Genomic DNA, 1,045,272 nt, shown 5'->3' with positions numbered 1-1,045,272 from the left:
TTTGATTTAATTATGCAAATGCAGGCGCATATGTATATGTATGTACAGTGATATATTTGTATGTGTGCGTTCATATTTAATTTTCTGCGCCTAAAGTCATGCAATGGAAACGTAAGTGTGAGAGCAGCATTAATTTGTTGTGGATAATGTTTGAAAATGTACTTGCATACTTGAATGCATGTATGTGTGTATGCCCTGCAGGTATAACTGAATAATTCTATGGGCAAAGCATTCTACAACTCGAGAAATCTATTCCTTAAAGCGTGAAGCTGTCTTCGATTGGGTAGACTTTGAAGGTTTGCGAATTACGTAAATAATTGGTATAAATTGAATAACAGTAAAGTCAGTCGAACAAAAACTGGTATAAATGTCAACGACTGGCATAATCATATAGCGTTAGAACAATAACAGCTCAATTGGGTAGCCTTGTTTTAACACACATCAAATTGTTGGTATGGTTCAAAATTTTACGAGTAGGGATACGGCGAATCGAAGATGTCTATGTTAATAATATATCAGCACGGTGTTAAAAAAGTCATAGTGCAGAAAATACACTGGTCTACAGTAGTTTTGTTGCCCTAGATATGAGTATAAGATCGATTTTGGATATATTTGTGCTCTCATTTCATGACACTATCAATGGTTTTGTAAGGTTTGCTCTCGTTTATTTTAAAATCTTTATTTTAATTTTACATTAAAAAATCAGAAAACATGAAACAGTTATATTTATAATATCAGTTTTATTTTGTCAAATAAGGATCCATTGAAGTAAACAGGGAGGAAAATGTCGAAAAAATTTGTTATATCTCAGTTAAACGCTTTTTATGCGCTTTTCTTTTATAGTTTTTCAGTTGACAATGTGTTTTCTAAAGATCAGCAATAATCTGCCACAATAAGTCGAACCCATCAACCATAACACATTTCTTTCGTCGCTTTTAGATCTTAGTGGAACCGCTCTCTCTCTCTCTCTGTTCTCACTTTGACCAATTGCTATATACATATCATTCCCAAATTGATCACGTATTAAATGCCTGAGTTCATTTTGAAAAAATAACTTCGACGTAGATGTTTCACCGTTCTTTTGACTTCCACTAATGGATTGTAATGATTTCTGGAAATTTGGCGGCATCATGTTTCTGAGGGCATGCGAACTACTTTAGAAACGCAAAGGAAGATTTTCAGACTATAGATTTATTTTTATTAAACCTTAAAACCTTCCGCATAAATTTTCGCATATTTTCGGTAGAAAGCCTGCAAGTGGGGATCACGTGATGTTTTTATGCGCGGAAAAATGGTGAAGAACCTGCGTCATGACTGGAAAAATAAATTTTGAAAATATCATAAAAACAAGAGCACATTCAGTATTTTCATGAATAAATTCGTAATCTGGATACTTGAAACCATCAAAATTTTCGATGACTACAGGGCAACAAAAAAAATATATTTTTTTGTAGAGCCATGTAATTAACTGATGGGTTCTACAAAGGTCGAAATTTTGGGATATGAAAGTCTTCTCACTGGTTTCGAGGCGGTGATCACGCTGAGATAGCTGAATATGGATCCCTCGCGTTGTCTGACATTTCCTGAAGTTAGAATCTTTAATGCCAGCCACTTAAGTTTAAAAAACCAAAGCCCGAAGGTAGTGCGCTTATTAAAAAGTCTTTAAAAATGAATCCCTGCTTCTGATAGAGCACATTTTACAATATACATTGCTTACATATGAATATGTTTCGAATATGTATCGAATATTTTCCCGTTAGTATACAAAAGTATGAGGAAAACTTACTACTGAAATCGAATTTTAAAAATTCTCTTGTTGGATTACTGAGGTATGCCCTTTTCCCTGCCCCCATACACTCATATACTTATAATAGGTTCGTACAAGAGCTTGGGTGTATATGACATCACAGCGAATAGTTTGTATTTTCATTATTTTCGTAATTGTTGTCGCCACCATGAAATTGACTGGCTGGACAGACTGGCAGGAGGTTAATATTCTTAATATTATGCATCAGCCATAAACAATTCGAAATGATTCACAATTTAATTGACCAGATCTCAGCAAAATAATGAAATTTTTGTCTATAAATATACATATATACATATACAGATACATACATATGTTTACAAATATGTACACGAGTACATAGACACATGGCTGAGAACAAAATAGAAAAATATGACAAAAATATATTAGTGTGTGTATACTGGGTTACATAGCATTGTGCGTGACTATAAATTTCTGTGTCATTGGTTCAAATCGCGCGAAAATCAAAATTTAAAATTATTGAAATAATCTTTTAATAGCGATCGTTCTTCGGTAGATCAAACTTTCAAATGTATTTCTAACAAAATATGCAACTTCTAGAACCCTCAATGAAACAGAAAAATAAGTTGCACATCTGAAATAAGGTATGTGTTCATAATGCGACTATTAACAAAATCAAAAGGTCATAGTGAGGTTTTTAAGCGAAAAATCCAGGCAATATTGTAACCAGGTCTTATCAATATGGAAAAAAATTGTGTAGATTCGGGCAGCGCAGAGGAAAAGATCCGGGTCAAATTTGATCGAATGGTAAAGTCGTGTCCGGCTTACATGTCTACCTAAAGCCGATTGTAACTCGTACAGTTTTTATCAATAGACTTTTGTTTTTGATATAAAAAAATTAATGCAAGTTCACGACCGTACAGTGGATGGTCTATCCATTTGATGCTTTGATCGATCAATAATTCTTTAATCAAGACCATCTTCATTTTTAGTTTATGAATTTGACAAAATAACTATATCTATAAACAATAGTGCTGAACTATTCTAACATATTTAAAATAAAGAGAATGCAAGAGATATTTTAACGGCTCAAAGACTCGTACTTAAGGTTAAAAACTACATACCGGACGACCTAACCAAGGTAGCCGATCATCCAGAGGATATAAGAATACCAAGTCCTTTAAAAAAAAAAACATAGCCTTTTTTAGTTAAAGACTAACTTAAGGGATACATCTAGTGTGATAACCTAAAAAATAATATTTCTGCGTATTAAAAAAAACGACCATATCAATGGTCTTAAAAGGGTATATACAAACATATATGTACATATTTTAAGTATACACATTACAATTTTTGAAAAAAAAATTAATTACTCTTCTTTACATCTCGGACGGCCATAAAAAACGGTCCTACACTGTGATTCCGGCCATCTGCGCAGATGAAGCCTAAAAAACTTCTGTACTAGAAGATATTGACAAAATGGTGGTGGTTTAAAAACAAGTTGCATTTTACACAAACCTTTGGTCGCTTTGGGTCCTCCGCAATTTAGATCAGCTCAAAAACCCGGTAGGTCATTGCAAGGAGGACTATAAGTATATATAAAACATGCAGGAAATTTAATAGTGATCGGATCATTTGTCTTCATGTAATTAGACAAGACAACTTGAAAAAATATAGTTTTGAGACAAATGCGTTTAAAGATAAACTGATGGCGCTGACTGAACTGAGCGGCTACACTTCAGAACGCTGTAACCCAAAAATTTTTTGAATTATCGTTTTAAAATTTTTGTACGTAATTTCTAAAGGTATTATCTAATATGGAAGAAGCGATTTTTTTTATTTCAACTATGTGAAGCATTTAAATCAAATTGCATATCTCAATGTAATCTCTGCAGCTTAAGGGCTTGCAGAACTCAAATTATCTTTCATGAAGTAAGTACTCAAGGGATTGCACGTAACATGCGCGTTTTATGCAGCTGAAGTGTGTATTTATATACTATATTTTTTTTTTGGAAATCGAGTTTAATTATATTTTTATACTATATATGTATCAAATAGTGTTTTGGATGCGATAATAAAGGTTGCGGCTTTCATCAACCAACAATTGCTATGCAAATATAAGTATATTATATTTTAATTTGATTATCTGCACTTTCATACCACACACACACACTCACGCAACGGTACATACATACATATGTACAAGTATGTAAATACACATGCATAAAAACTTTTGATTGATTCGTAGAATAAATTTTCACAAATTAACTCAGTGAGAATATTCGACCCACACACACACACACACATACAAACATACATACAGAACTCGCACAAAAATGTTTCCAAAATGAAAGCGAAAGCAAATATACTTATACATATTAACATATGCGATTTTGTCATGTGCCTGTTTTTAAGCTGTGACGAAGTGACCGACTATGACAGCGACAGTGATACTATTCCTTGAGATCTCTTCAAGGTCGCTGCTGTGCGGGTTTATTCGCTTAGACGTGCATTTAGCCGTTGCAAATGCTAACAACGAAAACGCACGTATTTACATACATACATTTGTAAAGAAATGTGTTTAAGTAAACGCTATGCCACCTACACCTGTTGTTTGAAAAATCGTTTTCGAAATGATATTTTTAAAGTATTTTTTTTATGACTCTCTTTTTTTACGCTCATTCTGGTTATACGTTTACAAGTGCACACACTTACTATGTATATATATAATATTATAATATGAAGAAGATGTGTATGTTGATGGTTGTGTAAGCAGCTATTTTCAATTTTATTATGTTTAATTTGAATTTTTCTTTTTCACAATTAATTGTGGCATTATTTGAATTGTTTTGAGAAGCACTTAATATACAATAGCGATGAAAAGAAAAGCATAATATATGCAAAACATATTTACCAAAACAACAAAGCAGTTTTCAAAGAAGTTTTTAATTTCAAAACCAATTTCATTCAAGGTATGTAATACTACGTGGTCTGTCCGTAGAGCGCGTCACAAAGAAAAATCCATATATCCTATCTTAGAGTATTAACCTTAACTTTAATACTGTAAAAGTTTCATGACATTACATTCGATCGTTCTCAAGGAATTGGTCTCAAAGTGGCGCTACCTCTCCATATTTGTTTACAATGGAAAAATTACGAATTTATTGGTCTGAATTGGCCCCTGGAGGGAAGAGTTAGTGCAAATTTGCCACAGCGATTCCAACTTTACGTGATACGACCGAACTATTCGCTCACCCACCGTGGGCCTCACTTTTGGCACCCAGCGGCTGTTATCTAGATTCGTTGGAAAAAATATGAAAAAACTTCCACTATCGAACCGGTATCGAATTGTTGGAGGACCGTTACAAAAAATGCATTATCCTAGTTGGGGATTATGGCGAGCAAAAAATGTACATATATTTTCATAGCAAAAACGTTGTTTCATTGTTAGACCAAATACTTTTCAGCGCTTAACTTAAGTACTTTTAGTATAGACTTGCTGTATATATGGTAGTTTTTTTAACTTGATTTAAACAAAAACAAGACAATTTCTTTGGTTTCTTAATATATAAATACATTAATAATAATCCGCAGCTATTAGAGCAGTTCCCCATATTTTCGCATTATTCACGTGATATGGATGATAGAAGTTAAACAAATAGCGTACTTGATATCTTGCCTCAAATTGTCTATGGGAGTATGGTCTGAAGATTTTATTGTATTGACTCTCTGGCAGTTATATTCTTCTGACTTCTCTTCCAACTCCCATCCCGTTACTCTGTTTCAAGGATCATATTATTTGTTATCGTTGTTGTAAAAAGCAGGAAAATTTCCTAAACTAATTTTGAGGAATGCTTTTGAGCTCACAGGCCTCCAAACGGATATACATAAATCCAGCTTAGTTCAAGTTACGAAGAACCGACTGCCGCGAGAACGAAAGCGTCTCCCTCAAGACGCTTTTGTCCAATATATAAATTTGAAAAGGCTTTATTATGTCATGTTTCGATAACTCAGATAAAAATATCGCCCTAATAAGATTTTCCCTAAATCAAATTTTTTTCCAAAGTAATAGTCGTTTTAATGTCGAGCCAATCGGTCGGTTGAGTTTACTTCAAAGTTTAAGCGCATTTTTTTCCGAAACTAATTTTTTTTGATGACATCGTCATGATATTTCTAGTTCTAAACAGTCAATTTACTTAGATTCGGCATGAATATTCCAGAAATATCTCTACTTGTAGTTAAAAACTAAAAACTTCTAATTTTTGTAATAAACACAAACGAGAGACTTAAAAATTAAGCAATAAATCGACCTTTATTATAAGTACTGCAATAATATATAGTAAGCTTATATGCGGTGCGAAATTAATTCGATGAGATTTTCAAAACTTGCTCCTTTTGAAAATAGTTTAAAATAGAAGTAGTTAGTTCTCTTTTTGAGACTCTCAGACTACACAGCATGACAGAAATGGAAATTGTAATAATTTCTTCTCATTCTTTGCTTAAAGTGCTTTTGATAGAAAAATATTTAGCGCGTGGCGTCAAGAGCCATAAACTGTAAAACTTTGAAAAGCCTTTCTCTTCCTTCGTACATGACGCCACGAACTAACATATTTTTTGTTAAACACTCTCTAAAAAGTAATCTAATCTATCATTTTTGTTTGGGACAATTTTATATATAACATGTGATTGTTCTTACTGCTACTATTTCAAACACAGATGTATCATTATACATATATAAATATGTATAATGCATATATTGTTGAAAAAAGCAAACAAATTTTGGCAAACTTATTTTAAATAGTTATACCATACATACAAGCTTGTGTATTGTACATTTGCATGAATCCTATCAAATTACCTAATGCACAGACTCGTACAATATCGAAAGGTTTATGCCAATAAAGATGTACGGAAATTTATTTAATATTTATAGGTAGGTATGTATTCCAGTTCAACAAAATAATAATAAAGCGTGAGCTTGTGGCTTCCAGAAGACACGACTGCATTCCATTTGGGACATCAATAAGCCACCGCCATTTCATAAGCATTTCTCTGACTCATTGCGCATTTAGAGTAAACAAATTATAGAAAATATATACTCGTATAGTATGTTATTGTGTTTTTCTTTAAATTAAAAAAAAATATGTTGTGCTATATTTAAATATATGATCATCATTAACATTTGTCACTGGGAACCAATTCATATAAATGCCTAGATACATACATATGTATACACGAATGGATACATTGCTGCCAATATTTCCATAAAAAAATATGTAGCTAACTTTGATTTGATTTTCAAAAAATGTGTGGGTTCATCTAGATTTTCATGATCAATTTTTTCCATTCATTAATTTTTCTAAATTCGCTAAGGTCATGATGCACGATTTTGTTTACAAACAAAATTCGTTATTTTAGAATGACCAATTAACTTGCTATATATGTACATATGTATGTATATAGTAGACAATATATTGCCAGGCAGCTTAGTGAGTGCCGCAAGGAGACAATCAAATAAATTCGCTTAGTATATCAAATATTTTTTTCTACATTTTTACTGAGTCTCATATACTCGTACATATTTTATAAATATCAATACATACATATGTATGTGCGAGTTTGTATGTAATAAAAATTGCGAATGATCTACAAATGTGACGTCACATCCTACCGCAGACATTCCTCTCTCGCCCACTATTTGGGTAGCTTCACTTGATCTCATCTGTCAAAAAATATATTTGTCATTCAATTCAAATTTACTAACTGATTTATATGTATACATATGTATATGTATTTAGCAAAATTTTCGATTTTACCAGAACTTTGCGATTGATTCCATTTACGTATGTAAATACACCATAGTAACCTCCTATAGACTAGGTTGTCTTAAAATATAACTGCTTATGTTTTTGATTTTGCATTTCCTTAACAGGCCAACTGCGTCTACCGGTTACTCCTACACCTCTTCGAGCGTAGTTACATTAAATGAGTAGAAACTGTAAATGTTTTTACTAAAGTGAGTCAAGTTCAAAATTTCCATCACTGAGTGGATACATTATTTGGAGTGGAAATTATCTGCGCACAAAATGAGTGGCAGATACTTGTGTCAGTATTTACGAGTAGATTTTCAGGGTGGCAGTGAATTTATTCTAAAAAAATGCTTTGAATTAGAACCCATTTCAAAGACAATAATTGTCAAAATTATATATCTTTAGACATTTTCGTATCGTTATAAAATTTTTTTTTTAAAATTTACTAATCGTTCGGAGATAGCTTACAATCGGTAGATCCCTCATATGTAGTGATATAATGAAGGCACACACCATATATGTATAAGAAGTAAAGAGGTATTCTGATGAGATCGATATCGTCGCACTAAACACCAATATTTAAACCCTGCATAGGGTATATTTAGTTTGCCACGAAGTTTATAACATCCAAAGGAAACGTCAGAGACCCTATATAATGTATATATAATTGATCAGAGTGACGAGCTGAGCCCATTTAGCGATGTCGGCCGAACTACACCTTCAGTGTTTGAAATATCGATCCGAAATTTTGCGCTCTTTCCTCCTTAGAAAGCTGCTCATTTGTCGGAAGCGCTAATATTGGAGAACTGTGGCGTATAACTGCCATACAAATAATAAAAATTAAGTCCTTGTAAGGAAAACGGTTTCATTTGACTAGGTACCTTCACAAAGTTTGGCATAGATTATTGTTCAAGACAACGGTACAATTTCCAAAGATATTATTCAGATTGAACCACTCAAGCATATAGCTGTAATATAAACTGAACGATGAAAATGAAGTCCTTGTATGAAAAACATTTTTAATGGATTAGGTATCTTTACGAAATTTTACATAAATTATTGTTTAAGGCAACAGTACACTTTTCGAACAAGTTGTTCAAATCAGACCTATATATCATATAGCTGTTATACAAACTTAGCGATTAGAAACAAGTTTTTGTACGTGAAGGGTGCAACCAAAGCTTTTGTTCGTTTTTTTTTTTCTAAATTGAGTAAGGAATTATGGCATATAGGTATGGTGGTGAATGAGAAACACGTAATACAGCTACGGCGAATTCTCTTCTTGACCCATATGCACCAAAAAGTAAAATTGAACGTAGCTCACTATTGGCAAATCTTGTCACTTTATAATGAATATACGATTAGAAAGCAAGAAAGCCATTCTTAATTTCATTATTACCAATATTTTGAAAAAATAACCACTGGGGAAATTGAACATTCTTCTGTTCGTTAGGATGGGCTTTAATGTTGCTTCTTTATGCCCCTACTTCTTGGTGAGGATTCTAAGGTGTTTTAAGAAATAAAAAATGTTGGAAATTCGAAAACATATAAAAATATTTATCCCTTTTTTTAATTGTGGTATCACTACTTAGTTTGAAGATATGTAAATATTTAGCGAAAATAATTAATATGTGGATAATATTTTGTTATTTATGCTTAATCAGTTTTTGCATGATAATATTATAACTTTTATTGTTGATAAATATAAATGTACTAATTATTTTGTTGAATTTCAAACTTCAACTCTAATAATTACATTGAAAACAATAAAATACTAATAAACTATTTCTCCTAACCCGAAATGCAACCCTACCATTTGAGTGTGAATTCACGCTGTCTCTCACTTTCTCAAAACAATTTTGAGTGCATTTCGTAAAGTATCTTCACATGCGCAACCACAAGCAACTGCAGCGTACGCCAACAAATAAAAATCAGTGAATGAGTGAGATACAAATTAGTCTCAAAGCAGCAATCCAAGTGATAGCTTTACAGTTGTGCGGAGCGAAAAATCATTTTGTGCTAAAAACAAATACTAAGAGAGCAGAAGAAAAGTTGTCAAGTGTGAAAGCAGACAAGAAAAAAGAAACAACAAAAATAAAGCAAAACACAAATTGTTTCGGCAAATAATAATTTTTCGTGTAGAAATCAATAAATTTGTGTTAAACAATCAAAAATAACATGGCCGATGCTAACAAGAGGAATATCCCCATCAAATTGGGCGATTTCAGCATTCTCGATACAGAATTCTCAAGCATTCGTGAGCGTTTCGATGCGGAAATGCGCAAAATGGAAGATGAGATGAACAAGTTCCGGCATGAGTTGATGTCGCGCGAGGCAAACTTCTTCGAGTCCAGCAGGTGTGTACAAATAAATATACCTAAAAGTAAAGCTCTTGTAGAATTGTGTAAGAAAAAGACATAGCTCAAAAAGGGATGTTTCTTCTCATCGATAAAACTGCGCAAAAAGTGGCGCTTTAAAAGAAAAAATCTGTTTTTATGTACGAGTATAAAAAAAAAGGTTTTCTGCGCGCCCAAAAGGAAGTGTGTTGAGTGCGCCATTTGCGACGCTGTGCATTTGATCTGCTTACAGAAATAAATAGCAGCATAATGGAGCTAAATATAGTAATTAGTATTAAAAGCGTATGCATAACGGCTACTTTGGTGTTTTCTGCAATTTGATACGTCGGCATTAGAAGTCATTATGGGCGCTTTATTCTTTATTTTATTGTTTTTTTTGTGTGTCTTTATTTCATTAACTTAGTGGCATAAAGAATATACATACATTTGTATATACATCATCATAATGTTTGCTTCGAAACCAACTTCTTGCTACTTCTAAATCTTCGCAATGCTTTGTCACCGCGAAGTTGCCATATAAAACGCCGCATGCTCAAGTTTCACACTTTCCCACATTGCAAGCAGTGTTTGGGGTTAAAAAAGCGGTTACTAGGTAAAGTACATAGGATTCTATGAGCGTTAATTATGTTCTTAGAAGCCGATGTGCTCTGGAACCTGATAGTTTTTGTGGATTTTAGACAATACAGTTAGAGTTACAGTTAGAATTACCAATCTTTTGATACTTTGTTAATTTGTGAAAAAAGAGTATTAAAATATTCTCAATAAATTTTTAAATATGGTAAAAGAGAAGCTGATAATTATTTTTAAATACCAAAAATTTTATTAGCTAGTTTGAGAGATTTCTTTTATAAAAAAGGTTCATTAAAATATTTTTAAAAAAATACCTTATTTTGCAGTGTATGGAAGCATATATTTGTAGAATAGGATAGTTTTAGTGCCTATATACATTCCTTCATACTTTAAATTATATATAAATGAAATTTAGATTTTTTAGCTCATTAATAAGTGCTCTTAGAGCATATATTTATTGATTAGGAGCTACATGGGTTTCCTGGAGTAAAAAACGGCATATTTTCAATAATTTTCTTTCATGTAAAAAACTAAATATTTTATTCAAAATTTTTATTATTAAAAAGATACATATTTTGCAAAAATTTTGTGAAATTTTCAAAGGAAAATATTTAAAATTCGGCCATTACGACGTCATTTCCGACAGACAGCAGCACTTCTTACAGGTTCATCCAAAGTAAAAGGAAAAAACTACGTGTTTTAATTAAGACCATAAACTAGGTATTGGACGAAGAAAACAACAAAAAAGTAAAAATTATATTTTGGCAAACGTTTTTACAAAAAAATACAAATTTTCGACGATATTTTTTTTATGTAGTTTTAATTAAAAAAACCTTCGTTCAGGACCTTGTAAATTATATCTCGAATACCTACGAAAAAATCATTAAAATCGGTTTAGTAGTTCGCGAGAAATCTTGAAAACCGACTTTGAAAAGACATTTTCGAGAAAAACGCGTTTAATGTTTTAAGTGACTATATCGAGCGCTCAAACTTTCTAGACTCTACCTCTAAACCTAATACTCGGATCAACTTGAGAAAATAGGAAAATATTTTAGAGATGTTATAAAATTAAATAAGACAATAAAAAATGTTATTTTTTTTAAGACGTGAAATCCATGTAATCCTTAATACAAAAAAAAATCGATTTTTTGAAACGTATTCGGGTAAAAGTTTTTCATAATATTTTGTGATCATATATGAAAGCAGTGGTATAGAAAACCCAAGAAATTGATTTTGTGAAAAATTTTCTAGAAATATTTAAGTTGACTTATTTTCTATATATTATATTTTCAAGAAACCCTTTAAAGATTTACTTGAAAACAATTCAATTTTTGACTCACTATAACAGGTAAAAAGTCAAATGTCTCCAATAATTACAAATTATATGAATTAAAAAAAATAAAAAATATTTATTTGAATAAAAGAAATAATAATAGTCAATAATAACAAAAAGTTATCAGAGTTTTAATTCAATTGCGCCACTGTAGTCTTCTCACGTCTGACTGATTTTCTATAACAACGACCTCCTACTTGGCGGCACGACATAACATCGCGAGAAGAGCAGAAAAATAGAAGAATCACAAATGCATTATATACAAATATATAAATATATGCGTATATACGTTTCATATACCGCATAGTGCAAAGTTACCAACGCGCTTTCCGCACTTAAGTGCTACAATTTTCCTCAACCCCAACCAACGCGGCTAGAACTGGGCAAAGTAGCAAAGTTACTAGCCCACAGCTAAGACATATAGGCACACACATAAAAATAGAAATATAAACATACATACAAGTATATGTGTATATATACCGTATGTATTAACTAAGCTAGCGAAAAATTACCGCTTGAAGACTTTCTGTCAACATCCGATTATGGCTGGAAGCAACAATGGAAAAGTTGATAAAGTTTGCCACGCTAATAACTTCATTAAAGCGGTTTGGTTAATTGCAAAGGAATGAAGGGTGCAAAAACCGCAGAAGTTTCTTTTTTTACTTATATGTATGTATGTACAAAAGAACCTGGATATGCTCTTAGCTGACAATGTTTAACTGAAGTTGGCTCCCAGCAACAAATAGTGAAAACTCATACTTCTTGGTCTAACTTATTTCTTCTTTTAGGTGTATTATGTCTTTTACTCTGCTTACTTGTCTCTATCTATTTATAAAATACATTATCATCTGCAGCGATAAAAAAAAGGTTGATCACGAAGCGAGAAAAATTAAAACATGCCGCAGAATCGTTACAGCGACACAAGAATGAAATGGTTAGTGACAGACAAACGACGACCACGGAAATCCAAAGAGAATACAAGCATTTAGCATGTTTTTTTTATGTTAAATACCATCTATATACTCGTAGATAGATACATATCTATACTAGTACGTATACTTTTGTTCTTTTTTCTTATTTTAATGTATTTTTTGTACGTACGTTTGGAGAAATGGATACTTGAAATCTTATTTTTAGCTTGCGAGTATGTAGATTTTTATGAGATTTCTTTTTGGCTAAAGCTTTGAGATATTTTGTTATGTTTGTACTTCTAAATGGGGAAAAGCGATTAGAAATAATAAGTTTACAATTTTTATTAAATTCCTGCTGTAATTTGCGGTGTGTGTCCCAAAAAAAGAGTAACACGTCGATGTGTTGACAAATATTTCTTTTTACGCGTTTATCTTGGAAATAAGCTACCAGCACTGGACTGTGCAATCAGTCCTTAATAATTATATCTAAATTGCAATAAAATTGATCTTCTCTTCATTAATTGCCTCCTTCGATTCAACAAATCCTGCAGCGTGGCGAATCGAACAAACAACTGGTATAATTGACATAGACTGTCATAATCAAATAGGTAAAGATTAGCAAGCAGTTCTACCATTATAATGCGGTATTGTTACACTATTTCTCTCTCTCTCTCTTTACTATTGTTACATTCACATGTAAATTTGTGCACAAGAGAGTCGAGGTTCTTTTTTATTCTCTTCCAAATCTACCGCTTTTCAAGTGCAAGAATCGTTATCTTTAAAATTTACCAGATATTTTTTTTTCTTAATTTTTTTTTTTATTAAAAACTACGTGCTAGTATAAAAAATGTAGAACAATGACAAAATGAACACGTCAAGTCAGAATACAGTACGTCTTTCACTAACTCCGATAGCTTCTTAACTGATTAGATTAGATAACTGTCAGAATTATATATAACAGAATACAAACATATAAGTGTTAATTTTTATTCTGTTATTGTTTACGAAAGTACGTGTAGAGAGTCTGCAGAAGCTCACCTGCTTTATCAGGTGTAATGACCCCGCTGATGACTAGCGCATGCTACGTTTTCAACATATTTATGTATATTATATGTAAATGTGGGAAAAGTACAATAAAAAGAGTGCCTAATCACCGTTCGTTATTAATTTGCTCATTATGGCCATTATTGTGCGCTTCCAGTCAAAGCTTTTCTATTGACAGTTGAACGAAAAATAAGCCAGAAAGAGTATTTATATACTATTTTCAAGACATTACGAAATTAAAGTTGTACATATGTATATACCATAGAAATATGTTCATATGTAAATTTATATCTAACTCGGAATCCTCGTTGCCAAGTGTTAATGATTTATTTACACATCAGTGTGAATAACAATTTAGTAAAGTAAACAATGCATGTAATATTAATGCCAATGAAGAGTAAATATACATGCAGGCATAATTTTGTAAATTTCAAAATCTTCGAAAGTATAGTGTTCTTTTCAATATAATGAGGTTTTGCCAGACTTTTATATGAAATATACATTTTTCGTTTCATTTTAATACTAAAATAAACAAATGCCGTTAAGCTGCATGTAGCAGGCAAATCCAGCGTAGGTGTATGTTAGCTGGCGTATTTAAATAACAGCTGTCGATGAACAATTCACAGCTATAATAAGCTTATGGTATGTATAAAATGTAATAGCGCACAGGTAAACCCTGTAGGAAACTGCAAATATTGGAAAGATTGCAAAGCGATGGCAATCAGTGCTTTTAGAAAATTTGTTTTCGCTCACTTTTGACCATTCACTAGATTGTTGGACATTTTCGACGTCTTACTCAGTAAGAGATGTGTTTGATGAATAAAGGGTAATCAGTTATCTTGTCAAGCCTCTCTTTTGCGTACTCTACTGGACACGATTCATACCCAAAACAATAACCAAAATATGTTTAGTTGCTCTATAAGAGATGTTGAGAACTTCTGTCAGATCTCTGTTGCCAACACGACGATTTTCAAGCATTGTTTCTTTAAATTTTTTGATGCTATCGTCATTGACTGAGGTGATTGGACAACTCGCATGAAGCAAGTTTCGATGACTTTACGACCTTCACTGAATCTACTTAAAAAGTTGTGTGCGTGATAAAGTAGACTCCCCAAAATACTTCTTCAATGATTATGTAGCCGTGATTCCTCGTTAAATTTTCTTCCATGGCAAAAATCGCTAGAAAAACTTATTGCCTCGTAAACAACCAGCTGCCAATCACATACTTGTTTATACGAGTATATGGAGATCAAATTTCATACGACTTTAAAAAGTACTATATTCCAGTACAGTATATTTCCTACAGGTTACTACCTGTTTATAAGCATGTACCTATGTATGTAGATATATGCTCACCCGCTGTGATGTAATGCCACAGCCACACTTTTTCAATTTTTTTCATAGCGACGCTAATTACTCCGATGATATAATTGATTATCTATTTAGTTATTTTCATACAGGTGATGTTTAGTTTCAAGCATGAACAATTTGTAAGCGCTATAATCACCCAAAGTTATTCTAGCACGCAAGATAATAGGCATACTTATATAAATGTACGTATACTGTATATACATATATATAAAAGTAAATTTTCGCGTATTTTATTATGCAGATTTATTATCGTTTAGTTGGCAATTTAACTTTAATTGCCGTCAGTCTAAACATAGCGGGTATACCCATACTGAGCCAAGTGCAGCCGCGTAATTTCCGGTGAAATTGCTCACATTCGACCATTTGATTTAATTACATGCACATACCAATATTTGTTGGCTTCACTGAAGGCAGGCCTGGCAAAAGTTTAGCAAAGTTTGGCAGGATTTGAAGTGAAATACTCAAAATATATATACATATCTACATGGGGCGTATGTACACGTTTGTTTCTATGTGTGTGTATCTATGAGTTTGTGTGTATTGTGGGTATCCTTGCATGCTAAATTTCACCTAACGCCGATTGCGTGCACTATGACCAGCAATAAATTTTAAACAAGCTTCAGTTTACACTGGCTTACCTTACTCTGGGTGCATACCCTCTTATATGTATGTGTGTATATGTATAATAGTATATACGAACTATTTTTAAACTGCTTTTAGTGTTACCCCACCCACTTCCATTTCGTATGCAAAGCACACTGAGTGAACAACTCTTTAATGCATAGCTTTAGTAAGCGGCTCTTTCTTGATAGACTTGATAGAGGCAAGGCCGTAGGTGCGGGCAATCCTAAGCTGTTGTGTAATACAATTCATACATATATATATGTAAGATATTTTTGGTAGAATATAGTAAGCATTTTGTGCTAAATAAACTACAAAAGTAATAAATTAGAGACTGCATCAAAATTACTTTTAAAAGTACAAGTATTACTACTTAGCCCTAGAACAGTACTGAATAGATTGTATGCTTACAGATCGCTTATCATGTGTATATCCACAAACCATATTTTTATACGCTTTAAGTATTGGCATAAAATGTCCATACATATCTGAAATTATTCTGTCTGTGCCGTCTGTCGACATGTAGAATCGATTCTGTTTGCTTTGGATAAACAAAATTGACCCAAATTTTGACGTGAACACATAAACAGTTCAGAAGGTTTAGACAATCGCAATTGTTTACACCCACTGCAGTGGAGACTGCCAAAGTACACATATACGTAAAAACTATTATCCATCTACTTAGAATTATACATGACGTCATAATAATTTTTTACAAGGCCTCATTAGCAGGGCGCTTAGATTTGTTTAGATAGGCATCTTATAATTTGATAGATATAAAAGTGAGGTTATGTGAGAGCACAAACAAATGTGGTGTTTTAATAATGAGGTTCTATGTCATGTGTTATGAGTGAAGTTCGAATAAAATGCTGGATACTACTTTGTGTGCCTTGAATACACGTTGAAGTCTAAAATATGAAAAGTTGTAAGAGGAGTGTTTGTTTTTTATACCCTGAACAGGGTATATTAAGTTTGCCACGTAGTTTGTAACACCCAGAAGGAAAAGTCGGACACCCAATAAAATATATGAGATGAGCCATGTCCGTCCGTTGGTGTATTCGCTCAAATTACTCCTTCGTTTTTGAAAGATTACGACAGATCACTGCCTTTCTTAATATTCCTTTATCAACATCGTTAACTTTCAATATTTTTTTTGCCTTTTCTCGGATCCCTGTCTGTCCTATATTTACAATGTGCTTTTTTTTTAGCGAAAAAGCTTCTCAAGAGTCTCTTCTTAGTCTGAGAGTGTTAATTGCGCTTGACTCAAATCCCTATGTCACTTTTCTCTCTTATTTTTAACACAAATATATAATTCCAACGCATAGATAATTCCCTCACATACATATGTACATAGGTATGTTTATAAATATCTAAAATACCGTTATATTCAACTCTCTGCTCTTCATCAATATCATAATCAATATAAAATTGCGATTTTTAGAACTTACGTGGAAGCACTCCACGACCGCCATATTTCTTAGCGAATAAACACTTGCTTAATAAAGCAACAATTGTCCAAATAACTTATGGACTAAGTACATGTAAGTCATACTTGTATATATATTTCCAGGAATTTATTTGATTAAAAGAAATTTAAATTAAAATATTTCCAGCGAATTTATAAAATTCCTATTTTTATTTATGTTTGATTTCTATAAGCTCAATCAAAAGCCAGCAAATGCTTTAATTAAATTGCCGAAGCCTAATCTAGATCTTCCACAGCAAATGTACGCCTGAATCACGCGTGACGCATCGAAGCGCCACGTGGCAAACAGGATGGGTCATAGGTCAGCAAGACACGGCAGTGGCACATTGTTCAATAGAATTCTTTTTACAAATTAAACCACCCGCTTTTCTTCATGCCTAACTGTATATTTGTGGCACAACAGGAGCTGAGCTGATGACTCATTTGAAACTTTGCTCGAATTGCAGCGCTCTCTGTTGTGACCACGTAGAAGAAGAAGCATGTGAAGTGAACGAATAACTGGCTGTATGCCTGTGCGTGTCCAGTATGTGGGTATATATGTCAAGGTTATATTGCATCGTTACTCTACAAAGTACTTGTGTATGTATATACGTATTAGTTATGTACTTACATACATACATAAGCATGTGGTTGTTTATGAATTAGCTGACTTGCTGCGATATGTCACTTGTCACTTGTGATTTGTTGAAGGTGTTCTGTTTTTGCTTAAAATCATGGCATGTTTTAAATATGCATAGACATACCTACACATATGTACGTATTTAGTCTCGGAGTATATATTATATATGTACATATGTATGTATATGTATATTTTTTTGTAAGATAAAAAATTCTTCGGACAGTTATTTTCATAATTTGCTTTAAAAAGCTTATCTAAAAATCAGAACCAAATTTCTAAGCAAATATTTAACTCAAAAAATTTAGATTTTTTTATAAATATTATTAAAGAATTAGAGGGGAAAAAGAACTATTGATTGCAATTGCAAAAATAACAAAAAAAAATATCAGTGATTTATTTATCACACATATTGCAAAAAGCATATATCTGCATGATTAGCCCACTCGCTTTGAAAAGTATTCAACGTGAAATTGTTACAACAAAATTGAATTTCAATATTTTCTTTATAACCATAAATCCAATAGAAATCCCTCATAGATGCACTTTCATTTCAAATTAAAAATTTTTTCACATTCGTCACAGCTAATAAAAAGCCAATGACAAGCTAGCGTATCTACGTTAATCACTTTGGCGTGCAACCATCGCTAATGGAAGCTGTGCATGCATGCAAACACACACCTAAGCATGTGTGTATGTGTGTGTGGGTGAAACTGTTGCGAAAACCGCTAGCCATATTTGCCGTAATGCAATTTGCAATTCGTTCGCGCACACAATACTCATACGCCCGCGCGTACCCATTTGATTTACGAGCCCGAAAATTCAATGATATTTGCATAAATAAATAAATATTATACATATACACATATATATACATATGTACATACGTGCATGCTGTGACTGTAACGGCGAATTAGGTAAAGAGAAATTGAGCACAACGCATTAACTCATAGATCAGACAGTGGCTAAAAATAGCATGCGTTGTCATCATTGTTAAATTCGCATTTTTTCAAATCGAATTGTAGCTAATACGGAATGCATAATTATATGTATATAGGTACATATATATGTACAAACAAACACACAGACATCTGTATATATTTGAAAATGTCATCTGATCAAATTTGACCCGGACTGACAAATTATTGTTTTCACGTAATTTGATACAACTTTTTATCATCAGCTGGTCCAATCAAATACTCGTGTTCATGAAAAAGTAGACTCTTCAAGAAAAATAATGGACCAGTCCTGTTCAAATTTGATCAGGGAATATCTCACTTGCATATTTCGTTTTTACTTTTGTTGTTTGCCAATGCTAAGCTTTTTCTGCCGCAAATTGAATGCAAGTGCGCCAGCAACAACAACAATAACAACAACCAATTGACAAGTAGCCTCCATTAACTGTATGAACAGCCAATTCAGTTCAAGTTTTGTTGAAATTAAAGTGTCAACAATGAATCCCAACAACAAACAATAACAAATGCAATTTATTTACAATTTAATGTATTTACTTGCATGGCATTTGAATAAATGCATATACTCGTACATACATATGTGCAACAACATGTTAATTTCACATTTATTAACTGAAATCATGCAAATCGTATTCCACATCCATAATTGTAAACATATTTCTATACATATGAATATAGCAAGTATTGCTTCCAAACAGTTAAGCATTTAAACACCATAAATAGCGTTATGCCTTTGTACTTCCAATCGAGTGTTTTGCTCATTCATTTACTTACTCATTCATGCAGGCATTGCCTAATTCAGTGTTAACTACACGTACCTACATATATTTGTGTATGTATGTATGTATGCATGTGCATTTCGATCATTACGAACAATTATGAGCAAACGTGCTTGCATACATAAATACTTGTCTGTCTGTCTGAAGTTACTTATTTACATACATAAATACATCTGTGTACATATATGCAAATAATTTTGAATGAAGTCATAATGAGCAAATAGCTCTAATGGAAACACGTTCGTGAGCTAAAGCTGCTCTGAATTGCGATTTGATCAGCAGTTAAGCTACAGATTGAAAATTATGAAAACAATTTTTTTAGTGTAGAATGTAATTACTGTAAGGCTCACGAGGGTCAAATATATCGGAAGAAGCTCAAAACCCCAGCAAAAGAATAAGAAATTAAAATGTAGAGGAGGCAATACTTTTCGATTGAATATAATGGATTCTGAAGTCAAAGATATAACCATATAAGGATCAAATGTACTGAGCCTATCTGCTTAGGCGGCTAATATTCATATCAAAAAATTAAGCTTGATAGCTATATGTGAGAACTTAAGTTCTCCAGCTTTGGTCTCACAAAAACAGTATTGTTAAAAAAAAAGAGTTGATATCACAACTTTCCAAAAAGAGAAGAAGAAAAGGTCTCTGAAATATGGGTAAGGCAAAATAGTTTAGTCCCAAATTTAGTCTTACGCTATGGCTTGGAGTAGTAGGATAGTTTCCAGTTATAACTCTTATTACTGAAGAAATCTATGCTTTACTGAGTGTAAAGAGCTTAATATACCGCCTATATTGTATCTGAAACCTACCACCCAGAGCTGACAAGTTGCCCTTATAATCTAGATTGACCCTTGCGCAACTTCGTTTTGGATATTATAGCAGGTTAAACTCCTACCTATCCAAAATTAAGTCCCACATACTAAATATAAATATGTTCTGCGTGCAATGAATCCGCGCATAATTGTAACCACTTTTTGGCATGCGTTATGAATCCCACTCATCTAAGGCTCCTCCTTTGGTCCGATCCCGTCGAAACAGCTCTTTTCCTGGACCTCCCGTTAGATGATTTTGATGACAACTAATGGCAGGCTCTAGATAACCGCTACAAAAACAACCACCAATAAATGTCAAGCTTAGAGAAGCTTCTCTAAATATAGCTCTACAGATTAAAAAGAATTTATAGCAAGTATTATTAGATCCTCTCTTGTTCTGATTTTTCATATTCGTATAGATTTTTTATTCGCAATGGGCATACTTGCACTTAAAGTCTGTATGATTATTTTTATAAAACCGCACATAATCTTTTTATAAGTACTATCTGTTTTTTATGTCAGTTAGAAGTCGCAAAAAATAAGATCTTAAACTTTTAAGGTTAGGTTCTTTAATGTGATATTTCTAATATCCATAAATTTTCGTATTCCTCTTACAAATCTGCTCAGCTCAGTCATAAATGACAAAAAACGGCATTATAATTACGAGTGTATGTAAAGACCAACTGTTTAACGAAAGCTACGAACTGTTCCGTTGCCAATCAATTTGTTATCGGTAATTAATTGCCGCTGGGTTGAGAACCTTAGCCTGTGCGATTGATTTAACTGTGACGACAACGATGATATTTCACAATACTGTTATCTTTACTAATTATGCGGCTCCAAACAAGAATTTAAGTGTCCAAATCTCCATAAAAGGTGGCATGTTAAATATTTATAGTTTCTGAGTTTGCTTCGCTGAGATTAAAAACTGGAGAGTAGTGAAGGAAAATCACTCTCCACCAATACAAACAACCAACTATCGTTAAATTAATTTATAATAATAATAACAATAAAATCGATATCGTACTTATCTTTAAGGCACCTATAAATACTCATACATACATATATAAATATTTGCAAAATTTAATATTTACACGTCAGTGATGAGATCATATAGATAAACGCTTAATGATCCACTGTATGAAAATGTAAATAAATATAAGTGACAAAAGGGAATAGAAAAACAAGTTTCATTCAAAAAACAACAATTCATACAGACATACATACATATGTACATGTATGTATATACATACGTAGCCACATACCTGCATACAATTTCGAAAATACAAAGTCTATACGAGCTTGCAAATCTGTATATTTGTATGAATAAACACTTGTTTGTAAGTATGGGTGAGTGCCTAAAAGTATAAAAAAGTTCATTCATTGATTAAAAGTGGAGCGCAGGGTCGAACCCAAATATTAGCAGCGATAAAATCGAACAGTGGCGCGCATTTAAATACTTCCGTATTGGCATGAGTGGAGTGAAGGGTAGGAGAGATTGGTTCTTAAAAGAATAATACATAAGTATGTATGTATACATGTATATCTGATACAGAAAATGTAAAAAAAATTAAAAAATCCGCCACAAAAACTACTTTTCATGCTTTTTGGAATATTTTCTTCTACTATTGCTATAAATCTTTCACTTGACATGCTAATGGCATTTTCCAATTAAATTAATAACAGCATTTTCGCACTATTTGAAAGTGATTATTGGCAAAAAAACACATGCTGATAAATATGTGCACACATATGTACACCAACTACTTTTATAGGTCTGTTTGTTGTAACCGCGTGGCACAATAATGTTCAACTCAGAATAAATTTTCCGGTAGATCGTATACCATATAGCACACACTGGCAAATCTAAAATGTGTTAATATAAACTCCATTCAGTTTGTTTTTAGTGGTTTGAGAGATTAAGCGCTTATTTTTTAGGAAACCTCTTTTTAGGAAACCTAAACTCCGAGAAAGTAGCAGAGTTCCATGTTATCATGTTTTTTTGTTAACTTAGTTAGTGTTCTTTTGCTACTTGCTTACGGAAGAATGTGGTTATTAATAGAGGTATCTAAACTTAATCGATAAAAGTATCCAACGAGTGTCAACAGATTGACAGTTAAGGAGTAACAGGCTTTAATGGGTTAGTCAAGCAAACATTACGTCACGCCAACATTTTTGAAACTCTAAAATATTCTGTGGAAACCACCTAGAAACCCGGAGTGAAACTCTGATTAATTTTCATAACAGGTCAGAAATGTGTTCAACGAAATGTATGCACTTATCTTAGCTGCCGAGGTTTGACCGCTGTTAGGGTTAAAACATCTGTTGAGATGTATCTGTAGAGACTATTAGAAAAGTACACCAAGTACATGTAACTGTCACTATAGAGTTTTACCTAATGAGCAAATATGTTAATAATGATGCTTGAAAGAAAAGTTCAGAGATTATATCATGTATCATCATCAGATGTTTGGTAAAGAATTTTACGATTCTTAAAAAGATAGTTCGTACAAATGAAGATTTATTTAAAGAAATCAGTTTGAACTCAAATTTATAGAAAGATAAAAATAATCCGAAAAATGTTAATAACAATGGAGGACCGATTAGAAAAACTCACCTAGTGTCAACCAGGTGCTCAAATCCCTCGGTTATGATGACAGGCTGGCGTAGTACGAACTGCATCGAAGATATTCAGCGTGCTTTGGTTCGTTTTGTGAACGCTACTAACTTTTATGGGACGAAAATATACAAAGCCACATGACATATTCATTGAAACCAACTACATAATTCTAAAGTAATTCATTAGCCTACTGGGAACTAACTCAGGTATGAAATAGTATAGACGCAAGAGCACATACACAACGTATAATATATTATATTTGTATTCAAGTTATATATAATATTCTTATATTGCCACTGCATGTCGCAAAAGCGGCAGTTCGCGCTACGACAATACCAACAATAACAGCAATATATACATACCGGCAAGGCAAGAAAGTTTATTATTTGAATTTATATTTAAACTAAAAATGCGATGACATCATCGTCGAAAGAGTAGAGCAGAGCAAGAAAAGAATTTCAAAGCGGGAGAGCGTAAATAACTGAGAACGTGTACACACAGCTACAATTATATGAGTTTCTTTGTATTTACCTTTAGGTTTGTATATTCAAAAAAAAAAAATATGAAAACGCCACTGGCTATTGCGTAAAGTATCGAAAGCCAGAACCAACAATAACTGAGAAATAAAATAAATAATTACACAAAGCACAACAGAAACAACAATAAATTTTATTGCTTTTGAAGTTCAATACAACAAAGTACAATGAAATGTAAAAAACAGATGGGCAGTTGAGTTCTAGAATAAAAAAAATCGGAAAACCGCTATGCTACCTAAATAAGCTTTATTAAAAATAATAAATTGGTATAGTAGTCAGTAGAGTGAACACATCATTTGGGATACTTAACATACACCGCTGCCGACCGCCAACTCGACTTAGCTGCTGACAGCATTGAGTGCCCTTCTAGAGCTGATTGAGTGAGTTTTTGGCACCGCGCATAATGAGCGTAAGCGTACGGCATCTGGTGGGCCACGGAAACGTTTAGACTTTTGTTCCGCATGATTCGCTGTGGTCGCTGACGATGTTAGGAAACATGACGGCACCGCTGTGACTGCTACGAATTACCAACGCACCATCAGACCCGGACGCCCATGTTGAATGAGTTGGTAACCAAGAATTTGTAGAGCACCCACACATATCCAATTAAAACTTACACGCATATACATATACATACATATATACAGTTACATTCTTAGCACGTTAATACCAACAAGTGATTATATGTAGGTGTTTCAGGTGTTTAGATTTTATGCGTGTGCTAGTTATTGTGGGCCTGTGCTCAAAGATAGAAATTTTGGTATAAAAGGTGGTCATTGTAGCATTTGTTTTATACGTCCATACATAAGTATTAATGGTTACTTAGGAATTCCGATTAAATTCAAATTACTGTAATTTTTTATGTGTGGAGATTGAGAGCTTTTGGAAGTTTGAAGTTTTTTTTGGAATGCTAAAGTAAGTATAATTCTTTAGTAATTAGAATGAATAAAAATATAGCAAATTACTTCGAAAGTGCTAAGCTAACTATGAGGTTGGTTGCCTGTTTACATTACGAAAAGAATTAGTCAAAATACTGCGTTATACCATGCGATCAAATTTGAACCGGACTGACAAAAAACTTAAATTTTCATGTATTTTAATACAATACATACAAGAATATAGTCAATACAAGCGTACCAACGCTTAATACATTTTTCCATAAGCTGTAGCTGGAACGGCCTTAAGTGCAGCAGCTGCTAAATATTAATTGACATATAGAGATTAAACTTCACACGAACATAAAAAGCGTGTACCAATCTTGAAAAAAATATATATTGATTCGGTTTGCGAGCGCCGTTCAAATGGACCAGTCCGAGTCATATTTGATCCGATAGTTATATATACATTATATATACCTTACAGAAGTTGTTACTTCCTACAATTGTTTCTCAAACCCCACAGTAATTATTTTATTTCATTTGACATTTAGATTCAAACACTAAAAATTATGTCTCCTTCATTGACTGAAATTAAATACATAAATAATTATACCTACATTCTCAAAGAAATCATAAAAAAGTATTTATTACCACCTCATAAATATGTAACTAAAGCAACTATATTTTACTTTCCAAGTATTTCTGCAGTCGCCTCTTTATTCGTGAATATAAGTACTTTCCTACAGCTCTTTCTCTCTATCTGCATCAATTGCGGAGGAAGTGAATGTCTGAACGTGCCGCAAACTGCAGACAAAGTCACAAAAAATTACTACCAACGACTAGATTCTGCAATAATTCAGTAATCACCACAGATATAACAAATTAACTGCGCTATCAAATCGAGCAAAAAATTCCAGAAAAAAATGCAAATACTCGTACATAGTCGGAAAGCATGAAAGTATGTCAGTACCGTTACTCACTTCTTTCGCATAGTACCATCTGTATTCGGCATACACCGTTATGGTTGTTCGTTTGCTATTATTTTGCACAACTGTTGCATCTTTGATTAGAAAGGAATGCTTGTCTACTCCCACGCCGACTTGCTGCAGGCTGGCAGACTGTCGTCTGTCGACTGGTTTATCGTTCTTTTTATGAAATTTACATTTGTTTGCTTTCTTGTAATTCAAATGCTGAGTAGAGTGGTAAATGTGTAGTGATGATATTTCAATTGGATGGCAAGTCGCTTTTCTTTCACATTTCTACTAAGGAGAGTGTATTCTAGGCGCTGTTATGAGGAAGAGGAAGCCAGTTATTAACCACCGTTATTGTGCATTAATACATATGTACATACTACTGATTTATATATATTTTTTTGTGTTTGCGTACAGTACTTTCTATCACAGAAAGCAACTCAACATATAATTGGTGTGACTCATTTTCTCAGTGCTGACGTTTGCTATGCCGACTCTCTTGCTCAAATCTGTCAGCTGTCATTTCAAATATGACATTTCTAAAGTGCTTAAAACATTTTTTTACGCAAATTCTAATTAAATTATTTTTTTAACGCTTATATACAGTCAAATGAAGCTGTATTAAATGCATTTAACTAGTTTGTTTTTCCTCTTCAAGTCTTGAAATATTTTTTGTGTGTGCTCCAATTGCGTTTCCCTGTTATTTTTACACATAGTATGTATGTGCCTGAGATGACATACAAAAGTTATGCAAATTATTTTTAATTTCAATTGTATTTAAGTAGTCAGTAGATACAGCAATACACTGAGAAGTGTACACATACTCATACTCTTCCATTATGACTTAATCGCTTACAGAGCGTGACCAACAAATTTGTTTGAAAAATGCCATAAACGTGGCATATGGCATTATTTCGTAATAGGTACTAAACATCAAAAATTAGTATGCCACTTCAGTGTCTACAACAAGTGAATTTAATGCTTGACCTTTTTATTAATACTTATAAAACTATTCTGTTGAAAAGAGAGCAAACTACTGTCATGGAAAAGGGTAAAAAATTATAAAAGCTTCGCTTGGCAGGAAATATATACTTATATATTTTTTTAACTTTTTTTCTGTTTTTGTAAGAAAAAAAATTATTGTGTTCTATACATTTTTTTATTACTCCATAAACTTTACATTTTGGCAAAAAAGGTTACCCATTCCGTCATAAATTAAAAACTCTACACCTGTTTTCCTTCCTACTTTTACTAACGCTTGGTGAGCAATTAGCTCGTTCCCGCTCCAGCATGTGATTATCTACGAGTATGTATAGTTTTGATAAATTATACTAAAAAACTTAATGTGATAGTGCTAGAAACCAGTTGAAAATTAATTATATAATGTGTATGACTTCAGTTGTTTACTTCTGCGCCATTACTGACAAGTTTGTTCTATGAAAGACATGAACTAATTTTGTAATAATCATAATGTGTTGCTTGGCAATTACAACAACAGATAAAGCTCACGAATTGTAACAGAAGGTGCTAAGTTTTATATCTCTTTCGACAAATTCATTAAGAATAAACTTTGGCCTAATTGCACAAGCTATAATGTTTCTAAGCAATTATACTTGCTTTGTAGAATTATTTTTACAAGTTCACCCAAAACTAAATGAGTATCATTTTGGTAATCAGCTAAACGAGAGTGCTGATGGCGGAGCATTTATTATTATTATTATTTGTTTTAAATAACTTCCTAAGATAAATTTGATGGAGGATGGATTGCTGACAAGTAGGTGGCTAGAAAACAGGTTTGTAAAAGATAAGGCTATGATTTTTTACAAATTAGAGACCTATTGATTGGCTAAAAAGTTTTCTTAAACACATACTAATCTTTTGGCACATTGTGCAATATTTTTAGCTTGTTTGTTAGTTGGCAACACTGTTGGAAAATGTGTTTGTAATAAAGTCTCTATTAATTCTTCTCGAAGACTTATTTTGGCTCATAATTGTGCTCATTTTTATATTTTTCGATGACTGAGAAGCGATCGAAAAATGTCGAAATTTAGGACTTACTGAATCTTTTTGAAGATTCAAAGTTTCTAAACTATTCTCAATTTTCTTCTTTTCCCTTCATATCTTCGAATATTGTAATTTTAGTTCCTTATGAAGTTTATTCAAAGTGAAATAAAGTCATTAAACTCCCCAAGATAATACCCAATTTAATAACAATCGGTCAAGTTATTTTATAGTCTTTAGGTTGGTCTCAGCATAAGATTCTAAGAACATCAGGAAAATTAGTAGCCTCTCTACACAGACATTACCATTTAATTACAACTTCATTCTACTAGCTTTTTCTGTATTCTGTCTCGGTTCTATTGTTTCGGTGGAAGGATTGAGGGTTATTATATATTCTTTCAATATTTTAAGTTTTACGCAATTTAGTGTTACGTTTTGTCTTAAAACGTCATAAGTAGCCGATATGCAAAAGCCCAATACATATATTTAGTGTAATATATAATTTTTTCATTTATATACATATTTACTATTTAGTGGCATTTTTGAAAAAAAAAAAACTGGCAAATTAAAAAATGTTCCTTCTGAATTTGATTAAATGATTACAGTTTATCACTGCGGGATATCATACAATTTCAATTTTAATTTATATTATACAATTTACATATATGTATATATATTTATATAAGATTATTAAAAACACTACGTTCAATTATGTACAGACATACATAAGTATATTAACATACCAAATAACATTTTCTTTCTCTCTCTTCCTCTCTGCTCTTTTACATGCTTACAAAAATAAAAAACTGGAACTACAAACTGGCAAAAAAAAAATCTGCTACAATTCATTAAAAATAAAAATTAAAAAAATTAAAATAAAATTACTTGAACTGCCGCTTATTAATGCTTCTTTTATACAAAATTTACAAAAAAAAAAAAAATTCAAAACAGTTCTACTAAAAAGACCACAACAAAAACCAGCAGCAGCAGGTACATACCAGCAATATTTTGGCTATTTTTGTACCATATGTGTTTTTTGTTTTTGTTTTAATTTGCTAATCGAAAGTCACAATTTGCATGCGCACTTTACTCAAGGCGTTCCCATTGCTGCGAATATTTTCAGCATGAAACATTTTTGTATATTAAAATAATAAAAAATGTGTTATCTCAGAAATATTTATGCACATCAAGAAAATATAATTCAATAATTCATTTTGACACTCAAATATTTCCATCAAAATCTCGCGAGCATTTGTATGCTAATGTGTATTTTACCGATGCGAACATTTAGATGCCGACTGCGAAATTGATGTCAAGCACCTTTCCTGTTATGCAAATTTTCCACAAGCGTGGAATATATATACAATACAATATACACTTTGAACAAACACACATACATTTATAAATGTATATATAGTATTTAGCGCACATCACTGTTCCACAAAATCATAAAAATGGCATTAATATTCAAAAATATAATATTTAGTTTTCAATACTTTGTTTTCTAAAACTCAAAAATTGTTATTGTTGCACAATAGAAATTTTACTAAATTTTTCTTTTAAAATTCAATTGCTTTGCAAAAAAAATATTATAATTTCTAGAAAATTCCGCTTTTACTGTATCTAAAAATCTAGAAAGTTCTGCTTTCAATTTCATAGATTTCCATTTGCTTCAAAGTAGTGACATTTCTTTTGCACAACAATAAAATACAAATTTGGCATTAATAAGGCGTCTAACAAAATTTTGGCACAATTGCCAAATTCTACTGAGGCAAATCGTTTATTGTCTTTTTGACAAGAAAAAATTAAGAAAACCGAAATATGAAATAGCAGTGAAAAATAAGAAACCGGTGGATTGTGGAAGTATAAAAGAAACTTGAAAACGTAAAACTATATTTAGATAATTAAAAAATAATAATTTGATTAAATTATATAAATAAAAAAAGAAAATACTAAAATTTAATAGAATAAATCAAAATCTTAAGATAGAAAAGTAAAAATATAAATTCAAGAGAATTTGTACTTTACTTTTTTGAATTTAAAACTTAATGTTGAACACGAAATACTATTAAAAAAAAAAACAAATTATAATAAATAAAATTACAAAAGAAAAAATATTTATAAATAATATAAAAATTAAATGGATAACAATCAAGGAAAAAATTACAAAAAAAAATAACAATTTTAAATTAATTGATTTTTAAAAAATATTTAATATTATTATATAAAATTTAATATAAATTAAAAAAAAACAACAAAAAATAAAATAGAAGAAATAAAATTTTAAATTAAAGAAAATAAAAACAAAACCTGTTATGACCAGCAAAAAAATCTAAAATCTAAAAAAACTATTATTGATCGAAATCACATTTGATAAATAAAATTTAAAATTAAATTAAGAAAGAATAATAGAAGCTGATGTAAAAAATAATATAATAAAAAATTAAAAGGTCACTTAAATTAGAATTAGAAAGAATTTTTTTTTACAAGATAAAAATAAAGAACTTAAAAACTTGAATTTTTGACATACATTTTGAGGTTATGTGAAAAGGGTGTTAATACAAAAGTGTTAGATTTTTTTATTACCTACACCTTTGTCAAATAACTTTTTCGATAGGATTCGCCGGAAATTGAGTTAAACCGTGTTTGACCTTCAAAAATTCATTCCTTCCTCTTCCCGGCTTAAGATCACCTCTTAATTATTTTTTCTTTAATTTTTGATATTTTATCTTTCGTTTCCAATGGGTTTCAACCTGCATTTTTGTTTACTTTTTACCATTTTCAAAGGCTTCTGCACTGTTCTAAATATGAGATTGAACAAGAAAAATATTCCAAAAATAAGAGGATTTATTTAATATGAATTAATTATTAAAAAAATTTAAAAAAGAAAAAACAAATAAATTAAAATTTTAATCAAAATATGTAGCAAAAATTATCGAATCGATTTTTTTAAACCAGAGTGCAGATATAACATACAATATTAGAAAAAGGTATTAGTAAATAAATATGTCATATAATTATATAAAATATATAAAATAATAATATTATATAAAATAATAAAGTTATATAAAATAATAGATTTTTTAATATAATAAAATAAAATCATGAAAAACACAATTTTAACCTTAATTCCATGAAATTTTTTTGTCAAATATAATAAATTTTCCTTAATACAAAAATTTCCTAAAATTAATAACAATGCAAAAAGATTTAATCTTCATAAATGCATGAGCTAAATATTTTTGTATTTATGATTATGGTACATTTTATACACATAAAAGCATACTGCAACCATTTAATTAAAATTTATGAATATTTCGCCAATATTTCATATTTACAACAAATTAACTGTCACATATCATTTATTGTATTCTAAGAACTATATCAAAGCCATTTGTATGCTTATATATATTAATTATTAATACATAACTGTGCATACACATCAGCATGATTGTGATTTTTAGAAAAGAAAAATCACGTTAATTAATTCTAAAAATAGTGAAGAGAAATATGTTTACATTTGACTGCAAGCGAACGAATGCTTGGCAACAGCTGCCATAGAAATGAGAACATTTGAAAAAACAATGAGAAAAATGGGGAAAAAACAAAATATCTATAACATTGCGTTAAAATGAAACAAAATTATAGAAAAAACGAATATAAAATGCTTATAAAATAATATTCAGAAATACATATAAATTATCACTGATGCATTTAATCTTTCGTGCCTTCAATGGGCCGCACTCTGAACATTTATGGTTCAAATAGTATATGAAATATTCATATCAAACTCTCATACTTCCGCTCTCGCACCTTACTATCACTAACTGTATTTGGACTTTAGTTGTGTGCATATTGACGCTTAGCGCCAATACCGTGGGGGTCCAACCCCTCCCAGCACATATACACATATGCACTGAGGCGCTATTTTTGGCTCTTACAGAAGAATGTACTTAGTATACTCGTATGCTACTTCGTTGTTGCATGCAACAAATGTTGGGCAGCTGTGTCAATGTGAAATGTATACAACAGCGCATAATGCACTAAATATGTAAACTATTTACAAGCGCCCCAATGCAAGCCATCGATGATCTAAGGTAAACAAATTGAAATGTCAATAAGGCGCCGATATATGGACGCGTATATATCAGTTTCATACGTGCTTTGGCTTCTAGCTCCCATCGGTGCAGTACGGCATCAATTTGTACTTTATGCATGCCCTGCGAAAAATTCAACTTAAGAACAGAACGAGAAATTCAACTTAAGCGAGAAATTCAACTTAAGATCACAAATTTTCGTCAAGTGTGTAAAATTGTTATTGTTCCTACCGAAATATGATACTAAGTCGTCTTAGAAAAATATTAGGTTTAAACATGTTTTTTAGATGTTTTGTTGATTGCATAGAGTGGCGACAGTTTAGACGGCTGTAATTCGAAAAATATTCATATACCTTACCAACCTTTCATATTTTGGAATAAATATTTATCCTTGGTTTCTTTTGATAGTTTTTTACATACTTTGTTCAATATTTAACAACTTGGTAAACTCGAGACTGAGGACGACCGAAAGTTTCAAAATTCATAAATTCTAAATTTAGGCTTCTTGATAGCTTTAAAAAACATATTTCATTGAAATACTAAACTGTTCTATTTTATAAGGAATTCCAATCGTCGTATGCTGCTGAAAATATTTTTTTGGTTTAGTTTTTCTCTTGAGTGCAAAGAAATGTCATCTGATTTGCTTCGATTTCGCTAAAGGGTACTACTTCACTCCCTCTGCGATTGTTGACAGTTGTTTGCGTTACTAAACAACAGTACTTTACCTCTCCCAACGATGCTGTTAATATTGGGGAACATGTGTTTTTCATCAATACGCGACAATGGCTCATTGAACCACAACGCGACGCGTAAATGTCACTGCCATAGCGGCAATCAATGCATGTACATACATATGTAAATGCATACATACATACAGACTGTATACTTAGCTACATGTGTAGAACAAACGGCGTTTTATTGCACGTGCTGCCGGAAACGGAAGTGCACACAGTCGACAGTCAACAAGTCAACGCATTTGGGGGTGTTTGCTTTATTGATTTCTGTTTTAGTTTACAACTCAGGCGATCGGGTACGACACAACTGCAAATGGAGCAGCAAATCGCAGCTATAAATGTTTAGGAAATCTTCGAATCTGTTGTCAGTATTAAATAGTAAACGAAGTGCTGCAGAGTGTTGGCATCAACATTTTAGCGAAAATTTTAAATTGTATGAAATTTTAAATTTTGTTTTTTTATTAAATTATATAAAATATAGTTTAAAAGATACACACACACACAGTTACAAACAAACATTGTGATTAACTATGCATTCCTACACGCGCACCTACGAAACACACACACGCACGCACTCCACTAGGTAAACGAATAAAAGTAGTAAAATACAAAAAAATAAAAAAATTTAAATTTTCGTGTTGAAATGCCAAGATTGTTAATAAAAAGAGTCACTAAATTGTTTGAGAGCAAATTTAAAAAAATATTTTATATAATATATCGTACGTGCATGTGTTCATATTTGTGAAAAAAGTGTAAATTATTATTTGATTTAATTTTTTTTATTTTTGCAACTAAATACACCATATTTTACATTTGTATCCTTATCCCCTACTTATTTAATAAAAATCGTGTGTAAATTATTATTTTTAATTTTTATTTAATTATTCATGTTTGTAAATGTATATTTTCTATAATTGAACTAATATTATCTCACTTTTATTTTTTCAGCGCACAAAACTCGCTCTCCCGACCAGCCCCCAGACCGAACATCGACTTCGCCACTTCACCCTTGATTCAGGTAATTGATTTTTTTTTGCTATTAAATATCAAAAATAGTTTCTAACCAATTTGCGCACACAAACTGCAGGAGATATTGCATTATTGCTTCCATTTGTTTGAGAAATCTAAATTTCATGTAATTTTGTAAAAATCTTAAAACACTAAAAATTATTTTAAAACAAATAAAAAAATAAAAAATTTGAAAAATATGACCTACAAAGTAATTAAAATAAATTTTATATACAAAAAAATTTAAAAAATAATTTTAATAATAAAAAATAATAACCTATTAATTTTCAATATTTCTTAACTATCCCACTTTAATGCCATAACTTGCAAGGATTTTCTAACCAAACAATATTATGTGCTTGGAACCCGGTTAAGTGCGGTAATTGAATTGTTAATTTACAGTTTTTATGGCTTTTTGACAACGAGATAAAAAAAAATAAAATAAAACAAACAGAAATTAAAATTGATTTCAAAAATCAATAAAATTACCTTAATTTGTTTAATAGAATTAAATTAATTAATATTTTCAAAAATACAAAATAATCGGAAATATTATAATTTCTTGTTTTTTAGGAAAAATTAAAAACACATTTAGAAAAAAAAAATCTTTAAAAACACATATTAGTTCAACACTTTGGCTTAAAATATAATACTTGCAAACAACAACAAAAACTTTTCTTTTGATTTATTTTAATATAAATTTTGTTAATAATATATAAATTTTTTAAGCTTTAGAGGGTACTAGGGGGCCCTATTGTAACAGCATAAAAAAAGCGATTTTTGGAAATTAAGTAAAGTAACAAAAAAAAACTAAAGTATCAATTGTTTTGAAATTTTAAGCATATATTGGCACATATTTTAAGAAAACACAGTAAAGTTTCAAAAGAAAAAAATTAAAACTGACTAAAAACAGGGTCCTCTACTGCTGCAGCGGCTCCGGGTTTCTACGTGGATGAAACCTAAAAAAAAACTGCTTTCCGAAAGACATTGTCCATGCAATGACCTATGATTGAAAAAGAAATCAAAAAGTGACAAAATGGAGGCGTTTTCTAAAAAAAGTTGAGTTTTTGGCCTGCCAAAATTCGATTTTTGATCAGATAAAAAAAACGTAGGTCATTGTAGGGAGAACTGTATACACAGAATGCTTCTAGTAATCACTCAAGCAATTTTAAAAAATTTAGTTTTGAAAAAAGGCGTTTAATTCAATTTAAAATTTTTGAATGTTATTCTAAAGCTATAACCTATTCAAATATGAAAAAAATCGATTTGTTTATTTTTTTTTTTAAGTTCACACTAGAAACATACAAACATTTTTTCATCTCACCGTATTTTTCAAGCGACAACTATTTTAAGATTCCTTAAAAAATAAAACAAAATTTTCTCTATTTTTGTAATAATTAAAAGACAGCAAAAGCTAAAACTTTTAATAAATGTAGTCAAAATTAACTTTAAGGGGTCATTTGTGGTTATTCGATAAGAAAAGCACAAAAAAGAAAAATCGGTATTTAAAATATATAGATTTTTTATATACTGCTTTTCTTCTTTAAAGTTTTAAAATCTTTCAATTTTCACTTAAATTAATTGTTTTTAGTCCACTTATGCTCTCTTGATCGTAGCACCCAGCTAACGTCACCCTAAATGTAGGCAATGTTTTAATTTTGTTAACAATAAAATAATGAAATGAAAGCTTTAACTAAGGAAACTCCAACATAATTTTCTAATAAATAAATTACTACCAAAAAATTAACAAAAGTGATAATTTACGATCATGAATTCGAATCTAACCTAAAATTCTTTTTTTTGTAAATTTATTTACTAAGCATTACTATGCTATAAACTGTTTTTTAGCTTACTAGATAGTTATTGTACAATACAAACCACCGACCGCGCACTAGCATAAATAAAAATAAAAAATTGTGTAATTTTTGACGCGTTCGAAATTTTCTTTAGCGCTAACAAGCTGTGCTCTGCTCCTACTCATGCAGCGTGTGTGCTAAGTAAAACTAAGTTAGCAATTTTTACACGAAAAACAAATATTTATTTAACTAAATTGTATTTTGTGCTTTGTTTTTGTTTCCGTAGGACGATGGCGATAGCAAAGTGTTGAGGTTGCGTTTCGATGTAAACCAATACGCCCCCGAAGAAATCGTTGTCAAGACTGTGGATCAGAAATTGATGGTAAGTGACATTGAAAAAGCAGTCAAAATGAACAAACAAAAGAAAAACACACACTCGCACGCAGATCGAATATTTTAGTGACACAAAAATATATAATCAACATATATGTAGTGGCAATAAAAAAAAAGAAATAAAAAAACAAAATTTACATAATAAATTTACACAAATGGCGCATAGCAAACGCTTAGCTGATAAGTTGTTGACACTTGAAACAACAAACAAAAAAACATATAAAGAAAAAATCAAATAAAATTTAAAAACTAAAAAAATACAAATATGAATATTCAAAAAAAATTTTTTAATATATATGTATGTACATATTATGTACTATTTCGCATATTTAAAAACTTTTTCACATTTTTAACGTCTTCGTCAAAACCTCGCCACTGACAGCTCGTCAAAACCATTATTATTTGTATGTACATACATACTTGTATGTATGTGTGCATTTGGCTCTGCTTTGTTTCGTCTTCACTTTACCTATCTCTAAGCTACACATAAACACGCACATACATTCTCGTACTAATTTCTAGCAAATCCCATATGTTTTTCAATATTTTACTGTTGCTTGCTGTTTGCAGCCTCATTTGAACGCCTGTGTTCGAGAATATATTTTTGGAAAATGACTCATGGCCATGTCGCCGTTATGTCGAAACTAAACACACACATACGTACAAACGTCGATTTTTTTGTGTTTCACATAAGCCAGCCAGATCAGTGGCGGCAACAGCATGCGATCGCTAGGAATTTTCTAATTTTCAAGATTTTTCTCGAATTATTTAAAACTTATTTGTGCACCTAAATCATTGGATCCTCTTCTAATGACGGCATTTCTGGCTTGAGTTTGTTGTTTATTGTATGTTTTCTTGATTTTAATTTTTTTTTTTTAGATTTGCAAATTTTCTGTCATTTCTGCTCGCATATTTTGTTTTAAATATAACCATGTGTGTGTATATGTTTTTGTATGTACGAGGAGTATGTATGTATGAAAATGTGCACATGTTGACTTGAGCACCTTTAATCTGCTAATGGCCAGCGGTAGCCATTAGGCAACAGCATATCACACCTCAGTTGCTGCGTGAAAAAGTAAACTTTTTTTTCGAAAATAACAAAGTCTCGGTTTTTGCATATCATCACAGCAATTTATTTTACGGTTATGTATGTACATTCAGAAATATATGCAAAAATATATGTGCATTTACAGGTTGGTAGAAAAGTTTCTGCTCTCGAAATGAAAAAATACCGTTTTTGGTATGAAATAAATTTATTCAATATAATCTCCTTTAACTTCAATACACTTATTCCAATCATCCTCCAATAATTTTATGCCATCCCTATAATGACTTTCCGGAAGCTCTGCAAAATTCCCGTCTTCGGCTGTAATAGCTTCTTAATTCGACGAAAAACGCTTTCCACGAAGGAACTGTTTCAGGTTTCTGAAGAGGTAGTTAGTCGCTGGGAGCCAAATCTGGTGAATACGATGGATGCTTAAGCAATTCGTACTTTAATTCGTTGAATTTTTTTAATGTTAAAACTCCTCTGTAAGACAATGCTGTCTTGATGAAAAATGATATTTTTGTGTTGAAAACCAAGTCTTTTCTCACGCATTTTTTCATCCAGCTGTTTCAAAAGACTGCAATACTATTCAGAGTTGATTGTTTTATCTTTCTGCCGATAATCGATCAACAAAATTCCTTTTGCATCCCAAGAAACTGATGCCATAACCTTCTTTGTTGATCGTTGTGATTTCACCTGCTTTGGAGCTGAACAACCATTTAGTCCACTGTAGATGTTCTTGTTTCAATTAGGGTCATGGTGGTAGATCCAAGTCTCATTCATAGTAATAAAACGACACAAGAAATCGGTTTTATTCTGCTTAATACGCTCAAAATTATGCAGAGAAATTTGTTTTCGATCCAGTCTTTGTAGAAATTGAAATTTCCAAACAGTTTTTTCATACATATTATGAACTTGCTAAAATGATTTCTGGTGTGCTTGCGGTTTTTGGTCATTCTTCGCGTGGATTGTCTTCAAGCCTAGTACGATCTAAAAAAAAAAAATTGGAGCTATTAGTGCTATTTCTACTACTCAATTTTCAACAAACCTGTATACATATGTATGTATGTAACTACAAGTATACGAAATCATACTGAGCGCACATGATATTTCACAGAAGTTTATCTGTAAAATTAAGCTAATAAAATACGGTATTTAAATACATACAATTTTAGCGCATACAAGTATGTATTTACATTTAGCAAATTCGCTAAATTTATGTGAATATATTAATGGGTATGCTTGTGTGTATCAGCAAAACTTCTGAAGCCCATTGCCTACAATAATTTTTATACACAATTATATAAACATACATATATACATATGTATGTATGTACATGTTACTTTGTATATACATACATAGATATGTGAGCGTATATTTTTATTTTTTAATATATTTCATTTAATAAGACATATTTTAGGTTAGAAATACCCAAATAAATATATAATAAAATTTATAATATATATTTATAATATTATTAGGGGAATGTTTTCTAATGCAACAACAAGTACAATATATTCAAAAAACATATTTCCAAAAATTTTAAATTTTTTGAAAGCTTTATAAGGGGTTTATAGTTGTAGATATTATTTTTCTGCCACTTTTAAACGAAGACTTGATATACATACCCATTGGTATATTTCCGAAACCTCATTGTAAATCAGGGAACAGAAATAGAGAGTGGAGTATAAAGAAAAATCAAACTAAAATGCACAGGGTTTTTAGAAAAAATGCAGTTCAAAAATTCACAAAATATAACCGTTACTAGAGAAACTCTTATCAAAATAGGATGCTGATGTTGTAGCAGGATTCGAGTTTTATCAAACATTTTAAAAATTAAACAAAAAAAAAATTATAACAATAATAAAAATATTAGTAATAGTAAAATCATTTTTTTTTTAAATAAGGTTCAATATGTTATCAGCTTCCATAGCTTTGCGAGTTAAATTTGGCACTAAACAAGTAATTCACAATTTTTTTTAAATTAATTAAAATATTTTTGAATTTTTCTATTATTTAATTTTGTTTATTTATAATAACTGTATTATATACAATTTAATTGTATTTGTTTGTAATTGCTTTTTTTTGTTTTTTGGTTTACTAAATTTTAGTATAACATTTAATTTAGCTTCAGTTCTTTATTGCTTTTTTTCCAATTTTTTTTATCTTTTTATGTAAATTTTTTCTGTTAACAAATCGAATTTCCTTATAATTTTACCTTTGCCCCGGCAGTAAGCAAATTTCGCCTAAAAATACACACTCACATTTACATATATATACTTTTTGTTGTTATTGCATTTGCTAAAACGCCTCTGCGTGCGCTAAATAACAAGTAACGGCAAATTTTGTGACGCTGTGTCGCTTCACTTCATTAAATCATGGCAAAGTGAGTGTTGAAATTCTGCTTGTTAAAAATTATGAAGGCGAAAAGCAATACACACACATATATGTACATACTCGTTTATGTATATGTGCATGCAAGCAACGACTGCATAGTCAAAATGCACACTTCAGATTCAAATGAATCATATGCCATAAAAGTAGTCGGACACAGGCCCACACGCTTTTATGTGCTACTCTACATAAAATTCAACCTCTGCAAAAGATCGTGAACAAATATTACAGACGTACATAGTAAAGACATAAATATTGACAAAATAAAAATAGGCAATAAGTCACTTCTAATGCTGAAACTTTCACCGATAATTTTTATTTATTTTTTTTTTTTTTTGTTTTCTTGCTTCACACAGGTGCACGCCAAACACGAAGAGAAATCGGACACAAAGAGCGTCTACAGGGAGTACAATCGCGAGTTCCTCTTGCCAAAGGGCGTCAATCCCGAGTCCATACGCTCGTCGCTCAGCAAGGATGGCGTGTTGACCGTGGAAGCGCCACTGCCCGCCATCACCGCCGGCGAAACCATGATTCCCATTGCACATAAGTAAATTAATCCAGAAACAACAGCAACAACAACGAAATTATTAGCAACAACTGCCGCCAGCAAGCAAACAAGAACAATAACAACAACAACAACTAGCAGCAAAGCGGATACAACAGTTGTCAATTAGAGGTCCGAAGGTGCAGCTAAAACGCAACAGCAAAATCGCTGCAACAAATTATTCTTTTTGGACATTAATTTTAACTACTTAAAAGAAAGAAAAAAACAATATTAATTAATATTCTTATGATTAATTATTTTCGCTAATTTTTTACGTTATTTCGACTTTGTTTATTTGATTCTACGCAAGTGTGCTGGAATTCGTAAAAATTTATATTGCAGATCTTATATAATGTATTAAAACGGATGTTGGAAAGGAAAAAATGAAGTGAAAAACCAAACATTTTTTGTATTTAAATTGATATTAAATTACACTATGAAACACATACATATGTTTATTGAGTTTTATTTTAATGAGCTTTTTCTTTTATTTGTATTGAAAATTGGGCTATATTTCCGATTAGGTTACTTATCTGATTTGTTTTCAAATTTACGCAGAGATTCCTTATGTGATAAAAAACACTTTTTCATGTATCTTTTTGGTGGACATTTTTTTCAAAAATAGTGAAAATTAAAACAAATAAAATTTGTATAAAAAAAAAACCTAAAAATTTCCTATATAAATAAATAAGAAATTCAAAATAAGTTAAAAAACAATTCTATTCAATCGCCTATGATCCCTTTTTTGGTAATTTAAAAAAAAAAATTCAAAAAAATTTATGTATGTATATATTTTTTTTAAATTTTCTTGCCGACCCAAAAAAAAGATGCAACTTTTTTAATTTCCGCCAATAAAGACACATGGGACCTTTTGACCTTAACCAATTGACCTAATGAACGTCTGCGTGAATTTTGCAGCATATCAGAGGATGACCTAATCGGAAGCATAACCAAAAATTGTTTGAATTTACTTTTGTTTACTTGAGTTACGGTTTATTATAGTTTCATTCTTCTCATTTCCCTCTTTTTTGTTCGTTCTTTAAATGCATTCGCTATAATTTCTGCGTATTTGAAGGTTATGCGTAAGAGTAACATTGCAAAATCCGTATTAACGGATAAATACTATTTCCACCAAACAAAAGTGCTTTATTTAATCCACTGCAAAAAATAAAGATAACAATAAAAGAGAATAATATTTTAAATACTGTATTAAAAGTAGCATTAAATCAAATATAAAAAGAAATACTATCCTATATCGAAAATAAATGTGAAATAAACTTCAACAGTATGTTCGTTAAGAAGAACTTTGTTTATTGTAAAATCACCATTGTCTAATAATCTTAAATTATGAGGTTATATGCACCAAGTCAGAACAAAACGCGTTTATTATATTATATATAATATTAATATATTTTTTTATATGGTCATATTTATAACCATGTTTATATGGCTGTAAAAATCGGGGAGCCCCGTATTTGATTTTCTCAATGTTTATTAGAATTGCTTGTTCTGTTAGCTGAATAATTGGGTGTTATATAGATTAGTAATATTAAAATTTAAAGTTGGTGCTTGTTTTTTATTACATAGAGGCAATTGTGGATGCGCAGTGGCTTCGCTGTTGAAATAATAAATCCAATTATTCGTGTTGACAGATATTTATTAGTAAATGCATGAACACGCACCAGTAGAGTTTAAATAATGAAATCTCCTTCACAATATCATCTAAATATTATGTTTTCAGTACACTCAATTTTGCAATTTTCTTTTTACAAAAATATACATATGTATAGTAACTACAAAACTTAATCTACCCTCCCGCTTTGAGCTGATTACTAGGCTACCCTTTAGGATTCATTCTACGAGCTCAATTACACCACTTTCACTTGACTAACATCGCGTTTCTCAATCATACGCATTTGCTTCTTCTTCAAACGTTTCAATTTAGATGGATTCTTAATTATCTGCACAACTTCAGCTCGCCGCTCATTGGCCAACCGGCGTTCAGCATTTTCCACACGTCTTTGATTCTTTTGCACGGCCGCTTCCTTGCGCTGCTCTTTTATATCCTTCGATAATTCCTTTATATGCCTCAGTTCATTACGCAGCTCCATTTTCTTTTCGAATGATAAACGCTTTGTAGACTTCTTAATAGTTGCAAACCTGTTGGCAAATGTATTCGTTTCCGTAAATTATTTTAATATTGTGCAAATTACCCTGAAACTTACTTTTGCTTTGGTGTTTTCCATGGACGTCCAGACTTGGGTAAACCGCGTATTGGGTTGTTTTCAGTGGATTTCTTTTTTGTTGGCTTCTTCACCGCCGATTGTTTCTTAACTTTTGTTGGCTCAGAAGCTGGTTCATTTGTGGGAACATTCTCATTGGTTTCTTTATTTTCTACGGGCTTGTCCGTCTTTTGCTCGATTTCTTCGGTTGTCACGTCTTGATTTTCCTCGGTCATGTTGCTAATTTGAAAATTATTTTCTTGAATTTAATTAAATACGTACACACGTGTTATTATTTTTTATTAGAAGTTTGACATTTCTTCATTCCACTAGTAATCTGGCAGTAGAATTAAGATCCACAAAATATTTAAGGTTGCATTTTTTGTATTTGACTAGAAACTGATACAATTGTAAACTTAACTGCAAATATCGATACAATAAATTTATCGGTAAATTTTTTAAATGAGCACCTATCCAATTTCTTTTTTTTTAGTTTTTGAACGAGTTTAAATTATATACACTTTCACATGCACTGTTAAGTTTTGCTTTTATTTCACTCGTTTTGAAACTTTCACTTTTGTATATTTGAATCTTACCGATTATTTTAGTCATAAATGAATACATTTAAATATTAGGGTTTAGCAATTGTGAATTATTGCTTTAAGCCACACAAGCAGTGTTTATTTACATAATATTGAACATGGCTTTTTGCACTTGTTTCTGCTCGTATATTGTAAAAATAGATAAACGCATATCTTTTGAATTTCTTCGATTCAAATGAAGATGTACACAGATAATTAGGTAACTTGTGCTAACTACCATTATAACGGTTGGCGGCATTATTGAGGTTAAGAACAATGAAAATACCAATATATAAATATCAAATTTTACGAACTAGACAAAAATATTAAAAGGTACAAATGACTATATCAAATTATATATTACATTTACACTTCATTACGATTCCAACCACTTCAATGAATTATTTTCATGATCAAGTAATTATTCAACGTTTCCCTTGGATTGGTAGCAATTTTTGTTTAGTTTTACAGAAACTTAGGTATAGTATCACAATGTCTCAATAATTTTCAAGCATCATTCTCTTTTTGGTTTGATATTAACAAGGCCTCATTGTGCTTCTCCACATTGTAGTGATAAAAGAATGCCTTGCTGTATTCAAAAGTTGAAATCATTATGGCACAAGCTGGCGCCACTTTTAATAAACGTGGCCATAGACCCGCAAATAAACCTTTTAGGCCATTTAAGCGATAAATAGACCATAGCCGCTGTCTTACATTCATATTGGAGACATAAGCGGCTGGTTTGTCTAAAAAAATCGAAAAGAAGTAAGTACTGTTAAATAAAAGTTAAATTAAATTTATTTTCTTACCTGTGAAAAGAACCCTTTCGCCAAATTCAATTTGTTCATGTGTTTTGACAACATCGAATGGTGTTGTAATGGTCGCCGCCAACTGCAATTATTTTTTACAAAAAAAAAAAAAATAAAAAAATAAATAAGATAAGATATCATAGATGAGATATTATAAACAATGGTTTTTTCAAAATGCTGGTTCGTTATCGAGAAGTAACACTGAACATTTTAATTCGTTCAATAGTTTTGATGTTAAATTGTGCAATACTAAAGCACTTTTATATTATTAGAAATAACACTACTCAGTTTAACTTACCGAGCCAGAGATAGCACCTGCCATAAAGCTAAAACCAAATGTTGGCTCTTGTACACCGAACATGCTTTTAATATTCTCATAGCAAGTCCAATATATACCAGAAAAGGGCACGTCACGCAGAATTGTTGGTGGCAAACCACGAAACAAGCCGAAGAAACCCTGCGTTTTCATAACCACACGCACAGTGGAGACAATTTCGTCGTAGCTCATTTTTTGTGACTGCATTTTTGTGCGAATCAGCTCTAACGGACTAACAAAAGTGACCGCACAAACACGCGCCGACACTCCACTGAGCATTGGTATATGGAAAGGTATCTCTCGACCGCGTGGCGAGCCCTTTACCTCGGCTAAATATTTGTAGTGGAATTCGAGCGCATGTTGTTTGAACTGTTCATAGGCGACGAAATAAACAATTGTTGATGGTAGCGCTGATACAAGTGTGGGACTTAGGCCAGACCACAGCGAACCAACACCTTCGTGTCGTGCAATTTTAACAAATGCATCCTATGTGAAAAAACATACATATGTTAATTGTAGTTATTATAAACGCATTCGATTGTATGTATGTGTGTCTTCAATGAAATATTTTTACATACAATTGTGCCATTCAAACGCTTTTCAGGTTTAAGTTGATTGGGCATATTCGGATCACATGGACAAAGGTGATCCATTAAACCATTGCAATAGAGGAAACACTTATTTGTAGCGGTTTGTTGTGCTTGCAGGCGCGTTTTTACCACGTCTAATGGCGTCACTGCAAAAGTTATAAAATATTAGCAAACATCGTATTTATGTATGAATAAACTAAATTAATACTTACTAAAACATGCTGTAATGAGTGCACCTGTGCAGGCAGAGACTACTTGCTGTAAAGGTCGTATGCGAAATTTAGGGTCTTCCAATAGAAGATTTGTTGTCTTAGGCACGACTTCCGACTTCATATTCAAATTACTCAACGTTGACTTTACACAATTGTAGGGCACTGATAAACCGGCGCAAAAAAAAATTTAAATTATGATGAAATACAAATGTTAAAATAGCCGCCGCCACTCGCGATAATTAGTGTGCACGATACTTTAATTGCATTTCGCTGCTTTATTTGCTATCCATATAGTTTTTCAACAGATTCGTAAAAAAAACAAAAGTTACCTCGCAAATTTTGAGGAAAAATACCTCAATTCATTTTGACACAATTATTTCATAGACATTTGATGATAAGAAATAATCCAATTGGTAGGGATGCATTGCATAAGAGCAGTGTGGGTATTTTTCCATGATGCATACAATTTTTGAGAGAGGTCGCGTATTATAGCATACTGTCAATTATATTTTAATTGTTATTAAATATTATTATTGAAAATAAAAATAAAATATAATGAATTCACTATGTTCTGATATGATTTTAAATGTTTTATTTTACTTCTGTGTTTAACCTTCATACTACAATTTTCCAATTGGAATATATCAAACATAGCAACCCTAATTGTATTTTGTTTTGTTTTTATTAGCCCTTCCTCCGTTCACAATTTCTTTTGTGTATTGAATGATAAATTGAAAGAAGTGTTGTTACAAAATTACTTGAATTCAACAAAATTTATTTATATAGATAAAAATATATTTTCATAAAAACAAATAAACATTTAAAAGGTGTGAGTGTGTCTTTGAGTGCTTCTAAAACGTTTGTTCGTTACGTGAATGAGCCTGGGGGAGCACACATTTCTGTTTTTGACACCAACATTATGGACGATTCGGTAGATTTTGGTGGTGATGGGGACAAAAACAGCAAAGACCATAAACGAAACACAACAACAACAAAAATGGAGGAAGGTGAAGAGCATAGTCAGGATTCAAGTGTTGTATGTTGAAGTGATAACTAAATTTAACAACTCTTATTATATTGATTTATTTTTCTGTAACTATAGATGAACAACTCGCAAAGTGTCTTGGAAAAGATAGCCAATCTGTATGCCGAACAATTGATGTCCGACATAATTTTAGTGGTAGGCAATGAACAATATCCCGCACATCGTGTTATACTCTGCGCCAGTAGTGAAGTGTTTCAGGTGATGCTCATGAATCCGCAATGGAATGAGTGTCGCAAACATGTTATCGAATTAGTTGAGGAACCCTGTTGTACGGCTGTTTTCCCACAGTTCTTAAAATACTTGTATGTTGGTCAAATAAAAATTTCACTGCAGACGGTGATGCCAATGCTAGCTTTAGCTGACAAATACAATGTCAAGGTGAGTAATGGAAGAGTATGCGTTGCATGCATCAATCGCAACTTACATCAATCATATATTTTACAGGACCTTGTAGAGCTTTGTGTTGATTACATGATGAAACACATCGCTAAGGCAGCCACACAAGGTTACCTCGTCTCTTGGCTGCAATACACAATTGCTTTTAGTCCCTACCATAAAGAACTCACCGAAACATTGAAGCGATTTTTGAAATGGAATTTAGAAATGGTGAGCGAATCAAAAGACTTTGTAGAATTGGACGCGGCAATTATGGTGCTGCTGCTGCAACAGAACGACATTGTGGTCACCAGCGAGTACCAGCTCTTTGGCATATTGCAACGTTGGCTCTTGCACCGCAAAGAAGTCTACGACAATGATGAGACGCTCACCTTGGAAGAGAAAAGTACCGCATTCTTGCAGCTGGTAGAGCAGACAGTGGTGCATATACGATTTGCAATGATGACGCCGCGTGAACTGGCGCATCTGCTGCTGTTCCCTCTGCTGGAGTTTCACAAAGAGTATATTGTGCAACGCATGGCAATAGGCGAGTGATGTTGTTATTTACATTAACTAAAATAAAATATTTTATTGACGTGCATTATTTCACGTATTTGCAGGTATGAGCTATCAGTCGGGGCAGGAAGACCGTGTACGTGAGGTGCGTTATTCATCTGAGGGCATGCTGCAATTTACACCACGTCTCTATTCCAATGATACTTGGAGCGTTAGCATACATGTGAAAGAGTTCGATCAAATCGAAAAATATACAAATTACGTGACGTGCTTCTTTTCGCAACGCAACATTGCCGAAACTGAAGATGGTGAGTATTTAATGGTCTCTCTTTATTTTGTATGCACTGTTCGGTATATATTAACCGTCCGAAACGTTGGGGACCTTATAAAAAATATATATAAATGATCAGAGCCACGAAATTAGCCGATTTGCCATGTCTGTAAGTCCGTCTGTCTGTATATAAGTGAACTAATCCCTTAGTTTTTGAGATATCGATCTGAAAATTTCCAAAAAAAACCATTAAAATCAAGTTCTTGCATGGAAAGCTTTTTTATTTGTGAACGGTATTATTGCTTCGGTGCAGCCGAAGTTAACATTTTTTCTTGTATTGTTTAAGCTACTTCTATCTTTCATTTGTTTCAGATCACACAATAACTTGGGAGATTGAATTCTTTCCGCGCGGTGTTAAATACAACAAAGCGAAAATTATTTGGGGTGAAGATGTACCGGAATTTTCGTTGAAAACTGTACGCCTGCGCGTCACTTGCAAATACCCCCAACTTGATGAGGAGCGTTTTAAGGTAATATTGCCTGCGCATATATGTACATATATCTAATGTAACAATATTAATATTCTGCTTTTTGCATTTTTCTATACCTTTAGGTTGCTGTGCTGATCACTGGTGTACAAAATAAAATCGATCATATTCTCACCGTACACGAACGTACCGAGTATTTTTCGAATAAGGTGCGCGTGTTGAATGTGGACAACCTAATACCCTACGATGAGTTGGCGTTGTCTTCCATTAAGCTGAGCCCCCACCTAATTGGTGGCGAGCGCAACAATTTGTCAATACAAGTCATTATAGCGCCCATGGGTCCATACACGTGCCGTGATGCGCCGCCATTTGATTTTAAGTGAAATGCAAAGCACTTTAGTTGTAAGATTGTAAACACCGTTGTGTGCGCTGTGTGTGACTATGTTGTATAAACATTTGTAGGTTAGTTGAACGTAATTAAAATTGGAAATATGTATGTACTATATTTGAAAAAAAAAAAATTAATTATGTTTGCTTTCCTTTTTCATTTAAGGCGAACATTAATTGTTTTCGTCTCGTTTTTATTTTGCCCATAAAAAAAAGTCATTTGACGTGCTAAGCAGCAATAAAAATTAAAAACAGTTGTGTAAATGGTGAAAAAGGTTTTTTAATTCAATAAACTATATTTGCACTGTGTTTCTTTAATGCCAGTCATGGTCAGGGTTGAACGCTCTCAAATTTTGTATGAGTGTTTTTCTAGTTTACCCTTTGTTTTATATATTTTTTATTTTATTTTTTCGGAAGCTGAATTAAAACAGTCTGCGTAAACATATTGATTATTGGTGATTATTGACTATTATTGTTCGATTTAACTTCCGGGCTCGTTCAGCTTGAATAGGAATTTTGTGCAAACAGATAGTGCCACCAGTAAGTGAGACAGAGTGTACTAGACAAATAAGTTCTACTAAAACAAGGAAAACAGTTTAAATTCGACTGCACCGAAGCTATACTACTACTAATTACTAACTACTAAATAAATAGAAGTTTTCCATACAACGACTTGATTTTGATCGGTTATTTTGTAAGGCAGCTATATGCTATAGTGGTCTGATCTAAATAATTTGTTCGGAGATTGTAACGTTGCTTTAAACAATAATCCCGTCACCACGACAGTCGGGTCTACGTAGCCGGAAAGGTTCCGGATCTACAATAAAAGACCCTGGAGATTTTCGTGAAGATATAATTTCAAATAAAAGAGCTTTTCATCAAGAGCTTACTTTTGATCGTTCAGTTTGAATAGCAGCTGTATTCTAGAGCGGTCCGATATCGGCGGTTCCGACAAATAAGCAGGCTAAGTTCGGATGTAACCGAACATTTTATACTCTCGCAAAGTCAAATGGTATGGTTGAGATTTCGTTATATATTATAATAATTAGAAGTAGAACAGTTCCTACTTCTAAGCCTCAGTTATTTACATTCATAGTGAAATTAATTAGAGCAATTTGTAAACTAAGTTTTCTCAAATTATGAGAAATTATATTAGCTATATGAGGGCTATAGGAAGTATTGATCCGATTCAACCCAGTTTTGACAACATTTTGAAAAACATACTATTATCGAGAGTTTCATTTATTTATTTTATTATATGAATTTCAATTATATATCTTACACATTGACCGATATTTTCGGTGAAAAGTCGACTATAGGCAGTGGGGTCCACATATTCAGTACCTAAGGGATGGAACAGTTTTGGTTCGATTTAGACAATTTTTGCTATACTTCAAAGGCACAAATTTTTACCCCGATACAATCATTGTTGCTTGATTTGTGAAAGAATCAGATGGAATTCAAAATGGTGTTACATAGGAAATAGGCGTGGTTGTAATTCAATTTCGTCCATTTCTGTATTATAACATAGAAATATGAGAAAAATGTTATGTACTGAATTTTGTTGAAATCGGTTAAGCAGATCTCAAGATATTGGGTTTTACCTAAAAGTGGGCGGAGCTTAGTTATGGCAATTTATTTGTTTTTGATTAATGGCGTTTTGTGGGCGGGACAGTGGCCCGATTACGCCCATCTGCTATACCAACCGTCTTACGGTACCAAGTAATATTTGTAACAAGTTTCATAAAGATATCTCAATTTTTACTCAAGTTACAGCTTGCACAGACGGACGGACGGCCAGAGAGTATAAAAAATATCTGATAAACTGCTACGCCTTTAATTAGCTGCACATTCGCTGCGAAAACAATTATTCAAGTAATGAAGCTAAAACTACTAATACTACTACTAAACTTTACATAGAAATAGAAAAAAAATGTATGACACGTGTATAACGATTCATAGTTATCGCTTCAAATACAAAAAAAAAAAAACTATTGTATACAGTTTTATTTACTTTTTTATGAGTGAGATTAAATACACTTTTATGGAAACATATTGCTGTAAGGTATTACAGAATTCGGATGAATGGAAACGAATGAAATGACTCTCCACTCTTTATTAATAAACGGTCATGAATTATGATTCGTTACCATGTCAGTCGAGTATTCGTAATTGGCTGGGATCCATGCTAAGGACCGTTCTAACGACAGACGTGTCCACATAACCTAAACGAACCCGGATTTTTTGTATCGGATCAAAGACTGGAAACTTGGCGGCATTTCTCAAAATTGTTTGGGAAATAGTTTTAGCCACTACAAAAACAACAACATTTACCCGATTTTTTATTTCAAGAAAAGATTGAACAGCGTGAGAATGACAATGGTTTTTATGCCTCATCAACTGTACTTAACTACGAAAATTACCCCTCAATCATAGCAAACACTTGCTTGGAGCGGAACTTTTTCCACGGGGCGATGAAACAACGCTTGTTAAAATGCCACGATTTTCGATTCTTTACCTTACCTGCTTATTACTATTTAGAGTATGGTTTTAAACCTTACGACATAAATTTGGCCAACATCTCAGTGCTCAATAACAACTATATGTTTTGCTATGTAAACAGCGTAATGGATCCATTCCCAAGTTAGCAATCAGAATGAACCCAGATTTAAATTCCACCAAGAATTGCTATCACCACTACAATTACAAAACTACTAAGAGAATATCATAAAATGTTAGAGGATAATCAATAATTTTTTACTTATCTGTTTTAATATGAACTCAACTTAGAAGAGAATCTGGTACTATATGTTTGCAAACTGAATAGATTTCAAACGGGTTTTAACAATTCCCGAATTCTCAGAATCGTTCAGAACATGAAATTATTTTCTTCTTCTCGTCCAACAAAATTTATTCTATATAAAGTATACTGCATACCTATATTGTTATTATATACTCGTATGCTTAAGTGCTTATAAGTAGAGGATGTTGCTGAGAAATCGAAAAGTGACTACTGTTATATTTGTATATCTCTTATCTATCACTTGCTTTCGCACACTTCAGTGTTTATCTTCGAAACGTTAAGATATATGTAGTTTTATGGTCCACAAAAATACAACGGTAATCTTGGCAGATGTTGTTGATGCTGTGCTGTTTGTCACACCCATACTAAATGTACTTATCTCAGAAGATTTATGTTGGTGATTATTTTGGTAAAAAGTGTAGATTAAGCTTATTTTATATATTTAAGTTTTGTTGCAAAATTTCCGTTAGATCATACATGGGGTGGATACATTTTATGTTTAGTAAAATATTTCTAAATCAATACAGAAATTAATAACATGAAATATACATATTAGAAAAAGTCAAGTATGTAATTTATAAATTCTTATCTTTCTATTTATTAGTCTTTGCTTTGTAAGTCTTACTTTACTTTAGCGATACTTTAGACCCGATCAGTATATCGAGGAAAGAGTTAATATTATATGTGGATAATAAAAGGTTGCACACTTAAGTACCTCATGTGGATTAAAAAGAAAGGAAGTTTTAACGATTTTCCTATAAATTGTAGCTTCGTCATATATCGACTATAATTTTCTAGGATATTTTAATTATTTATAGTGGTATGAGCTCAAGAACTTTTATAGGTAAAAACTGAGTTAAGTGGTTATATTCACTTGCAAGCCAGGAAAAGCGGGCTTTTTCGTGATTTGTTTTTTCTCTTTGAAGCGGAATTACATTTAATAAATTCTTTAATAATCAGGGATGGGATGACATATATATCTAAGAAGGTAGTGTGAAACTTCCAAGTCGGAGAAAGTTTCTTCACCGATTCTGAAAACAGCGTTTCGAGAAAAACACGTTTAAAGTTTTTGGAGCCGGTTGTACTAAGTTAAAAAACAAAAAAAATTCGGAGAATATTCTGAAATATATGTACATTTAATATATATACAAAAGAAGTAGATTTTTTAGTTCATTCACTTAAACTTCATCATTAATATGTCACATCCTTTATAAGATGATACATTTTTGTTTATTTTATTGGCTCACCATTGTATTTCAAAATCTTATGAAATACTGTTTTTGCTTTTAACTCAAGTCATACACACCCTTCTATCTCAAAAAAAAAAAAAAAAGAAACAAAGAAAAAGAAGATTTTTGATCCAAAATGTCGTCCAGTAGAGTTCGCAAAATAGACAGCGTAACTGAGAACCCTACATTCATCAAATGCATCATTAATGGTGTCGAGAACTTGGCTTTTGAATATGACGTCGAAATTATTCAATAATCTAGTGTATAGCCCTGAAAAAATTACTCAAACCGAAAAACCAAAATTCACTGAAGGCACTTTAGGCCTCCTTAGCCCAGGCTTAAACAAGTGTATGGCTCAAGAGCCTATTTTGAAGGCGATAATAAAGATTTGTATTAAAATACGCGAAAGTATAATTTTTTTTGCCAGTCCGGGTCAAATTTGATCAGAAAGTAAACGATTGTTTATAAAACTACAAATTTTCTGGTGATTGAGACCAAGAAAGGTCTCAGTTCTTAATTCTGTTGACTGGCTGAGGTAGTCAAACATCCAGATAAGATAATGAGTCGGAACCTCCAATTTAAGGCAATGGATGCACCGTTTCATTGCTCGACTATGGAGAAGTTAAAATATCAATTGCGCGGCTTAAACAGTACAAGACCTTATGCAACAAATCTTAGAAAATACTCAAAGCGAAATAGATCGACATCCTTCCAACAGTTTGCGGAATTCACTTCCGATAACACAGCAGAAATTTAGACTATGTGTGATGCATCACAATTTCAATCAAAGTAAAGAATGATTCTTTTGTAACAACGTTTAATTTCAATTAGGATTAAATTTGAAGAAATAGTGGTGGATTCTCAACTTTTACGATAATATTCAGACTTTTGTGGATCTTCATGTATTTTCAGGTGATCGGTTGCTGGTTACATCCTTGTTGTAACAGCTAAAATATTCTTTAAGTAGTTTTGGGCTGTTTGGCTGCATAAAATATCGTCTGTTCACTTACAGATCCACGAGTATAAATTTATTTTTTTTTACCGGAAAATAAAAACAAAACAAGAAAAAACGTTAACTTCGATTGACCCAAAGCTATAATACCCTTCACAGGTTCAAGTTTTCTTACAAGAACTTGATTTTGATCGGCTAGTTCGGAGATTGCACCATTGCCTTTTACAATATAGTCTATGCCAAATTTTCAGAAGATATGGCAGCCAAATGCTATAGTGGTTCCAACAAGTGAGCAGATTCTTGTGAAGAAAAGTACGTGTGCAATATCGCAAAAACTTATGGACTAGTTTGCTTATATACAGACGAGCTGACAGACGGACATGGCTAAATTGACTCAGCTCGTCATGCTTATCATTTATATAATATATAAATTTTATAGGGTTTTCGACGTTTCATTATGGGTGTTACAAAACTTTGTGGCAAACTTTATATACCCTGTTCAGGGTACATCAATAAACAATTAATTTATTATTTGATTTTCAGTCATTGTTAGTCATTTATACCATACATTCAGGTTATGAAGCGATTTTTTAAACTCAACAGTTTTAATCCGCTCTCATTAATTTGTTGAAGTGTTTAGTAATGTGGCTTATTAAAATAAATTAAGTATGTGCGTATTTCACGAATATTTAAAAAATTCTAAAAGAACAGATCAAAGGTTAGGGTAGTTTAAAAATTTTATTTTAATTAAAAACTAGAAAAAATAAAGAAATTAAAAAAAACCGAACTATTTTCAGCTCGCAATTTCTATATGGGATCATATTTGGTTCAATTGTGCACCCGTTTTCCCTCAGAGTCAGCTTTATCTCGTTATGTAAACACCGAATGTTGATCTCAACCGCGTAGACTCTATAAAGTATATAGATAAATACTCAGCGTGTCGAACTAGTACCTCCGTTTTTGAGATATCGATTTGAAATTTTGGACACGTACTTTTCTACGCAAGCAAATGCTAATTTGTTGGAACCGCTGCTATCGAATTACTATTAGCGTATAGCTGCTATGCAAACTGAACGATCAAAATTAAGTCCTTAAATCGAAAACTGTTTTAATTGACAAGGTAAATTCACTAAATTTGACAAAAATTATTGTTCAAGACAAGGCTACAATCCTCAAACATATTGTTCGAATCAGGCTACTATAGCATATAATTGCCATACAAACCAACTAGATACCCTTTTATGTTATAAGAAATTTCCTTGTGAAGGTTAAAGTTTATATCTAAAAATTAAACTCTTGTAGTCATATTTCTTTACAACATAATTTTATGATTTTCTATTGAAAAACAATTTCAAACATACCCTACCACGCCACTGTGCACTTACCATACATATGAAAGTATGTATACGAGTGTACTGTGTGGCGGTGGCGTATGAGTAACACAAATCATACCAGTAGCGGCGGATGCAGATAGCAACTGCGAGCTGGTGAAGCGATCTAGTGTGCAAACAGACACACAAACATAAATATGCTTAGAATAAATTACGCATATTTTAGATATATATATACATATTTCATAAAGCGACATGCATTTGGCCTAAATATATACAATTATAGGGATGTATTTTGACATATTTACACAAGTGCGTTTAAATAAATAAAAAAAAGTTGAAGTTCAAGGAATGCCTTAATCCTTTTCTAAGCGAAATGATAATGAAGAAATATTACAATCTTGTGCCCTTATCATTGCCATATGAGATGAATGTGTGTACTTACATAAATATATTCGCTATATTATTACAAACAGAATTAAATGTCAAGAAGTCTATGTATGTATATATAGATTATATATATGTATGTATTAAAAAACCCTTTATGTGCTCATATGTGTGTATGTATGTGCATTTATTGTTGCTCACTTTTATCAGTTGTGTTAACAAGTTCTGCGCACAAATTAGTCGCTTAGAATCTATATTGTGTGTGTATGTATGAACGCATTTACTTTTGTGTGTTTATATGCATGGGTGTTTGTGTGTGCCTGTAAATACCTGATAGCTGTGTAAGCAAAAGTTTATGTGGGAAAATAAGCTTTGTCATATCATCGCTATGTTTATCATTTCGACATTAAAATGCAGTGTCAGGAGATCGCCGCTTTCAGTTGACGTGCGAAGCGTGAGGCGACTTTAACGGGTTATCCAACTAAAAGTGATGCTAATTATTTGGCACAGGCTAAACAGTTAAAGTAACAGTAAGCGTTTGTGTATGTGTGTGTGTGTGCAAGTGAAAAAGTGCAAAATAATAATTTTTTAATTAAAAAATTTGATTAAAAATAATTAAAAATTAGTTTAATTTAATTTAGTTAAATTAAAATTTCTAACTAATTAATTTAATTAAATAATTTAAAAAGTTAATATTAATTAATAATTAAAATTAATTAGTTATAAATTTTAATTAACATTTCATAACTGCTACCTGCTACTGCTACCTACAGTTGTTTTATAGTTGCAGCGTTGCTAATTTTGTGTTTGTAATTTTAATAAATTATTAATTTTCATAATTAATTATAGTTTCTTTAATATTTAATTCGAGCAAGAAATAGCTCACTGATTGAGCTAAAATAAGTGTGTGATTTGTGAAGAGACCGCAAATAACATAAAACTAAATAATAATAATTACGAAAAATAAAAAAAAAATAAAAAATGGATAATCCAGCTTTTATAAAGGACTTGGAAACCGATATTGGTGAGTTCACAATATTTGAATTAATGTAGAAACTCATAGTCAAAATAATTTTGTACTATTTTCAAATTAAAGAACAGATATATGACCAGATTAATAAATGTTGAGCATAAATGATATCATTTAGATTTTAAACATAGCTTAGAACTTCGATTCATTAATCAATGTTGCTCTGTATGTGCGTCTGTCTGTCTATACAGGTTGAATGAAAATTTTCTGCGCTCGAAATGAAAGAATACCGTTTTTGGTATGAAATATATTTCTTTATGCAATATAATCTCCCTTAACTTTAATACACTTATTCCAATGATCTTCCAAAAATTTTATGCCATCCCTATAGTGACTAGAAGCTCTGCAAAATTCCCGTCCCCGGCTGTAATAGCTTCTTTATTCGACGAAAAACGCTTTCTACGTAAGAATTGTTTCAGGTTTCTGAAGAGGTAGTAGTCGCTGGGATCCAAATCTGGTGAATACGGTGGATGCTCAAGCAATTCGTACTTTAATTCGTTGAATTTTTTTAATGTTAAAACACCTCTGTGAGACAATGCTGTCTTGATTAAAAATTATTTTTTGGTGTTGAAAACCAAGTTTTTTCTCACGCATTTTTTCATCCAGCTGATCCAAAAGGCTGCAATAATATTCCGGGTTGATTTTTTTATTTTTCTGCAGATATTCAATTAACAAAATTCCTTTTACATCCCAAAAAACTGATGCCATAACCTTCTTTGCTGATCGTTGTAACTTCACCTGCTTTAGAGCTGAACAACCTGCTTCAGTTAACTGCAAACGAGATCCAAGTCTCATCCATAGTTATAAAACGACACAAGAAATCGGTTTTATTCTGCTTAAAACGCGTCAAATTATGCTGAGAAACTTGTTTTCGATCCAGTTTAATTGTTACCGTGTGTGGCACTAACTTTCCAAACAGCTTTTTCATATGAAATTCTCCATTTAAAATATGAAGTACTCGTTCGTTAGCAGTTTCACGCTTAGTCAAACTTAGATCTCCACTAACAATATTATGAACTTGCTCAATGATTTCCGGTGTGCTTGCGGTTTTTGGCCATCTTTTGGGTGGATCGTCTTCAAGCCTAATACAACCACGTTTAAACTCACCAGCCAGGTCAAGACTCATTACACACATTTAACAATTGAGCGATATTCTATTATATCCATATTAAAAAAATATTTTGACACGTCAACTTGAAATGACTTGCAAACAAAAAAATAACTGTCAGAATGACTTGTAACTTTGCATGTGTGCTCACGACAGATGTACCAACTTGAGAAAACAAAATAGTAGTGCTATTTCTTGGTGAGAGCAGACACTTCACAACCAACCTGTATATATGTTTGCGAACTAGTCCCTCAGTTTTTGAGATATCCATCTGAAATTTGGCACATGTCCTTTTTTCTCCAAAAAGCTGCTCATTTGTCGGAACCGCCGATATCGGACCACTATAGCATATATCTGTCCTACAAACTGATCGATCAAAAACAATTTCGCACAGTTATGAAAATAATTTTAGCTTGAAGCAAGGATTAAAAAATCAAATCAGAAACAAATTAAAGGAATATATAAATAATCACATAAATTATAAATATTTAATCTAATTACCTACATTTAAGTATGGTACTTATCATGTATGCGCTTTTCTATGAAAAAGTTAAAAATAAGATAACAATAGAGTCGAAATTTATTTACTTAAAAATAATACTTAAAAGCACGTTTGTAATTAAACTATCAAGTGAAGAGCTGCTTGAGTGCTGCAAAGTAGACAGTCATAAACAATGTAAATAATTGAGTGGTTGTTGTTAAGGGACAGTACAGGATATTAAAGAATAAAAAAGAAACACAAGTGATAGTTGTAGTTAGAACTAGCACTTTCCAACTTAGATTAGCGAATGTGAAATTCTACGAAATTTGAAATAAACACTGTCATTATTCAAATACTTTTGCTGCGAATCATGGTTACATATACCCGGAACATTTTTTTTTTATGGACACCCACACACAATTATATAACGGTATCATTAAAAAACGTTGTTCCGCTATTTGCTTGAATTTGTTAGTGCAATGATTACAGGTTGTTTTATTAGTATTTAACTGTTATCTTTGCCTCTGAAAGTTCACGATAAAAATCTTCAAAGCTTTCATCATTTCTTTTCTATAAGTACATGTGTGTATGTATGTACTTATCTACGTATGTGTCATAAAATTATTTTGTTTAAAATATATTTATTTTTATACTAAGAAAGATTATAAACTCACATAGGGGGAGTGCAGAAATTATTTGTGAATTGTGAAATTGACAGGCTTACTTGCACAAATGCATTCACAAGTTATTTGCGCAATAGGAACACATTAGCTGTACATGCAGCAAAATAATTACCGTCTGATCAAATATGACTCGGACTGGACCATCTAAACTGCTTTGTGTGAAGTTTTATCTTCATATGTCAATTAATGTGTGTTTGACAGTTGTTTGTTTACGAAGCGAAAGATATGTCTTTGTCAAAGTTTTTATTGCATGGCCATTTTAAGGCGTCTAATTAAAGCAATTCTTCGTAAACGACCGGATTTGTGAGCAGATGTGAACTTTTCACCACAGTAATAAAAGGCAATCGCTGAACGCATTAAACGCCATCCATAAAATTTTGAATACAATAGCTTAAGAGAAAAATAGCTTGACTAAGTTCTATAAGTTCCAATATAATCTAAAAAAGGCAGATTTTAAAAATCGATTTAAAGCAGAAAATTATACCGAAATGAACATTTAAAACAGTTGGTAAGAATATAAGGTTATATTTAAAAAAAAAACAAAAAATCTTTAAACCCGTTCTAATTAAGAAGTCCAATGGAAGCTTCTATTGACTTAGTTAAAACAAAATATTGCCATGTGTGTTGCCGTCTTATCGGATATGATTATAGTCCTTCTGAATAATTTTCGCAGCATACAAATATTATTTATAAATTTTCTGCTCTAACAGAATTATGTTGTTTTTTGGATGAGAATTTTTCTGAAGTCTAAACTAAACTTTATCGTATCGTTTATATTTTTATTAGTATATACCTTAATTGTAGTTGCCTGACCAAGTTTCCTTTTATATTTGTGAGCACCACATTCTCATGCAATATATGTATGTATGTATATAGCGACCTACAAGAACTGCGAACTATATATGTAGTAATGGTCCAACCTGTTCAACGACTATATGGAAATTTATTCGAAAACCCTCGGATCTTTTTCAAAACCATAGAGTTCTAAACTACGACCTTTGATATAGATTAAACAAAGCTATATTTAAGAAAGAGTTTAAACAATTAGTGACAAAAAAATTTCCTTATATATGATATATGTACCTCAAAATTAGTCCTTAGTAGCCTTAGTCATTCTTTATCTGGAATTCAGCATTATATAGAAGAGCTACAATATTTAAAATTTTATTTCTCTTTGTTTTTCTATTGAGTTCACCTTACCTTTGCACCACCACTGTGAAGAGAGATCTATGTGGTTTTCATCAGTTTTACTCCGAAAAAATATACAATAGTTTTATATTGCACACTAGATATTATTTATAGTAGATTTATCAGATCTAAAGTGTTATAAACGGTAGTGAAATCCAAGCTTTTTTAGCTACAACTATGTTATTGACTAAACATCTGATCTATAAAATAAATGTTAGTTTTTTCACTACCTTAATTTTGGCTAAAAAATCATGTTGTTACATAGGTATAAAACCGTGACTTCCATTATCTATTAATGACAAATTTAAAATTGAACAAGTAAAACGTCTGGGTTGATATCTAAATAAAATGGAGTATATTTCTACTGGTTTAAAAGCTTTTCACTTAAACTAAATTCATCTTTAGGTTAAGCTTAACAATAAAAAAATCTTTTTTATTAATATTTATAAATGTAAAATGCTGAAATTAAGGTGAAAAGTTTTCAATAATGCACTTACCGCTAATAAATTTTTTTTTTTTTGAAATTCAGTTTTATGAGGAAAAATATATGAACTTTTGAAACAATATGCCAATATATTATTTTTTTTTTCACCGAGTGTCCCAGTTTTGAGTAAATGCTCACATATGGAATTAAATGAAAACAGACACACAAACTATCGTGGTTGCTGAAAACTAAAAAAGAAAGAAAAATGTATATTTAATAAACAAAAAATCAGAACGAGAAAGAAATATAAAAATATATGGTGTTAAAAATAAGAAATATTTAATGAAATGAAAATATGAAAATCAAAGAAAAAATAATGTAAGGTAAGTAAATATTAAATGAAATCAAAAAATGTCTGAATATAAAATAAAAAAATTTAATAAAATTAATTAATAAATATGGAATAAAAAAATGTAATAAAACGAAATAAAATATGTAGAATAAAAAATTAACAAATAAATATAGATTACAAAAATATAAAAAATTAACAAATAAATATAGATTACAAAAATCTAATAGAACTAATAAATAAGTATAGAATAAACAAATAAAAATCATAAACCAATACTCAGTTACATTGCTTTTGTTTCAAAGCATTTTATATAACCCACTCATAGCTTCTCTTACCACTTGGCTTTCATTCAGTTTAGACTTTGTCGCCTTCTCAACTTGCCATTATGACTTAACAAAAATAAAAGTCTCTTTTGTTTATTACAGTTTTTTATTTTTTATTTCACATTTTTCATTCAACTTAGTTTTAATTATTGTTTATTTATTTATTTCGCCTTTGCAAGTAAGTATATAATATTATTTACGTCGACGTGCTACAGACACAGCAGTAGTAGTAGTCTTCTTATCTTTATTATCATTTCAAATCTTTTATTTGTCAACTGCAAGTCACTGATGTCAAAGTAAAGGCTTTCATTTGCAGTTCACAAAATCGCTTCCCAAAATACCTACACATACATACACAGAGTGTAATTTCAAATATATGCTGAATCATATGAATACTTTTGGCTGGACCTAGTCGATTGCTTTCAATTTAAAAAAAAATGTTTTTCATGTGCTTTGCCCTTTGCTGCTGTATTTCTCCAAATATTCTTTTAGTGCTTGCATTTTTTTGCGTTCCCTCTCTACTTTGGCCACTTTGACTTTTAAGCCTTTGTTGAAGGCCGGCTTCACTATCTCTCTAATTCAACAATACATACATACATTTTGATATACATACATATATAAGTGCTATGTTATTTAATTTTTCGTTTTTGGTTTTTGTTGTTGTTTTTTATTTTTTTCATTTCTTTTGTTTTGGTTTTTGTTATTATTGTTGTTTTTTTCTTTTCTTTTTTATTGTTGGTGGTGATTTTGTGATTAAATTCTTCACTAGTAAATGCGCGCGTGTGTGTGAAAGTGGTGGTGAACATGGCGATTGAAAAAGTGGCTAAGTGATTCAGTAAGTGAGTGTGTGTGTGTGACTAGTGGCGTTGGTGAAGGCGAAGTGTGTGAAAAGTTGATAGCGAGTGGTGGTGGTGGTGCCATTGGTGTTGAAGAATAAATGCGTTTTCCTGCCTTATCGTGTCTTTTCATGCGTTTATATGCGTTTTCATGCGTTTTTATGCGTTTTAATGCGTTTTAATGCGCTTCTATGCGAACATGTATTTTTATGCTGCCGAAATGTGCTACGAACCATATGACCAGTTATATAAAGTGGTGTAGTGTGAGTTTGGTGTATAGGCGGGAAGGTTTATTTATTTAATTTTTTTCCGATTATATTATATATATATAAACATACAATACGAGTATAAACAGTACATACAGACGATTACAAGTGTATTGGTTGTTGGGTATACGGATATATAAGATTTTTTGTTGCTATTTTGTTGTTATATTTTTTAGATATTTTATTATTCAGGTTTTTTTTTGTTTTTGGTTTTTATCGCTAATCGCTACACATTCAAAAATTTGCTATATATGCTCTAGTTTGTTTGTTGTTTCCTCTTTGTTTATTTGCTTATTGTTTTCTGTTTTTCCATAGTTAAGTGTTGTTGTTGTATCCGCAGTCGCAGTAGAAATGCGCTTTGCAAGCTTTTACTGCTGCTGCTGCAATCACTGCTTTTTTGGGGGCGGCAATAATGGCAGTATTTTTATTGTTGTTGTTTTTTTGTTGTAATTGTTGTTTACCTATGATATGAGCCAATTATGACATAGTTTGCGGTTTTCCCTACCAAATACCATACATTCTTTATTGCCTTACGTTTGACTTCCCTTTGCAAGCCCTCAAACTGCCTTTCGCTAAAGTAAAATTTTGAGATCAACCTAACCTCACTCTGTCTCACATATCTTTCATTTCTCTCAGCTCAACAATTTTTGGAATTCCTCCTTCCAACTGCATCCTTTATTTTTCGAATATAAGCTCACCGGTCAGCAGCGGATTCATGTAGGTTTGCGTCTCGTAACCCGCCCGCTTGCGCGCTCCACCGCTGCCGCCCCTGCGTTCGGTATGTGTGTAATATAATGGACGTTTGTCTTCGCGCGAATTCAACACCAACGGTATGGGCAGCTGGGTGTAGGGCTCTTGCACCACAGACAATATGGGCGGATTCATGGGCGGCGACTCCACAACAAATGGTTCGGGCTCGTAATCGTTGTTGCTGTTATTATTGTTGTCCGCATTGTTGTTACCGTTAGCCGCAATGGCGTTGGACTTTCGATGATTTTTACGCGATGTATGTCGATGGTGATTGTTGTTGTTGTAGTGTTTGCGATGCGATTTACGTTTGGTATGTCCGTTAGTCGCACTAGCCGCAGCCAATGCTGCCGACGATGATGATGCGGAAACCGCTGTGGCTAGCGCTGATGCGGGTGCCAGCACAGGTATGGGCGCTTGCGCAGTATCCAATATCGGTATACGTGGTTCGAGATTATTCACTATGGCTTGTGATGGATCCAGCAGGAAGGTGCCATTTGTTGGTGTTATAGGTTTACGTAACGGATCATTGGGATTCGCTTGTATTATTGTCGCTGTGGCGAAGATTTCTTGAAATTTGTTGGCGGCAGCCAGTTGTTGTAGATGAAGATGTTGTTTTTGTAGAAATTGTTGTCGCTGCTGTTGCAACTGATTGAGTATGCGATATTGTTCAAGTATGTGTTTGTAGAATTGTTCGGCGGTGACTTCTGATGAATTGAGTAGGCGTATAGCGATTTTCTCTGGTATCACAATTTTGTCTAAATGTTAAGAAAATATTAATGATTTAAATAAAAAAAAATTAGTAAATATGTATTTTATACTTGAATATTAATTGAATTAATTTTTGTAAAGGTTTTAATTTATTGTTATGTAATCGACCATATCTCAATATGAATTTATACTTTGGCGTCTGTAGTTTTGTAATTTCCCTCCACTACAAAATAATATAATAATTAATAATATTTTTTATGAAAAACTATTAAAATAACTACCATACCATATTAAAACATATTGGCTGAGCTTCCTTCAATGTCAACTACAATCTGATCAAATTTAACTCGGACTGGTTAATACAAGTATAAACTGCGCACGAAAACTTAATAGAAATTTTTTATTTTTTTGAGAAACCATATCTTCGTATGAATTTTGATCTCCATATGTCAATTAGTATGTGTTCAGCAGCTGTTGGCAGATGATCTCAACATCTCTCATGGACCGACTCATCACATTTAATTTGATGACCTGAATCATCAAAATTATTTTTACTGGTGAATCGCGCTCCAAAAATGAGCCACAACCGAAAAATTAGTATTAAAATACGCCAAAATGTAGTTATTTTTGTTAGTCTGGGTCAAATTTGATCATGGCGGTATGGTGTAGTAAGATCAAATCTAAACTCAATTGTTTTTTTTTTTTATTTCATCGATAATTAGACTTTATATCAAAAATTATGCTATGGTGTCTTCATAGGTTCTTATTTACGAACCGATTCTTTAGGAAAGAGCTTAAAAAAATATATTATATTATATTATGAGATGAGAATAAAATACTTGTCGATACATATATATGTCCGAGAAAACCGTATATAGAAGTTTCTTAAATATCAAAAAATGCATATGTCATGAGAAGAAAATTACTATATTCTCATGGCATATGCATTTTTTCAGATCAGAAGATAATAATTTTTTTCTCAAGGCATATGCTTTTTTTATATGGAAAAAGCTCCCATACTCCCAAAATTCTGCTACTTCTACTTTATTTTAGAAAAACTCTCAACCCTCGGGTCTATGTAACCCGAATGTACACGGATTTTTATTCAGCTAAGGTTTAATAGCTTGACAGTGTTCTTAAAATTATTTGGACAATATTTGCTGCCGCTACAATACATGTATACTCTTAAAAGATCATATGAGTTAAAAGCATAAAAATTATTTATAAAATCTTTAAGCTGACTATTTCTTTTAAGATTTCTGGTCGATTTCAGTCCATCGCCTTTTACAAGTCTTTGTTTCTATCAATAATATATTTCCAGCGAATGACTATAACAATTTAGATGCCTAAGCCACTGAGCTATATTTTTTATTCAAAAATTGTATATGTATGTATCGATTTTAAAGCTTAATACATATATATTTTCTTAGTAACTTCGTATCGCTTTCATCTTCTTCGTCGTGTTTTTTTTTGGTAATCTATAGATACAAAGTTTCAAAGCTTAAATGTATCTACTGCAATATAGTATAAGTAGAGAATGATAGCTATATTGCGAAACCATCTCTAATTGAAGAAAACTTTTTCTCGATACTCCGATTACAAGTGAAAAAATTTTTAAGAACATGTGACAAGTGATATAAGTGGTCTTCAGCTCTAGCAGAGCTTTTAAAACAGCTTCACAACTTCGCATTTGATCACTGTTTATGAACAATTCAGCAGTAAACTAGCTAATCATGATATAAATGAGCTCTTTAATGTGTCCTTTAAGAAGTAAAACATATCAGGTGATATGTGTGAAATGTGGACCGCAAACATGGCAGTTGAGTCCACGTGATGCAAACAGAAATGGATTTATATCCGCTTAAGTTTGGTTACCTTGTCCATTACAAATGATATAACAAAACAAGAGGCTGCATTTCTGGTCCAGGCAACGAAGGAATGATGAAAAAGAAATGAACTACTGGTCAATTTAATGAACCGCTTTTAAATGTAAGAGAGAATTTGGAAGGTTGTCTGTTGGAAGTCATTAAAGTAAAATACTTTCTTAATAAATATTAACGAGTAGCTTTGACTGAGTTTTGGAACCAGAATCACACAAATGATAATCATATACTCAACCCATACATCTTAAATACTCCGAATAATAGCATAAAACTATGTTAAACATTATTTCCGCATGCAATAATATGCTGTTGATAATAAATATGCAAGAAAATCAGAAATGCTTAAGCAATTGTAGAAATACGAAAATAAAACGCGCGCTCCTCAGTCTCAGTCTACCACGACTTCTTTCATCAATTTCCACCACTCTTGATATCCTTTAATGACAGCTTCAACAATGTTCTTTTTTATTTGCGTAAGTTTATAAATAAGTACTATATAAGTATGTGTGTGTGTATGTGAGTTTGTATGCATGCCAGCGTGATTGCTTTTGTTCTTGTGATTTTGCCTGTACATGGTCATAACCTTGTCGCCGGCAATAGACGGTTGTGTTTGTGATGACTGCACTGCTCTTATTGCTTTTGTTGTTGTTGCTGTTATTATTGTAGTTGTAGTTGTAGTTGTTGTTATAGCTGTCGTGCCTGCCACCTTGAAAATGCCAAGTGGAAATTATGCCAAATAACAAGTTTGTTTTGCTCCCCATTTTTGTTGGCCTGCCAGTTGTCGCCGCCGCCGCCTGTGCTCCACTTATTTATTTATAGAGTACGCATATATAATTATGTACACATATATATGTATATATAAATGTGTGTGTATATGTAGGTGAGCCCATGACTCGGCTTGTACTTCATTCATATTTGTTGTTGTTGTTGCAGCCCACTTAATATTGAAAATATTAGAGCAATGCAAATTTTGCAATTAAAAACGAACAACAACAAACACAAATACATAGTTCGCATGCAGTAAGCGAATATGAAGTAAGCGAAGTGGAATAAAAAAGTCAGTGCACGACAGAAAATATCGGAGTTGTTATGTAAGTGTGATGGTCGCTGAAATTTGAAACGAGCGAATGGGCAGTAAATGGACAGCGGCGAATAAGTTACGGACTCTTGATGGTGAGTGAACGTTTACTCGGATTTTGACCTGTCAAAGTGGCGAACACATACACAAACATACTTACAAACAGAAAAGCTTAAAACTAGCGGTTCATGTATGTGTGCGTGTGTGTGTGTGTGAATGAAGGCATGTATGTCACGAGCAACGCTGCACGAGTACACGCCCACCGGCCTCCAAGCGTGTGCGCACACATATACACTCTCCTAAATATATATATGTATATACTCACACACATATATAATTATATTTGTATGTATATACATATAATCACTGCATGTATATTTCGTGTTCGTGTTCGCGCTGCACTGCCTGCTCCTAACGCCAACCACTAACCTACCTCAATGCCCACTTTGGCGCGCCCCATTGCCATACTGTAACAACAATAACAACCCACTTTAGAATATTGCCACCCCATTGACCTAATTTTTCGGTGTAAAGCGAATTTGCAGCGCTGCAACCGCAAAACGCGAACAAATGCAAACAACAACAACAATAATGCGCAAATGCAAACACACAGACAGACACATATACTCAAAGGCACATAACAATAATAATGATATCGCTAAGGTTTGCGCACAAGAATGGTAACAATGTGCAACAACACCAACAATAACAACAATAGCAGCAATAATAATCGCGTAAACTAGGCGTTGCACTTGTTAGCTACTCGTCGCTATTATAACATCTCTCTACTTCACACATACCCAGACACACACTCACGTAAATGCAAAAAATATTCTTGTCTACATAACTATCGCTCATTTTCTATCCTATCTGGCATCCTTTGCACAGCACGGCTGTGCCCGTTTATTGTCACGCATGAATGGTTCACTAGCTGACTGTTTGGCTGGAATATGCCTTGTGGCCTAGAATTTCAACAGCTGCCACAAGTGGAGGAATTTCAATTCATAATACAACCAAAGTGGAAGCACAATACTACCAACCAACAACAACAACAGCACCAACAGTAAGCAGTGGCAATAGCGGCAACTACTTTTTCATTAATCGCACGCTTTTCTCCGCTTCCATTCCATTCCATTCTGCGGCTGTGCGCTTTTATTCTACTTTCATTCTGATTTACTTTTTTCATTTTTGTTTCTGTTTCTTGTTTCTTGTTGTTTTATTTCGGCCCAGCTTTTGTTCTGTAACTCTTTCTTTCACTTTTTACCGCACGTACTAATTTGCAAAGGCTTTGTTTTGCATTTTGTTTTGTTTGTTGTGTCCCTTTTAATTTTTTGGGTACGAGCGCCAGGGCAACCGTAGCCAGTTCACTCACGTACGTAACGACTAATTTGCACAGGGTTCAAAAGGTGACATTTGATGGGGTAAAATACTAACAATAGAAAGTGAAATTGTTCAGCATGAAGTGAAGAGGGGAGAGTTTTAAAGATAAAAGGGTGGTTTCAATTGGTTTGGGACAATTTGTTGTAACACATTTCAGAGATAAATGTTTTTGAGGGAGAATATGTTTAATTTTATATAGTGTTGTTGTAAAGTATTAAAAGACACCAACGGTGGAATAAGACGTTATTTCCTAACCATATATTATCCTTAAATTGTAGATGTCAATACTTTTATGATTACAGGTTTTATTGTCAATAAAATATTTATCGAGGAATTGTCAATGTGTTCCTCTTTATCTATGGTTCCAACTTGGCTTGAAAAATAATCGTTTTCAACTAGAATTTGCTACTGAAAATAAACTTTGCTGAAAAGTATTAATTTTCAATTAGCTTGTTGAACTGGTCTGGCTCGAAAAAAGTTCAACTTAACTAAACATTTTATGCTTGAGTTGTTGTTGTTGCAAAAAATTACATTTCTCAAATCTATTATTAGATTCCTGATTGGCCCGACTGCCGTAGACAGGGTTCAATAATGAGTTATACTTATAGTAGATCCACTTATAGGTTAGGCGTAAAGGTAATCTCTCAGTGTAAGGTGGCCAAGTGTTCTGTGAAGCAATCAAAAAAAAAAACGTGACTTAAATAGAACTAATCCGAAAAATACTAACCTGGGCTCAAAAATGCTATTTTACAACCATAATTTGGTACTGAAAATGAACTAACCCCAAAAGTATTAATTTGCAATTAGCATTACCGAACTGGAGTAGCTCAAAAAAGGTCCAATCTTAAAAACCATTTTAGTAATGAGTTTTTGTTATTGTGTTAGTGGCAGAAAATATTCCCAAATAGTTTTGGGGAGAGCTGTCGAGTTGATAGTGCGGGAGTCCGTTCGGGTTACGTAAACCCGACTGTCATGGAAATTATTCATTAAGGGGTCTACAACCTTCACGGTTTTGAAATATTCAAGTTTTTTTGCATATTTGTAATGTAAACTATGTAGCAATATACCCTATAAAAGATTTGTTCGAAAGCACTCAAGGCCGCGTTTAGGGCGGAGTTTAAAAAAAAAAAAATTATTGCTTTTTTCCTATATCCAAGTACATATAAATGAAACAAAAAAAATTGTGCAAAAATCAGGTGTAAATACAGCCGAAATTTGAGCGCGATTTTACTCTAATGATTTAATGGTAGTAAGGTATAAAATATATATATTTTTATATATATTTTTTTATCCATAATACTGATTTCCAAATTTGAATCATAATTAACAACTACCATTTAGTGTGAAACTTTTTCACCGAAATACTTCAATTGCTACCTTTTGTTAGACGGAGATAAGGAAAAAAAACCGAATTGTTTTGGTTGCGGTGGGATTAGTGAATTTTACTGCTGAGTATATTATACCTATATGGGTTCAAATACAAACAGTGAAATTCCATAAAGGTGTATAGAGGTTAGAAAAGTTGGAATTTTATGTATGGTTGTGAGCTAGAATGAGCTAACTAGTTGACCGAAACATTTAAAAACTGCAAGAAGTAGATCTCCAAGGGATCATATCTAATTGATAGAGATCAGCATAACACTAGATATTGTAAGTGTCCTTCAAACGACTTTAGTAAAACATTATAGAAAAAAAAAGAAAATTCCAATTATAACCAACTAAAAAAGCTCAGGAAATCCGCACGTAATACCATTTACCTCACATAAACATTTTGTTTAAATGATCACTGTAAAAATTATGAAGTATTAAAATATGAAGTGTAGGAATTAAAGTTAAATTTTTTCATCAAAGATTTCTAAACTATTTTTATTGGCGTAGATCGCTTTCGTAATCGCTAAATATATAATTTGTATTATCATACTGGGAGAATATTCTCAGTATTCCATTTGATACACGTGTTTATCACTTTCGATGTAGATCTTTTGAATTTCAATCAAATTGAGATTACAGTAAAATAATTTCTAACATTCAAACCCTTTAATACATAAGAAAAAAAAATGTTTTCCACCAAATTATGCAACATTAGACCACTGTGCGACCGACTTCTTATTACTTACACGTTTCAGTCGCGTAAATGAAATGCTTTGTAAGCAAATCATGTTATAACCGAAATGCATACACGCAACCGACAACCGCTCTACACATCCCACCTACCCTGCGCATCCGCAGACCGCACTCATGCATAGCAAATTACAAAATAGAGTTTCACAAAGTGTTGCGGATGAATTGTGTGTTATAAATTTCCACTGGCTTACCACATTGGTTGCCCTTAGTGACAAAGGGTCTAATGGTTGGATCCCAAATAAAGATGTAGTACAACGACAACATAATCGCCGCCAACGAGACACATAGTACATACACTGCCACGGTTAGGATGCGTATGACTTTGCGATTTTTGCCTGGTGGCTGATAACACCGGCTTATCGTCTCCGTCGGCGGGAGTTTCACTTTCTCCTCCAGCGAACTGACTTTCGAACTCATCGCACTGCCGCTGCCGCCACCACCGCCGCTGCCGCCGCCGTGCTCCTCCAGTTTTGTGGCTTTGCGACGCGACTTAGCGCGACTTTACGAACGAGAACGGATAAGTTTTTCCGACACCCAACCAAAGCCTAGCTGTTGTTCTGGTTTAGTTGCTCCGCTATATACTTATTCGTATTTCTTTGCGTGTCTGTGTGGGTGTGGTCGTTTACGCGAATTTGTTTGTGTGTTTTGTGCTCTTCGATATGCGTTTATTAACTTTGTATGTGTGTGTGTAATTTGTTGCGGCGTATGTGTATGTGTGTGTGCGTGTTTCTTGAAGGATTAGAAGTAGTCGTTGTTTGATTTGAAATTGCTCCTTGCTGCGTTTATTACTAGCGCTGTTGTTGCTATTGTTCTTGTTATTGCTATCGTCGTTTGCCAGCTCTTGGTTCAGCTGCTGGCGTGTTTTCTGTTGTTTTTGTCGTCACAAAAGTTTCCGCTGTTATTAGTTTTCGCTGCTAAAGTTGTTGTAAAGTGTTCCGATGTGTAAAACTACTGCAATTAATTGCTATTTATCCTCTATCGCTCCGCTATGCTCTTCTTATCTGCTTTGCATTTGTTTTTGTTGTTATTTTTCGCTCGTAATGCTTTTGATATGTTGTAAGTCTCGTTGAAATGCAATTGTGTCGATTGTTCAGTTTTGATGTGTGTGGATATACATAAAGTATCGTTCGAGTTCTTCTAAAAATACAGGGTGATTAGGTGAGTAATGCTTCTTCAACCGTGGTTGGTTAAAATTTTGAATTTATATAATTTTGTTAACTTGCTTTTATGGTTATGCACATTTTTTGAGTTTTTATTTTTAAAGAGGTTTTAAATTTTTTTCCTTGTCATATAATTTCTATTTATTGAAGTTTAGAATTAAAAAGTTAAAAAGATAAGATTTGGAGTACAAAAAAAATTTTAAAAGATTTTAAAAATTTTTAAATAAAAATCGTTTATAATTTTATGCATGGTACTACTTTTTTGTATGTAATGGTTCACAATTTTTTTAAAATTTTATTACATATTACAAAACTACTTATGCGAGTTTTTTATTAATTAAGATTAAGAATTAAAGAAATCAAAAAATATAATATGAGTACAAAAACAAGGTTTTAATTTTATTAAAAATATTAACTTTGTATTAAAATCTTGAAAATAAAATTCTTGAAATAAAATATTGTAAAGAAAATATTATTAATGTTACAATTTAAAAAAAAAAAAGTTACATAAGCGATTTTAATAAAAAGATTTTATGTTCATACATATTTTCATTACTAAATACATAACAGAACTTACTATATACATATATGAAAAATGTATGAAAAAAAATAAATAATAAATATAAAAAATAATAACTAAAAAAATAATAGTATTATTAATAATAGTGTTATTATTTTTTGTAGTGATATTATTTTATTTACTAATTTTTTATTTTAGTTCTAATTTTTTAAATTTATCATAATTAATCAATTTATTATAATTAAAATTATCAACTAATTAATTTTTATTTTTATTCTATTTGGCTTTAAATAATTTTAATTTTATATTTAATTATTAAATAATATATTAGCAGTTAATAATTATTTTTATTATAGTTATTTATGTTTTTAGTTTAATTATTATTATTTTCTTTTAATATCAGTTTATTAGTTTTTTGAGAAATACCGAATAATATTAAAATTAAATGTAATTTGGCGTTTTATAGAAAGTTTTATTTATGAATTTTTTTTTATTTAATACATTTAGAGACGTAATAAGTATTTGCTGTTAAAGAATTAAATTTATGAATATTTTTTTTATACAATTTATATATTGGTTATATATTTGATTATATGTTGTATTGAATCAATTAATAAGGACCTTTTTTGTTTGCTTTCATTTAAAAAATGATTATTACTTTTATTTTAGTAATTTTTGTTTTGATCTATTAATTATTATTTTCTTTAAATATAGTACTATTATTTTTTTGTTTTTTTGTTAAAGCATGGCACAATATTGAGCGTCTAATTAATAGTTATATTTATGGAAATATTATTAAATATTTGCTGCTAAAAGATCATTTTTTTTAACGAGTTTCTACTGTTATTTATTTGATTGATATTTTTAAAATGTGGTTTTAATTTTGAATAAATTGTTAATATGAGCATATACATATATATTTATATTATATGCCCTTGTTTTTGATTGCCAATTAGTGAAATACCTTCAGCTATTTCTACAGTAAAATGCTGAAAAAGATTCTCGATTCTCAGAAATTTATTAAAATTTTAAAACTTTTTTTTAACTATAGTTTCTACAAAAATTTTACAATAAAATATATTTATTTTTATAAAAAAATGGGATTGACTATAAACTTAATTCATATATAACTTTTTTTAATCGGCTTTATTTCCATGAACTATTTTGCTTAAAAAGTTTATTCAGCGTATAATTTTAATTTCATCAATATTAGGTCGTTATGATTACAAATTAGTTACGAATACGCCCTGGTTCACATACCAAACGATCTTGTTAAAGTATAAAGTTACGTATACGCGCCCCACATTTTTTGAAATTATAGGAATAAATATTTTCTCGATTGCGTTATCCACGATATTATACTGAATTTTTGTTTATAAAAAATCAATTCAATTTTTATTTATACACTAAATATTTTTTAATCAAAATAATTATGAAATTTTATAAATGTTCAAATTGTATATGCTAATTTCCAGTCAAATAATTAAATTGAACGTTTGTAACCGAAACAGCCAATCTATAATATTATTTACCTACAAATATAACCTCTACAAACACTACTTATTCTGTTAACAATATTTTATTTATTATTTTGTAATTAATATCTTGCTATCTATGGCAGACAAAACGTGTTTTAAAAAAGAAATTGTTTACTAAATGCTGCTTGTATTGTAAAATTGTTCTAGTTATCTAAATATTATTGTAAATATTTTTCGATATTTTTATTTCACTAAATAGGAGCTTTTGTTTCATTTTTATTTCACACTGACATTATATGCAACTTTTTTGTATTATGGTGAATAATTTATTTTGACTGAAATTTTAGTGGTTAAGCAACATCAATTTAAAATAACTTTTCTACTACTCTTCTACTCTTGATCTTTAATTTAACCCAATTTGACACAAACCAGCATTATTTGTGCATAATTTCGCTGAAATATTAACAACCGATTTTTAAAAAAAGTTTGAAAATTTTTATTATCTTTATAATGGGGATTCTCTACCCTTTGCGTCTAAAAAAAAGCAAAAAAAAAAAAATTAAATAATGGTTTTAAATTTTTTTATAAATTTATTTTTTTTTAATCACTTTAAAACTTGTTATATATTTTTATAGTAATACAAAAATGATGTAGGGCGTATACGTAACTTCATATTTGAGTGAGCATTTAATAATAAAAATTTTTTCACCGTCGATTTAGAGTGTTATATTACATTGATTAGAGTTTTTAATTACTTTGAGCATAATGAATCTGAAATTTACACTTTTTAATAATTTTATCGTTAATAATTATAATTCGGTTATTATTATTTAAGCTTCCCATATATTTATAACATTCAATTTTAATTTATTTTCTATGTTTTTATTCATTATATTTTATTTATTTATCACCCATAGTGATAACGCAAATATTTAATTATTCCAATAGTTAATTGTGCATAGCCAAGTCCTCAATATATTTGAAATATATAGATATTATTGTCAGCTTGCACACTTACACTCAAATCACCACTTCTTATACCTTTATGACAACGTGTTGTTTGATGTCGATTTCGAATTTACATTACACGCTAAGGTTATTATTTATTGTCGCTCCATTTCGGTGTTTCATATGTTGTGTTTAAAGTTTTTGCGCTGCTGTCAATGTTCTTTTGTGTTACATATACACTCATAGATGTATGTATGTGTGTTTTTATGCATAAATTTTCGCTTATTATGTTTGTCTTATTAATATATGTTGTATGTGTGTATATGTGCGTGCCATTTTTATGCGTTTAATTCCATAAGTAAAGAGGTTTGTGTGTGCGTGTGTCTTGTGCTACGTTTCGTTGTGCGTTCCAATATTCGATAATATCAATGTGTGTAGTTTTTCAGTTTTTCATTCACACATTCAATGCTGCTTCTTCTTCGATTTTATTATTTTTTGGATTTTGTTTTTGTTTTTGCGTAATAAAATTTATTTAAAAAAAATCATTCAAAAATTTTAATCCGTTTTTGGTTGCCGAAATTTTTTGGTATGTGCTCTCCGACGCGACAACAAACTGCAACTGAACTCAACTCAACCGAACAGAATCAAACTGAACTGATTCCTCCATCGTTTCGTATGCCACGATGAATCTCACAAACGCAACAGACTCGCCTCTTCACCGCTGTACGCCGCGTGTAGCCACCCATTTGGCCCCCTCTCTCCTTTCGCAATCGGCTTGTGCTTAGCCACCCGAAGGAGGCGTTCGCCAGCGCTCGTTTCCTTATGCCCGCTATGTCACGGCACAGCGTTGCACTCCAGCCGAAGGCGTTTTATCGTCGTGTGGCAGTGTTTTTGTTTTTGTTTGTGTCTTCATATTTGGCTGTATTTTATGTGTTTTGGTTTTTCCTTTTTTTTGTTTTTTTGCCTGCGAAGTGCACTTGTGTCGCTGGTGGGTGAGTGTAGGGCACAAGTCAGTCGGCCAGCTGTTACAGGAGTCACAGCAACACTTCCTTCGTCGACTCCATCGTCACCTACGCCACATTCACCTTCACACCACATTCACATACGATTTTACACGTACATTGTAAGTTTGTATGAGTTTGTGTGTGGCTTGTAACTTTTCTGTGCTCTGTTCCTACTGCGCTGCTCGATTACATTGTGGCTTCCGAGATATATACGCTCCTCTTCTTCTGTTTCTTCTTCTTCTTCTGCTATTCTGTGGCTGTCGATTCCACTTGACTGGGGCGGATAAAGAACCAAAACAAACGTGCAACAGAATGCGAGAACAACGGAACATAAAAGCGACAAACGAATGAACTCCATTCAGCAAACACAGTTGCATCTTTATATACATATGTACATATATGTGTATGTGTGTATTTATGTGTGTGTGCTTCTATGTTGCATATAAAAATTGATTGGAAATGGAAAGTGCATGGCAATCGCTCGATATGTGAGCGCTAGGCGATGTAGGGCGGGGTGACACTAACAACAATTACAACAACAACCAACAAAATGTGTGTGAATGCATTCACTTTCCCACTGTGCGGCGAGCTTGTACATGTATATTTTATTGTTGAAGTACATCATAGCTTCATAGCTGTGGAGCACTTATGCAAGCGAAGTATGTTATTCAATCATTTCGGAAATATTCTGGAAATTTTTTAATTGGGAAAGTTTCGAGCAGCTTAAGCGACACTTAAGAAAATTGCAGGAGTTTCAATTGAAAAGGTTTCACGTGAAATAACCGGCTTATTGACAATAGAGCAGCTGTTAAGTAAAGTAAACGCGTTTGTGTATTGTGGGCGCTTGCCGTTATTTACCGAAGAAGCATAGAAAAATTGCAAGTAATGAATAAAACAAGTTCAAGGCATAGAAAAATTATGAAGCGACTAGCGCGACTTTTATATTTTAAATTTTTTATGACCTCAATTTTGAAAAGAAGTAAAATTATTCAACTGCAACGAAATTGTGTTACGAAACGTCATTCTGTCAAGAACGCTAGGCTACCATAGTGAAACCAGAAAAGATTGAATATTTTTGAATATTTTTCAGTGTAACAATTAAAAAGATTTAAAATAAAAAAACGGTGTAATGTTGCCACCAGTTCAAAATCAAAATTTTTGAAAAAAAAAAAAATATTTGATAAAGAAATACTATAAAGATTAAATAAAATTTATGTTAAACAATTTTTTTGGAGAAGGTTGCCACCTGATTAAATTTTTTGTTTTATTAATTTTAAAACAAAAATATATTTGATAAAGAAATACTATAAAGGTTCAATAAAATTTATGATAAACCATTTTTTTTGGAGAGGATTGACACCTGACTAAATTTTTTGTTTTATTAATTTAATATACATAGGTATGTAATATAATTCAAAAAAGTTTCTGTTGGATGTATTTTTACGCAGCGTTGCCATATATTTGATATTTGTAAACTTGAAACCAAAATTAATCATAATATAAATAAATACAAGGGATTCAAGAACATTCACGTGTAAAATTTTTTGCAGAGGTTGCCACCTGTTATATATTTTTTATATTAAATTATTATAATGTACAGTATAAATAAAATATTGCAACGCGGGCGGATTAAATAAGATTTCTGTTGGAAATATTTGTGCACAGCATTGCCATATGTATGTATAATTGTAAATATAAAATATACATATTTACATTCAAGAGGTTCAGAAACTATTTACGTAAAATTTTTTTTTACAAAGAATTTTCACTTAATTATTTTGTTTCTATTGAATGGTTAAAATATATAAATTAAGTAATGTAAGTAAATACAACGAAAGTGTATTAAATTGAAATGTTTTGAAAAAGCACGTACTTAAATATGGTTTTTGAAAAGGATAGCCAACTGTTAAAAAAAATTAATTCCATTAAATAGATCATAGAATTATTATAACAAGGTTTTTAAACAACATATTTTGGGACCAATTATTTGTAAGGTTGTCACTCCTTAAAAAATATTTTCCACAAATTGATGAACTAAATTCATTATTACAAGAGAGCTGTTAGTAGGTTGAAGACCTTAAAAAATATTTTTTGTTCGCTTTACTCCATAAAACAATATGAGTTTCCAAGTAAGTAGTTTTAAGGCAGCCTTCTGACCGAAAAATTTCCAAAAGGGTTGCCATGTGTTTAAAAAATTAGTTCAATCAAACTGGTAAAAAAATTATGAATTTCTACAACTGTTTAAGTAGACTAAAGTTAAAAGTATTTCTGTGTAGTGTTGCCACCTTATTAACGCAAACAAATATTAAAAGTATTTAAAAAAATTTAATATTAAATAGGTTTAGAAAAGAAGTTTCTGTCAAACATATTTTTGTGAAAGGTTGCACCTATTCGAAAAAATTCTTCAAAGGAATGAGTAAAACTATGTAGATATTAGAATATCGATATCTAAGTATAAGAAATTATATTTTGTGCCTAGAAATGGAATGAGATAAAGTAGACTTTTGACGAATTGAGGTTATGATGTTTTCTTCAAAAAATATCTGTAAGGTTTTAATTTTGCTAAAATACACCACTATATATATACATTTTATTTCGCTTACTTAGAAATTGTAGCAAATGAAGGCGAGAGTACTCATTATTCTTTGAACAAGGTATATTAAGTTTACCACGAAGTTTGTAACATCTAGAGGGAAATGTTGAAGATTCTTAAAATTTTATATATAAATAATGGTCATTGTTCTTTTGTCTAGTGAATTATTCCCTCTTTTATTGAGGTATCAAATTTACGTTGGTTTAGTTGCATATGTATATACAAACAATAGTTGTTATAAGAAATGCACCTGTGAGGGTATTATAGCTTTGGTGCAGTCGAATATAAGGTGTTTTCTTGTTTTACATTTAAAGAAGTAAGTTTAAAGTACTAAACTAAAGATTATTTTATGGATATAATGCGCTTTTAAATTTCAAGTCACAAAGCTAAAAATGTTCGTCATTATACTCCCATTTAGTTTTTGCTTCGGTGGTATTGCCATAGTGAAACCATATTACCATTATTAATTAATCAATCAGTCATGGCGCAATAGATTTTTATATCACTCATTAAATTTCCACGACGAATGCTGGAATATTTTGCTATTTTTTTTTAATTCTTCCATACACTAGCCACACCGGATATTGCAATGAAATGCTTCCGTTGTGGCCAGCGAAATATTTTCTGCACTGTTTTTATACATTTTTAGCTCAATTCGACTTTTGCAATCACTCAAAAATTCACATGGCATTTACACATTTTTGTTGCCGGTCATACACAGTTCAATATATGCGCTAAAAATAAAATTCGACATAAACAAATTGGTGGGGCGTTAATAATTTGATTTGCACATTTCATTTGACTGAAGCGTAGCATAAAGAATATGAAACAAAATAGAAAGCAATAATAAAAATGAAAAATCAGAGCAAAGCGTTGCTGAATGCGAGTTTTGCATTTCATTGCAGTTTTCGAAAATATGCAAAAATTGTTGTTGTTTTTGCATCGTGTATTTATTTGGTTGCTGCAATGCGTGAACTGCTGTGATCAGCGATATTTTTTGCGCGTCAGTAAAGTGATGTGCATGAAATTAATTGATTTATTTTTGAAAAAAAAAATTAAATACCTTAAATGGTTATTTTATTTAATATCTCAACGCGATTGCAATATTTCATAATCAGACGGTGAAATGTAACTGATTTTTTATTTGAATATATATAATATTTAAATATATTTCTATCTATGCCGATTGGTGGCTTATAAAAAAAAAAAGAAAAGAGAGTTCCTTTATGTAAAATATAAGATCATATTACTTTGCTATGTAAGAAATTATAGTTCATTCGCATTGAGCGAAGATACTTGATCACCAAATGATCAGCTTTACAATCACTTACATATATTGTTTTAATTAGTAAAAATCAAATTATTTTATTTTTTAATAAAATAAAAAATATTTCTCTCTAATAAGAGCTCAAAAGCCGAGCATAGAGCCCCAGAGAAAGTTTTTATGGGTTATATTCACAAAACTTCTAAGCAAAAATGATCGCGATCGTCATTTTCAAAAATTAATTTGATTTTCCGTTGTTGAAGACCCATTGAAGACTTATTTTAGACACATAAGTTGTGTTCTATTGAAACTAAAGAAACAAATGGACTGATGTTTCCTCCATCAAAGTCAATCATTCAGGAATATGGTGCTACAAATCATACAGCTCTTGAAATCTTCATTTTATTGGTTTGGAATCCTGGTAATCGTATCATATCAAGATCATGTGATTTGACTTCGCCATGGCATACGCCATAAATCAGCTTAGTCTGAACTATTGGCAAATAATTGTGCAAAATATGGCAGCCAAATGACGATATGTCTTAAGTTCTTTTAAAGATAAATCTCATAATATCTATAAAATAATAAAGCTGAAGTATTGTCGGGGTTTCCTAAAAACATTCTTCATTTCCTTTTCTAATGGAAACATCCACAAACATTCATATATTAACTAATATTTTTGGTTTAATCCGATTTTCGAGTCCTTGACAGTTTTATTTAGTTAACTAATAAAAGCTTTAAGGCGTAAGATTAATTAAACTTCAAGCAAACAGCATATACTTACAAACAGACGCCCATACTTGTTTATGAAATCCTAAGCAAATGCTAATGCGTGGAAATTCAGACCTAAATAAACAGTTTGCATATTTTGGGGTTAATTCTAATAAAGGCGTGTTCTAATTCAAAAAGGGTAAGCAAAATACTCAGAAAACATCCGAATGTATGTTTTAGCCGAAAAGTGATTAGAAGCTTTGTCATGGCAGCCATAATTTACTAAAGTGTGTTACTTTAGTATATGGATTAATGAATATTACATATATGTAATGTACATTAATGAATAATATATATATTACATAGATGAAAAGATTATTGACCGAAAGCAATAAACGAAGGGAAACTTGATTTGATTCAAAATTTCAAATGTATTTTTACATATGCTTTGAGAAGGTTTGTCAGCCGTTTTTTGTACTCAAAATGGTTAACGACGTTGTTCGAAAGTATCATTTTGGCAAAACTATTGAAATGGGAAAAAATCTGCATTTATACAAATTTTTACAGTTGAGGACACTATTTGTTATTATAGTTGCAAAAAAAATTAAAACGATGTTACATGAAAGTATACAATCAATCAAACGAAATTGAAAAAGTCAACATTTTCATGCATAATGCAAACAATTTGGGATAATGTCAGCTGGAAGTATTTGAGTTGTGAGAGAAGAATCGTAACAGGCAAATAAAGAAGCTGAACGATGACTTTTGTTTGAGTTATTTGGCAAGCATCTCTGTCATAACCTCTAATATAATTTTATAACATTTCTAATATCCTATAATTTGATTAAAAGTTTTCCGGCGTCCGGCGAAAACTAACTATAATAGATTGAGTCGATCCATAAGAGTTTTAAAAATCATTTTCTAGATTTCTATTTCCTTCATTTCATACAATGTCCAAAGGCTTATTTAATTTAATTAATAAAATAATTTCAGCAATTTAACACTTAACTGTTCTCAAATAATTAAACTATTGTGTGATTAAGTAATTGTCCAATTGGTAATTAATTACAATTAAATTGATGTAAAAATCCCATTAGAATGCCTCTGAAGTGTGTTCAAGGGGAGAAAAGAAATAAAATCAAGCCACAAAATCAAAAAAAAAAATGTTTCTTTTTTTTAAATTTACCAGGTTTTTTTCTGTACATAACCAAAATATAATCAGAACTTTTGCACATCACATTAAAAAATACACAACAACATAAAAAAAAATAGTTTTTATTTTTTAAACTCTTCATAAAACGTCCGCTACTACTGTAATGATTGGGGCCTGGGCTCAAAACAAAAAATATAATAAATATTATTGTATAAGTCTGTAAGGTATTGCATATACCATGAAAAAATAAAATAAAATTTAACAAAATGACAGACTTTGAAAAAAATATATATCGATTTTTTTCAAAAACGGGACTTGCCTATAATAAAAACTTTCATAAAATCATAAAACGTGTACGAAATAATTAGAAAAAAATTAAGCTGCAGCTTATTTGACAAAACCGCATTTAAAGATAAACTGATTGAGGATATTGAGCTGAGCAGCTACACTTAAGAAGACTGTAGTTCCAAGAATATTAGGAATAATATACTTATTTAAAATTTTAGTATGTTATTTTTAAAAGTATAGATCATCAAAATATGTAAAAAAAAACTTTTTTCGAAAATAAGTCAGAAAGTTAGAAAAATCCGTTTTTGTGATTTTTTAAGACGAATTTTATCTAATAAATAAATAAAAAAATTACTGGAAAAATTTATAATCGGTGTTTAGTTTTGAAAAATTTTGTTTACACTAAATCCCGTAACCGATCTCCAGGAAGTCCTTCTAAAAACAATGTTTGGCAGTGAGAAATATTTTTCTGCTTAAAATTGCTTCAAATCGAAAAACCAAAAACAAAATATTACTACAGATAAATATAGGTAATGATCGAAGGACTATAAAACATTTTGACTTTTGACAAAGTGCTGAATTACTCGAAAACGTAGTTTAAAAATCGAATTGGTGATCATACTCCTTTAATATATATGAAAAAGTTATGTGAACATTTTAAGTCGATCGGCCCAGCCGTTTGGGAGAAATCCTTACTGAATCTGAAAGCAGCTTTTCGAGAAAAACATGTTCAAAGTTTTGACAGCCAATTACACTAAGTTAATAAATTCTTACAAATATGTTTACATATTTGTCGAATCAACTTTAAAATTTTGAAAAATATTCTCAAAAACGCGATATATATGCACAAAATTTGATGATTTCAAATTCCCTTGATGTCACTCTCTGCATTAAATTTTAATTAAATTTTCGAAGCTGGTTTAGACAGTTTATCGATAAATATACAGTCCTTATCAGCATAATTTATATCTTGAACGCCAAACTATAACTACGGTCAAGAAAATCTCTAACTTCGTGTATGACAGCTGTCAAAGAGACACTAAATAGCAAACGTTGCCATATTCACAATAAATTGTACACACGACACACCCTGTATTTACACAACAGTGAATATTAATTAGTTTACGTGCTAATAATAACTAAATATTAGCAAATTATGCAAACACATATATGTATAATAAATATTTAACAACAGCTATTAATCTACTTAGTGCCATAATATATCCCGTTAGCATCCTACATACATATATTTATTAGGCTCAACCAAAATCCAATTACGGTAAATAATTGTTCCAATTAAAAAGCCTGTTAGGGCCAACCAAACATATATAATGATGATTTACAATACTTGGTGGAAAGTGGATAATGAAGGAAATATTGTGCCAAATTTGCTGCTGATTTTAATTACAAACACATACACACGCACATATACATATGTACAGAAGTAGTGCAGCTAACAGTGCATGCTGGTGTACACTTGTTTATCCATGATATGCCCTATTTGTTTCCCCATTTAAACTCTTTGCAAACACACACACACATACATATACTATATATGTGTATATACATATGAAAGCGCTTGTGTATTTTGAGGTTTGTCGGCACATATTTTTAAGCCAAGTTATTTCGGTGCTGAAATTCCTTTTGAATGGCTATTGCAAACAAAAATATACAAATACAAATATAGGCGTATAAATGCACCGTTATGTATGTGCAATGTGTGCCTTACCTGCAATCAAATGCAGATAACGGCACACAGACAGACAGACTGACAAATAGTCGATTGCTTTGCAATTTTTATGCTGTCGTTGTTGTTGTAGCTGTTTTTATTGCTATTATTGTTGTTATTGTTACTTTTGTTGCTGTCACAGCTGTTTTCTGCAACCTATTTGTGTGCCACTCACACCAGCGTTGCAACACCAATACATGTATACAGTCGTTTATGTGAAAGTTCACCTTATAAACACACACTCGCATATATGTGTGCAGCTGGCAAGCCCACTTTAGCGCCGCCAAGGGTTAACACATGCCATGCACCAGCTCTTACTCACAACCCATTTGCAAGCAACTACCACTTAGTACTTAAATGTATAAGTGCACCACATACATACGTATATATATATATATACGTACATGTGCTATATGTGAGCTGATGCAGTGGTGTGTAAGGCTGAAGTGTTGTTGCATAAAGGTGGCTAAAATTGGTAGAGGAAGCGCTTAAGCGTTGAAGGTGGCGCCAAGTTCTCGGGGATGGCAAAGTTGTTGAGGAAATTTCTGTTAACGGTGGGCTGTTGCAGCAACTACTAGTAATTGTTGCTGTTGGTATTGTTGTTGTTGTTGTTGTTATAAAGGAAGCACACAGCTTGTTTGTGTAACATGCGCCGTCCATATGGTGGTGTTAGTGTGGACTTTCGCTTAAATCGAATTTATGGCAGGGGTTAATAAACTGCAACTGGGTCACTAGGACGGCATGCAATTTCGAACAACAACAACAACAATAACAACAAAAAATAACAACAACAAAAATAACAAATACAGCAAATGCACCAAAAACATATATTTCATTGTAAGAATAACAAATACAACAACAACAATTGCAACAACAACAACAGCACCTGTAACAACAACAACAATAAAAACAAGTTCTACAGCGCAATAATAACAAATAAAATAACAGCAACAACAACATCAAAATACGCCGATTGCATGCTCGGGCCGCAGGCAACTGAGTAATAGCAAGCAAAGTGGACTCGTACAAGCAGGCAAGTAAACAAGCGAGCAAATAAGCTAGTCAGCGCGTTGATATAATCAAGACAGACGGACAGCGTTGACTATAATTCTTTATATACTTATGTAAGTACATATATATGTATATGCAGTTATGTACTTTTGGGCCCACTAAGCCAACATTTAGTTAAGACTCTCCGCGCGGTAGCAGCAGTGTTTAGCATGTCGGCCTGTTATTTTGTGGCCTGGTGCTTTGTAGGTGTGTGTGTGTGGCGCATTGAACATTGAATGTCTTGCCACAGAAATAGCATTGAAATGTGACCAACTGACAGCGCGACCATGCACGTACTTTCGCTCACTCACGCGCTGAGTTGCTCGTTCACGCTCTCACTCATTCACACACACCCACACTCATTTGGCTCGTACGCCAGGCCAGTAGCGCGGCGGTCTGTCCGACAGTCGATTATAACCTCAATCACAGTGGATTTAGTTGTGCGCCTGCGAAAATGTGCGGGTTTGAGAACAACAGCGCCTGAAAGTATGCTACGCGGTGAAAAGAAAACACAAAAAGCAACCAGGTGTGCGTGCGTGTGTGTGTGTAGACGCATTCGAAGGTGTTGAACGTTGAGAAATTTGTTTGGTGCAAATTAACTTTGAGCTCTTCATTTTGGCCTCCAAAACCGGTGGAAACCCAGAGGAGGAGGAGAGCGACGTTACCAAGCCGTAGGTAATGTAAATTGGTTTTATGCGCAAAAACAAAAACAAGAAAACACGAACAGCGTGTGACGCTATGAGAAGCTTTCACAAATATGCAAAATGGCCAACGACATTTAAGCGGGTGTAAGCGCGCATTAAAGGTGAACCGATGCGCAACTGAACACGTACCGAAGTGGGGGCTGTGTGTGTGCATATAAATTTTCGCTGCATTTTTGAGTGAAAATTTGTATATAGACACTTGAATGTGTTTTTATATAGAAATGTATATAGTACAAGCGTTCTTAGGAGCTTATAAATATATGATATATAAATTTTTTGGATAACCATCGAATAAACTCGGAAAAATTCGTGGGTGAGGATATAACTAATGGAATATACATATGTATGAATCTAAAGTTTTTGGCTTGACGAATATATAATTTTAAAGTATTCCATACCATTTTGTTGATTGCAAGAATAACTTACAAATGTGAACCCATTCAACTTATTCTATATTGTACATATACAAAACTAACCGCCGGATGGCGCTACTATCGCAAAAGATTTGATATCGTGTAGTAAATTCTCATAGATGGCTACTATCAAAATTTGGGCCGAAACGGATTTGTTGGTCTGTTTTGATCATGCGCGGAAGCGAGGGCGTCCGTGAATTTAAAAAAAAATTGAAAAAATAACAGTATCGGTCAGTGATTCTACTCTTGTTCTTAGAAGGAAAATCGCGTAGTGAAATCAAAGCACTTAGATGCAATGGCTGGGGCTCTTCTCCTTCAAAATATACTTGTAATTTTAACGAATATTAATGGGGTGCACGACGGTTTTTTACGAACCACATTCAAGTGCCCCCAAAACAGCTACCAAGGAGAAAAAAAATTCATGATCTCGTTTAGGCAGACCATCGAAAATTCGTACATTATCATGACTGAGACAGTAGGTACCTTAAATGACCGTGCGGGATATATCCCGCGTGACTGTAATAATGGGTATGAGTAAGCCATCAGTACAATGAGTGCTGCGCTGGGTCCCTCCCGACACCAAGCTCAACTGAAGATCACATCACAGCAGTGTTTGACGCAGTTTAACGCCGCAATACGAAGTAGTTCCTACGCTATTTTGTTACCGTCAACGAAACATGGATCCAGCGGTACTCACGTGAGGAACACCAAGGAACAGTCAAAATAGAGGTCTGCACTCGGCGAACCTGCTCCGAAGAATGCATAGACTGTCCAATCGGTCAAAAAGGTGAGCCTCGGCGAAATATAGATAGATCCACTGGTATACACCACAGACCAAGACACAGTCAATATAGTGGACTAAACCTGGCAAACCTGCTCTTAAGTAAATGTATATGGACATTTTTTAGAAAGACTCAGATTAAAGGTTGAAATTGGTTTTGCTGGCAAACAGAATTATTTTTATATAGAATTTTTCTTCGTAAAATTAACGTAACGACAGTTTTCGTGTTCATCACAATTATTACTCATACTTTTACAATATGCTTGGATTTTTTCAATATACATATATAATTGTTTGACCTAAATCGCTTCCTTCACAAAAACGTTTTTACATTTTTTATGCTCCAATAATTATAAGAGATTATATCTGAAATATATTTTTAATCTTCTTAAATTGTCAAATATAATATGTTTTATAAATGCACACACACACAAACATCCACCCATACATACAAAGTCCTTCAAATTTTTACAACCGCCCCTACATTCGCAAATCCGTTTATTCGCTTGCTGGCTCGCTCCGCGTGTAGTGCATTGCTTGCACTTTAAGATTTATTGAGCTGCACCGTTTAAATGATAAATGTCTTTTTGCTGTATTTGAAGTTTCCGAAAGTATGTGGGTTAGCACATGATTTTGTCTCACCCCTTCCCTCTCTAATAAGTTTTATATGCTCATGCTGCATACTTATTTTTTCCTATTGCCACCAATAAAATGTTCAACTGTCGGTGATAAGTTTATTGCACTCGCTGCTACAAGCGCACAAACACTCTCATACATACTCGTGGTAGTCCATTGTCGATTGTCGTTGTCGATTTTTGACTTCGATGGTACATTCAATGGTGATTTTGTTTTTGCATGTTCGTTTGACAATCGCTAGGGCGTGTCCTTTGACTCTTTAAGCTCAGGAATGTGGAACAAATTTTTTGATTTATAACTAGATATACTGCCATGGTAACGGCCGAGTGCTGTGTGGTGGTGTAGTCGTGATATACATAGGTGCGGAGCGCAGGTTGGGTTGTAGGTGAATTAATAAGCCAATAAATGCATTGAATTTGTTTGAAAACTATTGGAATTGCTAAGTTAAGAGGTTCAGAGTTGGAAAATATTATTTCATATTAATTTGAGTTTTAATTTTCTGGTAAATTTAAATTCTGCCAGTCAATAATTGTTTCAAATTTGTATTTGTTGCACAAAGAAGATTTTTCGAAATTAACTTCAGTGCGCCTAAATGTAGGCAAATTTTCATATAGTATATTGAATATACACTTTTGATTGACGGCAGATCTAATCAGAAACCCGGTAGATAAAAATTAAATAAATATATTGTAGTTTTTATACTCTCTTTTATAAGCCTTTAAGAATTTTTTATGCTAATTATTTTGTCCCTACTGTGCATAAATGACATAAATAAGGTTGCATACATTTAGGATTCAGACCGAGGGCTATGAAATTACAGTTTGATAACTTCTTTTGTTATTGGAATAGTGCTTGAATAACTAAGTAATATGTATTATATTATGCCTATATTTAGGTGTTAGAGAAATGAAAGGTTTTAGAGAGAACTTAAAAGAGAAAATTGAGAAAAAATTGTTAGTGTATTATGCTGAACTTATGTAACTTATTTTTCGATAATATTATTATTGTTAGTTTATATTATATTATATTATTTTTAATAGTATTAAATTGTGATGTACTTGTATATTTGTAGACTTCTTAACAATAGCTCAAAACTGTTTGGTGTCTATAGAGAGACTAAACTTTAATTTCCAAAAATGTGATCTTAAAGCATTAAAATTTGTATCAGATCTTAATTTCACCTCATAATCTTTTTCGAAAAAAGGAATCTGCAAATGAGTCGCTACATTTAAACTTAAACACTTAACATAAACTTAAGAGAATTTAATGTGGAAAATTTTCAACCTAACCAAATATAAACAATTATGATAAAATAATTCTTAAGTTCTTCCACCAACTAAATTTGCTCACGGATGCCTATATGTATGCTAAATAAAAGTGGTTCGACGAAGTCATTGCGTTTATAATTGAATTAGTTTTCTTTGTTAAATGTTTAAGCCAAGACATTTGTTAAATGTTGACTAACTAAGTGCGATACTGGCGCCATCGATTGCCAATATTTTAGACACAAAGAAAAGAGCTCAAGAGAGTTATGCACACACAATCGACTGCTCTCACACCAACACTTCACAGGTATGCACACAGCCACATACACGGTCATAAGTGTACAAGGGTGTATTTAATCCATATCGATTTAGCTTTGCAAGGTTTCCTCGTGAATGAACGAAGTGTGCGCTGGAAAATTGTGTTAGCAGGTTAGGTGCGAGGCAAATCAAATCAAATCAAACCACCGCCGAGCAGTAGCTAAAGCATGCCTCAGTTGGCTGATAAGCTTAGTTAAGGTAGAGTAAATCGTATACTCGTATGGAAATTTTAAAGCAGCAGCACGTTTCAATGGAACGCCGTAAACTTGGTTTAGCGTTACGGTTTTGCATGGTGATATAACGACACATGTCTGTGATTTGTTGGCAGCTGCTAAATAACTGTGCTTGCTTAAAATCCGCTGTGTAGTGTGGATGGTGCGAAAAAGGGTAGTAATTAGAATTGATTTAAATAGGAATTTGAAGGTGCTTGGGACTAATTGATTTAAGCTATGTGCACATTACAATGTATTAAAAAAGGCATAGACTTTCATGTTTCACGAAAATAAAATTAAAAAAGTTTAAAGAACTTTTTGAGGTATTCTTTTCATAAAAAGCTTGTAATATATTACGATTTTTCTAATATCTAATATTTGAGCAAAGAAAAAAACTTCATTTTACAATTCGGAATACATCTTTTAATGATTTTATGCTGTAGTTTAATTGTTTCTGGCACAAATAAGATTTAATTAAAAAAAATTTAATTTGCAAGGTATGTATGTAAAAGAAAGTAAGTAGAATTAGAAGAGGGCGCAGTAGGAATATACATACAATAATTAGCATTTTGTATTGTTTTTTTTTTAAATATCTATTACGTTGCAACTTTCAATAGAAGCACACCCCTTTTTAAGAATTTCAATACAAAAAACTACGGTATCAATTGTTTTATATTTTAAGAAATTTTAAATAAATATCTAGATATAGAATAGTAAAAATTTTGAATTTTGAAATTAAATATTTTTAAAGTTATGCGCGATTTGCGATGGCGTTAAGCAAAGTTTCCTCACTGCTGCAGTGATTTTTGCTTTCTCCGTGGATGAAATCTAAAACAGTTTCTCTGATTCCAAACTGTTCTCTACTATAAGATATCATCCGTACAATGAGCTACGGTTGAAAACAATTAAATACATTGACAAAAGAGTGAAATTTCTCCCATAATTGGAGTAATTTTTGGCTCGACGAAATTCGGTTTTGGTCAGATAAAATACTGGTAGGGCATTAAATGGCAAACTAAGCAGAACATACATATATAAAAAATTTGATAGTAATCCCCGAATAAGCATTGCAGCAAATTCGAAAAGTGTTAAAAAGCGCATTTAAAGATAGACGGATTGCCTCAAATGACAATTGACTATTAACGGCAACACTTTAGAAGGATGTAACTAAAAAAAACGTGAATATATATAACTACTGCTATATAAAGGTATGCAATAATAAAAATTTTGATTTTTTCGAAATTTCAGACTTCTTAACTATGGTGGAGTAAAAGTCCACAAAATTGCGTATTTTCCGGAATAGACCTTTTTAAATATTATATAAGTTTTTGGTATTTTTAGAAAGTCACAACAATATAAATAATAAATATAAAATTTAAGGGTTTTAAGGTACATAACGGGTCTTTTTTAGAGGTGTGGCTTCCAATGTGGCAATACTCTTTTCGGAGTTGGTCTTTTTGAAAATTGTTATTTGATTCATATTCAGTTTGGTTTGCCATTTTATAATGAACAGACTGATTTCGCTAAACGTTCGGTGAATGGACCCAAAACGAGATGGCCACCGACCACAATTTTTACAAGTAAATTTTGTTCAGTGATGAAGTTCACTTTTGGTTGAATGCGTACGTTAATATGAAAAATTGTCACATTTGGAGTGCCGCTAATCCGCAAGCCATTCTTGACACGCCGTTACATTCTCAAAAAGTCACTGCTTGGTTGCTTTATGGGCAGAGGGAATCTTTGGACCATATTTATTTAAAAATTAAGCCGGCCATAATGTTAGAGACAATGGGGAACGCTATAAAACCATGATTAATGACTTTTACGCCTAAAGTGGAAGATGTTGATGAGTCGCGTTATTGCTGACATACAGCCCCAATTGTTGCAAATAGTGATCGAAAATTGGGCCTCTCCGCTGAAATTTATTCGAGCCAGCCGCGGCGGTTACTTGCCTGAAATCAATTATAAATATAAAATGGCAAAACTTTATCTTTATAATAAAGTAAAATTCTTGGCTATAATATATTCGTTTTATTTCTCCTTGAAAAAATTGTTCAAAAAAACGCCCTTTATTTAAGAATTCTTAGAATAAAAACTATATATATTAACCAGGATTGTCATTCTAATAATGATAAATTCAAGGGTTATAGACATTAGAATTATATACATATAAAAAATCGTATTTTATTACAAATCAGATCGGCAACTACTAAGCCTACCTTCGCTGGGTACATCACATTAAGTAACTTTGAGGTGAGTAAACCTTTCTAATTGACTAGAGAAATTTTGAAAACCTCATCTCAGTGAAATTCGCTTCACATTTAACAATGTGCTGAAATAAGCGATAGTTTGCATTCTGATTCCTAAAAGCAAGTTTTGATAAGTTTTCAAACTGTTTGAAAAACTGTTGGAGGCAAAAAAATTTTATTGAAATTTACGAAATGTCATTGTATGATCAAAATGTGACAGTTTGTGTTGGCATTTACACTAAATAAATTATCTGACAAAAAACTAGTGAATGAGATTTTAATGGTTACTGCAACAAAAATTCCCTAGAAGTTTGATGTAAAGAAAAGTGACAGTGACTGTCTACCCAAAAAGTAGGGCAAACGTGGTAAAAAGAGTTCATTTTGCTGTGGCTAATGAAAGCGTTCGCTTGTTTGAAATGTGGTGTTTTGATGTTAAATTATACAAAAGTATCTGAGCTAAAAAATCGTATTTTTCCAAAGTTATTCCCTGTCTACTTACTGACATAAAAGCTGAAGTGCTTAGTATTTATTAAGAAATTTGTTTATATATTTGTAAATACCCGTATGCGTTTTATAAATATTAAAAAATATGGAGTATTCGGAACCACATTTTGGATATGCTAAATTTTGGCTTTTCTGTTTACAATCGGTATTATATCTGTTTGACTCACCATATTTCTAATTCCAACTGTGTATGGTCCACTTTTATATTGTATAACATTTGGGTATTTTGGGTGTACTGAAGCAGTTACAGTTTTTAGAATATACTTTTATTCAATTACATTGAATATAATGTTTTTTTTTTAATCACACGCACACTCACAATAATGACTTGCTAACACTTTATTGTATACCGTTATGAATTTATCCATATCCTGGTGGCTTCTTCATTATCATACTCTTATGTAACGGTGGCATACGTGAATCCCAAAAGAAGATATGATAGATTGATAGAACAAAACCCACACTGCACAGACCACATATATAAATCAGCACCATTACATAGCGAATGCAACGCTCCGAAAAAGTCGGTTTATGTGCCAATATCTCTTCAACTTCGTGCAAACGATACGACGGCAAGTGACCGGTGGATATCCTGACAGTGGTTGGGCGTGAGCCTCTTGATTCTGACGGTGTGTTAATTGCAGCGGGTTCTGCGGCGGACTCCGCTGCAGCGGTGCCCTGATCGCCGTCGTCATTATTATTATTTACACTCGTTTCAATTATATTGACAATTTTCGCTAGATTTTCCGCCATTATTCGCGCGACGTCAATGAGCAATCTGCGATGTGGTTGCTCTGATCGGCGGAATTTAAATGTGATTCGAAATGAAAATCAAATCAAAATCGCTTTTATATATGGCACATATGTATGTAAGTCACATAGTTGTAAATTAATTGATGAGTGCGAATAAGTGAAAAAGCGGCGGCACACGTTTGTGGTAGAACTGTCAAAAAGTTAATGGCAATATAGAGCCACATGACAGGAAATACTGAGAAATTAACACAGAGCCACCAGACACCAGGCCAAAATGAGCAGGCTGAGTCGGTTCAACACGTCATATGTGGGTACCCAGCTAGAGCTCTGTGTGCTTGGGATTTAGTGAAACGAAAAATAGGATTAAGTCATGTGTATTGCTTTGTCAACTTTTTGATTTCGTTTTTTGCCTTTTTGATGGCGCTGAATTTCGCTTTAATGGCGTTAATTAATCCGTCGCCCAAGAGTAGTGACTATGCGAGTGAGTAAGCGCCGTGCTGTCGATGACAGGCAGTCAAAGCAAAGAGGGTGCCACGTATGGTCAGTGGGTGTAAAGTGTGTGCAACAAATTTTGAAATAAAGTGTCAGAGTTGCATGTCATTGCAGGTTGTGAGTATGAACCAGCAATTCTGAATGATATAAACAACAAATCGAATATAGGGTGCTAGCGAACATCGCTAGTTTCGCATGCACGGTGGCTTAAGTTTTTTTTATCACTCAATCGCATTCCTCTCGCATGATCATGTCATACCTCGAGTAACAAAAAAAAAAAAAACTTTATAAAATGAGGTACATTGGAGATCAGCTTTGGCTCAACAGTCTCTTTATTCTTTATTACAAAAAACTATCGTTTTTTGGTGAAATTTTTTAAGTGTATTCTAGAAGAGCCATCTCAATAAAACGGTGGATCCGGATGTTTGAGTGTATATCAAACAACTTCATACAACTTGATCTGAATATTCGTGTGCCAAAGTCATTGAGAGAAGAGATAAGATAAGTTGCATGCTATAGTTTTGGAATATAGATAAATAGAAATGGTTTATGACTATATTGAAACATTATTGTCAAATCATTGAGGTAACAGACGCGTAACATTATTCGGCGATATATTGGAATAGTTTTTGTAAAGAAGTTTCTTAGAAGAAAAGGTTTTCAGAAAGCAAATTTTCTTGGCTAAGCTTCAAATATTACTTAAATTAGGTTGTGAAAGTCTTTTAATTGATAAATATTATATAAATAGAAATTCTAATTTAGAACACATTCTGTCAAAAAATATTTTAGATTCTAAAAAAATCATCGATATTTTAAAATTGTATTCAAAATTAACCCGAATATTGGAATTGTATTAATTTCTGACTTGTAATGAAGGTTAAAGTGATAACTCTGCAGGGCGTATGAGTAACAAAACATAATACGAGGTGTGTCCAAAGGAAAAAATGAATTTTGAATTTTAATTTTTTTGAAAATTGCTTATTTATTCATCAATATATATTTTGTCCCCTTCAAAGTAATCCACCTCGGATATAATACACTTGTGCCAACGCTTTTTCGAATCCTCGGAGCTATTCAGAAATGCGCTTTTCGGTGTGGCCTTCAGCTCTTTCTTTGATTCTGACTTGATCGCATCAGTTGTGGCAAAACGCTTTCCTTTCATAGATTTCTTCAGTTTTGGGAATAGGAAAAAGTCGCAGAGAGCCAAGTCTGGTGAATACAGTGGTTGAGCCATGATTACGGTTTTGTTTTTGGCCAAAAAATCACGAATAAGCATTGATGTGTGGGCCGGTGCATTATCGTGATGCAGAAGAAACTTCGCTGTCATACCTTTCATGCCCAAAACATTCGAGAAAATTGAATAACATAAGCCGATTGATATACTAACATCCTCTGTAACTTCTCTAATAGTGATTCCACGATTTTCAAGAACGATTTTTTTTTACTGTTTCGATGTTTTCTTTGCTTGTTGATGTGGTCGCAGCTCCAGGATGCTCAACGTCATCAACATCTTTCCGGCCTTCTGTAAAGCGCTTGTACCACTTATAAACACTTTTTTGAATCAAAGTGGACTCAACATTTCAAGTGCCTTGGAGCACATTTTTAAGACAAAATTTAATACATATTCTTTGATCCATTCCTTTCAAAGTCCAAAATCGAAGAGGAGACAAAAACGTGTCTAACTATTTCTGTTGGCAAAATCAAAATACTAATCGAAATTAGCTACTAATGCAAGCACATGAGAAACATATATGTCCGACTATAACAAAAATAAAATATCGATAATCGAATGTACACAGCCCGCGAAAAATCAAAATTCACCTTTTCCTTTGAACACACCTCGTATAATCATCCTACAGTCATATTGTTTAGGAATTAGATTTCAAGTGACCCAAAATGATCCCAGATTTAAATTTTGTGCTATAACTATGACTAATGCAATTAAGTATCGAAATAAATTAACAAGATAAGGATAAGAGGGATTTTTCTTCAAAAAATTTGGGAACAACTTCAAACTAAAATTTTCAATATGAACCAATACATCAAGGTCCACCAGTCACGACCATATGCTTGAACCCTACTAATAATATAATCGTCTTTCTTTTTTATTGCGAGCAAAATATTTGAGTAGACTTTTAAAGTCGAAAGAAAAAGGAACACTTACCTTTTCGTTGACTTTTTGAAAAAAATTAAAATCTTCATTAGCGTCCGATAATTGAAGATCTACCGCAACAACAGTTTTACTTATAAATATGCGCTTGGTAACATTTGTTGTTGAAGTTTATTAAAATATTTTTTCTTTTTAATATTTTGAGTTTTTTAAAATTTCTTGCGGATATTTTAAATGATTTCACTTAGCGTGGGAAGATTTCCCAGATATTTATTTGTTTCTTGGCTGATTTTCTGAAAAATACCTCAAGATTTGTTCGAAAGCATATCTCTAAACTATTCCAGTTAGAGAATTTTATTTTTGATATTGCCGTCTTGCTTTTAATGTATTAGGATAAAGCGCAGGATTTCTCTAAGAATAACTCTGTTATGAAATACATACGTAAAATTGAAAGTGTATATATGCGTTAAAAAAAATAAGGAATCAACTGATGCCTTTAAGGCGGAAAAGGTTAATTTATGCGAAATGAAGCATGCGTTTGTGAATTTTTTGTGACGACACAGTTAAAATGTCTTTATTAAAGTCAATGATACATAAAAGCATGACATTCGAGGAATATTATTATTATTATATACAATTTTTACGACGAAATATTAAAAAATACGGCAATACCAGCAATTATTCGAACGAGTCTTGGAAAAAAAGAATTGTGGGTCCCTTCATTTTTTGGTGATGTATCATCCGAAATCAAAAATCGTTATACAATAGTTTTTTCCAGGTCATGCCGAGAACAATTTTTGAAATTTCAATTCAAATTTTTTAGAACATTTTAAAGAAAAAACGCGATTTTTTTCGAAAAATCGGTAAATTTTTTATCGTTCAATAAAAATTATTAACAACTTTGATAAAAAATTTTCCGATGTTACTTTGTAAATTATGTACAGAAATCGCGTTCAAATTTCAAAAGGATCGGTGCAGTAGTTTTAAAGTAATGAGACTTTAAAAATGTGAGTTGTGAGCAAAACGCTTTGAATTTTGGAAATCTGATGTAAAACGTTTATAAAACAAGTTTAAAAATAGTTCTGTATTTTTTTGCTAAATATTAGTACATGAAAAATCAGCTGATGTTAAGAAAATAATATTATGAGGAGTGGTTTGATTCAAAGAGGTTACATAATTAATACATAGTTTCTGAACGTGTCCACGGGAACAATTAAAAGTATGTAGATTTTTTAAAAGAATTATTTATAAATAAATATTTACAAAATTTTAATATATAAGTGATTCAAAATTTCACTTCTATTTTCATTTCAATGAACTGAAACTGGAATTTTCTTACGTATCCTTAAAACAAAAAACAGTGTTGCCATACTTACCAAGGTTGTCTACTGGGATATTACACTTAACATTAGAAACTCTCCATTCGTAATTCGTTTCAATTATATACTCCCCCCACACATATAGCACTCCTTAGCCCACGTGATGCGCATGTTTGTACTCCGGCAGCGGTGGCATACTCGAATCCCAAATAAACAAATAGTACATGGCTAATGTCATGCCTAAGCCACTTATGCCCGCGATGTATATAAACAAGGAGATTAGTCGGAAGGTTTTTGTTTCCAAGAAACTGTCAGATTTCGGCACACTGATTTCTTCATCTTTATTATCGCCGTTGGCGGCAGCAGCAGGTGCGAGTAAAGACATTTTCGTAATTAATTACAATCGAATTAGAGAAAGTAAGCAGAGTAAGAGAAGAAGCAGCAGAGGACAAACAAGCGCAGAAGACTTTTTATAAAACTTTCCTATGCGATAAGACTTCGTATGTGTTGTTTTTGCGTTTTTCTGGGTTTTGGTATGACCGTCTTCTAACCACTCGCGTCGACGGCAATTCTAAGTCTCAAGTGTAACTAAAATGACTCGCAAGAAAATTTGTTGTACGAGGCTTTTCTTTCGTCCCAATGTCTGCCACTTTGGCTGTTGCGGAGTAAATATGGGTGTTAGTATGTATGTACTTGTATGTCTATATGGTTATTTCTGCGGTTCGGTCTACTAATTGTTTATTGTCATTACATAGTACTTGTAAGTATTGGCGCGGTTTCGGTCTCTTCAAAATGGCATTTCACTATCTACACTTGCTCTTATGCCTGTATGTATGTATGTTAGCGCAAATGTATAGTTATGCCACTTAGTTATGTATGTGTGCGAGTGTTTGGTATGTTACAACGGTTTCGCATATTTAACTTATGCATTTCGTTTCTTATTCTTTTGCACACTTCGCTGGTTTCGAGGCGCTAATTAGTTGCAGACGTTCTCACATACATACATATAGGAGTATATGTACTTAGATGCCCTGTAGGAAAATTTTGCGATAAAGTAAATTTCATTGAGTTTCTATAAACACATATTTCATTATACAAGGAAGAATTTAGGTACGAACGACGTAGCCAGAGTTATGATCATTACAAAGTTATCCGAAAGGCGAACTGATTTGCGGTTAGCTATAACAACTCAATAACATTTGAATAAATTCAAATTTATTTAAGACTAATGTAGTAATAAACAAAAAATGTCTAAACGATAAAAAAAAAAATTATTCGAGATAAAAGCTGTTTTATTGAAGGAAGTCTGTGGAAAAATCTTTTATATTTTTTGCATATGTAAAGCCTAAGGCGTGCTTGGGTAACAGTCGGAATCTGATAATAATATAAAAGAGGTCTCGCCAGAGAGAACAATTGATCAAAATTGACCCGGACTGATAGGCTTCTTTTGAGCATTAACTCTTAATCGAAGGTTCATGCACCTTTGTTGGGATGGCTTTCACTGCCTTTAGCGAACTTAGATTTTTCCGTGTTTGCCTAATCTTTGGATCACCATTTGCTAGATTGTTGGATAGTTTCGACATCGTTCATTAACCCACGTATCGCCATCAGTAATGCTGCGTTGGATGAAAGTAAGAGGCTTCAGCTACGTTGTCAAGCATCTCTTTTGAGAAGTCTACTCGACGTATTAGCAAAAGATTCAAGTCTTTTGGTACGAGTCTAACATTACCCCGCTTCATACCCAAAGCATTAACTAAAATGTGTTGATTATATGCATAAGTGATGTTGAAAAACTCGACTGTCTCTCTGATGCCAACACGAAACACTATTTCTTAAACGTTTTCGATGTTATCGTCATTAACAGAGGTGGATGGACGACTCGCATGCTTTGTACCATTCAAATTCTTGTGTTGCTGATAAAGTAGCCTCCCAAAAACAATTCTCCAATATTTTCAACGATTTCATAGCCATGATGGAAAGTCAAAACTTCGAGCCAAAGTAAATTTTACACAAACATAAAAAAGGTTGCACAACTGGTCTACCTATGAATGCTCCCACTTAACGTTTTCCTACAGGTATCTTCAATACATAAATATGTCAATATGGTGTAGCACTGTAGTATTTGCTCGTGTTCTCTTGGCTCCACAAGCAAATAATAGAAATTCGTACAAATTTACCCATATTATATATTTAGTTTGTGCCCAGCTGTCGCTAAATTTCATTTTATTACCATCGTGTGCGGTGAGTTGAATGGCACAGTCAAAAGATTCATAAGAAAACATAAGTGCAAAATCATACTTAGAAGGTTTCTCATTTAATTTATGGCAAAATATATCAGCGGCCAATATTACATGTAACTAATGGCTCGTATAATTTAATGTCGCCTATGTTTTTATTAGCAATTAATGTGATTTCCGAATAATATTATTAGTTTTAGCAAATGAGTGCCAACTTAGAAGCAGCGCTACAAGTTTATATAATACTTAAATAAAATTTGCTGTGTCTGCTATTGCGCCCAGAAATGAAGTTATACGACTTCGATTTGATGTAACGGCACTTTTTTCTTTAAAAGTGGTTCTAAATGGTTTTAAATGGAAGGTACTGGTTTAATATAGTTGTAAGTAAAATTATTTTGTATTTTAGTTTATTCTTGGTATGATTGCTGGGGAAACGATTGGATCAGTGGGGCGCAAGTCTTTATATCGATAATGCTATGAAAAATATGTGCAGTCGCATATTGACCAAAATGGTATAAAGTCAACTGAAAGGAAAGAGATTTTCAAATTCAATACATCGGGGCTAGCGGAAAGTATATTAGGATTCCGACTATTTTGTTGTCTTAATTTTGAACTTATCTGTATTATATCAATTAAATTTAAAACTTCTGTGGTTATTCTTTCGAGAGTTATTCCAAATTTAGGTCTAAGAATATAGTCAGTATAGGGAAGAAATAAGTGAGCCATCGTCCGTAGTATGGAAATACTACAATATATAGCTCTAACTGGATGATCACGTCCACTTTTCAAGAAAACTAAAAAATGACTGAATTATAGCATTCTACCAAAATTTGGTAATATCAACTTGTTATTCGTATTATTTTGATATATCGGTCTCGGTTCGTTATGTGAATGAAACTATTATACACTTTGCAACATGTTGCGGGTGTACAACTGAGACAAGATTTTCTCAGTAAAATAGAGACTAAACAACTAGAAGCTTACACTTTGGCTACACATTTAGCAGAGTTCTATTCTAAGCTGACTCCGAATACATAGGCTGAAAAAAGCAGTATAATCCTACAACTAAATCCTTTATTGGTACTTATTCGATAGGTTTTTAAAAACGTCGAATCTGATTAACAAGTAAAAGGGCACAAATATTTGGCGGAACCTTTGGTTTTGAATTTATCTGTTGTTGTAGCGGCAGAAAACATTTTCGTACCAAAACTTGTTAAGGTCGGATAAAGAACCGAATCCGCTCCGGTCATGTAGATGTCGTGGGGACGGTAATATATTTCACAATGGATTGAAGTCTAACTTTGCGCGGTAAATCTAACGGCACCATAGAATAATCTAAGCAGTACTCAGCTTAAAGTTTTAGACAAAAATTGTTTTCTACAGAAATTTATTATAAGAAGGTTCTGGCTTCCTTTTACCGTAAACAGCTGTTTGACAGCTTAACCGAATAGAGCTGCCCTATCGCAAACTTCATATCGAGAAGTTTCCACATTGAACTACATGGATAGCGGTTATTCAAAATGGCACAGTAATACTTTCTTCACCTGTCTTACCTTTACGATCCTTAAATCCTCTTAAGTATACGACTGAACTTTTTGCACTGGTTTGCCGTCTATAGATATTGGAAACTTCAAATGTATATCCGGCATAGTTGAGTCGAAGAAAAGCAAGTAGTACAGCGACAAAATCATGCCTAGGCCACTTATACCACCGAGATATAAAAATAAAGAAAACCAGCGAAATACTTTCGTATCGTAGAAACTGGGAGCTGATGCATTATCTTCGGACTCAACCTGATCGTTTGCGTAAGCGCCTGAAGCCGCGTTATTCATTATAACTACAAATATCGCGTACTAATGTCCCAACGAAAAAATGAGCAACAGCTTTTAACTAGAAACATTTTAAATTTCATATGCAAAATTTTAGCATAAATTAAATTGTAATGAAGACACTTTGATTGACAAATATCTGTTGATTCTTTTTATGCCCATTTCAGACAGCAAAAAGCATGACAAATCACAAGTGGTCTCACACACCTTCGAGGAAGCGCTGGAATTGACACATGTCGGTCGTTTCCATTATACGTTGATGCTAATTTGCGGTATTTGCTTCATGGCAGTGATGGCTGAAACGATGGGCATCAGTATGGTAATGCCTATGATAAAATGCGATCTGGCAGCGACACAAGCCGAGCAGGGCTTACTCGCATCGGCGGGTTACTTCGGCGTTGTGATGAGTTCGCATATAATGGGCTTTCTGGCGGACACATGCGGACGTGTACGAACGCTGCGCTACTCGTTAGTTTTAGCTGCCGCAGCGACAATCATCTCGGCCTTCTCCGTCAACACTTGGATGTTGATCGCATTCCGTTTCCTGAATGGCTTCTTCATTTCGGGCTGTCAGGCATGTGTCTTCAGCTTATGCGGCGAGTATCATAGCAATAGAACCCGTGTACGCCATGTAACGCTCTTGTCGATATTTTTGCCATTTGCGCTAATATTTTTACCTGGTAAGTGGAGTGTGCGGAATTGAGTTAAATTTGTAGTTCAAAAATTTGAATTTCTTTTGCAGCCTTGGCTATTTTTATTCTGCCAATGAAACTGGATTTCGTCATATTGGGCTTGAAATTCGCTTCGTGGCGTGCCTTCTTTCTCGTCAACACAGTGTTATCTATTGCGGGCTTGATAGGCCTTGCCACATTATCCGAAACACCGAAGTTCTTGTTGGTGCATGGCAATCACGATGCCTCTCTAAATATACTGCGTCGTATTTATGCTAAAAATACAGGCGATAAAGCAGATAATTTTCCAGTGAAGAGTATTGCTCTGCAGACAGGTGGCACTGATCTGTCAAATGTGCATGGCGTTAAGGATGCGCTGAAAATTATCTGGATTCAGACAATACCGCTATTTTATAAAGAACGCATTTTGCATACATTTAATATATGCTTTTCACTCTTTTCGGTTTACGGCATATCTCAGGGATTGTTCATGTGGTGAGTAATATATATAATATGTATGTATGCTTTAGGGTTTCGAGTTTTCCATACTACAAGTACATTTCATATTTTCAAAACAAAGTAAAAAGTATTGTTAGATCGATTGAGAGTAAACTAGAATTCCCATATTGGAATGAAATAAGAAACCTACACATATCTACTCTAGAAATATATCCACTCTTTTCGACTTTTGCTGCAATTTCGACAATAGAGCCTTCGAAGAAGTATTGAATAAAATGTAAAACCTTATTAATTGAAGCCATGCTCTGGTATCCACAGGTTAGGGTTAGATTAGGTTAGTTGGTTAGCATCAAGATAGATGAAAAAAACTGTAATTGGATATCAGCTTTCGGCATAACGCCCTGAACCTAGCACAAACCTGCTTAGGCGGATGTTTAAAAGTATGACAGAAGCAGCATGCGACTGCACAGCTGCTGGTAGTTGACCAACGCTTGCTGAGTTTGTCTGAGGCCTACTAGTACAGATGTGAATCACAAGAAGCTGACGGAGCTCCTAGCTGTTCCTTATACCAACGGCATATACGATGAAATTAAAGCTTTGTAAACTGCTGACGACTGAGCACTGCTAAAGCATCATTGTGGTAGGAAAAGTTTAGTGGATCTGTTATTTTGAAATAACTATGTATTTTATAGCGACTTAAAGCAGTTTTAAAGATTTTTAGTTACCTTCAAATACGAAACTGCTATACCAATATTTTAACAGGCATTTTTTTTTTAAAGAAAGCACATACTATAATATATTCAACTTATAATTATATTTTTCTCATTGTATATTTAGGTTCCCTACAGTGCTCAATGAGCTAATTGCCAAAAATGGTCAAGATCTCAAGGTATGCAGTGTAATTGGTGGCATGGAAATGACAACAACGGCGGCGAGCAGTGACTGCAGCGACGTCTTGGACACTTTTATGTTCGAAGTGCTGATGATGATTGGTGTCTTTTTTACTGTTGTTTTTCTCATATTCGCCTACACCATCGATATAGTAGGCAAGGTCAATTTGTTAAGTGAGTGTTCTCAATTAGATACATAATTATTTTTTAAGAAATAAATTTAATTTTTTTTCATTTACCTAAGTGATTTGGCTGGTGGTTTCTTGCGTTTGTGCGACTGTCCTACATTGGATCTCGGATTTTGCCGCCGCAGTGGTCGTTTTAACACTACTAATGAGCATTGGCAATTGCGGTGGAATCCTTGCCACCATTTCGATTGAGTTCTATCCGACACAGATCAATGCTATGGGTATGTGTTTCGCCATGATGATTGGACGTCTGGGTTCCGTAGCCAGTGGCAATATCTTTGGCATGATGATATTTAGTTATTGCGACATTTTATTTTGGGCTATTACGGCACATATTGTGGTGTTAGTCGCATTAGCCACCGTATTGCCGGAGCGGAAACGCGAGCGCGTGGTGAGCAATAATATAGCAAAATGATGGGGTGAGATTAAATACATATCTGAGCTTTAACTACGTCCATTTCCGCTGCAGTATTAATAAAATAGTTGCGATCATATTTTGAGCGGAAGTATAACTTAAAACCAAAAGTTAATCGAGAGAATCACCGAATTGTACAAATCCTGATAACTTTAGTTGAAATATGTTTCAAATAGAAATATTTGTACATACTCGTACATGCATATGGATATATATAAATATGTATTGATATATGTATAATACCCATATACGAGTACATATATAAAAATCGCCCTAAGGACCGACATGATTATGTTAATGCCAGTGTCATTGTTCCTATTATATTTTAGTATTAATAAATTTGTAGTTTTTCTTTTCAATTATGTACATACAAATAAATATAGTTTTAAAAATATTTGAAATTTTCTGATTACAAAATGACGACAACGTGAGTAACATTTCACTAAATTTGTTTAAGTGTTAAGCTTTATGTACTAATGACTTAAGCGATTAAGAGAGATTGAGAACATAAATTTGGTGTCAGGCTAATTGTTGAAGATATCGATAAAATAATAGAAATCGTCATGGACCGGATTTTCATTAGTGAAAACCAAGTCAAGGTCAAACCAAGATTGGCGGGCAGGAAGGTTTCGGTAGAATGGCAGTTCTTTACTCGAACCTGTACTGTATAATTGGATCGTCTGAAGTAAGCAATCATCCAGGGGTGGTCAGCTTGGGCCAATAGGAAAGGAATTGTGTTCCAGCAGGACAATGCCAGGCCATACACATCGAAAGGTATCCACTCACATTTGAAAGCTTGGTTGGAAGGTATATCTGTTCATGTCAATTGCGAATAATTTTGCAGATGAAAAGTTCGCCTCAAGAGAAGCTTGTGAAACAAGACTGCCCCAGGCTTTTGCCAATGCGGAAGAGGGTTTCGATGAGAGTGGCATTTTGAAACTATCCTCAAAATGACTTAGTGCATGTTTCACAAAAATCGAGATATTTTAGCTATGCTAAATAAAACCTTCGATTTAGTGCGGAAATAATTGATTTCTCTTTTGATCAGGGAAGTGTCTAAATATATGTTGTAAAACTGTCTAATATATTAAGTTGCCATTAAGAATACATGAATATATTCTTTCATTAAAATATCTCTGTGAAATATATAAAAGTAACCGTAAGCGTGGGTATCGTTCAGTATATAGAGGTTAATAGTATGGAAAGGCCTCAGTGATAGAGAGAATTCTTGCTAAAAAAAATAAGACGTAATCGTCAATGGTGAGATCTATTTTGAAAGCACAGTTTTATCCTATCACAAAAAGGACATCGAGAAGTTTGGAGAGCTCTATGATAGGTAGACCACACTCTATATCAGCCATATTGAATAAAAAACAAATTTTGAAAAAAAATTTTTTTTATCTATACGAAGTTTTCAGTCCTTGTGATATTCATGGTATGGTAAGCCTGTACCTAACCCACATGTTCTTTTGATGGTCACCATACTAATCGTTTACCGTAAGCACAGCTGTGAAAGGAGCCAAAACCGTCAGGAACTAGAATACACATACCAGGTTACAATAGGTCTATTTCTATAACAATTAAAGTACGTTTACTTTGGGCATAAAATACTATTTTTAAATATGTATTTTATTACACACAATTTTTTGTAACTAATTTGAATTCTGCTTTTAGGGGCATCTTGTTTTCCAACACAAATTGGGCGTACAATTGAAAAATTTGGTCGTATCTTTTTAAGAATTCATAATAGCAAACATATATATGTTACATACATTATGTACGTCAAGAGTTTCAATTTAAACAGCAAGTTTTCAAAATACTCTAACCAAATAATTATTCATAAAAACCAAAAAATAAATTCTAGTTTATGACTTAACGTGAATGTAAAATTATGATATTATATTGGATTAGAAAGGAGAAATAATTTTTTAACAAACGCATATACAGGGTTTCCAATAAGAGTGATATGATATAAAAAAAAACACACTTTTATTGGTTAAGGAAATTCAAATGTTTCTTATTTAATGTGAAGAATATAGAATTAAGATCTGAATATAAGATCATTCAAATGGCCTCCACAACTTCAGGAACGAATTTGATGAACCTAATTTACGAGTACTTGAAGTACATGAACAGCACGTTCAATATTCTAGAGCTTAAAGAGAGTCTGGTTTATTGCTAAAGACCAATGACTTCACATAACCCCACAAGAAGTAGTCTAATGGTGTTAAGTCACAAGTTCATGGATGCCGTTCAATGTCACAAGTTCTTAAAATTATCGAATCTCCAAACTTTTCTCGCAGTAATTCGGTTGTTGCACTTGCCGTGTAGCACGTTGGCCCGTCTTGTTGGAACCAGATACAGTCAAGGTCAACTTCTTCCAATTGCAGCCATAAAAAGTTGTTTATCATCGATCTATACTACCTCTCCATTGACAGTAACGGCGTCACCAGCTTTATTTCGAAAGAAGTACGGACCGATGATTCCACCTGACCAAAAATCACACCAAACTGTCAATTGAGGTGAACGTAATGGTTGTTCATGAATAATTTGTGGATTTTGTTTATTCACCGCATACTCAGCGTCTATCCAGCATAGAATTTGTCGAACTTATGATAAATAAAATCAAATCCGAAGTAAATTAACCGTTGAACAGTATTCAAAAATATAATACCGCTAGGGCGCCATCTGTCATTAATAGCGAGTGCATACAAATACACATATAAGCAACATGGATTGAGTGATGTGAAGAGTCGCATACAATGTTTGACGGACACCACGACCATCATTTGATGGCAGTCCAAACGACAATTGTATAGTTGTCACTGTGCAAGCCAAGGCACGCTGCAAATCATGCCGCGCGCTGAGTTATCTCGCCAAACGACAGACACCAAATATAGCAATACAAGAAGCGCTAGCTGCCAGCAGCCAGAGGCAGCAGCAGCGGTCATTGCACGCAACTGCCATCTTCGACATGCCAAAAGCGGCGCATGGGGCCAGCGACCAAACAGCGCGCTGCACCGCGCCACAGCGCGTCAACTTGCCCATAGGAAATAGTTGAAATGGCAATGTAGAATTGAAGAAATGTCACTTGCCTAGAATTGTAACCGCGTTTTGTGCCGTTTTTTGTGTGTGTGTGTTTTTTTTTGTGCGCGCTTGTGTTTCGGATTGCCATAAATACGGCTGCCGCAGCACTGTTAGCAAATGTATGCACTTAAATGGACAAAAAGCATTCCAGGCAAAGTGCCAGGCCAGGTAAAGTGCGGCTGCCTGTGAATGTGATGTGCGCTGTGCGGCTATAATCGTGGCACACGCATTTACGCACATACATAAATGAATACACGTTCGTGGCATATTTAAGAACTCTGTGTGCTGCCAATAGCATTTACAGCCATTTCTAGCTTATTGGTACGAGTACATAATATGTGATCACTGCACTTCACGTGCGCAGGTTTACCTTTTGATTGAGCTGTGCGCTGATAGACGCATAGATGGATCCATGTTGTGTTGGTTTGGCTTGCTTGTGGCGATACACGCACACGCACACACGCAAGCGCGCATTGCTGTACTTAAATAAATACGATTGAGTAGATATTTTCCTACGCATTTGCTGTTTACTCGTGCGCTGTTTACTAATGTTGCACTTAAATGTTGCACGCACTGTGTGGCACTGAATGGAATGTGAATATGACTGAAGACGACATAATATGCTGCATGTGCGTCGCATCTGAGGCGCAAGTGTAGTGATGCGGCAATAGAGCGATGCTTACATGCCTCTAAACACGCATATATATATATATATATGTATTTACATATATGTACATATGAATTCATACCTGAGGCGGGGCAAATATTGTCATCTAACGGTTTAAGCGAGATACACGTTTACATTCAGCACGGTGAAAGAAAAACATATAATGACAACAAGGCATCCATAAATACATTTTAATCATTACTATTATTATATAAGTGCTTGTATAATGCCTTTAGCGATAGCAATATATAATAAGTGCATGCATAAGAAGTTCGAAGGAAGCAGTTACTACATATACTAGGTCATAGTCATGACTACCTGTTAGCTATTGCTCCCATAAAGTGTGCGCAACAGGTGGTGCAATAAATAAAATCCGGTTAAAAATCACAAAAACAATTAAAACTTTAATTTAGCTTAGTTGAATTATAATTTTATTTTTTAATTTAAACATTTTCTCGTTTAAACAATTGTAATTTATTATACTCTTACACCTAACGGTTGTTTGTATCACCTTAAACCTATCGAGATAAATATAGCTTAATATAATAATATATATATATAAATGATCAGGATGGCGACACAAGTTGAAATCCGTATGTCTGTCTGCCCGTCTATCCGTCTGTCTGTGCAAGTGGTAACTTGAGTAAAAATTGAGATATCGTAAGGAAACTGTTTCTCTTTGTTACACATGTTTCTTGGTCGAATCGGCAGGACGAGTTCGTAGATGGGCGGAATCGGATTACTGCCACGTCCACAAAGCGCCATTTATCAAAAACCTATAAATTGTCATAACTAAGTCGGAAATGAAGATACAATACAAAACTGTAATTTGTTACAAATCGCAATAACGAGGGGCACCTGTAAATTGATATTTTTTGAAAAGTGGGCGTAGCCCCACCCCTTAATAGGTTTAATGTATATATCCCCCAAACCATTAAAGCTATATCACTCAAATTTTCACGGATGATAACCACGTTCAATCTTCATATAACTCTTCCTAATAATAGTATATCTGTATGTTAAAAATGTGTGAATCGTGTCAATATTTCCCTTAGCCCACATATACCTAATAGATAGTGTTTTGAACTTCCGGCTGACTTTATACCCCATATATCGGTCAATATGTGAGTTATCTTATTTAAATTCAGTGAGTGCGTTTTTCACCCGACGATGCATCTATGAGCCTAAAATCTGGTGAAAACTTGCCCTGGCCCCCATATAATTGATATCATGAATTTCAAACGTCCGGTTGCCCTTTCTCCTTAAATATTGGTGATGGTATGTGAGGTACAGTAATTAAACTCAGAAAGCATATTTTTCTGTTAGGAATATATAGTAATGCTAAAAAGATCTAAACTCGAATCAATGCTACCCCTAGCTCGCATATATCTTATATATATTTTTTCAAACCTTCGGTTAATTCAACAAGCCCAGACTATTATCTGCACCCAATATACTGTGTATAGTGATTACCGACTTCCACTGACTTTAAGCTTTTTAGGTTGGCCAAAATAGGTGATATTTTAATGAAAGTAAGTGGACAAGTTTTCTTTACAATTATAAAATTATTTTAATGGTTTAGCGCTGAATAAACCTCAAAACCCTAATATAATGAATTATAAAATTTAGTCTCTTCGGTTGAGTTTATATCATATATAAATTTTAATGTAATTTTATCTCATGCGAAGTAAAATATAACACTAAAACTAAGTGACTCTTTGAAATTCAATACAAATTAATAAAATGTTGAATTCTTTTGCGATATGTTTTAAAATAAAATTTTGCTAATACCTGTTTTTTCCCGGCTTTGATCCTTGCAAGTTGCAGGAGTATGAAATGTTTAGTTACACCAGAACCTTCCTAATTTTTTATCGATTTGTTTTGCGGGCTATTTGACATAAAGCGTTATTAGTGTGGCTTACAGTAACTTGAAATATTCATCTTGACCAAAAAATGGAATTAAATCGCTAACATTTTCGCGCGATTACTTTTTACACCTTTCGACGTGGATTAATTCAGCAACAGTGCATCGATAAACGCATCGATTTGATGAAACATCCACCATATAGTCCTGACCATAGAGTCCTGATTAGCATCGAATGACTTTCTTTTGTTCCCGTAAGTAAAAAATTAACTAAGCGGTCAATGTTTTTCGAGACCTAAAGAGGCGGTTGATGCGTTCAGAACACTGTAATGTTCTAGAGACACCTCAATCAAAATGGCAAAAGTGCTTTGACAAAATGCATGCAAAAGTGTATAGATCTTAATAGATAATAATTTGAAATGCAGTAAAGCAATTTGCGATGGCTAATATTTATTTTGGTTTTCCAATTCCGAAATATAAAAGACAAGCTTCGTAGAATAAATTTAGATATAGTGCATATATTAAGACCGATAAGATTTGAGCTAAGTAACTATTCGAAATAAACTAACTAACGACTTTTTTCACAGAAATGTGGAAAATTACTGTTTCCTAGCTTCACTGCCTTAAAGTTCTCCCAGATCATCTAATATCAAGAGATAAAGACGAAGGAACACCTATTCATTGCATTAAATCATCCAAATGGCGAAGGTCTTGTTTCAACGATTATTGTATTAACCTAGGTCATATGATATAGATAACATTTTCAAATCCGAGTTTCTACTGTTAGTTAAAGTACATCTCAAGTTTTAATATCTTAATTTAATATTTTTGCTTCATCAGCCAAGAGATAACTAGTAACCGCAACAAAATTTATTAATATAGATAAGAACATTGAATATTATACGATCGATTTACTCATTTGCTAACATAATTCTACGTATCCTTCGGATCTGGTCTTCAGCCACATTTTTGTACTCAGGCGTCAGGACTAAAGCTTGCTGGAAAAAAATTGAGTGACTATGAGAAGCTAAACTCGAGGCTGAGACAGTATTTTGATAGGCCAAAAAGCAATCGTCGCACAAAAGGGGTATAGCAACGTTGAAAGACCATCATAATCGGTATATAAATCTCGTTGCGATGGCTGAATTTTTCAACCTACCTGAAAATTTTAGATATAAACAAATAATTAAATTTGTGCCACATAACGCATTTCAAAACACCACCACAAGTTCATTAAACACTTAGCCCGAAATCAGAATGATGCCACGAAGGCGTCTGAGTGGCAATCAAATATTATTGGTAGAGCTGGTCGACAAACGGGGTGCAAACCAACAAAACAATCACTCAAGCTGATCCACAAGACAGGTAATTTCTACTAGCAGCAGTTAACACTTTGGATCTATTCATCGGTGACGACGTTGCCGATCACAGCAATTGCATTGCTATTTACCACTTGTGTTCGAAAAGTATTGACATTTTAGTGAAAGAAAAAAATATTACACAAGCTGCAATCGACATCAGTCTGTCAGGCGCAGACGACACAATGCTCATCATCATTGTCGCCAACTTCGTGATTATGATCAAATAAATGTTGCGCCGGCAAATGTTTATACAATCTAATTCCATTTGAAACGTAAATAGGTCTACAATGTGATCGTCTTAAGAACGACAACAAGACAAAACTAAACTAATAGCTAACAACAACGGCGTCGGCTGGTACATACGAGTGCCGCCACCAACCGCTCGAGTCGTCTGCAATCGTTCAGTGAGTGCTATTGCTCCGTTAAGCTGTTGATCTCCGTTCGATGCGTGTCTGTCTTATTGGACGTTCTTCCTTGACAACGGCTACTGCTGCTGTTGCTCATATACACTCTGGTAGTTGGCTGCCGCCTGCTGCTGTTGACATTATCAACTACTTAGCTGGCGGTTTGGTTGTAGTTGTTGTTTTCTATTAGATTGTTTGCACAAATAGTCGGTATTTAGTTTTGTAGTCCATTTAGTTGCATGCTGCATGCTGCACGTTGCACGCTACCCGTTGCTTGTCCACATTGCGCTATGTACAAGTTTGTTCGTCCATATTTGTTGAATATTTATGGCGAACGTAGCTTTAGTGCCATACTTAGTTTCGAATTTTCAGAATTTTACGCTTTTCACGTTTTAGAACACGGATGTGCCACAAGCAATAAAATGCCATTTTTGTTCTTGCAACATTGCAACTGTTGCTGTCAGCATTCCCAGTTTGAAGTAGATTTTTATCTAATTATCGATTATAGAGTTATATTTGAGTGTAGTTAGAGGTTCTGTATAAATTATTTTGTGGAAAGCAATCAGAACTTTGTTATCTTTAGGACTTGTGGCAAGATTTCGATAAATTTAACTAATACCATTTGATCACATTTGACCCGGACTGATTCATTTAACCTGCGCGCTCAAACCGAATTGATTAATTTTTTGGTTCCAAGATTGATACAACCTTTTTATTATGCTCTTGTGAAATTTGATCTCTATATGTCAATTATTTTTTGTTTCATGGAAAAATTTTTTTAAACTCTAACCTAGCTAAGGACTCTACATTCATCAAACGCATCGTTACTAGAAGCGAGACGTGAGTTTATGATTATGATGTCAAAACTGTCCAACAATTTAACGAATGGCGTTTCAAACGTAAGGCGACCAACCTATTCACCAGATTTGGTTCCCTGTGACTATTTTCTGCTTTCGAAATTGAAAAAAAAACGCTTCAGATCGTATTTCGTTTTATCCTCCTTGATCCGCAGACTTACTTGCTTTGCTAATTTTCAAGAGAAAGGGATAGTAACAGCTGGGTTGCTTAGACTGATCATAAAGTACATTTATTAGAAATTGTCAGGTGCGGTATATCATATAAAATATTTCATTTGAAAGTTTTGGTCCTATGGTATTACTTTCTCAGGTATTAAAGTAAAAATTTGGTTTACCGAGGTTTTAACTAACTCAGCTCGGGAAAAGCTTAATTTTTTTTGCACTAGCGGTGTTAGTGGTGATACCAAATACAGATTAGTTCGTAATGAGAAAGTTGATTAATATATTATCTTCAATTTTCTTAGAAAAGAACGGAACACATGAGTTTATACAGGCCATATTCAGTCTTCTCTCTTCTTAGCGTTTTCAATCGCAGCTATGATAATTGGTTTAAGAAAGTCAATGAATCTAAATAAATACGAACAGTGAAAAAATTTTGATTCCTCTCAAATTAACGAGTTTCGTGAATGAATTGAAAGAGAACCGAGAGTCTGCTCTAATTGAAATTCCCTGTAAGCCAGGCACTTACGATTCACTTCAAACTTTTTTGCATATGTGAAAACTGCGGATTCTTTATAGCGGAATCACCTTACTTGATGCTACTGTGTACAACTTCAACATACCAAAACGATGGCTGCTTTCGAAGATGGTACAAAAATAAAATTCTTGGACATTCTAAATAAGTTGAGGGAGCAGAATAGCCAAAGCTATAAGCTTCGAGACAACTTGAATCTGAAATAAAACAAACAGTTCTAATCGCCACAGAAATTTTAATTATGTGGCGAGTTACATTTGGTGGGAATATTACTGAAGCTGCAATCAAAATCTATAATCCAGGAAAGTCTGAAAACGTCAACTTTATATTCAACATCAACAAATAGCACTATAAGTTCAATGAGGGCAGAATGAGACATTAAGATGTGGTTTACTATGAGAAGGGATCGAACGGACGATGTATTAAGTAATTGAAGTGTTTTCCTTTCATAACAGCAATATTGCATCAATGTCAACCTACACCTTCTTTCCCTTTATATAAAGAATGAGGCCTGTTTAATTTCGTTGCGGAACCTGTCTAACAGCGAGGCTTAGGTTAACATATAGATGCCAAACTTACAGAACTCTGTACAGAATCAACTCAACTGAAGATCTCAAAGAACATTTTGCTAGGCTTCAGTATTTTTTAAGCAAATGTAACTCTTTAAATATTTAGAAAAACAAGTAGTTTTAGAAATATTGCCAAGTGGCAAACAATTTAGTCACTTTTTCGGACACGAACACATGTTCAAATCAGATAACAAGAACACGCTAAAAAAAATAGTATTCTATTAATAGCTGATATTAATAGCCCCGCTTAGTAAACCGCAACGAAATCACTATAAAATTGTACGCACTTAAATTAAAGTACAGTAAGCACATCGCTGCCACACTTCAACCGGCACACGCCAAAACATTTTTATCCGAAGCATTAAGCGATCAACAACGGGAATCATAAAGTGATAAAATTCATAGATGTTAATTAACGCAACGCACGAATTCATCAAGCGCAAACCGCATGGCAACAGTAGCAGGGCAACGGCGCTGGCAGCGACCCAAGGCGACAAGTGAAGAGAGGGTTAAGCCGCAAAGTGAAATGAAAACATAAATTCTTTAGTGAAAACAAAAGAACAAAAAAAAAACTAAAAATATTTCAAAAAAGAAAAAATAAGAAATTTTTTTTTAACTTATTTGCTTCGCACATGTGAAGTATTTGGGTTTTGGTGCGGCAGCTTTGGCCCATAAACGTACGTGCCTCAAAAATCATTGGCAACAGCAAACAGCAGCGCCATAAACATGTTACAGTTAGCGTGGCAATCGTAAAAAGTCGGGCGTCTCGAAAATGGCAATAAAAGAATCAGAACAAACATATTTGCAGATGCACAGCGGCGCGGTTAGCGTCGAATGTGATTGCTACTTGTGAATGTGAGCTTCTGCTGCGGCGTCTTTTTTCACATCACCTACTTCTTTCTTACTTTTTGTGTATTGTTTTTGCTAAGCGCATGCGTGTGCGCGTGTGAGGAAGTTGGCAGGTAATAAATGAAAATTTAGTGGTAAATCGGCAACAACAAGTGGGCAAAACAGCGAAAATCGAAAAGTATGTATGTACTTGTATTACAAGGCAATTGATGAGGTGTTGAAAAACCAAAGACTCAGGACACGAACTTGTGTGGCGCGTGTGAGCGAGAGAGAGAGAGAGTGAGAAAGAGCAAGTGAGTGCGTGCGCGCAAGCGCATGTGAAACAAGTTCATAAAGCAGATGCTTAAAGTTATGTGAGTGTGTTTGCGCAACCGCCGCTTTTGAGTGCTTGAGTAAGCGAGTAGTGAATGCGTGTTTGAATGAGCGATTATTTTGGGTGCGCAGTGCTGCACGTTTTAATAATAATGATGGACTTGGTATTTGTTTAAGATGCGCTAGAAGTAGCATTTTGCAACAAAGTATAGGCTAAGGTGTCTGCTATTATAATAAAAAATGGGATTACTAACGGTGTGAAGCATTAGAATCATCAATTTTCAAGTAAAGGCCATGTTGTGGTTCTTTAGTTCCTAAACACATTATACAAATATACACCAAATTTATTTTCATTAAAATATCGTACATAGTGAGCCAATAAACCGTTTAAAAACGACTGGGCGGTCGGAAATGACTATATAATATATAAGAGGGCTAGGATAAGTATTAACCTGATTGCAACTATTTTCGACGCAGGGGCAGACAATTATCATAGAAAGACGCTGTCTGAATTTAATTAAGAAATCTCACATATTAACTGATATATGGGGTTTAAAGTCAGGCGGAAGTTTGAAAATTTTTATACTAGGTTTATAGAGGCTAGTGTACCAAAAGCACATTATTATCAAGAAAAGATGTTCTATGATTTTCATTAATATATCTAAAAGACTTGTATAAAGTCAGACAAAGGCAATAGGGTCCACATATTCGGTATTCGAGCAGTTTGAAAGGTATCACCCAATTGCCATAATTTTTAAACGTAAAATGGCATACTTTGAAGCCACTATTTCTGTGAAGTTTTATTCCGATAACTACATGATATTCGATTTATAAACTGTAAAATGAAGGAATCAGATGTAAATTAATCCGATCCGTCTAATTTCGCTCATTTGCCCATTGGTGGAATAATCTTATTTCGCATAAGATTGGTAAAAAAATGTTACGCATAAAATATGGTTGGCGGTGCGACACCCACTGTTTAATTTTGAAACCGGCTCTTGTGAGGCTTATTCGTGTTATGTAGAATGTGAAATTTAATGCTTCTGACGTATTTATTTAGCGAGTTATTGTACTTTTGATAGTTTTCAACATGACCCTTATATGCGGGAGTGGGCGGGGTTATCCCCCGATTTTTACTCATTTTAGCATAATCAAAGGTGGTTTTAAAAAAAATATGCCCGAGAACTTTATTTATTTGTGAGATGTATACATTAAATTATTGGGAGGCGGAGCTAGGCCCACTTTTACGTTTTTAAACGTTTTCACCCCACATATGTCCCTTTCCGCTGCGATTCCCTGTACCAAATTTTGGTATTTATATCTTAATGTGTGGCTTAGTTATATCACTTTATAAATTTTGACTTAACAGCATTTTGAATGGTTGCACCATGTTGAGTACTAAATAGTTGAAGGTACTGTAGCATATTTGAAGTTACTCTGCTTACAGTTAAGAAAGTCACTGTCTTATCAAACAGTCCACGTACAAACGTTATCTTCCATACATAATTTATGCGTAGTCAAAAATTTACATATGTATTAGTGCGTTAAGTACCAATGAGTGATTGTTTTGTTGTGCTGAAAAATAAATAGAATACTGGGGCGCTGCATAGCATATAAAATACGCTGGCTTACGGCCCAAAACAGTATTGTGTTGTTATTGTATTAAGTATAAATATGCAAAATTAATAGAACGCATGCGCAACTACAAGTTTGCGATTATATGGTGTGTTCATTTGAGTTTCAAAAAAGCAATGGAGTATGCGCAATTGAGCCGCAGAGATACTTGGCTTTATATTAAAATGCGGAATGTTTCTTAAAATCGCAGTGCGAAGTACATGTTTAGGGCAACACTCGTATCAGTAAATATTTGATTGAGTAGAGATGAAAGTTGGTTAAAATACTGCCAACTTATCATAGATATTATATAAGAAATTAATAATTAAAACAAAAAAAATATTTAGAATCGCATTAAAAAATAATTTTTGTCACGGTTAATCCCCTCCATGGCTGTGATGCAGATTTAAGTTTCGTTTTTAATTTTGGAGAAAAAGAATAAAAGAGTGATAAAGAAAAGAATAAGAGAGTAATAAAAAAAGCTTGGGTGCTCTTTACGGTGACTTTTCTCCTTCGAAAGCATGAAGGATATCGTGAGAAAATCTCGTTGACGTCATATTGGCAGTCTGCACATTGATAGTGCTTCAGATAGTTGAGACAGGAAGCGTCTTAAAAGTCCGCATAGGTCCTGTCTAAATATTGGGCATAACAACGCTGTCGTTGGGATGGGTGTGTCCGGTCAACAAGTGTAACCTTGAGTTGAAGCATTGTATTAATCATGTACTGAGCTAAAAGGAGACTACGTTGAGAAATGAATGAGGTATTTCCAAACATTTCGTATTTCCTTTGTAGGCTAAGTACATATGTATATATATAAATGATCATCGTGACGAGCTGCGTCGCTTTAACCATTACCGTCTGCCTGTTTGTATATACGCCAACTAGTCGTTCAGTTTTCGATATATAGTTCCGAAATTTTGAACATTCCGAGAAATTGCTATTAGTCGGAATCGCCGATATTAGACCACTAAAGCATATAGCTGAAATACAAACTGAAATATCGATATCAAATTTTAGCAGGGAAAACTTTTTTATATGCAAAGGATATTACAGCTTCGGCGCAACGAGGTTAACAGGGTTCTTTTTTTTTATTTCTTATTTTTATCATCGAAATTATTATTAGCACTATGATGCGAGTACTTTTGATTTATATTTCTCTGTTTCCCAATTTTGTTTAAAAAATTTAGTATGTTGCGACTTTAAGGGGTAATCTGAACTTTGACCTTGGATTACACGCCTTAATTGTCTCCATCTAGAACACAAATGTGTACTATATGATATTTCTATTGTAACTAAGCAATATCAACGAAATATTGAAGTTAAAGAAATCTAGTGTAAAAATATTATATATGGATAATATATATAATACTACTCGCACAATTGATTTCGAAAGATTAAAGAAATTTTGGTTTAATTGACTGGATAATTCTTTACCTAGTACTCCTATAATGGAACAATACCCGCTTGAGTGGATTAAAGTGAGAGTATTTAAATCAAAAATCCCACCACAAACCATAAACCGTAATCCCTAAAATATATACAATTTAAATATCTTAACTTTACAACCGAAAAATCGAAATATGTTTCATGCACAATACAACGGCACTTATTTATCAACCACTTGCCACAGATATGGACAGATATGCCTGTAAACTCTACCATTTCTAAATACTTCATCTGAAAATCTTGTACAAACAAGCGTTCAAACGACAGCTGCGCTGGTTGGTAGATAAACAAATAAATGTCCAAGCACTCAAGTGCCTTCCGACTGCCGACTCCTGACTGCTAACTGTTAACTGTTGAGTGCTGTTAAAACGGAAAGCTAAGCAACAATCCGCTAACTTGCAGCTACTTTTGCAAATTTACTTTTGCTGCTTGGACTAAGGCAATGTGTAAGTACATAAATAGAAGCACGTTCCTCGCAAATATATTTGTGTCGGTATATATTGGCCCCTCAAGGGCGGTGTGGACGTTAGAGTTGACTAGACAAACGAAAAGTGAACACACACAGATTGCAGTGGTGTAAGTTGGCGAGTTTAGTGCGTTTGCAGCTGTCGCCGCTGATAACGACAATTGTCACCACCACTCACAAGTTCCCAGCTTCTATGCATCTACTCTCTAAATGGGCCGAACATTTTAGTGGCAGCCAGTGTCTTATGTGTTTGCTTTTGCAACAACCGATTGCCATTTCAGCTTTTCGCAAAGTTTGTACAATACTTTCAGTACAAACTGTGCGCCGCTGCTGTCATTTACTGGAGACGACGCAGAAAACGTTTACACATTGATAAGACCTCAGTACGGTCTGCTAGTGTGTGTGTGTGTTGCGGAAGTTGTTTGAAGCTTATTTGTGTAAGTTTCAGACCGGATACTAGGGTGTTGCTTTAGGCCAGGTTTGGAAGTAGAGAATTTCATTATTCGGAAGTAAAGTTGTGTTTCTTGGCACTTCATCTGGGGATCTCATTCCGAAAGATCCACCGTTTGGCTGATCCTTTTTCTGTGTGGTATTTAAATATTTTGTTTAAAACTAATGATTCGTATTAAAACCCTTTTAGGCAATCTTCTGGTAGCTGTGGGTGGTAGCTTTCATCAAGTGGAGGTAATGTTTTACCTGTTTCTTGAACCATTTTCAAAAATGTATTTTGTTTTACTTCTACATTTATCTTAAAACCCCTATATTCGATCTAATTCCTCATATTTGGCAGCAGAGAAAATTAACTAAATGCTTATTCTTTCATAATTTTTTAAATTTCTTCAGGGTAGTAAAAATATTGATAGCGACTTAAAAATGAGCTCTGCTGGATTAGATACTTATTTGACCGCTTTAGGATCTCTTCATTCGACTTAAAGCCTTTGGTAAAGACTAGAGGACTGAATCTGAAAAGTAACTCTTTCTGACTGACTGACTAAATCGTTAAGAATTTTTATGAAGGGTTAAACCAAATGTGAATTCTTTAGATAAAGTCTATTCATTAAAATTGTCTTTATTCGCATCGTATTAACATTAGCGATCAAACAACAATTTCCATCTGCTTAAAACTACAACATAATTCTATAAATACTTTTTCCCAAAAACTTTTTTGTGTGGATCCCTATAGTATTAATCAGAGTTCAACTTTTCACTTAACCTTAAATTATAATACATGTCAACTTCAATTTATACTTACTTGTCGAACCACCCTCACGTAAATAGCCATGCTTTTCGTCTATAAACCTTCTTCACAGCAGGCGGTCCGAATAAGTTCAACTGCAAACTAACTTTTCATTCTGTTTGTATTTTGTCTTAGCATCTATCATTTTGTCTTTTCAGTGCGCACCACTTCCACTTGTCGTTCGGCTACGCCGTTCATCTCTTTAACTGTTTGCCATACCGTCTGCAGATTTTCACGTTCCACTGACCAACCAAGCTGGGCCAGTACGCTCGCAACTCGCTCCTGTGTCGGCACTAGTAAACGCATTAAGAGCTCTCCGGAGACTTTGTCGAGATGCGTTGATATGCAAATTAGCTTCATTCATTCAACTAACTCCGAATGCGGAAATATACAAAGTACTTGGACTTTTATTTGCGCATTCGCACATTCGATTCAAGATTTGCAGACGCTGGCGGGTTTGGTGCCGATCACCGCGAGTGATGTGGGTAGTGCGAGAAGTTGTTTAAATTCTAATCAAATTATTAGAAATTCGCAGTTAGAGAAACTTATTTATTCGTATTTATTTATTTATTAAAGGAAATACAATTATAAATAATTGTATTAACTATAAAATATAACAGCATTAGCTACACATATTTTATAAAGACGTGACAGACGTTGTTCATTTAATAAAAACTATATTTGCTAATAAATATATGAACAAGGCCCGTTCTCTTTTCATTTGCCATATTCCATTCGTTGATTTCTTCTCATTAGAAAGAGAAATATAACTTGAATGTTATCTGATGAGTTCAAGCTCAATATGTTAAGCCCCATACTCTGCTAAACCTCTAATTATTTCTTGACAGTTGGTTAATCGAAGTTATATGGTAGGTCGAGAAAATAATAACCGTAAGCTACCACACTTCAGCCAGAAAGTTTACCCAGATAGTTACGGTTACCGAAAATAGACCTTATATGGTATATAATTTTTTATGAACTTCTAAGAATAGACTTCATTAGAATACTGATCAATCCCTTGCTTTCTTCTCTCTCTATTCTCTCTCTATATCTGTATGCTCGAGTACTCTAAATATATTTTCCTCTAGAGGTCCACAAACTCCGAGATTAACACACAGCTTTGGTTGGCGAGTTTTTACTGAAGAATCCAGCTCCTTAGTCTGCTTTACCCGAGTTGGATGTAAGAATGTTCGAAACTATTGTTATATATCAAGCACTGTAGAAATGAAGGCTTTTTCTGTTAGTTGACGCCCTTAGATAGGTAATGACGAGTGAAACAACTTCCCATCGGCGTCCCGAAAAGGATGGTTGGAAGGGTACAACTGTTTAGCAGATAAAGTGCTTGTTAACGTATAATGTAGAAATAGCTTTGAAAATATGTGTGTATGGAGTCCGAATATGTAGATTGCAAGTGGGGACTTCTCAGCTAATCATATAGTTAACTTGGCTTGTGAATAACTCTCATTGTGGCGGCTACTTGTATAGTGAAATCGTTGATTAACGCATCTTGATGACATACCATAATCTCGGTTTTATTCAATTGAACCCTGCCGATCATGGGGTTTGAAAAAGTATAGAGATCCGAACCATGAACGTTGGGCGTTAATTAAACTTCTTCTCCTCTACAAAAACGCAGACATTCCTTGAAATATTTTGATGAATATAATCAGAGAAATTAAATATGTATCAACATGCTTAACATGTTGCTCGTCTTACAAAAGCGGAGAGTTTTACACAGGAGTTCTAGTATCTGATTAAAGTCTTCCAACTATTCTATTAGGTCTCTATTAGGAGTTAGAATTCAAGGTTTTGAAGATTCTTTGAAATATTAATCGAATCCAGACTTTTCCATATAAACTGAGTTCATATAAGCTTTGAGCAAATTGGATTTATAAACAAATTTTTTAGATATATGTTCGTGTAAAGTTTGACGTCCATTAGTTTGTGTTTTGGACGTGAAAAATATGTCTGGCGATTCTTATCACAGAAAAAAAATTTAAATAATGAGTTTGCTTGGAATTTTGTGTTTCTAATAGGATTACGACTTCGGAATCATTAAAAATGTTGCAGAATTGTTTTCGGGAGTCTATTAGCATAAAGTTAAGGAAACAGTGCTTCAAAATCGTCGTGTTGGCATGAGAGAGGTAGCAGAGGATCGCAACATATCTTATGGATTGAATCCAGACATTTTGGTTAATGTTCTGGGAGCGTGTCGGCACTGAGGACTTCATTTGATGCATCATTACTGGTTGCGAGACGTGGGTTTATGAATACGATGTCGCACAACAACAATTTGAAATTTGTTGAAGGCACTGAAGGCCATCCCAGCCGAGGCTTATTACAAGTGTATAAAAAAGTTAAGCGTTGTCATACTTGTAATGGCTCAAAAAGGTCCTATTTGTCAAGATGTAGTTTTTTGTCAGTGCGCGTAACATTTTATCTGACATATAATTATAGTAGATAGAAATCAAAATACAAGAGTTTTAACATGTTTTGTTGTTCCAATGTAAGTTCTTTTTAGAGCTAGTGCTACTTTATATTCGAAACTTTTCCTTTCGGAGTACAGATGAAGCTTAAGGAAAATTTATATAGAGAGGTTTTTTTCAATATTCTTACAAAGCAGTTAAAAATTATTATTAATTTTTTTATGCATATGTAGCTTGAAACATTCTACAATTAAGATTAATCATTTCTGATAGCCGACGAAACTGCAGACAAAACTGAAAGAATTGCTCACAAAAAGTGATCTCAAGCAACAGTATGCTTATCGATATGTATGCGACACGGACCGGTCGTCTGGTAGGTATTCTCACAATTGCAACATACTCGTATAGCCGAATCACAATCTCTGCGCCGCGATTGCAGTTCTCAGTTCCCAGCGCGAATAAGTGAATAATTACATGAATTAGCAGCGAAAGGCATGGGATGGCGCAATGGTGAAATGCCAAACTGCACAGCAGTGCGAACGACGACACGACGGCCAAAGGCATCGGATGTTGAGTGTAATAAACAGAAAGCAGCAACAACAAACGAAAGAATAAATAATACAATCGAGAAACAACAAAAATCGCAGTCTCAACAAGTGAAGCAACAAACGGAATGCACTGACCTGTCTCCTTCAAACATTATTTAATCGCGCGGCAAACAAAAAAGATCAGAGCTCGCCCGCCACCGTACGGGCCCAAGCCATGGCACATTACAAACCACGCGTCTTACCCAACGTTGGGCGATTATACAACAACAAACAGTACAGTGAATAAAAAACAACAATAAGTCTTGGTGATGATGATACTGGCCGGTTAGGCTGGGAAGCTGCTCGATACCGGTCGGTGCAGCAACGGTGGTGCAGTTGCTGATTTTAGGTGGGGATGGGAGAAAGGCCAAGAATTCGATCGCGGTCGATGTCGAACGATCAATTCCGAGAAATGAAAAGCAAACGTCTGCCGTCGTATAGCGTCTACTGTGCCAGCCAACAGCCACCGACCGTCTTAGCCGTTATCGTCAACAACACCACTTCGAAACCACCACCACCACCGATATCTACCATCATCACCTTCGCCTTGGCTTGTCGGCCGGAACTGTAAAGGAAAATAAGAGAACAAGTATGCGGCAAGTACTACGCAGTTATGCAGGTATGCTCGTGGAAAAAGAAGAAATCGCGTGGTTGTTGCGTGAAAATGCAGATACCGGTGCGGGATGGTGGGCAGGCGCAGGCTGCAAACATTAGCTGGGCCAGTTGTACGGAAATTCATACGGTTAATAGTGTTGTTAACATAGCGGTTAGCAAGGTGCATTCAGAGAAGTGAGCATGCAATGTTGTCATGGAGCGCGCTTGGATCTGCATTGCTGAGCCGAGTGAGCATATACGCGAGAGCGCGTAAAGAGCGTAGACTAAAGTTGTTTACAAATTTATGAAGTCAGTAGATATCTAATTGGCGAGCGACGGCACGAACTACTTTCCAGTGGACATGAATTAACAGCGACAAGACCGTTATTGCAGAGCTGGGTCAAATCGAATATGAAGTGGACCGGCATTGAAAGATAAGTGGACAGTTCTTAGAGAGCAAGAGAGGATACTGGAAGCTTTATGTATAGAATTAACACTGTTTGCAACGAATTCGCTACTGAATGGAGGCAGTTTTGAATAAGTGACAATGGTAAATGAGTGAAAGAGAGACATTGGTGATGAGTTTGAGATACTTTCGACTGGGAGTGTGTATGATCGCTAACTCATTGAGTAATTCCTTTAATGAAAATGAGGTTGAGTAATTGTTAACTTAGAAAGTAAGGCTTATAATGACAACGACGGCCTTGAGTGATATACCAAGCTCATAATGGTCAATAAATTTGTATACTTAATATTTAATATGTACTATATTCCTGTTAGCTTTTATTTGATTATCCTAATTTACAGAAAAATCCTAGATATTGAAGGACAAAATTTGAGAGAAATTGGGGAATTTAAAGCGTATGTAAGTTTGGGCTCCAACTTCGTTATATTACTATACTTTGGTTCTCCTATAGCTTCCTAAAAATGTGTGATATTTTATAAAATAGGTAGCACAAATGAGGGAGAAGTACAAGGAAACAGAGACTATGAGTTAGTTGTATGAAGTGGCGTTGGCTTAAAACTGAATTAGGCGGGTAAAATGATTGTTAGGCCCAAAAGCTTTCGAGTTTAAGCTCTCGTTTTTAGTGAGCTTTTCTGCTTTGCCGTCAAGCGAACAGTATCATAAGTGAAAATAAAAAATTATACTAACGGTAAAAATTACTAATAATTATTACAGATATCCCATATAACTTCAAAACTCAAATTGGCTACACTCCCCAAAACATGGTAATTTTTCTCACTGAAGCGCTTCTGTCTGAAAAATATGACAGTCTCCGCGTGAGTCAGTTGTATGAAATAAATGTCGAGAGCTCGAAAGCTTCAGAGCCTATATCGTATATAACCTTAAAAATATTCTAATGATCTGTCCGTTAGCTTAAAGCTAAATTAGGCTTGTAAAATTATTGCCAGATCTAAAAGCTTTTAAGAGCTTAAAAGGCTTCTCGTGTTCGGGGAACTTTTCTGCTTTGCCGTAAAGCGGACAGTATTAGAAGTGAGAATAGAAGAATAATCTAATGATGCAAATTTACATATATTCTATATAATTTCAAAATTCAAACTGGCTATACTCCCAAAATAATGGTAATTTTTCTCACTGAAGCGACTCTGTCAAAAAACCAGCAATGATAATCACCATATGAGTTAAATGTCGAAAGCTCTAGAGCTTTACCGTTTATTTATAATCTTAAAAAGCGTCTGATAATCTGTGCTTCTTTCTAAGCTGACTTAAAGCTTGGTTTGACGAGTGAAATGTCTGTTACAAACAAAAGCTTTCGAGGCATTAAGAAGCTACTGGTGTTCGGTGAGCTTTTCTGTGTTAGCTTAAATCTGGCAGCTTCATAAGTTAGGGGAGAAGAATATTCTTACTAAAGAAATTTACAGATATTCCGTATTACAATTGACTACATATTTAAGGAACCTGATTTTCAATATTTACAAATTCATCCTAATATTATTCCTTTCATTTTATTTTGACTACGAATTTCGAATGTCTGCCATTATTTATTAAAGAATAAATTGTTGGCTATTTATTACAACCAGTTCCTCGTGCAATTCATATTTCTGCACTTGTTGGCGAATTCTTTGCACAGACGCAGCAAAAAACAAAGCGCAAATAAAAGAAAAGCTAGCTAGCTAGTTGTCATTAGTGGAGCACCGCAGCTGCGCATTTTTCACTGCAGCGAAAAACAATAACAATTGCAACAACACACGGCACGAGATCATGCCAAAGCAGGGAAAAGTTGTCAATCGAGACTTTTTGCTTTCAGCTATTCGCAGCGTAGCGTGTTGAGCGTTGCAGATCATCTCAACGGACTTCATTTACTCAGCGTGCCATGCAACACGCTCGCCATAGTCGCGCACACATGTACGACGCGTCGTGGTATGGCTCATCTCAGCCAGCCACTTGCATTTTGGCATCGATTTGTCTTTCGTAGCGGCTTGTTTGCTTGTCAGGTTGGCGGTTTGGCTGCTTGGCTGCTTGGTTGGTCGCCTTGATCTTGGCCTGGTGTTAGCTTGCCTCGTTTCGTCCGTCATTGATACCCGCTTAACTGTTTCGCCATTTTTCCTGACATTCCGAATCCGGTTAAATATGAACGAACGGCCGAACGGACTTGATTCGTCCACATCAACTTACTATTCAACTTAATTGAATTGTGGATTAGGCTGCTGCTGAGCTGTAGAGCTGCAGCTGCGGCTGCTGGGGCCGCCGTTACCGTTGCGGCTATTCATACGGTATATAGTGTGCCGCCAAACAAGTGCGCATGTGTGTGAACCAGTTTTTGCCGTTTTCTTTTTTATACATACATTTTATTTAATTTTATTGTTTTTATAATTTTTTTTTTTTTTGGTTTGTTGCTTATAACTCTCTGCAGAGTTTTAATTTAATCTCCTTTGACGAGTTGTATGTCAAATGCGAAAAGCACCAAGGAGTTAGACTGAATGTGAACAGGATTTGTGAAATGGCAATCATATGTGTATAATGCACTTTCCACACATCATATCTAGATGTGTACGAGTATATATTATTGTCTAGCTTGAAAACTGGAAGTCGCGCGTCTGATTGAGACATGCCATCATATTTGACCCGGACTGGCCAAAAAAAAAAAATTCACGTATTTTAGACAAATTTTTATTATCGCTTTCAAAATAGTTTCCTTTCATCTAATTTTCAATACATCTGTTTTAAGCTTACAGCGCCTATAGCGAGTGATTTCTAATGGCTTCAATGGACTCAGGGAGCGTTTCCAGATTTTTTAGTTTCGAAAACAGAAAAGTCACAGGAAGACAAATCTGACGAAGGAAGTCACAGGTGACTGAGCGATGACTCTTGTATGGTGTTTGGACAAAAAGTCAGTCACAACCATGCTAGGATGTGACGGCGTATTATCGTAGATACAATAACTCAAAGCGGCCAAGTAGTATTCCTTATTGACCGTTTGACTCCTTGAAACTAATTCATGGTAAACAACAGACGGTAATCAAAGAAGACGTTGAATTTCACCTTAATTTTTGACCGACCTTAACATGGTGTTTTCAGTTTCGCAATTTATAGATCCAGGTCTCGTCAATAGTATTGAAGCGTTTAACGAGTGTAGGGTATTCAGCTGCGTTTGTGAAGCATCTCTTTTCCGACCTTTAAACGCAACAGATTCTGGTCTATTGGTACGAGTCTAGTATTGAAACGCATCTTATCTGTGCACACCTCTTTAAAGTTGGTCTAGAGGAAATTTGAATATGTGTCTCTTTTGAAAATGCTGAGTGATCTACTCTGACTCTCTTTTAATAGATCTGAATGTCATTCTTAATAGACATTAGACATAGTTTAGGCGGGAAAATGATCCGATAAAGGGCTTTCACAGTCACAACGAAGTGAATTCAAACCTATCTTTATATAAAAAATAATATGTATCAGCTACGTCTAACCATTTGTAGTCCGGAAGTTGGAGACAACAGATTATACAATGAGTTTATTTTGTAAGTATGACCTTAAGGTTAAGGTGAAGTTTACTTCTAATTGCTAATTAGGAGGCTATAAATGTCCGTCAGTCTGTAGGTCTATACGCGAACGAGTCCTTCAGTTTGTGAGATTTTGATCTGAAAATTTTCACACCTTCTTTTTTTTCTAAGAAGCCTCTCATTTATCGGACTACAATAGGATATAGCTGCCATACAAACTGATCGATCAAAGTCAAGTCCCTGTATATAAAACTATTTTATTTTACAATATATCTTCACGAAATTGGACATAGATTATTATCGGAGATAACGCTAGAATCTCCGAAGAAATTATTTAGATCAGACCATGGCTGCCGTTTAACTGAATGATCAGAACCAAGACAAATAACTTGTTATACTATTTTGTGCTATAATAAATGAACTATTGAAGGGTATTAGCATTGATGCAGCCGAAGTTAGGGAGTTTTTTATGGTTGAATGTCATTAACGTGTATTTTATTGAGCCTCCTTACATTTTTATATAGAAGCGAAAATAAAAAGTTTAAACACATTATGACAAAAATATAGGTGAACAGTATAAAAATCTCTAATTATTAAAGTAAATATTTCAAATAAATACCATAGTATATCCTGAATTAAAACCCATTTAAAGTAAGAATTCAATATTAATATGAATATTTAATTTCTTACAACAAAACTTCACATGTATGGTACACTAAAAAGTTGTGAACACTCACACCAACAAATCGCAATAAGGTTAATAAACGGCATATCAACAAATCGCCATTAAATTGCATTTTGTCTCTATCGTGTCGCTGGCAATCAATAAATTAAACAACCTGTATCAATGCCATGCAACGTAACAGCAAAGAAAAGTAACAACAAGGTCAGCCGAAGCAATGGCAGGAACAACAGCAGCGCTGTAATTTAACAGCACACAGTAGCAGTATGCTAATCAGCGCCCGCTGTTATGGCTCTCTTACACCTGCCATTCCATTGGAAGCTGCTGGCTCTTGCTGACCGACTGACGTTGAGTGAAAGCAGAAGCACCACGAAACCGTTGTATGTACAGCACATTCTCCAGTTCAAATGGCAGCTGCTGCGCCAACCGCTCAGCAAGATCATTTCTACTAAACAAATGCGAGAATGAGCTTACGAGAGGATGAAGAGGCAGTCACAGCAGCAGCTGGAACTGCTAGACGACAAGCTGCGTCAGTCTAACGAAAGAAAGTAACGCTTTGGATCGCGTATTTCGCGTTCGTCATTCGTTGCGTGCACACGTGTTCTCGGCTGCGTCTCGCTAATAACCGTTATTGTCACAACAAGTGTGTTACCACACTAACTGATATACAGCTGCTGAATCTGGCAGTATTTTGGTAGACACTGGACGAACAAGTGCAGTTAGTGTTTGCAGACATAAAAAGAAACAACAGCAACAATAAGATAAAAAATAAAAGAAATAATACTTAAATAGTAAAAAAGTAAGTGTTGAAGAGCAAGTGGTGCTGAACGCACGAGCAACCGACCAACTGAGTGGTCAACCATTCAGAAAACACAGAAAGAATAATCAAACAGTCACAGAGCCAACACTCCGGCGCTCCACTTCTTGTGCTGGCGAAAGACTGCTGGCTGTTGACTCGTTGGCGCATAACTGTTTTTTTTTTCGTTGTGGTGTATGTGTGTCTGGTGTTGTTGTGCAGACTAAGAGCAAAAAATAGCGAATTAAAAGAAAAAATATTAATAATAAAAAAAACAAGTTGAAAAAAAATATTAAAAAAAAAAAATTAAAAGATGTAAAAATATTAATGTTAGGTTGAAAGAATCGCATAAAAAAAAGAAAAACCATAACAACAAACTAATAGTGAAGTTTATCGCCACAAAACATTCAAACATTTACAATCTCGGTGATAAACACCAACCAGCAAAAAAACCGCAAAATCGCCAACACCATCTCGGTGAGTCAACGAAGCAACTCTGCGTTCGAGCCTATCCTGTGTTGCTGTGCGCTGTGCCGTCAAGTGTGTTTTAATAAGGTGCGAATTACAACTGAGTTTTTATCACTTAATTTTTATTATTTTAAAGCAACAACAAAAACAACAATTAGAACAGAGTTTGCATAAAATTCAGCATGTAGCTTCGTTGAGCACAGAACGCGCTGTTTGCTAAATGTAAAAGTGTAAAATGCTAAAAGTAAATAGTCAAAATAACAATAACAATAACATTTATAGCAATAACTGCACAAAGCATGAAACTCATCTTGTGGTGCAAAGTATAAAGCAGTAAAAAAGAAAGCAGCACATTGCGCTCATGCATGTGAGCGTGTGTTTGTTTGTTGGTTTTTGTTGTTGTGTTGCGTTCTACGCGCTGACCGATATTTTGTGCTTCTACTTTGTGCACATCAATGGAGAGTTTAATGATCGATAATTGCGATTCAGTGCTAGTATATTTGACACACAGACATAAGTATGGTATATTTATTTATATTTAGCGCAACGGGGGTCCAACGGCTTTATTTAATTAATGCTGAGTAGGTTTTTTTTTCAATAATTACTATAAGCCCGCTAATCACTTTCGTAGCAAGTTATTAGAAACATGAGAAAAATTATCTTTTATTTTCCACCAAAACCAATAAATGTTGGAATGATATCCAATAATAGTTAATTGATTATAGATATTTGAGTTTTTTCCAAATAAAAGTAGCAAACTTTAAACGGTTTAATTAACTTGGTCTGAAACATGGCCAAACAATTTTTTTCGTAAGACCATTTTAATTAAAAAGAAAGTTTTTTGGATTTGATGAAATTGAGTATATGAGATTATGAGATATGAGAATTGTGAAATATATCACAATTGTATCATCCCAAAATTATTCTTCTATCGTCCTAAAATATTTTAATTTTTTGATGTTAAAATTTTTAAAAGTTTTTTTTTCATCAAAAATGTTTGGGCAAAATTTCGAATTCTAATAAAAAGAATTGAAAATCGATTTCACAATTTTAAACTTTAATATGAGCATCGATGATTTTAGACAAATGTAAGTTTTTAATATTATATATACGATTATGTATGTATATGGTATCCTAGATATTTTAATTCTTTTTCAATTTATTTTTAATTCAAGTATTTGACTTTTTGCACATAAATTTCTAACTTCTATGAGAGCAGGAAACTTGTATATTTTATGGAAAAAGTTATTTGAGACTAACTCATTTAGGGGTTAATTTTTTAACTCAGTGTAATCGGTGCCCGAAATTTTAAACGAGTTTTTTTCGGAATCTTGGAGTTGATAAGGAAAATTTCTACGAGAGGGCCGGACTGATCGATTTTTCACACGACCTTTTTAGATATATTTGACAGCCAATGATCTAAGATGTAAGATTTTTGATAAAAATTTCGATTTTTTGATTCTGGACAGTCATTTTCTGGACAAAAATCTTAAAATTTTGAATTTTAGTACTTCGATCATTCATTTAAAATAATAATATTTTTTTTTTGTTCTTTGAATTTGAGATAATTTTAAGGAGAAAAAGCTTCCTCAAAGCTCAACACCTTATTTTGTCGGTCCTTATGGATTTTGACTACAGAATCAAAGTAATGCAAAATATTTCAAAATGAATTGCCGTTTATTAAAGTACTTTTAATTCTGTAAATGCGCATTTTGATTTATTTATTAGATATGCAATATAAGAACTCTTCAAAAAAACTTCAAATTCTTGCAAGTAGATAATAATTGAGATAATCTTAATTCTAAAGTCTTAGTATAAAAACAAAATATATAAAGGTATTAGAAAAAATATTTAAAGCGGTAATTTGAGATACCCTAAGCATGCAACGCTTAGTAAATTTCTACAATGACACATAGCAAAATATTGATTTACACACAGCTATAGCAACGCTGCACTACGAAAATACTAGTGGACCCCTATCTCCAATACTTGTACTATTAAAATTAATTTAGAATTGAAATGTACACATACGTGAATTAATATATATCTATACAAAATGAGGCGTAGGCCTAAGTAGCGAGTTTCCTTAGTTTCCTAGTCTGTCTGTAAATTTATGTACAGGCCACACTTACAAAAAAAAAAGATGGGAAAACATTTATTTTTACTTTTAAATTTTATTAAAAATAAGGACAATGATTATTAATTGGAAATAGTATTTAAATAAGTCTACAAGCCACAAAATCTTCTTTGATTTGCTTAAGACTTTTACATTAAAAATATTTCATTATTTTTCAACTTAAAAGACTTCTGCCTAGTATATCTAGCCATTTTTTAATTTGAGACAATTTTTTTAGAAAAGTATTTATTAACGAATCGGAAGCTAGGTTACACTAGATATCCTTGAGGATCTTTATTCACCCAGCTTCGGTGCACATTTGTTAAATTATTTATATTAATTTTTAACTAAGCGAAATCGATCATTTTCCTAGGAATTTTTTTGGTAATCAATTGCCAATTTAATTCAGGAATTCAAATAAAGAAACGCCATATATTTTGTACAAGAAAATAATTGACAATTCAATGACAATGACATAATATATTCTATCCAATATATCCATTTTTAGATTTCATTTGTGTTTAATTTTATTTTGATTTTTTCATTAATGCTTAATTCATCTATTGAAAAGAGAAAAATCCTGATGGAATTTGAAATGCTGCTATTAGGAGTTCCATTAAGCTCAAACAGTTATATAAGCATGTCACGATAATATTATGTACCAAATTTAATTCAAATGCATCTACTGAGTTAAAAAGTTTTAACTAAAAGTAAGCGGTGCAATGCCTACGTCTAATTGTTTCGAAGATAACCATTGTATAAAGTATTGCCGTACGTTTAAAAAAATTTTACAACAAAATGTATTCATATATTTTTCATCAACACGGCTCCGTTTGCATATCTCCACCCGTTTAGGACAATTTTCAATGACCCGGTGCCACATTTCGGCTATATATTATATATATACAATATTTCGGTATATATAATATACCCCAGAGAAAATAATCTAGAGGTGTTAAATCGCATGATCTTGGCGAACATTTGACTGGGTCATTTATCAAAATTAACGAGTCGCAATGATGCCGTTTCCTAAACCACACAAGATTTGACTCACCCCAGTAGCGACAATTTTATGTATCGACGAAGCCATTAAGCCAGTAATGGGCCTCATCTGAGAAGTTGACTTTTCGATGAACGTTGTTCAACGTTGTTCTTACGAGAACGTGAATTTGCGCAATAATCTTGGATAATTTCCAAGCATTGTACCAAAGTGAACAAATCTTACTGAACACACTGACAAAATTTGACACAAAGCCGTAAATAAACATGGCCGTCACGAGCTGTCAAAATCACGTCATCCCTATTGGTAAACGCTGTATGTACCTACAAACATACAGTAATTGAAATACCGCCAATCATTTCATTTCATTTCTTCTTTCTTTCACTAAGAATACCAACTAAAGGCAACTGTCACCAATTGGTTTGATGACAATTTTATGCTTTCTAATTTCTAGCACAATTAGTTGTTACCTGTATGTCACAACAACAATAAATACAAGTTGGGAAAAAAGTCGCAAGCATAACAGGCGAGAAAAATTAAAGAAATTCCGCTGATTTTTGGTTGTAAATTTGCAGCTTCGTTGTTGTGCTTTTTCATTTTCCAATTTACCCTTGACAAATTTTTGGCAATGTCATTAATGGACAAGTAATAAATAAAAAAAGAAAACAAGTAATAAAAAATGTCTTCTACAAATCGAATGCTTTAGTTATTTTTGGAAGTGTTTCAAAGCTAATGAAGTTATTTTTACTATTTGGAAATAGTATAAACAATTAAAATATTGTGCTTTTAAAATGTTATTAAATTTTTTTAAATTATTATTAAAAAGACTAGCAATTCAGGTTATATTTGTAAAAACTTTTGAAATATAATGTCGTTGTGTGTGTTAGTGATCTTCAATATTTTTTAATACTAGAAATAACCGCTTCGAACTATTATTTGCTACGGCACACCGTTTTGAAATTTGATAACTTTGTGGATTACTTGCATTTACCATTACAATTAAAGTTATATTTGACTTTTATGACGCTTAAGCGGCATGTCGAAGCCCTTTCCATATGTTGACAGCTAAAATATTTAATTTTAATTTTTTTTTTTAAGAAAAGCTGTATATACTATAGATTAAATTTGTTAGATTATTTCCTTATGGCTTCTTTAACTTTACGAAGTTAAAATATCGGAATAAAGTGTTTTCAATCTTTTTTCGTTTGCCCCCACACTAAATTTTTATATTTTGGTTATAAACATTCGAAGGACTATTTATCTTAAAATATCAAATAAGTAATATATAATCATTAAAATTCCTTCTTTTCGTAAAAGCTTTCTGAGCTCAAAATGAGCAAAAATTGACAAATGCTAGCACTCGCTAACGTGACGTAATTTGCAGCAATGTTTTCGCTTGGAGGAAAAATAAACTATTTTTATGTAGACATTCACAAATTTCGAAGCAACCAGGGATTAGGAAATATAGAATTAGTGTATTAATTTACGTTAAAAAATTTGAAACCATTTTCAACTGTTTTTAAGTTCCTCATTTTTTAAACTATAGTAACATATCTTGAGTATCGTTAAACGGCTTTCTAAATAAGTTCTTCGAAATAAAGTACATATAGTATGTATGAAAACCTAACTTTTATATCTGAACATAGCCCTGACATTAGACAGAGTCACGGCGTAATAGAAAACAGGTCTCATATAAAATTTCATTAAAGCATTCAAAATTTTAATTAATTAAGATACAAAAAAACTTTAAATTTTTTAGCATTGTTTTTGTTCTGAGTTTTCTGAAACCCAGATTCATTTTCCGCATATACTAGCTGTTTAAAATTCATGTAAATTATATTGCGAGATAAAAAGTCTCTGGAAATTAAAAAATGTGGCTTTATATACATTTTTGAAATTTTTACCGCTGCCAACCACCTGCTGCAGCGCCAGTAAATTTCTCCCATGCTTTACAATTCAACAATTTGCTATATTATTGTACTTTTACAGTTCTGTGTGTCTTTTACGATGTCTGTCCAACTGCCGGTCCGCCAATCATGTCTGATTGTGTCTTGTGTTGTTCTGGTTTCACGACTCAAAGCTGCTAAATAGCCAATACATGTGTTCAGATCTTCTGTAACATACATATCTATGTACATAAATATATAGAGTGTATATATTTTATATGTGTGTATGTGTAAGTGCATATATGACATTTTCCCAACCTTTCTAACTTAACTATTAATACTTTTATTAGCATTACCGTTATTTTTACGGCTTATTTATTTTCCTCAACATAGTGTTAGAGAGACATACATACCATACATATATATTTATTTTTGTGCAAGTGTGTTAATGTTAGCAAATATTATCTCTAATATTGAAAGTATTTGTGCTACAAGTGCAAAAGATATAATATCCAGATAAGTAAATATGATTATAAGTAACAGCATATTCACAAGTAACTGATAGTAGTTAAACATGTGTTTATACATATACACATATGGTGTATATGTATGCATGTGTATATTATTTTATTTATGTGTTTAAAAATTTACCTTATTTTCTTTGCCACAACACTGTCATTTCTGCCTCATTTCAGCGCATTAAAAGTTTCTCACTTTTTTCTAGCGCGCAAATTTCGAATTTTACTCGCTTGACTTGCTGCGCATGCGCGCACGTTCACTTGTTATTTATTCATTTATCCATAAGAATGTGTGTGTTTGTTGCTTGCTGCACGTTTGCATTGCACATTGCTTGTGTTGCTATAATTTTATTTTTCAAAGCTTAAAAGCCATTCGCGCTTCATTTTTTCTCCACTCTTACCCACCATTTATTTGTTCTTATTGTGGTTTTTGTGTTAGCTATTTACTGTTGCTGTATGCAGCTATTTTCTCCCATCCATCAGCTTGGCGAGTGTAGCATAACATTTATAACTAACGCCATATTTCTGCTGCTTTTTTTGCTTCTAAGCATATATTTTCTGTATGTGTCTACATATGTATATATATTTATGTATGTATGTATGAAAAATATATATAAGTATATATATATATATGTGTGTGTGTGCATTTTAACGTTCTACCTCAGTCACAGCGACGTCTGTCATTGACGTTATGTTTTTTGCCATGCAGCCACCTCTACTATTCATGCCATTGATCCACTGATCCATATTTCTCGGTGGCAGACGCGAGCTCGCAGGCGCTAATTAATAATACATATTATGGCTGTGTGCGCTGCACTTTTTTTTATCGGTCTGGTGGTTGCACGCCGCTAACCGAGTTGTAGCCAAGCTGTGCGAACCGCGTTAATAGCGTTAAGAGAAAAAGCGAGTAGCCAAGTAGCTCGTTTGGCGTGCGGATAGACAAGCTGCGCCGAATTTCCCCTTCAGTTGCTTAAATGTGGCAAGCTACTATTATTTTATTTTCGCTTCATGCTATGGTTATTATTTTTTCAATTTACGAGTGGGTTTTTTGATATACGCTGAGCGCCCATTAGTTGGCGCAAACTAAATCACATTTCATATTAAATTTACAGTTACCTGGAAAAAATTATTAAAATATATAAGTGGAAATTTTTAAAGCCAGGCAAAATAATGAAATAGAATATTAATTAGTTAAATTTTAAGAAAAAAACAATTAACTATTTTTTAATAAAATCCATTTTTTTTTTAATTTTTTAAACTTAAAATTTTAATTTTTTTTTAAATAAATTTCAAAAATATATGTAATCAGTATAATAAGATAAGCGTTTTCTTTGCCATTTCTACATCTTTTATAGAAATCAACATTCAATACATAAACATATTGCTTGCAAGGATTTTTGGGCTTGTTGCTGTTAAGCGATTTGGATTAATTGATTTACAGTGTTTCTGAGGTGAGTACGAAAAAACATTCATAAATGTATTAAACATTTCTAAATTGAATCTAAAACAAGTAAAATTAATAGAGAGTAAAATCAAGCTTCAGTCGAACCTTTTTTTCTGTTGCAAATTAAGCTTTCTTCTGATCAAAGCAGTTAATGGTATTCTCAAAAAAAATTAATCTTCAATATTAAGTAAAAAATTTAAGAAATAATTGGACGAATAAGTTTGGGATTTAAGAGAGTTTTTCCACTTCTATTGTATCCTACTAATGAATATGAAACTCTCTTATAAATAAGCCAATGCTATTTAGGAAGCGAATTTATCATGTAGCGCCTTAAATAAAAATATTTAAAATATTTTTTTACAGTTTATAAATGATACTTTAACACGACATAAACAATACAGGCCTCCACTAATAAACCATATTTTTAGTAACGGTGATAAATCAGCGTTACAACTTGGCAATATTATTTGTGGTTAGCGATATATTATATTATTTTAAGGCTTGCGAAAGTTTATACGATAGCTGTTTGATAAAACATTTAGTAAACTATAAAATGGTGACTCGTAACAGACCCCTTCGATTCTTATTAAAAAAGTTCATGTGAAAGCAAAAATAAAGCTAAGCTTAATATTAAGGAGTAGGTGGCTACCATGAAAGGAGTATAACCGCATTATTTATACCATTTATTTGATAATATTATCTGTCTTCGGCAATTTGAAGTAGTTGAGTGGTAAGAAATATACGGCGATTAAAAGTATTATTACCTAGAAAATTATCCTTGGAATAATCTACGGCGAAAAATCAATGTAAAATTAACAAGTAAGTAAGGGCTAAGTGTAGGTGTAACCGAAGATTTCATAATCTTGCAACTTGCAAGGATCAAATCCGGGGAAATTGCTTCAATTAATTCATTTTATAAATGTATAACTCATACACTGACCAACATATTCAGTATAGGGTTTGTTAGAATAACGAAAATCATTATATGTGGTATATGAGGGTTTGGGTAATTTATAGACCAATATCACATATTTTCGACATTAAACTATAGTATGTCCAATATTATCCGTTCAGTTAATTTTGTTAAGATATCTTACATTTTGAAAGATATATACAGTATAAAACCAATCGGAAGTTTGAAAATCTTATATTTGACATATGAGAGATATATGGGGGTTAGCGCAAGTTTTCACCTGATTTTATTCATTTTAGGCAGAGAGATGTATCGTTAGCAAAAAAACACGCTCACTCCATTTAATTAAGATAACTCACATATTGACCGGAATTTGCGGTATAAAGCAGCCGGAAGTTCGAAAATGTTTCTATTAGATTTATGGGGACTAAGGGAATTATTGTTCCGATTCAACCCATTTTTGGCACACGCACATATTAATATTAGATAAAGATTCTCTCCGAATTTCTATAATGTAACTCATAGATCGACCGATATTTTCAATAAAAAATTCGCAATAGGAACCATATATTCGTCACCTGAGGCCTAGAACAGTTTTGGATAATTGTTGGTTTAAAGCGTCAGTATTCGTGAAAAGTTTTATCTTGATACATTAATTTTTGCTTAATTTGTATACTGGAAATCGAAAAATCAAATTTATAAAGGGTGTCTTGAGAAGTAAGCGTGGTTGTAGTTCGATATCGTTCCTTTTCACACTGCGGTATAAAAATATCAGTATAATGCCACTCACCGAATTTGGGTGCCAAGATTCATTACGATATCTCAATTTTTACTGAAGTTACAGCTTGTACAAACAGACGAACGAACGAGCGGACGAACAGATATTCGGAATTCAACTCGCCTCGTCATCCTGACTATTTATATATATATAACGAGATATAGATTAGTTTTAGGTGATACAAACAACCGTTAGGTGAACAAAACTATTATACTCTGTGTCAACATGTTGCAGGAGTATAAAACCTGATTGAGATGTCAATTAAAAAATTTTGTATGATATCTTTAAAGGTTATACATATCAAAATATGGAGAATTTCACACTAAGTGTGTCGCTTGAAAAACATATCATTATTGAGAAATTTTGCCCTTTACATCTAAAAAAATCTTCCTCAAATAGTTAATGATTTCTCCAACGACCCTATCACATAGACGCGATGCCATTGGGGTAAGCATAATAACTGCATTCACGCAGCGCGGTAATGGAACTAAAGGCGATGCCATAAAATCGCTATACATATGACCACTTTTATGCTTTTAGTTAAGAAAATGGCTTTTACGATCCATGAAAATCAAACTTAAGAGTTATTATCGAATATCGACGCGAGTGTGTTGAAGCTAAATTTTCCGCTTAAAATATGTTACGATATACTAAGTGGTGGCAAGCAAGCGAGAAGTATCGCAAAAGAAAGAATACCGAAATATTTTCGCTCTCCTTTATAATTTTTTTACTAAAATTTTATTAATTAACAGGTGAACCACACAAATGTAGGCAAGTGGAAATCAATGGAAAAAATATCAGCAAAAATCGCATAAAAACGCTTTCATTGTTGTTATTGTTGGCTTCAAAAGGCGAACTCGTGTAACGGTGCAGATTAAATAGAAATAAAAGTCGCTTGTAGAAGTGGTAAATTGAATTGAATATCACCATTGATTGGCACACAATAGTTCTCGTAGAAATCGTTAAGACAAGATGAGAAAGAAAGACAGAAGGCAATGCAACAAAAACAGCAACAATAACAATGTAAAGCACATCGTCTGCGGAAAGAGAAAATGAAAAGGTCGTTGGGGGTTTTGATTGATTTGTGGTCCGCAAAAATTTCACACACCTTAATGCGTACAGGTAGATTTTTGCGGCTTAATGTGTAGGTTGTTGTTGTTGATTATTTATTTGTTTGCCTCGCTACTCAACAAGTCACGCATGCGCAACGCAGCACTTGACAAGAATTCGGTTTTGTGTGTGCGTTCGCGTGTAAACGATAATTTATGGTGTTGTCGGGAATATTACTGGGTAGAATTGATTCGTTGTGGCTGCTTAAAGAATTTATTGGGTCAGCAAAAAAAATCGTATTTTTTATTGTTTTAACATTTTGCTTTTAGCGTAATTTGGTTGACTTGTAGACTTGACTGATTGAATGCTGCGAATAATATTGATTTCTAGAATTCATTAAACTGACTGTAGGGAAAGCTTCTGTAGATAGATGTATGTATACAGATGTATGTATTTATTTAGAAATTATTAACTATTTTTAGCTATTTTACGAGCGGAATGTAAAACTATGTTAAAATGAAGTGTTTCTAATGAAAGAAGCTTGTTAGAAATACTTTTATCAAAACTGTTTTCTAAGATCAGCAATTTTTGGAGAGCCCCACAAAAGGGGTACAAACAATTTCTATCTACATAAATATAATTTATTGTCCAATTCATTCTCTAAAAAAAATTATAGAATAACACAATAAAATAATTGAGATTTAAAAAAAAAGAGTATAAAAAGATGTATTGATTTTGAGCGGTCAGTTTATGTATGTGCTATAAGGGTACGATCTAAACAATTTCTTCAAATATTGTGGCATGCCTTTGATAATAATCCATGCCAAATTTCCTAAAGATATCGAGTAAAATCAAAAAGTTTTTTATATAATAACTATATTTTGATTATTCAGTTTGTATGGCAGCTATATGCTATATTAGTCCGATATCGGTGGTTCCGACAAATGAGCAGCTCCCTGGGGAGAAAAAGGCAGTTCAATATTTCACCAAGAGTGACTAGTTTACGCATATACTGACGTACGGACACACAGACATGGCTATATCGACTCAGCTTGTCGCGGTGATCATTCATGTATAAGTATGTCCTTTATAGGATATCGTTATCTTTTGTGTGTTACAAACTTCGTGGCAAACTTAATATACCCTGTTAAGGGTATAAAAATTCGTATAGGAAAGATAGGTAGTAATTTTAAGTTATCAAATTTTTTCTTAATATAAGGATAAAGTTTAAAAGAGTACAACAAAGTATGTAGTAAAGGTGACCTCTTCACTCATGACCAAGAAACGATACTGTTATATATTAATTAAATAAAATTTCAAAACTTGAGATTGGATTCTAAGTCACAGTATTATTAACCTAGAGAAAATATTTTTTCCGATAACTTCATACAACTTTTAATCGAAATAAGTCCCTCAAAAAGAATATAAGAAGAAAAGTAAGAAATTTTTTGAGATTCGAGTACATTTTTTATGCGAGAGTATTGTAATTATATATCTGAAATCAGGTAAATTGATCGCTGCACAACTTAAAGTACGTTATATTTTTAAAGAAACCTCAAATAAAGGAAATGATTCAATTGGCAATACAAAATTTATAACAGCTTCTAGCTAGGGCTAGGTTTTTTCAACGGTGCCGATTTTTTCATGGCTAGAAAACGTCATGCTTCACTCTATTTCTATAATTTTTGTTCATTTTAGAGCTTTTATAAAACTCAGGTGAAGTATATTCAGCTTTGACTTTAGGCTTTGCTCCAAACCGTTGATTTTAGCGTTCCAAAGTCATCGGAGAAGAATATTTACTATAAATTTGAAACCGTAAAACTATTACTATTATATCTGATTTGGTATAGATAGTTTCTCTATGGAAGAATTTTGGCTTTTCAAACACTGTATAGTATATTTTTATTTCATTTTTTGGGCTAATTTAAATAATTTAAATAATTTAAAACTAATTTTTGGCTAACTTTCAAAATTTTGATTTTTAAAAAGCACATTTAAATCAATCACAAACTGTCACAAAATAATTTATATGTTAGCTTATAATTTGTATAACATTATTACGTAACAAACACAAATTGCATTCCATAAAATACTAAGATTTTCCACTTTTACTTTTTGGCTTAGTTTTTACCTTCATTTTACTTTTCGTGAATAATCCATCACTCAATAGAGACTAAAACAAAAATTGTTTAAAAACAGATGATTAGCCAATTGAATACCATATCGCTAAAATACCGTTGTCAGATTAAGCATTTTTGTATGACAACTTGATTTCTTTGTTTTGATTGAATATGCAAATTCCGGTAACGGTGTTGACAAGTAAAAGTAGCGCTCTCAGAGAATCGGTATGTAAATAGCAGCTTAACATAAGCTGCACTGCCACACAATGGAAATGAATAATTTATACAGAATTTAAAGCATTCGAGCTAGAAAGAAGTTATCATATTTCATTACAGGTGAATGTGAATGTGAGTGTTTGTGTGTGAATTTGAAACAGTCTGTAAGCCAAAATCGATGAATGAAATTTGTAGATGTATATGTGTACGTAGCTAACTGTAACGCTTTCTTCGGCGTTATATTAGTATCGCTAACTAAAATAGTTCGATAAAGTAAAAAAAAAATATTATATATCCGTGAATTAATAATTTACACTAATGAGGCCATTAATTCCCCTAAACTGGTTGCCGTAATAAATCTGGATTTTTAGCATGATTTTGAATGCATATTTTGTTGTAAATATATTTTACACGAGTGTTAAGAAATCGTTGAGCTAATGACTTCTTAATCAAACTTTAAGCAGTATTGATTCATTAATCTTGTTTATAAATTATCGTGAGAATTTATTTACAATGGAAGTCTAAGTAGTTTTTAAGATCAACTGTATTTTATAGAGTTGCTATTGGATGAACTTCGCGGTTAGTTAATTTCACATATTTTTATATTTCGACTATATCAATGAGTTATCAGTAAAATATTTACTGATATAGAGGAATCCTGAGTTTAATTTGTGTAAAGATTGATATTCTTTATATAACATTTGCTTAAGAGGGTCCTAGAATACCTTTGGTCATTGGCAATTCATAAAAAAATGAGTGATAATTTTCGTAGCCACATCTAAGTTCAGTTTGCCGCGAAGCTTATAACACTCAAAAGGAAACATCGGAGAGCCTACAAAAAATAACTATAAATAAAGGACAGACAGATCCGTCTGTATATACACCTAGTCTCTCAGTTTTTGCGATATTAATATGAAATTTCGCACACGTCTTTTTCTAGCCAAGAAGCTTGAATCGAAACCGCCGATATCGGACCACTTTAGCATATAGCTACCATACAATTTAAACGATCAGAGTCAAGGGCTTATATGGAATACTTTTTCATTTGACGAGATATCTTCAAGAAATTTTATATAAAATATAGAGAAACAAATTGCAGTAACAATAAATTTATTCAGAAATCTAATTTAATATTATTATAAATATAGTTTAGTTTTCATGAATATTTTACATTTTTAAAACAAAAATACAGAAAAGTATTTATTATCAGGGAAAACAAAAAAAACAAATTTCACTCTCAACTTAAAAGAATAACAATTTTAATTAATAAAATTTATTAATGTTACATATTTCCCGCTATTTATGTATTTCCTATGTAAATAGAAAAATATAAATATTTTTTGCATATGCGCACCCAAGACTAACCTCTGCGTACGAACGAAATTGTCGCGAAAAAGTAAGGCTAAAGAATTTCAACTATTTGCAAGCAAATAAACGAAAAATAAGGCGTACAACAACAACAAGCAACCAACCAAATACAAACAAGCTTTTGCTGAAAAATGACCGGTTCATGCTGAGGCAGCGGCTGCACAATAAATATTTGACCAAAGTGCATACAAACATATATAAAGGAAAACAAAAGACTTAAGCAACGAACTTGCGGCGGAAATTATGTACTAGTATATATAGATGTGTGTGTATGTATACGCATGCAGTTGAACAATTGAACGCGTAGCAATGTTGCAACAGAGGCGTTGGAAGCCAGAAATGAGAATAAAAAAAACATGAAAAATATACAGAAATGCATAAAATAACGGCAAAATATTGAGAGGCAGCCGAAAATTGCGAAACTGCCAAACAATAAAAAGAGTAATGCGGAGGAAGCAGCGAAATAGGTGGAAATGCATTTTTAAATACATGTAAACGTATGTGTATGTGTAAACTCGATGCTGCCTTGGTCACTCAGACGTCATCTAAGCGGTAGTGGTCTCTACGACACAGCCTGTTCTATGCGACTTGCAAGACGCACGCATTTTTAGCGTTAGTTCTTTGCGACATTCCACACTTCCTGCGATATTTGTCTGCAACTTTGTTATCGGCGTTGTTGTTTTTGTTTTCTTTTTTGTTTGCAATTTATTTTTCTTGACTTTTGACTGCATATTTTATTACACTTTGCCTCATGCCTGTGCGTTAGCATGCAGTTTGGTTTACTTGTGGCATGCTTTTTATACCCTGAACAGGGTATATGTATTAATTTAGTTTATAAGCAAACTAGTCCCTCAGTTTTCGAGATATCGATCTGAAATTTTGCACATATTCTTTTCTCCATAACAAGCTGCGCAATTACCGGAACCGCCGATATCCGATCACTTAAGCATACAGCTGCTATACAAACCGAACGATCAAAATCAAAGTTCTTGTCAGGAAAGCCTTTTTCATTTATGAGATATCTTCAGTAAATTTGGCATGGATTATTGCCAAAGGTAAAGCTACAATATCGGAACAAATCGTTCAGATCGGACCACTATAGCATACAGCTGCCATACAAACTGAACGATCAAAATCAAGCTAAATTTATTTTTATACTATTTTATGCTATAAGAAATCCACCTGTGCAGGGTATTTTTTTATGTTTTAACTCTTTTTTCACTTATTTCTTGTTGTATTCATATGTATAAGCGTGTGTGTATGTGTTTTAAGGCCTTATTTTGTTCACCACACATCAGCTGCAGGCAAACAGGACGCGCAGGCGCAACGTAGTTTGCTAAATATTAGCTTTGCTTTTGCTATTTTTTGCTTAGTTTCTTGTTCTGTTTTTACAACATGAAAATCCTGCCATCGCGTCGTTAATATTTAACACATTTAATGGCTCATTTAGCTCAAGCCAAATCAAGGCGCAGGCGCAGCCAAACCAAAACAGTTCAAGCCAAATGGAGTTGCTTGCTGCTTTGGTGCCGTTCTCGCGCACATTTGCCGCAGTTTAGACTGAATTCACCTGGTTTGGACACGTATTTGCGTTAATCATTTAACAATTCTAGAAATTCAGCAAATTAACTGTTCACTAATACCATAACTAATTTATGTGCCGACTTACAAGTGGCCAGCCAGTCGGACAGCTAACCAAGCAACTGGCTAAGCAAACATGGAGACGACACACAGACAGTCGGTGAGACAGAAGAACGGACAGCTGCAATTGCATTTGCTGCTTACTTTGGCCATTATTATGGCTTAAATATGGTTCAGGTGCCATTCAATCGTTTTGAGCGTATTTAGTGCGCAACTCGCCACACACTTATATACACGTATATGTCTGTATGTATGAATATATTCTTATATATATACATATATATTATATATATCTGTGCAGCTTCAACGCTTTCTTTATTTTGTGCTCTTAATTCAGCGGCGTTCGTGTTGTCCAAAACTCACAGCTTCTAGGCGCTTGTATGCATGTTTGTATGTATATATATATATATATATATATGTTTATGTGTATGTGTATGTGTGCGTGTGTTTAAGTAGTTGCAACGCCGATTTATGCTGGTAATTATAAGCGCATTGCGCGTATCTCATTGATGTTGATGAGTTGTGGAAAATGCTGCCTTCGCCGTGCCAGCGTACGCTGTACATGGTGGCTCCAAAGAATGCTGTTTGTTGCATGTCGTCGCTAACAGAACTAGTCTGCACTCCGGGATTTTCAACCTAATTACATTTATGGCAGCTGCAGTACTTCCTATTGCTTCTTAGGTTTGTTTTTTATTAATTTTTTTAATAGTTTGTTATTAATTATCTTATTTTTAAGCCCTTTTATTTGGTTATTAATAATACCAGCAGCTGCTATACGGTGCTTAGAGATAAATTGATTAGTTCTTAATATTTTCAGGTCATTTTATAGAGGCAATTATTTGTTCACTTTTCAAGTTCATTTATTAAAATAAGTTGATACAAAAACTAATAGGTATGACATAGGTAATCGCAGAGTATGTTTCACAGTTTCGTTTGTTGATAAATAAAAGTCTAACCAGCGTTAGGAAAATTGTTGAAAACATGAAATTGTCTGCAATTAAGCCATTGCCAAGTGTAGCAAAATGAAAATGGATTACTTCAAAGATTAGAAAATTAATTCAGATTATGAAAAGCATTTGATTAAAATAAAATACTTTGTTTAAGTCAAAGCGCGAGTTTAACTTATATTCTCGACATTTCTCCAAAGCCCGTGGCTAATCGCACTCATTCTTTGAATTTCTTGCAGCACAAGCCCTCTTATTAATAAAAAAAAAAAATTATGACTGCCCCTGAAAAAGTCAGTAGCATCACCGCCCACTTCCCTATAATGATGGACTAATATTTGTCTTTGATTAAATTCATCCCACTATCTACATATTTAACCTTTAGCATAGAGCAATAAATAAAATGTGAGAATTCCTCTCCTTATTTTTGTGCTATTAAAACTAGTCACGATGAGGGATATCTTAAGCGGAACACCGATGTGAAATTTTTAAGAATAGATTTTCTTATATAAAGCATATACATACCTTTAAAAATAACATACTAAAATCGATATATCAAATAGCTTTTGGATTATAGCCTTCTAAAGTGTAGCCGTTTTGGTTAAGAAATTAAAAAAAAAATCGTTTTTTTTGCACATTTTTGTAGTATAGCCCTTTAAGAATATGTCACTTAAAAGATTTTTTAAAAGTTCAATTATTTTCGGAGTTACAGCTCATTTTGTGATGCGCCGACAAAATCGACTGGCTGCTTGCGCGAGCTTTAAATTCGTTTTTCTCTAAACTATTTTCCGAGAGAATTTTTGAAAAAAAATGTATATTTTTAAAAATTTTCTAACGGCAAAAAACAAGGAAATAACGAAATATATTTTTTAAACAGTCGCCATTTTGTGAAAACATTTTTTTCCAAAATCTTCTACTATACTGCTATAACTACGTCTACCGTACTGCTATAACTACGTCTTTCCACATCAAGGTATAATATACATGATTTGTACTTTTTAAATATCAATAAGAAACATATAAAAAAATTTATGGCAAAAATATTTGTTGTTGTTTTTTTATCGGGTCCGAAAAAGAGCCAAAAATTCTGGCTTCCAAAACAGAATACTCTTTTAATCAGCTCCATCAGTTTATTTGCATTTTCCTCAAAAGTACATTTTTCAAATTTTTTTAATGGTTATTTGGAGATAGTTTTTCATACAATGACCTGATCAAATCGAATTTTAACATGTTACAATTTTCGAAAGTACGTAATATTCGGTCCTACACTAAACAAAATTATTCGTTACTTCCTCTAATAAAATTAGGCGCAAATGTATAAATATGACGTTAAACTTTCGAACATTTTCAAAACAGTTAGTTTTATTACAGTAACATATTTAGTTAACAAAATTATAAGTTAACAAATATTCTCAATAGTATATTTAAATTTTTCTGGATCTACTCTTTATTTTTTCCATAGTATGTTTCTACAAGAAACAGTATTGTCTCGGAGTGTACGGTTGGTAATATTCAATCGCTTTCATCTAGCCCATCTGAACCAAGGTGTGTTTCGTCATAACTTACTTGGCTCTCCTTGGCTTCTACAACATCAAGTTGCCTCGTTTGGCTCCGAAAAACATCATTTACAACCAACACAGCATTTTTCAGAATAACACGCAAAATAATCATAGCGAGCATGTTGACTTGAGCTGGCTCCGACTGCCTCGCGATATCTCGCTCATAACTAACGGGATAACAAGCATTGCTTTGTTGTTAATTCAGTAGCAATATAATAAATATTTTTTGTCTTTCTGAGAACTATGTTATTGTAATTTTTATTGATGTTGTTGTCATGTTCCGGAACTAAATTTCTTGGGTACCCCTGATCTAAACCATTTTGTAACCTAAAGTATTGTTGTATTTTAAGTTTTATGGGTGTTATCATTTTATGGGTTATCGTCCAAATTTGACACCGGCTCCTATAAAGCCGAAGAGATGTTCAATGTGAGCTGTAATATATTAATTTAAGCTTTAAGCTAACTTATTTAACAAATCTATATTAATTTCATAATTTTTCCAACGATTTTTTCATACAAAACAAATTGAGGCAATTACTGCAGTCACTCAATCACACAAAAAAATAAAAACAGATTTTAACTTCTCAACGGCATTTCCTTCGTTGAACACAACTGCCTCATTATTTACAAAACGCACTGTGAATGTGGTCAAGCAGCTCAATAAATTATAGACGATTTAATGGCTTAACAACATAATTTCAGACAACGCATACTTCCAAGGCAAAATCACACAACAGGAAGGAAATAGCCGCCATCAGATGCCGCAAATGCCTTGACGGAAAGAAATGTTAATATGTCAGTGAGAATAAAATAAATCAGCGCCAACAACCAAAAACAAAATGAGCAGAAAGCACAAAAAAAAAAATAAAACCAATAATCTTCTAAACGTTGCTGGAGTAGTCAGTCGAGCAGCGAGGCAGCCGGTCAACTCGCTGACTTGTCATTATTCTTCGCTCACCTAGCCGCCAGCCGCAGAAGAGTAAAAAATAGCTGTAATCGGCGTTCGATATATTGCATGCTTGGCTATTTGCACACCAGCACCCGGCTACGTAGAACATACCAAATAAATTCCAACATGTCAATTCGTGGCGGTGAAATTTAGCAAAACTCAGCGGCGTCAGATCGGCAACGGGACGCAGCTTAGTTGCATTGTGGTGAGCAACGAAAATTGCTTAACTTAGCTGCGGTGGCAGGCAGCTGCAGCCATTGCTGCTTAGGTAGACTCATCAGTATGAGCGCTTCCCCAGTGCTTAGAGTGGCCAGCTAAATTTTTGGTGATAATGTGATGTTAGCTTTAACATCAGATTAAGACAAGTAAAACTGCAGTTCGGAAATATTTAGGTCTAATATCGAAATTTATGATATAATGAGAATGAGTGAGGGTGTTTCCGAAAAATATTTTTTGTGTACCACAGCTGTGAGTATAATACGAAGAACTCATTTCAAAAATTTATTTTTATGCTATAATTTTTTAAACCAAAAAAAAATGTTTAATAATAGTAAGATGAAATCCATTAGAAAAGGAAGAGAATATAATAAGAATTAAAAGAAAAGGAAGGCGTTTAATGGGAAGGAAGGCGCAACTTTTGTTGTAATACTTTTTTCACATAACCTCAAAATCTTTGTTAAAATTTTTAATATTCCTGTTTTTTGTTTTCTCTTTTTTTTCTTTTACAAAAATGTTTTTTTTGTTCTTTCACAAAATATTGAGCAAATTATTGGTTATGCCAAATATACTACACCTTATTTTTTAATTTAAAATATTCATTTTTCCCTTATTTTGACTTTGGAAAGGATTCTAATTTTCAATCGATAAATTTCACGCTAAAATATCTCCTTTTTTATAAAACTTCTCGAATAGAAATTATGAACCTACAATCTCTTGGCTATCTTTTAAAAAGTATAAATTATAAAAAAATACTTAATACTGCTATTTCTAATTTTAATAACATCTGAGGTTACTCATACGCATTGTGGCACATTCACAGTGTGGCTCAGCAAAATGGTAATTTTCCATCATGCGAAATTCCTCTTCAGGTTTTTTTTTCTAATATTTTTCGTTCGTCAAATTGGCTGCTAACTTGGCACATTCCTTTCTTCAACCCCACATCCATGCTCTCTCTGTTAAGACAGCAAAGAATGCGAGGCATTTTCAGTGCTGTCTGCTAGCTGCGGCGCGTCCAGCTTGACGGTTGAGATGCTTACATGTGGTCAACCACAAAAAAAAAATGAATAAAACTGCAACCAAAATCACTGCAAAAGCAGCCTTAAGCATTACTAAAGCGCAAAGAAGCGAGTGCCTACCGTTTGTTGGCGTCTTAAATGTCTCCGCACTTGTATTTATACGAAAATTCGCAAATATATGCCCGTATGCGCCTTTGTTGCAATTTCTCATTCACTGACATGCCCCTCTGCTTCATACTTTATTCCCCTTACCAACTTCGATGATTTCGCGCCCGCATGAATGATTTGTGCTTGCGGCGCATGCGCTCGACCGCATCTTCCACTTTTTCTCCTATTATCTTCTTCTTCCTGAAGTAGCTCATTGTTTGGTATTTCTTCTGTATTCTTCTATTGCTTTGGCATTCTTTCTTCGTTTTTTTTTTTGGTACGTTTTACGTTCTTTTTTTGCGGCTACTGCCCATCGCATGTGGCCTCAAACCCGGCTGTCTTTCAATTTGCGCAAATTTATTTTGTGTGTGTGCGGTCGGTTTTGCCAGTTCGGCTGTTTATTGAATTTGCTGATTAAGATGGATTGCAGACGTCAACATATTTTAAGCCGCACATTTTTAACCATTATATTTATATGTGAATTTTGACGAGAAAAGAATGTGTAAATGCTAGAGAAAACCATAAATCATTGCATAGTTGGGAGGCGATTTTGTGGTCATGGCCGAAGTTGAAGTTATTGCTAGCATCAATTATTTTTTATTAATAGCGTTTAATAAATAATCCGCATATTTGCATGACATCCCTAAGTTGTAGTATGAAATTTGGCGCAATCGGACTGCAACCACGTCCAGTTTTCACCGGTTTAATAAATTCTTTTAGTTTTTTTCAATAAATAAAGCAAGGCTTAGCGCATACCCCCAGTTTGCCTTTATGCCATATATCGGTATATGTGAATCTAGTACACTATATTAGCAGTATTATGACCACCACTGAAGCAAGCTCGTCTAAGGTTGAATCCGGAGAAAATGGATTTGCTTGTAGAATGGATCTGCATGAAGACTTCCTGCGATAAATTGGATACAACTTTCTCGCAAGGGCCGCACCAAATATTTACACATTAGTCTTACATATTTAGTCTTAGGCAGCAAACTGCTGTGGGTACACAATGTGGAGGAAAGACTAAGAAAGATCTTTCGATGATAGTTTCTAATACGCCAGCAGCCAATTCCAGAATTAACATCTACGTGGACAGCCAATCAGCAATCTAAGCAATACCCTCGTTTCACATATCTACCTGAAGTGACTTGGGGAGCCACTATCTTATATCGAGATTGCCAAGAGTGGTGCACGGCTGTCTCCCTAATACATGGTCGACATTGATAAACCCATGCACTATCTATACGATCTAAATAGGAGCATGGCAAGCGATGAAAAGATCAACCGGGGTGCAAAAGTCATGTGTAAAGCGGTGGATCAGTAATATACAAAGCTCCTACTGGCACTCGATAGAAGGACCTGTAAGAATATGATTGGATTACTTACTGTTCAGAGTCTGGTGGCGGCACATGACTGTAGAATGGGGCTGACATATCAAAATGACTGAAGGAAATGTCAAGAGCAAGGCACTTGTCCCGTATAAGCAGGGCAACGTTACAAGCATTATACATACATTATACGCTACATCAAGCGCAGGCATACTAAAGGACTCTATCTGGTATCGCTAAGGACCAAGACTGGTCTATGCATTGCTTATTAGCTTAATGAACAGTCTTTTAATATGAGAATAACCATCCTTGATCAGTACGTTAATGAATCGAACATACTACTGGTATAAATTTAAGAGACTAATAAATATAAATAAATAAAGATTATACATATAGTGGTATAACCGATTTGAGTGAGGTATCTACATAATGTCTTATGATGAAATCAAGTGAACAAATTTTTTATTGCTTTCACATGCAATTTATTTTAACCACAGCAGATCTCAAATATAGCAAGTTGATAAATCGAATCGTGGCGAATCGAACATGTCCCTAGATTCAATAAAAGAGTCAATGACATTGCAGCTAATGAGAATTTGAGAAATTCCCAACGAATAGATTTTACACGTGACAAATTGTTTAGATTCGCATCTTTTAATTTACACTTTTACTTTCACAGCGCATTTTCTCATATAACTGACTTGAGTGATATACTAACAAGTGTATATACTAACAAGTGTATATATGTCTATGTATGCATGAGTATGAAGCGATGTTGTGCAATTACAAAGTCGTCTCGTGGCGGCACGTTAAAATGCCGATTTTTTGTTGTTTTCTTATGCAAAATTGCAAATTAAATAGATGAGTACGTGGCTGGGCATGTCAGGTTAAAATAATTCGACGAATATAATACATTATGTATAGAAATATATGTAAATGCATGTGTTTGTGTAAATTAAAAACTAACTAACAAAGAACATTCAGTAATCAAATTTTTTACACTGAAATCTTTCCCTCTCTAATTAATTTTCTTGTTAAAATGTTTGCTGATATTCAATCAATATATCATTTAATTTATATAAAAACCAAATTGTAAACTTTTGCTTTTATTTACTAAAAAAAATTTCATTCCATTTATTTTTAATAATACAGCCAACATGGCATTCACTTTATCAATAACAACAACAAAACCAGCACTTAATATATACAATAAAGAAATACTCTCACTCATACAAAAAATCGCACACTTGCATCACAACTGATATGCATCGCGCCTCATTTACTTGGCCATGACTGTCGGTCGATTGCTTGCAGCTGTCAGCATTTCATTGATAGCGTTTTTTAATTATTTAAATTTTATGTCATTCGTGGTTGTTACTGCTGTTGTTGTTTTCGTTGACTATATATATTTTTTTAATTCACATACATTTGATTGTGCGGTTCAATATACCACTCCAACATAAAAGTGAATAACAAGTCAGCAATTTACTTTCTTTGGACGCAATTTAAATAAAAATTACAACATTTTTGATTTGAGTGTATTTTTTGAAGTCAATAGCAGATAAACTAACAATTTTATATTGATGTATACTCTAACTGGGTATTTAAATAATAATCTTCATATATACGTATAATACGTGACAGTTATATTTTTTTTAATATTGAATGAACATTTTTTTCGACGGCATAGGATTTAGACAGTTTAAATTTAATTCAATACCTAAAAATGTAACACATAACTTCAAATTTTATCTGCATCACAATGAAACGCTACGGAATGTCTGCTGTCTGCGTACATTATATGTACAGATGTGAAAAAGGAAAGCTTGCCGTGGTTATTTAAAAACTATGAAATTTATAATAACGCCTTTGTGAATAACTGGAACCTTTATTTGTTGCACTACAACAACTCTAAACAATTTTTCACATTAAACTAGGCCTGGAAAATTAACTATAAAACCATTCTAAAGTGGAAAATTTTTAAATATATTAAAGAACACTCTGGAAAATTTTACCTAATTCTCTTATATCTTGGAGAGCAAGAAACGCCGGATCATTGTGATTAAAAGACCGCCTCATATCAACAAAGCGCCCGAGATACTTCAGCCTTAATCTAACAAAAGTTGGACAGTGAAAGTTGTATCGCTTGAGACCCAATAAGGCAGTGTTCAGTGAGAACTCCTATCATAGTGGTGAGATGCTAAGAGTAAGAGATTGAATAGATCTCTTACGCTTCACTTTGATCCATTAAAATATCACTGTTGCACAGATGTTGTTTCTTAACCAATATTTACTGAGCTCACAAAAGATTCATAGAGCCAGTGCTAAATTGCAACAGGTCACCGACCAGCCCCAACCCAGTCTGATTAGATTGGGGTTAAAATGCCTTTTGTTGCGAACTCATTAGCTTTGCAGGTTCCTGCGATTCCGCTATGAGCATGCAACCGAACCAGTCTGATATCGAAGTAACTTGATGCTATTGAGGTCAGACACTCCTTGACTAAACTTGAGCGCGAGGTCAGCGAGGCAACTAGTGTAGTTCTGCTGCCGAGTTTAATGCTTTTTACTTCGAAGCGGTACTTCTACCGCTATCTTAATTGTAGCCACTTCTGCTTGAAAAATACTACAGTGGTCTGGTATTTTGAAACTGAAGTTCAGAAAGATCTCTTTACAGAAAACTCTCGTTCCAACCTTCCTCCACCTACATATACCTGGTTGGCATGTACGCAGAGCAGAAACCACATGTAATAAGTTTTCGTTTTCAAATTATATTTAAATGTGTGAATTCGGTTTTTAGAACAATATTATTATTTTATTTCGAAATCACACCATAATATGATTCGATTTCTGCAACAGACAAATTTGATTTTCAAACCGAATCACTTGATTGGTGTGTGAAAGGAAAATACAGAACATGGCTGATTATGTTTATAATTTTTTTTTTTCAAAATTTTCTAATTAAAAACATTGAAACAAAAAAATCCATTATAAGGCAATGAGAATGGCAGGAGGATATAGAATAATTGCAAAACTGTCAACGTAATTGTAAACATATAGATTAATATTTTTGCTCCTGACGTCACAGATATTTGGATGTTAAACTGATGTATAAATTCGTTTTTTATCAATAAATTAACGAGTAAGTCGTTTTTTTTCAGAAATATATATTCTGAATTTAACCACAATTGATCGAAAAGCCAAAAATTTTCAAGAATCTTAATAAAAATATTTACTTAATGTAGATAATTCGTTACCTATATCCACATGTGAAATAAAAAAATAGATTTTGTATTAGCATACATATCGAATACACTTATGTATATATGAAAATTATCTCAGAAAATTTTAAGTTGATCGGAAAAATATTTTTAGTCAGGTCAGGTAATGATTGAGGAATAAGATTTTTGATAATTTCGATTACTTCAGCCACTCTAAAGTGGAAATTTTTTCACAAAAAAATACTTACATTGGTAAGCCACCATTTTTCAAAAATAAAAATTTTGACTTTTTCTTCGATCATTACCTGTGATATACCAAGTAATACTATTTTTTTTGTTTTGGTTTTTGTATTTGAGATAATTTTAAGCAGAAAAAACTCTTATTCAAAATTTTTCAAAATGAATCGCCGATAATTAAAGTGCAATAAGTTCTGTATATTAACATTTTTTTAAAATTATTTTTACTAAATAAAATGACTCCTCCAAATAAAATTCACAAAAAACGCGTTTTTTCTGACAATAATTTAACCAAATTTTTTAAATACCTTTCCAACAAATTATTTCCGATTTAATAAATTAACATTTCACCACAATTACAATGCATGTATATAAATATGAAACCCATAGAGAAAAATTAGTAAATTGGTATTATAATAATATGACGATATGAGCATCATTAAATTGAAAAATAGCAAAACGAACAAACGGAAACCAATGAAAATGATGTTGAACAAATAATAAAGACGCCAAAAGCGAGCGCCACTGCCAAACGAAATGAATGAATGAATGGAATGAGAAACGAAGAAAAAAAGTAAAAAGAAAGAAAGAAGGCGCTGAACAGTTGTAATGACGTTGGCTGGAAGATTTTACACACTTAAGTACATGCTTACATGCTGCATATATGAATATACGGAGAATGTAAAAATGAAATGTAAGCTGAAAAGCAAACAAAAAAATAATAAAAATCTTGTAAATATTTTCAAAAAGAAGCGCGTAGACATGAAAGTGAACGCGGAAGTGGCGTAGTAACTGCTTATTTACAACAACTACATGAGTATAAAAGAAGAAGAGATATGCATGTGTGTGTGTATTCACATAAGTATGACAAAGTGTCATCGCTATGAGTGGCAAATTCGCAGCACACTAACGGCACTTGCTAATGGCAAACGGTTAGAGAATTTATTGTATGTCAAACAAAGAATTTGTGCTTTATTTCATTTTAAACAGGTATTTGGCAGACGTTTCGGTGGCGTGGAAAATGAAAGACAAATATTTGATAACTTTCACGAGTTTTTATGAGAAAATAATTTCTTCACTCAATATTTTATGACACATTTTAGAAATGATGGAATTCTGTGTTGATGTGTAGTAGAAGTAGTGGAAATTTGAAAATTTTACTTCATAGTTTTTGAAAATAGCACGGATATATTCAAGTGAGTACGATAAATATAAGGTCTAATAAAAAGAAGCAAAATTAGAATAATACGATTAAGGTCAAATATTGGCATTTTGAACAAGTTTCACAAGCTTCTCTTGAGGCAACAGCAAAATAAATAAATTTCGAAGGTTTGCTATATAATATTCGGTAAGACCCGAGCTTATTTCTTTCTTTCTTTTTACTAAAATTTTAATTAGTTTCTCTGAACTGAACATTTTATATTATCGCGTTTGTATTAGTTGGAAATTTAAAAGCCGTTAAAATAAGATCCGAGAAGCTAATTGATAGATATTTATATTTTAAGTGAAATTTTTCGAACTTCTTAAGAGTTTAGCTAGTTTAGTATTTGAAATAAGATCAATTACTTTTTTAACGCTTTTTTTGACAGTAAATTTTTCAAATCAGGCGGTCCTTTTTCTACAAGCTCACCATTTTGAAAATTATATGTAAAATTGTAAGAAATAAATACGGTTCCTTTTCCCTTACTCCCAGAACAAATTGCCAAACTTGGGCCTGTTTTGAGGGCTATTGACTGGCTTAACCCCTCAAGTACATACATACATGCATACATATTGAACATTCATATTTGACTTAAACTCTTTATACTCTGAACAGGATATATTAAGCTTGCCAGGAATTTTGTAACACCCAGAAGGAAATATACATATATAAATCATCAGCATAACGGGCTGAGTTGATTTAGCCATGTCCGTCTGTCTCTCTGTATTCACGGGAGCTACTTCCGCAGTCTTTGAGACATCGATCTAAAATATTTTATACATCCCTTTCTCCTCAATTTGTAGGAACCATCGGACCATTATATCATATAGCTGTCACTCAACTGATCGGTCAAAATCAATTACTTGTAAAGAAAACTTTTATATTTGATAAGGTATCTTCACGAAATTCGGCACAATTTACTGTTTAAGACTACAGTATAATCTCCGAATAAATTATTTAGATCGGACCACTATAGCATATAGCTGCGAAACAATCTGAGCCATCAAAATGAAGTTCTTGTATGGAAAACTTTTTTATTTGACGTATCTTCACGAAATTCGATATAGATTGTTATCTAATATAACGGTAAAATTTTCGAAAAAATTGTTCAGATTGGACCGCTTTAGCATGTAGCTGCCATACAAACTGACCGATTAAATTCAATTCCTTGCACGAAAAACCTTTTCATTTGACGCTATAACTTCACGAAATTTAGTATAGATTACTCTTCAAGGTAACGGAACAATCTCCGAAAAAATTGTGCAAATCGGACTATTATACCATATAAACTATAATGGTATAAGGCTGCCTTAAAAACTGACCGATCAAAATCGAGTTCTGGTATAAAAACTTTTTTTTTGTGAAGAATATTATAGCTGCAATGCAGCCTGAGTTAACGTTGTTTTTGTTTTTCCATATATTTAGAACTTCCATTAGTATTTGTATAGAAGTGCATATAAATTAAATTAAATTGCTTATAATTAACAAAAAAAACAAGCAAATAAAAAAAACAATTTTAATAGTTGACATACTTGAATAAAAAAAATTATAAAACCAAAAATAAAAGCGCATAATAGAAAAGTTGGGAAACTAGTTCGGCTTAAAATAGCAGAAAGAAGAAAGTAAACTGTACGCTTCAATGCTAACGGCAATGGCAATGCCAACAACTTTATAATTTTCCATATCATTTACAAGCACTTAAGCAAGTGCGCACACACGCTGCCGCGAATCCACCAATGTATATAGTTATTTAAGTATTCAACAACAACAACAACTTTGCTTTCCACCCACCAACCCTCGACCATCAGCCAACGCTGACCACTTGCCATTGATGGATCCACTTACCTACAAACATGTACAAGTATACACACACACCCCTTAGACGCCTGATAATTATCAGACTCATGGGCGCAATGTATGATTTTGATTTCTACAGCGATGACGCATGCGCAGAGTTTGGGAAGTGTAATGCCTGTCTTCATTAACCGTTACTAATAACACGATGCAGTGCCAATCGATACGTATCGGCGACGCGACTGGCAAGCAAACATACATAACATAGCACAGCACCACATAGCATAGCATCGCATATACATATGTATGTACATGCAGTTCCGTTACGTTTTAAATGCATTTGAAAATTGCATGTAAGACTAAAAGTATGATTTTAATTTCTGTGTTTCTGTGCCAGCGTTTAGCGGCTGTATTGTGTGTTGCAGCGTGTTGTGACGGTTCAGCGCCGTTCGATTCGAAAGTGGTTTCGATTTTATGTATTTTATGTGCAAACATCTTTCTTTTCTTCTTTCTCGCGATCAGTTGTAGCAACACCTGTTGTTGTTGTGGTTTTATAAAACGCAGTTAATTTGCGATTGCGGTATACGATTGAAAGCGCGGGCAGTTATTTTGATTCGAATTCCGTTGCTCTTGCGCTTAACGATTTCTGTGCAGTTTTCAAGCGTTTTTTTTTTGTGTTTTTATTACATTTTCTTGCGTCGCCTGCTCATCTATCAAAATTGTTGAATGTTGCCAGTCTTTGTTGTTGTTGTTTTGGTTGTTGCTGCGCGTTTTAAATCTTTTTGTTTTTGTTATCTTATATTTATCTCTAATACAGTTGCAAGTACCGCTAATTTGCGGTTATTTTTATTTAACGAAAATCCTCTTGATTTTCCATTTTATTTTTAAAAGAAAAAGTGAAAAGTGAAAACGCATATTTACCACTTTGTTTATAATGGATTTGACGCTGGTTGACCGGCTTCCACTTGCCACAATGCGGCGCAGCGAAAGAAGCAGCCATAAAATTGGCACAAAGCGCAGTTTCTTGCAACGTTGGTTAAATAGTGCGTTTCTACTTGCATTTTGCATACTAAATCAAACTCGAACTAGTTTTACCGTTAGTTTTTGGCGATTTTGAATGAAGTGGGTTTTGATTTCGTTTGGGTCTTTTTGGACTCAGCCAAAGTTGCTAAGATGGATACCACTGGTCAAGAAGAGGAAAATCTGACAACAAATTCTATTCGATTACTTTTCAGAATTCGAAATTTTTTTAGCACGATTTGCGGACTAACTGGGCTTTTCGGTTTTAGAAAGGTAAACCACTTCGAAAATATTTTTAGATTCTTAAACAAATAAGAAAAATCTTTAATTTAAGATATAGTGAGTGATATGCATCTATAAATAGATTATAACCTAGTCATAATATACTCCATAATATGAGCATTGACAATGGCAACATTCTATGAGACCACTTTTAGGCAGCTGGGCAAATTGGAACGTTTGGAACAAACAGCTTGAGAAAAATTTAACGGTATTTGGTACTTTGTAGCCAATTCGAAGCACAAAAAGATCGTGGCGCCGTTGTGGACTTATCTATACTTTCTGAGATGGTCATAAAGCGTATAAATCCGTCTTATTCAGAAAATGATTTCTCGAATGTCATTTTTTTCATCTCGAGGCTTGCGATCTGCATTCATATGAATATATTGACTTACTTGTTTTTTTTATATTTGTAACTTAAAACAAGAAAGCAGATATTATGTACACCTGTTGATTTTTTTCCAGTCCCTACTCAATAAAAAACATACATATATGCGTATATTTATACATGTTCGCATTGCAAATATTTATTTCGTAGGAGTTAAAATTCATTTGTCAAGCTTCGAATTCTGTCAGCAAAAACTTAGCAGCACACCTGTATAATTAAAATAGATATATATGACCATATATATATGAATATTTATAATATATATATATATTTGTTTTTTTTTTGTCAGCTGGTTGACTTTTTACAATTTTCACAACGACCACGCATTTGGGTCACATCACGTTGATCGGCAGCTGACACGTCGTGTCTTACAAGTGACATAATAAATATAAAACATTATAGAGAAAATTTAAGTTCAAATGAATTATTAGAAATTTCACCAATCTACGCACAGGTATAAAGTTTGCAGAGAAAAAATATTCCGAAGCCGACACCATAAATAAAATTTGAGGCAGATTGACAAAAAAAAACACTTTCACGTAATTTTATACAAATATTTATTATCGCCTTCAAAATATGATCCTTTAACGCCAATACAAGCATGACAACGCCTAATCCTATTTTCCACACACTTTTTGTAAGCCTCGACTGGGATGGCCTTCAGTTCCTTCAGCGAGTTTTTCAGACTCGGCTGATTTTTGGATTTTCGGTGCGCCATTCGCTACATTTTTGGGCAGTTTCAACGTCATAGTCATAAACCCACGACTCGTCACCAGTAATGAAGCGTTAATTTATAATTGTGGGGTCCTCCGCTACGTTGTCAAGCATCTCTTTTGTGACCTTCACTCGACGTCGTTTTTGCCAAAGATTCAAGTTTTTTGGCACGAGTCTATCAGTGACATACCCAAAACATTATCCAAAATATGTTAAATAGATCTATAAGAGATGTTGACATATTCCGCTGTTGTCATCAAAGCGACGTCATTAACAGAGGTGAATGGACAACTCGCAAAAGGCAAAAAGCCTAGTATTCTCTGTAAGATAACTGTTGAGCAGTGTACATTCTATACTGGAACTAATTTTTTTGCAACAAAAATTGTTGACCGACTTTGTGGGCACTACCTCACTGGGGTATGAAAATGCTTATCAAAAAATTTATTTTTAGGGAAGGAGTGGTTCAGAGACAAAGGCTCTTGAGCCAGCAATATTTTTTTTTTTTGGTTCATATACATGCATACATACTTGTATATCATATATTATACTTACTAAGTAAAATAAGCAATAAAATTTTATCAATAATATTATTCGTGAAATTGCTGTGATATCGTTCAATATTAAGAGATATTTTTTTACCTCAGCTCTCTTTAGATACTTGTGTCAAAAACCCAAATGCGCTTGTTACCCCAAGGCCTACAATCACTAAGACAACTTTATTTTAGTACAAAATCCGTAATCTCTTCCAAGGCATTGACTTTAGAGATATTAGCAACAATATTGCAACTAGTACACACTATAATTGGGCTTATACAGGGTCATTTACAAGCATACTTGCCTTTCCTCACACTAAAAACACGAAAAAACGTTAACTTTGGTTGCATTGAAGCAATAATACCCTTCACAAATACAAAGGTCCCTTACAAGAACTTTATTCTGAACGTTCAATTTCTATGGCAGCTATGTGATATAGTGATCTGATCTGACCAATTTCTGCGGAGAATGATTTGTTGCCTTAAGCGATAACTTATGCGTAATTTCGTGAATATTCTTTGTCAAATGAAAGAGTTTTCTATACAAACACTTGATTCCGATTATTCTGTTTGTATGGCAGCTATATGCTATAATGGTCTGATATCGGCCATTCCGACAAATGAGCAGCTTCCTTGTGAGAAAAGGACAGATGCAAAATTTCAGATCGATAGCTTAAAAACTGAGGGACTAGTTTGTATATATACAGACAGACGGACAGACGAACAGACGGACGGACATGGCTATTTAACATTAGTTAATATAATAATAATAAAATACTATAATACTATATTAATATTATATCGATTATAAAATGAATTCCATTTAGTTCTGTTTTGAAAATCCTCATATTGAATATTAAGTTATTTTTAGTTTAAGGGTTCCCTACATTGGCTAATGGATTTCGTAAAAGGCAAAAAAGTGAACTCTTAATACCGTTTGAATTTTTACAATAAAAACATTTTTTTACGTGGTAGCATCGAAGTCCCCGAACTACCAAATGATAGTCATGAACTAAACCCACTATATAATATGTTTTTCAATCATTTCTAACAAATGGCTGGGCCAAATCTGTCATCACATGTCACCACATGTCCAAACTGTCAAACACTATTTACAATCATAAGAAACCTTGATATACAAATTTGCTATTAAACACACCCTAATATTTATAAAATAGGTAATATACATATTCTATTTACAAAAATAAGCGGATTTCCTAAAGTTTAAACCTTATATTCTCACTTGAACCCTCTGTGATTTGGCACTCAAATCCAACTACCCGCTCTAATTAAAACAAAAGTAAAAAATTAACAAAAAATATTTAAAATACACATTCTCACTGAAACACCCTGTAATTACGGTACGTGCAGATTGAAATTTAAACCCCCAATTTGTAGCAGAAAGTTCGCACAAGCACACAAAACATTGCACAAAAACAATGCGCCCGAAGCGCACTTGTTGCCGACGCCACGTTTTTGAGTCAGCGCCTGACAACACACAGCGCCTCCAAACAAAAGCAAAATCACGGCAATAATTTCAAAGTGTGTACAAAATTTTACACACATAATATTTTGTGGCCGTATCCTTACCACTTTTCACTTGAGCATGCATTTTTTTCGTATTTTTTTTTTCTTGACAACCTCGTCATCATTTAAGAATTGTTATGACGATCGTGGCAGTGATCGCTGATCGCATACTAATAAAGGAAATGTTGCTGATGCACATATTCAACTTAGCCGGCAATGCTATGCATTTACTCTAGAAATATACAAACTCCTCGTACAACATTCTATAGCCTTTTACAGGCTGATAGCGCAACGCGCCATTAAGCGATCTCCCGGCTGGCTTTGTGCGGCGCATTTATGACTTTACAAATTGTTTCGGTTATGGGTCACGAATTATTTTTCGTTTAAATTTCCGTTTTTCACCCTCTCTGTTCATTCTTGGTTGCATCTTGCGAACGCTGTGAATGGCGTTGGCGCACTTTAGCCATATTCCATATTTTTTCCCAACCCGTTACCAGGGCCAGGCGTATGGCCTAATACGAGTATTATGAGTGAGCTTTTAAAATTCTTATTGCCTTTGCGCACATGTACCAGGCAAACGATCGCATTCGCGTGCACGCTTTGTTTGTACAGAAATTTGTTTTTGGGTTATTGGCGCTATTCAAAGTTGATCTCCGCTGATCTTTGGCTACCTTCCAGTCATACACATTTTACGCTATTTGTTGTTGTTTATGTGTTTTTCATTTCTTTGTACCTTGACTTGAGTTTCAATGTTCTCTTTTTCTTTTCCATTTTTTGTGTTTACAAATTTCTTGTTGCCGCTGCCCGTTTGTATCGTTTTGGTTTACGGGCCGCCTTTCATTGAACAAGAGTTTTCTTTCTGCCTTTGTATGAAAGAGTGTGTGTGTTTGCTGATCTGTTATTTGTTCGATTACTGATTGCTGCTACAAATTTAATGAATTGCCCTTGAGGTGATCGGTGTACTGAGAACGGTGAAGTTAGTCAATGTTAAAAGTCCTTACATTTGTTGTTCTTGGCTATGGATCGAGTTCGCGTAAGGGTTTCGTGAGCAATTTAACATATAGAAAATGTTAAAATTCAGGCTCAATAGAATTGATATCTCTATAACTATGGAAAACATATGAAATTTGTACAGATACTCCATCGGTAGATATGGCTCATATTGAACTATAATTTTTGGCTTGTAAGAAGAGCTAGAGCTGAAAAGGTCAAATGATCTTCGAGCGCAAGCAGTGGAGTTAGACCTTAAAAAGATCCGTTTATAAATTTCATAGCTGTCAAACGATTTCTTCGTAAGATATAATATATAATATAAGTATAGAGATTTTGGTATTTGGAAAAAAAATTGATAAAAACGGGTTTAACTATTTTTTTTTTTTTTGTTTGAAAAGAAGAACGTTGCTGATACCAGAAATAGGCTAATTTGGGCTCTAGGCCAGGTGAAACGAATATTCGTAAGTCGTTGACTAAATTTATAGACCATTTGAGCACTGAAGGCTAAGAACGAAGTGGATGTCCAATAGATGCTCTTACAGATAAAAAAACAAAAAGAATCAAAAAAAATCCACAAAATAACGAATTGATATTCTAACTATCTCAAAAACGGAAAGACAAGCAGCTATCATATACCAACGTTTCAGAAAGAAAAAAGTGCTATTTCATCAAGACAATACAACATGTCACAAATCAATGTAAGCAATGGCAAACTATTACTCCAACTGTATTCTCCAGACCCGATGCCGAAACGAACGCTTTCCAATCTCAGATCGCAAAAGAAAAATTGCTGGAAAACATTTTTTCAACAGAAATTAGAGAGGTAATCGCCGAAACTGAGATTTGTTCTACAAAAATCAAAAAGTTGGAAGATCGGTCCAATCGGTGTATCGCTATAGTTGGAAACTATGATATAAAGTTTTCAGCCTGCTTTGTATATTCAAGTAGAAAAACACAAAACGCAAATAGGGAATAGAATGTTCCAGCGAATTATCGATAAATATTTGTGGTTTTCAAGGGATAGAATGCTCTAGCTATATTTTTTATCATTATTTTTATATATTATTTTATATCATTTCAAGATAGGGTCAAACATTTTTTTAAATTATTTATTTTTGAAAGAAAGTTTCGTATATGTCTCCCTAATACCAAGTATAATATATTGATTGTGATTATTAGTCAAACAAGACGACAGATACATTATAAAACGTCTTATAAATACGATACGAGCCAATGGAAACATTTGATTTGATGAGTATGTATTTGCAAAAAAATCATATTTCAATTTCGATTTCCTTTCTTTCGGAAAATTCTAAAATGTTTCTATAAAATATATATTTTTCTGTAAAGTAAGACAATGTACTCAAGATCGCGCTAATTTTTAACAATTTTTTTTCTCAGTAGATGGTATACTTTTCCTATACGATTTAAATATTATATCAAAAATCGATCTTTCATTTTATTCTCGGAAAATTTTAGTTTGATTCGAGAAAGACTTTCAGAGAGATGAGCGTATTTGTAAGAATGTTTTTACTTCGTGTAATCGGCTTTCAAACTTTAAATTCGTTTTTCTCGAAATGCTATTTTCAAGGGCGGTGAGTAAATTTTCTTCAAAACGGTTGGAACGATCAACTTGGAATTTTAACTCGACTCTCTAGATATATTTATCAGGTAATGATCGATCGAAAGAGATTTTTGATAATACATTTTTTCATTAAAAATATTTTTTTTTGGAAAGTAAAAAATCAAATTTTTTACTACATATTCGATCATTACCTGTATTAATCCATAGTTTAAATCCATTTTTTTGCTTTTTGAATTTGGGATAATTTTAAGCATAAAAATCTTTCTCAACGCCCGACACCCTTTTTGAAGGTTTCCGGAGATCGGTTAGGAGATCAAGAGAATGCAAAATTTTTCTAAACTAATTAACGATTTTTAAAGTCCATTAAATTTTGTAAGCATATAGCTGCCATACAAACTGAACAATCGGAGTCAAGTACTTGTATGAGAAACTTTTTTATTTGACGTAAAGTCAATAATGCAATCTCCGAAGAAATTGTATAGATCGGATGACTATAGCATATAGTTGCCATATTAACTGAGCGATCGGAGTAAAGTGCTTATTGCGAACTAACAATAAATAATTGCCTCTGCTTATGGTACTATACACATATTTTTTAATATCTCAGCTTCGGAATCGAGAAAGTGGATAATTATAATTTTAATTTCTGGCGCAGTCGGTAGACTTCACCGCTTTGAATGCAGTTTAAGTAAATACCCTTTTCAATGTGCCTCTATTTAAGCAATTTCAATCAACTAGGTTAAACTTTGCCACAGAAATACACAAAGCTTAACCACACCAACAAAAAACTCCTTTTAATAAAATTCCATACAAACAAAGCTGTTCTGCACTATTTTGTAACCAACGCTTCGCTAATGAAAAGCTTTCCCTTGAGACAGCTCAAATCAGCAACAAACCACCCACTAATTAAAAACAAATCTAGCGAAAAAATTAGGCTGCTAATTAGCTAATAACGACCGCTTGACCACGGGGGCGTATGAGCTTACCTTTCCTACCACTACCACACACATACACATGCACATAAACTGAATTTATTTACAAGTTTCAGCAGCTGACAGCATTTTAATTGTGCTTATCAATTCAAAGTCACGCTGCCGACTACAAAAGCTACTTACAACCACACACACACACGCAACGCTGGCTTGCCGATTTCTGCCAGTGTTGGCAACACTGCGTGCGGCCTTGATTACTTAATTAAATGCCAACAATCACGGCGCATTAAGTAGCTGAGTGGCGGTGGAGTAAGCCACAATTACCAGCATGAATGCATTAATAACAGCAACAAAAGCAGAGAGGAAAAAATTAAATAGACAAAAACAATAACAATAACAACCACAACCAACGCCTACAGCAGCACATTGCCGGCATGGGTGCTGGCAACGGCTGCCAGCTAATGCTAGTAACAACAACAACAACAATAACACTTTATCAACAATGCTGAAATTGTTGCTGTTGCTTTGTTGGCGCAAGCACCACATGCACAACAAAGCGTATCAACTTTAATCAATCAGCAACATAATACGGTGAGCCACATGCTGCCAACAACAACAACAAACATGCATAGGTATAGAGCAGAGCGTCAAATAACAATTGCTGCCACGAGGCGTTGTTGCAACTCATGCACACATACGCAGACAGGCAGTGGATAACAGAGCAGAACGGTGTACGAAAATCTATGTGCACTGGGGAGCACTAACGTTCGTCTGCATTTATCTATGCATGTATATATATGTATATATATGTGTGTGTGTGTTTGCACATTGCGTGGGTAACTGGATATCGCCTGGCAGCCGCAACGATCACCATTGTTGCCAACAATAAATTATGCCACAACAAGCTAGCAATTGCAGCGATTTCACAGTACTTACAGCCGGCAGCAACAACAACAATAGCAGCAAAGACCACTGGAGCAGCAAATATATGTGGCAAGCAGGCAACAACAAAAATTGTGGCAGTGAATATATATGTGGCAAGCATGCAACCATAATGCCGCCAATTGCAACTAGTTGCCGTGTGGCATGTGGTATGCGGCAAGTGGCAAGCGACTGTGAAATGCGAGCGACGCGACGCGCTGCGGCCATAAAAAGTTCAAAGCAGTCAAAATGTAACGCAAACGCGAACGTCAACATTGGCACTTAGAATGCGGCTGCCAGACACACACAAACTTAGATACTTTAAAAAACAAAAACTAAAAAAACAAGTCCAAGCACCGAAGCTATAATACCTTTCACAAATAAAAAAGTTTTACTTACAAGAATTTCATTTGGATCGTTCAGTTGGTATGGCAGTTATATGCTATCACTATAGTGGTCTGATCTAAAAATTTTTTTTGGATATTTTACTGTTATCATAAATAATAATCCATACCCAATTTCCTGAAGATATCTTGTCAAATAAAAAGGTTTTCCATACAAGAACTTGATTTTAATCGGTCTGTTTGTATCACAGCTATATGCTATAGTAGCCCGATCTCAACCATTTCTTCAAAAGTTATACCAATACCTTGGATAATAATCCATGTCGAATTTCGGGAGGATATCTTGTCAAATAAAAAGGTTTTCTATACAATAACTTGATTTTTATCGGTCGGTTTCTATGGCAGATATATCTTATTGTGGTGAGCTGTCGGCGATTCCGACAAAAAATCATATTCTTGAGGAGAAAAGAACATGTGCAAAATTTGTGATCGATATCTCAAAAACTGTGACAGACAGACAGACGAATATGGCTAAATCGACTCAGTTCCTCAAGTTAATCATTTATATATATATATATATTTTAGAGGGTCTCCGGCGTGTCCTTCTGGGTTTCTTTGCCACAAACATCGTGGCAAACTTAATACACCCTGTTCAGGGTATAAAATTATAAAGGCTTAAGACAGACGTAAAGGCAGTGACCGAGACCCTCGCCTGGAGTGTGTGCCGCATGTTTGGCCGCATGACTATACTTTTACACACACACACATACATAGATGTGTATATTAATGCGTGCATAGGTTCGCCACATATTATTATTGTTGTTGTTTTAGTTGTTGTAGTTTGGTTTTGAATTTGTTGCTTGCGCTGCTGGCAATAGTGGCATGCAACAACAAGCTATTTAGCTGTATTACTCCGCAACGTTCAACTGCAGTGCAGCGTATTTAACTGTAATGTGAATATGTATGTGAGTGTGTGTGACATGCGCTTATATGCGCTTATAGCTGTGGAAAATTTAAGTGCATCGCTTTAAATTGTATATCAAATTTAACATATTCATTTGCCTAGTGAATGTGGCATGTCGCATGTGCGCCCAACTCACAAGCACACCCACACATAAGCACACTAAAATTAAGCCTCACTCCCGCTCAGTCGCCACTGTTGTTTCGTCACACTGCACACGTCTGCTCGCATTCGCATAATCACTAGTTGGTAACCCCAACTGTTTGGCTGCCACTGTTGCTACAACAACAACAACAGCAACTCCTATTTAACTTAACTTCTCATTCACTTTGCCTCACTTTACGTCAAAGTGGGTTAAGATCATTAAAATTCGTTGCAATTTCAAGTATGCCGTGTTGTTGTACAAAAACACTATTTTGTTGTTGCTTTAAGTAGCTGTGCTGGTTAGTAGGTGAATACTGCAACAATGAAAAGTCAACGCGAGGGGGGCAAGAACGGTCTTCGCCAGGAGTGAGCGCTCTCAAGTATGCACTCATTAAACTCAATGAGAATTCTCTGCCTGCTGCCTGCTGCCGGCAACTTACTCCGCTGTCAGTTTGGCAAATTAGCAGTATAATAGTCGCATCTTAAAGCCACTTGCATAAATGCGACTAAATAATTGCAAGTCTACGAGTGTGTTTGTGTGTTAACATGCAACGTCAAGTGCATTTCTGTAATTTTTCGGAGCAAGTGTAGATATAGTCAAGCTCAAATATTTCATAATTGCCGTAAGGTAAGTCAAGCCGAATTTATAAGGAAGCAGGAAATTCAGATGTTTGCAGAGTAAGTGCCTAATAGCCTTGGCGAATAAACAATACAACTGCTGAAGCGTGCTCTTTCCGAGATCTCTCACTTGGAAATAGACAACAGTAATCTGTTGTATATGATAATTTGAAAAGTTTGCCTTAAAGTGTGCATCTCAACGCCAAATCCCAAAGCTGTACACGAAAATTTCAAGCCCATATATACAGTGTTAATTTAATGAAAGGAGTTAGAATGTGGAAGCTAGAAGGCATTTGATCGCTCTCTTTCCCAAGGCTGAATAGTCAATAGATGCTTTATGGAGTTTTTTTCAAGACGTGACTGGAGATAAAATAATCAGGGGTCATAAGCGTAGGCGTAAATCATCGTATCTGTCGTTTTCGTTTATCAAACTCGGTATTTTCGAAGAGAGAATACTGAGGGCAGAAAAGGAAGATATGGCCCTACTGAATAATTATCATACGGATACTACAGTAATAACATTAATGTTTGTTAAATAATGTAGTATGGTATTAGGCTCACTGACGACCGCGTCATTATCACAGCGACAAGCTGGGCATGGAACGAGCTAATGAGTTGGATAAGGTCAGATATTTCTTATTAAATTCGTTAAAGCTTGCAGAATGTAAGGAACAATTAGGAGAGAACTTAACTTGAATTAGAACAACTAGCTCAAAACAGATGGATAGATGGATTGACAATAACAAGTCTTTGGCTTCTAAGAAGTATGCTTAAACATACAGACAAGTCGTAAGATGAAGAAAATAACGGAAGCCTAAAATTGCCATCCAGAAAATGCAGAAGAACACACCAAGTAATTTCAACGATGAATTGTTTTAGTAGAAAGCTCTAGCAATATGAGAGAAATTTATGTAAACACAATTAAGTGTAAAAATCAGAGCAAACTTTCTAACAATCTTTTAATCGGTTAAGAATCATATAAATTATGTGAATATTTATTTCTTTAACCAAAAATAGACCTTTTTGAAGTTTTTTCTTATAAGTTAGACATATTTTAGTGTACAAATATGTAAATATGTACAATACATAAAGGCAAAAGTCGTTGTTGAAAATTAATAATATATATATGATATACTTGTACTATAATATATGCATACACATAAATATGATTTAAAAAGACTTCTTGAAGAGGCTTCTGTTGACGAGTTTTTATACTAAATCATCTTCCTTCTTCTCATTTTCAGATTCATTGACATTGCGCACAGCTCCAAAATGTGGAGCCCTCAAAAAGGTCCTACACGATTGTGGGACCTTAGATTTAGTCATATATTTATATTACATTTAATGGTGAGTAAAGTAAATATCTCATAAAAATGTACATTTCATTTATTATACTATATATGTACATATTACCGTTATTATTTCTTATAGTCATTTTTTTTTTATAAATCAAGTTTTTCTACTAAATATAATGATGCGTTCACATTTGTTAAGCTCAGTAATGGAAATTGCGAATGAGTTGGTTGGCAGTTTATACTCTGAACAAGGAATATTAAATTTGCCACAAGAAGGGCACGTAGGAGAACCATTAAAAATATATACATATACATATATATACAAGTATGTATGTATGTATATGATCAGCGTGACGAGCTGAGTCGGTTTAGTCATCCGTACGTTCGTCCGTTTGTCTGTCTGTCCGTATATACGTAAAATAGTCCTTCCATTTTTGATGTATCGATCTGCAATTTTCCGCACGTCTTTTTATCTTCAAAAAGCTGTGCAATTGTCGGAACCACCGACATTGGACCACTATAACATATAGCTGCCATACAAACTGACCAATCAAAATTCAATCCTCGTATGGAAAACTTCTTTATTTGACAAGATATCTTCATAAAATTTGGCATTTATTATAATCTAAGGCAACGGCACAATCTCCGAAGAAATTGTTCAGATCGCAACACTAAAGCATATGGCTGCCATACAAACTAACCGATCAAAATCAAGTTCTTGTATGGAAACTTTTTTATTTGTGAGGGGCATTTTAAAAAATTTTATAATGAAAAGTTTTTGTTAAAGCACTTCAAAATTGTTGCTGAAGAAAGGGCTCTGCAAAATTATATATCTTTGTGCAAAAACTACAATTATAACATATGTAGATATTTGGTTTATGCCAACTACCGAGTAGGTAACACATCCGTAAGTTATTTTCGCAAGTGACTTTGTCATGAAAAAGTATTTGCATATTTGATCTAGTTCAAACTTAATATTATACAAATTATTATTCATTATATAATTATTTATATGGCAGGGATTAATAACATAAGTTATGCCTATTTTCCAAGCATTTTAATATGTACTCTTTTTATATTTCACAATAAAAATTTTCAAGTGTTTTTCGAGATCGTTCCAGATAAAGTTTACAACAATTTCGAATGGTCTTGACTAACTAACGTAGTTTTCCATTTCACATGTAATCTTAACAAAGTGCTCTCAATTGAAGCATACCCAGTAGTTACAGCTAAGTAACAAAAATGTTTTCCTCTAAAGCATTTTTTAATCAGCTAATGGCTACATGCACTCACTCATATTCTTAATATCTACGTTACGGTGCCGACTTGAATATGTATACGGTTTTAATACTAATCCAGAGCTGCAGTACCTAAGCAGCTTAAACACCTGTTCCGTTTCATATTTCTTTATCTTTTAATTGTGATAATCAATGAAGTTAAGCGTATTTTTCTTTCATTTTCCATGTGCTTAACAAGACTATATGGTGTTTAATTATAATCTTACTTATGAATAAATCTTTCTAACGTATCCACTTACATAGCTGTACTACTTCCTTTAACTTCTAACAAGCACTTCCTGATAAAATGCGGCTCTTATCTCTTCCATTGCTTTATATTTTCAATAAATTAGCAAAAAAAAACAAAAACAGCAAGTCAACTCGATAATTTTGTTTGAAGTGAACCGTTATTAAGCAATTTGAATTGTAATGTTGTAATATAGAGCGTTTTTTGCTTTTTTTATGCGTAGTCACATAAAAACATATATACGAGTCTCGTAAGAACGCAAACTTGAGCTTGAGAAACAGCCGGAAAGGAACAGGAAAAAAGTGCAGCACAACTAATTGGCAGACATGCTGGCTCCACTTAGTCTTCGCGCAACAATTTTATGGTAATAAGTTCTGGTGGAATTCCGCAAACAAACAGGCACAGCGTGACAACAACACAAACACACGCCATCGAGTGATATGCCTATATGCATGTCGATATAATATATATATATATATATGCAGAATTCTTGTAGTGGTATAAATAAAGTCTGCAAAAATATGGCAACAACACAACATAATCACGAGCTATTGCTACTTTTACTACAAAAGCACACACATAGATACACGCCAAGGCGCACAACTAAAAAGTTGCCGTTGCGAAAGTCGCCAGCCAGTTGCATGCAACTCCGGCCACTCTTCAAGTTCAATTAAGCTAAGGCTGTTGAAAATCCAGCAAATGATTGGCTTAATTCAGCCACCGCTCACCGGCGCTGCCACTGCTACTGATTGCCGCCACCACTAGCTGCCACATGTGTGCGTGTGTGTGTGTGTTTGCGTCTGATTTTATTGCTGTTGTTGTCTATGCGGTTGCTGGTGAATTGTAAGCACAGTGCGACAGGAATTGAGACTGGCGGCGCATGTGACAGCCACAGCCTTACGCACACAGGCCGACTAAATGCTTGCCACATTGGCTGCTTGGTTGCTTCGGCTGCCTATGAGCAATGTCTCCGCACTCCACTCTCCCCTGCTTATATGGAAATGAATGCACGTAGGTGCTGGTATGCGTGCTGCTACACATCCAGTATTTCCGGCTGCCAACATTTAAGTTGACATGAAATTGGCCAACATGCAAAGTGGCCAAGGCAAGTGTGTCGGGTATGTTAATTTGGCAATTTCATTATTTAGTTGCTCATTCGCGCTCTCTCGCTCGACGACGCTTTGCTACTTTTTGTGCTATTTTGTGCTGCAACTTGTTGTTGTTTGTTTTTGTGGCGATTGTTGTTGTGCGCATATGCATGTTGCAGCAGCTGTTGCCTGTTGTGTTGTCCGCATACCATTTGCCATATGTGGATTTATTGCGGCTGCGTGTGTGCTCGTGTATGGCGACGACAGTGCGCGGTGCAGCAACGAAAGGCGAAAGGCAAAACGTGGAGTACCGCAGATGGCAAAATATCCTCAGCTATTATGCACATTTTGCTTGGTTTGCTTATTTGTTTGTGGTTCTTCCTTTCAAAAGTTGTTGGATTCTTCAAAAGGAATTTAATTTGACAGCAAATTTATATAATTAAATCAAAATCGGCTGCCTTAATGAGAGGCACGAAATAATATAAAGATATAAAGAGGTAATTGCGAGTGTATGGCAACTCTAAAAATTCTATAACGAAAGTTGAATTTTTAAATTTTTTCTTGTTTGAAATAGAAAACATTTGTTTAGAGCAATTAACTTATGCTCATTTTAAGAATACCCTTTGTCGACTCGCTAAATGCGCTAATCTTCTCATCCAGGTTGTCTAGATACGATTATGGCTATAGTCTAAATATCAAGAATAAATGATCATATTCTTATCAGATTTGTTTTAAACGAAGAATTCTACTACCTTCAGAGAAGTTGTCTAAACGTTGCTTATTTAATTAAGAGACAACTGAAGTTGTGGCTTTCAAGAAGAAATAAAACTTTTATAATTTTATGTATTGGCAAGAACTTAGCTTTATTATAAAGATAAATGTTTGCATTCGATCGAGTGACCGCCGCTGTGGCTGAGTCGAATAAACTCCAGCCGAGGGACCCATTTTCAACCACTTGTGGGCGGCTTTATTAAAAACAAAAAAAAACAAGACGAACCAATGATTCCCTCTACCCATAAAGCACACTAAACAGTGAATCATCACTCCGATTTGGTTCATTAACGTACCAATTCAACCAAAAGTGAGCTTCATCGCTGATCAAAATTTTCTTTTTTTTAAACCATTATTTTGGTAATAAATTTGCACGATTTGCAAACATTGTTCCACAGTAAGTCTATTTATTATGAAATGACAAATCAAACTGAATTAAATCATATAACATTGACAGCTGCGAAAAAAAATATTGCCTCATCGAAATCCACAGGTCTAAAAAAATAATACCCGTTAAATAAAATAGGCTAGTCTCATCGTATGCTAGTACAATCAATAAATAGGTATTTTAGGCGCAGTTCTTAGATGATAATCAGCAATAGTATTTGTTTTTATCGTACTATAACAATAGATCTACTAAAACGAAATCCCATTTAAGTTTAGCTCCTGGGCAATCGACATAGGGCATACAGTAGAGTCGGACTCTACGATTTCTATTATTATAGCGATATTTTCGAAAATTAGATATAAAAGTATCCGAAAGTAATCGACGAAACCAAAATTGCGCGTGATTGGCATTTACATACATTACAACATTATCAGGACTATTGAAACATTCACGTTTTCAGCTTCCTGATCAGCCGTGCTCAAACTGTCTGATAAGTTTTTTTTTGGTACAAAATATAGTCTTTCTAATGCCAAAGCGCGATATACGATATAAGTTTATTCTGTTTTGCATCACAATAATGCACCATCCCACACATCAATGCTTATTCGTGATTTTGGCCAAAAACAAAACCGTAATCATGAATCAACCACCGTATTCACCAGATTTGGCTTCCTGCTACTTTTTCCTATTCCCGAAACTGAAGAAATCTATGAAAGGAAAGCGTTTTGCCACAACTGATGCGATCAAGTTAGAATCAAAGAAAGAGCTGATGGCCACACCGAAAAGCGCATCTCAGAAGTGCTTCGAGGATTGGAAAAAGCGTTGGCACAGGTGTATTATATCCGATGGGTATTACTTTCAAGGAGACAAAATAGATATTGGTGAATAAATAAGTACTTTTAAAAAAAATTCAAAACTCATCTTTTCCTTTGAACACATCTCGTAGATTACTAAATCTACAATATTTCATGGTAAATAATGGATGTCTTTTTACTAGGCCAATTAAAATTGAAAGTGCAATTGTAGAATAATTGTCAACCATTTATTAGGCAATTCTTAATATTATAATGACTGACAAATAATAAATATTTCAGGCTTACAATCTTCAACAATCTTCAACAAGCACAAATGAGCAATTTGTAATTGCTACATACATACTATTAATTGATGTTATTCAATACTTATGTTTACAAATACAAGCTCTTTATTTTTCAGCAAATATTCTGCATATGTATGATGTACTTCTAGATATTTGTCTAAGTTAAACATATGTACATATGAAATATTGAAATATTAACATAATCTTTACTTTTAGGCAATGAACATTTTGGCCGAAGGAAAATATGTGTAAATTTCCTTTTACGTATTGGTTTTTCTTTCTCTTATAAAAGTTGATGATATTGTTGTAGTTGCTGTAGCAGCATAAAATAAATACCAAGAAATGAGGACAGTCCTGTGCTGAATATAAATATGATTTAACTTGGAAGTTCGAGATGGACACAGTTCATTGGGTAGATGCCAAGTTCATGTAATCTTGTCATATAAATATGACGACCTGTTTCCTTCGACTTTAAGTTAATCAAATTGCGTATTATATATACAATCAGACTTAAAAAACTAAATTTTCAAGTATTTTAATAGAAACTTTTTTTATAGCTTTCAAAATAGGCGCTTTTTGGAAAGTACGAGCATGGCAACGTTTAACTTGCTATAAGCCTCGGCTAGGATGGATTTCCGTGCATTCTGCGAATTTTGTTTTTTTTCGATATTCATAAACAGATGTCTCGTCAGCAGTAATTATGCGTTTGATAAATGTTGGGTTCTCAGCTACGTTGTCAAGCATCTCTTCTCTACCCGACCGCATTTTTGCAAAAGATTCGGATATTTTAGTACCAATCTATCATTGCCTCGCTTTATATGCAAAACATTAACCAAAATGTGTTGAGTCGATACACAAGAGTTGTTGAAATTCCCTGCTATTTCCCTGATGTCAACACGATGATTTTCATGCATTGTTTCTTTAACCTTTTCGATGTTATTATCGATTAACAAAGATGGATGGACGACTTGCATTAGGCTCGATGACTTCACGATGAAAACCAGAGTGCCTTGGTTAGTGTTTTAGGCATGTGAACAGTCGCTATCCCAGAAGAATGGAGCAGTAAGAGTTGATTTAATACCTTAAGATAAGATTTGAAGGGTGTCAAAATATTTTCCGAGATAGCTTTGAATGTATCTCTTAATACTTTTTCAAAACTGAGCTAGACACATCTCGAAATTGTCTTTTTAGTAGGTACATAGGTTAGAAACCCAAATTTAGTAGAAACTGTATTCCAGCGTTACTGTCTGCTCAAAGATAGGAATCCAAAGTTTGGACTATTTTAAAAGAGATAAAAAATTTCTAATTTGGAAAGCTAGATTTTTTTCTTCTTTGCTACTGCTTGAACAATTCCAAGAATTTGATTCAAAGAAAAGAGTTTACAGTAAAAATTAGACTATGATTTCTAGCAACCCATCGACTAATTGAAATCACTCTTCACACTGCTGCTGCCACTTAAAATTGCAAAAATAGTAGACTGTAAAATATTTATAATCTGTGAGCGGCAATACAAAGTACGAGTGCCAAGCCGACATTGCAGAGGTTATCTGCGATCTTTTGGACTATCTGACATGAAAATTGCATTTGCAATTATAAATGAATTAAACAAGCACATACTCTATGCGGCATGCAGTCAGCCTCATGCCAAAGTGTATCAAGGTGTATTGAAGAGCGACGAGTAGTAGACGAGTAGTAAGTAGCGAGTTGTTAGTGCGCGCGCAAAAAAAAACAGAAGCAGTAGAAACTCAGAAGTAAGTCAAGAAGCTGCTAAGAGCGAACTGCATACAAGCGAAGAAAAAACCGAGTAACTTTTTTCCAAACCATTTTCCCCCATTTTCCTGTCCAAGATTTTTCTCATTTATTTGCTTGCAGATTTTCTTTTTTTTTTTTGCTGCTTTGCAAACGTGTACTTTTACACGCGCATAATATTATTTTAATTTATAATCAGGCAGCAAAAATGTTGCATTGAGCGCGTTGCAAGCGGTAGGTAGCACGCGAAATTGGGTCAAGACACAGTTGCCACATTCACTAAGAATCGCACGCGCACTCACACATACACACTGGCTCACTCACTTACTCACTAATTCATTCATTCACTCGCACGGCAGTCAGTTAACACTCATTCATGCGCGGCGCGGCACTCTGGCGGCCCAGGCGCGGCAACCCGCGTGGCCGTCCGACGCGCCGCCAACCGCGGCGAATACAGCGCGAACTTAAGCTGACACAAAGACAATGCGGGCGCGTCTAAATGCCTGAATGTTGGTATGCTGGAATGCCAGTGGGTTGAGTATTCCCGAGGCAACTCTGCGCGTGTCATACACACATATGGCTATGTATGTGTGTGTCTTGGCTTACCGCGCCGGCAGTCGTGCGAATAATATTAATTAAAATTATACAAACATATTTTTTGCTGTTGTTGCTTTTGTGATTTTTTTTGCAGCATTAACATATATTTAAATGATGTTACTTACCCTCCTATCAACAACCGCCTATTTATTTACGTACACCTGCTTTGATGTCTTACATTTAATATTATTTTTTTTTGTTCGCCATCTCCTTTCAGTTTAGTTTAGTCTTAGCTGGTAATGAATTGTGGCCCATGGAACGGCCGGAGGGAATGCCAAACATAGTCTCTTTAGAAGTGATGTGCGGTAAGGATCATATGGATGTACATTTGACATTTTCTCATCCATTCGAGGGCATCGTCAGCTCAAAAGGTACTCATTTAATTTTTGTTTTTTATTTTTTGCTTGTAATACCTTGTAATTTTTTTATTTTTTAATTATTAACTGACATCCATTAATTATATTCGCCACAGGACAACACAGCGACCCGCGTTGCGTTTATGTGCCGCCGTCGACGGGCAAAACGTTCTTCTCATTTCGGATATCATACTCACGCTGCGGCACGAAGCCAGACTTACATGGACAATTTTATGAGAACACGGTGAGTTGCGGTTACGAAAAAGGTGGATTGAAAAAAAATAACCACATAAAAAATACAAAATGACAAGTGAAGACATAATGCAATCATATTAAAACCTTGATTCATTATATAGCTCTCGAGGGAATTTGATACAAATTTTAAATTTAGGCAAAGTTTTTTCCATTATACAATTAGCGAATGTTAGTTATACCGCACGACGGTTGGCAACCAAGTTCTTCCTATATGTTTTATAAAGTTTTTTACTTGTTCTCGACTCGAGGGAATATGAACGAGCTCTACTTTTTTTATTCGTTTCGTAAGATTACTCCGAAAGAAACCAACCTAGTGCCGCTAAGTCCCTCTGCACTTAACCTTTTGAACTCAAAAACGGACTCTCTCTTGTTCTCCTCGCATTAGTTGATACCACAATGACTGAGAAAATCAGAGATTGAGGACGTTTGAAGAGTGGAGCCAGTCCAATTCACCGCCAGAACATAACTCGGTCTATCTTCATATAAAGGAACTTTGATCACTCACGCCGTTGTGACTCTTCACTTGTACACTAGATTCTCTCTATAGTCGACACTACTTAACCTGTATCGATATATATTTGTATTCGCTCAAGGACTTTCATCCCAGCAACATATTGATGCATCAGGGAGCTTGCATATGCGATAGTCTCCGGGTCTCAGTTTTCTCTCTACGCCCCTGACAAAGATACATCGTTTTCTGTGGTGCCCTTCTTTTTTAGAAATTTGACAAAATTGATTTTCTCTGAACTATTATAAGCAAATAGTAGATTGATTTTACCAAAAAACTTAACTACGTCTTTAAAACGTTTGATGTAAATTTTGACCAATTTTTAATAGAGATAATATTAACTTTCTAGGTTCCAGTTCACAACCCTAGTTATTAGACCATCTGCAAGAAAGCTCTACTTATTTAAACTCACCTTAACAATGGACTGAGTTCGAATAGTCCTTTCCCAGATTATCGTTATTAGAAGACTCCCATAACTAAGCTTCTCATAAAGGTAGTAATAAATGTGACTGTTTGGTTTATGAAGGTTTATAGCGGTTTTCAAAAGCGAATAATATCTGGAAACACTCCATCCATCTAGCCAGTATCACTTAGCAATTGAAAAGGAAGAAGAAGAAAATATTTGTTGCTAACACTTAATTCTGAATAGCTAGCGAATACTATCAAAAATTGTAAATGAAGTATTTTCCTAAACAAGGCCATACTAAAATCGAATTCGAATTTGTTTAATTTCTCAACTGCAACAACATATTTACTTGTTCAATAACAGGTGGTTGTGCAATATGACAAGGATTTACTGGAAGTTTGGGATGAAGCGAAACGTTTACGCTGTGAATGGTTCAATGACTACGAGAAGACCGCATCGAAACCACCAATGGTCATAGCCGATTTGGATGTAATACAATTGGACTTCCGCGGTGAGTTGAAATGAATTGATTTCTTTTTTTTTTCTTTAAAAGCTAAAGTATGTTTAGTGTTATAAGAAGCTATTGCACGACTTTTCATTTATTCAACTTCTATCTATTTCGTATAGGCGATAATGTTGACTGTTGGATGGAGATACAGCATGGTAAAGGTCCGTGGGCGCCGCCAGTGAGCGGTATTGTGCCGTTAGGTTCTACACTTACACTTGTGGTTGCCATCAATGATTATCGCGGTAAGTAGTTATACAAGCATATTGAATTTGTAAGTTATGGGAGTTATGAGTTGCGCATCTATGCCAATATATTTATACAGGGTAGGTCGAAAGCTCAAACATTTTAATCAAACATTATTGAGATAAGCGATACGGGTAACAGTTGTGCACAAAAATGTAAAAATATAAAAGTATTTTTTCAAACTTGTGAGAAATATAAGTGATCTTGTGAATCACTATGGTACATTTCTGTACCCACTTACAACAAGTTTTCAAATATTTGTTCTTTTGAATCACGCAATATAGGGTTTCGTGTCTTCTTCCATTCCATTTCCATTCAGATGGACCACCGTGTGTTAAACGCGTCATCGGCAACCACAATATGAAGATCGTATTTCGTTTACACTGTTATCTTCTTATTAACATGTTTTTCTTTAGTCACTGCTTTAAAAAACTTGGATTTGCCACTTCAAAGTTAGTGGCGCCCCGAGCTGTCTATAATTAATGAGTGAATTTCACGGTACTTTTATGTGGTTTTCTGCAAATAACCCAGGTATTAAGATGTTTATGTTAGAAGTGAAAGAGAGTTAAATGTGGATCAAGTTTCAGACAAGAAGAGTATAAATATTATATTTCTACAATTGGATATTGACATTTCAAATTAAATTAAATTAAGGAATAGCTTAGATCAAATAATTTTGTCACTAAACAGCATGATTAAGAAAACTTCAAGAGCAAAATTTTAACAGAATAATTCCTTTGAGTGAAAAGATAAAAAGTAAACCAAAAAAATTAAATATTTTTTTTATTTCCTAAACGGGAAATCTGGAGGGCCAACAACGTCAGTATAATAGGAACTGAAATCCCTGCCCCTGGCTTCCGTAAACCGGTGGCCTTGGACGGTTTTGTCCAACGCTTGTTGGAGGTACCGGACGATTTACAGTGTTACTCTGAGTTTTTGGCGGCTGAGAAAATGGTACAGTGGAGGATAACTGTGGTGTTGGTGATGCTGGAAGCTGTATGCTCGTAGACAGATTTTGCGACAGTGATGGCTGAGGCAGTTTTACAGTAGGCGATAATTGAAGGGAGGATGGAAGCTGGACATTCGTTGTTGGAATTTGTCGAGGTGGTTGAGGAAATTTAATCGTGGAAGATAATTCTGGGGCCGGTCGATACTGGAGGTTTGCAGTGAGGTTTTGTGGTGGCGGCCGAGGAAATTTAATGGCTGAAGATAATTCCGGGAATGGTGGAGGCTGGACGTTCGCAGTGGGTTTTTGTGGTGGCGGCTGAGGAAGTTTAACGGTAGAAGATAATTCCGGGGAAGGTGGAGGCTGGACGTTCGCAGTGGGGTTTTGTGGTGGCGGTTGAGGAAATTTAATGGTTGAATATAATTCCGGGAACGGTGGAGGCTGGACGTTCGCAGTTGGTTTTTGTGGTGGCGGCTGAGGAAGTTTAACGGTAGAAGATAATTCCGGGGACGGTGGAGGCTGGACGTTCGCTGTGGGGTTTTGTGGTGGCGGTTGAGGAAATTTAATGGTTGAATATAATTCCGGGAATGGTGGAGGCTGGACGTTCGCAGTGGGTTTTTGTGGTGGCGGCTGAGGAAGTTTAACGGTAGAAGATAATTCCGGGGACGGTGGAGGCTGGACGTTCGCAGTGGGGTTTTGTGGTGGCGGCTGAGGAAGTTTAACGGTAGAAGATAATTCCGGGGACGGTGGAGGCTGGACGTTCGCAGTGGGGTTTTGTGGTGGCGGTTGAGGAAATTTAATGGTTGAATATAATTCCGGGAACGGTGGAGGCTGGACGTTCGCAGTTGGTTTTTGTGGTGGCGGCTGAGGAAGTTTAACGGTAGAAGATAATTCCGGGAACGGTGGAGGCTGGACGTTCGCAGTGGGGTTTTGTGGTGGCGGCTGAGGAAGTTTAATGGTAGAAGACAATTGAGATGACGTTGGATCCTGGATATTCGCTGTTGGATATTGTGGTGGGGCAAAAGCATTTATATTAGACGGATTTTGTGGTTGCGGTTGATTATTTACAGTTGTAATTGGATTTTCAAGCAGTGATTGTGGAAAATTTATAACCGAAATCGGATTTAGTTGTTGCGGTTGAAGATTCATAGATTCCGAAAACGAATTTTGTGAATTTTCAACGTCTAGGTTGGAACTGCTTAGATTATTTTCGTTGGGTAAAGCAGGTTTAAGCACTTCATTGCTGGCTGAAACTGAGAACTGCGGTCGTATAAAATCCAAATATGATGTTAGAATTCCATTCTGATTTTCAGTTGGAAATATCTTATTTCCATATTGTGCTTGTAGAAACGAGTACCAATCATTTCTATCATCAAATTCCTTTCCGTTCAATTTAGAAGCATATTCCTTTAAAGCCGTGTATGTTGATAAAGCTCCATAATTCAAATTTTCACCACTTAATTCATTCACATTGAATATCGAACATTCTGCCCAGCAGACGCTTATTATAAACAACACGACAAACTTCATCTCACCCTACACCGGTTGGCGGTTAAGCTAAGAGTTACTTACCTAACTGGCAATGATTGGTCTTATAAATAGCGATTGGTAGCTGCTCAAGTTTATGTTGACAGATAATTGTTTGTGTTATCAGTAACAGTAGCAGTACGAGACAAGTTCAAATTTACATAGTTAGTGTTTTGTCTGCTGAACCTAAAGGCAATGCTAATTTCCGGTGATAAGATATGCGGCATGCCGAAATTTGATTTGTTTTTCGAGTTCGTTAGACTTGTTGTGCAAAAAAGATATACGTTACACGAGCATTAAGGTGAAAGAATTGGAAAGTCGTAAGAAAAAACTAATTTCAGGTGCAACGACAAATTTCTTAAGAAATTTCGAATTGTTTTCGACACTAAAAGTAATTATCTTCGTTAAATACTGATCAAGTTCGTCACTTTGAAAATTATATTCTCAAAAATATTTAAAATAAATTAAATTTTCCACGAATATCAACCGCATTTAAGGTTTATTTTCGACATTCGGTTATGAGTGTGGCAATTGTGTAAACCGTGACTAGTCCCCTTAAAATAAGTTCAAAGTTCTTTACACTTGTGGTACTTCGGGACGAAAGGAGATTGTTGTCATCTCTGTATTCCGCCTTTTTTCTAATTTTATGATCGGTTTCCCGGCAAATAGATATATTTTTTTCGATTCCACTCGATCCTATACCTTCCTTACCAACTTCATGGTATTTTCTATTTTATTAGAAATTAAACTTATCTCGATGATATGTTTGTTTCTTTTATGCTTTGGTCTATTACGAATATTTTATATGGTATAGTTCATCATTCCATGGTGAGCGTGATTATATCTTTTGTTAAGTTAGGTTGTAAAATCATCCCATCATCACCACATACTCTTAGTGCCCTAGTAATTTTCGAAGCGTCAGTTTAGTGTATAATAGCGAGACTTTTAATTACTGTGCTTTTTATGAATTCCTAAGAAAGCCATTAAACTGGAGTCAATAATTTTCGAAGCAAAAAAAAATTATAAACATATTTGAAAAGGTAGATAAAATAACAAAAATTAAGGAACAATAGTTTACAAGCGATCTAAGGTCAGGAAGAGGTAGGAGAAGGCAGGTCTGAGTTCCTAAAACGGTTTATCTCTTTCCAGGAAAACTAAGAATCCTATGGAAAAAAGTAAAATAGCAAAGTTGGAGTTAATAAGATCTTCAGTTTCTATGTCAATACATTTTCCAGATAACCTCAAAATTTATGTGAGAAACTCAAGTAACCAAGTTTTTGATCCTTAATTTTTATTTAAAGTCAAGGAACCTGGAGTAAGATTAGAAATCACTCTTACGATATGTGGTATTGAAAATAGTCCTGACCCGGTGGGAAGAAAATATTCATTACAAATTTAAAAATTACTTAAGTGCTTGCAAAAATAGTTATTCTAAGATCAATTTTCTCTCTACTTCTTCTACACATTAAGATAGCATACATTTTACTTCACTTAACAATTATACGAGAACAGAGAACTGTTAATAACTTCAGTTCTCCACCATCACGTAATACTCTATTCTTCCTTTTGAGTTTAACTAATGTCTCATTTTTCTCCTCCACCGCTTTGTTTAGGCGAATTCGATATGCGTGTCAAGTCGTGCGTCGCTTCCGATGGTTCCGGTCATGTTATCAATCTTTCCGATGAATTTGGCTGCGTTTTGCGTCCGAAGATGATCTCACGCTTTTTGAAGGCACGTGCGCCCGATGAGCGTGCCACCGTCATAACATATGCCTTCTTCCACGCCTTTAAATTCCCCGACGCGTTGAGTGTACACATCAAATGCAAAGTGGAAATCTGCCGCCACGGTTGTCTGGATCATTGTCAGCTCACAGGCAGCGTTAACGAGCGTAAAGATGTGCTCATGAACGATCCGCCGGGCAATCAGAATGAGCTCAGCCAAGAGAGTATAGGGCACGGTGGCTTGCATGGTGGACAGCAACCAGCGCTAGGCGGTATGCCTTTAGGTGGTGTTGGCGGCGGTGGTTTAGGTGGCGTTGGTGGAGGCGCGGGTGTTGCTATGGGTGGCGATGGTACCGGCGATCATGATATTTTCTACGATGACATTATACACAACCGTAAACAGCTTTCGTCAATTAATAGTGGCATAGCTAACATATTGGATCAATTTAATATGCACGAAAAGAATGCTAACCTATCGCCGCGACCCGTACATGAAGAACCCGAAGATTCGGATCTCGACTCGTTATTCGGCGAAGATGAGTTGGCCGAATTGGATGAGGCGCAATATATGGAATTGAAAAAGAGCGGTAAATTTCCGCATGGACCACGACAATTTGAAGCACAGAAACGTATGGGTGTGCCCATGGCCGGACCACGTTCGCTAGAGCCCAAAACTAATAACGATGCACCACATCCAATTTATCGCCCACAAACGGAAGCATTAAAACTCACGCGCGAAGATCATATTGATCTCGATGCAAGCGAAGAATTGTTGAAACAAAAAGCAAATAAAACCGCTGACAACGACGAACACGAAAAATCCACACGCCGTCGTCGCCGATCGATCGTGATTGCCGATCGTAAGGTGCGTAGCGCAGATGTTGGCGTTAGCGGTCTCTACGATGTAATCTCCGAAGCTGATCTTGCCTTCTCGCCAGACTCCAAACAGGAAGCGGTCACTGTATTCCAGGGTAAAATAAGTGAAGAGGTCGTCTATGGCATCTGCATGCCGGTGCCTGGCTTCAGCATACTGTTCATTGTCGTCATTTCGGCTACCATTGTTTCGGCATTAATCGCCGGCTCGCTGCTCTATCGCTATCAATTGCAAAAGGAGGCGCTCGAGAAGCAAACGCCAATGCCGGCGCCTGGTACTTTCGCCTCATGGATGACTTTACGTCTCTTCCGCATGCGTCACATGCAAGAGCAACAACAGCGACAGCAAATCGGTGGCGCTGTGGCAGCTGCGAGTGCGGTTGCGCATGACACGGTGCAGTAGAAGTGGAAGTGGATGGGTGGAGGTGTTCGGTAGAGCGGAAGTAGTTAAATGAAGTGTGCTTCAACATCTATATTTTGAAAAATCAATAAAAATTCTATAAAATATTTAAATTAAGCTTCCTGTACGCGCTGTGTGCGCTGATGACAATAGCTGGTATCGATGTGTCAACGACTGAAAGCACACACACAATGAGAACTTTTCAAAAGCTCAAAATAAAATAGCAATTTTTTAGCTCTATTTATTGGTACTTTTCCTATTTTCTTTTTACACATGTAGTTGAAGAAGAAGTTAATGTGTTTAAAGCACATTTTCGGGCAGCACTGCAATAGCAAATCACTAAACTACCACAAGCCAACATTTACACACATACCAACAATATTTATACAGCCCCATTAGTGACTATATCTTTATATTGCCTAACACACACTGTGTTTGTTTTTAACGAAATTTCAAATAAAAATAAAATAAAAATCGGTGCTTTTAGGTGCATTTACTTACTAGTGAATTTAACTAAAATATTTAATTTATTTGATATTTTTATTATTTTAAAACATTAGATAACTTAATGTCATATAATTTATTTATTTATCTTTTAGCCAAAACTATCCACTTCATAATATTTATGTTCATAAATGGATTTTGTAAAAGTTCATTTTTCAGATTTTCAATTAAAATTATTTCATTTCCATATCTTCGCCTTTAATTTAAGCTTATTACTTATTTTGCAAGTCGGCAACTTAAGACAATTTTATGGAATATTTTTATTATTTGATTCAAATTCAAAATCTTACTTTAGCAACGAAAATGAAGAGTGTGAATTGAAAAGTCAAAATTGCGTTTGTTTTTGCATTTTGTTTTGTTTTTGGTTTTTATAAATCGACACTAATGAATGTTCAACACAAACGAAAATTTAAATTTATACTTAAGTCAGTTTATATTATTTATTTAAAATTATTGTAGTTGTAATTGAATACTATGATTATGGCGAGAATGGACAAATTAATTAAATTAAGTAATAAATAAAAAAAATAATAATAAAATAAATATAAAATTATAATGCATTTTTAATTGAGACGAAAAGGACGCCCATGACACTGTTCTGGTAAAAAATTTTTCAACAAAGTTATTTTTTATAGTCTTTCAATGAAATGAAAAAATTTATAACTTTTTATTGTTAACTATTAAGGGTTAAAAAGTTGGACCAGATACCAATATCGAAGCCCATTACTTTAAATTATTTAATAAATTTTCAAGAAATATCACTGCTGCTTTAAATCAGAGTTCGAATTCACATAGATTACAAATGAAGTACTTTTTTATTTTAAATTAACTTCATTGTTAGATCATAAGACGAAAAATTAGCAGAGTATATTTCCTTGCAAATGTCTTTACAATATTATGGATATTGAGATTTACGCACATATATTTTCAGATTAAATCATATCAAATACCGTTTGGGATTTTATACCCTGAATAGGGTTTATTCAAATTGCCACGAAATTTGTAACACCCAGAAGGAAATGTCGGAGACACAGTACTTAAGTAAGCACTGAAAAGCTCGAGCATTCTATAAAAAATTTATAGAAGCACTTCAAAATCATTTCTTGACAACACATTTGCCAAATACAAATTCCTCATAACCGGACACCTAGCGTCGCAGTGTTTTTGTCCGTCTAAGAGAGCTTTCCACATATGCGGGTGTGGCATAAACGTGTGTTTCCAATGTATCCTTAAAGTCAGAAGGTGCAACTCAGCACTATATTTCTACTGAACTAATAAATGCGAGGCAATGTCAGCCAGTAGTGAATGATTGACAATTATTCCTTTAGTTTCTGTTGAGCTACCATCAACCAGACGGAGCCAACGCAAGTCAATTTGTTTGCTGTGATCATTTTGCGTATTGTTCTTAAAAAAAAAACTATCTCAAAATAGCACACATTTGTAAGAATCTAAAAAAGCGGGGACTATAAATTGTACGTAATTTTCTTGGCACATTTTATGAAATCTTGTGCGTTCATCAGAGATAATTTTGTAAAATAACACTAAACACACACTCCCCGCACACACTTTTTTCACAATTTTTATAGAACACTTCCTAAACTATTGATTACTTCATAAAACACTTTTTATCAAAAACTAATTTTAATGAAATTCACGATTTAATTATCCGGCACTTCAACGTAGCTTATTCTCGCTCAATAAAAGACACTGGCACGCAACGATTAATATGGCGGCGGACATCTGATTACCCACAGAGTTGCAGTCATGATGCTGGCATATATTTAATTGTATGAACTAAATTTTGAGTAAAAAAGTAATATTTAATAATATATAATATAAATATGTATATGTACAGTTACTGACAATGAAATAGAATAAACATTTTATGCACATCCGTGTTTGAAAGTTGTTGTCGTGTATAAGAAGTTTATTTCAGCATTATTCGGACGTCGAACGCAATCTTTTCCAACGCTACCGACCATATTTATTTTATATTCATCGGGCCAAAAACGTTTATAATTATTTTAATATATATAATTTAAATATTGAATTTAATTGAATTGAAATATGCACATTTAGGTAAACGACCAAGCTCGGACTAATTTGTTTCTTTATTTCTAAATTTAATAAAATTTATTTGAAGCACACTAATTGTAAAAAATTCCACTGTGGTAGATTTTTTAGGAAATTTTATGCTTTACAAGAAAACACGATGTTAAAATTTGTATATGGAAAACTTTGAATACTCCCCCACACCATTGTAATAATAAGCAAAAAAAAAAATTTCCCTGCAGGGGTATTTTTTTTCTGTATATACATACACAGGTTTATTTAAACCAATAAATTCGAAAGGTAAAATTTTGGCTCACCCTAATATGAACATATATACATATGTGTATTCACTTGTAGATATTTTTTCTGTGTAAATTTTATTCACTAAATAAAATTATATATAAATAAAAAACTAAATACTTGATTCAATATTGTTGTGGTTAATTTATTAAAAATAATAATATAAATATTTGTAGATGTATGTACAGATTTTTTTCCATATTTTATTGCCCCTACTTCACACTACCGCAACCCTGACTTTGTTTGTCAAACTTCCGGTGACATTTCAATTGCTTTGTATTTGTTTCCTCTTCCTTATGTGCAAATTCGTGTAGCTCGCCAACAGTGGAAATTGAAAATTTGAATTATAATGACAATATTATTGGAATATATGTGTTTTAGTAATAAATCAAAAGCTCAGTGGGTATCATATTGAAATAAGTTGAAAGAAGTGTGATTTGAAATGCCGCAATCAGCGCAGTTGGCTTTGCAATGGAAAATAGTGGTCATTGAATAAACTTGACTTGTCGACAAGGATGTGAATGCAAAAAGTCATTCCAGTTTGGTGCAGATTTACATACTCACGTAGTTTTTATGATTAAAATCATAACAAGTTCTAAATCATTTAGGGTTGCAAATAAACATTTTAAATTATATGTATGTATATATACACGCGTGTGTACATATAATACAAAAAACTCACCTGATTTATGCCCAAAAGTATGTCTCATTTTTCAAATTAAATTCCACATATTTTCTGCATTAACGACAAATTTATTTTATATGGATAAGCCAGGGTTTTTACCTGTTTGCTTCAACTAGATTTTCTTTCACTTTCACTGTTTTATCCACATCCAATAACAATGATCGCTCAAATCTTAAAGGTTAAGATTTTTCACAGAATACTCAATAGAAATTGCTTTTACAATATAATTCACATTTTCAATTTCCACTGTTGACAAGCAACAATAATTTGAACATAAGGAAGAGGAAACAGGCACAAAGAAATATAGAAATGTCAGCGGAAATTTGACAAACAAAGTCAGGGTTGCTGTTGTACATGGAATATTTAAAATTCAGTATAATAAAATAGCATTTTTTATACTCTCGCAACCTGTTGCTACAGAGTATAATAGTTTTGTTCACCTAACGGTTGTTTGTATCACCTAAAACTAATCGAGTTAGATATAGGGTTATATATATATAAATGATCAGGATGAAGAGACGAGTTGAAATCCGGGTGACTGTCTGTCCGTCCGTCCGTCCGTCCGTCTGTCCGTCCGTGCAAGCTCTAACTTGAGTAAAAATTGAGATATCTTTATGAAACTTGGTAGACATGTTTCTTGGTACCGTGAGACGGTTGGTATTGCAGATGGGCGTAATCGGACCACTGCCACGCCCACAAAACGCCATTAATCAAAAACAAATAACTTGCCATAACTAAGCTCCGAAATAAGATACAAGACTGTTATTTGGTACACAGGATCACATTAGGGAGGGGCATCTGCAGTTAAAACTTTTTTTTAAAAAGTGGGCGTGGTCCCGGCTCTAATAGGTTTAATGTGCATATCTCCTAAACCGCTAATGCTATAATAACAAAATTCACTAGAAGCAAATGTTTTTAGCACTTCTATTGACGGTGTGAAAATAGTTGAAATCGGGTGGCAACTCCGCCCACTCCCCATATAACGGTACTGTTAAAAACTACTAAAAGCGCGATAAATCAAGCACTAAACACGCCAGAGACATTAAATTTTATCTCTGAGATGGTATAAATTGGCTTTATAGGAACCGCGTTCAAAATTACTACAACCACGCTTACTTCCCATGTAACACCATTTTCAATTCCATCTGATTCTTTCACTTTCCACTATGCAAATCAGGTAACAATGATTATATCGGGGTAAAACTTTGCGTGAATAATGCAATTAAAGTATGCCACCTTGCGGCCAAAAATTGTCTAAATCGAACCAAAACTGTTCAAACCCCTAAGTACTAAATATGTGGACCCCAGTGCCTATAGTTGACCTTCTACCGAAAATATCAGTCAATCCACAAAGAAATCTCAAACGAATATACCATTTGACTTTGCGAGAGTATAAAATGTTCGGTTACATCCGAACTTAGCCCTTCCTTACTTGTTCATAATTAAAAACAAATAAATTGAAATTGGTATTCTTAATTATTAAATTTACAAATACATATTTAAATTCTTCCGAGCTTGAGGGGTCCGATAAATGTAAAAAATTTACATCTAATCAAATTCAGTATTAAAGTATTTTAATTAAATTATTTGCTTTAAATATTTTTACTATTTTACTTCACAAATAGTTCATAGTGCTAACTAATATTATGCAATAATAGTGCAACTCTGTGATTAATCATATGTCCGGCGCCATACTAATCATCTTCCGACAGTTCCTTGTATTCGTGCGCGAGAATAACCTGCTTTGAAGAGCCGAGTAATTAAATCGTAAATTTCTCTGTAAAAAATTGTGTAAATAAAATGTTTTATAGTGAAATCGAAAATTTAAGTTTGGTTTTATAAAAATCAAAGAAAAATTTTGTAGAAGAAGTGTGTGTTTAGTGTTATTTTACAAAATTAAAACTTCGCCGAAGCAAGTAGAAGAACAGCTAACAGGAGTAAGTGAGAGGAAGAACTGTTTTACCCACATGCGATAATGTAGTAATGCATTTCAAGATGAAAGCTGATGTATACTTTTAGGCCAAACGGAGGTGAGCTCATATTATTTTTTACAAGCTTATAACTGTATTATCTACACATTATAAATATGCGTAATGTACATATTATATGTACATCATATTATAAATATCTAATATGTATTATTAAAATATTTAAATTTTTCATTTTATTAAAATAGTTAAATGAATGAATGGCATATAAATAATATTATTATTTATTTGTAAAGGGTATTATAGCCTCGCTGCAACCGAAGTTACCGTTTTTTTTCCTGTTTGTACCATCAGAAAGTAGAGATCTCAACGAACATAAAGCTTACTGACATTTAAAAAAAATCTGATATATTGACTCGAGAATTTTTGATTGAAAATTAGGGTTCAACATTAAGTCAAAATAAGGAGAAAACCCAATAGTTTTAAATAAAGGTATGTTTACACCAAATTTCGTTTAAAAAAAGATTTTTTGTAAAAGATAAAAATAAAAAACCAAAAACTTGGTTGTTTTAATTTTCAGATAAATTTTGAGGTTATGTGAAAATATTTTAAATCTTACATACATAAATACTTACACATTAAAATCAGCACGTAGCGCTCTTCGAACTAAAATCATTCCTAAACTTCAGAAAATGAGATAACAAATAAAACTTCTAAAAAACTTAATTTTTTCGTTTTTTTTTTTGTACTAAATTTATTGCAACAAATAAAACAAATTCGACATATTTTTATACGGAAAATATTTATTAAATTTTCTGTCAAGAATACAAATAAATATGCATGTATGTAAATAAATAAAAAATATTTATGATAAACATTGTACATTCAATATTTCAGAAGCATTATCTCGTATTAATAAATAAATAATAAATTATCAATTAAATAAGTTAATAAATATTTTAACATAAATTTAACTAGTTGCTGATAATTAACGTTTGCAAAAGGTGTTCAGTCGAAGAAATAACAAGAAAATTATTAGAAAGTATTTTTTTAGTTTTAAAATAAGCATTATATATATAAATTAATAATTGTTTTTTTTTTATTTTATAATTAAGTCTATTTTTATATCCGTTATTTATTTTTTATTTTTTATAATATTTTTAATACTTACAACTAATGAACGCACTTAAAATATTTAGTGACTAATTCAAGCTTGCTTTTAAACTTTAATTACATTATTTAATAACTTTGTTTTGTTTTTTGTTGTGTGGTTACTATTTCTTATTTTGTTTTCTTTAATTTAACGGTATTTTATTTATATATTTTTTCTTTTTTCTATATAAAAGTCTATAAAAACAATATAGTAGGCAAAGTAAAGCATTATATAAAAGAGGTAAATGATGTTGTACGAGTACCAAGTACAAAGCAGAAATTTTATAAAAAACTGCACCAAAGGCATTTAGCTGAATTAATTTTTTGCATTCATCGGCATGACACAATCAAAAAAATATGTTTCTACATTAAAAAATATAAATATATATAACATTTTCATATTTCGTAACAGTGCTGAATAGCTGAATTAAGAAAAAATAATCGAACTCTATTATATACCATTGGGCTAAAACAGACGTTGAAAAGTAACCAAATAAAAACTATTTCAATTGACAATTGTAGTCTGCGTAGCTGAATGTGCTGAATTTGTTGCAGCTGAACCTTATGCAAAATTTTTTGGCTGAATGTGTTTTTTAGCTATGTAAATATTTTAAGAAATTATTTTTTTAAACTATATATGCGCCGAATAACTGAAAATTTAGGCTAAACTTATTTATATATAATTTGTATGCTGTTCTATTGATTAAGAATGAGCTGAATTCAATTTAGCAACGCTAATTACATAAATAGTGTAGCGTTATTTACATCTTTTATGTTTAATATGCAATATAAATTTTAAAGCGCTGAATTTGTCTATATATATATGGTAATGTCTTGCTGAATTCAATCAAATTAACGGTAGTCACGCTGAATTACTATTCTGACAATTAGCCGTAATTTTTAACACATATACCATATATGCTACTATCAATCTATGGATAGAAAATGATAACTAACATTCTAATACACCATGAGCATGATGTTTAATTAATTAAAAGTGAGCTGAATTAGATTTAATAGTGATCATGTTTGCATGTTTAAAATGCGCTGAATACATTTCAAGGCGCTGAATTTGTCTATATATATTTTAGTGTCTTGCTGAATTCATTAAAATTTACGTTAGTCGAGCTGAATTTCAATTCAAACAATTAACCATAATTTTGAACATATATACCATTTATTCTACTACCGATTTATAGATAGCACTACTACAGAGCATATGCTTGGCGTATTATGAATCAATATAGCCTTTGTACAAAGGTCGCTTGGATGCATTTGAACTTTGAATATGGCTTAGCACCGGATTTTGTTTATTGTACATATCTTTATGTTCTTCAACTCAATACATTACTTAAGAATTGCTAAAAACTAAACTTCATTTCTATATTTCTTATAAACACTAAAATTGTACGCGCTAGACTGCCACCAATACAGAAGGCCCAAACAGACTCGAAAGGCTCGTCGAAATATTATCAATTTTAACAACAAATATTCGGATTCGTTACTTTTGAAACGTCGAATAACTCCATTAAACTTTGTAAAAGCGTTGAAAAATAAATATGTATGTAGTTAAAAACTAAAATTACATTACCCTATGTGTTATTTGTTGTGGTCCGAAGACCACATTTGCATATCTTAACTAACAAACTGCCCCAGAGGCCTTTGCAAACGAAAGAAGACTGTTGTGAATGTGTTGTATAAAGCCCAGTCGATGCAGCGCACATTCAGTTCGCATCGGATCGGAACTAAATATAGCGATGCTGTTCGCGCGCATTAGTAAGTGTATGTGTGTGATAAAGACACCTCGTTATGCCGAGTCCAATTCGTATTTCATTATGTTCGCCTGTATTTTTTTCACCGTTTGTCGTTCATGTATGCGTTCGTGACTTCGTCAAAGTACCTTGACTGATACTTGGTGGTCCTGGTATTTGTATGACGGGCATAGCGCCAGCTAATTGTGGGTTCGTATAAGCCACAGCACGCTCTTTCTCCGAATGAGCAAAGGAGGAGAACGGCCGCAAACGTACATAGAGTACGGCTGATATTAGACAGGAAGTTACGAGTATACCTAGTAGTATAATCAATGTGATCGCGAAACCAGGCGTCGTCATACAAATTAGACCATCTTCGCGTGCTGGAAAGACCATGGTTTGTGGTGCGGCCGCGGTTGTGCCATTCGCCTGATCGTCAATGGCAAAGGTGAGATCACCCGAAGAGACGACCTTAATGATACGATTCAGACCTACTTCTGGTTCGGAATCGACGGCACGTGTACGACGTTGTACACGTCGCTCGTCACGCCGCTTGCCGATGCCACTGCTTACATGATAAGTGTCGACGTGCAATTGTGGCGGTGGTGGGCCATATTGTGACTCTGGTCCGACTTGTAGATGATGCACTTCTTGCAGATTGGGCTCTGAACATTGATCGGGACATTGATAGCGACAGATTTGTATTGTGCACTGGAAGTGTACCTCCATGGAGTCGGGGAATTTGAATGCTTGGAAGTGTGCGTAGGAGAGCACAGACGCTGATGCGCCGAAATTCTTAATTTTTGTAAAGCGCGACATTAATTTCGGTCGTGTGACACAACCACGTTGGTCGACCAATTGTATAGGGGCACGTTTGCCATCGTGAGCCACACAATTTCGCACAAGCATATCGAATTTGGAATCGTCATCCTTGATAGCCAACACCATAGTCATAGTTTGTCCGATCTTCACCAAACCAGAAACCTCTGAGGCCCATGGTCCTTTACCAACTTGAATCTGCATCCAACAGCCTACATTATCGCCAGCAAAATCTGCGCGCACCACATCCAACATATCCACGGGGAATGGCCGGAAGGTCACGCTTTTCTCATACTGATCGTGCCATGTGCAACGTAGCTTACGCGCTTGATCCCACACCTCCTGCACTTGTGGATCGTATTGTATGACAATAATATTCTCGAAGTAGGTACCCGAACCAGATTCATGTCCATAACCGTACAAACCATTTTCAGTATTTCCAGATGTACCGCACTCATGCAGACCAATATCGAAAGTGGCCGAAGTGCGTCCTAATCCCGAGGGCAAATGCACGCAATTCATATTACTGTAGTGTCCTTTTGAGAAGACAATGCCATAGAATGGTTTATCGAATTTCACAAATACTTTCATGCCGTTCTTCTCGCACTTTACATCCAGTGAGATTATTTTCGGCATGTCCTGCACGGGCGACGACCAGATCTCGTTATTGCTTGAGGCGCCAACGCTCAAATCGGGCAGCACTTGTTGCGCATGCACTTGCTGTGGTGGCGGCCGTTGTGGTGGTAGTGGCGGCGGTGGGCCTTGGTAGGCCAACTGTGCTGGTGGTGGCGGTGGGCCGAAAGGTTGTCCCAGGCTGAGTGGAATGCTCTGATGATTGCCTAAAGTTGCAGTTAAATGAATATTTCAATATTGTTTTTTTTTTTTACTGAGATCATAACCGAACTTACTTCGTGCTGGTCCTGGTCCTGGTTGTTGTTGTTGAATGTTGTGCTGATATAGCACTTTTGGCGGTTGCTGTGGCTCCGATTCCGATTCCAGCGCCACCTGATCCACCTCGTTGTCATGCTCGGATATTTCCTCTGTGCCAGTGATGGCTTTGACTACGTCCACATCATCTGCAAGCGTGATCTACAATGTTTCAAATATTAAAAGAAATCAGTGACCAGATTGTTGAAAGTAGAAAAAAATATCTCTATTTAAATATACGTTTGTATCTGCAATGCTTATAAAGATTACAAGTATTTAGTTCAAGCTCTCAAAAATAAATTTAGGTATTCCATTTATATTCAGTGTCTCAGGCGGCTGAAATGTTTAGAAGATTTTAGGCGTGACTTGAAATACTAAACCTTTAAATATATTATTCGAAAAAAGAAAAAAAATTTAAAGATTTATTATTTTCGCTCCACACAATATCAACAGGGTTGGAAGGTCATTGACAAATACTTCCAAGAAAAAATTCTTCTAATGAGAGCTAGAACTGCTTGGCTTGTCACAAGGTAAAAAACAGAAAACATTTTAAACGAACATGAGAAAGCATTACGAGTAAGAGAGTGAACACTACAAGTATATCTCAGAAAATTGGGGTAGGAAAGGAGATTTTTATATTTTTATCACATAATTTTCATCTAAAGTGTTTTTTTTTTTTGGAATAACTTTTGGGAGTTAAACTTTCTATGATATATTTATGTGTTTAAAGAGTCGCTTGTAATTTCTTCTGCGAATATTTATTTACGACTTCTACTGATTCATGACGCGTGACTCGAACAGAGAGAGAGAAGAAAAAATCACATGGCGTCCATTTCGGTCTTTAAAGTATCTGGGCTCTGACTTTTAGTCTTAATCTCCTTATTTGTCTTAATCTTCCCATTTGTATATAGAATACTATATACTCATACAATAGTATTTAGTGGTGTACACTCACTCTATATCAGAGCAGGATCATCCCCGGCAGTCAAAGGAAATATCTGAGAGTAAGAACCTTTAAACATTTGGAGCCCTATTTTTGTTAGTACGCCCAAAAACTTGGAAGACAATAGGTGGTTATCCGATAAAAATAATGCTTCTAGAAGCTTTTCCTCATCTCTGAAACATTTTATCCCGGCTTTGGAACCCAAAGTCGCCAATTTGAATCGATAACCTATATATATTGTTTACTATTATTTTTAAAAGTATCTCACCAACACGTCGTCCTCTCAATAATACCGTTTAAGAGCTTTGGTATTTACTACCCGCAAGATGCCTGCTAGCCGAACATGTAAAACACATACCATTTAACAAAAAATACCTACAGATGCAATATCCGCTTGCCATATCTGTTATGTCTCTCTGTTTATATCAATTCCTACATAGAGAACTTGTCAATATCAAATCAGACCAATCAACCATAATTATGCGTAAGCATTCACAATTAAGAGATCCGCAATGAATCCAACGGATTTCAAATGATCCAATTACCAAGTGCGCGCATTCACTGAAGACGCGCCTAATTGCATAAGACCATAATAGGTTGCTCCAATCACATACTGCGAAGCACAAATGTAGTGTCAATTAACGGGAGAACTTCAATTGTGGCACGCAAAGAAAAAGTGTACCATTTTCGCTTTTTCCCCACAATCACTTCCAGTAAACAATGATGGCACCTGTTCTCGTAGATGCACCAAGGCGGCTGAGACAGTTCCATAACGGGCCATACTAAAGAATGAGTTCAAGGCTAGAAAACGTGTCAGTGATTTGTGATATTTTTAGATAAAAAAAGTGCTATTGCTAGCCACTAACACATATATATATCTTCTATATATATATTCTATATATATATTCATTTACAGCTCTACATTTCTGTGTAAATCTATATCTGGCTTGGGTGTCCACTTTTTAAGGTTTTGTTTACTTTTTATCTACTAGCTTTTGCTATGCAATTTCTTTTACTGGCCATGGACTTGACGGTTTCCCGAGCCGCAAAGTTGTTGGTAGAATTTCTTCTGCTTGTATTGCGACAATTCATCAGCAAGACAAACCAGTTGATGATGCGATATTGTTGGTTATTGCTGATGAGCAGCAATCCGTCATCATCAACAACCACCAACGATTGCATGCTGCATATAGTGTGTACGTATACACTTAGAGAAATGCATTTATAACAATATGAGAGTAAGTTTCTATCTATGTATTTATAAAGCAACTGAAATATCACCTAACCATATAAGGTAGGAAGCTGCGACATTTTTATAGAAAAACACAAAAACAAGAAAAAAAATTAACTTCAGTTGCACCAAAGCTATAATACCCTTCACAAATAAAAAGTTTCCACACAAGCACTTGATTTTGATCGGTCAGTTTGTATGGCAGCTACATGCTATGGTTGTCCGATATCGGCGGTTTCGACAAATGAGCAGTTTCTTAGGATGAAAACGACGTGTGCAAAATTTCAGATCGCTATCTCAAAAACTGAGGGACTAAGCTTAGTTAGAGAGGTAGATGGGCATGGCTAAATCGACTCAGCTCGTCACGCTGATCATTTATATATGTATTTACATATATTTTTTAAGGTGTCGGATAGTTCATTCTTCTTCCTTCCTTCGTTCAGGGTATAAAAATAAATGCCAGTAGATACATATATAAATATATATGTATATATACTTGTATATATGACTGAGCATCACGGAAAACGCCGGCACTGTGGCAAGCGTGTAAGTAAGCGCAGACTAGCGGTATAAACTACCAGAGCTATCATGTTATAGATTTCTTTGTCAGCACATGCGTGCACAAGTGCATTCGCTCACATACACTCACACACACACACACTGACAAACATTGCCAACAGGGAAAAGCGCCGTTTTCCATGAATGACTGCTGTGCCGGCAGCCAAACACTTATACCGTTTGTAGCTTGTTTACTGTGAAAATCAAACAGACACACACTTACATACACTTCACTTATATATGTGAGTTCCTAGAGACGACATGAATTTCTTTACGCATGCGCGTTAAACACGACATCAACGCATCACTCGCGCATCGAACATAAATGCGACGAAGCACACATTCATTTGTTGTTGCCGGATGGTCGGTACTAGGCTTATTTGGTTTTGGCAGTGAGTGTTCGATGGAAAATTAGATAGTTTGCAGAAGTGTTGTTGCTATTGTTGATTGCTTTCTATTGACAATAAAAAATACGACTGACAACTTTGACAATGACAGCTTCGAGCTACATACATACTTGTGCTACTAACACTTGGCCAAATACGCACTGCAAATATTGTAAAAACAGAAACATATGCACTTTCCTCAATGACAAATGAAAACGGTACTGTAAGAGGTTAACTTTAGGTACCTGAAGAACTCAAAATACTTGAAATTATAGAAACATGTAGGCCACATCTTGACCTCTTGATGTTCGACATAGATATACTGGCGGTTGTTATTGGTTTGTAACGTTAGGTTAGCTTAGGTTTTGTGGTTAATTCTCATTGATCGGGACAATTACAGTCATGTTCTCTGTTATGCAGGCACTACCTGCCGACAGAAAAACCTTGATATTTTCGCTAACAGGTTGTTCCAACAGTTGGTGAAAGAAGTGAGATCTAACGTAAACTTGGTCCGGCAGTAATGAAATGAAGATATGAGTTTCCAGTTTGTCATCTTTCAAAGGACTTCGACGGTGGTTATAAACACAGGAAATGAATGCAGGAAGCTCCCTAGGCCTTTTACTATTCATAGGAGCTCGCGACGGTGCAAATACCTGCATCTCCAACGATTTATATTTCCCAACGATTCCGTCATTATCAAGTAGCAACTGATACATCCTTATGTGTTTAAAACAGCATTTCGAAGCGAATTTGCGACACAAAAGGTCGCAAAAGCTATCTTCGATTCACAAGTAGTCAATAAGTTTGCACTTTCCTTACTACTCCAATGCTATTTCCAATACAGTGCAGATATATTTCTACTTTTTCTCTGACCCCCACAGCTACCGGGTTTGTATACTATTAAAAACGTCGCTTAGCACTATTGCACTTTGACACAATTGATATAACTGATCAAAGAATATTTCTCTTCACTCCACATGAGACTTTCATAATATATTATATAATATCTTACACACCTCTGCCTTAGGTCTCAGATTATTTAAAGAAAAATATACCAATTTCAGTTTGTCAAACTACTTGTATATGGCATAATAATTAGAACTCATGTCTTCACGATTTGCAGGAAAAGCATAGTCATCCTAGCTTACGTCTAATTTAAGAGAGAGTTCTAATTCTAATGGGAGAGACTTAAAGATAAATTTATGATGTGCTTTTTAAATTATTAGCCTAAGCTAACTTAATTCAACCTTACATTTTTTTAACTCTATAAAAACAACACATTTTTTGAGAAAATGAACACGTATTGCTAGAAGTTTTTTCATATCGGAAATGTTCTTAAAAACTTCAACCTTAAATAACAAATAGAAAAAATGTTAGCTTCGGTACCACCGTAGTATATGGTGTAATACACTTCACAAATAAAAAAGTTGTACATACAAGACCTTCATTTTGATCGATAGACATGGCTAAATCGACTGGGCTCGTTACGCTGATCATTTATAGATAAATTTTAAAGGGTCTCCGACGTTTCCTTCTGGGTGTTACAAACTTTGCGGCAACCTTTATATACCCTATTCAGGGTATCTCGCTCTCTAACCAAGCATTATTTCTCCATTCATGAACTCAAGCGTTAAATTAGTAATTACGTAGCATAGAAATATCTTTTGTTTGACTGTTCAATACAAATTCCTTCAAAACTCTCTCAAATTTTTTGCTGTTGCTTTTTCTCCTCTCCAACTATCCAGTATTCAGTTCAGTTTTCTTGATGATTGCCTTAGACTTACCACAGCCATAAATCAAGTTAATATACGGCAGTGATAACAACAACAACAAGTGATTAACCTTAGCAAAATCAAACAGAGAATGCAAATTAAAGTTCAACCACAACAACAAAAAATGATAATTTTCCAATTCGGTAGAAACTCATGACTGCCTCACCAAATAGTATAACTGTATATTTTAGTATTTTGTGTGTTTCTTATTATTTTTCGGTAATGCGAAAACGAAGTGTAATTACAAACAAGTCGCGGAGAAAAATTATCGTCAAGCAAGAAATTGACCTAGTTTCGGCAAACGAAAGTCAAGAAGCGCGGTCAAGTTGGGCAAACCGAAGCGGGGTGAGAAGAGCACGAAAGAAGAAGAAAAATAGTTTCGCATTTTTAATTGAATGAGCAAAAATTTCGTTTCCAGTTCAGGTGAGCACCTTGCTGCCATTAATACACAAACCACAACAACAACTATGTCTGTATTTGTGTGTGTGTGTGTGTGTAGGCATGCGCACAAGTATTACGCTTTTATCACTTTTAACGACTCTACAAAAATGTTAATTAACTACAATTCAATGATGATTTCGGCGAAAACGCGCGGCAAATCAAATTGAATGAAAGCAAAAACAACAGCAATAATACAACTAAGTACTCGAGTGCAAAGTAGTCGAACGGCAATGCGGCAATAACAAACAGCGCTACCAAGTGAACCATGAGAATAAAATTGACTGTAACAACAAAAACAAAAAGCAATTGAATTGTAATGAAAACGAAATGCCACACCACACGCGCGCACCCGCGGCACTGACGGCGCGTCGCAGTCGACAAGGAAACGGCCTATTTGCAACCTGTTCGCCGCCACACACAAATTCGCCCAATAAAAAAAAAAACAATAAAAGAGATGAACAGCCGAATTGGAAAAATGCAAACTTAGTGAATTTTTTTCACTGAAAGTCAAGGCGCTGTGCGACGCGTGGCGTGAAGCTGGTGTTGCTGGCGTAGAGCGGCTGCGCCACGCAGACTGGCCATTCGTTGATTGGATTTCTGAATGGCTTGGCGCGTTGGAACGCAATGCGTCTACATTTATTGCGTGCGCTTACAACAACAAAATGTTGAATGTGGCTGCCGGCATGCTGAAATGGGGCAATTGCCTTTTTCTGTTATTGTTGCCATCGACGACTATCAGGCGATTTTAGCTTGTTGAGCAGAAAAAAAACAACTAGCTATTGCCTTAACAGCTTACTCGGCGGCGCTGAGCGCGTAATATTATGCATTGGTGCCGTTGGCGATGAAGCGGCAAAGAGTGTCGCCGCGAATGCGAACGCGGATGCGTTGCATACATACAGCCGGTGAGTACGAGCTGCCAACGTGGTAGAAACGCACAAATCAGCGTAGAAAGGTTGTGCGCCTAAAACAAAAAAACAACAAGGTGAAAAACGCGCGTAGAAAGCAAAACAGTAGTAAAAATCGCCAATGAATGATCGACGCACGGCAACGGCATTTAACATATAAATTTGGCATTTTAGAATCACTTTGGGCGAACCTGTTCGCCATGGCCGCTTTTCACCTTCGCAAACGCATGCAGACAGTCTCACTTTTGCGCGCTATTTCTCTTTCATTTTTTTCTAGTTTTTTTACGAGAAAACTCAAGCGCCTTTGCGGCAGGATTGCAATCTCAATGAGAAATGAGGAATTCGTTAGGTCGAAGATGTCTATTGGCGCTGGTGGTGCTGCTGGTGGGGGCACGTTGCCCAAAATGTCGCTTATGTTCGTACTATGTAGGTATATTGGCATTTTTGTAATTTCGTTTTTTATCCGCCTTGTGGCTGCGTACACATTTTCGGCTGTGTCCATCATTGATTTTATTTGTGGCGGTGAAAGTTGTTTACTTTTCTCAGTTAGTTGCCTGATTTCAGGGAAATGATTGCTATCGCAATTTGTGTGTATGCGTGTGCGTTTGCTAATGTGTGCGTGTGATTGCGTTTGTGCGGAAAAGGAAATCTCGATCCAGTTATGAAGGATAAAATGCACCATATATCATTGGGTTTCAGCCTGATGAAAGCTATATAAATCGATTCCGCCGTTAAGCCTTACGTCTGACTAACTAATATTTTCAGTTATCATTAGCATAAACCCTTCTTGGTTATCTAGAGAATTTTCAATACTCACCCTTTTCTTATTACTTTGACCTTAAAGCTATTTGTTGAGAGTTCCGTTTAACGATTGTGTGTATTCTTAACCATTTCGAATTCATCACGTCTAAGAAATTTTCAAGTTTTAAGAGTACTAGAAATCGATGGCTTGATACCCTAAATACGATAATATGGCTGTTTCTTCGTTACGGGATTGGATATATAAAAAAAGGTCCGAGCGTATCAAGCAGGTTGAGCGTTGCTTTGATGAAACTTATGGATTGAACGAAAGGAAGTGCGTCGATATACTCGGTTTGCTTTAGGTAGCTGAAAAACCAAATTCAAACCAGAGGAATTTCGCGGAAGTCACGAAGTTTGAAAGCTATTGCAAGGTCAACATTTGTCTTAATCTCAAGTTCAACTCCGCTACGGACTGTTGACTTTTAAAACTATTTTTTACTTGAGATGCCATAGAAAAGACCGCGCGGGTACCAAATTCAAGTTCAAATTAAGTCAATAATTTTATAATAATAATTGTTGGGCAGAAGTTTAACAAAAATTAAATCAAATCCCAGAAGATAAATGAAATAATTTTTCCAAATCTCACCGTTCTAAAATAAATGTTGACTACATAGTTGTTTGTTGCTTCCAAGTCACCAATTTTTAAGAAACCTCAATCGAAGTGCGAATATTTTGAAAACCCAAAAAAAAAATTGTTTTCAATTATATCTTTCAAATCTTCCGTAAAATTTAGGGTGTGCCCACAAAGAAACAACTATAAATGTTTATTGGTTAGTTCTAAGCTGGGAACACTTTAGACATAAGTAGTTATATACGAGTAGTTAAAATAATTCCAGAACGCAGGATCAGTTAGATATATTGTAATTCCAATTGTGAAGAAAGAGAGAGCATAGTAGGTTAGAAAAAGATACACAGTTAACCCTAATACTATTGAGGAAATCCACATATCCCCATCATAAAATACATAGGTGATACTTAGACAGGGTTCTTTTCACCCCTTTATAGGGTGGTAGTTAGTATTTATATAGATAGATAGATATATATTATATAAATTAAAAAAGCATACTACACTTTTAAATCCATATCTCGAATAGTTTTGAGTTACAACCTACTAAAGGTAGCTGCTCATTTCAATCGGCTCTAATAGTTTCTCTTTAAACGCGACTTTTTTGAAACTACATTTTTCAAACCTTCTTGAGTGATAACTTATTCTGGTATAGAATTTTGTTTTGGTTCATCCACGGAAAAGGATATATTTCCTAAAATATATATAAATATGCTCTTGAAAAATCTTTTTATAGGCTGTCACACTAGGTGTGCACCTTAATAACTGTACCCAAGCATCTACAAATTTATTTTTTAAAAACCTAAATAATTTTAAAATTGCAAAATTGCGTTGATAATGAAGAAATTTTGGTGTTCTGAATGGCTTTATCGAGCAAAAACGGAAACCTTTGAAATTCATTCGTCGAATATCCCCAAAATGCATGGCACAAATGGTGTGAGAAAATTATTTTTAAGATTCTATCATAGTCTATTTGTTTTTTGTTGAAGTTAAAGTGCATAATCTTGAAGTGCAATGATCCTTTCGAGACAAAAACTCTTACAAATATCTGCATACGCCTTTTTACAATTTAAAGAAGTCAACTTGTCTTTTTCCTTTCTGCTAAACTAAAAACTATAAAAAAAACTGAGCACATAATTTCCCACACATCAGCGCAGGCCACCTTATAATGGAGCGAAATTTTTCTCCTTTCCACCAATGTCACTCATACGCCAGCGCCTTGATGCGCCTATCAAGCGTAGCATCGCACTGAAATGTGAAATGAACTCATTTCGCTTGAACTGCAACATTTAAGCACAAAGCGACAGTACGAGCAACAACAGCAACGGGTTGAGGCGTGCAGAATTCGTGATGTATTTAACCGTTAAATCAGACATTTTGACATTTACCTGCAGCTTACATTACTTGCTGCTGGCGAAAAGCCCTTACGCGACCAAAGGAACCCGCCGCCTACTGCCGCTGCTGACATTGTCGCTCTGGCTGTTGTTGCTGTCGATTCATCGCAATTAAGGCAGATTTCACTTTTCATATTCATGCACCAAGCAGAAGGCAAAACGGCAGCGCGCTGAAAACGAAAATTTCACGAATGATGCGCTGAAGGTACAAGCAACAACCACACACTCAAGAGCAAGACTCGTGCCTAGCAAACAATCAATAAGCACTCTTCCTTTCCAGTGTACTTACCTCGACGAGCCGCGCTATTCTCTGGGCAGTGTCATTATTATTTTCGCTTTTCCTTACATGCATTGTTTTTGTAACTGTTGGGGAAGTTACTGTTGGTTGATGCAGGTCTCAAGCGCTAATACGCGAAGCAAAAAGCATATATTCGCAGGCTGCACGGCTATGCGGCTGCCAAGTTGTCAGACAACGAAAGCGCCGCACTTAACCACGCCGCACTGCATCATTGTATCACGTTCTTGGCGCATATTTATGCACTTTCTCCTGATTCTGGATACCACACACACATATATATATATATACATCCGCGATGCGCACACACACACACACAGAGTGTCTTTGTGAAGCTGCAGCGACCACTGCAACCGCGGCCGTTGCCGTTGCCGCGTGTCATCTTCGATATGACTGACTTTCGGCACTTGGCCGTCTGCTGCGCTGGTTTGCTAACCTGCCTGGAATGTACTTACTCACTCACTCAACGCTCGGGCTAAATATGCACAGACGATTTTTACCTCGTTTTGCATTTCCATTTCTTTTTTTCTATATATATATTTATGCCATTTATTCACAATTTTTATCTCCTGCCGCGCTGCGCATTGGAGGTCAGCAACGCGCCGCATTTTTGTGGCTGCTAGCTGGATTCCAGCGTCATCATTATCATCATGAATACCACCAGCAACATCAGCAGCAATGGCATCATCATCATCGTCAAGACCACCGTCATTATCTCCACATACATAACCGTCTGTTAGCCAAAAGCATAATGGCGAAAACAACAACAAAACAAATCGAAAATCGTGTTGTTTTTCGCATTCAAGTTGCCACTGCCACTGCGAACCAGTAGGAAGACAACGCACCAAACCAAACTAAAGCAGCCAAAGCTAACGACTTCAAATGACGCCGTCGCCTTGTCTGTGGTTTGGTTGCGCCGCAGCTGTTGCCGCTGGCCGCGAGCTGGTTGCATTTCGCTGCTTCACTTTTTCCTGTATTTGAATATGCAAATCATTTGTTGGTTATTTTTATCGTTTTTTTATGTCTTTGTTGTTGGTTTTGTTGTTTTCGGTTTGTTGTTAGTTTGTTGCCTGCAAGCACGAGCATTTCTCATCAATTTTTATTGACATCACTTTTCCAGCATTTTTTCACTCTTGCTCTTCGACACAAATTTTCGGTTGTAATTTGTTTATTTGTTTTTTTTTCGGCTGTTTGTTGTTTTGGCTGCTTTCATTGCGCCAGTTTTGCGCAAATAACCTGTATATTGGCTGCATTAACCCGACTCGCAAATCTGGTAATAATAATGAACTTCAAAAATTACAAACGGAGAAAATTCTTGACACTGCAGAGACTAACACTTGCTTGGGCTGGACTTGATTGCGAAAATTGGGACTTTGAATATTCATTGAATTTTTTAAGAAGAACTAAGTTGGAGTAGTTTCAATATTAAAGTGGCGGAATCGTCAGAATAAACAAAAATATATACAGCATGAATAATTATTTTCTCCCTTTTCACTATAATTTAAAAAAATACATAATTACAACCGATTTGGTTAAAAATTTGTAGCGGCTGCAGAGCTTAACCATTGGAAAGTTGGTAGATGTATTAGATGCCTATCCACAGCTCATAGAAAGGTGTAAAATGAAATCACGACTACGGACTCATTTCAAATGTTGCAGAAGTATTATGAGGAGTCTACTCTATCACGAGCAAGTTCATAATATATATTATTAGTGAAGATCCAAGTTTGACTTAGAGCGAAATTACTAATACCATAGGAATCTCAAACGAACGAGTTAACAATTCAACAAAAACTGGATCGAAAACAAATTTCTCAGAATGATTTGGAGCATTTTAAGTAGAATAAAACCGATTCCTGCGTCGTTTAATAACTATGGATGAGACTTGAATTTACCACCATGATCCTAAATTGAGAGAAGAACGTTTAAACTGGACTAAAGCTGGTTGTTCAGCTCTAAAGCAGGTGAAGTCACCATGATCAACAAAGAAGGTTATGACATCAGTTTTTTGGGATGTCAAAGGAATTTTATTGATTGATTATCTGCAGTAAAATAAAAAAAATCAACTCGGAATATGCAGCCTTTTGGATCAGCTGAATGAAAAAATGCGTGAGAAAAGACCTGGTTTTCAGCACAAAAAAAAAACATTTTTCATCAAGACAATACACCTGCTCACAAATTTGTTTTAACAATGACGACGAATTCAACGAATTAAAGTACGAATTGCTTGAGCATCCACCGTATTCACCAGATTTGGCTTCCAGCGACTTGTACCTCTTCAGAAACCGGAAACAATTCCTTCGTGAAAAGCGTTTTTCGTCGAATAAAGAAAGTATTACAGCTGTAGCCGGGTATTTTGCAGAGCTTCCGGAAAGTCATTATAGGGATGGCATGAAATTATTGGAGGATCATTGGAATAAGTGTGTTGAAGTTAAGGGAGATTTTATTGAACAAAAAAATATATTTCGTACCAAAAACAGTAATTTTTCATGTTGAGCGCAGAAACTTTTCAACCAACCTGTATTTCACTCTATCTCCACGCTATCGTGAGAAAACTATCAAATAGCTCACGATGAGCCGATGTTTTTCCGAAGGAAAATCTGCTTATATACTGTGATTTCAAGATTGTGAAAATATTCATTTTCTCAAGTGACATTTATTAAGCAACAGTGATTATACCATAAACTTAGTCGGTATTTTCAGCAGAGTTTCGGTATATTAAGAGTTTTCACTATTTGTTCAACTGATAAAAACTCCTTACATACCTGATTTAAAATAATACTAGTAATGAAGCGATCATAGTTTCAGTTATATGCGGCGAGATCTTATCGAACATTATAGGTGGTTTTGATGCCTCCTAGAAAATGCTAATGTGTACTTGAATATTCTCAATTACTTAAAAACTTGATGTAGCTTGCTACTAACCATTCAGTAGAAGAATAATACACCAGTTAATATAACATTGCATTTCCCATTTTCAGACTGCGACGAAATAACATTTCTGAGCTAGACTGGACAGGATTAGATGAAGTTTCGAGCTTGATTTGTGTCCAAGTTATATGGATCTAACCCAGTCCCAAAAATAACCTCAATTATTTACTTTTTTACATTTTTTGCATAGATCAAAAACAACGAATTTTTTTTTGTGGCTTGGTGCTCTGAAAAATAGGTTTTATGTTACAATTGAGAGCTCTTACTCGGAGAGATTTTTCTGGAGGTGTCTAAGAACCTATTTTTCATAGTATCAAGCTAAAACAGAAAAATCGTTCGACCCACCCTAATACATATATACCTACTAAAAAGGTTGTACAAAATAAAGAGCTTTTTATTCCCACGCTCGTATAAACGAATTAAAAACTGTCACATTGCTTTAATGTGAAAAATAAACACATATATGTATGTAAGTACAGCTCTCTTAGCAGCAGTATTTGGCAAAAAAATTTTCCCATCCGAAAAACACTTTCTCACACACTCACTCATTTTTTACAATAAACGATGGCAAGCCCATTGGCCGAGGCTTTGACATGCATTTACGGTTAGGCGTAGTAAAATGACAAATACACAAAAAAATGAACAATTTGACAATAAAAGCAATCACTTAGCAATACAATATTTTTACGCTCACTAATATTATTCCCACCACAATCGGCATCAACTACCTACACAAACACAGACACATACACGTGGATTAACCAGCGCTTAGATCCAAAGCTGCGCTGACAGTTAGATTGATTGAATGTCAATCCGCTTGACTGACTGCGCATGCCTGACTGACCGGCAAAGGTGGATATGATTACTGCATACCTTTTGCATTTTATTTTATTTTTTGTTGCTGGTTTTTTCTTCGCACTTACCTGCAGTGAAAGGCAAACCATAACAGTCAATAAAATCGTTTTGATCCGCATCTTTCTCATTTTGTTGGCGTTGTTGTTGTGTTGCTACTGTTTTGGATTTCCTTCAGCTTCGTACGTGACTGTTGTTGTGTCGTAGTTTTTGTTGTTTGCTGTTGTTGTTTGTTATCGTCGATATATGATAGCTTTTATTGTCTGTTGACGTTTATGTTACTCTTTGTTGTTGTTGGTGTCGTGTTTGTAGCGTAAAAACTGTGAAAGAAAAATGAAAGTAAAAGAATATAAATACAATGCATGCAATCATCGATAGATATAATATCTTTATTTTTCATAATTGTGGGAACAAATAATTATTTGCCAGTGTTTTAATTGGCGTTTAATGAAGTGTTGTTGCAAATGAATGACAATAGTGTTGCAATTGTATATATATTGTTACAATTTGAGAATAAAAAAAATAGTTTCATGAAAGTGATTACAATAAAAAGGCGGCAGTATGAGGTCAGCAGGTTTATGGAAATTTTTTTATGGGTGTCTCATAAACTTTCTGCTGTAGCGAATTTGTTGTATAATCTTTATTTTTTTAAGAAAACACTTCAACTTCGTCTATACCGCAGCTTTAATAACCTTCACAAATAAAAAAGTTTCCATACAAGGACTTAATTTTGATCAGTTGTATGGCAATTGTAGCCTATAGTGATCCGATAACAGCAGTTCCGACAAATGAGCTGCTTCTTGAAGAGAAAAGGTCGTGAGCCAAATTTCAGATCGGTATCCCAAAAATTATGGTACTATATCTATATATCGATAGACAGACAGACATAGCCGAATCGACTCAGCTCGCACGCGGATCATTTATATACAAGTACATATATATATGTATTTTTTTTAAATTAGACCAATAACAAGTGTATGCAAAATTGGCTTAATCATCAGTAGAGATAATCGTTTGCTATACTTGCTTGACTATAAAAACTTCTGCTAAAAAGAAATTTGTTTTAATTGATTTGTATTGGATTGGTTAGTATCATACGGAGATTCATTTCAATCAACTATGTAGCTCTATTTGGTTCTGTAAGTTTTGACTACACAATGCTTCTCTTTAGGAGGTACTAACTAGCCATGCAATTTCTTCATATGTCACAGCCTCGTTCGATTGAGTTCCATTTAACAAGAAAAGAGAACCAATTAAAAGTAATACAGAATTTTCCGTCATTTTATCCTGCCTTTGCAAAGAATTCAAAACACAAGCTTTATTTGTCGCTCAAAGCAGGCATAAATACCCCTATATAATAACAATACGCCCCTTCTGAAAAAAAAAGTTGTATAGTGGTTTGTAGAAAGAAGTACCATCTGATTAAATTTGACCCTGACTGACAAAAAAAACTACCATTTTATGTATTTTAATACAAGTCTTCATTATCGCCTTCAAAGTAGTCACCTGAGCCAATACACCATGAGCATGCCACCTCTTAATCCAACTTTCCATAAACTCAGCTCGACGTTGTTTATGTAAAAGATTTAGGTCTTTTGGTATGAGTCTAGGCATTGACACGGGTTATACCCAAAATACTATATAAAATGTGTTCAGTCGATTCACAATAGATATTGAGGCCCTCTGCTAACCCTCTGATGCCAACAATCGATTTTCAAGCACTGTTTCTTTAAATTTTTCGATGTTATCGTCATTAACAGAGAAGGGAGGTGGATGTACGACTCGCATGAGGCAAGTTTTCGATGACTTCCCGACGTGTACTGAATAGATGAATGAAGGATTGCTTCTTCAAAAAAACAAATTTAAACAATTACCAAAATATTTAGCCGATAGTTAATTTGTGTATACATATACATAGCATATACGGCAACGCCAGCTTTCTTCAGGACCCCAGGTAAAAATTTACAAAATTCGATCAAAAAATAATTTTCCCAGACAAAAGTAATTTTCTAAACGCATCGAAGAAAGCTGTTTATTCAAAAAATGTTAAAAACGCCTTAGGGACTAAGCAAACCAAACAAAATTAGACAAAACTTAAAAAATTCAAACCACAAATAAGCAACAATACAACACATAAGAAGAAGCAACTGCTGACCGCAAAATTTCGTTAATGCTATTTTAAGCTCCAGCAATAAAAGTGTAAGTGCAAAAGTCACTTTCCTCAGTGCAGCAGCAAAAATAAAACGAAACAAAAGTAATAATAATAATAACAAGCGATACAACAGCTAGAAATTACGCACATTCGCGCCCACTTAATGCACACTTGCCACGCAAAACACTCCACTAACGCGCACTAATACCCCCGATGATTGAATAAAAATCGGCTATTGTCTTCATACAATAACACATCGCCTGATGAATGACGGTCTGTAATTCAAAAAAATACAGGCAGTCCAAGCAGGCGAGATAAATGGCAGTAAAGAAATGATATAAGTAGCGCATAAGAGGCAACAATTTCGCGCGCACACAATTCTATTGAAAGCGAAAACGCGTGTGAATGTGCGAATGAAGGCGAAAAAGTGAGATCGTTTTCAACAAACTACAACAACCGTTAGTCGTATAATACATACACACAATACGCGCGTAAAGAAATGTGCAAACAAGCCGCTCACAAGCCGCTCACCGCTAGCCGCGCACTGCTGGCTAGCTAACCGCCTTCATTGCCGCGCGAAAATTCTTGTTTGGGTGCGCAAGCGTGCTCTGTGAGAAGCGCTGCTTTGCGCCAGCGTATGGAAGACCAATACAAAATCAACAACAATACCACATAGTGTATTTGATGATAATGGCGGTCGTAAAAAATATGAAAATCTCTGTGGTGTGGTGGGTGCGCGTCAGAGACAAGCGCTCACAAGTGTGTGTAAAGTGTTGAAATAGAAAATTTTTCTTTATAACTCGGTGTTTGATCATAATTAACAATGCGTTGTGTGCGCGTGTGCAGTCAGCAACAACAATGGCAACAACAACTGCTGCATTATTTGAATGCTTAGTTTAGAAATTCCGTTGCGCCGCAATCGCTCTCAAGTGAAAAGTGTTAATTGGCTTTTAATATATGCAGACGCTAATAAATAGATATGTACTTACGAAGCGTGTGTACATAAATGTGTGCACAATGAAAAGTGGGTCAAAATGCTTTACATCTGTATATGTAAATGTTGGAAAATATCCAAGAACGCAGCACAGTCATAAAACTATTAAAGCTCCAATGCACGCAGAAAAAGGAAAAGTGTTAACAAGCAACTAATCAAGCATTATGTGTTATTAAGAAAATTTGCTTGATAGTAAAAGCCTGAGTTTATTTTAAATAAGTAATAAAAACTCGATTAAGTATTTTGTAATAAAAGTTAATGGATTTGTCATCACAAACATGCAGACAAAACAAAAGACTTAAGCAACGAACTCAAAATAAAATGTTTCCTCTACAAAAAAATACAAAATTAATAAGTTCCGAGGAACAATGCTTTAGAAATTACCGCTTTGATTGCTTATGAAAAATAAGAGTTCCTAAATACACCTTGCAATAATACCAATGTGTGACGTGTTGGAAATAACGATGCAAGGGTAAGCCGGTATTTGCTACAAAACTCTTACTTGGACATACTTTTTCAAGCGAAATGAGTCATTAAGAATTGATATTGATTGATGTTAGGTCAGTCCGAGAATTGACTGACCATCCAGATCACCAAATTTTACTTCTCCTGACTTTTTTTGGAAGAGTTATTTTAAAGTAAAGCGTACGCGCAGTGAGATCAAAGAGCATTTAGATGCTATATATGGTATTTCCTTTCGTTCGATGACGACCAAATTCGTTTGAAGAGGTTTAATATAATCGCACGTAGGTTTTTGATGACATACATTCAGCTGCTTCGAAAGTGGCTACCATAGTGTCTCTCTCCGAAGGAGTTTCTCCGATATTTTGTGAACATCTGCGAAACAGTAATCCACTGGTGCACACCAAATTCCGAGGAACAGTCGAAACAGTGAACCTCAATGGACAAACCTATCAAGAAGAAGGCGAAGACTGTCCTACGGGTCGGAAAGGTGATGGCCACCGTTTTTTCAGATTAACAGGGTTTGATCTATATTGAATACCTGGAGACGGACAAAAATATCACAGGGCCATACTAAGCCGAATAACACAAAATATGCTGAATTGGAGAAAAATCCAATTGGCTAAGCAAAAATAGCTATCATTATGGACAGTCTCACGCCTCCGTTTCGGCTAAATTGATCAAATTTGGCTACAAACTACTGCGACGTCCTTTTTTTGTCTTTTTATACCCTGAACAGGGTATATTAAGTTTTCCACGAAGTTTGTAACACCAAGAAGGACACGTCGGAAACCCTATAAAATATATACATAAATGGTCAGCATGATGAGCTGAGTTGATTTAGCCATGTCCGCCTGTCCGTCTGTCCGTCTGTATATACACGAACTAGTCTCTCAGTTTTTGAGATATCGATCTTAAATTTAGCGCATAACCTTTTCTCACCAGGAAGCTGTTCATCTGTCGGAATGGCTGACATCGGACCACTACAGCATATAGCTGCCATTCAAACTGAGCAATCGGAATCCAGATCTTGTATGGAAAACTTTTTCATTTGACGAGATATCTTCACGTAATTTGGAACGGATCATTATCTGAGGTAATAATAGAATCTTCAAAGAAATTGTACAGATCGAATCCCTATATCATATTGCTGTTATACAAGCTGAACGATCGGAATCGAGCTCTTCTAAGGAACATTTTGTATTTGTGAAGGGTGTTATACAAGGTGCGTTCCAAAGTAAACAGTAAAAAAATAACAAAGCAAACTCTAGTGGCGCCATCTATATGTCGACTACTGCGTTAGAATCTGCTATCCTTTATCGACTTCCAGTAAAAATTTCATTTCATCTATTGGAAGTGAAGTTATTGCGTTTTAAAATTGGTAAAAATTTTACCGAAACGTTTCAATTGATGAAACAAGTTTATGGCGATGATTGCCTATCCCGTAGCAGAGTGCACGAGTGGTTTCAACGTTTTCAAAGTGGTCGTGGGGACATAAATGTGCCGAAACCTAAAAAATTGCGCCTGGAGAAGTCAAAAGTGAAGGCAATGCTGATTTGTTTTTATGATTCCTAGGGTATTGTCCACAAAGAATTTGTTCCACCCGCCAAAACGTTAATGCGGTATTCTACCTTGGAGTTTTGAAGCGTTTGGTGCGCCATATTCGACGTGTTCGGCCCGAATATCGTTGGCGTGTGTTGCACGATAATGCGCCGTCTCATCGATCGACGCTTGTGGCCATTTGTTTGTCTTTTTTTTTAAAGTCCTGTTTACTTTGGAACGCACCTTGCACCGAAGCTTTCATTAAAATTTTATTTTTCGTATGCATTTTCGTATAATGTAAGTATATTCTAAATTTACTTTCGAAGAAAAACCTATTCTAATTCGCATGGTCTCCTAGATACAGTTATACAGATACGTTATACTTATTAAAGATGAAAATTTTCATTTATTTTTTGATAAATAAGATTAATTGCCTAAAAAGTCTATTTAAAAACCGAATGGTTATTCCTTGTCTAACAACACAACAAAACTCAATCAATTAAATATCAATAAACGGATGTACAGTCGCTTTCAGTTAAATGGTGACATTTTTACTTCTTTTACGAGGTGCTAATGGATTTGAAACATAAACCAATCGAAGATATCACTAAACGCTTCACGTTCAAGATGCAGACGCAATTCATTTACACTTAAATATTTATATAAGATTATGTGCAAACGTATGCAGAGGCATGTCGGCAAATAAAATGATGAAAGTATATAAAAAAAAAAGTAAACGAAATGAAAACGTTGAAAAATTAGTGACAGCGTGGAAACGGGTAAAGTCAGGCAAAATCAATGAATGAAAAGGAAAGAAACCTATGCTGAGAGCATTGCACTTAAGCGCATTTCGATTATAATAATTAAATGCTGCTGATACGTGCAGTTAGTGTCGAGTTGTGTGTATACAAATTATCTGTTGTTGCTGTTGCTGAGCTGTTGTCACAATTGTTACGCTTTGGTAAGCCATAGAAATTTCCAACATTTCTCGCATGATATGCTAGAGTGTTATTTTAATTGCGTGCATATTTGATTGAAAAGCGTTTGAGTTACATAAATACATATACACATATGTACACATAACTCATATATACTTTTGTGTGTTTATGCAGGTGCATTAGTAGATTGAAATACGTAACTATTAAATTAAAATATTTTCATTCAAAAATATCTCACGATTGAAATTATTTCAAGCTTTTAATGATATACTCACTCTAGGGCTTCCAAAGTGCAGCACTAGCAAGATTAAGGGATTATTTTTCAGATTTTGGGATAGAAAAATGTTTCAATTTGCTAAGCAATTCGTAACTTAGTTGTAATCTTCTGTGGAAACTTAGGTCAGAGACTTTTACGTAAAATAAAAGAGAACGAGGTTTTGCTGAAATCAGTATTTCAAAAGGGCTAATAAATATGAATATTATAAATATATATATATAATATATATATATATATATATACTTTTATAGCAAAATTAATCCATTATTTTTACATTAAATTGAGAGTAATTTCATAATGCCATTTTTCTAGGAACTCTGGTTCATATTGGCAAACATCTAGGACAGTCTCAGGCAGTTTTCACAAGCTCCTGGAGCTTCTGGCAGGTCACTACCGATGAATATGGCCTGGCGTTCTTCAGATAGAACATAAGGGGAGCAGGTCATAGTAGATGATCCCCTGCCAATTCCAAAAACATATAACAAAACCTTTCTGTTCATCATTCCTGGCGGTTCTTGTTTTTTCCTGAGGTTTTTTGCGTTAACTTATGTGCTACCCGTACATCGAGCTGCTGTTTGTAACCAGCCTTATTTAAATGGCTCTAAATGGTTTTTTGTGTAATCTTTACCTCTCAGGTAATTTAAATAGTGCTTACATAAAGGTCAGACTCGACGATTTCCATAATTTTATCGATATTTTCTATACCGGATAAGGTATCATACTTAATTGACATAAGACCTTAGAATATACTGTACAAGCAGAGAATACCAAAACTAAGAAATTGGTGTAGAAACTGATAGATAAAGAGGTCATCAAAAGTTTAGTGAAAAATCAGACGAACTAGCTTTACATAACTACTTACTTTACTAGTAACATAATCAGCCCCGACAATTACCGGAACTTTATACTTTTATTTGTCTGACTTGAAGGAGGTTTTAGCTAAACGGTCCACAAAACTACTTTGGTGAGTGCTGCCAGAAAACAATTACCCCTCAGGCTTCACCTATCAGCTGATTGTAGAATATGCGCTAATATGCGTTTTACGAATTAAATAGTTAGACAACGTATTCTGAATTAGAGTTTGCATATATCGAAAAATATAATTTTTGGTGATATATCAATTGTCTGCCATATCAAGATTCAGAAAGTTTTAGGAAAATCGTCAATTTAGTCAAATTTTGGAATAGAGTTGCCACTCATCTAAAAAAATTTTGATTAATTACGAGTGGCAAATAAAAAAATCTAAAATCAAAAATCAAGAAAACTTTAATAGAATCTTAATTTTAACAATGCTTGGAATAGAGCTGCCAACATGTTCATTTATGAGAAAAATTAAAAAAAACATGAATAGGTTACTTCACTAGCGTTAAGTTAGAAATTTGTTAGAAGGTTCTACCACAAAAACGACTTTTTTCTGGATATTGGACCAAACCAATTTCGAGAGATTGATTCATAAGTACAGTAATTTTTCCATTCTTCGAATTTATCCCGTAAAATTGAAAAATTTACCTTCGAAGTTAGATAAGGCTTATTGAAAAACATTATTATTAATTACAAGTTTAAGTATACATACAATCCAGGTTTGCTGATATGGAGAAATTCGCAAAATTATTTGGGCCTCCCATTAAACTTCAAACCCGGACTGTAAAAGTAGAATTTCTAACTAACAAAATTTATTTCAGAAAATTGTGGCTTTGCATTTCATTTTACTTCTGAAAACTTTTCTTCCATTATTTCACCTCATCACATCTCTTTAATTAGCACCTGCAACTTTCGTTACATTACACCTTTTGCCACCAGCACTTTACCACCTGCACAGCCGAACAAATAACCCGAGCAAGACAGAGAATTCTAAATGACACCAATTAAATTCGCCTGCAATCGGTTAATTGTGAAATTTGTGGCATTTCAATTAAGTGTAGCACTCAATTAGCAAAGCACCAACACCATTCAAATAATGCAAGCTCACTTTCAAAGCATCTTCGGCAAAGATCAAGTGAATAAAACAAGCTGGCGGAATGTATAAATTGACATAAAAGCGATGAGAAGAGAAAGAGGGCGCACGTAATGGCGAGCAATTAACAAAAATAAATATAAAAAACATAATTTTACACACGAATGCTTAAAAAGTTTTCGAGACAACTCTTGTGCGTCTATTAACGCAGCCGACACTTAACCTCAACAAAGTGGCAAGGTGATGGTATTCTAAACTTATAAGCACTTAAGTGAATCTGTAAGTACTCATATTTGTACATGTGTATGTCTAAAAAGTAAATATGAAAAAAAATCATAAAAATACCGTTGGAAAAAGAGAAATGAAAGCTGCAGCCAAAGCGTCTAACTAAACACCAGTGGGAATGTAAGAGTACACGCATGCGCATACGTCAATTATATATACATATATCTCGCAGCAGTGTTGAACTTAATAATTTGATAGGTATTTGTTATGGTTAAATGATTACAGCTGAAAGTGCATTTCTCCACTGCAATAACTAAATAATATATATGTGTATACACGTGTATATATGTATATATATCTGTCAAATGCTTGGCTAATATTATATATTGTCTCTGCTTTGAAGCGTGACATTGGACGTTGGCCGACAGTTGAACTTAGAAATATAAGTACATTTGGAAAGTTTTGAAATATCACTCAAATACTTCAGTGAAAAAAACAAAAAAAAATATTTTTAAAAATTGTTAAGATTTTGTTTGCCAATCGAATCAATTTAACTAAAAGAACTGTTGATGAAACTGGAGAATTATATATATCGTTCAAAAAATTACAGCCTGAGAGGATAAGGCCAAAACTTATTCTGTAATATTAGACTAAAACCAACTTAAATAGCACTGAAGCTATAATACCCTTCAACGATACATTTCTTATAGCATAAAAGCGTATAAAATGATCTGTATCTTGATTTTGATCGATCAGTTTGTATTGCAGCTATATCCTATAGTGGTTCGATATCGATGATTTCGACAATTTCAGATTGATATCTCAAAAACTGAAAGACTTGTTCGTGTATATACCGACAGAAAATTTACGCCGTTTGTCACGCTGATCATTTATATACTATATGTATAAACTTTGTAGGGTCTTCGAAGTTTCCCTCTGAGTGTTACAGAGTTCATATACCTTGTGTAGGTCAAAAACAATACTTCAAAGATCAATACGCACAGTTTTGCTATAAATAGATAAATTTCCAAATTGCAATACAATGCTAAACTCGTACCGAAATACCTGAATCTTTAAAAAAAAAGTACATCGAGTAAAGGTCGCAAAACAGATGCTTGACAACGGGTCCGGATCATATTTGATCAGATAGTAGACAGAGAGATAATTTGATTTCAACATGAACCTAAACAACTTATTGTTTAAACACTGAAGTCAAGCTTAGCTCAGCTCAGAAGTCAAGGAAAACACCCAGATAAAAATTTACGTCTTCATTTGGTTTCCCAACCGAAGCAATTTTATATCTTACTTTTTGGGTGTGAACAATTATGCACTAAATTATAGAGATTTGAGAGAAAAGTGGTTAGGTTGTCAAAAACGATAATTTCCAACCATTGATTACACAAATTTAAAAGTAATTCTGCTTTCTGGACCAACCGATATCAATGTAAAAGTCACCCTTGAGACCGAATACACAATTTTCTTACTATCTGTTTTCGTGTTATCAGTTTGCAATGTGGGAAAAGATCAATCAAAAATATGTTAATTATCTTTCTAATGTCTAACCGAAAGAAACAATTGTTGTATTCAATTGTAGCTGATTCGACCAAGTTTCCTCGAAATTCTACGAAAGATAGACAAAAGCAAAATCGCAACATGGGATGATAAGTTCAAAACCAATATGAAGGTACATCGAACATTCGAAAGAGATCTAAAAACAAGTACTATAAAATTTTCTATAGTCCTATAAGAATCAAATTATCCAAAATATAACTGTACAAGCAAACATTTGATTACTTCCGGATGTCTAAAAAGTTCTCTTTCAATTGAACTAGTAATAACTAAAAGAGGTAAGTATCTGTAGAGTCAAACTCTAATTTGCCCATCAAGCAAGCAAACGTAGTATGAATGGACCATAGAACATCTCCTATGCATATACAAGACCTTGTAGGTGTCTCGGAGGCTGCAGGAACACAGGCTGATTGAGATGGGACATAATAGAGTGAGGGGGACTTTATCCACGGTAGTTTCACAATGGGCCTTCTAAGGGCGTAATTGCGTCGTCAGACACCTATTCTACTTACCTACCTAAGGCAGAGAAAGATATTTACTTTTAGAATAGAACTGAAGTTCTTTTTAGGTTAGGAACTGGACCCATGAAGAATAATAGTCCGCTTATAGGTATCATTCAGCTTGTGACATTAGCCTGGATATTATTAGTAAAGTTGAAGGTCCGCTGAAAGTTGCTAAAGCCGCTTAAAAATTTAGAATGGATTTTTTGAGGAGTATTTTCAATACAAAATTGACTTAGAGGTTTGCCATTGCTTACATTGATAGTCGACTAGGTAGTTTAGGAATTGAACCAAGGTTCGCGCAGTAGTTGCTCGCACCTCTAACCACTACACAAAATCTATAGGGAAATTATTTTAAGCACAAGCATTACTCATTCCCAACATTATATAACCATAAATCTTCAACACTTATAACCTCAAATGAACTCTTAATTGCTAATTGTCGTAATGATTAATTGGCATTTACAAGGGACACGATTTCGGTTTTAGCTACAAAATTACCTTAACTTATTTGCATAAACATAAAAAGATGTTTCCAGCGAACTGTGGAAGCTCGCCTAGAATTTCACTTTCAGTGGGCCTGGCGACAACTCGAAGATGAAAGGTAAAAGCATTCAACTCTGCTATTATTCCTACACAAAGGCTTAACTTTAAATGCTTATTTTATGAATGCGTAAAATATATTGGTGTGTGTGTGTAGTATGAAAGCCATGAGATAACTCACTCACCTGCAATCAAAAACTGAAGCGAATTCGATTAGCTTTGCTTGGCAATTTGTTCAGTGGTTAATAGAAAAACGCCTACACGCGCATACGCCAAAGCTTAGTTCAGGCTATAAAAAGCGAAACAGCGAACAAGAACAAAAAACAAACAGTGAATTGCGCAGACGTCGCAGGCGTTGATGGCAACAACTGGCTGCAGGCGAACGTCGGACCAGCGATTAAAATGTCTTGCACGCTCGTTGGTTTTGCGCTCGCCCAGCGACTGTGAAAATTTCTGATTACCGGCGTTGTGGCGACTGCTGGCCAATTTATTCACACGCTTCAATTTGATTGGTACCACAACGCTTTTTTACGGTTGTTGTGATTGTTGTTGTTGGTGTGCGCGTGACACATAAATATATATTTGGGCAGCTGGGAGAGGAGCGGAGCGGAGCTGTTGTAAGGTCTCCACGGACGTTGGCAACCGGAGAAGCGCAAATTTGAGGTTGTAAAAAGCCGCTACAACAACAATTTTGAATTATTATTGTTGTAAAGTGTTGACCGCAACTTTGCTGGCACTGCGCGAGTGTTGGCCGTGTGATATGAGCTATGCTATTTCCTGCTGCTCCCTGGCCTTTTGTTTTTGTTGTTGTTGCTGCTGCTGCTGCTGGGAATTCCTTAAGTGAAAATCGCAAAGAAGCGCATAGGCCGCGTTGTTAAAAAAACTTTTTTGTTGTTGTTATTTTTTTTTTTAATTTTTCATTCGTTTCGTTGCTTGTCGGCTCAAGCTGCTTGCAGTTGTTATTATTATTAGTTGTTTTTGTGATTGCGCATAGTTTATCTTTGTTTTAGTTAAATTGTTCTTTTTTCTTTTGCGATTTTTTTCGCTCTGTCTTTTTGTTTTATTTATTTTTCAATTTGCTACTTGGCGGCTGCAAGTGGGTCACACATATACAGCTCACAAATACACACATACACAAAGCCATGCACACTCACTAACTAGTTACCTTGAGTCTAAATACTTGCCACATGCAACAACAAACGGCATGCAGACCAGACGTCGTCTTCTCCTCGTCGTGGTCGCGCAACAGGTGTAAAAGAGTGTAAAGAAATGGCGAAAAAGGCAGAAATTGACAGAATGGAAATGGCAAAAAAATGCAGTTCTTCTTCTATTTCGTTTGTTTTTGACTTTGCAACTAATAAAATATTATTTGCAATTGTTTTTGTATTGGAAATAGTTGTAAAGCGATAGAAGATGAGCACAGGAAGCGATAGTTGTTGTGAAGTTAAAGTTGCTGAGATGCGAAGTTGTAGTAGCTGAGGCAGCAGCGTTAGCTACAGAAGATGAAAGAACGAAATGAGTCCAATTGTTTAATGATAAAATAAAGTGATATTGATGCAATAAGTGTAAAAATGTTTTGTTAGCAAATATATTATATAATATAATTATATATGAAATTATTATTATTTTTTTTTTATTTGATAATTAAGTTTGCTTTTATTTAATGATTACAATTCAGTTAACTGAAATTTTTGAAAATTATTTATTTGTTAATTAATAGCACTTCGTTAAGCAAAATTATTAATTTTTAAGTATGTTTTTATACCAAAATTTAATTTATTTAGTTTAATGGAATAATTTCATTCATAACCTACTTTAATAAATTAATAATTATTTATAAAATATTTAAATAATTAATTAGAACTTTAAATTTTGGAAATTTATAATTTTTTATTCCCTGAACAAGGCATATTAAGTTTGCGACGAAGTTCGGAAGGAGCGTCGGACCCTTTATGACATATACAAGTATATAGAAGTTATCCACATGACGAGCTAAGTCGAGTTAGTCATGTCCGCTTGCAAATTTTTGATATATTGATCCAAAATTTTGCACACATTTTCTCTGAACGATCAGTGTTAAGTTCTTGTATGAAAAACTTTTTTATTTGACCAGATATCTTCATGATGGTACATTTGGTATGGATTATTGTCAGAAACGATATAACCTCCGATTAAATTTTTCATATCGGAGCACTATAATATATAGCTGTCATACAAACTGACCGATCAAAATTTAGTGCTTGTATTGAAACTTTTTTATAAAGGGTATTAGCTTCAATGCAATCGAAGTTAACATTTTTTTCTTGTTTTTAATTGTGTTGATTATTTAAAAAGAAATAATATTTATAAAATGATATGAACGAATATGTTTTATATATTATAATACTATATCATATTATATTCAAATTATATATATTGAAGAAGTATTTATTTTGCACCTTTTATGAACAAATATTTTTGTTTAAATTGCTTTTTTTTAAATTATTATTAGGAAGTTAAAAAATGTATAAATTATTATTTATTTTATTTTTATTTTATATTTTTCCATATATGTTAAATTTTTGTTTTTTTCCATTATGTAAATATATAATTTAAAATTTAATTGATATTTTCTTTGTACTATTTTCTTTATCTCTTCATAGGCTTTCAAAATTTCTTTAAATAAATTATATTTTTTTGTTTAAAAAAATATTTTTATTATTCAATTTATTAGTTTTAAGGTTGAGTTACGTTCAATGATATTAATATGTTATTATTTACTGTTATTAATTAATATCAAAATCGAATTTAGTAAAAATATTTTTTTAATGCTTGTTTAGCTACGTTATTTGTATCCTTTTATATTCCTTTTTTTTTGTTAAATTTTGAATATTTTATAAATTTAACTAATCGTAGTCGACAGTGATAAACAATTACTTAACATTTTGGTAAATTCCATTATTAACTATTTTATTTATGTTACAATTACACAATTACCCGAATTTAATGTTATAATTGTTTTTTATTTTAAACAACATTTTTCTCATTTATAATTTTAAAAATATTTAATTTTTTTTTATTATTTAATATTGTTTTATTAAAATTTAAAACTATAATTTCAATTATATTTATTTTTTCTTATTGTAAAAGTTATATTAATATTATTTCTGCTTTTAAATTTTATTAAAAAAAAATTAAATATTTATTTGTTAGAAAAAAAAGAAAAACTTTTTTTTACCTTAAAAAAATTAATGTTAATTATATTTATTTTTTTGTAAATGTTAGTAAGTTATATACATCTTAATGATGCTTTTTAATTTGATACAAAAATTATTTTTCCATTTTCCTTTAAGAATAAATAATTTTAAGAAAATCGAATAAAATAATTATTACTTTCTGCATTTGAAAATTATAAAAAAATATGTATTATATTACTTAATCAAATGTATATTTTATTTTAACCTTTGGTGTTATTTTTTATAATTATTAATTTGAACATATATTTTTTTAGTTTTAGTACTTTGTGTTTTTGTTTTTATTATTATTTAAAAAAAAAATTAATTATTAATATATATAATAGTTTTTCTTTTATTTTATTACATGTTTAGAATAATTTAATTAATTAATTTCTTATATTATACTATATTAATTTTCTCTTTCAAAATATGGGACAAATAAAATATGAGGTATTTATCAGAAACAGAATTCTGATTAGTTAAAAAAAAATCAGATGAAGTAAAAATTCGAATAGAGTTTTTTTATAATTAATTATATTTTTATTTCATTTAAGTTTTTTTTTAATTTGTTTAACTTATTAGTTTTTCAAATTCATTGTAATTATTATATTTTTTACCATTTTATATTTATTTTTTTTTAATTTTAATTAATATTATTTAGTTTCTCATACATATATATTTTTTTATTGCTCAACTTTCACGAACGCCTTAAAATCTTAAATTGCCAACTTTTAGCATGCACTGTATGTCCTTAAATATGTAAGTAATTAACATAAATTTCAAGTCACAAAAGTTTAACACCTTTTTCAAATCACTTTTTGCTTGCGCCGACAGTTAATATATATAACATTATCCTTGCACTTTCAACGAATCGTGTTTCGCCGAACTAAACAATATGTCATTATATTATTTTGCTAAGAAGTAATCGCTTTTTCATTTATACACATTAACCGCAGCTTCAGATATTTCAAAATTATTTATAATAGTTTAAACGTTTTCGAAAATGCTCGTTATTTTCTCAAGTGTTGGTTAAGAATTCGAAATGCTTTTACGCGACGTCGTTTTTGAGCGCGTCTGATCGTGGTCGTGGGTAACCGCAGAATGGTAAATGCACCTGCTTTCACATAGCGAAACACTTCGCATGTGCGCTTGCGCACCGCAACAGCAGCCATACAGACACACACACACCAACATGCAGACGTGCAGCCGAACAGCAGCAGCAATAACGGTGGCGGCGAAGTTTCTTCGTTCATTGACGATCGCTTTGTCGCTGATGCTGCTGTTCAAGCTGCTTGCTGCCAATATGTGTGGTGTTGCCACTTCTGCGCGGCTTGTTTTTGTTGTTGGCTGGGCTGTTGGCACCCTGCCTTCTACCACCACCACCGGCAAATCATCAACAATTATTATTGTATTTGTTATTGTTTTGGCTGCCGTTGTTACAGCGCTGCACTCAGTGCTGAGGCGGCAACCGGCAGTTTAAGTATCCATCCGTCTGGCTTGCGCTGCTTGTTGTTTTTGTAGACTCTTGGTTTGTTTTTGTTGCCTAATTTGCAGTTGTAGCTTACTTTACTTTTGCTGCATTACAATATAAAATATATTGCGCTCTTGTGGTTGGCGTTTGGTTGGCAAGTCTCCTTAACTGGCTGCTCATAGTCAACACTCAAATTATTGGTTTTGTGAACTTGGCACTTAATAAACACTCCCAATGTTTATTTACAATGTTTTAGGTGTTTAGTGCTTTATGCTACCATTTTCCTATCTCATCTAGTTTTTCACTTTTCCTTCGTTTACTCGTTATTGTCAGAGGTGTTTGTTTTTGTTTTATTTTGTGGAGGTGTGGATTTAGTTAATCAGTTTCTGGGCTCACTAGCCGCTCTAAGCAGTGATTTCCTCAAGCAGCTCTTGTTGAACTTACACAAACAGAATTATCGTTTGCTCTTGAGAAAACTGCCGTTATTTTAAAGTGTCAAGGTATATATGGTTTAGGTATGGTACATTTATATTAAGCCTATCCTTGTAGGAGAAATCTATGTGAAGCTTCGTGACTGCAACAGGTGGGTGGGAGACCGGAACTTACGAAACCATCTTAGCGTAAAAATATTATATATCTCTGCTTCTCTCTCTAGTATTCAATGAATAAAAGTGAAAGTCCAGGATTTAGCAGGAGAATGAAAGTCGAAGAGCAATTGAACCACTTTTTCTTCATCCCTGCTGAACTCTCAATTTGTATGTTCTTTACCTGAAAACCACCTATAAATTTTCACTTATTTTTGTAACCTCGAAAAGACGACGGAGTAAGCATCTGCTTTCACTCGACACTCCCCTTCTGAAGTCATATCCAGAAGTCTAGAGTTATCCATAACTATCGCTGCTTAAATTTTTTCGGTCTAGCATACTCTGACTAGATGGCCTAGTTCACTCTAGTTTAATAATCTGATAAACTTCAATAGCTATAGCAATAGCCGTTAGATATTTAATAATAAAATCAATTCTATATTCAGACCCTTCAAAAGGTACTAATGCTTACATAATCAAATCTATAAATGTATGTGGTTTTAGATGATTTTCTAAATAAAAATATATTTAAGTATTCCTCAATGACCATTCACAACTGTTCTACCATCTGATAAAATTCGAGCCGATTTTATTGTCGCCTTCAATATAGGCTCCTGAGCCAATACAAGCGTGCCAACGGTTAATCTATTGCATTTTCCACACACTTGTTATAAGCATCGGTTGGGATTGCCTTCAGTGCCTTCAGCAAATTTTTTGGTTTCTCCGGTTTCGGCTTATTTTTGAAGCGTCGTTCGCTAGATTGTTGGACAGTTTCGACATCATATTCATAAACCCTCGTCTTGTCAGGAGTAATGATGCGTTCGATGAATGTAGGATTCTCAACTACATTGTCCAGCTTCTCTTTTGCCGACTCTACTCGCCGTCTTTATACCCAAAACATTAACCAAAATGTATTGGGTCTTTCTATAAGAGATATTGCGATCATCTGCTTTCTTTTAGATACCAGCACGATGACTTTTACATGCATTGTTTCTTTAACTTTTTCGATTAATAACGATTATTAAAAGAGGTTGAAATTCGCATGAGGCAAGTTTTCGGTGACTTCACGACCTTCAACAAATGCTTTGTGGCACTCAGACACTTGGGTTCGTGATAAAGTTTGCAACATTTTAAATGATTCCATATGACATAAAATTTCAAGCAAATTTTGTTATTAAGTTTTTTCATGTTAAAAATCGCAAACTTGTCTCCTCGTACACAAAAAGCTGCCAAGCACAGACTAATTGGCATTGAGGGATCAAACACGACATTAAAAAAGTTGTACCAATCTGGGGAAATTAGCTTCAGTCCGAGTCAAACTTTATCAGGTGGTACATCATTCCTCAATGAACAGTTATCTGTACTGAAATTCCAAAGTGTTTTAAAAAAAGTAGAATATTACCTAAAATGTTTTTAGATTTTGGTCTGCCTTGGCGGCTACACTTTAAAGGGTTGTAACTCAAAAACTATTTGAGATATCGATTTAAAAATTTAGTATATTATTTTTAAAAATATAAACTACTATACCACTACTATAAACTATAAACCACGAAAAAAATATTTACTTTAAATTTCAAACTTGGTGTGCCCTTAAATTTTCTCGACTTCTGCCCCCGTGATACCGAATTCACTGAGATGTCGGGAACTTCAGTTTCATTTATCTGCTCTTTATTGCAGAAATAATATATTATATATGCTCTTAATTAATTTTATTTACGTTATACGAGTCCCCCTGTATACTGACTATATTGCAAATAATTTGGCACGGATAATATTGAAGATCTAACATAAACAATATTATGTAAATTGATTATAAATATTACCGTTAAGAGAGTTACAAGTAATTTTAAGTAAGACAAAGGCTATTGTGGCGTTAAGCCGTTATATCTACAAATATTGCATATGTGTATGTGCATATTAAACAAATATTTCCCATTAAGCTAAGTAAAACTATTAAACAATAATTAGTTTTAGGAGTCAAAATACGCTGCGGTATTTTAAGCTTAGTTTTTTTTATATATGTATATTTTTAAGGTATTTATGAGTCTGCAGCTATTATTTAAATTTGGAAAATAAATTTTGGTATTTACATATATAAATGTATGTAAGTATGTTGCTTTAGCAGCGTTGCCATATATCGCACCATCTGCTAACGGTCAGCAGTACCAACCTCAAATCAAACTTCAATGTTTTCTAGCCAGACGAAGAACTCCTTCGTCCAAATTTAAAAGTTTCGCCAAATGTGACACATTTTATTCCGTTTACCATCTGTCGCTTTTCCCTGCAGCTAAACATGCTGTAAGAGATTTCCAAGAGCAGTGACTCACCGAGGACATGACATCGTCTCTGCCGTGCTCTTCGAAAACTATCCGCTCTTTGGGTGACAGACCGCCCAGGAAACTAAACTTGCTACTTGCCTCTGGGGTGCTCCTTCCTGCATTAGGTTTGTATCTGTTGGTGTTTGGGTTTGGTTTTTTTTTAACTTCCCGCTAAGAAAATGGAAAATTTTCTAAAAATCGGGAAGATATTGGTTTCACCCCATTTTGCAAAAATCGAGTTCTCAACCGATCTCGACGTTCTGAGGGTCGAGGAAGCGGAACCCATGACGCGGTAAAGCCTTTGTTAGTTTCCAAGACTGCTCAGTTTTGGGAAGGTTGCGTTGGAATGCAGCCGAATTTTCCTTCTAGCTTCAATGCACATAGAGTCGCATAACACACTTAGGAGGTGTCTTCGTGCCCACTATCACGTCTATTGCAATCAGTTTGAGAACTGCCTTGCTGCTCCCTTAAACCGTTTGAAAAATACGGGATTGCGTTGTGATTAAAACCTATGCAACGTGATAAGGTGCGTGTCTTCACAGAGGACCTGCCGGTTTCTGAAGATGAGACCCCGAAGATGTAATGACTCCAACTGTATGACTCACATTCGTGATAGTTTTCGAAGCCTTTTTACAGAACAGGTCCACTGCTTCAAGCAGCTTTTAAAGGAGCTGAACGTTTTCGGGCAGCTTATGAAGACTGCGTTTCCGATCGCATCAGAGCGAGCACATAAATTTTTTCAATTCCGTCTATACTTGTACTTATATACATACTTATATGTGTTACTGGACACCGACATAAAGTTTACCCACAGTATAATAAGTGCCTGCTTACATTCCATTATGCAGTAAGGTCGCCTTAACGCAGGCATCGCCCTTCCGCTTAAAAATTCACTAATGGCTTGTAGATTTACTGCACAAAGTAAAACTCTATTCACTTGTCGCCTTCTCTTAACCTGACAATCGCCAGTGCTACCGCTAACTGTATTTTCGATTTACTCTGCTCTGGAGAGAAAAAATATTTGTGCTTTTTTCTTAAAGAGGTCAGTTTTTCTCAGTCGCATTGCCAATCTAGTCCGAGATCAGCAATTAGTAGTAGTCCAGTATAATGCTGTAGTGTCAGTGCCTGAGCAAAATGACTCAAATCTTTGATCTGGTTTCTTGTAAGCGCTGCATCATATTTTACTTAAATATTGATTGTCCAAATGTCGAGACATCAAAAGTCAATGAGGTCAAGGTGCTTGTCTGAAGCATTTTTGCTATAGTTGCAAATGGTTGCTATAAACCCGATATTAACTGATTAAGTGGACTCTACACCCGCAACCCAGACATTTGCAAAAACAACTCTGCAATCGATTAATGCAAAATACTCCACAATTAATGTTTAAACAGTGCATCATTTATTCATACCCCATATTTTCTGAAAACGGTACTCTATACATTTGCAATAAATGCGTTGTAAAGCAAACACAATAACATAAAGTGCACGCCAATATTAAGCAATAAAAGCAAATAAATACATAAATACAACAATAATCAATGATTGCTCACACTCGCATACACACACATATATATAAATATGTATTTATTAATTGGTGTGAGTATTGTAAAATAACAATAAAAACATAGTATGCATACACAAATTAATATCGATCAGATTTCATTCATGCAATTTGCTGTGATTTTTATTGCGTGTCCCACTTTTCCATAAAATATTTGCAAAACGCTTTTCCACATTTAGTAGAAGACTTTTCATCCGACTCGCGCCGCGGTCCTCGCGCCCGCACCAGCATCCTCGTGTGCATGTAGAGGCTGACGATGGTAGCAGTAGTAGCGGAGATAGTGTTGTTATTGTTTTATTGCTGCTGGTGATGCCTGATGCCAATAACCATTTAGTTGTGCATTTGTTGTTGTTGCAATTTTTTATTTATGCACCAAGGCAACGCCGCAACAACAACTGACGACTTTTTTACAATGCAACACTATCACAACAAAAAAACAAAAAGCAACAACAGTATATTTGCCAGCCAAACAGACGGTCGGACCAGCTTGCTTGTTGGCCAATCCGAGGACAAAAATAGTGGTAGACAAAACTGAATTGATCCAGCGCTTCAGTGTATGTGTGTGCAAGTGTGCGCATGTGTGTGTGTGTTGATGTGCCGCTATACCGGACCAAAGCCTCGACCGGACCACTAGTGCACTGCCGAGCCTTATTGGCTTACAAACGCGCACACTCATGTCCAGCAAACGGCCGGGTCTCGGTCTAGGTTGCATCGATTTCATCGCCATTCAAGTCACTTTGTGCTCTGCGCTTTTAAAGTTTGTTCCTGTTTGCTAAAAATGGCTGAGCCTGTTCGAAATTGGAGTAATTTCGCGTCGTCGGCAACAATGTTTTACCGAGATTGCTTGCGTTTGTGCGTTGTTATTGTTGTTGTTGCAATTGCTATCGCCAATGCTGAGCTAGCTGAGGCTTACAAATGCCTTCCTGTGTTGTGCTGCAGCACAGTTATTGTTGGTGTTGTTGTTTTTATTCACCAGTTAAGTAACACAAACATTGATGATCACTTTGTCGTTGGTCGGTCGTAAGTCTAGCTGGAGTCGCTAGACTGATATATGCTGTGATTAAGATGCACTGCTCTCGAAATTTAGGCATGTGTGTGTATCCGTATGTCTGTCTCTGTGTGTGTTTATGTGTGTGCGTTTTACGTATAGGATGCAGCGTGCTTCGCAGGAGTCGTCGTAGCCTCTCCACCGTGCCAGACATGCTCATTTGTTTCCTTAATTGGAATTTGCGCTAATACAAAGCAGCCACCATTACCGGCTTGTGCAACGAACAGTGATTAAAGTTCGGTTCATTGTGAAAATTAGAAATGTGTTGGCGTATTGCAGGATTATTGATTAATTTTTAGGACAGTATTTACTATTTTGAACTTCTGTGTTTAGGGTGACTTCTAGTCTCCATAATTAAATAAAGTTCCAGTTTTGCTCCACATAATAAAGTAGACTCGATTTGGCTATTTGAATCGAGTGCCAGTATTATTATGCATGTCTACCCAGACTTTAAAACGAAATAAAAGTTATTCTATCCCTAGAATGATTCTGGAAATCTGAAATATAAATAATAAGTATAATTTTAGCAAACATTAGGAGCGAGTTTAGCGTCCTAAGCAAACAGCTGCCAAACACATTTGAATGCTTATGTTTAGAAAATAAAAATTAATTCAGGTTTTCCGTGCGCAGTTTATTTGCCCCAGTCCGGGTCAAATTTGATCTTGAATGTAAAACCCTACAATCCATGAGATACTTACGCGATCGAAAAGCGTCGTCATATCCTAAAAAGCAAACAAACTAGGCTCATGAATTTTTATATAAGTTCCTTAGGTCAGAAATCTGTACTATAGTTAGGGATTTCTCTTCGATTGGGATTTAAGCCAAGAATTCAACTCTGATGATATCTTTTTAAATGTGAAAGCTATGACACAAAATAAAACGGCTTAATGGCAAATGTTACTAATGACAAACCTCCAGCTTTAAAAGGGAAGCTCAGAAATTAAAATCGTATTTGATGTGTTAGCTTACAAGAGTACAGATAAGTTATTGATATTAGACGAACGATCCGAGTACCTATACCCTCTGATCAAATTTGACCCGGACTGTTCATTAAAACTGCGTGCACAAACTGTTCTTACCTTAATTGTGTTCTTTATATCAGAAGCATTTTGGAGAGTATGCTTTCACACAAGTATTTGGGATTTTGGGAGAATTCAGTGAAGGTCGTGAAGTGTTCGAAAATTTGAATCATGCGAGTCGCGTATTCACCTGTGTTAATGACGATAACATCGAAAAAGTTAAAAAACAAAAATGCTTGGAAATCGACAAGTTGGCATGAGAGGTAGCTCTTCAATTCGAATGGAACCGGCTCTGACGGTTGCAAGAATCTTCTTAAATGTGAAAGATATACCACAGGATTAAACCGTGAGACTAAGCAACGGAATCGCTTAATGTTACATTAGCCAAGCTATATTATTAAGTTACAATAACCGTAAACAAACCACTGTGCCGACGCCACCGACATGGAATTGTGAAATTAATTTGTGGAAATTAGCATTAACCGGTCAGGCGGCTGGTCGGTTGTAAATACGCGATTACTTCGAGGTGAGCAATGGGGACAAAAGAAAACTGTATGGCTGTCCAGACACCAGCTAGAAAAGTATTTTGTATATACATACATATATTTTGTGATATTTCCGCTTCTGTCTCAAATATTAATATGAATGCATACATACTTACTTGTTGACTTAAGTATGTCTAAAGAAAGGGAAAGGACAAAAAACAGTTGGAGGCGCAAGAGATTATAAATAATTCGCTATATGTAAGAAAAACGTATGTTATTGCTTTGATTATAATAATAATTTTTAATAAAAAAAAATATTAATTTAATTCGCAAATTTACGATTCATACAAGACTTGAGCGTGAACGCTTAAAATAAGAAAGCATTGTATGTGACACACACACGCTTGGCTGTTTGCTGATGTCACGTCAATCGTAAATTCCTTACACATGCGCTCATAATAAAAGTACAAGATTTATGTACTTCCATTTACATATGAGTATAATATAGACGAATGATAAAAATAGCTAAAGAGTGGGCCAGCAGCCAGCGGCCATCGACCAATACTCACTATAGCTGAAGTAAACAGCGCAAAAAATTTCACTTCTTTACGTTATAACAACACATATAAGCATACAAACTAATGGCGCGTATGCGCTTGTTTACCATGCCAACGACTAACGGTCAACGCTGTTTGCCAAAGACCATCATCACGACGCGGTCATTAGATATTCAAATTAAAAATTCTCAACGTGTCCTTTCAATTTCTAAAAATATGTCATTTTCCAATATTTATGAATAGAGTAAGTCGCTGGTAGCATGCGCATGCGCGAGCACAATTTCCATATGAACGCAACGCGCATCATAAAACAGCTGTAAGATGCGACGCAGAGCAGTTTACATTCCCATACAACGCAAATGCTCCCATATATGTACATACATACATGTGTAACTGCGCATGCGCACAAATGCATACTGGTTAGCTTCACCATCATAGCTGCTGAATAGTCTAAGTCGTCTGCAAGCGCATGCGCTTAAGCGCAGACACGCTCATCATCTTCATCACCACCACCACCACCGGTGGTTGTTGGTATGGCGGTAAGTATTTGCTTGCAAACGCAACCGCGCGCGGTGACGGACACAGCAATGCGGCAGCTCGCCAGCCAACAAGCTGATACGGGTATGTGTATCTCGTTACTTTCACCGCGCCATGACGTGAATTTCGGTGCGTCGTCATCCAATATGCGTCGCCTGGACGTCGTATCGCTGCGTCGTTGGTTTGTAGAATTTGTGGGATTTCGGGAGGTGGTAGCATCACAATGTCGCATTCGTTTTCCATGGCCTCTACGCGTATGCCATAATTTACGAGCACATTTAAACGACGCTAACACGACATATTCGCCAAATAGATGCGAGAAACTCGTTTGCTTTAGCCAAATAAACAGACCAATTGGCATTATGATATACGCACTCCATATCCATATTTTGTTGCATATGCACATTTTTGATTCTAAACATCAAAATGTTTGCATTGGGTGTTAAATGTGGCTTGCAATTCCGGCATGCAACTGGGAAAATGATAAACAAAATACTAAAGCGTCTTTCTAAATTTCTTACCGATGTAGTATGTTATAGTCTTGCAGACAGAGAGTCTTGTATAGACAGAGAGTTCCCACAGCGCCTGTTAGTTTTTGATCAGAAGTGTTATTGTCAGAAAAGAAAGTTTGGCATCGCCTTTGGTGTGATAAGTGAATAGTATTGGCGTTTTATATTCACCAAACTGTCACAGCTTCCATAAATCGAATAACAGTGAAAAGTCATTCCGTTAAATATAGCGAAATAATACTGATTTGTTCTTTGTACGTAATAGAATGAAGTGCTTTCAAGAAATAGCATATAAAACATTATTGATTATTGATTATAATGAGTATTGATCCATATCGGTAATAAAGTGAATAAACACCTCATATTTAATCACATCATTACCTCATATAGTATTCTGAATAATGTACAATATATATAAGAATATGTGCATACATCCGAAGAGAGGGTGCTTATGATATTATAAAGAAAAAGTCTACAAAAAGTTTACGCTTTAGATAGAATGATGAGCTGCACGAACTATGACTTTATGTCAGTATATTTTAGCGAGTAAAAGCACTGAGAATGGGCTGCCTAGGACACCTTCTACGTATCAACTTAGGCACTCGGACTGAGGAAGTGTTAACAGCTTGCGACCCTATGGTAGTAGAGTAAAAAAATAATTTGCTACCAAGAATAACAATAATATCTCAGAAAACAGAAAACTGAATCAAAAAACACGAAAAAACGTTAACTTCGGTTGCACCAAAGCTATAATGCCCTTCATAAATACAAAAGACACCTTTCAAGAGTTTGATTTTGATCGCTCAGTTTTATGCCAAATTTTGTAAAATTTGGTAAAGATATCTCGTCAAATGACAAAGTTTTCGATACAAGCAATTGATTCCGATCATTCAGTTTGTATCACAGCTATAAGATATATTAATTCGTTTAAAAAATTTCTCCATTGCCGTAGACAATAAACCATGCCAAATTTCTTGATGATATCTCGTCAAAAAAAACAGTTTTTCATACATCAGTTTGTATACCAGTTATATGCCATCGACGGTTCCGAAAAACGAGCAGCTTCTTCGAGAGTTGTGCAAGATTTCAGATCGATAACTCCAAAACTAAGGAACTAGTTCGCATATATACATACAGACAGACGAACATGGCTAATCGACTCAGCTCGTCACGCTGATCATTTATATGCATATTTTATAGGACCTTCGACGTTTCATTTTGGTTGTTACAACTGCGTGGCAAACTTAATATACCCTGTTCAGGGTATTATAATTAGAAGTAAAATAGTGACAGATTGCATCCAAACTATGGAAACAGTTTACAGGTGGAAAGCAAAGCACACAATTTGTTTACTCGTCCTTCAAATATAATATAGTTACCAGATTTTATCCGGACTTTAATTTTAAAACTCGATGCATAACAATAGAAATAATATTGCGTACACTACGACATAAACGAAACGAACTGGCATACCCAGTAATTATAAACAAAATCTTCCCTTCGTCCTTTCATGACGTCATAAATCAATGTACTTTTCTGTCAAAACACTAGAAAAAGTAGGAAGAGACGAAGCTGTCGTAATCTATATTTCTATAATTTTTGAGTATATATTTTTTAAATTCCCACAATTTGGTGCTAAATTTCTTTTTTCAATTTATATCTGTTCGTCCATGTTATAAGTAAGTAAGAAGAGTAAAAGCTGAAATATCTTGGTACACGTGTTCGTATGTGATTTGGTGCAAGCCATACTACGTGGTTTTAATATTTTCAAAAAGTAGACATGACTTCTGTTGGATTTTATATATCATACTACCTTATAAAGCATTTGAACGTGTCAGCCAAAACAGTGAAGACGTTATAATTTATCGCCTAATTGTAAAATATCAAAATCGGAAGTGGGATATTAGACCTTTATATAAAATCGTTCAAATGAACTATAGGCTTGAAATCTCCTTTAGATGAAAATTCACGTTACACAACCGCCATTTTGAGCATCATCTCTTTGCTTGATATTAAAATAGATAACTTCAGTTGCCATTAAGATATCGAAACTAAGCTTAGCAAATGTAACACTTGCGAAACTTGAAACTGATCAGATAATTTTTAAATTTTGAAATGAATAAATAACTTTGCTAGTGGAAAATTCACCTCAAGAGAAGCTTGAATGCTAAGGAGATACACGAAAGAGCAAGGTATCAGAAATGTGAATTGCGTTTTATACTAAAGTTATTTAGAATTTCAAAGACTTCATAATTAATTATATATATATAGAGCAATTTATATGCCTGAATTACCATACATGTATAAATCCATACGTACTTAGTACCCGACATACTTATATACATATGCACATTCATACAAACGTATATCACTTTCTCATTGAGTGAAATTGATGCTACGTTATTTCTTTGTAATTTCCCATAAAACACGAAGAGTATAAATAGTAATTATAGTATATAGAGAGCCTCACACCCGCATGCGTCAGTCAGTTAGTACGTTTGTATGTTAAGTTCCGGGTTATAAAAAAAAATCACACAGCAGTCATTCCAACGGCATTATTTGCATTCCATAATTCTTCCGACAAATAAATGCACAAAGCAGTTGGTTTTTTTCAAATATTTGACATTGAAATTAAAATAATTCATTGTAAGAACACACACACACACACACACATTCATATATATACTCGTTATATATAAAACATATGTGAGTGTGTGTGTGTAAAGGTGTGCGCATATGCGTCTTTGCTCCCCACATTTCTATTTTCTAATGAAATATTTAGGCCACTCTCATAATTTATAAGTTTATTTTTCATTACATTGACACTCCATCAGCGACATCGGTTGCAGCTTGGCTTGCCGTCGTTTGTCATACCTGCCGCCGCGCGGTGACAAGTACAGAAGCGTAGCAACTTTATAAAGCAGCAATATTTGTATGTTTGTATGTGTGTGTTTATGTGTGTGTGTGTGTGTGGTAACATCAGACATTAGTGGCACAAGCGGAGTACCACGTTATCATTGCATTCGTTTGTGCTTAAGTGTGTACAACCTTCAGCAAATAGTGTGGCATCATCGCTGCCGGCAACATCATCATCACCAACGGCACCGGCAGCGGCGGTCTCATCAATGTCGGCACAGGTGCAGCTAATGTGCCGGTAAATAGTTTTTTAGATTTTCTACTTCCACTATTGTGGCGCGTTGTTTGTATATACTGGGCCACCTTGTCTGCCGGCTCATCATGCAACGTAAAAACAATAAGGAAATGTCACAAGAACTTACTGCTGTCTTGACAAAGTGTAAATACCGATGGAGCGTACCACCTACAAATTCACTCGCGTTCTGCATTTTTGATGAGAAAAGGCATGGTTTATTGATTTGATATGGAATTTGTAAAGAGAAACTCTACTTCATGTGCACTAGGCATGAAAAAGGAAAAATATTTGATCAGAGTTGCTACCAAAAATATTGCTTTTACTTAGATAAATTATTGGATAAAATTTTTTTTTATTTTAATGGCATGTACAGAAGTACGACAAAATTTTCAGCTGTATACATTACTTACTTTGTCTGTAGCAGCCGCTAAGGTTAGACTGTTTATTTGAGCTTAGCAATTTTTGTTTGTTAAAAGAAATCGATCGAGGAATTTTTTCGTGAATTCTGGGCTTTAAAAAAATACTACAATGCAACGATGCCTCAACTCCCATATTCGCCAGACATGTCTCCGTGTGAATTTTTTCTATCTTCCAAAATAAAGAGAACCTTAAGGTCGTCGTTTTACAACATACATAGATGAAAATCGCTGAAACAGCCAAAGGCTATGCCAAAAATCGAGTGGCATATGTGCAGAATATCGAACGGGCGCTATCTTGAAGGCAACAACTTTAATTTAGACTAATATAATAAATAAATATTTTTTTCGAGAAAAGGAACCCGTTATTTTTTGAGCACACCTCGTAGATTACTGAATATAGTAAGCTGAAGCTTAAGGATCACCTTTGCGACCTGCTAATAGGAGAATATGAATAACACAAAACACCAACTCAAGAGAATGAGATAAATTTTTCATTAGACGACCTTGAAGAAGTTCGAGTAGGAATAATGAAGCTAGAGTACTCCAAAGGGCCGATCACCGATTACACCGCGATCACCGATAGAACCGGGCGAACGGGTTGACTATAATGGCGTGAAGTTAATTCAGATTAAAGTGAAATATCTTCAGAGGGGAACTCTGCAATATGATCAGTTATAACTGTAAATTGGTTATTATTATGGTTTTAGGCTGCTCGGAAGAGAGTAGATTTTATGCAGTAATGTCTTAATTTTGTATCATCCCAAATTTAGTAATTAAATTAAGCAGCACCATCAGCTCAATTAGATTTCGAGACTCTTGCTGATGATAACTACAAGTATATCACTGATCTTAACAACCGCATTAGAACTTACGTGTGCCACTTTGGGCTCCGTAACTTATGAGACACAAGGTCTTCAGTAGAGAAAAGTATTATTAGCAGTATGAACTGATTGCAGATCACTCATTCAATAACTTTTTAATGCAGTACCACGTGATAGTAAAGAATCTAAAAGGAGAGCTCTTCTACGTGGGAAAAATTTAGTGGAATAAGGTCTATGGAGCTATGCAAATTATGCATGCATGCCTCGAATGAAGTTACGATTTCAGCCAGAAGAGTTCAGACATTTTCAGCAAGCGATAACTCATGGAAATAAATAAGAAACTTGGTTTAAAAACTCAATAAAGATAAGTTTGGAAGTAATCGGGTCCATATACTTAAAGTTAAGATCCTCTGTTTTTAGATATCATTGTGAAGTTTCGTATACGTCTTGTCTTTCCAAGAAGATACTAATTTGTCGAAAACGCCGATATCGGACCACTATAGAATATAGCTGCCATACAAACTGGTCGATTAAAATTAAGTTCTTGTATGAAAAACTGATATCCCAAGCAATGACGTCCTAAACTTTTTTCGGTTAACGTTTAGGCGTGATATACTTTCAGGGGTTGTATACACAATGGATATAATATTTCTATCCATTACTCGGAAGACTGCCAACTGATCAAATTTCTTTTCCTTTAATACTCAAAACATAAAACAATAATGCTTCAATAACAAAAAATATGTCTATCCTCTTTAAAAATTGAAGTATAGAGTTTACACTCTTTTAATGTTGAAACACTGACAATTCCATTTTCAAATCAAAAACATTTGTACAATTAGCTCTTATGACTGAATGATTAATTACAAAAGAAAATGATTGTATTTCTTTTCGCTTTACTCAGCAAATTTTTTAATTAAGTTCTAAAAATTAATACAACTTTCTCGATATACCTCCTTTTCGCTATTGCAGGGAATGGATTATACAGCATTGTTGTAATCCTTTAATTCTTCCAACCAACACCCACTGCCATTACTCTAATTAAAGACATTTGTTCCATAATACAACAAGAGCCAACGAGCAACAACAATGTGTATGCTAGAGCGAAACAAAAAGAAGTGAGAGAAAGAAGCTAAGTGAGTACGGATTTAAAATATTAGTACATTAAAAGAATTTATTCACCAAGAATTTGATGCAAGGAGAAAAGCGAATATATATTTTTTTTTGTTTCTTACAAAACAAATTAAAAGCGGAATTAAATGCAGAGAAAATGGGTTAAGGCGATGAAGAAACCGGCCGGCAGCTTCGCTTTTCTTTGGCCAAACTCAATATGGTAGTAAATACAAACAAACATCATATACTTGTATATAGTTAATGTAGATAAATATCTTAAGTGTGTATAGTTGGCATTAATGTAGTGCAATGAGAAAATGTTGCCAACACTCTTACAAAAGTACACACACATACACAGGCGGAAAAAGAAATGTACACAAGCTTAACAACAACTGGCGACCAAGTATTCCCATATTTGGCAGAAGAGACGAATGAAAGGCCAAAGAAATGATTTGTAGGACCAATGCAACAAAGTGCAACAATAACAAAAACAAACTACTACAAATATGTCAGAAATGCAGCGAAGCATTCAACAATGTTGCAGGAGTACATACATAAATATATACATACCTCAAATATATAGTATACATATATATGTGTGTTTGCATTTATACTTGCTTACACAAAATCAAATATTAACAGCAACAACAATAGTAAACACTTTCTGCTTTAAAGTACACATACATCAATTCGAAAATTCCTACAGAGTGTAGTCCAAAGTCAGGGTGGTAAAGTGGGGAACTTTTTAAATAACTGTAGTAGGTTGTTGAAATATATTAGTTTATAGCAATTTTTTAACGTAAGAATAGGTTATAAAAATACTTTTTTTTAATGAAATATAAAATTGAAAAAATTTATTTGCTCACTATATATTTGTTTTGTGGTATTTGTTATTTATTTGTTGTTATCCAATCAAAACTCAGCTTCTCGAGACTGTGAAATATTTTTAATCCCTATGAAATTATTGTAACTCTGAAGGCAGTGAATTTCGAGGTTCGAGATTTTTGTTTTGAACTAGCGATTTGCTTAGTAAGATTTGAATAACCTTCAAACATCTGATCAAAAATTACCCAGACTGACAAAAAAAATTTCAAATTTCAATTATACAAATCTTTATTATCGCCTTCAAAACAGGTTCCTTTTGAGTGCCCACAAATCCGATCGTTTACGACAAATTGCGTCACGACTAAAACGGCCAAGTGTATTTCTTATTGATCGTTTAACTCTCTGGAAGGAATTCATGGTGAACCACACCACGGTAATCGTAAACGATGAGCTTCACCATTATTCTTGACCGACTTTGATGTTATTTTTTCAGTTTCGCCTTATGTTTGGAATGCTATTCACTAGATTGTTGGACGTTCGAAGTCATCTTCATAAGACCATGTCTCGTCACCAGTAGTGTTGCGTTTTATGAATGTTCTCACACACACAATGTCAAGCATCTCTTTTCAATACTCTATTCGCCGTCGTTTTTACAAAAGATTCAGATCTTTTAGTACAAGTTTAGCATTGACACCCTTCATACCCAAAACATTAACCAAAATGTGTTGAGTCGAGCCATAAGCGTTTTTGAGATCCTCTGGTCTCTCTTTCTGATGCCAACACGACGATTTTCAATCAATGTTTTTTAACTTGATCGATGCTATAGTCCTTAACAGCGGTGTATGGATGACTCTCGTTCATCACTGAATACTTTGTGCCACTCAAACACTGAAACAGACAGCTACGAAACATACCATAATTGACATTTGGTGATCAATCTTCATACGAATATAAAAAAGAGTTGTACCAATCTAGAAAAGAAATATTTGCCGATTAAGTTTCTGCGCGCAGTTTAAATGGATCGGTCCTAGTCAAATCTGATCAGTTGGTGCACTTCGTGCTTAGATGTGACCCAATAAGACATTAGAACTAATCTGTGAATTACCTTTTGAAGTACGTCAAGTTTATTTTTAAGTTCACGTTCTAATTCGTCTCAAATTTCAACCAAAAAATGGAACTATAAACTATCGTTTAGATTATTAATTAAATAAAGCCCACTATATATTATATGTATATTTCGAAATCGTCGAAAACCATGGTTCAAAGCTTTCGCAACAAAGTTCCTAAATATTCTATCAGAAATAAAAAAAAAAACTCATCCGAAGTTTGCAAAGGCTCGTCGTGTTAATTAAAAATCTTGCTGGATATACACTGAATGTCTATATTTTGATAAAGAACTATATATCCAAGTTATCTGATTGAGTAATGGACTAAAAATACCTATTAATTGCAAAAGGGCCAGTCTTTGTACCTTTTCCCCTGCATTCTCAAAAAAAAAATCCCAATCCTGTTACAGTTTATATCGAGAAAGTACTCATTATCTTGCAACACACCTTGTACTAGTATTTACATATCTATATAAGAGCATGATTGCATATACATATGTATGTATGAACCTACTCAATTGCAGCACATTCACCCACTTGCATCTTCCCCGCCAGTTGTCAAAAAGATTACTGCTACTCCTTCACACACTTCCGCACCCTCGTCTGCTGCTTGGTGCTGCTCATTCATCTGAGTTTCTTTCATTTGTTAGCGCAGTCTTATACGAGTATATAGATACCCACAAATACTCGTATATTTCTGTTGCATCGCGTGCTGTTATTTAATCAATTTAACACAAATTCATTCGCATTCATCAGCAGTTTTTCAGTTCTTCCCACCGCTTCATATCTTGTTTTTACGCTCATTCTAGTTTTTTGCTTACTTTTTATTTTTGTGTTGGTGTTTTTTGTTGTCTTTTTCGCACAGCCCTTTCGCATTATTCATATGCAATAATTATGATTTCAACGCTGACCAAGTGTAGTTGCAACTTGCCGCGGCAATCAATGCAACATACAAGTAAGTATGCGGCAAGTATCGTTAAATGTGAAACAAGTAATTTTTTGTATTTTTTTCGTTTTTTTTTTCTTTTTTTTGTGAAAGAATTCGAGAAATATGTCGTTGACATTTGCGTCTGCAACTGGTGAAAGGGTGAAAGGCAACCCAATTCGCACATTATTATTTTTTCAGGTTGAGATTCTTGTAGTCAGCTGGAGCTGGTATTTCTGGCTGTTCCAGTAATTATTTCACTTTCTTCACAATTAATAAAGGGCACTGCGGGACTTTTGATTTTTGGCATTTCTTGCGATTACTTTTCATTGACAGTTATGCATACTCGTATGCATACGTTTAATAATATAAATTGCATATGGGAGCTACTAATAAAGTTGTGAAGTTTCTCTTGGGAAAAGGAGAGATTAACAGTCAGTCGTGATCTTCTGAATTAGAGAAAGAAATCTGAAAGTGCATAAGATGATTAGCATGACAGAATGTTCGAAACACAAACTCACATTTTACACATTTTCCAATTGCTTAAATTTTTCAGATGTCCTAAACAAAGCTTAGCGGCATTTGAGGTCGAGGATATTTCATGCGATTTTTATATAAATAGTAAACATTTTTTTATATAACATATGTGCATTTCATTTTATTCAAAAAATTATATATTTATATTTTTTAGAATAACGTATTTATTTCTCTGTGGGCGGCTTGTTTCAGACAAGTATCCCAGAGTTGCTAGACCTTATTCACGGCTTTTGGCTCTATCTCACGAAGGAACTGCTTGATATTAACTTTATGGACCGAAAGGTCCTTCTAGGTGCAACAAAAGAATCATCAGTTTTTGAGATTTGTACACGTCCTATTCTCCCAAAGAAGCTGCTTATTTGTCGGCACTGCTATAACATATAGCTGCCATACAAACTGATCGATCAAAATCCAATCTTTGTATGAAAAACTTTTTTATTTGACGAAATATCTTCACAAAATTAGGCACGGATTATTATCTAAGGCAACAGAAATATTCTATTAAACTGATCGATCAAAATCCAGTTCCATACAACGACTTCACGAAATTGAGCACGGATTATTACTTAAGACAATGGTGCAATCTCCAAAGAAATCGTTAAAATTAGACTACTATGGTATATAGCTGCCATTCAAATTTACCTATCAAAATCAAGATAAAGATCTCTTTATACCCGTTTATGTCATTAAAAATGCACCTGAGATGGGTATTAAAGCTTCGGTGTAGCTGAAGATAACGTTTTCTCTTGTTTTTTTGTTAAGATATAATTCTTCAGAATTACATATATATTTTTTAAGCAGAATTAGGAGAATCCTAGTTTTTATAATTTTACATTGTTTTTAGAAAAAACAAAAAGTAAGTAGAATTGATAACATGCCTACCGAGTGTCACCATAATTCCCTGCTCAATATCTAAATATGCCGACTCAGGGAAAATATTAACTGATTATATATCAAGAGAAATAATCTAACATAATTTGCCAAATATATTTCTCGTAATAGCCTATATAGAAGTAATACATCAACAAAGTAACCAAAACTAATATCATCGATATGTATGCTCTTGAAGAACCTATTGACCTTTATATGTATGCAGTATAAATTCCACCAGAGAGATGGAAAATATTAGATGTACACACTTTATAAGGTTTAAGACTAGGAATTTATTCGGTAAAAAAATTGCAGCCAAATTTTGTTGAGATATCTCTTAAGCAAGCTGATTCATAAAATATAATACTAAGAGGATTTTTTGTATTGGGGATTTTGTGTTTAGGTATTATATTGTTAGGGGTTTCGAGCCTCTCTTACCAAAGTTATATGGAATTATTGTTTCTTAATCGAGTTTTAGAATCAAATAAGCGATCGAAAATATTATTCTAGTAAATTACATGAAAAATGACAAACGTCAGTGTTAGGCAAACAAAAAAATTGACATTCTAGGAATCAAGCTGGGTTGGGTTGAGAAGTAAGCTTTTACCTCTTAACCTTTTTTGGATCTGCACAAAAATAGAGCGTAATCAATTCTGTTTAACGCGTTGACAGCTTCTTACTCATACTTTCAAAGTTTATAGACCTTAAATGGTATTTAACTGCTTAAGCTGTTATTGAGTTCACTAGTCGACAACAGAGCTTGATTTAGCTCCGCCAGCATAGATGATAGCATGAAAAACGTTTAACACATATTCGATTTCCATTAATGAGTAACGAAGAGTGTAGTTAGTGGATAATAAAAAGAATTTAGAAAACAAAAGCTTTATGTCTGGAGTCATTTTCAGCGCACAAGTTTCCCTAACATAAATTTTTTTCCGCCTAATTAATTTTCTTCCGGCTTCTAAGCATGTAATGCCGCTACGCTACGTTGCCTCGTAGTTATTTCCAATACATGGACCCGCGAGGTTTGGTGTCTCACTCGCCCAGCAAGCGCAACGCAACGCGCTTCTGTAATGCCGTTGAACAACACGAGCGCTGTTTGTCTGTATGTATGGGTGTGTGTGCGCCGCTGATGCTTTTGACGCATTTAAATTCCATGTTTACAAAATACACCGAAAACACCGCTGTGAATGAGTGATGCTTTTTACGATTTTATGACTTCTGCTCCGAGTGATTGCTGCAGCTGTCACTTTTCAATTTCTAATTTTTTTACGATACACAACAACAACAACGGCCCGAAGCATCAATCAAAGCTCAAATAGAAAACGAAAATGAAATCGAAAATCGAAAAACTTTATTTGCGCTGTTCCGCGCGGGTGTGCGCCGAATTGAGGTTACTTGCTCATGTATTTGCACGTTCGTATATGTGTTTGTGCGCGCGAGAAAGAGGAGAGTGCTGTTGTGCATTCGTATTAGCAACCGCGGTCATGACAGCACCAAACGCTGAATTGATTTTTTTTTCATTATAGTTGTTGTTGCTTGGTTGTAGCAATTACTTTTTCTCCTGTACATAAATATTATGACTATTGTGTCGCGTTGCCGCGCGTCGCACACACTAACGCTATCCGGTACGCAACGCGCTACTACGCAACCGCTTATTAGCTGTCACCGGCGTTTGCACCAAAGTCTATTTGTCATCTTACAACAAAGTTGTTGCGCTGCTGACTATTGATTTGTATTTCATAGTTATTGTTATTATCGTCATATTTTATGCTGCGCGTCGTGTCGCGTCGCGCCAAGTTGTGTTTGCGCATAACGCGTTCTACCCGCGCACGCCACACTGAGCAGCACGGCGCGCGCATAAGTCATGCACACATACACAGCGCAGACACAACATTCAATTCCGGCTATACTTATGACTTTGTTTGACAGGTGCAGCCACCTTTGAGAGGCGCGCGCGCACCCGCCACATGCGGTTTCGGCCGGCGTTTTAGCATCTTCATCTGTGAACGATGTGTCGCTTTTGAAGGCGTTTCGTCGCGCCAATTGACACATTCGCTAAAAAGCATTTGACACGCACATGGAAGAAAGTGCTTAGGCACACGCCTTCGAATTGCAAGTGAAATTGGAAATATTTGTAAATTCCAACATACATATAGACTCCTGAAAGATTAAATTGCGCGTTGGCTGTTATCGTAATGATGCGGGTGTAGGTAAGTCTCGGTGAGTGCACTGTCAAAAATGCTGAAAACGTGCTGCGGCGGGTGTGGCTGGACCGCAGTGATGTCAAATACGCGTCGAAACATTCATTTTTCAACCTCTTAGAGTTTCTATTTGTCAAAATTGTTTTTGTTGTAGTTGTTGCCTACGTTTTATTGTTATTTGATATTGTTGTTGCTGTTAATGCCAATCCTCAACATGTGTGCACATAAATTATTTAATTTGCGTGACACTTATACAAACAACACATTTGCAACAATGTCTCGCAATCGATCAACTATTGTCATAACTAATTGTCACAGTCAATGAAATTGACATTTATGCTTAAACATTTGCAAATCAATTTTGTAGGCTGGATGAATTAATTAACAATATGATTCATCCCTCTCTAAGCTATTAGACTTCATTAAGAAAGATACTAGCTTACTCACCACACGTCTGATCCTCGTCAAAGAGATTTATATGCAGTCATCTATATCATCATTATTGAAGTTTCCGTAGTTCAGTAGCGAAAAGTTACCTTTATCCTTATCAGACAACTTCACCAGTTTTTTAATAAATTCAAGCTAAGGTTTGATAAACGTACAAAATTAGTATAGAGACCAAGAGATTGAGTTGTTTATGGCGCCGCTGAACAACAATGTGGATTAAATTTCAAAATGACACAAAACACTATAGTTCGAAACTATATTACTGCTGCAGATCAGGCATAAGGCAATAAAACGAATGAATGAGGGTTCTCATTTAACCACGGGAACAGCTTTTACCACTGAAGTCTCTAATTTTCACCTTAGTGTTTAGATATAAAAGTTTATTGTCGTATAGAAGATGTAACACAGCTGGGTGTCAGTATAAACCCACACTAATTGGTAATAAATACTTGTACTTGTGTACTTATAAGAAGACCTTTTAATAAAAATGTGTAGAGCTCATGTAGGATATAGTGCATATCAAGCTCAACTATGACAAATTATTTACATATATAAGATATAATTAAAGGAAATCAATTATTTTTCCAATAGACGGCTTTAGTGATCTGTATCTCGCGTTGCATGACTGCGATCGCTATTACACTGTATAGCGTTATAGAGATAATATTCCGTACTAAAATAACTTCTCAGACAATTTTGTGATTACTTGACTCAATATTGTTTGAGCAGTCATTAAAGACGGACAACAGGGCCACACGGAGAAACTACGTCCAATTTTAAATAATTTTCTTCGATTAAGGAGGAAACGACTGAAGAAGCGGCTGAAAAATGAAATAGTATTTATGCTCCCGATAGTACCGTTTCCATTCCCATAGACCGAGTTCCCAACTGCGAATCGCAATCGATCAATTTCTGAATCGCAAAGAGTCATCAATAATGATCTGCTTCCTTACGGTCACACTCTTAATTCGGACCTGTACTGTCAAACTTTCACCGTCCGAAGGAAGCCCAGGAGCGATCCGCTTTGGTCTGAACCTAGCACCTAGTGATTACTACCTGGTCTTGTCTATGGTGATTAATTTTGCTGGTGAAAAATTAGCCTCCAGAGAAACTTGTGAAAATCGGCTGTGCCAGTATTTTTGCTAATATAGACGACGATTTCTATTAAAGTGGCGTTAAGAAATTGTTTTCAAAATGGCAAAAAGTAATGGACTTTTTTATTAAATTTTATTTGAAGCTAATTTTTATATAAATCTATTTTACTTCATTTGCAAAATGGATATCTACTGCTTGCTATATCTTGGTATGTATTGTACATAGGTACATACATACATACATAGTAAATAAACCATAAAGATCACATGATGTTCACATTAATCGCAGAAAGTGAATTTCATGCACCTTAAATATTTACATAATTGATTGGCTGTCCAAATTAGCTATTCAGCAGAAAAAAAAATAGCATTTGCGCTCAAGTGTCAATGGGCCCATTGGCATTTTAGATTTGGAGATAAGCAGGTAAAAGCACACGTGTACATATGTGTGTGTGTATTTAAGATGAGCCCTCACGGCTGCGCTACAATTTCTCCCAATTTTCAAATGAAGCTAAGTGGACGGACGTGTAGAGATTTTATTTGTATATCTTTTATATTGCTTTGCCTATTTTCTATTTCTTTCTTTCTGCCTTATTTTACAAATTTTTTGTTGTGTTCTGGCAAGTAGATTTAGGTTATGTATGTATGTGCCTTTATTTACAAAAAATAACTTTTGCCATTATTTACATGTCTCATTGTTATTATTTGTTGTTATTTCAACTGCTGACAACAAACACTTTTCACTCATGAGAAAGTGGGTGTAGTTACGCATTTAACACGCAAAACCAACAATCACTTGCGCGCCAATAGACAAATACTTCACTTGACGCTGGCAACTTCATCTCTGACAGCTGCGTAAATATATACATACATATATATGTACATACATATATACATACATTGTACTACTAGCATTCAAAAGATGCGCCGCATGCGAATCGCGCGCTTGCTCAAATAACAGATAGTGTACAACAACACTACAATGGGTGTACAGAGACACTAGCATACACACACATATTGCAGACGCAAGGTGTTTGGCTACATTTAGAATGACGTCGTTGTTGTGGCTGCAATGGTTATTCTTATTGTTTCTGGTGTTGTTGTGGTTGTTAGTAAATGTTAACTTTTTGTTGCTGCTGTTAGTCGTTTGCCGCCTGTTAGCACTGTGTACATTGCCTCGACTATTTGTTATTGGTTTCTACATCAAACATATGTATATATAAAGCATACTCGAATACATTCATATGTACATACATATAGCCAAGATATATTGCCGGCTTAAATAAGAAAGCAGTGTTTGGGACGCTGCATCTCGACTTGTAAATTGCAAATTTAAATATATTTTTTCACATTCCAACATTTGTTATTATTTCCACAGATATACATACATATATGTAATAATTATATATAAGTATTAGGTAAGGGTGTCCGTTATTTTTTTATTTTTCAAACGCCCCCAGGAGTTTCAGTTCTTGCCCAAAAAATATCAAACTTAAAAAAAGGAGAAAAAGGGCAAGACCTCCACGCCGTTGGAAAGATAAGTTGGAGAGCGACGTGATTTCGCTTGGTATTAGGAGCTATCATTGATTCGGCTATAATCACGTAATTGACATAGGCACCTAATGTAGTAGTACTGATATATTTAACATGGAATTTTTTGATATTTTGAAACAAATTTTTATCTCCACAGAAAAAACAAAACATAAATTTGAAAAAAAAATGATATTCTAGTACAAAATTGCCTACGTAGCCTCACCGGGCGTAGCCACCGTTTACGCTATTGTAAAAGTTCAATAATAGCGCCAGCTCTCCACCTAATCTTTCCAACGGAGTGGATGTTTTTCCCTTCCTCTGCTTCCATCAGCGGGTATTGAATCGAACAATTTAAAAGCTGGAGTGCTTTTATTTATTCGAACTATATGACTAAGCCAGCGTAGCCGCTTTCTTTTCATTCGTTGAAATATGTCAATGTCGTCGTATAACTCGTACAACTCATCGCTCTTTGTCTGCGGTATTCGCCATCTCCTATGTTCAAAGGACCATAAATCTTTCGCAAAACGTTTCTCTCGAAAACTCCTTATGCCATCTCATCGGGTGTGGATATTGCAGGATACGAATAATTAGCGATTTAAAGAGTTTTGTTTTGGTTCGTGGAGAGAGCTCTTTACTTTTCAATTACATACTCATAATTACATACTCCCAAGTATCACCTGTTTTCAAGAGTAGTTCTGTGTTGGATTTCAATGCTGACATTGTTGGTGTTGTTAATGCTGGTTTCTAGATAGATGAAATTATCTGCAACTTTATAGTTATGACTGTCTACAGATCGTTGGAGCCAAGACGAGAATGCGCTGACTGTTTATATGACAGGAGATAATAGTTTCACTGGTATTCCGCAGATTGGAGAAGTGTTCCCTCCATAATAATAAATATATGGGTAAAGTAAAATGATTTACATACGGTTTAAATTAAAAATAAAAAGGTTCTTTACTTTTAGTCCTTTTTTTTTTGCCAAAAAAAAATATATTTACATACGGTTTAAATTAAAAATAAAAAGGTTCTTTACTTTTAGTCCTTTTTTTTTTGCCAAAAAAAAACAACTTAAGAGACTTCGGACACCCTAATGTGTTTATACTTTATATATTTTCAGCATCTACACATGAAACTTCTTATGTTGCGATAAGTACTTATTGGCTGTCAAGCGATGAGTTCGCTTTTAAGTTACAACAGCATTAACAACAACTTAAAATAATGCAACAACAACAATAGTGTCAGCAACAAACCAATAGAAAGAGGCACAAAGCAATTACAACAATGCCGGCAAAAGCTTTAGAAAATTACAATTGTGTGCTGCGAATGAAAAAAAAAAATACCGTTAAATTGATTGTTTGCAGGTTTTATTTAAAATGCGGCTCCTACAAACACATCCACACATACATATGTATATCTTTACTGATAAACAGTTATATTACATTTTCAATTATTACTGCGGCATTAAATACCCGGTAGAATTTTCTACCTTCGTTTATAATTTATTTGCTAATGAAATAGCCTTGTTCAGATGACCTTAACGAAATTACTTGAATAAATAAATTTCGAGTATATTTCTCTTTTTTTTATAATTAGCTAAGAATTTTTTATTGATTTTATATTTTAATACTTCGCTAATGTAGTTCAGAAAAGTGAAATTCTACTAAAATATTTCAAATTAATAACACTTTTCTCACTTTCGTTCAAATGTTTGCAATGTAACACTTTCGATTATGTTGCCGTTATGTATTGTTAAAGAAGTGCGAATTTACTGCTTCTATGTATACTGTTGAGGCCCCATGCTCCAGTGGAAGTTGCAGAACTGGTGATAATGCTATTGGTTAACAATGTAATTGAGTTACTAAGTCACAGGCTAGAAATTTGGTCGTTAATAAATAAATTTAATAATAAAAAATATTTTTAGTAGCAGCCGACTTTTCTCCAAGTACAATTTTGAAATTTCACATAAAAAGTCTAGCTACTATTCAAAATAGATTTGACACTTGTATATTCATCCATTGCTATTCTACGGCATTAGTGACATAACACTTATCTTATTTGCTAATGTGACGTCAGCTTAGCAGTTTGATAATAAGTTTTGGAAGTAAAATTTCCCCCAAAAAAATCGTAACCTGATATAATTTATGTTAGAACTCCTATAAACACATAGAAAAACCTTCAATGCACTAACAACGATGCTAGAAAACATTGGAACCACTTTAGTTGTATCGGAACGTATGTATAATATATTGGCGCCCAATAAATTCTATCAATGGTCACTTTGTACGACGTAATATATAAGTTTGTAAATTGTTATCTTGAGGTTTTTTGTTCAGTATTTGTATTTTAAACACTTTTTGTGATATAGACCAATATCTAATTTTACATGATTTACAGAATTTGTATACCCTTGTAACATGTTGCTACAGAGTATTATAGTTTTGTTCACCTAACGTTTGTTTGTATCACCTATAATTAATCGAGATAGATATAGAGTTATATACATATATATAAATGATCAGGATGATGAGACAAGTTGAAATCTGGGTCCGTCCTCTGTCCGTCTGTCCGTGCAAGCGTTACCAAAAAAAGCCAAAGTTGTCAACATATCTTATTGTTATCTTTACCTTCATCCCAGACCTCTTCAGATAGAAAGTATTTTCACCAATAGCCATCATAACTATAACTATAATTAGTATGTAAAGAACTTAGTAAACCACATCGAAGCTTGAGGAAAAAATTTATTATTTTCCATTAATTTTACTTCCCAAACTTTTACAATACATGGCAATGATCTGACCAGTGGGCCATAAAATCGTATCAGCGTATATTGATATCGGTTTCATTGACTGCTTCTGACTGGTAGTACACATATCACCATTTATGCGCATATATACGCACACATGCATACATACAATACATATATCTATATATGAGAGAGTGTGTTGCATTGAGATGGTTTAAAGTGCGTGTGCGCCCATTAGCTTCAAGTTCATGGCGAAATCGCAGCGGCAATGCGTTCGCCAATTGGCATTTCAGAGTACCGCAACTACCGTCAACAAATACCAACAATGTGTGTAAAGTGTTTCCCTAATTCGTCTGCACCTCATCCACACATGAGCACTGAACTACAATAAGAAGTATAGCAACAACAGCAACGAGGATAAATGTAGACTAGTCGGTGCATATACCAATACATACATACACATACTTGTATGTATATGCAACGGCAGACTTACCCACATTGCAGGCGACGTAAAAGTTGTCTCGGTTGCACGCCAAAACCTGTCATCATGTCACTGCTGCACCAATAGCAGTCGCAACGACAACGACAGCAATTGCCGCAAATGTGGCAGCGCCAAAGCGTTTTCTTTCTTTCCTTCATTGCGTATGTGCATTTACGCATGCGCCAACAACGTCGCGTCTTTCGTCTGCCGTATTGCCTTTATCGCATGGCTGGTCGTGCGCACAGGTTGGATCGGTTTGATTTGGTTTGGTTTGCTTTTGATTTTTACCTTTTACAGGTGCTGGCTGCTCGTAATATGGGTTAGGAGGTCTCAAGCATTTTGTATTGTTTTCTTTGGTATACCTACTTACCGGCCTGCATAGTTAGTTGGTGTCTCACGCGACTTTGAAACGCTGACCGCTGATTGGAGCTTTCGATTAGAGTAATAAGAGAAATATACGGATTGATCCGGTCTGATCTACGAACTTGTTTTAAATATTCTGTACGGTGGAGTGCAATGATTTTCCCTTTCGCGCAGCTTGGTATGTAGGCTATTGAAGGTACGCCCAGACACTTCCTTTCGTTTGCCTTATGACGGTCTGCAAAGCTCCCGTCAATCCGACTTCCTTTGAATTGAAATTTCGCTTTTACTCAAAGATAGCCTACCTACAGATACGTTGGCCTCACAAAACCAAGACTAAAAAAGTCAATTCCTTACTTTTTACCCGAATAAAACAATGGTTGTGCAAACATTAAGGAAAAGTTGTTGTTGTTGTTGCAGCGGCAGAAAACATTTCCAAAATAATTTTGAGCAAGCTGCCGAGTTGACAATCCTTGGCCGGATAGAAATCCATGTCCGTTCCGTTCACGTAGAATTGACTATTGCTAGGAGAAGTATTTGCCAACGTTCACTTCTGATGTGTTCGTGGAAGTAATGATTGATTGGTTTAGAAATCAACGGTATCCTAAAATAATAGGTTTGGCAGAGCGCTAATACGTAAAACCGACAGCATTCTAAGATCAAGAAAACTCTTTCTCAGCAGTCTAAACGTATTAAACTGCCTGATGCCTTCAATGTTTGTGAATATTGACGAATCGGGATATCTGCGATTAAGTTTTTTACAGTCGCTTCCTACTTAAGAGATAGAATTCAAGGATGCATAATCTTAAATTACACAAGACTTCAACCTCCAAGACCTCCAACCCTATTTTCAATCTGCTATACACATTACTGTTAATAAAACCATCACATATCATAAAATAAGGAGGTCTTCTAGGAAGTGACCGAAAGCACAGGAGTTACTGGAATCATACGTTTACTCTGAGAATTCATACGCTGTACTCCAACCGAAGCGTTCGTAAGACGCTCTATTGAAAAAGAGTTTCACCACATCAAAAAACCATAAAAAAGCCTATCCTAATAGTTATTGTCTTCATCGAAATCTATAGCGTATTAGTGATCATTTGAGCTAAAACTTATATTTTAATATCTGGTTCTCACGGAAATATAATATCACGACCAATGCAATTCCCGACCCTGCTTAACCACTTCCAATTTGCGTATGCTCTTTATATGTCCGCGTAGCTGGTGCTAGAATGTAAGTGTAAGTTTTGGCAACATAAATTACAGCGCACAGCCAATTTTCCCTCTCCCCTGCCTTTAGCCTCCAACGGCAGATGAATGTCATTGCCTGTTGCCGCAGCAGCCACCAACTCCACCACCAAGATAGACGGAAGACGTTGGCATATTGGCTGCCCGGAAGGTACTGCACAACATGTTTCGCTGGTTGCTGTGGAGTGGAGAAAGTGTCTCTGTCTCGCCAACGTTAGTTAAGCGACGCGCCGCGAAACGCGCGAGGCAAATCACCAGCCCGTTCTGCAAACGCGCATCGTAAAGAATAAAAATATGCAGTCTGCGAAAGATTGTTACATGGACGCGTATGCGAAAAACTCTTCCTGCAAAAAAGAAAAGAGCAGCAAACGAGAAGAAGTAGATGGTTATATTTATTTATTTTTCTCACTTTTATCAGATAACTTGGCGAGTTTATGCTTCTACTGCTGCTGCTGCCGCCGCCGCCACGGCACATGTGAAAGTAATGAGTTTGAAGCTCAATTTCATTGCAGCCCAGACATCCTGACGGGCGTGCGGCGGACAGGTGGGCTTTTGGATGTACGCCACAATTCTGGGAGGTTTCGAAAGTCAACAATCAGGTTATGTGCGTTGCGTTGATGAATTTTTGGAATTCTCTCCACTTTTTGATGTGTTTTTGTGTGAGTGCGTGTGTGTGTGGCTTTCGATTCTGCAATCTGCAATCATTTCCGATATCGCTTTCCAAAAGATCGTAAAAAACAACAACACAATTATGCAAAATATTTCGACCTTAAGGCGAATTTTTTAAGTGATAGCTTCAAGATTGTGGAAATGATTATTTTTGGCAATCGCTGCCCATTCATGCTTGTCTCAATTATATGCACATATTTTGATGAAGAAAGTGATTTGACCGTTATTTGGATGGTAGGCGTGGCTTAAGTCAGATTTCCTTTTTTGAATCGATCGAAGAATTTTTATTAAATTTATGAAGATATCTCAATTGAAGTTGAGTTTCTTTTTCGATTTGTAATGTGACTTCTGTTGGCGGCCGATTCATATTTCAAGTGCCAGAGAATGTAAAAAGTTGTGTCGGCACATGAAGTCCCATATACAAAACTTAACTGCCTCTGAATCTTAAGAATTCAAAACTTAGGTAAAATGTTCCTTAAAATTTAGGTATCTTGGGGTATCATGAATAACAGGTTATCTGGAAAATATACAAATATTGAAAAACGTGTAAATATTAGCATGCATTATTACGTTGGAGCCTTAGATTCCTTAGGATTATTGGGTTCGAGACCCGAAATTTAAGATGGATGCATAAATACCTCCCGGCGTCACTATCGATGTTTGTAGCCTGATGTTGTCCTGATAGAACACAATTCGTCTCCTTTTATCCAAAGCTGGTTGCCCCTGTGCGTTTGCTTCCTTCCAACGGTCCAACTGTTGACGATACAGGTCCGAATCAAGAGTTTGACCGTAGTGGAGTAGCTCATGATTTCCTGACAATTTCACCAAACACACATCTAAACTTCCCTGAACGTAAATCCTGGCTTTGCCACCGTGTGCGCTGTTTCACCACTATTCGCTTGACGTTGTCGTAAGTGACACAATTTTCATCATCAGCAACCGTTTGCTTCAGAAATGGATCGATCTTGTTGTAATACGAAACAGTACTTACATAATGGTTGGACTGAGTAATTTCCATTATTTTATTGGTATTTTCGATAATTGGTTTTCTAGAGCCTGCTGACTGGTAAGGAAACAAACGAAACCGAAATGATTGGCTGGACCGTAAACACTGTTAACACTTTCAGGCACCTAGCTTGATTTTCCGCCTTTATCGACGAAAAACTTCAAATTATGGCGTATTTTCTTTTTGTTGCTACAGTTTCCGAACTTATTGTTCAGGTCTGACCACTATAGCTTATAGCTGCCAGCTAAACTCACCGATCAAAATCAGAATAAAGATCTTTTTCTATCCTTTTATGCTATAAAAAATGCAGCTGTGAAGGGTATTATAGTTTCGGTGCAACCGAAGTCAATATTTTGTCTTGTTTTATCTTTCTTTCCATTGGTAATTGATCGTATGTTTCATTTTTTGATACTTACCTCTGACTTCAGCAAAACCAATACTGGACTTAAAAAACAACAATTTTATGAAAAGAACGTCAGCATTCAAAAATAACAAGTGATAGCAATTACTTAAAGCGTACACCTGTTAAAGTCCTCGAGCTTTCATTTTCGCTCATGACCCAATTATATAGAATTTAATGCCTATAAATACATTAAATAAAATATTTGAGAAAGTTTTTGTTTTTACATAAATTATGCACACCATTCATGATGCAAAGTTAATTACATTAAAATTGTCATTCGGACAGACGCACTGATCGCTTCATATTAAATCGCCTGAGTTTGTGTTTGACTCATTTGAAAATGTTGTTGTTGCTGTTTTTTTAAGCTGAAAGTTATGCAGAAAAGTAAAATTTAATCCTGACAATTGAAATGCGTAATTTTCTGCAATTAGAAAGTGAAAGAATTTCAGACCATGCCAAGCAGCAGCGTTGCAGCCACAACAGCTGCAACACCAGCAACAACGGCGAGCACAACAACAACCATAAAGCGCCGCTGCCAAACAGTGGTCACAAAGGAAGAAAGGATGAAAGGGGCAGACTAATTAAGATTTTATCAACAGCAGCCACACTCTATTGGCAACAAGCGCATCAACATAATACCTGACGGCGTTACAGCAACAGCAGCAATAATAATGCAACAGTAGCAATAATAAGGCAACAACAGCAATAATAAGCCAACAACAGCAATAATAAGGCAACAACAACAAGGTGACAATTTGACGACGCTGCCGCTTAAGTAGACGGATGAGCGAAGAGCATTCGTCGGCCAGCTGGATAAACGGCTGAGATGAATGGTGAAGTGAGCCTCATCGGTTGACAGCCCCCCGAGCTTTTGCTAGTTAGATGTGGCTGTGTCGCAACGCTGCGGCTTTGACTTGTCACATTGCTGCCGTGATGGGAATTAAGTTAAATGCAATTTTCCAGCAAAACGAAGAAGCGCAATAATAACATAAAAACAATAACAATTTTACAAATAATAAATAAATGAAAGAAATACATACACACGCATACACACATATGCACATAGCAATAATAACAAAGCGCTGACAATACGAATGACAATCAATGCGAATCACTTAGCCACACACATATATACACACATAGATATGGCGTTGACAACGGCGAGTGACAGTTGCACGCACTTCAAAAGCCAAAACGGATTAAACATATATGTGTGTATATATATGTAAGTATGCAATTGAACTTTCGAATCCGTTTTCTCAACAATTCAACTTAAATGAAAAGTGCAATTTGAAAATGTTCCAACACAATGAATAAGCACACAAGTCAACTAACGAAGAAAACGTACAATTGACCGAAGGCGAGAGTGAGTGTTATCTGCAAAAGTGACAGTACATAAAAACACAAGAAACTCCTCCCGAAATAATCACACCAATTCAATTGTTGATCGTTGTTGCCGCAGGATCATTCATTATACAAAAATGTTAAGTTTTTCAGCTGTCAGGACTATACATACTAACAATATAAACTTTTTTAAAATTACGAACATATATCTATTATCGTATACAATATACCTTACCATTCCTTCGAAACGTTCTGATACATATTATCAGTTATTACATATTATCATCGAAAAGAAGAAAAAGACGTCATGATCGCATATATAAATTTGACTGACTGTACAAAGCGCAGCAGCCGTTAAACTTTCATTTTTCTCTGTGAATTAACCTAATACTTTTAGAACGGTTTTCTCGGCACCTTTTGCTGGTCTATAGCTGTTCGAATTTCTCGGCAGTCAGTCCGTGAGATATCAATTACATTTTCATCGTTTGTAGATCTAGTTTCAATGTCTTCTAAATACATTTCACTAAACTATAAAATTCAACAAGTCAAAGCGGCAGTCTCGCCATAAATCTGTTATTAGTACATAATTCTCTTCATGAATTCATATTACCCTGAACGATAGTTATTTGCTACAGGAGTTTACCTTAATCTTCTTAGCACAATATAGTCAGTATATCAGGCTTTTCACAAAGTCTTATCTCGTTTCATTTAACTTCGTTAAAACTATCATAACATACTCGAATTGCTTTCACCCGCAGTGTAATAAATTTATCGAATATCGCTTAATTACTTTAGGTGGTTAATATCAATCCCAGTCGCTAGGTTCGCCAAAGGTATGTCTATCGAGTCAGAAGTTCTGGTTGTTGACGTACCAAGCTCATTTGAGATCCATAGGTCTAGCGCCAGATCGCAAGAGGACATCAGTAAACCGACTCGCTTCCAATGGGATGAAATTGTGATAAGGGTTCTCTCCCTAGCAAGCTCATCAACTTTGCAGTTATCGCCGATTTCGCTATGACCGGGCACGCATACAAGTCTAATATGGAAGAAGCTTGATGCTATTACTAACGAGGTAATGCACTCTTTAACTAGTTTTGAGCATACAATCAGCGAGTTCAAAGCCAGTAATCTCTGAAGGAAGCTGCACTTCAAAGCAGTACATCTACTACAACCATGATGGCGGCCAGCTCCGCTTGAACACATCACACCTCTTCTCCAACGACTTCGCCCCGCCCACAAATCCCTAGCAGTTGTGTAAACAAAGAAGGACTCGCTAGGAGAAGGTTCCGCGATGCAGGAATCTAGGTTTTAAGGAATGTAATCGAAATACACTGACAGTTTGTTAGGTCTTTTTCTTGGTGGTCTTTCTGTCGGATGTGGCCATTTAGCGACACTTTGAAAATCTATCGTTTTCGAATTCAATCGAGCCCAAATGAAGTTGCTCTCATACCAGAAACTCTACCCCAAGTTTGAACTCCTCTAAATGTGGACGTTGCGAAGCTGAATTTGCTTCATAGCCTAAGTCCGGAGATAGTAATGTGAATAAACCTATTTAAAATAAATTTAATTACAAAATTGTTGTGGTTCTGAATTTCCAACCAATTAATCACTGCAGCTCAGATATTCGCGCGGTTTTAAACATAATATATATGTATGTATGTAGATGCATCTTCTTGTACAAGCTTTTAGGGGAAGTCGTCGTCTCTTAATATTAACTAAATAAAGAAAGAAAAAGTGTTAAAACTCTAAAAAAAGATTTTAGTTTTCCATTTTATTGCATATTTAGGTATGTCTTTATATATAACTATACACTATACCTACAAGTACATATTATACATTGTATGCCGCCAGATTTTCGCACACATACTTATTAAAATGGAAAATAGAAAATGGAAATTTGCCTAGCTAAATCGGTGTAATCAAGTGTCTTACGAATAGCTGACGGCTGCATATTCGATTGCGAAGTGTTAGAGATGTTTCACAGCGACCAATTCGGAATGCTTCGGATGACCTGCAATCAGCGATTTTCCTGTCTGTAATGCTTGAGCGGGTGCGGTGGAGCAGCGCAGTGGAGGCTAAGTGCGTGACGATATCTAAAAATATTGAAGTTGAAGGCAACGGCAAAATTCTTAATTAGAAAAATCGCAACAGCGGAAGCGTTACACGCAGCACATTGACAGTCTAATGCGTGGAACCCCTTTTGAATTATGGAAAACTGTGAAAAATTTCGTGCTGCATAGTGAACTTTTTTGAAATAAATTCTAGTCGAGAGCCATCTCATGTACAATCGTACCCGCCTATCCTAGTATTCATTGAACTCTAGTTGTATTCCTCTGTCAACAGTAATAAAAAAATAAGCTCGATTCGGTCACTTACGACAACGTCAAGCGAATATGGTCCTGGTCGTATCGCGGTGAACTGGCGCAAGCGGTAGTTAAGTAAGATAAAGTTGAAAGTTTTTTTATGTGTTTGGTGGGATTGACAGGGAATCATATATTGTACTATGAACTGCTCTTCCACAGTCAAACTCTTAATTCGGATCTACAGCAATTGGAAAATAGGAGAGAAATTGTGTTCTATCAAGACAACGCCAACTCCTGGTAACTAGCCAGAAGCTCCGTGAGCTTGGTTGGGAAGTTCTTATGCATCTTCCTTATAGTCCGTACCCTGCAACAAGTGATTACTATCTGTCTTGTCCATGGCAAATGACTTTTCTGGTAAAAATTCGCCTCAAAAGAAGCTTGTGAAAATCGACTACCTCAGCTTTTTTCCAATAGAGAGGAAGGTTTCTCTGAAAATGACATTACAAAATTACGAAATGCCAACAATTCATCAAACAAAAATATACTTGTACTTATTTGACCTAAATCAGAACATTCTAGCTTTGGTAAATACTTATTGCATGTATTTGAAATTAACACAGAACTTGTCAATTGGCCAACTTGACCTTGATCATGTGATCTGAATACTTTCTAATATCTACCTTTCAACTAAAATTCCATTTCCAAACTTTTTCCAAGTTTAAGCGTAGAATTTATCATGTTGATGGGAGTTTCGAGCGCAGATTTTTTTTAATCTTCTTGAACCTACCAATCCTGTCATTTTGAAATCAGTTTTGTGGGTTTTGAGGGTACCGATCTTTGATCCATATATGATGCAATCGAAATACGAATCAATCCTATTTTCAATTCTGTTAGAATCCTAATAATCATTTGGCTTGAATAAGTATAGCGCCAGAGTCAAACGAAAAGAGGCATTAAATTAATTAATATCTTCCATGATCTACTATTCGAAGACAACCAATGAGCATTCAAAACATCATCTAGATAAATACGTAGAGTTGTAATAAACTTGTCACTCTAATAATCAGGCGTTTTCATCTATTCTTGCATTACTGTGCCTTCTCAGCATTCCGCTGCAGTCAAATGACATGTGAATGAGAAGCCGCTGCGTTTTTATGACGTGAGATAAGAAAATGTAAGCACCGGCAGTCAAGTCATGCAATGCCAGACCAGGCCAGACCAATGCAATCGCAATACCAGAGCACAACCGCTGCCGCGCCGCCGAGCTGGCTGATCGCACACTTCACGCACTTCCTTGACGCCCCACAAATCCAAGCGAAAATTATAAGATATACGCACATGCATACAAATATGTATGTATGTAGGTATATAGAGGAGTGGAAGCGCCACTCGGCGTGCTCTGACTTTGCTCAATTTCACAAAATCAAAATTTCATACACATTCATAACTATATTTATATGTATGTATACATGTTTGAGAACTAGCTCATGAGTATGTGATTTATATTCTATGCACGAGCGAAAATATTTCAAAAATTGCTCAATGATTATGTTTCAAGTGATAGTCGTCATATATGAAACAGAACCAGAATGAGTATGATTAAAAGCGAACGAATAAGTGTATATGTATGTGTGCTAAGTACATTGAAAATTAAAAATAATAATAAATTTTATTATTATTGCGCGTTTGATGTTTCATCGCTGCTGTCAAGACAAAACAAATATATGTGTAATTAAAAAAAATAATCAAATAAAAAATACACACTTAAATACATATGTAAAACAAGTATTAGTTATTTTGCATATATTTGTAAGTGTATACCCTGTAGGAAAAACTTGTATTCAAACAAACCTTTGAGCTCTATATGAGTGATATTGAATCGCTGGCTTATCAGCAAACTCAAAACATTTATAAGTGAAACCACATAAATTTATAATTTTGCAGACTTTTTTCTTTCAAGGTATAATTGCCGATATAAATAATCTAATGTATTAATGCTCTACCCAATTGCACTCGGAAAAATTGTTTACGTTGTTTATTCCTCGAAGGTGATTTTCTTAGCATTGTGAAACATTTATGATGAAGGTTTTTTATACTATCTATAGATTTATTGCTATATATAATCAGTCTTTCTTATTCAATGTTGGCACCCAACTTTCAGATGCAAATCGCTATTAAAGTTAAGAATTTCATACTCTTTTATGCATTAGCAGGGTTTTTTTAGGACTTTTCTTGAAAATGTATGATTTAACAGCACTTATGGCTGTAGACTGTGCTGCTTGAAGCATCAATTCAGGGATGGATTTTTGAAGTTTTAGACATTCAGATTTTAGAATTTGTGACGTTTAGAATTATGGAGACGTAAGAGTTAGTTTGTACTTATTTAAGCATTTAGGCAAAATCATATTAAAATCACCAATAAAATATAAGAAATAATATATAGAATACCTGCAGGTTGCAGGCTGAAGCTAAACTCTCACGCTGGATATTTTATAAATTTTTTTTATATATAATATTTTGTTATTTAAAAGATCTCTTAAGCCTACAGAAAAGCATGTTAAATTTTTAGTAACTCACGCCCGACTGATAGAGTTAGTTAAAATTTTGATAACTTTAGCAGTCCTTGTGATCTTTGTGCCCTGTGAAAAAGTCTTGGCTTGTACTAGTTCAGAAAAAACTGTTAATAGAAAACGTATTATATTTACAGTTAATTGATGCAACCATATTTTCCGATACTCATATTACCTTGCAAGTTAGAAAAAACGCGTATTTCATGATAATTTTTTTTTATGTACATTTGCAGAATATAATATACTTAAATAGTAGGCGATGCATTTTGAAAAAATTTGGATTCCCTTGATCACGTAGTCCATCTTCAGGAGCCAAAAGTTGGTGTCTGGCGATGAGTAAGATTTTCCCAAAAAGACTTTGTGAAAAAAAATGTATACTTCATAGTGGGTTCAAAATCGATCCTTCGATTATTACCGACACTATATTTAAAAAAGTTGTGTGAAAATTTGTATACGATCGCTTCAACCGATCGGCTTCACAGATTTTGAAAACAGCGTTTCGAGAAAAAACTAGTTTAAAGTATTGGGAGCCGATTACACTAAGTTTAACACTTTTTAGAAATACGCATATATCTATTCGGAGAATATTTTCAAATACATCTACATTCGAATAAACAAAAAAATTTATTTTTGGAATTTCACAAAAATATATAACTCCTTAATGACGAAATCTTTGATTCAATCGAGGAAAAGTCGAGCATATGTATACTAATCAACCTCAGTCAAAGTTTTAGTAAGACTAAGTCCTGATTGTTGATTAACTACCAAAACGAATTTTTATTTTTTTCAAGGCGACTATACCACCCTAAGTCGTACATCGCAATCGATTGGACCAATGAATTAGAGACTAAAATTTTAACGCGGTCTCGCTAAAATCACAATTAATTTTCTTCTAGACCAGCTAGGTATTAGATATCTTCCGAAAACACTTTCGGTGATAAAATTAATTTATTAAAAAATTCACCAATAAATGTTCCTATAGGGACACTTTAAAAATAACAACAACAATATACGCAGAAGCGACAATCGCTTTAGCAGGCCATCAACACAAATTACAATAAATACACAGCAGCATCGAAAGGCGGGTGTTCTTATCCGCAATTTTATTTCATTTTACTTTTTTGTTATTACTTTTTTTAATTGCTATTTTTTTTTCTTCATATGTACTTACATATGTACATTTGTATTTTACGCTCCACAATCGTTGCTACCATTTACAAATCGCTGGAGCTACGCAATAACAATCGCAGCCAGTTAGCGCGTCGCTGCCGATCGGGAATGGCGTAAAATATTTTTGTTGTAAAAAATACAAAATGTCAAAATAGTTATTTGCTTTTTTTTTTGTTTTTAAATTGAGTTGTTCAAAATTTGCAATTTCACCAACAGTTGGTGTTCTATGCACGTTCGTCGAGGCAAAGCGAATCTACAATACAATAGTATTTTGTATGGAACGAAGTAACCAACGACTGGAGCAAGAAAGTGAAATAACCAATATTTTTTATGCAGAAAAATTAAATAAAAATAAATTATATCAAAAACACACAAAAAGTAAAAATGTCAACTTGGCGAGCTGCAACATTGTCCTTTTTCTTGATCGCTTTGTTGAGTTTTGAATTCGTCTCACCTTGGATGAATTTCAACAGTTATGTGTCGAAGAAGCGCACCGATTTAAAAAAGCGTTGTCCGAATGTGAGTTTGTTATACAGTTACTATAGTGATATCAGCTACGTGGGTGTAGGTGTGTGTGTGTATGTGCAGTTTTGTTTTTAACGGAAACTGTGAGCAAAAAATATACATATATTATCAGTATTTCCTGGGGTATGCGAAGCATGCATGAATATTTTTACTCTCAAACTCAAACTTTATGTATATGTGTGTTGAGATATGCATGCATAATTTTATAAAAAGTATATTAATTACTCTAATTATTTATCAATTGTAGACAAAACTAATAGTGTTGTAATATATTTCAATAGAAATTAATGAGTTTTAACGGTGAAAATATGTTAAAGTAAGCATATGCATTCAAATACATGATTCATATGTTCAATTCAAAATTTTTCATGCGCTAAAATAATTTTCAATAAATTTGGGTAAACAGCGGTCAACATCTCTATAAATGATTTAATTTTTACTAACTGTACTTCAGTTGAAATTGGTTCACACCAATGATGTAATAATTGTTTCGTTAACTGCGCGCTTATATGAAGTTAGGCTATGAACAGAGTGTAATGATACACAGAGCAATGTTACACCGAAAGAAACCAATTTGCATCTGTAATGTAAAATGTACAAAATATAGAAAAAACGAAAAAGAAAAAAAATATATATGCTATAGTGGTCCGATATCGGCGGTATCGACAGATGAGCAGCTTCATGGGGAGAAAAAAACGTATGCAAAATTTCACATGGATATCTCGAAAACAAACTTAGTATACTCTCTGTAGCTTAAAAATATTAATCTACAGCAATACCAGGATTGATCATCGAAGCAAACCCACACAAATAGCACATGATATTCAATAGTAGTAAATCCATACCCATCTTCTCAGCTTTTAAAACAAGAAAAAGTCACAAATTACCGAAATTAAGCACTTGAGTATAAACATTAATTAGCTAGCATATGAAAACTGAGCGCCAACGTTTTTGTCAATTCGCCATAGCGCCCCTTTTTGGAAAATATTTGAAATACGAACTTACGTGGCACGTCATCTTATTTTTTGAACTCAGCTCCGTACACCACACGCCATATGATATATCGGGATTACATCGATTATTGTGGTGTTCAAACTTTTCGGTACCTTTTTTTTAGAGTACGATTTGTCCTTAGCTTCAAAACATGCCTCTGGAATAAAATAGTAGCTCTTTGTTCTTCTTGAAATGTGAAGAACAATCCACAATTTCTTCCTTCAAACGTTCCAGTAACGCTTTATAAACGCGGCTGTTGATGGTTTTTCCATATAGTCGTTGGAAATTTGTCCATACGCATCCAAAAGATAGGCGCCATAACCTTGACAACTGACCGTTGCATCTTCGCATGCCTTGAAATCCGTTGACATAAGAACTGTAGTAGGAGTGCTGACAGGTCACTGTCTAATTGGTAGACATGTCAGCAGTCTGGGAACACCATAATATTACTATTGTAAAAGCTTTCAAGAGATAGAAGAAGAAGAGACTATAGAACATCTTATATGCGAATGCAAGACTTTGTATAGGAAGATAATCGCAACTATCGGTTGAGGTTTTTTTTGACGATATGACGGAGATTGCACAAATAAAACTTTTTGTATAGATCAACTTCATCAGGAGCACAGGTTGGTTCAGAGAGGACATACTAGAGTCAGGCGATTTTAGTCCCGGTGCCCCCACAATGTGCCTCCTAAAGGCTTAGGTGCATCGTCAGACATCCACTCTACCTACCTATATAACATTAAAATTATTAAAAAATATTATTTTAAAATACATATTGTATATCGGAGCAAAATCTAGATAGCGAAAAATCACATGCCAATCATATCTTCAGTACTAAATATATCTGTGGATATGGATCGAATATAGGAAGTGCATATCTAATGTATAAGGAAGTCAAATCTAAGTAATATAAGGAACACTTGTCGAATTTAGGTGACCTCAACCTGCCATTACCCGAATTATTCTGTAATTTTTAAGAGAATTGGAAACAAAGTGAGACTGACTGTTCATCTGATGCAAAATATTCTACTGTTCTGACAAACACACAAGAACATAAATAAAGGTTGTAACAATCCAATCAGAATTTGTTTACAGATAATTTTTACGCGTGCAGTTTAAATAGACATATCCGAGTCAAATTTGATCTTGAGTGCATGTATGTAAAACCAAATCAATTTTGCTTACATTCACTCAAAAGTCTTAAAAACGAAATGGATGTATTTCCTATAATTAATACTCGTAATTAATAGCAATTAAATAACAATAAATATAAAGGTTTCATTCCATTGGGGACTAGGTCCCACCAAAAACAAATAATTTTTAGCATAACTATAAAATCTTACGCTACTATAGCCTAATATAGCTTTTATATATATTATATGAGTTCGCTAATTCAAAATTCATCACATCAATCATAAGATTGGTGCCAAATGGAACATTCAATTAAAGTATGCAAATTTTCGCTGCATTTTCGATTTTGTTCTAAATAATTTACATTCCATATGAAACACTCCTTCCATACAAATTTGCCAAAGTATCGATTTGTGTGTGTTTTGGTGGATATTTGTGGTGTTCACCTCTGAGTTATTGCACGCTCTTTTCCTTTTGCAAACTAACTAGATCACAGCGACGTGCAACGCTGGCGATTGTCGATCGCGCATCATTTGCCGGGCGAGAGATGCCGCTAGCAATATATAATATAATAGATGTATATGTGTAGGTACATATATGCATATGTGTGTGTGTGTGTGTGCGAGTGCGATGTCAAGCGGGCACTGAAACAGAAAATAGCAATTCCAAATAATTCCAAATATACACTTTCTTTTCTGCACTTGGCAGTACGCCCAAACATGCCACACACATAATCCCCTCCCCTTGCGCTAAAGCAGCGCGCCGCGTACTAATCTGGATGGATGGACGCGTCACCTCAACCAAACTCAAACACACACACAGCCACATATATAAGTATGTGTGGATGAATTGCTGATGTGGCTGCTGTTGTGACCGCATGCGCTCGCATTCTAAATACCTTTTGCTTGAGCGACAGCTACTAAAACAACAACAACTATATTAACAACAGCCGTGTAATGCAAAAAAATAGAAAATTTTAATGTAAATACGTTTTTCATCAAATGGAATCTCATCAATATGCGGCACACGCGACACTGCACATTTATCAGAATGACGGAAAAGAAACGATCGCGCGCAGACGAGTAAATCGCTGCTGCCTACCGCCACCACCTTGGTCAATCCAAGCCAAGCGCCAGCATTTAGTATGCATGTGTGAGTAGGTGTGTTTGTGTGCCTAGAGTAAGCGCACGGCAGGCAATGAGCGTGCGCACATGCGTTGGGCGACGTAGTGTTTTGGCCGCGCCAAAAATCAATCACACTTTCTAAGTGGCCAAGTCTGAGCGCGCGACGCTCTCAAGAAAGAGCCAAATTCATGGCCAACTAAAAGTAGATTTTTTGCTTCTGTTGACAGAATGCCATCGCGTTTGCGCATTCGAAATGTGATCCATTTAGTTGAATTCCTTTTTCTGTTGTTGTTGCTCTCATCAACTTGTCTAGTTTAAGATTCTAGTGGGCGTTGGATAATTGCCATTTTTAATGTTCATGAGTGAAATGCTGTGAAAGAAAAAGTAATTTAATATGGATAAAACGGGAGACAGTCAATTCCCTTGATACTTTTGCTTTTAGACGAATTTTTAATTGAACAGTAGTCACCTAAATACCAACGACTTAAATTTATTCGTCATAATATACTACAGTATTTAGCAAAAGAATTAAGTATGTACTTAAATACTCTTTGCCATTATACACATTTGAAGCGCTAGCTTTTCCATCGTTATATGTATATGTATTATCTTGTAGTGGGTAATAGATCTTGAATTCTATCATACTTGCTTGGGTCTCACCATGCCACGAGTTGTAGAAACGTTGGTGCGTAACTTAAGTAAATATAATCCAGACTTCAAAACGCAAGATCTTTAAAAAAGTTGCAATATTTTGAAACCTTTTGAAAGTTTTTACCGTTATTCTATTCAATTATTGCGGCCTTTCTCTCGCTTTCATAGAATACATACACCTTACTTCCTGTTCCAACACGCTGAAGCGGTACCTCGAGTAAAAGCATGAGCAGAACATATTGTGCTACACCACGTCCACCACTCCTTGTACAATTTTTTGCGACACAATTTATCCGACAGGGTTACGAACAAACTTAAAATGTAATTATCTTTTTGGGGTTAGAATGTTCTTGCATTACTAGGTGCGTCCATAACTCCAGATTTGCCATGAGTGTCTTGTGTTTAAAGTGCTTTCCATCTACCGAACGTCAGTATTCGAGGACGGATTCTGTCTCTATCTTTTTGGGATACTATATTTCTGCCTGTACAATAGGCCTCGCAAGATCTGGTTCGCGGTGTCTATATTTCAAGTAACACCTATGGTAATGATGGAAAATTTTAAGTAATCGGCATCAAATAAGAGAATCTCATTCGAGAAGGTATCATTTTCTTAGAAAACGATTTTGTATGTGCTATGCTATGTTCAGAACGTTATGTATCTGTTCTCCCGTTAAACCGAAATAACTTCGCTAACACGAAAAGGGAAAACCCAATTAGCTGAACAATAATATGATACAAATATCGAAATATATACATATAAAGATTTCATCTCATGATACACGCGCTTTATTTCCCAATGTCAATGTGCTTATGTCTCAGTTTTTTTTTTTGCAGGTTCGCGCTATACGAAATTTTGATCTGGAATCGATGATGGGATTTTGGTATGTTGTCCAGTATTATGCATCGACGGAAGAGTTGCCAGAATATGCCTGCATGCAAAGCGATTTTACATTCTCCGCCGAAGATCAACATGTAAGTACCCACTACTCATACCATATACCTATGTACATATGGATTTCACAGATCTTCACCTTTGCCTTTTTAAAATTACCACACACCGGTATGAAATGAGCGTTGAGATAGAAATGGGTTGGTAGACACCATTTGTTATGAACGAGCCTTAATTTTTTTTCTGTTTGGTTGGCATGACATCTGTCAAACATATTCAATAACCTTGTAGTCATTGAACAAACAACATTTAAAAAACCGACATATGGTGATCATGCTCTATCAGAAGCAACATTCAAAAGATGGTTTCAATGGTTCAGAGATAATGATTTGGATGTGAGAAATGAAGATTGTGGAAGATCACCAAAAAAGTTTGAAAACGCCGAACTGCAAACAATATTGAGTGAAGATGATACTTAGAGTCAAAAGCAAATGGCAGCCAAACAATTACAAACCGTTTGAAAGCTATGGGAATGAAAGACAAATTGAAAGAAATTGGGTTCTGTGTTTGATGTGTTTAGAAGGATGTGATATATCATGAGCCACTAAAACCTGGTGAAACTGTTAATACTAATCGCTACAGACAACAATTGATCAATTTGATCATAAATGCATTGATCGAAAAATGACCAGAATGGGCCAGAAGACACAGCAAAGTAGTTTTGTTACACGACAATGCAACTGCACACAAAGCCACATCGGTTCAGGATATAATCAAAGTACTTGGCTGGGAACTGCTAGCTCACCCGCTGTATTCTCCAGACTTGGCCCCTTCCGATTACCATTTGTTTTCATCGATGAGACACGCATTGACTGAGCAGCACTTCGATTCCTACGCAGAAATCGAAAATTGGGTGTCTGATTGGTTTGCTTCAAAGAACGAGCATTGGCATTGTACACACAAATTGCCTGAAAGGTAGTATAAATGTGTAAAAAACAATGGTCAATACTTTGAATAATGTTTTCTTTTTACTTTCCAATTCAAATTAGTAGTTCATATTCACAAAAATGCGCTCACTTCATACCGGTAGTTCGTTCTTTAAATATTTCAGTAAACCGCGACTATTTTCGTAAACATCTTTTAGAGATTAAACTTCTTATGGTAAATATATTCACACATATACAAGAATACGCATACAGAGAGAATGAAATAGTTTAATTTCTATAGCGCCAAAATAGATAGTGATCGGCCTTCATATGGGCGAAATTAGTTCAAGTACGAACCAAACTATGTATGTAGCATTTGTTGTTAAGTAAAAGTGCTTATAGCTTGATCTAGACATACATATGTACATATACACTTTGATGTATATGTAATATATATATATATATATGAGTAAATGTTTATACTTAAAACACAACGTACGCAGTCCGGGTCAAATTTGATCATCTGACTTCTGAGCAGAAATTCGTATAAATAAAGGCATATAGTTAATTTATTTCGAATTTCTAATTATTTTCGCTTATTTAAATACTAAATATTATATCAGTCTTCTAAGACATAAATATTTTTTTATAATTTATTATAATTTTAAATTTTTCTTTTAGATAACCATGAATTTTAGTTACATTTTCGCCGAAGATCCATTGCGTGAGAAATTACAGGGAAATATTACCTGGTTCATACCGGATTTCGAAACACCAGCGCATTGGATGCACACAGAGGATATTTGTAAGCAAAACTATTAAAAAACTTTAAAATATATAATAATAGTAAATAGTATTCTCTTTAGCTTAGAACACAGTGAAATTCTTGTGTTATTAATTACTTTCATCATTACAGTGAAAAAATATACAAGTATATACCATCGTTCACAAACCGAATCGATAAAAATTGTTTTCTAGATTGCTACAACCTTTGTTTACGACGCGAAAAGTTTGTCTGGCAATTTTTACCTTGAAAAAAAAACGTTGAAAATGTTGCCGAAGTGTTTTGTCGAGTCTATGTTAGTTTATCACGAACGCAAGTATTTACAAGTGGCACAGAGCACTCGGTGAAGCTCATAAAGTCATGAAAAAGTTAAAGAAACAGTGCTTGAAAATCGTCGGGTTGTCCTCAGAAAGATAGCAAAGGACCTCAACATCTGTTTTGGATCAACTCAACACATTTTTTTTAATTTGGGTTTACAGCAAAAGACAGCAAAATAGACTATATAATAATTACTGGTGACGGGATGTGTTTTTATGAATACCACGTCGAAACTGAAAAATCTAGCAAATAGCAATCCAAAAATGAACCGAAGCCGAAAAATCAAAATACGTTGAAGGCACTGAAGTCCATCCCAACCGAGGCTTATAACAATTGTTTGAGAAATTGAAGATTTGTGAAACTGTATTTATTTATTTATTTATTTTTTTTGATTAGATGATATTTTTAAATCAGGTTCCACTGATTTTTTTATTTATTAATTATTTCTATCAGAACAGTGAAAAAACAAATAAATGTTTGTTTTCATCTAAGAAATTACGGTGACTTCCCTAAAAGGTGCCAGTAAAAATATATATATCAAGGTTATGAACAATTTTCGTATTCGTTATGTGATTTAATGTTTTTTATCTTTTAATATCACGTGCAATTAATATTTATTACTTTTTCTACAAAATTTATCATTGTTTTCTTCTACAGATGAGGGCATCTACAACACTTACGTCATCGATACGGACTACAAATCGTGGAGCCTAATAATGCATTGTGCGGAAAAGAAAAATTCACCGCGTTACTTATCAGCCTTGTTATTGTCGCGAGAGCCGCAACTAGGCGATAATGTCGTAAACTTCTTGAGGTATTTTTACTTATGCATTATTCATATATATAATAATATTTTGTATAAATAGTAGATAATATTTTACCGCAAAATCAGGGTATTTCTGTCATAATATGACATAATATACAGTTATATGAACTTGTAAAAATTCTTAAATCCATTAACTGTTTAATTTTTTAGGGAAAAGCTACCACGCTACGACATTGACCTGTCGTTTATGTTCCCGATTAATCAGACGTGCCACAATTTAATGGAATCCGTTAATGACGATCCTCTTGCTTACATACTTAACGAAGAAAAGGAGGAAAAGGAGTTGACGAATAAGACCAAATTTATTTTGAAAACATGAGCCAATCTCAAAAAGAAAATGTGAATAATACTAAAGATATACGTAGACATAAAAGTATTCAATAAATATTATAATTAATTTAGTATTCAAATTTTTTGTAAATGAAATAGAACCAAAATATAGGCACATAACATATTAAGTTTTATAAATATGACGGATAAATGCTGAGATGGTATAATATGTATCTGAAGTATAGCTGCAAAAATTATTTAAGCACAAGACCTCTGTTCTTGTTTCAACGATCGTCCTTCTTAGATATATTTGTCAATTTGTCAGGGATTGATCGATAGAAATAAATTTTTAATATAATATAATTAAAATTTCAAATTTGTTAGCCATTTTGTCAAAAATCAGAATTTTTACTAGTCCTTCGATCATTATCTGTATGCATCTACAGTTTTTTGGTTTTTGGATTTTATATAATTTTAAACAGAAATTTCTTCCTAACCGTCAGACACCTGTTTACGGAGGTCCCCCAGCAGGTTGGCTACGCGGTTAAGCGAATTATTAAAGTACATTAATATAATGTAAATGTAAATTTGTTTTAATTTACTTATTAGAAATATACTGCTTTAACAAAAAAAAATTTAAATTCACAAAAAATTATTGTTTTATGACTAGGAATGTTTTGGCATAATTTATGCACATTTTTTTTTTTTTATTTAATTTTCCACTATTTTTCAATATAATTCTCACACTACCAAAATTCCTCAATTATCAAAATAATCTATTAGATATTCTCTCGAAAATGGCAATACCGTCAAAGTGGTGAATAAGGAACGGGAAAAATAAAAATGGCTCCGATACATAAAAGCAGTAAACCTCGCCAAAAATAATTTTCATTTTAAATCAATTTAAAATCAGTTTACGTGAATATATCTACGTCGAAAAGTTAGAAGAGATTGCATGAAAATATTGACAAGTGTTTTGCGGGCGAAAAATACATGTATTGTTTGTTTTAAAGTGATGTAAATTTCGTATGCTCTCACCGTCTGCCCCACAAAGAAAAGCACGTAAAGGTACGATGGCACAGTGAACACGAATGTGAAAGCAAATCGAAAATATTAGTAAATTTTTGTGCAACTGTTGATTATTTATTGTACAAATTGAATTTCGTTGACGAAAAATTTATTGCAAATGCAATGTGAATATATAGATGAGTGCGAAAGGGCATTTTTGAACGGCTCTATGGTTTTATTGCTTTCGCTCGAGTGCATTGATTGGGTGGCTGGAGAGAAAAAAGGGGTAGTGATTTTGGATGAGGAGAAAATCTTATTGGGGGGAGCTATTGAAATCGCGCCGAAAGGAAACTACATAAAATTACAACAAAAACACATTTGACGTTTTGTGTTGTGTTTACTGGATGTCGAGGTGAAAATAAAAACAATTAAATTGTGGTGAACTGTAACGCGGCTATCATGCGCCGCCTGCATAAATATAAAAGAAAACAAAAACAAAAAACCTGTTTAAACTTTATTGAACTTTAAAAACATGCATAATTATATAAAGAACCATGCACATGAATAATGAGTTCAGTGATTTTTTTCATAAAAAAAGCGGAGTGTATTGTAACTTGTTTCAACTCTTGAATTTTAGAAAAAAAAGCAAGCTATGTAAATTATGTACACAATCTAATGAAGACGGCGAACAAAAATTAACAAATACGAGTATCTTTTAAAAAAATAAATGAAAAGTAAATTCAAGTCGTTCCAAAACTTCCAAATTCAAATGCAAACCAATAAAACCCATATTTACAAGTATTAATTAAATTTTTACATTATCCAAATAACGTCACCATCTGGAGCACGATAATTGATTAATTAAACAAGAACATAATGTCTCGTTGGGGCAAAAATATTGTTGTCCCCATGGACGTACTTTGCAAAGGTGAGGAAAGTACCAATCGTCCAACTGTGGCCCGCTCCGTCGGTACGGTTGGTAAATGGGGCAAAATCGGGTTTACGTCTACCCGTACCTATGCTTTAGCTGCACTATCACCAGCCGTAGCAGCGGCGGCTGCCGCTGCGGCTGCAGCAGCGAGTCCTGCTCAAAGTCCAGCATCATTGCTTGACGATGACATGTCACCATCGGTACCAGAACCCCCAAAGCCTAAGAAATTTTTTAAATCACGTAATTCCGCGCCGCCTGAGGTGATTGCACAAATCATACAGAATATGCCTAGAACACCAGCTTCGCCTGTACGTGAAAGTTATTCAGCTGGAACATCTAATGCTGGTTCGATCGGTACTCCAGTACGTGAACCAATCAAAATGAAATTACCAAAAGCAAATTCTGGGGAGCGTAAGAAGAAATCACCGAAGAAAGTTATTGCAAAGCAAACGACAGCGGAAGATGATGATAATGCTACTGGAGATGCTTCTACGTTAGGTGTGAATAAGTCGGTTAGCGAATCTAAGCAAAAAAAGAAGAAAGAGGAGAAAAAGCTGAAGCCCGAAGCACCGCCTTCACGTGTTATTGCCCGGGCGCGTAAAGTGGTTAATTATTGTGAGGATGATGAAGATGAGCGCATACCGACACCACTAAAAGATATCATATTTCCTAAAAATAAACCTGCTCAATCAGATGAAACTGAGGTACCTAACGCAGAGGATAGTATAAAAAGTGGTGCAACTATTGAGCCAGATCTACCGCCTCCGGCAACACCCACACCAACAGCTGTAACTGTTAGTGCGACATTAATTGGAAGCGTAGCAACAACTACGACGACAGTCGCAACCGCTTACACTCCGAAAACCCCTGAACATCCACCAATAGTGCTGAGAATTTCTAAGGTAAATTGTTTATAAAATATATAATAAATTTTATTTGCCACAATACAACCTGCCTTCAATAAATATACATATTTAATATTATCTGTGTTTGAAATAAAGATATTTCTAAGTGCTTTAAGTAAATATTTTGTTTTTACCATTCTTCTGCATTTTATACGCTTTCTAACGAACTCGTGAAAATTAATTTGTCCTCAAACCCCCTCCCCCTGTTTTTTAGTAGAATGGTAGAATTCTTAACTCACCACGATTCACAATAGATGATGTTCTAATTCTCTTGACAAAACAACACTAAAATAAAACAAAAAAAAGGTACTCAAAGGGAACTTAAGAAAAACAACCACAAAAGCAAACGCGAAAGAAGTGTAACAACAAAAGATGTAAAAAACGCGCGCATTTTTTGTCGCAGCGTTAGTGCTCTAGTAACCGAAAACTGAAAAGTGGTGTGAATAATTATTTCGATTTATTTTAAATATAAATAATTTCTATATGATATGTAAAATATTTTTATTTTTATAAATAATTTTTTTATATAAAATTTTCCAATTTTATAAAGTGCAAGAAGTAAAAAATTAAATAATTTTTTATTTTAGGGTACCTCTCGTTTGGTGAGTACTGATAGTGAAGAGCAACCTATTACAAATAACATCTCATCTCCACATCAACACTACGATACCGAGCCATCAAAATCTCGCAAAGCCTCTACAGAAGAAGTTCCTTCCGCACAACCTACGCCGGTATATAGTACGCCAAAGATCATTGTAAAACCACTGCGACCGCCATCTCCGGATCCAGTGTTGCCGCCGCCTACCCTACCCGCTCCTCAAACTGCACACGTATCACATCAAAATTCTGAAGATCCATCCGAAATTAATTACTCAACAGTGAAAATTTCACCGGATAAACCGCCTAAAGAACGTTTAAAACTCATAATTAAAACAGACGTGATACGCAACGCCATAAAAGCCGCCGAGGCAGCTAAAGCCGCTGCAGCAGCACAAAAAGCAGCCGCCGCCGCAGAATCAGGTAGTACGTCTGGAGGTGAACGAGAAAAGAAACAGAAAAGTAAAAAGCATAAACATTTGAAACTCACCGCTTTAAAGCAAGCAAATAGTGCCGCAACAGGCAGTGAATTTAAGACGCCTTCTCCGCATCTAGCATTTAGTGCACACATTGAACAACAACATCAACAGCCAACGTCAATAGGACGCACAGTGATTTCTCCGCCTGCTCTGTCGGAACGTGATTTTGATTCGCAATCCTCGGTTCTGGGCAGCATTTCGTCTAAAGGTAACAGTACGCCACAGCTATTGGCGCAGGCGGTGCACGAAGAGAGTTGTGTGATACATAGTCGCGGTTCTAGTGTTATAACCAGCGATTTGGAAACGAGTCAGCATTCCTCATTGGTAGCCCCACCATCCGATATAGAGTCACGGTTAGAATCTATGATGATGGACGGTGAAGTGAGTCAACGAGCAACGAATTTGGTAGAAGAGCCACTACAGGAAGATATATTAGCTGTACTGCGCGGCGACGAAAGCCTTCATTCCGTAGCTGCAGCTAATACTGAGTCTGATAAACCCAAAGTGAACGGTGTAGCGGAGCCGATGGATGTTCCAGAAATGGAAACAGCTACAGAGTTGCAAAGAGAAGAAAACGAAGAACAAAGTACAACTAAACGTCGTGTCACACGAGGCCGAGGTCGAGGTGCGAGAGCAAACTATGCGGAAGGTGAGGATGAAAGCAGTCAATCTCCACAAAAAACTCAAGCAGCCACAACAACCAGAACACGAGGGCGTAAACCAGCTGCTGCCGTGGCAACTACTGTCGTCGCGGAAGAAACTACTAAACGTCCAACAAGAGGACGACCAAAAAAGGTAGCTGTTGTAACTGAGGAGCATATAACATCACCTGCAGATAACAACACATCTCCTGAAAAAGGTGTCTTGGAATCGCTCAGCTTACCTCCAGCAGAGGTAGCAATACAGCAAACCAATGATAGTATTGAAACGCCAGCAATCGCTACGGCACCCGTCACACGTCGTGGACGCCAACCTCGTAACATTAGCAACAATAACAATGTAAATAATAACAATAATAATATTAATAAAATTGCCGCCAATTTATCAGCGAAGGCTGGTGCCGCCGAAGAGGCAGCAGCGGCAGCAACCAAAAGTGGCGCCGCGAGTACATCACCCCTAACGGGTAGTACGCCACCAGCGCCGCGTAGTTATGGCAGAAAACGTAAGAATCAACAAGTTACCCAAGTACTACAGCCATCGGCCGAGGAACTCGAGGAACAACAGCATGGCACGCCCGCGAAATTGGCCAATATAGATTACCACGACTCGGCCACATCAAATGATTTGAACACGTGCATTTCACCACAGTCCGCGCAACTGCAAACCGCCTCATTGACACCAACACTGGAGTTACATGACAACAACTCCAATTCCAATTCACTTACCCGTCCAGCAAGTGCAACACCGTCATCGCCACCACGGCGTGACTACAAAGTCAAAGACAAATTCAAACGTACACTAACACTAGACAATCAAGTTAATTGTAATGCAGTCGTCGAATCGCCAACAGCTGGGCTCTTGGCCGAACATGTAGTGTACGGCGTCTGCAATGACGTGTCTACCGGTGCAAATGGCGAGGAAGAACAACAGCGTGGTTCTGTGAAGCTTGTGATCTCCAAGAAGAAAGGCAGTATATTTAAGAGTCGGGCGCTTGTGCCACCCGATCAGACAGAGCAATCAGCCGCTTCTAAACGTCATCTATACAAACATAGTTGGGATGCTGAAGCGAACGGTAGTACCACGAACAATGCGAACGCATCACCACTGCAAAAGAATGAAACGCTTGTGCCGCCTGCGGCCACACGTACAGCGGCCGATGCAATTTTCGATGACTTCAGCGAGGATCTAAGTCCAAGCGCCATATCGCGTGATAATAGTCCAGCTATTGGCAAACTCACACGTGTAACGAAAGCTAACAATGCGCTAATACGCTCCAACAGCCCCTACGATATGGATATAGATGCGCCGAGCGACACCGTAACGAGTGTGAAAATCGATCGAAAAGCTAAAGGCTTTTACACCGTTGTGCGCAATGTGAAGACGGCGCATCAAATACAGGAAATTGGTGAATATCAAGAAATGGATGATGATGTCGAATATATATTGGATGCACTTCAATCGCATAATCCGACGCCAACACGCTGCTTATCAGCTCTCCAACTGGCGTCCAAGTGCATGATACCAACGTTCCGTATGCACGTGCGCGCACATGGCGTGGTCACCAAGTTTTTCAAGGTAAGCTATAAATGAAATAAATAAAAATGCTTTTATACCTTGAACAGGGTATATTAAGTTGGCAAAAAATTTTGATGGAACGATCAGCGTAGTGAGCTGAGTCAAATAAACTATGTTCGTCTGTATTTACGTAAATTAGTCCTTCAGTTTTTGAAGAAGCTAGTCATTTGTCGGAACTGCCGATGTCGGACGACTATAGCATATAGCTGGCATATAAAATGAACGTTCAAAATTAAGTCTTTATATGAAAAACTTTTTTATTTGACTTCACGATATTTTGCACGAATTATTGTCCAAGTAAACGTTGCAGTCGTCAAATATATTGTTCAGATCGGACCACTTAAGCATATACATAGATAGATAGATAGATTATAATAGAGGTATGCACTGCGACCTATAGTCTATTGTGCCCTCCCCTAAGTCACAATGACTCACCTAGCCCCAGCACATTGAACTCCAATATACTGGCTATACATAGCTGCCATATAAACTGATCGATCAAAATCAAATTCTTGTATGGAAACTTAACTTTTATTTGTGAAGGGTATAATAGCTTCTTGTTTTTAAATATTACTGGCATAACTATATATAAAATGTGTTAATTTGCATATTCATACTCAAAAGTTTTTTTTTTTTTTAATCATCTCTTCACCAGGCGCTTTCTGATGCAAATCTAGATCAGAGCCTAGGTCTCTGTACATCTGCAATTATGTTTATACTCTCACAAGAGGGTCTAAATATGGATCTCGATCGCGACTCGCTGGAATTAATGATGAACTTGCTCGAGTCGGAAATTGTAGCAGCACCTTCGGATCGCGCCAACTACGAACGCAATCGTCAAAAAGTGCGTGAACTTTGTGAGGAAATAAAATCGCAAGGCAAGGCGGCTCACCTCAATGTAGACACACTCACTGTCGGCACATTGGCCATGGAAACGCTACTATCGTTGACCTCAAAACGTGCCGGTGATTGGTTTAAGGAAGAGCTACGCTCACTTGGCGGTCTCGAACATATCATCAAAACGATTTCCGACAATTGTCGCCCTGTAATCGATTGCAATAATGGCGCTACACATATTCAATGGACGCAATCACTACTCGACAATATGCAAACGGTCGAGCGTTGCATGCGTGTGCTGGAGAATGTAACGCAATTGAATGAGGAGAATCAACGATATGTGTTGACCTATGGTCAAGGCGAGACGGTTCATACATTATGCTCATTATTTACGCTATGCGATCGTGAGATAATGCGTCATGTTGCCGAGACAACCGAGCATTCTGCCAAAGATAGTCCAGGTGTGGTAATGCGCGAACTCCTATTCCCACTCCTCAAAGTGCTCATCAATTTAACGCACACATTCAATCCGACAAAAGCACTGGGTGCTGAATTGTTGGGCCAACGTAATGCTTTAATCGAGACCAGCTTTCGTCTGTTGCTGCAGGCACCCAACTACATTCCTGAACGTTGTGTTTTTGAGCTGAGTATTCTGGTGAGTAAAGGCTTTGCGTAGCACACTAAGTGGAAAATTTTATATTTTTGTTGTATATCCACAGGTGCTGCTGTTGCTTATCAACCTTACCATGTATACGATACCTAATCGCGTGGCGATAATGCGAGTTTATGCGCCACCCGAATACAGCAGTCATCAACAAAACAAGGTGACTGCCGTGCAAGCTGTGATGGAGTATTTCTATAGATGCGAGGAATTGGCCAGGTAATTAATGCCTGTTTTTCTATACTTAGCATCATGTATACTAATTTCCTTGATATATATATATATATATAGATTGGTCGAAAAGAATACAGATGCCATTTTGGATAGTACCGATAAAAATAAAAAGAAACAGGAGGAGGTTGATGAAACTGTAAATAACTGTAAGTATAATGCGTATTTATATTATAAGAATATTATATTAAACGGTTGCGTATAATACATAAAAAAATAATTGAATTAACATTTGAATTAAAAAAAGTATATTTTGTAATCCCGAAAATCTGAATTAAATACGGGATTGAAAAACAAAAGAAAAAACTTTAAATTCCAATTACTGGATTTAATTTAAGTTTTATTTTATTTATTTTTAATTTTGAATCTCAAATACAGAATTGAAAAAAGTTTTAAATCCAAGCTTATTAAAAATTAAAGAAATAAATTATTTTAGAATTTTAATTTTTTCACGTTTGCATACTTCCTATTCTATCATTTTGAACTAAAGCTCGCACAGAGCCTCACCTTCAATACCTTAGAGAGTTAAAAATTTATATTTTAGCAATTTTTAATCCAAGATGTTTAGGAAGAAAAATTAAATTTTAAACTCTTACTATGAAATTAAAATTTAATTTTTTTTGTTTCAATTCTTAATCCCAACCCCTTTAGTTCTGATTTTGGGATTAAAAAAATTTTTCAAGACTTAATTCCGATTTGGGGATTAAAAATTTAAAATAATTTTTTTTAAAAAAAAATTGAAAATTAATTTTTTTTATCTACAAATTGAAAATAATTTTTTTTTTTTTAATTGAAAATTAATTTTTTTATATACAAATTGAAAATTAATTTTATTTTTTAAATAGAAAATTAATTTCTTTTTTTAAATTGAAAATTAATTTCTTTTATAAATTTATAAAAATTGAAAATTAATAATTTTGTTTATTTTAAATTGAAAATTAATTTTTTTTTGTTTATTATAAATTGAAAATGAATTTTTTTTTTTAATGTAAAACAATTTTTATTTGTTAAAAAATTTAATTTATTGTTAATTTTTTTTTTTTGTGATTAAAAAATTTTTTTTTTATTAAAAAGTGAAAATAAATTTTTTTTTTATTAGAAATTGAAAATTAATTTTTTTTTATGTACAAATTGAATGTTAATTTTTTTTTTAATTGAAAAGTAATTTTTTTTATATCCAAATTGAAAATTAATTTTTTTAAATTGAAAATTAATTTCTTTTATAAATTTATAAAAATTGAAAATTAATATTTTTTTTTTTTTTAAACTGAAAATTAATTTTTTTTGTTTATTATAAATTGAAAATAAATTTTTTTTTTTTTTAATTTAAAATTAATTTTTATTTGTTAAAAATTTTAATTTATTGTTATTTTTTTTGTGATTAAAAAAATTTTTTTTTTATTAAAAAGTGAAAATTAATGTTTGTTTTTTTTAATTTTTTTGTTGATTATAAAGTGAAAGTTTAATTTTTAACAAAAAATCTAATTTTCCATCCCAACATCTTAGCGTAAAAACTATTTGGGTTTAAAAATTTAGATTTTCTAATTTTTAACTGAAAATTTTTGAATAAAAAAATTCGCAACTCTGTTATTGAAAGATTATTCAATAAACAAATTTTAATCGACAATTGTAATTTATAGTGCTGAAAAACTCCGGCCATCACATGGAGCACACCATCAAGGGTAGTTATGCTGCTCTGCTAATTGGCCACATAATCACTGATAATGAGGAATACGAAACGCTAGTGCGTAGACATTTACGTGGAAATGGCTTCAAAGAAATTATTAGTGTACTGGAGAAATACTATACATTTATGGATCTGACTTGTGTAAGTACATGCATATTGCTGTTACACTTATATGTATTTGATTCATTTCATTGCCGTCATTTAACATTTTTCTCTTAATTTTTCAACATCATTTCGAATAGTCGGATGCTTCAGCAGTGGCGCATATAAAGTCGACAAAGACACTAATTGATTACTTCAAGAAACGGGATTTAGTGTACGAAATGAACGAATCCGATGACTGTGCGCTTCCCCTAAACTTAGAAACACATCACGCTTCAACGTCGGCTACCAGCGCAAATGCTGGTATGGACATTATCGGCAATGGCGATAGTCCGACAATGACAGCGACACGTAGCGGCGGCACACAACGCGTCTACAAAAGCTACAGTCAAAGATAATCACTAGACAAATTTGTTTTATATACCACAAAAGTTGTTGTAGTATCAGTTTGCTGCAAATTCGTTTTTCTGCTAAAATTTGCACTTTGTGCAAAATATGCTAAAACTTAAAATTTCAACACAATATTTCAAATTATTAGTTACAATTGGTTTATTTTTACCTTATAGCGTTAAAATTGATCTTTTTTAATATAAATAGTTTTACTACGCTCTAGAATTTGTCTAAATTAAAAGTATAATTTTAAAAGTTTTACTGCACAATCATTTTAATTAAACTTATTTGTTTTTTAAATAATGCATATTTTTCGTATATATTATAATATATTTCTAATTACAACAGTTATATGATTGTATGTATATGTATTTTAAGTAGTCTATAAGTTAAACTAAAAGTCAAGCTTGTATCTTCAAATTATTATTTTTTCACATTTCTAACGACTATTATAATTTACTTATAGTAAGTATTACATTTATACTCATTTATGTGCAAAGATAAGCTTTTGCTTTATATACATACATATGTTACGTATAAGAAAGACACGAACAAAATGTTATAGCTAACACTGATTGGATATATATTTACAAATATAAATAAGTGTCTACCGTTCTAAAAACAAACACACAAAAAAAAACATAAAAAGTAACTGTATTTGTAATTCTAATTGTAATTGTATTTTTAAGCAATATTATTATTATTATCTATTTCACTGTAAATAACTTAGAAATTGGATATTTCTGATTTTACTTTTACGCTAGAACGCACCGCATGTATGCGCGTGTAAATGTGTGAGTTATAGTACATACAAATAGACGGTTAGCGTTTGTTTTGTTGAAACATTCGTACTTGTAGTTTAAATTATGTTGCGCAACCTAATACGTATATATATGTATGTTGTATGTTTGTGCGAAAATCGTGTGAAAATTTTTAATGTTGTAATGTTGGCAAAAAAGAAAAAATAATAACAAAAAACAAAAACACACTAAACTAAATCACAAAAAAAGAAAGCAAAACATTGAATTGATTGATAATGTGCGTGGATTACAAAAGTGTGAAAATGTGCGTTGGGCGCAACAATTTAGGCTACAAAATGAAAACGAACGAAATTGGATATTTAGATTACAAAAAAAATATTTAATATATACATATATATATATAAATATATATAATGATATAAAACACAAATGAGCTAAATGTACTAAAAAAAGAGAAAATTCACACAAAACTAGTATTTAGAGATGGCAAAAAATTCGAAAAAATTAATTTCATAACTCATAAAACACAAATGCATACATTTTTGGAACAAAACATACATACAATATATATATACATATATAAATATATTTATTTTGTGTTTGAAATTTGGCATTAAAATTTGCAACTGAAAGTGAAATAAATAAGATTGTTTATTTAAAAAAAAAAACTTTGTTTTAAGCGCCGGCATTTTAACGTAAAGGAAATTGTGCTGAATGACGTGTTGGAGAAGATTTGTAGTGAGGTAATACTACTTATACCCTTCACAAATACAAGTATTTATATGACAGCTATATGCTATATGCTATAGTGGTCCGATCTGAAAGATGTCGTTCGGAGATGTCACCGTTACCTTGGGCAATAATGCAATGCTAAATTTCGTGAGAATATTTCGTCAAATGAAAAAGTTTTCCATACAAACACTTCATTCTGATCGTTCAGTTTGCATGGCAGCTATGTGCTATAGTGGTCCGATATCGACGGTTCCGACAAATGCGAAGTGTGCAAAGTTTCAGATCAATATCGCAAAAACTGAGGAACTAGTTGGGGTTTTTACCCTGCTAATGCTTTTTAACTAGACATCATTCCTTAAAATTATTTGAGGATTAATTTCTGCCCCTATAACAACAATAATATCATACGCGCACTACCTCTGCATAATTTTTATTTTAATTTATACATACAAAATTTAAAAACTTAATTATTAAACAAATTAAGTACTCCACATGTGGCAACCACACGCCATTGGTGAAAATCAGCTGTGCGCCTTGGCATTTCATAACCAAAAAGGAACAAGTGCACGCGAATTACAAAACTTACCGCTTTACAATTTTTTATAAAAGTTATATGAAAAATACAAGTAGAAATAAAATATACTTAAAATCCTTAGCATAAAACACAGCAATATTGAAAATGGTAGATGCGGGACAAAATGCTTCGATCGATAACTTGGATAAGGATCAAATGAAAACAGTGAGTTTGCATAATGCATAAGCAGTCTATATACAAAAGTACATGTATTTCTTAATAAAACAAAATGAAATATCGTTTTCAAATTACAGTTCTCAGATTTTCTGATGTCCTATAATAAATTGTCGGAAATGTGTTTCACAGATTGCGTGCGCGACTTTACTACGCGTGTGGTCAAAGACAATGAGGTAATAAAGAAATTCACCGGCGCGAATGAGATGTTTGTTTACTTGCCATAATTTGATTTTTCTATGTAATTGCTAGGAGCGCTGTGCACTCAATTGTATGGAGAAGTACCTGAAGATGAACCAACGTATTTCACAGCGTTTCCAAGAGTTCCAAATGATTGCCAATGAAAATGCCATAGCGATGGCACAAAAAAGTGGCAAACTTTAACGTGTGTTTAGAGTGTTGCAATGCAACGCAACGATTCATTGATGTTGAGCACAGTGAAATTGTGTAGAATATTTAGCCAGAGCTATAAGCATTTCCTCTGAAGCGTACATTTGTGCATTTGTTAACTTCACAACCATTGTTTAATAAAAGGTAATTCTCTACTATTTTTCGAGTTTTAAAATATTAGTGCAACAAAAAATTTAACTTGCAAGTAGTATATTCAAAAAGAAGTTTTTTGTCGTGATGAAATTTTACATCTTGATGAAAACGCAAAATATATTTTATTAAGTGGATCAAATATTTTATATGTAACGCTTACCTTACTCGATGTTACATTTCTAGTTATTGAATATCAATATACGAAATAAAATGTATAAATGTGATTATTTAAAGTGAAAAACAAAAGAAATGTTAAGCGTGGCTAAAAATATGTTTTTTTACTTTGCAAGAAATATCTTGATAGTATTGAACTACAATTTTGCGTAATAAAAGAAGCTCTTGAAACAGTAAACGTCTACCCCTAGGACAATGTAAAGAGTCGTGTGTCTGAAAGTACTTAATTCAAGAACATCAGCAATCAGTAAATTTTTTCCAACTTATCTCGCAACCAAGACAATTAAAAGGTATATTTTTACACTCTTTTAAGCACCGCTTACCAACCGTCTACCTCGGTAACAAAATATTGAATAAAAAATAGCTTTGCTTGCGACGATGTACGCCGGAGTTCACTGCCCTGATAAGCGGGCGCATGGTTTTTAAACTGCTTATTTGGCATTTTTATTTTCTTAATATTTCATATATAATAATATAAAAGATTTAAATTACTATTCGAAATCTTAAGAGAATGCGCAGTGCTCACATATATATTTAATATCTTAAGAATAATGATAATATTAGGATACAGACAAGTTGCGAACGCGAAGAACTTAACATAAGGGAAAAAAACACAGAATTTTTTTTTTAGAAAATTTAAAAATATGTGCGATATTTCATATGTATTCTTAATGCACTTAAAATAATAAATAAAATAAAATATCAATATTTTACGGTATTGTGATCAATTGACGATGTAATTACTAACTTAATTCACAAGTAACTTTTGGTAACTGCTGAATACTAAAGAAAAGTACTACTAACTAAGAATGCTTTCACTTTGCAGAACTGCCTTAGCAGCTGACTCGATGTAGATTTCGTACGATGATAAATGAATGAAAATTCACTAATAATGTTTTTTTTTTTTCAATGAATTGAGCCGCTTTCACCCTGAAAACCCTCTGTCTCGCTTATCAATGCGTACTCTAAAATCACACGTCCTTCCTTGTATCTAAAATAGGAAATACAAATAAATAGTTGAATTCAGTTTTCAAATATTTCAACTTACTTTTGTGCATCTTCAGTGGCGTATTCATACATCCAGCCTAATTTGGCATCGCAGCTCTTGCACATTACATCGCGTACCATATGTCGACCCGTAAGCATAACCCGCTCTTGGACATTGCTAAATGTCAGGTTAACCACACGCTTAAAAAGATACGCACGACCTGCGAAACAAATAAGTAAACAATAATGTAGTCAGTTGTGATAAGTAATCAGTGCAAGCAATCTCAATCTGACGCCAAACGCAATTGCCACAACTCGTATGTGTGGTAATTCGCCATCATAAAAATAATTTCATAGTTTAACTCACCCGTTGCGCCTGTAAACCGAGTGCTTATCAATTGACTACGATTGGTAAGATTTGTCTGGCACTGTGCGCAGTTGAACAGTTTCGAGCCGCCAATATGCTCGAGGAAAACACGGCCCATATTTAGTTTATGTTAGACGTTTTATTTTATTTGTATTTTTTTTATATTACAATTGTTTTCTGTGAGTTTTATTATTTGTTTGTTTAACCTCACAATAATTGTCAAATATTTTATTTTCTTCAGACAAATTCACGAGTTTAATCGTCTAAATACGGTTGGTGCCACAAATAACAGTATTGAAATAGTATTCGTTTCACAAGTTGTACTGCTTAATGCTGTTGAGAAACATTGAAAAATTGTGCCATATTAGGAAAAAAAGAATGAAATGACAAAATTTTATTCTTTGTTAGCAAATTTGAAAATTTCTCTTTTTTATATGCTCACTTGCTTAGGCATTTTACTCTATTTCAGCATATATTTACCAATACTTTTTGTACCGTTTATCGCGTGACTTTGATTAATTTCTACTACGTTTCAATTTATATTCGTCTTTCCCGATATTTTTTCTTTCTCTGTCGTAATTTTCAAGTGCATTTGCAATTTATTTTGACTCTTTCTATTCTCTTGTTTAGACAATAAATGAACGGTAAATATTTTTGAAGTTAGCTGCAATTGAGTCAAGAGTTGCCGGTAGAAGGTGATTTTGTAATTGAAACATTGAAAAGAAAAAACTTCTATTCTTTCAAGCTATTTTTCATTACTACGCCATTGGAACGTATTGTTTAATTCTTGTTGTATTATGCAAATATTTACAAGATTTAAAGCTGTACATTTAAGACATGTACGGTACCTTAAAGTTTAATATGGCTAACACATAGCATACTGTACCTGAAATTGTACACACAACTTGCAACCCTGCATACGTAATTGGAAATTCACATTGACAGATAATCAAGTACAACAAACTTAAATTTTTGTTCTTTCTTTCCGGAATAGGATTTTGTGAGGTGTGCTTGTTCTCGACTTCGAGCTAAGGCCAAATTTTTAAATAAAAATCTAATTTTTTGGCGACTTGCACCAATATTAATAATTTAAATACTTTATAACCATGTCTACAAAAGCTGAACTTGCTTGCGTTTACGCTGCTCTCGTTTTGGTTGATGATGATATTGCTGTTACTGTGAGTATAACTACTGATTGCACAAAAGTGCGCAAAACTATAATTGAAATCTAAAAATATTACAAGAATCCTTGTAGATTTTTCATGTTTGCTGTTTTGCACTTGTGCGAAAATACCAATTCATTTAAGAATGTACTTATATTTTGTTTATTTTTCAGGGCGAGAAAATCTCAACCATCTTGAAGGCCGCCAATGTTGAAGTTGAACCTTACTGGCCCGGTTTGTTCGCCAAGGCTTTGGAAGGTATCAACGTCAAGGACTTGATCACCAACATTGGATCCGGAGTCGGTGCTGCTGCCCCAGCTGGTGGTGCTGCCGCTGCTGGTGGAGATGCTGCTCCAGCTGAGGCCAAAAAGGAAGAGAAGAAGAAGGAGGAAGAACCAGAGGAATCCGACGATGACATGGGCTTCGGTCTCTTCGATTAAGTCTAAACGTTTTATAGTTTTTATTAAAACTTTTAATGTGTCCTATTGACGAAGTATAAAAGAAATTTTGTATACTACGTATACAAAACGTGATACAATTGTCTACTTATTCACGATATGGTTTATGATCCAACTAATCTGTGTGCAGTTAGAAAACGTAATCGGAACGCTTTTATGTAGGATGTAACGTAAAGTTTTTTTGTAATTGGATGTGTGCAGTGCAAAATGTGTTAATTCCAATCATTTAATGTAAGTGCATGTGTTATGAGAAGGATTTTCGACCTGCGCGAAAAATTTGCACAATATTATGCTACATAAAAAGCTGATACCGAATTTAATGTATTTGTATGGTTTTGTAATGGTTTCAGCTATGCTCTATGAGTTCGCCGCATTATTATGAGTTAGGTACATTTAAAGTAAAATATGAATTATGTAAAAAAGCTTTTTGACAATAACGACGACAGCGAAATGATTTAGATCGTAAATTATACCATTCTTAACCATAAAAGGATTTTTATCCTTTCTGCACAAACAGCAGCGAAAAGGATTTTGACGCGATTGAATTATGAACATCCCGATTTTGGACCGACCAGGGTTATTTTTTTGATGCGCGACCGAAGGCCGCCACTGCAGAAAGGAGTTTGACGCGATTGAATTATGAACACCCCAGTTTTGGACCGACCAGGGTTATTTTTTTGAAGAGCGGCCGAAGGCCGCCAGTGCAGAGAGTAGTTTGACGCGATTGAAAAAAAATAGAAATATTGAAAAAATTCACTTTCCGCTCACGGATTTGTAATCTACGCGTAAAAATAAGAATATTTAAAAAAAAATTATAAATTTTGAGGCCTCCTTAGTTGGGGGACCTAAACTATACATTTACCACGATTTTTATAAATATTGCTACAGGTAATTGTTGCTTAAGATAAGGTAATGGTGTCAATAAGTCAAGACTGGACACTCAACTTTTTATAGGAGTTTAATTGTTTTCTATGCAGTTGTGCTCTGGTATCAAAAAACTATAATCATACAATAAATTGGCAGCAGGTAAGTTTTATTGCAGCTATTAGTTCAATAACGATAAGAGTGCAATATTCAAACTATAATGCGCGAATAACGCTTGAAATAAGTTTCAGTTAAACTTCGATAGCCTTATAGAGCGGAATTCTTATTTAAAATTCATTAAAATGCGTGTGCGTACAAGAATTTGGGTATTTTATATCTTTAAACAAATATTTTTATGAGTAGAAACGATAATTTAGTGGAAGATATTTTCTATTTCGGATGTCTGTAGACTACAATAGCCTGTGTACTACAATAGCAGTGTAGTAGTATAGTGGAACATACGAATGCTTTAAATTTTACATAATATTTATTGTTACTAAATTGTTCGCGTTCGCTTTAAGTAACGATAACGGAAGCAAATTTAGATCCGCTCAAAAAACAGTAAATAACCTTACCGCAACTAAGTGGATAATGTATAATTCCGGTAAAACAACATATTTGTTTCAAAAAATTCCTATATACTTTAATTCATTCTCCTATAAATTAATATAATGATAGTTGTGTAATGCCTAATCAAAGTCGTAAAATCAGTTATCATGTATGTACATACATATGTACAAATGTAAAGTTCTCTAAAGTAGTTGATTGGATAAGACGAAAAAGATATATGTGTGGTTGTGTTTATGCTTCAACCATGAATTCTGTAATTATTGTTTAGTGCAGACAATATTATTTTGAAACTTTTTAAGCCTCTTAAAACTGTTTGTAAGTACGGAAAACCATTCAATTAATAGATTCTTCGTCAATTCAAATAGTGTATCCTCTAAATTTGATATATTAAAGTAGTGTTTCTATATTAATATAATATTTTTTGGTTTTACAAGAAAATAAAATTAGCAATAGGTTTTTATTTCAAAAATAGATTTTGCCGCTAAATGACAACAGAGAACGTATATCATAATATAATCAGAGAACGTATATCTCTGATATGATATATACGTTCTCTGGTGTAAAAAAAAAAAAAAACAAAATGAAGTAGAAACTACTGTACGAAACGAAAATAACAACTACGCTATTGTGAATGCCAGATTAAAATTTTGATTTGATGTATATATTTTATATATTTTTATTTATTATTATTTAAATTATAAAGTATTTATCACATCTATTTTCTATTTTAACTACAGGCTAAACTGTTTTCTCATATTATGCTATGGTGCTTTTCAACGGCTGTAAGTATTATATATAAAACGAATTAAAATTAATTATAAATATTATTATTTTAATAGGTACACGAAATGTTTACTATTTTTTATCTCATTTAATAATTAGTACTATTTAATAATTTACTCTAATTCGCCACAAGAGTATTTCATATTTCGTAGTGTGCGAACGTTGTGTTTGAATAAATTTTTAGTGTCATAATAAATTGTAAAAAAAAAATCATTTGTTTTGTAAAATCTTTCGTTCAAATTAACTGATTTTGGAAACTTTAAAACAATAACCAGACTAACAATGACTTCACATCTTTGTCATTGCCAGCTAAGCGTGGAGCCCATTGTGCTTGTGCACGGCGGTGCCGGTTCCATCACGGATGCTCAATTGCCTGTGGCATTACATGGAGTCAAAACGGCAGCACGCGTCGGCTTCGAGACACTCAAATGTGGCGGTAGTGTGTTGGATGCCGTGCAGCAAGCGGTGCGTTCAATGGAAATCAATCCACAATTCAATGCTGGCTATGGTTCGGTGCTCACTTGGGAGGGCAAAGTGGAAATGGATGCCGCCATCATGAACGGTGTGGATTTGGATGCGGGTTGTGTTTCCGTAGCACGCGACATTTATCATCCTATCGATTTGGCACGTCGTGTTATGGAGAAGACACGACACAAGTTTCTTTCGGGCGAAGGTGCAATGCTTTTCGCAGAGGAAGAGAATTTCGAAATTCTACCCGAGGGCGCTTTGGTCACGAATAAGTCACAGAAGGCACTTGAAGACTACAAGAACAGTTTGAATGCAACGACAAAAAAATTGTGCAATACCGATTTGAATATTGGATGCCCTTGTGATATACAAGGTGTGCTGTCGTATTCTGTTCTCAATAATTTCCTCAAAGAATACGGTTCACAGGGCACAGTCGGTGCTGTTGCCATTGATGAATTGGGCAATTTGGCTGCCGCTACTTCCACGGGTGGCATAACAGGTAAAATGCCCGGACGTGTTGGTGACTCACCATTATTAGGGGCTGGCACATATGCTGATAACGAAGTGGGCGCCATATCGGCTACAGGTCATGGTGAGACTATTATGCGTTACAATGTCGCCTCGCGTATTTTGGCTTATATTAAATATGAAAATATGACCGCTGAAGAGGCGTCAGCGAAAGTCTTGAAGGACATGAGGCAACGTTTCGAGCAGACAGCCGGCGTAATAAGTCTCGATAGGGAGGGCAATGTGGGCATCAACTTTACAACGGCACGCATGACTTGGGCCTATCAACGCGGCGAAGAGCTACATTACGGTGCGGATCCGAATGAAGATAATGTTGACATAGTAGGCGAACCGCGCCTAAGCGCTTTGGATTTGTGTGTTTAATTAAGGCTTTTTACTGTTGCTGGAGTAAGATAAGTTGTCTGGTATTATTGTTATAAGCAAAATTTAAAGCAATATAATTCTAAATTTTTATGTATGTAGCAGCAGAGAACTTAAAAGAATGAGTAGTTCTCTGGTAGCAGCTAGTGTTTTCATTTTCTTTAAGGGTAGGTGTTGTGTATTTTGTAATTCATATGGCAGCATCATTGTTTTTCATGGCATACTTTCGGGCGCATTTTTTTCGGGTGTAGCAATATATAGTACAGTGCCACGAAAACTGTGCTCGATTTTGTGACTGCCTGCTTTGCTTTATGGGCGCCCGGTGGAATTGGGGAAAAAATGAATTTGGCTCTGCCGCACAATTTCGCAGCCGCTGCTCGCTGTCGCTGCTTACGCTAATATTTGCATGTAAAATGAAGGAACGCCGTTTTTTGTCGTTTTAAACGTAATTTAATGAAAAATCGAATGTATTTTCAAGGATTTCATTAAAATATGTATAATAAATAGTAAATTAAATTAATATTTATTACTAAAAAATAAGCTTACCGCATATCGCTTAATTCGTAGCGAAACTAATAAATACACGCTTGTTTTACAATGTGTTTTGAATCAATTTCATTTGTTTTATTATTTTCATTATTTATACATACTATTTTTCAATTATAATTATTTATTACATGCTTGCATACAAATTATCAGCCACACGTACAAATACATAAATTATCTACACCTATGTATATACTATATACATACTTAAATGTACATATGTATTGTATTTATAATGCAGTCATATTACATATTAAGTGTACGCATAGTTTTTGTTTTAGTCTCATCCCATGCTAATTAGTTTTTCAATGAATATAAGTGTTATGAAATCAATGCCTTGCGATGATTTTGTGTTTACAATTTAGCTGTGATCAAGCAAAGTTATGAAATACGTTTGAATATATGTATGTATATATATAAATTTGTATGTATGTATATATACACTGCAGTTCTTGTCCATAGTCAAAATTTTCCAAAATTCATACAGCCGTTTGTCAATTTTTTTTTCGATGCAAAATTTAATTAGTACATTAACAATTGAAAACATTTTTTACATGCACTTTTCATTTGTTTTGTTTGTTAGTTTAATTTTTAATTTAATTCGTAGTAGTTTAATTTTAAAATTTAATTTTAGTTTTTAGTTTTTTACTTTTAAATTTAATTTTGTTAATTTTGCATTGTATAATACATACCATAGACAAAAAATAAAAAATAATTTTTATTTGTTTTAATTATTTTACAGTTTCTCATTTTATATTGGTTTAGCAATTTTTTTACATTTAAAATTTTTTTTAATATTCTGATTCAAATTAAATTAAATTTTGACTTTTTGCGTTATTTTTTAGTTTATTATATTTTGTTTTATTTTTTTTTAATATTTGTGTATTCTTTGTTACTATTTTTTTTCATTTAAAATACGTTACCTATGTTTGTTACTTTTTATTTTTACTTTTTTGACTACTTTATAAATTTTGTTTAATTTTTTTTTTATTATTTTTAATTAATTATTACTGTAATTTTTTGCGTTCTTTTTTATTTTTTGTTTTTATCAGATTTTATTAATTTTATTTCTTTTTTTTTAATTATTTGTTATTATATATATTAATTTATGTTGCATTAATAACTTTTTTTTTTACTTTTTATTTTTATTTTTTGCTATTTTATGAATTTAGTTTCATGTTTATTGTTTTAAATTGTTGTAATTTTTTGCTTAAGTTTTTTATTTTGTTATTATACTTTATACATATTTTTTAATTTGTTCAATTAATTTTTCTTTATTTATTATTTATTTGAATTTATATTACATTATGCATGTGTTTACTTTTCATTACCATTATTATTGTTGTTTTGCTATTTTATACATTTTTTTTATTTGGCTAATATTTTTAAAATTATTTTTTATTATTTTTCCTTATTTATTTCATATTATATTATATTTATTTTTTGCTATTTTCAAAATTTTGTTTAATTTTTTATTTAATATTTATTTATTGTGTGTTTTTTGTGTTATATTTATATGAAGTATTATATTCTATGAATTCCGCTTATTGTTTTATATTATTTATTTTAATTTATATTGTATTATGCAGGTTAATTTTTTGCTTTATATTCTTATTGTGTTTTTGCTATTTTTTAAATTTTTGGCTATTATTTGTAATATTCTTTTTTATTATTTTTAATATTATTTATTTTTTAATTATTTTTAATATTATTTTTGTATTATTATATTACATTATTATTTATTTTTTACCATTTTAAAAATTTTGTTTCATTTTTTATTTATTTTTTAATTATTGTGAGTTTTTTGTGTTTTATTTTTATGTTGTTATTATTATTATTTTTTTATATTATTTATTTTAATTTATATTACATTATGCATATTTATTGGATACTTTTTATTATTAATATATTTTTTTTCATTACATATTCACATCGAGTAAATAAAAGACATTTTTAAGCAAACTAAAAATATTTCAAATTTAATTTAATGCTTCAAATTTGGCTTCGCACAAGTTCGGCTGCAAAAAATAGAAGTTAAAATAAATTTTCAATTTCACAAATTTCTAAAAATTCATTACAAATTTTTCTTTGAAAAGAAGTCATCACACAAATAATGTTAAATTCCATTTTCTTTGCCAACTTCAAAAATTCCTGGACTAATTATTGCTACTGCCTGTTTAACATTCCATAGCGCACCCTGCCGCACTTAGCACTAACCAAATGCTTAATGTAATGATTAGTTTTTGTATATTTCTTTTGAATTTTCACTTCAAAATTGTTGCTGCATTTATTCTTCATTAATTTTTTCGTTTGCAATTATGCATATGGGCGTACACTATTTATACATATAAGAATATAATTCCTTAAACGCTATAATTCATATACATGTTTTTTTATATTCTTAATATAGTATACTTAGCTATGTTTTAGTTAATTTTTTAAATTACACTAATAAATTATAAACTAAATTTGTTAATATATAATATTTTTTCGACAACTTTACCTTTAAGGTTTTTACAGTTCTTCTCTCCGTTTTCTAATGTTTAATTGTTAGCTTTAGCTTATTATTTAAATGCCACTAGTTAGTTGAGAAGAATTTCTAATAGTAAGAATATGTTCTTTTTTTACAGATTTACTTGCATTTTATTGCGGTTTTATGTTGCTTGGTTTTGTATTTCTTTTCTTTGTTTACATGCATACCGAAATTTATAATATAATAGTAATAGATGGCGTGTGTGTTTAGTTGATTTTGGATTGTGATTATTTTTTAGTAATATTTTTTCGTTTTTTTTTAATTTAATTTATTTCCAACAGCATAACACATATACACAATTCATATATATATATCAGTTCTTACCACATTCGCACGAGTTCCTTTCGATTTACTCAAAATTTTTGTAATTTTAATTTTTTTTAATATTTCATAATAAATTGTGGAAATTTCGCTTGTTTGAAAAGTAGTTTACACACAAATGTATGAATAAAAAGAATTTTGTATATGTATTGGACTTGTAAATAAGTGAGTAGAACTCAAGATTACTCAAAACAGGCTGCGGTTGAACCAAAGAAAACACAGCAAAAATGTTTTTTTAAAAATTCTCAATGCTTTGAGCAACTTACTAACACTATTTTAAGTTTAACAAGCGTGCTTTATAGAATTCAGCTGTCAATTCGCAATTATTTTTTTTTTTTGCTGGCAACTCGCAATAAATTTTCAAACAGTATTTTACGCCGTACAATGCAACAGCTGTTTGTTAGCCAAAAAATTTCATTAATTAAAAATAATTATATATAAATTTGTGAAACAATTTTTTTTGTTAAAAAGTGATTGCGCATAAAATATGTTAAAAGCGAGTTTTATAGCCACACAATCCAGCCGCAACTACAACGCTTATGAACAGAGGGATAAACAAAAAAAAATTCAAATTTAGGTCGAAAAGAAAACTGGAAAGTGTTTTCTACTAATTATACGTACATATATATGTACAAAGAAAGTATGCAATCCCTATTCGCTTCATTAATTTAAACATCAATATGATGTAACTAAGGTGAATGCAAACTTTAATTTTTCACAAAACTCTCGTGGAGCCGCCGCATTTGGTTTTTAAATATTAGCAAATTTAATGTTTTTTTATTTCTTTTCTTACTTTTTATGCGCACTTTCCTGCTTTCAAATATCATATATACTTATTAGCGCTTCTCAACCGTACTACTGCCGCTGTTGTGGACTGTATACTAAATGGCCGGCAGATAACAATGTGGAAGGCAATCATACCATGGTAAAATGGCGTTTACCCTCACTGGGATGGACTAAGGGAGTTTTTCTTTACTTTACAGCTATTGTTGTTGTCGTCAATATATGTATGCTGAGCATGCGGTAATTTACAATTTATAATAATAAACAAAAATATTTGATAAATTACACTTTGCAACAAATCACAAGTTTTTACCAAACAGTGTTCGCTTTGAGATTATACTGCTTCAATTTCAGAATTAGTTTAATGTTTTTATGACATATTTTAGGCATTAAAGGAGCGAAGCATGTTTCAGAATTTAAAAATTTTATATTTTTAAATAATTTTTTATATATTGATTTGACGCTTTGAGTATGCATTTAAAAATTTTGAAATACATTTTTTTTTTATAATACGTAGACATGAACTCTAGCATCCATGTGAACCGTTATAGAATGGTTCGCACGACAATCGGGTCTACGTAACCGTAACCGACACGGACCCAGATTTTATGCAGCCAAGTATTGTCAACTCGGCAGCATTATTCCAAACTACTACAGGTATGTTTTGATATTTTTTGTCAGGTAATGACAAAAGAAATAAGATTTTGTGAATAATTTCGATTTTTTAAGCCACTCTGAAGCGTAAATTCTTGCACAAAAATACCTATTTTTTTAGGGGGCCGCCATTTTGTTAATAGGCAAAATTTTGACTAGTTCTTTGATCATCATCTGTATACCAAACATTTTTTTTTTGGTATTTGGACTTTAGCTAATTTTAAGCAGAAAAATTTTGCTCACCGTCACACTTTTCGGATATCGGCGACAGGAACAAAGGAATACAAAATTATTAAAAATGAATCGCCGATTATTAAAGTACATGAAATTATGTAATTTTTGTTTTTTTAACTACCTATTAAACAAAATATCTCTTAAGAGATACCGGGCTAAGTTTCGTTTGGTAATTAGGGGATCGTCGTATATAACTTTATAAAGCTGTAATTAGGCTAGATTTAAAATGAAGTAATAGGAATTAAGCTCTTGAAAACATTCATACAATTTTTAATTTACTCTTCATAAATTTTTTTGAGAATTTTGGAATTTCCATAAAGTATTGCACTTATTTTACATTTGCTATTAGGTTAAAACTTTTTTGCTTGGCCACACCACCACTTTTCAACTGCCGCCACATCAAATAAGTATAATCTCCTGCGCACAACTGTTTGGCATTGCTTTTGTTGTTGCGGCAACAATATTACATTTGTTGCAGTTGTTGTTACTGCACTTAGTGATTACAACAATTAATTAAATTATATTTAATGTAATTTGCATGATTACACATGTATATTGTATGTATGTGGTCTTCAATAAATATTTTTAAAAGCGGTTTAACAATTCATACACATTTAAAACTTTTACAATTAAACATTGAGAGAGAATTTAATTCACAAATCCCTTTTCAATGGCGAAACTTATAAATGTGACGTGTGTAAGTAAACATTAACGCGTGTACATACACACATATTTATAGATTTTTACAACTATTATGATAAAGTATATATATATGTATGTATTAGGGTGTTCATTATTTCACCAGTTGATTATTTTTTTGCAAACGCCCCTTTAAGTTTTAGTTTTTGCCCCAAACTATTTTACTTTTTCTAAATAATTTATATGGAATTTTAGGTACTTTTGCAATTAAGTTTTTAAATTCAAAGAAAATTAACCAACAACTTTAAACGAATGACATTTTATTATAAAATTCCGCTCTACAAAAAAGGTCTTAATAGTTGTTCCATTAAAACATTGCTTTAAAAGTTATACGCAGTTAAAGTTATGCAACAAATGTACTGTATTCATATAGTACACCATGTCGTATGAGCAACATAGAATGTGTAAATCACTTGTATGCATGCTCATGTCATTTGATGTATAATTTAAGTGCGTTTAACTTTTAAAAGAACGTTTCTATGGAAAAAACCAATAACCAATTTTTTTGTAGAGCGGAAAATTTTGTATTAGAACAGTAATTTTTAAAGTGGTACATTTACTTGCATAATGTAAAATATCAAAAAATCGCTTGCTAGATATGTAGATGAGAAAAGAAATATGATTTAGACACGCTTTAAATTTCAAATAAACAGCTTGTTTACATTAGATCGTTTTTTAAGGTTAAAAATAAAACTTTAGGAGGCGTTTGCAAAAAAAATAAAAATTAACGTGAGAAATAATGTACACCCTAATGTATATGTATGTAGTAATCATAGGAGGTGTATCTTAGGTTGTATACATATTTACATTTGGCGATACGGAACTGTGTTAGCGTATAGTTGCGTTTGGTAGCAGTGTATATACGTTTGTATGTATGTGTGTGTATGTGTAGAGAAATATAATATAATACATATGTATAAATGACTCGGTATTAAAATCGGTTCGGGGTTTGGTAAAACGAAAAACGTAAAGAAAATAACTGTAATGTGCTATATTATAACTAAATATTAGCTTGCTGGCTGGCAATATAGCCTACACAGCGCGGCGTCCATCCCGAGTCCATTTTAGAAGAATGTGGAGAACTTGCGTCTGTTAGGCGTATTCGCCGCCATAACTGGCACTGATGCGTACGCCGATGGCTCGGCGGCGCTAGCCACAACGCTTGCGCCCTTTTTGCGCGCATACGCTGCAGCCGTTGCCGAGATGGTCACCGAGGCGGGTGGCACGACAACCGGCACAACCACGGGTTATACGGAAATCTCGTAATTCATATCGTAGACGCTCGCGCGCTCCGGTGTGGGTGTGGTGGTGCGTGCGCCGCCCACCAAATGCTGTGCACCCGGTCCGCCAACGGCTGATGCCGGCATATTGCCGACACCGCGACCCTGTTGCTGTTGCTGCTGCTGCTGTTCGAGCGTTTGCATCTCCATCGAATCGGTCATTTCGAGTGCGCGCACAAATGACATGGGACGCGTGGGTGTTTGTTTTCGCTTCACTTGCGGCGATGGCTGTGTTTGCAGTTGTGTGACGATGCCGGCACCACCGCTTACACCAACGCCAACGCCCGGCCCACTGGGATTGGGTGGAAAGACGGCCACGCCGCCGCGCAATTGCGGCTGATAACCGCCGACAGTCGAGTTCGTTAGCGCCTGTGATGTGTGCACGTAGTTATTTGGCTGTGAGGCGACGGCATTACCGACACCGTAACGCATCATATAGGTTGGCGCGTTGGTCGAGGACGATGTGGCTGGCATGGTTGTGGGGCTGGTTGGATTAGAGCGATATTGCTGTTGTTGCGAAGCTGGTACATATTCGCCTGGCTGATGCATGCGCGAATGCGTCATGATCAATGGATGCGACTGCCCACTGCCACCGACTGTGATGTACTGTGCGTGATGTATGCTATTGCCCATTGTGCCGCCAGCACTGCTGCTGATGCCCATGGAAGAGGGTGGCATGCCGCCACCGCCGCTAGCGCTGCCGCTACTGCTACTGAAACCGGGCGATGTGTCCTTCCACATGTACACGCCGCGCTGTGGACTTCCGGCCAATTCGCGTATATTGTCCACGGTGTTGTTAGAGCGCGCATACGAAAGCTCGCTCGCGCCCTGGCGTACCAGCTCACCTTCGGAGAGGAAACGGCGTTGTGGGCTGCCGCCGTAGGTCTGCGAAGCCAACACCTGTTGCTGGTGATGTGTTAGCGGAACTGGCAATGCGATATAACGGAGAAGAAGAGAAAACAGAAAATGTCAGTATAAAATAAAATCTGCATTAAACTCCACTTAAAAAACTACTTGTGAATTTTCGGGGAAAAGGAGTGAGAAGAGAATGAGTTCAAAAGGAAGTTAATATTAGGAGTTAAAATATATGGTATACAAAAAAAAATAAAACAAAATATAAATTTTTGCCTCAACACAGTAATGAAGTTAGAGAAGCTATGGGTTTCCATATCGGGGCTCATAGATATTTTTATATATATATATATCAGTTGTACTATCAACAACAGAGATTACAAAAACCAGCAACATTAGTAATTAGCCTCACCGCTAGATGGCGCTACAATCGCAGGAGATATAAAATCTCGAAGAGTTCTGTCCAAATTGCAGCGGAATCAGTCACGTAGTTTTGTTTCGACATCGTGTAGAAGTGGGCATGTTTCAGAAATGTAGAATATTGAAAAGAGAATGAGCAATATCGGTCGGCGATTCGATTAATTGAAATCAAAGAACGCTCGAAAGCTGTACTATGCGGTGACTCTACTTCTCGCTTATAAAAATTGGCTCAACGAAAAATCCACACCAGAGATCAACGAACAGTCGAAACAGAGGACCTCATCCGGCGAACCTGCTGCAAAGACAGGTCAATCGCTTTGTGGGGTCCATGAATAAGTTGAAGACGATTACAGGGCTATACTTAGCCGAATTGTGGACCGATTCGACTCCAAACATCATTAAAATTGAAGAAAATTATAGGTTTTAGTTAGCCTTTATTTTGGATTCAACGATAATCCCGAGACCACAGTCAACCGTTCCTGCTCTTCAAATTGTGAAGCTTCATGAAAGCTCGACATTTCAATTTCTCAAATCGAACATAAGATATATTGAAAAGCTTGAAGAGGTCAGCATTAGAAATGTCGCTGAACTAAAATTAAGTATTTTAGCTATTGGACGGAAAGTAGAAATCGGTGGAAAAATACTCTTTTTTATTTTTAACAAACTTTTCGTACATTCTAAAACCTTTCACTCCTTTTCACCGCATACAAACAGAAACCAACAAATTCTACAAAGGTAAACACGCGATACATACGGTTCAACATTGACTTTTATATGTACTTCTAATCGTATCTATCTATAGTATCTTGTATCTTCATTTCGTCTTTTCGGATTTTTGGATGATTTGGTTTTCGATTTGGGTGTCTTAGTCTTAAAGGCGCTGGCCAAGGCTAGCAATTTCTTACGTTTCTTCTTACCATCGTGCAATGATCGCTTGCGACCACTTTGTTTCTCACCTTGTTGCTGTTGCTGCTGCTGTTGTTGTTGTTGTTGATGCTGTTGCATCATGGCACGTTGTTGTTGTTGCAACAGCATTTGCTGCTGCTGTTGTATGGTAGGCGGTTGTGGATGCTGCGGCGGTAAGCCGGTCGTATACTCGTAATAGGTCTGCGACGGCTGCTGTTGCTGTGTATTTAGACCAATAAAATCGGGTCGTCTTGGTTGGGTAGGCGTGCCAGGATTGGATCTTTGCCGAAAAGAAGGTAGTCGAAGTGAAATAGAAAGAATATTGTTAATTATTTTGTTTATTTTGTTCGTTTTGTGTAAATTTGCGACGAACATATATCGTTCATATAGCGATGATTTACAACAACAAGCATTAAAATTCACGGCAATTCAGGTTATGTATTAACAACAGTTGATTAGTTGAGGAAATCATAAATATGAATGCATGTACTTATGTATTTGTACGAGCATGTTTGTATGTATAAGGCGAAGTTTGAGTGGATTTTGATTCACAAAAAAAAAAAAAATTAAATGTAAGAATTAAGTTATCGTTACGCAAAACGCACAACAAGCTCAGATAGTTGCGATGGATTAAAGAAATACATGACATATGGAGTTTATTAAGACACGCACATAACGGTTAAACACACATAGAGAATAGAGAAGATGCTACAATTAATACAGTAACTGTAAATGTGCTGTTATTATTGTATGTACGAAGTTATCGCCATGAAATCGCAGTAAACAACGGCATTTAATAAATTACATATTGTATTAGTTAATCATAAGTCTAATTACAGCAATAATGCACTTTGCTCGAGTGCCGACACAAATACTTTTTGTTACAGTAATGATTACACTACACTTGTTAGCAAACTAAGTTTATGAAAATGAGCATTTCGATTTCGACAACAACATATCTTTAAATCACATGCACGATCGGCTGCAGAAACACTTAAAAAAATCGAAGTCAGAGAATGTTCTAAGATACGTTTTCAACTCTTGCTATGAGAACACAATAATTGCGTTCACCTAACGGTTGTTTGAAAAACTAAACGAGATGAATATTTGGTCATACGAATACACAATATCAAAACGAAGAATCGAAGCGATTTCGTGATGATGTTGTAACAGTTAATTAATCCCCGTTTGGTTGGTAAGGTTCAAGTTGGTTGTCATCGAAGTCATGTAACGAGCGGCGCAGAAAACAATAGATGAGTGGGCGATGTCTATGTGTCCGGTCGTCTGTACATGCTACAGATAACCTACGCAAAATATGTGTATTATTTTTGATAACCTTGGGTAAGTAAGAATGGCATATAAGTGAAATTGGACTACTGTTCTCATAAAAATATATCGGAAAATATAAAATGTGATAAAAAAAATATATATATTAGAAATTATGGGGTGAAGTATGGCAAAACTTCAAACTTCTAAGGCATCACGGTATTTTTCAAAGTAAGCTTGGGTTGTATGTATGTAATGGAATCTTAGTGTCAATTTTCACTGGTTTCCAGAAGTCTGATCAACTTGAAACTTTGCAGACGTGTCAAGGACCCATGACAATGCAATAATTTGATAACAGTTTCCAATTATTTTAAAGGTTGGCGTAACCCCGCCCTCTAAATGGTTTAATGTATATATCTTCCAAACCGCTAAAGCTAACTCAACCAAATTTTCTGAGAGGAGGTCCTTTTAGCACTTTTTTATACGCTGTGAAAATGGGCAAACTCAGATAATAACCACGCCCACTCCCCATATAACAGTTATGTTAAAATATACTAAAAGTGCGATAACTGACGAAATAAATCGCCATAAGCATTAAATTTCACAAACCAGATGGTAGGGAAGTGCTTTATAGGATGTGGTTTAAAAATTCCTTTGAAGCGTGTTTTTTTAGTTTTTTTAAACTATAATTTATTTCATTAAGAGTTCTAATGGTTTTTCAAAAGCGATTGCAATCGGTGTATATCTAGCCTTCATACACTGAATTCTCCTTCCATCCGCTTGTTCTCGAAACTTTCCTCTTATATAAACTTCCATCTTGCACTAAAAATGAACGAAGTTGGTGAATACGTTCTGCTAAAACTACACCTTAAACGACCTTAAAAACATCATGCCATTGGTTAGGTTCTGCCGAATTTACATTGGACCCCAAGTGGTCGATAGACATAACGGTTGCACTTTTGCAGCGAATGTGAATTTGAAATTAATAATACTTTAAATTACTTGTGACACAATCATTCTTTATCTCCGAATTCGGATCGACATCTTTTTCGATGATTGTGTATGAGTCTTCCGAACTCTAGTTCGACAGTTAACCGACTAAATAACCGTGAAGCTGATGAACTCCATTACAAAATAATAATGGGCACCAGATAAACAAAAGAAAAGCTTCGAGCGTATTTCAGTCACGAAAGAACTTCGCATAAAATCTATCAGCTGTTCGAAGGCGCTTTTAAACACTTGGGAACCTCACATTAGGTCGCTTAACTATACATAGGATACATGAGATATATATATGTATATAAACTATTCTAAACGTCATACAAAGATTTATTATCCTCGGCATCAGCATTTTTAATTAGATACATCGGCTGGCAGCTTTATTTAACCCGACAATGATGCACGGCCAGATCGATCGCAAAGTTATGTTTTACGTTTTAAAAAATAAATAATAAAAATGTTGCGCTTTTTAGAGAAATAAACGTATTTTATTTTCATTAAAGTATGTTTGTAAGAAATTGGATGATATTCGAAAAGGTCTAAAAGTAAGGAGTAATGGACAAAGCCATTTAATCCTTGTAAATGTATATATCGCAATATAGTGGTGAGATATTCTTGCTCTTTAGTTCTCTGCATTGTATTTAGCGATTCAATAGCTTTTGTATGAAAACAATTATGCTGTTAGGCGCCTGTGTGAGTAGGCAACGTAAGGTGCTGTGCAACACTGAACTCAGACCGTATAGCAGCGAACAGGTGCCTACTAAGGGCAGCAGTAAAAGTTTGGTACGTAAGCCGTAACGTGACGTATCATCGAAATTGCACAACTCCCATATGCTAACGTTCGGCGCGAGAAACATGTAGCGCAGATGCAATACCTGCCCCATAAACCAGGCGCAGTAAGCTTGAGAGTATTGCAATATCTTCGAGAGCGCTATGGTGAACAGCAACCCCACAAGCATAATGAAATTGATTTCAGACTCTTGTGGCCAATTGCCCTTCGTAGTAACACGCCTAAAACGTGTTTCGCTTGTTGTACCTTTTATCGGCGTGCTGGCGATCGTATCCAGCAGCATGGTAGAGCTTTTCTTCGTCAACAGCGCCGATTCCGTTGACATGCCCTCGTAGTAAGACTCATCGTTAAAGGAGCGCGAAGAGTTTTTCGAGATAGTATCAGTGCGTGACGATGTCTTGTAATGTACATCCGCATTACGTTCTGAATTCAATATGTCTGTGTCGTTGCTATCGCTTTCGTCTGGTGAAATCTTCGGCGTGTGATTCGTTTGCAACGCGACGCGTTTCGTGATATTCTTCCAATGTTTATTGCCATTTAGTAAGCAAGGCCGCATGGGGGTTAAGGTGTCCGAGCTTTTGGAATTGTTTATAACGCTGTCATTTCGATTGACTGTCTCGGCGTTGCCACCATTATAAAATCCGATGCCATTTTTACTCATTAAACTATTCATTATATGGTTGAGATCCGCTTGTGCTTTGCGATTATCACGATTATCGGTCAGATTACGTCGATCGTTGTAGCTTGGCGCATAACCGTTATGCGCATCGCTGCTTTGATGATTTCTTTCGTTCGGATGCAATTTGCCGCCGCCAAATTTCATTTGCAAATTTAGACTTTCCGAGGTGTAGGGTTTATGTTGCGTTTGCATGCCAATTTCTTCACAAGTTTTGAGCGTGTGTTCGTCGTAGATGACAGCGTTGTTATTATGTCGGTTAGTCTCACTTAGACGCGGCATAATACGCAGATATGCAAGCTAGAAATTTACTTGAATCTATCAACTTGTTTTAGAAACTTTTCGTTAATTTTTTCATTTATATCAAAATTTATGAAATATATACAAAAGGGAAGTGTGTTGAAATCAAAAAAAAAAAAGAACAAATTATCGTCAAAGCAAAGTGGGAGTTTACAGACAAAACTCGACATACTAAAGTTGAAAATATTTAGACACTTGATTGCTTCAGACAACTGATTCAGGGTCATACCTAAAGAGTAAGATATCTCTTTGAGAGGTATAGACATGTCCCCTCTCTCTAGTAAATTAGTTCCTTACAATAGGCTGTCGCTAGCTAGTTCCGGGCTGACTGATATTTCAAATTTGAAAGATTTTAAAATTAATTTTTTTTTAAATAAGACACTTGTAGTCGCAAGTTTTGGTATTTTGAAAAAATGAATAAAAATCAATTGTGTCTGTTATTATTTCTTGAGGCAAAAAATACTCCGTGTCTCCTTCATTTTTCTCCGGAGTCTAATTGGCAGCCATCCGAGTAATCTGCACTCAATCGAACCGATTCAAAAATGTGGAAAGGCGCAAAACGGCATCTATATTTGGGGAAGCGCATTGAAACGATTGAAGGATGGAATCCCGGAAATACGGCTTGACTTGAGGAAATGAAATGGATGATTTATAACACAATTCCTCTCCTATTACCCAAAGTTGGACGCTTCTGGGCGATTGCTTCCTTCAGATGGTTTAATTGTTGACAAGTTTGGCCGTAGGAGAGCAGCTCATAGTAGATGGTTTCCTGTCAATTTCACCATACACATAACAAAACCTCTGGACTGTCAATCCTGGATTAAACACCGCTTGCGTCGGTTCACCGCGTTTTGTAGGTGTCGTCGTTAGTGGCCTACTTTAGCGCCTCGGCAAACGAAATCGTTTATACATGACGGTTTTACTCGACAATTTCCATTGTTTTATCGATATTTTCGATAATTGCGCATCTAGAGCGTGATGCATCTTTGATATAATTTTTAGCCGCCTGTAAAATATGGCGTATTTTCTCTTTGCTGGTGTCCACTTTAGGCGCGTGCTCAAAAAATACTGAGTTAAGCAATGACAAAATTGTCTTAAGAAGTTGTTTTTGTACGAAATCTTATATTTCCAACTGCACTTATAAAGATGCGGAGAGATAGATTACTAAAACCATCTATTGGAAAAATAGTGATTTTTTTTTTTAAATGCCTTACATGGTATTTGGCGAAATTCTTTTTCTCGCAAATTTGAAGTGTGCGTGCGACGGATAGAACCTCCAACCAAGTTTTAAACCGACTTTGAACAACTGATGTATTTTTTATGAAGCTATTATAAATATCTGGATTGGTATCGAAAATGACCGGTTTGTAGTTAAGAATTTTGCCTTCGCCGAGCGCATTGAACCCACGATCCAAATACTCAACGCACAATAACTATAGCAGCCGGATTTAAAGACAGTTTCTTGAAGAAACCCAAGAAATACCACGGTAAGCTCCTATTAAATTTTTATGAATACAAGCAAACGCTTTCCGATTCTGACTGCACTGGCCAACTACAAAACCCGTTAGATAAGACACTAAAAACAAATAAAAACCATATTAGAATTTCCTATTACACTTAGTAAGAAGGATACTTCCAATATGTGGGACCAGAAATATTCTAAATTAGATTCTGTGTTTTTACATAGGTGAAAAAATGGTATTGTTCGAATCAAATCTACAGCACACCATAGTGATATGAGCGGCACTGTAGGAGTAAGAGTGGAAGGAATAAATATGTGAAGTAACTATTAGCGTTGCCACAACCGTGAAGACTTACAGGCGATGACGATTACGCAAGATATAGACGTTAGACAGTGGAAATAGTGTTAAAAAAAAAAACTGAAGTGAATGAGTACCTTTTCGATTGTATGAGTCCAAACGTTTTTAGCAAAACAATGGTAATGTGTAAAGCGCAAACATAAAATGACTTAACGAAATTATTATAGTTTTGTCGTTTTGATGGCATATAAAACTCAATCATATATTAGATGAAAGAAAAAAGTATATAACAATTCGTTGCATAAGGAAAACGAAACTTAACAAACGAAAAACTCACCTCCAATGAATATAGCAACAGAGTAGTAGTGGTAGTGGTGGTAGAAGATTTGGACGGAAACTGTACGACGGAAACAAACGAACGAACGAACGAACGAGCGAGCGAACGTACGAACGAACGAACGACTTTGACTTTGTTTGCTAAACAACGTAAGGCTTAAACTAAGCTTCGCTGAGCAGAAATTGAAGTTGAGGCTGAAGCTGAGCTTGGACTTGAGATACAGTTGGAGCTTGTGGTGGTGAATGCGTGTACGTGTATGTGAGTGCACAAGCGCGGTCAAAGTTGGGAAGCAATTCAAGTTGCAAGTTGACGTTCAAGTCGGAGCTCGATAGGATGGAGATGGTGGTTGGTTGATTGGTTGGTGAACGTGATGGTCGTGGCGGTTGTTGTTGTATTGATAGTAGTAGTAGTAGTAGTAGTTGTTGTTGTATATAGTAGGATTAGTTGGTTTGGAAAAAGTTCACACATATATACAGAGATGTCAGAAGTCGATTTAAAACATTTGGTTGTCGTTTATTTTCAATAAACATATTCAACTAAAATTTAATTCACTTCTAATTCTATAAATTGTTTGTCGGTAGCAGTTTACTTTAAGCTTAGCAGTTCAAATTCTGATCTATTTTTGAGTATTGACTAGCGAAAAAAAGAATAAAAAAGAAGAGAAAATAGATGTAGTAAGAAACAAAACAAAAAAACAACAACACATATATAAAAAAAATTTCTTGAAAAGCTCGGGCACATATTCGACTAAAATAACGGTGTTTTTGAAATACTTTTCTTCTTAGTGTATGCACACTTTGTCTAAATTTGTTGTAAATTTTTGTTTGCTCCAAAATCAAAGTTTTATATTATTTGTAATGTATATTTTTTGAAGCTTTTTGCTTACTAAAACAATGTTTCAATGCATAAATATTATTTACAAAGCAACTAAATGCTTGCGTTAAGCGACATAAAGCATTCCTTTTTACTTTATGTACAATTCACACGCTTTATTTTTCTTATAGTGTTTTTTTTTTTTCATAATTTAGTTTCGTTTAAAAGCTGGCGCCTGCAACACTCATGAGCAGCATAATGCAGTTGTTTTTTTTTTAATTCGAAATCATCAAAAATCGTGCCTTAGTAAAATGTTGACTGAAATCTACTAAATGATTGTATAAAAAGGGAAATTGCATTTATTTCAAACGAAAAATTATTATTTATCAATATCGAAAGACTTCTTTTCCAGTTGAACACTATTAGCGGTAATTTTTGTGGTGATTATATTAGTTGAATTTTATTTTAACAATTATAATGTCGTCCACTAAATAATGATTGATGAACCGAGTTCATAATTTGCAAAATGCATTGACGATCACATAATCGATCCTCTACCTTCGATTTTACTATACATCACGCCATAATATAATATTGTATATATATATATATATATGTATGTACATATATATGTTGTAATAACGTACAAATCTTACTAAAACTAGTTAAAACTGTGAAGAAATAAAAATTCGGTTAGGGCGGGAAGGCTTTGCAGTAAAAAATTTAACTTCTGAAAACATCAATTTAATTCAGAGTGTTAATTTAAGGAATTAGGTCTGTCTAGGATTTCCGAAAAAATTGGAAATAGTTTTTCACATATACTTGGTCTTGAAGCCATTTTTCTATTGGCAGAATAGTGAACAACAATTCCCTGTTCAACCCGTTGTAGTATCGAATCGTTCGAGTCAATCAGCATCAGCACATGGAGCTTTAAGCCGTTTTTCTTAAAATTGTATTTTCAAATCGGTAGCTTTAACTTAATATTATCTAATTAACTACATACGATTCTTTGTATGATTGCCAGTTTTTTATAAGCAATTTACGTTTTTTTGGTCAAAAATTCTACCGTTGTTTACAAGTTCGTTATTTTCCGAAATTTCGATTTAAAAGTTCATAAGCAAGAGTTGCTAGCATCAGCTACGCCGTTGTGGCTCTCTTGAATAAGGTTATTCCAAAGATTGGCCTTAAAGCTAACATTTTGTATAAAAATTTTTTTAAAAAACCAAACTTCGCTGAAGGCATCCCAGCTGAGACTTATAACAAGTATGTGGAAAATAAGATTATACGTTGTTATTTTTGTATTGGCTCAGGAGTATATTTGGAAGGCGATAACAAATATTTGTATTAAAATACGTGAAAATGAAATCTTTTTGTTAGTCAAAAGTCAGCTTCTGTTCAAATTTGATTGGATTATATTAATATAATATATTAACTTTAGCTCTATAAATATTTGTTTATTAATTGCGCAGTTCTGATAATCTCTGTTATTCAAATATCCGAATATTTGGATTTTTCGTGTTGGTTTCTAGATAATAAAATCAAATAGAATTTCTAGTCCTGAGCAAGCTGATTCTTTGAAAATATTACTAGTCGAAACTCGTCTCTCTCATTTCTCAGTTATGCTCTTAAATAAGTATTTTATGAAGTTTAGTAAGAAATGCTAAATCCCTGGTATTATTGTTATCTTAAAAAAATTGAGAGATTTTAGAGATCACGTTACCAATCGAACGACACTTTGCTAGTATAACTAGAATATAATTAGAAAAATAATTCGCTTTACAACTTTTTAGTTCATTCTTCATTTGAAATAAATGCAAATTCTGAAAATGTGTGACGAAAAAAGTGCGCTGGCAACAGAAACACTCATTCTTTTTAACAATTTTTGTTTCTTTGTTATTTACCGATTTTGCATTTCACATTGGCATAAATTAAGAGTTGCTAATTCCAGCTATGTCCATCTTCAATGCAAAAAAAGTATACAAAAATAAATAAAATTATATGCACAAAATAGAAGCGTAGATTAGAGAAACATTTCAATACAAAATTTTGAGGCATAGAAGTAAAAGCGGAGAAGTTAAACATTTTCTAAAGGCTGGGTATAAATTTGTGGTTATTTATTTAAAATTCAATTAATTGGCTCACACATTGTCAAGGCGTTAAAAAAAAATGTTTTGCGGTTAAATATATAGTAAGCATTTTCGGGTAGGAAGTTACAGAGAGTAGATATTTAGGTACATTTTTAACATTTTGCCTATACATACATACATATGTATAGATTGAAAGGTAATAATAACTATAACAATTTATAATAATTGTAATTACAGCGCTTAAAAGTAGAGCGCAGCGAAGCAGCTCGAAAACACTTGCTTTGCAATTGCATAATTTTCGAGTGGTTTTATGCCGATTTTTGCATTTGCAAAAGCACTTATGCACTCATACTCGCACACATGCGCTTACAGCGTAACTATTGACAAAAACAATTGAAACACTCACCTTCTAACGGGACTTGCCATCACCAGTGGTGTCGCCACACCCAACGGTTTAATTCGTTGCTGCATTGTGGGCGTTGCAGTTGTCCCACTGCGTTGTTGTTGCTGTGCGCCCTGATTGCTCGGATGAGCAGGATGATCGGGCGATAATGGATCGGCGGGATTATAGCCACGTTGTGGCTCCAAACCGCTATACAAATAAATAAATATTTATATGAATTAAGAGGAAATAATTGAAGGTACATAAAACAATATAAAGAAATATGTGGTAACTCACCGCTGGCGCGCTAGTGGACTGTGTCGCGGATGATACATGCGCATGTGGCGTGGTGAATCGCCACCACCACCAGCACCGCCGCCACCTCCACTAGCGTTAGGCAACATGCCCGCACCGGTCGCTATGCCGCCGTTATTTAAATTGCTCACGCCTGCCTCCACTTGGGGCAGGTAGAAATTTGTCGAATTGTGTCGTTGCAGTGGCGGTGTGGGCTCACAATCTTGACTCTGCGATGCTTGCGGCTCCATATCGGTGTCTGAACATTCACGTCCAGGCGACAGCTAAACGGCGAGGGGGGAAGGAGCGCAGAAAGGCGCGGTGTTAGGTAATAATTGGAATCGTAAGTAAAATAGAATGTACAAAAGCTAAACACTAATTTTAATTGAAATTGCATGAAAACCAAGGAAACAAAAAAAAAATCATTATGAAAGCGGCTGTTCGAGGTGAAATAATTAACATAAATTATGTATGTATGTAGGCATGTAAATAATGGTAACGAGTATGATGAATTCAATTGACGTTTTCATGTATGGTTTGTGAAATGGTATGAATTTGTTGTTGTTGGTATGCCAAGGAGCGGCAAACTGATGAGCGAATTTAGGGATATAATTAAAAAACTTTCGTGGATTAACTCGTTTAACACAAGGGTAAACAGAATCTGTTAATTGTATTGCAATGGCATTTATTTGTTTTTATGAATTTTACAGAAATTATTTGAACTTCCACAATATAGATGGTTTGACGTATTCGGAATAGACCACAACCATTTCTGTAAGGTGAAGGGAGACATTTTATGAGAGCTAGAACTTGGACTCCGGTAATAACTTTTAAAATAATTTACAAATTATTTATTTTTGATCACAGCAAATCATTCTTAATGGAGCTACAATCATTGCTGCTTTTTAGAATGTTAACACATAACTGAAATTAAGGTCGACTAAATACGTAATCATGATTATGAGATTTCAAAAATATCATGAGAGAAAAAAAACTATTAATAGTAAATTTGAGCATTTTAAAGTAAATGCTGATATAATCTAGCTTCTTCTTAAGAACTTTGATTCGACATTCTCTCTACTATTATTGTGCTGAGACTTAAAGGTGTCTGACTCTTCAAGTTTCGAGGCGTATCTAAACGGCTGAGGATTTTGTTAGCAGCTTTTCACGTCAAAATGTGTAGATTTAAAATTGGGTACTGTGAGGTCAATACTATTGTTACCACCTATAGCCAGTTAAGCTACCGCAGGATAGACTAAATAAGAAAAACACTTAACTTCGGTTGCACCAAGCTATAATACCTTCACAGTTGCATTTCTTATAGCATAAAAGGGTACAAAAGGATCTTCATATTGATTTTGATCGGTCAGTTTGTATGGCAGCTATATGCTTTACTGGTCGGAGATTGTAGCATTGCCTTGAACAATAACCTAAGCAAAATTTCGTGAAGATATCTTGTTAAATAAAAAAGTTTTCCATACAAGTACTTAATTTTGACCGATGATATTGTAAGGGCAGCTATATCCGACAGTGGTCTAAAATCCACGATTTCGGGCAGCTTCTTGAGGAGAAAAAGACGTTTGCAAAATTTCAAACCTGTATCTCAAATTACTGCGCGTATATACAGATGGACGGACAGATAGTCAGACGGAAATGGCTACATGGACTCCGCTCGTCATGCTGATCACATACATATATATGTATATTATAGGATCTCCGATGTTTCCTTGTGGGTGCTACAAACTTCGTGGTAAATTAACAATACCCTGTTTAGGACATAAAAGAGCGACATTTGGTTAATATTAAGTGTTCGTCATGGGGAAGTAGGATAGACTCTAATCAAATTGCAGTATTTTGCACATTTATGGCATTTGAATTCTAAACAGTTTAATTTTCATATAAATCCTAAAAAAATTTCTTCTAATAGCAACATTATTCATGAATGTATGTATGTATGTAAATAGGTATACAACAATAAAGTATTTTAGTTAAAACGTAACACAATGGTTGTACAAAATATGATAATGAAAACGGTATTTGTTAAAAATCCTAAATAACTATATATGGTATTTAAAACATTGTACAAAGAAATAAGTGACAATGCTTCAACTATTTATATTAATGAAAACTTTACGAATCGTATACGAGTAAAAAATCGCTCAAATTACCAACAAACGAATTAAGTAGAATATATTGTAGAGTTTGCAAAACGCAATTGAAATCTTAATAAAGGAACGAATGACATGAAGAGTAGGTATTTTTATTTTTTCATTAAAGAGAAATCTGTTTAAAAAAGTTATCGCACGAACAAATACAAGTATATGTATATGAACAATAATAATATGGTTTTTCGCAAAAAAATATTGAAAAAAAATGAATTAATAAATAGATTTTTTTTTACCTTTTTCGGTGCTTGCATTTAGTGTAGAGTTTTGTTTTGCTTTTTTTTTTTTTGATACGGACCAATTTGAATATAGAGCTTTTCTAACTAACAAAATAGCATACCATTACGAGATAGTGCATTCAATCAATATTAGGCAAACTACTATAGTTCTGTAGTAAAGAGTTCAAAAAGAGTTTTAGTAAAAAAAAAAAAATGTTTGGTTATTTTATTAATGGGCTTCCGCGTTGAAATGTGATTTTTTACTATTCTGCTCTTTCATAAACTTGAAATCACTTTTAAAAGATGTAGTAACAAGAAATTCATACTTTTTCTAAGAGATGGCTTTAGTAATTTGTATCGCGTTACAGAGTTAAGATTTCCATTTAAAGAAAAATTTTGGAGAGTTTTGTGATCGCTTGACTCAGTATTATTTGAGCACGCTTTAAAAATGAATACCAGCAAAGCGAAACTGCGCCATATTTTACAGTTTTTTTTTCGATAACGGCAAGCCGGGGGGCTGAAAATGTGAATAGTGTTTATGGCCCTGATAACAGCCAAATTACCCGCAGTTTTGGTTTCGTCGATCCCATTACGCTTGATGGCAAAGATGCGAAAATATCGATAAAATAATGGACTCTTTATTGGGACCCGTACTGTCAAGTATCGAACCGAAGAAAGCTTGGTTGGTAGGTTCTAATGCATCCACTTTATAGTTTGGACCTGGCGTCAAGTGATATCTGTTCCTGGCTCTAGCGAATAGTTTTGCTGGTGAAAAGTTCGCCTCAAGAGAAAATTGTGGAAATCGATTGTCCCAGTGTTTTGTCAATAGAGACGGACGACAGTTTTTATTAGAGAGGCATTATGAAATTAACTTCAAAATGGCAACAAGTTACGAACAAATTGGTGCATATTGGACATAGATCTTTCTAACTCTGCTAAATAAAACTTTAAATTTAAAGCAAAAATAATAACAAATATATAATAACTGTTCTTGGTTTGCCATACTTTGGAGAGTAGCGATTTGAACTAGCTACTGGTATAAATCAAACTGACTGTATAACGAAATAGCAAAACAAACTGTCAGATGTTTATACCGCTCTCTTGTGTTAAATTTAACTTGTCAATTTTATTGCAAATGAAGATGAGGATTTCTCAGAAAAGAGGAAAGTACTCTAGCAAAACTGTCATAGAATTGAGCTGTGGAAGACGGCCTGCAGACTTTTGACTACAGAACTACATATATGAAAATAGTTTGCCGAATAATTAGTTGCGGTAAATAGTAGCATACTAAATACATACATTTATTGTAGAGCAGAAAATATAACTAAACTGCACATGCAAAAAAGAAAAAAACAACTTCAAAATTAGAGAAGTGTAAAAATATCAAAATAATGAAAAACTTAGGGATTTTTTAAACTTTCCAAAAGATATGTGCATAAGCTATTGTTTAATTCGTTGCAGCAATGCAGAAATTTAAAATTAACGAGCATTCGGCAGTGAAGATTTCAATTTGCTAGAAATGGAAAGGGATTTGAGGTTTGCTACGTTTCAAGCATATGCTGCTATTTTTAGATTTAGACTTCTAACTTTATTTATACTATATAAAATATAATATAAATATATTAACCTACAGAAAAATGCTTAGTTTAAACTTGTATATTCATTTACGAATGTAAATATACTATTAGAATAGCCCCTAGTCTAGAAAAATTTTTTTTTTATATTATCAAAGTTTAACTACTCAAGAATATGTCTACAAAAGATTTTTCAAAATTCAAATTATTTTCGGAGATAAAGGTATTTTGTTGACCTGGCATCAAAACTGATACGGCCGGAACTGAAACGTTAAAGCATTTTTCACGAAACTGTCTTTTTCAAAACGATGCACACGAATTCTCAGGTTCTACTGAACTGATTTACCTTATAAACTTGTCTATGACAGGTGCACTTCTTATAGGATAAAAAGTTATAAAAAAAAGACTTTTAACTTGATTTTGATTGGTCAGTTTGCTGACCAGCAGCTATATGCTGTAGTGGTGCTGTCTAAACACTTTTTTCGAAGAAGCTGTCCTGGACAATCTCATCTATGCTAAATTTCGTGAAGATAATTTCTTAAATAAAAAAAGTTTTTCTTACAAGAACTTAATTTAGATCGATTAGTGTGTATGGTAGCTATATGCTATAGTGGTTCAATATCGGCAATTCAGACAAAAGTACAGCTTCTTGGAAAGAAAAGGACGTGTATAAAATTTCAGATCGATACCTCAACAACCGAGTGACTATAGCCTGTTCAGAGTATAAAAAAAATTTTAAGAGCATAATACATTGCTAACATTCATAGAAAGCCGAAATGCATATTTAAAATATAAAAAAAAAATATATATATATACAAAATACCTGCATACATAAATTATATATAGATACAGTTTCGTTACAGCGATTCCCTCTTTTTCAATGATCTGCATACAAAAGCAAATATTTAAAAATTGTGCAAGCAATAATTTATGTAATAAGCTGTTAGTGCCGAATTATAAGTTAGAAAATGCTTCAATTAAATTTTAAACTTAAATTAAATAAATTATATATTTGTATATTCGAAAAAAAAACATTGTCTCGTAGTCAGGCGGGCAGGCAGTGACAACACTATCAAACTAATATAAATGCAATCACCAATTAGTGCAAAGTGAAAAGAATAGCATAGAAAATACGAAACTATAGGTCAAATATTCAATTATTGCACTCGCAGTACATACATATGTACAAAAAAAAAAGAAGTAATAACAAATTGGAAGGCATTAGAATTAATGGAATCAAAATATGCTACTCGTATGTGGGAATCACGTCATTCCATACTAAAACAGGCAATTAAGAAAAATTCAATGCAGCTACACGCTATTAAATATGTAGGTACTGGAGACAACCACCATTTCTATGTGTGTGTGTGTGTGTGGAAGTGCATACATATAAATGTGTGTGTTTGTGTAATGGAAACTAAACACCCAAGTATTGTTGAAAAAATTATGAAACTAAATAAAATAATTGACAAAAAGGCATACGTGTACATACATAAGTACGAGCACTTTATCGTACATGAATACAAACAACAACACAACGAGTACATAGTACATATAAGAAGGAAAAAAAGTAAGTTTAATAGTTTGCTTAGTTTTTTTGTTTTTTTACAAAAGATAGTTTCGCAACGATTCGCAACAATAACCAGCAATAATCAATTTACCCACCTTACTATAAAGCGTTGTGCTGCCCGACCGTTGATTATAACCATTGCCCTGGTCCGTATAAGTCTTTACCTGAGTGTGTCGATTGTCCCTATCGTAATAGTTTTTCAGCGTTTCGCGTGGTGAACGCGGCACATTGCCAGGTGTGTTGTTGCCCCGCATACTGCTGCCCTGTTGATTCGTGCGCCGTTCGGTGGTGATAACACTAATACCCTGACCATCCTTGTGTGAGCGACGAGCGGCATACTTTTCTGGCTTAAGAAGACTGTTTAAAACGATTTGTTGGTGTCAGCATTTCATCCAATGGCATTAACACAGCGGCAGCAATGTTCCAGCAATCGTTTGCGCGGTATATAATTTATTTCAATTACGCAACGGAAGTTAATAAAAGAAAGAAATATTATTTATTAATGCCGATTCATGCTGTACATTAGATGCATTATAAATATGTACCTTGGATATTGTGGTCCACACTGGGTGTAACAGCAATTATGCCAGCAGCCACGTGAGAATGGATTGTATCCACCTTTGAATTTGCCGGTGACCTGTTCGTTTGTTGTGCGCCCACGTGATACGAGCACCATATGAAAACCGGTAAGCCCGAAAATCGGAATCGCTAGGATTATAACTATAGCCATCAACACCATACTATATTTGTGGCAAAGATTTGCAGTTAAGGAAAATTTTATATATTTGGAAACTGATACGATATCGAATTTGACGTTAACATCAGTTTAGATGTTACATTATGTTAATATAATAATGTCTAAATATATAGACAATTATAGGTACATAAATAATATTTAAAAAAAACAAGTAAAATCGATAACGGCAGCACCGCAGTCCTTCAGAATGCGTTCAATATAGCACAAAAGGGTATAAAAAGAACTTTATCCTGATTTATATCGGTCAATTTGTATGGCAATTATATGCTATAGTGGCCCGATCCAAACAAAATCCATGGAGATTTTAGCGTTCTCATATACAATAATCTAGGCCTAATTTCGTGAAGATGTCTTTTCAAATAAAAAATGTTCCCATATAAGAGCTTGATTTTGATTGTATGTCAGCTATATACTTGTACTATAGTGATCCGATATCGGTGTTTCCGACAAACGAGCCACAAAGTACGTGTGCACACTTTCAGATCGATATCTCAAAAACTGAGAGACTAGTTCGCGTATATACCAACAGACGAAAATGGATAAATCGACTGAGCCCGGCGCTTTCTTCTGGGTGTTACAAACATTGAGACACACTTAATATACCCTACTCATTGTACAAAAAAAAAAGGATTAAATAATATAAAATTGCTTAAGGTAGTAGTTTGGTAACCTGGGTTCAATAAATCGAAAATTTTTTTTTGCTTAATTTGAAAGTACAATGTCTTGAGAATATACTGGGTAAATTCAGACAGAAACTCGAAATATTTCCGGAGTTATAACGAGTTTCCTAGAGCGCCTCGGAGTCCAACCTTTACGGTTGTCGAACTTTAAACGCGTTTTTCTTAAAACATTGTTTCTCTGGTCTGTGGCCCGGTCAGAATGACCTATAGATTGAGAAAAATCAAGAATATTTAATTTCATATAACATCAAGAACCAAAATCACCCGGGGCACCCAAGTACTTTTTTTTTGAAGTTCCAACTTCGAGTGACAATAATAATAGTAATAAACTAAAAAAATTAATAAATTCAATCGTTATTTTAAGTTTTAGAATCCATTTGAATATGGGTAAGGCTTGAAATTCCCGATTCAAAATTCCTAAAATAAAATCCACACTTTCAGTACTGGTGCTTCAATAAATAAACTTGGTCGGTCAAAATTTCTCTCGCGTCGAACTTCTTCCTACAGTTTGCAAATTTTTGTTATGCTGGGGATTGATATTTTGGGGGATTCGGGACCTTCTTACTGAATATTAAAACCTTTGGGGTTTTGGTAAAATGTGCTCGGCGAAGCTCTGTCTAAAATTTCCAATCAACTCTTCAGTATACCTAATATGTTTGGCTTGTCATGGCGTTGAAAGTTTTTAAATATATTTGATTAACTTTTTACACTTTCAAAAGGATACGCTACTATGGGCGATGTTTCCCTGATGTTTGGCGTTATCTTCAATATATAAAATAAGCATAATGAAAATATGCTCAGCATGTGTATGGACAGTGAAACCAAAAAGAAGAAGAAGAAACGATAATTGCGACGTCCAATGCAATTGTTCACCCAAGGGCAATGATGATCGAATGTCTATAATAAAAATCCGAATAAAAATGATTGTAAACATTTAATATGAGCATATAATAAAATAAACATTTGCTACTTACCTCTATGCAATGATTGCATACGGAACAGTGTGAACAGCGTGGCGGGCGATAGAATTTACAAGTCACACACCATTTCATCTTGACGGTGATGCCATTGATTTCGGCATTTTTATAAAGTGGTGCACGAAATTCCTCCTCCCGGTCCTCATCTGGCGATGCTGTTCGTATAAGTATGTGTGGAGTTAAGCGAATGGTTACAAAGTAGAGGAAAAAAAAAAATGTTAAGTAAATGTCATTGCATAGAAATGTACCTTTTGGTATGACACCGGGGTCCATGAATGTCGCTAATGAGAAATTGGCCAAAACGAAAAATGTGATGACACCCTGATATGCCGGTACCCATGGATGGCTTTTCAAATAGTATTGGCAGCTGCAATGAAATGGAAATGACAAGAACATAAGTATCACCAATAAATATAAGCCAAATAAACGGACCTAGTGTAGATGGCATATAAAATTATGTAAACGGAAATGAGATGGGAAGTCGTAAGTACGGCTATAAGTAGCTGCCTGAACGTAAAGGAAGGAAATACATTCGTTGCTACACTTTATGTGCGATATACATTTTTGCTAAAGAAAAAGTTTAAATGCGATATCCGCTTTTAAATTTATATCTCCTATATACTTTGTATATTATATATATATTGTAAATGTATATATAAATATGTATGAGTGTGTGTATGAGAGACCTCTAGTAGTAGGCTTGCGAGGCAGTCATTGGTGCCGGCGATGATTTGCAGTCGCAAACTTAGCTAAGCATACGCTCCGAGTCAACTCGTAATGAAGGATGTAGGACAAAGGGCAAGACGGTTCACTCTGTGGACAGTCAAATGCGCAAACCAACCAGCACTTTTGTACATTTTAAATTAATGTGAGCTCAGGCGTAGACATAAAAGTGGGGTAGGCAGGCATGCGGTTTGAGTTATGCGGCATTACTACGAGGCTTATGCCTTATTTATATATATCTTCACTGTTTTCATTTCATTTTCACAACAAATAAACATAAAAAAGAAATTGTCGCATAGAATACATAAATACATAAATACATACATACTTACATATATATATATATATATATATACAAGTATATCATGTATTTAGTAGTGGCAAGGATGCTGATTCAAAATCACACAACAGCCAATATATAGTTAGTTAGGTGAGTAGGTTAGCTAGCTATCGGTATTTATATAAGCAGTATCCCTTGCTGGATTACAAATCCGTTTACTAACGGATATGCTTGCTTTATATAACCTTTGTGCCATATAGTACACAATACATACAGACATAGTATTGCTGCTTTTAGTGTGCTCATAAAAGCAAAAGCTCTCATTCACTCGCCGACTCGCAATTTGTATGAACAAGCATATGTAGTATATTCGTAGGCTTTTAGCCATAATCGTATCTATGTATGGATTCCACATGTTAGCTGGTACAAGCTAAAAATTATAGATCACCTCAAGCAATTCAATATATGTACATATGTATGTATGTATGTGTGGCTGGCTTTATGAATGCATTGCATTTGGCAAAAATTTCATTGAAATCTATGATGAATAACTTCGTTGTTTATTTTGTCTAAATAAAGAACTGAGCTTTTTCATTCATTCAACGGTCTCATGTTCAGAGAGATGACTGAACTGTTGACTGACTATTCCTTGCATATTTTTAATTATTTAAAATTTCTCGTCGGTTCAGTTTGGAAATTTGACAAATTTAAATTTAATTACGAGCAGAACAAACTTTCTAATAAGTAGTAAAGCGAACATACACAAAAAGTTTAAAAATATTAAACGATATACGAGATATTGCTTTCACTCAACTATAAAGTCAATAAGAAGAATATTTATATATATTTAGTATATGGTTCTTACTGATTTTTGGAAACAATCTAATATTATGTTTAAGAAGAGCTGATTTTGTTATGATGAATAAAAGTCTCTTGATTGATGTGATATTCAAAAAATAACAATGTTATACTTTTTATAAGGGGATTTATCTTCAGAGAAATTTACTATCGAGTAGTACATTCTCGTAGCGCGCCACTCACAGAATTTTACTGGAAAAATACCAATATCAATCGGTGATTCAATTATTGTTTTTGGAAGCAAATGACGCAGTGAAATCAAAGAGCGCTTGGATGAAGTATACGGCGACTCTTCTCCTTTGATGGCCAGCTTGGTTTAACGAGGTGCAATGTGCTGACGTCGATTTTTGATGATCACGCCCGGTTGCTCTGAAAACGGCTGCCATGGAGGATAATGGCACAGAAGTTCACGTTCTCGTATTGGCAGACCGTCGATTGAACGTGTGCGAGATAGTTGAGTAGACATTTTTAAAGTATGCTTGGGTCATATCTTGTATAAAATATAAAGCATAAGAAAGCTGTCGCCGCGATTAGATACAATTCTTAGATTTTAGCTGCTTCAAATAAAAGCTCAATATTTGTAAAACAATTAATGCTCTATAGTAATAAAATATCAAGGATGAACACATTGACTTTAAGCTAAGGAATTGTAGATGAGGAAATCTGAAAATTTCCAATTTGCATTGTCGCACATGAAGTGTCACACAATATTACTAGATAGCAATTTGTCATTTAGAATAAACAAAATGAGTGAAAATTCAAAACTTTCCGTTGATTTTTTTTACCGTTTCCGTTTAGCTTTTCATTGAATTTAATAGAAAATGTAAATTTTCATCGGTAGAGCAGTTTGTTTGCCTATCGCTTTTGTTATTTTATGTTAATCAAATGCTAAGCTGATTTATGATAACCTCGTTATTTCTAAATATTTTACAACAACACCGCCCCAACATACATACACGTCTATATACATACACACATTCATCCTACATACATAATTCACGAGCTGGAGACGCGCATAATGCAGTTGTCGAATTGAAAAGTAAACATTTCGAGGCGAATTTCGTATGCGAATTGAATTTGAAGAGCTCCGCAAACAATTTGTCGGCTCTTTTCTATTTTGTTTCTATTTTTTATGCATTAGTAAAGAAAAAATGAATAACAGCTAAACAAAAAAAAAACATTTTTTAATCGCATTTGCAACGCCTGTGGAATTTTAAAAAGTCCCACAACGGGCCACACCCTAAGGGAACTGAGGAGTCAGGCAATTACAAATGAATTCCGACGAATATGACAGCAGCTAGGGTAGGAAGTCATGTGATAAGGCGGTGTACATCCATAAGTATATATACAATATATACATATATAGGTATGTATGTATGTGATTGTGTGGCAATTGATTCGTTATTCACCAAAAATCAAGTAGCGTGTCTATTAAATATTCATATCTCAAGTCAAAATTAACTTAATTTTGTGTTAATTAACTTCGTAAACAAACAGTAGCTTAAAAAATTAATCCAGTGATGTGCTTTGCTCATAGGCACATAGATCTGAAAATATTAGATATGTTCTGTCCGATTAAGATGAGGAACTCAGATTAGTAAAACAACAAATGAAAAATGTTGTTGAAAATATGTGGCTTAAATTTTTTTTAACCCCTTCACTACCATGGGGATTATGTATCCCCGGTGATGGTGAAGATAGCGATATAGGTATAAGGCTTATTTTGTTCTCTCGATTTTTGTTGACTGAAGAGATTGAACGCATCATAATGGCCCCAATTTCAAGAAATTCTACTGAGCTACAAATATTTAAGTGCCTATTTTCAGAATCGTTGTTAATTTTCCTTGTACAGTGCACAAATAAACGAATGGCTCTCCTAAAAGTAAAAGGAAGCCATAATATAACACACACTTATATAACAGAAATAAAAATTGTGTTGGGAATTTCACTTATAATAGACTTCCTGAGATCTGATTACTGGTCTCAAAATGAATCCATGGGAAACGAGTTTGCAAAAAGGGCTATTGCACAAAATCGTTATCAAAATTTAATGTCAAAACTTTATTTTAATTTTCATGAGCAACCGCAATGGGCATCTAAACTTTAATACAAGTATATAGAGGAGATTGTCAATTATGTCAAATATACGTTTAACAAAACTCCGAGTGATAGCTCATGTCAGAGCTTTGATGAATCGATGGCTAAATTCAAAGGGAGGTCATCGCTAAAGCAATATCTTCCGTAGAAGCCGATTAAACGTGGCCTCAAAGTTTGGAAAAGATGTGATTCCAAAAGTGGATACACTTATGACTTCAATATTTACACTGGTAAAGATAATTCCCCAGCCCCATGTGGAACTTTGGGAGAGAGGGTCCCTTACTAACTTTTATAAATAAAATATAAAGCACAGAGTTAACAATATAACATGTTTTTTTATTTTTGAAATACTAGATTTTTAAATTTTTTTTGTCTTACTAGACATTATATATATCCAAAAAAAAAACAAAAAAAAATGTCAAGAGGCAATGACGATAACATCGAAAAAGTTATAAAAAGCAAACATTGACATTAGAGAGACAACAGATGATTTCAACATCTCTTATGGATCGACTCAAGCCATTTCGTTTTGTTTAGGTATGACTAAACCCCAAAAACCTGAATATTTTGCAAAACGACGTCGAGTACAGATCGCAAAAGCGATGTTGAATCACAGAACTGGGGAGCATCAAACGCATCATCACTGGTAACAATACGTGGGTTTTTGAATATGACGTTGAAAATGTTCAACCATCCAATGAAAGGTGCTCCAAAAATGAAACGAAACCGAAAAAACAAAAATTTCGCAGAAGGCACTGAAGGCCATCCGAGCCAAGGCATATAACAAGTGTATGGAAAATTGAATTAAGCGTTGGCATCAGGAGTCTATTTTGAAAGCGATAATAAATATTCATATTAAAATAAGGGAAACAGTATTTTTTTCTTGTCAGTCCTCTAACATTCACACAATAAGGCAATAAGTCAGTAAGTTAGAGATCATAGTAATGGGTGTAGTCCAATGGGTTTATAATTTCGCCCTATGATTTAAGTGCAAATTTAAATTCTCCACTCGGTTCTGGCATTCTAGTATCATGACATAATGGCGCAAAAATCTTTCGCGATAGTAAACATTAGGGCATGGCGGGTAATATTTCCATGTAGTATATTTATGTAACGTATATGTATGTAAGCTGTCTCAAGTGCACGTGTTATTATTTCCGACTCAAACGTTTAATATCTCAAGTACAGGTGTCTTTACTTAACTATTTGTGCCGCATTGAGAGTGGGAGGACCGGCGTGGGCCATTCCTACAGCACTCGAGCAGTTGTGTATGTGGTTATCTAGCTGTTTACTTGGTTAAAACACGAAGGTAAATGAACTATTGCTGCTTGAAGCTCAATAAATATTTATACTATTCATTACATTAGAAACTAGAAGCTATTGTGAACTTGGTTTATAACCAAATATCTAGCAGTGGGTTGATGAAAAATTGTTGACCTACAACGATAACTAATGTAACACCCACTTAATTATTACACAGTTATTTTTATCTTATATAAATATACACAAAGAGATATATATACTATATGGGCATTTTCCATATTCGTATACTCTTTTACTTTAGTGAGTTGGCACCTAAAATGACTTAAGTCGTGATGTGAGTGGTAAATCCACCTTTGTCAATGACGTTAACATCGAAAAAGTTATAAAAAACAAACATTGACATTAGAGCGGATGATTTCAGCAGATGATTTCAGCATCTCTTATGGATCGACTCAACCCATTTTGTTTAATGTTTAATGAATATGCCGTTGAAACTGTTCAACCATTCAATGAAAGGCGCTCCAAAAATGAGACGAATCCGAAAAAACAAAAATTTCGCAGAAGGCACTGAAGGCCATCCCAGCCAAGGCATATAACAAGTATATGGAAAATTGAATTAAGCGTTGGCAACAGGAGTCTATTTTGAAAGGGATAATAAAGATTCATATTAAAATAAGTGAAACAGTATTTTTTTCTTGTCAGTCCCGCTTAAATTTCATACCTCTAACATCCACCCAATAAGGCAATAAGTCAATAAGTTAGAGATCATAGTAATGGGTGTAGTCCAATGGGTTTCTAATTTCGACTTATGATTTAAGTGCAAATTTAAATTCTCCACTCGGTTCTGGCATTCTAGTATCATGACATAATGGCGCAAAAATCTTTCGCGATAGTAAACATTAGGGCATGGCGGGTAATATTTCCATGTAGTATATTTATGTAACGTATATGTATGTAAGCTGTCTCAAGTGCACGTGTTATTATTTCCGACTCAAACGTTTAATGTCTCAAGTACAGGTGTCTTTACTTAACTATTTGTGCCGCATTGAAAGTGGGAGGACCGGCGTGGGCCATTCCTACAGTACTCGAACAGTTGTGTATGTGGTTATCTAGCTGTTTACTTGGTTAAAATACGAGGGTAAACGAACTATTGCTGCTTGAAGCTCAATAAATATTTATACTATTCATTACATTAGAAACTAGAAGCTATTGTGAACTTGGTTTATAACCAAATATCTAGCAGTGGGTTGTTGAAAAATTGTTGACCTACAACGATAACTAATGTAACACCCACTTAATTATTACACAGTTATTTTTATCTTATATAAATATACACAAAGAGATATATATACTATATGGGCATTTTCCTTGTAATGATAATTCTTAATAATTGCTTGCAAAAAGAGGAGGTTGTAATTATAGCTAGTTATGACAATTATTCATAAATACCTATACTGATACACATTTATGAAATGTACATATGTATATGTGTGATAACAACCCTGGTAGGATAACCGAATGAAAAAGTTCCTTCAATTAATTAAAACTTTGAAACTTCAGGCGACAACGGTCTCTTCCGTGGTAAAAGGCTCCCTAGGAGAAAATTCCTTTGGAAAAGAGAAAACAAATGAAACGAAGAGGCGTGTAACGCTAAATATGCAAGGAGGTGGGCATGATGGAAGCATTTATATCGTAGCGGCAAAACTGTTCGACGATGTTTAAGCTGCTGAGCGGCAGACGATGACAACCAGAAATTAACCTGGTCAACCGTCGGAGCGGGCGGTGAATCGGCGTACTGGAACAAAAATTGACTGTTGGGTCATCAACACCCTGAAAAAAGTTCTAATTCGCTTTAACTTTCCATTTTTTTCTTCTGTTTTTTTTTTGGCATTTCACCAGCATTTACTCAGTCGAATTGTCACGAAATTGTCAAATAATGTTATGGATCTGTGAAGTTTTCCAATTAGCAGCATGAGCAATTATCGCCTGAATTCTTTAATACGGTATTCGTGTAATTGCTAAAATGTTTTGGATGTATTTTTAATTAACGTTAAGCTTTTGAATATCTGGATTTTTTAATTATTGGTATACAGTATTTTATGTGGCGGCTATATACCGGCTTTTGTGTGTGTGTACACTGACCGCTGAGTATGTTCGGTGAAAATATGTTATAACTGTCATAAAAGCTTTCAAAAAGCATATTTAATCTTATACAGGGTGAAGATAAATTCCATTAATATTTGCAGTATGTTCAGAATTTCACGGAGCGAAGCTGTTACTGAAATGCTTACGCTCTGGTAACAACATATTCAATACAAGCAAGGAAGAACTTAGTTCTGGTGTAACTAAACCTTTTATACTCAATTTCCAAGGATCGAAAACGGGGAAATATCATCAGGTTTGGCATAGCTTTATATTAAAAATAGCTCATATACTCACTTAGCTTCACGATTGACTTCGTGTTCCGAGATTTTTATATTGAAATCAATAAGATAAGTCTCCAACCCAAAGGGGTTAAAATGAGTAAATCAGGAAAAGGTCAACTATAGAATCGGAAATCATTACATTAAGGATATTTTCAGCACTAAACCACTTTAAAGTATACAGCGTCTACCAATAGGGATGACGTGATTTTTACAGCTCGCGGCAGTCATGTCAAATTCTGTCAGTGTATTCAGCAAGTTTGGCCATTTCATAATGTCAAATTTCACTTTGGTATAACGTTTGGAAATTGTCCAAGATTATTACGCAAACTCACATTCTTCAGTGGCTACTGTAACGCGAAGCACAGTCGTCATAATGCTCCTTCTGTGCGAGCTATTCAACGCATAATAGCAAAATTCGAAAATGATTATAATCTTTACGAAAGTGTGCCATATTCCCATCAAAGAAAAGCTCATAGTGAAGGAAATATCGCTGCTGTTCAGGCCAGTGTTGAGGCCAATCAGTCGGTTTAACGTCGTTCTGTACAGTTGGGTTTCTCTCCGATGGAAACACATAAAATTGGGTTGGCACAAGAACTGAAGCCGATAGACAATTTAAAGCGCCGTAGCTTTGGCGATTGGGCGCTGGAAACGATTTTCATCGAAAAATCATCTTGTCAGCTAAGACCCATGGCTTAATGGCTTCGTCAATAAACAAAATTTTCACTATTGAGGTGAGTCAAATCAACGTGTGGTTCAGGAAACACAATTGCATCCCCAAAAATCATCGGGGCTTATTTTTTTCGAAATGAGGCAGAAAATGTCGTTACCATCAATAGCGATCGTTATAACACGGTGTTGACCGAATTTCTTCCCAAAATTGATGTGGACGATCTCTATTTCTAACAAGACGGTGCGCCGCTTTATGTTTCACGTCTAAACATGGACATATTGCGCGCAAAGTTTGGCGACTCGTTAATTTAGAGAAATGGTTCAGCCAAATGATCGCCAAGAGTCGATACCCTCTATCAAGTAATAGTTTTGTATCCTAATTCTCGGCTTGGTTATAACAACTCATAGACTCTCGATTAACGACATTTTTTGGGTGTGGCAATCCGATTTTGCCTATCTGCAATACCAACCTGTTCAGAGTGTTAAGGAACACGAGTACCAGGTTTCATCAAGATATCTCAGTTTTTACCCAAGTTAATGTTTGCACGGACAAATGGACGGATAGAAGGGCGGAAAGACAGACAGATATTCGGTAGTCAACTCTTCTCATTATCCTCATCATTTGGATATATGTAAATTTATAACTCTATATCTATCTCGATTAGGTTAAGATGCATTTGGTGGATGAAAGAGACTCTCCAGGCCAATCTAGGTCAACGTACTTTATTCTGTTACGATATTTTAGCAAATGTTAGGTATATGTAGTTATTGACCATTGAAAAATTACTTCATAAGATACAGGTGTTGCAATCCTATATCCGAAATCCAATAGTTACTTTTAAAAAGCATTATTAAGGAAGGCTTTTGATTCACTATATGCAATAATGTCAGCTGCTGATTATCGTAGTCATATTCAATAGTTTAAGTCGTTAAATCTCTACTCTTGAAATGTCTAGAATCATAGAAAACAGAAGTCAGTTCTGACGAACCAGGTCAAGACCTTGACAGTAAAGAACTTTCCGCTGTCGATGTCCATGTTTCATGACTTCCCCGATTTTATTGAGTGAGACGGTTACAATAATTTAGATAATTTTCCATAATGATTAATCATATAAGTAAATATAAATTATAGGTGCAAAAGTTAAGTAAGGAGTTATATATAAATGAATTACTCTAGGTTGCCCATTGGAAAGCTTTTAGAATGGGAATAAATGAAATTAAAAAGTTTCAGATAACTAAAAATGTTGTTAGTAACCGATGAGGAATCAGATAATGACCATAACACGTATACAAAAATGATAAAACATTTTAACAGAGACCGATGTTATTCTACCGAACAATGACACGCAGAAGTATGAACTTCTCAAATAATACGATTAGCGTTTTCAATTTCATAATACCAGTCCGCATTTTATTTGTAAACACTGTTTCTCACAGAAAATTAAAGCAAAAATAAATTATTTTTTGGCGTCAAACATCAAACTAGGGGCGGTAAAGGGCGTCAGTAATTGTTTTAAGTAACAACTAGTTTCAACAACAGCTTACAGCTCGAAATTGCGTCGCAACATTTTCGTTTTTTTTTGTTTTTATTTTTTTCACATTTGTTAACTACTTCTTAGGGCTTTATGAACGTGGGTTGCGTGAAAAACTTCAACTGGAAAATTAGCTTTGCAAATGACATTTTCAGCGAACCAGACGTAACATAGGAACGCATAGTAAATATTATAGTATGAGTGCATTAATTCACAGAGTAAACTTTAAAACATAAATAGAAACAAAAAAAAAAAAATTAATTATGCTTAAACACATCATACACATAATTAAGTAGAATGAAAAATAAAAGGAATAAAAAAAATATTGTTGTGAAATTTTGCAAACAGTTACTTTAACCACATACATATGTAACAACATGAACGAATAGGCGTTGTGTGGTCGACAAGTTGACAGGGAAATGGTTTTTTTTGGGTCGCTTGATATTACATTACATTTGTAATCGTGCGCTGCGTGAGGCATAGGTGACACGAACATATTTCGTAAGCATAATTACGACAATAAAGCATATAAATTTTTGTAGTTTGGGTCGAATTAAGCAAATGCAATAAATTTGTGGTGTGTAATGGTTTACAATTTAAAAATTATATACATTTAAGTATATATTTATATATAGTTTATAGTGATTTAATTACATGATATAATTTACTATAATTATTTAGAGAATATAATGAAAACATAGACAAATCAAATAGCACACATTTTTTAATAAACCGATTTATTCATGAATAATTTGACTTTATGTGCCCCAAATATTACTTCAAGTAGAACAAAAAATTAATATATTATACATGTATATGGTCAGCCTAAACAAAAATTCTTATAATCAATGATTAAGGTGCGAATTTGATCCAGATAAGACCATTTCAATGAACATACTATTTTTATACCCTGAACAGGGTATATTAAGTTTGCCACGAAGTTTGTAACACAAGAAGAAAACGTCGGAGACCCTATAAAATATATACATAAATGATCTGAGTTGATTTAGCCATGTTCGTCCGTCTGCGTGTATACCTATATACAAACTAGTCCCTCAGTTTTTAAGCTATCGATCTGAAATTTTGCGCCCGTCCTTTTCTCACTAAGAAGCGGCTTATTTGTCGGAATGGCCGATATCGGTCCACTAAAGCATATAGCTGCCATACAAACTGAAAAATCAGAATCAAGTACTTGTATGAGAAACTTTTTTATTTGACGAAGTATCTTCACGAAATTACGCATGAGTTATTGTCTAAGGCAACAATATATTCTCCCGCAAAAATTGTTCAGATTAGATCACTATATCATATAGCTGCCATACAAATTGAACGATCGGAATCAAGTTCTGTGAAGGGTATTATAGCTTCGGTGCAACTGAAGTTAACGTTTTTTCCTGATTTTTAACAGATTACTATCTTGGATCATGAAAATTGATTAGATTATCAGCATTTGAATAACTCATTGTAAAGATTAGATTAAATTTTAATTGATAATTTATAGTAGTTAACGTGAAAAGTGCTCATTTTATACACTGAACAGGGTATATTAGGTCACGAAGTTTTTAACACCCAAAAGGAAACATCGAAGACGGTATAAAATATATACATATATTATATATAAATGATCGGAAGGGCAAGCTTGCGTCGATTTACCCATATTCGTCTGTCGTCCGCGCGTCTGTATATACGAGATATCAATCTGAAATTTGTATGAGTGAGGATATAGCTGTAATATAAACTGATCGATCAAAATAAAGTCGCCTTATAAAATGTCCGATCCCAGTCAATTTGTATGTTCTATCGGTGTAATAATATATTTTAAAGCTTTTTGAGCTACGCCCTCATCATCGCCTACGCGTTCAATAACTTATAAGGTCGAAAGTTGGAATGGTACTTTATATCTAGTGCTGTATAGTCGGGAATCTATTCGGCTGAGATAATATAATTTTCTTGCGAGATAATGCTATTTAATAATGAAGGATTGTATATACAGCTTAAATGTTAAGTTACAATATATGTATCTTTTAGCTTTACACATTTTCTAGAAGGTCTCTTCATTACTTTTTTTTGGTTAAATTTAGTATAACTGCAAAATAAAAAATATTTGTAGTTATTTGAAAGTTGAGCTTTTTTGAAAATATTTGTTATCAACGGAGCTGACGCAAGGCTTGAAACAATTACGTCGTTTCGAAAAATTATCACGCCTTTTTCAAGATATTAGATCCTCTCTTGTTTATTGTAGAGATTCTTTGAATATTGATTAACAACTGGAGTCATTAATAAATTTACATTTATATATCCATATGCGAACTGTAAAGGACATCCTTGTAACATATAACAAAACGATGAAACAAACGAACAACGAAAATCGAAGAATCAAGCGCGTCTGGGGCAAATGTTGCAATATTGGACCCATAACGCCGATAAAAGTATTATTGTATTATTTGTAATTTTACAGATATTTGTTGACCCACCCACGGCTATGTGCTCGTATGTTTGCATGTAACTCAAAATTTAATAATCTCGTGTTGCTCGCATATATGTATGTATGTATGCATGTACATTTGTGTATTACAAATGCATGCTTTGCGTATCAGCTTCACTGACTTTTTCACAGCATACAGTAAGACGATGCCACAAAGGCAATAAAGTCAACTGGCAACGTTGTTACACCATACCACACCGGCAACAACCACCGACACACCAAACAGTGAGTTGCGACCCAGCAACTGCTGTTGCTGCCACTGACTCTTGAGAAAGTTCGCCAACTCAAAGCATTCTATGCTGCCTCCAACTGAGGCTGGGAAGTGGCACAAACAAGCTCAAGCAGCATCACTTTCTTTCTCTATTTTGCTGGCTGCATGCGCTCGCCTTCTTGCCGGCTGCTTCTTTGCGAGCGTAATTGCGGAGCTTGTGTTGCATACGCGCTTTAAAGATTGTTGACACCATGTCTAGCAGTTTGTTCGGGCAAACAATTTCATTTTGCTGACAATAACAACGTCAATTAAAGACAAAAGGCAAAGGCAGCAAGCACAGCAGCCACAACAACAGCGATAGTTGGTACAAATTCGCTGGAATAAAACAATGGCAAGTTGTAATAAAAAGTGACTGACAGCAGGCGCTGCGACAACATGCCATAGTTATGCACACGAACATATATGCACTCACACATGCAGATAAAAAAAAAAGTGTTATAAATGGCACAACGGCATATGTTGCTCCAGCTGCCGCAGTGGCATGCTCTCCTTGCCGTTGCTCGTGGCACAAAAAAGTCAATTGACGAACTGTCTCGCTGTCAGCACCGGCCAGGTTAGGTTGTGAAAACCTGTCCCTTCATGCCATGGCCATAAAATTGTAAGTGGGCCATCAGCATCATCAACGGCAGTTTGTTACTCGCTTGGCTGGTCGGTTATGTTAGCAGTTTAACTAGATGCTTGGCACGCGAGCTCTTCCTGCGCGCGTGGAGAAATGCGCCACTTTGCCTGTTTAAGCGAATAAATAAGCTGTTGTCGTTTTGTTGGCTGCTTTCACATTTATAAATGCAGCAAATGACAAATATAAGTAAAGTTAAATAAAACGAACGCTTAAATTAATTCGTGTAAATAATTATAATTCGTATTTACAAAGCGGTTTATGAAAATAAATGGCAAACTTTGTTTATATTTCGATTTAGAAATAATTACTATTCAGTTATTGGATTTAGATTGCAATAGCTGGGCTTCAATTAAATATTTTAAATGTTCCATAAATATTTTGTGCAGTTAGGTGTCACAGGAGGAGTAATTGAATTCTGTGCGCCCAAACAGCATTATCTTTTGCGTTTTAAAAAGCAATTGTGGAACTGAACAGAGGTTTTATGACTTCCAGGGAACAACTATCATCTTCAATGTTCATTTCTTTAATGTGAGTGGTCTCGAAAAAGGGCGAAAAAGTGTTGTTGTGGCAGCCAAAATTTTCCCTATACTTAAGATGAGCTGTTGTCGAGACAGTTCATGGGCAGATGTGAATCAGGAACCATTTCAGTTACGAAGATTAAACTGTCTTACGAACAAAGACTCCCGTAATCCAACTAGAACGATCTAGCGATAGAAATATCTCTGCTCAAATATTTAACGCTGCTGAGACTACAGTAAAAAACTCGGTGTTGAAATTCACCAGAAATACCGAGGTTGGATGACTTGCTATAGAAAAAAAGAAACGTTACTTTTACTTTATAGTGCCGCCAAATTTTTTTATCTACAAGATTATTATTCTTGTTTTGAAAATGCCAATCGTACTACAATAAACGCATTCGATCGAAGGAAGGGCGGACCGATAAGTACTTAGCCTCTTCGCCCGATTGCGCCACTATCACAAGGTAAATTTATATCATGTGGTACATTCTCGGCTACTGTCAGAAAAATGCAAAAAAAAAAGAAAAAACAACATCGCTCAATGATTCGAATCTACTTTTTTGAACTGAAATCGGACAGGGATATGAAAAAACGCTTATACTCCTGTATACAGTGACTTCTCTACTTCGATGTCGACCATCAAAAATGTATTTAATGAGATTTAACGTGGTCGGACATCGTTGCCACGCCCATGTGCTCCGAAAAAAGATACAGAGAATAACGTGACCTCGGTAGTCTACGAATGAAGGTTTGCGAGATAGGTGAGGCAGTTGGCATCTCAAATCAAGGCATGATTATATAATATAATGTATGGAGTATTGCGGACAGAAAATTTGCTGGAGCGTTGGATGCCGCGTCTGCTCACTCGGGATAACAAATGCGACCCTGAAACTACTTTACAGCAGGGTTTGACATTGTTTCTGCGCATTCTGAAGAAGATTTGTGTTGTTTCGTAACTATCGACAAAACCTGGATCCACTGGTATACACCACAGACCAAGAAACAATTGAAACAATGAACCTCACTCATCTATATTTGCAGACCTTCAGAAAACATATTACTTAGACGGATTTAAAGGCCGAAGTTGAAGTTGAGTGTATTAAACTAAAAGGAGGCTATGATGAGAGATAAATTGATATTTTTTTTATCAATATTTTGGTTTTTGTCTACGGTTGATCGGATTGCTCACGTATGATCAATAATGAAATAAAGTTTTGGCAATAATGTCTTTTAAAGGAGATTATCTAGCTAAAATGCAGACCAGATTCAATCAATATTGGAAATTTTACTACATTTGGTGAAAAAAAGTGTTCTTCCACCTTTACTCTTTAAGAAACACCATATAAATACGATTCCCTCTTATTAGACATATTAACGATATTACTACGACGTATACTCGAGGCACTAAACGAAGCTGGGTCTCTCAAAAGTTTCCGTGAACTACTTTAATCAAATCTTTGGTTAGCATTTTTTTTTTAATAAAAAATGGCATAATAAAACAGAAATAACAGAAAATACTCTTTTTTGGACGCATCTACCTAGCTGAGATCAAACAGTTCGCACCGACTCCATTAAGCGCATCGATCAAAGGGTATAGAGACAATCAATCACAGACACAGATACTTAAGAACGACAATACTTAAATGTCCACACTTTCAGAGCCGAGAATAATATCAGAAGTATTTTCCAATCAAACACCTCGTTAAGAAAGTAATTACTATATACTCTTACTGCTATTCAGAGAATTAACACTAAAGGCAAAGCATCAATTTCAACCGAAGCACTAATCTTTGTATATATTTCATTACAGGCTGGTGCCTGAGCATGAAGCAGCAAAAGCGAATGCAGCGACTCTGAAATACACACCAGCAATGAGCAACTAAGTGGGTCACAAGCCATATTGGTTGTCATCTCGCACAACTTGTATAAAAATAATAGTGTTGAATACTTCTAGAAGTGCTGGCTTAAACATTGCGCGCCGCGGTCGAGTCCAACGGAGAAGGCGAAGCTGAAACAGCACTTACGAGATGTCTGCAAATAAGTGCATGCGATCAAATAAATTTAAACACTCATACGCACATGTATCCTTATACCATAACGGTATGTATGCCATAATATATGGTACGACATAATAATACCAGCCACCAAACTCCGGGTGCCTGAGAAATCTTTGAGCCACCAAATAGAGTTGATTATAGTGTTGCGAATAGCAAAAAGACGCGCTGTGTGTGTGTGTGTGTGTTCCATGGTTGTCACTGTCACTCCTTTGCTATTCAGTTGCCAAACATTGTTATCCTATTTGTCAGCGACGTGCATTTAGGTTAGGTTGAGCGGCAACTTAGCGCCGGCAGTCAGTAGCTAGCTTGCAGCTCATTCTAATCGTTTTTAGCGCCGTCATTGTCGTCAGCTGCGGCTTTCCGCCCGCTGTGTGCATTGTAGTTGAGATTTTGAATCGCTCACGGTTATTCGTTGCACTTAAGGCATTGTCATGTGTCACTGTGTCGTGCATAGCCGAGTGTATATATGTGTGTGTATGTAACTATGGCAAGTGAACGCTGAAGTGGTGAATATATGGAGCGAGGAGCGGTGTATGTGCATCACAAGTAGCTCCTTGAGTATACCATGCTTGAACAGCTGATTATGGCGGGCATAATCTTAACTTAAGAGGCGAGAATTTATGTGTATGCACACACACACGCACACACACAGGCACTAACATCTTGTCAAAATTGTGCGCTCGGCATGATATCGAGAGATACCAGCGGAAAATTCACACCTGGGCTTCATTGAATTAGTGACAATGCCAGCAGCAGATGCGCAAAAAGCCGTAAGAAGGCACAATTTGTAATTTAAAACATCAGCAGGGGCGCGGCAACCATGACATAAGAGTATGGGAAGTGATTTGGAGTTCGTATTCAGCAAGCCGGTGCGATATCAAGTACTTTGCTCCACTTTGAGTGTATTTGTTAGTGAAGGTGCGCAAATTCGGTGAATTTTCAAATCATCATAGCTGTGAACTCGGTGAAGTGATAGCAGTATTTCGGTTGTTGTATGTGTGGCATCCATCTGAATATATTCACAGATCTTTGTATGTATATTGAAATTCTCGTAAAATATTCAACATTTGTAATTGTGAAAACCACAAGTCTTCTTCTGGTAATTGCTATCTGTAAGGAATGCTTAATTTGTTGGAGGAGCTCTCTTAATAGAATTAGAATTTGTATTTTTTTGGAATTTGACTATTATTTTATTTCATTGTAAGTGTAATGCCGCACTTTTCCAAGTAAAGTGGTACTAAATGGATAAATGTAAGTAATTTGTGAGAACTTCAAGGCAATTGCTTAACGTTCAGAAAATAATTTAAAATAGTTTGCATTAATGTTCCAGTATGAAGCTCCTAAAAATACACATTTTCTAGTAGAAAATCTGACTTTAAACGAGGAAAATGTTATGACGATGACGATGTTATGAATGCTTGCTCTATCAGTCGATAAGAATTAATGAGAGGATAATTATTATTTAAATGGTATTTTAGTTCAGTACTGATCTATTATTTGGGAAAATTTTGAGCACTTACTATGTTTCAAAGTAAATAGTATACTTTATCGGTAAGTTAAAACTGATTTTATGTCAAAATATATGTAGCTCTAATTGAGAAATTTAAATACAATAAGTACACTGGAGGACCTAAATAATTGCGCAATTAGAATTAAATTGACATATGGTAAATATCTCAATGCAAATCTGCGAAGTGTTTCATGGAAGGTAAAAATCCTACTGAAAAAACTTTTCATACAGTACAAGTATTATGATGGCTTGACTCGGTAATGTTTAAGCAAGCGTCAAATTAGGTACTGAAATTGTAACAGCCAATAACGCGAAATTTTGGTTTCGTTGATTCTGCTCCGGTAGTTTTGATGTTAAAGATGGACATTCAATTGCCGAAAATATCGATAGCAAGGTAGTCTAAGTTTGAGTGTAACCGAATATTTTATACTAACGCAACTTGCAAAGATCAAAGCCGGGGAAAATTCTTACCAAATTTCATTATATATGACAGGTTGACTGATATTTTTGGTAAAAAGTTTGCAATAGGAACTGGCGTACACATATTCAGTATCACGGGACTTCGAACAGTTGTAGTCCGATTTTGACAATTTTTGGTCAATAAGTGACACACCTTAAACGCATTATTCGTCCAAAGTATTATACCAAATTTGGTTGAAATTGGTCGAGTAAGTCCGGAGATATGTGATTTCACCTGAGGAGCGCCCGTCGTCCAATTTTGATACCGGCACCTATAAGACTTCATTTACCATTCCAAAATAAAAAATAAAAAATTTAAACATTTTTAGTAGATTTTAACAAAACCGTTATATGGGTTTTGCTTGATTTGAATTCAGTGGTTTGGGAGTTATGTATCGCGGGCTGAGCACACTTTTTGATAATTTTAAACCCCTCCTTAATGTGATTCATTTTTACCAAATAAAAATATGACTTTTTGGGAAGCTTAGTTATCGCACTTTATACGTTTTCGATTAATTACATTTTGAGGGCGTGTCAATGGTCCGATCTGCCTTTTAGCAAAAAAAAAATCTAGATATCTCTTAGCAATAAATCCAAATTTAACCAGTTCCAAAAGTAATTTATTTTGAAAGAGATAAAACTCTGTTGTACACATCAGACTGGCGACCAAATATTTAGCAAAAGCTGGATATGAATAACCACAACCGGTAAAAACAATGATTTAATAGATGTTTTTCTACAAGACTAAAAGCATTTAAATCCTTTCACTTCTAGAACAGATTAACTACACTACTATTTGAAGAAGGTAATTAAAGTGAAAGCATTGAAATGCAAATAAAAACTATTGAAGCATTTTATTACAATCAAAAAGGTAAACAAAACCATATTAAAAAGTAAAACAATGAAATCTGAGAACGAACAAATAAACGCCCAAGTAAATCGAATATAATGCGCAAATGTTGAAGGAAATTCAAAAATTGAAGTGCCAAGTGAAAAATGAAAATTTATCGGCATATTTTTGGAGTACACTTCTATGAAAATATAGCCAAAGAGAAATTGGGAGCATACGCAATAATGAAAGCCCCCAAGCAAACACAAGAGCACACCGAAAGCAGCTAGGATTATGGCGAAAGTTTGAAGTGAAAGCGTCAAGGGATTGCGAAACCTAATCTGACTTAACAAAAAACTTGGGGTACACATTGCAAAGCCGGTGCCACGCAGCGAAATATATATGCAGTAGATGAAATTAAATTTTTTCTTGGTAAATTATACTCCAAAGGAATGGCAGTTATGTAGTCTGTTGGATAGAAAGCTGAATTGGGACAGAAAAATAGCAGTACGTGTATTAAAAAAGAGTCAACAAAGATAGGCAAGCGCGTGTGTTGAAATGTTTGAATATGCACAATGTATCTATATTATGTGCCAGAAAATATACTGAATGGTTGTAACGGCATATATGCGCAGGAGTGATTGATTGAAGAGTTTAAAGCAGCGCTGTTCGAGTTTTTGGGTGTGTTGGTGGGTGGAAATGAGGTTGGTAATCCAGCCACAGTCACAAGATAATACAAAGGGGTCGCACACCAACCTCACTAGCAATGCAACGATTTGGGCGTTCCGTTGAAGCGTGCTCTAAACATTTCGATGCGTTAACGCTGTGCTCAAAAATATGAAAATAATGTTGTGGAGTGTGTGTACAAAGTAAGCATAAAATGTTTAAAGTCATTACGGACTCTGCGCTATACAGCTCATCTATTTTTACTTCATACTGTTTCAAAAAAAAAAAAAAGACAATGTAGAGAGTTGACTTCAACCAGATTTTAATTTAATGATGGAATTAAATACATAGTACTCAAAGAAGGAATATTGTAAGCACGCAATTAGCAGCAATGCTATTACTTTTTAACTTTTTTGTGAGTATTATTAAAGTTTCAATAACTTTTAGTTTTACAATGAGAGACGCAACTCACAACCTTGGGGATACAAATTTAAATATCCAAACTAGACAGCTTGCTTAATTACAAAAAACTGATGAATTGTACAATCTAAGCAATTAGTAAGAAATACATATCAATAGACTGATGATGATAGATAGATTTAGGGTATATTATTTTCTAGAGGTTTAGCTGTCTAAACATATGTCAAAATTAATACATATTATTAATTTCTGCTTTGTGAGCACTTAAAGAAGCTAGAGTACCTTGTTTGGAGTGCGAATATTCTTGGAAATGCTCTCCAGGCTCTGCTGGGTCCAGAAAAATTTAATTTCTGGTATGGTTTGCATGCTGAAGGTATTATTGGTTCCTACCTTGGTGAGCGCAAAAAATCGAATGGTTCCAGTAGAGCGGTTCAACAAGTCATATAGCGTACGACCGAATCATATGTCACTAAAAATTCGTACCAATGAAGTTATTTGAAATGGGACAATAAATGTACCACTTATTAATGCCAGGTTCTTTTACACTAATAGGTTACTTTTTGGAGGGATACCTCCTGGTGCAAAGTTAGCCAAACTGGATGGTCTAAGGCTTAGTCTTGGTGTCCATATATCAGTGAAGTCAAAATATGTACCATTTCATTAATTTTTCTAGGTTTTATTGATAGAACATATACGTCTGATTAAGCGTTTAAGTATTTTTATACCCTGAACAGGGTATATTAAGTTGCCACGAAGTTTGTAACCCCCAGAAGGAAACGTCGGAGACCCTATAAAATATATATATATAAATGATCAGCATGATGAGCTAAGTTGATTTAGCCATGTCTGTCTGTCCGTCCGTCCGTCTGTATATATGCAAGCTAGTCCCTAGAAGCTGCTCATTTGTCGCAACGGCCGATATTGGACCACTATAGCTTATAGCTGCCATACAAACTGAACAATCGGAAGCAAGTCCTTGTATGGGAAACTTTTTTATTTGAAGTAATATCTTCACGAAATTTGGCATGAGTTATTTTCTAAGGTAACAATGTAATTCCCGAAGAAACTGTTTTGATCGGATGGCTATAGCATATAGCTGCCATACAAACTGAACGATCGGAATCAAGTGCTTGTATGGAAAACTCTTTCATTTGACGAGGTATCTTCCCGAAATTTGGCATGGATTATTATTTAAGGCAACAATGAAACGAAGGGTATTATAGCTTCGGTGCAATCGAAGTTAACGTTTTTTCTTGTTTTTCCTATATAAAGACAAGTGAAATTCAATTCAAGAGGCTAATTCAGGCTATATCCAATCAAATGTGTCGCTAACATTACATTTTGGTCGACGAAAACCAGTGAGCAGCGAATATCCGATAAGGAAGCTTAGAAAATAAAAATGGAAATGATTCACTTAACTGAGCAATGCGTACTTAATTTGTCGGTCAAATACTTTTCATTTGGGCCGGTTCGACGGAGGAGATATGAGCAGAAGCAAGAGCACTATTTTTTCCTCAAATGGGGACATTTTTCTACTAATCGGAGTCGAATTCGGCATAATAGAACTTTGTGTCCCTTCTTTGGCGCTTATACAGGTAGAACACATATCCTGAAACTCAAAAAACGGAGCTTTCCACTGTTTCAACTATTCTTTGATTGCTGGCTGTTCTGCTCTTCAACCCTTGATTTAATAGTGATCAGACTTTGTATAAGCTCAGAGTATTCCATATTACTTTTTTGTATACTGATGAGACTTGCAAAGTACTAATTAAATTATAACTGTCGGCGTACTGATTAGCGTTATTATCACCATTAATTTACATTTCAAATGTAGTATTATATTAAAAGATGAAATTGATTAAAGTTTATAAATAAATGTTGCTAATATACACACATAAATATGTATATATACACTTGAGCACAATCACACGGTTGACTGTAAGCGAACATATACATACACATATGTATGTATGTACATAAAGAAGTACTTAATGTGTGACTACCTCTTCGACAGTCATCACTTGGGACAGGCGATATGGAGCGTAAACCTATCAAGAGCAATGCCCCATAAAAAGCGCCACTCCGCCAATGTAGAACAACAAACAAATCCACAAACATATATGGATGTATGTGTGTGTGATTCACATGTAGCCGCTATGCGTCAGAGAACGCTTACTAATTAACACGTTAACACTCAATCGCACATCATAAATCATGTATGCCCGCATACTAGCGCAACAATAAACCGGCGTATGTGTGCATGTGTGTGTGTGTGTATATATAAAATATTAACAGCAACAATTGCAATAGTAACATAGAGGAGCGGCAGCAATAAGCGGAAGCAAATTGATCCAGCAGCAGCAGCGAAAGCGCAAGAGAACAATTCAATTTTCTCAATAAAAAAAAGGCAACAACTAAAACAACAAGAAAAAGGATGTGCAAGTCTATAAGTTAGTGGCTGTGTGTGGGTTTTTCCGCAATATTTAGGTGGTTAATCGTTAAATGCACCACAAGCATATCATCGCCACCCCAACAAAAACCGGCACAACAACAGCAAATACTCGTATAGCGGAAATAGGAAAAAGCAAGCAAGTGTGCTTTTAAATAAAAATGTGTTTGCGAATGTTATACTAATATTGTATGGCTGTGTATGTGTATGTTTGTAGGTGTATGCTTGCGCTTATATGCTTCGGAATTTAATCATGAAGCGAGTGAAAAGCTCCTGCTTTGGATTTTGTGGCACTGGTATATACTACCCGGATTTTCTTTATGGCAATTCAGAACTGTGTGCATACAGTGAAGAAAACATTAGTAGCAGCATAGTATGCTTCGCATTCTGCGGTTGGGCAAGTGCACATTGCCCCAGAGGCGCAGACGCAGGCAAGTCTTCGCAGCTTCGATAGTTGAAGACCTATCGAAGTCTGCGATGCCCAAACCACCGTTTCATATGTAACGATAGGCCTCACGATCATGGTATACAACCGCCTGATGATACTTGGCTTAGAGTCCCAAGATCTGCCGGCCAGGCGTCTGCACACCATAACTGTCTTTGTGGCTTAAGACAGTGTTAACTCCACATGCCTATTCCACCGTAGGGTGGTAATATGAGACCTGTAAGTATTTAACTTCATTAGATACCTCTAACTCTCTGCCACCAAGAGTTAGAGTCCCTAAACCAGTAAGAGATCTCTAGTAAACGTAAGACATGATACTGCTCGAAACGAAAGGATTACTTAAATTATTTCTGCGTGGAAAGAAGTATTTCTCCACCAAAGAAATAAGCCCAACACAATTGTGCATGTGTTACAGGACATTTTGAGCAAATGGTGTGCTTGTTCGATTTGCTACTCTCCAAAGTTGTCCGAAGCGAAAACTGCCAATATCAACATTCTCTTGTTTACGAATATCCATAACATAATATTTTCAAAAATATGGGTTTATCCTCCAGTAATTTCCAAATTTATTTGGTGCCAATCAAAACTTGAATTTTAAGTTCAAATTCTGAATGGAATATCTACTTGTGTAATTGTTGTTAGCGGCAATTATGACGCTAGATGAAGAGCATGAGAGATTTATATACATTTTATCTAAAATCCAATTTTTTTGAGGTTTAAATTCAAATATATATTTCCTAACAAAAATATATGTCAAAGTCTAAAAATTTCTCTTTCTAATCCCAATATTTAATCATACGTTACTATTTTAAAATGCCATTGCTCTACTCACTACTGTAAGAAAGATTTCTCATATAACAACGCGAAAGTTAATAGCGGTAATATGAAGACGGCAAGTGCCAGCTTGTGAAATTGCTTTATAAAAGTTTTTTTTTGTTTGAAAACGAAATGAATTTGAGTTGAATGCAGTTTATTGTGCGTGTTTTTTATTGACTCTTTTCATTTTTAAGTTTATAGAGTTAAATTCGCATAACTAAACGAATACTTACTGTTAAGTGGCAGCAAAGGATTAAGATATACGAGAATAAATGGATCAAATCTTCGCGTAATCTTTATAGCATAGCAGCACTAAATGAAACCATACACTTATCTTTCATTAATTATTTATTGAAAATAGCTACTTCTTTTTGATAGAAATTGTAATCAGACCAAAATTTTAACAGGTAGTAAAATCGCAATCCGAAACCAAAAAAAAATGCACATAAAATATTAAGGACACTCCTCATTATCAACATAAATGATTACGAACAAGAAAAACCGGAACAGGAGTCGAAATTCGAATTACCGCTGTATAGGCCGAATTGAAAGTATGTGTGTTATAAATATAATTATTTATATAATTTCCTTTTTTCAAGCAAAAACAAGAAAAAACGTTAACATCACAAATAATAAATATTCCATACAAGAACTTGATTTTGATTGGTCAGTTTGTATGGCAGCGGTCTGAACAAAATATTCTAAACTTTTAGTGATGTTTTAAACAATCATGCCAAATTTCGTGAAGATATCTCGCTAAATAAAAAAAAAGTTTTCCATAAAAGGACTCGATTTTAATCGATCAGTTTGTATGACAGATATATGTCATAGTGGTCCGATATCGGCAGTTCTGACAAACGAGCAGTTTCTTGGAGAGAAAAGGATGTGTACAAGTTTTCAGATCGATATCTCAAAAACTAAGGAACTAGTTCGCGGATATACAGACAGATAGATGGGTTTCCGACGTTCGTTTAGGCTTCGTGGAAAAATTAATATACCCTGTTCAGGGTATAATGAGGAGACTCTGCACTTACTGAGCCACGAAGGCTTAAAACTAAAAATCTAGCTTTGAAGAGTAGGAAAAAAATTATCTCTCTCACTTGGATGTCTAACCGATATTACGTCACATTGTATCTTTCTTTCTTCTTTTTTTTCACAGTTTAAAACAAGGTCAAGCAAGCTATCAACTCAAGGGGGCGATTATCACAGATTATCATGCTCTATAGCTTTGTTGCTTCTCTCACATTTTATGAGAACAAGAGAGCAAACTTAGCAAAAAAGAAGTAGTGAGTAGAAAAGGCTATATTCGGTATTTTTGGGATCGTCTGGCGAAGATTGTCTTTATATTAAGTTAAATACATCACTAGTGACCGGGGACCTACACTAAATTAAGTAAAAAGTACCAATAGTGAGCAGAAAGTTAAATTCAGAATGACAAGGCTAGCGATTGCTTTTGAATTGTCTTCTGAGAGGTTAATTTTACATAGTTAATAGTCATAAGCTTCATTACTCTAAAATCTTAAAATCACCAATTTTTGAGACGTTGTTGAAAAATGATTTGTTCTTGTAGTGTTTAACCAACCATTAAGGAACTGACGTAAGCAAATTTGCTGTATATCCAAATAATATTGCATGGAATTCCAGAGGAAGAAGCGATGATTGAGCAAATACTCTCATATATATGTAGTATTTAGATTATATGAGTATATACATATATAAGTATATTCAAGATGGGAAACTACCAACAAAAGCTGTAACAGAGCAATGTGTGACTGTATTTAAGGCAAACAAATGCCCGCATTGCCAAATAGGCCACAAAAATGCAGGCTTCCACTTCACATCCCTGCAGACGCCGTACTACAATATATACCAAAAGTATATGGGTATATAAGCATTAAAGTCTATATGCATGGGGCATTTGCGTAAAATCTGCTGCCTGACTGACGGATTCACACGTTGGCTTTCATCAAATAGAATAAATTAAAAGTGCGATAAGTGGAAAATGCAAATTTTAATACCTATCGGCACTCGATAAGCAGCGACCGAGCAGGGGCAGCAGTTAAAGCCATTCCACAAGCGATTATAAACGCCTATACGTATATGTATATTTCTATGTATATATGTATATGCATATATATATATATATATATTTATATATAAGTGGATGACTGTGGAGCGTTTGTTTGATTGTTCATTCAATCAAGTGGTTAAATGATCGCACGCTCGATGACTGTTAGCTGCGTTGCTTGCAAGCCGTCCGCTGCTGCTCACTCGCCCATTTACTCGTGTTGCGTGCGTGAGTGAGTGTATATGTTTGGTATTAACTTTCATTCAATTAAATAAATATTTCAGTGCGCGCATGTACATATGTATGTATGTGTAAATATAATTTTTTAAATTATACTTTTCTTTCAATTTTGTTTACTTCGCTGAAAATTTTCGCTTTTTTGTTTTTAGTGTTATACTCGGTTTTATTGTTTATTGCTAATAAATTTATATATTTTTAGAGCATATGTTTGATTCACTGAACATAGGTTCCGAATGCAGTAATATTTTTACTATAGAAGACTTGAACGATTTAGTACTTTTGGTTAATCCCGATGACGCAAAATTGCATGGCACAGTGTCATGTCGCAGGGTAAAAGTGTTGACAAATTTAAATTTTATAAAAAAGTAAAACAAGGAGGGTCTTCATGCGCAAATAGCTAGATATCCAAGCAATGTGTAAAGAAATGTTGCATATGACAAAAAATATGCCTTATTTCGTTAAGATATCTTACTTAATATGAATAGTAATACACGATTTTGTCATTTTTGGTGATGCTTAATTTATCAATTGAAGAATGTAAAAAATTTATCATATTTAAAATGCCGTGGTTATATTTTGTATCTTTTAGTCTATTTTTTTAATTGACCTCTGATATACCATTTGGTCAAATCTGGCCCGGACTGGTTCATACAAACTACGCGTGCTAACTGAACCGATTTCGATCCATTTTTTCCCTAATTTGTTCTTGTAAAATTTAAGCTCCATATGTCAATTAGTGTGCGTTTGACAACTGTTAGTTCAGACATTGCTTGAAATTTGGTGTACCCAAAGGAATCACGGTTATGGAATCATTTAAAATGTGGCAGAAGTGTTTTGGGGAGTTCATATTATTATTTGAGTGACTCGAAGCATTCAGTAAAAGTCGTGATGTCATCATGGTAAAAACGAAAAAGTTAAAGAAACTGTGCTTGAACATCGTCGAGTTGATATCACATAGATAACAGAGGATCTCAATATCTTTTTTGGATCGATTCAACACATTTTGGTTAATGTTTTGGGTATGAAGCGTGTCTATGAAAGACTCGTATCAAAAGACCTGAGGTCGCAAAAGAGATGCTCGACAACGTAGCTGAGAACCCTACATTCATCAAATGTATTATTACTGGTGACGAGACGGGGGTTTATAATTATGATGTCTAAACTATCCAACCATCTAGAGAAATTATACGAAAGGGAAAAAAAGCAAAATTCGTTGAAGTCACATAAGACCATATAACAAGTATAGGAAAGTGAGGAGCCTATTTGGAAGGCGATAATTGATTTGTATTAACACTAGAACTACAAAGATTTACCATATACAAGTACCTATTTCAAAAAGGTCTCTCTTTCTCTCTGAAAATTAGAAGCGTAAGAACAAAGTAATCTATAATATTATTCTATACACAAATTTAATAAAAATCATGACATTATCGTAAAATATTAAGTAGGAATAAAGAGGAAATGGTGTAAATAAATGATGCAACTGGTAATTTTGACCGGTTCGTAGCTCTAGTGTTAAAATACATAGTTTTTTGTTAGTCCGCGCCATATTTCATTATTGAGTTTTTTTTACACAAGTTGATCCCTCAATGGTTTTATTATTAGAAGAAAAATATCATTCTAAAGTTATAATGGTAACAAGAATCAGTATTAGAAGCATCAATTTGTATGTTCACTAAATTTTACCAAATGTTTATCACTGAGGTATGACGGTTGGAATTGGATGGTCAGATATTGAGCAAACTAAGTTTATAGTATATTTTTGATAAGATAATTAAAAAAAAAAAGTATCGATAAGTAGCAGAAAAATAAATTAAGACATATTTATTCTCTCACTAATGTTTCGTGGAAATACATACATATGTGGTTATTTCTTTAGAAACCTTGTCGATCTAGGCCTGGTTTAGATTTAAAGCCTCACAGTCTTCCTTATTCAGTTTGAATGAAATGCAATAACTTACAATGTTGCTCGGCACTTGCAGATTTCAAGAGAAATTGAATTTGTAGCAGTACGATAACTGCCATTTGTATGCTTTCTATTTTTGCGCACTGCTCTCTTGTCAAAAAATTTACATGTAAACTCAACAACAAAGTTCTCGAGTTTTATTGATAAAAGAGAGTATGAGCATACCCCATTAAAGTGGTATAACCACTACTTTCAATGCTACCAAACTTTTGTTTTACAAATTTTATAGCAGTTTTACTATTGTGAATGGCTTATAAAACCAACTCCACTCAAAATTTGAAAATATAAAAATTTTTTTTATTGATTTCAAAACTTAAACTGTAAATAAAGTTTTAATTTTATAAAAAACTTAAGCCACTAATTTGAGAGGTTCTTACATAAAAGAAAAAAGTGCAACACAGAGAGAACCTGATAGCACTGGGTTGAATACCAAGTGCTGCCAATTTGTTTCAACAATTGGTATTGTTGGTTCGATTCACTACTCTCCAACGCTTGACGTATGGAAGACAGCTTATTGCAGTATTTTTTTTGTTTTGAGCGGTTTAAATGAATATTATGAAATATGAGTTCCTAAGTAGTATATCTGAATTTTGCACCAATCAATTTCTGACTCACATGAAAAGCGCTCTTTTAAAAGACATTAAAAGAAGAAAGAAAAAATCTAAGCAAATTATACCGATACGTCATGGTCCACTTATTTTATTGTTGTTGCCGATGGTCTAGATTCACATGATAAGCACCGTATACAAACGAAATTCTAAGTGCACATATGTACGTATGTATGTGCTCGCGACTAAATTATCAGCTTACATGCATACCTACTTAAACATGTCTGTAATCAGACTAAATTAATTTATTTTTGCACTGCTTGTATTTATTTAATACAAATGAATGACTACACTTTAGGTACATAAGCATTATATATAAATATATATATATATATATATATGTACGACTACAAAAATTCTTTTAAGCGCACCCAGTCTGTTGCTAATCGACTGTTGGCGTCGGTGGCGCTCTATGAGTAATATCGCCATTATATTTTTAGCAAAAAGAACTATAGACATACATAAAATAAGAAAATAAAAGCGAATCATGAAAATCCGAACTGTTAACAAACCGAAACAAAAGAAAACAGCAAAACCAATTCATGTCGTAAAAAAATAAACTTGTTGAACTGTCGCTGCCAACGCGAGCAACATTTTTCATTGGTTTGTCGTTAGTATTCTATATCAGACCATTAAAGTGACATTTGCAGTGACGTCGGAAAAACATTTATGTCATGTGTAGAGCAGCATAGCATTGAAATACATAAATTTATATGCAATGTCATAAATATTTCTACAAAAACTAACGCATATAAATTTTTATCACAACGTGTTTCCAACTTTTCTTGTCGATAGCATAATTTTTAAATAAGTACCATGAATATTTGTGGTATTGAACTTAGACACATAGGGGTGGTTGTGAACAACACAATCGCATGGTATTAAAATAACTTGGAAATATTGCACTAAGCACTGGAACTTGATTGCGGAGTGGTTAATGGAAAGTAAAGGGTCGTCTTCAGAGCAGCTGATTTCACAGCAGTGAGCAAATGATTCGACCTTCGTTGAGAATTTATGGCACCGATATTCTTTCGTAAATAATAATACTCTATACATTTCCTAGAGAATTTTCAATTTTTTCTAGCAAATAAATATTTTGAAGACATGGATAAATGGATGATATTGAAAAATATTATGCTAAAAACAAGGACAGAGTTTATTTAATCTCTGACATATTTATTTACGATAATCTCTTATATTTCTGAAGAGAAAAATTTGTGTGCTTTTTTGATACATCTTCACATTAAAATGTGCCCTACTTCAGCACCAGTGCATTTTAAAAGGTTCCTGAGTTAAGAAAAGTACAGAAACGAACATTTTACTACACTCAAATGTGATGGAGTGGTTAGAGGATATAGTCTCCGACCAAAGTGTCTTTATAATAAATAAATTAAATCTTTTTTATAAATAAATTAGCCTTCTTCCATCAAATAAGTACTGTCAGCCGGTTGAAACTAATAACTTGTTGAACTCTATATCTGAACAAAGTAGGGCGTATAACATTCTAAAGATTTTCTACGATTTCTTGAACTGAATGGTTGTATCATCAGTTTTTTTAGTACAGTAGATCTGAAAACTTTAACTAAAAATAACTCAAAACTCTAAATGATGCCGTTAATAAAAAAAGAAGAAAAACGTTCACTTCGATTGCACCAAAGCTATAATACCCTTCACAAACAAATTCCATACAAGAACTTGATTTTGATCGGTCACTTTATATGGCACTATATATTGTACTTTAGTGGTCCGATCTGAAAAATTTTCGGAGACTCTACCGTTGTCATAGAAAATTATTTATGCCAAATAAAAAAAATTTCCATAAAAGCATTTGATTTCAATCGTTCAGGTCGTTGGCAGCTTTATGCTGATCACTTATAGACACATATATTTTATAGGGTTTCAGGTATTTCCTTCTGGTTTTTGGTTTTTTCCTCTTATACATTATACATATCATGATGACCCCAGTTTATTGTAACAAACTGAACCGCCTCTGACTTTGCCACCATTTTAAGTACATGTTCACGCAAATTTGCAGACACTTCTATCCATCTATCTGAACACACAAATTCATGCAATTATTTATCCATTCAATTTAAATATAATGTGTAAAATAAATGTGGGTTGCGTTGACGAACGTTAAGCGCGCAGAAAAAGAAAAATGCGCACAAAACTCTGCAAACTTTTCTCCAATCAGCATATTTTGTTGTGTTGACATGTTGATTCGATTTGAAGATAAGATGAATTTCAATGAGTATTTCAATACCCGTTCATTTTTGATTTATGCATGTGCATGACAATGTTTTTCCCTTCCAAAAGAATGGTAGCTGTAGGGATTTAACGCAATTTATTTGGGGCTCGAATTTGAATGTCACCAACGACCCAGACGAAAATTAGAATATGTTCCTTTTTTGTTCTGAATATTATTTATCTATTTTATTTCATTCCTTAAGGCTGTTTTTATAAACTCATTAATTGTATGTGAGCCAGATGCGTGAGAACGTAAAACTGTCCCTTTAATGGATGATGCTTTGGCCCATGTCCTTTGATATCTTTGTATTGCGAATACATATTACAAAGAACTGCGTAAAAGGTCTAAATTGTCTAATTTGCATTTCATTTTCATTTCTTCAAAGAAGCTGCTTTCAGCAACACGCTTGAGTATCACAAATTGTTATGTTTTCTCGTTTTTCCGTACAAAATGTTGACTTTTTATGTAACGGTATGTTTTATACAAAGACCCCCCTAGATATCGGTTAAATTATGATATCTTCATTGATGTTTTAATTAAAATGGTTTCATATGAAAAGTAGGCGTTCTTGTAGTTTGTAATACAAGAATGTTAAGAGAAGGTTATGTACATGAGATTTTACTTAACAGTTGGTGGCGCCACTCAATTGACCAATTTTCATTCCGATTATTTTTCAAGCCTCCAATACTATAAATCTTCGTGACTATATTCAATGCGTCTGACATTTTTCGTTATTCAGTTATGACTTTTTTAGTATGTAGTGTACAACATAAAATTTGTATGGGGGATGGGCGAGGCTATTATCCAATTTCACATATCGCCAATTTCCAAAATATACCAAAAAATGGTAGAGAGTGGTGTTTCCTGGTCCGGCAGATATCGTTTTAGTAGTTTTAAATATGCATATTAAACTTTTTGGAGAGCGAGACCATGTCCAATTTTTAAAACCTGCAAACAACAGATGCCTGTTGAGGAGACACTCTGAACTAAATTAAACTTCCGTTCCCACGACAGTCGGGTCTACGTAACCTGAACGGACCCGGGTTTATTCCGGCCAAGGACTGTCAACTCGGCAGAATTCTGCCGCTACAACAACAACAACAACTAAATTAAACTTAGTTAGATACATTTTTGTAATATAATTAGTTATAGCACTTTATAATTTTTCAACCAACGCCATTATGTGGGTGTGGCAATGGCCCGATTTTGCACATCTGCATTACCAAACATTTCAAAGTCGGAAAAAACAGTAACAAGACTTCTCATTATAACTCAAAACTCAAGTAATTACTTGCACCGACAAATGGTCGGACAAAAAGGCAGATTGCGGTATTATATGAGTAGGAATACGTGTATTAGTGTTGGGAGTACATGACTGTTTTTAAGAACCTTATAAGCATCTACACGTATGCAAAATAATACCAACTAATTATTGAATTACTAGAGTTCTAACTGGACACTGTCCTATTGGCACTCACAAAATGAAGCTTAAGATTACGGAGGACTCAACCTATCAAAGTTGCATGAAGGAAGATGAGATTAAAACATCTAAACTCTTTTTGGGCCACTGTCCAGCTTTCAGCAGACTAAGGTTGAAGCATATCGGTTGTCATACCATCTACGAACCAAGCAAATTGGCTGTAATTGATATTAGCCGCCGTTATAAATTTGTGACAGCGTCTCTAGCTGTCTAAGTGGGATATTTGTGGCCCCACTAATATGAACCTGTTTACCTAACCTAACCCGACCTATTGAATTGGATTAGTACAATTACTAAAATTTTCATTTTTTATATGGCATAACCTTATCTTGCCTGGGAAATAAATTCGATATATATTTAAAAGGTAAAGGACTGTCAATCTAGCAATAAAAGTAAAAAAGTTTCACGAATATTATTTGCAATAATTTGTACGCAGAATTCTTACTTACTATGAATAAAAGGTATGTAATATACATTTTTATTTTATCTGAGATCCATGTCACTTACCTGAAAAGAGAAGAAAAATATTTGTTCAATTTTTTATGCACAAATATATTGAAAATATATACATCAAGTATGTATAAGGAATTAAATAACATTTGACCCCGTTTTTACTTTGACAACCCAGAAAAAAATCACGTAAAAAATTCCTTTTTTTACATTAAACTGCTACTTCAAATGTATTTGAAACAAAAAAAAATGTTCGCTCAAAAAATGTGAGAGCAACACAATATATGTACGTGTATATATAAAAAAAATGCACAGATACATATTAAAGGTCAATAAATAATGCTTTTTATCTTGGAAACATCATTAATATTGATGCGCATCCAATTTGTTATAAATAAACGAGAGTCAAGCCATAAAATATGCATCACATATGTACATACGTACATACATGGTTTTTACATTATACGGCTTTTTCTTCGCTCATGTGTTATTTAGGTTCTATAATACATTTAAAATTTTTTGGCAGATAGGCGTTTAATGTTCGTTTTCCATGCTTCTATCTGCAAATTATAAAACAGAAGTGAGTTTTTGCAGAGAAATGGTAATTGTTGGTTTTCAGAGTACTTATGGGGTAAATGCGATTCCTCTTCTAACGCAACTAAGTAACAAAATTTTTCATTCAGAAATGCAAAATGCCTTGCAAAAAATAAATATTATTTTTTTTGAGATTATATAAGCAATTTAAAAATGTATTACTGAATATCCCATAATATAGCATGAACACAAAGTTTTTTTATGTTTGCTTCGTCATAACACATTTCTTTGATCTGAGAGCACAACAAAAATGTTGCTTTGATTACTGTTATGGAATTAATCCAACAATTCGTTTTATCTTGATCGAGAAGTATAGAGAAACGGGTGCGACAAAGAATTAATCTCATCATAGATGAAGGCATACCGAAAACATATCTGATCAAATTTGATCCGGACTGGTCCATTTAAACTACGCGCGTAAACTGAATCGATAATAAAAGTCGTAAAGTCATCGAAAACTTGCCACATGCGAGCCGTCCATCCAGCACTGTTAATGATGATAAGATCGAAAAATTTAAAGAAACAGTGGTTGCAAATCGTCGAGTTGGAATCAAAGCGATATCCTCTGCTATGGTATGTATCGACTCAACAAATTTTGTTAATCTTTTGGGTATGAAGAGTGTTAATGTGAGAAGGTCATTCCTGCCGAAGCTATGGATTAAGCGTTGGCTTGCTTGTATTAACTCAGGAACTCATTTTGAATGCGATAATAAATATTTGTGTTTACATATATATGAAAACGTAGTTTTTTTTGTCAGTCCAAATCAAATTTGGTCATATGATATACAGACAGACAGACGGGCGAAAATTCTCTAGCGACACGCTGTATATGAGAATCGAGTACTTACTATTTGCAGAATCACTACTAGGCAAAACTAAATTTTTTCTTTCATTGCAATTTTTGCGCAATTTACGAAAGGAAATAAAAAGCTTAAGCGCCGACTTGCCACCATCTCATATTTAGTGAATTACAGCATACTCGGTAAAGAAAAAATGGCGAGTGCCATATAATTTATGCAAAACGTGCACGACCACTTGAAATGATATTAAGAGCTGTGCGAGGCATAAGAAGCATATAAATATGGGTGGGCGGAAAAATTAAATTAATTTCACTTTACGTACAATTCTACGCGTATGCGTGAAAATCTAGGTAAGTACGTGAGTGCAAACCAATTTTCGACAAAATTAATGAATACGTACTTGTATGTATATATGTATTTATAACATAATATATGCACACAGCGAAAACTGAAAAAATCGTAAACCAAATTATCTTAATGAATTAAATCAAAGAATTACGCACAAGCTGCTGCATTTGTTGTTGTTTTCGCTGGTGACGTTAATGACGTTTTGGGTGACAGAAGGTTGTGAGAGGTCGCCTAAGTACGACGGCTAACAAGGTCATAATGAAATAATGTTGACATCAAGCGTGTAAATGAATGGGCAAGTGGAGAGGCAAATTTTCGCATATACAAAAATATATACATACTTGTACACATGTATGCACATACATACTATATTTTTATGTATTTATGTAATATATGTGCGCAATATGAAATAATGTGCCAAACAAAAAAAAAAAAGAACGAATAAACATAAACAAAAACAAATGTTAACAATGACAACAACAAAGTCAACAATAATAACAACAACAACACTAGCAACATAAGGTAAATAATTCAGTAAGTACTTAAGTAGATTACAATGCGTTGCTAATGAAAAATCAACACACACACACACGAGCACACTATATTTCTGATATGTATATACATATGAGTATGTAAAACCACTGAAAATCTTTTGGAAAAAGCCATGAAAATTGTGCTAACGACACACCAACACACACTATCGAATTGCAGCCTCACAATTCCATAAGCATGTATACCACATATGTATATACATATATATACATACATATATATACGAGTATATGCGTTGTTGTAGTTATTATGGACCACAACAAATATATATTAATGTTATATATACATAAATGTATATGTTTCTATAAGTGTTCCAAAATGTTATTACTATGTATGCACGTTAAATATATACAACTGATTTATATCTATCTATTTATGTACATAGTAAAAATAGCCAACGTGTTGTCGAGTAGACATGTGGTTGTACAAATTTATACCACTTGTAAGCATTTGCCGCAATATGGACGTACGTGTGCTCTACAGTGTTACATTTACTAGAAAACGAAACATTACCGTCAAACTATGTATATAAATAAATAAAGAAAAACAATTGATGGCTTCTCTATTTCAAGATGTTCAAATAGTTTATAACATATACAAGGTGCGTTCCAAACTAAACAGGACTTTTAAAAAAAAGACAGAACAAATGGTTTTATCCGCAAAATCAATTAATTTTATTCAAAATAGTCTACTTCTGCTTTAATACAGCTTTTTGCAGAAGTCGCACGGTGCCATATCAAGTGAACACGGGGAGTGGTTGATTGTTAAAATGTGATTTTTAGTCAAATAATCGGCCACAAGCGTCGATCGATGACACCATCCATCTTCGCGATATTCGAGCCGAACACGTCCAATACGGCGCACCAAACGCTTCAAACTCCAAGGTGACTTCTCCAGGCGCGATTTGTTGGTTTTCGGCTCATTTCTCATTTATGTCCTCACGACCACTTTGAAAACGTTGAAACCACTCGTGCACTCTGCTACGGGATAGGCAATCACCGCCATAAACTTGCTTCATCAATTGAAACGTTTCGGTAAAGTTTTACCAATTTAAAAAACAAAATTTAATGTTGGCGCTTTGTTTGAAGCTCATTTTCGCACCGATGACAAAAACATACTGGCACTTAAAACGCAATAACTTCACTTCCAATAGATGAAATGTCATGAAATTTTTACTGGAAGTCGATAATGGATAGCAGATTCTAACGCACTAGTCGACATATAGATGGCGCCACTATAGTTTACTTTGTTACTTGTTTACTGTTTACTTTGGAATGCACCTTGTATAGGACAACCTTGGGAAAATGATTAATATATCATCTGCTTTCCTTAACAAATCATCCCAATATTTATATACACAATCAAGTCCATAAAATATTTTATTATACAGTAATGGTCGGATCAAGGTTACCATATAGATCTATGAACAAATTCAAGTAAGCAAATTGAATAAGTAGATAATTAGTTAAGAGGGAAATTTATTTATTTTACTTTTTATACAAAATAACGCATTTTCAATATGAATGCGGAAAAAACTATGTTGGTGCGAGGTAGCGTATGAGTAACATTTTTTATACTCTCAAAACTTGTTGCTCTTCGTCAAGAAAAATTTAAAAATAAACACTTTGAAATACTGAAAATGAGCAGAATAACAACAAGAATTAATTTTTTGTGGAACTTGAGAAAATATTAATTTACCTAGAAAACTTTCATAATCGCTTACTTCGAGCATTTGAGAAGTATTATATTATATTACAAACGGACAATAGCATAAAAAGGTATAAAAAATCTAAATATATCTTATGGCAGCTATATGCTATAGTGGTCCGACCTGAAAAATATGCTCGGAGATTGTAGCAATGTCTGAGGAAATATAATATATGCCAAATTTTGTGAAGATACCTTGTCAAATAAAAAAGTTTTCCATACAAGGACTTGAGCTGAATCAGTCAGTATTTATGGTAGCTACATGCTATATTTGTCGGATATCGGCGGTTCCGACAAACGAGCAGTTTCTTGATGAGAAAAAGACATATGCAAAATTTGTGGTCGATATCTCAAAAACTGAGAGACGAGAGACTAGTTCACGTATACACAGACGGACAGATAGACGGACATGGCTAAATCGACGCAGCTCGTCACGCTGATTAGTTATATTATATATATATATTTTTTTTTATAGGGTCTTTAACGTTTCCTTTTGGGTGTTACAAATATCGTGGTTAACTTAAGATAGCCTGTCCAAAGTATAAATATCGTAGAAAAACTTAAACATTTATAGTACGTCGACGTTCTTTCAACAACTTTAATGAATTGCATTTTTTTACCACTAAAGTTTTAATTCTGACCACTTTACAAGTAATAATTTTTGATTACCAATTCCTATTATGAAATGAAATTTCAATTGGTAGTCTACTTTTCGTCTACAGTGAGCGGATACGAACGTTTGGCGTGTTTTAGCAGGAATGTGTCCGAATATGTTGGAAAAAGTTGTGTAAAAGTAGACCAAGCAGTTGCTGTGGCCACATGCCCAAAATTATGTTTAAACACTAAATATCAAGAAATTTGCTAACTAATGAGCGCAATAGTAAGCTTTTAAGCAACATTTATGCTATGTTTAATAAATAGGATTTCAATATGCTCGATTTCAAAATTCGAAGTCAAACGTTTAGGCTAACTTCGGAAAACGGGGAAATTACTTTTTTTACTTATGACTAAATATTTCTCAAACAAAAATTAGTTTGGTCTAATACATAGCCGAGTGTCGTATTTAGTATTATAACTCAAGACTACTGAATCGATTTCGATCTCTAATTCATTGAACCAGTTTCTACCTGCAAAGCAGAATAACTAATAAAGTATCAGAAGGAATAAAATATAATATTGAAAATTGTCTTTTAGAAATTTAGATAGATTTTCTTGTTAGAAATACCTATAAAGGTTAATTATTTCATTTTCAAATATGTAAACGAGGATGTTTTAAAATACCCCATTTATGTATGTATATTATTTTCAAAATATTCGATATTTTATCGACTTTTTTTATACCGTTATGTATCTGTAGCTTTTTAACAGCACATGCAATCTAAATTCTCTCAAAAGTGTTACAAACTACTTCAAATTAAACTTTTTTCGACAGGAATGTATTTCAATTAGTTTTAGTAGCACTGAGACCCACACGAAAACTCACGCATACTCGTACATAATATGTAAACATGACTAAGCATAGGAGACAGGCGTATTTTTTTTTTCTCAGGCAAAAGGTGAAAAACTCACCAACGCGATTGCGTCAGTATGGCACCAATTTACCAAAACAAATGTGCGATTAGAATTTGGCAATTGCATTAGGTACTCATGAGTATTCATATTTTCAATTCGACACACAGCTATACGAACGCACATACTTGTATAGTATGTCTGTAGGCAAGAACATGGCTTCACAGCACTCATCATTAAAGGCAAACAGACCGAAGGGGGCAACGCATTTCGCGCCTCCGCTCATAAAGATTAAACGAAAAAAAAGAACATACGAATTGTCAATATGTACAGCCTTTGTAGTGAATTGCTACAACAGCAGGTAATAACAACAAACACGGGCAGAAAATAGGCCGCAAACATTGGAAATGAAATAGAAATGGAAATGGTGATGTAGAAAGAATACGATGTGTGTTTGATAGGCGTGAAAGTGGGTCGTGTAGAGATAGGTGTAAGGTGTGATGATGACTGCTTGCGCATACACCCACACCCACTCAACCACATACACACACACACATCGCTAAGCAGACGCCCACCCACACACCTACACATCGCCTGCCCTGTTGGCTGGCATTGGCGGTTGGGTTTTCGGTTGGTTGTTGGTTTGGCGCGCGTTGCGGCATTTGCTTTCCGCTAAATGGAATTTATGTAATCTTTGCCAAGAGTATTCGATTTGCCACTGCGTTAGCAAAACAAGCTGTCTGCGCTGCTGGCGGCAGCTGCCGTTCCAATGCTTTCATCAGGTGTCGGCTGGCACAATACACACACACACGCACACACCCATACACTTGCATGTATATGTATGTATGTGCGCATGTGTGTTTAGAAAAATGTGGAAAATAAATACTGAAAATGTGAGGAAAGAACTTAAAAAGCATTTGAGAGGTAAAAAAGTAAATAATCTAAAACAAATGTTGCAGCCCTTTGACACCTGCCTTTTGGCTCGCGGGTTGCCTGCCTGACTGACTAGCTGGCTGCCTGGCAGCAGCAGCTTAGCTAAATTCGCTTCGTTGTAAGTAGTGCGGGCGCACCACAGCGAGGATTTACTACTGAAAAGCACTCAAAATGTGATAATCACGTGTGAGTAAGACGCACTAACAGTGCTTACCAATAATAGCACCAAGAAAATAATGAGAAAATAGAAGGAGCGAAGAAAAATAATTTTTTTGTTTGCTTTGTGGTAAAGTTAAGCTGGTTGTTAAAAGTTCTCAGTATTAACATGTATTTTTAATTATGGGATCTTTTTAGTATTTATAATGTTGCAATATAAAGGGAATGGGGAAAATAGGGCAAAAAAGAAAAAATGGAATATACAAAACTAAAAACTTTTACGAAATAGACACACTATGGCATATAAATTAATGTGAAATAAATACATATATGAGTTTAGTGAAAGTTTAACTAAATGCCTTTTTACCGATTTTTATCGTCAATATAATTCCACTCTGTATCACACCTGTAACACATATGAAAATTCTGCTTCACATTCTCGATTTTTAATTCAAATATATTATATTTTAATCTCATCTTCTCCAAATTGAAGCACCTTTTCAGTTCAAAAAATGAGAATGACTACTGGTAAGTAAAAATTTCGCAATAACTTTTAGTCTTTCCCCGGTTTGAAGTCAAACCATAACGTGTAGTGTTCTGCTACTCAGCGCAGTACTACAAGTATATCGTTCAAAAGACCCTGCAGTGAAACAAAAATTTCTCAGAAAAATACCAGCTTGTAACCACTGAGAAAAGTGGGAATACAACTTTTTCAAAAAGTTTGCAATCAATCAATATAAATATTTTTTTTAGACATGTGGTTTTCAAGAAGAAATAAAACGCATATAACTTAATGTTATGGTCAAGAATTAAACTTCATTATAAAGATAAGTGTTTACGGTTTATGTTTTAAAAACGATTTCGGGGTAGTGACCGCCGTGGCTTGTTGGAATATATTCCAGCCGATAGGCACAATTTTCGTCCCTTTTTGTAGCTGGTGGCCATATGTCAGCAATAGCGCGCCAAATATTCTTTTCTAAGATGTCAATCGTCTCGAGTTTATCTGCGTAGACAAGCGATTTGAAATACTCACAAAAAATAATACAGTGGGGTTAAATCACATGATCTGGGAGGCCACGCTACAATACCCCGACGTGTGATAATGCACTCACCAAAATTTTGCTTTAATAAATTTATTGTTTCGTTTAAAGGTCATCCACATCAACATCCTCCCATTCATAGCGTTCCCCATTGATTGTAACACTATGGCCGACTTCAATTTTGATGAGATATGGATCAATGATTCCCTCTGCCCACAGAACACAGCAAATATTGCCTTTTTAAGGATGAATGGCTTGTGAATTATCATCACTCCAAATGCGACAAATCAATAAACTAAATTAACATATTCATTTAACCAAGCGTGAGCTTCATCGCTACACAAAATTTTCTTGTGAAAACAGGGATGGGTGGCTATCTCATTTTGGCCCATTCACCAAACGTGCCACGCATTTGATGGTCAATCGGCTTCAATTCTTGCACGAGTTTGACTTTGTAAGTCCGCAAACCAAAATCTTTCCGCTTAATTTTTCATAAACTGGATGGGCACAGCTCCAATTGTTGCTTGGATACTCTACTCCACAGCAGCAATAACATTTTCGATGCGCCCTGTACGGCGTCTGTGAGTATGCGCATTATCCACTAGCATAAACGTGGTGCGAAACCGATCCATTGTTGCTCAAATTACCGACTCTACTCGGCGATTATGTGGACCGAATATTGTATAAATTTGCACGATTTGTAAACGTTGCCCCGGAGTAAGTCTTTTCATGATGACATGACAATCAAACTAAGTATAAATCAACTAACAGCTGTAAAAAAAACCAACTCCGAAAAGAATACTTGTATTGCCTCATTGAAAACCACACGTTTAAAAAAACACCCGTTATGTATATAAAAACAAATAATTAATTTGCATTTAAAATAACCTTTGGACATTAAACCACACATTATAATCGCACGAAAAATATGAATGCCTTTGAGCTTAATGCACATAATTCTACGAAAAATTTTGGATAAAGTTTTTCAGATTTTGTTCTCTTTATACAGATTTAATTAGTTTGTCATAAAAATAATTAAAAATTTTTTCGTTCAAAATATAAATATTAAAGGTTTTATTTTAAAAGCACCCCTTTTCAAGTAAATATTATAATAATTTTTGTGCCTGTAGTTCTGATTTATGACTTTCGTGGTTTAGAATTTTTAATCTGAAATTATAAATAGTGTGATACAACGACCCAAAAATTTCAGAACTACAAAATTTTATCTGCAGCGATGAATTTTATACCGCATGATTTAAGGTTTATTTATGTAACTTGCGCAATATCGTAAATTGTTTTTACTATATCACTGTAGAAAATATTTCGCAAACATATATTTAGCTTTTTTTATTTGAAAAGACTAAATACTGAGGGAAAGTAGGCTGAAAAATGCTGTAAATACAATGTATGTACGTCTTGTAAGGTAAACAAAGCGAGGTTATATCGCCATCAAATAGTTTACTTTAATGCATTTGTGGGCTTGCTAGGAAAATAATACAAACGATGTTCAGAAAAAAAATAATTGATGCAATTCAATAGAAACATTTTTAAAATAACTGTAGAGTCCATCATATCATAAAAATAAAGAAAGTAAAAAAAAAACAAATCTATTTTTGAGTCCATAACAAAATTTTTGACTTTATTTCTTTTGGTATTTAAATGCAATTTTTCACCACTATTTTTGTAATAACGTTAATGAGAACTCTGGAAATCGGTTTATCAGATTGTCTTCTGATGCTTTACCACGGTTTTAGGGTTCAATTTTTGCAGAATTTTCTAACACCTAGCTGATTGGATAATAAAACAAAGGTAACGAGCTTTAAGGAACTTTCTGAGCCAAGGTGGATCGTTGTAGTTGATAATTTAAGAATTTAGAAAAAATCGCTTTGTAAAATCAGAAAATTAACAAGCCATGGACTTGAGATTAACGTCACATTATTCAGTTAATTACGTACGATTTTTTGTTATTATTGCAACTTTTTTTTATAAACAATTTGCCGTTAATTTTTTCGATCAAAAATGTAATATTTTTTGACAAGTCCGCCATTATGCGAAAATGTATGTAAATCTATAAGGATATGGTTTGGTTTACCAGCAAGTTTTATATAGATTATGATCTCGTTTTTTTTAATTTGTAACAGACTGGTGGAAGGTGATTCCGATGATTATAAATGTCAAATAAATTCAAATAAATTATTAATAAAGCTGAAAAAAGAGAAAATCGATTTCTTTTCCTGATTCCCGAATGAATTACCAAAGTTAGACTTTCTTTGACGGCACTAGAGGGTCCCAGTCCCTTACAAATTTCATTAGATTATTTATTAATGATTTTTTTCGCGCAGCGATTCCAAAGTGCATATATGGTTAGTTACTTTTAGGGGATTATATCCACTTGTGAAATTCAAAAAATCTTGTTTTTTTTATACATACATATATATATCGAATGTACATATAAATATTTAAAAATATTCACCGACAATTTGAAGTTTATCCGACAAATAGTTACGGAGATTCGAACGTATATGTAAGAGTTTGTTAACTTAGCATAATCGGCTGCAAAAACTTTTAATGCCTTTTTCACGAAACACCGTTTTCAGAGTCGGTAAGCAAAATTTCTCCGAAATGACTGAACCGATAGACCTGAAATTTTCAAACGACCTTCTCAGATATATTTGCCCGGCAATGATCAAAGGAATACGATTTTGACAATAATTTCGATTTTTTAAGCTACCTACCCTGAGGTGGAAATTTTTGCACATCAAACAACCACGTTTTTTTTTGGGAAGCCAACATTTTATCAAATTTTGACTAGTGCCTATTCTGTATTCCTCTATACTGTTAATAACTTTTTTTTTTGGTTTTTGGATATGAGATAATTTTAAGTAGAAAAATCTTTCTCATCGCCACACAACTATTGTCGGCGGTCCTCATGGAGATCGACTACGGGATCACAAATCAAATTTCACATAAAAACGCGCACAACATTGCCAATAACCATTGACTATTACAAATTTCCTTAACCTATTACTTTAACACCTCTGTCAATGTTGACATCGAAAAGTGCTTGACGTAAATCGGTCATTATTTGGACGTACAATTTTAATTACAAATACCTTACAGGGCGTTATCGAGGAGCAAAAAGAAATATAGAATCAAGTAATACGCCCCCATGGGCATTTACAGCACATAAAATGCACACACACACACACACACATACACATGTACATTAACAAAATAAACAACATAAATTCCTGCAACACACAGAATATGGAGAAACAAACAAGTGAGCAAGCGAGCAAACGCACGCAATTCTGCAAAGCGTTTTCATTTTAAAGTGAAGAAAAAAAGGGGAAAATGAAAAATAAAAAAAGATGAAATAAATGTGTGCTAAAAAAAACACACACACGTATGTATGTGGATAAATTTTCACAAATGGAAATGTAAGCAGAAGCACAAACAAAGCGACGAATGGGCGAGCACGCTGATGCCGGTGTTGTCGGTGGTGCTGGTGGTCGGAGTAGAGAAATGCGGTGATTTAAAGCGAGGCGGCGCTGATGTAGTGGACGCACGGATTTTCGCCTATTGCCACTGCTGGCGGTCAGTTAGATTTCGCTTATTGGAGCAAGCTTTAGAATGCTCTGCTGTGCTGATGTTGGGATCTCGTTTGGCTCTGTCGTTGCGTACTCGAGTGGACTATAAATAAAAAAAATAGCCACCTTACGCAGTTACATTTCAGCTCGCTTGTTCTATTTTCATTTCATTGTGCTTTTTGCTTTTGTATTTTTGGGAAGTACATATATATATTTTTTTTTGTAATTTCTTTGTGTCTTCGCGCAATTTAATGGTTCTCTTGATTTTGGAATATTTCCAGTAGTTAAAATTGTGTTTTTCAACAGGCGTACACTGGTGCATAGCTTGGAACACACACGCTGGCCAGCAAAGTGTTAATGAACGCCGAACGAAGGAACGAGAAGGGAATGAAGACAGTAGTGCGAGCGGAAGCAGCCAAGCAGTGGTGAAGAGCACTAGTTGACCGGTGGCAAGTTCATATTTTATACCACTTGCAGCACGTTTGTGTGACTATGTGTGTGCATCAACGTTTTTTGGCTGGTGCGCAGGCAATTTGGCACAACTTAATGGACGCCAATGGTGTTTTAAAGCATGTGCGCATACACACACAGAAAACATCTATGTATGTGTGTATATGCGCCTGAATTTGTGGCAGCAACTTGGTTTGCACGTGTGGCATGAACAAATTAAGCGTCGCTTGCCTGGTCCCAACAGACTTTTGGCTACCAAAAAGTTGGGCACAATGCTGCAAATATAAAATAAATACGCTGAGGCATATCAGAAATGCACGGAACTACTCATAGTGTATTTATGTATGCTTGCCGCTATACCCTGAGCAAAGTATATTAAGTTTTTCATGCAGAAAAAACCTATAAAGTAATAAACATATAAATGATCAGTGTGACGAGTTGAGTCGATGTGCCATATCCGTCTGTCTGTTCGTCTGTCGGTATGTATATAAGCGAATTAGTCTCACAGTTTTTGAGTTATTGATTCGAAATTTAGCACACGTTCTTTCCTACGTTCATGAACCTACTTATTTGTCGCAATCGCCGATATCGGGTCACTATATCATATAGCTGTCATATGAACTGAATGATCAAAATCAAGTTTTTGTATGGAAACATTTTATAATTAACAAGATATTTTTACGAAATTTGGCATGGATAATTGCCCAAGACAACGGTACAATTCTTGAAAGAAAAATTTCCAATCGGATCACTATAGCATATGCATAGCTGCCATACAAACTGACCGATCAAAATCAAGTTCTTGTTTGGAAAACTATTTCATTTGGTAAGAAATCTGCACGAAATTTATCATGGATTATTGGCAAAAGGCAACGATATATTCTCCTAAGAAATAGTTAATATCGGACCACTATAACCTCATATGAAGTTGTTGTATGGAAAACTTTTTTTTTTTTTGATAAGATATCTTCACGAAATTTGTCAAGGATTGTAGTACAAGCCAACGTTGTAAAATTTGAACATATTGTTCAGATCGGACCACTATAGCATATAGCTGCCATACAAACTGATCGATTCGGTGGCCGGTTAGGTTTAGAGAGTTAGGTCTACATACCGCTTATATACTTCCCTCCAAGAAAGGCACCTGTAATTAAAATTGAAAAAATTCGAAACCAGAAAAAAACGTTTACTTTGGCTGCAGCAAAGCTATAATAGCTGCAGCCAAAGTAAACGTTTTTTACTGGTTTCGAATTTTTTCAATTTTAATTTATTTAGTATATTTCCACTGACAAAGTTGCGCAGCTAAATGAGCAAGAACTTACGAACTCGACTGTGAGTTATTATTTTTGCTTTTTTTTTTTTTCGTTGTATGAACCCTATAATTGGGAGTCACGCTCGCACCAAGCGCAAAAAAGCAGCAAATGTGAGGATGTGGCTGCTTGGGCATAAAAATTTACGGCATTTGCTTGCAGTTGTGAAGATTCAGTGGAAATGTAGATGTGTATGTGTATGCGAATTGGTTTGCATGTGTGCACGTGACGTTCAGCACCGCATATGAGCTAAAAAAAAAAAATTAATTACGAATAAATACGCTTTTTTGTTGTTTTTGTATTTTCTACTTTTTCGGTATTGCAAAGCTCTAAAACTTAATGAATTCATTTGCATGCGTGTCGCCTGTTATAGTTGTGGCGATGTTTAGCGGCAACGATACAATACGCCTGCCACAATGCAGCGTGACGACAATTGCTACGTCAACAGCTGTTCCAACTAGTGCAATCTGCCATTACTGCAACTACTACAGCCACTACAACAGCAGCAAATTAATAATTATACTGAATGTGCAACGGCGACGACGACGCAATGTGGCGTGACACAGCTCCGCATATAAACTTTCAAGAGCCCGTGAAATTGTGTAGCAAGATAGCATAAACATCTAAATATCTCTGTAAATTACGTTTTATAAATTTGATGTGGCAGCTATTTTAGTGCTTAGTGAACTTTGTGTAGACCCTAAAGGGGGGTTTGTACCGATTCGTCTGTTTATTAGGTTTTGAAAACACATATATCTTATATGGGAGATTTAAAATATACCAAGTTGGTTTTTATATCAAATTTTGGCCTGGAGTAATTAAAAGAGATACATTTCTCAGATTTAGGGATGAAGTCATATGTCTCAATATTTCTTGTGAGACATATTTAAGGCAATCTAGAATTTCAAAAAAAAAAAAATATCGAAATTTTTCCGATTTAGGCAAAATGTCTTATCTCAGTCTAAAAACAACAATCGAAATTTTGTTTGCAATAAAGTACATTTTATACAGTCAAATATATTCATGTGGTAGAACAGTGAAAATAAAAAATCCATATCCATAATTGTCGAAGCGCTTGGGTCAGTTAGCAACAGCACCTTAAAATTCAAGCGCGTTTATCTTGAAACTTTCGCTCTCAAATCAGGCGACGGAGGTACTCGGATATTATCGCGCGTATTCACTTTAACATTATCTCATAATATATTATACAATTATTGATTATTATTTATCGGTTAAAAATTTAACCCTTTACAAGTACGCCACTTTGCGAAAAATATAAGTATAACTAAAAACTTATGAAACTTTTCTAGCAAGCCTAGTATATTTTTAATACCATTTTTTATTTTACTTCGAAAAGCGAGAGCTCACTTAATCAGTGCCGCACGTCGAAGCGATAAAGATTATTTCGAAGAACGGCACAGTAGCCGCCATTTTGTATCAAAATCTTAATAAAAAAATGTATTACGCTCTAATACATTTTGTATAAAAAAATTTACTTTATTTTTCCTTACATGGTAAATTGTCAAAGTTGGCTTTGTTTAGTCTCCTAGGTGAAAATATGTATGTGAATGTGCCGCCAGATTAGTAACAAAATACCTGAGTTTTTACATGCAAAATAAAAATAAATATTTTTCCAAGAAAATTCATTTTACAATATCCGTGGTTTATATTATCTATATAATGCGCTACTTGTTAAATCTTAAAAACACTGACCTACTTAGAAATCGCCCGAAATAAATGAGTTTATAACCTTAGGTGCGGTTTATTTACCATAAGATAAGATACAGAACAAAACTAATAGGATATAAACATAACAAATATTATATATGACTCTAACTGGCCTTAGATCATCACTAACCGAGGAAACTCTTCCACTGATTGTTATTTCGAAACAAGGTGCCACAGATATTTCCGTTCTTAAGTTTAATTAAAAATACCCATGTATTTAAAATAAGAAAATCAGTTTCAGATCGGGTTAAAAAATAATGCTAGGGGTCAAATGGGGAATTACTTCAAAGATATTCTACGAAATGATTTAAATGTCGCAAAAACTGACAGTATATGTCACTCATACTGCGCCTTGCAAAATTTCGCATTCTCTAGGCATATCGATACTTTGGATTTCAAAGAAAAATAAATAAATTTTTTTAAATTCAAATAATATGCTCGATGGAGAGATATTTTCCATTAAGTGTCATACCTTAAAAAAAAATTGAAATCACTCAGAAATCAGATGTCATCAATCTACTTAGTAAAGCTTGCAGAAATAGAAATATAATAACATACTATCCAAATATTTTTGAGATAAGTACGAAAAGTGAGCAAGTAATCATGGTTACGATGCGGTAGTTTTATCACAATTATTATATCTATATATGCACATAAAAACTATGTGTCACGTTATTTGTCTGGGGCAAACTTCTAAACTCTGGAACCGATTTTAGTAAAAATTTAGCACACTGTGTCCAGTTTGATCCAACTCAAAAGACAGCATTGTTTATATTTCAATTACAAGGTGTTTCCCAAAAATAAGCGAACTTTAAATCATACAACCGATGATAGATGTTAAAGGTACGGTTATTTCAATAGAAGAAAAATCGCAACTGCTCCGGTTGTACAATGAGCAAATATAAAATTTTGTGTTTAGATAAAAAAAAAACAAACAAATGTATGAGACATACGAACCTATGAACAAGTTTACGGTGCTGGTTGTGTGAGTCGTATTTAAGATTACAAGTATACGTGGTTTACAGGATTTTAAAATGGTCGTGAAGATTTAAATGACGCCCAAAAGCCAGAAGCTAATAATCGCGCCAATTTGGTAGAAAAGTGCGTGTAATTATTGATATCGACGCAAATTTTTTCTACGAGAATATTGGATGTGGGATTAAATACGAATAAAAACACTATTTGTACAATTTTAACAAAATATTTGGGTTAAAGGAAGGTCTGAGCGCGTTTTGTTCCACATGAATAAAAAGAGGGATTTCTCAGAGGTTTACACAGTTTTGCGTGTTCACAATGCAAGTTTTGTGAATTGTTTTCGCCACGCATTCACAATAATGGAACTATCTGTAGGTCAGCTAACCACAAGTAGGTGAAAACGGTTCTGTCAGTTACAGCTATCAACCAGTTAAGTTACAAGCGGTTAAGGATAAACTAACCCAGACATTGAGAAAACGGTCCTTAGTAACCGATTTAAATATCTCAGTAATACACAAATTAGTTCCAAATGTAATTTTATACATTCTATTTAGACTGCTCTACAAAGGTTTCATAAGAGACATAAATTTTGAATACGAAAAAGCATAAACCAAGTACGATTACAATGTCTAATTGGATATTAACCGCTTTGAAAGTGCAATATCCCAGTGGAAGTGCACAAATTAGTTTGAACAAGAGAACACATATGTATGTGTGTAAGTATGGGTAAACGCGTGTGAAACCTAATACCATTTTCAAGGTTACTTTCCACTCAAAATTTGGCGTATGTACTGATGTTAGCAAGTTGATGAATTTTTCACATATGTGAGTACATGCAACATAAATTTTGAGGCAAGTAATGCGCACTTCATAAAATATATACATATATATGTATGTATGTGTGTCATGTGTATCCTTTTGCAGTTGATTGCGTTGAGCAGAAAGTTTGCGGTGCACACATGACCGTTAGTTGTTGCCACCGCGAAAATTTAGCACAATGCCACATTTTTGGAAACTTTTTGCGGCAAAGTGGTTGAAGTTGCCATGTGTGCCAACCACCCACACACATCAACAAATCTGTATGTCATATATGTATTTATGTATGTATGCATATGTGAGCTTGAGCACTAAGTGCTCCATGAGCTGATTGCCAGTAGCGTATAAAACACTCAAGTGCAGTTTATTTGAAATTTGCCGCGTTTTGCTCGTCATAGTTCAGTTCAACTGAAACCAAAAACAACAGCAAAAACGCACACACTCATAACATTGTTAGCATCTCGTTTTCCGGCGTATACTCAGCAAGCAGTCAATCCACTAAGGTATGACCTTCAGCACTGCGGCTGCGGCTGCGGCTGGTGCTGCTGCTCTGCTTGGCTTGACTGGCGTAGCTAGCGAACACGCTTGGTGCAAAGTTTTTTCATTCCTCCTCTCTGAGTCTTGCATTAGCTGCTATTTTTTTTTTTTTGCGCATTCAAGTTTTGTAGTAGTTAACGCTTTGTTCAAGTTTAATTTAATTTAATCCCATTTCATTGTGATTACATCTCGAATCAACCTCAACACTCTTAAGCCTCCCACATCATACATACATACATACAAGTTCATACAAATATATTAGCGATTTCGATTAGTTAATTTTCACTTTCCTTAACTTTGGGTCTCTCTTGCATTGTTTAGCACAAACACCATCACATTTCATACATACAAACGCGCGGTTTTCGGCCAGATAAAGTTTATGCCACACATTTGGCGCAACTGCGGAACGGTTGGTCTAAAGAGGCACACAATAATTACATAATGGAACACCTAAAAAGTTCTTGTTCTTCTTGCCATCACCACTTTGATAAATTAATTATTTATATAAAATGGTAGTTCTGTTGTACATTGTATTTACAGCTGTGTTCATGTAAATAGTAGTGCTGGAGCGTTCTAACTATAAAACAAACAAAAAATCAAGTTAAAAATACAAACTACGAATTCAATAACATTTTAAAGTAATTTTTAGCTATTTCTACGTATAAACAGAGTTTTATTATTTTATTATATGTATTGGTACTTTTTGCAAACAAGATTTATTTAAACAAAAAAACTTTAAAGTCAGTCTGTTTACAAAAATAGTAGTGCCTATTTTGTTGAAGGAAAAACAGAAAAAAAATCACTTAACAATCAAAACTTTACATAGTAAATCTTTTCGATTGACTAACAATTGGTTGTACAACTTTTATTTTTTAATAAATTCAGGCATCGATGTTTCATAGATTCTATTAGATCCTGACAACCCTTCATGGGGATTTAAACATACGGCCTTTTGGCAACTAGCTAAAGTTGTGTACTACTTGATGGATTTGCTGTTGCAACAACTTGTTTAACATCTTCTCATAAGCTTGCGCTTGGATTCAGGTCCAGTGACTGGACCATGATGCCATTGATCAAATGTGTAGGACCGACACCAAAAAGCAAAGCAAGCCATACGATAATGCTTAGATCAAGATGTTTTAAAGTTTTGTAAGTGTACCTGGAATGATATTATGTGCTTGGTAGTGGACGGACATACCTTCTGGACCTTGTTCCTTTTTTTGCTTTCATCACTCCACAGCACGTTCCGTTATTTTGTAGACGGTCAAATAAAATTTTATTTTGCGAACTTTATTCTTGCAGCCACATGTTTTTTTTTTTTTAAAGAGGTATTTTCCGCGGACCCTTTATATTTAAACTGTTTTCAAATAATTTCCTACGATTTGTTGGTAGGCTTAAATAATTTTTTATCATTTTTGAAGATGCCTAGGGTTTGTTTTTTACATATCGTATAATCTGTCTGTCCTCTAATATGAATTTTTTACATTTCCCATATAATTTTTCGCTTTATCCCTCTATAGCTTCCTGTATGTTCTGTCTTGTTTCCTTAGCTTCACTACCAATTCACGCTACTTGATAGAACAATGTCTTCTTCTATACCCACGAAAAATGAAAAAGCACTGGGATTTCAATAAACTTTCATCAGAAAATTGTTGCATTACTTAAATACACTTACTTATCGCACTTACTTGACACATCTTTAAATAGAAGAAGCTGTTGCACTACTATTTTCATGAACACAACGGTATGTAGATATTATATGTATTTACCTAAGGAGATAGTTCGCTAAAGCATACGAATAATAAATATACTAGATAAAGATAAAGCATTCGCCTGACTTTGAAGAGTGACGAATCGAACAAGCAACTGTTATAAATAATATAGACTGCCATAATCCAATAGAGATGAAAGAGAAAGTGATTTATATCAGCTTAACAAAATTATGGGGCACAGCTTATGTAAAATTTTTAAGAAATCCTTTTCATATTTCGATAGATTATACCTTAAGAAACAACATAAATTTTTGACAACTTTCTAAAGTGTAGCCGTTCAGTTCAATCAATTATATCAGTTTAGCTTCAGAGGCGTTTTTTTTTTTCAAAACTACAAACTATAGAGACAAATCGATGATGGCTTCTTAATATTTTAGATATCAAGAAACAGTGTCTAACATGGAAATTTGGAAAACTTTTTGAACTACGTGGTTAATTAAGGACTAGTACATATAGATTTCCGCATTCGTAATGAAGAAGAAGCATTGAACTGACTAGAAAGGATATTATGTCGACGAAATTTCCATATGACTGATTGATGGCACAAAATTTTGATGATACAGCTTTTCCAGATTGGTTTCGCGGGTTGCCGTCTGTGCTGGCAGTGGATTATAGAAAAAATCAACCAAAATCTAAAAAAAAAAACACAGAAACGGTTAACGAATACAGCGACAATATGCCATTTCTCACATTTGACCCGAAGCAAAACACTTTTTCTTTTTTTTTAACTATTAATATTGCCTTCAAACAAGTTTCGTTTGAATCAATAAAAGATCGCTAATGATTAATTAATTTTTCTTTAAACTTATTACATGCCTAAGTTGAGATGGTGATCTCAGCTACGAATATCATCATCGCCGAAGCGAACATTTGATTTTTTGCGATAATTCCTACTCGACGAATTTTGAAATTACCAAAAAGTTTACGATATCATGACCTTGTGATTTTCTGAGGTCAAGCAAACAAGTTTCTTCTATAAAGAAAGTCTAATCTTTTGAGTCGTTTTATGCATTACAACAACTTTGGAAACATTTTATACTCTTTTTGTAGGATAAATGAATCATGTTTGACTCTTAATTAAACATTAGCTTCTGATTTAGCCCGAGCAGCTCTCGCAGCGTTTTCTAGTACAGGCTTGACCAAAGGATGTACGCAATCATTAAAATTGTTACATTTCACCAGCTACTTCATAAAAAACCAAAAGTCCGCCTTTTTAAATATACGTTCGACTTAGTCGGCAGAAAAATCTGCGATATTATCAAGTTACCCTCGTGCACAAACACACGTGCAAAAGAAAGTAAATATCAGTCTTTCTCAATAATTTTGCTTACATATGTTACTCTCAATATTTATTTACTATAATGTACTTGTGGTCACTTATAACAAGCCGTACGAAAATTTATTGCTTGGGCATACAAATTGGTGCTACCAACAACAAGTGTTATTTATCAGAAACCCTGCTCGCTTTCCGCCTGACTCGCTGCTGCAATTGCTGTCATTATTGCCATTTCGATGAGTGCCGCTCTAGAGTTGCCAATAATCGTCGTCGGGCACTTTGTCATCGACACTGAGCTAACAAATCTCGCGCCACCATAATCGTATAGCAATCATATTAATCACTACTTTGCTGTTGGTTTTGTTGTTGTACAAAAATTATTTTTGCTTGTTCTTTTGAATTAGTAATTGAGTGTTCAAATACAGACGATTAAATTACCCAACTGATGGACGGCAACAAATAACGGACTGACATTCAATTTTGACAATTACTTTTTACTCGCGAATTGTAAAAAGAATAGTAGAAACGTGAAATAAGACAAAAACATTCGTAAAAGCATTTCCGTTTTTCTAGCAATTTGAAAGTGATGAATTCAATCATTTTGTTGAGTTTCATTTGAATCACAGAACAGCGGCACTGAACGCTTAATGGAATCTTGTTAATACTGATTACAACGCTGATGCCATCAAAGTTAATAAAAAAGTGGCAATCTTCATACAAAAGTATAATATATACATATGTATCTATGTGTTTGTGAGACTAAAGCAAGTTTTTGTTTATTAAAATTAACTTCTCATCACCGGATGCTTAACAGATATCTCATTAGCGTTAACTACATGTATAAATATACATATATATATGTACTTCCCTTTAGTCAATTCTAACGAGATTTTAATTCATTATGTTTTCTTTTCTTTTAGGCGGAAAGTCTAATTGTTTAAGTACAAAATAAATAAGTCCTTGGGCAATTCATAAGCCAACAATAAACATGCGTCACTGAGAACCTGTCAGTTTACAGAGTGTTACTTGTCAGAGTATTAATCTTCCAGTCGTTATGAACGAAACTCTTAGTGATCATATAAAAAAAATGTTAGCATAAGTCCGAGAACAGTTTCACTTATGATAAAGTGTTACATAGGTTCTGGGTCTCGCAGAACTAGTCGGTTGAATATGTGATCTGAATACGGTAGAACATGGCATCGAAGGGCCCGGGTCTCAGAAATCTAGTAGGTAGAACATGAGATCGAAGGTTCCGCGTCCCGTTGATCAAGTCGGTAGAAATGAGACTTAACTTCAAGCTAATATAATTAAAGTTTACAAATTACGAAAATAATATTCACAAACCTATGGAGTGTGCTTCCAGATACTATACGTCAATAAAAGAGAAAGTTTGGAGGCACTGTCGATAATAAGAGTCTTGAGAACAATTACAAGTTTGGAAACTTATACAAGTTGGTCACATATTCCATATATTTGTACAAGAAGCAGCAGAACGACATAATCTCCATCTTGAGTAAAGTGTATGTTATAACGGTCCTCCTAGACCGAGTTTCTTCTTTTTTCAGTGAGCCACTTTTTGAGTTTTAGAAAGAGGAAAAAAAGAATACCCGTGCGGTCAGAACTAGTTCATAGCGTAACTTCTCCAATTTATCGATTAATTATGAGGCGCAAAGTTGATCGATGTTCAAAAAACCATCCGGCATCCATCGCTCACAAGGCTTTTTCACTTGTTAACAATGCGAATGATATGATCTACGTGATTTTTGGATTTGCCAATGACATTAATTAAGTCTGCCGATTTCATTTTACGGCGACCTAACGAAATTTTACGAATTTTCGCGATGTTACCGAATGTTGCTGGTGTTACCGAATTTTGCGGTCTTACTGAATAGGGTGCATTGAGTTCCGCACAAACATATACTGGTTGGTTGTTGAATTAAGCCATTAATTTTGCCTTCAGGAAGAATGTTTTATCAAAACACGGCACTTTTTGTAAACAAAAACACCACAGTTAGCGTTATTCCGAGCCCAATAACTAGAGGGTGATGGGTATAAAATATCATAAATCTTTGCAGTGTAGACATACTTGGTTTGTGGCGCGATCTCGAGGTTAAGCCAAACACTTTTCAGCCTCTGTAGTCTGTATAATTTTGAGGAATGTTGCCGAATTCGCAGTCCTCGGTCGGAAAAAAATCCGAGTACATTCCTCTTAAGTGGACCAGACTGCCGTAGAAATGACTTCATGGCATTTCAGTTATAGTTCCTAGTAATACTGATATCGTGATTCTAAAATTTGATCCTTAAGCCTATTTTTTATTCCAAATAAATTAGATAAATAATATTCTAGACATTTAAAGTCAATGAACATTAAAACAGCAGGGTTGCCAGCAGTTTGCAAAAAAATAACAGTAGTTTACAGCTATTTCCAATTCAAACTTACCACACTGTCTACTACTACTTCTAAAAAATTCAGCTTAGCTCAGCCGACCGAACTTCTTATACCCAAGGGGGGATGAGTATACGTTCATGCAGAGCTTTAATTGTCGCCTTTACATTCGAATCGGTATTGAACGACGCCGAGGCCAGGGTCAAAAATCACTAGCGCACAAGCACACAAACACACACGCATGGGCGTGTGTATGCATGAATGGCAACGAGTATTGTGTTACGTCTATCACAAAGTCAGCTGCCATTTGGCTAAGGTGACATTGAAATGCGCAAAGCAACAACAAAACCAACAATGGCAAATGCAAAAACGGCGAGTAGTAAAAGCGGCATGAATGATAGAATGAAACGAAAGTGCGGAGAATTGAATGGAAAGATGACCAGTTGATGGTCATGTCATCAGCAAATAACAGCACAGCAACAAACACGATAGCAGAAACCAGTGAAAAGCCAAGGCAGGCAGGCAGGCAGGCAAGTGGAGCGGAAGTACGGCTGTAGCGGTGGTGTGCTGTTGCAAGTGCGTCTTAAACTCCGCAACTGGGCTGCAGCATAGTGTCACAGTGAGTCAAAAGTAATGGCATTTTGTGACACGTAAACTGACGAACGGAACTACCGGCGTGCACACACACTCAAATAGGTTTGGCAGCTTTTTATTCAGTGCTTTTGGAGCAACAACCAGTTGGCGTTGGTAATGCTGCACACACGTCCAGTGTTAATTCCTGTTGTCATATGACTCGCTGCCCTTTCATGCTTTCGTCCGCCGTCGACGAAGTTCGGTTGGCAAGCACTGTGTGGCAGTTCGTTGAGAGACACTTTTTGTGATAAAACTCGTTGACATATGCAAGCACGCATGAGCTCGGCGCTCCGCACAGCAAATGAAAAGGCATACAATTTTCATTTAATACCACACAATTGGCTTTCAGGCTTTGTTGCTGGGCGCAAATGTGTCCACATACATACATACATGCATACTTACATACATACATTTATTTAGTTTGGCAATTTTCGCGTTCTGCTCACTCGACAGCCGAGTAAGCATGCAATGCCACCGTATTTTGTGGGATATGTTTTATTTGCTATTCATTTTTTATTTGTTTTAGGTAGATTTTTTTTCCATCGGTTACAATACCATCACTGTTGTTTTAATTGTTTTATGACATACTCTTGGCGTTCAGTACTAATTTTTTACTGTCGTATTGTATATCTGCTCACTGGTTTAGTCATCGGTTCGGGTGCTGGCTGCCCGTGTAATTGCGACAAGAGAAGTGTAGGAACGTTTTCGATGCGGTCATTGTAGCAAAATGAAATCAAACGACCAAAAACGATACTAAATTCTTATCAGTATTGGCAAATTAGCCTTTACCTTGGATTATATGAATGTGTGCTATGGAACAGTAGTAGTATTAGTCATTTTACAGTTGTATATGCAATTTCGATAAGATATACATATGTAACTGGGTTTAGCCTTTCTTTGGTTATTCTTTAGATTTCTGTGATGAAATAGACATACAAGTATGTAAGGGAGTATTCAAAACGGTCTTAAAAAAATCATATAGCATTAGAAAACTATTTTATTTTTGATTGGAAAAGCTTAGTTAAATTCATGAATTGAATATATATATTTTATTGAGTCTATAACAATATTCGTGCGGTTTGCCACGAATTGGCGTATTTTAGTAATTATTCCATTGTTGCAATATTCCGAACATGCGTTGAAAATCTACTGTCCTTATGCGTCTTTTTCAGTATATGTTATTCATTTGAAGCGTAAACAATAATTTTTTTCTTTTCACTCAAATATGTCGAGTTTCGTGCCTGAAAAAATTTGATTTCGCGAGCAGTTCTTCATTACTTTCATATTAACTTTATGGTGAACATGCGCAGCGTAGCGAACGTGCCAGAAGTCATTCGCACGATTTGCTGATTTTGGCTTGATAGACGAAGATTGTTCCGGGCGGCTAAAAACGTTTAAATATGAGGCACAGGAAGCATTACTCGATGAAGATTGTTGTCAAACACAAGAAGAGCTCGCTCTTTGGGAGCCATTCAGGCAGCCATTACGGAATTTGCGATTGCGAGGTAATAACTATTTATTATAACAATGCCAAGTCTTATGTTGCAAGACTGGTTAAAAACTACTACTATTTGGAAAACATCGGCTGGGGGGTTTTGCCTCAACCGCCTTATTGATCAAAACTTGCACCTCCTGATTATCATTTCTTACGGTCGATGCAGAACGCCACTTGAATACGGTTCACAAGATTCAAAAGGTATCAAAAATTAGCTTGAATCATTCTTTGCCGCTAAGTCGAGGCGGTTCTTTAGGATGGAATCCACAAATTGCCAGAAAGATGGGAAAATGTCAGGCTATATAGTCACTTAAAACTTTAAACTGATTTTTTTCGAAACCATGTTATCAAAATCCGTTGTCAAGATTTCGCGCGAACTACTCAACTAATCTTAATGAAATTTTACACAGGTCTTTGAGACATAATTTACAAGGTCTTGAACAAAGTTTTTTTTTCAATTACTACAATTAAAAGAAATGTGGCGAAATTTTCCCCCAAATTTTAAATTTTTTTTGCGAAAACGTCTGCCAAAACTACAATTTTTACTTTCGTCAAATACCTACTTTGTGGTCTTAATTAAAACATTCTTTTTTTTTTCTTTTTCTTTCAGATGATCCTGTAAGAAGTTCAGTTGTCAACGCGAAGGCACACCTTTTCTGAGATACTGCCGGAAATAACGTCGTAATGACCTCGTTTTGAATATTTTCCTATGAAAATTTCACAAAATCTTTGTAAAATATGTATGTAAATATTAGAGCTTTTGGTATTCGACTATTTGACTGACCGGATTAAGCGGATAGGGCATTATTCAAATAGTCATAAGTCGTCCACTATTCGATTAACCGTTCATTTTCGACTATCCGGTTAACCGTTCGTGGTGGACTATTCGAACAGTAAGCGTTTATTCATTTTCTTATTCGAATAGCCGTTTTACTGAGAGTATTATTCGGTTAATATTTATACAAACGGTTACAAACCGGTTATTCGAATATTTTTAAGAGCCGTAGTACATAAGTATATTTGGAATATTAAACTGTTTTAATGAAATATTTAATTTTTTAAATGAAAAAAAAAAATTATTGAAAACAGGCTGTTTTTTGCGCAAGTAACCCCTTAACTAAACGTTCATATTTGAAAAAAAATCAAAACCGCATGAATATGGTTATAGACCTAATATTAAAATATGTAAATACAAAAAAAAATGTGGCATGCCTTACTGGATATTTTGGCAGTTTAGCAAGCTTTTCAACAAGTAAAAATACTTACATAAGTATTTAGGTAATATTCAAGGCTCATCAAATTTCGAAATTTGATACAATTGCTAATTCTTTATTGATCTTTGACAGACATAAAAACTTTTTTCGAAAAAATCAGCGAAAAATAAAATTTTAACACCGGAAAATAAATTTTTATCGAACGACAAGCATGTAAGCCAATTTGATCTAGCCGAATCCGTAAATAGTAATAATATACATACATACATATGTACCTTTTTGTGTATTTATGTATATTTTAAATTGCTTTTTCATAGCCCTTTCAGTTATGTCAATATTTTCAATTCCAATATTTATTTAGTATAATTAATAATAATTATTGCACTTGCCACTTCTGTTTGTCGATTCGATTTGCATACATACACACATATATACACATACATACTTTAAACATCTGCGCTTTGTTTGCAATTTGCCATTTTCTCTGTAATTGATTTTTCAGATGTTATTACATTTGTTATTGTTTCTCAATGTTATTGTAACTGCTGTAGTCACTTCTGTTATTGTTACAGTTACTGTTTTCTGTTCTATGGGCGTATTTATATATATACTCGTCTGTGTGTTTATAGATAGTACAAATGCTTTAGCCATGGTTTCGATTTCCATTATTTCCTCAATAAATAAATAAATATGTATGTATGTATGGATTGTGCTCAGTTTGTGGCAATGTGTTGTCGGGCAGTTTGTTAGCTGATTCACTATCTAACATTTCAACCGACTAGGCATACATCCATACACACAGGTTGGTTGAAAAGTTTGTTGGCCTCACCAAGAAATAGCATCATAATTAGCATTTATGAAGTGTTGAATTTCGGGCTGGTGAATTTAAATGTGGTCGTACTAGGCTTAAAGGCGATCCACTCGAAGGAACCGCCAAAAACCGCAACCACACTAGAAATCATTGAGCAAGTTCATATTATTGTTAGTCAAGATCCAAGTTTGACTAAGCATGAAATTGCTAATACCATCTCAGACGAACGAGTACTTCATATTTTACATGAAGAATTACATATAAAAAAGCTGTTTGGAGAGTTAGTGCCGCACACGTTAACAATCCAATTAAAACTGGATCGAAAAGAAATTTCTCAGCATAATTTGGAGCGTTTTAAGCAGAATAAAAGCGATCTCTTGCGTCGTTTTATAACTATGGATGAGACTTGGATCTACCATCATGATCCTAAATTGAAACAAGAACGTTTACAGTGGACTGAAGCTGGTTGTTCATCTCCAAAGCAGGTGAATGCACAACGATCAGTAAAGGAGGTTATGGCATCAGTTTTTTGCGATGCAAAAGGAATTTTGTTGATCGATTATCGGCAGAAAAATAAAACAATTAACTCTGAATAGTATTGCAGCCTTTTGAAACAGCTGGATGAAAAAATTCGTGTGAAAAGACCTGGTTTGCAGCACAAAAAAGTCATACTGCATCAAAACAATGCACCTGCTCACAAAGGTATTTTAACAATGACAAAATTCAACGAATTACAGTACGAATTGCTTAAGCATCCATCGTATTCACCAGATTTGGCTCCCAGCGACTACTACCTCTTCAGAAACCTGAAACAATTCCTACGTAGAAAGCGTTTTTCGTCGAATGAAGAACTATTACAGCCGAGGACGGGAATTTTGCAGAGCTTCCGGAAAGTCACTATAGGGATGGCATAAAATTTTTGGTAGATCATTGGAATAAGTGTATTAAAGTTAAGGGAGATTATATTGAATAATAAATATAAAGGAGAATATATTAAATAATAAATATATTTCGTACCAAAAATTTTACTTTTTCATGTTGAGCGCAGAAACTTTTCAACCAGCCTGTACATATGTACATGGTGTTGGGCAAAATACAAAATGAGGAAAATTGCTAAAAACATCCTTTTTTGTTTGTGGTTATTATTGCTGTTGACATTTTCGCAAAATTGTTTTATTTTTCATTTTGTTTTGTCATTTTTTTTGTAGTTTATAAACACGACTGTTGCTCTCATATTTTGCCACTGTTGCTATAACAAAGCAGTCAACAATTAACATAGTTGTTGTCATGTTATCGTTTGTCTTGCTTAACAATGGTTAATGGATAAAAAAATACACCAACACACACACACAAACATACTTTGAATATATGTAATCATGTATTTTTTATATTGTCGTGCATTTTACTTTTGTTGTTGTCATTTTTTTTTTTGCGCCGTTGACACATAAATTTATTGTCTTTTTACTTATTTTTGCCACTTTGCCCCACTGTTGGCTTCATAATTACATACCATATATAAATTTGCACTTATCCGGATAATAATCAGCATGAGTCGATATAATTAAATGTTTTACTATTTAACATACACAAAGTGGATCAGAGTGAATCAGTTCTACCTGCAAACATACATATATGTATGCACGGGTGAGTAAATGAAAAAAGTATTATATTTTCAATGTTACATACAAGTATTTATGTGCTACTAAGTGGACAGGTGCTGCTCTAACATCTGAAGCACGTACTTAACTGAGTAGTAACAAAATAACTGATGATAATAAAATTTAATATTATTTTTTTTGCTTCCCAAATAATTATAATAGACAGGGTTGTTTAACAAATATTATATAAATTCATACAGGTTGGTGGAAAAGTTTCTGCGCTCGAAAAATACCATTTTTGGTACGAAATATCTTTATTATTTAATATATTCTCCTTTATATTTATTATTCAATATAATCTCCCTTAACTTTAATACACTTATTCCAATGATCTTCCAAAAATTTTTTGCCATTCCTATAGTGACTTTCCTGAAGCTCTGCAAAATTGCCGTCCCCGCCTGCAATAGCTTCTTTATTCGACGAAAAACGCTTTCTACGTAGGAATTGTTTCAGGTTTCTGAAGAGGTAGTAGTCGCTGGGAGCCAAATCTGGTGAATACGATGGATGCTGAAGCAATTCGTACTTTAATTCGTTGAATTTTTTAATGTTAAAACACCTCTGTGAGACAATGCTGTCTTGATGAAAAATGATTTTTTTGTGTTGAGAACCAAGTCTTTTCTCACGCATTTTTTCATCCAGCTGTTTCAAAAGACTGCAATACTATTCAGAGTTGATTGTTTTATCTTTCTGTCGATAATCGATCAACAAAATTCCTTTTGCATCGCAAAAAACTGATGCCATAACCTCCTTTGCTGATCGTTGTGACTCCACCTGCTTTGGAGCTGAACAACCAACTTCAGACCACTGTAAACGTTCTTGTTTCAATTTTGGATCATGATGGTAGATCCAAGTCTCATCCATAGTTATAAAACGACGCAAGAGATCGGTTTTATTCTGCTTAAAACGCTCCAAACTATGCAGAGATATTTGTTTTCGATCCCGATTTTGTTGGATTGTTAATGTGTGCGGCACTAACTCTCCATGTAAAATATGAAGTACTCGTACGTCTGAGATGCCTATGGCATTAGCAATTTCATGCTTAGTCAAACTTGGATCTTCACTAACAATATTATGAACTTGCTCAATGATTTCTGGTGTGGTTGCGGTTTTTGGTCGTCCAAAATTCAACATTGCTTTTTAAGGTGAGGACAGGACTTTTTATACACTTCTATCAATTGTTCATAAATTTGCTTTGTTTTTAAACCTTGCCAAACATAGAATCTAATCACTGTGCGATTTAAATTAATTGACAGAATGACTTGTAACTTTGCATGTGTTCTCACGACAGATGTACCAACTTGAGAAAAACGATATTTGGAGCTAATAGTGATATTTCTTGATGAGAGCAGAAACTTTTCAACCGACCTGTATATGGTATATGGAACTTCAGCCGGGTTTTTATATCTTATAAGCAGTTTATTGGTGAGAAATCAGCTTTTTGGGGACGTGTTTAAAATTTCAGATCAATATCTGAAAAACTGAGAGATTAGCTTGCGTATATACAGACAAACGGACATGGCTAAATCGAGTCAGCTCGTCACGTAGGAGTCAGCTCGTCACGTAGGAGTTTAAGTGGGGAAAACAAATTTAGAAATCTCCGAAACTATTTAATGAAAGTTTTATATTAGAACAACAATAATAAGCGGTAATCAAAATTATTAATAAATAAAATTATCAATAAATAAACAACAGAACTCAAAGATAAGCAGTTTTTGATGACTAATAATATGGGAAATTATACCGAAATGAGGTGAAATAAAAATATTGAAGGGTGTCCGAGAAAGTAATAATATGTTTATATTTTCTCCGATATTATATATATCCAAAAAGCGTATATAAATAAAAATGCAACAAAAGAGCGTGCAATACGCGAAATAGTTGGGAAAATTATGTCAGAACTAGCAAAAAGCAAGAAAATGAAAAAGATCAAAAGTAAACATATGTATGTATGTGAGCTTGTGCTAGTTCAAAAATGCGGTTCCCGAGAAACTGCATACAAGTATACATATACATATATATAAAATAATAAAACAAAACATGCGTGAAAAATACCCTGGCAAAAGCAATGTTACAATAAACCCGTGATAATGACTTCATGCAATGTCTAGCTAAGCGAGATAAAAAATAGTAGCAAGTTGAGTATTTTTAGTTACTATTGTAGTGAAACTATGCTATCATTCCTACGTACATATGTTGGTATGTATATGTGAATGTATATAGAAATAAATGATTGTGGTTGGGTGGCTATTAATCATAGCTAAAATAGTTTAAGATTTCAGACGGAATTTTTCTAATGCAACTGCTGATAGGTTAAGCATTACGTATATATGAGTATTTACATACATATATATATACTTATATATAATATATATACAGATATTTATATATACATATACTTATGTATGCGTGTTGTATTAAAACAATAGAAAAAAACGGTTGCACAGAAGCTATAATATCTTTCACAAGTACTAAAGATTTCAAACAAGAACTTGATTTGGATCGGTCATTTTATATGACAGTTATATCTTATAGTGTTCTGATCGCAACAATTTCTTAGCAGATTGTACCATTACCTTGAAAAATAAACTGAGCCAAATTTCATAAAAATATATCAACCAATAAAAAAGTGTTTTATACAAAGGCCTGATTTTGATCTAACAGTTTTTATGGTAGCTATATGTTATAGTATTCTGATCGCAACAATTTTTTCGGAGATTCTTTCGCTGCCTTGGAAATTAATTCATGCCAAATATTGTGATTATACATATCTAGTTAAATAAAAAAGTTTTCCACACCCAAGGCATAATTTTGATAGTTCAGTTTGTATGTTCAGGGTATAAAGATTTATGTATAATAAAAAAAATTTTTTTTAGAAAGGGAAGCCTTAACTTTTGACAGCAATTTTTTTGCATTTTGAAGATTATTATCAAAAGTAAACTAAAGCCATATATGTACATACATGCATATAGTCAAAATATGAATAAAGAATAAATATGCTTATGTAAATGAAAATGTTTTATGACATTTGAAAACTTTAGGAATTGAGTGCCATACAAATATTACTTAAGAAATTCTGCAAAATTAATTTAGCGCATATAACGGTTTCTCAATGCACATACTCCATAACGCAATTTTCCACATACGGCCATTAGCCGGATGCCAAAGTAAGCTGCTCCACTCCTTTTGTGCCTTTTATGGACAAGCATAAGCAGACAGACACGCAGACTGTGTGTCTCATTGCACGCTAGAACGCGCAGACGTGGCCTGATGCAGCAGTTGAGCAAATATAGAAATGTGAAAGCAAAAAGTGCGTACTGCACTTGATGATATACGATCTCTTATACCGATTCACATTTTGGCATTTACTACAGTCGTCATACCACTTTAGTTGCACCAGACACTGGCAGTCTTTTTTTTTGTATGTATTATTTTTTTTTTTTTTTTTAATTTCTATTGATGATTGCAAAGACGACATTTTGGCTGCGCCAAAATAACGAGACCTCAAGCAAAATCAAGTACATACATAGACACACATTTATTTTACGAGTATATGCCGCCATACAGTTTTATTTACTATGCGGAGTGTTGACTACAAATGATAATGAAAAGACAGACAAACTTTTACAAATAAAATTTTTCTTTCTTTGTTCACAAGACGATGTAAATATTTGATATAATGCCTATTTACCATGTGTATGTATTATAATATATGTACATATATATATTTGATTGCTGTGTTATGGTTATAGTATCGGTGTAGCATTAAACCTAGAATGAAAGTACGAGCATTTACTCAATTATAGACATATGCATAGATACATACTTATGTACTTTATAATTATGTATAGAGCAGATATTTTATGTAGCAACACCAACAGCTCGACGCCCATTAGCAATTTTTGTATTTACCTAACTTAATTAGTTTAATATCCAAATTTTTACTATGTAAATATGCAATACTTATCGGCACAAATATTTTTGTATAATTAAATTTATTAATAGACATGAAAATATATCGATTAAGTACACCACTGAGTGGATTAGAATTGTACTTGTGCTGAAGAATTATAATTATTACACAAGAAAAACGGCATTTCAGCTATATGCTATAGTGCTCGGATCAGGAAGTTTTTTTCGGACATAGAAGCGTTGCCTTGACAAGAATCTATGCCAAATTTCGTTAAGATTTCATATTACATTAAAAAAAATGTTGATACAAAAAATAAATTTGATTGTTCCGTTTGTATGGAAGCTATTTGCTAAAGTTGTCCAATATCGACGCTTCCGACAAATAAGTAGCTTCTTTGGAAGAACAGGACAAAATTTCAGAGCGATATCTCAAAAATTGAGGGGCTAAGCCGCGTATATACAGACAGACGGACATGGCTAAATCGACACAGCTATACCTAACATATATTTTATAGGTATAAAAAGAATTGCATTTGGGAAATACGAGCCTTTTTGTTTACAAAAGTTGTTTATTGTATTTTTCGTACCTAAAAAATTATCTTTTTGTATTCGATTCGATTAAGTGATGTAATTATTATTCATAATTTATATAAGAAATTATAAGAATTATATGTAATGAATATTTATAACTTATATATGAACACATAATAATTGAATATAGCTATATACTTACGGATAGAAAAAGAAGAGGAACGTCGTGGATAACAGTAGAATCCAGGCAAATGTAGCAGGAATGTAGCGAGTCTTCATGTCGCATTTGGGCATTCTGTTACTAAACTAATAGAATTATTTTTTTTTCCACTTGATGACAACGGATTTTTTACACAAACAAACGTTGAAATTATAGAGGAGTTATGAGGTAACAGCTGTTGATTTTAAGTAAAGCGGCAATTGTTGCATTAGAAAAATTGGAAGCGCAAAATAAATATATGAATATACGGTTGTAAAAACACTTTAGTTACAGCAACAAAGATAAAAGTTCGCTTTCTAATATGATTTCAACAGATGATGTTTAAATTATGACAGAAAAATTTGTAGATGAGTTAATATATAGGAGAGAAAATTTCATTTAGGAAGATCTGCATATACACTTTCCAATATATTTATTTCTAGATCAATTAATATTTGAAATTTGTTTAATTTTTTTATAAAAAGGTTTATGTTTGTACACATTTACTAACCGTATTAGAAAATTTTGTATATTTTTTATTTACACAAACTTTTTTCGACTAAACCGGATTGCACTTCACCCCGCCGTTTGCAATATTAGCATACCACTTTGTTGTCCGACGCGCACCGCACGGCTATTTAACAATTCTCATACGTCAATCGCTGGTTGTCGCCTTTTTTGTATTTTTTATTTTTTGCCTGACTTTTTGTGTATTATATATTTAAAGCTTTTATTTTGTATTTCAATTCAGCTTTTTAAATTCTACACTTTCCACTACTTTCGCTTTAACTACACATAACACTTTAAGCAATTTGCCATTGCCGCACATTGCCCTTGCGAAACATGGCAAATGATGCACTTCCAATTTTCATTTTTTTTCGCTTCGCTTATTGAATTTTCCAACTATTTAACTTATGTCTTTGCCTGCCATTGTCTAACTATGCACTTGAACCGTATAAAATGGCAACGATTCTTAAGATATAAAACTATAAAAACATATTTGTTGGAATTTCACATTGCTGGATATACTCTTTCTCCTTGAAAATGACCACGGACGACGAGTCTCCTTCACGTATATACGCTAGGCAACCAACAGCGAGTTTTTCTTCAACCGTGTCGCTATACCTTGCAGCTGAATGCGCTATTAGAAATTCTAAAATTACACCGCCGCATAGACCAAAGCTTTTTTCTTACAATTTTTTAATTATTACACACAATATGAGCGTTATTATTAATATATATAAAATTGTTCGCGTTTTTCGTACAATTTATTTATTAATTTAAAGAATTTTCACAACGCTCCATATTCACACGCATTCGCTCGATCGCTCGTTTTCGTACAATTTCTTCAAATCTCAAATTTGTTTGCCACTCCGGTTGTAGAGCTGCAATTTGCCGTATGTACAAAATATTCAACGAATCGTCAAATAGAACGAGTGAAAAGGAACTCATAATAGCTGTATTCACTATCCAATTGGATAAACATTTTTTTTTCTAATATGTTATAACCATACCTAAATGTTAAATGAATTCATAGATAAGATATAAATAACCAATATATTTTTTTATATAAAAGGCTTATTAACGGAGGAAGTACTTTTTAATTTAATGTGTTCAACTTTAGAAATTATAAACAGTATACTTGTTTTAACATTATTAATTATAAAATATTTTTACATTGCAATTTTTCAAGTTAAAATATTTAAACAATTAGAAAATCACAAATCTTGTGACATTTAAGTCAAACGCAACCACTCTGCTTCGTTGAGTTTTGACAGCAATACAACATATTGATTTTTTGTTTTGTTTAAGGTCTCTATATATAAAAGTGAAATTAATTCTCAAAACACTGAAAATTCTCAAGAAAACTTAATATTATAGAAGTTCTTTGAATTTCTTTATCAATATTTAATATTCTCCCTTCCAATACGAATTTAAATATACAATATTTATGTTAAAACAGCATACTTTACTTATTCGCTTACATCTGTTTACTACAATAAATATTTGTGTACAGGCGTCTTAACGGCATGGTCAGCTGTCATATGGTGGTACTCGGCATTTAGCGGCCATTTTCGACGAATCTTCGTTTTCTGTTTACATCGTTGAAGTTAAAGCAGTAAATTTCGAAAAACTTGCAATTTAATTACCAAAAAATTAGCAAATTATCTTAAATACTGTATAAAATAGTGGAAAATGTCGCGTAGTGTTCGAGCGGAAACTCGTAGCCGAGCTAAAGATGACATCAAACGTGTTATGAATGCAGTGGAAAAAGTGAGACATTGGTAAGATGGCCTCCACCAGCTAATAGTAAAATGTGCCAATTATTTTTGAAACTAAATTTGAAATTATAGGGAAAAGAAATGGGTTACAATTGGCGATACGACTATGAAAATTTACAAATGGGTGCCCATATCGAATTCAGAAAAGAAAAAAGTGAGCAGCGTTAATAAGAGTGATAAGGAGAATTCACAGAAAGGCACGCCAACACCACCTCAAATAACGCCCTACGCCGGTCTGACTGCGGAAGATTCGAACACCTGTGAGTCGAAGCACACAAACTGATGAGTTCAAATGTTTGCATTCGAATTGATTTTCTTAACTTCAATAAATTAATAATTACATATAATAATTATACTATTAGACATTAAAAAACAATTTTTTCACTGTTTCGCAGGTTTTTCTATGGTGAGCGATTCCCAAGGTGCCACAGAATTTGTTTCTAGCATGCCATTTTCTGAGGATTCCAACTCACAAGGCAGTGAAGGCCCGGTGAAAAGACTAAAAACTAGTGATTAATTATAATATACACTGTAACTAAACATGTTCGTATCGCATCCGCTGCAAAACGCAATCAGTCACACTCGAAAATCAAGCAATTTTCAAGAATTGAAATTAATTTATGTTATTGAAGGAAAAACTAAAAAAAAAAAAAAAAAAAAAATAGAAAAAATTAACTCCCATGGATATTTTGTACTCTGCGGTGTAGTATTGTATTTGTGTAAATTAAATAACGCATACAAATACTTTCTACTACGCTGAGCTACTGCTGCTAACTAATTAATTTTAAGCAATTTATTATATTAAATAATTTAATTTACTTACATATGTATATGAAATGTGCGCCTAGCTTAGTCATCATTACTGTAGTATTAAGTGGAATCCTTCTCCAAAATTTGTAATTTATATAAAAAAAATACACTTTCTCTGTGCAAGTGTTATGGAGAAGGAGTGTGTGCACACGGAGAACTCGTAACAATCGTATTAATAGTGTTGATTATGATGAAGACATTTTCATTGTATTGTATTTTATTTTATTTTATTTTTTTTCTTAGTTAATGGTAGTGTGCGAGCAGACAATTGCATTAAAGGTCCGCATTAAATAAAAATACTATAAAAATATACCTACAAAAATAAAATATCACGCAATGGCGGTGATCGTGCACATTGTACGGTTAACGCAATGAGGCTGTCTGAAGGCACGTACGTAACTTAAAACCTGCATATTTCGAGTCTCCGTCAATTGAATAAAATCAATATTAATTTATTAAAGTTTGTATTAAAGATTACATATTTGCTCTAAGAAAAAAAAGACGTTTTAATTTTATATTTTCTTGGAAAAATATAGGTAATCAAGGTAATTACAGTACAGTAGTTAACATTCTCGGATTTATAGCCAAGTTTGAAAACTTTCAATTCAAAATTTTTTAATTATAAAATTATATTTTGTTAACTCTAAAACAATTTCTTTTTTAATTCCTAATTATATGATTGGAAAGTAAATTTTTAATCCCGCATTTGGGGTTAAATCTTTTTTCAATCCGGTATTTGATATGAAAAATTTAAAAATTGTTTATAGTAAAGATATTCCAGTTTACAAAAGAAATTTTTAGTAAAAATATTAATTCAATTATTTTTTAAAGCTTTATTCGCAACACTGTTTATAGTCGATGGAAAAAATAGTGTTTTTGTAAAAATCTATCGAATATGGTAGAGTAGGCGTTGAAAAAGCAAGTAGTCTGCATATTTTGTAATGTCCAGTGTCCAGTCGTGCAACCCCAAGTCGTCCCAACCTTAACTAATTCCACCTTAAAGTTTCAAAAACCAAAGTTTTTCCATTTATATATATTTTTTTATTCAATACTTTCAAACCTTGTATACAAAACGTTGTAAACTGTTCTAAACCACAAAAATTGCTATTTTATTTTATTAATATTAGACAATTTTGAAATATTAAGTGCTATTCATGCCACCAATAAGCAAAGCCAATTGAAATTAAAAGTACCAACACTTTTTATGCAATTTAATTTTTGGTTTTCTCAATCAAAATTTGGCAAATTTACAATACAAATATGTTTGGAATATATTTTCAGTTTTCCAATATTTTACTTTTAAAACTTTAGCTGCAACAATGTAAAAATTAACAATCCATTAACTAATTTATTTTTTACGCATCTATATATGTATGTATGTATATTTTTTATGAATAATTTTCCTGCCTTTAATTTAGTCTAAGCGCTTACTAATTACTTTTTATTATAAAAATGTTGAAAATAACACAATAAAACAATCGCAAATCGTCCAAAACACACAACGCCATCAAATAGTAATTTTGGTGCAACGCCTCAACATTCCACTTCGTATTTCTTGTATATCACTTGGCTGCCCTATTTCGCCGCAAAATACAGTTTACTTGTATTTCTTCATGAAATCGGCGTGGAAGGTTTGGAATTTGTCCAACATGATTTTCAGCTTGTCGGTTTGTGGCAGAATTGTGGTACGGAAGTGATATGTGCCCTCCTTTTGGCCGAAACCGCTGCCGGAAACAATGCAAATGCCTGCAAGATTTTATAAAAAAAAAAAAAAATTGAAAAATTAAAATTTATTAGAATTACGCAAAATAGGTGCGTCCACTAACCGGTTGATTCCAGCAATTCAAATGCATAGAAAGTGTCGGGTGGCATGTTCTTCGCCTTAGCTGCCGCTATAGCCTTTGGTGGTATAGCGATTTGTGGGAAAGCGTACATAGCGCCTTGCACCACATTCACCTTGAAGCCTTCGAAGCTGTTGAATGTTTTGTACACCAATTCGGCGCGCTCTTTAAGAGCATTCAAAACAGCGGTCTTCTCAGCAATATATTGCTCGTATGAGGGCTCACCCTTCTCTGGTGGGTAAACCTATAAAAACGATGTTATCCATATACATATACATACATAATTTACATATAATAAATAACTGTAAGTTTCAAAAACTCTTACTCACCAAAGCGCTCACCGCCACCTGACCGGCAGTGGTGCTGCACAACGACGCCGTTATTGATTTCGTAAGCATAGCTTGAACTTGTGGGCACATATTTAACACCTCCATGTAACCACCACGTATGCCACATTCACCCAGATAACCCTTCGATGTGGACAAGAAGCTGCACAATTCCATTTCTCTGTATGGTGAACCCATTTCGTAGGCTACGCTCTTGAAGGAGTAAAACTTCGAGTTGGGATCATAAATATTCGCCTGATACACTTCATCGGCCAGCAACAGCAGTTTGTGTTTATGTGCGAATTTGATAACATCAATGATATTTTCACGTGTCAACACCTGACCGGTGGGATTGCCCGGATTGATGACAACCAGCGCACGTGGTTCGCTCGTCTTACGTGCTTCATTGTAGGCGCGTTCCAGTTCGGACACCTCCAAACTCCAGTTTTGCTCCTCATTCAAATAGTAACCGTTGCGATGCATAGCGTATTCGGAAATGGTGGCAGAGTAAAGTGGATATTGTGGTATGGGCACCATCACGCCGGGACGTTTACCGCCAACCTTAGCGCTGCAAAAATATATAAAATAAGTTTTCTATGTTGTAAAGGAAAGTGAAAATGCTTACCGCACAAGCGACAGTATGCTCTTGATACCCGGTGTAGCACCAGCAGTCAGGTAAATGTTCTCCCAGTTGGATGGAATGCCATCACGCTTCTCAATGAAGTTAGCCACTTGACGGCGTATCACTTCGATGCCAGCCGAATCGGTGTAAGAGCCGACTGATTGACCTTGGCAGCCGTCCAAGATGATGCGGGCGCGCTTCTTCACATCCTCGGGGTAGTCGGGCGAGTCGAAGAGACTTGTGTCCAATGTAAGCGCTAGCAGCTGTGCGTAGAAATTAGAATGATTTATTAAGTTATTACCGATTTTGTAGGAAAGTGGAAATTTGGTCAACAGTTCTTAAATTCTTTTCTGCATGCTCACCTGTCTCAGGAACGTAATAGGCTTTTGTCCCATAGCATGACAATCACCAATGTTGGCGCGAATTACTTGATCAAAAGGTTTCTTCACACCCTGAAAATAAAAACACAATATATTTAGAAATGTCTTAATAATAATTTAAAAAAAAAAACTATTATATAAATTTTAAAAATAAATTATTTTGTTTTTACCCAAAAAAAGACACTTAAAAGTAGGCCGAAATACAAAAGAGTTCAGAAAAACTTTTTGGAATAATACTTATAATACTTATAAATTTGTTGTGATTGTGGTCGCGTTCTTGTAAACATAACCAAAAGTTCCAAAAATGAATGTTAAATGGTCGAACGAAGTAAGTCCGGTTGAGTTTTTTAGCAGTCAATGGAGTCTGGTTTCTCATAATGCGTATGCAGTTTGTCGCTTAAGTCTTCTGTTTCAGATAATTTTTGAGGGGCACACCATTAAAAAATTTTGTTTTTTTTTCGTAGGTTATAACTTTAAATATAACATACTAAAATTTTAATTCGAAATTATTTGAGAGAGTTTTTGAGTTACAGGCTTCTAAAGTGTCGCCGCTCAGTTCAATTAGCTCCATCAGTTTAGCTTTAAACTCGTTCTCAAAACTATGTATTTCAAATTGGCTTGAGTGATTGCTCAATGATGCAAATTTTTTGATTTTACCCGAAATCTCCTTTTTTGTGTAGATATCAATTCTCGGAGCCAACGAACTAGTTCCGAATTGGTTAAGATCAAATGCATATATCGCCATTATCAGCGCATACTTCCAAAATATCTCACTAAATTTTTCTGATCACATAGGTATGTTTTCTAAAATAATTCTTTATTAACTCCTTCAGAGTAGGGTTATTAGAGGGCATTATAAGCATGCTAATGTTTAAACGAATTTTCCAGGTGAACTTTATGTTTTTAGAGAGCTTCGCTTTTAGATATAAACTGACAGTGATTGGTGGCTGACCGCTGACTTTTGTTTGATATTCGTTGGAAAGATTTTGTGATCCTTATGTGATGTTCTTTTGCTAAAACACCCACCAAAAACGCTAGCAAAACTATTTTCGATAAATGCTTTAATATACTTGGCCATTGGGCTTTTTCAACAATTTAAACCAATAAAATAAAATGAAAGTCAGCAGATAGAGTAGTAAATGAAAATAAGAAATTATAAATTATTAATTTCGAATCAGTTCAGTCAATTTGTCTTTCTATTTACATAAATGAGCTGGAGTTTCCAGCAAATAAAACCTATTAGCCACGTGCTGCCGGTCATTTTACTAAATAGAGGGTGAACCACCTTGAATGTTGGTATGTAAATACCGAAAATTTTTTAAAGATCAAATGATGTATTTTTTAAAAGAAAAAATGATGTATTTTTCAAATGAAAAAATCAATCAAGTGACCGCCTTTATCCGTCATAGTGAAGCGTGACTTTATTTTTACGCTTGCCATTACTCGATTGAGCGTTTCTGGTGCTATACATATGTTAACGATGATTTTGCAATAAATGTTTGTCCTGAACTACTCAATGTTTCGAGCATTGTTGGTGTAGTTTGTGCTTTTCAAATAAACCCGCTAAAAGAGTGGGTCATGTTTGGAGATCAACTAACATATCTTGGACATCGGTCCTACAGCGAATTGTTTTTTTTTGCATAAACTTACATAATGTTACATTGTGTATGGTCTTGTCGTACACAGTAACTGCTTCAATCAGTAATTTTTTGGTCATATAATCACGTTTCTGTATATTGGACTTTCTGTTTCCCAAGTAGGGCTATTCCAGACTAAAATTATACCGAATTGTGTTTCCCAAAATATGTCTAACCCATTAAAAAACGGTTAGTTAAAGTCGATATTAATCTATATTTACTAATGGACATAAAAGATGGCGCACCTTGTGTTACATATACATACATATTTCTCTTTCCATAAATATTAAAATTTAAAATTGGTTTCGTAATAAATCAATAATACTGTTAATCGCTAGTGTACCCATATTTTTTTTAAAAATCCCGTTAGATTATAACACAGCGAGAATATCTATTTATTAGTGTCCAAAAACTAAAAGCCGAAATTTTTACTCACTATCACTTCGCGATAAGCGCTGCCTGATTAAACACCGTCAAAGAAAATGGAAAATAAATATTTATTGCGAAAGTGCAATCATCAAATTTTTGATTTTTGTTATTTTAATTTTTATTAGAAGTACTTAACTGTATGCTTTGCGATTGTCATATCAACATTTTGAATAACAAAGTTTAAAATGGAAAGCTTCAATTAGGTAGTATGTATCATGTTATATATCATGTATGATGTTTTCTCAATCACAATCTCATACAATTCATTTTCAAAAATGATTACGAAAATAATTTACAATTAAATCATCTTACTCTACATATATTGGAAAAAAATTTTATAGTTCAAATCAGGAAATTGAGCAAAAAAAAAACACACTAAGAAGTAATATTTCGTTTCGTGCCTCTATATTGAGTGGCAATTGTCCTCATTCAAAATATTTTTTATGTTTATAACTAGTTAAGTTTTTTATTTCGTTTATAATATATGATATATTGTACTCAGCACAATCTCTCTAAGTGAGTTAAGGCGTGAATGTTAGAAACACTAGAAATTTCACAGCACCATGTGAATGAAATTAATATCAGACATATCTATTAAAACCGCAAAGCAATGTTATTGTATAATAACAAATATACTAATATATACAATATAAATAACGTTATGTACATATAATATATTTGTTACATATATATATTTTTATATTTATTCAATCTATTAAGAGTGCAGTAGGTGGAAAGAGATAAAATTTCAGAAAGTTACAAAACTCACATTCAAATGACCTGTTCAATATATATGATGGATTGTTTGGAAAAATTACTTGTCAATTCAGTATTTGATACTTGCCTTACATATATTTAATTTGTTTTTTATTTTATTTTAATATATAATCGAATTATCGAATATTTCGATAAGGTATTATATGTATAAAAAAGAGAAATCCATAATCCAAGTCTGAATTTTCAACTGTGAAATTACTGCCGAATCGCAATAAAATCGATTCAATTCACTTACGACGACTTCAAGCGAAAATGGCCGTTGTCGAAATGCGGTGAGCAGGCAGAAGTGGTCATGCCAGAATTGGACTCTCAAAGGTAGCAATCGCCCGACAGCGGTCAGCTTTGGCCATTAGAAGAGGAATTGTATTCTATCAGGACAACGCCTGACTACACACATCGATAGTGGCTCACCAGACGCTTCGGGAGCTTGCGTGGGAGGTTCTGTCTGTGGCGAATAATCGATGGAAAAAATTCGCCTAAAGAGAAGCTTGTGAAAATCGACTAACACAGTTTTTTGCTAATAAGGACGATAGTTTCTAGGAGAGTGACATTATAAAATTACCTTTAAAAATGGCAACAAGTTACCGAATAAAAAAGAAAAAAAAAATTACTAAAAACTTGAATTTAATGTCAAACTAATGTATTTCTTTTTGATAGACCATATATTATGAAATCAGCAGAAGTAGTCCACCTAAAAATGTTTGAAAATGTAATACTCGTAATGATCCTAAAATTAAACAATATTACTTTAAATAGAAAATTTTGGAATTAACCACTTGATAACATTGTGTTTTTTTGGTTTAATAATCAACTATTTTGTTGGCTAGATATTAGAAAAATACTTAAAATTATCTATCTCTTAGTAACAGTGATTCAGTTTAATGAAACCCAAGCCGCCTTTCATCTCTAACCGAGTGCTTTCTGTGTTGAAACCTATGTAGATTAATATATGAGTACACCAGATAGTATATATTGTAGTATACTCTAATGCTACTTGTATATTGACTTCAACATCAGTTGATAAGAAAACTACTCGCAACACATTTTCACAAATTTTTTTAATTTATTATGAAATGTCTGGCCGATTGTGACCAAGTAGCGCTATACTTGTAAATGTATTCAATAAGTAAGTGTTTGCCAATCGAATTTCTTTATCAGCACTTATCAGTATGTTTTGATAAAATTAGCAGTTGCTGAGGCGTGTCGTTCTATGACAATCGAATAATGTGTCAGTGGTGATATGGTGCTATGAAATAAAAGGCCAAATCTAGATTAGAGGGAGAGTACTTATACATACATGTATGTATGTATGTATATAGAGTACTTTTTCATCAATTATATGGTAAAAATGTAAAATTACTAAGCTAATGTCGGGAGTATTTGTTATATACTAGTACGTACGTATGTATGTATTTATGTACATATGTATGTGTGCTTATAAAACCTTAATGAGTTTTACATATCTTTAGAAATTACGCAAAGATCGTTAAAAAATAATTATTACTATTTTTGTAAAAATATGTTAAGAATTATACATACATAAGAGTATGTACATCAAATTTATAATACAACAACAACTATGTAGTTTATGTATTATATCATATTATGTATATATGAGTATATAGTTACCACCGTACTCTTGCTCATAGCATTTTATTTGCTTAATTAGTATTTAATATGCTTATGACTTTATGATGTCTGATATTGTTTTTTATCAGCGAAAATATTTCTACGCATATATGTACTCGTACATATATACACACATATCTGAAATTTATCCCATCATGTGTTGGCTTTGTGACATTTTAATTATGTGGTTATATGACAGCAAACGATCACGCCAGTATTTAAGACACCACCACCAACAACAACAAATTGTTTAGGTATGCTATAAACTTGTATACATATATACGATATTGCATTATATATATTATTTATTGACTGCCTGGCTATCCAATTTGTTGTCACGACCACTCTTTCGGAAGCTTTATTGGTTCAGAATTGATGGGCGTGCATACAAAGGGACATACCATACATACATACATATGTAGTATATACAGAAAGTTTATTCTTAATTTTATAATATACTTGTACATAAATTAGGAATAGGTTATGTTATATTAGTTAATCTAAACTGTTCGATGAGTTTTCATTTGAATATATGTACATGAATGTATACTCGAATGCCGGTCTTTTGACAGCTGTCATTCAAGATATTGAAAATAAAGAAACCGTCGCATTTTCAACGTATTAAAAACCTATTAGAAAGCTTTGAATGAAATTAGATCTTTAATTTTTTACGGAAAACAGCACAAACAATAAATATGAAAGAATAGTTTCATATATATATCGAAGACTCACAAACCCCTGAAAGTAAAAAATTTAATTTTTCCATGGAATTTTTCCTACGATGCTATAAATTAGTTCTTGATACTTAAACTAATTATTCTACTTGCAGATATACAAACAAACATTCGTATAAGTTCACTGAAAGCCGCTAAAAGGTGTTATTAGCAATCCAAACTATGAACATTAAGGCAGAAGGTGCGGGTACATGGTAAACTATAAACTATGAGTAGAAAATAGTTTTTGTGAAACGAAGTGAGTATTTTATTTAAAATGAGAGTGTAAATAGAGCTTTCATAAGAAAAACGTTGGACTATAAATATATGAAAATCGGGGTGTTAAGATCTTTTCTTTCCAAGAAACTGAAAATATCAATCAACATTTTGTTCACATATGTAAATATATTTAAACTTTATGATTTGAATTAAAATAAATCGAAAACCTTGAAAAATAATTGACGCCCTCTAATTTTGACCTCTAAAGAGTCATTGAAACCGTGTTCAGAAGTAAAAAGAGTAATTGTTTTCTTTTAAAATTATTGAAACATTTACTTGTATAGAATCTTTTGAGATTACAGAAAACTGCGCTTAATACGCTAACTCTGGTAACATCGTAATGACGCATTCAAACATTTTAATTGGCCGTAACAATTAAGATATTTATTGATACAATTTATAAAGTATTTGAACATTTTTTGCCTGCTTTTGCATATTTCGAGAGTCCATTACTTTAAATATAACAAACTTAAATTTTTAATCGATATCTCAAATAGTTTTTGAGTTACAGTGTAAAGTGTGGTCGCTCAATTGACACCATCAGTTTAACTTTAAACGCATTTTTCTCAAAAATATATTTTTCAAGTCAATTACTTCACTCGCAAACAAATCATAACATCGTCTTGATTTTTTTCAGCTTTTTTTGTATATTATATATTTATAGAAACATGTGTACTAAGCTTTATAAAGATATCTCAATTTTTACTCAAGTTACAGCTTGCACATACGGACGGACGGACAGACAGTCACTCGGATTTCAACTCGGCTTTATTCCAGACTAAAATTATACCGAATTGTGTTTTCCAAAATATGTTTAACCCACTAAAAAACGGTTAGTTAAAGTCGATGTTAATCAATATTTACAAATGGACATAAAAGATGGCGCACCCTGTATTACATATACATACATATTTCTCGTTCCATAAATATTAACATTTAAATGTGGTTTCGTTTAAAATCGATAATACTGTTAATCGCTAGTGTACCCATATTTTTGTTTAAAATACCTAGATTATAACACAGCGAGAAGATTTATTTATTAGTGTCCAAAAACTAAAAGAGCCGAAATTTTTATTCACTATCATTTCGCGATAAGCGCTGCCTGATTAAACACCGTCACTCGGATTTCAACTCGGCTCTTCATCCTGATCATTTATATATACATAACCCTATATCTAACTCGCTTAGTTTTAGGTGATACAAACAACCGTTAGGTGAACAAAACTATTATACTCTGTAGCAACAAGTTGCGAGAGTATAAAAAACGTACAGCAGAAGGGTGGAGAAAATGGATTCAGAAGAACTATGTAGATGTATAAAAGAGAATTAGTCCTTCAGTCATGTATAAGTATGTATATCATATGGTCAGGATGAAATTATGTGCATCGAAAGCCATAATACGACTAAATCATTAAATACATATATGTATATATACGAGAAAATATATACAAACATACATACAAACATATGAGTAAAGAAGCGATAATTTTATACATAGAATTTTTACAAGAAAGGTGCAGCGCAGTTGCAAGGGCACTGGAATAGCTTCAGCTAATTGCACTTGGAACGCTTGTACGTCGATGGCCTTTTCATCTAAACAAACCCACTTTATGTATGTACATATTTGAGTGCATGAATTAGTGGGCTATAGAAATTTTCCACTTGGCCACCTTGAAACGAGAACACTCCTTGCAATTGTAAGTAAAATATTTCGCTCCGAATGATTTGTCATCAATGAAAAGTCGCGTTTGCCGGCAAGTGTGGTGTTAAAATATCACGAAAAATCTATGTACTTATCTTTCAGTATGTACTGTTGTTGTATAAGCACACCCATAGCTTGCATTAGCGCAGGTTAGTCCATATTTATATATGTAAATGTGCGCTCTTGAGAGGAGTGGATGAAATTGGCGTCATCAGTTGAAGTGTGATAAAGGGACGAGGTAAATAACCCCACATGCAACGTTTGTCTAAGACGACATGACGCATAAAGTTGTTGCTTTTGTTTGCTTTTCGTCTTTTTGTTGTTTTGCTGTTAGCTTCTGCGCATGTTGGCAACAAACATATGTAAAAGTAGATATGTACAGATATGATTAAATGAATGTGCATACATATTTACATTGAAGACGTAGTATTTATGTAAATGTTATGGCACAATAAGTTAATGGTTGGTCAAATTGTGGCATGATGGTGAGACATTCGATGTAAGCTTTAATAAAAGCAATATAAACACATGTCGAATAAGTGGTTGCAATAATGGGCGCCCACAATGTTGTGGGGTCAAGAAATCAATGATTTTTTTTATAGTCCTCTCTTAATGTGATTTCTGTGGTGGATTTTGAATTATTATTTTTTTTGTTTTTTTTTCTACGGATTAGTATTTTGGGACTTCAATTTTTTGAATAAAATTAATAAATAAATATATATGCGAAACTATGCTTAATTTCTTCTTAACCTCAAAACTAATTTCGGCTGCACCGAAACTATAATACCCTTCACTGGTGAATTTGACAGGTGAATATTTCTTGTTAACTAAAAAAGTTTTCCATACAAGGACTGGATTTTGATCGGTCAGTTTGTATCGCAGAGTTATGCTTTAATGGACCGGTACCGGCGTTTCCGACTAAGCAGCGCCAGCTTGTTGGGAAGAAAAGAACGAGTGCAATATTTCAGATCGATATTTCATAAAATCAAGGAATAGTGCACGTATATACAGACGGACATGTTTAAATCGAATCAGCTTGTCACGCTGAGAACTTATATAAAATATATATACTTTGCAGGTTCTCCGATGTGTTTTACTGGGTGTTACAAACTTCGGCGCAAATTTAATATACCCTGTTCAAAGTATAAAAATATAAAGTTATCCAATCTCCCTAGCAAAGCAACAAACTCGTGAATGCCCTGATTCAAGCATGACATGCTGCATCAATTTGTGACAATATTGTTTTTTCTTATTCTTTTATATGTAAATAGGATGTACATATGTATGAACGCTTATATGGGTAATTCGTATTTACTGTTATTGCATTTCAATGTCACGATAATTTTAAAAGTTCAATTTGGCATCACATGATGGGGATTTGGTGTGTAATGAACCCTTTGGATTATGTGACTATATCAAGCACAAATATATATACATACATAAGAAATTTGTAATATATGGTAAGTAAAAAACTAAAATTTTGCTATGAAAGAAATCGGAAAAAAAGCTTGTGGGGTAATACCTGCCCTAAGACACTACATAATTTATATGCCCCTTTGGTTTTAACATTTTATTGATTTTTTTGTACTTTTTACTGTTACTTTGAAAAACAAGCTGCTTTGTAGTTAACTTGATTCACTCGCCACCATACATTTTTTGCAAATTCAAGATTAATGACCGGCAATAAACACAAAATTAGCAAGTAGTGAAATGCAAATGAGTTTTGGCAAAGAAAAGAATAGTAATAAGGTGAACTAATGTAAACATGACGTATTCGTCAATGTGATTACATGAGGTAATGCCATTTGAAAGCATTTTCAGCCACATAAGCTGCCAGTAAATGTCTACTATTAAATATATGTGCATAACTATAACTTTATTTGTATGTGTGTGTGTAGGTAAATGCATTAAAGTATATTAAATGCCTGCACATTTATATAATTATTTGTGGAATCTATTTTTAAACCTAGGGGTTATATGTTAAGGTATTATGAACTGGTTTAGCAAATGACACATACATAAGTATACTCGTATAATCAGCATAACGGGTCATGTCTCTATACAAGTCATGCTAGCTGGATTGTTCTCTATGACTTCTCACCTTTAGATACTTGTCAGAAGTAAGAACGTTAAGCAGGATATCCGAAAATATAGTGACTATATATAAAACGTGGTTGTATATAAAGTGAGTAAATATTAGAGTAAAGTATTCACGAAGTGTTCTACAAAAAGAAATTTTATATGATTCATAAAGAATCTCTCACTGTGAAAAATGTGCTAGGAGTTAAAAAACTATTAAACTTTTTATCAAAAAAGCGTATAAAAAGATCTTTTTCTTGATTTTGATTGGCCATTTTGTATGACAGCTATATGTTATAGTGAACCGATTTAAACCATATCTGAATTCTAATAATGAAATGCTACTATAAACGCTAATATTAAAGCACTACCTTGAACAACATAACATTTCGTAAAGATAATTTCTCAAATAAAAAAGTTTTCCATACAGCAACTTGATTTTGATCGATCAGTTTGTGTGGCAGTTATAACCTATAGTGGTCCGATATCGGCGGTTTCCACAAAAGAACAACTTCTTGGGAAGAAAAAGACATGTGCAAATTTTTAGATCGATATCTCGAAAATAATTCTCATATATATAGACGGTCAGACAAACGCACATGGTAAAATCGACTGAGCTCGTGACACTGACGTCTCCTTTAGGGCATTACAAATTCTGTTACATTACTCTGCTCAAGGTATAAAGTGATGATTATCATAAGGGCTATGCCGGATCCTGCTCCTTAGGGTGCCACATTCTTATAACCACAAAGTTTCCTTTAATGCTATGGTGCCTTATATGTCATTATAATAATTGTTGAATATTTTTAAATATTCTATAACAAAAATATTGAGTTCGTGCTGAAATTCAGTTCTCCTTACTATATTTCTTCTACATACAATTTACAATAATGACCATAGCTGCCTTGTCTTTAAGTGAAAATCAATTTTCTATTCAGACTAAGCAAAGGAAGAACTCAATGCGAGCGTGCCACTTGTCCTTGCCTGCGCATATGACCATTAAGGCATCAGTATATATTACCATTTACTATACATATATAAATATACATGTACAACAATAAATTTGTGTAATACTCTAGTAAACAGACGGTCATGCTTCGGCTGAAGACGGCTTTTGCGTTTTAATATTTTGTTTTCTTACAACAATCACGAGCTTGTGGGTGTATTAATAATAAAAATAATTAATTTTTCATGACTAAATGTACATATTCATGTAAATGTATGTATACGTATGTAAGTGCCACTCAAATTTCAATTATAAAAACAAATATCAAACGAGGCGGTTATTACTTTTTTTTTGTACCCATAAGGAAAATGAATAGCGTAACTGTAAAATTGCTTATTGTTGCATAAACTTTTTACTCTGAGTAGAATTTCATGATGTTTTGCTTATTTAAAAATATATATTTTTTTAATCGAAAAATATTGTTTTAGGACAAAGCATAAGACTTGAAAGGGATTTTCCGCACTGGTCAAAAGTCACAATACATTTACTAAAAATCGTATTTGATTGCAAATTTGCCAACGAATTTCACATTCGAAGTTCGAATGCAACGCCTAAAACCGGCCGGCCAGAATTTCAGCATTAGTGCGGATCAGTTGTCGATCTCGAACTAAATATTTACTATCATCTATTAGTATCTACAAAAATTAGTAATTGCATGTGAAAAGCTTCTAAATAAGCTAATAAACAAGTAGCAGCAAGGCAGTAATACAATTACAATACAATCTGTAAATATTTCTATAAATACATATGTATGTACAATATATTTCGCGAGTTCGCTTATAATTTTACAGGGCATCACGTACATATTTGTACACCATAAATTTATACTCGTAGCGCTCAAACGTAAACACACATAGATCCAGCACCTGACGCACATATAAGTCTAGCAAAGCTAACTGGCCTTTGATTAGAATCAAGTGGGCTCTAATAAAATGCAATGCCGCAACTCGCAAATTGGTAAATATGTAAGTATGCCGGTAAACTTGTTGGTGGGTAGATAAATGACGGTGATCCCCTTTCGCCGAGTGGCAAATGCATCCGCTTTTCGTTTTATGTGATAAATTGTTAAATTAGTTTTCGTTGTGTTGCGCTATTTTCACATTGGTTTGCGAATACATTTATCTTTCCGCTCTCTCCATGCAAACATACATATATATATATACATATCTACATATTCTAAGCAAATATTTAGACATGTTTGTTTGCGTTTGGTTTGGAATGAATATTTTGTTTTCTCGAATGATAGCTGACTTTGTATAAAGGCAACAATATAAATATTATATATGGATGTATAAGACAGCGGTATGAGCGTGTAAAGGAATATAAATTTATGGTATATTAAAGATATATATACATTAGGGTAAGTAAAAACAACGATTTCTTTTCGCTTGGTGAACAAGTTCTTAGACCTATTTACGAAAACCTTTCCAAGTATGAGCTCTTAATTGTAACGGAAAGGTCCTGCGCCTTATAGTTTTCTATTTTTTTTTTTTATCAGATAGAAAAAATACATATTTTGCAATTTAAAATGATTTTTTTTTCATTGAGTTTTAAAAGTTATAAGAAAAAAATTGCTTTTAAATAATCAAACTATAAACGTAAATATATGTTAAACGGTTAGGTTACAAAAAAATCATATGTAACGTTTTTGTAAAACATACAATTTCAAGAACTTATTTTACAGAGTACCAAGCGAAAAAAAAAACGTTTTTTTTGTCACACCCTAATATATATATGTATATACTTTTATACCAGCTACTTATTTTTATTAGCATGCACTTAAATACGTATTCAAATATTTTCAAAGCGTGTTCGAATTTATTAACAATTCTTATAAATTTATATACGAAATTATCAAAGAAATACGAAAGCAGAAGTATATTGAACTTTAGTAAACTAGAGGTGAACTTTTTGTTTCATAAACGCTGTTTGAATTGAATTTTCTTTGTAAACTAGTGTAATTGCATTTACTTACGTCTCTACTTGAACAGCGCCATTAGATAATATGCATATACGAATACGAATTAATAAATAGTAGAGTACAATTGTCAAAAGTAATGAGCGAAACCTCTTGAAAACCAGTTTGCGCCTTACCATATATTAGGGTATGTACACATGGCGTAGAGGATAAAAAATACTAATTTTTATTTTACACTTTTTATGCACAAAACAAAATGCACAAAATATCAGGTGAAAGTAACAGAAAAATTTAAAATAGCCGTTAGTTAGTAGTTTTGAACTAATATATCTCTAATATGCATTCTAGTTTTAAAATTAATTTGCTTTAACAGGAAGATTTTTAGTCTTGAATGCTTACAAAAGAAGATTTACATATTTATAAGAGCACTATTCATTCTTGAAAATTGCTATAAAGTTTTGACTTTACATAAGGTACGGGAAAATAATTTAACGCACTTTTTTTTAGTAAAATTCCTATGGTTATTGTAAAGCTCCTATCACAAACCGTTCGTATATTAGCACATGACTCATTAATTTTTTTGAAATTACTTTAATATTTTTGATTAGTCCAACCCCAAAAGCTAAGCTCTCAATTTTATGCATCGATTATTTCAATTTGCTGACTTTTTTTCGCCGGCTGACTTAATGAACTGAGTTTTGTGCAAATGAAATGCTCATTGAATAACTAATTAGTATATAACTTAGAATTGTTTGTTTTTTGTTATACTTGTATATAAATTTAAGTCACATGTTTTTCATTTTGCCTTCTGTTATTATTCATTAACAATCTAATAAGATTATTGGGCGGATTTCGCTCACAGCAGTAAAATTTTCTAAATTATTTTAATAAAAATTTAGAAGAGCCGAACAAATCTAAAGCTCAATTTGTCCTTTAAATGTATACATTTTCATAATTATTTTTATATTCCTTTGTTTTGGTCGTTTCGCAAAAAAAAAATTATTTATAAAAAAATAACAATTGCTTTACGTGTAATAATTAAAGTTGGTTGTAAATGCTAAATACCGCCATTCTAAGGACTATTACATTTTTATTTCTAATATTTCTATTATATTATTGTACCAATTCTGATAAAAACTACCAGTTTTGAGATATCTAAAAATATTTATAATTTTTTAGTTTGAAATATCATAAAACTTTCTATTTTTCTTCTGTTTATTATATATTTCAAAATTAGGTTAAAGTTAAAAAAAAAATCATAAACTTAAAATGTTTTAATAGCAGTTAAAAAACAGCTGATCTTAAAGCCTACCATCCTAATGTTTTGGCAGGACACTTATGCCAATTGGAATAATGACATTCGTGTATAAACAAAGGGATTGATTAAAAGTGAGTGTCAGAGAGAAAATTAGCTAGAAATAAACTATATAAAGCTGTGAGCACAATTATTGTTGAAAGCCAGTGTTTTAAATAGTAAAAGTTGTGAATGAGAATTTTTAGAGTTTTTCGACGCTTAATTCGTCTTCTTATACATACAACTTAGAGTCGGCACTTACCTGCTGCAACTCCTTCTCAATGTGTCCAGCACGTATGACTAGTGGACCACGCACAGCGTACTCCAACTCAATGAATTGTGGATTTATGTTGTCCAGCGACAGACATTTGTCCGACGCGGCGGCATTATGCGACGATGACGAGGACATTTCGCGTTTGGCGTTTATGAAAGCTGCTGCCGAGAGTCTACAACTACGGCTGGTATTCGCCTGCGCGATGTTCGCTAGCGAAGCACTAAATTAAACGTAAGAAATGAAGTAAAGTAAGTCTTTACAAAATCTGCAATTCACTAATTTCTAATTATCAATTTTCTAAAAGCAAATAAACAAGCGTTTGTTGCATGCGCGATGCGATTTGTACACTTCCACTATGTTTGTCAAATGTTTTGCGAAAAATGATGGATTACAACGACAACGACGGCGACTGTGGCCTACAACGACACAACTCTTCCAACGCGTCTCGAGCGACTGTGTATTATATGTGCACAAATAACCAAAAGTAGGCAAATCAAATGCGACGCGTTGGCTGCTATGTACGAGCGTTTTCGAGTGGAGAGCGGTAAAGAAAGTGTGTACAGTAAACGACAAATAGCAGCGAATTAAAGTGGTGAGATAAAGCGTAAGTAATATTAATGCGATTTTATAAATTCACATATTTACTGCATGTAAATTTGTATGACTGAATTGACTGATACGAAACGCAACGCGTTGACAAACAGAAACGTCAAAGTGAACTGCGAACTACAATTTCAACTAGGGTTGCTTACTTCCAATGGCGATAGACGGCAGTACTGATGCGATTCATGTTATCGGCTTTGTTTTTGTTGTGCCTCTTCCTGTTTGATTTTGTTTTGGTATCGATGTTAAAGTTCGCTTTCCTGGTGTTTGTGTGTGTGTATTGGTTGATGGTTGATGGTTGGTATTGGTGCTGTTAACTTTTTTATGGCGCTGGAAGTTGTTGTTAGTATGAGTTGCTAAAAAATAAACAGAGAATATACGATAAAGTAAGAAGAAGAATTAGTGAGAGAGAGAGAGAGAGAGAGAAACCAGGTGATATATAAGTGGTAGTGAGCGTGTATATAATAATAACGCTAATTTTCGTTTTGTTTTTGTATACACAATTTTGCTTGTAACTTGACATTTAACTTTTGTGTTTTCTGCAAACGCCCAACCAACAATGGAAGCGCAATGCGAATATGGCGTTTGGCGGAAATGGCAAAAAATCGACACCGTACACACCGTACATATTACAGAAGTGACAATTTGTTTACGTTGAGCTTTTAGCTGAGTCACGCACCCGCTTCAACTAACGGAAGCTGCGACTGTTTTTAGAGCGTGGTGCTGTTAGGAGAGCATTTTTGTTGTCTTCTCATTCTCAGCTTTTTTGGCAGACGGTCAAGTACGCAGAGAATGTAAAATATATATCATCTACATTCTCTGAAGTACGTACCTCTACAAATTAAAGTCTAAAAAAGTCATATATACATATGCCTATGGTTCATGTCAAAATATATATACTGTATAAATTTATTTTTAAGCAGCAATTAGCTTAACGGCTGCAAGCTAAACAAAAAGAAATTTGCGTATATTTTGGGTTTAAGAAACATTCATAAAATTCACATATTTTGGCAAAACGGTGAACGGGGTTAAAAATGTTTAAAAAAGAGGCATTTATGTATATACATATGTATGTATATATGGTATACATATACAATAAATGGTAATTATATTACTTAATATATCATTTTTGAATTTTGTGTGAGTTTGAAAAAAATAGGCAAAATTTTGTTAAAATTTAATTTAAAAAATAAAAAGTAATATTCCTTAGGGTCCATTGTGAAATCAAAAAACAAACGATCTGATGATCTAATCAAAGGCCGATCAACATTTTGGGTCAAATTCAAGTTTTTTTTTAAACTCACTTCAATATTTTGTATATTTTTTGATTTTGTTTCGATCGTAGGTTATTGTACGGACCATTCCTTCTAGTAAAGAATATTGTTTTATATGTTTCATCCACGCAGAAGGACGGCATTACTGCGGAAGGGGAGGACCTTTCTTTAACGCCATCGGATATTGTGTGTAACTCAAATATATATATATAAAATAAAATCAAGTTTGAAACAACTATATAGCAGTGTTTTTTTTTTTTTTTCTTAAAAATCGCCTTTTTTAAGTTGTCACATTAGCTGTGACCCTTAAGCACCAAATTTTGATTCCTTGACATTATATAACCAGAAGACATTGAATATATTTATTCATGCCTCAGAATAACTAAAAATGTTCCTACTAATTGAAGTCAGCTAAAGCTATTTTAAATAATTTTTATTATTGAAAATTTGTCACAAAGAAAACAGCTGATAAAACAATAGCTTTTTGCTATTTTCACAAATATAAAAACTATCTAAGATATAAAATACACTTTTTATAAAAATTTGAACAAATCTCTGAGTATGACATTGAAGCGCTTTCCCCAAATGCTTAAGTGTCTCTTTCCTATAAGTACATAAATATTAAACATTTTTGTAGTGATTTTACAAATAATTTTCTTGTGGGGTATTTCTCTGAGTAACTAATACAATACACACCTACAAAAGCGCACCACTCAATATCAATCAATATTTGTCTACTACTAACAGATTTTACACTTGACTTTTGAGTGCTCTTCACCTGTTTATTTAGCATAAAAATTAGTAGCGTTGTAGCAGTATTGGGCTCTGAGTTGATAACCCGCACTTATATTTACTTATACAGACGGATATACATATATAATACATGAATATTTGAACTATATGTTTAAATATAATTAGTTTTTGTGTAAGTAGATTATGTTTCTATGAATATTGATCTCTCATCATTAATTTTAATTCTTTCTATTTTTTCACACTAATAAAAGTATGTCTTCAATGTTACACTGATAAAAGTATGTCTTCAATGTTACAAAGCGTAGAAAGAAAAGAATATTACAAAACATTTCAGTTAATCTTTAAAAAAAATGCCTTACAAAATGGGTACAAAGCTGAAGCTGAAGTGTATTTTTGAAGGCAACTGATAAGACTCTTTCACGCAATGTAGGTGGAGGTTTAGGTTAAGCTTATAAAAATTTAATGATGTATGATTAGAAATGTTCATAAAGATTTTTCTCTATTAAATTTATAAATATTCTCAAACGACTTTGCATCAAATTATATATATACATTAAGACCAGAAAGTTTCCGGAAATTGTAAATAAAACGAAAATATTTTAATCTTCATCAATTCTTATTTTGTGGCCTTCAAAATATGCTCCTTCTGAAGCGATACACATTTGCTACCTCTTTTTCCAATCATCGAAACATTCGTTGTAGGCGCTTTCCGGAATCGCCTTCAGTTCCCTCTGCGAATTTTCTTTTACAGCCGCAATCAAGTCGAGTTGAGAACGGGTTCCACGGAGTGGTAACTTGAGTTTTGGAAACAAAAAAAAAAAAGGCACATGGGGCCAAATCCGGTGAATACGGTGGCTGATCGATGGAATTGAACGAGTTTTTGGTCTTAAAATCGTTCGCAACTACAGCTCGGTGCGATGGCGCATAATCGTCATGAAAAATCCATGAATTGTTAACCCACAATTCCAGCCGTTTACGACGGATGTTACTGCGTAAACGCCTCAAAACGCTTAAATAATATAATTTATTGACCGTATGTCCCGTTGGAACGAATTCATAATGAACCAAACCGCGAATATCGAAAAAAAAAAACAATTTCCGGAAATTTTCTGGTCCTAATGTACATACATACGCGTAATTAAATAAAATATTATATATAATTATTGAACAGTCTGACGCGAATCTTGCAAATAAACTGTACTTTGAACCTTTAAAATCGGTAGAGTCGTCTAAAGAAATCGCGGAATAATTTACAAATGATTATATTGCGAATTAAAGCAATATTTTCTATTATATACAAGTATAAACTTCACACAAGTGCTTGCAATGGATTTAAAAAATTGATGTTCTTTTCTAAAACCAATTTATGTAAAAGGCGTGCCTTTAGAAACAAAATCTTTCATAAGCGTCAATGCAATGCAAAATGCGTTAGATATACTAAATTTTACGCCCGAGATGGTCCAAAAGAGTTTCATAGGGGCCGGTATCAAAATTGAACAGTGAATGTGGCACCGCCCACCTTTGGGGAAATTCTATACTTTATAGTTATTGGAATAAATCCTTGCACAAAAAGTCCCTCTAAACTAAGCCATCTCACGTCCAAAAATTATAAAAATTGGACCAGTCCATCTTTCAAGTCTGCCAGATACCAAATATATGAACCTCAGTGTTTATAGCTGATTTTTGATTAAAATTTCGGTAAGTCTCTGAGACATATTTTATAATATAGCGTGAATATTTTCCCTAACTCCTTAATATAACGATATTCAAATTTCCGGGAGATACCCTAAAGAAATTAAATCAACGTATAATACTGGATATACTATTACCTTACAAGTATATTAATTTTCGTTATACTAGCAGACTTTATGCCGACATATGCGCGGTTAGCGTGTGATTTATATTATATTTTAATGAAATTAAGTGGATAGGTTTTCCTAAAAATAATGAGGTTAAACGCTGAATATGAATGAAATTGGTCTAGACCTTGGACAAAACCTCATATTCCTAATATAATGATTCTCGATCCACTGCTTGATGTTTTCCTCATATACCCAATAACTTAAATTTAGCCTCTTTGGTTGAGTTTATATCAAATAAATCTCATTGAGTTAATGAGATTGATTTTATTATAAATATTTCGGACACGAAGTCTATAACTTATAATATACAGAAGTTAATAAGTTATCAAATTTTATTGTAAATCATTCATGTTGAACATTTAAGCTAAATTTTTTATTAATAAGTTTTGTCAACTCCTAAAAATATCCTTTCGGCTTTTCCTTGGAAATTGCGAGTGTATAAAATGTTCGGCTACACCCAAACTTAGCTTTTTCTTACTTGTTCGGTACGTTTTTAATAAAGGTTTAACGGTATGATTTAGGATTCTCTACGCCCGTAATCATTTGAAACTGAGTTGTTCTGAGATAGTGAGCGTGTAAGCGTTAGCATATTTATGACACAAATAATAATTACATATACATACATTCATATTGTGACACAGTGAACTTTACGGTGCTTAAGTAAAAAGTTCAACTTTATGTTGAAAGTAGATGGAAAAAAATTAAATAATCGAAATACTGCAGTGAGTATTAAAAATGTGCTTCGAAAACGCTAGATTAGTTTTAATTTTTTTTTTTTTTTAAGTTTATTGCTCCATTTTTTTCTCGCTACTTTATGAGCCCTCATATCTTTGAAGCAAGCTAGATTCGCTATCATTATTTATATGTACATATACTTATATTATATTTACGCTAGCTTCTGGCTTTGTTTCTGTATATACATATAATGTTTATTTGCATTAGAAATCTACAAAAGTACAACAAATTAAAGAAATCGCCCCACGCGGTTCGCATTGCATGACAAAAAACAACACTTGACTACACAACATGTTTGTATGTACTTGTATGTGTGTAGCAACTGGCATATTTAGTATGCTCATATGCACATTTATGCTAATTAATTGGAGTAATTATTAAATATTTACTGTACAATAAATTAATTATATATATAAATATATATTTTTACCTGCTTGCCGCTGATTTTTGTATGAAAAGCGTAAACAATTTAAATCTTTTCCTAAACTTCATTTTATATTTTATTAAAATGCCAAAACAATTTCAGCAAATGCTACGTTGCAGCACTTTTTTGAAAATAAACAACAAATTTTAAATGTCTAGTTGCGGTTATCAACGTGGCTAACAATGTACGCATGTAAATTAAAAAATGTTAAGCCATAAGTTTTTGAGTATTTATTAGGCATTAATAAATATGAAAAAAATTCGAAAAGTAGGCGCATACATACCTATAAACATTTATTGATATATGTATATATCGGCCATCTCTCGATATGTAAACACCGAATAACTTTAACGCTGACATTTGCTAACGGGTTCGGCTTGACAAGCCTTAGAAATCTCAATTCAGTACTAATTTAAAAATAAATCGCTTCGAACCGTTAAAATGCAATGAAATATTGACGCTTTACATCGAAAATAGTTGTTCAGAGTACCATTACTCGCTATTTGGCGGCATTAATAAGCAAAATAATCAAATTGGAGAAGAGAAATGTTTTTGGAGATCCATAAACCGCTGACACATGACTAAAAAGTGATTATTTGTGTTGTCATTTCCGCTTAAATCATCATCATCATTGGGTTATAATTGTTCAAAGAAAACAATTGATCGAAATCGATATGTTTGTATGAATTTTGTTAATTTAATTTTAGCTTGGAAAAATTATTAAGGGTTATGTGTTTCAATAAGAAGGGAGGAATTAAATTATGCGACTTTTACAACGGAAATTCCTTAACCGTTGGTTGTCAAAAAGAGATCACATTGATTGGCCACCTAGCTCAATAAATTTGACTCACTCTGAGTTCTTTTTTTGAGGTTCTTTAAAAATTAAAACGTAACTCAAAAATCCTTAATCTATTAACATGCTCATGATTGATGATTTACTTTTTAAATCATTAAATTACTATATTATGTGTAGTAAAAAGAAATCCATTATTTTTGCATGAAATTGAATGCTTTATTACTTTTCGTATCCAGCCTTATTCAAATGGTTCCAAACGGTTTTTTGTGCAATGTTTATGTTCTGCAAAGTTTTTTTTAGTACGAAATATCATCTTTTTAACGCCATTCAGCCGAACCCGATTGGACTTAAACAACGCGAGATAACAGATAAATAATGCCATCTATTGGAAAAATAATGGATTAATTTTTACTACACCTAATATAATTATACCCTGAACAGGCTATATTAAGATTACCAGGAAGTTTGTAACACCCAGCAGGAAACGTCGGAGATTCTATAAAGTATAGATATTTATGAATGATCAGCGTGTCGAGCTGAGACGACTTAGTCTGTCTTTCCGTCTAAACTCTTACTTTTTTAAACATCGATCTGAAATTTTGCACACGCTTTCTTCTCTCTTCTCTTCAAGAATCCTCTCTTTTGTCGGGTCCACCGATATCGAACAACTAATAGATATAGCTGTCATTCAAACTGATCGTTTCAAATCAAGTTGCTTTATGGAAAACTTTACATTATTTGATGAAATATAATATATTCACGATATTTGGCATGGATTATTACTCAAGGCAACAGTATAATCTCCGTACAAATCGTTGAGATCGAACCACTATAACATATCGTTGCCATTCAAACTGACCAATTGAAATCAAGCACTAGTAAAGCAACTTTTTTATTTGTAAAGGGTATTGTAGCTTCGATACAAGCGAAGTTAATGTTTTTTCTAGCTTCTAATACAACTTTTACTTATCGACATAAGATATGCCGCACCCTGTATGCACATATAATATATCACTGGATATGCAAAACTTTATTATATTATAAAGCAAACTCACAAGCCTTTATACTTCACGCCCTTAAATTCACAAATTGTCAACTGTTTTGAGATCTCAAGTTTATTAGCACAGCACTTTTAAGCACTCATTCTATGCTAATATCATAAAGAATAGCGCTGAAAGGTAATAAGTTGCGCAACATGTGCCGAAAAATAGCGAATATATCATGAAAAGAGATGGAAGAATTTAAAAAATAAAGAATTAGGTAGAAGCGAAGAATCTGCAAACGTGTACGTACATATATACATACATACATTCTTATATATGTATATTCGTTTTCACTCTCTAAATTGTTTACTTTTTTAGCTATTTTCAACACAAATTATTATTTTATTATTTATACATTGTCGAGTGCCTACAAGCAATTAAGACAACAATAATTAGCAAAGAATCAACAAAAATTCTTAACAAGAATACTTAGAAATGCCAAAAGCCGGCAAACGTTACATTCCGACGCTGCGAAAATGAAAATTCGAAGGCAAGCCAATTCAATGGCAATGCGCATTCGTCGGTGTGTTTGTGTCACTATTCGTCGGCATAGACGGACACTCAAGCTGCGCATTGCAACCGTGAATTGCTGGCAAAGTGGCAAATGGGTGCTGCACAGAAGTGGGTCAAATGCAGCTTACATTGGCAGTTTTTTTTGTTTTTGCTTTCTTCTATTAACTAAACAGAAGTATAGCTATTTCTTAGGCAAAGAACGAAAAAAAAAAAAAAATTGACTCGCCACTTCTGTTTCAGATTTTCGGCGTGCAAAATATTTACTTGATTTATTTTAACGCTTTTTATTTTCTTCTATTATTATTTACGTGTTAATTGGCTCACATTACTGCTTACTATTTTCACAATATTTGCTTTTCACTTCTTTATTAATGCATTTTTGCTATTTTTGTGTGAGAAGTCGCTGCGTAATTCTATCGGCGTTTATTTAATTAATAGAAATATTTATTTTTGATTTTGCTGTGATTTGCACAAACAATTAACTCTCTTTTTATATAAATTGTGTATAAAAGGCGTAAATTTTTTTGTCGATTAAGTACCCACCACGCACTACAAACGCTCCAGCTAGACTGTTGAGTAAGTGGTCACTCAGGTCTGTAGTCGCCTCAAATTAGGTGACTTCGCGCTCTCACAACTTTGTATGGTGTGGGGTGGCATACAAAAAGCTTTGCGAAAACGAGCGCTAGTGAGTTCACTAAAAAACAGCATATGGCTGCGTGAGCTTAAGGGAGAGTTTTGTTGGAATGCAACCAAAAATATTTCTTTAATATATGAGTATCACGTATGTGTGAGCTTGTGTGTGCAGTGTACAATGAACTGAACTGTCAAACGCATCTCTAGAAATTGTTTACAAACAAATATAAATAGCTGAAAATGCATGGACTTTGAGGTGTTGTGTAAATTTTACTCAAAAATATATAAAAAAGTGTTGACTAACATAAACTAAACTTTTGTGTAATAATTACCTATACTGAAATAATTATTTGACAGTTTTATTTTCAGTTGAAACTATATAAAAAAAAACGCTAACCTCGGCAATTCCGAAGCTTCACAGGTATATTTCTTAAAGCTTAAAAAGGTATAAAAAGATCTTTATATTGATTTCGATCGGATGTTGTTGTTGTTGTAGCGGCAGAATTCTATCGAGTTCACAGTCCTTGGCCGGAAAAAGATCCGAGTCCTTTCCGATTACGTACATCCGACTTTGTATATGTGTGGCCTTAACCTCGCACCTTGACAGGCAATTTTAGATTGTCGGTATTATTATTGCCAAGCGGAAAAGTAAATTGGCTGAATTTCGCGATTAGTTGCTATTTTGACTCGGACTCTTAATATTTTTAATTTTAATATTTTATTTTATGTTACCATGTCTTTCAACAGATACAAGTATGTATGTATATTCCATATCTTTCATTGTAAAAAATATTGAATCAATATTGAACAAGCGTCTTTCTATTTTTTTTTAATTTATCATAAGAATATATAATACATTTCAAAGCATCAAGTGCGCTCAGCGATTGGTAAAAATATTGCCTCTATGAAATTATCTAGACAACAACTATTGCTTGTGGCCACAACAAGGTAATTGATACAAAATGCTTACTACTCGCCAGGTCAACTATCGGTTAGTTTCCGCGCTAATTTTTTCAATGTATTGGAGTTTCGGCAGTCATTACTTGCTTCCGGAAATGTGAAAAAGTGAGGCCACATTCTTTGACATTAGTTTATATCCGCTACTTAAAAATAGGCAACACTTACGAAGACATTTTTTGGTTTTCTAGAGTTTACTACATTGCATTTCAAACTGTTACACAGCAAGAAAAAGCTGTGTTTAGACACGTTAACTTTTGTTACGGCAGCTCGAACTTTTCAGATCGCTGTAAAAATATTAGAGATTCATTAAAAATATTGTAATTAAGTACAATTTCCAATGAATGTGGAAACATAAAAATTATTCTAAATTTATTGTACTATACCCATAATATATATAATAACTATTTACATACATAGGTATATGTGCATATATTCATATATACATACACATGATAAATTCGGCCCGGATTAAATTGGCCTAAACGGTTTGCTCGAGTTGCCAATACTATAACACATATGAGCGATATTGAGCAACACCAGTTTTATAAACACAGTTGATATTAAGAGAAAAGTTACTTAAAAATCTCTATGACATTAGAAAAACGAAAAATACGAATTTTATAGTGGTAATAAATTAAAACACCATAAAAATATATATTATATTTTAACTTATTATTAAATAAATGTACATTTTTATTTATAAGAAAAAAAATTCGTTTTTTTTATAAACTACGGTAAGTATTTTTGATTGCATTGTGGGAATACATTCATCCTGTGATCTGTGAATGCCGCTTAAATGCAGGAAACACCTTTTCTAATTGCATATTTTCAGGCGCATCGAAACTTAGCGGAATTAACTCAGTTTGAAGCCATGTGTGTCAAACAGTTTGGTGAATTTTTGCTGGCAGTAGTTGCAGAGCTGCAACACTAATTCAGTGGCGCTCTAACTGTGCGCAAACACGCGGTTGCTTGCTGCTTATATGCAGTTTATGGGTGGCTGGTGGAATTGGGGAAAAAGTGAGTTGGCTGGTCGCGTTCTCGCAGCCGCTGCTGGCGTCGCTGCTGCTACAGTGCAAATGCACCGTGCCTGGGTAAATTATGCTGATTTCGGCTAAAATTGTTGGAATTTAATGAAATAAAATGGAAATTAAATTATTAAAATAATATTTAATATTATTAAAATAATATTTAATTATTTTTAAATAAATATATAAAGAAAAAAATTTTGAAATAATAAATTTATAAAATTCGAAAATCAACGTTGAAAGTTTAAAATTTTTGCGTAAAATTGTTGGATTTTGACGAAATAAAAAACCGAAATAAATTATAAAAATAATATATAGCTGTTTTTAAATAAATAAATATAGAAAAAGTTGGTAAATAATTAATATATTGCAGTTTTGAAAATTGGAAAATTAAATAAAAAAAATTTATATTAACTAATTAAATAAAAAATGAAAATAATTTGCCATTTCGGGTCGCGTGGTACTTACAGCTTACATTTTCGTTTGAAAATAAATAAACCAATTTTTTTTAAATATTTTTTTTTATTATTTCAACAAATTATCCTTTTTTATTTAATATTTATTTCTCTTTACTAGTATTAAATTATGCTAACATTCTTAAATGAAAGGAAGCACAGATTTGTAATACAATCGCCATTGATTTCATTTTCACTTTTCAACGCATTTTATGTATATTTTTGCATTTTTATTTCGATTTAAACTATAGAAAAGCTAAGCTTTTTTTAATAGAACAGAAAAGTTTTTTTTTTATTGCAAATGAGGAAATGTTGTATGCTTTAGTAACTGTTATTTCGCTATGTGTGTATTTTCACGAATTTTTCTATAAAACTGTAAAGCTTACTGCTGGACAGAGATGGCAAAAAACAAGTGCTGTTTGAGTTTATAAAAAAAATATTGTTTTATATTACTTAAAGGAAAATTGTTTGTAGTTAATTTTATAAAAAAAAATTAAAAAAATGTTTTTTTTCTTTTTGTGTTTTTAATATTAAAATGACGTTTTCAAACTTCGGTTTTTGGAATGTGGTGTTGAATTGCAAAATTATATAACAATTATTTTTTAAGACTAAAGAATGGAAAAGTAATGTTAAATATTTTTTCTTTCTTCTAAAGAATTTTTGACAAATAGCAGTTTTCAAATTTCGTTTGTTGGAATGCTGTATTGAGTTGGAAAATTATTATTTTTTTAACACAAAGGAATGGAAAAGTAATTTAATTTTTTTTGTTAATTTTTTACTTATTTGTAAATAAATTTTGAAAAATAATTTAGCAGAATTTCGAAAACTAGCATAACGGCAATTTCGTAAGTTATTGTAGTTTTAAGAAAAAATGTGTTTTAACATTTGCTTTCAAAAAAAAAAAAAATTAAAAAAAAATAAAATTTACACAGCGTTATATTCCCGTTACATGCGCACTTCCTGCTTACTTTTACTTTAAACCTTTTTTTCAACTTTGTTTGTTTATTTTACTCTCTTCGCTTATCTATGCCAACTTGTTTTTCATCGTGTGAATAATATGTAAATAATAATAATAGTAATAATAATAAAAAAGTATATAACGTACATACATATACATAAAAATATATTTATCAATATTAATAATAGTTAATTAATAAGGTTGCATGATTTATTTCTTCTTCTGCTCTGTTGCAGTATGTTAAATAAAACATTGTTTTTAGTAACAATAGAGTAAAATGTGTGTGGTGTTGCCGGGTTTTCGCTGCTTGCAGTTGCGTTTGCAATTAAATTCTTTTATGTTTTTAATTATTTACTCATTTACCCTAATCTAAAACATTTTAAAATATGTATATAAAAAGTTTTTTAATTTTTCTTTAATTTTTTTTTTTTAGATTGCTTTGCTTGCTTTCGCGAGTTTTTTGTTACTTTTACATTTTTACTATTTTTGTTGCTATTTTTCGCTTTATTTTACTTAGTTTTTAATATTTATTTTTGTTTTTTGTTTTTGCTTCACCTGCCTAATATAGAAAAATATATATGGAAATATACTTTAAACACTCTCATTGCACATTTATATATACTACTACGCGTTCTTAGTACATATACATTTATGGAAATTTTTTTTTTAAATTAAATTAATTATTATTATTTTTTAGTTTTTTGTTTCGTTTGCATTACACTTTAGCTAGTATTATGTTGTTGCTTTATTTTGTTTTTGTTTTTTAATACAAATTAGCTTTTTTCATATACTTTTCAAATGTAATTTTTCGTAGTATATATTTGTTTTTGTTTTTGCTTTTGTTTTTGTAGTGATATTGTCATTTAGCAATCAGAAAAATATATACTCGTTAATATGTAGATGTACATATGTATATATATATTTTTTTATTTTTATATATATATAAGTATATTTCTATACGATATCCTCAACACTAAGCAAAATGTGATGTGTTGTTGTTTTTGTTTGCATTTATTTTTCAAAACAGTAAAATAACTGTGTGTTTAAGATACATAAATATACATAAATCTATGTACATATATATGTATCGTGAAATGTTTGCTTTGGAATGCATAGTATTACATTGTGTCTGCCTGTGTGTGTGTGTGTGTGTGGCTATGTGTTCAAAAAAAGAAAAACATATGGGGCCTAACAAGTGTACTAAACAAGTTTTCAGATTTTTTTCACGCAAATACATACATACATATGCATATGTATATAAATACATATATATTATATATTATATGCGCTGCGCTTTAACATCTACATACATATATTGTTTTGCTTTCTTTTTTTTTTTTTGTTTTTTATAATTTAACTTAATATTTAATAATTGCATCAGTAGTAATCGCTTGTCACTTGTTCTACTTTCTTCACTGCGTACTTACATCGCTTTCACAAAGCTTTCAAAGCTTTCGCCAGCAGCTTTAACTGTTTCTAGTGCATATACACATAACATACATACATACAGATAAATTTGTATTATATGGCGCAATTCGCACGAAAAAGGATATGTTTAGCTAACGGTGTTTCACATTTTTATTTATTTTTTTTTTCAATTATATTCTTCAATTTGTCAATTGTCTTCCACGCGAACGCGTGTCACGTTGTAAATTCTTAAAAAGCAGTTGTTGTTGTATTATTGAGTTTTGTAAGCAAACGGCGTTTAAAAATTTCGAAAAAATTCGCTTCGTCTTCTACTAGTTACAAATATATATTATGCATGCTTCTTCTTCTTTGTGTTTCACTTTTGTTTTTTTTTTTCTAATAGTTAATTTTACAGTTACATACATATAACTGCAATAATTTCTTTACAATTTACAAGCGCAGTTGCCGTGCGTTTTGTGTTGCTTTTAAAGCGTTGTGTAGATTTCGGCGTGTTGTTTTTGTTTGCATTTCGCGCGCGTTTTTGTTTTTGTTGTTGTTTGTATACAGTAATTTGAATATGTACTTGTTACATTTGTTTTGTGATTGTTGTTGTTATTTTTACATATGTAGTGTTGCTGTTGTTGTTGTTTTTCTAGCTGTTGCTGTTGTTTTAGTTGTTGTTGTTTCATTTCGTTCTATATAACTTTATATCAGCATTCAGACTTATCCTCTTCAACAAGATATTGCGTATCCTTGCCGGTGTCCGCCGACGGATCCAGTTCTCTGGTACGCAACTGTAATTGCGGTGATGATTTGTGTGTTATGCTGCTGGGCGCTAATATGGCCGAGACGGGCTCGGTGAATGGACCAACCGATTTGGTTTTGGAGGGATCATGTGGCACTTCGTAAATACCTGTAAGGAATCAATATGTACAGTTATGTAAGTTTGTTGTTCCATATTTTAACTGGGGTCTTTTAAAGTGGGGTCAGGTATTCGGTTTTCAGGAACCATTCTAAGTAGGAGTGCTATCCTATAAAAGTTTTAAAATAATTGGATATTAAGAAGTTAATGGGGACACGACAAGGTCTGCGTCCAATCCCTGAAGCGTATTCTAGGTCTGTGGGCATATAGCTGAATAGGAAATGAGTTGAATCTCTCTCTCTCTCTCTTTCTCTCTCTCAGACGAAAAAATACGAGAGCTATATAATCTAATAAAGCTTAGAAGAGAACAAAGAGCCAAAAAGTAAAACTATCTGAAAATCCATCAATCAAGACTATACAACAAAAGATCTTAATTTATCAGGAAAGTCAGCGAAACTGCTACGAATCCTAATAATTCCTTAAACAAAATTTGGAGTACGCAATTAATGTCGACAGAGTTTCCCTAATCTAATATTCAACTAAATAATTTGGGGCGGATACATATAACCTCTTCTTCTGCTTTAATTAGCCGCTATTGGGTTTCGGCCGTCCAGGCGCCTTTGCTATACGCTTGACTTTTCCAATCTTTTACACAAAGTTTCTTTCAGGCTTCTTATACTTGGTTACTCCATCGGAGACACGTCGTTTACCAACGACTTTCGCTCAAGTCTCATCATCCATTATCAAATCATCTTACTTACTGATATCAATCATATTATTCGACCATGAGAACTCATCAATATTTCCTTTTAATTTGAAGCACGATCCGAACTAAATTACATTCCCACAAACGCTTCCCCCGTCATTAACTATAAAATATGTGTTTGCTATTTACCTGTTCCATTACTCAGGCTCGGATCTGTGTTGGTGCCGGACTGCACGGCATCGTACATGGGATTCGAGAAGTCGCGCGTTTTTGCCGTATTCACAGTCTGTAGATTGTAACCCTCAATGGGTGCTACATCGTTGGACGGACCCGCCGTGGCGCCACCCGGAAAATCTGGTGCGTTGAACTCAACATTCGTGCCATGGCGGAAGGTGACACTTTGCGACGACGTTAATGTGGGCAAACGCGCCAATTTGCCGCTGAAAGTGGAAAACACACTTTAATTTGTATAAAGTAAATAGCACAAGAACAAAAACACAAACTCTATACTTACAATGGCTTCTTCCGTATGACATACCACGCACCGCCTGCCGTCAGTAATACCAACAATATCACCATTATCGGCACCACAACAGCCGTGACATTTGCGCCGCCGTGCCCGAATGCGCCCGCCATGCTGCGATCGCAATGCTCACCCTTAAAGTCGGGTTGACATTCGCAGTATAAATCACCACGCTCATCTTCGCGGCAGAGACCGCCATTCTGGCACGGGCAAATGCGCGGCGATGGACGCGGTCGCTCAGCTGCAGCATCACAGATCACTTCGGCAGTGCTGCGATGCGATGGCAATGGACCGGAATTATCCGGACAAGCGCAACGATGACCGCCAGGTACGAGCAGGCACAAATGTGAACAACTTGAATCATAACAAGGATTACGTAAGGATGTGTTGTAGCGTTGTTCATGATAGATCTTAATGCCGGACGGATTGACGAGATTGCGATGTACGGTGACTTGTACGCCACGACCGAATTTATCCTGACGTATAACTTCGCCGGAGTCACGTGTCACCCAATATATGGTGGATTCGAACACATCCAAAGAGATGGGATGACGTAGCTGATCACCCTTCACTATCAACTTGCGGTACGAGCCATCGGGACGCATTGATTCGATGGTGTTCAATTTGGTGTCTACCCAGTAAATGGTATGATCTTGTGAGTAGTCGATAGTTAGGCCCGTAGGATGACGTATGCGATCGGTCATGAGCGGACGACGTTTCGAGCCATCCATCCAAGAGACCTCAATCTTTGGCGCAGAACCAGCATCAGCCCAATAGATACGACCCAATTGTGGATTCACCACAATGGAGGTTGGCACTTCAAGACCTGCGTTAACTATTGAACGTCTATAGCGACCATCTGTTTTAGCGACCATAACGCGTCCACGTGGTTTCGAACCAGTGCGATCTACCTCAGTCCAGTAAAGATTCGATGCCAGCCAGTCGACGGCAACAGCTGTTGGTTTAGAGCCACCCTTCATATTGAGATCTTGCGCGAAACCGATTTTCGCCTGTCCATCCAGAGCATTCACCATGTACGAACGTTTGATTGTCTTGTCATAGCTATCAGCCCAGAAGACTATCTGCTGTTGTGCGTCATAATCCAAAGCTTCAATACGTTTCTCCGCTGCGATTACATTGAATTCTTCACGTTTCTGCAAATCCAAGGCACGTATTTCTGGTCCATTAGCAAATACTAGCACAATATCTTCTTTTTCAGCTCGGCAAACACCAGATTGACTATCAACCAAGCGGAAACCTTCGCGACACGAGCATGAGTAAGTGCCATTGAGATTCTGACATTTGTGTGAGCAAGTATGCTGTCGGGTAACACACTCATCCACATCCAAGCAGCGTTTCTTATTCTCTGCCGAGATTATATAGCCCGGATAACATGCACAGATGTAGCCGCCGTCGGTCAGATTGTGGCAGTGATGTTCGCAACCGCCTCGTGTCAACTCGGAGCATGTGTTTGTGTGATGGCAACCCAACTCATCAGAAGCATCACCACAATCATCCGAGTAATCACAAACTTGCGCGCGCTCCACACAATTCTTATTGGCGCATTGGTATTGTGTATACAGGTCACATGGTTTCTGCTTGTTGGCGCACAGTGTCATATTATTTTCGTCGGAACCATCACCACAATTGTCGATACCATCACAAATTTGATAACGTGCCACACAACGGTGATTGGCGCATTGGAAGCGACGCAGCGTATCGCAATTGAAATCGGTGCAAACCTTGACATCCTCATCAGAGCCATCACCACAATCGTCAGTGCCATCGCAGAGATCCGAGGGTGAAACACAAAGATTATTATTACATTGGAAGCGTGATTCGGGACAGTAACGGCCACCGGGGAATCGCGGTGGACAGTCAATTTCGTCAGACATATCGCGACAATCACGATCACCATCGCAACGGAAGTACGAGGCAATACAGTGACCAGACATACACTGGAATGTGCCGTTCTTGCACTTATAGCCCTCACAGTTCATCTCATCCGAGTTGTCACCACAATCGTCCTCATGATCGCACTGCCAACGCGACGATATACACTTGCCATTGGCGCAGTGGAATTCCGACTCGGAGCATTCGCGATATTTACCCTTGCAAATGGCGTCATTCTCATCACTACCATCGCCGCAATCGTCTGAGAAGTCACACATCCATTGTCTAGAGAAAAGTAGATGAAATAAGTGAGTTAATATTAGCAATTACAGTAAGCACTAGTTACGGTGTTTTTGTCTTACTTTGGTATACAGCGATTATTGGCGCACTTGAAGTCCGTTTCGCTTGAGCATTTCGGACAATTCTCCGGCAACTCATCGCTATTATCACGACAATCGTCTTTGCCATCGCAGAACAGCCATTTTGGAATGCAGCGGTAGTTCGATTGACCAGGACAGCGTTGCCAGCCAGTGGTACAGTTACGTTGGCGGCACATATACGCCGGCTCATCAGAGTCATCACCGCAATCATTGTCGAAGTCGCACATCCACAGTTTCGGTATGCAGCGGCCGTTCTTGCAACTGAACTCTGTTTCCGGGTCGCAAGCGCGTTTGTCTGTGGAAAAACCAAATAAAAAAATTGTGAGTTATTTTAATTTAAGCAAAATTCACTGCAAGTTAAACTTACGACACACAGCCGGATCTTCGTCGCTGCCATCCTTACAGTCAGCATCGCCATCACAACGCCAGCTGTCCAGTATGCAACGTCCGCTCGATTTACATTTAAAGTCCGATTCGGGGCAGGGTAGATCGCAGTTTTGTTCATCGCTACCATCGCCGCAATCGTCGGTGCCATCGCAAATCGTCGCTGAGGGTGTGCAATTGGTGTTCTTACATTGGAATGTGCCAGCGCGGCAGTGACGTGTCGGACAAGTTGTGGGTTCATCAGAACCATCCTTACAATCCTTTTCGCCGTCACACTTCCAGAACCAGGGTATACATTTCTCATCGTTACCACCACAGCGGTGCTGACCGGCGGTGCAGTTGGCTATGCATGTTTTACTGTCGCGTGCCAAATAGAATTGATTGGGACAGGCACACTTGTAGCTCGGCGCACCTTCCTCGATGTAGCCCTCTATATTAAAGTATGTGGACTCTGGTGGTGGTGCAATTAGACACAGATGTGAGCAACCGCCATTATCTTTGCCGCAGGGATTCGTGTAAGGCAATTGTCGCAGCGGATGGTTGATATGTATATCGTATGGACGATGTGTTGTGTTGCGTAGCACGGTGTAATTTTGACCAGTGAATTTATTGGCGCGCATAATGCCCTTCAAATTCCAATCGGTCCAGTAGAGATAGTCGTCGAAGAGTGAGAGTGCGAAAATGTGTGGCACCTTTACGCCCGATAATACTATATGACGATGACGACCTTCCAAGTCTGTATAGGCAATGTAATCCAAATGAGCGTCCGCCCAGTAAATGCGATCGGTGAAGTAATCGAGCGTCAAAGCGTTTGGCCAAGCAATATCATCGTCCCAGGTGAGTATGCGCGTAAAGTTCGAGCCATCCATGCCCATTTTAGCAATGTAAGCTTGCAGATGCCACGATGTGAAATACAGATAGCCAATACCGGGGTGTACGACAAGCGCGCGTGGATCGATCACTCCACTGCGGAGTGTCTTACGTTTTGTGCCATCCAATTCCGAGACGTCCAAATTTTTCGAATGCCTGTCCAGCCAATAGAGTTTGCGACCGACCCAATCGACAGCAATGCCTTCTAAGCCGTGTGAATCGTGACGTATTATAGCTTCACGTTCAGGTTTCTCTTCGTCATCGCGGCCGTACTTAGAGCGGAAAATAGTTTTGGCGGTCACATCACAGAAATACATATATTGCTCTTGTATATCAAAGTCCAGAGCGACGACATTCATCAAATCCTGATGCATGAGATTATACTGCTTGCCATCGAGCGACATATTGCGTACATAGTATTTGTTGGTAAAGACCAGCCAAGGTGTTTCGGTGTCCTTACGTTTGCACGTATGCTCGTCCGTTTGACGTTCGTAGTAACGTTCGTCACATTTGCAGTAATAGCCGCCAGGTGTATTCGAACAGTGTTGTGAGCAAGCGCCGGGCAACTCCAGACATTCATCGATATCAGCGCAGGCCTTGCCGTCGGGCATGAGTCTATAAAGTTGGGCGTAATATTTTTTTATTGCGTGAAAATAATGCTTTTTAAGTGTCTCTTAGTATAACTTACTTGTAGCCTTGGTTACAGTCACAGTAGTAGCCAGTTAGTGTGTCCACGCACTTGTGTCCGCACTGGTGTATTTCCACCTTCGCACACTCGTCCACATTGCAATGCGCCGGCTCATCCGATTCGTCGCTGCAGTCGGGTACTTTGTTACAAACCAAATGATAGTCAATACATTGGCCATTCGTGCAAGTGAATTGACCGTTCGGACATGTTGTGTTCTCTTTCTTACAGCCCACTTCATCAGAGTGATCACCACAATCGTCTTCGCCATCGCAACGATACTGATTGCGTATGCACTTGAAGTTTTGGCATGTGAACTCTTGCTCCGAGCAACTCTTGTATTTGGAACTACAGAACTTGCCCTCATCAGAGCCATCGCCGCAGTCGTTGTCATGATCACAAGTCCAGCCCTAAGCGTAGTTAGAAAAAAAATATATAATGATTTGTTGTTGAAATATATGAATTGTAGAGCTCCGGGCCTTACCTTATTGATGCAACGGCCGTTGTCGCAAGTGAACATGTCCTCGCCGCAAGGCTGTTGTGTCGCGCAGAAATGCAGCGTGGTATTCTCGTCTGCGCCATCTACACAATCCGGATCGCCGTCACATATCCATTTCTTTGGTATACACTGAGCACGTCCCCAAGCCTTATTCTCCAGGCAAGTGAATTCTGTTTCTTCATCACATTTGCGGTCATCTAGAAGAAACATACAAGTGGGTTAAAAGATGTTCATTGTAAACTATAAAATCTGCGCAACTTACTGCATTGGTGTCTGCTGTCCTCATCACTGTTGTCCAGACAATCGTTATCGCCATCGCATATATATATTCTCGGTATACAGTTGCCGTTATCACAGGTGAAGAGATCGCCGAAGCAAGTGCGTCCCTCTGATTTGCAATACTCTGGTGGTTCATCGGCACCATCACCACAATCGTCGTCGCCATCACAATACCAAGTGGCCGGTATGCAGCGGTGATTCGGGCAACGGAAGCTGTTGGTCGGGCAAGTGCGTTGACCGCAGTGTAGCGGATCCTCATCTGAGTTATCCCCGCAGTCGTTGTCGCCATCGCACAGCCAGTATGGTTCCACACAGATATTAGTCTTTTCGCATTTGAGATGATTCGGTGGGCAAGTCGTATTTTGCGGACAACGTTCGTGTGTTTCGTCTGAAGTTGTATTGTCTTTGCAATCGTTAACGCCATTACAAACTTGTGTCATGGGTATACAACGACCATTACCGCAAGTGAATTCACCATCAACGCAAGGCGGGTAAGTACAATCGATCTCATCTGAACCATCCTTGCAGTCGTTCTCATGATCGCATTTCCACGACTTGAAGATACAGCGTCCATTGTTGCAACGGAATTCGGTGGGTGAGCACGAATGGTAGGCGCAGTAGTTTGGATCCTCATCGGAGTTGTCGCCACAATCGTCATCACCATCGCAAGACCACATACGTGAGATACACTTGCCATTCTGACAATAGAATTTGCTTGCCTCGCAAGTGTTGTTGCGCGGCGCACACATGCGTCCTTCGTTCACTACCTTCGAGTTGTGGTCACACTTGCATTCTGCTTTACCGTTCGGCGCTGGATGACAGCTTTGCGCGCAGCCACCATTCTTGATAAGACATGGGTTAACCGAGCATTTTTGTCGCTCAGCGCTGTAGACCCGTATATCACGTGGTGAGTCTTCCAAACGTTTCACCATCTCTACGACATTGGCGCCAGTGTGCTTCTCAGCGCGATACACGCCGCGTAACTGTAAATCTGTCCAATAGATATAATTGCGGAACACGGTTATAGCGAAAGGATATATTGTGGCATCCACGAGCAGTTCACGGTTCTTGCCATCCAAATCGGATCGCTCGATCTTCTCGCGTACGGCATCGGTCCAATAAAGTTTACGTTCTTCATAATCAATTGCGAGACCACTGGGCTGTGAGAGTTCTTTGTCAACAATAGCGCGTTTTAACGAGCCAGCCATTGTGGTGCGGAAGATTTTACCCGATGTACCGAAACGACCCCAATCGGTGAAGTATAGTGTGCCGTTGCATGGATCTAACACAATAGCACGTGGTCGTTCAACACGCGCTATCATAACCAAATCAGTGCCATCCAAGTTCATGGCATAAATTGAGTTATTCGAGCTGTCAGTCCAGTAAATCTTCTTTTGTGTCCAATCGTAGGCGATACCTTCCGGATTAATGCCTCTACTCAGCACCACATTAACATCATTGCTGTTCGGATTGTCAGCCTTGGTGTAGGCAATCTTGGCCCATGGACGGATTTGTGTGAATAACATGTGATTATCTGCGAAGTCAAAGTCGAGACCGACCACGTTGGTGAGATTGGTCATTGGTGTGAATGGCACTTGTGTGGAATGTGGATCCAAGTTGACGGCGCGTATTTCGGTGCGTGTTGCGAAAACGAGATATTCATTCACCACCTCACATTTGCGTTCGTCATCTGCAAGTTTACCGGTGGCACAATCGCAACGGTAATGCGCGCGTGAAGGTGTTGTTTGATCAGGCGGAAAACTGAAGCAAAGTTGATCGCAACCGCCATTGCCGAGACGTGCACATGGATTGCCCTCATCCTGTGGCTGATTGTTGATATTATAAATGGCGATGTCACGTAACTTTTGTAAATTGGTGCGCACACGTACCGGTGTCGATTCGTTGCCGGATAATTTGGAAGCCTTATATACGGAGTTCAAATTGCGATCCACCCAGTAAACATCACCAAGATGTATAGCTATACCCATTGGGTTGGCTAAATTGCGACGAATGACCTTACGATTTCCGCCCGAAAACGAAATCTTTTGGATGGTATCCAATTTTGAGTCCACCCAATAGACATCGTGCGTTAGCATATCGATTGTCAAATCACGAGGATTCGATATGCCAGATGTTACCAAAGGCGTCCAGTTAGATCCATCTAAGAACGCTTTACCAATGCGTGGGTGTTGACCATAATCAATCCAGTAGAGTAGACGTTTTATTGGATTAACAGCAAGTTCACGCGGGGCATCAGTTGTCGTCTTCACCAACACTTTTCGATTACTGCCATCCAACCAACAGACTTCTACATAATTCTCATGGGGATAAATATTCGTAAAGTACATATTGCCTGCAACCCAATCAATGGTCAGACCACGTATGCCATTGCTGCCAATGCCATCCTTAACGATATGTTGAAGTTCGGTGCCGTTTGGACGACGTCGGAAAATGCCATTCCAGGTACCGCGGTTGTATTCAGCCCAGTAGATCCATTGTTCGCGGAAGAGCACATCAACATGTAAAATATGATGGCCAGGTCCACTAATTGGTACCATCGCCTCAGAGCTATCTGTCAAACTGTAGCCACGTGTTACGTCAAGTTGCGATACGACGGCAAAGGTCTTATATGCCACACAATTAATATCGTTATCCTTGCGATAACCTACACCACAGGCACAGGTGCGTGATGAAACACCATCCGGTATGCAGAGATGCTCACAACCACCGTTGTTCATTTGACAAGGATGTTGCATCATGGGGCGCTTTTTGAAGATGATCATGCTCCGCAAATCGGGTTCGTTGTCAACAATTACTTTAGGATTATCACCACGTGGCAAGTCAATGCGTACGATTTTCTCATAAATTGGATCGAGATAGTAGAGTCTTGAATCTAAAATTCCCAAACTTCTCGGACGCGAAATAGCATCCTCCTCCGATACCAATACGCGATGATCCAAACCGTCATAGTCCATGACACAGATTAATGGCGGATATTGTGTACTATAGTAAACTAATTTCTTATCGACATCCAAAGCTATACTCTCGGGTTGGTCGATTTCTGATTTAAGCACCATGGGATTGTTGCCATTCATATTGACACGTCCAATCTTCACAAGCACACCATAACCACCCTCATCTATCCAGAATAGTTTGCCATCGTTGGGATCTAGCACCATTTGTTTGGGTTTCGAAACGGATGTCTGATTGCCGTCATTGGCGAGAATGATTGTGCGATATTTGATTTTTCCATCCACGCGTACCGCTTCAATATTGCTGGCAATACGGTTACCCATATACAGATTACGGCCCAGCCAGTCGAAAGCGATGGTATAGGGGGAGCCTACAATGCCCGTATCGGCGCCAAGGAATTGTGTCTTGTTGCCACCACCGTAAGGTGTGGAGAATATCGTGCAATTTTCATCGTCACCTTCGCGTCCTTGCACCCAATATAGCGTTTCACCTTTGCGATCGAAGTCCAATCCAGTGCTGCTTTCAATGCCAATAACTGGTGCGAGCGAGCCAGCACGCGCATCACCGCCGTTCAATGGTATATCGACAATTTGTGTGCCTTTTACAACAACCAAGAACGGATTTTCTTCCTCGACGCAACGACCCTCGCTCATTAGACGATAACCTGGCTTACACTTGCAGGAGAAGCCTTCCTGTGCACTTGGACTCAACAAACAGAGATGTTGGCAATTAGATTTCTCACATGGATTTGGATGGATGGGCTGTAGGGAGGGATGGTGTACGTGTATGGAGAGTGGTTGACTGATTAGATGCGAGACAACTGTTTGATTTTTGCCACGGAATTTATTGGCCGATAGCACACGGTTCAGTTGACGATCTGTCCAGTAAAGTGTGTCTTCGAAGAGTGAGAGCGAGTGTGGATGTAATAGGTAATGGCTGTTGGATAAAACTTGTTGCCGACCCGTGCCGTTATAATAACAGAAATCAATGAAATCTAATTTAGAGTCAGCGAAGTACACACGTTTGGTGGCAATGTCCAAAGTGAGACCGTTAGGCCAATAGATTTTCGTATTTATAATTGTTTCACGCATTGTGCCATCCATACCGACGCGTTCAATGCGTGGATTCTCACCCCAATCGGTCCAGAAGATGAAACGTGCTTCGGGGCTTGGATCGAGACACATACCACGCGGTTGTGTGATATTTTCGCGTACCAAAACCAAACGATTCGAACCATTTTCTGCAGATACTTCAATCGTATTCAATTTACTGTCCAACCAGTAGAGATTACGTGCAACCCAATCATAGGCCAAACCTTCGACCAAGTCCAAACCGGTGTTGATGATCTCTTGTGGTTCTTGACCACGGTCCAAACGTGAGATCTTCTTCAGTTTCATATCGCTCCAGAATATTGTGCCCGTGTGCATATTTGAGGCAGTCGCCACTACATTTTCCACAATTATTGGTACACGTTCCAAACCTTGCTCTTTCAAATCCGCAACGAGTATCGAATGACGATTGGATATAATTAGGAATGCAGCAGAGTGATTAACAGCCTTGCAGGTATGCTTGTTCGGCTCCAATAAATAACCATCGGTACATGAGCAGAAGTAAGAACCCTTCGTATTTGTACATTGTTGTGAACAAAGTCCTGGCGGATCGCATTCATTCATATCGACGCATGTATAACCATCTTCACCGATCTCCGAGCCTGGTGGACAAACGCAAGTGGCACCCAACGGTGTCTTCTGGCAGCCATTTGAGCAAAGACCAGCTTGATGCGTACATTCGGCCAAATCGCAACCTTCACCTTCATCCGCGGCATTTGGACAATCGGGCGTGCCATCACACACTGAGGTCATATTGACACAACGTTCGCTAACATCCGGACATTTCCATTGACCGTAGGGACACTTGAATGGCGGCGGTACGCAGGCATGCAGTGAGCTCTCATCAGAACCATCACCGCAATCATCTTTGCCATCACAAATATAGGCCTTGAATACACAATTGGAGTTGTTACATTTAAAGAAGTTCTGTGCGCAAGTGATCTGTCCGCAATCTTCTTCGTCAGACTGATCGGAGCAGTCGTTGGAGCCATCGCAATGCCAAGCAATCGGTATACAGAAGCCAGAGGACTTGCAGCGGAAGTGTTTTTCCAAATTACACTGATTGGGACCCATCGACGGACAATCCAGCTCATCACTGCCATCATTACAATCCGGTATGCCATCACATTTGTACGATTCCTCAACACACTGTCGCAGATCGGCACATTTGAATTGATTTGCCAAACAAGTAATCGGCGGGCAGTCCTTCTCATCCTGTTTGTCAAAGCAATCATCATCGCCGTCGCAAACCCAACTCTGCGGAATGCAGTGACCTGTGCGCGGACAGGTAAACTGGAAGTAAGCGCAAGTTTTCTCCGCACAGAAGTCACCCTCATCCGAGCCATCGCCGCAATCGTTTTCGCTATCACATTTCCACATGTTCGGTATGCAGCGGCCATTGTCGCAGGCAAATTGTGCAGTGCCGCAAGTGACGTTACCGCATTCGAACTCGTCGGAGTTGTCACCACAATCGTTCTCCTGATCGCAACGGAAGTTAAGTGGTATACAACGGCCAGACTTGCACTGGAATTCATTGGAGCCGCAAGTCGGTTCTGTTGATTAGAAAGAAAAAAGAAAATACGGTTAAAAAGAATTATTGATACTATAGAAGTATTTGACTCACTAGTGCAATTTTGCTCCTCATCACTGTTATCCAAGCAATCGTCATCGCCGTCGCACACCCATGATTTGGGTATACAGCGTTGGTTGTTACAGGTAAAGTCCCACGTATTAGGACAGGGTTGTACTGGTGGCTCTGCATTGGGGTCGGAGATACAAGAGCGTTGATCTTCGGCCAAACGTTCGCCGTATGGGCATGAACAACGCGTCTGCAAGGACGGTAAAATGGTGTCGTTCCTTGGTATGGCAAAGCAAAACTTTTCACAACCGCCATTGTTTACATGACAAGGATGTATATCGGTTATGGTTTGCACCTCGTGGCTGTAAACTTTCACGCCATACAGCCGATTAGTTTGTGGTTCGCGCACCATCATTTCCTCTTGTTCGCCAGTAAGTTTGTGCAGACGTATAATGGCATCCAAACGCCAATCGGTAATGTACATCCAATCGTTGTGTATGACAATCGAGAACGGATGACGCACCAAGCGCGAGTTAACCGTTTTAATGTCGGTACCATCGAGATTGGAATGCTGCACATGATCTAATAAAGCATCACACCAGTAAACGCGATCCTCTTTGAAGTCGATCGACAGACCATTAGGCCATCCAAGTGTAACATTCTTGAAGACAAGCAAATCGGTACCGTCAGTGTTTGCGCGCGTAATATTTGCGGGGCGATCCCACTCGGAGAAAAAGATAAAACCTCTGTTGGGATGCACAACGATGGCGCGGGGACGTTTGAGGTTTTTCAACAGCGTACGTCGATAGGTCACGTTGCGCGTAGAGAGCACATTCAGCGTTCCTTTGCGTGAGTCGATATAGTAGAGATTCTTTGAAGCCCAATCCACTGCCAAGCCCTCAACACCCTCGTTCTGTGAGGCAAGCACAATTTCACGTCCTGTGCCATTGCGGTGTACTCGGTAGATTACATCCTGCAATACATCTGAGTAGTAGATGAACTCATCGCGTGAATCGTAATCCAATCCCACGAAGCGTGCACGTCGCGACACCACCGGTAATATGGCATCGCTGAAACCCTCAATAACGGGTTCCAGAACTTTACCTTTGATGAAGCGCTGCTGTGAGTACATCAAGAACTCACGTACTATTTTACAATTCTTCAAGTCTGTCTGCAGCTGATAACCTGTATGGCAGGCACAACGATAACCCAAACCGGTGGGTGCACCCTTAACCGCCGTTACAATACACATGTGGTTACAACCGCCATTGTTGTTGCCACAAGGGTTCGAAACACGTGGCTGACTTAACGCATGCACAGCCACAATACCCTTGGGTTCGCGTATATCTTTCGCTTTGTAGGTAACTTGTATCGATGTTGGGCCCGCATATTTGTCTACGGACATAATACCTTGCTTGGTGGCATCCGTCCAGTAGATACGATTTTCAAAGAGTGCCAAACGTGATGGGCTCGGCACCTGTTGTCCGCGCAGCACCATAATACGGTTTTCACCTTCATAGTTCACGGTTTCTATATAGTCCAGCAGTGAGTCGCACCAGTAAACGCGCTTTGCAATAATATCCACAGTTACACCAGACGCTTTGTACGCTGCTTCGGAGACAATGGAACGTGCATGTGTACCATCCATATGTGCGCGCAACACTTGACCACCATCTGCGACGAACATGAGACCCGATGTTGGATCCAATGCCAAATCGGCAGGACTGGTCAGATTTGAGCCCAACACAACGGCATGCCAATGACCGCTCAATTCGAAAACATCAATTTTTTGACCAATCAAATCGGCCACGTAGATCTTGTCGCCCACCCAATCGACGGCCAGCGCGACGGGTGCCCATGTGCCGGGCAGTGTGAGATCTAGCGGCGAGATAGCACCGTTGAACACATCCAGTGGTATGGATTGCACTTTACGTGTCTTAATGTCAGACCAATACAAGGTGTTCCGCTGATAATGGAAGGCCACACCGGAGGCCGCTGTAGCATTGGCCAGCACGCGTGGATCGCCACCATGCGCTGACATGCGCACAATAGCACGATCATGTGCGATGATTAGCTGCATTGTTCTTGGGTCTGGCACAATACATTTCGTGCCATTGAATAAACTATAACCTTGGGTACACTGACAAGTAAATGAGCCATCCGTATTCGTACACAACTGATCACAATAGCCCCATTCAGCGCATTCGTCACGATCCATGCAAGTACGGTTATCAGCGGCGATGGACTGACCATTCGGACAGTAGCAGGCGCCACCCGTTAGCGAAGGTCCACAACGGTACTCGCAACTGAGCGCGGGACACGATGCGGTAGCTGAGTGGGTTAATATTAGCAAAAAAAAAAGAGTGAATAAGTAATTGATGGAAAAGCTGTCAAAATGTAAAAGAAAATATCGAGTTTTTGGCAAACTTACAGCAAGCGGTCTCCTCATCACTGCCATCTTCGCAATCACGATTGCCATCGCACAGTTGTGATTTCAATATGCACTTGGGCGTGCCTTTTGGGCCACCGCGCGGACAAAGGAACTTGTTATCAGGACATGCGATTGCCGTGCAATTGGCCTCATCACTTTCGTCAGCACAATCGTGATATCCGTCACAATAGAAGTTCGATGGTATGCACAAGGCATTCGTGCAACGAAATTGCCCATGATGGCAGGGTGGAAAGTCTGGAAAAGAGAATAGTAAAACGAGAATGAATGAATGCAAATGCGTATGATGGCTGAATGATGTTGGCGCCTGGATGAAAGCGAGTTGAATTGATGAAAAATTTCTGGCACACACTTAAGCTGCAACGAATGAAATGGACAAAGAGGGAAAGAAAACTCAAAAAATGAGGTAATTAGTTGATTGTTCCCTTAGAGATGTGAAGTTATGTTTTGTGGGATGTTGATCTATAGAGTTACACTTTTAAAAATGGAATTCGGGACACCGAAGCTGAATAATGATTATTCTATGAAGGGAATGGCAACCTAACCGCTGTAGAATTTTAGAAAGAGTCCAAAATTGAGCTATCAATTTTTGATTGACAAGGTATAGCTAGGTTCTTCGCCTTTTATAGAGGTCTCTCAATAGATGGGAGGAATTTTGGTTGCCATAGTCTATAATTAAAGTCGCATCTCAGATCAAGAAAATGCGATTTTTATGTTGTGGTAAGGAACATGTTAACTATTGAGTATTATTTGTGAAACTCAGTCATTTATGTTCGAAACTACAAAGAAAAAAGGAAAGCATGTTCGGGATCACCATAAAAAATTAGTTTGGATTTTTCGGTATGGAGGTACTAAAGAAATGTACTACATTGAGACAGGTGATATTAGGCGACAAAGATAAAAAATATTTTTGCGGCAACCAAAAAAATTAATTCCGGATTATCGGGATTGAGTGCTTAAAGCCTTAAATGTTAGATGGAATCGAAATGAAAAAAAAAAAATATATATATACCAATATATTATATAATATTATGAGGCTTTGCGACTAAAACAAAAAAATCTCGGGTTTCAGCAAATGGTGCCGAAAATTCGAGATTCAGTGGTTATAAAATGCGCTAAAGCGGAATAGTGTGTGAAAAGAAAGTGATTTGTTGGTTGAAGAGGTTGGTTGTTTGCTAGTTGAAATCGAATAGAAATAGGAAGAAATTTGACGAGACTAGGATCAATAGTTGCACACACGAAGCTGCAATTTAAAGCGCTTCAAACGTAGCGCTGACTTTCAGTTAACGTAAAACCCTGAGACGCCATTGGCTCTTGGCCATTTTGAATGAAGTTCATTGGACGCCATTGAAGCGTTTGACTAACAGCTTGTTATCATTTGCAGACCACTAGGCTGGTTTGAAAAAAAAAGCTAACAGGGAAACTTCAGCACTTTTGTTCCAATTCACAAAAGTTTTGTTTTTGTAACGGTAAACACTTGAAGTATACCAACTCTTTGACAACACGCTTCAAATGCACGAGCATGCATGATCTGAAGTGCACTAGCGTCTGTAGTATCTGTTGGCTGTGTTTGCGATGATGATGATGATGATGACGTTGATTTTACGATTGAATACTTACTGCAGCCTTGTTCATCAGATTTGTCACCGCAATCGTCTTTGTGATTACACTTGAGCGAAGCATCAATACACTTCTGCCCATTGGCACAGCGAAACTGATCTAAACGACACGAGATGCCGGTGCAACCCTCCTCATCACGTCCATTACGACAATCCAGATAGCCATCGCAACGCTTCTCCTTCGGCACACATGGACCAGCGAGCCGACTACCATCGGAGGGTGCCAAACCGCCGGGTGCATTGCAGAATACATCGCTCGATTGACATTTTCTGTAAGCTGTTGTTGAGTGGACGCACAAGCAACGGGATGTGGGGGCGCACAATAGTTGCGGACGACATTCGTAATGGTGATGGTGTTGTCGTTGTTGATGTTGTTTTTGTTGTTGTATGGTGAGTGTTGAGTGTTAGCGACGTCGGAAAATTTGTATTGACAGCCAGCACAAAGACATAGAGACGCAGCCAAGCAAAGCGGAAGTGCAAAGCATTACACAGAGAAATTGGAAACGGAGATGTATTGACCAGCGCCCATTTCGCGTTCGTTTCGTGCCGTTAGAGAAGTGAGTGTGAGTATGCGTGCATTCGAACGGCATCAATAGCGTAATGTAGTTGTCAGTATCGGCGGTTGCCCACACGAATACACACACACACACACGTGCGTATTGTTGGTGGTGAAATAGCGTGGACAGGCGGATTTTGTAGGCAACAAAACGGAAAATTGCAGCATCGTTAAAGGCGACAGAGCGGCAAGCAAGTCGGCGGCAGCGTTGTTGACAGTCATCGCAACAGGCGCAACCACAATGGCATGCAATAGAGCAGCAACACACGTGTTCGGTGCGGCAAAGGCGAAGCGTTGGTTTACACAAACGTTGATTGAAAAGCATGGAAAGAAAAAATTGTGAAAAAGAGAAAAAAAAGTACAAAGAATTAGTAAATCGAATTGAATTTTTTCAAGCGTGAAAATTCTATGCGTTGACATACATACAAACATATTTCTAAACACATACATATACAAGAGCTCAAGCAATATAAGTCCAGCTGGAAAAACAGTTAGGAAGCTTTAAAAATTGCAATGGCTGTGTAATCGGAACAAATTTCAGTTCCAGCATCCGTTTTTGTGCTATATGCGCCTACATATTATGTTGTTATTATTGTTGTTAACTGTTTGTGAATTTATCTAAAAAACTATTTTTTATACCCTGAACAGGATATATTAAATGTGTCACGAAGTTTACAACACCCAGAAGGAAAAGTCGTAGTATATATACAAAAGATCAGCGTGACGAGTTGAGTCCGTGTGTCTGTCCGTCAATCGGTCTGTATATATATGCAATTTAGTTCTTAAGTTTTTGAGATGTGATTCTGAAATTTCGCACATGTTATTTTCTCCTGAAGAAACTGCTCATTTGTCGGAATCGCCGATATCGGGCCACTATTGGGTATGGCTACCATATAAACGAATCGATCAAAATTAAGTCCTTGTATGGTTAACTTTTGTATTTGACAAGCTATCTTCACGAAATTTGGCATGGATTATTGTTCAAAACAGCTGTGTAAACTCCGAAGAAATTGCTCAGATCAGACAACTATATCACATAGCTGTCATTCAAGTTGACAGGTTAAAATTAAATTCTTGTATGTAATATTTTGTATTTATGAAGGGTATACTAGCTTCGTTGCAGCCGAATTTAAAGTTTTTCTTGTAATTTCTTGTGTTTGTGTTTATTGCTTTGCACACCAGTTGTCATTGTTTTACCAATGGTCGGTTATGAAAGAGAAAATTGGAAATTAAAAAGAATAAGTGAAATGGGAAAATGAAGAAATCAGTATAATTGCCCTTTTCAAATGCAAAATAAAAAGAAATAGCCCTTTGTTGTCATTTACTAGCTTTTATGGGAAAACTGTTTTTCTTTTTTTGCTTTTCTGCATTCTTCTTAGACTTGGTCATGCGTTTTTATACTGATAGTATTCGCTTTTTACTTGTTGCATGATTGTTTGTGTTGCCTTTTGGCAAGCGGCAAATATGCAGGAAGCAATTCTTCGCTTCATATTCCGTTTACTGTTCGAAAAAGTAAAATGGAATTTACTACATATATTTGAGTTCGAAGGTCTTTCGTATATATATAGCATACATAAAATTCTTCCAGATAGAAGATTTCATATATGTATATGACAGATCGTCTGGACCAGAAGGATTTAGTAAACGCAAATGTGCTTACTGACAAATGCTTGTTAAGCACGGGTGAGGTTCATATGTAGATCCAGAATGCGAAAGAACGGGGAACACTGGCTCGTACCGTATGATAGAATTTTGGTAAGAGTGCCTTTTCTTGCAAGCTTATTGGTTTTGCGATTTTCAAGGTTTCCACTGTGACCAGGCATCCGAACAAGTCTACTATGGAAGTAGCTTAATGCTATTACTAATGAGGCCATAAACTCTTTGACAAGCTTTAAGCGTACTGTAAGCGAACTATGGGCCTGTATTGTGGTTCTGCTTATAGAGTCCATGCACAACTCCCTGAAAAACATAAATATATATATAATCATAACCGGTATACATAATAATAACCAGCCCCCTCAGTTAAGATCTTCTTAAAAGTTTTTGCGAGAATTTTACTTGAGTGGGTAAAAGTCTTCGAGAAAGTAAAGAAGTATGGTTAGTTTTGAGCATGACATTACAAACCAATGATGACTGAACTTTAGTTACTAAACCAGATACTACTTGTAGATACCATCCATTAAGAATTCTAAGCAAAGTTTAAGAAAAAAATTTTGTTGCGAAACCAACTTTTTCACGTCATATTTGAAACGAATAAGTTTTGCGAAATATTCAATAGACAAAAGGAGCGGTTATTTGTTAGATACTATTAAGATCCAAACAATATAATCAAAACAGTTCGTGACAAATATATCTGATAGACCCTGGTAAAAGAAAATTACAATCTGTAAAAATTCTTAGTTGGAGAATAATTCTTTTATTATATACCTATATCTATATTTCTTTACTCACTTTGAGAGTTTTATTGCACATTCTTTAGAATATTTGTGTCCTTAACTGCTGATTTCAAATCAACTCTTGCCTCAAAAACTCCTTTGCAGTTATGATACAATTTACCGTTCTATTATTGCAACATTAAATAGCACAGTAGTATTGTCACAACAGTTAGGTCTTACGATGAGTAAACAGAATTTTATATTAAAAATTTAACAAGCGTGTAGATACAGAACATCACAATCAGAGTGAAACCTTCAATAAAGACATCGTTAAGACAGACAAAGATAACGAAACAAAAGCAAATAAATTATGTCGAAACTCAGTGGGGTAGGCTTGATAAATAACACCTTCTGTACGGTTCTGTAATTTTATCACTGACGTGGCCATCATAAAGTGCTGAAATAAATGAATGGCCAATGGCTGAATAAGTGCGCAAAAGGCATCGAGTAGTGTGCTGTGCTGTGCTGAGCAGAACAGTGAGTGTCAGTTTGTGAATAACTGAACAAAGAAAGGAGTGGCACTTCAACTCATCATTTTCGCTATAACTCAGATGGAAATTCTCTTATTTATGTAAGCTCAGTTGAGTATTTAAGGTTGAATGATGAGAGTGTGATGTCGTAAAAGCGAACTATACTTGTATAGCTCAAAGTACGAATGATATTAACACTTTTTTCATAGGACTGTGAAGATTTTTATTAATTTGTGGTGACGTCTCATTCTGATTCATCTCATTACTAAAATGTATCACCAACTTAAGTTAGTCATTTTTAACAAGTTGACATCTTGATAGTACAAATGTACCATAGAAGTGGTAATTGTAATTGGAAGTGTTCCATTAGCTACAAAAATAATTTATCTTCTTCAAAAAATTTGTTTTATTTTTTTAGGTTAAAATAGGGACAATAGTTCTGAAAGGTTATATTTTTAAGATCTTAAAGTCGAAGATGTTGTGTTATTAAAACAGAGGTCGTTATTGTGGACCGTTCATCAGTTAAACCTTGCAACACGAAGGCAACTACGGCTTGATTACGCATAAAAATATTATGAAAGGCTTTACTTTTGTCGGGTGATAAAGATGCGGGTAATCGAACTAAAACAACAAACACCATTAACTTCAGCTTCATCGTAGCTTTAATACCCTTCACTAGTGCATTTATCATATCATAAAAGGGTATACAAAATCTTTATTTTGATAAGTCAGTTTGTATGGCAGCTATATGCTATAGTGGTCCGATTTGAAAAAATATTGGATATTATAGGCTTGTCCTAAAAAAAAAGCAATGCCAAATTTTGTAAAGAAGTCTTGTCAAATAAAAAAGTTTTTCATACAAGGACTTCATTCATTTATGATGCTAAATTAGTCCGTTATCGGTGATTCCGACAAATGAGCAGCTCCTAAGGGAGAAAAGGACGTGTGCGAAATTTCAGCATCTTAAAAACTGAGAAACTAGTATATACAGATGGACGGACGAACAGACGGACATGGCTAGCTAAATCGACTTAACTCGCCACGCTGGTTATAGGGATTCCGACGTTTCTTTCTGGGTATTACAAACATCGTGATAGTGATTAATAATAAATTATAAGCCATCTTTAAAAGAGTATAAAAAACATACCTAATAATTTGGAAACAAATATTGTGGGGGACAAGCTTTTAATGGAAAATGCTCTTTAGAAAAACTGTAAGGCCAACCGTTGAAAAAAAGCTTAAATTATTATCCGAATAATATAGACAGAGTATAATTGAACTTTGTGTCTCAACGATATTTAGAGTTGAGGTTCTTGCTGAAATCCTTAAAAGAATTGTCTGCAAAACACAAATTATTGAAATTTGTACCATAATACAACTACTTGTGAACTATATGTGTGACCTGACTAAAATTTTTTTTTGGTCTACCAATTTTTGTAAATTCTGAAAATCAATATTTTAAATATACAGTCACATTATGTATATACATATATATGTCGTATAGGATAACAAGACTACTATATGTATTTCGAGCCTATTGCATTACCGTACCGTTACTACTGTACCAGAGTAATATACATATGAGTATCAACACTTTTACATAAATACATACATACGCGTATGTATGACAACTCATTCACATTGTATTGTAAACAAGTTTCATACGGTACATGGCATTGTATGCAGCCGCCGGTCAAGCTATAAATTATGTATGTTATTTTATTTTATTTCACAGTTATACGTGTAATATATAAATGTATAGGACGCATTATTTATATAGGTACACACCTATATATATGTATATATATTTATATATATTTCCACTTGTACACGAATGTCATCGATCGTTTGCCACTTATCATTTTCGTTTTTCGCCACGTTGTCGTATTGGAAAAAAGTTTGAAAAGGATAATACCGGATATTGCAACGGAGCTGTTGTACAATACGTGCGCTTGGCTACAAAGCACGAGCTTACATATTTTACAGCTATAAGCATATATATACTTACCTACATATTATATATATATATATATATTTGTCACGTGTTGTATTTACAAAACAGAAAAAAAAACTTGTGTACTTTGTAATATTTATAATATCTACCTTCAGGAGCTTTGCATGAAAGCACAAAGGCATACAAGTCGATATTACTTTTGAAGTTTAAATTTGCTTTTATTTCTTGACGGCTTTCCATTCGCTGCCAATCATCTTAAGTACTCTAGAGGCAGTTACCCATATTGGTCTTTAACGCGATTGATTGCCAACGCATTTGAGTGATTTTAATATATGCATTATGGATTGCTGCGCATTACAGTTTTTGCACGACTTTAACATATTCACTGGATAAGCAGTTGTGAGGAAATTACTCCTCGGATTGCGTGTTTGTCCGATACTTAAGATGATGTAATCGACCGGAAAAGTAAGTAAGATAGAAAAAAGTAAGTTCCAAATTATTATTAAATCGGTACTTCAACAAATTATTATTTGAATTGTGGTTGCTTGAGAGCCCTTTTTCCAAAAACACTTTTTGCTAGGTTTTTCTTAATATGAAACACACAGTGAACTTTGTTTTTGGTTTCGATTCATTTTTGGAGCGCCATTCGCTAGATTGTTGGACAGTTTCGACGTCATATTCATAAAACCACATCGTGTTTGATAAATTGAGGGTCTTGAGCTGCGTCAAGCATCTCTTTCGCGACCACTACTCGACGCCCATTCAACAATAATCCTTTTTATACCCAAAACAATAAACAAAATATGTTCGAGTCGATCTACAAGAGATATTGAGATGCTCTGCTATCTCTCTGATGCCAACGCGATGATTTTCAAGCATTTTTTCTTTAACTTTGTCGTTTTTATCGTCACTAACAGAGGACAGAAGAAGGCTCGCGCATTTAGGACTTATGTAGCCCCGAAGCAAAATCATATGAAAACCATAAATGTTTCAAATCTCTTAGATTTTATAAGATCTTCATGACTTGATGAAGTAGTATGAAAAGAGTTAGAGAGCACAATAGACCAATGGTCGCAATGCACAACATCTATCTATCTATCTATCAAACAGAGGAGAATGGACGAATCGCTGAGGCAAGTTTTCGTCGATTTCACGACCTTCACTGAATGCTTTTAACTTTTTTTCCATACTAAATAGCGCCAGACATACTTTTCGCGTCGTAAATAAGCAGCTATCAAATACACACCATACTGACATATGGAGATCAAACGTTACACGCACATAAAAAAAGGTTGTACGAATCTAGCGAAAAATAACTTATCGATCTAGTTTGTGCGCAGTTTAATGGACCGTTCCGAGTAAAATTTTATCATTGGTAAATATCCATACACGTGTTTATAATAATCCCTCTCTCTCTCTCGCTCAAAGTTTGCACATACAAAATACAGCACTCCTTACTACTAAACGACTCTCTGTAATTAGCAAAGAAACAATATAACCTTGTACTTTTAATGAATTAAACCCTATAACTTAATAGTCTTAATCTTCTAACTTGCGCTAAAGCTAAATTTTATAATTGAATTTTCAACTAATGAAATAAAAAACGCTGTTAATATTGAGACAAAGGAAGTACACACACATGCATTTACAAATTCTACTAAAGACTGCATATTAAATAAAATATTTATAAAGGAAAATGTGGCAAAGCGTCGGATAACGTCATAAAAGTTTACTTAAGAAGTGAGTCAGAAGTTCTTATGTGCAAGCTGCACTTTTATATATTATACTTGTATGTATGTGTGTGTGCCGTATATACATATCTACTAGGGAGGATTGCGCTTTGCAGAGTTTAAAGTAAATGCTACTACAAAAACTCTTTCCTATTTATATGTAGTATCTACATAGGTACACACACACAAATACTCTAATTGAAAAATCCCTGTAATTGCAGCAATCAACTTTGCTACTTTGAAAACTATAGAATAAAGAATGATTAGCAAAAAAGGAAGAACGAGTATATGACACTAATAATTTCAAGTAACAATATGAAACAAAAGCTACAAGATACGCTATATGTATGCAGAGCTGATTTTTCCTATTAATTTTAAGCAAAGCAGACAGCATTGTATATTGTGGCAGTATATGCATATTAGGGTGGATAGTGTCTAGGAGCAAGAACATTTTTATAACAGTTTTGGTTTTTTAACTTAAATTTTTATTACCAAACTTCAATTATAAGAGTCGAGATTGTCACAGATAAATTTCATCTAGAAAAGAAGCTCATTATATTCCACGAATACTTTAATTCGGAACGGATTTATTTTCTGAAGCTTATTTTTACCGTAAATGTTAGTGGACGCCAATAACTATATTATAGCAAATAACTTGGGCCGATTCATTTGACTTTTAAAGCACACCCTAACGTTCATGTCTGTTAGTAAAACTAAAAATTCTTAGCTTCAACAGTATAATTACCGTCAATGAATATGAAACACAACGGATGAACGAACAAGTTGAAAGGATAATAGTTTTGCAAACACTGTGTTGTTCATACAAATTAGCAGACATAGTAGCTGCTTGTAGCTTAGTTGGCATTAGCATGCACATAGTAAAATTAAAACTGTGGAAGATACATATAATGGAAGAGTAAAGGAAAATTCTATAACAATTCTTTTTAAACTCTAACAACAAGGGAATATGTGCTAACAATAGCGGTAATAATTAAGTTAAAGAAAAAAGCAATAACACAAAGGAATCTAAGTATATACAGGTCGCTTTAAAGTGAGGTTATGTGCTTGTAATAAAGCCAATTATTTTCATTATTATGTTTTGGGCGGAAAAGAGACGTGTACGTATATATCAATATACTATAAGAAGTAACTTTGGAAAATTAGGGAAAATCGAAAAAATGCGCAACAAAAAAAACAAATTGTTAAGCAAACGCATTTTTTGTTTTCTTAACATGAGGGACTTTTGACATATCTAAATTAAAAAGCCTTCATATTATAATCTACGAAATTTTCGATTTGCTGCAATTATTTTCAATCTTCCATTTTTTCTAAGAATTTTTTTAGATTAAAGCCATTAACGAAGTAAAAAACAAACCCTTAAGGGTTTACGAGTATATCCATTTGCGAATTTCAAAAAATCAATTTTTTTGTTTTTTATATGTTTTAAATGTACATATATCTAAGAATATTTTTCGAAAATTTGAACTTGATCCGACAAATAGTTTCGGAAATATGAGCGTATTTGTACATATTTTTTAATTTTGCCAAATTGGCTCTCAAAATTTTAAATTCGTTTTTCTCGAAACGCTGTTTTCAGAGTTCGTGATGAAAATTTCTTCGAAACGGCTAGACTTACGTGATCATATTTTTCCCGGAAAAATCCGGGGCGGTTTTTTTTAATCATCGAGTTTTTCCATATTATAATTCGCTGAAAATCGCAACATATAATAGATGAGAGAGCAACACAATTTTATTTGATTCATTATTTTTTTTTTTTAATTCCTAAGCCAGAGACGGCCGGTACGATTAACTCTGAATCCGGACTGTCCCGGCCAAACCGCGACGAATGATCAGCTAATGCTAAACCGATCGGTTGGAAATTTTCGTACGACATTCTTAGATATATTTGTTACGTAATGATCGAAGGAATAAGATTTTTGATAATAATTTGGATTTTTTAAGCTAGTTTGAATTGTAAACTTTCTTAAAAAAAAAACGACTTTTTTTTGTAAAGGTCGTAATTTTGTCAAAAGTCAGAATTTCGACTAGTCCTACAATCATTACTTGTATTCCTCTATAGTTAAAATAAAATTTTTGGGCTTTTGGGTGTGAGATAATTTTAAGTAGAAAAATCGTTCTCAACGCCAGACACGTTTTTTTTTTGGAGGCGCTCCTAGGGATCGGCTATGGGTTCAAGAGAATCAAAAATTTTACCAAATGAATCACCCATTTTTAACTACTTTAAATTCTGTAAATGTAGATTACACAGCAAAAGAACACTCCAATTCTGCCTTATGTTAAGGAGTTTAACTAGTAACACAGAGTTTTTGCTTGTTGATATTTGAGAGGGTCAATGATAGAGAGAGAGAGAGAGCGAATGGAAGAAAGATGGCGAGATACAGATAGAGACAGAGAGATATAGAAAGAGAGAGAGAGATAAAGAGAGAAAAAGCGATAGAAAGAGAGAGAAAGAAAAATAGAGATAGCTCAGAGCCCAATTTATGACTTTTGATTAACAATCTAGACTAAATTTTGAATATCGACGGCACAATCTATAATTTGGGTGATCTCTCATTTAAAATATATGAAAAAGTTTGAAATGCACAAAACTATAAGTAAAAAGTAAAGAGTACGTAGAAGTTAGTGATTGAATAAATAATCCATTTTTGGAGTATTTATAGACGATATTTAGAAGCACAGGCGAGTATACTTGCACATTATTGTACTTAGTTGGAGACACCCTATTAAAAGGAATACAGTCATGTAAGGCAAGATATATAGGAAGCAAAAGTTCCCTACAAACAAGCGGTTCGGTGTTGAACGTACGGGGATGATTTGATTTGGACCACAAATATCAGTTTTCTGACAACCTAGTGAAGTATGTTCAAATTTTCATCGAAAAATGCTCGACAAAAAAGTAAAATTATTCATCGAATTGATTAGTATATAATGTCACAGGATACTGCTGCTCATAGTGATGGTAAGTACAGGGTAATCTTCGGTTTTATTAAAAAAATAACCAATCTTACAGAACTAAACAAGTTCTCAATTATTATACGATTCTTCAAAAGTAAAAAAAAAATTTTAGTTGAAAAAACTCATCCGCTGGGGAAGTAAAGAACACAGTTTCAGGATATGATCAGACAATATGGAGTAATTTAATAAGAAAACATTTTGATTTTATCAAAGTACATTCCTTTCAGCTGCAACTTTCATATTTTTAAAATAATACATATACTAGGGATTTCGACACCGGTATTCGTAACAAGATTATTAAGAAATAAACTCACAACAATATTAAACAACCCACACTCTTACCTTTTTCACTTTCATAATTCTTGTAGATTATTATTGAATCAGCGCTTATTTAAAAACGCTTACCTGCATCAACAAAAAAAAACAGTAAAAGCAAAAAAAGCCTTCGTGCATTTGGCCACCGCTAAGTAACAAAAGAAACTTTTCTCCTAAAAGTTATAACAATTAACAAAAAGTTAAGCAAGTTTACTTGCCGCCGGCACAAAAAAGGAAATAACAACAACTAAGCAAGAAAATTAAATTGTAAACATAATTAAATCAAGGACTAGGGCCCACTGTGATTAAAGCCACAGCATTTGCTACGCAAACTTAGCTAACGCCTGCGTTTGCATTAAGTAAGAGCGAAAGAAGAAGTTCATTAGTGTTACGGAAGTGAGCATTTCAAGTGTCTTCCGGTTTTTTACGACTTCCCTAACGCGATTTACTACCCGCTGATACCCTGGATATGCACATAATTACATATAAAGAGTAAGAGAGAGTGAGAGAGAGAGAAAGTGAAATGCCGCGCATTAAATGTTTTGCCGCGTTTATAACACACATACATATAAATTTACTAATTTAGATATGAGCGAAGGACAAAGTTGATGGGCTAAGCGACTAAGATACTAACGATTTAATGGTTGGGCGCATAAAGAACTAAGAACTATCACAAGTGCCGGCAGGCATAATTAAATTTTCCGAGTGGTCACCTGGCAGTTAAAGTGGAGCCCTTAGCAGAATGCAATTTAGGACTGTTTGATGAGAAGGCTGGGCGGGCGGTGTTAAAGTATTGAAAAAGTATTAAGTAAGGCAGCAATAACATTTGCTTTTGTGGTGGTAAACAAAATAGTTAGTAAGCGCAGGCTTGTGGTTAAGGCGAGAAAGTTTACACTGGTGCTTTAGCAGTTAGCAGGCTCTTGTTGCACAGCTGCACATTCTCTCAAGCAGTGGTTTACTGGATCTTTTTTATACCCTGAACAGTGCATATTTAGCTTGCCACGAATATTGGCAAGATAACGAAAGGGAAAAGTGGGAGACCCTATAGACCGTCTGTATATAAGCTAAGTAGCTGCTCATTTGCCGGAACTGCCGATATCGGACCACTATAAGATATAGCTACCATCTAAACTGAACGATTGATATCAAGTTCTAGTATGTAAACTTTATTATCTGTGAAGGGTATGAACCATCTAAAGTTTTTGAAACTACAACTTTTTCAGCATAAAAACTCATTTAACTGCATTATGCATCGCATTAACTTGGTAAATCGTTTTCTTATTATCATTTTTAATAATTTCCTGCTGCAACTTTTAAGGCAAGCAAAAAATTTTTATCAATCAAATAAAGAAAGAAGCATAGTAGAATGGCGAAAAAATACTAGTAAAAATGCGGAACTAAGAAATCTTGCAAAACCGGTAGCCAGGGTTCCCTTAGCAACTATCAGCCATATTTTCGAATTAATTTCCACAGCAGTGAATTGAGGTGTGCCAACAAAAAGTAATTTGCAAAATATTTTCCAAGCAATTTTCTTTGTAAAGTCTATTATAGTTTTTCCCCCATTACTTCTACTTTTCTCCCTCTCTACGCTTACTCTTTATAGACTTGGCGTTAACGAATTTTTCATAATTTTGCACGACAAGTGGCTTTTTGCAAGCTTGAATGCTTGTCGCGCTTGTAAGCTGTCATTAAATTTATGTTTCACGTTGAATCTGCTCACATGCGGTGCATTAATAAACGCTTTGCCTCCCTCCACCTCTGGGCCTCTTTACGTTTGCACTTCATAAGCATTTACTTTGACACTCTTAACGGTAACCTTGTTGCTTGCTTTACACTCATTTACCTATGTCACTACGTTGCTCTCATGTTTGCTCAAGTGTATTGCAGTAGTTGACTGCAAAAATTTTGTCCAGCTTGAGTAGACGGCGTTTTATAAAGCAAAAAATTGAAAATATAAACAAGAGGAGATTACGTGATACTTGAAACATTATGATTTTTAAAAAAATTATGACAGCTCTTTTATCATAATTTGATGGATAAAATGAGCTTGCTGATTATATATTCGATGCTTTGTAGACCATAAAACAGGTAGTGTTTGAAGATCCTGAGATAGATTTAAACATAGTTTCCTTGTAATTGTTGTTTTTTTAAATTAATGGATTACAGGTAATAGATAAAGTAAGCTGGTAAGATGAGAGTAGCAAATATTAAAAAGGCTTAGTGTTCATGCGTAGTAAACGAGTAGCTCCAGGGACCATAATTTTTTATGTTCTTCACTATAATATATATTTTATTTGTACAGCGATCGTTTGATATTAGTTCTTTGTTGCTGAGAGATAATAAGTGTCTCTATTTTAAATTCTGGTATTTAAAGACCTAATGCCCAATCCATATTGAATTTTAGGTGAAATTTGCTTTGAACCTCTTTTACGGTCTTGGATAGGTTTGTAGTTTTGAAAATTCTTTGCTGATCTGAGAATGATACCATAATGAATATTATATTTTTCACTCTTAGAAACTATGCTGATCGAGGTTCGATATAAATATCAGTATGCTCTCTTTTTTTTGTTAGGTAAAGTCAAAATTTCTGAAGATCGACACGGAGGTAAGTCAAGTATGTCATGTAAAATATATCCTAATCAGTTTTGCTAAATATATTGGTAGTCGTTTGTCTAAGCCATCCTTTCTTTTGTGTTATAAATCTAGAACTAAGCGAACGTGTGTGCTTTATGCTCTCTACAAACGAAGTTTTCATAACAAGATATCAATCTACAGACAATACCGATACATTTCTACTTCGAGCACTAACTTACATATGAGAACTCGGTAGGTGCTGATCAACAACCAGAGCTTGTGAGGAGCTTCACGGCTCGCACTCGAACCTCAAGCTTAGCTGGGCTGAGTGTGTTAAAAAAGAGGTAATGAAAGGATCCTGCGGGGTTGGCTACTCCTAACATTTTTTTCTTTTTTTAATAAATCTGAGAAGTGAGATAAATTTATCTCGATTTCTCTCTCAAAGCAGCGAATCCTTTCTCAACATAACGACACACTGCTGATCGAGAAAGCTAAGAAGTGTGAATATAACACAAATGCAATTTTTTGTGTTCATTGGGTAAAGATTATAATACATACATACATACACATGTTGGCTAAGGTGTAGCTACTAGTATGTAAATAAAGCATAAATATTATAGGCAGGCTCGTGCGTGTGATTTCGTGTTGCATGCTTGTCGGTTGTTGACGAAAATACTTTATGGCATGAAATTTTTAAAAGGTTATTGCCACGTTGCCAACTTACTGTGGCAGACATGCTTTCAAGCCGAGCTATGAGCGTACATAAATGAGTAAATACTCACACACACACATACATATACATATATACATATGAAAGCACACACATTTATCTTCTGATTGTTTATTGCCGCTGCATGTGCAACATGTTTGCTGTAGTTAGTTGCAGCAGGCGACATTTCTGTGCGCCATATAATTGCATGCAATACAACGAAGTTTGACTGGTGTGGCAAGTGGGGGAATGCATGTATGTAGGTGTGTGTGTATGTGTAGGCAGGATATGTAAATGCATGTAGGTGCCGTTATACATATATGAGTGTATTTGTGTGCATAGTTGTTTACACAATTGTTGTTGATATTTGTTGTTGATTTACTGTTGCCCGGCTTCCCATTTCTGCCACAGCTGTCTGCCACATGCACACATATATCAACATAACTGTCTCTGTCTCTGTTCACTTGTCGCTGTGCATTTGTTGTTATTGCTGTTATTGGCAACTATCTGTGCAACCGAACTTATCAGCAACACTAAAGGTAAACACAAGCAATCCGTTGTAAAGCACCGTTAAGTTGCCGTACCAAGTTGCCGGATATTTGGCTTGTCTTGTCTTGTCTATTTGGCTGAGCCCGAATAGTTCATCAACGAGCAAAAGTTTATTTATTCAACTCATCAAAAAGCAATTCGTCGTCTGGACGTCTGAGCGGGCCACTCAGCTAGTAGTGTGGCTATACAGCAGTTGTGGGTGTGTGTGGGACTGTAAGTGCAAGTTTGTGTCAATGTGCACTTGCTCTTGCACTTTCTTTATTACCATTTGCAGTTATGTATGGTTCTGTGTAGCATTTACTACTGCCAATCTACAGAGAGTCTTCCACAGTCTGTCTGTGCTTTGGGAATAAATTTGTTTGATTGCTTTGTGAGCATTTAACATTTATGTCTGGGCGAAAAAAAAGAAAGGAGAAGGCTAAGAAATATAAGCAAAAAAATAAGAATTTTCTGTTTGAAGTTTTTCCATTGAGTAACGTTAGAGCAAAGTCCGGTTGAAACATTTAAACTAATGTTTGCACATACAAATATTTATTGCATATACGAAAAGTAGTAAAGTTCTTTGGTATTTGATGCCACTAAACTATGTCGGCTTGTGACCCAAGTTTTAAAAGTTTTAAATGAAGTAAAGCGCATGCGGGTTAACTGCTTTAAGTGTATATTTATGTATACAAATATATATGTCACTGTGTAGCCAATCGATGCTTAGTAAAATATTAAGGATGTTTAACGGTACATATGCTATAGACTTGTATGTAGGCTAGTTGTGGAAAATGAAAGGCACGCTGTTGAAATTTTATTTATTTGAAGCGACTTAAATTTATAAATTCTATATATTTTAGGATAATATTATGTGTTAATATCTGTGGACTTATTAAAGTCCGCTCAGACATATTTGCCTCAAAAAATGAATTTAAATATTTTTATTTTATACTTAGTTTACTTTAATGATGGAGAATTACTCAATCTCTGCATCTCTGCATCTGCATTTATAGAAGTTTTGTGGGTAATAGTTCAATAGTTAGAATAAGCTATGAATAGGAAAAAGCATTAACTTCGATTGTATCGAGGCTATAATACCCTTCATAAATACAAAAGGTTCCATAGAAGAATTTGATTCCGATTATTCAGCTTGTAAGGCAGCTATAGATATGTTATAGTGATTCGATATGAACAATTTTTTGGAAGATTACATTATTGTCTTTTATAATGATCCGCTAGAAATTTTGCGAAGATATCTCGTCAAACGAAAAATTTTTCCATACAAAAACTTAATTCCGATTGTTCAGTTTGTATGGTAGCTATATGCTATAGTCGTCCATTCCGAAAATTATGCCGAACACAACAGATAAAAACTTAAATCAGAATTCTGACTGTTTCGAGTTATTGTATTTGCACTACCGAAACAAAGTACAGTTTTTTTTTAGGTTAGGAAGAAGATAATAATATGATTTGCTACCATGAGCTTTAAAGTTTTCTTTAAAGAATTGAAATTTATTTCCAAATATGTTGGAAGAACGCTTTGCTTATTTCCAGGTAAGTTAAATTCTATAATGTATTGCTAAAAAAGGTAGCCATCATGTAGTTTGAATATTTTTTTTCTATTCGTGTGAAGTTTGATCTCCAGTGTGTGTTTTTGGTAGCTGTTTGTTTACGACGTGAAACGTTTGTCTGGCGATTTTTACCATGGAAAAAATTTAATAACGAGTTTGCTTGAAATTTTGTGTTTCCAATGGAATCACGGCTATGGAATCGTTGAAAATGTTGCAGAAATGTTTTTGGTAGTTTACTTTATCATGAACACGATTTGAGTGGCACAATGAATGTAGTGAAGGTCGTGAAGACATCGAAAACATGCCTCATGAGAGTCGTCCAACCACCAGTTAAAGGAACAGTGCTTGAAAATCATCCTGTGCATTAGAGAGATAGCAGAAAAACGAAATATCTCTTATATTTGTAGATCGACTCAACACATTTTGGTTGATGGTTTGGGTATGACTCGTACCAAGAGAACTGTATCTTTTGCAAAACAGACGTCGTGTAAAGGTCGCATTAGAGATGGTTGACAACGTAGCGGAGGATTCTACATTCACCAAATGCATTGTTACTGGTGACGAGACATGGGTTTATGATTATGACGTTCAAACTGTTCAATAATCCAGCGAATGGGGTACCAAAAAAGAGCCAAAACCACACAAAAACCAAAATTCGCTGAAGGCACTGAAAACCATCCCAGCCGCGGCTTACAATTGTATTGAAATTTGTATTAAGCGTTGGCATGCTGGTATTGGCTCAGGAGCTTATTTTGAAGGCTGCAATAAAGATTTGTATTAAAATATGTTAAAATGTAGTTTTTTGGGGCAGTCCGGGTCACTTTTGACATAATTCTGAGCACACCAACGGATACCGATGAGTTTACTTTAAATGTTGATGGCAGAGATCTTCTGATAAGCTGTAGGTACTAAAGAGTATTGGTCATAAAGTCGGTATTGAACCTATATATTGTCTTTTCAGAATTAGTTCAAAATAATCGCTTTAAGTAAATATTATTTCCAAATAATTCTTTAAAGATATCAGAATTTAACTTAAACTTTATTGACTAATTTCTTTGGTCTCAAGATTTTTCTCCGTCCTCCAGCTTTATTAAAATGTAACAGCATGCTGAAGCAATTTTCTCTTAATGAAAGCAATAAAAAGGACAAATTTAGAATTCAAATTAAACTTTGCAGCCTATAACGCTTTAGGAAATTTATCAACTTTACCTGCGCCAATAGATTATAGTCTTACAGTTATCATGACAGTTTCATTAAAAACACAAGAATTCATTATCATTTAAACAAAACTTCTTTGACTGTAACAATTAAGTGAAATTTAAATTTATAGCAACGATACGCCAACACTGTTTATTAGTTTGTGTTGGTAGATGGTGTTTGGGGGGTATGTGGTTAACTGTAGTTGAGCCCGCACGAATGTGTCAGGCCGAGTAAACAATTCACACCTGCTAAACCTTTGTTGGTTTAATAATTTCTTGTCTAATCCCAACAAAGCGGGTTACCAACACACACACACATTTATAGATACATATGTACTTGCATATATGTAGGTACTTTTCGCTGTTAAGCGAGTGGCAACTAGTAACAAGATACAAGCAAATAGCTATACATACGAAAATATATACTTACATATAGATGCAAATAAATGACGCACAAACACAAACAATACACAAATGTATATATACATGTATATACGTATATTTATATGAATATATGTATGTAAGTATATGTTTGTCTGTAAGCGAAAACCATTTAAAGGCCATTTGGTTGTCACTGTCTACTTGTGATTGCTTGCCATCGGCGTTTATCACTGTTTACCTATCTGCATGTATTTGCCCATTCGCTCGGTTTGCTTGCTTGGTTGTCGGCTTGCGCAAACAATGAGATGGGCATGCAAACAATCCGGCAGTCTGGCAAGGCAGGCTGACAGCCGGCGATTGACAAAGGTAAGCAAGGATGTGCGATGTGAATAATTGTATATGTTTCGTAAAGGCATGCATTTGTAAGCGGTTTCCCTTTAATTTTATAACATTAAATTCCGAGATGTTTAAAAGAAATGATCTTATTGCAATTGAACTAGGGTTGAGAAACGAGCAACTGTATTGTATTTCAAAAACATATAAAGTGCTGTATATGTTGGTTTAGTGATTTATTTAAATTAGAGTCCCGTAATATCGGTATTTAGATTTCGGGATCGCGAAATTTTTAACTCGCTTTGCAACAGGATTAGCTTAAAACATTAAAGGAAATGAGCTTATTAAAATTCAACTAAGCTTGTGAAAATGTATTTCATATAGTAATTTATTTTAAGAAATTGCTAAGCCGAAAAATTTTGTTTTGCAAAGCTTTTAAATTTTTCAAATTTTGTAGTCTAATATCATAAATCGGGATCCCGAAATTTCGGGATTAATTTTTCGGGATTCCGATTTTAAATTTAAATCTACTTTTATTAAAAAAAGCTTCCGAAAAATTAAACGAATTAAATCTCTGTCATACAAAGCCAGCATACACTTATACATACGAGTACATATAGCGTATCTAATTTCTGCGCTCTGTTGGCAAGCTATGGTTTAACCCTCCAAGTGCACATATGTATATACATATTATTCAAACGTCTTATAAATGCCTACCGAATTTACATTCGTTAAATTGTTTCACTTCTCTTATCACTCTGTTGACAATATGTCCTTGGCTATGGCAGCTAACCGAATGCTGCTTCGATCGCTCAAGCGAAATGAGACAGGCGACACACATTTACATTCCTAAATACAAGTATGTATGCACTCGTATGTGTGTATGAGCGAGTAAATATTTTTGTCTGGTATAGAGCACAGATGTACATACATACAAAAGCTCTAAACGCACACCTACATTTACTTATATACATACTCGTATATACACTCACGTTTATAAGTGCATACATATAGGTGTCTATTTCTATTAAATTACGTTTATGTATGTACATATACTATATATGCAAGCGCCTGCTTGCTATGATTTACATTTGTATCCGCCTCAAATTTTTTCCTAATTTACGCTGAAAAATGTAAACACGTGGCTTTTCATCAAAGCTCACGCAGTTTGTTTAGGCTTTCAACATTTTTGTGCATGTATGAGTGAGTGCTTAGCTGCAAATGTTTGTTATTGCTCAGCAAATTTATGACTCTCAACAAGATTTTACCCCAAGGCTATATCTAATTTGAATTGAGACGAAGTGAAAGTGTATTGCAAGAGCTAAGCCGTTGTATAAAAGGTACTTAAGTTGTTGTATTATATTAAAGCAACAAAGAATTCATTTGAAAATCTATAGTAATTTTATATGATAAAAGGGTTTAAAAAGTCTTTATATTAATTATGATTAGTCAATTTGTATAGCAGCTATACGCTATAGTGATCCTATCTGAACAATATGTTTGGAGACTGCCGCCTTGCCTTGGACAATGCTTTCATGAATAAGAAAGTTTTCCAAGAACATGAGTTTTATTGTTCAGTATGGTATGTCAATTATATGCTATAGTGGTGCGATATCGGCGGTTCCGATAAATCAGCAGCTTTTTGAAGAGAAAAGGGCATATGCAAAATTTCGGATCGATGTCTCAAAAATTGAGGGAGCAGTTCGCGTATATACAGCCAGACGGACAGACTGACATGGTTCATTCATATATATACTTTATAGGGTCTCCAACGTTTCCTTCAGGGCGTTACAAACTTCATGGCAACTTAATACCTTGTTCAGGATATAAAAGTGGTTATTGAAAGACAATCAGCTTAAAACAGGCAAGCAGTGTAAAGAAAAACTATTTCACATTTCATTTTCGAGGCACTCAAAAGTGAAGATAAATTACATGCGCTTTTAACTTTACGTAACTGATAGGATTATAAACCTTTTAACCACTTTGATTTATGAATTCAAACAAAAATTATCACAAGCAGAATAGATAAATCAAAGTAGTTATGATATCCCTTTTTTCCCAGCTAATAGATTTTAAAAGCTTTGAAATAAAATTTCGAAATCTGCATTTAAATTGATTAATGTCAAAGGGCGTATACGTAATCTAATTACACGCTGCCTTTATAGGGTTGGTAGGTGGCGTATACGTAACTCTTACTTTGTATGACTGGAGGCAATGTGGTGTGAAAATAATTTAATTTTGAATGTGTAAAGTGCTTTTACCATTATGCACTTTTACGTAGCTAAATTGTAGCATGCGAAAATATAAATATGGAGTTCAAAGGAAATACTTTTTATTTTTGCATTTAATTTATTTTTAACGCTCTTAGGTTGCAAGGGATATATAGTGAATAGTAGTTTTTGGTGCTGTCATTTTAATGTATGCAAAATGTTGCTATTAAAATAATTTGATTAATCGTGAAAGGGTGTAAAAAAGTTGATAAAAATGTGACAGTTGCCTACGATGTTGAGGATTTACGCAATTTATTGTTGCTGCTGAAAAAATTGCGATTTATTTTTCTTTTGCTTTGTTTTTATAAGCATTTGAGCAAAACAATTTTTCATTTATTTTTAAAATGCATACATTTTTACTGAGGAATAATTGTACGTATGTAGCGGTGGCGTATACGTAACCTTATGTTGATTTGAATCAAATTCATATATGACATGGCGTATGCGTAACTTTTTAAGTGCAATTACACCATTGAATGAATTTAGTCGTAAATAAGCTCGTAGTTAATATATGCTTTTTTAGAGCTTTATGAAAAAAAGGAAACGTTAACTTCGGTTGCACCGAAGCTAGAATAGCTTTCAGAAATAAAAGAGTTTCCATACATCAAATTGATTTTGATTCCTCAGTTTGTATGGCAGCTATGTGCTATAGTGGTCCGATCTGAACAAATTGTTTGGCGATTATTTCGTTACTTTGCACAATCATCTCTGCCAAATTTAGTCAAGATATCTTGTCAAATAAATTTGTTTTCCATACAAGGACCTAATTTTGATGGATAAGTTTATATAGCAGCTATATGCTATAGTAGTCCGATCTGAACATTTTATTCAAAGGATATACAGTTATCTTAGACAATAATTTGTGGCAATTTTCATGAAGATATCTTATACAATTAAAAAGTTTTTCATACAAGAACTATATATCAATCGTTCAGTTAATATATGTATATACCGTATTAAGAATATAAAAAGTAAATTTTTCTTATTATGTTGCATCAAAAACGAAATAATAAATTAAAAAGTAAATTGTTTATGATTTCCCTAAAAACCTTCCATGAAAAATAATTTCCACAAAAAAGTTTAAAAATGAAAAGTATGCAATTTATAAAACAAAACAGTCAAACAAAAAATCACAACTTCTTTCTAATATCATTCAGTTCACTATTGTTTAATTCAACTGTATTTTACCACACACATATATCTGCATAATCGCTTTTGGTTTTTACACCAAAAGTGAGAGGTTTTTATTTATGTGAAGTGCTCATTTGGAATGCAGTCAAAAGAACTTGCGTCCTAAGTCTCGTCTCACAACTTTGCAAGAAATTTTCATTTACAAAACTTCGCCGTTTTGCCATGGAACGTCACCCCAGCGGCAAAAGTTGCATAGTCGCAGCGTCTTTTGTGTGCTCGTTGTGCGTTTTGAGCAACAAACACAAATATTGCGCTTAACAACAGTTTTGCGCAAACCATTTGTTTTGCGCATTCAGCATTCAGCGAGTAAATAATGAAAAGTAGAATAACAATACAAAATAAGCACGAAAACAATATGCAGCGAAAGAATTCGAAAAGTAAAGTAATAGAAAAAAATTTTGAAATGAAAAAAAAAAAATACAATAAATATTTTGCCGAAGTGCCGCTTCGCCTTCGCAGTTATTTGCATAATACGAAATAAGTTGAGGAACGAAAACATGCTGAGTTTTGAAATTTTGAAATAATACATATTTGCATAGTCAGACTTTTGACAAACTGAACTGAAAGAAAAATATTTCATAAATGTATATATGTTTGTGTATATGTATGTGAACGCATAAATTATTAATAATTCGTATATAAATTTCTCTTCAATGAATCTTCTACTCACTGCACTGCGACTCGTCCGATTTGTCCTCGCAATCATCGGTCATATCACAACGAAAATGCGGTGGTATGCAGTAGGTCTTATTGAATACATATTGACCGCAACTGATTTGACCCGCCTCACACTCAGGTGGCGCTGAAAATAAAAGTTAGACCTATTTATTTAAGGAAACAAAATTAAAATTATAAAAAAGGAAAATTATTAAATTAAAATAATCATAAAATAGTTTAAAAAAAATAAATTAAAAAAAATAATAATTTTGCATTATAAAATTAAAATATTTATACTTAAAATAATCTTTTTTATATGAGAAGTTTAATATGGATTTATGGGGACGTGGAAAATACAATAAGACTTGATCTAAGATTCTTGATCTTGTACCGAAAATCAGATGTCGGCGGCTGTAATCTATTCAAAATGGCAAATCTACTATTGACCAGATATTAACCAAGCGCCAAATGTGGAAAAACACCTGTGAGAAGATAATCCACACACATCACTTCTTCGTCGATTTTAAAGCCGCCTTTGGTAACACGCAAAAGAGCGGTCTCTATGCCACTTAGTCGGAATTTGTAATCCCCGAAAAACTAATACGGTTGCGTGAACTGACTGACTGAGCAACAGCAAAAGCTCCAGCGGGAACGTTATGGACCTTTCCAAGCCGTTTGATATCAAGCGCAGTTTCAGACAAGGAGACTCCCATCGTGTGACTTCTTTAATCTATTGCTGCAGAAAATAATACGAGCTTCATAGCTAAAAAGTGAAGGTATAATCTTCTATAAGAGTATCCAACTGCTGCCGTACGGCGATGCTATTGATACCATTGGCCTCAACGACTGCTCCGTTAGTTTTGCTTTTTCCAGACTGGATATCTTCTGTCATCAAACAAACATTAGCGATTTGGCTCACATGTCACTGTTGACAGTCAGCCCTGAAATCGAACGCAGAATCACTCTTACCAACAGGTGCTAATTTAGAGTAAATTCGACGAACAAAGATCAAACTGTACAAGTCTCTCATCATTCCCGTCCTGCTATATGGTGCGGAGACAATGGCAGCATTTAATGAATCGGCGTTGGAAGTGTTCGAGAGAAAGGTTTTGCGGAAGGTTTATGGTCTTTTGCGCATTGACAACGGCAAATACCACAGTCATGGAACGATGAGATGTACAAGATATATGGCGACACGGATATAGTTCAGCGAATTAAGGAACAACAGTAAATTAAATAAAAAAACATTTAATTTAAATTAAAAACAGTGGCAATTGAATGCACTTAATTTAAATTTAGAAAATTTGCATTCATTAATTATTAAATTTTAAATCCAAATTTCTTGAATTTAACAAATTTAATTTTAATTAACTTTTAATTTTAAATCCAAATTTTTTGAGCTAAAAAATTAAGTGAATTAAAATCAACAATCCAAAATTTTTCAATGAGAAAATTCGCAACGCCGAATGCACGAGTTTTCTTGTTTTTTTTTATTGTACTACTTACGACACGATTGTTGCTCATCTTCGCCGCCTTCGCAATCCTTTTGATAATTGCACACCCACAACGATGTTATGCACTTGCCATCGTTGCAGCGAAAAAATCCTCTGGGACATGGCACATTAAATGCTGAAACAGACCCGCTGCTGCCGTCGCGGGCACCGAAACTCACTGAAAGTGGAGAAGAAAGCAAAAATTGTGTTAGAAGTAATTAAGTTTAAGATTGTTCGGAAGGTTTAGTATACTTCAACATGGGAAAAATTAAAGAAATATTAAAAAAATTTAAATTTAAAAAGGTTTTTTTAATGTTAACATTACAATTTTTATAAATAGAGCTGAAAAAAATGAATTGTGATTAATATATGCAATTAGTTGATTTTTTCTGCTGGATTAACATGTATTTCCGAGTTCCGGTTCTGGTAACTTTCAATTCAATCCAATAAAAAAAAAAAACAAATAGGAGATATAATCCCGATCTCTCTTATTGCAATTGTAGTGAGCACCCTTGACCGTTTCTGCGCTTTCGGCTTTCGGTCGTGTCAAATACTCCGGCTTTGTTGTTGCAAATATTTGTTAAGACATTCACTTTATTGTCGCTCCTCTGTGTCCATTCAACGCTTATTTACGCAGCTATAAATTCACTGCAACATTTATGCGCTTCCAGATATGACGAGTATGACCCCATTTATGGCGCGCTACGAAGTCACTCTTTCACCATTCTCTTGCCCCCTTTACCTCCCTTTACCTTTGCCCGCTTGCATGCTTTGCACCCATTTAGCACAACTATTTGTCACAATGCATTTTCCTATAACTGTATGTAAGTATGTATGTATGTATGTATGTATGTATATATTGGGCACCACAATAATGCTCCGCTTGGCTGCTGTGTCGGCGACCTTCCAAGGACGAGTCAGCATAAACAACGGGACAATAACTATGACTTTACTTGCTTCAAAAGGAAAATATTTAAAAAAATTCTTTCACTGTGCGGACTTGATATCGCATTGCGTTACGCATTGTTGTTATTTTATGCTGTGTAAAAGCTTTTGGCATTGTTGTTGTTCGCTTGTGTTGCTGTTAAAAGCATTTTCAGTTTTTCTGCAGCGGACGAGCGCAAATTTAAAGGCGGAATGGTAACAAAATATACCGTTATAAATATATCTACGCATTCACGCACTTAGTAACGGTATTTATATAGACATATAAATATATTTATGTGTGTGTGTGCCAAAGTGCGTTCGTATATTTTATGATTACAGGGTAGCATTCTGCAACGGAAGTTGAAATGGGACCAAAGGGCTGTAATAAAGAAATACAATAACAACAACAACAACTCCACAAAGAAATGTAAATAAGAAAGCAACGATAGTGTAAAAGCTTACGCTCCAGCACTTTAGTCTTAAATTTGAAGCTGCGTCGAACGCTTGTTGCCTATCAGCACTAACCCTCCAGCCCTCCACCACCCGACCCTCCTAACCCTTTTTACACGTTTTTTAAGGCGCGAGTAGACTATGCGAAAGGCCAAGGCCTCTGCGTATCTGCCGGGCTTTACTTTTCATCTCATTTTCACTTGACATTACAATCAGTTTAGCTTAAATTGTTATTGCTTATGTTGCTCGCATTGCATTGTTATTGTTTGTTCGTTTTATTTACACTTTCTCACTTTTGACCGAGCACATACAAATTGTTGACTTTCTTGTGCTAATCTTCTGTAACAGCAAAGCCGGCAATTTAATGCTGGCAAAGCTTTCTAACGCTGCAACCTGGCTACTTGATTTTGAGCAATTTTGACGAATAACGGGAAATTGAATGACTAATGGCGTTAGAAGTGATCAGAGTGTGTGAAAATGTATTGTATAGCGGAATCGTTAGTTGAAAGTGATGAAAGTACAAAGTGAAAATAAGTTAAATTAGAGGGCAGTGTGAAAAGCTGTACACTTTTGAGAAAGTATATATTTATGTCGCTTTGGCAACACTCAGTTTATTGGCTCAATTTAACTTTTTAAGATTTTTTTCAGCATTTTTTTACTTTCCTTCGAAAAAAGTTGGATTTATAAAACCGTAAAAAAATTGATTTAGGACTGCTGCAGTCTAGTACTTTGAAACACGTGTTGGACACAGCCAAAGAGCGACGGGGAGAGTTTGGGGACAATTTCTCATGGGCCCAGAGATCGCCAAGTGAGCCAGTGATCTGAAGCAATCTTTTGTGGATTTTCCTCCAACAATTCACTACAATTATCTCCGGGCTCCAGTTTTCTCTCTACAACCTTGGTTGGACATGAACATTTTCGCTTCCGATAATTCTAAACTTTAGTCATATTCTCTTTGCCATTCTTCTAGTCGCTAACTTGAAGCGCGGTTCTCTTGTCAACTATTTGTTAAAGCAGCGATGAAGTTAGGGAGTTGACATGAGAGTGTATGAAGATACTTTATTCAAATAGTAAAACTGTTTTTTTTAAAGTTACCGAGTTTTTTTTTACAGATTTTAGACCAGTTTTATCATTGTGAATATCTCAAATTACAAGTTACTCGAAAAAATAAATGTTTAAAGATTTGTGCCCTACATTTTACAAATATAAATTATTTTAAATAATATATAATAATTTTCGAGAAACGTAAAGCAAAATAAAGCATGAATAAAATATTATGCGCATTGCCAGTTTGCACGAACAGCTGTATGAGGGTGTTCGATTCGCTAATCTCTATCATTAATATTTTATTAATATTTTTCGAATGTATAGAAGCAACTACAGGCTCCGTCGGCTTACAATATGAACTTTTTCCTCAGGAAAAAACGTTTGAGCTTCTATATAAAGCATATACGAGTATATAGAAACGATAAGCGAGACGAGCTGAGACAATTTAGTTATGTCCGTCTGTCGGTCCGTTTATATGTCTGCATATATGCCAACTAATACCTCAGTTTTTGAGATATAGATCTGAAATTTTACACACGTATATTTTTCCCAAAGAAGCTACCTATTTGTCGGAACTGTCGATATCGGACAACTATAGCTTATAACCGACTTACAAACTGAACGATTAAAATCAAGTTTTTGTATAGAAAACTTTTGTATTGAACGAGATATCTTCACGAAATTTTGCATTACTTATTGTTTAAGGCAACGGTGCAATCTTCGAAGCAAATGTTCAGTTCGGAGCATATAGTTGTCCTTGTCCTTGTATGAAAAACTTATTTATTTGACAAGCTATCTGCATGAAATTTGGCATGGATTATTTTGAAAGACAATGCTAGAATCTGCGAATATATTGTACAGAACGGACAACTGAACTGTCATAGAAACTGAACAATCGGAATCAAGTTCTTGTATGGAATCACGATAGCATATTGCTGTCATACAAGCTGAACGATCGGAATCAAGTTTATCTAGGGAAAATTTTGTATTTGTGAAGGGTATTATAGCTTCGGAGCAACCGAAGTTAACGTTTTTTCTTCTTCTGTTTTGAACTGCACCTGTGATGGGTGTTTTATCTTCAGTGAAGTCGAAGTTAACATTTGTTTGTTTAATTTTCCTTAAAGTCGAAGTTAACATTTGTTTGTTTAATTTTCCTTAAATCTTTCAAACTGGTCGATATCCCTCGGTCGAAGTTTATTATTCTAAGCTCGCATAAACCAGAAAGTATCCTATTGATAAATGGATATTGAAGAATAAATTGTGTAGTTTGAAGTTTCCACTGAGGAAATTAGAGATTTAGCTTACTAAGCAATGTTTCAAAAAAAAATTTTCCCCCCTTCCAGACTTTCGATGGCTTGTTTGGTATATGATTCTCTAAGTTATATTAATCTACCCAAAATTCTTTTTGTTTTTCTTCTGAGCAAACTAAACAATAAAGCGAAAAAATCTACAAATAAGCAAGTTTCCTATTGTTTTTATTCTAAAACTCAAACACTAAATGCAAATAATTTTTAGATTAGTTGAAAGAAATAATTTTGAATATTTTGAATTTCATTTTGTTGAATGTGAAAATTTATTATACCAAGCTATCTAACAGGGGAGAATGACTTATTCCCTACCGTGGTTTTTACAAAATTTATGATTTATATCAAATAAATGTCACACTATAATTATATTATATTACATAACAAAAAATTATTGTATACATATATTTTTATTAATGTGAGCAGTGCAAGCCAACAGAATATATGTTGTGTCAACAATCGGAAAATATAAAGGCGAACAGCCATTCATAATAACAATAAATTGTGGCAAATGAGCCTTTAGCACGCACACAATCACATTTCCTCGCAGCAAATAAATATGACCAATGTTGTTTATCTCACACGATTTATTCAATCAATCCATTACTGCAAACATATATGGTACTTAAGAGTATTCACTACATATCTAATACTAGTACAAACTCACACTTCCTGTTTTTGTTTACTAAATGAAGTTGTGTGTGTGTGTTGGCACGCGCCATTTGCACTGTGTATTGTAGAAAGGCCCTCAAGGATATAATAATTAATTTGCACTGTTGCTCAGCGAGTTACTCTAACAACAGCCGGGCACGAATGCCATATTTCTAGGAGTACGTTTGTCCACGTATGGCTCAGTGAAAAGTGGTTGATTCTTATTCCACTAGTCATACTTGTCATCATAGATACTCAGTGGGGGAAACGCAATGCTTGGCTTTCAAATATTTGCCGTGGTTAGCATGAAATGTGGTCGCACTATTCTGTAGTGGTGAGAGAAGGAATGTCAACTGGTAACAATAAAGTAGCGCTCTCACGCAATTAGCCCAACAGGGTTAACCAAAGTAAGCAGACGATTTAATTATTGGTATTCCCTTATTGACTTTGGGTGTTAATTATTTTGACGCACATACCATGAATATATATGTGATATATATATTTATGTAGCTTTCATAATACTTTAACAAATCTTGACTTTATGAATGAGATTTTGACATAAGTATATATCACTCAACTGTATTTTGAACATTAGTTTAAGCATTTCGAGACGAAAATTATTAGAATTACATTATAATTCTCTGCGTTGTGCTATAATGGTGCTTAATGAACTACCATAAAATAATTTAACTTTTATTCCTAATCAATATTTTCCTTTTAGCAGTCCAGGGTAATTTATATATATTTCGTCTCTGGAACAAATAGTACTTAGTGATGGAATTTTTCTGATTGGGAATTGTTCGTCTATACCTTTCAAGTGTATAGAAAATTCAATTAAGCATCAGCTTGCTTTCCAACAATAAATATTTTTATTAAAATATGCGAAAATATAGTTTTTTTGTCAGTCTGGGTCTAATTTGATCAGTTAGTATTTTATTCTTCAACTAACTTTAAAAGTCAGTACTATTTTAATATATTTTTTATGACTTTGAATATGATAAATTTTAGCCACTTACTCACATTTTTACACCCAAAAATATCGTATTTATGACGTTGAGGTATGGTAAAATTGCGTTTACAATTTGTATTCTTCTAGCAAAATCAGTTACAGTAGAATATCATAAACGTACGAGATATTTATCAGGGTTATAAAGCAAGTATAAGATTTGAACCAAGTTTGTCTAACAATACCGAACGAAATATAAAAAAAAAAATTACTTGATATGTGAGCACTATAGGGTTAACCGTTTTGAACTGCACAATCTTTTTCGAAATATTTTAATAATGAGTCTTTAAGTTGAAAGTTTAGGGTCGCAGTAAACTAGTATATGTTAAGAACTGTATTTATATTATTCTACTATTACTTTTTTCAAGCGATATGACAACTACCATCTATAAAATACCTGAACCATCTCGCGCAATTCGATAAGTGGGTGTCAGCGTTGCAGTTTCAGTATCATAGCCGCATGGCACATAATAGCGAACAAACAATAAATGCAAGTAACAACAAAAGAAGAGTTTAAAAAGGCTCATAGCGCTCAACTACAAAAAAAAAAAGACAAACTAAATACTTGAGAGAATAAAAACTGAAGTGCGCTCGAATACAAATAGAAATAAACTCATGTGAATGAGTGCGCAAAAAATGCATTTCAACGCTGGCTAAACGAACAACGGAAACGAAGTAGAGAATGAAGTAAAATAAAATAGATGGAAAGTGTTAGAGCTCATATGGATTTGTAAGGGCAAGCATGTGTGCATTGACTCCGTATTTTAGCCACTACACTATTATTGTTGTTGGCAGTACTTGTTAGCTATATGCGTGGGTATTTATGTCCTTGTGCCACACCCCATCAATGGCGGAAGTACACAACTTTAAACTGTTTACTTGGAAAAGGATGACCGTGATCTGAAATAAAAATGTGTGTGTGCTTTTTTATATGTGTGTATATTGCGAGATAAAATATCATAGCTTGAAGACAAAATTGAAGGCAATTATCTTTACTAGGTCGTTGGTCAACGAAAGTGTTTGTTAAGAGTTTTAAGGGACTTTAAATATATTTTAAATATTTTTCGAAAAATTTTGATTATGAAAATATTGTTCTCAGTTTGGGCATTTATACGTATTTGTATGCTTTTCGATAAATTGGTTAAATATGACACCTTAATAAAATGATTTATTCCTTGTGGCCATGTCCTCTTTGTATCAGTAATTACCGTAAAATGTTTATTGTTTACAATAATTGTCAGTTTCTACGCTCACAGTATAAATTTCATTCGACTTCATTACCAATTCTCATCAGGTTTATGAAATTATTGAGATATTAAGTAAGATTCTCTTTGCTCTGAAAATATTTGTTTTTTTTTTTTAAGTAAAATAATCGTGGCCAACTGCTAAGAAAGAAATACAAGCTCATATATAGAGAGATTCCCTGCCAACCCCAGCAAAAACATAGAAAAACCTTCCGGACCGCCAACCCTTGTGTGGAAACCGTTTGCACCGTAAGTGACACTATTCATAGCCAGCTTTAGAATCGCTTCAAAAATGAATATTTGTCTCGAGTCAGCAACGATTTGTAGTTGAAAATTCGGTTTATAAGTCAAGCAATCACAAACTCATCCCGATCGCTTTTATACAATACAAGATACAGATACTAAAGACATCTAATGAAAGATAATGAATTTATTTTTACTAAATTTATAAAAGCATATTTTTTAAGCATCCGTTCCACCGATGCTTCTACATAATGTATTGTATGCCAGTGCTTATTACGACCTTCCGAATGCAATTATTTGTGGATTCGCACAGTGAATTCTGGAAACTGCCACGCTTTTGTCAAAAGTCTACCCCCTTTGTTGGCAAGCATAAATTCATTTTATGCATCATTCATAGTTTTTAAAGCCATTTCTTCCCCAGTATCAATAATATCAACGCCTTGCATTGGGCACCATGCACACCCCCTCGCATAAAAGCCGATTTTCATCGAGCTTGTCATAACCCTTCTACCAGCCGCTTATCAATTGCATTGCAGTGTCACTTTGTATGGAACGCCGGTCGAGTGCTATTTTCCATTTGGTAATGTTGGGCTTTCATGCCACTGCTCATTCACGGACAATGCATTGACCAAAAACGTTTATTGCATTTTTGTGCATATTCTCTGCTGATGCCAAAGACTCTTGGGCGGCGCCAGCTGACCAGTGCCTCGCATGATGCGCTTCAATACGAAGCTCTGGTGTACAGTAAATCGAAAGGTTGCATGAAACACATAACCATCTCCTGGTGCCACCGCAAAAAGATCAAAGACTGCGGCAAATACATTTTTCGTCCCCCAGACCCTACGGCAGCTGATATTGTTTGCTGCTTTTTGAGTAATGCTGCCATTTGTAGAATTCTCTTTCACCTTCACAAATTCACAAATAAAAGGTATCGCCTTTTGATTTCATCCTTCATATTGCTTATTAACTTTTTCGCTTTCATCTTAATCTTTCTTTCTTCTCTGATGAGTAAATTCCATTATAACTTTTATTTCATTTCTCTCCTGTGTGGCGTGAGCTTAAAGTCTCTGCTTTTTACTTTCCATTTGCACGGAATTTCTTTAACTGATAAACGCTTTGGCCACTGGAATATTAAAGAAAAAACAAAAACTCCAGAAAAAAACTTGCCTTCCGTTTAGCGCGCCAAGGAATCCAAATAATGCTGTGCCATTATACTTTCAATTTTATTGCATTTATGTAAATTTTTCCGGCACCGAGCCAATATGAATATAAAGGAGACATATGCGATAAAGGGCGTCATTGGATAAGAAAAATATTGTTTTCTTGTTTTTTGGTATGGATTGCGTTGGCTGTGATAAGGAACCATTTTTAAGTTAGGGAATAAGTTAAGTTAAGTTATGTTGAGTTAAGTATTAAGTTTTGTGAAGTTAAGTTAAGTATTGAGTTAAGTTAAGTAAAGTAAAGTATTAAATGCTGTTATGTTAAGGGAAGTATTAAGTTAAGTTATGTTCAGTTAATTTTAAGTTAAGTTAAGTATTAAGTTACGTGAATTTATGTTAAGTTAAGTTTAAGTTAAAGTTAAGTTAAGTATTACGTTAAGTTAAGTTTGTTATTTTGACACTTCTTAAATATTTCACTAAAAAAAAGGCTCTATGACAGCCAGCACCATGATGAGAGCTAAGCTTGGTCTAGGTGCAAAGGGTAGCACTAGCACTGGAGCTGCAGCTAAGCTTAGCTCCAGAAAAGCAACTATGTACATCAGCGGCAGCCGGAACTAAAACGAATAACCAGAGTCTTGCTACAAAATAGGTAGTGAGGTTGCTATTTTTCCATCTGCCAATGAATGTCCGATCTTTAAGATCGTTGACTCAGCTTAAACATATGGTATGGTATATGGAGCTTCGGGTTGCCTACCTGCTCAGAAGAACTGCAATCGCCAACCAATGAGGAGTTTACAAAGGAGCTCCAGGTATATATTGTTTGTGCGAAAGCAGTTTTGCCCAACTTTAAATTTGTACCACCAACAGCAGCGGCAAAGAAACAAAAAGAAAAGGCTAAGCCGTCAGCCAAAAGACCGTTAACGAAGGGTGTAATGCCTACAAACCCGTTAGCTGATGTGGCCCGGAAACGTACTATCATTGACGTCCTGGATGAAAGAGATTCCGAAGGGAAAATTTCCAGAGCCCAATGGAAATCACTGACAAACGCGAAGTTGAAAATGCCACTAAGTAATCCGAGTCTGTTTCCGTCATGCATAGATAATTGTTTTTTGTGCTCATTCATACTCTCCGAAAATTTAAAGTTTGATTGGCAAATAGTTTCAGAGATATGAGCGTATTTGTAAGAATTTTTTATCTTCGTAGTTTTTCTCGGAACACTATTTTCAGAGACGTTGAGGAAGATTTCTCCAAAATGGCTGGGACGATCGACTTGAAATTCTCAAAAGACCTCCTTACATATACATACTTCTCAAACTTGTCGATAATTATTTCGATTGCTTAAAACACTCTGAAGTTTAAATTTTTGCAAAAATTTCTACTTTTCTTTGGAAAGCCGCTGGTTTGTCAAAAATCAAAACCTGGACTACTCCTTCGATCATTACCTGTATTACAAAATTTATAGCTGTATTAAAATTTTTTAGTTCTTGAATTTGAGATTAGCTTAGGATGTTTTTAATGGCACTTGGACAGCTTATAACGCCGGTATACGTAGAACTCCTATACAATTGACCATAAAGACCCTCATCACAAATTTGTTGAGGCGCCTAATGTGAGATTCGATTGTGTCGCCCCGTTCGTCGAAAGTATGACTGCCGAGATTATTTTAAGTAGAAAAATCTTCCTCACTGCCAGACACCTCTTGTTCGGAAATTTTTCTGCGAATCGGCTACAGGACATTCTGAATCGCCGACGTAAATATGTAGTTTTATTTTTATATATATAATACCTCCTCAAAAACAAAACTACATTTAAAGAAAGTTTTTTTTCTGACTTACAAGTGCATATAAACCATTAATTTAAATTAATTCAATTAGTAGCGATTAGTTGCATAATTATATTTTTGTCTGGACGTGACATTATTATTTATTATTCAAGTGCACTAGTGATTTTTAAGCAACAGAAAAATATTAGAAATGTATACGAATATTTAATTGCCGAAAATGTTGAGTTGAAACACCAGTGCCGGGCATATTGCTAAATAAACTGTTTAAATAGTAAATAAATAATAATAATTGTCAGCAACTAAAGCGTGCCAGTTAAATTACTGTAATTGATTGGCAATATTGTGGTCTTAAAGCTTATGGCAAATCTTCAATTCGTTTGTGTAATTTATTTCCAATTAATTGAACATTAAAGCGACGACATTAAAGATATTAAAAATTAACCTGCACAAATGAGAATGCTTACGGCAAAATAAACATGGTGTCTAAATAAATGGGATTATTGGAAATTAATAGACTGCACACGCATAAATATTTGCTTTGTGGAATGTCAATGTGTAAATACGTGAGTATATGCAAGTATGTGTGAGTATCGTTATATGAGCATACATATACATATATTTAACGCGCCCAAAAATATTTTACTACTAAAATTTATGTCATGTTTTATGAGTGTGTGTGTGAAATTATGTGTAAGCAAATACTTATACACACACATGTGCAAAAATAATCATAGTAAATATTTATGAGCATCATAAATTATTAAATCACAGCGAAGCGCGAATTATTAATGCCATCAAAGTAAATAAATTATGACAATTCGAGTAAAACACGAAGGGTTATGCGGCGCAGGTGCCGGCAGCAAAGCCTTAAAAGCCGCAGAAGTATGTGGGTATTTATGTAAATATAACGGTCAAAGTGCAAATACACGTCAAAAATACTTTAATTGTTACGATAATGTTTACACCAACACATGTATTGTACTTATAACTATATGTATGTTTGTGTATGTGTCAACAATGATTTTAATGTGGTCATATTAATATTAAACGCTTGTGACAAGCCTTTCTGGGTTTATGGCCAATTTGATTAAACGAAAATTTATTAGTTTGACACTGCCAATTAAGTGAAAAAACAGCGAGAGGCGGAGAGATTGAGGGGAAAACAACATTTGTGGTAAAGAAGTGCATATGAAATATACCCAAGGGCTGAGCATATGTATATTTATGTATTCTGATAAGAGTATATGTATGTATATTAGGGTGTCCGTTATTTCCTAAGTCAACTTTTTTTTGCAAACGCCGCCTGAAATTAAATTTTTTACCTTTATTATTCCCTGAATACGGGCTATTTAGCTAGCTACGAAGATTGTAATTAATAATCCTGACGAGCTGAGTTGATTTAACCATGTCTGTCTGCCCGTATAGACTCGATCTAGTCCCTAAGTTTTAAAGATATCGCTCTGAAATTTTGCACACGTCCATTTCTCTTTAAAAGCTTTTTATTTCTCGAAAGCACCAACATCATTATATTTGAAGTTTCCTTTCCTTTTTCTTTCAGTTTAAACCTCTCCTACATCACTTTACTCCTTCCAGATATTTAATATGGGATTTTTGGTAATACATTTTTTATCCTCATAGCACATAGTCGTATAACTCTGAGAGTATAATATTCCAATATAAAATCTAGACTCTACAAAAATGGTGTTAATGATTTGTTTTCTTGAAAAATTGTTTTAAAAGTTATACGCAGTTAAAATAATGCATCAAATGTACTGAGCATTCATACAAGTACCTAATAAATTCTCTGTTGCTCATACGACATGGTGTACTGTATGCATGCGGAGCACATGGTGTATAAATTTATCTGCGTATAACTTTGAAAGGAGTGGTTTTATGAAAAAGTTGTTTAAGAGCTTTTATGTAGAGCTCAAAATTTTGGCTTAGAAAAAATAAATTTGCATTTTTCAAAGTTTTAAGTTTATTTGTTTAATGCAAAATGTTAAAAAAAAAGTGGTTTTATACAAGGGAAAAAGAAAATGATTTAGGCACGGTTTAAATTGAAGGAAAAGAGTTTGCTTACGTTGGATCCTTTTATGTCAAGGCAAAAACTAAAACTTCAGCTGGTGTCTATAGATAGAAATAACGGGCATCCTAATGCATATATGTAATTACGAAGTACCATACATACATACATTTATATATATGTATTTACATATATGTATCTCTGTGCGCCAATACTCATCTGTGCCAGCCAATTAATTACATACTTTATTAATTAATTAATAATTTGTGAAATTACTCCATTGTGTGTTGCAAAGGAATAATTAAATGACAATGTGCGCACATTCACAGTGCAATTGACGCCTGAAACTATGCAACAAACACATGCACACATGCAAGCAAATGGCTTTAAAAACGCTTGCATTGGTATCTGTGCCGCTGGCATACTTCTCATCTCCAATCAGACACGTTCGGCTTGTCAAAGCCAACCCGGGCGCACGGCCAACCATTTAGCGCCATTTGCATGCGTAACGCTCGTTGCCAGGCTAATTATGCTCCAAACCGCAGAACAGCGGTCGCAGCAGCAACAGGGCAGCAGCAGCGCCAGCTAAATTATGCAATGTGTAAGAGTTGAGAAAGAAAACGTTTGCAAAAAGACAATTAACGACGATAAACTCAGCTTTATATTTGTGCATCTGTATGTATGACTGTGTGTGGGTGTGTGTGGGTGTGCATGCATTTGTGGGTATATGTGTCTGCTCTGGTTCATAGTTACAATGACTATGCAAATTTATATATGCCTCAGGGGTACACAGTTGATTTGTAGTTTGGTCTGCAGTTGGAAAAATGATTTATTTGTCATATTTTCTGATAGTGTTTTAACAGTCACAGGCACATTTATGTATGCATATGCATATCTATTGACACTAAGGACAATAAAGATGAATGTTAATTGCACATGCAAACATACATATCTACTTATACATACACATATATTTATGTCGTAGGGTAAATGCAAAGCAAATGCGGGTAGTGAGGCGAAAAATCAATTATTTGAAAAAGTATAAACGTAGTTATGTATATACATATATGCGTGTAATATAAGGAATTCATATATAAATAAACTTTGATACAAGTTTAATTTGTACGAATTTTAGTTTCGTAAAAAAATTATTATTTTAACAAAATTAAAGGTTGGGTCAGTTAAAAAAATTATTAAAAAAATATATTTATTTTACTAATACGTTTTCACTCAAAAATTAAAAAATGAATATTTTTAATATAACTAAATATTTATTTTCACTTAAATTTTTTTTTTATTATTTTATTAAATGTGGGATGATATGTTATTTTCATTTTTGATATTGAGCATTTCTATAAAAAAAATCTCAAATGTAAACTTTTTTTAGTAAGTTGTGGGTTTAATTTTCGATTAAGTTTTTAGTTGAAAGTCATTTGAGTAAAAATTTGTTTTAAATGGGTTATTAATGCCAAGTATTCATTAAAAAATAGTTAAGCTAAATATATGGGTGAATGTGTACATGTCTTTGAAAGTTACATATTATATAATGTAAAATATTTATAAAAAAATATTTATAAACATACTATATATATAATATGATTTATACTAAATAAATTAATATGTGTTTTGTTTTAATATTGCACTTCTCAAAATTTTATTGCGATTTCAGCAAATTAAATCATTTTTATTCTATCTATTAACGAGTAATATTACCAGTATTGTAGAAGGCAGAGAATAAAAAAATTTAAATATTCAACTCCTGCATGAATATAGGTAGTACTGAGACTACTACTGTTTATCAGCATTATCATCTCAAGTTTCATGCCCTCAAAGTTAATTTTATAAATTATTTTAGTTTTTTATCCATTCATCATAAAAAAAAAGTAATGTAAAAGATTGTTTTTTTGTGAAACTATCTTTAATTCAAATAGATATTTTATTAGAGTTCTCATTAAATTTTTCCATGGTGGAAACATTTTGAGATCCCCCAAATTGTATTAAGAGGCATAGTCTGAAATTTTGAAAAAATCGATTTTTTTTTTAATTCAATAATATTCCAAAATTTCAAATCGATATCTTAAATAGGATTTGAGTTACAGCCATTTAAAGGGTAACTTTCGTGTAGTGTTTGATGGTATGTTTTGCTTGGTTTCGAAGAGTTTTGATCAAAAATTTTATTTAATATCATTTAATGTTTTGTTGAAGTTTTCCAGAAGTTTCGGGCATATTTCGCTAGTTGAGTTTTTTGCGAAAGAGCTTAGGTTCGTTTAGGAGATTTATCGCGCGAGGCTATTGAATGCTATATATACTTTTGGTTTGGTTACGATTTTGAAACATAACCTCTTCGTTCCAATGAAAGAGCGATATAAGCCTCGATGCAGGAATTTTAGTGCTTGAGGCTCTAAAAAATGTTGGCGGAAGTATTGTATATTATATCTCAAGTGGTTTACTTTGTGGTGCAAATCTGATTATTAGTAAACATATATTTTATATTGAACCCACATAATTTTCACGAACAAACACCTCAAAGAGGCCGACGGCTAAGCGTTTATTAAAAGTTGGAATCACACACAATTGTCCTCATGTTCTATAGTAATACCTATGTACCTACAAATATATAATTATATATATATCTTTATATCCAACACCAGTTGACACATTTTATTACAGAAAAGCGAGTTGAGATTAACCCACAAGCACACACTTGCACTGATAAAAGTAATTACATCCGTCCGTGCCACAGCAATGAAGCCAACAGAGAGTGAGAGAGAGAGAGAATGAGAGAGTGAGACAATGAAAAGTAAAAAGCAAATAGTAAAATTACGCACAGCATTAGCGTGGCAACACTGGCCATTCTAAAGAGGTTATTATGTGACCCAAGGGATAGATTTATGCCTCGCAATGAATGAAGTGCCTACTAAGTTGCTGGCTGACGGCTGGCTGCTCTTGCAGCAAGCAAGGATAACACAGCCAACCATAACATATACATTCACACACATATATACTTATGCACGTGAAAAGTGTGCTAGCGTTTTGCTTTTCATGATTTGCTTTTGTTGCCACTTTCTTTGCCACACATTAAGGAGAGCAGCGAGTTAAGCGTGCGCCGCGCTGTGGCAGCTACCATTGTGTAGTTGTATGAATAACTGTAACAAGCATGTTGGGCTGTGAATTGCCGCTGTGAATTTTCACCGCTTCAGTTGCCATAATTCTTGCTGAATTGCCGTTGTTTTGGCGCCTAAGCGCTTTCGCACAGACTAAGTGTTGAATAGGTGTATAGGTGTATGGGTGTGTGTGTGTTTGTGCGCCTATATTTATGTTTGTGTGGCATTTAACACAATTTGTTAGTTCACTTCATTTTCATGCTTCAGTTTTGTGGCTTGCAACACAGTGAAAAGTGAAAATAACATGAAGGCGAGCACACCCATGTTATTATTGTTGTTTTTGTTGTGTAATGTGCGGCTGGTTTTTGGCGACCACAACTTTCGTCACTGTTGTTATTGTTATTGCAAGCAATATATTTGTGGAACACGCTTGCACACACGCACACGCCAGCGCACAATAATTTCGTTTACCGTTAGCGCCGCTGGTTGGTAGTGGCTCTAATGTTGTGCATTTTGTCTATTACACGGTTGTTATAATGAACTGAAGCGCCACTTTACGCAATGTGTTTTTATGGACGATTATTTAAAGCGGCGCTGCGCTCGACTCGGCTTCGCTGGTGTTGAATGCTGCGAGGGAATAGCGACAGATGGAAGATAAAACGCTAAATGCACATGCGGTATTTATTCTCCGTACTACATACACTTATGTGCGCGTTAATACGCGTAATTCCGTTATGCTGAAGTGTGTCGTTAGCGATATTTTGTGGCAACATTTTGAGCGCCAACCACAAGCATTATTTGGGGACACTCCAAATTCATTGCAATAAAAGTTTTAATACTACATGCGAAATCCAAATTAGTGTTATCCTTAGTACACATATTTTATTTTTTAGAGTTGCCACCTAATTTTATAAAATCGTAATGGGTAAGTTTAAATTGTACAATCCAGCGTGAATGCAAACTGCAAAAGTTTTAAAAGTGTTGAATTAAAAATGGACAGGGTTGCCACCTTAACTGAATTATTAAATAATTATTAATCTAAAAATTTATGTGCAGAGTACTGTTTATAAAATTATTCAAAATAAATAATATAAAATATATAAAAGGGTGGAGCGAAAATAAAATCTTTTTTTTGCTTAAGATGGGGGTAAAATCTGTATATCATAAAATAGAAAAATATAATAAAAAAAATTTTTTTTAACACCTAGGCTCAGTTTTAAAGTAAATTTTCGAGTTAAAATTTTTATTTCGTAAAAACTTTTTAATAAGTGTTTTAGAAGTTGTGGATAGTCTTCTTTTTGGCCAATTAAAATTTATCAACTTAACAAAATTTTTTGTGGTCATTATTGAAGTTTTAAAAAAAGTCTTAAATGACCAAAGGCTTTCCTTAAGCGCTAAAATAAATTTTGAGTCGAAAACTGTCAAATTTATATAAACCTGAAGAGTGCTGCCTCTAGGTGTTAAAAAATTTTTTTTTGTCCAAAAATTTTCTTTTTTTAAAATCTACAGATTTTACCCCCAGACTAAGCAAAAAATAATAATTTTTTTTTCGCTCCACCCTAATATACTTTTAATAAATATAAAATTCTTTTTTGTCCAAAAATTTTCTTTTTTTAAAATCTACAGATTTTACCCCCAGACTAAGCAAAAAATAATAATTTTTTTTCGCTCCACCCTAATATACATTTAATAAATCTAAAATTCTTTGTATGGCATTGCCATCTGAATTTTTATAATTGCTTTCTGATTTAGCTTAAAAATTACAATTCAACGTGCCTGCAAACCGAAAAGGCTTTGAAAGTGTTGAATTAAGATGCAAATATGAACAGGGTTGCCACATATATTGAATTACTAAAAAGGTTATATGTATATAAACTTAAAAATTAAATTAATTTAATATTTGTATGATGTGAGTTCTGTCCAGAAAATTATTATAACTACCATAGAATTTATGGCGTTACCATTTGATTAAAAAAAAAATAATTTAAATAATTTATAATTTGTATAACAAGTAGAAAAACCAAATTCCAGTATTCTCTTAGGTTCACTCATGTATTATATATTATATATGTACATATGTATATTTACATTTCACAGCGTTGCCATCTTTACTGAATTTCTAAATATATACTAACTTCAAAAATAAATTTTGTTAATCCCATCGTTGCCATCTGATTTGAAAAATTTTTTTTTTTAATATTATTTATAAAATAAAGTATCGTAGTCCTGAATCGAAGATTAAATTTTTATTTTTGGATTGCATTGGATTTGGAGTTTGAACTATTTTCTGAGTTGTCATATCATCTACTATTTGAAAGTTAGACATGACAAGAAGCTCCAAAAGTGCTTTATTGGTTAATCTAGAAAATTTTCTACCTACGTTAAGTCTTCTAGGAGTTTTATCAATTTTACGTAATGCCAGTTCTCAAGTAATCGAAAGTTGTATACCTTTCAAGGTTAGTACAACGATCAGAATTTTTGTTTATGATACTTTGCGTTCACCAAGGGGTTAATGCTCCGATCTAGAGGTTTCGAAGTAAATGTTGGCAAATTAGATAGAAACTCATAGAGTTTTTATTAGCCTAATTACTAATTAGCCAAAATATGTTTGGGTTTTGTCGACGCAAAATCCGCGAAACAATTCTTGAACTTATTGTATTATAGGGTGATATTGAAATATCAATTATCGCCATGTTGGTACGATTTTCATATCACTGACTTTAAATTTCCAAACAATTATTTATATTATTGAGATTAGTAGCCAAATTTTGACTATAAAATATTTCATTGTCATAATGTAAAGATAATATATTGCTCTCTTATTAATTAATTATTGAAAGCAAATGATAAAATATATAACTTTACACACAAATAACAAAAAGAATTATAAATAATAAAATAAAACAAGTAAGGAAGGGCTAAGTTCGGATGTAACCGAACATTTTATACTCTCGCAAGGTCAAATGGTAGATTTCTTTGTGGATTGACTGATATTTTCGGTAGAAGGTCAACTATAGGCACTGGGGTCCACATATTTAGTACTTAGGGGTTTGAACAGTTTTGGTTCGATTTAGACAATTTTTGGCCGCAAGGTGGCATACTTTAATTGCATTATTAACGCAAAGTTTTACCCCGATATAATCATTTTTACCTGATTTGCATAGTGGAATGTGAAAGAATCAGATGGAATTGAAAATGGTGTTACATGGGAAGTAAGCGTGGTTGTAGTCCGATTTCGCCCATTTTCGCACTATGACATAGAAACATGAAAAGAACGTTATGCACCGAATTTGGTTGAAATCGGTTGAGCAGATCTCAAGATATGGGTTTTCACCTAAAAGTGGGCTGTGCCACGCCCACTGTCTAATTTTGAACGCGGTTCCTATAAAGTCATCTTATACCATCTCAGAGATAAAATTTAATGTCTCTGGCGTGTTTAGTGCTTGATTTATCGCGCTTTTAGTAGTTTTTAACAGTACCGTTATATGGGGAGTGTTCGGAGTTGCCACCCGATTTCAACTATTTTCACACCGTCAATAGAAGTGCTGAAAACATTTGCTTCCAGTGAATTTTGTTATTATAGCATTAGCGGTTTAGGAGATATGCACATTAAACCTATTAGAGGCGGGACCACGCCCACTTTTTAAAAAAAAATTTTAACTGCAGATGCCCCTCCCTAATGTGATCCTGTGTACCAAATAACAGTCTTGTATCTTATTGCGGAGCTTAGTTATGGCAAGTTATTTGTTTTTGATTAATGGCGTTTTGTGGGCGTGGCAGTGGTCCGATTACGCCCATCTGCAATACCAACCGTCTCACGGTACCATGAAACATGTCTACCAAGTTTCATAAAGATATCTCAATTTTTACTCAAGTTAGAGCTTGCACGGACGGACGGACGGACAGACGGACGGACGGACAGACAGTCACCCGGATTTCAACTCGTCTCTTCATCCTGATCATTTATATATACATAACCCTATATCTAACTCGATTAATTTTAGGTGATACAAACAACCGTTAGGTGAACCAAACTATTATACTCTGTAGCAACAGGTTGCGAGAGTATAAAAATGCAATTAATACCACGAAAAATAATTTACTTTTTGCATAATGCGATTTATACACCTGTTCAATATGAAATTTTACTTTATTACACGTACACACATCTTGCAAATTGCACTTAAAAATAATCAATTTTTTAAATTGAATTAATCTTAATGTACTCAATTTAAATCCACTAAAAAGCGCACTCAATCGAAAAGCGAATATGTAATGGATCAAAAGTTGACATGAAAAATAAAATCGAAAGCAGCAGCGCACTGCTCGAGAAAAACTTTAAAATTCATTATTTTATTTGTCGCAGTACGACGATTGCTATCATTATCCAGCGTAGAATTCAGACAACTTAACCGGCTTGCACATATTATATATGGATTTAATGCTATATTTGCGCTTTTTCATGTGCCAAATGTGCACATACACATGAAATTGTACATAAGCACACATACATATATACATATGCATATAAATATATATTTCTCCTATTTTTTTTTTATAAATATGTATACATATATATATGTGTATGTGTGTAAGCTAGCTGTTAAGCGCACGCTGCATGACTGGCAGCTTGCTTGGTCTGTGGCATGCACAAAGTGAATATTTTACATAATGCTTAAAAGCTTTCCACAGCTTTTGGAATTTTCTTTTTCGGCATTGCCTCTTCTCTTTTATTTCTTATTATTGCTTTTTCCATGCACTGGCAATTGCACGCGCCCGTAATGCTTTACTGCCTGCTCGCTTGCTTGCTTGGCTAGCTGTATGCCCGGCTACACAACGCAGCTTAACTGGTACACCGTGGCGTATGAGTGACATTAATGTGTGAGAGTGTTTGACGGAGTGCGCTGCATTTGCGTAGTATTTGCGTCATCAAAAATATATTAAAAGACGTTCATTTTGGTGCAGTTTTTATTTCCAACTACTAAGTAAACTACCGTTGTATAAGGTGTGGAATTGCAGGCAGCTGGCTGTATGTGTATTTGAATTTTCCCAAAGCGACGTCTAATAATCTATAGCAAACACATACATGTGTTGTTACCTGCAAAATTTACAGTTAATCCCTCAGCTATCCATAAATGGCATGCTGTGCTTAAATGTTGCAATTGCAATTAAAAAGAAATTTATAAAGCTTTAAAGTGCTAGTGCAAGCATATCGCTTGATCACCATCGCACACAGCTTCTGTCCACACTTTTTCATTACATATGTACACACACGTTTTTATGGGACTCATTTGTGTATGTCTCATGCCACAACTCAATTAACCGCGCCAAAATGGCTTACCATGTTGAAGCATACACTTATATTGGACTGCTTGTGTTGGCGTGTGTGTTATTGGTGGGCGTGACATGGCGTATCAGCTGCGTTAAGCATAAAGATAGTTTGTCATCTGCCACATCAACAGCGCCCTAATGGCATTTCCTGTACGTGTGCGTTGCTCTTTTTTATTTAGTTAAACATATATAAAACTAAATATGTATAATTATACCCTGAACGTAGAAAAAAATTTTTTCAGAGGTGTTCTTGATTATCTTACAATAGCTAGTTTGTATTAGACTCTCAAAAAAATTCTGGATTTCAGTGAATATGTGTAGTTTAATACGAAAATAATTGCAAAACAATTCGTAAAATCTGCCTTAGTTTTGTAAAAAATTTTCAAAATAAGAATGGTAATTATTAAAAAGTTGGCAACCCTTCCCAAATACTCTTTAATAATCTTTTATAGTCTCTTATAGTTTTGATATAAACAGATATATAAAAAATAATTTCCTGTTTTAATACCTGCATTAAAAAATGTTACAAAGTTGGCAACTCTATTAAGAAAATCCATATTAAAAACCTTATTTTTAATGTCGCTTTCGTAATTTTAATGTCTCATGTTTATTTAACTAAATAATAAAATTTTTATTGCAAATTTGATGGACTTTGTAGTAGACAGTTGGCAACCCTAGCCAAATACTCTTTAAAAATCTTTTATAGAGTCTTTTTGTGGCTTGGATATACACATATGTGTAAATAATTTTCTCTTTTTATAGAACTTTACCAAATTTTGTTAAAAGTTGGCAACCCTAATAAAGAAATCCATATTAGAAATCTCATATTTAGGTTCCATGTTACAAATTTCAAAATACATCAGCTTGATTTAAATAACACATTAATTGCTATTAAACTCTTAATACGTAAAATAGGTGGCAACTCTGCCCTTCCTTCAGATATACATACATATGTGTATATGTATATATTTGTATATGCATTCGCTTAACCATATTTAACTGTAGCTGCTTAAAGAATTGACAACCCTATCGTATATTTTCTCAATTTAGTCAGCGTTAGCCTAAGTTTGTACTGTATTGTATACTAATTAAATTCTATTTCGTAAATTTGATATCATTTCAATTTCTCTTTGCCAACAAAATTGCAATATTATATTTTTATGCGTTCTGTTAATTGCAAATATTTGTAAGCTGGTAACCTTATCTACAGAATTTTTTGTTGGCTGTAATATTATAGTATTAGCCCATTATAAAAGTTTGGAAAACTGGTATTTTTCTGCATAGGTGGCAACATCATATTTATAGATTCCGATATACAAACCGATAGAAGTTAATTCTAGAGAACAAAGCGGTTTTATTGGTTTAGTGGTGCTCCATTTTCTACAATTTCAAAAATATGTACCTGAAAAAAAAAAATAAAAATGTATTAGTATTTTGTAAAATTGTCAAGTAACTATATATAAGATTTTCTAATTAAAATGTTATGATGTAACCAACATTATTAATAAAACATTTATCGATAAGCTAGAGTTAACTTTAATCTAAACGTAGGTATAGAAAATATTTTTTTTTGACTGTAAAGATCAAATTATTCTAACTTGCTCACGAAGACCCTCATTGCATAGTTTTATTTAAAAAAATTCGAAATTTTTTTTTTTTAATTTATTACTTGTTCACGAAGACCATCACTGCATTTGATATCAGGGCCAGGAGCGGACTAGTTAAGACATTAGTTATTTGCAGTTTTTAAATTTCCCTCAAAGCTACGGCTACAAAAGTAGTATGATATTGAGATTTGCAAAACAATCTTTTCAATAGCCTGTGATATATTGGTTTGAGAATTAGTCCAAAAGTATTAAGAAAATTATTGAAACTTTAAGTACGAAAATTTAGTGAAGGAAATGGAAAATTACATGTTAATTAACACTATATTCGTCACCGGTTTCATAAAGATATAGATAGAGAGTTTTTATAGAACCACCAACCAAATTATGTTACATAGAAATAGAAATTTTTTAACTTTTGGAGTTGTATATAGTTTTGGTATTCTATTAAAAATGTCTAGTTATGTTAATCATACGATCGAAAGTTCAAGTCCCAGCCGATGAAATATTTTCAATTATAAAGTTAGATTTTTGTAGGGCCGAACTTTTTGAAGGACATAAAAAAATGTAGCGCAATCTATCAGCCGATCGGAGGTTGCTAAGGGCATGCAACTCTTTCCATTCCGCAGATAACTTGAGAATATCACCCCAGCTAGGAGGAAAGACTCTCTAGTAAAATTCTCACATCTCAACAAATTTTTAAAGCTTAATTAAATTCAGAACCGCCTTCCCCCAGCAACGCCGTCACTGTGCGATAACCACAAAGTTGCCAGTGTATATACACATGAAAGTATTATTATCGTACGTGCAGGTTTTAGCGATATACTCTGTAGAGTTGACCAGACAGGCGTTCGCTTTGCTTCGTTGCACATACGAATGAGCTGTGTTTTGCTAACGAACTGACAGGCAGGCAGAAGGTGGCAGGCCATTGAAATGACCACTGAGACACTGCTTGTGGGAGTTGCTACTGCCATTGCTGATACCATCGATCTTCATCTTCCTCACAGCACACCCACGCATCAATTGCCAATAAATTCAATAATGCACGTAGGCATTCGCAGCAGTAATTATACAAGTATTTATTTAAATTGCGTATTTGTTCATATTAAATGGATGACGAATTTCGCATATGTATTGCATGATTTGTATGTGTGCGTGTGTGTGTGTGGCTTTTGTGCTCAATGTGCCATTTGTAGTTCATATTATGGCGTTTCGCATTTATTTATGAATATTAATTCTTACCATAAATATGAAAAATACATAAAAATACATACGCAGAAACAAAAATAATGTCACTACTAAAATTAATTATAAAAAATACACAGAAGAAAACATAAATATTTTGTTTCGTGAAAAATGTGAAGTTGGAAAAAAAATCACATACATACATAACGCACACACACACAGACACACACTCATACATAGGGAAGCATTTGCATGCAGCAAAGGTAATAAAATGCTTGGTTCGCTGCACTCTACTTTTTATATAACTGCAAGCTCACATACATACATACATACATATACATATAAAAGTAAGCGCTTTGCCTCCGAGTGTGCGTATGCGCCGTTGTATTGCTGGCGTGTTTATATTTGTGGGAACTTTGCCATATTTTCACAAATTTACTTTTATTAAATTTATGCATTTCGCAATCAACTTTTGTTTGTTTTTGCTTTTGTTGTTTCTGTGTTTTTTGTCGCCGAAAATTTTGCATTTTTGCTGACATTCAGCTCATAGGCAAAAGCGGTTCGGTAATGCTTGGTTGACGTTGTTTAAATATTTTAAGGCATAAATGTTGATTTTCGTATGGAGAAATGTTCTTTGTTTATGGCAAATGGCTTGTCGCTTTGCACAAATGTATTTAACTGGCGCAGTGTTCGGTTTTTCTTTATTAATTTACGTGCAACCATCTACGCAGCTGGCGAAGTTCGTATATGTTATTCACAAAATATGGCATTTTCATTGATAATTAAACATTTAAGTAAACGCTTGAATAAATTGCGGTAAATTAATTCTTTTTCGCATATTTAATTTTGTATGAGAATGTTTTTATTTCAATTGAGAATATACATTTTTTACTTAGGCTGATTTTATGATATGTAAAGGTAAGGGTGTTTGACACTGAAATACAATTTACAGCTTTATTTTGCTTCGGACATATAATTTCATGCGCAAATTTTCCTCTTTCTAATTTTCCAAGGCTTCTCTAACCTTAAAAAAAGGTAACAATATTGATTAAAAATAGAAATTTTTTTTGTTTATAAGACTTTGATATGTCTTTTAGTTTATCTATCGCATTTTTATTTGCTGCCTGCAACAGGGAGCACATATAATATGTATATAGATTCCTTAAACAGCAAAAATTCAGAAAAATTCCAAATCTGGCATTCAAGATTTCGGATTGATGTTTTCCGGTTCTGCTTCGCTGGCAAATCACCTACTTGTGCTTTTTGTTGATGGTTTTAAATACTTGTTGTAAAATCAGAAAGGCTTAGAGATTTGGCATTGAAGTCGTAATAATTGTAATTCAATCAGCTTTCTTTGATTTACATGAATATCACTGTTGCTAAGCTACATACGTTCACAACTCGGATGATTTCGGCAAGAATATCAACCCTGAGCTCGTCAATGCTACGAGAATTGCTGACTTATACAATATTTTACTTATCAAAAATCTTAAAAATAATTCAAGAGATTAAAATTGGGACATCAAACCTTATTTAACGCAAATTCACTTTTCTTTTTAATTTAGTATAAAAACTGTCTCCTCATAAATTTGAGAAGTCTTTAAAGCTTTTAAAAGACTACTTTAGAATCCACATTAAGTAATGTGGCGTATCAAACAAACAACTGGTATAAGCCTAACCGACTGCTAATTAAATTAAGGTAGAATAAAAAGAGATTAGAACGCGGTTAATGAGGTCCGTTTGTGGATTCGGGGTAATCTGATAGTGCCAAGTTGTAGGATACCGGAACGGTGACAGGTTGCATATGGTGAAATGCCTTTAGATAAAGGAGTCGGCTGCGAATACCAATAAACAGTCCAGAATAGCGTTCAGCAATAAGGGGGGAAATTAAATGATTTATATTTATGACATTTTCGAGTTTCATTTTCTGAATATAGTTTATGTTTTCTAAATCACTGCCACTACAAAAACACCCAACCAATATAAGCTTCGAATCTATTTCGAATAAAATCGAAAATTATGAAAGTTCACTTAAATTTTGTATTTTTTGTATACGAACATATGTAAGTTCGGCTATGACGAGGGTCTACAGCAAATAAATAAGTGAATGCACAAATCCCATAGCAAATACTATCAATATGAAAAGCTCATAGGTACTTTTTATCTGCACATTTTGTCGGGAAATGTAAAAAATTTACTACCATTTTTCATTTGGCTGAGTTTTATGAGCTTAAAGGCGAAAAAAGCTAAAAAATAATATGTTTATTACGTTTTTTGCACATTTTCTAACATATTTCCACCGGCTTTACTACCACTATGATTGATTAATCAAAGAATTTATCAATTCTCGCTCATCCTCAGCTGGCAGACAGCAGACAGAACAAATTTGAGCATAAAAATATTACAAAATACCAAAAAAAAAAATATATATCAAAAAAGTTACAAGCGTCGATTTTTATATACAGTAAGGGATTTATATACGTGTGCGTGTGTGTATCGGATTCTTATTGCTGACGTTTGTGTCAATTTGTACTACATTTTGTTGCCGTTTCATTACTCTTTACTGGCAATGTATAATTTATTGAGGCATGTTTTGAATAATGGGCATAAACATATCAAATAAATTGTGACTGGGGCTTTTGGCCAATCTAAGAAGGGCACAAAAAATATTTAAAAAGAAATACAAAAATGCCACAAGAGAAAATATAGACAATGCTGCCAGACTGACCAGCTGTCGGTGAGAAAAAATGTGACATCTATAGTTATTTGGAGGTTTGTGTAACTTTGTCAAGCATTGAGGTTGTACTAATAGTTGATTATAGTTAATGTTAGATCTACCCAGAGAGTGAGGCTATTTTTTAAAGCTTTAAATTTATTTTTTTTAAAGTATGTAGAACTTGGAAAAATACTTCCTGACATTTTCTGTGATCCAACAGAGCTTAAGGGGTTATAAATTAAAAAAAAAATGTCGGTAATGATCGATGGAATGAGATTTTTAAAGTGTAAATTTGTTCATAAAAAACGAGTTTTTTGTTTGGGAAGTCGTCATTTTGTCAAAAAATTAAATTTTGACTATTACTTCGATCATTACATGTACTCATCTATTGTTATAATAAATTTTTATTGATTTTGGACTTGTGTTAAGTTGGAGCAGAAAAATACGCACACTTTGTTGCAGAGGCGCTCCTGAAGAACGATTACGGAATAAAGGGAATCCAAGACTTTTTAAATTTTACCGCAGATTATTAAAGTACATGAAATTCTTCAAAAAAAAAATGCATAAAAATATTTTTTTGACTTGAAAGTAGATATAACCACTTGAGAAGCCTTCTTGTAAGGTTTTCTAATCCCAAAGTTCCAATGCTTGTACTAAAAACTAACAGCTTTACAGAGCCCCTAACTGAAAATGAAGAAATTTTTTTGGTTTCAATTCTTCTCAAATTACAACAAGCCATTTATATTCATACGACAGCCAATTTGTTTGTCTCATCTACGCGCGTGAGCTACTCAATACTTGTATGGGAAATATGTGCACTTATCAGTTACAAGCAAGCGTCTATAGAATATTAAATCAAATATAATATTAGTGATTGTGCGATGAGTATGTGAGTCCAATAAAAAAAAAAATCCAAAACGAGCCGAGAAATCGGCAGCGCCAATAAGCAGTAAAACGTGTGCGGATAATGTTGCATTTTGAAAGCTTATAAGAAATTTACATATTGTGTAATATTATATAAGTCCCACACGCAAAGCAAAAAGTCACAGATCAACACATGCCCACAAATACGCAAACATACAAAGCTGTGTATATACACAAACGAACATGCAAACATTTATCTGTAACTGTATTATTTTAGCATGTCTTCATTTTTATCGTCGCTCTACCAACTGCCGTTGTTGCTGTTGTTGCAACAGCTGTTGCTCTCCCTTCCCCCATTAGTTGTTCACAAAACGGGTTGGTTCTTTTATGTCCTGCCTTTGTCGCAACGGCTTTTTAATAAAAACATATTTCCGTTTAATTTTGCATATAAATTTGCTTATTTCCTCTCTTCGCCCTTACTATATATCTAATAGGAGCAAAACAAATTTCCGAAATAAAATTTTAATGCTAGTCGCGTTTTAGCCAACTTTATTCGATTGTATTTATTATATGTGGTCGTTACATATGAATATTGTGTTTTATACATATATATTCATGTATGGGATACAATCATACCCTCTAAGAAATGAACGTCAGAATTAGTCGTCAAAAACTGACAGTTAAGTAACAGAAATTTTTTTTCAGTTGAGCTTTATAATAAATAATAAAGGCATACCTTATTAAAGTGATATAATTTTTGAATATTTTATCTCTTAGATTATGCCAGTTTATTGGATTTAAGCCAGTGGTTTGTCCGATACGAAACTCGCTAAGTTATCACCAGTGATGTTTACCTCACTAACATTTTATCTTGTTCTCTTATTTCTTATTTCTTTAGTTGTTTTCTAGAGATAAATGCAACATTATTACAATCTGTAGTATATAGTCATGCGTTCTGCTTCGAGTAACATAATTTTCATACCCAGAATAGGGTATATTATATTTGCCACAAAGTTTGTAGTACACAGAAATAAACAAATACCCTATAATGTATATAGGTACAAGTACGCAAATGTACAGCGTGACGAGCGTGTCAATTTCGCAATGTCCGTCTGTATATACGCGAACTAGTCTGTCAGTTTATCAGATATTGATTTGAAGTTTTTCATACATACTTTCCTTATCAAGAAGCTGGTAATAAGTCGGAACCAGCGATTTCGGACAATTATGTATAGCATATAGCTGTCATACAAACTAATCGATCGAGTTTCAAGTTCAAGTCTTTTATTTGACAAGGTATCTTCACAAAAATTATCCTAGGTAAGGCTATAATATCCGAGCATATTATTTAGATATAACGATCCGTTCAGCAACGGAAGAGTGCTCCGAAAAAAAGAGAAACTGAACTCATTTTAAGACTACAATATTTGAGTGTGTCCAGCTTCTTCCAGATAGCGCATTTCCTACAGGCTATTAAAATATATGTACTTATATGTATGTTTTATAGGTATAATAATATTTGCAGACATTGGCACGTTGAAATTATATTCGACAAAATACTATATTTATATAAAGAATTTATATTGAATAATATTTTTTTGATTCAATTAGATAGAAGTTCGTTTGTGTGCTAATTGTGCGGCAAACGAGCTGTGTTGAGCGTCAAAAGAGTATTTCCGAAAGGAAGAAAAAAAATTAGCAAATAAAACTCTTATTACGGCGGCAGTGGTCCATGAAATGCTTTTTGTTCTACACATAACGGTAGTCGGCGGCGGAGAAAAAAATTGTAAAAGTGCCGTTAGCATATATTGCTAAGGGTTCGAGAGAGCAAAAAACGTGTACAAACATATGAGTACTTATACAATACATTCATACACTTATATATAAAATTGCAAAAGTGAAGGCGGATGGCATAAATGAAATGCAAATTTGGTAGTCAATTGGCCGTGATGATATGTGCCATAAAAACAACAGAAAGGCAGCACCGAGCTGCGGCGCGTGTGTGTAAGTGTACACAGACACACATGCATAGTACATACGCATACATACACATGCATACCCTAACATATTTATACAACTATATAAATTATATATATGTGCTTTATTGCTTTGTGCTTTTTGTAAGAACTGAGTTTTTCAAATCATTTTATCTCTTTTCTTTTGTTATCTTTATTTCACTGTTTACGTTTTTTTTCCAATGGAATGTTTCCTTTATTATGCTTACATCAAAAAGTCGTGCTTCGCCTTGCCATTTGCTTTCGTCCACGTACTTAAAATTTATTCAATAAAATACATTACATAGTACGAAGGTTGTTTCAAGGATACTTTTTACATGCAATGTTAAGCTGGTGCTATTTTTTTACGTAAATATACGTACGTAAGTGTATGCATATCCATTTCCGAAAGAACTTAATCTGTATTTGCATTTTTTTTTCTAATAAAAATTTTATAAACGTAATTAAGTTCGAGTAAACGTAGGAGTACTAATCATTTTTCAAGTTCCGCATAATTGATATGGGTTGAAGAGTTAACCACTAAAATTAGAAAAAACTTAATAAATAAAAAATTTTTGCTAATTCTTGTATTTATATATGTATGTCTAACCAGTACAATATGTACTATATTCGCTCAAAATTTATTACGTTATCTTACTAATTCGTAGGTTGCTGTCGTAATTGATTTTGGTAAAACTAGTTTGCTACTAGTTTTTTATTAACCAATTCGTTACGACAGTGTTATATTTAATTTGGAAATATTTTCTTATGAAAGCTTGTTTTGTTCCTTTTTGAAGCTTTTTATGAGCTTTTACACAAAGTGTTTATAACATCAACGGTAACAACCTTTAACCCTGAAAGTTTTTATTTAAATTTACATGTGTCGGAAAATGGTCTACATATATTGTATATGTATATAATATCACAAGAATTTAAATTAGTGAAATTTTGTACAAAATTAGTTAAAAAAGCTTGGCGTTTCCTAAGACAAATGTAAAAATTATTTGTCATTGACTGTTAGACGACCAATATCAGAACCAATTGATTTGGCTGGCAATTCAATTTCTTTCTGTTGTAAATAGAAAATGATGGGTTAGTTCAGTACTAGTTATGAACTAGTTTTGTTACGAACTAGTTTCCAACTTAGTTGTTTTTAACTAGTTAACAACGCGTTTGCTTTACAAAACGACTACAAAAGTTGATGATAGAATTTTTAGAGCTAGTTTGTATATAGTTCTTTATAAATTTGTTTGAGCGGGTTTCTTATAATTTTGTTTTCAAAATAGGTGGTTAAACAAAATATCAACAGTTTTTCAACAATTTTTATATTAATTGGCTAATTTTTTTTATTAATCGACATTAAGCTTTTGTAACTGCTTTCAAAAAATTTGATAGCAAAGTCAAAAGATCGTTAAAGGGGCAGACCTACCTCAAAAAAACGGTTTGGGAATCAAAAAAAAAAAAATAAAATAAAAATAAAAAAATACTGTATTAATTATTTTAAAATTTTAATAGTACATTTATACATATTTTCAAAATTGACACTAAGACCTTTGAAGAAAACGATTAAATATTTTTCGAGTTATACGCGATCAGATCAATTGTTTCCGAGTAGTTACAGGAGCAAATTCGAAAAATATGGTTTTGAGAAAAATGCCTCTGAAGATTTAAAACTTTGGTAGGTTATTTTTAAAATGTATAACCTTACAAAATATGAGATTTTTTTATTTCGCGTTAGGTGTGTCCCTTAAAGTCAAACCTTTAGTTTATTATTAACTAGTTGGGTAATTGGTGTTTTATCTTTCAGTATTTATTACTTACCAACTACTAGTTATATGCTTGCTTTTACTGAGTAATTTCCAACTGGTTTGTTTGGGAGTATTTTATAACTAGTTTATAATGAACCAGCTTTCAACTACTTATTTACGTACCAGTTCACAGCTCGACTTAATTGACATATTAAAAGTGCTCGAAGGAACACTCACTGAATATCAGAACTACTACTCAGAAACCTTCCACACGGTTTCTGTCGCTTGGTAGCTCTACATATTCAAATACACTCTGATTCATCAACATTATAACATTCATATTGTTTTCATGCTAACTTCATTTGCATGCATTACAGCGTTTGTGTTGAGTACGTCTTACATTTTTGTGGAAATTCGCCTATCAATTTGGCATATTAAATAGGCCAAATTGTAAAATATAAAAGTCTCGAAAAAATGTTCTATGAAAAAACAAGCGTAATTTGGTGCCAGCGTGCACTGAGCCTTCCATATCATGCCACTATACTATCAGCTTCAATAGGAACTTCAGCCATATATACATGGGTATGATTGTGTGCCACTCGGCGGCAATCAAATTTTTGTTATACCCACTTAATTTTTATTTTTATTTGCGTATTATTATTGTTGTTGTTTATGATTTTAAATGATGTCGCAAACAATGAGACGTGACAAAACTGTAAATACACGAAATCCTTACCAAATCCTATAGCTAACATATCTACACACACACTCTCCCGCCCACACACTTTCTCACCCACATACCTACACATTCTCCAATATGGCTGCGCAACAAGCGAGCGCCCGTGAATCGAACGGGCGATTGCCGGCAGCTTACAATCAGCGCCGGGAGAATAACAGTTAGAAAGTTGAAAAACATTTTAAAAAAATGCTGTTTTTATTGTGTTCAGAATGTGCAACAATAGAGCGCAAAAATATTTATGAAACGAAAACACGCTCACTCAACACTCCCGGTGTAACTTTTGTGCCGTTAGCATGCAGGTATGCATTTTTTATTTTGATTGCGCCGCTCGCGTGCATTCAATTGTAAACAAACAATGCTGGTTAGAATATTTAAAAACCATTTTACTTTGTTTTGTGTAAAAAATACTTTAAAATAAAAATAAATTTTGTAATAAATCAAATTGAAAATAAAATACATATTTTTTAGGCCGCATTACATGTATGAAAGGTGTATTTTATTGCAAGTAAGCGGCTTAAGTTAAGTAAACTCGAATAATGACAGAAGAATTAAAAGAAAAAAAATATATATATATATATGTGTATATATTCAAACCGCTGCATTTCTTTGTGTGCTTTAGACCAATGTTGCAGGATTACGAAATGGCAAAAAAATTGAAAAAATTTAGCCCATTTATTATCTATTATTCAATAGATAGTTTCAATAGATTTTGCATATGCGAATATGCTCCACATACACATATATACATATGTATGGAGTTCATTATTCATCAGCTTTTTGGAAGCATTGTGGAGCTTAATTGAGCTTTCGTCGTGCAAAGTCGCAGCAGGTCAACCAATGGCTTTAAAATGTATAAAATAATTGAAGAATACATTTAAAATATGAATAAATTATGTATACGCAGATACTATATATACACATGTTTTACATGAAAAGTCTGCATTTATGATTTAGATGGAAAATAATATTTACTATGCTTTCGAAAAAAATCAAGTATAAAAAAGCGATTAATATTTGAAACCCGAATTTAATTTTCGGTATTTCATTTTGTTAGAAATCAAACGCAGAGCTGTATAAGCATCAAGACATATATTCATGTGAATAAATGAAATAAAACATTTTGAATGAGTATTTACTTTCAAAAGGCCATTTAGTCGAATAAAAAGCGCTCTGATTAATTAAAAAGTTAATAGAGAATGCTTTAAGAAGAAATTTAAAACGAGCTTCTTAAGTCTAAAGCAGAATAGCGACCAAAAAGCTTTTAAATGAATAATTTATAGTAAATTGTTTCAGATAAAATCTTGAAAATTTTATAAAACAAATAAAAAAATTAAATCGACAATTATCAAAAATATCGAAAATCGATTCTTATATCTAAATTTATATTTCCTCTAATGATCAGCTAGAAAATTTTATTTGCAATTACCGCTGTGTTTGTATGGTATGTTATATGGTAATTCGGAGAGCTTTCCCAATTGTAAAGTTTCGAAAAAGCTCTGAACGACAGTTGCTACTCTGATTAATCGAACGGTAAATAGAAGAGTTATAAAAGCATTATTAAGCCAAAAATTTTCAGAAAGTTTATAAGAGAAAGCTTCATAAGTTCATAGGTGATCAGCGACCAAAAAGGTTTAAATTTATAATAGTGAATAGTTTCAAGCAAACTCCTGAACTTTTTTTAAGACAAGTAAAGAAAACAAAAGACAGAAAGCAAAAATTATCGAAAATATCACAAAATTGGTTATTGAATAGTCTAAAATTTTTAATTCATGTAATAATCGATTAGTAAATTTTATTTGAAATTGCCGACTATCACCATTAATTTGGAAAGCACCTATAATTTGCGCATTTTCGATGACTCTGAGAGCTTTTCCGATTAGAAATGTCGGTAAAGCTCTGAATGAAATTATGTTGTAAATAGTTTTCCTTACAATAATCGATTAGTTTGCCATTGTCGTTGTGTGTGTATGATTGCATTTAAAGAGTATTAATTTTTGAGAAAGTTTAAAAGGAGTTTCCATTGTTTGCGTATTTTTGTTGAATCTGAGATCTTTTAGGATTATAAAGTTTTCTAAAAGCTCTGAATGAAATTATGTTGTAAATTGAATTAATTTTGCTTCTTATAAATTATTAGTAAATCTGTTAAATTATCTGGCATTCACATAATTTTTTTCTTTTGCCACTTTTTAAGATCTTTTTATAACTATGAGAGCTTTTAAGCTTTGTCAAGTTTGAAAGAGCTTTACACTAAATTATTTTGCATTCAAAAATAAAAAATAAACTCAGACTGGTGAATAGAAAAATTTAATAATTCAAACAAATCTAGTTGAAAAGCGTGGATTGAACTTGATAACAATTTTTCAATATTTAAAGGTCTGCTAAAAATAATATTGAACAAGCTGGAACGGACTTCCAAGAAAGAAGGATAGTGTCTTATGAGTTAAAAAAACGAGGCTTTTAACCGATTGAGAATAACTCTTTTAATTTTTTATCTAGTATGTTCCTAGGGTAGTCTGTCTCAATAACTGAGTGCTAGCACATATTTACAATTTTTTTTAAGTATTTCAGAATAAAGGAGAAGAAAATAGATTTGAAAGTAATAATAAATATTCAATTATCCTTAAAATATTTCAGAGTAAGTCCGGTATTTGAGGTCGAATCGCATATGCTTTCCCTCACAAATACCTTTTTTAGGAGAGAAATAATTCGAAAAGTGTTTATGCTTAGTTCTCGTTACTTTCGGATGTGATGTTTTTCCATTTTAAGGGCGACTTAATAAAATATAATGACAATATCGAACTACAAATCCACTCACTACTAAATGGTTCAAGTAAACCAAGTTCTGAACATGTACGAAGCTCCACCTACAAAACTTAATGTGAAATAATTTATTTATCTTGACATTTTTTATAATTTAATGACTCGCCAGAGACAAACTGATCGCTGGTCACAAAATCATGAACTTCTAGAAGCTTATTAAAAAAACTAAGTTTTTACAGCTTTATTACATACAAATCTCTCATGTTGCATTATGTAATTATAAAATACTGAAATGCAAATAAAAACCGACAGTAATGCCAGATTAAATATACAGCCATAAAAATATATTTGTTTTTATTTCAAAGTGCTTAAAAATTGGCCATAAAAGTGCAAAGCTCTGCTTATCGGACAATTGCCGCGCTAACGCTGCAAAAACGACAGTAAAACGTACGCACTTTCGCATACGTCACGGCCGCACGGGCATTGGAGCGGCAAGCATATCATTATTGTCATTAATGTCTCATTGCGCACACAATTCAGCGCCACAGAGAAGTAATAAAAATTATTGGATTTACTGCTTTATTCGGCCACAGAACTTGCAACCTTGTATTAAAACGGTAATAAAAGTTACAAAACTCAGAAAGAAATCATAAAAGTAATGGTTAGAAGAAACAAGAGCGCATAACTTTTTCTAAAATCGCCTAAAATGTGGAAAAATTCCATTTGGCAGATACATTGTTATGCTTGACAGTAAGTGGAAGCTGTCGTAGAAGGTGTGGATGAGTTGCCGGTCGAGCGCGAATTTACCCAACCGTGCTGCGGCGACAATCAAACTAAATGTTCGGCAACAAAACGTAGTTTAATGCTGTGCTCAACACCAGGAAATGACAAGCAGCTGAGAGCTCTGCGCGCCCCACAAACTGCTGCCAGCGCGATGTAATAAAGTAGCATCAAAATGGTAAGAATATGTAGTACGATTTTGTTGCCACAAATGGCATAAGACACGCGCTACACAGCGCCGCCAAGACGTTTTTACTGTCGTCGGTGCACTGAAGCGCAACATACGCTACATGGAGAAGCGGAAGAGGAAGCAGCAGACGAAGTGGCATGAAGTATGAAAATTTCTCGGAAATGTCCTGCACGAACGCACAGTAACATTCGTGTGAGTTTGAGTGTGTTTATTATGGGTGTGCAGTTATCCTAACACCGTTACTAAACTCTCTCTATGATCTCCTAGTTGCACGCCCGCTTGGCTGTCGCCCTTGTCAGTCACTCAGGGATACCGCCGCTCCATTTTTATGCCATCTCACATCCTCGGCTCCTCAACTCGCTTCATATCGCTTGTCAGCCTAAGTGTTTAGTATGCAACTGCTTCGACTCAAGATTGCCATCTTAAAGGATTTATTGTATTTTAACTGTTGAAATTGTGGCACACACACACATACACAGACGGCCATTTATATAACGTTTCATGCCCAGCGCTCGTCATTTCTTTCTGCGACCATCAGGTTCTGTCGTTATCCACCCATTTGCGAAGCGAGAGTCCGCAATCTGTAGTAGAAGCTTTAGTGCCTGCGTCTTTGTGCTGCCAGTGTTAGTAGCAGCAGCTGCTGTAACAGTTAAGTAGCGTGTGATAGGTAAATGTAAATGGATTTTACACCTAAGTAAGCTTTCTTCAGAATTTTAAGCATACATTTTGTGATTCGATGACAATGTTGATTGCGAACAATGACCTTCGGTGCAATGTGCAATGCCAATTTTCTTGGCGAGGTTGAAGGTGGAAGGAGTCTATGAACTCGATTTTTAAATCACTAACTATTGTATTCTTTTAGATTTGGATTTGCAGATTTATCGCAGCGGCATATAACGTCCTGTAGGACAGTTAATAGCTAGCAGTACATCTTTTTGATAATAAATACCAGAAATTCGTTAACAGCTTTATTTGATTAAAAGATTAAAATTCGTCTTCGGTTTCATCTGATTTGCCCATATCTAAACTGATACGAAAATAGAACTCTATGGTTTGAGATCGGTAAAATAAGACCATTTTAATTTTGCAACTAACTGAGGCTTCACTCTGTTTAGTTGCATGATGTTTCAACTTTATTTTTCATTTCCCTTTTATTTTTCTTTATTTGTAATACGTCCTCTCGCTGTAGGTAACCGTATCCTCCTTGATACTGCTTTCACAACCTTTTATTTTTTGAAATCAGTGAGCGCTTCAATCATATATTTAAAGAAAAGTTTTCCTCAGTGAATTATTATAGACCCAATTCTTAACATAAACTATGAAAACACGATTGAATTTTATCTTTTAAGATCACAAAACACTTTTTAATAGTTTATTGAATTAAGAGGTGTTTAATAAGGAACTTGTTTTAGTTTCTATCAAAGGCTAATAAAATACGTTTAATTCATTGTAGACTCAAATTGGGTCAAAAACTCGAGTAGATTGGTTTTTTAAGGGTTAAGCATTAAACACGGAGTTTACTATACATAAAAATATTCTTTGACATGGCCCTAAAAGTTTCTATAAATGTGTTTTTTTTGCAAATTTAATTGACGCTGTGCTATAAACTCGAGTTTAGTATCGTATTTGGTGTTAATCATTAAACACGGAGTTTAACATATAAAAAAAAATTCTAAATTGACTTGACTCTCAAAGATTCCACATATGAGATTTATTTTCAAGTGAACTCAAGCTGTACCATAAACTCGATTTGGCTAGACTCTCAAATAATCATGGTGGTTTTTATTTAAATTGGGCTCACGTTGTTCCACAAATTCGAGTTTATTATCGTATTTTTTGTTAAGCGTTAAACACAAAGTATAACATACCACAAATTCGCTAGTGATTTGGCTCTTCAAGAACCTTTAAATGCAGTTTATTTCAACGTGAGCCCACGCTGTACCACAAAATCGAGTATACTGTCGCAATTAGTGTCAAGCATTAAACTTGGAGTATACTATATAAACAATTTTCTTCAACTTGTCCTAAACACTAAAATTTGGTGGTTATGGTGATGCTTAAAACTGAATTTGAACGCAATCTTAAAAACGTTAGCTAGACTGTCGACTCCTTTTTTTGCTTTCTGAACACACTTGAAAGTGGTTCGTAATCTCGAAAAATTTAACTTGAGTTTTGTGTGATACAACATTAAAATACCTTTATATAGAAAATATGCTCGTAAGTAGTTCGAAGCATTGTCTGGCTTATGTAAGAATTATATTGTATAACGGTTGAAATTGAGAAATAATGTATAACAACCAAAGCGAAAATGAACAAAAAATTTTCTAAAAATCTAAACATTACTACTAACCCCATGTGAATCCATATACCGTTCAATAAACTGCACACAAACATTCCCACACAAGCACACAACTTACAGACTCTCCACGAAGCAAATTCTTCGTCGTACGCAATAACATAATTCCTGATTTTAGTGCGTAATAAAATTTAATAATTTTCTTAACTCGAGCAAATCTGCAGACAAGCATGGATACAATTAAATTTATGCAAATAGTTTTCCGCAGTTTCACTGCACTCGCACACAACTACATGCAAAGCCTTACATACATAAGTTCACCAACGCAAAAATAATATATATCTTGTGTGTGTGGCGGTGTGTGCGTGTGGGTGACTTTAAAAAGTCGACACCAATAATATCATTTACTACAATCCTTATGAATATTAAATAAATACGAGCAACACATGCCGCACACCACGACAGCTTGCCGGCGACGAAATAAAACTTTCATAAACCTTTAAATATGAACACTAATGATTCCATTTTGAGGCTGCTGACAGTGAGATGCCAACAAAGCCACTGTAACAGAAATTTCAACCACATATGCATGAGTCTGTACATATAGTACACATATACAGTTACTGGTATAATGGATATGCGTGTAAGTAAGTGCTGTATGTACGCATGCAGGCACGAGGGGAGTGGATAAGAACTTTTGAAACTTTTAAGGTTCTCTGTGATAAAACAGTGGGAAACATTAATTCGGCTGCACGAAGTATAAGCACCCTTCAAAGAGCTTAAAAAAATCTTTATCTTGATTTTGATTGTACTGCTTAAATGGCAGTTGTTATAGTGATCCTATCTATCGATTTGTTAGGGAATTGTAGCGTTGCCGTGGAAAATAAACTATGTAAAATTTCGTGAAGATATCTATTAAAAAAAAAAAACTTTCCATACAAAAACTTTACTGTGATAGATCGGTTTTTATGACAGCTATATCCTATACTGCGAAGCATTTGCCGCATTTGCAAAGGCTGTTCGCGGACAGTTTAGAGATCGATAGGCTAGATCAAGCATGATTCCGACATAAGGGTGGAGTCCAACAGATCAATGTTTTCTTCGAAATATTGCTCGAGACTCTTGTGCTCGGTAGAATAACTTTTGTATGGCGAAGAGTATAAATTGAAACGAGTTAGCCGACCGCTTGTCTAGACTGTGATGATGTGGGTCAAGGTAGAATATAATAGACCAAAGATCGCATCTACATTTATCTATCTATCCATCGTAATAGGGCTTTACTTCGACCACCGTGAGAACCCATATTTCTGCCATAATTTTGTCGGATATCTGAATATATTACGAGAGAATAATATCGAACGAATAAAAATGAATAAAAGCACGAAATTTAAGATGAAAGGATTTCAAGCGTTTGTGAATCACTGCTTCAAAATAGTTTGGATTCACGCAGAATAGTAATACAGACCAGATTTTTGATCGCTTCGGAAGAGAAAATGTTCGAAAATGCTAAATTGGTGAACGGTTGGTGCGAAGTTGACGGATTATAATGAATGACGAACGTAATGTATCAAAGTAACAACTTATGAGAAACGAGTTTTTCTCCAAAAAATAGTTATCGAAAAAGTTCCCAACCTTACGAACCGCTCTCGTTTGCGTGTACTGCATGTTTCCAGTAATTTCCTTGTCGCTGACGCTGCGCGAACATAAAAATGAACAGGAGCAGCAACGACAGCAGTTGTTGTTGCGGTTGTGGCATGACCATAAAAGTGCAGCTTTAAGGCGCATATTACGGTTTATAGTCAAGGCAAAGGCTGGAGGCAGAGTGAGATACGGCAGATAATGATAGAGAGAAAAAGCGAGACAAGGAGTTAGGCTGGCGCGAGCGTGTAAAAATCGCTGAGAAAAATAATTTTCCGCAAGCGGATATCACATTGAAAATAATATTGAAATATAAAGCGAACAAAAACAAAAAAAAAAATAAAAAATTAACAAAAGGAGAAAAAATCAGGGAAATGATAGCGACAGCGGTGATAAAGTATCATCAGTGCCGAATGCGGAAGACAGCGCTGTCGGCTGCTGTGGCAGCTCGTAGCATGCAACTGCACTATAGTAATATCCGACGGACGCACTCACACACCAATGGACATGAGCATAAAGTCCACTTTAAGCGCAGTTGCAAGCACAGACGATCGCCTTGGCTACGAAGCAATTTCGTTGTACGCGCGTATTGCTTGCCGCGCTGTGTTACACAATCGCCGCTGGGCCATGTTTAAGTGAAAAGTAATGCCAACCAATTACGTTTAATTTTGAGCGCCACGTCTGGCATTGAAGTAACACAAGCAGCCACCAACCCGGTTGGGTCACCGTCAAGCGCCGCCATTTGCCATCAACCATCTTTACAATGTGGCACGTTGCAGCATTACTGTGTGAGTCATTCATGTAACTTCAATGCAAGTGCACTACAACAAAATACGATGCCTGCAGGTAAAATGGCAACGCCACCATCGCACACACACGCACATATATATTTTTTTATTGGTTGCATAAAAGTGCGCCCTAGCGTGTTTCGCGCACACACACACACACACCCAGCCATATTAATAGTCACACCCGCGTGTGTGTTGTGAGAAAAAAAATTCCCGCTGATTTGTATGCATTTGTAGGTTTTTGCATCGTCGCGTCGCTGCCACGTCACTGCTTCTGAATCGGTAAAGAAGTACTGACTCCGAGCGACGACATATTAAGAAAATATGTGGCACGAGTACAATAATGCCATAGCTGCAACACATTCACCTCCGTGTGGCACGCTGACATACACAAATGCAAATGAGAGCATATTTAAATGTTTATATTTTCATCTTATTTCATGGCATACACCGTTGCAGAGTTCTACCTGAGTTGGATAGTGAATAGTCGAGCAATTTGCGGTTACTGCGTTCAAGCCAGGAATATTGTTAGGATATAATAAAAAAAAAAGATTGCAAAAATGTTAATGTTGATTATATGTATTTCAGCGGAAGCTTTAAATTTTTACATGAATTTACAATGTTTCTGGAAAATGTTTTTCAAAGCATGTTTTGAGAATAGTCCACAAAATCGATTAAAAATTATCGAAGAAAACAACCTTTTATTCAAATTAAAAAGAATAATATATTTATTATTATAATGAGAAAAAAGTTTACTTCGGTTGCACAGAACTATAAGTATATACCATACATAAACAAAAAAGTACCCATACAAGAGCTTGATATGGCAGCTACACATAGCTATACTGATCTTCACAATTTGTTTGGAGATTCTAGCATTGTCTTTGACATTAATACACCTGCGAATATATCTTGTCAAATGAAAAATTTTTCTATACTAGGATTTGTATGGTTGCTATACGTTATAGTGGTATGGTGTTTACGACAAATTAGTAATGTATTGGTGTGAAAACAATGTGTGTAAAATTCCAGATCGATACTGAGGGAGCTGCTCGCATATATACAGACAGCCGGATATGGATAAATAAACTTAGCTCGTCATGCTGATCATTTATATGGTATATACATATTATAGGGTCTACGACAAATTTAATATACAATTTTCAAAATATAAAAATTAATGTATTCATCATATTTTTGTTAGCCAATATATTTATTTGAAGGAATGGCTTATTTAAGTATTTGAAGTTACTGAAGTGAAATTGTATGGTCTCTCGGGTCGTAGATAGTAAAAATGTTTGAAATTTCCAACTTATTTTTTTATTTTTATAAAGCTCAAAGCTGCCTCAAGGTTTATGAGTTATAGTTACAAGCTTTTTACCTTATTGATTATTTTTCAATAAGTCTGTTTTGAGAATCGATTACTGAAGACTTCAATTATTAGAATATATTTCTTTTCATTGCTTTATATATGATTCCAAGCTTATTGAAATTCTCTTATTTATATGATTATAGCTTTTCCCTGCTTATAGGCGACCCCCAGCGGTAGGAGCTTTACAATAAGATTCAATGCGAAGCTTAATTTGTTGAAAGCCACACACAGTTTAATCAAATGCAAACAGATCTTTTATTCTTAAAATAAAAAAAATTTTTGGCAGCTTTAAGTTTTTATAAGCTCAAAGCGTTTTACTGTATATAGCTTTCGAGTATATACAAATTTGATTTCACAGATTCATTAGATTTGATATTCAATTCATACATATTATTTTTCATAATTTGAACTTAATCAAAATCCAATTTACCATTATTATTGTGAAAGTATAACTGATGCACTCTGTATACTCCCTAAAGGGCGAATTCATGGCAGATAACTACGAGTATAACTCAATGAAAATGACTATGAAAGCACTGAGTATAGGAAACCACAACAAAAACTGTAGTAGTTCCCTCACCTTGGGCAAGTTCTATCGAAAAGCGTCACTTGCGATAAAATGGAACAGTCAGAACTTTGATACTTTCCTCGGCTGTTAAGAGCTCGCCGTAGACACACGCAGAGCTGTAGAGTTGCTCGAAATTAGTTTTAGTCAGTAGTTCAATTAGTTCTGTCGGGGATGTTTTTAGTTTGAATTCTCTTGACCAGACTCTCTTTAAATTTTTATATATCCTTTATGTTTTTAGTACTTAAACTTATATGATCAGAAATCCCGAACATACTCAATCCCGATGTTAGTTACGTCCCGCTTAATGCGATCAACTAGCGGTATTTCGATAGCTAGTCTTCCGTGAGTACTTAAAATGTTATTCATAACAAATTTCGACTCCGCGACTATAGCAGTAGAATATAGTTTCGGTTGTCAAGAATACCAATATTGAACTTAGTTACATTAAATTTCAATCTTAATTTTCCACATACATATTTTAATGAGCACGCTTTAAACATACCCACAACATGAACAGTAACATTTACAACAACAACAATTTCACCAAAATCAACCGACTTAATATGTTGCATATTTGGGTGTTCATATGCAAACACATAATAATTGCTGCCAATATTTTGCGATGGATTAATTACTTGTCATTGGCAGCCATCAACGCCAACGGTTTGAACATTAACAACAGCAAGTAATTCGAAATATGCATTGAGTATGTTGCATAAATGAATATATTGATAAATATTTTATGCAAAAACACACAAGCGCACATGCTATATATCTGCTGTAAATGTGTGCGTATTATGTATATAAATATATATTTACATATTTATCGAGCACATTCAATTTGATATACAAGTATAAAGCGGCAATTTACATGCAGCAACCATATAATTTTATTACGCTGTCAACACAAGTGCTAACGCCAAGGTAAGTGCGGGGAGCGGAAGTTTCTACCGTTTTGTGGAGGTGTGCCGAGTTGAAGGGTAACGACATATACTGATGAGTAGCACGTATTATCCATTTTAATGGGCAACGCCAAAGTCTAACATTAATCAATGCGAAATTTATTTGTGCGCCTATTTTACTGCATAATTTAAGGCGTGCTTGCGCGCGCACCCCACACGGGTGAGCATACACAAACATATTACCATAAAATCACACACAAATGTCGTGCTGCTGGCGCTCCCCCATTGCTCACACCGCAGCACTCATCAAATGCCATCAACATTAATAACAGTGAAGGCATCATCAACGTCAACAGCATGACACATGGTGCGGTAGCGTCTAGTAGGAGTTCGATGATGCCGGTTATCAACCATTCGACATCTGTAATAATGTATATATGTCGCTGAAAACGGCAGCGGAAATAATAATAAATTTGCCACCATTTGTGGAGAGGGCAACAAACCGATATTTTGCTGGTGTTACCATATAGTGGATGAATGAATTGTGTAAGGGTTAAAGCTTCAATATTTAGTTTCGGATTTTTAATCTTTAATCATTAATATTTTATTCCTCGTATTTCATCTTTGATCCTAAATATTTATTTTTAATCAATAATCTCTAATATTTATTCGTAAGTTTTTAATTTTTAATCTTTATTTTTAATTTCTTATCGCTAACTTTTATTTTTTATTTTTTTTTAATCTTTTATATTAGCTTCCTAGTCTTAGATCTTTAATCTACAATCTCTAAATATTAATCTTTATTATATAGTCCTTAACCTTTAATATTTAATATTTAGAACTTAATCTATAATCTTTACTATCAGATCTTAAATATTCAACATTTAAGACTTAGTCTTTAGTTTTTAATCTTTAATCTCTACCTTCTCTGCCTTTCTTCTTCAACCCCATTCTGCATTTTAAATTTTTAATCTTAATCTTTAAAATGTTACACTTTAGTTTAGTCTTTAATCTGTTATATTTAATCTTTAATATTTAGTAGTTAATATTTAACTTTTAGAATTGAATCTTTTGTTTTTTAGTCTTTAATTTTTGTCTTTAGTTTTTGTTATTTATTCATTAATCCCCAGTATTTAATCCTTAATATTTAATTTAAAGTACAAGCTCATAAAATGTTATTTAGACTTTATTAATGTATATTATTATATAATATAAAATATATATTTATATTAAAGCTTTAAAGTTCTGCTTTTGATGCTCATTTTATTTCAATCACGGTTGCATATTTTTAGTAAACATTTTAGTGTTTGATATTTAATCATAAGTCTTTAATGTTTAAACTTTAGTCTTTGAATTTTGTTATTTAATCTTAACGTTTTATTTATTAATCTTAAATCGCTAATCACTAATCTTTTATCTTATATCTCTAATCTTTAATATTCTAAATTTAATCTTTAATATTTAATTTTTGATTTTTAATTTTTCATCTTTAATCTTTAATTTATAATCTTAAATCAATAATCTTTAATTTTTAATCTTTATTTTTTTCAATCTTTAAACTTTAAATAAATTTTAAACTGTAACTTTCAGCCTTTGATGCCTAATTTATTTTCTTTAAGGGTTACATATTTTTAGCTCACACTGTAAAATTCCGATTTCCCAAATTCTCGCCATGCTTCACCGCAATGCGCTGCATTAAAACGTCGTATTTCCTAAACTGAAATCTGTTATACCCTCTCGGCACCCGCACTACTTCATCCATATCTCATGCCACGCCACATGCTAGGCAACTCATGCGCCTTGCCGCTTTGTTGCATGCAAATTAATGACGCACAGTTAATTGCAACAGTTTTTTTTTTGCTGGCTCGTCATTCCAATCTGACGTGTGCGTTGCGCGCCGCTCCTCTTCATTACAGCATGCGCTTCGTTGGACACTTTCAATAGAGCGGACGGATTTAGTGCTGGCGGAAGTGGACGTCAGCGAAGTGGAGCGTTACATATGTATGTACGCTCGTGCCGGCATGTGTTGCGTGCGTGCGTATGTGTGTGCGCACACGCGGCAGCTAACGAAAGTCGGTACGCTCGCGTGAGCATTAATTTTGTCAACTTCCGTTGTGGCGTTGCAAACATTTCATTTCCTATTTGCACATTTTTGCATTTGCCTATTTTGCCAATTTCACTGATTTGTTTTTGTTACTGTTGTTGTTGTAATTTCGGAATTTTGAAAATATGAAAATTATTGCGAAATTAGCATTTTCAGCGTAGCCACTCAAAGCCCCATCAGTAGCGCTGCTAACTAATACCAAAAACAAAAACTGTTACTCGCAGCAAGCAAGTACCGTTAGTGGGATTGAATTTGTGGCATTGGCGTGTATGCATGTACTTATATGTGTATGCGGTTGCATGCGTACCAGCTAGTTGGCTCAATGCGCTCATTCCATATATTTGCGCAATTATTGGTTGCAACACTGAGGTTGCGGCAAGTACGAATATTACTCTGCTTCGTTGGCGAGTAGATGAGTGGCAGGCATTGAGAGACCTTACTACTTGAGCTAAAGCTCGCTCTGTTGTTGTGCCGTTATAATCAACAGCTACAGTAAATGTAACGGTTGTCTAACAACAACAAAAACAATTCTAGCCAATTTCGCCCATTTTTCAACTTCTCGCTCGAGAAAGTCGGCTGCCGTTGCAATTTTAGGTAGCGTTCCTATGACGTAAGTGAGAGTTTATGAGGCTCATAGTTGCTGCAACGTTTCACTCATGTTCGAATATGTGTGTGTGTATGGGTAGTTGTGATTGTTTTTTGGCCCATTTCATTGATTTGTTTGCAGCCTCGTTTATTTATGCATTTGTATGCGATTTGTTGTTGGAAGTCTTACCAAGCTTGCTTGTGGCGTCATTTATCACTGCTGTTGTTGCAGCTGTTCGTAATAGGCTTGCCACATTTCTCTTTTTTCACGAAAGCTGCACTGGTTTGATGGTTTTAACGGTAGTAAATCGTGTCGTAACAGATTGACGTAGTCTTAATAGAGCGACTGTTGTTTGGGCTTCGTATTCTTAATCGGTTTACCGATCTTGCTTTGTCGCAGTTTTCGTTCGAGTCTAAGTTTCACACTCATTTCTTACAAAAGTGTGACAAAGTGTTAACAAATTGTTGACGGAAGAATCCATATGTAAAAGAGCCAGTATATAGGTTCTCCAGCTTATAACCAACAAATGAAGCAAAAAGCTGGAAAAGCTCATCAGACTTTCTCATTTCTGAAATACCTATAGACTCGAAACTTAAAAAATATTTAGCCTAAAAAAAAAGTGAAATTTTTTTTTAAACTATAGCATCCATAAACTTAGTTAGAAAATTTATTCGATCAGTTTGGAACTCGCTACTTAGTACTTCTGTGTTAAGTCCCACTTTATCCGAAAAGTTCAATGTCCGATAAAGTTTTGAAAATTTGAACGAAAAGCATTGTTGTAACGACATTAAACGTTCCACAATTCGTTTTCGAGAAGGCTTCCCTGATGGCTGTCTCTGAGCAGGTTCTATTTACCCGATTTTCTCGGAAATGGCTGAGCTTTCGCCAATATGGTTTTTACCACCAAGTGGTTTTTATCGCCGAAGAGTTTTAATGTGCCGTAGAATTTACGGAGACCGAGTGTTATCTTGGGTTATCTCTAGACAGCATAAATTGTCAGTGAATGTCAATAAACACTTTTAAATTTTTTCAAAAGTAAAGCTCTGATTATTGGAAATTTGTTTTAATAGAGAAAATAAAAATGATGAACCTTAATCAACTTTTAATCTCAAATAACAAATTGCTGCTATTAGGAAAGATTGAGATGCCTCTACATTATTGATTGGTATCTAAGGTAATGGGAAATGAACCTGGTTTTGGTAAGTCAATCTTCACTTGCAAAAACCAGGTCTTGTCTTACTATAAAATACAACGGACGTTTGATAAAACCTCAGTTGTATTCTTTACCAACAGTAAGTGCAGAATATCGCATGATAATCGGACTTAAGAACTTAGGTTAAATCCCAACAAATGACAGATTATGAAACTGGGAAAACATTTTAATCTGAAGGCAGCCACTTCTTGGAGGACACGTCCAACTTTCGAAATTTCAGGAAAAAGTTTTTTAGGCGGTCCTCTACCTACACGGTTTGAAGAATTGAATTTATTTTGGCATATTTATAATGTAGATATAACTAAAGAGATGTTCTATAGAGGGTTTGATAGCAAGCATGTTGGCTTACGAGATATTGAGCCCCCATTTTAAATATTTAAAAAAAAGCTTGTTTGGGGCTGTTGATGGGTATTGTAGCTTTGGTGCAACCGAAGTTAATTAGTTTGCTTGTGTTTGCAATCCATCGTCAAAAATAGGCCCGGAATTTTAATGCGAATGTAGACGTCCTCCTTAATTGTACTAAATATTCATAGGCGGCTCTAAGCTTGTAAGATGCTTCCGTATATCTGACCAATTTGAGAGTTGTTTTTATTAGGTTAAGTTGTACTATGTAAAATTAGAGCGGAAATGAAGACATTTAGAGTATATTGCGCGCAGCGCCATCTGTTATTTTGCAGTAACACGATTTGTATACAATTAAATTGAGAAAAATAACTTTAAGGTAACAAAATTTAGGAAATTTTACATTTCATCAGTCCATCGACTCCTTAAAGAACATAAAGGCAAACACATTAATGTCTTATCCTCTTCATATTCACACCTCGCACTAACTGCTGCTGAAAATGTATTGACATGTATAGCTATCAAGTGAACATTGAAAATGAGTTCGGTCCTTTTGGGAGCCCAAGCTCATTTATGCTAGCGATATTCATGAGCAGTAGACTTTCACAAACTCGAACCACTATTACACCTAACGCCCTTGTGTAGGCAATACTATTGAAAGTTTTAGTTCGAAACTGCTGTCAAATTGCAAATACTCACACAAACACACACACGTTTACGTGCATGTAAAATCGGTTTAATGCCGCTGAAGCATGATATCTTGTGGTGCAGTGTGTGGTGCTGAGCGATGTTGGGCTTGATAAGAGCATAAGTGAATTGGAATATCCATCCTTACGTAACCACAGCCATGAGTGTATATATTTATTGATAATACACACGCAGCCGGAAAGTGTAGTTTTATGTGGCTATGGATATATGGATTTTATGTGAAAGTGTGATCGCTTCCGGTGACTGCGGTCGATGTTAACTTGGTCATTATGTATATATAAGTATATATAGTAAGCAAGGAAGAGAGTGTATTGTATGGGGCAATGATAGTTTCAAGGCTATACAGCCTAAAAGCACGCAACGGATGTGAAAGTGCAGAAAAAAGTGTACACAAATGCAGAAATTGGCAGTCGAAATTGGCAAAGTGCTCGCTGGTGAAGTAAAGTCCCCGGTAGTAGTGAGTGTATGTGTGTGCTAGTATACCACCGCAGAAGCATGATTTTGGGCTGTGGCACACCAACGTTGGCTGTACATCGATTTCCGCTTCCGTTGTGCACGTTACAGTAATATGTAAGTAATCCTATCTACGCTTATGTAAGTTTATATTATGTATTAACAAATTTGATTTATGTCTCTGCGGAGTGCGTGCGCGTTCAGACATTTGCCTTTGCTCTCAGTTCCAACCAGACGTTCACACACTTGAGAAAAGGGCGCCACAATATAGTTAGATTTGTTTATACATTCTGTTTGGTCATAAGTTTGTGGCTTCCTTTGTACTCAAGCGTTAGAAAAAATAGACAAATTCAGCGGATATTCTGCACTTTTCTAGGAAAATAGATTTCTAATGATACCACGATGACTGCATGCAAAATCTCTACTGTTTCATGTTTTTTTAGTTGGTGAAATTGAAATTTTAATGCTAAGATATTCTCATTTCTGGCACCGCCACTCTATTCGACCACAAATATGAGATTACAAGAGCTCAACCCAGTGAGTGATATATTTTTTATTCATTTGTTCTGAAGACTAATAAAAATCGAGCTATAAATGTTAGATATCTAGTTAACTATATCTATTATCTACCATATATGGCTACCCAGGTAACATATTCAATAAACTAGCCTGCAAGAGCTAGATCTAAAGATCCAGCTTTTGAGGGCAGTTGATAACTTTTGAGAAGTGAGCTGTTTGCTTTTCCCTACTTCTTAAGGCGTATATTCCTACCATAACTAGAATTTTTAAGCCTTTGGAGGCGTCTACTGTAGGGAACTATCCTTCAATACCAGCTTAAGGTTTTCTACCTATTGCAGCGTTTTTCAAGCAAGGTTGCCGCCATCAAGGTAGTAGTTGATCTACTGCTCCGGCCCGCAGTCTCTTTTATTAAATTGACTAAGCACTACCATGATAGAGCGGCATTACCAGCCTTGAACTCAATGATTGTGCGATTGAGAAATGCCTAATATCATCATAAACGGCTAGGCCGGAGTGATCCGGCAACTATTAGCACCTATGCGGTCACAAGGTCCGTCTGGCCCAAAGTAAATCGCCAGAGCACTAGCGAGTTCTTCGCTCTCAGCGAGTTTGAGCTTCCCCTTATTGTAGGGATTATAACTGGACATTAACTTATTAGTGTCTACACGGTATAGTTAAAAATCTTACTGGATGTCGATTGCCTAAGCTGCTAGGAAAAAGACGAGGTAGAAAGATCTCAACATTGCTCTGCATCAACAAGATCAAGGCTAAAACACCTTGGATACCACATCGTTAGACATCCAGCTTAGCTGGCCGGAATAGAAATGAAAAACCCAAGTAGATTTCTAATAGATTCCGAGCGCTTTGTCGATATCTAAAATCTAATTACTGGAACTCTCTTTCTGGCGTCACAAAGAACTGAACATAATCGCTCTAAGTGCGATCTTCTTTTGGGATCAGCCATTTAACCTAACGTAACCTCAGTACCTTCTGGTGTTAATTTATGCGAGAACCTAACTTTTATAAGCAGAGTTATGGAATATTTCATAGGTGGTGTTAGCATGAGCACGAGACGTAAGTAGTGTTAACTTTGTGGTTATGTTTGAGCAGGACCGAATTTATTAAGAACATTTTGCTTTGGTTCAGAGCAAATATATTGTTTTAGGAATAATTGAAATTATTTACAAAGAAAGAAGTAATGTCGTCTCAGCGAATCAGCTAAGCTGCTGTGAGAAGAGAAGATGTTTTATAGAACTGTTAGAAACTAAGAGTTACTTATGTAGAAAGGAAATCATAATCTTGTTGTAATAAAATGGTTTCCATCTTCAAAAGTTGCAACTTCAAGTGGCATAAAGGCATAAAACGTTGTCATATTAACGTTTGGTTTCAGATATTTATATAAAAACAAAAACAAAAAACGGTAACTTCGGTTGCACACGAGCTAGAATACCCTTCATACAAGCAATTTATTCAAAGTTTGTAGCGTTTCCTTGGAAAATATTGTGCGGCTGTATCCGACGTTTCCTTCTAGATGTTACAAACGTCATGACCCTGTTAGGGTCTGAACGAATTTTGTACAGTGAACATGTATATTATAAAAATTGCTACAAGTGGTTCGAGGCTTAGTTATAATTTCAGAAAACTGCCAAAATAAAGAAAAAGCTACTATCTTAGTTGTCTTAGACGATCGGCATACATGAAAAAACTCCAGTTGTATTTCCAAAAAATAAAAGAAGGTTTTTCGTAATGGTTTTTTTATGGGGCGAAGACGTCAGATTTGTACTGTGATCCACCATATGTGGTATATTCCCATCTTATGTACCATAAATTGGAAAAAGGGTCGTTAATATTTAGAAATAGAAGAGTTGTTTACCTCATTCGACCTCAAGCCGTTTTATTATTTCCCTATTTTATAATTGCGCTTATTTTGGAACGCACTTTCAATAAATATCTACTATCCGATGAACCAACAAATGCGTTTAGATACCTGCCAACAGTTCATTGAACAATTTCGCCACACAAACGGGTTTGTATACTTGTATTTATGTTTGTTTCAATCTATGTGTATGTGTGTATGCATATGAATAACTGAATATTCAAAGCGGCAGCCTGAAAACCCGTTCAAATTAAATTTCCAACAAGCGTGCACCATTACACTCGCAACAAAACCAAAGACACCTATGTGAGCTGACGACGCCGAAACAGCAGTTACACAATACCCCAGTCAACGATGCGCCTGTGTGCGTGAGAGCACAAACATTTCACGCCATTCTACACAAACATTTTGCACGCTTTACTTTCGCTTACTTGCCACCGCGTGCGATTCGGTGCAACGCAGCACACTTTATTACGCTTTGCTGCAGCAAATAAATCTTGTGCTGCGTTCCACGTTGAACGCCCGTCTCGCTCGGCAATATTTCGGCTGCGTTTGCCCTCATCGAGGGCACGCCGTTATTTAGGGTCGCCGGCTGCTCATTCAATTTTAGCAATTTAGCGTGCCACGCGGTGTGTAGCAAGTGTGTTAGGGGGTAGGGGGACGGGTGTAGCACCACGTGTGGCAAGTGCGCTAGTGTGTATGTGTGTGTTTATGCGCAAGCGTTGCAATGTGGCACATATTTTACAGCGATTTTTTGCTGTCATTGTTGCTGTTGTTGTTGCAGCGTTTGACCGAGCATTTAGCTGAAGGACAGCAACAAATTTCGAGGCGTAGACAGATATTTTAGTTGCAATTCGATTTCGTTATCGTGCGCTTCTGCCAAAAACTGCTATTACCGTTATTGCTGTGCGGTTAATGTGCACGCGTGTGTGTGTGTGTGTGCATGCGTGCATTATAAACAAAGCACAACAAAAACAATGGCATTACAATAAAGCGCCGTTATTCAAATAAATGAGTTTTGCACCAACTGTTTATGAATGCGTTGATGCAAGTAGAGTCTCGCACACACACGCACAAACACTTACTAGCGGAAAGGCGCCTATAAGCTTTTCACATATTGTTAAGCGCCACATAATGCGTATTGCTGCATATTTCGTTGTTGCATTTCGGCTTTAAATTCACAAAATATAAACAATGCGGCAACCATAATGTGGTAAAATTTGCGGCGGCCATTCATTAATTGCATCATTGCCTCAAGTGGTCATTCAGTCAATGAAGTTTACCAATACGGGGTCATACATACATACATGCCGAGATATTTAAAATTGTTGTTATTTGCTCACAAAAATTTTAATTTCCTCTACTACTTTTCCTGTTTACTTTGTGTAGTTTGGTTTTGCAACGGTATGCTCGTGTTCCATATTTTTCCGAAAATTTAAATTTTGTTTACCTTAAACTTTATAGTTTTACTAGTTTAATTTTGGTAAATTATTTAGCAGCAAACTTTTTGTGTTTATTTACCTGAAATGAGAAGGAGAGAAAGAAAATTAATTAACTTATTGATTGCGAGAGTAAATGTAAGGGAAATATATATCCATAAAATTGTCTTAAGTATAATCATAAATATGTATAGGGCACATGTATATTGGGGTGCCCATTATTTTCTAAGTGGATTTTTTAATTTAAGCGTCCCCTGAAGTTTAAGTTTTTACCCTACAAAAAGGATCCAACATAAACAAGGTTTTTTTATCATTTTAAACCGTGCCGAAATCATATTTGTGTTTCTTTGCATTTAACGTGGGATTGAACCATTGCATAACATTTTTTATCTCCAAAGCAAATATACTCACAATTTTTAAAAAATTCCGCTTCATAAAAAAAGATTTTAATGACTTTTTTTAAAAAAAAAAATTCTTTTCAAAAGTTATATGCAATAAAATTATGAATTAAATGTAGTGAGCAGTCATACAAGTGCGCTAGAAATTTTGGGTTGCTCATACGACATGGTGTACTGTACGAGTATGCATGCTGAATACCCTTGATGTACGAATATAACTTTAATTGCTTTTAACTTCTAAAGCAGTGGTTTACTGGAAAATATCATGAAGACCTTTTTTGTAGAGCGAAATTGTTATAGATTAGAAACAAACCCGATGCATTTCTGAATCGGATGTTTACTGGTGACGAAAAGTGAGTCACTTACGACAACGTCAAGCGAAAACGGTGGTCAAGACAGGATTAATAAATCGGCAGGTTTTCCTATGTGTTTGGTGGCATTGGCTAGAAATAATTTACTATGAGTAGCTCCTTACAGACAAAATCTTAATTCGGATGTTTACTAACAACAATTGCACCGTCTGAAGAAAGCAATCGCCCAAACGGGACCAGTTTTGGTCAATAGGAGCGGAGTTGTGTTTCAGCAAGAAACACACATCGATATTGACTCTCCAGAAGCTCCGAGAGCTTGGTTGTTAGGTTCTTATTCATTTCCTAGTGTGAACCTGACACCAAGTGATTACTGTCTGATGATTCTGGCTTTATCGAATTATTTTGGCGATGAAAAATTTTCCTCAAGAGAAATTTATGAATATCGACTGTCCCAAATTTTTGTCAATATGTTTCTGTGAGGGTGACATTATGAAATTACCTTCAAAATTGTTAGTTTGTTGCACATTCTAACGACTTATATAAAACCTTCAATTTAATGCAAAAATTATTTGGAGCAATATATCAAGAGTCCACTTTGTAATTTTTTACAATTTTTTTTAACCTCCCGCTAAGAAAATGGAAAATTTTCTAAAAATCGGGAAGATATTGGTTTCACCCCATTTTGCAAAAATCGAGTTCTCAACAGATCTCGACGTTCTGAGGGTCGAGGAAGCTTCCCCGAACATTTCTACGATGATGTCCGTATGTCTGTATGTATGTGTGGATGTATGTGTGTGTGTGTGGATGTATGTGACCCTCTTATAACTATTAAACTGCTCAAACCGATTTGAATAAACTAAACGGTATTCCAAAGGGTTTCATTGCACTTGAATTTCGTGTAAGTTTGGACCCAATCGGACCAGTAGATTTCGAGAAATCTCAAAAATAAAAATTTTGAAAAATCGTTTTTTCGAATTTTTTCCAAACGACTTGACCGATCGACACCAAAAACTAATCAGTTCTAAACCTTGAAGAAACACATCGTTTGCCGCAAACCGGGTCGAAATCGGTTGATTTACTTGCTAGATATCGAAAACGAAAAATTTCGAAGAGCTCAAAAGCAGTGAAAAAAGCGAAATTTGAACGTTAGCGTATGAAATTAGAGGGAAGTTGCAGAGATGGCCCTTGCGGCCAACCGTTTTCCACATTTTTTAACTTAAAAATGATGTAATTTTACCTCACAGATCTCACATATAACGGTAATCTCAAATGGATTCCAAATAATGATAAAATTTAGTGCTCAAAAAATTATCTATGGTTTTTGGTTTAATACTTAGTTCCTATTAGCAACCTGAGTAAACAAATATGGCACAATAATCTGTTCTTTTGCAGAAATTAATAGTGTATATACTTACGTATATAGTATCTACAAATATGTAAAATGTCTTAATAAAAGTAAGTAACCTTAGTACCGGAAAATATAATTACTACGGTTCATATCTAATCCTAGCAAAAAACCTCGTACTTAATGTAAGTATAAAATAAAGAGTATATAGTTATCTTACTAAGATTTGTTTATCTTAAAGTGATCAAGCCCTGAAAATAGTTGATGTTTTTCTCAACTTTATCCTAGACCTCTTAAACGCAAGTTAAACCTGTATATGAGAATGTTAATTATTACCAATTAATACTATCAAATTGTGCTTTGGAGCCAGAACTACAGTGATTTGTAATTTTTTGGTTGGCCTCCGCAGATGCCAATTAGAAATGTGTTATATAAATGAAAGAAATTAAGTATTTATAACAGGTTAGGTTAATTTATACTAGCTGGCTGTCATGCCATACATAAGGAAATCAACAGATACTTTGTAATGCCATAATGTAATTAGGGGACTTTTTCAAATTGGTTCATTTACAATATTTTAATAATTTTTGGTATTCATAAACTGTGAGAAAATACTTGAAATTCGATTTGAGTTAATATAAACTCAATATATATGTATATAGGTCCAAATATCTGTAGTTAGGCGACTTTTTCAAATCGATTAATTTTCTAGAGAATAACACGAACGTTAATGGAAATGTTTTAGGGCTTAAGAGGCTCGAATCGAGATAATAAACCCGGTTAACTATCCTGGCGACCTTTCACCAAGTGAACACTTTAAGCATAAGCCATTGTAATTCTTAAATCTCCTCTAAGTACAGTTAAAATAAAGCACTTATTTTTATTGCATACCAAATCGGCATTAAGGCATTAGGGATTAGATTTTAAGCTTTCGCAGAAAATAAACCAAAAAATGGGAAAAAGAATAAATGAAAACATTAGAAACAGAGGAAGCCACAAGAATGGTAAACGTAAAAACCAAATTTAAATTAAGTACTTTGAGGAAAAATTTGCATGCAATCTAAAGAATGAGATGCGCTCCGAGTTGCGGTAGGACGAAATATACATACATACAAGTATACACACATACATGGGTATATACTCGAATCTGCATGTGTTGCATGCAACGACTTGTTTAACTTGCTTGCTGCTTAACGCCACATGCAAAGCACAGTGAGATACAACTACAACAAAGACAAGAACTACACGGACTTAGACAGAGATTTGCTTGCGTAAGACTGGAAGTTGTAGCAAGATGGAGGAGGGAGGGAGAGAGGTAGACATATGTGCATTAGAAACCATGCAGTTTATCTAACTGCTCGACCAAGCAATGCCGGTTGCGGTAAGTTGTGTCGTATTAGTAGCAGCTCAGGGGAATAAGGTTACAAAAGCGAGGAGTAAAATGCGAGAAAAAACACCGAATGCCAAGTACACCAACGAGCAACACAGACTTTTGCGCTGAGAAACTACTATTGTAGGCGACAGTAGCACTTCATTGAGGACCCCAAGCTTGAACTGATATGCTTCGAAGGAGTGACGTTGGGCGGTCGACAAGTGTGGCATGGTGGCATGGTGGCAAGGTGATGTGGAGTGGTGTGAAAAGACGAATGCTCTGTGGTTGCATGTAAATTTCACAAATGCAAGTGCTTACTTTTCTCTGGCAATTTTAGAAGCTAACTGAGCATAACTGGAAATGGTAGTGAATAGTGGGTGCGCCTAAAGGTATATTTAAATGACTTGCTGTGAAGTAACTGTAGTGTTAGGTATATTTTAGGTATAAATCAAAGAAAATAAATGCATACGTCAAATCGATAGGAGGTTTATATACTTGGTTAATACTGTTATGAATGTTTAGAGTGAATGCAATCTGTAGCTGGACTAAATATTTAAGGCACTTATGAGGCATGCATAATTTAAGGGCAGTGATTTCAGGAAATCCAGGAAATCTGCATTAGATGAAGCATACAGTTGGATTGATTGCGTGACTCGTATGTTGCAAATAGTTGAGGAAAACCTTGTAGGTTAAATACCACATGAGCAAATTTGATTCTCACTGCGAAAATACTATAATTGTTTGCATTTTAATACAAATCTTTACTATCGTTTAAAAAATAGACTCCTGAGCAAATACAAACATGCTTGTAAATTCTTATTTTTTCGGTTTAGTCTCAGTTGTAAAGCACCATTCGCTAGATTATTGATTAGTCTTGACATTATATTCATAACAACCTATGTCTGGTCTGATACTGGGGAAGGTAAAGATTAAAAATTGTAACGAAAACTAAAATTCAAGAAAACTCGTTCTCCAATTTTTTTTCATGGTAAAAATCGCCAGACAAACTTTTCGTGCCATAAAAAAATCGAAAATATATCATTATTTTCCAACTCCTAGAAGGTATCGTGGATATAATCGATACTTTTTAGGACTATAGCCGTTAGGACCCTTTAAACGGTGGGATAGCCCCGCCAATGAAATTTATTTCTCCGAAACCTTAAACCGAAATTTGGTGTTCTTCGATCTTTCTACACACATCTAGGTTTAAACGGTGTACCCGAAATTCTACCAAGTGAAAAGGAGCATACGACATAAGGCTCACAACAAAATTTACCTTTGGATAGACCTGGAGGCACGATAGAGCCATGTAATATAGTATGTATATATATATTGGTACTTTTCTCTTTATGTAATAGACTTATGGTGTCCTTGGAAATGACACTAGAGTTGTAAGATTTGCTAATGGTTATAGGTCAATGTGAAATTTTCCAGGGGTTAATGTGAAATAACTAGTTCTTAATTTAGTAATTAAAGAACTGTCAAAATGAATTTAGAGGACGAAAGTTGAGTGGTAGATAGCGTGAAAGACTTCGTATAATATTTCCTATAAAATACTATTGAATCCATATTTCAAGCTCATCTTTGTCTAAAAGCAATAAATTCGCTACTAGAACCCCTTTCAAATACATTTGTATATATGTATTTACATACAGATTAAATATAAATATCGGTGTGGTATGAATCTGATTAAGAGCTTTTAAAGCAGCATATAGATTTTCTTCGAAATTACTAACATTGGTTGTAGTGATGGTGGGCATGTTTGTTGTTTTCGTCACTTCAGCGCCAACATCATGACTGGCATATGAAATGCTGCCATGAAGCCAAACAAACATATGTGTCTGTGTGCAAGCTTGAAACTTCGCCTGCTGGTGCAACGTTGAACAACATCAAGCATATTAACCATAACGGCATCTATGACGTGAACAATAACTGCAGCATGAACATTAACAAAAATGATGGCAGACAGGAAATAAGAAAATATGAAATAAGTGCAAGCGAAGTAAACGAGCGAAGAATAGCAATGCCAAGCAGGATGTGCAACATGATGCATCAATGTGACGGAGGTGGGCAGGACAAGGCGCACGTGTCTAATGTACGTATATATGGTATATACTTGTATGTGCTTGCCATTGTTATTGTTGTTGTCTTATTGCAGGCACTCGTATAAGCAATTCATTTATTTTTATATGCTGCACAAGTGTCTGTTGTAAATATGTATATGTATTCGTATACCTAAGTATGTAAATATGTATGGAAGTTGTTGTGAATTGTTTTCCCGTTATGTGTTGTAGTTTTTTGCATTGTTTGCATTTTATTTTTAGTTATTTTTTATAGTATTTTTTCTACTTTAAACTTTTTTCCAATTTTAACTTGTGTCTCTTGCTTCTTTTTTCCCAACTTTCCCAGCTCCCTTTTTTCCGCTTCGTGCTTCATAAATTTGAAAAATATTACCCCAAATCCCGCCTGACAGACAACTCACAAGTGCATCATTATTTTGCGCACGCAAACGTTACACGCTCGCGTTCGCGCCGCCGCTGCAGCTGCACTTGGTTTCGTCAATCCTCTTCAAATCAAAACGATTGTTCGCAATCTGCGTGGAAAGTGCAAGTAATATTTTAGCAGCGACGATATGCCCGCACCGAAGGCAATGTGTGGTGAAAAGATGGTGGCAAAGTGCTCACATATGTTTTTTGTTCAAGCAACGAACAGTAAATGCAATAACATCTAATGAATGTTGCAAGTAGATGCACATATACTCATGCACGTGTGTAAGTATGCATAGATTTTCTTTGATTGCTGCATTTTGAAATGTTGTTATTCTTTCGCCAAATTAATCACTGGCAACGCACAAGATTCTTAAATGCAACAAACACTTGAAGTACATACTAGTGGTAACAATTTTGTTGGGTTGTACGATTTGTTACTCAGACGTGGATTTATATTAGGGTGGAGCGAAATTTTTTTTTTTTGTGCTTAGCCTGAGAGTAAAATTTATAGATTATAAAAAAATAAAATTTTTTCCAAAAACATTTTTTTAACATGTAGAGGCTCACTCACTTTTAAAGTAAATTTTGGACAAAAAAATTACCGAATTTGACGGTTTTTGACTCAAAATTTATTTTAACGCTTAAGAAAAGCATGTTGTCGATTAAGACCAATAATAACTCCAAAATTTTTTTTTAAGTTGATAACTTTTAATTGGCCAGAAAGAGGACACAGCTTCTAAAACACTTATCAAACATTTTTTTCGAAATAAAATTTTAACTCAAAATTTACTTTAAAAGTGAGATGTTAAAATATTTTTTCTTTTTTCCAAAAATTTTCTTTTTTTATAATCTAAAAATTTTACACTCAGGCTAAGCAAAAAAAAATTTTTTTTCGCTCCACACTAACTTATATGCTCTTAAGTAATTATATTAATGCTTAGTAATTTATTACTTATTGATATCTATTACTTTGCAATTACAATATTATATTTAAGAATATTTACGCATTAGTAATTGGTTGTAATTAGGTAGTAATTTTTAATCAACTGACTGGGTATTGTTGATAAATTAGTTATGTAATTGATAATTAGTTAATATTGGACTAAAAAATATTAGAAAAATGTTAGTATTAGCAATCGGTAATTGGTAATTAGTATTCAGTAATTAGTAATGAACAGTTGTTATGTGTAATATTTCATATGTAAGAGGTAAAAAGTAACAAATAGGTAAGGGTATTTCGTAATCTGTAGAGCTACCCCTCAGCTAAATGTGAAAGAGAATTATCCAGTTATAATTACTAATTGATATTTCATGATTGTTGAATAAGTAAGCAGTAATAAATACTTCTAATTAAAATTTTGCGGCTAAAAATTTACAGAGTACTACAAAACAAGCGTAGAAAACCATTTCATAGCATCATATGTTAATGTAATGGTAATGGTAATGGTATTGTAATGATAATGCTCAAAATGTAAACTATCAGAAACCAGCAACAATCCTAAAGGAGTCATTTATAATTTTCAATCATAATCAATTGTGTACTGGTAATTAATATGTAATCGCATATGTTTTCTAACCATCATACTTGAAAAATAAAAACAGCGCTAGTGCTGACATGGTATAAGTAGAAATGAAATATATAAGTGTATATAAGAGTATCAAATATTTAAGCCTGCATAAATGATCGAAATAATGATTATCGCCAAGAGTAATAATAATTTTGGTAATTGTAATGGTAATGTTTGTGATATATTTATATTTTTAACAGAGCTGTTTTTGAGTTTAAGCAATTTACAAATGCTAGTTGAAAAAATCGAAAAAAAATTGAAAATATATAATAAATAAAAGCACCACTTATTGTAAGCTCAGATCTAAGCTGGTAGAAAGTAGAAATCTCTATTTTTTATATTTTGATTTATAATACTTGTATTTACAGTAATACATTTTCAACCACAGAGAAATTTCATTTTCGGTTACATTTAGTGGAAACTACATTCGTGCTAGCATATGCAAATTCCAAATTTTAATGCAACTCCTGACAGTAATTTCGACCTCAAATAGAACGATGTGTAAAATAGTGAAAAGCGATTGAAATAGAAGGATAGCGGAGTCACGTGTGCATAAATTTATCGGTTTTCTACGAAAACATCGCTCTGCTGGTTTTTGCGATGTCAGACAGTGGCACCAAAAATTGAGGTAAATTGAGGAAATAGAAAATTCTGCGAATATGCTAAAAGAATCAATGTTTTTTTTGCACACACCTCAACATTGCCTTTGTGAGGTTTTTTATCTGATTGTTATTCCTTTGAATCAAATAGTGAAGAAATAATATCGAATGTAGCGTAGTGGAGAGCGCTTAACCTTCATTTGAATTGATTTGCATGTATTACATGTGCATTTGAGGACTGTTCGATAAGTACTTGAGCAATTTTTTAGTTTAAAATATATGTAAAATTTTAAAATATATGTTACATTAAAAATATGTAAGAATTAGAAATTAATGATTGTTCGGCCGTTATAGGAAAATTCTTAGAAAGCAAGTTCACTTTTTATTTTAGTTTTGACTTTTAGTCAACTTTATAACACAATTTCGATACTGTGAGCTTTTATAGTTATTGTATGACATATTCGATCCAACAATTCTCGGCTCGTTGAATATATTTAAGTTATATTTTCTTTTGAATAAATTACAACAATAAAGTTAAGCAGAATATTTAACTAAAAGGGATGCCCACATAATCTCATTAAGCAAGAAAATATTTTTTTTTTTTTATTTATTTAACGATTCATATTTTATTATGTAAGTCTTTTCGATTTATACCAGTTAAATGTTCGATTCATCACTCTCTTAAGTTTCAAAAATTCGAGATAGCTATAATATATTTAGCATGGTGAAAACTCATTTGAAACTGATTAAAACAGAGGATTAATTTCAAAAACTTTACTTTTATAAAAAAAAAAAACGACTCGGCTAAAGCTGTGAGATAAAAGACATTAATATTTAGTTTTTAGAAAACCTAAGTATATTTTAATTTTATTGAATTTATAAAATACGACATTTTATATACCTCATTAAACCCGGAAAATCGCTTATTATTAAACACACATAATACTATTTTATTATACCATTCTATTCAACTTATACCAGTTGTATGATCTTTTCGCCACTCTCTTAAGATGCCAAAATTGCTGTTAGCTAAGAGTTATGCTGGTTTTGGAGTAAACGTCTCTGATATTCGTTGAAATTGCGGGTGAATTTTAATCCTTTTGGTTGTCTACAACCAAAAAATACCCGCCTAAAAGTTTTTCAACGAAGATTTAATTTCAAGGAAACTTAGATCTATTTTATTTTTATAGAATCTATGCAATACGACTTTTAATATATTCGTATATTTGTACAAAAATTTCAATTATATTTTTGCTAATTAATCGAGTAAAATGCATTTTACCGCTTGAATTCGAAGAGTATATAATGCAAATGAAAATTTTTCCAAACATTTATGCATCTTTAATATGCACATACATATGTAAGTACACCTGTAAGCTTAATATTTATTTATTTTCCGTTTCGTTGTCAATTTCAATGACAAGCTTTCTACCCAGTTTAGTTGCTTCGTTGCACAAACAAGATATGTGTGTACCGCTATGTCGAAGGATTGGCAATGAAAGGAAAGCAAAATGTCAGGTAATGCACAGAAAACCATGAAAAAAGATTCAGTAATGGTCACATACGTAAATTGAGCTCGATTGTAGTGACTTTTAGACAACATAACAAGAACAACGGCAATAAAAATAAAGTACGAAGAACTGTGGAAAAAATAAACAGAATTGGAGCAGATATTTTTGTGGGTGGAGAATGTTGAGTACACCAAAATAGATAGCAAGTCTGAAAAATTCTACGAATGCAGTTAATGGAATTGGCAAATGTTAAGCTGTGTTTCTAATTTTGACAAAAAAAAATAAATAACAAAAATGGAAAAATATTCGAGCAGCATATCTTACATATTTTTTCATTTACTAAGAATTTGTTTTTCAATCATTTTTTAGAATTTCTTCCATTTACCAAAAATTGGTTTTTTTTTAAATATTTTGTTAGAAATTTAGTTTTTTTTTCTACACTGACAAGATGCGTATTACTCACAAGAGATTATCTTTCTTGTTTTCTGAATTATTTTGCGCCATTTTCCTTACCTAACTTTTTAATAGGTAATTTCCACATTTTTTTCTTCTTTATATAATTATAAGGTCATTTGGTCAAAATTTAGTAGAATTTTCACTTCTGCTTCGTAACATCACTGCAAATATAATGACCCGCGCTCACCCCTCTTAAAAGCACATATATCTCAATTTATTTGCGTGTTCTTTTCAAGCACCAAGCACTTAAATGCTTAACACAAAATGCTACACAGGCAATTTTGCAGATTATATCACAATGTACTTGGGTACTTGATAACTAAGTCAACTTGATTTATTGGGCAATAACGCTCACTTCATGTGCGTTTCATTAACACTTGCAAATGCTTGGCTGTAGTGGTGGCAAATAGAATTAATCTCGAATAAGCGTAAAACACGCGAATACTGTGGCAATAATAATAATAGTGTCAGGCACAACAATAAAAACAACAACAACAACAGCAATGTTGAATATAACAATGTAATAAAATCGCAAATGCCAGCATTTAATTATTGCCGCAATTCATATTCTCACTACGATTTTATCACAAAAGAACATTACAACCCCAAAGCGAATGTGGCAATTATAGTGACAAAGGTGAAAATGTGGCAGGGGGTTAAAAAGGGAAAACTAAATGACACACTTAACGCTTGCCACAAAAGCACATGGAAATACAATGACGGATATGACGATGCAAATAAAGGCTAATGTGGGAGCAAACGGCCTGATTACCGTACAGACATACTAGATTACAATTATATTATATGTATAGCATATTTCGCTTTAAATAGTTGATCTGAAAGCTCATTTAAAATTTTTTCCAATTTATTTATTCAAATTAATTGACAATTGCAAAAATATTTTCTTTGTATATATAAAAAAAAAAGTCTGGCAACACCTTTATTTTTTTTATATTTCATTGACTATTTTCGACTTATGTTACTTATTTAAGCTTCCATTTTAAAAATATTTAATCATTAATGGACTTGTATTTTGAAACATGACTATGTGGTTGCCAGCAATTACTATCAATATTCTGAAATAACGCTTATGGATTATAATTATTCAGAAATTTAAAAGGCTCTATTAAAAAACATGACAACTCTTTTAAATATTATTGTGTTAAATTTATGTACATCAGATAAGGTTTCAGATAAGCTGACTCCGTATCGAGCTAAGTAGAAAATGTACACCTTATAAAATAGCTTACATCTGCTGCTGTTAGTTCTGATTTTTCCACACGAAACAAGAAAGTGAAGCGTATGGGTCTGCTAGTGAACAAGGGCAAAACGAAATATCTCCTGTTATTTAACAAACAGTCACCACATTTACGAGTTGGCAGCTAAGCCACGGTTACCATAATTTGAAACCATAAATAATTTCGGCTATCTGGGCACCAGCATTAACATCAACAAACGTTGTTATCCGAAAAATTTAACGAAGAATCGCTCTTGCGATAAGGTGCTACTTTAGATTGAGTGGGCAATTGAAAAGTAAAGTTCTTACTCGACGAACAAGAACAAAACTCTACAAGTCTCTTAGAAAGATTTTTCGGAAGATTTGCGCATTGGCAATGGGGAATACCGCAGTCGATGGAACAATGGGCTCTATAAGATATACGGCGACATTGATATAGTTCAGCGAATGAAGGTCATGTTGTTCAGATGGATGAGAAACCTCCAGCTTTGAAATTATTCGATGCAGTATTCGCAGTTGGAAGCAGAGGAAGAGGAAGACCGCCACGGTGTGGGAAAGATCAGGAGGAGAAGGACATAGCACCACTTGGTATCTCCAATTGGCGTCAAATATTTCTTTTGAGCTCAATCTTAATTTATCCCTAAGTTCAATAAAAGCACTGAAAAATCTATTCATCAATTTTGCCTTTTAAATTGCGTGTTGCACCACGGAATAAAAAGGAAAGTTGTTGTCAATTTTCATCAGTGCGAAGTATGATCTTTTTGAAAATCTCTAATTTTTTTAATATCAAACACACGACTTTTAGTGGTAATAAACATACATTTTTTAAGAAAGCATTTTTTATGTTCCAATTCTGAAGTATTTAATTTTACAGTATATTGAATACTGCGCTAGATTTATAATATACATTCAAAACCCATTTTTATAGCAGCATTATACGAAAATATATTAAAGAGACTAGTTTTTAAATTATTATTTTAAAATATTTTTAACGGAAGTTTGTGTACTTAGCGAGCTTTCGATAAAATAAAAGTCGGTCGTCGACGCAAATAAATATATTTTTTTATAAAAAATTCTAGTTTATAAAAAGTTACCTGTTTTGTTGGCAAAATAAATTTCATAAAATTATAGGTGGCAACTCCATAAAATTTAGTTGCTAGAAAAATGTTTAATAAATAGAAAAAAATTTTCTTAACATAAAATGAGCAGCACTTTCAGTTTTGGTTATCTTGTGAAGAATTTTCCTTTGTTTTCATTTGAGTTATATACACATAAACAAATGTACGAGTATGCATTGTATATAAAGTTATGGAAATCTGTGCATGTATTTGTTAAATTACGCTGCACACTCGGCCGTCATCATTTTCGACATTCATTCGCATTTTACCTTTAATTAATGGTGACAGTTAAATTAACTGTAAGTGTGTTTGTAAGAGAAAGAGCTTTTGCATGTGGCAGTTGCAGACCACAGGCGGCGTGCAAAAATATAAAAACTGAAAAGCTCAAAAATATGAATTTTATGTGCACTTATGTGACGGCGAAGGCGAGTGCATTAAGAAAAGCTATAAAATTGTGATTTATACACATGACAAACGAAACTCAAGGGGATATTTGCTATCATTGGCAATGACTTAAAAATGCAACAGGAGGAGTTATTTGAGAGCATTGAATTCATATGAATTACAGAAAAATATGAATGAATGTATAATTACTATATGCTGAAAGATAGATTCTCAAAATCAGTATGTAAAAAGATTTTTAAAACATTTTGAAAATATTATATTTATTTTTGAAATTCGAAATACTTTCAGCACACAAATTATACTTTTTCTAAACGATTTAAAAAGAACAAAAATATTCACAAGGAATTTCGCATGTAATTAAACAGTCCACTCATAAAAGTCTATGTATATTAAGGTGGGCCGAAAATCGATCGGAAATTTAATTCTCTTCAAAAAAGGTCGTATAGTAAAATTACGTAAAGTTGATAGCTTCTGAGATAATTGCGATTTTCCTCTAAAAAATGAGATTTTTCAGTATGGTATTAATTTTTGTAGATGAAAAATGTATTTGGTCTTATTATTTTCATAGGAAATTCTATTTTCTACTGCATAAATGTAAAAACAATTTTTCTAGAGTTGATTGTTACTGAAATAACGACCATTTCGCTATAAGGTAAGAAAAAAATTTTCCAAAAACTTTTAACTTTAACTGGATTTGGTAAGCCTAAGATGTCGACCGAAAATTTTTTTTTTTAAAATATTTGTTTTTTCTTGAAAATATTTTTTTTTTAACAAAGAAAAATATTTTCGGTATTAATAATGAAAATTCTAAAAAAATGGATTTTCGGCCCACTCTAATGTATATACCAGTATATTTGTACTCGTACATGCGTTCCATCGGTCGATTTCACAATTGCCTGCCGGTTTGCCACAAGGAAGAATAAGCTTTATCAGCTGGCAACGCTGTGCGAGTACATAAATACAAAAACATTCATAATGAAGGGAGCTTTTTTTAAAGCTAAAAGAAAAAAAAATCAACAACAACTTGGAATCACAGATTACTCACATACCACAAAGGCATTCAACTGGTTCATTGCCAGCATTGTAATGATATTTCACCCTTATTCACTCCATTATCCATACACACAGCCACTCATAATGCAGTTGCATTCCAGTGCTGCAAGTGATGAGCACTGCAAAAGCAACAGTCAAAGCGAAGTGAAAATCTGTGCTTACTACACTTTATATACCGGCTAGGAAATGCTACGTCCTGCGCCAGCACATATCGCATGCACTTTGCATAATACATTCTGAAGTCGTCCGTCATTCGCTTCTCATCAACAGCCATTGCGACCTTATGCCGGTTGGCGTAAATATCATTATCATTAACAACAACACAGCTGTCATGGCGTCTTTGTCCTTAATACTGCTGTGACCATTGTTTGAGGACGCTACATAATCGGAGGCGAGTATGTCTTCGACTACACATATCTACCTATATATGTATATAGACATACATACTTGTACATCGCAGATATTCACACATACCTACACATATACAAACATACACACCAATATTCACACACACATTTATACTCATAGGCACTTGTTGCCATCCATCTAGCCATTGTCCGCAATTACCTTACTTGCAGATCACGTATACGCACTGACGTCCCCATTTCGCCGGCGCTCTCTCTTACCAATGTCAGTTGGCTTTACGTGTGTGTTGATCTAGCGCTGCTGAATGGTATTAATGTCCTCTGCTTGTTACATTGCTTGACCAACGGGTGTTTATTAATGTGATGAGATACGTAGACATTTCGCACACACTTACACACATGCTTTGTCGTGCTGATATTTCTGCCTTCATGTGCATTACAGCGTTGCCACTTATACGCATTTAATAAGATTTTGAAATGGCCTGGAAAATGATCTGCAATAATTTGGCATTATGTAATGCTCATAATCTGTGTCTGCATCAAGTGTGCCCCGTCATTTAGGCATTTCGCAGCATGCGTTTAGGCGCGCATGCAAATAATACCACTAGTGCTAATGACTTCCGTAATTCAGATTTATGAGTAGTGTTACGGCGGAATGCAGAGGGAGTAAAAATTATGCATTGTAAGAAATGTGAACAGGAATGTGATGGATATAACGGTTGGTTTGAGTTGGTTCCGAATTTAGGTGAAGGTTGTGTGGTGGGATGAAAAATATAGTAATACAATTTTTTTGGTTTAAAAGAATATTTATGCTCCGAACAAGGTATATAAGTTTTCTACGAAGTTTCTAATACCTAGAAGGAAATGTTGGAGGTTCTAAATAAAATATGCATGACTGATTAGCGTGACGAGCTGAGCCGGCTCTGCCATGTTCGTCTGTTTGTCTGTATATACGCGAACTAGTCTTTCAGTTTTGAGATATCGCTCTGAAATTTTGTACACCCACTTTTCTAGACAAGAAGAAGATCGGAAACAAGTTTTTGTATGGGAAACTTTTTTATTTGACGAGTTATCTTTGCAAAACCTAAAACTTGGCACACATTATTATTTGAAGCAATGGTATAACCTTCGAAGAAATTCTTTAGTTCGGATTACTATAGCATATAGCTGCCATATAAACTGACCGCTCAAAATTGTGTCCTTGCATGGGAAATTTTTTTATTTGTGAAGGTGATTCGGTGAAACCGATAAGCTTGCGAAATTAAAAAGTGTGTTTTGTAAAAAATTGCTGCCACTGAATATTATAAATCAAAATATCTTGCTAATGTTGCCACCTGTTTAAAAAAGAAAACGATATCGCTGCAGCTCTCAAAATATTTATTACCAATCTGCTTTTGTGACCATTTTTTTATAGAGACTTAGCGATTTCAGCGAGATTTTATTAATAAAAAAGTAACTTTTTGCCACAAATATGAGTAAAATTTTTTTTCTGTGTTTAAGAATAATTGTCAAGTATTCACAATGAGGAGTATAAGAAAATTTAAGATTTTTTGAAAAAAAATGTGACTTGATATCTGTCAATATACATTGCTGAACTGCCACATTGCAGGTGAGGTTGCGCTTGGGTTTGAGGAATGTGTTGGTACAATTTTGTTCATGATTATGCATCTGTTTGAATTGTAAGTAACAAATTGTTTCATAAACTTGAGTTTGTACCATAATTTGCAATCTGTTAGATTAAAATAAAATAATAATGATAATTGTTATATTTGAATATTTTAATTTTTTTTGTATTATTCAAAGGAAAAGCTTTGATGCAAAATGAAAAATATTGTTGTTCAGTTCAACTTTTGTAGCAAATAAAGATATTTGGAGCGTACTTATTTAACATTTGAGTTGCAAATTTTATATTTTCAATCAAAAATGTTATTTATGGTTAAAGGGACTTTATCACAAATTACTAATTTATTTTCACAAATGTTGAGCAATATTAAAAGCCAAGTGCTTGTATTTGCAAATAGTCATCAGATATTCCGCAGCTAAATCAAAATTAAAAGCGTTCTTTCTAAAAACTCAGATTATATATGTAAACTAAAATGTTTATGAGCCTACATAGATGGAACTACTGCTAAATGTATAAAGTAAAGTAAATTTATTTTCTTTTCGTAAAACGACAACACATTTTTGTTGTGTCATCAATTTGTTGACAAAATATTGTGGATTTGTAAGAGCACTTGGAAAGCAAAATATAAATATAAAGCTATCTTGAAAGCATGAAAGCTGATTTTAGATACATATATACAAATATATATATATATATACACAAAATATTATTTACTTATGACAACAACAGATATATTTATGACTTCATTTTGTGTTGATTTGAAGCCTAAAAGCCTCTGCATTACAATGTGACAGCAATATTTGCTTACAAATTTTATGAAATGGAGCTTTGGCAAATAAAGTAGCAGTTAATGTAGGAAAGTAAATTTGTATGAGAGTGCAAAATAACTAAAATACATACTAAAAACATCGATTTGACAAGCTGTAGTATTTGGTAGGATATATGCAAACCAGCAAACGTGCAATTAAAGCCATAGGAATTTATTAGAAGAAATAAAGCTATAAATAAATGTATGTGGTTTGTTAAAAGTACCTGCATTAATTGCTGCTCAGCGCACAAACCTATTTTCAATGCAAATTGCAAAGTGCACCATGTCGTATGAGCAACCAAAATCCTTAGTGTCACTTAAAAATTCTCAATTTATTTGCACATCATTTGTAAACATAACAATAACTATTCGAGCACAGTTATAGCCATTTTTACTACACACTCACTCTATCGCGCTTCCTATCTCACTTTACGTCTGTCTCACTCCCTCTAGTAGGTCAACTTTGCTGTGTTGGTTGCATTTGTATTGTTTTTATGTTATTGTGCGCCAGAGATTTTACAAATTCTACAGGCAATTTAATTCTAATGACCCCAATAATGCAGTCAGCTGCCAACAACTATCAGCCAACAGCCGCCAACAACCAACTAGTGGCAAGAGGACTGCGCACAGCAACGAAAAATAAGCAAAATGCTGTTGTTGCCAGCAGAATTTAAATTAAAGCAATAACAAATGTAGGCTAACACATACCAATATGGACACAACAATAGCAATAACAATCGCTTGCTATCGAGTTGGTTATACATGCAGACATACATGCACATAGAATTTGTGGCATCAACAGCGCACATCAAGCGTGCCATCAAGTAGCGACCGAATGGCACTTATGACGATTACACCGCTTCCATCGCTACTTTAATGTACTGTTATGGCATTGAGGGCAATAAAACGCGGCAGGAGCACTGTAGGTGATAGTATTTTAAGCAGTTAAGTGTAATTTGTGGCAGAGTGTCTAGTTGATAGTTTGTGGCGGAAGGCTGTCCAATGACAGACGTGTAATAATCATAGTGAAGTGGTTGTGTGAAATTAATGTATTTTTGTATGACTAAGTGGAGGTAAATTTTTATATTTCTATGTAACACGGATTTTTGCACATTCAAGCTAATACGATTAGTGAAATTCCGAAGCTAAAATGTGCGGTTTGAAGTGTGGAGTAAAGTGCAGTTAAGTGCGAAAAAATATTGTAAATTCTTTTCATGAGTTTTTGATAATTCGCATCGATTCTTCTACAACTTATATAGTTCTAATTAGACTGGAATTTGCATTTTTTTAAGCGGCAATCGTGTATTTGTTCTTTACTCTTCAATTAATGGAAATGAAAATCGGGGCTATTAGTCAGTTTTGAAAGTACGTGTACTTTACGAACAGTTGCAGATTCTTTTTTGATATGAAACTCTGTATTAAGTCGAAAGTGGTTTCTTTTCTTATATGGCTTGTTGCACCATCTTGCTTAAACTATTTAGTGCTCGGAAGATTAGTATTTGTATGGGGAAAAGTTATTGGTCAGTAGAATATAAGCTTTTCAGCATATATTAAAAAGAAGTATAAACAAATCCTGGAAAGTAACTTTTTTGACTAATTTAGTAAGGAATACAGTAATTTAGTAAGGAAGCGTGTTGGGATTAGAGAAAAAGCAGAGTATCTAATCATCTCTTATGAATCAACTCAACACATTTTGGTTAATGTTTTGGACAAGAAGCGTCTCAATGCTAGACCTGACACATTTGCAAATCCTACGTCGAGTAGAGGTTGTAAGCTTGACAATGTCGCGGAGGATCTTTCGTTCATCAAACGCATCATAACTATAAGCATGATTTGCCATTGAATCTCAATAAATGTAAGGCGATGTGCTTTTCCCGTAGATCTGTGCTCTTCCTCTTCCTCTTCTTATGTAATAAAACACCATATTCTAGAGCAAGTTTTAAACTATGTTGATTTGGGAGTTAATATGGACCCTAAGCTTAATTTCAGTCTTCATATTGATACCATGGTCTTGAAAGAAAAAGCTGTCCTCAGTTTTGTTAAACGTTGGTCTAAAGAATTTAGAGATCCGTATATTACTAAAACACTTTATACAACTTTGGTTAGACCTATATTGGAATATGGCTCTGTGGTATGGAACCCTTGCTACCAAATCCATTCTGACAAGTTAGAGTCGGTTCAAAAACAATTTTTACTTTTCGCCTTAGCGCATTTCCGATGGGATGCTAGGGTAAGTCTACCTCCATACACTAGTCGTTTAAAACTTATTAATCTACCTACACTTTCTAGTCGTAAAGTCTGAAATTAAATTTAATATCCCGGTTTGCCTTTCGAGGCAGTTTAGACCTTTACTGCTAAAATCCTGTAGATCAAATTTTGAACTAAACGAGCCATTCCGCCGTATATGTCATGATTTTAATTCTCATTCCAGCACATTTGACTTATCTGACTCACTTTTCAAATTTAAATAGACTTTATTGTTTTCTCTTAATAAATGAAAATGTAACAATTTATTATATTGTAACTTTAGATCTTAGCTGTTGAAATTTTTGTTTTTTGTAGCTGAGCAATTTTAGATCTCAACACTTAATAAACTCTCTTGCCTTTTCTGACTCGGCTAATTCCGAACGTATGCGGATTGCGCCCCTCGCGTCGGTTGGGTGGGAGGAGGGTAATCGTTGGGTTATTATATTTTATTATTATATAACTAGTGACGAGACGCGGGTTTATGAAATGACCACGAAACTGTTAAAAATCTCGCGAATAAGGCTGTTATAATGAGCCTAAATCTGTAAAACACTTCAAAGTTGGTGAAAAATTCAGTTGATGCTCATCGTTTTCTATAATTATCGCGATGGGGTTTAACATGAAATCGTTTCACAGGGTCAAGCGGTCAATTAAGAATACTACTTGATCCTTTTGCGGCATCTACGTGAAGAAATTCAGCCAAAAATCGTAAATGACCGAATTTGTGAGCGGAAAATTCATGGATTTTCTACCAAACTATAGCATGAATGTGATTGACTTTTTCCGTATTCCTAAGCCTATGCGCCAGATTAGGCTTCCTGTGTTATTTTTCTGTTGTCGAAACAAATACAAATACTTCAGTTTGGTATACCTCGTGACTTATAGTTTGGTTCAGGTAATATGTATTCAATAAGAAATTTGTTGAATAAATACATATGTTATTATATTTTGTTTTCATACATTGAACTTTAAAGCCTTAATGGTACATTGCATAGCAGTTAAAATTTTATAGAAGAAAAATTTAGTAATTTTTCATTCAGAAATAAATTGCCGTTAAAGGTAACATATAAATTCTTAAACAATTAAAAAGTTAACACAATAAAAATGCTAGATCGCTCACTACTAACACACTACATGCTTCCATGGCATTTTTAACTCATAAACATTTCAAAAAAGTGTTTAAAGGCATAAATAAAGGGCAAAAGAGTCGCTGCAGTGCAAGTGCTAGCGAAAATAAACACAACAAAAATGCATAAAATAGCACTTAAATAACAATAAAAAGCACAAAAACAAAAGGCAACGTGAGCTGCAAAGCAAAAAGCGAAAAAAAAAAAGATTTTGAAAGACTAAAGCAATTGTTTTTGAGTTTGAATGAACGCAGTGTGTGGCAAGCAGGCGAGTGGTATGATTTAAGCAGACATTGTGCGTTGCGGCGTAAGGGACTCAGTTTTTCATGCAAATGGCAAATAAAGAAAAATAAAATGAAAAACTTGAAAAAAAAAATTTAGTTATGAAAAAATTTTTTAACTTTTTAAAATCGTGCAAAAATAATAAAAAGTATTATTCAACAGCCAAAAAGTTGAAGTACGATGTTTTAAAAAAATTGCGTCACAAGCATTTATGCGTGCGACATGAGCTATGCGAATTGTTTGCCGCCTTTTCAAACATACAAGGGTGCGCCACAGCGTATGAGTGATATTATTTTGCCATCGCTACACAGTTGACGGCAAACAAAAAGGCGCAAGTGTGCGTGTGGCAGACGTGTCACAGAAACAATGAGCGCAAATTGCTAACAATATTCGGCAAGATAAGAGAAAATTAAAAAAAAAAAATTAAAAATTAAAAAACAACACTAACACAACACCAACAAAATGAAGTAGCCCGGCTCGTATGCTGGTTGCTGACAAAAATGATGAATTTGTGCTGATGATTTTTGGCAGTCACAATTGCAGACACATTCGCTTTAACTATGCTGCTATGGCTGCTATGCTCATTACATACATTACTCTATAGTTGTTGGTGTCGTTTCTATTTTTGTTGTTGTTTTTGTTACTTTTATTATTGTTGTTGCTTTTGCTGCTACCGCTGTCACTGTCACCAACATTAACAACAGCAGTGACATTTTTGAACAATGTACTCTTGCACTTCGTTAAATCGCTTTTGTTTGCACAGCCTACATTTAGGCGCACTCGGACGGACAGCATAAAATCAGTAGCAGCAAGTTTTATTGCTATTGTTTTGTAGTTTGCGCCTTCCATTCCTTCATTTCTGCTGATTTGCGTACTGTTTTTTACTCTCCACTTAGTTTTGTTGCTACTGCTGCCGTGTTTGTTGTTGCTTTTTATTCAAGTACGCCGCTGTGGCAGTGGCGCATGCAATTGTTGTTGATGATATTGTCACTCAGATGTCAAATGTTTGAAATGTTATTGCAGCGAGCGATGATAGTGATTGGCGTGTCAGCGCAGCTGCCAGCAACGACAATGGCATCAGCAGAAAAAGTTGAAGAAAAAAAAACGGAAAACAATTTCTATCACAAAAAAAAAAAACAATATAAAGAAAAAAATGCGAAAGAAACAATTTTACCGTCATCCTTATTGTCATCAACACCCCAAATTGTTATTTCACCCATTTTTATCCTGTGTTTTGTTTCTGATTTTTTTTTCACAAAAGAAGTTACTAAAAAAAACTATAGCAACAATTTGCACCATCATAAAAACAGTTGTTCCTCCGTATCAACGCCAAGTTCGACTAAAGGCATATATATAAATACATATATATTCATACACACACATTTTCATACTCTCAGCAGGGCAACTACTTCAATGCCCCAATTTTATTTCGTTTTCGCCTAGGTGACTTTAATGTCGTTTTGGCGTCCTCTGCCGCTTGAAATGGCAAACTTTACACCAACTCTATATTCCACAGTTGCTATTTCTTCCATTTGCAGCTTTGCATTTCGGTGTTTCACTTTATTGAAAACAATAAAACTTGCGTCGTTATTGCTCGGCTGCTTGACTCTAATGTGCTTGCTCTGCGCATTTTACGCTCTAGTTTAAATAATGCTCTAAGAAATGAAATAAACAAGGCACTTAAAACGTAAGCATATTTGTTTACTAACAAGCTTAAGCGTGGCGAATTTTTATTGCGTCAAATATTTGAATTTTTAAGGAGTTGAAAAAAAAAACAATTCCTGCTATATTGATAGGCAATTTAAAAGCAAAGCAAGAAATAATAGGATTCGTTCAGCATATATAAGCTTTTCGGATTATATTTAATATAATTAAATGTTGCGAATATAGTTGCCACCAAAACAAATAAATAAAATAAATAAAAAATGAGAAAATGTTACAAAATAGTAATAAGCGTTTAAAAATCCAGCCGGAAAGTATTAGGTAGTTCTTTATTCAAGCATATCACTTTCGGAATAGAGTTGCCATATATATTTTAAAGTACTTGGCACATATCGAAAATAGTAGAATTAAAAATCTAACATATTTGGTACTAAACTAAAGATATTTAAAAAAGTACACAAAGCTTAGGAATTTTTTTGAAATAAATATTTTTAAGCAGAGTTGCCACCTTTCGAAAATTGGGAAACTAATAATACTGAAGAACATGTGCTAAAAGTGTATAGTTGTATAATGATTTAGTACAAGTTTTCAAACATTCTTTAAGTTTTGCATGGTTTGTAGTAGAGTTGCCATGTTTGGATAAAAGAAAACTTGTACATACTCGAAAATGTGTGTTGCCGTTTAAGAAAGCATTCAGGGATGCATTCGTCTTATATACGGTCTGAAATGTATACAAGGTTTTGAGTACTGTGCCACATTTCGATTAAAGTGAAATTGTGAAAAATTTAAAAACGGCAACCAAGCATACAAAGCTTTAGAACGACTGTGGGACCATATTAGAGAAGTTTAAAATATGGAAACGTTTTAAAGTAGAGTTGACACTAGTCGAAATATGCAAAATTATACATATTGAAAAACGTGATTAAACTTTTTGACGTTTGAGAAAGTAGTCGGAAGGATTTTAATTTAGAACTTTTTTAGAGCTCAGTTGCCATATTTGAGAAAATACGAAAAAATAACGTATACATACGATAACGTAATCACATACGAGCTTTTAGAGCAACTGCAGAAAGTAATAGAGACGGTTTAACATTTGAGATATGCCTGTATGTGATTTGAGATATAAAGGGTTTTCCAATAAGAGTTATATGATTTACAAAAAAAAAGAAGAAAATTAGATTAATTGTTAAGAATATTCTAATGTTTTTGATTTAATGTGAAGTACATCCGTACAATTGAGTTTTGAATATAACATCATTCAAATGGCCTTCATGATTTTTTTGCAGGAACGAATTCGATGAACCCAATTTCCAAGTATTTTTTCCACTAAATCCAGTCGTATGTCATGCATAGCACTTTCAATGTTGACTTCTTAAGCTTGAAGAGAGTCTGGTTTATTGCTAAAGACCAGTGACTTCAAGTAACAGTAATATTTTGTCAAAGACCCATCATATTTGAATATCAGAAGGAGTTAATACATGGCACAACTGTGCCATATTTCGAGTGAGGGTTTTAAGAGGCACACCTAGTGCCACAGCCTAAAATATGACAATTGTTATGAAATTAAAAAAGAAAAACTCATTTTTTTTAAATTTGAGAGGTATATTATTATGTATTTTTTGAATAGAAAGTAAAATTTTTGACGAAAAAAATTTGATATTTTTCGACCTAAAAAAAAATTCTCTACTAAGTTAGAAGACATTGTCCGTACAATGTTTACAATCGAAAAAATTTAGTTTTATCGAAAATTCTGGTCGTTCTGGTTTTTAGATTGCTAAAACTCGATTTTTGAGATCAGGTCAGTTCACAAAACCAGTAGTTTTAGTTAGCTTCCCTTCATCTTTAAACGCCTTTCTCTCGAAACTACATTTTTGAAATTTGCTTGAGTGATTACTCAGCTACATTTTGTAGAAGATGTAATTCCAGTATAATATTTTCAAGATTATAACCTGTTAAAATATGCAAAAATATATAATTTTTTAATTCAGACTATGCCACATCTATAATAAAAGGTATATATATATGGCTATATATGATTTTTCGGATTTTTTTAACGCATTTTGGAATTCATACCTCTCTAGCAACTTTGTACGTGCTACCACATGGAGAAAGAAATTGCATTACTTACACTTAATGCGAGTATTTTTTGCTAAAGTATATTTTCATATTTTGTATATAAAATGATAATTAATCCATCTCACTTACTTATTTTTCGTTTGTATTAAGAGATCTTTAACGGTTAACCAAATATTCTAGGAAGCATTATATGAAAGATTATTACCTGTAAAGAGAAGAAGACATATTGTTTTATGTAAATTTGTTAGTTTTTTGCGAACATTACTCATGTAGTATATAATCACCTAAAATGAAAAATAACGTAACATGACTTTTCATAATTTAACGGAAAAAGGAAAAAACGATGTAAAACAGGTACTACTCATGTTCAATTTCGGTTATCACTAGGTTATGTCTGCTATCACAAGCTTAAAATTATGTACATACACACATGTGTGTAAAAAATTATTTGGTGAATCGTATTCAATAAAACACTTTATACCGAATTTTCTGATGATACGCTATTTTTCATTTGAAGTTAAAATATGCAGTACTTTTAATCCTATATTAAAAAATTTCAGCCGAATGATATAGTCTCTTTCAAAAATCTCTTTCAAATGTTGCATTTTAAGAGAGATTTAGTTGCTAAGGTTGAAAAAATTAAATTTTTTTTTTAAATCTGTTTGGTTTTGAAGGTTGGTTAGGTATATCATCATCATACTCATCATTTAGTCATACTGAAAACTGGTCGTAGTTCATTTGCGGTTTAAGATAAAATTCCAATTAAAACTTTTTGGAAAATAGAATGAATTTCAAAATTCGCAGCGAGATACGACAAGAACGATACAAATATGACGACACGAACACACAAGCTACAATGTTGCGCAACAACAGATTTCACTTCACAATTTTGAACAACGAAATGAAATTGTGATATTCGCAATACCAATTAACTGTCACAAAACTAGAAAACTCAATCAAATTTCGATTCACAAACGAATGCACAGCGGAAATGTCGAATGCAGCAGAACACAGGCGCATGCAGCGATTCCTAGCGCCCCAATAAAAGCAAAATAGCTCACATGTACGAGAGGCGGATGAACAAGCGCAGCGACAAAAACAAGGGCCAGGGCAAAGCAACAACAAATAACAAAACATTAACGGTGGTAACATCGATCAATTTGGCCTTTGGTACTTACTGCACAGTTGACCAGTAAGCGCTTAGGTCAAGTGGACTGCAAAAAGAAAAAAAAAAACAGGGACAACAAGAGGATTGTTTGATTTGAGAGGGAGGTGGAGTGGTAGAGTGATAGGGAGGTAGTATGTTATGCAGGAGATCACCGGGACGAACTCAATTGTCATCTATCATATTTTCGATTGAGTTTGGCAAAACATCTGTTCAAATGAAATGACACAAAACGTGAATGCGGACAACTACAAGCGCACAAAGCTTGTTAGGAACTCTATTGTCACCCATGTGAGTGTGTGGGTGTATATGCCATTGCAGTGTATTGCATTTGTTTCGGGTTAGCAGCGGGCGGTGCAGTTGGTGGCTTGGCTGGCAGTGCAATTTGCTCGACTATTATTGCCGGACAATAAAATGGAAATTGTTGGAGCGCAAGGTTGTGCACTAACACATACAGCTATGCGATACAGAGTTTTACATATGTGCATGTGTGTATGTATGAGTGCGTTGAAACCGCAATGCCAGCGAAATTTATGGTCTAAATATCGGTGTTTTGGAACACTTTCGGCGTGGAGTGATGGCCAGCGCAAAGTGTGGGTGCGCCAAGTTCTCTTCGTGAGCGCGTAAATGCGGGCAGGCGGCGGTGGAGCCATAGGCAAGTATTGCAAAAGGTTTGCATACCGTTATAATACAATTTTTGATACTGATTTTTTAAATTACCACGCGTTGTTAATACTGACTTATGACATAAAAGATTTTAAATCATTTCGTTTCTATTAGGCGAGTGAAATATTAAATGTTTTTGGCAGCATGTTTTAACACAAGTATTCGTGAATATGCTTAAAAGAAGCTAGAAGTAAACTTATGTCGGCAAAAAGCACAAGAATGGCTCCATTTATAAGTGCTTTGAGTACTTGCTATTGGAAGCATCCAACATTTGATAGCCAAATGACAATTGAGGTTGATAGTTGGGTTTTAGATGGCTCTGCGCCAAATTAGCATGGTCGGAGTTATACATAAAACAAAAATATGTTAGTCAAAGTGCAGTTGACAATATGTGCTGGCAAAAAATTGATATGTGTGAAAAAACTCCTCTGAAAGGTATCCCAAAATGAAGTAATATAACGGTAAACGAAGTGAAGTGGAATCAACGATATCAGTGAAACGATATGACACTAAAATGGATTTTAGAACGATTTACTTCTTTTATGGTTCAAAGGAATATGTCATAAGTCTTCCTGATTCAAATTTAAAGCCGATTTAGAATTCAAAACAGTTCGGAAAAATTCAAATATTGAACAATCAATATCGTAATTTACAAAGCTTCTAATAACAATAATCCATATTAAGAGTACTCAACTTGCAAGTCAGAAAAAACTCGAATTTTGTGATCTTTTTTCGAAGATACTTTTTATTTAACAAAAGACTATGAAATATACATTCACAGAATATAATGTAGTCTAACAATCGGCATTTCAATCTGAAAAATTTTGTATTTCTTTGAGCTACGGGATCTATCCCCATTAGGACTTTCGAAAAAGTGTCTGGCGGTGAGAACGATTTTTATGCTTAAAATTAAATATCTAAAATCCAAAAAGCTGGAAAAAAATTATCATGAACGAACACATAAATTATCGAAGAATTATTAAAAATTTTGATTTTTACCAAGATAGCAGCCTCCAAAAAAAATTGTTTTTGAAAAATTTTACACTTCAAAGGGGCTTAAAAATCGAATTTGATATCAAAAATCTGATTCCTTCGAATATTATTCGAAAAATGTATCTGAGGAAGTCGTGAGAAATATTCAAGTTGATATACTTAGCTGTTTCGCGAAACTTTCTTCACCGACTCGACCGAAAACTCGTATAAAGTTTTGGGAGCTGATTACACTATATTGAAAAATTCTTACAAATATGCTTATATATCCACAAGCATTCGCAGGAACATATTCTCAGATATATGTACATTCGATAGATATGCAAAAAAAGGAGAAATGGATTTTTTTTTAATTCACAAATAGATATAACTCTTAATATAAATAATAATAGAGAAAGAAATATGGATAGATTTCTGTCACTAAATTCTTTAACCAAGTTCCAAAATGATATTCACTGACTTAAAGATTCTAAAAAGTCACGTCTTGGTTTGTGTTGGCGAATAAAAAATCATAGAAACCTAAAAGAATTCATTAAACATGATAAAGTAGTTGAAATTACACATATTAAACCCACAAGAGGCTAGAAATATAAGCTCTTTCAAATTTTCGAAATATGCCTATAAATACATAAATTTGGCTACAGTTTTGATGCCCACCAACTTGCTTGTGGTTAAGGGATACAAATGAATGAAGTTGGCATTCATCATATACAAGTAAGCTCAGCCAAAATCACAGAAATAATACACAACACACAAACTTTCATTTGACCAAATATATTGAGACTCAAATATTTTAAATATGTATGTAAGCGCTTTAAGCGCATTTGACCAGTGCTTGCGCGAACACCCCCATCACTGCCGCCGAAGCTGCCACACTTAGTCAACTCTCAATTGACCACTCACGGCTCCACGCCATTGAGTGCTGTCAGTGCCAATGCTCATCAGGGCATTCGTATTCAAACTTCAGTGGCAGCAATAGCAACAGCGCGAATGGAAACAACAACAACGATGACGATGAGCGGCCAAAGTGCTTGAGGTCCCTTTGCATGTGCATCAATGTCGCGTTGCTTCAACGCTTCCACATTTCAACATTTCGACCACACCTCACTTGCTGGTCGCCCACTAAACAACTCACCGTCTGCCCGCTCTGCACTTCTTTCCACTCTTTGCGTATGTTTTTCAGCTTTCTGTTTTACTCATCATTCACTGCGCACGCGTCCTGCCCTTTGTGCGCTGTTGAAATGAATTTATGGCTTTGGCTTTTAGTTTCGATTTGTATGCCGCGGACGTTGTGCCAGTACGACTATCAAACAACAACAACAACTACAGCGTACCACCCGCAAATTTACATATGTAGAATATCAGTTGTTGTTGTTGTTGTTGCGACAGCTGCTACTGTATCTGCTGTCACACATTTGAGCGCGTTGTATGTTTGCTGTTGTTGTAACTGCTAATACTATTTTTGTTGTGGTTCGTTGAACCATAGTTCAGCCGCTTGTTTCGCTCGCTGCAGCGTTATTCTAAATTTACTACTTTTTGTATTTCCCATTTTTCAGCAACGATTTGTACATTCTTCCATCGTTGCAACTTTTTGAAGAGTGAAGCGCAGTCTTTTGTTTTCTTTTTCGCAGTTGCCAGTTCTTTTATGTCTTATTTTATACGTGAATTTACATTTTTTCTTACACTTACTTTGTTGTTTTTGTTTTTGCTGGAACGTTTCATGCTTCGCATATTTCGCTTAAAATGTTTTGACAGCGCTCAAGCGGGGTCGCGCTGGTGGAGTTAAACCAAGCGTTCGTATGTATATACTTTCAGGGTATATACTTGTATATGGGTGTGTGCTTACTCTATATACTTGTATGTATGTGTTTCTGTAGCGGTCCGTGGCGCGCTCTTTTACGTTACTTTCTGTGCTAAACTTTGATTTACGCGGCTTTGTGTTTTTGCTTTGATTGAATGTGTTCACTCACTGTGTTTGACATTGGTGGCACACAGAGACAAGTCTACGGTCCACTGCACCCATATGTGGAGAGCACACATGTATATGTACATATGTGTATGTGTGGCTTCCTCTTGAAAAAATCGCCGCCACTTATTGCTATTGCTTAGACATTGTCGCGTGCTTGGCTTGCTAGGCTAGCCAGACCAAAAGCGAAGGCAACTAGTCAAACATTTGGACAGTCAGTCAACTTGGCTTTTGTTTCAACAAAGCGATGAGTTGGTAGACCGCGCCGTCAGCTAAGCTGACATTTACTCGACGCTTAAGTTCATTAGTCTTTGAGGCCTGCTATGCTAGTCAGCTGCGCAAATACAAATGTATTTGATCACCTATGCTTGCTTCTATGTATGTGTGTTTGAGTAGCTGTAGCGAATTGAAATAGCTGGTTGTTTGTTTGCTTGGTGTTATTTTAACTTATAAATTTTTTTTTTTAATTTTTGTTTTGATTGTTCCATTAGTTCAGAAGCTTAAGGCATATATCCGCGTATAGTTTACAAGAATCCATGAAAAAATAAACAAACAAACTTGGTAAAGAAATATTGATAAAAGTTGCGAAAAACTCAGATTTTAGTGATAACCCTTCATCTTCATATCTTCAGGCAGTGTAGATAGAGAAAAGTAAAAAGAAAGAAATCGTTACATCTCACTCGGACTTCCTTTCAATGTTTGAAAATGCAGAAGCTTTACGAAAAATCTTCGATATTATTTTTCGAAGGCTTTAGGGGAGTATATATTAGCTAATTTTTCTAATAATTCCTGTGAGTCTCGGCAGACATATTTTAGTAAAGATCACTAACTCATAATCTTAAATTGTTGAAAGTTTGAAAGCTCTTCATTATTGAGAGAAAAGAGGAAGAATCCAATTCAGGATACAATTATAACATTGTTATAATATTAAAATAACTAAAGAATTTAACAAATTCAAGCGAGACTAAATTAATTTATTTAATAGCATAACATGAAAAGTCTTAAAATTAAAGAAGAGATGGGAAGTGAATAACATATTATATTTTATATGCCACATGTATAGAAAATAATTATAAGAAGATAATTTAAGAAAAACATATTCTACTCACTCCCCATACCACATACTGCTACATAAATTTGTAAAATAATATTCAAAATATTTTCACCCCAAAAAGTGTGTTAGTCAAATTTCGCAAATCTATTTAACGCCAAATTATATGCATATATTTCTTTAAAAAATAAGCGCTATTTTATATAAGCATAAAATAAGAAAAATATTGTAAACATAGAAAGCAAGTTTCATAATCCGCCCCGGTAGTATTATCGGCATTTACATCTACCCCTCTTATTATAAATATCATTCTCACCCGCTGTTTAAGCGAGCACGCTTTCACTCCATAAATTCAGCTGCACTATTGTGCATTTACTTGCGAAAAACATTTTACATACAGACCGTGGCTTATATAAATTTATAGAAGTGTATATACATATGCACCTTCTCCTTGCATAACCTAAATTAAAAATGCTATATGAACATACGCAAGCAGTAAAAAAACAGCTGAAAATCAATAATGTGGCATAACATTTATTCAAGCTCATTTTCCTTCGAAAAATTAAAATATTTTCTACAAAATTATAAAATGAAAGCGCTATTCATATAGAGACGTGTTGGGTAATGTTCAATATTTACTGTGCACATGTAAGTATTGCCATTTTGTGCATGGTTGCATACTGTGTGGTGCGATGACTTTGAAAGTTACTATTTGAATTGGAGGTTACGCTTTTAGATTAGAATTTGTGTAATGAAAAATTTCTCTTTATGTGTAGTAATGAACTGATTTTTCTTGTTTTTAAGAAATTTAAATTTTTACTAGGAACAATTGAATAATAGTACATACACCTAATTTAAGTTTTAAGGGGTTATATCCACTTTTGAATTTTGAAAACTTAAATGTACATATTTATATTCAAAAATATTCTATATTAAAAAGAAAAAAAAATCATAAAACGCATTTTTTCTGACTTGCAAGTGGATAGAACCGCTTAAGAATATATATTTTTTTTTGATTCTGAACATACTGTTCTGATATATTTATTTATAAAAATAGAATTATAAAGTGCACGCAATAATTTTTACTCAATAACAACATTCGTAACAAAATTTATTTATTTATGCGCCTATGTGTATATTGTTATTGAATATAGAACTAAATTTTCGCGCCTAAAGGTATGCTATAATTTGTATTAAAGCTCAATTTATTATATGTAATAAACACAGAACGGGTGTTTAAGGCGTATTAGTCGTGTTAAAGTAAGCGTAAAATTTTTTTATTGTTAAGCGCCCTAACATATGCTAAAATATTCAAAGATCATGCCAGTTTTCACTTTGTATTAAGCAAAGTTCTCAAGCAAAAAACTTATCTTCACCAACTGCCTGTCTTTAATAATGATTTTATTTAAAGTGAGTCGCTGTTGTTAGCGAAATTTTATTAATTGTTGGCGTAAGATATCTTATTATCAACAAAGTATACTTCAAAATTTTGAATAAGACATATTTTAGTAAAGATCGCTAACTCATAATCTTAAATACTAAACAAATTTGCCCTAATTCAAAAACACTTAAACAAGATTTTATAGCCGAAAGAGAAAATGAAAAATATAATTTGCATAAATTCACTTGCACATTTCAAATATCTATAACTCAAAATTTTCACACAAAAACACGCCTTTTTCAATTGAATTGCTGCATCTGCGCCCAACAGCGGCAAGTCAGCAACTGTAGAGCCATTTAAATGGGGAAGTATACAAAATGCCGCCTAGAAGTATGCAATAACTTACGACAAATAGCTTTAATATTTCACAAAATGATAAAAGACCGACAAGCTGGTATGCAAAATAACATAAAATGCAGAAGTAAATATGTATGAGTGTATGGGTATAAATGTATATATGTTTATGGCAAAATGTAGGCTTGTGTATATCACGCGTAAACGCGTCGCTCTGATTAATGACACGCCGTCATAAGGCTGTGGTGATTTATTTTCATAACAACATTTAAATTGCTACAGCCTTTAGGTCCATAGGCTAAACTTGCCGCTTGCTATATAAGTGTGTGTATAAATTCTCGCTTTTTCCGCTTTCCCAAACGCCTCTGGGAACGCCTTTGGGAACCGTTGGTGACGAGTATGTTGAAGTAATAATGGTACTTTCTAGCAATAAAATATCGAAAACAACAAAAATGTAAAGGTAACTGCGCCTTCAAGAAAATTGCTCAAGCTTAAGTGTCAGCGCGATTTTTTATCTAACCACTTTTCGAGGCAGAAGATTTTTCTAACATCATTAATGGCAAACTTGAACTCATTTCAATTTCAATCACATCTACATGGCGCACGCTCTCCGCACTTCTGCCGAATTCGGCCATTTGCAAGTGCCAATTACCCGTGGGAGTACCGTTAGGCAGCCATCATAAAGTTCAGTGCAACAATGAGCCGCTTGAATACCAATTGTGACAGGTAATGATGACAGTTGGCAGCAATCACAACGACGGCGGCAACAACAACATCATAGACCACAACAACAGTAAGCAGCTCATAAAATTGCGCAATTCAATTGAATTACCTGCTTTCCATTTCGTTGAGGAGCAACTAGAACACCGCTATAAATTGGCGTCGGAGCGCCTAAAAGCGCACTAAACACATTGCTACATTTGCGAACGAGCACGAGATTATTTGCGTAAATGGCAGAACAAGCAGCATGCGAATGTATAAATGTCGTACAACAACAAAGGCTGCAACAAATAAAAGGGCAATAAAGTGCCATAAAATGTAAAACGTAGAAAGTAATGTGCCTAAAATGTCACATTTTACAAAGTAAATCGAGTGAACATTTTTCGGTGAAGTAGCGAAAAAACGAAGTAAATTGCGCGCGAACAAGCAGCAGCGCTAAGTAAGAACACGCAAGTAAGATAAGTGTGCGGCGGTGAAGCGCGAACTACGCAAAGCAAAGCGAGTGAGAATTGTAATGGAAACAAAGCGAGAAGGTATGTAGAATATGGACAGAAAGAAGTGGAAAGAAAGTGGAATATTAAAAATCGTCTACCCTGAGTGGTAGCTTGAGGCCCGAGTTCAACTGCAGCTATCACTGTAAGAACACAACAGGGCGGGCGCAGCGCTGAGCATTGCGTTTAAAATGAAATTTTCCAATTTTTTCCCAACGCGCCTAAATGTATGTTTGATAGCGGAGAAGTGAAGGTTGTTCATTTTAATTTTTTTGTGTGCTTTCGGTGAAGGACACACTTTTGTATTTTCGCGAGATATCTACATAATCGGATACATACAAATATATACATACAATTATATACATACTTATCCATATACATATATACTCGTATTATACGTATCTAAACTCAGGAATTTTTTTTTTGTAAATTTAACGGTTTTTTATGAGCGTGTCGGCCCTTTGCGCCACGTCATTGTTACATCCGCACACATAAACACCCCTTCACCAAAGGCATATTTATCGCAAATGTGTTATGAATTTGTGGAAATGTCAGCGCTTGTAAAAAAAAAAATGAAAAGAAAATATATTAAAATTAGAAAAAATAAAAAAAAAAACGTAGTACAAAGAGAAAATCGCAAGTATCTTGCCAAGCCATTGCAAAATGTGGGCGCCCATGAATATGGCAGGCGCAAGCTGCCTCGCCCGGGCTGTCTGTCGTTCTGACTACCTGCCTGGTTGCCTGGCTGGCAGCTTGGCTGGCTTAATATGTCGACATTAATGTCAGGTATATTTTATTTAATGGCTCAATTTCGCATCAAGGAGGCGGAATATAAAGCGACTCGAACGCTTCCGTGTACCTATACCAGTATAGAGTGTGGAACCGGCTACTGCGCCTGAAAGCGCACTATGTATTTTCTTCATACTTATAAGTCCATTTGCTGAGACTTGTATATGTATATATGGGTGGGTGTATGTGCTTGTGTGCATTCAGGTGGTAAATGTTTGTGGCAGTGTCGTGCGTCAGCTGGCCATATTTACGAGCCGCCGCCGAGTATGGCTTTGTGTATTAACTTTTAAGAATCAGCGAATACAAAAGGCAGGCGAATCAACAACGAATTTTACGATCAACGCCGTGGCAATATTAAAAAGATATTAAAGCTTTATGCTTTACATATAGCTTTATGTTTGGAAGAGCAATAGTGAATTGAGTGCATGTGACAGGCACGTGAAGCGAATTTCGATTAAAAGATTATATCAAAGAGGAAATGTATTGAAATAGAATTGCAGTTAAAATTAAAATTGAAATTTTTTAAAACAAATTACATTAAAATTAAATAAAAATAAATAATTAAAGTAAACTTAAATTTAAATTAGAGTTAAAATTAAAATTGGAAAATAAAAATAAAAATTAAAACTTTTATTAAAGTAAACTACAATTCCAATTAAAACTAAAAAAATTAAAATTAAAATTAAAATTAAAATTAAAATTAAAATTAAAATTAAAATTAAAATTAAAAATTAAAAATTAAAATTGAAATGAAAATTAAAATTAACATTAAAATAAAAAAAAAATTAAAATTAAAATTAAAAATTAAAAAAAAAAATGAAAATTAAAATTAAAATTAAAAAAAAAAATGAAAATGAAAATTAAAATTGAAATGAAAATAAAAATGTAAATTAAATTAAAAACTAAAATTAAATTATATTATATAAATTAATTACAATTGAAATCAAAATGAAAATTAAAATAAAAAATAAATTAAGTTCCAATTACAATTGAAATGAAAATTCAAATTTAAAGTTAAATTAAAATTAAAACTAAAATTAAAATTACAATTAAAGTTAAAAGTTAAATTAAAGTTGAAATAGAAATTAAAATAATAATAATAAGAAAAATTAAATTAAATAAAGTTACAATTGTAATTGAAATGAAAATAAAAACTTAAAAAACAATTAAAATTAAAATTAATATTAAAATTATAAATAAAATTAAAATTAAAATTAAAATTAAAATTAAAATTATGAATAAAATTAAAATTAAAATTAAAATTAAATTTAAATTATTGAAATGAGCGTTAAAACTATTGTAGAAACTTAAACTAAATGAAAATTTATGTACTAAATTCGTTTGTACTGAATGTTTGTAGAAAAAAAATATAACGCTATTTTCTGGAATTTAGTAACTATTAAATTAAACTAATTAATTAATCATTCCTAAAATTAATCATATATTAAAAAAATCTCTCCATAATTTGCCTATCTTTGAAGCATACGTTCAGCAAAATTAGCTGAAATAACACAAACTAAATGCAAAACTTTGTTTCAAAGCATCAAAATTCGACTTTAATTAATTGCAAATATTGTAAAACTCAACTCAACTCAACTAGCCTCCGCCGCTGCTTACCGTGCAACATAAACACAAAGCGAAAACTTGCCACCACACTTTACTTTGCCTTGCTGCATCAAGCATACTTTTTGGCGTTTGCCAAAAATTACAATGAAAGCGGTAATGCTCAACACAAGCGCCACGCATAGTTGCATGTAATTGTAATTGTATTAGTGAACTGAAGTTAGGCAATTAATGCGAGATAGAGAATTTAACTTTTAATTTCACTCAATTAGAAGAGGAAGAGCGCATTAAAAGAAATAAAAAAATTAAATAAAAGATAAAAAAAAATTAAAAAAAATTAAACCGAGAGATAGAGTGGTGCAAAAGTAGCAAATGCGAATGAGCGTGATCGCTTATGCACTTGTGAGGGAGCAAGCATGTGGACTTACATGCATTATCAGCCATCAAATTTCCACACACACATGCAAACAGACATGTGCCTGTGTAGTGGTAGTTTCAACTACAGTTCACTGGCAATCGAAAAGTTTAATTTTTCATTAGTTTCGCTGAGTTTTTCGTCCTTTGCTTTGGCGTTGCTGAAGTTATTCGCTCTGCAAACATTTTTTTGCTTTTTTTCATTTGCTGCATTTGTTTAACTCAGAATACGATTAAAATGAAATTTTTCAACTAAATTAGAATTTTTTCTGTTCAAGCACTTAAAATGTGTTAGTGAGTTTGTTGTGTGGATAAAGAGCGATAATATGTGTGTGTGTGTGTGTGTCTATGGAGCAATTGTCATTGTAGGGCAACAGTTGAGTCACTTTTAATCACATCAGCCGATAAAGTTTCAATTATTTGATTCGTTTGAAGTTCATTTCCGTTTTAATCGTGTTATCTTTTTTCGTTTTTTTTTTGCGTTTGTTTTATCAGTTGTTAGATAGCACTTGACTTATATGCTCACATTTATTTTTAGTGAGCGCTTCAGTGAGTGATGTGTTGGAGTGACATTGTACTTGTGTAAAGTTAAGTAAGCATGTTATGCCACCACTATTCTCTATATTACATTGTGTTGCATAGCCACAGGCGCTAAAGCAAGCGCTGTTTTAAAGAAAGCTTTGAATGTGTGATATAAATGGATTTTATGTTGTATGTTTGTTATACAGTTAATAAAAATACTAACTGGTTATAGCTAAGAGCTATGTAATAAAAATATTTTTTTTTAAGTTTGGAGTTTTTATGACTAAAAGCAAGAAACAAATTTAAGAAAATAAGTATGTAAATTTAAATATTGTTAGTTTTATTTTTTTTCTTATTTATGAACGAAATATTTTTAAAATTATGAAATGTATTCCGTTTTGCCTACATTTAGGAGTACTTCATTCGGCCAAAAAAATATTTCAAAATATTACGAACCAAATTATATGAAGCTCAGACCTTAAATGAAAGATATTTTGGGATTAAAATGTGACTAAAGTAAAAAGTTTTTTTTTGAAATATTTTGTTTGATTTTTGTGTAACATTTTTTAATTTTTTTTGGGCTTGTGTCAAAAAGTATATTTAGGTTTTTCAGCGCGGAAAGTATTCGAAATAAATTTCAGGCCCATGTCTTCCAAAAATAAAAATGTTTATACTATGCTTATAAATTTTACGCTCTAATTCTGAAAAGACTGGAAAGAAGACAGGGATGCGGCATGAAGCATTTTAATTAACTTATATACCTGTTATATAACTTATCTTAAGCTTACCCGTCTCTTTTAAAAAATCCATTTTAATTAAAGCAAAACCGAAATTTATAACGATCAATATTATCTGATGACCCCGACTGATGCATTTAAACCAAAACGGATTGAAACGAAAATTGAATCTAGATTGGTACAACTTTTTTATGTTGGCGAGAAGTATGATATCAATATGGCAATTAGTCTGCCTTTGGCAGATATTTGTTAAGACACGAAGAGTTTGTCTTTAGCTATTTTTACCATGAAAAAGAAATGAAATAAACAACAAGTTTGCTGGAAATTTCGCACTTTCAATGGTCGCATGGTTATGGAATCGTTGAAAATGTTGCAAGAGTTTTTAATGAGTCTACTTTATCACAAACACTAGTATTTGAGTGACAGAAAGCATTCAATGAAAGCCGTGAATTAATCGAAAAAAAAGAAATACCTTAAAGTGGAAACAGAAACAATCGCTTTACGGATAACTAGTACTAAAAAGGTATGTTCCAAAAACTGTTCTAAAAACTACCAGTGCTTTTAGGATGAGTCACAGTGAATCCAAGAGAAAAGCAGTGAAAACACTTTTGAGGTGAGTGTAAAAAAATGCACTAAATTCATGGAGAATCAATTCATATTATATTATTTCAATATTTTTCTTTTCATCAGAGCTTCTTTTCCCTATAGTCCAAATGTAGATAGCCCTAGCTTATAAAGAAATATATATGCGCCAACCTATACTAGAAGCAAATTTTCATTGGTTTTAACCAATCCATTCATGAAGATTACAGTCAGAACCAACCACGAAGCAGTAATACCAAGGAGCAAAAAGTAACTGATTTTAAAGCGATATAACTTGACTAAATTAAATCACCCTCTGAAAACAATATACAATTGGATACACATAATTCTAAATATATTTATGTGAAGTAAAAATATCAGAAAAAGTGAAGATAACTGTTCTAATAAAAAACAGAGTGCAAATAAAAGGTCATCAATCAATTGATTTGATCTCTTGTACGCAAAGACTAAACACTATAGCATTAATTTCTGTCACAAAGGACAAGCTGTTAAGTGGAAAACTTTAAAATAAATTTTATAAAAAAAAACATGGTTTTTATGCGTTCAATTATACACCCGAACAATATCTAATCAGCATTTAATTTGCCTAAGCGCCTAAAAGCATGCTAAAAATAAATATTGTATTCCTATAAAGCTCCTCACGCATACACCACACTTAGCCAATACATCGATACCGCCTAACGGCTTTTGTACACAATTAATCACTCGTTTAATCACAAACAAAACTTTTTTTTTTTACTTCACTGGAGAAAAGGGATCAGCACTCACTTGCAGCCAACTTTCACAGTGCGAGGGGTAGGTGATAAGTAAACAACTTTCTTCGAGTTGTTGTTGCTGTGGTTGGCGGAATGCCTACTTGAGCATTGGTTTTTAATTAAATTGGCAAACAAACAGCAAATCGTGAAATTTGAAATCTAATCACCAACGATAGCTGCTGGCCTTTCCAGACGATTGCGTGGGCATAACCTACTTTAAGGTGCACAAGCTTACACTTGTAAATACCTAGGATGTAGGAGCAGCGTTCTAGTGCACATTGCAGTTCAATTTCGCCAAACTGTTGCCAAAGACGTGTGAAAAAGAGGTGAGGAGAGCGCAAAAAGGGTTACAGGTTCGGCGAGTTGTGGGGTAGCGCTTAAGGCAAGCACCTTGGAAAATAGCGGCTATAAAGCAAAAAATGACTGTTGACTGTAATAGGACACGGCGAAAGCAGCGAGAATGAGTGTGAAAATGAAAACGAAATGAACTTTTTAAAGTTTCAATTTCAGCAAGCGGACGAAAGTAATAAGAAGTAGATTTAGCAGAAATGGAGAAAGAACAACAAAGAACTGCTCTGGTCAATTGTTTTCAAGTGATCTGAGAGAGAGAGAGAAAAAGTAACCGCACCCACTTACTTAAACTGCTTGCCACCTGCCACAAATTGTTGCAACCGAGCATGGTGGTCAAGTGTAGTAGCTTTTATGCGACGCTTTCAAAGAAATTGGTACAAAGCGAGTGACAGCGGCGGGAGCTGAAGAAAAGGTTTGAGTTCAAAGAAAAAGCGAACGCGCGTAAAATGTCTGCAAACGACAGAAAGCCAAATGGAAAAGTATATATACTTTAATGTACCTCTATGTGTGGCATAACGAAAGCTGTGCGAAAATTAAGTGCTAACGCTTTAATAAATTAAAAGCAGCCATACGTGGCACGAAAAAATTAAATGAGAAGAGGAAAATAGAAATAGGATAGCAAACAAATCGAATAATTATTTTTTTTATTTTTTTTTTTATTTTATTTGTTGTAATTTTTTCTTTTGCAAAAGCCAGCAAAGCCAATACGATCAGACGACTAACTAACTAGATTGGCTAAAAAGCGTGAATGAAGTGTGGAAAAAGAAAATTGAGTGCTCCGCACTTTGAAGCGCACTTCACAATGTTGAAGCGCTGCGTAGAAAGTATATCAAAGCACATTCAATAGAGCAGCGTTGGAGTATACTAGTATAAGTGAGCGAATTTAATTTTACACTTCAATGCTTGAGAAGAGTGCCAAGCAAATGCAGGTGAGTTTGAGATAACCGCACATGATTGTATGTGTGTGTGTGTGTAAATTAATGTATTTGCAAACATACAGGTATTGTGTGCATATTATAGGAGCACTGGATTATTTGAGTATGTACATATGTATATGTACCTATTCTTGTATAGTATAGATGTATGTTATGTATATACTGTGTGTGTAAATGATTAAAATTGGTTTCTTATTCTTCGCTTTGTGGCAGAGGTCGGTTGGTGAGTGAGTGACGGGCGAGATAATTAAAAATGTTTACTTTTATTTTTATTGTTGTATTAGTATTTTCTTCTTATGTATTAATGTGGTATGATGCAAGGAGTCATTTCATTTCATGCTGAGAAGCTTTCAAAACGCAGAGTTATTTTCAGTTTATGTTATGTTTATGTTTATGTTGAATTATTAATTTTTTTGCTACGATTTAGTGAATATAATAAAAATATGAATTAAATATTTTTCTCAATTACTCGTTTGTGATATTTTTTTTCTTAGCACTGTTTATTTGTTTAGTACACACAGGTTATCAACTTTTTGGAAAAAAAGATCTATATACACATGGAGAGGCGGACAATGGCTAAAGCGACTCAGCTCAGCTGATCAGTTATATATATATATATTTTAAAGAATCTTCGACGTTTCCTTCAGGGTGTTACAAAAATCGTGTCAAAATTAAGACTTCAAAGTCAAAATTATATGAGTTTCATACTCAATATATATTCGTTTCTAAAATCACTACCTGAAAGTACGATGAGCGGTGTCTCATTTACGAAAAATCATATGATGAAATTTATAACAGAGAATTATTTCATAAATTTTGGAATGGCATTTATATTTTCAAGTCTGCTTTTTCGAATTTTATATTTTTTGGAAATAAATCAAAACTTTATTCTTCTTCAGTTTCATTTAATTAATTTTCAGATATGGCAATATAGTTTGAAAATAAACTGTTAATACATTTATTCATTTATGTATTATAAGATAAAACGAGACTAAGTAACATTTACATTTTCCCACCACAAACAAAGCAAACTCAATTAAGTACTTGACAACGGGTTTTGATCACTCTTTGGCATTAAACCTTTAATGCTTGAATAAACAACCGCCATGAATAAGATATTTGACGTGCGCAAACGCCAGCTGTGAGCAGTAATTCGCACAAAAGACGAAGCAGCTACTTAATGCCAAAACGAGGCCACTCAAAAGCGGCACTCCTGTCTGGCCCATTCCCCCCTAACGCTCCCTTCGGCTGCGAAAGTTATAGACAGCCAACTGTTCGCTGTTGTCTGCATGTTCAATAAGCATCAAGCCACCTCTCACACCCACACACAGAGACACTCATGTAAATGCATAATTCACACACATGTCTGCGCGTTTGCTGGGTTATTGAGTGTAAATTTTTGGTTGCCTGGGGTTTTCGTCTTGGCTTGGCTTGTTGATGAAAATTTATGAGCTTTGCATTATTTTAAACACTTTCCATCTGCCACCACGCAGGCGAACGCACACAACTCCACATATGCAATTGTATGTGAGTGTGTGTGTGATGCTTGCGGCGCATAAATATGTGTGTCTGTCTGCTGTATGAAGATTTCCCAAGACCCTGCACTTAGTTAGTGCACAATGCAAACCAAGCGTTTTCGCTGGCAAAGGACTCCAGAGATTCCGGTCGTTATTAACTTGACGCCACGCTTGAAAATAAGGGCAGGGATCGACATTGCATACGGCTTTGGTTTGACTTGCAATGGCTGGCTTCACTTGCTGTTGTTTTATTTCCGTGTGTCTTTAGGTGTGGGCATCAACCATGCTGCAAAATTGAAAGTGCTTTGTTGGAAGTTTTGTGTGAGAAACGGTTAAATTAAGAGCAAAATGGTCGCCGTTGTAATTTGTAATGGTGGCCGTCAAACACACATAGCTATACATAAAAACAAATGCACGCAAACCTATATATATACACACACACACACAATTTATATATATGCTATATTTGCAATTAAAGCATTGTGCTGCATTAGACTATCGTTTAGCGCCTAAATATATGCTACCGGAACCAGTCAGCGCAAGAATAATGACCAACTCCTTAGAATGATAAATGTACCTTTTCTATCAGCGTCTAAAGCCAAAGACAATGGCTACGAGGGACCGTGCTTTTAGTCTTCTCGAAGAAGAATGCAAGAAATTAGTGTGCGGTCAGCGCGGAAGTTTGTGAAACTGAAGACATTTTAGCGCACATTATTTTACTTAAGCACACCTGACTCCTTTTTTGGCAAGGCATTTTAATTTTGCAGCATATCTCTTTTGTTTAATTTTTTTCAGACTTTTGCCATTTATTCCTCCTTTATTTAAGTTACTAAATACTTGTCGCGACATTTTTACAAGTAGTTGGATTTTTTTCATTCACTGTCGTAAGGCTGATTAATACTTTATCGTTGGTTTAAGAAGCTATTTATTAATTGCAGGTATTTGGTTAGGAAACTAAGTTTGGTAAAGTGAAATTTACGTTCCTAAAAGTGGTAAGGTGACCAGAAATAATATATATTTCTATTGCTTTTGAGTTCTTGATATTTTGGGTATATAAGGGCATTATTGTAAGTATAGTGACTCATGTCTTTATAAGTGCCTCCGCAATTCGATATTAGAAAGTCGATACATATACATTAGGGTGGGTAAAAAAAAAGACGAATGAAAAAGACGAATGTTTTTTTTTTCGCTTGGTACTCTGAAAAATTGGTTGATACTTAATTGTACCAAAAATTCTCCGCTTTACATTTGTCTATTTTTTTCTTATTAACAGATAGAAAAATTCATATTACGCTTCACACTATTTAAAAAAATATTGAAAAAAGATTTTTTCGTAAACCCAACCGTTTTAAAGATATTAACGGTTGAAATTCGACCATTTTAATGCAAGTTTTTTTTCTTTTGAGTTTTATAACTCATTTGTTTTAAATCGGAAAGCTCACAGTTTCGTAGAAAGTTTGGTGTTGCTGTTGTAGCGGCAGAAAACAAATTTAATGTAATTTAAAGGAATGCTGCCGAGTTGACAGTTCTTGGTGGGACAAAAATTTGAGTCCGTTCCGACTTCTTCGACGCGACCATTCTGGGAACGAACAAATTTTTTTCATGTCTACACTTCATATACATATACATATAAGTCTTCTTTAATTGATCCGACTAGACTAGCAAGGCATATTATTAAGCGTTGAAATCTAGGCAAGTTGAGAGATTAATGACGCTCACCAGCTGACTAAATTACTCTTTTCACATCTACTCTGACACTACTCAGCTCCCATGGGGAAATGAGCGTTAATAGACCATAGAAATATCTCAACACATACAAGTACATAATAATAATAGCAAGAAAAGTATGACGTAAGTTCGAACAAATAAAAAACAAATAACGCGCTACCATATCAATTCCTATGTCAATATGTATTGAAAAGTGTGGTGAATGCCAAGTAAATGGCCTTTTGAGATTTGTGTCTATTGTTTTGGCGAAACTGGTAAATGGCCACAAACACATACACTAACACAAGCGGGCACACAAACTCCCACATTGGAGATTGTTCGGCGCTGGACTTGCATACACCAACTTTTAACGATCTGCTGGTGAATAGGTTATAATTTTCCTTTCGAACGCATTCTACAACGCTTATCTAAACCAACAACACTTTGCCGTCCAGTTGTTCGACGCTGTTTTGCTTCAATATTAACCACTACATTTTGTGCCATGAAATCATGCAGTTTGTTAGTATGTATGTGTTGTTTTTGTTGCTTTTATGCTAGCGTTTGATTCTGCTTATATTTATTATACCCTGAATAGGGCATTGAGTTTGCTACGAAGTTTTTAATACACAAGAGGCAACGTAGGAGACTCTATAAAATATATATACAATTGCCTGTATATATGTGAACAAGTGTCTCAGTTTTTGAGATATCGAGAAGCTGCTCATTTGTCGGTACCGCCGATATCGGACTACTATAGCTGTCATACAAACTGATCGTTCAAAATCTAGTTTTTGTATGCTAAACATTTTTGTTACAGAAGTTATGCTCACGAAATTCGACACAGTTTATCATCTAAGACCGCACTATAATCTGCGAAGATATTGTTCATATCGCACCACTGTAGCATATAGCTGCCATACAAACTGACTGCTCGAAATCAAGATTAATATCTTTATTTACGCTTTTTTGGTATAAGAAATGCAACTTTGAAGGGTATTATAGCTTCGGTGCAGCCGAAGTTAGCAACTTTTTTTCTTGTGTTTTTTGTTTTTTTTTTTTTGGGTTGATATTTTATTTTTCGAGTTTTATTTGGTTTTTGATTTTTCATTTCAATTTACTTTCAGCTAAAGTCTGCGTGATGCTCTTGTGAAGTGTTATTTTTGTTTTTGTTGTGGTTTTGTTGTTAATTTATGTGTGGTTGTTATTATTTTCTGGTGGTTTGTTGTGTCTGCTTGCGAAAACGCTGACATTTAATGAAATTGTTTAATCAGCTTGGATTACATTTTCCTTTTCGTTGAAGGCCAAACAAGAAAATGTGGCGCTGAGTTCTTTGTTTGCTTTTGTTGTTGCTTTTTTACCACTTTATGAAGTAGACTAAATTAAATAGGTGAGCGAGTACGAAAGAATATATAAGTATGTATGGTGTGTGGTACAACGTCTGCTGGTGGCAGAAATTAAGTGCGCTGAAGTGGTTGTCGAGTAGAAAGTAGAACTCGAGCTTATTTGCGAGACTGGTGGATTTTTCAAGGTGATGGAGAGTCATTTTATATGAAAGTATATGTATACATTTGTTTAGATGTATTTATGAGTAATAGTATGTATGTAAATAATGCTCTTATATGTATTTATGATTATAACTATGTGTGTTTTAGACACATTTCCGTTATGAGGCAGGCGATTATAATATTAAATGTGAGCTTTTCACAGCATTTCACACATACTAACGCATACATATAGATACATGAATACTTATGTATGTATACATATACTCGTATAGTAACCAGAGTAATTTTTAGTTATATCTATATGTATTCACGTTTATTTCCGTAGCTTAATAGTATATTGCGTGTCGCATAGCCTGGCTTAAGCCGATAATGCTGTCGCTGTATAATTAATAAACATAATTAACGGTAGTTATCAAAACAAATCCTATGGTTATGGTTGCCATGCTAATAATTATAATTATTATAGTCATCGCACGGCAGCGTCTGCATTCATTTGAGCGCCGAGGGCCATTTGCAATTTGCGGCGGCATTATGTAGTGGAAATGTGCGACGTATTAGACACACACCTGCATACTTAAATATTTGATTTGCGACTCACGAAAATTATATATAGTAATTTTTCAGTGGTTGGCAAATAATACTCATCAACAAAATTTTACTTTTTTGCTCCATTTATATTTCAATTAAAGAAGCTTTAGTTCAACATTTCTCTTATAATTTGCAGTTCAAAGGTAAATAGATTGTTCGAACTAGTAAAGAAATGTTTCCTTATGATGGATTAAATTTATAAACTGTTTGGAATATTGCAAATATCTCTCGAGGGCTGACAGTTGTTAGTTTGTTTGTTATATATTGAAAACACTCAGAGACTTTAAGCATTCACCAAAAAAAAAAACCTAAAAATCATCTGCAGGATATTCTGGCTCAAAAAGACCAATGGAGTGAAAGAATATGTTCTTCTGTACTACTGCATCAAATAAAGCGCATAAAATGGAAGACTTCAGATAGCAGTACGAGGATGTTACTGGATTGAAATCATCAAGGAAGCAGAAGCCGTGACTGACCTAAATAAACATGGATGCTACGCGAATTAGCTGATGCAACTATAACATTATAGAGCGCAAACACCACAGTCCTCAATCATTTGAGATAGCAGAACCTTATAGAACTCCTATGCGACAAAGAGAATTAACAAATAAAAGGAAAAATTTATTGAAAATGAGAAGAAAAAAATGTACTGAAAACTGTGCGCGAACTACGAATCGGAGGATTGACATTGAGTATATTTGACACTTACGCCACTCATAGTGTGTTTCAAATATATATTTTTCACGCGTGTACAAAAAATAGCAAACATGAAAGTTTCTAACGATATATAAGCTTTATCGAATACTATGCTTAAGATTCAAACCATCATAGAAAGATCTTGCCAAAAAAGCCAAGATTTATTTGTCTTCAAAACTAATTTTTAGCAATCTAATCTTAAAATAATTAAAAATTCGACTCATTGAGCAATTTATTAGGGGTTCATATATAAAGTTAATGAAAAGATCTGCCAATAAATAATTGCAGAACAAAAGAGCACAAAGTTAAGAGTCGTTCATAAGATTTCTGTAGATAGTTAGAGATCAAAACCACAGTGAATTATCTCTCTGAGAGCCACTGTTATCAAAATTAACAGTTGGAGAATGCCCAGAAACAAATTGCTCCTGAATGCATTATCGAGTTTTCTTAAAAAAAATAAATATTTTTGTTTAGAGAAACTAGAAATTTTACATTTGCTGATTTAAAAAAAAAATGTTCCTTGCAGTCTGGTGTAACTGGAAATCAAGCAAATAATCGACAAACTTTGGCTGTCATTCATGTCTATAATAATTAAGCCACACTTATGCACTTATCGAGTTTTAGTTGTATGACTATATACTCATATGTATTGAGCACGAAACTAGTCGACATAATATTATTATAATTATAAGTGGGTTTAATAAGAAAATTCATTTCGTTACGCTATTTAACGCACAAGTCGTAACTTTCTTTTTCGGCTCTCTTGAGTCCTACGAAAAAGTTAATGCGACTGAAGCTTTAATGCAATTAATATCGATGGAACACGCAAAAAGTCAGCAAGATATTCGGACAGCTGGGAATTAAACTAATCAATATAAGTAAATACACACATATATACATACACAAATACATATATGTGCCAATGGAAGTTTGCTATTAATGAGTGGCGGAAATATGCTTCACTCGTGAGCAATAAAATATAGTTGTGGGGAAGAGAAATGTGAAAAGTGAAGAAAAGGCAAAATCTATATGTTAGCCAAAAATTGATGTGGCAGATGAGCAATAATTAATTTTGGCCAAATATTGAAGATTTCTACTTTCTTATTTAATTTTCTTGGTGAGTTTTTTAAAGCTGACTTCCCGAGTGCATAATTTATGAAATTACTAATATTCGAAAAGTTTGGCTTAATCCTGATTTATAAAGCGTGAGTTATTAATAGTTAAAGGAACCCAATAAATGTATGCACAGTTCTATTTCAGTAATTTCGTTGCATTTTTATGTTCAGTTTTAATTTTTTGCAACCAGCTTTGAAGGAAACTGGTTTGAGAGAAAATCAAATGGAATTCTAAGAGAGAGAGCTATAAACTCTCTTGTGCGTCTTTAAAACAGGATAGCGATTACGAATACTGCACTATATAGTAATCTCTACTATAATTTTACAAACTCGCTAGCAATATATACTTTAGTACTTAGCTTCGAAGTCAATTCCAGACAAAATTATTTCGAGTACTCGAGAATGTAGAAAATGACTTAGAAATACGGTAAAGTACTTAGAATGCGAATAAAATATAAAATATAAGTATCATCCCAAAATATATATTCTAAGAGAGATAATTATCGCTTTGGCAAATCAGTCATGGAGTATTTGACTCAAGCTCATCATGCTGATCATTTATATATTATATTATATATATTTTATAGGGTCTCCGACGTTTCCTGCTGGATGTTACAAACTTCGTGCCAAACTTAAAATACGTTGTTCAGGGTATAAAAATTAAAAAAAATTTAGAAGGCAGCTAAGAATTACCTAAATTTGGGACCTATAACTATTGCAAAATTTTAATATTTTAAAAAAGTTAATAAATTTGCAATTTATTGCGCAATAAAATTCAGTTTATGTGCAGCCACGTTTATATAATGAATTTTTAATGCATTAAATGCGAATAAAGTGAGCATTGAGCATTGAGTGCTAGTGAAAAGAGTGCCACTGCTATTGAGTACTAACGCCGTTGAAAATATCACACGAACAACAACAAAGAGGCACTGCAACACTATTTAACGAAATTGTAACAAATATTGCGCAAAGCAAATGGAAATGCCGAGGTAGCAGCTAAAAGCCGTGTGTCAGCGCCGAAAAAGCTGCCAGGCTTTTATATTCACATATATGTGGGATTTTATGTACATACAGTTATGTGCTGCCAACAAACAATTTGAAGCATCATTGCATGCACTTTGATCCTCTACCTCATTCAAATGTAACAAATATCGACAGCGCAGATATATTTACGTATTTGTTAAGCTTTTTGAACGACGAGACTCAGACCAGTGTATTTGCAACAGTTGAAAAGGCGAAAAAGTGCACATTTGGCAGCGAATACTCGCCCGTGCAGCGCAGCCTCTTCACCGTGCAACTGATTTTGCAGTGCATCGGCACATCAGCGCAGCTTGCGACACTAGCAACACAACTGCGTGCATTATGTATACACATATTTGTATGTGTATGTGTGTGTGTGTGTCTGTGTGCATGTAGCGCTATCAATTTGCCTTTATTTTGTGTGCAAATATTTTCAGTTCATGCAAATATCAACTGACTCGCTGGCCTTTGCCGTTTGACTGCCTGCTGCCACATGGTTGCAATGGCAAAATCAGCAATCAACTGCGAGTTGTGGCATGCACAATGATCCAGTTGCACACATACACATATGCACAAGCATCATTCAGTGCCGTTGGCCATTTGACAGTTCGAAGTGCAACAGCCGGCAGTCATATTTATATATGAATTTCGCTTTATTTGCGCATTTATATGCATTAATTATGTGTGAGGGAAAGAGCAGCAGAGCGTGTGTATAATTGTATATATTTTCCATTCACAGTTCTATTTGTTGGTCATGCTCGTTAGCTGCATTTTAATTGATATTTAATTTAAATATTCGTCGGAATTGGTAACAGAGCGGAAATTGCAAGTGCTCGTTGCGAAAATATACAACAGAACTAATTTTTAAAGTTAATTCAATAGAAAATTATTGTTGAAAGCGACAATAATAATATAAATTTATTCAGACAAGCCTATATATACGGCAAACCGATCTTTTTCTGGGTATAGGTTCAAACAAGACATCGACCGTCGTCTTCCTCTCATTTCATCGGTGTATAACATTGTTCGGACAAGCTTATCGAGGCCAAATGTAATGCTATAGTTGTCTGGGCGAAATCTCAAAAACTTATGGACTAGTTCGTATATAAAAATGAACAAACAGCTACTGAAGTTAGGTCCAAGTGAAACATATCCAAATTGCTACCACTTTGGACTCCAAATGGGTTACATCAACTAAACTGATAATTCAACAGCTTTAAAAAGTATCAAATACTTATTTGATGAGCTTTTTTTTTTAGTTCTACATTCATTTCTGCAAAACTTTATATGTTCCAGTTATGGTCAGCCTAGCAAAATATATTTTACCTATGTTTAGCATCCGATCAAATTTGACCCCATTTCGATCAATGTTTTTAGTATGCAACGGGTCAAAAGAAATGCTGAATAACGAAGCTGAGGACCTAACATGCATGAAATACATGAATACTGGTGAGGAGACCTGGGTTTATGAATATCACGTCGAAACTATCCAACAATCTAGTAAATGACCCTTCAAAATCCCAAATTCACTAAAGACGCACTCCCTCAGCCCTATATAACAAGTGGATGGAAAATTGGATTATGAGTTGGCGTATTGGTATTGACTCAAAAGCCTACTTCGACGGCGATAATAAAGACTTTATAAAAACATGTTAAAATATAGTTTTAGTTTTTGTTTGAGTCAAATTTGATAAGATGGTATTTCCTTAACTTAGTCTACTCGTTTGATAAGAAGAAATTTTTCTTCTTAGCAGAGCGCTAAACAACTTTAACACGTTGAAATTGTAATCAGATGAAAGGATATTATAGCAAACAACCACTTTAAATTTTGTACATCACAATAAAATTGATTGATGATACGGTGCGTCTCTTTCGAGTTCGCTCTTTGCAAGTCATGAAAACTATTAATAAATTAATTTGAAGGCCTCAGTTTCGGCATAATTGAGCGTAAAAGCTGCAAACATAATCAACTAATTTTTGCTTGGAATTTAATTTAGTTTTAAGTCTCTGTCAGAAACCATTTAAACTTCACCGCAGTAATTTTGAGACTAACCTGGCGCTCGCAATCAATCTGATTGGCAGCGTGTATTTTGACAGCTGTACATTGCTAATGTCGTGGCACATAAATCGGCCATGAAGTATTTTTGACACAGCTCTCTGAAGTATAAAAGCGTTAATTTTCATTTTCTATCGTTTGATAACAATTTTATACAACTTTTCGCGAAGGCACACACGCACACAGACTCCCTCTCTACTCCCATTGGCACTTAGCACTATATATAATATAAAAGCAAAGAATGTTAAAGAATATATTCTTTTTTAAATTTTAATGTCTGGCAGTTCTTTTTCTGATAAAAGAGTATATAAATAGAAGTATGATTCAACAACCAAAAATGTGTTCTTTAAATAATTTAAATTTATTTACTTCTCACTTTCATCTAAACCAACTTCTTAAGCTTAGAAACATTTCATTTACCCAAATTGCCAACGAGCAATTATTGTTGACAACTGCTGACAAAGCAATGCCTTAAGACTCGTTTAACATTTAATGGCGGTGACAAAAACGTTTGCGTTCGCCTCGACGCCAGTGACAGTGTCACGGCAACTCAAGAAATACCTAGACACACAGAAATGTGTGCGGGTTGAAACAAGAGGTAGGGCGGAAGAAATGCTTCTAGGCAGCTAAACCAATGACCGACTGGTTGACTGCCAGCTGAGTGATCTGCTCATCCAAATCACAGCACAACGTAACAAACCTTTCGGGCAAATGATGGTGTATTTATTCGCTTTTAGTAAGTTGAAATTTGGCAAGTGCCTGCGTAGAAACTTCGGTATCCCGAAAAGTATGCTCTGGCAATGTGAAAAGCGTTCAAACTAGTAATCCTTGCTGTGTTTCAATGGCAAATAGCGCTCGTTTGTTGGAAAAACTTGACAACAAATTTTGCTGAGTGAATGAAGTAGCAAATGGAAAATTGCACAAGAAAGTTAATCTAAACTGTTGGTGAATAGAAATAGAAAAATCAAGAATAACAATTTAGATAGAATTTATTTCTTGGAAAAATTAGTGGGTATCACTAAAAAATTACAGTTAGGCTACAAATTAAAGTTAAAAAGAAATTTAAAAGGTAATTTTAGATACCGTTAACTTCAAAAAAAAATTTTTATATATTGTATATATATATATAGAACAAATTTCAGTTAAAATTCTGTTTTCATTTTAGTTAGGAGTATTTCAACGTCTGGCAGTTCTTATTATTAAACGTTGCCTACAATTAGGCTGTTTATGACATATACTTATATTGGCATGTATAAGAAATATGCCATCAGTTATTCCTTTCCCTTCAAACGTCTATGTTTTGATACAGAGTATTTTTGAAGTAGACTCTGAAGATCACAAAAATGTTAAAAATTTCTATCTGACACTATTTCAGTCTCGAAACGTACTCCTGGAAGTTGTCTAAAGTCTTAAAATTTCGATATACAGTAAGTCCTATAATATGTATTCTGTTACAGTAGCAAATAATATCAGTGAAATTTTCCTTAAAAAAAAAGTTAATCAGAAATTTAGAAAAAAACCTTGCCTACTATTAGGCGCTTTATTGGCAAGGTTTTATAATAGCAGAGACACGCACCAAGCAAAATAATAAAAAAATAATCGATTGACATTGAGTTTTCTAGTAAAACCTTTTGATTAAATTTGTTTTTTAAAAAGAAGGCTTTCCGGATTTTTATAAACATCACTAGTAGAAAGGTTTTACAGCTTTGGGCCAAATATTGTGACAAAAATATGTATCTATAATATACATATACTATACCTAAAATTCATTACATATATTTTCTAAAGTTTGTGCACCTTTAAAAAAGTTTAAGATTAGTGTACTAGTTTTTATAGCAGTATATCTTATATTCACTCATGCTTCTTTGTTAGCCCTTGCAGCTACATATGTAAAAGTTTTGCTATTTAAGTTTGGCACAGTTTTTTACTTGCGAGAGTTTGGGAGTAGAAATGTTTTTTTATACTCTTTGGCACCTTAAAAGTTGCACAACAAGCTTTTTTATATCGAAAATAGAAAAAAATAGTTACAAAAAAAATTGAAACTTAGTTGCACGAATTACTAAAAATTGCCAGAAAAAAATTATGACTTTATATTTTTGCGTTTACAAAAGTCTTTTTAGCACTATGTCTTTACTGCAGCTGCCCTTTGACTTGTGCGGGCAAAGTGGGTCAAGCTAGCCAGTTATAAAACACTTTTAATAGCCTTGTCGGTACTTTCTCGTACCTTCTGTCGACTTCTTTCTTTCTTCGTCGGCAGATTTATTGACGTCCATCAACTTATTATGTGTTTGCGTTAAGTCTCTGTATGCGGTATGCCGTCGCATCTCATCTTCTTTGACGACTGCTTTGCTGCCTTAGACAGCACTTAAGCGCACACACACACACACACACATATATATATATGTACTCATCGCCTTCGGCATGGCTGACTAAACGTTTTGGCTAACCGCATTTTGGTGCGTGCTAAAGCTTCACAAAGTCCCACCAAAGTCGAATTGGCGCTTATGCTTGAGTGGCTATTTTCTCTTGAATAAGTTTCCTTTTGCTCATTATTTCATTTCTGCGTTCTTTTATTTTACTTTCTCGGTTTTTTCAGTTATTTTTCAATTTTTGTTTCTCTTACTTTTCGTCGTTTTAGTGCTGCCTTTTGTGGCACGGTGTTAGACTAAATATAAATGGCAAACTTTTAATCAGCTTCATTTTGTGGACGGATTTGCTTTTCTAAAGGTTTTTTGCGTTTTAATTTCTATTTTTTGCCACTTAAGCGCTTGATGACCGCCGCCCAGCTTGGCTCGCGGCAACCGTCGTCATTTAGCCGTTATTTAAGTGATTTGCGGCTCAAAAAAAAAGTACTAACTTTTAAATTAACTTTTGAGCTGCTTAGTTACTTTGCATTAATTGACTGGGCTTAGCGGTATATTTGCGTATAATAAATGCAGAAAAAAATTACTAAAATCGGCTGGTTATCATTTTGATAAAAACTGGCGAGTGAAATTGAAATGAGAGCGGATATAAGAAGAAGATAAGCCCTATAGTCGTATTAGAGATTCAATCTACTGTCTATGATTTTTTGAGTAAATTATACCAGTATATGCTGTAATAATTTTGTCTAATCTTAGTTAGAAAACTACAAAAAGCTGTTTAAATATCTGACATATATGACACATTAGAGTTCTGGTGAAAAATGCATAAGTGTCTAATATTTAGATAAGTCAGTTGGAGGAAAAAACACTGTCTTCAATTAGGTGCTTTAAATGACTACATTGCAATGTTAGCGAAGACACATACCTTTTGAAAAATAGGTTTTCTATACAGATGTCTTTTTCGAAATCTGTGAAGGAATGATCGGTTATGCGAAAAATAGTAGGGCGTTACAAGTAAACTAACGAAAAGTGCTAGCATGCATTTTGTATAAAAACCGGGCACGTATTCTGTAAAAATCCTTGCCTACAATTAGGCGTTTCACAGAATACCTCAAAAAAAGCGGTAAATTAGCAGAGCTAAGGGCCATATCGGAAAATAATGTTTCTAACGGTTAACTGTTGGATTTTTTTAAAATAAATTTAGTTTGAGTTGCATTTTCATTATAAAGTTGGGTCTTTTGTCACATATTGTGTTCAGAGCACTTGCTAACCTAATAAAAGATACATAATTCAAGTGAATTGTTAGTCGTGGAGGTAAATAGTGCGAAAAACGAATATTTTTCCTAGGTGAATCTGCCAGAAAAAATATATTATTCATAATTCTATTGTATTTGCTTGAGTTTGATCTTTTGATGATATGTCAATTAGTATGTGCTTGGTTTGTTTACGACGCGAAAAGTTTTTTTAACGATTTTTCCTTGGGAAAAATAAATTTACCAATGGATTTGCTTGAAATTTTGTATTTCCAATAAAATTGCGGCTACAGAATTATTGAAAAATATTTCAGAAGTCTTTAGGAGAGTCTGCTTTATCGCAAACACAAATATTTGCAAATATTGCAATTATACAAGAACTTACTCATGCGAGTTGTCCATCCACCTCTATTAATGAAGATAGCATCGTAAAAGTTAAAGAAACAGTGCTTGAAAATTATCGTGCTGGTATCAGATTGATAACAGGGGGTCTCAACATATCTCATGGAATGCATCAACACATTTCCGTTAGTGTTTTGTGTATGCAGAGTGTCAATGACAGAGTTGTAACAAAAGGCTTAAATCTGTTGCAAAACGACGTCGAGTAGAGAAGCTTGAGAACGCAGCTAACAACTCCACATTCAAAAAACACATTATTACTCATGGCGAGTCATAGTTTTATGAATATAACGTCGAGACTCTCCAGCAATCTAGCGAATGGCGCTACAAAACTGAGCCAATACCAAAATAACAAAAATTCGCTGAAAGCGTCCGAACCGAAGTTTATAAAAATGTATGGAAAGTTGAATTAAACGTTGGCATGCTTGTATTGGCTCAAAAGTAGCCTTTTCGTAATTTGTATAAAAATACGTGAAAAAATTTTTTATCTGTCCGATTTAAAGTTTGAAAGTTTTCGCAATTTCAAATAATATCCTTCTTTGTTTTAATACAGCTTAAGTGTAATAGAACGAGTCTTAGTATGAAAAACGTTTATTAGAAATCAAATAAAGATTTTCGGTTAGCATATCGACATTGATTGATTTTATTTCCGAGAAATTTTAAAATTTCAACGAATCCAACGTAAAAAAGGTTAGTTTAATAACTGCAGCATAGCCAATAGCAATATAGGCGGTTTAGGAAATCTCATGGTAACAAATATTTACTATACTATTTTCAATTCAGTGAAATTTCTTTCTCAAACAGCCAATTGAAATTTCACAAAACTTACCAAAGAAATATCACATCAATAAACATCAATTCGGAAGACTTTTCAAATAGTAGTGCAAAGAATATTTACCTGTAAAGAGAGAGAGAAAAAAATGCATTAATTTTATTGCGAAGCAGAAATTAATTGCTTTTACGGCATTTGATAAGCAAAAGTAATAACTGTTTTTTGCATAGCTGTATATCAAAAAACAAAAAAGAGTTGAAAACAGCGCTGCAAGTAGCAGAAGTTATCAAGTGCGCGGTATTCTGAAAGAATGCAATGATAATTAAAGTATAGTGAAATTTTTTAAAAAGTTTTGCAAAAAATTTTACCATTCAAAAAAGTTCTTAGGCGAAGAAAATAAGAGAGTAGAAGTGCAGAAAAAGTTCCCAGGCACTCAATTACTTTATGCACCCCAGCATCACACCCTGAAGGCGACTTTTCTCCCGCTAAGCCATTTTTTCATATCTTGCAACAAACGTTTAGTGGTGTTGCTGGCAACTTGATTACAAAATCGAAATGGAACTCATACAAATGGCATTGCAAATAAACTCGACGGCAAGTTTTAGTTTCCTCGGCGTTTGGTGGAGCAATGAGAAAGAGTGCATCGAGAAACTTGGCTGGCTTTTTGTGGCTGCTGGGCAACCGTAGTTACTGCTATTGCTGTTTTTGGTGTTGTTGTTACCTTTTTAATTTACAACAAGCCTTGAAATCGAAGTTCAATTTCATTTGCGAGTTACGATTCACGAATAACGGCAACACTATGTACAAATATATTGAAAATGTAGTACACAAAAAAACATATACACATACATATACGTATGCCCAAAATATATCTACATTTTCACTTTATTATGAGGAAAGAGCTGCTGGTACCCACTTGATGCTTGAAACACTGAGCTTGCGGTACTATCCATTGGCAGGTAGTAAATAGTGAGCGGAACTTCCGTTTAAATTAAAAGCATATTTCCGTATTCAATTGGCAAGAGGACATTGCTGCTCGTGCACTGCATATTACGTTACGATTATTTTGTTTCAATACTTGGGCTGTGGCCAGTGTGTGTATGCGTGTGAAAAGTATGCAGCCAATCAGCAGTGAGCCACCGGAGTGTGAGAACCTATTTCCCCGACTCCGCTATACCGCTTTCTATTTACGTACATATAACGTCTCACCATCAACACCCTGGCACTTCTCGCTACCAGCAGAAATTCAATTAAAAGGCTTTATTGGCTCGGCAAAATGGTCATGCCGAGCACGTACTCACTTACAATAATACCTTAGTGCATTTAGTTGTTGTGGGACAGTTGTAAGAATTAGGTAAGTGTGAAAGCTTTTAAGCTCTCTCGAGTCTGCAGAAAAATTGTGTAAGTGTGCGTAATAAATTGGAAATTGCTTGTAGTATAAAGAGGTACACATTGCAATTAACAAATCGATTGAGAAGGAAATTTATTTGGTGAAAATTAAATTGCAGAAAATGCTTGAATTGCCGAAATCTAGTTAGATGTTAGATGATTGCCGAAAATGTAGTTTATATTTGCGTTTAAAGCTTTAGAATGCGCCAAAAGATTTACCGTGTTTAAATTTTATAAATAAAGTTTTATATATGTATTAAATTTGTTATATTTTATATGTGAATAAAAATAGCTATACTACTTTAAGGCATTTTATTGGTTCGCCGGTAGGTGGCGCTGTAGTCTATATGTTACTAAAAGTTGGTAGTTAAGCTTCAATTTGTTTGGAAATCACGGTACTCGAACAATTTATACTTATTTCTTTATAAAATATATAACTGTATTAACAAATTTCTTCTATAAAACTTTAAAATTAAATATGGCAAACAAAACTACTTAACATAAGTACTTTACAAAATCTTTGGTGCTGGCAATAGAACTGAGTATAACCTATGTTTGTACAGTGAAGTGTTAACCTGCTCAAATATAACATTTCACATATAACGAGAGTGTGAGACATGTTGCTGTCTCTTCAACAGCTCCAGCTCATTGGTAAAAACTTAAATGTAAGTTTCAGGCTCATAGCAGCAAAGTGGGTGAAAATTGTATATAGACTATGCGGTGGTTATTGACAGAGACATTTGCTCAAATTTTATGAATTTCCTCTTCTCAGTCCCATTTGTTGATTATTTTGTAAACTTTGAGCAGAATCTACTCAAAGTATGTAAATTCTTAAGGCTGTGGGGATTTGAGGCTGATTCCGCGTAATTTTACTATTTAAAGGCAATTATAGATTAAGTTGTGATATAGTTTCTTACTCCCATTAGTTTTGAATATGTTTTTATGACGTTTTAACGTTGTTGGGGTAAATATACTACCTTAAAGGATTATACTTATGAATTTGAAAAAATTTATTTTTTTTTTTACATATATTGTATATTGAATGCACATATATTTAACACAGTATTTTCGTCGAAAATTTTATACAATTTTGAGGTATTGACGGAAGGATTTCGATTTTTGATAATAATTTCGACTTTTTAAGTCACTCTGAATGTAGATATTTTCACAAATAAGTTCCGGATTTGGTGTCATTTTATTAAAAATCAAAATTACGACAAGTAATTCGATCATTACTTTTTTTTCGGATTTGAGGTAAATTTAAGCAGAAAAATTTTCCTTTACCGCCAAACACTACTTTTTTCGAGGTTAGTCGGGAGTGGGGGTTCGCCTACGGATTCAAAGGAATACAAAATTATTCAAAATGAATCACCAATTATTAAGGTGTATTATATTTTGTAAATGTACATTATTTTAATTTTTTTACTAAATAAAATTCACAAAAAACGTGTTTGAAAACAAATAAGCAGGTAAAAATTTTATGAAGGCTATGCTAAGTTTTTGGTACAGCCATTTCCTGATACTGCAGCCTGCTATAAGTAGCAGGAGCTTAAGTTTAGTGACAAAGAATTTTGGCATTTACAGAAAAATTAAAAATTAAGCTACGATCGAGCTTTAGATTAGTGTTTAGCTGTTATTTTAGTAAATATACTGTACTAACACCATCTCCTGCTGTTGTAAATAACATCATATCTTTTTCAACTTTAATATTTTACTTAGCTGCCGAGTATTATCTCGAAAGTTCTCTCTAAAATTCGGCAAACGAATATTGCATTACATTTTTCATTTTGATTTGCACACCAAATCAAGGCAAGTAATCGAAACGTCATTAATTTCGTTGAAATTCACATGCGAGTGCTGGAATTTTTATTACCGAGAGGCAAAATCAAGTTTTGCCTATTGCAACAAGCAGCTCGTGCGGCATACACTATACTGGAAGCGTATGTATGTGTGTGTATGTATGTATTAGCATACTTGCATACACGCACAAAAGCAATGAGATTTGCACTCAAATTTCGAAATAACAACAAAGCAAATGTGCGCACATTTTGCATGTGTTTATTGGTGTTTCATGCAACATACCAGTAGATGTGAAATCATCAGCACAAAGTAGGCAAGTAGGCGCATAGGCATACAGGCAACAATTGCTACAAACATTTTGGCTATAAGCGCTTCGCTGTGTGCTTTTTGTGTTTCAATGGTGTATTTGTTGTTGTAATTTTTGGTCATTACACTGCAGTGACGAGAGAGTAGTATAATAAACGCAGAAGCGCGTACTAGAGCCATGGACAGAGCTTGCGATAGAGCATATATACATACAAACACACATACATGCATACATGATAACTGAAATCACCAATAATGGCGAACGCAAATCAGCAGCGGTAACGTTAAGCATAGCGCCGCTGATTTGTGTGCGCCAAAGCATATTTTTGCATGCGCGCGACGATAGCTGGCTGACTAATCAAATAAGCTAAGCATGCAAGCGGGTGCGCGCGTATGTGTATGTATGTGTATGCATTGCTGATGTCCCTTATGATAATTGCCAGGGGAAGTGGTGCGCACAAGGGAGGCATAGTGTCAGTCAACAAAGCAGCTGACGCCATCAGCGTTTGTGATTGTTGTCGAAACTGTCGTTGCTGCTGTTACTCATCATCCTACTCAGCAAGCAGCAGCAAACAACAATAGAGGAAAACTTCAGAAAGGCCTTGTTGTTGTTGCCTTGACAAGCGTTCGCGAGCATCACATTTCGCTAGTCGAGAATTCACCAAACCAACTGTTACAACTGAAGCGCGCTTAGTGGCGGCGGTGCAGAGTTGGCGGTGGCGTATGAGTAACATTTTCCTGTCAAGAGCATGCAGGCATGTATGTGAGTGTGCTATTGTAGTGAAGGGGGATCAGCTGCACCAAATTTATTTTCAATTTCATTCACGTTGTAAGCAAAAGTGGTGCCCGCAACGTTGCTATTGTTGTTGCTATTTACGAGTTTACGTTTCGGATTTATGTTGTAAATATGTTTGCTTTTGGTTGATGCACGCACGCTGGCATTGTTGTTGCTCAACAACGCAACAAACAAATACACCCTCACACACACACATGCTAGCGCAGGCGTCAGGCAACGGTATCATAAACGTGCTGAAATTGCGGCAACTCTACGGGGACTTGTCAAAAAGCGCTCGAGTGTGAAATACCGTTCGCCGCCATTGTTGCCAGCGCGCTCGTAAGGTGCGCGTCAGTGAGCTGAATTTACAAAGCGTTGAAAAGCCAGCAAAGCCATGTGGCGGATTTGTTCCGTTCGCGTCAAGTTGCCGCTGTACGTGTAGGGGAATTATGTTACATAAAAAAATGTAAAGAAAATTTTAGAATTTCGGTGAAGAAGATGTTTGGATTTCGGTGGAAATTGTGGTTGGTGTTAAGGTTAATCGATAACTGTGGAAATCTAAAAATAATATGAAGTTCAAGCATAGGGAAAAAATTTATGTTTTACCCTAAAAGAGGAGAGTTTAGGTGAGGAACTCTAATGGGTTCAAGTAGGCATTTCAAGAAAGAGGTAACAAGACGAATTTTATGAACCAAAAACTGTTCAAGAACCTACAGATTGTGCGCTCAAAAAGATGACAATACTTTAAGGTACCTTATTTAAAAAGATGACGGAAAAAATATGGTAATAGCAGAAGGATTATTACGACAGCTGGAAGCAAGACGGATTTTTGGAACCAAACCCTGTTCAATAATCAACAGATTATACTGTTCAAAAGATGGCAATAGTTTTAGGTATCTTATTCTAATGACATCAGACAAATTAAGTCAACACCGAAATTTTCCCGAATGATTGCCTTTATTTTTCAAGGATGGATCGAAGGAAGGTAAGAGGTGGAGTCTTCTGTAGAGAACTCTTCATATCACAGTAGTGTCTTTCAAGTGGAGGTGGTTGACATCAAGGTAGCAATTGCCATCAAGGTACGGCTTCAAAGTCCTTCAGAGAGCTGTGCATTCACTACGAGAGCAGAGGGGCTATACTGGCTTTGAGCTCGCTAACTGTACGCTCAGAGATAGTCAAGAAGTACATAACCTCATTAACAATAGCAACAAGCTTCTTCCATATTAGATTTGTATGCCATCGCTAGAAACTGCAAAGCCGACGAGCTGCTTAGGGAAGGCACCCTTTCCTAAATTGCATACGATTGTAATCGAGTCGGTTCTCTGATGTCTTCATGCGGTCTGGCGTTAGACCTTTGGACCTGAGCTCAGCAGGCGCTGATCAACGAACAGAACTTGTGTGACTGCGATATTCTTCTGGCCCAGAGTGAACCGTAAAAGGTCTTCTGAACTATTTACTCTTAGCAAAGTCAATTTCGCCAGAACTGTAGGTGTTGTGACTGGACACGGTCCAATAGGCTCACAAGCGCTGCACCTAAATATTTAGTCGCAAGCTTAAGCAAATTACCGACATTCCCAGTTGTCCAAGTAAGACTCATCGCTACTTTCGCGCATGGATCAAACATCTGACCTAACCTAACCCAGCCTAACTGAGTTTGTTAAAGCTATCTACCTACTTTAATATTCACGAAACTACTAAATATTTTAGGGAAAAAGTGGCATCCTCTGTCTGTTGCGACTGTTTTGCGACGAATAGAAAAACAATCGACTCCAATTTATCTTCTCGAGAACATGCATTGTTTAAAACACGTATATTTGGTTTAATGCGACGTCGTGACCACAATTCGGCTAGTGTTTCAAATCCGAAGTGCTTCGAGTGTTACTTACTATTTATTTTCATATCCACCTATACACTTAGGGTTTTTCTGAAGTGAAAAAGGGAAAGTTGAATTGTGGGAATCCAACGAGCTTCTAATTACGTTTCTTATCTCTCGGAATGAGATCCTGATGATGGACTGTAGACCTCATGTATAAGAATTTTCAGCGTTGATTGAGTACTTGCAGAATACCATATAATTTTTGAGTATGAATTTTCCAGCGATCCCCATTCTCTGTAATATTTGGTCTAATCAAAAGCGTTCCAGCTCAGTTCACCTGACTTTCATGGGAACCGATTTCAAGCTTTTATTTGTGGTTATTTAAGATATTTTCAAAGCCCCCAGACCTTCGTGAAGCTAATTTATAATTTAATTACTCTATATTTTGCAATAAATTATATAATATCTTTACTTTGTAGAACTACTTCCAGCGCCAAAAATTCTTTTCCTACGCTATAACGATTTCTATACGCCAGCATTGGCTTTTGTGTGTTCAATCTTCGATTACACCTCAAGGCACGCCTGTCGAGCAGCTGCCAAAACGATTTTGGCTTCATTTTTCAAATTATGCTTATTGAAAAGCTGCTGCGCTTTTGCCCCCAACGCGATTCTCTCGTATTGCAAGTGCAGCTGGTGAAAGAAATATTTGTGTGGCTGCTATGGCGATAAGAATAATATGCAAATGTAAAGAATTTCGCGTCGGTTATGAGAAGTCTTTGTCAGCAGCTTTTATTCAGCGGCGTTGAAAAAGGCGGAGAAGAGGTGGGGGGAACGAAAAATCAATGATGGCATTATTTTAAGTATTACAAATGGTTTCAGAAATTTTGATTGTCATCGCTAAAATTGATTTTTTTATTTATTTATATATTGTGTATGTACGTATATATACTTAACATAAATATGCATAAAAACAAACACATACTACATATACATATGTATTTCTTGTTATAGCTTTAAGTTAACAAAGTTGGCGAAAATCTAATTAAATTTAATATTTGTAATGAAAAGTCGGAAACTACTATAAATATCATAACACACACACACCCATACACATGTAGATAAGTAAATATATATGAATGTACGCGTTCTAAGGGAGGCGTATAAACACTCCGGAGTCTTGATTGCCTTTTTGCAGGCGTGTAGGCATGTTGCCTTCAGGGGCTTACCGCATGTGCTTCACATGTTTTGCTAAGCACTCTGCGGTCTTATACCAACTGTAGCGCACTAGACGAGCCAACAACTGCAACAAAAACCACAACTTAAGCAATAAAGTTGTACAACAAACATTAAAGGGTAAGTAAAATAATAAAAGCAGCAATGTTGACGCCTCGACCACCAACACAAAAGCCAGTGAGATTGCTGCCAAATGCTGTGCGCATGGAGAAAGGGAATAAAAGCAACAAAAACAACAGTAAAAGTATACTATAGAGCAAAGCTATTGTTTTAGTTAGGAATGCACTCACCTACAATGAAGATACCTATATATAAATTTAAGTGTGTGTAAAAATTTAGATGCGCGAATGTTTGTGTGTGTGTGTGTGTGTATGTGTTCTCTGTGGATTGCGTTGCGGCAATTGTTAATAAATGTTTTTGGCATGTAAAAGGCATTTAAATTGAAATAGTTGTAAAACATTTGTTGTGGAGGCGGTTGGAGCTACACATACACATACATACGAATAAATATATACAAATACATATACAAAAAAAAATATATATATATACAATCACATACATACATACACCAAGCAAGAAAAAACGTTAATTTCAGCGGCACCGAAGCCATAATACACTTCGGTTTGTATGACAGCTATATGCTATAGTGGTCCGATCTGAGCAATTTCTTCAGAAATTGTAATGTTGCCTTGGTCAACAATCTATGTCGAATTTCGTAAAGATGGCTTTTCATTTAAAAAAGTTTTCCATACAGTGACTTGAGCTTGATCGGTCAGTTTGTATGGCAACTAAATGCTATAGTGTTCCGATATCGGCGGTTCTGACAAATGAGCAGCTGCTTGGGGAGAAAAGAATATGCGAAAAATTTCGGATCGATAACTCAAAAACTGTAGTTCGCGTAAATATAGACAGACAGACAGACAGACAGAAAGCCATGGTTAAATCAACTGATCATTTATATATATCCCTTTTGGGTATTACAGAAAACGGTGCAAACTTAATGCACCCTGTTCAGGGTATAAAAACCTAAAATAATACATACACACATACACAAATAGCACAAGCTGTTATCACAAGAACAATTGGCCATTTAAGCAAACATTTACGCCAAAACACAAAGTGTGGGAGAGGAATGAGAGCTCACACAGCGCTGCAAGCCAAAACCTTAAAAATACAGTTATGTATATTATCTCACTTGCGAAATTCATTTTAATTTGCGCATATTTGCAAATTTTCACAGCAGCGAACTTTTAACTCTTCATTTACTCCATAATTGATTGGCAATTGTAATTGTTAGTTTAAATTTGCATTTGTTGCTGTTGCTTTTTCAATATAATATTTACAGTATTAGTGCAATTTTGCTCTACTCATACAAAATAAATATTTTGCATTTTCTGCAATACTTTAGAAATCGATTAAAATTATTTTGTTGCTGTTATTGTTGTGACTGTTAGGTTTGAAATTTTTCGGAAATAACAAATTTTCGCATATTCGCACAATTAAGTGCCTCGTTGTAAGCGCAAAAAAGCGACATTAGTTAATTTAACTGTGCAACCGCTGCAACTAATTTTTGTGGCAGCTAAATATTTTGCAAGCTTGTGGCACCGCAATTTTACCGCAAAAATTTCACGCCACAATTTTTTGTTATTTTTTTTTGGTGTGTTTGTTGTGCAGAATCCGCAGATGTTCAGCATATTTGTTGTTGGCAACAGTTTGTCTGCACAGAAGTGGTGGCTTTTTTTAAATACATGTGTGTGTGTGAGTGTATTATAACCATTCAAAGAGATATGCGTTAATATTTTTCGCTATTTTAAGCAGTTAATATAATTATGAGGTCGTTTTTCAAACTTTTGTAAGTAATTAAAATGGAATGTAGCAAAAATATGTTGTGGAAGCTTAACTTTGAAACCAACGCAATTTGTTTATCGCCTTTTCATTTGGCCGCGCGTTCTAACATTACGAACATGTGTTCGAAAGCTAGTGTCCTTGTGTGTCTTTTTCAGTATATATCATTTATTTAAAGCGAAAACCACAAAATTTTGTTCACTGAAAAATGTCAAATTTTCTGCGAAACCAGATAAAAACCACGTTTATTTGTCATATAACACAATTTTACATTCCATCTGATTCTTTAGCTTTGCAGCATACAAATCAAGAACCAATCAATTTATCCGCATTAAACTTTGCACAAATAGTAACTTCAAGGTACTTCATCTAACGCCCAAAATTATCGAAATCGGGCTACAACGTTTCAAGAATCCAGACACAAAATATGTGGACACCAGTGCGTATGGCTGACTTTTTGCCAAATATATCGGTCAATCTGTGAGGTATGTGATTAAAATTTGGGGAAAATGTTTTTTTGATAATAATATACCCTTGTGTCAAAAATGGGTTAAATCGCATCAATAATTCGTTAAACCCCCATATACCTTATATAAAGATTTTGGAAGTTTCATTTAACTTTATACCACACTTTGTCGGCCAATGTGCGAGTTATTTTAATGAAATTGAGAGAGTGTGTTTTTCTAATAATAGTTTATCTCTGTGCCTAAAATCAATAGAGTCGGGTGAAACTTGCCTTAGCCCCCTAATACCTGATATTCATGATTTTGAAACGACCGGCTGACTTTCTTCATATACAAGCATATGTTTATATTTATAAAATTGCTTGAAAATATAATTTCAAGTATATCTGAGCAATCTCAAAAATTAATGCGATGAGCCCTTCCATTTCTCTGCCCACAATATAGCCTATATAATTATTTGCGACTTTCCATCTTACTTCAGACCATTTAGGTTGGTCCAACTGTATGATATTTTAATGAAATTATGTGGACACGATTTTCAGATGTTATAGAATTATATTATATATATTAAATTGGTCTTGATCTAAGCCTCATATCCCTAATATAGTGAATTTCGATATTTAGGTAAACGTTTCCCACATCAACTCAATATATTAAATTCAGCCTCTTCGGTTGAGTTTATATCAGATATATCTCATTTGAGTTATAAAACTAAGTGAGTCTATGACCTTCAATATAAGTTAATAATATACCAAATTTGATTGTAATTCATTCAGGATTTTGTCGAACAATGAACTTGAACCCTTCGCTACATTTTTTAATATTACCAACACCTGAAGTTATTTTGCCGGCCTTGATCCTTGCAAGTTGCAACAGTATAATATAATATGTTCGGTTACACCCGAACTTAGGCCTTCCTTACTTGTGCTTCATCACTTTAATATGAAAAAAACCTTAGCCAAAAGTCATCGTATTTTGATGGAAGTTTATGCTGAACATGCTCTAGCTGATTGAACGTGCCAACAAACAGTAGCATGTACGAAGTTGTAATTTTAGCCAAAAGACGACGAATCTTCTGGGCGGGTAAAAAAGTTTGAATATGGGAAACTGGAAGCTTGATGAAGATTGCAGACAAACAAACGCAGAATTCGCAGCATTTTTGGTAGTCATTCAAGCAGCCACTTTAAAATGTTTAAAAGCAGTCGGATATACGTTCACAACAAGGAAAATGGATGCTATCTAAATTGAAGCCAAGAGACTTTGAAATATGATTTTGTATATCAGAAATGTTGCTTGACCGCTGCAAAATGTAGTCGTTTTGCAACGGATTGTAACTGGTGATGAAAAATGCATCCATTACGGCAACTCTAAGCGCAAAATGTTATAATCAACGGCAAAGCCGAATATTCAAGTTTTAAGTCAGTTGAAAACTCAGAAACCGTATATAAGATAGTGGTAGTATTGATCCGATTTTATCCATTTTTATCAACAGGAATTATTGCTACGAAAAAAAGATGTGCTCTGACTTTGATTAAGATACCACATATATTATGCGATATATATGGTAAATTCGGCCGGAAGATTGAAAATATTAGGTGTATGGGGCTCGGAGAAGTATTGACCCAATTATAACTAACACAAAAGCAGACAATTATCATAGAAAAACGCTTTCTAAATTGCCACTATCATAACTTGCATATTGACCGCTAACCGGAAGTTATTTATATATATTATTTATTATATTAGATATATGGAAGATACTGGAAATATGGCACAGTGTTCATAAAGAGTGACGTTTCCTTAATTTCTTTACTATAACTCAAGTATTGACCGACATTTTCGGTATTAATTCAGAAATAGCCACTGAGGTTTTATTATTCGGTACCTGGTTCTTGAAGTTTTATTTTTTTAGCCTTCTAATTTAAATTTTTATAATTTGGATTTTTAAAATTATGCACTCAAACTATACATTACTAAACTTGTTAGCGAAATTAACTTCCCTGATAATGAGATAAGGATTTTGAGAACAAAGTAAAAGTAAGAGTATTTCTAAGAAAAACCAGCGAGCTAAACAAAAGCAATTTAAATCGCTCTGCAAAGCAAGGAATAATACTTAGTTTGCAAGATACTTGTATATGCAAACATACACACAAATATAAATATATATACGAAACAAGTGACAAATTAATCAAATTTCAATTAACTTAGATTTACTGGCATTTCTTTGTTTTTGCCAAAGCTCTTGTTCTCAAGAGAGAAGTTCCGAGAACCACTCATGACATATTATGGCAATACGTTGCGAACACACGCATACACACCAATATTTAACGAGACATAAGTGCACATTAACGCAAATTGCTTTTTGATTCAAATGATTACTAAGTCGGCAATTATCTTGCAATACTTGTGATTACTTCATTGTTTGCCAACAAAATGCTGTTGTTGTTGTTGCCTTCGTAGTCATGGCAAACATATATAATAATGATATTACGAAAATAATGAATAAGTCTGCAGATTAAGCAGCTGAGACTGACGAATGAGAGATGCCAACAGCATGCAAAGAGAAACACAAAAACTTTAAGCAAAAGTAAAACAAGAAAGGCAGCAACAAAACTGAAGAGGCAGCAGCAGCAGCAGCAGCAGCATATAATTTGCATGCAACTCGCAATTATCTACGCCAAAATAATTACCGACATTTTTCCACGTCGTCAGCCAAACGAAACCAAAAGGCAAAAAACACAAAAACAGCAAATACAACAACAACGATGAAACGACGAAACAACAACGCAAATGAAACTGAAAATGTAAACGAGAGGAAGCGCTGCCAAGAAATAGGACGGAAAGCGGAAATGTGTACAATAAGATTTAGTGGGAGGGGCACGTAATCCAGCGATGACAAACAGCGAAGCAGAAGAGACATAGAAGTACCTAACGGTAGTTGGTAGTTAGTAGTTAGTGGCAGCGCGCAATAAAGAGAAAAAATGAGCTCGAACTACCAAGCAGTAACAGTTCAGTTGAGCTAAATTTATCAAAAGGGTTGGAACGAAACTGGAAGTAAATCAAGCAACTGCAGACGGATAAATTCGTTTTGCTCAAGTGATTCGGTTGCAAGCAAAATGGAAATTTCAAAAGCAGAACTAATCATTTTTGTGTATCCAGGAGAGAGTAAATGAATGTGGCATCTTTATATACACATACATACATACATACAGGTAGTTGTACCTGCTAGTGGACAGGTGGTTGCGAGCATGTCATATTTGGCTTGTACGAAACATATATGTCATTGAGGTAGGCTTTTGCTTTGTGTACAAAAAGCAAGTTAAGATTTTTCTTTAAGATTATAGATATGCATGAAATGAATTCTTTGGTGTAGTAGTGTAGATAATAAAATTTGTTGGTGTTATTTGACTTATAGACAAGCAGCAGGCAATATTGCTTATACTAGCAGTGGTGGGTCGATTCGAGAGAAGGTAAAGGAAAATTGGGGAACAAAAATACTTTTTGAGTTGAGTTAAAGAAACTTAACCGTAGATCTTATTTTTAAAAACTCTTTATTAGCATCTGCTATTATCAGTTTATTTTCAGTAATATATTTTTTCAAAGCTCATAATTTGGTATACAACCATATTGCTTGAAAAAGGCTAAGTTATAGGGAATAAAGATATGAATATCAAAAAATGAAAAAATAATAAATTGGATATACATATGCAACCGGTATCAAGGGATTTTTCCTATACATATATAGGTACCTTAGAGTGTTTACTGTCATACTAATATTTACTTAAAACATGAAAAAATGTTAACTTTGACTGTACCGAAGTTTAAATAACCTTTACAGGTAAAAAGGTACCTAAAAGCATAAAAGGGTAAAAAAATGGCTTTATCTTGATTTTGATCGGTCGGTTTGCTACGCTGTTTCGATCTAAACAATATATTTGTAAATTGTATCGATGCTTTGGATAATAATCTTTGCCAAATTTCGTAAAGATACTTGTCAAATAAAAGAGGTTTCGCTACATGGATATTGTGCGATCAGTTTGTATGGCATCCTATAGGGATTCAATCTGAAAAATATTCGCGAAATTATTATCGTTGCCTAAGATAGTGTTTTACGTCGAATTTCGTGAATATATCTTGTTAAATATAAAAGTTTTCCATACAAGGACTAGATTTTGTTTGATCAGTTTGTTTGGCAGCTATATGCTATGGTGGTCCGATCTGTACGATTTATTCGGAGATTGCATGAATATATTGGATAATAATACAGGTATGTGCAAAATTTCGTGAAGATACTTTTTTCAAATAAAAGAGTTTTCTAGGCAAAGATATGATTTTGATCGGTAAATTTGTTTGGCAGCTATAAGCTTAGTGATCCGATCTGAAAATTACTTAATTAAAAATTAAAAAAATAATGGATGCCGAATTTCGACTCAGGTCGTCACCCTGATCATTTATATATATACTTTAATGGGGTCACTGAATTTTAAGGCAACCTGTTAGGGATATAGAAAAGTTTTTAATTAGAAAATTATTTATCTCCCAAATTTTAAATTGTTTATTTACAAATATACTTCTAAATTTAAAAATATTTATTCAATTGAACTGCCATTTATTTTGCCTTCGCTTATATCAACCAATAAAAAAGCAAATAATTCTGTAATCTAAATGGCTCATCACTGACCTCTGTGAATAATTTTTGGTCCAACTGAAAGCCAAGGCACTCAGTTGTGTCTGCAGCATCGTCTAAAGAGCAAGAATGCGAACAAAAGTCATGAGAGCTACCATGAAGAGGCTGTCTGCGTAATCTGCCGGCGTTTGCGGCACGTCTCGTTGGTGTCTCTTGCTTTTGTTGGCGGTAACCATATATGCAGCATAACTTCGGCAAGCCGAAAACTATGTGCCACGCTCTATAGATATGAAGCATGTATGTATGGTTGTCTTGGTGTGTGTATGTGCATTTCACTTAAAAAATTACACAATCTTCCCTGGCAATTATCTTTTTCGGTTGCGGTGCAGTTGCCAAGCAAATATGCAGATAGTTGCTGGCATTAAATGCGGCTCGAGCCGACGGGCAATGAACGGGATACACACATACATATGTACATACATATCGCAGGCTGACTGGCTGACTGACTTGTTGGCTGCCACTTGCCGTTACTGTTGTGGCATGTTTACACATTGCTGCCAAAACAGAAAAAAAAAAGAAGAAGAAGCAGAAGCAGGGAGCATTGCATAGCAGTTATGCTGTTGCCGCTGCCATTGTTATGCTTGCATTGCATTGTTGTGGTTGTTGTAGTTGCTGCGCACACTATGGTTTGCTATTTTTGCTGCTGCTGCTGAGTTGGATGGTGTTGTTAATGTTGATCGTGCTGTTACAATTTGCAGGCGCACCCTTTGTTGCATGCACTAATGTTGCAACAGCACTGGCGACGGCAGAGGTCAGTGTGTGTGCAGTGGAGTGCATTAGTGCAGTGCAGGCGGAGGCAGAACGAACAAGTTGTTGTTTGTGTTGTTGTAGCGCCTTATTTATGCCAAACAACAGCACTATGGCACTATATACATGCGTGTGTGTGTGTATGTGTTGGCTATCTTGCGCCAGCAATAAAATATGCACAGCATCGGTTGTTGTTTATGTTGCTAATAATGTTGTTGTTATTGCACACATCATTATGCAGGCAAACAAATAAACAAACGAGCAACAAACGCAAACAATGCCAAACAACAAATACAATATACATATGTATGTATGTACAAGTGTATGTGTGTGTGTATGTGTGTGAGAAAAGCCAAGCAATAAGCGCAACTCTTCACCACAAGCAAAAGGCCACATAGCCGCAACACAGCACACAAATCATCCGGCGGTGCAACCAAATGTTGCTCTGCTGTAAATTATGATTGCTATGTTCTACAGAGCGATGGCAGCAACAGCCTTTGCGCTCGCCTAGCCCAAAATATTTGCCTTCTTTAGCGCCAAAGTGGGATATTTTCTTTGTACCCTCTGCTCTTCCGCCGCCTTTATTGCTTATGGCGTAATGTTTTAATTTATTGTTGTTGTTGTATGTTTGTGTGTTGTTTCATTGTTTTTTTTTCGTTATTATTTTATCTTGTTGTTAAATTTGCGGCTAAATGTCGACAGTGTTAGGAAATTATTTCAGTCACTTGCCTAGGCAACGCTGACAGCTCTCTTGCTTGTGGTCATATTAATTATTTGCAACATCTGTTTTTAGGGTTGCCTTCTTTGTGAGAAACTTTACTTGATAGGCACTAAAGACATCAATAAATGTGCACAAGTGTTAAGGCACAAGAAACAAAAAGGGATGAATGGCACGATATAGCAATATCCAACAACACACGCTGTCACTTGTCTTTTTGGCAGTAGACATGGCGTATGAGCGACATTAAAGCGTACAAGGCGATAAAGACATTCAATTCTGTTGGCGGGTTGGCTGTGTTGGCGGCAAAAAGGCATTGGAAGTGGCAATATAATAAAATTTGTTATCCATATGCACATTAGCACATATGCAAATAATAAATGGCATATTTGCAGATGGCTTAGTATTAGACGGCTGTATTGGGTTGTCCGGCCCTTTGTCAAGCTTTTTTTTTTATATTTAATGAAAGGGAAAACAGCCGCTTAAGTAACACAATGACGCGTGCTAATGACGGTTGTCTGTGGTCCACATGACACAACTTCATTCATTACTAAGAGTTTAATGGCATGGAAGGGACGCAGAAGTATGGTAACTCTTTATACAAGAATTGAGTTTACGGTAAGAAAAACTAAGCGCTTTAAAACATTTGACAAACCAATTTTGGGTTCTTCGTACCATACTTGAGTTTTCGAAATACAGTAGTGACTTTTCAGCTGCTCAAATTTTTTTATACTCTCTATGATGAAAAACAAAGGACCAAATAAGTGAAAATGATGGAATTTTAATAACATTTTAGCAGTAATGATGGAACGCTCAGAGGTTGACCGATATTTTCGACAAAAAGTCAGCAATGTGCACTGAGGTTTAAAATATGTGTGCAATAATTTCCTACAAATAGATATGTATATACATATATAGAACAAATAAATATAGGCTGAAAAGCAAAAATGCGTAGAAGCCGTTGTCTACATTTCGGCGTAAGATTAAATAAGCGCGAAGAAGGATAGCACCAATTATAAGGAAAATATTCAAAATCAAGACGTAATAACTACTGTTTTATGGATTTTAATATTATAAGATCTCTGAATGATAATGATATAGGTTTACTCCTGAGGTCAAAAATTAAAATGCCAAAAAGTATTAAACATAAAATTTTATTTCATAAACACTTCTAGTAGTAGTACTACTTCTGCGGGAGCAGTCCGCATACTTGCGGATTAACCGAGTCATGAAAGGCAACATACTTTTTTTAACGCGAGATCTAAAATTGCTCAGCTAAAAGATAAATCAAATGTGCAGGTATGCGAAATAATGTCACGACTTATGTGACGGATATATAACCGCATATCCTTTAGTTCAGAAGAACTGCAAAATGTTCCATTCAAGAATATTATATCAATCATTACCTTACGACTAGTTACAGTAGGTCCGTGTGTCCACCTCTCAGTCTAGTCCCTCAGTTTTCGCGATATCGATTATATCGATCGATATGAAATTTTGCACACGTCAGTTTCTCCCCAAGAAGCTGCTCATTTGAAGGCATCAATAATGTCGGATAACTATAGCATATAGCTGTCATACAAACTGAACGATCGGAATCAGGTGCTTGTTGGGAACGCTTTTTCATTTGACAAGATATCTTTACGAAATTTGACATGGGTTATTTTCTAAGGCAATAGTGTAATCTCTGAAGAAATCGTTTAAGTCGGGCAACTATAGAATATAAGTGCCATACAAACTGAACGATCATAATCAAATTCTTGTAAGGAATGGTTTGTATGGGTGAAGGGTGTTATAGCTTCGGTGCAATCAAATTTAAAGTTTTTTCTTGATTTTTTACAAAATTAAAAAGCGAAGTGAAAAAATAAAAATAATCAAAATACTTTTATATAAAATTAGATGGCAACGGTGAAGATTTTTTTTTACACAACGATGGCAAAATAATTTTCTTCTCGTGAACGATTTCTGAAGTAACTATCAGTCTCTTTCAAGCTTTTACATATGATTTAGAATTCTTCTGCATTATTTCATCATATATTTCCATATGTATTATAATTGGGTTCTAGGACATAGTGATATCCCTGCTAACTGCGAACCAGATGAACTAGCCAAAACAGGCACCACCCTACAATTCGACTCCGAAAATGAGGGATTTTTTATGTCTCTGGCTTGTCTTCTACGTGTAAATATTTAATCGACGGAATAACCAATTTTAACCAAAAATTTAATTTTATTTCGGGTGAGTATGAGTAGTTTACATTTTATGTCCTTTTTTCCTTCTCCTGTGAACCTACGAAAAACGATGTTATGTTATTTTCGACTTTAGGTAACGATAATTGATTTTCATAGCTTAAGCTGGGGATGGGGCCATAGTAGAGTTAGAGAGAAGTAATAACAAATAATGAAAAAGGACAATGAAAGGCTATAATCTTAATCAAAATATGTTTTCTCACTTTTATGATGTTTGTATGCATCACTTTTGATGTTACACACCACTATACTTTTACCTTTAGTTCTCCCAAAGACAAACGCCACTTAATCCTCCCAACATACCTCAAATATTACGCCACAACCCAAATACCAATGTTAACCAAATGCCAAATATTTATTCACTTGCAGATAAGCAAACAAAGTTTTACAATGATTTTAAATTAAATTCTAGTACTTGTTATCCGATACTAATTGGCAGGATGAATTGCATACCAAGTACAAGAACAAAAACAAGAACACGAGAAAGAAAGGATATAAGGCTTAGTGTGCACATAAGCCAATATTGCTAATAATCTGCATGTAACAAAAGCAATTTAACAAGTCAATAAACCCGAAAAGTTTGCGAACAAACGATTTGAAGATGTTGAAAGTCAAAAAGGCAAACAATAAATACTCTTGGCTATAACTATGTATGTGTGTGTGTGCGTGTAAATAAAGAGAAGCAGTGATATGCAAATAAAATGTCACCAATACAAGAGAGTATGTAAAAGAAATTAAAATACGACATGAAATATATTTTAGCAGCATATAAAAAAAGCGATGGCCGCAAGCAATTTAACTATTTGCTATGCAACTATGCTTTGCCAGCGAACAAAAATATTTGAAATTTTTATGCCATTTTATTTTTATATTTCTATTTCTATTTCATTTTCATTTTTATTATATTTTATTTTATCTTTTATATTTCTATTTTACTTAATTCCCTTTTTCTATTGCGAACAAAGAGCACAAAACTTTTGTCATGTAAGTCAGCAAAAGTGGCTTTGTAAAGGAAGCCACACATACACGGGCACTCTAACACACACGGCAATAAAGTAAAACTATGCGGGTGTGTAGTGGTAACTATACATATATATAGGTATATATATACATATATATATATGTGTGTGTGTGTGTTATATAAGCATTTGACTAGTCTATTCTAGTAGAACAAGTATTTAAAAGCAAATTGTTGTAGGCGGAAATGGTTTTGTTCCACACAAGAGTAGGAATATATATATATATACATATGTATATGTGTGTGTGAGCAGCAGTTTGTAGCGTTTTGCGCCTGAACATGGTAGCAGCTATGCTGTAGACAACTGCCAAGTTATAAGCCAACAAAACTTTGCTGCGTGTGATTCACCATTCATCTAACGGAGAAGAGCAGCGGCCGGCGTGGGTGGAGCAACGAGCAGCTGCAAGGCAGGCATGTCGGCATGTTGCGTTGCAAGCATTACTTGACAAGCTAGCTTGAGTTGAATAAAGTGAAATATTTATAAATAAAGGCATGAATAGAATTGATAGCCAGTTTGAGCGTTTACAATTTTGCTATTTTTCGCATTTTCTTTATCAATTTGAGTTTGTTTTGGTTTTTTTTTTTTCTAACTGCACTTGTTAGAATGGGCAGTGCGCTGTTGAGAAACAGATGAAAGCTGATAAGCAGGACAAAATGTGTTGCTGAAGCTTATGATTTCTACAATATTTTTGTTGTAAAATTTGACATTTTAAATAGGTCTTCATTATTAAGAGTTGGAATCTGAATGTGTTTATTTTTTGCATCATTTACAATACCATTTGGTATTATATAATATCAAGAACAAAGTATAGCAGTTGTTTTAGATTCAAATAGTGATTATCTGAACTCTTCACATTAATATCAATCGGACATTATAATATGAAAAGGAAAGAAGCGGTTTAAAACACCAATATTACATATATCAGATAATAATGGAAACATGTGGTATAGAAGAAGATCACTATAGTATACAGCTGCCATACGAACTGAACGTTCGAAATAAAGTGTTTGTATGAAAAATTTTTTTTTTTTTGACAATATATATTTAGGAAATATGGCGTGGGTTATTATTCAAGGCAACTGTGCAATCACCAGCTGCTATACAAACTGATTGATCAAAATTCAAGTTCTTTGAAGGAATAATTTTTCCTTGATTAATTTTATTTCTGTGCCAAATGTACACTTTGAGTGTAGCTTCTCAATGGGATTGTTAGATAAATTTGCAATATCAAATTTTTTGAAATATTTAAAAATTTTAGTATATTTTTCAATGACTGCCAGTCACTCTCTGTCTGCCAGTCATTTTCCTACAAGGTATTCATTTTTTTGAGGCATAGAATTTCCCACGGGCATAGCTTTAAAAGTAAACATAATTATTTTCAGTATAATTTGCCAAATTACCACCAAATATTCACAAAACTCACTTAAATATTTCGCGTCAAACATCCTTGAATGATGAAACACATTTCAGCTTAGTAGAATTGTCTTATTTAAAATGGGAAAAGGAGAGGAGATTCTACAAGTTCTCTAGCATTTAGAAAATGGTATAGGGTACTTGTCGAAGCTTTAGTGGTTCCAACAACCAATTTTTTTGGCCTTGTTGAGGTAAATCATTCCTGCCTTTTTGATTTCTATGTCAGTATGAATTGTTTTGATGCTAAAAGGTCCAAACAGGATAGCGCAGTAATGCTCAGGAAACAGTTTCTTCTTGGGGTAAAATTTTGGTAAATACATAAGAGATTTACTTGTCAATTGAATCTTAAGGTCAAATAATTTGACCTCGTAAGCCTATTTTTTTGTAAAGGCAACGTAAAGTTAAATTCTCTGTTTATGAGCCAGCTGCAATTGATCAGTAGGAGGCCAAGATTCAGCGTAATATTGGTAATATAAGATGGAGTATGCTGAAGAAAGTGAAAGTTTTTAAATATAATCTTCTCTTCCGAAATTCTTGTAAGACACTAAATTACACTACATTTTGAAACAAATAAATCTAAACATTTTGGGCATATCATGAGTTTTTCCGATTTTTTTTAAATTATATTTTAAATATCTTAAAATATACCTCTTCTATGCATAAATAATATAAAGGGTAAAAAAATCGATTATTTTTTTCATAACATTTGAACGGTAAGGTGTACGAAAAAATAAAATTTTTGCACAGAATTCAATTTTCTACAAATATTAAAGACGAAATATTTATTTTCATATACTGAGGTATGAATATTTCTTTCCGATAATAAGAAAAAAGAGAAAACTGAAAAGAAAGATTTTTTTATGAGGTGGCTTATCAATCAAATTTCCATGCATAAAGTAAAAAAAGAATGCAGTCGATTTTTATTGAACCACCCTAATAAATAACTTTATATTTTCTTACAACTTATACATCAACTTTTGACTTGTACTTGGCTTAAAACTGCTGAATAGATTAATTATTAGAAAGACAATACAAGTTTTTCTAAAAATTTTTTTTTAAAATTCACAATAAAAATTTTGTATGCATGCAATTTAAACAATTCGACTGTATTTGCATATCTTTGGCTGTCGCTTTGTGGGTGTGCCAAAAGAAAAAAAGGCTTTTTATTAAATGATCCGAGTCAAACTAATATCCATGCCAACATAATTAACTGCAATAAACTCAAATATGACACAATTCCAGAAAGTCAACCCATCTTCGCAGAGAGCAAATATTTTTGTACTAATACAAGCGCTTTGCCGTTACATGCAAACACAAGCGCAAGTATACCATATGTGTGTGCGTATGCAAGAGTGGCTGTCATTCGTAAAACTTTGCAAAGTAATTTAACTAAAATCATTGCCAACTGATTTAGAGGCAGCAAAGAGCAGAACTATGTAGATTGACATAAGCAACAACAGCAACACATATAATTGACATAAAAACGTTACAAAAAAACTTTGCAAAAACAAAATAATAATAACTAGAAAATGAGACAAAAATAATATGTGGCATAACGAAGGGCTTTCGCGGGTGAGGAGCACCAAAAAATTGCATGAAATAAACGCAAAAAGTAAATTAGTACAAAAAACTCGCAAGCAGAGGAAAATTGGAATGAAATTGCAGCGCAACAATTACGTTGTTGCGTCCGCTTGTCCGTGTGTATGTGTTGTGACGCGCTGTAGCAAATGAAAAAAGGCGTGTATGTGTGTGTGAAAAAATGTTGCTGAAATTGGCATTGAAGTTGGCTGCGCATACAAGCTTGTTTGCAATGCAAAAACTTTGCCAATTTCGAATGAGCGAGGAATTTCAGCGCAAAGCTGTGTGCGTGTGTGCGCGGAAATTTTTTGTAACGCTAATATGCTTACAAGTGCTTGTATCTGTATGTGTGTGCCTGCTCCTGCCAACTGCTAAGTATTTGCATGCGTTCTCTCCACAGTCTGTTTGACTTGCATAATCAACATATGTTGGCAGGAGGGATCGCGGTGCGTGTGTGTTGCTGACAGCCGCTCAGTACGACGCTAATTAACAGTGGAGCAAACACAACAGACAACATGTTAAAAAAATGCGCTTCAAATGTGTGCCATAAATAGCTAATAAGCAAATGTGTAAGCTGGCAGGCAGTTGGAGTGCCGCCAGGGAAGCAAATGAAGGAAGGAAGGACGGCTGTAAACGGAAGGATGTGCTAAATTAGGAAATAAGAAAATGAAGCTGGTAAATTGGCAGTAAAGTGATTACGAAAAAGTAGCAGACTTTATGTGTGGATAAAATGAAAATTATTCGTTGGATGAATTTTTGATGAGAGAAAGAATTTGTTGCTTCCGAGATATGACGGAATTGGAGTGGTTGTCTGTTGTATTGGAAGATTTTATCTTTTCTATGTAATAAAAATATAATGTTACTAATACCTTTTGACATTTAGGTCAGTATATGACATAAGTTTTGATAGGGCTAGTAAAGAGTTAGTGTCCAATTATTTTGGCTAACGAACTTTTGTGAAATTTTTTTCCATATCAATAAAAATGTGAGATTGTATTATAATAATGCTTCATTTTGTGCGTCATACTCGTGAAAAGAGAGATCACTACTTATTTAAGTAGATCTAATAAATATTAAACCTGAAATATTTATAATACAAATATAGCTACTACACATAGAGGTAGGGAGTAAAGGATTGTCCTATCATATTATATTTTCGTAGCGGGATCCTGACACTAGTCCAGAATTATGTTCAGTATTAGTAACCAGGCGATAGTTGGAGTGTATGATGGGTTTTTCGGAAAAAAATATATAAATATTTGTTTGGAGGTTGCATTTTTTTTTTTTGAACAAGAAAAAACCTTGATTTCGTTTGCACCACAGCTATAATATATTTTAAAAATACAAAAAGTTCCTTAAATGAAGTTGATTTTGAACGATCAATATGTATGGCAGCTACATGCTATAGTGGTCCGATCTCAATAATTTTGCTTTGCGAAATAATACATGCCAAGTTTCGTGAAGATATCTCGACACATAAAGTTTACAATACAAGGACCTGATTTCGATCGTTCAGTTTATAAGACTATAGTGATTCAATATCGGCGGTTCCAACAAGTGAGCAGCTCGTCACGCTGATCCTATACTTGTATGTACTAGTGTATACTTTATTGGGTATTCGAATTTTCCTGACAGTGTACAAAAAATATACTGGACACCGCAGCTAACGTTACCGTCAAGGAGAAGATTGCTCCGGCGCATCCTTTAAGCACGAACTTTATAACAAATCTGAGAGCGGAGCATAATAAAGCTTGACTTTTAGCCTTTTTCTAGCATCATTTTTTAGTCTTTCTCTAGAAAGAATCCAAGTTGCCAGGCAATTTTCATATTCTCTCTAAAAGGAAAAGCGAATATTTCTGAGAAGTATACTAACACCCAAGTCACTTAACTGATATGTCTTTATGCCCTTTTTTTCTAAGAAAATCTAAAAATTCAATTTAAAATGGATAGAAGAGCTAAAAATTCGCATAAAATAAAATGTTCACTATATCATATAGTATATATATAGTACTCCATATAAACCAAAACTTCAAAAGTCAACTTTACTGCCGGAACGAACTATAATATGAGTACTATAATTAAAAATTCAATTTTAGTTAACTTTACAAATTTTATTATTAACTTAATGTTTCCCTCACAAAAAAAAAATAAATAAATAAAATAAAAGGCTTGCCAATTACTTATCAATTACTTAAGCAAATTATTTGTGCGAAAATTTCCCTATAATGAACCCATTTTACCACTCAAAGTTAGTAAGCATTATTCTCCTTCACTTATTATTCGCAATTTGAATTTTGCTTTTCTAAATAAACGTAAACTTACCACAACATTGACTCTGAAAAAAACTTTGTAGACATTCCATCTTCAAGAATTGACTTTCCTAATGCGCACAAAAACAAAATACTAGCGTCTGGTAGGTACCCGATACCCGCGCGGTACAAGCAAAGTTTCTGTTTACAACCGACCAACAAGTTTTTACAACCATTGAGCGCCCGTAAAAAGTGCTCGGCGGCCAGCATAGCGAAATAGAAAAAAGCAAGGTAATAAAAATAAAAATTAGCTCTTAGAAAAACTCCGACACTTCAGGGGAACTGCAGCGAAAGTCAACACAGCAACTTGACGCAAGTCAAATTAAGTCCAATCAAATCAAGCGCAAAGCCTCAAGTAGTCGGCCACGAAATGAGCAAAATGAGAATATACAAGTAAAACCAAAATGAAAAAAAAAAAACACAAAAAAAATACACCAAACTCAATGTGGGTTTGTTGTTGTTGTTGCTTTGTTGTTTTTATATTTGCCTTAACGGTCTCTTGTTAAATATGCCGCTTGGCTGCCCCGGCGATTCCGTCCACCGGCTTATTTGTTGGCCGCTGGCAGCAATTATATATTTTTCCTTTCATTTCGTCTAATTTCCGTTAGCTGTTATTAAAGTGAGTCTGAGAGCCTGTGTGTAGCGTTGCTTTGGAGTCTCATTGGCGCGCTGCACTTCCGCCTGGCCTGTTAATGCTACTTAGTTTCTGCTTAACTACTAGCTGCTTGCCAACTTTTGTTTAGTTTGCTATTTTTACAATTTTTTATTTTGCATTTTTTTGCATTTTTTTACTTTAACTATTTTTGGTCAATTTGGATATCAAGTTTTTCCCAGCATTGTTTTTTTTGGTGTTTTTTTGGTTGTTTGTTTTTTGTTTGTTTAAGAAAGGAGGCATGAAATTAAAATTAGTGTGGGGAAATTGAACCTCTAATGGTGCACCGTTTTTTCCTTATTGTGTTGCAGAGAGAAAACGAGTATCAAATGTAATGTGAGAAGTTTTGTATTATTAGAACCTCGATTATATATATAATAATACAACTTTAGAAGAATATTCTTTAAAAGCGTTTAGAACTCACCTCTCGGCATGGAATATCAAAAATCAGAGCGTTATTAATTTATGAACAATTTTTCTTTCAAAAAGTGAGAACTGATTTACTAAAAAATATTCATTCATTCTCCTTATACATTTGATTTTTTTTCTTAGTTTAAAGTTTATTTACTTTAATTTTATTTTATTTTCAGCTAAGTTTTCTTTTTTATTTGATTTTACTTGCTTTTTATATTTTATTTTATTTAAAATAATTTATTTAATGTAATTTAATTTCAATTCAATTTAATTATATATTATATAATAAAACTAAATATTATATATTTTTTACTTTATTTTAATTTAATAATTATATTTAATTGTAATAAAATTATTTAATATTGCTGTATTTTTTTTATTTAGTTTTATTTTCTATTTTATTTTTTTTAGTTTTATTATCATTTATTTTATATTACTTTTAATTTTAATTTTATATTAATTTAATTTTTAATTTTAATATTAATTTTAATTTTAATTTTAATTTTAATTTTAATTTTGATTTTAATATTAATTTTAATTTTAATTTTAATTTTAATTTTAATTTTAACTTTAATTTTAATTTTAATTTTAATTTTAATTTTATTTATTTTTATAATTAATTTTAATTTTAATATTAATTTTAATTTTAATCTTAACTTTAATTTTAATTTTATTTATAATTATAATTTAAATTTAAATATTAATTGTAATTCTTTATGTATTATTTTTATTTTTTATTTTAATTTTCGTTTTTATTTAATTTAATTATTTACATTTGCATTTAAATTGCACTTTGTTTTATTTGTAAACTTTTGATTTCATTTAAACCGATTTCTCGGCGAAAGTCTCACTTGCCTTATTTGTCTGCAATTATTTATTGATTTGCCTACTTCTGCTGCTATGCATAAAATTCCATTTTGCATATATTTTAAGCAGCGAAAACGGCTTCACATGCAAATCGCTTGCTGCGCGTAATGCAATTCGTGAAATTAGCGTTGCGCATACGCCATGGAGACCCAATTTTGAAAAGTGGTTCACAAGTAGTTGGCTGACGCGCCGGTTGCCGCAACCGACATTACCACCATTAATTTTGCGCTACATCGACTCGCCGTCATTATCGCTGCAATCAGCAGTTGCTGTAGAAACGACAACAACAACATTTGCAATACTGGCAGCGCTAACAAAATTAATAATCAGAGCAGCAACTAAAAGCAGCAGCAGCGCCAGCATCCAACAGCATCCAACAGCATCAGCCAGCAACAACCGCACACTCACCTCTCTGCAACAGCAACAGACACACTTGCACTGCCACATATTGCCAGCGTTGTTGTTGTAGCGTTGGTATTATTAGCTTTGCCAGCTTTTTCATGCTTCCTTGCTACGTGCGCTCGTCTAACCTCACTTACGCGAGTACACACGTACGCCAGTATGCGTGTATTTGTGTGTTTGCCTTAAGTACTTCATGCAATTAACCCAATTGTTGCACTTGCAATGAAATTATTGTTGTGAGCCGCCAACACCAGCGGTGCCGAATGCCAGGAATGCTCTGACGGCATTTCCGCGCCAAAAACCGAAGAAGCAATTGCAAGGCAAAAACAAGAAAAAAAAAAGCAAAATTGCAAAACAACAACAGCAACAACAGCGAAAATATAAACAGAAATTGCCAGCATAACTACAAGCAAACAAAGTTGCCAGCCAGCAGCAAGCAAAAGTGGCAATCTTAATGAAATGAAAACAAGCGAAAGCGCAGACGTGCAACAACGCCACAGACAAAGGGCAAAGTTGAGGGGCAGGCAGGCTGGGTGCAGCATTGACGCACAGCAGCTGAAGCAAATAAAAGCTGAAAAGTGTGCAACACATAACAACTTTAGTTGAATGGAGTTGAGATGTTGTTGCGCAAAAATGTTGCGGTTTTGGGGTAAAAAGTGGCATGCAACAACAACAACAACATCGGCAACAACAGTAATAACAGCTAACGCAGCAATCATAACAGCCAACTAGCATAAAAATGTAGCGAAATATTTCGGCTGCCTTCGCCAACGTCGCTGCTGCCACCCGTGGCGCCTGCCACATGCCACTTGCCGCGCACCGCTCACCACTGCTGTGTTGTTGCGGTTGCTGCAGCCGCTGTTTGCCTTGGTAAACACTAATGCTGGCATCTCCACACAAATGTGTGTGTTTGGCTGCTTGTGTGCGCGCGTGTGTGTTTTTGAGGATTTCTATGTTGCCACATGCAATCTGTGTGCCACAATCTTACACTCTTGTAACTTCCCCAGCGCGGCAGCCTGACAGCATACGCTGCGATTTCATTGTTACAAAGTGTAATCGAAACTGCTAACTAACACACACACACACACATACAGCTGTATGTGTATTTGTGGTAGTCACACGCTCGCATGCCTTTGCAGGCGCAATGTGGCTAATTACTTTCGAAAGCCAAGTTATTAGCGTGATTACGGAACGAAATGCATTGCAACCGCACTGCGACAACGGCATTAAAGACTACAACAACAACAACAACAGCAACAAAAACCATGTGCACTGTGTAGATATCGAAGTAACAGCCGAAACAACGCCAGCTGCAACAACATGAGCAACAACAACAACAACGCTCACTTAAATAAAAGCGGAAGTGACAGCTAGTTAAGGGAAATGTTCGCAGCATACAAAGCAACACGCCCGTACAATGTGCAAAATATTTGCAGCGCCAGCCTTTTGTTGTGTAACTGTAGTTGTTTGGTTCAATTTATTATATTTTACCCACTTACGAAATACTATATGTGAGAAAGTTGGCATTTTATTTTCTGTTGTAGCCATGAGTCCATTACAATAATTAAATTAATTGTGGTTGGCACTTAATTACTTGTCGTAGTAATTAAAATATGTAATCGGGAATTTCAGCATTACTTAAAAATTTCTTTTAACCATATAAGTAAGATATCACATAGTTCAGCTATAAAATAATAAATAAAGATCAAAGTATGATATATATTTAATAAAGCGCACTTGGACTTTAAATATAATAAAATTTAATTTTGAGACAGCTTAAATTTCAATTGTCATATAAAAAGTATTTACATATGTATGTAAGTCAACCGAAATGACTCCGATATGGTATTTTGAGACATGTGATTCTCAAGAAGAAATAAAACGCATATAAATAGTTTAATGTTATGGCAAAGACTTTATCTTTATTATAAAGATAAGGGTTTGTCATTAAGTTTTCAAAATACTTTGGTGCAAGTGACCGCCGCGACCTGGCTCGAATAAATTCCACCAGAGAGGCTCAATTTTCGACTACATTTTGGAGTAAATGGGGACGTATGTCAGCAATAACTCGCGAATATTATTTTTCGAAGCGTTAATCGTCTCGAACTTGTCTGTGTGGACAAGCAATTTCACATAAATCCACAAAAAATAGTTAATCGGTGTTTAATCACACGATCTTAGAGGACAAGCCACAGGCCCAGGACGCGTGATAATGCGTTCAACAAAAGTTTTTATTCGACTTCATGTTTTAAGAAATATGGATCAGTCATTCTCGCTGCCCACAGAATCTCTCTGCCATCTCGTCTTGGGTCCATTCACTGAATTTGCGACGCACTTAATGGTCATTCGGCTTCAATTCTTGCACGAGTTTGATGTTGTAAATGTAATTCATTTGGATTTTTGAGACAGAAAAAATGTCGTCTAAAAAGTATATGCATAAAAAGCTTTTGAACTATTACCAAACATTTGTGTAAGAAAAATACCAATTTACATTTTTCTGTCAAAAAGCTTTTGATGTTTTCTACCAACAGATCGAAATTGGCTTAGACTGTTCCATTTAACCAAATCGATAAAATTTTTGTTCTATACTTTGGCATAGTCTTTTTTTATATATACTTATGAAGTGTGATCCGATTGGTATGTGTTTGGCAGCAGTTTATGTATCGTCTATTCATCTCTGTTAATGACGATATCGAAAAAGCAACGGGAACAGTGCTTAAAATCATCGTGTTGGTATCAGAGCGATAGCAGCGACATCTCTTATGTAGCGACTCAACACATTTTGCGTACCAAAATACCTCAATCATTTGCAAAACCCACGTCGAGTTTTAGTCGCAAAATATATGCTTGGCAACCTACCTGAGGAGCCAACATTTATTAAACGTATCATTACAGGTGACGAGACGTGGGTTTATGAATATGACGTCGAAACTTTTCTACAATCTAGTGAATGGCGCTTCAAAATTGAATGGAAACTATAAAAAGCCAAAATTCGCTGAAGGCACTGAAGGCCAACCCAGTCGACGTTTAAACGTTAAATAAATGTATGGAAAATTTAATTAATCGTTAGCATACTTATTTTGCCTCAAAAGCAGCTTATTTTGAAGGCCATATTAAATATTTCAAATAAAATACGCGAAAAATAAGTTTTTTTCTTTGATTTTTTTAGTGTTTGATCAGTTGATATAATATGTAGGAATAGAAGTTACCGAATGGTTGGAAAATAGCACCGTTATTTGCGATTTCTCTACAAGAAAAATTAATAATTTAAAAAATAAATTTCAATGTTGTTTCAGAAAATGGATCGAAGAGGAAAACATCGAGTCACATGACAAACATCGGGTGATATTTGAAAAGGCTTTGGGGAATTTCGAATTCGACAAAAATTAAAATTTTAAAAAATTATGTTATATTTAGATACATGGATAGATAAAAGATACTTGAACCCTAAAACTAAAATTAAGCAGAATGATAAAGCTTCTGGTTAAGTTTCAGGCAATGAGATATATTCGCAATATTCGAAAATACAGTCTACTATAGTCTACTAAAACTGTATATAGTATCTTTGTATATTCCTCTACAACAAAGTTCCAGAATTTGGAATCTTCATAAAAATAGTATGAGTAGTTCACTTGTAAGTGTTAAGACTCCATTTGAGCTGAATCAAATGCATTTTTATATAGTTTTTTTGTTTATATATTAAGGATAAGTTGGAAATTATAATGAAATCTCGAATTATTTGTTGGAATATCTAGATTATTTTGAACTCGTTTTAAACTTCTATGTGAAACGTGGTTTGCCAACTGCTTATCGTTCAAACCGAAAGTATGTACTACATTTTTTCTCGACACAACCTAGAGTTGAGTACTGATATAAATGCAAAATAAAAAAAAAACTGTATTTATATATATACATACTTTATTTTAAACCAGATATTTTCTCAAACTGAGTAAATTTTATTTCTTTGAAAATAGAAAATACACAGACTACCAAGCCATAAAATTCCAAATATCAATTTATTAATTCAAATTATCGTTCTAGGGAATCATTTTAAGTCTTCTATTTAATTTCATTCTCTTAATTATTTGTGAAATTTTAATTTTACTTAAAATACATTATACTGAACATGCTTATCTTTGCACTTTTAAATGTATATTTATGGTTTCTCTGCACAAAATAAAAGCGATCTAATCAAATGAAAACATACTACATTCCCTCAGCAAGGTTATTATGCATATACTCGCATTAATTTAATTGAAATATTTGGAAAAGCAAAATGTTGCTGATTATCACTTTTAGCAATGCGGCAGCAATATATTTTTATATGTGTGTCTATGTTTATGTGCATGTGTGTATCTATGTGTGCAGCAATGAATTTTACATTTCGACGAATAGAAGTGTAGAAAATTAATTATTTGGTAACCGAACAATAGGAATCTGAATCTGATATGCATATATGGCAATAGAATGTGAAAACATATTAGTTTAAAGCTTGATGAAATTAATGCAAGGAATGGTAATATAGAATAGAAAGGTAAAATCAGTCAAATTTGTTCAAAATGGGGAAAAAATTTAATATTTGAACAAGTAGAAAATATAATAAATGGTCATGAGGGTAGCAAAAGGTTAAAAATATACAACTGAGAGATATTTTTTAAAATTTATGTAAAATGTATGGCTTTTCTACAGATAAGTTCTAAGATAAGAAATTGAATAGAAATATTAAAATAATTAAAACATAGTCCATTTGAAAATTTTTCAACACGATTTGAAAGCGCACATGGCTTTCTTCTGTCCATTTTGATAATTATTATATAATTTTTACACTATAATTACAATACACACACTTTTGAAACAGACTTGCGTACAAAATATGTAAAACAAATAAAAGTATATTATTGATGAGCAAGGCAGCGAACTATGAAAAATCGGTGTGTGTCTCCACTAAATAACGCCTAAATGTAGGCAGCGTTTTTTCATATATTTTCTTATTCGACTTAACTATCAACTATGGTGCATGTATTCGATAGATTTTAGATATATTTCTTTCAAAACGTGTTATTCGAAAATCTCAAAACAATATCTATTTTTAAAAAAAAGTAAAAGCTAAAATTTTAAAAAATTAGGAGAAAAATTAACTAAGTGTATAGCTATGTTAATAATACTAATTGTATTTAATACAAATCGAAATAATTTTAAAAGAGTGTCGATTGGAATGATACACTTTAAGCATAAAAAAAAAGGTTATACATATATAAAAAAGATATTAAAAAATGTGTTATGAACTTTACTGGTCCTTCATAAAGAACTTTAGACAGATAAAAATGGTTTAAGCATTAAGTCTAAGTGGGCATTTTTATGGATTTTCAAGGTGCTACAGGTATACTACTTTTATACAGACAATATTGAGGAACTAGACTTTACTGAAGAGATTTCGAGAACTAAAATATTATTAAGGTGACAACTATTTGCAAGAAAAATATTATATTTTCATACTTATGGTGTTAATGGAACCTATATTTTATACAACGCCTCAACCTACTACATAGCAACAGCGCAACTTTAGTACTATATATTTAAATGATGAAATATACCTCTTTCCTTTATTATAATTCATCTCCATGCAAGTAAGTCAGCTTATTTGCACCTTCTAACGGGTAATCTAATAAACATGTAATAAATAAGAAGAATATACTTGGAAAGAGCATTTTTTACAGCCAGCTTTGCGAAGTTGTTAACTGCTTCCAGCAACTGATAGCGGTATATGTAGGTAAGTATGTCTGCATATTACCTCACGGGCGCACTTTTTCATGTTTCGCCATTATAAATGTATGCCAGCATGTGCATAAGTTAGAGCGATCGCATTGCTCTGCCCGCGTTGGCACACTTTAAAATGCATTAAAGGATTTACCACGCCGTCAAAAGTTTTATGAACAGGATATACCTCCTTTGTTTCAACATACATTTCATACTTTTACAATATTACAATTCTTGTTCGTGTAACGTTACGTTGAGCTGTTGTCGGGCGGTGGTGATACGCGCACAAGTGTGAGGGAACAACCTATATATATATAGGTATTACATACACACATTTACAGTGATTCACGTAAACTTTCCGTCAAGTATGAGCATGTTGCACTTTTTAAGCCGCTTTTGTTGCAGCAATTGCCTTAACGTGTGTCGACCGAAAGTTTTGTGTAAGCGCGTCGGCTACACGCGTCCTTGCCTCGCGCTTTTCATTCGCGCTCAGCATTTTTATTTAGTGTTGGAAGCCGTATTATTACGTTAAAGCTTGTTATAAGTTACTTTCTGTTGTTTTGGTTTTCGCTTTTTCCTATAAAATGGAGCACATTTTTTTGTTGATTTTTTACAAATTTTTAAAAAATTTTTTGTGTGTACTTAAAAGATAGCAATACATACATATGTATGTTAAGATTATTGCAACTTTAGTTACTACAAATCGGTAGAAAAAATGTACTGAAATTGATTTTTTTACTCAAATATTTTTAAATAATTTGAAAGTCATAAGTAAAACAGATATAATACTGTACATTGAATCTCTTCTTCTACCTCTATTTTTCTTAGTCATATATTCTACATCGACTTTCATATTTGCTTGCTTTATAAATTTTTTATTTTGGATTTTACAACGATGTTTAGATATTTATTTCTCTACTGTATACCATATAAAAACATTAAATATCAAAAATATTCTCGACTTTGGACGAAAAGAAATATTAAAGAAGTTTCTAAAAAGCATAGCATAGATGTCATTAGAAAACTGTTTTGTACAAGAACTCTATTCTTTATCAACTGTAGGAACTCTTTATTATTTATAATTAGTTATTTAAACTTATAAGCACTCACTCTGAAACAAGAGCACTATTCTTCAGTACAAGATTGACATAGGTTTCCTTAGATAATATACACATCTATACATGCACACATATAAGAACACACTAAACCACATAATATTGGCGTTTGCGTGTATTGACTAAAAAGAAACAAAAAAGTGAAAAAAGAGCAAATAACATACTTGCTAGCTAATTGGAATTTAATGTTCATCATACGCCATGACAAACACCCACATGTGGTTTACATAAGTGTATGCAGTGGAACTGTCATAAGTGTGCGTGGAATTTTAGTCCTCAGTATTCTGCATTTGCGTATTGATATAGTATTTGCATCAATGAGCATAAGTTGATTTAGCAACTTAATGGAATTTCTATGTTATGTCATATTTGTCTATGTCACAAATACCACTGGATGTATTACAAGTATTGTGTTGTGAAAGGTTATTTGCCACATAGAGAGAGATACAATGTTATCAAATGCCACATAAATAAAGGAATCTGAGTTAGAATTTACTAGTTAATGAGAAATTATTTAAATATTTGATGGCTGATGTTGATTGCATTTTATAGAGTTGCCAACTGACTTCAAATAAATAAAAAAATTAACTTTAAAAACATAAACAACAAATCGAAAGCTGATGAAAATTTTTAAATGGAATGAAAATTTTAAATTATAATATTTTTACATGATTTATAATGAATCGAATGTAGTTTAGATTGTACTAGTTAATGGGCAATTATATAAATATTTTAAGAGTTAAGATGATTTTACTTTACAGAGTCGCAAAATACTTTAAATAGAAATAAAAAAAATATATAAAAGAAGTCGAAATTCAACAATTGAATGCTAATAAAAAATTTTAAATGATTTCAAAATCGTAAATTTATATCGAAGATTTATAAAGGTTGCCACCCTTGTTGAATTTCTAAATAGATATGCATATAAATATTGAACAAAAAAATTTATTTTAGAAAAGCATGCTATTTAGTATTGACTTTCAAAATTATAAATTTAGATCTAAGATGGATAAGGGTGTTGCCACATTTGCTCTATTTCGGATTGGATTTCTAATTATTTACAGAATAATAAAATACAGTTTTGGAAAGAGTGCAAGGTAAATACGGTACTTATATTAAATATTTTACTTTACGAAGTTGCCATCTGATTTGAATTAAAACAAAATATTAATTTCTAATACTTATATTCTTAAAATGACGTTTTGACATGTATTTTTTATTTATGAATTAATTTATGTTTTTTAATAATGAGAGCACCCTCGAGAGATTTGAAGAGAATTTTAGTTTATGTAGAGAGCGAATCTGTAAAATATTTAAGAAAAATATTTTCGAACCGTAATAATTCTCGAAGGCACAATAGTAGTAAGGAAATTTTCTTTACCCGCACAAGAGTACAAAACTATAATTTTTAAATACACACATTTTTATATATGTATATACAAGTGAATATAATATATTGCAAAACTATATTTAAATGCTCAAAAACGCTTTCGTACATTTACGCCGCCCTTGGCACACTTTTAGTTACAGTAACTTTTTGTTGGCATCACTTTATGCCGGATATTACCAGCTTAGCATTACAAGTGCGCGTAAACGGATTTCGCAATTACGAAGCTAAAGCCGGATTAAGTTTACAATTTCTTTTTACTCGTCGCAAATTTGTAACACCTGTGTCTGGCAGACTTTCTTTCATGCCGGTCGACCATCACACCAACTGACTAAGCAGCCAAGTCATATGAGTTATTAATTCAATATCACATTTTTTGCCAAAGCATGCTTTTAGGAGCTATAACTGCTCGTTTACTTGCTGCTAAGATGGTAAGTTTCCGAAGGTAAATAGTCGTCTATGGAATGTGAGTGTACATGTGTTTGTGTAGCAGCTGTGTTAAACTTAGCTGAGCTGAACGCACATGCACTGACGAATAGCGGGTATTGGGGTACCACATGTGGTTGGGTATGCGCATGAAAATTACTGTAAGCGTTGCCGTCGGTATCCACTTGAAAATTAATTTTATTTCTCATATTTTTAATATCAACGTAATGGCTCAAGCACAATATGTAACATAGTTTCAGGCGCTCAGGTGTATATTTTGAGTGTTTTTTACACTTTAAAGCGTAAAGAAATTTTGGGAAAAGTTTTGGCTGCTCATGACTGGTAATACGAGGGGGATGTGTGTGAATTTAAGCTGATATATATGTATACGTAGCACTATAATGGCAAATACACACGAGTCTAGTGGCAAGTTGCAAGTAAAAGTATGCACATAAGTAGTGGTTCGTTGGTAAAGCGTTGAAAGACTTACTTTTTAATGTTGCTTTTGTTATTAAACTTTAATGGTTGTGTGCAGTTTTCTTCAGTTCGCCACGTTGCCAGAGCAAAAGTAGCAGAAAAATAGAAATTTCAACTTCAATGAAGCAATAAAGCCCGCATGTGAGCACTCGACATACTCACACCCACACACATATAGATGAGTACCCGCATAACGGTATACTATATGTACATACATACATACATTTGTAATTGAACAAGTTTGCTTCATTTTTTCTACTTCAATGGCTGTTTGTTGAACTTTTCGAAAAATATTTAACTTTGACTTTGTATGCGTTGGCACACACGCACACATACGCTCATAAACAAACGTCCATAGATACTGAAGTAAATTCCTGCTTAAAAAGTGCGCATGTGTGTGCTGCTTTTGTGAGGTCGTAAAAGTGGAAAAACTATACTTTGAACTCGGCTCATCGTGTTGCGCATGCAAGACTTGCTAGCCAAGCAGAGAAGAACGTTATTTGATGAATTGTACGTTGGAACGGTAAAGGTCACGAAGGTCAGGGTGGGCAGGCGAAACGTGGCGGTAGGGCCAGAAGTTAAGCAGACTTTAATTTTGCGCTTAAACTAACATAATTCTTGTTCAGAGTTTCTGTAGGAAATATATTAAAACGGAAATTGCTAAAGGGATTAAAAATACAAGGAAAAATGTAAGCTTCGGCTGCAACGAAGCTATAATAACCTTTATAAATTCAAGAGATTTCTTATAAGTACAATATTTTGTTTGTTGAGTTTGTATGGCTCCTATATGCTATATTGATCCGATTTGCACAATTCCTTCAGAAATTACATCATTGTCTTAGAAAATAATTTACCGCAAATTTCTTGAAGATATCTCTTCAAATCAAAAAGTTTTATTACAAGTACTGTAGTTTGATCGTTCAGGTGTTGCAAACTTCGTGACAAATTTTATACACCCTGTTCAGGGTATAACAATCGCTCAACGATAAGAGCAGAAAGTTTATAGAAATCTCATAAGTGAGCGCAACGAAGTTTTACGCCTCCTCATATTTCTAAAAAAATAAATTTGCTATATAAAAGCACCTCCTTACACAAATACCCGCACTTCCCGCAAGCGCCGGATATTTTAAGGGGTCCTTTGAGCTCATTCAAGTGTCAATAAGTGATAAGCAGGCAAGCGTGGCCAAGTAAAGTAATAAAATGTTATTGTCCGCAATTAAACTCATAGAGTGAAATTTAAACTTTTCAGCAAGCCCACAAAATTGCCGTTAGATAATACGCACATTGGTTCAGATAACTGTACAAATTTCCCATATGAACACTTCCACAATTATATAAATACGTAGGTGTGTGTGTGTGTGTGTGTATGTATGTGTATTTAAGGAAACTGATTACTTATGGATATGCTCAAAGTTTTGCCCTTAGTCATTCAATATATGACTTCATAAGACTGTTTTGCTCATGAAATTTTATCCCTGAAGAGAAGGAAAGTTTCTCGCCACAATCAGCAGAAGAAATCAGAACACACACATAGATGAGCGATACTATTGTTTTATTTGTAAAACTTTAAGGTTATTTGTGAGCTGCATAGTTTTCTTGAAATTAAATATCTTGGCAGAGGGTTGATGCCGAAATTTGTTTTGTAAGCTTGACCGACTTTCTACTAAATTTACTGATTTGCTAGAGGTAAAATTAAATTATGCTTAAGCTGGTACTTCTATTAATTTCGTTCAATTTAAACAAATATTTTGTAAAAATATTCATTGCATTTTGTTGAAATGTATTTATTTTTCATTTATTAATTTATTCATTGTTAGCCTCAATGTAGGCTATGATTATTGTACAGTGTAAATTTTAATAAAATTCTTAACAATACGAAAATTTAATTTAGTTGAGTCTTATGGAGGATTTAGTAAAATTTATATACCTTGAGTTTTTCTAAATAATGAACATTTATAAAAATTGAATAAGCGACATTTATATAATTACGAGTATTTATACTACAGCGATATCTTTAAAAACCCAAACTATATTTTTTGCAGTCTTAAATATTTAAAATTTTATATCATTTTCAAAAGTAACAAAAAGAACTTCTGATCCTCGAAGATAGCGTTAAAAATGTAAACGGAACAAATTATCAGACCTATACATATTACTGTTTTGTTACAATATATTTTGTGATTATGCTTGACTCAGCAGAATTTTAAAAAATTGTCCGCCTACTTTTAAGGATCATTCTAACAGAGCAGACTAATAAGCTTTGCATTAAAATATATTGAGCAATATTTTTTCGCCTGTTGGGCCTAAAATTATTTAAAAAATTCTATTTGTTTTTTGTTTTTTATTTTTTTCTAAATTTTATTTTTACTACCTGCTTTGCTTTTCTCAATATTTATCTTTTAATATAGGTATATATGTAAGGACTACTATTTCACTAATGGTTGTGAAGATATTCCTTAAATAAAAGTGATACCTCTGGCTATTAGTATTAGGGCAGCTGATCAATGGATAACCTATTTCTGAATTATTAAGGGTTATAGAAATTAGATATTAAAAAAGTTATTAAATCCGAAAATTATAAAACAATATCTCATGGACTAGGATCTTTTCATGAATTTTTGTGTTGAATAGTCTCAATCGACAGACATATCCAAGATTATCAATAATCTGTAAATTTTTCCACAAATTCGGTATCTGACCTCTAGTATTTTGTAAATAGCATATTAGCAGTATTTTAAAGTCGAGTTTAAACAAAAACTAAGAGTTTGATCAAAAATCAATTACTGAAGCCGACTTTACTTCACTGTCTTGGTGAGAGAATAAATTAATATTAAGATTTCAGTTTATGACTTCGAGTCATTTTGTTAGTTTCAGTTGTGTGATACAAACCAATCGTGGTTAAAAACAAGAGCTTAACAGTATTAAAAGATCCGCAAAATAGCCTGATGGAAAAGACATTAATTTAACTATAAATTTAGTCATATTAAAAGAGTTGTCAAAATTGGTGTATACCAGCAAATTAAAATTTATTTCGTCTATAATTATATTCGTTTTAGTCTTAAAAATAAAAGTGCGCCAAAATGTATACTACAATGTATTGCTACGGCAAATGAAATATTTCGAAATTTCAGGAGCATAAAATTAACTATAAGAAGGAATAAGAATTAGTTCCGAAAACAACAACAACAACATTTAGAATAGATAAATAAAACTTTTAAACAACAGCACCTTATTCACAGACTTTCAACAAGCATAAGGTTCAAAAAAAATTCTATAGGACTCGTAGTTTACTGGAAATCGAGTTTAACCATTTTTAACACTTAAAAATTCTATCACGCCCCTCCACTTCCACTTCTCGACCACAGATCACTCTTAAATTGCTTTTATTTTACTTTTTCGTATTTTATTTTTATTTTCCAATGGATTTCAACATACTATTAAATTGTGTGCTTTGAAAAATTATCAACCCTGGTCTAAACAACAACTATAATAACGTAATAAAACACCTCAAAACACAGATGGCATACCTCACTTTTATTTTCCTCCTTTCGCTAAGCTCTTCATTCCTTCACTTGGCGCTGTCTGCTCATTACCTAATACCCGGCAATACATTAACTCCACGTCACACCATTTATATGGCAGTAGGCCGTTCAACCAACACTATTTGCCGAATTCTAGGTCGAGTTCAGGCCGTCAAGTTTAATCAAAAACCCCAACGAGGCAGTCAAAACAGACTGACCAACAAATAAAACAAGGAGGAACAACAAAAATAAAGCAACAAATGTGCAGCAGTAAAAATAAAGTAACAAAAATAGAGCGACAACAAAGCAAAAACCCAAAGCGGCTTTAAAAAGGTTAAAGCAAGACAAGAAGATAGTAGCAACAGGCTGGGCTGCCCACAAAGTCAGACTGTGCTACCTCTCAAATAAGACAACAAAGATGGGAGGAGAGCAGAGCACAGATTTTGTATGTGTACTTAAGGATAACGGCATTACGTAGGGTTGACCAGTCGAGCGCATTTTAAATTTATTTAGTGTGCGCATATTTTGCTCTTTACAGTTAGTTATCGCAACAGAACAGAATTATTGGCGGTCGCATATTTGCGGTGCAAATGTGGCCGGTTAACGGCTGAAGCGTTTGCAAATAAACAAATGACGGTAGGTAATAGATGAACGAAGGATTGTAGATAAAGAGAAGGCAACCCAAAACTAATGCTGCCACCAATTTTATTATTTTCCTTTTCGCATTAACTGATAAAGGTCTGCATTTTATGTCACAAACGCAATTAACGCACCCCAAATACACATATACATAACATACATAGAGAACTACACAAATAATGACAATAAAAGCCAACTGTGTAAGTGGCAACATGTGAAGCCGACTGATTCACTTACGGCCAGTGGCAAGGTGTAAAGGATAAGCAGCATTTCGGCTAAACTTGCCACAAATATATAGATATATGCCACATATGTGTTAGTTTGTGTGTGCGTGTGTGTATTTGCTTGTGTCTGGCTTTTAATGCAAACACGATTTCGTAATTAATCGCAAATGTGTTTACGCCTCTGCGAATGTGGCGGCGTGTGTGGCCGTGTCAAACTGCTGATAAATGCTCAAAATTAATTTGCAACTTGAAATTCGTATTTAATTCACTTACAAGCACACAGCATTAACACACGCACATATACATACTTAGACACATGTCGAAGTAACTCACTGAGCCAAAACAATCAATTAAGTAATAGATAAGCATAATTTCGAGGACTTGAACAATAATTCCGCTACATTAAAGTTACACAAATTGAATTCAAAGATTTTCTTCTTCGCTTTTGCTAATGAATTATTTACTTGTAAATTATGGCTAAAATGTTATGTTAATATATCATTTATTAGTATTATTTGTTTATATGAGAATGTGTGGGTGTGTGTGTGTGTGTTAATACACTTGCAAGTTTATTTTCTCATTTGTTACCATTTGCTGTGGTTGATAAAGTGGCATAAATGATTAAAAGCCCGGTGCACTGGCTGACTGCATTAAAATTCTATTATCTGCTGCTTTGCATTAATTTCAATTTTGCTATTAAATTAAGTGTTGAACTCTTTCTACTCTCATTTAGACTTGTATTTATGTAGGTATTTAATATGCAAATATGGCAGCGGCTATGAAGTTTCAACTTATTAAATATTTTCTTTGAATTTCTACATAATTAGGTAGGACAGCTAGTAGTAGCACTAATTTATTTAATTTAAATTAATTTTCATTAATTATTTTTGATCATTATTTCAAGTATATCTTTTAGAGTTTTTTTTTTAATTTATTTTATTTTTTCACATATTTCTAAGTAGTATATAATCGTCCATTTGTCTGTCCACACCAGCAATAATTTGCGTAAAAATTGAGATATTGCGCTGAAACTTGGTACAAAACGCCATTAGTCAAAAATCAATAAATTGCCATATATGAGCAGTAAATTAAGATATAAAATGGTAATTTAATACAGGAGACCGCAGTGTACCTATATAAAAAACTTTTAAATTCCTTCTGAGTTTTTCACTATATGTACGGAATACAAATGAAACATCAATAAAGTTATTAGATTAAAACTTTGCATAAATTGAGGGCACTATTACTACATATATTATATACGAGGTATTTATTTACTTTATACAATCTATCTATCTATCGGTCATTATATTAGAATTCTTAATAAAACTCAGAAAGAATGTCTTTATAATAACAATGTATCCTCTTGCCTTAAATGAATGAAATCACGGCGATACTTTCTCTAGTTGAATATAAAGTTTTGCCAAAACCTCAAAGTGTTTCCCAGGCTTGGATACTTTTAAGTTGCAAGAGAACGAATTGTTCGGTTACACCCGAATTTAAACTTCCTTATTTGTTTAAAGTATAAATTTTAGATTGAGCGATAAGTTAAGTGATATTTTCGGTTCTTCTTATCTATATGTTGACCACCATAATGAGGCATGTTGATGATGTCAACAAAATCCTTTGCAGAAATATATGCTTTCCTAGATATAAGAGCTTTTGCAAATACTTTTTAGATTATCAGGAATATCAACAACGAAAGTTTTTTTCTGTATTTGACACAAAAGTAAAATGTCTTGGCTTAATAAACTATAATGGTAACATATTAGGTCAATTACGTGTAATTGGTAGAGAGTGATAAAAGAGTTATCAAAAAGCTATTACAATAATTCCTTTCAATAATAAATAAATTCTAAGTGCTTACCAAATCTTTTCTGCGCTTTATAAAGTTAATACATGAACGCATATGGATTATCTTACCTGAAATGGAAAAATAAAATTTTTTTGTAAAACAATATTATAAAAAGCCACAATATTATATAATATACTTTTTTCGACATATATTTTATGTTAAATAAAAAACTTAAATATTTAGAAGTGAGATTTATAACCTTTGCTTATACAAGTATGGCTTCTAAAAGTTTAGTTACATCACTAGAGTGTTCAAATTCCGTTAATGTGATGATAAGTAATTATGTACTCTGCTTTTAATAAAAATATTATTTGTCACCATGTCAATATGAGAAGCAAAATATCACGCATACGCCGCGTTGAACTTCACTTTCAACGAAATTAAGAGCATTTCTTTCAACATTTTATTAGTTTACAAGTAAAATATCAAATTGTTAAGTAATTGAGTACTTTTTCTTAATATGCTTGTTCTATTTACTTCAAATTTAAAAATGTATATAAGCTTTAGTAATAAAAAGGAATCAAATATTTTACAAAAAGTGGCTCTAGAAATCTGAATCTTGTGTTATAGAAGTGCGATTAGCTTACGCTATACAGCAGTAGAAAGATACGATTTTATAGTGAAAAAGATTTTGTCTAAAAAGGACACCAGCAAAGAGAAAAAAAATTTATTTTCAAACGAAGCTTATGAAAATCGGCAGTTTTTTGTGAAGAGGGGTGATAACTTTTTGAATTTACCTTCAAATGGCAACCAGTTATCGAACAAAACGCAACATATTTTGACTTAAATCGTATCATTCTTACTATGCGCGATCAAAAATATTGCATATATTTTCTTAACGTAAATGAAACGTCAATATTTCAATAATTAGAATTTATGTGAAAATTAATATTTATACATATTTATTAAGGGGCACAAAGAGTGTGACAAGAGTTGTGTATCAAATAATAGTATATATAGTTATTTATAAAATAACATATCAGCATATTGTCTGAACAAAAATTGCATTTTGGCAGGTCAAAAAGGATCACAAACTTGGTAATTTTAAACTTTTTTTAAACCCCACCATTTTGTGTGACGTCACGTGTAACGCGAAAAATATTAAATTTTTTCTTAAAAAAATTTACTCTGTGTTATTAAAGTATGTATAAATCCACCATTAACATTTGAAAACAATGGTGTTCCTCCCCAAAACTCAACTTTTTTTAAATTATTAAGTTTTTTATAAGAAATTCCCACAAAGTTATTACATAAGCTGTTTTTGAATTTTTTTACTAAAATATTTTCAAAACTGAACTGTTAAAATTTCATGAATACTATAAAAATTATTAATTAAGTACGCTGGTCTTATCCATAACACTTTGCCAACTTTTCAGCTTGAAAAGCAAAATATCACTCATACGCCGTGCTGAACTGCATTAAAAGTGAAATAGCTAAATGAAGAAGTCACTTAATAATTTTTTTAACATTTTTTTTCAATTACAAATAAAATATGAGAATATGAAAGAATTGAATGGTACTTTATGTATACTAACCACATCCAATACTGTACGGTGCACTTAATTGAGACGATTTTAAACTAAAAGCAAATTTATAATATGTATGTATAAAAGTAGATTCAATTTTTTGAAAGCTCTTCTTTCCATGTCCATTTTAAAGTTTGCTTTCATGAGCATTTTATACACAAGCAATCTTTAGCAAATCGCTTTCAATCTCTGCCACAGTCATAAAATAATCCATCATGAACACTAACACATACATACATATAAATACCATAAAAGCGCATGCAGCAATCCTACTTCACAGACACTAAAGAATAACGTCACATTTAAGTCCCACAAAATAACCCGCTTATTTATGCACAGTGCGCTTATGTTTAATAGCAGCTACAATCACGCACACACGCAGCCACTCACAGCAACACATAAAAACGCTCGTCAACAAATGTGCAATTGAAAGAGTGACAAATGTGAAGTTTAGAAGCACTCGCATAACACCAACACTACTCGAAATGGATCGCAATCGTTTGCAAAGTCAATCCCTTTGATTATGTGGAAAAGAAGCACAAATGCAAGAGCGACGGAAACGCCGAATGCAGTTGAAAAATTCTAAACTTTTTTTTTTTAATTTTTTTTTACGATTACTTTATCGTACTGCTTGTATATCTTTTCGGTTGACTTCATTTCTCATTTGAGTATTTACTAAAGTATGTATGTAAGTGTATAAGTGCGTGTCGAGTACAAGATGAGCTGCAGCAAATATTTGCTCGAATGTAAGCGAGAGTCTAATATTTGCATCAAATCAAATAAGAAGAGTAATAACTGAGAGAATAATGAAAACTGGAAATAGTGGATAGGAAATGTAAAGATAGAAATTTAAATTCTGAGAAAAATGGAGAGCAAATTTACTGCTGGCTCATAACACTTTATCGATATGTAGTATTTAACACACATATTTATACATACATATGAGTATGTAAGCTCTCCTATAGTAACGACGTATATATAATCTCTCAAGTGAAATTTTCAATAAACTCAGAGCAGATTACAGCAAAAAATTTGATTTGAATATCGCAAAAATGACAAGGACGACTCTCTAAGGACGAACAAATACTTCAAAGTAGCAAAACTTTCAATTTTTTCAGATTGCACGCATGCTAATAACTATTACCATAGCTAATCGGTTTCACTCGAAAGGACTTGACCGACTTAATGTGTAAACGTAGAACGCAGGCAGTGAACTTAGTTAGAGAAAAAATGGAAGGAGGCCAAAAAAAAGATGAGTATAAGAGGGGAATCTTAAATACTACCTAATAGTTGGAGCACTATGACGTAAAAGAGAAAGAGAGAGAGGAGAAATAAAAACAATGCAGGTGGTTCTGACTGATGGAATAAAACAAAGACAAAATCAATTTTATTAAAGAACACAGTTGCCAACTAATGAAAAAATATATTTTAGAAAAAAAACAAATGAAAACATGTGTGGAAAAAAATTTCCATTCATCAGAAAAAATTAACCATATTTGAAAACAAAGTTGCCATTTACCGAAAAATCATATTTCAAAACAAGGTTTCCATATATCGAAAAAACATTTAACGAGAAATATTTATATCTTAGAAAAAATATGAAAACAATTTTAAAACAAAAATGCTATTTATTGAAAAACAAAAACATATTTGTGAACAATGTTACCACATATCGAAAAAATCAATCTTTTTATTGCCACTTAACGAAAAACTATTTTACAAAAGGCGTTGTAGCTTAACGTTAAAAATTATTTTAAAAAAAGTTGCCACTTATTGCAAAAATTAAATCTGAATTAATATCGAATTTTTACCAAAGATAAGGCCTCACAGCATGCATTAGTGATGTTTGTAATTTAAACACCTTATGCAAAAACGTAGCCACCTGTTATTAAACTAAACAAGATGTTGCAAACTTTGTGCAAAAAATAAGTACTTTAAAAAGTATTCAGAAAGTTTTCAGTGAAGAAAGTCTTCTGAAATATAATTCAGATAGGCAAAAATTTTATATTAAAGTTGCCACCTACAGAAAAACGTGTAACTAAACAAATTAATATAAAATTTGTGCTAGAAAAAAGACAATTCACCAAATTTCTAATTGAAAAAAAAACAAATAAAAAAAAGTAGGGTTGCTACATGTCGTTAAATCTTAACTAAAATTTAAATTATATTAAAAAGACATTCGGAAGAATTTTCGAGAAGTTCTTAATAGTAAAAGGTAAACTGTATAAAATTCAAAAAGGGACTAAGAGGACATTCGGAAGAGTTTTGGAGAAGCTTTTAATTTAAAAACATTCTAGAAAAAATATATTTTTGTTAAAGAGAGTAAAAAATGTTCATAGTTATAGCTCGTAATGTGATTTATCACGAAATTAAGTTTTGGTGGAATCATGGCTAAAGAGTTTTAAGCAACAACATATCAACGACGAAAATTAAATAAATCGTTTTTCTAAATTTTTTTCTATTTTCCATATATAAGCTTTTTGGCATCACAAAGTCGTGAAAACTCGTATGTAAATTAAATAGTTTTATTTTTCTTTATTATTTTGGTAAACATTTTTCAAATCCTTATCTTCTAAAATTAATTTCTGTTGCAGCAAAGTAAGCTTTCACCATGGCTTCCACAGGTGGTTCAAGCAAATATATGGAAATTTTTGTTAATTTTTGAGGTTTATTTTCTATTTTTAGAAAATCTCTTTTGATGCTATAAACATTTTTGTACTAGATAGGATAAACTCTTTCTTTAATGGTATTACTAAATGATTGCCGGATGGCTGAATAGCTTGATAAGCAAACCAAAACCGAAGTGAAGTATGTGTATGCATTCACTTATGCGAGGGATTTATTACAAATTTACATATATACTTTTAGATACACATTTGTAGATACATATTTCTATGCATATGTATAAATTATAATATATATTATATATACATATTGATGCTTATATGAATGCAAGTTTGGTCTACCGGCACTGATAACTGGATATACAATATATAGAACATCGAAGATATAGAAACATATATATTCTTATATATTTTTAAACTTTTCTATAACCACACACATATTTAGTTTAGTTTATAGAAATATGTGTGTTTGCGTTTGTGTACGCTTTGCCGCATGCCTACATTTGATGTCCGCACATCTGTGGCAAGCGCTGTTGGGGATCTTTTAGAACATAATACATGCACTTAACGTGCCAAGTCAAATTGCAAATAGCAGATATGCAAGCGCACAATGCATGGAAGATTTATGCGTTAGGGTCATGTCGAAATTTTTATATACATATATGGCTATATCTATAAGCCATGGCTTCAGCTACCCTCAGGTTTCTTTTCTATAAGGAACGAAAATTATTTGGTTTTAACTTTTGCTTGAAATTTCAAAGCTGTTGTATCCTTAAAAAAAAAAACTAAATACTGCAACGATATCGTGTTACGCAACGAAATTCCGTCACATTTCGCCATAGTTAGGACAGAAGAGTTTTCTATATTCTTTGCTAAAGCACCGCTTAAAAAACTCGAATGAAAATGCGTAATGGTTGCCATCTGCTTGAAAAATCAAAATAAAAAGACTTGCAGTTCAAAAAAATATTGATAATGTTAGCCGCATGTTTATAGGGTCTTATTCAATTAAACACAAAAGTGTAAATAAATTATTTCAAAAATGACATATAACTAATAAAAAAATAAAATATTTCTGTTTGAGTTTCTAAAATGTTCGAGTTGAAAAATTTTCATTATAAAACCATAATATTATGGTTATCAAACTAGTAGGGTTTAAAGAAAGGGTTGGGTTCAACAATTTTCTGTTACTTATAGTAGAGTTAACTATACTTTTAACCTTTACTTGGCTTCTAATTTATTTCCGGAAAATTTTTAAAAATTCCCACAGCACCCATCTCATCGCCCCTACACTCTGCTGCTGCTTTATATGGCTGATTTTGCGGCGAGACTTGCTGTGGCCACGCTGAACGACAGCGTTAAGTTAGGACACAAAAGACTCCCAAATGCACCAACAGCATTGCAATGCCAAGTTCCTTACAGAAATATAATCACACACACACATAGCCAAACATAGATTCATTTAGTGCAACACTGACAGTCGCACACACAATCAAAGCAACATTTGCATATACATTCAACTTCTTTAAGCACAGGATGTGCCCGTCTTCTTAGCGCTGCAGCACTTTGCCAGCATGTCAGCCAAAAACACACATACTCACTCACACATATTAGCACAAATGCGCCAACATAAATGACATATGCCAGCAGCGTGCTGCGGTGGTCATGTAAGCGCATCAGTATCTTCTTGTATGCTCTAAGTCTATGTGTTTGTGTTCGAGGGTGTGTGTGTGTGCTTGGTGCTTGAATGACACAAGCAAAAATGTTATTTCAACATTATTCTGTTGTGTCCGGCACAGTGCCGTTTCGTGTATGTGACTACTTGGCATTTTATAATATCAAATGAAAATAAAATTTTATTTCTTCATTTTTCTTCAGCGCAGAGTTTTGCTTACACGTAGAAGCCAGAGTTGTTTTACCAGTGCTTTTTTGCTGTTGCTGTTGTTGTTGTTCTAAGTAGGTTTCTACAAATGACAGGGACAACGAGCAGTGACAGATCGCACGTTAGCGTGTCCGCACAACTGCTGCTGCGCAACAAATCTATCCTCTGCAACCATACTACATGTAAATGCATGCACATGTGAGAGTATCTGTGTGTGCAGTTCTTGTTTGCTCTCTTCTGCCAAATGCTTTCTTTGCCACATGCATGCTTACATTGGTGTTGATATCTAAAACTGCTGCAATATTTCGCTCATGTTTCTGGAAAATAAATTTGCTGCAGATTTAAAAGCTTGTCCGCCGCATAAATATGCTCTTCATATCCTGAACAGGATAAAATAAGTTCGCCACGAAATTTGTAACAGCCAGCAAAAACTTCGGAGACCCTATAGAGTTTATACAAAAATGATCGTCGTGCAAGCTTTGTCGATTTAATTATGTTCTTCTGTCCGTCTATCTGTATATACGTGAATTAGCCCCTCAGTTCATGAGATATCGATGTAAAATTTAACAGAGGTCCTTTTCTAACCTAGAAGCTGCTTATTTGTTGAAATTACCGATATCGGAACACTATAACATATACTTGCTATGGAAACTGAACGATGCAAATCAAATCCTGGTTTTGAAAATTTTTGCATTTGACGAGAATCTTTACAAAATTTTGCACGGTTTGTTAGCCAATACAACGATACAATCTCCGAACAAATTATTCAGATCTTATCACTAAAACATATAGCTGTCATACAAACTGAATAATCAAAATGAAGTGTTTTTATGGTAAATTTTTGTATTTGACAAGATATCATTATGAAATTTGGCATGAATTATTTACCAAGGCTGCGTTACAATGTCCGAATAAATTGTTCAGATCTGACCACTAACACATATTACTCTTTAAGACAGCGCTAAACTTTCCAGATATATTGTGCATATCGGATCGTGTCATACAAACTGACAACTCAAAATCAACATAAAGATCATTTTAAACCCTTTTATGCTATTGAAATTGCAGCTGTGAAGGGTAATATAGCGTCGGTGCTGCTGAAGCTAATGTGTTTTCATTTTTGTACATAAATTTTATGCTTACAATTACAAATACACAAAATATATGTACTTCATAGCAGCACATAAATAGTTGTTGCATGAAACAGCTGTTTTGAGACAGTTTTGCTTTATACACAAATTCTTAAGCATACACTCACATACACGCACACAAATATATACAAATATACACCTGCCCTAAGCTACCTCTGCATTTCGCCTAGTAATCTCCGTTATTTTCAATTTTGCTATTTCGCAATTTTCTTAAACTTTTTGTTGTGCTGTTGACACCTTTCATGTTCTTACTTTCCATTTCCACCTAAAATCCCTGGAACACTCCCTGACACTTAGCTCTTATTGCTTTTATAATGTCACAGATTTTGCACAACCAGCCTTCCCTTCAGCCCTCGTTCGTGTCTGTGCACGCTTGCTGGCATTCGTTTCTGGTCTAACCTCATTTTTATTACTTTTATTTGTTGGCTACTTTCTAATTTCCACACTTCATTTGCATAACGGTTTCGCTCTCATTGCTGTTTGTTTGTGTGGGCCGGCGCACTTTGGCTGTCACTTGCTTTGACTTTACAGTTGTTCTCTAAATTCTTTGCAAAAGTTTTGCATTCAACATCTTTTGTGGCTGTGTGATTGCGGTTTTAAGGAAATTATAGTTTTTGCTGCGGTGCTTTCTCTTTCACTTCTCCACTTTGAAATGGAATTTTATATATTTGTATTAACAGATTTTCGTTGATATTCTTTTGGGCTTTAGCATTCAATTTTCAAACTAAATATTTTGCTAAATGCAATTGAGCTGCTGGTTTTTGGGTTTTTCTTGGTATTCAAGCGGAATAATTTAATAATTAAAAACAAATGTTTAAAATGGAAAAGATGTAACCTAAATTTAAGAATATTTTAAAAATGTATAAATGTACACAGTAACTATTGCAATTGTGGGTTGCCACCTTAATTATGAATACATATATATCAGATAACCTTTAGAATATATTTGACTCAAGAGGTTCAGCTTTCATTTCGGAAATAAAACAACAATGACGGATTGTTTTTTTAAATTTAATAATATCATAAAAGAGTTGGCATAATTTTTTATTCGATTACAATAAGTTGCAAGTTGACCAAAATGAATGAGTATTTGAAATTTAATTAATGAAATAAAATCTCACATAAAACAATTGAGTCTACAAATTTATTCACAGCTTTATTTGAGTTGTCACCCTAATAATGAATTCTTATAAACAATACAATCTTTAAAATAAATTTGGCTCAAAAAATAAGAGAGAGAAAAAAAAAATTACAAGAAAATAATTGAATTGAATGAATTGAAATATAATATCAGATAAAACGATTTTTTTTTGCATGACAACAGTTGGATATAAAAAAGTATAAGAGTAAAAAAAGTTCAAAAATATACTTGGCCCAAAGGTGTAAATTTTGAACTTAATTATAAAAGAAGAAACAATGCAATAATGTAATTTTTGAAAAGAGTTATCAGAAATTAACCTTATTTCTTTTAAATAAAATCAAATGAAACTAAACTTTAAAAAATCAGATATAATAAAATCTTGAAAAAATTTCTAATAGGGTTGGCATTAAAACCTCTTATAATTTTAAACTGAAGATATTTTAAATGAACAAATTTACAAAAAAAATATATGTGTTAGAAATATTGACAACTTTTAGGAAAAATTACAAAAAAAAATTCGCTGAGAGTTGCTAAACGACTAAAATAACTTTGCATGCCGACAAAAATTTAAAGCATATTTGAAAGTTATAGAAATAAGACCTCATATAACGCAGTTTTCTCTGCGAAATATTTTGACAGCTTTCAGGCTTAGCCTGGCTGCCAACCTGCCAATAAATGGATGTGGAACATAAAATAGATATATAAGAGGAGCACATTAAAATCTTAAGTTTGGGATGAAACCATTTATTTATATACAACAGCACACAGGCGAATTTTGGTTGCCACTTCTGTATTACATTAAAACTAGAAAAGCTAAAAAATATAATCGGCTGAAGTTTTGAATTGTATATTTTAGAAACAAAATTGAATGCAATGTACAAGTAGAATTCCAAGCTTAGAAAAGAGTTGCACGACTTGTTTTTTTTCGGCTACAAATTAATATATAAAACTAAATGCTGGCAGTAGATCAATTAGAAAAGGCACTTGGAGAACATTGAAATTTAAACATTTATTTTTAAAAAACTCTAGGAATTAAGAATAGAGGGTATAAAAGCTCAAGAAAGCACCTTTTTCAGGCTTGAAAGTACAATACATATTTCTCTGCTTAAAATGGTTGCCATTCATACAGAAATTGACAAATAAAAACTATAAAACTGTGAATATATCATACAAAAATATCGTTAAAGCATATTCTGTGAACGTAAACCAAACCAAAGTGCCCTACTACGGAAAATTTTAGATTTGTGCTTAACTAAAAAATTAAAATTTCTAAGAAACTTCTGTATAATATAACAAACTCTATAATTTTAAAAACATGCTCAAATTCTAAATTCGGATCTGAGCTATTGTCAACCGGACCTTCCTGATGAAGTAATCGCCCAGAAATACTCATCGAAGTATGTAATTTAATTGCTGTAAACTAAACATGCATTTCTTTGATTTTATAATCAATTTATTTGGCAGTTTCAAAATAATACTTAAAACCCTCTTGGTTTGGAGGTAAAATAAAGATATTTTATTTCGGATATATTAAATTCATTATAAAACCAAAACAAAAAAAAACGTTAACTTCAGCTGCACTGAAGCTATAATACCCTTTACAGGTTCCAGTTTTCCATAGAAGAACTTGATTTTGATCGATAAGTTTGTATGACAGCTAAATGCTATAGTGGTTTGATCTAAACAATTTTTTGTAGTATCGTTACTTTGGACAGTTATTCTTGTCAAATTTCGTGAAGATATCTTGTCAAAAACAAAAGTTTTCCATACAAACACTTGGTTCCAATCGTTCAGTGGGTATGGCAGTTTTATGCTTTATAGGTCCGATATCGGCGGATCCGACAAAATCGCAGCTTCTTTTGAAGAAAAGGACGTGTGCAGAATTTCAGATTGATATCTTAAAAACTGAGAGACGGATAGACGGAGACATAGACCGACATGGCTAAATCGCCTCAGCTCGTCACACTGATCATTTATGTATATATTTTATAGGGTCTTCAACGCCTCTCTCTCGCTACTACAAACTTTGTGGCAAACTTAATACACGCTGTTTAGGGTATCATTACGTAACAGCTTACAAAAGCGCAAATTGTTTAATCTTCAGTTTCAGCGAAAATTGTGGTAATTAAGGCAAACCCAAACGAAAACGCACATTTCTATAGTAAACTTACAATATTGTATGGAAAAGTCCTCAGGCAATCAAAAAGTTTAAATATAGATTTGCTAAATGAAAATCCACAACCACACTAACGGCAACATAAACAACCAATCCGGAAACAATAACATTGAAATATCGGAAAATCAAAATTGTTTGGTTACATTTGCGATTTCAATCAAAGCAAGTATCGAAAACGCAATGAAATATAAGTAAAATTTATAGAAGAGGTAAGTGAGTGAGACAGCTGGAAGCCTTCATTAATCAAGCTATTCTTAGCTAGCTAATTAAGGTGTGGCATGAAAAATAGAGTGAGAAGCCAAAAAAAGATTGAAAACAAAAGAAGAAGAAATTACATTTCAAAGTTAACAGAAGGGTTGACGATATAGTCATTAGTAGTATTGAATAATAGCATCTGTTTTCTTAATGTTTTCTGTAAAAATTGTAAATTTTTAAACGGCAAGGTGGCCTATCCTTAACTATAAACAGTGATGCCGGCTACCCGAAAGCTACAAGAGTAGAAACGAATTATATGAGAGGCTCTTTGTAAATGTAGGTCAAAAATATTAGCATACCTACAGGCGCTTTAACGTGTCAGCTATGAAACATGTCAGTATTCGAATTGCACACAACTTGTAACGCTTGAGTAATAGCACGTAATAGCTTGAGATAACTAACAGCAGCCATTGATTTCCGTTGGCGAAGCGGAGTTAATTCCAAAGGCATATAAAGAAAGTAGACAGACTCTGCGCTGGAAACTTTTCTATTAGCTCACTAATACGAGAATGATTATGTGCGTGATAAACAACCACACATAACGGAAATTTGCCGATGTGATGAAAACTGATTACTCATCATATTGGCAAGCGGCCAACCCCTCTCGCTTTGACGTTGACAAGTTTGCAGGCATTTTTCTGCTATTAAAATCAAAGGAATGTGAGCGCTTAGACAAACTGAGAGCAGAGGGTGAAAGAGTTGCTGTTATTGAATGCCTTTGGCAGAAATAATATCTTCTGATAAGCTCACATTTTACAAAGCATCAAAGTAAACGAATATTTGTGCGGGGAGGAGTTGGCTATAACCCTAATCATATCCGCCCATTCCGGTTGACATTGCTGGCTGATTGTGCTCCTAAGTTGATTGTTGTTGTAGCGTAAAGCTTTGAGTTGTGGGAGGTTGGTATTTGTTTTGTTTGATTTGTGCTTAAAAAAATAGCATGTGAAAAAAGAGCAATTTTCAATGAAAATGAGAGTTTGTGGGGGAAAAGGATGAGTTGCTTATTGGTGCAGGGCATAACTTCATTGAAACAATAATAGCTGGGTCGAAATGTGGGGTAAATAAATATATTGCATCTTTCTTTTCAATACAATTTTGCTAATACAAATTTTAATTTATTTGCCACAAATATCTTATTTTATTCGAGATAGTTCCAACTTTTTTATTGCAAGAGTTTTATCATAAAAATTGTACTAATTAATTTACTTGATATTTTTAATAAGAAACTATAAAAAATATTTGAAAGGAAGAGTTGGTTTTTCTTTTGAAAACATAATTAAAACTAAGAAATGTAAAAACTTAAATTCTTGCACTACTCAAAGGACTCAATATTCCTATTATATATTGGTTGAGATTTAATAAAAAGGTCTTTCCTAACTTTGTAGGTCCAAAGCTCAAATGATGCTTTTGGCTCCACCTCAATAATATCTCTCATATAATATAAGCAGTCATCGATTTTTTACCAAGCGTCGCACAATTATCGGATAAAAAATCTACTGAGTTTTAATCAAACCCGAAAAAACGTCCTCATATTCCTTTTATATTTCAATCGACATACTGCAAATTTATTTCAAGCGTGAACAAATGATTATAATTTTGGTAGAGAGAAACTGTCATACGCGCAGATGACATAGAAAAAAACTCGTTTATGGGCTATAATTTCTTTTTATCACTAAGCGATATCTGTGCTCGAACCTTGTTTCAACAAACATCAAAAGAACAAGCTTTCGTAAATGATCTGTAATATGTTGTTCGTAAATACATTAATTATATCACATATAGAAGGAGGCTTTTGGTACTGATCTAATCGGAAATTATATATTATAATTAACAAATTTTGAACCGTCAATTCCTTTGAGTAATACGCAAGTGCACGAGACAGCCTCAAGTAATTATAGACTAAAACGCAATACAGAGGATTTGGAATATCAACTTGAATATATTGTCTTTAGCAAGCACAGGAAATAAGATGTGTTGCTTAATTTCTGGAGCTAAATTTATTAAGTTTGTTCTAGTGCATCAAAAGGAAATATATTGTAGTTCACTTACAGTTCTATAATATTTGAAATCGGGTATTTTACCTTCCACAAATATAAGCTTAGTTAAAATTATAAGTGATGTAAACAAATAACATACCTGGAAAGAGAGGAGAAAATATAAGAAAATTTTGTTAATATCGTTATTGAACTTTGTAATATATATTTTAGAAATTAATCAGAATTTAATTAGAATATAATATAATTTATTCGTATTTTGATTCGACATTATAAGTGGCAAAGTCCACTCAGGCTCCTAAAATATTATTTTTATGTATATCAAAGAATGCAAAACGCATTTGAAACAAATTAGTTTAGAAAAGAGTACATTTTAGTTATATAAATAGTAAAAAATATACATTATACTTTATGTATAAATTGTTAGTAACTTCAGCATTCTCTTTATTGCTCTCTACGTTTATAATATATATTTGGCAAGAAGTTCCGTCTGTCTGTATATACGCGAACTAGTCCCTCAGTTTGTGAGATATCGGTCTGAAATTTGGAAACGTTCTTTTCTGTACAAGAAGTTGCTCAGTTACCGGAACCGCTGATAATTATAAAGCTCTTGTATGGAAAACTTTTTTAACTGACAATATATCTGCACAAATTATTACCAAAGCTAGAGCTACCATCCCTCAAGAAATTGTTCAAATCGGACTACTATAGAATATAGCTGCTATACTAAGATCAATATAGAGATTTTTTTATATAATGTCATGCTATAATAAATGCGCATGTAAAGGGTTATTCTTGTTTTAATATCATATTTATTTTAAATGTATATACAATTAGTATAATACTTTATTTGTATTTATATCTTTTTAATTACATATATAATATAAAAAAACCCAGTACAAGCGTCTTAAAATAATTTAGATTAGTGCTATTTACACTATCATTTAACAAATCTTCAGCATACTAATGAAAATGCAAATGAAAATGAAACTACATTTAGATATTCAACATACAACGAGGTAGTATTTACAAAGCTTCCCAGACAAACATTCAATATTTTGTAGCAACAAAAATAAACAGCTCCCTTACCAACTTGCAGTAACCAAAGGAGATGAAAGGCATTTTGTAGTTTTTGCAATATGAAACAATGAGCGAGGCAAAATGTGTACAAAATTACAAACACACGCATGAGTTAGAGTAGCTGAGAGCAAAGGTTACGTATACGCCATAGCCTACTTGAAGCAAAAGCTGTCGAACAGATGTAAACAAACCCAACTACAATGCATACAGAGCCGGCTGTTTACAAAATAACCTGCGCAAAAACACACACACACACACACACAGGCTACAGTTGCAACACACCCTTCGCGCCGCTGGGTCATCACATGCCGCTCATTATGCGCAGCAACGGTAGGCAGCATTTAAATGCTTGAAATTCCATTCACATCATTTCCGTTTCATTTTCTGTGTAAACTATAAACAGAAGGACAGGCAAACAAGCAGTATATGTGTATGTGCTTTGTACTTACGCATGCCACACGTATTGCAAGCTCGCACTCGCAGGCACTAAATGCACACGTGGTGGAGTGTTTGTTTGTGTGCGTGCGAGCGTGTGTGCGAAGAAAAGACCATTAACCTGTGCACACAATACAAGCGTAGCAAACATAATGAATGCATAGAGGCGAGAAAGCACACCAACACACATACACACGAAGTAAGCGTGACTGTGAAGCCTCTTCGTATGCAATCACCTTCCTACTTCTGGGCATGAGTGCAGATTTCTTCAGCACTTTGGAGTTTCTTGCCTAAATGCCACCGGCTGTGGCATGTTGTTTACTTGCTGCTTGCATACTTACTACAGTTATAACAATAACAACCACAGCAAATGGTGCAACTGAACTAGAAAGTAACTTTGAATGAAGGGGGCTGGCGAAAAGAAACACTTACCACTTGGAGATTTGCTGGCGTTTAAGCAGAAATAAACTTCTGCCGCACACCATTTCGAACTCAAAAGCATGTCGGTGTGTGCGTGACTGCATGAAGGACTGCGTGCATTTATTTTTCATAGCTATGGACTACAAGTGGCAACATGAGGTGACACAAATCCTGAGTTACTCCTGCCTAGCAAACAATCCACCTGCATTCACACATTAAATTTACACATACACACAAGCACACAGACACGCTCCGAAATTGGTCTCATGCTCCATTGCTTTTAGCTTTTAAGTGCTGCTTCGTTGCTGCTCCAACGTTTCGGGTAGCCTGTCGCCTGTTCGCTTGAGCGTGTGGAGTGCGCTGCAGAGTGGTCAACACTCACTGGTAACAGCAACAAAAATAACAACAGTAGAGCAAAAACCAGAAATCACACACAAGGTGCGCAACCCAAAATACAAAGTACTTGAAGTTAGTAGAAACTATGAAAACAAATTGTTGTTTGTTGCACGCACCTTTGACGCGCCACAACAATAAAGCGTGCAACAGAGGAGAAAATGACTGATGCTATTTGTGTGAAGTGTAGTAGAGTGTAATGGTTTTAAATAGTGTACAAGTTGACAAAAGCGTGAAGCTAGGGAAAGCGAGTAAGGAGTACTTGCCAGATTTACCGATAAACTAAAGGTGTCTTGGTTATGAATTTTGAAATTACCATTTAACAAAAAACACAGAAACCAACCAAACAAAAAAAAAATGTCTGAAAATTTATTTTCGAAAATAATTTCTCTTATTAAAATATTGAGACTTTACAGTGTTTGAAATTAAGAAATCAAATGGCAACTTTTTTATTTTCGAGAATATCCCTTTGGATGGAAATAAATAGCCTTTTTAAAATCAGATTAAATATTGAGCCCGACAAAGATCACAAGAATCATATATTGACAGTTGTAGACTTATTTTTTGTGATACCAACATAATAACATAAACTAATTAAATACTGTTCAAAAGAAACAATTTTTGGGAACAAAATTAAAACCGACACCTTGAAGTATTTTCGAAATAAATTCATAAATCTGGAATATCTTTTCGCTTTTAAATTGAATTCGAAAGTTGTTCGAATATTTTTCTATTTCAAATATTTGTTCTGATTTCGAAAAATTGTTAACTTTTAAATTTTTTTTTAATAACTGCATTCAAAGTTTGTTATAAAAAACTGTTAGTCGAATATAATTTTTTTAAATTTTTGTACAAAACAAATTCTAAAAAATATATTTTTCGCACCAAAACGAAGGAATTTTTAATATTCGATTTTTATTTTCATTTCGCCTCTTTTGTTTTTCTGATATTTCGAAAAAAATTTTCGTAGATGTGATTTTTATTTTAGCTTTTGTGTAGAAAAAACTGTAAAATCATATATTTTTTCATACGGAAATGGAGAATGTATTTCAAATACTTAACTCTTTTTTTGCAACTTTATTAAGTCAACTAATTAAAAATTGTATGAAATGATAGAACCTTTTCAATTATAACGTTGTTGTTTTAATTTGTCTGTACTACAAATTATTAACCATATATTTTTTAGAAATAAATTCGAAAATCCTGCAAAAGTATTTATTTGAACACTTGAATGTTTACTTTTTGAGTAATTTGTATGGTAAATGAAATTGAACTCTTTTAATAACTGCATTCGAAATATAGTTTTAAAATATTTTCAAAATTGTTATTTTTGGATTTTTGAATACTACAAATTAAAATTTTTGTTTTCGTTTTTAGTTCGAAAATTCTTCGAAGGAATTTTTTGAATACTTTTAATTTTTTTTATTTCGAAAACTTCTAAATTAATTTAAATTTGTTGAATGAACTGAACAGAACTTTTTGATTTTTATTTCGAAATTTTTTGAAATTTTTGTTTAGAACAAATTTTATTTTGAATAACTACATTTGAAATTATTTTCGTAATAATTTTAAAATTTTTTCGAAGTTGTTATGTTTTGTTTTTTAAATATTAAAAATCAAATTTTATTTTTGAAAACACTTAACTTTTCTATAATTCAAAAACTTTTTAAGTTAATTTAAATTTTATCCCGAATTAAATAGAACTCTTTAAATATTTTTTTCAAATTTATTTTCGAAATACATTCGAAATTTTTTTGAAATTTAATATTTAAATGTTTGAGTACTACAGAACTAATTTCGAAAATTTGTTTAAAATAAATATTTAATACAAATTTTAAAAATAAAGAGTATGCTGAATTAAGGTAAAAATTCTCCGAAAGTAAATATGGAATTTCCAAAAAAATTCCGTCATAAAAATTAACAATATAACTACAGTATATACTTTCTACATAATTCAAATATTATCATCTGATAACTGGCACTAGCCACTGTGTCAGCGCACACCTATGCACCGTTGTTTGTTGTTGTCATACACGAAAATCATGTCACCCAAAGTAGCAATGGTAAATATTTTATTTCATGCCGTGTTATGCGGCAGTACAACCACTATTCAGCGACACAGTTACAAAAGGAAATTTTGTATTTTCCGCACGCTTTTAAGCCATTCAAATGAAGTGTGTAGAAACTATGCACTAACTGCAATAAAGGCAACAACAAAACTAGTAAGAAAGCAAACACTTTTCGCAAGTGAAGTTATTCTATACAAAGCATATATAAATATATATAAATTTGTTTATTTGTAATGGCTTTTTGGTTGCAGCTGCTTTTAAACACTCAGCATACATAATACACAGCATACATTAAGGCGCATTTAGCGTTCTATACACACATGCATAGGTATTTATGTGTCACGCTGGTAATCACACTTGAATGGTATTCTCATTTATTGTTGTTTTTGCAATTAAAATACTTTCATAAAATTTTTTTGTTTATTTCCGTTTTGTTGTTGCAAGGAGCCGCCATTTGTTGGCAGCGCATTTGAATGCTTCACTCAAAAGTTGCAACGAATTGTAAGCACAGGAGTAAGTTTAGGGTAGAGGGTGAGAGAGAGAGGGAGAGCTGCGTATAGTGTGCTGGCATTCTGTGTTGTGGACATGAAAAAATTCTTGAAGTTGGCAATGCGACCAACCCAATCCAAACCCTGCCACTCACCGCCGTTGCAAGCTACGATTGCGGTTTGGCACGTGAGTTAAGGGAACTGGGCGCTGTGCGAGTTGATGAAGTGTGTGTATAATTGTGTAATATTAAAAGCGAAGAACAGGAAAAATCGCATGTAAATGTTTACCAAAAAGCGAACAATAGCGGTAATGTTAATTACATCGCACTGTTTTGTTGCATGCCACTCTTTTTTGTGCCTTCACTTGCTTTTTGCTGCTTTTTTATGGACACCCATTATAGCCGCCTCTATTTATGCCACTCGTTACTGCACATTATTTCGTGTAATTAGAACAACATTTCGTTTCACACTTTTAGTTGGGCATACAGTTTTTCTGCTGCGTCCTTTGTCCAGCTGGACGGAGTGGTGTGGTGCATTTGACTAATGGACGGGTGTGTGAGAAGTGTGGTTGCGGTTGCTGAGAGCAGAGTTATTTGAATATGTTAATGCCAACGCCAAAGTTGGTTGGTAAATGAAATAGTTACAAATGTAGATGCCAAAATAAAACTATGTTTAAATATTTTTAATGAGAGCAACAAGACATAAGCAGAAGATTTATTTTTGTTGATATCCCACTATTCTAGTTAGTCGAATAAAATCACGCGATAAATATGGTACACCAAGACAACTGTGAGATATGAGCATAGAACTTTAAGCTCTAAATATGCACTGGAAGTAACCTCTATCTCGTGAAGCCTTGAAAAATTATACATATATCATTTGACAAGATATCTTAAACGAATATAGGCAAATCAGACGACTTTTTTTCTAAATTTTTATTGATACCCTAATGTCTTTCTGGCGTTTCCAAATTTTTTAAAGCGGTATAAAGATGGACGGTGAAAATGGATTTAAAGCTTTCTTCAGACCATATTTATGCTTTTTGTCTTTACTTTGAGTCAAGACACGAAAGTAAATCAGTTTTGCATCGAATTGCCACTGGCGATGAAAATGGATTTATTTTAAAAATCTAAATGGAGAAAACCATGGGATAATCCGGGACAACCATCAACATCGCTTGCAAAAACTGATCGATTAGGTAAAAAGGCAATGTTCTGTGTTTGGTGGGATCAGAAGGGTGTGGAATATCATGAGCCTTAAAATCTTTTGAAACTGTTGATACTAATCGCTACATATAACACATGATCAATTTCAACCATGCATTGATCGAAAAACGACCAGAATGGGCCAGAAGACACGGCAAAGTGGTTTTTTACACATGAATGCACCTGCACACAAAGCAAAATCGGTTCAGGATACAATCAACATACTTGGCTAGGAGCTGCTACCTCACCCGCTGTATTCTCCAGACTTGGCCGATTACCATTTCCATCGATGGGACACACATTGGCTAAGCAGCACTTCGATTCCTAGGCAGAAATCGAAAATTGGGTGTCTGATTGGTTTGCTTCAGAAGACGAACATTTCTATTGGCATGGTATTCACAAAATGTCAGAAAGGTGGTCAAAATGTGTAAAAATCAATGGTAAATCTTTTGAATGCATCCTTTTTACTTTCCCAATTAAAATTAATATTTCATTTTCACAAAAAAAAAAAACAAAGAGTATCAAACAAAGTATCCAAAACTTAAATATGGAATCGTCCAACTCCAAAAGTGAAGTGCAGTGAAGAGTTCTAATCAGTGTACACTGTTAGACAAAGGAGAGGTACAACGCAAGAAGAGCAAAGAATCTCAAAATCAAGTGAGGAAAAGCCAGCTCTAGAGAGCAGTCTCTGTACTCGGAAAGATAGCCAAAGATCCGGCTGCTAGCACCTCTGTTCACGTAGAGGAGATAAAGCGCCAAACAAAAATGTTTCCTCAAAATGATGCAATCGGAACATCCCGCGAAAACCGCTAAACTTAATAGCTCCCAAAAAAGAAATCGCTTCTACAACGAATCATTGAAAACTCTGCGCAAAAAACTCAAGGGGGGGGAGCCAAGCTGAACAGCTCAACAACAGCACGACACTTTAGTAACTGCCTCCAGGTGTCTATAATAGACGAAAACTTCTTCTCACACAACACTATTCAGAAGACATGCGTAGAGATTGGCGTCAGATTGTCGAGTCTAGTGCTAAGCTATCTACCCGACAATGCAGCGGGTCACCATTCGGAGTTTGACTCCTCTGAAACTCTTAGGGATGATCTGAACAAATTTTTTTGATATTGTATCATTGCCTGAAGCATTAATCCATGTAAAATTTTGTGACACTTTACACGTGGAAGAGAATATACAACAGGAACTGAAGCCCAAAACTGAATATAGTCCGTCTGAATAACGACCGTCATTAGACCAATTAAGAATATGGAGCATAGGTTAAATATGCTGCTGCGTCAACTGCCCTTAGACGTTTTCATATGGACAGCAGCAACATTCTCTGCCATAAAAATTACGGGGTAATATATTTCCTTGAATTTAGCGTCACCTTAATTGAGCTCTGCTCTACAATTTAAGAGAAAAGCATTAGAATGCAAAATTTTTGTGATATTTGGAAAAATATTGTATCAGATATTTCCCAGAAACGACATAACACCATTCACTTATAATATAACATATATGAAGTAAACATACAGTAAATAGAGTAGGTTATATATGTACGTATATAGAATATGTATGGCTTAACGCTTCTAATGTCACAACAGCTTCCAACTGAACTTGATATCATGACACCGAAAAACGATTCGCCGAAACGTCCAAAGTATCACTGCACAATAGCACGAGTATATAGTAGCGAGCAGGTAAATAAGTCGTTTACTACAGATAATTTCGTGTAATTAAATGAAATCGCAGGTAACTGTGCTCGCTCATTATCTTCATTATTTCGCAAACAAAAGTGGAGGAAAGTTGAAAAAAGTGGGAAAATTCCGGTGAAATTAAGGAAAGTTGCTTGTAGAAGATTTTCAATGGGAGGGCGCAGAGAAACATAAACACGTATACATACAAACAAAGATACTGAGATAACAAAGAGGTAACCTTAAACTTGCAATTTCCCAGCACAGCTAAAGGGGGAGACGATCAACAATGGGGAATGAAAAAAAATATATGTAATTTATATAGAAAAAATTAATGCGAAAAAGACAATGTAATAAATGGAATATAATGTGAGGCAGAGGTGAGGTAAAGAAAGCGAAATGAACTGCGCGCATATGACTGAGTGTAGTGAAAAGAATTTTGCAGAAAAAATTGTCAACTGCATGACTCTACGGTTTTCAGCGGTAAGCATGGAGGCTGGGAGCAAAAAAGCAAAACGCACAGTGACAATGTGCCACATAATGAGGCAACTCTGTTTCAGCTATCTCGCCTTTCACTCACAATGTGTGGGTGCGAAACTGAGTGCGAACAAATTATGCACAAAGCAAGAAGTTGCAAAAAATAAACATAAAAATAAAAACAAGAAAAAATGTTAACTACGGATGTACTGAAGCTATAATACCCTTCACAAAAAAAAAAGGTTCCACATAAGAAATTGATTTTGGTCATTCCGTTTGTATGACAGCAATATGCTATAATGATCCGATCTGCACAATTTTTTTTAGAGATTGCATCATTGGCTTAGATAATAATTCATTTAAAATTTCGTAAAGATATCTCGTAAAATTAAAATTTTTTCCATACAAGCACTTGATTGCGATTTATGGGTTTGTATGGCAGCACTATGCTATAGTGGTTCAATATCAGCAGTTCCGACAAATTCGTAGTCTCTTGAAGAGAAAACGATTTGAGCAAAATTTCAGTGCGATATCTCCAAAATTGTGGAAATGATTCGCAGACATATGAACCGACGGATATGGCTAAATTGCCTCTGCTCGTCAGGCTGATCATTTATATACATATATGTATACTTTGTATGGTCTCCGACCGACCCTGTATAGGATATAAGAAAGCAACTATAAAAAATGTATGAAAAAGCGCGCGCTGGAATTACGCTTTAATCTGTGGTGCACTTGTCCCCGCGCCCGTGCGAGCGTGTATGTGTATGTAAGAGTGTGTGTATGGAAAAGGAAATTTCATTGCTGCAGATAGTTATAGCCACAGCTGTTTAAATAGTAATGACTATGAAAACAAAAATAAAAAAATAGTATAATGAAGAAAACAAAAACACACACACGCATATACACACAGGTGTGTAAAAATGTGTGCACGTAAAGCAACAGTAGATGCTTGCACTTTTATTAAAAACAATGGGTGCAAATTACGTTTGCATTATTTTTGCTACTCACATATGCTTTTTGCTTTTGATTTACGTACTTGCCACAACTTGGAAAGCTATCTCACAGTTGCCAGCTTAAAATGTATTTATATGTGTATATGTAAATTTTCCGCTTCGCACAACTATATTGTCAGAAAGAAGTTGCCACGTATGCTACATACGATAAAAAAAACACAATTTTTTATTGCTTGCTCATAAAAACCGAAATCTCTGCAAAAAGCGTCACAGCAGCGGCAAGTAGCAAACGTACTGACTGGCGCCGCAAACTTCAAGTAATTCACTTTTGATCGCCAACTGCAGCAATGCAAAGAAAAAACTAACAACAACAACATAATGCGCAACTGCAGTTACCACCGACCACAACAACAACGATTGCAGCAGAGATTTTTCATATCTGAATTGCATTAGCGTGATCATTGCGCAGCTTAGCGGCGAAGTTGTATATAAAGTGTGTTTTTTAAGCTGCATTGATATGACGTTTTGAAATGAGAAATGTAATAAATACATTAAATTTTATTGTTTTCGTTTTTAAGCATGTGCAGACCAAATTTCATTTTAAAGCTACTGCAAAATCGTGATTATGAAGCCGCGATTATGGATTACGTAATATCAAAATTTTCAAATATTCGTCTTTAAAACATCATCGATGTTCTATAAAGTGCTTCTAGTGTAAGGCTTTTGCTAAATTCATGCTTATTTTTGAGTTTGTTTCGTATTTTGTGAGACGCTTTTCTCTTCAATGAGCTTGAGGTATTAGTAGAGAGATCCTCCGCTTAATAAGAAATAATTCATAATTGTACCCGAAAATATTATATTAAGTAAGACTTAAAAAATTTAGATAAGAACCCAATTAGATACCATCAGAACTGTTAACAACTATGCGGTTTAGTCTAAATAAACTTTACTTTTATTACTGCACTTATATTGTAACAGTTCCTGCATCCGAATAGATAGTACATATAGGTTATTTTCTTCGAACTAGACTAGACTTTCGTGCGAGCAAACAGCTCCTATCCAGCATTTAATTTTACATTTTCTTTTTACGTACGAAATTTCTAGAATTCTATCTATGAGATGGGATATTTTAGCTTCACCTGGAGCTTCCTTTTATAATCTACAGATTTTACCCTCAGAGTAAGCAAAAAAAATTTTTTTTTCGCTCCACCTTAATGATCACTCAGTAGCAAATCTGAGCGCATGTTTTGGAGGTTCTAATGCATCCGCCTTATAGGCTGAATTTGGCATCAAGTGACTACTACCTATTCTTATCTAAGCAGAATGTTATTGCTGGTAAGAATACGCCCCAAAAGAAGCTTGTGGAAATCGACTGTCTCAAGTTTTGGCAATAAGGATGAGGGTTTCTATGCGAGTGTCATTATGAAATTACCTTCAAAATGCCAACAAGTTATCGAAAAAACGATGAATATTTAAAATCCTAAATCAAGTCATTCTTACTATGCTAAAAAAACCATAACTCTAATAAAATAGTAATTGATTAATATATAAATAAGTACGCATTTCTGAAAACGAGTTGGAAGTACTTGATAAGTGAGGTTGCCTTAAGATATTTAACTTTCGTGACAAAACACACTCTTTTGTAAAACTAACGGATCCAATTTTTATATTTCATTCTCATCTTAATTAGGGCGACCACAAAAACCCTCAAATAACACGCATGCGCGAGTATAAAAATTAGCGGTTATCAGCGAACTTCTTCTCCCTAACTCGCTATTGTTCTCTTTTGCCTCCTTAAGCACCACCAGCTCTGTTTATATTTAACTTTCAATACAAAAGAGCGAAATAGTTTCTAACATTCCTCGTCATAAATTGCCAGAAATATTTCGCTTATAAACGAAAATAACTTCAGGCTTCAGCGAATCTTTGCTTTTAATTATAACTTAAAGAAAATATTGGTTTAGCAAAACTGTGAACATTTTCGCGCAGTAAACCGCAGAGGCATGCCACAAAGACGCACAACGAATTTAGGAAAATGCCAACCTAAATATGCAACAACAACAAAGCCGAAAGTAGAGAAATATCTTATAAATATGAAGATAATATACACATATATAATATAAAAGCTCGTAGTTATATCAGTGTTTAGTTTATTTTGAGCGAAAATTTGCACAATGCGCAACAAAATTATTTAATTAACTTGTGTGGAAAGTTATCACCAATTGACAGCAGCGACGGTGGCATGAAGCAACAATGTCTGGGAAGACATAAAAATAGCAGAGGAATTTATAAAATAATAGAAGAGGCAACAATAAAAATGCCAAAGCACTGAATGGGCGTGGCAAGAGACGAGCAAACCAGGCAGTCGCGGCAATGTTACAACAAATGAGAAATTTGAGAAATAAAAATTTCAGAAAAAAAATGTGGCAGACAGCAACTAAAAAGCAGCAACTAAAACGGAGCTAGAAAGCGCAATGAGGCAAACCGGGCAGCAGATTGTGGCGCTACAGTATGGTCATTCACATTACGAACACCGCTAACTAGTGCAGTTGTTGTTGGTGGTTTTGTTGTTGTTTCCCAGCTGTTACTTTCTTGCGATTCACTGACATTTGGCTGGCTATTATCGTCACGCTCACTGTAGTCTGCACGCTTGCCGGCGAAAAACGCAAGACACACAGATACATACATACAAACATACCTATATATACACAGACAACACTTTATGTTGCGCTTAAAGTTGCAGAAACAATTACTGTTGCTGCATATATTTTGTTTTTTATTTCACTCGTCGCTGTGAAGAAATGCCGAAGATGCCAATCGTCGCCAGCTAAGACGCAACTTTGCGCATGAAAAACCAACACAGACAACTAGGCGGTCCACCAGAGGCGGACGCAAGAAAAAGCAACAGCAATTGTGGATTTGTTTACCTACTCGCAGACAGTTGTGAAATTGTTGAGAACACGGACTAGCATTTCAGCCGTCTGCGGTTCGCATGACCACATTGCAGCCGAAGGTTTTAAGTTTGCTTTTACTTGAAAGTTTTTTGGACTAACTGTTTTAGGGAGACAGTGGTGCTTAGTATACAGCTACGTGAAATTTTTTGTAGACTTTCTGAAGTAAGTGGTAAAAACAAGTTGTTTTAATGGTGTTGACATACAAGTATATATTGGTAGCTTAATCACATGGTGCTGCATCCACTATTTGAGACTGTTAATTTTTGAAAAAGTCGGAATCTGTATCTCAGGTCACTCTCGGAAATTTCGGCCTGACCTTTCACTGGTACTGGCCAAAGACACTTAATTTAGACCACTAGTTCTGAGAAAATACGGTATGATTGAATGAGTTCGTTGTTTAATAATCAGCTTAGACAGTTTTTGAAGTATACTCGAGGCTCTAAAAAGGTTAGATAATTAATAGCAGGGTCATACCTTAGCAATAGAAAATTACGATAATCACACAAAACTTGGTACTGACGGCAGTTTTATAACTGTTGTAAAGTAAAAAAAACATGTTAAGCTTGAAGTTAGGTTTTCGGCGAGAAAAGGTTCTCTTGCATACATATTTATCGTGAAAGCATAATAATTCCGACTAGACTATCGTATTTTATTTACAAAGTTAAAAAATTAATATCAGATTTAAATCGCAATGATCTGATACATTGAGTTTGGATATTAGTTAGATTCTGAGTGTTTTTAAGGTTCTTTTTTGTCCCAAAGCATTTAGTAAAGGTTGTAAAATCATCGAAAACTTTGCTTCATGCAAGTCGTCCATCAGCTTCTGTTTATGACGATAACATCGAAAAAGTTTAAAAATCCGTGCTTGAAAATCGTCGCATCAGAGAAATAGCAGTGGATCTTAACATCTTTTATGGATCGACTAAAAAATGTCGGTTAATTGTTTTGGTGTGTGTCAATGCTAGACTCGTACGAAAACACTTGAATCTTTTGCAAGCCCAACGTCGAGTAGTGGTCGCAAAGAAAATGCTTGAAAACGTAACTAAGGACTCTACATTCATCAAAGGCATCAATACTGGTAACTAGTCGTAGGTTTATGAATATGACGTCGAAATTGTGTAACAATAAAGCGAATGGTGCACCATAAATGTGCCGAAATCGAAAAAACCAAATTTGCTTAAGGTGCCGAGGTTTATAAAACTGTATTGAAAATTGGATAAAAGATTGTCAAGCTTGGATTCGTTCAAAATCCGCTTAGTTTGAAGACTATAATAAAGATTTGTATTAAAATATGTGAAAATCTCCCATATTTTTGTCAGTCTAATTTGTTAGAGTCCAATTTTAGCTGAATTTTGTTGATACTTGAAACATGGCCCCATATAAGATTTATATTGATTTTCACCCGTCCTTATAGCCTTATACCGAATACAGTGGTTAGAATGTGACACCATTCGCTATGTTAAATTATATATTAGTCACTGACACTGTTTTTGTACATATCTTTATGTACTCATCTTTGCATATGTTCTAAAATAAACTAGCGTCTCGTAATTGATATGTCAGTTTCTGCTTCGCTAATGGCTACCAACTACTGAGTTTGACAATGTGACATGGAAGAAATTGCAAAACATATGGGATCCTTCAGCGTAAGCGTGTGAAACTTTTGCAATTTTAATGTAAAAACACTAGCTTATACTATCACTTACATATATAAGCCATATATAAACATAAGGCTTCATATACATATCTACATACTACTAGTCTATGAAGACGGAAGAAAAAAAGAATAGAAAGAGTGCAAATCATAATTTATGAATGACGAAAGTTTAGTCAACTGTAAACTGTTGTCTGCTGAATTACTAAAGGAAAATGCGCAAAAACGCGACAACTATTCAAATGGAAAATGAAAGGAAGGGAAAAAGAGCGAAAAAGTGCAGGGTAAATGCTTGAGTGAATGAGAATGCATGAAATGCGAGCAAATGAGTGATTGTAGTGGAACAGATTCGCCACATTTGCACGCATTAAAAGATCTTGTCGCAAGAAATGAGAAGAAAACTCAAGCTGGAAATAGCTACAACAACAGCAATATTGTAAATAAAAACAAGTCTAAACAAATATACAAGTACATACACATATAAACATACATAAACAAGTGAATATATGTCACTGCAGTCGCCTGCGTTCAAAGACAGTTCAAGGCAACTGAATGTCAACACAGAAGGCGACAATGTCAGCTGGAAAAAATTAATAAAAACAAAAACACAACAAAAAAAATACTGTGTACGAAAACAACAACTAGGTAAACAAGCCTGAAATAAATTCAAAAGAAATTTTGCGAAAAATGAGTTGCAAGGCAGATTTTTTTAATTTCATTGCACGACCCGTATAATTTTTGCTATTGACACATTTTTGCGGCCGTGCAAAGTTCCAGCAGCTAGGCTAGAGCAGCTGAGCATTTGCTTTTCTGAATGCAATGAGTAAACTGCAATGAAAATAAAATCACGCAAACAGCTAACAAAGCTAAGTGACAGTTAATTCAATATATGCGAAATAACCCAGAAGGAAAATCTGAGGTGGCTTTTAGAAAGTAACGTTATTATACTGGTAATGAAATTGTTATGGATGGAGATGAGTGTTTGCCAAAGTAAAAAAGTTTCATTTATAATATGTGGTTTAATTATTAATTTTTTGTATTTCATAGAAAACATAAAATTTCATAGAAAACGTAAATTTAGGATTACCAAATAAATTTAAAAAAAAAGTTGTCTTAAATTTGCTAAAAGTTATTAATAAACACAAATTTAATTCAAGTCAAAAAATAAATATTGTTTGACATAGGATTGCCACTTAAAAATAATAACTTTTTTCTCAATGCTTTTTTCGATACCTTTCTTTTTGGGCACACCCTGAATTCAATATTTTAAACGTTAAACACACAACAGAAATCCACAAAATTTACATATATTTGCGAATATTCTCTGAAAATTTGAAGTGGATATTTGTAAGTTTTTTGATAATTTATGATTCCTCTTAGATATACCTATTTGTCGGGTAATGCTCGAATGCTTGTTTTATAATAATTTCGATTTTTCAACAGCTCTGAAGTGTAGGTAAATTTTTTCGCAAAAAACCAATTTTTTTTTGGGAAGCCCCATATGTCAAGCATCAAAATTTTTACTAGTCCTTCGAACATTACCTGCATCATTGTTTTTTTTTTGTGTCTTTTAATTCAAATGATTTTAAGCAGAAAAATCTTGCTCACCACCAGAAACCATATTTCGACGGTCCTCTGGGAGATGAGCTACGGGATCAAGGGAATCCAAAATTAAAAAAAAATTAATGGTGAATTATTAAAGTATATGAAGTTCAGTAACTGCCTCTTAAAAAAAAAAATAATAATAATTCATAAAAAACACTCTTAATGAAAGTTAATCAGGGTTGCCGAATGTTAGTAAAAGAAGAAAAAATTTCCAAATATACATTCTGTGCGTACTATAGATTAGTCGAATTAATTAATTTAAAAAATTATAATTTTTGCATAAAAAGGTAAGTGTAGAGATTTCTACAAAAAACTAATAGAAATTTCACATTATGTACTAGTACAGTTCCAAAACCGTACAGTCCAAAAGCACTTTTAAAACATTTCAATTGACCGCTGGATATGTTGCGTTCAAAACTACTCCTGTAGCAACATATGAATGGCTACAAGTTAGCTAGAAGCTTAAAAAATTGTCGACTTTTGCAATTTTTCATAACTGAATGCCGTTACATACAAATGTGCTAATGCATAAACTTGTACATATACGAGAGTACATATGTAGAAATATCTGCTACAAATAACGAAAAAGTTTAAGCATCCTATGAATGGTTGTAATGTGAAAAAATCACAGCAGCAGACATAGAAGCAAACAAGCGCACAGCTGGTTTTCGCCTTTGCTCTGCTCTCAACGCTGTCAAACACTTGAAATGAATCTTTTGAAAATGTGGAAATGCATTCGCTATTACTACGAGGATTGCCTATTGCTGGCAGACAGCATAACATAATGGCAACTCGGTCAATGCAAAAGAAGTGACAGCTAACACGAGGAAATAAAAAATTAAAATGAAACATAGAAAAAGTTTGAAAATAAACCAAAAAATAAAAACAAATTGCTACATTGACAATAAAAGTCAAGGAAAAAATTTTATCAGCTGAAGTTGACTGTGACAATGATAACTTGTCATAACTGTGAACGTACATAACCTTAGTAATTTTTACTTGTGGTAAAATGAATGTTAGTTGCTCAATTATATACTTGTAGTTATTTTTACTGCAAGTTGACATAGTTATACTCAGCGATATATGGTTACAGTTTCTATGGTATTACTGGTATGCGATAAGTCGCCTACAAATGTGTATTTCTGAGTCACTGTAGTAAGACGTACACTATCGTGGAGCAAAACACTATCTTGTCATCACTCTGATATATGGTATTTTTTTTAAGTCTATTAAAGTCTAATAACGATAGCGTCTTTCTGCGGACTATAATGTCCAGTGGTGGATTTTATGAGAACCCAAGCAATATTTTTTAATAAGAATGTAAGATCACGACCCAGAAAAGTAAGTTAATCTCTTTCTGGAAAAGTCTCTCGTTATAGTAAATTAAAGTTCTCATAAAAACAAAGACTAATAGCACAACACCCTCATTTACGGTTTCAGTAGATGAATGCGTATTCTATCATTTATAAGAGTTGTAATATAATTATATTTTAGGTTTCTGATGGATTTAAGAGACCATCGCTGTGCAAATATTCCTCCCACTTTCTCCTAACCATTAATATATTGCTAGTTATAAAATAGCGCTATGAAATTCTCATAGATATACTTCTTACTCTTTCTTTCAGCACAATATTTCACTCTTCATCTATAAATAAAGCATACCTTTAGGAGCCCAGTAATTTTTGAGGCGAGGGATTGCCTCCCCAAAAATTTGCGACTGGACACGAGGTTTTATTTTTCTATCATGATAACGCTAGGCCCCATATTGCAAGAAGCTATTTGGAAAACAGCGGCTGGGAAGTTTTGCTCGACCGCTTTATAGCTTAGAACTTCTGACAATCATTTGTTTCTGTTGATGCATAGCGTCCTCGCTGGAATACGGTTCACATCGGAACAAAGTATAAAAATGAAAATACTCGTAGTCAAAGAAACAATATTCAATATATTTTTTTAAAATTGTGTAAAATTTAATTTACTCTATATTTATCATTCATAATAATACAAAGAAATTGTTTAAATGTGCTTTTATTAATAACCAACCACAGCAAGCACAACTTATCGATTGCAACTATTAATTATTACGATTGAGTGAGTTACAATAAGTTTGACGAGAGGTGCAACAAACTCAGCTTAGGTGAAACAACCTATAAAGTCACTAATTTATTCATCATAAATTTCATTAAGCAATTTGACTAATTTTCCTGACAATGTCAACAAACTTTACCACAAACAAGAGCACAAGTGCAGAAACGTACAAATATATATACATATATTTATACGACTAAGTTGTGCCGATAAGTTGAAATTGATTACCATCAATTGATTGATTGATTTTATGCGTGTAAGTGTGTGTTTGTTGAGCAACAGTAACAAATTGCAGTTTCGCAAACTTGGCCAACTTGTTTCTGTGCGCCGCCAATGCAAGCGAGCGCGAATGGCAAAGTTATGGTGCGAACAATAATCGGAACAACAACAATTAAATGTTGCCACCTTACAGCAGCCGCCATAAGTGTTGCAAGTAACAATTGCGGGCGCCAGCAGCTTGCAACGTTGCAAACTTGTTCAAAAGGAAATTGTTAATTTTAAACGACAGCAAACAAGTAAATGCCAATAAAACATAAACAACAGCAAAACACACCAGTAATTGGCACCTAAAAAGTGGCTTAATTAAAGTTCAAAGTGTTCGAAATGAAATTAACTAGAAATGAGAGCAATTAGGGAAAGTGTTCGTAAATGGGGAAAGAAGTGAGAGCTGGCAGTTATTAAATGTGCAGGCTTTCGGTCTTTATGTCAAAGATACACACCGCTCTAGAATACCAATGATAAATATCGACAAAATAATGGAAGCGTGACGTGCCGTGGCCAAGCCAGGATTAACGGTCAGTAAGGTTAGGCTAAGTGGTTTGGTGGGATAAGTAAGGAATCATCTACTATTAATATCTTTACCACGACCACTACTCTTAATTTGGACATGTACTGATAACAATTGGACCATATGAAGGGAAAAATCGGCGAGCAGTTTCAAAGGACCACACACATCTATAGTGACCACTACACAATCCGGATATGTCGTCAACTGATTACTATCTGTTCTCGTCTATGGAAATGATTTTGCTGGTGAAAATTCGACTCAAGAGAAGCTTACGAAAATCGACTGTCCCACTTTACTGTCAATAGGGACGAGAGTGTCTATGAGTGCGGCTTTATAAAATTATATTCAAAATGAAGAGTTGTCTAATAAAAGGGTGCGTATTTGACCTTTATCGCATCATTAAAACTATTCTAAATAAAACTCGGCTTTAGAGAACATAAAATAATTTAAAAATATAATATGAGAATCAGGTTGGTCACATAACAAAAATTTTTAGATTTTAAGAAAATATATTATTGTAAAACTTTGAGAGGTAGCTAACAATGGAACGATTTCTCATCTGAACATAATCCATTATTATCTGAATGCAATATTAAGCAGCTTAGCCTACGTTCAACTAATTAGGCGTTATCAAAAAAATTCAACAAGTTTTTTCTATGTCATGAGAAAACAGCGTACTATGAGATGAAGCCTGATTTTTTCATAGAAGAAGGTTTTTCAAATCCATTGTGTGGTAATTAAACATATACAAACCAAGAATTCGATATTCAACCTCATTCAATTTGAAAACAAATTAAGAGCCGAACGCCTAAAATATCAAAATATCTCAATAGCTGCAAGTTGGGAACATTAATTATAACATAAAGAAGCTAGGTCGGCAAGAAAATATTAAGATAAATTAAACGATGTGATAGTAAAGATATTATATGGTCTAATTTAGTAAATCTACCATAGAGACAGAGCTCCAATTTGAAGTTGATATTATTTTATGAGCGCAATAAGCTCGAGTTTACTGGAGATTTTTGTGTTTGTAAAAAAGAGACTTTAAAAATAATTTTTTTTTAGCTAACCTATGAGAAATATGAAAAAGTATCAGAAATCCTAATAGAAAATCAAAATATGAAAAGTTCTGGGTATTGAGAAGATTTTTTACTTTGTCGATGGATTCGGGAACTAGGTAAACTATAGACTTAAATTATATATAATAATTATAATTCGTTTGAAGTTAATAATTTTAAAATATAGCATATATATTATGATAATTCAGGGTAGCTCGGGCTCTACGAGTAATCTCAGACAAACTTTAAAATTTTATTTGAACTGAACTGAAAATCACACAAACTTTTTATATAATTTAGTTTGAAGGGGCACACTAAGTGTGATTTAATAAAAAACACCACTATATCAGTTGATTCAAAAATTTAAAAGTACATATATACATATTTAAAGAATATACAGTAAAATGTTTTGATATCAAAATTATATATTTTTCAAGTAAAATGCGATTTCCGGACAGCGTTATAAGAAGGTCCTCATCTTCACTTCTGCAGTGATTCCGGCCTTCTCCGGGGATGCAAGCTAAAAAGTTTCCTCTCTTGATGATACTATCCATGGCGGTGTCAAAAAAAAAGTTTAGCTTAATCGGTTTTGGACCGCCAGTTCCAAAACTGGTGGTCACTCAAACAAATTTGAAAAATTTAGTTTTGAAAAGAACGGATTTGAAAATAAATTGATGGGGCTTATCGAACTGAGCAGCTACAATTTAGTAGGCTATATATTAAAAACTATTTGAGGTAACGTTTTTAAATTTAATTTCCAAAGCTATGAACTAAAGAAATGTGAAAAAAATTTTTTTTTGTTAATTTTACAGTAGTATGCCCCTAGGGTACTTAGGGTACTGTTTCTAACGACTCTTTTCCGCTAGTTCTTTACTTTCGTCCTAAAGTTACTATTGCCGCATCAAATTAACAAAACTTTATAACCAGCTCGTTTCAGTTTGAATTGGTTAACTAACAAATCTTTGTGGATAATTGACCGATTATTTACTGCAGGGTTATGACATCTATACATGTATATATGTTTAGATAAGTTCAAGCGTGCGAATAAACTCATACACAATAAATTTCAGGTGAAATAAACGTTTTCGTACAAAATATTCAAATGAAAGCCAAATATAAATGTCAATTAACCGTTGAAACCTCAAAAGAGCGCAGCAACAAAAAAAATTACAACAACAATAAAACAATTTAACTAAGCGACATTCTATATGGAAATGTGAAAATAGAAAGCACAGTGCTGAAAAGCGATAAAGTGACAGGGAGGCCTATGAAGTCGAAGCGCAACTAATACTATACAAATGTTATATAAAATATATGGTATATCATATATAAATATATATATCACATGCATATGTATAGAAATATATAGATTTTTATAGGTATAGGTGTAAATGTAACCCCGTACACATGTGTGCGAATATTTATGCTGGCTCTTAAATTTAATAAACGAAAATAACAACAACAAATATGAATATTGCTTGCAGTGTGTGATTTTTTTTTGCAACAAATAATTGGAAAATCAACAACAACAGCAACAGCGCAAAGTGAAACATTTTAAGCGAAAAATCGTGCGAATTTCGAGCAAATGTGTAATAAAATGAAACAACTTTGCTGAATTGAGTTAAAGTTAAATGAACTCTGGGCAGCGCAAAAAGCAGCGAAACACTAAAAAAATCAAACCAATTTGTATATGTATAGGCACATATGTGTGACACACCTCACACACATACACACATACACACATACAAATAGCTAAACAAACTAAGCATAAATTAGCAATAACATCGACAGCTTTTAGGCGAAGTGCGCCATGCGGCAATAGCGGCGAGAGGGAGTGGCGAAAAAACGTGGCGCAATCATGTGGTTGTTTAGTTGGTTGGCCGTGTGGCAGCTGCTAAACTAGTGGCAAGCAGCTGTTAGCGGTTCGGAGGTGCGTCGCGGCTGACATAGTTAAAAGTGCTGTTGTGTGAGTGTGCTGCTACGAGCATATTGTTTCGTATGTTAATGTGTGTGTTTGCGAAACTGATTTTGGTTATGTGAAGAAGAGTTATTGTGGTTATCGGCATACAACTGCGCGCATGTGCACACGACACCCATACAAATGCATTTTCGCAAACACATTTTTTTTTTATATATTTGTATTTGGTCGTTATTTGCTTAGCGTCATGCACGTTATAACCGAAAATCGTGTTTTTGTGAATTTTCGCACAATTTTCGTTCACACGCACACGCCGCAGCGCAAATTGCCGTGTGCTATCGAAAATCGCACCACAATTACAAAAGATGGATGATGTTAATTTTTGGCAAGCGCTGTTCATTTTGTTCGAAACTAATGAGCACAAATTGTTAAGCCTCTATGCTGCGGTTTTTTCTAATGAACATTAATATATATATATATGAGTGTGTATAATTGGAAGTACCCAAATATTGCGGGTTTTAATGATTAACTAGTTTAAATATATTTGAATTTGTAAATTTGTGCTATTTTAAGAGCGAAAATTTAAAAGTTTTAAAGAATAGAAAAATGTTGCAAACATAGCGTCAATATATCTACTTTAGGGTTTAAATAATTCTTGAGATTCTAATCTCATAAGAAGTAGATGAAAAATCATTTAGGGTTATCTTAGTTAAATTTTACGAACGTGTAGCTCGTAAGATTATTAATTTTTTTATACTACCGTGCACTCATTCTCTTTTGGTTTATTCCACCCCAGCTGCCCAATATATCTTGAACCGCAAAGTTATTGTTCCAGCGTGTCATATTACCTTACCAATTTTATGAAAGTGGTATTTTAGGTGTAGGTGCCCTGAGCTGACCACTACAATGTTACTAAGTTTGAATATAGTTAAAATTTTAAAACAACTTATTCCTTTTTTTTAATATAACAAAAATTGCTTGTTTTTCGGAGGTCAGACTAAGTGACCCTCAATATCACAAAAGCTATTATATTCAGAGTACAGAGGCATTATGCTAACTTATCAATTTTTTCGTTATGAGTGAGGCAAATTGTCCAAAGTATGCTTGTTAACTAGGAAATATTCGTCGATGTTTTGATTATATATATACAAATTAAAAATATTTTTATACCATGAACAGGGTACATTAATTTTGCCACGAAGTTTGTAACACCCAGAAGGAAACGTCGGAGACCATATAAAGTATATATATAAATGATCACCGTGACGAGCTGAGTTGATTTAGCCATGTCCGTCTGTCTGTCCGTCCGTCTGTCCGTCTGTATATACGCGAACTAGTCCCTCAGTTTTTGAGATATCGATCTGAAATTTTGAACACTTCTTTTTCTCCCCAAGAAGCTGCTCATTTGTCGGAACGGTCGATATCGGACCACTATAGCATATTGCTGCCATACAAACTGAACAATCGGAATCAAGTGTTTGTATGGGAAACTCTTTCATTTGAGGAGGTATCTTCACGAAATTTGGCACGTATTATTATTTAAAGCATTAATCTAATCTCAGAAGAAATTGTATGGATCGGATGACTATAGCATATAGCTGCCATATTAACTAAACGATCGTAGTAAAGTGCTTGCATGGAACATTTTTTTATTTGACGAGGTATCTTCACGAAATTAGGCACGAGTTATTGCTTAAGGCAACAAATTATTCTCCACAGAAATTGGTCAGATCAGATCACTATATCATATAGCTGCCATACAAATTGAACGTTCGGAGACAAGTTCTTGTAAGGGGCATTTGTTTTTGTGAAGGGTATTATAGCTTCGGCGCAACCGAAGTTAACGTTTTTTCTTGTTTTGTTTGATTTTTAATTTTTAAAAGAAATGTTAAGGCTTACCAAAGGGTTATGTTATCAGTTGATCTTTTATGCATATATTTATTTTTATAAGGGGTAATAACAGCATTATTTACCTGAAAGGAGAAAACAAAAATATTATATATCTGTGTTATAGTTACTTAAGTATTATGTAATTGTTTAATGAAATAACATAAAACCCCGTTTTAAATTTTTTTGCATAAATATAAACTGCAGACCTTGTACCATATCTAAAAAAATTTTGGTTGAATATTAATTACATCGACGCAAAAATGTGAAACCAAACAGGAATGTTTAAAACTGCAAAAATATCTTTTAATATACGAAATTTCAACTCACAGACGAGCACACTAATAATTCAACGTTATTTGATAACGAAGTATACGATATACACATATGCATCTATCCATTTAGATAAGTATGTACCTATATAACATAGATGCATGTGTATGAACATGAAGTTTATTGCAGCATAACTGTTACTACTGTATTTAATCGTTCCCACAGCTCACACACTTACATTTTGAGTTTGATGTTGATGGATTAAATGTTTTCAGTGCTGATAAGATGGACAATGATGATGGCGAACTATTGCTGTTTAGTTGAATTTATCATTTTTGTTTTAGCTGCAAAAATTGCTCTCAATGTTTTTACTGTCATTTACCACAATTTTAGTTAGAGATTAAAAGCAGTGCTGAAAACTATTGTGACTTTTATGCATTTTGCAGATGAATACATTTTTATAACTTTTGCCCAAGCCATTAGATATATGTTATGTTTACTTATTACATGCAGTGTACTTGCCTACTTATCGCTTGCAATAATTTGTGGTGAATAACAGCATGCATGCAACAAAGCCACAAATTGTGGCAACTGCGGTATATCTTATTATGACACTCATTAAAATGCAAATATTTATATAATATAAAGAATAAAAAATACATACTTTTACTAAATAAATTTGCATAATTTAAGCAAAGAACAACATTTGCATATATATTTGAAATTGAAAAAAAAAATTGTTTCATCATAAAGCCACTTAATTGCATTTTTTCACTTGAAATTGTGTGTGTAACCAAATTCTTTAATTGGATCTTGTTTTGTTAACGTTTTTTGCTTGAATTCGCTTTTAGTTTTCATTAACTGAAAACAGTCTTTTTTTCTGCTTACTGCGGTCTTTTTAATCAATTTGGCTTTATATTATCCTCTAATTACCCTTACCATTAATTTTTAAAAAAAATTTCAACGATTGGTATTGCTAAAGAAAAAAAAAACTGTGCAAAAAAATTCTTTGTGCTGTCACCAGCAATTCATTATTTTATCGCCGCAAATGTTAAAAGCCAATTAATCGATATATGCAGAATCACATATAAATAATTGCATATATTGTGGCGTGATTGTATATTTAAAAATTTTTGTTGCTTTAAACCAATTTGTATTCTATGATTTCAATGAAAATACAATATTATGGGTTAAAATATCGATAAATAAGTGATGAAATACTATCACAATCACATTTACTGAATTTATTGAGAACTGAAGCTTTTTAATTAAAATCCTCGCTAGTGGAATGAGGTAATACTTGTAAGTACACAAGAGACCATAGTTTGTATGAGAATAGAAAAAGCTAGAAGAAACAGTGAAAAAATAAAAATCGGTGCTAGTAGTCCGAATTCCTCAAATACAAGAAGAAGCTTTATCAGGTTTAAAACCTATGGAATTCAGTATAATTACACGGCACTCGAATTTGTAATTATTAATATGTTGAAAAATCAAACACGGATAACGCCGGATAAAAGTGGATAAGGTATATTAATATAAAATACGGTCGTTTGGGATTTTACAGCACCTCATTGTACCATAAATTTATAAAAGAAGACATTATATGAACGGATAAAATTGGATAGGGTAGGGTGAACTTGGAAAATATCGATTTTGTTACTACAAAATTTCATAGAAGCAAAAAACAGCACAAGCTCTTTAGGTCATAATCGGATAAAATAGGATAAACCAAAAAAAGAACTATTTTGATGTTAAAACATAGCTATAAAGTATAAAATGAATAAGTACGTCATAAACGATGACCAAGAAGTTAAAATAAAATTGACTTTGACTTAACAACGCAACTTAATTTCAAAAAATTAACATGGGCGGATAAAATGAGGTAGGATAAATAAAGTAATTATCGAATTAAATAGTACATTACATCACTATAGCACATAATAGCAGGTAGTGGGAAATGATCATAGCGGATAAAATCAGATAAGGCCGGATAAGCTAGCAAACAATAATTTCAGAAATTTAAATATGACAGTAACAGTGATATAGCATGAAACAGTACAAAACGCGCTAGGTAATAATCGGATAAAATTGAATAAGATAGGATAAACTAAAATACAATCAATTGTGATATTATAACAAATTATAATAATATATGACAGGATCAACGGTCATAAGTCATGATCAGATAAAATGGGATAAAATAGAATTAACGAGAAAACAATCGGGTTTGATAACACAGCACAGTATATTCGCATAGCACAATATACATATTATATATTACTTAAAAGTGCGATAAACCAGTTTACCACGATTTTGATACTACAATACACTCAATAGCATTGAACTCTATAATAATAATAACAAGGACATGATCGGATAAAAATATACAATGCAATTGAATTTGATATGTAACTCAATTTCTATAAAGGCTAGGTCTGGATAACACAGCATAAATATTTTCTATATTATAGGATAACATATCTTAACAAAATGCCAGATAAGCTATATATTATATGATATTATATAAAAATTTAGCAAAGATTAGTAGCCAGATAATATATATTAAAACTTTTAAATTTTTTCTGGGGGTTTAAGCTTGAGTTTATTGGGTTTTTGACGTTAAACCACAAACAAAACTATTAATAGCTGAGTTTATGAAAAAAAAATATTCAATTCGCCTTAAACACCATTTTTCGGCGCTTGTGATGGTGCAACCTTGTGTGACAATAAAGTTGGAACGCAAAGTTCAAAAATTTGGCCTAGAAGGTAAGCCTTTGCCATACTTTTGCTTTTGACTGTGACGAAACACGAAATGAAACAGTCCACTAACGTATTCTTGCAATAAAAATTTATTTAGAGTTTCTTCAACACTACGGTGGGTACTCTTGAGAGGTAATCATAAACATAAAAGTCTAAACTCGAATTTGCACTACGAATGCGGTACGAGATTTAATAGATTAACCAACGGTTTGAGTTTGTCACCTGCTTTATAAAATAAATACAAAATGAATTGATAAAAATTCTGCGAGTAAAAAAAAACTTATTAAATACTATTCAAATGCAATTTAAGTATTATTTTTTCTTTACTAAAAGGTGTTTTTTGTATGTAGTTTTAATTTAATTTTGAGTTGATTTTAATTAGTGATGTAACTTGCCACATCACTTGTAAATTACACGCTCATCACCGCTGATATTATATTTGTATTACAATGTGGAAGAGTTGCAGCTTATATACAATTACAACAACAAGCACACACATACAAACAAACATAATTGAATATATGATTATGCGTCTACGCACTTGTAAATCTATTGATTGCAAATTTTAAACCGTGAATATGGTTTTCGAATATCCACTCGAATTTATGGATGTAGGAAAGTGTGTCTGTGTGGCTGAAGGCACAACATGTAATGAAACTGCTGTTATGATAATGTCAATTATAATTTAGAACAACCATGCAGTTGCTGGCAAATAATAATGTTACGCATGCAAATACATATGTATTTACATATGTACATACACGAAATAAAGGCCACCAGCGCATGGTTGCAACAAACACTTTTCGGCTGTGTAACTGCCAGGCAATGCAGAATTGTAACAAAAGCTTTTCGCGTTTACAACATTTACATTCAATAATACAACAACAATACCAACAAAGGTTTTTTGGTTTTACAACGCGAGCAATGAAAAATCATCACAGCAAGCGCTGCGATTATTACAATTTCGTTGTTGCGGACCTGAATAAAATTGCAACGATTTTCGTTGCAAGCAGCAATAGCCATGGTCACAGTGATGTAATGCAAAGAGCAGCACAAATATTTATAGAAACAAGAAAAAGTTAACTTCGGCTGCACCGACGCCATAATACCCTTCGCAGGTGCATTTTTTTATCGCATAAAAGCGGATAAAAAGACATTTAGCTAGATTTATAAGACAGATATATGCTTTAGTGCTCCGGTGCCTGGTACAATAATCTGCGTCAAATTTCGTACAGATATCTTGTTAAATAAAAAAATTTCTACACAAAAAATTTATTTTGATCGGTCAGTTTATATAACAACTATATGATATAGTGGTTCGATACAACGTTTCCGGCAAATGATCAGTTTCTTATGCAGAAAAGGACGTGTGTAAAATTTTAGCTCGATATTTCAAAAACTGTGGGACTATTTCGTAAACATGGCAACATCGTTTCAGCTCGTCATGCTGATCATTTTTACCATATACAAGTGTGTATACATTTTATACAGTCTCCAACATTTCCTTCTGGGTGTTACAAACTTCTTGGCAAACTTCATATACTCTGTTTAGGGTATAAAAGGCACTAACTATTGAAAAATACGAGTGTCTCAAAAAAGTTATGTACATGGAATCACTGAATGACTCTAGGTTACTTGTGGACTGCACTTAATCCTCTCTATAATTAAACTGTTTGAGTACACTACTGTTATGTACTGTGTCATGAGTTTCAAATCTAATTGCAGTAAAATCCAGTAATCTTGTTATAATTTTTGGCCATATAGATCAACTCCTGCACTCCTGTCTTTAAACTTTGAATTTGTTTCTGGTCTGGAAAATGTGATTATACAATATTTTAGTAATTATTTGGAGGCAGCTTTGCTGAAGTTTTGAAATTTTAGAAGTAGTATTATATACCAATAGCAGACGCTCCAAAAAATCGGTCAATACTAACTTAATAGCCTTTTCAACTCAGTAGAAACTGTTCTAAAACCAGTTACAAGGAAATTAATAAAGTACCTAATAAATTTCTTATTTAAATAATATATCTCATCAACAAATATTGTTCTAGTATGAAAAAGTTCTGAATTTTAAATAAAGTATGTGTCTTTAATTTAACATTCACCTCCTAGTTGGAATTTTCCATTAAGATTTATTACATCTTCGATTACTTTCAATATATTTATTTTCTCGGATATAAAAATTGCTCGAAATGAACGACAGATTTATGATATTAGTACCATTCTTTGTCTAAATACAGCCTGATTAAAAGAGGTTTTACTCAAAGAAAGTGAGTGGAAGTTTTTTCATCTTTGCTCCCAAATTTAAAAATACTATTAACACTGATTGCTAATTCGGTCACATTGAATTAATTTCTGCTGTAAGACTTTAAAACTTATGTAGAAACAGGTTATGGGGAAATACTTCGGGGTTAGAGCCTGTATCTACTTATTTACCTGTATCTACTATTACACCTCGATATCGGTGATTCCAACACATAGCTGCCATATAAACTGACCTATCAAAATTAAGATAACTTCTTTCGAAAAAGATTTTTTTTTCCTTTTTATTAACCTTAATTAACGGTGAGTTTTTTCACGGATGGGTCGAAGCTAGGAGGGAAAGTTGGAGGGGGGGTTTTCTGTAAAGAGCTCTCCGTCAATCTCTGCTTCAGGCTACCGGACCACTGTAGCGTTTTTCAGGCGGAAGTGGCCGCGATCAAGGTGGCGGTAGAAGTACTGTTACGTAGTGTAGCTTCGTTTAGAGAGGTGAGCATTCACTCCGACAGCAGAGCGGCAATACAAGCCCTGAGTGCGCGAACCGTGCATTCAAAGCTAGTCAAGGAGTGTCTGTCCTCGCTAGAATTAGCATCAGGCTACTTCAATATCAGGCTCGTTTGGGTGCCTGGTCACAGAGGAATCGCTGGGAATTGCAAGGCCGATGAGCTGGCCAGGGGGGTACCCTTGCCCCGCTAACATCGGAATGGGATCGAGTTGGTTCTCCACTAACGTCTTGCATTCTCGCTCTGGACCAATGGACCTCGCAGGAGCTCAGCAGACGCTGGTCGGCGACCAGCTCCTGCGCGACTGCGCGATCCTTCTGGCCGAGAGTGGAGTGTAGGAGGTCGGGGGATCTTCTCGCCTTGAACAAAGTTCACCTCGCCGCCATGGTAGGAGTTCTCACTGGGCACTGTCCAATGGGAACTCATGCGGTGCGGCTTAGAATACTACCCGATGGCAGTTGTCAAAGCTGTATGGACGAGGGTGAAGTGGAAACATCCCGGCACTTTCTCCTCCATTGTCCGGCTTTTGCTAGGTTGAGATTGAAACATCTCGGCAATCATACTTTTGGCGGTCCAGAAGATCTGGCCGAAACAGATATTGGCCATCTCAACAAGTTTGTCATAGGCACAAAGCGCTTTGTCGACATGTAAGGGTCTATTGAACCGGCTCATAGGAGTTTTGGGTACCACAACGGACCGGCGTTTAAGCTGTCCAAGTGTGATCCTTCTTAGGATCGACCCGCTAACCTAACCTAACCTAACCTAACCTTAATTTATAAGGTTATATACAAGTTAAGTTATAAGAGCCATGGAGGGTTGTTTTATTATTATATTTTATTATTCAGTCTTGAAAAATTTTATGTTCTAATACTAAAATGACAAAATAACTCAAAAGTTTAGATATTTCTGTTTTTATTTTCATTCAACTTTTATTGCTTTGCGTATAACTTTTTAAATAAAAAATTTTTTTTATGGTATATGTGTGCGGGTAGCCATGTCTGCTGCGGTTTAAAACGACCGCTGACCGCATTTGTGTGTCACTCGCAACGACAACAAATTAGGTTTCATAATTATGCAACTTAGGCGCGTGGCCGACACATATACATACACAAGTGTAGAGATTATGTATGATTTTATTTAGCAATATTTGTTCATATCCAATAGTCCCACTAGTATGCAGTCACAACACGATATTATCGGCGCATTTGTATCGCTCAATTGCCAGCGGTAATTAGACAGCAAAGCGCCACTTAATCCACCAAGTTGCAATTTAGGTTTTACTGCCCGCCTTCGCCCGTTATTTGCGGTATAAATGGTTCGGCATTCACTCCGCCTCTTCCTATAGCAACACATTTGTTTTTGTTGTTGTACGCGGTAGTTATATTTACATACTAAACAATTTAAGTATGTATGTATGTTTGGTATATGTAAACAGAGTAAACATATTTACACATTTGCTGTTGAATATGTTTGCCTTCCCGTTTTCAGCGCTATTAATTATCGTTTGTTAGCCCTAAAAACCGCTGTAAACCATTAGACGTAAGCACATACTACAGAACATATGTACCTCACATATATACCTATATATATACACGTATATATAGGTGTATATAGAAATGTACTCAGCAGCACCCTTCAGCAAATGGCGCATGCAGTCTAATTAATAGTTGTCCGAATTGGCGGTTTACAATGCGTCAATGGCGATTGTGCCAATGGTATAATTATGTATACACATACCTAGATACATATACATATATATATAATATACATTCTAGAAATAAAGAAACAGTGGCGTAACTGACAGGAGAATCGACTTGCTTGAAAGAAAAGGTCGAAAGCGAAGGATCTCAAGCGACTGCCACCTACGCCATTATAAGACTCACAGTACTCCCAAGTGAGTTCCAACGAGGCACCATTCTATAACTCGCTGGATTTGATAATGCTGTTGGTGCTTCTTCCAGCCTCGTCACCGAATTTCTTTTATATTCGGCCTTGGCAAATAAGCCCCCTCCATCGGTTGAGGGCTAGACATTCGCAAAGGTAATACTTTAACTAAATCCGAGCATGCTCTGTTTTCCGCTAAGGCCATTTTTATATTACTGTCTTTCCTCAAATATGAAAGTTCCGGTCTCTCCACCATCCACGTCTCGTATTGGTGGTGTTTCCAAAGCTAAGGTGTTCTCTTAACTCAACAAACGTTAGAGAGTAGCAAATCGAATAGCACAAACTGACCTGTTGTCGAGTGGTCTTTATGCACGTAATTTATATATTTTTCACCTATACAAAAGCTCTTATTTTATTTTTTTATACTCTCGCAACCTGTTGCTACAGAGTATAATAATTTTATTCACCTAACGGTTGTTTTTATCACCTAAAACTAATCGACTTATATATAGAGTTATATATATATATAATATAAATGATCAGGATGAAGAGAGGAGTTGAAATCCGGGTGACTGTCTGTCCGTCTGTCCGTCTGTGCAAGGTGTAACTTGAGTAAAAATTGAGATATATCTTTGTGAAACTTGGTACACATGTTTCTTGGTACCGTAAGACTGTTGGTATTGTATATGAACGTAACCGGACCACTGCCACGCCCACAAAACGCCATTTATTAAAAACAAATAAATTGTCATAATTAAGCTCCACAATAAGATACAAGACTGTTATTTAGTATACAGCATCACATTGGGGAGGGACATCTGTAGTTTAAAACTTTTTAAAAAATGGGTTTTGTCTTTATCTATCGACAGTGTGAAAATGGGTTAAATTTGGTGAAATCGGGTGACAACCACGTTAAAAACTACTAAAAGCGCGACTAATGAAGCACTATATACGTCAGAGACATTAAATTGTATCTCAGGGATGGTATTCTAAGATGACTTAATAGGAACCGACTGCAAAATTAGACGAGAATATAAAATGTTCGGTTACACCCACACTAAGAACTTTCCTACTTGTTTTAATATATTGTGTTATATACATGAGGACTTTAGTACATATAATAATTTCAACTTAATCCTGAAATACATAATTAGTTTCAGGCATTTCGCAGACATCTGTGTAATTCAGTAGTTTAAGTGCATATATACGGTATACACAGATTTACTGCAAATACAAGTATGTAATCTAAATGTCTGTGGTTATGATTGCTGTTGAGATATTTGCGGTAAGGTTGTCACTTTGGTTGCCTTTGACTGCATCAAGGTCGCCACTAATGAGACTGCTAATTTTGTGTGTGACTGCAATATTCACTTGGGCAACTGTTACAAATACATATGGCTTGGAGATATTTCAAAAGACTAACTCTAAGCTCGAGAAGAGAGGAACAGAATTGTAAGAGAGAAAAATCCAAATCGCATATCAACTATACATACTGCTATGGAATAAAAAAAGTTGGAGCCAAAATATAATTACATATGTATAGCAGTGGAGAGCGATGCATAAGACCTAACCTAACCATTGATATTCCTCTGTTCTTTTATGTACTCCTTTGAAGTGGTTTCCTGTTATTTTATGAAAATGTGTTCTTACTTCGTGTTCTAACTTCGTATTCAACTATCGATAACAAGCAACTCTGAACAGATTGATTTATTTTTTGTTGGATTAAGCAGTTATTATTTTTGCATTTTCTGTTTCAAAACGATAGATTCTTATTTACAATGTAAAATAATAATTTTTTCTACTGGGTGAGAATGTTACGATTGTAATGGGTGTAATATGCGCGTATATCCATACATAATCTTGAATATATATCATAGAAGCTGAAAAATTTTTTTCTTTTTCTTTTTTAATAGCTCACTGGACTGCTTAATTAAATTTTAAAGCAATCATCTCTTTAGTTTTGTTTCCTTGTTTCTTCTGCTTCTGACCCTTATTAATTCGAAATTACACGAATTATTCAGTATTTCTTTTAGAAAAGGTTGCGGCTGCCTTGTTCAATAAAAAAATATATAAACTAAAAAGAAATGTAAACTAAAAAGAATGCGAACTTGTTTGGTTTTTGTTGGTTGCCATATTTTTTGACAAATATAATTATTTGTATTAGAGAACGTTGTAATATTTATTTTAAAAAATAAACTGATGAAATTATTTTGTTTAAAACTATTTATCAAAGGCTCTGTACTACGGTGGGTAAAAAAAAAGAATATACTCAGACATTAAAACGTATGTAGAACATGTTTTGGGGAAACGCGTAGAAGTTAGAGTCTGTGTCTATTTAAACTTCGATATCGGCGTTTCAAACACATAGCTGCCATATAAACTGAGCCTTCAAAATCAAGAAAGGTTTATTCGTGAAAGATTTTTTTTTCCTTTTTGTATAACCCTAATCCAACTTGAAGATTGGTTATTGGCGGGAAATTCGCTTTGTACTCTGCAAAATTGATTGTTTTAAAACAATTTTTTTTCTCTTGCATTTTTATAATTCAATAACAAAAGTCTTTATAAATCCGAAGAAAATATGGATTGAAGCAAATGTACTGTTTTAAAAAAAGCTTTGGTATAATTTTTCGTTCAAGTGCAGCGTTTACGAGATATTCATCGTCAAACATCAGCATATCGTATATAAATGTTTATATAACACATATATAAATATATATATTTTTTAATATGTTAATTATAAGAAAGCATTTTTGTAGAAGAATAAATTTTCTACAAAACTATGAATTTTCCTATTTTTGTCAGAGTACCAAACGGAAAAACCAAAATAAGTTTCCCACCATACTTTGTAAATAGTATATGGTAAACTATATAAATCTTTCAACTACATAAAAATTAGCACAAATTTAGCGTATGTTGAAACTCCAAATAAATGTGTGCGTATTCAGATGGATACGTGTATATACAAGTATCTAAAATAATACCATAAAATTTCACAGATGGTGTTAACACTTATTCATACTCTTATCTTGCTTACCGTTAGTCTTAAAGAAACATAATAAAAAAATATTATTTATTATCTTATTTGAACATATGAACACATATTTTATGGCTATTTGCATATTTGAAAGCACGTTGAACTTGAAAAATTCACAAAGAAGTCAAGGTTAGAATAAGATAGGCCAAGTGCTGCAATAAAGCGCCTGTTGCTGTCTGCAAAGAGAGTGGGCATGAGAAAATTCAATAGATATACAAAACGTTTCGTATAATAGTCTATATTTCATTAGCTTTGTTCTTAAAGCACTTGTTCAAATAAGTGCTAATTTCTGTCAGACCTTTTAAACCTATTTGTTTTTTAAAGAACGGCAAGTGAACAAAACACTTGAATGCCAGAAGCTAACTTGAAATTGCAATGCATATTTGTGTGCTAAGCTCATTTGCATATCAGCTATTGACCCTTCAAAATAGAAACTTCGCGAAGATTCTTTTGCTTAACTTTCATTGCACATTTCTTTATTATTTGCAGGCTTTTGTGCATTTCGTTAGGGGGAGAACCTTTAAGCTCAGGGCGTGTAAATATTTGCCACTTGTTGACTTCTTTTTATACCTGCTTTATTTAAAATATTTTTTAACTGTTTACCTGCCGTCGTCTTATGCGCGATTTAAGTCAACTTTTGGCGATTAAAATATTACGCTCCTTGAAATAAGTCTTTTTGGTGCCATTACTGCAAGTGACGGCTGCATAGCCGTCATATTATAAATATTTTCAAGTATATTAAACACATGTGTAAATGTTTACAATACTCGCTTATTTCAATATTTACCGTTATCTGGTTGTTGAGTTAAGCAAAATTAAGTTTGTTTTTGTATTAGTGATAAACAGTTCTCCACAATTTCGGCGTCAATAAGTCTGAATAACTTTTTGCTTTCAATTTGGGCGCGAAATATTTATATTTTCGTCACTTTATCTTTATTTATAGCTGCTGGGATATATTTTAAATATTTGTAAATTAATATTTTTAAAATGATTAGTCTGTTTGTAATTAGCTGTGATGATAAAATATGGTTAATTTTTTGAATAAAGGAAATTATGGTATAGTGAAATCGTAAAGATATTAAATGAAGGTCTTAAGACTGCAGTGAAGTTGAAAAGCGCCCAGCACACGCTTATTACAATCAAAACTACAAAACTTCCCTTTATTTGAAAAGATATATTAGCCATAAACTCTTTCAAAAGTATTTTTACTTTCATAAAAAGTAAAAAAAAACTATCTACTGAACTTCCGGATTTACATATACAAGCTGGCTGTTCATAAAATTTTTGCAATGCTACCCTAAATGTAGGCTTTATTTCATCTAAAAAATAGTCACAGCTTAAGAGGCACGTTGCCTACAGTTAGGCATATTTTATCAAAGTCGCACACCTAATAATTTAACTCATGCCAAAATAAGCTAAGTATTTTTACTGTAAAACTTATTCTATGAGATGATTGGATTATCAGGTCTGATGTCCAACGATAGTAAGGACGACAATAGATATTTACAGAAACGTAGTTCTTCTTCTGTAGCCATTGTTTATAAGGCAGCCAATTTTAATCGAGCTTTAAGCCATGAATGCTAGTGTACTTCTAGCATTAACATCTAGGAGCACCACCAATAGAGGGCGTACTACATATGGTTAAAAATAAAGATGCAATATAGTACAAAACTGAGAGAATATAGAGTATGGACTGAGAATGGATCATTTAGCCCATTGCAAGGGAATATTGTTCATGGCTGCTAATTTTCCAATCAAAAAGTAATGGGTAAAAATCTAAAATTTTACGATTACTATTTTTATCGTTCTTCCTTCTTTGTTTGGTGAATATGGAATTGTATCCCTTATAATTAGGTCAGTTGAGCAACGTTAAAGATATATTAAACTGCCATAATTTACTCGGTAATAACAAGCAAACAAAATCTACTAAATTACTTTCCATTAAGTAACTCCAAACTTCATCATACATATACAATAACAAACTCGCACTTAAATATTTATTATGAACTGTAATTTGGCTGCACTCACAATTGAATTTTTATTTGAATATCCAACAGATAAAACTTTAACCAATATTTGTTCGGAACACGTGCGTCACTCAAGCCACGCGGTGAGCATAAGCAAATGTTTGTTGCAATTCATTTCAATTATTGAATTCGCGCTTACACACACACACACACATATAAAAAAAAGGCATATCGAAATGCTTGTGCACTGATGAGCAAATAGTTCGGTACACTTTAGAGGCGGCAATTGTCAGCCAACATGCGAGTGGACGTCTAAAACATGCCGCAAATATAGAGCTATATTATAGATAAACCAATTTTGTACAACCAAAATGTGTGTATGAAGGCTGAAGCACATAGTTGCTATGCATTTGAGTTTCAACTCGCGCTCAAAGATAAAAGTTGTATTGGGGGTTGGTGAGGAGGCGGCTGAAATATAGGAGGGTAGTTTGATTAGTCGGTGGGTTAATTTAATGGAACGTGCCATAAATGTAACTCTGCTGTGGTATATTGGCGCTTGTTAACAAAGTAGGACGGTGTTTTACGCAAACTCCTTGACTGCTTTGAAAATTTTCGGCAACAGAGCAGAGAATAGTTCGAAAATGTAGGCACAAGTAACTTCGTGAGAATTTGGATAATAATTTACGTGAAAGTACTTTAAGTATTACGTACATCGGACATCAGAAATAGAGAAGATAAAATTTGAGGTAGTTTCGAAAGTAACTTTTAGACTCAAAAATATCTTGGTAACCCTGGAAAGTGAAAATAAAAACAACTGTGCCATTTTACATCGCTTCTAACTTCTCGAACACTCCTCGTAAAGAGATATTTACGATAAAGTACGTTAAGTATTACGTACATCGGAGATAGAAAAAAGAAAAAAGAAAAAAAGGAAATTGAGGCATAAATAGCTTCAAACAGTGTTTCGGAAATAGTTCTTGAACTCAAAAAGTTTCGGTAACAGTTTTCGAACTCAAAAACACTAAGGTAACCGTGGAAAGTAATAATAAATAGTATTAAGGTACTTTACATCGCTTCTAACTTCTCGAACCAGACTCGTTAAGACATATTTACATGACGGTACGTTAAGTGTTACGTATATATAACTGATAAGCACACATGAAGCTAAGCACAAATGGATTCAAGTACATGTCATTGGCATTCAGGCGTGGAGCACACAAGTAAACATGCACACTACTAGACTCAAACACATATCCAACGCACTCGTATTATCGCCAGTGCTATATCCCTGTTTAGTGTCCAGCAATGATATTCCAACTATGCGCGCACATTGAGATCACACACATACAAATACATAGTTACATATGTATTCATAAGCGTTGGCATTCGTTACATATCTCCCCCGCCAAACTGACAGCACAAACATGTTGCATATGCATATACTTGTATGTTTGTATATGATTATTTAAAGGCATTCCCGATGTTCGCTGGATAATCAAATATTTGCCAAAGCAGTGAAAAGTCAAATGTAAATACCCAAATACGTACATATTTACATATTTACATTTGTACATAGGTATGTTGTTGTTTACGCACACATAGCGCTATGGCATATAGTAGTACGAGCATTAGCAAATAGTGGAGTACCACGAGCAAATGTCGCTGTCAGGTATTAGCTAGACAGCTGAGGGGCACTGCCTCGCTGTGTACCAGAGGTTGTCGTATGCCAGTTGTTGTCAGTTGTATAGTCTTATCGCAGCTGCCAGTATGTATTACACGTTACTTATTCACGTTATTTCGTAGATAGAGTTAGAGGGAGAAAGCATTTAGGAAAATGTGGCATCCAATTCATTTTTCATATATATATATGCCTTTATAGTAAAAATTCCTAAAGTAGAAAACTAATATAGTAAACGTTTCGGAAAAAGCCTTTTAAAGTCAGGCGAAAACGATCGGGAAGTGAAAAAATGTATTTCACAAAAAATTATATACCAACAGATGGCGCTGAGGTCGATATAATTGTGGAAACCATATTTTTATTTTTGTTTAATACTATGATTTTACTGATTAACATAGTTTTCGAAATATATTCATTCTTCATATAGAAACAGAAGCAAATATGCAATGTTTCTAACCACAAAAAATCGCCGTAATCTTTAGCTAACTTGTCTACCATATAACCTCACATGTTAACACCAACCGTTAGGTATATAATACAAATATATAGTGCTCTCTGTGCAAAATATTACGAGTGTATACAACTGAATCACCATTTGCAATCAAAATTTTCCTGCTGGGTATTCTAGTTGGTTAAAGTTTTTCAAATACTAATTTAAAGTGACGGAAATAAGCGTTAAATTTTATGTTCAGTCTGGTCGTGCCAAAATGTGTTTCAGTTAAATTGGCAATAAAAATAAGTGGGTCAAAAAAAGTTGTAAACAATTTTTTTTATTTACTATTTGAAGGACTACCACACACGCCTTGTTAAGGTAGGTCATTTACTTAATGAAACACTTTAACAATATTGTTAACTGATAAGTTATATTTGAAAAGGAATGTGTTAATTTGAAAACCAAATGATTACCAATTTTAATATATAATATAATAAATTAAATATAATCAATTATGCTATAGGTATTAAGACTCTGAAATTCGTATATATACACTAGTAATTTTAGCAAAGGCTTGACCGAGCATTACCTAGTACTAGTTGCAGTATATGTAGAATGTTGTTTCTCAAATGGAATAATTCAAAAGTTTCAAGTCGGTCTGTAGAGAAGGATGGATTTTATGAAAAGCTGTCTCAAGGCAGATAAATTCCCAAAAGTTGTGATTTTCTGCTGTTCTGCTGTTCTGCATTCTCAAGTTTCTACAACACGGTTGCAGAAAATTTATTTTACACCACAATAAATACTATTTTAGTACTTAAATTTTTATATCAGTTACCACATATTGAAATATTCTGAAACCTTCTACGAGGGTATTTTTCAATTAAATGGCAGCCTCATTATCTCTGTCTTATTTATTATCTTTTCTTTAATTAAGCTTTAAGATGAATAACGATTAGGATATGTTTTTCTCGGCATTCCGCCACTTGAGTATGCTAAGTCAGCACCCAGTAGAAATGACTAACGATCTAAATCTCACTGTTCTTTCCGATGCAATACTATAGAGTTTTTGTTATTATCGCGGGATATTACAGTATATTACAGTACAAGCAACATCAAACCAATCTAGTTTGTAAGGATGTCAAAAACTTTTCGGATGTGAATCGTTGGCAACTAAGTAATCGCGGATTTAACTCATTGATGGCTTCAGTTGAATTTTTAAGTTTGCTGGCGTATTCTAAATGTAAAACACAATTTGTTATTTGATAGTTGGCAATTGAGCTGTCAGTCAGTAAGAAAAAAGTTTTTTGATCGGTTGAAAAATGGAAGATCAAAAGGAACATTTTCGTCATATTAAGCAAGCTCACAAAAAGTAATGTGCTGTTTATAACGGCGAAGGCATAAAAGAACGGCAGTGTCATAATTGGTTTGCCAAATTACGTTCTGGTGGAAAAGATCGTGGAGCAGGCCAGGTGAACCAGCTCAAACAACATCAAAAGCTGGTATTCATCAAAAGAAGGTTTTGTTATCAGTTTGGTGGGATTATAAAGTAATTGTGTACTTTGAACTCTTACCACCCAACCGAACGATCAATTCTGTTGTCTACATTGAACAACTAGCGAAATTAAAAAATGCAGTTGAAGAAAAGCGGTCCGAATTGATAAATCGAAAAGTTGTTGTATTCCATCATGACAAAGCAAGGCCACACACATCTTTGGTCACTCGGCAAAAATTATTGGAGCTTGGTTGGGATGTTTTGCCACATCCCACATATAGTCCTGACCTTGCACCATCGGATTACTTTTTGCTTCGACCATTACAAAACTCCTTGAATGGCAAACATTTCAATAATGATGATGATGTTAAATCGTACCTGATTCAGTTTTTTGCTAATAAAAACCAGAAGTTTTATGGACGTGGGATTATGATGCTGCCTGAAAGATGGCAAAAGGTCATTGATCAAAATTGGCAACACATTACAGAATAAAGTTATTTGGTTCCATGAAAAAATTTTCTTTGATTTTTTATAAAAATCCGCAATTACTTAGTTGTCAACCCATACACCCAACATTCGCCAACTTTTGCAGAACTAACGTTGAAACATCTCGGTAGTCATACTTTCGGTAAACAAGATGAGTGGACGTCTCAACAAATCTGTCTTTATAGGCAATACTTAGGATTTATTGACGTCAGAAAAACCGTTTTTTAACATATCTAAGTGAGATTCTTTGTAAGCTTGTTGCAATGGATCAGTCTTTTAATCTAATTATAGCATTATAGTATATGGTTAGGTTTCCACTTAGACAACTAAAAACACCCATGAAACGCGAAAAATTTAAACATTTTACTATAAAACTACTGCATATAAAGTGTGTAAAATATAACGGTGACATATATATTTCAAAATATTTCGTAAAGAATCAATTTTCTAAATCAAAGTTCACCTCACTGAAAATATCTCCATAGCAGTTTTATACTCTGAACAAAGCATATTAAGTTTGCCACGAAGTTTATGCCACATAGAACAAAACGTCGGAGATAAAATATACAATATATATACGTGATTAGCGGTACGAGTTGAGCAATTTCCGTATGTCTGTCTGTATATAAGCGAAGCAGTTCCTCAGTTTTTGAGATATCGATATGATATATAAATTTCAAGCACGTTCTTTTCTTTTCAAGAAGCTGCTTATGTGAAAGAATCGATATCCGAAGTACCAATATCGGAACACTGTAACATATAGCTGCCATACAAACTGAACGATCAAAATCGAGTTCTTGTAAAGAAATCTACACTAAATTATTTTTCAATTGTTCCCTATAGCATATAGCTGTCATACAAACTGAACGATCAAAATCAAGATAGAAATCTTTTTATACCTATTTTAGTATAAATGCAACTGTGAACCTGTGAAGGGTATTAAAGCTTCGAAGCAGCCGAAGTTAACGTATTTTCTTGCTTCTGTAGTTTTTTTAGCATTTTTTTTATATTGTTTCTTTTTTTTTCAATTCTTCATATTTACTTGCATTCATAATTGAATTTACTTTGTCTTAATGACATTTTACAACACACGAACAAACGATAAACACACAAATTTCATTGTGCAAATTGGCACCCGAAAGTCATGCGGTCAATCGATATGTCACTCAAGCTGTCAGTTAGCTAAATCAAGTAAAATTACAAAATAAAAGCAATGCTGAATGCCGAAACAGAAAGCAAATGTCACTGAATGCCGGCCAATGACACGCGATTTGACGAATTTCGTTTGACAACTGTGCGCGCCTGTGTGTGTGTAAGTGTGTATGTTTGAGGCAATCAATGTGGCGGGGAGCGGAGAAATGCAATCGACACACATATATATGTATATGTGTATGTGTTTAGGCGTTAAAATTATAATTAAATAATTAAAACGGTAATTAAAAATAATTTCGCAACAAAAAATCAAATCACAACAATTACAATGTTGCATGAAGTTATTAATTAGCTGCAAAATTTAATGATGGAAATTTAAAACAATTAAACGTCCTATAGGCCGTCCATGCGCCGTTAGATACTTATTAGTTAATTATTAATTGAATTGTAGAAAATAATTACAAAGCTGATAATTTCAAGTGCTGACGCTGAACCGCAATTCAATTGCCGGAAATTGCTTTGCTGAGCGTAACGGCGATGCGAAAAAATGTTTGCAAATTCAAACGATTGTGCACCTAAGCGCAAGTGTGTATGTATATGTGTGTGTCTGTATATAGACAAAATATATGCGCGACAATAGACAACAAGCAATTTCAGTTGGTGTTAGTGGTTCAACAGCGGGCGAAAAAGTTGCATACACACATGCATCTATATGAGAGCACATGTAAATGCCAGCAATTTGATTGCACTTTTAATTGCTTAATTAAAATTCACGGCTATGCAAATAAATGCGACCAATAAAGATTTGTTCGGTTGGAATTTTGCTGCTTTGCAAATAGTGGCGGACAACGCGGCGAAAGCAAATAGAGATGTGTGAGCAAAGTATGCATGTGTGTAGCTTAGCACTTTCATACAAACGCACCCACATATACTCGTACAATATAGATATATACATACATATAAGTGCACTTTGCCAAGCACGCAGTGAATTTTCAAAACTTTTTTTTTGTATTTTTTTCTGTTAATTTTTTTTTCATATTTTGTGCTCGTTTTGTCGTCTGGCAGCGCTGTGTTAATAACATGCCTTTGTGTGTTGGTGTGGTGTCGCATAGTTGCGCTTGTCTGTGTTAATTGATTTCGACGCCTCATCACTGCTGGAGCAGACAAACAAATAGAGCCACAAGCGCTGCATAACAATTTAACTGTTTTGCGAAGAGAAATAGCAGCGTGCGCGGCGAGCTGGTAGGGTGGTGGTCAAGCGGTTTGTGTCGGAATAGCACTCTCGCTTAATAGAGTTCTAAGTTTGTGTTACTTCCCGCACTTCAGTCGATAATACTCGTTTACAGTTGGTTGAATGTGTGATTTTTTGTTGTTTGTTTGCTGTTGCTTTGTCAACGAAGTGGTCTACTTGAAAGTTTTTTATTTTACTTATTTATTTATTTTTAGTTTGCTCTAATCAGAGTATATCATCTTTTGACTAGTGAGTGAATTTTAATTGGTGGGCTTCAAATTCAAGTGATGGATAGAACTACATACCCAGCTATAAAGCCCGATTTTTATACCCCTAACAGGGTATACTAGGTTTGCCAAGAAGTTTGCAATACCCAGAAGGAAACGTCAGCGATCTTATTAGGTATATATATGGTATAAATCATCAGCATGACGCGATGAGTCGTTTTAGCCATGTTGGTCTGTCTGTCCATCTGTCTGTATACGAATACTAATCTTTGAGTTTTTCAGATATCTAGCTGAACTTTTGCACACGTCCTTTTCTTTTTAAGAAGTTGGTCATTTATCGGAATCGCCGATATCGGACCCTTATAACATATAGCTGTCAGAAAAACTAATCGGTAAATAACGTCCTTGTATGGAACATTTTTTTAATTGACAAGATATCAACATGAAATTCGACATACCATATTAGCCAAGGTAACGCTATAAGCACCGTATAAATTGTTCAGATCGGATCACTATGAGACATAGCTGTCAAGATATTTTTTCCTTACAGTAACCTCAAATCAACCCCTTCAAAGGTTACTTGTTATTGAGGTTATCAATTCAACCGATTCAATAGAGTAGACCCTTCAAATTTTTACCTTCCTAATGCCTTATTGCAGAACATATAATATAATTAAATTTTCATAATCTAATGAGGATTTTGAGGAAAAATAATATAATTATATATGGTATTTTGAGGAAAAATAATATAATATAATATAAAAAGTAGATTTTCAGAATTTCTTACTTAATATAAAATTCAGATAATGATAGAAAAATGTAGTTGTTTGAATAATATTAAATATGCTTTAATAATTTAGTTTCCAAAAAAAAACCACCCTGATGATGTGAGATGTCTCTTTAAAATAATTTAAATTATAAGTAATACAATTTTGCTTTTTTATTTTTATTATTAATGCTTATTTCTGTCAAAACTCTTTTCTTAAGTAAAGCTTAACTATCAATTTTAACGACGTTTAAACGATACTTTTTAAAATATACTTATATATCTTGACTAAATTTACTTTTAATAAAAGTTGTAGTTGCATTTTATTCCAAAAGAAACAAAAACCAATCACAACTAACTAAAGGTGTAACTGTGCGTATTAGCAACATATTTGAGTACGACACGCACACGAGTATACTTCTCTACAAATAAGACTTTATAGAATTCAGTTGTACAAAAAGTTAATTTTAAGCGCTCACAAATTAATTTAAGTATCTGCTAGAGCAACTTTTAATTACCATTTGGCGTTTTTTTTAATTTTTATTTCCTCATTTTTCATTCGATTTGCCAATTAGCGGCGCGCACAAGCTTGCGTGTGAACAAAAAAATCATAAAATTTTTACTCGCCATTATTTGTTTCTGCTAATATCTTTGTTTGATTTTTTAATTCAATTGTAATTGCTGCGCACAAGGTATTTTCGCCATGTGTTTGACTTCAATTAGCAACTAAGCGGCGCGTACACACCCACTGCCTCTATTGTATGTACGTACATATATAATATACTTGTATGTATAATATATGCTTGTAGGTATGTTGACTTGCGTTTTGTTGCTACTTGTTTTTGTTATATTATTATTTTATTTTTATAATTTTTTTGCTGGCTCAGTTAATTTATTAATGTTAACGCTTTTAAGTGCTTATTATGAAGTGCATGATTTTCGGCACAATTTAAATTTTTTCTAGCATGAGATTGCCACAAATGGCATGCGATTTCACTTTTTGTCTGTCAGCGGAGAAAAAGCTGCAACTTTAAGCTACTTTTCCGGCTTTTAATTATCTTTTTAATTAAATTCCTCGTTGTGAGAATAAAAACTCGCTTCAAAATGTCTCATTGTTTTTTCAAAAAAAAAAAAAAAAAACAAATCGCTTTTGTGCTAATCCCTCCATTAGAGAATTGCTAGTACTATTTGCCATACAAACAAAAACTGAAATAAAGGAATTTAGTTAATCGTTTAATGGAACTGATATTTTTTGCAATGTTTAAATTGTTGGATAAAGTTAATTTTTTTGAAAGCTGCAAAAACATTTTATTATGTAATTCAATTTATTAGCTGCTCACTATTACCTTTTGTGCGTGTTAAAATAATTTTGAATGATTGTCAAAAAAATGTTGAAACATACCTGCAATAAAAAGAGATAATACAAATTAATTACATGATATTCAATAATGGTATTTTATTAATTAAAAATGTTTTCACAAACAAAATAATTATTGATAAATATTTTTAATCAAATAATATGAGTTTTAGACAGGTATTGTATTTCTTGTAAGGATAGCTGTCAAGTGAACTGTCAAAATAAGCATATATGTCTGACATTTGGTCAGTGTCTTCGACAAATTACCAAACAGAGCCAAAACATTGATAATTTCATAAAAAAACTCCTAAAAATTATTTGATATTGTATTAAAATAATTTTATGTAGTATATGACAATTAGTGAGATTTTCATAGCTTTATGCGCTAAGCACTATCTCTAAAATTAATCCTGTACTCCATTAAACTATAGGAGATAATTGACTACCAATTAAACCACCATTGCTACTCCACAGCATTTATAAGACTGTTATATATTGAGGTTGGACAGTTGGGTTCAGAAAGGCACCGAAATCGCATAGAGTTTTCTTCAACATTTAGAAAGCGGTAAACTTGTCAAGACCACAAACGTATTTTCATTTTGGAACATATATGTACAGGAAAATGTATAGGAAAATATATTAAGCGCAGAATTTATATAAATAGATTTCATATGACAGCTGTAAGATGGATGTAAGATCGGGATTATCAAATAGCTGTCAGAGCGCAACTTTATGAGTACAATTGTAAATTTGTAAATATAGGTTAGATGTCATCTGTCAAATGGCTGTGTGATGGCAGCTGCCAGACGCGTACCAGATTGTTGCAATATGATGGTTATGAGTTCACAGCTGCCAAAAATATGTTAGGTTACTGCTGTCACATGAATACACCAACCTTCAAATTTCTGCCAGAGCGCAGACATCAAATAGTTGTCAGACATCATCTGTCAGTTGGTATTTATCGAATATCAGACATTTAACGGACGAGTAGATATATTATTGAATATTAGAACTTGCTGCAAAAAACCTGTTAGACTGCTGCTGTCAATTGGATGTAATAAAATGCTTTCCGCCAAAAGTCTGTCAAAGAGCCGCTGTCAAATAATTGTCAGATGTCATCTCTCAGATGGCAGCAATCAAATAACATAGACATTTGATCAACGAGAAAAATATTTATTAAATATTGAAACTTGATATGATACAGCCATCACATTTTCGAAAAAAAATACGCGAAAGTCTCACTCCAAATATAAATTTTGAATGATAATGGTACTATTTTAAAACCCTTAGAATTTATATCAATGTATCTGAAATGAGTTTCAATAATTATGTGAATATAAGTAATAACTATAAATGAATTTCACCCCACTCCAAAAAGCTTTCTTTTTGGTATTTTTCTCGGTCAGAGTATTCAAAAATAGTACTAGAAAAGTTTTAAGCGTTTACACAATGCAAATTATTTTATTTTCTATTCCAAAACCAATCAATTACAACAACAAAAGCTCCTTATAAAATTGCACTAAGCCATTGCGTCAATAAAATATAACTGTATAATTTACGAAATAACCTTTGCTATTCAAATTTAAAATTTATAGTAGCCTTTTTGTGCTTGCTTATGTCATTTAGTCATACATTATTTAACAAAAATAAAACTAATTTATTATTTTTCATGCCATCACCTGAGTTGATGAAACTTGGACATTTTTCGAAAATTGCAAATTTTTAATGAAATAATAAATTTCGATTAAACTTCAAAATTTTCCTCACAATAAATAAACGAGCAAGTTCAACGCTTTTCTAAGTGACACACAATTTGCTTTAATGGCATTTCAGGCGTTCACATGTGGCTAAGTTTAGATAATGCAACACACACATACACATATGTAAGTTTATGTGTTTATTATATAAATATCTAGAAAGCGTATGCCATGTGAGAGCGTGTGAAAGTTTTGTTATTTATATGCAAGTGGCTAGGACATTTCCTGTACACACACATACATGCTTGTAAATACTACAATTATCACCACTTACACATGCAGATTTGCCTGAGTTGTTGCCAATTTAATTGTCGATGAATTGTTCATAAATATTAAATTATCAATATTAGCAATAACCACAAACAGTGCTTAGTACTACACACACAAACGCACACATATTTGTATTGAAATTAATGTGTTGTGCTGTAATGGTTTGCACTGCGATTGCAATACTTAACAAATTATATTTTGTTTAATTTAAGTAACAAATTGAGCGAAATTGTAATTATGTGTTTACTCTAAATTAGAGCTTATGTAGTTAGTTTCTGAGCAGTGGTGGTGAGTAAAGTATGTGTGAGCGTGATCAGGTGATATAATGTACATATTTATACATTGGGAAAAATCATGGAAGAATTTTGCGCTAAACTTCGGCCCATTTTTATTCTTTTAAATTTTCTGGGACAATTCTCAGGAATATACTTTAAACATCGAAATTGAGGGTCTTTGAAAGAATATAATCTTCTAGAAAAGTGTTCTTCGGAAAATTTTACCAAGTATGAGGTCAGGCATACACTAAGAAAAAATATATAGAATATGATCAGCATATGATCCATTTAGAGGTTACTTACTTTTTTTAAGAAAAAAATACTGAAAATTAAAATTAAATGAAGAATGGAGAGTTTATTATCATTCAAAATAACATTTTTTGGCATTTATTTCTTGAAGATTATCTCTTTCAAGTATTGGCCACGGCTACGTCTCAGATGCTTCATCCGTTGAGTCCAATTTTCGAGGACTCGTTCGTGCATTTCGACTGGTAATTAGCGAATGACACGCGTGCTCCAAGGCCTGAATCCAGAGCGGAATTGTTGTTGTGTATATGCACTTTAGACTTTACACATTCTCACAGAAAAAAGTATAACTGTCTGGTATCACACGATTTTGGTAGCCGGCTCAAAACGTGAAATTATCTGTTCACCAAAGTGTTCTCTCAATAAATACATTGCTTGATTTACTTTAAAACTGAGTGCGCCACCTCTAGGTGTTAAAAAAAAATTTTTTTTTTGTCCACATATTTTATTTTTTTATAATCTACAGATTTTATTACCAGGCTCCACCCTAATAGATAGAGATGTAGATGAATATATTTAAAGCAATTCAGTTACTACAAAAATGTATGACTGAAGAAGTGAAGTGAAGTAAGTGAAATATCTTTAGAAAATTCTTGTTTTGAAAGTTTTTGGCTACGCTGGACAGGTTATATGAAAGGATATCGAAAGTGACGTAAATAATTTTTAGAGAAGACCATGACAGTAAAAATACTAGGGTATTCAGAGAGAAATATGAATTTTCGGGATGGAACCAATCGATAATCTTTCTGCTCTGCATTTGGTTTTGCTCAGCTCAGTACTACTGCTATCTAAAAATCTTTTGATTTTTTCCTTAAAAAAAATTTTTTTTAAACATGTGTTTTTCAAGACGAAATAAAACGCATACAATTTAATGTTATAGCCAAGAATTCAGCTTTCTTATAAAGATAACGGTTTGCCACGGCGGTAGGCCCGAATAAACTCCAGCCAAGAGGATCAAGTTTCGACCACTTTTTACAGCAATAGGGGCCGTATGTCAGCAATAAGGAGCCGAAATTTCTTTTCCAAGGCGTTAATCATCTCAGGCTTACTTGTGTAGACAAACGACTTCACATAACCTCACCAAAAATAGTCCAGCGGTATTAAATCGCACGATCGAGTTCATTTTTTCGTTGGCTGTATGGCATGTAGTGCCGTCCTGCTGGAACCAATGGCCGTCGACATAAACATCCTCCCATTCAGGCATGAAAAAGTCATTAATCATGGCTCTAAAGCGTTCCCCGTTGACTGTAACATTATGGACGGCTTTATTTTTGAAGAAATATGAACCAATGATTTTCTCTGCCCATAGAGCCCACCAAACACTGACTTTTTGAGATTTAACGGCGTCTCAACCAAAGTAAGCTTCATTGCTGAACAAAACTGTCTTCTGAAAGTAGGGATCGGGAACGGTGGCCATCTCTTTATGGGCCCATTCACCGAGCGTACGACGCGCTTATGGTTGTTCGGCATCAAGTTTTCACGAGTTTGATTTTGTTAGCCCGGAAACCAAGACCGTTCCACTAAATTTTGCACAAAGTTGATGGGCACAGCTCAAATTGTTTTGAGCAATGGCGGATGGATGCGAAACTGATCCATGGTTGCTCGAATTAGCGACTCTGCTGGGCATACGATGCGTCGCGTGAACCGAACCATTATTTTGGTAATAAATCTACTCAATTTGCAAACGTTAATTTGAAAAGTATTGCCTCACTGAAAACCACACGTCTAAAAAAACACCCGTTCTATTTGTAGGGGAGGCAATGGGAGCACGTGTTTCATATTTTACATCACTTTTGGATGCGAACGTCATTTAAATTCCAAAATTCAAAACTTACATTTTTTTTCATTTTTCTTACGGTGTAATGAAAATGCAATTATACTACCAGCCGCCGAATTAAATTGCAATTTGTAAACAATTTCTAATAGGCAGAGAAAAAAATGCTGTAAATTGCTGTTCTAACCACACAAATAGTATTACAAAGTGCCAACAAATTTGCAGCTTTGCAAAGCGCCAATAGTTATTTAAACAAATGAACAATAACTGCAAACATACACAGCCACACAGCCACATACATAACCACAACGTGCATATGTAGTTCCCAAAGCAGAGCAAAGCATTTCTCTTATTGACCGATAATTTCCAATGAAATGGCGAATTGACAAAACTAGGCCAACTATAAAGGTTCCATAATCAAATTTTATATGCGCAAATTGCAAGCATATTAAATAACAATTTAAATTCTCAATAAAATACCAATCGAAAAAAGAAATCCACACTTGGCAACATATCGAGAGAGCTAAAATTTTGATAAATTTCGGCAGCTAAATAGGTCGAACTGATCATAAATAAAAATCTATAAATTTTAATTGTAAAAGTAAAAAAGTTAGCAGAAACTAAAAATAGTTCACTAACGAATATAAGAAAAGATATAAAACGAATAGGAATATGTAAATTACTACTCGGAAAGAGTTGAGGTTATGTCAAATTAGAGTAAAATTGACGAGAAGTGATGCAAAGTGAAGGCAAACTCAATTCATTTGTTGGACTCAATGTAAAAAATAGCAATCTATTGCAAAATATGAAATTGAAATGAGCAATCGATCGGTAAAAGTAACGTTATGTATACTTGCGTGTGTAATAAGTATGTGTGTGGGGCTGGTCGTAAATTAAAATTTGCTACAATGTGGCAGCTAGAATATAAATAAGAATGAAATGCCTGTGTCAACAAATATAGACAGAGGTACTGCCTGCTGCAGTGTTGTGCGAAATATAGGCAATTATTTTACTTTCACTTAAAATATATACTATTTTCTTAATTATAGAATGAGTTGCAACTTTGCAAAACAGCCGCTAGATGGCATAGCAGTATTTATAAATCGAAATTGCAATTGAAATATTTAAAAAAGAAAAATGGAAAATAAAAAAGTGCAAAAGTACACGTTAGGTGGCGCTGAAATCAGAGCACATAAAAGCTCCGAAAATGTTTAATTTATAAAAAGCTATTGAGACACAATACAACTTTTAAAAAAGAGTACAAGTAGTCTATTGTAAAAGCCGATGAATACCTGCAAACGGAACAAAAAAGTTGCCACAGCAGGTTTATGAAATTTCGCGTATTCTCCTAGAGCATTTAATGTACTTACCGCATTTAATATTTTGCGTTCTTACTACAGCTTTTACTTTTGAAAAATTCCTGCACCAAACAACTGACAGCACAATTTGTATTTGCTACATAAATATACTTATATTTAGCTACGGAATGCTACTTGTACTTAATTTAAATCGGTGGAGTGATTTCCCAAGGTAAGCTTCTGATCTCGGCTTAGTTCAAAATTTGTGTTTTGCGAAATATGTAGGAAATTTGCCTTTATTTGTGATCCGAAAGAGTCATAAAGCTCTTCTGGTAGATTTAAAGCTTTTAAGGCTAGTACGAAGCTTTAACGAGAGCTTTCAAAAAGCTTTTTTTTATATAAAATCACAAAACACGAATAGCTCGCTGCAGAAATTATTTTAAAATTAATAATGCGATGCTTTGCATATGATTCTAAGCGATGCCAGTCAAAAGCGAAGAAAGATATCTTAATTTGGATAATGCAAATGGGCAACAAAAAAATTAAATTAGGCTCTAAAAAGGCCTGATTTCTACCAACATGTTGAGGTACTCGGACTATAAAATGTTTTTTGTACTTCCTACAGCTTTTATAGATTAGAAAATAACACTTGATAACACTATTGACAAGAACATTTCTTTTCTGTTTTATTTCTTTTTGAAATCAGAAAAATTCTGAGCTTTAATGAAGCTTTTTGTATATGAGATCAAAAAACCAAATTTAAGGTTGCTAAAACGAAGTGAAATTTAATAATGCTGTGATTTGAACTCGATTCTAAGTGATTCTAATCAAGTGGGAGAGCTTATTTGCAGTTGGAGAGAAAGTCTGCAATCTGGTAATCAAGTCGCAGTGCGAGTTTTCGTTAATACAACTTTTGTAGTGGCAAATACTAACAAATATTTTTTCTTATTATGATTATTAAAAAACAAAATTTATAAAAATATAAAATATATAAAAAAATAAAATTTATATATGGCTTTCCCTCCTCAACCTCAATTCATATCTTTACAAATTTCAAATCGTATTCATAGTAAAATATCTAAAATTATGCACACTACTGTAGTCATGCAGAGAGACTGGTGTGCCTTAGTTCATTCGCATGGAACGAGAACGAAAGTTATTCTGGCATAAATCACATAAAAGCAACGCAAAATTGTACAGCAAATACAAATAAATGCGAGAGTAACCGCAAATACAAACACACACACACATCTGCGTATATCATAATACAAATTTACAAAATGTATACGCCAAATGTAGTTATGAGCGCGTATTATTTGTGTCAGTTGTGCCCATTTCACCGAAGCGCTCAATTATACCACACATACACACACACACACAGCCACCTGCATGTATGCAAACATGCTTTCATTTCGTACGTTAGAAGCATGAACGGAAGCCGCTGGCACAAGCTTACACATGTATATATGTATTTATGTATGTGCGTGTTATTAGCATTTAAGTAATGCATTCACTTTTAATTGAATTGAAATTGAACTTGTAAAATATACACTTGTACTGCGGCGAAAATGAATATAACTGTACACACACAAACAAACATAATGATGAGCTTGCACATACACACTTCTCATTAATGACATTGACACGCTGTGACAGGCCATTTGCGTGTTGATGTCATCCGATGTTTTGCTCGGCATACACAGCAACCGAAAGCGTATATAACTGTAATATTTACTTGCATAAAAAAATGGCAGACATTTGGAGTATGTATTGCAAGTGTAATTTGGTCGAGCGAAATCTGGATTGAAAATTCATTGGTGTTTACGATATGAAAATTGAGATATAGAAATATGTATAATATATAGGTGTATGTACGTAAGACTAGAAGATTAATTTCAGAATTCTATGAGAAAGCTTTTAGTAATAATGAAATCGAGCTGGAGAATGGAAATATCCTATATATATATGTATATCAATATACAAATAACATATGTATGTTACTCATAAAAGTAATCTAGCGGCAATATGTCCCTTTTTTCTACAAAATTATATACAGTTGATACCTAGAGCAAGTACACACATACAATAAAACCCAAAAGGTAGGCTATATTATTTCTCAGTATTCAGTACATAAGAAAAGTTAAAAAAATATTGCCTACAATTAGGCGCATTGAAATTAAAAAATGAAATGAAATATTGTATTGCCTACCGTGGAGAGCCTAGGTTTGAAATCACTTATTCTTTAACCAGTTGGTTGAAAGTATCTCTCTGCTGGTAGCAGATGTAAAGGAATGTGTACTCTGTGTTGAAATAACTTACAAAACGAAGAAACGAGCGATTGGAGCATTATGGAGGACTCGACTGTAATCGTATAGGCGGTTGTCATTCACAAAGTTGATAGTTTTAAACCTTTTTTTAAAACCACATTGAAAAAATCATATTAGAGTGAAAGTAGTCACCAATTAGGGAATATGATATGTATGTATGTGTATTGAGCATTTTCTAGTATTGTAAGTTCGCAATAATAATACCGGCAAAAATACCAAAGCCTAATGGGACGTTTAGCTAAAATGACGTCAGCAGAATAGTTGTTAGTGCACAGTTTATGTTATTTAATTAAAATTATCAGTCGACTTCAATAGTCGCTACTTTTTTTGAGTTCATGCTGTGTCAGAACTGGAAAGGCAACCAATTCTATTTAATCCAAACTATGTCATCAAATGTCCAGGGACTTGAAGACAATCCAGAACTTTATATATTTCTATGATTTTGAAAGTAAATTCAATAATAATTTGGCTTTTTAAAACCAAAAACTCACGTCGACTACTATTAATAAGACAGCTATCACTGGGTTTTTAAATTCCTACAGAACACCGAGCAAAACCTCAATTTAATTATCAGTTTTATGTGTATTTATTACAAATGAAAATGAACAATACACATTGAATGGACAAGCCCACCAGACGAAAAAGGAAGACAACGCAAGTAATGGCTTCTTTCGGTCGATGACTGACTGGCGCAAGCCAAAGGTCGATTGTCGACTTTCAACTTTAAAACTAACAGCACATTGAGCTGGCGGCTGGTTAACGGACGGACGAAACAATTTAATGCAACCGACGTATGGCATAACAATACAAACGCCGACTGACAACTTACTCAGACGCAGACACTAAGAATTTAAAATTGATTTTATTTCACTCCACTTCTTCGCCATCTTTCGTTTTCTTCGCGCGAGCCTGTTAAGATGAGGGTCAAATATTAGTCAGTCACTCAACCAGAAGATGAAGTTAGCGGCGTAATAAATTTTTTCGACACAAGCGCGAAAACTGACGCAAATGGCACAGAAATTAATGAGGGCATACACTACGAGTCAGCGAAAGTCACTGGCGACAGGCAATTTGTAACTGAAGTGTGGAAAAAAGAAAGAGAAGAAACAGAACGTAATCATGGTGTAACAATTAAGGAGCGCATTTCTTGGAGTGTCGAGGAAAGAATTTAATAATTGAAAGCTGCAAGACGGTTCATATAGAATCGCTACAATATGAATCGCCTGCTTTTGAGTGACGCTGATTGAGCTTTCCAATAAGGATCCTTTGCTTGGCCGTCGATGTGGCAAGTAGAAAATGACTTTAAACAATAATTATATGCTTAACTTGCGATACTACAAAGGGTGAAAGCGGAAATTAAAATTTAGAAGAACTTTTTTTTTTAATTTTTATGCATGTTTACTCAATACCCAACAGCAACAATAAGTCGGAGTGTGTTTATGATTTTAAATAAGCTTAAGTGGAAGCACTAAAAAGTTTCAGAGGCAAACTGGATAGTAACAAAGTGTTATTGAAAAATAATATATGATGACTGCTAAGTCAACAAACGGATTTCAGTTTTTTTAATTTTATTATTCTATTTTTATATTGTAACTGAATCCAGTAGTAAAATTCGACTGCAACGAAATTGTGTAACGGAACAAAATGTCGTCACAACTTGATTTTATATATTCATGTACACAAATTCAGACATTCTTTTATTTTGTTGCGTTTTCTGTGTAATTCTCAGACAGTTTAAAGCAAACTAGTTACATAGTTGCCACATGTGTGAAGTAAAAAAAAAATCACATTGATAAATATTGAGAAAGTTGAATAAGGTATATGCTTATAGTTGAAAATAATTTTTAACAAGGTTGCGAGTTGTTTGAAAAATGCTCCTTCAACTAGTTTAGGAAAGATTTGAAAATTTTTTTTCAATATTTAAATTTAATATTCGTAGTCAGAATTCTTAGGTACCGAAACTTGAGACGGCTTAAAAAAACAGCTGTTATAAAGTCTTTCTTAAAAAATATTTCGTCGGAGATAATTTTGAGAAGGTTAGACACTGTCTCAAGTCAGGAGGAATTATTGTTAGCAGAGTTGCCAACTTTTTTAAAAACATTGTTGAAAAGAAAACTTTTGTCGGAGATATTTTTTAATAGTCTGGACAGTGTTTCAATATCATACGCAAAATAAGCTGATATAACAAAGTATGCAAAAAGGGTGAAGAAGTGATCAATAAGTGAGAAAAAGTTCTGAAAAACTAACTGCAGGAAGCACACCATTTCATTTGTCATTATCTGATTTCTAAGCACTATAGATGAGAAAAATACGTTCGATAATAATGTTTGAATAAAATTTTTGTTACATTCGAAACTCGAATCCACGAGATATAGCATGTAGCTACCAAGTATGGTAAAACAGAGGCAGAAAACATTGACACACATATAATCTTAGCAACAATAGCAATCAGAATGTAATGGGCCATACTAAAGGCAAGTATGACACAAATAGATACTAAAATCGTTTAGAGCAGCTCGACGGATACAATCAGTTAAGATCTTAGGGCTTACAAGTTTTTCTGTGTCACCAAAGCTATTTACATACATTACAGAATAATTTACCACAAAATAAGAAAAAATTTTAACTGCGGTTGCACCGAAGCTATAATATTCTTCACAGAAGCATTTCTTATGGCATAAAAGTGTAGAAAAGATTGATTGTCTTGATTTTGATCGATCAGTCTGTATGACAGCTATATGCTATAGTGATCTGATCTGTACAAATTTTTCAAAGATTATATATTGGCTTTTGGACCATAACACAAGAAAAGTTTCGTGAGGATATCTTGCCACATAAAAAAATTTTCCTTACAAGAACTTAATTTTGATCGTACAGTTTATATGGCAGCTATATGCTATAGTTATCCGCTATAGGCGGTTCCGACAAATAAGCAGGTTTTTGGGGAGAAAATAACGTCTGTAAAATTTACAAGCGATATCTCAAAAAGTGTGGAACTAGTTCGCGTATATATGTACGTAATTTTTTGTAACTATCCAGCAACCCTCCATACTTATTAATCCATATTGTTCCCTTTACTCAACCAACAGCTTAATGCAATTATACTGAGTGTATATATGTCTTTATGTAAGTACATACAAAGCAAAAATATGCCCTTGAGTGATAATTAAAATTAAACAGTCATGAAAAAACTTTCGCGCTGACCAGACTTGCCATTCAGCAGATATTTCATACACACTAACAAATAATTGGAGTTTGTTTTTACAGTGTATACTTATTTACATACATATTTATATATTTGTATTTATTTGCGTTTGCAGTTTTTTCAGCTAGCCGACGCTCATTTAAACAATTTCTCAAGCGTTGCCTTTGGCGTTTTATTACCTTTTTTCCATTAACAAAGCTGCTGGTGCTCAACTGATGGACGGATCTTTGTTCCTACGTTTAGACAGCTTTTTTTTGTGTTCTGTTGTTGTTGTTTTGCGTTTTTCCCTTTTCCTTTCACCATTTAATGAAATGGTCGAGTGGAAAGGTTTCGTTAGAGATAGCATGCGGCATGCGGTGAAAGGGCAACTTTACGTATTTTGCCTTCATTAAAAATCCGCGATTTTGCTATTTCAGCCCTTTGCTTTTTTTTTTTTTTTTTTTTTGTTGCTTGTTTAACCCTTGCTATGATTTAAAGCACCGTTAGCGCAGAACTGCGTTTAAATGAAAGAAATGAAAGATGCTTAACGGAACCTCAAATGGCTATTTAAAAAAGCCAGCGAAATAGCATAAAAGTATTCAATAGCAGCAGCTGAAACCAGTCCTTAATTCAACACAAACATACATATGCAAAGGCACAGTCCTCGCCATTTTCAATGTTCCAACTTCTCCGCGCCGTCCACTTGTCATAATTTTCCTCGCGCATCTACCGCTCTCACAGGTAGCGCTTTTAATTTTCACCATTTCGTGCACTTATTTGTGCCTAGATTTTTCTACTATCCTTCGCTCTTTGTGCGCTTTGTTCGCCTTGCCGTATGGCAATTTTTAATTTTCGGGATTTATGTGACAACTTTATGGCATCGTCATTAAGACGTTGTAAAGCTTTATGCAAAAAGTTTTATAATGAAAGTTTCACTCACATACACGACAACATTCGTTTTTGTGCTAACATTTAAAATATGTGAGCAACTTTGTCGATAAAGAAACAGCAAATACGTGTTGTGGTCAACAATTTTTCGGGCACTTTGCGTTGCTTGTTTTTAAGTTTGGCTTAATTTTCGGATAGAAGATTAGTTTGAATTTATTTTTTGTAATATGCGGAGCAATACTAAGAGTAACAGATAACGGAACCGCACGTTGTATATATACATATATTATTTCGGAAGTTGTAATTGTGAATTTTTCCGAAAATTAAAAAAAAAAAACACAAAACAAGAAAAAAGGTCGGTTGCGCCGAAGCTATATTACACTTCACAAATACAAAAGATTCTTTACTAGAACTTGATTTGATCGTTCAGTTTGTATGGCAGCTGTGTGCTATAGTGGTCTGACATCGGCGGTTCCGAGTTCGTCTGTCTAACTTGGCTAAATCGACTCAGCTCGTCATGCTGATCATTTATATACATATAGGTATAAATATGTATATTTTTAAGTTTATATATATTTATAAATATACATGCATATATGGTATATATATTTTATAGGGTCTCCGAAGATTCCTTTTGGGTATTACAAACTTAATATACCCTGTTCAGCGCATAAAAATCTATCTAGCAATCTGAATATCTGCGTGCGTAACACCTCGTTTTAAAGCTCATTTTAGTGGCATGTAGAAGTTTTCACAAGCAATAAAGATATTCGGCAACTCAACTTCGGCCATTCCGTCAACCAACTCTCGGCATTCGTTGGATCAGGCTATCCGCTGAAACATAGGTAGGAAGCATCCGTGAAAGACTTCGGTGCTCCACGACTACGGCTTCGAGCCATTAAATAAATATCCGTAGTGAGTGACATAGCGATACATCCCTTAACGTTGGTTATATGGACCCACCGTGAACTCGGAAAGCATTGGTCAACAACTAAAACTTGTGCAGCTACAAGATCTTTCAGGTCCAGAGTCGAATTCAAGAGGTCCCCTGAACCACTTGTTCTCAGCAAGGTTCATCTCGCCGAATTGGTAGGTGTTTTGACTGGACACTGTCCAATAGGTTTAAAGTGTGTTGGGGTTACATATACTGCTGAATAAAAATTGGCAAATTTTAATGAAGGAGAGCGAGGCGGGGATCATCTACACACTTTCTTCTCAACTGTCTAGCTTTCGTCAGACTTAGGTTAAAATATCTCGGTTGACACACTGACCTTGGAGAAAAAGCCCAGTGTCTCTTTGTAGGCAACTGATTTGGTGTATACAATTTATTTGAAGATATATTTCATCAGAAATAGAAATTAGTCGAAGGAACACTTTGCTTAATTATTAGAATATCTTCACACTTTTCAACAAATATAAAATTAAAAAGTTGGGAATGGTTTCATAAGTATTTGCGCTACAAACGAACTTCTTACTTAATCTTTTATAGGACAGAGTACTTAGATTTTTCTTCGGTCGGTCGGGAGCTTTTATGGATTTCTTTGTAGTCCAAATGATAACCTAGTCTCACCTTCCCTGCAAGAAAGTTGCTTAACTTCTCGATTAAGATTTTTATCACCTTTCATTCACCTTTTCAGTACTTTACCACATCCTAATCCTTATAACGTTTACTATCATCAATTCTAATCGTAATAAATGCATTTATGCATTCTCCAAAGTCTTCTTCCTTAAATGTGAAAAATGCATTTCATGTTTGGTATTTTAAATTTTTTTCGTTTTATTTGAGCAAGCAACATTTCATTTATGTACAAAATACAGCGCAGCGCAATTATTCCAATTTTTAACCAAAAGCTATGCCATCATTTGCCACAACCTTGTCACCTGTTTTTGCACGCATACGGCAGCAGGAAGCATAATGGCCATCACGCTGTTTTTTTACATTTCACATTTACCGGTTTAACCTGAGCTAAAAACGACAACAAACGACGGGCGGCAAATATGAAGAAAAAAGAAGTAGAGAAGAAAAGCGGGAAAGTAAAATAGAGGAATTGAGAAAAAAGCTGTTGAAGAAATGTAGCGGCAAATGTGTCGAGAAAGCTGCTCGAGCAGCAAATTAAGCTGACACACTCATTCGTTTTCCTTAGCCGGCAACACTTGCCACACACAAACACGCGCACACACACACAGGGTTGTATGTTGCATTCAGCTTTGTCGCAAATGTTGCGCTCAGCCGTTGATGCAATTCAGAGTCGACGCTTTCGTTTTAAACTCTGCCGCTGTGTGGCATTTTAAATGTTGCCATTTAGTGTGGTTTATGCAACTTCTTGCGACTGCCGCGCGCTGGCTGCATGAACGGCTGACAGCCTGACTGACTGCACGGCTTTGCCATTTGGCTCACTTTTTCGCTCTGCGCTTTTCAGCTGCGCCCCTTGCGCCTCGCTTCTTTTCTGCTTTCAGCCGAGTCACAGACTTTTCTTCTTCTGACATCTCTTTACACACTTGAAGCGTGGAAAAGTGTTTTGAAATTAAAATTAATATTTGCTCAGTTGTAACGTTGTACATTGCAAAAAAGAAGAAGAAAAAAGCCGGAAGTGCAGCTGCAGCAGCAACAACAACAGCAGCGCGAGCTTGGCTGGATTTGTGCATGTGAAATGCACTCGCATTTACACAATTATTCTTCTTTTCTAACTATTTTGCTATTTTGCAACTTTTACTTAACTTTCGCTGTCAGAATACTACCTTTCATGTGGTTGAAATGGTTTTCCTAGTAAATCGTTTGTCGTCTGAGCTGTTAGAGCGCTGCAGCTTTGTGAATTACTGATGGCATACTGAGTGTATTTTGTAAACATATACTAATGTGTGTGTGTGTATGTTTCTGACTGCAATTTTACACAAATGCACGCTTTTGTGTAGGTGCTAGTGTGAAACACACACATATATAATATCTCAGCTTCATTGCTTTATACTGAAATGTGTGTATTTGCATTGCTGCGTTTGCTGTCTTAGCCTATCTTCAGGCGCTTACCCGCCTTTAGCTTCTGTACATTTATCTCATGCGTTTATAATGAAGAACCGGGTTCAGCAGCAATTTGTTGCTGTTGCGTGTATAAATGAAAATTAGCTTGGTATCAAAGGGGCGCTTACACACATAAAGTAAAGTAAACATAAACGCATTGAGGTGATATGAGGGTGATCTTATAACTTTCACTTAAAAAAAAAAAACAAAAAAAATTAGTAACAGAAATTTTATAACAAATATTGCATTAGAATTCGCTATTCGTAATTAGAAAAGATCGTTAACCGATTCCAAACATCCAGAAGGCTAGAAGTGATAATATTAAGTTTAACATATAGTGTTTAAACAAAGGTACTTACTGCTTTCATTCAATTTGGGAACCAAACTAAAATATGTTCTGGAAAATATTTCTATTAATTTTTTTATTCATGTAACTCAAAAATTGGCTGATATATTAGGCATAAAGTAAAATGAGATGACGAAATGCCCCATTTACTGCCCAATTGTAACTTAAGGACCAATTTCACTTCACTCCCTGTGCCAGTATATACGCGAACTAGTCCCTCAGTTTTTGAGATATCGATCTCAAATTTTGAATACGTCCTTTTTTCTCCATGAAGCTGCTCATTTTTCGGAACCGCTGATATCGGACCGTTATAGCATATAGCTACCATACAAACTGAACGATCGGAATCAAGTTCTTGTAAGGAAAAAAAATTTATTTACCAAGATATCCTCACGAAATTTTGCATGAATTATTGTCCAAAATAATGCTAACTTCTCCGAAGATATTGTTTAGACTATTCACTATAGCATAACGATCAAAATCAAGTTCTTATATGGAATATTTTGTATTTTTGAAGGGTGTTATAGTTTCAGTGCAACCAAAGTTAACGCTTGTTCTTGTTTTTTACAATATATGACCGGTATATATTGGAAAAAAGTCGAGCAGATTTTTGAAAACCACAGTATGAGAAATGGGGAGTAGAAACAGTTCTTAGATGAAGTTTAGCTTTTTGGCACCACACTACGTTGTCATCACAAAAATATTTTCTCCTAATTTCAGAACGATCAATAATAAAGTTTTTTCACTGCAAAGACAGGCATGGATACGGATGCCTTAATGCAATATTTGGTAGTTCGGTTTGGAAAATGCTTAGTCCGATATCAAGATGAGAATTGTCATAGATTAGAGACATAATTTGATTAGTTTCAGTCCTATATATTCACTGATAGCCGAAAGATGAATTGATGTCTGTTGTTAGGATTTCAAAGTAAGTTCAATTTCGTCCAATTTTCTTACTCTTACAAAAGGATTTAACGAAAATGTTATCTACTATTAAAGTACATTTTTTGCTTTGGTTCCAAGGTATCAGCTACATGGACAGAGTTGCTAGAAGTTTAATAAATAATTCGATAACTCGCAAAACTGAATAAACTGCCAGTATGTAAGATCGAAGTCTCAAATCATATATGTAAATAATATGAAACTTGAAAAAATTATTTGTTACATAACTGGTATTAAATAATGCTAATTAATATTATATGAACTTGTGGAACGAAATATTATTCATATGATGTACAATACTAGAAATAGTTGGGTCTATGGAATCGAAATTGACCTACATTTGTATTTGATTAAGGGAATAAAGATTTCGGCCAACCAACCCTATGAAAAACTGAACTTCTACAAAAAAAACTGTTACATAAAAGTTTTTGTATTATGTCTAGCGCTACAGAGATCTCTCTCTATCAAATGATTGACATTGAACCAAGAAGATTAAGCTTTTATTGATAAATAACATAGGACAACATACTCGAGCTTTTAAATAAAGTCTCACAACTCTGAAGTAATTTTTATTTTTTTGAAGTGACTTTAGAATCTATAAGTTTCGACTTAGTTTTATTTTTAGTCCAGCCTTCCGAAACCGAGTTTTATTGCGCAACCTAACGTTGGTACACCCTAGCGCCAGCACACCTCAATCAGCCGCTCGACCGCATTTCCTCTAACTCTAGTTATCATCTCTTTATAGGTATATGCGCTCACTTTATTTCGTTGTTGTAAAATAATTGCATATTTACGCAAATGCGGCGCCAGTAAAACGCTGGAAATGTAACCATTTATGCTTAGCAATTTTTCTCTTATATCCACCACGTCATATACCGCCCCCCCCCCCCCCCCCTACAACTCTGGTACTCCACCAACACTTCTGCCATGCAGCAAGCTCAGGTATTTTCTGTTGCTTTTATCTACTTTATGCATTTGCTTTTGCCACATTTATTTAAGCGTGTATGTGTGTGTGTATGTTATGTATGTGTATTGGTGTTGCATGTTTGTACAGTTTAGACAAGTTTATCATGTTGCTATCATAAATTTTCTTAGTTTTTCCTGTGGACAAGTTGCAATTAATTGCATATGCGTATTTTACACCACACACACACACTCTAACACTCTCTCTCTTTAGCTTCGCTCTATTCGCCATTTCATTTGTCTTTTACCTTTCGCTTGGGGTTTTTGTATTTTGCTTTAGATAACCGTGTTGGCAATGTGGAGATAAATGATTCTTGCGCATCGTTTATGGAAATTAAATGCATGTTGGCAAAATGTTTCCTCTGCATCTATGAGAGTAGCTCTGAGCTCTAGCGCAAAAGTGCATAAATGAAAATAAATTGTTGTTATATGCTAATTTAAAATTATCCAGCTAGAGTTACATGTGGTTGAAGAGCAGAGGAAAGAGTATGGATATCGGGTTTATAGGCACTCAACCCTATTTTACTCTAAAATAATTTTTTCTGGATTTCAGAGTATAAATAGTTTTTTGGTAGAAAATTGCAGCTTTTTTGAAGCTTTCTAGGTATATTTAAAGTTATGAATAAAGCTTATCGAAACTTCACAGTTTCAATATTATTAAAGTGGTAGGAGCAGTATTACAAGGATATTTAGATAAGTCTTGAACCGAAAATTATTACGTTAATTATGTGTAAACACAATTTTTATGAAATATATTTGCCATGTTATTTGTGTAAAAAACTTAATAAACGTCTCTATGTTTATTAAGTTAGAGTTGAGCAATAAGCCTCTTCCTTGGTGACGATTTTTTTTCATTAAGTAGAAAAATTTTAGAGGGTAAGAGTTGAAAAAAATTATACCTATATATATAATATATATAATAATTTTTTTAAGCATTCTAATGTATATACAAATACACTTAATATCTAATACCTGTGAGTTACTTTTGCTTGATTTTACATTTTAAGGGAATATTGAATATCAGAAAGTAACGACACATACCTGCAATGAAAAGAATAAAAATTTTACTTTAGTCATGAAAACTTGATATATATTTAAATACAATATATTCTACAGGTCTATAGAATCAACACAACAAAATCAATCAGCTAAAAAGCTTAAAAAACTAACAATTGCCCCAGCGTTCGCGGCTAATCCAATCGTAGCAGCAATTAAGAGGCAAAGTAAATATTTTCAAATTGATACAAATATATATTTATATGCACATCAATGTATATAAATATATAAACAAAAATGTATATATTAAAATGCGAAATTTATGAAAAAATGTTAACAATTTCTTTTCCAACAATTTTTTTAACATTTAATTTTTTATATATAAAAAATACACTTAATTGCAACAGGGCGCTGAAACTGTGCAACCGTAGCTCAGATTTGGTTGCGCGCCATTTGACCTCACTACTCACTCACACTCTGGCAACAAGTAGACCAAATAGAGTGACTTGCTTATGGCCCACGAAATCTGTAAAAAAAATGTATGAAAATATGTTTGAGAGCGCTGGTATGAAAGCTGGTGACGCTAAATAGTTTAGTTCCAATTTTTTGCGCATACTAGACGCCAACTCTTAGACCAATTATGTATTTGTTTTTTTTTTTTTACTAAATATAAAGTGCAAAAAAATATTTTGCGAGTCGCAGTGACAATGGCGAGCGCAGCTGTAAAAACAACCCACTGCCACCGAAATGAAGTGAGCGTAATAATCCAGTGAAAATGCCAACGCAATTATATACAACAGCATATAAATATATTTGAGCATACAAGCCAGTGCATTACTAAATTTTTTAAATATATTAAATACATATTTTTAAATTTTTTAAATATTTTTTTTATATTTTTATTTTTTTCATCTCACATACTCGTATGCCGGTACCACTGACTGCATTTATTTTTTCCATTTTCACATTTTTCGTTTCTCCTTGCCCTTGCATATTTGCACCCTTGCCACGTATTCTACATTTCCATTAGATTTCGCCTCCGCGCATTTTGCATGCCAGCACCTGTGCACATAGTTGAAATCGCCCCGCGTGACTGCTGTAGCTGCTGTAGGCGTTCTGAGCATTTTTCACTGCAAATCCACACGCGCCACGGCAGCTTTTCTAACTGTTTATAAATGCAGTTGATTGTTTACTGCTATTTTCTTCCGTTTCTGTTTTGCAAGCTTCTATTTACAACGCTCACGCCGGTTCTGTGCTTTTTCGGTTAGTTGTACACATACATACACACATATATAAGTATTTAATATATGTATATGCTCAAGGGTATATCTCATTCTTTTTGGTTGGAGTTTTAAAAATATTGTTAAATATTTTCGCTGCATGCTAGTTAAGAATGGTTTCTGTTCAAAAATTCAAAATATTCAAATTGAGGCTTGGGGAGTTGGCCAGAAAAATTGCAGCATAAAGTATAAATGTGAATATCGCTTGAGGTTAAAAGTCTGTTGAGATAAGCTATACTCGTACGTACGCTAGCGTTATATAGTAGTAGCAAATACAACTGATCAAAAGTGATTCGGTTACTTTGTATGTCTTTACTATAGAATCGGAATTTTTGCCGCGGCTAGGAGGCTATTTTATATTAGGATATCTGATCATTTAGGACCCGGACTGACAAAAAGAAAATCATTCAAGTATTTTAATAAAAATCTTTATTAACGCCCACAAAATTGCTGAATACTACGTAACCAAGCATCTCTTTGGCGATCTCTATTCGACATCGTTTTTGCAAATGACTCAGGTCTTTTGGTAGCAATGTCTCATAGTCTAGCAATGACACGCTTCATATTCATAACACATGTCTCGTCACTAATAATGACGCGTTTGATGAATGTAGGACAGTCAGCTATATTGCCAAAAATGTCCTTACGACCTCTACTCGACGTTTATTTTCAAGAAAATCAGGTCTTTTTGTACAAGTCTACCATTGGCACGTTTCTTACCCAAGACATTCACCAAAATGTGTTTGGTCAATTCATAAGAGATGTTAAGATACTCTGCCAACTCACTGATGCCAACACGGCGGTTTTTAAGTTCTGATTCTTTAACTTTTACAATGTTTTCGTTATTAAGAGAGGTGGACGGCTCGCATGAAGCAAGTTTTCGATGACTTTGCGACCTTCACTGAATGCTAATTGCCACTCAAATACTTCGGTTCTTGATAAATTAGGCTTCTCAAAAACCTTTTGCAACATTTTCAACGATTTCGCAGCCATAACTCTATTGGAAATATAAAATGTTAAGCGAACTCATTAATACATTTTTTTTATCCATCGTAAAAGTCAACAGTAAAAATTTTCGTGTAGTAAGCAAACAGCTGCCACATACACACTAATTGACCTATGTACTTCACACGTACATTAAAAAAGATTAAACCAATCTACAATCGAGTCAAATTTGATCTTGAGTGTAGTGATACATAATAGCCGCTAGTTGAGATAGTTCTAGAATGGTTAGATCACTATATCATTAGACTTTGAAGAATCAGCGCGATTCAAGATAACAAATTATCTTAACGTAGTTTTCGAATTTCAGAACAAAATGCTTGAATGTTTAATTAAACAAGAAATCATTAAAAAACATTGCAGGAAGGCTTAGTGTTCCAAATTAATTATTAAAAGTTTACAACGTCGGACTATGTAAGATCAATTGTGAGAGATAACTAAAAACAAGGGAAAACTCTAATATATTTAAAAGCTTTCTCACTCAATTTTCATCCCAAACGAACTCCATTTATTTAAACTACAAGAGTATACCAAAAATTTCATGCTACATTGACCGTTGACTTTGTAACGCCGCGCTTAAAATACGTCCAAACTAAAACTATCAACTAACTAGCGTGGGCACAAAAAAAAATAATAAATTCAGCAATATATAACAACAAAATCTGGACATATGCGGCGCGTTAAAAGTCAATGCTTGGCGCGCGAAGAGGTAAAGCCGTTGTTGAGCGAGCAAATATTTTTTATGGCTCCAGCTCGCCGGTAACATTTTTTCCCAGCTATTTGCAAAGCTTGTAGCCTGACGGTGTTGTTTGATTTTGGCCTTTAGCAGAGGTGCTTTATTTTACTTAAATAACGGTCAATTTTGGTAGTCGCGTGCTGCTCAATTTTCTATTTTTTGTTGTCTAGCTTTCAAGCAGTTGCGTGAGTTCAGTGTGCGAAATCGCATGCAACTCCAGTGGAATTTGAGAGCTTTTCATTTTTTTCTATTTAAATATTTTTTTGTTCAATATTTGGTAAGTCGGTTTTTTAGCTGTCACAACTTTTTTTTTTATTTTTCTGGCTTTTTTTTTAGTTTTGGCTTTTGTGCCTCACTTTCTTTTGTTTGCAACATACTTGCATTCATTCATACATACATATACGAGTATGTAACTCTATCCGCTGGCAATATTTCATTGAGTGCCTTTTATGCAATTTTAGGTGTTTGTTTTTTCAGATTGGTCACTTCAACCGACCAGCGGAAACACTGAACCAGCGCGGCATTAACGTTACATACGCTTACATGTATTCATGGACTTTTTTCGAAGCAGCCAACTCGATATCCGTTTTCAGTAAAAAAAAGAAGAAATTTCAGTACATAGAAGCAGTTTCAGTTGTTGATATATGGATATCTATAACTACCATGTAGGGAACTTGATTCGTTCAAAATTTGTTACAAATTTTTAAAGAGAAAGAAAGAAAGAGATAGATAGAAATAGGCAGCGAGAACAATAGAGAAAGAGAAGAATGTATATATTAAAATAAAGTGTGAGAAATACAGAGAGATATATGGAAAGAGTGTGGAAGTAAGAGAGAAATAAGGAAAAAGAGTGAAAGTAATAAATTACATTTACAATTAAAAAGAAAAAAAGGGAGAGAAAATAAAAGTGGAATGAAAAGAGAGAAATATACCATATATAGAGAAAGAGTAAAGTAGATATAGATATATAAGGAAACAGTGTGTGAGAGAAATAGACATAGATCGATAAAAGAAGAGCGAAAGAGATAGAGAGAGAGAGAGAAAGAGCGGAGGGAGAGTGATGAACGCCAGAATATTAAACTTCAAGTTTGCAGCGCATGAGTTGAAAAGGGTTCAGATTTTCATCAGTTCCCTGAACCTATAAAAAGTTCCAAGCTTCATACTCAATAGAAAGTTAAAACAAAAAGTTTAGACCCTATAAATCGTTTCAATTGGAGCGATTTTTAAGAATTCGGTTTCGAAAAATAATGGAATGAAGAATTATATGTTTCAAAGATAGGGAAATGTTTGCTCATGAGCGAAAAAAGGATAAAATGCAACATAATCATAATGAGGAAAGTACTTTAGGTAGATTTTATTCCAATATATCGGTGTGAGTCATCGTAATTAAGTAGAGTAAGAATATTTTTCAGAAGATTTCCGTAGGTATGCCATACCAACGCGAGGTAAGTATTGAGATATCTTGGTCTCCGATTAAAGTCAGTGAGAGCATTATTGTGATCGTAAGACTCAGGTTCTGTTTTATTCCCCAAATTAAGTAATTATCTAGCCTTATGTATAAAAACCCTAAACTTATGTAGATTAAAAGCAACTTAAAGTCTTTCTGTTCCTCTGTACCTATTCTATAAAAACCATTATATGGTATCTCTCTGAACATTTCCATAATTTATCGAGAGTCCTTACATTAATCGCATAATTTTTTTTTTCCAGCACAATGACAAAAAAAAAGAGCAATGTTAACCCTCCTTGTAATCCTTTTGTGTCGATTTTATACATAAAATACAACATATCCATATGCCATTGAGTAATAACTTTTACTCATGCGAAACACTGCCCATAGCATAATGTAAGGCGATTTGGCCACTATACATTTTTTAAACATTTCAGACTAAAGAGCTTGCCACTTTTATATAAAATCGCTGTGTTTTTTATGCGAATATCCTTTTTTCTATGCTTTTAGTACAAATTTTTTGCTCCACGCCCTCGATTTACACTGGCCCCGCCGGCGCATTGGCGGCAATTCGGCGCTACACAACACTGCTGCAGCGTACAATGCGCTCCCACGTTAGTGTTTCAATGAAATTGGCTTATAGCGATTGCCCGCACTCAAACTGGTTATTTTCCCACACTTTTTAGTCAATCCACAATGCACAGCAGCATGTACAATGCTTGTACCTATGTAAGTAAGTGCATTCCCATAGTGTTACTGTATTTAAATATGTACTAGTATATGTATATCGGAGCATATATGGATTTGTTTGGGCTGGCGTTACAAATATGTACAATATAAACTCAAGCGCATGAAATTTATGCAAAAAATGCACTAATACCTTTTGCGCGCGAATGCCTAATTTTATTTTATTTTTATTTGCATTTTTTTCGCAAATATGGCAACTATATGTAGTGAAATATTTGGTGTTGAGAATTTCCTTTAAGCATTTGCCTTATTTTAAATGAGTTTACACATTTTCTCATTGCAAAATACTTTCAAGTCACTCGTATCGCTTTTTATAGAAGCTCATTTATTTTTCGAAGATTTTTTTGAGTGCTATTTTTTGTCACTCTTTTAACGAATTGTTGCTGGTTTACCTTAGATGCGATTTCAACGAACTTTAAAGGCTAAACTGCTCAGGTGAAGTAAACAAAAGCATACAAAGTATGCAGTATTGCCGCCTATGCTAACCGTTTGGGAATTTTTCAATGAAAAATGTTTTTGGAAACAGTTTTCCCACATGTTCAAAAAGTATGAGATATGTAAGTTGAGCATTCGTACTGCATAAAATACTATAAAACAGATATGAAACCAAAATTATTAAAAAAGTGATCGCGTTGATTCTGAAGAGAATCACTAGCCTTGTACACAGAAACATAGTTGCCACATATTGAAAAATATAAAATAAGTTATATATTGTTATAGTAGTTTTATAAACTTGGTTTGAAATCGAATAATGCAAGTATGTGATATTTTTGTTATGATTCGGACACGATAACAGAGTTGCCACACATTTAAAAATAGAAAAAACGTTATATATTTTTATAGTGTTTCTATAAACTTGATAAAAAACCAAATAATTAAAATATGTGATAATTCCGCTATGATTCGGATAGGGTTACCACTTTCACATATGGAAACAGAGCTGCCGCATACTCAAAAAGTTTTAAAAAGGGTAAACAATTATTGTTGATATTTCCCTATAAAATTTATAGAAGCAAAATTTATTTACAAATTTAATTTCTTGCTGCGGTTCAAAATAGAGTTACCATCGTTGTATTATACGTATTTATTTAATGACATACATTTAATTAAAAACTAAAACTACTCGCAACTAAACACAACAGTACTAATTAAAATTAAAGCCATAAGAAGCCTTAGATCGTGATGAGAGGCATATTTGTTTGCAGGGTTGCCATATTTTTGCACAATTTATATTGAAATGTAAAAATTCTAAATAAAAAAAATATATTGTTGTAACGAAAACTGCAATAAATTACTGTGAAATTTACAAAAAATTTACTAAGCGTCGACATATCAAATTTTTTAAATCAAAAATTTTACGTAGCAATAAATGAATAATATATGTACATATGTATGTACATGAAAAATAATTATCAAAATGGAACCTGTTATATTCGATATGATACTATTAAAATGAAACAAAAGCAGTTTGAAGCTAATGACTTTCAAACTGTTTTAGAAATATATAACTATTAAATGCAGTGTTGCCACTTATCTCGAAAAAAAACATCTTTTTTTCTGAAAATATATTTATAACGCCAAGTACTTTAAAATTTAGATGATTTAAACCTATTTTACTACAGCGTTGCCACCTGTGACATATTTAAAACCTAACTGAAATTTCAGTATTTTGATCACAAAAATTAAATTAATCGCTGAGTTTAGAAAGCGAGATAAATTTGCCGAGAAAGAGGTTATTTTGCTACCCCAACGACCAAACAAAGTAATTTTGTGATTAGTTGTAGTTAAAAATTATTAAATTCGTAAATATTCAAATAAATAATTTTATTATTATTGTATAATTAAAATGCTCCCTACAAGCAACTTCAATTTTTGCTTGCAACAAAAAAATTATTTTAGTAAATTTTTATACCGTCATTCACGACTGAGCGACAATTTAATTGGCTATTTCACTAGGAAACCGTGTCATCCATAGCCACAACAAGCTTAAAACTGCAACTATGTTGCAGAAGAGCTGTCAACAACGGCCGCCATGGCATGCAACACATTAATTTATATTCTATGCAATTAGCCATGCGATTATAGCAGCAACTTTGTGCCGTCACCAGCCAACACAACTCGACAACGGAGCTGTTAATTCTTGTAGGAGACAACATACATAACATATATGTACTTGTATATATAAATAACACATAAAATATATATATATACATATAATATATGTGCCGCAGCTAAAATGACGCAAGTTGCATGCATGCTTGACCGGCTTCCAGCATTCTTTGGAATTCGCCGCGTTGCTGCACAATGTTGCACCGCCGTGATTGTTCTCGTGCATAAACACTCGTGTGTGCCCAGCGGTGCTGCAAAGTGTCGCAATTCAGCAATTGATCTCCAAATGTATTACTATATATCTATGTATATATGTGTGTTCTTATTGCACTGGTGTACTTTGGCATGCATATAAGTTTAATAACTATTTAAATGATCGCATAGCAATTGAAGAAAACCAGTTCAGCGGCCTGTCAAAGTACATAAAGTCGACAACGCTGACATAAAATATTCTAATGACTCGATGGGGGCTTAAAAGGTTTAGATTTCACAGTGTGCTATTTATTTTATTTTTATGCAGAAACTTGATTGCTTCGAGTATTTGCTGCTCGTACATTGAAGTTGATGTGCAATAAAATAGAATTTGCGCTACCAGTAAAAATTATTCAATAAATCGCAAACAAATTACAAATTTGTAACATTTTTTATAGGACAGCTTAGGCTATAAGCACAGTGAATCATGGTATTAACAAAAAATTTACAAATTTGTAATATTTTTTAGGTTAGATTAAGCTCGGAACATTATGAATCATGATAGAATGAAAAAATTATAAATAACTAATTTAAAGGTTATCTTAAGAGCATAGTGAAAATGAAAGTTATTAGAAAGAAAAAATGTCAAATTTGATATATTTTTATAAGTTATCTTAGACTAGCATCATTAATCCACAGGATTTTAGACCAATTAGTCTTTTATCATTTCTTTTGAAAACGCTGGAGAGACTAATAGAAATACATATAAGAGGCAAACTAAACCCATGAAAAATGGCAGGTTCGCAGCATGCGTACTCTAAGGGTAAATCCACAGAAACGGCATTAAGCTCAGTGGTAACAGAGATTGAAAAGTCTCTGGAAATAAAAGAATACACCCTCGTAGCCTTCCTAGACACAGATGGTGCTTTCAATAACATACAGCCGAAGGCCATATTGAGCGCGCTTAAAGATCTGGACATCTCTGAGCCTCTCCGGAAATTAATTGAACAGATACTCTTGGGCAGGTCAATTATTTCAACGTTGGGAGCTTCAACGATGCGCTGATCTGTCCGAAGGGGTACACCCCAAGGAGGCGTGTTATCCCCACTTCTCTGGATCCTGACAATGAATAAAACGCTTGTGGATCTAGAAAAGAAGGGGTACATGTTGTGGCCTACGCTGATGATGTGGCAGTTTCGGTTAGAGGTAAGTTCTCGGATACCCTCGCTAGCCTTATGCAGACAATATTAAACGATATTAATCGATGGGTCTTATCATGCGGACTGAATTTAAAAGCTAGCAAGACAGAACTAATATTGTTTACTCAGAACACACAGTACTCCAGAAATCACGCCGCCATTTTTAAATGGCACCAGTCTAACGATAGGAGATAAAGCAAGCTACTTGGGACTAATTGTGGACAGGAAGCTTTCTTGGAAACAAAACTTGGAAGCGAGGGTAAAGAAAGCAGCTACAGCGCTTTACATGTGTAAAAGAATGGTGGGGCCCAGATGGGGACTGACGCCTCGGGTAGCTCACTGGTTGTACACAGCAATTGTAAGACCGATCATGACTTACGATATATTAGTATGGTGGTGGTATCTGGTCCTCAATATTGCCTTCCCCTCCAGAGAGGAGTGGGAAAGGGGCTCAGTGGACAAGGAAGCAGGGATAAGCTTCTATACGGATGGTTCCAAACTTCATAACCGAGTAGGCGGCGGTGTATTCTCGGCTAAACTAGATACCAAAATCGCCTTCCGGTTACCAGACCACTGCAGTGTCTTCCAAGCGGAGGTCACTGCAATTAAAGAAAGCCTTCTTGTACTGACAAGAAGTGTGATCACAACAAGAAATATATTTATATATACAGACAGCCAGGCGGCTTTGAAATCTCTGATGTCTCATAGGATTTCGTCGAAGGCAGTGAAAGAATGCCATGATCTTCTAGCGGATCTGTCATCCTATTTCACGGTAAATCTTCAATGGGTCCCAGGACACAGTGACATCCCCGGGAACTGTGTAGCAGATGAACTAACCAGAACAGGCACCACCCTACAACTAAATCCTGGTAAGGAGGACATAAATATGCCTCTGGCTACTTGTAGATACTTAATCGACAAAAATGTCATTAACATAGCCGAGTGTCAGTGGAATCAGTCCCTAACCTGCTCAACTAGCAGGCAAACGTGGCATGAATGGAATATGAGCCGCACATGCCGACTGTTAAACTTCAAGCGGAATGATATATGAACTCTAGTACGAGTACTAACAGGCCGCTGTCTAATAGGCAGACATGCAAGTAGACTTGGCACGCCATATAACGGCTATTGTAGCAGCTGTCAGGAAGTAGAAGAGGAGGAGACCATTAAACATCTTCTATGCGATTGCGCAGCACTATATAGGAAAATAATCGCAGCCATCGGTTGTGGGTTTCTTGACGACGTCTCGTAGGTTGCACGAATAAAACTTGTCTCACTGATGAAGTTCATCAGAAGTACGGGGTGGTTCAGAGAGGAGCCAATAGAGTGAGGAGACCACAGTCCTACTGGTATCACAATGGGCCTCCTAAAGGCCTAGGTGTGTCGAATGACAGCCACTTTACCTACCTACCTAGACTAGCATCATAATGAATAGTGGAGCAAAGAAACCGTGGACAAATTTATAGTATTTTTTATAGGTTCCTTTAGATAGGATCAAAATGAATCGTGGTACAAAGTGAAGCGAAAAATTACGTCTAACATATGTGCTTTAGAATTGTACCTCTAAATTCTTCTCGGTATTTGGTTCTTTTTTGAGACTTTGAAATAATACCATATTTTTAGAACGTTCAGACCTCTAAGGTAATAGAACACTACTTATGAAAAACTCAGGCAGTTTCGAGAGGATATAGCCACTAAAGTCTCACTAATGATGTATCTTGAATTATGATTTAAAAGTGTATAGAAGACTTTAAATTTGCAAAAAATTATATATATATGTAAATGAGTTGGATGGAATTTATAGGAAATTTGGATCGTGAAAAGTGCTACAATGCTCCCTGAGTAAAAATTTCAACTACAACAACCAAGAGCTTCTACTGAAGCTCGATTGCTTGTGCTTTTTCTTGCACTACTGACAGAGCTTTGTAATCTTTTTGTGTAATTCTCTAAATTGATGAAGCGAAGCAGTAAACAAAAATGTCTGAGGGAGTACTCTTTAACTCGATTCAGATATTAGCTTCTATGTTATTTTATTATTTCTGTCAGATCAATATAGTAAGGTAATTCAACCAATAAAATGAAGATATTTAAGACTAAATTCTCTTCTAGTTAATAAGTAGAAAATTCTCGATGAACCCGCACAAATAGTATCAGAAAATTAAAAAACCAAAATCACTTAAGAGCATCCGAGACGCCCTCCAGCTCTCCCACGCTGCTATTATAATAAACAATACTGTATTTTATTTACGCTGCGGCAACTCGTCTCGCTTGAATCAGCACAGCTTAATTCATTTCGTGCGCTCAGACGCTGGTTAGCACCGAAGCACCGGCTAGGCAGGTTGTATGTCTCTCATACATACTTGTATGAATATATACGATACAGCACTAGCAGCGATCTCGCGCGGCATGTTGAGAGGATTGCGCTTGCTGATCTGTCTGTATGACAAAGCTGCAAGTCTCACATATATGTATGTGTGTGCGCTATTGCCGTACATGCCGGTATTTTATTATTATGCTGTTGTTGCTTTTTTTCTATTCAATTCACAATACGAATACAAAGAGGAATGGAATAGCGCACCAAGCAGCTTGGAGGTGATCATGATGATGATGTTGTTGTTTAATTGGTTGTTTTGTTTAACTATTATCTTCATTGTACAAATACTAGTAACTCATATACGAATATTTGCAATATATATATATATATACACTTATATGTATGTAGGTATGTGCGCGCGCGTTTTTGTGTTTTGTTTTGGGCTTTTGTTTGGTGGAGCGCGTAACGTCGCCGTGCCTGGCACGGATAGCACCGTTTCAAGTTGCGCTGGCAGTTTAACGCTGTAATGCGCATAGCTCATCGCGGCACTCCAAGTGTTTACGTCGTTGCGCGCGTCAGCTCAGCGCTCCCCCGGCGTCTTCCTCGACCAGGTTTACTAAACAACTTGTGGCGTTGGCAGCGAAGTTTGTGTTGTTTGGCATTGTAGCGTGGTTGAGGTGCGGTATTGTTGCTATTGCTGTTGTTGTTATAGTTTTTTATATTGTACATTTTTTCTCCTTCTACTCTTGCTCTTTCGGTTGCTTCGTTCGCTGTTTGCATTATTCTGCTTTGTATGCACCGGCTGTTTGTTTTGTTTGTTGTTCTACTAGCCTGCCTTTGAATTTTTACTTCGCCTGCATGTGTGTGGGTGCTTGTATGTGCGTGGCATGAATGACTCTAGCAAACGTAAAGCAACAGTCGTAGCTGGCGTTATGTGGCATGTGGTAAGCAAACAAACTTTGTCAACATGTTGCTACGCTGTTTTTCACTAATTCTTATATGAGATTCACTGATTTTTTATTTAAATGATAATTTAATCTCATTTTTTGTTGGCGTTTCTTTAATAGTTCTCTTAATTATGTGTTAATTTTATTGTTTTTCTTTAATTGATGAGAGTAAATTGGCATTGCGTTATGGAGAAAAAAAACTATTTAAACAAATTAAAGTGTTTAAGTGCAAACATTTAGTTTTGTGTTAGTCCAGGCTGTCATTTAAGCTTTGTCGCCGCTTGAAACTGGTTATTTTTAACTGAAAACAAGAAACAACATTCACCTTCGTTGCCCCTAAGCTATAATACCCCTCACAGGTGCATTTCTTATAACATTAAAATATATTAAAAGATCTTTAATTTAATTTTGATCGGTCAGTTTGCACGGCAACTTTAAGCTATATTGAACCGATCTGAACAAATTCTTCAGAGCTTATATATATACAAAATATCTTGTCAAATAAAAAAGTTATAGTGGCTCAATCGAAATAATTTCATTGGAGTTTATATGGTTGCCTCAAACAACTATCTATGCTAAATTTGGGGAAGATATGTTATCAAATAAAAAATTGTCATTCATTTCGATTAGTTTGTATGGCAGCTATAAACTATAGTGACCCGATCTTAAAAAATGTTCGGAAATGCTTTTGACAATAATTTGCGTCAAATTTCGTGAAGATGTCTTGTCAAAGAAAAAAGTTTTCCATACAAGAACTTGGTTTTGATCAGTCAGGTTGTATGTTATAGTTGTTCGATCTGAACAATTTTTCGGTAATTGTAATGAAATACAATATTTTGTTAAATAAGTGTCTTATACTGTGCGAAAACTGTATAATTGTATTAAATTCTCAGGTAGGTAGTAGGTTGAATTCGTACACTTTTTTATATTCCTTATATTCACTAAAACGGAGTTTAGTAAATCGAGAGTTGTGAATCGAATATATAACTGGCATAGTCAAATAATTACTTTGTTTAATTCGCTAAAACTTAGAAAGTGAAAAGACATACAAGCAACTAGTACAGTTTAAAGATTATTGTGTTCGATTCGCAAAAACTAGGAGAGTGACGAAATGAATAAAGAACTGGTATAAACAAGTATATTGTATAATAAAGTATAATGTGTAGTTTGCTTACTCTCTTGTATGAAATTCAACTTGTTAACATTCTTGATACTTTCACATAAATTTTTTAACAAAAAAAAAGTAAAGCAAACAGTTTGTGAATGGGAAGTGGCCAATCGAAAGCGACTAGCGATGGAATATAAAGTACCACTTTAGTGAAGTGTTTGACTTTCCCGATTAATTGCGCAAACAATTATTATTTGAAAATATTTCAAAATATACAATAAGTAAACAAAGTGATTTCAGTATAACTAAAAAGGTAGATAAGTCCCTAAATAAAAAAAAAACTTGTTATTTTTAATGGTCTAAGTTGTCCAATTAAGGGGATTTCCAACAATTAAACGAACTACTCAGTTAGTAGTGCTTGAGTTAATTGCACTTTAATTAAGCGGAGAATACCGTAAATATGTAGACAATATTTGATACTGATTTGCTTGTTTTCGAAATCACTTTAATTAAACGAACATTTGAACCTCACCTCAATTTTTTGTATTCTATTTGCATCTTTTATGTTTTTCGCTAATTCAATAATGTTTCACCTTAATTTTGTGATCGTGCAATTAATGATATTTTTATTTTATTGACCGAAACAAAACATGACGTAAGTATAAGCGTTTGCAAAGCCTTATATTTGTAGGTAGTTAAATTATTAGATAGCTTGTGATTTTCGAAATTTCTTGGAATCACTCGGAATAATAATGTGTGCTGATTGTTTGTTTTGTTCGTAAAAAATAATACAAAATGTAATAATTGATTTGAATACAAAAATAAACAATTAATTAGCAACTTGATTGTAGTTAGAAGTTCAAAGCAAATACGTTTCTGTCAATAAATGAAAAATTATTGGAAGCAATTTGTGAAAAAGGCCCGCAGAAATATAAAAAATTTAAAATTTAAAAAAAAAAAAATTAAGAAAACATTTTTTACTGTCAGTGTGAGTGGCAGCTATTGTATATGCTATAAGGAAAATTGTAGCCTTGGCCAATAATCTATCGCAAATTTCGTGTATGTATTTACCTTGTCATATTAAAAACTTTTCCATACAAGAACTTGATTTTGATCGGTTGGTATGTATGACAGCTATATGCTACAGTGGCCCGAACTGAACAATTTTGCGAAAAGTATAGCATTATTTTGGTAATAATACATTCCAAATTTCGTGAAGATATCTAATCAAAAAAAAAAGTTTTCCAAATAAAAACTTGATTTTGAACGATCAGTTTGTATGGCAGCTAGATATATGCTATAGTGGCCCATGTTAGAACGCATTTTTTTAAAATAAAATTCACAAATAATTAAATATGAAGCCCATACATTTAAAGTATGCGCACCCCCCTTAAAATTTTTAGCTTATCACAACTCACCGCCCCGCAGCAGGGAATTCAATTACATTTCCTCTTTTAGCAACTAATATTGCGCATAGTGTCAATTAAATATATAGTACATATGTGCATATAAATGTACCGTAATTAGCATAACTATTTGCCATGGCACTTTGATTAATCAAAAAGCGTCGTTGTTGTGCAAATAGCCTATGTTGCACAGTTAATAAACCAGCAAAAGCGCCACCAAAGCAGAAGCGCGCAGGAGTGTAGCTCACAGTTAACCCTCTTTGGCAATAACATTTTAATTGCAAATTTTATATAAAGCGTATTTAATAAATGAGTGCAGTGCGCGTCAACACCAACACCGAGTCACACACACACACACACACATATGTATAACTGAACTCAACTCAATGATAAGTGGCAGCCGCTGGGGGGGCCGTCTAGTATGGGAAGTGGTTGACCGATGACCAATGAATGCGCTTGACATGCCATCAGCTATCAGCGGCGTGCGGAGAATTTAATCTGCAACTTCAACTGCATGCAACCGCAAGTTGATAGTGGAAAGTAGGCAACTTGTGGATGAAGGGTGGTATTATATGTACATGTATGTACCACTTGTTGTTCACAAATTAATTATTTAAAAACAATTAACTTGGTCAACATAAATAAAGTTGAAACATATTTTTTTTTTTTTGGGAAGCGTTGGTATAAAAGTTACTCACTAACTGCCAGTTACATTGAGGGGGAAGTCATTGCAGAGGGGTTTTATATATACACAGTACTTATTGTTAATTTAGCTAGTTTAGAAATGTGTAACCATCATTGGCAACTCTATTCATCAAAAATTACAGTTTTTCAAATTTTTATTATTCAAAACATTGAAGCAGAAAAAACAAAGGCTACATTTTTTTATTTAATTTCTTTGAATCGTGACTGAGTTACCGTCTAATATTTTTGAATCATTGAATCATCATGAAATCATTTATTAAGATGAATCTATTTTGAGATTTTCATCGTGCCATGTATTTCGATTTCAAAATATCGTTGGCAACTCTTTTTAGCAAAATTAATAATCTTCAATATCTTTTAATAGTAAACAAAAAATTTAGTTTTAAAAACAAGCATATCCGGTTTCTGAAAGAAATACAGCTGTACTACAAAACTGATGTACGATTCTTTTTACCACCACCACCATTTTAAAAAAAAATTTTTAATTTCATATTTCATAAGTTTAAAAAAAGTTGGCAACTCTAATTAAATTTATTAGGAAATTTGGTTTATATTTTTAATTTTTTACTAGAATTTGGGTTTCGATTCCAAAATTAACTAATGTTAGTTCCATAATTGCAAATAAAACTTTATAATTTGGCATTGGCAACTCTGCTAACAAAAATTAAGTTTTTCGATTTCAGAAGCATTGGCAACACTGATAATAAAAATATTTATCTAAAAATATTATTTTAAAAAAAGTTACCGGAAAATTATTTACAAAAATTAGTTAATATCAAGCGAGAACAAAAACTGTTTCCATAAAAATTTTGAAAAAAAAAACGTAAATCCGCTAATATCTACTTATGCCAAAACTCAACATTCGGAATTAGCATAATTCTGTTTTTATTAGTTAATAGAACGACAACTCGAGCTAAAATTAAAATTCAACGATGCTGATTTCACCCTAAAATGAAACAAAAATAGTTGTCAGTAGGTAATTGGGTATATATTTATGTATGTATATACCTATACATACCATAAGTATGTATGTGTGTGGGTATACAGGAGTATAAAAATTAAAGTAGCTTAATAAAACATTCAGTACGCGCAAATAACGCGGCTCGAATCAAAAGCGCGTCTGACATTGTATTCAACTGCCTTATATAAGCAGACATACACACATACAATTCCATACATGTGTTTAAATTCAGGTAGAATTCCATCAGTAACATAAACATTTTTACAACTCAGTTGCCGGATTAATGAGAACGCCAAGTTTACATTGAAGTTTAATTGACACTTGGGTGGCTAGCGTAAACACACACACACACACACACGATTACACTTGCATGTATAAATAAAATTCGATCTAGCTGTAATTATGCATGTACACTGTTTCTATGTATGTATGCATGTTTTTACATGTACTTTGCATTTTATGCTGAATAAATTAACTCGAACGCAGTAACAAGCATAAATTTAAAATGCAGTTGTTGAATACCGCAGCAAGGTAAATCGATGTACTCGCTTACAAGCAAGAACACATATGTACATGAAATTACTTTAACACACATAAAAAAGTTAGTATGTATATATGTAAGTAATTTATATGGCTTTTTGGTATTAATTTATATGCGAAAGGTAAATTGAAAACTCTAAAATAGTAAAAGCCATAAAATGTGCCTTTTGTATTTAATGGTATTACAGAATAAAATACAAATAGTCATTAAAAAGTTGAAAGAAAGACAAATTAACATTTTTACTCCAAATAAAATCTATAACAATAGTTAAAATTTCAATAAATAAAATTTAAAAATTTCGGACAACAGCCAACTTTTTTTTGTTCGTTAAATGATATACTGCAGTTGAGATTTTCGTTGGCTGAATAAAATGTCTTCAATTTCTGTAGAACCTTGTTGATTTCCAATTTAAAAGAAACATTTTTCCGTTGGCCAGTGAAGTTACGGACTGTTCAATCGTTTAAGCTTAACAGTATATTTTTGAAGTTAGTTTTCAATACAGGCAGATCTGTAACAAAAACAACCTCAGAGCCATATTTAGTGAGATGAGCTCGAATTTAAGGAATAAAAGTTGACAAAAAAGTTAACAACATACACGCACGACGAACATTGCAAAGGCAATTCGACCGTATTTTGAACTTACTACTGTAAATTACGTATATGTATTTTAGGTATTCACTCTAACATTTTCATTTGAAAAGTCTACAGAAACTTTAATATAGCTTTTTAGTTAATTAAACTTCCGTACGATTTTTATTTTTACTAAAATACAGTGAACTATTTTAAAATGTGTCTTAATGAAGACAACGTTTTTTTATACTATCTGATCAAATATGATTCGGACAGGTCCATTTAAACTGCTTGCATTTAGTGTGCTTGACAGCTTTTTGCTTACGACGTGAACAGTTTCTCTCGTGATTTATAACATGGAAAAAATATTGAACAACGAGTTTCCTTGAAATTTTGCTTAGGGGGGTCTACTTTATCACATACACAAATATTTTAGTGGCAAAAAGGCATTCATGAATGTGAATGTGATTCATAAAGTTATCGAAAACTTACCTCATGTAAGTCATCCAACTCTCTCAATTCATGATGTTAGCATCGAAAAAGTTTAAGATGCTTCAAAATCATCGTGTTGGCATCTGAGAGATAGCAAAAAATCTCTACATCTCAAATGGATCGACTTTAAACAATTTGGTTAATATTTTGGGTATTAAGCGTATCAATGTTAAGTTCGTGCCAAAAGACTTGAATGCGCCGTCAAATTTTAGCATGATCGTGATTGACATTTTAGCTATTTACGAAGCAAGAGTCATCGCTCAGCCATCGTATGCGCTAGATTTGTGTCTCTGCGATTTTTTTTCCATTAAAAGTCATTCGCTGAGCGCCGTATCAGGCGCGACATATAACAAATGTTTATAAAAATAATTATATAGAAGTCTGTGTCAGATTTGATCAGAGATCTCCGGTGTCTGACATGTCCGGTATAAAATTCGATAGAAATCTTAATATTTCTTAAGAGCTATATAAATCTCTATAAAATGTTTTCTTATCTCTAACACTGAGATAGATTTTTTATTACAACAGATCAGATTCTTTGGTTTCTAAAAAAAATGGAGAAAACGAGGTTACCAATTATCGGTACCGAGCAAAATATTATGAGAATGATATTAATTATAACCATGTTGAAGGAATTGTCAACTAAATTACATTGGAAGCTACTTTCGATACAAGGTAAAACAGGAACAAGAGTTTATAAACCCAACTCTTCAAATATTCCTCAGTAATTTTTCTCATAATAACTTTGATATTTTACTACACAACAACGACAGACGTTTATCTTTAAAACCCGCATTAGGTGTAGAACTTCACTAGACTAATTTATATGCAATGTGCCTAACTGTAGACGAAGCTTTAATATAAAACATATATATGGCAATGCCATAACTATAAAATAGTCTACATTTAGGATGATGTTGAATGAAATTGGTAATAAGGTTAAAATAACTGAGAAGTGGAACAAAATTTAGTTGAATAATAGACATAACAGAAGAAATAAATTTTAAAAACTTAACATTACAACAAATTAGGCATTATCCAATAAATAAATAAATCAATTTGTAATTGAGAACTAAGTTACTTTATACTACATATTTATTTTTGTAATTGGGATCTCATAGTAATTCTATGCCACCACAACTTTCACTTTCAATAAAAATTTATCGATACATTTTTTTAAACATTTATTTAAGCATACTATATATAAGCCTGAATATACAAACCCAAGACTGCCATTACTAACATTCTAAAATTTCTTTCGCAAAATCTCTAAGAATGAGCAAGAAATATGTACTCAAGTTCGCCGAAATGCAATTTACACCGCGACACAAATAAGAGATATTAAAGTGCCATTAAAACAACAATGCGTGACAAAGTTGCATACGGAATATACAAAATGGCGGTCAATAAGTTGTCGCCGCAAAAGCAGTAAACAACTTGCTGCAAGAGAATAAATCGACGATTATTATAAATACAAGAAATAGCAAAGAAACCAGCAGAATAGCAAATGCAATGAAGAGAGGAAAAACAAAGCTGAAGAATTGATTGCGCCACAAAATGAAACCATAAAGTCATTAAGACTGCGGCATAGAAACAGTGAAAAACTGGCAGATCTGGTATGGAAATTGCAACAACCAAACGCAGCATAAATAAAATAGCAATAAAAGTAAAAATAAAACAACAACTACAAATTGAAACAACAAAAACAACAGTAACATGAGCAGCAAGTGGCGTTATGAGGCGAGAAAAACTTGAATTCTGCTTGCATTTGTTTTTTGTTGGCAACACTACCGGCAAGCGAGTGACAGCCGTAAGTGCAATTGCACTCATCGCAGCAGCAGGCAACAATAGCAACAACAACTGGCGGCTGCATATTTGTGCGTGTGTCACGTCTGCGTCTATTCCACGCAGCTCATTTGTGTGCTAGTTACGGCATGGCACTCATTTATACTTGCCATTCAACACTCTTGCTCCGCCAACCAACACACACACACTTGCCTTGACTTGACGCGGCACAGAGCTACGCATGCACACACACGCAAACAGGCGCTTACGCACCACGAAATTAAATTTCATTCCAACGACAAGTGACATTTACAAACACATGCAGATATACGCACATACACACATACCTATACATATATAGCGATATACAGTTATATTGCTAATTTTCTCATTTTATTAATTTTTTTCCATTCATTTTTCTATTTTTTTTTTTATTTTTATTTTTTGATTTTGTCTGCTCACTGCCACATCTCACTTGCCGCGTTGCGCCGTTACGCTGTTTATTGTCGAAAATGTAATGAGAAAATTTATGCTTATGACTTTATGATGATTGTAAATGCGATCGAATGTCAGCGTTTTACACATGAATTGTGCAATTCACTAGAACGGCCTTAAAGTGATTTTTTGTTGTTGTTTTGGTGTTGTAAAATGTGCTCATTTTATTGCTTGCTGGTCAACGTTTCGTTTCTCACAATTTGCTATACGACAAACAGCTGCGTTAGTATTATCAACGGATTGATTGCAATTTTAATTAAGTTTTCTATGACACATGTTGTTGTTGCACAACGGTTGTTTAGCCGGAATACTTTGCCATTGAATGGCAACATTCAAATTCCATGCAACAACCATAAAAGTCGCTAAGAAACTTACAATGTCGTACAAAATATCCTCAAATGAAACACTGCAGCTGTCAACTGTCAGCTGTCAATAGACTACTGTCAAATTGTGAAAAAATCGCAACACACTGGAATGAAATTTATAAGTTTGGTTAAAATGAATTTCATGTGCACTACAAACTTTATTTTTCGTGGTCAAAGACTCGAGTTAGAAGCAATGTAACTCTACAAGTATAGGTTTAAAAAAAGTGTATACAATTTCAAAAAACTACTTCTTTTTATACCAGTTAGTCGAGGTACAAAAATACTGCCTCACTGCTAGAATTTTAGCAGTCAACTGTCAGCTGTCAAAAGCTTCCTGTCAAGATTTCGGCAAATTGCAATATTTTACTACCAGTGCACAACACACATTAAAACTACAGTAAAAAACTTATTTATTTGGGAAAAACTAATTATAAATGTTCTTTAAACTTTATTCTTCAGGGTCTTTAAGTTAGTAGTGTGCTCAAAAAGCGTCTAAAATAGCTATGAAACACTTACTATAGGTAACACAACTATTATTTATTTTAAAGAAACTACTTGTTTTGTTAGCAGTTAGTCAATGTACGAAAAAAGCAACTTCATTATTAAAATGTCAACTGTCACCTGTCAGTAGACAACTGTCAAATTTTTGACAAATCACAACACCTTAGTACTCGTAATCCGTGTTTTAGAATCCTTGGCTCAACCAACTTGATTTTTTTATGAAAATGTTTATGGAAATAGAAAAACAATAGAACATAAACTCATTTTTCTTGGTCAACAACTCATCACTGAGCGCGAAACACAACTTTCAAGCCCACCAAGTAAAGTATAACTTACTTCTTTTAGGTTCAAGAATGATAACAATAGACCGCAGTCGTTTGTCAAGGCATGCTTTCAATTTACACCCAAAGGAAACAAAGGAAAAAGAAAGGATCTAACACTGAGAACATTTTCTTTCTTTCAATGGACCCCTACAGAATGAAGGTACCGCAGTAGATACAAACAATGACCAAACATAAACAAGGCTATTTTATGAAAAATAATGAAACTCTTTTGTATTATATTTTTTGTGTTATATGCACTATTAATGGGTATCTACTGAGACTAAAAATCAATTTTCATCGGTAATGCTTAAAAATCTAACACTAGCTGTACAAAAGGTTCAGGTTTGCATAATTCTTTTCGGTACTCTTCAGAAATCTCAATGTACTTCGAGTTTTCGTTACAAAAGCGGATAGCAACAAGATACGACAATTGTTCTAACACAGTTTATAAAATGTAACTCAAGTAATCACAAGTAGCTATTTATAGTCTAATTCATCAGTTAAATTGATTTAAATTATGTAAGCTCACAGCTTAGTGCGTAGAATGTTACCACATAACCGTTGTGATGGCTGTCACAACTCGAAGCTCAAACTTTTTTAATATACTGTGTGAAAATATATTATTATAGGCATACCTACTAAATAAGTAGTAGTCTGTTCAAAAATTTGTTGTCAGCCAATTTTGAATTCAAAGTTTGGAAAGCAGAGCTCACACCATATAAGTCTCACAATATAAACACTATTTATATGCATACGAATTGAAAAATTAAAATATTAAGATTTATAAACTCGTGCCCTTCTAATATAAAAGATAAAATACCCACCAGGAAATTGTTACAAGCGATAAAAATGTTTACTGTCTCTCTTTCTGTCTCAAAAAAACTACGTACTTATTACAATAACGGCATAAACAGCAGTATAACTGAAATCACCCAGAAATTTTGTCAATCAGCCATTGAAAAAACTGTATTAAATTTCAAAATCTTTAGCAGATTTCCTACCGACACAACTTTCACTATCAAGAGCACACAAAATATATGTATATATACAATATTAAATAAGCAGTCTCGGTAAGCTTCAATGTCATCGTACGAACTATCAGCACAGCCAGCAGCTTTTCGTGTCGGTGTGGTTTTTGAGTACTAAGTCAACTGATGCTAAGTGCCCGCATTTTCTTTCACTCGCCTTACAGATTGACAAACGGGTCCACAGACAAGCGGATAGACAAGCAGACAGCTAGTGAAAGAGACGATCTCGCAAGGAAATTGACGATAGCACCACTTAATGACTATATCTCACTGACTGACTGTCATTTTTTCACTTCGCTACATATACATTTATGTAAGCATGTGTGTGTGTGTGTGCGTATATGTTGATTTTTCAGCTGGCATCCCCTTGAATGAGTGCTGCTGCTGCTGTTCAGCGGAGGCTACAATGTAGACACAGCAGCTCTCGACGACTAACGATCCAAAATTGCGCTTATTAAGACTTCCTGATGCCTAACTATAGCCGTCATCATTATAAGCAATAAACACATCGCACAACAACAACAAGAACAGCCCGAATACTGCTATATTACTGCTACTGCTGTCATTAAGTGAAAAGTAACATCACCACTAATGATTGAAAAGTTGTGTCGTAGTTGTATGTACAAGTATGCGCATTATATAAATGAGAGAGCGTGTAGGAAAATTGTTGCGAAAAAAATTGTAGTATATTTTAAATGATGTTTTAATAGCTTATGATGGAAACAAACTCGGAACGGATTAAAATGTATTTAAAAATTTATTTCGACCAAAATTTATAGAAACCATTTTTTTTTTTTTGAGATAATGTAAAAAAATTTTATAATATTAAGAACATAATATTAATGTAATTAATATAAAACAGTTTTTTCTAAAAAGGAGTTTTTTCTGATAAAGTCTTTACCTGCTACGAACTAGCAAAAGAAAGGGTATTACAAAAATATTTAGTTTTCTTTCACCATCGTGTGTTGATTGACAATAAGTCTGCAAATTATAGCAACTAGTATTTTACTAGTTTCACGACGTCCATTCAAGACCGTTTGAAAAATCAAGCTTAAGGGGTTATATGTACTTGCAAACCAGAAAAAAATGCTTTTTTTTTTTGTAATTTTTTGGGAAGTGGCATTTTATTTAATAAATGAGGAAAAAATGTGCATTTACACAATTTAATGTAAGTTTAATGTATTATTAAATCGGTGATTTATTTTGAAAATTTTTGGATTTTCTTGAACCGATTTAATCTCCATAAGAATCTTCGAAAAAAAATGTTTGACGGTGAGCAAGAGTTTTTTCATTAAAATTATCTATTATCCGAAAAAAAAATTTTACGAAATGAGGCAGCTTCCCACCAAAAAAACAAAAAACGTTTTTGCGACAAAATTTTATTTCAAGTCGATCAATCCAGTTGTTTTGAAGAAATTTTCCTCACTGCCTCTGTAAGCAGCGTTACGGGAAAAAAGCCTTTTAAGTTTTAAGATCCGATTGCACTAATTCGTATATACTCGTATACGTCTCCGAAACTATTTGCCGGATTAACTTCATATTTTCGAAAAATATTCTAAAATATATTGTCATTTCATATATTATATATGTATTGAAAAAAATCGACTTCTTGAATTTAGACAGTGGATATAACCCCTTAAGAAGCTTTCATTTAGATTTAGTCATATTCAGTATTACCAATATGGAATATTATTTTTTGTTGGCACGTAAATTTATTGTTTCATGAAATTGATTAAAAATAACAGGTTTGGAACTAGTTCAAAGGAAGCGTTATTTGAAAAGTCTTTAATCAGCCCACTTGCATAGAGGTCAAAGAAAAACGAAAAAATCTAACACAATTTCAGGTTTTTAAAAACTTTCAATTCCTACAGGGTACCTATGCACAAACTTTTTATGTATGTATTTTGATTGCATTGAAGTCATTATGGCTTCCACTAGAGTTTCGCTGTCTCGCTATGGTGACCGATTATTTTACCGGTTTCTTCTACACTTTGTTTGCATCATCTTCATGAGATTTAGTTTTATTAACACAAATTTTACTAACAATGATTTTCACTTTTTAATGTTTTTAGCTAAGCATTCTCTTTTATTACTTTGTTTGTTGCAAAAAAGAACATTAAATGGTGATTATTCGTTTTATCATGTGGTTGTCATCAGCAGATTATTTCATTATTTATGGTGTTTATTAGTGATGAGCAAGCAAATACATATATATTCTTATTATTTTGATTTACTTTTTTGTTAATTCTTAAGGTTTTGTCTAGAAATTGTAGTTCCTGAGATTATAGATGATTAAGCTGTTGTGATTTTGTCTGAACTCTGGCTCTTTTAGAACTGTTGTGCAAATCTCAAAGTATTATAGAATTTTTTACTTCTTTGACGTAAGTCACGCAAGTATTTTGAAGTGAATAGTTGTTGCTTTTTATGACTCTCGTTTCTCTCTCTCACTCTCTGTCTATAAATATCTTCAAGTTATTACTCAGTCAATTACAACTAATTTCATCACAAGCAGCTATAAAAGGTTAAGGTTAGTTTTATTTGAAGGTTAGGAATCATCTTTGTACCGCTGACTTGTTGGCGCCATAAGACTAAAATCAGATAATAATGTAAACCTGTATATAGTGTACAAGTACTTGTACTCATACTGTTTGCAGAAGTGCAAAAGCTTGTGAACAAAATGGCAATTCTCAGCTGAGGTGAGAGATTTCATGTGTAAAAAATAAATAAAAAAAGTTCGTGCATATATGTATATAGTATTAAGCTATGCCATTTATACCCCTCAAAAACTTATAAAAAATTGCAAATATATACAATTTCCACCAAAAAAAAACTTTGATACTCCCATTAAATCAATATGTCAGTGAAGTAATGCTTTACGTCAAATGGAATGACAATCAATCTCCAGCACACGAACGCTGTCACATATTTTTATTTGACGCTGTCAGAGTTTAAGTGACACTTTTGTATTCAGATATATTGTACATATGTGTATTATACAATTTTTATTTTTATACCCTAAACAGGCTATATTAAGTTTGCCACGATGTTTATAACACACAAGAGGAAGCTTCCAAGAACTTATAAAGTATATATCTAAATACATAAATGAACAGCGTAAAGAGCTGAGTCGATTTAGCCATATCCGTAAGTCTCTCTGTTTGTTTGTCTGTCGGTAGTTACGTGAACTAACACTATTTTCGAGATATCGATCTTTTTCTTGAAATTTTTTAAATGTCCTTTTCTCTCCAAGAAACTGCTAGTTTTCGGTAAGACTGCTATCGAACCACTGTAGTATGACCGATCAAAAAATCAAAATCAAGATAGAGATTCGTTTTCTTCTATAAGAATTGCACCTGTGAAGGGTATTATAGCTTCAGTACAGCTGAATTTAACGTTTTTTTTATTGTTTGTTTTATTATGTTGTCCAATACAAGTAAGTATGAGCTCCAAGAAAAAAAAGGAACAGATATACATTTGAGTTAGGTTAGCAAAAAAAATCTGAGTTAAGTGATACATTTTTAAATATGTTTTTTTTATTTAAGGTAAATTGATATGAGAAGAATAAAATAAAAATAAATACCGAACCGTCTTTCCGGCTGCTGTAAACAAGAATTTAGAGCAAATGACTGTTGGTTGAGAGCTCGTGCGTTCAAAGTCAAGCTTAAAGAAAATTTACAATAATTTCGCAATTTCACTTTTCGAAGAGAGGATACCACATGGTTGCCTAGATGCAAACACTGTGAGATTTTGGGATACAAAAACGTTGTTAGTGAACTCCACCTAGCGCTCTGAAATAGTTTAAGCGGGGATAAAAAATCGATTTTTTTACATATATGTCGAATGTACGGATATTCTTCGAACATTTCAAGTTGATCCGGTGAAAGAATTTTTTAAGTTAGTTTTCTGACTTGCAAATGTGTAGTTCTTCTATTAAGTTCTCTTCATAGAAGTAAACTCGTATCACGAAGCGGTAAGCCGTTCTATATAATGCACACATATACTTGTAGTATATACTAATTTTGTCTTGCTTGCATCTAGTATCGATTACAGCTGAATTGGCAAAGAGTTAGTGTAACGAAGCATTCACAAATAAATGAGCAAAGTATAACCAATAACAACTAATGAACTTTGATTGTAGCTCTTTTCACTAAATATAAGTACTAATGCGTAGACGAAGAAAGTAGATCACATACATATGCAAGTAAATGTATATGTGTAAATATATAGACGCAATTTATTTACTTGCAGTCTTATTGGACTATATATGTACTCGTCTATGCAACACTGCATCGTTGGCATCAAAGTTGCAATATACTCAGGTTAAGTATGAGACTTTAAAGCAGGAAGAATAGTGAAATGCATAAGTATGCAACAAGCTATAGGCTGTACCCAGAAGCAAATTCAGATACTCACACAACAAACTTCTCAAACGGCACACACACATACACAGGTGTGCATATTTGCAGCAATATGTTTACACATCAAATTTACACCTCATAAAATAACAACAACACAAAGCGGGAGTTAACCACACAACCTTTTCGTCTACAACACACAACAACTTGCAAGCGGACGCAAGGTTGACTTGAATGCCTGCACTTCGTGGGAACATTGATGAGGAAATCGAAAGCTGTGCGATGTGCAGGCGAAGCGCACACGCTCCATTTCGCACGAAATGTTCAAATATTCAAATTTAATGAACACATAAGTGAAAGTCACGCATGCAGACGTGTGTGTGTATGTATGAGTAAGAACGTGAGGCTGTCTAATGGTCTCAGTTCTTGCGTGCACCCAAACACGCCCGCTTGAGTGGGTGTCACTGCAGTGGCGCGCTGCTGTAGGACAATATTCGTTATAATAACAGCAACAACAATAACAACTACGCTGAAGGAAAGTTTTAGTGACTGATGCTCAAGAGCGACAACATGCAGCTGGAGGAGCATTAAAACTAACGTAATGAGAGTGACGTGAAAACACCTAGGTGTATATATATGAGTGTGATGACGAGCATAAATTTATAAACAATGGCATAGTCACATGCATTAACATCTAGTGACTGTGTGTGAGTAGTATTAAATTTGTACTTATGTTGTGAGTAACCCAGTAAGAACTGCTACTGGAATATGGTAGGATAGCGGAGCACTCTAAACGTTATGTGAATACTGCTAAAAAAAAACCCTTCACAATATCATTGTATCCAAGAAGCAGTCAAATTAACTATTTGTTATTAGTGAAATATTTTATTATTATTATTTTTGCATTGGAAAAATTTACTTAGTAATTTTCTCGAGGAATTTATTTAAATTATCGATAACAAACGATAAAATTTTATCGATGTTATTGATCAATTAATCGATATTTTAACAAAGCGTATTTTTAAAAATTTATTAATGTTTTGCATAAAGTAAAATATGTTAACTAACTCTATACTATGAGTATTTTCAAACTCATCTTGATTAAAGAAGCACGCAGTTAATACATTTTCGTTCAAATTTAACCGATATTTAATTTCCTTGAAATATTTTAAGTATATACTTATAAGTTATTTAAAAGTATAATTTTTATTTTTTATCGGTAACATGTATATGTATTTATAAAAAAAAATATTATCGAAAATATCGATGAAAGTTAATGGAAATTTCAATACAAGTATGAGAGCATAATTTTATTTTGACATTTATATGTTATCGATAATATTTATAAAAATTTTTATCCAAAAATTTCGATGAAAATAATCGAAATTTTAATATAAGTGAGAGAGTATGATTTTATGTGCCATTTTAAACAATATATGTATGTATGTACGTATATTGAAAAGTTTTAATGAAAATAGTCGAAATTATAATACGTAAAAAGCATGACTTTAATATGACACTATTTCAATAACATAGAGTTGGTGCTTCTCGACGGTGTTCTCACAAAAAAAATATTTATTTTTGCCATACAATATACGTATGTACATATGTATATGTAAATACATTTTACCAGACATTTTGTCTGGTTAGGCCATGAATTTAGACGGAAAATCAGTACTATAGTATAAAATCGATAAATCGCCTTCAAAAACAATCAAGGAAACTTTAAGAAGCTAATTTTGTAAATATATTTATATATATAATCAAAATTTATGATCGAAAGATATGATTGAATTAATATCTGTAAAAAAATGTATCGATTATTTTAAATTCTTATATAAAATTGCGTGTGATGTATTGACTGTCTAAAGGATTTTTCATCCAAACATGGGAATGTAGGATCATCGATAAAATATATCAATTAATTTAAAATCGAACAGAGCCAATCGATAAATGTTAAATCGATTAATTAAAATGTTTACATAAAATTTAATTAAATATTTTACATTACTCAAATAATATCGATTATATGAAATTCTTCTATAAATATAAATAATTTCTATTGACTATGTATAAAATCTCATTTAAGAGATTTTTTCCGGTCGCCATATATTCTTTTCTTTCATAAACCTCAAATTACAGTTGAGTTCAACTGGGACCATTCATAGTGTAAGATAGGTATATTTATTTATAAATATTTACGTGTCTGCATATCTATTTATTTTTGTGCTATATTTAAGTGTAGCGTGGCGTCAAGTGTTATGACGCGTGGTGTGCGAAAAACAATACGGCAATTTCATTTATACACACACACGTTTGTAGCACAGAAATGCACTTATATGTATAAGCCGTTATACATAATGCATGCCCCTTAGTACGTGTAAGTACCCGCTGCAGTTCACAAATGTATTCGCACGTGATTGTTGGTAGGTGACTAACGCCATTGCGACTCACGTGTTGCTGCTGCACATACGTGCATATAGACGCATGCCTCTTGCAGAGTGGCAGCGTTGCGAAATTCATTGAAAAAATATGGTATAAAAAGCACAGATTTGTAACTTGAACTAGAAAAGTTCCAATAACTGGGCAGAGATTTCGCATTAAAAGCAATTGGAGCAGAAGTCATGATTATTCGTAGAGAAATGATAATAAAGGAAAAGTACTGATATTATTTTTATACGTTTAACTGTATGGCTGTTATGGTGTTGGAAAACGAGTTTTTTATAAAGTTTGTGAATAAAAGTAAAAGAAAAAAAAACACAGAATACAATATTGGTGACCTTTAAAATAGAGGGCACGCATGAATTATCGGGTGCGAGTATTCATGTGGAAATAATTGAGAATATCTCAAAGTTGTTCACACAAAAATATTGAAGTGCACGTTTTTGTCTTTAGAGTTTGGTAAAACTTAAGAGTCCTAAACTCGTAGTATGTAGTAGTTTTTTACCCCCAAAAAGGGGTAGTTATGAGCTATATACGCTAGTTGAAATCACAAAGATGTAAATAATTTGGCCTTTTTTATCTTAATTCGGTGTATAGGTAAAATTTTAGGTGACAAGTCCTATACCTCATCGGTCATACGGAAAATTGTTTTTGTATACCAAAATTTTAGCATATTTCATTCTTCACTCTTTGTAGTAAATATCGAAGAGTTTATGAAGAAAAATAGTCTGAAGTTTTTCAAAAATATACTTAGTTTTTGAAATAATTATATAATATAAAAGTGTAACAAAAATATAATATTTTAAATTTTTTTAACAAAAAAAAACCAAATTGGTTTTCGTATTAAAGCAACAAAACTTAATTTTTCTTGAGCTCAATAGAGTTTAATTTATGTAAAAGTCTGAAACAGCGTTCAAAAAAAGTTTTCTGTTTTAATTTCTTACTTTTTATAGGTTATAAAATTAAAAAATCTTATTATTATTTTTTTTTTTAATAAATAAATTAAAAATAATATAGAATTTTCCAGTTTATTTTGAAAATTATTATATTTGAAATTTAAAATTTGGGTACACCTGCGGTAGCATATATGCAACAGACAAAGTATACTGACAACAAATGCAGGAAAAAGCAAAAATTTAAGGTTAGAATAATTTTATTTAAATTTTTTACTTAAACGGAGTTGCCATAATAATAGAAATATTCCCAGAAAAAAAAATATTTCGCATACATTTTTATATTTTTTCTTTCATCCACACTTGTAATATTTCATTATACCAATTAAAAAATTCCTTAATATTCATACTGGGAAACTTTTTGAACCTCAATTTGAAAGTATTTATGCAGCAGTATCTGTCTCTACCATGCGATATGTACGTATGTATATAGGCTGCTTGGCATACAAGCTCGTTTAAGTAAGTCTGTTAAGCCTACATTTAAATTCTAAGCCGAAAGCACTTAGAAACTTGACAGTACAAATTGTCTCAGCTGTCATGGTTGACAATATTTCATTGTTGACAATTAAAAATGTATGTGTCATGTGGCACAGATGTAAACTCAATGTGCAGACGCATGGGTGAGAGCAACAGCATCGTTTATAAGCAGGATTATGAGCATACGAGTAGATGGAGACAGAAAATGTTTTGAAAAAGTTTAAATTTGTATATTTCAAATACGTAATATTTTTTTGAAATATAACAAAATAACTTTAAATCAAAAAAATGAACCAACGAATTGCTAATAAAATAGATTTAAACGAAAATAAAAATAATTTTTTTTTTTTTTTAAATGCGTAAAAAATTTAAATAAAACGGTGAACCTTTTCGGGTCAGTCTGGTACTAGTCCAAATAATTAAACATTTTAAACGTTGGCCACAAAATTGCTATTCACTCGCTTCCATAATAAGCTTTTAATTCTTTAGTTTATATTTCCCACTTACCTTCTGGCAATGGCAGCACTCGCATATTTTCCCGTTGCATGGCAGCCGTTGTTGTTGTCAGCAGACAGCCGAAATTATTTAAGGCGACAATGGCGACGAAGCACACCAAAACACTCAGTTGACGGCAATGATTGCCGAATGTTTTCGTAGCAACTGTTGCTGTTGTTGTGGCTGTCGCCGCATTTGACGCCGCAGTGTTGTTCTTGTTGCTCCTTCGACGGTCCGTCATCATTGCAGTTGCGTTGTTGTTGTTGCTGTTGGTTTCGTTGTCGTCACTAATTTGCCGGCAATGCTTGCCTGTGGGCGGATGCATTTTGGCGGCGTGCGAAACGTCCGCGGAGTGATTTGCGCACGCGCCCGAAAACGCTACGCAATTTTTGCGAATTTCAAACACACTCACGTTTCGACTTCGAACGGTTATCACAAAACACACACGTTCAAAGAATTAACGAACAAAACGTAGATTGATATCTACGACTTATATTATTTGGACCAAAGCGACACTTAGATGGATTTTATATATTGATATTATTTATAATAAATATTGCACACGTGACGAAAACGTTGCAACACACACGCGCACTCACAAAACCGACGCGTAGCCGACCGTTTGCGCTCGGAGATACTTTACTTAAATGCTTTTTTTGTTGGTGGGCGGTGGACTTTGATTTTAAAAATGCTTTTATGCACTTTTTTGGTTTTAATATTATTTTTTTTACAAAATATTTTGTATTTTCTTTATGTTTGCACTGATTTAAACTTATTTGCTAAATTGCACTGCACTGAAAGAAATGAGAAGGAATATTTATTAGAATTATTAATTATGCAAATTAAAAAAATAATTTTTTTTTATTAATATATTTATTGATTAGTGATATTAGGCTCTAAAAGTGGCATCATATTTCCTCATTGAATTCAATAATTTTTTTTCTACTACATATTTCGACTAGAGTATGCGCTAAAAAATTGTTTGTTTTTTTTTGGCGGCATTTCGTACAAGTTTTGGGTTGAGCTGTCAATGTTCGGCAATTTCTTGTGGCATTGGCGATTGGTTTTTTGAGAAAAAATCTGAAAAGAGAGGAAATATTTTAAATTTTATTAAAAAACTTCTAAAAGTATTTATTATTTTACTAATAAACTTGTTAACTAATTTAAATTAAGTACTAAAAGTATTACTTACACATAAAGATAACTTAAAATTTTATTTATACAATAAAACAAAAAACATTTTAAATAAATTTTTAATTATAAAAACCTTTAAACTTATACTATTAAATATTGTACTAACTATATTAAATTAAATTCTTTTATTGAGATAAAAGATAATACCTAAAAATCCCCTTTCAACAACAACATTGATACCCCTGTAAGCAGAAGAAAAATATTTAATGTTTTAAATAAATCACTCAAATTTTCATCAATCAACTTGCTAAAAATTTGTGAATATTTGAAACAATGTTTTAAAATTTACAAAACAAAAAAAATACTCTAACATAATATTACAAAAAACTCGAGTCCCGAAATTTTCGGGACCCCGTTTTTTAATTTTTTTTTTAATTTACTTTTATTTTTTTTTAATAAACTGTTTCAAGTATGCTTAATAGAAGACACTTTCAAAAAGGTTAAAATGCTGTTTTTTAATAATACTTTTCTTAAAAGCTTTTTCTACTTAAAGACTTCCTTAAAAGTAAAATTGGCAAAACCACATATTTTAAGCAGAAAAAAAATGTAAATGCTAACTAAAACGCTTTTACCTGAATACCTTGAAATATTTTTTAAATTAAACTTCATATATCGGGATTAATTGCACTACTATTATGCAATAATTTTTTGTTGCAGCAAATTTTATGAATAAATACAGGGACTCGGAATTTTTGTTGTTCCTAGTTTTGTAACTTATTTTATTTTGAAAATAAATTCCGAAAATTTCGGGATTACGATTTTTAAAAATATATAATACTCTCAAAAAATATTTGTTTTTCAGCAAAATAAAGTTTATATTGATCAAATTTTATATTGAGGCCATTTTAATAATCAAAGTGGCAGATATTCTATAAAAGCTATAGAAACGAGAAACATGTCTTTTTAGATTAAATTACTATAAATTTTTACTAAGAAAATATAGCGTCCATATTATATACATTTGCTTGCTGCTATACATACGTACATATATCAAATGAATTTTAGATTGAGATCTCATTATCTGCACATCACTCAAACTTTCGCATTTCCAACCGGCAAGGGGATCAATTACTTAAGAAAAATTTAAATTTCATACAATAAAATCTAATAAATCATAACTGTCCGTATTGAGTGCCTTCTACAAAGAGATTAACCGCCAACAATACGCCTCGCCTACATTGACTTATGAGCAACATAATGCACAACTCAAACGCCAAGACAGGCACTCTTGAGCAATCTGCCAGACTTCCTCCCCTCCCAACGCAATTTCTGTATGCCGTGGCGTATAAGCAACATTCACACGAGACAAAGCATATGCGCTTTTGGAGTTATGTAAAAGTTTGGGCAAAAAATATGCAACATAATAATAATAATATATTATAACGGCATCAGCAAGAAACATCGAAACAAAATGATAAAGCTGCAGAAGCGAATAATGTGAAGCGAGCACTCGAAAATAAACTTGTGATAGAAAGAAGGAAAAAGAAATATTCGAGTGCTGGCAGTGAGGAGTGCGCAAAACTTTTTGACGGTATATGCATGTGGCAGCAACGCTAAGCTGAAATATTACAGTGTGAAGGAATATATTGTTTGAAAAAAAAGCTTACAATAAGAAATGATTTTACATATTTCTAGCAAATTCAATTCTAAAGCGATTTTTCGCTTCCAGCTGCAAATCCAAAGAAAGCTCAAAGAAAGCTTGTCTAAATTTCCACACTTGGTAAGAGGGTTTAGCCTGTGTAGCGCCTGTGGATATGTTATAGATAAATCAAAAAATTTCAAGCGTGTAAGGGAACATAACAAATTGACAATGGAAGCAGCAGCAAGGCAGAAACAGTAAAAAGATTACAACAAAAAATATTTGCTGAAAAATTACATGCCACAGAAGATGAAGGCACGCCAATATATGGGTGGCTATATTTTCTTCAAATATAACGCAGAAATGAATGGGAGTTTGCAAAGAGGCAGAATCTTAGACAACAGCGGAAAATAATGTCGCATCTGAAAAAATACAAAAACACGCTGTTGCCATTTGAAATAGCTGTGGGGCTCCGAAAAATATTTACATAAGCAAACATTTAAATATACTAAGTACAAATACAGTAAAAATATGTATATATGTGGGGAAGTGAGAAGCAGCAACAAGTGGAGCGTATCAATTTTCGCGGGAGCTGAGAGCAAAGAAATTTATTAGTTCGACTTAGTGTTGTTAGACAGCCTGTACACTGCCTTAAGTACAATAAAGTGCCAAGCCTGCAGCTGTTGTTGTCAATGGTGAAATGGTGTTGTAAATCTACACGAACACAGCTTTAGGAGGAAAAAAGTGATAAGTATTTGCTAAAGAATAAAAACATTAAAAAAAGTAGAAAAAATAATAATAAAAAAGTACAAAAAAAAACTTTCAGTGCGTAATAGCAAAGCTTCAGGTGTAAATATGTGTAATTTTTTACAAAATTCCAATAACCAAGCACATAATGCAGCGTCATTCCGTCGGCGGAGTAATATTTCTTCAATTTGTCAGAGCCATTCACTGAGCCTTGGCGCATAATTTGACACAAACTTTTGTTTTCTGTTGTTATTTGAAGAAAAATATTGATAATTTTCGCGCATATGTATTTTTGTGCCAAACGGTAAGAGATACCTGCGAGTTACGTAAACAATTTTCGTCAACCTAACGCCGTCTGATAGCAATCTAAAGTGGGCATACTCGGAACTTTATGCGAGTAGACACAAATTACCGCAAGCGATACAATAAGCACCTAGCTTATTCAAATACACTGGAATGCGCTGAGCCAAAATAATATAAAGCACAGTGGTGTATAAATTACACTGTAAAATAGAATGTGACAGTCTCACCACAAAATAAGAGTATTATAACGAAATTTAATAAAATAAATCAAATATATACAATAAAAATAGTTTTCTTAAATACTGCCTATAAAAACTCACCACTCTATGGTCAGTTTCAGACTTACGAAAAATAAGCTAGTAAGTTCGTAGCACGAAATGTTAAAACTTAGAGATTAATCTCTGAGATGAATAAAGAAATTGTATATTCCCCACATCAGTGGTGAATTTTATGCATTCGGCAAAAAATTGGTAACTTGGTAGCATTAATGATCGAAACTTTAGATAATAATCTATGAGGCGAATAAAAAATTTTATATTGCCTACATCTGTGGTGAATTTTATGCTAACGGCAAGAAGCAAGAATGATAGCGATATATGATGCACAAATATGTTGATAATCTCAGAAATAAATATAATAAAAAAAGTTATTTGTGAGATTAGAAACTTAACAGCACCCTGAGTCAGTGTTATGACAGAATATAAGACTATCTTAAAACTTTATGGTAAAAAGTGAAAATTTTTAGTTTTAATCGACATACTTAAGCTACTTGTAAGTATTATAAATTTCTGCCTAAAAATAAATCACCTAAACCATTTGAGTTATATATATAAATAGCAATTGTCATTATAGGCGCTTTAAGTCTGTGCTGCCAGAAATTGTTGCCTACATTTAAGCGCGAGTCACTAATCAGAAGTAGGAGAAAATTCTATCTTCTAAATTGTAGCTTTGTAAGGTATACATTCAATAAAAATACAGATATTTGGAATATCGAAATTTTTATTATGTTTTTTTTTTTTTTGTAGAAGTACTGTTATAAAATAAAGAATTCTTTTGGAGTATAACGTCGTGTGCATTTTGCAGAGAAATTTTGTATTAAAAAAATTACTTTTTCTCAGTGTGAAAATATAATTGTTTGTGACACGTGTAGAAAGTACCTTTATTTATTTATGAAAATAGACAAGACTTAAAGCAATAAAATATAGCATAACGCCTTATACAATATAATGTGAAAACGAGCCACTTAACAATAACAGAAAATGGACTCAAGTGTTTTGATTGTATAAAGTAGATGTTGATGTAAAGGTGGCGTGTTCGTTGTTGGAAAAGTATACAAAATCTGCTCACATGACGATATTAAGCTGTGATATTGCGATTGTTAGAAAGAGCAAAAAATTTCAATGAAATAAAATTAATGGAGAAAAGTAGCAAGGGATCGGCCACCTGTTGTGTTCAACAGAAAGTTACAAGATTAACACGCGAACTTTCCCACCAGATTATTAATTATTGCAATAAAAACCTAAGCTAGATGCTAAAACTAAACGGTGAATTTTTTAAAGCGTATTTGGCATGTTTTATTTCTTAGCTGTCAGAGGAACACCAAATTTATGGAATTTGAATTTTTCAAGCTTAATTCAAAATCTTTTGGTTACATCAAAGTAAAGGTTTTTTCCTATGAATTTCCCAATTATAAAGTTTATTATATTGCATAAGGGTAAAGATACAGATTAATCTTCAAAATGCCTTTTATTTATTTTACTTCTTTTCAGATATGGTTACTTTTAAAAATCTTACGAAGCTTAATTTAGCGCTAAATTTTGTGAACAAACAGAAGTATTTTCAAATATTTCAATCCAATTCGAAGAGAAACTTTTACTCATACATATGGCAGAAAAAGTCAAACTGATATACTTAAAGCAAGCTTAAATAATTTTTTATACAAAAATGTGCTTTCACTTTGCTTCTCAATAGCTTTTTAGGTGATAAAAAAACTAAGAAAGACGAGTAAAAAAAATATGTAAAAACTATCACAAGCTAAAGCAATTTTGTGGTAAGTTACTGTCGCTTCTCATAAAATGCGATTCAGCGCTTTCCTTTCTGACCTCTTAACTGATAAGACCACATTCCGTATAACCAAACCGACATTTATTCAATAACTAGAATGTCAAGAATATCAAATCCGTATTATACACCTATATATATGTAACTATATATACATATTTTCTAAGTGTTCTCATCCATTGGCAAATTTTAAACTGCTGTCACATTGGCTTTACAGAATTTCATTTCATTTTCGAAAACCCCGAAACCGCCAGTTGACGCTACTCTGGTATTGGCCAACACACACACACACTCCCACAGCCAACCGGCGCCGACAACCACTTGCCGCATGCCGAGCGGCGAACTTAGTTTAAAAAACTCGCGCAACGCGGTTTGTAATTTCAGTTATTGTCGCAGCGATTGCAACCCTTTTAATTGCCGTTACTTTTAGCAATTGCTCAGTGTTGGGGGTTTGTCTTTGATTTCATTGCTTTTTCTAAATTTTTTATGCACTTACTATTCTTTTTGTTTTACAATTTTTGGTATTTGGCCAGTTTTGCTTCCGCAGTTTTTGTGCATTGTAAAAAATTATTTTTTTTTTTTTAATTTTATTTACTGTTTTTGCGGCTTTCGACCGCTTTTTACTTTGCTTACTGGCATTTTTGGAGCCACAGTCGCCAACGTCTGTGTTTGACCACCTTTTCCTCTGCTGTTTTGCTTTGTTTTTGCACTCTCACGCTGTTCCGCTTACAGCTTGCATTTGGCCGGCGCTCCCCCCGGTCCACTTTGTGCCGCATACAGTCTGTCTGTTCCCATTGGCGCTTTGCGAAATTTGGGTTAAATGTGCATAGTTGCTTCTTTCGTTTTGTGTCATGCTTCTTGTTTGCTTTTTCTACATACATGTGTATACATATGTGTTTATATGTGTGGGTTTGTCCAGAACATAAACAGCTGCGAAAGTGTGTTATTAGGTGAAGTTTATTTTGGTTACAGTTTTAATACTTTTTTCATCCATTTTTAGCGGCTTTTTTTAGGTTGTTGCTTTTGTTGTTCACCGTTCGCCCTTGTTCTTTTGGTGCCTCGATATTTTTATGTGACTCTATTTTGTGTTTTGTTGTTCTTTTACTTTTAGTTTTGTGATACTCTTGTCCGTTTTGTTATTGGTTTTAGTTGGTATTTTTTTTTTCTTCAATTTGTAGCTCGCCTCTATAAGCCGTTTTAAGATGTTTGTTTCTTTTATTTATTTTTTATTGAAATTTTAGTATACCTGTTATAATCTGTAATTAAGTTACTTCAGTTGGGCTTAGTGTGTATTTTGTCATGAAGAGGAAGGCGAAATCACCAAACCGAATTTTCGGGGATTTACAATACTTCTTTGTTTGTGTGTGTGAGAGCTAAAAATTACAATCAAAAAGCAATTTTTGCTTGTGATCTTCGAAAGCCTTGCTTGAACTTAAGCAAACTTCGAATTATCTATCTTAATGGGAACCAATTCTACAAAAATATTAATATTGTGGTTTTATTTTTTTTAAATCGGTTAGCGTATATTTATATATTTAAAATGTGTTGAGTTAAATCTCCAAATTTACATTCTCATCCTCTATATAGTAAAGTAGGAAACTCAAGGGACTGTATCTACTAACTCAGTTTAAAGAGCGTACCAAATGCGACAGCTTAAAAATATGATGTATGGTAATTAAAAAAAACTGGTAGTCTTGCGCTCAAAGCTAGTCAAGGAGTGTCTGTCCTCACTAGGGATAGCATCAAGTTACTTCATAATCAGACTGGTTTGTGTGCCTCATCACAGCGGAATCGATGGTAATTGCAAAGCCGTTACGCTAACAAGAGGAGGCATCCTTGCCCGGCTCACATCGGAATGTGAACGTATTGGATCTCCTTTGGCATTTTGGGTTCTAGCACTAGACCAATGGGCCTCGCGTGCGCTTAATAGTCGTTGCTCGATGACCTGCTTCCGTGCGACTGCGAGATCTTTTTGCCTTAGAGTAGAATACAGAAGATCTACTGAACTACCTGCCTTTAGCTAAATTCATCTTTGCGCAATCATAGGTGTGCTTACTGGACATTGTCCAATAGGAATTTATGTTGCAAGACAAAGAATCTTGTTGGGCGTAGTTGCCAAAGTTGTATGGTGGAAGGTGTGGCGAAAATAGCCAGGTACTTTATCCTCCATTCTTCAACCTTTGCAAGACTGAATTTGAAACATCTCGACCGTATTACCTTCGGTGAACTATATGAAAAAAAAAATATTGAAAATAGGGCGTTTTTCGCTCGACGAAACCCATGTAACCCCTTAAAGAGTTTTGTCGATATGTGAAGGTCTTATGATTAATTATATAGGAGTTTAAGGTGCCACAACAGACCGGCGTTTTGAGCGATTAAAATGAGATGCCTGTTAGAATCGACTTCTTAACCTAACCTAGCTTAGCCTAAGCTAACACAATTAGTTAGATCTATATAATTATGAATTAAATGTAATAAGAGAGTATCTTATAGAATAAAACGAAATGGTTTTAGAAAACGAATGTCAATGGTTCGAGAGATCTTTCAACTTGTCTGAAAGCTTACTTAATACTGTTCATAAGAAATACCTTTTTCAGTTGAAAGTATAGAATACATAAATTATTTGGTTGCACCTAATTAATATTTAAAGTTAGACTCCCTGACTTAATACTCTTTCAACATTTCAAGATTCGAAAACTTTTAAGTTCAATATAAAAACCCATACAAACATTAATGCGACATGCTTTTAAAGTTTTTATTTATTTTTTTATATCTTTTACTTCTTTTCAATCGCAAATTTCTCGCTTTATTTTCTTCTTTTTTTTACGCATTATTCACTTTGTAAACTTAACGCCTTATTGAACAAAGACATACCACAAATTTACGTTTAAATATCAGCAAAATAAGCAAAGCAACAAAATGCAATAAACCGAAAAGCAAACAAAGCACACAAACAAACATACATACTACTCTAAACCAACATACAAACAAACCCGACTACATGCTTGTAGCAGAGCTAACACAAGGGACTCAATGAGCAAGCACTTTTAAGAAAGCACAACTCAACACTTGAACGCGTAACTAAATTCTTGAAAATCTAATTATAACACAACCGCTTAACGTTGTCATTTCCTCACGCACTTCCTGCCTTTCTGAGTTCTTCCCTTCCTGGCAGCTCGCCACAATCGTCTTACACAGCTTTTCCACATAACTATTTCCTTTTATTATTATATATTTATTATTCGTGACTGTGTGTGTGTGGGTGTACATATTTTATTTATTTATAGAAACTCATTTCCGCTGATTTTACGGTGGCAAGTTGTTAGCAGGTGTGGTTGTAGGCAAACAAGTTCACACCACGTCACGTTTGTCACAACGATTCAATGTCTAAGTGTGTGTGAAATTCAATTTTTGGCAAATTCAATAATTTACAATGGTTTAATAAATTACATATTTACAGATGTATATATGAGGAATATTAACTACCTAACAGAATGTCAAAGCAAATAAGAGTCCAAACACACACACTCAAGCAAACTATCGGTTACACACAAATAACCGTGATTTCGTGTTTTTATCCTCTTCCCTTTCGGATCTGCTTTCCAGTATTCTCTTGTTCCACTCGCATATACCGTTATATGCTCTTGGTCTTCACCTGCAGGCCATGTATTCAATTTCATTTCGCTTAACAAGCGTATAAATAAGCAAAAATTAATGAAATTCCAGCTTATTTGTACACAAAATAAATAACGGTGTTAATGCTAGGCTATAAGGTACGAAAGTTACAAGTAGATACACACATAACTGTAAATACAATGCTTGCATTTCACAGTGAAAGCTGAAAAGGTCACTTTCCCAGCTGACCCTCATTGGGTAAGCTACAACAAAAAGTCAACCTTGATTTCTCACACCACAGAAAAAATTATACAATACTATACTTGTCCAACTATGCTCTGTACCGCCACATAACTGTACGGTACACCTTTTGTCTTGCCCCGATTATTATCTCATGTTTCACTTTCGTATTAATTGTTTGCTTATCACTATTTGTTTGTTGTTTGTCCTTGCTCTTTTGCACGTCATTTTTCAGTCTCAGTTCAACGGCTACTTAAGGTTCTTCCTCTTCCTTCCTTTCTTTCTTCCTTTCTTTGAATATGCTATCGTTCTCTTTTGTTGTTTTGTTATTGTTGTTTAGTTGTTATTTAAACATTGACTTTAAGCCTATTATTTGCTATCTGTGCTCTCATAAATCATGATTTTATTTCCAACAAGAAAAAAGCAAGCTTTGTGCAAGTTAGCAGGAAACAATACACTGGCACAGTGCTGCCAATTGCATATGGCGCTTGCAAATAATGAATAAATTTTGAGGATTTTTTTCAGAATATAAAAATCAACATGCTAATATAATCTCAAGCGTATGATATTCCTGCTTGAGCGAACAGCGGTGAGACAGCTCTTGGAGCACTCAAAAAGTTACTGATGTTTTTTATGAATTTATAAGTGCTCATATAGTTCAAGATGAAAAACTAAGTTTTTATACCCTTAGCAGACCACGAAGTTTGTAAGGTTTATCGATTTAGCCATGTCCGCCTGTCTTTCTGTATATACGCTAACTATGTGTAGTTCTTCAATTGTTGAGATATCTGAAATCCGAAGGTCTGAAATTTTGCTCACGTAATTTTCTCTTTTGTCGAAACCGCCGATATCGGGCCACATTTTTTTTAAGGAATATAACTTTTTATATCTCTTTCGAATTGGAGGCAACTCTAGAGACTATAAACAATAAACCCTAATTGTTAAATTAGTCTGTTAAATTAGAAATTGTATTCAAAATTATATATTTTCGAGTATGTACGATTCGATCCAGCACGATGCCCCTATACTGCACATAATCTACATAATCTTCTAATTAACTGCTCTCATTACATAAGCAAGCTCTCAAGCCCAAAATATTTATCGTGATTAATTTTGAGCTCTACGAAGTGTTCAGGTGTCTCGGAAAAAACTCGGTTTGTCATCGTCAGCAATCGAAGAGTTGGTAAAATTTTTATGGATTACAGTTCTCGAGATACCCAGTACATTGTCAATAAGCTTATCTTTAAAGGGTCGATATTAAAAAATGTAGTATTTTATAGAATCTTGACCTTCTGATATATGGTAAATCATGGATATATTATTATATAGAAAGGAAAAATTTTATCTGAACAGTTCAATCAAACTTATCTTATAATATATTAAGCGATATTGAACTGAGTCCTGAGAAATTACTTTGCTTGGTACAAGCCTGTCTCCGCGTCACTGTTATATACTTTGGAGGTCGAAAGTTCAAAAAGATGACATTATATCTTTATATATATGATCAACTTATCAGCCTTGTAGTTAGTATTATAGTCTTGTAGTTAGAAATATTTTTTCTTCTCCTATAAATCCAGCATGATTAACAGAGAGAACACGACAGTCGGTTCTAGTTAACGGAAAAGTTCTACATATTTATCGCGCCAAGAACTATTAACTAAATAATCCTTTAAAAAATCGTTTAGAGAATATTTTATGTCAAAGCAAGAAGAAGACTCACAACACACAAATATCTTACATCATTTCCTCTCTCTTACCATAAACTTCTGTATAATACATATTTTAGTCATGAACTTTACGCAGACATTCATTAGAAACATTTCCGTCTATTAATATGGGAATAAGCTAAAAATGTTAGAATAACTAGCACAACCGTTAGCATACAAGATTATGTCAAAACCAAATTTTTCCAAAAAAAGTTTTTTACTTTCGAAAAATTGCAAATATTCATTCTATATATTCAACCGCGTATGCAAAATTGCAACAAGTAAATTCCAACAAGCTTACACCACTGTCCAACACTCATCCTCTCCGAGCACTCGTTCATCAAGCAACTGCTCAACTATCATTTCACCTGTGCGATTGTTTGTTTACTTTTTAACGGATTATTGTACATGCGATTGTGTGAGCGAGTTTTGCCATCATCTTTGTGCGCTTGCCCTTCTGGGTGTTCAGTCAGCGCCCGCGTGTCAGTCAAGTCTGGCTGTCAGTCTACCACATGCCCGTGGAGCCTTCATTCATTTATTTATGCTTTCATGTAGTTGTTGTTGTTGCAGTGTTTCAGTGATATGTCGGGGCATAATTTGTTAGTGGCCCATCCCTGATAGTTATCTGATATATGTATGTGTGTATGATTGTGTGCGTGTGTGAGCAACTTGTTCTCTTGTTGACCCCAGTGTTCTGTTTTTCTGTTGCAATTGTAATGTGATCTCTGGCGTACACGACCGATGTCAGCCTTCAACATTTATCTCGCCTTTGCTGTTGTTTATTTGCTTGTAAATTTTTCGTATCGCTGTGTGCGTGTGTGTGCATTTGCTGTTTTTGTTTTCATTTTTTGAGCTTGCCTTGCCGATCCTTTTTTTTTTGGCTTCTTTTTAGTTTTTTTTTGCTGTTTTTTTTTGTGTTTTTTGTGTTGTTTTTGCCCGCTTTGTGGTTGTATTCACTTTCTTCAAGCCCAGAACTTGACCTGTGTAAGCATGAATTGAATTTGTATGTATAAATGTTTTTGTATAAGCAAACATATATGTATACATATGTAGATATCCTTTTACTCTTCGGCTTACCGCCACTGCTGGCTCGCTTATCGGATTTGCTGCTTTACTGGTTTGCTTATTTTTCGTCAACTTTTCTTGTTTTTTTTCTGTTTTCGGTCGCTTTACCGCTACCTTTTGCTTCTCCTTCCCGCACACTTTTCTTTAAGACCTTCGCTCACATTTGTTCCACATCAATTTCCATAAAGTTTAACACATTAAACTTCAACCTACAACAGCAGCACCCGCACAACGGTTGCCTTGCTCTCCCTCTTTTCTACAACGACTTACATTATAGTCGAATATTTGTTGTTGTTTTGCTGCATTTGTCCGGAATTTTCGACAAGTTTTTGCTTATTTACTTTTACTATCGTTTACGTATCTGTTTACATAGCTTTAGCTTGGGTTTCTCTGCTTTCTAGCCTACTTTTAGGGGCTCATATTCACAGGCGTGAGGCACATTGTGAAGCATTCTTATTGTGGTCACATATTCCTTGCGCACACACGCACAAACCGATTCATTTCCATTTGCTAATGTCTAATATGGCAAATATAAATTCCTGCCCACGTACGACCCAACGAAGCATACACCCAGGCGCACAGGCACGCATACGCAAAAATGTAGTGTTTGTTTACTTATCGCTTGCCTGCCTTCATATGCATGCACATCAGGCTTGCCGTCGCTTTCTATTCGAGGTGATTTTCAGATTTCAATGTAATTTGTTGAAAATTCACAAACAAATTGCTTTGACTATCCAACATATTGATAAGCTTTTAAAGCGGGCGGATTACAAAACTTTTTTGCGCTCATGGATGTAATGCAGGCCTCTCTAATACGTAAATAACCTTTTGATAGTCAAAAGAAAATACATATTCCTTTTTGGTAATTTAGCGTCACACACATTTTCAGTTATATATGTTTTGATGTAAAAAGGGGTTATTTGCATAAATCAATGCTCAAAAGCGAAAGAAAAAATATATAAATAAATTACAAACAAACATGTTTCCTAAAAAACGTATCTACATATATACTATTTACATAGCTGACATGCCTATATTTGCTGTCATGGGTCACTAGTTGACTCTGGTTGCGCTTACCCCATACCCTCATCGTTTATAGCTGGGTTAAATGCTTAGCAATCACTCAAGCAAAAGGAAAGTGAAAGGTAAAAACAAACAAAGTGGTGAACGAAATGTCAGAAGGTATTTGCGAAAATTTTCAATATTTCCAACATACGTGTGTATTAAATTGATTATTTATAAACTATATAAGAAATTGTATTGAATTGATGTGAAAGCTATTTAGTTAGAGAAGATTGAAATTTGGATGAAAAGCTGGTTAAAGTTCAAATAGTAATTGTTGTATGGATATTTGTTGGAACTTTAAAATTTTTTTATTTCTGTTCAACCAAATAAACTTCAAAGGATTCACAAAATATTCGGTAATGGTAAAGTGAATCAGTACATCGTTTTTACTATCTGGCAAATTTCACATTTCTGCTCGAAACTGAGCGAGTTTAAATGAAAAAATATCTGTCTGAGCTCAATTTGTGAATGAATTTTATCTTCATGAATCTAAGCTTAGAATTTCCAGAGAATTTTTTCCAATAATATTTAAACTATTTTATACCCACTCCAGTATTAATTTCGAAACCTTTGGGGGAAAGATCACTAAATGATTTTCTTCGCTAAACCTCAAGGCTAATATTTATTATATTCTTCTCTTCTTCTTCTTTAAAAATTTTAATCATAAAATGAAAAGTAGTGTTTACAGTTGTTGCACCGATTGATAAAACAAATAAAATCACATCTTCTTGTAAAAAAAAAAAACATCTCTGCAGACAGCTATTTTATGCGGTCGAGTTTGATCGTTTATATTCGATACGACGACAATAGAGCTCCTATAGTAGATCACTAAGAACAGATAAGAGATGAACTGTAGAATGTAGTGTGAATTGTTGTAAGCTTCAATAAACTAATTTTGAGTTATACGTAAAAACATGCATAATTATGTAAATGACAATGACCCTTATAAATTTTATATATTTTTTTCTATCAATGATATAATATCAATGAAAGTATTAACGTCGAAATAGTGTTGATATTCCAAAATATTTCAGAGTTTTTTCGATTTCAAAATGTTAGAGGGAGCATATATAGAAAATGTTCATTTGGAATGATTAGAACGATATTTTCAACTTTCACGGATCAGCTTATATCGTATTCTTTAACTACTTATGGAAATCTGATTCATAAAATTTGAAAAAAAAAACGACAGCAGAAAGTGAAAAAAGAACACTAACCTTCTTTATCTGGTAAATATATACTTAATTTCTAAAAAAATTGATTTTTTGAAGAATTTTTTTTTGTGTAAAGATGGATTTTTTTTTAATAATATATCTGAAGTTGTTAAATTTAATTTCTATGCCCATTTTTTGGCACTACAGCTGTTGGGCTGATACACTTTTTTTCGTACCTGCTTTGCAGTGAGCATGAGAAGTAGGCGTTGGATCATCAATCAAATGAGGTAGATAATGCATGGTCCTTGAGAAACCTTGATCACCGCAAAGGTTTAAAAAATTAATCACTAAGGATAATGATGTGAGAAAACGCAAAAAATAAAAAAACTTGAGTTTTTCGATCAACCCAAGTGTATATGTTTAACCTCTTAAAACGCACTTTTATAATTGCGACAGTTGGGTTTCTTCACTTTGCAAAGCTTATAATATATTTCAATATATTACCGATATAGGTTCAACGAAAGTCAACCGAAAAGTAACTCAACTACTCATCATAAACACAAAACCATCCTAAATAATTACATGAACAGAATATTGGGCAAATATAACTTGATTAAAACAAATACTTATAAATAATATAGTACTTTAAATAATATTCTTATAGAATCAATATTAAGCAGGTAGACATGTGTGAAAAGAAAAAATATATATTAAAATCAAAAAACCAATAAAGTGTTTCTAAACTCTAACATAAATATTTATGATCCAGCAATCTCTAAGACCAGCATCTCTTATCTTATCTTATTGGTGACCACAACTTGCTAAATCTCCACTTTAAATGCAAATTAAAGCAAATACTGCAAAATTGGATCATAACTTTATATAACAAAAGTGAAGTAAATATAAAATTTAATGTAAATGTAAATACAATAGAGCCTTTTATCTCGCTTTCATATTGAAAACAGCAAACAAAATATATATATGTATATCTCCCAGTAAGCAAAGTTGGAATGTATTCTATTGAATTTCGCTTTTACTAAATTCACCACCCGATATCAATGTTTATGCTGTGCGACAGTATAAATCGCAAGCTGACCGAAAGCTCAACGAATCCAAGACGAAGGCGAATACTGTGTTGATGTTAATGATGATGTGCAATGATATTGCTCCGCAGCATTTTATTTACACCACAAATACGGTTTGTAAGCACCTATGAGTATAATAGCAGATTTATTGATTTAAGGAAATGACTATTAAAAATTTAATGCAGGAAATAAGTACGCAAGAGACGCAATAAATATTTATAGCATTGAAAATACAGTGTCTATTTTGAGCACACGCACACATACACATACATACAAAAGCTATTTGATCGTCTTATGCTCCAGTTTTGTGTGTGCCATGCTGTGGTCAATGCTTTTGTCTTTATGACAATTTTATTCCTTCCTTGGTGATAATTTACACTTCACTTTCCACCATTATCGCCAATCGCCAGCTTGTTTGTTCATCTGCACAATTGTATGTGTTTGCATGTGTGGGTGTTTGTGTGACGGAGAAAATTTATACTTTATTGCAACATAAATTGTGGAGAGAATGCATCGGTAATTTTGCATAAATGCACAGTTAAGAAATACATGAATAATTTTACAACGTTCGGTTATAACTCAAGTAGCGCTGGTGTGCACCTGAGTGATAAGAAATATTCAAAAATGCTTTAAGATTTTAAGAATGGTAATAAAATTTGGAAGAATACTGCCAATGACCAAAAAAATTGTGTGATTTTGTTTTTGCGATGTGAATGAGAAACAAAATTATGAATTATATTTGCATGGCAACCCTAATTTTTATTTTTCTTATGAAACGTATTTTATATAGATTTTTTTGTAACGTCAACTAACTAGCTTTTGCTTTATTAAGTTTTTCATTTCACTCAAAATAATATATTTTGTGTATATGGCAACCCTGCTTCTAATATTTTTAAAATAAATGTTGTTTTTTATTTTTCTTGTGGCATCTACTAATTAATTTGTACTAAATCAAACGTTTCATGTAAAAAATTTTATAAGTGGCAACCTTAAAAAAAAATTTTTTTGGAGATCGTGATTTTTGGAGAGGTAGTTACTTTTAATCGTACACTATTCAACAAAATTTATATAACATATTTAATTTAGGATTAACTCATCTAAAATTATTGATTGCTGGCAACGCTATTGCGAAATATTTTTGAACTATACATTATTTGCATAAGTAAACTGATATTCATATATAGAAATCAAGGTCTAAGAATATCGTATACCGGTGATGTACCAGCAACGTTATTGTTATATATTGGCAACCCTAATTAAACTTGCACCCTAAGTAGAGCGTCGTCTTATTTACGTATTTCACTGTCTATTAATTTTGTAATTTTAAGATATTTGCATATTTTCTAAATACTAAATTTCGATTAGATGACAACTCTATTCAAAAAATAAATATTGCGACATTTTAATTCAATAATAATTGTACAGTTGGATTTTATTTAAACTGGTGAAATGTTATTAAGAGCTTCAAAATTGCTGTTTTTGTAATACTGGTAATATTAAAAGAGAGTTTAACAAAATATTTCCTGTATCGTAGTATAATAACTTTGTCCAACAAATTTCGTTCATATCTAAGATATTCTTTCAATTTATATTGCATACATTTAAATATTATTTTTTAAATAAGTGGCAATCTTATGGAAAATTATGCTATATATTTGATGCGATGGACAATAACTTATTTTTGAGAATATCGAAAAAATTAAAATCATTGCCTAGATAGTATTTGGTTTATTCGAAATTTAGATTAAATGACAACTCTATACTACTCTATATATATATGTATATATATATATATTTTTTTTTGTATATATAGTTGTAAATATTTGCTTGTCTGTACCCAAAAAACATGTAGTTTATGTGGAAACTTAACTAGCTCTTATATACTTTATTTGTTATATCTAAAATATATGGCAACCCCATTTTATAAAAATTATACAGCTTCTCTAGGGCAAAAATATGAAAATATTTCACAAAATAAAAGTTTGTTTGCTATTAAAATAATTTATAAATTTTTTAAAATAGATAAATGGCAACACTATACGCCAATTTTTGTTTATGCATTTTTACAAGTCTACATTAACTGGTATAAATTGCTACAATGTAGAGAATTATTCAATAAAACTCTCCAAAGTTTTTTTTATTATTAAAATTTAAAAACAGATTTTTTGAAGATACTTTCGGTTGCAAGTAATCTCCAAGCAAATATATATATTTTGTGCTACATTTGCATTGTTGCTGCACTTTTAATAATAACTCGTAACAAGTTTGCAAGGCCAACAACACCATAATTCAAAGTGATTTTTCTAAGCAATAATTTTATTAAATTATTTCCCAGCAGTGCTTTCAATATTCACTATAACTGTTTATGAGTGGCAATTGACACCCGCTTCACACAAATGTAGGCAACGGCAACGATCACAAATAAATGTAAATAAACTTTAAATATTACAAGTATAATAACGAAGCACTCGAGGCGCATTTAGAACCGAGCAAATAAAGAATAATTAAATGTTTTCCGCCCGGAAGCATGCCACAAGTGGACGGACACAATATAGTTATAATAAAAAAATCTTTAAAGAATAGAAAAAAGTTATAGTTTGAATATTTTAGTATGAGAAATTGAAATTGATAGCTTCCTGCTTTAGGTCACTGATTAGTATATTTATGTGAATATAATTTCTAAGCAATTATTGAGGAGTGTTGCATGATCAGCAGAGCGCTGCTAGCGAGAGAAAGTCACAAAGGAAATGTCAGTAATGATTGTAATCTGTGTTAGAGTCACAGCCGAAGTTGAGCAGCCGAACAGAATCACAACAAAAAAACAACAAAGACAAGCGCCCTAAAAACACTCCCTGAAAGGTATTAGCTAAGTAGCGGAGAATAAAAGAGAAATACAAAAACAACTGCAAGGAAATGTTAAATCGCAATTAAAGCATCAGCAACAGCAAAGCAGCAGACAGCCGAGCTGAGTGGCTGAAGCTCATGTGACCCAGCAGCGAAATAAAATTAAATTAAATCACAAAAGTGAAAAGCAGCGGAGATGAGAGTGCGTGTGGCAGCACAAATATACATTTGACGATGACACATAAACACATGCACGCACATGTATATGTGTATGTGTTTGCTGGCGACAGTAATTGACTTCTCAGTGTGTGGCATTTGCGCATGCGCAACACGCCCTAAAAATGTTTGGCGAAATCGAAAACGAATTTGTTCGCTCATGCGTGTGTGTGTGTGTGTTGTGCGCGCGTGCAAAGTGGTAGGGCGAGCGGCGCAGAGTTGATTTGCAGCACTTTGCAAGAAAAGCTGTACAAGTATTTGCAAAACGTAAAAGAAAAACACACGAACAGTAATATGCTGCAATTATCTGAGACGCCATCAAAAGCAACAACAACAGCCAGATTGAGTGGCAACAGCAGCAAGCAATCAGCGATGAAGCGTAGCTACAACAGCCGCACCTAGATTCGCATAATTTGTATGTATACGTGTGAGTGTGTAATTCCATGAAAGCTCCATAGTGAGCGCACAGTGCGACAAATTAGTGAAATGGGTAGTAAATTTTAGGGTATTTAAAACGTATTAATGTAAAACTTTTATATAAAGTTTGCATTTTTTCTGAAAGAAGTCGAAAAGCTCAAAATTCCCAAAATTTTAGAAACTGTGTTATTATGCAGTGTTGCAAATGCCAACCACGGTTCTACCCTGAATATACCATATATACCATATAAATATTATGTATGTATATGCATAAATATATACTCGGTGAGCTTTGAGGTCTCAAAAAGTTTACCTATTTTATAGAAGCCGAAAAAATGTTGAAAACGATTAAAATAATAACATTAAAATTAAAAAATAAAAATATTCTAAAAATTTATAAAATCTGTTTAAAATAAATAATTCTAAATATATAAAATCGAGCGCATGTTATTTATAAAAAATTTTGAACTTAGTGTAATCGGTTTCCAACACTTTTTTTCTCGACACGCGTTTTTCTCGAAATGATGTTTTCCTGTTGTCAGAGTCCGTGAAAAAAGTTTTCTGCTGGACCAATCGACTTGAAATTTCACACGATCTTGTTAAATATATTTATTGGGTAATGATCGAAGGAAAAATAATTTCGATTTTTGAAGACACTATAAAGTGTACATATTTTCACAAAAAACTTGTTTTATTTTGGGAAGTCGTCATTTCGTTATAAATCTAAATTTTGAAAAGTGCTTCGATTACTTGCTGTATTCATCTAATTTAATAATTTTTTTTTTGTGTTTTTGTATTGGAGATAATTTTAAATAAAAAAATCATTCCTACCACCAGACTCCTTTTTTCGTAGGTTCTCCTGAAGTTCTGCTACGGTCTGAAGGGAGTTCAAAATTTTTCAAAATTAATTACCTAATATTAACGTACATTAAATTATGTAAATGAGCTTTCTTAATATATACTTGTATATATATCAGATAAAATGCTCTTAAAAAAATCACAAAAAAGGCGTTTTTTCTCTGACTTGCAAGTGGATATAACCCCTTTAAAAATCTTACTGACCTTAGAATTTCGTCTAAGTATATTTTGAAGTAACACAGAGTATAGAGTAGAGATGAAAAGTGGTTGTATTACAGTTCATTGAATCTGTAACAATTTCGTCAACAAAAGCCACCGACTGCATTCTAATATTCGTCTAACTAACTGTCAAATCAAGTATACGACTATGCTAACACAATGTCAAATGTAGGCAACTATTCTCGGGATTACTGTGAAAACGGCTCGAACTAAGAAATGAACTTAAACTGCATTAGTTCAAGCGATATATATATCAAAAGGATATATAGTATCGGGTGGCTAGCAGAAACTATCTAACTTCCCTCTCTCTTTCTCACACACATAGAGAATATATAAAGCCGTTTATTTTTTTGTTTTAATACTCATATCAATCAAAATTTATTGTGCGGACTAAAGGTTGTTTTTTGCATGTATTCTAACATGGAAGCCAGCTTCGAACTTAATTCCCATAACTAAGGGAAATTTCAAGAGTTAAAACGATAATAGCGAAGAGCTTCATAAACTTTCCCTTTCTTGGGTATTCAACAAGCCCTTTCAAGAGTTAAGATATTCATCGCGAAGAGCTTCATAAACTTTCCCCTTTAATTGTGTTCTTTATATCTCGAAAATCATCTTGTAGACTCATATGCTTAATCATGTGTTCTTTTTCTGGCGAATCATCATAATTCCACGTGATATTCCTTAAAGAATTTCCATGGTTACCACACCAAGTCAATCACCTGATGTCCTAAGATAAAAGCCCAGCAGCTTCTTTCAATTAATTTCAAGTATTTTTGCACGATTTCTTGGAATTAAAATTTTACATATTTATTACGTTGAATACTCAAGCCAAATAAAGAGCCAACATTTACATACATATGTACAATAAATATATTATTTTTTGAAGTGTTATTTTCATCTTTCGTTTGAAACAAATTGCGTTCAAATTAAATAAAAAGAAGTGAAGAACAAGGCAGCGATGAAATAAATTATCACAAAATACACACTTACAGGCTTGATACCTGAATTTACAATAACACCACATATACACACATACGAACGTGTGGTCTTAGCTGAGTTTTCTTTGTCTTGCAGCAATTACTGCGACGAGCAGCAGAAATGCTTGACACGACCGACCTGCCGCACCTACATCACAAAGCCACACACATGCACTCACATATACTATATACATATATACATACATACATACACACACATACGAATTTACATTTCAACATTTGATGCGAAATCACCAGTGCGAGTGTGCATTTAAATTTGGGTGTGTGAAATCGTTCATCGAAATGTAGCAACTACGACAAGGACAGCAACAGCAACGGCAGAAATAATGGCAGCAGCGCTAACAAAAGCAACGACGTGAGCAATTGCGAGATCGATGACGGCGATGAAGATGGCGATTACGAGGATTTGTGCGATTTATGGCAACATTGAACTTGTTAGCTGTCCATTACGCATTTCTCGCACGCACACGCCCGCCCCGACAACGGGCACTCAAAGGCAGCTGATAGTGGTAGGTGTATTGCACTAAACCGATTTTGGAGTTAATTTATTTTCCACTTAATCAGATTGTTAGGAAAATGTTTGTAAGGAAAATAAATTAGTCACGCCTGACAATATGTTCGTAAATATTTTGTGAAAATTTATTAGGGTCAATTAGGGGCTAGTTCACGCTTGATGGATACCGAAAATGCGTGCAAAAATTCAACTATTGAACTGTATTAATTACAGCATAGACAGCTTTTAAATTACCTACCGTTTTATGGGGAAATAGATACAGGTTTGAAGAGTAAGACATGTCATCAAGAAGAAGCTTTGGGTTTTAGCTTCTAATTATCTTTGTGGCCTATTAAAGCTATTTTAGTATTGCAAAATGTCTAATGTCTAAAGACAAAGTTATAGGTGATAAAAATACTGTAATTATAGCACAGGACGCAGGTGAACTTTCGAATAGCTATTATCATAGCTGTCGGATTAATGAACCGAAACGGATCTCCAGTTATAAACGGCCAAGAGTTGTCAAGTCGTCAGTAAAGCTCAAAATTACCTCGAGTAGAATGCTTTGGTAGTAAAATCAATTCAGTTAAGGACGAGGTCTGTCCGTTTTCAGTCCATGGCTTAATTAAAGTACGGTTCTCTGCAATCGGTTAATCAAAGCTTATCATTTTTTTTTTCAATTTAGTTCACAAATTTTAGGCACAATAAGACTTGCTAATATAATATAAGACTTGCTAAGTTCGGAGGGCCCCTTGATATAGCAAAGTCTTCAAGCTATTTTTGTTGGTAGTTGAGAAGCAGCAGATAACCCGACATTTCTTTAAAAAGGAAAACACACAGAACTCGACTTTGATGTGCTACCGCATCCAAAAAACAGATACAGAACTATATAATTTTTGAATATGGGATTATGTGAAGTCAGATAATTCCACACTGCTACTTTCATTAGCTGTCAATATATTAACTTTGAGCTTATTTCATCATTCATTATTTTTAGTATATTTTTACAAATAAGTGGCAACTTGAGAAAACATATTCCAGAAGAAATTTTTTTTAACACAATATTGTAATATTTCATTTTTTAATACATCTATTTCAATAATTAGAAAATGTTTAATGTGGCAACTCTACTTAAATATATATTTCACTGTGAGCCTTCTTAAAACATGTCAGCTTGCCATTCATGAAGTAACTGCTCTTTTATCTTACCAATCGCTTTTGATTCAAATTCTTAAAAAGGTGGCAATCTCATTCCAAAATTTAAAAAAAAGTAGGAGTTTTTAAACCTTTTCTGCTTGTAATATTTTTCTACACATTAGGAATTTTTATACCCTAAACAAGGTATATTAAGTTTGCCCTATATAATATATACCTAAATGATCTGAAAGCTGAACCGATTTAGCCATGACCGTTGTTCCGATCGGATATAGCTACCATACAAACTAACCGTTCAAAATCACGTACTTTAAGCAATTTTTTGTATTTGTGAAAGGTATTAGAAGTTTGGTGCAACCTTTTTTCTTGTTTTACTTAAAATTTTCAAACACTTTGTACTCGTTCCCATACTCGGGTATTACACGAAGCACACAAAAAATTATTCAAATTATTTTGCCCATAATTATATTTCTGTACTAATATTTAACGAAATTCAGTTGCGTCAAACGATTTCATTACAATCGATAATATAATCGTTATAATAATCGATTTATCGATGTTCATATGACTAAATTGTAAATAACGTTTAGTTTTTCACAAAATAAGAAATCGATAACAATAACAAAAAAGTATATGTTTTTTGCTTTACTTCGTTTATGAAACTTGCAAATTTATTTTGTCATCTTTATTAATGTACAGCCAAACCCAGCTTAATGAAGATTAATTCTAAAAATATTATATGATTTTTTAACATACTTAAGACTGTCTGCTGACGTCAGATCTCAACAAAATCACCTGCTTTCAAAAAACATTTTAAGTAAGAAAATAAATTTTAAGTTTGTTATTGCCAACCAAGTTAAAAATGAATTTCGCTCGCTAAGACACACACTTCAATACGAAACAAAGTTGAATAAGTAATTTTGAGTTAACTCTCAGCTACTTACGATACTTTGACTATTCGCGAGAATACGAGTATACATATGTATGTAAGCATCAACGAAATTGTGTATACAAATTAGTAGGCGATAAATATTGGAAAGTACTTCTAACCACGTTAAGTTGTCACATCCGTTATTGAAATAACACCAACTTAATTATTTTTAGTTTTATCGCTCACCATACATATATCAGCTTATAAAATTGAATTTGAAATGAAGGAAATTTCCAGATTTGCATAACAAAACAGCTACGAAAAAGTATTATATAAAATAAAGCCGAAAAGCATTGCAATGAATTTTTATTGAAAATTTATGCAGAACACGTACAAACATATGCATGAAAATGGCAAGAAAGCGGAAAAAGGCGCGCAAAACTAAGTTTACTCTACAATACATGCATATATGTATGGTATATAAGTAAATAACTGCGTGTGCAGGCAAGCAACAATATCCTCATCGGCAGCAAAAGTTTACAAAAACACAAAGGTAATCATCATTACAAGCATATTACCTTTCTTTTGGTTTTGTTGTTGTTTTGTGCACCAAATTGCGCACACAAGAAGTTATTGGCCTCGCGAACGCGCGCACTCGCGCCACTCGCTTCGCAAAAACGTCAAAGCGCAGTCGCGTTCGCCTCGGAAACAAATGAAGCGAAGGCAATTGAAATAATTTAATTTATTGAAGAGCACATTTGTCGCTTACACAGACTTATTTATAAATGCATGTGCTTAAAATAATATATAACAGCGGCTAACAGTGCCATATTGCAGCGACATGTTTTTAGGTATGTAAGTATGTGTGTGTGTGTCTAAATTGTTTGTCGCGGCCATTTGCGACAACGCAAAAATGTCGTGCAGGTGACAGCTCAGCAGCCGCATAATGCCTGTAAGCCGCTCGAATGTGTGTGTGTGTGTGTGTGAGGGTTGTGCCACACTAAATATGTTTTCACGACTTGTTATTTGCATGTATTTGTGTGTGTTTGTTTGTGTATGTTGGCGCGTTCTTTTTTATTTGTGGCATTTGTACGTGCAACTACTCACCATTTGCCAGTCACGTTCGCGTACTTATTGTTGCAGCAATTTGTCTTCGTTCGCCACACACACACACACCCCACACGACGGCCGGCCGAGACAATCAACCGCAAACCCCACTAAGTTGAGTTTAAACAAAACAATGCCAAATGGAAAAGAAGAAGGTGAAAGAAAGGCGACCGGATTCTGATAAGCAGGCAGCAAAAACAAAAACGTTTAAGTAAGTCTTTCGAATGGCAAGCGAATGGCGAATTGAAAGAGGCGCGCACGAAGCGACAATATATGAATCACTGATAGACAATGCGCGGTGGGGTCGTAGGTCATGTCGCAGTTCACCAGCTTGTGTGGATGGTATGAGAAGATTTTGTGAGACGCCGTTGCAATTTGACTATGGATTTGCCTCCCACCACCAACCGCACCGGTTGTCAATGTCACGACGCCTTGTTCAGGTGAATGCATACATACAACATACATATAGACACACAAACATATATTTCTACATACATATAAACATAGACATGAACGTGTAATTCCTTTAGCGAAAGGCGGTCAAAGCATAATGACCATAATAATATTAAGCAAACGCAATTCAAATGCTTATGAAAGGAAAAAATGAAGCGCAAATTGCTTACTAACAAAGTTGTGGGAGGAAAATGATGAAAGAGTGAGAGTAAAGGTAAGAAAAATGCAAATAAAGAAAGGTTTGTTATTAAAATTGTTGGAAGAAATTTTAAGAGTTTTAACCAAAATTTCTTGTGATACTAAAAGGTTTATCCTACAGAAACTATGAGATTTTATCATTAGTTTGTTGTTTTCATTTGGTGGTAAAGTTTACTTCTTACATTAATTGCAACATGCAAAACCTTATTTTCGAAAAAATAATTTTTTCAAACTCCGAATTTTTTCGAGCTGTTTATTTTTAAAACTTTAATAAACTTAAAATTTTTTCAATCTCCTTATCTTTCGAACTTCGAATTCTCAAAAACTTCAAACAATTTCGAACACCGAAATTTTTCGAAAGTCGAATTTTTATAAACATTATTCAAACTTCGAACTTTTTTGAACACCGAAATTTTCGAACATCGCATTTTTATGAAAATCGAATTAAAAAAGCCGTTGCTACCACTACCAAGTATAAAAATTTTGTAGTTAAAAACATGAGGAGCTAATTTAAAATGGATGATTAGCAGAAATTATGAGTTTGAATACGTCTTCAGGACTTTTGAATACACAAAGGACATTTCCAAAATTGTCAATCGCTTTTGAACCCGTATCGGGTAGCAGACTTAATTCCTAAGCTTAGTTAACTTTTTTTAGAGTGCTGTAATATACTTATTTCCTATGAGCAGAATTGTTTGAGGGCTACCAAGATAATTCCGCGACAATACTTCCACAGTTAATTTTAGAAAAAGGTGTATTTTCACTTCGAAATTTCTCTTTTGACAATGAATATTACGGATTTTCTTTCTTTAACCATAGATCTACTTAATATGTATGACCCTAGAATGAAAGAAAAAACAACACAATTCTCTAATGAAAAGACCCCAATTAATAAATTTCAAAATAAAATATTGCTAGATATACTAAGCCATTTTCAGGTTAGTTAGGCATTCGCCAAAAGGACTGATAGCTATAAGATCTCGGCTAAAAGATGTAGTTAGGGGATCTCTGTTAAAATTATAGTAAAAAGATAACATTGTGCTGAGTACTAGAGTCCTCTTCCATACTCAAAGAATCAAAACCGATTGGAATGATTGTTAAATACTAAAAGCATTATTGAACCTTAGCGGGCAGATTTTTAGAGAGACAAATTAGACGCTAAAAAATTAATTTCCCTAAAACGCTTAATTCAATATTTTACTTTAAAAATAACAAAAAAGCCAAAATGTTGCTTTTAGTAGTAAACAAAACAAGTTTTTCCAAGCGTTTCTCATCTATTTTGAATTCGGAGAAAATTTAGTTCTTAAAACCGAGTGCGAATTAGTCTAATTGAAGATTTTCGGCCAAAAAACAAAATATATTGTTTGTGCACCACAACGCCATCTGAGTTCCTTACGTTTTGTTTATTCCACAATCTACCGTTTGCTGTTATCTTTTATCGACGAAAATGCTGCTTGCCTCCGCTTTTGTTTGCGGCGCTAAAGTTTTTCCATATTCTGCACACCTCTACTCCATTTTATTTAATTTTTTGTGTGCCACAAACTAGAACAAGAGTTCAAAGTTAATTCCATTTCGCCCACGAACCATTTCCGGTTCCGGTTTCTAAGTTGCGCCAATGCAAGGAAAAAGTAAATTTCGGGGCCAGCAAACTTTTGACTTGTGAAGTGAGAAAGTTAGTCGAAGGCTAAGTACAAATGGCGGAAGCAATATAAAAACAAAAAACAAATTAAAGAAAAAATAGCGCACACGGCCCTTTTGCAGCGTCGATGTTACTCAAGTAGCAGACATTGACCGAAACGAGGCAAGCTTTTTTCACAGAGTTTAAGGCAGCTATTTTGCAGAATAAATTGTTTTTTTTTTTGTAATTTGTGCTATATTTTATAGATATGGGAGTAGATTATGACTGCGCTGTTCTGAATTCGCTTTTTATACCCTGAACAGCATATATTAAGATTTCACGAAGTTTCTTGTCTGTATATACTCGAGCTAGTACCTCGGTTTTTGAGATATCGATCTGAAATTTTGCACACGTCTTTTCCTCTCTAAGAAGTGGCTCATTTGTTGGAACCGCCGTTATTGGCACTCTAAAGCAAAAAGCTGCCATAGAAACGATCAAACTAAAGCCTTTGTAGGGAAAACTGTTTTATTTGACATGATAACTTTACGAAATTAGGCAGATATTGCTACCGAAAGCATCGCTAAAATCTCCGAATATATTGTTAAGATCGGACAACTATTGCACATAGCAACCATACAAAGTGACCGATTAAACTCAAGTCCTTGTATGGAAAACTATTTTATTTGTCAAGATATCTTCACGAAATTTGGCACAGATTATTACCAAAGACATCGCTACATTTTCCGAATACCTTGTTTAGATCGGACAGCTATAACCTATATCTGATATACAAACTGAACGACTAAAATCAAATTGTTCTATGGAAACTTTTTTATTTGTGAAGGGTATTATAGCAACCGATAACATTTTTTTTTGTTAATTTCCGAAGTGGGCTAGGTACAGATCTTTAAGTATGTATGTATGTTTTTGTTGCTACCTTTTGCCCGCCATTCGATACACTATAAATAATTTAGTTGCTAAAGCGGCAACTAAATTTGTCTGCTGGAACAAATTTTTTGCGCAGCTATGACTATATAACTGTATACACATATATATGTGTATATAGTACATATTTACTTATGTATATACGTGTGTATATAGAGGCAGATATTTGCATTTTTATATCGGCAACTGAACTGTGTTGAACTTATGTATGCCACAGTGGCAACAGCAGCCAAAACAACAGCAGAAACCGGTCAGCAAGAAAATTGTTGCTGTTGTTGTTGCCACCAACAACTAACCAACTATTGACTATTTTTTTCACAATTGACGCTTCGTGCTGAGTCTGAAGTTGGTCATTACCTGTGGCTGCTGCTGGCGAGCCAACGTCTTCTCAACAGCCACCGCCTTCTATACTTCTGTCCGTAATACATATTATATATGCAAAGTTACAACAAAACAACAACAACGCTTACATATTAAAGTTACTTCAGCTTCAGTGCCACAGCAGTTATCGTCGCTCGTACGAAACGGAAACAGAAACCGGAGTATGCGTAGTTGAAAAAGAAATGAAAAGAAGAGAAAAGCGAATTAGAGAGGGAGGAGGGGGGTCAGCAAGCTAACATTAAGCCACAATCATATATGCATATAAACTAGCGGCAATAGCAACAAACTGTAATTGGTGATGGTGGCGGCAGCAACCGGTGATGGTAACCGCTGCAACAACAACAATTACAAAAACAACAACAACAGAGCAACAATGTAGTAACAGCGGAGATTAGTAAGCTGGCCAGCGAGCTAGCTTGGCATTAGCGCTTAAACAATAACAAATGCAAGCAACAATAGCCGGCAAACTCGCCAGCCAAACACGTACGCCGACACACTCAAACAAACACGCCAACACACACACACATACATGTATGCAGTGCATGTGCACAGCTCACCGGTCGAAACCAAACGGCGCGCGGACGCGTCGTCGACAATGTGAATGACCTGAAACCAACCCGATGACGACGACGACACCGTAATTTCCACATACATTTTACATCTTTTTCGCTGCTGCGCGCCAGCAACAGCAACTGCAACAAAAACGTAACTGCTTTGCATTTTCTTCATTTTTGATATTTATTTTGTAGTTTTCTTTTTTGTGCTTCCTTTTTTATTTCTTTCTTTTCCTTTCGCTGGCTTTTGGCTGCTAACTCGCCACAAGTCGCTAATAACTAGCTGGCGGTTGTTTGTTGTTGTTGTTGTTTCTATTGCTGACTACTACCGTGGCTGTGTTTGCGGCTATGTGTACTGAGGTGTGTAAATTGTTGCTACCATTTGCGAAGACGGCGCGAACGACGACGTTGAAGAAAGTTATGTGGCACACATACATACATATGTAAATATGTGTGTACCTTCGCCAGCGGTGTTGTATCGGTTTGGTTAGTTTTGGTTTTTGATTTTTAAGCCAGCAATAAATTTATTTTCATTAGCATTTCGATATTAATTTTCCTCTTTTGGATCTTTAACGACTTCTTTAATCACAGCGAAAGCATGGTTTTATATTTGCGAGCGGGATTGCTCATTATAACTTTAGCAATGCTTTCATATAAAACTTTAATGCCAGCTTAATTAGTTTTTTATTATTTTATATTTATGTAGAGTTGCCATATATGTTAAAGAGTGAAAATATAAAAGAAACCAGAATATCTGAATTAATTGATAATAGTTTGGTGATTTTCAAGCAGAACAGATAAAAATAATATTTTACAATATGCACGTTCTTCAAAAAACCATTATATTAGATATATTATAGAGTTGCCACCTCTCAAGCAAAGTAAAGTTCTATGACGTTCATAAAATGTTTATCAATTATGAGACCTTCCGAAATGAGTTCAGAGAGTTTAGGCATATGTGGAACAGAGTTGCCACCTATGCAAAAAAAGTTAATCTAGGAAATGCTATAAAATGTATGCCCAACGTAAAAATTTTAGAAGATGAAATTTGCTAAGCGGTAATTTATAAAAATAAATTAAGAATTTTTATATGAAATCTTGTTTTTTTTAAGGGTATTTTTTTAAAAGAAGATTTATTTACAAAGAGAATATATGTATGTGTATATTTTACATTCAATATTATTATTCTATAAATGCGTAAACACAAGTCAGGTGGCTAAAAATGTCAATATTATTTGTGGTCCTGATACTGTAGGTGTCAATCATGCGGAATTTTGGTTTTGTCGATTCCGTTTCGGTAATTTTGATGTCAACGATGCACCACGCTCTGAAAGACCAAATGTCGAAAATATCGATAAAATAATGGAAATCGTCGAAACTGATCATCATGCATACTCGGCTTCGATTGACCAGGAGCTAAGCATGGCACAAAAAACCATTTGATACCATTGAAATAAGGCAGAATATAACAGCAAGCTCGATGTATGGATGCAACACAAGTTACGGGTAAAAAAAACTCATGAAACGATTTTTTGTTTACCAATTTATGGTGAATCGAGACAAAATGCAATGGAATGGAATTGGTGAGCCGGTGCAAATGGTAGTCAAGCCAGGATTGAAAGTCAGGGCCGTTTTTTTTTTTTGGTACGAATGGCAGGTCATTACTTACTATGAGCTGCTGCGCTACGTTCAAAGTCTTGGTTCGGAGCTGCACTGTCAACAATTGGACTGTTTGAAAAAAGCCATCGGCCAGAAGCGACCTGCTTTGGCCAATTGAAAAGGAATTGTGTTCTAACAGGATAACACCAGACCACACAAGTCGATAGTGACTCGCCAGAAGCTCAGAGAGCTTCGTTGGGATGTGAATATACATCCAATTTATAGTTTGGTCCTCACATCAATTGATTACTACCTGTTCCTGTGTATGGAGAATGATTTTTCTGGTGAAATATGTGCCTTCAAACAAGCTTATGAAAATCAATTCTGTTAGTTTATGCTAAATAAGCCTTGAATTCAATGCAAAAACAGTGAAACTCCTGTTAGTAGGCCTTACATATCCTATTAATATAATTAGTAGCAAAAAAAAGTTATAATAATAATAGCAAACCTACTCATGATTTTTAAACAATTTATTATTACATTACTTTTCGAAAATGGTTACTCACTTCATTCCATTTTAAAGCCAACTCCAAATAATTTTTCATATTGGACGGAAAAAAACCTGAAAGAAAGAAAAAATAATAAATATAAGTATAAATCTGTAAACATTCTCATTCTTTATTAATCAGTAGCTACTAACGGAAGAACTTTAATTTAATATGAATTTTAAGTCTCAACATGTTTATTTAAAAAAATATGAAAATTCTGAAAATATAAAATATTTATACTCCACAAATGTCTACACTTAACCATATTAGACTATTTCAATTACTCATGCACATACACATACTACATATATGTATGTAAACCAATAAAAAATATCGAATTCACTCGCACTTATATGTACATACATATATGCCTAAGTAAATCAATAAAGCAATCAGAATATTAAATTTTGAGAGCTGAAAGAATTTTATTGAACAGAAATTGTAAAGAATCAGTTTCCGTACGTATTGTAAGTACATATGTTTTATATATGGACACAGCTATATAAAGATATCTATAAACCTCTTATATTTACCTGTAGGTACACTTGTTAATAAAAATACTGCCAGTATAAGCGAACAAAGGTTCTCAAATTGTGCATATTTATATATACGTACATGTATTTACACACATTTGCTCACTGTGTACTTATTTGTGCTGATTTATTATGCTTTTGCGTGTGTGTCGTTTTGCTTCCTTCTTCATAATTCAAGTAGTTTTATTTGCAAAATTGTAGGCAAAGTCGGTGCAAAGTACTCTACGTGACAGAACTTTGAGGTAAACATGGAGGTATGTTAATTGTTTTCGAATTATTACACATGTGTTTATATATTTATGTACTTTCCTTAACTTTTAACCTAAAAACACTTTTTTTCATAATATTACTTGTTAATTTTTTTTGTTTTGTTATGTAATACAAAATTATTAATTTTATTTTGACATCGTATTTTTAGTTTATTTAATATCATTTTATTAAAAATATCCATTTGACTTATCGTTTAACATATATTTTACTTAACTTAATTTATTTTAAATATAAATTTTATGCTTAATTTAAATTTAATTTAAATTTAATCTTAATTTTATGCTTAATTTTAATTTTAGTTTTAAAAAATTAAATTTTAATTTTAATTTAATTCTAAATATTTTTTAAATTAATTTAAAATTAATTATTTTAGATTAATTTATATTTTTTTATTTTACTTTAATTTTTATTTAATTAAATGTTTTTTAGATTATTTTATTTATTTTTATTATACTTTAATTTTAATTAGTTTTTGATTTTGATTTTAATTTCAATTTTAGTTTTAGTTTTAATTTTATTTTTATTTTTAATTTTATTTTAATGTTAATTTTAATTTAATTTAATTTTTTTCAAAATAATTTTTTATTTTCATTTTACTTAAATTTTTATTTATTTTCATTTTCTTCTTTAGGTTATTTATATTATTTTTATTTTACTTTAATTTTAATTTGGTTTTATTTTTGATTTCAATTATAATTTTATTTTACATTAATTTTAATTTAAAATATAATTTTAATTTTAATTTTAGTTTTATTTTTTAATATTAATTTTGACTTAAATTTAATTAAATTTAAGTTTATATTTTTTATTATTTTATTTATTTTTACTTTTTTTTAATTTTAAATTTATTTTATTTTAAATCTATTTTTAATATTAATTTAATTTCTTCATTTTAGTTTACTTTTAATATAAACTTTTTGCTCGCCTTTTCTCCATTCAATACTTTTTTATTTACTTCATAAACTCTACCGAACGTCTGAGCCGAATATAATAGTTTTTCTTTTTATTATAATTACACTAGTCTATATTTTTGCTTATACTCGTATTTTAAATTTCTGTTTGCATTTTCTTTTTGTCTTTATTTTCTGTTAACTTTTCAATTCTCCGCGTGCGTCAGAACCTTTTATAAATTCATAATTACATTAGTCACCCCACTATTACTAGCAATTTGCCTCGGTTGTATTATTATTGTTGTAATTTTATTCTAATATGCAAGCTGGGCTGCATAATTGCAAATACCGTCAAGAACTATCGGGTAAATATTCAACACAATCTACACATACACTGACAAAAACTTTCGCCCACCAAACAGTAAGTTGGTTATAACAGTTGTTGTGGCCTTTGGCACTACCCGATAGGAAAATGTGAACGAAAAATTTTCGCAAAAAATATCTACCGTGATTCGGCGTTATTCAGCTTAGCCAGAAAATGCGGCTATAAAAAAATCACGAAAGTTTTTTCTGTACTCGACCACTAACTTCCAACCTCTATCTCCGTTTGAAGTAAAAAAAAAAAATATACCATATAAAGCCTAAATTTACAGAAACCTATCACAATCCACATCAACAGCGTATTCAAGGGCATTGAACCATAACCTTAATCATTCGGATAGCTAAACAGACTTCAAGTGTTACGTAGATTTCCCATTTACTTTTAATAGTATTTTAGCTACACATATTTAATTCATCTGTCGGTTTCCAGAAAAGTTTTTATCAATAGCAAGAAAATTTCAAATAAAAACCTAAAGCGGATCAATTGGTATGGCAATGACTCCAATTCAATACGTATTGTTGCTTTTACCTTAAAAAAAAAGTTGGAAATAAAACTTTAAATATTTTTATTGAAGGAAGAGTTGTACATGACGTTCATACATTTTACGAAATACCCTTTTAGCTTTCAACATTACATGCTTTTATGATTGCAACAAATATAAAGTATATGAAACACCTCAAAATATTTTATAGTGAGCATATTATTTACTTCCTTTCCAATCACATGCCACTACAGAAGTCAACCAGTTGCTACAAGTATAAATATGGATACCTTAGACAATTTGACAATCATTTGCAACATATTACGAAAAATACGCTTGATATAGTCTTCTCAAGTAGTAGAGGGAGGGAGCATGTAGGTCACGCTGACAAAGGATACCTCTACTACCTCCTCCAAAGAGCAAATGGGCAAAACATTTCAAATGTGTTTATTTTTCAGCTTGTTTGCTAGTATTATTAGTAAATAGTTTACTTTGTTGCTGCACAATGGAAGTTGCAACGACTTGTCAGTAATATGGTACACACACACACATTGCTATACACGCACACAAGCTCATTTTTGCACTGTTATGAGAGTCGTTGTGCTCATTTGTTGCACTAATTTTATTTGATTCGTTATTGTAAGGGAGTTATTAGGGTGGTACTAAATAGTTTGGAGCATTTTTAATTAGATTGGCTTGAATTGATTCTTTATGGATACTAATCTATTTGAAGCTGTAAGGTATGTATCTGGATTTCAGCTGGAGACGATTAAGTTCGAGTTATATCGCGGTACAAATGTACAGAAACCAAAAAGACCGTAAAAAATATTTTTAAATAGTAGCCTTTGGTGCCTTCCTAAGGTAATCTACATTTCGATTGATGATTGAGATCTCTCAGCAGCAATTAACCGGAACCGAACTTCATCTGTGAAACCTCTGATAGTTCTATTACAGATTGCAGGTGTAAAAATTACAATTACAAGCTCATATCTAATTTTTAGTACCACCCTTCCTTACTATTTGCTCAAAACTCTCTTAATATTTGTTTGTGCATTATGTACATGCTTTTTACTGCTATTTTTTTCCATCCTGTTGCACTATTGCGCTATTATATCGTAGCAGCGGCGTGATTTTCTATCGGAATGTGCTGTGAAATTTCATTTCGCCTCTTTTTAGTAACAACGAGCACTTTTTGTGCGCATTTATTGTCGCTCCAGATTTGTTGGGTTCAAACAGTTATGTGAGCCATTTTTGTTTTGTACTCCGCACATGTACTCATGCAGTTGAAGGTATTGTTCGTTTATTCTGTGCCAATGATTCCCCAGGCCTTAGTGGGCATGCTGAAATGGAGCAACAACGTGAGACGCTGGCACTGCAGTTAGTCACCGGCTCATAAGCACTGGGCGGCAGTAAAGGTATGCATTTTTGTAGCTGGCAACTAAGCAGCTATTGGGCACTATTGGTTAGCGTTCGCCAAACTGCAGCCAACTACACTAACATCAGCATTCGGTGGCTGCTTAGTCAACACGAAGGTTCAACTCTTCATCCCTTTTGCCTTTGTGTGGTATAACTTTAATATGCTTTCGAGTCAACGGCTTATCGGCATGGCAATGCTTAGATCGTTAAGAACGTAGTAGTAAAAGTGTGTTTATGTTAGGAAGCTCATGTGAGTGAGCTTAGGTCATAATAATTTGTACTAAAGCCGGCCCAGTAGGATGAAAATACGCAATGTATGTAATATAAAATACTCGTTATCACGCTCTGACTTTTTCCAGGCTTTAATAGTAAACTTTAGGGTAGTATATAAATAATATAATTTCCAGCTGCGCTGTGTGTGAGGGGTTTTGAATTTTTATCTTCACAAAAGCCTTTGTAGCATTAAAAGGATTTGTTATTAAAAAAGTGGTTTAATAACATATCATTGAATAGAATTTTAGAGTCTTAGGTTTTGTTAATAATAATTTTACGATAATTTGCTCTCAGTTTCTATCGTTTATGATGACTGTTAAGAAAATCTTGAACATTATACTTGTGATCAAATTTGACCCGGAATTGAATTTTAATACAAATTTTTAATATTGTCTTCAAAATAGGTTCCTGAGCCAAAACAAAATAAACCACAAGTAATCCTTTTACCATACACTTTCATATGTCTCGGGTGGGATGGCTTTCAGTTTTTTCGGTTTTCAGTTTGATTTCAGCTCATTTTTGCAGCGTCATTCGCTTGTTTGTTGGACAGTTTCGATGTCATATTCATAAATCTACGTCTCACCAACAATACTGATGCATTTGATAAATGTTTGAGGGCCTTCTTCAGCGATGTTGTCAAGTATCTCTTTTGGGATCTCTACATCACGTCAATTTTGCAAAAGATTCACGCCTTTTAGTACGAGTGAGACATTGCTTCACAGCAAAACATTAACCAAAATGTGTTGAGTCGATCCATAGGAGATATTGAGAAACTCTGCTATTTCACTGATGCCAACACGATGATCTTTAAGCATTGCTTTTTCACTGTTTTGATGTTATCGTCATTAACATACATTGATGGTTGGACGAGTCGCATGAAACTAGTTTTCCATGACTTCACAACCTTCACTGAATGCTTTATGCCACTCAGATACTTGTGTTTGTAATAAAGTAGACTCCCCAAAGCACCCCTGCAAGATTTTCAATAATTCCGTAGCCGAAATTACATTTGAAACACCACATTTCAAGCAGGCTCGTTGTTCAACTTTTTTTTATAAAGAAAATTGTCTGACAAACTTTTCGTGTTGTAAACAAACAGCTGTCAAACATACATTATTTGACATATAACATATGTATGACATGAAAAAGTTACGCTAATTTAAGAAAAAGATTGCTTTCTCAAGTCCGAGTCAAATTTGATCAGATGATGTATAACGTTTTTCAAGTGAAAATGTGTTTTCGATGGGGTTAGACCTTAGAAGAACGGGTTTTAGATGTACCTGCTGAATTCATAATTCGGGGTAAGAATTGAATAGGAGAACCACCGCTGCAATACTCACAAAGTAATCATGACCAATACAAATATTTTACGTTACCGAAATTTATTTGGATTTTGTTCCAACGTGTGCTCTAATCTTATGCTTAGAGTATCGCTAATCTGACGTCATCAAAGTAGGAGAATTCGCTGGTAAACTTAGTCTTCGAAATACCGTAGCATTCCACATAATTTCTTTCCTACAGGGTGTTTCATACAATGCAAACTATTTCGCAAATAAATATATTTATGTAAATATTTGTTGCTATTTGTTAATACTTTTAACTTTCGCATTGTAAATCGTTAAAGTTCGTTGTAAATCTGTTTTTATTTTGCGTTGTCATTTTTTGCTGATGTTTATTGTTTATTTTTCTCTTCAGTTGAAACACTTTTTGCGATCGTTACTAATATTTCGTTGTTTGTTGTTTCTTTTTGCAATATTTTTGTCATCCCTTCGGCAGTAACGGTAGTTTTTCTTTACAGACGTTGTTAGTTTTCGTTGTGTTTTTCTACTCCGCCACCTATGCCGTAATCCCTTTTATTTTAACGCGCCTTTGCCTCTTTTAGCCTCAAGTACTTATTTGTCATTTTTGTATTTATTGTTTTTTTTTTTCTTTTGAAAATTTACTTCAACTGCGCTCCAGCTTGGATATTTTGATGTAGTCGAGCTGAACTTTGCTTCATCTTGGCGCTAGTTCAGCGCTGTAGCCGGCTGGCAGAGTTAAGTTTAGTTTAACGTGGTCTCAAGTTCTTTTCTTTGCACTCCTTCGTCATCATTCGCATGGCTAACATAATTTTGTTGTTATTTTATTTTACTTTTTATATTTTTTTGCTTTTACTTTTCTATTATTGTTCGTAATTTTGCTTTTACTCGGCTGTCATTGCCTTTGTGCCACAGTACATGCGACCCCACACGGCGAACTATAGTGCTGGCAACAAAATTCAACAACAACATAACTTATTTTGTTGTTATTGCAACAATTTTGCGCAATGAACAGACAAAAGTTTCCTAAACAAGCGGAAGTACTTAAGCAACTAACTAGTTTTTCTTTTCTTATTGTATTTTCTTATATTCATTTTACTTTTCATTTTTTTTTTATTTTGCATGTTGTTGTATGATTCTTTTTTTCTTATAATGTAATTTCATTGTGTTTTACAATACAAAAATACCCGGTTTACTCACTATAGTACTGCTCTTTTGTTCACTCATTGTACACACTAACGAGCTATTGAATATTTGAATGGATTAATGGGTTCTCATGTGCGTAATGTGTCCATTTTTTACAAAGCTTACATATGAATAAATATTTAAAAATATTTTTTTATAGAATTACAGTGTATAAATATACATATACTATATTACTGTATGTTAATATAGTATGCATTAATTTTATGGCGTTCGTGTTGAAGTGCTATAAGTTAGATTATTTTATAGAAATTCTCTAAAGTTCGCATTCTTATGTATTGTTATTCTCTTATTAGTTTTTAAATGATACCCCGCTGTGTACACAAAAGCCCCATTTATCACATTTATTTGTTTTAGCTCTGAGTATAATGGATTTACTGGGCGTTTTAATATTTGAAACCGCATGTGGTCATTAGTCAAATCAAAAAAGTTTTTGAGAAGAAGAAAAAATGAAAAACTGCTCGCAGTTAAAAAGAAAATCATAATCTGAGTCTTAGATCCCTCGGTGACCCCTCCATTAGCAATTCTGTTAATGTTTGAAAACACAAATAGTCTAATTTATCGGTAATTACTTAAGAGACACACCTTGCGTGACAGCCTAAAAAAGGCGAATTTTGGCAATTAAAAATAAATTTAAAAAAGGCTAACTTCGGTTGCTTGCGAGGGTATAATACCCTTCACAGATACAAAAGATTCCTACAAGACCTCGATTTTAATCAGTCAGTTTGTATGGCAGCTATATGCTATAGTGATCAGATCTAAACAATTTCTTTAGAGATAGCATTATTGCCTTAAATAATAACTTGACTATTATAACTTATTGCCTTAAATAATAACTTTCTTGAAACTTGATTTATACCGTTCAGTTTGTATGACAGCTATGACACAAGTGAGCAGCTTCTTGGAAAGAAAATATAAGTGTAACATTTCAAAACAATATATCAAAAACTGAGGGACTAGCTCAAAATTTTTGTCAGTTTAGTCTACCAAAGATAAGTAATCACTCAAGCAACTTTAAAAAATGCAGTTTTGAGAGAAACGCGTTTAAAGATATGAATTTACGGATTGAGCAGCTACACTTCAAAAGGCAGTGAAAATTAAGTACTCTAAATAATTATAAAAAAAATATTGTCTTCTTTTGCAATTTTATTTGTCAAGTGTCTTTGTTAAACTCGGAAGAAAGAAATATTTAAATATATATTTAATATAATGCTTTATGAAGGCAGAAGGATTTTGACAGTTTTTTCAATAGTGTCATAAATTTGTCATTATCTTTTGACCAACATACAACCAACATCAACCTAGTCACAGTAGAAAAACTGCAATTTCTGTGCAAATATGTCTTGGTCAAGTCAATGTACTCGTGTGTCAGCTAAAAGGTGTAGGCAATGACAGTCGAAGTCAAACCAATGACATGTTTGTCAATTTTAAGCCAAACACTTGCTGTGATATTCATATAATAAATATTTATTATACATCTTAAAATATGGTAAAGAAGATTTTATGATATTGAAGTTGCCTTCCACAATTTTAAAAATATTTCAAACTCAGATTCACTTAGTGACTATATATTTTTAATAAAATTTCTAAATATTGATCTCATAATTTTTTTTCCCGCACATATAAACCAACACTCCAGTACTTCCGTTGGGATGACATAATAATAATTCAATCAAAATCACTTATTAACCGGTCAGGTGTTAAAGCGATATAAAACAGATTTTGCTTATGCAAAGTCATAAAGTTGTCGTGGAATCAGCATAAAAACGTTTAAAGAATGCTATTTCAAAGCAAAAATATGGGTGGAAAACACGACTTAGCAAATAAAATGACCTCGATTAAGTAATTGAATTAGTCATATGACTCATAACTCAAGTGCGCGTAATGAAATTATGCCACACAAATAAGAAGGAGGTAAGAGAGTGTTGGTTAAGAAAAGAGGGTGACGAGAAGAGCAAGAAAGAGAAAAACTAAATTGAGCGTAAACCCGTATTGAAGTAAACAATATCGTTTAATATTTTAAGAATGTAAGATGTAAACAAATCAGTTACTTCTAATACTACAAATATACTTATATCTTATTCTACAACCATTTACATAAATTTGACTAAACAATCATACTAGCAAAAAACTACAATAAAACTTGTTTTGCTGCGTGAGGAGTTTCAAATAAACGTTATTAATTAAGTTGTTTATTAGTTAAGCTTTTAAACTTCAAATTGATTGTTGCAGATGTTGTCAGAGTTTATTCATAAATTTATGAATTAAGTAATTTTAATAGCAATTAATTTTAATTATTTTTGTTCATTATCAATAAATTATGGTATTTTGCTTTATGGTTAAATCACTTAATTAATCTGTGATTATTTTGCAAGCAATTGGAAAAACTTTGTTAACTAATAAATTTAATGACTACTTTTATGAAAATCGAATATATTCTAGAGAGTGCGCGATGAGTTAAACGTCGAAAATAGTTTAAGTTGTGCTGTAAGTTAGAATTTTTCGATCCAATTCGAAATTAATTTTGAAAGAGCTGTTTAAATAAATAAAAATAACTGAAGGAACCTTAAAGGGTTATATCCACCTGTGAATTTCCAAAAATGGAGCTAGTTTCGCTTATATATATATTCAAAAATATTCTTAGAAAATTCGAAGTTGATTCGGCAGATAGTTTCGGAGATATGAACATATATCTTAGAACTTTTCCTTTTCCAACACCGTAATGATCAGTTCATTTAAGAAAATATACAGTTTTGGAGAGCAGAGAGTGGCAATTTGAAAACCAATTACGTAATATGCCTTCCCATTATAAAAATCCTTATAGATTAAAAAGAGGATACCTGTCAAATCTGCTGTGAAATTCTAAATGCCATAAAAAGGCTAAAGTACTGACCTCTTCAAAGATTTTTTCATGTTTTTGAACTAAAAAATTTAAGCACTTTGTTTATTTACTGAATTGAAATACCTATATATGAAATAATAATATTTTACTGAATTGAAATATTATTTGTTTCACATATATATCATTTGTAGTTTTGTTTTTATATTTAAAATAAGTGATGATGTCATTTCCAATAGCAATACTATACAGAAATCACCACAAAACTAATAAACAAACCGCGAAACGCGAAAAAATTTAAATTCACAGAGTTAAGAGAAATGGGCCGCAAAAGATAACTGTGCAAACAGATAAAAAATAAAACGGGTTTATATGCATACAAAACATATCACAAGAAAACATTGCAAATTGATGTTTAAATAAAACCGAAAAAATGTATTAAAAAAAATAATTTATGTAAAAAAAGATGCAATGAATTAATGTGTATTTTTGTATAAATAAAAAAAAAACAAAGCTTTAAAAAACGTAATAACAACTGGTAATTAGAAAAGCAAACATGCAAATAAATATAAATAAATGTTAGCTTAGATACACGGCAAAAAATGCTGTTAGTACAAACAAAGTGAGGTCATAAATTGGTAAAATAATAACTCTTTGATTATTATTTAATTTTCTTATATATATTTACGCACTTCGAATATATTTGCGGTATTTACTTCTAATATTTAATTAAAATTTTTTTTGCAATGTCCGCTGGTTATAGATTTTTCCTTATTGTGATTCCAAAATATTGCACTACAAGTATTTATTTTTATTTGATTATCTGCCGAAACTCTGGTTAATATCAGACTAGTTAGCAAAAATTTCCACGAAATCTATTAATACAACAACAGATCTTAAAAACCCACGTAAACTCGAAAATAATTCAAAAACTCATCAAGTTCCTCCGTATAAGTAAGCGCCACACTTGCACCCACCACAATCCACACAGATTTGTACTTTTATTTCTTGCATTTTTTTTTGCACAACTTTAACTGTACTACAAAAGCACTTCAAAAAAGCAAGCACCACAACTTTTTCTTTCTCTGTGTGTCACCTCACACAAACACCTTCAAGCACTTCTCACTTACTTTATCTGAAACTCGGCAAATACTCGTATGTAGTAGGTATGAGCTACAGCCGGCAAACAGCTCAGCACAAGAGCTTAACCTCAGCTTTGACTAAGTCAACTGCAGTGAGCATTTACGAACTGATGAAAAATTGTTAAAAATAAAACATTTATCGCGACATGGAAGAAAATCACACAAACATATATATACAAATATTTGGTAAATGGTATGAAAATTATATTTATAGTTTACATTACAGATTTTTAACCGCTCTGTTACATCGTTCCAGTAAATTCTTGTATCCCTTTTAGTTGCGGTACATTAGTTGAAGTAGTGGATATTGTTGATTTCCAATTCAAAGAAATCGTCATTACTGGGAACCTGTTTGACAACGCGACAATGACAATTGAAATCATATAATATATTTATTTCTAGTGCTGTGATCAATTCCCTGATATTTATTTACATATTTATTTACTGGTGTTTTTGATTGCATGTTTATTGCGAGTTTTAAAAACTCGATAAAGCGTGACTGGCAAATACTTTTAATATGGACGTCCGTTAAAAATGTGCCTATAAATCTGATGTATATAAGTAATGTTAGTAAATAGCACTATCATTTATTAATTACAGTTTATGCATATGAAAGCTGAAAAATTTTCCAGTAAATAAAAATTTACTAGAATCCTTTTTCTCATAGTTTCAACACCAGGAAAAAAAGAACCCGCTGTTCATAATTTGGTACATTCATTAGGCACTCAAAGTGCTTTAAGCCTCAACTTCACAAAAGCTGGGCTTCTACTTGTACTAAAAAATATTGTAGGTTAAATGTAACATAACATCCTTCAAACAATCTATTTAAGAAGAAAACCTGAAAATGAACCATAAAATGAACTTTGAATACTTCCCCACATTCTCATTTTACTAAAGAGTACAGTTTTGAAATGGCTTAACTACTTGATAAATTTAAAAATTAAATTAACACCGAAATACTTGTCAGTGTTCCACAAGTTCATATATTGCTTGAGTATGGCATAACATATTTGAAGTACAATAGAACTTAAAGATATGAATATAAAAATATATATTTACTTTTAAGTAGAAAAAAGGTACCCTGTGGTGGTACCAGCAAAGCAATCCGGCGACAATCAAGACCTAGACCTCAACCGTCAATAGGTACTGTAAAACTTACTGTATAGCTTACTAGTAGAGGTACTCAATCCACAAACTGGCATCAAACCCAAATCAATTCAAAATATATTCAGTGGATCTCATTCGGATGGAAGAACTTATGGTTGTCCCAGGTCACATATAGTTTTCTCTGAACTAAATTACCACGTAACTGACCGTCATATATAAAGGGCTGACCCTTGGCAAAAAATAAAAGACTCTAAACCGAAAGCTTCCTAGCGAAAGTCTCTGATCTCTGGATTGAGTTCTTATGAGATATCGTTAATGTGGCTATGCTCGACACTGGTATTTATGATGATGTGATGTTATAAACTCTTCATTAATTATTTAGTTTGCGCGCTTTGGTTAGTAATAGACTTTGATAAACTCCTTCTGAAGGACTGAAGTAGCAGTGTTCGCCCCACAATCGTCGCTGAAAGAACTCTACTCTTCCCACATCTTATATCTGAGATGCATGACAAAGAATAATAGAAATATAAGGATAATATCACTGTTTCAATGCTTCAACTTAACCTCCAAATTTCTCTCTCTATTTTATTAACTAAATATTTAAGTCCTTTTTTCAAAGCGTTGATTTGCGTAAATATTTGTAAAACAGATTTAATTTTATATATAATAGTACAGGCTACTTTTTAGTACCACTGACCTTTGAGTACCGAGTAATTTTGGGTATAGATTACTTTTGGATACCGATTACCTTTGGGTACTTTCGGCTACCGAGTACTTACATTTTTTTAAGCACTTTTGTTTTTGTGTTTTAAGTCAAAATATTGCTGAAAATCAAGCGCTATCTAGGGTATACTTTTGAGTATAGAGTTCTGAGCACTTTTGGCACTGATACTGCCCAGCACCAATAAAAACCAGTAGAAGATAATTAACAAATTTCCACGAAAAAGGTAAATTCCACTTGTGTTGTGCAAACAAAGCTGGCATTTCAATGCCAAATTACAACAAGAACTACAGTGATTGCAATAACAATAACAGCAGCAACAACAATATTTAACTTTCAAAGCAAATCAGTAGCAAAGAGCTGATAGTGGTGGTGTTGCTGCTGCTGCTGCGGCGTCTGATGATGTTATTAGCATGATTGTTGTTGTTTTTGTTTTTGTTTTTGTTGTGCTTATTACTTTGTTGAGGGAAAACCACATTTTCTGTGCCGTAAAATGCCAGAGCATTTCAATTAAATGCATACCGAGTATAATTAACAATTTCGTACGCGTCCGTTTGTGGGCACATATACAAGTACACTTGCACAAATACACACATACATGATCGCATATGCCACTAAGTGCATTTATGGCTGCTGCTGCTACTGCTGCTGGTGCATGGTACTGCATGACGACAACAATAGCAATAATTAAATGTGTCTTAGTGTTAGGCAATTACAAAAGCAACAACTCACGCAGCGCTTTACAGCAAATGCAAATGAGCATCGAAAAACAAGAGAAGAACACAACAAGCTTGTTCAACAAGCGGCCAAGAGGCGGCGGCTGGACATTAGCAGCGGCGTCTAAAGTGGTTGTAGGCAAGCAATTATGCATCGCTCACCGACAAATTCTTGGATGTATAATTGCATGAGCGGCATACATATGTATGGTACGTATAAGTTCAAATATAGAATAATATAGGCAATACCTCACTAGCGGGTTTGGGCCGAGCTTTTCTTATAAGCTGTGACTTCAAAATTATTTTTCTCTGCCCAAAGTGCTCTTCCAATTCTGCTATATAGCCCTCTCGCTGTCTCTCTCTCATCATATTGTACTATATAGCCCTCACTCTCTTTTGTTATACCCTACATAGCGTACATATTAAGTTCTCCACGAAGTTTGTAACACTCAGAAGAAATGATCAGCAAGGCAAGCTTAGTCGATTAAGCCATGTCCGCTTTTCTGTTCGTCTACCTGTATGTACGCGAACCGGTACTGCAGTTTTTGAGATATCGATCTGATATCATGTGGGAACCGCTAATATCTGAGTACTATAGTCGATATACCATATAGCTGCCATACAAACTAATCGATAAATATCAAAGCTTTGTTTAAAAAAAATTTGTATTTGACACGTTATTTTCACGAAATCTGGCAGATACTTTTTCTCAAAGCAACGCTTCAAACTCTGCAAATATTGTTTAGATCGAACCACTATAGTATATAGCTGGCATGCAAACTGGTCGATCAAAATAAAGGTGAAAATCTTTTTATAACCATTTATATTATATAAAATGCACTTTTGAAGGATATTATAGCAGCTGAATATAACGTTTTTTTCCTGTTTTATATAATATTTGTATCGTTCAAGATATTTTATGTACCCAACCCAAGATTAGCCTAATCCTCGATATGCTACGCACAAGCATTCTCTGCTTCAAACTGCATTATAACTGTTTTAGTTGCATATATTTACGTAGACAGTTACATTTTACACTAAATAGCAAATAACTGCAAGAAGTACTTGCCGAGGTTAGTGCTGTTTCTTCTTCTTCCTCATTGCAAGCAATCTCTCTCGCTCATTCGTAGCGCATTAATGGAAGTCGCATTATCAAAAACTTTTAAGCCATGTCAGCAGATGCGAAATTTGTTGTATTTCTACAAGTATGTTTGTAAATTGATAATTTCAATACGAAATTCTCCTACAATTGTTGTTGTTCAAGTTTGCCGATTGCTCTAGCTATTTCGCATGCAATTGCTGCCGAAATTGTCGTTCAGATGCGTATCGTCGCGCAAAACAACTGCAACTGTAAGGCAACAAACAAAAACAAACAACAAGACCAAATGCGAAATTAGGCTTCAATGCAGTCATTTGTGACGCCTAGTGCAATGCCAATTGAATGAGTTGCCATTGCAACCAAATATTAAAAGAATAATTAATTATTATTTAAATTTCGAATTTTTTCCAGAAAATTTTCCAATTTTTTTTTTGTTGAAATTTTTGCATTAATTTGTCCTAAATAAAATATATATTACAATATATAACTTTTGAGTGTGAATTTTTGTGTAGAGTTGCCAACAATTTTTTTCGTTGAAATATTTGTATTAATATTTTTTTATATAAAATATTTATTATATCATTATATATATATATATATATATTTTTAAGTATGAATTGTTTGTGTACAGTTGCCAGCCTTTTTTTAATTTCGAATTTTAAATTTATTTTATTGTACATCATTCTTAAAACTCGATTTTTTTAATATTACGTACTGAAGACAATTTTTTAAGACAATAAACAATAAAATATTGCCTAATAACAATTGTTATCAAAATTATGGTATTTATTTCTGTAAAAAAAACTTAATTGCACCGAGTTGTTACCAAGTTTTTTTTCTTGCTTTAATTTGTGTAATACTAAATAAAAATTGCATCGAAATCATAAATCACTCAAAATATAAATAATAAATATATGATATATAATGTTGTAAAGAGCTGCCACACGTTTTATAATTATATATTTAATATATACAATTCACAGGTGCATTTCTTATAGCATAAAAGGGTATAAAAATATCTGTACCTTGATTTGGACCAGTAAGTTTGTATGGCAGCTATATGCTTTAGTGCTCCGATCTGAACAATTTGTTCTGAGATTGTAACGTTGCCTAGAAAAACAAATTTTGTGAAGATAATTTGTCAAATATATGAGTTTTCCATTCTGTTGTCTGTTGGGATGAAAAGAACGTGTACGAAATTTCATATCGGTATCTTAGAAACTGAGGGACTAGTTTGCGTATATACAGACAGACAGATAGACGGGGCTAAATCGACTCAGTTTGTTACACTGATCATATTTATATATACTTTCTACGATCTCCGACGTTTCCTTCTAGGTGTTACAAGTTTCGTGGCAAGCTTAATATACCCTGTGCAGGATATACAAATTAACCATTTTAGAGCAGATATATATGAAATAAATACTACCGTCTAAATATCACGTATAAAGTAGAAAATAATATATAAAATTATTAAAAACAAATGTGCTGTAGAAGCTTCAATATTTTCCTGTACTTTATACCAATTATTTTCAATAATATGGTAACTTTTGTCTGCAAGTTGAAGTAAATAGATTGGACTATTTAGCGCTTTGGCATTTAAATCGAAAACACCTTGAATCAACAATTATAGAGGCCACAGATGGGTGGAACAGTGGACGTGAACTTTTATTATTATTTTCGGCCATAAAATCAGAATTTATATACACATACATATTTATATGACTAAAGCTAAGTTCTTCATAACAGCCGTTAAAGTATTCTCATTAAAACACGCATAAAAGTCTGGCAGCAATTACGCTCAATTGTCATGGGCAATGCATAACGGTAATGTAAGCATGAATATCAACAACTGCAATAACATAACGCCAACCACACACTGTCATAAATCATATTTTGACATTTCCCCACTTGTTTCAGTCACTTGGCTAAGATGCTAGAAGGTTCGAAAGCGCCAAAATTGCAAATAAACATAGATGTATATATATGTGTATGTGTATGTGTAAATATGTGCTTATAGAAATATGTTGCCATATAACTGCGTATGCTAGGAATTTAATAGCCCAGCGATATGCCTCTGCAAATGTTGATTGCATTCGAAGCAACTGAGAGTATTTACTGTCCAACGCTGTGGCATCAGCTCGGAGTTCGAAAGGAAGCACATATACATATACCTATATATATATATATATATAAATTTCTATATGCATGCCCGTACCATATATATTGTACGATATATATCTGTTTTATATGTGCATGCACCATTATGCTGTACCCAAGTTTTCCGTATTCTAATCTTCTGCTTAACCAACTTATATTGTGCATCATTAGTATGCTTTGAAATAATTATGCAGACAGTATAAATTGCAAACAAATTTAATTGCAGTCACGACGCCTTTGTGCGAATAATAGCAACAGCAACCGCAACAACAACCACAACAAGCAGTCGCACTGAGTGCCGCAGCGACAGGTCAGCAGTTAAGTAGTTGCCAGCGCTATAAAATAATGATTGTTAAATATTTATAACTGTGCATTTCATTTCATATTTTGAGTATTATTAATGGTTTGTTGTTGTTCCTATTATTGTCGACTTCTTTCCGATTAAGTGTCAGTCAGAATGATAAATTATACAGTTATATAATTGATAAATTTCAAATTCAAATGAAGAAGGTCTTCGACTTGGGAACACTGTGTTAAAACCCAGTTGCTTTGTGTAAGCATTTAGTTTTTGAAAGGGGATTTACCGTTTGATGCTGCACGCAGACGGAAGTCATTAATTGTCAGATTACTTATTTTGCATAAAACGACATAGTAAATATTTATATGACTTAATATATCTATATATTTTTTTTTAATTATTGTACTTAATTAATATGATTTTCTAGGTCAAACTAGATAAATGTATATGCCAGCCACGTTGTTTGATGTAAATATTACCTCGATCGGTCAGTTTGTATGGAAACTTTATGCTATAATATCTAAAAAATATGTTCGGAGATGGTATCGTTGCTTGGGCAATACGCTTTACCGGAGTTCGTGAAGATATATCGTCAAATACAAAAGTTTTCCTTACAAGAACTGAATTTTAATCATTCAGTTTATATGACAGCTATATGCTACAGTGGTCGAGATCAGCAGTTCCGGCAAATAAGCAGCTTCTTGAGAAGGAAATAATGTATGCGAAATTTCAGATCGCTATCTGAAATAACAAGCTTAAGAAATAGGGGAAAAATCAATTCTTTCGAATGGTAATAGGGCACTTAGTAATCATATGCGATTACAAATTTTTAAATATTTCAAAAATTTTATTGAAAATGAAGTCCACGAATTTTTCACGTATATCGTACCCATATCAAATATTTTAAACTTTTAATTTAATAATTTTTTAGTTGTTTAACAAAGATGGCAACTCTTTCATTTTTTAATTTATAACTGATCTCAAGACTTTCAAATTGTTTCAAATCATGCTTGCCTAGATTTTGAGCCTCTAATTTACCAGGTGACATCCATATGGAATACAAAAAACTTTATTTAATTTTTTATTTTGAAATTTATTTTTTATTTCCTTGAAGAAGAATATGGTTTCTGACGTAAGAATAAAAGGATAAATAGAGAGAGAGAGATAGAGGAAGAGCGAGAAAATTAATAAATTTCCTCAAATTTGATTGAACAACAGGCAGCCAGCCTGGTTGAATCCAATAAGAGCATTACTCCTAGAGAAATAGAGACCATTTACTGAAGGAGTATACTGCGTTGGATTACTTATAAATTGGTTTATATATGTCTCGTATATGTCTTAAACTAGAATTGAAGCATCACTATCTAAGAGTGAATTTTCATAAGCGAGGTGTTAAGAAATTACTATGAATATTTCGCTAATACTCCACGCTATGGTTCACTTTCAAAGAAACTACTCACGAATATGATTTTTTTCTGATAATCTCGCTAAATTTACATTTTGAACGGCATCATTACAATATTGTAAATAAGTTGAAATAAAGTTTTGATGTTATACTCATAAGAAACAAGTTTCCATGTCATAAAACTGAACAGCTCATACATAACTACACAATATACCATAAAACTTACCACTAAACTACGTGACTTGAAAATGTTCTTTAAATTAAGAATAAAACACAAAAACACTTTATTGACTAATTAATATGCAGACATTATAACACACACAACTTTATATGATATCACATTCCAAGAGTTAGTTTTAAACTGCTCATTCTAATACAAGTGAGATAGCGCAAGAAATTATGGTGTATCATATACAAGTATGTATGTATGTTTTAAAGAGTTGCATAAATTTGGAAGGAAATTGTATGCATTCCCAGTAGGAAATTGTGCTAAAAAATAGCCAAAACATGTAACTAAAATGTATATTTTTAGTTAAAACTAAAGCCACGCTTCGGCTGTGGAAATTTTGCGATTGGCTGTTATGGTAAAATGTTTAAAATTTAATGATTCTATAAAATCATATAACAGACTTTTTTGACTGTAATCAAAATAATTATGGTTGTCGAGTCTTAGTAGAATCCCTTTTTTGCGTCCAATGAGGTAAATCTTTCTCTTTTTATAAAGGTCTTAAATGGTAACTATCATATCATTGAGGTAAACTTTTTTTTGGATCCTTACCATCGTAGACTGAAGTTAAACTTCCTTGCAAATCTGAGATGAGCTCAAGACGTTTCTTCTGGGTTTTATTCGTTTGAGATAATGAGTCATTATTAAAAGTGACAAAATGCGTTCTCGTGATTGGATGACCACAATCTAGTCTAACCTAAATTCAAAATCTATTATTTCAAAAATAGTTGCTAGCCGACATAGAAAACTTTACTAACCTAATTGCTATTTTAACAACTTACCGGTAGAAATTTAGTTCAAGGTATGTATGTATTTTTTCTTTAAATGAAGAAAATATTAACCTGAAAAGAAAAGTTTAAAATTATTAATATAAGGATTAGAAGAAACAATATTTTCAATGTAAACACATTTTCATTATTTGCTATGATTTTTTAAACGAAAAGCTTAAGGTTTAAAAATCGGTAGCGTAAGTAAGTCAAACTTTTTTTTAATATAATAAAATCCATTTTATCAAAAATATTGTGTGATAAGAAAGCTCTAAGGAAATTTCTAGATATATATTCTGAAATTTCATTTTAGCGCCTAAATGTATACTAAAAGTATCACAAAAAACGAAAAGTCAAATACCTAAATTTAGATAAAATAACTTTTCAAATATATGATTATTTTTGAAGTATCCGACCACTTTAAATAAAAAAAAATTCCGTTTTAACGCCTAAATGTATACTAATACAACAAAAACAAAATTTTGATACATAAATTGTGAGAGAATACAAGTTCTTTTATTTTATGAGTATTAGGTTTAATTTGCAGCACAATATCGGTCTTGATAAAAATAACTCTTCTGTTTTAACGCCTAAATGTATGCTTATTCCACAAAAAAATACCATAATTATGATATCATAAATTCGGTTTCTGTTATAGTACAGTAAAACTACAACAAATGTACCCAAATACTTAGAATATAATAGATAGATAGATTTTGTATTTCATATGTAATAATGAATGACAGGATTAAATATTCACTACCCGCTTAACTCAAATTTAACTGTCAAGTGAACACAGCTGCAAAAAGTATGCATACCCAAAATCAATAGGCATTTCAACGCGGCAGTAAAATATTTTACCAAAATACAAAGTTTGAGCAATTCCTTTGCAACATTCAAATACATAAATTGAAATAAAAGTCAGCACTTCGATGCTCTCGCTGCCAAATTGACTTGCACAATACGCAACGGCATTAGTTTGAATTAAAAGTTTGCTTTAGTAATTTAAGTTAAGTTATATTTATTTCATTTCCATGACAGGCCAATCATTTAGCCACACATTTTAGTTATTTACGTCGAAAGCTATAATTTGGAAAATTGAGCTTTTTCGCAATAAATACATTTAAGAGCCAGAAACACAAAGAGCAAAAAGCAAACAAAAGCAGCCGTAATACCTAAGCATAATAATTTGTTATGCACAGCAGCAGCATTTTGGCAACCAAACCTATTCATTGTCGAGATAATCACGTAATAGCGCAGCAACGGCGGCAGCAACAACAACAATAACAAAAAACATCGCCAAAACGCCACACAAGCGCTTTCTGCCACAATGGCAACTGCAAAATTGGCAGTGACAGCAAGCGATGGTCAGTAAATTCGTCGACGGCCACATGGATCACACTGCAAGCGGCAAAGCCAGCCAGCGAAGCCTAAACGTTTGCGGCGAGCAGCCGATGCATGGCCAAACGCATGAAGCAGGGGGCGTGTGTTGACCTCAAATAACGCAAAATATGGCTATCGCAATAATGTACAACAACAAGAAAAGCAACAACAACCAAACATGATATAAAATAAGTATAGTAAAAAAAGTTGTAAATGTAAAAAAAAATGTAAAATTGCATATAAAAAGTGGAAGTAGCCATCGACTGCTGCCGTTGCAATTTTATTTCAAATATTTGTAGATTTTTGTTTTATTTATTATTTTGTTTTTTGATTTCAATATTTCCACTCGCAATAATAAGCAGTATTGCAGCTACTTTCACTCCCTCAAAAAAATCTAACTACAAATTTGTTGGCAAACACACAAAAGCAGCGAGTGTACAGCCAAAAGTGTGTTTATGCTTTCGTGGCAGTGACTTGTGAGTATTGCACATGTATGTGTGTGTGTGTGAAGTTATTTGAATATTTTGCACAAATTTTTGCAATTGCTACTTTGTAGACGCCTCTTTTGGCTGGCAGTGTGTTTGGCTGGCAACGGTGTCGTTTCGAAATGTGTCTTCGAGTGGCCAAAATGTGGTGCTTGAAGTGCTCCAAAAAAAAAGTGGAGATCTCAATTACGCAAGTAATTTTGGTGAATTAACCATTTTACAATGAAGACTAGATTCAACATTGCTCCAAAAAGCTTTGAATTTTTTATAAAAATTAAGCCATATGATCAACTTTGACCTGGACTGATTAAAGAAACAGTGCCTGTAAATCGTCGTGCTGGCATTAGAGAGATAGTAGAGAACCTCAACATCTCTTATGGACTGACGCAACACATTTTGGTTAATGTTTTGGGTATAAAGTATGTCAATGCTAGACTCGTAGAGGTCAATGCTCTCTCGCTACAGTTGAATCTTTTGCAAAAACGATTTAAAGTAGAATTCGCAAAAGACATGCTTGACAACGTAGCTGATAAGTCTACACTTATCAGACCCATCATTACTGATGAGGTTAATAAATATGTCGTCGTAACTGTCCAACTGTCTAAACCCTAAATTGTAGTTTTTGTCAGTCCGGGTCAAATTTGATCTGATGGTATTTTTTATTTATTTATTAATGTTATTTCGCGGTACATAACTTTCGTGGATATCAATACACGTATATATAACTCTAATATTCTACAGCGTACTTTCAAAAGTTAAATTTTTGATTCGTTCTTCTTTTTAATTTTGCATAAACGGTGAAATTTTTGAAGAACCTAGACTGTCGAGGATGTTCAAATTTTAAGTGAAATTCGGCAACACTTTGCAGCAATCAGGAATATCCTTTTCCATTTACTATCTATATTTATGTGCCTTTAAGCCTTTTTTAGTAAAACTATAATTCTTACTGAAACAGTGGAACTCTTCGTTTAGTGACAAATACTCTTTAAGGATTAGTCACTAACACGAGTTTAAGAGAAAAATTTTCAATCGAGACAATTATTGTTGAAAATCAACCATCTTATTTTAAGCACCATAAAAATAAATTTGAAGTGAGCTAAGATACTTTTTATTGTTAGTGGAACTCTTCATCTAGGGACAAATTATCATTCGTCACTAACACGAGTTTGAAGAAAATTTCAATCGAGTCAAATTTTATCAAAAAAAAACTTGTTTACTTTAAGAATCATAACAGTACTGTGAAGTGAGTCAAAATAAATTTTTTCTATGTTGAACTCTGTATTGGTAAATAATGTTTAATGTTAAATACGGAAAAGGTCAATAAACTCGAGTTATGGAAAAATGTTATAAGCAATTTTCAACTGAACTAATTATAATCAAAATTGTTCCAAATGATTCTCTTTACACTGTATTTACTAAGAACATATTATATTTATCTCTTCATCTCAGTACCGAAAGACAGAAATATATAAATAAATATACCATATATGTATATGATATATACGGTATAAAGTCAACAAGATGTTCGAAAATTTTAGATATTATATTAATTATAGGGTTGCTAGGGGAAATATAAACCCAATTTTTAACACAAGGTTAAATTATTCTCAGAAAGAGATTCTCTCCGAATTTCAATAAAATACAAATTTCACAGATTAACCAATATTTTCAGTAAAAAGTCAACATATTATGCACCAAATTTGGTGTAAATTGGCCGAGTAGATCTTGAGATATGTGATTTTACTTAAAGGTGGGCGGTGCTTATTTGGGAACCAACCTGTATACATGTTCTCTCAAACAATCACAATTATTCTCATTTAATACTTGCGTCATTAGGATTTTTACTTAAAAAAAGGTATCTACAATATATTGCCATGGAAGCCAAAGCGGTCCAAGGAACATGTATTAAATTGCGTCAGTATATGGAGATATTGCTTAGGATATGCTTTAATCTCAAACTTCATTACAATCTCTAGATGCATTCTTCTCCAAAAACCGGGCCCACCTCAATACTTATCAAATCCGCTAATGCTCTCATACACGTCTCTACAAACGGCATTGCAGATGTAACTCAAACAACAACAACTGCAACAGCATAACAGCAACAAGCAATAGCAACATAAATTGCTAGCGGAGAATTGTATTATGAACATTTCATTGCATTTGTACGAGTTGTTGGAAAGTATATCGTAACTATATATGGTATATAAATATTTATGTATACATATATAGATATGTGCACCAGTGTGTGTGTGCTTTTTGTTATAAAGCAAAAAAGTTGTGCAAAAGTTGCAGAGTAAAATTTATTACACAACACTTTCTATGTTTTTCGCATTTCGTTTGCCATTTACTTGTTATTGCTATTGTTGCTATGTTGCTCAGTTGCTTCTTGCAACAATTGTAACATTTTGACGCTTACAAAAAGCTAACAAATACAATATTATGTTGCCGATCTGTCGATTGTCGCATGGCATTAAAACAAAACGTGCTGTAATTGGCGTGAGTTTGTTGCGGTTTTCTGTCGAAGAGAAAAAAAAACCGAAAACTTTGGGGTGTTCGTTTGTGCACCGTCACATACTCGTTTAAATAAACTAAGCGAATGTCAACTAAATAACTGTTAGTTTTTCTATTTTGCTATTTGTGTATTCACATTCCAAATTTCTGCTTGGTAAAGTTTAAATTAATCGGTTAATCGGATACAAAAGTTTCGCAATTATTTCTGTATTTATATTTACTTTTTGATGCTCATATAATGAATTATGAGCTTGATGGTTGGCCGAATGAGAAAGTAAAATTTATGCGAGTTGCATTTGTACAACAATTGTTTGCATCATTTTTGTTTTATGTAACATTTTTGTTGTGGAAGATCATAGTTTGCGTAATTATAAATTATTTATTATAATTATTTAATATTTGTGTCGAATATTTATGCAAATAGAAAGGGAAAATATAAATATGCGAAAATAAAAAATAAAAATTAAATAAAATTTAAACTTTAATGCCATGCAAAATCGACTTTTACTTTTAAGTTTCGTTGGTAAAAATTTTGCCGGATTGATAATCATTGATGGCTAGGATATACAACACATATTTTTTTATTAGGTATATTACTATATTCAAACAGTTTGCCAAGAGATGACTCAATTTGATTCTTCTTTATTACTTTAATATGAGTAAAATCACAGTCGAAAGACATCGTATGGTTTCTATGTTTCAAAACTGGTGATTTTGATTGAAAGATATCCTGAGCAGTTTATAGATAAGGAACTGGAAGTATTACTCGGTGAAGATTGTTGCTAAACGCAAGTAGTACGCGCAGAGTTTTTGGGAGCCATTGAGTGGCATGGCAAAACAACTAAAAGCAGCCGAATATATTCAAAAGCATAGAAATTTGATGTTATATAAACTGAAGCTAAGAGACGTTAAAAGAAGATAATGCATGTCAGAAATGCTGCTTCAACGCTACGAAAAAAAAAACCGTTTTTTCATTGGATAGTAACTGGTGATGAAAAATGGATCCATTACGACAACCCTAAACGCAAAAAATCATATGTGAAACCTAGCCAAACAACCAAAACAATGGCAAAACTTACACATCATGACACCGCTCGGCTTCATGTTTCAAAACCGATTAAATACGATTTGGGGAAAAGTGGCTAGGTAGTTTTGTTTCATCTACCTTAAAGCCCTGATCTTATACCTTCTGACTACCATTTGTTTCGGTCACCAAAAAGATGAGAAAAGATTATAGCTTCAGATGGACAACACTTTGACTAATACTGTTATACATGTATATGTTTTTCTTAAATAAGCGTTATAATTTTCAAAAATCGGACGAATATAGTTATAGACCCAATACTTTAAATCGAAAAAGTTGGGGAAAACTTTGGGTGTTTTTAAAAAATATTTAGTGTTTTTATGTAATATTAAGCACTATAAAACGACTATAAGTAATTTCAGTAAATATTGAATATTTTACTAATGATAGTGAGTACTTAAATTACAACTGAGTAAACCAAAGTAATGATGCAAGTACTAAGTTCAAAATTAAACAACTTAAATCAAGGCAAGGTATTGTATTTTAATAAATTCTGAGTAATTCAGCAAAGTAGGGTTAAGTAATTTTAATGAATATTGTGTTCTACAATAACTATATTGAGTACTTTGAATAACAACGTAGTAACTTAAACTAAATGAGAAAAATAATTGAGTAAATTAAAATTAAGTATTTTAGCTTTTTTTTTTTGTAATATTAATCATTACTAAGTAATTTTAATTACTGCTGCAGTACTGACAATTCACCATGATTATTTTATGTTGCAATATACTTTGAATAAATACTTAGTAATATATTTATTAATAGGCTATGTCATGAAAGGTAAGTGCATCTCTAATCTAAAGCACAGATATAAATTTTTTTTTAGAAAAACTGATAACCTTAAAGAGATACACAGAGTCCACAGTATTTATATCTTATTTAATAAACGGCAAGCTTTATACTCATACTATATAGCTACTCATGTATAAAGTAGTCCAAATATTTACACATTTAACACATAAACATAAGTCATAACAAAAATATTCCAAGCAAATTCTGCTGATATCAACACAAACGCACACAATTTATTGCTGACTCAAGCTGGCAAACAGCTCACCTGTGCGTTGATAAAACTATTAAAAATTTATTCTCTATTTAACTTGACTTATATTTCGTATAAGATGTGTGTATGTGTGCGTGTGCGTTTAAACTTGACTTTGTACTTAAACTTTTTGCAGCGCATTAAATGTGCATAGCGCTTAAAACAAATAAATATCTACTTTTTCGACATTGAATTCTTAACTAAATAAAAATGCTAAGCTATCGCATATCTACACACACACATACAAACATGTACGTGTAGAGCAGTGTTGAGACAGCATGCAGGTGACATGCATATTTTTCAGTTTGGTCACGTTCACAGAGCTGTGCTTTGTTTGCCGTGCATGTTTCACAAAACACAGTGGCTTATAATCATTTTATCGCATGCGATAAAAATAATAGAAAAATATATATAAAAACAAATGAAATGAAGCAAAACTATGGAGTTGTCGTTTGGCACCTGACTATTTCGCATATTTTGTGGTAAAATAATAAATATTTTCAATTTATATACAAATATAAACAATTTAAAGCACGAACTACAGTTGCTTGTAGAGATTCTTTTTGTTATTGATAAATATTGAAATTAGCTTTGTTGCACACAAATGTACATTGTGTACATACAGTTGTAATTTGCATGCTTCTTTACTGCAAATTTTTGCTAACAATTTTAAAATAATAAAAACCAGTAAAATTCGGTTGCACTGAAGCTTTAATACCCTTCACAAATAAAAATATTTAAATTTTGATTGTTCAGTTTATATGACAGCTATATTTTACAGTGGGCCGATCTGAACAAATTGTTCGGAGATTGTACCATTGCCTTGGATTATAATCTGTGCCAAATTTCCTGAAGATATCTCGTCAAATAAAAAAGTTTTCCATACAAGCACTTGATTCCGATCGTTCAGTTTGTATGACAGGCATATCCTATAGTAGCCCGACATCGGTGATTCTGACAAATTAGCAGCTCCATGTATAGAAACGAATACATGCAATATTTCATATCGATTTCACAAATATTGAGAGGCCATTACGTACATACAGATAGACGTATATGACTAAATCGACTAAGCCAGTCACGCTAATCTTTTGTATATACATATATTTGACAAGGTCCCCGACGTGAACTTCTGAGTGTTATAAACTCCTTTGCAAACTGAATGTACACTATTGTGGGTATAGAAATTGTTATACCAAATCCACTCAGCAATTTAAATAACAGTAAATTGCTTAAGCAACAAAAACAACGCCAGCAAAATTGCAAGCACAGCAAATTGCAATTGTTTAATTTTTTCTTGATATATTTCATTATTCACATTTCCATATTATTGTTTTTCTTATTGCTGTTGTGTGCATTTAATTCACCTGCATATGTGGTTGTTATCAATTTGGTCAAATCATTTTTGTGAAATGTTGCACATCCGGTGAATGTCAACACGCAGCCAATTGTTGTATGACATAATAAGATTATATATATGAAAAAAAAAAGATAACAGTGAAATTTAAACAAGCAGTAAAGTGGCTATAACATGCTGTTAATAACGCGGCAATGAGATTCAAATATGAAATAAATATTTTCATTTGGTCAATAAAAACTGTTTATGCAACATCGGCAATTATCTAAACAACTACTTGAATATTCCAAGGTTGTCAGAGCACACAGACAAATGAATAGTATAGTAGAACAATTTGCGATTAATTAAAATGTTAGTTTGAGAATTTTTGTTGAAATATTGATAACTAAACTAAGTATTGCACGCATAAATATATACTTTTGAAAGCTTTCGAAAAAAAAGAGTGATCAATTGCTAGTGAAATCGATTTTGAGCCTCTTAAGCGACCAAATTCCTGTCTATGAGTAAGCTTTGCTACAATTATTACTAAACAAGTTTATTGACAATAAATAATATCTGCTAGACAGAACAGAAATAGAACGCAAATTACGGAAACATAATTTTGAAATAAGCTTTCAAGATTTGGATATGGAAATCGATTATACAAAAAGCTTTCACCAAGATCTAAAAAGCTTTAATATAACTAAAAGCATATTATTTGATTATTGTCGTATTCTTCCACTTTCCGAGAGACGCACTTTTATTAACGAAAGCAAATGCAGCAATTGTGTATGCAGTAAAAGTTTATAAACAGAGCAAAGCTAAGAGCCATGGATACAATTTTATAGAATATTTTAAAAAATGTTTTCCCGCTTTAAATAAAACAAAACAAGGTCATATATTTGAATTGGTTTTAATTTATTAAAAGAACTTAAGCACAATTTGAAGGTTTACCAAAAGCTTTAAAGCTTTTGTGAATAATTTATAGCGACTATCAATTTTTTCAAACAAAGAAAACAACTTCTTATTGTAAATTGTTGTTACATTTTGTTAGATTTCAGTTTTCTTGACTTTGTAAATTGCCATAATTAGAGTGCACCTTTCACCAACTTTCAAAAGGTTTATAAGTTTTTAATATACAACAATAATTTATAAAAGCTTACTGTTAAGATCAAAGAACACAACCAACGTACGTGCAAAAATACTCAAAAAGAACTTTTTTATTAGAATTTTATTTATTTGCAGTAAGGTACAATAAGCTTTTACTACTTCCTGACAAACTTACTGTAAAATATAAATAGAGTTCAGCTTTCACAATTTTTCCAAAAACTTAAAAGCTGTCGCACATTGTTGGTTACGAAACGTATATGTAGCGGAGGGCGCAGTAATTTATATACCTTCAATTTTTATAGGTTAATTAACAATTTCCAATAACTACATGATTTTCATAATAAAAAAGTAGTCAGAATTTGTGAACAAAAACATCACTGGCGATCAGAGCTCTCGAATATATAGTACATGGAACAAAAATATGTTGCTTTTAGCAAGCTTTTATTATTAGGCCTTAAGTTGTTAACTTAAAAACTTTTATATAAAATTTGTCATTTGAGAGCTTTGCGATTCAAGTTTATATATTTTATAATTAATTAGTAATTATTTTTTTGTAAAATGAAATTAGTCTAAGAAGAAGCTTTCATATTTTAAAAAAGCTTTAAGCTTCAAATGTGCTTTACGATAATAGTTTAATATTTTATAGTTAAGTACTTTGGTGTAAAATAAAATTAGTTTTGGTAGAAGCTTTCATATTTGAAGAAAATTTTAAGCGTTAAATGAGCTTTGGGATTGAAGTTTTAAATTAATTACTAGAACTTTTGTGTAAAATAAAATTAGTTTTTAAAGAAACTTTCATATTGCAAAAAAGAGCCTTGCGATTGGAATTAAATATTTAATGAGTATTATTATTAGCCCCTTTGTGAAAAACAAAGTGAGTTTTGGAAGAAGCTTTCATATTTTAAAAGAGCTTTAAGCTTCATATCAAGTCTCTTTTTCAATGAATTATGCAAATAAATATAAAATTGTGTAAATAAAATGTAAAGTACTTAGAATTTTTAAAAGAGACCCCATTGAAGGTTGCCACCATTTCAGAAATTTTTTGCGCTTTAGCATTTATTTGAATTTATAAAGTTTTGTTCACAAAAAACGTTTGATTTAATCTTAAAGATAGCGTTTTTATTTCTTTTCCTTTCGGTTCTCTAAAGGGTTTATCATTTTTATTGCAATTTCTTTGAATTTCCTTTAAAAGCTTTGAATCCGCTTTAATCATTTTTTTTTTATCTGCTAAAAATTTGATTAAGTAAACATAATTTTGTGCCAAGCTGTATTTAATTTTTTTTTTTATTTTGGAAAAAAAAGAATACCAAAAGGGCCAATTACTGTCGACTCAAGTAAAACGAATCCAATTAATGTAAATACAACGCAGGAATTTGCGACGATTAATTAATTTTAATTCTCTTTGTTATGCAATGGCATAATTGAAAGGAAAGAAAGAAAATTGGATTACATCAAGCGAAAAAAGTATTTTTACATAAAGCAATAAAGAAGACAGTAAGTAAGTGATAAAGAGATTTAAAAGTTTTACGTATTTCGAAAAATAGCAAAACAAAAATGAATTAGAAATAAAAAACTTAGAGGACGTATTAATAAGTTCAAATAAAAAATTGAAATCAAGTGTGAAACCGTTTTCAGACACTAACCATTTCATTACCAGCTGCTCATATGCTAAGCAAATACACTTCGTCCACACAAAAATCAGTGATAACTCCGAAAACCAATTAAATTTTTACTAAGCAATTAGCCACATGCAATTAGCAGCAACGACAACTACGGCAAAAGACCAGCGCTATTAGCAGTTTACAAGCTTCGTGGCATCCTAACATAGTACAACAGCAAGCGAGTGTGGAGACGACAAGCGCAGCGGATTAGAATACACATTTTAATTGTGGCGCGAATTGCGAGGAAAACAAGAAACGCCAAATCGACCAGGTAATTGCTGGAAAACCCGACAAATGTTACCGCAAGCAAGGCGAAGGCAAGTCATGTGATTGAGGTGTCAAACGCGGCAAACGGCAATAAAAGCGATGGCGGCAACAACAACACCAACAAGCCAAAGCAAGAAAAGAACCGACGACCACAAATTGAGATATGTCAATGTGGTAAAAAGCCATTATTGCAACTGGCATGTGAATTTGAATTTGAATTTCACTCACAAGTGCAGGCGCACTCACACACATATACAACCATAGAAAACAGCGTTTGCCTTGGCAAACTGACACACAAATACTGACTTGTGTGTGTGTGTGTACGTGGTTGTTTGGTTGTGTTTGTGAATTTTTGATGTGATTGAAATTGGTTAGCCGCTGTGCGCATTGTCAACGCGCGCTTAGGTGGCTTACATGCCGTGCGCCACAGAACGAGTGATTGCCAAAGCGAAAAACAGAGACAGATGCTACAAACACACACACACATATATGATACATGCATACATGATCGCCGAAGAAGCTAAGCAAGATAATCGCTGCCGTGCAAAAACGATTCCTTTGCCATCACCATCGTCATCGTCAACGCCACTGCCGCGCAGCGTCGCGCCCGCGTGCTAATGAAATATGCATGTAAATATGCTTGCGACAAGCAATTTGAAAGAAATGCAAGCGTTCGTGTGTGTGTGTATGTACCATAAGCTGGTTTGTTTTGCACCAACTCAGTTAGTCTCTCGCTCATTCATATACGGAAACATTTGTTACAACCACTAATGATGCTGTCGATTGACAGCCGAGGTGCATATGCAAGTGAGCGATTGAGCGCGTCGGCAGGTGGGCGGCATGGGCGGCGGTGAGGAAATTTGAATGGTGAATGGTACCGCATGTTACGGCTGAGTGTGACGACTACTTCAATGCATTGGCGTGTATAAATATTTACAATGCCTATATGTGCGATCAATGTGTGTGCATATGCAGTGGATGATGCATGATAATTGCGCCGGAGGAGAAACAAATGAGTTTAAAAGTGAAAAAGAGGGTTTCAGAGATTGTAATGTCATTAAAAGAATAATAAGAGATTGAAAAGATATAAACAACTGAAATTATTTTTAGTCCTATTCATATTTTTTCTTTCAAAACGATTTATCTACCAACTATCGATTTTTTTTTGAAAATAAATCATATTGTAAAAAGGAAATCGAGCAAATGATATTGCTTATTTCGTAAAATACTTATGCTTTTTAATCGATTTATCGACTTTCTAGCCACTGTTTATATAAATCAATATTATATAGAGAATAGGATGAAAAGCTATAAGCCTCTTGTTCGTATTAATACTGTTAAGTTCCAAACGATTTTTCGACTAATTATCGATTATTTATGAACAATTACAAATTTCGTTATAACTTTGGAAATAATTTAATCGATAATTAATCGATACTTTTATGAAAATTTATTATATCGTAAGCACTTTGAACTTTTTTAATCGATTTGCTCTCGATTTTTTATATTATACATTATTATATTGTCAAGATTTCAAGCTTATTGTTAATTTAGAAATTTAAACGTCGTATAAACTGTAAAAATCGAAAACTCGCCCTCTAGTCGATTATTTATAGGAAAATTATTTATATTGTTACTGCTTTAAGCTTGCTAAACCGATTTGTTCTAAAATAAATATTGTTATATCGCAATTTCTCGTTTTGTTATCGATTTTTTATATTGTACACTAGTTATTTGCTGAAAATTTTAAGTTCATTAAATCGGCCAATCGCCATTTAATCGATTATTTAAACAAAAAATTATTATAACGTAAAATAATTAAGATTTCTAAATCCATTAATCGATCTTTAATCGATTATTGATGTAAAAAGTAATTACATCTTTAATGATTTCATATTTTATCGATTAGTTATAGAAAAAATAAATATAAAGTAAATGCTTGTTAAATCGGTATGTTAACAGCGTAAAAGTCTTAAGGTTGATTATTGGCTTTTCAATATACCCTTTGTACGAATATATTTTATATACCTTCGAAAAAAATATATATCTGTATATAATGCCTAAAGTACAGGTTTTAATATATTGTAATATATAAATTATAATTGAATATTGTAAAAGTTTTTAATTCAATATGTGTTATATTCAAAATAATCGATAATTTTACAAGTTCCTATCGATTATAACTATTTTCCCTGTTGTAATAGTTTTTTTTTTCTTTCAGTCGATTTAATTGAAATCATGATTATATGTATATAATTGATTATATATATTTTCTATCGATTATTTTTATTACCTCAACTACGTTTTCAGCTTCTGTGATGCAAAATTAAAAATGTGTCTTTGTAGTCTTAAGCTTAATTTCGATCACAGATATTGACTATCAGGAAAAATTTAAATTATTCCAAATTATGCTAAAATAAATGTGCCAAAAGTTCCAAAGAAATGTTGTTAATTCTAAAATGAAGTATATAGAGCTAGGTTGATTAATCTAGATATTAATTCTTAAATTGTTTTATCGATATATGTCCACACCTCTGGAAAACATCGTCAACTACAGAGAAGTGAAAAGTAAGGACTAAGAACGGGTATAACGTTTAATAGACAATTTTCATATCCAAGCATATCCTCAGCATCCTGGCAGCTAAAAAATTTCAATTTATGAAAAGTGTCGGCAGAAACCTCAATACCCCCTCTTTGCGTTTGTATACTAACGCCTCTTGGTATGCTGGAATAATGAATGCATGCCTACTTTTGTAGCGGTGTGTACTGGTATAAGCCAGCGCACCTTCATACAATTAATAATTTGCATATGAGCGTGGCATATGCGATTGTGTTTGTTCTTTCGCGTGAAACCAAAACAATGTCATGCAATTGAAAGCTCTCGCATGCAATTGCCAGGCCATTTGTATTAACAACAGTACGCATGGTTTACATATGTATATGTATGTATATTTATGTATATTTTATATGTAAATATTTATATAATATTTATGTAAGAAAGAGTATATAATCATTTGTTTACTTAAGAGTTGGCGGGACTCGCCGGCAACAGGTAGGCGAATTTCCGAGTGCATGTAAGAATTGAAGAAAAGAAGATTTGCTCGCTTGAGCCCATTACCGTTAAATTAAATTGACACAGAAACACTTTGCATACAGTAGCAGTGGAAAGTGTGTTTTTGCGAGGAAATAGGTCAAATATATATATTTCTATTGACAAGAATATTTTAAAAATATAAAATCTAATTTGGGTGATATAAATTATCATAAATATATATATATATATACTTAATATAAAGTTTTCTAAGCTTTTGATTTGGACTTCAAAGCTTATAAAAGTATTTTCTTAGTACGTCAAATTTTTAATAACTCTTTAAAGAAATTGGGAGCTTTAAAAACGTTTTGCAAATTTTTATAATGAAAGCTTATTTTTAACAAATTTTGAAGAAGAAAACTTTTGTCATACGAAATTTCTTAGCTGTGCAGATTTTTAATAACTTTTTAGTTATATTTGGAGCTTCCAAACATTTTACGAATTTTCAAAAAAAAAGCTTTTGTCATATGAAAGTTTATTTTAACTAATTTTTAAAAAGTGACCGCTCGTCAAATGAAAGCTTACTTATTTGTAAAAGGTGAGGTGTTTATAAAATTTAATATAAAACCCAAACGATTATTGCCAATTCAAAAATTATTTGAGTCTACTTATTTCAGTGATGAAGTTCATAAAAGTATTTTCGGCTTTGGAATTTTAAAAAAGCTTTCGAATTTTTAATCTATTCGCAGCTTTTATGTTATAGTAATTTAATTTTTAAGTGAATGTAGATTTAAAGCTCAAAATAAAAGCTTTCACTCATAGTAACAGCAAAACAGAAATTAAATGAAAAAAATTAGAGATTTTTAGTGCTGCATCGAATCTTAGAGAGAAAACTTTCACTCATAACACCAAAATTCTTTTTAAAACTCAAAAAATCTTCCTAAATATAAAAATTAAAAACCCTAAAAGTGCACTTATATAAATAAATTTAGAGGTTGTTAATAATATATGAAAGCTTAAAGCTAAAAGCTTTCCCTCATAGCATCAAAACTACGTTGAAAGCTTTTACTTATAGCTTCAAAATTATTTACATAACTGAAAAAGCTTTCTTAGTATAAATAGTAGTCCTGACAACAACTTTTTCTCTCAGTATACTCAATTTGGGCATATTCACTTGCTCCGCTTTATTGTTTGCAACAGGAGTGTCATTAAATTTCTCATACTACTTCACACTGAATTTGAATATGTGTGTTCTTGCTTGTTTTTTTTTAGCTTACAAGATGTTAAAATTCATATTATCGTCGCTTTAGCAAAAAGAACGCCACGCGCCGCCAAAGATGTAAGGACGACAAATAGCAATCATGAGTAAAATTACAAGTGCTTGAATGAAGTTTGTGAATTTCACGTTATTTTCTGCTACACAAGCTGCCAGACAGACATCAACTGTTGGCATAACAAAAAGAAACAACAACAAGTACTAAAGACTGGAAAAACCAGCAAATGAGTGAAGGAACAGGTTGAAAATTGATTGGAGGCACGACGACAATGAGACACCACAACAATCAGCGGCACACACGCAGTCACGCAGACAGGATACCAAACAAGTTGATGTCAAAGGAAGACAAAGTCGCGCAGAAGGATGACTGTTGGGCACAACAGCATTTAAGGAATAAAACAGGTGGCAGAGCGGGGCTTGGGAGACACAGCTTTTATATAGATACTGAGAGAGATACTGCAAGTAGCTAGCAGTATGCTTTATTGGCAGTATGCTTTATTAAGACATGTACGGAAAATGAGTGTTTGATGACGAGACTCATAATATTGTCTTTTACACAGCATAAGGGCGGAGTGGTACTCAGTTCCTCAATTTCAAGGACCTAAGTTATTGTGCGGAATGTTATTCTGAAGGAATTTATCATGTTGAATAAATCTATATTTTTATTAAAAACAAAAAAATTATTAAATTATTTAAGTTGAATGTTATATTATTAATTTTTTTTAAACTATACGAAATTTCTACACTGTGGAAAAAAACGATCCTCCTTAATTCACATATTTAGTTCCAAAATACACGATAGTTCATTATACACAAAAGTGCCGCCTGAGCACAATACCAGCGGATCACGTTTGCACAAACCTAAGGAATACAGTTAAGTTGTGCAAAGTATTGCGGCACATATGTTTCTGTGCAACGGTTTATATATTTATATATATATGTAAATCCAATTAAATGTGAAAATTTCCTAATTAATTCATAACAAAATAAAGGTGAGAATAAAGTTGGAACTAACAAGCGCTGCAAAACGCCACACAGCGAGCTTGTAATATTTGATAAAAGCTGGTAATTGGGTGCTGAAAACTCACATACATACACAAAGGATGTGAAAACCTTTACGTTCCATTGCTTAGGCAAAGTTTTAGACAAACTATAAGCTGTGGTTAAACGAATACATGCAAAGATTATATAGTGTGTACTTCTAAAATAAAATATATATACATATATATATGTATATAGAAATATATAAATAGAGTTTTTACCGAGAGAAAAAATTGCTTTCACTTGGTGCAGTGCCAAATGAATATTTCCAAATCTTCAGTTTTTAAGCTAATATCTGTTGGTTTCACTACTTTACATTATAACTTGAATTGCGTATATTAAGCTGAGCACATAGTGGCGCGAACCCTAGTCGGCAGTGTTAAAAATTACTTAGAATCCCATCTGTTCGACTGAATCTGAAATAGTTCTAACAAACTTCAGAAATAACTCTAGCAAAGTTGAAGATATTAATCTAGTTAATGCAAATTAAGGTGACTGTGTCACAACAGTTGTTGTTAGGTTAGACTTAAGATCTCTCTTTTAGCTAGCTATTGCTTGAGTTACCAACTTCACTTCTGCTCAATTGTTAAAGCCTGCTGAGAACAGATACTTTTTCTATAAAACTAAATTTTATCTATGCAAATACTCTTTACAAGTCTTTCAATTACCAAAAACATCACTATATATATTCTAGTTTCGAAATTTTCTATAAAGAATCCGTCTGATCATCTCCAACTATTTTAAATGGTAACTTTAAATAACACAGAGCGCTAATTGTCACGTGACTTAAATATAATACACAGTAGCTATTTGGGAATTTAAAATCCAAGTTCGGGTTCTCCCAGTACCCTATTTTTTATTTTGGAAGCTTTTTTAAAAAGATAGACAGACTTGTGGGTGTGTAATGTAGACATCTCTGATGGCATTGAATGAGGAACGGAAAAGCAATTCTCGCTTAGAGTAAAGTAAAGATGATTTATTTTGGTTAAAATCAATTAGTTAGAGTTGGAAGACCAAACATAAGGTACAAATGTTCAATAGGATGGAATTTCGGCTTGTAACGGTATTTTATACCATATTTTTACTAAAATGGAAAAAAATCAATAGTAAAAAAAAGTTGAACCCTCGGCTCTGTTCACCAAAACTTGGAGAATGGCGAATCGAACAAGCTAGAATAAAATGCGGCTGTAAAACTTTAAGAAGGTATCTATAAACTCTCTCTTTAATTTAATACAAGAGAAAATCTTGAATGTTACTCGCTGTTTTTTTAAGAAAGAGCAGATTTCTTGCTTTTCTAGCAAGAAAGTCGTGTATCGAAGATTTCTCTAATTTTCCGCACATTAATGATACCCTGAACAGGATATGTTTGTAGCACCCAGAAGGAAACATCGTAGACCCTATAAAGTGTATATATAAATGATAAGCGTGACGAACTGAGTCGATTTAGCCATCTCCGTCTGTCTGTTTGTATATGAGCGGACCTCAGTTTTTAAGATATTGAACCGAAATTTTGCACTTGTTCTTTTTCACCAATAAGCTGCTCATTTGATGGAACAGTTCAGATCAGACCACTATAGCGTATAGCTACCATACAAACTGAACTGATCGGAATAAATTTCTTTAAAATTGGATGAGATATCTTGGAGAAATTTTTAGCGAACTATTGCCTAAGGCAAGTGGGCAGTCTTCAAAGAAATTTTTCAGATCGAGTCACTATAGCATGTAGCAGCCATACAGACTAAACGCTCAAAGCTCTTGTAAAAATCTTCTGCATTTGTGAAGGGTATTATGGCACCGAAGTTAACGTTTTTTCTTATTTTCATGTATCATTATGTATGAATAGAAATATATCTAATTATTATATATACTCTTGCTGTGAAACAAAAACCAGATTAAATATTCAATTAATTTTTAAGTTCTTTGTCTTCAAAAAAGTAATAAGCTCCACATATAATAACTTGGCATAACTTTCAGCAATGAATATTTAAATATTAAAATAATCAGCTCTCTTCACTCTTTTAATTCCATTATCCATATTTAATTTCGAACTGCACTTAACTCCACACAGCTATTACCTACATCGGCTACTGCGCTACCAAACTTTATTTGACTTCCTAAGCTTCAACAATTTTAATTGGATTCGTCTGCCTTCAATAGTGGCACGACGACGAGTGCAGCAATAACATTAATGACAACTACAACAATAACAATGAAAACGAATAGTTAACCAAGTGAAAACTGCTTTTTCATGCAACACGATTTTATAAGAGTGAGATTTTTTTTTGTTTTTGTATTTTCTTTTCTGCTTGTTTTTGTAATTTTCTTTTCTTCGTGTTTTAACATTTTTTTCTTGTTTTTGTAATTTTTTTTTTTTGAGTATTTGCTTTATCCAGCATTCTGCTATGCGCTTCGAACAAATCTAACGATCTTAAATAAAGGTAAAAAAACAACAACAAACGAAAAAAAAGTATGCTTAGCGCTTGGGAATGGGAAAAGGTGGCTATTTGAAGAATAAAAGAAGTAGAAAAGGCTCCCGAACGGAAAAATGGAAAATGGAAGGTGGATTGGTTGCTTCAATGGAGAGCAAGGGGAACGAAATGGAATATCTTTGGAGTTGATGATAAAATGGAGAAGCAAAAAACACTAAAAAAAAAAACTACAACAAAAATATTGTGGAGCGTCAATAACAAAAATTACAACAAAAATATTGCTGCAGCGCCAACCTTTTGAAATCTTACAAGAAATGACAACGTCGTAAAATGAGAATGAAGCGTGAAGCGTGCGCAGGAAAAACTAAACTTCTATTAGACATCAACAAAAGAGACGGTAATGGCACAGGATGTAAACACAAACAACAACAACAACAGCACCACCAAGTAAAACGCTGGATTGTGCTCACTGCCAGATAAAATAAGTGGGAGTTGCTAACACACACACATCCATACATGCATACATATATAAAGCAATATATAATGCACATGCACATGTGTGTGTGTGTATGTGTGTGCCGCTAAACAACAATGCTGAACAACAAACAACTCCATTACATTGCTGTGTATTGTCAAAGTGTCAGAATGTTGTGTGGCATGTGGAGCGATAAATACGTGTGCGGTGCAACAGCCAAGACAAAATGCTGAACAAAAGGACGGAAGAGGAGCAATAGCAAACCTGATGCGCGGATACTCTGCTGTCACTGTGGAAGAGAAACAGGTTCGCTGGCAGACGGGCTGACTAACTGACTGGATGGTTTCTTAGTTGACTGACTGGCTATCAATAACTGAAAAGCCCGATACACAGACACACATACATACATACATACATAAAAACCATCATTAGTATATGTATACATGGGTTTGACAGTGGAACTGTCATGCCTGAGTGAAGAATGCCATCAATACCTTGGCAGCTAGCATTCAGCTATTTATAGTGAGTCTGTGCAATATGTTGTTGTTGTTGTGTTTTTTGTTTATAGTAACTGCAAGTTACCTGCTTCGCTCAAGATATGGATATAGATCTATCTGGCCCATAACAACAATATCAGTTGCAGCAGCAATTTTATGGGCTTACAGCAGCGGCAACAACAACAAAGTTATGCCGTTTTTTATTTGAGCACAGGGAATGAGCGCTCTGCGTTGGACATTTCTATTTCAAAACAATGCATGTCCTTATTTCGCAAATTTTTTTTTTGTCATACATTGAAAGTAGAAATAAATTTATAGAAAAGTGCATATGCGTGCTTTGATCGAGCAGAAAGTTGTTGTATAGCATAAAGTAAGACGTCGAAGAGACCAGAGATTAAAAATTTTTTTTTTAAATTTATAATTACATAATCTAAAAATCTAAAAATTTCGTTCAAAGGGATGCAGCTTACTTTTTATTTAGAAGAAGCAGATCTTTGTGAACTATAGTCGTCAATTAAGCAAGCAGCTTCAGTATATCCGTTTACGAGATATACAAACAATTCAAAATAGCTAAGAACTTTAAAGTTTTTTAGTGGATTCCTTTAAAATTTTATAATGCACGGAATATTTTCCGTAAAATCTGATATTATTTTTTTATCGTAAACATTTGATCCAATGCTTAGAACTTAACTATAGCTAACTTTCAGAGTAGATATTTATCTTTTTCTATAAAGAAGTAATATATACCAAACAAAGTAGGGTTAAATATCCTATATGTTAAGAGTTGCCATAAATCAGATGTGACCGAAGGCTTAGGCCGTTCTACAGATATACCTATATATACTGTGAGATTTTCTATTTTCTTATCTATCTTTTCGTTAAGACTGGTCAACAAACGAACTATCAGTGAGATTGGGTGTCTACAACAAAGACATTCCGAGAAAAGTGTGATCTGGACAACATTTTTGTTACAACTCAATATACCGTTATTCAGAAATACACTGAAAAAGTCTTTAAATTTGTTTCAGTGCTTCAATGAGGAAGAGTTATTTCTTCTTAGAGGAGAGGGTTGGTCAATTTTAATGACGAACATTTGTTCCTAAAACTTAGCTAGAAGTGTATGCAATTTCTAGCATCCACAATCGTGGACCATTGACATGTAAAGCTATTCCGTTTTATTACACCCTGAACACGATATATTAACTTTGTCACGAAGTTTGTAACACCTAGAAAGAAACGCCAGAAACCCTATAAAGTATGGCGATCCCTGATCAGGTGGCGAGCTAAGTCGATTCAGCCATATCCGTCTTTCTGTCTCTTCGTCTCTATATACCATATACGCGAACTTTTTTTTGATATATCGATCTGAAAGTCCATTTCTTCCCAAGAAGTTGTCATTTGTCGGAACAGCCGATATCGGACTACTATAGGATAGGGCTGCCATATATACTGCTCAATAAAAATCAAGTTCTTGAATGGAAAACTTTGTTATTTAACACATATTTCCTTTTGTTCAAATCCAATCAATATAGCAAATAGTTGCCATAGAAGCTGAAAGACCAAGATTAAAACCTTGTACGAAAACTTTCTTTTACAAAATATCTTCACGAAATTTGGTATAGATTATTATGCAAAGCATCTCTACAATCTCCGAACAAATTGTTCAGATTGAACGACTAGAGCATATAGCTGCCATACAAACTGAACGAACAAAGTCAAGTTCTTGTAGGAAAAACTTGTTTATTTGGTGAAATATATTCATGAAACTTCATTTAACATGTGTTTTTATCATAGGCAACAGTATAATATCCAAAGAAATTGCTTAGATAAATTCAATATATATATAATATAGCATATAGCTGCCATACAAACTGGCCGACTAAAATTAGTTGCCGGTATGGACATTATTTTTATTGTGAAGGTATTATATTATAGCTTCGGTGCAAACGAAGTTAACGTTTTTTCTTATAAAGTTGAGAGCTTATATCATGGCGCCAGCTGAATATCGATGCTTTCAATTAAAATTTGTAATAAATGTGAAACATGGGTCCATGAGGCCTAGATTATATTTTTGTCATTTTTTGTTTTTTGTTTTACTTTTTCATTGCGAAGATTCGAAATTTTTTCTAAAATCGTTACAAAGATTCGAAAATTTTGTCTAAAACCAAAGCTCAAAATACAGTGATCACTTTAATATAAACCAAGATAACCGAGTACCAACAATATTTAAGAAATACACTTTTCTAAAACTCTCTAGAAATTTAGCTTTCTCTTCTTTAACTCGTTTGATTATGAAAAAAATAACCTGAGTTTTTAATATTGGTGCAAGAAGCTTAGTATTTTTGCATTTTGTTATAACTTTTATTTTTTATATATTTTATTTTATTTTTTTAATTGTTTTATATATTTTTTTTTTCATTTTTACCAACTGATTTTCAGTTTTTAGCTTTTTAGTGATTCTACAATTCACTTAAGTATTTCAAATTTAATTTTATTTGTTTATAAAAAAATTTTAAAATTTCATATTTCACTTCACTTCGATCGATTGTTGCCTACACAAATTATAAAAATATATTTTTTAACCACAAACACCATTAAAATAACCAAAAATCTGGCAACGGTGAAATACAACCAATAAAATTTTTATATACGAAACACAAAGTAAATCTAACACAATTTAAGCACGAATTTATTAAAATACTTTTATAATTAATTTTATATATAAATAGTTAAGATTTAACTCACCTTTTTATATAGGTGCATGTATGTAGCATATATTATTGCTGGTCAAAATCCTTAAATCCATATATCTGTACAATTTCAGCTAACGCCACTAAGCCGCTTAACTAGCTGACTTACCGACTAATCAGCCAGTCTGTTAGTAAAGTCGTCTCGCCGAGTACACTCGCACTTTCCGGCTGATTGCCACCACACGGAACGCTCCAAATACGGTTGCTCACCGTTTGCACAAAAGCTTAGATGATGCGAAGTGACGGATTTGTCAGCAAGTGTTTGCGGATTAGAAATGTGCAATAATGAAAGCGGGAAAGAGGGGTAAAAGCAGTAGTATTTAATTGCACAAACTCATGCACAAACCGATTAAATCAATGCACCATAGCGCAGCCAAAAACAAACAAAAAACACCAAAGCAGGTCAACAGGTTTCAGGAAAAGGCACACAAATGAATATTTATTTGAAGGCAGCAAGTGAATTTGTCTCCTGCGCATGCAAAGATATGTGTGTATATGTAATGTGTTTTGACAGGTAGCTAAATGCAGCGCTGCGCCTAAACACCTGTCTACCCTGTACTAAACCGGCGGCAAGACATGCTAGACACACACTTGTTGCTGATGAGTTGTAAAGGATGTGTGAAAAATATTTGAAATTGAATACAAAACACTTTACACGCATGTAGATATGCATATATTTAGCACCAACTTGTTACACTTCGTTTATTAAATAAATTAAAAAAATAAAAATTTTCACCTTTTTAGTAAAGCACTGATGCATTTGCAACACTTTGTAGCGCGTTAAAGAATTATTTTCTTCACTGCTTTTTGTAGTAAAAATATTTGCGGTAATTTTCCACTGGTTTTATATGAAATTATGAAGTTTTTTGCACAAATTTTAACAAATAAAAATAATGAACGACAAACGTACGCACAAAATGGAATTTAATTAGAGAAATGCAGCGCACAAACGCACACACACGTCTTTTAAACACTGTCTCGCTGTTGTTGTTTTTTTTTTTAATTTTTCGTTGTTGCCGTGGACCGAACACTGTCTACACCGACAAGTCTGCTCAGCAACTAAAGTTGCTGCGGCTCAGTGTTGAGCTGGCAACCCACCATTTGCTTGATTTCAGCGGCTACAAAAAGTAAGCACGGTGTGTGTGTGTGCGTTTAAATATACATGCATGTTTATATGTGTTTGCAGCGTATGCATGTGTGTGCGCTTGCTTTCTTGGTTGCTTAGTTGGCTTAAACTGCCCGCAATGCCTTTCATACATCGCACACACACACACACATGCACATATGTACACTCACACAGCAGCTGAGATTCATGACGCTGACAGCGCCGGCAACGCTGTCGTTAAGGTTGACGGCGCCGTTACATTGAAGTCTTTCGTTTGCGACAGCGCTGAGCTGATGAGCAAATGTACACACCTACTTAGCGGCTTGCGCTAATTTATGCTCATGCAACAACTTTTCACTCAAAGCAGCGGTCGCTACGCGGATATTTTTGTCGGTTTTAAGGCGGTTTGTTGTTTTGATTTGAGAAAAAAGGAAGGATTGCTGCCGGCGCAAAATGTTGCAAGTTTCATGTTGTTGAAAGTAAGTGAATATTTGCTGCTTAAATAATCACGAAAGAGAGCGCAAATTAGTTAAAACTATAACAATCTGCTGCTGATTAATTAATATGCTGAATTTGTGAGACCAAAGTGAGCCATAAATATTGAGTGAAAATTATTGAGCGAAAGTTATAGAGAGGAGGATTTTTGCAAAAATACGGAAAAATGTTAACTGCGGTTGCAGCGAGACTAGAAAATCCTTCACAAAGCAAGTTTCTTTACATGAACTGGATTTTGATCGCGCAGTTTGTATGGCAGCGATATGCTATAGTGGTCCGATCTAAACAATTTGCTTGAAGATTGTAGCGCTGTCTTGAACTATAATCTCTGCCAAATTATGGGAGGATATAAATATAAAATAAAAATAAAAATTTTTTTCGTACAAGAACTTGATTTTAAACGTTCAGTTTGTATGGTAGCGATATGCTATAGTGGTCCGATAACGGCGGTTCCAACAAATGAGTAGCTACTTTGGGAGAAAAGGATATATAGGAAATTTCAGTTCCATACCTCAAAAAGAGAGAGACTTGTTTGCATATATACAGACGAACACACAGACGTACATGACTAAATCGACTCAGCTCGTCCCGCTGAACATTTCTATATACATTTTAAAAGTCTGCGACTTTTTCTTCTGAGTGTTAACATTTTCGTAGCAAACTAAGTATATCCTGTTCATGGCATAATAAAATAATAATACTTTTATTTTATCTTCGTACTTAAATATGCTTCAGAAAAAACTCCACTCAAAAGATATAAATCTTGAAGAATTCAATATATTAAGAGCCCTTAAATTAATTAATTAAATTAAATTTTAAACTGCCTCTGAAAGTTTAATGGATTCAAAACAAGCAAATTTACAAAGGATAAAGGTGAAAATATGCTTAGAAAAATTAATCAACAATGCTCCAAACTCTCTTTTCTGCTCTTTTGAAAATTTAAAGAAATGTTCAGCTAGTTAAGAGCTAGTAGAATATACAGTTGTAAAGAGTTTATAATTTTAACTCAAAACATTATAAAATATAATCTTTGTATACACTGGAATATTGAAAAAGCTGCATGATTTTGCTTGAAAAAAAAGATTCAAAACACTTGTGTATTTAGAGATCAATTGTAAATCAAATACACTTTCTCTGTCATTTATTGTATTCACTTACTATGCTCTCGGAGATAAATTAAAATATATTTAACTTACTCATACCCTATTCGCTCTCCTAAAAAAATCCACTCTCGCTTTGCGCACAATTAACAATAATTGTTCTGCTGATTGTGATATGCGCGCCCGGCAAACCGGCAACAGTCGACAACTGACGTTGATTTCAGCTGCTGCGCTGCCAGCAACAAGTAGCCGATACACGCTTGAGTCAACGTTTGCGCATGCGCTCAGCATATACCGTAAATGATTTACCTGTTTACTTAAGGTTGGCAACGTCAATCGGTTGTGCGCCCTACTCCACCGCACAGCTATAAGCAACATCAGTATCGCGCGAACGCCGCCGCCAACCAAATTCGTTGTGCCTGACTTGGCATTTAAATTCTAGTCAGCAACATATTTGCTTTTCAAGCGCATTCTACGCTATACCACAACTACATAGACCATTGTTTCTGTGTCTTGTTTGAATATTCTATTTTTACATAAATACATACATACAAATGTACATTTGTATATATGACATTTCTATTCATAATTGGTTAATATATAAATAAATATTTTTGCCTTGGTATTGTCGTTTTTGCAGTGTTGGCGACTTTTTTGCTTGCCGTGGCCCTCATTTTACTCAACCGGCGCTTTGTTTCTTTTTGCTTGTCTTTTACAATTTTTTCACAAATTGATTTTTTAGCCAACTATCATTATTGCTGACAGCCAACTCATTCGTTTTCTACCTCGCTATGGTTTCGCTGAATTTAGCATAGTTATCCAAATACATTAATTCTGCGACCGTCTAGCACAATTAGACTTTGTTACTAATACTTTATAAGCAATAATTGATACACATGTTCATACAGTTCTGGACTGGATAAACGAGTTAGCATCACTATTGGTTCTTATGGTTGCTTATCAAAAAATTTTTGGATTAGAATATCAGACTTCAAATATTTTAAATCTCCGTAAGCGAATTTCAACAGAGCATTTTAGAAATATTTTATATAGAATAAAAACTTTATGAAGATTTTTTCGCAGTAGTTCCTAATATGTCAACAACATTTTACCAGAGCGAATCCAGTATACCATATATCATATATGTTAGTGGAAACATTTTGACTTTGAAAGCAAAACTAGCAGAGTTGCTCATCGATATTTTTACTAAAACAATAAATTGAATTTTCCATAAATGATAGTATGCATCTCTTCGAAAAAAATTTTATATGAAGTTTGTGGTGAAATAAATGCGAAGGTTGAAAATTTATCTTTTTAAACTTCGATTTAAAAAAATAATAATTTAGGTGGAAAACCTATACAAAACCCTTACTGGCAGCAATATTAAATATCAACTAACAAGCAATTCAAGAAACTGAAAAATGAGAAATATAGGGAATAAATGGGTGTTAGAAGCTCTCTTCACTCTGAAGATATCACATAAAATGACGAAAACATGATGAAGATCAGAATGCGCATGCCAAGATAAGTTATTATCTCTATGACAATCGTTAGAAGGATGTCGCATGAGAATTCTTAGAACATCATGTGTTAATTGTAAATCAAACCAATTTAGTTGGAGTTATCAAATATGTCTCAATACATAGTTCAATTCCAAAAAATAACAACATTGTTCTAGCCGCTGAAACCAGACATTACCAGACAATGCAGAAAAAATATCAAAAAGATTACTGAGCACAGAGAATGTAGAAAAATTTTGTTAGAGATAATAGGTGTTTTGCCTTATAAATTATTTTAAAGAGATCGAACGATATTTGTGGCACTATCTAGCTAAACGCTAAAACCATCAATAATCTTAATTTCAACAATGTTCTTAAGTCATTTTGTAGAGCTAGCTTCATTCAGGAAATTCCTTGAATATGTGTACATTTAAAATCTTACAGAGGTTCTACAAGAGCTGAGTTTAACTTTAGAAGTTGGTAACAGAAAGAAAGGCATTGTGTAACGCGACTTTTCATCAAAGAAAAATTGTAGAAATCGAGTTGAAATAGATATTAAAAAAAATAGTTTAAAGACTTTTTATAAAGACCTGGATGTTTACGCTGCTAACAAATCAAGTCTGTGAGGATTCTTGTAAGCGTTCTGGAAATGACTTAAAGGACCCAAAGAGTTTTCCAAACAATATGTAACCTCACTTTGATTAAATTAAAGGCGTTGTAATATCAAATTGACAAATTATAAAATTTAATTCAATATTATTAAAATTTTAGCCGAACTAGTTCATTTAAAGTGAACTATCTAAGCCGAATCGATAAAATTTTCTTTCTAGACTGGTACAACCTTTTTAATGCTCGTGTGAAGCTTTTTCTCCATATGTAAATTAGTATGTGTAACGACTTTGTTTGAAAATTTCTGCTTCTAATAGAACGAAATCGTTGCAAATGTTACAGAAGTGATTTCGGAAAACTAATTTATCACGAACACAAATATTTTAGTAGTACAAAGTACTCAGTGAAGTCATCGAAAACTTTGCCTCATGCAAGTCTTTAAACAGTGCTTGAAATTCGGCGTATTGACAGCAGAGAAATAGCGTAGGATCTCAACATCTTTAATGGATCGACTAAACACATTTGGGTTAATGTTTTGGGTATGAAGTGTGACAATGCTAGACTCGTACCAACAGACCTGAATCTATTGCAAAAATAATGGCGAGTCGGGGTCCCAAAAGAGATGCTTGACAGCGTACCTGAGAACTTCACATTCATGAAACGCATCATTACTGTTAACGAGACGTAGGTCTATGACGTCGAAATTGTCCAACAATCGAGCGAATGACACTCCAAAAATGAGCCAAAACCGAAAAAAAAAAACAAAATTCGCTGCAGCCATTGAAGGCCATCCTAAACGAGACTTATAACAAGTGTCTGGAAAATTGGATAAAGCGACGTTGGCATGATTGAATTGGCTCACGAGCCTATTTTGTAGGTGATAATAAAGATTTGTATTAAATTATATAAAAATGTAGTTTTGTTTTCATCAGTCCGGACCAAATTTGATTAGATGGTATATACATTTTTTCATTTTTGGTAATAGCACGTAAGATGTAATGGTATTAAATTATAAAAGATCATATTCAACTCATACTCATTTCATACTTTATTTAAGTTATGTTCACTTTAAAATTACAATTACTTAGCAGACTTACTCCGTAGCCCAAAAGTTGAACTTAACAATGCCAATAAAGTGAGTAAAAATATCTACAGCGCAACTCTACGCCTTCGAGCGCTTTCGAATAGAAGTAGCTGCCGACTATAGAACGCACTAAAAACTTCTACGATTTCGCTCAACAGCAACAACAACTGCATTATTAGTGAATAGTTTCATCCTCATAAACTTTTCCAAGCATTTCACGATTGCTTGCGATATTTTTTATGCATTATTGTGCAAATGATGTCGACAACATAAACACTACAGCAAACGCATACACACACACACACACACATATACGGGTGTAGGTACATGAATTATGTCAGCACTGGTTGGCATTCAAATGAGCGATTCTAACTGCTGCTGTTGCCACTTTTTTTCCACTGCAACATTTCACTGTTTACGCCGCTGCCATCTTGTTTACTTATAAATAACTATTTGCAGCGTTGTTGTTGCTGTAGCTGTTCACAGCCTTGTTGCATGGCAGTGTCGCGTCATTCAGAACTTGAAGTACGCACGTCTCAGACATTTTGCTAAACATGTTTTATAGCGCTTTTAAGTATTCTCGCAATTTACAGAACGCCCGCACCTCCACCGCTCCTACCGCACAGCTGCTGGTTTTTGCTTAGCGCATCTTCAGAGCATATAAAGTTGCGTGCAAAAATCTGGTCGAAATCTACTCGCTACGCGCGTTTAACATATTTTCTGACGCTTCCACGAGCGAAATTATGTGCTTTTAGCAGGTTTGGCGCAAGCGAAAACCAAAGCTTCAGCGTGTCAACGACTACAACAACAACTTGTGAATATTTTAAGTACGCAACAAATAATTAAAGCTGTGAAAATCAGAAAACCGTTTTTAGTTGAATGTGCTAGCCATGCGCTCCAACGTCTGCCACTCACTCGCTTCCGTTGCGCGTTTTTTTTTTAGGTTTTTATTTTCGCGATTATCTTCCTTTGAAAGTCATTTTCTTCCGCTTATCAAAAGTTTTAAATCTGTTGTTAGCCAACGCGCTCGCTTCGTAAGTCCGTCAATCAGTCAGTTCTTTAGTCTGTCATCTGATTTTATGACTTCCTTTTTACTTTCTTTTGTTGTTGCTAACGCCTTGCGTTGAAAATGTGATAAGCAGCTTTTGAGGGAAGTGAGTGCAGTTAATGAATATTTAGAGTTTCGGACGAAGACAAGAATTATAGGTACGTGCAGCTGAAGCTAGTGAAATTTCTACCTTTTTATGTAATACAAAATTCTATGTTAATTATAGGTATGTATATATATTGTAGATGTGTTTAAAGAAATGGTAGGACTGTTAAATATATTTTTAGTACTCCGTCTATATACTAGGAAAAAAGTTCTGCAGTTGTTTTTTATTCTCATGCTCTCAACTCAAATGATTTTATGTGTTGTATGTATTTTGAATCAACTTTAACTAATCCATATAGCGCAATATTTTTTTTTATTATTTATTTATATTATATTTTATAATTTTGCTTAACATTTTTAATTTTTAGTACGAGTCTTTTAAAAATGTCCTTTCTAACCTACGTCTGAAACTATACCACCATTTGGCAGTTTCGTTTATTGAAAAATTAGATCGAAGCGCCCAAACTTAGACTATTATTAGTCTCATTGTGAAGTTTATGAGCGGCTTTTGTTTTAAACTTCGATATTTGAAATAAATTACAAAGAACTATATTTTTTATTTCTTCCTATAAAATGAACACATAACCTCAATATAAAGAGTTTTAAACGTAAATGAAACTGATCTTCAAACCTAGTTAGTTTAGTTTTCAAAAGCCTTTCAATAAAACCCAAAAAACTGAAACTTTACTGGCACAAAGAATCGTTTTGGTATTTTCATAAGCTGGTTGAGAATTAGTTTAAAAGTAAGAGAAAAATATATATCCGTCAAAACAAAATTGATCTGAAAAGTTCGGATGAAAGTATAAACATATTTTGCATTAGTTTTTTATATACTGTATCTCTTTAGTATCTGTACTATGATTCTCTAAATTTTAAAGCCCAATACAAGTTGTTCACGACGTAAAAGGTAAATAGTAGAAGAGAAGCTTTTCGAACAAAAAGTTTACCACAAAAGGAAGTCACAGAACCTTTGGGACTCACTTAAGCAGTCATTTTTAAACGTTTAAAGAGAAGCCGAATACATTCAAAAAACAAGAAATTGGGTGCGGAGATTTTGAAAGATGATTTTGGAGGTCAGAAGTGCTGCTTGAAAGCTACAAAAAAAAATCGTTTTTGCATCGGATAGTGACTGGTGTTGAAAAATGGTCCCATTACGACAACCCTAAACGAGAAGAAAACATATGTGGAATCCGACCAAACAGTCAAATCAACATTCACACAGGTTCACATCAGAACAGGGTATCAAAAATTAGCTTGATTCATTTTTGAGCACCAAGCTGGCGATGGGATGGAATCCAGAAATTGCCAGAAAGATGGAAAAATTTTAAGGCTTCAGATGGGCAATACTTTGAATAATAATATTGTAGTATAAGTTTTTCTTAAATAAACGTTCAAAATTGGAAAAAAAAACCGCACGAATCTTGTAAGTGTTCCAATATGTTGTTAGGTTTCAAGCTCCTCCGACTTAACTCGTCTCATAGTCAGAGTTGGGAACTCGACCACGAGTTTGTGCTGCTGTTCTGACAGAACCCTTACCAAATAGACTTGAGGTTAAGAAACGAGAGTTTTAGCACTAAAATCACCTCTTAAAGTTATAGTACGGTCGTATTGTGAGGACTTATCGCTAAATTTTCGAATTATAATAGTAATGGAATGGAATTGCAACTTTCAACAGCTGAGCTCATATATAGTGACTTTTTTGACTAAAATTATTAAGTCGGAGTACATGAGTAACTAGTTATTACTCGGTTGTCTAAGTTTATTGTGGAGCACTTATTCTGCCAGCGAGTAGCCTTAATGGTACTCAAGATATTTATTAACCTTGTTTTCCCTCGAAAGCTCAGCATTTTTACAGATTTCGTTCGGATTTCACGAAAAGTTGTAAAGCCACAGAATTTATACCAATTTTTGCGGATATTTTTATCTCTTACAAAATGATTATCGAAACAGTTTCTTTATTATTCTTCGATTTGGCATAGAAATTCAATAATTTTATATTATTCTAGAACAAATTGCGGAGAAAGCTTTTGTCTATATCATTATATAAGTCCAGCTAATAATTTAATCTTGCACTATGACTCTATTTTGCTTTTATGGGTACACTTTGCTTTTGCTCTAAGACTTCTAATTATTTTGCACTCAACTATGAATTTCTGAAAATGAGTAATGTTTTTTAAACAGTTTGGCTTACTCAAACCAAAATTCCTCATAAAACACAACAAATTAATAATTTTTTTACGTTACAAAATATAAAATCATCAAGAAAATAGCACAACCGGCTTTTCATGACCAGTTCTTCACAATATCACATCTCGCTGAAGATAAAATAAATTTAGCACATTTAAATAAAAGCAAAAACAAACAACTTTCAATAGCGAAGGCAAATCTTACTCATGTTCTAATCACATGCAAAGAAACGAAAGAACTTCGAACAAAGAGATGACATAGATAAAATTTACACTTCTTCAAATTTATCACAATTGTTATTTATTTTGTTGTTTTCTATGATATGTGTTTTTAGCACAAAAACCAGTTGCTAATCACTTGACTAACTCACGCAAAAGCGCCAGCACCTACACCGCGCCAAATCTTGGCGCTGCCACAAATGTGTTGAAACAAAAAGCAAATTGCCGATTCACTATCAGTGACAGCGGACAAATACAAAAGTAAGAAAGTTAAGAAGACATGAAATGAAGTTCGAAGAAAAATCGGGAATAAGATAGAAAAAGATCAAGCAGATATATATATTATATATTTCTATATATACAATATGTACATATGTGTGCATAAAGCAAATGGAAGCAGTCAATAGGTTTGGGCAGAGGCAAACAACAATGCGAAACTGGTTTTCAAAGACAGGACCGGTGCTGGGCTGCGACTGCGGCAGAGTTGGCTTAAACGAGTTAGCTGGTTGATATTTGAAGTTTGCTAGTGGATTGCACAGCTTGGCCTCATTGTGCGACGACAATTTACATATCGCTCTATATGCGCATGTGTGTGTGTGTGTATGTATGTAAACTGGTATTTTGATGCTCATTTTTCTAACGCGTTTGCTTGAGAACACAAAAATAAGTTTCTAAAATATCGAACTGAAGGGAATTGCGTGTAGCGCGCAATATTGAAGCGGTGCGACAGCGCAGCAGAGTGCTGAAGCATAGAATATTTTCTAAATTTAGCTCTACGCCAAGCTTTTTTACGAAACTTACATGGTATGTACGGTATGTGAGTGCTGGTCTGTTGCCTTAAAAGCTTAACCGTCACAGGCATGCTATTTCTTGTGGCAGCTGGAGGCGAGCGTATGTAATTTTTTTTTTCTAAGCAGCCACGTAAAAAATCATTAAGAATCACTGGCATTGTTGGTACAGCATATTTGAGAATTTGTTGTGCTTTTGTGGCGTCGTTAATTTTATTGCATTTTAACTTTCACCTTGCGTGCCAGCAACAGAGCTAGCAATAAGCGAAATAACCATAACAACAACAACAACAATAGCAAAAAAACTAGCTTGATGCTGACAATAGCGAAAGACAATGGGCCAGTAAATGGGCTAAATGCTGCGGCACATATAAATATACATACAAGAAACATATAAATATCTACATGTATACATATGTATATGGCATATATATGTATAGTACAGTCATATAATAATTAATTTTAAAACTTTGTGCTGTGCTCTCACAATTTATAATTTGAGCTTTTACACGCAAGTGACGATAATTGCCTTTTACACTTTGCATATATTTTTTTTTAATTACTTTTTCGAACGTTATAGATAACGGTTATTTTTAAAATAAAATTGTGCGTTTTATACATTTTTTATTTATTGTTTTTATATTTTATTACTTATTTTAATATTTTTAATTTTTTCGAATTAAATTTTTTACTTTAATTTATGTAATTATTTCGAATTTTATTTTTTCCATTATTTTTACGAATTTTGGTTTTAATTTTAATATTTTTTTTTATACTTTCGCCTTCGCAAAAAATGTATGAAGCTTTTGCTGCTCAATAAATTCTTAAAACAAATTCAAAATCATTGCACATTACTAAACCGCCAAACACTTGCTCAGAAAAATCGTAAATAAAAATTACCGCGGCATCCTTTCGCAGCACTTTTTGCACAACAACAAAACAAACAAACAATTTTTTTTTTTGATGCGCACACAAACTCTTATGTGATATTTATATTTTAAATATTTTCCACTTTTATCACTTTCGCACACACTTACACACCTAAGCTGTACACTTACTTTATTTCGCACAATTTTTACCTCGAAATCATCCTGTTCCCCTGGTTTTTTATACACAAAAAAAATAAAAACAAATCACACATTCGTTTGCATGAATTTTTGTTAATATTTTTTTCTTTCTTTCTTTTTTACAGTTAGCGAAAGCGCTGCTTTGTGGCGTCCGCTTTCTTTTCCGCTTCCTTTTTCGTCAGCGGCATTTACACACAAACACACGCGCGCACACTTTGTGTATTTTTGTTACTATTTTTCCACTTTTTATTTATTTATTTTAACTTTTCTGTGTTTCGCACTATTACACTACACGCGTATGTACCATATGTATGTGTGTATGTGGTTATTGCAAGCATGAATTCCCACTTGCTTTTGGGTACGCACTAAATTCCACTGTAAAACCGCTTTTTCTGCACACCGTCACTGAAGTTTGGTTTTGCTTGCGTTTGAACGTCACTTTCAACTTTTGTCCGCTTCGCACTCCATCACCTTCGGCGGTTTTCCGGCGACTGTGATTGCATTACTGACTTTCGTTGGCAGTTACTATTGTGCCACCGCTGTTGTTGAGCTCCAACAATTTTCCCACATTTCCACCTTTCGAATTCGCCGCACAAACATGTTGTACGTCGACTGGCCGAACTTGTTGCGCTGTTCGTGCCGACAGTGTTGTGTGTTTCTGTAGTGATTTTAGAAGCTTTAGTAAATAATAATATTTCTGTGCAAATATTTTTTTGCTTTGGATATTTTAATTGTACTAAATTTTTTAATTTATTTTCAATAAATTATATTTTTTCACAAATGTTTAAAATCAAAGTAATAATATTGACGAAGTTATATTCCCTGATTGGTTTTGTCGCTTCAAAGTCGACGATTTCAATGTTAACGACCGTCCGCGTTTAGAAAAGCCAAAAGCCCTCGAAGAGGGTGAATTGGCGACATTGCTCGATGAGGATACGTCTCAAACGCAGTAAGAGTGTGCTTCAGCATTGGAAGTCACCCATCAAGCTATTTCAGTCGCTTGGAGAAAAAAAAAGTGATTCTCTGCATGACAACGCTCGGCCTCACGTAGCCAAACCCGTTAAAACCTACCTGGAATGTCCTAAATGGGAAGTACTACCTGAACAAATATATTTCTTAGATATTGCAGCGTCCGATTATTATCAGAACCAGTTCCACTCACAAGACGACATCGAAAAATGGCTTGATTCTGGGATAGCATCACAAGATGAAGAGTTTTACCGTAATGGTATTCGAGCTTTGCCAGAAAGATGGGAAAAAGTTGTGACTAGCGATGGGTAGTAATTCAAATAATTCATTTGTAACCATTTCCTTACAATAAAATTTTATTTTCATGAAAAAAATACAACGAGAACTTAGTTGCGCACCTAATATTTTAACTCTCTTTCCAGAAAACATAATTTTTAGAGAGGGAATCATTTCTAACGTTAGTGAATGACATTGATATCGAAAAATATACACATATGTTTTATAATAAAACATATATTTTATAATAGACAAAAATTTTGGATTTTTAATTATATATTTGCAAAAGTGCAGACCTTAGGATCAAAGCTTCAAAAAGTTCTCGAGTGATATAAGAATATCCTTTGCGTCTACTAACATCACGTTTAAGAATTGCCAATCTGGCACATATGTTCGAAAGAAATCATCATGTGATAAGGGTTATTATAAAATTTTTGAAAGAAGTTTGTCTGAATCTAATAGATACGTTAACAGCAGAGTTGAAGCGATGCTTTGTAAAGTTTGAGTGGAATCCAATTCGAGGAGTTACGAATCAACTGAAAGTAGTAATCTCAACGAAAATTGTTTACTTAATTGCAGCGAGCATAAAGAAACGGAACAATAATATATAGCTAAAGCCAAACCGACATTCCCTGTGATAATTAGAGAAAGTGATATCGAAATTGGAATACGAACCTATATTGGGGAATAATATAATAATGAAATATTATTTCCGCAATTATTCTACTTTTGATTTTTATTTATTCAATTTAGATATAGTATACAAAATATAATATCTAAAAAAGAGAACACTGGCTGCCAGGGCCTACGGCACTTTTGATTTACAACCCATGTACTAAGAGACTACTTATCACATATGCCAATAAATCAGCTCTACTTTATTGGAACCCCTCAAAGACAAAAATATATATTTTAAAGTCCTGATGCCTAATAGTTTGAAATAATTAAAAAATACCGAACGTTAAATTTTGAACTTAAGTATTGAGTGGTCTCTCTCTCCATTTATACATCACTCACATCATCATCGAACATGTTCGAAGCGAACACTTTTCTCCCAACACAAGTTTCGGCGCAAACCAACAATTGTTGCTGCTGCTGCTTTTGCCTCTCGCTATTTTGCCGCATTACCGCTCGTATTGTTGTCATTATTTTTGTTGGCATATTGGTTGTTGTGGTTCATTTTTGGCGGCACGCAAACACTTGTTGCTGATTTTTACCCTTCTACGCCTTCGCGTTCGCCTGCGCCGTCTTATGCTTTATTGAGGCCATATAAAATGGCAGACTAGTTGCCGGTGCGCATAAGACCGGGTTTTTATTGTTGTTGTTTTGTTTTTGTTATTTTTTTTATGGAGAGAAGATAGTAAGGGCGTTACATTGATAGTTGTGGTGAGGATGTAGTGCTCTTTGCCAAGCGGCGCGGCGAAGCGATGGAATGCAAAGAATATAACCGAGCGGTGAGTGGTGTTGAGAGGATAAGTAAATACACAAGAGGGTTATGCGGAAGTGCAATTTTTAACGCCGACCATATTAAAAGAATGCACTCAATTTATGGACGGGTGAGCATATGCGGGAGAGGCCGACGGCAATGCTCGCTTAAAGGCAACAAATTCACTTGATAATAGGATACAGTGCCGCCGGATGGGCTATGTCAGGATAACAAACAACGTTGCTGATTGCTTGGTGAATGATGATCGGCCTTAGGCTAAAGCTAAGAGCAAGTGTTTGGTGGTATATATACATGTGGGTGTATGCTATATTTTGAAAGCGTTGGGATCGAGGTTGGTAATTAGCAGATATAAAAAATTAAATTCTTAAAAGTCTTTCCAGAGTTAAGGGTAATGATAGCGCTTATTAGAAAAAAAAAATTAATCATACAAAATTTCTAGGTAAACAATAACTGTATTGCATTTAAGCTTTTCGTGCATATTTAACTACATATGTATATACACTTGTACTTAGCAAAAAGTGTTAAACGGGTAAAAACCCATCACATGTTGTGGTGTAGCAATGTTATTAAGTAAATACCGAAGTATGTATGTAAATATATCCAATATATTAAATACTGTATATATGTTTGCATTATATTGTTCTTTATATTTTTATTTTATTTTTTCGCTTCTCACAATATCGATAGGAGATTCGCAATTTTTTAAAAAAAATTCACGTTCACTCAATTCTCACTTCAAAGTTGATTTATTGCCACATTCTCGTAAGCACCTAGTCGTGCTTGGTTAAGTTTCCGTAGAATTAACAGTTTACGTGACATGACAAACATTTTTTTTTTTTCAAAAGCGGAAAAAGTTTAAAAAACGTTAAAAAAAATCAATAAGATGCTAACAAACTAGTATAACCATATTTTGTTGCATTATTACAATTAAGAAAAATAGACAAGTGTATTTTTAATTATTGAAAGTTCGCAGTATTAAATAGTGAGATTGAAATGATATACATAATTACGTTTTTATTCAAAATTTTAATGTCTATTTAAGAAAAACATATATTACAATATTATTATTCAAATTATAGGTCATCTGAAGCTAAAATATTTTCTCATTTTTCTGACAATTTGTGTTCTCTTCCGATGTTAACGGCACTCCAGTGATAGCATTCTGCATCGACCGAAATAAATGATAGTCAGAAGGCTTAAGATCTGAGCTATAAGGCAGGTGAGGCAAAACTTCCCAGTCGCTGTCTTGCAATAGTTTTTAACCGGTTTTGAGGCCCAGCGCTGTTCTGTTGGAAAATTATTGCCCCGTGTCTAGTCGTAAATTCCGCACGTTATTCGGCAGTCGCTCGCTTCAATTTGATGAGTTGTTGTCGGTAGTGTTAGCTATTAATGGTTTCACCAACCCTCCCGAAGGACACCAACCCATTACAGAACATTAAAAAAAGTTTACTGGGCGTAGCCCCGCCCTCTTGATGGTTAAATGTACATATCTGCCAAACCACTGCAGCTCTATCAACCAAACTTGCTGAGAAGTAATCTAGTAAACGGCAAGCGTGGCAAGAAAGGGCTTAGTGGGAGCCGGTGTAAAAATTGGACAATGGGCGTGGCACCGCCCACTTTTAGTTAAAATCCTATATCTTAGGAACTACTTAATCAATTGGTTGGCAACCACGCCTACTTCCCATATAACAAATTTTTAAATTCCATCTGATTCTTTCACTTTACGGTATACTAATCGTACATCAATGAAGTTATTACGTCAAAACTTTTAAGCGCTTTGGAATGATTACTTGAAAAAATAGTTACTTGGCCAAAGAATCTACTCGCTCTTCTTAGACGAGGTTAACACTTGATCATGCTGCTCTTATTGTTATAAATAATTTAAAGTTTTGACTATTAGCAATTTTTAAAGCTGTTGAGGTTATTTAAAGTTTTTTTTTTTTAATAGGGTGTGGAAGTAGAGTTAAAATCGATGCTCTATACTTTTAGTGATATTATCCTGTAACAACCAAAATTCAAGTAATACATTTTTTAAGCTTTCGCATGAGCGATAAACCATTTAAAAAAAGTTTAAACTCATTCGTTTTATATACATAGCTACTGTCTGTACATCTGGGAGAACATATTTTAATGCCACTACTCTTCTTTTTACCCCAAACGTAATGTATTTCACTTAAATCTAAAGCTGAATCTTAGGGGTCCGAAATATATTGTCAATTTCTTTTAAATATCTGCTTACAAAGTTTCATCGAATAATGGAAGAAGCATCTATAAAGCCCAAAGTATTGTTATAATAAATATAATAAATAACAAATGTGCATATCAATCAAAATTAACAATGAACCGAAGCTTAATATTATATTTGTTGGTTTTATAATTCTATGGAAATTATATACAAAACACCCACACAACATTGAGAATTAATTATCATTTTTTTAAACTTTACTCTTTCTTTTCCGTTTTTGCTTTGCTCACATTAATAATTAAATGTTTTTTTTTCAAATGATTTTATACTTAAGTTTGTTGTGTTTTTTTATTTTTTATTATTTAATAACTTCGCCTTTCATTACTGTCACTTATTTTATCGTTCTTTTAGTAAAAAATCAGTTTCGTTAATTGTCATGTGATCCGAGCGTTATAACTTATATCTGCTATTTTCGCTGTTCGTTATTATTTGAAGTGTAATTTACATTTTTTTTTTTTGTATATAATTGCACTTTCATGGTCTAATGACATTATATTACTGAAGCATCAAAATAAAAGTAAACTCGAAAGTTGAATATATATAAGGTAAAAAATCGTTAAAACTGTAACAACATACACTTTTATAAATAGTTGTCAGATTTGAATTTGATTTGTATCAGGGTTAGATTGACATGGTTGGATCATTATTACCTTTTCAGATTTTCAGATGAAAAGTTTATTTAAGCAGTATCCAATGTTTTAGTTGTTGCGAACCACAAAAAATGAGCCAAGATTTTAATGGGGGACACATTATGAGTATAATAATGTTACTATGGGTGGAAATAGAAATTATCTTGTGTTATGAAAGCCATTTGATTAAAGTATATATATTTTTCGTTTATTATATAAAAAAAAATAGTATGGTTAATTTATGATATTAGAGCAACAGGATATGAACTACTTTTCATAATAAGAAGGTTAATTTTAAAAGCAAGTGGGGACCCCTCCAAAATATATTCAGCGGAAATCCTTCTAAAATAAATTTAAGTTTGACGCCAATATTGTGGTATTGCCTTGAGTTTATTTATTTAATTGAATAAAGCAATTAAAAAAGTGTCAACACTTCTAAAAAATTGCTTGAAAAATTACATTTCTTAAGCTTTTCACTTTATAGTGTCTTTTACCTTATCAATTATTTTTATTGAGATATGTCATACATTTGACAACTCTTCTCTCAAGTAATGTAATTTTAATTGTAAGCTTTTTAAGCCTAATCAATTTTATCGAATTAAAATTAAATTTTTAAATTACTAGATCAACTTTATCAAAACGTTTCAAATGCAACATTTTTTTATTTTAACAATTTATAAAATATTAAACAAGTGGCAAGTTTTTATGTAATATTTTCAAATATTTGAAAGTTGTTTCAAATCTTTAAGTTTAATACTAATCTTTTCATAATTAGTATAATAATTATTTTATAGAGTTGAAATTCCTAATTAGATGATAAACCTTTTGAAAAACGCCTCCTATAAAACATTTCAATAAAACCGGTTCAGTGTGATAAGCAAAGGTTAATCTTTCTTTTAATTTAACAATTTAATTTAGTAAAAAATAAATAAACAGTTGGCAACCCTGCTCAGAAATATTTTCAGTTGCAAGCTTTTTGAAGCTTATTTAGTTTAATATTAATATTTTAGGAAATCGCTGAATACTTGATCGATTTTATATTACAACCTTGAAGCAGGTGGCAAGCCTACTCCAAAATAGCTCAGTTTGATACCTACCCACGTATATGTATTGTAATTATTATATTATATTAACAATTTAATTTGGTTAAGTTCAAACAGGTGGCAACCAATAATAAAATATTTGCTATTGAAGGCTTCCCTTAATGTTAATACACGTATTGCATTAATTCGTTGATAAATATTTTTTTTCGAATTGAAACTTTATCAGCAAGTAACCCTCTCAAAAATATATCCTATAGAACATTCTAATCAAACCAGTAAAGTTTACAATATTTCTTTTATTTTAATAATTTAATTTAATTGAAATATTTAAAATTTATTTTCTTTTATATATCTATATTATTATATAAAATTTCAAACAGGTAGTAACATCATAGCTAAGCTTATCTAATATTTCAATATATTTTAAAATTTTCAACCAAATACCAAAAAATTTAATTAACGTTGAAAAGATTGTACAACGTTAATTTTAACTTATTTCTAAATTTTAATTTTTTTACATTCAAACTAATTTAAGTTATAGTTTTGCGTCAGCATGTGCATACATATGTACATATCAAGTCAATATAAAAAGCTTTTGAAACTCCCTGTTAACTTTCCAGTCCAATCAGGAATATAACTGGCCGTAAAGACTTCGCAATTCCCTTAAATTTCAGCAACGGGCGGCCACTTCGCATAAAAATAAAACCAAATTTGCATGTGCCTACATATGTTTGTGTGTACATTTCTGCACATAAACGGTTTGAAAATAATTTTTTTTTTGTTTTTCACACGATTTTATTCCATTTAGCACGTTTAAAAAATGTTTGGTCTTAAAATTTATTTGTCAGATTTAATTTTTGCGAAATATGTTTATATCACATACGTAGAGGAATCCTTTTTTTGTGGATACAAGAAAGTTTACTGGTCAGAGCAATACTTTTAGGTGAATAATCAAGGTCTTTTTACACGGTTTTTTCTGGAACTAATTTATCGTGTAAAAACAGAATTAGGTGTATATGCACCATCAAACTTTATATATTTGACTAAGCAATACCTAAATAATTCTTATCTAAAGCATTAAGTTCATAATAAACGATAACAATTCTACAACAATAAAGTTACCTTAAACCACTTCCGCTTATTTGCATGCCCCAGGCACCACGCTACACACATACACTTACGTACATAAACTGCACACTTTTTCGTTTGCTAAATGAATACACGAAAAACATAGCCCGCAATGATTTTCACTTATTTTCGATAGAGCACAAGCTCAACTTTTGATTTTTCAACAAAAAACTTCACTTTCACTCATATTTATTTTGAAATTAGCACTTTTAATAAACAAAACGACTTAGCGCAAAACTTTCAATCGCGACGGAAAGGAAACCGGTGCAAAAAAGACAAATAGCGGCGGAATTTGCTTGTGCACAGGGTTACATTTTTGAAAGGGAAATTTTACAAAAATTTAGAAATATGAAGACAAAATAATTTAATAATTTGTTAAATAAATATTGCCTGAGATATTTATAACCGCTATCATTAGAGAAATTTAGTAAGATGACAATTAAAAAGTTATACCTTCTGTTAATGTGTTTATTCAAACGGGGAATATGCCAAAATCTGCAATTTTATTGCTTTCACGGTAGATGTCACCGAAAAAATTTCCTCCCTTAGTTTTGCGTGTTTTGATAGTTTACCGTTTTCAATTGTTCTCTGGTATATATGTATATTCATGTCATATACGTTCTCTGATTCAACTTTGTATAACTTCATAATTATATTCTCTCTCTATTCTACTAGCACATATCAGCCTAATAAAAATAGCTGCATACTGTACTGAATATATTATATTATTAGCATTTAAAATATAATATTAAGTTACAATAATTTCTCAAATCATAATATATTAATGTAAAAACTATTGTTTCTTCAAAAATTCCTGCTGGCAATGCCTCAATTGTATTTGACATTTTGTCGGCTTGTCATATTGTAAATTTCTTGGGCGTTTTGCCACGACCACGTATATTAAGTTGTTTAAATGAAAATTTTTGCTATTCCAAACAATAATATTGAAATAAAATAATTGTAAGTGTATACCTATGGCGTTATTTCATACAATAATATATAAAGTGTAAAACCGTTTCGTGTTTTAGAGCTAAACTTGTGCAAACAAATTGCTTTGCACTACAGACGCTGCTAACAACCGGCTTTTCTGTGGCAAGTTTTTATTACGGAGTTTATTGCTGGCTTGAAATTGTCGAAAATAGTCTATATTTGTGCTGCCGAATTGTGCCGACAGCATGACCTTGGACACAGCTTCCGCAACTGTTAGCCGGTCGAGGATATCGTTGACATGGGAGAAGCAAGAACATCTCATTAAATTAGCTATATTAATTATAGCGGCTGTGCTTTGTAAGTACCTATAAAATGCTTAAAATTAATATGATTTTCCCTTTTATTTAATATGTGCTTTTGCTTTTTTTGCTTACAATTTAAACAAAACAATTCATATATGGCGGATTCTTAACCAAACAAATGAATTCAGTACTTAAGAAAAATCACGCTCAACTCACTTTAGCTGTCAAATGCAATTTTCACTCAACATATTTTTCACTCATTAGACCACTCGTTTAAATTTTGCCCAGCTTGTCGTTCATTTGAATTTGTTCTTTTCAGCGTTTGCCACACGTTTATTTTCGGTGCTGCGTTTTGAAAGTGTTATCCATGAATTTGATCCATACTTCAATTACCGCACCACGCGATTCCTGGCAGAGCAAGGATTCTACAAGTTCCATAATTGGTTTGATGATCGAGCATGGTATCCGCTTGGACGTATTATTGGCGGTACCATCTATCCTGGGTTGATGGTGACTGCCGCTGCTCTCTACAGACTTATGTGGTTGCTGAATATTACCATTGAGATTAGGAATGTATGTGTGTTTCTGGCTCCATTCTTCTCGTCACTAACCACATTGGTTACATATGCGCTGACAAAGGAGATTCACGTAAGTACCTGGTGATCAAAATGTAGTTATAGGTTATGTGAACACGTGGTTATAAGTATTGAAAAATAATCTACAAATTTTTTACTTCACTTATTGCAGAGTACTGGCGCCGGTTTGGTAGCAGCTGCTCTTATTTCAATTGTGCCAGGCTACATTTCGCGTTCGGTTGCAGGCTCCTATGACAATGAGGGTATTGCTATCTTTTGTATGCTGCTCACATACTATTTGTGGATTAAGGCAGTAAAAAGTGGCGCCATTTTCTGGTCGACCATGTCTGCACTGGCCTACTTTTACATGGTTTCCTCATGGGGCGGTTATGTGTTCCTAATCAATTTAATACCACTGCATGTTTTGGCATTAATGATTACAGGCCGTTTCTCGCATCGTATATATGTGGCCTATAGCACATTGTATTGTATTGGCACCATTCTCTCGATGCAGATTTCATTTGTCGGTTTTCAACCAATACAAAGTTCGGAACACATGTTGGTAAGTTAAAAATTTTTTTTACATTATTTTTTATTTTTAATACATATATCAATGATGATTACTGTAATTTCTTGATAGGAAGAGTATGAAACACACATGAGTACTAAATACAAAACTGACAAATTAATATATTTTAAATACATTTTTTTTTATATAATATTTTAAATGATTTATAGTAATTTGTAAATTGTTTTTCTTTTGCAGGCGCTTGGCACCTTCGGTCTATGTCAAATACATGCGTTTGTGGATTATCTGCGCGCTCGTCTGTCCAAAGAAAATTTCGAAATTCTTTTCAAAGCTTTAGTGTCTGGTATTCTGACTACAGTGCTTGTGATTGGTACTGTGCTGACTATTACTGGCAAAGTGTCGCCATGGACGGGCCGTTTTTATTCCTTGCTTGATCCTTCATACGCGAAAAATCACATTCCCATTATCGCATCTGTTTCGGAGCATCAGCCCACGTCTTGGTCGTCCTTCTACTTCGACTTGCAGGTATTTAAACGTTGTTTTAGTGTTTAATACGCTTAAATTTTAACTGATGACAATTTGTTGTATGAGTGCGCTTTAATGTCCGTAAATATGCGGCGTTGAGTTTTCATTCATTTGCCGCTATTTATCACAAATTGATTACTTCACACTTTGATCGCTGACTTCCAGTGACAACTGGAAAGTGAAACTACTGTTAAACATATAAATATATGTTCTTTTTATTGCAGATATTGGTGTTCCTCTTCCCAGCTGGCTTGTACTTCTGCTTCTCGAAATTAACCGACTCGAATATCTTCATCATCCTTTATGGTGTAACCAGTATTTATTTTGCGGTAAATATTATTTAATTTTTTTAACAAAATTTTTATTAAATATTTATCCACCTCCACAGGGTGTTATGGTGCGTTTAATGCTCGTGCTAGCGCCGGTTATGTGTGTATTATCCGGTATTGCCACCTCGCATCTGCTCTCCAAGTACATAAAATGCATAGATGCCGGACCATCGAAACCCGTAGAAAGTAAACGTCAGTATAAGAAACTTGAACAGCAAAGTAGCGGTGTGAAAAGCGAAGTTGCTATTGGTTTTGTGGGCATTATTACGTTCATGCTCATTGTTTACACTTTCCATTGCACCTGGGTGACATCGGAGGCATACTCTTCGCCAAGTATTGTGCTTAGTGCGCGCTCACATGATGGCGGTCGCATCATATTCGATGATTTTCGAGAGGCTTACTATTGGCTGCAAATGAATACACCAGAGGTGAGTGCAATATGTTTTTAGTTGGACAATAAATTTTGCATGATGAATACTTCAAATTCTTGATAGGAAGAGTATGAAACACACATGAGTACTATAAAACCAGCTGACAGCAAATTTTATTATAGTTTTACAAATATTTTCCAATATTATGCCAATAAACTTTGTTTTCTCTTCGCCTATTTTAGGATGCGCGTATCATGTCTTGGTGGGATTATGGCTATCAGATAACTGCTATGGCTAATCGTACAATATTAGTGGACAATAACACCTGGAATAACACTCATATATCACGTGTTGGCCAAGCGATGGCTTCGTCCGAGGAGAAAGCTTATGAAATTATGCGCGAACTGGATGTTGATTATGTGCTTGTAATATTTGGTGGTTTAACCGGTTACTCTTCCGACGATATAAATAAGTTCTTGTGGATGGTACGTATTGGTGGTAGCACAGATCGTGGTGCCCATATAAAAGAGCGCGACTATTACGCACCGAATGGCGAATTTCGTGTGGATAAAGAAGGCTCACCGACGCTGCTCAATTGCCTCATGTACAAAATGTGCTACTATCGCTTTGGTCAAGTGTACACAGAAGGCGGCAAGCCACCAGGTTATGATCGCGTACGTTCTGCCGAAATTGGTAATAAAGACTTTGAACTGGATGTATTAGAAGAAGCTTACACAACCGAGCATTGGTTGGTGCGAATATACAAAGTGAAGGATTTACGTAATCGCGGCGTATAAAAGCAGTATCTATTTATGCAAGTTGCCGACAAGCAGCAGTAAACTACCAGTGCAGTACACTTGAAAGTATTGAGATACTAAAAATAAAGAATCTTAAGTTTTGCGAATGTATAACTGTTTTGAAATTGAAGTTACTAAAAGCGGTGCTTTTCTTAATTTGTAAAAATAGTTTATTCTTTTCCATTTTGGTTGCCTATACAATAATGTATTGTTTTCGTTAGAAAATTGAGATTGTTAAGTTAAAAGTTACACGCTCAATCGCAGCGGAGCAAACATTTTCAAATAATTTAAATAACATGTAAACTAAAAATTATTAAGTAGTGATTCTGATTGCAAATTTTGCCTTTAGTTGAAATATATGTTGGATTTCATAAATTATATAATAAATTGCAATAGGTACAATGTCACCCGGCTCTCTATATACTCGTATATTTAAGTTTAAGAAAAATTCTTGTATATCCTCAAGCATTTAAAAAACACGCAAATATAAAAAAAGACTCGTAAAGACAAATTGCACTAAAAAATACTCTAAAATGGCAAAATGTTTAAAATGATGGCTGAAATAAAAATTGAATTTTTTAAGACAAATTTAACAAATCACTTGTTTTTATTTTTGCTGGCAGTTGTTTGGTATGTAAATAAGCACTTTCCAGGCTTATGGCTGAGTTGTCACAAATATACATATGTATATGTATATCAGCAGTTATAAATACGTAAAGATACATTCAGCTGAAAAATATTTGCATTCTTTTAACGTGTATATTCTAAAATGTCCTACCTTTTTGCATATTTAAAATTGCAACGCTTTTGTTTTTGGTACTTTTATATGCATAGCTGTGAATTTTCAAGCATCCGCCGCTATTCAAATGTCAAACGTCAACTTCCTTGTTTTCGTGCAAAAGTATAAAATATCAGCTACCGTATTGCAGTGAATTTTGAAATTCTTAAGTTTTTCTGAAATAAGGCTAATATTGAAGTTTTTTGGTTAAAAGTAAAGAGTACACGACGTATTCTGAAGTGATAAAGTGAAACAGTATCACGGGCTAACTTATTTAAGTGCAAAATATGAAATCGTTGGAAAGTGCAGTGAATCAAATAAGAAATTATTAAATGTGTAAAATGATTTGGAATATGTAAGTGAACGTATTTATTTATAAATGCAAATTAGAAGTTGTATTTTATAGAAATAAAGTGTAAAATTAAACAGGGACTTGCTGTTAAAATATTTTGCAACGCAGCTCTGCTGGAAGGTGAAGTGCATGAAAGAATATTAGTAAGAAAATCAAATAATTAGTTATTAAAATTACAAAATATGAAGAGTTTTGTTTATAAATGCAAAGTAGAAGTTGCATTCTATAGAAATAAAGTGAAAAATAAGAGTTGTAAGTGAAAAAATATGTGAATACAAGTAAGAGCTTCCCTTGGGAAGCGCATTGAATCGAATAAATTATTTTAATTTTAGCAAAGGTGAAGCTTTTCATTTGTAAATGCATAGTACAAGACCTTTGTATTGAAATTAATGTAAAATCAAAGGCGACTTTAGAATTTAAGTGCTGAGTAAGTAAGTAAAATATACAATTTAAGTGAATATAATTAAAAATTACCAAAGGTGAAGTGTTTTTTATTTATAAATTATATTTGTTTTATTTAAGTGAAGTGAATAATTTCAGCCCGGCCTATGCTAAATATGCAATGAAAAATTAGTGATAATAAGTAAATATTAATAAATATAATAATCTGTTAGCATATACATAGTAGAAATTATAATCATTAAAATAAGGTGAAAAATTATTCAAATAAGCTATTAAATATTTATAAAAGGGAAAGGTTTTGTTGAAATTCCATTCTTTGGAATAAAGTAATGTGGGCTTTGATATATGCTGTACTATATACTAAATTTGCAAGTGAAAATAATTGAAGGCAATTAATCTAAATTTAATTTTTTACCAAGGTCAATCATAAAGAAATGTGTTATGCTGCTACCACTCACGAACAATATGAAGGTTTAGAAAATCCAGGCTAGTAATTTTTTATTTATAAGTAATAACATATAACTATATTATTGACATATTAGTTTTAAGAGGTTTAGAGGTAAAGTAAATTCCAAGAAATACCAGGTCAGGTTTAATTTCATAATTGGGCTATAATACAATTACACTGTCAGTGATTCAAGAATCGTTTGCAGTCGTTTCAATTTTTTGAAACCCCCATATTTTTATTTTTAATCTTAATTTTCTGTTATTTTCAAAATTTATATAAACTGGGAAGACCTACAAAGCATGTAAAAACATTTTTATTTGACAAGGTATCTTAACGAAATTTAGTATGGATTATTGTCCAAGGCAGCGCTACAATCTCTGAACGAATGGTTCAGATCGGACAACTATAACGTATTGCTGACATACAATTTGACCGATCAAAATCAAGATAAACATATTTATTAAACCCTTTTATGCTATAAGAAATGCACTGGGGAGAAAAGGTGTTATAGCTTCGGTGCAGTCGAAGTTAGTGTTTTTTCTTGTTTTAATAATTCAGACAGCAAGTGAGGGTAATAAAATAATTTTGTTTATTCATTTTTATTTTATTAAAAACTTTTCAAATTGTATATGAAGTACTGAATTTTAATCCGTTACTTTAATATTGTGTCATCTTAAATCTAAAGAACTTACAAATTAAACCGTTAAGTTTTTAGAGATTATTAATTCATTGCAAGTGATGCTTGCGTAGTCTCTTGGTCATGGATCTGTAAATGTAAACTTTTGAAAAGCAATTGTATTGTCCGCAAAATTTTACAACAAAACGTAAGTAAGTCACTTAGCAGGAACATGACTTACGATCTTATAAAGTCAGCCTCAATCCACGAACAACAAACAGCTCACGGAATAGATAAATAGTTTCATTAAAAGCATTGCTGTATGTCATAAGATACTATTGACCATTGGTGCCATTAGTCTGTGGGGCACCATGTGCGACGAAGCCGAGCACATCCAGTTTGGTGGCAATTCCTTTAATGACTTCTTTTTCGTCTGCACAAACAATTTTTTTAATTTTGTTATTGAAAAGTAAATTAGTATAAATGCTTGCTCAACTCACCTTCAATATCTACGATTACCACACAAGGATCCAATTCTAAAATGCGCGCTAATTTACCCAAAATAGCATTGGAAGGCAAACGTATAATACGCTTGTTGACTGCCTTGACGACAGGTTCTTCTGTCTTACGATTCATGCTCACGATTTGATTGATAAGTGTTTCTTGCAGTACAACGCCCAAAAGTGTGCTAAACGAGGCAGATGACAATAAAAATTATAAAAGATTTGTACAAGTTTTAGACTGTGACACACACTCACCCATCATCGGCGTCTATGAGCGCCACTTGTGTCACACTGTGCTCCTTGAGTGTCTCAATAGCTTTCGCAAAGCTCACAACTGATTTCAGCACCACCGGCGCTTTTAAGTTCAACGCACTTACCGGTGTATCCCACCACCAGTGATTGTGTTCGTTTACTACTGGCTTGAAGTCACGTGCTTCCATCCAGTTATCCGAAACGAATTTCGTCATATAATTTCTTATACCATCAGGCAGTATGACCACGCAACGTTGACCCTCCTTCAGATCTTTAGCCACTTGCAGTGCTGCACACATTGCAGCGCCACTTGAGCCACCGCTTAGCAATGCTTCTTCGGCATTCAAACGCTTCGCTATGGGGAAGCTTTGTTTGTCGTCGACTTTAATCCACGAGTCTATTACGTTGTAATCATTTACGGTAGGCGTAAAATCATAACCAATACCCTCTACCTCATAAAACTGGATGTCTGACTTATTCAGCGTTTCGGGGCGTGCCAGTGCCGAACCGTATGGATCAACAGCAATTACTTTACAGCTTGGTAATTCATCCTTGATTTTGCGGCCAATGCCAGAGACTGTGCCGCAAGTGCCAGCACAAACGACCACCATATCAACCTTGTTATCTGTCTGCCATAAGATTTCGGCAGCAGTGCCATCGTAATGCGCAAGTGGATTGCCCGAATTGCGATACTGATCCAAGACTATGGCGTTTGGTATTTCCTTTTGCAAACGCTGTGCTACACAAATCAAACCTTCCGGGCTGTCGTAGGCCACTTCGGTGGGTGTGCGTATAATTTTGGCACCCAAGGCACGTAACGCCGATACTTTTTCATTGGACATCTTTTCGGGCATTACGATAATGCACTTATAGCCTTTAACAGCGGACGCCATGGCAATACCGATACCGGTGTTACCTGAAGTGGGTTCGATTATCGTGCAACCAGGTTTCAGCAGGCCCTTCTCCTCGGCATCTTGCACCATACGATAACCAATGCGGTCCTTCACGGAACCGCCGGGATTGAGAAATTCACATTTTGCATCTGAGAATTAGATATTGTATCAAAATATTGAGTTATATGTGCTAAATGAATTGCGTAACTTACACATCTCACACTTGATACCCTCAGCTTGTGGTATATGATTCAACTTAACTAATGGTGTGCAGCCAATAACCTCTAATATATCGGGTGTAAGCTTTTGAGGATGAGCGCTATGTATTTTTATAAATATAAATAAGGAAAAATCGCATATTGTGTTAAACCTGACTTACATTGGGCGTTTAGTATGTGGTGTCTTCTCCTTCGTGCCTAAATGCCATGTGCATTTTGAAGGCAGTCCAGGATCGATGAAGTCCTTTGGGCGCTCATAGGGTTTGTTGGCAGGCATTTTAAATTAACTGAAAGCAGACAAAAGTAGATGCGAATTTTAGTTGTTAGAAACGATACTTTTGACTGCGAAGAGACTAAGCAATAGTTGAAATAAGACTACAGGTCTCTTAGCAGGCCTTTTATCCGACTAAACTTAATCTTCATACTTTAAACCTAAGCTACAGCTAAACTTGAAATTCCACTAAGCACTTCTAAAAACTAATCTAAGCTAACCTTATCTTTAAAGCCGAAATATAAAAGACCAATGTGAAGGTAAGAAGACAAAATAAAACAGAACAGAGAAGCACGAAACAAAAACAGAACAAACAATACCAATTAGGTTAACATATTTGTTTCTTTACCTTACTCCTTTGATCCCCTCATGCTACTTGTCTATAATAACTAAACTTCTCACAAAACCTATAAAGCTCTCTTTCGAGTTTTCAGCTCAAATAAGTAAATTTTCTGCAAACTTAGTCTGATAAATAAAGCTGAGAGAACATATTTAACGATAAAAATAAGTTTAGGATTACACAATAAAAACATTTTTGAGTACTGGGATGACAGACCAAATTAATTTACACGACATCGAAGTATGGAAAAAGCGGTATAACCAAAATTAAGAGAGCAGAAATTTGTTAATTTTTCAATTATGAAAATTTTAGAGCTACCTTACATTATGTTATTTCAGATTTCTTTTCATTCTCTATTATTTTTCTTTCTCTATAATTAATGTTTTATTAAAAATACGTCATTTATTTAATATTTGGGCGATATACGGTAGCTGCGTATGATCTTCCGGGGTGCACACGCTTTGAACCCCAAATTAAATTATATATACATATAAATATATATATATATTTTTTTTAAATAGATGTGTATAAAAAATGTCATTAAGACATTCGTTTGAACTCTTGATCAACAAACGTGTATCAATACATATAACTGATAACATAATACATACTTATAACACACATTTAAACCTTGTGCGGAAACCTAGGTACAGCTGTACCTACAAGTATAACCGACTTTAATCAAAAAAAATAACTTATCATCAGCAGCGTTTAGAAATTTCAAGATATCCTTAAATAATATTTTTGTGATGTGTTGCATTCAGGCACACTGAATTTTTAGAAAGTGGATATTTATTATGTTTTATAGGGGTTACCTTAGAACAGAATTCTTGTATCAAAGGCACTAGGAACATTTTTGATGTAAAATGCATACAAAATCATAAAATTTGTGCTCGAAAATGCTTTTTGTCGTCATTTCAACGTCATACTTTTTTAGATTTTTAATGTATTTAAAATTCCGAGCTAAAAACCTACTACAACCACTGCTTTTCAAATTAAAATTCGGTTTTAGCAAGCCTGCTGTAGATCATGTACTACATGAATCATGGTTGTAGTCTGAAAACATCTTTAATTTTTATGATTTTTGTTTATTTTTTTTTTGAAGTGCTTTTGAGTGATTGATACTGGAACACAAGTTCAGAAATTTCATGTCGTCATTTCAATATCGTTAAAAGCAAGAACGAATATAATCAAACAGATGACGAAGACGATATTCATGGTTATGAGAGAGTTTTGCAAATCGATGCAGCCAATGTTATAAGCGACATGACGAAATGGAACAAATTGTCGAAGAAGTAACTCGACTCGATGCCTTTATATTGATAAAGAGTCTAATGCGCCAAGAAAACCAAACCATGGGCAAAACTTGGTTCTAAAACTGACCAGTCTTTATGTTGGAACTGGTCTTAAATTAGTTTTTGATAACTTTTTTGCCATGGGTACGCAATTAGAACATAACAACCGGACTTCTGGTGATACGGAAAAGACAATAGTGTCACATTCATTTTATATCTATCTATGTCACCTACATTGTTGTTTGCTTTCGATTTTATTGCAATCAATCACAGAAAGTTAATTAGATTGCATGTGCTCGTACATAACTATATGTGCACTGCTTTTATATGTTAATGAGGAAAGATTAGTGTGATTATGTTTGTAATGAATAAACTCAAAAACTACTATGCCGATTTCAAAAACCCCTACACCATTGGAAAGATACATTCACCCTGTGTAACCTATGCGATATTTATTGCTAGAAAATATTAAGGATACTTACTAAAACTTAAGTAACGTAACCCTGGGTGTAAAAAAAAAATGCCCTAAAACGTCTTTTGTCGCAAGCGCTGCAGAAGCTATTGATGATAGAACAGAAGTATGTTTTACAATATTTAAGAATTTATATGTACGAGTATGTAACATATTGAGCACGGTCATCCAAATCTTCATTATCACTATCCAAATTGATTATATCAGGATTTTTATGCATTGTGAATACAAAAATATACAAAATAGCTTTTAGAGAAAGTTAACTTTTTACTAATATAATAGTCACTCTTAAAGTTGGTTTAGTAAATTTATTATCATATTTTAGAAAATAATTTCTGTTAGATAATAGTATTAGGCTAGTAGTTTTTAATGTGTATATCTCAAACTCGTACAACATAAAAATTACCCGAATAACTCCAGTGTTGAGAAAAAGTTCGATCATAATTTGAAATGAATGCATATGGCTCACAAATATTCTTGAAGCACAGGACAATACAAGATTTAAACGCAACGATGAAATTAGTACTGTTTAGTGATTTCCAACAGATCGGTCATGCTTCGCTTTTTTTAATTGAAGATAAACAAAAGTTTAAATAATCGTTCTTATGGTAAAGTGTTGAGACGATTTGATTAAACATAAATATGCGTATGCAATTGCGAACAATAGCAATCCGAACAATAGCTAGAAATTGGAAACGGTATAATAGAACTGCACCATATACTCAATGCATTAAATTGCCAGACAATTTTTGCACTGCTATTCACAACAAAAATCACTTAATTAAGAGTATTATCCTGGAAATAAAAATAAATTACTTGGATGATAAAAGGCTCAGTAATCGGGCTACAATAGCGGCCACAAATGTAGATGTTGACGAAAATTACTTCTAGATGCAACAGTTGTTGCTAGCTAATCTGATATATTTTAAATCAATCGCTAATTTTGTTGTCGGAAATGAAATTAAAAATGTCAAATTGTGTTTCTAAATTCTCTAGATATACCCGTAATGGCAGCACATAATTTTCGGTTGAAAATTGGTTCACCTATTATTCCTTATAGTAATTTGCATTCAACTCGATTATCATAATTAAAGAGATTACAGGAATATCATTTACTGTACCATTTACTATATTGAATAGTTTATAATATTATAATCTAATATATAACTTAACCACAGCAGCATGTGCTCGTTATTTTATTTTGACTTGTGAAAGGATTATCACATATGAAAGAATGAATAATTTTTCAATTCGACCTTGAAATCCAAATTTTTTACATGACGTCTACTAAAATTTCGGCTTTATTTCATTGATAAGACAAATGAAGGAACTAACGTACTCGAACTACTGATAAATTTATGACAAAAATATTTTCATTAATTGATACCCAAACTTCCGAGCATCCGTTAAAGCATTTATTATTCATATTTTTGTTTTTGTCGAGCGTTTTGAGCAAGGGAAATTGATAGCGAAAATATATAATTGTTCTATAGTTTATACAAATCATATCATCATAAATAATCAATAAAAAAATATATTTACGTAATATTTTTAACTCGTATCATATTCATCTTGGTATATGATGACAAAAATTCTGAGAATAATAATTAGTCCCATATAATTGTATAGGTAATACAACCTTACTTATCTGGATTGGCCCCCATGGTTTATTCCAGTTTTTTATAAAACATATTTTTATTATCTGTTAAACGTACAAGCGCAATTACCTTATAAAATACAAATATTATGTAATTTATACAAATAAGCTAAATCAAAGTAGGTTTTGTTTAAGTGTGTTTAAACAGTTTTAACATCTTCAAAATGTGTTATAGAATCACGTGAGTTTAATTTCGTTTCAGTGCGCCGGTTAGAAAGTGGAACTCACACCTCAGTTTCAAAAGGTGTCAATTAATACATTGATTCCTACCAAATTTGGCGATAATTAGGATTAAATTGATTACTAAAAAGCTTGTCGTTAATTAATGGTCTATTAGTATTTGATTAGCAATAATTTTAAGTCCAAATTTTTACACATCTTTGTGAGTTAGAGATATAGAAGGACATGTGAGGCAAGACAACTACAAAACTTAGAAGAAAACTACCACAAGGACTTTCTAGCGATCTATTCTTAGAAAGTACAGCGGCATTTATAGCTTCAAAATTGCAAAGATATATACATATATAATATATAAATTGAAAAAAAAAAATTTTTTTTCAGCTCAAACTAGTTTTGATGTTAAATTCTTCTATTAATTTTCATAAACAAAATTAAAATAATTGTGTAAGTTTAATTAACTCTATGTGGACAACTAAATCGTTACAATTGATAATTGATATAGTCTAAAGTTTATGTGAGATGACCTCTTAATAAACTTAGTTTAATTAACAACTAATAATTTTCGAAATAATTAATAATTTTTCGAATATTATCGTAAAAGTAAATTATTCCTTAATTGAGTCTATTAAGACACGGCCTACAATGTGTACTAGTTAATCGAACAACCCTTTTACCCATTCATTCAAAATGTTTAACAACTTTGACGCTCCAAGTTGAGCTTTAATAATTCTTATCAAGAGTTTCTATGGAAACCACACACATACAAATATTAACTAAATATAACGAAACTAATTAAACGATAACTTTACTTGAGTAATTAGTTTATTTCTAATGCTTATTTTTATGTGTGTTTGTATGTCTCGAACTACATAATACAAATTGTCACGTAATTAATGAAACCATACACGTTTCAAATATAATATGCTTATAGTTTCTAAATACCCTATTGGAAATTTCAAGCTCGTAATTAACATAGATTGTGAATACTGTGAGATTTTCTATACTTATACATATGTATCTACAAATTTTTGGTTTTACATTAGTTATATTTATCCCTAATGGATAAATTGTATTTATTGCTAACTTTGTATAGACATTTAACCATTTTTTCTAGCCTTAATTTGTTAGCAACAAACTACGAAAGAGAGATATTTGTGTAAAAGTACGTTAATGTCTTACTAGACGTTAACTATGTAAATTATATGAGTAATGATAATTGATTTCCAATTCTGAACTGAACAAATATATTTAATATTAATATACTATAGCATAGATGGGATGGGATGATAAATTGTATATAGAAGATTCCTTCTTATTAAACAATGTGGATAGTTGGAGGAGAGTTCAGTGATATTTTCGTCATCTTCATACATTCAGATTTATCATAAATTATACTTCATTCATCTACTTTATTCATCATAAATATACTTCACTAAAATTTGTCAACCATTTTTGTAACCAAAATACTTCATCTAATGCATATATTTTGAGGTTAGAGTGTATAGCACCTGATCTACTAGAAACCAAGAAATGAAAACGAATATATCTTTTAAACCAATATTGTTATTATACGAAACTTGGAACTAACTGAGTATCGCACTAGATAAAGCTGTATACATACTTAGATTAATGAATAGAAAAAATTACAGCTATAGAAAATAAAGGTGTACTACCGCCCACATAAAATACAATTTCCATATCTTTTATTTCTGGAACCGCTATTAGTAATATACTCAAAATCGATAACACTACTATGTACATTACAAGCAATATAAAGCAAATTTATTGCGAATTATAGCGAACATTTCCATTTGATTGCAAACTGTGTAAAAACTTTTGAACTAATTTATTGTCCATTCAATACTAATTTTGCAGTTAGTCGATCGATGTATTGTCTGCTAAATTGAAAACAATTAGGTATAAATTGCTGAAATTCAAAGTAAATTACTCAATTAAGAACCTATTATGTTATTAAATTCCGGATAAATGATATTAGATACAGTTATATATTAGATATTAGTTACAGATAGTTTTCAGAACACAACATGCCTTTTGTTTATGAAAATTAAGTTTTTACATATTATTTTATTAACTATGACTGAATAAATTTTGGGTTTATATTTCCATGCTGCTTTTGAATTCTAAGATCTCTGAGGAGAACCATATAAACGTAATTTTAATTAAAGAGAGAGAATTTCATAATATTTAGCTTTTCGTTCGGGAATACTCAAACTCATATAACTCAACACCATATATTGTTTTTATCTATGTAATACATTTAATCTTGTATCCCTAATTCTTAGCTTTTCTATATACAAGAGCTGACTAAATGCAAAAGCTAAAATGACGTTTCTAAAAATGTTTTCGTAGCTAAATAAATATGGAGGTAGAATATAATTAACACAGTTATAACTTTTATTTACTCTTGTTCTCTGACATATGTTTTCATATTTTTCTGTCAAAATTTTATACATAGTTTCAAAATCGAATTCAAGCGTAGGTTTGATAAGGTTGATAACTTTTAAAGACAACATCAAAACATGCTTAATGCTGACGTATGGCCAAACCCAGTGATTGACACTGCGCGATGGTAAAAAGATAGCATACTGAAATTTTTGTATTAGACTAATACCCTCAGAGCTCTGCAGTGCAACCAAACATGACTTGTTAATAGTTGTGAAATTTATACGTTTATTAGGCCTGTGCTGAAAATGCAGATTTTAGCTCTTCCATCTTAGATAGGGCACCAAACAAAAACTAATCCAAAAAATGTAAAACAGTTTTTTACAAACAAGCCTTACTATGTCAGCTGTTCAATTATATAACGGTAAAGCATTTGTTGTAAAGTGTGAAGTTGGACGCGAAAAATTTCTATAAGATCAGCTGTTGTCATCAAATAAAACTACTTAGTAAATGATCCAATATAACATATATCAGTGCTATACTTGTTCAAAATAGATATGACTAATTCACTTTCTGAAGAGCAGTAATACTCTCGATGTTGTACAAGATCTTCTTAGTTAATATTAAAAATATCGATTTCCGAAAAATTGGTATTGGTCTGATGTTTTATTTTTGACTAGTTCTATTTTACTCTAAACTAATTTTTTTCCTAACTAGCCTGATATTTTACTACAGAAAAATAACAGTCAAGAATGTAATGATGAAATTAATTGAAGAGCTAAAAATAGGAAGAATTATGGCCTTAATGTAAAAAAAAATCCTTTTTTTCTAATGAAGACTCTGCTAAAATATATTTATATAAAAGATTTCTGTACTCATTAATCGAATACTGTGACTTCTTATCACCAGGTTTTAACTTCTTTTAGTCAAATTTTATCTCATACTTAATTTTGGTTAGAAAAATTGTGAGCCAATTAAATAATGTATTTATCAATGATAATTAATGATTATCAAAGATGAATACTTTGTGAACATTTAACACTTTCGAATACAATGTCTGGCCCGGCAAGTAATTTAAAAAACAACCAAAGCGCTTGTGCTTTCGATAAGTTGATTTTCCGGCAGGACTTTTTAGCATTGATATATTAATGAAAAAAATATATAAATACATTGTTATATATTTTATATGTATTTATATATATTATTTTTATGTTGAACTCATGAGTTGTCTTCAAGCACATGTGCGAATTTCACTAACAACTGAAAGGCACGTGTTTGATTACATATAACATTTTGCGAAAAAAAGCATATATATATATATATATATTTTATGTATTTATTTACATATTAATATAGCTGCACTGAAAGTATCTATAACATATGTAGGTACATAAACACGCTAATTTTCTATAGCATTGATGTATACTCAAACATAGTTCAATAAACCGGCCACGTTGTTGTTTTGTATACAGACAACTATTAGGGGGGGCCGGATTAGTAGCGAGGTCGACGAAGGAACTTTTTAATGAAAAAATATGCAAATAAATGAAGATTGTTCTCAAAATTAGCTATTTTGCAGTAAAACTGATAATTTTCACAAAAAGTCATTAACATTTCAATTTCCATTAGAACAAAGAAATTTGCATTTAAATTAGATATTAAGGTTAATAGACTCATTGTATGTTCTACTTCACATTCGCACGTTTCTAAATAATTTTTTAATAGTTTTCTGAACAAAAGTTGCTTAAATTTCTACTTGAAATGGAAATTATTGACATAAGTGTGGTTGTAAATAATTGCCGCCCAGTTTGAGGCACATTTTGCGGTCACATATCACTTACAAAGGCTTAAGTTCACTATCAAAAAGATTTTACTAAGTTCACAATCAAGAAAACTTTACTAAATGTTATTTTTATTTACAAAACCACTTATTACCACATTTATTAGATATTTACACTTTGTAGCAGATATTGATAATATTTTTTTCTCACACTAACCTTTTACTAAAAGAACTGCCGAGAAAAAAAAAACAAATTCACTTCGGAAACTGACGTCCAAATCAGCGGTGTCTTTAATAGCGACTGACAAATGTTCTGACGAACAAAGTATACAAAATCTGTTTTGGCTTCTACAGAAATTTATAGGTAGGTACAAGTCGCTTTATGTTGTTTCTCTTATGTGCTCGTAAGTCTGTCGTGTTGGCTTGCTGAGCGAGTTAATACGATGCGTGACAATAACATAGTGAGCTGGTTTCTTTGAAGGCAACAGGAGTAAAATTGTTGTCAGTACAGTGGAGAATGTTCACGTGTGTCGGAGAGAGAAGTTCAAGTGTGGAGACTATGTGCGATTTTTTACTTTTGAAAGCAAAAAATATGTACATAGATGTGAGCACATATCTGTAAAAGAGTTTTGTGCGAGTATTAAAACACTGGTATAAGAGAGTATGCAATACGTTATTGGAGCAGTACAGAGCAACGCCCCACTAAGAAATTGATAGAAAGCAAGAATTTTAAAAAATTAAACATAACTTTCAATATTGAGAACCTTAATGTTATTAAAACAGTTTTGCCTGGCTTGAAAAGCCGTTATATTAGGTAAACTTTTTCAAAATATTCAAATTTGTTTGATTAGATCAGCCTATCGACAGTTTCGATTTTAAAAGTCATTATTTAACAAAATGTACACAAATCACAACCGAATGAAAGTGTGAGCTTATGGTCATAACCGATTCGAAATATAAAAGTCTTGCTCGTCGAAATGAACTGCTTTTGTTTGCAAATTGTAGTATTTAAATAGTTAAAGCAATATTAGGTCTAGAAAAGCTAGGGGTTCAGGCAAGACCAGATTGTTTTTGAGTTGCTTGCCTTCATCGAATGTCATCAGCATATTTGCTATTGCAATATACATACATATATCGTAAGCACTAACAAGGATATCGAAATATAATTTAGCACGTAAAGGCAAATGTGGGAGTTCTGATCCAAAAAGTAGTCTAAATCAAACCATAACTCATTCAACTAGAATCTCCGCTCTGCCAGTTGACGTTATACCAAAGGTATCGGTGGATACTTCATTTTAATAAAACAAGAAAAAATATTAACTTTGACTTTATCTTGGATTTGATCCGTCATTTTGTACGGTAGCTATATGTTATAGTGATCCGATCGGAACAATATTTTTGGAGATTATAACATACAGTTGTCTTGACCAATAATCCATGCCAAATTTTGTGATGATAATTCATCAAATCAAATAGTTTTCTATACAAGGACTTGGTCCTTACCCTTATTGGTCCTACAGCGATGATTTCGACAAATTAGCAGCTACTTAGGGAGAAAAGAACGTGTGCGAATTTGCAGATTGATATCACAAAAACTGAGGGACTAGTTCGAGTATATACAAGCAGTCAGACAGACCGATGTTTCCTTCGTGGCAAACTTAATATACTTTGTACAGGTGGGTGTCTTATCCCAGCTCTAAATTAAAAATCTTTACTTCGAATATAATAATTTTCCAACCGCTAGTTGACCCGATACTGAATATACATATAGTTGAGTAGTATTTTTAGCATAAAATCTATAGACGAAAATTTTACAAGCTACATTTGCAAGCAAGCCGGTTTCATATACCTATGTGTATATATATATATATATACTTAGAGTTCCCACACATTTTCAAATATATGCTGAAGATGCCACATTTGGCAAATAAATTCTTTTAACTGTCATATATTGTATATTTATTTATATACACATTTCATACAAAATGTATACTATTTTTTATTAATTTGAAAAAAGTATTTCACAATTTTTTTATCTAAAAAAAATTATTGTACAAAGTTCCTAATTAAATTACTATACCAATAACAAAAATCACTCTTGAAAGTGAAAATCATCGCTTAGCATACACTAAGCATTTTTACAAGGTGGCAATCACTACCTGGATGGCCATGTAAACTGTTGCACCCAAAGCAACGAAGAATGCCAATGCGCGACTGGGTTGTGGTACAACAACAACAGCATAGACAATTGTATGGACAATGCGCGCAATACCCACAGCGCGGAAGAGATTGACGGCCAGAGCAGGAGTTGGGTCGATCAGCACGTAGAGGAAACCAATCACAAAGAAAGGCAAAATGTTTTCTAGATCATTGCGATGAGCTCTAAAGGTCAAAGGATACAAAAGAGAATTATGGCTTATATGTATTGTATGTTAAGGTTGACAAATGCATTAATTTACATACCTGCGCACGCGTTCAACATCGGGATTATCGAATTTCACTTTAAGACGTTTGTCAATCAAATCCTCAGGATTGGCGAAGGTCTGTAAAGATACAAATGTGTGTAGGGCTCAGTGAATGTTCCAAAGTGTTTACTTCAATATTGGTTTTGAGAATATCTAGTTTCTTATATTAGCAATAGTCTACAGTCAAAAATATTTCCGTGCTAAGCGATTTAAATTGCTAAGTATAAACATATTTTATAATACTTAATTTTCAATAGCCGTATTATAATTATTATAATCGTCATTGACGTTCTCCATTAAAATACACTATATTTTTCTCTCTTCTTCACTCAACTCTCTTTGTAATAGACGATTCGTTTGGTCTTTCGTTTTCTGCTTAATAAAATAGGCGTTTTAATGGATGATTTAAATGAATTGGCAATGTAGCCTACATTTAGGAGCGTTGTCAAATGATTAAATAGCAGATGAAATGATCCATATTAAAATTTTAAAGTCAATGAAACGTCATATTATAAAAGGATTTACAGAAGATATTACACACGAGCATAAGAAAAATATTAAAACAAAATTAAATTTTTATGAATTGATAATTTCTCAGTATAAAACTAAGGTTAAAATAACTATTAATTGAAACTTTTTGTTGAAATAATAATTTTTTCTAAAGAAATATTTTTTTAAAACAATTCTAGTTTTTTTAACCTTTTTAAATCTAATTTTGGTATATAAAAATTGGCAATTCTAAGTGAAAACCCTGTTACTGTTAATTATTTGTGTTTGGACTGACTTTTTCTATTATATTATATATTGTTTGTTTGTAAATCTACTTGTAAGAAAGCATTCAAAGTCTAACAGTATTAAATGAGAGAGCGTGTTAAATATTACAATACATAAATGCATTTTTTGACTTAACAAGTGCAAATTCTTGTATACAATATATATGTACGAATGTATAGTACTTACATCCACACCTATTTATGTTTATTACTTTTGTAAACACACAGAAAAAGTCTTAATGGATCATAAAAACGTATAAGTGAGTTATTATTAACGTAACACTAACATTAGCTATTAGATTAAGCCTCTTCGTTAGCAAATATGACAGAAAAATTGTCAATTGCTTAAATTCGACTTTAACCTCGTCGATTTCTAACCGAGATGACGGCGCACTATTACTATCAAGTTAATGAATATTCATGTCCATGTTAAGACTTATGTCGCTTTCTGTTATATGTAGGTATGTGAGATATATAACAGAAATAAACGTAAACCTTTAGCAAAAAACATGAATATTTTTTGTAATATTTTCACTGGTTTACCCTTGTCCGGAAGCGTTGAATAGCCGTCAGCAGTGACATGAACAAGAGTTTTACAACCAAAACTGCAGACCAGAAGACATAGACACTGAATACTTCATTATCAAACGAAATCAAATCTTTCGCCGCCATTTTACTTTAACTAAACTTCTTTATGTTTCTAGAAAAGTATAAAAATCCTTACAACTGATAAAATTTACTGATCTATTGCCGTGCAAATCAATTGACCAACTATTTTTAAGTTGACTCTGAACAAATTTGTCGTTGACTTGCTGAATCTCCAGTGAGCTTTTGATAACATATTTATGCATACAAGTTCTCAGCGTCATTTTTGTCTAGTCATTATATAGGATGATCCATTTTGAGATTCGCTAATTTTTCAAAGAAAAAAAAACACAGAAAATTTGTATATAAAGAGGAATGTTTATTATCATTCGAAAAAACATTATTTGGCATTTATTTTTTGAAGATTATCTATTTCAAATGTTAGCCGCGACTACGACCCAGATGGTCCATCCGTTGAGTCCAATTTGCGATGATTCGTTCGAGCATTTCGACAGATAACTGGCAAATGACACGCGTGATATTTTGCTCCAAGGTCTGAATTGAAGCGGTATGCGGACAATCCCTTTAGAATTTACATATTCCCACAGGAATATAATTGACCACATCTCACACCAAACCGTGTTTTTTTCTGGATGAAATGGCAGCACTTGAATCTCTTTAGGTTTCTCTCATAAGTTGAGCGAAGCGCGCGAAACACATTCTTTACAGTACGTGAATTTTTGTAATAAAGTTGAACGATTTGTAAACGTTGTTCAGGCGTAATCTTCTAATCTTCTTCGTATCTTCCAATGATAAAATGCCAAACAATAATAAACAAAAATAACATGACAGCTTGGCACGACTCACGTGTAATCTGTCCATTAAAAAGTAACTCTATTTGGATCACCCGTTATATGAGTACTTGTGATTTTTATACCACACATAAATATGTAAGTACATATGTAGTTTCTAATAAATAATCTACAAGTATATATATATATAGATAGCCATCTCTAACAACAATAAATTGAGATTAGCGTTGAATTTATACTTGGTGGCAGAAGTTTGTTAGAGCATACGTAGGATGTATAAGAAAATTCCCTGTATGCTCTGTAAATACAGGCCTCTTGCTGGCCCCATAGAAAATATTTTTGTGTACATTAAAGGTTCCTCACAAGGTGGCAACTCTGAAACTGTTTTTGTTTTTTTCAATATAAGATTTTTAAGCCTGTTTGTTATGTTTCTAAGTTCATATTTTTTACTTATATACAATCTGATCGAATTAGACCAGGACTGAAAAAAACGCTTGTTAGTTATATAAGCCTCGGGTTTTGGTTGGTGGTGCCATTCGGTAGATTCAATGCCAGGTTCATAAACTCACGTCTTATCACCGGTAATAACGCGTTTAGTGAACATAGAGTTTTCCGCCGCGTTGTCAAACACTTCTTTTGCAATCTTTACTCTACGTAATTTTTGCAAAATAATTCAGGTCGTTTGGTACAAGTCTAGAATTGACACGTTCATACCCAAAACATTAACTAACATGTGTTGAAAATTTCTTTCCATGGTAAAAATCGCCAAACAAACTTTTCGCGTATCGCAGTCAAACACACACTAATTGAAATATGGAGATCAAAATTCACATTTAAAAATATTTTGATAAAAATTAAAATAATAATAAAAAAAAAAAAAAATTATAGATTAAGTTTACACCCACAGTTTAAATGGACCGAATAAAATTTGATATCATCTGATCAAATTTATATTTATCATTCAAGCAAATGGTAGCTTTTATTCGAAAATATTTTCCAATCGGTTCCGCTCTTAATTTCATGGTACTGTTAACGTGTTGAAGCTTCGTTGCATTCCATTGGTTATAATGCCGTGTCTATAGAAGTTCAGTTTCAAAAATACAATTTAATTTTTATATAAATTTTATTAAAACTGTACCTCTTTTAAAAAAAATCTTAGCTTATAAATGATTGTGTTCCCTACACATAATATTAATATTTTATATACAATCGACTTATCTAATCTTCATAAGCATAAGAAATACATAAAGACATAATTTTATATGACTAAACCTTACTCTTAAGAATAAGTTTCGAACTCTAGAGTGTTCTTCTACTCATTAACATTTTTAATACACTTCTCGAGCCACCTCATAAGCCATATAAGTGGTGGCAAAGACGGTAACAAGAAATGCTAAGACTCGACTCGGTTGTGGCATTGGAGCAATGGCGTAGACGCACGTATGTAAAATGCGTGAGATGCCCACGGCTCGAAACAAATTGATAGCCAAAGTAGTATTTGGATCTAGCAGCACATACAAGAGGCCAATAGTGAAAAACGGCAGAATGTTCTCCAGATCGTTGCGATGTGCTCTATGGAAGTGTTAAGGCAATTGAAAATTTCACAAAAAAATTATAGGTATTTATATTGCTTACCGACGTGCTCGTTCCACATGTGGATCGTTATACTTCAACTTAAGTCGTTTGTCGAGTATATCCTCTTCGTTGATGAAAGTCTGTGAGGAAATTAAGAGTATAGTACTAATAGCATTCTAATGAAATGAACGGAAGTCGGCTATTATATTTTCAAAGAATGAAAGCACTTATACTACATGGGCTGGAAAATCTGTTTGGAGAGATCTATTTTGGTGTTCGAGCTTATCATGTTCACCATCTGTATTTCATAGATTGAAAAAGTGTTCCTTCAAGTATTCTTTTGGACGTCAGTCAGCAGATCATCGTTTTTAATTTACGCTAATTTAAACTAAAATATTCAAGGTCTGCAGTCGAGATTTAATGTCACTTCTTAAATGTTGCTAGGGTCAGCAAACACTCGGATAACTTCAGTAATGTCTAGAAGATGATGAGAAGGTATCATCTTAGCACTGTTTTCTTAACTGTTTGTTTTATGAAGTTGAAACACTATCAGATGACTGGATTGATTCATTCCATTGATCTCCAGTCTAAGTATCCTAATCTAATCTAACTGATCAAAAATACTAACAGACCGATCAGATCTTAACAAAATATTGTAAAGTACAGTTATTCGATGAAAACATCTTTATTGAACTATTTGAAGTCAATATCTTTATTTGCGTGCCTAACGCCCAATAATCATAAAAAGTAAAATCCGCTAGTGAAACTTCAAATACTTTTGTATATGTATATAAAGAAGAAATCTCATATACTATACATACATATGTATTTGTAAAAAGCTTTGCCAGTCTATAGATATCTGACTACGCCGGCCGGCATTTAGAAACAACCACCTACATAGATTGATAACATTTAAATATAATATAAAGACACCTTAATAACATTCTATTGCACATCACTTAAAGCTTACATAAATACATTTCGTGTCGACAAGTGTAATCATGTCGACACAGAGAGGCGCATAATGAGAGAGACAGAGAGAGAAAAGTAGGCAAATTTGACAAGTGTAATCATGTCGACACAAGAGAGGCGCAAAATGAAAGAGACAGAGAGAGAAAAGTAGGCAAATTTGAAACTTGTCGCAAATGGTAATGTAAATGGTGAGAGACAACCCATTATAGCTAAGTAAAAAATGATGAATGTTATTAGTATATACAATAATTCAATAATTATTGTAATTTGCTTGCGTATGAGCTACAGTTGAGATATTTTAATAAGGAAATTATAAAATATGCATAGTAGGTTCCAGAATAAACGTTAGTGTAAATGCAGTTTGATTTGAGAAAGTTTGCGTTAAATGTAATAAGATAGTCAAAGTTGTCATAGAATGAGGGTCACAGAGTCAAATTTAAACATATAATATCATAAAAGCAAAACTTTTAAAATAACACCCTTTATATAAAAATATAAATTTGAATACCACTTATACGTACCATCGTTCGAAAACGCATGAATCCCGTCAACAATGACATGAATAACATTTTCAACACTAAAATCGCTGACCAGAAGAGGTAAGCTTTGAAGACATTGTTTTCTAGTGTGAGAAGCTCGAATGTTAATTTTGCCATTTTTAATTTCAAAATAGTATGTATGTTTATTGAAAAACTGTTCTGTAAATTTTATATAGGTATATTGCTGTTCGTATAAAATATTATTCAATTACACCTTATCAATAAAACTTGAATTCCTATTGCTTCACAAAATCAACATTTACGTTTGAAATCCGCGAATGCACTGAAAGTTCGCTGTTTGATTGATTACTAATTGTTACATAGTTTTCGAGTATTTAAACGGGAAATTTAATTGAGAGGAAAACTTGTTTTCGTGCAGTGCAGATTTCCGAAGTTTTCAACGAAGCTTTGTAAATATTGCTTAGTAGTCAACAAACTTGTTAGATTATCGCAGCGAAACTGTGTCTACAATGAAGGCAGTTTAAAGACCATATATTTGTATATAATATCTTTTTCATGATTTACTATTGCATTGAGTCTAAAAATTGTAGTGTTCAAAAAAATACTGATTCAATATTTATTCGTAAGAAACAGGACCAGTTATTTTTAAATAAAGACTCTGATTCGTCAAAAAGAAAGAAATATTGCGAAGTTAATTTTCATTCAGTCCTTTATTGCCCCGAAAGCGCTGGTTAAGAGCTATAAATTTCCAAAATATAACGTTATAATTTTGGAACTACTTTTAGTAGTTGTTGAAAGAATCAGATTCTACTAGTGCTGTTGTAATTTTTGAGAGTTTTTGGAACATTTTTCAATTACAATTTATAGTATGTAATTTGCTCCATTAAGAGCCTGTACTATTTCTATTGGGGAAATTCCTTTTCATATCTTTGTACCAGCCTAAATAACCGAGATTAAATAAAGGATTCTAATCTACAAGTAGTATCTATTTCATCATAAAGTTAACGGTGTATAACTTAGAAATCTCAGGTTGTTGATTATTTATATTATGAATAAAAAGTTCTAATAGAAAGGTATAGCTTTTATAACAAAGTTTTTAAGAGCCTTCATACCACATACGCATAAATTATATTGCTGCTATAACAGGACTAGTTTAAATTTTCATAGCCAATTTGTGATGAACCCATAAGCCAAATGAGTTTTTTAGACAGTTCAAATTTAGGATCCTATTAAAAAGTACATGCTGTCTCTCAGTGAGAAGAAATATTTAGCTATTGATTATAAATAATTGGAGATGATGGAGTGTATTTAAATTATTTATTTTATACTGTTTCAGGGAATAATTAGTGGTTAGTATGCGATAAAATACTACCGTATGCCAAAAATGTGCTCACGCTCGCACCTATCGCTTTTTTATAATTCATGACCTGCCCTCATATTACCGCTCTTATACATGTTAGCTAACCAAAGAAAGTTTCAATTTGCTTTTTTCATTTTTATATATGTGTAGCTTTACAAGTTGTATAAGAGCTTTAAGCTTCTTACACTGAAAACAACAAAGGTAAATATAAACATAGCGGCACTTGTCTTGATTCAATTGTGTTTATGATATCACCCTGACTTGTCTTAGATATACCTAGCCAAGGGTGACAAACGAAAAGCTCGAGCTGAAAAGCTAACAATAGAAAAACAAAAATAATAAAAGCTCCCACTAACTGACAAGAAACTATAGCGTTCAGCGTCATCTAATTACCATATTCTGTTAAAAAATATGCTATTTTTAAAAAAAAAAAAAAAAAATCACGCTTACTCGCCGATATTTACGGTAAAAAGTCAATCGGAAGGACGGAGTATATTTAGACGGGTATATCTAGAAGAATGTACGGCTTGATTTTGTCTGTTTTGGAATCACTATTCCCACATGTCAGAGCAATTGGTTTTAGTTCTAAGTTTTATTTCGATATCTTGTGCTATCTATAGCAAAGTCATAGAAGCTGGTGGTATTCAAAGGGCTGTTGATTTGAAAGTTTGCCTGGTTATAGGTCGATTTCGCCTATTCTCGAACCGATTTAGGTGATAAAGAATATAATTTTAGAAACAATATTTTATTAAAATCGGCTCAGTAGATTGCCATTCATGATTTTTCTTCAGAGGTTTAGGATGATATACCCAACGATTGTGGAGCAATTTTTTTATACCGGTAGACTAATTTTCTCATAAGAAGTTGTAAAAAGTTAAGGCTTTGAGTAGCAAAGTATGAACAATTTTCGGCATTTATATGGTGCTTTTATCATCGTTTAGATAGCACAAAATCCAGTTTTCGCTCAACCCTTTATTTGAGGGATCAAGTTGTTATTCTTATAATGTATTTATAAACATACATATGTATGTAAGAACCTAAGTTATGACACCTGTTCATATTTAAAAAAGGAATAAAAAAAATGTCATAAAGTAAGATAAGATACAAATACATTGTTAATAAGATTTGTTGAAACACCATCCATCTCTTACATAAGGGGATATAAAAATATACTAACTACTTCTTTCATATATGTAAGTCAGTTATTGAATACTCGATTCCATTCGCACTCAGACCTACCCTCAATTATTTAACCTAATTTTGTTTGCTTATGTCATAATTAGCTCACATCACGGTCCTTATTCTCCTACACTTCGAGCAAAGTCCTAATTCGTGTTCATATGACGAATAACTGACTCATTACCTTTTTAAATACACGTACTTACATACACACAATGCAATAAAGTGCTATTTACAATACGTGTTCTGTTTGGGATTTTGAATCACATCATTTGCGCTGCGTAAACAAATTACAGAACAATAAATTAGCGCATTCACATGGAAGTCACATACAAGTCACCTAGTGAGCCATGTGTCTACGCTGGATTCCGAAGGTACGCACAGCTATTAGCGGCACAACAAAAGTTGACACAAATTATAAACAAAAAGAAATACGCTAAATAATTGTGCCACAGATGCGTGTGTGTATGTTTGTATATATTTGAAAAATGTGCCATGAAATTGGCATTTTAGAGCAAATTAGTCTCTGCAATGAGCAATGATCACTTAAGACTACTTTTTTTCGCCTAATTTCGAAATCTTTTGCATTTAGGCATAATTGTTCTTAGCTACTTAATCATGGAATTGTTTTCTACATTAAAGTGTGGCAATCACGTTGGGAAAACATAAATAATTATTTCGTCTTTATTTTGTTTTGATCTGCGACGCTTCTCCTCTTCTGTGCTTGAGACGCGCTGTCTGCCACTCATATTCCAAACCAATTTCGTTTTTTTTTTTTGCTGATTTCAAGTACCTTCGTGTGCTCTTTTCTGCTTGCAACGGCCCCCTAAAATGTGCTACTTCTTCTCTGCTTATCGCTTTGTTTTCATTCTAACAGCGCTTCCACTCAACCCATCAACCTATTCCATCGAAAGCCATATGCGGTTGCCTCGATCCACTAAGCACTCATATGAAAAGCGTATTTCCTTCCTAAAGTGTAATTAATTAATGCTGGTCACTATCATCATTGGTCCATCGACTGCTTGCTTCGTTTTTTCCATTGCCTCAATATAGTCGTTGTAAATATTAAAAATAATAGTTTTGTGTTGCCGACGCAGATAAATAAATGAATGGAATGTTTCGAGCATAATTCCATACATTTCCAATTGTAGTTTGCCAATCTGTCGATTATGTGTAACGCCAAATGACTTTTGGGTACCTCGTTTTACAGCTACGGCTCTCATCAGTTCACTTTTTACCTTGGATACGCTCGTTTCGTTTCTCTCGTCGAGTTCGGTTTATTAGCGAATGGTGTAAAAGGATATGTGAACTGCAGAATTAGCAGATTGGTTTTGACAAAAAAGATAGTAGTAGCTTGCGTTTTTAGCAATAGAACCCTAAGGTAGTGGTCCGTAACGAAAAAAATGTCACATAACGAGCGTAAACCTCGTTTGAGTGCTGTTAAATTTATGGAATTGGTAATACATATAGTTATATAAAACTATATAAACATTACATATATATAAAAATTAAGTATAATAAGTATCCAAGTGTTAAAGGACTGAGTTTGCTTCTGGAACGCTCCGTGGTGTTGCTTAAATTAAATTTTTCGTAATTCCGATACTGCTTTAGAAACAGAAAATTTATGAACAGAATATGAAACTAAATTGAAAGTGCTAGATCAATGCATAATGCATTTTATGTTCCAGAAAACATCTAAGTGAATATTCTAATAGGCTCTCAGTTTCCGCAGTAAAAACTTAATATCCCTACAAGCCAAGTTCCTGATTTATAAAATCAAGATATTCGCTCAAATTTTTAGAGGGATTCAGAATGGATATCTTAAAGAGTTAAATCACTGGAGACTTTCAACATTACTTTGAAGAACAAACTGCGAAGATGTAATTCAATTAAAGGGATCATACTATATGACTTCGCCTGTGGAATTGGTTCCCAATTCTGATTTTAAGAGCTCATCACAACTTTCTAACGGGATGCTGGTAAAGGTCCTTGCAGCTACCGCAAGGGAATGAAAAATCCATTACATAGATTAAATAATACAAAATAACGGAAAAGTTCCTGGTAGAAAAACCTTTCCATAAACAGAACAAGCCCATAGGCCTTAAATTGGTCAACGAGCATAAATACTTTTGGGATTTTGAATTTCAGACGGCAAAAATTAAAAAACCGGACTTTTTAAAATTTCCTGGCCGAATATACCATCAAATTTGGCCCGGATAGAAAAATTAAAATACAATCACATAAATTCATATGAAGCTTTATTATCGCCTATAAATTAGGCTCCTGTGCCAATATAAGCATACCAACATTTATTATAAGCCTCGGCTTTGATGACCTTCAGTGCCTTTAGAGACTTTTGGTTTTTTCGATTTCGACTCATTTTTGGTGGGCCATTCGTCAGGTTGTTGAACAGTTTTGACGTTATATTCATGAACCCAAGTCTTCTCGCCAGTAATGAGGCATTTGATGAATGTACGGTTCTCAGCTACGTAGTCAAGTATTTCTTTTGCAACCTCTGCTCGACGACGTTTTGGCAAAAAAATTCAGGTCTTTTGGTACGAGTCTAGATTTAATACGTTCATACCCAAAACATTAACTAATTTGTGTTGAGTCGATCCATTAAATATACAAGACTGTTTCTTTAATTCTTCCGATGTTATCATCATTAACAGAGGTGGACGGACGACTTGTACGTGGTAGAGGTTTCAAGATCTTTACTAAATGATTTGTGCCACTTGTGTTCGTGGTAAAGTAGACTCCGCAAAATACTTGTGCAACATTTTTAGCGTTTTTGTAGCCGTGAGTCCATTGGAAACACAACATTTCAAGGAAATTCGTTGTTTAATTTTTTCTATGGTAAAATCGTTAGATAAACTTTGTTCGTCGTAAAGAAACAACGCACTATTTGACATATGGAGATCAAACTATGCACGAACATAAAAAACAGCTAAACCATATGGAATAGTTCTTATTCCAAACTCATCATAGGATTAGGAGTTCAGAGAGTCCTGGCCGGTTGCAAGAGATAAATGATGAAACATATGGTATGAGAACTCGTTTGCGAGAATACACAAGCCTGATTGAATATGTGGAGGTGACAAAATATCAATAATTAATATAGTACTCAATCATCTCATGGATGTGCTTTATCTTATCAGTAATGATACATAGGTCGAAAATGCTTGAGCTCATTGAAAAGTCTTTAAAAAGGTTATAAACTGAATCCCACACTAAGCAGAGCAAGTAGTTCCATATTTTCTGAAATTTAAATATATCATCACCATTTAAAACTTCGGAAAGCTGTTGCTATAATGTGAAGAATACTTCGTCGGCTTAAATTCTTATGAAAGAGAGTTGTCAGTTTTGGAGATAGAGATCCCTTAAGATCTTATAATATATTATATATGGTCTTGTGATCTTCGAAATATCTTCTTAATATCTGATATGATACTAGTCTTGAGATCCTATGACGAATCCCGTTATAAATCTGTGCTGTAAAGGGCTTTCAGATATTATAAATAAAGTATTTTTATAAAAAGACGGCAGAACTTTCGAAATATGCTTAAATAGAACGCACCGCATAAAAAAAATATCAACAAAGCCTATCAGTTTTTGTGTCATCCCCAATTAATAAATCAAGAGAAAAGTTTGTTTACCCAAACCCAACCCTCGGCTAATCCCACAAGGCACACCTCTCATTAATTAACGCTGAAACTTAATATGCAAAATGAAAGCACACAATCTACCGTTATTTATAGTTACAAGCAGTGTTTTTCAACATTTTACTTACACAACAACCGCATGACCCATTTCTTGTAGGGATTTTCCGCCGCCTGCCTGGCATTGCATTTCTACAGTTTCGACGACCGCGACATACTGACCTCATTCGTAGCGACGGGCACCTTTTCCGGCTACATAATTGTCGTTGTGGGTATTTTCGCAGGTGCGTACACAGACACACTATATAAAGTGTCTCCAATTCGAAATTAAAAAAAAAAAGTAAAAACATAATTAAATTAAATTTTTATATAAATTTGTCAACAGGTGTCCTAATGCGTGCGCCCATCCACAGACGCATCGACATATTCTACAGCGTGCTCGGCTGTGGACTGTTCATCGCCTCGGGTGTGTTCATAATCGAGGCATGGGAGTTTTCATTTCGCACACGCACACGCGATTTGGCGCTCATTAAGGCATCGCTGGCCATTGTGAATGGGGTGTTGTTTGGCTTCGATGCGATTTTTACCTTTCGTGACAAATGAGAGCGAAACACAAACGGCGGTCGGTGGACGGGAGCCGGTGGAGGAGGATTACGATGATGCGTTTCCGGAATTGCCAGAATTTTATAGAGTTTTTTAAGTCATAAAGCGCATACAAACCAACATACAAACATATAAATACATTTTTCATTACAACAGTTTTATTTTTAGCTCTAGTTTTTATAGTTTTTCTGCCATTTTTTAACGACTTTGTTGTTGTTTATTTAGATGCTTTTTGGCGTAACATTTTTCATGTCAAATAAAATTTAAATTTTTGTGCCATTAAATCACATACCCGCTTACATATATACTAGTAAATATGTACATATATTAGTATTTATGTATTTTAATACATTCTTTTTTTATTACATGAGTCAAGGAATTCTTAATGCTTTCGTGGTGTTGCTTGCTTTTTAGATTTTCACTAAGCAGACAACAGATGGTTTCTGCTTCAGTATGTACATAAATTTAGTGGAATTTTTTGGCAAAATGCGCAATATGCCAGAATCTGAAGTTTTACAGCTTCAATCAACTAAAGTTCAAGAGTTTTTAGCTGGTATTTTTATAGGGTGGTTTTAGGTATTATTTTTGTAATGACTCTTTTGTGTATTATGCATATATTTCTAAGCGCACAGACTGTATGCACAACATATACACACCTAGTTTTGTTGATTTATGTATGTATTCAAGTCGTACTCTATAGCAGGATGTCGTCATTTCTGTTTTTTCTTCGTATATCTTCGTTTAATGTCGAAAGCAGTGACTTCATAAGTGAATTAGTATACGCAATAAAATGTTGCGCAACATCTGTATATATGAAAATGTCGATAGCATGTTCTCTGCAACTACTAATTCATGTATTTTCATTGGTTCTAAAACCGCAAGCATTTTCAACATGCTCACAGTGTCCTTTCTTCATTCGGCAATTTGGCGCCAATTCGAAACCCGTAATACAACATAGCCTTTACTTTTTTATCCAATTTGGAGAAGATCTCCCTTAAGCTCTGCTTGAAAATCTTTCATAGCTGTGAAATCGGCATTGGTTTAAACGACAGTTCTATATTTTGAGTCCCTATACTATTCATCGATTTGTCTCTTATCTATATACTACAAGTACATCATATATTAGGACGAGCATAATAAGAATCTTATCAATGAGTTCAAATGTAGATAACTACAACTTTGACAATATAGTCTCTTAATATGTTACTAAACGACTAAGTTCCATTAAGTTGTCAACAATATCCGCATAACGCCAATGGAACGACTTCGTAAGCTAAAAAAAAAAAAATAGTTTGCCAGTGTTTATACTTTCTGAAATATTTTGATCATTACTAGATTTACTGTCTTGAAGCAACATTGAAAAGAGAGTAAACTGATTTCTCTTATATTATACGTTTGTTTTTATAGTTAGCACCTATAAACAAAACTAACTCTAAAATTGTATGCGAAGATTGTAGGAACAGTATTTTTCTGCCTCTATCTGACTTTTTTCTGCATAAGGCTCCAAACCTCCTAGGAAAATATGACATATGCTAGGTAAAGTACCAGAAAGTGTGTTTTTATACGAAAGTTTAAACTATGAATATATTGAAGCAAAGTTCTTCCTTGACTTTACCAGTGAATAGGCGGACCCTTATAATTTTTGTAATTGTTCAATGAACCATCACATCAAATGGTGCAATCACTCAAAATTCTGTTCTATCTATTTGTGGAATATAAGTTCATTCGATAAGGTAGATCCACAATATTGATCATCACCCTATATTCTTCTTTATACAATCTAGATAAAATTATTGAACCAATTCCTTTAAAACTCGGTTTAAGGTATGTAATGGGGAGATCTAATCCGAAGAGGGTTGATCTTTTAAAGAGACAGCATAGGTTCATATGAAGCTTCCGAAAATTATTTTGCTTTATATGGATCTAAATATACTCTTTCTCTCTCTCTTTACTTTATTTGTTTGTTTATGTTAACAACATTTTGATTCACTGTATGCCAGTAAAGTTTCGCGCGGTCATCCCGCTGAAGCAACATGTTGCCTCTGAAACTCAAAAAGAGTTTCCAGCAAGATTTTGAGAGAGCTTCAAAGCAACATATAGCTGTGTTGGCAACAACGCGATTCAATGTCAACAATGCAAGTAGACAGCCGAAATGACGAAACCGGCTAAGCGAGCTGCTCCAACAAGCAGTCAGCCGAACCCCAAACGAAGCGATGCTATATTGGTGGCACAGACGAAACTAACAATCAGTACGATTTGAACGCTCGCGAAAGTAACGCGCTTGTTGTGAGAAAATTGAATTTGATTAAAAATAAAAAGAAATAAAATAAGCTGCTGTGTAAACAAGTGTTTTTGCTTGTGCGAAATATACATATAAAGGAATAAGAAAGTAATTTGAAAACAGAAAATAAAAATGGAGTTCAACAATCGTCTTTTGCTGAAAATCATTGAGCTGGTAAATTCACAAAGCATCTGTTTTTATAATTAAATATTGCCGAAATTTTCCGGTGCAATTTATGGACTTGATGACAATTGAATAATTTAATAAAGCGCTCGAATTCTATTGCGCGATTGCATTTAAATTAATTGTTGGAAGAAAAGAAAAAATTGTTTTTATGTTTGAGCAAAAAAAATATTTGATTAATTGGTTAAGTAATTTTATTATTTAATATTTGTGCTTAAAATTTTATTGTTTAAATGATATATGGTTTTTTTTAATTAAAGTTCGCAAATTTAGTACATTTTAAATAAGGTTTTTGAAAGTTATATTTAGTTTCAATGAAAGTTATAATATGCTTACAATATTTAGCTAATTTTTGCTTAAGAACCGATAAAAAATATTAAAACTTATTTTTACTTAAATTTTCTTATATCTTAATACAGATATTTAATGAATATTTAATTAATTTTTCTAAATTTGTGTTGTCATAGTCTTTTCAAAACTATTAACTATAGTATATTATTATCCTTCTATGGTAAAAACTGTCTACTTTGACACATTTTCTGCAACATTTAGCACGCTACAATAAATGTAAAATAATGTGTATGTAAGTTACAAATTAAAAAAATATTTAAAAACATTAAATAAAAAAATTAAGATAATCTGGCAGTGTAAAATATAGTAGGTGACTTCTAAATATTTAAAATATACTTTAATATTTTCTAATTAATTTCTAAAGATTCTTGTAATGTTAATTTCAAGTTATGTTTGTATACGAAAAGTCATAGGAAGACTTAAATTTAAAAATTGAAGACGCATTGTTTGAGTTAGCTACACGTTTTCAAATTAATGAATTCTACTCCCTTTCGATAAAGATCATGTGCCCTGAGTCTGCTTTACTATTATGTTTGGATAATAAAATTGTCTAAGGAGCAGTATATGTATTGTATATGTTCTGAAAATATGTTTCATGAGCATGTTCTGAGCTTGGATCTAACTTTTTCTCTCAGAACGAACCACCGAAGTAACCTTGTTGTCAAACATTTTTATTTTTCGAAGCAATGAGGAGCATGAGGATGAATAAGATCTGCTAAATACGCTCTTTTGGATAAATCAGATATAGGTCTTGAGATGATATTATTTTACGTTTTAAGTCTTAAAGATTCGATGAACATGCCACTTTGGTAAAAAATAAGAGTAAACTTTAATCTTGGCTTTACCGAAGCTTGAATACCCTTCTCAAACAAAAAAGTGTTTCCAATAACTTGATTTTATTCGGTCAGCTTGTACGGCAACTATATGCTATAGTGATCCGAATGTGTTCGAATACAGTAGACACCTATTGCTTTAACAATCATTTATGCCAAATTTCGTGAAGAAATTTTCCTAAATAAAAAATTTTTCCATACCAGAACTTTATCTTCATCGTTAAGTCCGTATGACAGCTATAAGCTAAAGTGGTCCGATATTGGCGGTTCCGATAAATGCTTCCAAAAAAGGACGCAATTGCAAAATTTCAGGTCGATATCACAAAAACTGAGGTACTTGCGTATATACAGACAGTTGGATATATCTAAACCGACGCAGCCCGTCACGCGCATCATTTATATATTATATGTATATATTTTATAGAGTCTCTAACGTTTCCTTCTGGGTTTTACAAACTTCGTGGCAAACTACATATACCTTGGTTAGGGTATAATAAAGAGATTTAATAAAATAAAATAAAATAACATAATATAATATAAGACATTATAAAATAATTTAATAAAATAAAAAAAATAAAAAAAAATAAAATTAAATTAAATAAAATATAAAATCAAATAAAATAAATTTAAAAAAAAATATAAAATAATATGAAATAAATTTAAAAAAAAAATTAAAATATTTATATTTTATGTTAAATATTTTATGTTAATTAATAATACAGTTTCGATAAAAACTAATTTTTTTTTATTGCAACCTGCTGCTAGTAGTTTAGTTTTCTTTAATTTTCTAGTTTCGTAGGTTTCAATGAAGTTAAAAATATAATAATGTGAAAAATTTTAAATTCAAAATATCGAAAAATGTTTTTTGCAACACAAAACTTTTAAAAACTTTATGAGTATGTTTATATGTATGACTAAATTTGCTCAGCTGTACTAAAAACATAATTTGTGGGAAAATAATTTTTTAACCACAACATTATCATTAGAAGTGGTTTGAGTCGACCTACTGTATGCATACATACTCGTATACATACAACTATATGTATGTATATGTAGCTCTACATTTACTTATATTTTGTTATACTGCTGTATATATACTACAGTACATTGAGGACGATGCACAATAATACGCACTACCGGTTAATGTCTAATGCTACTTTTACTTGTGTGGCTGTTATATAGAATATACACACATACATATATATATATCCTATACCTACATACGCAAAATTTCCGTGGTGTCTACCATCCAATCAATACCACAAAAATATCACATGATTTTATTCTCCTGAATTTATTCACTACTCCAATAAAATTCATCAAAGCAATTACCGTTGTTATTGTTGTTTTAACAACCGACTTTAATGCTGTTGTGTGCTATTGTCGTAAATGTTTTCTGGTTATCCTTGAAGCTCAAATTTCACGAATTTTTATTTCACACATACACATATAAATTTCAGTCGAGAAAGTAGCATAAAATGTTGCGCAACATGTTTATAAACATTTTGAGTATCTAGCGTATTTTTATTTGTATGTTGTGACATCACTGCGAGTTAGTGTGTGTATGTGTATGTGTGTAGTCTCACACTCCGAATATCTCACTTTATTATGGCGCGTAAACTCAAGACAAGCCCATAATGTTTAACGCGCACAAAGAAAAGAATAAAAGTGAAACAACAATGAAGTCATTTGGAACAATTTAATTACGCCTGCTTGGTCAGACAACTATTTTAGGCGGTGCGCTAATCTAAGCTTAAAAAACGTGTGTGATCTAGCTTTGTTAAAAGTGTTGTTTATTATAATTTTTATTGAAAAAATTTTTTTTTTGTTAAATTTAAAAATATATATTTTTTTTTAAATATTTTTTAATACTTCTGTAATTTTTTTTTTTTTAATTTTTTAGTTCCTCCATTCCTTCATTTATTATGTTGTTGAATGAACTGAACTAGTAATTTTCAGTTTTTCTAAATTATGCCTGTGTCGCTTGCTTTATTCTTCGTTTCGTTTTCCAACGTGTTGCTTTTGTAACGAGATTTCCTTCTCGCACTTTGTCTTCACATGCGTAATTCATTAACTTCGTCTTTGCAGGTAAACAATTTTGTTTGTAGCGTGTGAACATAAAAGGCTTCCTCAACTTATGGACACATACCATATTGGCTCTTTGACTTACCTAGCAACAATTACAGTTGTTTTGCTATTCATGCCGCAATACAAAAATTCAAAATAGTCTGCGTATACTTTCGGTGGTAACTTTTGGTTTCGGGAAGGCTTAACTACGCATATTTAATTTCGCATTAGATTTCGGTATTTTACTTTAATGTCTCTAACAATCAAAGCCCCATCATTAAATATAAATACAAACAAATATCTATTGTTGTCTGCTATTACTGAGCCGGTCTCAAAAGCAGTTGAAAGAATACATACATATAAACGTTTGGCGTTCTTGTTTTTCAAGCTCTGCTTTGTTTCCGAAGTGAGGTCATTTTAGTATTTTTGGCACTTTTTTCGGAGCTAAATGCTGTTGCGCCGCGACGGCGTTGTTTTGATTTCTGAAGATTGTATCTGAGGTTAGAAAAGGTAAAGGGGAGGCTTACTGAGATACATATTTACGGAAATACATAGTTACATCGAAGACTCTTGTATATATATGTAAATTTTAAGCAAAATGTACAACAATAGGAATACAAGAAAAAACTTTAACTTTGATTGCACAGAAGCTATAATATCCTTCACAAATACAAAAAAATATCTTAGAAGAACTTGATTTTGATCGATAATATTGTATGGCAGCTATATGCTATAGTGAACCGATCTGAACAATTCCTTCGGTAATTGCACCATTTCTCTATACAATAATCCATCGCCTTATGCAATTAATTTAAGGCGATATTTTCACAATACTTGGCGTGGGTTATTTCCTAAAGCAATAATAAAATCGCCGAAGAAATAATTCATATTAGATCACTATAGCATATAGTTGCCGTACAAACTGACCGAGCAAAATCAACTTTTTGTATGGAAACTTTTTCATTTATGAAGATTATGATAGCTTCGGTGCCATCGAAGTTAACGTTTTTTCTTGTTAATTATATAATATTCACTAAATAATTCCATTGTAAAGAAAGGAAAAAAGGTTTAAAATTGTATGAAGTTAATATATTTTAAAATAAAACGGGTAATGGACAGACTTGTGTAGTCCTGATTGACTAAATGGGCGAAATCGCAATCGCAGTCAAAGGCACCTTAAGGCTAATGAAATTTTAGTCCAATATTTTCCCATTTTCTTCGCTGGCTCGTCTCCTACAAGATAAATTTCCAAACAGAATAGAGCTTTTGCTTCAGCTTTTCTTTAAATTACTATTATTGTCATCTTATAATTCTTTTTTAAAGAGTGATTTAGTTGAAATGAAATTGCTGATTACGTTTGTTTCGTTTCTATAAAAATATATATAACGAAACATTTAATAATATTATATTATTTCTTTGGAAATGCATGCACGTTTTTTCAATTGCTCTTGATTTTATTCAAAATAATCGCCAAAAGTCTAATTCTAATAATTAAATAAACAACAAAAAATCTCAGTAAAACTATTATATTAAAAACCGGGTGATTACAAATAATTTCTGCTCTGAAAAAAGTTATTTATTTCAATTATAGCTCATTTGTCCAACCATCTTGTGTTGAACTAAATAATCCAAAGCTTTATTTTTATTGTCTCAAATCAAAATAATTTGCTTTTAATACACAAAACAATTTTATATTGTTTTTAATTGTTTTGCCGACTGTTTTGTGATGTCATGCTGCCGAATATTGCATATACTTATACATATAAACACATAAATCCTAATTTGAATATAATACATTTTTCGTAATAAACCGCCATATATCTATACATATTTATGTACGTGTGTATATAGTTATATGGTGTGTAGGTAAATAAAGAATTGATAAAGCGTTTTTTGTGTCCATTTTGGTCTTGTTTTATTGTATTCCCAAGTCAAACACTCTCGAGTTATGAACCGCACTTAAGTGTTATTTTCGGCGAGAAGACAGCATTTTGTCATTATTTGAGTACATATTAATTCTAACTTGTGGTTATAATGCGTATTTTAATCAAAATTAATTGAGATGGATTAGTAAAGACGTATGCCAAGGTCTTAAATGTCTGTCTCTTTCACACACTAGAAAAAATAATATCTATTTTGAAATTATATTATTCTAGTAGACACCTTTATATTATATAATATTAACATATAATATTTATCAGAAATATATAGCAATATAAAAAGAAAATATATTTTGAGGAACTTAAATAAATTTATTTTAAATTAAAATTAATTAATAACTGTCAATTTTGTAAGAATTAAAACTGCCATAATGTAGTTTTAATCAAACCAAAAATTTAGAGAAGTTTACACCGATCAAAGAATGAATGAATGAAATAATTTGTAGATAATTTACTTACGGCAATATTTATTTACCGTTACTCAGTGGGTGGCGATATTTTCAGGCACAGACACGCCAGTGAATAAATTTGTGTATAAATCAGTGAATCTGGGAAACGCCTTAAATAAATATACAGCAAATTTTATGTGGCTATAAAAATGGTGTTTACCTTAAACTCATAATTCAAAGGCGAAGCGACAAGCAATAAAGTTTTTGTAGGTGAGCAAAGTGTGAGACAACTACAAAATTGTTACGTACATACATATTTACCGAAAAATGAATGAATTTATTGTTTACTGTTAATGCGAATTTTTAGAAAATTCTTATTCATAAAAAAATTTCAAATTAGAACGAAAAATGTTGCTTCATAAACTCGAGTTTAAGGTTTTGCGTACTTAAAGCGGTGTTTAGGAAATTATGAGCTTGATTTTAGATTTTTTGTGGTGGAGAAGAGCATCAAAAGCTGAAGTGCAAGGGTTTAATTTGATAAACATAACCCAATATCAACTCTTGACCCCCCTAAGCAACAACTGGATTAAGTGCTATTTTGTGTGACTAATTACTAATTATGTGAAATACTGTGAAAACAGTCAATAAATGGCTCATTTCTAACACAATTTGACAAATACCAAAAAATTGGTGTTTAAGAATTGTTTGTGCTCAGTTTTTAATATATAGAAGAGTTTACCAAAATTTACCTTACAACAGTTTTCTGTCTCTATACACTCCAAAAAAATTACGTTGGAGACGAGACAATTAAGATTTATTTCCTATTTTTAAGCGCGTGTTAGTACCTAGTGCTTAATACAGCGAAATTGTCAATAAACTCGAGTTTGCTAATTCAATACTTCAATAAAATTTAATGGCTCCAAAGCGATTACTCTAAATATTTATCAAGAGAAATTTTGCCGGTCACGTCGGCGTATGAGTAATTTATGCGTTCGCTTCGAATATTTGTAATAAATTTTTGTGATAAGTTACTTCATTCACTAACAATTTCCGTACTTTTAACAGCATCCATTTAGAATAAAAACATTTGTTCAGAATTTCCTTTATTATAATACTTTACATGCACATAAATGTTAAATATTTATAGTTTACATATACATATACATATACATGTACCATATATAATATTTACAGATATAAATATTTAATTTAAATCCAGCCCAGCAAATATTTATATATATGAATAAATTTCTCACCGCCTTTTGCTTACTTATTCGTTTATACATAATTATATACGCACATACATGTATATGTATATACAAAATGTTTATATTTTATAGGCTCAGTGTATATAAGTATAATGACATCATTCGTTTATCACCCTATTAAAGAAAAAAGTAAATAGGCGCTATTTGCTCACTAGGTCATAAACAAGCTATATCAATAAGAAAATAAAGCGCCTTTTTAGTTTTCCAAATGCATATTATTGCTAATAAAAATGCACAAGAAGTACAATAAGAACATGATTACTCACTTGGAGAGTTTTCTTATGTATGAATATGTATGTGTGGGCGTGTGTTTAATGTGCGTAAATGCAAATGATCGCTGTAGAGACATTCAAGATCACAATTAGCTGCCCAATTTCTGTACATATACATATGTGTGTACATATATATAGATATACATTTTATTCTTTGTGAGACGATCAGCATACATGCCCACTTCCAATTATATATGCTTGCGTACAAGTGCAGATACATTTTTTTTATACAATTCAATTTCACATTCGCTTTTACTCTGTATTCTATGATGTCATGCTTGGAGAAAACAAAACAATAAAACAACAAAACAAGAATAATTGTATTTCTTTGTTTGTATTCGAAAATATAGTTAACATATGTTTTTATAACTTGACAGTCAATATTGTTATATATGGGAATATTTATATAAAATATATAAATTCTTTGAACAATATACACATGGGTATATCATACAAGTATAACCTTTTTTGGAAAGCCTATAATTATACCTTAAGCAGGGTATATAAAGTTTGCCACGCAGTTTGTAATACCCAGAAAGAAATGTTAGACCTACTACAAAATATATTATATATATAAATGATCTGAATGCTGAGCTGAGTCGATTTAGCCATGTCTGTCTGTATGTATATACGTGACGTTTTGAGATATTGATCCGAAATTTTGTACACGTCCTTTTCTTCCCAGTTTCTTGGGTCATTGGCTTATTTGTCGGAACTGCCGTTATCGGACCATTATAGCATATAGCTGCCATACAAACTAAACGATCAAAATTAAGTTCTTGCATGAAAACATTTTTGTTTGAGCAAATATTGTCTCGAACTTTGGCATGAATTATTGTTCAAGGCTTCAGCTATAACACCCGAAGAAATTTTCCAGATCCGACCACTATGTATATCATATAACTGCCATATTAACTGAACGATCAAAATCAAGTTTTTGTCTTCTTTATTTCTGAAAGATGTTCTAGCTTCGGTGCAGCATTTAATTTGATTTAATTTAATTTAACTACGGTTCCTTGTAATGGCACATACATGGTTGCAAATTTTTAAATGAAAAAATTGGGATTAAAAATAAAATTTTTATTTTTCAATCCGGTAGTTGGGATTAAAAATAAAATTTTCATTTTATAATCCAAGATGTTTGGGATTAAAAATTAAAAATATTATTTTGTGATTTGAATGAAGGCGCAAAAATGTTAATTCGAAACTTTTTTAAATTCTTAAGTATATGCTTGAAATTAAAATTTTTGTTTTTAATTTTTCAATCTGATAGTTGGCATTAAAAATTTTTAGGATTCAAATTTTTTTTTTATATATTTTTTACATACAATTGCTGTGACGACTCAATAACAATACAGCAGGCATTTTTTTTTTGACTGTATTTTATAAATTTTGTTGACCAATGGAAATTTACAAGAAAACGCACAGTTGTGAAATCATATATTTTCTAGCTTCGTAAAGAGTCTCGCATTTTTAATTTTATCTTCAGATAACTTTTTATCAAATATTGACATCGTAGCACATACATAAAAATTCATTGAATGGGCTTTCCCAATACAAACAATAGGTGACTTAAACTGTCAACAACACTACTTAGTATGTGACAGCTCTAAACCTTTAGTTAATTTCAACATAGCTGTTAATTAATTGTGCGCATGTATACTTATAGATACCTAATATAGTCTAAGTAAATATTGAATATGGCATATACCATTTGCTGCTTACTTAAGGCACTCCAAGTTTCAAGTGAACACCTTTCATACAAATCGATTATAATAATTTTATTATTCTTTAGCATAATTTAATATAAAATTCAGAATCTGCAATGCTTTTTTTATATTTAAAAACTTGAATTAAGCGCTTAAGCGTTGAATATATAGCGATAACATTCGCCAACGGTCTGCAGTGATAACGGTTAAGTCGTAAACACCGACAATTAATCATCTCCCGCTATTTACATTACTTATTTATACCAATCCATTTATTTTTGTATTCTTCCATAGCTTTAAATGTATTGAAGTCATTATAAATATTAACGAAGTCTTGTGGAAATAAGTGGAGAACACATGCGTTGCCAATATATGATACCAAAACCTCTTGGTGTTACTCACAATCAGCGAATCCGCTAAGAGCAATTTAAATATTTGCATTTATATTAGCAAGTTTTGTTTTAGGGTCTTGACAATGAATTGTCTACGATAGCTTGTTGAGAATTAGAAGGAGTTATGGAAATAAAATATTTTGGAAAAATGTGAGTCAGTGATTAACTAAGCTTATTTGCGTATCGTCTGTTCGTTTCGAAATATAAAATCTTCCGCAAGGTGGCGCCAAAGTTTAATTATTCTAATTGAAATTTATGCAGATAAGGGATAATTATGTTACTAAACAATTTTAAAGTAAGGGAGTACTACTGAAGCGAGGTAATAAATATTTGGACGTAACTGTAGAAGACTGTCGTTACACATAAACATATGGGTACGAGATATGAACCCTTAAAATTAGGTTTGCCTAAAAGCTATAGAAGACTGCTGTTACTTACAGCCATTTGGGTACGAGATATCATCTTAAATATTTATCTTTGCCTATTTTATCTAATTAATCACTTCCGTAGGCGTAGAGTTTATCACTCAAAGTGTTAAATTTCGTACTTGCTTGCATATTTTTCAAAAAGCATTGTCTACAATTAAGAGCAGAATTAAAAATAATATGTACAAAAATATATACACCAATGTAGATATGTTTGAATATACTCTTTATCTACAGGTGCTACTGAGCGTTGGTCAAGTTTTAGCTTTGAATTGAACAATTTACTTATTTGCATAAAATTGTTGCCTACAATTAGGCGCTTTGTCAAAAAAATACAAATTTATAGGTAGCGTTTTTCTTACTCCAGTTCTGTTTCAAATTTAAAAATCGATTTGTTTCTTTAAAAATCATTGCCTACAATTGGCGTTATAAATCAATTAAGATTATTAAATAAGAGTTGCTCAAATTTCACGCTAGCCACATATTGAAAATTTAAAATATACAATCTGATTAAATTTGACCTACACTCACGAACAAACCAACCTTTTCACGTATTTTAATCATCAGATGGTATTATTTTAGCAATCTCTCATAAATAATTTCATACTAAACTACATAACTAAATATTATGTTATTTTGAAAAGCGCTTCCAATATTTTCAACTATTCAAACATGAATTTAAAATAACAGGGGTAAACAAAAAACATTAGCTGCGGCAAAATTCCTAAATTACCACTAATAACCCATTAGTGTCCATTTAAAAGCTACTTAAATTAATTGATTTATGACAGCAACTGACAGCAAATAAAAATGACAGCAAGTTGACAATTACGCACCCATTTCAAGGGAATGTGACGCTCAAACGACAGTGTTTGCTAAGTGAAGACGCCACATATTAAGACAGCTTATACCAATATTGGTGGAAAATAAAAAAGTGATCAAATAAAACCATACTTTTATTAATATTTGTGTGTCGATAATATTTGCAACATCCTTTATTATCTATTTTTGCCCCATTTTCATCATGAATTGCTATGTAAATGTTATAGGTTTATATACTTATCCGTAAATATTTGCTGAGCACCAGATAAATTGTGGTAGCACTTCAAGAATTATTGAATTTGTGTTCAACAGTTGCTGGAAATTACAGCGAAATTAACTTTATTCATTAGTGTTGGCGCACGTCATTATAATATATATTATATACGTAGTATAGACTGATTGCGTACCTAAAGTAATCTGCAGGAAATGCATAAAAAAATTTGCAGAAGGGTGTTGACCCACCACTTGTAAAGGGGAAATGGCGTATCGAGTACTACAAGTATAAACAATCGCAAAAGAGTGAAATAAGCAAATATCAGAGGTATTGAAGCAGCGAGTAATAATTATGATTTCTATATTATTTTAGGGCACAAGGGTGCTACCTGTTTTGTATATTTTTTAGGAATTTATTTTTATAGTACAAATACAATGAGAGGTTTCACTTTATTTACCGAGGGGTAAGAGAGGGGCAGAAAGTAAGGAACAATAATTTTGAATTTTAGTTTCTTTGAAAGTATAAGTGATAGCCGCCTCCGAAAACTTGATTAATATTATGGGAAAAATATAGGAATATTTAAGAATTTCTTTTAATGAAAAAAATACACTCGGAGACTTGACATTGGTCGACATTATTTTCCAACATAATTTTTTTTTATGTTCTGAGAATTTCTTAAGCCGCCTACATTAATCACTGTAGGCTCATAAGAGTAATGTGCTCCAAATTACATCAGCCTCCATATGATTTAAATCGGCTTAATAATCGCAGATTAAATAGAGCTGTGGAGCTTTGGGTATATTAAATAGAGCTTTTGGGTTTAAAAAATATTGTTTCAGTAAGTTCTTTATTTAAATGAGGGTATAGTTGCAAATTGTTGGGAAATGAGACAGAAAGAACGTGGATGGGTAAAAGCTGGTGGCACTTTCTTCAAAAATTTTAGTGTGGACTTAGGCTTAATTTCAATTTTCTATTTGCTAAAACGAATCTTTGGAATAAAGTGACGTCGTTTATGTAAGATATTTTTATATTAAAGATCTCTTTTTGACATTTTTAAATGTGACTAATTTCCGTCTTATTTCATCATTTTTTTGTGTCATTATCTTTCACTGCAGCATTAACCATTGTGACAGATTGTGATTCGAGTTTTAATGACTCAATTTTATTATGCAAATGTTGCAGTTATTCTGCCTAAATTACAAATAATAAATATTCATAAATTTCCTCACTGTCTCTACAAAATTGTATGATGAAAACAACTTTGTCCTTGACGAAAAGGAAGCTAAATAAAATTGTCGTCAGCCGAATATTTATATGCTTTCTATATTTACGAAATAATCAGTTACTAGAAAAGTGACATAGCTCAATAATTAGAAAAATTGTATAAACATGCGTGAAAATCTCTATTTAGTTACACTCTCTTCGAATGCAAAATAAATATATTCGTCCAACAACCAAAGTAAAAAAAATATTATTTTGTTATTAAATATGGGGTAAAACATTAAAATGGCATAAACTCAGTATACTCGGTTGAAATTTTTGATTATTGAGTTGTGTTATTTTTTTTTTGTAAATTATTGATGTTTTTATTAAAGCATTTTTTTATTTTATTGTAAGCAGAAAATAATTTATATTGCGAAAATTGGTTCAAATTGCATTAAGCCAAGCATAAAATGAAAAAAAGGGGAAATGTTATCATTGCTGAAATTTTACGCTTCAATGAATCACTAATTTGCATTTTGATTGATCGCCGGCAATGCCGCGTAGAACCTACGTATGTACTTATGTATCTGCTGGCATGATACTCAGTGTTGACTGCAATCAGATGATGTAATGCTATCGTATAAGTGTTGTAACTCTAATTAGATAACAACAAAAACAATATAACATTAAATGTAATTTGAGCACTTTAGATAATCGTAGATCTAAATCGAATATACTTGTATATAGTACAGTTAATTTCTGTATAATGTACGTAAAGAGAAGTGTTTAAACGTTAAACGTAAGGGACCAGATCGGACTGACAAAAAATATATTTTTTCACGTAATTCAATACAAATCTTTATGATCGCGTTCAAAATTGGCTCCTACGTCAAGTAAAGCATGACAACGCTTAATCCAATTTTCCTTACACTTGTTATGAGCATCGGCTGGGTCACCAGTAATGTTACGTTTGCTAAACGCAGGATCCTCAGCTACCTTGTCAAGCATGCTTTTTAGACCTCTATTCGGCGTAGCTTTTGCAACAGATTCACCTCTTTTGGTACGAGTCTTGTATTGACATGCTGTATATCCAAAAAATTAACCAAGATGTGTTGAGTCGATCCATAAAAGTTGTTGAGATCCACTGCTATCTCTCTAATGTCATCACGACGATTTTCAAGCATCTTTTCTTTAACTTTTTTGATGTTATCGTTATTACCTTTGTGTTCGTGATAAAGTAGATTTGCCAAAATATTTCTGCAAAATTTTCAACAATTCCGTAACCGTAACCGCGATTCCGTTAAAAAGAATTTGCAGCAAAACCGTTGTTAAATTTTTTTGACAAACTTTTGCCGTCGTAAACAAAACAAAAAGTTGTACTAATCTCGGAAAAGAGACTGCACGCACAGTTTAAAAATTAATCGCGTCAAAATTGACTTACTGTATTATATTCTATAGCTTTGGAGATTAATACCTTTTGCATTGTGTTCTCTCTATTCTTATGAATCACTAAATTGTGTATCCATATTTGTACATAAGTACATGTATTATTGTACCATATTTGCATATGAACTTGAATAAATATGTTCGCACTTGAATTTTAATAATTTATACAGTAATAATAAATATATTTCAAGTTCAAAATAAATATGTGTAATTGAAAAGTCGGCGCGGAGTAATAAGAAAAGAATATTTTAATTTATAGGTCTGCGAAAGACTGTTTTCATACTTATAAAAAAAATATGTGTGTAGAATTTTAATTTGTTTTTGTTTTTATTTGTTTGCAATAATTTTTATTGTAATATTTATAATTTCAAACGCCAATCACGTTTACCAAATGTTTTATTATTGTTTGGGTTTGTATTGTGGTTGTGTTCATATAAGGTGACTATAATGAGCAGAGTAGCGATTTTTTTAATTCAAAAATTTGGGTTTAAAAATTAAATTTATATTTTTTATTGGAATTAAAAATTTGATTTCAAGTTTTTAATTGAGGTTAAAAATTTTATTTTTAATTTTTAGTTTTAGATTAAAAACTAAAAAATTTATTTTTTAATTTGAAAAAGGTACTCAAACGCGAAAATTTTTTAATTCTAAAGCAATATATTTTTTTTTTATTTATATGCTTGGGATTAAAATTTTTATTTTTTATTTTTTACACCGGTATCAATTTTTAATCCGATATATGGGATTAAATTTGTTATTGAATCCGTTTTTGGGATTACAAAATAATCCAAAAATGTTTATTCAAATGTTAATTCAATTACTTTTTAATGCAACCCTGATAACAAGACATTGGTTTTATAATATTATGGGTCATATATATTTTACATAAACAACTTCTCATAAATTTTGGCAGAACTTTTGTTGAAAATATGGTGTTGTTATCTTAAGAATTCATATACTCTTCTCCGAACAGCAAAATAACTTTTTCGTAACAGAAACCGATTGACTAATTAACGACGTAAGGCGTATAAAACCATTTTGCAACAAGTGATCAATCCTGCAATTGTCTATGATAATGTTTCTATAGTACTCGAGGGTAGATAATACATTGGTTTATAACTTTATGTTGACTTCTTGCAGAAGGTGAACATATCAGTAATAGCAAAACACTCTAGACTTTGACATTACGCATCGAAGGGCATAGTGTATGCACATTAACTTTGGAACCCTTTTTAACGAGTGACTATATTCAAACCTACCGAGCAAACTTTGGAATATACATTTTCTTGCTAGACCGATTTGAATTTCGAATATGATATTTAAATAACGTGGCCATAGCGTCACCTATCAAATATTTTTTAGATATAGTTCGTTCTTTTCGTGACCACTATTCTTTTTGAATTTTGAGTAAAGTGAACCTGTCGAGCGTTTTCTGTTGGTTTCTTTTAATGGGCTTCAAGATAATCTAAGTTTAGTTTCCGATATTTATAAGATTGATATTTTTCGCTAATTTCGGATATTTATAAGATTTTAAATATTATACATATATTTGCACTCCTTCACAAAACAATGGATTGTCTTTATGTCACTCTAAGTTAATCGTTTTCCTAACTCTTTCAACTCGCGAGTCCAGTTCGTATGCTTTTTTCTTTTGTTTTATATTTCTAAACCGCTTCGTCCAAAGTCCTTATGTCTTCAGTGTCTTGTTCACTTGTGTGCATTTTAAAAAACCTTTACTAAAATTGGGTTTGTTTGCGCTGCCCTCCTTCACCGTTGCAGGCTTTCATCACGAGCGCCATTGTCATGATCGAAATTATAAGCGACCATTCGTATACGAGTCAAGCGATGTTGGTCTGTGGCACTCTAACGGGTTATTTGATTATCTGCTGCACTTTGCTTCTCGGTAATTACTGCTAATATATTTAACTACTTAAAATCTAGATATGCCTACAACAAAATACTAATTTATCATTTGCTGATTGCAAAGTCACAGCTTACTGCTTGCAATGAACATTATAGACAGTAATGTTATAATTAAACATTAGCAAAACATGACACATTTACTTATTTTATCTCTTCCCTTTTTATCTCTATTATTCTCGCTTTCGTTTTTTGCTTTATTTGCATTGATTTTGCCTAACCCACGCATCTGGTCCTCGCTCCCCTCCGTTCAGGTCATCTACTCGGCGCTGTTATTGATAAGCGCATCGACTGTCTCTTCAGTATCGGCGCAATCATAATGTTTATCGGATCCGGTATAATTGTGATGGATCGTTGGACCAATGAATTTCAACATTCAGAGGATCGTAATGCGATAAAGACTGCTGGCGTATTTATGTTGATAAATGCATTCATATTTTTAGCCGATACTCTTGTTACCCTACGCAGTTAAATAATACTGTTAAAGTAGTTATATATATTAGTACTTAAAAAATAATTTATTAAGCTTCCAAAAGTTTGTGTGCAAAATGTGCCAAAGTTATGATAAATATTTATAAAGTATAATAATAATATTATATATAATATTAAATAACTAAAATACTTAAAATATTTCAAATAAAAATTAAATTGGAAAATATTAATAATAATTTCAATAAACTAAAATAAAATAAAATTAAAAATAATATATTCATCAAGTCATCGTTTAATAAGTTTTGCAAATAAATACTAATCAGTGTTGTTGCCGCATTTTGTTTCTAGGGCATCGCGATCGCCTGCATTGTGCTTTGGGAAACCTCTGGTGCATTATCCTCGAGACCGCTGATTGTCTGCGGTACACTGGGTGGTTTCACTATCATCTGCGGTGTGTTGTTGATTGGTGAGTGCATTTTGTATATATTATATTAGCATTATCGCAAACAAAAAAAATGTATATCCGTATAGTAGCCAAACCTCAAATAAAAATTTCTTAATATTAATTAATATAATAGGTATTATAATTTAGTATTTCGTAAGGGTATTTGAAACAACTTTAGCTTTAATTTAGCTTTTTTTTAAGACTTTCAAAAGAGTCGTAGTATATAATATATAATAGTCGAGAACGTTTATCTGATATACTATAAAACTAACCTGTAAATATCGACGAAGTCCGTGCATACAAGTATATACTTCCTCGTTTTCAAGTAAGGTTTTTCAAGAATGCCATCTGATGGAAACTGACCCGGACTGCTAAAAAAAAAACATTCTCACGAATCTTTATTATCGCCTTCAAAATAGGTTCCTGAACCAATACAAGCACGCTAACGCTTAAACTATGGAGCAACGATGGCCTTCAGTGCCTTTAGTAAATTTTGGTTTTTCGTTTTGATTTCGTTACATTTTTAGAGCGTCATTCGCTAGATTGTTAGACAGTTTCGACGTCATATTCATAAATTCATGTCTCGTCACCACTCGTAATGATGTATTTGATGAATGTAAGGTCCTCAGCTACGTTTTCAAGTATCTCTTTTCCGACAGCTACTTGTCGTCGTTTTTGCAAAATATTCAGATCTCTTCGTATGAGTCCAGTATTAACCCTAAACATTAACCAAAATGTCTTGAGTCGATGCAAAAGAGCTGCTGAGATCCTCTGCTATCTTTCTGACATGATGATTTCCTAGCACCGTTTCTTAAACTTTTCAATGTTATCGTTGTTAACAGATGTGGATTGACGACACGCGTAGGACAAGTTTCCGATGACTTCACAAACTTCACTCAATGCATTGTGCCACTCAGATATTTGTGTTCGTGATAAAATATGCTTGCCAAAACAAATATGTAATATTTGCAAGGATTGCGTAGTCATGATTCCGCTGTTCAATTTTTTTCTATAGTAAAAATCGCCAGAAAAACTTTTCGCGTCGTAAACAAATAGCTGTCAAACAACGTATTGACATATGCGGCTCAAACTTCACACAAACATCAATCTAGAAAAAAAAAAATTTCTCGGACCGGGTCAAATTTAATCAAGTGGTGCATATGTATGTATGCAGCGAAGCGGAGTCCAGCGTTGAACTAATTAATTTGTAGTTGATAAATGAGGGGCCTTCGTAGATTCGATTCTTTCACCTTATGAGAAAATAGGGAAGCCATAGATGTAATATAAGATAAGACCTTTAATTTTGTATTAAATAAATACATATTATTTCGACAGAAAGTTTTTTTTAACTATTTTCCTTTTTATTTTAGGACACATACTCAACTCGATTGTGGAGAAGCGTCTGAATGCGCTCATCTCGATTTTGGGCTGCGTTCTCTTCGTCATCTCCGGCGCTCTGATCATCGATGAGTGGCATGATAACTCGAATTTCCTCTTCAAGGACCGCAAACGCAATGCACTCGCTGCTGGTTCGTTGATGATCATCAATGGTGCAGTCTTTCTTTTAGATACACTCTCGATTTGCAGAACGTAAATGAGAAAAGCAAATAATAATAATATTGAATAAAAATAAATAAATGTTGCATTTATGTATGTACTACATGTTAAGAAGCGAAATACACACACGCGCACACACAAACGTATTTTAGATCACTTACAAACGCATAAACTCTTATATAAACAAAGGTGCACTCAAATATACACACTTACATACTTACAAACATATACTATATTCATATTTTTAGAAATTTGTATTTTGCAAAAATTCTCATTGTTCAAATGAATTATAACTGTATTTGTACAGCTTTTGTCCCTGTCTTATTAGAATTAAATGTTTTTGTATACATAAACACATATACATACACATGCTTTTTTGAATTAGGAAAAGGTGCATAGGTAAAGAGGGGCAGAATATAAACCGAACAAGTTATAATGCAGATGAGCAAAGTAAGTAATTTGAAGAGTCAAATCGCCGTATTTCATATTTTCTATTACCGTTAAGTGCCCCGTTAACCAGAACAATCAATTCAAAGTTGAAACAAAATTGTAATTTAATTAAAAAATCATTAAAAATGTTCCTATGTGTGTTTTTTTTATGGTATTCTCGGTTTTCAGTAGCAATTGTTAATCTGCTGAAATGTAACTCTACTCTCCAAATATCACCTCTGTGCGTCTATCATAATTCTTTCTATGTGCTTTCCATCGTTCCGCTATTCTTGTTTTACTCTGTTCGTTAATTTATAATTTTTAGTATATATAATTTATTATATTATATTTTGCATGATTTCTTTTTCTCTACATCTATTATAGTCGCCGTGAAGTTCCAGTCATTAAGGAAGTCTCAAAACATGCTTACGATTTGAATCGTTACTAGTAAACCTATATGTGAGGACCATGTGTGTCTCAGATGGACTGGAAATTGTATATTTTTGTGATATTAGTTTAATTTTTACTATAATTAGTTAATAAATATTTATTAGACGAAAAATAGTAGGAAATTTATTGATTTTTTGCTGAGTTCTAGTTTCTTTTTATACAATCAGTATCTTATAGTGTGACTTGAAACCTTTTCTCCCAGATAAAGCGTGAGAGTATGTGTTCTATTTTTTCCACCGGCCCCCTACCTATATCCGAAAGTTATTGTGGAAAATTCACCCAGCGCCGCCAAACCATGTCAATTGGTGGTAGGTTGAGTAATCTTTCAAGTGTAGCCGTTGGAGTGGTTTGCACTAACGGTTATCTGTATAAGATTTTACTTATTTTTTGAAATTTTTTTGTTTCGATTGGAATCACGGCTACGGAATCATTCAAAATGAGTTGAGGTCTTTTAAGGAGTCGAATTTATCACGAAAACAAGTATTTGAATGGTACAAAGAGTTCAGTGAAGGTCGCGAAGTCATCGAAAACTTGCCCCATCGATTCGCCCATCCACCTCAATTAATAAAGTTAAAGAAAGAGTACTTGAAAATCGTCGTGTTTGCATCAGTGAGATGGTAGAGTATATCAACATCTCTTATGAATCGACTTAACAAGTTTTGGTGAATTTTTTGGGTGTGGAACGTGTGAATCTAGACCCGTACGAAAAAATCTGAATCTGAATCCGTCGAGTGAAAGTCGTAAAGAGATTCTTGACAATATAGCTGACGGCGCTACATACATCAAACGCGCCATTACTAGTTACAAGACATGGATTTATGAATATGACGTTAAAACCGGTGCTAAAAAAATGAGCCAAAATTCGATGAAAGCCCTCTCAGCCTCTATTAACGTCAATAAAAATTGCGTTATGTGGCTAGTAGGCGTGGTTCGGACCCATTTTTAAACTTTAACAACAGAATGTAAAGAGAATATTATGTCCCAAATACAGTTGAAATGAAACTGGAAGTTGCGGTGATATGGCATTTGTCCATTGTCTATGCTTTACTCTAAATTGAATGCTTTTGAAATTGTTCGGTAGACAGTAGCCTCAGTTTTGACAACCATTCGATTTTCAGTAGTCTACTTTTTCAAAAAGTATACCTTTGAAATTTTATTATTTATAGTCTAAATCGAAATCAGAAAATTTCCGAAATACAACTTACGACTTTTTTCAGTAAAATTACGAAAATTATTATTTATTTGCAAATATAACAGAACATGTATGCATGTATGTGTATAATTTACATTCTTTACAATTTGGAACTGCCCGACTGCTTCAATAGTCGAATAGACTATCTTCTTCTAGACTTCATTCTGCATAAGAAAAAAAGTCTTAATAAGAGACTTATAACAAATAAATAAGTTATTTTAAATTAACTTTTTAATTCCATAATGAAATCGATTAAAAAAATTACGCCGTTAGCAATGAAGAGACCAGTTGCTATAAAATAAGACATCCGTCCATCGCCATAATCCGGTACATAGGCAATAGTCAAACCACCACAGACGAGAGACAAAATGGCGCCAATAATTAGATAAACTGCCACCTGATTGAATTCGAGAAACTCAACTGTGAAAACATAGATTTTTAAGTAATAAAATCTAAAATTTATGAATTTTCAGCATACTTCAAATTGTTTATTACTTACGTGCCACCAGCACAGCCGTTATTATGGTGAAACCGAAAATGGTGCCACACACGACCATAACACTTGTTGCGTAGGTGTTCAACGCATACCAAAGGACTAAGAGCACGATACATATTACCTTTAAAGAAAAATTGTATAATTTATAATTGCATCTTTAGATACTATAAACTCTTGATTTGGATTGAACATTCGCTTACCAGCTCTACGATTCTGAAAATTGTCTTAAGTTCCATAGCGTTATTTGCTCAAATATACGATGAAATCTTGCGATAAAAATATTAATATAATATAAATGTAAATCTGAATATCTGATTTGAAAATACGATGCTTGAAAGATGTTGAAATATGTTAAAAGAAAATAGTGTTGAGCATGTAAAAAAAAATTTCGAACAGAAAACTTACAAATATGTTGATATTTTTAAAGTGAATGGGTAACACTGCTTTTGTATGTCAACGAAATTATATTTTTTGTTTTTATTTATGACTGAACCTGTCAAGGCGATATATTTATTCGACGATTAAAATATTCTGTTAAATCTCAACAGTCTCCATGCCGAGACCACTTCCTTATTACTTATAGTAATTGCTAGATATTCCTTGTAGCGCTCTATACCGCTCTTTATAAGATATGTGCTCTGCTAAAGACTTCGCATTTTCTAAGAAGCTTTTCACTTTCTTTGTGCTCAACTAGTTAACCTTTGTAACGCTGCGTCTTTCTTTAAAAAGTGTTTTGCGGTATCCTCAATCATACTTAAAATTACTTTTTCCAAAAATGGAAAAAGGAGAAAACTTCAATAAAATAGATATACTTATTTTTTAATAAAACTCTGTCGAAATCGCACTTATTTTTGAAAATTCAAGTTTTTCAAGACCCTTTTTATAACATGAAACTTCGGAGACACTGAATTGAACCTATTAGCTCACATTAAAGTTATCACCGATAAAGAAGAACGGAATGGTAAGAACGGTGTATGCGATGGACCTCTTGGGTTACTATAGTTTACTAAATTCATGTTTTTGAATACCTCTTTTGCCACACGACCTCTGGGAATGCTATCGCATGACTCTCATCGTAAAGGAGAAAGAGCCACTGTTAAAGGTCTGAACCGAGCATTTTTACTAGGAGGAAGTATCGTAGACCCTATAAAATGTATATGTCATGTCCGTTTGTTTGTCCGTCCGTCCGTCCGTCCGTCTGTCTGTATTCTATGTACACAACCACTAGTCCCTAATTTTGCCAATACAAACATGCTCATTTGTCGGAAATGCTAATATCGGACCACTATAGCATATAGCTGCCATACAAACTGAACCATCGGAATTAAGTCCTTGTAGGGAAAGATTATTTATTTGACAAGATATCTTCATGCAATTTCCAAAAAAAAGTTTTAGGTCGGACCACTATAGCGTATAGCTGCCATACAAACTGACCGCTCAGAATCAAGATTTTATCTTTTGTATTTGTGAAGGGTATTAGCTTTAGGGCAACCGAATTTAACGTTTTTTATTGTTCCTTTTAGAATTGTTTATTTTTACAGAGGTTAATAAATGTAGTGTTTGTTTTAAGAAAGGTATTCCTCTACACACTTTTTTCTCTTATCAAAAATAGTTAAATTTTTATAAATGTTTTCGGAAGTTGCCACTTCAGTTAGAACTTAATTATTATTACAATTTCACAAAGTAATAGAAGTCCACTGCAGCGCTACTATAGTTATAATACCATGATATAATACAAATACATATATATATATACTCGTATATATATCACTTATATATAAGTGTATGTAATTAGGTTCAAAGCCCTATTTATCTTACGCTATTGAAACTGTTATCGAGCTAAGAAAGAGGAAGCATATGCTGCTACTAACTGTAAATTACACAATATGACCAAAACAAAGGCACAAATGTAAATATCGAGTCTATATATGAATTTGTGTAATATCTCCAAACGCTGAAAGGCTGACTCAGTAAGCAAATCGTTGACGTCATAGTCGTAGCTTGTAAACACAAAAAATAAATTGCAAGAATAAAATTAAATAAAGTGATATAAGATAAACAAAGCCTGATTAAGCAAGTGCTTTTGATATTAGCTTAAAAATATAGACAATTGTTCGGAGGTGCTATTTTTGGCGCAAGCGATTTTATATATATATGGAGTTCATATGTTTATAAAGAGTTTTATGTTTTTTTTATCAACTACCACCAAGCGATTCATAAAAGTTCATGAGCTTATTCTACGTCTATTTATAGATGGGAAGTCCCTTGTGTGGACAAATATAAATAATTTTCTATTACTTATAGTTATAATTATTTAAATATTCTAGAATTTGGTATTAAAAACTCTTTGTTTTGCAAATTTTTATTCTTAAGTAGCAACACCAGTTTAACTTTAAATTAAATTTTTTTATTTCATAGTTATATTAGATTGTCTTAGCGCCAACATGCACCCACATACTAGATACGTCTATCTTTTTCATTCGCTTATCAGGTGTTGGCACACTGTTGTCGCTCCGTGTTTGGCTTTATCTACGAGTTATCATTTCTGCACATCAATTCCCTTTATTTTTTTTCAGAGAAAACACCTAAATAAATATTTGCGTTAATTTTTATACTTGAAGTGCGCAAGTAAATACATTATATGCATATCCATACAAATGTGCACAAATACTTGTACTTACAAACATCTATGCATATATTATATATAAGTGTATATAAAACTTTCTACGCAAACGAAACTTCGCATAGACACGAATTTAAGAAGCGTCAAAATTGTTTCTTTGAATATTATAAAACTGTGTTTGTAATTTAAGGTCCTTACCGTTTTGGAAATAGTATTTGTTTGCTACAGCACAACAAAATCTATATCTATATCTATATCTATATCTATATCTATATCTATATCTATATCTATATCTATATCTATATCAATGTCTATATTTATGAGTTTTATGTATATGTTATGTATATATACATTTATCCATTTATCGTAATTTTATCGCTATAAACATAGCCACTAAATTGAAGGTGGGCGTGGTTACTATCGAAATTGCTGCAAGTGACTAAATGTTAAGGATGGATTGCATTTTTAGAAGAAAAGTGAAAAAATAACAAATTCGGAGGGGCACTAAGATTTTTATTTCAGTATTATATCTCTTAAAGACTTTTAAATTTCTCAGTAATTGGAATTTTCCTCCGCTCACAAACGCAATTCTAGAATTTTCACTAATAATAATAATAATTATTATAACTACTAAATTCTCCAGGTTTTCTTAAAATGCAAATTCTTTAGCTCAATTTTTTTCCATTGTAACTGTAAACATATACAATATTTTATTAATTTGTTTTCAAGTATGTTTGAAAAAAGTTTCCGATTATTATAATGCGGGTAGTGTTGAGAACCTGCAGTTCTCGTTTTTTCATGTGTAACACTTTCAGAACCACAAAATAATTGTAAAAGAGAAATACACAAAAGAAATGCAAACATTATTCTTTTTTATTTATTTAATTGTGACTTAACATCCTCTCAAAAATGTCTTATCACTCCATCTTGCGGATAATCATTTTTTCTCAATCCGTGAACTTAAAAACGTAACCTCTTCCGTTAATGAATCGAAAGTTAATACTGATAAAAATCAATAAGTCAATATAAGTCAGCAGACAAGCACTATAAAGTAGCCAACAGCCCATTTATCTGTATGGAAGATATCAATTTCATTTAGTCGCAAAATTAATATGATTTGTAACTCAAAATTGTTGGGCAAATAGTTGTGAAATTTTGTAACCAAGCGGAGAGTAATAAAGTTATATATTGGAATTTAAATGTCGTGGGTAAAAATTGAAGTGTGTACGAGTGCATTAAAATGTGGAAGTAATACAAAATGACCCTTTTGTGGAGAATTATATGATAAGAAATCATACGTCGATATGACATGCACAAGTACATAAGAAGTTCGATAAGTCAGTAAATTTTCTTTGAAGAACTTTGAAAGTAAGGATTTAAAACTATCAGCTTATACATTCCCTCAACATAGGCTCCTGAGTCAATGCAAGTGTGCCAAAGCTTAATTCAGTCTTCCATACACGTTTTATAAGCCTCGATTGTTATGATCTTCAGTGTCGCCAGCGAATTTTGCTTCTTTTCGGGTGTGGCTGATTTTTTGAGCGCCATTCGCTAGATTGCTAGACAATTTCAACGTCATATTCATAAACCTAAGTCTGGGCTCTAGTAATGATACGTTCGTTTAATGTAGGGTCCTCGGCTACGTGATTAAGCATATTTTTTGCGAACTCTACTCGACGTTGTTTTTGCAAAAGTTTAGGTCTTTTAGTACGAGTCTAGCATTGACACGCTTTATACCCCAAAACATTAACAAAATGTGTTGAGTCAATCCATAACAGATGTTGAGATCTTTTACTATTTCTTTGATTCCAACACGGCGATTTTCAAGTACTTTTTCTTTAACTTTTTTGAGATTATCATCATTAACAGAGATCAACGACTCGTATGAGGCAAGTTTCACCTTCACTGAATGGTTTGTGGCTCTCCCTTACTTGTGATCGTGGTAGTAAACTTGTGAAGATCAAACTTCACACAAAACAAAAAATACTTCAATATAGTGTGTTCTGGTCTTGTCTTAAAATTTTTCCCAAAACTGCAAGCATTTTATTGTCCTCAATAAATAAACACCCCATTTTCAACATTCTCAGAGCCTATCAAAATCATTCCCCAAAAAATAAAAATGTCTTTAAAGCTTAAAGTGAATTTTCCTTAAAATATTTTTGTTTTGTAAAAACTCTTCACTTCAAAATCACCGATTTATCAACTTGCCCTCGTCTTTCAATCATTATCAGCTACTTTCGCTGTTAGCACTTCTGTTGCTGTCACTTCAACGGCTACTCGAGTAATTATTACCGATAGGGAACCACCATTCGTCCCACCCATATAAGTTAATAAAGGAAAAAGCAGATAAACACATTTTGTCTTAATTTCATCAGATACTACAATACTTTTTAGAGCCAAGCGATATGAATGAACTTCCATAAATGTGTTTTGTTATCGGCGACATGTGAAATATAAATACGAATATTTATATAGTCGTTTAATCATACGCGTGTATCTATGTAACGACGAACATTCTTTTTATAGAAGATTTCATATATTTACCTTACGAAATGATTAAATTCAATATGTTAAGAATTTATAATGTCTGTTTATTTTTATTTTGGCATACTGTGGGACTTCAGATTGTCTTTCCATTATGGTATCTCTGAAATATAAATTGGGTAAATCTACGTATTATGATAACCACTTCCTTATACTCTTACCACTTGGGTGTCTGTGGTGAACCATAGTTACAGTTTCCCTAAAACTTGTCTATTATTGGTTTGAGAGTGAACCGAATGATGAGTAAATAGAAATAGTATAAATAGGCGCCTAGGTAAATATTGTTTTTCATTCCACTTTTTGTAGTGCGTTTTTTCTAAATTAAATTTGTATATGTGAAATACAAAATTTTTATTTTTTTCGAAAATCTGATTTCGCTCGTTTCTAGCTTCTGTCATATAAGCTTGACAGAAATATTATATATTACACCCCATTGAAATAAGTGGAATGTAAAGGTTATGTCCATAATTTTACTTTTTTTAGTAAATTTTATACTGTAATTAATAATGATGCTTGTTTAACACGCTCAATGTTGAACTACAAAGAGAAATATTTCTATTTTCGAAGCTAACTTAAAAAACGAAGAACTTTCCTTTTTACATATGACTCAATCTCTCGAAAAAAATTATTTGATCCAATATTCAGGAAAAAATGGTTTTTGCCATATAGTGTAATTAATTAAAAGTGGTGCTACATTAATACTTACCAAGCGTTAGTTTTTCTATAAGCTGTACATTGGTTCATATCTTTGTGTGTGAGACCGAATTGATTTAATATATGCCTAAAAGTATGCAACGTTTTTTTTAATTTCATATTTTGTCAACTTTTATACATTTGTTTACTTAAGTTTTTTGTTAAACAGTTGAAAAAATCAATAGCAGTTAATATAAATAAATAAAAGCTTTCACTCAAGTACTCCGAATAGCTTAAAGCTTTCAGTTTTGCCTGTTTAACGGAAAATTTGTTTCAAAAGATGAAAAGAAACCACAAGATTATAGAAACTAAATGAAATCATCAGTCAATGAAGATCAGTCCAATACAACTTCGGCGTATTTACATATATAAGTACATACATAAATGCTCTGCTGTATGATTTTATAGAGATTGCGAGATTAAATTGTGTACAAATTTATTAAAATTGAATATTTCATAAATTTTTTTTTAATGTTTTGAGATGTATGTATGTCAGTAAAGTTTGTTACGAAAGATCTTAGCCACGAACAGAAGAATTGTCGACTGATGATTCTGATTTATTAATTCATACGATTAATTTATTCAGTAGAACCTAATGTTCTCATCACGAGTACAGTGCAGAAATATTGCAAACAAAAAATTAAAAATATATTCTTTGTCACTTGAACCACATAAATGTTGGTTGGGAATTTCTCTGCAATAGACAAGATTATTTTTGCAGCTTGAAAGCAAATGTGAATTGTTTTTATTTTTTCAAAAAGGTATTACTATTTCCAGTCACTACTAAGAGCCGCCGTAATACTCATTTCATTTATGCAGCTACATATATATTGTATTTATACACTTACATATACGCAGCTAGTATTTACCCCATGTCAGTACCTACCCTTAATTACATTCGAGTCAACGAAAATCAGGAAGCAATACGATTCTTATCTCCACTCAATGTCATGTCAATTAAATTTCATGGTGCGCCACATTTATTATCCATTTTAGAAAACTATAAACAATACGCACAACAACAAAGCCAAACTAACGAAGCAGAGGTAAATATTTACCCAAGAATTTTTGCTGTAAGTTTGTATTTATATCTCAAGACTCACTTACATACCTTTAAGACTGTAGATAAGGACTGCCTTATCTGCTTTATTAATTCAAAAAAAAAAGTACAAAAAATATCAATTTCCTATAAATTTATGATCTTTTGCTGCTAGCCAATATTATTTCGTTATTCAAAGAATTTTCTTATCGCTTAAACCAATAAATAGTGTTTGGTTTTCATCGTAGGTAGCCTTGCGCGACAAAGTTTTTCTTGGCTGAAAAGAAAATATTGCTTTAAAATATATAGTTTGTTTTAGATATAAGGGTTATGATTTGGAAATTCGTAGATAAACAATAAATAAAAAATATGTTATGTCTAATATTGATTTAAATAATTTTATTATCTAAAATATTAAAAAAACAAAAACTGTATAAAAATTGATTTATATAATCAAAATAACTTACATTGAATTTGATTTGATAAATATAAAATTAAAAAAAATGCTTTGCTTTTATGCACGGTTTTATTTAAAATAATAAATAGACTTATATTCAGTAAAATTTGCTTTCTTGTGCCATTTTAGGTTAAGGATATTACCTGGATCCATTGGCTGTAATACTGATGTCACGTTACAAGAGAACTACTATAATATATACTACTATAAATACTCTGAACAGGGTATATTAAGTTTGCCACGACTCTATAAAATATATACATAAATGATCACCATGATGAGCTGAGTTGATTTAGCTATGTCCGTCCATCTGTCTGTATATATACAAACTAGTCCCTCAGTCCCCAGTTTAAGCCATCGATCTAAAATTTTGCACCTGTCCTTTTCTCACTAAGAAGCTGCTCATTGTCGGAATGGTCGATATCGGACCACTATAGCAACTCTTTAATTTGACAAGGTATCTTCATGAATATTAATCGGAATCAAGTTCTTGTAACGAACCTTTGTATTTGTGAAGGCTATTAAAGCTTCGGTGTAACCGAAGTTAAGATTTTTTCATGTTTTCACTCTAACTTTGACGTTCTTGGGATGCGCGGTCTGTTTTGAGAACTGAACTGACACCTTTTGTCCAAATGTCATTTTACGTAAATTTCAATTGCCATCCATACTAATTTAGTACAATCAGAGACTTTATGCCTTTGAAGCATCGCAATATTTTGACTTTTCAATAACCGGTCACTTTGCAACCCTCTCATATTAAAAGCCACCATGACATTATAGGAGTATGTAGTGTTGTTATTCTGTTTCTTGATTGTCATTATCAAAATTTATTTTCAGTAGTTATCTACATACATTTTTAAATTTTTTATTTGCTAGTAATAAATAAGACTAGTAATAAATAAGAATCGAAATCAAAGAAGTTTGACTAGAACTAAAGGTTTTTTTCAAAATGTTTTATTTGATAATAATATTATAATAATGAATTTATTTTAAAAACAGTTTTCAAATATATATTATTCAGAAACCTTTCTTAGACCCGTACAGTTTGATGCTCATTTTGCAGTACTTTATTATTGTTATATTTATTGTAAGCAGTTGGTAACAATTTTCAAAAATTATGTGAACTGTAAACATTCTTAAACTTAATTATTTTGATAGCATTTTTGAAAAAAAATTACTTAGCCATATCTATTGTATTTAAAAAATTTGATATAAAAACAGTTGGCAAGCCTCGTTTTGAACTGTGCTATCCTATGATTTTTTTTACTAAAAATTTTCAGTTTTAGTTTCCGATGTTTTATTTACATTTTAAAAATTGTAAACGGATGGCAACCCTTGGATTTTTTTTTTATCGACTTAATAAATTTGATACAAAGTAATAAAAAAAATGTCTTTAAAAAGTTTGTACAGTTAAGTTTTTTAAACAGTTGACAACCCTGATCAGAAGTATTTAGTTTTAGTTGACCATTCGTCCCGGTTTGCGAGTTAAGCGGGGCTTAGAAATTAAAAAAATAAATTGTGTTGCGCTCTCTCACCTATTATGTGTCGCGATTTCCAACTTCTTTATTTTTTGTTTAAAAATTTTGTAAATAAATGGTAACTGTAGGGGGCATCTCTAACCCCTTACTTCATCTCTATAAAATAGCAATTAAAAAATTATAATTTATGTAATAATATAGAAAAAATAAGCAATAAATAAAACCAATGATATAAAGATTTCTACATAAATATGCGTATGTATATAACTCCCTATCAGCTGATTTCATTCATAAATTTACACGCTTGACTCCCATCAGATTGAGCTAAAGAGCACTTCAATACCATCTGCATACTCTCAATTCATTTGAGTCAACTTCAGCCTAAATCCAAACTGCGATGTTGCGGTGAGCTTCATTTAAGCACGACTTAAAAGTAGAGCTTTTACCACTGTGACCAACAGACCAACAGATCAACAGACTAACAACAACACACTTCTTTCACTACACTCCAATTCAACTCCACTTCGTTGCCGTTCATTGCTATTGTAGATCAGAGTCGTGCAGTTGGTTGAGTTGGCGCGGTTGAATTCGTTTCGCAGCTTTGTTACAACGGCAGTCAATTGTTGGCGATCACCGAGGACAGAAGTTGTTGGGAACGCGTCGGGAATACGAAACGAATCATAGACAAATATGTAGAAGTGTTGTGAAGAGCGATGTGTTAAAAATAGTAAACGATAAAGTGAACGTTGTGTTTGAATTTATGTTACGAAAATTGTTGTGCGTCAAAGATTGCGGCAAAAAAGGATGAAAATGAATACACACCCACACGCCGGACTATGCGAACAAAACATAATAAGTGAAGTGGATTTGAAAGTGATGAAATTAATACTGAAATGAACGGTAGTTGAAGGATTTTTATACACAAAATAAACTTGAGAAGTGTGTGAGAAAAGAATCAATGCCTTAAAATAGTGAAAGAATTGTGTTAGAAGTGGTTTTGGATAAGAAAAGTATACAGTTTTGTAATAATTATTGTTTTGAAGAGTCGAATTCGAATAAAATAAAATATAAACTGGCAAAAAAATCTTTTAAAAGCGATTTAATGAAAATCTATAAATTTAGAAAAACTCAAACTAATACTAAATAGAAAAAATACGAATTTAAAAATAAATTTTTATCAAAATAAATTTTTAAATTATTTTTAATAATTTCTAAACTTCCACGAATAAGATATATTTGAGGTTATAATATTAAAATGAAAAAAATACTTCGATATTTTTTTAAGTAAAAATACTTATTGAAGTAAAAATAAAATTGAAGAATTATGTAACATTATGAAAAACAATTTGGAAGCAATTCAATGAAAGTCAAGAATATTAAATATATAAAATTGTAACGATAAAAATCCAAATTATAACAATAAAAATCCAAATACTCTGTGATTATTTAACATAAAAAGTGAAAAAAGACTTGAAAAATAAATAATTTATTTGAATCAAAAATTTAACAATTTTCGAAATAAAAAATATTCAAATATAAAAATACTTAAAAGAAACTAAATAAGGAAGAAACTGTTTCGAAACGGCAAAGGAACTAATGTTACTAAAAAATTATAAACAAATAAATAATAAAAATATTCGTTATAAAACTCTGACAACAAAAATCGAGTAATTCAATAGGTAAGTCCTTGATAAATATATTTCGATTAACCGAATGAAGATAATCATATTATATAATTATAGGCTATAATCTAAAATGTTTTTTAAATATGTTGCTCGTGTCGAAGAGCTTATATTTCTAGTGATAATTTTATTTCATAACCTAAAATAAATATTAAGAACATTAAGAATATTTATTACTCCTCTTCAAGTTCCACTAAGTTGAACAACTCTAGAAAAAGATGCTTAATTTAAATAAAAAACATAGCTATTTGAAATTTAACTACAAAAAATTTAAAGTTAGTTTTATGCGACGTCATCTTAGCGTTACTTTGAGTGAGATTGAGAAGAGTGTCGTCAAGACAACGCTTTGAGCAACCCTTAATTACACTTGGAACTAACTAAATTATATTATAAATATAACTAACTAAATTATATATAAATTATTAAATACATATATTTTTTTAATTTCAACTAAGAGAAAATGAGAGCTTGTAATGCAGTTTTGATGAAGACAAGATTGACTATTATATATTTTCAACTAATTTTTTGATATTTTAGCTGGGATATCTGTACTATGTAAACCGATAAAAAAAATATATTTAGGAAATTATTTCAAGCAGTTAATCTCTCAACTATGTTTGTCTCCCTTCTTATGTAGAAAACTCATATTTGAGTTTGGTTAGGTCAGGTCTTCTTTACTGATTCATCAGGTTATGCTAGCTTCTCCCAGACTATTTGCAATCAAAATATGTTCTAGAACATCCAAATTGCTAGAAAATATTTTTGGTGTTGAGTAATTAGAAAATGATTGAAAATCGAAGTACATTCATGTATGTATAAATATTTGTAAAAACAATTGCTTATAAGCAATCAGAGTCAATGAAAGGTCTACCTGCAGTCAAACACCAAAACTGATTTGATACTCAGCCAACAAGCAATCCTTGCTGTAAGTCAGCTGTGACGAAGCAATACATACAAACACACCACAATATTTACAATCAAGTGTTGGTACCTGTATTTTAGAAATCTTGCAGCTCAAGGTATGATCGAAAGGCTGGCATACATGTGTGTGGTTGTAGCTATGTACACACCTGTATAAAAACCCTGTAGGAAATGTTTGAGTTTACATATGCATAGGGCACATTTAGAATTCAATTGTGGGGAATTGAGAAATTCTGATGATATTATTTTCGTCATTATATGTATAATGGAACGAAAGTCACTTATTTCGATGAACTAGTAAATCATTTATTTTAGTTTAACCAAGAGGCCCACCAAGTGTGACCATCTAAAAAAGGAAATTTTATATAATAATTGACTTGCTTTCACACTTTTTATCATAGACCGCCAAGTCATGCCCATTAGATATGAATGAAAAGCTTTAAAAAATTTTCTCCCTAAACTAACAAGTCTAAAACACGAGTCAAAAACGACGGGATACAAGAATGCGAAACACAACGTCATATATGAAACCAACCGTCAAACTTCCATAGTAATTGGAAATGTTTCCAAATAAGTAACCCGACGAAAATGTCCTAATCTGGATTGATAATTTTCGGACATACATGCATCAACATTTTGTAATATAATGGGACTTTTCGTCAAATTTCTCGCTGGGTGCATTAAAAAATATACATACGTTTCCATGTTCACCGAATGCGCTTGCTTTCCTTGCTTTGCTTTTGCTTCTCTTCGCACACAGCATATTTTCTGCGTTCTTGTTTTATCGGAGTGCTTGTCGTGTTGTACAGCTTTCTTGTTTGTTTGTAATTTTTTCGATGCTCTGTCGATATAGGTTTTTTCATTGATTTTTTATTATTTGTAGATTTTTCTAAAGCGACCACATTGATGCGGTTCATTTGACAGTGTTGCTGTCGCCGGCACGTCGCTTTCGCATGGCCAACAACAACGTTTACCACTACTTGTATACTTTTGTTGCTGTTGTTGTTATACATATTTATATATATGTATATATATAATTCTTTTTTTTAAATTTTTTTTTTACTTTTTTTAGAGAGGTGTGCGGTTGGCAAGGCGATCCATCGCCTGCGGGAGTCACACACCAGTAACCTGAAGAAAAAATACAACAAGTGCTTGAGCAATTCAAAAGCAACTACACCAATGGTTGTTTATGGTGGTTATTAAAAAAAATATATAAATAAAAATCAAAATAATAATAACGTGAAACAAAAGATACTGTAATATATAAATCAAAATAAAAACTTTTGTAAGAAAAATGTTGAATGAAAGAGGTAAAAATAAATACATACTCCCATACATATACAGTAAAGTAGAAGTGAACGAAAGATTTTGACAAAATGTTATTTTGAATTTCGCCAAAGCTAATATCAAGTGGCTTAATAGAAACGGCAAATTTGCAGACAACACCAAGTGTAGTATATGTATATATACATACATATGTATTGAGGTATGTTGAGTGCCAAGCCATCAAATCATGCGACTGTCTGTATTGTTAGGAAGGTACTTTCGGTTAAAGTGCTTGCCCGCTTTGCCATTTGGCTGATCAAGGGTGATCGACAAGAAGGCACAAGTTCTTTAAATCGAAGTGACTCATCTGATTAAATTCACAAACACACAAACAAGTATACACAAATTTGTTATTGTGTACTACCTCTTCACGGTTTGGCTACATTTCACCGCCTTAGGCCGAATCCGTGCGAGAAGAGCCGATTTTTTTTCCGGGATTTTGCAATTTCTAAGTCAATTCTTTGACACAAATAAATTGAATAGGCAGATGCGCATATTATTAGCATGAAATTAAATTTGAGATTTACAGTAATTTGATTTATAGACCTATTGATGTTTATAAACGTGTATAAATTAATTTAAAGTATGGCCAACGTGACCCACTTTTGACCAACATCTGACATAATTTTTGGTTATGAAATATTCTATAAAGGTTTAGAAGATAAATAACATTGTATTTACTGGAATATCGGTAATTTATTTACATTTAAAGATTGTTCCTTGCTAAATATTATAAACACTGCCTTTCTGGCTAAAAATCATTAAAGTTACATTTAGTATATGCTTACATAAGCATGCTTCCTTAGAGCTATCTATAAAACCTAACCAGGTCTTCAGAAAATTTGCTTTGATTTCTTCCCGTCTATTAGCTGTTAATTGAAAAAATGAAGGCTTATCATTCGGTCTTCCAATTTCATATGGGACTTAAGGAGTTATATTCACTTGCAAGTCAGAAAGAAAAAAATGTTTTTGTTTTAATTTTTTTTAAAGAGACAGTTTATTTAATAAATAAGCAACAATAATGTATATTCGCAGAATTTAATGTTTTTAATAATCGGTTATTCAGTTTGAATAATTTTGTTCTATTGATCTCGTAGCTGATCTCCACGAGGAACTCCGAAAAAAGTTGTTTGGCGGTGAGAAAGATTATTCTGCTTAGAATTAACTCAAATCAAAAAACCAAATAATTTTATTACAACTATAGATGAATACAGTTAGAAATCGAAAGACCAGTAAAAAATTTTTCATCAATCATCTTATTCCTTCAATTATTAACTGACAAATATACCTAAGAACGTGTCGATCGGTCTAGCCGTTTCGGAGAAAATTTCCTCCTTCTGAAAAAGCGTTTCGAGATTGACGGTTTTAAAGTTTTGAGAGCCGACTAAACTATATTTAAAAAAAATTGGTTCATATCTCCGAAACTGTTTGCCGGATCAACAACAAGATTTTACAGAATACGAGAAATTATGTGCATTCGTATTCTCACATATATGTATATCGAGATTTAATCAAAACAAAAGATCGATTTTTTTTTAGTTCTAAATAAAATCTAAGCTCTTTTTTACGAGTTGAAAATCTCCGGGCGTGCTTCTCCAAAACCGTATAAACTTATTTCGTATGATTTACGCCATAACCTACTAAAATAATGATTGAAATATTAAAAATTATGATCATCTTCGGATAATTTTGTATTGATCCGTTACGATCATTTTATTCCAATTCAATGTTCTTCTCTCACTCTTTTACTCAAACGAGTTACTAGTTCTGCCTGTATTGCTGACTTCGAAAATGATGTGACGGTTATATGACCGTTAAGTCTTTCACTGATCATCCGTATTAATCTTCAGCACTCCCTCCAGAGAGTTATCTTATATATCCCTGGACTAAAAGTCATAATTGATTTCAGGATTTCAAGCTGCAATTTAATAATATTTTATATTTCAATTCAATAATATTAATATTTCAATCCTTCAGTTATCCCTGTATCATTTTGACAGTTTTTCGAACAACTGTCTAAAATTATTTTCGAAGTACGCTAAAGAATTAAAATCATTTATTACAATATTCTTCAAAACTTTATACTGAAATTAATCGAGGACAGTAGTTGCTCTCGGGAATAGGAATGACAATATGCGGAGTACAGAAGAAGAAAACGAAGCTTCATCGAAAGTATTAAAAAAGAAGAGAGAATGGTGGAAGGCGTCCTTTTGGTGGCTCAACCGCTTCGAATGACCTAGTAAATGTTATGTGTTTCCATTCATCATTCCTAGGGTCACCAGGAGTATGGCAACCTAGCATTAGTTCTCCGAAAGGCACTTCCAGCATCAATGTTTCTCCGATGCAGTTTCCGCTTAGAGAACTTCAAGCTCCACAATTTCCACTCGAGCATTATTCCAACTGTTCCAAAGCAAACTTAGGTATAACAAAGACTTTAACAATTGTTAGTTAAATGAAAAAAAAAAAAAACACACAGACATCAATTAGCAGTTTCCCCATCATTTAAACTCTTAAGTGGCGAATTTTTAAAATAAATTCTCTATTTGGCATAGTCATTCGGCAAACCAAATATTTATTCGCTCGCCACTCGCTCTTGCAGAAGTATATACATACACTTGTATGTATGTGTGTATACTCACATGCATTTATTCATTCGAGAAATCTCGTTTGCCTTTACCTATTTATTCGCCAATATTTAGCTTGCTGCAAAGTAACACATTTGTTGCATGCCACAAGTGCATGCCACGCGCAATGCGCAGCTCAAACTGGCTTTTGTTATTATTCTCATTTTGTTGTTTTTGCTTTACTCACTTGATTTTATTTCTTAGTGCTACTACAAGTATTAAGTGTGTGTATATGTGTGTACTGTCTCATTTGTGCCACTTTTCATTTTTACTCCTCACAAGAATGTGACAATATTTTTCAGTTTTTTTCTATTTTTCCAAATGACTTTGGTGGCATTAAATGCATAAAATTAAATATTGTTGTATTGAAAAGTAAAAAAAAAAATAAAATGTATTTATGTATGCGCACAAGTGTCGCGTGTTGTTTGGCTACAAAAAGTATGCTTGGATATATTATATTAATGCACTTGTCCCGCACTTAAAACATTTGGGGGCTCCACCAAATTTGAGACAATGGAAGAGGTATAGATAGTAACGCCGCAGTACTTATTGAAATTCGCGTCAAATGCTGGCATCTTGAAGGATAACTGCTTCTCATGAGCTACGTAACAGCTCTCCATCTGGCATTGCTGATTACCAAAATTCGTCTATACGATGGATGCTTTTTTAGTTCGAAGAGAGGTTTGATCGCAGAATTTCCAATAATTTAAAATGTAATCTTTAGTATGAGCTTCTGTTAATGGTTTATATCTTTATGTGAATTTCAAAATTTTTTTTATATATATTATAACCACTCTAAAGTGTAAACTTTTTCATAAAAATGTTTTTTTTTTCGAGAAGTCACCATTTTGTCAAAAACCAAACTGTCGACTAGTCGTTTGACCATTATCTGTTACAAAAATTTTCGACTCACCTTTTTTGGAGGTCCTCCAACAGATCGGCTGCGGGATTTAGTGGATCCAAAATTTTTCAATATGAATCGCTGATTATTAAAGTTTAGTAAATTTGATAAAAGTGCATTATTTTTATTTGTTCATTAATTAAATGCCTCTTAAAACCAAAAAAAAAATACGCGTTTCTTCTACTTGCAAGTGTTACAAAATGTTGTATTACAAATGGTTAATCCTATATTTATATAAGTATCATTTTGGGTTATAATATTTAGTGATTTTCAATGAAGGTTTGTTATTCTTATGAAAGGCTTATCGTAAATATAAATTATTTATTTAGGTATATGCCGTACTTCTCTATATATAAGCATTATTAGATTATGGAATGACAGCAGCTCTCAATATTACCTGTGGCTATGTTTTTTGACTATTCTTCAGGAATGCATTCCTTAAGTTTTTGGTTCGCTAAATCGGACTAAATACGACTTTGTCATTATAAACCTGTTTTTTTTATATTTTGTATGTAGAGCAAGACAAAGACGTTACTGTGTTCAGCATGCCCATGTACGGTCTTTCTTGTTCGCTCGATATATTCGGATTGACGAAGTACAGACGGCTCTTTTATAGTAGATGACTAAGAGCCTGGGTACCCTGGAATCCTCGCATAATCACATTTTATTCCAAAATACTTGAAATACCATATCTCCGAGCCTAACTCTGGCTGTCGTTTCACATACCTTAAAGGCATGCATGGGAGGGAAGCACTCGCTGGAGGAGAGGACGGTGAGGTTTTTTATGGATGGACCAAGTTTGCGGGGAGCGTTTTTGGAAGAGTACACTGTCGGGAACTATCCAACAGCTTCAGTTTTAAGCTTTCTGAGGACTGCAGGGTCAGGGAGGTAGCTTCCATAAAGGTAATAGTTGCGTCTAAGTGTGATCCTCTGCCGTGTTAAGGGATCAACCATCTAATCTAACCTAAAATTAACTCGTCAGAGAACCAGCTCGCAGTGGGTGCTTAAACAACGCAGTATTACATTTAATTCAGTTTAATCCCCTTTACACTCTTTCAATCAATTCTATAGTTCGGATAATTTTTTTTTACTTCTCTAAGTTTCCATTAACACACAGCTGAGTCATCAACCATGCAAAACAACCTCTTATAAATTCTAACCATATTCTTCATAGAGTACCACTATTAGCCCCTCATAATTCCCCGAATGCGAGGCATATTTACAAGAAAAGTATTATGTTTCTTAATCTATAAATACATATCTCAAATAAGCACAATAAAATATAACTCAGCAGAGAGTAAACATAAACTTCCTTTTCAATAGTGTGTAAGTGTTGAATTCATTGTTTACAACTGCAACTTTTGCTTTTGTTCGGCAAATTGCTTTGCTACCCGCAATGAAAAGTGCAAATGTTGCTGCAACACTTGGCTGCTGTGTAAACTTCTAAACAACAATCATATTTTCTATGGAAAATGATAGTGGAAATAATAAAACGGCGGCCGCCTACCGAGTAAAATGGAAACACTTAAAGCGGTAGCAACAACAAAAATCATAAATATAGCAGCAACAATGAAAACGACCAAGTGTTAGAATTGCAAGCCGGAGAGTCACAGATAAACATCGCATAAAACGGATGAACCGAAACTAAAGCGTAAATGCTACACACAAAGCAATGGAATTGGTTGCGCATGCGCGGTCAGCAATTTCATGAGCACTTTTGTTATTTTATGCTGCTCAATGTGTTTGCTGTTGTTACTTCAATGTAAGTTTAGTTTCATTATAAGTTAAAAGTGCCCATTGTGTGAGAAATCGTGCACGACTCTAATAATATGCTACAGCAGAAGCAGAAGTAGAAGCTGCAGGCGCAGCAACAACAAGCAACAACATTCAATACAGTTCGGTCGCGGCACGAGCAAGAAAGACTCATGTATATTGCGGACCAAATTTTCTTTCGCGCTGCTTTGGGTAATCTTTTTCTGCTGCTTTCCATTTCTTTCTGCGCAAGAAAGGAAATTTAAGATTACATTTTTGACTGCAGCATGCCTATTAGGTTAAGTTGAAAAGTCCAGTTGTTGTTGCACAAGCAAGAATTCATAATGGCAGCCAGGAAGTTAGAGTACACAAGCCTCTTACAATCTACTTTCTGCGTACAGCTGCTTTTCCAGCGCGCTTCCACCATCGCAACCAGAACTACATCCGTCGCCGCCACGGCATGATAATCGCAAAGCGGTTAAACACAAATGGAAACAATAATAATAGCAAATAATGGCAATAATTATAACAAAGCGCTTGGCAAATGCCTAAATGTTCAGTGTACGCGCGCGCACATGCGCCAACGCAACGCAGCCAAGCCATCTAGCGACCATGTACACTCGTTGTAAACGTTTACGTGCTCGGGCTGCCCACCTAAGCTGCTACTTAGAAGCTTACTTGGTTTTCGTGGCCATGTTCGCTTATTAGACATTCGATAAGAGCGTAAAATATAATGGCTTTTATTCCATTTTATTTATTTTTTCTTCAACGACTTCCTCATTTTTTTTTTGTTGTGAATTTTCCTTCTTATTTTTCCTCAAAACACAATAATTTTTTGCTACTTGTCTAAATTGCTCCAAAGCGCAGGCGTCGTTATGGTGCGTGAAGATCTCACGTTGTTGATAGCTGTTTTCGGTACCACAATGTCTTTTGCGCGCTCGCAAATTTATTTCGTGTAGACTTAAATTGTAACTATAAGGAATAGTTCTTTCAGCAATGGAGATTTCTTCTAATTAAAATTGGATTAGATAACAATATACTAATATATTACATTGGGTATACATAATCTTACAAAAATAAATTTTTATTCAAGTCTACTAAAGAGGTTTCGATAATTATTTTATTTTTAAGCTATCTAAACTTTTGCCGAAAGTCTTGACAAGTTGAAATACTGACTAAGTAAAATTAAAATATGGATGAAACTATTTCTAAAACCATTGAATGGCGACACTTGTTACTATTTAAAGAGGAAGATACGTACCTTCATTCCTCACTGAATTCAAGATGAAATAGTAATCTAAAAAAAGTGATCAAAAAATATATAATGCAGCAGAGAGATTAATGAGAATATATCATTTGTTTTAACACAACATCACTTACTCCATTCTCTCTTTGCCTCAGTTAAATTACTTTTTTATCCAAAATCTCCTGAAGTAAAGCGAAGTGGTACAAGGATTACTGGCGTATATTTTGCTTTTCAAATAACCGCACTAAAAGAAGTCAGGCGAGTAAAACCTATAGTGTTATGAGAACAGTAAAAATCACATTATCTAGACTACAGATGTGCAGTCATATTTTTATTGAATAGTTTGATTCGCATTGTAACATAGCATAGCGTCTTGTTGAAACCAATAACCGTGAAGACCTTACTGCTATACGAGTTACATAGATCGATATCCATATGCTTGCAAAGTTTTCTTGGGTTTGAAAAAAACAAATGTCTCAATGGCGGTTTTGGTCTTATAAAAGTTACAAAAATTTAAGCAAATTTAGGTCTAGTTGAATTTTATTTGTTTAACCCATAACGTGAAAGCTAATGTTTCGTGATTCTGGTCTGGAGTCTTATCATATTTCTTCTTTTCTCTTGGTTCGGAAAATACATTAAGACATTTGATTATCTCCAGATCAGATTCAAAAATAATTCCTGAACCAATTCGCGAATTTTTCTCATCATATTAAATATTTTTTTAATAAAAAATGTTGGCTGGTCACAACACTTTTTAAAGATGTCAATGAAAATTGCGTACATTATCTCTCCTAGAGTCCCTTGGAGATAAAAACCACTCCAAAAAGCATTTATTAAAGCTAAAAGCTTATTAAGCATATCTTATATAAACCTTAGTTTCCAATCTCTCCTGAAATATATATATTTACCAAAAATATCGCGTTCATAGCAATAGAACTATAGTAAGAATTATGAAGGTTTTTATAAGAATATATCTACACATATACATATGTCTATATATAAATAAGTTTATTTAAAAATTACATGTCATGTTTTGTCCGGGGTAAACTAGCAAACTATTGTACCGATATAGTTAAATTTAGCACAATGTGTTTAGTTTGATCCCACTTAAAAGATAGGTGAGTTTATAGCTCAATATAGTCAAGACAATTCATAAATAACAAGGAAAAAAATATTATTATTATAATTTTGAGTAAAATGCCAAATACCAAAATAACGATACATTTTTGGTATTGCTGGGGGAAAAATATTTGATAATCAAAAAGATAGCACAAAATATTCTTTTAAACATTCGTTTTTACGGGGAAGGTCATAAAAACACTTCTAACCTTAGCAGCTGAAAATTTTATCGTACATCAGGGGTATGTATATCAACATAATAAAAAATGGCAATTGGACTTTCTTAATCCGCGAAATTTTAAATTTAAAAATTACCGTTATTTTCTGTACATATCTCGTATATATATTATACATGGTAGTAAACAATTCTAGTTTGTTCTGATAAATAAATAATGGTTTCTGAAAATACCCTTCTATGCTGAATTTCAGTGTTATTTGAGGGACTTTTTTTTCTCCTAGTGGTATAAACGAGCTTTGGGCCAAATTCGTTTAAAGTTTCTGCCTATAATTTTTTTATATAACCATATGTATATATTTTTATTTCTAAAGCAAAGAAAAAAAAATAGCACAGGTAATTCGGCTCATTCTTAATTTTAATTTATTAGATTATGGAATGTTTTAACACGTTGCTATCAAAACGTATCACTAAACAGATGAAATGTGTTATTTTCTTGTAAACTCTTAATTGATCGATGAGCTTCGTTAACAAACAAGTTTCAGAAGCTATGAAATTATAAAGAGGCATAGAAGTCATCGAGTAGGCAGACAGAATGCCTACGAAAAACAATACATACATATGTATGTACATATAAAGAAGTTGCTTTGAAAAATTAATCTTAATTTATTAAGACAGGCTCTATATTTGGGCTTATGACTCGTTAGTATTTAAATTTTCTTGTTTCATTTCCAAATTGAAGGCGGGCACAAAAAAATGTACGAAAATTATATGTGTCACTTTTGATTGAAGTGAAAATTTCATGTGTCAAATATAATAAATATCAAGCAAATTTTCAATGCTAAGTCTAAGAACAGAGTGAAGTGATGGGCAAACAAAGAAAGTTCGTAAATGTGTGTTATTCTAATATTACACAATAATAACATTTTAGGAAGAAAATGTCGTTCAATTACATAATGAATTACATAGGAATTTACATAAAACCAATTATATATTATAGGTTTGTGATAAAAAAGGCAACCCTTTTTAAATTATACTTAAATTTAGGGCATTTTAGAAAACTGAAATATTGGCTTGTACAGTTACTTCTACGTTTTTATTTTAAATTATTTAATTAAATACATGTGGCAACATTAAATTTTTTTAATAAAATTTTTCCAGCACAAAAAATCTGAAATCATTCTAAAATTATAATAACTCATTTTGTGGTGCAGGTTCAAGCTATTATGCTCTAGACCACTTTTAGGAAAATAGATTTATTTATTGTCATTATTTAAATGACATTAAATACAAAAAAATATATACATATGTATATTTTTATCAAATTTCTTGATATGCAAATATTATTCTGGGTTTTCTGTTGTTTTTAGTTTACATATACCATTGATACGTACTCATACATATGGATACTATTATAGCTAAAATTTTTATTGTGTAACCCACAATGCCGCCTTTTAACTTTATTTTAGCAACATTTTTTTTGCCAAAATTTGTGCCGGCAACTTGTTTTACAAGCCACACATTGAGAATTCCACAACGTTTTTTGATGTGGAAAAAGACGTTTAACAAAGTGAACGGCATAAAAGCATAACAAACAAAACGAAGAAAAAGACATTTTACAAATAAATTATTTAACAAAAAATCTGGTATATAACTACAGATCCATGTTTGACAATGACAAAGGAATTCGACTTCGAAGTTTCATTTCTGTTGATTGCGTTGGACAAAAGCAAACAAAATTAAGAAAACATTAAATTTTGGTAAAAAAAAATGAAGGTAGAATTTACAGAGTAAAGGGTAGTTCGAAAACTAGTTTTAGATATGTTTTTCAAAAAATTTCGAAATTTACTGACAAATAGATTTTTTTAAATTGTAATCCGAAAGACCGCAGCTTCGAAATAAATTAAATTCTGATTAATTTGATTGGAAAATCTATTAAACTACTAGCAGATCCGGCCTCGCTGTTACTACTTGTATGGTAGACATTAAATACTGGTATATTAAACTATTCAATATAGTGAAAATGTCATTTACGAATAAAGGTGAAAACGTTATTGATGGTATAACAATCCATGGGACTGTACTTGAGGTTTAATTTTGAAAATGATTGATACAAATATTTGTGAGTGGCAAAAATAATGAATTTTCGATTTAGAATTTTAGTCAAAATTATAATTAATATTATTGTTTATACCCTGAACAGGACATATTAAGTTTGGCCTGAAGTTTGTAACAAACAAGAGTAAATGTCGGAGATCCTACAATATATATATGGTATATGTATATGGTAATCGTGACGAAATGAGCCGATATGTCTGTCTGTCTCTCTACATACGTGAGGTGACCTCTGTTTTTGAGATATCGGTCAGAAATTTTGCAAACGTTCTTTTCTTCTCAAGAAGTTGCTCATTTATGGGAAAAGCCGATATCGGATCACTATATCATATATCTGATATATAAACAGATGGAATCTTTTTTATTTGTGGAGAATATTATTATAGCTTTGGTGCATCCGAAGTAAACGTTAATTTATGCTTATGTTTACAAATATATTTCATTTATTTATGCATTGTTTTGACCTTTAACATAATTTAGATATAAATTATCCTATCTTTTAAGTTGGATCAAAATGGACACAGTCTGCTAAATTTTACCAGAATCGTTTCAGTAGTTTAGGAGTTTACCCTGAACAAAATGTGAAACATAATTTTTGAATACAGAGGTATGAATTGAGTTACCACTTACACTTCAGGTGTAACATTATTACATTTTTAAACATTTCCAAAAGCTTTTCGATAGCTACTTCAATTGTCATAAAATAATGTCAAATGAGAATTCATTGAGAAGCACTACGTTCAAGCTCATTCATGACATCAACGACTGATGAAAAGATTGTATATTCATATATTCTTGTTGTCCAGTTACAAACGCTCTGTACGGTTATTGTTTTCTGACTTTATCGTTAATTTGATTAATGAATAAATAGGGTCTAAACAATTAAAATCACCATCTTTACTATCACCAGCTAGTTAGATTCGAAGCCAAATACCTTCTCACAAACAGTGGCATGCGAGAGACGCTGGAATATCTCCTCTGCTTCTGTCCGGCCTTATCTAGAGCTCGGCTAAGATGTCTAGGAACTTCGAAGTTCAAGAGACTGGGTGAAGTATTAGAGTAGATATCAAGTATACTAGACACGCAAAATGCGTTGACGTCCTGCACGACATAAATTGATTCATATATTGATAGTCATGGAAGCAAATTGAACAGTCATTGAGCCTTTATCCCTTCCTATAACCATAGAGAGTGGCATAAGATTCTGCTTAAAAGAGCGAAAAAGAATTGTGACATAAAGACTAAAAATTAGGTTGATGACTGAAATTTGGTTATTTCATAAATAAATTTTTGGAGAGACGATTTGTGTGAAATTCTTTACTTAACTGTGTCATTGAATAATAATAATAAAGTAAAATATTTAGAGAATTCGTCAGAGATGGGTTTTTCGATCACCCTATAATGAAATAAAAAACAAAAGAAATTATAAATTGTCTGAGCAAAACATAAAAACACAAAACTTGTATAAATCAACGATAATTTACATAAACCAAAGCAACATCATTAGCGCCGATTTAAGAGACTTAAACGCTTTTGCATTTTCTGTTCCTGTATTCTTTGCTACTTTTTTTCGAATGAATTTATTTAGGTAGTCACGCTGTCACAGCGTTTGTGGTTAGAAATATTTATGACCTAATTGACGCCAGTAAAATTTACATGCGTCAAAGTCGGTAGACAGCCACACACACAGTTATATATTTTGTTGTTTCCATATATATTTTCATATTCAAGCGTCTATTTTAATATGAACGCCTTCAATACTTCAAATTGTAGTCTCGGTAATCACGCATCATCCATCAATTTAACACAGCTTTCAACACTTCCAGCGCAAACAGCAGTGAGCATGCGCGCCAATTACAAGCTGTAAGTGCGCGTACGAGTGTGGCAGCTGGCAAATGACGCCCACTTGCTGGCCCAGAAAGTTGACAACATCGTGGCTAAGAACGTGCTGACGTGCTGCTAGAGGCCGGTAGTACGCAGGTACTCATAGTTGTTATTTTAACTTTCTTGGGGAAAACCCTCAACTCGATTTAGGCTTCACTGAGTTCAAAATAAAATTGCCGAATCGGCGCCAAATTGATGTTAATTTGAACATACAAAAATATTAGAGTAGTAATACACAAAAAAATCTCGTATAATAAGAATGGCGTGAAAATAATGATTTTACACAAATCAGGAGTTCATGCTTAACGTCAGCAACTTTTGTTCTGACTGTGTGTGGTCGAACAAGTTGATCGTTCAGTTCTTAAAATTTATACGCGCATATATTATATATGCCTACAAGCTATACTTAAGTATATTTCCATTATGTCAAAAGGCGCCAAAGAATAATTTCGGGTAACACTTTTGTTTTTAACACATTTATCCATAAAATACTCTAGTTATACTGTGATAGCTAAGAATAGTGAAGTCAGTATTACTTTTTTGTTTAAAATTCAATTTTAATGTCCACTGTGGTGTTATGCCTAACTCTCTGCTAAGGCGTTTCTCATTCAAAATAACTTTTCTTAAACACTACTTTTTTACAACTTGTTTTGGAAAAAAATATGCTTGCTTAATTGAACTCAGAAAGAAATGAGAGAGGAAGCATGAAACCGTAAATTCGAGTTTTCAGAAACATCTTACAATAAAAAGAGTCTTCTATTTCCATCCAGCCACTGTTTTACTTGTATAAACCCTAAAGTACTTCTACTAAGACGTACTTTTAATTAAGTATCATATTTGTATTTATAATTACCATACATTTCCTGGACAACTTAAAGTTTATGCCCCTTCAGAAAATAGTTTCAAAATGCTAAGTTACCTTCGATTAAAGTAGTTATATCCAATGCTGAATTTCAAAAATGTTGCGAACTATTATCAAATATACATATATTTGAAAATATTCTACGAAAATTTGGAGTTAATCGGCCATATAGTTCCGGAGATATTACCGTATTTGTATGAACTCTTCAACTTATTGGCTTATCGGCTCCCAAAACTTTATACGCGTTTTTCTATGAACGCTCTCTTCACGGTCGATGAGGAAATTTCTCCGAAACGGCTGGACCTATTGACTTGAAATTTTTACTCGACCTTCCATATTTGGCAGGAAATGATCGACGGAATAATGTTTTTGATAATAATTTCTTAAGTCACTCTGCAGTGTACATATTTTCACAAAAATCGAATTTTTTTTAGGAAGCCTCAATTTGTCAAAAATTTGAATTTCGAATAGTCCTTCGATCATATAATAATCATTTTTTTTTGGTTTTTGAATTTGAGATAAGTTTAAGCAGAAAAGTCTTCCTCGCCAGACACCTTTTTTTAAAGGGTCTTCTGGAATTCGGCTATTCTGTACATAAACATAATTTTTATTTAGGGAAACGAGACTACGTATCTACCATCATTGATCGAATTTCGAAACTCTAAGCTACTTGCGTTGTCATAAAAGAGATGGTTTTTGCAAGAAAACGTAGTTAATTCCATAATTCGTAGCATAAATATATTCGAAGTTTGCTAAGAAGAGAAATTTTTCAACTTTGCTGTCAAAATGGAAGGGCAAACTCGTCACAAATAGTGAAAAATATTATTGACGTACATAAAGTGACATCCCACTGTCAAATGTCATGCAATTTGTCAATAAATTTTTCTAACAAGAGCACAAAATATATACTTATGTAGATACCTACACATAAGTTTTTTTTTGTATTTGTAGCCGGAAATCTAAGTTAGTCTATTTTCGATCTAGCCGTTTTAATAGGCCAAGCAATTGATCGTCGCAGCATGTGCATGTTTTTGTTGCTTTCGATAATTCCTCTTGCTTGTTGAATATCTTCAAGAGCATCGATTGCTTTTTGAACGTTTCACCACGCACTTGTATAAATATGTATGTGTAGTGGTTAAATTTGAATTCGAATATTTGCATTTGAACCAAATATGGCAGAGTTGGCGTGCGATGTGGGCGGCTGCTGTCAGTTTAATATGCGCCACAAAGTCATTATCCATTCACAATTATTTAAATAAATTGAGTGAAGGAAATACAATGCTTAAGTGGTTGGTAACAAAAAAAAAGAAAAAATGTCTATAAATAAAATAAAAAATTGTTTTGAAAATGTAAAAAATCTTCTTTTTTCGTTGAATTTTTAAATTGTTGCTAGTTTGTAGTTATATTTGTAATGATTTTTTTCAGCAACAAAAAATTAATATGTTTCCAAAAATTCAAATAATTTTAACCACTTCAGTAGCCCACGGAGGAAGTCGCACAAAGTCAAAATTTCGCGAACTTAAATGGAGAAAAAAATTAATTAGGACGAATTTGGAAATTTTTATATTGATTGTGTAACTTTCTTCGCCACTGGTATTTTTCTTAAAGTGTATACGAAGATACGTGAGCGCTACAGCGCTGTATTTCAGTTGTTAACTTATAAAATTATTTCTCTGTGCTCACCAGGTTGTTCTGCTGCTCAAATAAATATATGGATTTATGTTAAGTGTCACAGTGAAGATTAAAAAAATTTGCATTATTACAATAAAAACCAATTTTACTAATTTAATATGCATTAGATAAAGCTAAAGAACGCTGACCAAATTTTGGAGAGACCTGCAAACTAAATACTAAAAAATTTGGCATAATCACTTTGCATAATTCGGCTGTCAGACAACTCCAATCGCTTCAATCAAAATTAGCACACAAGTGTATCTCGGCTTAATGTGGCATCTCAAAAAGTTAATTAGCATAAAAATGTTGCTATTTTATACTTCTTTTAATAATAGAATGCTCAAGCGTGGACAGATCATTTAATTATTTTTTGAACTTTTTTTTACATAATAGCCATTCATGTTTCTCACATTTGAACTCTATTCATAACAGTGTATTGTGCCATATATCCGTAGTATTATCAAATTACAGCCATTTGGTAAAACCGGTATGGTTTGAATTGAGCCTACCTACTCGTTTGATCTTAAATAGTCATATTAAACAAAAGCATTTTTTTAAATAATAATTTATTTCGTATTTGTTTAAAAATTCATTCAGATTTCTTAATATTGTCATAAAATTCAATGAACAACTTGAAGAATGTATAGTTACAGATAACTAAAAAAATTTTTGTACAAAATGGTATAAGTATTGGCAAAATACATAACACGCGTGAAAAAAATTAGGAAATTATATGTGTTGAATTATGAACATACATTATATACCATAGAATCACTTACAAGTAGTTCAAATAAGATGAATGTATGTGATATAAACTTAACCAAAGTGGCTAAATAAATGAATTATGAGGAAAAAATCAACCAGAGGATCAATTCATTAGAATATTATATATCAAATCACTATATCGGGTATATTGAGGTTTGGGGAAGGTCTGCACTGACTGCACTAACTTTTGGCATTATTCAAATATATTCTGAAACATGTTACCATGCAAGTTTATGAACATTACTCACACACAAAAATCATTATAGGTATAGTATATAAGAACTGAGATAATTCGTGATCCGATTTCACACATTTTCGGCATTAAACTATAGTATATATATACATATAATTTTACCAAGATATCTTGCCGATATATACTGATAAAGCCAACCGAAAATTTGATATTGTTATAATAGGTATATTAGTGGTGGCATTGATCCGATTTTATCCATTTTTGGCATCAAAATATAATATATCATTACCAGATAAAGGGCGCTGTCTGACTTTTATTTAGTAAGCTTCAGAATTAACCCATATATACCTATGATATAAAGTCAACCGGAAGTTCGAAAATTTTAATATTAGGTATATGGGGACTAAGAGAAGTATTAACCCAATTTTATCCTCATGGTTTTGTAGGCAATTTACTGCAACATAAATATATAAAATAAAAAAATATATAGACCAGATCCGAAAATATTTTGTATGTATAATCATCAAAATATACGTATATTAGTACGTAAGTACAACGTAATGTTTTTCGTATTGCCTACATTTAGGACGACAGTGAATTTGTGTGAAAAACACCCCGACGTATTTTAAGTATTTTTCCTATAAAAACATCATACAACAAATAACTAATATTCAGATCAAATATAAAGAAAACGATTTCCAAAAATATTACTGAAATATATATTTAGTTATTTAATTTTTTTTTGCGCCTAAATTCATACCAATTTCATATTTCTCTTTCTAACCATACTCTTAATAATTAGATTGTTCTTTATTGCGTATAATTTATTAATACTTGTCAAATTATGAATGATTTATGTCGCATATAAATATGCACAAATGTTTTTTATGTTTTCTGGTTGCTCAATGATTACAAAAAAATGCTAGCTCATTTGCAATGCAATTAATGTCGCTCGAAGCGCAAACTCGCGCATAAATAATTCGGTTTATTGGAAAATACCCTTACATAGATTCATGCATACATATGTCTATAAGAATATAATATTTTCTTTATAGATAAATATGTCTGTAGTTGCGTTCTTATATTTATCAACTGACCAGTTGTCTCTGCCAGATGCTATCTTTCTATCTTTTTGCGATAAATGCTCTGCAACTTTGACAGGCCGAACGCTCTATGCAGCTCAAGTATATGTTATTTTTTTCTTTTTGCGGCAATTTTAATCAAATCCACTTCTTTAATGCAATAAATTTATTCAACTGCCATTTCGCACACACACGCACACATTTCAGTGGCAAGCTCAGAGCGCGGCAAGCGCCGATTGAGCATTCAAACCAATTCGCTTTACGGCATTTCAACATTCCTCGGGCAAAATGCCGGCTAATAGATTCATAATGACACACAAAGGGAAGGCGAACAACTGAATGTGTGCAAACTGTGCAAAAATTATCGCTGCTAGTGTGGTTTTTGTTATTCGCATGTAAGTGCTCTGTTGTATAATAACTTACAGTAGCAACAATTGCAACAAAATTGCTGCGTTTTTGTGCGGTGGTTAGTTAATGGGATGGGAAGGAGGGCGGTAATTGTCGCACAGTGCATTAAATGCGTAACACATATTTTACAGTAATACATACATGCTACATACTTACAGATATATACATATACATATATACGATATATTCTTTAAAGTGAGTCCAAGAAAACTAACACTGAATTTATAGGTTAAACTAAATGAACTTATATACTGCTTTTTAAAGCTTTTAAAAATAAGAATTTTTGAACTGAAAAAAATCACTTGAGGAAATTTCTTTAGAAAATTTTGTGCTCTACAATAATCCGCGTTACAAGAAATTCTATCCAAAAAATATTTTTATGAAAAATATATTTTTTTACGTGTTATTTAAATGTGAATCTTTGAAAGCTCCCCAACACCTTGTTATATTAAGCTAAAAATCTTGTCTTTGTAGGGGTAAGTTCTTTTCTGTATATTGCTTAATTTTAACTCATAAATTCATTATTAGTTTGTTTTTGGCTCACCCTAATGTACATATAATTCCCATTACTCGCGCTGATTTACAGTAATATTGCTAGTGACATTATCGCCTTGCTGTCCAGATTGTTTAGTTTGCTGTGTGACTTTATTATTGTAAAGTTGTTGTTGTAAATTGCTTACAACAATCGTTAATTGTTGGGTAATTAAAAGTATAACTCTCAGTTTTGTGTTCGTTATACCGACTAGAGCTCACCTTTATTTATGAAATTTGTAATTTATTGCAGTTTTATTGACTTTTAATTTATTGTGCTATTATTAAATGCTGTCTTTAAACACCGATTATTTAATGAGTATGTTGTTTTATTTTTATTTCACTTTTAATTTGGTCACGAAAGCAGTCGATACTGGTCGATTATTTAAATTAACGTTATTATTCCATTTCGCTTATATCTATAATACACTTGGTAATCATTTCAACCAATTAATATATTTTTTGAAAAATATGATAATTATGATAAGACTTTTTTAGGCCGATAGTATATTTTATTCAGTTAATTTCAGTTTTCACCTCCACTATGTGCTAAACCTCAAAATAGATGGGTTAGCTAGCCAAACATTTGCATTCGAATCGAATTTTCTTCCTAGAATGAGAAACCCGATTTTACTATCGAAAAAAATGTGATAAGGTTTTTTTTGAAAGTTTGTGTTTTTACTAAAATCACGACTAAGGAATCCGTAACATCTAAAAAGTTAAATAAACAATGCTTAGAAATCATCGTGTTGGCATCAAAGAGATAATAGAGGTTTTCAACATCTCTTATGGATCGAATCAAAACATTTTAGTCAATGCATCGGGTATGAAGTGTGACAGTCTAGACTCGTGCTAAAATAGCTGAATCTCTTGCAAAGGTGCAAGTCGAGTAGAGATCGAAGAGATATACTTGACAGAAAAGATGAGTACGTTTCATTCATCCTATGCATCATTATTGGTGACCAATGGAGTGGAATGGCACTCCAAAAAAGAGCCGAAGGCTATCCCAACCGTGGATTAAGACAAGTGTATGAAAAATTCGATTAGGCCTTAACATGCTTGCATTGGCTCATGACCCTATTTTTAGGACGATAATAAAGATTTATACTAAAAAACGTGAAAATATTTTATAATTTTTCGATCAGCCCGAGTCATATATGATCAAGTGGTGTGATATCATTATACCCTGAACAGGGAATATTAAGTTTGCCACGGAGTTTTTAACACCCAGAAGGAAACGGCGGAGACCATATAAAGTGTATATATAAATGATCACCGTGACGAGCTGAGTTGATTTAGCCATGTCCGTTGTCCGTCCGTCCGTCTGTATATACGCGAACTAATCCCTTAGTTTTTGAGATATCGATCTGAAATTTGGAACAAGTGTTTTTCTTACCAAGAAGCTGCTCGTTTGTCGGAACGGCCGATATCGGACCACTATAGCATATAGCTGCCATACAAATTGAACAATCGGAATCAAGTGTTTGTATGGGAAACTCTTTCATTTGACGAGGTATCTTCATGAAATTTGGCACGGATTATTAGTTAAGGCAACAAATTATTCTCCACAGAAATTGGTCAGATCAGATAACTATATCATATAGCTGCCATACAAATTGAACGTTCGGAATCAAGTTCTTGTAAGGGGCCTTTGTATTTGTGAAGAGTATTATAGCTTCGACGCAACCGAAGTTAACGTTTTTTCTTGTTTTCATAATAATTTCAAATTCATCCCTTTACTTAATTCGACTTAATGTCACAGGTAAATAATTTTGTTTACTTTTTTAATTCAAAATTTTTTTTTTTAATTATCACTCTAACTCAAATTTTTATAAGAACTATACAATACGATACAATAAAACAAATGTTATTATTTTACCCCTAATTGGACTTTTTCTTTTCTTTTTTTAATTTCAGTGAAAAAACTAACGTATTTGTTTAAAATACGCTATTATTTTTGGAGCAACAGATTTATAAACCCCATAAGATTTATTAATAAGGTATTATAAATCTTAAAGGTGAGTTATTTTCTAAAATTTATAACTAACTAAAATATATTTTTAAATAAATAAACATATAACATATATTTAGGATTCAAACTCTTTTAGGTTTAGTTATGTTCTTAAAGATTTGTATTCTATCAATTTTGATTCATCTTCTGTGTTGCCTTATTATCTTAAGTTGTTTGTTCTACAAATGCATATCCGGTTGATTTGAAAAAAAAAACTTCTCCAGATATATTATATTTTTTGCTCGAAAATAAGTCAAATTTTTGGTTCTGAAATTAATTTTGTTTCCGTAAGAAAATTCTTAAAATTTTCGTTGTCTGCTGTCTTCTAAAAGGTCTTCACAATATTGCTATAAATTCGTATAAGATCTTCATAGTTTATACTTTCGAAGGCAGAATTAAGAAAGCAAGACGTCGCACTTATTATATAATTATATATATATATATGGTAGATTCTGTTAAATTTAGGAGCTAAGGATTGATCCTATGTATATCCTCTGAATACAAATATATATATAATATTATATATATAGACGTTCAGCTCATACATATTACCGAGTTTTGAGGATTTTTCAATGTGGACTACTAAATCCAAAAAAGAGCAGTTACACAGTTTTTAGTCGATATGGACTGTTTGGTCTACTACAAGTATAAAAAGGTTGCTGAGAAGTACTTTGTTTTATTTAAATATACAAATAAAATGGTTCACACTTACAGCATTATACTAAAATATTTTAGTATAAACGTTTTTGTTATCATCGAAGCCAAAATTACGACTACTCTACATTTTGCTACAGAATACAAATTTTCTTACTTTCTTTAGCTCTAATTCTCATTCTAATTCTCGTTCGTGAATTTAAATATTTTCCAAACTGGAAATTACCCACTAATATTTAATATTTATTTTACGAAGCGCCTACTCCACTGACCTCCTTCAACTTGAGTGGAAATTTCAGCTTTTCCGGATTTCCCCATATACTTGTTAGCGCTATTAATTATACTTGTTGTTGTGCTAACTAAAGTTGACACTAAAATGCAAGCGACAGGAAATTAACATGATTTTTCAGCAAATAAATAGTTAAGAGGAAACCCAGAAGTCAACAAAAATTCACACACACAAAAAGAAAAATAGAAATTAAATTTTTGCCGAAGCACAAAAAATATTTTTTTTCATAAATGTAGTTGCAGGAAAACTAAAAATAATAAAAGGCATTCAGATCATAAAAATATTAGCGATGAGAGGACAACAGGTTGTCGCTTAAAAACCATTGCCGCTGTTGTTGCTATTGCCAGTATTTACTGCTGCAATTTCCATGCAACGCATTTACATGTGTATATTTGCCACTCGTGTGGTGGCCAGTAATTGCGCGCCGGCGCAAAAGTGGAAGTGGCTCCCGACCGCACTGACACACTTGCCGTGCCAGCAACTTGTTGTTGTTGTGGTTGTAATCACTGCGAGAGAAAATTTCCATGCCGTTGAATAATATAAACAGCAACAATAAAACCAACAACAAAAATCACAACAACAATAATGATTGCAGCAGTAGCAGCTATGCTTGCGTATCAGGCAACACATCGTCAACACATTGTTGGCAACAAATCGCCGCGGAAGACAGCGAGCGCACCTTGGCGGCCAACAACGCATATAATATGCCAACAAGCTGCCATGCAACAGTCCATTATTGGAAATGAAGCTAACGGATGCGACATTTTTACGAGCATCAACGTTCTCAGGAACGCACACACACACACACACACACACACCCAAATCACACTTGCCTCCATTTTTATTTACATTTTTACATATGCACATAAATTTGTATGTGTGTGAGTGTGGTGCGACACAGAATTCCAATTCGCTGTGCGGCGGCACTGCTTGATAGCATGAAAAAGTTGTACGCCGTCGCTGTCGCGGTCGTAAAGTAGCTATTGCAATAACCTTGAGGCATGTTGTGGAAGGTCAGTGGCAAATTGACTAAAATGGAAATATCGTCTGCGTTGAGTTTTTTCAGCGCGCACTTGAGATCAGCCTCTTTTCCTGAGTTATTCCCAATTTGGCAGCAGATTGCAACAGCTTTAATTAGGTGCGCGTGTGGCAGATAGTTTTTTTTGATTCAGTAAGGAAATTTACAAGGTTGTTTTTAGTTTAAAATCGAAGGAGACAAAGATAGTTTATCATGCTAAAAATAATATGAATGCTTGATTCGGTTGGAAAAATCGAACTTAGTGTTTTGCTTTCGTCATTGAGAGATCTCGACTTCGATTTCAAAATGCAATAAATGTCATCAGTGTTGCCAGAAATTCAGAAATACAGAAATTATAAGTAAATTCGTACACACACTAGCGAAGTTGATTATCGCGTAAATTGGCCGCTTCAAACATTTTTTTTAACGAAATGTTTCAACTTTAATTAATAAGTCGTACCACAAATTTTCAATTTTGATTTAGGCTACTGGAAAATGTATGGGCTTGTGATCGAATCCTGCGTATAATAATCTTTCGATTTTAAGTTTTTCGAATGAATAAATTACATATAGTATAAATAAGTACTAACTTGATTCTGTATGATCGAGAACTCCATGAACAGCATGGGTTAAATCTTCTTTAGAACCATTAGCACATAGTATAGCTCTCACTTAATGATTTCCAGTAAAACGTATGAAAAATCAACTAAATATTTTACGGAAAGTTTTTCAAAGGCTTCATACCTCAATAATGGATAAAGCAACAGGATGCAATGACACATTTTAAGAGCTCTAAAAAAAAGGGCTTGTGTAATTTCGCACTTTGTTTTCCAATTACATCATTACCAATTTGCATTATGAATGGCAATCGACTACTGGTAATAGGCAACTAAGTCGACATTCGTTATATTCAGAATATTATGTATTACTCCTATCCTTTTTTATAGTACAGAGAAATGTTAAAATCAGCAACTTCTCAAGAAGTTTTTTATAAATTTTGGAGTACGAATACGTTGGATATGTTTAAGGTTTATTTATACCTTTCCTATTTTTTATTTATTTACGAATATTTTTAAATTAATAATTTAATAATTTACCAAAATTGATATATTGTTTTTCTTGTAATAGTTGGTGGAAACGAATTTTTGGAATTTTTTTTATAACCTGAACAGCGTATATTAAGTTTGCCACGATGTTTGTAACACCCAAAAGGAAACGTCGAAATTAGCTGAGTCGATTTAGTCCCGTCTCTTTGTTCGTCGCGCTATCCGTCTGTGCATACGTCTGTATATACTCGAACTAGCCTCTCAGTTTTTGAGATATCGATCTAAACTAGATCAAGAAGCTGCTTGTTTGTCGGAAATGCCGATATCGGATAACTATAGAATATAATTGCAACATAACTGACCGATCAAACTAAAGTATAGAAAACTTTGTTATTTGACAAGGTACCTTCGCGAAATTGGTATAGATTATTGTCCAAAGCAACGCTACAATCTCAGAGAATATATTGTTCCGATCAGACAATTACGAGTATAGCATATACCAGCTGCCGTTTGAAATTACCGATCCAATTCAATTATACTCTTTGATGCAACAAAAAATGCACTTTTGTAGGGTATTATATCTTCGGTGTAATCAAAGTTTTTTCTTAATTTTGAGTTACATCTGCAACCAATTTGAAAAATTTAGTTTTGAGAAAAAAAGATGAACTGATAGCTGTGATTCAACTGTACGGCTACACTTAAGGGGATCATCCCATATAATGCAATTTATTTTTTATTTCATAAATTGCTTTCTTAACATGTTAAAAATACAGTAGTAAAGCGATTTTTAAAATATGGAAGTCGTTTTAAAGATACAGCTGCTAGAAGAAGGAGCTGTTCTAAGTGAACTTAAAACTTTTAACGCGTTTTTTTTTCAAAACTGTGTTTTGCAAACTTTCCTCCATCGTATCTCAAAAATAGCTTGACCGAATAACTTGAAATTTGTAGGGTATGTAAACGGATCGAATTAACTATTATCAATCGAAAATTCGCAAAATTTCGATTTTTTATAACAAAAAACAATTAAAAAACGCAGAATCTGCAACTTTTTTTTTTCAAATATTTACCAAAAGTCCAATTTTTGGTATATTCATTTGATAATAGTTCATTCCATGGATTGGGCTTGCAGATTAAAACGCCTCTAATTTTTTTTGTTGCTGATAAGCCAATCAGCCGGAATCGTGGAGGATCTGTGAGCCCATTTTTCGAGGCGTGGGTATTCACAACACTGTAACTTATGTTGTACACAATATTTTTAGCTTAATTTATATTTGAAATGTCGAAATATATGTTATTAAATGTTAATATTGTAAACGTAAAACTCTATCTGTTTACTGGTTGTAAAAAGAAAATCCTAAAAAATCCCTAATCAACAGGCCGTCACATAAGATGATTTCAAGTATGCTCAGATCAGTAGCCATACGCAATTCAAAATATTGTTATAGTTGCCACGCTTGGTTGATAGATAGCTTACTATCGAGAACCACTCTCTGCCACATCATCGACTGACTTAATTACTTTTATATTTTCGTAATTATTTTAATTTATAACCGCAACAAATTGAAAAATAGTTAATCCAACACGAGAAAAGAATAAATATAGTACAAAACTTGCCGCAGAAGTGCGAAACCAAAGCGCACTAATTTAAGGCGAGATTATTCCATATTGTTTTTGTATATTAAAACATAACTGTTGTCCAATGTTTTTTTATAATGATAATTCTCATTGCGTTTTACCATTTCGCTTGCGGCGAAAAATGAACGATCAACGAAACAATTACAACAACAATATACCAAAGTCCAAGCAACTATGCGAGATGGAATCAGCGAAGCAGCAAATTATTTCGCAAAATAATCGCAAATATGTAATATGTGTGCTTATTTGTTGTTGTTGTTGTTACAAGTAGTCATGGTATGGAAAGATGTTTATGAATAGAAATATTTTTGCTTAATTTAACGCTTTTTTGTTCAATTCCATTTTGCACTGATTCGGTCAGCTTGTGGTTTTTGTTGCGCTTATGATTGTTTTTGTTATTCTTGTTGGTTGGCCAGTTAAGCAGAACCATTGGTGTACCTATGTATATATATATATATGTATATATATGTATATATAACGAAGCAATTACATATATGTATACAGGTATATATGTTTCGTGTAGCTTTGTGAAACGAAATTATGAACGAAAAGCAACACATAATAAATACATTAAATACTTATCTGAATATACATATTTACCCATTAGTGCATATGTACCTTCATTTCTTTTGTTAATGCGCAGAAAGCATTGGTTTTTGAAGTTTTTTCTTGATAATAATTACTTTGCATAAAATTGTTTCAAAATACACTTTTATTTTTAATAATCATTAATTTTATTTTTTCTATAAAATAAATAAGAACACGGCACTTTAATTAGATTTCGGGTGCAAATTCATTTCAAAATAGTAATTATGAATGAATATGGTTAATTATGTAGAGTTAATAACAGGTGGGAGTGGTAAAAATTTATACAGTTATCGGCAGTTAAAAGTACTTGTGCTGACATTGATAAATAACAAAAAAGACTAATGTTATGAATGATTTGAGAACATAATTAGTTCAGTTTATCTGACAGTAGCGCTTTCGTAAGAGTTGAGTTGTTTATTTTTCATGGTTGAAAACGAAATCCTGTATATATTATTTATAACTTAATGAAAGTCGTCAAGACCATGACATGTGCATTGTTTCGATGGCTCGGGAGCTAAATTGCAAAATAAAACAAAAACGTTTAAAACTTTTTAAATAAGGCACTTCTTATGCAATCACCATATACCCCGTACCTGCCACCAAGCGATTACTACCTGTTCCTGTCTATGCTGAATGATTTTGTTGGTGAAAAATTCCATACAAGGACTTGATTTTAATCCTTAAATTTGTATGGCAGCTATATGCTATAGTGGTTCGATCTGAAACAAGTTATTCGTAGATTGCACCGTTGGTTTTGAAAATATTCCTTGCCAAATTTCGTATGGATATATTGTCAAATAAATAGCTTTTCATACGAGAACTTCAAGAGTTTGTATGGCGACTGCGTGCTATAGTGGCCCGATATCGGCGGTTCCCACAAATAAACAGCTTCTTGGAAATGGACGTCTGCAAAATTTCAGATCGATATCTCAAAAACTGAGCGGCTAGTTTGCGTATATATAGACGAATATGGACTCATCACCTGATCATTTATGCACATATTTTATAGGCTTTCCGCGGTTCAGGCTATAATAATGAATTTGGTTTTGCTAGACCTTATTAGTATTTTAGTACTTTACAGAAATCGGTATAGTTGTAGAGGGGACGCATAGCTTGGTATTATATTTTAAGTAAAATTATGCATATACTTGTACATATCATTTTCAAAGAGTGGCTTCAGTAGGCATAAGTTAAAGCTTTTATTTTAAATTTTAAAAATTACATTGTTCCATTTTAAAGAAATTGTTTGATGTGAAGTATTGTTAAAAATAAACCTACAAGTATGATATGATAACATGTAACAGCGATTTCGCATAGAATAACTTAAATTATCACGTAAAGTCGACTTAAGCCCATTTGACTTACAGCGTTAGCTATAAAATATACATACATATGTATGCTGTAAAAGTAATCCAAGGCGTATACTTTATACACAAACTACTTATGTCCTTCAAATCACGTGTGATCATAAACATAAATATAAAATTGAGTAATAATGAGAACAGAGCAACTGCGAAATGAAACTAATATCCACACACCCATTCAATTTATTAAATATTTATTTAGCTATAATTATTTTCAGGCGCGTACTAAATTTCCATTGATAATCTAAAAGTGTCTGGTGTCAGTCAGCCGCTAATTCGACCGCTACAAAAGAGACGGGTGTGTGCGCATTGACCTAGTGCTTCTAAAGGAACAAAGCACTCAAACATATACCATATACAATGAAAGCTTATAATAATTACAAGCTTTGTGTGCCAAATGACCGCAGCGTAGTCAAAACAATTAATTATCATTATATGCCTCTATTTTCTTTTCATAGCTGGTTGTCTTTCAAAGAAGGCTACTGCTTGGCCATGCATTGTATCATAGGTTAAAATGTATTTATTGGATGTGAGTTTCTTACTACAAATTTTCCTTTTCTTTATCTTTTTTATTGTTGTTATTTATGCTCTAATGAACTTGGGTTCAGACTAGATAAAATCTACACTTTTGATAGCTGTATGCACTCAGCTATGTTCACTTTGTAACTAATATAATTGTAGAATAGAACTTCAATGAGAATGAATAGAAATAAATATAGGAAGGAATATATATATACATATTGATCCAAATTCTGCTTTAAGTTACTTATATAGCACAAAACACGGAACCTTAATGCGTTTTTGTTTATTTTGTAATACCGAAAATATTCATTAAAAATAATTTAGAATTTCTAATTCAAAATACCGGATTGAAATATTAAAAAAAAAAAAATGTAACCATAATCATTGGAAAAAATGTTACTTCCAAGTTTTTTTGTTACAAATCAAAAGAACTGTGTCTTTAATTTTTAAATTATTTCATGAAGGCGTTCTTTAATTTTAAATTTTTTTTGTTTTTTGGTTCTGATTTTTTGTTTAAAAATTAAGTTTTTTATTTTTGATTCAAATTTTTTCGAGGGAATGCTTAAAATTTAATTTTTAATTCAAAAATCGGAACTGAAAATTAAAAATCTATTTATATTGGTGTTTTTTAATTTTTTTAATTTTTAATATAAAAACTTTTAATCAGCAAATTTGCAACGCTAGTAACTACTTAATTTTTTTAATTACTAAAGACTCAGGTTGAAAGATTTTGCTAAATGCTAAGCAGAAATAAAGTTAAAATAAACTATTTTCTAAACCACTTCTATCATATGAAACTTTTAAAATAATTTTTTCGCTCGCAAATTTTGGATTATGTTCATTTAGTATTACACTAATATATAACGTAAAAAATCATGTTATTATTTTATACCTTTTGCTGTTCTTATTTATTTAATTATCTCTACGCTTGCGCTGCTTAGTTCACTTTGAAATTAAATTTCTGACCGCAAAATAGTCATCCGGTGATTATTATTAATTTTTATACTCTCGCAACATGTTGCTACAGAGCATAATAGTTTTGTTCACCTAACGATTGTTTGTATCGCCTAAAACTAATCGAGTTAAATATAGGATTATATACATATAAATGATCAGGATGACGAGACGAGTTGAAATCCAGGTGACTGTCTGTCCGTCCGTAAAAATTGAGATATACAATAGTAACTTGGTACACATGTTTCTTGGTACCGTAAGACGGTTTATATTGTAGATGGGCGTAATCTTTTAGTTGGCTTTTTACCGAAAATATCGGTCAGTGTGTTACATATACTTGTATAATTGAAATTCATATAATAAAATAAACAAATGAAACTGTCGATAATAGTATGTTTTTGTGTCAAAAATGGATTGTATCGGATCAATACTTCCTTTAATATACAATTTTGTCAACACCTGACGTAAGTAAAAAAAAAAGTATAAAATATTCAACCGAACTTAGAACTTCCTTACTTGTTTTTTAATATTTTTACTTATTAGAAGTATGAGTACAAAATGAAAAAAAAATTGGGTCAATTGGAAGCTAGAAATTTTTTTTAGATATGTTAAAAGGTGAATTATATAGATATTATTTTGAGATTAAAGTGTGGTTATTGAGGGTCTTTCACATGCTCTTGATCACTAATAAAAATCTTTAATGATTATAATGACAAAATAATTACACTATAAATCATATCTTTTTGAACAAAAGTATATTTATAACTTTAGCATATTGTATATTAGGGGTATTCAGATCGAATATGTGAATCTGGTAACTCGTTAGTTGATATTTCATTAAAACATTTTAATGTGAACATACGCTTTACTCCATCTGACTGGTGTGGTATATTTTGTTCCAAACCAGCTGATTCAATTTTATTTAATACTTAATTTTAAAAAATTTGTCTAAAATTATTTTGTAGCGAGCATAAAATTTATTTGTTTAGGCTACGTCGCAAAATATACAGCTGAAATGATGTTACCAAGTAACGAAAAAATGATCAAGTTTGCCAGACTGGTACTGTGTTACTCGGTAGAACGATAGTCCGTTAATTTTACAAACACAAAATGCACTTAAAAAACTACCGAATATCGACTAACACATTAATAAAGCTGGTGTGAATATCCCTGTAATTTTAGCTCTATCCCGGTAGTGTGGTACATTTTGTTCCAAAATAGCTGATTCACTTTTATTAAGTACTTATTTCTGTAAAATTTGTCTAAATTATTTTGCAGTAAGCAGCAAAACAAATTATCACGCTTACCAAACTGGTACTTCGTTAGTCAGTATAGCGATATTCTGTTAATTTTACAAAAATAAAATGCACGTAAAAACTATCGAATAACGACTAACGAATTAACAAAGCTGTTATGAATACCCCTATTGCTTTACTGTATTGATACAAAGTAAAAATGTATGACCGAAATGATGGAAATATAATATCACTTATAAGGCCATGCTTTTTTCTTATAAAACGAAGATATTATCCCAGCAAAAACATTTTACCCTCGCCTAGACTCTATCATATATTCGAAAAAGTTCTTGGAGCAAAAGTAGTAGAGTGTACACAATGCGGACATTTTGGAGAAACTTTTTTGGCTGGTATAATCCAAAACCGATTTATCTTCCAAGATTTTAGTGAACCATTTGTTAAAATGTTTTTTCTAGAAGACATCTGCAACGGTATGGATGCACTAATGCAACCTCAAGAAGTCTAATAAGATCTTTGAGATTCTATTTCGAGATGGTATTATCCAGCCCTTCCTCACATTTCTTCCTTCTCGTTGCAAATATCGATCGAGCTCTATAGCTGTTGTTCGACAGAATATATATTGCTTAAATCTTTGTCAATTTATTGTTTTTGTTTTTACAACAACTTCGTATTTCAAATACGCTGAGTTACATATTATGCAATTAAATTGGAAATGTAAATCAATTAAAAAATCGGTATATTTGATTGAAATAATCATATAATCGTCTTACGACATTGCCGAGACTACACCTAATATTTACCGTTAACATAACAAAGCGAACAAAAAATATTACAAAATCGGTGAAATGCACTTTTATGAACAAAACAACAACAAAGCGAACAAATAAACTGAAAAAAATGCAACTTCAGCACCAAATTTGATGCGCAACCAACCTTAAAAAGCCACTATTGCGCCGGCGCATCTTAGCCACATGCCATAAAGATAATATTTTAGCTGTTGTTTTAATGGCTCAGCGATGCGGATATGCATTGGCGGACAGCAAAGCGCCGCTTCAGCGAAACGCTCTAATGAAGAAATCAGTTTAAGTGGCTTCAATGGATGCGTTTGCGCAGTGTTTTTCAAAGACATTTACAACAACAAAAAATTTAATATCATCAACTATGCGCGATTGCAACAATACACACCGGTATGGACGTGGCAATGTAACGGCAATCGATGAGGCGGCAAAATTAGCATGGCACTGCATTTGTTGCAACGCCGGTTTACAGTTACATTTGATACGTAACCGAAGCAATGTTGGTGGCAAGTGAAATAGTGATGATATTGATTTGCATTAAAATTTTTTATTGTTATGCATTTGTTAGTGGGACTGTATGCTTTTTCGTTGTTGTTTTTGATTACTATGCTTTGCTGTTGTCATCTCGATGCGGCGTTGAGTGCTGCTGATGACTTTGAACTGCATTTTTGTGGTTGCTTTCCGCATATTTATTATTCAATTTAGTCATAACGCCAATAAAATTGTTACAGTTGTTGTTATTGTAAATAATCTTTTTTATGTATTTTTTATTGTTTTTGTAACGATCATGAGCGTTGAATTGACGATAGTGTAGTAAAAATGGCATGCCATTTGCATGAATTCCCAACAGACTAGCTACGCCTATTTGTTCCGTTTCGCCAACGAGTTCGTTGCTTAAGTCTTTTGTACGGCACAAGCGAAACGGGTTCGTTCCAGCAGTTCAAATTTCCAGCAGTGCTTGTTGAGCATTTGTTTAAGCTTTAGAAAATCGCTGACTGCAGCGCAAAAACAAAAGCAACAATTAGAAAAAGTAACAAACAACAACAAAAACAAAAGCCACAATCGACAAAAGCAAAAGAAGCAAATACATTTAGCTACAAAACATAGTTGCTGTGTACATTTGTAGCCAACATTTGCCGCTTATGAGCATATCCGCCTTCAGTTTGAGCGGCAGCCACATCTGTAGCCAAACTCTCCATGGAATTTTCCCAAAACGCATGCACGGCGTGCGCCTGCCAAAAGCGGCATTTCTACGCGGTTCGCGATGATCGCCGCACGGCACACAGCTGCCGTTGTACATTGGCTTCAATCTTCGATTTTTTACTTATGATAAATGCTCATAACCTATAAAGTTGCTGCGAAAAGTGGGTCAACCGTGCTGTTGCTGTTGTCTTCCCTTCGTGCGCACATGCGGCCCGGCTTGCCGCACGCTGTGGCGGTGTGCCTCCGCCGGGTGGCATCAGCGTCGAGTTCGGCTGTCGCCGCTGCCTGCCGGTGCCGCTGGCGGTGTTCATTAATCAAGACTTCTTCATCATATTTATTACAGCAAGCATTCGCACTGGCTTTGGCATTGGCACTCCGCTCATCGGTTCATTTGTTTTCTTTTTCTTTTTGTTTTATTTTATTTTTATTTTTGTTGGATTTTTGTTTTGCATTCATGTAACGAATATTTCTGTTTGGTTTTAGCTATCTTTAGTTATGATATTCGAAATCATAAATATGTTTTCTTGTTGTTGGGGGTGCAAACGTAGCAATGTAGGTTTAGAGCCAAAGCTGCCAGTATCTGCTCATAGTTGCTAGTAATTTCGCGCATTGTAATTTATATGCACATAGTGTGCTTAGCGAAGATAGTATGCGAAAGTAAATATAAATAATATTTGTAACGACATTCGTAAACAGTGAAAAGCAATGAAATCTAAAAAGTTTCCCTATCATTTTTCGGCTTTTTCCTCGGCTGTAACCAACTGATACCTCTTTGCATAATTTAAAGCTCTCAAAATCAGCATACGTTCCATGATCTAATCGCTATGACTGCAGTATTTTGACTCGCTACGTTATACTAAAATTATTATACAGTAATATTGTATGTATTAGAGATCATCAAAAGGAAGTAAATTCTCTAGTTGATCTGTTTACTGTGTTGGGCATTCGCGCTTGGGCCTCTGCAACATCTTAAAATTTATTTATATTGAAGTATTGAGCAAATAGGTCTGAAGATATATTTTTGAGGGCAGTGTTGAATAATATCGCTTGCTTATAGGGATGGACCGCACATTATATTTTCATTAAAAACAAAGTATGACATTAAAAGAATGTTGTATACAATGTTTAGGGAAAATACTAAAAAATAGGGTAATGGTTGGTCACAAGTTTTCACCCATTTTAACAGCGGTAGAATTTTTCGTAATTTCAATTTTTCATTTATTTGAAAGATTTTGAAAGAAAAAACTTTACTATTTGCAAAAAAGTTGGCTGATTGGTTATTGTCTACCAATAAGGATGACGTTCAGTAAGTGTTTCCATTTTACTTCACTTTAGTAAAATTGATCGTTTGCATCATCGGTATATAAGGCCGCAAATACTCTTACCATCAATAACAAGCGCTGTAACACTAATTTGACCGACTTTTTTCTCCCGGAAATTGATTAAATCGACGCGGACGATCACTTTTTCCAACAAGACGGTGCGCCGCCAACATGGATACGTTTAATCTCATGGATACTTAGCATCTCGTAAATTTCGAGAATATGGTCCAGTCAAATGGCATAAAGTTATCTGTATAACAAAAAATAAACAGCATGTATGTTAACATCACGACGCTTTTTTGGTAGACCCTATACTTTTAAAATAGAAATTATTAACAAACTAATTTGAACTAATTTTTTTCCAGCGTTGTTTCGTAAATTATTTACAGAAAAAAAATCAATATTTCAAAGGTGCAGCTGCAGTCAGTGGGTTGAAGTTATTTTGAAGTTATAAAATGTACCGATTTTGAAAACGTGATTTGTAGGGAAAAAGCTTTTGAGTTTTAAACACTAAAAAGTTTTTTATAAAATGTTCAAAAAACACACATAAAAATAATCATAACTTTGACAATTTTGCTGAAATTGATTAAAATTTTGACAAAATATTCTTGAAATAGTTGCATTCAATAAGAAAAAGTTAAAAACAAGAAATAACGTTAACTTCGGCTGCACCAAAGCTATAATACCTTTCACAGGTACATTTTTATAACATAAAGGAGCATTAAAAAGATCTTTATCTTGATTTTTTTCGGTCAGTTTATATGGCAGCTATAGTGAATAATGACCTATCCAAATTTCGTGAAGATACTTTGTCAAATAAAAAAGTATTCCATACAAGGACTTGAGTTCAATCGCTCAGTTTGTATGACAGCTATATGAAGAATGGTCACATTTCATCTAATACTGTAGCGTTGCTTTTGGCAATAATCCATGCCAAATTTTGTGAAATTATCTTGACGCATAAAAAGTTTTTCATACAAGGATTTTAAACTGATCGTTCAGTTTGTATGGCAGCTGTATGATCTAATATCGGCCGTTCCAACAAATGAGCAGCTTCGAGGTGAGAAAAGCATGTAATCAAAATTTCAGTTTGATATCTCACAAACTCAGAACTAGTTCGTATATATACAGACAAACAGACGAACAGTCATGGCCAAATCGACACAGCTCGTCAAGCTGTTCATTTATATATACTTTTTAGGGTCTTCGACGTTTCTTGTTGGGTGTTACAAACTTTGCGGCAAGCTTAATAGCCATATTCAGGATATACAAATTTAATACTATATACCCACTTTAGGGTTTTTTAAAACCCGAAAATTTGCAGTGGCATAGGCTGCAAAAAAAAAATTAATTCATTATATTGAAGGAAAAGTAGTAATACATTGAAAGTTTCAGGTGAGAAACTCTTTATGTAAAATAAAGCTTTTTTATTTTATTCCAGTAGTGCGATCCCATTTTTTAAACATAACCTTGTCTTTATAATAAAGCTAAATTCTTGGCCATAACATTAAATTATATGCGTTTCATTTCTTCTTGAAACCCATATGTCTAAAACAAACAACTATGTATATTGAAATTCAAAAGTATGTTTAAGAAATATTTCCTTACAAAACTATTAAAAAGTCTCGCATGCAAAGTTTTCGTATATTTTATGCAAATTTTCTTAAATTATTATACTTCTTCCTGTGTAGTTGCAACTTGCCAAACGCATATGCAACAGCGTATTTATAAATAAACAACATGCAACATGCGTTCACACACGTGTATGCACCAAAATGAGAGTTCGCCGGATGAAAGGCATTGGCGCCGCACCATGCCAAAATATTTCCGAATTTATTTACATATGCATATGTATGTACATGTATTTATGTTGCACTGATTTGGGAATGCGCTTTGGCCTGTGCGGCCCGAGCACGCCACTGCGCCTGCGCAGATTCGCACTGTTGCACGCAGCATGGAAAGTGAAAGCGTTCACGTTACTCGATGCATGCGCGCGCGCTGATTGCACTACAATTTTGCATACGGACTTTTCTGCTGCGCGGAGATAATAAAAGCGCGCACACACCAACCTACCCACATATGTAAATGCAACCATATGTTTGGGAACCAACACAAAAATAGCATGTTGTAAGCGCAATAACATGCTTGCAACTGTGGCAGTTAAACACCAGCGCGCTTAATTGATTTCTTTCTTTCATTCCGGTCTGACTTTTCGCTCTTTTATTTGTAGTTTTTGTTATTTTTGTTTCAACTCGATTTTTATAACTCTTTCGCTGTGCTTTTCTTTTTGCTACAATTTTTTGTTGCTTTTGTGCATTCAACGCTGTTTTAAGTGTAAAGCAGCAATTCGCTTTAATTGCCGCCGAGCCACGCGGCTAAGCTCCGCTTGAATTGTGGCAGGTTAATTGGTGTGGCAGCGTTTCGCGACGACTGGGTAACGCAATACGCTAACGAGCGCGCAGCAAAATGCTGCCAAATACATACATACGCCATGCGCCATATATGTGCGCACATGTGCAAACACATCAACATGTATGTGGATGTGCGTGTGTGCAATTAGATTTGCAAGCGCTTTCAGTTTCAGGATGTGAGCGCATTTGTTGGCCGTAAATCGTTGCGAACTTTACACCGCGCTGCGCTGCTCGCCCGATTTGTCTCATTGCCGCTGCTGGTCATTCGCTCGCCTGGCAGTTGGCATTTTCGCTTAATGTGTTTATCGACATGTCAGTCAATTTTACCGGTGATTATCTTATTGATTTGCCGCAGCGCGCTAAGAAAAATGCAAAAGTTTTACGTTTCACTCAAGCTGACTGCAGGCATTCGCTCCGTCATGTTGGCTCGTGATTGCGAAAAAAACAATAATAACATAAAATGAAAGATTTTAAGGCAAGAAAGAAAATAAAAAGTTTTGTGTAAAGTTAAGCAACTTTTGGGTCATTAAGTTATTTCAATGTAGTAGCCCCGCAGCTGTCTCATTACACCACAATTTAACGCCAATAATGAGCACATTTTGTTTGCTTATAAAAGTTTGTGCAAAATTTATGCATTTTCCAGCTGTTTTGTGTACAAATATAATATTTTTCTGTGTGACATTTTCAATTGCGATGTGGGCTTGTTTTAAGTTTATTACAAATTTTATGGTTTATAGAACGTGATTCGACAAAGAGCTGCAGAAATCAAATTTATTCGAAATAATTTTGTTATTTTTAATTCTACATATAAACAAAAATGCATAAATAAATATACATTTATCTGTTTCATTAACGGCAGCACATTTTAAGGGCTTTGAACTTGTTGTAGCGCAACCGGCACCACCTCGAAACTAAACCGTTGTCATTTTCTTAGAACCTTGTTTATTATTATATATCGCTTATAAGTTATGCCACTTGAAGACTTATTTCACAATCTTTGGTAATTATATATTAAGAACACATGACTTCCAGTAAAACTAAATCAATTATTTTTCCAATAGAGGGGTCATCTATATCTCCCGTGGTATAAGTGCGATCGGGTTATGGTCTATGGCGTTAGAAAGATAAAATTGCATACTAAAAGAATTTCTCAAACTGCTATTTAATCGCTGAACTCAGTATAATTTGAGAACTCGTCAAAGATGAACACCGGAAAAAATAAACGTTCCCTTCGATAAAGGCCAACACGCAAGCCAAGCGACTGAAAGCTTAACCTCTTCAGCTGCCCGCTGTTTCTACGCTGTCGCGATTTCGGCGGTTCAAACTTAAAATTTGGTAGAATCGCTTTTGCGCAATCAATGGACTCCTGGAGCTCTTTTGTTAGCTCCTCATTGGTTGGCGGTAGCAGCTTCTCCGCATACCTTGCTTTCGCTGTGTCATTGACCTTAAAAATACGCCAGTCTTTTGTAGACGCACTACCAGCAGCTACACTTTTGGCATCTTCTTACGCTCCCTTTTTTTGTAGCCATAATTTGGCTACAGAGTTTGGTTCTGGCTGCCGCTGGTGTTGTTCCTTTTCTGGAACTAGGCTTAGCTTCAGCTCTAGAGTTATTTCCAGCTTTTGCTCTTTGTGCTGGCTACTTTCGCTCTTCACCTCTCCACGGAAAAATCTGTTTCTTCCAGCTTATTTCCAGGAGAACCGGACTCCTTTAATATGTTATGATTATTATTTTTATTGTTTTTGTTCGTATTGAAGACCCACGAGTGTAGGCAAAGTTGGTCCACTTTCGCATAGATTTCGCTACGCAAGTAAGGCCATCTTATTATGGAGGACGCCGGGTATACGTAAGCTCCGTTCGAGACTGGGCTATTTGATAGAAGTCGTTACTTTTTCGTTCACTTTCCGTTGGTTTACTTAGAGAGCAGTTAAATAAACTATAATTAAACCAAGCAGCCTCTTTACAAAGTTCCGAAAACCGTATTACTAAAAGTTCCACCTTTATGGTTGGAGATAACTTGCCTTCTTGGATTTTTCTCTATAAGTTTTAAAAATATTGTCCAAACAAGCTCTTAAAATATTGTATATGGCAATGATAAATATTTTATAAACACTAATGTGGAGTACTTGAGTCACTGAACTTGTGAAATAGAAATCGACTTCTCCAGACAAAATTATCAATGCATCTGTTATACTTTAAAATTTGAAGAAATCTGTGGAAGGTTGGCTAATTTTTTTTTTTTTTTAAATTAATTTCAAGGCTAATTTCGCAGTTACATATTGGTAAAATCAAATTCCAATTAAGAATCCATGAACATGGTCTGCAATAGCAAGAAAACCAGTCAAGAAGAAAAATATTCTATAAATAAAAATGAATGAAAATAAAAACGAAACTATAAATTAAATAAAAAAAACGGCAAAAAAGCAAATATGCTCAAGAACTTTATGGACTCACCTAAATATTTACTATGAAAAAAAGCGCTGAGAAAAAAAGCAGCAAAAAGACTCAAAGAAATAAAAACAAGTTTAACCACTTTGCGCGACAACAAAAGCACCAGCTACCGGCCAATATTTTGTCAGACAGCCAATCAGTCTGCCGGTAAACCATTTCGGCTGAAGTCGTGAAGCGAAGCAGCTGAAGAGTTATGCGTTGTGACGCGAGTTTGTGAAAAATTGTGGCAACACCGAACAGCTGACCGGAGCTAAATCAAGTTCACTGGAAAATAATTAGAATTGGCTACCGTGTGGCAAATAGTTGAAATAACAGAAATTCTTTGAATACTAATACAAAGCAAGTGAACAATTAAAAAATTAAAATTAAAATAAATAAAAAGGTGCACTTCTTGCACGCTGAATATGTCATTTAATAAATATATAGGAGTGTAGCGTTAGTTAAGTTTATAATATAATGGATTTATGGTGAATAAACGGTGGTAACTTGAGAATAACAACCATTGCAGCAAGTTATAAGGAAAAAACTATAAATAAAAATATAAAAAAATAAATAATAAAAAATATAACTAATATAAGCAACAGTGGCAATGAAGTGTCAGTCACCAGTAACAACAACACGAATTATTGCTTGCCACCATTGCCTCCAAGAGACTCGTATAAGTACTGGTGTTCGCGGATGCATTACAATAACGTGCTTTTGTTACTTCTTAGCGCACATATGCATGTGTGTATTCATATATTCATATACATCTATATATACATATGTACATATATAAACAACTCTGTCATTTATTGTAAGATTTTTTATTATATATTTTCGTAAAAGCAAAATCCCTGATTGAGTCAATCGCGCATGCTTTGTGATCTGCGAAACTTTAAAGGTCAACCGGCTACAAAAACAACAAGCAACATTTTTTGCATATTCATTAGTTTAAATGTTTAGATATGCTAAAGTCATTATGTACTTACAAGCAAGGCGCTTTGACTCAAGTCATTTGCCACACAATTTTCTACTTTTTAATTTGAGCCTTCTATTTAGTAGGCATATGAGATTTTTTTTTTTTGATCAGTAAATCAAATATTGAAGTACATTAAATCTTATATATTGTATTAGCTCTTCAAATTTGGAGCAGCCTTTTAGAAAGATATGTCTTTGAATAATAATAATATTTAAGCTAAATGCAATAAGCATAAATTTCGAATTTACAAATATTATTTTAATAGACCGCATCCGGGCTAAAGTTTATTCAACAAATTTTCTTGTATGGCTTTTGTTAACACAGAAGCTGATATTTTATTTTTGCAAAAGAAAAAAAACGCAGTTGACCATTTTTGGCGAATAATTTGACTAGGTGATACCTTAATTTGTGTTTCTTTGGCAAGCACATCTCTCTGTTTCTGCTCAACATTTTAGTTGAAAAAAAAAATTAAATATAATTCTAGAACACTTTTTATTTCTATCGAATTAGTAGGGATTTCAGGCCGTTAAGTCAGATATCACGAAATTTTTTCATTTGAGCCACGGTTTCGTTGGACGTTTTGTTTATGGAGGGAGTGTGAGCAAAAAGGAAATTAAATATATTTTTCCACAAACAAAAGAAATGTATGTACATTAGACTGCTTTTTTTTTTGAACTATTTTTTTTTTCAATCCAATGGTGAAAATTTGTTGGAAATACCATGAAAAAAATTCCCTAAAAATTTGGGACTTTAATTTTAATATTAAGGACTAGACCAAGGCCTGTAAAGATTTCCCATGTAAAATACACGTAAAACTTGATTTTTTTTTCTTTTTAATTTTATAACTCAGCGGCATTTGATGGGATTATCTCACCCGTCGTTAGGTATTCGTCAGAATTGAACACTCTACAAAAGTCTCCAATACGATAAAGTTATAACTTGCACCTGCGGGGTACTACAGGCCCCCAAACCTAATTTTTCTATGAAATTCGCGTTTTTAAATTTCCTACAAAAAAGGTTTTGGCACCAAATCGTTAATATTAATAATTTTTGAGATACACAGATTTTAAGTTAAAGTGGTATGAAATTGTTAAATTAGACATTTTATTTTCGAACTTGCGCGTTTTCGATGTTCCCTCATCGTACTTAACATTTTTGTACAGCTAACATTTGCTCCTTCTCTATTCATTAACATTCTCTGTAGCTACCCAATGTCACAGTTAGTACAACAATTAGTACAAGAATATTACAATTTTTTTAAATTATACCCTATATACGCGAAGGATTGCAAATAATGCATAAAAAAATAATTGAATTAACATTTGAATTAAAACATTTTGTTTATTTTGTAATCCCAAATACGGGATTAAAAAATTTAAAAAATTTAACCCTGCATATCGGATTAAAAAGTAAAAAAAAACGTTTTTAATCCGGATTTTACTGTCGGATCAAAAAAAAAAAAATTTCCCAAGCATATATTGTAATTAGGAATTAAAATCAAAAAAAAATTTTCAATTTTTAATTCCAAACATCTTGGATTAAAAATTAAAAATTTAACCAAATATCGCTATTAAAAAATTTTAATTTTAATTTTATTGCAAAATTTTTGTTTTAAAATTTTCAACCCTGTATACAGTCCTTCGATCTTATTTCAAAAATTAAATCGTTTACCATAATTTGAGCATAAATAACTGCTTCATTAATATACCTATTCAATATTTTTGGCTGCAAGGTTTTAAAAAAATGCCACAAATTGTTTTAATAGGGCATATAATTATACTTATTAAAATGTAAGTATAAATATATATTGGAAAAAATAGCAGAAAAAAGTCATTATTTCTATTTACAATTAAATTTACTTAAAAAACAAAACTAACTAATTAAATAATAGATTTCACCAAAAACCTTTAATATTACTAACTTTTTGTAGTATTAGCTCTTTGTTAAAACATTTATAAAAATTATTTTTACTGCTACCAAAGTTATGTTCAACTCTGCTTCAAATAGCACAAATATCTCACCACCCTAATGTACATATGCGTGCATATATATATGTATGTGTGACTATGATTTTATAGTTTACCCATGCATTTATGTCATTTTATACTTTTCCATGTAAGACATCATCATCTGCAATTCGCAGTCATGTTCGCGTGTTTATAAATCGTCTTCAAACTAAGCCGCGCAAAACTTCAAGTATTTTGGCAATGTTGTCTAGTTGTAGTTGTCGTTGTTGTTGTGTCTGGTAATAAACACCATTTGTTTACTTTTGATTGTTGTGTACACGTTGGTTGTGTAGTTTAGTTTAACGGCTTGTTCGCCGTGGGAAATTTGCCGAAAGCAACATTTAAATAATAAAATTAAATGCGCATGAGTACGCACATACATACCTACATACATATGTACATTTATGGTGTAAGCGCTTAAATGCTTGCATGCGCTGTTATGGCAAAACTGCATACGTGTGGATGAAAAGTGCACTTTTGATGAGGTTGTTAAAAATTATTTCTAAAATAAGACAAAGTAGAAAAAAAGTTGTTAAGATGTCGAAAATATGCGCGAAAATTTAATGTAACGTGTAAGGTCAACAAATTTCACCAAAGTGCATTTAAAAAATTGGATGAAGTTACCTTATATACATGTATTTATATATGAAGATAGTGTACGTACATATATACTTTTTTGAAAGTTTTAGTAACATAGTTTTATATTAAATTGCACAATATTTTTTATAATTTTCTAAAAACGATCAAATCATATTTTCATAAAAAAACAGAAACTTCTCCAAAATATTTTTAACTAAACTAATTAGTATACTTGAACATGAACTATGTGCACATATTTTGAGACAATGTTTTATGTAATATTTCTGTAAGTAACCAAGAATATCTATGGCACTGGGATATGAAAATCCAACAGACATAAGAGTTAAAAAATTTTGATGTCGACCTAACAGAACTTATTGTTATTCATGCTTAGTATTAGGCATACTGTCATAAAATGTTATACATAATATAACAGATTTCCCCGCCCAACAGATGTTTACAATCCTTGACGTTATGTTCTTGAACACAGTATGGCTTGGTAACCAAAAAAATATGTAACTAATTCATAAGTTCGTCTAGCCTACTTATCAACATTAGTTCCACTCTTCCTGACTACTGCAGCGATATTCAAACCGAAGCTGCTCCTTCAGAGAAGTGGCTATCCACTCTGGTAGCTGAATCACGGGAAACTGCAAAGTGGACGGGCTGCCAAAAAAAGCACTTTAGCCCCGTTGTCATTATAATGGGAATGAGTCAGACCTTGGCTCTCTTCATGCATTCGACTACTAGATAGCTGAGTTTCACAGGAGCTTGACCAGCTTTGAGCTAACATTAGGTCTTGCGCTGTCGACAAATCCTTTTGGGACTAATTGCATGAGGCCTAACGAGTTCTTCGTCTTTAGTAAAGCTAGTATTTACCTTGTTGTTGTGGTTTCAACTGGTCATTGTCTTATCGGTATCCACGTGGTATGGTTGAGAATCTCACCGGATACGAGTCGTGGAAGCTGTTTGGAAGCAGCAAGAAAAATCTCAATACTTTTTTTCTGATTGTTCCGCCTTTGCGAGATAAAGGATAATGAAGGGAATATTATAGAAATAAAAGTAGTAGTATTGGCCTCCTGGCGCTTTTTCGACTACCTAACCTGCCCCTCATATACTGATTAGCGACAATTTTCGTCGCTCTGGTTAACTTTATCCAGTCTCTCTCTCTCTCTCTCTCTATCCTTCCACCAAACTCAGCTAGCATCTTCCAAGCGGAAAACTAGGTATAGAGAAGGTCTGCTAAGCTCTATTGAACAAATAAGAAAACATAAAGCTTTAAGCTCACTGGTAGGTTAACTTCACTTGTCCATAATCTGGGCTTCCAGGTGCAGGAAATTTTTCGGCAGCGAAAAGGTGTCGGATAAGTCAAGAGCCTCTCTAGACGAAATTGAGACGGAGTTAATAACACGCCGCCTAAAAACAATTAAAAGAGAGCATTATAGTACACAAATTTTGCAAATGGCTCGTTTGGAAATCTATAATCAAATGCAAGATAATCAAGCAGATATGGCTTATGTATGACAGGGAAAGAACTCCGGACTTATTGCATAAGTCCAGGAAGAGTATATAAAATCGTATAGCTACTATAACGGGGCATTGGCCATTTGGAGAACATGCACTAAAAAAGATTCTGTCATATAACAATTTTTGCGGAAGCTGCAAACAAGCAGGGAACAAGGAAACAGTATTCCACTTTCCCACTAAATGTCAAACTCTATCGCAAACTAGATATGGAGCAGTTGGAATCCATCAGGCACCAAACCATGAATGGCTATCTACCCCAGGCTTGACGGTCATAAGTAGTTTCATTAAAACCACCAAATGGTTTGAACACAACGATGATATAGTAAATAATGATAACAACTGAGACGTCTATCAGTTATAATATTTTCAGATGGTGACTGCTTCCAAGCCAATTGTTATTTCTAAAAACTTACAAAAAATTCCTTCATTCCACTATGTCTTCACCCTTATTATTCCATATATTGTTTATTTCCCCGAAGTATTCAATAAAGTTTAATTTATTGACAGAAAAATTCAACCAAATACGACATAAATATATTTAATACAATAAATTAACCTTTGTATGGTGATTTAGTTAAATTTCTTCCTGAAAATATGCACACATGTACATATGTACATATGTACAGTATTTGAAAAGCGAGGTGCGTCGGTGAGGTTTTTCCATAACAAAAAGCTATATTTCATTGCAAAAAAGTTTTTTTTTTCTTGTGCCAACTTATAGTAAAATATTCGTACAACATTTAACCGAGTTCTCAGCGACTATGAGCTAATGTAAGTTTAGTTTATGGTGAGTGGACATTTCTCATTCTACAACTGGTCGTTCACAGCGTTGTTTGTTGTCAGTTCGGCGGTAATTGCCATTTGTGTGCGCATTTTTATTTTCATGTGCTCATATAATATTATTGCGATTACAAACGCTCGTAACCACGCTTGTGTGCTAAGAAATACTCGTACTATTATACCATATACTATATATGTGTACATATGTATATGCAACCACAGATGTTGCAATTGCAGCAACGCACCTTTTAAATTGAAGACGAATGACGCACAGTGTGTTGCAAAAGTACGAGTAAATTGCCAAGAGAATGAGCTTTGTGCAATTCAAACATACATATGCTGAAGTATATATATATGTGATATATGTATATATGTGTGTACATATGTTTGTATGTGTGCATAATTCTGTCAGTGCAAGTATTTCCTTACAAACAACTAAATAAATTTACGACATTTACAACGAATTTGCCAAGTAATAGCCGGTGTTTGGACTTATGTTTATTACACGGAGTTGTGCTTGTATTTACACGTACATATATATGTATATAGTATGTATGTGTGTAATTTTGTCATTTCTTGCGTACATCAATTCATTATTGACAAAGCAATTTCATTGTGTGTTGCTATAAATACTAAATTTGTACGAAAGAAAAATAAAAACAAAAACAAAATAAATAAATAAATAAAAGGAAACTTAAAATTTTAAGCATTTTTCGCACAACTCATCTAATGCGCATTAATTCGTTCGTGGATTTTTGTTTTTGACTCTTATTGCTGCACATTTGTATTTGTCAGCTAAACTTCTATTTTTGAATTACAAAGTTTTGCTTTTGCTTTTTTTCTTTACTATTATTTTTGTCCGTTGGCTTTGCAAGAATCTTGTTTCCTCTTTGGCATCTTTTAAGCGGATTTCAAAATAATGCTTTGTCACTTTAAATTAATTAGTGTTACTCCATTGTATTCTCAATATATTTTAAATTAAATAAAGTCTTACATAACTCATGGAATTATAACTAATTTGTGCTAATTATGATAAATGTTCTTTATTGCTATGCGAATTATAACAGAAATGCTACGGGGTTGCAGCCTCCGATGTTAGTTTACGTTAAGTGAGGTTAGTTCGCAAAGAAGACACTGTTTCAGAGAGATATTTCTAATACTTCTCATTTTTATAATTATATAAAAAACCCAATAATGTACTCAAGGTATTTGATCTGACGCCCCAAAATTATCGAAATTGTACTATAAATTTTCAAGGATCAATGCACCAAAAATGTTACCCCAGCGCATATGGCTGATTTATTATCGAAAATATTGGTCAATCTGTGAACTCTAGTAATGAAATATGGGGAGAATATTTTTGTGATGACAGCACACTTCCCTTAGTCACCATGTACCTAATATAAATATATATTTTGGAACTTCCAGTTTACTTTACACCGCATCTATCGGTCAATTTGTAGGAAATCTCGAACACTTTGTTCGTTTTCCAGGCTTTGATCCACGTTGCAAGTTACGAGAGTCTCTCTCAAAATGTCGGACTTGAAAACTGATAATAAAATAGTTCCAATATTAACAAACTAATCTTAGGTAGCTGCTTAGATAATATTATTTTAAAGCTATATTTAAAATTTCAGGTGAATACACACTATCGTTTGCGAGTACCGATTCAATACACTTTCGAAAAAAAGCGTTTCACGTTTTACGTGCTGAGCGATCGCTTCGATACTGCAGCGAAATGGACAGGAAATTTATTTACTTTTCCAATATTGAATAGTGCTTTTGGCACCCTAAAGTGTAATTTAAGCCAGAAAATAATAAATTTCTTTGAAGTGCTAATCTGGCCTAACTCCTTAAGTTGAGCCCTTGATAGATTTGGTACTATACAATAGAATAGCGAGCTATAATTCTAGTCCATCCACCTTGAGGATTATTTAGCCACCTTTTTTTTGTGACTTCATATCGTATCATTTTCGATTGTTTAAAAAACTTTTATTTCCTATAAACTCTAAAAATTGTGGGGCAGCACGACGAGTTAAGTCGATTTAGCCACGTCTGTCTGTATATGTGACCCTGTGAACGATATTATAGCAGTACATTTTGCTTTTCATGGACCAATAATTCCGACAATTTTACATATTTTTGTGTTCACTTATACAGAAATGTGCCTCAACGCAGATGATAGCTTGGTGGTAAATATAATATTAAGTTTTTCTTGGAGAAAACTAGTTTTAGAAAAAAGTTTGCACGCCTTCAAATCTCTATTCGGTTTTTTTGATTATAATTTGACAAGTTATATTGAACATAATTGTCAAAGACATGTCATGTAAAGCTGTCCGAGCAGCTGGTTTGGCAGGAAATTTTATACCTTAAGAAAATATCCAAAATTTAGGGGCTCCAAATTGCATTACGGACATTACCTCAAAGTGTTTTCGCAAATTAGTGAACTGCTTTAACTGTTTCATGGATTTTCAAGTCAATTGATGGGTTAATTTTCAAACTTTTCTTAAGTTATACTTTTTTATTTGTATGCTTAGGCAGCTACCCTCTTTGGAAATTCAAATACTATAAAAAATTTCGAATTGACCAAGATCAGTTTATAGATTAGAAATATAATATATTTTTACATTTAATGTATCTGTATACACTATATACATATATATAATGAAAATATACCCTATCAACCACACCTATTCCACACCATTAATATTCATCGCATTCAAAATAAACTTAATTGTTTATTGAAATATTCAACCGATATGGTCTATTACGTTTTGTTATTCAAGATTAGTTTGCATATTTATTCAAGTGAAATAATATTCATTTCTATAGACTAAAATGTATGTATTTCGAGAAATCAATTTTCCCACGCTTTTGTATGCACTGCAAGCAAGTCATTCAAGCACTATTTGCGGTTAGTCCGAGTGACGCGCGTTCGCCGCTGATAGGTGTGTGCGTGTGTGTGTCGCAAGCGTGTGGAATTGTGAAAGATTTGTGTTGAGGAAGCGCTATAAAATACAATAATAAAAAACACAATAAAGTGACTTGAAAGATAAACAATAAATGAAGCGAAATGTTGCAAATTTAACAAGAAACTGCAAAAATGAAAGACTGACTGAAAATAGTTTGGTTCCTCTTGGTATACCCTTTGTAGTTGCCGAATGTTTGGATTGATTGCTTCATGGTTGTTTTGACTGGATATTTAAAAGAGTCTTTGGGTGTGACAGCTTAAAAAAGGCGATTTTTGGGGGAAAAAAAAACTCCCATTATTTTCTTTTTAATTTAAATGGTATATTTATAAACATTTAAAAAATGCACAGCAAAAATTGTTAAGCAAAAAATGTAATATTTTTAAATTTACACACCATCGGAGATGGCTTTAAAAAAGTTCCTGCACTACTGCAGTGATTCTCTACTAGAGGATATTGTCCGTTTAATCATCTATGGCAGAATCAGATTCGTTAGAAATGAGAATATGGACTCGTCTTATTTGTCTTACCTTTGGCTCATTCGACTTTATTTGTATATATATTATTATTCACACAATTACTTGTGTATCTAATGGTAGCTAGCCAAATTATCAATTTATGCTCTGATTTAATTCTAACTAATTTTATTAACATTCAATTATTGTTATTTATGTTAATTGTACTTTTCTGTGTTTATGTTAATTAGCTTGCAATATTTCCTTTTGTAGCTGCCACTTTTAATTTTTAATGCATCGTTTTATCTTTTGTTCTAAGTTATTGAGTCGATATTTGGTAAGCAGCGAATTAAATTAATTGAATGCTTGTTGACAGCCTGAAATATATTGATGGTTTTAGTTCGATAAAAATTGCATAATCAGCGACCAGTTTTCGATACCCACATCTAACGAAATGTTTGCCAATGTCAGTATTTCTTATTAATCCATTGGTGCAACCCACTTTACCAAGGCAAATGGATTTTAATGGAAATATAGATTACTTATATGTTTAATTTAAATAAGGCTTTAGATTTAGAGGCGATATATTTCATTGAGAACTATGTTTTTTGAATTTTATTATATAATATATATTTCTTAAGTATTCATCATTGCTATTTTATTTACGACTAATAACATTTATATAGTTTATATTTCAGTTTATTTACAACAGTAAAATTTTTTGAAGAATGAATGTACTTTATTAAATACCTTCCCCATTGCAATGTAATAATGAATGCCTAATTACTGCCTAGAGAACATCGCATATATTGTTCACATCATCTTCATTTCGCGCTAAAGCTATTTGTGAGCTTTGACCTGCTGTACGAATGTCCTCCAGACATCTCGTCACTTACGTTTTTTCTACAATTTTTTACACCAAGCTTTTCATAGCTTAATTTAATTCGTTAAACATTAATCTTGATATTAGTCTTGTCTTAGTATTGAGCACTTTCTTCCGCGCGCTCATAGTGTCCATTCTTATTACAGAGCCTAGACATCATAATCGTTGCATATTGAGAAAACATATAATGTTTTCACCTTTAATAAGTTGGTTCAGCTCATTGTTCTACCTTATATTACGTCATTATCTTTAACTACATATTGCTGGCTTTTTGACTTTTAATGCTAATATTGTGCTGAAATAATTTTCCCATCCTCTGTGAGGGCAAATTTTGAACTACTGTTGAGCTTCCGGGTCTATTAGCCTCGCAAATATTTTGTATGCCAAGTTCAGATGAGAAACTCTGCAATAATTTTAGCAGTCTACCGTACGTCTTTTCTGAGGATGGGGATTATGATTGCTGTATTTCATACATCTCGCAACAACTCATGAACAAGATGCTTGCGTTTTTTATGAGTTCACCAATGTTGTCCTCTGCCTGTGACTGGCAGTTTTTCATATGGTTTTAGCTTCACAATCACCTGCATTCAACACCTCTTTGAAGCATCCTATCTTATTAAATAATTGAAAGATTTTGCACTGTGCTGGGCAATATTCGAATGTTATATCCTCAGTGGGAAGTTATTGCTTGTTACCACAAATGCAAGCATAGTTTATTTTCCAAGTCATAACTTTATTGACAGCAGCTCTCTTGATAGCGATTCTCTTAGCATACCCTTAGAAACACAAACTAGCACCACACAAAGCCAGAGCTCGATCTCAGTTCCGACCAACTTTATGCCGTGAACACTTTATGCAGAGAACAAGTATTAAGTTTGTCACGGAGAACATCCAGAATGAAACGTCGAAGACCTTATTAAATATTATATACATACATAAATGATCGAATCGATATAGCCATGTCCATTTGTCTGCACATTTCTGAACTAGTCACTTAGTCGTCTCCTGATAGGCAATGACAAAACCTTCTTGCTTATGCCTGCCAACTTTGAAACTAACTAACATTCATCTTGTCAGCAAGGTCAAGGGTTAAAATCATATATTGAGACATTATCTATAAATTATAGTAATCTGTATTACTTAAGGCATAAGCAATGATCTAAATTTCTTTAAACAATCTTTTAAGAGCCAATGGAAAATTTCGGAAATATTTTTGATTGTTAACTGATTCTCATAAGAAAAATGTACATATGTAAGCAAATATATGTACATATAAACCAAACATAGTGAACACCTAATTTAATGATCATTAAACCAGTTTGCGGTAGTCCAAGTTCCGCACCTCCAATACATAACCTATCAGCACTTTGCCTTCACTGTCATTCATACACGCACGTTCAATGAATTGTTGTTTAATTTTAGCCAAAATTAATTGAATAATCAAATACAACATATTATTATTGTGAAGTAGTTAAAAAAAAAAAACTTGTTATCTGCCTGAACCGAAATAATGGAATAAACCAAATTGCGTTAGTCTGATTTTTGCAAGCGTTTGCTCGAAAACGCCGAGACAGCAGCCGCTTACAGCTTAAATTATAGTTTGCAAATTTTATTGCGAGGCATTTTGGTAAATTTTTGATTGCTGATTATTAATTTTTATTGAATATTTAACAACATTTAATCGCGCTGTTATTGGTTTCACTTTATGTGTGTTTGTATTTGAAGTTATTCTCATTTTTACAGGTTCGCTTTTGGGTTTATTTTTTGATTTCTTTGGCAGTGCTTTAGATTTTACTTGATGTTGCACAATTTTTCATCCAACAAAATAAAATACATACTAAGCATAATTGGCTGCTTTCGTGTATTGACCTTGCCGCGATTTTCTTTTATTGTTTTTGGTTGCTTTTTTTTTTTGCTAATTTTTTTTTTACACTTATTTTGCCACAAACAATAAGATTTACCATGTTTTACACTTTCCTTTACTTTTGTTTATGCGTACGCATGTATTTCTGTTTATTATTTATTTATTATTATTATTTTTTTTTTTGCTTTTCGGAATCGCGTGTTTAACTTCATTTAAAAGCGTTGCTTCCTTCTTCAAAGACGGCAACATACTTACACGGAACTGAATTTATTTTCTCTTTGTTTTTTTTTAATTTTGCTAAAACAGGCAACATTGTAGGCTTTTGTAAAAAATGTGAACTGATTACATATTTTATTTGAAAAACTGTCTTGTTTAGCTACCTCGTAATAGTTTTGAATGTGCAAAAAAGTATAAATTTGGATTAGATATATTATATTATTTTCTTGTCTATTACTATACCCTGAAAAGGGTATATTAAGTTTGCCAAGAAGTTTATAACAACAAGAAGGAAACATCAGAGACACTATAAAGTATATATATCGGAATCAAGTTCTGGTAAGGAAGTTTTTGTATTGTAATTGTGAAGGGTATTATAGCTTCGGTGCAACCAAAGTTAACGAAACAAAGTTTTTTATCAAAAGATGACTCAGCATTTACTTCCTAGAAAATATTATACATTTATTTATTAAATTATTAAAATATAAAAAAAAACTTACGTATATATAACATACTATATATGTATATCAATGTGATATTAATACATTTTTCTTTTCTTTTTTTCTTTTTTTGCAGTCTTAAGAACAAGGTTAACGAATAATTAGAAAGGAACAATTTTTGGGTAAGTAGGATCCAAAAACAATTGAATATATTAAAATATTTATTTATGGTACTATATGTTTCACAAGCCAGATCCAAATTTGAGAGAGATAGAAAGAAATATTGTTTTTATTCCTTTGCTAAAAAACTAATATTCAATACATATGTATTCAGAATGGAGGCCTGGTTAAAAATAAAAATATTTTTTAAAAAGACAGCAGTGAATAAAAGGAGTTCCGAATATTTTGGTTAATAACCCAGTGAATGTGGCTAGAAATGCCATTTAGATAAGTTTTGTTATAGATATAAAAAGCTTATTGGATATATAATTTTTCTCTGTTTTCAACTCTGTTTCTACTGGGCTCTCTGTGGTCAACATTGAAACATCCATAGTTCAGGACTGGCTGATTATTTTATAACGTCATAATACTACAACCATCGATCCATCCATTGATATTTGTTCAGAATTTCAGTCTGTTCATTGATAAAGCATACACAAACGAAAAATTTTAAGCAAATCGGAACGCGAAATGTATTAAAAAAATGTCGGGGTGCATTAAAATTATTCTGGGAATTATGTTCTCTGGTTATTTTTTTCTCCAAAAGCTATTTTTTAGTTATGTGAAAACATACGTAAACATTTTTTTTGGCGTGTGAAGCAAAACTTCTCAGCCGATGTTTTCCAAATAGTTTTTAATGGGACTTGCAACATGAGGTCGAGCTTTGTTATGATGAAAAATTATTTCCCCTTTTCCGGGCAGTTTTTGGCAATCGCTCGCTCTAATTTGATGAGTTGTAGTCGGTAGCGTCACCCGGTTTTAGGAGCTCATATGCCCTTCTGATTCCACCAAATACAATGTAATAGATATTCGGCTTTTCCGTTAATTTGGCTGGTTGTAGACGGTAGAGTTAGTATCCATTTTTGATCAGCAGTCACAAACCGATGCAAAAACTCTTCTTTTGTAGCGTTCAAGCAGCATTTCTGACATCCAAAATTGTCTTTCAACGTTTTTTGGCTTCAATTCATAGGGTACCTAGTTTTGGCTTCAATTCATAGGGTACCTAGTTTCCTTACTTTTAAATGTATCCAGTTGCTTTTAGACGGTTTGAAATGGCTGATGAAGTTACTTGCAAAGATTCTGCGAACTCTTCTTGTGTTTGGAATAATCTTCAACGAGTAATGCTTCCAGTGCTTCATATTAAAATAATGAAAAAGATTAAATGTTTTTTTATTATTTTCAATTGAAAATTAATATTACGAAGCATTACATTATATTAGCAGTGATCTTAAGCGGCGACAACAAATCTCTCCGTTCACATGTATTTTTGATAGGAATTCAATCTGACCATTCCAGGTGAGTTGCTCTCGATTTTCAAGTGACAGGAGAATTAGGCGTTCCTTTATCTCTGCTGCAAATGATTGAAAAACCTGAAAAAGACTCAAAAGGGCAGTAGCTTTCCAAAGTATGTTCGTTATATTAGAAAAAAATTTAATAATAACCAACTCTTGGCAAGCCGCACGGATTCAATCTTATATATATTATATTTTTTTGAAGCAAAAAAATGTCCCTAATCACGGTTAGCCAGCTTAACCTAACCTAACTCACGTTGTTATAAGTCATTGAGTTTTGCAATATTCTTGGTAATTATGAAACTATGAATATTATTACACACATAAATGCAACTTGTGTGTTCATACTTATGAAAAATTGCTGGATTTACAGCTAAGTTACGGTTACTTGTAATTAAACCCGATTGCAACATTTAGTGGCATGACATGAGCAAATGTCAATGGAGGCGGAAGCGTTTAAGGCATGCAAATGCACACACACATTCACATTCGGATCATGCACACCTACACATACATAAAACAGGCGAGCGACCGCGCGCATTTATTATAATGCATTTATGTAATCACAAGAGGTTGCTCATACGCCAGTGCGCATGTGTCAATGTGTATGTAGAGTGTGCTTGTTTCGCTACAACATGCGATTGTTATCTTAATTAAACACTGTCAGTTGCAGTTTCAAGCAATTTGGAGTTCAAGTGTGGCTTTTTCAGCAGTTCGGCTGCTGTTTTTGTCCCTATCTCATATAATTATTACATAATGGCACTTCTTGCCTTTTATGTTAATTATGCTGCGGCGTCAGCTGTTGCTGTTCGCTGCTGTTGAATCCGCTTGCCTGCCTACATACATACATATACTTTTTGTGTCTCGTGCTGTGTGTGGCTTCTGTGTGTCAGCTCATTTTCCACAGCATTTCAACGCAACGTGTGACTTTATAATTATACAATATTATTTGCTGTTCTCCTATGTTATACAATTATCTACCTACATACGTATGTATGCATGTATGTGTGTGTTTGTGTTTATACAAATTAACTGGCATTTCTTGCATGCTGCAGCTGTTTTCTGTTTATTTATTGCTACCCTTTTCTGCTTTCATCATTTCTTAAGCAGGTTATGTAGTCTACTTTTACCTTTTTTATCGTTTGCCACTCGCTTTGGCTGCTGTCTGTGATCTTCCCGTTTCTTTTGCTTCATCTTCGCCGCCTCGGTTGACACGAGTTGTTTTAGAGTTCAAGTTGAATGTCCGTTTGTGTTGCAAGCGTAATATTTTATGCTTTATCTGTTATAATTTTTCATACATACATTTGCGTGCTGTGCTCTCTGTCTTCCGATTTCAACAACTGTAAATGGGCAATTACAGTTGTTTGCGGCAGATAAAGAATTCTTTGCATTATGCTGTGTTATGCAGTTTTTATTGTGCTATTTCATAACATTTCTATCTCACACTACTTTTTAATTAGAGTAAAATATTTTCTCACATATGTATAATATATACATATATCAACATTTCATCAAGAGATACTTCTTATTTAATAAAAAATAACTTTGAAATATTGCAAACTTTGTTCTGTGTGTGTTGTTAGAAGTTAGAAAGTAAAGAATTGTTGAAAGGTAACAAAAGAAAAAAAGAAAAGTTAACGCAATAAGTTTATGGACTGAAATTACATCTACAAGTAGCAACAAAATCGATCCATTTCGTGATGAAAAGTGGATCACTTAAGACGTCGAATCGCGGTGAGCCTGAGGACGTTCAGGGAAGTTTTGCTATATGTTTGATGGATTGGCAAGGAATCATCTACTATAGGGTATCATCATTTTAATTCCGACCTGTACTGTCAACAATTGGACCGTCTGAAGGAAGCAATCGCCCAGAAGCGGCAGCTTTGGCTAATAAAATAGGAATTGAGTTTATTCAGAATAACGTTAGGCCATAAGCATCGATGTGACTCACCACTCGCCATTCTTGCAACTTAGTTGGGAAGTTATAAAGCCTTATAGGCTGTTACCTTCAAAAAGTTGAATTTGATTTCAAATTGAAAAGCAGAAAAAATCTTTTCATGGAAATAATGTATCCTTCTGTCAAAAATTGGTTAAATCGGTGCTATCTAATATAAAGATACATATATCTAATATAAAGACTTCCGAACTTCCGGTTGACTTTATTCCGTATATATCGGACAATATGTCAGCTATCCTAAAGAAACTCAGTGAGCATCTTTATTTCGTAAAAGTGTATAGTAATGCCTAAAATGGACAACATCGGGTCAATCTTTCCCCTAGTCCCCAAATACCTAATAGAAAAATTTTACAAATTACGGCTGACCTTATATCATATGTTGTATAATATATCACCTCGGCTAAAACGGAGCCATAGTGTATTGAACAATTTTGAACAAAATATTTGAATACATTCAGGGTCATTGGGAGGAACCAAGGGCCCGGGAAGCCCCCTGAGCCATTAATTGCTGAAGAAAGTAATCTAAAAAATATTGTTGCAGAGCACCTGGCCGCCCTCAGAACTCCGGGACCGCGAGAAACTTTCCCCCATTCTTCCTTATCTCTGACTGGTTTCCGTTTTCGAAAAGGCCTGTGAGATAAGTTGCAAATGTACGATTTATTCCTGACATGAAAACACTTCTCTAAAAATTACATTGTGATTTAATAGCGGGTTTCCCTGCGATCTTTGAATAAAACCAAGAAAACGATAAAGTTCGTCCAAAAATTCATTCAAACCTGCAGATAACACCTTATAATGAAGTTATACACTGTGTTTTAAAGCGACAACAAACCTGAAATGTTAAACACTTTTTGATTTTATTATGCTTATAGCTTAAAAAAAAAAAGAATGTAGTCATCGTCAAATAGACTTTCATTGGTGCATTCATAGGTACATAGGAGTTTGTTTATTTTTCCACTAAAATTATTATAAATTTTATTTCAATTTAATTGTTATTATCTCACCAAACATAATGTCACGTTATTGAAATTAAATTTCACTCATTACGCTTAATTAACCAGCGCAATTAAGTAACATAGTACTCGTTTTCGTCACAGCAGCACACACGAGTACATACGAGTACATAATTAGACGCATCAAATGTCTTTTGAATGTCTTACATTTCTGATTGTTGCAAAACGTGTTTACACCTTTTACAACACGAAATCAAGGAAAACAAAAGCCAAAAACCAAAAACAAAAGTATGAGAAAATCACGAGATATACAGCGTGTCATTGTCACAATAGAAATTTCATTTGATGGACAAGTAAATTGAGTTAATTTAACGGTGTTACGAAACGAATAGGTAAAAGCTTCAACTGCAAGCAAAATGTATAAGAAATCAGACGACGCTGAGCTAGTGACTTGTCGCTTAATACACGTACACATATACACACATAATGTCCGAGTTATTTCCGCCTGCGCATGGGCAAATGGGTGTGCCACAGCGCTTATCTAAGCCGAGTTGATCTCATGTTCGCGTTCTGTCTCCAATCAATTTGTCTGTATATACAATACTATATTTGGCCGACAAATGCTCATGTAAACAATGGTTGTTCATAACTTTATTGTTATTGTTATAATTGCATGTTGCTTGCGAATTGTCGCAGTGGGGAAAGTGTGCAGAATACTTGGGACGGGAAATGAATGGTGGAAAACACCCGCACACTGACAAAACTGATCGATTGCAATGTTGCGTGTCAGACAATGTGCGACAATAATTTATGTCTGCTTACCACATTTATGTTTGCCAAATGCGACAAGTTGTGGTCCGCAGTGTCAGATATTGAAATCAGTATTGAAAATGACGCAAATCAGAAATGTAGCAATAAATAATAAATTGTTATGAAACAATAAACGGTATGTGGTGGCAAAGCATTATGGTAGCGCTCATAATAGCGTGATATCTAAATAGCAACCATATGACAGAAATATTTCCTCCTTTTTGCAACGTGAAGGCACGAATGGTAAACTACATATGTTTACACCCTGAACAGCGTATATTAAGATTGCCACGAAGTTTGGAACATCCCAGGCAACGTCGGAGACCCTATAATAGAAATACTTACTAATGCCATAAATTCTGTTACAAGTTCAGAGCCGTTATGCAAACTAACCTATAATAATTAGTTTAATAAAGTTACTTTATTCAATATTAGTACTGACGTTGCTGCTCGAAGCTAAGACTTCTTGAGACTCTGCAAATTTCGACGATTTCGATTTGTCATCCCCAAACAATTGTGGGTTAAGAATCCACTCCAGACAAAAATCCCGGCACTTTCATGTTACGTAGAGCCGATTGTCGTGGGAATGGTCGTTTTAAGGTCGATGACCTTAACTTTCTACAATACTTTAAACTTTTAATTTTTATAGCTTAAGTAAACATATAATCAGCTGTTGGCGAAGAATTGTAGGATTTCAGGTTGTAGCTGAGCAAAATTGTGTCTTCATTAAAAGTGTTCACTAGCTAAATTAAGTACCCTTTTTGGCCAAAGAAAAATGATTGCAACAAAAACAGCAAAAGTATAAACAATAAAAAATAGGAAGTGAATGATTAGCTAAATTCCAATTGTAAGTAAAACTTACTATTTTTTAATTTTAATTTTATTTTTATTATGCAAAAAGTACAATACTTCCTGATTTTTATTACGGCTAATTAGCGTTTAAAACAAATTTAATTGTCGGCCGATGTCTCCGTCGTACTTGCTTACAATTTAATTACATTTACTCGTAATTCATTACTAGCGGTTAGTGCCTAACTAAGTAAATACTCGTAACAACATTACGTAACTTAACTGCAAAAAAAAACTGCACACAAATTTTCCTTTACGCAAACATAAATAAACAAACTTTTAAATTATTTTTTTTTTTAAATTTGTTTATGTGTATTAGAGCGGGTTGATTTACAGGAAGCCAAAAAAATGAAAAAATTGCGTATGTGGAAAATGTTTTACGGATCAAATTTGAACAACTTTGGCTAAGAGAATATGGGACCAAAACCGGTTTCGAGCCAGATTTTGTACGTGAAGTGAAATTTATTTTTGTTTAAATTTATTAACTTTAATTTTTTGGGATTATAATTTTTTTCGTCAGTTTTTGAGATACCCGAATGAAATTTAATACATAGGTGCATGTCGAAATTCTATTCATCATTTGTCGGAGTTGATAAGATCGAACAACTACAAGTATATCACATATCTCCCATACAACCGATTATTCAGTTATTTTAGTTTCCGGTTGCATGTCTTTAATTAAAAAGCTAAGAGCTCCTAATATTGCAGAACTGTTCTCCAACATATTCCTAACAATGACAGTGAAAATAAAGAAAATCAGACAACTATAACATACAAGTATATCAGAATTTTTTTCGAAAAAAATCGACCCGCTCTAATGTATATATACACACACAAATATACTGGCTACTCTAATGCATTGGTCCATCAGTAAAAAATTCACCATTCACTTTGTTAATTTGGCTAAGCATTTTTCAATTCGCTTACGAAATTAATTTCAATTAAAATTTATTTAAGCATGTGCATATACTTGTATGTATGTATACATATTAAGTGAGGAACACCTTTTTATTTTTTTAATGTAATAAATTATTTCTTTCTTATGGTATGACATTCGAGTATTTAAAAATAAAAATTAATATAAGGTTTTTGGAGAAGGGCTTATCATTCTCTTCTTCACCCTATAAGTCTCTATTATTATATTATATTTTTAAGATAACATATTAAGAAAAGCTCTTTAAAAATAGTGAAACCTAGTGAATGAATGGCTTCTTTTCGAGCGACCGAATAATGTACCATATTTTGGTTTCCTTTTTCTTACGTCCATAGAAAACTTCCACAGTTATATTTAACTTTTTTTCTGTTTTGCGTAATTAACTTTGGTTTATCTACAATTAACTACTCCGAAGTAATTATGCCACTTGCCTTGATGGTACTAGACTTTTTGTAATCATGCTTATACATATTTCTAATTGAAAATCTACTGAATTAGGCTTAAAGGGAAGTTGCCAGTAACATGCACATTGGCCATACAAAAACCTTGTGTGCTGATGTATTTTATTTATATTAGTGAATGTCTTCCACGGCCAAACTTTTTGACCCTAAGTTCTCCTTTTTGGAATATTTTCATCTCTGAAAGTCTCTTATAGATCTCATACTGGAAAAGTATGTATGTCCCCAATAAGTCTCTAATTTTGACCACATACACATAATTAGTAAAGATCGAGTTCTCTAAAAAAATCAGCTCATCAGGACGCCTACTTCCAATTTGCTTTACTCGGTTAGCGCTTAGTTCAAGCTTGATTTAAACTGAAGACGTAATTATATAATGTTTTAATTATATAGATTAAATATATAGAGAATTAGAATATGTTCGTCGGCAAAGGTTTTCTTGCATGTTTTTCTTTTTAAAATCACTTCTTATTGGTTTTCTTAATTTTAACAATCTTCGGTTAAATAAATATTGAATGCTTTATGTAAGAAAAAGCTCACTATTTTATATGAAAATAATTTTGAAAACACTGTATTGAATATATCGAGCTTGCTAAGACGTAAGAGACAATTTTTGAAAAAAACCAGTAAGGAAGAGCTTAGTTCGTTTGTAACAGAACATTTCTTACTCTTGAAACTTGCAACGAACAAAAGCGGAGGAACAGCACCATCCATTTAAATAAAGAAAATACACTGTTATTAGAATTTCAATTAGAATTTGAATGAATTATTTTTGAATTTCAATTAGATTTCTTACATATTGGCTGATAGGTGCGGTATAAAGTGAACCGGAAAATTCAAAATATTTATGTTAGGTATATCGACAGATGTCCCTGGCTACTGCGATCTCCTGTACCAATAAAATTTTGCATCTTAATTTGCGGATTAATTATGGCACTTTTAAAGTTTTCGTTTAATGGTGTTTTGGGGGCGTGGCAATAGTCCGATTCCGCCTATTTGGAATACGAACCTTCCTTGGGTACCAAGGAATATGTGTACCAAGTTTCAGCAAGATATCTCAAGTTTTACTCAAGTTATCGCTTGCACGGACAGACAGTCACCCGGGTTTCAACTCGTCTCGCCATCCTGATCTGTTATATTTTATTAGCTAATGCTCAAATTTGTTTTTTTCTGACAATTTATAAACATTTTTGTAATCATTAAAATATCTTTATCTTAATTTTGATCGATCAGTGTGTATGCCACCTATATGCTGTAGTGGTCCGATATCCGTATGTAAAATTTCGGATTGATATCCCAAAACCGGAGAGACTGGTTTGCAAAAATATAAAGAGAGACAGACATGGATTGACTCAGCTCGTAGCGCTGATCATTTATATATACACTTTATAGGATCTCCGACGTTTCCTTTTAGGTGTTACAAACTTCGCGGCAAAATTTATATACCTTGTTCAGCTTATAGAAAGGCAATTAACGCAGCACAAGTTGAGCAACATTGTCGCAACATAAATAATTCGAAACTTCACAAAACAATATTTCAGAGCAATAGTTTTTACGCCAAAAACTATGTCATCACATAAATCCATATACATACAAACATACGAATGTGCACTCAAATGTAAAAACTCCGCGCATGCGCACAACTCATCGTCAAACAGTTAAGTGTTTTTGCGAGTTTTTTCGAGGACGAACTAATGTTTTACGACAAGCTGCCGCTTGATTTTTATTGGCTTCCGCGCTGTTGCCTAATTGCCACACCAGACAGACATACTTTATATGCGAGCTGGTTGAATCGAGTGCTTGCAACATTTTACGACTTTGTCAACAACTCCAACGCAGAATTACTGCTTCGGCGAAATATCAAGCTAATTTTAATGTACACTTTAGCACCTGCATTTGCATACCCACATACATAGTCGCTCCGTCTATATATATACATATATGTATATGTATCTATGCGTGTATTTGCAGGCGCTTGCGCTGAATTGGCAATTGCGCAGTGTTCATCTGTTGGCCAACCTCCTTTTCGCTGTGATTTATTTGCTTTAATTTGACTATGTTAACATTCAAGGCGACACAAGCAATGAGGAACGCGCCGGCGCCGCTACTTTTGACTCCCCACTTGAGCAACTGTTAATTGGCTGAAGTATTTTTGGCTGCGTGTGTGGGTATGCGTGAGTGGCACTGCAATTGATTGCAACTGAAGTGGGCAGGTGGGCGTAAATGGCTCTTTTAATTTGACTTTCTTACTTTTGCGCCTCTTGTCGTTTACACACGCCAATTGATTGCCACACAAATGTGCCATTTGTCTTTTTCAAGCACAACGGTGTGTTGCAGTTTTCAACAAGCACGATTTTGTGCAAAGCCGTTATGTACCATATATGTATGTACTCTTATGTACAGATTTGTAAAGATTTATTTCTTTCGGATTTATTTTGGATTTGCTTTTATGTTTGTATATATATCTATGGATGTTTATGCCCTCGCGAAGACAAAGAAAGCACTATAGTTTGGTCCACCTTACTATCCTCCATATTTAAAAACAATGATTCAAAATGACTTTATTTGCCTACCAGCACGACTTGAGACGGTCTGTCACTAGACCCACATCATGCATGTGAAAATCGTCCACTGTATAGACAAGGGCTCACTTCAACGGCTCAATAGTGGTTGTCGAGTAAAGCTAGCCACGCCTTCTATTAAAGTCTGGCCTACGAGCTGGCCAATCATCTTTGAATAGTAAGTCCAGAACTTTGTTTTTGAGCCACACTTACATTCCCAGTGTTTTGCTATAAAGCACAAGGCTTGTTGGTTAAGAGGTTTTGAAATGGGTTCCAGGACAATCGTTTGAAATTTTCACTATTTTCTCGCAAACGCGAGATTGCGACCTCTTTGAACCCTTGGGATGAGTTAGTATGCTTTTTTGGATGACCGTAGGATGATAAAAAAGACTTCTACCGCATGTTATTGTAGAATATTTCAGCTCCACCACCCTACAAGTTCACAGAGTTCTGACAAATCAAAAACTACCATCGTTGATTCATGAATTTTTCGTTTTCGCCGAAGCACTGTTGCCAATTTTCTTAATCATCTGAATCGATTAAAATATCAGTAGAAGTTTGTGTTTCGTGTTCCAACCACGTTACATTAATAAATAGTATTAAAGTCGTTCTAATCACGGTTTTAAGGGTACCAAAATATTAATCGAGCTCCGATTTACTTATTTAACTAAACACCCGTTCTCTGCAAGATATTTTATGAACGCATCCTCTTCTTGTTTAGTCACCACAATTTTCTGCTAATATTATAATTTTAACTTTTCGTGGTACATATTAGAAGACAAATTTCTTTCGATCCGAGATGTCAAATAACATGGAAATACCTGATAGATTTTTTGGTCAAGATTTCAAGAATGAGAGGAATGCTAAAACAAGCACCTACAAATTGCAATATATTCTTCAGCTACAGTTAGTAGCAATGCTGGAATACTTCGGATGCTCACATTTTTTTGCCACCGTAATACAGGACTTGAAAGTTTTTTTTTATCTGTGTTAAGCACAGCACCGTCACGCACGCCATACCATAGACGGAGCCTGTTTATATGTCTTTTCCGACCGAAAAAAATGTTGCACAGCGGTCGTCTCTAGGCAGCAAACGGCAAATCTTGCATTACTATAACATACCTCCTCTCAAAACCTCTACCATCCATTCCAAGTTTTAGAACTTGTAGGTCCTTCTAATAAAACCAAGGAGAAGCTGATTACTAGTGATTACTAGAGAAAAAACAGAATTTGGCACAGAAAAAACCCAAAGTACACTACTTCATTTTGGTTAATGCTATGGTATATGCCTGACTACAATTGTACTACAGAAAAATTTGCTCGCAATCGCTATATTTTATAAATTATCAACTTTAGAAGAAATTTCTAATATACCCCAAATACAAACAAAATATGAAGCGACCTCTCTTTTGAAAATTAATATTTTATCAGTTAATTCATGCACAAATTAAATACATTTTTCATTTACATCTCAGATATTTTATATAATAATAACTGTCCACATTTTTTCCACCAAATTGATTTCAAGTCTATAAACACCAACAAAGAGATAAAAGTAAAGTTAAAACAAAATTCTCACGCAAAGATATGTTTTCCAAAGGAAGTTTGGTGATTACTAAGAAAAGAGGGAAGTAAACAAGTCATCATAAACACAAAGAAAGAAAAAAAAATATCAGTAACAAAAATAAAGCAAACGAAGATCAGAGCAACGGCTTAATGACAGAACAGTTGAACAACTGCAGATCAGCCAGTGAAGTTCACTAATCTTGTAAATGTCAGTCACCGTTGCTGCTGTCAATATGTACATACCATATATCTATATGTATTTATACATACTCCTCACTCCTAAGCAAACTGGTCAATCAATTGAAGTTATCTGCACATTTGTCCAATGCATATCTAGAAACAACGCATCTCTATCGATTCGCTCACATTGGAAGCGCGAGCGAAGCAATGCAAACTGAGCTGAGCAATCAATAAACGAGCAGCCATCGCTTCCTGTAAACTACTTGTTGTGCTTTAAAGAAATATATTACATATGAAATTTGTACCGCCACATTGACTACTCGTTTTTCTAACTCTTGTGCTGCACATACATATGTATAATGCATTAGGCAAGCACCTGCGACAGGTTTTTTCGCATGCGCTTATGCCACATGCGCTCAGTATGCAATGTCGTTAATACGACAACTCACATTCGCATTGGAAATTGTGGCACTAGTGTGACCTAGTCCCCGCCGACAGCGCGACAAGTCGCCTTGCCAATCCCATTCAATCCACTACAAATCTGTGGCAAGTTTGTCATCTAAATAGTCGCACTTACTCATCTGTATTCTGGTGGCACACTTTAGCCACACAACAACTCTGCAACGACACGCACTATCCGTTATTGTATATGCTTGTCCACATTTTTCCGCCTGCGGTTTCATTCCACTTCATATTTCTACTAGTGACTTGTTGTACGTTTTGTACGTCAGCTTTACCTGGAAGCTTCGTGCAGCATAGCGCAAGCGAGACTTTAACGTTGCATCCCGTCCATCCACACGTTCAATGTCACGTCTACGTTTGGGACTACGGTACTTCATGTGGTATTCACTGTCGGTTCGCGTCGTATCTGTTCATTTCGCTTGGTGGCTGCTGTGGCTCGTTCGCTTTATTCTACGGCCTTCTCTATCTTTACATGTGTGTATTTGATAATTTATGCATTGGGAAAATGTCGACCGCCCGGTAGTTGCATAAATTAACAGACATTTCTTAGTACAAACACAATTTATGATATCGATTTGTTCGCAACCTCGAAACGTAGCAAACAACCGATCTCGTTTACTGTTGTTGTATTGATGATTTTCTTTTCAATTTTAAAAAGTTTGTAAAGTTCTGCAGTGGAGCTTGTCTGAAATACAATATGAACATAGCACACATTGATAGCTGATCGCTTATGACACCACAAAATGTGGGCGTTTAAGAAATTTTCACATGACTTCTTAATCTCAGCGATAAGGTGATATTTACTTGTATGTCAATACCTTGCTGTACTCTATACAATACTTTATACTTCATAAACTTACATACTCTTATGTCTTCACTTGACTATATAGATCTTGCTTTCACTAAGAACAAGTATCGTTTGACGCCCACGACTTTCCAATCGTGCATTGATCTTTTACGCTTATTTCACTGATTCTCTGGGTAGTGCCAATATAAATCTGATTCATTTTGTTTCTATTCTGCCTTGGTATATACTTATACTAATAAACTGACTGCTTAAATTTTAAATAGCATATATTAAAGATAATTTATATATATATAGATATTTTACATCCCTATTGTGGAAGGCTATTGGATTCTATATAGTGCCAGTTTTTCTTTCCGTTGCCTTGGATAACTCAAATAAAACAGTTTTCCATACAAGCACTGGATTTTGATCGATGGGTTTGTAAAGCAATTTTATGCTACAGTGGTCGGATGGGCGGTTCCGACAAATGAGCAGCTATTTGGGAAGAAAAGGACGTGTGCAAATTTTCAGCAAAATTTCTCAAAAGGTGAGAGTTAAGTTCGCGTAAATACAGACGGACATGACTAAATCGGTTCAGCTCGACTGCTAATCATTTATATTATGAATATGTTTTTTATAGGGCTTCGGACATTTACTTCTGGGTGTTACAAACTTCGTGTTAAACTTAATATGTCCTGTTCAGAGTATAATAAAGTATATATAAATATGAAAGATAGTGTAGGTAACCACTCAAGATAAGTTTCTTGACTTTGACATTTCTACATATGTTACTATAACAAGAGTTGGTAGTAATCGACCGCTATAATCACACTATTATTGACACGTAGTCGAAGATTTAGCACTGAAACAGATGGTCTCTTCATATTGGGTAAAGTTCGAGAGTTTTCTAGTTTAAGTTTTGATGTTTTTGAACGATAACCAAGCGTTATCATTTTTTTTTGTCAAAGTATGATTTGAGGTTAATGAATTTCTTATGGTAAAATCTGTGTATGTAAGTAACTCAAATAAATCGGTCGAGTATTACTAGAAAAATCGTGATTTTGAAAAAAAGTTGTTTCGAGAAAAATGCCATGAAAGTTTCGGGTTGCGTCAGTCGCCACAACTGATTTAGGTGTCGTGTCACTACAATGGCTATATATGCATATCTCCAGAAATAATTAAAATCTTGACAAATCCTTTTAAGGACATATTCTTGAAAGATTAAGCTTAAATAAAAAAAAAACAAATGTCTACACTAGAATTACCCCTTATAATAAAATTCCAGTTATTTATTGTACAAAAAGCAAGTAAACTGTCAGCAAATATTTTCTTCAAATCTATTGCTTATCAGTTCAGCAATGAGTTCGAGTTTTTACCTAAAGTTTTGAAGTGTTTTACCCTGTAGTTCACTGACTGTAAGCAGTATAAATTTTTATAATCTATAATTATCCAACTCTAACCAGTGCTTATAACCCAATGTCAATGAAAGCTCAAGCCAACAAACTCAATTTCCTAAGTCTTTCAGATTTTTGCTAGATTTATAATGGTTCCCCCTAGATTTTTTTTGCCATAAAAATATCAGTATACAAAATTTCTTTATGTTAGCACGGCAATTCAATATAGCCTACTGCTATGTTTTGGTCTAATTAAACAGTCCATCAGTTCTAAGGTGCAGCAAACTTCTGGTTTCTCTATACATGAATATTGTCGATGGTTGGCTCTTAAGCTAGACTATCTCAAGAAAAAGTTTTGTTCTGATACTCAAAAATAGTTAATTTAAGTTGCCGCTACGAAATTAAAATTTCTCTATAGAAGCGAAGACCAACTTCTGCACCAGTTGGTTTCAAAATCGCCTAAAAAATTTCAAATTAATTAAATTCTAATTGTTTTTCCTCAAATTGCATTGCATCAACACCTACTTGACAGTTTTACAAACTTTATGTCACAAAACCTTAAAAGCAGTAGAGCCTCTATGTATATACATATGTCCACAGAGCAAGCAGTTCACAGTTTACATTAAAAAATGAAATATGACATTTGCTTACTGGAATGCGAGTGTTTATGAGAATATGAGAATTAAACGTGGTTTGTTTCTATTACGCATTGCGAGCAATTAGTACGTCTGTTTGCGGCTTGTCGCTTTTAAGCCAACTCTAGAAAGCACTTGCTAAGCCCAGCGCTGAGCGCGTGTCAACGACATATTAACCCAATTCTTGTTAGAAGCAAAGAAACCAAAGTGCACAAACAAAGCGCGTTCATTGTTTTATATTTCATTTCTTGTTTATTTTTTTAAATTCTATTTTTTTGTTTTTTTTTTTTTGCGCGCTTGCCTTTGAGTACTACTTGTGTGCGGCACTTGAAATCTGGCTTAAGTATACAAACTGTGCTTCGGAAATTTCCTCACTCATTTTCACTTGGTTCCAATTAGAATGCCATTACATTCACTCGGCAGGAAAGCTGCGATTGCGCAGCACTTCAACTGTCTTGTCTGTCTGACGAAAATGTGAAATTAATTTTATGCTTTGCTTTCAACGCCAACGGATGACTGGCGATCATACCGAGTACGCTTATCTGCAGCTTTGTCATTGAGCGTTGGCCAAGCAATAAGTGAATTCATTGTGAGCTCATTTAAGGTTGTGATTCTTATGGTACTTTCGCTCGAAATTGAATTTGGATGACACTGGTCAACATAAATGGAAATTTTCTGTTAAATTTTTGATTAATAAACTGAAACTTTAACAAGTATTATATATCAAATAATTTGAGAAAATTCGCGAGCCATGCGAATTAAAAGATAGTACTTGCGGACGATGTTCCAAATGTTCTTAGGTTTATTCTAAGCCCCTAAAGACATAGTGATCTTAAACTTGCCGAGATTTCAAACATTTTGGAGACATAGTGATACCACGTCCGTTTTTCGTTAGTGCATAAGCTGCCCAAGACTGATCAGCTCCTTTAATGGTGTTTCTAAGTACCTCAGGTCTTAAGCGTACTAAAATTAAATTACTTTATGGCAGTGTGGATAGTGAACAGACAAAGAAGTCTACAACTTTAAGGACCGACAGATTGATTAATTTAGTATATATAGATTGACAGAATCTTCTCAACTTCAGAATCTTGGTATGGCAGCAACGACGAAGTGCAAAGCATGCGCAGCAGACATTTGAGCCTTACTTTTTGCGAATGCCATGCCTACAGTCGGTAGAGACTGGATATTTTCCCACGGTTGTCACTGCTCCCATCTAAAAGAAATTTGAAAATTAAGCTAGACAAGTTTTAGAAATTTTATAAATTCAGGTAATTGCTGACTGGTGCTGCATTGGAACTCACTTGGGAGTATAATGTGTGTAATGATATCTTCCTTGCGATCAGGATTCGTTTGACCTTCACTTCCAAATACACAATCAACCCACCAGCTCTTCATGTTTTTTGACTTGCTGATTCATTGGAATCTCAATTCTTTGATTAGATATGGATGCTGCTATCTATTAAAAGTTCATAGTATATCAGCTTATAGTTTAAATAATTAGCAAAACAAACTAATAATGCAAAAAAGAAACATATAAACATCCATTTTGTTGACCAATGTGCACTTTGCTGGTGTAAAAATATTTTGCTTGTTCACTTTGTACCGTAAATGTATTTAATTCAGTGTTTTTATTAACAATTTTGCTGACTTTTATACGCTTTGTTTTTGTTAATGTACTTTAATGTATTATATTTTTCTATTACTTTTTACTCTTGTAATTCACATCATCTATGTAATGATGGCAACTTTCAAGATTTGCAGTTCGCCCTCCTTTCACCGAAATAAGTTAAAGGAAAAACAGCACAAAAATACAATATCATAGCACCTGTAGATGATTTAACGAGCATTAGTGGCGCATATGTATCTTATTCATACGTAGATATTTATATGTATAGGTATTAATATGAATATAGTATACACGTTGCTATGGTACAAATATTTATGAAATTACAATAAAATAAATAGGGCAGATTAGCAGGTAGCAAAAGTACCCAAAAATGAAATATCAAACTGGTCAGAAAAGTAGTCAGTTTTAACTACAATTTAGTGTCTGAAAAGCATCAGTCTTATGGCAATCGTTTGTAAAGTTATTTAATAAGGTGAGGTTACAACAGCGATTTTTTTTTAATAAAAACTTGGTGGGTCTGAAAAAGTTCAAAAATGTTGCTGCAAATACATATAAATAAAACTAGAATCAAATATAAACGTAGCTGCTTACCCTTAATTAAAATAACTCATGTTTAGTGAAAAACTTTTTGAATATTTGAATAGTTTAGATACCCTACTTTTTTATTATTTGCTGTAGCCTAGTAATAATTTTTTTCACATCGCGGTATATCATCACTAATCTTTTGATATTTTTAAATAAAAAAAATATTTTAGTATATCTTTCGAATAGCCCATTAAACTGATTTTCTTTAGAATTGGAATTTCCTTTTTTTCATAAATATGAAATATAATAATATATTTTTTATTATGTAGGTCACGTTGATATAAAAAGCCAACATAATCTGCATTGCTTAAATATTTAGTTCGAAAGATCAATCAGCATACAAAAGATACCTTCCTAAAACACAGTCAACATATACTCCAATTCATAGCTTGTTCACTGACTTAGTGACCCATTGTCTTCGTGATTGTTACTTGCCAACAATGGCACATGTCTCTTTGCTGTTTTTAATTTATTTGCGCTAAAAGTGTACGTAAATCGTTTTTTCTTTGTTTCTATCGTGGACATTATAAGGTGGATTGCGATAATGATATAATATTTGTTACGTCATATTAGGCAAATGTGACAGGATCGTGTTCGATTTCCTTCATCTACTCAAAAATTCGTTCACAACAAACAGATTAAACCAGGAAATTGCTTTACCTACATACTTGTATGTACACTTTTACTCTATCAGGTTGGATTGTACAAGTATATAGGATATCTCTAACTTAATGAGTTATTACAGAAATTGTCGATATGTAGATAGTATTATAGGTGAATTTCAATAAAACATATACTATTTTCATATATAGTATCGACAAAATCTGCTAAGGTTAATTGGTTTCACCAAAACGTGACAAACTAAAAGTATAAGTTCTGAGAGGATTTTAATTTGGAAGCAGCTCAGGCGTCCAACAGTATAAGTAACAAAATGACAGCGGTACTCTGATCCGTTTCGTAGATAATAATATTGAGTGAAAATTCGCTTCCCTGCAAGCTCATTAACAAATCCAACAAATATAAAACCCTTACCGAAAAGTAGCTTTATAGCACCAAAAAATATTAAGTTTGCCACGAAGTTTGTAAAACGTAGAAGGCAAGTCATTGGAGACCCTATAAAGTATATATATAAAGTACCAGCGTGTCCAGCTGAGTCGATTTAGCCATTTCTCATGTTTTTGAGTTGTCCATCAGAAATTTTACATGCCCTTTTCTCACCAAAGAGCTGCTTATTTGTCGACATCGCCAATATCGGACCACTATTGCATAGAGTTGCTTCAAACCCATTGATATCTTTACGAAATTCGACATACATTATGGTCGAAGGCAACAATAAAATGGATTGACCAGATAGGACCACTATAGCATATAGTTGCCATACAAACTGATCGCTCAAAATCAAGATAAAGATCTTTATAAAATATATTTTTTCCTCATAAAGTTACCTTAATTCGCTTTGAAGCTTTTATTTTTTGTTGCAAAATTGAAAATGATTTGAGTAATATACAACAAAACGCTTCAGAAGTCCAAAAGTTCAAAGCATTTCAAGTCTTCCCACGTTTTTCTTTATACTTGTATTTATTTTGTTCTTTTTGCTTAATTTAATTTCAAAATTTCTTTTACTTTCTTACAGATAACGCAATCTCAGCATCTTAAGACAAATAAATCATTAGTTTCGTGGATTTAAGACAAAAAATATCCACCTTTGCGACGGCAACATACACGCCCCGCGGAACTATAAAGATCTAAACACCACAGAAATTCAAAGCTACACAATGACGACAAAACCAGCAACAGTAACGCTGGGCATTAGTGGCCGTCTGGGTGGTAAAACCAATACTAACAGCAACCATAACAACACTGCCTCATTTACCGCACGCCCCGCACACATCACACAAGCATCGCCCACAATGGCGAAACGTGGACACATCCGGTCCGCATCGCTGGAGAACGGTCACTCCTTCACAGCCAAGAACACACTCGGTTTGCCTGTGGCAACAGCACGTGAACAGCAGCAACAACAGGCACAGCAGCAGCCAACAATAATGAGTCATACCGGCACGCTGAAGTCGCGCAATGAGCAAAAACGCATGCGCGGACAGAAATTCGGCAGTCACAGCAGTTTGGATCAGGATGCGTTGCCCAGTGCAGGGCGAACCAAATTTCAGAATATACGCCAAATATTTGAAATAACCAAAAAGCGAACTTTCGGCGGCAGCAGCGGCGTGAGTGGTGGCGGAACAGCAACAGCCGGAGAGGCAGATAAAATGCCTGCCAGCAGCAGCAGTGTCAGCAACAGTCAAACGCAGCCCAGCGATGGTGATAATCAACGTTTGAACACACAACCGCCTGCTGCAGCAACAACAACAACAGCTCACGGCGCCACCCCCGGCGCCGCACCTGCACTAATGTCGACCTCCATGCCGAGCCTACAGCTGCGCCAACACACCCAGGCATCTTATCAGCAACATCAGCAATTGGTCCGTAAGCCCACACCAACGCTGACGCTGATGGGCGCCAACGGAAGCGGAAATCGCAGCAGTTACTCGGAAATGAGCGATCGGCTGAGTATAGCGGAGAGTGTTGGCGGCGGCAGCGGTAGCTGTATGTCTGGCAATTTCAATAATATGGCTGGCAATGCGCTAGATGCTAAACAGAAATTGCGCTTGCAACAACAATTACAACAGCAGCACCAGCTGGTGCAACAACAGCAGCAGCAGCTACAGCAACAGCACCTGCAGGCGCAGCGGCAACACTCACAGCCGGCAATGGGTCAGTTGGCGCACCTACATCAACATCAACAACAACAACAGCAACAAATGCAGCAGCAACTGCAAAAGCAACAGCAACAAATGCAACAGCAACAACGCAGTTCCGGCGGCATATCACACTTGCAACACCTTTCAACAGCAACAGCAGGCCAAATGGCAATAACAACAACAACAACAATGAATGGCAGTATCAGCGCTGGAGAAACCAGCAGCGAACAGGTTTGTAACAAGATTTCACACCTATTAGTACACACACACATACACATCTAACGCGAACATCGGCGAACTCAAATTTCGCTACACCAACAAATCTTGGGTGTGTCAGTGTCACTAAACAACTGCAACAACAACAGCAACAACTACAATCGCTTGCATTTGGTACAGCAACAGCATTAGCCGCCGCAACCGCTAAAACAGCCGGCTCGGCTCATTCATGGCCGTTCCCAGTGGCACCGTTCGGCAAGCGTAGATTGTTGTGTCTGTCAGTCGGTCGCTGGGTCGAGTTTGCTTTCAATTATTTTATTCCACTTCATTTATCTACATTTATAGCTTTTGCTTAGTCATTCAGTTTTCCGCGAACTGCTAATACCTTTTGCATTTACTTTTTCTCCTTCTCTTCTCTTTTTCTATTGCAGTCAAAGACATCAGCAGCGCTTGTAACAACAACAGCTACACCAGCCGCAGCAGCAGTTGCAGCAACAACAATGGCAACACCAGCGATGTCTGTGATGACGTCGTATGAGAATCTTTTGCGTCCCATCGCCTTCAAGCCAATCCCCTTCGAGCCGGACTACAGCTTACAGCACGGTCGTTATGTTGCCGGCGATGCGACTGCAGCAACGACCGCAGCGGCGACGACTAATGTGGCGACAGCAGTTGTGGGCGATCGTTATGGCTCTACGCCATCATTGACAGCGACTCAGGGTTCGAGCAATATGCGTTTTGGCAGTAAGTAATTAATGATGCGAGGAAACTATTGATTTGGTGATGGGTTCGGTTCGTTAGGTGCGCTTATGTTTGCGCCTACTGCTTTGTGTTTGATTTGTAACGAAGTGTGATTGTGTTTGATTGCATTTTGCTTTGTCCCAAATAATATGGGTACAATCGCAATTTTTTGGTTGCTGTTTGACCATTTCTCGATATAAACCGTCAGATGCTGCAGTTAATCTGTAGATAGCTTATTGATGTAATGATGGTGACACCTTGTACTCAATATCTTCTTGATAATCATGCTTGTTTTACATTTAGACAATTTTCTGACTGCTGTTTTGAATAGACTTCGACTTTATATCAGAAAAAAAGTCATTACTAGGACAGCCTTAAAAGTTTGAACAACAGATTGCAACTGGCATTAATAGAATAAACACTATTGACATGGAAATATAAATTCCCTTCAGAAATTTGTTGTAATTATATTTAATCATATTTCCGTTTTTAAATAAAATGAAAACAGTTTGGCTTAATAAGTATTAGTGTCAAGATATCTTTACCAAAAAATTCATATATCTACAACAATATCGTTGAAATAATCTCAGTGATAAACAAATTGAATAAAATAAATTGTAAAACTAATTCTTAATACAAAATTGTTGAATAAAAAAATCTATAAATCTGGTTATAAATTACCCGAATTCACTAAAATTTTTCAAAGGAGTCTAACTATTTTTATTCCTTGATATCTATTTTCTCACGAATACGAGTATATACTTTATGTATTTCAAGTAATATACCAGATAGGCTGCAAAGTTCGTAACGTTTTAAATAAAATTACTTTTTCTTGCAAAATTACATTTTCATATTTAACATATACATATATACATACATATGTAAATATTTAACCAACGTTCACAGAGTAACATGAGCGATCTATCTTCCAAAATTTCGGCGATACCATTTTTGAAGTATGATTTGCCTTTTGTTCCAAAGTAGGACTTCAGCTCGATTACTAGATCTACTTGTAGAGAATATGGTGGATGCAAAAGCGATTCTAAGCCCAATTTATGCAATTTTTACTGATTTTTGACACGTGCGTCCCACTAAATAGACACTAGAAGACTGTTGCATTTTTAGATGCGTCGGGACCAGTTTACCGGATAACGTTCCAATTGACTACGTAGCGAATTTATGGTGCCATCTTTCATACTGTGACACATTGTCACATATCAATACAAAAACTTAGATTTATTACAATCATCATATATTTGTATATTCATGAAAGATATGTCCAATAGGTTCCTTGGATATCTTAAGATAATCTCAGCTTTTTCCTCTAGCTTCAACGGTCATCCAATATCATTTAGTGAAATTTTTTGAAGACCTGTAAGAAATTAAGCAATTCACTGGAGAATTTTTGCTTGAATCCTGATAAAACTCATTGAGCCACTTTTTGGTAACAGCAGAAATTTTTCAGCTAATAACTTGAATTCATACTTTTTTTTTTGTTTTTCAAAAAGCTTAAACTCTCATGAAATAATGGTCCGATTAGTCCGAAATGTATAAAGCTGCCTTTGAAGGCTAAGCCTAATGTTAGGAATATTTCAGTTCACTGAGGACACAACAAATGTTGTAGAACTTTATTCATCAAAACCTTTAGGGCATTTTGTCCGCCAAAAAATTAAAAACCCTTAAAAAAACTGAAGAATGAAATACATGATTGCATACACATTTTTGTAAATTTGCTTTTAGTTCTTTTAAAAGTCAATATATTTTCCCCCTAAATATAGTTAAAAAAACAAACGATTTTTCGCCACCATAAAGTTTACCTATAAAAGATTTTGGGTTAGGTTTTTAAGGTCGTTACTTACGTTTCAATATATACCTTTCACGCCAATTGTTTAGTAGATGTATATGTTATAAACAGGTCTTATAGCGGGTTTTCCAATAGGAATGATATGATTTCTAAGTGTCGTTTCGGTCATGCAGTAATGTTTACAATTTCATAATGGAAAGATATACGCAAGAACAACGTTTACAAATTATTCAATTTTATTATTAAAATATTTGTTCTCCATCGTTATGGTTATGGTGAATGGTGCGGTAAATAAACAAAACTGTTGATTCTAGTGCGAAGAAAATCCACAAATTATTCACAAATGTAACCTAAATAGACAGTTTGGTGTGGTTTTTGGTCTGATGGAATTATCGGTCCGTACTTCCTTCGAAATGAAGCGAAGTACAAGTATACGAGTAGAACGATGATAATCAAATTTTTATGGTCGTAATTGGAAGAAGTTGATCTTGACAACATCTGCTTGCAACAAGATGGGGTGCAACAACCGAATTATTGCGAGAAAAGTTTGTAGATTCGATAATTTCAAGAAATTGTGACATTGTATGGCCTCCAAGTAGTTGCGAGTTAACACCATTAGACTACTTCTTGTGGAATTATTTAAAGCCATTGGTCTTTAGCAATAAACCAGACTCTCTTCAAGCCGTAGAAGGTAATATTGAACATGCGTTCATGACATAGGATTTGATTTAGTAGTAAAAGTGCTCGAAAATTGGGTTTAGCGAATTTGTTCCTGCAAGAGAAGTCGTGGAGCCCATTTGTAATACTTATGTTGATTTAGAGCTTAATTGTATCGATTGTACTTCACAGCAAATAAAAAACATTGAGTTTACTTAACAATTGGTGTGTTTTTTTTAATCATATCACTTATTATTAAATCCTGTATTAATACCAAAGTTATTACTTGCATATAATTTTTAAAAAATTTTGAGAGTATATTCGAGATTAGGGTACATATCCTTCTCTTATACAAACATGTCACAATCATTTATCATATTTTCCTTGATTGATTGATTTGAAAAATTGAAGGTCTTTGCCAAATGCGATACATTTTTTCAAAGAAGGTACAGATCAGCTCTGCGGTGCTTGATTAACTTAAGTATGATTTCCAAAATATTCTAACCAAAACAAGTTTATACTATGTCCATTCCGTGTATGGTAAATCACTTGCGATCAGCGAGGTGTATTAAGCTTCGGGCGTGAATCAGTGAGTCTTCCTTCTTCTTGGTGTATATGTAATTAACAACATTGCAGCTAGCAAATTGCATTGAAAAAAGCGCGGGGTGTATAAGGAAGCATTTTTAATTACTAACCGCTACTCGTGTAATGTTTTTCGAAAGACTCCAAAACAAACATGAAAATTCGGCAAATGCGCTAAACATTTCGAAATAATTATTGCAATACTTTATTAATGATTACATACTTACATGTAAACTTAAGCTTAGACTTATAACTTGTTGTTTAAGTGGCAGCGATTTTAAAAGCTTTGTCTTCTTCTTTTCCATTTATTTGCAGGCACGTCTGATTTGCGGCATGGCGGCACCGGCGGTGGCAGTGGTGTTGGTGTTGCTAGTGGCATTAATGGAGTCGGTGCTGGCGGTGGTGTGCTCGGAGGCATGGCCGTTGGCGCTTATTCAAGCAATAATTATTGCAACAGTCTTATGGCGCGACGTCGTGGTTCCAGATCGTTAAAAATCAACGATAGCATGGAATCGATTCGGCATACACCGGATTCGGATGCGAATAGTCAAAGTAGCACAATGTAAGCCAAGGAAATTAATTGAAATAGAAATCGCTAAAGCGCTAATAGAAACTTTTATATGCACTTAACTCATTTTAATGGCATTCACAGCAAATCGACTGGCAGCAGCGCACACAACAACAACAACAACAACGCCAACAACAATCACAGCAATGGTCTGCAGCAAAGCGCTATGCTCGGCGGCACAAACAACTTCGGTTTCATTGGCGTGGGCAGCACAGCCGGCAGTGGCAACTCGAGTGGCAGCAATGGTTGTGGTGGCAGCGCCGGCAATGGCAGTGGCAAGTATCTGCTGAGCGAACAGTGCGATATGACGCCTTCACCGTCCGACTCGGGTATATCAGATTTGGAAGCGGCGCTTAAGGATCGTGATTCGGAGCTCTCCTATTTACGTCAAACAATGGAGCACAATGAGAAAGTAATATTCCGAATACAAAAGGTTTCAATTTACACACATATATACACACACTGATATAAAAGCGCAGTTGATGCTAACTAAAATGTGTTTCTTTTTTCTTTGTTTCTTTGTTTTCGCTCTGTTTTTAGGACAAAGAGAACTTTTGGGAGCAGGAGACAAAACGTCTGAAGACATTCTATGAGGCTCAGCAGCGTGAATATTTATTGAAAATGAAGAAAATGGAGCAAATGCTGGCCATGCAACAGTTCCAATTCAAACAGCACAAGCTGCGGCATACGGAACAGTCGAATAAGCTGCGCGAGCAGGTGGCTGATTTAAAGAATGAAAATGAAATACTGAGGTGAGTAACGGGCTATTTATACCTTGAACAGGGTTTTTTAAGTTTGTCGTGAAGTTTGTAACACCCAGAAGGAAGCGTCGGAGAGCCAGAGTATAATTTTCACACACAAACTGAACGAACGGAATCAAGTGCTTGTACAGAAAACTTTTATTTTGACGAAATATCTTCAAAAAATTTGGTGTAGGTGATAGCACAAGGCAATAAACTGTTGTGATCGGATCACTATAGCATATAGCTGCCATACTCGTACTAACTGACCGGTCAAAATCAAGTTCTTTAAGAAATCTTCGGTATTTGTGAAGTGTATAGTAGCAACCGAAGTTAACGTTTTTCCTTGCTTTTATATATTATATTTTCGCTATGTGTCTCTTAGTCGAACAGAAAGTGTTTTCAATGGCATTAAGCCAAATTGCTCCTCCAATTATTATATGAATTTTACGACCTATAGTGTAGACCTTATCGCGTTCTGGAAACTTTGATATCAGTAGCGATTTTTTTTTTTTTTTTTTTTTTTTGTGGAGAACGTTGTATATACTTCCAATCACACGATCTAAAATAGTCTGGAGACAGCTCAAACCGCAGATTTTCTATATTACCTATATCCATATAGGTATATCGATGTTGGATCAGCCTATTTAACTTCTAGTGTTTCTTGTGACATATAAATTGTAGTCCTCCTTCGAAAACTTGTTTAAAATTATCGACGAAGCTACGAAAATCTTATTATAATTGTATTTAAACAACCGTTATTTAAATGACTGCAATTTGGTTTTTGTGCAATTTTTAGCTTCTGGACAATCGAAACAATGCTTACATAAAGGTCGGACTCGTCGATTTCCATTTTTTTATCGATATTTTTGACATTTTTGACATTGAAATCACCTGAACGGTATCGACGAAACCAAAATTGTGCATGATTGACTCTTACTGTAATAAAAATATAAAAACTGTTTACATTTTCAGCCTCTTGGCTTGCGTTTTCACCTTTATCGAAGTAAAATTGTAAAATATGGCATATTTTCACAAAACACTCTGAGTTTTTTTAGTATTGTACAAAATCTTAATTTTGAACACCATATAGCTTAACCCGATCACACTTATACAACCCGAGATACATATTATTAAACTCATGTATTGGAAAAATCTTTTAATATTTTTAGTAGAGTTAATAAGCAAAAGCAGAAATAATTCTGGTTCTGTTGGTCTAGATAAAGTAATGCTTAAGTTATACTACAAAGCTACTAAAAAAGCTTGCTCCAATTCAGAAAAGTCTCAAATCTCTGGCTCTATTCAAAACCGTCTCCATAAATTGTTGAAAACCTTCAAAGAAATTCACGCTTATACCAATATCTTTTATTTTGTCAGGAGTAACAATGGCAGCTTGAAGAATTCCGAGCGTAATCTCAAGGACAGCGTCGCTTATATTGAAGAGCAATTGCGTGAATCGGAGAACACAATCGCCGGCATAAAAGTGCAGTTAGAAGAGAGCGAATGGAAAGTTTGCGAGCGCAATGGTGAACTGGCGCTGCTCAAATCGCAGCTCAAGGAAGCGAATGTGAGTAAATTTTTCTCTAAAGTAAACTTTATAAATAAAACATTCTCTCTTATGATGACTAATATATTGAAAATAATTCCCACTTGCTAACAAATAGGTGGAAATCACACTGAAGGAACACGCCATTGTGCATCTGCGACACGAGAACACCAACGCCGAAACGCAGATCTACGAAAGTCTGCAGGAGAATCAGAAAATGACGAAGCAGCAAAAACAAGTCGAACAGCAGCAGGCACGCACCGACAAACAAGCCGAAAGCGAACTGAAGCAGCTCAACAAAATCATCATACTCAAGGATCAGGTGATACTCGCGCTGACCAATGAATTGGCCAAGCTGCGCAAAGAGCTCTCCGATCTGGCGATCTTTCAAGAGTACGGCGAGGAGCCCTCCGGACGCTTCATACGCTTGAAACAACAATTGGACAATCTAACGGACATTTGCAATCGTACACGTCGGCAAGCGCATAAACCGGAAATCACGGCGGTCAACAGCGCCAAGGAGAAGGTCATCGACGACACCAACCTTGAGTTGATAATGAACTGTCTGAAGATTGCGCCGCCACTCGATGACAACGACGCAAGCGAAAACGAACGCGAACGTGCGCAAAGCAAGCAACGCACCGAGAAGCGTTTGGCCAAAATGTCCGCTGACATACAGAACTTCGTCTACGGTGCACAAAATCTGCCTGACATTGCGATGAATCATCAGCAACATAAACCGCTAAAATACACACATTCCAATTCAAATAAGCTGGAGGAGTCAACGTTGGACACGCTAATCGAAGAGTCGGCGAGCTATGCCGAAGAGATCGCCAAGTTGCGCAAACAGCTGGATGATGTGCGCGTCAATTTCGAGCTGGAGAAGCGTCAATGGTGTGAGGAGCGCGAGAAGGTGCTGAACTACCAAAAACAATTGCAAGCGCACTACATCAATATGTATCAGAAATTGCGCAGCTTGGAGGGTTCAAATGAGGTTTAGCCACAAAGCGTCGGCTTTAGCTTTTAGAGACACACATTCAGCTTATTTATATATTATATGTAGTAGAAGCGTAGATAATTTGTTAATTTCTCAAAGTCTATGAATATATAGTTTAATTAATATATTGTTATTGTAATTTTAAAAGTGTCAACTAATATTCCACACATGTATATGAACATAATTAATGAAAAATATTTATTGAAAATGTTATTTGCACCTAAAGAAAAATAACACAAATGCGAGGTATAATCTTGTATAATTTATAACAGTACTCCACATATGTGCATATATTTTAAGAGCACACATATCAAATAAACGCTAATTTTCATAAAACACACATTTTGTTTTTATTAAAAATCACCAAAATCCAACGTTTTGCATGTTTCATATGGTTGCTGTTGTTGTTGTTGTTGTTTTAGTCGCAACCCACGATGCGCTAAAATTCCTACTGCAATGCTCCTGCTGCACCAAACGCGCATAAACGTGCAGCAGGTCACGCAGCCAGAATGCACTTTTAACTTCCGTTGGCGCAGCGGAAGTGCATGCTTTCAGGCGCTGCTGTGGCACAGGGCGACACAGAGTGCAAGGCAGTTAATACTAACAGCCGCAAGAGCGCGCTTACAGTGCGCTTGACATACCACAGAGTGTAGCTACTATTTATTTATTTGATATCCGGGTTGCCATTGCAGCGCACCAATACCAATGCACCACACACGCGCATCCGTAGCATCCAAACTGTGGCAATTCCTATTGCAATTCTCCTGCTCCACCAGGCGCGCATAATCGTGCAGCCAGATTGCACTTTTAACTTCCGCTCGCGCAGCGGTAATGCATGCTTTTAGGCGTTTCTATGGTACAGAGTGGCAGAGAGCGATTATTTCATGCAAATGCTGCTTTTGCAAGGCGCTAATACCCAATTTCACACCATTTGAAATAATTGAACAAATTTTTCGAGATTTCGAATATTTCAAACAATACATTTTTATTGCTAAAATCTAAAAGTAGTTAAATACATATGTAAATATTATTATACGTAAGCTTGCACTAATAATATATATGTAACATAATATGTTTGTTGCAATATAAATGACTTCAAGCACTTTGCCGTTATGTGGCTCAATGTTTTATTGTTTTTTGACACCGCTAGCGCTCAATTAGCAGCTTTGATGCATGAATGTGCTCTAAAGTGCTGTGAGTTGGCTGGTTATACATATTTTTTGTTGAGCGGGTTCTAGTAAGTTATACACTTTTTCGAATATAAATACATACATAATAAGCAATATATAAGCAAATCAATTTAACAACTTAAGCTGCATTAAAACTAAATGTTAAAATTACTTTTTTAAACAAAAAAAAATAAGAGGAAATTGAACAGAGTTTATGCATTTTTATAAATTAATGACGAATCAGATTCGCTAGCTCGCCAGAGTTGTGGCTCAAATGTTATTATTTCTGTGTTTATTATTTTTGCATATCTCGAAAACCATGTTGGCGCGCAAACAACTCCGTGTTGCTTGCCCTCTGTTTTCCTAGTACTAATTTGAGAGTGTCAAGCTAACTTTTATTGATTTTCTCATAACTTTAGAGCTCCAATTTTGAACCCTGTTTGGCAGTCGTAGGGAAGACAAGTTATTGCTTATGATAAGGCGTTTAATACGGAAAACGTTCTCACTGCGTTGCGCGTAACGTCTGCCTTCGTGCATGCTCTGATATATACATACATATACTTGTCCGCTGCGTACGCTTAGACCACACACTTGCAACCGCACATTTTGCTTTACACCTACTTGTAATAATAACTCCTAAACTACACTCTTCAAGCGAATTCCTCCACATAAGTTGCCGGGAAGATGCCCACGTGATTGCCCAACGCGCCCAGCCACCAGCCGTCCTCCTGCTTGGCGTGCACCTCGATAATATCGCCCGGCGTCAACTCCAGCTCGTCATACAATTTCGGTGTATAACTGTATAAGGCTTTGCAACGACTCAGTATAATGGGTGCGCCGCCATTCGCATTCGCATTACCGTTCATATTGCTCTGTCCGTTATGTAGCTCTGCCGCATTTTGGTAGATTGTAGGCGTCGTCGTCGCACCATTAGACATGGCCGTGGCTGTGCCGTTCGCCAACATTGTGCTCTTCTCGATAATCGCTTTGTGTTCTTTGCGTCCCGAACTGTTTGTGGTGGTCGTTTGCTCATCGTCATCATCCTGCGAGCTGAATTCATCGAAATCCGAATCCTGTTGATTCGAACCGCCATCGGCCTGGCCACGATCACTGTACGGATCATTGTCGATATTCGCTGGTATTGTCTTTGTCTTATCAATGCTGGTAATGCAAAGCTGTGTCTTGTTGCTTAGCGTTTCAATGTTGCTCTTGCTGCGACTGAATTTACGCACGAGTATATCCTTGCTGAGATCGGTACAGCTGGCATTGGATATATTTGACGTTTGATTTACGCATTCGTATTCGTTTTCTTGCACCGATGCGCTGTCGTCTTGACTCATGCGATCGTTGTTCTTTAGCCAGAGCGGCACTTTAAGTACGCTCTGTTGTAGGCCGGTGCGATCGCGTGTAACCTGTTAGAACGGAAGTTGACTGGTTGTAATTAAATGGGAAAATTTATATTTGGTTGTCTAAATACCTGTATATGTTGTGCCAGTGGATGTGACGATCTCGGCTTGTGATCCAATTCCAATAATGCTGAGTGCAATTTGAAGCGTGCACCCTCCAAATAGGTCAGCATCGAGCGTATCTGTAAAGATTGAAATAAAATTGAGTTTTTCTTAATAATTTTCCTTTTGCAATTTCCTTCAATACCAGGCGTGTGACATATTTCCAGAAGTCTTTAAAAGCTTTTGGTAAAAAATATTGCCAAATAAAAATATTTGTTACAGGTGGAGATCGTCAAACAATTGAGCTAATTAATAAGATTTTGGCTAATACCTATATATTTAGTATAAAGTCAATTCGAAATCATTATATTGGGTACATGCGTCTGACCTAATTTCTTCCATTTCTAGCACAATGCTTGATCATATTATTATCCGGAAAATACGAATGTTTAATTTTGTTAAGAAAATTTCTCAAACTAACCGATATCTTAGTTAGAAAAACATTACGAACGTCTAAATATTCGATACGTCAGCACAGGTCAAAATGACCGACCAGACTTAAATTATTGTATGGAAAACCTTTTTATTTGTTGAGGCATCTTCACGAAATTCAACATAGCTTATTGTCCAAAAATATATTGTCGAAGAATATACATATTAATAAGTCTAATCTTATTCCTTCTAAAGACACTCGAAAAGATTCTAGATGCCTACATTAGAGACACGCTTCAATTCGGCTAACTTATCGAAAGCACGCCTATACAAAGCGCAATTCTACTGCGAGTGCATTTCAGTCGCTAACCTTACATAGAAGAATATTCCTGCAAACAAAATAGCCAATGGAATTGTCAAAAGTGTCTCTCGCTTGGCTGCCGAACCAGTACAGGAAATACGCAAGTCGTTAAAAACAATAAAAATTAAATTTCCGAAAGGGTTGACAACGGATCAAAGTGAGATGTAATGCTTTAAAGACATACAGAACGCCACTTCTCGAAAAGACTGGAGGACGGTTGTTGGCCTTGTTACAGGTCACAACTACCTGGCAACACACTCGAGCCGTATGGGCATTATTAACGATGGCACATGTAGAAAGTGCAGGGAAGTAGGCATGAGGAAGACGCTGGAACGCCGCTGCTTCTGTGAGAGTTGCCACATAGAAGAGGAATTATTTGTGATAAATTTTGATCACGCATTAGCAATTGGATTCTTTATAGTAGCGTGGAAGATCCTCGTAAGATTCAAGTCGATTTTAAGAGAAGTAGTCATGGTTGTAAATCTATAGAAAATAATACCAAAATACATAAACGAAACGAAATAGTTTCTCACTGTTCCAAAGACAGTCGGATCAACGAACTATTCCGAATTTAAATCCAGCCAAAGACTGTCAAACCGGCGGCATGTCTCATAAAGGAAGAAAAAAGACTTGTATCTAACGATAACCCAACGTATAGAAAAATACTAGATGGACCTATCATTTCATCTATACTATTCTTAGAGAGTGACTAGGGGCGTGCGTTCCTAATACTACTAACCAATTTTAGCCAAATTTATAAGAGCCAACAGCCAAAGTTTAAAGAGTTCACTTTGGCTGTTGGCTCTTATACATTTTAAGGAATTTTGTTCAGAGATTTCAAAAGATAAATTTTAAGCTCTGTCCCATAAAATTTTTCGAGTAAGTAAGTAATCAACAGAAAATGTATGCCAACTTACGTGATACAACTTGTCGGTGATATTTTGATTCTCTTGGTTGTTCAACGACTGGGAAAGACCCTTTAGTCCATTACGTGAGCGTCGCTCACGCTCTAAGTCCGCCTTGACCAACTGCAGCAGCTTGATAAGCGCATGCTTGCGTCGCTCCCGATTCATAGCCAATGTGGTGTGTTCACAATAGAAATCAGGCAACAATTGTTCGCTGGGACCCTCAGAATTACGACGTATATTCTTAACTACTTGCATATCTTTCAACACATTGCAGGCCTCGACTTGGGGCTGCAAACGTTGCATTAAACCATCCAATATGGGATTCATATTGGATGTGAGACGCGAATAATTTGCAATGAAATTTTTCATATTGACCAAACGCTGGTTTTCGATATTCTGCAGCAGTGAGGAGCCGCGCAACACTGCCATCTCCCAATCGACACGAGCGCGTTCGGCGCGTATGCAGAGCGTATAGTATTCGACGTCAGCGCGTTTGACAGCCTCCTCGGCCTTCTTACGTTTGCTATCCAATTTAGCGCAATCTTTCTCAGCTGATCTGATTTCCTTTTCGGCAGCAAGCTTATTAGGGCCTTGATGTAGCAGAGCAATGGATGGCGATTTCTGTATTCGTACGTCCAGTAAGGCATCCTGTAGTTTTTCATTTTCGCGAGCAGCTGTGTGTGAAGATTTTTTGGCCTTCGACTCGCTGACACGCCACTCAGCTAGCGTGCGCGCGGCCTTGTCCACGTTGCTCTCAACCTATTTCGGTGAAAAATGGCGAGAGAGAGAGAGGTGGGTTAGCATAACGTTGTTGTTACGAAAACTTTTACATTAGTGTTACTCACCGACTTTCTGGTTTTGTGATGTGCATCGACTATATTCTTGAGTGGTTTGACAATTTCATCTGTAAGCGAAGCCGACAGCTGGCGATGAATATCGCTGCGATTCTCCATTTCGGTAGCAACACCACGCCAAGCATCGGCTATGCTGCCGGGCAGTTCACGACAAGCTTTGTTCAATTTGTTGGCCATTTTCGAGAGAGATTTCGAGTATAATGTCTCAGACTCAACTCTGTGAGAGCAAAATTTATATTATTTTCTGTTGAGTAATAAAGCAAGAATATCTTACCTTTCTTGTAGTATCATTACCAGCTCCTTTCCGAAGTCACCACCTTGTTTCACGTAGCGTCGCAATTCTTCGAAGCCATTTTGGCCCTGAAAATATGCAGGAAGCAACAACAAATTTAAATATATGCAAATATTGAGAATGAATATAATTGTTTTATGCATAAAACCACTTGGAAACCACAATCAAAGCCCTCTGGAAAAGATTAAAGTCTTAAGCCCTAAAAATTGTTAATAATAATCCTCAAAACCACACAAATATTAATCTTAAGTTTCTGTAAACCAAGCGTTTGAATCTTACTAATAGGTATTGCCTCTTTAAAAACCACTTACAAGCTCTTGACCTCAGCACTCTACTTACCTCCAATAACTTCGCAACTGTTGGTGTTTCATCAGCTGGTCGTTGCGTAAACGATGACTCCAAATCCTCCTCATTTTCAACATTAGCACCACCGCTAACATCTCCAGCACCACTACCATCCACCAAATCATCAGTACTCACGCCAAAGGCAGACGTTGGACTGGTTACTGTGCTGGCCGTGGCACCTTGTGACTGCTGCAGATTGATACTAACGACACTCGTGTCACTATCGCGCAGCACCGGCATACCCACGCGACTATCACCACCACGCAATAACACACTACCGTGCACGGATGGCGATTGACGACACTCAGAATTGTTGAGACTGAGCTTAGAGGTGGCGACGCGTTGTAAATTCGCCTGCTTCTGCACCACTTCCTTCAACTTTGTGCTCTCCTCGCCAATCCAGTGCTTAACGCCATGCCAACCTTTCTTAAGCTTTTCTTTATTATTATTGAAACTGATAAGACGCGAGTTTTTATTCTTCAAGAGCGTAATGCGGCGTTCGCTGGGCTTGAGGTTGTCACGGTGTAGGCAATATTCCAAATCGATATCATCATTGAACTCCTCGGACTCGTTAATTTGGCGCGTGATCTCGTTGAGTTCATCAATGGAGACAAACAGATTTTGCGCATTCAGACTTTGACAGCTCACCGACTTCAAATCGAACTCTTCAATGGTGCTGGCGTGACTCGTCAGACTGTTTTTCGAGCCATGCTGATTGATCGAAGCGTTGCTGGAGAAGACAACACTGCGGCGTTTGCCATTCGTGTGACGCATATCTAACGAATCAACGCTCTTGAAGTGCAGCTGTTGCGAGAGATAGCCACATACCTTTTGCTCAGCGCACATTGGCGTATTCGGATCACTTTTGCATTGTGGCGGTGACAACTCCAAAGACGGAGATGAGTTTTCCTTATCAGCCTCATTGCCCTCATAATCACTAGGCGCAAGGCTACACTTGCTAACGCCAAAGAGCTCCGGCAAACGTGGTAAGTCACGACAGTTTTCTAGATCTGCTGTAGTCAAACTCATATCCAAAGTCATGGATGGCGTTTTCTCGAGAAAGATCTTCATCTCGGCGCGGTGTAGGTTCTGCGCTGATTTCGAGTGTTGGCGACGACGTAATTTGGGTGGTGGCGTCGGTATGCGCGGTTTAGGTGACGACAACACCTTTTCAACGGCTGCCGCAGCCAGAGTGCGCTGTTCCACACTGCTTGCAGGCGATTCGACCGATATGGATGATACATTTTGCGTGTTCATCTCTGGCACAGGAAATATAGGTAATTTCAATAACAAACGCGTATTGAGATCAGCATCCGGATCTACAGGCTCGATTGTGTGCTTTGGTGTGCCGGCCGATGCCAGTTCGTAATGTTCCTCCTCCTCAACACCAGCCGATTCAGCTGGTTCATCAACGACTGGCGGTGTACTTAAGGCATCGGCATACACTTCCGTCTCGCTGCCTGACGACGGCATTTGCGGCGAAGAGTGTATATTGATTGTACGCACCATGGTGCTGGTCGCCGCTATGCCACCACCAATCTGTCGCAGACGCTCCTCACTCACATCAAAACGATCCGCATCCAGTGTCGTTGTCGATATCAGCACTGGTGCACCGATTTCCAAACGATGATCATCCGAATGCGCGCCGGTCATATCGTAACTGCCTGAGGCCACTTTCTGTGGCGAACTGCCTTTGCGGCCGGCATGATGTCGCCGTGTAATGCGATGGCTCAGCGTCGAGTAACGCTTCGTTAGTTTGTTCAGCAGACTGCTCGTTGGTAGTAAACCGCTCACATTGTTGTTACTGGCACTATTGTTATTCTCATTGTTGATGTTGTTATTGTTATTGCTATTTTCCGCATTTACTTTGAATTTTTGCGTGCGTAAACGATTCATTTTGCTCAACTCTTAACTAAGTACTACGCTGTTGCTGCTGCTCCTAATACACATTAATACCCGTGCGCGGATTAAAATGTCCACTTTGGTCGTGTTGTTGCCGCCGGAAGGGTTGCAAGCATTAACCTTAGGAATTGACGTTTGTCATAAATATAATTGTATGTTTTTGGTTTTTGAATTTTGTTTTTGTTATTTTTTAAAATGAACAATGTGCAGAAAGTTTGTAGTCGAAGGCAAAGTATTTGTAGACTGTGCTGCCATTGAAACTCTGACTTTTGTGTTTACGAAAGTACTTAGTGAAAATTAATTACTTAAGTAAGTTAAATAAAAAATGTAACTTAGTAATTGATAACAGCAAAATGCTAGCAAATCAAATTTTGGGTTTTAATCCCTTTCGTTATTGATGTAACTAATGTAAGCTAAGCAATTGGTTCTTGTTTTTTTACGATATGAGGTCTTTTCGTTATCTATAGGAGAAACCTATAAAAAATGCAAGCGTACTGTTTTGGTTAAATAATAAGTTACATTTTAGAGAGAAACTCTTGTTATATTTTAATTTGTTTAGGGCTTTTGGTCTAAATACTCGTGTGTTTTACTACTCAAATGGCAAAGCTATAAATATTCTACTAGGTATAATTACTGTACCTCACCTAGCAAGATATCGAAAATAGAATGCAAATATATGGTTTATCCGATATTATCCTCGCTTAGAACATATCTTTCCTTTCGGTTGCTACTACTTGTATGGCTTGAGGCGACACTTTTTTATTGTTTGCGCTACAAATGCTGCATCATTTGTTAAGAAATAATTGTAAAATTATATTTCAGAAAAGAAGAAAAGTTTTAAAATAATTTGAACTAAATTTATAAGCTCTAACGCACAATGGCTGGAATTGGAAGAAGATATTTCGCTCGAGTTCCTTTGCTGTTCATAATTTTTATATTGTGATTAAAGTCTCCACAAGGGCTTCGAAGCCTTAAACTTATTGTTTTCGCCAATATTTAATATGGAAAATCTATGGTAATTTCAGTTTTTCAAATGTTATAAAAAACTGTATATATATGTAACTTATTTGAATAGATATTCATATAAACATGTTGCAACTAAACTTTAAGTCATGAAGTATCGTTCTTTAAATCCCCTATATGTTAGTTTTGCTAGTAAGGGTTTGGTCAGCCAAACTGCGAGCCCTTTTATGCATCAAAAAAGCTATAGGTATGTAATATGAAAATCCTAATCCGTCAGGTAAAAATATTTTTATACATATCTATATATATATCACATATATATATATATATATCACAAACTACAACCTTTCTTAAATTAAACGTGGCAACTCTATACGCCTTGATAATTCGTATTTTTTACTTAATTATATTACCGTGTAACCCTCATCGTGGAAAACCAAAGATTTCGCTACACCCCTAAGAATATTGACTAAATACTCGTAATCTAACCTTAGACAGCTATAAGCAGTATTTTTGCATAATGAGAATTTACAACTATGTTTTTCTAAATCCAAGCAATAACAATATAATAAAATAATAAAAAAAAACTACAGCAACGTCAACGGTGTCAAAAACTAAATAATATATTGGAGAAAAGGCAGAATTGGTGAAACGAAAAGTCATCGAAATTTAATAAATATACATGCAGCATCCAATAACCAATGTCTCTCAATCAAAGCCTTCAATAGTATATATTTACATAAGTATACTGGTAAGTGTACAACGAATTTGCTTGAAACTTTGAAACGGCTACGGAATTATTGAAAATGGCGCAGAAGTAGTTTGGGGTCCATTTTATCACGACCATAAGTTATAATCGACAAATTGTGGTTAATGTTTTGGATATGAAGCGTGTCAAGACTAAACTCGTGCCAAAACAAAAACCTGAATCTTTTGCAACGACGACGTCAAGAATTGCTTGTCAACGTAGCTGACGACCCTACGTTCAACATACACCAAACGCATCATTACTGATGACAAGACGTGGGAGTATGAAAAAAAGGTCGAAACTGTCCATCAGACTAGCGAATGATGCTGCAAATATAATCCGAAACCGAAATATCCAAATTTCGCTAAAGACTCTGAGCGCCAGCCCAGCCGAGGCTTATAACAAGTGTATAAAATTGCCTCAGGAGCCCATTTTGGGTTAAGATACATGAAAATGTAACTTTTTTTCGGCTGACCGTGTAAAATTTCAGCAGATGGTATTTACGTATTTGCGATATTTAATCGTAGGAGTGTTTCTAGATTCTAACGAATAACCAATCATTGCAAGCGCCTGTGCATATGTATAAATGTATTACAAAATACATTAGCAACAGCAGAATCTCGCACTAATAAAAAAATTATTGCCGCGAATTTAGTACACTTTTTCGATTTTATATCCTCATTAAATTATGAAATTTCAAGAAACTGCGATGCAGTTACATAAGCAATAGAGGGTTTTATAGGTTATTTGTGGCACTACAATGTGTGCGGGAGACTATAGAAAGCTTTTGGCAAACTGTAGACAATTTTGTTTTGTAAATTGGTTCGTGAAATATAACATTTTGGATGACGCAAGTTTTAGTATTTTGAAAACTTCAATTCAGAAAAACTTTAACGCAATGCTGTACAAGTCTTATGAGCACCGAAGACGATGACCTTATTGAATCTATAAATGAGGCTGCAACGGATAAAAAAATATCTACAAAGTGGTTTTGGATGACTGCAAAATAATTTCATCGAAGATAGCCGAAAAACTAATAATATCAAAGGCAAATAAAGTCCGATATATTTGACTGTAAAAATTCAAATAGTCTTCTTTTTTTTATAATTCAAACGAACCAATATTCCACCAAGTGAAGCAACCCCATACCATGAGACTGCCGCCACCATATTTTACAGTCTGTCGCACATGATGTCGTTGAAGGTTATCATGTGGACGATGCCAATAGTACTAATTGCCATCCGATTGAAAACGATAGATTTTCCGACTAGAGAACCTTTTTTAAGTCTTCCACGGATTACTTTTTATGTTCCTTACAAAACTTTAGACGCGCCCTAATATTTTTATTAGATAGAGCAGGTTTCTGTTGTTAAGCGACAGTTTAATTTATGCCGATTGCAGCCGCCTTCGGTGTTCTCTTATACATTTTAGTGAGTCTTCTGATTATTTGTCTAGCATCAGCGTTTGTTAACAATACGGGCGTGCTCCCACGTTCGAGGAACCAACTACATTGCACCATCAAATCAAATTCAAAGCATATTTATTTCATATTTAGTGAAACGAAGTGATACTGAATGAGTTTGTTTTAGATTTGGTAGGGCTATCCTTTCATTCTAGTTACTGAAAAACAGTTAAAATGTTAGAGCCTGAAAGTGCAGAAGTGCCGAACATCCGAACGGTTTTGCTCACACATAACTAATAACAAGAAAAAACCCTAACTTGGGTTGCACCGAAACTATAATACCCTTCACATATAAAAAAGATTCCATACAAGATCGTTCAGTATTCCGACAAATGAGCAGCTTCTTGGGAAGAAAAGAAAGTGTGTAAGTTTTCAGCTCGATATCTCAAAACTGAGGCATTAGTTTGCGTATACACCGACAGACAGACAGACAGACAGACATGGTTAAATCGACTCAGGTCGTCATGCTGATCATTTATGTATGTATATATGTTAATGATTATTTTTTTGTGAAAATCGAAAAAATATTAAGTTCGAGGAGATCAATATTTTCAGATTATGTTATAGAACACACATAACAATGCATTAGTGTAAAAAGAGCATAATGAATTTGGAAAAAATCTGCATGCCTATTAGAACTAAAAGCCATGCTTCATGCAATTTTTGAATTTTTTTATTTTCTGCTATGACATACCTCGAATTCTTCGTTAGAGCCCGCAAATGCTGCCGCTTTTCACTTTGAGAGAAAAAATTTTTTTAGCATTTCGCGCTTCAAAAAACTAAGCCAAATTCATTTTGTTGGAAACCTTATCGGAAATATGCAAATAATTCTAGCTCTTTCACCTTCCCTTCAGCTGCCGTGACACACTTCTGTAGCGTACATGAAATTGTTTGTGTGCGTGTGTATGTGTCAGCGACTGCTCTCAATCACCTACGACCCAGCGCATTCCTCACTCAACAGCCAACTGACCGCCGCTGCTGTCGCTACCACCGAACACTTGGTGAGCAAATCGCCCTAAAAAATTTAACTAAGTCGTTTATGATGTTGCTGCCGCTGTTGTTGCTTGCAGCTTATGCAGGTGATTGAAGAAGAACAGACAACAGGTGAATACTTCAATTGTCAACAAGAAGCCAACTGTCAGCAGTGAGAAATTCAAATTTGTTGCATTGTTGTTAGTAGCAGCTATTGTTAGAATTGTTGTTGTTGCTGTTGTTGTGGTTCTTGATATTGTAGTGCTTGCACCGTTTTGGTGGCATTTCAATCTTTTTTGTTGACGGCGGTAATGCATTAGGTCAGTTCTTTGTGGACACAGCGAGCATGACAACAACAACTCAGACTTGGTTTTTGTACTTTAATCTTTTTCTGTTTTTTTTTCAGTTTCTTTGTCTTATTTAAGGCCACTTGCTTTTTCCAAAGATACCGTTATATGCAGTAAGTCCACTTCATTGGTAGCAGTTGGTCAACACTTTTTATTGCCTGTCTTTTCTATTAGTTTTGCGGTCAAAAAAAAAGTAAAAAGAGAATTAACATTACTATTGCTTTTGTTGTTTTCTGATACCCTGCGGTTTTGTCATGAAGTTTGTAACGCCCAGAAGAAAACGTTGGAGGCCCTATAAAGTGTATGTATAAATGATCTGCGTAATGAGCTAAACAGTTTTTGAGATATCGATCTGAAACTTCCTTTTCTCCCAAAAGAGCTGCTCATTTGTCGGAGCCACCGATATCGGATCACTATAGCATATAGCTGCTATGCAAACTGAATGATCGGAATCAAATGCTTTTGTGGAAAGCTTTTTCATTTGAAGTGATATCTTCAAGAATTTCGGGCTGGGCTATTGTCAAAGGCAACAGTGTAATCTCCAAAGTAATTGTTTAGATCAAGTCACTATAGCGTTGCCATACAAACTGACCGATCAAAATCACGTTCTTTTAAGGAGCATATACAAAGTCAAGATTATTATAGCTTCGGTGCAACCGAAGTTAACGCTTTTTCTAGTTTTTATTTGTGAAGGGTATTATAGTTTGGGTCCAGCCGAAGTTAACGGTTTTTCTTGTTTTCTCATTTGTTTTTATCTTTGCTTTAGTGTAGTGTCATTTGTCCATTAATATATTGTAGATATAGTCGCTGAACATGTAGCCAGACGGTTGGATGATTGAAGATTCTTCGATTTATTGCTTTTGTTTTGTTTTGTGGTTTATCTGATTTTTTCTTTTTCTTTTGTTTTCTGCACCATTTGCATATGGGTATTTGACCTGGAAAATTTTCACCCTTTTTTCAAGCATTTTCACTCAGTTGTCTAAGCTTAAGTTACTCTAAATGTGCATGTTTGTACGTATGCGTGCGTGTACATATATTTAAATGTATATCTGCATTCACTTTATTGCCATCAGCCCAAGGTAACGCATCCAATGGTTAGGCTTATCATATGTATTTAAGTGACAAACACTAAATCACTACCATTAATCCATTAATTTAATTTGTGGAAACCTTATAAATTGATTTCATGTATAAATGTGTGTGCATGTTTACCTATTGGCTATTCAATGGAGCATTTCAAATAGTTAAAACAATTAGATTAGTTCTAAATTTGTAAAAAAAAAGCAGGTATTCTTCTACAGGCTTTTAAAGTCAATTAAAGGTTCGTTAGTTTAGTTTGGTTAATGGCCTAAACCTCGGTTAATCTGTTTAAGAAACGAAAAAGTTTCACGAAAAATGCTGGTAATAAAAGTTGAATGAAGTATTAAACAAGCACGTCTAATTCTATAAAGTCTAAACCTCGACAGCATAACTATCCAACTTTTTGCCGAAACGACGGATTGAGAACCATTATTGTGCCATCCACTTCAGGCAATAAAAAAGTGCTTTGACATTAAACTAACTCATGATCTGAGTATATCGTAGTAAATAAAAGAAAATAAAGAAATACTTTTTATCTGAAAGTTTACAATCGATTTTTTTTGTACAGGCAGAAAGAGAAGAAAAAGATTTTCCTGAAAGATTTTGAGGAATGTTAACATATTGATACTCCTTGGTAGGATATAAATATGAACTCGTCCTGGATACCTAAATTCTACAATCGTAGAAATGCCAGAGAATTCCTGAAGATAGATATTATTATTATTATATATATAATATATATAATATTCTTAGAGGTGCTTTGACAATTTGTACCATACTTGGTTTCAAAAATTTATTTCATCTGAAAACGACTACAATAAAAAGGAATTTTAAACTAGTCGATTACCAAACTCACCATTTTTTTTGTCATTTCAACAACGCTATTTGTTTTGATTCTGATTAGCAGAAGGTTAAGAAAAGAAAATTTAATTTAAACTTTAGTCAAACTAAAACCATTTTCATGATCCTGCCTTTTATAGACAGTGGAGAAAACCGCGTTCAGCTCATAAATTAGTATTTTTATAAAATTATTTAAATATCTTTTCCAGACTTAAATATTTGAAACACAAATTTACATTGTAAAACATAGAATTTAAAAAAAATTATAGCTAAATAAAAAATCGAAGCACTTCTATATTGAGCTCCCTCTCTGAGTCAAGCATAAATATATTAATAGCGCCATTGACGCTTCGACTTGTCCTCTTTGTCCTCTAACCTCATAAGAATATACAATTAGTGCACCACACTGATAACACACTAACCCCATAATTTCACTTTTTCCAATCAATGAAATTGCATCTCGACTAAGCAGCAACATAATGGTGCTGAGTTAGTTACAGAAATTCCCTGCACGAAAATTTACTTACATAAAATTTTACAAAAAATTGCATTAAAGCAACAAAAAAAAATGTATGAATCACATTTATTTCAGAATGCGTTTTTCTCAAAACTTTTCGTACATTTTTAAATTTGCTTGAGAGATTGCTCGAAGAAAATAATTCTGTCAAGAACAAATTTTTTCTGCATGATCTGTATATAGTACTCCATACAATATTAACCAGTTTTTTGTTCTGAAAAATCGAATTCTAGAAGGTTAGAAACGACCAAAAGTGTGGACAAAATTCAACTTTTTTTAAAAAAGCCGTCATTTTGTAAGTTTTTAATATTTTTCGACCTTATCGTAGACCATTGTACGGACAACGTCCGGTGTGTTTAACGTGAGTACCTGCCGTCGACGGCCTTATCTCACGGCGCTCAAAAGCACAGCGTATCAATACAATGCGTTGATCAGCGCCCCAAAAATGCTAGGCATTTTTCAGTACCGATTGGTAGTGTGGAATGGACACACTACACACCTTGGTAAGGTTCGAGGCCTATCTAAAACCTCTGCCGTACTTTGGGTCCGGCACCCGGTTGCAATGCAACTCCACATTGAACTGACAAAACGTCAGTTCTTCCCGCATTTGGGTATAAACCACAACCACCACGATACTCCCCGAAGGGCCAGTCCGCACGAGCAGGTTGGAGCGAACTCCAAGGGCCCCTGCTCCCCGTGGTACCAGAATTAAGTCTCCGGTCAGACCTCGTAGCCGAAGCTACTACCAGTTGAGCCTCCATACAGCTCTGGACTGGTAACCAGGGGTTGAACCCCATACGCACATTACACTCACACACCTTTCACACAAGAAGCTAACCCTAACTCACAGTTAAACGCCTCCGCCGCCTAAACAATTCACGCGCAAACGACCCTAACTGTTCGGCATTCCGACTAGTGGAGATCACACCGCTAACATCTAACCGTCCATCAGTCCAGCTAATCCCCATACCCCCTAGATCCCTAAGGTCCGAGTACATCGGGCACTCCGCGATCAAGTGAACCCAGTCTTCACGACGCGCCCCACACAAACACCCCGACCTATCAGAAAGGTGCCTCTGATGCAAAAATACATTCAGAGGCCCATGCCCCGTTAACAAAAAACCCAGACTCAGACAAAATCTGAAGTCTGGGTTACCCTCAACGAACCTAACATCCCGGATGTACTCATAAGTCACCCGACCGTTAGGACTATTGTCCCAACGGTCTTGCCACCTACTCCTAACCCTATCATCTAGAAGCCTCTTGCTCCCTAGAAATCCCTCCCTCTCCACATCATCATCGGAAATCCAATCATTCCGCAGCAATGACACACTCAAGCCCCTTCTTAACCTGAATGCAACAGCTCGCTGTACAACAATCAGGTCAAGAGGGGGTGCACCTAGTAAAACCTGCATCGCATCCGTTGAAACGGTGCGACATACAGGCAAACATGCAAGCATCATGCAACGTTGCACCGAGAGGAGTTTTCGGCGACCAGAGACCGTCATCGCTGATTCCCACCATATTGCGGCTCCATAAGTGGCACAAGCCACAAATAGACCACGGTATATGGTGCGAACAGCACGGCGTCCAAGGCCCCAATCGCTCCTCAAGATGCGTCGCACTTTGCCTACGACCGCCTGCAGTCGCTCCTTCAGAATCGCTAAGTGTGGAGTAAAGCACATTCTTTCACTCATGGTCAGCCCCAGGTATTTGACTTGCGTCACATACCTGATGCTGACCCCATTCACCTTGACAATCGGTGGACGAACCGGCGACAATCTGCCCTTAAGCAGCATTGTCACCGTTTTGTCCATCGATATGTCTACCCCCACACCTAAACCCCAACTATTTACAATTTCTAAAAATTGTCCTCCCGCCCGCTCTAACTCAAATCGCGATCGACCTTCAACCAGAAGGAGAAGGTCGTCCGCATACGCACAACATTTACAGAGGGGTTCGAGCTGTCCAAGCAGAGAGTCCATCATGAGGTTCCAAATATATGGACCGCAGATGGATCCCTGCGGGCAGCCACGAACCACTCCGATCTCCACACTCCCATTCATTCCGACTAGAGAGGCTTTTCTGTCCGAAAAGTAACTCCGCCAAAGAGTAATTTCCGGACAGCCAAGCTCCTCCAGCCGTTGCAACACTCGATCCCAGCTTAGGTAATCAAATGCCCCCTTGAAGTCAACAAATATGCCAAGGACATATTTGTTGACATTCTCCCTAACAGCACCCTGAACGTAGAACCACGCATCCTCTACACTGCGTCCTTTCCTGAACCCATACTGTCTATCCGACCACATACCCCGCGTTAGCTCCTGAAGCCGTTCCACCATAACTCTTTCCAGCACTTTTCCAAGTACTGGAAGGAGACTGATGCCCCGATAAGAGCGAGGATCACTCCTGATCTTATCAGGGGACTTCAGGAGAGGTACAACCCTAGCAATTTTCCACTCGCGTGGAAAATAACCCTCCCACACGCACTTATCATAAATGGCCTCCAAGTATTCAGGAATGAACTTCCACAAGCTTTTACACATCTCTCCGTTCAAACCATCAAAACCTGGGGACCGTTTAGACCTGACCAGGCCAAAGGCGTACCCCAACTCTCCATCATCTAATGGAGGGACAGGTACCTCTTGTGCTTGAGGTACCTGAACCTCCGCCCTAGGAAAGAACGCTCCTAACAAAGCCCCCGCACACTCTCTCCACGTTGATAACACAGTGTCACCAACGCGAAGAGAGGTGATATCCTCCCTCTTACGACCCCGGCAGATCCTATAGACCTGACCCCACGGGTCGTCCCTATTTTCCCCTACAAAATTCCTCCACTCCTGCTCTTTAATTTTAATCAACATCTCCTTGTATTCCCTAACCACACAACTAAATTCATGCCTAAGCTGGGACAACCTGTCAGAATTGGACCGCCGAGCGCGTTGAAACTTTCGCCTCAATCGCCTGACAGTCCTCCTCTTCAAGGTTAGCTCATGCGTCCACCACCTAATTTTCCTAACCATTAAACTTTCACACTTTCTAAGTACCCTATCATTTACCCCCCACACTACCTCATAAAGACGAGCAATCTGCTCATCAACCCCCAAATCCTCAAACGCTCTAAGCGGTATACCCAATACCGCTTCCCTGACAGATCGTCCATATTGGTTCCAGTCGATACCAGAGGTACGCCATCGCCGCAATGGACTTTCATACAGCGAGGGAGGGGATTTAGGAGTAACCATAATTTGGATCAAATTATGATCACTCAAGCCCCACCCTCCCTTAACCTCCCATCTAGCTACGAACGCCCTATCTGCTGCCTGAGTCATAAGCGTCACGTCAATGTCACTCACGCCCCCAGGCCCATCAAACGTGTACCATTCACTCGGCTCATTCACAATGTGGAGGTTTTTAGCCACCACCCATTCACTTAATGCCTCGCCTACCATTGTACGGACAGTCTTCTAGTAGTGAATTTTTTTTAAGTTTCATCTAAGAGAAGGCCGGAATCAGTGCAACAGTGGAGTATAATTTTTTGTAGCGCCGTCGTAGAATGCGTGTAACGCGAAAAATTTTTAATTTTTGTCTTTAAAAATAAAATGTGTATTCTTAAAATATTTATAAAAATACCCTTAAATTTTTAATTGATATAGTAGCTTTTTTTATAATTTTCAAAAATTACTATTATTAAGCTGTTACATTAGGTGTACCGCCAATTCCAAAAACTAGTCAAAAAAAATTAAATTCTAAATTATTTTTAACTTAATAGATTATATATTATATTTCTAAAAAATTCAAAAAACAAATTTTTAGAGCTTTAGTTATTAAACAACAGAGGGAGATATTCTTACTGACGATCTATTTTTTTCATAATAAATTATTTCCATTTTTCCTGCAGCACGTTAAGCTACTAGATATGAGTACATAAATGTATGTCTATTTATATATAGCATATACTCGTAAAAATAAATGCAGTATCGGAATAATAAGCGCTGGCATTGCAGCAAATAAACCTAAATTATGTTGTGCATATTTTTAGTAGCAAATAAAATAAAATACATAAAAGCCATTAAATGCCCAAGAGTCCAGCAGAGCAACCGATCAAAATGAAGCAATCGCAATGAAATTACCCGCCGGCGAGCAAGCAACTAAGTTAAGTACTTAGCTGCTAAACTATACTAAAGAGGACAAAAGTTCAAGCATAGAGCAGAAATGCAATCGAAGGCCGATCGAACGGCAATTACTAAGAGATGCACACAGGCATACAGATATATGTACACAGCTATAGAAATATGATAAAGTGGAGGAATGTTTTATTCAAGCATATATTTTAATGATTTCTTAAGAGAAGGATACAGAAGAAACATCAAATATATGTAGTTCTACTATACACATACACATATTTATATATATATAGGTATATGTACACACTATATATTGGCTAGTCTATGCCGCACAGAAGATGCACCAAGGACTTCAGGGTGGTTTAATCATAGAATATGCAACATCTGCAGACACTTGAAAGTTGCAAGCCTGCAAGTGCTCGCAAACACATATTTAAACACACATACATGTGCACATACTTCCTCAATTCAAGATAAACTTGTGATAACGTCGCAAAATTATGACTATGCGTTGCAATAAAATTAACCATTTCTCGTAAGCAAAAAGCAAAACACAAAATAATTGTATACCTACATTGTAGACAAGAGCAACTCCCACTTCAATTACCGGCAAGTACACTTGCACTTGCGTAACAATGTTGCAAGGCTGCAAGGCTGTAGTGTTACTGTGGTGGGGGTTGTGCGGCGTGTTTGCATGCTAATTGCATACTTCATGGCGGTTGTCCTTTGTGCGCTTTATGAATAACAACAACAACAGGCTGTAGAATGGATTTAAAGGCAATTGGACACACAAGTGGACAGCCAGAATCAAGCTAGTCTACACTAAATGCTGCATAAGCAGCAAGCAAAAGGAAAAGTTCTAAAGTAAAGGAACTCAACATTTAATTGTGTAGCATAACGACAGCCACAACATAAACATTAGGTTGTGTAATTTTTTAGGAAATGGTAAATAAAATGTTAGGAATAGGCACCCGTTAATATTATTGTTAAGACCTCAAACTTTAAGAGGATTCCTTTCTTACCTTCCTGAAAGTTTTTGACCCATTTATAAGTTGAAAAAAGTTGGTTAAATACGACACACCCTAATATATTATACATATGTACATATATTTGAATAACTATGGTATGTGGCAATCTTATGCGCTTCATAAGCTAGCGACCGCAGTGAAGCTGATGTGTGGAAAAGCGTTCTTAAGGAGTCAAGTGGGTTTTGTTGTAAGACACCGAGAGGTTAGATAGCTGTGTTTGCTGCGCTAAAGACACGCATATATTAGGTAATAGGTGGGCGACCGCGTGGGTGCTGGAACGGATGAATGAGCAATGAAAGGAGCTGTACGAATGTGGATTAATGAGAACTCATCTTGAACTTTGTATAAAAAATGCAACGTCAGCTTTATTTAGAAGGTGTTAAATCGACTAAGATTATGAAAGAATATTAAAAGATAAAAAAGGGTTTAAAGGATAGTTGTTTATGTTATGTTACAGTGTTTTAGCGCATAGAGTTCATGATCAAATAGGAAATTTAAATAAAGAATCTTGTTTTCTTGAACGATAAGGAGGCAAGAATTGGTGGTGTTCATACAAAAATTGTTGCTATGCTAGGAAACCTGAATTTTTCTCGATTCTAGTAAGTATTCAAAAAAACGTCAACCGTTCAATCTAATAGTTACTAAGAAAAGAGCATGCCACTTTGAACAAACTTAAAACTTGCTGCCGGAGATCTCTTGTATTAAGAGACATTGTAAAATTAAAATAAAAAAAATTAATGAATATTTTTAATATTTTTTTAGTTACAGACGTCTAAAAATCTTTTAGTTCAATCAGTTTAAAAAGTTTATCTTTAAACGCGTTTTTCTCAAAACTAAATTTGTCAAATTTGCTTGAGTTATTATTCGAAGACAAATGATCAGATCACTATCCAATTTTTACCGCATATTCTGTACATAGTTCTTCATACAATGAACTACCAGTATTTTGATCTGATAAAAAATAAAATTTAACAGGCCAAATACGACCAAAATTTTGAAAAAAATGTTACTTTTTGATTAAAAAAAACCCCGCCATTTTGTCAATTTTTGTTTTCGACTGTTGGTCTTTGTACGGACAGAATTTTGTTTTTTAGATTTCAGCCACGAAAGAAAAAGGCCGGAATCACTGGAGCAGTGGAGGACCTTTTTTTGCGCCGTCAAGATCGCGTGAAACTCGAAAAATATTTCTTTCCTTTTCTTTAAAGTGTATTCTTAATATTTTAAAATAGTTGATACAGATTTTTTTTTATTTAAAAAATCGTGTGCACTTTAGTAAAATTTGCGGAATTCCTATAACTCTTTAACCTCTAATTTTCTTACTATTACCAACCATTTATGTGCCAAAAAAATAAATATGAGTATATACTAGCTACAACTATACTTAACAAGAGCTTCTCGAAATTATTATATATCACTGTGAGAAAAAATTACACTTGGGGTATTGTGAACCTAAGCAATACTATCGTACCTCGTACCTCATAAACATTTAATATCAAGCAATAAGAAAAAAAGTATTTGATTTCTTGTGGGTTCTAATGGTGAAATATGGATAAAGGAGAGGGCTGGGGAGTCGAATTCCATCGCCCCTCCTCTTATACGATTCTTCAAACTTAACAGATATAAATAGGTTTTTTGGAACATTTGAGTTTCCTTTTCAGTGAATACAGATGCTAAACAAGCCAAGCTACTTTTCACTTAACCTGGTAACCTAATAGCTGTTGTAGCCTAAAGCTAAAAATGCGAAAAAAATTCAAATTCTGCCAAGAAAATATTACAATTCGTATAAGAATCCACCAGATAAGTGTTTCTAGAATACTTAATTTTTAAGAAAATGTATATATTTATAAGCAAGATTTATGTATTCTGAAGCTCTTGAAAACAATACTACTAAGAAGATGCCTAAGTTGAGATAATTAAAATCCAGCTCGTTTGAGTTTTTTTAGAATAAAAATTAGGCAAGAGCAGTACGCACATGTAAAAAACCTTCCCTTGGCTGAGGTGCCTGGTCTTCCCAAATATTATATATCACTTTACAAACTGTTTTCCAGGGAACCTCTTACAGCATGTCATATTTCTTTGCCAGTTTTTTATTTACCATGTTTCTACAATGCGGTATTTTCCATATATATCCTACATATGTATTTAAAATTGAACAGAATTCGTTGGAAAACACGCACAATTGTATATCTATAACATTCCAACAACTAGCAAATATTTGAAGAACATGAAGCAGCACACATCTAAATAATACGCATAGGCAAAAGTTACATACAGATTTTTAGAATGTGCAAAAACAACACAGCAAGCACGTAGCATACCCAGGAAGTCAATGTAATTAAGGCGTTTTTTGTCAGAACCTTACACTTAGGCCTAAAAATGCAAGACTGTACTCGCTTGACTGCTCACATTTTCTATTCTGGAAGAAAAATATGAGCACAGCAGCCACTTGTTGGGTCAACAGCTTCCATCTGTGCGAATCGTTGCGACATGTGTTGCCACAAACTGTGACAACCGCTAATGGGTGGCGAGAAATGATGCAACGCAGGCTAGAGAAACTTCAAATGTGTAAGACATTTGGAAAATTTTAGATTTTAGAAGAATCTGATTGGGTATGATATTCATGATAGAATCCAAATTTAAATTAAATAAATGATAATGCAATATATCATAAATTAGTTCATATATAATATATACAATCCTATCATTACCTATATTAATTTTCGCGGCAAATGCATCTAGAACCTAAAAATTTTAGTTATCGAAAATTTTTTTATTTTTTAAAGGCCTATTCGAATCTGCATCACGGCCTGTGAAATTGTGGAAACTGTCCCATAACTAACTGTCTTAACTAGACTTGTTAGAGATTGAGCTTGATAAGCCACATAACCTGGAGCGATTTTACTCAAACAACTATTACGCTTATCGAACCCCATGAAATCTCAATGGAGTCCAAGAAAACCAATTGTAAGACACAATATATTTTTGTAAGGTACTGGCTAAGTTAGTGTAAATTTTTACCATTTCTACGTTCCAGAATCTTTATTTATGTGCCTGCTTTCAAATAATAGATTATAACTTTCCGTAAGACCTTCCTACCACTATATATCCTGTTTAAATAGGAAGTGGTGTCTACAATAATTTAGGCTAGATTATATAATATTTAATTTAATACTTCTACGGGCAATATGACTACCGACCGAACTAGCCTAGCATCGGAATGGAGCAAAATTTTATCCGGCCATGGGATGTTATTTCGAAGATCTAAACTTGTTTTAATAGGTAAGTAGTAAGTTAAAGATGCAAAAAGAAGCGATATATTGCAGAAAAAATTATATGTATGGTATAATAACTTTCTCAACACTCAACTTCAACTAAATTTACTCAGAAATTATACAGCTTGAAGTTAATGGAGGCTTTTACTTTCCAGTCAAGGCAATACTAAGAATTTCTGTATAAAAACGTCACTATCGCAGAGGTGAGCTGAACTCAATTTTATATTGAGTAAGAATATGCCTACTCTCTTACAAAAAAAATAGAAAATTAAAAGGAGATTATTAAAATTGACATGCTTTTGATTTGAAGTCGTAGAAACTAGAATTCTGTAATAATTCCGCGAGAATTTAACGATTTTCTTATTTTACTGCTGAGAACAAGTAATCTTTAGTAAATATGTAAGAGTATTTATTTTTCAGATAAGATAATTAATAAAACTTAGCAAACTTTTTCCACGTTCTTTCCTCCCCAAAAAGTTGCTCATTTGTCAAAATCGTCGATATCGGACCACCATAGCATATAGCTGCCATACAAACTAACCGATCAAAATAAATTTTTATATAGAAAACTTTTTCATTTCAGAAATTATCTTTACCAAATTTGCCACATGTTATTTTTCAAAGCAACAGAACAATCTCTTATTAAATTGCTCAAATAGGACCACTGTAGCATATAGCTGCCATGCAAACTGAACGATCAAAATAAAGTTCTTGTATAGAAAACTTTTTTATTTGACAAAATATTTTTACAAAAATTGGCATATATTATGGCCCAAGACAGCGCTACAATCACCGAACATAGTGTACAGGTCGGACACTATAGTATATAGCTGCCATACAAGCACACGGATTAAAATCAAGAATAAAAACTTTTTATACCCTATTATGCATTAAAAAATGCACCTGTAAAGGGTATTACCGCTTCAGTGCAGCCGAAGTTAACGTTTTGTTTTATTTCATTTTGATTATGAATTTTCAATGCACGTGACTTTCCACAGTTATACTAGTACATACACCCACATTAGTTTCACTTTAAAATTCATTAACATCGCTAAGCACAATCATTTAGTGTAGTAATTAGGTATGTCTAACAAATAACTACAAATATGCATAGAAAAATGCTGCTGGTAATTTTTTGGAGAAAAATGTTGTTTGCTTAAAAAAATGGTAGCATGCTTGCGGCAAATCGAAAACGAAAGTGTGCCACAGGTGTTACAAATACAATTAAACACTGCTCAGTTTTATGTACTTTTTGGTATATAAATATATGGTATATACATACATACACACACGCGCAAGTTACTGTATCTATATATGTAAAACACATGCAACATGCCGCAAAACAATTAAGCGTTGCAGCCATTAACAAGATAAGAGCATAGATGTGCGAGAGCAACTCATTAAGTTTGGCTGCAAAAAAGCACACGTCTAGCTTAAATGCCGCGCAGATTCAATTAAATCTTTTGCATCGGCATTAGCAGAGAATCTGTTTAAAACTCAGCTATTAATAAAAGCGAATAAAAATGAAAACACACAAAAAGGGAAGGAGAGTTAGAAAGACAGAGAGATAGAGCGGTCCATTTGAGCGAAAAATTTAAGCAAACAATTAAACGTGCACAAAATAAAAGCGAGAAAACAATTTACAAAACCAGGGGGCGTACAATGGATGAGACCCACACAGTGCAAACTGCACTTGACTGTCGGCAAAGTTGCCGTCGCGCAACGCTTATTTATGTGGCTCATCAACAAATTTGTATCTATACAATATATTTACGGTGTTGTTGTTGTGTTGTTTTTGTTGTTAATTGAATTTTATGCTCGCATCGTAAATCAGCCGCCAGCAGAGCAATATAGCCTGACATATGTATGTGTATAATGTACATGAAAACATAATACATATAATAAATAAACATAGGCATGTAAGTATCATATATACACACATACATACATATATACTTGTCCAGATACAAATAGATCTATAGAAAAGTTTTCTTTTGTACAATTGCATTCATTTGCTAAAATTAAATTACATCTGCCGCTGTGATTTTCTACATTTCGTGTTGTTGTAATTTTATTTTACTTTTATTGTTGTTTTTGTATGTTTGCTTTGTGTGTTGTTTAGTGTCATAGCATGTCAATTTTCAGGTGCAACAGCCTACATTGCAATGTAATGCGCATTTAAAGTAAAAAAAAAGTATAAATAACAACAACAATGGCACCTGTGTTGTTAACAGCCGACAAACTCGTGCTCGTAAATATGTCCAACGACCGCATAAATTCTTTCAAATGGGCCCAACCAACAACACCAACACTCATATGTTACATACAACGCGTGCGGTGTGAGTGAGCAATTTTACACATACAAACATAATGCTAAGTACATATGTAGATATGTATGGGATTTTGAAATATTTATGATATTCAATACAGCGCAAGTGGGGGTTTCACTCTATAAAGTTATGCTAAAGCTTCTGTCATATTCTGGTTATTACAATTATAAACAAGAAACTGAAAGTTTAAACATAAATTTACTTAAATAAAAAGTCGGATCTATATCTTCTAGAGGGGCCTTAGAGTTTAAAATAAAATTTAAAATCATGATTTCACCACATCAATCATCATAACCCTTGAAAGATATTAATTAGTAACACTAGAATGATGTACATTTGACTAGACCTATAAAAATCAGACCTAATCACGTTCTTTTAGCTTAGCGGATATTTTATTATATTTATACCCTGAACAGGTTTCCAGAAGCAAACGTCGGAGACCATATAAAACATAAATATATGGATATACATATATTTATAAATGATCAATGTGGCGAGCTGAGTCGATTTAGCCATGTCCGTCCGTCTGTCTGTACATACCCGAACTAGTCCCTAAGTTTTGAGATATCGACTTAAATTTTAGCACACGCTCTGTTCCACAAAAAGCCGCTCATTTGTCGGAACCACCGATTTCGGATCACTATAGCATATAACTTTCTTTCAAATTGATAGATCAAAATCAAGATATAGATTCTCAAGAATACTTTATCTATAGGAGCCAATAAGTGAAAGAAACCTAGGAAAGTTCTATAGCAATCTTCGAAGTGATATCTAGCGCGGCGATCAACATTATGACTTACGTAACCTAATTTTTCGAATATTGAAAAAAGTGTGGCATTAAGGAGAACATAAAACAAATTGTAAAGAAACTCTTAAGAAACAGAGAAACTAAATTCTTCGAATTTTGGTATTTTTAGGGATCAAGACATAACATATAATACAATATAAAGATTAAAGCCAATATGAACTGATTTTTTATAAAAGAGCTTATATCAGAATATTTGTAGACAACTTTTCGAAAAAGCCCTTTGTATCTTGCAGTAATTTCCATAAAAATTATTTTTCTTACCGCAAACATTGCCTTCCTTTATTATTATTTCGAAGACTCTGACAATTAAGGTAGCTCAAACATATATACGAGTATCTCGCAGATAAGCAGCTAACGACAGTTCAAATGTTTCACGCGAGGGGTTGTGCTTTTATTTACATTTTTTTTTTTGCTTTTTATTTGTATTTGTTGACCTCCTTTGCTTGCAGTGAACAATTCACCTATTCACCAATTCACCGGCGATCGAGTGGTTCTATTTGTGTGCATGTCGTCTAATGCGTTTGCGTGTACAACAACGCAATTTTGAACAGAAAATGTGCTTTTTATTTCTGTTGGCACACAACACTATTTGCTTAATTTCTAATTTATCGATTGCGTATATATACTTTACATTAATACTACGTATTAATGTAATCTAATTATGTTTTCATCAAAGCTAGGTAATCGGGTTTTCCGCGCAGAATACTGGAAAATAGTCGATTTGATAATTTTAGGCATAAATATTTCATAAGTAGTAAAAAGAAAAAAGAATAAGTTTGGATTTGTGTTAAAATATTAGCAGTCTTCGGTTTGCCAAACTTTGAAAAAGGCGAATCGAACACGCAACTGGTATAAATAACAAAAACTGGCATAATCTGGTAGTGAGAGAGAGAATAGCAAGCATTTGTTCTAATATGAACATATGCGTTGGTGCTTAGGGCCGCCGCAGCATAGGTAATATTTATTAGTAAGTTTTAGTAAAAACATGTATTACTAACTATCATACAGCCCATTCATTTAAAATAATTATTTTGTACTCGGAAAAGTCACAGTTATGCGACTTTAATGAGATATTCACATATTATACTTTTCTAATGGTTGAATTTTCCGTTTCCTTCATAATAACATTTTAATAGAAGAGTATAGTTGGAGTAGAGAAGTGACGAATCGAACGCGACTAAGCGATTTAAAAGTATTGATTTTCAAAATGAAAATTCTAAATATTTTACTTGTATTTTATCATTTATACCTCTTCCTAATTATGCAGTTAAAAAAATTCATTTGGTGTTGTGTGACAATTAGAATAATACAAAAAAAACAAAGATTGCACCAACTCAATAAAAGTTTATTTTATTATTTTTCTACTGATTTTTCAACAAAAAAAAATCACTATTCGTGCCATTTTTTTGCACAACATGTCAATAAATCTATATTTACTTAGCATATACTATACGAGTATACCCACGTATGTATATTTTAATGTATGTTTTAGACTATTTATTTTTAGTGCTGAATAATCTCACTTGAACTTATTTAAAAAAGCCCTGACACTTGTGAAACTAATTGCTAAATTTTATGCGCTAAATCTGTCTGTACGGGTCAATACCCTGTAGAAATGAGATAACATGGATGAATTAGAAGCAGTAACATATTGTAAATTCATGTATTTTTAATGTGAGTGTGAACTAATTTGAAGATAATATTCAAATTTTTTTAATATAAACTGCAATTTCTCACTTTTTTTCTCAGCAGGATCGTAATATCAAAGTTCAGTTTTAAATGTTGCATATGCACCTTGCACTTCAATGTGTGCTTAAATTTAGCGTTTCATTGACGCTTGAGATGAAAAATTATCAAAAATAAAATTTGTATGTTGAAACTGTTATTGACATTCGTCGCCAAAACTTATTTAGCGAACTTTGCCAAGTGCATGTAAAATTAGAAAATATTTGCGAATATCTGGGTGTATATGTAGGTATGTGCAGTATATGGATGTAGATATAAGAATTGCATCACTGTGCAAATTTTAACATTGAAAATTTTATTTTTTAAGACTAAAAAATTTTAAAATATTTTTAACTGATATATGAAAAGTATATTATCATCCTTAATAGATTATAAGCTTTTTATTGGAAAAACTAATTTTTTTATTGGATAAAGGAAGTTTTATTATATAAATACAGACATAATATTAAAAACTATTATAATTCCTTTCAAGAATCATATTGTTGCATACACATTCAAAATACTTGCATTTATTAATATACAAATTTTGAGTTATCTAATTTTATATAACAGCAAGTAAATATGCAATGACAAACTTTCTTTTTGTTTTGTGACATCTCATTACAACTTTCGAATTTTCAGATTTTGGAAAGTTAAACTGATTAGGGGAAAATAAATTTGAAAGCATGACTAATTCATTATCTCAAGAAAAATCACATATGCATGTATGTATGTATGTGCAAAATTTGTTCAATAACTAAATGTAATATTAAAATACTTTGCAATATTCATTATTTTCAGAAACAAAAAAGCTTATTCTCCGCAACTCTTATATGTATGTAACTCAATAACACACTTTTATTACCATCAAGCAACATCACATAACAACAAATAAATCAAAAGCTATTTTGCAAATAATTTTTACTCAAAATTATTTCATCTTTTATCTGTATTTCATTTTAAATAAATAAAATTTTTCAACTCATTTCATAGCTGTAAAGAGCTTTTTGCATCACTCTTAAACCTCGCTAGCTGCTTTTCTAGATGTGTAATCCCAAAAGTGATTCGGCACTTTGTACTGATAACGAAGCAAAAAAAAATTTGCAAATAAGCATCTCACATCTCCGACAATCGGAGACAACAAAAATGCTTCGCCGATAAGAAAACCTCGTGAGATCATGTGCAAATTTTTTTTATCTTTTTCACCTTAATAATTTAGCTGAATCGAAAAGTAAACAACGTATGTATGTACATAGGTTTTATGAGCTACAGGACAAACAACGAGCAATGCGACAGTTATGATGCATATTTCTTATTTTTGTTATATTATATTACTATCACCATATAATAATTGTGGGCAGGCAAAACCATATCACGCACAGTGGGAGAAATGCATGTGAAAAATGGTAAAATATTAAATAGGTTATAAATTTTAGTAAAGAAATTTTATTTATCACATAAGCGGAGTTGACTTTTAATAAAAAATATATTTAAAAAATATAAGAACTTTGTAAAAACCTTGTATTACTGATATTATTGGTATTAAATTGCTAAGCAATTTTTTGTTTTCTTTCCCAATAAAGCAAAACAAATGCTCCAGATTTTATTTACATTTTACAGCAAGAGTATTTAGGGGGATATTTTAGATTAGAAATAAAAAAAATTTATTTTTTTATTCAAAATTAAACTATCTAAGAATATGTCTACAAGAGGATCTTTCAAAATTCAAATAATTTTCGGAGGTATAGGAATATTTTGCTGACCTGGCATCAAAACTAGTTCGGCTTAACGCCAAACTTTAAAATATTTTTTCCAGAAACTGTCTTTTTCAAAACGATACCCACGATTTCTCAGGTTCTACTGCATCGATTTGCCGGAAATTTTTAGCGAGTCTTCTTTATAGATTGTGTCTATGTCTGGAACTATACATATCCCCAAATGTCTATTTTTACTATTTTAAAAAAATTCGAAATAGTCAAAAAAATTGGTAGAAAATTTATTTTTTCAATTGCCAATTTCTGAGAACCCTACTTCATCAGCTGCCAACTTTATAAATTTTTAACATTTTTATTTTCTGATTTTTTCCTGTAATCTTGTAATGCTAATAAATAACTAATAAAACATGGATAGTAAAAATGCTTATTGCTTTTTTTTTCCGACACTTCAAAAAATACCTGACATTCTTCTTTTAGACTAGAATACCCTTTTAAAAAATTCTGAAATGTGTATGTATAGTGTTTATAGCAAACGTGTTAGAAAAAGTAGAAAAACGTAAGTATAGTCGCAGCTCGCAAATTTTAAGAAAATAGGAGCTTTGATAAATAAAATTATTTATATATAATTGTTCAAAGCTGCACACTGTGCAGTGCTCTGGCATTCGATAAGAAGCAGAAATAAAAACTTAATTATTTATCATGTTTGTATCAAGCAGAAAATATTAGCATAGCTTAAATTAAAAAGCGCCACGCTCGCCAGCTTGCCAACGTCAATACAAAAGTACATACATGCATACATATGTATATGCACAACACTATATATATAAAATATAAATATAAAAATGTGCGTACGTAATTTCAGCAAAGTCGAAAAAAAAGCGGAAAAATTCATGTCAATAAATTATTTGAGGATAAAATCAAATGAATGCGTAATATTTATGGATATTAATAGGTCATGTACTTGGGAAAACGGGTAGGCATTGAAGCTTGAAGTTGAATTAAAAAACAATTAGAGGGCCTAAAAATGAAAATTGTTGATGAATACAGATGACGCCAATGAAACAAAATTTATAAATATTGACCAACTCAGATAATTATATATAAATGCCTGTGAGTATATATGTGAGCAGATATGGAAGAGAATAAAAATATTTTTATTATCTTCACATATAACGGTAATGACTCTTATCGGAAATTTTATAAAATAAAAATAAAGACAATTCATAAAGAAAATGATGGATGAGCTATGATATGTGATTTAAAAAAAAAAGCAACATCGAAATATTTCTAAAATAATGAACTTTTGATAGTGAGGGTGTCTTAAAATCAAAAAAAAGATTAATTTATTTTCAGTTCTTTGGTGTTATGTAAGAGAATAATACGAATAGCTGTCTTCGATTTGCCAAGTTTTACTCTTCAGCGAGTCGAACAAGCTATACCAGATGCTTAAACAAACGGGCAGCAATTGTGATGCAACGCTGCGCTAACATGTCTTCTATTGCTTCTTGATCTCTTTGACCTCTTTGACCTCTACCTAGTACATTTCGAATGTCAAACCAACTCATTTAAGCATGAAATATTTCCTTTCTAATATAATATCCACAATAACCACATGACCTAAAACTTCCAGCACAGCATCTAGCAACTCGCATAACCAATGAATTGTTCCATCAATTTCCACGCAAACCTACATTTTACTTATGATTGTACTTCATCATTGTCAGTTTTTCGCCGCTCACTCGGTTTTTCCAACTAAATTTAATTTACATCTTTATTATGTTGCACAGTTGTACAAAAAGAACCACTTTTTTCGGTTTGTCATTGCTTCTTCGTTTTTTTGTTTCTTTTTTCATTTTTTTTATCAATCATTATTGATGCCTACACTGTCGTCGAAAGCTTGATTGTATCAAATCGATGACTTGGCATTCACCACTTACCGCTGGGTGTGTGCATGCACCAGCTAGGCGGGGTGACCAGCATTTAAATGGAGTGATGCTCAGCGATAAATTGTGCGCAGTGGACAGGAAATGCAGTCGCCTATGAAGGTTGGTAAGGTTGGCGAGCAAACTAAACACAAACAAACAAAGCATCTCTTAATTTCTACCTGCTGCACCTTTGTGGTTATTGTGCGGCAAAATGGTTACGTGGCAAGAACATTTAGAACTGACAACAAAAAAAAAGTAGAATTGTCTTCTAAACATGTATTTCCTGTTGCAGAACAACAACAAATCGATCGAGAAGATTACCACGCATTTATTGCGTTTCCTACATTGTCCCGCAAGAGTTCTCTTCTCTGGCTTTCTACGCATCACAAATATTTGTAAGTATGGGTTAGTTCCTACGCATTTTTAGTTTTAATATTTTTTAAAAGAGTATTGTGTTGCATATGCTTTCATATTGATTGCTTTAGGCATGTATTATTAAAAAATTTGACATGTAGACCATGTGTATGTGTGTAAATATACGAGTGTGTGGAATACAAATAAAACATGCTATACGTGGTTATTAGAAATTTAGAGTATAAGCATAAACTTCTTGGTAAGTAAATAGTTTTATAGAACACATACTACCTAAATAAATTATAGAATTATACAAAAGTCTTTATGTTTGATTAACAGTATAAAAAAGCTGGAGTGTCTAAGGCTTCAAAGCGCCCCCAATTGATAAAATTATTTATTGTTATCTATCTGTGCCTTTGACTGCCACCAAAACAAAATTACGGCGATTACACCAGATAGATTGCAGAGAGTTTACATTAAATTTATTATTAGGGTGGTTAATAATTAAGAGGAAAAATAAGATATAGAAAAAATTTCTGCAGAAACCTTTGAATCAAAATAAATACAATATATATTGTAAACCTTCAATTCGTAAAAAAGATAAAATGTGCTGTACTGTATCCACTAAGATACAATTAAGCCAAATACACCAAAAATGAACTCAAAAACATGTTTGGACCTTTTTTGGTTAATATATTGGGCAAAATAAATCAGCAATAATCGGAGATTGAAAATCATAAAATTCTCAAAAACACAGCTATTAGAAAATCTTGTTGAATATCAATATGAGAACTTCCATACATGTTAACATTTTCGAGAAGAGTTGGGTAAAAGAAGACTATGAAGACATTACCGAAATTTAAGTAATAATAATTATTTACCAAATTTTCTCCACAAGTTTCGCTTCCCATATCCAATATTGCCATACTTTACAACAACAAATTTTATCGCTGTCTAATGCACAACAGTCATGCCTTTACGCTTTTATGTGTACTTACACACATACATACATATGTACGTAATTGCTGTTATTTATAAACAATTGCATAGTTTATATTTACTACCTTCAATGAAAGTACAACAAAGCGTACAACAACAATAACAACGCCAAAAAGTTCAACAAGTATTTATTTATTTTATTTAGTTTCTCGTTCGTAAGTTCGAGGGCAATAAAGTTCAGGCTTTTGGCTTCCTTGAAAGTAAAAACTAAAAAGAAAAGCCTTTGGCCGGACGGAATTTGGCAGTTGGACTTTTCAGCAGCGCATAGCCGAAATATCTCAGAAGACTTTGTACATTTAATGTTAATCGCTGCCAGCCAACTATAGAACGGTTCTTGCGATGTTTTTGGTTTTTTTTTTGGCAAATGCTCAAATTTTAAAAATATAACAATTGTGAAATGAAAAATAGAAAAAAATAAACAATTTTATTTAGTATTGAGAATGCAGTGTATACATACACACACATGCTTACTATATGTTTTATATACTTATATACATATGTATGTCTCGTTAAACTTCTAAACATTTTAGTGGCAGCCCGAAAGCAATTGAAATTTTTTAGAAATTTTATTTTATGTCTGAAAATTATCGGATTTAGTTAATGGAGGGAACGTGATTATATGTGCATGGTGACTGAAATTTGCAAAAAAAAAATTTTCAAATAAATTAATATTTTAGCAATATAATACATATTAAAATATTCATATATATATTTTTTATGTCTAGCCATTATAGTATTATAAATTGCTAAAACTTTTATGTAAATGTGAATTTTTTGCAAATAATTTTTAATTAGATTAAGTTTAAGTAACATTGGAAATAATTTGTATGAATAGAACCTAAACATAATTTTTAATTTTGCAAAAAGTTCGGATAGTAATTTTTTTCAGTAAAAGTACTCTCAAAAACTGAGAGACTAGATTGCGATATGAAGACAGGCATGACTAAAACTACTCAGCTTGTAATGGTTAATATTTATATTTATTATATGTATATAATTTAGAGGATCACTTTTTTTTCTTGGCGTTACAAACTTGGTGCAAACTTAATATAGCCTGTTCAGGGTATACAAATAAAAATAAATTAAAAATGTTAATTAAAAATTTAGACATCCAATCATATACTCAATAGAAAGCTTAAATCTGTTTTTGACTAGGAGAGAAATTTACTTTTATTAGAGAAACTCATACATATACAGGGATAACGTTAATTTAATTATAAAAAGTGCAAATACACACACTGTAAATTTCGTAAATATACATGCACACGAACATTTATTTAAAAGTATATACTTGTTTCCTAATCACCCATTAATCGGAAACTGCTATTCTCATTTGAATATTTCATTACATAAAATCCCAAAGTTCAAAGACTACCTTAATGGAAATATTATAAAATCGAAAGCTGTTTTTTTGTTGTAACAGTTGCCATAATTTTTTTTTCCATTATGGTATGAATATATTTGATATAACTCAATACTGACTTAAGTAAATACTCAAACATATGCGCAACAGTTCTAAATGTTTGTGACAGTCTTCCAGCGTATCCTTATGCCTTGTTTTCATTTCCACCAAAATCAAATGAAAATATTCAGCTTGATATTCTTGGACGCGGAAGTGCTCGCTACAGACCACAGATATAAATTTTCGCTTAATATTCTCCACATACTTCAATTACATAAGTTCTTATCTTGGGAATTTTATTTGAAGTAATAACGGCGAATGCAAATTTGCATTTATCACATGTGGTTCCAACGAATCGGGTACAAATCTTAATAAGCTAATTATTCATCAACGTCTGCGCCTTTTTTTATCATATGCTGTATGTAAATTTTTGTTTAATCAGTTTTTTTTGGTTTTGGTTATGACGTCAGAGCTGTTCTAAAAAAAAATCGGAGGAGCGATTTATCATCGCAGTAGTTTTAAATTATTTATAAAATGTGTTACTCAGTTATATAAAAGTGCAAAAATGCTTAAGAGAGTCAATATGAGAACGATGGCTCTGGTTTCAGAATTCGCAAGCGCTACAGTCCACAGATATCTATAGCATGTAACATACTCCAAGAGCCTTTACTTTTTATTAACCTAAAATATAACTAGATATTTTCGGTAGTGAAACATTGTTTTAAGAATATTTTAAAACATTCTACAAAATGTTTTAAAATTTATGAAGATTCTAGAAAGTTCACGCCTTTTCCTAACGACTAATGAATTTAATGTTAATATTTTTTTGTGTCGGAAATACTTCGAATTCTTTTTAGCGCATTTTTATTAGCACGTCATTGTAGAGACATAAATTTTTGAAAGTTATTGAAGAAGGTGAGCAATTTTTTGAACTATTAAATTATTTTTAATGAACGTCATTGCTTTCTTGGCCGATTTTAATTATCCACAGTAAATGGTTGCCTAAAAAATAGATTCAGAACTATAATTTACAGTTCCAGATTAGCTAAACAACTGAAAGCAAAGATGCTTTCCAAAAATATCTATACTTTTTGTATCAAAAAAAATAAATAAAAAATTGTTGGCAGAAAGATAAACGAAAATGTCTCAACTTTAATGACAAGATTATTTGAAATGTTTTTTTAATTTATCAAAAAAGTGTAAAGAGGTTACGAGAACATCTAAGATTCTTATTGAACATAAATTGCTTTAAAACAGATACGCTGTTAATAATAACAACACGTAAGAGCATTTAAAATAATTATATTTATTAATACCAGTACATTTAATTTATATACATATGTATATATTATATACCATATACAAATAATATGAGCACATATCCACATCTATCACATTGACTAGAAATTAGAATCAATGTTTTTAATAGCCCAACAATTAGTATATAAGCGTAAATTTGTTACTACTGCAATTCAGAAATAGCACGCAATTACAATTTAATTTTCTAGTTCACAATCATATGTATAAAATATATAGGTATGTATATATATATGTATATAATTAAATGTATGTTCTTATATATATTATTTCTATTGTGATGTGAACTAAATTAAAGTTAAATGCACGTTATGGATTGAAGATCAGCGAGTAGTTTTTTACTAGTTTCACAGTAAGCGCATGCAGCCAGTTTCAGATATCACAAATACTTTTTCAAAATGCCAGGCAAGATTTAGTGTATAATTTCAAAAAATAAGGTCTTAATGTACAAGATAAATATTATGTGTACTTATTTGCGTGTTGTTCACAAACAGGCTATCCAGTAACAGAAAGGTACAGGTAATTTGATTGTGCTAGTATCCAGGTTTGTACACCTGCCACGCCTTTGCAAAGATCAACGTATTTAAATGGAGAAATGCTGAAGGAAAAACAATCTTCTTGAGAACTCTATATTTACCTTAATTTATTTGTAAATCGCAATACTATACACAAGAATTGTAGAAAGCATTGAGCTGAAGTATGCGTTCTACTTTACATATGAACGAGAGATGCAAATTTTTCACAGAAAAACAATATCTAGACAAGTAGTTAGCAAAACGAAACTTAACCGAATTTAACTGTGGTGAAAAAGTAATGAAACTGTACAGTAATATACAAAACATAGAAGAGTGTTGCAAAGGTATATTATTTCCCTAACTCTAGCTTCAAATTTTTGTACATATTTAGGTATACTTTGAGCTAGCCGGACTTTAAAAGGCCTAGTTAAGTAGATTAAAATAATTCCAACAAGATTTCTTTATAAAGCAAAAACTTACATCCATTTCTAAAGCTATATTTTATTAGTGAAAAGTAGTTAACTAAAAATATAGAGTAATAATTTGAAAAAAGGCAGACGAGTTGGTCGGCTGAGGGCAGCAGAGAATGCAGTTCCATTCAGTTATCGTTAGCCATTCAGCTCTTTTAAGAGTTGCTTGAAACAATGGACTCTATAAGAATACCTCAGGTTTTGAAATACTAGTACCACAGGACATACCACATAAGTACTTTAGGTTAGTGTTGATGGTGGACAGATCAAAAAGCTTCTATTTTTAGGTAACATCGAACTTAGTAACACGTGTTGTGGGAGTCAACACATAACATCTGCCTTTAAGATCCCACCCTCAGAAACTTGGTAAAGCGGAATCAGCAGGATGAAGAGCATGCGCGGAGGATGACAGTACTCTAGATCATTACCTGAATGTCCAACCTGAAGGCAGAATATCAAGTTGAGACGGGATACATTCCATGGCTCCCAAAGATCCAACTTGAAAGTTATTGGGCAATTAGGGTGAAAAAAATCGGACATTTTGGCAAATTCGCAGAGTTGCTGAACAGCGCTCAATTGGTTCCAATTTGTGAGGCAATGAGGCCAATTATGGCTTAAGTGCTCCTGCGCCGTTGTTCTTCAAACATACAACGTTTGAAAATTAAATCTCTGTGCGTATATATTGACTAAAAATATATTTTTGAAAATGGTTCTTTTAAATGTTTGATAATCCGCAAAAAGGGACACACACAAAAATATAAAAAATTATTAATTATTTTTATGAAATATATCCCAATTAAATAATTTTAACAGCACAGCGTCTTTCTAACTATCGGTTTTTTTTATTTTGGATTATTGTAGTAAACATATAAATATATATTAATATATCTTCAACATTATATACCACAATACCAGAGGAAACTCAGTTAAGATCTGCTTTTTAAAGGTTATATTTTCAACTTTCGAAAATTCCAAAAAAAATCTTTCGAATAGATTAAAACAGGACTCAACGATCACCTCCATTTACTCAATCGAGACGTGTGGCACAGTTTTCTTAACGTAAATGGGTTAATATAGACTTTAAAGTCCAAAAAGTGATTACAATAAATCGTATAGGCTTCAATGAGAATTAAAATACTAAAATATGCCAATATGGAGCTTATATAGTTGCTATCACATGATTTTACAAACAACGGTCTATAATAGATTGATACCAAAACAGGGACATTGAAAGTGAACCCCAAAACAAAGGAAATGAACTGCAACTGTATTAAATAAGAAGTTTTGCTAAGAATACCATCGGAAATGAAAAATTTATTCAAAAAAACAACACTCAAAAACATATAGTATTATAGACAATTTCAATATTTTCGAACTAAATTTTTCTTTGCTACTAAAACTTATATAATATTATTATATTCAAAAATACTAAACTTTCTGCACAATATTTTATAAAAATAGCAAAATATTTAGTATTTTTCGAAAAGAAAATATATGTGGTGAATTTACTTGTTGTTTTTGTGTTTTCTGAATTGTAAAGATTTTCGCAACTGCTGCTTTCTGTCAACAAAACGCTGGCGAATATTAATTTCGTAGACACTTTGTAATAATACAAGTATTTTGTGTTAATTTACTCAATTTATTTAATTCATATGCAAGTGACCAGAAAAAGTGTTGCAAATATGTATCTCTTTCAAGGTTAAAACTAGTTATTGCTGTTTGGAAATAATTAATTTTCTTTTAATTTTTCGAATTTTGCTGTCGCTTTGCTTACATTTCCCCCGTTTTACTTCGCTTGTATTTTTATTTGTTTTCTTTTGGGTATTTCAGGCTATTTAAAAACGATTGCTTTTAACTTTTATTGTTGTTAATTTTATTTTGTGTGGTTTTTGTTGTTATTGTCAGTAGTTTATGAACACACCAGCTAATTGCAATTGTCAAGCGCATGAACCGGTTGTCTGGCGTTTCAATGCATTTTTCCACAATATAAATATTAATAACATAAACAAAATACAAATAAATATTTTTTCACGAAATTTACTTTATACTTTAACTGCGCAGCTGATAATAAGCCAATAAATTATTTTATCACTTCGCCCTTTTGCTAAAGTGCGCAATTTTCACTGCCACAGTTTTGGGTTTAACAATTAATTCTTGCGCAATTTCTTTCGATTTTGAAATGAGTAGAATTGAAAAAGTCGAGTTTTTTAATAATTTAATAAACTTTTTAATTTGAATTTAAAATTTTATAATAAATTTATCAATTTTCTATTTTCACCTCACAAATTCACTTGCATAAATTGTTTAGCATCCACACAACTTTTCAATATTCACTCTTACTTGACTTTTATTTCATTTAAATATTTGACATTAATTCTGCTCGAATTCCCCCCAGTCGCGCAACTCTTCGATCATTTCAACTTTAATCCTTCGTCGCCCACTTTTATTTACTTTTCTCTAAATTCCCTTTCGCTTCACTGATTTGCATGTTGTGACATTTCTTTTTCCTATAATTAAACACACTTTTTTTTATAGATGTTCTAAAATTTTACGGAAAACATCCCACACACAACTCGTTAGACCGAAAAATAATCACACATACTTCTTCTCTCCCCCAACCACAAAATGTTTCACTGAATTTTCTTCCGCGCCAACGATCTAAACGGCTGAAAAGTCGAATCGAATCTGTCCGCGCGCACCAACAAAATCGCCGGTTGCTTACGGCTCAGTTGACATCGCATGTTGACTCTGGCTGACTCTCAGCTGTCTGCGTCTACCTGTGTTCTTTTGCATCCCCACGTTGCGGCGCTGAGGAAAAACATCGCCGAAAAGCCGAAACAAAGCAGAAAGCGCAATGAAAATACACAACAAAACAAAACAAAGCGACTAGAAAATGCAGCTAACAGCAAAAAAGTCACGAACGTGCAGAGGCACATGTGGAAAACAAATAATACTGGGCAAGACAGCACACTGGCTGAGAGAGAGAGAGAGCCAAACAAATGCAGTGCACTGGTTTTTATATACGTATGTATGTATTTGTGTATTTTGGTCCCATGTGGTGCATGCGCTGTCAATCTGTTTGTCTGCCTTTCTGTCTCTGTTGACATGTGCGGTGTTTATTTTTGTTTCGGCACTCTCTCGCTCTCACTTAATTTTACTAAAATTAGCTTTTGCCATAAATAGTGAGCACATCAAAACAATTTCATATTCATAATAATAACAACAACACTTCTGCTCGGAACGAATGATAAGAAATGCTTTCAGGTGTAAAGTGCTGATTAAAACACCTCAGCAGGCTGGTGACTGGCAGCCTGGTATTATTATCAGAACGTCGAATAGGAGAGAGATAAAATAAATTAGCGTGTGGTACACTGTGCAAAAATTAATTAGGAGAGCGCTTACCTTAAAAAGAAAGCAATAGAATAAAATGTTTATCTTTCTTGGGTTCGCTCGAGTGTATCCGAGAAAAAATTATGTAATTAACTTCTTCTTTGTGGGTAAACCTTTTACCTTTAAGCCTTTTTCGAACCTTAACTCATTGATGTTAGCTATTTTGGTACATGCCACTGTTCTCGTTCCCTTTCGTAAGCAGGCAAAGTAAGCATTTTGAGTTGTGAAGATTTTTACCAGAGTCAACCGCATTTTATGTCCAACTGACCTTGGCCTAGCAGCTCTACTGTCTTATTATAATTTGCTAAACCTGTATCTCACTTATTCGCTATTTGTATTTCGGGCTGAGCTGTCTACTACCAGACTGACTATAAATTGTGGAGTCGTTAACTATGAGGACACCCTCGTACCGATTAAATCGAATTGGGAACGAATTGGGTCTCCGTACTCTTGCGTTCTAGCGCTGCACTCTGGACTTCGCGTGAGCTTTTTGAAACTGCCAGATCCTTCTGACCTAGTGCGGAACAAGATCCGAAAAGAGATCCACTGAAATACTTGCTCTCAATAAGGTTCATCTTGCCGCAATCGTAGGAATTCCTTTTGATCATTGCTCAATGCAGGCATGGAAACATCCAGACACTTTCTCCTCCATCAACCAGCATTTGCAAGACTGAGGTTGAAACACTTCGGCAGTCATATCTTCAGCAAAATAAAAATTGATATCAGCCATATAAGTAATTGTTGGCAGGTTCAAAGCGCTTTGTCGATTTATGAGAGTCCTTACCATCGATACTTAGAAGTATTCAAGTATCACAATGGACCGGTGTTCTCAGCTGTCTAAGTGTGATGCTTTTTTGGATGACTCTTTTAATCTAACCCTAACCTAACTCAATATTTTCTACTTAGCACTAGACGGTTACCTTTTCTGGATCATATATGGGACACAGATGGGTTGTTCCAATATGAATGTCGATTTTCTCTTCAAAAGCAATTCCAAGATTTCCAAATAAACAGTAGAGTTTCAAGCAAAGCATCCTCAACCCGCCAGAATATGAGTTTTTGGATCGAAGCTCAGAAAATACGAGCAAAATCAATCACTCATTTATACTGAACATAAGACTTTAATTGTATATACAATTCAAAAACTTCATCTTTCGTATAGATTGAAATTAATATTTTTTCAAAAATAAAACAACAATAAATATTAATTTGTACTTTTTCCCATCGTAAAAGTGCACACATAAAATTATCTAACCCTTTTATTGATAGCAACCGGTTTTTAATGGACATGCCTATACAAGTGCATATCGATTAACAACCATACATATACAGACATATGTTAGAGTATTAAATAAATTAATAAAAAAATATGTATTTATATATCTGTATATCATTGCATCATCTCGCAGGTAACAATCCCCCTATAGGTGCACCAATCTACCCACTACTCGCCCTAAATGCGTTGAATGAAGTTCGAATTTCTGTGTTGGTTTACGACCATCGCCTTTTCTGGACAATTTTTCTTGCAGCATTTTCTTGGGCGCTTAACTTTCATACCACGATTAAAGATAGCGGTTTATAAATTATGAGAGCAACAAACAAGTAGTACGAGTAAATGTGACCAAATAAAGCAGTGAAGTTGAAGGAGTGCATTTGTTTATATACTTGTACTAATAAATAAATAAAGAGTTATATAGCTTGGTTCGAAATAATGAACCAACTAACAATTTATTAGGAATAAGGAGTAATAAATATGCTTTAGAGTGGCATAAAGACAACGTTTATTATTAAAGTGACGCAGAATCTCGACTGGACTTCGGAATCTGGAATTTCATATATACCTTTTGAGATTCTATTTTGCGATAAGATATCATGATATTTGTGTAAAAATTATTTCCGTTTGTCACATTCCTTAACTCATTTTTTTCAGACTTCACGGCTTTGTATGTATCTATTTGAAGTTGACAGTTCGCAAACATTAAGAAAGGGAGTTGCAGTTTTACAATTTAGTTTTGTAAAATTTTTCCGATATATTTACATATATTCATGTATATACTTACATATATGCGTGTATATATTATATTTACCATATATACAGAAACCTATATGTACATTTAATTATTCGTGTACACAGCTGTTAGGAAATACTTTATATTTATGCCTCCAAGCCGTCAGCCAATCGCGAGTTAACAATCAAGTTAAACAGCTTGGAAATATGCGGGAATTCATTTCAAAATGTGAATCGTTTAATTAAATGCATACTTATTTCAAGAGAGCGTTAAAATGTCAATTAACTGAAAAAAATATCGTATATATTATTTTTAGTTCCAGAGAAATCGATTTTTAAGAAACCGGCTAAAGAAAAAAAAATCATTTGGAATTCATCTATTGTATTTTCACAGTGTGGGTAGGGATGCCAAAAGGATTTTCGTTGCGCGAATTTGGTTATTATAGCTTGAATGATTTAGGAGATATGTAACGCTTTGTTATCGCATGCGCAGACGGATAGACAGACAGTCACTCGGATTTCAACTCGTCACGCCATCTTGATCATTTATATATGTATATAACTCCGTATCTATCTTGATTAGTTTTAGGTGATACAAACAACCGTTAGGTGGACAATACTATTATATTCTGTAGCAACATGTTGCAAGAGCATAAAAATGGTGAAACAGTTCAGTGCTTAATCTAGCCCACATACCTATACGTAATGTAATGATTTTAGAACGCTGAGTTATATATCGGTCAATATGTAAGATATTAAATAGGTTCATGAATTCCTTAAGCCCCTGTATAATATACCATACATATATAACATACCATAAATGCTTATTTCAATTATTTTACTATTATAATTTCAATTGTTATTTATTTTTCATTTTTAATTTGAGTCTTCAATTTTTCTAGAATTTTCTTTTACTTTTTACCTTTCCACTTTTAACACTTAAGTAACAAAGCTCACCATATCTAACACTTCTTCTTCACAGCTCAATAACAAATTAAGCGCCTTCGCAATGATGGACACCATTAGTAGCATTAGTTATGCCCATTAGAAGAAGCGGTGTTTCAATTTGCAATAATAATCAAATAAGTGAAAATGATAATAAAAAAACAGAAAAACATTAACTTCGGCTGCATCGATGCTATAATACCCTTCACAGGTGCATTTCTTATAGCAACCATAAACGTAACCGGATCTTCTTTTATGAAAATATTTGTGTTTATTTTCATTGGTCAGTTTGAGTTATATGCCCTAGGGTCTAAAGTGAAAAAAATGTTTGGAGATTGTAGAAGAGTCTTGGACAATAGTCCATGCCACATTTCGTGCAGATATCTTGTCAAAGAAGAAGAAAATACAACGACTTTATGTGGATAGATTATTTTGAAGGTGGTGGTCCGATATCGGCATTTCTGGCAAATAAGCCGCTTCTTGGGGAGCAAAGGAGGTGCACAAAGTTTCAGATCAATATCTCAAAACCTGAGGGACAAGCTCATCAATCAAATATACAATATATACATACATATGTATATTTTATAGGATCTCGGACGGCAAACTTAATATACCCTGTTCAGGGTATAAAAATAAGTAAAGGCAATCACAGGATTGACTCCTTTATTGCTTTAGTAAGAAGTTAAGCGCTGAGCAGTAATGTATATATGTATGTTTGTATGTATTTAGAATTGAAGCAGCTTACTAGGCCAGCGTGTGTCGAATTTTCCTGGAACAGTAAACTGCAATTCGTCAAAAACGAATTGGACTTTCTAATAAATCTTCTCAACATTCAGCAAAAGATTCAAAATATTTTGTTGATGGCACTTGGCGAAATGAAATGGTAGAAACTTTGGCTAGGAAAAGTGTGACTAAAGATGTTGGCTAACATTCTTCAAACAGAACTATGTATATACATATGTATGCTCGTATGTTAATTGTCGAATTTTAAATTTTATTGCACATTAGAAGTTGTGGAAACAGAAATTCCAGGATAAAAGTAGCACAGCAGACAAATTACTCAGATGTTATTTGAACGATTATAAATGTAATTGTATTTATACATGAAACATATGTAGGAGCTGGAATATCGAGAAAGTCGATTGATGCATATGTACAGATGTAGATTGGTAATAATAATTGAATAGTTGGAAAAGTGAGATATATACACTCAAGATCAAATTTGAGCTGGACTGGTGTATTTAAAAGGCGCACACAAACCAAATCGATAAATAAAAAACCAAATGCATGCAAATAAATGTCAAAAGTCAAACTTTAGAAGGTTGAACATTTAATTAATTATTTGTTTTCTATCAACTTAACAGCAGATCATATCAGTAAAAAATTTGAATATATTAGCCACATAAGCTGCACCTCTATTTTACATAAAATGAAATCCTCAAAATGTATATACTTTTAATTACGATATCAAATTTAATTCAAATTAATGCAGTTAAAGTGACAGCTTCAGTAAGCCACCCAGAAACGAAATCCATGAGTGAATAAAACATCAACCGTAACATCTGCTGTAGCCACACTTAGCGGTTGCCTGCAACTTATGGCATAAACTGTGTAAGCAATTAACGAAAATCGGTTGACTTGCTTGCCTCACATGCCGCCAAGTAATACGAAAACTTTTCAATCTCAATGTGAATGACAGCAGGCAGAAGGAAAACAACAATAAAAATAGTAGTCAGCAAGAACAACGGTTCTTAGCCGACAATTTGCAGCAAGTGGAAACACTTTAATGCACTCTGAACAATTCATGTGCCAAAACGTTTTCTGGCTTAGTTTGGGTACTGACGTAAAAGAAGATCGCACTTGAACTGATTATGACCAGTATTTTGTGAAGCCAGAAAAATAACGCCAGTAATTAGATTTTTATCTTACCTTGTATCACTTGCAAACCTGCTTAGACATTTAGTTTCTATTACTCAGCTGGATGTCTAAAGGAGTGAAATTTAAGGTGTTTTAGCCATGATCACTGTTCAATAGTAACCCACAAGAGGACAGCGGAGCTACGAACCCATTCCCACTCCAATGACAGGGAGACTGATGTGCTTTTCTTTGCAGTTGCCTGCAAGTTTGCTATAGTCTGGTACACAAACTAATCTTATCCCGAAGTAACTAAACAAATAGTTCCCAAAAATAGACACCTTCACCAACCTTCCCTCAAACCTTGACGCATTCGTAAAGCAGCTTACTGCACCTATCTGCCAGCAACTACTTCCTACCCAATCTCTCACGCAGACCAACTTTATAGACTCCAGCTGATATAAGTACTGGTATAGGGATGACACTCCAACCACAGTCATATTCTTTGCAGAATTGTTCTTAGTAATGATCACATAGAGTCTCATTAGACAATTGTTGTAAAATAAGAACATATACGAGTTGATAGTGATCTACTTAAAATATTGATATCAAAATTATTTGTAATACCTTAAAATTTCAACTCAATGTTGAAAATGTTGTATATCTCCTAAAAAGGTTATATAAAACTCATATAATTATACCCTAAATAAGGTATATTAAGTTTGCCACACCTAAAAGGAAACGTCAGAGACACTATAAAATATGTATCTAAATCATCAGCATGATAAGCTGAATCAATTTCACCATATCCGTCTGTCTGTATATACTCAAACTTGTCCTCAGTTTTTGAGATATCGATCTTGCACCCGTCCATTTCTCGCCCAGAAGCTGCTAATTTATCGGAATGGTCGATAACGGACCACTATAGCATATAGCTGCCATACAAACTGACTGATCAAAGTTTTAGTAAGCAATCATCTGTAAAATGTATTATAGCTTCGTTGCTTAGAGCGATCTTAAAAGCTTAATAAATTGTGATTGAGTTGTGATCTTTTCACGCGAAGAATGAAAAATTAAATTCCATAATTTCAAAAATTTCTCGCAGTGTCTGCAAACTCATCACTCCACTCCAAACAGACGGTCGCACATGCGCAATGAAATATCTGCTATCTAACTTGCAGCATCTCAAAGGCAACAGCATAATAACAACAACAGGGAGTTTCAATCGCATATGCCCAAGACCGCCAATTACACCTGTTGCTCGCATGCGATGCTGTTGATGCCATTTGTTTTGGCATTGCAACACGCTTGCACCCATATTGCACAGTGCGGATGCTAAAGCAACAGAAACAGCAACAACAACCAAGTAGTGAGCAACTGGTGTATTTAAAAGGCGCAACAACAATTGTTCCGTTTCTAACTGTTGGCGCACATTTCGGATGTGGCTTTTGTCGAGTTCACCACGTTTTTTTTTGGTGTTGCATATATGTGATTTTGATGTGTCTTCTTTTTGTTTTGTTTTTGTTTTCATTCTCGTTCTTTTTTCAGCAACTTTTCTAACGAGTGTAGCTGGGATTGCAGGCACCAGCCGCAGTTGTAGCAATGAGTTTGTTGCACTTGCTGTGAGATTTGTTGGCGATGCGTGCAACGGTATTCGAAAATAGTTTGCAAATATTTTATGTGTCTTGCGAGTAACAACTATTTGTATTCGAGTTGGCTAAAATGGTTGTTGATTATATATTATGTGCATGTATGCATTTGCCACACACCATTTACAGCTACTTGACGCATACTGCGCAATTATTTGCTCGTTCTGCTTTTTTGTGAATGGTTGAGCAATTAGAATTATTTGGATGTTGCTGTTATTTTTTTTTTTTTTTGTACACAATAACCGCTTTGGAGTCAAAAATAAATCACAAACGTTTATTACGAATACAAACTAGGCCTTTAACATACTTGAAACTTTCAATATACTTGTATGTACGAATATGTATTTACAATAAAATAAAAGCAGGCGTCATTAAATAACTACTAAGAGCATTGAAATGGGACCACCTGACTCTCTGCTGCTGAACAAAAATTCGACTTATAATATCGTCGTTAAAATATTATTTTCGGACGACAACTGTCACCGAAGCAAAAAAAAAAAAACAAGAAAAAACGTTAACTTCGCTTGCACGGAAGCTAGAAAACCTTTCACAAATAAAAAAAAGTTTCTAAGGTATACAAGAACTTGGTTTTTACTTATCAGTTGGAATAGCAACTATACCTATATATCATATATTTGCTATATTTAATATTTTTGGTTTTTGTATTTGATATAATTTGAAGCAGAAAAATTTCACACGCCGCTAGACACGAAGCTAGACTTTTCAGAGGTCCTCCTGGGCATCGGCTACGGAATCAAAGGAATTCTAATGTTACAAAATGAAGTGATGATTATTAAAGTTAATTAAAAACTGTAAATTTATATTTTTTTTATTAAATAACGCCGTTGACACAAAATTCACAAAGCGTATATTTTCTGACTTACAAGTGGATATAATCACTTAAGTGAGCGATTATGTTTCGTTTTTAACGGACGCCAATTTACAAAGTTCTCGGGTAGGGATCAGGCTGAAACCTAACTTAAACTCAGTAAACCTGAAAACCTCGACAGACTAAAACCCGAGCCATTTGAACCTACTCAGAGAGAATGAGTTCGAATTTATTCGAGATAAGTCTTTCACCACATCAACCATCTTTTAAATGATTTAAAGCATATTTCATGCTGATACCGCAACAACTGTAACAAAATTAATGTCATTTTATTTTCTAAGCAAACTTATTAATGTGCATATGTATGTATGTCTACTTCAATACAAAACAAACATTTTGACATTAACAACGAAGTGGTTCTGTAATTAACAGCAAAACAACAGCTGATGAGCACTTTACAGTGACCGCTAAGCGAACAAGTGGTATTTTCTGTAAGCTGCCACTTTGTGTGGCATGCACACCTAAGTATACTGTACATGTGTGATATTTACCGGTAATGTGTTGTTAATGACTCAATTATACCGCTACACCGATACGCTATACGTTCGGCCCAAACGATCTTACTAACGCCACCTCACACATTCATGCCTCGTTTTCGCACTCGTTTATAAGTGGAAAGTGTTGTGGCTGCTATTGTTGTTGTTGTTGCTACCACCATTTGGCATTGCAGGTTACCGTGGCACGTTCATAATTGCCAGTGTTATAATGGCAGTTTGGGCTGGGTTGTTTGGTAGCACTTTCAATATGCAAGTAAATATATATATGTGAGTGTATGTGTGTGTGGCACAAACCACGCCGTTACAGCCCTCCATTCATGCTAACCGTAAATTTTGTCTCAATATTGCACGCTCAAACCAGTTTACTAGTTAATGCAAAGCTTTTGTTTGTCTCTCAGTTTGTTTGCGGTTCTTGCTCGCCATGCAAGTCGTCTTAATGTCTTTTAGCCCATAAAATTTGCAGCACAATGGATCTGAGCTTGCATTTATGCAAATACATACATACACACTTACTTTAACTCTCAGACACACTTGCGTTGCACATTTCCTTAAAAAAATTTTTCATTCATGCCTTTTTGACTGCAATTGATTGTCTAGTCAACAAGTTTTGTCTGTCACAGGGCAATTAGACAAATGTCTGCGCTCATTCGCAATGCATTGTTGGAGCTATCGGTATTTACAAACATGGATTTGTATATATAGGGACAATAGTCACATATATATTAAGTTATGAATGTATGTATTTAGATTTCCAATGATCAACTCTGTCAGCTGCTACTTTGTGGTAGCGAAATCTCACCTAAGCTATATGCAATTTTAAATTATGATCTAATATTATTTTCGAATTTATTTCACAGATTACATATACGTATGTAGGTGTCTAGTGTTCAATTATGTATGAAATGTGCTGCGATTTCAAACAATTATGGGCAAAGTTAGGTATTCTGGTGAGATTCTGGTTAATAATACCCAAAACTTGTTGATGATCATCTTAGCAGGGTCGCAGAGATGTGTGAATAGTTTACTTTTAGTGAATATTTTGAAATTCTTCCTTGACTTCCTTGTCTATTGACTGAGCCACAGAAATTGTGGTGGTTTTGATAGTCCGGCGAGCATCTAAGTCCGAGTCAAAGCTAAGTCTAATATGTTAGAATAACATTATTCTTATAATTAACGTTTCCCGGCAGAAAAATCCATCCACAAATTATTCATACAATTTAAAATTTTTACGATATTCTAAGCCATACATGCACAATAAGCAACAATTTTTATGTAGATGTTTGCCAATTCCAGAACTTTTTGGTGAATGTCAATGAACAAAAGCAATGTAGTCCACAGCTTTCGACCTTCGGGTGGGCTATACTATATGACTAATATGTATTATAACGTTGTTGTTGTTGTTGTAGCGACAGAATTCCGTCTTACCCGTATAAAATCCGGGTCTGTTCTGTTTACGTAGACCCTACTGTCGCGGAAACGAATGTATTGTATTATAACTTATGTATAACCTTATGCGTTATAACGTGCACTGTATTGATTATTATAAATTGAATTATTATTGCTCTCAAAAATCGAAAGAATATCTATCATATGATAACAACTTGCACTCATTGCTAATTCATTCATCTAATAATACAATAATATTTAATATTAACTATTTCAAAGACTTAAAAAATAATAATTATAGTGCAAGTTATTTACAAATATACTTACAGAAATCTGATTGTGGTTTCCAAGATAGCTTTTGATTATGCATTATATTATATAAAAAGTCCAAAGGAGATGTTCAACTTACCTGTAAAAGATATTACAAAAATTCATTAGCAAACGTATGTATATACAAAAATGTTTAAATAAAAGGTTTTAAAATATGTTGGCATTGAATAAATATACTACAATAATATAAATTCAAAGTAGTTTATTTCGTTTTCTTTATTCGTTAATAAAAGGTTAAAGAATCGGGTAAAATAATATTAATATCAGATAAGGTTAAAAATATTTAATACTTCATATTAGTCACAAATTAAGGTGATAGTTACATGTTTTTGCTATAAACATAAAAAAAATTGTTCAAAGGTTGCAAAACTTGAAAAGCTTTTGCTGGTAACAAGCGGTTGAAAACTTGGCTAAATTGCTTACACTAGTTGAAAGCTATTGCTATTTGTGCTATAAAGTAAAAGCTTTTTATAGGAAGCAATGATATCAGTGATATATTTCGTCAATGATTTTGTCTTAAAATTTTTTGGGCTTTGTTGCATATTCATTTTAAAATTGGTGGTTATTAACTTATTGTATATAAACTTTATGCTAATATTATTATATTATTTTTATAAACAGTTTTCTTAAACTAGCATATACCTACAAAGAAGTAGTAGAAATAGTAGTCAGTGCACATTTAAGATAAAGCTTTGTCTGATACTTGCTTATAAATATTCATCTATATTATATTTATATACTACATATATACTCATATATGTATACAAGCACAAGTGATCATTTACGCTTCGTTAATTAACATTGTAACGATAGCTGAACTTAATTAAATTTAACCTTTCAACTAAGAATTAGATTTTCCAATTGAATTTACGCAAAATCGAAAGCAATTAATTAATAATAAAAATTTGCAGCAATAATAAAATTTTCAAATAAATAAATAAATGTGTAAATTGTTCGAAGCTGTGCTTTACTTAATTGAAGTTAGGTAAGTAAAAATATTATATTCCAAAATTAAGAAGAAACATTATCTTTTACATCGAAGCTATAATACATATAAAAAAATTTCAGACCATCATTATCATCTCAAAAATTGAGGGACTAGTGCGCGTATATACAGACAGACGGACATGGCTAAATCGACTCAGCTCGTCATATTGAACATTCATATATATACTTTATAGGGTCCCCGACGTTTCCTTCTGGGTGTAACAAACTACGTTGCAAGCTTAATATACCCTGGTCAGGGCATATAAAAATGTAAAATAAATATAATTTCTTAAAGCTCTTTCTTTTACATATATACATAAATACTTAAATATTTTACATTGTTTACAAACTGCTTTTAGTAAACCGTTTCAAAAAATATGAACAGGGTTGCAAATATTGCATTAAAACAATGATTGAATTTGAACTAGAATTTTATAGCACAAATACGGGACTAAAAAGTTATAAAAAATATTTAATCCCAAAAACCGGATAAAAAATTTATTTTTAATTCCAACTGGCGAATTGAAAAAAGAAAAATTTCAATCTTAAGCATATAATTTGGAATTAAAGAAAATAATTTGCGTTAGAATTAACAATTTTTCGAGTTCATTCAAATCAAAAAGTAATATTTTCAATTTTTTATCCCAAACATCTTGGATTAAAAAATGTAAATCCAATTTTTAATACCAACATCGGGATTAAAAACTGAAAATCTAATTTTTTAATAAATAAAAATTTAATTTTAAACCCAACATCATATATTTTTATATCTTAATTCCAAATTTTAGAATTAAAAAATTCGGAAACCTGCTTATGTATAATTTTTTTTTTGTAGCTCTGAAACATTTTACTGAAATCATCTCAAATGAAAAAGGTCATAAAAACAAAATACCGAATTTATAAATTTGTATGTAGGAGTATGTCTATTTGTAAGTAAGTGTTGCTATTAAAAAAAATTACAAACAAATAAGAAAAAAGTGACACAACAAATTGTTTTAGCGATAAATCGTGATTACACATTAAAATGCTTCAAGAAATATGCATGACAAATGCAAATACAATTGTTGGCGCGCATTTAAGTTTGAGTATTAAGTAGAATCTACAGTAAATGGGCACGTAAATAGAGAGTGTTAAATTTTTTACGAAATGGCAACTTCAACTCAATATTTTGACAAAAGTGACGTATATAATTTGAAAAAAGTTATATTATAATTATATAAAATTGGAATATCATATATAACTCTTGTTCAAGAAAGGGAAGAAGTTAGGAATCGAACTAATCATTTCATCTATCATTTTGAAAACAAATAAAATCTTCAAAATTTCTGAATCATATAATTATTCCGCTTATGAGATTTTTTATACGTACAAAGCGAGTATGGTGCGAGTATATGTTTGTTTCCCTACTTTTAATTTTACATACTTATTTAAAACAAAATCCAAATTTTAATAATAAGCTCACTTGAGGTTATATTGAAATAAGTATATTAAAAGAAATGATATTATTAATATGAACTTCAACTGTTGCTCAATAGTTGCTTTTGCACGTGGTTTACTTTAATGCCTTTATTTGTTGTAGTAAAAATACTATAATAAAGCTTAAACTAAGTAAGGTTCAATATTAATTGCATTTCTGTATACACAATATATGTGCATACATACAAACATACATATATATAAATATATATAAGCCATATGTACATGGAGATACACTACGCGATGTTAGTCACGTGGATATGCGAATTGGATATTGCGCTTTTTAGCACTTAGTAACTTTTATAGTAAAATAACGATACTTTTTTTGTAAGTGAATTTAGCTGAAGAGAAGACTTAAGTCAACAATATCGAAGTAGCACAAATATACTTTTATATATTTGCATGTACAAATAACCGAATTAACCGATTTACCAGTTTGAAATCACATGAAAGCTAAGCAGAGTACTAAAGTTTACTTAAGTACACAAATTCATAGATCATTTTTAAGTTGAAACTAATTCAAGTGCGAATTTTAGCATTAGTCTCGATTTACATATGTGGTTTTTTAGTATGCTAAGTCAAGTTTGTGAAAATATTCGGGTTTTGAGTTTTTCTATTATTCGACCTCTAACTAAATGATAAATACAGATGAACGCCATATAGCAGAAGATTGCATCACAGAATATTTATTATTAAAGATGATTTTTAAAAGGTGTGAACTGGTACATAGAGTTCAACAAGGGTTAAGCTTCAACCATTAAAATCGTCATGAGCGGTGACAACAGTGAACTCTGACCTGAACATATTTACCATAGTAGATAGTTTAGCTATTTACACTAGCATAAAAGTGTATAGCAATCAAGACATATGAACCATCGTCATTGCCGACGGGTTAAATGAACAAGAACATATGTTTCAAAGAAAAATAGACATACACATGTATACCAATTGGACCGGTATGAAGTGAGCGTTAAGATGCAAATGTGTTGGTAGGCAACATTTGTTGCGAACGAGCCTAAATTATTTTTCTGTTTGGTTGGGATGACATCTGTCAAACATATTCAATACTCTTACAGTCATTGAACAGACAACATCATATTTTTTCATTGTGTTGAAAATGTCAAATTTTGTACCGGAAAGTGATGATTTGCGGAAAGTATGCATATTTTGTTTCCATTTGAGTCGCATCGAATGCTTGTCGAGGCATGTGGTGATCATGCTCTATCAGAAACAATATGTAAAAGATAGTTTTAAAGGTTCAGGGATAATGATTTTGAAGTGAGAAATCAAAAACGTGGAAGACCCCCAAAAAAGTTAGAAGATGCCGAACTAGGGAAAGCTATGGGAAAAATCCAAAAGTGTGGAAAATTGATACCACCTGAATTGAGGGAAAGACAAATGGAAAACCGAAAAATCAGTTGTGACATTTTACTTCAACGACACAACAGAAAATCAGTTTTGCATCGAATTGTCATTGGCGATGAAAAATGGATTTATTTTAAGAATCCTAAGCGGAGAAAATCATGATGTTAATCCGGGACAACCATCAACATCAATTGTAAAAACAGATCGATTCGGAAAGAAGGCACTGCTCTGTGTTTGGTGGGATCAGAAGGGTGTGATATATCATAAGCTTTTAAAACCTGGTGAAACTGTTAATACTAATTGCTACAGAAAACAAATGATCAATTTGATTTTTTATGACTTTTTTGCAAACAATTGCAGTCCAATTGAAATTTAAAGATATGGAACAGATAAAAGAAAATCTCCTAAAATGTGTAGCCTAATTAAACTAACGATCGTAGCAGGAGTTTTATAAAATAACGGCTAAGCAAACAAACCATTTTCCGAAAGAGAAAATGGTGAGGACCTAAATTGATGTATAAAAATAAGATTAACGATTTAATGGGTGTTCCGATATTATAACAAATATTGTGATTGATATTGCATTTGATATTTTTTGCATTGAGGTTAAAAGTTTAAGATATTTAGGATTATATGCACTATTATCTTTTGCCAATTGAAAATATTGAAAATTAAATATAATAATTATAAATATAATTTTTTATAATTTGATATTATTATCTGTTAGTTATTTATATAAAAAAATATTAGTTAGTAATATTATTATTATTTAAAATTTACGCACACATTCAGTGTTAAATGCCAATTCAAGGTCAATCTATATAATTTAAATCATTCAGAAGTAGTTTGAGGAGTAAGTAGATACATACATATGATAAGTTATTTGAACGGATTGATGTTATGAGTAGTTACTATTAACTGATTTCAGCGAGTTTGGAGGTAACAGTAATTACAGAAATACCTTATTATTATTATTTCAACATTAAATTTTATTGTGCCAATTTTTTAGGTGGATTGTTATATATGTATTATATTTTTGATTATTGGGGCGAGGAAAACATTAAGAACTTATATGAACATTTAGAGGTTTTTATGAATATCAATTTTCTGTTTTATTTAACATTTTTCTTTTAGTGAAAGCGAGGGTGGCTGGTGATAATGCTTGATGCAGGTGTCTAGTGGCTGGTGGCTGGTGAGGGGTTCTGGTGAATTCAACATTCATATGTATGTAAGTGTACACATACATGCACACATATTTGTAACGCATCGCGCGCTTACCTTTTCATCGCAATTACTGACGTTAATTGCCTCACCGCCATTTTGATTCGATGCTGACAATTCAACCGAAGATTTCGATTTCGATTTAGATTTGGAGCGTCGCGATGAGCGACAACGCAAACTCTTCAATACAGATCTCGAACGAGAATTTGTGAGCTTTTAAAAGATATATAGAAATATTTACATAAGTATTTGAAATAGCAAGAAAATTACGATTTAAGTAAACAAAACATGAAAAACTGAGTTAGAAAAACGTATGAAAAAAATGCTTGTAAATAAAAAGAAACAGAAGTGAAGGTGAGTGAGCTGTTGAGAGGTTAAAACGATTTATGGCAACACACAAGAGATAACTTTTAAATCTATTTTTGTACTTTTGTTATATTAGTTTACTTTATTAAAAGCAATTTTAGTGACATTTAATCTTAAATTTTTTTTTTAAAGTTGGGAAAATATGAGACTCATTGTTACGTAAAAATTCACATATTTACATAGATACACATTTTAATACTAAAATTTTATACCCTGAACAGGGTATTTTAAGTTTTCCACGATGTTTGTGATACCCAAATGGCAACGCCAGTACTAGGGTCACTGGTATATAGTATATAAATTAAAGATTAGCGTGACGAGCTTAGTCGATTTAGCCATATCCGTCTGTCTGTCGGTCTGTCCGTTCGTCTATCTGTATGAATACTAAATAGTCCCTCATTTTTTGAGATATCGATCTGAAATTTTGAACCCGTCCTTTTCTCACCAAGAAGCTGCTCATTTTACGGAAGGGCCGATTGCGGACCACTACTTATAGAACGATCGAAATAGAATGATTGTATGGAAAGATTTTTTATTTGACGAGATATATTTATCAAATTTATCAATATTGCCTAAAGAAATTATGCAATATCCAAAGAAATTGTTCAGATCGGACAACTATAGCATATAGCACCAATAAAAACTGCCTGAAAAGCTTTTGCGAAATTTTGCGAATTCAAAATAATATTCAATTAATTATTCATTGCAAAATCAGTGCAATATAACTTTTTATATGAAAATTTTTTTTTGAACTTTAAAAAACATAATGAAATAGTGTACGAAGATAATTATTATAGCTGTCAAATCTTGAATAAAAAGGTCTTGTAGGTCTTTATCTACTACATTGCTGTTTTGCCACAAAGTGTCAGTAGTTGCAAATTTTCCAAAACCTTTAAACATTTTTGAATAAAACCAGGCTGAGTAACGAAAATTATAGCAAATCGCATCTGAATCTTAAAACCAATCATTTTTTCCAAGAGAAGGCTCAAATTAATAAATATTATTTTTTTTTGTAATATTATTCTATAAAATCTTTGTAATTATTTTTTTCACTTGACAAGAATTATTACTATTTATCGGAAATTTACATTTTTCCATATACCACTTTTCTAAACTGTACAATTTGGACCATCCTAATGCTTACTTACAAACTCACATATATACAAACTTATATATGTTTGTTGTATGACATATTTGAGGTCACTGCATTTCCGTTTTCGCACACATACATATATATGCATTTTCCCTTACAACTTTCCAACAACCATAACCGACGACTACAAGTGCTAATGTCAAGCCGCAGTAAGTTTTGAGATGCGGCAGCCGTTGCTTTAATACATTATATTATCTTTTTTTAATTTATTGATGACAGCAACAACACTATTGCATTATTGTCTACATGTTTTTCTCTGCATTAATACAAACTTACTATATACGTTTGCTGCTTGTGTTGCAAGTTTGTTGAAGATAGACCTCGACTTTCCTGACAAGCTTAATGAATAAATTTCCGCCTACTGTTGTTGGGCGTGCGATTATGCGCAAATGCATTGCCAACAAAGGTATGTTTGAAAAAGTATTCACATAGGCGCAAGTATTTTCCTTTTTACATAATACAAGTACAGGTATGTATGTATGTAATAATGTATGAAAGTACATGCGAGTAATGTGTGGCATGGTGCTGACTATTTTTTATCTTTTTGTGATTTTCTTTGTAAGAAACGCACTTCCCTTCCAACTTTATGGCAAGGTTTTATAATTGTTTTTATTGAATTTTTTTTTTGTTTTTCTTTGGCTGTTGTACGCACCACCGTCTGCGTATGGTGACAAACATTTAATAATCATTAAAAAGTGTTTGAGTGCGATTAATGTTCGTCAAGTTTAATAAAATTAATTGAAACTTTCCAACTTTTCATTTTAAGCGAGTTTGTTTCGCTGCTTGTAATATACTACAGTGGTACATATGTATGAAGCAACATATTTTCTGCTAAACTTTCCCTATCTCTAATTTAAGGTAACTCATACGCACCGCCAGTCCCTATGTACGTTTTAAATCGAAACAAGAAGCCGATCTAAGCTTTTCCAAATGTCTCCAACTCTTATGAATGTAAAAAAAAAAAATTGTATAATTATTTTTAGTAATTTGTATGGTTCGTGTTATGAATTTCCGTTATGCTCTGAATAGCATTGTTTATGGTTTTTTTCTATGAACTTCGTTTATTCGCCAAATTAAACAAATACAACAAGAAAAATTCGCAAAAAAACTAAAATATTTCCAGCCATATATGCACAAATTATGAATTCTTCGAATGATACCCGGCGAAAAATTTAATTTATTAGCATAAATTAAAATTTTAGTTATACTTTCAATAGCTTGTTTTTATTTTTAGTTTTATTTGAGGAAAGCATGCGAAGAGCGCACACAGAAGAGTAATTCGCAGAGTAGTAAGTCAAGCATGAAGTTCATTAAACTTCTGCTTACTTTACATGCTTACATATATATACACATATAACTGTACATACACACAACAAATGAACCGGAAACTAAACCATTTATGGGAACAAAGCTTTGAAATGTTTTTTTGTTTAGGAAAGAAATTTCAATTCGCTTATGGTGCTTTAAAATGTTTAGGTACTCGACGGCAAATACACGTGACCTTAGCGCTTGTGATGTAAACTTTAATTGCCTCTGCTGAAAGTTGGGTGTTAAAAATTTGCAATTAAAAAATCGGAAATTTCGCAATTAACTAAGGTTGTTGAATTTTTTGCAAAGTAATAAAAACAAATATTTTATATATTAATATACACATATATATATATTTTTTGTTTTGATTGAAATGGATATATCTGCAGTGAGATATTTAAACTAAAACGAGAGTATTTTCTACAACTAGCCGACTTTTAACCGCTGCGGTCTCTTTGTATTTGCTTGAAGCGGACCTTGGACGAACATCAAGATGACATTTCTACAATGTGTCGAAGATATACATACATCTTATAGGCCAATACTCAACTCAAACTAACTCATTTAACAAACCTTTCCCTATTGTCCTCCTGTTAAATAATGTCGAGGAAAATACCTGGCCTAACTTCCATACAGGGTTTGTATTTGCTTGAAGCGGACCTTGGACGAACATCAAGATGACATTTCTACAATGTGTCGAAGATATACATACATCTTATAGGCCAATACTCAACTCAAACTAACTCATTTAACAAACCTTTCCCTATTGTCCTCCTGTTAAATAATGTCGAGGAAAATACCTGGCCTAACTTCCATACAGGGTTTATATAACTGTTACAACAATGTATGAGTAGAATCTGTGTTTTCATTTATCAAAGATGCTACTCAAATATATATTTTGTATACCTATTGATTATGCTTATTAATTTTCATAAGTCGTAACATTTCTGTTCTGTTGTGCTCATTCTGTTGTTAGTATAACTTTGAGCGCAGCGGTTCTATTTTCATATATTCTATTCTATCACATCAAAAGGCTGTCAATTCAACGGGTAGATATGAAAGAATACAACATAAAAGAATAAAAATTACGTATCAAGTGCAAATCAAATAACAACAAATCACAGAAATGACAAATTAGAACATTGGAAGCTTAAACGATAACAATTATGCCAATAAAACAGTATCACTAACTAGCCAACTATAGAAATAAGTTCGTAAATAGATAAATTACGTTTGTGTTAGGTTAAGGAGAAAAAAAATAAACGTTTAAACATTAATATATATGTATTAGGGTGCACAAAAAATAATTTTTTTTTTTCTCTTAGAAAAAATTCAAACAAAATTTCTCATATTTTTTTAATAATTACAATTTGGTTTATAAAATATATTTTTAGCGTTTTTTTTTTTAATTCCACTATATAAACAAAAGATTCTATGAACTTATCGCACAAAAACTATAAAAGTCATAAAAAGTAAGATAGTTTATGAATTTGAGACATTATCTTGTGAAGTTATGTACAATATTACGCTTTATTTAATTTAAGGTTAGACTCTGACTGACCTCAAATAACTTTTGAACGAGTCAACTTTGCAAAAAGTTATATCAGACTCTTTTTGTAGATCGTTAAATTCTCTACAAGAATAACTGTATTTTAATTTTTACTTCAAAGCAATTTGTACAGATGCATTAAACATCGAAACAAAATATACCTGAGTTATTTATATAGAAATTCAATATTAATATTAGGAGCTGAAACTTTTCAAGCATTTTTTTTCATTTCTGTCGATATTATTATGGTATCTAACTTCTTTTTTTTTACTTACTATAATAAATATAATACTATATTTACATATACTATATACCATAAAAATAATTCATCAGAGTAGAGTATGTGACTAAAGTAAGTCTACGCGGTTTTTTATTAGTACACGTTTGAAGTAAAGTAAAAATTTATAAAAATCACTTATAACAGAGGTGGACAGCAATTAAATTTATTTATTTTTCGATTTAAAAAAAAAAAGAGTTTCACACATACATAACATATATGGTATGCTAATAACATTACAGAGGTTATAAACAAACTAAAGTTTTCAAACACATTAATGGCTTATATGCAATCGAAGTAATGTGTCCTTATTTACAAATTTTGAATTATTAACGAAAGTTACAATATTTAAAAAAAAAAAAAATAATAATTTTTTGATTCAAACTGGATATTTTTTTTTTTTTTAATTAAATTTCTCAATAAAATTGTTTCATTGTTTACCATATAGTTGAGTTGGAATTAAATGCTCGCATAACACAAATGTCTCAACTATTTCCCTCGACAATCGGAATGAGACTCATAAAGCATCAACTAAATTAAAACTTGCCGTTTAAACTGTTTCTCGTTCAACTTTATGCTTCAATTGCTTATATTCAAGATAATTTGAATTGATGCTTTATGAGTCTCATTGTCATTTGGGTACTTTGATTGAAGTATAAGTACATTAATTAAAAATTATTGTTACACTTATACAAATGAATATGTGTGTATGAAAATTAAAAAAAAAATTTAAAATAATATTATTATGGACAAGAAATGAGCAATAAAAGAGGTTTATATATACCTAAGTTGATTTGTCAATCAAACGGAAATCCGTATGCTATAGGGCCGCGAGCTTGCGCTTTAATTTTATATTGAAACAACTTTTTCAAGCGCAGGTGTATTTTTACACACATATACATAGTTTATTTTAAGTACTTGGAAGTAATTATTGAAACTACATTTCTGTATTTATAATTGTACTAGTTTTAATATGACTCGATTAGTCGCTGTGTACTTATTTATATACTAGTTCTTACATTAGGTTGGTGCATGATTTTCGAGCTCGAATTTTAGACTAATATAAAGAAATAAATAATAAAAATAAATAATTAATTATTGTTTAAACAATTGAGTTTGTCAGTTTCTGCTTTTTAACTGACATTATATTAGCCGTTTTGTCGGTTTTATGGTGACTGACGTACTAAACAAATGATGTTCAAAAAAGTATACAAATATGTTATCGATTACCACGAAAAATTAAAAAAAAATATTACACAGGTGGCAATTCTTTTCAGAAATATTTGCAAGTATAGGCGGCTTTATTGAGAACTTGATATCCACATTGTATGAGTTTTATTGTCATATCAATTTTAATAAGGTACAATTTTTAAATTCCCAAACTTTTTCAGCTTATACTGATTATTTACCTACTAATTTTAAAACTAATATAACTAAAATAAATAGCAAAAGGTGGCAGAATCTAAAACATCCTACACAATTTGTCCGAAATAGATCGGTTTTACCACAGCGTCTTAAGAAGTTTTATTTCAAAAAAAGTAAGATAATTGAACTACCCTAATACAAGGTTTGTATTTAATAAAAGTACACCTAAAGTTAAAATATACCATATTTATCCCAAAAAATTACAGAGATGCCGTAATTTATCAAAAACTATTTTTTTGCTATTTTTCTCTTTACCGTTAAGCGGCTTACATGTGCAGTTATGAATTTGACACGGTTGAGTAGGACAGTATGCACGAGTATTTGCCAAGTACAAAGCTTAATTGCAAAAAGTAGCCGCAAAAGTGGAGGAAAAGTCTAAGATTTTTAGTAAAAAATAAAATAAAATAAAATAAAACTGTTAAGTAAAGTAGACATAATGAATGAAGAGCGCATAACCGTTTTGGTTAATTGAAAGCGGCGCTGCAGTGATGCGTAAATGTTGACGCAACACCAGCCAACAAGCAGCAACAATGCATGACCTGCCTCACCTGCGCTGATATGAAAGGTACAACAAAAAACAAGCAGATGAAAACAAATTAATAAAAAAAAAGTGATTGCTTAACATTTAAAAGCTTATCGACCGGAACTCAGACGATTATTTTCGGCCAACAGCAGCAACGGCAACGGAAGCTGCGGCAGATAAGCCCATAACGGTGACGGTGACAAGTTGCCAACGTGGCGTAACAAGTTCGACGCTAAGGAGCCTTATAATGGCTACGAGGTGTTTAGTTAGTGGTCGACATGGCGCATAAACACCTTTTGCCGTCCATATTTTGTTATGACTTTTACCACGACTGCTTTTTTATTTTAATTTTTTTGCTTTTTTGACTATGGTGTTAAAAAAATCGAAGTTGGGCTTTGGTCGTTAGCAACTTTCTCTGCAAAATGTAGTAACTGTTTTCTATGTACCATATGTATGTGCGTACGAGTAGTTTTTGTTATCGCTGCTAATTACTTTTTGCAAATAGTTTTTATAGCTATTTATAGTGTGCTATAACGGTTTTTATTTGCCTAGTTTCATATTATTGGTAACCACTGTGGTCAATTACACCAAAGACGGTTGGTTTTACAGCCGATGCAGTCTAAACTTACTCTTTGCCTTTTGCTTTGTCAATTTGCTTTTATTGAATTTGAATTGCCGTTTTATCAAAATGACTGGGTACATTACATACGTGTACGTACTAATACGGTATTTATTTATTTTGCTTTGATCTGAGCGTTGTCACTGCTATTATGCGTTTCATATTCATGTTGGTTTGGGTTTTTATATTTTAGAGGTTTTTGTAAGCATATATGGTAGGTCCCAACTGGAAAACAAGTATTTCAAGGAAAATACTTGATATTGAAACTACCGAAGACAAGGTTGTATTTAAGATGCATGTTATAGGTATTACTCTCAACGCATCAGTAAATAGCTAATATCTGTACTTACACAATAGTGGCAAGGAATTTCGAACATAATGGTTAGACTAGGCCTCTCGAAAGTAAATTGCTTTTAACATGTGGAATCGTCAAGTCTCTTACGATAGAGACGGAGAAAAGTTAGTGCACAAGACTTCTTATTGCACCAATTAAGAAACTGAGATTGAGAACGTCTAGTAAAATAATAGATAAATTGAAAATAAGGAAGATATGAACCGACAGGGTACGAAATTTTAGGTTTTGAACCTCAGCAGATTTGGGTTTCAGCACACCCTAATTAGAATGCATTTAATAAATTATTGTATGTGGCTTGTAAGAGTATTTCGAACATCATAAGAGCTAATAAAGTAGACTACGTAGCTAATAAATAATTTTGTAGAACAAAAAATCAGCCTGAGAGAAGAGGCTTCTAACAATATCGAGAATAGATCCTACAAACATTACTGAAACAAAATTAGAACTAAATTAAAAATAAAGAGCAATATTTGCAAAAGAGTGGCACAAATTATCAAGCAGAAAGGTACCACCACAAAAAAACTTGTATTATGCTCCAAAATTAGATGATATTTGACCAGAAATTATATTTTTCATACAATCGAAAAACTGGGGTGCTATTGTTTAGAGAAACATTTGTAAAATATGCAGAAAAAAAGATAATAAAAGTGATCGCATGATTTTTCATCGAGTTAAAACTACAGCCAATTTGAGAAATGTGGTTTCGATAAACACGTGTTTAAAGATAAAGGGATAAAGCTGATTCAACTGAGCGGCAAAATTTTAGAAGATTGTTGCTCAAAAACTATTTAAGATATAATATATATTTGAAATTTTAGTATGTTATTTTGAAAGTTGTAAACTATCGAAATATGAAAAAAATGCAAAAATGTCGTTCCTTTAAGGATTTTCTTATATGATAAACTGAGTGTTTGTGGCTAAAATTTAACACTAACATTACCAATAAACTTGAGTTTGTGGTACAACGTGAACGTACTGTGACACATATTTATTTGCAAGAAATTATTACTGAAGGCTTTAAATTCAAATCTGCATAAATAACATAACTAATTGAAAACTTTACTTAAACACGTGACAGAAAGATTTGTATTGGGCTTAAGTAATTTTCAATACCGGTTTTCCAGGTGTTATCAATCATATGTAAGTAAAAGGAATTATATTACAAGTTTATAAGCGCATTGCTAAAAAGATAATGAATATTATAAAGCGTAATGTTTAATTTGCAAGCAGATAATTCTTGAGAGTATAAGGAAATAAATACAAAATAATGTATTGAATGTCCATTCAGGTGTTAGTTGTAAACAACTTGGGTATATGTAGTCATCTATCTTACATATTGCATTACGCAGGTGGATTGTTTATAGTCAATATTGATGTTATGTTATTAAGAATTTAAAATGTATAATATATGGTACAATGCATGTTTCATTTTACTAAAGTACGGCAATACGAGTGGAAATATAATTTAAGGTTTATTTTAATTCCACTAATAGGCATCATAAACCGCAAAACAACAGAAGCAAGTAGACATTTTTAGAAATCTGCGAAAACGAATTGTCTTCACAGAAGAATACGAGATTTTTACCATGTACGACTTTTTAAAATCCTTAAAGCTCAAAATAAAGAAAACGATGCAGAGATATCAAAGGCAGGAAGTCATAATAAAGAAAATATCTAGAGGTCTACTTGAAAATAGTTAAAGTATTACCTTTTTACTTATAAAATATATTTTAATAAATCGTGACCAAAAATTCTAAAAACTATCTATTATTTCGTAATTTGACTATAGTTAAAATAAAATCAGTACTTTTTCAATAGATGGAGGACTTTAGTAATCTCTATTTCAAATAAAAGAGCCACATGTGGATAATCTAATCGTAGTGAGCCAACGCAAACGTTGGCTAAGCCAGGATAGACGATCAGAAAGGTTTTGTTATGTGTTGGATGGTATTGGTAGAAAATCATCTACGAAAAGCTGTTGGCCTAATGCTTTATTCGGAACTGAACTGTCAATAATTGGACCTTCCAAAAGAAGCAATCGTTCAGATGCGATCAGTTTTGGCCAATATGAGAAGAACTGTGTTCTATTAGAACAACGCTAGGCCGCACACATGTGTTAAGCCAGAAGCATCGGGTGCTTAATTGGGAGATTCTTATGCATCCACATTAGAGTCCAAACCTGGCACCGAGTGATTGCTACCTGTTTCTGTCTATGGTTGGAATGATTTTACGGGTAAAAAAATATCCTCAAAAGAAGTTTCAAATTAACTTCAAAATAGCAAAAATTTATCGAACAAAACGGTGCGTATTTGACATTAATTAGAAAACTTAATGCAAAAATAATGATATCTCTCTTTCTCTTTCTTACTAGACCTTAGTAACATATACAAAATACAATTATTCTTTCACATAATTGAACTCGTTTTAAATATTCCCCTACATGATTCAGATTGTGTATTTAAAAAAATTTATTAATATAGAATAACTGATTTTCCAAAAAATGTAAATATTAAGCAACTGTTAAATATCAATTAAATGTATAATAATGTTAAAAGTTTTCAAATCGATATAATATAAAATATAAATAGCTACACATTGTGCATTTAGGCGTACATCCTATAGAGTAATACAAACATAAATATGCCCAGTGAAGATCTTCTCAAACTGAGCAAAATCGTTAAATTAGCATTTTCACAATCGAAAGCGCAGCTCAATGTAAAACCGATTACAATAAATAATGCCTTAATTACCACAATTGTGCATTAATTTGCCTTGAACGTAACAATCATAAACACGTTGAAATACAACGCTGCGCACAGTAGCAACTGGTTTAACTCCACTTTTCCGACAATTTTATGATCAAAATGAAATTGAGAGTTTTTAAGTGAATTGCAAACGAACGAATATTATTTCACATTTGGCAACGTTTCACTTATTGGAAGAAGACAGCTTTGCCACGCAGCAGATAGGGAAAACACATTCGAGAGTAGTCGGTAGCCAATGCGATATAACTGCTGCAGCAACATGTTTGCACACTGTGATGGGCAACAAATCTTGTCGATTCGCAAAAGACAGTCAAACTGCCAATAAATTGGCGCTTTCGAAATTGAGATGAAAAAGAAGCAATTTTTCGTATATTTTCGCTAAATTTACGAATACGAGCTGACCGCTTGAAGCATTAAAATGTTGCTAAAGCAGCGCTGAAGCTGTATATTGTTGGCGTTTATTAAATTTTCTTGTAATTAGAGCCGAAATAGCCCCCAAGATGTGCAACAACGAACACTGTAGTCGTTTCAACTGAAATGTGCAACGCTACAAGTCTATAAGGCAGAGAGAAGAGTGGCAGCGAGGAGAAGAAAAAAGAAAAACGCAAGCTGTGATTGCATAATTGTCGCGCTTGAATGAGATTGCAGCTGTGTGGCCGCATTGGCATAGTGATAAAGGTGACTTATGTGGGCGTAGCTGCAGCCACCCACCCAATACTAGAAATAGTTAAGGCGCTCCTCTATCCTCCACGACGCTCTATCTTTCGTTGATCACATCATAATTCCACGCATGATTTGCCGAAGCCTCTGTAGTGTGCCTCCAGAGCAGAAAGATACATGCCTTCATTACAACACATTTGCTTAAATAATTTCGTCGCAACACAGCCCTCCGGTTGCCGGCTCTCTCATTCAGCTATACAAAGCAGCTGCGCATGCGCATTGCGTGCAACAATGTATACAAACATGAAATAGTATTGAATCAGACATCGAAGTCGCTTATTATTTCATTGAATTATGAAAATTTGCTTATTTCTGCGAAGAGAGGTGGGCGCTGCCGTGTCGCATTCAAATTTGCTGCCACTCCAATTTGCCGGGTAATTTGTTCGAATATGAAAATTTGATGTTTTTCCACAGCCACGACGCTTAATAGCATTAATATTAGTAGTTGTTGTTGTTCGCTCTTTATTATTATTTTTTTAATGCTGTATTTCGTGCATTGGCTGTTCGCGCACTTTGCCGTGTGAATTTGTCTGAAATGTATGTGCATGTGAACATGACATTTGGTGCGCTAGCCGAAAACAAAAACCAAATCACTGTTATTTAACGTCTTAACGTTAACGAAACTGTCTAATAAATTTACATGTTGAGCATTAAATCATTAGCGTGGTCAGCTTGATGGGTGAATGACCGGTTTGAAATATATTTGTGAGATATATTTCTAAATAAAACAGATTACATAATACCATACCATATTCGATAAAATAGATATGATTTGCTAATAGAGGATTCCAAAAGTTTCCTTTAGGTTTTGATTAAGTTAACTTATATGGTATTATTTTTAAGGTTTTTGAAATTCCACAACAAACCAATTTTTACATTCAGTATAAGATGCTACAAAGACTTCAATAATTATTAAATCTGCTTGAATTTTTAATTTTAAATATTTAAAGTAAAAGTTTAGAAAAAGCAACATTAACTAATATTTTCATAGGAAAACCAAACGAAACTCATGCGTCCAGTTTTGCACGCCAACCTTATTATATCATATTTGGAGATTAGATTTACTGCTATTTTTTGGAGGAAGACGAAATTTAAAATATTATACTAATTAGTGGAGTTTGTACATTGTCAATTTAACGGTGTTATTGTTTTTTATAACAATTGAATTTTGGAAAAATTCTGTTATCGCAAACTAAAAAATTAGGTACATTGACCCGATTTTTTTTAACATTATTATCCAGAAAAGATGCTCTCTGCAATTCATTTATATATATCAAAGGTTGACTGCTAGTTTCGGTATACAGAGACACTGGGGTCCACATATTTGGTATCTGGGGTCTTGAAGAGTTCTGGTCCAATTTCGACAACTTTTAGTTGTGAGATAGCATATCGTGGAAGGATTATTTTTGCAAAGTTTTCGATAATGTTATTGGATCACTCGTCACTCGATGTACTGTAAAATAAAGGAAATTTTAAATTGCTTTATATGGCACGTAGGCGTGGTAATTTTGCTCATCTACATTAGCAACCGCTGTCGCTGTTTCTAGGAACAAAATATCAAATTAACACTTGCATAGAGAGAGGGGCGGACAAATAGTCGCCCAGAACTCAACTCGTCTTGTCAACCCCGTCCACTTATGTACACATATACAGCTCTAAATTTATCTTGATTAGTTTTAGGTGATACAAACAACCGTTAGGTGAAAAAAATTATTATACTCTGTAACAACATGCGAGACCTTAAAATGTATACTTTTCAAAATACTAATATAGGCAATTGCGCCTAAAAGTACACTAAATAATATTGAAATCAATCCGATAATTGTTTTGAAAAAAAGTTTAAATAGAGTACTAAACGTTTTTGTTTTAGAATAAATATTTTAAAGTTATTTACTACGTAGCAATTATTTATTAGAATAGGTTTTTAAAACAATATTAATACCAATTGAAATTAATTATTCTCTTGATATTATACCCAATGGACAATATTTGTATAGAACGTGTAAGGAAGACATTAAATATATAAGGAAAAGTGATGAAAATGTTTTAGTGTATGCTCCTAAAACAAATACATAGTAAAATATACGCTGATTGGATTGAAGAAGTTTATTAAATCTGAATAAATAAGAACACTTTGACATTCAGATCGTGCATTGTTAGAACCTTCTTTGATATGTTAAGTTAGTTTCAAAAAATGTGTAAATTTCATTGATGATTTCTCAAAGTAGATATATGTAAATATATTCATTGCTTCTAAAAATATACCATAAATATCGTAATTTATATTTTTTAACTTCTTTAAAATATTTATCATGATAAAACAGTTCAGTTAGTTAAGGGTTTCTTTACAAATTAAAAAGACAAGAATGAAATAATAGACTTTTTCGAAGTATTTGTGATAATTATGAAATACTGTATACGCCTTACAAAGATTTTATTTTTCAAAATTTGGTGATTTTTTTGCAAAATCAACAGAAAACAATCACAACGCATGCATTACAAATGTGTCTAAGGACCGAGCAAATCTTGGAAATATAGAAAATAGTACTTTTTCATGATTAATGGCTGTCAATGCTTAATAACTTGATACACAATATTTCAAAATTTTTTCTTATTTCACAAAACCTTAAAAACTCGGCTATGAACACCGTTAGACAACCAACAAAAAGTGCACATAAACATTTGCGCGCCACAACAGTATCCAATTTCCCAAGTAAATCTAAATTTCGAACGTCAAACCAGAAGTGATTTAGTAGCGGTGAGGGCAGTGAAAACACCTTAAAACAGCAGACTATGAAATTAGCAAATTAAGTTGCCACTCAAGGTGCTAACAGCGGCAGATAATACGAGCGTAAACCATAAAATCCGACACAAAATGCGAGACGCTTTTATCTATGTAGAATCGACCAGCGTAAACTCACATTGTTTGCCGCAATACAAAACCAAAAACAAAACGCAACAACAATAAAAACAGCAAGTTGCTACGCAGCTTTCAAACGCTCAATTTTTCCAGTTGGTGAACGAGTTTCACAAGCGAATTAAAGCAGTTAGACTTTTGTAATTAAAATGTGCGTATAAGTGCGGTTTATAAGCAAGTTCACTAGCATAATTAGGAGAACAGTTATTAAATGGACTTACCAAAATTACGTCTAGGTAATATTTGTTGAGCAAGAAAATGTCTTTGCGGATTTTCCACGCATTACGAAAGGGCTGTTCGAAGCGATGCAAGAAAGTGGAAGGAAAATAAAGATTGCAAGATAATTCGTTAGAAGTTTGTAGTTATTTTGAAGAAATTATAATCTTTAGCAATCGAGACGAAAACACAATACGGCACTTAGCACTCAAGACAAGGTACAAAAACAAATTTTATGGAAGATATGATATGCGCTTACAAATGTATATATATATACATATATGTTTAATACCAGGAGAATGCATGAATAAGACGGAAAAGCCGCCAGCAGATGACACGACAAGAAGCGTCTTAGCAGCGTGAATGTAATTCTCCAAGCTCGGCACAGTCATTGCCAAAGACAAGTGATCAACGATAAATAAATATATGTATGAGTGCCACTAGTTCACAGTTGCAGTATTGACTTACAATATTTAAATATGGTATATATGTGTGTTGTGTTTGTAGCAAAGTGAAGTGTATGGTCACGTTCTTTGTCAGCCGCTTGAGCGCTTCATGTTGCCGCTAGCAATGTTGAACTTCCACTTGATGCACATACGGAAACCAACAGCCAGACACCAACCAACGTTAACCACCAAGCAACGTTGCCCCACAACAGCAAACACATGGCTCAAAACACAAATACAACCACAACCACAACTAGCAACAAATGGTCAAGTGATGCGCGGCTTGGCGGTGTAACTGTAGTAAATTGTGTTAGAAAACAACTTATTGTTTGTTTGATGTGTTGTTACAGTTGTTGTTGCTGCTGTTGCTAGTGGTATTTGTTGGCTACTGTAGATATTTTTATATTTGACCCCGTTTCCGCGTTCATTTGACACACATTGGCAGCGCTTCTGTTTTAGCTTTTTGCTGTGCACATGATTTGTTGGTTTTTGTTGTTGTTGTAGCCAATATTATTACATACACACATATGTGTATGTTTAACGCCGTTTGCTCACTATATCTCCACCCATTTTTATTAACCATTTTTAGTTCACTGATCACTTTGTCTACTCACTTCTATACTTATTCGTATTTATTTGTTTTTATTTTTACTTTTATATGAGAAATATTGATTGTTGTTGCTAGTGTACGTTGATAGATGTATCACGTTTTTATTAACAGCTCAAAATAGCACATACTTGTATGTACATACATACAGACAAAGGTAAACAAATGTGAAAAATGGTTGGACAAATTACTTATTTATAATCACAAGAATAGCTACGTATGTAAAAGTATATTATATATTCAACATATATGTATATATGTATATATTTAGATATAATTTACACCTACATTATTACTTGAATTTAGAGGAAATTTTATTCTTAGCTTAAATGGAAAGTTCTTTAAGATTTTTCCGAGGATCTAATGGGTTTTAAAAGAAGCTCTTTCATGGCAGACATAACCTCGAAAGATTTATATTGTATCCTTATTACTATAAAAAACATTTACATTTAATTTTTTTTCGCCGGGATTTGATCTAACAACGCCGCAGAGACCTGTCACGCAATCAAGCCACTCGACTATAATGGATCATGTACAATTTCCTAGATAAATGGCTTCAATAATAACCTCGCGTTTTAACGAACTCCGTTAAATTATACCAAATCCTTTAGCCTTTACAGAATTATAAAAAAAGCCCTGCTCTTTCACTAAAAAAGTATTTTGTAAAGTTCATATATACCTATGTCCGAAAATCTCATTACCTCTAAATAATCCCGGCAAGATTTTCTTATTTCAACTATCAAACATCGCTAGCATAGTTTTATCCCGAAAACTGATATTTGAGAGAGCGTATAATATTGTAAGAAGCAAGACTGGGTGGAAATAAGACCAACCTTATATATGCCTAAAGCAACTTAAACGAGATCAACTTGAAAAGTAATGCTCCTGGAAAAGAGCAGTTGTGCTGAAGAGGTGAGATATATTTATGCTGGCCGCTTACCCCTTATCTTTGTGACTTTTTACTTAAAGTCACTTTGAGAATATAACTACTGTTAAAGCTAGACTTCACAAAGAACAATAATACGTCAAAATGTATATTACAATATAGCCCACTTGTAATGGGCAAATTTCGACGCGATCCATGTCGATGCCATTCAGGGATATTTCTTCCAGTAATTGAAAGTTTGATATTGCTCTATCAATCAGTCAAAAGTTATCATTATTCGACACTCCATTTACTTGAGAATCCTATTCATAACCCCTAATTAATAGCTTCAATCAGACCCCACTTCATAACAGCATCATTGTAGAGGGAGGACATGGCAGAGAGAGAGATAAGTAAAAGTCTTGGTTGTGCCAAGCTAAACTGTTACTGGGAAGGTAATAAAAGTCGAACAAAAATAGATATTCGCAGACAAAAATTCTAGCTGCTTGAGTTAATATCAATTTTTTACTGTAGACTTAAGTTCTATTCTAAGTTGCTACAAAGGTTTGAAATACATTTTTAACGAAAATACGATTACATGCGGGAAGTAACGAAAATCAGAGCATAAAACAAGCATGCATTAGAAACTATTAAAACTATATCGATTGTGAATTTATCGATCATTGTACAGTTTATCGGTCAATATCGATATACAGTACAATCGATTATCGCCACACTTAATTAAAATGTATTAAATTTAGGTAACACAATACTGTATTCGGGTTTTTGGTTTTGTATAAAGAAATTAATAAATTCTTTCAACAATCACATGTCAAAATATAAAAAAAAGAACAAGAAAACATAATAGCACACAACTCAAACCTATAAAACCTTCTCTAGAATTATTACTTCAACTGGCATTGTTTGCCGCTATTGCAAAAGTATCACAATTCACTGTGTGGCACACATATTGACAATGGATCAAAGGGGAAAGTAGCGCGCGCACTTGGGAAATTGTATGCCTTGTATATACATTTGTATATATGTATGAATGTATAGCATGGCTTAATATTTTATGAAGCGCAAAGTGGAGTAAGTTGTGATATAGTTGACAACTGTTGTTGCTGTTGTTTATTTTACGGTCTTGTGGAACACGTAGCGTCAAACCAGAAATGTCAACCCACTAAGCCAAAATGCTACATAATAAGCAAAAATATACTTATGAGTATATAGCAACCAGCTGCACAAGCGCCACCTTAGTGAGCTGTAGCTAATTTATTGAGCAACGAAGCGGACCCTCGAACGCTCGAAATGTATATCAAATTACTAAATACTACGAGTAGCTTGACAAATGATATGATATGGTGCAATGCGAAAGAGTAGCGACACCTAAAGACCTACAAAGGCACAAGTAGGCGGTTAAGAGATATACGAAAGCCAGAAATATAAATATATAAATATGACGCGAAAACAAGCTTCAAAGAAGTGGTGACATCAAGAAATGAGGTAAAGGTGAATATGTTAAAGAGGCGTTATGCGCATTACGAAAGTGACCCAGAAAGGTAATTGATCTATGAGAAAGAAGATATGGTTATGACATCGAAGACGTCAAAAAACGATTTAATTAAAATTGTGCTGTTCATCGATTCAAATAGGGTCTGTCATAAATTGCCTGCTTGTCGTCTTAATGTCTTATTCATCAACGACAAGTATTGTGGTTGCTTAATCTAAAATATATAATATATTTGTATATGTTTGTGTTGTTGATATTTTCGAGCAAATAGCTATATGTTTTAAGCCATTTCTGAACAATTAATACATTTTATGAGACGATTTTTTTTAGAAATTAATTTAAAGAAAATATTTATTTTACTCGAACTTTAAACCAAAGACACATCGAGTGGTAGTCATGAACTGGGTTACAACAACCGACTGGGAGAGACACCATGAATCATCACAAACCACGTCCTTGTGTGGAAGAAAATTTCATGATTGGATTTTTTTCTAACAGTCATAATTAATGATTCCTAAGCGATTTCCCTGGTATCTGAATGCTCCTACAGTAACAGAAATGGTATACAAAACTGGAATTGTCAAGGAAAGGATCGCGTATTTAATAGCAGTTCTGGAACTATTCGTGGAGTTTCTCTTTTTTTTTTGAAATTTCGTCTAGGTACTGTAATTTTGTAAAAGGCTAAAAGAATGATGAATAACATTAAAATAAGGTAAAAAGTCAATTTATCGCCAAATCCCATGAAGATATATTGTCAACAAAAAAGGTTTTACATGCAAGGACTTGCTTTTGATCAGTAAGTTTGTATGGCAGATATTTGCTTTAATGGTCTTATATCGATCTCTCAAAAACTGAGGGGCTAGTTTGCGCTACGTTTCGTTCGGTGTGTTACAATCTTCTCACTATACCCTGTTAAGAGTATAAAAAAACAAACAATCAACACAAATCGAAATTGAGTTCCGGCAAAAAGGAAAACGAGATTAAAGGTATGAAACCTTTAAAGGCTGAACTTATATTCGAACCGTTCTTGAGTTTTTTCGGACACCTTTTAAAACCCGCCGGGGGGTTTTCATACACGATCGAATGCGATGAATTTCATTCACTTTAACAAAAAACAAGAATGATACGCAGTAAAGAGTTTCAAAATCAAAATAATGAAATAAAAAATAGATTTTCTTATGAAACTGAAAGTTTAGCTCGAGAAATAAAAAAAAAAGATTATTATAAAGTTGGTATTAAAAATAATCGGTGTTTTAACAAGAATCTGGTAACATCTGCTGCATTTACTTCAGCAAAAATAATTAAAATAAGTCAAATAATTTACACTAACCATTAATTTTTGCGGTAACCAGTGAAAATCGCTGATTTTATATTAATTTCCACGACACTACTTCGTAAAACAAACACTTTGCTGCATGCTTACGAGTGAAAAAAAAATATATTTTTTCAAAATAACAACAGTAAAAATGATATTGACATATGAACGCGTGCAGCAAAGTAATTAGTCATGGTCGAGCGCATCAAAGGAGTTTTACTTTTATCATATACATATATACATATGTATGTATATGTCTATACATGCACATACGTATATTAATTACTTGCAATGTGGCTGCAATTGTTGTTGTTTCGCATAATTCAAACTTTTTTGCGATATTTAGCCGGCAGCCACAGTAGTGCAACAGCAGCAGTGGCAAGCGCTTTACCGCTATTGCAAGCACAGGTGAATTATTATTGTAGCATGAGGCATCATCACAAACAGTGCAATTTCCGCATACAAATGTTCATAAAATACAACGAATTTGCTTGAATGCCTCCATCGTCCGTTCGTCCGTCCGCCAGTCTGTCCATCGGTTGGTATGAATATTCATTTTTCACATAACATAACCCGTTTCATTGCCGTTACTGTCCGATCTGTTGTTATACACACATAGTTGCTGCCACATATCGCATTTAACTTTAATTATTTTGTAATACGAGTACGGATCGGTGTTTCTTAAAGAAAGTAGAAGAGGCAGTAACAAGTAACCAAGCAGTCATGCGTGGCACGAAGCATAAATGCGTGGCAAAATGTATTCAAAACAAACGCAAATACCATATATTGGCATGTGTGTGTATGTGTTGCCAAAAGGCAATATTGCATGTTAGTACGTTGTCATATAACTTTAGAAGTCCAAATAATTGGAGAAAATTTTTATTAATTATTTAATAGAAGATCAGCCAGACAGCCAGCAAAGGTGTAAGCGCCAACTTTTCCCCTATATATGTATATGTAATGCAATAGAGTGATGCTTAAATTGAGGATAAACAAGAAAAAACGTTGACTTCATCTACCTTCAAGTCAAATAAAGTGCTTACAAGCGTTTCCTCGAGTTACAAATTACATATTTTCAATAATTTTTTTTTATAGTAGAAATGTAATATTTTATTCAAACTTTTTATTATTCCAAAGATACATATTTTACCAAGATTTTGTGATTTTTTCAAAGGAAAATATTTAAAACTCGGCCATTACGAAGTCTATTCTGGCAGTCCTTCGGAAAAAATGTGGTTTCACGTTGACCGCAGAACTTCTTACAGCATCATCCGAAATAAAAAGGTATTTGTTAAAAAAAAAATTAAAATTTTGGTGAAAATATGGCGACGTTTTGTTTTCAAGACCTTGTAAATTATATCTCGAAGACCTGTTTAAAATTGCATTAAGATCGATTGAGTTGTTTACTTCGAAATCTTGAAAACCAACAGTGTCGAGAAAAACGCGTTTAAAGTTTTAAGTGACTATATACCATACATAGCTGAACTCCAGCGCGCAACTTTTCAGGACTGCATCTCCGAAAACTATTACTCAGATCAACTTGAGCATTTAATTTACAATATTCTAGAGATTTTATAGATGATATTTATCTTGAGTTTGGCCGGTTATTTTTAATGACAGCTACATATATGCTACAGTGGTTCGAACTGTAAAATTTGTTCGTAGATTGTAGCGTTGCCTTGGAAGATAGTCCAAATTTTGTTAAGATATTTATTCCGATCGTTGGGTTTGTATGGCAGCTATGTGCTATAGTGGTCCGATATCGGCGGCTGCGACAAATGAGCAGTTTCGTGGGGAAAAAAGGTCGAGCGCAAATTTTCAGATCAATGTCCCTAAAACTGATGGAGCCTCATCTCGTCACACCTAGGGCTTTCGACGTTTCTTTCTGGGTGTTACAAACTTCTTGACAAATTTACCATGGTACATTTGCATATCTTGTTCAGGTTATAAAAATTATCCGAATATAGCTCTTCATATTTTAGATCGCAATAAAGATGCTTAAGGTTTAATACAAAAGTTTTAGATTGCTCTGATATCACCCGGAATCAAAATCCATATATCTATATGGTATAATTATTGAAATCAGTTGAATGAAAAAATTAACATGTGAGTCTTTAGTAGGGCAGTCATTATATAATCTCGATTCCAACCGATGGTCTATGCTTTGGGATGCGTAATAAAGGCGATTTTCGAAAAAGGGAAGAATTTGAAAAAGAAAAATATAATATGTTCTTACATCAAGACCATAACAGTACAACAAGTAAGTGAAAACGATCACTCATATCAAAATTGAATAAAATACACCTGCAGCTCTCTTTTTCAGAATTTTAATTTTATTTAGTTGCTTGTATTTATTTATACTGCTTTTCTGATGAACAAGTAAAACTTTATTTTGATTGCATTTGTATTTCATTGCTGCACTAAAATTTTAAAACAGGCTGTTCTTGTCGTTTAAATCGCCAGTGAAACCTGTCGCACTACAATTACTCCTGCATCTGTCTTCAAGGTCGAGGTGGTTAAGCGCATTTAAAAGGTGGCAAGCATATCACGATTGAAAAAGAATTTTTGGCTGGCTATGAGCCAATAGCAGTGTGCAACATATAGAAGAAATACTATAGAAATTTATTTTTAAACGATGGAAAGTAGAACCTGTTTTGTCTTATAAACTTATATTAATATCTTATGCATTTATAGATGTATAAATGAAATTCAAAACTGGTCTAGGGCTATGAAAGCTCGACCCCTATTCTATGTCAAGCTTTTTTCATAGAAACATACTCGGGCGTTCAACATTGTTCTCGAAGGATCGACTAAAGCTAAATCTGCGTAAATCTAAAATAAATGAAAATAGCTGGTGTATTGTTTTACTGAGGTAACCTAAAAATTACTACAGCATAGGAATAAGGAATCAAAGCTGGCATGGGTGCGAAGTAGTAAAGGCGGGTTTCAAGGTCAATATAGTCGATCTTAATAATTGTCATCAAAGAATTGTGGGAACAGAAATCATAAGAAAATATTAACCAAGTATTTCAAAACTCAAATTAAATTTGAAAAGGCATAAAAAATAACAAAAAATGTGAAAAATTAAAGAGGGAAAAGAGGCAGATGAGTGATACACAAAATGAAAATCATGGATCAGACTTTTTTGTTAGTAAAAGTCAGTCAGTCAGTCTTTTTAGCGAATAATAACACTACATATGTAGATACACCGAATAATTTGTTCAAAAATGTCCAAGTCGATTCGGTTATTTTTCTTAAAATAACAACAAAAAATAACTAAAAGCAAACACATGTCTGCAACAACAAATCAGTCATACAAACATACATACATAGTTTTTAATCTTCAATTATCATTTGTATGCTTCTTCCATGACCTCAAATATTAATTTGCTGACACGCCAGCTTAACAACAACAAAAAAAATTCATTTGGATAACAAATATTAAAATTTAAATTTTTGGTGCTGTGAGCGTGTACTGTGAGTACGACTTCAAATGTTTTTGATTATCACACATTTGTATTAACAACACTCTCATCGAATCGGCTGCTTCATCATTCCCTTGGTAGACGAGTCATAAAATTAACTTTTTTAGCACCAAACCAGCAGCCGCATGCAACTCGAAAAACAATTTATGAACTCGCCTCGTCAAATAACAACAACAAATGCAACCGGTTAAAGAATAGCCACAAAATGATTGTAAAAAAATTAAAATACTCTAAATACGATAAATAAAACTAAAAACTGAAACTAAAAACCAAATGAGAAGCAAAACAAGCGCCGGTTTATTAAAAGTGAATTTGACCACAAAAAATCAGGGGGAAAAAACTCGGTCGATGCTCCAAAGAGTAGTGACGTGAGATTGGGTAATATTTTTTTCTCAACTTTTGGCATGAGTTTCGGCTTTTTTTTTAATTTTAAACGGCGATTACAAAATAACGCTGCATAATTAGCATAAGCGCAGCTACCACAATCATTGGGCTTATGGTAGGTCAAAAAAGCCAGAGGCGAAGAGCAAAAGTATAGAAGCGACCTCTACAGTGAGCTTGTGAGTAGATGTGACATTGTGTGATTAGATTTTGTTGTTAAAACTCGAAATAATAATTTTATTTTTTTCTTGCAGCTGTGCTTTGAGGCACGTCAAAGTTTGTCAGAAGACAACTCAAGCGTTTAAGTACGAAAAAATACATATTTATATATTATATATATATCTAAAATTATGTGCAGCGAACAACAAAGACTTGACATGATTTTATCTACAGCACTAGATAACAAAAACAAACCAAAAAAAGAAAAGCAGACAAAAAAATCATACAAATTATTTTTATTTTTATTTTTACAATTATTTCATTTTGAGCAGTGAAAGTCGTTTAATATTTTTGCCACAAAATAAAATGGAAATAGCTTTGTTTGGCAGCAATTGTTGTTATTACTGTTGTTACAGTAGCAATTGCTGTTGACATTTCGAAGCGTACACGCGTATAATTTGACTGCATTTCAATGCTGTCCGGCTTTGATAGTGCAAGGAAACACACACACACATACGTATATACCATACATACATATGTATATAGCAAAACATATAGTATACAAAAATATATATATATATATTTTATATTTATTTATTTGCTATTTCACCTGCTGTTGCAAGCGCGGTGAAGACGCAGCAATTAAACCGCATTTTTCAACAACTTTATGATTCGCAGCCATCTCTTATTCCGCTACAAGTTATTGCTGTTTTGGTCATCATGTGACTATAATGACAGAAAAGTCGGCAGATACTTGGACAATTGTTCGTTAGCGGGCGATTGTTTTCCGGCAAATTTTGTTTTCTTTCAATTTTCATTTGAAATGTGCGATGAAAGTGAAAGATACTGGTTTGAAATGTAATTTCGTAGAAAATATCAAAATGATGGCACTTGAAAATGTGAAAATTGTTGATGTAATGGAAACAAAAATAAAATTATTATTATCTCTATGGTCAGTTTGTTTATTTATTGTAATGAAAAAAACAAACAAATGTTTACACTTTTTATTTTGGCGACATTCCAAAAGAGCAGGGGTGGCTAAACTTTTTTTTATTTTTTATTACGTAAAAGTGTCCGGACACAAATGAATACTTTCGTAAATATTAATTTAAATATATTATATATATTTAAGCAGAATTTAATTAATATAAAAGCTATTTAGCTGTGGGCTATACTAAATTTGAGCAGAAGGACTTAAAAAGCCCAAACTCGTGCAAATTGCTTGAAAAAAGTACATAAAACAATGCGAGAGATTCGTTAAGGTTTTCAAAATTAGTATAGGGCCAAAATATTATTCGTAACATGTGCGCCTAAAAGTTAAATAAATAGCATGTTTAATATCGATTTCACATTTTTTTGTGTTTATTACGATAGCTTACTACTGCCACTACACAAACAATATAAGATTTAGTTGAAAGAGCTAAAGTTGTAGATCCACTTCATCCATCACATTTTGAAAATTTAAATTCATTCATCCATTTTGAAAAGATAAATTAGAAATTTAGATCCTTTCAACCCAACTTCTTCCTTTACATAAATTTCGACCAGATTTAAATAATTTAAACTTTTGTGATTACGTAATTAGAATGTAATGAAATGTTCCTCTTGTTGAAAATTGGCTTTTGTCTTTACTTCAGTCCGAAGAGTCTTCGAGAAAAAAGTGTACTTAAAACCATTCCGAAATTATTGTTTTTGTTTTCTAAAAACTTCAACATTTATTTTAAAATATCGAAGCAATTCGAAGTCAATATTAAACGATAATCTCATTTTCTATTCAATAAATTGAGGTTATTACTAAATTCCAAATTTATTTCCAATAATTACAAGATGTGTAAGACTAAAGCAGTTCAGTTTCTGAAACATTGGTATAGAAAATTTCAAAGTTTAGGGAGAGAAAACTTTCTATCGAAGACTTTTTTCCGTTCGCCAAACCGAGCGTAAGTCTTGTTGCAGTCCTCTCGTATGCGGCAATATGCTGATGGTGTACCGTGTTTTTTTTTCGGGGGAGCTTGAGAAAAATGCCTTTCGCATCATCATCGTGTCGTCGCAGCAATGGTATATGCCGCTTGCAGGTCACTAAAAAACTCGCCTCAATGGGAATCACTGCCTTAGTGATTATACAAACACATTTAATGAAGAAAAATATCTATTTTGGACATAAAAAATGTTGGACTGCTGCTACTTAGATATACTAAATTTTAAATACGATTTGCAGGATAGAGAAGAACGAATAGAGATTACGAATTTACATAAATCAAAGAAGAAAATAAAATGTTTCTGTTAAGAAAATCCAATATAGCGTAGAAAGATAAATAATGAGACTAACCAGAAGCTTTAATGAAAACTGTTTCTATTGAAGAAAAAGTAGTTTTTTTTTTAATAGTTAAAATGTTAAACTTGGAAAATTGGACGATTTTTCTTTTAATCCTTGAATTAATTCGTTAGCAATTTTTATAAAATTTATATTTTTATAAATTTATGAAAATATGAAAATTCCTACAACAAATGGCCATAATTTGTTATTATACCACTGCTATCAATATTTCTTTAACCTTAAAAAAATAAAACTATTTTCACTCCAGGAGACAATACCCACCACAAAAGTTCTCAATACAGATTTTACATAGCTACAAAAAAATATATCTATCTATTCACAGACAACTAAAAATAGTTAACAACAAAATAGTTTTTGCCAAACTAAATTCAAAAATCCATCAAACACTGAAGCTTGTCATATTTTGCCATGCAAATTGCTTGCTGTCATAGAACTGATTTATTGCAAACCCACATTTATTCTTCCTTAAAGGCATGTAATTGTATTTTGGCACATTCTGAGCCCACATAGATGACAAAGCAGGCTTAAGTAGGTATATGTGTATGTATGTATGTATATAAAGGCGCATAAAACCACCTGCTCAATAATTACGTGCTTACTCTGAAAGTGTAGAATAATGTCAACAATAAGAATTTTGAGTCGCTAAGTGGTTTTGAGATGCTTGAACATTATTATTGAAGAGCGATAGCATGTTTTAAAAAAATATATATATACTATATACTTGTATGTACTTATAAGACGACACACTGCTTAGAAATGTATAAGTACCTACATACATATATAAATAGAAAAATTTTCAACTCCAAAAGACAGGCGTTTTTTGTACTCCTCAACCATTTTTATTGTTAGCTAAACATTATTGTTGAAGAGCTTAATAAAGCACTTTCGAATAATTCAGAATAATAAAGGAATTTAAATATGCTTTGGAAACCTACATTACAATATTTCTAAGCGTTGATTTACATAATTAAACAATTTATATTTTTTTGTTAAAATGCTTTTTATTTCCGCAAAAACTCGTTTTATCGATCTATAAATTTTACGAAAAAAAAATTAAAGTTTTTTCTCACTTTATATACTATTAGGAAATAAAACGTTGCCTACATTTAGGATTAATTTATAATTGTCAACACTAATATCTATTTGATTTTGTGTTGTCTTCATAGAACAAATTTTCCTCAGAGTTTTCAGATCATTATTTCCGAGTGGTAATCATTTGTTAAATATAGTAACAAAAAAGTCTGATAAGCATAAGATAAGCTTATATCACTATAATTCAACTTTGGAAATGCTCGAGTATAAAAATGGTATATTCCTAAAATTACCAATATATATATTATTTTTAACACATTTAGTAGCATTCTATTCATTCTCTTTTTAGCAAATGAAAATTAGCATAGTAAATAAATAATTGAGCACAATGAAATCACTTTGTAGCAAAATGAATGAAAACATTTCTAAAAAATTTCCTTAAATTTTAACGCTTATTTACTTTAATTTATATTCTTATTTTAGAAGTAAACACAAATAGAAAATATTTAATGAAAGAAATTACTTAGAAAAACGCGGCGAGTGTGAAATGAAGCATAATACAAAGTATGCAAAATAGCAAAGAAAAAAATTTATATTTTTTAAAATTATTAAAACGAATGAAAGAGTGTTATTGTTACAAAAGCCGCTCACACACACATACAGCCACAGATATTTATGCAAACACTAAGAAGCTACCGCTTCTGAATGCTGTCATTATCAGCAATTATTTTTATGCCAACATGAGATTGCAGTTGAACCGGTGATGGGCCGGTCGGCGCTAGCCATGTACCACCGACATAGCGGTATAAAGCAATAAGCATGTGGAGATTAATAGTTTTAGATAAGCTTCTTTCCATATGCGTCTTCTTTTTCGAATTTTCTTTTCATAGTTCATTTCATTTATTGCGCTTTTAGACGCAAAAAATTTACTTAGAATTCACGAACAACTTGTAGTGATTGCCGGGCTTAGGCCATTAAGCGCAGCTTCAAAGAACTTTGAACTTCTAAATGCGCGCACACATATATTATATATTTTATGTAGCATTTACCGCAATATTCCATTCATTTAGAAGTTGTAAAAATAATAATTTTATGTGGCTTTGTTTAGTGGTGTTAACGCTTTGTGCAAATTCATACATATCTTCATATACATACATACATATATACATAGGGACATACATACGTGCAGGCATGTTTAACACATTAGTACATATCTACATATATTGTAAGACGTATGACTCTTCGAGACTGCACAAACGGTTGATAAATTTCTTGGTGTTGAGAAATTCGTTCTAATTTTAAATCTGGTTCAAGAACGTGATAAATAATGGCATCATTATTTAAAATTTTATTTTTGAAATGATTAAATGTCAAGACCTAAATCACCACAAAAATTATTATCACAAAAAGCATTAAATTCTCAATTTAGTTTCTCAGAAATTTTTCGAAAATAAAATATCACGAAGAATTAAAAATTTATATTAAATTGCAAACAATTGAAATACCAACAACTTTTCAGGAGACTAGAGACTCGAACCCTCACCGAAAAGCAGAAAAAGCCAAGCCACGAACACAGTAAGAAAAGACAATAAATTGGGGAAGATTGCTAAAAACTAGTCAAAAATTACTCACTTCTAGATACTTTAAAGGAAATGGGATAGAAATTCAAGGGAAACCCTATATATATTGTAGTTGGGTTGACAGATTGAGAACTGCTGCTGTCAAAACTGGCAAATTTAGGTACTAACAAAACAAGAATAGAATAGCCAAAAATATACCGTCTGATCAAATTTGACCCATGCTGACAAAAAAAATTAAATCCACTTCTCGTAGCCACTACATTGACCAAAATGTGTTGAGTCGATGCATAAGTAATGTTGAGATCCTCTGCTATTTATCTGAAGCCAACACAACGATTTTCAATCAATGTTTCTTTTACTTTTTCGAAGTTTTCGTCATTAGCAGAGATGAATAAAAGTTTTCGAGGACCTCACGACCTTCCCAAAATCCTTCCGCGACATTTTCAACGATTCCGTAGCCGTCATTCTATTGGAACGACGTTGTTAAATTTCCTTAGGTAAAAATCGCAAGAAAAACTTTTCGAGTCGCTGCCAAACACACACTAATTGACATATAGCGATCAAACTTCAGAGAACGATGTACAAGGCAATGCCAATACGGGCTGTATAAACCCAATATAGATGTTAAAGAATGTATGTTACATTGTGTAATGAGCTCCCACTTTCAACTTTTCGCGTCAAAGCAATATATTTCTATATTAAATGAACAAGTTGAGCATTCAGAATTACAGAATATTTTCAACAAAAAAGATATCCTATAGGAACCCTGTCTGAAAAAATACACATAATACGATTGCTTTTCTAGCGAAAGAACCATTTACAATAGATGAGACAACTTTTTGCGTCTAACACAAATTTGATAACACTTCAACATGACAAACCATTAGCTTCCTAAAACTCCGTATGAGATCTAAGAAATATAACAAAAATATGAGTAAGAGAAACGGAGTAATGTTAAACCATCTCTTTTAGTATCCAAAGCAAAGATGATGCGATCAATATGACAGTATTACAAGGACGTTTTGTATTAGTCAGTAGCGCGAAGTCAAACGAAAACGTCTCCGAGGTGGGTTTCTCAACTTTTATTTGCGGACAATATTGTGGTCCAACTCATAAACTACACTTGCATGTTTTTTTTCAGCAGAGAAGCCAACTTGTTGGACTCTTTTTTTGATATCTAGTGAATTTTGAATCATAAAGTCACAAAATCGCGACTGGATTTCTGATGGAGCATGCATTTCCTAGATCCACCTTCATATAGGAACTATCAGTGAAGGTATCATACAAAATACTTATTCACATAAATTGTATTTAAAAGGGATAAAGAGAGGTCACCATTTACCAAAGCTAAAAATACTAAAACGACAATGGATCTTCGCCCAAGTATCTAACGAATAATGGAAATTAAACAAATTACAAAAATCGCGCATTAAAAATACACAAGGACATTTAAACGTAACGAAAGTCACGAAAAAACTCTTGCAATCGAAACCCTTTCGACGAACTTTTCACTTTCACTTGATAAACGAAAACATCAGCAAAACACGAACTCACTTCCGTTAATCAAATCCCCGTACGAAATGTCCACTTAAGTCAAACGCGAGTCAATAACCGACACACGACCATGAGAAGGTGCGCCGAACCGCCAACGCGGCCACGTGTAGCTTAGCTTGCGGCATGCTACATGCCGCAGCGCAACTTGTTGACATTTTAACATGACTTTTTCGCCAATATTATGCGATTACTCTTTTCAATATACTCGTATATATGGGTATATATGGATGTACATATATTGTATATATATGTACAGTTAGGTGTATTTGCCGACAAATATTCGAAAGGTCATTTTTCTTGTTTATTGAAAAGCACGAAAATTGCCACAAAGCGCCATGCAAATTAGGCAGCTTATAGACCAGCCAGCAGCTGTGCGCAAAGCATGACTTCTGCCAACGACGCTATAGCTGTTGTGGCTGCTGCTGCCATTAACAATTTGCATATGAACTTGAATGGCTTTTTCCTGCACAGTTTTTACATTCAGCTCATTTGCAGGCAATGGCAAGGCTATACGAATTCAAGGAAGAAGAAGAAAAGAGCTGCCGGAAAAAATTTTATGCAAAAAACAATTCCACGAGAAAGACTAAAGTTAAGCGCGCGCGCGCACACACAGAGTACTTAATGTGGCATGCAACAATTTGGCAAAGTGGCTGCTTTGCAGTTGTTTGTTTGCGCTTCGGCTGCGCAATTTCGCGCGACTTCAAACAGCAAACAACAAATGAGCGCATGCAGCTAGTTTATGTGTGCGCGCCTGCGTGGCGTGTGATTTTTGCGCGGCGCTTGCGCGATCATGACATTGAATTCGTAGACGGTGTTGGCGGTATGCATGTGGCAAATATATATATGTATGTGTAGTGCATTGGCCATGCTGGATTGTCAAGTGCAGCGACGACGTGGCTGTGATAATCATCTGCGCTGTCGTTAAAACCGCGGTGCGGCAATTTTGCTCAACAATTTCGAGCTTTGTATGTTTTTTGCCGAGCGCAAAATTTCCAATAAATATATGGATAATTGTAGTTGAAGAAAATTTGGCGGTCATGCGCTTCCCGTTGCTTCGTTCACACACAGATTGACAGCATAATTGACACTTTTGCGCCATTAACTGCAAGTACGTGCGCGCGAATTTCCTTCCTGCCTCGCTGTCTGGCAGCGTCGCGCTACGTCTCGCGCGCTGTCGCGGTGCTGCTATTCAAAATTACCGTTGTTGATGAATATTTTTCAGTTTTATGGTCATTGCGTGTACACAATTTGGTAACAAGTTGCTTTTAAATTTTATTTGCTGAACAGGCGCGCGCTGGGCGGCAGTCGGCGTGACACAGCTGGTTCGCATGCGCTTTTGCGACACTACTTTCATCGATGGCTATATTGCTGAGTCTAGTCACACTGCCTGATTGTAAAATATTATTTTACAAATGGATTTTCTACCACAGCAGCCGTCAGGAGGGGTCTGACCATGCTGTTAGCAACCAAATAATTTCGCCAACGTTGCGCTGCGCTTCGATGTTGTTCATCCGCGTTAGGCACTTTGCGTTGGTGTAAAATTGAAAAATCGCTGTCGAAAAGTTGCATACACCAGCTGTTAAATAATGAAAAATAATTTGGTTCTACGAAAAAACCGTTGCCATATAAACTTGTTTCGCCGCAGCGCGTAAGTCAAGTGAAAAAAGGAAGAGTTCACGCCGCGCTGCAACACAACTAGTTTTATGCAATAACGGCATATACAAAAACATGCATAATGTATATGGATATATAAAACTTTGTATTAAATCAAGAAACGACTGCTTAATTCATTTTTTATTCACTTTTCCCCATCTGCTTTTATGTCGAAGCGCATAAACTTGAATTTTGCTTTTTAATTGAAATGAACAACTTTGCAGTGGCAATAACCTTTCGATGGCAATAATGTACAATATAATAAGAGTAGATTATATGAAGTTTTAGAAAGGTATTAATAACATTATAAAAAATATATATTTGATATTTCAAGCTATAGAGGAGTATATCGTTTAATTTTTTCGAGTACAAATTTCATATAGGTATTCTTGAATTCTCAAAAGTATGTATGAAATGTTGGTACTAATTTCGAAAAAAATTGTAACTAGTTCCGAAATATCGAAATATTGCTTTAATATTTTTTGCTTATATTCTTATACGAAACATAATATATATGTGTACATACAAGTTAAAATTGCTAAAGGATCTCCTAAAAACTTTTCCTCTACCGTTTTATTTTACTATCGCAAATATATCTACTAGTGATTGAACTTTATCGAAATAAAGCGATAAATCACTCGAAAGAAATATCTATTTCAGTATTTAAATTTTCGAAAAAAACGATAATAATCGTATATTCAAATATTTTTAAAGCGATCAAGTGAAGAAATCAAATCAAAGAATGCTTAAACAGTAGCACCTCGGATAACTTTAAGAAGAAGATAGCAAATAAGTCAAGTGATCAAAATTGACCCGGACTGGCTCATTTAAGCTGTGCACGCGAGCCGAATCGATAAAATTTTTTCGCTAGAAAAAAATTTAAATCATTGCTTCCTTGAAAGATACATATATCTCAAAATATCGATACCATACTCGAAAACTGAAAGTTGGATATTATGTTGCATAAATTAGGATACGTCTCTTCTTACAACAAAAACTATATATTGAAATAATAGTAACCATTAAAATTTTGTCATTTTTGCTACTAATTTAGAAGCAAATATGATCTATGTAGCTTTAGGTTGTCAGTATAATTCTCAAATCTAATGCAGAAACTGAAAATTCGGTCCATACAACTTCAAACAATATTCTCTTCTGCCCATTAATAGAGTATACTAAACCTCGTGGCGATCCTAACATGACATTAGCAGTCCAAGTTCTTGGAGAGAATAATTTCTGTTAACCATGAGAGATTATCGCCTCTTAAATACCAACTAATAATATTTATGGTATGAACCAATAAATTATATTTACAAGAAAATTAATGTTTTAAGCTAGGTGAGCTTTTATCATTAAGGAAGTATTAAGAGCTATATGAACGATAATATTTGCTTTTTAGATATTTTTAGTTTTATTGTGTCTTAAAAAAGTCTCAAAAACCAAATGAATCATGGCGGTGATCACCACACAAATAACAAAAACGCAAGCGCGCTTTTCTAAGATGATAAGGATAACCCTTTCTTCCTAACTTTTTCATATCACTGTCATTGTTGTTGCAACTCATTCGGCTCCATTTTAGAGGGTATTACGAGTAAAACCATCATTTACAATATATTGTATATGTATTGGGCTGACGCATTGCCAAGCTGGCCACTGCAATATTTTCTTCGGACTGAATCAATTTCCTAACTGCACATAACAAGCAGAGGTTAATTGCCAAATAAAAAGCAAGTACAAAGTCGAATTCGCGCAATAGAAACTTCAATTAGCCAAGCTTCACTTAGACAGTTAGTACTGTGTAATTATGAGCAATATTTGAGTACACTTCGCTGGAGCTGGGTGGCAAAACGCGCAAATGCAGGCAGCTTGTGCAAATGGAGTGTGTTAGTTGCGCTACTGCCTATACACATACATATGTATATGCAGATATATAGTGCGAATGTATATCTGAGCACACGCATAAATTTGTATTCCATGGCGTACAAATGCACACAACTCGATATTAAACCAAAGGTTGCCACTTGACCTTTAACTAAATATTCAATGAACATTTGCGCGCTTACCACAGAAAATGCATACATACACTCACACATACTATGTGGTAATTTCTTATTTATTATTAAATATTGCTTCAATTATATATGTGAGTGTGTATGTAAGTATGTAAAATGTGATTGTCTGATCTTTTGTAATTACTTAGAAAATATGATCGCAGAAGAAGTGAAGCAAATTCTGCAATAATCATGAATGTGAGGGCATTAGGGTGATCATTATAAGAATTATTAATTATATGCTGCTTGGGTTTATTTTGGTGTTTAGCAATTAACAGTACTTACAAACACGGAGTTTGTCATACAAATTTGTTTATCTTGCCTCAAACACTACTTTTTTGTAAAGCTAAACGTAATAAAAAAAACACACTTGATTTTGATCGGTCAGCTTGTAAGGCAACTATATACTATAAAGGTCCGATCTGAACAATTTGTCCGGAGTGACTAATTTCGTGAAGATATTATGATACATGAACTTGAGTTTGATAGCTCAATTTGCCAAGTGATCCGGTGTCGGTGGTTCTGACAAATGAGCAGCTTCTTGGGGAAAGAAGAACGAGCGCAAAATCGAAAAATCAAAATCAGATCGATCTCTAAAAAATTGAGGAACTAGTTCCCGTATATACAGACAGACAGAAATGTCTAAATCGACTCAGCTCATCACGCTGATCATTATATATACTTTATAAGATCTCCGAACAATCTCCCGTTACAAATTCCCTTACACACTTAATATACCCTGTTCATGGCTTAAAAAATTAAATTAAACTCAAGGGTGCATAAACATTCCCATGAGTACACATGATAATTTTGAAAATAAACTAAGCCTTAACCTCGAGTTTGTGCGACTTGTGTCTTTTACTTAAACATACTATATATTATATGTTTTTAAATATTTTGGATCAGCGTTGCCATTTATAAATAAAAGTAAAATATAATAGGAATAAACATTAAGAAAATGTGAGCCAAGTACAAGTTGCAGTACATTTTTTATCTAGGAAGGCCCTAAGTACAAGTCCTTAGCTTAAAACTGTACTGTAATAGCTTAGGTGTTAAGTTTATCGCAGTTGAAATAACATTTGTTTTATCACTTGAATAATCGTATAAGCTTCAAATGACCTTGAGCCAAGTGTGAAAACTAAAAAAGAAGTGTTTAGATTGTACTCAAATAAAATAATTTCTCAGAAAAATATTGATAGTGCAGTAGTATATCTCTTCACCGCTTAAACATTCTATGTCCATAAATAACTCTATATATAACTTCCAAAGCACTTTAAAAACAAAGAACAAAATAAATGCTAGGCAAAAACCAAAACATGTAAGTCATTTTAACAATTGCACAAATTTTGACGTCACTTTCTTCAAGTTTCTCCGCTACTAGAGGACCACTGTTTAGTCACCTATCCGTATCATCTTCTGTTTATTGCAATATTTATTGCTTCACTTTTATTTACACTCGATAACACACTTTGTCAAGAAGAAGGCAAATAAACACTGCAGCGGAACCACATACTCAAAGTTCTCCTCAAGCGTAAAAAATGCGTCCCAAGAGTTATCGCAGATGGAAGTGATAAGAATTTTTATTTTATTTTTGCCACCTTCTCTTATTATTATTATCATCCGTTTGTTTTTTTTTTTTTTTTTTTTGTTTGTGACTTTGTCATATTTGCACTTGTAAACCAATGCATATTCCTAAATATTAACCGAGGAAGACTGGCAAAAATGGCATTAGTCATTTGCGAAATTCCAGGAAATTGATTAGATTGTTTTTGTTCGATAACAAATATTGAAATAAACGAGTAATTTCTACGAGAACATATGATTATAATATTATATTATGATCAGGGTTGCGAATTTATCAATTAAAAAATTTGCGATTAAAAATTAGATTTTCATTTTTTAATTTAAAATGTTTGGAATAAAAAATTTGATATATTACTTTTTGATTTGAATGAACTCGAAAAATTTTTAATTCTAAAGCAAATTATTTTTTTAATTCTTAATTATATGGATAAGATAAAAATGTTTCTTTTTTATTTTTCAATCCGGTAGGGTAGTTGGAATTAACGGTTTTTGGGATTGCCTGAGTTAGCAAGTTCATCACACTTCGGGACTGCACTTTTGTTCTTCGAAAGATGAGTGCTTTTTCGTAGGAAACTCACTCATTATTTACGCTAATTTGAGAATATACGGAAAATACCCAACAACTTTGAATTTGCATTTCTTGTCCAACACACAGATAGAACTGAACCCAAGTATGAAGAAACATTTTAAAACAAATGGAAGATACTTTTTTTGGTATTAAATTAAATTTGCAAAGGTTTGACTTTTGTAACAATGGATTGAGAGAAATTGAGCGCAATATGTACTTATCTCTAGCAGAATTATTCGACCAGTTTTATGCTACGGTGCAGAATCATGAACGCTGCTCGAAAAGGACAAGGCCATACTGCAAATCTTCGAAATAAAATTTTTAAGATCAATCTTTGGTTTTATCAAAGCATTCTATTTAATATGGCTGGACCGAAAAAAATTGTTGAAGCCGAAGCGTTCAACACCAAGACAAGAAAAAGTCCAAAATCGAGTTGGATCGACGAATAGGCGGATGAGCAGGATTAACTTGGTATAAGAAATAGGAATTAGGAAAAATCACAAGTCACTGAACCGAAGTTTAATATGTTGATATCAATGAAATAGCCCGAACACTTGAAACTAAACTTGAAAGAGGAATCTAAATTATTGGAAAGTTTTTTATAAAACTGTTGTTTATCGAGTGAGTTTTTGACAAGATAAAGCTGTCAGCTTTTCGGAGCAAAGTCTCCATAAAATATTCGTGAACATAAAAAGTAGTAGTTCTATACGAAAAAGTCACGAAAATAATAGGGAATCAAATGAAATAAGCTCAAGAATTTTTGGATGAAGCCCCTTTTTAAAAAAATCTGAAAATTTTAAAAATTAAATATTTGTTAACGAATCGTTTGTTTTTTAAATCGGTAAAGCCACACTTTTACTAAAGAAATTTTTTTTCAAATGACATCATTCTTTCTGGGACATGCATGGAAAGCATAAACTCTCAGAAATTCTAAGCTTTCCATTTTTTAGAAGCATGAAATTCATTTAAGATGCAACTCATGCACTGTTATTTTGATTTTCAGTATTTATTTTTTCTGAACCAAAAAATCACTTGAGGCAGGCTTTCAGCCAAAGTGTGTTACACTTTCTACAGCATTCTTCTTTCTATGTGGAATATCCACGATTACTTTAATATGCATATATGTTAAGTGCCTTTGTAAAAGCAGTGAATGTTCTTTCCATCCGAAATGCTGTATGTACTTGTATATTGGTCTACAATTGTAAGCGCACCTGTGTGGCGAACTTCTGGAAAGTGATTGTACATAGGCTAATTTGTTTGATATGCTGGTCACGAATTTTGTGTCACGATGTGACTGAACAAGAGAGCAGAAACGATACTTAAATGTGTTTACCGGAGTAAAAATTGTATTAGAGAGTGGTAAGAGTGAGTGATGACTGAATAAAGCCGCCAGTTATGATTTTCATATTTTTGTCGACATTTAAGTGTAACAAGAAAATAATGAAAACAAAGAATATTTTTATTATGTACGAAGAAACCATAAAAAAGTTTCGAGAGCACTCCATTAAATAATACTAATTTTGCACCGTTTGGAAGTGAGTGAGTAGAGTCTTTACCACGCTGATTCTAGCAGTTCCCACAGTCTTCAGTCGTTCTCTGCACTTAGCAAACATACAAACACAGCTGGCAATAGTAGTAAAAAAAGTTGGTTTAAAATTTTTTTTTTTTTTTATTTTTACTTTGGTAGTACATGCGCGCCTGTACGTGACTCGGTGGTTTATGTGACTTTCTTTTCTTTTCGACTCACTGTTTACTCATTTCACTGTTGGGCTGCCGGCATTTTCACCACAGTTATTGGGCTGCCGCCGCATTTTGTTGTGCAGTTTTGTTCAAATTTAAATTTCTTTACAATTCCATTGTCGCTCAATAACGATCCAGCCAAGTATTCTTTGAACGCTAAAAACAATGCGAAAGAAAAAAGCAAAAACAAAACAAAAAAATAGATTTGCAAAGAAAAAACCCACTGAGACAAAGGTCTACTGCCCAATCTATTGCGATTGCCGCGCTTCAATTGTTACTTTGTCGTTCGCCGAATTGATCGATTATTCACGATCATGAATTGAATTTTTGTTGTGGAAAGCTTCAATTAAATTGGGAAATGCAATGTACCTAATGTAAAGAGCATTCATACACTTTCTAATCTAGATTACATTAACGGTTAAATTGATTATAAATGCCCACGTGAACTTTGAAATTTGGCAGAAAGGAAGTCCAGTGATTCTGAAAGCATACGAGGGTGGGTTTTTAGATGCGTGGAGACAAAGTTAAGGTTTTTATTACTATACTAGAAATAAGTATGTCAGTTTGCAGGAACTCTTGTCTGGGCAAGGATATTTTTCAGAACTGGTACAAAAGCTTTACGTTGTAGGGTCTCTTTTTAGGGGTTATATTCACCTACGAATTTCAAAAATCCGATTTCCTTTTTTCATATATAGCAAATGTAAATATACGTTTTTCTCGAAATGCTGTTGAATTTGAATGAGTTTGAATTTCTCCGAAACAGCTGTACCGATCAGTATGAAATTCTCACACGATCTTTTTAAATATATATGTCAGCTAATGACCAAAGAAATAAGCTTTTTGATAATAATGTCGGTTTTTGGAGAAACTCTGCAGTGAACATTTCATTACAAAAAACGATCTTTTTTCGGGAGCTAACATTTTGTAAAAATTTAAAATTTGCACTGGTCCTTCGATTATTAAGTACACTCCTCTATCAGAAGTACTCCTGGAGATCGGCTATGGGATCAATGGAATACAAAGTTTATCGATAATCAAAGTACATTAAATAAAATGCATCTGCAAAAATATCGCAAATATTTTAATTTTCCTGATTTAAACTAAACAGGGTCTCCTTTTAAGATGAACCACGAAAACGAAGAAATTTAAATAAATAGTTTTAGATAGCCCTTAACTTAAAATCACTTGCCACATAATATTTTAAATTGTATTATATAATATGAGTATGCAGGCTGTTTCGAGGTTCTACTGTTCTATTTTCTGTCAAACCATCTGTCAAAGTAGACACATGTGTTGATAAAAGACTTTATTTCCGAGCTCGAGCTCTGAACGACAAACTTACTTTTGAATTTTTACATATGTAAATTAGTAAGATTGAAGTAATTAGAGTAGGATTACAGTACCACACTTATTTTGAACTGAAGGCAGAGAAAATATTCTCACCAATGAATATTGCTTTAGGTATATGATTCCGGACTTTTTGGTTCCACACTTTAAACATAAATCTCATAAAGAAAAAATACGTCTAAACACTAAGTATACTATATATTAATGGAAACTTGTGAAATATGAAAAAATAAGAGATAAAATATTTTTCTGAAATATATGTATGCATTGTTGAAATAAATAAAGTGGTGACTATGCATTTCGCTAGCTATAAACACTTGTTGTGAAATTTCAAACTAAAATGCAATTTTCCCTAATAATAAGTCTATAAATGATTACTGGCCATAAAAAATGTATGAACTAATCAGTCTTGTCAATAATAGAAATCATCTAATACCCATTAATAATATGCTGCAACGAAAATTGGTGACTCACAATTCTATGATAAGTAGAATAATAAAATATTAAGAGATTTGTGAATTGTGGGTTGTTATTCATATTTGCACTAGAACAAAAAAAGTTAGTTAAGAGGATATGAAAAAATACCAGATATTAGGCAGTGAGAAAATAATAAACAAAGTTGTTTTTATAGCTGATATAGCTTAGTATTAGTATATTCCGCAATATAGATCAATATGAATGAAAAATGTAATAAAAGTACGAACAAGGCACCGACTACGCTTCGCAACTGAAATTTTGTGTATCTCAAAAGATATTAGGTGCTATCAAATGACTAACTCGTATTGACTTAGTGCATAACCAGACATTGAAAAATTGTTGCCTACATTTAGGCATATTACACATTTTTATCAAAGTCGCAAACCTTATACCCTCATAAAATTATCGGTTGTTATGATTAATCAGCAAACCATGTATCATTGTCATTATTGACGAGCTATTTACTTAATGACTGCAGTCAGGCACGTTCTACAGATCTATCATTAGCAACAATCGAAAATATTAACAAATTTCTCACAGGATTAACTCATTTCTGCCTTCATCATGTAAAATGTTTGCTTTTCTTTACTTTTTCTTCGCTTTTCGCTTGTTTTTACTACCATTTTTAGTTTCCTATTGTCTGCTCATGCGTTAATATCTAAATGGTAATTACTAGCGAGTGTGCTGTGCTAATAGCTTTTAAGTATTTGGCTTCTAAGTCTATTTAGTGGCAACACGTTTTCCGGTCAGCCAAATAAGGCAGCTAACCGCTTCCCGTGTATAGTGGGGGAAGGAAACTTCGATGACCCGCATATAGTAAAGTTTTTTCACTTAAATGATCTTGCTAATAATTTTTACCGTTACACGTTTAATGCATTTGAAAGCAAAATAAAAATTGTAAGAAAATTGTAAACAAAATTTTAAAACATTTCTGCTGGTATAGATGATCGCAAAAAAGAGAGAGCTCTTGTAAATAATTAAAAATATATTTAAAATTAGCGATGTCTGTATGTAAATACACAGCTAAGTGCTCAGCCGGCTAAGGCTAAACGCCAACAATGGAAATCTGTTTTTTTTTATTTTCATAATTGCTTTGTTTAGTGTATTTTTGGCAGTAGTTTTTCTATATAACCGCTAATGCGTTTTGTAAAGACTTAAATTCTCATATATTTCGCTAGTCATTCTAAACAGCTTCGCATTGAAAAGTGAAGTGATTGTCTGCAGAAACTCACAAATATAGTTCACGTTCTACATTATGGAGTTTTTTTTTTAGCATTTTTGGCTTATATTATTGTTATTGTTCAAAGATCGGTGTTAGACGCAAAACAAAGGAGCTGAAGAAACAATTTAAAAAATACTGAAAAAACAACTGATATTGAGTAAACGTGAGTTGAATTGGCAGCAATTGATCTCTATTTTAACTCACATATGCATGAAAATACACTTATAAATATGTAAGTATACCATATATGTAAGTAATGGCATTTAACAGTTAGACGGAAAGTTGCTTCCAGCCAAGTTCATTAGCCCTGTCGTTCATAATGAAAGCATATTACACACGTCGATTGTCACGCGGCAATCGCTCTGATCGTTATGATCGCTGATCGCCACTCGCCAACGGCTTTCGGTCATCATAGCGTGGAACAAGCCACCGCGCCGCCGTGACACACACACATATATACATGTATGTGTGAGTGTGTTATGGGTTTTTTGTTTAATAATTACCGTTCAGCCACACATGACCAGCAAATCTAATTAAAAATAGTTTCAGCATAATGTTGATCCAGTGTTTAATAATTTTTTGTGAAAAAATAGAAAAAATGTTGCCACAGAGCAGCGCTTTTTCAAATGCTCTTGGCTGTTTGTTGTTTATAAGCTTTTAATTGCCGCCCAGAGGCTGTTTCGGTTGTTTCTTTTTCTTTTTTGAATGACAGCAAGCGAATTTGCTATGGAAAAAGCTTATAAGCTCTTGAAGTGGCGCTGGAGTGCAAGTTAATTAATTTGTAGGGATTAGTTGAAGATTAGCGATTACAAGTACATTTTTTTCAAAATGTATATGTAAATAGGTACATGAACAAGTGTAAGCAGCAGGACGGTACTTCAGAAAGACCCAAGGAATGCCGTGATGAATCAGAAAGAAATGTAGAAAATACCTTCTATAATTTGAGAAAGGAAGCGAAATAAATTTGCTTAAACAAATGAGTGAAAGGCAGTGAACGACAATTTGGCTTATAAGGAAATTTTACAAAAATGTCAACTAATAACAAATGGCTTACTCAAGTTTTTTTCAACTCTTATCTGTGACGCTTTCTATGTCTTCTAGCAATCCGAGTAAAAAGTCGGGATGAGGCATCAAAGCACTGCTAGAGGTAATAAGTACTTTAGTCTGCTCGGAGTTAAACCTTCCTGATGTAAAATATGAAGTATATTGAAATTTTTAAAGAGAAGTTATAAAAAGTATGTCAGGTGAGCAATTTTCGAGGATCTAAAATGTTTGTTAGATCTTTTTTAATTTGAAAAAGTGGCTGTCTTTTTGAAAGTTCTAAAAACGGTACTATATAATGTCATACAAAACTATATTTCAATCAGAGGTGGAAACACTAGATTTTTTGCAATTTTTTCTGCATACTTAGCAGATCTGGTTACCTTCCAAAGATGAGTAAAAATTATTAAGACAAACTTTTCAAAGTCGATGATACAATACATATGATTATAGCATAAGCACGTTATTATGCGCGTAAAATAACTAATTCAGCAGTAATTATTGTGATTTTGGCAATGAGACACTAGACGACTAACAATGATCTAGACGAAACAATCTTGATTTTTGCTTATATGCATACAAAATGTATATTTTTAATAAAAAAAACTACAACTCCAAAACATAATGGCAAAAAATGTGACACAAATGACGTTCGGAACTCTAACAAATACGATTAACGGTTGACAAAAATTGAAATTTAAATAAAAATTATAATATAAAAGAAAAATTTGAAATGCAGATGTGCAAAATATGACCTCGTATCGATGGAGGAAAAAATAATAAATTTACTCTACAATTAAAGCAATGGCATAATTAACTCACTAAAAAAAACACATATGAAAAAGAAATTTCAAAAATTAAAAAAAAATATTAAAAAACATTAAAAAAACCAAAAAACAAATTTCAAAAAAGAAATAAACCAAATACAGAATACCAACACAAAAAAGAAAAAAGTTATAAAAACAAATTTATGTTTTAAATAAAAAAAAAAAAAACAGGCAAATCTTTTATTTCCTATGACTTAAATAAAAGTAAATAAATCTGAATGGCAACAGTAAAAACTAAGTGCACTAAAACAGCCAACGCTTATCAGACGCCAAAATGGGAGAAATCGAAAAAAACGAACGAACTCGCGTTTGCATGATGAAATAAGATCGATGCGATTAATTACCATTTCGAAAGATAATATTTATATAGAAGAGCTATAGTTATAGTACATACAACATAAATGTGCTGAGTATTTACCTAATTGCAATAATAATATATAAGTATATTTTTTTATACCATATATTTTCATATGTATATATCTCTTATATTTATCAAAGGTATAATATATATAAAAAGGTAATGTTTGCGATGGAAAAAAATAATAAAAAATCAACACATATGTAAATGAGTAACACAAAATCACGAATGTATGTAAAAAAACAATAAAAACTAAACATACAACAACTAAAAACAAATATGTGTGTAAAACAAAAAGATAGTAATTGTTAAGCAACATGAACGTAAACCGCGTAATTTGAGTACTCACCCAAGAATTATCTCTGAAATGCGACATTTTTGCGGCGTGTCCCACTAAAAATCCTTCTCTTCTGCGTTTGCTTTCGGTTTGCGTAAATATATGTGTTCGCATGCAACTCTGCGCTGTTTTGAAAATGTGTCAAATCCGCATGTAATGCTCGTATGTATTTGATTAATTTTTTGTCACTTTGTATTTGTATTTTTTTATTGTTGTTATTGATGTTTTTTGTATTTGTAATTGCACTTGCCAACCGGTTATGTTAATTTTTCGTAAAATTTGCTGCATGAGATAATTAGAAACAACACATTTGTAGTAAGCGCATAAATATGTACATACAAACAACTATAATAACTAAGCGTTAATTCCAATTTAATTTAAAATAAGCAGTGAACTTGTGGGTGTATTTAGTTTGCTAAGAGGGTGGGTATGGGTAAAATAGCTATTTAAAATGTGTAACCGTATAAGGTGAAACGGAGTTATTTTTAGAAAAAATATTATATTATAAATAAATAATACCAGCTATTGCAGAAGCAATTAAATTTAAACAAATTTTTTTTTATTTATAAATTTTAAATTTTATAACAAATAGTTATAAGTTATTAAACATTTTTTATATGGTTTATAACCGCAAATTTATAATGAATAGTTATTAATTATTAAATTCAATTTTTTTTTTAATTTATTGCTTATACTTTATTTTTTATATATACTTTTTTATAATTTATAGAATTTTAAAATTTTTATTCGTATTTAACTTGATTTTTATTTAGTAATTTATAATTCAATTATACTTTGTGATTTTATTATGATAAATCATAAATTGCATATTATTATTATCATAAATTATAAATTATGATCTATGTCTATTGCTCGTAATTTATAGCTCGCAATTTAAATGTTTTTTGCTCAATATGTGTAATTGATGTTCTAAAGTTAATAATTATTAAACCGGATTTTATATTTTCTTGATGTAAAATGAAGTCTTGGTTTTTTTTGTATTTATGTACATATGACAACACCAGTTGCAGATTACTAAAGTCAACTATTGAAAAAATTTATTTATTTTTAAAAGACCTTTAGATTTTACTTTACTTTACTTTACTTTATTTTATTTTATTTTATTTTATTTTATTTTATTTTATTTTATTTTATTTTATTTTATTTTATTTTTATTTAAAATATTTTTTTTTCAACTTATTTTATTTTTATTAAAATTGTTATATTAAATTTAATTTATTTATTTATATCCTAAAATAAAAGTTTTTAATGAATTTTGATTTATTTTCCTTTATTTTATTTTATTTCAATTAATTTTTTATTATAATTTATTTTGTTTCTACTTCTTATATTTCATTATTTAATTTAAATTCTTTTTTGATTAATTATTTCACTTTATTTATTACACTTTTCATATTTATATTGTTATTATTTTTATTTCATTTTCACTAATTTATAATTTTCTGTTTGTTTTAACTTATTTTATTAATTCTGTACATTTATGTATATTTTCATGCGCGCTCAATTTACTTTCTTCCCATATAAAAAGTTTACTATGCACTTATACACAGGTGTGTGCATGTTTGTGCATGCACTTCAGCACATTTCGCACGTTTGTACTCGTGCACTTTGCACTCTTCACCGCTGCCGCCAACTGTTTAACTGCACAATAAGTAAACAGCCACCTGTAGACTCATCTGTACATCTCTGTAAAAAATGTGAGCATGTTTGTGTGAATATTCCCACACATATGTACATACATATGCATGTGATTTACGCCTCGTTGCTCGTTATTTCAACTCGTTTTTTTTTTACAAAATATAATTCTTTCTAAAGCTAAGCTGCTAACAAAAGTCAACTATCAACTGTTGCTATCTACACGCTTTATGCATCACTTTTGGCGTTGTTGTTGTTGTGTGATATCCACCTATGGCTGATGGGTTTGGTGTGACGTGACTTGATGTGTTGCGAGTTTGTGGCGTGGCTTCTGACGTTTAGTAGCTGCCGGCTTTATACCACACATGACTACATGCAACATATGAAACATATGTATGTGTATAACAACAACAATAACAATAATAATCGCAATTAAGCCAATATCATCGTTATTTCGTATAGAATTTTCATTGAGTACGATGCAAGTGCGCGGCGCTTGGGCGGTTGTTGCCTGCTACAAATGTAATGTTTAGTGATTATTATGGGTTTTTTCGATTTGTCTGCTCGTGAATAATACAAATTTGTTGTTGTGCGCGTACTTTAGCAGCGCGCTGTGAACAAGTGTGTGAAATAAGCATTGAACCTATTGATATGTGCTTATGGTCTCGTATATACTTCTGTATGTATGCACATGTGTACATGTTTTGTATTTATTCTTGTTGTTGTCTACGTTGTTGCTGTGAGCATTGCTTCAGTGTTTTAGTTTTTGTTAGCGTGTAATTACAAATAATTTAAGTAAAATTGACTTTGACTGAAATGGCCCGAAGCTTAAACAGCAAAACAAGTGTAGTAGAGTAGAACTAAAAACAACAAACAAAAATTTACAAACAAAAAACTAATTATAAAAAAAATGTTTAACCTAATTCTTTTAATACGTGATTTTTCTAATACAGCTTTTAAACTAACACTTCTTTAAACTATATTCTTAATTAAGCGAAAATTGAGAATTAATTCCACAGTCAGCGCGACTTTCGGTGCTTCACAGTACTTTTATATAAATAAAAAAAAATATATTTTTAACTTTTAGTTTGCTTTAAAGTCTTATTACACTTTATCAATTTTGTTCACATTTCAAGCGAAGTTAACACACACACACACATTTGAGGCAACAAATAACACGCCCTTCTTTATTAGTTGCCCGCTTCGCACTTGTTTGTTATTGTTATTATTGTGACTTTCGTTGTTGCTTTTATTGTTGAACGCAATTTCACTTATTGCACTTTTTTTTTGCAATTTTGTTATTTCAACATTTCACACACACAGCGATATTTTTCTTACACCAATTATTGCCGTTTCAAAAACTTCGCTTCACTTTTATTTCCTTAATAATAAAAAATTTCTCATTTTCTAACACTTCAACACCAACTTGTTATTTAATTATTATTTTTTTGCTTTTTCTACAATTTTTCTTGCACAAAAGGCACAGCTTCACAGCAAATTTTGCACTTTCAACGCGAAAACGATTTCTTATAACAACCAAAATTTAATTCAAAGTATAGTTTTTGCCAATATTTTCTATTATTTCTATTCAATATTTATTATTTGTATGTCATTTTTATTATTTGCATTTCATTTTTCTTTATTTATTTTATTTATTACCGTTTTCGTCGTCTATGAACGCTGCAGCTAAACAAACGAACCGTTCGCATTGAGAATACGCGGCGTATTAACAACACGAAGCGACTCCACAATGAACTCGAACTTGATGGCGCCGATTGGGAGTCGCGACGCACATGTTCGATGGGTTTCTCAAACAAACTACAAGGTTTGTCGTACAACTTGTTTGATGTAAATATATATACATATGTGGACTAAAAATAAATGTATGACGAGAAGAGAGTAAATAATAATAAAAGATAGTTATTATGTTAAGTTCGCTGAGTTGGAGGACATCGAACTGGCTAAAACATATATTTTTGCTTATAAGAATTAATTAAAAATATTCAAAATTTAATAGAAGTGAAATTTAAATAAAAAAAGAAACTATTCGGTCGCGAAAGTGTCTCTACTTAAAAAAAAACAAACCAAGGCGTAAATTTTTCTAAAATTATGCTAAAATCAATGAGAGATCACATATAAAATGCATTTCTATTTTATTGATGCTATGAATTGAAACAATAAGGCTTTAATTACTGCCCTTTTGTTTATGATATTTGTATATTAACCGTAAATTTTATGCTTGAAATAGTTTCATCTGCGATTCTTCATAGTTTTGTTAGTTGGTGTTGAGAGGGTTCAATATTTTTGACTGATGATCAATATTTATGGCGCCAGTATTTATTCGTCTTTTTGAAAGGTAAGATATTGCTTGATTATTTGTAAAAATTTTCGTAGGTTTTTCTACAAAATATCGTAAGAAAGCCGAAAAGAAATGTGCTTAGCTTAAAAAAAAATTTGCAAAGAAAGCAAAAATTTGTTTCAAGATCCAGAAGAATTCAGCAGATCTGTGAAAATAAGATTTTTTTATATAAATATAAATATATAATACATTTTTAATAAATTTAAACATTTTTTTTAATACTACGTTCCGTCGTATCGAGAATTTCTATCACAAAATTTGCTAAACGTTCAATATTCATCGCGCGATCGACAATCTACGATCCGGATTTCAGAATATTTAAATATAGGCGATGCATCAATATTGCGTACTGAAAATTCAATAAATATCGACTAGCCGACTTACTATCAGCGTACTATACAATAAAAATGATGGTATTGTTAACCAACTGTTCTCTACATATTGTGCACCCAATATTGCCATTTTCTATAACCGAGTTCTGTGTTAATCTTAATATCTCAATTATGTTACTTTAAGCAAATTTGAAGATATTTCATTCAAAAATATTGACGTAAGCTTGGATTTTATGAAGTAAATGGTAAATAACGGGATTAAGTCACTTATTTTATAAGCGAAATGTGACGGAGACCCGATCTGACACGAAGTTATAACACGTTTTTACTATTCCATTATAAAGTGTCTACGAATTGTACAACACGGCTCACTGACGTTATTATCTATGAAAGCTTTTTGTTTCTTAACTTATATGCAAAAAATCTTTATGAATATAGAACGGCTATTTTTATAATTTTTTTAGACCTACGAATATATAGAATATTTCATCGACTGCATGGAGGATCATAATTTGGCAATCGGAAACACA

At 33.7% G+C, this 1,045,272-nt stretch overlaps 28 protein-coding genes, 4 long non-coding RNA genes and 2 other non-coding genes across 73 annotated transcripts; 19 read left to right on the top strand and 15 right to left on the bottom strand.

Moving 5' to 3' along the window:
* Positions 1-9,524: 9,524 nt before the first annotated feature.
* Positions 9,525-39,921, top strand: LOC106614403 (heat shock protein beta-1). Of its 2 annotated transcripts, XM_014230136.3 has the most exons (5): positions 9,525-9,935; positions 28,413-28,451; positions 33,241-33,310; positions 35,383-35,478; positions 39,286-39,921. In XM_014230136.3, exons 1-5 carry the CDS (start codon positions 9,757-9,759, stop codon positions 39,478-39,480), a joined length of 579 nt encoding a protein of 192 aa, XP_014085611.1. In that variant the 5' UTR covers positions 9,525-9,756; the 3' UTR covers positions 39,481-39,921. The 2 variants fall into 2 exon arrangements, with proteins under 2 accessions (XP_014085611.1, XP_069965492.1); XM_070109391.1 differs by lacking the exon at positions 28,413-28,451 and having other exon boundaries at positions 9,527-9,935.
* A 1,188-nt stretch (positions 39,922-41,109) lies between these two features.
* On the bottom strand, positions 41,110-42,044 carry LOC106614394 (coiled-coil domain-containing protein 86). The gene is made up of 2 exons (XM_014230121.3): positions 41,699-42,044; positions 41,110-41,633 (listed from the first exon to the last, which is right to left on the bottom strand). The coding sequence occupies exons 1-2, from the start codon at positions 41,929-41,931 to the stop codon at positions 41,342-41,344; spliced, it is 525 nt and encodes a 174-aa protein (XP_014085596.1). The 5' UTR covers positions 41,932-42,044; the 3' UTR covers positions 41,110-41,341.
* A 282-nt stretch (positions 42,045-42,326) lies between these two features.
* Positions 42,327-44,593, bottom strand: LOC106614385 (solute carrier family 25 protein Shawn). The gene is made up of 5 exons (XM_014230108.3): positions 44,204-44,593; positions 43,980-44,137; positions 43,384-43,887; positions 43,086-43,167; positions 42,327-43,022 (listed from the first exon to the last, which is right to left on the bottom strand). The coding sequence occupies exons 1-5, from the start codon at positions 44,322-44,324 to the stop codon at positions 42,784-42,786; spliced, it is 1,104 nt and encodes a 367-aa protein (XP_014085583.1). The 5' UTR covers positions 44,325-44,593; the 3' UTR covers positions 42,327-42,783.
* A 321-nt stretch (positions 44,594-44,914) lies between these two features.
* On the top strand, positions 44,915-47,559 carry Tango10 (transport and golgi organization 10). The gene is made up of 6 exons (XM_014230112.3): positions 44,915-45,239; positions 45,306-45,626; positions 45,693-46,170; positions 46,244-46,447; positions 46,783-46,940; positions 47,024-47,559. Exons 1-6 carry the CDS (start codon positions 45,123-45,125, stop codon positions 47,279-47,281), a joined length of 1,536 nt encoding a protein of 511 aa, XP_014085587.1. The 5' UTR covers positions 44,915-45,122; the 3' UTR covers positions 47,282-47,559.
* A 6,807-nt stretch (positions 47,560-54,366) lies between these two features.
* Positions 54,367-101,338, top strand: LOC106614409 (niacin transporter NiaP). 6 transcript variants are annotated; one of them, XM_014230145.3, is made up of 6 exons: positions 54,367-54,517; positions 54,837-55,011; positions 98,489-99,001; positions 99,064-99,487; positions 100,289-100,515; positions 100,586-101,338. In XM_014230145.3, the coding sequence occupies exons 2-6, from the start codon at positions 54,969-54,971 to the stop codon at positions 100,942-100,944; spliced, it is 1,566 nt and encodes a 521-aa protein (XP_014085620.2). In that variant the 5' UTR covers positions 54,367-54,517; positions 54,837-54,968; the 3' UTR covers positions 100,945-101,338. The 6 variants fall into 6 exon arrangements, with proteins under 6 accessions (XP_014085620.2, XP_036232071.2, XP_036232072.2 ...); XM_036376178.2 differs by having other exon boundaries at positions 54,371-54,511; XM_036376179.2 differs by having other exon boundaries at positions 54,392-54,517; positions 54,859-55,011.
* inaF-D lies at positions 59,664-89,944 on the bottom strand. Of its 3 annotated transcripts, none has more exons than XM_014230147.3 (3): positions 72,778-73,305; positions 68,793-69,738; positions 59,664-62,183 (listed from the first exon to the last, which is right to left on the bottom strand). In XM_014230147.3, exons 2-3 carry the CDS (start codon positions 69,016-69,018, stop codon positions 61,354-61,356), a joined length of 1,056 nt encoding a protein of 351 aa, XP_014085622.2. In that variant the 5' UTR covers positions 69,019-69,738; positions 72,778-73,305; the 3' UTR covers positions 59,664-61,353. The 3 variants fall into 3 exon arrangements, 2 of the variants coding, with proteins under 2 accessions (XP_014085622.2, XP_036232077.2); XM_036376184.2 differs by having other exon boundaries at positions 72,801-73,305; XR_011396314.1 differs by lacking the exons at positions 68,793-69,738; positions 72,778-73,305 and adding an exon at positions 89,749-89,944 and having other exon boundaries at positions 62,094-62,183.
* LOC138857242 (uncharacterized) lies at positions 94,313-94,888 on the bottom strand. Its single transcript, XM_070109393.1, has one exon. It carries the CDS (start codon positions 94,638-94,640, stop codon positions 94,407-94,409), a length of 234 nt encoding a protein of 77 aa, XP_069965494.1. The 5' UTR covers positions 94,641-94,888; the 3' UTR covers positions 94,313-94,406.
* Positions 101,339-125,193: 23,855 nt separating the features above from the next.
* m (miniature) lies at positions 125,194-180,994 on the top strand. Its single transcript, XM_036376186.2, has 8 exons — positions 125,194-125,971; positions 132,760-132,855; positions 165,744-165,846; positions 173,228-173,381; positions 173,483-173,610; positions 174,899-175,046; positions 175,163-175,285; positions 179,373-180,994. Exons 3-8 carry the CDS (start codon positions 165,772-165,774, stop codon positions 180,755-180,757), a joined length of 2,013 nt encoding a protein of 670 aa, XP_036232079.2. The 5' UTR covers positions 125,194-125,971; positions 132,760-132,855; positions 165,744-165,771; the 3' UTR covers positions 180,758-180,994.
* Positions 180,995-187,125: 6,131 nt separating this feature from the next.
* dy (transmembrane protein dusky) lies at positions 187,126-219,402 on the bottom strand. 2 transcript variants are annotated; one of them, XM_036376187.2, is made up of 6 exons: positions 219,119-219,402; positions 216,268-216,595; positions 215,288-216,192; positions 204,018-204,266; positions 190,854-191,034; positions 187,126-190,784 (listed from the first exon to the last, which is right to left on the bottom strand). In XM_036376187.2, exons 4-6 carry the CDS (start codon positions 204,075-204,077, stop codon positions 189,244-189,246), a joined length of 1,782 nt encoding a protein of 593 aa, XP_036232080.2. In that variant the 5' UTR covers positions 204,078-204,266; positions 215,288-216,192; positions 216,268-216,595; positions 219,119-219,402; the 3' UTR covers positions 187,126-189,243. The 2 variants fall into 2 exon arrangements, with proteins under 2 accessions (XP_036232080.2, XP_069965490.1); XM_070109389.1 differs by having other exon boundaries at positions 215,288-216,595.
* Positions 219,403-257,819: 38,417 nt separating this feature from the next.
* On the top strand, positions 257,820-266,375 carry Karl (lipocalin/cytosolic fatty acid-binding protein Karl). Its single transcript, XM_014230122.3, has 5 exons — positions 257,820-258,270; positions 263,013-263,150; positions 264,675-264,798; positions 265,753-265,909; positions 266,072-266,375. Exons 1-5 carry the CDS (start codon positions 258,136-258,138, stop codon positions 266,238-266,240), a joined length of 723 nt encoding a protein of 240 aa, XP_014085597.2. The 5' UTR covers positions 257,820-258,135; the 3' UTR covers positions 266,241-266,375.
* Positions 266,376-267,026: 651 nt separating this feature from the next.
* Positions 267,027-277,683, top strand: wapl (wings apart-like). Its single transcript, XM_070109687.1, has 7 exons — positions 267,027-269,032; positions 269,623-272,346; positions 273,002-273,838; positions 273,903-274,063; positions 274,136-274,224; positions 275,716-275,903; positions 276,005-277,683. Exons 1-7 carry the CDS (start codon positions 268,076-268,078, stop codon positions 276,260-276,262), a joined length of 5,214 nt encoding a protein of 1,737 aa, XP_069965788.1. The 5' UTR covers positions 267,027-268,075; the 3' UTR covers positions 276,263-277,683.
* A 599-nt stretch (positions 277,684-278,282) lies between these two features.
* Positions 278,283-279,043, top strand: Tim9a (translocase of inner membrane 9). Its single transcript, XM_014230125.3, has 3 exons — positions 278,283-278,486; positions 278,576-278,671; positions 278,748-279,043. Exons 1-3 carry the CDS (start codon positions 278,427-278,429, stop codon positions 278,877-278,879), a joined length of 288 nt encoding a protein of 95 aa, XP_014085600.1. The 5' UTR covers positions 278,283-278,426; the 3' UTR covers positions 278,880-279,043.
* A 534-nt stretch (positions 279,044-279,577) lies between these two features.
* Ype (yippee zinc finger protein) lies at positions 279,578-281,206 on the bottom strand. Of its 2 annotated transcripts, none has more exons than XM_014230155.3 (4): positions 281,047-281,206; positions 280,567-280,899; positions 280,261-280,420; positions 279,578-280,203 (listed from the first exon to the last, which is right to left on the bottom strand). In XM_014230155.3, exons 2-4 carry the CDS (start codon positions 280,682-280,684, stop codon positions 280,119-280,121), a joined length of 363 nt encoding a protein of 120 aa, XP_014085630.1. In that variant the 5' UTR covers positions 280,685-280,899; positions 281,047-281,206; the 3' UTR covers positions 279,578-280,118. The 2 variants fall into 2 exon arrangements, with proteins under 2 accessions (XP_014085630.1, XP_014085629.1); XM_014230154.3 differs by having other exon boundaries at positions 281,009-281,200.
* Positions 281,207-281,527: 321 nt separating this feature from the next.
* RpLP1 (Ribosomal protein LP1) lies at positions 281,528-282,267 on the top strand. Its single transcript, XM_014230156.3, has 2 exons — positions 281,528-281,744; positions 281,903-282,267. Exons 1-2 carry the CDS (start codon positions 281,673-281,675, stop codon positions 282,167-282,169), a joined length of 339 nt encoding a protein of 112 aa, XP_014085631.1. The 5' UTR covers positions 281,528-281,672; the 3' UTR covers positions 282,170-282,267.
* A 753-nt stretch (positions 282,268-283,020) lies between these two features.
* LOC106614386 (probable isoaspartyl peptidase/L-asparaginase GA20639) lies at positions 283,021-285,899 on the top strand. Of its 5 annotated transcripts, none has more exons than XM_036376207.2 (3): positions 283,021-283,213; positions 284,359-284,403; positions 284,714-285,899. In XM_036376207.2, exons 2-3 carry the CDS (start codon positions 284,380-284,382, stop codon positions 285,761-285,763), a joined length of 1,074 nt encoding a protein of 357 aa, XP_036232100.1. In that variant the 5' UTR covers positions 283,021-283,213; positions 284,359-284,379; the 3' UTR covers positions 285,764-285,899. The 5 variants fall into 5 exon arrangements, with proteins under 5 accessions (XP_036232100.1, XP_036232097.1, XP_014085584.1 ...); XM_036376204.2 differs by lacking the exon at positions 283,021-283,213 and adding an exon at positions 283,252-283,377; XM_014230109.2 differs by lacking the exon at positions 283,021-283,213 and adding an exon at positions 283,253-283,359.
* Positions 285,900-286,347: 448 nt separating this feature from the next.
* On the bottom strand, positions 286,348-379,361 carry Zdhhc8 (zinc finger DHHC-type containing 8). Of its 4 annotated transcripts, none has more exons than XM_014230158.3 (10): positions 378,018-379,360; positions 312,882-313,000; positions 312,631-312,788; positions 312,381-312,553; positions 310,765-310,959; positions 310,315-310,576; positions 304,696-304,976; positions 304,423-304,608; positions 295,039-295,268; positions 286,348-293,736 (listed from the first exon to the last, which is right to left on the bottom strand). In XM_014230158.3, exons 1-10 carry the CDS (start codon positions 378,107-378,109, stop codon positions 292,778-292,780), a joined length of 2,655 nt encoding a protein of 884 aa, XP_014085633.2. In that variant the 5' UTR covers positions 378,110-379,360; the 3' UTR covers positions 286,348-292,777. The 4 variants fall into 4 exon arrangements, with proteins under 4 accessions (XP_014085633.2, XP_036232086.2, XP_069965790.1 ...); XM_036376193.2 differs by lacking the exon at positions 286,348-293,736 and adding an exon at positions 303,831-303,887 and having other exon boundaries at positions 295,205-295,268; positions 378,018-379,361; XM_070109689.1 differs by lacking the exons at positions 286,348-293,736; positions 295,039-295,268 and adding exons at positions 301,609-301,749; positions 303,831-303,887 and having other exon boundaries at positions 378,018-379,361.
* On the top strand, positions 369,364-370,739 carry LOC138857490 (uncharacterized). Its single transcript, XR_011396612.1, has 2 exons — positions 369,364-369,702; positions 370,303-370,739. It is a non-coding gene; the product is annotated as an uncharacterized lncRNA (long non-coding RNA).
* A 663-nt stretch (positions 379,362-380,024) lies between the features above and the next one.
* Positions 380,025-381,606, top strand: BCL7-like (chromatin remodeling complex subunit BCL7B-like protein). The gene is made up of 3 exons (XM_036376210.2): positions 380,025-380,299; positions 380,369-380,556; positions 380,692-381,606. Exons 1-3 carry the CDS (start codon positions 380,211-380,213, stop codon positions 380,811-380,813), a joined length of 399 nt encoding a protein of 132 aa, XP_036232103.1. The 5' UTR covers positions 380,025-380,210; the 3' UTR covers positions 380,814-381,606.
* A 518-nt stretch (positions 381,607-382,124) lies between these two features.
* LOC106614423 (alanine aminotransferase 2) lies at positions 382,125-406,650 on the bottom strand. Of its 5 annotated transcripts, none has more exons than XM_014230168.3 (8): positions 406,559-406,650; positions 398,765-398,971; positions 398,001-398,232; positions 384,258-384,347; positions 383,899-384,158; positions 383,277-383,841; positions 382,933-383,191; positions 382,125-382,852 (listed from the first exon to the last, which is right to left on the bottom strand). In XM_014230168.3, exons 2-8 carry the CDS (start codon positions 398,800-398,802, stop codon positions 382,704-382,706), a joined length of 1,593 nt encoding a protein of 530 aa, XP_014085643.2. In that variant the 5' UTR covers positions 398,803-398,971; positions 406,559-406,650; the 3' UTR covers positions 382,125-382,703. The 5 variants fall into 5 exon arrangements, with proteins under 5 accessions (XP_014085643.2, XP_036232089.2, XP_036232090.2 ...); XM_036376196.2 differs by lacking the exon at positions 406,559-406,650 and adding an exon at positions 406,352-406,535; XM_036376197.2 differs by lacking the exon at positions 406,559-406,650 and adding an exon at positions 406,324-406,342.
* Positions 406,651-409,135: 2,485 nt separating this feature from the next.
* On the bottom strand, positions 409,136-791,281 carry mgl (low-density lipoprotein receptor-related protein megalin). Of its 3 annotated transcripts, none has more exons than XM_036376212.2 (15): positions 790,766-791,281; positions 706,587-707,368; positions 451,622-451,786; positions 450,129-450,260; positions 428,265-428,540; positions 426,627-426,881; positions 424,241-426,526; positions 418,518-424,169; positions 418,241-418,452; positions 417,760-418,166; positions 416,185-417,686; positions 415,800-416,112; positions 413,536-415,722; positions 413,211-413,479; positions 409,136-412,366 (listed from the first exon to the last, which is right to left on the bottom strand). In XM_036376212.2, exons 2-15 carry the CDS (start codon positions 706,897-706,899, stop codon positions 412,164-412,166), a joined length of 14,172 nt encoding a protein of 4,723 aa, XP_036232105.2. In that variant the 5' UTR covers positions 706,900-707,368; positions 790,766-791,281; the 3' UTR covers positions 409,136-412,163. The 3 variants fall into 3 exon arrangements, with proteins under 3 accessions (XP_036232105.2, XP_036232109.2, XP_036232108.2); XM_036376216.2 differs by having other exon boundaries at positions 413,211-413,461; positions 790,766-791,280; XM_036376215.2 differs by lacking the exon at positions 790,766-791,281 and adding an exon at positions 780,206-780,530.
* An 8,049-nt stretch (positions 791,282-799,330) lies between these two features.
* On the top strand, positions 799,331-803,466 carry Stt3A (catalytic subunit 3A of the oligosaccharyltransferase complex). Its single transcript, XM_036376218.2, has 8 exons — positions 799,331-799,471; positions 799,540-799,798; positions 800,063-800,391; positions 800,491-800,880; positions 801,085-801,372; positions 801,597-801,701; positions 801,761-802,129; positions 802,315-803,466. Exons 2-8 carry the CDS (start codon positions 799,687-799,689, stop codon positions 802,867-802,869), a joined length of 2,148 nt encoding a protein of 715 aa, XP_036232111.1. The 5' UTR covers positions 799,331-799,471; positions 799,540-799,686; the 3' UTR covers positions 802,870-803,466.
* On the top strand, positions 800,925-801,005 carry LOC118683491 (small nucleolar RNA Me28S-U3344). Its single transcript, XR_004979340.2, has one exon. It is a non-coding gene; the product is annotated as a small nucleolar RNA Me28S-U3344 (small nucleolar RNA).
* LOC118683490 (small nucleolar RNA Me28S-U3344) lies at positions 802,162-802,245 on the top strand. The gene has a single exon (XR_004979339.1). It is a non-coding gene; the product is annotated as a small nucleolar RNA Me28S-U3344 (small nucleolar RNA).
* Positions 803,467-805,415: 1,949 nt separating the features above from the next.
* On the bottom strand, positions 805,416-816,140 carry Cbs (Cystathionine beta-synthase). 4 transcript variants are annotated; one of them, XR_011396694.1, is made up of 7 exons: positions 815,947-816,140; positions 807,493-807,618; positions 807,326-807,432; positions 806,224-807,262; positions 805,966-806,153; positions 805,707-805,898; positions 805,416-805,628 (listed from the first exon to the last, which is right to left on the bottom strand). XR_011396694.1 is itself a non-coding variant. In XM_014232037.3 (6 exons), exons 2-6 carry the CDS (start codon positions 807,606-807,608, stop codon positions 805,801-805,803), a joined length of 1,548 nt encoding a protein of 515 aa, XP_014087512.2. In that variant the 5' UTR covers positions 807,609-807,618; positions 815,947-816,140; the 3' UTR covers positions 805,416-805,800. The 4 variants fall into 4 exon arrangements, 3 of the variants coding, with proteins under 3 accessions (XP_014087512.2, XP_014087513.2, XP_036232113.2); XM_014232037.3 differs by having other exon boundaries at positions 805,416-805,898; XM_014232038.3 differs by lacking the exon at positions 815,947-816,140 and adding an exon at positions 807,824-807,848 and having other exon boundaries at positions 805,416-805,898.
* A 1,538-nt stretch (positions 816,141-817,678) lies between these two features.
* LOC106615676 (Microsomal glutathione S-transferase-like) lies at positions 817,679-819,759 on the bottom strand. Its single transcript, XM_014231992.3, has 3 exons — positions 819,511-819,759; positions 818,193-818,272; positions 817,679-818,111 (listed from the first exon to the last, which is right to left on the bottom strand). The coding sequence occupies exons 1-3, from the start codon at positions 819,637-819,639 to the stop codon at positions 817,868-817,870; spliced, it is 453 nt and encodes a 150-aa protein (XP_014087467.1). The 5' UTR covers positions 819,640-819,759; the 3' UTR covers positions 817,679-817,867.
* Positions 819,760-821,468: 1,709 nt separating this feature from the next.
* LOC106615679 (microsomal glutathione S-transferase 1) lies at positions 821,469-823,751 on the bottom strand. The gene is made up of 3 exons (XM_014231996.3): positions 823,433-823,751; positions 822,000-822,079; positions 821,469-821,936 (listed from the first exon to the last, which is right to left on the bottom strand). Exons 1-3 carry the CDS (start codon positions 823,565-823,567, stop codon positions 821,693-821,695), a joined length of 459 nt encoding a protein of 152 aa, XP_014087471.1. The 5' UTR covers positions 823,568-823,751; the 3' UTR covers positions 821,469-821,692.
* Positions 823,752-827,155: 3,404 nt separating this feature from the next.
* Positions 827,156-830,515, top strand: LOC106615687 (uncharacterized). 2 transcript variants are annotated; one of them, XM_014232003.3, is made up of 3 exons: positions 827,156-827,407; positions 829,770-829,893; positions 829,995-830,507. In XM_014232003.3, the coding sequence occupies exons 1-3, from the start codon at positions 827,354-827,356 to the stop codon at positions 830,210-830,212; spliced, it is 396 nt and encodes a 131-aa protein (XP_014087478.1). In that variant the 5' UTR covers positions 827,156-827,353; the 3' UTR covers positions 830,213-830,507. The 2 variants fall into 2 exon arrangements, with proteins under 2 accessions (XP_014087478.1, XP_069966566.1); XM_070110465.1 differs by lacking the exon at positions 827,156-827,407 and adding an exon at positions 827,707-827,929 and having other exon boundaries at positions 829,995-830,515.
* A 1,854-nt stretch (positions 830,516-832,369) lies between these two features.
* On the top strand, positions 832,370-851,354 carry LOC106615675 (protein snakeskin). 2 transcript variants are annotated; one of them, XM_014231991.3, is made up of 4 exons: positions 832,437-832,667; positions 848,708-848,825; positions 850,175-850,394; positions 851,175-851,354. In XM_014231991.3, the coding sequence occupies exons 1-4, from the start codon at positions 832,626-832,628 to the stop codon at positions 851,236-851,238; spliced, it is 444 nt and encodes a 147-aa protein (XP_014087466.2). In that variant the 5' UTR covers positions 832,437-832,625; the 3' UTR covers positions 851,239-851,354. The 2 variants fall into 2 exon arrangements, with proteins under 2 accessions (XP_036232116.1, XP_014087466.2); XM_036376223.2 differs by lacking the exons at positions 848,708-848,825; positions 850,175-850,394; positions 851,175-851,354 and adding exons at positions 847,787-847,910; positions 848,182-848,462 and having other exon boundaries at positions 832,370-832,667.
* LOC138857371 (uncharacterized) lies at positions 835,890-838,461 on the bottom strand. Its single transcript, XR_011396439.1, has 2 exons — positions 838,327-838,461; positions 835,890-836,422 (listed from the first exon to the last, which is right to left on the bottom strand). It is a non-coding gene; the product is annotated as an uncharacterized lncRNA (long non-coding RNA).
* A 1,094-nt stretch (positions 851,355-852,448) lies between the features above and the next one.
* On the bottom strand, positions 852,449-853,276 carry LOC106615685 (uncharacterized). The gene is made up of 4 exons (XM_014232001.3): positions 853,129-853,276; positions 852,932-853,049; positions 852,661-852,852; positions 852,449-852,596 (listed from the first exon to the last, which is right to left on the bottom strand). Exons 1-4 carry the CDS (start codon positions 853,162-853,164, stop codon positions 852,592-852,594), a joined length of 351 nt encoding a protein of 116 aa, XP_014087476.1. The 5' UTR covers positions 853,165-853,276; the 3' UTR covers positions 852,449-852,591.
* Positions 853,277-863,194: 9,918 nt separating this feature from the next.
* On the top strand, positions 863,195-943,437 carry LOC106615678 (probable serine/threonine-protein kinase yakA). Of its 3 annotated transcripts, none has more exons than XM_014231995.3 (10): positions 863,195-863,441; positions 884,940-885,040; positions 915,359-915,404; positions 934,125-935,481; positions 935,898-936,210; positions 939,566-939,812; positions 939,903-940,251; positions 940,359-940,570; positions 941,936-942,125; positions 942,223-943,437. In XM_014231995.3, exons 4-10 carry the CDS (start codon positions 934,267-934,269, stop codon positions 943,102-943,104), a joined length of 3,408 nt encoding a protein of 1,135 aa, XP_014087470.2. In that variant the 5' UTR covers positions 863,195-863,441; positions 884,940-885,040; positions 915,359-915,404; positions 934,125-934,266; the 3' UTR covers positions 943,105-943,437. The 3 variants fall into 3 exon arrangements, with proteins under 3 accessions (XP_014087470.2, XP_036232117.2, XP_069965737.1); XM_036376224.2 differs by having other exon boundaries at positions 863,213-863,441; positions 939,903-940,230; XM_070109636.1 differs by lacking the exons at positions 863,195-863,441; positions 884,940-885,040 and adding an exon at positions 902,689-903,023.
* Positions 943,438-944,050: 613 nt separating this feature from the next.
* On the bottom strand, positions 944,051-1,043,804 carry Nost (Nostrin). 9 transcript variants are annotated; one of them, XM_070110598.1, is made up of 9 exons: positions 1,043,711-1,043,804; positions 1,040,408-1,040,677; positions 1,011,924-1,011,995; positions 997,783-997,938; positions 948,548-948,633; positions 948,265-948,490; positions 947,429-948,178; positions 945,748-945,858; positions 944,051-945,682 (listed from the first exon to the last, which is right to left on the bottom strand). In XM_070110598.1, the coding sequence occupies exons 2-9, from the start codon at positions 1,040,507-1,040,509 to the stop codon at positions 944,921-944,923; spliced, it is 2,265 nt and encodes a 754-aa protein (XP_069966699.1). In that variant the 5' UTR covers positions 1,040,510-1,040,677; positions 1,043,711-1,043,804; the 3' UTR covers positions 944,051-944,920. The 9 variants fall into 9 exon arrangements, with proteins under 9 accessions (XP_069966699.1, XP_069966700.1, XP_069966698.1 ...); XM_070110599.1 differs by lacking the exon at positions 1,043,711-1,043,804 and adding an exon at positions 1,043,390-1,043,562; XM_070110597.1 differs by lacking the exons at positions 997,783-997,938; positions 1,011,924-1,011,995; positions 1,040,408-1,040,677; positions 1,043,711-1,043,804 and adding exons at positions 948,905-950,932; positions 954,680-955,471; positions 981,238-981,443; positions 982,331-982,430.
* On the top strand, positions 952,120-966,006 carry LOC138857592 (uncharacterized). The gene is made up of 3 exons (XR_011396725.1): positions 952,120-952,526; positions 965,680-965,860; positions 965,931-966,006. It is a non-coding gene; the product is annotated as an uncharacterized lncRNA (long non-coding RNA).
* LOC106615695 (uncharacterized) lies at positions 966,083-971,948 on the top strand. 2 transcript variants are annotated; one of them, XR_011396727.1, is made up of 3 exons: positions 966,083-966,175; positions 971,674-971,756; positions 971,833-971,948. It is a non-coding gene; the product is annotated as an uncharacterized lncRNA (long non-coding RNA). The 2 variants fall into 2 exon arrangements; XR_011396726.1 differs by having other exon boundaries at positions 971,674-971,760.
* Positions 1,043,805-1,045,272: the final 1,468 nt, after the last annotated feature.

The sequence above is a fragment of the Bactrocera oleae genome, chromosome 5, assembly GCF_042242935.1.
Source record: "Bactrocera oleae isolate idBacOlea1 chromosome 5, idBacOlea1, whole genome shotgun sequence".
Classification (NCBI taxonomy): domain Eukaryota; kingdom Metazoa; phylum Arthropoda; class Insecta; order Diptera; family Tephritidae; genus Bactrocera; species Bactrocera oleae.
This window is presented reverse-complemented; position numbering and strand designations above follow the sequence as displayed.

What these genes read in the sequence shown, in the direction of transcription:
- LOC106614403 (XM_014230136.3), top strand. Translation starts at nt 9,757, where the DNA reads ATGGCCGATGCTAACAAGAGGAATATCCCCATCAAATTGGGCGATTTC. An exon ending in CCACTTCACCCTTGATTCAG is followed by an intron (nt 33,311 to 35,382) that starts GTAATTGATTTT and finishes TTGTTTCCGTAG; the next exon opens with GACGATGGCGATAGCAAAGT. An exon ending in CTGTGGATCAGAAATTGATG is followed by an intron (nt 35,479 to 39,285) that starts GTAAGTGACATT and finishes TGCTTCACACAG; the next exon opens with GTGCACGCCAAACACGAAGA.
- LOC106614394 (XM_014230121.3), bottom strand. Translation starts at nt 41,931, where the DNA reads ATGACCGAGGAAAATCAAGACGTGACAACCGAAGAAATCGAGCAAAAG. An exon ending in TGGAAAACACCAAAGCAAAA is followed by an intron (nt 41,634 to 41,698) that starts GTAAGTTTCAGG and finishes ATTTGCCAACAG; the next exon opens with GTTTGCAACTATTAAGAAGT.
- LOC106614385 (XM_014230108.3), bottom strand. Translation starts at nt 44,324, where the DNA reads ATGAAGTCGGAAGTCGTGCCTAAGACAACAAATCTTCTATTGGAAGAC. An exon ending in AGCGTTTGAATGGCACAATT is followed by an intron (nt 43,888 to 43,979) that starts GTATGTAAAAAT and finishes TTTTTCACATAG; the next exon opens with GATGCATTTGTTAAAATTGC. An exon ending in CAGGTGCTATCTCTGGCTCG is followed by an intron (nt 43,168 to 43,383) that starts GTAAGTTAAACT and finishes AAATAATTGCAG; the next exon opens with TTGGCGGCGACCATTACAAC.
- Tango10 (XM_014230112.3), top strand. Translation starts at nt 45,123, where the DNA reads ATGGACGATTCGGTAGATTTTGGTGGTGATGGGGACAAAAACAGCAAA. An exon ending in ATAGTCAGGATTCAAGTGTT is followed by an intron (nt 45,240 to 45,305) that starts GTATGTTGAAGT and finishes CTGTAACTATAG; the next exon opens with ATGAACAACTCGCAAAGTGT. An exon ending in TTGATGAGGAGCGTTTTAAG is followed by an intron (nt 46,941 to 47,023) that starts GTAATATTGCCT and finishes CTATACCTTTAG; the next exon opens with GTTGCTGTGCTGATCACTGG.
- LOC106614409 (XM_014230145.3), top strand. Translation starts at nt 54,969, where the DNA reads ATGGATAATCCAGCTTTTATAAAGGACTTGGAAACCGATATTG. An exon ending in TCTCAGGGATTGTTCATGTG is followed by an intron (nt 99,488 to 100,288) that starts GTGAGTAATATA and finishes TTGTATATTTAG; the next exon opens with GTTCCCTACAGTGCTCAATG. An exon ending in AGGCAAGGTCAATTTGTTAA is followed by an intron (nt 100,516 to 100,585) that starts GTGAGTGTTCTC and finishes CATTTACCTAAG; the next exon opens with TGATTTGGCTGGTGGTTTCT.
- inaF-D (XM_014230147.3), bottom strand. Translation starts at nt 69,018, where the DNA reads ATGAGTTCGAAAGTCAGTTCGCTGGAGGAGAAAGTGAAACTCCCGCCG. An exon ending in CACTAAGGGCAACCAATGTG is followed by an intron (nt 62,184 to 68,792) that starts GTAAGCCAGTGG and finishes CTTAACATTTAG; the next exon opens with ACAAAATTGTGATACCAGAG.
- LOC138857242 (XM_070109393.1), bottom strand. Translation starts at nt 94,640, where the DNA reads ATGTCTTTACTCGCACCTGCTGCTGCCGCCAACGGCGATAATAAAGAT.
- m (XM_036376186.2), top strand. Translation starts at nt 165,772, where the DNA reads ATGTGGAGCCCTCAAAAAGGTCCTACACGATTGTGGGACCTTAGATTT. An exon ending in TATTTATATTACATTTAATG is followed by an intron (nt 165,847 to 173,227) that starts GTGAGTAAAGTA and finishes ATCTCCTTTCAG; the next exon opens with TTTAGTTTAGTCTTAGCTGG. An exon ending in GGGCATCGTCAGCTCAAAAG is followed by an intron (nt 173,382 to 173,482) that starts GTACTCATTTAA and finishes TATTCGCCACAG; the next exon opens with GACAACACAGCGACCCGCGT.
- dy (XM_070109389.1), bottom strand. Translation starts at nt 204,077, where the DNA reads ATGAGAAAGATGCGGATCAAAACGATTTTATTGACTGTTATGGTTTGC. An exon ending in TGGTTTGCCTTTCACTGCAG is followed by an intron (nt 191,035 to 204,017) that starts GTAAGTGCGAAG and finishes GAAACATTGTAG; the next exon opens with ATCACGCTTGCAGATGATGT. An exon ending in AGGACCAGGACCAGCACGAA is followed by an intron (nt 190,785 to 190,853) that starts GTAAGTTCGGTT and finishes CTGCAACTTTAG; the next exon opens with GCAATCATCAGAGCATTCCA.
- Karl (XM_014230122.3), top strand. Translation starts at nt 258,136, where the DNA reads ATGTCAACTTGGCGAGCTGCAACATTGTCCTTTTTCTTGATCGCTTTG. An exon ending in GATGCACACAGAGGATATTT is followed by an intron (nt 264,799 to 265,752) that starts GTAAGCAAAACT and finishes TTTCTTCTACAG; the next exon opens with ATGAGGGCATCTACAACACT. An exon ending in AATGTCGTAAACTTCTTGAG is followed by an intron (nt 265,910 to 266,071) that starts GTATTTTTACTT and finishes TTAATTTTTTAG; the next exon opens with GGAAAAGCTACCACGCTACG.
- wapl (XM_070109687.1), top strand. Translation starts at nt 268,076, where the DNA reads ATGTCTCGTTGGGGCAAAAATATTGTTGTCCCCATGGACGTACTTTGC. An exon ending in TAGTGCTGAGAATTTCTAAG is followed by an intron (nt 269,033 to 269,622) that starts GTAAATTGTTTA and finishes TTTTTATTTTAG; the next exon opens with GGTACCTCTCGTTTGGTGAG. An exon ending in AGATGCGAGGAATTGGCCAG is followed by an intron (nt 274,064 to 274,135) that starts GTAATTAATGCC and finishes ATATATATATAG; the next exon opens with ATTGGTCGAAAAGAATACAG.
- Tim9a (XM_014230125.3), top strand. Translation starts at nt 278,427, where the DNA reads ATGGTAGATGCGGGACAAAATGCTTCGATCGATAACTTGGATAAGGAT. An exon ending in ATAAGGATCAAATGAAAACA is followed by an intron (nt 278,487 to 278,575) that starts GTGAGTTTGCAT and finishes TTCAAATTACAG; the next exon opens with TTCTCAGATTTTCTGATGTC. An exon ending in GTGTGGTCAAAGACAATGAG is followed by an intron (nt 278,672 to 278,747) that starts GTAATAAAGAAA and finishes TGTAATTGCTAG; the next exon opens with GAGCGCTGTGCACTCAATTG.
- Ype (XM_014230155.3), bottom strand. Translation starts at nt 280,684, where the DNA reads ATGGGCCGTGTTTTCCTCGAGCATATTGGCGGCTCGAAACTGTTCAAC. An exon ending in TCGGTTTACAGGCGCAACGG is followed by an intron (nt 280,421 to 280,566) that starts GTGAGTTAAACT and finishes TTTGTTTCGCAG; the next exon opens with GTCGTGCGTATCTTTTTAAG. An exon ending in GCCACTGAAGATGCACAAAA is followed by an intron (nt 280,204 to 280,260) that starts GTAAGTTGAAAT and finishes TTCCTATTTTAG; the next exon opens with ATACAAGGAAGGACGTGTGA.
- RpLP1 (XM_014230156.3), top strand. Translation starts at nt 281,673, where the DNA reads ATGTCTACAAAAGCTGAACTTGCTTGCGTTTACGCTGCTCTCGTTTTG. An exon ending in ATGATGATATTGCTGTTACT is followed by an intron (nt 281,745 to 281,902) that starts GTGAGTATAACT and finishes TTTATTTTTCAG; the next exon opens with GGCGAGAAAATCTCAACCAT.
- LOC106614386 (XM_036376204.2), top strand. Translation starts at nt 283,354, where the DNA reads ATGCGTGTGCGTACAAGAATTTGG. An exon ending in GTGTGCGTACAAGAATTTGG is followed by an intron (nt 283,378 to 284,358) that starts GTATTTTATATC and finishes TTTTAACTACAG; the next exon opens with GCTAAACTGTTTTCTCATAT. An exon ending in TATGGTGCTTTTCAACGGCT is followed by an intron (nt 284,404 to 284,713) that starts GTAAGTATTATA and finishes TGTCATTGCCAG; the next exon opens with CTAAGCGTGGAGCCCATTGT.
- Zdhhc8 (XM_014230158.3), bottom strand. Translation starts at nt 378,109, where the DNA reads ATGCCCAAATGCGACATGAAGACTCGCTACATTCCTGCTACATTTGCC. An exon ending in GCACAACGCTTTATAGTAAG is followed by an intron (nt 304,977 to 310,314) that starts GTGGGTAAATTG and finishes CTCGCCGTTTAG; the next exon opens with CTGTCGCCTGGACGTGAATG. An exon ending in GCAGCAGCAACAGCAACAAG is followed by an intron (nt 293,737 to 295,038) that starts GTGAGAAACAAA and finishes TCGCATTGCCAG; the next exon opens with TTCCGCTAACACATCACCAG.
- BCL7-like (XM_036376210.2), top strand. Translation starts at nt 380,211, where the DNA reads ATGTCGCGTAGTGTTCGAGCGGAAACTCGTAGCCGAGCTAAAGATGAC. An exon ending in GTGGAAAAAGTGAGACATTG is followed by an intron (nt 380,300 to 380,368) that starts GTAAGATGGCCT and finishes TTGAAATTATAG; the next exon opens with GGAAAAGAAATGGGTTACAA. An exon ending in TGCGGAAGATTCGAACACCT is followed by an intron (nt 380,557 to 380,691) that starts GTGAGTCGAAGC and finishes ACTGTTTCGCAG; the next exon opens with GTTTTTCTATGGTGAGCGAT.
- LOC106614423 (XM_014230168.3), bottom strand. Translation starts at nt 398,802, where the DNA reads ATGAATCGCATCAGTACTGCCGTCTATCGCCATTGGAA. An exon ending in AGCATACTGTCGCTTGTGCG is followed by an intron (nt 383,842 to 383,898) that starts GTAAGCATTTTC and finishes ATATTTTTGCAG; the next exon opens with CGCTAAGGTTGGCGGTAAAC. An exon ending in AGGTGGCGGTGAGCGCTTTG is followed by an intron (nt 383,192 to 383,276) that starts GTGAGTAAGAGT and finishes TCGTTTTTATAG; the next exon opens with GTTTACCCACCAGAGAAGGG.
- mgl (XM_036376212.2), bottom strand. Translation starts at nt 706,899, where the DNA reads ATGCATCCGCCCACAGGCAAGCATTGCCGGCAAATTAGTGACGACAAC. An exon ending in GACTGTAACCAAGGCTACAA is followed by an intron (nt 417,687 to 417,759) that starts GTAAGTTATACT and finishes CCAACTTTATAG; the next exon opens with ACTCATGCCCGACGGCAAGG. An exon ending in GTCATACGGAAGAAGCCATT is followed by an intron (nt 413,480 to 413,535) that starts GTAAGTATAGAG and finishes TACAAATTAAAG; the next exon opens with TGTGTTTTCCACTTTCAGCG.
- Stt3A (XM_036376218.2), top strand. Translation starts at nt 799,687, where the DNA reads ATGACCTTGGACACAGCTTCCGCAACTGTTAGCCGGTCGAGGATATCG. An exon ending in CGCTGACAAAGGAGATTCAC is followed by an intron (nt 800,392 to 800,490) that starts GTAAGTACCTGG and finishes CACTTATTGCAG; the next exon opens with AGTACTGGCGCCGGTTTGGT. An exon ending in AAAGTTCGGAACACATGTTG is followed by an intron (nt 800,881 to 801,084) that starts GTAAGTTAAAAA and finishes TTTCTTTTGCAG; the next exon opens with GCGCTTGGCACCTTCGGTCT.
- Cbs (XM_014232037.3), bottom strand. Translation starts at nt 807,608, where the DNA reads ATGCCTGCCAACAAACCCTATGAGCGCCCAAAGGACTTCATCGATCCT. An exon ending in GGGTATCAAGTGTGAGATGT is followed by an intron (nt 807,263 to 807,325) that starts GTAAGTTACGCA and finishes TCTAATTCTCAG; the next exon opens with ATGCAAAATGTGAATTTCTC. An exon ending in CTCATAGACGCCGATGATGG is followed by an intron (nt 806,154 to 806,223) that starts GTGAGTGTGTGT and finishes TGCCTCGTTTAG; the next exon opens with CACACTTTTGGGCGTTGTAC.
- LOC106615676 (XM_014231992.3), bottom strand. Translation starts at nt 819,639, where the DNA reads ATGGCGGCGAAAGATTTGATTTCGTTTGATAATGAAGTATTCAGTGTC. An exon ending in TTCAACGCTTCCGGACAAGG is followed by an intron (nt 818,273 to 819,510) that starts GTAAACCAGTGA and finishes GTATCTTTACAG; the next exon opens with ACCTTCGCCAATCCTGAGGA. An exon ending in GATGTTGAACGCGTGCGCAG is followed by an intron (nt 818,112 to 818,192) that starts GTATGTAAATTA and finishes TTTGACCTTTAG; the next exon opens with AGCTCATCGCAATGATCTAG.
- LOC106615679 (XM_014231996.3), bottom strand. Translation starts at nt 823,567, where the DNA reads ATGGCAAAATTAACATTCGAGCTTCTCACACTAGAAAACAATGTCTTC. An exon ending in TCATGCGTTTTCGAACGATG is followed by an intron (nt 822,080 to 823,432) that starts GTACGTATAAGT and finishes ATTTCCTCACAG; the next exon opens with ACTTTCATCAACGAAGAGGA. An exon ending in CATGTGGAACGAGCACGTCG is followed by an intron (nt 821,937 to 821,999) that starts GTAAGCAATATA and finishes ACACTTCCATAG; the next exon opens with AGCACATCGCAACGATCTGG.
- LOC106615687 (XM_070110465.1), top strand. Translation starts at nt 827,858, where the DNA reads ATGACTTCGCCTGTGGAATTGGTTCCCAATTCTGATTTTAAGAGCTCA. An exon ending in AACTTTCTAACGGGATGCTG is followed by an intron (nt 827,930 to 829,769) that starts GTAAAGGTCCTT and finishes CATTTCTTGTAG; the next exon opens with GGATTTTCCGCCGCCTGCCT. An exon ending in CGTTGTGGGTATTTTCGCAG is followed by an intron (nt 829,894 to 829,994) that starts GTGCGTACACAG and finishes ATTTGTCAACAG; the next exon opens with GTGTCCTAATGCGTGCGCCC.
- LOC106615675 (XM_014231991.3), top strand. Translation starts at nt 832,626, where the DNA reads ATGGAGTTCAACAATCGTCTTTTGCTGAAAATCATTGAGCTG. An exon ending in CTGCGGTGTGTTGTTGATTG is followed by an intron (nt 848,826 to 850,174) that starts GTGAGTGCATTT and finishes TTTTTATTTTAG; the next exon opens with GACACATACTCAACTCGATT. An exon ending in ACACTCTCGATTTGCAGAAC is followed by an intron (nt 850,395 to 851,174) that starts GTAAATGAGAAA and finishes CATCTATTATAG; the next exon opens with TCGCCGTGAAGTTCCAGTCA.
- LOC106615685 (XM_014232001.3), bottom strand. Translation starts at nt 853,164, where the DNA reads ATGGAACTTAAGACAATTTTCAGAATCGTAGAGCTG. An exon ending in TTTTCAGAATCGTAGAGCTG is followed by an intron (nt 853,050 to 853,128) that starts GTAAGCGAATGT and finishes TTTTCTTTAAAG; the next exon opens with GTAATATGTATCGTGCTCTT. An exon ending in AACGGCTGTGCTGGTGGCAC is followed by an intron (nt 852,853 to 852,931) that starts GTAAGTAATAAA and finishes ATGTTTTCACAG; the next exon opens with TTGAGTTTCTCGAATTCAAT.
- LOC106615678 (XM_014231995.3), top strand. Translation starts at nt 934,267, where the DNA reads ATGACGACAAAACCAGCAACAGTAACGCTGGGCATTAGTGGCCGTCTG. An exon ending in GAGAAACCAGCAGCGAACAG is followed by an intron (nt 935,482 to 935,897) that starts GTTTGTAACAAG and finishes TTTCTATTGCAG; the next exon opens with TCAAAGACATCAGCAGCGCT. An exon ending in GAGCAATATGCGTTTTGGCA is followed by an intron (nt 936,211 to 939,565) that starts GTAAGTAATTAA and finishes ATTTATTTGCAG; the next exon opens with GCACGTCTGATTTGCGGCAT.
- Nost (XM_070110597.1), bottom strand. Translation starts at nt 950,806, where the DNA reads ATGAATCGTTTACGCACGCAAAAATTCAAAGTAAATGCGGAAAATAGC. An exon ending in CAGTTGCGAAGTTATTGGAG is followed by an intron (nt 948,634 to 948,904) that starts GTAAGTAGAGTG and finishes GCATATTTTCAG; the next exon opens with GGCCAAAATGGCTTCGAAGA. An exon ending in ATCACAAAACCAGAAAGTCG is followed by an intron (nt 948,179 to 948,264) that starts GTGAGTAACACT and finishes TCACCGAAATAG; the next exon opens with GTTGAGAGCAACGTGGACAA.